The sequence below is a fragment of the Lissotriton helveticus genome, chromosome 11 (assembly GCF_964261635.1).
Source record: "Lissotriton helveticus chromosome 11, aLisHel1.1, whole genome shotgun sequence".
In the NCBI taxonomy this organism is placed as follows: Eukaryota; Metazoa; Chordata; class Amphibia; order Caudata; family Salamandridae; genus Lissotriton; species Lissotriton helveticus.
The window spans coordinates 236,300,881-237,436,735 of NC_136072.1; the positions used below are offsets into that span (position 1 = coordinate 236,300,881).

At 44.9% G+C, this 1,135,855-nt stretch overlaps 3 protein-coding genes across 3 annotated transcripts; 1 reads left to right on the top strand and 2 right to left on the bottom strand.

The window, feature by feature from the left end:
- Positions 1-122,499: 122,499 nt before the first annotated feature.
- On the bottom strand, positions 122,500-133,006 carry TM4SF1 (transmembrane 4 L six family member 1). Its single transcript, XM_078668021.1, has 5 exons — positions 132,740-133,006; positions 128,688-128,777; positions 128,451-128,596; positions 126,443-126,629; positions 122,500-123,187 (listed from the first exon to the last, which is right to left on the bottom strand). The coding sequence occupies exons 1-5, from the start codon at positions 132,914-132,916 to the stop codon at positions 123,173-123,175; spliced, it is 615 nt and encodes a 204-aa protein (XP_078524147.1). The 5' UTR covers positions 132,917-133,006; the 3' UTR covers positions 122,500-123,172.
- A 127,071-nt stretch (positions 133,007-260,077) lies between these two features.
- LOC144792825 (glutathione hydrolase-like YwrD proenzyme) lies at positions 260,078-824,208 on the bottom strand. The gene is made up of 12 exons (XM_078668023.1): positions 823,747-824,208; positions 627,549-627,695; positions 523,398-523,551; positions 520,791-520,944; positions 514,191-514,397; positions 459,401-459,553; positions 415,983-416,070; positions 408,217-408,388; positions 300,997-301,159; positions 294,384-294,554; positions 289,455-289,539; positions 260,078-261,383 (listed from the first exon to the last, which is right to left on the bottom strand). The coding sequence occupies exons 2-12, from the start codon at positions 627,646-627,648 to the stop codon at positions 261,139-261,141; spliced, it is 1,692 nt and encodes a 563-aa protein (XP_078524149.1). The 5' UTR covers positions 627,649-627,695; positions 823,747-824,208; the 3' UTR covers positions 260,078-261,138.
- A 43,935-nt stretch (positions 824,209-868,143) lies between these two features.
- Positions 868,144-898,158, top strand: TM4SF4 (transmembrane 4 L six family member 4). Its single transcript, XM_078668024.1, has 5 exons — positions 868,144-868,544; positions 872,850-872,939; positions 892,003-892,136; positions 894,599-894,788; positions 896,823-898,158. Exons 1-5 carry the CDS (start codon positions 868,371-868,373, stop codon positions 896,838-896,840), a joined length of 606 nt encoding a protein of 201 aa, XP_078524150.1. The 5' UTR covers positions 868,144-868,370; the 3' UTR covers positions 896,841-898,158.
- The last annotated feature ends 237,697 nt before the right edge of the window (positions 898,159-1,135,855 follow it).

The following is a 1,135,855-nucleotide window of genomic DNA, read 5'->3' on the forward strand; positions in this document are numbered from 1 at the left end:
AAATGGTTAAAACCTGTAAAATTAATGACATCAATTTTACTGCAAAAAACTTCTCCAACTGCAATACCACGAATGTGGTCTATTGCATTCAATGTCCATGCCTTTTACACTACTTGGGTAAAACCATTCAACCCATTAAAAAACAAATCCTCCAGCATCAGTCACGGATTCGCTGTAAGAAAGAAACCGCACCCCTAGTTGAACACTATTTACGCATGGGTCATAAGGAAATAGACATGACATGGTGGGTCCTGGAAGTAATAAGACCTAACAAAAGACAAAATAACATAGACAGGATACTTGCATTACAAGAAGGTAAACTCATCTGCCTCACGGAGACTGTTAAAAGGGGTTTAAATTCAGCTACTGAGTGGCATGCCTTAGCGTGCCTTCCATAAACAGCCTCTCGTGACTTATTGCCGTTAACCTGAACCATGTCTGTATTTTCTTGTATAGTGAACAGGACTGCTATTACATCATCACGTATAATCTTTGGATGTGATACTGATTATACATACTTTATGAGATTTACAGGATTGTTCATGATTGTTGATACCTACATAAAGTCTACTTGGAGAGTACGGATGCTCTATGAACTAATTAAAGATCATAGTATCTGTGTATTTCTTTCCATCACAGTTTTAATTACCTGTGGAAACATAGTAGGTTGTCTTATATACATCGCGACCCACACATGATCGAAGGTGCAAATAATAATTCACATTCACCTTTCATTGATTTATATTTGGATATGTATCCACAGATTATCATGGAACATGGATCAGGCTTTTTTATTTGGCCGCTATAATCTTTCTAAATTCCTAACCGTTAAGGATAGGCTATGTGTTATTTAACACGTAGATAAATCACCGCTTTCCATTACTGCTTGACTAGCTTAATATGGCCGACATACGTTAGTCCTATTTCGAGCTCCAAACGGCACGTAAAAGAAGGGCGTTTCAAACAGCGAGTGTTGTCTCGCTCTCAATCTTTTGCAGGCTGACTTACACCTCGATCCACTTCGTGATATTGGGTAAGTTAGATGCTGTATCTTCTTTAGATACTATTGCATTTATGCTCCTTTGTAGATTCGCTAAAAATTATTTTTTGCTCCTTTCAGAGTATTCACCCTTTTTCAAATTGAAGTTTGCCGCAAGTTTTTCTAGACGAGGCAAATAAAGTAGGTGTTCAGTCTCATTTTCCATTATTTATTAGTGCTATTTTTGCAACCAGTATATACTGAGCATGAATTTTGTTTCTAGATTCATCTGTATATCCCGATAAAACTTCATGATTCGTGAAAAGATTAACTACCGCTTTTTGCTTCAATGCACTTCAATCTCGAGCAATAGGTATGTTGCTAAAATCGTGTCTGGCTGTTACAAGCTTTGCGCCAGACGCTTATTTTATTAGTTTCCAAAACCGGTTCTTGAATTGCAGCTTATCGTACATCGTTATAGAATTTATCCCGGGACCCCTGAAGAATAGAATTCATGTTTCTTGAATTTTTTCAAGTTACCACTAAGTGATAGGTATGTATTTAATTTTCTCCTGGTCGCGTGTGTGACAGAAGTGTATGTAAAACTCACACAACGATAGATTGTTTGCTCGGCTTTAAATTCATAGCCTTCTGTGGCTCAAACTTAAGTAATTTTCACAGAGCGATCCCGACATATAAATAAGTTAAAATGCCTTATACCGCATTGATGTTGATACACTCGTCTTTCGCCTCATAAGTAATTCAAGTACCTATATTTAGGAGCAGCACGAATATCCATTTGTTCATGATACTGTGATCGAGCCACATTTGTCCCACACCTACAGCACTGCAGAATGAGGTAATATTGTCCCTTATTCATACTACTTTTAAATAAGCTGTGTTCATATAGCATCCGTAGGTATCTCTAAATGTCTCAAAATAGTTTCTGCAATGCATTTAATGGAAAACCATCACTGTTGTTTCCTATTGCCTATGTATATAATTTGAAGTCTACACATGAAAGTGACTCAGTACGTATCTTTTTGATACAGTTATGTGAAATTTATTTGTACATATGTAAAATACGATATAGGAGCAAAATGGCTCCAACCCAAAATGACTTTTTAGTAGATGATCTGATTACAAGAAATTTCTCCAAGTAACAAACCATTTCTGATGCCACTCTCTTGTGAAATTTAGCTATCTTATTTGGTATGATGGAATGTATATATGTATCAATGATGAACAGATTGCTCAATTATTTTTGAAGCTGTAAATATGACATGCGCATTGTGGTTTTTCTTTTGTATGTATTATGTCTTTGTTTGGTAAATAAGTTTTTGTTTTAATGTTGTCACAAAGGTGTATTGAACGTTTGTATATAGTAAAGATGTGTAACTGTAAATATTTTTGTTTCAGATTACAATTTTCTCTATACAGATCACAATTGACATCCGTCCTGAAGATGGTTTCTGAAATTTATATTTAGGAGACCGAAACGTCGACTTTCATCTTATCCCTGTCTTGTTTTACTCGTTCTGATTTGGGATAGGTGTTTTTTAGGTTCTGTTGTGACACTTATTAATTTATTTTTCTGTGTACCTACAGGCCCTAATATCTTTGAATTTTCACTTATCTGTATATGAAATTACTTTCTCAAACGACTCTTTCATAAAATTCAATTTTTTATACACCGTGTGTCTGTTGTTTATATGTTGTTTATATGTTTTGACCTAATTGAGGCTTTACATTGAATCAAATAATTACTTTATTGAATTGATTGTTAGTAAGGAGTATTAATTTATCCTTGTAAATTATTTTAAATTATCAATTATTTTTTTAAACAAACTCCCTTGAAGGCACTTTACCTAACTGAGAACACAGCAGCATGAAAAAGTGTCATATGACATTCCGCGTAGAGTGCCTGGAAACCTGTAACTGGCACAGCTTTCAAGATGTACTACTGGGAATAACTGGAAATTCATAAAATTGTTCACTTACACCTGTATGTAGTAGTACATGTTTAGGTATAAATTTATGACTTTTTGTGTGGACTTTGCCCTTTATTTTTAAGATGAACATATTCTCTGCAGCACATTTGTGTGCGGACTGTGGATTTAAAAGCATCCTGGATTTTGTCCTGAACAGATCTTCTACATTGAGCCAGCCTGTTACTAGAGCAGCCACAGGCCCTTTAAAAAACGAGTTAAATTGATGAGGTCAGTGTCTGGATTACTTGGCGTCATTTTTTTTATGCCTACTCTCTTCCTCTTTCCACTCCTTTCAATGTGTGGCATGCTGTCTCCCAGACAGACCTTCCCAAGTTTCTGGCTTTATACACAGAAGCCTTTTTTTCTTATTACTTTCATTTTCGCTCCCTTGGTCCTCCCCCACCCTTTGTGGCTCCACCCTATTGCATTACATAAGATCTAGGGAGTGGCAGGGAATTTCTATAACATCTCAACTAAAGACATGTCACAACTATCCCACGAAGGTTAATAGTGGGGATAAGAAGCTGAAAAGATCAAAATTAGAGGTCACAATGCAGAATGAGGATTGTAACAAGTAATCCAGACATTATCACTTCTCAGCTTCCTAATTTTTTCTTTACAATTTGAGGATATACTGTTGAAGGGATTCTGTTTGGAAGCATAACTGTGCCTTGGGAGAACAGGACATCAGAATGTAAGGGCTGAGTGTCTCTACCACATCAGTACCTGTAGGCCCAGATCCAACTACCTGACAGTGCCTCACCTGCACTCCAAGCCTTTCCAGAGTAATAGGTTGTTTCAGCTAACCTAAAATATGAACCTCTAGTCCTCAAGGGAACCGTGGAACCAGATCATCACCTTTCGTTCTTACTCATGCATGTCCATAGTAAACAGAAAGAAGACACAAAGGAAGTTTACAACATATTTATTGAAACTATCATAGTCAATTGTCAATTGTCAAGAATGCTTTATTTGGTTGCTTAATAAAACAATCATAAAAGCACAAAGAAAAGAAAATACATCATTACATGATTTACATTTTAAAAAGAGAAATGTACTTATCGTATCAAGTTAGAAAGTGCAACAATTAATAATCTATGATGATAAAAAATATCTATACATAATATAAGAACATAAAAAATATCATCTTGATAATTTTATATAGTACATTATTGAGTTAAAACATTATTACATTCACCTATATTATATCCAGAATAAAGCTCTAAATAATCATAGAATTCCTCTGTCTCAAGACTTTCTTTAAGTAAGTCACTATTTTAAATGTGCTGTGTACATCTTCAAGCTGTTGTAATACAAGTAGGGCGGGTCTGCATTGTCGAAGCCCAATCATTTTTAAAACCGGTTCCAGGTAGAATCTCCTTAAAAAGGTATAACATTTACAAAACAGTATGACATGGATGATAGATTGGTTAGAACTATTGTCACAGGGGCATAGTTGGAGGTTTGAGGACCAGTCGTTCATTTTAGGCAGGGTGACTAGTCTGTGAAATACCTCCAACCTAAATCTTGTCAATAAAAATCTATCGTAAACTCCGGGTACAAAAGTTGAATAGGGTTGGATGTTAAAAGTAGTTAAAATCAATTGATTGTGGAGTACAGTAGGTTTCAATATCTCTGATGACATTCGAATAGAATCCAACAAGAGTAGACCCTCCTTTCTCAATTCCTTCCTTGATATTTGCTGAACAGAGAAAGGGTTAGTGAAATATTCAAGGTGCCCAAGGTCTTTTAAGAAATTTTTGACTTATTTTATCCATGGAATTTTCAAAACCCCTTCCAATTTTAAAGCATCTGATAAGATTTCCCTGTTTAATTTTGCCTCTTCTTTGGCCATAATCTGTGCTACAGAAGTACAGGTTCAAGCTTTATTAAATCAGAAATGAAGGGTAGTCCCAACTCTGCATGACATATGTAGGATGAGGTACTATTCGGGAGTGATAAAATATATCTTAAAAAATAATTTTCTATGTGTTGGATTGGGAGCAGGTCAGCAAACCCCCAAATTCCTGCCCCGTATATTGTGGATGAAACACACCTTGCCTTATAGATCTTGATAAGCTCTTCTGGTGGCCTTTTTCCCAGCTTTCTAGCAAAGGTGATCAGGGCAGTACCAACTTTTTAGCTGTAACTGCCTGTACCTAAGTGTCATTATGGACAAAAAGGATTCCCAAATAAGAGAACCTCTTAGTTGCCCCTATCTTCTGTCCTTCAACAAACATATCTTTAAATCACTTAATTCCACGACCACAACGCATGATAAAGGTCTTGGAGGAGTTTACTCTCTGGCCAAGATTTTCCATAAACAGAAAGAAACTGTCTAGGACCCTCTGCAAGACAACCTGAGTGCGGGACATCAGCACAGCGTAATCCGCGTATAGGAGCGCTGGTATTGGACGTCCTGCCACGTAAGGGAAATTTTTGTTGTCTTTAAGGAGGGCATCCCCCAGGCTATTAATATAAAGGTTAAAAAGAAACTGAGCCAGGGCACATCCTTGCCTGACTCCGCTCTTAATCGAAAAAGTAGCAGAGCATTCCCCCTTCAAGCCTCAGCGCACGCGTGCTTTGGCGTCATTGTAAAAACGCTTAAGAAAATAAATAATCTGAATCTCAACCCCCATGTCTTCTAAAATAGACCATAGTCAATTTTGAAGCAGGTTTGCTGTGATAAGGTAACAAAAACTACTAAGAAAAGTAATCAACATTACTAAAAGACTGAAAACTATGAACAGCCCAACCACAGCAATTAACATATCTATCTACGCCTACTCTCACTATGTGAGCACCAGAATATATTAGTGAATAGCACTGGACCCAATACCTGGCGTGTGTAGTTCAACGAGCCGCATCATAGTTGCACACTCAATTTATGCAAGGCTGCTGCCTCCGTTCTGAGACTGTCCCCTCTACTGGAATTCTCCTCACTAAACTCCAAAGAGCCAAGGCACAGTTTATATTATAAAAAGCATTGTGTTAGAAAACCTGCAGCTGTGCTACCGTGTTATTTCTAAAAATGTTAGGAGATGTTCCTGACCAGGCACAGGAAAACAGTACATCATGTTATTCGACCTTGTACAAAATGAATCCAAAGAAGAGTCACTGAATAACAAATAATATGTGCAGCATATTTCTAAAATAATATCATTTAACAAAAATAAATATGTTATGTGTAGCTGTGAAAAGCAAAGGCAGCCTGTAGCTGCTAATATGTGTAGACCAGGGAGAACCAAATTGGGCCCAGAAGGGCAAATACTACACCCCCTCCTTGGTCAGCAAAGTAACTTAGAAACTAACAAAAATAATAAAAATACAAGCACAAGCTAACCAAAATCAGTGCAAATTGTAATACAAAAACTATAATCATAATAAAAAAAATATATAACATGAGAATTTGGAAAACGAGGCCAAATTAATGTGAACTTGAGGCCCCCAAGATTTCTTCCACAAGAATGGTTTGTGAATCCTGAATGGATTCCATCTACACAGACGATGATTCCCCAATATCCCAGTTCTAAAGCTCCAAAGAGCAGACATGACATTCTGTATCAGCTGATGCTGAGGAAGTAGCCTGGCAATCTGCATCCATGCTGTTAGAGCTAGAGTTCGGTATTCTGTGTGCTGAAGCACCCACTAACCCCAGGGGGAGGGGCTTGTATAATGCATCTTGAAGCAACCACAAGTTCATTGGACAACTCCGAAAATGGGTCAATATTGGACTCATCAAAAGGTTTATGTCCACTGGAACAGGCAATTGTAGAGCCAAACAGATATCCAGTACCCATTCAAAGGGCACCACAGGCAATGAAACACAGGCTGCACACAGGTGAACCTGGCGGGTCAGCATGACAATGACCAGTCAGTATTCAGTTCCTGGAGCTAAAGTAATGGAAGATTGTTATTCAGCAAAGACTGTATTTCACTGGATGCAACCTGCAGTTCAAAAGTTTCTCAGGCAGATGGTAATGCCACATCCTTTTGAAACAATAAGGCTTTGAGTCGGCTTAGCTTGTTAAAATCTGCTTTCAAAGTTGGAATTGAAGACTACAATGTAGCATCCATCTCCAAATTATGTTTCACCGGCCCAAATACGGCTGGAATTTGGGCTAAAAAAACAATTGGTGGAAAAGGGTGCGTACGTAAAAAATTGGCATAAAATCCGCAGTGCTGAGGCAGGATCCTTAAATTCCCACCTCTGGATCGAGCTGTCTCGCCAAGGTAAATGCCCAGCCAGGGAATATTTGTTTGACTCCCTCAAGCTACTGGGACTGTCTGAACTCTGGGGAATACCAACAGATCATCTATCCTTCAAATAAATTGTGAAAAAGGAAACACACATGATATCAGTCTTAGAAGACAAGACAGGGCTTGCTAAAAAAAGGCACATGGCTGGATTGTGCTCAGCGACTATGAAAGACTCAAACCGCAATCTTATTTGAGCACAGGAGTCAAAATAAGGACAAAGGAAAACTTTTTAAAACTACGACTTGGGGTTTTTCCGATCAATCCCCATCTCCCTCCATGGGAATGGAGAGAAGGACCACAGCCCTTTCGCCTATGCAGAGGTGGGAAGGAGGACATCATCCCTGTAATTGATCTAACCTTTACATAAAATGCACCTTGTTATGTCCTTTTTTCAGGCATCCCGGCATCCAGACCTGTAGGCAGGCAGTAAAGCTGTGCTTCAATCCTGTCGAGGCACAGCTAAACTGCTGGAGAACAACATTTTTTGAGACTGTAACCAGGAGACTGAAAGATTAGTTGTATGCAGACGTCAGGTCTAAAAATGAAGAAGCACCAGGCAACCCTTGAAGTGAGCTGCAAAAAGCAAGTTACAGCACTTTACAGTCTCACCAGCACTTTAAATTAACAATGACTATCAGCTCAAAATAATGCACTTTATTATGCTGTGTTAGGACGGTTGCTCAACTCAGGGAAATTATTGCCTGCTGAGCCATGTGGGCTCTGTGAATGCAGTATTCCTATGACATGTAGTTCACTCCAGTAGCGTACAGGGTCTGCTGTCCATAGGCTGTCACCATGCCCTCCTAGCAGACAGCGTTGCGGTTCCATCCGATGACTACTTTACCACTAAGGATTCTTTAATATCTCTTTCTGTGCAGCTATGAAAGGAGTTGCATTCTTCATGTGCTGTTTTTTAATCCCGCTCCATCTTGTTCTAAAATCTGTGATAGGATATGGTGGCTGAATATATTTGTCGATGGTCACATCGCCATGGTAGCTTATCACAGTGGAATGGGTCAAATCACTGTGCCGTCCGCCAGGTTCTGCAGCAAGCCCGAGGGTTCTCACTGCATCAGGCCGCCACTGGGCGACTACTCTGCGACAACCAGAGCCAAAGCCTTGCCCCAGCCGCAGTGCACCAGGTCAGCCACAGGGGCGGAGGCCTTACCTTGTTTCTGCAGTCATGTGGGCAGCTCATTGCTCACAAACTCCAGCAGCACTAGTTGCAACAGCGGTAACGGGTACGCAGGCATGCAAGGCCGGGGATTCTCGGCCGCGCCCGGCTGCTGCCAGTCAGGTTCACTGCAGCAGCATACACAGAGCCCCACCTCAGGCATGGGTGGTGAAGGGACTCCATCACCTCCCAGGAGTCCGAGAGGTGATTCGCACTTCTAGAATAGGCCGGAGAGGCAGGATAATTGCAGGTGATATTCCGGGCCGGCGCGGAGCTCCTTAGTTTGCTTCCACCAGGGCTGCCATCTTGGCCACACCTCCCAATTAGCAGAATTTAAGTTCAAATCCTCAGACTAGTAAACAGGATAACATTCCATTGACGAGAGCATGGAATTTACAGTCACACATTGAAACCCTAAATACATAAGGAATCTACAGAATTTCTGTCAGTCGGACAATATTGTAAGGCTCTTTATCCCAAATAATTCCATCAATTACTGGAGCAGATGAAATGTTCACAAGGGACAAGTCTCTTTTTAGCTTAGGTGAAGAAAATGAGGCTTAAACACCAGTTCAGTGGTAGAGCATTCTGGAAAGTGGTGGCTGGTGATATTTGAAAGTGGTAGGGCGTAAAAGTTTGGTATGGCTTTTATGTAGTGAGCGACACAGGCAAGCTTAATGGACAAATGAGGGGTTCAGGCTGGATCCTCCTCTAGAAGAAAAAATAGGAAAAAGATCCTCACATCTTCAATCACCTCTCTTTCCTCTTCAGCACACTCTTTTCACTCTTCCCAGAATGCATTTCCTTACAACTCCGTCACTTCACCACATCCAAACAATCACTGCACTCACTCACAGTTAGGCAATGTATTTCACTTTTGCTTTTGACCTGCAAATGTTTGGCCATCTGTGCACCCCCTTCGCACACATTTTCACAAAATTGCAATGACAACTGGAATACATGACCATTGTTTTCTGTGCTCTGCAGAGAGACCAACCCACTTTGCTTTTTCTTCAGGGTCACCGTCAAAGCTCTCAATCAAAGCCCTTCATAAACACCTGCACAGCTTAATGTATGCGAAGAAAAAAATACATAAAGAAACGCAACGTGATTAAATAGCTAACTCTCGAGGGGGGCAAGATTAAGTAAAACTTGGAATAAGAGAGGAACTAAATCACTGACATGCATTGCCATAACATTTTTTAAATCATTGTTCATAAATCAATCTATGTTTTTGGCATTAATGTTGTTAAGGGCATGAATATTGGGCTAGTTGTAATGTCATACAGCAGATAACTGTCTATTGTAAGCTCATATCTCGTCTTTGCCCTTGGCTCGCATATTTGTATCAACGTCACAAGGGAACAAGAAATCTGGCCTCTTTTGCATCCATTTCACGGAGGAACGAATGCTTACGGCTCCACTTATAAATGAGCAAGCGACGTGCAGCAGGGCCTGGGGTGTCACAGTGGGGGGAGGTTAGCGTGGCAAGGGGTCTCAGAATGGAAGATTAGCATTCAAACACTTATCATTACAGAGGACAAGGCACCAAAACACGTGCACCGGTGCTTGCATCCACTCCTACGTGTGATGAATGGGAAAGGATGGGATCCATGCCTGTGAATGACAGACGGCTGCTCTCATGCAGGGAGGGAGACTGCAACGCCCTAAACCATGATGCTGGCAACGCCACTGGCCTATAGAAAATCCTGCCATAGACTACAATGCCAATGATTCATTATGCAGTGCTTTACAACAGTAGGCCTTGCATGGTGTGTACCAGTTCAGAAAAGTTGATTTACTGTCTGGCTTCTGTCTCCTCATTCAAAGCAAGGTTAGGCAGGCAGCCTGGGACACACAGCCCAGACTTAAATACATCAATTTGTTCAGAGGTAATGATCTTATCTCTAAATAAATTGATCAATTTAATATTTGTACAGGAATGTGAAGGAGATAATTGGGCGGAGCCCCAGAGCCCTAATGGAGAATCTGCCCCTGGTAATGGCCATTTATCAGCAAGAAGAAAACAGTCACAAATCCAATCCAAAGGAACAGAAAACCAATGTAATTGTTATCCAAACATATATCCAAGGAGGGACTAAATAAGTGCATTTCAGCCATGAAAATAAAATATAGGCCGGTATAGGTGGAGCGTCTAAAACGAAGGAAGTGTCAAAAGAGTCGGATGAAAAATCATCTGTTCTAACATAATAACCAGAAACTGTTAGTTGAAAAACCGGAGCCACAGATGCATTAAGAGAGCCAGTAAAATCCAAGAGAGTTGGATCAGTAGAAACCACATCAGCTGCAGTAGACACAGTAGCAAGTACAGTAAGCACTTCATTCTCCCCCCCCCCCCCCCCAGCTGGGGAGATACAGCTTTGAAGGTGATCACAAGCTGCAGAGGAATTTCCTGTATGGTAGTGAGAGGAGTTAGGGAACTACCAAGGACTCCTCTTGGCCAACTGTTTAGAATCAGTCACATGATGTAACTTGATGTGATCAATGGAGAGAAAAAGATTGTCTTCAGAACCACCAAGCGGTGTCAAAATTACAGTATTTGTACCTTGAATGCCAAGAACTGGCACTGGTGCTCGGGATGATGGGCCAAACTGCTTCTGTATAACAACCTTTCCATGAACAAGGACCCCAACTTGAGGAATCCACCCGGAAGGTGCTGGTTGCTCCTTGATTCCTGCAGAGTCAGTCATCTTCAATTGTTTGTTCTATTGCAGTTGAGGAAGCTTTGTAAGTCCTGTAAGAAACAGGGGTGTAACACAGGCCTCCGCAGCCCACGCGGTGCGGGGGGCCCCTAGCTCCAAGGGGCCCCCTCGGCACTGAACTCTGGCCGGGAGAGCTCATGATTGAGCCCGGAGGGGGCCCCCCCCTAAGTACCGTGCAGGGAGGCCCTCTCACTTTTTGTTACGCCAGTAGTAAGAAAGAACAATGATCATTTACGTCAAAGGGTGTGGCTGCTGCCACAATATCTGGTACAAAAGGGGGTTGTGATGGACGGAGCATCTGAACCAATCAAACACTCACACCCAGTCAAAAGATCTGGGTTTGACCCATCACCGTTCTTTAGCCCACTCTGCCACCCCAGTTCAGACATGGCTATATGCAAATCCGTCTGACCCTGTGCCTCATGGGAACAGTCCAGCCCGAACTGCCAAGCCATGCCTTCCCTGGACCGGAAACAAGCTTCCGAGGACCGGTTTCTGGCATTACAGCCGTCTTCAGCCCGGCTTGCTTGAATCCAGTGGCAAAGTGAGCAAGGGACTCACGTCTGAGCATACCCTGCCACACTTATGGCGGCCAAAAGCGGTACAAAAGGGGGTGGTGATGGACGGAGCATCTGAACCAATCAAACACTCACACCCAGTCAAAAGATCTGGGTTTGACCCATCACCGTTCTTTAGCCCACTCTGCCACCCCAGTTCAGACATGGTTATATGCAAATCAGTCTGACCCTGTGCCTCATGGGAACAGTCCAGCCCGAACTGCAAAGCCATGCCTTCCCTGGACCGGAAACAAGCTTCCGAGGACCGGTTTCTGGCATTACAGCTGTCTTCAGCCCGGCTTGCTTGAATCCAGTGGCAAAGTGAGCAAGGGACTCACGTCTGAGCATACCCTGCCACACTTATGGTGGCCAAAAGCGGTACAAAAGGGGGTGGTGATGAACGGAGCATCTGAACCAATCAAACACTCACACCCAGTCAAAAGATCTGGGTTTGACCCATCACCGTTCTTTAGCCCACTCTGCCACCCCAGTTCAGACATGGCTATATGCAAATCAGTCTGACCCTGTGCCTCATGGGAACAGTCCAGCCCGAACTGCCAAGCCATGCCTTCCCTGGACCGGAAACAAGCTTCCGAGGACGGGTTTCTGGTATTACAGCCGTCTTCAGCCCGGCTTGCTTGAATCCAGTGGCAAAGTGAGCAAGGGACTCACGTCTGAGCATACCCTGCCACACTTATGGCGGCCAAAAGCGGTACAAAAGGGGGTGGTGCTGGACGGAGCATCTGAACCAATCAAACACTCACACCCAGTCATATCTGGAACATACATTTTATGCCAAGAAAGACCTTGTGTGGGGTCCTGCCACCCAGAGAACTTTACGGGAGATTGTTAAGTGCTCGTTGTACCCCATATAGGTGGTGGATCCAGCAACGCCCTGTACCTAATTCTCTAGCTGTTAAGGTCTGCTTTAAATCACAGTTCATAATTTCCACAACAGAACTGCCCACATGCCGATATGGAGAAGAATAATGTATGTCTAAACGCAGGGTAACCATAGTATTCCTGTAAACCTTAGAGGCAAAAGCAGGACCCTGGTCCGAGTGGAATGCAGCACATGCATGTGTTCCGATATAGACTGGCAGATCTTTAATAACAGTGTGAGTCTCAACCGAATGTTGTGGCCACACCCTGAGGAACTTGGAACAAGAATCGACTGCAAGTAGGATAAATATAAATGCTCCATCCAAATTAAGAGGACTACAATGGTCCAAATAAATGCAGCCAAAAAGCTTGTTGGAAATAAACAGGAGTGTCAGCGGTGGATGAGCCACGGTGGATGATTTAATTTGCTGACAAATGTCACAACAAAGGACATTATTCTTGGTCTCTTTGTGTAACCCATGGCACCAATAATGTTGTAGTAGTAACAAAATTGTGGCTGCCACACCTGCATGTGCAGAAGCAACACCTTCATGTGCAGCTATCACACCATTTTTGTGCCAGTAATACAGATTGAAATGAAAAGACGGGACACAGTAATACGAATCACACACTATAAGTGTAGGGAATTCTGGATCCGTATTTTCCAGTGCAAGTAACAAGGCTCTCAGTTCAGCTAACTGCGCAGTACAGTCCCCTAAGGACTTTGTGCAAGTTTTTGGTGGTTGGAATTTTCAGTCCAGCATCACACCAAGAACAATGATGGATGCCGCTGAATATTGGTGCTTGGTACCTATTGCAGGTTGGGCTGAACCATTAGTATAAACAAGGTATTGATACTGTTCAAGAGTGAAAATATTGCTGGGTATGGGATAAACATGCTCATATTGAAGAAACTCTTGTGTCTGTAAAGATGGGTCAAATACGAACTCTACATCAACAGCTGTCAAGGATGTTGCCATTGTATCCATCTAGGATGAAGGGCTTTAGCGTTAGGACATTTTGCTTTTGTGGCAGCTTCTAAGGCTGGAAGGAGAGTAACAATTATAATGAGTTTCCCTTGTGCAAGTGACCGTTCTTTAATTATAGCCATTTGCACTACAGTCAGTATTTTTTCAGTGGAGGCAAGATGCATTTCTGCACTGGAATATAAATGTGATGTATATGCGACCAGCACTGTCTCACCTTCGTTAAAGGTGACATAGATAAAGCCAATGGCACCCGCATAGACACGGATGACAAGGTTGGCTGTGTTGACACGTGTATGTAAGTGTAGAGTTGCAAGCAAACCAGATTGCAAGGATGTGAGTTGCTCAGTGTGCTCGGATGTCCAATGAGAACTTGAAAAATCAGGATGAATTAATTCAAATAATGATTTCATGCATTGTGCATAATATGGTATGTAATTTCTGCCAAATTTAAGGAATCCTAACAAGGATTGTAATTTGCGTAGAGTTTTTGGAGGCTACAACAGAGCACACTTCTCTAGGATGTGTGGTGCAAGACACTTGCCTTCATGTGTAAGTTGCAACCTAAACACAGAACACTTATAAATGCTATATTAGATTTCTTAAAGTTGAACTTATAGCCATAGTCAGTAAAGCCCAATATTATGTGATCCACCCTGGCCAAATGTGTGTTTAACTCATCAACCGTCAGGTAGATATCATCTACATAGGACAATACATCTGGATCAATATATTGTAGAATTGAATGCATTCATTTGTTGGCCAGGCTCAGGTGTGGAACTCGATTCTTCTGATTTGATTTGATTTAAAATGTTTAGAGCGCAGCAATTACCCAAAGGCATCAAGGCGCTATAGATCATCATCCGGGAAAAGTCCACTAGTTCTCCAGATTCAGAAAATAATTACAGGGAGAATAGCCAAGTCTTAAGAGCCTTCCTAAAGGGTAAGAGCTGGAGGATGGCCCTTATGTTTTGTGGAAGGGCATTCCAAAGTTTGCTCCTGGCAGTAGAAAAGGCTCTGTTGCCCCATTTCTTTCTTTTGGTTCTTGGTACCCTGAGCAGTAGTTGAAGTGATGAACGAAGAAGTCTGCCTAGGGAATACCAGCCAAACATGGTTTTTAATCTTTTTGGATTTGGGAGATGAAGAGCCTTATGTACCATGCAGAGAGATTTAAAGCTGATGCGCTTATTAATTGTGAGCCAGTGAACGGTCTCCAATCCCTGTGCAGCTGACTGCCACTTGTGAATGTCCAGAAAAAGTCTCACCAGTGAATTCTGCACCACCTGGAGTCTGTGCTGCATGTTCTTATTCGAGTCCAGGTACAGTGAGTTGCAGTAATCCAGTCTGGACATTACCAGGGCGAGAGCAACCTGCTTACGAGTAGACTGCTGATTGCGCTTTCTGGTGCCCAAAATTAGCACATAGAAAAGTGCTAACAAATCTAGTAGCAGAGGATGGTTTCCCACTGAACTTGGATGATTACAATTTCCCTCTAGAATGCAAAAATGTTATCCCGACCAATTTGCATCCTCTATTCCTCATTTGGAATGTTGACGGCGTTACGGCATTCCTGAAAGTGGTGTCAGTACCCAGGGAGTGTAAGTAAAATAAGGCAATATGTCTTTGGTTATGACGTTTTGATTGTGAGTTTTTGAAGTGTTTGAGAGTTTGATGATTTATCTCTGTAAGGACGTGGGTTATTGGTTGAGAGGGGTGGAAGACCCACTCGGGCAACAACCACAATTTTTGTCATGACGGCCCACAAAATCAGTAAGTTAATCTTCTGACAAAAGGTTTATTTTGCCCAGTCAAAATGGCAGTTTAAAACTGCATTCCAGGCTGCAATAGCAGGCCTGAGACATGCTTTAAAAGGCTACTTTAGTGGGTGGCCTGTGAGTATTACTGCCCCCTGGTAGCCTTTAATTTACATGACCGGGGTACAGATAGTAACATTTACTAGGGGCCTACAAGTAAATTAAACATGCCAATTGGTTGTAGGCCAATTTTACCATGTTTCCAAAGTGCACAGAGTAAAAAAAAACAAATAAATGGTTTAGCAAACCAAGGCAAAAATCTGGGGTGATTCTGCAGAAAGTGGCAGGACCCCCGTCCACCTAAAGCTAGGGTGGACTAATTAATACCTGGATGAACTTCCTTGCTCAAGTGATAGAACATGGGCAGCAGCCCTCTCCATGTTGGCCCTATGCCCTTCTGTACCTATTGGATCCTTCTCTCAACACTCACCTCAGCCACTGGACAGACCCTCATCTGTAGGCCCCATACGTGGAACTCCTAACCTTCATTTATTCACAGATGCATCTCTTGTAGTTAGACAGTACCACCAAAGCCAACAAGGTAATTTGGCCCTTTCCGCTCGTTGAATCAGAGTTCTGTTCTGTTCCTAAATAAAGGAAAACTCTGCCCATACAGACATCAAATTGCAGAGGCCACTGACAGCTGCCAGGTAAAGAGCCAGGCCCTGGGCCATCAGCTGGCAGGGGAAGGCTCAAGTGGAGACCTTGGGCAAGCCTTAATTCCAGCCTTGAGGCTGGCAAGGAGTTCCCTTCTTGCTCCCTGACCTCTGACGTTTCTCAGATTGGAGAGCATCAGCTCCATGTGTTGGGAACCCTTCTTCCACACTCCTACCTACCAGTCCGGAGATGGTACCTGAGACTGACGGCTGAGTCCACAGTCTGTACCCTGAGACTGAACTGGTGCCTGGCAAGCCAGGACTTCCAGGTGGCAACCACCATTCCCCTCAAGGGTGACTCACTCTTGTGTCATGCAGGCATTTGCCTAGAGCAGATCTCCTGTCCTCTGTGTCTGTGGCAGCACAAGCAGCATCTCCAAAACAGAAGTGGCTTCATCACGGTCAGTCTTGGGTGCTCTTCTGTCAGAGCTGGCAAATGCTGAACCACTGCTCCTCCCACTATGGATTGTATCCACCTCACGCCCCTCGATCTGGGCCTACATGCTCTTCCTTGGGGAGTAGTACCTCCAGAAACCTGCGCTTTCAGTGCACCCTGGGAGGACGCACCTCCCAGGCCTTGCAACACCGGTGGTAACTCATTTGTCAGGATGCAGCCAATGGGCATCTGGGGAATGGCTATGATCCTCCTCTGGGTCACTTCCCCATCCCACTCTAGGGATAACAGGGCCATTGGGTGGACGAAGTCCGCTCCGGCACCTGGGTCACCCAACACAAATGTCAATTGTACTGATCTGCGGAAATCGCCATGGTCTGGTGGCTTGGTATCTCTCAGGGCAGTGACATTTACTGTGATCTGGTGGAATTGACAACTCCAACTCTCAGGGTTCTTAGGTCTACCCTCTGAGTCTTTCTCCCAACTAAGGGAGACTAGGGTAGTTTTACCCTCTTCTACTGGGGACTACTTCCTGCTAAGGCCCCATTGTCATTGGGCACTCCTGTAGGGGTCCCATCAGTGAGTGGTTTCTTAGTACAGATAGCCCCCTTGCTTGTTTCCCAATTGGGAACAACAAAGCACCAGGCGTGGAAATAGGGTGCCCTGGGCCACTGCCCACAGAAATTTCCCCTGTTTCTTAGAAGGGGCATGGGAACCCTTCCATCCGTCTTTAATTTGAGACCTGTTTTTGTCACCTTAGAACTTGCCATCACTCTACTGAATGGGGAGACACAAACCACCCTTCTTGGAGTCGCTCCCAGGTACCTTCTTTTGAACCCTAATGCTGAGCCAGCGGTCTGCCTCCTTTGCAAGCTTCCTGAGGTCATAGAGCTGGAAATCTATCTGGTGTTGGTGCAGCTCTGGAAAACAATAATTGAACATTTGGAATCAGATTGTAAAGATCATTGAAGTTACTCACCCCACTGCCCTTCATTCAATCATCCAGTGCCTTACAAAAGCAATCTACAAAGATCACACAGGACTGGCTTGACAGAGTCTCGCTTTCCCTAAACTTCAACTTGTAAGACTCAGCGTGAGACCATACTTTCTGACAAGGGCTTCCTTTGTGAGTGGGTACTTCACCTTGTCACCATTCCCTAGGTTCGACAGTTATATCCTCCTCCTTAGTGGTTGTATATGCCGCCTGAGGCTGGCTCCCCAATCCTCAACAGGGACCCTATGAATCTTCAGACCTACCTTATAGGCCTTAAACCAACACTTGTTTATATCATCCCCTATTGCATGGTTAGGCACCAGATCATTGGAAATGAGGACCATTTTGTCTCCACTAGACACTGGATTGTCGCTGCCACCAGTGCTGCTGTACTCTGCAAGATTTTGGGATTTCAAGTACAGCTGCTTCTGACTCATCTCATGACCCAGCACATTTTTTCTCTTCCAGGGCACTGTCAGCTGCTATCTTTTTTATCTTCCTAAGCCAGCATTTTTTACCTCCAGGGCCCTTTTTGTAGCCGCCTCTTTACTGGCTGCATCTGGCTTTTTCTCATACAAGCCCTTTTTTGCAGCCACCTCCTCCTTAGCTGACTCCAATTTCAGCTTAGCCAGCTGCAGCCTGAATTCCTTTTCAGCCCCCTGTACTTCACCTCTTCACGAGACAGGTTGCAGAACGACACACAACGTCTTGCTCTGGGAGGGAACCTCACTCTTGTAGGCAAATTATCCCCCTCCTCCTGGGGCAGCTCTGGGCCTGTGTCCAGGTCATCATCTTCATCCGCCACTTCCTCCTCCTCCCCCTGCTCCTCTTTATCCTCTTGTGCTTTAGACTGCACCAGTCAGGCCTCCACCCAGGCCCTGGGGGATCCCTGGAGCTTCTTTTTCTTTGAGCTCTTTGTTACTGGCTGCCCCCTTTCACTGTACAGTTATTCCAGCTCCACCACAGTGTAATCTTCAACGTTGCTCAACATTTCCTCAAGTTTTGCAAACAAGGGTCAAAAGTGTGCATGCATGAGGCAGGAAAGAGCTTAAAAAAAGGATAAAATACGGCCAATTAGCGGGGAAAAAAACTATTCTGGTGTCAGACTATTTATAAGGGATTTTTCGTTTTACTCCATTCACTAAGTGGCACTTCAAAACACAAGTACTGGATCCCACCACTGAACACCAATGTAAGGGATGGGGTTACTAGTTAAGAGGGGTAGAAGCCCCACACAGGCAAAAACCACAACCCTTGTCACGGTGAACAACCAAAGTCACCAAATTAATCTGTGCTTACCCTCTGGTAGCCTGCCACAAACGCTGTCAGGCTTAGCTTAGAGGCAATGCATAAAGTATTTATGCAGTCCAGAAAAAGTAATAAAGTAAAAACACAACACTAGAACAAAAATACTAAAATAATTTACACAAACAGAGCACAGTTTAATAAATAAAGAACAACAAGACTCCAATCAGTAGATTTTTAAATTTTTAGGTAAAAATAGTGCCAAGAAGTGAAAAGGGCCACTTGCAGTAATTAGGTCATGAAAGACTGGGTTAAAGTTACAAGTTCAAGCCACCTGCAATGGAGCAGGGGGCAGACAGGGACCAAGTTAGTCCCACTGAAGAGTTACCTTCTCGTGTCCGGCACAAAATGTTTTGTTCACTTTGCAGAGGGCCACAAGAAAGAGGCTTTCAGCTCCAGTAGCAGGTTGAGCGTTGTGGGTGGTCATTCCACGTAGCGCAAATAGCTTGTCATTACTATAGCTTAGCATTGGTTGATCATCATGGACAGTTGCTGTTGACCTGAAGTGCAAGTCTTGCATTACCATCATCGCAAATGGTCACTTTCGGTGCAAAGGGCAGGTTCTGTTGGAGCTTTGCTTTGGCCGTCATCATGGGAGGTTGATTCTAGGAGTGATAAGGTCCTTTCATGGTTGCGAGGAGCCCACACTTCAGGATTTTCCCTATTTATTGAGGAGTTCTCACTGATGCCAGTCAAGGGTCCAGGACCCGAGGGTCACCTCTTGGGGATCAGCTAAGCAAAGGCCAGCAACAGAGCTTAGGCAGGCCTAGTTGCTGCTAGCCAGCTGGTTAATTGCATGAAGGCCTCTGTGAGCGTGTTGTGTTCATGTAGCTTACACATAAGGTCAGCCAACTCACACTCTGAGTAGCCAGTGATCAACTCAAGCAGGTCCAATCTTCCTTTTTCAGACAGCAAGGCAGTCCTTCCCTGCAGCACGGCAGTCCCTCTGACAGCAAGGAAGTCCTTCTTTTGAATCTTGCACAGGTCCAGGAGTTTTCTGATGAGTCGTTCTGATGGTCCCAGTTTTATACCTGGTTCCAGTCTTTGTGTGATGGAATTCCAAACCTACCCCAAAACTGGTTCTGGTCAGTTCTTCCCCCTGCCCTTGGTTCCGGCTCCAAACTGGCTAGGGTGACAAAGGCTCCACTACAGCCATCCTGTCAGAAAGAATTTCTGCCCTCACATCTAGGTTTCGTTTGTGAAACTGTCTGGAAGCAATATAAAACCCAGGACCCTGTTAGGTGATTTGGTCGACCTTAGACTCCCACCAGGGGCACTATCAGCAGACCTCCTCACCTCCAAGGTGGTACATTCTGCAGGGAGTTGGTTTTACTGGTCCCCCCTGTGCCAGCTTTCCTCATTTCCTTTGTCCCTGTGGCTCCTCTCGTCCTTCTGGGGCATAGAAGTCCAGATCCTCCCCTCAACTGGTGCTCAGGAGGCATCACAGGGCGAGCATCACTGGCCCTTGAAGAGACCCACTTGTCAGTGGGTCAACTCTGGGCAGAGTACTTAGTCCTTTAGGCCATCAGGGGGCCGCCATCCAGTTCCAGAGTCCATATCCAACATAAAAAAATCTCTCGCTCTCTCTCTTTCACTCTCTTTGAGCAAGAGTTTCTAAATGGGCGTGGAAGGTTCTAGAAGCCAGGCACCACTGGCCCATCCTAGGGTGCCACATCACCTCTCCATCCCTGCCCCTGTCCCAGCCCTCCTGCACTACATGCTGGGACAGTTCAAGATGGTGCCATTGAGAAGGCAATGGTCGCATCTCCATTGGGGGCCTCAGCTCTACCCTTGCTAATATCACTGGCAGTGCCTTTCCCACTAAACCTTCAAAAAGGAGCCTCTTCCTATGTTTGCTCCAGTTGACTGGGCTTCCTCCTTTGTTCAGAGAGTCTTGGCTGTCCCAGCCCTGGTACAGTGTAACAGCTAATTAACAGACACAAATATTCTTCCCCACCCCTTCCTCCTACTGACTCTGTGAGGGCCCATTAATATTATAAGGAATATACCAGGCCAACATCTAACCTTGTAGAGACCACTCTGCACCAGGCTACCTGTGCACAGTTGCGTTGCTGTGCTTAATGGTAGTCTTATATGTGCAGCTCCCACACGTGCAAACACGTGTGCACACATGTTCATGTGCAACCAGCTAAGTGTCATTTACCCTTGCTACATCGAAACAGCTTTATCATAAAAGGCGGACACTAGCAGTAAACAGGCACCTTCAGTTTAGCATGTGATTACCGTGTGTGAGACACAAGTAGTGAAACTCACTCACAGTAAAAAGTCCAAAACTGAGAAGATACTGAAGAAAAAAGTGGGGACATTACAGTTGCCTTGCAGTTCAGTTCTAGTGCAGTATATAGCCAACCTACAGGTGCCGTTTATAACTTGAGAGGAGTGCATGCAAAATACTATTGACTTGCTGTATCACCTTGCAGAGGACAGATGCAAGGTGTCTCCTCCAAAATTTCAGCACTGTCAGAGAGAGAGAGTCTCTATCTGGAACACCACATTGAGAAAGGAGCAAGAAGAGTGTCCCAGAAATTGAAATCCACAATCTTGAGAATGAGCCCCCTTACAATAGAGAGAAGTCAGGATGTTCCTTTGAATGGTGGGACTACTGTCATCAGTGGATTCCCAACTTTTCCCTAATGGTTCTATAGACTTACACAAAATGATGTGACTGATCCCCCACCCTAGTACAACAAATGTGTGATGGCCTTCCTAGAGTTCAGGGAGAAACTCTGCAGCCCACAATCCCTAGGAATGCTTGATTATGACAGGGAGTTTCTTCTTTCTTGCCATGAGAGAGAAGGGTACAAACTGTCTATGTTGACATAGACCCATGAGGAAGCAAAACAGCCAGTGGCTTATTTTTCTGACCTCCTTCATCCAGTGGTCGCAGCACTCTCGAAATACCTCAATGCCATAGCCAGTGTGGGTGTTAGCATCTAACAGTGCCAGGGCATAGTTATGTGCTATTCACTTGTTGTGATGGCCCCATATTCAGTTGAGGTTTTTCTGACCCATACTCAAAATCAACACATGACAAACAGCAGTCTCACTAAATATGAACAGGTGATTTTGGCAGCAGAAATGTTTCTCTCCAGATGTGTGATGTTTTAAAGCCTGTGAGTCCTTTTGGCCCTCCTAGACAGTGATACAGACAATTTACAATGATTGCCTGGATGTTGTTCGTCAAGCCAAGATCTGACGTTTGAGATATTCCCCTGGAACAACCCGATTTTACATTGAAATGAAATGAAATGAAAAAGATATTTATGGAGGGGCGGGGCTTGCTGCCGACTAAAATGGCCGCAGCCTAGAGGCGCTCCGTGGGAAGAATAGATTCCCCAATCAATTTGTGCAGTAATCCAGGCATTAATCCTACCTTGATGGCGATTTTTGAAAAGTGGAACCTGAGGTGACTCCAGCGATCTCCTCTGCGAGCGGGTGTGCCATTCTGGACGCCGGAGAGATCACGGGCAGCAGTGCGGCCTTCTTTTGAAATTGGAGCCGGGGACTTTCCTGGAGTTGGACCCCGGCAGGAAGTGGCTGGCAGCCGACGCTGGGCTCGGGGCTGCTGGAGTGCGACTGAGGAGGAGCGGCGCGGTCAGGCGCGGACCATGACGAGTGGGGGCTGCCTTCCCCTCCCCGCCCCCCCGTCCTTCCACCTGTGAATTGGCGGCGGACCCCAGGCAGCAGAAATACCCCTGTGGAGTGGGCCTGCGCTGCGTCATTGATTCGGCTGCTCCGAGGTACGTGGGAGGAGGAGCGGTCGGGCCGCCGGCTGCTGTGGGAGCTCCGGAGATGTCGGTGCCCAGCGGGAGGTGAGCGGGCCCGGTGTGAGATTCGAACTACAGGCAGGGGAGGAGGAGGTGCGCGGAAAAGAGGACTGCCTACAATCAACAAAAACGATTGAAAAGGACAAACTCAAAAAATAAAAATAAAGGGAAAACACATCAGCTTCGTTCCTACCTCATTAAGGGGCACACTTTGCTGTCATTCCATGCCGCGGAGAGCAATGCATGAAGACGCTGCGCTATACTGCGTGAACTGGGTGTGCACACCACATTAATATATTTTCAACGGCCCAACAGCAACTTGGCCCTCCATCCCCCACAGGCCCCATGTAAAATTGCCGCCATGTGTGACTCAACAGTACTGCGCATATTGATCCAGGAGTGGGCCCCTGGGCCCTTCTATACAGCGCGCCTGCCTTCTCCGCCACGTGGGGTGGCAGGCAAGGAAGACTCCACCTGCATCCACACTCGGGGCCCGCGGCTGCCCTAACCACCTGCACTGACGTATCCTGGACAGGAGTATTGCCACACAATCACCACACAGTTGCGGTGGGCGAGACCTTGACCCTGTGGGGTGCCCCCTGCGGTGTTGGGGTATCTTCTTGGTGGGCGAACCAGCGGCCCTTGGCCCCGGTGCCACCCAGCTACTTGTGCGGCGGGAAAACCGACAGGCCGCACGTGGAGGTACTCCCGTGGCAGGCAGCTGCTATTAGAAATGCAGAACATGACCCCGGAAGGGGAAGGGGTGAGTAAAGTGACCCTTGATGATATTATGGTGGCCCTCACGAGTGTGCAGTCGACGGTGGGCACCATTTCTACAGATGTGTCTTTCTTAAGGGCGGATTTCCAGAAAATGACGGAAAGGGTCACCGAGATGGAGAAAGTAACGAAAACTCTGTCCAGCGACACGGCCACATTGATTGAAAAAGTCGGACACTTGGAGGCCGAAAACAAAATGCTGGCAGCGAAGCTCAATGACAAAGAAGGGCGCTCCCGCCACAATAACGTCTGAATTAAGGGCATTCCAGAAAGTGAGGGGGGCACGGCTATGGATCTCTACGTTGAAGACCTTATAAAAACCAGAAACCAGACTCCAGCCCAGGGGACTATCCACCTTCTTCTCAGTGGAGCGAGCGGCCGAGCGCATAGAGTGCCGGGGGGGTGAGCCCAAGCCTGGGGCACCTCCCCGACCTGTCTTGGCCCGAATTTTTTATTTCAGCGATAGAGATGCGATACTTCAGACTGCGAGAGTGGCCCCTCCGATTCACATTCACAACACAGTGGTATCCTTCTTTCCAGAACACAGCGGAGGTTTCGAAACGCCGGAGGAGCTTCTTTGAGGTCAAGAAGGAACTGCGTCACAGAGGATTTGCTTACTCTATGCTGTTTCCGGCGAAGTTGCGGGTGGTAGCGGAAGGGAAAACCTGGTTCTTCAACACACCTGAGGAGGCTCACGATTGGCTCGAAGGATGGCGGCAGGTGGAAGGGTCCAGACACGCAGGAAGACGCCAACAACAGCAACAGAAAGAAGACGACCTAGAGGAACATAGACAGGAGCAGGAAGACGAAAATGCACACAGGTCAGAAGCTGAGGAGTGACTTTGGAGACAGGGTGCAAATATTGAGAGATCATCATAAAGTTTGGCATCGGATTACAGACTTATGCAGTGTTGCATAGCCAAACTCACTGCTGCCCAGAGACGATACTGGACCTTTCAGTAAAATTGCCTTTGAGGAGGGGAAAGACGTAACTTCTCTCCCCCTACACGCAAGTACTGTTCACAGGGATTGGGTTTAAGCACTCTGCTATGTTGGGGTGGTGGGCAGTTGTGAGTCCATCTGGCAGGGAGGCAGGGTGGGGGTTGGAGGGCATGGGACTGTTTCTTTGTTCATGTTTATTTGTTATTATATGTTCTAGTGCAGTACTGAAATGTGCTTTGTTCCGATATAGTACAGGGCATAGGTGTAGCTTCATTGATCCGGTAAGGCATCTCACACACTTCACTAGACATGGCACAACATGCCCTCCCTAGCCCTACGCAGGGGTCGAGCTCGCTAACTCAGGTGGCTCCTCTTTCCCTGCTTACATGGAATGTGCGTGGTCTTGGGGACAAAATTAAGAGGAGTTTGGTCCTACAGTGTATCAAGCGGAGCTCGCCGGTGGTGGTATTGCTGCAGGAGACACACCTTACTGGCACCGCCTGTAAAGCAATGGACAGATGGGGGGTACAAAATGATAGTGTATTCAGAATTCTCCTCATGATCCCGGGGGTAGGTATTTTGTTGCGAAAGCAATTCCCACTGATAGTCTATAACACAAAAACAGATGACCTAGGTCAGTTTTCAGCCCTGGTCTGGCAGTGGGAGTCTATCAACATAGTCTCAGTTTACGTCCCACCGGCATACGATTACACTCATGGCTCTCAGTCAGTTTCTACTTGATCTTCCGGCGGGGGAGTTGTTGATTGGAGGAGACTTTAACACTACTATAGATGGGAATATTGAACGATACCCTGTGAGGACCTTTGGCTCTGGAGTCTCTCGCCATGGGGGGGTTTCTGGAGGCGCTCGGACTTACAGATGTATTGAGACGGCACCACCCCACCACATGACAATACACATTTTACTCCAGGGTACAAAATAGTCTGACAAGAGTAGATTACTTTTTGACCTCAATGTACAGCCTCAACAATATTGAAAGTGTTGAGATCAGACCCAGGGGTATCTCAGATCATTCCCCAATACTCCTGCAATACATGTACTACCACAAGGTGCGACAGCGAATATACCCAATATACCCTGGCTACCTACAGGTCCCTAAAATCAAAAAGGCCATTAATAAGTCGACAGAGTGCTATTTTTGAGAAAACGGGAGAAACAGCAAGAGCTACTGGATCTTTAAATGGACTTACATAATGCAGAGACACAACACACTGTTAATCCACTGTTAATCCAACACCCGCCGTGTCCCAAGCCCTACGTCTGAAACAATAGCAACTCAGAGAACATCTCCAGGTTATGACTATGCAACGGTTGACAGCGGTGAAACATAAGGTGTATGAAACAGCTCCTTGCATGGCTTGACAAAAGGGAGCGGGGTGCTAGGTGGATAACGCAGATTTGTACACCGGGGGTGGGCTTACTATGGACCCGTAGGCGATAGTGCCCACACTAGCGCAACACTTTCAAACGGTATACACGTCCACCTCTGCAATGACGCAAGAGGAGGCTATGAGTTATATAAAAGATATTGATATGTCCAAACTCACCCCAGAGGTGACACTTGAGCTTAAAGCAGATCTCTCAGTGGAAGAAGTGCAAGGGGCAATTTTTTCGCATACAATCTGGCAAAGCAATAGGGCCCAATGGGATACCTATAGAACTTTACAAAAGGACTGCAGGGACTATTGCCTCACACTTACTGTGCATGTTCACAGACAGCCTACAACTGGGCGAGCTCCCACCAGACCAACGTAGGCCTACTATAGTGGCTATACCGAAACCGGGCAAACCTGCTGAGGACACCACCTCGTACCGCCCAATATTGCTGATTAACGCAGAGGCCAAAATCCTTGCTAAGCTCTTGACGACTAGGCTCAGCCCACACTTGACGACCCTGATACACCCAGATCAGTCCGGTTTTATGCCGGGCAGAAATACAGCCCTCAATTTACGGCGCCTGCATGCGTTAATGGCCCGCGCTCCGTACATACAGGAGCCGGTGGTCATATTGTCTCTGGATGCCCGTATGGCCTTTGATATGGTTGAATGGCCCTTCCTATTCGTCGTGCTCCACCACTTGGGCTTTGGACCTAATTTTTGTGCTTAGGGCCGTCTTCTCTACACCAAACCGATGGCCCATGTTGTGGCGAAAGGACACATCTCTGACAACTTCCCCCTGACGCGTGGCACGCGTCAGGGTTGCCCCTTGTCACCACTGCTTTTTGCCCTGGTGTTGGAACCACTGGCGGCCTGGATTAGATGGGACCCAATGATACGGGGACTTAAATGGACTGCAGGGTGGGAGGACCGCATTTCTTTATATGCGGATGATGTCCTATTATATTTAACCTCCCCTAAATGTTCCATACTAGTTATCCTTTACATCTGTGAAATCTTTGTAAGAGCGTCTGGATACACTATAAAATGGTCCAAATTGGTCCTTTATGTCCTAAGTGGCCCCCCGCCACAGCTCCCCTTGGACTGCCCACTTCAAGTCTCTGAAAAAGTATTTGAGTATTTAGGTGTACAAGTAACAACCTGCCCAGACGAATTCCTCAAACGAAATCTCCAGACCCAGTTAGATCGCCTTAGGAGGGATGCAGCACACTGGGGGACCTTGCCGTTAACACTGTTGGGTAAGGCAGCACTCTTCAAAATGATGGCCCTCCCCGGATTTTTATACATGCTTGAGAACACATCGTTCCCAGTCCCACCAAGCTATTTTAAGGCGGTAGAAGCCCAGGTCTCCAGCTTACTGTGGGGCAATAAACCAGCGCGTATAGCGCAGTTCAAGTTAGTCCGGAGGTGGTACGATGGTGGGATAGCGCTCCCTAACATACAGCTATATTATTGGGCGGCACAATTGAAAGTTATTAACCAGTGGATCCATGCACCGCAGGATGACCCAGCATTTAAGGCGGACAGGTCCGCCCTGGGGACCAAAGGTATGCTGTCTGCCGACAGGAAGCTACCCAAAACATTAGTGGGACCTGCAAAACACACGGTTACCATATGGCACAGGGCTCAGGCTAAACTCGGATGGCAGGGGGTTATAACTCAGCTGACACCTCTATGGGATGTAAAACGACTGGGTAAGCTCAGGAATAGTAAGGGCTTTGATTAGTGGGACAACATAGGTATATCTACAGTGAGGGATATGTGGAGCAAGGGGGAAGTTATCACGTTTGCAAATCTCCAGCGACAATATGAATTGGCTTCTTCCGAAATATTTAGGTACATGCAGATAAAGCACGCACTGACAGCGGTACTACGGATGTATGACGGTACAACGAGTGCCTTTACAACGCGTACCGTTACGACGCAGGTTTTACAACGCAAGTCGTTACAACGACTTGCGTTGGGAGGCGCTGGATAGTGAACAGTTTAATTTACTATTCCATCTCCAGTCCCCGTGGATAGTAGGGAAGGTGTTGGATAGTAAATTAAACTATTACCTATCCTAGAGCGCCCTCCAGCGAAAGTCGGTGTAATGACTTTCGTTGTTAAACCTGCGTCGTAACGGTACTTCGTTGTAAAAGTTCCGTTGTAAAGGACGTTCCCCGGCACTACCGCCCGGCATCGATGTCCCGGAGGCATCCCCTCTGGAGGATAGGTTGCTGACAGATTGTATGTTTAAGAAAGCAACATCATTTACATACTGGAAGTTGATCAATAACCTGCCGGACCCCACTGGACCCCTTAGGACTCAAGACGTTGGAGACCTTGACGAGGCTGAATAGCAGGAGGCACTGGCTTCCCCACGGGTGGTGGGTATACCGTCGTGACTTAGACTGGTGCAGCTGAAAATCTTGCTCCGCTTTTACTACACCAGACATGCCTTACACAAGATAAGTAAAACACTGCACCTGTATTGCTTACGTCGCTGTGGGGACGAAGGCACCTTTTTCCATACCATATGGCAATGCCCCAAAATCAAGGATTACTGGGTAAAGGTGATGAGAATTATTTCCCAAACGGAGGAGGTCTCGCTAGTACCAGAGCACAGACGCTGTTTGTTGAATGTTTTGGAGCCAAATGACCTCACTCATTCGGCACAGGACTGGGCCACGCTGGGAATTATGGTAGCCAAGCGTAATATCGCACAAAAAAGGGGCTCAGCGGAGCTACCGATATTGGCCGCGTGGTGCAGGGACATGGATGCGTCCATGGTTGCTGAGCGGACGGTATTCACTAATCGGGGGTGTCCCCGGAAGTGGAGTAAAGTCTGGGGGGCATGGAACAAATTCAGGGGAGATATCTGTGAACCGCCAAGTGATCGTGACGGGGAGAGTGTGGAGGAGGAATAGCAAAGACAGGAATTTTGAAACCGCGATAGGAATGGGCTATGGAGGGAGAACGTACTTTGCTGATGAATTGCCTGTAACAATGCTGTTCGAATGTCTAATGAAGCTTGATACTGTACATCAGAGAATGTTTAAATTGTTGTACTGTGATTTCTTTGTTGATAAATCAATAAACAGAAATTAAAAAAAAAAGGTGAAGACAACATTTGCAGATGTATAAGAGCTGGCCACACTCGTGCAAAATTACAATGTTTTAAGAGTGGTAGGATGTATTTTATCCAAAGATCATTATATAATCCCCAGAAAAACAAAGTGTAAAAGATATTGGTCTGAGAAATCATCACAAGAGCAGGGCTTTAGGGCCCCTGGCTTAGAAAAACCTTTGGGGACCGTGAGACACCAGTGCCGTCTTTTCCATCATCCTCCCCCTTCACACTTCCCCTTCCCCTCTCCGCTCTATTTGTCTCACCATCCTTTCCTCTCTCAATGTGTTGCTTATTCTTGATGTTATGTGTAATTGTTATCATTGTCTGTAACATTGTGTAACCTAATGTAAAGCCGTAATTTAGATATACCTGACTTTATGCAGTAGATGGATGGGACTACGGACCTCCTTTTCTTTTGGTATCCCGACTAATCCTGTGTACCGACAATTGGCCAGTGTGCCCATCTTCTTCAGGCTGAGATTTCCGGCCTTCGAATAGGACTTTCTCGCCACCCCCTCCTCTCCCCTACGCACCTGTCTTGAGGAAGACCCGCTGTGACCACCCATTGGGGCACCATAGGGTCGAAACGTCGATGCTCGTCCTAGGTCCAATACCACCAGGATTCCATAATAGGAAAGATAGGAATCCTTGGATAAAAATCAACATCTGGCCTATCTTGAACACTTGTATATATGTATATATGGAAAAGTTTTCACTGTATATATTTTCCACCTAAACACCATGCACATATGTCACCTAATTGCACTTGAATATTGATCTTGACAGTCTACCTATGTAATATATGAATCATTGAATGAAGTAATTCTGATTGCACCTATGTATTACATGATCAATCAATCAATCAATCATGCCATTTGTATAGCGCACTACTCACCCGGGAGGGTCTCAAGGCGCTTGGGGGGAGGGGTATGCTACTGCTCGAACAGCCAGGTCTTGAGTTGTTTCCTGAAGGCGAGATGGTCCTGGGTCAGCCGAAGGTGGATGGGGAGGGAGTTGGAGGAGTCCAGATGCAAGTTGCAAAAGTCAACAGCTTCTGCGTAATGTGAGAATTCAATTAAGTGAAAGTGTGATTTGTGGTGATTCCCAGAGTCACCAGAGGGGAGATTCTGTGAAGTTTTTTCCCCACACATTAAATGTTGCGTTAACACGACATTAAATCATGGACATGTTGATGCTGTTTGCAGAGAGAAATTATGTTAAAATCATGTTTAGATAGATTATAGTTAATGTAGGCCTAAATTTTTATAATGGCTAATGGTGGTTGCCATCGCTGCTTTGCGTCACGCGAACAAGTTATTTCTAGGCGAGCAGAGTTCTAGGTCTCAAACACAATGGGGCATATTTCCAAGATTAAGCGATATTTATCGCTTAACATGGTTAGCGGCAATATTATTATCGCCGATAAACCTTGCTATTATCAAGGTTTATCTCAAAAGCGATAAAAATCGGCCGTAATGCAAGAATATCGCTGAAAAGTCCGCGATATTCATGCATTACCGAGCTAATGCTCTTAGCCATGTTATCCACCTACCATTGGATAACATGGCTAAGAACTGCTCTGGGCAGGCGTTAGCTTTTGGAGATATTGGCGCTTAGCGCGAATATTTCCAAAAGTACGCCTTTGTAGGTAATAGGCGATAGCGATGTTAGCGACTGTTTACAGTCGCTAACATCTTGGCACGCCCACTTTGCATGTCATTAGCGATAAATATCGCTGACATACAAAGTGGGCTCCAAGATGATCGCTATTTCCTACTAGCTGTCGCTATCTTGTGTTAGCGATAGCTAGGTAATAGGGCGATAATATTATCGCCGCTTTAGCGGGAAAAATTCCCGCTAAAGCGGCGATCAGGCCCTTGGTAATATGCCCCAATGTTCTTTTTTTATTCTTTCCCATTAGAAGATTTTTTTTTCTTTTCTTAGTGAAAAGCAGGGAATGTTTTAATGAATAGCACATTAAAGACACCTGCAGTGTAGCCCAGTTCTGTATCTTATCCTTTTACAGATAGAGTAGTTTGAAGGATGCAGAGAGAAGCTTGCTTGTGAGAACGGTTTGAAAGGCTGTTAAAAATGTGACTGCATCATCCTGATTTAACCTGATCGGAAAGGGTTATGAGAACTATTTTTAGGTGTGAAAGATGTTAATCATAGTTCAGAGCTCAATTGAGCAGTTCTGACTTAGAATACAGAAGAGCGGAAATTGAGATTTTAGAGTGCTCTCTAAAAAGTGAGTAATGACTTTCTTTGTCTTATCACTTTTGTGGTGACCCCATTTTCCTTACCCAATGAAATCTATCACCGATATGTCAGAATTCATTAGTTGTGATCAATAGCACCAATTTATGAGTTTGTCTCTCATACTGAGGAATAACATGCATATTTTTGTTGCCTCCTGCACCTAAGTCTGTAGTGTTGCTGCAGCGGGGCGTACCACTGCAGCACACGCCCCCTCCCACTTGTTCCTGTGCATCCCCCCTGGGACGTGCAGGGTCTTTGGTTTGCCCATAACGTGAGCGTCGTTGCGCTCCCCTTATGAATAAATAGCCCAGAGCCCTGGGCGTGGTCAGTGAGAAACTAGCCACCACCACAGCTACATGTGTCCCTGTGTCTCGATTGTTTGGGCCCACACCGGGACACTACATTGGCGACGAGGGGGTCTGCCCCCCGCTCATCGCGTGCACCATCTGACCCGTGACCCTGTCGGTCACCCACGCTTGGCCCGCTGCCCCGCAGCGCACATCCTGTCGGCGGCGCGCCTCCCTGTCTGCCGAGGCCGCCCAGCAGCTTGACCCGCGTCTCCCGTCCTCACCTGGCCATCCTGTGCCCCGGCAGGGTTCCCGAGTGCCCTGCCTGCCTCCGGCGCTACGTCCGACCTTCCGGCTGCCTGTGCCGCTGCCCGACCCGCCCACGTGGCCTCCTCCAGGTACGGGCTGCTGCCTGCCGCGCCTCACGGCTGCCCCGGTGCCCTGCCTCCTGCTCTGTCCTGCCGCCCGGAAGCCCGCGGCCCGCTCCCTGCCGGCCGCCAGCCTGCCCGTCATCCCGGAACTCCCGCGCATGCGCAGTTCCGACGGCTGCCGTCTCTCACGCTTCTCGCGTGTCGGCGGGAACGGGAGGGTGCCATTCCTCACGCATCTGGCGGAGTGAGGCCTGTGTGTTCGGCGGACGTGCCTCTTCCTTCCTGTTGGGCCTGGGCGACCCCGAGGGACCTGTTTCTGCCTACAGAGCGCTAGGGGTGTATCCCTCTCCTCCTTCCAGCTGCCAGCATGGCCACTGTGCCCCCCCTGGAGCCCTTTTCTGTCACCGGCACGCCACCCTCCCAGGCCTCTCGGTGGAAGAAGTGGATAGAACGTCTGGAGACCTACTTTATTGCGGCGGAGGTCGCAGCGGAAAGACGCAGGGCGATGCTCCTACACCTGGGTGGGGAGGAAATCCACGACATCTCCAAGGAGGTCACTGAAGGCGATCCGCCCCTCACGTACGCCACCCTGCGAGATGCTATCACCAAGTATTTCGAACCCTTCACCAGCGCAGACTACGAACGTTTCCTGCTCCGACAGGCGCGCCAACTCCCTGAGGAGTCAGTTGATGTGTTCTACGCGCGCCTCAAGAAATTGGCGAGCACGTGTACACTCCCAGACGCGGAAGACGAAATTCGCGCACAGTTCATTCAGGGGTGCGCATCTCTGAAACTGAGAGAGAGAGTCCTCGAAACAGACGCCATGCCTATGCGAGAAATACTCGCCTTGGGACGGTCCAAGGAGCTCTCCAAAGCCCGGGCGGCCCACATGGAGCCGGGCCCAGCCGTCAAGATCAAGCAAGAACCAGTGTGCGCTGTCCGGACGCAACGCCCAGATAGCCGTTCCAGGCCGCAGAGGACCCCCCAGCCCCAGCACTCCCAGTCTACCCGGGATCGAAACTGCATGTGGTGTGGGGGTACCACGCCGCACAAAGGAGCCTGCCCAGCTCAAGGGAAAATCTGCAGTGCATGCGGCAAAGCCAACCACTTTGCCAGTGTCTGTCTGTCGTCCCAACGGAAGAAGCCCAGCGGCCCACCCAGGAGAGCGCGACAGGTGGCGCCACTCCCGGGTACGTCACCCGGCAGTGACATGGACGACGACGACGAAGACGCCGCATCTGTCCACGTGGTACGCATGCTCAACTCCCTGACGCCTGCTTCCTCGTCCGAGCCGATGTGCACAGTCCAAGTCCACGACCAGGCCACCCGAGCTCTCATCGACACCGGGGCGACGATAAACCTCATGGCTGCCAGTGTATACCAGGACCTAACGGACGCTCCCGCACTCCACCCCACCAGAGTGCAAGTGTTTGCCTACGGAACTCGGCGGCCCCTACGCCTGTGCGGAGTATTCAGAACCACCATTTCACATGACACCCGGCAGCTGCAAACAAAAGTCTATGTGTCCCAAGAGGGGTCAGGATTCCTCCTCGGTTGCAAGACGGCCCGTGAACTTGGGCTGATACATTTCGCTCTGACCGTACAAGCTCAAAGCCTGGACAATCTAGTCACTGAACACTCCTCACTGTTTGAAGGCATCGGATGCCTCCGTGGACCCCCTGTCCAGCTCCACATTGACCAATCTGTAGCCCCCGTGGCTCTGCGACACCGGCGGATAGCGTTCCACCTCCGACCCAAGGTAGAAGCCGAGTTGAGAATGCTGGAACAAGCAGGAATCATCGAACGTGTGACCGGGCCCACCCCGTGGGTGTCCCCCATCGTAGTGGCGAAAAAACCTAAGCAGCCCGACGCGGTGCGGATATGTGTGGACATGCGTATCCCCAACCTGGCCATTAAGAGGGAACGCCACCTAACGCCCACCATTGACGACATCATCGGAGAACTCGCGGGGTCCAAGTGGTTCTCCAAAATGGACCTAAGATCCGGGTACCACCAGATTCCGCTCCACCCAGACTCACGCCCCATCACCACATTCTCGACACATGCTGGCCTGTGGAGGTACACGAGGCTCAATTTCGGCATCTCAAGCGCCGCCGAAGTGTTTCAGAACATTATACACAACGTCCTTCAAGGTCTCGTCGGGGTACTCAACGTGAGTGACGACATCCTGGTGCATGCCCCGACGCTGGAGGAACACATTCGGCGCGTCCACGCAGTGTTCGACCGCCTCAAGGAGAGAGGTTTGACTCTTCACAAAGACAAGTGCGAGTTCCTGCGAAGAGACATAAGCTTCTTCGGGTACAAGTTCTCAGACCAAGGGGTAGGCCCAGACCCAGAAAAGGTCCGAGACATCCACGACGCACCCGCCCCCACCTCAGTGACCGCAGTCCGCAGTTTCTTAGGCATGGTGACCTACTGCGGGCGTTTCATCCAGGACCTGTCCGATCTCACGGGACCGCTGAGGAATCTCACAAAATCAAATACCGCTTGGACCTGGGGTCCGGAACAACAGGAGTCGTTTGAAAACACGAAAGCGGCTCTCTCAGCCGACACCACGCTGGTGTATTTCAACCCTCAAAACGAATCACAGCTGCTTGTAGATGCCAGCCCCACTGGCCTGGGTGCCGTCCTATCACAGCGTCAGCAAGGCGGAGAGTGGGCCCCAGTTGCTTACGCCAGCCGCACCCTCACACCCACTGAACAACGCTACTCCCAGATCGAGCGGGAGGCCATTGCAATCCTGTGGGGGTGCCGCCACTTTCATATCTACCTCTATGGACACCCGTTCTCAGTGGTCACTGATCACAAGCCCCTGATACCACTATTCCAAGGCTCCTCCTCTCGCCCTCCCCCACGGATCGAGAAGTGGGTGCTGCAGCTGCAGGAGTTTCAGTTCACAGTGGAGTACCAGCCTGGCTCGCGCAACCCGGCGGACTTTCTGTCGAGACACGCCCGACCCGTCTCGGATGCCGAAGCAGCCGAAGCAGCAGACACCGAGGAGTATGTCCGATTGATCATCGAGAGGTCAAGACCTCGCCCCATGTCCCTGGACGAGGTGTCACGTGCCACCAAGGAAGACGATTGCCTCCAGATCGCGATCCAAGCCATAGAGTGCGGTGACTGGAAGACACTCCAGAGCCCAGCTTCGTTCCGCACGCCTGAGGCCCAAACCATCCTGAAGGCGTTATTTCAAGTCCGGCACGAACTGTCCGTATCTACAGAAGGGTGCCTCCTGCGAGGCCCTCGCCTCGTGCTTCCCAGCAAGTTAACCCAGCAAGCCGCGGTCCTAGCACACGGATCGCACCAAGGAATTGTCAAGTCCAAGAACAGGCTCCGGAGCAAGGTGTGGTTTCCGGGGTTGGATAAAGCAGTTGAGGAAGTGATCCACCGGTGCCCAGTGTGTCTAGCGACGAGCCTCCCAAACCCTCCGGCGCCAATCGTGACCGAAGATGGCCCCACATCCCCGTGGGTGCGAGTGAGCGCGGACTTCGGCAGCCTCCCGGGAGGCAAGTACATGCTTGTAGTAGTGGATGACTTCTCCCGCTACCCAGAAGTGGAGATTGTGTCGTCGACGGCTACGTGGGAAGTCATACCTAAATTTGAGAAGATACTGGCCACCCATGGGCTCGTGAGCGAGGTCCGCACCGACAACGGACCCCCCTTTAACGGCAATGAATTCACGGAATACCTCCAAAGCCATGGTATCAAGCACCGACGGATCACCCCCCGGTGGCCCCAGGCCAATGGAGAGGTCGAGCGCCTAATGAGGACTTTGAACAAAACTATACAAATTGCAGTTGTTGACGGCCAATGTCTGGAGCTAGCAATCTACCAGTTCCTCAGAGAGTACCGTTTGACCCCCCACTGTACTACCGGAGTCTCCCCGAGCCGGCTTTCCTTCAATAGAGTCGTGGCAGATACCATCCCACACCACCCGGCATGGGAACAGGCCACACCCCCACAGAGCCGGTCCATGGAACAGCGCACCAAAACCAATCAGGATGCGTCCCGACGAAGACGAGCAATGGACAGGCCGTTTCAAGTTGGGAGCAGGGTTCTGGTAAAGGACCGCCACCCCGGAGGGAAATTCCGAATGCCTTTTGAGCTGGATCCGTGGACAGTGACAGAGGTAAACGGAACCATGATCACAGCCACCAGAGCTGGCGAGTCTGTCACCAGGAATGTATCGTTTTTCAAGCAGGTGCCTGAAGAGAACATAGACTATGACCAAGATGAGTGGCGCCCGACCACTCCTCATCAGCTCCCAAGTTCGGTGGATGTCAGTGCCGCAGCAAGCCAAGCAGAGAACAATAACCCCGGCACGCAAGTCGCTCAGAGACCCGCTGAAGACCCCACTGTTCAAGAGACTAGAGACTCGGAGGGGTCACCTGCTGCCACCGGCGAGAGTCGAAGTCAGACAAGGTACAGCCTACGTCCATGCCCGAAGCCGTCTCAGAGGTACCGTGACTTTGTAGCACAATGCTGGCGTTGAAGAAATCGAGATGGCTGACCCCGCCGAGAACTGAAGTAAGAATGTTCTGTTTTTGAAGTTAAAAATGTTATCCCATGTTTGCAGGTTGACCAGAGACTGTATCAGAGACAATTGGTGAACTTTCACGTGGACGTTGGCTCTCTCATGCCTTATCATGGTCACCGACCAGAGAGTATGTGAACAATAGACTGTGGCTCCTAATTTGTTTTGTATAGTCCTGTTTCTCCCCTAGGTAAAGGAGGAATGTAGTGTTGCTGCAGCGGGGCGTACCACTGCAGCACACGCCCCCTCCCACTTGTTCCTGTGCATCCCCCCTGGGACGTGCAGGGTCTTTGGTTTGCCCCTAACGTGAGCGTCGTTGCGCTCCCCTTATGAATAAATAGCCCAGAGCCCTGGGCGTGGTCAGTGAGAAACTAGCCACCACCACAGCTACATGTGTCCCTGTGTCTCGATTGTTTGGGCCCACACCGGGACACTACAAAGTCCTAGCAATCACTGGCCTTTTTTACACTGCTAGGTTTTGGCAGTTTTTGCTTACCAAAATGTATGTGGGGAAAACTACGTTAGCCGTTAAACTCATATTTCCGGTGTATGTGGTAAAAGTAGATACCGCACATTCTGGACATATCCAGGTCACTCCTAATGAGGGCCTCTGACTCTAATTTAGGCGAAAACGACAAATCCGCTCTATTTATGCTGTAAAGTTTGCCATGTCAGCGAAGATGACAGGCATGGAAGGATTTTTCCATGGTTATTAAGAAGGCTATTTCGTATGACCAAAATAATTAAAATTGAGCTTTCAAATTTGGATGCAGGAAGGGATTTCCACGTTTTTTAGATGTATTCAATTGAAACGTATTTGCATTTTTTTTTTACATTTTTTATCAGGAAGTACCCAGAAATTGACAGTAGGTGGTGCCATAAGCAAGATATTTTCTTAACAGTCCACCCTTGCAAAACAATCCATTAGCGTATATATCGTATTCAGCCCGGTAGGTGAAATAGTGCCTGATTACGGGTAGACAGTATTGGATCATTTGCATCTGACACAAATCTGACTCCAAGGTGTACAAAAGTAATCGGACTCGATGAATTAATGCATAATTCAGGATTTTGTCTACAAATATGCACATTTTGTTGCTTAACCGAAATCTTCATGTTTTGACCTGGCGATTACAAACCGTTGACCAATTATAAACCTGTATTGCTTAACTAATAAAACCCATTGCAGAACACAATAAATACACATTAAGTAAGTAGCATTGAACTCAGGAGCTGAAATAAAACGTTTTAAGCCAAATGATGGGTTAATTCTTGCTATAATGTTTTTTTTTTTTTAAAACATATATTTTTATTAAGTTTGAAGCTAAACAGTTAAAACAGTAACCAATTCCCACCCCTCCCTAACCCCTGTCCGCAGTTACATAAGAGCGAGTTATACATGCAGTTTCAATTATACAGTAAAGTTCAATGAAGGCATTACAGGCGCAAATACCAAAGTGCAGTTACAGCATACGCTGCTAACTGTCGCGGGTTCAGAATAACCCGTGCTCAAATGTTGCTTGGCGCAATTACAGATGTCAATGTTAAATCATCCAGTTCAGGGGCGGCCTTAGGCATGGGCAAGCTGTGCACCTGCACAGGCCCGCCAAACCCCAGGGGCCGCCACGCCAATATATATCCTTAATATAATAATCCTCTGAGGATGGATACATTTTTGCGTGGCTGCCCCCGGCAGGGATTTGGCGACATCCGGTTCTGTTCCACTTCCAAACACCCTGACCCACACCTCTTCACTGGCCTCCGCGCCTGCGTTCCTGCGGGGGCCTCCTACCTACGATCCCTGCCCAGGGCCGCCATGAGCCTAGAGCTGCCCTTGTCCAGTGTTTGCTAAAGTTAGATTGCAGCCAGGTGCGCTACACCCATAGGCAGGGCTTTAAGCGGGATGAAAAAACTGGGGGCTCTCTTAAAGGGGCAAGGCCAATGTAATTAAGGGCGTGGCTTAAAAAGACGTAAGCTAAAAATCTGTGCTTAACATAGTGTGCTGCCCGACTTGTATTTTGACGTTTCTGTCATCGCATCCAGATATATGGTACATATATCTGTATAATATAACATCATACCTACAACAAGTCAGGACTATTGGCTTTGTCACTGGTTGTTAGTTGCATAAGATAAATAAGCAGCAACTATGGCTTGTATATAATATTGAAAAAGCTTCCACTTAAAGCCCTGGTGACACCACGACAATGTTGCTGCTCCTGAGTTTCAAAAAGAGAAGGGAAATCCAGAGAGAAAATGACTCTCGTTAAAGAATTTCTCTCCCCCTACAACGCTCACCTGTCATGCCGTAACTTCTCCACTAGTGAGAAGTGAGCAGTGTGAGCACATGGACATCGATGTACCTGCTGTCCCTGCAGTCCAGAAAAAAAAGGACCGTCTGTGCATGGGCACACAACAGAGCCCGATAGAGACCCGTTTCTAGGCCCCCTTTAAAAAACACTGCCGGTGCTCAGCACCGGTGAGACCCGGTCCTCTTAAAGCCCTGCCCATAGGGCTCAAAGCACTTCAGTCCCCTCACCCGTCGTGTGTGTCAACCGGGCTGAGACAGCTTCCCGGGCACACACAGACAGTTTTCGTGCTGCTGTGGGCTGGCTGGTATGGCGTCCGTCTTAGTGCTGGCGCACTGGAGTACTTCACAGGTCTTTAAAAGACCATTTACTTGTTAACAAGGCTTTGTTGTTTTTTCACCCTTCTTAGAGCCCCTGCATCTCCACTCTGCCTATTGCTGGAAGAATTATCCCGCCATGAAATTTCTATTAGCCCCCCCGACATTTGTCTCTAGTTGTACCTCTGGTGGACGCCAAATTCCAAATTATCCTGCCATCCTGCCCTGGTGCAGTTCGAGCTATTTTGCATCGTACACCACATCCCCGCATGTGACCACCGTAAATATTCTTGTAACCAATGCTTATGTTTAGGAATCTTAGATGTGATCTAATGTTTTGCTATACATTTTTTTTGCAGTTATTATTCCCAATACACCAATTTTCACAGCATGTTTAGTCATTTGAGAGCACAACAGCAATCCCAGCAAGCATGCCTGAATGGAGCATTGTAAAGCATTTCTGTCAGATCCTTCAAGGTACTAACAACACCCTCCCAAGACTCTTGTATCCCCTGGCATTCCCACCACATATGTATATATGTTCCAACCCAGGGCCGCTTCTAGGATTTCTGGGGCCCTGGGCAGAAAAGGAATGTGCGAGACCCCTCTAAATTACGCTGACGTGGCACATTCAGGGCTATTTGCATCAAAATAGATGTCCCTGCTCCTAAACCTGCAGCCTCTCCCTCTCATTCACCTACAAGCACCTCTTAACAGCTCACCAAGGGCTGAAGGCGTGAGGTTTGCTTATCTCCATACTGCCAGGGAGCTAAACAGCAAGGCAATGGCCTTCCCCTGTGCATCTGCGTGGGAGGGGTGGAGGCCTAATTGCTGGACAAACCTGAGGAAAGTGTCTTCTTGCAACTGGAAATGGGCGGCCCCTCACCTTGGGTCCCTTTTACTACACCATAGCAGCGAGGTCAGGGGAGAGGGGCCTCCTAAGGTGGCGCACTTGCAAAATGGCACCTTCCATGCCATGATCGGTCTATGTCGCATTGGTGCGGGTCCCAAGTTGGAAGGCTGACTACGGGGCCCTGGCAACTGCCCGCACTGCCCATTGCTAACGCCAGTCCTGTTCCAACCATATGTTTACCCTTCGGGCATATGTCCAATTTAGTGAAATCCAACCTATGTAACCTGTTGGGGGTAACATGATCCCTGTGCAGGCATTTGTAGTGAATCAATGTATGCCTCGCATTACGGGACACTCGTCTACAATTTCTCAATATAGTCTGCCATTCAATTTCCCACAATGGTTCACCAAGATCAACTTCCCATTGCAACTGCAACCTGTTTCTCTGAGGTGTTTCCTTAGGTAAATGCAATAAATATAATCTACTAATAAGCTTACCCTCCAAACAATATCTGGCAAAGCCTGATTAATAACGTGTATCTGGTTCCTGTGGGAACCCTTCCCAGGCCCTGCGTATAGCAGTGGCCAGCCCTGCATAAGTAAGGAAATTGCCGCCCATCAAACCCCATTTAGTGCACAAAGTAGGGTACCTCATCAAGGGACCATCCTCATACAGATCCCCTATAGTATGCGGATTATCTACCCTTCCATGTCGAAAAAATTCAAGCATCACAGGACTAATATCCATCAGCAATGGCACCATATGTTGTAAGTAACTCTGGGTGTAGTTTGGGTAGTAGCGCTACACGTACCTACGGGAAGTGCACTACACGAGCTTGCGTAGCTACGCAAACTGCGTAGTGCACTGTGCAAAATGCTGTGCGCACTGATTGCGCAGTGCCAGACGCTTGTCCGCAACTGTGCAATCAGTGCAAACCGCATCTTGCACAGTGCAAGGGGTCGTTTTCTGCCGCTTGGGTAGATTTGTACTTGAGCGGCAGCTTTCTCAACGCGGACTGGTAATTTCTCATTTCGAGCGGTCACGAACATAGGCGCCCACTCGCAATGAGAAACCTGACCTCCCTGCGTTGAGAATATCGCCGGGAGGTTTATTTTCCACGCCCGCGATCGGCAACTTGATGTTGCTGATCGCGAACGAGGAAAGAGTCGCGCCGGGATGTTATTTTGCTAGCTCGCGGTCACCAACTTGACGTTGAGGACCACAAGCAAGTAAAAAATGCCCGCTACGCATTTTTGCTCTGTGCTACATGCAATTCGCGTAGCGAGTAGTTGTGCAAACTATGCGAGCGTAGTGTAGTACTACGCCCAGGCCTAGTTGTAAGTATATGTAAGTGTCTGCTTTTTTTTTTATCCAAAATTTTTATTGGCATTTTTAAAAAACATATAACACTTGTTTTAATCAATTCCGTAAGATAAATGATAATGTTGCAATTCCGTCCCCTACATTGTTTTATGGTGTCCCCCATAAGACCCATAGTATTCATTTTCATACAATTCGATCAATACACTCGGTTTCTCATTTCTCTGTCTATTACTATATATGCCAATATTACCAACAAAACTCCCCTCCCTCCCACTCTCATCTTCTTCCGTGTCTTGAGTCAGTGATGCTCCTGTCCTATGAAGTCTGGGGGTGTCTAATATTCTATTATAAAGTGTGTCTCATGTTTTATCCCTGTTAGTTCAAGCGTTTGGGGGTCTTGCAGATCCGTGATTGTTGCCGTTCAAGCCTGACTTCGTCCTCTGGCTTATTGTCTTTCTGGACCTGCTTCATTCCGTGCAAGTATCTGTTGCATTCTTGGCTACTTGGTCACGCGGTCAAATTAATCTGGCCAGCATTTCGTCCCAGGATCAGTGTATGCAGGGATTTAAGTGGGATGAAAAACTGTGGGGGGGGTCTATTAAAGGGGCGTAGCCAATGTAATTAAGGGCGTGGTTTAAAAACTGGTAAGCTAAAAATCTGTGCTTAGCTTAGTGTGCCGCCCGACTTGTATTTTGCTGTTTCTGTCATTGCATCCAGATATATGATACAAGTAACATCATACCTACAACAAGCCAGGACTATTGGCTTTGTCAGTGGTTGTTAGTTGCATAAGATAAATAAGCAGCAACTATGGCTTGTATATAATATTAAAAAAGCTTCTACTTAAATCCCTGGTGACACTGCTACAATGTTGCTGCTCCTGCGTTTCAAAAAGAGAAGAGAAATCCCGAGCGAAAATGACTCTTTAAAAGGATTTTCCTTTCCCTACAACGCTCACCTGGCATGATGTCATGCCGTAACATCTCCACTAGTGAGAAGTGAGCAGTGTGAGCACGCGCACGTCGATGTGCCTGCTGTCACTGCAGTCCGGAAAAAAACGAACCGCCTGTGTCAAGGCACAATACAGAGCCCGGTAGAGACCCGTTTCGAGGCCCCCTTTAAAAAACTGCTGGTGCTCAGCACCAGTGAGACCCGGCCCACTTAAAGCCCTGAGTGTATGGCTCCATAAACCACTCAGTGGCATACCATAAAAAGAATGCCTACAAATGTGGGGCCTGCAATCCTCCACTATCCCATGGTAGTTGCAGCACTTTTAAGCCAATACATGCTCATCCAGTACACCAATATAATAAGTGAAGCAACTCATCCAATTGTTTGAAACATGCTTCCGGTATTAGCATTGGCATATGTTGCAATACAAACAATACCCGAGGGAGAAGGATATTTTACTAACTGTTCCCATTCAAGACAAAGGGAACTTTAACCATCGCTGAACACATTGTTCCACATTTTTTCAATAAGTTCCCCACATTGGCCTTGTATACCTTCCCGGCGCTGGAGCTCAAGGACACTCCCAGATATTTAATAGGTGTGCTCTGTAGCCTAATATCACAAATGTTCCCATTACCTAACCTCGGTGCCTATATCGGGTACATGATCGATTTGTCTGTGTTTAGCCTAAATCCTGAGTTGGCACCCCCTTCCTTAATAGTCCTATATACAGCAGGCCTTGACCTTTCAGGATCCCTCACAGTCAACAAAATGTCATCTGCATACAAAGCTATAATTTCCCTCTGCATTCCAACCATTATTACCTCCTCCTTGTGCTAAGCCTGTATTAGCCGTGCGAGCGGCTCAATGAGTAGAGCGAATATCAATGGAGAAATGGGGAAAGCCTATCTAGTGCCCCATCCCACCTTCCAACCATCAGAAAACCTGTCACCCACTTTCACTCTGGCTCGGCAGTCAGTGTAAAGTAATTGTACCCATTTGAGATAAGTATCTCCCAGGCTGTATCGCTTCAGCACAGCCATTTATTGATACTCAATTTGGGTTTCGTAAACATCACACTACTGAATTGGCACTAATCACAGCCTCCGAAGTGATTAGGCAAACTGTCGACTTGGGGGGCAGTGCAGCACGTGTGCTGCTTGACCTCTCGGCGGCATTTGACACCGTGAACCTTCAGAAACCTTTGGAAGTTCTGAGGGGGATCGTGTCAAAGGGAAGGCTCTTACCCTATTTGAGTCATTCCTGTCTGTTAGAGAACAATTTGGGGCTTTAGATAACTTTAGGTCATCAAATTTTACATCACCCTGTGGGGGACCACAGGGATTATCCCTGAGCCCCATGCTTTTTAATGTTTATGTTGCGCCATTGGCGAAACTGATTAGATCCCTGGGGTTCTCTGCTGTCTCCTACACGGATGATACACAGATTATTGTCTCAGTGTCAGAATCTCCCACTGACACTGTAAAGCAGTTTCACTCCTGCCTTCGCCAGGTGGGGGAATGGATGGTTATCAACTGTCTAAAATTGAACTTCCGTAAGACAGATGTGCTACTTTTTGGGGCTCACACCAATTTCTGGTCACCAGATCTCTGGCCCCTGGAATTTGGACCACTACCTACACCAGTGACCAAGGTTAAAAACTTGAAAGTCACTTTTGACTCTAAACTTTCATTTGAACAGCATGTCAATCAGGTTACCTCCCTCTCTTTTTATACATTGAAAATCCTTCAAAAAATCCTCCCATTTATTCCAGCAGAGCTTCGTAAGCTGGTGGTCTCATCACTTGTCCATTCGAGAGCCGATTATTGCAATGGGCTCTTCATTAACCTTCGCAAAAAATGCTTAGCCAAACTGCAGGTTGTCCAAAATGCTGCGGCCAGGCTCCTACTGAATATCCCGAGATATAAATCAGTTTCTTCGGCAATGAAGGATCTTTATTGGCTGCCAATAAAAACACGTATAGAGTTCAAAGCTCTATGTATTGTTTTTAAGACCACTCAGGACATAGGACCAGGTTTTTTAAAACGGAATCTGTTATCCTACATTCCAGCACGTAACCTTCATTCATCCTCGACCAATGATCTTGTTGTTCCCAGGGTGAAAAAATGCTCCTGGGGAGGGAGAAGTTTTTTGTTGGGTGCTACAAGGCTGTGGAATTCTCTCCCATCAAATCTGAAACATGAGAATAATCTGTTAGCGTTTGGGAAGGCGCTAAAGGCTTGGCTGTTTAGTCATTAAGGTCTGTCAAACCTCAGCCTCAATGAGTAAGCGCCTTCACACCTTCGGATGAATGTTTTGCGCTTTATAAGTCGCCTTTTCATTTCATTTCATTTCCAGTCTACTGTATCGAACGCTTTATGTGCATCCAAGATAGCAAAAGTGCAAGGTTCATCCACGTTCTGCGCCTGTCCAAAAGTAAGAATGCTTTCCTTATATTAGTAGTGGTAGCACGTCCCCTCATGAACCCTGCCTGATCAGGGTGGACCAGCGTCCCAGCCACCCTAGCCAGGCGATTCGCTAAAATGTTCCCCAGCAGCTTAGTGCCCACATTAATCATCGATAAGGGATGATATGATTCACAGCCAGTTACATCACGACCAGGCTTTGGTAGAACAATGTATGCCTCCCTCATAGTGTCAGTGAAAACCCCTCTATCAAATTGCTCCTGATACATATTCAATAATGGCTTATATACCAACTCTGCATATTCCCTGTAAAATTCAACTCCCAATCCATCAATCCTGGGTGTCCACCCAGCGCTCATTTGCGCAATTGCCCAGCATATATCTGCTTTATCTACTGGAGCATTTAATACTTCCAGCATCTCGGCATCTACTTCTGGCAATCAAGCTGCATCTAGTAATGCCACTACTCCATCCTCATCATACTTTCCCTTCTGAGTGTATAAGTCTGAATAAAATTCTTCAAAATGTAATATCTCATCATGAGCTGTAAGGGCGGTTCTCTGTGCATCCTTTATTGAAGCGATTGCACTCCCAGCTTGCCCTCTATGCACCACCCATGGTAGTAGCTCCCCGGAACATCACCCTGCTCATGCTGTATTTCCGCATATGTTTTATAGCCATGGCAAGCCAAAGTTTCCCGTGCCTCATCTTAATCCCCCTGCAATTTGCAATGGTCTGTCCATACCTCATCTGTATGTGGTGCCTGTCGGTCAATGTCCATAATCCGGCGTTCCAGAGTCTTCACTGTGTGCACCAATGATCGCGTGACCCCTTAGGTGGCCTCCATTCACTTACCCCTAATAGTAGCTTTAAAAGCCTCCCATAGTATCCCTACTGAGGCAATTGAGCCTGTATTAATCTCAATGAATTCTCTCACCTCTGCTCTGATAGTTTCTCTATAAGCGTTGTCATGTAACGCACGAGCAGGAAACCTCCATATGGGAGGCGAGCCAGCCAGGGCCTGGGAGCGCAACATGGGCATCATGGGGGAATAGTCCAACAGCATACAGTCAAGGTACTGTACCCTATCAAACAGGTAGTTGATCCTCGAGAATATGCCATGAGGCAGAGATTAAAAGGAATACTCCCTGGTTCGGCCATGCGCCACCCTCCACAACTCCACCAAATGTAACGTATTCATGGTTTCCAACCGTGCCTTAGACGCTCTACCTAGTGGGTGCTGCGGCTGCTTGGAACTGTCTATCTCCCCATCCAGTAAACAATTATGGTCTCCCATCCATTTATTATTATAGTGAGCATAGTGGGCCAGAACCCTCGTCAATAACTGAAAGAAAACAGGAGAGTCCAGATTGGGAGCTACGAGGTAAAAACACCATGGACCTACCCCCCCCCCCCTCCCCATCTCCCCAAACACACCAATGTACCACCCGTCTGAAGCTTTCAGTTCTGCCTGGACCAGCAATGGTATACTGTTGTCCACCCAAATCAACACTCCACGTGCAGAGGAAGTAAATCTTGAGTACCATAGTCTCAACCCCTCCACCCCATTTAGCCGGCAGCTTGTCTACTTCTCGGGGCAGCAGATATGTCTCCTGTAACATAAGTATTTTTAATTGCTGCCTACCTGTGTAAGACCTTATGTTTTGTTGCTTAACAGGGTTTTGGATGCCTTTCACATTCCAAGACATAATTGGTATTGCCATCATAATTTGTGGTCAAGGCATCCTTCCGCCTCACCCGATACATCAAATAATGTCTACAGAGAAAAAGCGGATGTTCTCCCTCTGCATGGGCAGTGGTCAGTAAATCTTCCATCCGCCTACCCGGGCGGCCTACCCCAACTTGGCCCCCACAAAAAAAATCATATACAAAACTCTACCCCTCTAATTTGTATGCAATCGACAGACCACCATTCCCCGGGATTCCAAGTTTGGGTTCTCATAGAGAAAACAATGCTGTTTACAGCAGACATTCTAAAAGCAGACCCCTCAACTTACCCTTCTCTGCTCCGGTCAACCCTCATGCGATCTCAATCGTATGTCATATGCCCCCCCATAGTGAATTAACAGAGCGATAATCCCCGCCCCTTTATACAACCTAGTCATCTCTTCCTAGTTATTGAACAAGTGTCAACCATAACTGATTAATGGTTTCCAATAAACTTCATTGCTTCCTCTGATTGTTTGAAAAAATATCTATTGCCCTTCCAATCAATTCTCAAGTGCACTGGAGGGAGCAAAGCATAGTCCAGCCCCTTATCTCTCAACTTTCTTTTAACTTCAAGGAATGAATTCCATTTTTTTTGGCGTAACCATGTCATAATCTGCATAAAAGGAAACAAGAGGGACTAGGTCAAGACTGATTTGCAAAAGGCTGGGTCCAAACTGGGGTGGCGTAGTGCACAAAAGAACAATGGATTTAAACCAGATCTCTTGACTGGGGGAAAATGTTTGAATCATTCAGAATTCCGTCCATCATTTGTTGCAGTTACACTTTTCAACATAAGTGGGACGGGTATGCTCAGAAGTGGGTCGCTGGCTCACTGTTCCACTGGATTCAAGCTAGCCTGGCTGATGAAGGGTGACATATTCCGAAACCGGTCCCAGGATGCTTGTTTCCGGTCCAGGTAGGACCTGGCTTGGCGGTTCGGTCTGGACTGTTCCCAAGAGGCACAGGGTCAAGACTGATTTGCATATGGCTGGGTCCAAACTGGGGTGCGGAGTGGGCAAAAGAACAATGGATTTAACCTAGATATCTTGACTGTGGGAGAATGTTTGAATCATTCAGCATTCCGTCCATAATTTGTTGCAGTTACACTTTTCACCCTAAGTGGGACGGGTGTGCCCAGACGAGGGTCCCTTGCTCACTGTGCCACTCGATTCAATGTAGCCTGGCTGATGAAGGGTGACAAACCCTGAAACCAGTCCCAGGGTACTTGTTTCCGGTCAAGGGAGGACCTGGCTTGGCAGTTCGGTCTAGAGTGTTCCCTAGAGGCACAGGCTCAAGACTGATTTGCCTATGGTTGGGTCCAAACTGGGGTGGGGTAGTGCGCAAAAAGAACAATGGATTTAATCCAGATCTGGAGAATGTTTGAATCATTCAGCATTCCGTCCATCATTTGTTGCAGTTACACATTTCGCCCTAAGTGGGACGGTTATGCCCAGTTGTGGGTCCCTTGCTCACTGTGCCACTGAATTCAAGCTAGCCTTGATGATGAAGGGTGTCATAACCCAAAATTGTTCCCAGAATGCTTGTTTCCAGTCCAGGGAGGATCTGGCTTGTAAATTTGTCTGGACTGTTCCTAAGAGGCACAGGGTCAAGACTGATTTACATATTGCTGGGTCCCAACTTGGGGTGGTGTAGGGGGCAAGAGAACAATTAATTTAACCCAGATCTCTTGACTGGGGGAGAATGTTTGAATCATTCAGCATTCTGTCCATCATTTGTTGCAGTTACACTTTTCGCCCCTAGTGGGACGGGTACTCCCAGACATGGGTCTCTTGCTCACTGTGCCACTGGATTCAGGCTAGCCTGGCTGATGAAGGGTGACATACCCTTAAACCAGTCACGGGATGCTTGTTTCCGGTCCAGGGAGTACCTGGCTTGGCAGTTCAGTCTGGACAGTTCCCAAGAGGCAAAGGGTCAAGACTGATTTGCATATGGCTGGGTTCAAACTGGGGTGGCGTAGTGGGCAAAAGAATGATGGATTTAACCCAGATCTCTTGACTGGGGGAGAATGTTTGAATGATTCAGCATTCCATCCATCATTTGTTGCAGTTACACTTTTTGCCCTAAGTGGGACAGGTATGCCCAGACGTGGTTCCCTTGCTCACTGTTCCACTTAATTCAAGCTAGGCTGGCTGATTAAGGGTGACATACCGCAAAACCGGTCCCAGGAATGCTTGTTTCCGGTCCAGGGAGGACCTGGCTTGGCAGTTCAGTCTGGACTGTTCCCACGAAGCAAAGGTCAAGACTGATTTTCATATAGCTGGGTCCAAACTGGGGTGCGTAGTGGGCAAAAGAACAATGGATTTAACCTAGATCTCTTAACTGGGGGAGAATGTTTGAATCATTCAGCATTCCGTCCATCATTTGTTGCAGTTACATTTAAAAAGAAAACGTTGCACCCTTTTACTCTATTTTTCCATGTGTGCGCGCCACTGCTAAAACCTGAGCCTTATCTTTATAGTGCAGCATGCATGCAATCATCATGAGGGGACGAGCACCAGGTTTAGGTTTGACACCAGGAGTTCTGTGGGCACGATCGACATGCCATGCTCCCTCCACATTCAGTCCTGGTAGCACCTTTGGAAGCCAGTCCTCCAATAACAGTTCCACAGGTGTCGTCTCCATTCCCTCCGATAATCCAAAAATGCGCACATTATTTCTCCGTGTGTGATCCTCTAAAGCTGCAGTTTTTATTTCTTGTTGGTGTATGTGCCTTTCCTGATCTCTCAACTGACTAGTACGTGTGCCCAATGTGCCTTCTGCAGTGTCCATCCGCGTACCCAGATCTTTAAGTCGCTTGTGTAGCTTATCCATGTCCTGACGCAATACTGTCACTGTTACCGTCACACCATCTATCTTTTCAGTGACTATCTTATTACCCTCCAAAATCAAACTCTTGATGTCTGGATTGGATGGTGGGGTAAACTCTCCCTCCATGTCGGACTCATATGGAGCCCCAGCCTGTGCTATCTTGGCTATGCTCTCCTCTAAGGTGTTGTAATTTTTGGAGGCGCCACTCGCACCTCCTTTGAGTTTAAGCGGCATGCAAACTTAGAAGAGCCTCCACTTTCACTCCCGCAACCCTGCCACAGATGCAGCAAGCATGGGCCATAAGGTGTGGAGGAGCACTATTCAGCACATAGAATGGAATTTCACTTAGTGCCTTCTGCACACTAGGCCAACGCCAAGAGCAACTCAGTTAATCAGGGCAGCCCTGAGGGATATATTCAGGAGAGGGATAGCTAAGAGCAGCCCCATCGTATCACCATTTCAGAACTGGGCCGCAGTATGTGCCGTCAACTCCATCCGCCACTCAGGCAAACCATGGAACATACAGGCCAGGTACAGACGATTTCAACCCTGTTGGTCACCAGTAACTCCACTCGGAGGGTCCAGGACTCAAGGCAGCATATAACTAGTGCAGGACCGCGGCCTCCCCATCTCACTGCCTCAGCTTCACATCCTGTTCGGAACATGGTCTACGCGGCCCTTCGACTTTGCCTCAGGCCACCACCGAGAACCTGTGATGTGTCCCTGCGATGCTGCAGCCAAGGAGCAGACTCCGCCGTAGTCCCCCCAGGTCTGTACAGAAATGAATCTTTCACAGCGGTGACAGCCACCACCCCAGCCTCAGTGCCTCAGCATCTGCATGCGCCCCCCAGGCCCAGCAGTCCGCTCAAGCCCTTCGCAGACTTAACCCACCAAACCCCACTGCGTTGATCAGCAAGGCTCCAAGTCCGGAAAGACAAAACGGTCAGCAGTAGGCACCTCGGGGTAGCCATCCAGGCCTCGGGGAGGCTCAGAAGAAGAAAGGGGGGGGGGGGTCCCATTGTGCTCTCATTGACTGGAGCTCCGATGGAGCACATCCGCTCAGTTGTCATTCTTGACTCCGCCTCCAGATTTCACTGATTCTAACCACTTTTAGCAGCAAAAACATCTGAATGATTTACTCATTTAAATTCTGCCAGCACAGAGATATTTCAGAAAGGCTATCGCTATTGACTGAGGATGTACAGGGGACATTTAGTTTAGGTAAAGCGATTTTTGAGAACTTCACAAAGCTTCTTGATAGCTGCATGTTAGTGGGATTAATTGCTAGAGCACTGAATTTAATGGCCAATCACTGAACTGATCGAAGCAAAAAAAAAATGGAGCTCTACCAGATGTAAAACTAGTGCAGAAGCATATAATACATGGGATTCTGCAATCCCATAAAGAAACACGTTTCTAATTTCTTTATAATGGGCAACTTGTGATGTACCCACCTATTATAAATGACATAGCCGGGGGGCGTTTGGCTGAGGCGCTCCGGTGGGACAGGAAGTTTCCACATAAAACAGCTTTCCCGGACGAGACCGAGACGCGCACAAGTCATCGGAAGGTGTGCTGACCGCGTTGCTGCATCCAGCGATGTTCCGGTCCATAGAACTGCTTTTATTACACAAGTGAGTCCTCTCTGCCATAACGCAATATCGCTGCTGCCATTTTGTGCCGCCTGCAATTGGCAGCCCGCCTTCAAATCAGCGCGCTGATGCCCCAAATGTCACCTACATACTTTGGTTGACTTTCTTGCATGTTTTTCGTTTCACAGCAAGTCCCTGCAAACATTCTGAATAAAAAGATGTTTTCTTCAACTAATGTGATTAAAAAGGGTTCTTGGCGGCCATTTTAAGCATTTTCATCAATCCTTGACGACGCAATTACTTAATCTACTAGAACTATTTGCCTTCAATAGAACCTATGCGTTACAGTACTAACCCTGGGCGTAGTGGGCGTAGTGGGGCTCCGCGGAGCTACGCGGAGTGGGCGAGAAGCTACGCCCACTCCCGCACTCCGCGTAGCCCCACTACGCACCTCCCTCCCGCTGTCCTCTACATACATTATTTAAGAAAAATACCCTTAATAAAGCAATTTTAAAGCACTTACCGTGTCCGGGGCTCGTCCGGGGCTCCCTCTTGGAATCGCGTTATCATGGATACCAATGCGCATGCGCGGGCGGCCGCGCATGCGCATTTCTCCCGAGAAATGCGCATGCGCGGGCGGCCGCGCATGCGCATTGATATCTGTGAAGGGACGCTATTCCAAGAGGGAGCCCCGGACGAGCCCCGGACACGGTAAGTGCTTTAAAATTGCTTTAATAAGGGTATTTTGCTTAGATAATGTATGTAGGGGAGGGCGGGAGGGAGGCGGGTGGCGGCCGACTCGGCTACACACACGGAGTGGGCGTAGTGTTGCCGGCTACGCTGCATACGCAAAATGCGTAGGAGGCAACACTACGCCTACTCCGTGGGCGTAGCCGATTCGGACGCCCAGGGTTATACAGTACTATTTTCAAATGCTTCAGTTGCAATACCTCACTTTTTTCCTGTTGTTTATAATCATATTACTATGACAGCGAACTTTGTACTTCTTGTCTGAGTGTCACTAGTAATTTTGTATTTCATTTGGATGCCATAGTTGCAGATTTAGCTCATATTCACACTGCTCCCTTCCCTTTCTTAAAATATACATTACAGTGATGGATTTTCAAGATCTCTTTGATTGATGGTTACGCTGGTGACTCTATGGACAGAACGAGAGGAGCTCTTTCTACAAAGTTGCAACAGAAGCACGTTTTTATTAAACATTCTAAAATATTCACAGCGTATTCTAAGCTGGAAGAGTCTTTGCAACATACATCAAGCACCTCGGAGGCCGTCATGGATCTCATACCTACACCACCTGGGAAGGCGCTCAGTAAGCGCCTAAAGCATAACCCCACTTCTCCTCCCAAATCAGCTTCACCGGTCTCTATGGAAATGTTGTTGGATGAGATAAGAGCACTTCGGCCCTTCATGGAGGAAACTAACTCTAAGTTACTAATCCTTACGGATAACTGGTCTCAACTGGACACAAGAGTTACTGCAGTTGAACAATGTGTCTCCACCGTTCGGGATACAAATGCGAATGTTTCCCAGCTTCAGTCTCAAGTTCTGACACTTCAAAAGCAGATTGAGGATCTTGAAAACCTCAATAGGAGGAATAATCTACATATCTATGGCCTGGCAGAGGGAATTGAAGGGTCAGACCCCCTCACCTTCTTTACATTCTTTCTTCCTAAGGTGCTACACTTAGCTGAAGGTCCAACACTTAATATTCAAAGAGCACACAGATTGGGTCGCCCTTCTTCCAACATGGAGCCCTCACAATGACCAAGAGGAGTGATTCTATACTTTCTGGAGTATACAGATCTGTTATTGGTGTTATCTGTGGTCAAGTCTGCTCAACGTGTTACTTGGTCTGGTTCAACTTTGTTTTTCGCGCAGGACTATGCTAAAGACACTGCTAACAGACGAAAAGCTTTTCTCAACTTGAGACCAGCTCTCCGGGCTCTTGGTGCCCGCTATGGTCTCTTTCACCCTTGTTGGTTTAAGGTTACGTACAACAACAGAACAACAACTTATGAGGATCCAGTAAGATTACAGAGTTTTATTAATTCTTTTAACCCGAATACTTTGGACACTCAACAACTTTCTTCATCAGATAACTCTTGAACTTATATCTTCCAGCAATTTTATTATTCCTAATATTTATGGATTAAATGTTTAAGATCATCCTTGATTGGTTATCCACCCATTGCTGATTTCTTACTCATTAATCTCAAGTTATTCAGGTTCTGCGTTCTTCTATGTGGTGTTTAGCATTCATGTAGTTCGCCTAGTTCATTCAGGTTATGTTTTTATATATCTTCGACCTGAATCCAGTTTGTTTTATTGGTCTGTCGTGTTCTTATTGGTCTCATATTTTCTTGTGTACTATACATCTTAGAATCTCCCCCTTTAATTGTCGTCATTAGTTCCCACGGAGCACATGTGGATGATGTTCTTCTTCTTCCTCTAGTTTATCAAGTTATTATGGATATTCCTGTTACTGACTGTCTTAACATATGTCCTATCTGCGTGTTCTTTGTACTCACGTAAACCTTTTTATACATCGTCCTTATAGCTTTCTTACCCTTGTACTGTGGTTTCTCCTGGATCCCCGGTTTAGCCGTTCCCGGACGTGTCGCCTGCTCCATGTGGTTCCATCCCCCATCACGTGCCTCTCTGAATTTTCTTTGTGTAAGTATGTTTTTGTTGGTTTGTTACCCGTATTGTTTTCTGTTTTATGTAATGCAACATATTATTTTACTTTTTTCCCTTATCATTTACCTTCTGCACTATTATGTTCTCATGTGACTTTTTTCTATCTCCATCTTTGCTTCTGCTCATATATATCCTCTATATTTTTCATCATTCTCAGCTCATTCTAATCCTCTTTTTCTCTCATTTTCCTTCCAACACTATACAATTTTTCTATAGTGAATTAGACTTTAGCATCATGAGCTTGGACTCTTTCATCGAGGTTTATTCCACCTTATTGAATTGGATTGTTATTTTAAACTGTTATTTGCATTTTGTTGTTGCTAGTCATACCACTTAAGTTGATCTCATGGAACATTAGGGGTTTAACTCCCCTATTAAGAGACAGAGGGTTTTAGCACACTTATCCAAGTTAAATACAAGAATCGCACCTTACTGATATTGAGTCTATGAAATTACAAAGGGGATGGGTGGGTGAAGTATACTTTTCTCCTGGGGATGGTAAGCGAAATGGAGTCGTGATATTGTGCCGCAAATCCTTCTCTGTTACATTTTTGTCGCAAGAATCGGATGCTGAAGTGAGGTGACTTATTGTTAAATTATTGCTCAAAGATGTACCAGTCTCTCTTCTTAACATTTATGCACCTACAGCTGGAGATGCATCCTTTTGGAATGCCTTAGCCAAACAAATTACCACTTGCATTGAGGATAATTTTATTATAGCGGGAGACTGCAACCAAGTGTTAGATCCATTCATAGATAGGAATTCTAAATTGCCTTTTATCCCCAATAAATCACATAAATCTTTCACTCACACCATATCTCAACATAAACTATTAGATGCTTGGCGTCTCTGTAATCCAACTACCAGAGAATACTCCTTCTATTCCTCAACACACCATACCCAATGAAGGATTGATTATGTCTTTGTTTCTCATAATATTTCACAATCCCTCACATTTGCAGATATAGGCCCCATTCTACTATCAGATCATGCACCCATATCCAATGGCTTCAACATACTTCCCAGGAACAATGGCCCTAGAAGATGGCGTTTTAACAACACTCTCCTCTTAGACCCCAAATTCTCCACATCCTTTACATCATTTTTTGACTTATTACTTTGAGAGGAATCTTACAGAATCTCTATCATTCGCAACTGTTTGGAATGCCTTTAAGGCGCCAGCAAGGAACTTCACTATAAACTTTGTTCACAGATCACAGATCACAACAGTTCTTTTACTTGATACTAAAGCACTGGAACATTCATATTATACATCTCATTCAGAGGGTGCCTAAGAGCCCTTATCAACACTAAATTGAAATTCAATAAAAAGTCAACAGAGGATGCTTCACTTTATTTGTTAAAGTCCAGCGCTAAATTCTATGGAGGTAAAAATAAAGCAGGGAAAATACTAGCTAATTTTTTAAAGATCCGCCAAAACAAATTAAACATTGAATCGGTTTTTGTTGAACATTCAGTTCTAAAGTTTGAAGATACCAAAATTCTAAATGAATTTTTGCCTTTTTTTATAAATCTTTATACTCTTCAGAAACTCATCCTACGGACCAATCATTATCACAATTTTTCTCTAATATCCAAAAGCCTCAGCAGGTTCCTCTGGATCTATCCCAATTAGAATCCGATCTTTCCCAGCAGGAACTTCTAAATGCCCTTCATAATCTCAAAAAAGACAAAACCCCTGGTCCAGATGGCTTTACCGTTGAATTTTTACCCACTTTTCTAAACTCTTAATCCCCAAGTTGCATTTACTTATACGTTTTTTTTCTTCATCCAATAATTCCTCCGGTTCTTTTTCGGAAGCGCACATTTGTCTTATCCCCAAAGAAGGTAAAGATTCCAAGTACTGAAAAAATTATAGACCTATCTCGCTTGTTAATATTGATTATAACATTTTTTCGAAAGCCTTAGCCATACGTCTAGATTCCTATTTACCAAACTTACTAGGGAAAAAGCAATCTGGCTTTGTTAAGGGTTGTGTCATTACTGATAATACCAGGCTCATTTTTGATGTTTTATCCAAATCATCACACCTTAATCACTCTTTAGCGGCAATAGCGTTGGATGCCGAAAAGGCTTTTGATAGAGTTGAATGGAAATACTTATTTTACACTCTAAAATGGTTTGGATTTGGCCCAAATTTTATAAATTTACTTTCCCTCCTTTACTCCAATCCTCGCGCAGCAATATGTGCTAATGGCCTCATCTCCTAATTTTTTTCTTTAGGTAGAGGAGTACGATAAGGATGCCCTCTCTCGCCTTTCCTCTTTAATTTAGCCCTTGAACCATTTTTATCCAAACTACGTCAAAATACCAACATCTATGGGTTCCAAACTTCAAATGTCCACATTAAACTTGCAGCATATGCTGACTACCTTTTACTCTTTTTATCCAAACCAGAAGATTCAATTCCTGCTTTTTTAGCGGAGGTACGATCTTATTCTCTTATTTCTGGTTACAAGCTAAATAATGATAAGTGTGAAATTCTGCCCTTAACAAAATATACTTTTAGCTCACAATTTCAAAATTCCCATTTTAAATGTAGGCCGAACAACATTTAATATTTAGGTCTACACTTTACACCTTCAATCTTGGAAACATTAACTTTATTCATAAAGAAATGTATTCAAAAGCTATCGGAATTAACTTCTTTTTTTTTTTTTTTTTTTTTTTTTTTATAGTTCAACTGCTTTTATTAATGTTGACTTCAATACACTGTTTCGCACGCCTACAACCCGGAGGCCGGCGGCTACCCTGTAATCAGCAGAGAGTAATCAATTATTCAGACACAGCCTTAAACCGGCATCCCTGAGGCCCGGTGGCGATAGGACGGAGGTGTGAGAGGAGCACTAATCAGCCTGTACCATTGAAGTTGTAGCGTATTGAAGGATGTCGTGCAGTGGAACAAAGGGAGCATCGTAACAAACCCAACTTCTGAACCCTTCCCCCCCCCCCCCACCCACTCGTAACCTAGAAACAAGAAAACCTGGTCAGTGAGTTTCATCTTCCTCAGCACAGTACCAGCGCCACGAGCGCCGTGGCAATAAACACATTCATCTGATATTCCCATTTGTCAGGGATCTTAGTCTGTGTCTTCCTGCCCAGCCTGTGTAGCCAGGGGGGGTTCACATATATTACCTCTAAATTCATTCCAGCAGGACCATATATCATTCCATTTGCGGGGGCAGCCTCTTGTCTCGTAGACTGTCTTTTCTTGCAGCATGCACCAGTCCATGTCGCTCTGCCACTCTCTCAGTGTCGGGGAATGAGGGGCTCCCCAGAGTCTCGCTATGTTTCTCTTTGCCACCATCTGTCCAAGTGTTACCCAGACCCTCCCTTTGGAAGACAGGTCCGTGGGTTCCCATATGTTTAGGAGGCATCGTTTGGCCTCAGGGCGAAGTGCTACCTCCATAACCTCCTGCATACAGTGGACCACTTTCCTCCAGTATCTTTGCACCTTTGGACACTCCCATAGTATGTGGAAAAAGGTGCCATTCCCGCCACAACCCCTTCTACAGAGACCATCTCCACCCCTCCCCATCGCCGCCAGCCTAGTGCAAGAAATGTAGACTCTATGGAGGATTTTTAGTTGGACTAGCCTTAGTCGGGCCGAAATCGCTACCTCCCTAGGTGAGGCTAGTGCGTGAGACCATTCCTCCTCATCTATCTCCAGCCCGTCAGTGACCCATTTGTCCCTAAGAGGAAGTAAGGAGTCAGGGGGGTTGTTAATTAATTTACGATATGTGAGGGAGATGGCGTGTTCTGGGAGGTGCCCATCAAGTAGTCTATCCTCCAGTGGAGAGGCTAGGGGCAAGGCGGTGTCTGGTGGGATATTCGCTTGTAGTGAATGTCGGACCTGTATGTATCGGAAGTACTCAGTGCGCGCCATGTCGTATGTGTCTCGTAGGTGCGCAAACGTGTGGACACCCTTTGGACCCCAGAGGTCTCTAATGTGCGAAATCCCTATCAGGTCCCAGCCGCGGAACCCTTTGGTGCGTCCCAGAGTGCCCAGCTTTTCAGAGGCCCACAGAGGCGTGGACATGGTGAGGACATTAGACCATCCCAGCTTTTTGTGAGCAGTGTGCCAAATTTGAACTGAGTGCTGGGTCGGCCCGGTAAGTCGGTACCTCCCCGGCCTTGAGTAGAGCGCAGCCTCGTAGTTCCCCCCAGGGAGCTGCCACCTGTCCATCCCGTATCCGGGGTAATCCCCACTGCAGTATGTCCCTTGGTTTATGGCTGCAAGGTGTGCTGCCCAATAGTATTTTCGGATGTCGGGAAGGGCGATCCCACCATCGTACCACCCTAGTGTGAGTTTGTGTAGTCCGATCCTGGGCGTACCCGCCCACAGGAGTTCACGTTGCGCCCCCTCCACCGCCACAAAGTACGCATTGGGCACTTTGTCCGGGTAGTTCTGTAGCGCGTAGAGAAATCTAGGCAACGCCACCATTTTAAATAGGGCCGCCCGGCCCAACAATGACAGTGGAAGAGTTTGCCAGGATTTCGCCTCCCGCTGGAGCCGTCTGAGGGGAGGGAGTAGGTTGCGCTCATATAGCAAGGTCTTGTTAGTGGAGACAAAGACTCCCAGGTATGTGAAGCCGTCCGTTGCCACTTGTAAGGGGCAGGTGGCCGGTAGTCTCGGGGGGTCCCCGCGTAGCACGTATAGATTTGACTTATTCCAGTTTATTCTAAACCCTGAGTTCCGGCCGAAGCTGGTGAGGATGTCAAGCACCGCCAGGATGGATCTACGCGGTCTGGACAGGTACAGGAGGATGTCGTCGGCGTACAGGGATATCTTGTCTTCCCATTCTTCCGTCCAGGCTATACCTCTAAGGTATACGTCCTGCCTTATCCAGGCCGCGAGAGGCTCGAGTGATAGCGCGAACAGGAGGGGAGAGAGAGGGCAACCCTGTCGGGTCCCCCTCTCAAGGGTGAAGACTGCCGACGCCTTTCCGTTCACTACCACCTGGGCCAGAGGTTCGGTGTAGAGGAGACGCACCCACGAAATGAAGTTTGGACCGAATCCCAGTTTGCGCAGCACTGCTATCATGTACGGCCATTCAAGGGTGTCGAATGCCATGGTGGCGTCGAGGGAGACCACCACCGCGTCCTCCTGCAGTTTATGCCTCTGACCGAGCACCCCGTGCAGGCGGCGGATGTTGAGCGCCGTATTACGGCGGGGCATGAACCCTGACTGGTCCGGGTGGACCAGGGTAGCCAGGACCGGCTGGAGTCTATTTGCGAGCGCTTTGGCAAGGATTTTCGGCTCTGCGTTGATCAACGAGATCGGCCTGTAGGAGGCACACAGGTCCCCAGGTTTGCCCTCCTTAGGGATCGCCACAATAGTAGCCAGCCGCTGTTCTTTGGGCAGGATGCCATTCTCCCGACATTCGTCGAACATGGGCTTAAGGCGCTTACTGAGGGCGTCTGGTTGCAGTTTGTAGAGCTCGATCGGGAGGCCATTCGGCCCCAGGGCCTTGCCCGGGCGTAAGTCTACGATTGCGCGCTGCAGTTCTGAGGGAGCGAGCGGGCTCTCAAGGGATTCTCTTTCCGTCTCTGACAAACAGGGCATGTGGATGTCCGCCAAGAGGGCCATAGAGTCCTCTTCCGGGCGGTCCGATACCCGGCTGTACACTTGCCTGTAGTGACGCGCGAATTCCGCCACTATCTCCCGGGGTTCTGTTACCGTCGTCCCCTCAGCCGTCAGGATTTCGGGGACCACTCTAGTGGCCTGTTGCTTTTTTTCCAGCCACGCTATTAGTTTCCCGGCCTTGTCGCCCTGGTCGTATATCCTGCCCATCGTGTGTCTGGCTGCCCTTTGAGCGTCTTGCGTGACTAGTTCTTTGTACTCAGCCGTTTTGAGCCTAAGCCTATGGTGAATAGCAGGCGCTCTAGTTGTACTCGCCTCCTTTTCTAGGGCCTCCAGGTCCGCTTCTACCGCAGTGACCTGGCGCTCTTTCTCCCTCCGCTTCCCGGCTATGTTCGACAGTGCCTCCCCCCTGATTACTGTTTTAAAGGCCTCCCAGAGGATGACCGGGGAGTCCACTGAACCCGCATTACTATCGAAGTACTGGGTAATCGCTTTTGTGAGCGCCTTCTTAGTCTCCTCCGATTTAAGGTGCCATGCGCTGATGGGCGCTATACAGCCCTCTCGCCGAGTCCCGAACGTGAAGTGGGCGAGCACAGGTGAATGGTCAGATATGCCGCGCGGTAAGTGCGTCGCGTCGTGTACCGTCATGTCTTGGGTTAGTTGGGTGAGGATGTGGTCCAGTCTGGAGAATGTGCCATGGGGACCGGAGAAGAAGGTGTATTGTTTGTCAGTCGGGTGCCGCAGCCGCCAGGCATCGGTAAGCCCGAAGGCTTCTAGAAAGGTGGATAGCCATTGCTGCCCTTGTGGTGTGTCTCTGGGAGGGTGTCTGTCTAAAGTGCCCGACGAAACAGCATTGTAGTCCCCCCCCAGCACGAGTCGACCATGAGGAAGAGAAAGCAGCAATTTGCCCAGATCAGCGTAAGATTGGGTTTGGAGGCCTGGCGGGATATAAACCGACAGTAGATTAAGGTGTTGCCCTTCCCACCTGCCGGACAGCACTGCAAAGCGGCCCAGCGGGTCTGACTCAGTGTTTGTGATATGAATGGGAAGTGACCGGCGTATCAAGATCCCCACCCCCCTGGAGCCGGACGTGAAGCCCGCATGCACTACAAGGGTGTATCCCAACCTATTGAGGGCCTGACATGTGTTTCCCAGGAGGTGAGTTTCCTGCAGCAGTACTGCGTCAGGTTGGTGCCTTCTAATGAACTGGAGGACTATGGTGCGTTTGAGTTTATCTCCAAGCCCATTTACATTCCAGCTAAGGATCTTGAGGTTTTTTTCCCAGCGTCTAGCCATAACCGTGACTATGTGAGGTAAACTGTGGCCGCCTTCCGGCGCTCGGGCCAAGTCCGACAGTAAGAACTACACATGACCATAAAACACTCCCCCTCCCCCAATTGCCCTCCCAACAGTAATATGTGAAGCAAACAGAATAATCGTGTGCGGAACATTGTTTCTCAATCCCTTTCCCGGCCCGTAGAACCCCCCCCCACAGTGAACTAGCCCCCCACCCTGCCCCCTGCTCCGTAGGCTTCGAACTACCCACAACCCCAATTAGCAGAGCGCCTGTCGTCCCCATCCCACCCCGGAGAGAGTAAACCACTTCCCCCCCGAGGAACTCTGGTAGTAGGCACGTGTGCCAGTCCCAACTCCAGCCGCCATTCCCGTGTCCCCGACATGTAAGTCCCTTTAGTCTATGGAAATGCGGCGTTCAGCCCAGTATTACATCAATCATGGGCAGGTGTGCCCGCACCCCAAAGCAGTGTAGGAGTCTTACCGCTGTTGACGCCAACGCAGTCATGGCCAAGTGGCGGGTAGGTACTGTTCGCTGCCTCACCGTGCTGCATTGTCTCGAGGGGAGTCCCAGCGAGGACTGTTGGATCTGGAGCGCCACGACCTTTGGCTCTGTTCGCCCCCTGCAGCTCCCCCGTCCGCCGACCCGGGGGAGGGGGCCCCAGGCTCCCTCCAGACGTCCCGATTCTGCGTTGTTGGTGTCTCCGTCGCCTGCTCGTCGAGCCACTCCTGGACCGCCTCCGGCGAGGTGAAGAAGCGGGATTTCCCTCCAAATATGATCTTGAGCTTCGCGGGAAAGAACATCATGTATTTGATTCCTCGCTCTCTGAGTGCTGCCTTCACCCCCATGAAAGAGCGGCGTTCCTGCTGGACCTGCAAGGTGAAGTCGGGGAAAAATCTGATGGTGGTCCCCTCATACTGCAGGTCCCCATGCTGTCTGGCCGCCTGGAGGATGGCATCCCGGTCGCGGTAATTCAGTATTTTTGCGATGATCGTGCGCGGCGGGGCGCCAGGCTTGGGCTTGGGGAGCAGGGCCCGGTGGGCCCTCTCGATGGTGAAAAACTTGGAGAGCCGCTTTGGCCGAAGATGGTTCAGGATGAGGTCCTCCAAGAACAGCTCAGTACTTTGCTTCTCCGAATCCTCCGGCACACCTACGACGCGAATGTTACTGCGCCTGGCCCTCCCTTCCTGGTCTTCGAGTCTCAGAGCCATTAGCCGGTGTCGGTGGACAAGTTCATTTACCCGGCCTTCCAGTTGCTTTGAGGAGGCCTGGAGCGTCGCTATGTCAGTTTCGTTGGCCTTGGATCTTTCGGTGGTCTTGCCCAGGTCCGTACGCAGCAGATTGACTTCAATCGTAACTTTGTCCATCTTGGATTCCAGAGTGGTGCCGAGCGTCTGTATTGCGGCCATTATGGACGTCAGGGAGGGTTCAGTTGCGTCCGAGGTGCTTCCTCCCTTTGCTCCCGACTGCGCGGGCCCTGTAGCCACCGCGTATTTGTCTAGTTTGTTCGTTTGGGTCTGGACTACCGCTTTGGGCCTCATGGTGGATCAAGACCCCGTCTCCTGTGGCCAACAGTCGGCGATGGTCACCCCTGTCCCGGGCCGGCGTGTATCGGTTGTGCCGGAGACTGTCCTTCACATCAGGGGGATCCCACAGCTCCTGCCTGGTGTAGACGTCCGGCCCACGTGTGTCACTCGGCAAATGAGTTTGGCCGTCCAGGTAGGCCGTGTCACGCAGTCAGTCCAAGAGCGTGCTGGGGAATGTAGTCCTCCACGGTAAGCTGCCCGGCTGGGCCCTGCAAGAACGCCCCCGGCGAGGCCTGAGGCCTGAGGCCCCCTCTCAGATGGCGGCAAGTGTGGAAGACTGGCCGTGAGCTGGGTTGGTGGGCTCCCCTTCACAGCGGCCGGCGCTTCGGCGCCTTTCCCGAATGCCCGGCGCTCACCTCCGGAATATGGACGAGGGTCGGTGTCACTTGGCAGCAAGCAGCGCTGCAGACTCAGGCTGTCGCGGCACCTGCGTCGGGCTCTCCGCCCCCCCTCAGTGCCCGTGTGCGGGAGCCATGCTCGGCCAGGCGGCGTCCAGCTCGAGGCCACCCCCCTCTGTAGTAACGGGGATTAGGCCCGATTCCGGCCGCCGAGGTGTAGGCCGCAAGCCGGGGCCTCGATTTTGGGCAGCCCCGAGTCCGGGCTCCAGCCGCCACCACAAGCCCGCCCGCGAGACGAACGCTGCGGCGTTTCGCCTCTGCGGGGAGTGCGCTCTCCGTTCAAGAAGCGGATCAGCCGCGGAACTGGTCTGGGGGCCGGTGCGCTTATCCGAGGGCGCTCCGGCCAGGATTTAAATGCGGATTTCTTCGGGGACAGCAGTCGTCCCGGCGGAGCTACGGAACTAGGCGGCCATCTTCGTTGGCGCCTGGCCACGCCCCCTGGAATTAACTTCTTAATGGCATCCTCTGTATCTGTCTTGGTGGGGTCGTTTGGACACCATCAAGATGATGTTAACGGCCATAGTTCTATACACAATTTAAAATATTCCAGTCCCAATCACAACCAAACTATTTAATAAAGTTAATTCCATTTTATCCTCTTTTTTATGGAGTAATAAAAAGCCTAGAATGCCCCTGCTAAAATTAACTCGCCCCAAATCAGAAGGAGGAGTCAATTTTTCAGATTTCCAAGCCTATCAGAAAGCTTTCCTACTACGTCAGGCTTCTCTATGGTTGCTTGACTCTACAGACGATTGCCCTCTCTGGACTTCAACGGAACGTTCCTTTTTAGTTCCCCACTATTTCTGTGAATATCTCTCCTTCTCTCGTAAACCACAATCCATTTCAACTCCCATAATAAAATATACTTCCAAACTACTCGACTTATCTTCACACTCCATCCATGACTCTAGAGACTCCTTTTTAAAATCAACGATTTGGCATAATACAAAGTTGTTAATTCAAAATAAACCCTTATATTGGAAGACCTTGGAGACAAAGAGGCCTAATATGGATTTATCAGTTGTTCTCAGAGTCAGAATTGATACCTTTTTCTACACTCAAGCAGCTATTCAACTTACCATCCTCCTTTATCAACAAATATAACTTACTTAAACAAACTGGGCTGCAATCTCCTTCCCATCCTCCCATCACACTAAACACTTCTAATAATCCAGATCTACCCTCCTGCCTTCAGACCTTATTAATGACCTCACCCATGGCTTCAACTGTATACAGATACTTACAAGGCAGTGACACCAATAGACAGAAGACAAAAATTGAGGATGCGTGGGAACACAACTTTAATATATGTTGGTCTTTATTACTTGGAAAGGAATATGGACCAAATTGCGCAAAGCTTCTAGAGCAGCAAACATTACCCAAACACTATTTTTTTGTATATAATAGGTTATTATTCACACCAGCTACCCTTTCTACACACTTTTCATCTACCCCTGACACATGCTGGACATGCTCTTTTCCCCAATGCTGACCTATTCCACGTGTTATTTAATTGCCCACTTGTACGAACCTTCTGGGAACAAGTATGGTCTCAAATCAATTTAATTTATGATACTAAATTCCCTTTTTCTTTCACTCACATCTTCTTGGGTAGTCTCTCCCCTATTTGGGATGATGTTCATCTCAATATCAAAATCATTGACTTATTATTGGTGGTTGCATTTCAACAAATCACTGTTTATTGGAAAGACTTTTCGAAAATTTCATATAGGGCTTGGTGGTATACCGTATGTCATAATCACAGGTTAGATACTGTTTTTGTAAACCCTCTTCATATGGCCACGAAGCGTGCTGCTTGTTTGATCTCACCAGTATCAAACTGGGCAACCCTAAGCCTAGCAATATCCTTTGTTTGACTTAGCGGTAATGCTCCAATTAAATAAGGTTGTTATGTGCCTTGAGTGTGAGGAGCTAATTAAATATTGGAGTGAAAATGTGCTAAAACTTTTGTTGCCCTGTTTAAAAGATTGAAATCACAAGTGACACTTTAAAATAATTTAAATGGCAGTAAAGATAAAGGGAGTTCTCAAACTTCATGCATAATTAATGAGTTCTAACAAGTTGAACAGGGTGATTCTATGTCGTTGATTACCCATTGAGGTGGTCACCATTACTGCCCACGAATAAGATTTTAAAGAGCCGTGCTTTGAAGTCTTGCATCTTTGCCAAAAGTTTAGAATGTATCTATAGTTCTAGGGAACAGCAGCGGTCCCTGCAGGTAAGAGTGGTGGGGTGGGGGTGGGGGGATAAGGTGGAATTCAAGAGACCACCATGAGGGAAAATTAAATAAATAATTAATTGACCTCATCGTCTGTTGAAATCTCCCCCCGCCCGGCCCCACCACTCTTACCTGCACAGACCGCGGCTGCTGGGGAATACCTCACGGCTGTAAGTTAGTGAAGGGATGTCCTTGGCTTTCATTGTTTGACTGATGGGTCGCTCGTAATAGTAGCTATTTTCAGCAAAGCATACATTGAGTTGTTTGCCTTGGGTTTAAGGTCCCTATGCTGTTTTGTTAACCTTCCAGTACTTTGGAATGAGACTGTTACATATTTCTAAAAATAGCCATTGCAATCTGTTCATTATTTAATAACCAGCTAGTTTTCCCTAGTTTCTGTTTGTTAAAAAGGAACACATTGTATTTTCTGGGATTCATTTTTAGATGGTTGTCAGGGCAACAACATTTTAACCCTCTAAAGGATTGTTGCAGTCCTATGCTGGTGTAGTCGAACAACATCGTATCATCTATGAACATGAACATTTGAATTGAACCTCACTGGTTTTTGGTAGGCAAGCTCTTGAGTTGCCCAGCGCTTTAACGATGTCTGAATTATAGAGATTAAATCAAATCAGGGCTAAAACACATCCATGCTTAAGACCTCTGTTGGTGTAGATTTGTTTGAGAGGGAGGTGTTATCACAAAGCTTTACCTGGATCCAAGTATCTGTGTATTGTGATTTTATAACTTTTAACACTGTTTGATCAATGCCCCAGGATTCAATTTTATGCCAGAGTTTATTTTGGTGACTACTGTCAATGACAGTTTTGAAGTCTATATAGCAGGTTATTTACTTTCCAGTACCAGTCAGTAGTGGCTGGTACCGGACGGGGGTGGTGAGACGGGGTTTGTGGGGGGCTTGGGGAGGTTCATTAATAAATAAATATACACTTACCTTAGAATGGCCAGAAAGCTGGCTGCAGCCTCCTTTGGTCCTTTTGCTTCTTCCTCTGTAGTCCGGCCAGTAGCTGGAAGCACCCAGCACACAGGCTCCTCTGAGCCAATCATAACCATACGTTATTAATTTTATTTTTCCATGTTGCCCAGTGGGGAAACGCTCCTCCGCCTTAGCGGAGGAGCCGCCACTGCTACCAGTTCAACCTTTGACTTAAAATAATGGGCTCCAACGCCAAGCTAACTCTGCTTCTTCTTAGGAGACAGATCTTTGTCACCATTTTGTAATGGAAGCTTAATCAAATCAGGTCAATCAACGCCATAATTACCAATGGGTTTAATTGCAAAAACCAGTCTGATACCAGAGGATAAGATCTTGTTCTTCTGCAAATATTATATCATTAGCAAATAAGGTCGCATAGAATTTGGCTTCTGTGTCTAGTACTGAGGGGGTGCATCCAAGGCACCCAATAGTTGATGTCTGTGTTGTACATTGAGGCTAGGAACACATATGGACCTGGAGCACCCTCAGATCTGGATTTCGTAATACATAATGCTACTGATTTTGATATACATTATTATAACCAAAACAGTGATTCAGCACCCCAATAAGTTAAGACATTAGTGTAATTTACAGACATAAGCAACGTAAACAGAGGCACATGACTTCGGCAGGTTCTTTTGTCTTGGTTTCGTTATTGAAAAATCTTCTTAGAAACGACCATAGCCAACACGTTTCGACCCAGAAGGTCTTTTTCAGGGCAGTCACACTAGTAGCAGTGATTTTTAAATTATTTTCTTTGTTTTTTCTGCGCTTCTACTTGATCCCTCTCTCTAAGATGGCAATACCAGTTGGACCTTATATATTTATTCTTATATTTTTTTCTTTTTTTTCTTTTCAAGTACAACAGCGATGTAAATGTGACTTGTAAGATTGTTTCGTACGTTGTCTAACAAATTTCCATAAGCCTAGATTTTCTGTGAATCCTTAGATTCGCAGATGAACAAAGGAACATTCAATCCCTCTGTTTTACTTCCCATACAAGAATAAAGTTAATGTGGAATTCAAGGTTCTCCTCCCACTGGGGTTCTACTTTCAGTCTGTATCTACTTTTTTCTTGTCGGTCTCATAAAGCTCCTTTTCTATCTAAGTTCCATTCTGAAACATAGTTTTTGGGGCTTACTTAAGGTGGGCTTCCATCGTTTGCTGACTCCCCTGGGTGCTTAAGTAAAGAGGCTGTGACCTTAGACCACACTCATTTCTGGTTTGTTTATGAGTTAAGGGAATCTTGCGATAGGGTCACATGCGCGTCCTTTTCCAGCCTTTTAATTTCTGAGAATAGGTTGTACCTCATTTTAACCTATTCAATTTTGGGATGCCAGAGGGATCACCTAGGAACCATGCCCTGTTGGCCTTGCCCACGTTCAAAGACAGGATTACTGATTGAACAAAATGGTTGGTTTCATAATGTGCAGGAACTTTGCAATCCTTCATATAGCTGAAATCTGACAAATGTATAGCCCAGATCTGCTGCTCTGTGTTTTGTAACTCTGGCGTTGAGGCTGCTGGGGCCAAAAAGGTGCAATGTACTGCTTAAATCATCACCCTGGGTTGAACCTTTTTGTGGCTGTCATGGTACTTCAGGAATGCCCAACAAGGACTCCAGATGTTGCAAATGTCATTGATCGAGTTTCTATGAAACATATTCAAATTAAAAGTGACAGTCCTTCCTGCACAGCAAGGCTTAGAGGCATATTCTTCTTTGGAAGTAACAAGGAGAAATAAAGATATTCCACCTCATTATGCCTGCATTAGGGAGGTGTAGCTTTTTGACACATTCCTGGGTTTACTAGGTTTAGTAAGTCTGGAAATGCACCAAAATCCATGGGTGGATGTGTGGGAAAGTACATGCTCCTACCATGAAACGCCTTCCCAAAGCAAGGTAATGAAAGGCAGTACTATGTGCTGCTTTGCATGACTTTGTATTTACTAAACTACACAAAGCCATGCAAAGTGGCTTTGTATGGCTTAGTAAATACCCAAAATGATTTTGCATTGTGTGCCACACAAATGATGCAATCCCGACGCTAAATCATAGTAAATCTACCTCTAAGTGTGGTTGAAATATAAGTTGATAGACAGCTACTTGGGTGATCCCTTTTCTCACTGCTGGAGTATGGGCTAGGTAGATCCACTAATGAGTTCTGGGTCTATATACCAAGACCCAGATATAATAAGCCTTTGTAGTGCACTTGCGTCACGCACGGCAACACAAAGTCTTAAGTAAGATTTACAAAGCCACGCAAGGGGCGATTTGCGCCGCCTTGCGTGACTTTGTAAAAAAATGTAATGCAATGCAGATGGCTTGCAATTCATTGCGTTACATTTCGTAGTAATAGGCGTTCCATGGCGTATGGACGTTACCGTGCATCTACTATGGACTTTTACACAATCCCAGATTTACTGAAATCAGTAAACATGGATTGCACAAAAATGGTATGCCACTGCGTCCATGGTGTAACAAGGAGAAATATGTTTACATCTCCTTGGTACTTCCTCGGAGTAATGAAGATTACCGGCAAGTAACCGGGGCATTACCTCCCCGTAAGTCTGCCTCGCCACCTGAGATACAGAGTAGCTCACTCTGCAACTCATGTGGCGGGGAAGACAATACTCGGAGTAATGAAGATTACCGGTAAGTAACTGGGGCATTCTGCATCACACACAGAAAGAGGAATATGCCTCTTCGGATTGTTTGGTACAGGAAGATATCCCTTCTTGCACAAAATACAATCCTGCTTGTACAAATGTGCTTGCTTTGCCGCTAAGTAGCCTAAAGTGTGCTGAAGAGTGCCGTACCTTAGTAGATTTGGCACTTTTCAGCTTTCTCACATTCACACAATCTATCACTGCAGCTTTGCTGGCTGCCTTGTCTTGCATGAAATTTTGATGAATATGCCCCTTACTTCCTTATCAGCCTTGGTAATTGCTGAGGCAATTGCCTGTAGAAGGTCCATTTGGACTTCTATTATGTGGGGGTTGGTGAAAATGCAGCAATGATTAGTTCAAGTGATTTTCTCAGCTTTACCAGCAAATAATAAGACCTTGAATGATAAAAGGAGCCACTCAGCGGCAGCCGGCACAGGTAAGAGCAATGGGCCAGGCGGGGGCGGGGTGGTAGGGGGTAAGTTGACAGATGACCGAATAGGTATAATTAAATAAATAATACCGACTTCGTCATCTGTAGGCCCCCCGACCGCTCCCCGCCTTCTTTACTTGTGCCAGCCACTGCTGGAGCTGCTAGGTGACTAAGGCTCGACCTGTCACCTGACACAAGGGACAGGCTCTGTGGGTTCATTGCTTGGGGTGTAAGTTCCCCTGCACAGGTTTTCAGAAGAATGGATAGAACTGTTTAGCAGTATGTCAGCTGAGTCTTCTGTAGCAACTAGTACACCATCTTGGGATGCCATGGTTGGCTTTTGGAAACGCCTGAATACCACTTGAACCACTGACCAGTGATCAAAAGAAGAGCTTTCCCACATGACGGTGTTGCTATCAATTAACGAAGAATAGCTTTTCCCAAGGGCTTTTTTTGGCAGAATGATAGAACCACGAGTGGATAAACCACACGTGCTTCTACAACGCAACCTAAACAACAAATGCGTCTTAATCACTTATGCCTTTACCATGTAATTTCGTGGTAAACTCATGAATGGTAAAGGGGTATGCGTGGCTAAGGTCGCATCCCCTTTCCCCCATCCTATGCTATAAACTCCCCACCCTGAGGTCCAAATACCCCTACTCCCAACCCCCACCCTGTCCATAACCCTTAAACACTACCTCAACCCACTCCCTTGCCCTGTCCCTACAACTACCCCAACCGCTTACACTGCCCTAAGGCAAACCCCTATTTTAAGAAACTACCCTGACCCCCTCAGCCCTAAAAACTACCCCGACTACACATTCCGCTCCCCCTGCCCTGAGGCCTAAAACACTGTCCCTTAACCTGACCCAGCCCAGCCCAATGGGTCAGGAATTAATAAATGTTTTCTCTTGCTGCTGTGACTTTTGTTGTAGCCAGTGACCAAGGGTAGAGTGCGCCCGAAACGTGTTTGGCCTCTCCTCATTAACTGAAAGAGTGAACATGATGTGCTGGCAGCCCACATTAAAAGCATGGAGAAAACTTTCTTGTGTTTTGGCGTTCTGGGGGTGCCCTGGGCGGCACCATTTAAGGCATCCCGAGGCGAGGATCGGGGCAGGCAGTTGGGGGGCTGACTGCTTTCTGCCCTACACCGGGATGCCTCGAGTTAAACATTTTGGGGGGGTTTGCCTGGTGACAGGTACCCCAGCAGGGACGGAGCGCTATGTGGTGCCCTGGCATATGTGGAACTGCGGGTATTGCCCAAACCTCAGAGTGATGGAGGCAAAGTTATGCCCTGGATTCCCTTGGTTGAGGGCGTGGGTATTAGATATGGAAAAGAGGCCTGGTGGCACTATTGCATTCCAAAGTGTTGCACTGTAATGGGTGGAGAAAACTGTTGTATTGCTTGAACAATCTTTGAGCTGTTTTGCTGATTTTATATAATGTATTATCTTAACAATAATAGCTTTGGCTGATCTTACAAGTGCATTCTTAAGTGTTGTGCTGTAATGGGTGGAGACAATTGTTTTATAGCTTGCACAATCCTTGAGCTGGTTGCTGATCCTACATCCTGAATTTTCAGAACAATAATGTCTTTGGCTGATCTGACGTCTTGTAGTCTCCAAAAAATAATGCATGCTTAACTATGGTTATCATTACCCACTGATGGGATGTGAATAAAAGGCTACACCCTTGGCTAAATCACACTAATTGCATTTGTCTATCTCCTTGAGAATAATTTCAGTGGCGGGAAGGGAGCTGCACATTGTGAGTGCACTAATATCCTTTGCCGTCCCCTCCCCAACCCACACCCACATCCTGCTCATCCGCATCCGCCCCTCCTGCAAAAGCATCGTAGTCTGGTACCTTCAAGGCACCATAATCTGTTTAAAAGAAAACTCTGTCTTCATGTTTTAGTTGAATCTGAAGTAGTACTTATTAAAAATATCAAGCCTGGGATTCACAGGATAATTGAACAATGGTGGGCCCAGGGGGAAGCAAAGTCGCAGACTAGTCTTCCCCCGGGGTCTTTAAGACAGGAAGGACTAGGCTGGGGTTACGTTGTGGGGTTAGGGAGGGGTATAAGAATGCAGGGGAGGAAGGCAACTTCCTCTTCCTGCATTCCTGCACCATCGGACGGGATAAGGTTAATTAAGGACCACCCACCCACCCTACAGTTTATTGGGGTGAAGGAGCTGGGTAGGCAGAGCGTGCCAGTTTAGGACAGGTTTCAGGGGTTGGCAGTACTTTGGAAGGGTGGGGGAGTGATCCAGCGGCCTATAGAAAATATATCATAAACAACGCTACCCAACTTCATAACCTATAAGCAAAATTCTATACTAAACTATGGACCCATTTATAAACCTGACATATTTTGGGCCTACTGAATCAGGTGGTCGGATTAAATCTATATACACCTAATTTACAAACTATATACAATATTAAACATTAGCGGAAAGAATATTGTCATTATAACAAATCCTAACTATTTAAACGACCACCATTGGCGATGTGATCTAGCTCATAGTAACCTACACTTCTGAATAATCAAGACCAGCTTGTTTGTCAAAAGTAAGATTTTATTTACTAAATTATGGTATTTCAATTGATAATTTTATAAAAGTAATTTATTAGCATTGAAGCAAGCATGATTGTAAAGAAACGTGAGAAAAATACAATTTAAGCAAGTGAATCAAAGTTAATGTAAGTATTTAAAGTTTAGCATTTCTAAAACCTAAGTCCCTAACTGAGCTAAATAGATAGAAATTAAAGTAAAGTTCTTTGAGGATTCTTACGTGCTCCACGCAATGTCCGACAGCACTTCACCCTCATCGGAAAGTCAGAAAGCAGCAGCCAGCCCATCCCTAGGGGCATGACTTTTTATACCTTTCTACACTAACTAAACTACGCAAAGGAAAGTTTTCAGAAATCTTCGACGTCCCATTGGCTGAGAGTGACAAGTGACATGTCACCCAGTTTTCAAAAGTTCCATTAGGTCACGTTTCTTAAAGACCATTGTCTTTTCCGAATGCAACCAAGAGCTTCCTAGGTTTGCAACAAATGTACAATAATGTTCTCACTGCTTCCAATTGACTTCCGCGGATGCCAAGTTAAGAGCTGACAAAATGTTCTTTTTCGACCTTGGCCACGTCCGACAGAATGATGATAGCACGTCAGTTTTTGCTTTGTGAATGCAGCTTTCGACGAACACTTTATTTCAGAATGGGCGTCTCGTGACTTTTGCAGAAGTAAATTTCAGCTTTTAGCAACTCGAGCAAACTAGGCCCAAAAGCAGGCAACTTATGCTTTCTAGTATAAAACAAACACAAGAAAAGTATTAATGTAAGAAATAATGTAGATTCTGTATCCACCCCAGGATTTACTAATTAATTAACCCACCCGATTAATCAAATGTTACCTAGCAAATGCAAACAAATAAAGCAGCGTTTATATCTACCAGTCTTCATTAATCCATGAGACTTATGTGCACCTAGAATAGTAGAAATGACATCACACAGACAAGGAAAAGCAAAACAAGCACATGCTTCTTTTAAGTTTGCAGCAGTTAGTAGTGACAAAAACGAAAACAATAAATTATTTTATTATTTTGCACGAACAAAAAGATGCAACAATTATGCACGTTTATGAGCACACATGTTAGTCCCCCCATGTGTAAAGTTTAATCTAAGTTGTATTAGCACGACATATCACAAATCATTAATATTATTATTCATGTTATGGAAATGTGACTTCACGAGTTTAAACAAAATTTTGTTTTCTATCTCGCTCCATCAACTCCCTCATCTGGTGATTAACAAATCACCACACCAGCACCCAAAATTTTGGTAATTTAAACTTGCGAGAAATTGATTCAAATTCATTTGTATCAGTAATCCTAAAAGTCTGTTTCTGCATAATCTTTGGAATTAGCATAACGCTCTCTATGTAACTCCTGTAATTCGATCTCCCTTTCTTCTTCTTTTCTAAGTTTATAGATTCTTTTCTTCTCTTTCAACTGCTTCTTTCTTTTATGTAACAAACAACCTATTTTGGTCAAAATAAAAATGAATACTATTATAATCAAAGGTGCCAAAATCTTGCCAAGAATTGAACTTCCAATATCATGAAACCAATTTTTAATTGCTTGGAACCTTTTTGAAAGTTTCCCTGTAAAATCATCTTCTTCTAAAGGAATTATCTCTGAATGCATTTGTGTAATATTCTTGATGTACATTTCAATATTCTTACTTTCGTCAGGTATATATGTGCAACAATGTTGTACATGTAAAATGCCACAGACTCCTCCCTCTTTTGCTAGGAGTATGTCTAAAGCAAGGCGATCTTGAATTACCATGGATCTAATTGCAATAACTTCAACATTCACTAATTGGAATCCATCAGCTGTGTCAGTTGATAATCTATCAACTATAGTGGACAATTTTCTGATTCTCCCTGCATTTAAGGTTATACCAACAAAAGGTATTACTGCTTGAAAAATATCTCCCAGAACTTCAGTAAAAGTTTCTCTTTTAACTCTATTTACATAATTATGAATTTTAAACAATCCTTCTGAATCTCTGTCAACATGAAACACTTTAGGAAAAACAATTCCCACATAACAAGTTCCATACCAGTGGTCTGGAAGGTTGTAGTAGGCTTTGTCACCACAAACAAAATAAATCCCAGGAAAGATTGGATCCTTTCCACCTTTGAATCCCCAACCTCCCAAAATCTGATAAGTATCTTCACAGTTACTTGCACCTACAAAGTAATTATCAAAAAGTGTGTTATCTCTCCTAATGCAAAGCTTTCCACTAACTGGTTTGTCTATGTGAATTGCAATATTTTCAAGCATTTTGCCATTTAACTTTTCATCCTCTTTCTGCCAGAATCTAGACTTAGTCTGCTTGACTAATTCATTCCTCTTATAAATTGCTCTTCTCTCCTCAACCATATTCAAAAATGTCTTTCCTTCAGCACTTAATTTGCAAGTTAGATTATTTTTATAAGCATACTCATAAGTGAGTTCGTTAGTAACTAGGAAAAATTCTCTCATTTGCTTTGCTTTCTTATGCTTATTTAAAGCATTTTCAATCTTAATATTTGCAAAAATCTCGTCAAAATCTGAATAGTAATATTCTAAGCGTCCAGTTTGATAAAATAAGCTAGTTAACACACTACATGTTACACCATAAGTGAGAGGAAGCATATTATATGTTACTCCCTCAGAAACAGAAGCAGGTAACTTAACGCAGACGTAGCAGTCTTTTGCATCCATTACCTTAACATATTCACTCAATAGCTTTGTGAATGTATTACTTGAAAAATCACTAATTGATTTATCTTGATGAATGTTAGGCTGATGATCAATAACTTTCGCAGACGCACTATGTTTAGTTTGGCTAACCAAAGCTTTGCTTGTTATGTTAACTTTGTGTAATTCTCTGTTCATCTCCAAAGGGATAATCACAGCTAAAACCAACCAGAGCAGAATTAAAATGAGCAGACACACCAGAGTCATCTTACAGCATCTCTTAAAAACAGAACACCTTGAAGTGCTCTCCTTAACATAAGGCATTTTTGGTTAGTTTAGCCTCAAAATAAAACAAAATAAAACAAAATTTTTAAAATCTAAATGTATATTTACACCCCCCTTTTAAATTTTTATTTTATTTTTTTTTGTTTTTTGTTTTTTGTTTTTTAAAACCCTAAACAAGATTTCTTCGACCTTATGTCATACATAAGTTTTCTTTAACTAAACAGTTTTTCTTCGACCTTGTGTCAACTAACAAATTTTCTTCAGCCTTTTGCCAATTTAATATTTCTGTACTTCAATCATTGTCACTAATTTCTTGGATTTCGTCTTCTTCCTCACTACTACCATATATGTCAATAACAGGTGGAATTACTAAATAAGTCCACTCAGGAGACTTGTATTTTTGGTTTGGTCTTACTATTCTTTTTCCTTTTCTCGACACCACTTCAATTTTCCTTCCAACTCCAACTTCTTTTCCAGGACTCTTTTGACTACTGATTTCTTCAACTTGTTCTTTTGGTTTCTTGATCAATCTGACTCTCAATCTTCCACCAGGCCAGTAGTCTGCTTTTCTCACGTACTTCTTCCTTGGTTCAGAATTATTTGATTCTGACTTCCAAGTCCTTTTCTTTCTGTTTTCACTTTCACCATCCACGTCACTTTCTTCAGTTTCGTAGTCTGAAATTTCAATTGACTCAGGAACTTCTCTATTCGGCAATTTCACTCCTTCAGGAACTTCACTTTGTTTTCCATTACTGGTACTCGGTAATTCGTCTTCCTCCTCTTCTTCAATTACCCCCAACTTCCCAGATTTCGGATTTCTGTTCCTTACTCCAGAGCTTGTTCTCTGCCTTTCGATACTCTCCTGGTCTGAAACTTCTTTTTGTTCTGCTTCTTTGTCTTCGATAGAGACAACCGAATCCTCAGTTATCTTTCCTTTTAACAGATTCTCTTCACCTTCAAAATCTATTTCAATGATTTCCAAGTCTTTTCTTGTCAAATTTCCATTCACTGGCACAGTTTCCAGATGTTGACTTTCTTGTCGATTTTCAGAATCTGGATTTATTTCACCTTCTGTTTCGCCTTCTGCTTCAGAATCAGAATCATCTGTGGTATCACTTTCAACATCAGAACTCTCAGGAGTTGGTACTGGAATTGTATGACTAGGATGAATCCAGCGTTTCAATCCTCTGCATTTTACAGCATTAGTAGTGATCAAAATTATTTGCCTAGGCTTCTGCCATCTAGGAGCTAGACAATTCCTTCTCCGATGTACTTTTGTTCTGACCCAATCGCCAGGTCTCAGATCATGTGTCAAAACCTTTTCATTTGATTGTGCTTCAGTTCCCACCTGATTAGACACAGAAGTTACCATATCAGATAACCTTTTACAGTAATCCAAAATAGCACTGTCATTTATGCTCAACAGTTTACCTACAGGTACAAAAGCTTGCCTCATAACTCTTCCCATTAAAATTTCATGAGGACTCAAACCTGTCTTTTTATCTGGTGTACTTCTTAATGACATCAAAACAAGTGGAAGAGCATCTGTCCACTTTACACCTGTTTCAAGACACATTTTTCCAATTCTGTTTTTAATTGTTCCATTAATTTGTTCAACCACCCCAGATGCCTCTGGTCTGTATGCACAGTGTATTTTCTGCTCAATGCTCAAAGCTTCGCAAATTAACTTCATCAGTTTGTTATCAAAATGGCTTCCTCCATCACTCTCAATAGTGACTGGAAAACCGTACCTTGGGATAATTTCTCTGAGCAGTAGTTTCGCTACTGTAATTGAATCACAATGTCGTGTAGGGAAAGCCTCTACCCATCTTGAAAATAAGCAAACAATTACAAGCACATATTTCAAACAATTGTGTAAGGGCATTTCGATGAAATCCATTTGTAACCTGGTAAAGGGACCACCCTCTCGACCAATTATTCCTGTCCCCACCACTGATTTTCTGTTTGGGTTCATTTGTTGGCATGACAAACACCTTTGACAAAAAGATTCTGCAATAGTTCTGAACTTAGTATTGAACCATGTTTCTCTGAAAAGTCTAACCATAGAATCTCTTCCCAGATGTGCTGGACCATGATATAATCTAGCCATGTCAGCAATCAAGCAATTTGGTAAGACTACTCTGCCATCTTTGTAAACCCACACTCCATCTTCTTCACGTGGTCTACAATCTGATCTTAACCACAAGTCTTTCTCTTCATCATCTGCTTCATTTTGTAAATCTCTAATCTCATGCCATGTTTCTACAACTGTTGTTAGCATTAATGAATTTGAATCAGTTTCTTTACTCCTTTCCCGATTGTATGAATAATTTTTTCTTGCGCAGTATTTAGCCGTTTCATCTGCGAAGGCATTGCCCTTGGAGATATAATCGACTCCTTTAGTGTGCGCTGCACACTTAACAATGGCGATTTCTTTCGGCAATTGTATTGCTTCAATCAATCTCCTAATGAAAACTGCATTTTTAATTGGTGATCCTGCTGATGTCATGTATCCTCTCTGTGACCAGAGTTGTCCATAATCATGCACAACTCCATAGCCATACTGACTATCAGTAATGATGGTAACTCTTATATCTTTTGATATTTCACATGCACGAATCAAAGCAATTAATTCAGCCACTTGTGCTGAACGAACTCCTTCAAGACATGATGCTTCTTCGACATCTTTAACTGTACAAACTGAATATGAAGCTTTCAAGACACCTCCTTCTGATCTTAAGCATGAGCCATCTACAAAGTAGACAAAATCCGATTCAGACAAAGGTCTGTCTTTGATGTCTTTTCTTGGTTTAGTGCAGAATTCCATGACATCTAAACATTCATGTTCTGTTTCAATGTCATCAACAATTTCAGAATCAGGCAGTAATGTAGAAGGATTCAGATTCAAACATCTTGAAATCGAAACATTATCTGCTCCTAGTATGATTTTTTCATACTTTGTCAATCTGCTACTTGTTAAATGCTGAGTCTTACCTCTTGTCAGTAATATTTCTACTGAATGAGGCACAAAAACTTTCACAGGATATCCCATAATGATCCCCTCACTTTGTTCGAGACTAATACTTGTAGCTGCAACTGCTTTTAAGCAACCTGGTAATGCTTTTGCAATTGGATCAAGAACTGCAGAGAAGTATGCAATAGGTTTCTTTAGATTTCCGTGTCTCTGAATCAACACAGATAATGCACATCCTTCTCTCTCACTGCAATACAGTTCAAAATCTTTCTCATAATTTGGCATACCTAAAGCAGGAACTTGGCATAAGCTCTTTTTCAGGTTTTCGAAAGAATCCATCTCGGCATTATTGAGAATAATTGGATCTTTTACATCTGACTTTGTCAGTCTTTGTAGTGGTTTTGCAATTACTGAAAATCCACTTATCCATTGTCGACAGTAACCAACCATTCCCAAGAACATTCTGACCTGTCTTTGTGTTCTTGGTGGTAACATTGCTTGAATCATTTTTATTCTCTCAATTGTTACTTGTCTTTTTCCCTTTGCAATTCTGTGACCAAGATATTTTACTTCTTGTTTGCAAAACTGTAGTTTTGCTGGGGACACTTTATGTCCTTCTTCTGCAAGGCGATTTAACAGAATTATTGTATCTGTCACACAATTTTCTCTTGTCTTTGCAGCTATCAACAGATCATCAATATACTGCACTAACGTAGACCTACCAGGTAAGTCTAGGTCTTCTAATGATCTTTTTAACAGTTCATTAAAGATTGAAGGACTTTCTGTATAGCCCTGTGGAATTCTTGACCATCCGAGGGTCTTACCTTGGAATCTGAAAGCAAAGATTTCATAACTGTCTGGATGTAAGGGAACAGTAAAAAATGCATTGCAAAGATCAATGACAGTATACCATTCAGCATCATGTGGAATCTGGTATAGAATTACTGCTGGATTTGAACCACAGGACAACATGGAACGACAATTTGATTAACCTTTCTCAAATCTTGTACGATTCTAAATGTTCCATTTGACTTTTTAACTCCCATAATTGGTGAATTACAAGGACTACTCTCCATTTCTTTTAATACACCTTGTTTGATTAATTTTTCAATTATAGGTGTAATACCTTCAATTGTTTCTGCTTTCATTTTATACTGTGGAATGTTAGGAAATTCTATTCCCTGTTTCAATGTAATTTTTACTGGATCTACGTTTTTCATCAGACCCATCTCATTCCCAGTAAAATCCCATATATCAGATTTCACTGTTTCCTTGAGCTCTTCAGGCAAATCTTTTTCTTCAAATGCAGGAAACAATTTTGTTTCTTCTGCTTCCATCATCATCATTGTCATTCTGTATAAACCATCTTCCTCCATTGTTTGTAACTCAACTCCATCAGGAGAACAATATATTCTGCAATTCATTTTACATAGGATGTCTCTGCCCAATAGATTCACTGGACTACTATTACAAACCACAAATCTGTGTTTGTCTCTGTAATTTCCAATTTCAACTGGAACTGGATCAGTTAAGTCAGTTTTAATTTGCTGATTACTTACTCCGACAACTTGGATGGTATCCCCAGAGAGAGGTAGGTTTTCAATTTCCACTGATCTAACAGTAGAACGGGTAGCACCAGTGTCCACTAGAAAAGTGATGTCTACATCATTAACTTTCCCGTTTACAAAAGGACCAGACTGGTCAACCTCGAGAGTGGCTCCAACAACACACTCTTCCTCCTCTCTCGGGCACCGTCAGCAATAATCATCAGAATCGCTGTCTTGACTTTCTGCTAATAAAAACTGTTGTGAAGCATTTTGCATTTGAACTCTTTGTTGCTTTTGCTGTTTTTGCGGTTTTATTACCTGTTCACTTCCCTGAAATCCCACGTTTGGATTATATTTTTGAACTCCCCCACAATTCGGAAAAGGTGGTTGTGGCAATTGATCCTGACGATTATTCACCTGTTGCTGTTGCTGTTGCTGCAACTGTCGCTGAATGTTTAATTCGTTTAACCCCTGTTGCATCTGTAGCTGTCGCTGCAGGTCAACACCATTCTGCATCTGTGGATTCAATAAGGGATTCTTTAAGTTTTTAGGAGGATGAGGACACTCGTCTCTCCAATGTCCAATTTCGCCACAATTAAAACAAGGTAATCTTTGTTTCAACTCCTCAATCTTTGGGCTAAATTTCTTTGGGAAATTATTACTTTTAAACTTTCCTTGTATCTGGTTTGTATTTCCAGTTTGAACGAAATTAGTGTTCTTATTACCCATGCTGGCAATCTGTTGCTCAGCCACTTTTACCTGAGCCCACATGGCTTTCTCCTTGAGCTTCTTCTGTTTCACTTCTATCTCATCACTGCAGTACTTAGCCTTTCTTAGAATATCATCTACAGAAAGTGATTGCCATCCTACAATGCTATTTCTGATCATTTCTCCAATTTCAGGTTTTAGTCCATAAACAAATCTATAGACAAAATGACTCATATCCTTTTCATCTAGTTTTTCATAACCACTGTATTGTTTAAAGATTAACAGTAGTCTTTCATAAAAAGAATGAACTGATTCTTTTGTTTCCTGTTCTGTTCTTTCTATTTTAACCCAATCAACTTCTTTGGGTGGAATTTTGTTTTTCATCCAAACAATCACCTTTTCGTAAAAATCCATTACAAGAGGATTAGGAGCACCTGTTTCTTTGATTCGCTCAGGTTCTGTTTTTGGCCAACTAATCGATATTTTGCATTCTGTCCAAAGATCTGATGGAACGACAATGTAAAAAAATCCATCTAAATCAATCCACAGAACTTTTGACACTTTGATAAATCTATCTACTTGTCTGTACCATTCCACTGGTTTTTCCCTCAATTTTGGAAAGTCATTCGTAAACAACAGAATGTCCTGTCTCGACCAAGGGACATGAACATATCCTCCACCTGCAATTTCTCTCATTGGAAATTGTTTTGACAATTTTTCCAATCTTTCATCTTCCTTCTTTTTCGTCCATTTTACTCTCCACTTATTCAGTTCTCCTAGCTTTTTGATATAAACAATCAAATCTTTTATATGTACTATTCTTCCCATTGAGTTCAAACTCTCAATGTCACTTTCTGAAAAGTCTAATCTGTAATGTTTCGCAAAATTCTTTTGTTTGCTCACATCGATTTCAAGTTCCGCTGCTAGATCCTCTAATTGATCATATTTATTTTTTGTTTTCCACTGAATGCTTTTGCAAATGAACAGTAGTTCATCATCTCGATAGTAATTTAAACTATCTGGACCGATTGTTCCGATTATTAATTCTTCGATATTCGCTTTTAATTTGGCCACATCAAGTTTTGGTGTGGTTACCCTGACTTCAGGACTCCCTACATCTGATATAGCACCCATTGGTGTTTTTGGAGATAAATCCTCATTAAAGGTTAAATCAGGCATTCTCGATCTAGAAGAGTTTATTTCAGATAAGTCTGAATAAAATTTTTCAGCAACCTTTTGAATTTCTGCATTTAAAGGAATAGTTAATCCTGTCTTGTTTGTTTCTTTTTGGTCAAATACAGGCTGAACAGGACCAATCGTTACTGGAACTGTCACAGCTTCCATGCCTTTTGTCATTCTTCTTATTAAGTCTTCTTTAGATCTTAAATATTCATTAGAATCGACATCTTCAACATTTCTTGCCTCTCTTGTATAATCTTTTGGAGCTTCTCTTGCTCTTGGAGCCATTGTAAAATGTCTACCTTCATTTCGAGCATTATCAAATTCTGGTCTTCTAGGAGTTTCAATGATTTCACAATTATTTGGATAAAGTTTAGGAGCTTCATTAATTGGAGGTGCACTCGGTGAAGTTTCAGTAGAAACCACCGGAGTAGACCATGATCTAGGAGGTCTCAAAGGCTGATTCTTTCTAGCTGTAGTATATATTTCTTCCATTACTGCATCCTCAGATTCACTTTCCATAGATTTCCCTGTAGGAGTACCCATTACCATTTCTTGAATTAAATACAATCCTTCACTCATGTTTCCCTGTCTCCACATTCGCAATCTATCTTCATGAGTTTCTCTTCTCCAAGGTGGATTTTTAGAAGGTCTTTTAATTCCACTAGCTTCTCTTTGTAACTGATACATTTCGTCTTCCCACTCAACTAAAGCTTCAAATTGAGTTGGTCTCGGTTTTGGAATAAGAGCATTCATTTTCTCTCGTAAATTTCTCAAAACTTTTACGTTAAATGAACCATCATCAGGCCAAGTTAAAACACCGTCATTCTTAGTATAGCGTTTCCAACTATCAAACCATAAGACAGTATGATATCCATATTCACCTTCCATGTACGCTGCAGGTGTTTTATACTTATGAAGTAGTTTACCACCTCGCGTTTCAATTTTCTTGTCAGGTGAAAATAAATTTTTACATTTCTGAAATAATGTTGGCTTTTTCTCAACATGTTTAAAATGATAACTCATTTTTAAGAGTTAAATCTAATTCACAAAATCGTTCGTAAAATATTTCCGGGATGTTCCGCAAAACAACCAATCCGTGCGCGAAACACACCGACAAGCCAATGGCAGTTGAGCTACGTTACTTTTCTGCTCAGTCAATAAAAATGGAGTTTTCCTAAAGAACCAATTAGCTTACAGATCGTCAGTGACTCAAGAGCCAATCAGAGTATAGTTTGTGACGTAGGTCACCCAATCCCAGCGCGGCTCTGTGACGTACACAGCAGCTGCGGTTTCTCGTTTCTCACTCCTGGCGCTTACCCCTCCTTCACAAAATCTTTTCACAGCGCCATTTTAAGAACACTTTTCAGTGTAAATTAATTCTTAACAATGACGATAAGGACATCATCTGTTCGTTTCACTATTTAGGATAGTTTACATACATTCAAGTATCCACACTTCGGAATAGACGGCGCTATTCACACTAAGGATAATATTCAATTGTCAGTAGAGTAACCCTTACCCCACCCTTCTAACACGTATAATTATGTACTCGCTTTCCTCTGAACGCACCGCGAAGTGACAGTTCTAAGAGTTCCACTTGAACATAAAATACAAATCAAACTCGCACTTTCACACTGAAAATTCCCTAATTTCGAACACACATGAAATCCGTACAGGACTCTCACCTGTTTATAGAGATCATGCACCGTTAGCAAAATAACGACGTTATCCGTACAGGGCTCTCACCTGTTTATAGATATGAAACATGTACCCGTACAGGACTCTAACCTGTTTATAGATAATCATGCACCGACGCTACTTTACCCTTCACTCAAGCTCGGATATAACTAATACTCTTATCACAGTGAGTTTTATGGAAGGCGCTTTGTCCCTATTCTCATGCTGCTCTAATTTCTTAGAAAACCCTCACTATACAAGATTCACACCTAGCCCTAAAACTGTGTTGCACGACGACAACACTATGGTACACGGCGATACCTCTTGTGATACTCGGCGATATCACTACAAACAGAACAGATGGCTTGCGTGACTAATTTCTCGCCACACAATCTATACCGGTATAGCTTACAGATAGCACGAATAACAAACTCAACATGTGTTAAAACATCGATCCTATTTTCATACCATTACACTTTAGTAACCCTTAGCAACCAACATATTACCTTGGTTACCCTTAGCAACCATCAATTTCTGCTACCAGAGAATTGATCCAGCGGCCTATAGAAAATATATCATAAACAACGCTACCCAACTTCATAACCTATAAACAAAATTCTATACTAAACTATGGACCCATTTATAAACCTGACATATTTTGGGCCTACTGAATCAGGTGGTCGGATTAAATCTATATACACCTAATTTACAAACTATATACAATATTAAACATTAGCGGAAAGAATATTGTCATTATAACAAATCCTAACTATTTAAACGACCACCATTGGCGATGTGATCTAGCTAATAGTAACCTACACTTCTGAATAATCAAGACCAGCTTGTTTGTCAAAAGTAAGATTTTATTTACTAAATTATAGTATTTCAATTGATAATTTTATAAAAGTAATTTATTAGCATTGAAGCAAGCATGATTGTAAAGAAACGTGAGAAAAATACAATTTAAGCAAGTGAATCAAAGTTAATGTAAGTATTTAAAGTTTAGCATTTCTAAAACCTAAGTCCCTAACTGAGCTAAATAGATAGAAATTAAAGTAAAGTTCTTTGAGGATTCTTACGTGCTCCACGCAATGTCCGACAGCACTTCACCCTCATCGGAAAGTCAGAAAGCAGCAGCCAGCCCATCCCTAGGGGCATGACTTTTTATACCTTTCTACACTAACTAAACTACGCAAAGGAACGTTTTCAGAAATCTTCGACGTCCCATTGGCTGAGAGTGACAAGTGACATGTCACCCAGTTTTCAAAAGTTCCATTAGGTCACGTTTCTTAAAGACCATTGTCTTTTCCGAATGCAACCAAGAGCTTCCTAGGTTTGCAACAAATGTACAATAATGTTCTCACTGCTTCCAATTGACTTCCGCGGGTGCCAAGTTAAGAGCTGACAAAATGTTCTTTTTCGACCTTGGCCACGTCGGACAGAATGATGATAGCACGTCAGTTTTTGCTTTGTGAATGCAGCTTTCGACGAACACTTTATTTCAGAATGGGCGTCTCGTGACTTTTGCAGAAGTAAATTTCAGCTTTTAGCAACTCGAGCAAACTAGGCCCAAAAGCAGGCAACTTATGCTTTCTAGTATAAAACAAACACAAGAAAAGTATTAATGTAAGAAATAATGTAGATTCTGTATCCACCCCAGGATTTACTAATTAATTAACCCACCCGATTAATCAAATGTTACCTAGCAAATGCAAACAAATAAAGCAGCGTTTATATCTACCAGTCTTCATTAATCCATGAGACTTATGTGCACCTAGAATAGTAGAAATGACATCACACAGACAAGGAAAAGCAAAACAAGCACATGCTTCTTTTAAGTTTGCAGCAGTTAGTAGTGACAAAAACGAAAACAATAAATTATTTTATTATTTTGCACGAACAAAAAGATGCAACAATTATGCACGTTTATGAGCACACATGTTAGTCCCCCCATGTGTAAAGTTTAATCTAAGTTGTATTAGCACGACATATCACAAATCATTAATATTATTATTCATGTTATGGAAATGTGACTTCACGAGTTTAAACAAAATTTTGTTTTCTATCTCGCTCCATCAGGAGTCACTGACGGGCGCACCCATCCCTCGGGGGGGGGAGAGTGAATGATGGGGGGACAAGATGCATGAGTGCAATGGCAGGTGATACAGGGGAAGATACATCAAGAGAAGTGAAGAAGAGGATGAAGAACTGAAAGGGTCATGGAGTGGAATGAGAGGCAAGTTGGGAGCTACGCGAAGGGATTGAGTGGATGAAAAGGTTGATGTTGTGGATTGTTATTGTTAATTGATGTTATTGGTTATGTAATTGGTTTGTGCAGCCTCGTCCTAATAAATGGCCTTTTACGCTTAACAACAGCGTGGAGTGGTTATTGCGCAATGGGAATCCCCGTCATCTGTAAGGAACCGGTCTCTCCATTTTGGGGAGAAGCAAACATTTATTGCTCAGACATCTGAATTATTCTGGACTGTACATAGTTTTTAAAGAGTTAGCGAGTTTAAGCAAAATACTTCCTATGTTGCCAGGACTGCTACCCATGTTGCAAAGCGGCACTTCCGGTTAACAGGGATCGCATGGACAAAGAAATATGGCAGTAACAGGTTAAAGCCAAGAATTGATGCATGATAACTTGTGCATTCCACAGTGGTGTAGCTAGGAGAGGAAGCTGTCTGGTTCTTGCTGCAGTTTCCTGGAGGGTCTAGATTCTGCTTCAGGACAATCACAAGATGGCTGCCAGTAATGGGAAACCAAGATGATGACCTCTGACTTCCAGAATTGAAAACAGACTGCCCGCTACACTTTCAGAGCCAGACTTATCACAGGCTGCATAGGCCAGTAAGCCTACAATCGGGTTTCCTGCCAGACACTGGGAGTCAGAAGACACACAAGTCCCACTGGAATAGCAAGAAGCCTATAGAGATGGGTTCCAAGTCTCCACTAATGTTTAGCTTTTGGATTTAGTCAAATAGGTTACCCATTGTGGACAATATCAGAACTTTGTTTTCTTTCTGTTAATAAGGTGGTATTCTATTTTTGCGGCTACCACAGAAAAACTCAGGTGGTCCCAATTGTTCAGGGGGATATGTAATACTACGAGGTCACCTCCTCAGATTATTGTAATTTATTGTTAAGTCATACATTAACACCTTTCCTCTCTCTTTCCAAACAAGGTGGCCTGTAATCCCACTACACCAGTGGGTTTAGGCAGCTGTGATTCATACTTCCAATTTTTTGAGGGGGTGCTGCTGAAATGAGTCTATTTCATGGATAATCTGTAGGATGTGTATTATCTACAATGTGGTGTCCTGTAAAGGGGTGGGTGTCCTGTGACCTTCCAGAGTAATCTGTGGTCTGTGTGAATGGTACATCTCTGCATGGCGGTTTGCAGTGGGAGCGAGGTGGTTTCAGGTCTCCTGCTCAACCATTGTCAAGTATGGAAGTGATGTGATATGGAGCAACAAGTCTTGTTCTATTACAAAAAAAAACTAGATGGTTGTGTGGCAGAGTCTTTTTACTACCCAATCCTTGGTTTGTGTCTCCATGTGCGAAACATTATTCGTACTCAATGGCACCTCCTTCTGCATTAATGAATTTTAGCGATGCTTTTACAAAATATATGGATCAGTCATGTTTGTATGGTGCATTCCTATTTTTCAATCCATTTCAAAGTTCTCCCAGATATAGGTTTATTTCATTGTGCCTGTATCCGCGTAACTAGTGCTGATATTTAATACCCGTACTAATTTTCTGCAGAGCAAGTCCTTCTTCTGGGGAGAATGTTGCTAATACTGTGATCTCAGCTCTAGGTGAATAGGGATTGTTATCATTACACCTTTATGTCCTGGGTGTCTTCATGTTCTCTCTAAATCCCTCATCCAGCTCAAGATTCCCTAGGTGTACCTCTCTTGTAGAATGAGTTCCCCTACTGAGACGATCCTCGAGACGGACACTTCCCCTCCCATTAGAGTTCTCTTACAGCTCAAGGTGACCTGACTGGAATACTTCCTGCCCATGACAGCCTCATGTAGAAGCTCTTTCAGCCAAGATACCCCAGTAGAGCAGTCTTTGAGCCCAAGATGTCCTCAATCAAGAATGACTCCAGCAAGATACACTAAACAGATCTCTCTTTCAGTAGAAGATCCTTTCACTGGAGCACTATTAAAGCATGGAATGGCACCAACGGGACTGGTGTGGTTCTTAAATATCTAGCCCAAGGTATTGTGGAACACTAATATCGTGGACAGAATACAGTGAGGATACCACCAGGATATCGTGAGACACTAATATCTACATCTATGTACCCTGACAATATACATACATATTATCAAGGTACGTAGGTGTGGCCTTAAAAATTATGAATGTTTACTTTCCTCTTCGCACATACCATTTGACAGTTTGTTCCTCGATATTTCGTCCATGACATTAGTGGGACATGATATTCATGTACTCTATATCCAAGGCCACTGGAATTATGCCATTGTGCAGCCGCTGCGATTTTCACATAATTATAGATTAACCACATTTGCCACATAATCCATCATCTGCTGCATAATATGCAGATTTTTGACAAACAAAAATAGTTTCTAGCTCAACCGGTTCAAAAGTTACTAATAATGCAGCAACATGTTGCAGTGCAGTAGAAGGCCATTTGAAACGGTTCATTGGTTGCTTATTGCTACATGGGGCTGTTAAAATGAGGTGCAACCAATGCCCAGACAGTCTTAGCAAGAGTCAAAATGCCAAAATAATGAAGTAATAGTATCACAAAATGTGCTGCATTGCGCCGCATACATTTCCTTTGCTTGACACATAATTGACTCAACCCTGCCTCATAATTTGGCACTCCTCTGCCACATAATTCCAATGGCCCTGTCGATATTCAAGAGTACAAACAAACACATCAATCAGTGCATTTTTCAAGACTTGGTAATCATTAGCATCCTCATCTCTAACAGTAAGGAGCTTATCTCTACCTTTACCTTCAAAGGAGAGCCACAATATAGCTGCCCACTGACTCTGGGGTACCTGCTGTACTTTGCAGGCTCTCTCCAAAGCAGTTATCCACTTGTGGATATCATCTCCTGTCTTATAGGAGGGCACTATTTTACTCAGGTTTCTAGTGTCAAAACCTCTTTCTCTACCCCAGGGATATTGCTGCCACCAGTGGGGACTACCCCACTCAACTGTTGCTCTCTAGCAAAGGCTAGCTTCTCTTTGGCGATGGCAAGTTCTTCCCTTTGGACCCTCAGATTAGCCTCCTTCATCTTTGCCTCATACTCTCTCCACTGAGGGGAAGTCATCCTCCTCTGAGCAGATGCATGAGAGGCACGAGAGTGCACAGATCTATTGGAGTCCCTAGAATGAGATCTGTCTCTTCTAACCCCAAAGTTAGGCCTGCTTAGGGTCAGCACTGGGGGCCCCCCAGTTCCTTCCCTATGTAGGTCTAGGTTGGCCCTTGTGAGTCTGCTGACTATCACAGAACCTTTGTCTGCCTCATCCCCAGATGGTTCTTCTTCTTCCTCCTCCTCATCTACATTTCTGTTTCAAGGAGGTCTGGTTCTCCAGGAGTACCTTCTAAGGGGGGCATGCTCCCATCTGGATTAGAGGGGCCCGCAGTAGCAGCCCTTCTGGCATCATATGTCTCTAAGAGACCTAACAGAAAAGGAGTGGTAGGGTTAGAACACTGTTTCAATTTCCTGGAGGTACACAATTGTCTCATTTCCTGGAAACTGAGAGCTGCATATTGGGAAAGGACCTGTGGAGGGTCACTAACCACTAGGGGAGTCTCTGAAGACTCCCCATGGGTAGACATGCTTTCTAGTGAGGTGTAAGTGATGCACCTACCTACACTATGGGTTTTCCTACTGATCCCTTGCTAAGAGTTGTAGCCAGGGTGTGCTAGGCCCTTTCGCCTACAACAGCTGGTTCAGTAGAACTCAGAGTATTTCTAAGCTAGTTATATGTACCTAGAGTACCTTATGTAATCTTTCAAATGATATTTCAAGTTTATATGTGGTAAAAACAACAGCAAGCTCAAATCCCAACCGCTGCCACCAATGTGAGAAGTTGGCCTGATATATGATGCTCACTAGTTCTAGTGATCACCTTGTATCAGTCCAAACAACCCTTATGGTGATTGGTTGTAAGTCAACCTTATAGACCAGCTATCCTAATGGTAGCATGGACAAAGCAGTCTTAGGCTAAACTCTTTTGGCATGTGAAGTCAGCTGTTTTACCACAATATAACCCCTTGAATACCAGATGAAAGGACACCACACAGGTTGTTATGAAAATAAACAGTATATTTATTAATAACAACACCTCTGAACTCTTTATGAGGTCAGAGTGCTAAGCACATGACAATCTCTTACGAAAAATAAGACAAGTTGCACAAAATTACAATGGTGCCCTAGAGTCACGACAAACCATATACTAAGTAAGTGGAATCTTGAAGTCGATAAAAAGAATGGAGCTGTCCAGAGGCTGGAGGTTCGCTAGGACTACGCTATCTTCACCTTAGGTAAGTAATAGGAGGCCCACGGGACGCGTGTTCAGAGTGTGAACTCACACGCGAGATGCGTAACAACGTCTATGGACAGTACAGTTCAAGTTAAAGGTGAGTACGGACAATCCTGACTAGTTAGGACTAAAACGACTGTGAATCTGGACACTAGGAGAGTCAAGCTACCCTTGAGCACCGAAATGCTCTTGTTACCTCACCCACGGGCTGCGGGTGCATAGGTGTCAAAGTGTGTCGGGTTCTCGCGTTGAAGTCTATGGAGCCTGGAAGAAAAGATGCTGCAGGCGACCAGGAGGAAGATGTCCGGTGCGATCCAATGGTGGAACGGTGAAGAAGAGGACCTGAAAGCAGAGGGGACAGTGTTCAAAGTCACTAGGTATACTATATCTATAGCAAAGGGTGATTACACCACCTTGCCCCAGCGGTCATGCAGCCAGTTGTGTCAGTTTTAGATGGCCAGCCAGGGGTGGCATAATGCATGCTTCAGCCCCTGGTAGGCCCTGGGTACACCTATGCCCTGGATACCTAAGGTACACTGTACAGGGACTGATAAGGTGACTCAGTATCCAATTAGATATGTACCGAGGGTACATGGAGTCCTTTTTAACAGAGAGAGCAGGAAGCCTGGGGTCCTGAATAGCAGGATCCCAGGCCAACTAAGTCAAAAACCAGCAAAACACCAGGCAAAAAGGTGGGGGTAACCATAGTCAGATATCCACCTTCCTACAGGACTCTCTTCCAGCCCACGATGCGCTAGTGGTGCTGTTCTCCAGTTCAAGATACCATCACTATAGTGCTATTCTCGCCCAGAATGGTAAACACCCATTACAATGCAATCATTACATCGCACTGCTTTTACATCACAACTGTTACAACGCAACTGCCTTTACATCGCATGCCAATACAACACATGTCACTACAACGCATGCCTTTACAACGCATACCATTTCAACGCATACCATTACAACACATTATAAGGGAAGTAATGGAGATTTTATTGTTTTAGGGTGTGTATGGGTTTTGGGGTGGATGGGAAAAGTCATTTTTACCCCTACACTATCCAACACTTTTCCTACTGTTGCACTCACTGGAGTGGGAATAGTTATTTTTACCCCTACACTATCCAACACTTACCCTACTGTTGCACTCACTGGAGTTGGAATAGTCATTTTTACCCCTACACTATCCAACACTTACCCTGCTGTTGCCCTAAAAGTATTATGCGTTGTAATGGTATGCGTTGTAATGGTATGCGTTGTAATGGAATGTGTTGTAATGGTAGTTTAAAAACATTCGTTGAAAAATCATGCAAACTAATAGTAGTTTCAATTACCTCTTTCTCTCACACACCGGGGATGAAGAGATCCTTTAGTCTGAGATGCTCCCAGTGGGGCTCTTCCAAGGAGATACGTGCCTTTGCTGGCAGAGGCAGACCACAGTGATGAGGGAACAGGAACCAAGCTGGAGACCCAGCAGGATCTGTATTTGCCAGGCAGATTAGATGGACCTGCTGGTCTCTATTTGTCATTAATCTTCATTTCCAAGCAGAGGGTGCGGCCTGCCCACTGGCACCACTGGAGGCGAGAGACAGCAGCAAGAGTTACACTCACTCTACAGTTTTTAGGGCTCGGGCCTACGTCACACGAAGTGGGGCGGGGCTTCCGAGCTCTAATGTTATAAAAAAAAAAAGTTCAGAAAGGGCTGTGGGCTGCCGCATTCCAGAAAGCGCGCGGTTTTTGCGTGTGGTATTCTGCCATGTGAATGGTAATTGGTCCAGGCAAGGCTGTGTTGAAGTAAGGCAGGCCGCCATAGGGCTTTGGAATTTTTTCAATGTCCACTTCCTGCATAAAGTGTTCGGACACGCGCAGAAGAATACATAAATCCTCAATTACCAGCTGTCCGAGGTGCCGGTAATTGAAGGCAGATGGTGCTGGGAGCGTGTGCACTGCTGTGTTTTTTTTCCCTTGAGCTCTGTGTGCGCGCCGGCAAACCCGCGCCTGCTCTTTGACCGAGGTAGGCTAAACAAGCATTGGCAAAGCAAATAGGACTCTCCTATACAAAATCTGTTGGTTTTGTCAGGGATATGTTTAGCCATGTTGTACAGCAGCCTGGCTGCTATGCAGCACAGCTGAAAGTAAAAAAAACAAACAAAGTGCTTTGATAAGCACTCGTGCCCACTCACCCGAACTCAAACTTTTAATGTCAAAATAGAAGATCACTTTAATTTACTGCCCTCATAACAGACCCCTTGCAGTAGCTCTCGTTGTCCTCTTACCAGATCCCTTGCATCTTCCCAGCTATTGCCAGATTTCTCACTCGCTCCCTGTCTCGTCACCATGACTCACTCTCTCCACCCTTTCATAAAAAAAACACTCCACCTCGCTTGCCTCTCACTGGGAGCCTCACATTTACTCTCACAGTCCGGTTACCAGATTCCTACTGCCGTTGTACCAGATCACTCATTGTACTATCATTCAGTGTCCTATCATTAGAGACTTGCTTCAGGCAGAGTAGGGAGGGCAGAGTAGGGAGGGCAGAGTAGGGAGGGCAGAGTAGGGAGGGCAGAGTAGGGAGGGCAGAGTAGGGAGTGCAGAGTAGGGAGTGCAGAGTAGGGAGTGCAGTGTAGGGAGAGGAGAAGTGAGTAGTGAGTAGTGAGTAGTGAGTAGAGTAGTGAGTAGAGTAGAGTAGTGAGTAGTGAGTAGTGAGTAGTGAGTAGAGTAGTGAGTAGTGAGTTGAGTAGTGAGTAGAGTAGTGATTTGAGTAGTGAGGTGAGTAGTGAGTAGAGTAGTGAGTAGTGAGTAGAGTAGTGAGTAGTGAGTAGAGTAGTGAGTAGTGAGTAGTGAGTAGAGTAGTGAGTAGAGTAGTGAGTAGAGTAGTGAGTAGAGTAGTGAGTAGAGTAGTGAGTAGTGAGTGCAGAGTAGTGAGTAGTGAGTAGAGTAGTGAGTAGTGAGAAGAGTGCAGAGTAGTGAGTAGTGAGTGCAGAGTAGTGAGTAGTGAGTGCAGAGTAGTGAGTAGTGAGTAGAGCAGTGAGTAGTGAGTAGAGCAGTGAGTAGAGTAGTGAGTAGTGAGTGCAGAGTAGTGAGTAGTGAGTAGAGTAGTGAGTAGAGTAGTGAGTAGAGTAGTGAGTAGAGTAGTGAGTAGTGAGTGCAGAGTAGTGAGTAGTGAGTGCAGTAGTGAGTAGAGTAGTGAGTAGAGTAGTGAGTAGAGTAGTGAGTAGAGTAGTGAGTAGAGTAGTGAGTAGTGAGTGCAGAGTAGTGAGTAGTGAGTAGAGTAGTGAGTAGAGTAGTGAGTAGAGTAGTGAGTAGAGTAGTGAGTAGTGAGTAGAGTAGTGAGTAGTGAGTGCAGAGTAGTGAGTAGAGTAGTGAGTAGAGTAGTGAGTAGTTAGTGCAGAGTAGTGAGTAGAGTAGTGAGTAGTGAGTAGAGTAGTGAGTAGAGTAGTGAGTAGAGTAGTGAGTAGAGTAGTGAGTAGTGAGTGCAGAGTAGTGAGTAGTGAGTAGAGTAGTGAGTAGAGTAGTGAGTAGTGAGTGCAGAGTAGTGAGTAGTGAGTAGAGTAGTGAGTAGAGTAGTGAGTAGTGAGTGCAGAGTAGTGAGTAGTGAGTAGAGTAGTGAGTAGAGTAGAGTAGTGAGTAGTGAGTAGAGTAGTGAGGTGAGTAGTGAGTAGAGTAGTGAGGTGAGTAGTGAGGTGAGTAGTGAGGTGAGTAGTGAGTAGAGTAGTGAGTAGAGTAGTGAGTAGTGAGTAGAGTAGTGAGTAGAGTAGTTAGTAGAGTAGTGAGTAGAGTAGTGAGTAGAGTAGTGTGTAGAGTAGTGAGTAGTGAGTAGAGTAGTGAGTAGTGAGTAGAGTAGTGAGTAGTGAGTAGAGTAGTGAGTAGAGTAGTGAGTAGAGTAGTGAGTAGTGAGTGCAGAGTAGTGAGTAGTGAGTAGAGTAGTGAGTAGAGTAGTGAGTAGTGAGTGCAGAGTAGTGAGTAGTGAGTAGAGTAGTGAGTAGAGTAGTGAGTAGTGAGTGCAGAGTAGTGAGTAGTGAGTAGAGTAGCGAGTAGTGAGTAGAGTAGTGAGGTGAGTAGTGAGTAGAGTAGTGAGGTGAGTAGTGAGTAGAGTAGTGAGGTGAGTAGTGAGGTGAGTAGTGAGGTGAGTAGTGAGTAGAGTAGTGAGTAGAGTAGTGAGTAGAGTAGTGAGTAGTCAGTAGAGTAGTGAGTAGAGTAGTAAGTAGAGTAGTGAGTAGAGTAGTGAGTAGAGTAGTGAGTAGAGTAGTGTGTAGAGTAGTGAGTAGTGAGTAGAGTAGTGAGTAGTGAGTGCAGAGTAGAGTAGTGAGTGCAGAGTAGTGAGTAGTGAGTAGAGTAGTGAGTAGAGTAGTGAGTAGAGTAGTGAGTAGAGTAGTGAGTAGTGAGTGCAGAGTAGTGAGTAGTGAGTGCAGTAGTGAGTAGAGTAGTGAGTAGAGTAGTGAGTAGAGTAGTGTGTAGAGTAGTGAGTAGTGAGTGCAGAGTAGTGAGTAGTGAGTAGAGTAGTGAGTAGTGAGTGCAGAGTAGTGAGTAGTGAGTAGAGTAGTGAGTAGTGAGTGCAGAGTAGTGAGTAGTGAGTGCAGTAGTCAGTAGTGAGTAGAGTAGTGAGTAGAGTAGTGAGTAGAGTAGTGAGTAGAGTAGTGAGTAGTGAGTGCAGAGTAGTGAGTAGTGAGTGCAGAGTAGTGAGTAGTGAGTGCAGAGTAGTGAGTGCAGAGTAGTGAGTAGAGTAGTGAGTAGAGAAGTGAGTAGAGTAGTGAGTAGAGTAGTGAGTAGTGAGTAGAGTAGTGAGTAGTGAGTGCAGAGTAGTGAGTAGAGTAGTGAGTAGAGTAGTGAGTAGTTAGTGCAGAGTAGTGAGTAGAGTAGTGAGTAGAGTAGAGTAGTGAGTAGTGAGTAGAGTAGTGAGTAGAGTAGAGTAGTGAGTAGTGAGTAGAGTAGTGAGTAGAGTAGTGTGTAGAGTAGTGAGTAGTGAGTGCAGAGTAGTGAGTAGAGTAGTGAGTAGAGTAGTGAGTAGTTAGTGCAGAGTAGTGAGTAGAGTAGTGAGTAGAGTAGTGAGTAGAGTAGTGAGTAGTGAGTAGGGTAGTGAGTAGTGAGTGCAGAGTAGTGAGTAGAGTAGTGAGTAGTGAGTGCAGAGTAGTGAGTAGTGAGTAGAGTAGTGAGTAGAGTAGTGAGTAGTGAGTGCAGAGTAGTGAGTAGTGAGTAGAGTAGTGAGTAGAGTAGTGAGTAGTGAGTAGAGTAGTGAGGTTAGTAGTGAGTAGAGTAGTGAGGTGAGTAGTGAGTAGAGTAGTGAGGTGAGTAGAGTAGTGAGCAGAGTAGTGAGTAGAGTAGTGAGTAGAGTAGAGTAGTGTGTAGAGTAGTGAGTAGTGAGTGCAGAGTAGTGAGTAGAGTAGTGAGTAGAGTAGTGAGGTGAGTAGTGAGTAGAGTAGTGAGTAGAGTAGTGAGTAGAGTAGTGAGTAGAGTAGTGAGTAGAGTAGTGAATAGTGAGTGCAGAGTAGTGAGTAGTGAGTAGAGTAGTGAGTAGTGAGTGCAGAGTAGTGAGTAGTGAGTAGAGTAGTGAGTAGAGTAGTGAGTAGAGTAGTGAGTAGAGTAGTGAGTAGAGTAGTGAGTAGAGTAGTGTGCAGAGTAGTGTGCAGAGTAGTGAGTAGTGAGTGCAGAGTAGTGAGTAGTGAGTGCAGAGTAGTGAGTAGAGTAGTGAGTAGAGTAGTGAGTAGAGTAGAGTGCAGAGTAGTGAGTAGAGTAGTGAGTAGTGAGTAGAGTAGTGAGTAGAGTAGTGAGTGCAGAGTAGTGAGTAGTGAGTGCAGAGTAGTGAGTAGTGAGTGCAGAGTAGTGAGTAGAGTAGTGAGTAGTGAGTAGGGTAGTGAGTAGTGAGTGCAGAGTAGTGAGTAGAGTAGTGAGTAGTGAGTGCAGAGTAGTGAGTAGTGAGTAGAGTAGTGAGTAGAGTAGTGAGTAGTGAGTGCAGAGTAGTGAGTAGTGAGTAGAGTAGTGAGTAGAGTAGTGAGTAGAGTAGTGAGGTGAGTAGTGAGTAGAGTAGTGAGGTGAGTAGTGAGTAGAGTAGTGAGGTGAGTAGAGTAGTGAGTAGAGTAGTGAGTAGAGTAGTGTGTAGAGTAGTGAGTAGTGAGTGCAGAGTAGTGAGTAGAGTAGTGAGTAGAGTAGAGTAGAGTAGTGAGTAGTGAGTAGAGTAGTGAGGTGAGTAGTGAATAGAGTAGTGAGTAGAGTAGTGAGTAGAGTAGTGAGTAGAGTAGTGAGTAGTGAGTGCAGAGTAGTGAGTAGTGAGTAGTGAGTAGAGTAGTGAGTAGTGAGTGTAGAGTAGTGAGTAGTGAGTAGAGTAGTGAGTAGAGTAGTGAGTAGAGTAGTGAGTAGAGTAGTGTGCAGAGTAGTGTGCAGAGTAGTGAGTAGTGAGTGCAGAGTAGTGAGTAGTGAGTAGAGTAGTGAGTAGAGTAGTGAGTAGAGTAGAGTGCAGAGTAGTGAGTAGAGTAGTGAGTAGTGAGTAGAGTAGTGAGTAGAGAGTGCAGAGTAGTGAGTAGTGAGTGCAGAGTAGTGAGTAGTGAGTGCAGAGTAGTGAGTAGAGTAGTGAGTAGTGAGTAGAGTAGTGAGTAGAGTAGTGAGTAGTGAGTAGAGTAGTGAGTAGTGAGTAGAGTAGTGAGTAGTGAGTAGAGTAGTGAGTAGAGTAGTGAGTAGAGTAGTGAGTAGTTAGTGCAGAGTAGTGAGTAGAGTAGTGAGTAGTGAGTAGAGTAGTGAGTAGAGTAGTGAGTAGTGAGTGCAGAGTAGTGAGTAGTGAGTAGAGTAGTGAGTAGAGTAGTGAGTAGTGAGTGCAGAGTAGTGAGTAGTGAGTAGAGTAGTGAGTAGAGTAGTGAGTAGTGAGTGCAGAGTAGTGAGTAGTGAGTAGAGTAGTGAGTAGAGTAGAGTAGTGAGTAGTGAGTAGAGTAGTGAGGTGAGTAGTGAGTAGAGTAGTGAGGTGAGTAGTGAGGTGAGTAGTGAGGTGAGTAGTGAGTAGAGTAGTGAGTAGAGTAGTGAGTAGTGAGTAGAGTAGTGAGTAGAGTAGTTAGTAGAGTAGTGAGTAGAGTAGTGAGTAGAGTAGTGTGTAGAGTAGTGAGTAGTGAGTAGAGTAGTGAGTAGTGAGTAGAGTAGTGAGTAGTGAGTAGAGTAGTGAGTAGAGTAGTGAGTAGAGTAGTGAGTAGTGAGTGCAGAGTAGTGAGTAGTGAGTAGAGTAGTGAGTAGAGTAGTGAGTAGTGAGTGCAGAGTAGTGAGTAGTGAGTAGAGTAGTGAGTAGAGTAGTGAGTAGTGAGTGCAGAGTAGTGAGTAGTGAGTAGAGTAGTGAGTAGAGTAGAGTAGTGAGTAGTGAGTAGAGTAGTGAGGTGAGTAGTGAGTAGAGTAGTGAGGTGAGTAGTGAGGTGAGTAGTGAGGTGAGTAGTGAGTAGAGTAGTGAGTAGAGTAGTGAGTAGAGTAGTGAGTAGTCAGTAGAGTAGTGAGTAGAGTAGTAAGTAGAGTAGTGAGTAGAGTAGTGAGTAGAGTAGTGAGTAGAGTAGTGTGTAGAGTAGTGAGTAGTGAGTAGAGTAGTGAGTAGTGAGTGCAGAGTAGAGTAGTGAGTGCAGAGTAGTGAGTAGTGAGTAGAGTAGTGAGTAGAGTAGTGAGTAGAGTAGTGAGTAGTGAGTGCAGAGTAGTGAGTAGTGAGTGCAGTAGTGAGTAGTGAGTAGAGTAGTGAGTAGAGTAGTGAGTAGAGTAGTGTGTAGAGTAGTGAGTAGTGAGTGCAGAGTAGTGAGTAGTGAGTAGAGTAGTGAGTAGTGAGTGCAGAGTAGTGAGTAGTGAGTAGAGTAGTGAGTAGTGAGTGCAGAGTAGTGAGTAGTGAGTGCAGTAGTCAGTAGTGAGTAGAGTAGTGAGTAGAGTAGTGAGTAGAGTAGTGAGTAGAGTAGTGAGTAGTGAGTGCAGAGTAGTGAGTAGTGAGTGCAGAGTAGTGAGTAGTGAGTGCAGAGTAGTGAGTGCAGAGTAGTGAGTAGAGTAGTGAGTAGAGTAGTGAGTAGAGTAGTGAGTAGAGTAGTGAGTAGTGAGTAGAGTAGTGAGTAGTGAGTGCAGAGTAGTGAGTAGAGTAGTGAGTAGAGTAGTGAGTAGTTAGTGCAGAGTAGTGAGTAGAGTAGTGAGTAGAGTAGAGTAGTGAGTAGTGAGTAGAGTAGTGAGTAGAGTAGAGTAGTGAGTAGTGAGTAGAGTAGTGAGTAGAGTAGTGTGTAGAGTAGTGAGTAGTGAGTGCAGAGTAGTGAGTAGAGTAGTGAGTAGAGTAGTGAGTAGTTAGTGCAGAGTAGTGAGTAGAGTAGTGAGTAGAGTAGTGAGTAGAGTAGTGAGTAGTGAGTAGGGTAGTGAGTAGTGAGTGCAGAGTAGTGAGTAGAGTAGTGAGTAGTGAGTGCAGAGTAGTGAGTAGTGAGTAGAGTAGTGAGTATAGTAGTGAGTAGTGAGTGCAGAGTAGTGAGTAGTGAGTAGAGTAGTGAGTAGAGTAGTGAGTAGTGAGTAGAGTAGTGAGGTTAGTAGTGAGTAGAGTAGTGAGGTGAGTAGTGAGTAGAGTAGTGAGGTGAGTAGAGTAGTGAGTAGAGTAGTGAGTAGAGTAGTGAGTAGAGTAGAGTAGTGTGTAGAGTAGTGAGTAGTGAGTGCAGAGTAGTGAGTAGAGTAGTGAGTAGAGTAGAGTAGTGAGTAGTGAGTAGAGTAGTGAGGTGAGTAGTGAGTAGAGTAGTGAGTAGAGTAGTGAGTAGAGTAGTGAGTAGAGTAGTGAGTAGTGAGTGCAGAGTAGTGAGTAGTGAGTAGAGTAGTGAGTAGTGAGTGCAGAGTAGTGAGTAGTGAGTAGAGTAGTGAGTAGAGTAGTGAGTAGAGTAGTGAGTAGAGTAGTGAGTAGAGTAGTGAGTAGAGTAGTGTGCAGAGTAGTGTGCAGAGTAGTGAGTAGTGAGTGCAGAGTAGTGAGTAGTGAGTGCAGAGTAGTGAGTAGAGTAGTGAGTAGAGTAGTGAGTAGAGTAGAGTGCAGAGTAGTGAGTAGAGTAGTGAGTAGTGAGTAGAGTAGTGAGTAGAGTAGTGAGTGCAGAGTAGTGAGTAGTGAGTGCAGAGTAGTGAGTAGTGAGTGCAGAGTAGTGAGTAGAGTAGTGAGTAGTGAGTAGGGTAGTGAGTAGTGAGTGCAGAGTAGTGAGTAGAGTAGTGAGTAGTGAGTGCAGAGTAGTGAGTAGTGAGTAGAGTAGTGAGTAGAGTAGTGAGTAGTGAGTGCAGAGTAGTGAGTAGAGTAGTGAGTAGAGTAGTGAGTAGTGAGTAGAGTAGTGAGGTGAGTAGTGAGTAGAGTAGTGAGGTGAGGAGTGAGTAGAGTAGTGAGGTGAGTAGAGTAGTGAGTAGAGTAGTGAGTAGAGTAGTGAGTAGAGTAGTGAGTAGAGTAGTGAGTAGAGTAGTGTGTAGAGTAGTGAGTAGTGAGTGCAGAGTAGTGAGTAGAGTAGTGAGTAGAGTAGAGTAGAGTAGTGAATAGTGAGTAGAGTAGTGAGGTGAGTAGTGAGTAGAGTAGTGAGTAGAGTAGTGAGTAGAGTAGTGAGTAGAGTAGTGAGTAGTGAGTGCAGAGTAGTGAGTAGTGAGTAGTGAGTAGAGTAGTGAGTAGTGAGTGCAGAGTAGTTAGTAGTGAGTAGAGTAGTGAGTAGAGTAGTGAGTAGAGTAGTGTGCAGAGTAGTGTGCAGAGTAGTGAGTAGTGAGTGCAGAGTAGTGAGTAGTGAGTGCAGAGTAGTGAGTAGTGAGTAGAGTAGTGAGTAGAGTAGTGAGTAGAGTAGAGTGCAGAGTAGTGAGTAGAGTAGTGAGTAGTGAGTAGAGTAGTGAGTAGAGTAGTGAGTGCAGAGTAGTGAGTAGTGAGTGCAGAGTAGTGAGTAGTGAGTGCAGAGTAGTGAGTAGAGTAGTGAGTAGTGAGTAGAGTAGTGAGTAGAGTAGTGAGTAGTGAGTAGAGTAGTGAGTAGTGAGTAGAGTAGTGAGTAGTGAGTAGAGTAGTGAGTAGAGTAGTGAGTAGAGTAGTGAGTAGTGAGTGCAGAGTAGTGAGTAGTGAGTAGAGTAGTGAGTAGAGTAGTGAGTAGTGAGTGCAGAGTAGTGAGTAGTGAGTAGAGTAGTGAGTAGAGTAGTGAGTAGTGAGTGCAGAGTAGTGAGTAGTGAGTAGAGTAGCGAGTAGTGAGTAGAGTAGTGAGGTGAGTAGTGAGTAGAGTAGTGAGGTGAGTAGTGAGGTGAGTAGTGAGGTGAGTAGTGAGTAGAGTAGTGAGTAGAGTAGTGAGTAGTGAGTAGAGTAGTGAGTAGAGTAGTTAGTAAAGTAGTGAGTAGAGTAGTGAGTAGAGTAGTGTGTAGAGTAGTGAGTAGTGAGTAGAGTAGTGAGTAGTGAGTAGAGTAGTGAGTAGTGAGTAGAGTAGTGAGTAGAGTAGTGAGTAGAGTAGTGAGTAGTGAGTGCAGAGTAGTGAGTAGTGAGTAGAGTAGTGAGTAGAGTAGTGAGTAGTGAGTGCAGAGTAGTGAGTAGTGAGTAGAGTAGTGAGTAGAGTAGTGAGTAGTGAGTGCAGAGTAGTGAGTAGTGAGTAGAGTAGCGAGTAGTGAGTAGAGTAGTGAGGTGAGTAGTGAGTAGAGTAGTGAGGTGAGTAGTGAGGTGAGTAGTGAGGTGAGTAGTGAGTAGAGTAGTGAGTAGAGTAGTGAGTAGAGTAGTGAGTAGTCAGTAGAGTAGTGAGTAGAGTAGTAAGTAGAGTAGTGAGTAGAGTAGTGAGTAGAGTAGTGAGTAGAGTAGTGTGTAGAGTAGTGAGTAGTGAGTAGAGTAGTGAGTAGTGAGTGCAGAGTAGAGTAGTGAGTGCAGAGTAGTGAGTAGTGAGTAGAGTAGTGAGTAGAGTAGTGAGTAGAGTAGTGAGTAGAGTAGTGAGTAGTGAGTGCAGAGTAGTGAGTAGTGAGTGCAGTAGTGAGTAGTGAATAGAGTAGTGAGTAGAGTAGTGAGTAGAGTAGTGTGTAGAGTAGTGAGTAGTGAGTGCAGAGTAGTGAGTAGTGAGTAGAGTAGTGAGTAGTGAGTGCAGAGTAGTGAGTAGTGAGTAGAGTAGTGAGTAGTGAGTGCAGAGTAGTGAGTAGTGAGTGCAGTAGTCAGTAGTGAGTAGAGTAGTGAGTAGAGTAGTGAGTAGAGTAGTGAGTAGAGTAGTGAGTAGTGAGTGCAGAGTAGTGAGTAGTGAGTGCAGAGTAGTGAGTAGTGAGTGCAGAGTAGTGAGTGCAGAGTAGTGAGTAGAGTAGTGAGTAGAGAAGTGAGTAGAGTAGTGAGTAGAGTAGTGAGTAGTGAGTAGAGTAGTGAGCAGTGAGTGCAGAGTAGTGAGTAGAGTAGTGAGTAGAGTAGTGAGTAGTTAGTGCAGAGTAGTGAGTAGAGTAGTGAGTAGAGTAGAGTAGTGAGTAGTGAGTAGAGTAGTGAGTAGAGTAGAGTAGTGAGTAGTGAGTAGAGTAGTGAGTAGAGTAGTGTGTAGAGTAGTGAGTAGTGAGTGCAGAGTAGTGAGTAGAGTAGTGAGTAGAGTAGTGAGTAGTTAGTGCAGAGTAGTGAGTAGAGTAGTGAGTAGAGTAGTGAGTAGAGTAGTGAGTAGTGAGTAGGGTAGTGAGTAGTGAGTGCAGAGTAGTGAGTAGAGTAGTGAGTAGTGAGTGCAGAGTAGTGAGTAGTGAGTAGAGTAGTGAGTAGAGTAGTGAGTAGTGAGTGCAGAGTAGTGAGTAGTGAGTAGAGTAGTGAGTAGAGTAGTGAGTAGTGAGTAGAGTAGTGAGGTTAGTAGTGAGTAGAGTAGTGAGGTGAGTAGTGAGTAGAGTAGTGAGGTGAGTAGAGTAGTGAGCAGAGTAGTGAGTAGAGTAGTGAGTAGAGTAGAGTAGTGAGTAGTGAGTAGTGAGTAGAGTAGTGAGGTGAGTAGTGAGTAGAGTAGTGAGTAGAGTAGTGAGTAGAGTAGTGAGTAGAGTAGTGAATAGTGAGTGCAGAGTAGTGAGTAGTGAGTAGAGTAGTGAGTAGTGAGTGCAGAGTAGTGAGTAGTGAGTAGAGTAGTGAGTAGAGTAGTGAGTAGAGTAGTGAGTAGAGTAGTGAGTAGAGTAGTGAGTAGAGTAGTGTGCAGAGTAGTGTGCAGAGTAGTGAGTAGTGAGTGCAGAGTAGTGAGTAGTGAGTGCAGAGTAGTGAGTAGAGTAGTGAGTAGAGTAGTGAGTAGAGTAGAGTGCAGAGTAGTGAGTAGAGTAGTGAGTAGTGAGTAGAGTAGTGAGTAGAGTAGTGAGTGCAGAGTAGTGAGTAGTGAGTGCAGAGTAGTGAGTAGTGAGTGCAGAGTAGTGAGTAGAGTAGTGAGTAGTGAGTAGGGTAGTGAGTAGTGAGTGCAGAGTAGTGAGTAGAGTAGTGAGTAGTGAGTGCAGAGTAGTGAGTAGTGAGTAGAGTAGTGAGTAGAGTAGTGAGTAGTGAGTGCAGAGTAGTGAGTAGTGAGTAGAGTAGTGAGTAGAGTAGTGAGTAGTGAGTAGAGTAGTGAGGTGAGTAGTGAGTAGAGAGTAGTGAGGTGAGTAGTGAGTAGAGTAGTGAGGTGAGTAGAGCAGTGAGTAGAGTAGTGAGTAGAGTAGTGTGTAGAGTAGTGAGTAGTGAGTGCAGAGTAGTGAGTAGAGTAGTGAGTAGAGTAGAGTAGAGTAGTGAGTAGTGAGTAGAGTAGTGAGGTGAGTAGTGAGTAGAGTAGTGAGTAGAGTAGTGAGTAGAGTAGTGAGTAGAGTAGTGAGTAGTGAGTGCAGAGTAGTGAGTAGTGAGTAGTGAGTAGAGTAGTGAGTAGTGAGTGTAGAGTAGTGAGTAGTGAGTAGAGTAGTGAGTAGAGTAGTGAGTAGAGTAGTGAGTAGAGTAGTGTGCAGAGTAGTGTGCAGAGTAGTGAGTAGTGAGTGCAGAGTAGTGAGTAGTGAGTGCAGAGTAGTGAGTAGTGAGTAGAGTAGTGAGTAGAGTAGTGAGTAGAGTAGAGTGCAGAGTAGTGAGTAGAGTAGTGAGTAGTGAGTAGAGTAGTGAGTAGAGTAGTGAGTGCAGAGTAGTGAGTAGTGAGTGCAGAGTAGTGAGTAGTGAGTGCAGAGTAGTGAGTAGAGTAGTGAGTAGTGAGTAGAGTAGTGAGTAGAGTAGTGAGTAGTGAGTAGAGTAGTGAGTAGTGAGTAGAGTAGTGAGTAGTGAGTAGAGTAGTGAGTAGAGTAGTGAGTAGAGTAGTGAGTAGAGTAGTGAGTAGTTAGTGCAGAGTAGTGAGTAGAGTAGTGAGTAGTGAGTAGAGTAGTGAGTAGAGTAGTGAGTAGAGTAGTGAGTAGTGAGTGCAGAGTAGTGAGTAGTGAGTAGAGTAGTGAGTAGAGTAGTGAGTAGTGAGTGCAGAGTAGTGAGTAGTGAGTAGAGTAGTGAGTAGAGTAGTGAGTAGTGAGTGCAGAGTAGTGAGTAGTGAGTAGAGTAGTGAGTAGAGTAGAGTAGTGAGTAGTGAGTAGAGTAGTGAGGTGAGTAGTGAGTAGAGTAGTGAGGTGAGTAGTGAGGTGAGTAGTGAGGTAAGTAGTGAGTAGAGTAGTGAGTAGAGTAGTGAGTAGTGAGTAGAGTAGTGAGTAGAGTAGTTAGTAGAGTAGTGAGTAGAGTAGTGGGTAGAGTAGTGTGTAGAGTAGTGAGTAGTGAGTAGAGTAGTGAGTAGTGAGTAGAGTAGTGAGTAGTGAGTAGAGTAGTGAGTAGAGTAGTGAGTAGAGTAGTGAGTAGTGAGTGCAGAGTAGTGAGTAGTGAGTAGAGTAGTGAGTAGTGAGTGCAGAGTAGTGAGTAGAGTAGTGAGTAGTGAGTGCAGAGTAGTGAGTAGTGAGTAGAGTAGTGAGTAGAGTAGAGTAGTGAGTAGTGAGTAGAGTAGTGAGGTGAGTAGTGAGTAGAGTAGTGAGGTGAGTAGTGAGGTGAGTAGTGAGGTGAGTAGTGAGTAGAGTAGTGAGTAGAGTAGTGAGTAGAGTAGTGAGTAGTCAGTAGAGTAGTGAGTAGAGTAGTAAGTAGAGTAGTGAGTAGAGTAGTGAGTAGAGTAGTGAGTAGAGTAGTGTGTAGAGTAGTGAGTAGTGAGTAGAGTAGTGAGTAGTGAGTGCAGAGTAGAGTAGTGAGTGCAGAGTAGTGAGTAGTGAGTAGAGTAGTGAGTAGAGTAGTGAGTTGAGTAGTGAGTAGAGTAGTGAGTAGTGAGTGCAGAGTAGTGAGTAGTGAGTGCAGTAGTGAGTAGTGAGTAGAGTAGTGAGTAGAGTAGTGAGTAGAGTAGTGTGTAGAGTAGTGAGTAGTGAGTGCAGAGTAGTGAGTAGTGAGTAGAGTAGTGAGTAGTGAGTGCAGAGTAGTGAGTAGTGAGTAGAGTAGTGAGTAGTGAGTGCAGAGTAGTGAGTAGTGAGTGCAGTAGTCAGTAGTGAGTAGAGTAGTGAGTAGAGTAGAGTAGTGAGTAGAGTAGTGAGTAGTGAGTGCAGAGTAGTGAGTAGTGAGTGCAGAGTAGTGAGTAGTGAGTGCAGAGTAGTGAGTGCAGAGTAGTGAGTAGAGTAGTCAGTAGAGTAGTGAGTAGAGTAGTGAGTAGAGTAGTGAGTAGTGAGTAGAGTAGTGAGTAGTGAGTGCAGAGTAGTGAGTAGAGTAGTGAGTAGAGTAGTGAGTAGTTAGTGCAGAGTAGTGAGTAGAGTAGTGAGTAGAGTAGAGTAGTGAGTAGTGAGTAGAGTAGTGAGTAGAGTAGAGTAGTGAGTAGTGAGTAGAGTAGTGAGTAGAGTAGTGTGTAGAGTAGTGAGTAGTGAGTGCAGAGTAGTGAGTAGAGTAGTGAGTAGAGTAGTGAGTAGTTAGTGCAGAGTAGTGAGTAGAGTAGTGAGTAGAGTAGTGAGTAGAGTAGTGAGTAGTGAGTAGGGTAGTGAGTAGTGAGTGCAGAGTAGTGAGTAGAGTAGTGAGTAGTGAGTGCAGAGTAGTGAGTAGTGAGTAGAGTAGTGAGTATAGTAGTGAGTAGTGAGTGCAGAGTAGTGAGTAGTGAGTAGAGTAGTGAGTAGAGTAGTGAGTAGTGAGTAGAGTAGTGAGGTTAGTAGTGAGTAGAGTAGTGAGGTGAGTAGTGAGTAGAGTAGTGAGGTGAGTAGAGTAGTGAGTAGAGTAGTGAGTAGAGTAGTGAGTAGAGTAGAGTAGTGTGTAGAGTAGTGAGTAGTGAGTGCAGAGTAGTGAGTAGAGTAGTGAGTAGAGTAGAGTAGTGAGTAGTGAGTAGAGTAGTGAGGTGAGTAGTGAGTAGAGTAGTGAGTAGAGTAGTGAGTAGAGTAGTGAGTAGAGTAGTGAGTAGTGAGTGCAGAGTAGTGAGTAGTGAGTAGAGTAGTGAGTAGTGAGTGCAGAGTAGTGAGTAGTGAGTAGAGTAGTGAGTAGAGTAGTGAGTAGAGTAGTGAGTAGAGTAGTGAGTAGAGTAGTGAGTAGAGTAGTGTGCAGAGTAGTGTGCAGAGTAGTGAGTAGTGAGTGCAGAGTAGTGAGTAGTGAGTGCAGAGTAGTGAGTAGAGTAGTGAGTAGAGTAGTGAGTAGAGTAGAGTGCAGAGTAGTGAGTAGAGTAGTGAGTAGTGAGTAGAGTAGTGAGTAGAGTAGTGAGTGCAGAGTAGTGAGTAGTGAGTGCAGAGTAGTGAGTAGTGAGTGCAGAGTAGTGAGTAGAGTAGTGAGTAGTGAGTAGGGTAGTGAGTAGTGAGTGCAGAGTAGTGAGTAGAGTAGTGAGTAGTGAGTGCAGAGTAGTGAGTAGTGAGTAGAGTAGTGAGTAGAGTAGTGAGTAGTGAGTGCAGAGTAGTGAGTAGTGAGTAGAGTAGTGAGTAGAGTAGTGAGTAGTGAGTAGAGTAGTGAGGTGAGTAGTGAGTAGAGTAGTGAGGTGAGTAGTGAGTAGAGTAGTGAGGTGAGTAGAGTAGTGAGTAGAGTAGTGAGTAGAGTAGTGAGTAGAGTAGTGAGTAGAGTAGTGAGTAGAGTAGTGTGTAGAGTAGTGAGTAGTGAGTGCAGAGTAGTGAGTAGAGTAGTGAGTAGAGTAGAGTAGAGTAGTGAGTAGTGAGTAGAGTAGTGAGGTGAGTAGTGAGTAGAGTAGTGAGTAGAGTAGTGAGTAGAGTAGTGAGTAGAGTAGTGAGTAGTGAGTGCAGAGTAGTGAGTAGTGAGTAGTGAGTAGAGTAGTGAGTAGTGAGTGCAGAGTAGTTAGTAGTGAGTAGAGTAGTGAGTAGAGTAGTGAGTAGAGTAGTGAGTAGAGTAGTGTGCAGAGTAGTGTGCAGAGTAGTGAGTAGTGAGTGCAGAGTAGTGAGTAGTGAGTGCAGAGTAGTGAGTAGTGAGTAGAGTAGTGAGTAGAGTAGTGAGTAGAGTAGAGTGCAGAGTAGTGAGTAGAGTAGTGAGTAGTGAGTAGAGTAGTGAGTAGAGTAGTGAGTGCAGAGTAGTGCGTAGTGAGTGCAGAGTAGTGAGTAGTGAGTGCAGAGTAGTGAGTAGAGTAGTGAGTAGTGAGTAGAGTAGTGAGTAGTGAGTAGAGTAGTGAGTAGTGAGTAGAGTAGTGAGTAGTGAGTAGAGTAGTGAGTAGAGTAGTGAGTAGAGTAGTGAGTAGTGAGTGCAGAGTAGTGAGTGCAGAGTAGTGAGTAGAATCGTGAGTAGAGTAGTGAGTAGTGAGTAGAGTAGTGAGTGCAGAGTAGTGAGTAGTGAGTAGAGTAGTGAGTAGTGAGTAGAGTAGTGAGTAGTGAGTAGAAAGTAGTGAGCAGAGTAGTGAGTAGTGAGTAGAGTAGTGAGTGGAGAGTATTGAGCAGAGTAGTGAGTAGTGAGCAGAGTAGTGAGTAGTGAGCAGAGTAGTGAGTAGTGAGTGCAGAGTAGTGAGTAGTGAGTAGAGTAGTGAGTAGAGTAGTGAGTAGAGTAGTGAGTAGAGTAGTGAGTAGAGTAGTGAGTAGTTAGCAGAGTAGTGAGCAGAGTAGTGAGTAGTGAGTGCAGAGTAGTGAGTAGTGAGTAGAGTAGTGAGTAGAAAGTAGTGAGTAGAGTAGTGAGTAGTTACAAAGCTGTGCTCTCGCAACTACATTAAGGTGTCACAGAAAAAAAGTACAATGACCAATGTGATTCAATGAACAGAAGCAGATTCTTTCGTGTGTTTCTTGTCACAGCAAGATGATGGTTTATTTGTATCCAGACTTGAGGAATATCACAGTTAGCCGACACGTGTTTTGTCGTGTATAGTTGAGTCAACACGACTCTTCAGGGCTGGTGGTACAAAAATAACGTATGCATATTCAGTTATGCGTCATGTCACTGTAACATACTGCATATGGTGACTGGAGTGCATTCTACATGCAGTAGTGACGTGCGTATCCATTCGCACATAGTGGGTGTGTTTGGTGATGACGCTCGAGATCTAGGAAGTGTACCACTACAAGGATGTGAGTGGTTGACCTTGAGTGGTAATGCAAAGGTGATGAAGTTTGGTGATATAACGTCTGAGTGTGTGATGAGTGTTCGCACGCACACAGTAGTCCTGCAAACAGAAGGTTCGTGAAGTGATAAAGCGTCCAAAAGAAAGCAATCTAAAGTGAAGTGAAGTGTGAAATTAATGGTGATAAGTTCAAACAGGAGCGTTTATGTGTGATTTAGAATTAAATATCGGCGGTGTCCGAAGTGAGTTGAAAGAAAACAAACTCTCTCTAAACGGTAAAGTATTTACCTTAAGACTCAACTCCAAACGTATGGGTTGAGACTAGTCTGGACCTCGTAGTTGTGTTCTGTGTAGGTAGATAAGAGAGAGACTGGAGGAAAAAAAGAAAAAACTCATCAGGAAGGCATTAAACGGGGGATGTCCAAGGACATATGTTTATCACGCTGAAATCGGGGTAGTAAGGTTAAAAGGGGGACAGAGTGGAAGGTATCCTTACCACTATGTCATTAGGAATCAAAATTGTGACTGAGTAGGAATGGTGTATCCAGTGGAGTCACGTGCAAGATACACTTTTTGCTGATAAATTCCGCCCTATTGGGTAGGTCAGCGTCTTCGAATATTAGCGCTCCAGTAGAGAGAAAAGCATGAAATGCAAAAATATCAGACTTAAGGTGCCGTATATCGCGGCGCTCTAGATGACATTAATTGTAATGTAGGCGGAAATCATTGGTAGGTTGAGAGTAAAGCAGTACCTGAATGCGGGTGCGTATCAGGCAGTAACCGGGAGGGGATCCATCTGTATAAGTGCTGCAGAAAACGGGTTCGTTTTCTCTTTGGCGGTGAGCTGTAGAGAGTGAAAAGATTGTATGCGCACGCATTAGACATGCGAGAGCCTGGTCGTATGGGCTTCGAAAGTTGATTTAAAAGGGAAAATAGTTGTTGTGGAGAAAACCCAACAACTTACCCGTGGTGCGGTATCCCTCCTCTGTTGGTTCCCGGTCGTCGTCTCTCGTGTACGGACACGTGACCTGGGGGGAGGTGTCGTCATATAGGAGTATTAGACATAAACGATGTCCAGTCATATGCTGTCAAAACATGGACGCCATGTTTGAGAGGGGAGCTATATATGCGAGATGTTCCGTCTTAAAGTGTTGTTGTCTTGTAAACGAATGAAGGCGTGCAATTATTGGAAGGGGAATGATGCGTACCGAGACAGGATATGTGGGCAATATTATTTCAAATATTGATAGAAGAAGAATAAATTCTAACAATTGATGGTAGAATAAAATTGAATTCTAACGACTGTCAAGCTACTTTGTCTAACACTACAGCTCGTGATTGGCTATCCACACGAGGCCTTGGATTCCACAAGTGTGGTTTCTGCTCCATGTGCATCTGGGGGAAACATGGTACCACTACTTTCAAGGGTCCTGAAGGGACAGTATACAAAATCAAGCATAACATTACTTGCTTGACCAAATTCGTAGTGTACATAATTGAATGCCAATGCGGCAAGATTTATGTAGGGAGCACGATCAGGGCTCTCAAAGAAAGAATCTCAGAACACATGAGAGCTATTCAGAAGAGAGACCCCAGATACCCAGTAGCCCTACGCATAGCTGAATGTCAACCTCTGGAGGATGACATCAAAGTACGTGTCTTTGGGATTGACATGATTCCCCTCAATATCAGAGGGGGCAACCGTGAATTGACACTCAGACGTAGAGAAGCCACGTGGATCATGCGTTTACAAAGCGTGGAACATGGGCTTAACTACGATCCTGAGCTTCAATTCTTTCTGGGTGACTAATAGTTACCCCTTGGGATCCTCTATTTGTGACATTCACTGCATTGTTGTTTTTAAATACCAGTCACTGAGTCATGTAAACAAACATAGACACTGCTAGAGATGTTTATAATTTTTTGGAAGAGGATGATGCCACCGATTGCATGTACTGTTTAGTATTGAATTTAAGATGTACTGTATAACTTAATGTTTTGCCTGTACTGTGGTCTGTCACATGAATTCAATCATACCGTTTGCCAATTCATATTGAGACGAATTACTGTTGAGAACATTATGAGTGAACTCACGAATGAGTGGTGATGATGGTGCACTCTCACCCTGGTGGCAGCTATGTCATCCAATTGCTCTCTATATATCACACCACATCTATGAGCACCGGCCCACACCAGCCGTTGGTATTCACATTTACGTTTCACCTAATCGGAAGGACACTGCGTAATCAGATTTGACTAGATATTGAATGGAGCAAGACAAAGTAGCTTGACAGTCGTTAGAATTCAATTTTATTCTACCATCAATTGTTAGAATTTATTCTTCTTCTATCAATATTTGAAATAATATTGCCCACATATCCTGTCTCTGTACGCATCATTCCCCTTCCAATAATTGCACGCCTTCATTCGTTTACAAGACAACAACACTTTAAGACGGAACATCTCGCATATATAGCTCCCCTCTCAAACATGGCGTCCATGTTTTGACAGCATATGACTGGACATCGTTTATGTCTAATACTCCTATATGACGACACCTCCCCCCAGGTCACGTGTCCGTACACGAGAGACGACGACCGGGAACCAACAGAGGAGGGATACCGCACCACGGGTAAGTTGTTGGGTTTTCTCCACAACAACTATTTTCCCTTTTAAATCAACTTTCGAAGCCCATACGACCAGGCTCTCGCATGTCTAATGCGTGCGCATACAATCTTTTCACTCTCTACAGCTCACCGCCAAAGAGAAAACGAACCCGTTTTCTGCAGCACTTATACAGATGGATCCCCTCCCGGTTACTGCCTGATACGCACCCGCATTCAGGTACTGCTTTACTCTCAACCTACCAATGATTTCCGCCTACATTACAATTAATGTCATCTAGAGCGCCGCGATATACGGCACCTCAAGTCTGATATTTTTGCATTTCATGCTTTTCTCTCTACTAGAGCGCTAATATTCGAAGACGCTGACCTACCCAATAGGGCAGAATTTATCAGCAAAAAGTGTATCTTGCACGTGACTCCACTGGATACACCATTCCTACTCAGTCACAATTTTGATTCCTAATAACATAGTGGTAAGGATACCTTCCACTCTGTCCCCCTTTTAACCTTACTACCCCGATTTCAGCGTGATAAACATATGTCCTTGGACATCCCCCGTTTAATGCCTTCCTGATGAGTTTTTTCTTTTTTTCCTCCAGTCTCTCTCTTATCTACCTACACAGAACACAACTACGAGGTCCAGACTAGTCTCAACCCATACGTTTGGAGTTGAGTCTTAAGGTAAATACTTTACCGTTTAGAGAGAGTTTGTTTTCTTTCAACTCACTTCGGACACCGCCGATATTTAATTCTGAATCACACATAAACGCTCCCGTTTGAACTTATCACTATTAATTTCACACTTCACTTCACTTTAGATTGCTTTCTTTTGGACGCTTTATCACTTCACGAACCTTCTGTTTGCAGGACTACTGTGTGCGTGCGAACACTCATCACACACTCAGACGTTATATCACCAAACTTCATCACCTTTGCACTACCACTCAAGGTCAACCACTCACATCCTTGTAGTGGTACACTTCCTAGATCTCGAGCGTCATCACCAAACACACCCACTATGTGCGAATGGATACGCACGTCACTACTGCATGTAGAATGCACTCCAGTCACCATATGCAGTATGTTACAGTGACATGACGCATAACTGAATATGCATACGTTATTTTTGTACCACCAGCCCTGAAGAGTCGTGTTGACTCAACTATACACGACGAAACACGTGTCGGCTAACTGTGATATTCCTCAAGTCTGGATACAAATAAACCATCATCTTGCTGTGACAAGAAACACACGAAAGAATCTGCTTCTGTTCATTGAATCACATTGGTCATTGTACTTTTTTTCTGTGACACCTTAATGTAGTTGCGAGAGCACAGCTTTGCAATGTTGTTGAGTCTTTGACTTTTTTCAGACGGTTAAGGGTGTTTTTCCGCCTGCTCTTCACGCACTACACAACAATCATTCATACCACACACCGTAACGTAGAAATTGAGGCAGTGCGCCCCTGATATCTGAATCTTCTAAAAACCCCAGATCAGTTCACTAGAGTAGTGAGTAGAGTAGTGAGTAGAGTAGTGAGTAGAGTAGTGAGTAGTGAGTAGAGTAGTGGGTAGAGTAGTGGGTAGAGTAGTGGGTAGAGTAGTGGGTAGAGTAGTGGGTAGAGTAGTGAGTAGAGTAGTGAGTAGAGTAGTGAGTAGAGTAGTGAGTAGTGCGTAGAGTAGTGAGTAGTGAGTGCAGAGTAGTGAGTAGAGTAGTGAGTAGTGAGTAGAGTAGTGAGTAGAGTAGTGAGGTGAGTAGAGTAGAGTAGTGAGGTGAGTAGAGTAGAGTAGTGAGTAAAGTAGTGAGTGCAGAGAAGTGAGTAGTGAGTAGAGAAGTGAGTAGTGAGTAGAGTAGTGAGTAGTGAGTAGAGTAGTGAGGTGAGTAGTGAGTAGTGAGTGCAGAGTAGTGAGTATAGTAGTCAGTAGTGAGTAGAGTAGTGAGTAGAGTAGTGAGGTGAGTAGTGAGGTGAGTAGAGTAGTGAGTAAAGTAGTGAGTGCAGAGTAGTGAGTAGAGAAGTGAGTAGTGAGTAGAGTAGTGAGTAGTGAGTAGAGTAGTGAGGTGAGTAGTGAGTGCAGAGTAGTGAGTATAGTAGTCAGTAGTGAGTAGAGTAGTGAGTGAGGTGAGTAGAGTAGTGAGTAAAGTAGTGAGTGCAGAGTAGTGAGTAGAGAAGTGAGTAGTGAGTAGAGTAGTGAGTAGTGAGTAGAGTAGTGAGTAGTGAGTAGAGTAGTGAGTAGTGAGTAGAGTAGTGAGTAGTGAGTAGAGTAGTGAGTAGAGAGTAAAGTAGTGAGTGCAGAGTAGTGAGTAGAGTAGTGAGTAGAGTAGTGAGTAGAGTAGTAAGTAGAGTAGTGAGTAGTGAGTAGTGAGTGCAGAGTAGTGAGTAGTGAGTAGAGTAGAGTAGTGAGTAGGACATCACAGGCAGTAGCTGTGCAAGCTTCTTACACTCACAAGGAGACCACAGGCAGCTGAGTTGCAAGCTTCTCCCACTCACAAGAAGGACATCACAAACAGCATCGGTGCAAGCTTCTCACACTCACAAGAAGGACATCACAAACAGCAGCGGTGCAAGCTTCTCACACTCACAAGGAGACCACAGGCAGCTGAGGTGCAAGCTTCTCCCACTCACAAGAAGGACATCACAAGCAGCAGCGGTGCAAGCTTCTCACACTCACAAGAACGACATCACAGGCAGCAGCAGTGCAAGCTACTTACACTCACAAGGAGACGACAGGCAGCAGAGGTGCAAGCTTCTCACACTCGCAAGAACGACATCACAAGCAGCAGTGGTGCAAGCTTCCCTTACACACTCACAGCAGGTACTGTGCCAAGGCAGCAGCAGCAACAGAGCAAGAGTCCCTTACAAAGAACAGGCACAGCACAGAGATGCACAATGCAATCTTCTCATACTCACAGGCAGCAGCGGTGCAAGCTTCTCACACTCACACGAAGGACATCACAGGCAGCAGCTGTGCAAGCTTGTTACACTCACAAGGATACCACAGGCAGCTGAGGTGCAAGCTTCCCCCACTCACAAGAAGGACATCACAAGCAGCAGCGGTGCAAGCTTCCCTCACACACTCACAGCAGGTACTCTGCCAAGGCAGCAGCAGCAACAGAGCAAGAGTCCCTTATAAAGAACAGGCACAGCACAGAGATGCACAATGCAATCTTCTCATACTCACAGGCAGCAGCTGTGCAAGCTTCTCACACTCACAAGAACGACATCACAGGCAGCAGCAGTGCAAGCTTCTTACACTCACAAAAAGGACATCACAGGCAGCAGCAGTGCAAGCTTCTTACACTCACAAGGAGACCACAGGCAGCAGAGGTGCAAGCTTCTCACACTCACAAGAAGGACAACACAGGCAGTAACGGTGCAATATTCCCACACTCACAAGGAGATCACTGGCAGTACACACCACATGAACACACTCCATAACACATAGCAACAATACATTGGCATTTACAATGCCATTAGCTCAAACTCAAATAAATCCGAGCCCGATTGCATTTCTAATGCTTGTTTCCTTTAGACAGAGCTAACCCCCACGTTAATAAATAAAACGAATTTCGTAGCGCACCCTGCATCACATTTTGCGATGCAGGGCGCGCTACGAAATTCGTTTTATTAATTAAATTGTTTACTTAACTTCAATTATCCATACTCCGGTTTTTAGCACCCCCCACCCTGCCCCTCCCCCACCCCGCCTCTCTGCCCCACCGAAACACCCTCCAAGTTCCGCGGCTGCACGTGGCGACAACCTGAAACCCGTCCAAGCACCCTGGTGGGAGCTGGGTGCCCAGAATGCTCCCTCACAGGGTGGCACAAGGGTGTTCGTGGTGCCATGCACATTACAAATGTCCCCACCCTGCCAACCCCTGCACCATTTGCCACAGTGAGTTCAAAATAAAAGACCTCTGAAATCTTTCACTTGAAGGAGTCAGCACTGTGTTCAAGGGCATCTCTATTGACAACCACTGGAGCCTGGCACTCTGCCCCCTCCTCCTTCCTCCACCCTCTCTGACCTTGTACTGGCCTGGTTTATATAAACAAATTCCAAAGTAATGATGCTGCCCGTGCTTCTCGTCCCACACACAGAGTTCAAAACGCGCTCCACAGTCTGCCAGGCGGAAGCCATGGCATCGGGCTTCCACCCTGGGCCCTCAGTGGCACCCCTGCCCTTGCCTGGCGCTGGCCTCGCACACAAGGTGCCTGGAAGGATATGAGACAGAATTTTGAGGAGAAATATATCGTCCTACAAAAATATTGTGAGAAAAATATCGACAAAAGTTTGTGAAAGTAAAAATATTTATAGGTAAGTATAGTTTTACTTTTCTTAACTCCACATCCGGGAACCTTGAATATATCTGCCATCAAGGGACATATTTGTGGAGATAAAGCTATACCTACCTATATGTACTTCACCTCACAATATATTTGTAGTTGAAATGTGGGTCACAATATTTTTGTGGTGCGATATTTCGGTCAAAGTATACCAGAACTATTGTACTCTGATTAGATAACTAGCATTTGGGCCCATTTTAGCACTTTCGGGGCACTTTGGGATAACAAGGCAGCCTGCAGTTGTTTGCCGGCCCCGTTCTGTAACATCAATCACATTGGCACAAAGACCTCATTTGGTGGAGGGCATTGCCACGTGCATGCAAGGTATCCCCTTTGCCTGTGCGCATGCGACACATCATTGAACCATGCCCACAGGCGAACATTGTAGCTGTGGTCTCCATAGTGCCCACACCGTCATTCGCTCCCGCCCACTTCCACATATCACAATTCCAACCCAAATGATACTCTGGACACGTAGTATGGGAAAGAACTGCTGCAGGTTTATTTTCATACAACAAACGTATGACGTTTAGGTGGGTCATATTACGGGCGATCCAAAGCAGGCAGCCCCTCGCTGTCCCGCATGCCTAAAGAGCCGTCTTGCACGGTGAGTCGCTGCTCGGACGGTGCAGTACATTGCCATCTTCGTTATACTCCCGCCCCCCCTGTCAGGGCGGAGCGTTGTGGCACACCCCCGGTCGGTTCAGGCCCCCCGACCGCCCGAAGGACTAACGGGGCACCGTCGCGGTTTCCCGGAACCTCCTGCGGCTCCTGGTCCTTGGCTCAGGCACCCTTACTGTGCCAGGCAGAGGTACCCTTACTGTACCATTCTGCCGCAGAGGTACCCTTACTGTACCCGTCTGCCTCCAGATCGCCCTGTACTCCGCCATGTGGAGCTGCGACGAATGGCACTAGAGCGCTGCCTCGCTAATGTCCCCCTGCGTGGCACGCGGTCAGCGGCATTAATACGGGCACAGGAGCAAAACAGCTGTGAGAGTTGGGCCTTGTCTATTCTCCTTTGCAGTCCTTTCAATTGGCACTTCTTTACCTTCAAAGGGAGAGTAGCAGCACTTCTCAGCAGAGTTGCAGTACTTTTAACTGAGGAGTACTGGCACTTCTCAGAAGTAAGTAGCCACTCTGGTGTAGGGTACTTGCACTTCTGTCCATATTACTCATTATCACTGTTTGCGTCCGGTGCACCTTTCAAAAGGTGCGCTGGGTGCAAACAGTGATAATGCACCGCATTATGCTGTATGCGCTGCCTCCAGGTCAGCCGCAAACTCGCGCTGCCCTGGGGGCAGCACATTAATGTGGAAACATGGAGAAGCCACTCCGTGTTTTCACAGTGCAGGCTGCACCCGCCTGTACTTTCAAAGGGGATTAGAGATCACTTGCAGGGTGTGCAGTCAGTGACTGCACCCGCCTGCAAGGGGATGACTGGGGGGGTCCATGGGACCCGGTTTACCCCCTGCAGAGGGCTTCTGTCAGGAGGCAACCACACAGTGCGCCACCTTTTAAATGGTACACTGTTAGTGTACCTCCTGAGGGCTTTGTTGACTCTGAGCCCTTCTGTAATATGGCAAGGGCGCAGAGTCAAAGTAATTCCCTCATTTGCATAGAGCACTCCCCTATACAAATGAGAGAACACACTCTGTTGATGCCACTGGTGTTTTAAGTGAGCCAGCGTCTGCATCTCCTTCTATAATACCAAAGTGCCCCGGGCTGTTCAGAGCCGGCACAAATGCCCGTTGTGCCACCGGGGCACCATCTGTAATACGGGCACAGGAGCAAAACAGCTGTGAGGGTTGGGCCTTGTCTCATCACCTTTACAGTCCTTTAAATAGGCACTTCTTTACCTTTAAAGGGAGAGTAGCAGCACTTCTCAGCAGAGTTGCAGTACTTTTAACTGAAGAGTACTGGCACTTGAAAGAAGCAAGTAGCCACTCTGGTATAGGGTACTTGCACTTCTGTCCATATTACTCATTATCACTGTTTGCGCGCCTCCTGGGGGCTTCGTTGACTCTGTGCCCTCCTGTAATATGGCGTGGGCGCACAGTCAAAGGAATTCCCTCATTTGCATAGGGCACTCCCCTATGCAAATGAGAGAACACACTCTGTTGATGGTGCTGGCGCATTAAGTGAGCCAGTGCTGTCGGTATTATAGAAGAGGACGCACAAGCGTCTGCATCTCCTTCTATAATACCAAAGTGCCCCGGGGCGTTCAGAGCCTGCGGAAATGCCCGTTGTACCACCGGGGCACCATCTGTAATACGGCCTCTGTGTCCATTCATGCACTGCTCCTTTGAATCTACATAAGGGAATTCTGACACTGTTTATGTCCAGCAGTAGCTTGACTTGGCCATTCCTGCTCTGTGATATGGGATATGGAATAAGAAATATTTGTAGCAGAGTATCTGGAAATTGTCTGTCTTTACAGACTTTGCTGTTGTAGTGTTTTGTAGCAAGGACTAGCCATGTAGTCTGGAAGTTGACTTTTTCTGTGGGCATTTGGACAATCAATTTCTGTGAGGTGCTGCGTGAGTGTTCTTTGCAAGTGTGTTTAGTGGTAGTAGTAGGTTGTGAGACTCCACGCTGTGGTACTTTATCAGTGAGCAGTGGTATGTGTGCCTCCTTCGTTCATATCTGTATACATAATGATTTTAGGGCAGCAATATGTTGAATTTGTGACCTATGTATCAGTATCTGAAACTTGTATTTCTGCATAGTAATACACGGGTAATCTATACTATGTGGAAGCTGCTTTTCTGTATAGTTTTCTGTCAGTCATATTTTTCTGTAGTGGGACCAGGAAGATGGGGGAGACTGGAGGAGGAAAGGGGGTTGGAGGAGAGAAGGTCCCTCAGGCACAGGTTTCAGGCACTTGCCCTACAAATGAGGGATCCACCGAGATCCTGCATGTACTATGTGCGAATTTGCATCCATGCAGTGCTTAATATGTAAAACATTTAGTGCCAGGGCCCTTTTCGGAAGGCCACAGCCGACTGCACAACCTATACCCTGCTAGCACATCCAATGACAAAACCAACATAACACCAAAACATGACACTTCTATTAGTATGAGAATTCAGACTATTTCAGGCCACACAAGGTTATAATAATGTCATGAGAGTCTGGTATTACTCATTTTCAATATATGTTGATTTAATAAACATGATTATTGTGCTCATCTCGAAATTAAAAAGACAGCGCCACCATGTGGTGGATTGTCATTAGAGCTGCTGCTGACAATTAAGTGCTGGGGCTGAGCACCGGAACCACAGGCACAAATTAAGCACTGCACCCGCGTCAGATGCCTGCAAGCAGCCCATTTTACAAAGATTCAGCACATTCTCTGAAACTGCACATTCGTTTTGAGACTTAGCCAGTGCTCAAAAGGCCCATATCCCCATTCATCGCCAGCACCAATCTTAAATAAATGTTAAAAAAATAAACCATTATACTTGGTTTTCTTCGTAATCAGATGTTAGAATTCTGTACATTGTATTATAAATGCTTAATTTATTAATTTTTTATATTTATAAATGTTTCTAGAAACAAATATTATATCTGAACTAGCCATGTAAATGTGAACTCGCATTTCCTTTCCTCACAAGTGCAGAAGTATCACACAGTATCACGTGATGTTAGCCAACCAATAGACACTTTGGAAGGCTCAATGTTGAGGAAGTTACTTGATTTGCGTTATAGTACGTCACTGGAGATATTAATGCCCAGAAGATATTAATGCAGAGAATTACTAACATTTACGCAACACAGCACTGTGTCAAAAATATGCAACAGTGTGTTGAGTGGTGTGAAAATTTTGCAAATTTCAATACAAAGGCAAGAGACAAATGGTCAGTTGCTTAAAATGTGTAATTTCATGGAAATGACATCTTATGCACTGATCTTTTATACAATATTCTGCTTGCCCGTTGTCTGAACAGACTTCATTTGCCACTAAGCCACACTAGGTTAATAGGTCCAGTTTATGAGTGTTGTCACTGTTGCTCTCCAGTTATTATATATAGACTGGTCGGATCATCACATGATCTTATTCCACATCAACCAAAGAGCCTTATCCCTGCCTCCCGTGCAAGATCCCCCCAAATGGTCCAGAAATCTCTCCCAGATTCCCCTGGATGTCATGGAAGATAGGCTAAAGCTGCTCCTACCCAGCGACAAAGCTCTATCCACAACCAACCTTACCTCACTCTATAACACTAATATGGTAAACCTTCTTGACCAACTTGCACCGTTAATACAAAGAAAAAAAGAGCCGTTCCGTCCAGATCTTGGTTCGACTCTGAAACTAATGAAGAAAGGAGATAACTAAGAGCTGCAGAAAGACGATGGGGAAGCGTGCCCACTATCTTCCATCGAGACAAACTCAGAAATATCCGGAAGAAGCACAACAATCATATCAAGAACAAGAAATCCATGTATTTCCGCTCTGCTCTGGACAGCCCACAAAACAGACCCAAGGAGCTCTTTAGTATTATTAGACAGCAAACTTACAAACCGGATTCCTCCCTGGGGCAGGCCTTTAAAGAACATTGCAACAACTTCGCCAACTTCTTCAATGATAAGGTCTCCAAGATCGAGCGCTTTCTGGGTGTCAACTGCTCTTCCCTGCCCTATAGCAACATGGGGGGGGGGGGTGAGTGGTAGCGCTCCCCCACCTATTATTAAACCATGGTCACTCTTCCAGCCGATTTTAGAAGAGGAAATAGTCAAACTTATCTCCACCTCTAAACCTTCATCTCACACCCTGGACCCCCTTCCTGCTCTACTCACCAAACAACTGAAACTCTCCCTAGCCCCATTATGGTGTAGGATTATTAACAGCTCCTTAAAAAACGGAATCGTCCCAGATTGCCTGAAAGTGGGACAAGTCACCCCATTGCTAAAAAAAACAGGCCTGGACAGAAATGGCTTAAATAACTTCAGACCCTTCTCTAACCTTCCTCTCCTTTCCAAAATCATAGAAAGATGTGTACTCCAACAACTAACACAGCACTTGGACAATACCAACCTCCTCGACTCATATCAGTCAGGATTTAGGAAAGGGTGCAGACCGGAAACCGCAATCCTCAACATAATTGATGACATACACAAATCACTGGACTCAGACCAATGCTGCCTCCTCATTCTCCTCGACCTTTCGACTGCATTCGACACAGTTGATCATATTCTTCTCCTCAAAGCCCTCGAAGAAAGGGCTGGGCTAGAGGATGTGGTCCTCAATTGGTTCTCCTCATTCCTGGACAACCTCTCCCAAAGAATCAAAATCAGAAGCTTTGAGTCCGACCTTCATCCAGTCAAGAGGGGAGTTCCCCAAGGATAAGTGCTCTCCCCTCAACTCTTCAACATTTACATGGAACCCCTCTCCACCCTACTCAGGAAAGCTAATATCCCCTTCCACCTCTACGCGGATGATACCCAAATCTATCTGGAAATCTCCTCCTCTAAAGACATTCACAGACTCAATGAAACACTAAAGGAAGTTCAACACTGGCTGTCAAGCAAACATCTAAAGTTGAATCTGGACAAAACTGAATTAAACCTCATCTCGAACAAAGAAGAGAACCCACAAATTATCGAGTGGCTAAAAGATATTGATGCGCTCAATGGGAACCTCACCCTAGCGGACTCCGTCAAATCATTAGGCATCACGCTTGACTTCAAACTAGACTTGACCAAACACATCAAGATCTCGGCAAAGAGCGCCTTCCTTACCCTGAAGCTACTAAGCAAAATAAAACCTTTCATTCCACCCAATGATCTCAAACAAGCCACCCAAGCATTGGTGCTGTCAAGACTTGACTATGGAAATGCAATCCTCTCTGGAATACCTAGTCTGTGGGGTTTTAGGTTTAAACCTATTATAACTGATAAAACCCCACTGAAAGAAAAATAGCCCTCACCGGTGAAAACATATAAACACTGAAAAAACACCTGGACAACCACAAACTAAATGCCATTCAAAGAAAGGAAAAAGAGAGTGAAAGTCATTGCTTTCTTCCTGAAGGGGTCAATACAATGTAACGTTGTTATACAAGTAGCAGTAAGAAAGACTGGCTAACATTATTCTAATTGAGTTTTGTTCTTTAGGGATGCCACTAAAATATTGTTTCTTCTTCCTTTTACTTTTTCAGTTTTGTGGCCTTTGGTCTAAAGATGCAGGGTTTAGTTTCATGTTTTAGGTCTAGTTTAATTATTTTATAAACTATAGAGAATCAGGAAATATCAAACTCATATTTGATATTTTGGCTGCATTTGATTCTTTCACCGATAGGTAAAATGGCTGGTTTCATAAAAATCTTTCCTAATATGTGTCATCACATTTACCCACAGAGAATGGGTAAAAACCCTTAATACATCAGACCATAGTTTCTAGTGGGTCAGTATTGATAGTAGGTGAATTGCCAACACCTCAGGCTTTAAACATTCAATGTAAGGTATAGTGACAAGTATATATATCACCAAGCATCTGGGATAGTGGTGAAAACATGACACCAGACTTTTGGAAAACATGGAACGCAGTGTCACTTGTAATGCTCTGCAAAAAAGGTTCTTTCCAAGTTCAACAAAGATTGGAGTGATATTGTTTGTATTTGCAGTGATTCAGCTACGTATATAAAAAAGTTGTGTGATGGCCTGTCAAAATTGACACCCGAGCTGAAGTGATTCCCTGTAGTAGATCCTTGCCACTTGTTAGATGGTATGCTGAAAGCATCTTTACAGTCTTAAGAGTTAATGAGGGATGCTATTGACTTTTTAGTCCATTCTGGTGCACTGGTTTCTAATGCACAGGAACTAATACGCAAATATTTTTCATTTTGTGCTTTATGTGTTATCAAAGAAAGAGTCATCCCAACTGTGTCCCTTAGCTGATGGTTCTCAGCCCAATGGGCTAAGAATGCTGAGAGGACCTTTTCACAGAAGTTTACATGGGAAGGAAAGAGTGAGCGCACATGACCCAAAGACTCACTGAAGAAGTATTGTATGGTGTACTACAATAAGATTAATTTGCAAAAATCTATTTGGACCTCATATACACTATAAGTACACTGTCTATATAACATGTTCTTTCAGTGCAGAAAGCAAGCAATAATAAAAGCAAAACGTTCCATAAACACCGGAAAAACACTTTTTCTGTTGTTTTTAGTAGCGCAAAAATGTGTAACCACTGATAACAACAGTTTTTTAATGTACTGAAAACACTGGAAAAAAAACACCAGAATTTACAAAAAATAGAAACTGAAAACAGGAAAGCCTAGGAATACCCAAAACTCATCTTGCTCCTCTGAAAACAACCCTCAGCGCGGCTGCCAGAATGGTCACTGGAATAAAGAAATTTGACCACATCTCTCCGGCACTAAAAGAACTCAAATGGTTACCAATAGGAATGCGGGCAAACTTTAGAACATCCTGCCTCACCCACAAAGCCCTTCACACCGGCAAACCTGAATATCTGGCGTCCAAACTTAAAAAAGCAGGTCAGAACAGGAACCTCAGAAGCTCTAACACCCTACTTCTGATCCCACTAAAAACTCGAAAACAAAAAACCATGGAACAGTCCTTTGCCGGAAATGCGCCCAAAATATGGAACTCTATCCCCCCCCACATCAGAACTATTCCTTCCTTCCCTAAATTCAAAAGTCAGCTCAAAATCCTGTTCCGTGACCGCTCCTTAGCTATCAGATAGGAGCAGCTTGGAGTGTCTAAAGAGATTCTGCTCCCCTCCCAGATGGGGAATGCCAAAACCCTGCAATGGATCTCTTCTTCTTCCTCCTTACTATGGTTCGTATCCTGAATGTCTCGTTGTACTGTATTGTGTTTTGCTTAGTTTTGCTTTCTCTTGCACCGCTCTGTAATTATGTGAAGCGCTCTGATACCTTCCGGTCAGGCTAGCGCTATATAAAATTTCCTAAATAAAAATAAAAAATAAATTATTCTTTTACATAGATAAACAGGCAGTTGCCATGCCTAGATGCAAAGCACTTTTGGTTCCACAGTCTCTCTAATGTTCTGCTTTAAAACAGTAGCGGCTGGTGTTTATTACGAGTGGCGGGGTTGTGAGGGGGGTACTTGGGTAGCGAAGGCAGGGGGAGGAATCCAAAATAATAATAAAAAAATGTATCTTCTGCCGGCCGCGTCCCACGTCACGCTCTTCTTCTTCAGGCACAGGCCCCAGCCTGCCCTGTAGCCAATCCTGAAGCAGCTCTCTCATGAAAGCAGCTTCAGAATTGGTCAGAGCGTCCTCGATTAGCGATCCAGTACAGACTGGGAGTCTGTGCTTGCTCTTTCCAACCCTAGCAATGCAGCTGGGGTTGGAGAGAGGTTAGACGGCCGGCCAAACCATCATGCGCAGTGAAGTGAGTGCACTACCATTTCCTCAGTGTCGTCACACCCCAGGCTCCGTTCCCCAAGACTCTGCAGGAAAGGGAAAAAAAAGAGTGACTTTTTTGCCTCTTTTCTTGACTTTTTTTGGAGGGGGGATGCTCTTCCGCCATAGCGGAGGATCAGCCTCTGCTTAAAAACCCTAGTGCTAGCAAGTTGGTAGATGCTTCTGTTTGCACCACACGACTGCAACCCCTCATTTCATTTAGAACTGTACTGGCGCCAGTGCAAAAAGAATACTGAATCAGAAACAAAAGATGGAATGACGTCAAGTTCAACTGAGTCGAGCCAATTCTCACTCTCTTGATGTCTATATTTAAAGAAAAATAACAAATACTGCGAGAGGCCGCTCAAAAAACTAGATTGCATTGCTAGGGGTTTTGCTGGGATTTCAAACGTATTTGCTGATTTTTATGATCCAAACCCTAATTGGACTATTCAGATGGTGGGCCAAAGAAACGACCAAACAATTGTCAGTCAATCAAATCTTTGTGTCATCAATCAGCAAAAAATTATTATTATAGGTATATTTAGTATTTGTTAACATTTCTAGGGTGAGCCCCATATCTAGCAAAGTGAAGTCTGTAAATGTCAGTTTTACTAATTAATGCGCTTTAGACTCAATACCTTACCTGGGATGGGAGCAAGGCACAGTTTACACCCGAAAACCAGGGTACTTTCTTTTTTTCTTCATTTCAAAGTATTTTATTAAATTTTATACATACAGTTATCATCGCTTTACCATTACAGGGTAACAGCCCAAACTGGCTGTCCTTGTCAAGGGTACAGGTAAGGGGTATATATGTTCGGCTGTCCCCCTTTCCACTGTCTTGCTAGAAGAATAAGAGTGGATGAAAGGGGAAAGAAAGGAGAAAGAAAGAGAATAAAAGAGAGAAAGGAGGAGATAGTCTACAAGAAGATAACTTCTGTAACTCCACAATCTCAGAACCTTCTGTTGTGCACAAATAAGTAATTAGGGCAACTGAGGTGTACACCAGTTTTATAAAATTATATAAAACATTTTATAAATAGAATTTTGCAGATACTAAAATCATTGTATTACTTTTTTTAATATGTTTAATGGGCTATTGCCACGCTACTGTTAGTCAAGCCGAAAAGGAACAATTTAAATCACATATATAAGTATGTATTACATTTTAATATACACATTTCAATATTCTCACAACATATCTGTCTGAAATATAATAATGCCGGTAAGGCATATTCTTTTTAAAAATAGAAATGGACTCCTTTTTACGCAAGTAATAATCAAACGAAGGCTTTTCAAATAGTCCACCTGTTTTAGAAAATATATGATAATAATGCATCCAATTGATATTTTTTACAGCTGTTTATTGGAATTATTGAAAGTACGCGTTTTGGTAACTTTTTGACAGTTTGGGAAACGCTAGGGAGGAAACCTCAAAGCCTGTGCGCCATTACTAACACTTCTAATGGTGTAAAAGACACGTCTGTTGTGGCTATACATCGCTCGCAAAACAATCTTCGGGTTTCTTCATCGACCTCCGCAGAGATGCATTCTCCTCAGAATTGGCGGGAAGTGCTCTGCAGTCTGTGCGCTACCACAGCTAAGTAACTGTATATATAAATATCTCGTACTAGTACTTCAAAGCCACGTCTGCCCCGCAGAAGGCTCAGTACAAAATGGTGTAACACAATATACATATATAATTTAAACAGTGATATAAAAGGCTGTACAATTAAATTTACACAGTGCTCGAACGTGCGTCCTCTACGGTTAAAACACGCTAAAGGTCGGGTAACACAGCTCCAGTTCGTCAGTCAATGTTTCAGCAGGCGTAGCTCTGTTGAGAAAAACAAATCGGTTCTATGAGTGAACTATTTGCAATTAAAAGTCCTTTACATTTATAAAAAGTTTGGTGCAGATTTAAAAGCCCTTGAGCCTCCTTGCGCCGCCATTGCGTCACTTTTTTTGACGCAACGGTGACACAAACAGTGCAGCCAATTTACAATGTGACACATCTAGGGAGAGGCGTCACGTTGTAAAGCCCTGCGACACATTATACCTGCGTTCCCACGCAAAAAAGCCATGTAGAACTGAGGCCATGAAATTTACTTTTCGCTACATCACTCTACGCCTTCACTGCTTCAAAATCCCTACGCCTGCTCAGATCAGGCGAAAGGAATGACACAGGGCTTTTTGTATGGGACTCACCTATTTGTTGTGGCACATTGCTGGAGTTGTGTCACTTTCATGAGCAACTCCAGCAATGCGTCACTTTTGTGCCAACAGATGCGTCAGTATCTGATGCATCTGTAAATCCTTGCGCCATGGAGCACTGTATTGTAAATACAGCGAATTTATGGTGGAGCAAGGACATTTGGCACAGGCGCAAGGGAACTGATGCATCCATGCAGATGCGTCAGTTCCTTGTAAATCTGTCCCTATGTGTGGAAGAATTGCCAAAACTATCGTGAAATGACCTTGTAACAAGAAGATGCAATAAGCGAAGTGTTTTAGACGCACCCTTTACTAAACAACATTAGATATACAAAATAGATGGATGATGGGTGGAAGGATCAATGAATAGATGAATGCATGGATGGATGTACTTAGATAGATGGGTAGACAAAGGCAGAGGTGAGTGAGTGGATGGATGAATGGAGGTGCTTAGATACATGGGTTGGCAAAGGCAGAAGTGAGAGGATGGATGGATGGGTGGATGGATGGACGTGCTTAGATACATGGGTAGACAAAGGCAGAAGGGCGGATGGATGGGTGGAAGGATGGATGTTAGGGTGAGTGAATGGGTTGGATGAGTGGATGGATGGATGAATGGATGGATGGATGGACCGATGGATGGATGGATCCAAGGATAGATGTTTGGGTGAGTAGATGGATGGCTGAACCGAGTGGATGGATAGATAGATGAAGTAGGACTGTTTGAATGCAAAGCGGTGGATGCAAAGTCAATGCCATGAATATTTTAGTCACAGGTTACAACAGCTAGAACACAATAAGACAAGCAAAATCTAAAATGGGACGTATAGCCCCTTATATACTGAACATGTAATTTATGTGTAAGGCTGATAGGGTTTCATCACAAATTGTACTTTGTAAATGCGTAGAGATGCTAAAACATCCAGGTGCCTTGCTTCACCCCCCAACCTCATAGGTGTCAATACCCAAATTGTATCTCCTGCCTCCTTCATGAAGTTAGCAGACAAAACGTCTATAACTGGAGCAAACCTGGATCATTAATGACAATGTCAAAAAGAATGGCAGAGGGCTCCCGAGTTTGCTACAGATGTCACATGTACGTAACTCAAAACTGTAACATTTTCTATGTTCGGCGAATTAAGAAATAGATTTTAGATTCTCTCTGGCAACAGTTGTTCACAATCAGCATGTAGTAAACAAATAATATTTGATATTCTAAGAATTGTAATTGGATATTTTGATGTGTGAGGAGCAGCCCAGCCTACGGTGGGTCTACAGCCTAATCCTGGTCCAGTTGTCTGGAACTATGTTGACCACCCATGAGCCTTTCTTTGACCGGGGGGGGGGGGATCTTCAGTAGCCTCTGGAGTGGGGTCCCTGGCTGCTCTACGTCCCTGAACCTCAGTGGATTCATATTTGCAACCCTTCTGAAGCAAACAAGACTTAATTGTCAGAATTGAGGGTGAGTTGAGACACATCGAGAAAGTTTTGTCTGATGGATAGCATTTCTTATGTAAAGAAAGTTTTAAACTTCTCTGTGCTTCACTCAGAGAGTTAGCTAAATGAATTTAGCAACAGAAAAGCCTACTGCACTTTCTCTTTAATATACAGGTGTAGAGTTGTGTTCAAGCTGGAAGTTAAACAGAAATTTTGTGTCTAACTTATCCACCAATGTTATACTCTGTTAACCGTCCAGAGAAGAGATATGGTAAGGGAAGACCTTTCAAAACCAGAATACCTGAGTACTAATGCTGGCTTCGCCCCTTGAGGACAATGGGTGATCTTGTATAACGCTACACGCATTCTGTGCCTTAGTTCTCTTACCTTTCAAAACTCAGAGTGATCAGAAACCTGCTGCAGTGTTAAGTAGCATTAAGCACTAAGGGCCCGATTCCAATGGGGTTAGGAAAGCATTCCCACCTAGGGCCCGATTATGATGTGGTTAGAAACATAGGCTCCCATAGAAGTCAATTTGAGTCCAACCAAATTGTATCTTGAAGCATCCGGATGCATCATACTCAGTCAGTCGGACTCTCCCGATCTGAGACGGTCAGTAACCATTTCCAAACCAATCCGATCAGGACGATTTCCTAATCGCATCAGAATCGGGCCCTATATGTTGAAGAGGTAATCTAGTTTGTGTTTTTTCTATATACGTACGTCCTCTCTCACTCATTGTTTCACAGTTAATAAGCACAGATTTTGTGCAATTCACTAAAAGGCCTGGGGTAGCGGAAGTGCCGCACACGACAGTTGACCTTTACATTCACTCACACGTACACATGCTTACAGATACTCACACATTCACACTTATACACACTTTCATATAAACACATTTTCACCTGCACACAGGCACACAACACACATTTAAAAGCATTTTCACTTACCTCTGCTGACAGGGACAGTTATATTGCAGTGAACTGCACTCCATTTTGTATTGCACTAATAGTGAATAATATATTATTATTCACTGTTATATAATAAAAACATTGACCAAAAACAAGGAAATGGGAGCCCCAACCAATGTCCATAAAGACGAGCTGCCTATATTTTCCTGTCACTGATTTTGCTTCCTCTGAGTCCAGGGGTTGCAAATGCAGTGCCAGGGGTCACATGGGGCAAGCCAGCATTTGCAGTTGCAACCCCTGGCGACCCCTAAATGTCATCTATGATTTTGTGGTCAGATAAGAGTATATATCGTTAGTTCTTAAATTACACATATACATTCGGGTTTATGATATAATATGAACTCAAGAGTGTCTATCGCCCTTAAGTCGTGTTCTTGTAGGCTCTTTACCTGATATAGCAAGATCTACAGTCACTCTGCAATACTTTAAAACAGAACTTTTATATAATGCTAACACCAAAGTCCGCTCACCTGTTGTGTATCCTGACATCCGCAGCAACTGCACAGTCCTCCGATGAAGGCATTGATTATTTGGACCAGGCACAAAATGAACTCAATTGCAGCAAGTCCCAGTAGAATGGAAAACAAGGTCACGTTCCATGTAACCACATTCTTTGGTTCAACACATTGAGACCAGGAGGCGTGGTCAGTCAGGTACCTGTTCAAAAATAAAAATAAAGTAGGGAGCAAATTAATTCATGCAGTATTGATAAACACTTTATTAAGTTGAAATGCTGCTGGTACAGTTTTGTGGCACAATGATATCTTGGGTGGATATGAACAATTATTCTATAGATAGGACCAAGTTGGGTGGTGGAATGAAGTGTGATGGGGGAATATATGAACCACATCATCCACTGACAAAACAGTAGACTGGAGATGCAACCCATCTATGAATGGATCTAACAGGCAAGTACAATTCTCCCAGATGGACACAACTGTGATAAGGTACTTTGTGGATAATATTGCACCTGCTAATGGAAAGTATGGTTGATTGCATACATACATAGTTCAATAAAACGTTTTCACAGAAACCGATTGGAAACTGCATTTAACCGCATCGATGCGGCGGCTTTTCCCGCTGTACGCGGCAATTTTAAAATTACCGCGTTACATGACGAGCTCAGCTCATCATGAGCGCACGGCAGGTAACGCTCATGACGAGCTGAGCTCGTCATCATCCTGGAAGGGGTTAATAAATTTAAAGCACATGCAGATAATTGTTGTCTAGAATTCTGTGTGTATTTTTATAAGATGATACTTGTGATTAAAATCTCTCCAGGAATTTATATATGGTAACATTTCAACTAAATACACATTTCCGGAGCTATTGTGAAAATTATATTGTATAAAAATGGCATATGATTTTGAATAAAAAAATAATGCAGTACTCCTAGGACACATTTATTTTGGGTGTTAGGTAGGAACCTCTGGCTGCTACAATGTTTGTAGGCACTACCTCCATGCTTCTTTTCCATCAACAGTGCTTGCTTTCGGGGTATTAATCATGGTCAAACTATAAGAAGAGGAAGGATTGAATTGATATTTCTTCTGCCAATACTCGACTGAGTGTTTCCATAGGTACACGCATTGAGACATGGACTACTGCTCATATACCTAAAAGACACTTGTAGGGTAGGTAGTTAGGTGGTGTAGAGCAAGGGGCTCTTATTGCTTTGTGCTACTCTGTGGTTGATGTAAACAAAAATAGTGTAATGGTGCTGCCATATTACCCCACCTTGCATGCCAATGGTTCAGTAGGCAATGGTTTGGCTTTCAAAAGACTTGGAGTAAATGCAAGATGAAGGCAAATAGAAAACATCAAGGTAAACATCAACACAAACAGTGATTCCCAATACAGGCTAAGATGAACGCTGAAATGGCTACGTGTTGGCGAAAATGAGAGGATGGGAGAAAGTTGAAGAAGTCTTTCAATGAAAGGATTTTTGAAAAAAGACAACTCTGCTATATTTCGAGGAACCGTAAAGAGAAGCAGTGGAAGAGTCTATTAATGATAAGTGGTACTACAAGAGTTTTCTCAAAGTTAGGTAAGGTGGAAGGCAATCTCTACTCTTGCCTTTCTATATATTCTATCTCTACCTTGTTAGATTTAGCTTTACTTTACATATTAACTAACTGAATTTCGCAATCCACGAAAGAGCTCATGAAGCCCTGTTGTGGTACCTGGAGGAACAATGTATTCTTAGAACTATATTGGTTGTTTGACGTGTTATGAATTGACCCAATAAGTTTGGTTTCGCGGTTTTGTAAGGTTGGTTGGAAAAAATAAAAAACAAAAGAATGAATAATAAAAAATTTAAAAAAAGATAATGGCACAGTTCTTTAACCAGTGTCCTATGAATGTAGGGTACACATCTCCGTTCATCTCTGGAAGAAGTTATTTAAACATTGTCAGTTTGAAGCTTAGTATATCGAACCTGGACACCTACAAACTGTATTTAAAGATAGAAATACGTACCCTCCGTTGGTATTAATGAATTGATATGTCCACTCCCCTTGAGCATTCTGGCAATATGGGCCCTTAGCTAGGCCTACTGCAGAAATGATGACGCAGTATGCAGAGCCAGCCAGTCCAATCACAGCTGCCAGAATTGATGAAAACATCTGCCAACGAAAAACGAGGAAGGGGTCATTCCATTGCCATAAAATTGAACCAAAATTTGTCAAACCTAGAAATTCTTTACACGTAACATACCGCACAGCCTTTTCCGCAGTTCTCATGACCACAGCATCCACAGCAATTTTCATGTTCCAGTCCAATGAATACTGAGGCTGGTAAGAGCATCTGCAATAAAAGAGGGAGAGATTAAGTTTCCAAAAACAATATGTTTTTATTTGCGTAAAGAGCTGGCCAATCCACAAGCTTAAATATTATTATCAAACCAGCTAAACAAATGTGTGTCCATCTTTTTACTAAGGGGGCATCAAGAGAGGGCTAACTAAAGGCCTCTGTCATCACTTCATTATCCTTTTTATTATCTACAGTACATACACAGGGGAGTTCTGCAGTCCCATGATGTGCTCTAGTTATGCACTGCAGCACATTAATGTGTATATTTCACTGTTGTAGGCAGAGGTAAGTATCATGTTTTACTCATTACTAATTTTGTGGGTTTGGCATTTTTATGGGAAGTCCCAGCAGGTTGTGTAGGAAACGGATTTTTGAATGCCATTATTTTGAGGTTAAGCAAATGAATTATGTCCCATTGTCCAATGGCAAATATAATCACTGAGTCATGCTTTTTAGCCAAGACAAAACCCTGATATGTGAGAATGGAGATGGAAACTACACCCACCGATTTTAGTTTTCTTTCACGGCTTTACAATTTGAGCCTACCCAAACCCAAAAGCTTTCAAAATACACAACTAATATTTTGAAGGAAAATGTATATATCATTAGATGCTTCCCTTCCTCCTGTTGTACTTCACGTACTGATCAGCGGTATTAAAAACTATCCATAAAACTGCTAATAAATACATCATTCATACATATGGATAAAGAATCAATGTTTTTACATGCCAAGTTCTGGACTGATGGTGTTGGGATCAAGAATTATTATGGTATAGAAGCATTAGAGATTCCAAAATGGCATGCTGTGTGCATTTTATGATGAAGTATCTTTTTAACAGGCACATCAAACTCGCTATAGTCTGTGTGGCGTTAACACCTGCCATGCACTTGTATCATGTACCCCTCTGCCGGCCATTTTGTTTTCTCTCAAAACTATAGCCTTGGCAGTCCCATCCATAAACTTGTCCTGCAAATTGGCAAACCTACCCAATGTACAAGCATTGTTTATTTCAAAACCACTCTAATTATGGTTGGCAAGTACACAGTATAATTAATGTGCATGACGTTCGGCTCTTAAAACCACACCCTTTCCCAGCACGTCATTTTGGTTGAAAGAAGAAACAGAATTTTCGTAGAGCAGCGAAACCATAATTTGCCCTTTCGATACACCCAGATTCTCATTGCAACATTTAGTTTATGCAAAAGGTTTCCAAGTATTCCCAGGTGTGGTCCGCACTGTGCAGGACACAGAAAGATTAACGCCTACGGAATAATTTTGTAGTGTTCAAAAATCTATTTAATTCAACCTTTATTTTGTAGTGTTCTAAAATGTTCCTAATTCATCCTTTATTTTGTAGTGTTCTAAAATCTTCTTAATTCATCCTTTATTTTGTAATGTTCTAAAATCTTCCTAATTCATCCTTTATTCTCTACAGTTTAGTCGAGTTTTCCTACAGAATGCAATTGAATTTTGAGGAAACAATAATCCTGAATGTCCTGTAGAGAGCCACAACAGGGAGGACTGTTACAGTTAAAAGTACAAAGCCCACCTTGCCATTTAAATAGGGTAGCTTACTTTTCCGCCCCTCCTGAGATTAAGTCTTGGTATTCTACCAGATGTTGTATTGTTTCTTCCTAACAGTTTACTCAGCTGTGACCATGTTGGTATTTGTGTGCCTCGGAAACCCAATAAAATGTTTTAGATAAAAAAAGAGGCCATCTAAAATAATAGGTTTGTCAAAATGGGGTCGTTAATAAAGCTTTCATAACGTTCATAAATTGACAGTCTTATTGTTAATTGCATTTAAAATGTATCTCAGACTGGGCTTCCTTTATGATTGAGATTTTTTTTAAATCTCCCATTGGGTAGGCTAAATTAGCATAACCAATCTGCTTGGGATAATTATGAGGCCTCTCGAGTTCTGTCAGGTAAATTACTGCTCACTTCCTGAAGGTTTTCAAACGACTCCCAATTAGTACCAGGAAAACAGCCATGCACACCCTGGTCACAGGCAGGACAGACTAATGAAACACATTCTATGCCAGGATAAAAAAAACTCATCAGAAGGCTGCAGACCATTCAGAACTCCGCAGTCGGAATCACTCTCAAACTCCCACGCCGCACCCCCATCCCACCACACCTGAAGGAACTCCACTGGCTTCCCATGTATAGACAAGTACAATTCAAACTCCTCACCCACACTTTCAAGGCACTACATAATGGCGGCCCTGCATATCTCAACAATCTCATCTGCTTTCACAAACCTTCCAGACACCTCAGTTCATCCGGACTCCTACTTGCACATATCGCAATCATACGGAAAATCAGACTCGGCAGTCGTGCCTTCTCCTAAAGTGTGGAATGGCCTGTCCCTACACATAAGAGCCTCCGAACCCACTTTTTGAATTCCGCAAAAGACCGGCCTTTTCGAGTAGTCCAAATAGGCTCTAGATTTCATTTGGTTGACTCACACCTGCTCAGTGCCAGAATACGCTCCCAGGTGACAATGCTCTCTGAAAATCATCCTAACATAAGATAACATAACTTAATTTTCCTTCGGCCATCCAATTTAAATCTTCATTACGAGGTTCCCTTTAATTCAGAAGGGGCTTGTAACAGCAGTTACCAACCTCAACAGAATTATGATATACACACGACCACTACTGAACTGTGGTGTTTCACCCCAAGATTTCTCCTGCTAAAGGCAGCCAAAACATCTTGGTGAAACACCAGGAAAATACGGAACAATAGGAGGAATCGAACCCAGAATTACAATCAGTCGATCCTTCATTTGTCAAGGGATTCAGATCAGAATCCCAATTAATTCCACACCTCAGAAGTTAAAGAGGTCCTTGTTATTGCCAACTCCTTGGCGGCAGAATTAACACCCCCACAGTCGGGGCACTCTTAATGAGGCCCCTACCTGTAGAAAGAACTCCAATACTTGATCCCTTTTAGAGTCAATGTGGTCCAGAGAAGAAGGTGGTCGGTTTTAGACTCAAGAAGCCACTGGCATGGTTATTGTTAAAGGTGCTATATGAAAAACACATAAAAATAATACAAACCAAACCTTTCGACTCCAGGGACAAACTAGTTTGAACACAATAGACTTCGGGTCCAAGCCCCGCCAAGCACAATTCCCAGAACATTCTTTAGGAACTATAACATTTTAAGCCAATTTGTTTTTCCCAACTCAGGAGTGTGTACAAGAATTAAATCTTCTAATCAGAGGCCTCAGGCCAAAATGCAGTTATTAACTAATGTGCAAACTATATCAGTTTCTCAAAAATAAATATTAATAGCACTCTTTACACCAAATCATGCAACCAGTGGCACTTCTATCGCGAAGCCAACAGCGTCGTCAACCCTTTACTCTATAAGGTTCTATCACACATGCCAAGAGGCACGATTCAAGTTGGAGAACCCCTATTTTTATGCCCAAAATTATATTTTAGCGATATTCCCCTAAAATTACATCTGTTTTCATAAAAGACAATAGTGAAAATACATTCCCCGTATTTTTTCAAAATCTCACACTTTCAAGTTATAAAATATTGGCATGTGCGCCCTTTTTGGAAGTATGGCAAGAAATTAATTCATAATTTCTTTTTTACAAATTTTCCAGGAAAAAAAATCTCGGTCCATTCCGAAAGAAGTAACTACATCCACTTGTGTTTTGTCCAACCCTACCTTTCCCATATTATATTACTCAAATGTATAATTACCATTGACTACAGATATGTTACATGTGAAGTGCCCGGCGTATATTCTACAATTATTAAATAAATAAAGCATTTGCCCCCTGCATGGGAATACAGACGAAAAGCAGAAGAACAGAACTGACCTGCGAGGGTCAGGAAAAAAAGACGCAAATCTAAACATTAGAATCGAACTGGAGTTTTACATGAAAGGCAAAAAGAAATACATCTCTTGAAAACATGACGGGTTTACTTACCAGCAGTCCTGCCCCGGCAATCCCGTGGAAATACCAGACGTAAGTCGTGAGGTGGTTTTCGCTGGCAAACTTTGTCTCCCCATTTGGAAAATAAAGCAAAATATTCGCTACGATGCAGAGGAGCGCCAGAAGGAGCAGGTGGTAGCCGATGCAGCGAGCGCATTTTCCGAAACACATTTTCGTGATTTTCTAAAACTTCAGCGCTCGACCTTGAAGTACCTGCGGACCAGCCCCAGCCGTGTTTAATCTGTCTCTCTTCACTTCAGCTTCTTAAATAGAGGGCACTGAGTCACTGGGCGAAGGCATGTTTACAGTGCATTAATCACAACAGGCATAGCTTAATGCAGTGGGTCGGACTGAGGAGGTGGAAACATGCCAGGTGAGTAAGTCACAGCCTTACAAATCAAAACACCTGATTGGGGAAAGGGCTAAAATAGCTCGTTGGGCAGTTTCTATTTGCAATGGCCTCTGCGACGTCACCAGAAGCGTGACGAGCCTGTCAGGCACCTGGAAGAGTGAAACAATTGGCCTCTCTGATTTCGGAATGGGTTTCGTTGATGCTGTTGCTAGAATAACGTATTGTGGCTCGGCAGGAGTTTAGAAGTGGGCCCTGGGGACAGGTTTGAGAATTTCTGAATGTGCAATTTGGGGAATATTGAGAGCAGTACAGACCTCTGACACCGACTGAAATAGTGTGAAAAGGGCCGCTTTTATTGAAACAGGAGCACATCACAATTAAAAGCCCTTGGCCTGATGCCTTACAAAACTACAACCTCACTATACAAAATGTTACCTGTGTTAAAACTACCCCCACCCCTAAGGTTCCCCCAGACAACATTTTAAACCTGCAATTGAGTATCCCCTACTGTGACCGTTTAACCTTTCACCTTTGAACTTTAACCTTTCACCTTTTAACTTTACCCTTTCACCTTTCAACTTTAACCTTTACGACTATTAACCTGTAACTAACCTAACTTCCAAATGCACCGTAAAGATCCTACCTCGTGAACTAGTCTACCCTTTCCCTTTCAGCCCGGATTGCCTCTGTCAATAGCGAATAAACTTGGCTAAAACATGCCAACTTGACTGCCAACTGCCCCTGCACCTGCTTTAAGGCGACAACCCCAAAGCAATCATTTAGACACCCTGTACACCTGTTCCAACGCAAAGCCAACCAAAAACCAATTTGCGAGCCGGGAAAATTAATTACGCCCAAAAGCAAATTGAAATTGGGGGGGGGGGGAAGCTCTGTTATACATATGACCAGCCCCTGTGAATACCACAAAATGGTGGCTGGTCGAACAAAATGGGAGCATAAATATCCTTTGGGCTATAAGATAGCCCAATAAGCCCAACGGGGATGGAGCAGTCCCCTGAGCCGCCTCCATTCCCCAAACACCACGGGGGGCAGACCTCCCTACACTCATCTGCCCCCCAAGACGCCCTTGAGGAATATGGGAAGCAGCACAGACCACTGTGTTGTATCCTGACACCAAAATAGTGTGAAAAAAGGCCGCTTTTATTGAAACAGGTGCACATCACAATTAAAAGCCCTTGGCCTGATGCCTTACAAAACTACAACCTCACTATACAAAATGTTACCTATGTTAAACTACCCAACCCCTAAAGTTCCCCCACACATTTTAAACCTGCAATTTAGTACCCCCTACTGTGACCTTTTAACCTTTCACAGTTACTCTTTGACCTTTCAACTTTAACCTTTAAGATTATTAACCTGTAACTAACCTAACTTCCTATTTTAACTTAAAGATCCTACCTCTTGAACTTGTCTACCAATTCCCTTTCAGCCTGTATTGCCTCTGTCAATAACAAATACATTTGGCTAAAACAAGCTAACTTGACTGCCAACCGCTACCCAGGAAAAGAAGGGGGGGGGGATTCTTGTTCTGCCCTCCCAAAAACCTAAGGTACCTTCAGAGCCTTTGCAAGGGGAACCTGCTACCTGAAACAAATCAACTCCATGTGAAAAAAGAAAAACGTCAACCCCCTATAAATACCTCTGTGTCATATGTTAAAGACAGTCACATCAACTCTTGAAAGGACGTCCTCTCTCCTTAGACCCTTTCCTTGCTTTCCTAATGCCTCCATCTGTACAGCCCAACACCACTCCCTGCAAGGCCAAAACTTGATACACCTAGCAATCGGCTTGCCCATTGGCGGAACTAGCCTGCTAGTCCTCCTACACTACTTAGAGCAAAATACGCCCTTTTCACCCGCATATCATTGACACTCTAGTGTAATAGTAAATTATTGACATCTACCCCCCAAACTAATAACCTATTCTAAGAGGGTATCAGCTGCCTCCACTCTAGGCCCCTTTTCACTATATGATCCTATGTGAAAGCGATACGGATCAGGTCCCAAAGTGATCCAGAGTCTGCACCTCTTCGTCTGCTGTTCATCACATTGTACTAATGAAACCTCAATTATCAAATGAGACACACCAGAGACCTTCAACTTAGAGCCGAACCTGAAAAACAACAATAACATTTTAGAAAACGACATATCTTAGCAAACTTCCTCCCTGACCTGTGCACATCGCTAACAGCATTTTAATGTCCCTCTCCCCAAGCCCTTCATGTCCGCCATGCTCCAACCCCATTTGCCTGCCTCCGGAGCCCTGTCTATACAAAAGGCATGCCTACCAAGTCCTTGTGTGCCTGCAGCTCCCCAGCAGTATGGACAGCTGTGGAAAAGCTGTCCCTTTGCCCATCATTGTGACATAACAACCCCTGCCCAGTGCCACTCTTCTCACAGGGAAGTGGCTCACGTCCCAGAGCAAAATTAAACTGGATACCTACCCACTACAGGACTCCCAAGATCTCTCTAGCTCTCTTAGACTTGCGCAAATAAATCTGTATGTCGGCTGCCCTTGGGCTGGTTACCCCCAAATTACCCCTTTACCCCTACTAATTCATATCCTAATAATCGCCCCCAAAACATCCCAGTTGTGAGAGACAAGAAAAACACCTTTATTGTTCTCTAGAGCAAATCACAGATACATTATTAAATAACCTCTGCAATTAGGCCCCCAGTTTTCAGCGTCAAAGAGGGGATCCAACTCCTAGATTCCCTCACCCAATCCCCCAAAACCTGGACCCACTTGTCTGCCATTGGGGAATATCCCTGCCAAAAACTACCCTTGGCTGCCGGTTGTTTCTACTGTCAAGCACGCCATACTCGAGACTGTCCCTGTTCAAATACCTGCCAACTAAATTGTACCACATCTTCAATCCTCCCTCTGGCCTTTTGTCTCCTTTGCTCCCTTCTAAGCAGGTCCTCCCCTTAAGCCTTTGTAATGTCTTATAGAAACTCGCACCCACTGTGAACCAGAGAAAGCATCTGCAACGTCCTTGCCCTCCCCTGGCGCATGATGCGCTCTTAGCAAGCCCTCACATTTCAACATGCTCACACCAAACCCTCAACAATTTTAGCCCCTGCACATACGTTATATACTGTTGGGTCCCGACTGCCCCTATTATGTTATTAAGGTGAAATAACAACTTTCTTGTGAAATGTATCCGTCCCCTAAACTGCTCCCCTCTTGAAAAACCTTGTCTGTAACCAGCATGGCGACCCGCCTCTCCGCTGTGTCCTTGTTAGTTTTCTTTCCAACAGGAAAAGTGGTCCTCCATGCTACATAATCAAAGTCAATGCCTGGGAATGACAGCACCGTACAGGGACCAGCTGTCTTCCCTTTTTTGCAATTTGGCACATAGGCCGGACCCAGGCTGCCCCCAAACTGTCCAGCACCCTCTGGCAGTATCTGGAAATGGATTTTGTAGCAATTACGCTGGATGTAGTTGATGTAGATAAGTTTATTAAGGCTACAAGTAGGCACCAAATCTCCATCAACAACTCTCCTCTGCAACTGAACACAGTCTAGTTGCTAGGAGATGGCATTTTTCTAAAAAGAACATATTAAAAGAATGCACAAACTTAATCAAGCATAGGTAGATACAACATATCTTCTCTTTTCCTAAAACGAAACAGAAATGAGGGATAACTACATAACAGTTACGAAAAAGTATTCAAACAATAAATATACAATGTATGAAGAAAAAATTAGATTAAAGAGTATCTATAACAATAAAAGAATAGACATAAAAAATAAAAAGATAACAATTCTAAAATTATACAGAAAATACTATTACAGAAAAAGGAAATCAGTCTCTATATCTAGCAGGTCTTACAATCTGTCTTAAACTTCGTTTGACCAAACTATGATCTGAGCAGGACGGTCTAGAAGTTTCAGAAGCTAGATCAGGAGTGGATGGAAATTTAGTGCGAACTTTTACAATTTTATTGAGGTCCCACCAATGTCCTCCTGAGACTTTTACAGCATTCCCTACAATTACTAAATTTAGAAACACCTTTTTTTGTAAACACAGGAGACTTTATTTTAACCATGTCTCCTACTACAAGAGGAACAACTTTAGTTGCTTTTGTTTGCATCAAACCATTCCTTTTGTTTAATTTGAGAATCCGCTACATGTTTTATCACTGTAGACATTAGTTTGGAAACATCAGTATCAAACTTTATCCACTTGTTCATCCAATCCGGTCTAAAGCTACTATTGGCTTTTCTTCCCCTAAGTAATTCAAAAGGACTAACTTTAGTGGACGAGTGAGGTGTGGTCCTATATGACCAACTTAGACTGCCAAGTGCTTTATGGACATCATGATTACCCATTCTAGCCCACCTAATACACTCTCCAATCACCCAATTCATTCTTTCCACGAGTCCATTTGATTGTGGATGATATAACGAAGTTTTGCAGTGTTTGACACCTGACTCTAATAAGACATTTTGAAATTCATGACTCGAAAACTGCGTGCCATTGTCTGAGATGAGAGTTTCTGGACAGCCTTCTCTCAACCAAACTTCTTTAACAAAAGAGATAATGGTTTTAGTGTTAGCCTCCTTTACTAATTTGACTTCAGGCCATTTAGACACGTAGTCCATGAGAACTAACACAAAACGCAAACCTCCTTGAAGATTGTCATAAGGTCCCATGACCTCTATGACTAGCTTCAACCAAGGTCCGTGCGGGCATTGAACAGGTAAAAGGGGAGAAACACTTACCTTTAGGCTCTTGTCAGAAGCACCACAAACCTGACAACTAGAGACAGAATCCTCAACCTCCGAATCCATCCTTGGCCACCAATAAGTATCTCTTTTGCAACGTTTCTTGAGAGTACATCCAAGATGACCTTCATGGGCTCTGCGTATAATCTCAACTCGGAAAGTACGGGGAGGAACAAACTTATCACCCCTAAGAAGTAATCCATCTTCCAAAGTGAGTTCGTCTTGAACCTTCCAAAAAGGTTGGAAGAGGGAATTAACTGCCTTCTCTCTAGGCCATCCTTCAATAACATGAGAACAAACCTCTCGGAGTACACAATCAGAATCCATAGCCCTCAACCATTCACTTTCAGAACAAAGATTCATACAAGAAACTTCCAAAGCAGCCACTAAACAATCCTCACAATCTTCATCTGAGGATTGATGTGAATTGATATTTTCAACTTCAGTAGACTTAATAGGAAATCTAGACAGAAAATCTGCACGCCCATTTTTCCCCCCAGATATATAATGGACATCAAACTGATACTGAAGAAGTTTTGATACCATGCGTAGAATCCTTGGAGTGGAGCATTTACTCATACCTCCCTCAAGTATAGGTACTAAAGGTTTATGATCAGTCTGTAACAAAAATCTCTTACCCCAGATGTAAGTGCGAAACGTTTCTATGGCCCATGTGCAAGCTAACAACTCCTTCTCTATGACAGAGTAATGAAGTTCTGCAAACCTCAAAACTCTTGAGGCAAAACCTACTGTGTTCTCAACTCCTCTGTCATTCTGAGTCAACATGGCACCCAAACCTACTTGACTTGCGCCCACTGTGATGCAACAAAGAAGGTTATGGTCAAATGGTTTAAGGCAGAAATCCTTTCTTAAGGAAGACTTTATTTTATTGAGAGCAGCTTCACATTCATCACACCATACAAACTTCTCTTTTTAAAAAAAAAGATTACTTATAGGTCTAACCATGGTAGCAAAGTTGGGAATAAATCTCGAATAGTATTCACATAGACCCAACAGTGATTTAGCACCCGCTGAGTCTACAGGGGAAGGAGCATCCATAATAGCTGAAAGTAAACCAGATTTGGGACTAACTCCATCCTTTTTTTTTTTTTTAACATGTACTCTACAATAGATTGGAGAAATTCACACTTCTCTTCTTTAAGTGACACGCCATTTTTTTTAAAGAGAGAAAGAACCGCGTCAAGGGTGAAGTTATGCGAGTCTAAGTCACTCCCAAAAATCAACACATCATCTTGGAATACAAGGACATCCTTCACTCCTTTAAGTTTGTTACTCATGATTCTCTGAAAAACAGCGGCTTCAGAAGCAAGTCCGAAAGGCATTCGACAGTATCGAAAAGTACCTAGCGGGGAAACAAAAGAAGTTAAGTGTCGAGACTCGGGGTCTAATTTCATTTGGTGGTATGCACTAGCCAAGTCCAATTTAGTAAAGATCACTTATTTTAGGTAACGGATGTGAATCTATCCAAATCTCTTTGTTTAATGATCTTAGATTCACACAAACGCGAATATCTCCACTCCTTTTCCTGGCCAAAACTAATGGAGACAACCACAGAGAAGATTCAGTGGGCTCAATATTTCCAATTGAGCAGTTTTTTTGTAGTTCATTATCTAAATCTTCCCTAACACTGAATGGAACTCCTCTGAGTTTGTGTTTTCCAGGTGTGGCTTTGCTCTTTACTTCTATTTTATGTTTAAAACCTTTGCTCTTGCCAAGTTTTTTCTCGAAAACTTCAGGAACTTTGTCTTTCCATCCTTGTCTTTCTTCATCATTTTCTACAACTAACACTTGTTCTTTAGCTCCTGGTTTGAGCATCATGCCAAAAAGGCCCTGATGAAACCATCCTAAGATATTGAGTTCTTTGACTGCAACATATATTTTCCCTTTAATAGTTCTATCCTTGAAAACCAATTCATCTTCAAAAAATCCTAGAAGGTCGATTTTTCGTCCTTCATAGGACACAGGTGACCTGTCAGGAGGCAAAAGATTTCGTGAACCTTTCCATGCATCATCAAACAGTCTTTGAGTAATCATAGTTATCTTAGCTCCTGAGTTTAATGGTGTGTGGACCTATAGTAATATCAATTATAGGATCTCTGCAAGAGGAAGGGTCACCTTCAACTACAACTTTAATATGATCAGATCCTACATTTTCTTCACATGCGATTACAGATATGATTTCTGAGTCAGAATTACTATCTGACTCCACAGAACAAACAGCTGTTTTAAAAAAAATATTCTTCTTAAGAAACACTTTGGCAAAGTGGCCTATTTTTTTACATTAATTACACATCACCTCCATGGCTGGACATTTGGTACCTTTTTGGTGGAAAGAACTTCCTCATCTCAAACACGTGTTGTTGTTTCCTCTGAAAGGTTTAGAATCACAACCCTTGTGAAAAGAAGATGGGTTAGAAGAGTTTGAATCAAGTTTAGTACGTGTCTTTGACTCACTGCTAATTTTGACTGCATAAACAACATCGTTAGGCTTCTCATCAATTTCTTTAAGGGAAACTACAGAGATCTCAATACTTTTAGCTATTTTCAATGTTTCTTCTAAAGAAGGATCTGCCAAACTCAGAAGTTTCTGTCTAATGTTTTTGTCCTTGCAATGGCAAACAAACTGATCTCTGATCAATTGATCAGTAACGTTTTCGAACTTGCAGTCAGCAGCCAATTTGCGTAACATTAAAATGTAGGTGTCAACATCCTCAGATTCAGTTTGTTTCCTTTAAAAAAAAATGTGCCTCAAGACCATGAGACTGGGTTGTTTGTCAAATCTATTTTTGAGCTTTAGGACAGTTTGTTGGTATTCATCTACATCTTGAGATTCTTCTTGTGTCAGAGGTGGTAAATGCTTAAAAATGGACCGAGTTTCGAAACCAAGAGAATGAAGAAGTAGGCATTTTTTTCTCTCTGCAGCAAAACGAGATGCACCAATAGCACCTAGCATCAAATGCGTCGTGCCAAACTTCCCATCGGATAGGAGGATCACCAGGAGAATCCAGAAAGGAAGGAGGAGGTTTGACGGATTGTGAAGTGGTCATTATGAAATTTGGGGAAAAGAGAAAAAGTATGAAAAAGAAATAAAAAATAAAAAAATCAGCACGTTGTGTATAAAATTTTGACCAGAAGAAAACAAAGTGCACAAGAATGTCACTTATAATAACATACTGTCACAGAGTAAAAAGTAAAGTATACATTTAACAATATGTTATATCATTGTATAAAAAGAATATCTTTGCAGAAAATGTTGTCTATAAGTAGATTTGAATATATGCAGAAGTGACACAGAAATATGCGTTTCATTGAAAAAAAATAAACAACAAAACCCCAAATAGTGCGTATTATTGAGACAAATTGTGGAAATGTGCATGTCACTGACACAATACAAGTTAATAAAGGTCAAAATGTTCAAGTGTGCGTGTCACTGAGGCAACACGCAAAAGTACCAGGGATAAGAAGTGTGCATGTCACTTAGAGAACACGCCTGAACAGGCTAAAATACTAAAGTGTGCGTGTCACTGAAATGGCACCCATCAATTTGAAATGAGATTGAAAAGTGTGCGTGTCACTGAAGCAACAGGCATTGAAGAACAAATGCTCTCGAAACGAATAACTTCGATTTCTTCCGTGAACTTCCCAATCTAAGATGGAGTCCACGTCGATGTCGTGACGATGTAATCAAAGTGAGGCTGTGTTTTTATTGACAAAGACAATCGCGAACACGGATCAGACGTTCTGAAGTGCACGCAAAGAAGGCTTGTCAAGTACAGCTGAAGAATTACTAGAACTCTTCTGAATGTTCTGAAATGCACTGAAGGTATGACAGTTACTTTCTTTTGAAAGATGTGCAAAGCCAATTCCTTCAATGATTAAAAAAAACTACGAAACTGTATTCAAAGAGGGCAATAAAAAGTCAATATCGTGTGTACAGTCAAATATCTTCACACTCCTCAAAATCAGTTAAGAAAAATCGAGAGTATCGCCAAACTGGCAGTACTCAAACAGCATTGATGTCCAGAAATGAGTACTGCAATGATGCCATTCAGGATAACGTTGTGTGCACAGCAAGGAAGTAGCCCACACTTCTGTTTGTGATTCGAAAATGGTTAGAGTTGTATGCCAGAGATTATCTATTGTGCTTTGCACGTGTGGGTTCTTGTCCCATCCTCGTCGCCATCTATTTTGTAGTAATTACGCTGGACGTAGTAGATGTAGATTAGTTTATTAAGGCTACAAGTAGGCGCCAACTCTCCCTCAACAACTCTCCCTCTGCAACTGAACACAGTCTAGTTGCTAGGAGATATTCTAAAAAAAACATATTAAAAGAATGCACAGACTTAATCAAGCAAAGGTAGATACAACATATTTGTTAGATTTATCCAATTGTTAAGTATGCCTCCTAGGACACAGAATCAATCACAATGCCCATGAGTGGCAGCACCGTACTGGGTCCAGCTGCTTTCCTTGTTGCCAAAGGTACCTTCAGTTCGCTCCTAAGCTCCCAGAACTGTCCAGCCTCTTCTGGCGGTCCATGGACCCGGGCTTGTCAGCTCTAAACCCTATCTGTAAACAGGAGCTCCGTTGTCGCAGACTCAATTTCAGCCCCCAGGAATGACCGTGCCATGCTGATCAGGCTGTGTTCCAGGCTGTCACTGTACCCCAGGTTCATCCATTCCCTCCCAGAACTGTTCAGCCTCCTCTGGCAGTCCGCGTAACCAGCTTGTCAGCTCTAATTACCGTAAGTAAACCGTACCTCCATGCCACAGTATCAATGTTGTTGCCCCTGGGTGCCAGTGCTGTTCTGGGCCACGTGTCTTCTATGTTGCCATTGGTACCCAAAAGGTCAACTCTGAGCTTCTCGAGCATGCCCAGCATTCTCTGGTAGCCCTCGGAACTGGTGCCAGTCCCGTTCTGGGACACGTGGCCTCTATGCTGCCACTGGTACCCCAAAGGCTAACTCTGAACTCCTTGAGCATGCACAGCATCCTCTGGCATCCCTCAGAACTAAACGTGTTTGCTCTATCACCATTAGTAACCAGGCTGCCATGGCCTCAGGTTCCTTCTCACTGCCATGTATTGAAATCCCCCGACCTGGGTCCAGCTGTCTGCTCTGGCGCCCAATGTACACCAAATCACCCATGATCCCTATTCGTGTTTGCTATATAACTACCATAACCAGGCCTTAATGGCCACAGGATCAATCTCAATGTCCTTGAATGACAGCCCCCATAACAGGTCCAGCTGTCTGCTCTGGTGCCCCCAGTACACGAAATCACTCCTGATCCCCATTTGTGTCGGCTTTATCACTATGTTAAACAGGTCTCACAGGTCACCAAATCAATCTTATTGTCCTATAATGACAATCCTAATAACGGGTCCAGCTGTCTGTTCTGACGCCAAAGGTACACCCAAAACCCCCTTGAGTGCCCTAAACTATGTAGCCTCCTCTGGCGTTCCGCAGGACTAGCTGTCTGCTCTGGTGCCCAAAGTACCCCCCAAATTCCCCATGAGTGCTCTAAAATATCCAGCCTCCCCTCAGAAACTGGCCACCCCACAATAAAAAATTCCCATAATTAGTGTGTCACTTCCAATTGCCCTGTCCTCCTTGGCATTTACACTTGAAGAATAAGCAGCAAAGGCCTCTTCCTCCGGTGGGACGCTGTTAAGCAAGCTACCCCTTGCTTAATACCAATGGAGGGAAAACCAGTGCTGACCTTTCCTTTTTTGGGAATCCCACGTCTATCCGTGAGCAGTTTCTCTAAACCGAATGGTCGTTGACGTCATCTTTGTTATTACACATCCACACTCCGAAATATTTAAAGGTCAAAGTTACTAGGCCTATAAGCTGTTGCTCCCAGTCCTCACCCTTCCACCTACCCACTCTGGCCCATACGCCATATTGTGTTTGCTGTGTCCCTGCGGACATCTGCTGCTGTTGCTGCTACCCAGCTGAAAGACTAGCTTGGTGGCTTCCGCCATAAGAATTGGTTAGGGTGGTGTGCTACCGGGGCCTTTAAGCCTGCATGCCTACCTACAGAAATCCCTGGTGTGCTTTCCGGTATTAAGGCTTCGAATGCACCAATGGTATCACCCATAACCCCTTCCTGCTTTTCTCTTTAATTGCCAGCCTACGAAGTGTAACCACAGCTTCGGATCCTCCCTGTATTGTATTTCTTTGGTCTTGAGCTCAGCATTCTCCTTTCCTCATATCCTGGCCCCGGTAAACAACTTTTACAACAAAACTTTTACAACGCACTACCATTACAACACGGTCATTACAACGCAAACCATTACAACGCATTGCACTGGGGGGGGGCTCTAGGATAGGGAATACGTTTAATTTACTATCCAACACCTTCCCTAGTGTCCACGGGGACTGGAGTTGGAATAGTAAATTAAACTATTCACTATCCAACACCCAAAAGCACTATGCGTTGTAATGGATTGCGATGTAAAAACCGCGCTGTAAAGGCAGGCGTTGTAATAGCCTGCGTTGTAACGTCATACATCCAGCTGTACTTTTACCTGATGCTACAACCGATGTCCATTCTGCAGTCTGCCATTTGTCCCCCTGTGTTCTCCTCCTGTCAGGTCCTCCACTGCTATCCTGATGCCACTGTCCTTCCTGTCGCAGGTTGCCTGCTGTATTACCCTGGAAAATGTCATGAACAAATTGGTGGGATTTCTCCCCCATGACCGCCCTCCTCCCCCCCCCCCCATTTAGTAACTCCTGCTAATCATCTTCATCTAAACACTTCCTCGTAGTCCAGGTCCTGGCATCCATGTGTCACCGCGCTTATGTGGGCAGCATTTTCTGCCTACCCTCGCGCTTAAATTTACCGCCTCAAGACACTCTGACAGCATTGACAGGAGCTGAACCCTTGTCCTTTGAGAACCTGTGCCCCCAAAAGGCACACAACTTACCATTGAGCCATAGTTCCCCCCTAATCTCTTCACCCTTATCCGTATACCCTCATGCCTACAGTGGAGAACAGTACTATACCCTCCCAACTCTTCCACTGATGCAAAAAGCTGCTCTCCGAGTCGATTTCCGCCAGGGGCAGTACTGTCCCCCTTGGCCTGGTGCACAGCCGAAGCCATCCGGGGCCTTCGCGGGTGGTGATCCTGTGGTCCCTTGTCGCTTTCCAGCCCGGCCGTACTGGGCCCAGCCTTCTCTTCACCATGGGGTAATGTAGCCGCACAGTGCTCTCCCGTGTGTGGAGCGCTGCTGAAGTAATCCAGCCGCAAAATATATGGTCCGGTGTGCTGGTCACTGCCTGCATCCCGACATGGCCCTTTCCCCGCCTACCATTCCCCCGAATGTATCCCCTCCCTAAATACCTTACCCCCCCGCGCACGCACTAATTTCCTGCCAAATTCCTTTTCCCTATGCCTTCCTGGGTTCGTGCTGCTCCCTCAACTATCCTATAGTACCCAGACCTACTCCTACACCACTCAACCATCAAAATGGGCATCTAGATAAGTGCCCCGGAAGTGGGCATGGAAATGGCACTCTGCTCCGAGGGAAAGCTAAGGAACTGCCAATTGCCGATACATTAATGTGGCGGCAACTCTGCGAGCAAGGAAATTAAGCCATCGGCAGAGAACCTTCATCCCCTGTAAAGACCCACACTCTGCTTGCTCTGGCTGGCAACATTTTAATCTCTAGGGGGGCAGCATGATGCACACTGATCCCCTTCTAACCCTTGTATGGGGAAATTCCCCCTCCCCCCATATCCCCGGGGGCCTCAAACGCCATCAAAAAGCAGGCAGTCACAAGGCAAGCCCTGGGCCAGGATACACCCCTTCGGGGTCGCTCTCCGAAGACGAGAGCGGCCCGATCCTCACCTGCTGCCAAAGTTCATACTACGGGGGTCTGGCCCAATGCAAGCACACGAAGAATGCCGCCGCAACTCCTGCTGAGGCTCTCCTCACTGAACAGATTTCTTCCACCTTTATCTTCCAATGGCTAGGCCAGGATGCTAGGCCGGAACAGAGTCAGTGATACAACAGACAAAGAACAAGAAAGAAAACTCATCACTAGAAAAAAGCTCCGTTATGCATATGACCAGCCACCTCGAATACCACAAAATGGTGACTGGTCGACCAAAATGGGGAAATAAATATCCTTGGGGCTGTAAGATAGCCCAACCAGCCCAATAAGCCGAACGGGGGCAGAGCAGTCGCCTGAGCAGTCTCCATTCCCCAAACACCCCGGGGGCAGACCTCCCTATGCTCAGCTGACCCCAAGACCCTGGCCTGGGTGTATCAAGTTACACAGGAGTCTCCCGAAATCACAGACCTCAGATGGATGAACAGTTGTGATGTTACAGACCCTTGAGGGAGTTTGATGAAGCCTGAATTTGTAAAACTAGACTAATTTTATACTTCACATTTGGATCCTGTGGATTTATGCAGCAATAGGACCAAATTATGCAGCAACGTTGGCTAAATTATGCGGTTTGATATTGTAAAACTAGGTATTTTATACTTTTTAATCAGGACCCTGAGATTGGAGGACCAAAGTATGAGACAGAGTTGACAAAATTATACCGCAAGAAAAGGTGAGTTATGCGGCATAATGTGACAGGTTATTTGGCACCATTTTGTCACTTTAACACATTAATATTATGAAGACAACGTTTTCCGTCATTAGTAGAAGGTTAATGTCAGAATACAGCAATTGGGTCTGGGTACTTCTGCTTTAGTAACGTTTGATCCGAATGAACCAGAAAGACATTTTATTTTGTTGTTAAATTCAGTTAACTATGCAGTTCATGGTGTACTATGTGGCTTGTGTTGCAAATTCAATATCATGATTAAAATCCCCAGGTTATAGAATCATAGAAGTTCAGTGTATACAATTAGAAATCATAGAGAGTTTAAAGGTGATACTTTCTAAGGAAGATATGTTGTTTCCTCTGAAGGGTCTCCTGGTTTAGAGTGGCACAATACTTTCTTTGTATACAGCACAGAATTCAGGTGCAGGTTTCTTGGCACTATAAAGGAAAACCTGCAGAGTTACGTTAGCGGTTCTACATCGCATGGGACAGAGCTGTGGTTTGACTTATCTATTTAATTCAAGGAGATGTAGTTACTGAGAAAGTGCCACTGGGAAGGAGCTGTGTAGCAAAGCAGCCTGGATGGAAAAAGACAGGTCGCTCGCCCAGGTACTCTTGCTTCACTGTGGAGATCTTTAGTTAAAGTGCCATCAAGCAATATAGATGATCTTATGGTTCAAACAGACAGAAAGAAATACTGTCCACAAATGTGGTGCAGGTCCTGGTGTACAACACACCAGCAGGGCCATTTAGACAATCAGCAGTAGTCTGACAGCACACCAGTCCGTGGAAGCCATGCTGCCATTCCCCTGGCAAAGGATGACTACCATGTTATGTGGTCCCCCTCCAACTTGGACATATCTTATTGCTTCCTATGTTTCTGTGCATCTGTCTGATCGTGTGGCGGTTTTACAGAAGGCGAATAAGTGTGTTGAGCAGGTGCCACTTTGTTTTGGACCCACTCAGCAAACAGAAACAAACCCCTGAAGTAGTGGTGTCTCTTTATGAGAAACAAACAACGAATGGTTCCAATGTGCTGGGAGTTGTATATCAAATTTTGGGGGGCATTTGTGGTTTCCCCTTCTCCGGACCGCCTGGAAAAGCCTATGGGGAAACATGTACATCTAAAGAAATGGCCTAAATAGGGCGTCCATTGACTGTGTCCTGTGGTGGATTTGCTGCTGGTCAAAAGGGTTATGACAGCTGAGCCAGTTGAAGTACTGGCATTAGAAACCAGGTTCTTCATGACCACTATAGGTGCGACAATCTGGAATTACTGTGGTCTCTGCTCCTCTGCTTTTGACAGGCTAGATCTAATGCTTTACTGAAGTCAAGGTGAAAGGACACATATGCATCTATGATGGCTTCTTGGTAAACAAGTTGAAGAAGTTCAACATTTGCCTATGATAGTCTTCTGGTAGGCCTCCCCAAATACTCCTACACAGAAGTAGGAAGAATCCTTTAAACCCTGCTTCCCACATCCTATATAACTTACCTAAGCAAACCCAAACTTTTCTGTCACCAGTGAAGACGAGGGCACATCCAATCTACCAATACTTGTATTTTGAACAGTGAATGGTCTGGCCCCCAACTTACACCTAACACTGTACCATGCTACTCAGCCTTTCAAGCTAAAACACACCAATCACTAACTCCTACTAATACTTAAGCCACCAAGGGCTGCCTCCAGGTTCTGAGACTTCTAACTTGTAGGCCCCTACACTGGAACTCTACTGTAGGTCATTTGGGCCGTTCATTCTCTTCAAGGGTTGAAAATAGCACTGAAACGAGATCTGCTACAACTTGAAAGACAGGAACGGTAACTGGCCTACTTTGAGTTGATGTACTTTGCATGAGTTTATATTACTGCAGTTAGTGATAGGACACTTCCCCAGATGCAGGGTTGTATCTGTCAATCAGAGTCATACATTGGCAAGAGCGAAAATTAAACAGTTATTGAAACTATGTTATTTACTCTGTGTTCACTATCGATGTACTGCCATTGCTACTATGTTAAACCTTTTGATCAAACTGTTATTTCGCCTAAATAAATAATCTGAAAGAAATTGGCTGATGGCACTGTCTTGACTGTGGCAGTAAAGTCAATTGGGAACACATTTGTTTCTAATACGGTGATTGTCTCAGCTCAGGGGATATTAAGAATTCAGAAGAAAGTCTTCTGGGATGGGAAGAGCATCTCAGTCTTGTTGTCAATGAGTTTTAGCACCTAGAAGTGCACCCAGGAGTCCATGTTGAGTAGGCAATCCTGGAAGATTGCAATTGTGGCACTCAGATCTTCATTCATTGTAACAAGAACCTAATTGTAGTTTCATAGATAAGATAAAATCATAAGCTGCTCAAGATGGGCCACAAAAGAGAGATGGATATATTTAAAAAAAAAAAAAGGTTTGATACAGAGCCGTAGCCTGAGGAATCCCACAAGCCAGCATTTTTCGGAAGACAGATCCAGGGGAAGGCAATCGTTTGGAGTGGTTAAGAAGTATACAATCCAACCAGGAGCTAAGCCAAAGACATCAGCATGATTGCATTATACTAAGGTCAACCAATGGTCAACTGACCGTGTTGGAAGCAGGAGAAAAGCCTAACAAGATGATGCCAGAGACCTCACATAAAAATGAATGCACCCGTAGGTCCTCCTGCAAAGACCTATAATGTCAATACTGCAGAAAAATCCCTCTTCAAAGTCAGATACCTGAGTATTTGATTACCTATAATTTTGAAATTGGCTACAAACTTTTCTGATGGCTTCGATGAATGTGGGAGTTGGGAAGTGATCAATAGTTTCTACTTGCATAGGGATCCAAATAATGCTTTTTAAAATGAGGAATCACCACAGGGTTCTTATGAGCTTTTCGGTGGTGCTAGTAACAGGGAAAGAGTTGACAAAGTTACAGAGCCCCTTTACAACCGATACATGGAAGAAGAGTAGTTTCCTACTACACCACTGGCAATCTCAACTAGTTAGTTTTGTTATAAAAAGCTGTCTGTAGCTGTCAACATAATCCCAAAGGTGGAGTCAAGGCAGATAAAGTTTGAATGGGGGAGTAGATTTCTGTTAGTACTCAAAGAATCTTTAGGAATGTAGGTTGACCTATGTTTATTTAAAATGCCAGTGCTCCCGGCTGAAGTATCACGAAGAATTTAAAGGTGCATTTTTAGCAATATTATAAAAATATGTGTGCTCGACAATTGAGGGTGAGTGCAGTGTAGATCTCAGAACATATGTTTGAAGTTGCCATAAAGAAGGTCTCTGGGGAATCTAGCAACATGTTAGGCACACCTATCACAGAGAAGGCTTGAGTGTTGTGAATTAAGCATCTGAATGTAGGTAACACACCCAAAAAGATGGCCTGTGGATAAAATTATGTTAATATGATTTGAACCCATGTTTGTACCAATTATTAAAGTCGTTTGTGGAAGCCCTTAAAACATGGAGCTGCCCTGGATTAAGAAGGAAACGTATACAGCTTCTGCATAAATCTGACAAAGATGATAAGGACTATCCCCCAGATTCATCAAGAATACATTTTGCTATTCCTTAATAGCGAAAAATACCGATTCGCTATTAAGGCATAGCAAAATGCTATGCATCAAGAAATCACTAAAAAAATAGCGATTTCTAATAATTCCTTAATTGCGACTCGCAATTAAGGAATATCTCCCCATTCATTCACTTTAGTGCATTTTTCAAAGTTTTTGCAAATTACCATGAAGTTGTACTTCATTGTAATTTGCGTGCCCTAATAGCGAATTTGCTATTTTTTTCACTTTCATGCATTGCATTTAAGGAATCTCAATTTGAGATTCCTTAAATGCAAAGAATCGCAATTTAGCGAATTCTTAATTAGCGATTTTTGCATTTGGGATGATGCATCCCAAATGCAAAAATACCGCTCGCAAAAGGCCAGATTCTCAGAATCTGGTCCTTTGCGAGCGGATTTTTGTTTGATGAATGTAAATGTAAATGTACAGGAATTTATATAGCGCAAATCACCGAGCGGTTTCTAAGCGCTTGCTTAGGGAACCCGTCCTGGTATTCCCCTGTGAGATAACCCCGGCCGGGTATCCGCAAGGTGAAAGCCAGGCATCCCGCCGCGAGGGGCCGTTGTGGAGATTAAGCAAGCTATTGCCCAGAGTCGCAGAGTGTGAACCCGTGAATCGAGTAGGCACCGGAGCGAGAATTGTCGAGTACATGGACATTTTAGGACTCAAGACCCCGCCGAGCCGGGAATTGAACCCTGGTCCCGGCCTGACCTCTGCTTCCAGGTCTGCCTCCTCTAACCAGTGAGCCACACTTCTCCACTGAATCTGGCCCTAAGTTTCATACAGTCCACTGTGTAGGATTACCACAAATGATAACAGTGATTTTGACACTAGGCCGCAAGAATAAGTTTGCTTCAATCTGAGACATGATACCTTAATGATTCTGCATAGGCCATTCTTGAAGTTATGCTAGATCGATTTTAAATGCCCATTTGGCATTCGACTACATTGAATCTGATTACATAATTGTGGTGCTCTAAAAACCCTGTCTGTACTCAAACTTCCTAAAATGGGCCTAGTTGTTTTCTACAACATGTCAGATCAGGATTAGAATGAAAAATAACACATCTAAATGTTCGCTGTTGAAAACGTGGACATGGTAGGGTGTACATTTTAGTCATTCCATTTTGCTTCATCTATTGAGCTGTTGGCATGTATGCTACTTCAGACACAAAATAAGTCCTGTTCTTCAGAAATACGTGTCGGTGCTGACCATCGACAACCACCTGCACAAATTAAGCACTGGTTGAATAGCACAAAAGGTGGTTGGAATAAAACTAGTTGTTTTATCTGAATTCCATTGTGGTAGAATATGTCCTTCAATTGCCTCATTAGGGTAGTAGGGCGGCAGAGCACATAGTCAGCTCAGCTACTCAGATAAAAAAGATATATGTAAGAATATTAAATTGATGGAGGTCTCTGACTTTGTCAGGACATGATTAAGGTGAGTTTCTTACCAAACTGGCAGCTACAATAACAAGGAATTCATGATCTAAATTCCTCGTAGAACCAATGAAAAAGTTAAATACATGCTATTTAAGGAAAGGGGCTCAGGTGAGTGGTGGGAACACGTTGAAATATGAAAAGGGGGGGCCCTTGGCCCCCCCGCCCGCATGGCGGCGCGGCGACCGCCTCACCTTTAGTGCCTCTCGATGGTGGGGCGGGCCCTCATGGGCGCGACCCGCCTCCGATTGGCCGGCCGCCTCCCTGACCCGGATACCAGGGTAGGATGCCCAGGTCAGGGGGGGGCGTGCTGCTGGAGAGGCTGGGCGGGGGGCGTCGCCACCCCCACCCGGCCCCTTGTGAATAAAGAGGCGGGGAGCGCCCGGGAGACCCTCTTGTCCCTGGATGCTCCCCCACAGCGTGTTGTGCCCCGCGCTCGGGGCTTCTTTGTTTTAATAATCCTTTTTCCTAATTTTTCAGGTGCAAGCTGCTGGGTCCGGAGCCGCATCGGAAGACGGAGTCAGCAGACGGGCGGCCGCCGAAGGGCTTGGAATTGAAGGAAGTTCGGCTTAGTAACTTGCGTGCTGGTCGGCGAATTAGGGTGCGAGCTGCTGGGTCCGGAGTCGCATCGGAGCACAGAGTCAGCAGACGGGCTGCCGCCGAAGGGGTTTGAATTGAAGGAAGTCGGCGTAGTCAATTCCGTACTTGTCGGCGAATTAAGGTATTGGTCGGGGGCGGGCCGCAGAGCTCGACGTGGGACGGGGACACCGGAGCGTGGTGTAGCATCGGGCCACTCATTGGTTACTCCGCTGCCCGGTTCGATAAATTTGGTTTGAAGGAATTACTTACTGTGCGGTCTTGGCAGTCAAGGGCAGCCGCTTCCATCTGGCCTTTAGCCACCGGGGGTGACGGAGCAAAGAAAGTTGCTCAGTGAGAAGTGGGAACGGAAGCGAAGCAGGGTCGACCAGGGTAGAACCTGGATGGGAGACCCTAGTGATATTTTGCAATTTGGCATTCATAACGGTTGATCTTTTAAAAATACAGAAAGGGGTTGGTTTCTGAGGGATAGTGTGCACTGTGGGGAATTTATATATTTGACGAATTTAAAGTGCAAAAGAGTAAAGATGTTTTTTTATTCAAGGCTCCAATGTACTGAGTTAAGGGGGTTAGTTTCTGAAGGATATTGTGCACTGTGGGGAACTGAAATATTTGACGAATTTGAAGTACAAAAATAAAACAAGGCGTTAATTTCTTCACGGTTACACTGTACTAAGTAAGTGGGGGTAACCGTCGAAGGCAGCCTTTTGGGTGGTTCATAGGGGTGCAAGCCTCCAATAAGGGTTCATCTCTGTCTACATAACTATATTCCCCGGTGTTGATACAATTTTTTATTTCAGGCAATTTACTACTGCTGCACTTCCCAGGGAGCTTAAAAAGGGGGACGTAAGACGTGGGTGCAGATCTGATACCGCCTGGGAGTACACAGGATTGGTCGGTAAGAGGAGAGCGGGGGGCTAGCATTTCATTGCTCCTGGTAGCCGCCGGGTGGGTCTACACTAGGTTTACTCACCCCTTACATAACCGGACAAGCCGGTGGTGTTGCGGTTGCCGTTGCATGGTGCTGAAAGCCCCCTGGAGATCCTCCATCTGGTAAAGGTACACAAGTTTGCCCAATTGTGACACTAGGAGTGTAGGCAGCTGTTTTTTAACATGCCAGGATTGCGGGGTGGTAAAGGAGGGTCCAAGATGGAGGTTATGATGCGGGCCATGATGCGGGAAATGGGCGAAATTAAAAAACGGTTGGGGAAGGTTGATGAATTGGAGGCCCGGATTAATGAGAGGTTTGATGATGCCCCTGGCCCATCGGGTAGGCCTATTCGCCAGAGGGCGGCACCCGTGCCAAGGGGGGATTTTGTTACCCCGCCTAAGAAGTCTAAGCCCAAGAAACCCAGGTATACTGCCCCTGCCTCTGGGCCTGTAGTTCCGGTACCTATCACACCTTTAGCGGTCGTCCCAGCCCCTATTACACCAACGCCTGTAATTCCAGCTCCCGCGGCACCGGCTCCTGCCATACTGCCGGCCCCCTCACCTGTGGCCCCGATCCCGGTTGCAGGCTTGCCGCAACCGGCACCCGCCTTGCCCACTACGCCTTTACCACTGGGCATACCCCCAGTGGCACCTGCTGTCCCAGCAATGAAAGGACTACGGGAGAAACATCACCGCACTAGGCTGTCGTCTGAGGTTCGCCAGGATATGCTTATATGGATGGCATTCTTGGAGGATTTCAATGGCAGGGTAGTGTGGCCCGGTCCTCCCACAACATCAGCAGAGTTGGGTTTATGGACAGACGCTGCTGGTAGTGTGGGCTTTGGCGCCATCCTGGGGAACAGGTGGGTCGCCCAGCATTGGCCGGAAGAATGGAGAACATGGGGTCTGACCACCAACATTGGCTTCCTTGAACTCTTCCCAATTTGGGTGGCATTGAAGGTCTGGCCCGAAGACTTATGTAATCAATCAGTGGTGTTCTGGTCAGACAACATGATAGTGGTGCAATGTGTAAACCAACAGGGGGCACGATGTCCTTTCATACTGCGCCTGATAAAAGAGATTGTGTTGCAGTGCCTAAAATGGAATGTGGTTTTCAAGGCCAAGCATGTCCCTGGCATTCTCAATAATGCAGCTGACTCCCTCTCTCGCTTTAAAATGCAGGTTTTCAGGGAGCATCTTCCTACAGCAGACCCCTCGCCAGCGCACTTCCCAGCAGTACTTTGGCAGATTGGTGCCCCAGACTACAGGACCTCGTGGTCGCTAGCTTAGCCCCCAGGACCAAGACGGCTTACGAAGGGGCGTTTTTGTCTTACTGTACTTTCTTGGGTCAGGATTGGGAGGTGCTATGGGCTCAGGAGGATGGCTTTGCAGCCTATTTAGAATGGATGCATGGGGAGGGACGTTCAGTAGCAGCTGCAAGCAGGCATAGGGCGGCGGTCTCCTTCTTTGCACAGACTAAGGGCATGCGAGATCCTACTAACACCTTTATGGTGCGCAAGGCATTAAGGGGTTGGCGCCGTTTACAGGGTCACCCAGCAGATAAGAGAAAGCCCATCGGGCTAGCACGGCTGACGGCTTTACTGGTCGCGCTTGACAGTGTCTGTAGCTCGGGGTGGGAGGTACTTCTTTTCAAAGCTGGATTCTCCTTGGCATTCTATGGGGCCCTGAGAATTGGCGAGTTGGTGGCAGTGTCCAAGACTGATCTGCAGGGCGGCCTACAAGGGGCTTGTGTAAGGATCAGGGAGGACACCATGTGGGTGACCATTCAGAAATCAAAGACTGACCAGGAGTCACGGGGTCACACCATAGTGCTCCACCGGGCCCTTGCTAATCCTTGCTGCCCAGTGGCGCATGTGGAAGTTTTCCGTAGGCAGCGGAGGAGCGCGGCGGGAGGTGCACTGTTGTGTCACGCCGACGGTACGCCCTTGACTAGGTACCAGTTCAGGAGAGTATTAGGGCTGACGGTCAGACAGGCAGGTCTTGACCCCAAGGAATTTGGCACTCACTCCTTTAGAATTGGGGCAGCAACTGAGGCAGTAGCAAGGGGCCTCCCAGTAGAGAATGTGAAGAAAATTGGGAGATGGTCCTCTGAATGTTACAAACGCTATGTGCGGATTGACATGTTGTGACGAGATGGTGCTCACGCCTGGTTTATTTCTGGTTTCTTGCAGTTTCTCAGACCTGTCACGCAGGGGAGGAACTTGCCGTCGGGCAGCAATGATCTACACCATCGCGGAATAAGCATCGGGATCAAAACAAGAAAATGGTTTGGATTGTGGGTCACTCCTATGTGAGACGTGCCGAATGTGTTTTTCTTTCAGGAGACCGTAAGAAAAGGGCTGCGCAACAGGGGTTTGACATCTCGTTCTTCGGGAGAGGGGGTTTATGTCTCAACCAGTTTAGGGACTTCTTCCAGGGACTATTAGCGCGACGGCACGTCCCCCCGTCAGTGGTGATACTTCACCTGGGGGAGAATGATTTGGCCAAACTGGGGAGACGCATTCTTATTGAAGAGATTATCTCCACTGCGGGGTGGGTGGCCAGGACCTGCCCGGGTTGCATGGTAGTATGGTCGCAACTCATCCCTCGATGGCAGTGGCGAGGGGGGGACTCGGTCAGGGCGTTGAATCACTCGGTAAAGAGGATCAACACACAGTTGGACAAATTATTTCGAGCCCCCCGGTTGCAGACGATCCCACATGGGTGTATCTGGGGCGAACAGTACTACCTGGGGGATGGAGTCCACTTGAATGAGGCGGGCAATGTCTTGTGGTCTAACAATATCTGGGCCTGGATGGAGGGATTTGCCAAACAAGTGCGCCCCTGAATTGGGTCTAGATGGGGGGAGGCCAGATCGTCGGTTAACAATGCTGGCCTGTGGCGGTAAGGTCATGACCGGTGAGCACCTATTTTTAAGGTCTGAGGGGGCGGGCATCATCCTATGGAGGTTCCCGCCCAGGGGGAGGGGCCATTGGCCACTCCTAGAACTCCAGGGGCAAGGTAACTGATGCTTCAAAGGGGCGCGGGTTGGAGTAGTCACGCTTTCCTTAGGCTGGTAGCCACCCCGCGCGCGCATATTCATGACGTCACCGGATGGCGCAGAGTAAGGGCCCTCCTTTAGTGGGTAAATGGAGTTCACGGCGTAGACCGGAGTATTTACCGGGCCCGGCTGCGCATGCGCACATCTCTAGGTGAGGCGCAGCTAGTAGGACCTGACACCGGTTAGCGACCTTGCCATATGGCCAGAAATGTAGGATACAAAAATCAAGATGAGGATGTTAGATTTGGTTAGGAAACAACATGTATTAGAGTTTTTGTTAAGGTTAGCCTCTCAAACTTGTTGACAATATTGTATCTAATGTCCTGCTGATTTTTGTATAAATTGTTGACCATGCAATTAAAACCTTTTTTAATTTCATATCTTAATAAATACGGCCGGGGGACTAGCCCCCGCCTTCCAAAGATAACCAGGCCTCATGTTCATGTTTCTGGGAGTTGGTGTGGTCGGATGGGGGGGGGCGGCAGCCAGTCGCTGACCATGTGAAAATGGGGGGCCCTTGGCCCCCCCGCCCGCATGGCGGCGCGGCGACCGCCTCACCTTTAGTGCCTCTCAATGGTGGGGCGGGCCCTCATGGGCGCGACCCGCCACCGATTGGCCGGCGGCCTCCCTGACCCGGATACCAGGGTAGGATGTCCGCGTCAGGGGGGGGCGTGCTGCTGGAGGGGCAGGGCGGGGGCGTTGCCACCCCCACCCGGCCTCTTGTGAATAAAGAGGCGGGGAGCGCCCGGGAGACCCTCTTGTCCCTGGACGCTCCCCCACAGCGTGTTGTGCCCCGCGCTCGGGGCTTCTTTGTTAACCCACCCACCATCCCTGGAACAAAAATGGTTGATTCTGTATTAATTGTGTTAGGTGTGTAATTTTGAGGTGACTGTTGCCATCATGGCAATGCTCAGGGAAATTGTCGAGTTTGATATTATGCTGATGATGCTTTGTTTAGGAATTTTCCCCTTTTAGTGAAATGTAAAATATGATATAATTTGCAATTGTGTTTAGGAAGTTGTTCACCTTTTTGTGTACAATGCTGAAATATCTTATGATTTGCAATGATGTTTAGGACCTTTTTTCCCTTTGTAGCCTTACAGTAATGCGTTGATGTGTTAGTCAGAGTAGTTGTCCATTAGAATTTTTTCCCACAGGTCGTCGTATTTATTAGGTATGGGACATGCGGTAAGGTCATGACCGGTGAGCACCTATTTTTAAGGTCTGAGGGGGCGGGCATCATCCTATGGAGGTTCCCGCCCAGGGGGAGGGGCCATTGGCCACTCCTAGAACTCCAGGGGCAAGGTAACTGATGCTTCAAAGGGGCGCGGGTTGGAGTAGTCACGCTTTCCTTAGGCTGGTAGCCACCCCGCGCGCGCATACTCATGACGTCACCGGATGGCGCAGAGTAAGGGCCCTCCTTTAGTGGGTAAATGGAGTTCACGGCGTAGACCGGAGTAATTACCGGGCCCGGCTGCGCATGCGCACATCTCTAGGTGAGGCGCAGCTAGTAGGACCTGACACCGGTTAGCGACCTTGCCATATGGCCAGAAATGTAGGATACAAAAATCAAGATGAGGATGTTAGATTCGGTTAGGAAACAACATGTATTAGAGTTTTTGTTAAGGTTAGCCTCTCAAACTTGTTGACGATATTGTATCTAATGTCCTGCTGATTTTTGTATAAATTGTTGACCATGCAATTAAAACCTTTTTTAATTTCATATCTTAATAAATACGGCCGGGGGACTAGCCCCCGCCTTCCAAAGATAACCAGGCCTCATGTTCATGTTTCTGGGAGTTGGTGTGGTCGGATGGGGAGGGGGCGGCAGCCAGTCGCTGACCATGTAAAGCTTGAGGTATTTCAAACAGTGATAAACATAAACTAGTTTCAGAAAAAGAGTGATGACAATGTTGCTTGCATATTAAGAGAGTCCGTAAAAAAGACAGACTTAAGTGAGTACATTTTAAATTCTTGTGCTGGGCATACCCAACTACTGGCAGAGTAAATTCCAAAGTGTATTGCAGTCACAATGTCCTAAGTGTGGAAAAGGAATGGCAAATTTCATACAACAGATTTCATTCTATGATCATAATAATAATAATCCACATTTGTAAAGCGCGAACAATCACCCGTAAGGGTCTCTAAGCGCTGGGGGCCGTCGGGAAGATTAAGCAAGCTATTGCCCAGAGTCACATGGTGCTGGGCTAATCTGCCGCCGGCACCGTGGATCGAACCGTGATCCCCTGATTCCAGCATCAGTCACCCTGGCCGCGGCGCCACACCTCTCCTTTGGATGTCATGTCAATTAGGGATATCTGTGTGTATCAGTTGCTACCAGTACCCCAGGCACTGTCCTTGCTGGCCCTGGTGTCCAGAGGCGTTTTAAGGCATGGACAAAGTGGGCAATTGCCCAAGGCATCCCACTTTCTGGGGGGCCCTCTGGGAAGGGGAATTTTTTCTCTATTTGACAACTGTCTATCTTATTTCTCTGTCTGAACACCTCTTACTCTCTGCCTGCCTCTACCTCTGACTCTGACTCTGTCTCTCTACCCTGTATCATTTTAAGAACTTTGAGGTCCTGAGCAAGACCTATTTCAACTTTTTTGTGAGCATTGTTAAAGTTTAATGTATAATTTAGTATTGTTTGGCATCAAGCAGACTTGAAATAGCAGGAAATGAGTAATAAAATCAAACTTGTTACGGACTGGGGCCCCCAAATATGTCATGCCCAGGGCCCCCTAACTCCTTAATATGTCACTACTGGTGTCAGTGATCATGAGAACAGTGTCAGGAGCAGAAAGTAGTAGGGCGCTAAGAATTCTGTTAACCTTTGTCCAGTCCTCGCCTTTACCGTAATCCCTCAGTAGGAAATAGGAGGGATATGAGATACTAAGGATGGCTAAAGGGATAAAACTGTTGGTGTTATTCACAGTGATGAGGTGCCGGATGTCAATTCTGCTACACCCGGCGTGATGATTTGACTTGCATGAAAAATATTGACAGCGTGGTGAAGTGCCTGGGAGTGTTAAGACATGAACACTGAATACGTCTCTCAGGTTTCATTGTTGATTGCCCAAGTAAAGGATGACTGCAGTACATCCCTTCCCGTAATACCGTAATATGTACATGTAGGGCATCACGTCTCCTTAAGAAAGTTACAGTGAGGAGAAAAAAGCTTCAAAGGGCAAAAAAACTTATCAACAATATTGGGGGTTCTTGAATGTAGATGATGGATGTTATAAGCGATAACATGCGAGACACCAACACTACCGTGAGTCAGGGTTGAGAAAGAGCCCTGCAGAAGATGTTACCAGACTAGAGGATCAAATAAGGAATCTAGATGCATGAAAAATAGAGCAAAATCAGGGACAAAAAAGGGCATAAGTAGGCGATGAATACAATGAAAAATAGGGAAACGGATATGTTGTGATACATAAACCTCAAAGAAAAGCCTCCTTGCATATCATCTAGACATGAAGTGACATCAGAGGAAATTGTTTAGCACCATCTTGCATTGGTAACTTCAGGCTACAAACACTTGCAAGGTGATCATCTTGGATAGAACTGGGTGTAGGGGGAGCCATGCCGACTTTTAAATTCAATAGCGTCTTCCAGGCATAAGAAGAAAATGAAAACTGGCTTTGCAGTTTGCGCTGGATTGTTCCCACTAGGAGGAGGGTCAAGACTGATATGCATATGACTGGGTTCAAACTGAGGTAGCATGGTGAGCAAAAAAATGATTGGCTGTAGTGCTACCCGAGCTATTGCCATTGGTTAGATGTATTGCAATTAGCCTCCCAGCACCTGTTGTGTGTTTCATATACTCCCCTAAGAGGCATGGGTATGACCAGACATGGGTCCAATGCTCACTGTGTCACTGGAACCAAGCTGTACCCATCTGTTGAGCCCATAACTAGCATGAAACCAGTCCTGGGTTGCTTGTGTTCCAGTTGAGGGTGGATCTGGCTTGGCAGTTTGGGCTGGACTGTTCCCAAGAGCAACAGGGTCAAGACTGATTTGCAAATGGCTGGGTCCAAACCGAGGTAGTATGGTGAGCAAAAGAACGATGGGTTGTTGGGTTGTTGTGCTACCCGAGCTATTGGCAGTGGTTAGGCTTATTGGAAGCAGCATCCCACCACCTTTTGTGTGTTTCACATAAAAAAGAACTCCATGTTTGATACCCTTAAAAGAACTCCATATTTGATACCCTTACTCTCTTCCATGCTCTGCACTTTGCCCACTGACTCTTCAAGCCGGCACTTTGCATGACTTGCAGAACAACACTCTGGGAGGCCACTGCTAAGGAAATGACCAAGCAATGTTGGTGCTGAGCTTGAGGACTAGAGACACCCGGCCTCCTTCTCAGTGGACATGTAGTTTGGCAAACACCACATTTCCTCTGGCGAGTGTCCTGTCCAGATGTAACAGGGAGCGGTTTCTGGCAGAGAAGCTGTTTTGAGGCTGAAAATATGTTTGCTTGGTCTTTACCTAAAATGAATAAGGGAAAAATAATAAAACAGGTATTAGCACAGGGCTGTCTGCTGACTGGAAGGTTAATTAAAATGAAGTAGAAATCCAAGAATGCCCTTCATACATTGGCTTGATAAAGAGATGTTAAGAACTATAAATTTACACTTGAATATATATTCGCACCACCACAGTAATTTTGTAGTTGATATTGAGGCCAACATATTTTTGTAGAGTAATAATTTCTCCCTCAATATTTTGACATCCAACTCCACAAGAGTCCAAAATGGATAACATTTGGAATGAAATCAACCAACCTACATTTGACTGTATACGCTCACCATCACAGTCATTTTGCAGTCTATATTGAGGCATTAATGTTTTTTATAGAATAATAATTTCTCCCTCATTATTTTGATATCCACCTGCACTAGGGTCCAAAAAGAGAACAGGTTGGACTGAAATCAGCCTGTGAGCAGAGGACCTCTTTTGCATTTAAAGAAGGTAAGGCCCAGATTTACTCATCTTTCATGCACTGCAGCAACCATATGTGCTGTGCTGTGTAGGGCAAGGGGAAAAATGCAGTGTTGTATGTATAAAAACTGGGCTGCTACAGGTGTCATCAACTACTTCGCTGGCGCTCTAACATGGCTGCCTTGCGCAATGCACAGCTTTGCACCGTGGAGCAGAGGTGAGTGTGTACTATCTAGCATTGGATTCGTACAGAAAGAATAAGTTTTCAGTACAAATACCTATACTTAGACTTACTCAGAAGGATTCCCGCATTTGATGTGTGATGACACCTGTCGCAAACATGCAATGTGTCATTATTTTGAGAAATTAACATATTTCCCCTTGTTTATGCCTGCTTCAAAGAGGCATTAGTTTTTGATGCAAAACTGGTCTGGCTATCTTAGTAGCTAGCACCTTGTCCAAACCTATTGGTGTTGTGCTGATCTACCCAAGTAACCCCCAAGTGATGCAAACCAGCTCAAATCTTTATTTGTGCTGAGAAAAAGGTACCTTTCCAGTTCAAAACACCTTTCATGTTAGATATTAAATTGTGCCACTTTGAGCATTTTTGTGTCGCTTTACATTGCTCTGTGCTGTGGCAAAGCTTTGGGAAATCTGGGCCTGATTATGATGCAACTCTATATACTCAATTACTTGCCTATCCTTCATTTTAGGCCACAGAGCAGTGGAGATAAAGAAGACACTAGATGACCCCCTGATGAACGTCACAGTACTTGAAGTATTAGATGAAATTCTGCCATTCACCTATCTGAGCACCACTTTTTAAGCTTTGAGTTAAGCACCACACTCTTATTTGACGTTTATGGTGGGAATATTGCCCAAACCTTCATGAAATGAGGCATGTACAAATCCAACATTCAGGTCCCTTCTCCAATCCATGTTGTCCTTTGGTCTTCGCATCTGCAAATACCAAACCTGGTCGCATATTGCCGAAGTGATTGAACACCCGGGGAGTGACTGGTGGAACCCAACTCGATGCTGTGCTTATTTAGAATATAAAAATCCCCATCATGTTTAAACATTAGCTTTAAACCCAGAACATTCTTGTTGGAAGCTACATCTACAAGACCTTACATTAGTATTCTAGGGAACAGGATCTTATAGGTAGTCATGTACAGGACCATGGGCTTATGCTACGGTAGAGTGACTGGTAGAGTCCTTGGTTTTTTCCAGTTGACACATGCAAGCACACAGTAGTTTTGCACTGTGTCCATTTTGCTTTTTTTACAGTGCCTCTGAACATAGAGAATTTGCTTTGCACTTTCCTAAATGATGTGCATTTTTTTAGTAGATTTACAAGACGTTTGTTCATTAGGCTAATGAGCTAATTTGGGCCATTTTACAAATCATTGTGGACAGGAACAAAAAAACAAAGTTTGTTAAAAGTAAAAAAAAGGAAAAGGTGTAGATTTTGAAGTACACCAATCCAATCACGAAAAAGTAAATATTATAAACGGAACACCATTGTGCAGCTAAACTGCACAACAAGGCTGCAATGTACCTGGTTGTAAGATACACAAGTGCAGGATATCTCTGGAAGGGCTCAAGAAGAACGTAGTCCCCCAAAAGTATCTTGGCTTAAGTGAACCCCATAGACAGTCTTTTGGGATATGCTGTAAGGTTATTCAAGTGACATCAACAATTGCAGAAACTAAAAATATAACCACTCCAACTGGACACGTCTAGAACAAATGTTTACAATAAATGCATGAACCTCAACAATAACCTTATGCAAATTGTAAAAATAAAGATTGCCACTATTACCATTCATATTGGAAAAAATGTCATCAGTGCCTCTTATGTGGACTTTCTGTTAGGCACACATCACTCCCATTGTTTTCCATGTTCACACTCCTCTGGTCCCTGGGTGTGGAACTTGATGAGGATGGCACCAATACGTCATTGCCCAATGACTCACTGTGGATACCAGCAGTAGGAGGATCGCGTGTGCTGTTTGTAAATGCTTTGACTGGCCCAGTGGCAGTTGCAACCTGCCATAAACTTTTTGCTACGTGTTCTGCCCCAAACAAAATCTTCTTGTAGCTGACTGCATCTGTTGAGGATGTCAGAAGCAGTTGCCAGCTGTAGAGCTGGACACCGTACAGAGTCCGCCCTCTTGGGTGTAGCTGAGCACTTGAGGAGGGCAGAACAGCCGCTCTTATTCTATTAGATATTAGCGTGGCTTTGGATTCTGTGTCCCACTCCATTGAGGTGGAAGGATTGGTCTCACTTGGCCTCTAAGGCTCAGCTCTGGCTTGGCTCAGATCTTTTTTTAAAGTGTGTTCAATCCAAGTCTCAGGTCCAAACTGCAAGCTCTCTAAGTTAATTGTTTTGTTTTTTATTACATGAAGACAAAGAATTTGTGTTATTGGTTTCTTTATTTCTCATTATGGCTTCTATCCTATTCTATATAATCTCTGAAAGTGTAGCCTAAGTGCTAGGCTCCAATAGTCTATATGTTTTGCATACTCTGATAGAATGCTATGGACAATAACCCGACCACTCCCCAGGGTTTCTTTATTCCCTCTGGTGAGACTGATTTACCCTTCGAAGGAAACCGCGAGAGACAGCTGGTCTGGACTCGAGCCACAATGTCATTATCACTGATTTGCTATCACTTACATGGGTAAAAATGATGCGTATGCTGCAAAGTAAATTATAACAGTCAACCGTCTTGAGTAACATGTTGATCTCACAATGGAAGTGTAACTGTGTCGAGTGTTTAAGATAAGAGTGTTATATAAAAACGAATAAAAAACTATTTTCAAACTGCAAGCTCTAACCTCAGGAGTCCCTCAAGGCTCATTTCTGAGCCCCGTGCTCTTCAATATTTAGATACGCCCTTTGGCGCATGTAGTGGGGAGCTGTGGCCTGACCCTTTTTTCGTAGGCTGATGACACACATATCATCTTTACTCTGCATTCAGCCCAGAATCAGGGACCTGATCTCAGCCTGGCCTTGACCTGCATCTCCTCATGAATGAATAAAAACTCACTCAAGCTCCATGGCGATAAAACTGAGGTCATGATTCTGGGGAAGCACGTCTCTCTTTGGGGCCCACAATCCTGGCTAGCATCATTAGAGGATCTGTCTACTCCTTCTATAAAGATTAAAAACATGGGTTTTGTTTTGGCTGACGAGCTAGCCATGAAGCATCAGGTGCCCAAGGTGGCTGCCACTTGTTTTGCCCTAATTGTATCCAGATTAGATTATGGCAATGTGCTCTATCTGGGTCCTGCTGAGACAACAACTCGCCGGTACAAGTAGTACAGAATGCAGATGCTAGGCTCCTGTACCGGTTCTCTAAATTTGCCTCTGTCTCCCATCTTTTTTGTGAGCTGCATTGTCTCCCCATTGCCAAGTGCATCACATTTAAAGCCTTATGCTATATTTTCAAGGCTAAATCTGGATTAGGGCCACTCTGTATTCAGGATTTGGTGATGCCCTATCAGCCCACGCGAGCGTTGAGATCTCTGAACTGAGCCTTGTTTACTGTGCCTAGATTCCATCTAGCTCGCATAAAAAGGATGCACCTATGCATACTTAGGCCCAAAGCTTTGGAATTCCTTTCCAGATTCTCTAATTGCGTTCCACAAGGGCCTGAAGACCTGTCTCATTTAATCTGATGCACCTAGGCTCCCCTCCTTTCTTGCTCTGCACCAGGAAACCCCTCTGGGTAGCTGCACACATTACAAATTCTTAAATTATGCACTTGCATGTTGTGTATCACTGTACAGTACTATATGGGCATGTTTGAAGGGACTCTATGTCATCCAGGCTACTCTCATCTCTATGCCCTATGTTCCTTCTCATAAACAATGCACCTGCACCCTTGAATCACAATATATCTTTGTAAGGTTACTTACAATGCATGGAAAGGGGGGTTTGTGGGCAGCCGAGCCCTGTGAGGTCTGCCCCCAGGCAGTTTGGGAGGGGGGGGGGGAGGCCACAGCTGCCATTTTTGTAAAGGTTTGGGCAGCGTTGGCAATAGCCCAAATGTAGCCCAACTCATTTTATAGACTAAAGGCTATAAAGGGTTAGCCCTCCCTCTCCCAGCCACCATTTTACGTTTTGGTGACCTGGTGGCTGGAGCGTAGCAGGCAGTTCGTTTTTTGGTAGTTATTGAGTTGCTTTTCTGACAGTATCATGTGGCTAGATTTATTCACTCTATAGTTTATAGATGACTGGAGAGGACTATCGGGTGTTGGAGGTGGTCAGGTTGCTAAGCGAGGCCGGCCAGCTTGATTTGTTGATGCCGGAGGCCTCGAGCACTCGTCTGTGGGGGTGGAGGCCACAGTCGTGGCCTGCTTGTCCCCCAAGAGGGCTAAGTGCTGTCAGGTGAGTTACCCGGGCCACAAGGGTAGTGTGCATGCGGCCCGGGGCGTTGTCCAGGAGCCGCAGCCTTCGTTATGCGTTGAGGGTGCGGCAGGAGAGTTTGTAAGCGGGGCCCGCCGGCGGAGCACGTCGCGTGTCTCCCCGGGCGGATCTCCAAAAGTTCGGGGCCGCTCCTATGCATGGAGTGCTGCCCCACTTGTGAGGAGTGTGCCGGAGCCTCTCCAAATAGTGGAGGCTCCAGCGAGGAAGAATGTGGGCGGGACCCGTCGGAGGACTGGGCCGCATGGATCCCCGGCCGGGCCCCGGGACAGCTGTGGGAATAAGGGAGAAGGGGAAAAAGGGGCCCAGGGCGCGGGTGTGCTTTTTGAATGAAGGGAGGGGGGAGATGAAACGAGGGGCCGCTGGCAGGGCTGCCCCTCTTGAGGAGAGCTTGCTGTGTGGGAAGGGCTTGGTTGGGGGTGGGCCTTCTGGAGGGGAAGAGGAGGGTTTTGAGCTGAGTGCACAACCTGCTCCTTCTGAGTGGGTGGAGGAAGTTGATGTGGGCGTAGGTTGGGGGGATGCAACAGGTTTCCCTGGAGCGGCAGGGGAGGAGGGGGGCTTGGTTTGGGGTGATGAAGAGGATTACATCCTGGAGGAGCTGGAATCCGATGGGGGGTCTGGACTGGGAAGGCCTAGATATTTTTACCTCATGGAAGGAGGAGGTCCAGGGCTTAGAAAGGGTGGGGCAGATTGATGCCTATATGGCGCAAGGGGGGTCATTGGGTCTGGAGGCGAGGCGGCTGGAGCAGGCAGGTGAGGGGTCAGGTGTGGGGTGGTCTGGTGGGGGTCAAGGCTGCAGCTTGACAGCGGCAGGGCTTGGTAGGTTTGGGAGACTTGGGGGGTTGGAATGGAGTGATGAGGAAGAGCTGGACAGGGTTGGGCTGTCGCTTTAGACCTTAGCAGATTGGGGCGTCATTGGGCGGCTGCTACTTAGGGAGTAGGTAAGAAGAGGAATTGGGAAGTGAGGGATAAGGAGGTTAGGCCCAGCACACCAGACCATCCCTTTTTGTTGCAGACGGTTGAGCAGCGGCGGGAGCCAGAGTTAGCAGAGCTGGGTGCTGCTTGTAGGGACATAGGAGAAGGGAGGGTGGAGCCTCACGCAGCGTGCCCAGTACCAGCGCGGGAGCCCGTCGCGGCTGGAACAAGTAGGCCCGAGCAGTCTCGCTGGCCCCAACACCTGATGACCCTCAATGGGACACGGGACATCATGAATGCAGGACCATGAGTGGCTTCAATACTGTTGGGCAGAGGAGAGTGCAGTCTGCGCCTCCTGTAGACAGAAATTGGGGGCAGGTGGAGCCCGTAGACTTAGACTATGAGGAGGATAGTCTTGAAGAGGGTGAATTATGGGATTGCGAGGAGGGAGGTGCAGGGGGGCTGAGTGATGTTTGCTCTAGCACGTTACAGATGTCATGACGCCCGGCAGAGCCCACGGGTCGGACATCTGGGTTGGTGGAAACGACAACTCCTGTGGCAAGGCGGACTGCAGGAAGATGAGCACCCTCCTTGGAGCCAGGTGGGAATTGGAGGGGGAAGGTTAAGCAGAGGAAAATATGTGTTGGATGTGGGAGTGGGCACTGATGACGCAGGCAAGGTGGCGGCAAGCGCAGGGGACGACGCTAAGTCTAAAGAGGTGGGCGGACGCAGGGACATCAGGGACAGTGGAGTTGGAAGTAAAGCTAGAGAGCAAGGAATTCAAAATCGAAAAGCTGCCCTATATGGGGGTAGGCCTCTAAAGAGCGCATATGGAAAGGGGAATATGTGGAAATGCTCAAGCTGCTGCACAGGGAGGTGCGTGCAAAAGAAGGGTCAAAATAGGAAGAATACGATTTGGCCAAGTGGCCTAGGGTGCCCCTCACTATTGAAAACTGGACAGCAGCTTTTCTAATCTATGCCAGCGTATATTGCGAAAAATACCCAGAGAGGTGTGTGGCCCTCTTCAAGTATATGGACGTAATTTAGAAGGCACAGATCATGGGGAGGGCTAAGCATGGGCACAATATGACGAGGAATTTATGGGCACATGCATCAAAGGAAATTGCATTCGCAAACGGTGCGAATCGCAAAATTCGGCCGTTTGCGAATGCAATTTCCATTTTTGGGATGCATTATGCATTTTGATGTTTTCGCAATTTAAGAAATTGCAAAATTGCGATTTCTTAAATTGCGATTGCATTTAAGGAATCTCAAATTGAGATTCCTTAAATGCAATGCATCAAACTTTTAAAATTTGCGAATTCGCAAATAAGGGGTGCAAATTACCATGAAGTTGACCTTCATGGTAATTTGCGAAAACTTTGAAAAATGCACAAAAGTGCATTTTTCAAAGTTCCATTTTACACACACACATGCCCTTGGGGCATGTGTGTGTGAAAAATGTACTTAATGGCAAATTTCAGGGGTGCAACAGGGTGTCCTTTGGACCCCCCTGCACCCTTGAAATTGCATTCTCATTTTGCGATTCCTTAATTGCGAATCGCAAAATGAGAATGTCTTCCCATTCATTCCTATGGGCCTCTAGGCCCATAGGAATGAATGGGAAGGGATCCCTTAATTGCGATTCTCAAATTGAGAATCACAATTAAGGAATTTTAAGAAATCGCAATTTATTTAGAGATTTCTTGATGCATTTCAGTTTGCGATTCCTTAATTGCGATTCCTTATTTTTCGCAATTAAGGTATCGCAAACTGCAATGTTGATGCATGTGCCAGTTAGAGCTCGTATGGCATGGGACACGGAAGCAATTGGGGGAGTTAGATACAGACATTTAGCAGCACACAATGGGGTCCGCTAGGGTGGGGAAGACGATATTTACTGCCAGTGGGCTACGGCTCGTTTATCGGCCCTTTCAGGGGCGACTCACCCGGGGAGGGGTGGGGGTACAGGCAGTAGGCAGATGGGATCTGGAGGGGCCTGCTGGGACTTCAATAAGGGAATGTGCACCCGGGAATTTTGCAGATGCAGGCATGACTGCTCGAAATGCGGAGGCAGACATGCCTTGGTTAATTGTTTGGGGGGTGTCGGGACAGCAGTCAGGGGGCCAGCAGTGGCAACAAGGGGGTTACGGGCGGGGGGCAGCAGCAGCCTTTTTTGGGGGGAGGGTCAGGGGGCTAGAGGGGCTGGGCCGAAGGGCTTGTACGCCAGTTCGGGTGGACAAACTTGTGGCAGCCTTACAGGGTTATGACAACCGGAAGGCTGCGAAATACTACAGGACTGGGTTACGGACAGTTTTAGGTTAGTTTATGGGGGTCCCAGGATTGGCGATGGGCAGACAATTTACAGTCAGGTAGGGAGCAACCAGAGGTGGTGCAGGACAAATTGGACAAGGAAGTGTGTGAGGTTCGCATGGCTGGCCCATTTGCAGAGTGGCCGTTGGAGAATTTGATTGTCTCTCCAGTTGGTGTGGTTCCCAAGAAGGAAAAGGGGCAATTCCGGTTAATCCAGCATTTGTCATAGCCAGAAGGCAATTCAGTAAATGATTTTATTGATGACACAGAGGCTACTGTGTCTTATTCATCGGTTGACGTGGACGTGTCACTTGTAGTGACCGCAGGAGCAACAACGGAAATGGCAAAATGCAACAAAGTCAGCTTTCCGATTGCTTCCAGTCCACCCTGAGGATTGGGACCTCCTGGGCATCCATTTCAATGGTAAATGGTATGTGGACAAAGCACTACCAATGGGCTGCTCTATGTCTTGCGCATTGTTTGAATGTTTCGGTACGTTCTTACAGTGGTTGTTTTCCAGGCGCACAGGTCACCAGTGGATAACGCATTATCTGGATGACTTTTTCTTTGTCGGCACCTCAGACTCCAAGGAGTGCCAGACAGCACTGGACAGCTTCAAAGAGATCATGAGGGAACTTGGAGTGCCTTTGGTGCCGGAAAAGGCAATGGGGCCTAGTACGGCTCTTTCCTTTTTGGGTATTGAGCTGGATTCCCAACTGATGGAGGTGCGTTTGCCTATGGATAAAAAACAGCAGATGCTAGGGCTGCTGGAGGCCCAGCTGGCCAGAGACAAAGTCACAGTTCATGAGATTCAGGTGTTGTTGGGACACCTTAACTTTGCTTGCAGGGTAGTAAGAGTAGGGAGGACATTTTGTAAATGTCTAGGTAGGGCATTGACAGGACAGAGACCTCCACATCACCATGTGCGACTGTCAGCGGGAGTGAGGGAGGATTTGAGGATGTGGACGTTTTTCTTCTAGGATTTTAATGGCATTCCGCTGGCAAGGGAGGAAGACATGGTTTGGGATGTCCACATTTTTTCGGATGCCGTCCGTAGCAAGGGCTGTGGCCTCTATTGGAAGGGAAAGTGGTGCGCTGAACAGTGGCCCGGCGAGTGGGGGGTGGGCAGGAGTATAGCTTTCATGGAATTTTTTCCCCTGGTAGTCGCAGTGACCTTATGGGGGGCTCAAGTGGCCCACAAGAAAGTAACTTTCATAATTGACAATATGGCAGTGGTGGATATTGTCAATCGGCAGTCCGCTAGGGACGAGCAGGTATTGAAGCTGCTGAAGGTGTTTGTCTTGGGCTGCTAGCGCTATGACATCGTTTTTCATGGTGTACATGTGTCAGGTGTGGACAATGACATAGCGTATGCCTTATCTCGTTCACAGTGGGGGAGATTCCGTTGGCTAGCCAAGGATGCCGACAGGACCCCTACCACCATGCCGTGTCAGTTGTGGTATGTAGGCAACACCTGATGCTACAGCTGGTGGTAGGGTCCCTGGCGCCCTCCACGAGGACGGCTTATAGTTTAGCATGGCAGGAATTTTTTAAGTCAGGGACGCGGTGGCGGGCATCGCTGGAGCAAAGGCGAGAGGAAGTGATACAGTTCATGTTAGACTTGATTAGCAAGGGGCTCTCTAGAGTGACCATTTCTGGCAAGCTGGCAGGGATTGCATTTGTGGGGAAGCTTCTGTGGGGTTACGCTCCATCAACTGGAGAACTTGGGTTGCGGATGTTAGCAGGGTGGGCCAGGGAGCAAGGTGCTGCTGGTGGCATAAGATAGCCATTGTCACTGCTGGTGAGTTTGAGGCGTGCCTTTTTTCTGCATTGATGGTGTGGATGTTTTTTGGGGCCTTCCGAATATTGGGGCAGAAACGCATTGGGGGTTTGCATATGGCTTTGTAAGTTGAAAACGGACCAGCGTGGCGTGGGAAAATGGGTATCCTTGAAAGCAGCGGACCACCCTTTAACTTGTCCTTGCAGGTGGGAGGCCCGTTAGAGGGAGTTTTCGGGTAGGCGTGAAGGGTTGGTCTTCGCACACAAGGATGGGCACGGAGTGTTGGCTTTTCAGTTGTTGGCAGTTTTGCATAAAGAGCTCGCAGCACTAGGTTTGGACAGCAAGGGCTTTGGGACGCATTCTTTCAGGATTGGGGCAGCATCTGAAGCCAGGAACAGGGGGTGGGGGAGGGAAGACATTATAAGGTTGGGGAGATGGTCTTCGGACTGTTACCAGAGATATGTTTGCGGTGCTGCAGGGGGGATATAGCGCGGTTATGTGTTTTCTTCTGTTCACTCAGTTTTTCTATTTCAAGTTTCGGTTGCGGGCCCCCTCGCCAGGGAGATAACCATATGGATAGTGGGACATTCATTCGTGAAGTAGGAGCAGGCCTAGGCGCGGCCAGTATTTCGGAGAAAATTTGGGTTTTAATAAAGATTTAGTCAATGCTTTGTGGAAAGGGTGGGGGCATGCTTTGGAAGGAACTTTTGCATTCATTGAATGGTATGTTGGTGACTAATAGGTGCCTCGACATTTTGTTGATTCACCTGGGAGAAAATGATATGGTAAGGGAGAAGGGTTTGATCCTTATGAGAAGCATGAAGCAGGGCCTGGCCCTGTTGAAGCACCAGTGGTCTGGGTGCTCTGTCATTTGGACGGAGTTTATTCTGCATAGGGTTTGGAGAGGTGGTCTCAACCCTGGGGCTGTGGACAGGGCCAGGAAAAACTGAATACAGAGATGGTGCATTATTGCAGAGAGTTAAGTTTGACAAGGTCGGGTTTTTAAGAGGCGATGGAGTCCATTTGTGCCGTTTGGGTATGGACTTGTATCTGATGGAGATTAGGGAAGTGCTGGCTAGGATGTTGAATGTCCAGAGTCGTAAGGGGAACATTCCTAATAGGGCAGGGGGGGCAGAAAAAAGGGGAGGCCGAGTCACCTCCTATGCTCCTGCTTTTTCCTGGGTGGCGGGGTTGTTAAAAGTTGGCCAGATTGGCAGAAGTTTTTAGTTAAATGCTGGAAGTTTTGTGGCAGGGCCAGAGAAAGGTTAGGTAGGTAGGCTAACTTTAGACTAGAGGTTAGGTAGTTACAATTGCAGAAAGACAGGTAGGGGTGTAGGTTTTTATTAGAGGGCAGGAGTTTGGAACTGCAATACTGGATAATGGGATTGTTATGGAATGTTATGTAATGTTATGTTATCCGCAGGGTTGGGGATTTTATGTGGCGATCGTAGGGGTGGGGGGAAATGGAGGATCAGTTATTTTATGTATAGTGAGGTTTTAGTTTTTAAGGCAATGGCCTAGGTTGGACATTGTGATATGCACATGTTTTCAATAAAGCGGCCCTTTTCACACACAAAAATGGGTCTCGGTATTGGCTTGCCCCCTCCCAGCCACTCTGCAATTCCCGTGTAAAAGCTTGTCTTTAATTTCGTTATTACAGGCGGAGTGTGGCGCAACTAATCGCATATCAGAAATGAAATAGTCGCTCAACGGTAAGAACTTTTTACAGTTGAGTTCTGAAGTCACAATGCCGCTGCCAGCGCCAGCAGCCAAGGGAAAAGGCAGGTCACAGAGTTAAATTAAAAGCTGCAGCTTAAGCTGTGAAAACGAAACCTGTTTTTTTCTTCTTCAGCTAGAAAAACCTGTTTTTTTTTGTTACATGAAGAGTGGTATTTAAGGCATCATGTTCATTTTTTTCACATGCTTTAGGTCATTAAAGAAAAGAGAATCTCTCTGCATGTTTCTATAGCTTCTTAGCTGCACTGTTTTTGTAAACCTAACTTTTATTAAACTGAATGTAATATCTTGGTGCAATAAACATCTAACTGATTAATGGTGTGTTTAATTTTGCAGTGGAGATTGTAATTCTATTCTTCATGTTTAGAAATATATGAAAGAGCACCACATCAGCAATATTAGTGGTTTGTAGGAAGGGTTATGGTGTGATCATTTAAAATAACGAACACTCAGCCATATGTTACAAGGATATTGCATGCCACCTTGGAGTTCAATTACCTTGTAAAGGAACTCAGCCTTTGGCCTTGTTCCTCTACATGGTCACTGAACTCATCTGTGTCTTGCAGACAGCTTAGAATGTATGGCAGGGGGTATTTAATCACATATATAATTTCAGTTGCTCAATAAACAATGCAGTTAAGGATTCATATTACCTGCTTCTGTACACTAATATGTTTGTTTCAAACATCCAGAATTTGTGCAAGCTGCCATTTTGCCCCAGTGGTTTGCTCCTGTAGCCTCAAAACATGCATACTGGACATTGCTTGGATGTGTTAAATCGTGTGAGATAATAGTTGTGTAACCTTCTGCTTCGACTCATGGCTTTCAGTGTTGGACGTGTTACTATTGCTAGTGGAGCAATGTTGTCAACTGCAGGGTCACCTCATCCATTATCTGCAGCACATACATGTGACAAAATCTCATAAGAGACATGAATTTAAGTGTTGTTTACATTCTACATGGTATCCTACACTACACACTGCATGTGTGTGCAGAATCCAAGTTTTGTGACATGGTGATTTAGAATAAAATATAAGTTGATACAGAGAGCTAACATGGAGATATTTGTGACTTCAGCTACCATTATGCATTGTTATGATGGCACTGCATTTTAGGTTGGGAAAAATACTTTACACATGGCATGAACTCATATGTACATTTTTGTACTTTACATGCAACATACATGGGTGTTATTCACATATGATATTTGTATTCATATAATTTACACCACTCTCACATCCTGAGTCCTCTGTCAACTCGCCTGATTCTGTAGCGATGAGCCACACGAGGTAGTCCAAACACTACCTCATGTATAAGGGTGCCTTGCACCACAGCAATTCTAGGATTTACAGGGCCTTGCTGAGAGGAGACTCTTGTCACATTTGGTCTAACCTTGTGCACAGAATCTAACTGAAGCTATGTTGTTTTCCTTCTTTCACTGTACGCATGAATGCCAACACATTCTAAGACATTAAGGTCAGTGGTTGAAGGGGAAAAAGACGGATGTGGTAAGGAAGAACACAGAAACACATCATTCCACATTCATGACTTTTGGTGTCAAGGAGACATGTAGGTTGCAGTGAATCTCTGCAAGATAAGGAGATGCCTTAAGTAACTTGCTATTGAAGGACTGAAAATATAATATTTGCATATTTCTATATAAACAACTTTCTATGCTTTGACAGTTAACTGGAAATTCCTGGAAGCTAAACCAAACAAAACAAATATCTTGCCAAATACATGTAGACTTACACATCTCCATATGGTTACAATAACTACCTGAAGATGTGTCACGTGCGCTCTTCTGTAGAAGATGAGTATTCATTCTACATGAATTCTTTAGAACTAGAAAATAAGGAATATCATTAAAATCCACCATTTCCATACACTTGCCAAAATGTACACATAGTGGGAATACAATATCTTGATCACTACATTAATTAACATTTATATAGATGGTAAATGTTCTCTTAAGAATCTGTCCTGTTCTTTCATAGGAACTCTTAGCAGAACATACAGCCCCAGTCTTTAAAGTTCAAACAAATGCACTGTCAGTGCCACAGCGGTGCGGAGATACCCCTTGTAGCAAGAGGCATGTAGTACCCACTGCATGGTGGTGGCTGCTCTGCCCCACCCATAGGCATGTAGTTTAGTCCAGGTGTCTTGCCAGTATGGTGTACCTTATGATGTATGTTGCCTTTTTTTCCTTTCTTTACAGTGTGCTTGTTGGAGAACTACATGTTCCAGAAACCCTGGCAGGCGACCATCTTGGGTGTGACAGTAGTTCTAAAAGAGTGGCCCCACCCAACGGAAGTCGCTCACTATTCAGGACTCTCTTGCCGTGCAGGAGTTCTGGTCTTCCCACCAACCTCAAGCATTACTCTGGCGACCTGGTGAGAATTTGCGTCCTGAGTCCCACTCTCGTTCCTGTGGAGCTCCCTTAGCCCATATCGGCTCCTGCTGTGTTTCTCTTCGTGGGGGGCGCAAAAAACTTTGTAAGCTTATGCTTATTCTGAGTGACTGTGCATGTGCCTAGAATCTGACCCTGAGCTCTTATCATATTATGCCCTAACATCGTGCTGCACATACTCCTAAGTACCAAAATCTACCAAACTGGAGATATCAAATGCAAGGTACAGGTCATGCCCGTTTAATATTTATTATTGCACACTAACAAATTGTATTACAGGTCTCCTTCCCCGCTGTTCCCTTCCCACACCCTTCCCCCACCTGGCCACTCTAATCCTCACCGCTATTAAATCATACTGAGTTGGAGCTGCTGGGAGGTGGGCCTAAAAAGCTATGTGCAGATCCTGGGGACACGACCACTGTATCATGTACAAGGAATAGCTCAAAGTTTGTTTTTACATTGCATACACCTTATGGGTACATCTCTGAAATGAAAATGCCCATAATCCAATGCCTAAGAAACTAGAGATCTTGACAATGGAAAATCAACATCCATATAGCGAGGTCCAGCTGCAGCAACACTGTAGCATAATTACCCAGCAAGGACACCAAGCACCACAAGGAAAGTTATACTGGACAATCCAAGATGGCTGAAGTCTATCTAGAGGAGCAAGAGTCTGTGGCCCAGGTGGAAATGTTGTTAACTGCTGGTATTCCACCGTGGGACCCCCAACATGCGTGCAGCCTGAATCCAGAGTACCTTGAATCTCTATGGGGTGGGGGGGTCAAGAGTGGACGAAGGCTCGGTGATCTATAAATGAGGTTCTTAGTCACTGAAAACAGCAGTGAATCTTTGAGAACTGAAAGTTGTTAGGACCACAAACTAGGATGAATCATTAGGTGCTGAGTGTGTTAACTCAATGTTTTGAGAGCAGCAAGTTAAATCTGGATAGGAAAATCTGATTTTTCAGCAATTTGTGAATGAAAGTTTGAGGACATTGTGCATCGTCTTGCAAAGACATATACACACTGTGGCACAAATACAGCACAATGCACTATATTATTGAGGTAATTTCCAACTTTTATGGCTCTGTAGAGGCCCTATTAAGCCCAATAAAGAACAGTATGGTAAGGTGAGTTCTTGCCCATTGCTCGGAGTAACTGGACGGAATACCTGGCACAGAAATGCATAGTTCGAGCTTCTATGGTCTGTTCATCCTCAGGTGTTGCACATCCCCACCACTACATAGCTCACCACTGGCTCTATGCACAATCTCCAACCAGTACACGCACCATGCCTGACAGAACAACAAAGTGAGGTAATCCATCTGCGCATAGGATGCCGCCTACCCAGGGGCGGTCCATGCAGGTAACAGCGGTGGGGTTTTGGGGCCACGTGGGGGGGATTTCGAGGGACGATGCAGAGGAAAAATGAAATAATTAATTTTCCCTCTGCATCGTCCCTCGAAATCCCTCCCAACGCGGCCCCACCGCCGTTACCTGCACGGAGTGCGGCTGCACCTACCATTGCTTAGCCACAGTTCCTTCAGTTTTTCGAAATAATCTTGCATCTACATTCATCTGGCTCACTTGATTCCTATTGCCTCCTCACCGATTTTGATGTTTACATAAGTACTTACTGTGACACATTTTGTGAGGGGATATAAATAGCATAGCACAACTTGATCAATTATGTTGTGCACTAGTAGGTCTATGTGGAGTGTTCTACCACATTATTGAGTTTTTATATTGGCCTACAAAAATCCTGATTTGGGAATACTTACTGCCCCTGTATCACCAAGGAAACCATACGTTGGTAAGTTTAGAATTACTTTTTTTAACTCCACATCTGCATACCTTCACAACATATATATCTTCTATGTAGGTTAAGAAGAGTAAATCTATAATTAAACTTGATGATAAAGTGGTTAGCGATATTCTAGATTCAATATTGTTGTAGGTCTATCTAAAAAGCTGAATATTCTCTCAACCAGCCAACCATCTGCTTTACAACTTTAGAGTGTGGAGCCAACATTGTTTCAAAACATTAACGTTATACATAAGTACACAAACCTGAGAAAAAACACAACCATGTCAAATTGACCTCTTCACCAACAGATTGTATTGAGTGAATAAATAAAAGGCAGTCTTGTAAATCTGTAAAAGGCACTGTGTTTTGTCATCCATGTGTAACCAAGATCTAGCATGCAAATGCTGCGCGGAACATTTCATCATTAACCGGTTCGATGACATGGTGCAAGTTCTCGGATACTCCTGGATTTTCCCAGGGCATGTGCAGACACGCAATGAGTAAGGAAGGAGGTAGTCTCTTTTAATGACGGTGTGAGAGCCAGGTTCACCCAGTATAGTGAGCATGTGATTCTGAAAAATTATGAGATGAAAGAATTAAATATCATGATACCTGCTTGCACACAAGGAGATTATTTAGCAGGTACTCCTTCTCTACTATGCTTAATTTTTAAAAGAATAGATAATTGTAGGGACGCAAATGTTCACTTTTCCACCTTTTTTTGTGTGGCGTTTTATATAGCATGAACTAGACCCAACGGTATCAGAGCGCTTTACACAAGCACCAGTTACATTGCAGACAGACACTCTCTGACCGTGCTACCTTTGAATACCTTGAAGCCAAACTTAAGCTTCAGGGGTCCCCCTTAATTCGAATTCATAATATCCACCATCCTCCTGGCGATCCCCTTCCCTTCACTGTGGAACTATCTGAACTTCTTACCCACTCCTCACTTTGTAACTCAAAAAATCTCTCCCGCTGTCCTTTTAACCTTCACTGGAATGAGCCCAATGACCACACAATCAACCTTTTCACAATCTCCTTGAGATCAGTGACCTCCAACAACTTTACCACTATCCAACCCACACTGAGGGGGCCACTCTTGATGTCATCATTGCTAGCAATGACTTGGCCTCCCTTTCTAACATCATTCCCATCGACTGGTCCGACCACCACCTCATTCTGTTCCTTGGTACAATTCCAATCTCAATAACGAAAGACATCAACTTAGACTTGTGGAAAGAACATGGAGACAACTCCTAACTCCCGCCCATCTTGCCCTCCTCAGATCTGCTAGATCAACATACAAGAAACACATTTTCACCGAAAAGGCCTCCTTCTTCCGTACTCAACTTGATCGGGCCAAAAATAGACCCAGAGAGCTATTCAACATTGTTCGAACCCAAACATCCTCTGCCCCACCCATGCTTACAGCCACTACGGACAGATGTGAAGAAATTGCAAACTTTTTCTCTGAAAAAAGAGCCAAATTAGATGAATCCTTCCCAGCATTTTAGATCCCTCCCAACCCCCTCCTTAACGCTGACTCCACTACCAACTCTCCCTCCTCGTCAGCTCCCCCCGATTCCCCCTCCCACCTTCATGCCCCTTTATCCCCTGATCACTGCCTGTCCAATCTACAACTTAAAAACAATGCCTCCTGGCATAACTTTCACCCCGTAACGGAGCTTGATATCTCTAACATAATTTCTAATCTACAACCGTCCTCACACACTAATGACCCTCTTCCTTCTAACCTTGTCCTCGAACTTAAGCACATCATCACGCCTTTTTGGGCTACTATCATCCACTCTTCCCTTTCCACTGGTTGTGTCCCTGCCTCCCTCCAACTTGGACAAATCACTCCTATGCTCAAAAAACCCAATGCCGACACTAACAACACTAACAATCTCCGCCCAATCTCCAACCTTCCCCTACTCTCTAAAGCCCTTGAAAAGTGTGCCCTGCTCCAACTAGATAAACACATCAACACTTTTAACCTACTGGATCCCTTACAATCTGGCTTCTGAAAAGGCTGCAGTACTGAAACGCCATGCTTACAATTGTGGATGACTTCGACCACTCCCTTAACAATGGTGAGACTTGCCTACTTATTTTCCTTGACCTCTCTGCCACGTTTGATACAGTTAATCACCCCGTCTTACTCAATACGCTCAAAGTTCGTTTTGGCATTAATGGTCCTGTTCTCAATGGTTCTCCTCCAACACAGAACACAAAAAATCAAAATCCTTAACTGCCTCTCAAACCCTACACCTGTCTCCCTGGGTGTCCCTCAGGGATCTATTCTCTCTACCGCTCTCTTTAACCTCTTTATGGAACCCCTTACCCTCATCCTAAAACAAGCTGGAATCAACTACCACCTCTATGCCGATGACACTCAACTCTACTATAAGATTAATTCCCACTCTGATATTCAGCACCTCAACAACACCCTCACCAAAATCCCATCCTGGTTCCACACCAATCATCTCAAACTCAACCCCAAAAAAACAGAAATCATTCTATTCTCTCCTAAAACAACCCTCTGCCTATCCAAACTTGGATCTCCAACCTAAATGCCCTCAACTGTCTGCTCTCCTTAACTAACTCAGTAAAATCCCTTGGTATCTCCATTGACAATAACCTAACCCTTCAGACATAAAAAACTCAGCGAAAGGAGCGCTCTTCACGCTCCGTCACCTCAAGAAAATTAAACCCTCCATTCCAGCCGACGACTTCAAATCAGTTGTCCAATCTCTAGTCCTCTCAAGAATTGACTATGTTAAAGCTATCGTCTATGGAACCCCAAAAGTTCACCTAGCACCAATCAAAGAAGTGTGGCTCACTGGTTAGAGGCGGCAGACCCGTAAGCAGAGAACGGCCCGGGACCAGGGTTCGATTCCCGACGCGGCAGGGTCGTGGACCAGGGTCAGCGGACTCGATAATTCTAGCCTCGGTGCCTACTCTAGTCAGAAACCACACTCGGCAACTCTGGGCATCAGCTTGCCTCATCTTCACAACGGCCCCCCCAGACCAACGGGGATGCTTGGTCGCACCTTAGAGATACCCATCAGGGACCATCTCTCAGGGTGAGCCAGGACGGGTTCCCCAGCGGTCGAAGCGTAGAGATACTCCTCCGGGAGTCGATTCCTAGCGCTATATAAACCCGCAATTAAATCGGTGCTCAACCTAGCAGCCAGACTAATCACGGACTGCAAACGCTTCAATCACATCTCCCCTGCCTTTAAGACCCTGAAATTTCTACCCATAGAAGGTCGATCCACCTACAGATTGCATGCATTACGCACAAAGCCCTTCATCAAGAGACCCCGCGGTATCTCACTTGTAAACTCAACAAAGCGGGTTGCTCTTGATCATTGAGAAGCACAAACTCTCTCCTCCTTATCCCACCCCTGACCAAAAAGAAAACTACGCAATCCACCATCTGGAACGCCCTCCCTAAAGACCTGCACTGCAACCCTTCATGCATCAGCTTCAAAAAATACCTCAACCTGCATCTGCTCAACATATACTGAGGTCTGTAATACTTTCCTCTCCCTAACTTAGCTTTCTCACCTCCTCCGCCTTTCTCCCCCTTCCATATTCCCTCCCCTCAGTCTTTAACCCCCTCCCTCTGCCTAATTTCACTCACCCTATCCACGCCTCCCACCCACCACCCCTTACCACTTATTCCCCCCTCCATCTACATGTTACTATATATAATCCTGACTACTTGTATTCATTGTATTTTTTGTTACTATTTCTCACCGACTTGACTCTTGTTGATTGTATTATATTAACTGTACCTTGTAACTCAACCTGCGTGAAATCCACGTTTTGTACTAATGTGTTTTACCTGTACTACACTCACTTTGTAAAGCGCTCTGATAACTCCGAGTCCAGCCAGCGCTATATAAAACCTTTAAAATAAATAAATAAGACACAATCATTTTTGTTGGAGATTAAGCGCTTTGCCCAGAAACACAGAATGTTGAGAGCTCCTGCCGAGACTCTAACCCGGTTCCCCAGTTCCGAGGTCGACCACCCTAGTCGTTAGGCCACGCTCTCTTTCTCCCTTGTTCTGTTTGGTATGTTACAGTATTGACTACAAAAACATTGACCTGCCCAAATGTCAAGCCAGATTTATCAACACTTTGTTCCGGGGCAAAGTCACTAAGCATGACGCCAAGTGGCACAAAGAGTTGATTTGTGGATTTAATCAATCAAATCACACTTTATAAAGCTCTGACCTGCTTTAACAGAAGCTTCCTAGCACTCTAGCAGACAGTATAGGCTAGCCAAAAGGAGGGGTGACTAGTCAGAGGTTTTGAGTTGCCTTTTATAGGCTGACCAAGACTCAGTCTGCCATAGCTTATGCAGAAGACTGTTCCATAGTTTTGATGTGCTTACAGTAAAAGAGCTGCCGCCACGACAAGACTTCAAGAATTCAGGAATATGCATAAGGAAACTATTGTTGGATCTAAGTGCTCGCTTGTGAGTGTATGGTGACAGTCTATTCATCAAATAACGTGGGTCCTTACCGGGATAAGCTCTGAAAGTCAACGTCAGAGCTTTGAAGTTGATGCGCAGTTCCACCGACAGCCAATGCAATATTCTCAAATGAGGAGAGATGGGATGGCACCCTGGGGCTCGTCTAATTAGTTTTTCCACTGCATTTTGAATTAAGTGGAGTCTATGTATCAAATATGCAATGAGGCCAAGATAGACGCTATTTGAGTAGTCCAGACAGAATGTGATCGAAGAGTGAACTACCGCTTTGCTAGTCGCATCAGGAACCAGATCAAGAAACTTCTTTAAACATTTTATTTTCTGAAAACAGACTGATAAAATATGTCCGATGGGTGCCGCCAAGGAGAGGGTGGAATCAAAGATGATGCCCACATTTCTAGCAGACGAAGTGGGGATGGGAGGAGCATTCTGTTCGGCAGCCCACCAAAGGGAACCCTTTGTGTGGCCATTTTGGCTGAAAATCAGAATCTCAGTTTTATCGGCGTTAAGTTTCATACAATTCTGCACCATCTAACTTGCAACTCCTCTAAGACATTCTTTAAAATTGGAAAAGGATGGTTCGGTGTTATCCTGGAAGGAGAAAAGCAATTGGGTGTCATCAGTGTAGGACACTACCTTAATGCACCAAGACTAAATATGGTTTGTCAAGGGGGAAAGGTATGGTTTGAACAGAAGTGGACTCAGTGCAGAGACTGGTGGCACACCACATACCAAATGTTTAGGGGATTAGAAGTCCAGGTATAGATACGCCCGTTGGTATCTGCCTTCCAGGAAGGATTTGACCCATTGAAGAGACTTGCCTTGAATGCCAAGATTTCTGAGTCTGCTCAACAAAATAGCATGCAACACAGTGCTGGATGCAGCCCAAAAGCAAGGAGCAGTACCTTAGCTGTAGTACTGTTGTCCAGATTCCCCAAGACAGATTCAGGAACCTCCAATAAGGCTGTCTCCATACTAAAACCTTTCCGAAAGTCACATTGCGAGTAATGGAGAATCGCATTAGCCTCCGCAAAAGTGAACAATTGTTGATTGACTACTTTCTCCAGAACTTTTGCTGGGTCTGGAAGGAGCGATATAGGCCTATAATTACTCATAATGCTGATATAGGCATTATGCAAGCAACAGCAGGAGAGATGTCCGTTTCCAACGTGTGGGATAATTTCCCAACATTGGGGAGGCATTTCCTATTTCATTGAGTGGGGCACTGAAGTGATGAGCCATACATCTAAAAATATGATGGGGTCAGACATCCTCCAGAGAGCTGGACTTAGAGTTTAGTAACTCATTCAGAGAACGGTCTATCGAGATAGTGGCAAATATACGGAAGATCAGCTTGTGACCTTCCATATTCTCCGCAACACCAACGCTGATGGCAATGGTCTCCGATGGAGCTTTAGGAAAGGAAGAGTAAAGATTTTTGATCTTCCCATTAAAGAAGACTGATATTTTTTCTCAGAAAGTTCAGCCGATGAGTGATAGCCTTTTTATTCCCATCCGGAGACAAAAAGAAATTTCTCAACTACTTCCTTTGATGAATTTGCTGCCGTCTTAATGTAATGTTTCTTTCCAGCGCACAAGAATTTTGTATTGAAAAGTTGCCTAAAGTAAAGCAAAGAGGCATTTTGCGTAATTTTTCACTACTTTGCGTCAAGGGGGTATCCCATGAGTGGCACATGAGTGTTCCGATACAACCAACCATAGTTTTGTATTCAAAATCCTATCTACTGCCATTTGTAAGCAGGGCTTTGCGGTAACAAAGATACTCCTCCTTAAGTTAGGTGCAAGAAGGAGAAACGCTTTTTCTCAAAACTTTTCTAACTTTGCAAGTGTTCTGTACTGTACAGCACATAAAGAAATTGGAGAGAGTTCAAAATTAAATCTAACCACATTATATCATACTGGAAGTTTACCCTTCCAGTACAAAGCCTATGCTAGGCTTATGTAGATGCCTTTGCATTATCGTACAAAGGTGTGTCCCTGGTACTAGTAAGCCTAAAAGTGCTTTTCGGATTGGAAAGAGAGAAGCAATGCCATATTGTTATGGACATTGCACTGTCATGCTCTCTCCCATTTATACAACGAAGTGCAACAACTTTGGCCACTGTACTGGGTTGCATGAATTTGTTTTTTATTTGCCGCAAAATCAATTATCCACTTTCACTATAGTAATGCTGTGGAACAAAGATAATCTGATCACTGTACGTTCAAGGCAAACAGCAAAGGGAATTTGCACACAGAATTTCCAAACCGCTGTGTTTGGTAAATCTTTGCTGCATTCTCAAAGCATATTTAGACTCCTGAAATGGGCATTCCCACAGAAAAGGCTGCTTTGAGCCCACAAATCCTGCGAAAAATCCTCAATACCATGTCATTTTGCCTGTGGTGACTGTGGTCATATTTTCAGGCTTTTCCTGATAAATTGTATACGGTTTTACCGGAGTACTATGGGGTCGATTGGGATGGCGGTGAATCCGCATCCTCCGGGCCGGTGGAAGCCACCACCCGGAGGATGCGGATTCACCGCCGCGGTCCCTGTAAACACCACCCGCCAGATTAGGATGGCGGTGGGATCAGTGGCGGACGGCAGGTCCGTCCGCCGCTGATCCGCGGGGTGTAGCTTGCTATTTGGTGGCGGTGTCTGCAAGACACCGCCAGCCAAATTAGGAAGCGTGTGTAAACATGCTTTTCCGTGGCGGTTTTTCCGCCGTGGAAAAGCATGTGGACCTTTGGCCCCCAGGGTGAAGGGGGGGGGGTGGGGGTGCACATGGGGGGTACCTATGGTACCCCCTGCATTTGCATGCACAAAGCGGCAGGCACCGCGCGGTACCTGCCGCTTTGTGCATGCAAATGCAATGCATGCATTTTTAACATTGCGGCGGGTGCTGCTTCAAGCAGCACCCGCCGCAATGTTAAAGATACAGGATGTGACCGCCAGGGTGGCGGTCACATCCTAATTGGCATGGAGGGAACGCCGCTGCCCTTGCGGACGGTCCCTCCACCTCGGGGTGCGGACGGACGCAAGTCCGTCCGCCATCCTAATCAGCCACTTAATTCCTATTCAGGCAGCAACTCCTGTTTTCACCATATTTATATTGCATTGTAATTGAATTTATATACTGCTCACTACCGCTGACGAGGCATTGAAGAGCTTCACGGCAGGTATCACACTACTTCGTAATCCAAAGTTGGAGGTTAACCCAGTGGTTGTTAGTTATTGTTGGAAATTTGTTGTTTATTTAGAACTAAATAAACACCCATTGTGGTGCTTTTCCATTCCCATCATATGTAGATAACTGAACCTTGAAGTTACATTTCCAAAAGTTGGTCCCAGTAAACATCAGGCTAGGCTGCTGTGGTTCTTCAGTCTTTTATTGTCTGGCTTCTGATAGTGTTCTGTTTTTTTACTATTGTCATTACATCACTTATGCCCTGTCCCATGGGAGTGCCAACATCAACCATGTAGTGGTGTGTGCATGTTTATTCAGTTACATTATTGTGTTGTGTAACTGTAATGTGCTGATTTTGGCAATAGACGTGTGAGGGACTTGCCCATAAATGAGCCATCTTTTTATACTCTGGGAAAGTTGGCAGCATGTGGAACCCTTGCGAAAGCGTTGTGAATCATTAGAATGTCTTTGGTATGTAAGAACATTGCTTATGATCATATGATTTACATCAAAATGATAGGTATTCACGGATTGCTAAATCTTCCCGTAGAGTGACTACACATTTTATGAGAAGTCAATAATGATCAATTTTCACATTATATTTAGGAATTTGACCTTGTGTTTCTTTAATACACAACTAGATTTTTTTAAATTTAAAATAATCGAAACATAAACTGAAGGGAGGTTGCGGTTGTGTTTGAGGGTTGTGTTTGGTGAGACCGGGATGAAGCAATGATGGTGAAATCATGGAGATGTTGGAGGTAAGGGAAATGAACTCATGCATTGCTTCTAAAATGAGTCTCACTCCTCATTAATAGGTTCTGTGATTGGTCTACGGAGCTATTGGATTTTCAGCAGTATCAGCTTTAGACCCCGTTGTATGGGTAGAGCTGTGGTCTGCTGTAACGGCACAACCATGCTTATGTGCGGCTTGCAGACCAGCTGTATTCTCTAGCCTCAGCCGGCCTTTCGCACTGACTGCACACTCAGGAGGCACTAAAGATGATCCACTTGGCCCTCCCTATTCTACACCTGAGCCTTAGTTCATTCCACAGCATTTATTACCACCATCAGGGCTCATAGCAGGAGAGACAGCCTTGGAGCCCAAAGCACACGGCAGGAGAGACACTCCTGAGCAAAAAGGAGACAGTGCGATTCAACCCAGGTACCTGGACACAGTCTAACTCAACCTAAGCTCCAAACAAAGACTTATGAAAATACCTAAAAGGAAAGTCAGTACTTTCTAGGTGCTTCTTTTCCACCTATATTCACCTCCCTGAAGCCTGCGCTCTATTATACTCCTCTTAATCCGGTGAGGGGCCAAGAAGAGAAAGAGATCTGCCAAGGAGGGTCACCTACATCCACATCATCTCACCCGAGTGTGTCTCAGGGGCTGATCAGTGAATATTTTCATAAGATCCCTCCTCAAAGGTCCCAACCACCAGACCCACCAGGGTCACGGAAGACTGATAAACTCTCTTTAATCCCACACAGCGAAGGTCAATAGACACCCCCTGCTGGTGGGAAAAAATCAGTAGGCTGTATTCTTGTCCATGGTTAAGCTAGAACGATCTGTGCATTGAGGATCCGTCCATCTAAGAGACACTTCAATCTGATTCTCCACCAGGACACAAGGAAAAGGAGATGAAGGCCCTGGGAATCCTCCCTGAGGGATCTTCAAAGGGGGAAGACAATCATGGCTCTAGCCCACATCTGGGAAACTGAAGATCTGCTCAGCAATCATTGCTCATGGATTGTATCAGTGTTTGCAGAAGTGCACGCAAAGCAGACCGCCTCTCCACCTGAGGTCACACCAATGAGGTGAAATTAAACATCCCAGCGGTCCATCCATTTTGTTGCCCCCAAAGAAACCCAGGAGGAAAAGTATAACAGGCCAGTAGCTGGGTAACCTCTCGGACCACATCCTCACCACACTGGAAGCTCAAATCTAAAAATCACTAGCACAAACACATATTTTGGTGAGAGAGCACTCGTGTGGGCTCATCAGACCTACACAGATACGGGCACACACATTTCTTCCTGCTGGCTTTTCCAACCCCTCCTTGACGTCCACTTGCCTCACGCAACACATGATCACCAGGGCTCTCTTTTGGCAATCACAAAAGGTGGAACTCTAGAAAGATCTAATCCAATCCATCACCTGGACTTTAGTGGACCTGGGGCATAGAGTAAGCTGATTGGAAGTTTTTCTCAGTGGCATGGGGGCAGAAAAATACTGCCTATGCTCCCTTATGATAGACAAACTAAGCACAGTGCCTGAAATACTATGGTCCTTTATGGATAGAATCAAAAGCACAATTTGCTGTCCCGGAATAGACACAAAAGTACTGCCCTCAAATAGAACAGTCTCAGGTAAATCAACTGACAATTGCTGCTGTCCTTATTTGGCTATAGTACCAACGGTTCCCCAGAAAACAGAAAGTGGGTCCCATTCTTCCACCACAGTGACCATCCACCCCCTTGCATTGTTCAAGACACATCCATCACAAGCCTGACTGAAGAGGGTGAAGTATCTAGAACATTAGTAATTCTAACACCATCACTCCCCTCCAAAAATGCCACTGTCTCGAGAAGGGCAAAAAAGAAACTGAACAAAATAATCAAAAAAACAGTGCCTAGCAAAAAGGAGATCCTTGTTCTAAGGGGCCGCTAACACCCCTCAGGTGCATCAAGGGCAGGGGCCCACAGAGCTCTTTCCCATATTCAAGCTGTCATCTAAGTCAAACAAAGAGCGTATTTGTACTCCGAGCTCTTTGCAAGAAATAACAAGTACCCATGCCCCTAAGGCCATATCGCTGGTGGGTCTGCGCTCTGAGAACATAGCCACAAGCTCTTTAACAAACGCATCAAACAAATCAACTTCGGTCGCGCAAGGGACCAAGAACGCCCGGTCACCAAAGGTCAACGAATTGGTATTGGGGATCGTTGCAACACGTACACTCGTCTCCGTCTCTGAGCTATCCAAGTCAATTATGGATAACCCGGACAGCATGGGTCCATGGAGTTGTTCGCAAAAAACAATGAGAAACCAAGCCCTTCTGAACACAACGCCAATAGGATTGCTCATTGAACACACAGCCGCAACCTCCTTACTTAGTGCTCCAAATAAACCAACTGCGGCCACCCAAGGGATCAATGGCGCTTGGCCATCAAAAGACAATGTGCAGGAATTTGGGACTTTAATAGCTATAACTGTCTCAGAGAAACAAACAGCGGAGACAAGCACCAACACTACTTTTTAATACAGACTCAATCAGTACGCCATCATTCAATCACGGCCCTAATGTAACTATTGCAAATCCATCTGTAAAAGGGCCCCTCAGTTATGCCAGCAGCAGTCACAATGCCCCTTGGTTCCACTGCTTTTTATCCCATGACCTGGGGCTGTTTGGCCCAATAACTAAGTCCTCACCAGACTTTATGAGCCAACTTCCAGTTGAATTCAGGCCTCCACTTCTTCAATTTTCATGCGCTGTGGAGTCCTTACCTCCCATCCGGAGGGAGCTGCCTATGCAAGTGCCCCCGAACAGTTTGACCTGGCATTTATACCACATTATATCCCAAGGGCTCCCTCAATATACTCAATAGGGGTAATCTTTTACATTTATTCCAACACTGAAAATGCTGACCTCCGGTGACCTAACATCAGTAAAGTTTGCCCAAATCCCAGAAAGAGGTTCCCTGGACCCCACCATAACCACATGGTGGAGAGAGGTCCACAGAGACATCCTTCAAGCTGAAGTGAGGATCTTCGAGGAATGTGGAAATGGCCTATTAAAGTTACATCCATTGAAATACCCCTATGTGCTACTGGAGCAGGAGCAAGCATGCCCACACAGGAGTGTTTTGCGGGGTTCGTGGGTCGCACCACATGACTGCATCAAAACAAGAGCTGCAAATTCTTTAAAAGTATCATGTGCCCAAAGCCAAAGAATGGTAAGGTGTACAAGAGGAAGTAACGAACAGTTGGGTAGCCACTATAGCGAGGTCCGACAAAATTGTTCCTAGCCACTTCTTCTTCACCATTCTCAATCTCAGAGGCCTAAGCCAGAGTCAAATCTTACAATTACATCTTGGAATGTGGCAGAACTCAAAACAACTTTGACAATTAAGTTGCGCTGGCCTACTTTGACAGAAGCAGTGTACTTTGCCTGCAAGAGACTTGGGTACTAACTCTATCAGTTCTACAAGGATATTCTGAACTGTTCAAGCCAGTAAAGCATGCCAATCTCTTTAGAAGCCCATCTGGGGGTCTTTCAATTTTTATCATGCACTCATTTAAGATAGAGATCATGTCACTCATCTCAAATTCTTCGGCATTGCAAGTAGGATTAATCTCAGGGACAGCTATACACACACAAACATCACTGCTGTTGATAAACCATGATCGCAATCCAACCAAGCCTTCAAAACTGCCCACAACTGAAGATCTTTGTGACAGCTTGGAGGAGCTCTTTGTGGAGTTTGCCGCACAAAAAATCCTACTGGTAGGGGATTTCAACATCAGGGGCCTGGGGAGCTTCAGCAATTAAGCCCCTAAAGACAAAGAATGGGCAAAAATAAATAAACTTTTGATAACTTACAAACTAACCTCGACCAAACAATTGTACAAGGCTCAAGACCATCACTATCATTTTCCCTTCAGCTGTAAATGTATATCAACTATTGACTATATTTTCTGTCAGAAACTTCAGCGAGTTGTCGCATTAACTTTGAGATTCCCAACAGGCTGAAGGAAATTAAGACTTTAACTCTTGAATTAAGAGCTCCCATGGCCCCCAAAAGCCAGAGGAGTGGGCTCATCCATGCGTGTCGAAGTAACAAAGCTCATAAGAAGGATCAAATGGAGGGAGACAGAATCCTCACTATGGTAAAGAGCTAGAAAAGGTGACTGCTGAATTTAACACCACCCTCTCGTGGGACGCTCACCCTGAGTGGGGTAAACCCACAAGCCAGCTGAGGTACTTTCTGCTAGTGTCCGAAGATCACCCGCAAAACTCAAGGTCCAATAGAAGGGAGCAGTTTCAACAGCGGTATAAAAAGGCCATAGTCACATGTCGAAGAGTACTAAGGAGGACCCTACGCGCCCACACGCTGGAACCCACTGTAAAAACTGCAGTGAGCATCAACAATCCGCGTAAAAAGAACAAAAAACGAACATAGGAGAGAAAGAAAGCCTCAGAGGAAAAGAAAATGGATACACATATTCCAAATGCTTCAGGAGACAAGCCTAGTGTGCTTTTGGAGCTACATTAATACATTGAAATCCCCAATATAACCAGAGAACACAACGTCCCCAATGTAGCCTGGGTGAGGCATGTAAAAGCGCTATACACCGATTAGTCAATAGTATTCGATCAAGCTGACACATGGGGGGATTGCAGATCAGTCTACAGACAAGATGTGGAGACTGACCTCGCCGACCCAGATCTGCATTATTATAAAGACAATGAAAAATTGGAGCACCTAGCCCCAACAGACTCCCAGCTGGTATATTTAAATGTGCCTCAGAGGTTTGGGCAAAGTTGTTAAGACCCCTCTTAAAAATAAGCATTTCTTTCTGCTCAAGTCCCAGAAGCACAGAGGGGTTCCCATGGCTAAAAAAAGGGGACCCGACAAACCCATCTAAGTACCACTTGATGGCACTTCTAGACCTAGAGACCAAAGCTATCCCTCGAAACCTCCTCAAGCAGCTAGAGGTTTGGGCCACAGACAATAATGCTTTACCTTTTTTTCCGACAGGGGGGCAGATTTACGAGAAAGTGACTCAGTGCATTACGCAAGCCATTTGGCTGCGCCACACTGAGTCACTTTCAGAGCACAGCAATGCGACATATTTACAATGATATGCCGCATTCCTGTGCTCTCCCCTGCACTGACACACAAACAGCTGCCATGCGCCAGCGCGGGCACCCTAGCACCATGGTGCAAGCATGTCTGCGTCAGGAGGAGATTGTTTTCATGCAGGAAGCAGCACCTTCCGGCACAAAAACAATCACTGCAGGCATTTCCCTCTTTCAATGCATGCTGTAGAATGCAGCACGCATTGAAAGTGGATAAAAACGAGGAGAATTGAAAACATTCCTCCTTGTTCCGCCTCCCCTGAGGAGGCGTAGCATTCACATGCATTTCCAGATTTACGATTCCTCGTAAATCTAGAAATGTGTCTGGTTCCATGGGTGTTGCGTGGGAACACCCACTACAACACCCATGGAACACCCATTTCACGCAAAGTGCTGCGAGTAAAGGGGCCATATTTACAAGGACAGGAAAAGCCATGCAGGGTGGCTTTTTATGTCCTTGTAAATATGGGGCAGTGAAATGTGCCGCCAGTACGTCACAAAAAGTGACATATTGGTGGCGCAGGGGGCTTGTAAATCTGCCCCAGGGTTCTGAGCAGGTGCATCAACAGTTGACAAAATTCCTGTACTCGCTGTACTGAGCAATAAAGCATTCCAGAATCATCAGTTACACTCTTACGCTGCTCTATCTATTACAGTGCTGCCTTTGACAAGGTAGACAGCCCAACACTCTGGAGAAAACTAAATGCGCAGGGCGTTCTCTCTAAACTATTAGCGGCAATCATCTCCTTGTATTCTGGGATTTGGGTCAGAGTGAGAATGTGCTCCCACTCCATTACCAGGGCCTGGCTGGCCGTAGGGGACACCGGGCATTTCTCCGGTGGGCCGCCGGGGAGGGGGCGATTTTTGGCCCCTGGGGGCGAATATTGTTACCGGGGGTCAGCAATATCGGCCAAAACAGGCCCTAGCAAAAAGCTCAGCTGCACCCCCTCCCCCCAGCCGAGCTGTTTGCCAGGGCCGGTTTCGGTTCCCAGCCCGGCCCTGCCCGTTACCTCCGAAATTACCATTCAAGGATCCCGGAAGCAGTCGTGTGAACTTTCTCCCCTCCTTTTTAACCTATACACAGCAGACCTGAGCAAATCCCTGGAGGGTGGGTGCCAGGCTCACCCCAGATTAGGCCAGTCAGAGCTGCACATTCTGCAATACGCTGACAATTTAGTTGTAATGGACCTCATCAAATTCCGCATACAGGAAGCCCTGAGCAGCCTCGACACATACAACAGTGAATACTACCTCATGATAAATCATGATAAGACCAAGGTCTTGATCTTTCGTCGCTTCAGGGACAAGAAACATCTCATATGACAAATGGGGAGCAAGACCTTAACACCAGTAATGTAGTACAACTACCTGGGTGTTTGGTTCTCAGAGTCCTCCAAACCTACGGCTCGTATAGCCTCCCTGAAAATAAAGGCACAAAAAAGTGTTTTTGCTGTACCCATACTCAATTCATGAAGGCAACCCGTTTCCCTACACTGTTATATGCCACCAGGCCTTTCCGACCCTGCCTGGAATTCGGTCTGTCGATACAAACTGTGGCCTGCAATTCTTACACTTTGAAATATTACACCTGGGTCTTGAAAGCACCAGGCAACTCCCTTAAAGCCCACCTAAAAGACTAATTTGAGACCCCGGGTAACTTGTGCCACTAGTAAATAGAAGGAGCTATTTCCTCTTTTCAAAAGGAGGCATAAGCGCTGAAATCTGCCGCCTTTACTTACATGGCCTCGAAAAAGGTAATTAATAGGCAGCTGTAATTAACTTCGCACCAACAGGACATCACCTCCCTAAGATGTTCTGACATTTTGCTCCCCTTGAAAAATTGATACTTGGCAGGGAAGCCACAACCATATCTTTCAGAGTCAATCAATAGGAAGAAGTGCAGAGATATTCTGTATATGCGCCTGCCAGAATTGCCAGTGGGTGATTTCAACCCCCTCTTGGGCCCAACCAGGAAACAATGGGGCGGGCAAGGCTATGCAGTTTTAAGCAAGAATCCTGGTTGCACCGCTCCCGATGTCATCAGGAGGTCCTTGTTGAAACAAATCTACCTGACTCAGACCACCTGCTTTGAGACCACATCACCATGATTTTTTTTGGGGCAGATTTATATAGCGTGAACTCGACCCGAAGGTATTAGAGCGCTTTACATGAGCACCGGTTATATTACACAAAGACGCATTCATTTTTTAGGTCTCCCCTAGCGCAGCGCGCATGCGCTGCATTTGGAGAGGCCTCTTGGCATCACTCCAGACATTCTGAAAACGTTCTGTAAGCTCGTGCCTGTGGTTGTCACATCAATTGGCCTTTGTGTGTGGCTTTCAAAAAATGAAAGCTTGCAATTGGCCAAAGGCGGGTGCATGTCCCACTTCTTCTTAAAATATTCACTCCCATGGCCTTTGGGTCACGGGAGCGAGCAGGCTGGCAGATGCTTTCCTCCTTGGTGATGCATTCCTCCTTGATCACATGCTTTCCCTTTGCTTTTGCTTGCTGTCTGCTAAAGCAATTTATGGCCTTTCAGAACGCTGCCGCCCTTGCCCTAGTATCCCATTACTAATTGATTTCCTCCCTGCTTTTCTTTAAAATGCTTGTTTTTAATTCATTCCCTGAGACAGTGCGTGTGTATGCGAGGCCTCCGTGTCCCAGCAGAGGGCCTGCACACAACAGAAGCAGCTGCCTGTGCTGAAGCAGCCACCTTGGCTCCTGTTGAGTTGTTTGTTTTATTTTAATAATTGTGGACATTTAGCACTGCTCCCGAGCAGTTCCACAAGCACGCTGGTTTCCCTTTCATTCTTGTGTATTTGCTCTGCTCTCCCTCCCCCTCCCAATGGGTCAGCAGGCGAAAACCTGGCATGCCTCACAGCAGTGTCCCTGCCTCTACTGCTGCTGTAATTAACTGTCAATTGGATCCTCTGTGCTGAGCGGAATGCTTCATATACACTCTCGCACCTGGCTGAGAGACCTCTTTGGTCGTTTGTTATTATTTGTAGCGTTTACACATAATTCCTTCAACAGATGATCTTGGAATAAAAAAAGCTAAAGTATTCCTGTTGCAGTTTGCAGGAATATTCCCAGAGTCAGTCTCTGTATAATCCTGAATATGTGTCGCCCTCCGTTTGCTTTCAGGAGCCCAAGGTAGTGCATTGCATGATAATATGTCTAGGTCTTGTGGGGTCACTGGCTGATTACTGTAGCCCCCCTGATTTATGATATCCTCGAGGCAGGAAGCAAGCAGGACACCCCCTACGACTGGGCCAGCAGTACATTTATACCCCAAAAACAAATTACCATCACTCCGCATCCCTCAACCCCAGACAAACATTTAGGAAGCAGCTAAAGTGCTCAACCTGGGCCAATCCACCCCCCCAGTCTAGAGGCCATGGTGGGAGGGGGGCTGGGTGTGTGTCTTTTTATGGCCCCCACCCTTGAAATCGGAGCCGAGCTTCCATCAGCCATCTCCCTAAAAATGTGCTGTTAATTAAGGGCCCAGCAGGGGGCTCGGCGTCAGAGCATGTCTCCCCTGACCCAAGAGGACACGAGTGCCCACTCACAGCGTGCTTACGGACTTAGGAGGGCTTTCGCTGCTCAGGGACAAAACTGTAAAGCAGCTCAGTACGATGGGCGCCTCTGTCCGCCGTAGACGTGTGTGCACTCTGCCTTTTTGCTTCCAGTAGGAGTAGTAGAAGAGATCTGGCGCATTACTAATGGGGCAACCTGGTTATTTCAGGATCGTTGTGGTTGTGTGCTACTCCTAACACCAACATAACACCTACTGGCTGCTTCTTGACGCTTTGGCTGCTGACCTGCAGACTAGGTTGCTACATTGTTATAGAGTATCATTACATAGGGTGCTAGTTACAGGGTGTGGTTTAACAGCCAGAGCTGTCGACTTTGAAGCTGAGGAACCAGGTTCTAGTCTCAGCGTCCTGGGGCGATGTGTGTTTTTTTGGGGAGGTCCAGAATGAGTCTGGCTGCAGTGTTCTGTATGTTCTTGAGTCTCCTGAGGAACTGGGTGAAGATGCCGGCATAGAGGGTATTGCTGTAGTCAAGGCAGCTGGTGACGTGGGCATTAGTGACGGTGTTTCTGGTGTTGGTTGGCACCAAATGTTTAAAGTAAGAAAATGCCAACTTTCTAAAAGTGGCATTTTCAGATTTACAATTTAAAATCCGACTTCACCATATGTTGTGATTTTAAATTGTCCAGAGACACCAAACTCTATCTTTTTCCAATTGGAAATTATACTTAAACTGTGTTTTAAGGCAATCCCAATTTTAACCTATGAGGGAGTTAGGCCTTGCAGTAGTGAAAAACGAATTTTGCAGTTTTTCCCTACCAGGACATATAAAATTCTAATGTGCAGACCCTACCCTTTAAATTCACTGCACCCTTCCCATAGTGCTGCCTAGGGCCTACCGTCTGGGTGGGTTATGTGTAATTAAAGGGAAGGTTTGGGTCTGACCAGTAGGCTAACTTGCCAGGTCGAAATGGCAGTTTGAGCTGCAGACCCTGGCTCTGCAGTGGTAGGCATGAACCATGTTTAAAGGGCTACTGAAATGGGTGGCACAAGCAGTGCTGCAGGCCCAATAGTAGCATTTAATTTCCAGGCCATGGGTACATATAGTGCACTATACTAGGGACCATGTTTTAAGTAAAAAGCATATGCACTTTCGCACTGGTTAGTAGTGGTAAAGTGGCCAGAATCCTACAGCCAGCAAAAATGAAATCAGTAAAACAGGAGGTCAGAAGGCAAAAAGTCTGGGGAAAACACGCCAAGGATGCCAAGTCTAACAAAGTTCATCAAACATTAAAACACAGCTCATCATATGAGGATAAGAGAAAAAACGTAAGTTACTGTAGTTGCTTATCTCGTAACAGTCAAGTAGGCAGATCATATACATTCATTACATTAGGTATTTCACTTACTTATTTCCAGCAATAACTTAACTCACTTCTCCAAATGTTAATAGGTTTATTGGTTGCTTCAATGTTTGAGTTCAGTTGTAGTGAGTCGCAGATGTCATTCTTGCAGGTAGGTAGGTGAGAGAAGAGAGTAAAGAATTACTTGGATATAAACTCAGGTAATTGGTCCCAACTCTCATACTGGTATTTGTTTCAAGGATCTGAGTCTGCCCATGTGGATTCTGGCCTATGGGTGGAGTAAATTGTATTCAAATATTAAGAAACAATGGTGGAATAGGGCCTTTCTAACAACTGGTGATTCGCTGTATAGAACTCATTGTAAGTCCACCAGCTCATTATTAAGTTTATTAAGGTGGATGTTCAGGGAGATAAAGAGTAGAAGTAGGGTTTGCAATGAGGCACCTCTGTGAGGGACAATTATGGAAGTGATGTATTTGTATATTTTATTCAGTAAACCAACTAATTTGGGTCAGAACCTCAAAGGAGAGTACACATTGGCTCGCATTTGTAAAACTGACCTGTTGGGTAGGAAGTCACAGTCTAGTCCATAATCAGGGTGAAATTAGTGAAAACTTCAGCTCATCATTGGTAACTGACTAAATGACCAGGCAAACGTCAGAGAAAGTGAGCATGTAGATGGTGTGCAAAACATCACAACACAATAACAAGAACTTTTAATGTCCACACCAAGTTTAGAAAAACATGACAATTGAATAAGAACATTGAATCCTAAATGAGGAAAAATGGTTAACGTTCAACGGTTAAAGCATAAAAAATAACACCAAGAAATATTTAATTTTAAAAAGATGTAACATTTAAATACATGAAAAACTCTGCAAGTAAAAATAATGGTTTAAAAGCTTTGCATCAAAAACTCTTGCCCGTTCGAGTTGCAGGCCACATGGTCATGCCAAAGGGGCAGATATTTTGGTATATCGGGACAATTAGGGGGTAGGACAGCTACCTTTTTGTCTATATATGTACCACCATGCCTCCAGGCTGACACCTTCAAAGATTTGAGCTCTATATTTCTGACTCTGCCTTTGGGTCTTCTTGTTTCAGGGGGTGACTTTAACGCCGTGTTGGATGGTGGAATTGATAGATTCCCTCCACGTGCGCAGGTTACAACACAGAGGTGGCTCCCTGACTTTCTTGAATCCTTGGGACTGGTAGATTGCTGGAGACTGCGTAACCCAACTCGGAAATGCTTCACCCATGTTTCGGCCACACACAATAGCATGTCTAGATTAGACTACAGTTTGGTTCCGGCGGCCATGGCGCACACAATTAGAGAGGTAGGACACTTGGGGAGGGGCATTTCCGACCATTCCCCGGTGTGGCTGCAACTTGAGAGGGACAGCCTGCAGTGGGTAGAGTCGCACCGATCAATGCCTGGCATTTGAGGGACCCTGCCACAAAAAAGGAGGGGCACCAGATATCCTAACATTATTTTCAGGACAACCTAGGTACGGTGGACTCAGCACAGTCCCTTTGGGAGGCATACAAAGTAGTATTGCGGGGAGCGGTTCACTCTTTGATTGTGGGGAAAAAAAAGAGGCACCAGCCGAGGTGGTCGGGGTGGAGGCAGAAGTGGTGGATTTTGAGAAAAGAGTGGCAGAGGTGGCGAATCAGGAAGACATGCATCTGTTAAAATTGAAACAAGATGAATATAAGGACTTCTCTAGAGAACGAGCAATTGCACAAAACAACGATGTGCAAAGCCGAATATATGAACATGGCGATAAGGCCGGTAAATGAATCGCTTGGCTCGAGCGTGGGGAGCGTGCCTCTCGTCTGGTACCGGAGTTGGAGGGGTTGGGACCTGATAAAGTCACAGATCCACAGGTGGTGGCGGATACCTTTTATAAATATTATAAGGAGGTGTATACATCTGCAAATAGCTTTACCGAGACAGAGAATGGAGAGATGATTAGAGATATAGCCATGCCCAGCCTGTCAGAAGAAAATAAGGGATACTTGGACTCACCCATTACAGACGACGAAGTTGCACAAGCAATTAGAGGTATCAAGTCCGGGAAGGCGACAGACCCTAATGGCCTGCCTATAGAACTGTATAAACTGAATGCCAATAGAATCGCTCCCCATATATGGGCCATGTTCCTAGAGAGTAGGGACCTGGGGCAATTGCCTTATGATCAACGGGTGGCGAATATTGTCGTTATCCATTTACCGGGCAGGGTTAAGACGTCCCCTTCCTCGTATAGGCCTATTTTCGCTTCTCAATGCGGAACCCAAGATACTGGCAAAGTTACTTGCCACTAGATTGGTCAAGGTCATCACTACCCTGATACACCCCGATCAGTCTGGCTTCATGCCGCGTCGGAATACGGCCCTGAATCTGCGTAGACTTCATGGAATATTGGGAGGTTCTTCGAAGATATTAGAACCATCGGTCTTGGTGTCCCTGGATGCCACCATGGCATTTGTTTGCGTTGATTGGGCTTATCTCTTTGCCATTCTGATTAAGTTGGGCTTTGGCCCTGATTTCATTGGATGGGTTAGATTGTTGTATGCCGCTCCGTTTGCCAGAGTGATTGTAAATAACTGCAAATCAGCCGACTTTGTTCTTGGAAGGGGTACGAGGCAGCGATGTCCGTTGTCCCTACTTCTTTTTGTGTTAGCACTGGAGCCACTAGCGGCATGGGTCCGGTGGGACCGGTAAATATGCGGGCTGCGGTGGACGTTGGACTGGGAGGATAAAATCTCACTTTACGCAGATGATATTTTGTTATATTTAACAAAACCCAGAGTGTCCTTGAGTAATTTCCTAGATGTTCTGGCGATTTTTGGCAGATATTCTGGGTTCGCAATAAATTGGACGAAATCGGTGTTATTCGTCATATCCGGCGACCCGCCTGTCGTCCCACAGGTATGCCCTATTAGGATAGAGCAGGTGGGATTTAAGTACCTAGGGATATATATAACGCTGGATCCAAAAGTGAGATATGCCAATAATCTAGTACCTCCCCTGAGTCGGCTTAGAAGGGACGTGGAAAGATGGAGGGCCCTCCCCTTGTCATTACTTGGTAGGGCGGTTCTGTTTGAAATGATGGCTCTGCTCCGGTTTTTGTATATACTTCAAAACTCCATGGACCCTGTGCCTGCGGCTTATTTTCGGGAGATTGAAGCGCTCCAGCGGCAGCTTCTTTGGGACGGCAGGGCTTGCAAGCTTTTGTCAAGCTCACTCTTCCTTGGTATGATGGTGGAATCGGGCTGCCGGACTTGAAAAGATATTATTGGGCCGCTCATCTTGCGGCAGTAAATCACGTGATCTACGGCTCGCCTGGAGATTTGCTCTATCGGGTCCGACGGAGCATGCGGTACACGTCTGGCACGCGGCCACCAGGGGTTTGGGATGGGAAGGGAAATTAACTATGGCTACTCCCCTGTTTAACTCGGAGAGGCTTGGGGGCCTGTGGTGTACCAAGGGGTTTGACAAATGGGAACTCATTGGTATCAGTCAGATCAAGGATGTGTGGGGGAGGGGCTGTGTTACCAGTAACTTGAATTTCCTTGCATAGGCTAACATTGATTGGTTTCACTTGGAAATTCTTTTAAGTGTGGAGTTTTGGAACTCACAAATATTCCTCTAAAATCAGCTGAACTACGAATTACGATTTACTCACCTGTTATCAGGAGAGACCTCAGTGCTGCATCTTTGAGCCCAGTACTGATCCTGAAAAGTAATTCTAACCGTAATTACCAGTAACTTAGATTTCCTTTCATAGGCTAACATTGATTGGTTTCACTTGGAAATTCTTTTAAGTGTGGAGTTTTGGAACTCACAAATATTCCTCTAAAATCAGCTGAACAACAAATTCCAATTTACTCACCTGTTATCAGGAGAGAACCCAGTGCTGCATCTTTTAGCCCAGCACTGACCCTGAAAATTAATTCTAACCGTACTTACCAGTAACCTGTATTTCCTTCCATAGGAATCCATTGTTTGGTTTTCAACAGAAAAGTTTCTAAGTGTCTATTTTTACAAACTACAAATATTCCTTAAAAATCGACTGTATGACTTAAACACATTCTTTCAACTGTTTACAGTAGATGCACCAGTGCTGGATCCAGGATCCACCACTGAGTTATAAAAAGTAACGATAACACTACTTACCTGCTAAGTGAATTTACTCCCGTAGGATAACATTGGAAATTCTATGTGAAAAAGTTTCTAAGTGTCAACTTTAAAAATACAATAATATTCTTTAAAAATCACTACTGTAACCAAAACGCTTTTACTCAACTGTTTTCAGGAGATGTCCCAGTACTGAATCTAGGATTCAGTCCTGTGGTTAGAAAAGTAATCCATAAAGTAACTAATTGCATTTAACTAGAAATCCCCATTGAGCTCAATGTTGCATTGTGTTTGAAATTGTGTTGCCCATTGCAACAACTGTAACTACTGTACTTAAAAGTGTATTGCCTATTTGCAAATTAGTTAAACTAAAGTAATTCATTCTGAGAAAGTATATTTTGTAATGTAATGTATAATGTAATTATAATGTAATTAAAAAAATATATCTAAAAATAAATAGTTAAAGAAAATGTAGTAAATCGGTATAAAAAATATATATAACAATTAATATATTTTAAAATTGTCATTTACAAAACCTTTGAAATTCACTGAAAAAACCATAGGTTTCAGACATGTTATAGTTAGGAATTAGCATTTAAAAAAACCTTAGAAATTCACTAAAAAAATAGGTTTCAGACATGTTATAGTTAGGAATTAGCATTTAAAAAACCTTAGAATTTCACTGTAAAAAACATAGGTTTTAGGGGTGTTATAGTTAGCTGGACATTTCACTCGAACAAAACCATTGAAATTCCTCCGTTATAGTTAGTTCTGCAAATTATAACTCGTGCGCCCACAGTCCACTGCTGGTGATGTCACATATTACATCATTCATGACATGGTCAGTGACATCACTGATGACATCTCAAATGACATCACTGATGACATCATCCACGTGACAATCAGATAACCTCATCATACACTAGTATAACCTTTCATCACTCACTCACTGTAAAATACATAGTACCATATTTGAATCCATTGACACACCAATATAAGTTTCTAAAAACCCACCCAGTGATTCCTAGATCTACACACACATCTAATCACTTACCTATAGATTCACTCATACATGCTGTCAATGATCAATAGAACACTATCAAATGTACTTATACACCTATATCGACATTACACACCAGCACACATCCTATTCACTTATGCAGTCATCCTACTCACTTATGCAAACAATGGATCAAACTTACATTTAGTCAGCTACACACTTATACACACACCACTTAATTTATTCATATAGATAGTAACTCATACTAAGTGTGTTATAAAATCACTATTACAAGTATACAGTTATCCATACAGTCACTCATACAATCACCGAGTCTTATGTATATGTATTTATATACAACTGCCACATACACTGCCTTTTATTTTTCTAGTTTGTTGGACATGTACCATTGATAGATATATTTGCTCATCATCACACCCATAAATATATTCACTCACCCAAACAACTGTTCTAACATGCAGTCTGAACCTCATATTCCTACTGAATCAACTATTCACACATCTTTGGACAGTCACACAGCCCCCACCAATCCACACTCACATTCACTCTCCCATACAAATACTCAGTTAACTAATCAATAACTAAATAGACTTTCACATAGCTAGTAACCAACTGGTGCAGAAGTTTACAGAACTGACAAAGTGATACAGATATTCACACAGTTTAGTCAATATCCAATATATTTAGTGAGACACTATAAATTAGTCAAGTAAACAGTCAATCACACTGCTACTAAATCCTCCATCCAGATATTTATATATCCACTCATTCTTCGATTGCTATATATATAATACATATTTAAATAACGAACCAAACCACATTCAATGGATGATGTCATCAGTGATGTAATTTGAGATGTCATCAGTGATGTCACTGACCATGTCATGAATGATGTAATATGTGACATCATCAGCAGTGGATTGCGGGCGCGCAAGTTATAGTTAGCAGAACTAATTATAACAGAGGAATTTCAATGGTTTTGTACGAGTGAAATGTCCAGCTAACTATAACACCCCTAAAACCTATGGTTTTTTCAGTGAATTTCTAAGGTTTTTAAATGCTAATTCCTAACTATAACATGTCTGAAACCTATTTCTTTTCAGTGAATATATATATATATATATATGTAAAGATATATATATTATAGATATATCCAGAGAGAGAGAAAGAGCACTATAGGTAATTTATTTAAAACTAGCTTACCCGTCGCGCGTTGCTGCGATCTCCGAAGAAAGGAAATTCAAGAAAACATTCAATTTACATTGTGTCATTTTTATTGAAACTTATTCATTTTAATATGGAAAACATTTCAAAGAGTCGTCTTATTTCTATTTATTTATTCGAGTGCTTGTAGATACACGATTTTTTGTTTTTCCGTCTGGTGCGTACATCAGTATTCGAAAGATTATGAGAGCCCTGGGGGGCCGATATTTAAAAAATGTTTAGGCCAGAAACCTTCGCGGGAGTGTACTCAACAACTTCTCAAAGTTTCCTGGTGATCGGATGAATGCTGTTATAATTCTATTTATTTATTTGAGTGCTTGTGGATACACAATTTTTTGTTTTTCCGTCTTGTGCGTACATCAGCATTCGAAAGATTATGAGGGCCCTGGGGGCCGATATTTAAAACAAATTTATGCCAGAAACCTTCGCAGGAGTGTACTCAACAACTTCCCAAAGTTTCATGGCGATCGGATGAATGGTGTAGTAATGCATAAAGGACAAGCAGACAGACAGACAGACAAACAGACAGACATTTGTTTTTATATATATAGATAATAAAGTTTATAATAATAATATAATTAAAAATAAATACAAGAATATTTTACTGCAGACATGCATGCTCAGGATGAAAAGCAGAGGATTAGGGGGCCGTGGTCACCTTCCATTCTATTTTCAGTCCTCCTATTAAAAATCATTTACCAGTTACTTACACTCACACAGAAATAATCTGATGTACTGAGAAAGCATCCACTTGTATATGTCAAATTATTACTAATGGAGGAGGCAGCTGGGTGTTCAAGAGAATTGCACTGCCCAGACTGGTCACTATCCTTCTGGAATGTTGCCCCCCTCAAATGGTCAGCTGCCACATGACCATAAAGTTAAACGTTATTGTAAGCGGTATGAGAGGCAACATGTACATGCAACAATTACAAGGTTTGAGTTTCAAAAACATTGAGTCCACATTGTAGTTTACAGCCTTGGTGTGTCTTTATTACGCAAGTGCAGAATTTTCATTAATGGACAGCCAAAGCATTTCGCCCAGACATGGGCTTCTTCAGGGCGATAGCTTGGTGCGGTACTCACGACAAGTTAATAAAATAAGATGCGCAAATCCGTCCAGTCCGTGTCAGGACGTAACAAATGAAAGAAGGTAATCCCTCAAGTTAAAGGTAACCCATGGTCCAATAAGGGTCAGCAACCAGGTGCTCTGTTCCTGCGGCGCTTGGTTCCTGTCAGAGGCAAGGGGTGGCTTTCAGTTAAGAGTAGCAATGAGTCCGCGATCCGTGTTCGGTGGCATCAGTATCCCTCCTCCATAGCTACAGTAGGGGAAGAAAGCAGGCCAGTATCAGGGGAAGTGTCCTGAAAACTTGCATCAACCAGGTCCATTCTCCAGTCCGGTTCCTCAAGCTGGTCAGTTAAAGGGTCCAGCAGCCCCTCTCAGTCCTCTTCCTCACCTTCTGACCCAAAAGTAACACAAGGAATGAACACAGGGAGGAGAGTCCCTTCTGGTGTCGCAATCGACATTGATAAATGTCGGGCTGGCTCCGTGTCCAATTCAGGGATGAAGATAAGTTAGGTGCCGACCTGGGGCAGGGTCGACGCTGGGAGTGTTGTTGTCGGGATTGACGTGAGATGCAGGCCTGGATCCACAGGTACTCTCCGGAGTTCCCGCTGTTGAAGTCCCAGGGCTCCCGACTGATGCTGTGGGGCCCGAAGGCAGACCGGCAGAGTCAGGCTATCCAAATATGAGGTACAAGGCCTCATAGAACTTCCAAATGTTGGCAGGAGACGCTCAAGCTCCCGGAAAGGGAGGGAGTTGCGGAGCCGTCTCAGTAGCAGGAGATAGAGCCTTCGAGCGACGACGCTCGGGATTCCGCATCGCATCGGCCGACCAACAGGAGAAGTCGAAGAATGCTGTGCTTCTTCAGCTTCTTCTTGTGTTTTCCCAACTTACCCAAAGATCACCCCGATGACTTCGAGTGCGAGGAGTGTGGGCTCCGCGACTGTTCTCGAGAGGTTCCCCTAGAATGACAACGGGAGTGAAGCGGAGCCAAGTGCTGGGCCTCCAGCAGCTTTCGGGACTTCTCCAGCAAAGCCTTCGGGTTCATAGCCCGTCACGTGGAGCACGACTTCAGGTCATGGTCGCGCTGTAGACACCATTGGCACACGAGGTGCAGATCTGTCACGGGCATCATTCAGTGGCAGGAATTGGTGAAATTGTTAGATCAGTAAAACATACAGATTTGAGATTAATCATCAAAATGAACAACAATTATACCATGAACGTGTAGAACATGCACAAAATCGCATTACCTAAAAAATGTATCTATCGATTCCCAACTGAGTTGTGTTGCTTCACACAACGGGTGTTAAACCACCAATTGTTTCCAATAATACAAAAGTCTCTTCTTGGTAGTCTTTACCATTGTGCACACAATAGGATTGAATGTTCACAAAAGTCTTGCATATTAACACCTTTTGGGGTATATTCACAAGAACATGTGCTAAACATCACCAAAAAATGCTAACGCAACTTTACACATCGCAGCCTATCGCAGGAAAATAACGCTGTGTCAACGTGGAATTCATAACATGGTGGTACCATGCGATAGTCTGCCAAAACCGCAGCCAATGTCCGCGATACAATCACCTCAACGGAGATAAAAACACAACACAACAAAACACAAACCTCAATGCAAAAAACATGCAATGGGGCAAAGCGCGATGAGGAAATCAGCGATAAGGAGCACCAGGTTTGCAACACACACATGGCAGGCGGGAAAAATCCCTATAAAAGTAGAAAAAACACTCAAACACAAACTGACCAACACCCAAACACCATGGAGGTAGCGGAGCAGGCGCAGAGGACGAGCGCAACCCCACAAGCACCCCGGACGACCAGCCTGGGACCTCGGGGACAGGGACAGGGAAGGGCAAGGACAAGAGGAAGAGGAAGTTCAGTCCGCAGGAAAACAGGATCCTACTCACGGAGGTGATGGTACACCATCAACGACTGTTCGTCACCTCTAACGTGTCATTGGGCACCAAAAATGGAATATGGCGGGACATGGTGGACAAGGGTAATGCCGTTGGAGAGCACAAGAGGTCAATAGATGAGGCCAAGAGGTGTTGGCTTGACATCAAGCACAAGACCAAGGAAAAACTCGCAGCCAACCAGAAGGCAGCAATGCAGACTGGAGGTGGGAGCCCCCATTGCCACAGCTCGTGGTGGATGACATGGAGGAGCTGGTGTCGACAGTCATCAGTGTGGAGACTGTGGCCGGAGTTGGGGGACCGGACACTGCTCAGCAGGACAAAACACAACCGCAACAGGGTGAGTGACCACCAGGTACTGGGGGGACGGGTGGAGATGGCCACAATGGCACACATGCACAATCAAGCAGAGCACAGTGCAAACCCACAATGGCTCTGTGTCATGGCCCTGATCTACAGACTGTCACAATGTACAATGCCATGCTGTCTGAATGTCAACATGTACCATGTGGCTACATACATGTGGGCACATTGTAATACACCATCTCCCCTTTACATTGCAGAGGCACGGTCAACACGTGCTGCAGAACAGTCCCAGCCACTCTCCACTGATGACGAGGAGGACAACCCCAGCATCGACACCCAAGCCCTCCAAGACATCATTGACACCATCCACAACTCACCTCCAGGATCAGGGCAGCCCAGCTGCATTGAGGAGACCCCACCCACTACCCAAACCACCCAGCAGGAGGCAACCACAGCACCGGCAGTCTCCCAAGACCCCCAGGAACAACTCCGACACCTGATGTGTCACTGCCACACAGTGTGGCCGACAATCCTCCTCTAGCCCCTGATGTGTCAATGGCACAAAGTGCCAAAGCCGGTACTGCAACACCCACAGGTGGGGCATAGCACACAACTGAGGATGAGGATGTGGATGGGATTGTGGTCAGAAGGAGGCACTAGCATTCATTTCCGCCACCTGGCCTGTTTCTGCTTGGTGTCGCACATGGCCCCATGACCTTCCACTGACCTCCGATACACTCCGCTGCACTCACCTTGGACAGCAACATGGACTGCCATATCCCGTTTGATGACCAATTACACAGCGACCAGGATGCGGACTCTACCCTTCCTCTTCCGCAGTACATGTCATCCCCGGATGGACTCTGGCTGGCCCTCCAATTGTGGTATAGTGTGAGATGAACTTGTCCAATGGGTTGCTAAACTGGAGGTGGTTGATTTATTGCGGATTGTACTCTTGTGCTCGATGATACGAGTCTTTATTTTTCTGGAGGTTCTTCCCACATAGGTTAGTCCGCATGGACACAGTATGGCGTAAATTACTCCTGTAGTGTTACAATCAGCACTGTGTTTGAGAATAATGTCTTTGCCAGTTTGTGGGTGTGAAAAAGTTTTACTCACTATTACATTATTACATTGGCCACAATTGTGGCATTTCCTCATCCCTTTAAAATTAGTGGTTAAGGTTCTGCGTGGATGTTTCAGTATCTCCCTGATGTTTTTTGCTCGAGTATGTGCCACAATTGGAAAGTTTTTAAATACATTTACAAAGTCTGGTTCATTCGCAATCATTTCCCAACGTTTTTTGAGGATTTGTTTAATCCTATGAGATTGCGTAGAGTGCTTCATCACAAAAACTATTCGTTCATTCGGTGACTTCTCTGTTTTCTTCAACAGTCTTTCACGATCTATTTGACATACTCTTTGTACTGAATTTTCCAACACCTTTCTCGGGTAGCCTCTTTCAGTGTACCTCTCTAATTGCTCTTTGATTAAGGATTCACATTCTGTTTCATCAGATGATATTCTCTTAATTCGCATCAACTGTGAAGTCGGTAAATGGTTCTTCAAGTTTCTTGGATGTGCACTCGTGTAGTGAAGCGCATTGTTGACATCCGTTGGTTTGTGAAAAACTGTGGTTGAAATTCCTTGGGATGTTTTACGTATCTCTATATCCAAAAACTGTATCTTTTGGTCTTGGATGTTGTGGGTGAATTTGATTCTTGGATTATACTCATTAAGTTCTTTGATTCTTTCTTCCAACTCCTGTCTAGTACCACGCCAAATCACCAGAATGTCGTCTATGTACCGTAAAAAAAAGTACCAGGTTCTCTGTCCATCTGATGTTTGTGAGGATATGTTGTTGTTCAAAAAACGCCATAAATGTGTTTGCATAAGCTGGGGCTCCAGAGAAGCCCATGGATGTACCTGTTTTCTGCAAGAAGAACTGAGATTGCCAGCTAAAATAACTGTGGAATAATGAGAAGTGTAACAGTTCCAGCAAAAAAACACTCAGTTGTTGGTCAAGATCTGATTGTAAAAGTCTCCATTCTATGGCTTCTAAGCCTTCCATATGAGCAATCGACGTGTAAAGTGCCACCACATCAATGGTGCACAATATAGTCTTGTCGTCAATGGAGTCATTCACATCTGCTAGTTTCATCAAGCAGTCCGTTGTGTCTTTCAAGTATGTCCTCCAGGATTGTACCAATGGCTGCAAGTGATGGTCAACAAAACGTCCAACAGGTTCATGTATAAATCCACATCCTGCCACGATGGGTCTAAACGGTGGATCTTCTAAGCACTTATGTATTTTAGGCAACATATGTATATGTGGCACTTGAGGTGTACTAGTTCTTAAGTATTTGGCCGTGTTGGTGTTGATGATGCCAGATTTTTCTGCCTTGGTTATGATTTCATCAAGAAGTTTGCTGAATTCCTGGGTGGGATCTTGGTCGAGTTGAATATATGTAGCAGTGTCATTTACATGCTCATCCACCTTATGATCATAAAATGTGGTGTCCATCATGACAAGTGCTCCACCCTTGTCTGCCGGTTGGAATGTAATGGAGGTATCCTGTCTCAAGTTGTTTAAGATACGTTTTTCTCGTTTGGAAAGATTTTGATTCTTAGGTGTTTCGTACTTGATAGCTTCCAAGTCTTTTTTCACTAAAATTTCAAAGTTGTCCAATATTTTATGTGAGATTGGAGACATGAATTTACTTTTTGGTTTGAATTTATCCGATGGTCGTTTAATCCCATTTGTCATTGTAGTGGAAAAGAACCATTTCAATCGTAATTTCCGTAGACATTTAATAAGAGCTATTTCAGTTTCTAATCCATTCGAGACATAAGTGGGAACAAATGAGGTCCCCCTATTCAGAACTTTTTCTTCATCCTGTGTTAATTGTCGTTTTGATATATTTACCACTAGGTTACTTTTTTTGTTACTATTCGTTGCGGTCGTCCACTTTCTGGTACTTTTTTTGTGACCTTGTCCCCTGCGGATCCGTTTGTCCTTGTTTCTGATGTCAGATCTGGAGGATGGGTTGAAGATTGGCCTTCTGCTAAGAAAGACGGTTTCGAACTTCTGGACGGTCCAGCCGCAATTGTTCCATGAGAGTCGGTGATTAAAATAGGTGCGGGTGCCCTTTGTAATGAAAGATCTTCATCCTGCACTACGCTTTCCTCTGATGATGTTTGCTTTGGGGTTGGCCTACTTGTAAATCTTCTTTGTGCATATGCTTCCGCCCATGTGTAGACCTCGTCTACGAAACTTACGGATTTTTTAAGGCATCAGACTTACCCTACGTGCGGTGCACCGTAAGAGCGCTGTTGCTAATTTCAGGGGCTGAAAAAATCCCCGACCTAAAAGTAGTGTATTATCATGAGATGATATCTAAAGTCTACGGGTGAGTAACAGGACAATACTCTCAAACATTGCGATAAAAATATATGTAAACCAGTGTCTCCGCTTACCCAATAGAGGTGATGTACGAGCCGTTCTAATTCTCCCTGGTCGCAATGATACCGAGAGGACTCCGCATTGCACTTAAACCAATGCTGTTTAAATTTAATAAGGTGTTCATGACCAAGTGGCAAGCAATCCTTAATAAGTGTTCGTTGGACCTCATCCTTTTGATTATTGAGGAACTAGCACAGATACTAAATGATTTGAAAGAGGACATCTATAAACTTCAGCAAGAACTAACTAGGAATATACCAGCAGAGGATTGGACCAAGATACTAGAGGACATCAATAACAGACTGGATATTCACGCCAAGGAGGTACATGACCGAAAAATCCGTAAGTTTCGTAGAGATACGATAGACTATAAATTGGACGAGGTCTACACATGGGCGGAAGCATATGCACAAAGAAGATTTACAAGTAGGCCAATCATACTTTGTGTAAATAAACTCATAAATAGAACCGGGTCTAAGATTGCCGCTGCGGTTGCCGTAATCTTGAGAGAAAGCATTATCAAGCACTTATATTCATCATACTGCGCAGGAAGAGCCGTGAGTGCTCAGTACTAGATGCTAATGGTACTGGCTTGACATTGGCCTAAGAAACAGTGAATACTAAACAACAAGTATTACATCAGCATGCAAACAAGAAAACTATGGATACATACTACCCATGCTTGGGGGGCTGAGACTCATTATGAAAGGCAAGTGAATCTGGACCGGGGAGATAAGGGCACGGATATGTGAGTGGGAACGGAGCCAGGATCAGTGTGTTCGTCGGGGTCGGCTATGTGCTGGACATGATGGCCATGAGACTAAACCACCAGATCCGGTATATACTAATCAAGAGCTTATCTCATTGGTAAGCTCTGAAAAACTTAAAATGCAACAACTGTGAAAAGACAGTCCACAATTTGGGAAAAAGGGATTTTTAAATGGTTTAACTTCAACAGGAAAGCCAGAGAGAGAACTCACACTCATGTTAGTGACAAACCAAAGGGTCACCCAAACCTGGAATGAGAGGTTAGTGCCAGCTGAAGACTATGGTCCAGCAACAGCATAACACGACTGATTGCTGAGTGAGGCCCAAGCTAAGGGGCCTCACCTCATAATCAGTTCAAGAAAGAGTAGGGGGAGACAGAAAAAAATGCTCAGCCCCTTTCTAGCCCCCTGGCGGAGAAAAAAATAAATCAGCTCTTGATTGAATGTACATGTGTGTATAACGCAGGTAATGCGCACACACACACTCACACACAGACACAAGAAAATGCCCCATACACATTTACCTCCTCCTCCAAGCAGGCAGTAAATATATGTGGATTTGGATCCCCTTCATCCCAGAAGCAGGGAAAACATGCAGAATTGGCCATAGTATTCCAGAGTCTTCAGGTTACTACTCAATTTAGGGGAAATGACTTCTAGTCATTGGACATCGGTGCTGGGTTATTAGCTAGAATCAGGATATTCCATTCCTCTGGTATCCATGCACCTATATCTGGGGAACTCTAATGGGGGTCTTTATCTGCTCATTAGAACCTGCGCTCTGGTTTAAGCTTGTGTTTTGAACTTAACGTTTCCCTCTCTTCCCTATATATGTATTTTACATCAGACCCAATATGGCCTTTATTTTTGAAGGATATGATAAGAGTGCAGGTACATTCCTATTCTAGAGATAATAACTTTAATAAGTGCAATGTTACAGGTGTTTATCCAAGCCAAGTCGTTTCTAAATCCCACACCGAGAGACATTGGATAGAAAACATCTCTGTTTTTCTGGTACAGCTTGCTTACTGGATGGATACTTACGTAGATTTAAGATACTTGCCTGTAAATCCTTAGCAAGAGATTCCATGATCAGTGTCTGCAATGGCACGGTCAAAACAAATGCCTACATACAACTCTTGGTCATTCCAATGATCGGTTAATGACATTCAGTAAGGTCATGGATCACTTGTCAGTTTTCAGCCCTGCCTTGAAACCATTTACTACCAGATCATCAGTATTTTTGTATAGTTGGAGCACTTTGACCTCCAGCGAAATGTATTTGTGATATGTAGATCCTCCAGCTTTGAAATCTCACCTGTAATAGTTGGTTAAAATTAAGTGATGTCAGCACCTTGAGCAACATTGTTTTTAGAGCATCCAATGCATTCTCAAAAAGCTCTTACAAAATGAGGTCTCCCTCTTTAGTTTTAGCGGTAACTTTCGCTCTTCCTTTTATTTTATTTTTTTTTAATCTTTTTATTGAAAAATTAAAGAAACAAACAAGGCAAATAAACATGATACAGTAGGATATCTGTCCGAATGAGGAAGGAAAAAGCAATACGAGAAGGTATGCAATCAATACTAGGGGGGGGAAGCAGGGGAGAGACGGCTCCAGACAAGTTTGCACAATACAATACAAGGAATGGCAGGTCAGGAGAAAAGTGGAACTTCAGGAATGTCTACAAGAGGAGGAGTGCAAATGTCTCCACGATAAATATTCCAATGGCCCCAGATCTTACCCCATTTCTTGGGTCGCCCCCGTGCCACATAGACCGTCTTCTCCCTAAACATGCACCAATCCATGTTTTCCATCCATGTCTCGACCGTGGGTGGCCTCTGAGAACCCCACAACTGCGCTATATCTCTCTTAGCTATCATATTTCCCAGGGTCGCCCACTGCATCTGCATCGTATCATAGTCATTTGGTTCCCAGATATTCAGGAGACAACGTCTGGCATCGGGCAGCAGGGCAACACCAGTAGCTTCCTCCATCTTATTATGTATCCCTGTCCAGAAAGCAGCCACTGCAGGACACTCCCAAATTATATGCAGAAATGTCTCAAGCTGCCCACAACCACGCTTGCACAAACCATCCTCCGAGTAACCCATTCTAACCAAACGGGGGCCAGTGACATAAATTCTATGCAGGATTTTGAGCTGAATCAAACGGAGACGGGCAGAAATCGCGACCTATTTAGAAGAAGAGACCGCAGACTGCCAGTCCTCATCATCCAATTCAAGGCCATCTCGGGTCCATGTGTCCTGGAGCTGTACCAACAAATCAGTCCTATTGTTAATCAGTTTTTTGTAAATCAAAGAGATAGTACTATCCGGCACATGACCGTCCAGTATTCTATCCTCAAGCGGAGAGGACTCCGGGATCTCCACACCCTTAGGGAAAACAGACTGCAAGGCATGGTGGACCTGAGCATACCGAAAATATTCTCTATCACTCAGTTGAAACTCAATCTTCAACTCCTCAAAGGTTTTAATCTTGCCCTTAGCCCAGAGGTCACTCACCTTACTAATGCCGATCATATCCCATTTCTCAAATCCTTTCGTCATCCACAAGTTACCCAGCTTCTCGGAAGCAAAAAGCGGGGTCGCACGGGTCAGTCGATCCTTCCAACCCATCGCATTATTTGCACAGTTCCATACCCGTACCGCAATCTTTGTAGGCCCTGAGAGGTGTCCCTCAGCCAGCTTCGAATAGAGCGCCCTATAGTAATTGCCCCCCGGCAACAACCACCTGTCCATTGCAAACGCGGGGTTCAATTCGGGACCATACATACCGTGATTAATAGCCCCCAACTGTGACGCCCAGTAATATCGTTTGATGTCAGGTAGAGCAATACCACCATCATACCATGGAAGCGTCAGCTTGGCGAGGGCGATACGCGATCACCCATCCTAGACCAACCTCCTCTGGAGACCCTCCACCGACCGAAAATAGCACGCGGGGACTATATCAAAGGTATTCTGAAGGGCGTATAGAAAGCGTGGCAACGACATCATCTTGAAAAGCGCTGCACGGCCAAGCGGCGAAAGCGGCAGCCTGCGCCAGCCCACCACGTCCAGTTTCAACCGATTTAATAGAGGAAGCAAATTCTGCTGGTATCGGACAACCGGGTTCAACGATACATAAACCCCAAGATACTTGAAACCCGTCGGTGTAATCTGGATGGGACAACCGCACGGCAAATGGGGGACACCTCCCGAGAGAACGTATATGGAGGATTTAGTCCAGTTGATGACTAGGCCAGAATTCCTACCAAAGGAGGTAAGGACATCAAACAAAACAATTAACGATTTCCGGGGCGACGTCAGGTACAACAGTATATCGTCTGCATAAAGTGAAATACGATCTTCAAAGTCTGGGGCCCACTGTATACCCCTCATTGACGGCTCCCATCTAATCCAGGCAGCAAAGGGCTCAAGAGCAAGGGCAAACAGGAGCGGCAACAATGGACATCCCTGTCGTGTACCTCTCCCAAGAACGAATGGCTCAGAGACCCGACCATTAACCACAATCTGCGCCAATGGGTCCTTGTAGAGGAGTCTTACCCAGCCGATGAAGCCAGGACCGAAACCAAACTTGGCGAGTACGGCCCACAAATACGGCCACTCCACAGTATCAAAAGCCATCGTGGCATCCAAGGAAGCCAAGATGGGCGGCTCACGCAATGATGCAGTCCTCGCGAGGACACCATGCAAACGCCGCAGATTCAGGGCCGTATTTCGATGTGGGATGAAACCGGATTGATCCGGATGAATCAAGTCACTAATCACCTTTATTATACGATTGGCCAATAATTTAGCAAGAATCTTGGGTTCCGCGTTAAGAAGTGAAATCGGCCTATAAGAGGCACAACGGTCCCTCGGTTTCCCTTCCTTGTGAATCACCACAATGGTCGCAAGCCACTGATCATGGGGAAGGGAGCCCCTATCTCGTGATTCTAGGAACATGTCACGAAGATACGGCGCCATTTTATAAAACTCAATGGGGAGACCATTAGGACCCATCGCCTTCCCCGAGCAAATGGAACGGATAGCGAGCGCCACCTCATCAGCGGTTATTACTGCATCCATCAACTCCCTATCGGAATCAGACAAACTGGGCAATGCAATATCGCGCAATAATAGATGTAAATCTTCCTCCGGCCTATCAGATACGGGGGAGTACACTTCCCGGAAATGCTCTGCAAAACTCTGGACTATCTCCTCGGGATCAGTCACACGCATACCATTCACTCTCTCAATCACAGGAACCACATGACTAGCTCTCTCTTTTTTATCCAACCATGCTATCAGTTTACCCGCTTTATCCCTGACATCATACAATCGGCCCTGCTGTTCCCTGCTCATGACTATCGCAGCATCCGTCACCAAAGCCTTGTATTCAAGTTGTTTAAGTCGCAAAACATGCAGCTTCTCACGGGTGACGCCCAGTTCCAGATCATGCTCCAGTTCGGCGATCTCTGTCTCAAGACGAACTACCACCTCATTCTTACTCTTCTTAGCGCCAGCAATCAACGACAACGCCTGACCTCTGATAACCGTTTTAAAAGCTTCCCAGAGCAACACCGCTGAAGACACCGACCCCTCATTATCAACAAAATACTGGTCAAGGGATTTAACCAAGGCAGCGCGGGTCTTAGGGTTACAAAGGTACCATGGATTAATCGGGGCTACTCGCCCCTCAGCACCCAGACGCGACTCCATCCGAAGCCACAGCGGAGAGTGATCGGATATTCCCTGAGCCAGATGTCGAACCTCAGTAACGGAAGGGGCCTGCGCGGCTGGCACTAAGATGTAATCAATTCTGGAAAGGCTACCATGTGCACCCGAGTGGAAAGTGTATTGGTTCTGGGCCGGATGTAGCAATCTCCAACAGTCCACCAACCCCAGTGTATCTATAAAGCCGCTAAGCCAATTCTGTGACCCTGTGAGGTCCCTAGGCGGGTGTCGATTCTCCCTACCAGAGACAACCGAATTAAAATCTCCGCCCATGACCAGAGTCCCCTTAGGAAGTCCCAATACAACTCGCCCCAAGTCCGCAAAGGTTGTCGACTGTAATCCCGGGAGAACGTAAACAGAGAGCAGGGACACAGTTCTACCCTCCCACCGTCCAGTTAGAGCTACGTAGCGCCCCCTATCATCCAGGACCGTTGCATCTATTTCCAAGGGGAGAGAACTCCTAACTAGGATACCCACCCCTCTAGATCTGGAGGAGAAGCCCGCATGGGCAACCAAACGATACCCTTTCCGGTTCATGGCATGACAAGTGTTACCGATCAAATGTGTTTCCTGCACACATCAGGGGAAAGTCGTTTCAACAATTGTAACACAACTCCTCGCTTTATCCTGTCCCCCAACCCATTCACATTCCAACTCATTAGCCTCAATCCCCTACCCCCATCCCGAAAGTGAAAGTACATCCAACCCCCCTCGGAGGTCAGCATCCAAATCAAGTGATAGAACAATACGTTGCCTTGCACAAAAATAAAACACACACAAATAAACACCCCCCCACCCCAAGCCAAAAACCCGTTACAGACCCCCCCACCCTGCACCCCTGCGTAAGACTAAATAGCCACCCCAACTTGCAGTGTGCCTGTCGCCCTAACATCGAACTAGTCTACAAAAAGAACCCCAAAGGAGGAAAGAGTCCCACCAAGCGCCTCTCCACTCCCGGGCATGACACAGCAATTCACACAATAAAAGTCATCGAACCACAGTCAGGGCTATCAGAAAAGTTCAAAGACCGGAAACCATACTCCTATTCCTGCTCCATCGGGCCGCCCTCCGTTCCTCCAGAATGCTCCTCCTGGCCATGCCGGTGAGGCAAAGTATCAAGCCAGTCTCCCACCGCCTCTGGACGATCAAAAAAATATGTACGTTCCTCGAATTCAATGCGCAACTTGGCTGGAAAAAGCATTGCGTATTTCAGCCCCATTTCCCTCAGTCGTCATTTAACACCCAGAAATCCTAGCCTTTGCTTTTGGACAGTCTGTGTAAAGTCCGGGTAGAAACTTACAGTGGTGTTTTCGTATTTCATGGGTCCACCTGCCCTCGATGCCTGCAGGATAACATCTCTATCTCTGAAGTTAAAGATTCTGGCAATTATGGGCCTCGGCGGAGCACCCAACTTCGGTTTACCACCCGGTACTCTGTGTGCACGTTCAACTGCAAAGACTTGCTCAGTCCTTTCGGTGCGAGGTGCTTAATTATAAGATCTTCAACAAAAAGATCAGCCGCCGGATCCTCCGACTTTTCCGGGACCCCAATAATGCGTACATTGTTACACCGGGCCCTACCTTCAAAGTCCTCCAATCGACAGGCAAAAAGATCACTGGAGGTCCGTAGGTTACGGACCTCTGTCTGCAAGTCAGACACATCACCCGTTAGGCTGGAGGTCTTCAGATCCAATGATTTAACTCTCTCATTAGTTTTTGATAAATCCGCGCGGATCAGATTGACATCAATCGAAACCGTGTCCAGATTATGTGCGAGAGTCTCAAATTGTTGGCCGATGGAGGCCTTCATCCCGTCAAGGGCACCCATGACGTCTTGCAAAGTCAATTCCGCGGATAAGGCAGGGTCCTCCCTAGTACCCTCCAGAGATCTACCGAACCACTGGGGGATCCCTTAGATTGGGCATAGCGATCCATGTTGTTCGCTTGGGTATAGCCACCTCGGCGAGTAATCTTGGACTTTTGCTTGTCTCGATCAGGTTTGGTCGCCATCATGAACAAAGAGACACCAAGAAGTAGTGGGCAACTAAGGAAGATGGCCACCCTAAGAACCGCAATCAAACCATCAGCGGCAACCAGAGGGTACAGATCGTCCGGGCCCAACATACATATTCAGGTCAGCATCCATGAGCGCCACGCTGTCCAATGGCTTTCTGCTCGCAGAGGCGCCTCCGGACGGGATCAGACTGGAGCTTCAAAAGCGAAAGTGAAAGTCCAAATCAATACGATAGTCCGTGTCCCCTTAGGCCGTTGTTGTTCAACTTCTGCCTGGGCACCATGCCAACTCGAGCCCCGGGCGACACCGAGGGGCAGGCCTCAATATTCAAATCGTTATTATTCCGGTTCCTGAAGTCCGATTCAAATTTGGACAACGGTTACTGCCACAGCCATGGTTCGTCTTCAATAACCCGTCAACGTAATCAGGATAAATATCAGGATAGATGTGGGAGGATGCGAGGGTCTCGGGAGCCCTGTGCTCACGTGGCCATCTTGGTTGCGCGCTAAGCTCCTCCTCCCTCGCTCTTCCTTTCAAATTAGGATCTATGGTAGTGTTATGTGCTTTTTGTAATATTTTGATCCTCAGTCTTCTCTAAAATTAGCTTTTCTTATTCTTTGGGGCAGTTGTATTTTGCTCAATTCCTTGCTTATCTTTGCAGTGTAATCTTGATGAAATTGCAAAGATACTGTTTGTTGAGCTCTCCGTGATGCAGTGATTATCTGTATTTGTCTTATGCACCTTAGCCACACTCTATAGGATAGCCTTGGAATTGTATCAACACCTCAACTGTTCTGGATCCCAATATTTTCCATACCAACACCTACTGTGGTCCCTTATTGAAGGTATTTGAACCCTCATTTGCATTAGAGCTGAAAGACACCCTCTAAGCAGTGTGGAACGCTGCTATTTTGCAGTCAGTCATATGTCAGTTTCACTTCTTCAAATTGCCCTAATTCCCCATTATTATCCCAGTTGTTTGCTTGATGACCTGGATCTTCATCTCAGCAACAAACAAGGTAATGATGGGATTCTTTTGTCACAACAGTTTTACAACTGCTGGCCAACTTACTGTGAACTGTTTATGATCTTGGCACTCATATCCCTGGTATGCATGTTTTGTCACTTACATTTGGAGAAGAGGAGAATAAAGAACGTTATAGATGATTTCTAGCAAAAACATCAAGAGGCTAAATCTGACTTTCACACAGTAAGGAAAACATTGAAAAACCCCTGCCCACAAGTGTCATCTGCTGTTGTAAAAAAGTCGCAGCTCTACTTTAAGAACATCGAGCTGCAATACTCCTGCAGGGAGGAGCTGCTATTGATGATGTAGTGGAGCTGTTTACGAAGCTGCAGACCATCTCTCTGATTTTTGGCCTTTGGTCCAGAATTAGTCTCAGACTCTGGGTTGTTCAAGGCTCAGACCTACAGAAATACATTATCAGACATTGTTTTCTAAAGGTCACAACCATTTCCAGTTGTGGCTCTGGGTAGATGAAAACTGGGTAGGCCCTTTATGCCTGAGAAGATCAGGCCAGACGTGTCAGCTATGAGTTTCAGCTGTGGGTTAAGAGAGGCAATGCCAGAAGCATGAGGGACTGTGCTTTATATTTGCTTTTAACTCAGTTCCCACCCACTTGAAGTTCCATCCCATGTTTTGTGTTTTCCCTTCCTCTGGTTTTCTCTGTAGTTAGCTCCCTGTAAGTCAGGGCTTACTGGTTTCCCTACTTCCCTCTGTTCCCCTGCAGTCCGTATTATTTACCAGTGGATGTTCCTCCATGGTTGGTGCCCTCTTACCAATACATCTACAACTTAAGTTCCGCTGGACCAATTTCTCCTACCCTTTCGGTTCTCTGGCTGTATCCTGGTAGCCGGGACTAGTTACAGAGATTCCCTCACTTGATAAGCGTGGCTCAAATCCAACTGAGCGACTTACCTCACTCATCTATCATTCTCATATAATAAGCCAGCCAGGCAGTGGAGAAGAATAAACAAGTAATTTTATTAGGCCACAAACTCCCATATGAGAGGGCCCTGTCTGACCTCACTCTCTAAGAGTGTGGTGAGAGGACTGACTCATATCATCACAGTAACACATTATAATACAAAAAGGCAGAGTAAAACACGCCCATACTGGAAAAGTACTGGACCCCGGAGAGGATAAACAAAGGCCTCATACAAGAGGCATCTGCACCTGGAATTGCAACATTCTCTCTTCTGACTCCAAGGACACGGAGCCAGGCCTTAGCATCTCCAGCACATGAGAACAGAGTGATAAGGGGTTTCGCTAGTAGTTTCAGTCACAGTGAGCTGAGAGACAAAACTGCTGACATGTGGAATATTCCTATTCCTACGGGAGGGGGATGAGCAAGTGCAACTCGCACAGAAAGGGAGATGCTTTAAAATGGTGGCACATAGGCTAAGCTAAGAATAACTGTAATAATGTTGCACGCATAAATGAATAACTAATAGAAGAATATAAACGTAAATGCATAAATGAATATATCAGTAGTTAGACACATTCTGCTAACTCATAAGCATAATGTATGCAGTGGGTGGGGCATGGAGAAATGAAACCTATCAGACCCTCCTTTTAGCAGACTGTGGCTAACTTTATTAACTAAAAGGAGAGCCTTTACATCAAATTCTAAGGGCCAGGACACTATACTGATCAAAAATATCATCATCAATAAGCATTAGCCAGTGAATTTCATGAAGTTCAACAGCATTGGAAACAGGATGTAGTCTTGTTGGCCTTCTGGAAACTCGTATATTGCTGGCACACATGGAGCAACAAGGGGGAAGGCAATAAACACAGAGGCAGCAAGTCAGTAATACACCTACATTTCCTACAACCCGGTCGGGGAGTCAGGGAATCAGGCTGTTGAAAGAATTTCACCCTACCAATCAAAGTGTACCAGCCCACGCAGCTATTCACAGGTGTCAAGGGAAGTGCCAGTAACCTGTCCTTCTTATATGCAGCGGAAAGGAGTAACCCACAAACCCAGCAATCTGTCACCTTACACAGCATGGTCATGGTCACAGAAGTAGTGCAGCATGCTATAGGGCAGGGAATGCAGAGGCAACAAGTAAAAGAACAACCCCTGCCATAACTACTAGGACAATAATTATTCTCTGGGTGTGAGGCATCCTCCTTTTTGACTAATCTAAATACATCACACTTTAAGTCATGAGCAGGAATTAATGCAAATAAGATCAAACTGTCATCATCAAGGAAACCACCCTATTGAATCCAATACTGAGGGCTCACTTGCATTATCAGCTAGGACCTATATCTAACATCCTTGGAGTAAATATTTTATCAGGCTGAGAAATGTGTTTTACTAAACCACTCAAAGTATACTAACCCTCACAGCTACTTCCATAGGGCAAGAATACAAGCAACAATTTTCCACCCCTGTGTGTGTGTATGAAGGCAATGACCCACACACCCAATAATTGTTTTGCTGTTCTATGAATAACATGTGTCAGGTGCAACATTTGAATACTACATCATCCTAATGAACTTCCCAGTGCTCCTCTTCGTGTGGATCTAGAGTACCAATGATATTATCAGGTGGCGTTGAAATACTCATGAAGGTATGTGTCAAGCAACAAGAAACTAATTCTCTAAAGAGAAATATGAAAGCAACAGTAAGGATAAAAACAAACTCAATATTAAATTTGTAGACCATGAGAACCAAAATGATCAGGGACATCTGGACAAGGAGCCGCAGGGGCTGCTCCTCCATGGGAATAGGAACATTCAAAACACAAATTTTCCTAGCTAAAATGTCCAAATTAAACTAAAGGAAACAATCTGCAACACAGCCAGCCAGAGGGGGGTCTTCTCCCTGTGTCCATCTGAGCCTCACAGGTAAGCTCGTATTATCCATCAAAAATTCAAAAATCATCTGCGTTGGAGCTGCACTTGCTAGCAACTCAAATGGAAAACAATCTTGGCCAATGATGCAAAGTCTTTCTTGCAGAATTTTAGCAACCACCAATCCAGGTAGTGCCCTCTACAAATTCTGTCCAGTGTCTCGCTCAGTACACCAGATATGAATCTAACAGATACTAAGAGCACTGTATCTGTACCCTAAGACTAAAGTCTCTCCCTATCTCCTACTTTTCTTCTCCTGGTGTACCGCTCTTCTGTCGAGGCCATATATTGTATAAAGTGTGAGCAGGTACCTTAGCAGACAAAACTGTAGATTCCAAAACAGATGGGGAACAGGGAAACCTGAAGCATAACCACTGGAGAACTGGCGGCAGCCTTTTGCACAGACAGAACTGCCCCTCTCAAGTATTTCTGAGAAACAAACCACTGGGGAACTGGCGCAAAAGCGAAGAGTGAGTCCTCCATCTCGGTCAGGCCTGCCCTTTTCTTACCCAGGAATCACACACCTACAGCAGCTTCAGTGGTACCTTGGCTCCAAGCTAAACTTCCATTGGTATCTTCTGACGACGGGACTTGACTTGCACTTGAAGTTGGATCCGATGCTTGGGTCCCCTCTGGCTCGGGCTGTGTGACTCATTTCTATTGATGGACAGAACAAAGATCTTTAGACAAGGCATATGAATAAAATTCAAATTCAAAGAAACCAAATGAGGTCTAGTCTGTGCTTTCATATTTCTTTACCCATGTCAATTTGAAGGTGAACACATTGTACCTATCAATAAATTTGTGCACTGACATTAGGTAATACATTACATATCTGACTTTTCGCTGTATTACCTGTAGATGGACGTATGCATTTATTGAATTCTAAGAGAAGAGAAAAAAAATAAAACAAAACAGACATGTTGTATTCCCCCATTTGCACTTGAGAAACAGCAAAAAGGGAAGTTCAAACCGCTCTTCCTATAGCGAGTACACAGCGTCTACTTTATGAACCTTCACTGTTGTGCAAAACTTCAAACACTTCTAATATTCTTTTTCTTTACTCAAAACAACTATATTTTTGCTCATGACCATGCTCACATATTACTAATTTCTACAAATCTTTCATTTCTAAAAATATTTGTGCTGAGGATCACACAAGCATCTTTTCACCTTTTTCACTATTTACACTATGTAACATTTTATTTAGGGGAAAACCTGTTCACCAGCTCTAATAGGGAATATCAGCTGAACTTTACCGGCTAACTGATAAGAGACTTGTACACCTTTACTTGGTGCTGCACAATAATGGTGTTGTTACCTAGGAATGTGACACAAAGGTACCGACCCTTCAAAGGTCAAATAAGGAAACACTAGTCAGGAGGCAACTCAAGACCTGGCTGTTCGAGCAGTAGCGGACCCCTTCCCCCCCAAGCGCCTTGGGACCCTCCCGGGTGAGTAGCGCGCTATACAAGTGTTATGATTGATTGACTGATTGGGCTGTTCCCTTCCTTTCATCCCTATCCAATTAAAATAATTCTCTAATAAAAAAAAACCTCTCAGTTTACCCAACACTTGTAGAACAAAACTACCCACGTCTAATTTCCCTTTTAGATCAAACCAGGACAGGAGGGAGCAATACACATGCTACCCCATTTTGACAGAAGGGAATCTGAAAAATATTTCACTTCGGTCAATACCATCAACCACTGGGTGTAGCCCTGAGCATAAACAAAATTCTAGGGGATACATAGCACTTTTGAGAGGGCTAGAACATCTTTTAGCACATGTAGAAATGTCATTGCCATAAAATGATATGTGTGCCTATTAATATCAACGTATCTGAGGAAGAGTAGTAAGGAAATGGAACTGGAACTGGGACACAGCTGAAGTCCCCCATAACTAGGCACTATGCGACATTCATTAGGGAAATGGCGGCAAATGGAAAATCTATAAATGAACAAAAAATTACTGAGGTAATGGTCAGGCTTGTGACACAACACCATGAGTACACCGTAGAACTCTCGTATTTTTCCCTCCATACCCCTTTTAACCAAATAGACAAACACTGCTGAAGTGTTGTCTGTGAAATTTAGAGACCAGAACAAATTCCCCATAGAGGAGCTTGTTCTAGTATCAATAATAGAATTATCAAAAAATACAATACAGAGACATACAAAAAAAAGAAAAACAAGCATACCAAGGCAGCAGGTATACTTGCTGTGTTAAGCACAGATAGCATAGAAAATTCACTGTAACGCATGCAAATGAGCTGTGACACACAACACGATGCCATGCATTTCATGTACAGTGAGCCTGTGGCCCAAAACCCAGCATGCTGGCCTACTTAATTTATCAAGCTTAAGATCGATCAGCATACCATCCACGCAGAACAGAGCAAGCAATGCACAATAAGCCAAAGAAAACATAAAACACAGAATAGCACAAAGGCCACAAAAAGAAAACACAGTATTAGTTACTCAAAGGACTATTTTTTTTTTTCATGCATATACTCGCATCATGCGGTGTCAGTGCACACTTAATCTGTCTAGCACAAAGCTGCATCAATACTCACCGTAACACACAGATAAAAAAATATTTCCCATTGCACTGAAACGAAACAAATCAAAACACACACAAAAGAAACAACAACACAGAAAATATTGGACAAAAAGCAACCACTCAGTAAAAATACCTTTCACAAATACTTACCGTAAAACCTATGCTTGGAGCTCATTCACACCAGTTCACCGTTCACTTTCCATTCTGAAAACCCTGTCTGCTGTCTCACATAAGAACCATTTCTAACCTCTTCAACCATCAGCCATGAATATAAAACATTAAGCAGCATTGAAAATCACATGACAATCTGGTAATGGCATTTAATGCAGCATCAAAAAGGGAAAAATATATATATATTTACATTCACATCATTCACTTGTCATAAGCCAGGAATTTCCATATTTGCGTAAACATTTTTCATTCTTGTTATTAAAATACCAAATATTTCTGCACAGTTATCTTTCGCTGTGTAAATGAGCCCTCTTATAACCAATGCCATTTCTTAACTTTAAACAAAAGGGTGCCATATTCTCACCTCCAGAACATACTAAATACTCCAGTGCACACTAGCAGACATTTGCACACTCAGCGGGTGGGGCACTGGACCCACTGCAATGGTGCCCCATGGGCAAACTGCATACAAATACTGTTACACACATATAGACAATACACACATATATACCTTCCCACCAGGCCCCTCCTATGAGCAACACAATCAATATTTTTACTTGCCCTCGCATCATCAGTACTCTCCACTGGTATCCACTAGCAAAGACACTAATCAGTATGCCAATCAGGGACCCCCCAACTCAATTATTATTGAAATAGAATTTTTTTTATACTAGGACATTGTCCAACAGTGAAACAAAAATCAACACCAAAAATGGACACAACAGACAACCACTAAATCTCTTTTTACTGTTTGCCATTAAACTGCACACAAATTAATCGCTTACTGAATACCATTCAAACAATAGGAGTAACACTTCACTAGCATATTTAGTAAATTAATTTTTCTCAAAACAATCCTTCTTTTCTCAGGCTAGGTCATGTTAAAGTGTAATTCTCTATGTCCAAATGGAATAACCTGTTGAAAGTTATTCATAATTTTGTTCCTTATTCTAAATCACATGTGTTCTGAACAACTGCATTATACTTCAGTCTAAACCCTCATAATTATGCAGACTCGCTGATGCTGGCTCCAGCTGTGTATCTCTCCTTTCTGTGCCAGGAGCAGAGTCTCCTAGCCCCCCCTTAATCTTCTGCCTGCACTCCTCTCTCGCTCTCTCGGTGCTTCTGCGAACCCATTGGAATGTGGTTATCACACAAGGTCACATCTACTGTGCTGTGTTACCAGCATCTATATTTTCATTGTACATAATCTTCCCAGCTCTGCCCACACTCTCTCCCCTTCACTTAACCCTTCCAGAACCTAATAATATTCCCACACTGTTATTCTAAATTGTGGGCTGAAACACATTCATTCGACAAGTCATGTTTAAAACTAACTAAATAACTGCATTTCACTTTCACCGTCTGCTAAGAATTCTGGGCTGCTAGCCAGCCTTCCGCCTCCCCTGGCATTCACCACCAAGGTCAAATCTGCCTCGCGCTCGGGTCTGGCGCTGACAAAGCCAATAAGTCCTAACTCTTTCTAACATTCAATATTTAACACTATTTTGGCAAATACATTTCTCATTCTATTTTTTTTTGTTTTTCACTTTACACTCTTCCCACATGCTATTAATATACATTCTAATTACTGGTAATCAAATCCCTTTTACTCCATCTTCTACTGTTCACAAATTGAGGGAATGGAAGAAACCAAATTCTTTTCCCATAGAGCACAGCCCTGCATGCACTTTTAAACTACACGAAAAACACACTGATAGTCAGGCACACCCATCTCAGATAGCTCACAAGGACCAGACAATCTAACTTATGCAACAAGACGCACTCACTTCATGCAAACAAACATTTACACAACCAAAAGACAGCCCACAGACTGCTCTCAACCCAAACCAATTATAACAAAATAAAACATGTTACATGAAATACATACCCCATCCTCTTAATCACTGCTCACATTGGCTCACTGAGCCACTAAAAGCAACTTTAAATGTACACATTTTGTCTTCTTTTAAAACTAAAATTTCCTCTTTCTGCCACAACCTTAGGGAATCAAACATGCTCTGACAGCAGTGCCTAGCAAACAATCTCTCTTGCAAGTGATCTATCTTAACTGCATCAGATATATTAAACAAAATCAAGAGTCTTCTACAGGAGCGGGTTGGCTCTTGGCCAATCTGACATCAGTTGAACTGCAGCAACACCTAAAACATTGCAACCTAGTGAAACACAGTATCTTGCACACTCAATCAAACACCACCAAACTCACTCAATCAGATACCGCCAAAGAACCCACACATCTCCTGGCACAAAAGAACCAAACAACTATCTCCACACAACCACACACGCACACGCACTTCCTATGCATTGAGTCCCTGCCAAACACGTGTTACCATAATGGGACAAGGCCCGTCGACCAAGTCCTGGGGAACCTGGACCCTACCGCAGACCGAACAGTAAACTAACTGTTCTGAGGTTGGAGGACACATCCGCCACCCGGGTGGCACTGCAGACCATTGCGCACTTTACCCCGGAAGATCTGGGACTCTTCCCTCAAACCACTCACACCAGGGGTTTGGGTCCTTTCCCAGTATTTAACCGTGGTGAGCCACACTCCAGTCTCAGTACCACCCGGTCAGATGCTCTAAAACAGACATCCACCCAATACCCTCATCACCAATAGTCTGTCAGAGCGCCACTTGCACTCTGAGTTCCCCGGAGCACACTAGCCCCAGGAGCACACCGGCTCCTCCAATCACCAGAGACACACCGGTCTCAGAGACACACCGGTCTCATGGAGCATCCCAGCTCCCTCAATCAACAGTCGGACCACTCACCTTCTGCTTGCAGAACCGACCTCCACCGTTCTCCACTGCCGGCTGCTGGGACCAACACGGTCAGCTCCAAGGTTCCGCCTTCTGGACTCCGGCGTAGGATCATGGACCGGGACCTCTCGATCAGCAGGGTGGGGCAGCGCTGCGAGAACCAAGCTCGGCATCAAAGTGGGTACCCAGACCCACCGTGCCGACCAGGGGGTCTCCGGCCTTCTGCTACCCACTTACGGGTGAGAAAGGTCTAATCGCGGAGTCCCATCTGGGGTGCCATCTGATAAGCGTGGCTCAAATCCAACTGAGCGACTTACCTCACTCATCTATCATTCTCATATAATAAGCCAGCCAGGCAGTGGAGAAGAATAAACAAGTAATTTTATTAGGCCACAAACTCCCATATGAGAGGGCCCTGTCTGACCTCACTCTCTAAGAGTGTGGTGAGAGGACTGACTCATATCATCACAGTAACACATTATAATACAAAAAGGCAGAGTAAAACACGCCCATACTGGAAAAGTACTGGACCCCGGAGAGGATAAACAATGGCCTCATACAAGAGGCATCTGCACCTGGAATTGCAACATTCTCTCTTCTGAGTCCAAGGACACGGAGCCAGGCCTTAGCATCTCCAGCACATGAGAACAGAGTGATAAGGGGTTTCGCTAGTAGTTTCAGTCACAGTGAGCTGAGAGACAAAACTGCTGACATGTGGAATATTCCTATTCCTACGGGAGGGGGATGAGCAAGTGCAACTCGCACAGAAAGGGAGATGCTTTAAAATGGTGGCACACAGGATAAGCTAAGAATAACTGTAATAATGTTGCACGCATAAATGAATAACTAATAGAAGAATATAAACGTAAATGCATAAATGAATATATCAGTAGTTAGACACATTCTGCTAACTCATAAGCATAATGTATGCAGTGGGTGAAAGCGGGAGGTCTAGCGAGCCTTTGGGAATCTCTGGTAAGTGCTGAGCTGCCTTCTCATCAGGCCCTCACCTGTCTCTCACGCTCCCCTCATACTTTTCCATGGGGTAGTGTTATTTTCAGGGGTGTTATTTATCACACTGAAGGTGCACTATCTTATTGAGAGAGGCACATTCTCTCTACTCCTGTGATACCGCAACCCAGGGCTGGCTTTTGCGCTGGTGGCGCCTGGTGCGACAATCATTCTTGGCGCCCCCACACCCCATGACTGCCTACTTGGATTCTCTCACTACTACCGGGCAAAAGTGCTCCTCATCTCTCCAATCATAAGTTATTGCTAAATACAGCACCCTTCTTGAGGTCGGCGCCCCCTTCCACAGGTCAGGACCCAGTGCGGCCGCACCAGTCGCACTGCCCTAAAGCCGGCCCTGCCGCAACCAATCTCCAGTTCTGATACCATCAGGTATCTGAGGTGCTGTGCAGCAGGGCCCCTGATTGTGGGGTTTGGGCAAGCACAATGACACATTGGGCCCTCACTTGAGTGTGGAGGCCCTTTGTGAATCGGGCCCGATGTGTGTTTCAGTGAAGAGTTTGCAAGCATCCATGTGATGCTTTACACTTCAGCATGTGCAGCTGCACATGAGTTTGAGCGCATCTTTTCACATTCTTTCATTGCATACAAACACTAGGTCAAATGTTTGTGACAATCATAAGGAAAGGCTTCTGGACCTTTCTTGTTTGCAATACACCGGTGGTGCCACATGTTCTGCTGTAGTGGAGACAAAGCATTTCAAACGATGGTCTAATGTATCAATGAAGGAGTTAAGTATTAGTTTCATTCAGATGCACCAGTGCACTATGAAATAAGAAAAAACTTGCACTCTTTTTTTCTGGGATAAACAATTTTATTGGGTTTTTGCAAAAAAAACGACAAAAAAAGCCAGAGTGTCACTGCAACATATAAGACACTTCGATGTAGACCCGTGAGACCACCTGGGCCGATCGCTAGAAGGATACATTAAAATAAGAAAAACCCCTGTTTCCACCCATCCCACCCCGCACGTACATTGACTCAGTTCATTAACCCCAACCAATTGCCCCATATACGGTCATGTTTGGCAGGGCACCCTCTCGCTTCGTACACAGACTTTTCTTGGGTGGGCCACTAATCTACTCCCCGTCTCCATTTTACAACTGAGGGGCCTGGCGGAGTTTTCCAAGTGGCCGCAATGTCTCTTTTTGCCACCAGCGTGGCCGTTCCCAGGAACAATTTATCGGTACGGGAGCCATCCAGCCCATCCATCACTCCCAGGAGAAGAGCGAGGGGGCTGAGGGGAACGGTCAAGTTCAGGCTGTCACTCATCTCGGCTAAAATTAATGCCTTATATTGGTACACAGGACCAGACAATAAGGTAAAAGTCTGCTGGCCCTGTCGCACATGAAGGCATCGCATCGACGGGAGGAGCCCAGCTTTGAACAACCGCATAGGAGTAAGATATGCACCATGAATGTAGTAAATTTGAGGTGGAGCCTAGCCAAAATAGTTATTACTTTGGGGGCCATCAGTGCGTATCTCCAGTCTTCCTCCTGTAGGGGGACAACCCATTGCTCCCAGCGGGCTCTGAGGGGGTCCAGGATGGACATAGTATTTTTTATCAAGGATCTGTTTATCTGGGATATTCCCCCTTCCCCAGGCTTCCCAAAAGGAGTTTCACCTCAAGTGGACTAAACTCCGGGAACGTTGTGTGGTTAGGGGGTGGGTGATAAGAGCATGCCGCAGTTGGAGGGACTTGTAGAACTGGGAAGAGTGCAGGGCCTATGTTTGCTGTAGTGTTTGGAAAGAGACCAGGTGTTTGCCTTGCCACACAACACCCAGGTGGATGATACCAATCAAGTCCCATTTCTGGAAACCCTCTAGTGCTCCGACCTCCCTCAACCAAGTTCTGCACCACAGGGGCGTCTGTATTGTGAGTTTGGAATCCCATTGAGTGTGTCCCAGAGCAGACCGCCATGCAAGGAAGACCGTTCGAGTGATTGTTGGCAAAGTGGAAGTTATGGGAGCCCCGTATAACATAGCTTGAACCCGGGCGAATCCGAGACTCTCTAACTCCAGCTGATAAGCCGGGTCTGACCATCCCCCGTTAAACAAATCATGGACTACCAAGAGGCGTGTGGCCAGGTAGTACAAAAAGGGGTTTGTGAGTCCCATCCCACCGTCATATGGGGGCCGGTGACAGTGAGCAAGGGCCAGATGTGATCTCGAGCCGCCCCAGAGGAAAGTGGGGATTATTCCATCCAACCCATGGAACCAGCTGCGGGAGAGGTGAAGCAGGAGATATTGAAGTACATATAGGAGGCAGGGCAAGACCATAATTTTGAATAAGGCGACCCATCAGGGGGTGGGGGGGGGGGGGGTTCCGTGGAAGAGATAACCAATGACGTAGGTCTTCTTTAATACGTTAGCACAGCCGACCAATATTAAGGGACCAGGTCAGCTCTGGGAGAAGGGCCACCCATCCATATACCAAGGTACTTAAAGGAAAGTCTCCTCAGGGGAATGCTTGTTTGCCAATCCACACTTTCCTGCGATGGGAGAAGAGGCACTAGTTTGGATTTAGCCAGGTTAAGGCAGAGGCCCGACACTCTTCTGAAGGATTGATGGATCTGGAGGCATCATTGTCCCGATTGGGCTGACTCGGCCAGGAAGAACAGGACATCGTCCGCGTACAGAGCGATTTTGTCCTCATGGGAGCCATTCCATCGACATCCCTGCATTTGTTCATCAGCCCTGATGAGGCAAAACTTGATTTCTTACTACACAAAAGTACAGTTGATGGTAAATTAGCAATCTAAGATTAACGTTGTACTGAAATCACTGCCGAGTGATTCTGCAATTGAGCCTTACTATTGGAGGTATGAAAGAACCTCCAGTAAATACTGACGTATGTTAATTCCACCACCCTGTAAAATACAGAAGTAGTGTAAAACGTAGGTTGATGCAGCTAAACAACCGTGGTCAATGGTAAAACACACCATCGGGCTAGAAGCAGCACCAGCAAAAAAACAAATTCTATTTAAGTGGCATGGATGGGCCTTATACAGGACAAAACACTGAAGACCTCTTCAAGGGATTTGGTGACATGGGGTATCCACAAAATAATGGGCGATACCCAGTAGACCAATCCGTCGGTTCACCAGCCGAATTTGTAGAGTTGGGAATCGCTTGGTTCCTGATGGTTTTGCCTAAGCTGAACCTGTGCTCTGTCTTAACCATTGGCACATCTGCCACAGGGCTGCAGGTTTTAGAGCGTCAAAAGACCAACCCTGTTCAGGGTGGGCCTTCTGATGTTCTTTTCCCTCTTTTTTTCTGTTCCCAAACACCAGGTAAATGATGTCATTAGCAAACAAGATACAAAACAAGAATGACCCCGGGCACAAGGGGAGAAAATGTCAGTAATTGATTTTTTATTTTGCCAGCAACCTGCGCTGGGAGTTTGTACATGCCATGGCTGCAGGTTGGCGTTACATTTTTGCCTAAAGTGCAGGCAGAAGCACTTTCTTCCCAAAAATACCCACCATGCCTGGGCAGATGTCTAAATATGGTGAAGGTTCTCCACTGGTCTGCCGGAGGGGGCACTTCCGCAGCCCCTGTAGGTTAGCGGGATACACAACCTCTACATTTTGCTGCACGGCATCATTTTTGGTTACTTACTCCCCAACCAAAGCTCCACGCTGTAGAAGAAGTTATCTTGCCCATTTTAATATCATCTCAGAGCAGGCAGGAGATTCCATCATAATTCCATCATTTCGCAGAGCAGGATTCAATTCCATTGTGGGGTCTGTTGGCAGTAATGTCAATATTAACATTAAAAACCAGTAGTAAACCAATTTTCCTGGATATTACTGATGGTAAAAATCATGCTATGAGCAACAGCCGTACAGCGGGTTCTCTATTGAGTTACTTGACCAAGGGAGTAGCCAGAACGTTAAAATACACCCCTCTTTGAACCAAAGCTCTCACGACACCAAGCAAAGCAAGTCATCGCGCCCCCTCCCTAGAAGAGGTTGCTTGTCTCTTCCATCCAACTATCTTTCTGACGACGATGTGCTTGGCGTTTGTGTCTCTGCGCGTATCCTACTCTGACGTTCAACCTGCTTTGTGTTGCCTCATGTAGCCTGGCAGCTCTTCTGGCTGTTTTGTCCTTCATGCAACCACGGTGAGCGTGGAGGCCTTTGTTTGGGTAGCAAAAAGCAGATAGCGCGTGCTGCATTAGAAGTCAAACATATTTCATCAACAGAGAACTGATGGTAAGTGTATTGGGAACCATGCCAGTTGCCTTGTTCCTATTAACGTGGTATTTGTTTGGAAGAGATAAGCTGTGGTGATAACTTTCTATTCATATTAAATCTAACTGGTGCAAATAGCTAATGCTCCAGGTTAAGGTGCATACGTTTTTCATATGCTTTTTCAGACCTATGCTAATTAAAAAAAACATTTTAAATTATCGAAATGTCAAAGTCTTTTAGACAGTAGCTTACATAATGATTTTGAAGTTGCATGTAGTTTGTTTCGATTATGACATGCATGTATTCCTTCTATGCAAGAATGTCCCCATGTAGTTTTTGTAGTTTCTTTAAATGATCTGGATCTCACGTGTATCTCAAGTACATTTGGCTGGGATCAGTGAGTGTCATCATTTGTGGGATTCAGAAGACCAGGTGGAGCAGTTGAAATGGACTTTCAGTGGCTGCATCATTACCCGGTTTGAGGATTGACCGATTGCTTCTTAGGTTCTAGACTTTCCATTCTTGGGTTCTGGTTACACACAAGATTTCCAGATTGAATCTATTTTATTTGATACACAAGAGATCTCCGTTTCAAAAATTGCCCTTTTCCCTTGATGTGTGGCTTATCTATGGGCTGAGCATCCAACATGTCTCCCTTGTTTTTATTCTTATCCCACTGATTGTTGAACATGTCAGTTCTGTTAACATTATACTTCTTGGGTGAGAACTTTGAGAACGTTTATTTACCTTTTGCAAGATAGTAATTGGTTGAGAGACAACATTTCTGCTGAGGGCAAGATCTTGTTGGTGGCACACGTGCTGTTTGGTTGATTGTTAATTCAATTTGGACCATGATACGGTGGATTTCTCTACAGAGCTTTATAGAATGCTGTTGTATAATGGGCTCAAGGATGTGCTCTTCAGAATACTAGAACATGTTTTATTGAGTTACTCTGTTAGCATTTGTTGATGTTCATGCTTTTGTTGTTGTGTGTTCATAAAGTATGATGTGCTGTTGGGCTTGAGTGTAGGTTCATGGTCATTCCTGATATTCCTGTTATCTAAGAAGTGTCTGTTATGATTTCTCTCTTGAAAAGTGGGAGGAGTGTTGTATCATCATAAGGCTAAACACTGGTCTCCGACTAAGTACCAATGTACCGATCTATAAAGTGCTTCGGTACCTCATCAGGAGTAGTAAGTGCTATATACATAACCACATCATACCCTACCATATGGAGAAGTGTGGCTCACTGGTTAGAGGAGGCAGACCTGGAAGCAGAGGTCAGCCCGGGACCAGGGTTCAATTCCTGGCTCGGCGGGATCTTGAGTCTTAAAATGTCCATGGACTCGACAATTCTCGCTCCGGTGCCTACTCGATTCACGGGTTCACACTCTGCGACTCTGGGCAATAGCTTGCTTAATCTCCACAACGGCCCCTCGCGGCGGGATGCCTGGCTTTCACCTTGTGGATACCCTGCCGGGGTTATCTCACAGGGGAATACCAGGACGGGTTCCCTAAGCAAGCGCTTAGAAACCACTTGGTGATTTGCGCTATATAAATTCCTGTACATTTACCATAGGTCTGGTGCATGTCTCTTTGGCATTCCTATGTCCTTTTAGCCTTCTAGTTCCTGTTTATTGTGGGATCTTGTTGAGTTCTTTGTCAACTTGGTTTCTAGTATCTTTTTTGGGAAAAGATCTCCCATGGCTGAGTTGGAAGCAACATCTGAGGTTCAGTTAGGGCAGACTTATGAAGTTCACAGCTCCTTCTTTTGTAAATGTGAATGAAAATAGTGTGAACTATATCTGAATGTGTCCCTCATCATTGTAGCGTGCAACTAGAAAAGCAAGTTCTATAGCATGAAAAGCTGTTGAGTGAAGGCTAGTCTACCACTTTGGCCAATGGGAAAACAGTCTTTACAACATGATTTTTACATCGCAGCACCTTTACCACACAGGTTTTTACCACGTATATGCCTTTAACACGCATGCCTTTACCACTCATTTAAGGTAATTTTGGGGGTTTGGGTGGTCTCCCCTAAAAAGATAAAAACTAAATATATATACATATATAAATGTAAGCGTACCATTCTAAAACTTACCTTGATTAGACTAATAATGCGGGGTAATGGCATGCGAGGTAAAAGCAATTGGGTGCTAAAAAAAGCAGGGTAAAAAATGCGTTGTAAAGGCATGCAATGTTTTACCATTGTTGTTCTGCCATACAACCGGGCCAATATATGCAATTCCTCAGGGGTCTCAAACTCACGGTCTAGCTGCGATTGACAATAAAAATAGAGAAGAGAACGGAGAGAAATAAAAAAACAGATGAATGAGTAGAGAAGGAAAGGAGTCCATCCTGAAACATGAATATGATAAAAACAGCTTTATACATTATTTTATGTACAACAACAGTACATCACTTTTTTAAGGGATAAAGCCATGAAATCCCTTCAAACCAAACATCCTAATCTGGTTCATTTTTTCAGTTCCAGTGAAGGAGCAAACATTTCTTGGCCACTATTAACCCCTTTTGTGCTTAGGATGGCCCCCCGACGTCCGACGTCACGGTGGGCGTGTGCTCAGGACGGCCAGGGGCAGTCCGAACGCTGACGATTCCCCAGCGCGGCGCAAATTCCCCGCCTGTGCGGAAGAATTAATTAGTGGGTAGAGTTCGGACAGCCCCCGGCCGTCCTCCACAAATCCCTACTGTGACGTAGGACGGCCGGGGTCCGTCCTGAGTACGCAAGGGGTTACGCCTCCTAATTAAATCCCCGCAATGCAGCGGAATGGGAAGGGGTTAATCTCTGGTGAGTGCATCATGCATACACACACTTAATGGATGGAATGCAGGGGGTGAATGTTTTGATTTGTTCAGCATTGCGTCCATCAATTGTGTGACTTTTGCTTCCTCGCCCTAAGTGCGCCGGGTATGCCCAGACGTGGGTCTCAGGCTTATTGTGCCACTGGATTCAAGCTATCCTGGCTGATGAGGGGTGAAACCCCAAAACCGGTTCTAGGATGCTTGCTTTCAGTCCAAGGAGGACCTGGCTTGGCAGTTTGTTCTGGACTGTTCCCATGAGGCACAGCGTGAAGTTTGATTTGCATATGGCTAGGTCTGAATTCGGGTGGCATGGTGAGCAAAAGAATGATGGATTTAACCCAGATCTCTTGACTGGGGGTGAATGTTTTGATTTGTTCTGCATTCCATTCATCAATTGTGTGTCTTTTGCTTTCTCGCCATGAGTGTATCATGAAGCCTATAACAATCACTGCAGATTAGGTCATTGTAATGAAGGAGTGAAAACAGCCGATAAGTGAGGCTCGTGGTCAGTGATTATCTTTAGATTCCCATGCACACGGTTCCAAAATAAATAATCTTGCTCACTAAAAACACATGATTAAGAGTCAGAATATTTGCCACATTGCAAACATAATCATGAAACCACCAAGCCCCATTTCTATTATCAACCCATTTCTTTATCAACAATGGAGTGAAGTATTTGCTAAACATAGCTTTCCATTGTATTCAAAGCAGACCTAGGACTAATGTGAAGAAAGCTAGTTCCGTAAGCAGCTTTCAAATCCATTCTGCTTATACATTAGGCCTTCTTGAACCAAATTTAACAAATTCCTAAAGCCAAAAGCCAAGAGAACACCACTTTTAAGAAGTACAGGTATAGAATTGTAGTATATTATGTCTAGCATGGACATTCCACAACAGTACTGGTGACAGAACCCTTGTACGAACCCTTTCACTCAGGATATAGCTAACTGCAGTTGGGTCCTTACTTGTTACAGATTTCCAGATATTGTTTGCCCAATTTGTTATTTATTTATTTTTCCAGTTTTATATAGCGGGAACTTGTTCCAAGGGCATCAGATCACTTTATAAGAAAACGAGAAGAAAGAAATGTATGACAAGCCGCATAAAAATTCCAGATAAGCAGCAAAGGAAACACATAGACCCAGAGGATTAGATCAGGGAAGAAACGCCTGAAATATCTTATGTGGATAGATAGGATAACTCAAAAGGGAGATGCGTAGAAATGTTCACCCAAAGTGTCTCTCGAAAGCCTATTTTATTAATCATACTTGCCTGACAGTCAGTTTCTGCAGGAGGGCTTCAGCATTTCTCACTGTTGAGCTCCAGAAATTTTCAGTTTTACAACCAAGTAGGAAGGACTTTGTGGGTGATTCATGCATTCTTAAATTAGGTTCTTGCATCAATGGGAGGCCATTGTACAGTGCGAAGAATGGGAGAAATGTAATCAGTTTTTTGTGACTTGTCACAAAACAGCAAATGTTTGAAGCACTGCTCTCGGGGTTGCCAGATTTGATTTGTGGAATCCTGAAAGTAGAGAGTTCCCATTGTCCAATCTAGAGATTACCAGCACTTGGACTACAGTTGTCATGCTGTGCTGAGGAATGAACTGCCTTATTTTCCAAAGCAGTTTAAGTTGGTCAGGGACAATCTTTGCCATCGGTGAAATTTGCTTTTGAAGATTTGTGAATGATAAAGTTAAATCACAATGATTCAACATTCTCCTTGATGGTTGGTTAGCAATTCTGTGGAGATAAGGAACTGAGCCACTCCTCGGCAAGGAGTTTGGGTTTTTGGTGATATTAGAAGAAATGTCTGTTTTTGTTGGGATGAGTTTTAGATGGTGGTTGGCAATTCACTACTGAACCCTTATAATGGTGTTGGAGAGTAGGATCATGTTATTCAGGCATAAAAAATATTCAGGTAAATCTGGCTGATCGAAAATTCCAGAGTTATAGACCGGTTTAAGATATAGATTAAACAAGGCTGGGAATCGGATCTAGCCCTGGGGAACCTCCTGCTTTATGTCAGTTTTCCTGGAAACGGTGCTTTGTATTTTAACTATTTGCGAATGATTAGACAAATAGGAATTGAATGGGTTTAGGATTGCACCACTGATTCCCATTCGTTCCTTCAGGATGTTAATCAGAGCACAGTGGTTGACTGTATCAAAGGCAGCTGAGAAGTTCAAATGCTCAAGCAGGCAGGACTTACTTGAATCCCGTAAGTGGAGAGAATTGATTACAATTTGCAGAAATCAATCAATCAATCAGGGGCTTATAAAGCGCGCTACTCACCCATAAGGGTCTCAAGGCGCTGGGGGAGAAGGGGTCGGGGCGGCTCCGGATTAGTCGAAGAGCCAGGTCTTGAGGTCCTTCCTGAACGTGTGCAGGGTCGGGGAGCTAGTTCCAGGTTTTGGCTGCGAAGTAGGAGCAGGCTCTACCACCGGTTCTGTGTCTGCGGATGCGGGGGACCTCTGCCAGGGCGAGGTCGGCGGAGCGGAGGTTCCTCTTGGGTATGTGGAAGGATACTCTCTCGTTGAGGTATTTGGGTCCGATGCTGTGGAGGGATTTGTAGGCGTGGGTGAGGAATTTGAAAGTGACCCTCTTCTCGACGGGGAGCCAGTGGAGGCATCGTAGGTGTTGGGTCACGTGCTCGTGGCGCGGTGTCCCGAGGACGAGTCTGGCAGCGGCGTTCTAGATGGTCTGGAGTCTGTGCAGGAGAATTTTGTTGATTCCAGCGTAGAGGGCATTGCCGTAGTCCAGTCTGCTGGTAATGAGTGCATGGGTGACGGTCTGTCTGCAGTCAGAGGGGATCCACTTGAAAGTCTTACGGAGGATGCGAAGGCAGTTGAAACTAGTGGATGCGACGGCATTGATCTTTTCGGTTCATGGAGAGGGAGGAGTCAAGGATAATGCCGATATTCCGAGCGTGGTCTGTAGGGATGTGTGGGCTCCCGAGGGTGAAGGGCCACCTGGTGTTGTCCCAGGTGGAGAAACACTGTTTCAGTGTTTCGGTGATATCTGAAACCAGGTTGGAATACATTGCAAAGGTTGTTTGGATATGAAGAAACAGTTGTGAAGATACACAGCTTTCTAACACTTATTCTAATAAGGGAAGTGTTGATATCAAGCAGAAGTTATTCAGGTATTGGGGAGAGCAGTCAATTTTCAAACAATCATAGAAAGAACCGTGCTCCAGTGACGAATACATGAGAGATGTCCAGTGTGGTAGCAACGGCATTGCCATTTCCTTGCTCAGGGTACTGGACAATGCATTAGAAAAGTGGTCGGAAAGATTGCACCCCCCACACATCTCTCTTGTTATCGGCCTGCCATAACCTCTGCTTTTGGGGTGAGCACCAGCAGAGGGGCATACAAGGATGATCTGATCCTGAACCTTGAGTGCGGAACAGTGAGCATTGCTGGTCCCCCTGGAGCTGCATTCTGAGGACAAAGGAATTGGTGGAGGGCCCTCTGCTGCATCCACGATCCCTGGAGGGGCCCAGTGAGGGAAGGCATGTATGGTCAGCCTTGTTGACTAAGTCTGGGGATGCCTTTGCTGGGCACACAGAGGAGAGAGCTTGGGGGTCCTTGTATCTGGCCGGGGTCTGGACTATAACCACATTTCTTGCATGGCCGGAGGTGCACTGTAACAAAGGATTACTGAAATCACTTGCCTGGGCACTAGCATTGTTGTGGTAGCTGGGCCACTAATTGGGACATTTTGCCTGGCGCCTAGGGTTGGCATAATGAGTGGGCGGAGGCAGAGTCCTGCTGCTCGTGAATCGACTAAGGAGGCCTGGTGCTCTTCCAGGGTCCATCACGGTGAAAGATGAACTTGGAAAAGTGGTACAGCCCAATAAAATGGATAATTAAACACACCCGGTGCCCTCGGGGTGACAGCCAATCATAACGCTGTGAGATAGAGAGAACAGAGTGCCCTAAAGATGACAGACACTGCGGATGCCATTACAAGCTCTAAGGAGGATTTTTTTTTTTTTATGATACGGTAGCAGTACAGGTTGGCCTGACTTTAGAAATATGTCAGAAGAAGTGACGGTGGCCGAAGGCCATGCTGCCACACTCCAACGAGAGGTTGAGTCGCTACATAAAACTGTTACGGACTTCCAGACCACCAGTGCCTGCATGGAAGACATCATTGAGGATTCTGAAGGGCGGTCTAGAAGAAATAATTTGAAATTTGTAGGTTTTCTGGAGATAGCGGAGGGACAATGGGCAGAATTATTTTTGGAAGAGTGGATAACAACAGTTCTGAAACCCTGCGAACTGTCGAACTTCTTTACCATTGAAAGAGCTCACTGTGCGCGTTGGGGCTTGAGCCCAAACCACTACGGGCCCTGATGGCCAGACTCTTCAATTACAGAGATTGTGACTCCATACTACAACATTTATGGGTACATGGCACACCTAGATATGAGGGGCAGAACATTGTAATATTTTAGATTATACCCGAAAGGTGCATGAACCCGCAAACGTTTTATGTACACTAAAAAGCGCATCCGGAACCTTGATCTTCGATATGGACTGTTGTTCCTGGCACGACTCAGAGTGCAAAACAATGTAAAAGCTTATTTTTTTAAGTCACCAGAGGCAGCCAATGATTGACTGGACATGCTTGGTGGGGCAAGACGTAACTCCAATTGTGTGCCCGACACTGGTGAATCCCTCCACCAGCATCAAGGGTATAGAGACAGCCTAAATGACAGCATGGATACGGGGACTTAGAAACACTGCTTCTTTTGGTGAACTTGGTCTTGACCCAGAGTATGGCCTGTCCTGGGTGCTACATGGGCTGCTGGTTACTAATTTGATCGAAGCCGTACGAGACTGCAGGTCTGAGTGATTATCTGAACTGCTGGGGTAAGTGGCGACTGTAATATATGATTATTTGTTTTGAAAGGAGTGGGTTACTGTTAAGTGGGTTCTGCGCTCTCTGCTTCAGGGGGAAGAGGGGCTTGTCTTGACTGTCTAATAATTCACTTATGTCCTATATCATCCTGGAATAGGACAATACTGTGATTATGATTTAAAGATGATTCTACTCCTTTTTGAATGCTTGAGATGGCAGCAGGCAGATTCTTTGAGACTCGAACAGGAGGAGTGCGTTTAGCCTTGCCACACCAGGGTAATGCTAGACTCTCAGTAGAACACAATGTAGAGGTTGAGGCCTTGGCCTCCATGGGAGGGAAGGGGCGGTGGGCTCTGAGTTTTAGCTAGGTTTTGCTACTCTTATGTAGTTTGAACACACTGCCTGGGGGAGTGGGGGCATGTTTTTGGTTCTTAGTTCTATGGTTTCTGAGAGGAAAGGTGAGGGGCTCTGCCTTGACAGGATACAAGAATAAGGGAATATATGAAGTTGTTGTGTGGTACAAAGGGAGATACTGTGGAGGTCAAAGGATGTCCGTATCTATATCAATTAATAGATGGATCGGAGCTGGAAATTTGTGGCCTGGAACGAGAGGGGCGTTGGCCACAGTTAGGAGGAGGAGAGTGCATACATATTTGAAGAGATATGGGACAGCAGTTTCCCTCCTCCAGGAAACGCACATCTGGGGGATTGCATAAGAAAATGGTGTAAGAATTGGAGGGGACAGGTATTTGCAACCTATTTTACTTATGCTAGGGAGGTGCTGGTATAGGTGGCTCCTGGCATTCCATTTACGGCCTCCGGAGTAGCTATAGATCCAAAAGGCATTATGTTGCAGTGTCTGGTACACTGGACTCCAGGGCACTTTTTTATTATACATTTTTATGCCCAAACACTGACTATTCAGATTTATATGGTGCAGTAATGAGGGCGGTAGCAGATTATTTTGGACCTGAAGTGATTATGCGCACAATGGTGAGATTGACCGTGGCTCCCCACGGGTTGACTTAAAATCTGGAATGGCTGGTACCTTACGAAAAGTAATGCCGGGCTTAGCCTCCGGAATGTATGGAGGGAGCATCATCCGCTGCAACACTCTTACTCCTGTTACACTCCAGCAACTGGTAAATATAAAAGGCTTGACTATTGTTTAATTACTGAACCACTAGTGCATGCTATTGTTTACATCACCTATTTGGCAAGCTATGTATAGAATCACTTCCCACTGTTGTTCATTTATAGGACAGTAGGAGGGTCCCAAGTGTCCCACTTTGGAGGATGAGGGCTGAAGCTCTTACCAACTTTCTTTTTGCCTAGTTTGTGTCTGAGATCTTAGATCACTATTTTATTGAAAATTGGGAAAGTGCTGGTGTTCGAGCTACAGAGTGGGATGCTATGAAAGTGGTACTCAGGGGAGAATGTATGAAAGTGTCATAAGGGATGAGGATACAGCTTACATGTATGTTAGACATCCATGAAAATAAACTGAAGCTGTTGGAAGAAGAGTTGATAGGGCCCCTCAAAAGGTGGTGGCATGGAAGGACTCAAAGAGGGAATTACTGGAAACATGGGAGAGGCTTGATAAATGTGTGTGTACTCTGTTCTGTATAGATAGCATCTCTATGCGGAAGGAGACAGATCTAGTGGAATGTTGACAATGTTGCTCTGCACTGAAATTCAGAAGTCCCTGGTGGTGGTAGTAAGGGGCCCAACAGGTCATGAGGTGACATCCCAGCAGGGCATAACAGATGTATTTGCTGAACACTTACAGAAGGTGTATGTGCAACAATGCATTGCCTCTATGGCTAGCATTTTAAAATACTTCACAGGTCTATTGATGGCTAGTTTGGCGATGGAAGACAAAACACATCTACGTACACCAATTACTAAAGAAGAAATTGTATTGGAAATCTGCACATTCCAGACCTCCAAAGCCCCAGGGGGAAATGACCTACCAGCTGAATTCTACCAGAAAAAAGCTAACTTCCTGGCAGAAAGATTATTGATAGTGTATCAGGAAGCACTGCAGGGAGGGAGACTGCCGAATGCCATGAGGGAGGTGATCATAGTTATGATCCTTAAACCAGATCGAGACACTAAAGAGGTTTTCTCCTAATGCTTAACATGGATGTGAAGATACTCAGTAATTTACTGGCCACAAGGTTACTTGGCCACATGCACGCATTGGTGGACGAAGACCAGTGCAGCTTTATCCCTCGCAGAAACACCTTGTGTAACTTAAGACAACGAGCAATGGTGCTACACACACCTGCAGAATGGAAGGAACCTTGCGCTTTGGCCCTACTTAATGTAGAGCAAGCCTTTGACTCCCTATCCTGGGAATATCTATGGCAGGTTTTACAGAACTTTGGGGTGGGGATGTGTTCCCTAAATGGAAGCAACTGCTTTATAGAGAACCAGTGGCCAGGGTTCGAGCGGTAAAACTGTATCCTTGCAATTTCACCTTTGATGGGGGACAAGTGCAGGGTGCCCATTGTCGCCATTATTGTTTGTGCTGGCTATTGAACCACTGGCATGTCTCATTCATTTGGTGATGCACGGCTGAGGAGTGCCAGGGGGGGAACGACTCACATGGTCTTTTAATGCAGACAATGCCTTGATATATTATATTTACGTCAGCCGTAGTATTCTGTTCCCAAAATTTTGAAGGTATTGGAGGAGTTTGGGTAGCTCTCGGGGCTTCGTGTTAACCCCACTAAATCAAAATTGTTTCCAGTGAGTACCCTGGGAGAGGCCCCTGGAGGTTTGCTCCCACCCTTACCGCGGGAGATGGAGAATATGTGATATTTAGGAATTCAGACTGAACGACAGGCAGAGATGTTTATAACCCTGAATGGAGGGAGAGTCTTGGATGGACTCCAGCCCTCCATTACATTTTGGAACACGCTACGTTTTTCCTTAATGGGTAGGGTGACACTAGTCAAAATGGTAGTTCTGACCCGCTGCCTGTACGTATTTTAGGGGGCATTGTTTGATGTTCCCAGAAAGTATTTCCTGAAACTTGACAAGCTTATAGTTCAGTTACTGTTGGCCTCTGGGAGGAAAAGAGTGTGTTTATCTACCCTAAAATTGCCTTTTGACTGAGGGGGGACAGGAACTACCCCATCTGGGAGTCTACTACTTTGCGGCCCTGCTACAAGATGCTGTGCATTGGTTTTACGAGGTGGACAACTGGGATAAGTGTTGGCTTCGGGGTACTTTTGGGGACTCTCCTCTTCTGGAATTCTTAATGCGGAGGGTGAGAGTCCCGAAAACCTCTCCTTACCCGATTGACCAGATCTATAGGGTGTGTGAGTGCTCTGTGAAAAGTGCTCTCCTGGCCTGGCAGTTCGGACTGGACTGTTCCCATTGGGGGCAGGGTCAAGACTGATTTGCATATGGCCGGGTCCAAACTGGAATGGCATGGTGAGCAAAAAAACGATGGATTTAGGCCCAGATCTCTGTACTGGGGTGAATGTATGACATTGTTCTGCATTTTGTCCATATATTGTTGTTTTTACACGTGAAAAGAGCGATTCTGCACGCCACTGATATTTCCATATGGTCCCTGCAGCCTTCTCTCCAAATAATGAGGAGAATGGCAATGGATAGACAGAGGGCGGGGACTGTGCTACACACCATGACCTGTATCTAAATTAATAGGTTTATAACACTGCAGGATTCAATAGAGAGATTTCTGTGTCACGGGCAATTCTTGCAGTGCGCTCAGATAGCGGCCACTGCTCGTGACTTATGGCCCCTGTTTCCTGAGGCTCCTGGAGAGTCTACAACACTTGTCACGTTGTTGAATATGGCAGGAGGCAGGCGCCTAATCTCATTCTTATACAGGGTGCTCAGTGAGGACATTCCCACTGGAAGGTTGCCGGTACAGGTTAAATGGAAGGAAATGTTGGGAGAATGTAATAAACTTATTGGCATAATGTAAACACAATGGAAGGGAGAAGTAGCACTAAGAAAACAGACTCAATAATTGTAAAAACCGATATCATTTAATAAGTATCAGAATAATCACTTTAAAAACAATTAATAAAACAACATGAGTATAAATCAATAATACCAAAAATAAAATAGACAACATTCATGTACAGCATACAACATACAAGTTAAAATTATTATCACAGTGGCAATATGTATTATTCGACGCGCGTTTCGGCGTTTATGGGGAACGCCTTCTTCAGCAGCCACAATTACTATCTGAAAGACATATTAAATTCATCATCAGATAAGAAAGGTATATACATGTATCACATGTTTACTCAATAATCACATTCAAAGTGATACATTCTAAATTAGTGGCAAAATCTAAAAACATATAATTCCAAAAAAACACACAAAATATGGTAACTTAGTGCCAGAAACTCCCTGCTTGTGCAAATAAGGAAATGTTGGGAGGACAGTTAACAGAAAAGGAAAGGGATTCAGTGCATGCAGGTGTGCAAATAACCACAGCTAATGCTAGGTTTACATTGTTCCAGTATAGTATCATTCAACAGGTAAATCTGACTCCAGCTATATTGCATGTAATATACCCGGAAAGAACCTATTCTTGTTTCTGCTGCTCCGTGGAGCAGGCGGGCTTTCTTCATATGTTATGGGGATTCTGGGCTTTAGATATGTACAGGCAGACTTTGATAAACCAACTGAATGCTGTCAATGGCTGGGTGCTTCTGTGGGATCCTAAGCAATGCCTTTTGGGCCTACTCCCTGTCTGTACAAAATAAATAGGCCTTGAGCAGGAAACCCCTGGTACTGGGGTTAGTGCTGGCAAAACAAAGAATCGCTAATTATTGGCTGTCCTCGTCTCCCCCATGGTATGAGCGTGGGTGAGAGACGTGGCTGAGGGAGCTGTGGCCAAGGAGGGGCGTAGGCGTGAACTTAGGAGGGATACGAAATTGGAGGATTATCTACGGGCATGGACTTCTATGATGGCAGGCTTTCTTGACCCACCCTATGATTACATTATTGCTATTTGGGAGCTGATACTGTGATGTTGTAATGTGCTGGAGTACAGGTATTATAATATCTGGATTTCATGGTAGGTCTGGAGCCCAGGACACTGGGATGACTACAGAGGCATGTCCATCTATATGAAGTTATGATCTTGAACTTTTGCGTGCTTCCCTGTGACATGGTATCATTTCACCGACCATATGCGGTACACAGAGGTAGAGCGAGGGGTGGGGGGAATTATACGCATTGTCGTTGACATGCCTGGTTTCTACAAATGTTGAATGTTGATATGACAATAAAGATTATATCTAAATAAATACAAAAAAAACACATTTGGAAGTGATGTGTAGTCTATCCTAGCTGAAAACTGGATGTTGGATTGTTTGTAGAAGCCCAGGAGAAGTTATGGACAATCATTTGGAGACTTCACACAGAGATTTAATGTGGTCAGATTTAGCTCTGAAGATGTTCAATTTGTAGTTTCATCTGGCAGCCTTGAGGCTAGCAAGATTAGATAAGGAGGGTGCTTGTATACAGTTTTTTACCCAAAATGTCGCAAGAGCCTTTTATTTCGCATAAAGATATTTTGAGAATCAGGGGAGGGATTATGCTAAATTTTGGCCTTGCCTTCTCTTCCAAATTTAGCACTGCTGGTCTTTTATTTGCCTGCTGAAAGTTGATTAGGGGAATAAACACTTCAAGATTATACTTACAATTTAGTCATGCTTAAAAGACCACAGACTCTGAATTCCAGTTAATGGATTTTATTATAAGGCCAAAAATAATTGAATGTAGACACATCTGAGAATCAGCGAATATAGGTACATAAAGATCATGATAGAGCCGAATCTACGCATATAATTAATTCAGCACAGAAGGCATAATGTGACAATTTCCAGAATTGAAATACAACAAAGTATTGAGGCTGAGTCCAACTCCTTATGCATTAGAAAAGAAAGCATGAAATATCTTTCCCTACACTACACTCTTTGAGGATCCTGCCTATTTCCCCTATATTAATTTCCAAAGGTGTCAGCATGTGTAGCCTTCCTAAGAAGTACTCACGTCAAATGGGTAAAGATAGCTTAAGGCTATGGAGCTCACTCTTAAGATGCTCCTTCTCCTCCGAAAATCTGGAAGTCTGATTTTCTGCCCCTGCGCATAATACAAAAAGACAAAACTCAGACCCTCTTAAATGTATCACATGACAAATTATTTCACTTGCAAGGTTCCCCAGTGGTTTTCCATTACTTCTTTAATTAGGTTCTTCTTGTCTTCCAGTGGCCTTGAGGTTCAGATAGGCCAGGCACAGAAGGTATCCTCCCCTCCGCTTCTCAGACTTTTCAAAGACATTCCAGTTGTCTCCTTAAACTAAGAATAACAAGGTCGAATTCCTCTACCTGCAGTGGGGTGAGAGCACACTGTTCTGGCACACTCAAAAGATTCATTTAATTATTATAAGGCGTTCGAAACTGTCAACAACTCGCAGCTCTGGGCCTAAAATGTAGGCAACTTAAAGACACACAGTGACATTAATATGAATATAATGTCGTCCTGCACATTATGCATACAGGAATGATAGTGTCTCTAATACAATATAAATTCTAGTTAAAGGTGCACATTACTTTTAAATGCTGTGAATGCTAAATACATGCATTTGGTAAACATAATACACTACAAACCATAAAAATATATATGGGAGTGCCTTTCAACTATGAATATAATGCACCCATACAATTTAGAGTGCTGTAAGCGCTCTATCAGGAGCAAAGGTCTAGGTCTTTTCCTCTTGCTTTTCAGTGGAACAAATTAATTTATCAGGTTTTCCATGTGCTTATTGTATTTTTTCACCAGGGATGTCAATGTTCTTGGTGTCAGAGAACAAGACTTTTCTCTTTCAAATTGGCCTGAGATTTTCTGCTAATTGATAGCATAAAAGAAATGTGCACGTGGTGTGACCAATTCCAGTGTCAATTCGATTAACCTGAGGATTGTGGCAACAGCAGCATCATCGACCCCCATAGAGACTAAAATCATTGCATGTTTTTAAAAAAACTAGCACATCTTGTACTAAAGTGTTTTGCGGTCACAAATTTCTTACCGATTTGCAATGTACACAAACCAACTCAATACAAATTGTTCACAAAACAGGGCGTGAAATGGACATCCCTCTCCTGTTTACATCCCTGTTAGTAATTTGCAATGAGATGAATCAATAGTTTGTGGTAGCAAACATTCGACTGGATACTGATATCATGAAAGAGGGAGATATCCTTTTGAATAGAAGAAACTGACCATAAGGGATGGCTTCCTTTCCTTTAATGTCAACTATGGGCATGAGGAAGGGAAGACAAAACACAGGGGCAGATTTACAAGCCTGTTTCGGCACTTTTGCGCCGCTGTCGCGTCACTTTTTTGACGCAGCAGCATCATAAAAAATGCAGCCAATTTACAATGTGACGCATCTAGGGAGATGCGTCAGGCATAATGTATGCAGGGTGGGCATTCCCACGCAGGAAATCCTCGTAAAAGTGACTCAGTGAAATCTGAGGATTTTCTAGGACGCCACTGCATCAAAACCTTATGCCTGCTTGAAGCAGGCGTAAGGAGTGACGCAGTGTAGTGGGAATAGGCCTCAAAATGCTTGCTGGAGTTGTGCCGTGCTTGCCAAACAACTCCAGCAATGCGTGACTTTTGCCCCAACAGATCAATCCTTTCGCCATGGTGCCCCGTGTTGTAAATACGGCGCATCTATGGTGGCGCAAGGGTTTCCCAGGGTGGCACAGGGAAAGTGATACATCTCTAGAGATTCATCACTTTCTTGCAAATCTGCTCCACAGTGTTGCAGGGAATGCTCAATGTTCATTCCAAAGACTAATTTCATTTTTTAATTGCAGTCTTTGTCCTGATAAAGGACAAGGGTTGAAATTTAAAAAATCTGGATTTTTTAATGTGTACGCAGAGATGGGGGCATGCTGTACCTTGTATGCCGCTGTCCCTGCATTTACAGAGCTTTTGGTGGGATTCACAAACAGGATCTTGCCTCATTAATATTAGCGGGGCAGGATTCTGTGAAGCCCATCAAATAATCTTTTCTTAGCTGTACCAGATCAGTAGATCAATATTAGTGCAACAAAGTCTGGTTTCAAACCAGTTGTGGTGCAAAACGGTGACTGCTTTGCAACTTCGAATGATACTGCTACTGATGTATTTGATCAACAGACAGTTTTAACCCTATGAATCACTTGACAATTTCAACACTAGCTGATTCTCAGGAGAAGATTTACAAGGAAGTGCCGCAGCGTGGCACAGCAAGCCCTTTGCTGTGCCACGCTGCGACACTTCCAAAGCACAGGAATGCGTCATATTTACAAGGATATGTCGCATTCCTGCACAAAAACAATCACTACAGGCATTTGCCTCTTTCAATGCGTAGCATTCAGACGCATTTCCAGGTTTACGATTCCTCGTAAATCTGAAAATGTGTCTTGTTCCATGTGTGTTGCGTGGGAACACCCATGGAACGCCCCTTTCACGCAAAGTGATGCATGTAAAGGGGCCATATTTACAAGGACAGGAAAAGCCACGCAGGGTGGATTTTCCTGTCCTTGTAAATATGGAGCAGAAAAATACGCCACCAGTACGTCACAGAAAGTGACGTACTGGTGGCGCAGGGGGCTTGTAAATCTGCCCCTCAGTCTTATGTAGGTCTTTGCCTTTCTCTTCTAATGTTCGATGTGATTTAGTGTGGCTATTTCGGTTCTGACTGCTTCATGAATCGGGGCTGTTATGTCATCTGTTCTTTGCGTGAAGACTTTCACTCATGACAATGGAAATATTAATCTTTTTGGAAAATAATAATAGTTACTGTATTTTTACCTTAGTCGGCTGCTGCAATCACCCTGCAGACTTCCATAAAACAGAAAGAAATACCCACCACTTGCAACACAGGCTAGATTCGGAACACATGTGTGGTTTGTAGAAACCTCTTGCCTCGAGTCCAGTTGGGTTTTAAATCAGTCCAGTCAAAGGTTTTCTTCGGTTCGTCAGTGGGTGTAGAAAACAACCTCTTCTTCAATCATGTTGGTTGGGTTGCAATCACCAAAGGCACAAGGCATGTCTGAGCCAGGTTGGCTTGGTGTAGGTACCGTTCTGCATGTGACTCCTGTAGGCATTATTTGCGGTTTCCTTTATATCTCTAGCTCCTTTGGAAATTGCAAATGTTCAGAGAGACTATCCACTTGTTTTTGGGCTTGATATTCTTTGTTTTTGACTCTCATCTGAGATGGCAATACAATAGTGGGATAATTAGCACAGACACAAATAGTGTCTAGTAAATGTTGTTGGAGCTGAAGAAGAAGCACATTTGAAATGGGATCCTATGACTGTACAGGGATTTTTTTTAAATAAGTGTAAGATGGACTTCTGTTCATTGAGAGCATCCAAAAGGTACTATTAGAGCCCAGATTCTCACAATTTCAAAGTATGGATAAACAGCAATTAATTAAGGGAGCTTCTTTCCCTTTGTCTTCGTTTATATTGTGCAGTGTTACTAGCCCTACATTTCCTCAGTGGGTAGCTTGACAGGGGTACCGTGGAGCGGTTGTTGCACATCACTTCAGTGACCTATTGTGCTTGTGACATTTTTGTCTGGACCCAACGTTGATCCTTTGGAGACCTGGTAACACGCAGCTTTAACTATCTCCCAGATCTCATGTAAAAAGTCCAGATCAATACACATAGACATCTATGGGTTAGTGACCTGAACCATTGGTTTATTTGGGTAAGCCCCCTTTCTATATTCTTCATTGTAACGTCAATTACATTTCCTCTTAGTTAAGAGGAGCATTTCCACCTTACCAGGTGTGCTGCTTTCTGATAGACCACAGGCACCATCAAGGGGTGTGATACACTGGGGTCAATTTTCCAGTGCTTAATTTGTAAAAGTAAAAAAAAAGTGCCAGGGCTCTAGTCAGCAGGGCACTTCCGCTTCACTGCCCATTGACGTTGTAAATTACAGTAACAGCATAACTAAAAAGTCACATTCCCACAAGTCCGACAATTTCAGGATCCCAAAGTTAAAAAAGAATGGCTTGGGCAGCAGGTGTTAGTCATTCTAAATGTATATTGAATTAAAAAACAACAGCTGTTGTGCTCCTCTCGGAATTAAAAAACAAACAGCGCTACCATGTGGCAGACTATAATAGGTACTGGTGCTGATAATTAAGTGCTGAGCACCGGAAACCACCGGCACACACTAATCACTGCTATTTTCTTGTCTTCAGTGTCTATGCTTAAGTAAAAGTGAGTTGATTACTAGCAGCAGGTGACAGGAGGAGATGTCATTAGCGGTGCAGCCCTTCTCTTTTCCTCAGCTGATGACAAAAGAATGCATCAATCAATCATTCATTTGTAGAGCGCACGACTCACCCGTGAGGGTCTCAAGGCGCTGAGGGGGGGAGGGTTGGGGGTGCTGCTACTGCTCGAACAGCCAGGTCTTGAGAAGTATTGTGAAGGTCAGCAGGTCCTGAGTCTGTCGCAGGTGGTCCTCAGATACAGGTTAATGGACAGTTTGTCAGGTGCACCTGACATACATATCAGCGTTAGGCTGTCTCGCCGCAGTACAATGTGTTAGAAGATGCAGGCAGTGCTCCAGGATGGAGAGTTCCACACTGAATATTTTGAATGTGCGGGCCCACCAGACAGCACCCGCCTTCTCAGCGATCAAGGACAGCCTTAGGAAGTGTGGATCTGCCCCAATGGTTTCCCCAGTAGAGGCTGCTTGAAAGCATCTACTGCAGAGTGTTTGTGCTTGTTTTTGTTGTTGAGTATTTTAGCTATATCAGAACGTTTCTATCCCTACATATGGCAACAGACACTGTACCTTCTTAAGGGTAAATAATGAAGTAGTAAATTACAACACAAGGTTGAATCTTAGCAGTGGTTGCTCCTTCGCAATGGCGGAGGAGCATCCCCCCACTGCTTTCAAGCAGTGGAATGGATAGGAAATATAAAATGCTAATAAGTTTAAGTTATTATCATTTTATGTTTCCTTTGCAGGTGGTAGGGGCTGATCTGCTTTGCTCACGGAGCAGGGCAGGGGAGGAATGGTTTGCCCACTCCTAAGTGCGCAATGACTGTTTGGTCGACCCTCTCGGGCCGCCCAAACCAGTCATGCCACTTTCCCCGTATTCCATGCAGGCTGTGTTACAGCCTGTATGGAGTACAAGCCCAGGCCCCCATTCCCTGGTTGAGCATCAAACCAGGGTGCTCAAAACCAATCACGATGCTGCAATACGTTGTGATTGGTCAGGGGAGCCTAGCTGTTCCCAGCTTCCTGTCCCACAAAGAGAGCAGGAGCAAGGAGCAAAGACGTGTGACCTGGCGCCGGCGGCACGATAACTGGGTAATCTATTATTTTCTTTTGCATTGTGAATCGTTGCACTTCCCCCCCTCCCCACGCCTGTCTTCATCCCCCCGTGCCCGTCCCCACCTTGCCACCCGCGAGTCACCATGCCGGCCGCCACTTAATCTTAGTGTGTTTTTCACGTTCTGTGGAGAGCACTCTAAGTGAAAAAATACTATTTTGTTTAATGTGCTTTAAATTGTGACAGAGTTTCATATAAGGTGTTTGGACTTCTATCTCCAACAGGGAAGCACCCAAAGGGCAAAATAAGAACTTTCTGATGTTGTATTTGGAGCACTGTAACAGGGAAAATTCTGTTGGTTCAGTACAATTCAAAGTTTCATGCACTTGTGCATCCAATTTACATGTTTTCGATAAGAATGTTAATCTGTGTGCATCACATTAATCAATTGATGTTAGGTGGCTGCATTTACACATAGTAAGACTCACACATATAAGCGTACTATAATCACTGAGTTCTCCCATGCTGGTTGTATTCGTTGGTTGCCATTCTTACTCTTGTGGATGACATGATTTGGGGCTAGGCCTCAGTCCCTCGAGTTGTCTCTATAGTAAATGCATTGCAGGTTTCATTTTTCCTCTCCATTGCAGGTGCCTCATCACGGAGTGCTCATTAGTAAGAATATTGTCATTGTCTATTGTAAAGAACTGTGAGATTTAGCTTGCCCAATTAGAATTTGCCCATGGACATGCAGTAGATAGGAATGGGAAAGAGCCTCCTGTACAGGGGCGTAACAACAGCCCCCACGGTGTGGGGCCCCAGAGACTGGGCGCAGGGTCAAGACTGATTTGCATATGGCTGGGTCCAAACTGGAATGGCAAGCAAAAAAACGATGGATTTAAGCCCAGATCTCTGTACTGGGGTGAATGTATGAAATTGTTCTGCATTCTGTCCATCAATTGTTCTTTTTGCATTTGTCACCCCAATTGGGACGAGTATACCCAGACGTGTGTCCCGTGCTCTCCATGCCACTGGAGTCAAGTTATCCTGGCTGATGAGGGCTGAAAGCCCGAAACCGGTCCTAGGATGCTTGTTTCCAGTCCAGGAAGGACCTGGCCTGGCAGTTTGGGCTGGACTGTTCCCATTGGGCGCAGGGTCAAGACTGATTTGCATATGTCTGGGTCCAAACTGGAATGGCAGGTGAGCAGAAAAAACTATGGATTTAGGCCCAGATCTCTGTACTGGGGTGAATGCATGACATTGTTCAGCATTCTGTCCATCAATTGTTCTTTTTTCATGTGGCCCCCCAGACTTACCCATACTGGAGGGGGCCACCTCAGTCCTTACTGAATGAGTGTGATGGAGCCCCTTCATCATTTTTTGCAGGGGGGCCCCCTCAAGTTATGTTACGCCACTGCTCCTGTACCAGGGAAGACTGACTGCTACAAGCTTCAAGGCCGCACAGTTCTACATCCTTTATTCGATGATGGGAACCTGGAGATAACTTTGCCTTTTGATTGATCTGCCCAGAGGAAGTCATTGGGACTGAGTTTCTAGAAATTCTTTCTTTTATTGAGCATGTGTTTTCTTAGAATATGGTTGGTTGGAACCGGACTAAATTTTGCTGATAAACCTTTATGGTATATACCATCCTCTCTGTCGGTATTGTGGAACTAAATTAGTTTCACTGTAATTGAAATGTATTGCCGATGCTAGCTACTTCCATACACTTTCAGTTGACAATCAACAGTCCATATGACCAGTGGAAGATCCTGTATGACGACTACACGAGGATATTTCCAGACATGAAAATCCGCTCTATGACAGTTTTGGCAGAGGTGATTAAGAGAGTGCCTGCTTTTTGAATAAGATACCGGCCCTCCTCACTCGGGTAGGGATCAAGGATCAGTTGCAAGGTGGAACGAGCATTGGCATAGCCAACAGGTCTCGCTTTCTGGACCTTATAAGTATTTAATTATGCAGCACAATATCCTTTGTGCAACAACATTAATCGTTGAATGGCTAAACATTTATAAGGTCCCAAAGGCGAGACCTATTGGCTATGCCAATGTTTTTTGGGGGGAGGGGGGCATAAATAACAGGATGGTGAAGGATAGTTAGAGTGAGTGAGTGAGAGAGTCAGTAAGTGAGAGAGAGTTAGTTAGTGAGAGAGTTAGTGTTTTAGTGAGAGAGTAAGTTAGTGAGAGAGTGAGAGTTAATGAGTAAGTGAGAAAGTGAGGGTCACTGAGAGAGTGATAGAGTTAGTTAGTGAGAGTGAGAGAGGCATTTAGTTAGTGAGAGTTTGAGAGTCAGTTAGTGAGAGTGAGAGTCAGTTAGTGAGAGTAAGAGTCAGTTAGTGAGAGTGAGAGTCAGTTAGTGAGATTGAAAGAGAGTGAGAGAGTGAGTTAGTGATTGAGTGAAAGAGATTGAGTTAGTGGGATAGTAAGTTAGTGAGAGTGAATAAGTGTTTTAGCGAGAGTGAGTTAGTTTTTCAGCGAGAGTGATTTTGTTTTTAGCGAGTTCGGTTTTTTCCGCAAGTCAGTTAGTGACAGAGAGTTAGTTAGTGAAACAGCGTTATTGAGAGAGTTATTGAGAGAGAGTAAGTGATAGAGAGTCAGTCAGTGAAAGAGAGTTAGTTAGAGAGTTAGTTAGTTAGTGAGAGAGAGTTAGTAAGTGAGAGAGAGTGAATTAGTGAGAGATAGTTAATGATTTATTGAGAATTAGTTAGTTATTGAGTTTGTTTTGGAGAGTTAGTGAGAGATTGTGAGAGTTAGTTAGTGAGATCGTCTATTAGTGAGAGTCTGTTAGTGAGAATGAGTGAGCCAGTTAGTAATTGAGAGTGATCCGTGATATCGGCCATAAAACGCCCGTAATGAGTGGTCACCACTTAAACAAAAGGCTTCTTCAGATCTAGTCTATTGGTAGTTATGGAAAAACAGCAAGAGCATCCTTATACTTTGCTTGGATAATACAACCATCCCAAACTAAACACTCATGTAAGGTGCATCCTCACAGTTATTTAAATAATCTGTATCAGAGCACTCTTAGACAGGAAACTAAAAACCATCAAACGTTTGGGAAAGCACCAAAAACAGTCACTTTCCCAGCTTTTAGACAAGTCCCTGCCACTAGGTTCAATTCTAGTGTGACAAGACTAGCACCTAGAGTCAGTTTACCCTAAAGATCATGTTTAACAAGCATACTCACACCTGTTATATTGGTAGCTTGCTAGAGCCAAACCTGGAAGTTATGTGGAGTTGGGGCTAATTATCTTTCCAAGGTGACAGTTATTCCGATTGACAGCTCAAGGACCGAGGCCAAAAATATTGCTTTATGGCATGTTTGACCTTGGTATTTGTGGCAAACCATTTACTTGACACACGAAATTTGCCTGTGCAAATTGTTGGCATGGTAAAGAGATTTGCCATGTTTTCGCAAATGTTTTCTTCTGGGCAGAATTTTGCAGTGTTTAACCAATTTTTACATTCCACGCAAGCCAAAAAAGCACCAACTAAATTTCTGCTGTATTTTTGTGAAAAACTACAGAACAAATTGTGCTTCGGGACACATACCGTGTTTCAGGTTCCAAGAAGCAAAGTTAAAACCACATTAATTTAGAGTACCAGACCTAGATGAGAAACAAGCAACAGCTGTTAGTGTGGTGGTGCTCGGTATATCCTGGTTTGTGCTGCTCCTTCCACCTGATTCGCTGGGACACTTCCGCTGAGGGAACCCAGGGTGAAAGGGCATCCATTGTCTTCCTCCCAGTGGTATGGTGCCAGGCGAGAGTGAGAGGCAATTGCGGCGTCAGCAAGTGTGGTGTCCTTCAGAGCAACGGCGGTTCTAGTGTGAAGCCTGCTCATAGCTCAGTCGGTGCATACAGAAAATGCAGAGGAGCACAATTTTCCGAATTGTGCACTCCTAGCAGTGTAGCAGTGCATAGCACGAGACATTAGTGTGTTGGCTGCATGACAATGCGCTTTGCCAACATTGTGTCTCATGTCGCGACACAATCCAGGTCTCATTAAAGGCATCCACACCAAGATGGGCTGCAGGGCTTGAGTGGAGGGTTATGGATACGATATTAGACAGCATTTAAAACATACTTGCCTTATCAGCTACAACAGACGCTTCAGTCAATCTCCGGACAACGACCAACGCTAACAATGCTCAGCACTCGTAAACAATGATTTCTGGTCCCAGGGTGAAATAATCCCGGGCAAGGTCAGTCTCCAAGTAGACAAGCAGCAAAATCTGCCTTGACAACAATCGACATAAAAAGAAAGTAAACAAGTGCGGGCTGGGCAGGGGCATGAACAAGTCCCGGTGCTGCCCATGCTGCTGTTGCCCTGGCAACGAACCTCTCCCCTGAAGAAGGTCCATGGGGTATTGTGCGCAGGACCCAGGCGGTGTCATGCGCCAGATGGTCGTGTGCTGGATAACAAAGTTATCTGACTGGACAGAGTGTAGGAATGGCCCTGTTTCCCTTCCAAGTCGCATAGCCCCTGCAAGCCCTGCAGTGCACACTTGACCTCACCCCTGTATTCACGAGGTGCTAAGGTATACACAGACCAGTTAGACGCTACAAGGGCCCCATTTATGTTTCCTTAGAAATAGATACTTTCTGAATTCTGCATTTAAGCAAATTACTGTTTTATATAGTGCTAAGGCAGGCTAACCCTTGAAATTCGCAGCAGTCCGTCTAACAAAATCGTATCGGCCAATCACATGGCGCTTCTGCAGAGACTGGATTGTTTCTTGGGCCAGACATGTGATGTGTAACTGCAGACCCAAAAATACCTACGTTATCAGTCGCGAAATGATTACCAACAACTTCGGCAATCCATGTCTGCAGTTCGCATGTATTAATCTTTACTTTTTGAAACAATGAACGGGATTGCAGCTGAGCATACGTTTCCATTTGTTCTTATAGGGAGCGAAATCTTCTTTCTATTGCGTTTCAGAAATGCACCACTGTTGTTTATCTTGCCTTGTTTCTGGTGACAACGTAATTTTCATTCCGGAACCCCCTTTTACGGCGCCGCTGAAAGGGCAGCTGCGTGTTGAAGCCATATTATAAATGGTTTGGAGCCGGCTCCACCGGGGAGAAACGGGGGAGACCGTGTTTATTCTAAACCAAAGGCCACGTTCATCACGCAAGTGCACATTCAGTTGTTAAAATGTTACTTTTATGGGGACATTGCTGCGCGTGCATCCCTCGCGTGCTTAGCACGTCATCGCGATCGCAGTGAAAATGAAAGCGATCGTGATGACGTGCTAAGCACGCGAGGGATGCGCCCGCATCAATGATTGGAGAGGCGGAGCGAGGCGCGCATACTTGTGCACCTAACCGCAAGCTGGTGGCCGGCGGGTAGCACTTTGAAAAGCCCCTTACTAAAGTCGAGCAAGCAGCGCATGCGCTGCTCTAGGCTCGACCTAAAAATGGACAATTCATTTTTAGGTCTCGCCTGTCAATGCGCATGCGCATTGAGCAGAGCGAGACTATGGGGGCTTAAACAAAGCTTACCTACACTGGCGATTCACTGGCGATTTGATGAAGTGCATGTGCACTTTTAACTCAATGCGCAAGCGCAATTAGTTAAAATGCGCGTGCACAGCATCAAATCGTCAGCTTAGTGCCGCCAGCAGCTCTTCCCGCTCCGCCCCCTGCTGCATCAAAGGCTTGGTGCTCTGCCTCAGCCCAGCCATTCTCCTCCCCTAATTACCCCCTGCTGCATCAAAGGCTTTTTCACGGCCGGCCGGCCGTGCTTTCAGTTTCACGGCTGGACGGCCGTGTCTCCTTTTCTTTTTTTTTTTTTTAATCCGCTGCATGTTCACTTCTTATCATAGTTTTGCCGTTTCTAAGTTCTATCAATCACAGGCTTTATAACACTTCTTATCATAGTTTTGCCGTTCTAAGTTCTATCAATCACAGGTTCTACTGTTATCATTTTATTTGTACTGAATTTCCCAACCTCAGAAGCATGAACGCCTAAATAAGTCTTACTGAGATTCAATCTCATAACCTGCAGATCATGGTACATTTTTAATGTGATGCAATATCTTGCTGGCATCCTGAGCTTGACTCATCTAATCAGAATGCTTAGAATGCTTGCATTAAGTAACTACTATTTGCCTGCCTTGTAGTATTAATGTTGGGGACATGAAGCGTATGGAAACAGCATTGGAATGCGCTCACTAGTAATCTCCCCATCACTTACACCACCGCATCCACCACCGCATCCACCACCACATCCACCGCCACATCCACCACCACCACATCCACCACCACCACATCCACCACCACCACATCCACCACCACATCCACCACCACATCCACCACCACATCCACCGGCACATCCACCACCACATCCACCACCACATCCACCACCACATCCACCACCACCACCACCACATCCACCACCACTACATCCACCACCGCATCCACCACCACCACATCCACCACCACTACATCCACCACCACTACATCCACCACCACTACATCCACCACCACCACATCCACCATAAACATCCACCGCCACATCCACCACCACCACATCCACCGCCACATCCACCACAACTACATCCACCACCGCATCCACCACCACTACATCCACCACCGCATCCACCACCACTACATCCACCGCCACATCCACCACCACCACATCCACCACCACCACATCCACCGCCACATCCACCACCACCACATCCACCACCACTACATCCACCACCGCATCCACCACCACTACATCCACCACCGCATCCACCACCACTACATCCACCACCGCATCCACCACCACCACATCCACCGCATCCACCATCACATCCACCATGACATCCACCGCATCCACCATCACATCCACCATCACATCCACCGCCACATCCACCACCATCGCATCCACCACCACATCCACCACCATCGCATCCACCACCATTGCATCCACCACCATCGCATCCACCACCATCGCATTCACCACCACATCCACCACCACATCCACCTGACAAAGGTATTAATTTTGCTATTTTCAAAACCAACACATAAATTAAAAAAAATAAAACTTTCCTAATGCGAGACCTATTGCATTTTCAATGCTTGTTTCATGTTGGACGGGGCGCACTTTATAAGGGAAAATGCTATTTTGGCAGGTGTGTTTGAAAGCGTGCCTGCTCTTTATATACTGTGCTTGGTCTCCTTGGCCAGGGCTGGACTGGGAACCAAAACTGGCCTTGGCAAAGTGCCCGGCCGCCCCCCCTCCCACGGGGGGGGGGGTGTTTGGGGGGTGCGGACGAGCTGTTTGCTAGGGCCGGTTTTGGACGATTTTGTTACAGGGGCCGATTTTGTAGCTATGCTGCAAAAACAGCCCTGTAACAAAAACTGCCCCCCAGGGACCCAAAACCGGCCACCACCCTGGTGGCCCACTGGAGGAAATGTCCATGCCGGCTACGGCCAGCCAGCTCTGTTCTTGCCTCAGGATGGAGTCTCACAAAGACTGACTTTTGATGTTGCTCATGGAGCATCGTGATAAGAAAATTGTTTTTTTCAAACCGTTTGCAAGGAGGTCCTCTAATGTAATCACATAGCTTTAAACAAGCATTATACTCACCTCCATGTCCTGTAGTGGAATGCAAATGTTCTTAGCTTTCATGAACATTTTAACTTTGTCAAGGACATTAAGTTGAGCATTATCTCACCCCGGTTCTAAACATGTATGAGTGATGCATGACTGCTGTTTTCTCCCACCCTATTTAAACTTTTAAATATTTGGTTTAATAAATACATAAATTCTATATGTCTCAAAAGGAGGTAGTTATACTTTTTGTTTCCAGGAACAGATCACAAACATGACCAATGAAGAATTAATAGGGTCAATGGCAATGCACTAATGAAAATAACCTAAAATGGCGTGCACCATTGACATATTGTTTCGATGGCTGCTGAACAGATGGATTGACTATGTGCTTATGTTCACTAATGACACTGTGGTTCTATTTTAGGGAGATTACGGATGGCAGTATTGTTGTCTTTATGGTTCAGCGCAAAAGGAAAAAGATAAAATCGCTCTAATTGGGAAAACGCTATCTTGTCAGGAGTGCTTGAAGGTGTTAATGCGGTTTGTAAAGGTGTTTGGCTTCCTCTCTCCAGGAACAAGTCTCACAAAGGCAGAAACGTGGAGTTTTCATGCTGTATGAGTTCTTTAACAGGCATTTTTCCAAGACTACTTGACCCTATCCCTTCTCCTCGAATTCCTAGCTTGACTTCTCACTGCAAGAGGGAGGCTTCTACATTATGTAGAGCCTTCTCTTTTCTAATTTAAACATATCAAATCACTTACATTTTCTGTTTGACTGTTGACAGCTCAGAAAGATCATGTCCCTATCTGAGTTGTTTTCATTATTTGTAATTTTGCGGTTTTATGTCATTTCTGAACCTGAATTTTAGGTATTGTGTTGCGAGAGGAAGACAGCAAGTTGCTGAGCCTTGCGGACTCCGTTTGGTGAGGCAACACGTCTCCAGGCCCTGCACTCTGGCAAGCTTTGGCATTTCAGTACTTTTCGTCATTCATGGGGGTCTTTCACGGCCAGCGTGGAAAGCTTGCAGCGAAGGGTGGCGGTATACTTGTTCAGGTTTGCATAGGAAGGAAAATGTCAAACTTCGGATTCTTCTTGTATCAGAATGAATCCATACTTAGGAAGATCTGGCCTTGGCTAGCCATTTGTATGGCCCTTTCAAGATGGCGAGCTTCCTGGAGCTTGTCGAGCCCAAGATGGAACTCTCTCCCCATTAAGTCACTTTTGGTTTATACCTTATCTAAAAGGGAATTGGGTTGAGATGGATTTTTGGCGACACATTCATCACTGTATTTTGTGTTGTGTTCATCTCCCACTTGCTATCATTTTTGACCCTGGTTTTTTATGATCCAATTTTTGTAGCAAGATTACTTTCAGAATATTAAATTTTGGAAGATCTATGCTGGGTCTCTTCTCCACCCTGACTCCAGGTGGTTTGGTGCCTTGCTCACTACACCTGCATGGCAGAAGCAGCTGAGCTGAACTGGATTAAACGGTTTCATGCAAAAGAGGGAGGGGTGGGAGATCTTACCACATCCATGTGACCTCACCTGCATCTCCTAACTACTTTGTAGGGCTGCACTTTGAGGACCAACAAAGTACCCACATATCTCTTGTGCCAACTTCATGTCTTGCTCATGTGCAAACCCCACCTTGCCCAACTCAATTCCCATCCCAGCTGATGCTGCTACAATGTGTGTTGTAAAAGATTTGCCTGCAATGTGGTAATTTCTGGTGGACAGTCAAATATTCCCAAAGCTGATGTATAGTGTGAAGGGTGGATAGGTTAGACAGCCACAGCAACACAAAGCACAGCCCTATTTTTAATTGCAAGTTTATATAGCGCTAGGATCGACTCCCGGAGGAGTATCTCCGCGCTTCGACCGCTGCGAAACCCTTCCTGGCTTCCCTGAGAGATGGTCCCTTAATGGGTACCTCCAGGGTGAGACCAGGCATCCCCGGCGGTCTGGTGGGGCCGCTAGTGAAGATGAGGCAAGCTAATGCCCAGAGTTGCCGAGTGTGATCGCTGATCAGAGTGGGCACCGAGGCGAGAGAATTATCGAGTCCGCTGACCCTGGTCCAGAAACCTGCCGCGTCTGGAATCGAACCCTGGTCCCGGGCCGTCCTCTGCTCTCGGGTCTGCCGCCTCTAACCAGTGAGCCACACTACTTCACACTACTACACAGGCTAAGTCGCCCAAGCAGCCACGATCCATGTTGGATGCTTTTCAGTTGCCATATCGCCCAATTCTCCAATTTATTTTAAAAATAACCCTTCTGTGTGTTGGGTGTGTAATTCTGGATTTGGCTGAGACTTGTGTCTGGTTGAATCTGGCATCACAAGGAAGTAGGAAAACCACCACCTTCCCTGGGCATTTTACCTGCTCAAAGTTATTGTAATCTCCCAGTAGGAATGGGCTGAAAATAAGGAATTGCCACAGGAATGGTATGGTATTCCGATTCCTATGAAAAGTTTGCAATTCTGAGAGCCTCAGGTATAAACTTGGAAACCAGCTGCATTCCTTTCATTTTGGGCACGGGAATACCCATACAAAATCACTGCCTTACCTGTAATAGAGGCCACACAGGACAGCAGGCAAAGGTGCAGTTAAAGATAGAAAAGATGGCAATCCAGGAAAATATACTTAAGCCAGTGCAGAAGTGTGGCTGGTCCTACATAGTCATTAGTAAGAGTTTTCCAGCAGTGTGTATCCATGGAGGGCGTCTTCTCGTGTCACTCCCTTGTACACAAACAAGCCAAACAAGTATTCCAGTGGCCACATCAGGTGAAGTCGTAAAACATACTTGTAAAAACAAGTTACTAACCCTTTGCTTCCTATGTGACAGCCTGTCCATCAGTCCTATATGTCAGTTAAAACTGACGACAGGATTTTAGTGGAGAAGACTGCTAACAAAATGTTGGAATAGGTTCAGAACCAGCCCGCAAAGAATATTGCCAACAGTTTATAGTGATTTTTCAGACTATTTACCCAGGACTGTTACCTATATTAATGTACCTCTATATGTCGTGATTCATATATTATAAACCTAGCTGAGCAGGTCTTGAAGATGCTACTAGATCATGTATATCAATTGCGGATTTATTCCTTTCAATAGCTCTACATTGCACGTGTTCACAATTCATCAAATTTCACACAATGTTGGCAACAGACAGATTATGTCATTTGCATTGAATCCCACGCTTTTCAGTCGAGTTCTTGAGCCAGGTTTAGAAGTGATAAATCAGAGCCTCCAACGTGCAATAAAAAAACATGGCGATTGGATGCAGGTGAAACTAAAATGAATTCAATCATAACAATATATGTTTGCTAATTTCTGGGTTTATTTTAATTCAGCAAACGGAGGGTTTCAGAACATTATTTATTCTGTTGAATTGATTGACAGACACTTTTGCTCTTTTATCACAAGGGTGGACCACAACCGCTCTGTAAGCTCATACACATTAGGTTTTTTCATTATTTTCAGAATTAATTGTGAGAAGCGTTAAAACAACATGAAATCATGTTTGCCTCCTGATACATTTGATATAAAACCATTCCCAGTGAAAATGACATGTATGCAATGGTACAGAACTGAAGAAGATTTAACTGTCGTTATGACATTATACACAGTTTGCCTGGAAATCACTACAAAGAAGCAAACTCGCATGAAACACTAACTTAAAGAAATAAGAACAATCCATCTGCAATACAGGATTTGGGCCTCTTTGGTCATTAAAGGGCAAATCAGCAACAAGATCCACATGGAAATGAAAATGAGACTGTAAGGATAGATTGCATTCTGGTCACTCTGAGGGAAGTTCATCAAGAGATTCTTCAGTTTGTAAATTTGCTTGTTACTGTATTTATAGTTGTATATGATAGGGCTGGGGAAAGTATAATTTTCTATTGTGTGGTTTGTGGAGGCGAATTGCCACAAACTGATAAAATAATCACTTCAGGTTCCCAAGGAGGAAAACTAATTTTTTCATGCTCTTCATCAGATTCTCTCAAGCAGAGTGAGGTCCACTGAGAACCACATGACCCACACAAGCTGCCCAGTTCGTGATCAGTTTGTGTGATTCTCTCTGGACCTCCTTTTGCCGCTGAAAACCATGCAGGAACGAAGAAATCGGTTCACTTCTCAGGGTCGCCTTCAGAGCCAGGTTGGGCGCTTTTTGTATCTCAGTGTTGCTCTAGAGGTCAAAGCGGATTTTGCCAGATTTCTGCATTTTCTATTTCAACCACTCTTAATAGTGATATCCTACACATTGTTTTGTAAGTCAACCTTCCCTTAGCTTTATCTATGATGGTCTTTTGGCAGGCAATGTATTCCCACTTGTAGATAGCCTAGCTTCCATGATTCAAATTACAGGTGGAATCTTCCTCAATAACCCATTGCACAACCATCTCCGCGGGGATCTGAACCCGCCCACCGTACTGTGCTGTTACTTTCAGATGAAGGGACATCGCTTGACTTCCACCAGTCTCCCATTGTGATGATCTGACCACGTCCAAATAGAGCTCTCTGGTGACCAACCAGTGGCCACTCAACTTTATGACCTCTAGCCCTCAGCTCTTCTGCCACGGCCCGGGAAATGCCATCTTCAAGAAATAACTTCCATGATGTATCTGAGTGAGAGGAATAAGTCATGCGGTTAGCAGATGTTACAATAAGCCCAAAATGTGAATATGTGGCCTAAGAAAATGCAGATTGAAAGTAGGAGAACCTGAAATGAACGGAGTCTTTGGTCACTTTGAATGTGACCACAATCGAATAGTCACAAAACTGGTATAGTTTTGTTTTCTTTCATACCATTCATATAAATATTCCCCCCAACAACAGTAGCACTGGCAGTCAGTTAGTAAAAAGATGAAAGTCTTCACGCTGTGCAAACTCTGCCACAGTTCCATAATTCTGTTGAATCTTGTCTTTTTCCCCCAACTGAACTGAACATTTTTCACACTATTGTTACCCTGCTTGACTGGGGTTGCATACAAAGTGTACCACTATTCATTGTTGATGATGGGTACTGAACCCTCAAAAAGCTATGGGAACATTGGGGTTTGGCGGCAGTACACTTGGAAGAGGGTCTCCCAACTCCATTATGGAAAATGTATTCAGTTCCATTATCTAGTGTGCTTCACTTCCCCTGGTAGACATGCAATTGTGCTGTCATCAGGATTACATTTTTAATACATGGAGACTTTGTGCTGTATGAATGGTGTCTGCCGTGAAGATACCTATTGGTTTTATTCTGTTTTGACAGTCTTACTCTAGGAAAGTGGAGTATTATGTAGTGTGGCTGGTTAGGCTGCACTATGCAATACTCTCACAATACCCCAAGGATGGCCCTTGGATTCACAATACTAAATCCATAGCTCAGTCCTGGTAGTGTGGCCAAGAGCAGTCAGGCTTTACTAGAGGAACATGTGCTAAGTATTTCAGAGTACCAACATGAACACTAAATAAGTCACACGACTCAATAGAAATTTCACACCAATTAAAAAATATAAAGCAGATTTCTATACTAATGTAGACACCAAAAAACAACCACAATCAAATACATATTACCGGAGTTCTAGATTTTAAAAGGAAAAATACATCAAAGCTATTCAGTACTGCATAACTTTAGCACTGGGGTCAACGGTAAAAAGCACTAGTGCCAATCGGTCACTTGCACTTGCAGGTCGAGTTGCATGGAACCCACTGGGGGAGGGGGGGGGGGCAGTAAAGTGATGCAGGTCCTAGGACTAGGCCACGACAGTCAGTTGAATTGTACCTGGCTCGTAGTGTCCAGGTACAGAGTTGCTCTGGTTGTGCCTGGTGCTGCAGCAGGAGATGCAGGGTAGCCAGTTGTACCATGCAGACGGTGCTGGTGAGGAATCAGATCAAATATTCGACAATGGGGCCACTGGGGTTGTTGGTTGAAGGTGCTGCGGGGTTCTCTCATGGTGCAGCGCTGAGTAAAGATAGCAGTTGCCAGACTGGCCATCAATGTGCCTTGGCAGCGGTAAGTTCGGCGATTAGATACTCTGGGGGAAACCTGTAGCCACCTGAAAGTTGCTGGAGGTCAAGAATAGGTTTACCACGATGCACTGGACCATTTACTTGTGGGGGATCCCTCAAGCGCCCGATGGTCACCGATTCTTTGGGTTCAGTAAGTTGTTTTACCAGTGGACTGTATGTGACTAGTGCTACTATTCCAAGGGAGTCTAGAGTTGCATTTGGCTCTTAAAAGGGTACCTCTGTCTAGGGGATTTGATATTTGGTTCGGCTAGAGTCGCAGTCTACCCCTTACAGGAAGGTTGCCACAGATGCAGAGTATCGCGCATTTGTTTTGGGCAAGTCCTGTGGGTGCAAGTAGCCAATGGGCTACTAGCCCCAGTGGCTAATCTGTCCCAGAGGTGACCACCTTTTCTTCCCAGAACACTCTATTCTGCCATTTTTAAAATGGCAGAAACCTTACTTGGATGTACAGACCAGGTAACTCACCCTAGGGGTGTGGCTACCCTTCTGGGGGTGTACGCCTCCTGACTACATACTTTTTCCTCCTGCCTGGCTGAAAATGTGCCTTTGGTGGACTGTTTCCTCCTTTGGAAGGCAGCCTGGATGTATATGAGAGGTGGTGTAAGCTTTGAAGTTCATATCCTAGATGTGCCACTCCACTAGCCATCCTGTCAGGGAGGGAGGTTCACCTCCTTCCCAGACAGGCCTTTGTTTCTGGCTACTGAGAGAGTTCACACCTCCTGGCATGGGTCATGGGTCAGAATCCTGTCTTGACTGCAGCAGCTTTCAGGAAAGGCTGGGCCAACCCTCTGGGCAACCTCTAAGGTAGCCACCTGGGTGCATGTTACATTAACTCTAGCATGAGAATCATGGCAGGGGTGATGAGACAAGTTAGTTGATATCAAACATGGCATATTTTGAGGGAACATAATGGAGCTGGCAACCTTGGGGTGCCCAGGTGCTGCCCCATGTTAGCCTATAGCCCCCTGACCACTTATAGTGGCCCTTGATGGAAATAGGCTACCATAGGGGCATATAAGCTTGCACTTATATATCCACACCTTTAATAGAACCCACCTTGCCTCCTGGGCTCAGGAGACCTATCTTAGGGGTGACTGACATATATTACAAATAGTGCTGTGACCCTGCCACTCATGGTGAGGCCAAAGTGTAGTTTGGGCAGTTGGCACTGCTCCTGTGGTCTGCAAGGGCTGGCCTGCCGTCACCTTTTTACTTGGGTCACTAAGGGTGGCACGTTCATTGCTTCAAGCCCTGGTGACCCCTTTAACTCCTATGCCCTGGCTACCCTTGGTACCACTTACCAGGGACTTATAAGTGGGTTAAAGTCATTGCCAATTGGGGTTACTCGTTCTGACAAATTTGCACGATGGTCGATATGTACATGAGGTGGGGACTGGGGCTCCCTCGTTTTCAATTCAGATTTTGATTATTGTCATTGCACTGATTTTTATTGTAGTATTCCCCTGATGAAGGTATAACCATACCGAAATGCATTGGGACTGACTGCACAGAAAGAAGGGATGTACATGATGTAATGTATCATCTTTTTGAAGAATCAAGCACAAGATAAAAGATAAAGAGCAATTAAAAACAAAATGCTTTTCATTTAATTTGTGTTTTTGAACAACATGGATATGTGCACATGATTTTGGTTGAATGCATTTGCACTATGGGTTGTTTATAATTTGTTTTTTAAAAGTCTGGTGAAATTACGTATTACTTTTGGACATAAAGCACCCCTAGGGGGCATGTGAATAGTGCGTCGCTTCCAAACAGTGCTTGTTTGTGTTCATATTTTGCTACTGACGCGAGCCAGTCAGATGAGGCGGCAGCACCATTAGATGAAATAGATGATTTGAACAACTACGAATATTTATTGAAAAACAGGAGTGCAGAGTGTCTACCACTTATACATATTTGTTACCCAGGGGCTCATCCTAGGCACACAGCACCCACCCATTCATTATGGATTTTGACGAAATCTCACATCTTACAACAAATCAGGCAGATGTTAAGGCCTATACAGACAATGAAGCAGAGGGTGTGTATGCATTGATAAAAGATGTCAGAGAATTTCAGGGAAAACCAGGGTCCACCCCACAAATGATAAAGCAACTACAATACACATTAAGGAAACAAATTAACCAAAGGCTTCATGCCACCACGTTAATCCAGTATCATAAAGTCAAGCGTATTCCTCGCGGATTGCGTATATCCCTTAGGCCACTTCTTTTCCAATTCAACAAGCCATTTATGCTAAAGTGGTATGCCATACTTAACAAGTGTTCGCTAGACTTAATCTTGCTCATAGTAGAGGAGTTGTCGAATATTTTGAAAGAATTAGAGACAGAGATACAAGAATTGCAGACTGAATTGTCAACAAGATTATCAGAGGAAGAATTAGCCACCACTCTTAAGGACATCCAAGACCAGTTAGAAGAACACACAAGGGAAGTACATGAACGCAAACTACGTAAGTTTAAGCGTGACACTATCGATTATAAGTTGGATGAGGTCTATTCCTGGGCAGATCAATATGCCCAGAGAAGAGTTTACAAAAAATCTCAAGCCCACTCCTCAGAAGAAAGTGTGGCAACTGACCAAGACATTTTACCAACACGCACACCGTTGGCAGCTACCTCCAGCGGTAGCGCTGAGAGAGGAGCAGAGGGGGGTTCCAACACCACATCAGGGCCGTCTTTTTTAGAAGGGGGCAAAACCTCCAACCATCCACCTACGGAACAGACACAGTCCAAACAAAACGGACAAGGAGGGGACAAGGTTCAACAAAAAAGGTTAAGAAACAAGAGGACCTAGTGATGAACATTTCAGATTACCCGCTTAATGCGATAGAACAACGTGTTTTAAACAAAGGCATGTCCTTTGTTCCCACTTACTCTACCCACAAACTGGAAACGGAGGTTTCATTATTTAAATTTATGAGGAAACTCCGGTTACGGTGGTTTTTTCATACGATTAATCAAGAGGCAGTGAGTACCACTACACCAGAGAAAATGCAGGTATTCAGACCCAAAAGTACGTTCATGGCCCCTCTTTCACACAAAACCCTGGATCTATTTGAAACATTGGTGAGGAAAGATATTGACAAGATTTCAAGTACCAAGAGCAGACAGAACAACCTGACCAGACAGGAACATCAGACCCTGGTCAAATTGGCACACAATGACAGTTTAAAGATTGTACCGGCAGACAAAGGGGGAGCGCTGGTTGTTCTCAACCAGTCACATTACTTGGCAAAGGTTGATCAGCATGTAACCGATGAGGACACATATATTAAATTGGACTCTGATCCCACAGTCCGTTTCCAAAACATTTTGAATACCATTCTAGATAGAGCACAGGAAATGGGTTGGATAGACGAGCAAACGCGACGGTTTCTGACGGTTCAATACCCTAAGAGACCGCATATCTACATGGTGCCCAAAATGCACAAGAATCCTGAGGACCCACCATTTAGGCCAATTGTGGCTGGATGTGGGTCGTTGCACGAACCACTGGGCAAGTACCTAGATCACTACTTACAACCGTTGGTTCAACAATGGGGCACGTACATTCAGGACACCACAGAGTGTTTAAAAAGAATCAGGGAGGTTAAGATCACACCGACTGACAAAGTGTTGTTATGCACGGTTGATATAGCAGCCCTATACACCTCCATTCCCCATCAGGATGGTATAGAGGCAGTAGAATGGATGCTATTACGACATGATTATGAAGAAGGCAAAAGTGTGTTTCTTTTAGAGTTACTGCATTTTTGTTTGTACCACGGGTATTTCAGGTGGCAGGACAGTTTTTACCTCCTATCTGGCTAGTTTTTACCTCATATCTGGCTACCCTTGGTACCACTTACCAGGGACTTATAAGTGGGTTAAAGTCATTGCCAATTGGGGTTACAAATTCACATTCATCATATTTAGGGAGAGTGCACTGGCACTGGTTAGCTGGCTCCAGTGCACTTTCAGAGTCCTACACCAGCAGCTAATAATCCAAATGGGGACAAAAAGGGGGGGCACCTGCAAAAGGCCTTTTCTTGCACTTACTTAGTGAATACTTGGTTACACAATAGTACCAATGTTCCTAAGATTACTAATGGCAGTACTTACCACAGATAGTTCCCCGTAACCCCTACTTGCCACAGAAACCTGAGAAAAAGACTTGCCTGTGGTTTCTAGACTTGATGAGCAAGAAAACTATGCATAACTTGGTAATTACACATTTCCTGAATATAAGAGTTAACATTAAAGGAGCGGGTATCAGATTCCACTGCATGTGTACCACAATAGTAAGATGAATTATTATAATCAGGAACCCCCATCTCCTACCCACAAAGTCACTTTGTCATAGTAACGCATTTAGGAAAATGCATATGAATTAAAGTCCACATTAGTTCATACACCTACAAACAACCTATAGATTTCTGTTTTAAGTGGAATTATATGATGTACATGCAAGTGGGGCTACTGTTAATGAATGAAATTCACCTGTATGGTGAGATACATATCTCAGGTAAAATACTTTGAATGCCATCATTTTTAGAACAAGGAAAGTGAATAAAAAATTAGCAAGTCTACAAAAATAAAACACAATATATCAAGAAATAAGGTACAATAGGCTGTCTCCCAGTAGATCAGAAAGAGCTTAATAGGGAAGCAGCAATATTCATGAAAACAATACAAATCTTTTCCACACTGTAATACACCTAAATTGGGCATTAAAAGACTATCATTTTAGTCAACGGTGAACCTGTAAATAAATAAAGGAATTCATTAATCAATTCAAGGGCCCAAATGTTTTTATGAGCCTGCCAATGCCAAATCTGATGTTGCAAGTTATTTGTCATACCTAGTGTCACTCTTTGCTTCTGCTTTTGAGTCTTCTTCCTTCTTTTGACCTTTCCTTCTCCCTTGCTCTGGATCAAAGTCTAGAGATGAAAAATAAGCACCAGTGCCCGCCACCAGCAACCACTGATTTTAGGAGTCTCTACAAGTCTTGTCAAATATACCACTTAGGTCTTGTCCAACTTTGCACCTTTGTTCCCCAATACATAGTTCTGTATTTATAAAGCATGGAGGTAGATGGTGACTGAACCAGAGGTTGGACGATGTTGGGACGGGAATGACGCATGCATGGTATACAGGCATGTTCCCATCCTCAGAGTGCCCGACAGCAAGTGAAGCTGATATCCTGATTTTGTTTTGCCCTGTGATCATGCTAATCCACAGAAGCCTACTCCTGTCCTTAACAATGTGAGTTCTGGGACCAGTACTGTGGCAATGAGGGGTCTACCTAGCATGGATCATGACAGAAAATTGACTACTATTTCCATCATGGGTGTATCACGTGGCAGCATAACAATGTTTTGTGAATCTGTAACCTTTTTCTCTGTTTCAGTGGGAGAATGGCCTACAGATCCCTCTCATGTAAAGCTCCATTGTTCTGTGAGACCCAGAACCCTGCGCTGACATTCTGTGTGCATGACAAGTGCATGTATGTGTACAGTAAAAGTGAATGGAGGAAATCCAGACACTAAAGTAAGGAGGATGAAGACATGGCTACCTTTAGGAATTTTATGAACACGGTCTTAGAAAGGGGCTGCTGATTAGTGCTTCCTGAGCAGTGCCAAATTGTTGAAGGTAGGGGTGAATGGTGGGGCTGCAGCTTCTGATGACAGCCATTAGCAAGGAACTCGCACATCATTTTACCCCGCTGTGGGTATACACATTTTGTGCCAGTCTCACTGCTATCTGCTATGACACGCATCGCTTTATACAAAGGATGTGCCTGAAGAGCAGACGGTGAATGACATGAATGACATTGGAGAGTGAGCCAACCTAGACTGGTTCTGAAGCGTGAAGCAGTGGATCCACATCCCCAGCCAAGAAAATGGGCATAAAAGTGGGATCCAAAGCAACCCATGTTGTTCTAGGTTCTCCTTGACCAAGGAAGGGAGTGCTAGGGAGTGCTCCATTGAAAATCGCAAAGAGTCACTGTGTAACTAGAGCTGGTGTCTTTCTGACAACCAGTCTTCCAGAGGTGAAGGAACATCACATTAAGTGAGCTCTTTCTACAGGAAGAGTGGAGATCTGCCTGAGGAAACTAGAAGCCCATGTGACGCCCGAGAGAGAGAAGTGGTGTGTCTAGCTTGCAGGAAGATAGACTGCCCATGAGAAGAGGCCCAGCATGTTCTGGAAATGTCAGGCACCCATAGGAAACTTACAGCCCCATGAGAGCAATCCAGTAGTCACCTGTGCTGTGAAGGTGCCACCCGTGTCTCTCTGTGCGGTCCTAAAGAAATAGAAGTATGACTGTATCAAAGTGTGAAGTCTATGTCGCACAGCAGCCTGCTCTTGGTCAAGCGGTTGATGTTGTTGCTGCCGCCGACAAGTAGAAGGAGACTGAGTCATTACTGTCTGGAAGCAACTAAACGGCCCAGAGACCTCAACTATCCCCCTGATGCCATAGACATATTGTAAGCTGCAAGCAGTGCTGTGGTTGGCAGCTGATCTCATGAGGGCCATGGTGTAAGCTAGCGAAGCCACCTCCTCAAACCTGCCCATGAAGTTTATCCTGAACACAAGAGATGCTGCAGTAACCTGCAACAATGGAGTAAAACCTGTGAGGGTTTTGTGCCACCTGTATCCGCCGCAATGCCCGAATGGCTGCCAATCGTCAACAGGCAACCACATGGCTTAACTGCTGCTGAGGACGAGAGAACATTTTGCATGCAGGAAAGATCTGCAGTGCCTACTAGAAACCTTTGGCCCAAAAGCCACTAATGGCACTGAACTGAGTTGCCACATTAATCCGGGTGGGCTGGAAGAGATCCCAGCTTGCCACACTCATTTGTTCAAGCAATTGGCTGCATACTTTATTGACCCCTCGCGCCCCTCCAAATCTGGATCACAGCTAAGATCTCAGTTTGCATGGTATAATCAGGAGTGTAGGCACAGGCATACTGAAAAGTGAGGGGGCCTCCCTGCACGGTACTTAGGGGGGGCCCCTCTGGGCTCAATCAGGAGCTCTCCCGGCCAGAGTTTAGTGCCAAGGGGGCCCCTTGGAGCTAGGGCCCCCCCGCACCGTGTGGGCTGCGGGGGCCTGTGTTACGCCCCTGAGGGTAGGTGCCGTAAACGGAAACCAACCTTGGCTCTTAGAACTAAGAACTTGTTCCCAGTGAGAGAACCAAGAAGGTCTTATAAGTCAGCTCAGGCGAGAGACAAAAGGGAGTGGGATGACAATAGGTGGAAACTAATTGGGGAGGCCTGTGCCAGTAAAGCCTTGCAGAAGTTCTGGCTCTTAGTCACCAGGGGGGACGTTAATAGGCCACCACGACCGGCCAATAACATTTCTATTTACACATGGTATGAATATTTTACATTTTATATTCAGGGTCATGTGCATCAGTTAGATCCTGCTTATGTTACCGTTAAGGACTTCTTCTCTAAAAGCGAAATCAGGACCTGCATTGATTCAATTACTAAGGCAAAAGCCCCTGGACACAAAGGCATCCTTGGCGATGTATTCCTATATGATAGTGAGAACTGGACAAGTTACATCTGTCTTTAGCCAATGCGATAGCGGAGGAGGCTGGAATACCTAATCCTTGGAAGGGAGCAGAGGTGATTCCTATGTATAGGAAAGGAGAGAGATCTTCACCCTGCAACTACAGAACTATCAGGCTTATAGGCTGTGTCCAAAAGGTTTTTGCCCGAGAACTCCTTGTGAAGATACAGGACTGGATTGGTGAAAATAACATCTTGATCCCCCTTACAAGCCTGCTTCAGACAAACAACAGGCACCATTGATCAGGTGTTTCGTTTCTTTCTTCTGTCTTTGAAGACCCTGCTTCTTGGCCAGAGGAGCTTCTACGTAGCCTTTATTGACTTAAAGACTGCATTCAATCTAGTCCCAAGGAATACTCTATGGCAAGTCTTAAAAGACAAGGGGCTTCCCCTGGAAATTTGATCTCTTGTCATCCACCTTCACGAGGCAAGCTTTGCTAGGTTACGCTGGGGTGGCCAAGGCCAGCTACTGACCCAATTAATGTTAGTAGGGGGGGGGGGTACGTCAGGTGTTGTGAACGTAGTTGTCCAGTATCTTTTCAAACTCCAGAAGATACCCCTACCCTGGGGGGGGGGGCAGGTTGTGACGCTATTGTGTGCTGATGCTGTTAGTATCCAAAACACCAAGAGGGCTCCAGCTGCTCTTAAATCCTTTTAAGGACATCTGCGACTCCCGCTGATTAGAGGTCAATACATCAAAGACAAAGCTCTTATTGCTTAACCCTCATAAATCCTATCAAGGAAAATTATCCTTGGGAGGTGTTCTTTTAGATAGGTTTTGCACTTTTGACTATCTAGGTATCACTTTTTCAGAAGATATGTCTTGGAAGCCTCACATGACCAAGTTATCCTTGAAGCACAAGCAAATAGTAGGGGCCCTTTCCAAAGAACACAGCTCCACATCCAGTAAAACAGTGGCAGACCTCCTCCAGAGCTACAATTCCAAAGCAGTAAGCTCAGCTCTCTATGGAGCCAAACTGTGGGGTTTTAAAGGGATGGATGACCTCTCTAAATCAGAGAATAAGTTCCTGAGGTGCCTGGTCTCGCTACCCCAGAACACGCCACTCCACCCGGTAAGGCTGAATTTTGGTAGAGATCCTATCATTGTTAAGGTTAAGCTACTCCCTCGCCTGTTTTGGTTGCGCAAAAGGTCCACTCCTGAGCTGCTCCCATAAGCCAAAACCCTTATGGCAGTTAGTGCACTTGAATATTCTAATAAGATAGGCTGGATACGGAATATGACATCTTTAATAGCCACAAATAGAGTTGAGGGGCATGGGGATGTTAAGGACCCGGCACTGCTTCCTAGAAAGATTCTTTTAAAAATCAGTACTGGGACTGGGTGGCACAGGCTTCACTTATTAATCCATCGTGGGGACATTTAACTGTGGTGTTCATGGATTTTAAATTGATCGGTTGGATAGAACAATATCTAGATATTTTCATGTCACCCTCAGGTAGGAAACTTTATATGCAGTTTAGGTTTGTCTCGCTTCGCTTGAACTCCCTCAGAGGTTCCTGGCACCACTCTTCCATCATTTCTCAGTTATGTCCCAGCTGCATCTCTACAGTACAGACAACTGTCCGTGTATTTTTTGCTTACCCTGTGTACTCTCTCCCTAGAGCCAAACAGCATAAACCAATTTGCAAGCAGCTGGGAACACGCATTTATGGTGAAGCTATCCTTAGATCGGACCCTAGACCAGTGATTGCTTGCTCAGTAGCAAAATGTTGGGGTTATATGTGGACAACTAGGAGGAAACTGCTGAAAACGTGAGGTAGCTTCTTATCCTCCTACCTATTTTGCTAGTTTTAACCTGTTTTAATGTTATTGTTTGCTCATACTTTATTGATAGCACCTAAAGGTCTTGAGTGTAGTACACTCTTAGGGGGCTATTAGGATGGCCTATCGGCTATCGGACCGCCCGCCTAAAGGGCTGGGGTCCCGACATTGGTATTAGGATGCACCCGCCACAGTGGCAGGCGCATTCCTCAATTTAACATTGTGGCGGGCGGTGCTCACTGCACCGCCCGCCACAATGTTAAAAAAAAATGCACACATTTAAATGATCGAAGCGGCAGGCACCGCACGGTGCCTGCCGCTTCGATCATGTAAATGCAGGGGGGTACCACAGGTACCCCCGTGTGCCAACCCCCTTTGGCCTTCACTCTGGGGGCCCACAGGGGTCCCCCAGAGTGAACACCACATGCCTCTATGCCGCCACGGAAAGGCATTGAAAAATGCACATAGTAATATGGCGGGCGGTGTCTAACAGACACCGCCACCATATTACTCGTTTTCCGCCCCGGCCGCAAGGCACCCGGGGCGGAAAACAGGCGGGCGGTGTTTTTCACCGCCGCCATCCTCCCGCCATCCTAATTTGGCGGGGGGGATTTGGGCTTGCGATGTCGGGCGGATTGCCTCCACCAGGCAGGCGGTGGCCACCGCCAGCCTGGCGGAGGCAATCCGCCTGACATCGTAATGGACCCCTTAGAATGCAGACAGGATAGCGGGCCATGTTGTTCTCTTTGGAATAGGCAGAGGTTTTTGTTGTCTTGGTCTTACATTGTGCACTAAGTGGCTAATCCATATATTTACTGTACTAAAGATTATTGCTCGACTGATGTTTTTATTATGCTACTTATGTCTATTTTTAGATTTTATTCTATTTATATGAGCTGTATCGCACTTGCATTTTTCTGGTCATATGACAGAAATAAAGTTTTCTATGGTTAGCGGCCTACTAGCCAGGTGATTGATGAGTTTTCCAGGATGTGTAAATGACTCAAACCACCATCTTACAGGTTCCTAATGGTATAGTTCACCTGTTGATAGAAATTGTGTCTGTATCTTGCTGTTGCTGGATATATCTGCTGTTATTCACTCTATTGGCAATTAAGTACATGTGTTGTTTTGTATCTCCCTCAATCTGTCAGTCAAGGGTTTACAATTTTGTTCTGCTTTTAGTTGTGTAACATTCACTATTCCTGTGTTAATACCATGGATGACCTTTAGGTGTCGCCAGATGTAGCTGCTTCAACTCCAGAGATGCCCTTTTGTACCCCCAGCAAGCTTCCTGCAAGCTCTGCCCAGCATGTGTAGATACATTCAAAAGTCCATTTCAAAAGACTTTATTTTGTGAAACATCAAAAATAGTGCTGGGAAACATTGGAAATTGCATCCTTTTTTAAATGTCTTCTACCGAAGATAAACATCAGGCAAATGCATGTTGCACAGTGATGTGCTCTATTTGAGTGTGGCTGTTTAACCTTAAGACATCTCGCACATATTGGGTTTGACGTATTAGTTTTTCACCTTGTAGCTTTGCTTATGTGGCAGTGCAAATGTGATGTTAGGTTCACCAAAAACTATAAACATGAGCTCCAAACACGGGTGAACTCTTTTATATTTTCTCCAGGAAGTTATGAATGATTTTACAAAACACCATGATGCTTACGTGGATATAGAGAAATTCAGGGGCATATTATCAAGGCAGGCGATATGAAATTATCGCCGCTTTAGCGGCCGTTTTCGGTTGCAAAGCGGCGATAATTTCATCACCCTATTAGCAAGCTGTCGCTAACAGGAGTTAACGACAGTTTGTAGGCGATAGCGAGTGGTTTGGGGCCCGCTTTGTATGTCAGCGATATTTATCCCTAATGACATGCAAAGTGAGCGTACCCAACCTGTTAGCGACTGAAAGCAGTCGCTAACATCGCTATTGCCTATTATCAACGCAGGCATAGCGATTAAAAAATTCATGCTAATCGCCAATATCGCTGAAAACGAACACCTGCTCAGACCAGTTCTTATCCATTATATCCAATGGGAGGTGGATATTCTGGCTAAGTCCCCATTGGCGATAATGCGTGAATATCGCTGGATTACCAGCGATATTCACGCATTTTGCCTCTAACGCCGGAAAGTTTATCGCATTTGAGATAAACGTTGCTAATAGCACTATATCTCTGTGATAAAATCCGGCGATGCACGGCGATAGAAAAAATGACGCTAAGCTTAGTTAGCGATAAATATCGCTACTTGTTGATAATATGCCCCTCAGTTTTATGCAATATAATGATTTTTGCGCTGCCGATTAAGAGGGGTGATATCTGAATGGGCCATTATTCGCACTGATTAGCAACGTGATGTCTGTAATAAATCAAGTACTTTTTTGCCATAACCCAATGATGTTGTTCTACTGCATATATGCACTTAATTCTGATATAGTTTTTGATCATCCTAAAGAATGTATTCATACACACTGTATTTAATTTCTATTTCCACTTCTTAAGCAGTGTTTTCAAGGGGCACGATGAGATCTTCAACAGGGACAAAAATACAGAAAAAATGCATTCTCATCACTTTAATATGCCCTCTCGGTGTGCCTCTTTGGTAATCTTCAAGAAATCTACTTTTAATGTAAAATGCACTCTAGTTAATTGTTTAAAAGTCACTTAACTTAATACTGCATCCTGTGATGGCATCAGGGTCAAAAGTCATGTCAGATCACTTCCTGTGACGCCAGAGTTAAAGGGTTTATCTCTCTTCTTCTAATGCAATCAGAGGAAAAAGTGTGTGTGATGTAACTTCCAGTAACACTGGTATTTGGGTGAGTGGAGCTCATGAAAGAGACATGCTTAAAAAATGCACGAGGGCTAACTAAGTACTGACTGTGTGACTAGTAGCGTTGGGGTTCTGCTTCTCCTCCCATCTAATCCAAATTAGAGGAACCCCATCCTCTGCCACCCTTCTCTGATAAACCCTTTTCACAGCTTGAACACTCAAAGGGAGGAGAGGTGGGCACGAAAGTGAGTTGGCAGGGGCTGCTTCTAATTATTTTACTTTCAAGCTGAACTCCTGGTCCTCAGGTGTCTCCCAGGATCTGGAGGGAAAAGTGAATTCAATCCAGGTTTGAGGAAGGATTCAGTATGGCGGGCATTAACTTGTATTATTTGGCTTTGCAGCTTCCCAATAATGAGTGGTTGTTTGGTGAGAGGATCATCCATCGAATGGAGGGGAGCTCCAGTTATTTGAGGGTTCGGACCAGTTGAATTACGCTTACGGTGTAAGGCCTCCCGATGCATTGCCAGATCACACCTTGGCTGTTCTGAATTGTTGGCATAAGGCTCTGAGGTGGATTGGCTAGCAGAAGAATTGAAACTATACTGATCGCAATTTTTCAGGATAGGGTGAAACTGGTCTCTACCCAAGACTTTAACTTGCTGAAGACAATGATTTCTTTGGAGGCTATGAGTAGACATGGTATATCTCGCATTTGCCATCCCCAATGTACCCTACAGATTTATTTCTTTGAATAAAGCCTGGAAGACTGATATAAGGCCTCTTGAGCATGAAGAATGGATTGCATCTGAGAGAGCTTTCTGTGAGCGTGCAACATCTGCAGTCTATGCCTTATACAACTCAAATTCCTACACAGATTTTACTATCTCACTAGTAGTCTCTGGAAAATTGGCATTATTGTGGCATCCTTCCTGTATACGTCGTGGGAAGGGTTGTAGAGTCTAGTCACGGGATTTGGTCTTGCCCAGAGATAACACAATTCTGGCAGAAAATTGGGGCGGGGAGTTACATGATCCAGGGGTTTAAAGAGACATGTAGAGATATCCCCAAAATTGAGTCTACTGGGTATAAGCGAAGACTGAAATGGCTCCCGGTATGAAAAGATTATAGTGGGTCTGGGATATCTTGTAGCAAAGAGAGACATTGCAAAGAATTGGAGGGCGGACCAAACCCCAAACAAATCATCATAGAGGATAGCAACAAACTTCTGTGCTGTTAAGGAGAGGGAGATTTATTGAGTACGTGGCTGCTAAGATTTGGAGTTCTTGACTAAAGAGGGGTGGGACTGAGTTGGGGATATATGGGGAGTGGAATGGGATGACAATCTTGGCCAATTAACTTGTGAAGAAGGTGGACTATGGTGTGCTTTTAAGAAAGTCAATAAAGAATGTTTATTATGGAAAAAACATATGGGGGTACCAGGAACTGGTGAGAAAACATTACATTTAAAAAAAAAATACTGTTATAGTCAATGCCATGCTGATCAGCAACTGCCAAGTTGCCAAGTTCACCAGAACTGTGCAGGCCACCTCACTTCTTTTTTTTCTTTTTTTAAACATTTTATTAAGCATTTTTTCATTTTCTGCACAAATACAGTTCATGTTACAGCACAAATCATTAATTCTACAAAATCAGAAAAATTACATTATATATCAATAGTATGGCTAGAAGAGTAAACAAGAAATGACTTAAAGAGTACAAATAATCCAGGAAAAAAGAAGCTGGGATATGAGGAGCTATTATACCTTATATCACACTTTCCAAGGCGGCCTCCGGCTGCCCTTCACCAACCCTACCATTTTTCCAACTGGTAATAGGTTGCCATATCTTCCGCCCTAATATCTTAGCTCTTCGCCCCTTCCTCTCATATATTGCTTTTTCAAGGTTATACGTAGCAAGAAGGCTTGCAATCCATGTATGGAACGAGGGGGGAAACTTATCTAGCCAAGTCCTTGCTATACAAATACGATAAACTGCCATAGAGACAAACATGAATTCCACTAGCAATCCCGCTACGCCTTCCCCCACCCCCAAAATTTTTAGTTCATCTGTAAACTTTGTCTTAATCTTTAGTGAAATTTCCAAGAATTCCTCAATCGCGTTTTTTAAAGAGTAGAGCTGTGGACATTGTGAAAACATGTGTACAATATCTGCATCCTTAGAATCGCAGCGGGGACATATTATTCCGGACGTGCCACCCCATTGTGCAATTCTAGCCGGGGTATGATATAGTGAGTATATAGTCTTATAGTGTTGAGATTGTAATGTAGTTGAACAGAGCACAGTTCGACCCATATCAATAGATGCCTGAAAGCCTTCTGCGTTGATCCCCAATTTTCCTATCCATTTTAGGGCATATTTCTCCCTGTCATCGCATTTGCATGCGGTGAGTTCTGCATAGAGCTGCCTAATTGTGCAGGTGGTGGTGCATTCTATATACTCCATTATTTTACTCTGACCAAAACCTAATAGGCCACCCTGTTTTTGTGAAAGAAAGCTTCTTATTTGTGAATACTTAAAGAAGCTGCGGCCGTCTAGCCCAAATTTAGCTTGCAGCTCCGCAAACTGTAGTATACCCCCCTGATTATCCAGGAGATTACCTACCTTAACAATCCCCTTGTTATTCCAGTCCCTCATTATTGTATCTCTAAAAATGTCTCCCGGTAATGAACTATTTGAGTAAAGCTGTGTGTAGTTATTATACCTCCCTAGCCCCAGTCTTTTTGATATCGCTTTCCAGATCATATAAGCACGCCCTTAATGTCTTAAAGCGTGTATGTTTAAAATAGCTGAAATCAATTGTGTTTAAGAATCCATTCACCGCCCCCTCACCCAATAGTGCAGTGTATACATTAGTGAATCCCAATCTACCCTCAGTTTGCCCTAGACCACCACCCCATATCAGCCCCTGAAAATACTGCAGGGCAGCTGCCCAGTAATAAAGCCTTAGATCTGGTGCCCCCCAGCCCCCCTTCTCTCTAGATAACGTGAGATGCCGATAGGCTCTCCTAGTCTTCCCCTGTGCCCATATAAATCTATTTAATATCCCTTCTAATTTATTAAACCATATATGGTCAAAATATAATGGGATAGCCCTGAAGAGATAGAGGAACTTCGGAAAGGTTACCATCTTTATTACATTGATGCGGCCCATCAGGGTTAGATGGAGATTATGAATCCTTTCGGTGTTATCTTTCACTTTTGCCAGCAGTGGACCCATATTCAGCTCTACCAATCTGTCTAGGTCAGCTGTGACTTTAATTCCTAAGTATACCGCTTCAGTGGCTACTCTTGAGTCTTAATATGTTACAAAGTTGTTCTGTACAATCTGTGTCTTCCCTTTGTTTATTGAGTAGCCTGACACTCTACCAAAGTTTGCTGCTTCCTGCTCTATTTCTATTATTGCTCTTCCTGGGTTCGGTGTAATGATTGCTACGTCGTCTGCGTACGCGAATAACTTATGCTCCTGCCCGTGAAGTTTGACGGGAAGGATATCAATATTTTCCTGCAGCCTTCGCAACAAGGGGTCCAGGTATAGCGCGAAGAGAAGCGGCGAGGCCGGACAGCCCTGCCGTGTACCACGCCTTATCCTCACTGTGGAGGTATATCCTTTATTAATCTTTACTCTTGCCGTTGGTTCCACATATAAAGCCTGAATAGCCTTGATAAATCCTGCACCAAAACCAAACCATTCCAAACCTTTCCACAAATAGCCCCAGGAGACCCTGTCAAAGGCCTTCTCGGCATCCAAGAATACAGCAGCGACAGGGTCTCCTGCAGCTCCTGCGGCATCCAAGATGGTAACCATTTGTCTTGTGTGCTGCATTGTACCTTTCCCTGGAATAAATCCATGCTGTGCCGTATTCACTAGACTCTCGATTATCTTGCTTAACCTCTGTGCTAACGCTTTAGAGTAGATTTTTGTATCTGGGTTCATAAGAGTTATAGGTCTGTATGATCCTGGTTCCAAGGGCGGCTTGTTCTTTTTAAGAATTACAATGATATCTGCCCCTGCCCATGTCAGCGGGATAGTTTCCCCCATCTGCGCTTGTCTTAAGGTCTCCAGCATATTTATCCCCAAGATATCCCAGAAGGTTTTATAGAATTCAGCTGGGATTTGGTCAGGACCTGTTGCTTTCCCTGAGGGGAGCTGATGTACTGCATTGTGCACTTCCTGCATCGTCAATGGCCTCTCTAATGCCTCCTTTCCTTCATCTTTTAGCTTTGCATGTGAAATTCCTGACAAGTATTCCTCTATTTTATCATCTCTATTCCTGGGGTCACAATCATACAGCATTGCGTAAAATTCCCTGAAAACTTCTCGTACCTCCTCTACCTTATTTACGACCCTTCCCCTTACATCGTTAATTTCTTTTATTTCTCCGGCTGCCATGTTTTGTCGAATTCGAACTGCTAAAAGATGGCCAACTCTCTCGTTGAATTCATAGCATTTTTCCCTTTTGGCAAAATAATGACCTGCAGCTTTCCTTGCAATGTTCTCGCTAGCCTCTGATCTCTTTAGCTCTATGCTAGGTAAAATCGCCTCCAAGGGCTGTTGAGTAATAATGGCACAAATAAGTTGGTTTTCCAACTCTGACAGATCTCTGAGCCTTCTGAATAATGCTAGTTTCTCATTTTTACCCCTTTGAAGTGTATAGCTTAGTGTTTCTCCCCGCACCCCAGCTTTGAAGGCATCCCAAACCATCCCAGCTGCAGCCGTTCCTCTATTAATTTCCCAAAACTGCCTGATCCAAACCCTCATCTTATTGACATAATCTTCTTCCCTTAATAACCCTCTCTCAAACGTCCAGTTGTTCTCTTTTCGATCTCCCCTGGTAGTCTGTGGAATGGTTATCACAAGTGGGTTGTGATCTGAAAGTACGCGGGGAAACCTTTCAATCTGGGTACCAGCGACCAGGGAACTGGAAATAAAGAAATAGTCTAATCTAGCAATCATCCTATGTGGTGCTGAATAGAAGGTGCTACCTGTCCCTGGCGGGTTATTAACTGTCCAGACATCCACAAGTGCATTATGCTGTGCTAGATTACGAATGGCCCTACGTGATTTCCTTTTGCGATCCCCCTGAACTCCCCCGCCCGTCATACCCAAATTTATCAATCCATTTACATTGAAATCCCCGCAACATATCACAGGTTCCGGCCATAGAGCTAATTCCATATCTAGGAAATCAAACACTTCAGGTTCATCCTCGTTCGAACCATACACAGAAGCAATTGTGTAGCAGCCAGCGCCTGTTTCTCCTTCGATCAAGACCCATCTCCCCCCTGATTCTCCTTCTTCTTCACCCTCATTACTCCCCTTTTCGCTATTATGGCCACCCCTCTTGTCTTAGAGTCCTGTTGTGTATTTGCCAGGACCTCAAACCCAAGTTGTTCCAGGAGGTATTTATTCTTGCCCTCAATGTGTGTCTCCTGAAGGCATATCACATCTAGTTTGAGGAACCTTAACATTGCCGCTACTTTCTGTCTTTTCCCTCCCTCGTTTAGCCCACAGATATTAATGGAGGCAATTTTTAACGCCATTTGTACTCAGTGTCGTTTCCCTTACACGATAGCCATTCCTTCCGCCCTCCTGCTAGTGTGACTAATGTCAGCAAATAACCATGTATCTTCTTTTTTGTGCTGTAGTTACCCACCTACCATCACCGTCCCCTCGTGCACCCCCCTCCTCCACCCCACTCCCCCCCTCCCCCTCCCCCTGCCTTCCCCACCCCCCCTGCTACAGGCAAATAGGTCAAACATGACCTATGTGTGACTGCTCTCTGTTGCAGTGTCAGCTCCCCCTCCCTTCCCATCTCCTCGTGTTACAAATACAATCTTCTTCAAGGTAACTAGCCGTCCCTCATGAATAAATTAACCTGCCCCGAGTAGGTCCCTATGTTACAATGTTACCTTGGCTAGCTCAGTTCCTCTGTTATTTCTACCCCTACGATTCTCCGTGATTTCCGCTAGGAATTCACCTGCCTTAATTTCTGAGAAGAACATTCTAGTTTGGCCCCCCGTAATGACTTTCAGTTTCGCAGGAAACATTAAATACGCCTCAGAACCCTGTTGCTGAAAAGGCGTAATCAGTTGCCTAAGTTTCCACCTCCTTTCAACTGTCACATGACAGAAGTCAGGTCTTGCGAAGAAAGTGGAACCATCATATGTTTTCCTGTTATCAGGCCTGGCATTTTCCATTATTTCTTGCCTCGCAAGAAAGTTTCCTAGAAATACTAGCATGGCCCTCGGCAGGGTATCCTGATTACCGCCTCTTCTCTTTTTCTGCATAAGTGGGAATCTATGGGCTCTCTGAACCTCAGTCTCCCATTGCCACTGTGCCTCTAGGAATGCGCTTTTCAACAATTTGACCACATACCCTCTTGGATCCTGCCCTTCCACCCCCTCCTCCAGTCCAAGAAGTCTCACATTGTTGCGTCTCTGGCGATTCTCAAAATCTTCTAGCTTCCATTTTAGATCTTCCACAACCTTTCCCTGCTCCATTTTATGTGTCTGCCAGTCTGAAAACTCGTCCTCAAGCCTGCCAGTCCTATCCTCTACTTGACCCACTCTCTCCTCTACTTCCTCATATTTTGTATTAATTTTCCTAATGCTTGCTTGGATTTTCTTCGTGTCTTGTCTGGCCCTCCGACTCTCTGTCCTTGCCTCGGCGTGCATCTGTTTCAGCATGTTAAACATTGCATCTAGTGTTACGCCCGGCGTTGAGCAGCCCTCATTACTTGCAGCTCCCTCTTCGAGATAGTTTTCTTGGTAGCCTCTAGTGGTACCGGTGTAGTCCCACAGTAGTTTCTTGTTAGCACTAGATGATGAACCGCCCCTGTCCCGTCTAATTACTGATCTTCTTTTCTTTTGCGTGCCCCTACTCTTGGAAGCGCTGGTATGGGTTTCCTCTGAGTCTGTTGATATCTCTGTAGAGCTCCCCTCTCCCTGCATACTCAATTGGGATGAGTCAGAGCCTTCATTTAGTGAGTAAAACTTGTCCCCCTCGGGGGAACGACCTCTCCCACCTTTGACCCCCCCTCGCTCCCGCTGCGAGTCATGGCTTGCTAAGCTTTTCAGACTGCCCCAGGTTGCGTCTTGTAATTGCCTCTGCTTACCCTCAATGGGAAGTCCTTCTTCGACCTGTAAGAGGGCATCCATCATTTGCGAGTTGTTGTGCTTCTCCATGTCATCCAAGCCCTCCAGAGCCGCCTCTGAATCCCCCCTGCACGCCGCCGTTGCTGTTACCATGCCTCTGCCTTCGGGAGCCGCTTCCGCGGGAGGCGTGTGCTGCGGGAGCTCCTGTTGCTGGGCAACCTCAGCGCTTGCGTCCTCGAGGCCGTCGGGTGGAACTCCAGCGTTTGCCGAGACAGACAGGCTCCTGATCGATGCCATTGTGCCCCCGGTTGCTGTTTTGCCCGCAAATGCTTCGGACATGGTAGGCTGTCTGAGATCTTTAGCTGCAGGGGGGTTTGGTTGCTGTGAGCCCCTGGTCTCTTTTGATTGTGCGCCGCCGCCGCCCTGTTGTAACCCCCGCTGCTGAGTTCTGGTCACGGGCGTGCTCAAGGATTTCACCGCTTTTGATTCCGATATCTTTTCCTTCTCTTTGTCGGTTATGTCAGCCTTATCCGATTTCTTAGATTTCTGACCCTTCGAGGCAGTGTTTGTTGGGGGTTGGGGGGTTAATCGTTTAGTTGTGGTTGAGGTCGGCACCTTCGGAATTGTCCCAGAACAATGTGCCATCTTCAATGATTCACGTAGATCGATGTAAAATCTCCACCAGTGCTTTCCAAGTATCGCTAATGCTGTAAAAACGGATTCCAGTATTGCCTTCACTGCTCGGGGCTCAGCACCAGTGTACGTTCCTTCCAGATTCTTGGCTAGTCCTTGAAGAAGCAGCATATCCATTAATTCGGCGTGAGCATTCTTGAGTCGGGAGAGGGAGTAGGTGCGACTACCCTCTACAACAGCTCAGCGGCCATCTTGCCCCCGCTTGCCGGCCGCAGGCCGCCTCACTTCTGACGTATTTAGCTCACTCTCATGCTTGGCAACACAAGATTACGTTTCTTAATTAGATAGTTCACTGTCTTCTCTCAAGGTCTTTTGCACTCCTCGCACAAGACGCCTGTATACCTGCCAGGGCAGGACTGGGCACCGGGCGTTTTGGCATGCTGCCGAGCTGGGGACTGATTTTGTTGATGGGGACCTGCGTGTGCTAAACGAAATTAGTTTTGCTTTGTTTATTTCGAAGCACACGCAGGTCTCCTTCAACGAAATTAGCCCCCATTGCAGTGACATCAGCCCCCAGCTCGGCAGCATGCCAAAACGCCCGGTAGCCAGTCCGGCCCTGAAACCTGCAGTAGTATCAGAGTTTCAGTTTCTGCCACATGTATTCCCTTTCATGTCGCTATAAAGAAATCTATTTTAAAAAAAATCCTTGGAGGGTGGCTGCTTAGTATTAGATGTTCAATGCGAAAGGTGGTATCCCTTGACACTTTGCACCATGATATTGTACCTTTTATTTTGCTTAATAAACGTGCTCAGACTTCAAGTAAGCACGCAGGCACTTTCTTCTTCCACACAGGTAAGTATCTACTTACTGAAAATAATCCATGGTAGCAGGGAAATCAGGAGCTCCATATCAGAATTCTATAGCCCGCTACTGAAGGTGTGTGGGTGAGTATAGTCAGTGTGTACAGCTCTTCCACAGATCACCCCACCTGCCAATCCTAACACTTGTAGCTGGAATGGGAGCAGAGCAGTACAGAGGGAGAAAGGGGCTACCCATGTCCTTTTTGTAATTCCTCTCCACTCACCCCAGCCACAACCCTTAGGCCTGTGAGACAAAGTAAAATAAATTGTAATGTTCCAATTGTCTTCACTTATTCCCTCTCCTCAAATGGCATGGCGTCCAAATGTATACAAATGTATACAAGTCCAATTCACTCTACTAAACACCAGGGATTACTGTCAGCTGAGAACTGGCAGTGTTCAAAGGGCACCAGAAGTTAAAAGTTTGCTAACAGGCCATTGGTCATTATAAAGAATAACCAAAGGAAATGATGAACGGAGCGTTGACAATACAAGCACTCACCCCCAGTCAACTGATCTGGGTTTAATCCATCACCGTTCTTTAGCCCACTCTGCCACCCAGTTCAGACATGGCCATATGCAAATCAGTCTGACCCTGTGCCTCATGGGAACAGTCCAGCCCGAACTGCCAAGCCATGCCTTCCCTGGACCGGAAACAAGCTACTGAGGACCGGTTTCTGGCATGACAGCCGTCTTCAGCCCGGCTTGCTTGAATCCAGTGGCAAAGTGAGCAAGGGACTCAAGTCTGAGCATACCCTGCCAACTTATGGCGAACAAAGAAAAACCAAAGGAAATGATGAACGGAGCGTTGACAATACAAGCACTCACCCCCAGTCATTATAACCATGTGATCTTTGAAACTGTCAATGGAGTATACTAACTGCTACTGATGTGTGGTTACTGGCAGGGCTAGGTGCATCAGAAGGACCTGCCTCCTGGCCAGGAAATCGGGGCAAGCATCACTGAATTCCTACATCTGTGTTGATTTTATATTGCTTTGATATGTTTCTCTAAAGAACCAGGATGTGGTATCTGCCACCAAACCTGAACCCCTATGCATGTCTGGAACCCCTACTCTCATCAAGAGAAAGAGCGGGATTAATACAGTTTGCCACCTTCCCCTCCCGGATTAGTTGGGAAACTGCATATTTTTGGTAATATAAAAAGACTCTGCTTAGCCCTCGAATAGCAGGCAGAAACCCGGCCCTGCGAATGAATCTTATATCCGTTAATCATGATATAGAGCAAATATAGGGCCCGATTCACAGAACTAACTTAAGACAAAATCCTAAACTTACTACTTTTGGTATTCACAGAAGTTGGGATTTTGTCTTAAGTTTGTCTTAAGACAAACTTAAGACAGACTTAAGACAGACTTAAGTTCGGATTTTGTGAATCGGGCCCACTGTCACCAGTCACTGCTGTGAGATGTTATAGCTTGTTTTTTTCTTTGTATGGTTCTCCGACAGTAACTTCTGCATTTGGACCATAATGAACATTACTGCACACAAATGACCCAGGTGAGTAAACCCTGGTGCACCACGCAAGCTGCAATGTAAGCCTTGCTAATGGCCCTATAGGCAGAATATGGGAATTGCAGAATGTGCTAATTGTAGTGATAAATAATGCAGTACTCTAATAAAAATAAGTTTTTAAAAAAAAGTCTGCTGGTCAACCCATCAGGACAAGGGTATTGTGCCTCCGAACATCTGGTCTCTGGGGTTGCTTTGGAATGGGAAATATATCGTTATTTTTACCTTCCCTACAGTCCTGTGGTTGGCATATGTCAGTAACTCTGAAGTGAAAGAAAACCAGCGAGTCTCCCACAATTTACTGATATTAAACAAGTGCCTTTGCATTTCCTACCCCAGCCCTGATGAAACAGAGACTCTGGATATTAAGGCAAACATTTCCATGGTTAATGTTCCAGGTTAAAGGTGTGTCTGTTTGAGAACTGCAACAAAATATTGTCACTTAAAAAAACTGAAAAAATTACATTAGGTCTTCAGTGTCCAAGCCATTATTGCCCAAACACCTCATCAGTAGAAGCATTAAAATACAGAATTACTCCTCTTATTGAAAGAGCTGAGGCCTTCTTTTTAGCAATGCAGTACTACATTTACACTAAGCAGATACCACTCTTCGGAGCCCTGTAAGCACGCCTCCAAGTGTGCCCTGTAACGGAAAACAGTGTTTTGCTATTATGAAAGAATAAACAAATATTTACATTAAACTTGTGGAAAAACAAAAAAACTGTTTAAGGAGGGAAAAAGGTGTTGTGGAAAAATTGTGTGAAGTAATTTAAAAAGGAGGTAGTGTATTTTACTATTTAGAATGGAAAGCCCTACCCATGGTGTGTTCATGCTCAAAATCGCAGTTTGTGTTGGTGAAATATGACCTATTGGAGAACTTTAAATTACTGAAAAGGCATGTAGTATACAATAGGAATTGGAGAAAATGCAGCAGTTCAGCCTTTGGGGAGCACAGGGCCTTGGAGTAAGGCATCTGGAGAACCTTCCTTAAACCATTTTGCTGCATCCAGACTTGTTAATTGAAATTCTCACCAGGAGCTAGACATCTCTGAGCCTAAGGAAGGCACTCCATCTAATAGCCCTTGAAAATGTCAGCACTGTATTTGATATTGCACAGTTAGGAGGAGGAATGTGACTCTAATCTAATTCCCTTAAGTGAAACCCACCTGGAAAGGGTTTTAAACGATCACAACTATGGAGGGCGACATCAAGCTGATGAGTTTGCATGAAGACTGGGTTGTGGTCCAAGTAAGACTTCCTTGGTTACTGGGGAGAGTGTTACTCTGCCGAAGTCGAGAAAACATAGCGTGAGAAAGACCAGCCATTAGATCCCTCTGCGGAATTCAGAAATATTGCCTTAAGAGTAACTGCAGTATTGGCAGCCATGTTCTTGCTCAGTACTAAACCAGTGCTACCAAGCTATGCCCACCTGATGTGCAAAGCCTCACTATCAAGCCTAGCATCGCATAAGAATAATTTTTGGATCGCTTGCGCTGGAAAATTGACATTTGTGTATCAGTTTGAAGGTCGAGTGTGCACTCTTCCATAATTTCAGTTTCTGCCCCTGCAGAATGTATTTGTTTCAGTTTCCTCACATGATCTCCATTTGCGCCCTGCGTATGAAAATATAAACTTGAGTTCGGTACATGTGTACTTAGGCTCACAGGGAGCATGGGGATCCGCCTATTGACTGCTGTGATTCACGTATTATTTTTCTTTTTGTTAATAAAAATGTTCAGACTTCTAAGATGGGCATGAGTGCAGATTACTTTCACAGCTCTTTAAACAGCACTCCACAGAGGGACTCTTCTGCAAAAAAAACCAGCACTCTTCAACAGAGTACCTAAGCTCAAGAGGGCATGTTGCTCACTAACATTGTGCTCCCTCCATGGACAGTGCAAGGCACAAGCTTTGACTGGCTTCAGACACATCAGACATGGAGTGAGCAGGCTGCCATTAGCCTCTGCCTTAGCTGAATACAGAAGACAAGTTTATAAGACTGGAGAGCCAGCGACGGCTACAGGTCCCAGGGAGCCACCTTTGTAAGCAAGTCATATAGAGTGGCTCCCTGCGGGTAACTTGCAATATCCAAGAGCTAATGCAAGGATCCTGGTAACCGAATTCCTTCACATCAAATTTATGCTATGACAGACTGCTTGAAGGTCAGCACTACCTTATTTTAAATCCTTTTTGTTAACTAGATTCACAGTCATGAGGTTAGTGAAGCAGAGTTCCATTGGATGAGAATTTGCTCTACAAGGATCTATTTGGATGCCAAGTTGTTTAATGATGTGTGCTTATTCCAGTTACAAAACTACAGTAAACAATCTCTTCAATTTTACATATTTATAAAAGCACTACCAGTTATAAGATACAATATAATAATGTTGTTAACATTAGGGATGATTTAAAGCTACCTGTGTCAGTTTAGATTAAACATTGAGTGGCTTTGAAGTTAGCAAGAGTGTTTTCGCACCACAGAATGAAGAAGGCACCCAGATAGAGTAAGTCTTTTGAAAATGCACATTAGACACTGTAAAGCCTGCCTTGAAGAAGTTGAACTGTGGACAATAAGATATTTAAAAAAGTGTCTATAGCATGTCGGTAAGAGAAACCAACGTCAACCAAAAACATAGCTCTGTAAAATGTCATTAGATAAGTGCTGTGATTCCCACTTTGGCTGCTGAACAAACAAATCTACCTCCATTAAGTCTTAGCTTCCTCCTGAGCATATAACTCCACTAGACCTCCAAATAAAATATTTTATAAAGTTTACAAATGGCGTATTGTTTTGCCTTAGAAACAGTTGTGCCTCCTGCTTTGTGACACCGATAAGCCAACATGACTTAACACCGAGCACCCTCATCTTAAAACAGCTTACACTTTTCAGATATCCCAAAAGCAAGGGTACTGGTAAGGGTTTCCAACTTACCATCCAGGGACACAACTCTTGTGTGGAGCTGACATACTCATCTTGGAGAACTCTGCCTCTGAAAATGTTGACCACGCCTTATACACTTGTAGTTTTGAACAACGCTTCAAGACCTATTTATCCTGCTCAAATTTAATGTGTGAAGATACATTGGGTGGTAGATAAGACGTGGGTCCTAATTTTATGGTGCCGTCATTCAGCAAAAAATCATGTGATTCTAGTTACATTTCACTATCTTCGTGTGCATAAAGTTGTGTTATCTGAATATGTAAAAAACTGAATGTAAAGTGTATTTATTGCCTTAAATAAAATGTCTACCGTCCTTCTGCATTGCATCCTGGGTTCTGTAATCCAGTCTGGATCCCACACAACGCCTACTTATAGGTCCTAGTTTTAAAGTTGCTCCAGTTACAATAAAAGTGGCCTCTGTGGCTTGACCCTTGAAGCCATATTTGCACCATAACAAATGCCTGAAAAAAGGAATCCATCTTGGAATGTTTCTTAATTTTTTGAGCATGATGTTTATTTTACTTTTTTATTGTAGAATGTTCAGATGCATTTTGGCCTTTTTGAAATAAAAACAAAATGCAAAATATAATTTTTCTCGAGAAAGACATTTCAGATTATTGTTTTTGGAACGACTTATTTGTTCTAACTGTGGTACTTTTCAGTGAGGTGTTCTCTGGGACTATGTTTTTTTAAATAAATGCACCCTGGAGGATGTCTTTATTTACATTCTTAAAACTGCACTAACTGGACAGAGATTGTACTTAATATATCTCCTTTCAGTGAAATATCTCTCTCAGCATTAACTAATCCTCCTTAAACCCACAGGAAGCCCTTCTCACTTCCAGTGACCCCAACAACACCCCCTACTATGCCTAGTACCCAATGGCACAGTAGTAACTGAAATCATCTTTGAGGGGCTTTGGGAGCTCACCCACTGGGGTTTGACTCATGTCTCAAGGAAAATAAATCTTACATGATTATAAATAAATATTAATAATAACAACAACTGGATTTTATAATATAAAAGTCTACCATTAATAAAGGGTGCAAATTTAAAAGGTGCTCATTTTACCAACCTCGAATAACTCAATAAGCCATACTCTGGATAGCTATATAGCGGCAAAGCATAACCTTTAACTAAACATTAAGGGGTCCCCAAAAGGGTCAAAATATCATCAGAGAAGTTGAAAAAACTAGAAAGTGCTTTTGGAGACGGTCTTTCCAAAAGGTTATGTTATAGAATTATGTCAACAATGTGAGGTTTACATTTTCTAGTCTGTTTGCTTGTGTTATGTAAAATTGTATGGATTCTTAAAAGGATCATGATGCAAAGGAAGTGCGGTGCAAATTTAATAAAGAGTGCCCAGCTCCAAAAATAAGGTCCTATTTGAAGTATTGAGCTTGTTTCTTTTATTCACCAATTGTTATTACAATGAATTTACCTTCTTTGGAGTACTCCACGTAAAAACGTGATGCATCAACAGCTCGCTGTGGATTCATTCCAAACTCCAGCATGTTAAGAAGAACCTTCAAAAGAGAAGAAAAAACATGGGCAAAACTGCCAACAACCCAACAGCACAGAGAAGTAAGTACATATATAACCTACAAAATACCTCTTTCTTACATTGCTCACTTTAGTCGTCAGCACAGGGATTGGGGACTGATTGCAGTGCATCTTATTCTAGGAAATAGGTGTCCTGATGTTCCTGAAACTGGTCACAAAATACTGGTGGCAAATTGAGGCCAGTATTTTTGCGACGAGTGTGGAATTTACAGGCACATGCATCAAAGCCTTTTGCGACCCAAACAGTGCGATTCGCAAAAATCGTCCGTTTGCGATCGTAAAATTAGCTTTTGCGATGCATCAAGGGTCAAGGCCCTCGCAATTTGAGAATTCGCAATTAATTGCAAGTTCTCAAATTGCGATTGCATTTAAGGAATCGCATTTTGAGATTCCTTAAATGCAATGCAAGAGCCACTTTGAAGTAGCGATTTCGCTACTAGAGGGCGCAAATTACCAAAGTTCCATTTTACACACCCACATGCCCTTGGGGCATGAGTGTGTGCAAGATGTACTTATGCAGATTTAAGAGGTGCAACAGGGTGTCCTTTTGACACCTTGGCAACCTTAAAGTTGCATTCTCCATTTGCGATTCTCTAATTGAGAATCGCAAATTGAGAATGTCTTCCCATTCATTCCTATGGGCCTCTAGACCCATAGGAATGAATGGGGAGGTACTCCTTAATTGTGACTCTCAATTTGCGAGTCGCAATTAAGGAATGTTTAGAAATTGCTACTTTTTAAGAGATTTCTACATGCATAGGCGTTTGCGATTCCATAATTGCAATTCCTTAAAAATCGCAATTAAGAAATCGCAAAAGCCAACATTGATGCATGTGCCTGTTAGTAAACAGGTTGGTTCGCAACATTGAAGCCCATGTTAGATGTCCTTCACATCTAACATGGGCTTCAATTGGAATTCCATGGAGCATATTATCAAGCCCATTATCGCTGTTTTAGCAGCAGTTTTCTGCCACTAAAACGGCGATAATGTTATCGCCTGTCTTGATAATATGCCCCTAAATTCAGATTAGAACATAGTGAAAACCTATTTGCAGACAAAAAACATGACTGTTTTGCAATTTACAGTGTTTGCTACTGCAAAATAGGTGTGTACATTAGGCCCAAGGTTCTCCCTGGATTTGGGTGTTCTTGATACACTGCCCAAATTATTTTCTCTTTTGGAACCTTCTTTTACAAACCAGGCTCTGAAAGCTCTAAAAAAAAAAATATTTTCATGCTAGTACTGTAGATTTTATTATTAATATTTCAGCCATTACTGGTACACCCTGCTATAGGTAAATGAAATTAAATAAGCTTTACTAAGATCAAACATGCAATAATGTATTACATTCTGTCTTAAGATTTAACTTGGAAAGTTTAACTAGGAAAGTTATATTGATCATAGCGGTACTATGCAGTACTGCAAGTTTCAAAGTTCAAGGATTCCTGGATTCCTGGGCAACTTTCAAAACTATAAAAGAACAGAAACAAAAAGCAAAAAGTGATGTGTTAACACCAGAACAAAAATAAGGAATCCTTTTGCCACAATATTAACAAAACTGTGTGACTTGCGGACAAATACACTGTATAATGTAAAACCTTGTATGCATTGTTTTCTTTGTTTCTTTTTTTAAAACGGGGCTCCGCATTTATAAAGGCGCTATACATTGCCTCTCTTTCTTTCAGGATCAACACACTTTTCTCATCTTTAAAGTTAGATTAACTCTAAAATATACGAATTGCACAGCCACCATTATCAAAATACAGTGAGAATGAGGCAGGAGTAACTTTGGCAGCCAGATCCTTTGGCTACTTAAAGACAACGACATTTAGTCTGGCAAATTTGGTGCCCTGCCATCCTCAAACAAGCTGAAATAATGTTTGTATGACTGAGTTGAGTATTCCCTTCCATGGCTCTTTGGTGAGAGTCTCAATAAACGAGTATTTGTAATGCATTGGGTTCGCCTCTGTAATGGATAATACGCTGTTTTTATAAATCACTGTCCGAGACGAAGGAAAGAGCTCCCTGACAAGTATCATGGGAGAGGAGAGGATGTGGTGCAGTGGCCAGAGATGCTGACTTGAGAACTGGGGATCCCGTTTCGAGTCTCGGCGAAGCAACATCCTGTGATTTTGGGCAAATCACTTAATCTCTCTGGGTGTTAAGTTATGCTATATAAATCTGCTGCAAGACGAAAAAGCAGCAAAAGTCAAAACCTTATGAAAATTTCGTTCCACCAAAACAGATGTTAACAGTATTTCGGCTACCCGAAATTGAAAAGATGAGGAACAAGCATTGGTAAATGCAGGAAAAGATAAGGAACAAGCATTTGTAAAGTACTTAAAGTAAGTAAGTAAAAGAAAAAGTAAGTGGCAAGCACAGGAACCAATGAAAAGCCAGGAAATTGAGTCCCTTTTAAGATCTATATTAAAAATAATAGATTTCACAAGCAAAGCGCAAGCGCTGTGCAGGCAAAACCTAAAAATGGTGCTATTTTACGTGGAAGATTTTTATGCATGTGGGAGCATATTAATACAAGTAGCGATTGTGAGCATGCCTTATACTTTGCCGACACTACAATACTATGTAACCAAATTCCTTCTGATCATCATTCTTGTATCAAAGTTTCTGATGCATTGATTTAAAGATTGTGCGAACATTTTGGTTCTAAACATAGTAGTTTATTTGTATTTGCAAATTTTAATATCTGAATAAAATAGTAGAAATATTTACATGCTTGAGACTGATCTGATGTACCGGATTAATCCAGGTAAGTAGGAAACACAAAATATTCTTGTAACATTGCAGAGGATGCAAATAAAAAAAAACAGCCACATTAACGTTGTGTAAAATGGATACAATAGAGGTGGGTTGGGGTGTGGTAGGCTCCATTTGGGGAAAGTCATCTCTGTCTAGGTTCCCAGTTTGGCTCTTAATTTATTTACACTGCAATATGTCACTTCTATATGCCACAGCCTTGCATTTGCACATGGGTATATTATATATATATTAATATCATAGTGAGTAGCGATACTATTACTCTACTCTAATTGCACTTAATCGCAAATATTTCAACCATAATCACCTTACGTATTGAACCATTGTTGGACGGATAAATCTGGCACAGGAAAATAATCTGGTCGCAAGGATTCCAGAAATCAACCATCATTAATATTCAGGAGGAAGGAAAGTAAAGACCCCTTTCTGCACCTGCTCCTCCTCTTCCGCTCACTGCCCATCCAATATGATTGGGCCTTACCAGATGCTCATGGTTTGAAGTAGTGCCTGTCACCACTGTGTGATAGCAAGTACTCCCATTTGGGCTTTAACTCAAAAGATTGGGTTCCCTTGCTTGAACTCTTCATAATAATAGACATCTCCTCAGTCAAAACTGAACGAAAATCTAAAACAGAAAGGAAGCTTAGGTAGATATCAAGAACAAAAGATACATGTGGCTTTAGCGAAGCGTCTGACCCTTAGAATGTCCCACAAATAAGAAGTCTTGACTGAAGAGCCACTCTGGGTATATCCAGGGAAGGGAGGGGCTAGGAAATGTATCAAAGTGATGGTCAAGTTGGTTTGTCCGATTCCCAAACATGATCCTGTCCTCAAGTAGTAAGGACCGTGCAAGAGGGATGAAGTGGTATTTGCAAAAAACGGTCATGGCTGACTACCCTTAATAACAGTTTGATCTTCTATGTGCAAAGAACACTTTAAACTGTAGAAAACAACATGTTGTTCGATAGTTGGTTCTACAACTGGTACTAAATACATTATCAAGCAAAGGCTGGTGCTTCTGAGAGGGCGTGTTGTCAGCAAGTTGAAGTTCGGCTTATCTGATAAGCTAATTCCACCATGGTACATACATTTGGGTATTAAAAATGTTCTTGGTAGTTGCATTTACAGATTTTGGTGTAGATGTATCATTGTAGCAGTTTGAGAGTCCTTAATAGCGATTTTTAGAGAATCGCTATTAGGGACTCGCAAAATGCTATGTAGGTAGTAATCGCAATCATTTTTGCGATTCCTAAATATTCCTTAATTGCGCATTGCAAATTGCAATTCGCAATTAAGGAATCCCTTCTCATTCATTCCTATGGGCCAAGAAGCCCATAGGAATGGATGGGAATTGCATGCGTAATTTGCGAGTACCCAATAGGTAGTCACAAATTGCGTATGGAATTTCAAGGGTGCAAGGGTGCCAAAAGAACACCCTGTTGTACCTCTGAAATGTGCATGCGTGCACATGTGGCGCACATACATGCCCATGGCACTTAGTAAAAAAGCTAAAAAGTGCTTTTTCCGAGGAAAATGCAAATTACCACCAACTTGAAGTTGGTGGTAATTTGCGATTCCTTACAGCAATATCGTAATTTACGATGGATACTAGAATAGCATTTAGGGAATCGCAAATTGTGATTCTCTAAATGCATGCGCAAAATAGGGAATCGCAAATTTTGTGATTCCTTATTTTGCGAGTAGGTTTTTCTTTCCTACATTGAACACAGCTAAATTGCGATCGCAAACGCTGAAATTCTTCACATTTCAGCGTTTGCAATCGCAATTTAGCTTGATACATCTGGCCCTTTGCCCTTTTGTATATAGGAAATGTAAGTATTTCCCAACCCAAATGGTTGTTTTGTACCAACTTTCCGGCCGCCATGTTATCACCTTGAGTGGGATGAAAAGCTGAGTGAACCATGTCAGGTTACAATATCATCTCGCACTGCAAATTAAATGGAAAAACATGCAGTCTGTCTTCCATGCCATTGATAATATTATACACTTTGAAATGTGTTTTCTTACCTGCACGTGTCCTTGAGGCTGCATGAAGCCCCCCATGACTCCAAAGGCGCACAAAAGCTGATCAGTGTCTGCATCGGTTGCCATAGCAGGAATGAGGGTGTGGAATGGACGTTTCCCTGGTAACAGACAGTTGGGGTGGCTAGGTGACAGAGAGAAACCAAAGCCTCGGTTCTGAAAAAAAAAATAGTATCAATGTTTAATAACTATTACCAAATAGTATCTCCCTCAACTGAAGGGAGGTACTTTCATGACCTTGGATTCAAAAGACTTCCAGTGGTACGAAATTAACAATCTAGGAACCTTAACTGTGTACTTAGTGGTCAGACTGACTGATTATTTAGAAACTTTCTTCACGGTAAATGTGAAATTGGGCCCAAACAGATTTTGAAGGCAGCTAACTTTTTGAGTTTGGGTAAATTGCACATTGACCTGTGTCAGGATCACACAAACTGTATTAGGTGATGTAATCCATCAATCATTCTCACCTTTCCAGGGTGCTGTTAAAATGCTCCACATAATTGCAGAAAATTACAAAATGTATTCAGATATGTTATGTTAATTGAATTTGTAGAGCGCTGCGGTTACCCTAAGGTGTCCTGGCGCTATGTACTGCCTGTAAGTTAGCGGAGAGATGCTCAATGGGTGAACAACCAAGTCTTCAGTCCTTTTCTGAAGGAAAGGAGGTCTGCAGCATATTTGCATCTGCTGCTCAAAAATTACCAACAATTTTGAATTGTGTTGAGAAGTAAGCCAGTGGAAAATTTGAAAGCTACTATTTCAATTATCTCCATTTGCTTTGTCAGGATCACGTGACAAGTTATATGCTTAGCTCTAGTAATTAAAAATAAGTAAGAGTTTTTCTTAATTACTACATCTTTTTCCACCAATCGTTACATTATATATTTATAGCATTCACTGAAAGTGACTGCTTTATTAATCACTTTAACAGTTAATGTCTGATGAAGCAATTACTTACATCAGTCAAAATGTGCAATTAATGATCTAGTCCTAATGATCGAAATTCTCTTTCATAGTCAATATCGATTAGCATTGTCACTGATTATATATACACAGATCATAATTGTAATTCCCTCTACGCGGATGTTTCAAACATGTTACAAATACACTCAGATTTCAACAAATGGCTATTAATGCCATGTACATTCCAGAACATTTTTTGCATTATATTTCATTCATCGATCTAGTTAATGGGAAAAAGCGCCTTGACACAGGGTTTTTGCCAACCCAAATCCCTCCTCGTATTGGAAAGAATTTGAATGGGGAAATGATATACAAGAAGGGTAAAAAAAAAAAGCTGATACATAAGCCCAGAGTTCAAACAGAGGTAGAGAAGATGAGCTTAACATGTGACCTCTGCACTTATGCAGTACCAAAGAGATTTGGGTTGCATACACAAAGCAACGGTATAAAGTGGGGGGAGTCGTTGGATCTGGATATTAACCAATCAATACAATCTTTTTCGGTTTTTCAACCATAAAAGAAGGTAAGTGAGCAGCAATTTAAAAAAACAACTGTAAAGTTGAAGTAGTCGTTGGATCTGGAAGTCATCCTGTTACATCTTCTGAAGTATTTTGGTGACACATAATGCTATAATGGAGAAGCCCTACACTCACGGGAAATAGCCTACCCCTCTTAATTATTTCAAAAATTAATTCTATAAGACAAACACCTTGTATTTGTTTATCTTGGTATATTTATTTATACCTCTTTTACTTGATATGATTTGATATAAATGTCATACATTTGTGTGCAGAGAATGTAAAAACATCAATATTTCACAACAGCATTCAAAAATATTTTGATATTCAATCAAAAAAGCTATCAAAAACAATTTACATAAATGTGTTCCAAAAAACAATATCTCAAAACATTCAAACAATAATTGTGAATAAATATTGTCAAACAACCACAGCAGTGATCTTACAAAACACTTTGATTGTACAGAAATTCATTTATAGTGATCAATAAAGTTTGGACAAGAAAAAACATATTTTTTTCTTTTTTGTGTCCCTCAATTATTCAGTTAACCACTTCAGATCTCTTAGCCTATTTTGCCATCGCCGAGTGACCATATGACTGGTCACTCGACGATGGCAAAATAGGTATGGTTTTAGGGGATTTATCCCACAATAAACAGAATATTTTGGCTTGACTAGCAAGGACAAGTTTAAACAGTCTGATAGTCAATGCAGCACAGAAGGAAGAGTTAGAGGAGAGCGGTCTCTTCTGGTGCAGTTGGCCTCAGCCACTACCACGATTTCTGCTCCAAAAGGGCTGGGCCTGCTGTAGCTTCACAGGTTGGGAGGGTAGGTGTTGTCTTTAATCTGGTGCCCTGAAATGACACCTACATTTCCTGTACTGCTGGTGGAACTGCTTTGCAGGAGACAAGAACCCCCAGGATCATACTGTGGCTCGACTGTCCTTAAATTGTTCGAGCATAGAATCAGCCTTTCCTCCAAACAATCTCGAGTTGGCAAAGGGCATGTCTATCAAGGAAACTGGGGCATTTGAGATGTTTGATCTCATCCAGGCATGCCTTCAAAGCACTACACTGGTGCCAACATGGTCTGTGGTGCCCTAGCCAGGACATGTTTAGCCCAGTTCAGTGTATGGAGATGTATCCAGTCCACTGACATTTTGCAAATCCAGGTATAGTCCGTCATCAGTATAATAAGGCTGAAGAAAGTTGTCTGCCTCCTCCTCTTCCTCCCCCTCCTCATCATCATCAGTGTCATAGAGAACATTTTACATACCCTTAACAGCATCAGAGTCAGATTCTATTAAGGTCTCTAAAATCTGATAGTATGACTACTGAGGCTTGGGCCAAGATTTCGGATCTGGCTGCACACTGACTGGTTGCATTTTATAATCTTGTAGAATGACATAGGCCTCAAGAGTCTCATTGTGAGCCTGCTCCAGTGGAATCGGCATCAGCAGTGGCACAGAAGGGACTGGCGTGGACAATGGCCCCAGGAATAGGTCCCACCAGGTCAGTTGATGGAGAGGAAGGTCCCGAGGCAGCAGTCCAACCGGGGGCCAATATTAATCAGAGAACCAAAAGGCATGCCAGAGAATGTCAGAAGCATCAGAAAGCGCTAAGCTACAGCATGGCCTCCTTAAAGGCCGCTATTTGCTGCAAGGTTGAAGACAGGCCAGGAAATTTGACGCATGCAAGGGTAGCAGGTCCAGATCCTTATCAGAAAATGCTTGTGAGGTATGATCTTTCGATTCACATCCTCACTGATTCTCACCTGATTTCACATGGCGGGATAGGGTCAAGTCCCACATGGATTTTTAGGTCTCGTCCTTTACCATTCCGAAGGAATGGGAAATGGCGAGAATTCAAGTGCTCGAACTGATTGTCAAACCACCGCATTTTTTCGTGGCGTTTTCTTCGAGTGCACGTGGCCACAGGCACGCGCTTTTGGCCCATTCACTTTCATGGCCATCTGTTCCTCAATGTCCCTCCCACCCTTCGTTTGATCTTGCCGCGAGTTCAGGCTAATGGCCCTCCCCCCTCCCCCAGCACAGAGCGCGCATCGCGGCCGCACAGCACATCAAAGGGCTTCTCCCAGCGTGTGCTGTGCGGCTTCTCCTCCCCTAATTATGTGGCCGGCCGTACTTGTGTTTCCCGGCCGCTTCCCGGCCGCTCTTGTATTTAATTAGCAGCAGCAGCATTTCTCCTGCGCCAGGCCACATCAAAGGCTCTGTGCCACTTTCACCCACACAGCAACACTTACAGACACGCAACGCCACTCACACCCACGCAAGCCCACTATCATCCACGCAACACCACACTCACCCACGCAACGCCACTCAGCCAAGCAACACCACTCACACACGCAACGCAACTCATCCACGCAACCCCACTCATCCACGCAACCCCACTCATCCACGCAACGCCACTCACACACGCAACGCCACTCACACACGCAACGCCACTCACCCACGCAACGTCACTCATCCACGCAACGCCACTCACCCACGCAACGCCACACGCAATGCCACTCACACACGCAACGCCACTCACACACGCAACGCCACTCACACACGCAACGCCACTCACACACGCAACGCCACTCACACATGCAACGCCACTCACACACTCAACGCCACTCACACCCACGCAAGCCCACTATCATCCACGCAACACCACACTCACCCACGCAACGCCACTCACCCAAGCAACACCATTCACACACGCAACGCAACTCATCCACGCAACCCCACTCATCCACGCAACCCCACTCATTCACGCACCCCCACTCATCCACGCAACCCCACTCACACACGCAACGCCACTCACACACGCAACGCCACTCACACACGCAACGCCACTCACGCCACTCACGTTGCCACTCACACATGCAACGCCACTCACACATGCAACGCCACTCACACATGCAACGCCACTCACACATGCAACGCCACTCACACACGCAACGCCACTCACACATGCAACGCCACTCACACACGCAACGCCACTCACACACGCAACGCCACTCACTTACGCAACGCCACTCACACACGCAACCCCACTCATCCACGCAACCCCACTCATCCACGCAACGCCACTCACACACGCAACGCCACTCACACATTGTGGGTGCAGATTGTGGGTGCAGATTGTGGGTGCAGATTCAGAGTGCAGATTCAGAGTGCAGATTGTGGGTGCAGATTGTGGGTGCAGATTGTGGGTGCAGATTGTGGGTGCAGATTCAGAGTGCAGATTGTGGGTGCAGATTGTGGGTGCAGATTCAGAGTGCAGATTGTGGGTGCAGATTCAGAGTGCAGATTGTGGGTGCAGATTGTGGGTGCAGATTCAGAGTGCAGATTGTGGGTGCAGATTCAGAGTGCAGATTGTGGGTGTAGATTTAGAGTGCAGATTGTGGGTGCAGATTCAGAGTGCAGATTGTAGGTGCAGATTGTGGGTGCAGATTGTGGGTGCAGATTGTGGGTGCAGATTCAGAGTGCAGATTCAGGGTGCAGATTCAGGGTGTAGATTCAGGGTGCAGATTCAGGGTGCAGATTGTGGGTGCAGATTGTGGGTGCAGATTGTGGGTGCAGATTGAGGGTGCAGATTCAGAGTGCAGATTGTGGGTGCAGATTCAGAGTGCAGATTGTGAGTGTAGATTCAGAGTGCAGATTGTGGGTGCAGATTGTGGGTGCAGATTGTGGGTGCAGATTGTGGGTGCAGATTCAGAGTGCAGATTCAGAGTGCAGATTCAGAGTGCAGATTCAGAGTGCAGATTCAGAGTGCAGATTGTGGGTGCAGATTCAGAGAAAACTCAGCAGCACCACCACCATTGCAATGCAATAGGTCTCGTTTTAACGCAAATTTAAGCTATAGGCCTTGTAAATGACAAAGCCTTTTATTTATGTTCCAAAAACCAGAACGCAAAAATAAAGGGCATTATCATTTACAATGCTAATAGTTCAGACTCGCGTTATTGCGAGACCTATTGCATTTCCAATGCTTGTTTGATCTTATGATGCATCTTTGACTTTGAGTTACCAGATGACTTTAAGCAGGTACACGACTTCATGAAGGACCAGCTCCTTGAACAGGGTTTCCTGCGACACAGACAATTGTAGTGAGACGTATGTGTTGACCACTATCCTCTTCGAATAATCGATGATGTAGAGTTCCACCTCCTGATTCCGGGGTGAACCTTTGGGCGCTTGAGAGCACATTTATCACCCAACTTAAAATTGTGATGTGAGCCCAAAAACAGAAGACACTCACTGTGCAGGTCAGTGACTAACATCTGCTTCCTGCAGTCACAGCACTGCTTGAATCCTGTGATTGTTTGGGAGAGACATTATACCTGGCACTCTGTCTGAAGTAAAGTCAAAAGTCGTTGAAAGACAAAGTTGGGAGCAAAGCTCAGCATCTGTTGGAAGTTGCGGAGAGGGGCGGCAGTGCACTGGGGTAGAGCTTTATACGGTACTGCTCTGTCAGTTCTGGGTCGGAATGGGGTCACCGTGGAGCCACATGGCGGTAGCTATCTGCATTTGGGACAATTGCTGTAAAAGTGGCTGGGGCCTGTCTGACAGCTGGGGATATTCTGAAGGTGAGAAATCTGCTGTTAGAAGTATCCTTGAGACCCTTTGATACATCAGGTCGATGTGCAGTAATTGGGCGGCATATAATGCTTTGTTTTTCCACTTAAGGGTTGCATTGACTGCGCATATACATATAAAAGTGGAATGATTGTGCAGGCAACTGCAATATGCTGTCAACTGAAAAGAACTTTATTTCAAAAAATGAGAAAAAAGGTATTTGTTTATGGCAATTTATATGTTGAATCCTCTTAGTGTGGAGAAGCTCGAAATTCTCTTTTCTTGAAGATCAGCTCAAGTGATACATAAATTGGACATTGACAGAGCTGAGTGAAGAACTGATTCACTACAATATATCGAAATGGCATGACCTTACAAGGAAGTTGCAATTCAATACAAATGTATTTGTTTAATGCAAGGAGCATTGCAACTTAAAAACAGGCGTTTGTATATATGCAGCCGCAAACGTACCTGAACCACAGCTGTATTTACACGCAATGTAAACCTACCTTTAAATCTTTGAACTTACATGCAATGCAAACCCACAGCCAGCAGGAACTAGACCGGTGCCAAAATTCTTGTAGATGCTGTTTATGAAGGAACAGGCATTGCCCTCTGAATCCACGACGGTAAAGTAAACAGTGTCATCCCCAGTTGAGAATGGGTTTCCGTGAACACTCTTCTCATCTGCTCTAAAATATGAATATTAAAAAAGGTTTTAACATAGCAGTTGATATTGCTTTTAACAGGATCGTACTTGATTGTTTTAACATTTATGTTATTTCTTGAGGTTAGCCCAGGAGTATTATACATAGCATCATGGAGTGCATAGCCTTATTTATTGTTATTTATATTTGTACTTTTAAGTATATGTGTGATGTTGGTTGTTATGCGTGTCTGTACTTTTATGATCCACAGTGATCGAAATAAAGTTCTCTGAATGAATGAATATTCATGGAATGGATAGAGCGCTAACATAGACGAAATGAGGGAAAGTCAGGTAGCACACAATTTGGGGTATGTTAAAAAGGGGGCGGTGTTTGCTGGATGAATTCAAGATGATAGATGTCGGAATCCTCAGCTACTGATAGATGTGAGGCAGTTGGAGATTAGAAAAACATGCATAAAGCCTGGTGTGAAATACTTATAAAAGGAGGTTGAAAATGAAAGTGCTGAGAAACAGAACACAGAGAATGAGCGATTAGAGAGAAAGGAGGGCAGTCGCAGTGCCAGCAATGGGCATTTTTATTGCACAAAATGCAGTGGTATAAAGACCCACAATTCACAGTGAACTGTGAAATAAGGAAAATATCCCACCATTCCCAGTATAATATGGATTTCATCACATTCTGCAGAGGTTTACCATTGTCAAGGCCACTAGTCGTATTATGCAGCAATGGAGCACAACATTATGCATCTGGGTTATCCAAATTACACAGCATGAAGAAGCACATTATCTGGCATTATGTGGCAAATCATCTGGCAGTATAGCTGTGATATACTTGAGAAAGACTATTTTGTGCTGAAATTTGCAAATTATGTGCGAAATTATGTGGCAAATGCAGTAAGCCCATAATTATACATTAAACGTTGCAACCAGAGAATCACATAATTCTACTGGCACTAACCATTGTACACTATTTTAGCAATATGGTCTTACATCACCATCTTGGGGTTCTGGTGCCATTTACAAATTACTTCACAGAGCTTCACAAAACCAGTATCCTGGGATCTCCAGAACCCACAAATTAAAAAACAAAATACTGAAAACTGATTGGACGAGGGAGCTTTTTCTCCCCTTGTCTCTCTTGGTCCATGAACCGAAAATCTGGTCTAAGGAACCTAAGCCAACTAATTGTCTGGCAACAAAAAATGTGGGGAAAATGTTATGGATCCCATTAAAGGACACAAGGACTTGATCTCTGCATCCTAAAAAAAGAAAGGGTGTATAAGGAAGGAAGGTGAGTACAACCTGACCCACAGGCTCAGGCATAGAGGGGGTCCAAAATTCACCAGCTGTGAAAACAACCGACTCATTTTGGTGTGGGGTCTGCGGACCCTGCAACTGGGTTCTGGGTTCTCACCATGGCCTCCAAGATCCAGGAATTCTGGCAGGTAGCTTCAAACCCAGTACAATATTCATAGGCGAGGGACTGTGAACCAAAGGAAAACTTCATGAACCTATGTTGGCTCATTTGTGGATTCTGCACATCTGAAGCAAAGTTTGTGGACCCCTCAAGGTGTGCATCATAGGTTGTGGAGCAGGTTCAGAAATAATGTGAAAGGACTCATGAATCCGAAAAGAATGGAAAAAACAGCCTGTGAGGGTTAACAACTGAGGGGTTCTGTGCAGGGCCTGGCAGTTGACCAGGCCTTGTGACCAGCACCTATTGCACACAACAGAGGGCTGTGGGCTACAGGGCTTGCCACCTGCTCCAGGTTAGGCACAGTGCCTGGCCACGCCGTGGAGTCAACCCATTTCACAGGATGAAGTACATGCACTGTGATAGTTGGCTGTAAAATTGAAGGTTTGACACGAGGAGCAGTTGAATGTGGTCAGAAAACTTATAAATTAACTGAAAAAACCAAGGTTGAAGTGAAGTTAAGCTAAGCTTTTGTTATAATCTCTTGGTGTCCATTTAAAGAGGAAACTCTAAAATTGACGGAAAAAACACACTTTGAAAGTGCAGTTATGGTTACAAAACAAAAACGAAAAACTATTGAAATCAAAATGATAATGTAGGTAAACTAGCCCAAGCTTTCATCCCAGCCATGCAGTGCTTAAGACCTAACATATACCATTAACCTTGACATGTTCAATTACAGCATTGATGACATCACTATTGAGAGCATTCAGAAGTAAACTTAATTTGAGAGCATTGTCCAATAGTAGAATATCTTTATATTAGGCTTCTGGGTTGTGCCACACTGACACCCACAGTAATAAAAGGACACGCCTTATCTCGTCTTATCATGCATCTTACGTATAAATCTCCTTGAAGAGAATAAGTGGAGGTTGGTAGAGGGAGAACTAGAAGCCTTCTGAGTCACCTATTCTCTTTGGTTTGTATGGGGGCAGGATTGGAATATACCCATATTCAAGCATCATATATGGCAGTTAAAATGCATTTGGTGTCACAGATTTTTATGATAGCTTTAACTGGCTTTTGTCCAAATGTATGTGAAAAAGAAAAAATATAGCACCTTCAGCTGGGGTCAAATGCTTACGCCTTTCAGTCAACAAAGTGAGAACAATTTTAGTTAACTCTGAGGGTCCGATTCCGAGCTCGCTTGGAAGGGCTACGAATCGCATCCATAAAGCGAGCCTAATTTGTAGACCCGAATTCAGACCGACTTGTACTGCTGTAAGAGCGAGCAAGTATGATGCATTCTAAGCCTCGCGCTACGACTAACTCGTACCCATCAGCGATGCCTTTCGGGAGACTCCAAAATGGCTGACGCATACAATGCAATGCGTACAATTTCTGACCGAGCGATTGCGATGCGCGTTTTGAGCAGCCGGAGTGAGTCGGAGCCTCCGACTTGAAAAAGCTCTGAGAAGCGGCCTTCGAGGAGGACCCCCTTCACCCGAGACCCTACGACTCAGCCAGTGGAGGGAACCAGTAGTCCCCCCTTCACATGCATGCACGGTGATGGGTGCACAAAGGCGACCCCGGAACAGGGTCCCTTTTCCGAGACGTGCCTTTTTCGTCAATGGAATCCTATGTACGCTCTGTACAACAGGCTCCCATTAACTTCAATGGGGGTCTGAGCGACCCGAGTCCGTCAGAGCCGAATTGCATCGTACTCGGTCACTAGGAGCCCAGCAGCCCGAATAGCTCGGAAAGCTCTACGGGGAGCAAGTCGGCCGTACGGCTTTCCCAGCGAGATCGGAATCGGGCCCTGAATGTTATACAATAGAGGCTGATTTTAAAAGGTGTGTACAAGTACTTAAATAGCACCCATAAAGTACATCTTAAGTATTCTTCCAAGCCTTAGTGAATTGGCTCCAAAACATCTGAAATGGGAATAAAATTGGAATATTCATGAACAGTTAGAACAAATAGAAAGGGCTGCCCACTATTTGCACTTTTAATAGAGGGCGAGATGCACAACCTTTTCTAGCAGTCGTAAATGGGAAATCGGCCCATTTGCGACCCCTAAAGAGGTTTGTGGCATGTACAAACCCTATTTTGTGAGTCGGTAACCTATTACTGACTCGCAATATAGGGTTCGCGACTCGCTATTTGGAAGGGGTGGGCAAGGGTGTCCCTTCCTAAAAAGCGACTTGCAGTGCCATGTTCGAATGTTTTGTGACCAAAATGCGGTCGCAAAACATTTGCATTTTACTGCCAAAGGTAAGTTGCTGGTCGACCAGTCACAAATGGGAAGGGGTTTCCAAGGGACCCCTTTCACTTTGCGAATGTGGGTGCAGATATTTCTTAAGAGCAGGCAGTAGTCCCACGGACTACTGCCTGCACTTAAAAAATGAAACTGAAACGTTTATGTTAAAATGGGCTGCATTTAAAAAAAAATGCTTTATATAAAAAGCAGGCACAGACATGCTGTTCTGAGGACCCTAGCAAGCCACCATCCCTGTGAGGGCTGGCTATTCCCAATGGGTCGCAAATTGCAACCTGCCTCATGAATTTTAATGAGGCAGGTCCCTTGCGACACATTTGAGAATCGCACACAGTGTCTCAGACACCCATGTACATTGCATTTTGCGGGTCGCACATTGTGAGTCATAAAACATCGCAATTTGTGACTCGCAAAATGGAAGGTCGTACATCTTGCCTAGAGAGTGGAATGTTTTTGAGCTGATTCACAAAGGCATGTAACAGTAAGCAAAAGAGACTCCAGTAGTGCATCTTCCCGTACCCATAAATGCCTTTGTGAATCAACCCCATTGCTTTATTTTTTAAGGCTGATAAAATGGTTTCTGTCAGGTGGTAATAAACTACCCTCACTATTTAGGGGCCGATTCCGATGTCGGACGGACCTGAGTCCGTCCGACATCAGCCAGGAGCTGTAACCGACCGACCCGCTGTTGTCGGTTACAGCCCTGCTAGTACAATGCGACCATCGTATACTTTGCAATACAAGCATGCATTCTGAGCGGAATGCATGCCTGCAGTGCTGAAAGCAGGGGTGCAGTTCATCCCTGCACCCTGTGGCCAGTACCCCAAGGTGCCTGTCACCGGGTGCAGGGATCAACGGAGGGGCACCATAGGTGCCCCCAGGCTGCCATTTGGCAGCCTCACACCCAAGGGGGCCCTGCTGGGGGCCCCCAAAGACAGCTTCCGACTGCCTTTCGTGCCGGACACATCGGCACGAAAAGGCAGTGAAAAGCTGCTATCGTACTCCCTCAGTCGTAAAGAGGCGACCGGGGAGTACTGAGGGATTTCCGGACTGCGGGCAGCCTGTCGTCCGCAATTCAGAAATCTGAGTCAAATTCCTTTCCGACCGAGCCCATCGGAATGGCTAGGTCGGAAATGAATCCGGCCGGCACTGACCGATTTGGTCAGAACAATGCCCTTCCGGCCGAAATGGGAATCGACCCCTTAGTGTTGAAAAAACTCACCTTGTCGTGTGTGCTCTTTAAATTTTTCTTAGTGGAATTACTGAAAGAAGCAGATGAACCTGAAATTCCTACAAAGCACACATTCTTAAATATACAAACAGTCTGAGTCACACTGTTAAATCTCACTTTACCTCTTTGGAAACTTGTGATTAGGGAGCCACATGCACCTTTGTTTGTTGATGGATCTGAAAGCAGTTCCAGCTGTGCTCCGTTTTAACTTCCAACCACTCCCAGGAGAACACTCAAGGTAGAGGAAATAAATAGGGATGGTCCTGAAGGTGAGTTATCTACTAATAGCCCCCACTCCCCTGCAGGCTGAAGCTCTGTAGAGTAAAGGGAACTGAATTATATTGTATTTTAGTACATAAGGATCTCTTCCCACCCTATGTGGGGTGTTCAAGCACTTATCCACAGGCATAGGTGCTGGTTGTAAGGTAGGGGGTGCAAAACTAACCACGCTGGAACTCAGAAGGTGAATGAGCTCTAAAGAAGCCTTTAAATGTTGTGTTTATCTAGTCACATTTGCTGCACGTTCAAGACAAAGGACAAATGTCAGTCAATATCTTCAGATAATTGCAGCCTATTCAGAAACTGGTGTTATTTAATTCTCTGCATGCAAAGTGAGAGAAGAGGTGACAATCTTGCTGGGGTACAGGACTTTTGAAGGATGTATGACGGAACAAAGCTAGCTATTACAACGCGTGCCGTTACATCGCAGTCGTTACTGCGATGTTACCACGCTATGCCATTACAAAGCAAGTCTTTACATCGACTTGCGCTAGATGGCGTGCTAACATTAAAAAAGTGTAATTTACTATTCCAACTCCAGTCCACTTAACAGTAGGGAAGGTGTTGGGATAGTAAACTACACTATTTGTAATGTTAGCACGCCATCTAGCGCAAGTCGATATAAAGACTTGCGTTGTAATGGCATAGCGTGGTTACATCGCGGTCGTTGTAACAGCATTGCGGTGTAGTGACCGCGTTGTTAACCATGGTCCCCCTTTTGAAAGGCAAAGCTGTGAGGTGTCAGCTTTTTTCTAACACACAACATTTAAATACCTGTAAATGAAATATACACATTTTAAAAAATGTATCAGCAATAAAGAAAGCATCAAAACAAATCAAGCCACTTTACTTTAATGATACACATTTGATGAAACCTGATTTCCATGTATTTTTGTATGCGCTCCATAGAGTTCACGGCGCTCAGACCAAGCACAGCGCTGCATTGCAGCATTATGATTGGCTCAGGGGAGCTTGGCTGCTTCCTGTTCGGTGGAGGAGAGATGACGTGGGACAGAGTGGCGAGGAGATAGGTGATTTTTTCTTTTGTTAGATTATACCTCCTTACCCCTCGCCTCACCATGCCAGATCTGCACTGGCCGCCTCTGGAACAGAGCCAAGTACCTGCACTGGTTGCCAGAGTGTAGAAGGTATTTCACTAATATTATATCCCTGTGTGAACAAGGAATGTCTAATGTGCACTATTATTTTTGCACATGGTGTGTAAATAAATCTTTGTTCAAACCTACCTGTTGTTGTGCCGTGACTTCGATTGCCAAGTGGAAGGGCGAGAAGAATCCAAGAAATATATATATATATATATATATATATATATATATATATATATATATATATATATATATATATATGTATATATATCCACCGATTCGGCTCTCAGGTTGCAGACCCCTGGCGCTCCCGTTTCCGGTGCCGTACTCCTCAGCAGAGCCAAGCCTTCAATTATTTCACACACCTCCTCAAAAGAAGAATTGAGTACGCACTCACAAAGTTCTTTCTTTTCCCAAAAAGATTTTTTTGCTGATATGCTGGAAACAATTGCGAAATAAACCTTTGGGAAAAGAAAGAACTTTGTGAGTGCGTACTCAAGTCTTCATTTGAGGAGGTGTGTGATATATATATACTAGGAGCCCGTCCTGACCTTGTCCGGGTGAAACAGGCTTCCCCGACCCCCGCCCGCCCCGACATTGTGCAGCAGCCCGGGCGCCTGCCCGGCCCGTCCCCCTCCTGCCCCGACCCCTGCCTGCCTTGTCGTGGGTCCCCTTACCTGAGCCGCCGCTCCTCCCGCCTGTCCGCTGCTGGCCTGTCCGCTGCTCCTCGCGTCACCGCTCCTTCCACGTGCCATGTCCGCCGCTCCCTTACCTCAGCCGCCGCTGCTCCAGCCTGTCCGCTGCTCGCACCGTCGCTGGCCTGTCCGCTGCTCCTCACGTCACCGCTCCTCCCCCGCGCCATGTCCGCCACTCCTCGTCGCGCTCCTGGACGCCGCTCCTCCCCGCGCTCCTGACGTGAGCACGCACGTCGCGGCCGGCGCTACTTCGGAGGGACTACTTTTTTTTTACTATACATTTTTTAAATCACGTTTTTTTAAAAAATTTATATAGCCTATAACCATCTAAACACCCTGACGATTCCAACGGTGTACCGGGTGTGTGGATTGGCGCTGTGGTTCCCGAGTGTACCCGCCTCAAAGGCTGAAAGTTCTTCCTTTATTATAGTAGTATATATATCTCGGGTCAAGATGGGATCTTGTATCTCATGGTTTATTTTCGGTAATTATATCGCATTACAGTGTGATTATACGGGGAGTAAATGTTGATAATAGGACAACATTGTTAATTATTTTCTTTCTAATTTATTATTTGCAAATGTGATTATTTGTTGACATAGCAACTAAAACATTGTGTTGGTTTGTTTAACATTTTATTTGGCGTGTCCGTGATGTTATATGCCAAACCTTTGAAAATCACCCTTGCCGTAGTCCCATGTTTGTGTTTACTACACTGTTCAAGTTATTTAACCTATGAACTGCAAGCACTCATTCACGTGATCAAGCCATTGGTTTGGTGAAACGCGTTGTGAATAAACAGCACTTTACGGATACTGGCATACTCCTCTTTTGTCCTGAGAGCGCGCTTTATCTTTTGATTTTTGGTGACAATTTATAAACCGGAGTAACTCCGCCGGCGTGCACGCCACCTTCCACGGGTCGGAGGGATCCAGAAGGAGTAATTTTCCGTTGGATGTTGACAGAGGATCTCCATTCAAGACCGGCCATTGACGCGTCCAGTTACAGCAGTGAGGGAGGTGACGAGACCACTTACACCCACATACAAGGTAAGCGGGAGCCGGGTTTTTCCGTCCTTAAGGGAGAGGGGTGGAGGCGAGCGGCGAAGGTTGCACGCTACACCTTACTCTCTGGGGCAGCGGGGAACTCCGGGCATACCGTGCCTTATACCTTGGGGTTAATATTGGTCAGCCTTACACCCCCTTGGCAGAGGTTCCTAATACCGAACCTGACTCACGGATATCTTTTCATGATCCTGTTATATGTTCTCTGCATCTCTGGACTAATATTGGCAGAAGGAACCCGGTATTTACTGGGGGGGCGATAGAGGGAGTGTGCCTTAAATCATATATAGTGCTGTTTAAAGAGAAAATATGGAAGAAAGCGAGGAACGCATGAAAGCTGCTAAAATCATGTTTGTACGTAAAACTTTCCCCAATAACACGACTGGGGGCAGTACAGGAACTGCGAGAACTGAACCCATAGATCAAAAATTTAAAACCCTAGAGAAACTAAAAAAAGTTGAAATCACCAAATGGTGGGAAGCTACATCACTGCAACATTATGTGGATGAAAATATGGTCCCCAGAGGTTTAAGAATATTTACAATTCCAACATATGAGAAACCTAATCCCTTGATGCTGGAAGAGTGGTCATCAAATTCAGCTAATAGCTCACGCAGGATGCTGGAAATCCTCATCAAATACGCTTGGATAGACCGTGATGAGATCATTAAAGAAATTAGAGAACTTATGGATGAGATAACAAAAAGTACGGACACTGAAAGTTTGGAAAAGAAATTAAAAGTAATCCAGGAAAGACTGGCCAAACATGAGGATGACATTAAAGCACGTAAAGAAAGAAAATGGAATCGCGATTATGCAGATTATGACAGTGGCCGCATTTTAACTTTCAGTCATAAATATGATCATCTATACAAAGAAGATGGATTAGACAGCATGTCTGCAGACAGAAGCAATGTCAATATGAGCAATGAGGAAAATCCCACCAGTGGCAGTGAATCAGATGTCTCCACTATCAATGAAATGGAACCAACAATGGGAAAAAAACAGCTGAATTTTTTAGACGAGTACCGGACCCTAAGGAGGGGACGATTCACGACGAGGGAAACACCAGTACCCAAAACCAGGGGACAAGGGGGACGAGGAAGAGGACGCGGAAAGGGAAACGCAGAAACAGGAAATCGCAGATCAGACAACGGTGGCAAAAGAGGCAAGGGACATGGCGACATGGGAACCAACAGAGGACGCGCCAAGAAGGGAAAATAATGGATGACAAAATGGTAAATAGTACTATCATTAACCTATCCAAAAGAGAACTCAACATGATGGAAAAAAGGACGTTATGCCTAGGATTATCCTTTTGCTCTCTTCCCCATCCAGGTACACAGACAGTCGCATTGATTTGTTTAAATACACCCGAAAATTGAAACTCAAAAAATGGTTTAAGTTGAAAGGCCAATCCAAAGACACCCCCAATACTGGTTCTGATCTATCCAATGTATGTAATTTTGACATCAGAGACAGTGAGACCTTGAATACTGTAATTGAATTAGGTATGAATGAGAATGATGAGCTAGTACCCATCAGTACCACGCAACACCTGTCTGATTTAGATATTTGTACTGACACGGCAGCAAACACTGACTTTAGAACTAAATCTCAGTTTGTGCCGATTTTACCACACGACAGTATAGACACTTTTCACGAGTGTGTCAACAAGAGTCTTAATGAATTAAGACATAAAAAACAATGGAAGGAAGAAAATCAGAATATGACATTCAAACAGAGACAAGCCATCAAATCCCTTATGGAGGATGGTAACATTGTTATCCGTCCAGCAGATAAGGGGGGCAATATTGTGGTCTTAGATAGAGACATGTACATTGATGAAGCGACCAGACAACTTTCTGATAGCCGTTTTTATGAGACGATTGACACAATACGATATCATGAAAGCATTACCATTTTGTGTGATTCCCTCTTGGAATGGAAAGATAGAGGTATTTTGACATGGGAAGAGTTCAAATATTTAAAATGTGATTTTCCTGTACTACCTGTACTTTATTTGTTACCCAAGGTACACAAGAGCAACACTAGACCGCCAGGGAGACCCATAGTGTCATCCAGGGGGAGTGCATCAGAGATGGTATCTAAATACATTGACTATTTCCTGAGAGAATCTGTGATGAACTTAGCCAGTTACGTAAAAGATACCAAAGATTTTTTGAAAAAGATTGAGAACCTAGAATGGGCTACAGACTCGATATTGATAACGTTAGACGTGCAGAGTCTGTACACCATAATAGACCACGATCAAGGACTCAACGCCTGCAAAGAATTTCTGAAAGGCAGACATGTTAGATTTAGAGAACACACTCGTATGATACTAGATATGATAAAATACTGTTTACAGAATAATATCTTCATGTTTAACGGAGAATTATTCAGACAAGTGAGTGGTTCGGCCATGGGGTCATGTTTTTCGCCCAGCTTTGCGAATTTGTTTCTGGGAAAATGGGAAATGGATATACGCAATGACATCAATTTACAATCAGAGTTCAAGAAGGTATCTGTATGGCTGAGGTACATAGATGACCTTTTTATTGTGTGGAAGGGCACTATGGAAGATGCTGATATCTTTATTGATAAACTCAACCTCAATGAAAGGAATATTGTCTTAAGTGGCAATAAGAGCAAAACTGCAAAAGAATATCTTGATGTCAAAGTCGAGATAAAAAATAGTAAGGTACACACTTCACTATTTCTCAAGACCACTGCAGGAAACAGTATACTGCATGCCCTCAGCAGTCACCCAGATAATCTGAAATGGAGTATTCCGTTTGGTGAACTGCTGAGGGCTAAACGCAACTGCAACACTACCCAGGGATTTGAGGAGGAAAGAGTGATCATGATGAAGAGATTCAGAGAGAGAGGCTACCCTGAATGGGTTCTTAAAAAAGCCAGGACGAGAGCTAACACCATAGACAGAACTGAAACCATCAATGATAAACCAGGGGAGGATGACAAGAATGGAGAAACTACCAGACTCATCCTCACATACAGTTCAGATGCCCAATCTATAAAGAAAATTATAACCAAGAATTGGGATGTTCTTAAAAGTGACAATGTATTAGGTGCAGATCTACCCACTAGACCCAGTATCACTTACAGACGGGGTAGAAGCATACGTGATATGTTGGTTCACAGTGACATCACGGTATATCCACCAACCAACATAGAGGGCATTGATGGTTTCTACCCTTGCGGACACTGTAAGGCCTGTGCCAACCGCAAATCATGCAAGGAGGTCACTCACAATGGGATTTACAAAAGAATTACACCTTTCCTCACATGTAGCTCCACATTTGTTATATATGCTATTATATGCACGTGCAACAAATGGTACATTGGCAGCACAACGTGCATGGCCAAGAAAAGGATACTGGAGCATACGAGAGCCATCACGAATTTTGATCCTAAATATCCGGTGGCTCGTCACTGCAGAGAAACTCATTTCTCTAATGTGAAGGACTTAAGTTTCATCGTCCTGGAACAAATTACTAAAAATCCTAGGGGCGGGGATAGAGTTCTCAAACTACGCCAAAGGGAGTCCAAATTCATTATTGATTTCCAAACGAAAACCCCAGGGGGATTGAATGAGAATGAGGAGTTATCGGTACATCTTAAGAATTAACATGCATTGATATATGTTGATGTCTCCTCCCAACACCAGGGCTCTGGTGTAACTGTTTACCTCCTCTAGTCTTTTGCAGCTTCTTATGTAGTTCGTTCTTTCTTTTCTCTTTGTATAGTCAGTACCGTCAGTTCTGATTTTTTAAATGCATACTTTGCTATGAGTAGTCCAAGTAGCATTGGTTATAATCATGTTTTTATTTGATCTTTTACAGGAATTAGAGAAGGGGCCCTTTCACTCACACATCACGTTCACGGGACTCCTCCCCTTCTCTACATTTTCCTGTTCACATGGGCACTGATATGCTTGCTAAACGGGAGACCGGCATGTGAGGGTAATTTTTGATATATTGGATTTATTGGATTACATATGAATTCTGGCACTTGCCAATACTCAAGGACAACATCGGTGACAGTGGCACTCCGCCTTTGTTGACTCTGATATACAGGACATACGCAAGACATTTGTCTATTTAATGATGCTACAGCGTAGCATGATTTGCTCCTCTCCCCCCTTTTTACTTTGCCCGTCCTCAGTCACAGTCATGTTAATATTGGTGACTAATTTGTGGTGTTCGCAGGGCGGAGTCCCGAGACTTCTCGGGTCAAGATGGGATCTTGTATCTCATGGTTTATTTTCGGTAATTATATCGCATTACAGTGTGATTATACGGGGAGTAAATGTTGATAATAGGACAACATTGTTAATTATTTTCTTTCTAATTTATTATTTGCAAATGTGATTATTTGTTGACATAGCAACTAAAACATTGTGTTGGTTTGTTTAACATTTTATTTGGCGTGTCCGTGATGTTATATGCCAAACCTTTGAAAATCACCCTTGCCGTAGTCCCATGTTTGTGTTTACTACACTGTTCAAGTTATTTAACCTATGAACTGCAAGCACTCATTCACGTGATCAAGCCATTTGTTTGGTGAAACGCGTTGTGAATAAACAGCACTTTACGGATACTGGCATACTCCTCTTTTGTCCTGAGAGCGCGCTTTATCTTTTGATTTTTGGTGACAATTTATAAACCGGAGTAACTCCGCCGGCGTGCACGCCACCTTACACGGGTCGGAGGGATCCAGAAGGAGTAATTTTCCGTTGGATGTTGACAGAGGATCTCCATTCAAGGCCGGCCATTGACGCGTCCAGTTACAGCAGTGAGGGAGGTGACGAGACCACTTACACCCACATACAAGGTAAGCGGGAGCCGGGTTTTTCCGTCCTTAAGGGAGAGGGGTGGAGGCGAGCGGCGAAGGTTGCACGCTACACCTTACTCTCTGGGGCAGCGGGGAACTCCGGGCATACCGTGCCTTATACCTTGGGGTTAATATTGGTCAGCCTTACACCCCCTTGGCAGAGGTTCCTAATAACGAACCGGACTCACGGATATCTTTTCATGATCCTGTTATATGTTCTCTGCATCTCTGGACTAATATTGGCAGAAGGAACCCGGTATTTACTGGGGGGGCGATAGAGGGAGTGTGCCTTAAATCATATATAGTGCTGTTTAAAGAGAAAATATGGAAGAAAGCGAGGAACGCATGAAAGCTGCTAAAATCATGTTTGTACGTAAAACTTTCCCCAATAACACGACTGGGGGCAGTACAGGAACTGCGAGAACTGAACCCATAGATCAAAAATTTAAAACACTAGAGAAACTAAAAAAAGTTGAAATCACCAAATGGTGGGAAGCTACATCACTGCAACATTATGTGGATGAAAATATGGTCCCCAGAGGTTTAAGAATATTTACAATTCCAACATATGAGAAACCCAATCCCTTGATGCTGGAAGAGTGGTCATCAAATTCAGCTAATAGCTCACGCAGGATGCTGGAAATCCTCATCAAATACGCTTGGATAGACCGTGATGAGATCATTAAAGAAATTAGAGAACTTATGGATGAGATAACAAAAAGTACGGACACTGAAAGTTTGGAAAAGAAATTAAAAGTAATCCAGGAAAGACTGGCCAAACATGAGGATGACATTAAAGCACGTAAAGAAAGAAAATGGAATCGCGATTATGCAGATTATGACAGTGGCCGCATTTTAACTTTCAGTCATAAATATGATCATCTATACAAACAAGATGGATTAGACAGCATGTCTGCAGACAGAAGCAATGTCAATATGAGCAATGAGGAAAATCCCACCAGTGGCAGTGAATCAGATGTCTCCACTATCAATGAAATGGAACCAACAATGGGAAAAAAACAGCTGAATTTTTTAGACGAGTACCGGACCCTAAGGAGGGGACGATTCACGACGAGGGAAACACCAGTACCCAAAACCAGGGGACAAGGGGGACGAGGAAGAGGACGCGGAAAGGGAAACGCAGAAACAGGAAATCGCGGATCAGACAACGGTGGCAAAAGAGGCAAGGGACGTGGCGACATGGGAACCAACAGAGGACGCGCCAAGAAGGGAAAATAATGGGTGACAAAATGGTAAATAGTACTATCATTAACCTATCCAAAAGAGAACTCAACATGATGGAAAAAAGGACGTTATGCCTAGGATTATCCTTTTGCCCCTCTTCCCCATCCAGGTACACAGACAGTTGCATTGATTTGTTTAAATACACCCGAAAATTGAAACTCAAAAAATGGTTTAAGTTGAAAGGCCAATCCAAAGACACCCCCTATACTGGTTCTGATCTATCCAATGTATGTATTTTGACATCAGAGACAGTGAGACCTTGAATACTGTAATTGAATTAGGTATGAATGAGAATGATGAGCTAGTACCCATCAGTACCACGCAACTCCTGTCTGATTTAGATATTTGTACTGACACGGCAGCAAACACTGACTTTAGAACTAAATCTCAGTTTGTGCCGATTTTACCACACGACAGTATAGACACTTTTCACGAGTGTGTCAACAAGAGTCTTAATGAATTAGACATAAAAAACAATGGAAGGAAGAAAATCAGAATATGACATTCAAACAGAGACAAGCCATCAAATCCCTTATGGAGGATGGTAACATTGTTATCTGTCCAGCAGATAAGGGGGGCAATATTGTGGTCTTAGATAGAGACATGTACATTGATGAAGCGACCAGACAACTTTCTGATAGCCGTTTTTATGAGACGATTGACACAATACGATATCATGAAAGCATTACCATTTTGTGTGATTCCCTCTTGGAATGGAAAGAAAGAGGTATTTTGACATGGGAAGAGTTCAAATATTTAAAATGTGATTTTCCAGTACTACCTGTACTTTATTTGTTACCCAAGGTACACAAGAGCAACACTAGACCGCCAGGGAGACCCATAGTGTCATCCAGAGGGAGTGCATCAGAGATGGTATCTAAATACATTGACTATTTCCTGAGAGCATCTGTGATGAACTTAGCCAGTTACGTAAAAGATACCAAAGATTTTTTGAAAAAGATTGAGAACCTAGAATGGGATACAGACTCGATATTGATAACGTTAGACATGCAGAGTCTGTACACCATAATAGACCACGATCAAGGACTCAACGCCTGCAAAGAATTTCTGAAAGGCAGACATGTTAGATTTAGAGAACACACTCGTATGATACTAGATATGATAAAATACTGTTTACAGAATAATATCTTCATGTTTAACGGAGAATTGTTCAGACAAGTGAGTGGTTCGGCCATGGGGTCATGTTTTTCGCCCAGCTTTGCGAATTTGTTTCTGGGAAAATGGGAAATGGATATACGCAATGACATCAATTTACAATCAAGAGTTCAAGAAGGTATCTGTATGGCTGAGGTACATAGATGACCTTTTTATTGTGTGGAAGGGACTATGGAAGAAGCTGATATCTTTATTGATAAACTCAACCTCAATGACAGGAATATTGTCTTAAGTGGCAATAAGAGCAAAACTGCAATAGAATATCTTGATGTCAAAGTCGAGATAAAAAATAGTAAGGTACACACTTCACTATTTCGCAAGACCACTGCAGGAAACAGTATACTGCATGCCCTCAGCAGTCACCCAGATAATCTGAAATGGAGTATTCCGTTTGGTGAACTGCTGAGGGCTAAACGCAACTGCAACACTACCCAGGGATTTGAGGAGGAAAGTGTGATCATGATAAAGAGATTCAGAGAGAGAGGCTACCCTGAATGGGTTCTTAAAAAAGCCAGGACGAGAGCTAACACCATAGACAGAACTGAAACCATCAATGATAAACCAGGGGAGGATGACAAGAATGGAGAAACTACCAGACTCATCCTCACATACAGTTCAGATGCCCAATCTATAAAGAAAATTATAACCAAGAATTGGGATGTTCTTAAAAGTGACAATGTATTAGGTGCAGATCTACCCACTAGACCCAGTATCACTTACAGATGGGGTAGAAGAGTACGTGATATGTTGGTTCACAGTGACATCACGGTATATCCACCAACCAACATAGAGGGCATTGATGGTTTCTACCCTTGCGGACACTGTAAGGCCTGTGCCAACAGCAAATCATGCAAGGAGGTCACTCACAATGGGATTTACAAAAGAATTACACCTTTCCTCACATGTAGCTCCACATTTGTTATATATGCTATTATATGCACGTGCAACAAATGGTATATTGGCAGCACAACGTGCATGGCCAAGAAAAGGATACTGGAGCATACGAGAGCCATCACGAATTTTGATCCTAAATATCCGGTGGCTCGTCACTTCAGAGAAACTCATTTCTCTAATGTGAAGGACTTAAGTTTCATCATCCTGGAACAAATTACTAAAAATCCTAGGGGCGGGAATAGAGTTCTCAAACTACGCCAAAGGGAGTCCAAATTCATTATTGATTTCCAAACGAAAACCCCAGGGGGATTGAATGAGAATGAGGAGTTATCGGTACATCTTAAGAATTAACATGCATTGATATATGTTGATGTCTCCTCCCAACACCAGGGCTCTGGTGTAACTGTTTACCTCCTCTAGTCTTTTGCAGCTTCTTATGTAGTTCGTTCTTTCTTTTCTCTTTGTATAGTCAGTACCGTCAGTTCTGATTTTTTAAATGCATACTTTGCTATGAGTAGTCCAAGTAGCATTGGTTATAATCATGTTTTTATTTGATCTTTTACAGGAATTAGAGAAGGGGCCCTTTCACTCACACATCACGTTCACGGGACTCCTCCCCTTCTCTACATTTTCCTGTTCACATGGGCACTGATATGCTTGCTAAACGGGAGACCGGCATGTGAGGGTAATTTTTGATATATTGGATTTATTGGATTACATATGAATTCTGGCACTTGCCAATACTCAAGGACAACATCGGTGACAGTGGCACTCCGCCTTTGTTGACTCTGATATACAGGACATACGCAAGACATTTGTCTATTTAATGATGCTACAGCGTAGTATGATTTGCTCCTCTCCCCCCTTTTTACTTTGCCCGTCCTCAGTCACAGTCATGTTAATATTGGTGACTAATTTATGGTGTTCGCAGGGCGGAGTCCCGAGACTTCTCGGGTCAAGATGGGATCTTGTATCTCATGGTTTATGTTCGGTAATTATATCGCATTACAGTGTGATTATACGGGGAGTAAATGTTGATAATAGGACAACATTGTTAATTATTTTCTTTCTAATTTATTATTTGCAAATGTGATTATTTGTTGACATAGCAACTAAAACATTGTGTTGGTTTGTTTAACATTTTATTTGGCGTGTCCGTGATGTTATATGCCAAACCTTTGAAAATCACCCTTGCCGTAGTCCCATGTTTGTGTTTACTACACTGTTCAAGTTATTTAACCTATGAACTGCAAGCACTCATTCACGTGATCAAGCCATTTGTTTGGTGAAACGCGTTGTGAATAAACAGCACTTTACGGATACTGGCATACTCCTCTTTTGTCCTGAGAGCGCGCTTTATCTTTTGATTTTTGGTAACAATTTATAAACCGGAGTAACTCCGCCGGCGTGCACGCCACCTTCCACGGGTCGGAGGGATCCAGAAGGAGTAATTTTCCGTTGGATATATATATATATATATATATATATATATATATATATATATATATATATTACAGCAATACTGTAGATAATTTATTTATTTTATTTTGAAAGTTTTATATAGCGCGAACAATATCTTTGCAGATATCAGAGCGCTTTACATACGAAGGGTACAACATGTGAGTAAATAACAATTGGGGTGGGGAGGGTAAATGCAGGAGCGTAGTCAGATAGATACATCAATGGTGATACAAATAAAAATAGGTGGTAGCGTAAACAATCAGGTAAGTCAATAACACGAGTCATACAAAAATGCGAAAGATCAGTAGAACAGGATGGTTCAGCGTTTGTAAAAATCTTCCCTAGTGATAATTCAAGTGTATTTAGCCATGAGGATAGCCTTTACTTCTTTCTTAAAAAGTATGGTGGAGGAGATGAGCCTGGTTTCAGGGGGGAGTGAGTTCCAGATCCTGGGTGCCATTCCTGAGAAGGAGCGTTTATAGGTTTTTTCCTTGCGGAATTTCTGGGGCTTTAGCAAAAGATTGTTTGTGCCTCTAGTGTTTCTGGAGCCTCCAGAAATCGTCAGCTTCTGAGCGAGGTATCCGGGTGAGCTCAGGTGGACAGCCTTGTGCGTCATGCAGGCGATTTTCAAGTGTATTCTGGCTTCAAAAGGCAGCCAGTTCAGCGATTTCAGGTCAGGGGAAATGCGTGAGTGTTTTTTTGATCCAGTGATGAGTCTCGAAGCTGCGTTTAGAGAAGCTCTTATGGGTGCCGTAGTAGTTAGGGGGAGACCGCAGAGGGCGATGCTGCCGTAATCTATTCGAGGGATGACTAGTGCTTGTACCGCAGTTTGGAAATCTTTGGCTGGAAGGAAGGGTTTGAGTTTCCTTAGGGTATTGATCTGATAGTTCGCACCCTTAGTTGCTTTGTTGATGTGTTCCTGCATGTTGAGGTTGGTGTCAAGTGTTATGCCTAAAGATTTTGCTGAGTCCACGATGGTGGGCTGAACATTGAGTGCCGTTAGGTGTTTAAGCCAGATTTGAGCGGTAGTGATCTTCGCGGGAGGTGAGATCAAGAGGAACTCTGTTTTAAGAGCATTGAGTTTGAGATGATTAGCGGCCAGCCAGGATTGGGTGCTACTGATCGTAGAATTCAAGAGCATAATGTCTTTGGGTGATTGTAATTTGAGATACAGTTGGGTGTCATCGGCGTACATGTGGAAGTGAACATTGGATGCTTCTAGCAAGGTGGTGAGAGGCTCCATAACTAGGTTAAACAAAGTTGGGGAAAGGGAGGATCCTTGTGGGACGCCTAGCGATACAGGTATTGGCGAAGACATCAAGTTGTTACTCTTGAATTTCTGCGATCTGTTGTGTAGAAAGGACGTGAACCATTTGAGCACAGTTCCAGATAGACCCATTCTTGTGTTTAATAGTTCGAGTAAATTCTCATGTTTGACGGTGTCGAATGCAGACGAGAGATCAAGAAGGATGAGGAGGCAGGTATCATTTTGATCTAGGATTTGAAGGGCGTCGTCAATTATGTGAGTCATAGCAGTTTCTGTACTGTGATCTGCTCTGAAGCCTGATTGATGAGGGTTAAGTAGATCAAACTGATTAATGAGTTTAGTCAATTGTAGTTGTGCCCATTTTTCCAACAGTTTGGCTAGAGTCGGAATATTGGTAATGGGACGGTAATTATTTAGATCAGAGGGGTCGGCTGTAGGTTTCTTTAGTAGAGGTGTGACTTGTCCAACTTTAAGGGCGTCGGGGATGGTCCCTTGTTGAAGTGAACTGTTAATAATTTTAGTCCAGAGTGGGAGGAGCGACGGGGTAAGGTCTTTGACAGCGTTAGCAGGAAGGGGGTCCGTGAGGTGATTGGCTGGTTTCACAGTGCTGAGCAGTCTACCAATTTCTTCTTCCGAATAGGTGGCAAAGGATGACCATGTGGCATTGTTTTTTGGTTCAGTGGGTGCTGTGCAATGGGGTTTGGAGTAAAGACTTACGTCAACGAGGAGATCGTTCTTTATGTTATCGTTTTTTTGGATAAAGAAAGAGGCGAAGTCTTCACAGGAGGGTGCTTTGTCCACAGTGCTGAGTGGTTGGGGTTGTTCCTTGGATTGTGTTCTGATTAGCTCAAACAGCTTTCTCGGACGATTTTTGGCATGGTCGAGCTGACGGCTGAAAAAATCTGATTTAGACCGTTTTATTTTCCTGAAGTAGGCATTTCTCTTTTTCTTCAGCGCTTTTAGGTGCAGTGCGGAGGGAGCTGATCTCCAGGTGCGCTCTGCCATTCGCATAGCCCGTCTATCGTCATTGAGACTCCCGTCGTACCAGGGATTGGACATTTTTGTGGAGGCTCTTTTTAGCTGCATAGGTGCAGCTTCATTAACTATTGAGGTCATAGCGTTGAGATAGTGATCAGTCAAAGCTTGGACATCCGTGACGCCGCTAGGAGGAAGTAGGAGGTTGCAGCTGTTGGGGGGTAGAGAGTTTGGATTGAGTTTTTTCAGGTCTCTTTTCCAGACTTTGGGCTTGAAGGATTGAACCGGGTTAAATTTGACTTTTTCCTTGATGAAGAATGTGACAATATGATGATCTGACCAGTCACAGGGTTGGATAGATTCAAGTTGGATAGAGTCTTCTTTGGAGATGATAAGGTCAAGGATAGAGCCTTTCTCGTGGGTCGGGCTGTCGTATATTTGGGTGAGGTCAAGGGCGTTGAGGAAATTTTTAAGACTATTTACCACCGTGTCATTATGATCGTTCCAATGGAGGTTGAAGTCACCAAGGTATATTTGTGTGAGTTGTCGACCGGAATTGGTTGAAATCAAATCCATGATTTGTTGCGAGAAGGTACGGTTGTCCCCTGGTGGGTGGTAAATGCCGTGAAGAGTGCATATCGGTTTGCCCTCACTGATAATATCGAGGCAGATGTATTCATAGGAGGTTGGGGAGGGTAGGGAAGGGGAGGTTACTTTCAGGGCAGAGAGGTTACTCCTGTGTATGCATGCGACACCACCACCTTTTTGACCAACCCTGTCTAGTCTAGTGATGTGGTAGTTGGGGGGAACCAGTATGTCCATTATAGGTGTAGAAGATTCAGTTAGCCAGGTTTCCGTCATGATGATTAGGTCAAGGTCCATTTTTAGGATGAGATCAGCGATTGCGGAGGAGTGCCTAGAGGCCGATCTGCAGTTGATGAGGGTGCATTTGAAACGGGGTGCGTCGAAGGTGGAGGGGGGTTCTAGCGAGAGGGGGACTTTTCTCAGGTTACTAAGGATAGAAATTCTGTTGTTCAGTGTGGGGGGTCTAAGGGGGTTTGGATGAATCGTTGGAATGGCGCGGAGGGTGGTGGGTGTGTTGTTATGGGGAGCTGGGTCGAAGGAGCGGAGGAGGGTGACTGTGTCGAGGTCCGATAGTCGGTTGCAGGAGCGGTGGGGACGGTTTTCACGATCGCGAACGGGGATTGAGGTCCAGTGTGAGGGGCGTTGAGTAGGAGAGTCAGCCGACCGGGTGGAGGTCCTGTTGGGAGGGGTGGTGCTGGTGGGGGAGGCAGGTGAGCGGTGTCTGGAATGTGTGCAGAGTAGTTGTTTGATGATGTGAATGTCTTCTTTGAGCTTGAGGAGGGTGGTGGGTGAGAAGTGACTGGAGTGTGCGCAGAGTAGTTGTTTGATGATGTGAATGTCTTCTTTGAGCTGGTGGAGGGAGGCCATAACGTGCTCTAGTGTGTGATATGTGTTGGTGGTGGGGATGGGAGGGTTGGGGGTGGATGACATAGGGGGGAGGTTGTTGGTAAGGAAGAGAGTATTGGTGGTAGGCGGAGAGTGCAGGGTGGAGGATGGGCGTATGTTAGTGGTGATGGGGGCGCATGTAGGGTAGTGGGGGGTGAGAATGGGGGGGAGTTGGGTTGTATGTGGTTCTTTTTTGAGGAGGCGGAGTTGAATTGATAGAGGCGGCGTGTTCTGTGTGATTGGTTAATGTGTGGAAGTGGGGGCTGAGAATGGGGGGGAATAAAGGGTGGGGTTCGTCTGTGTGTCAATCTGATGCTGATGTAGTGAGCTTTGTAAAATCTCTTCAAGTAAATTCTTTGTTGTACTTTTCATAAGCGTTACAGCGTGCTCTTATTCCTGATATTTGGGATCTAAGGGAAAGTTTATAAAGTGACTTGGCACCTTGGGCGAAAGCCTGAGAACGTCAATTAGGACCAATGTCTCAAAACTAAGTCAGGTGTCCTCTTCATACTGGCAGTACCAGGAGAATCAAGGGAGTCTTCGAAGCAGGCAATCAAAATTATTTACGTACATGTGCCACAGATGTAGCCTATAGTATATGTTCCCCAGGGAAATGTTGTAAAAGCATTTCTATCTGTAATATCCCATTGCTGGGAAGCCTACCCGTCAAGAAGTGCCACAGAATAAGCAACATCCCACAGTCTGGCTGATGCTGCCTCAAAGTTCTTTCCTTTACCATTTGCGCTCTATCTGGAGGAGACTCCAATGTGGTGAAGGAGATCACCAACCTCTTTCAGGATGTTGTTAAAAAGACAGAGTAAAGCTATGAATGGAAACTAAGGAGTGGCTGACCCTAAGGTACAGGAAAAAGCTAAAACACACCCAAGAGGTCTCTGTCTTGTCAGTGTATGCTGTCTTACAAACGTCTGCCCATAGCTGCATTACCCGTGGGGGTACTGATAACAATTGGTGTTTAATACCTTGTGGAAGAGCAAGCGAAAGAGAAGGCAGAGTCTCGTCTTCCACTTCTAATTGCAAACCACATAAAACCGTCTCTTTTTTGCAGAACAGCATTGTACGATCCCATTTCATATCAGTGGGATGTATGTATGAAATGCAATTCTTAATTCTCTTTTTGGGAACCACAATCTATTCATAGCCAATTTAGTCTTTCATCTCACCATGAACACAGCTGAAATCTTGTATATCATCTTGGGGTTCCTGCATGGTGGCTTTGGCGGGAATTGGACACAGTCATTGTTGTACTCTGACTCATCTACCAGGGTGGCACTGGGTGGGGGGGGGGCGAGGTTGATGCTTTGTAGAGGCAGATTAATCCTGCAGATTCTGTGTGTGCTTTTAGGAAGTGTGTAGGAGAGTAGTGCTTCTTCAAAGATTATTTGGCTGTTTTTTTAATTCGTGGAGCAGTTCTTAAGAAGGCAACAAGTGGAGATCCTGCTTGAGAATGTAACCCTTTCTATGGCGCTGTGAGCAAGTCAGGATTTTGCCTTGAAAGACTTAAAATTGGGAAGTGCAATTTTGTACCTCGTAATTGTGATGAGACTAATCTTCCAAATCAATATTTATTTACCCCACAACCTCTAGCAGTGGCTGGCATGTGTTTCAATCTGATCAAATCTCAAACAAAATCTTCGACTTCCTCCCCCTAGATGCTAGAAACAGTTACCTTCGCTTTAATAACTTCCAGACTTGACTACTGCAGCAGTCTTTATGCATGAAGTTCAAAGCAGCTGCTTCACAAACTTCAGATGGTACAGCATGCAGCTGCCAGATTGGTGCTCAAACTACCCAGAGTTCGGAATCTGAACCGCTTAGAAGACTTCACTGGCTAACGATTTATAAGAGGGTCTTGTTCAAGATCCATCATTCTGGTGTTCAGTGCCTTTAATTCTACCATCCAAAATACCTCACTGCCTGGTTCTGCTGCCACAGAACTGAGAGGATGCAGAGATCCTCTAATACCAACCATCCAAAACTTCCCCCTTTCAAAATAAAATCCCGGGGTAGGAAGTCTTTCATGTTTCTAGGTGCCACAGCCTGGACCAACTTCCAGGTCCACTTCGTTCTATGGACAGTGAAGCCAGCTTTAAAAAGAGTCTAAAGACTTGGCACTTCCTTGCAACTGACACTCTGTTATTCTCTAATCTAGCTAGAGCCCACGGTTTCTCACCCTTGCACCAAAGAGAGACTCCGAGCCCACTGAGGACAAAGAAACCCGATGCACCCGACGCCTACGGCCCGAATCAGAGTGGCCCACCAGTCCCAGCGAGGTTTCCCCAGCGCTCCAGAGTCTGAGTCCACCGTAGGTTGACCCCTCCAAGACTCCCCGACGTCACCTGCAGCCTCTGCACGAAGACTCACCCAACCGCGAGTAGCCCGGTAAGGTTAAATCCAACCTCAAAAGACACCCCTGCATCCAGCAGCCCTGTGCTCTGGAGAAGAGGACCTGAGGTGCACCTACGTTCCCAAGCCCTCCAACTTGCCTGCCCAGCTGTTGGTTCCTCCCGGAAGACTTCCTGGACACAGCCTGGAACCAAAATCCAAAACAGGGCACCCAATGCCAAAACAGCACCCTGCACTTCACCCGGCCGCCCCTGTGTCGCTGTGGGTGCACTTTGTGTGCTACCTCGGATCCCCCTTTGCCCTGAGCCTAAGTCCAGGAGCTTCGCTCCCACAACTTTGTGGCCTGCTTGTGAGCAGCCACCAACCGAAGGCCCCCTAACTACCATTGGATAACATTGGGCCTCAGCACTCTACAACCGGAAGCCCTAGTGCTGCTAACGGTGCTTTGAGAGTGCATTCTTGATCCTGGGGGAACCCTGGTTCTAACGCCCGAAAACCAACTCCCAAACCTAAGTACTTACAATTAAACTGATAACATTGTTTTCTCCCATAAGTCTGCATTGACTGCTTTCCTGTGAAAATTGCTTTAAGTGTGGAGTTGGTGTTGTCTAAAATCCTAAGAAACTGCATATGTACAAAAACTGACATTTTACAAAATAACATCTGACAAAACTTATGAAAGTCAAAAGCTTATCAGTCACAAGCAAATCATATCGCAGCTCTATTTAAATCCCATTTTTATCACTGACGTCACAACAGATATGTTTTATCATAAACGAGGTGAAGAGCAAAAACATCCTACGTTTATTGGTTTTATCAAAGTACAGAGATTGCAATGGTGGTTATAAAATGATCTGTGAAGTAATAACTTTGAGGACAGGGTTGAGGAGCGTGGATTTTCAAGGGTGGCCAGCATGTTCATCAATAGACTCTCTTTTAACAATTCTCTTAACAAAATTTGCAGTAATAAAGAACAAGTCACTTTCGGTAACATTCTTTCTCAAATCCTAGTTTCCTTATAACTTTTGAATATTCACAAGGTGTCAAACTGAATCCGGAAATTACTTTTAGTGTGCTACCATGATGCACACATGAGAACAGAAGAATGCAATAAGATGGAACCAATTAGATAAAGTTTGGGCAAATTACCTAGTAGTCCAATGAGATTTGGAAGTATGTGGAGTTGGGGTAGGCAAATTAGCCCCACCTCTGTGTGGGTCACCTGAAGGTAATGAACATGGTGTGCAGGATTACACTACCTTACTGTGAGTCCTTGATTCCCAGTGTCTGCCGGGCTCTGACTGTGGGGTGGTGGTTGGAACCTATAGCAGGATGCTCTTGGATTTCCCCTTGCCTTTGACCCGGGTCAGAGGTCCACCTTGAAGGGGTGTAGATCATGCCTGAAGTCTCCACAGCTTCCTAGGTAAGGTTGCGGTCAACAGAGGGATGTAATGTTGGGTAAACAGTCTAAATATCGAGTTTTTAATTTTGACGTACAATAATATTGAGTTGGAAATATCGTAGGGACACAATATCGAAATCAAGAATATTGACAACCAGAATATCGACCTGAAGGTAAGCAATTTTGTTTTTGTTAATATCGGAGTTAGTAATATCGATAGCAAAAATATCGATGTTACTAATATCGATATTTATATTAGTGTTATGTATTTTATTATGTATTTTATATGTTTGTGTTAAATTTTTTGTTAATTATTGTACTAGTTTTAAAATATATGAATACAATTTTTAGAAGTTAGTAAAAAAAAATTAAAGTAAATTATGCCTTTTAGTACCGTAGCAGGTTGTGGGTTTATAGGGGAATAGGGTGGGAAGTAAATTAATTATATTAAATTACTTAAAACATTTAAGGAATTGGTAATTATTTTTAAGTAAATTTTGCGTTTTAGTTCTGTAGCGGGTTGTGGATTTATAAGGGAATAAGGTGGGAAGTAATTTAATTGTAATTAAGTAATTATTCATTTTTATTTATTGGTATTGATAATTACTTTTATGTTAAATATTTATTAATTGGTGATTAATTTTTATTATTGGTAATTAATTTGTATTAATTGGTTAATTGGTAATTATATCAATTATTTTAATTTATTATTGAAGTGTGTTGTGAGTGTATAGGGCAATAGGGTGGGAAGTAATTTAATTGTAATTAAGTAATTATTTATTTTATTGTTGACTATTGATAATTCATTTATTGTTAATTCCTTATTAATTGGGAATAACTTTTTTTAATAATTAATATTTTATGCTTTGGAAATTAATTTATTGTTCATTCATTAATAACTGGTTATTCATTGGTATTCATGATTATTTATTGGTATTTATCAATAATGTATTGTTAATAATTTATGAATTGCTAAATATTTTTTAATAGTTATTGTTTTGGGGTATTGAAAATTAATTATTTTGTATTTAATTATTATTTGGTAATTAATTGTTAATAATTATCATTTCATTGCATGTATCATCAATGAAATTGTTGATTAATTATTAATTGGTAATTCTTTTTAAGTAATTATTTATTGGTATTGTTAATAATTTTATTATTATTTACTAATTAAATTATTATTTATGTTAAAAATAGTATTTTAACTATTAGTAAGTTATTTTTACCCCTACGCTATCCAACACTTTCCCCCCTGTATCACTCTCTGGAGTTGGAATAGTAATTTTAACCTCTACGCTATCCAACACTTTCCCTACATTTGAACTCTCTGGAATTGGAGTAGTAATTTTAACCCCTACGCTATCCAACACTTTCCCTACTGTTGCACTCTCTGGAGTTGGAATAGTAATTTTAACCCCTACGCTATCCAACACTTTCCCTACTGTTGCACTCTCTGGAGCTGGAATAGTAATTTTAACCTATACGCTATCCAACACTTTCTCTGCTGTTGCACTATCTGGAGTTGGAATATTAATTATTACCCCTACGCTATCCAACACTTTCCCTACTGTTGCACTCTCTGGAGTTGGAATAGTAATTTTTACCCCTACGCTATCCAACACTCTCCCTATTTTTGCACTCTTTGGAGTGGGAATAGTAATTTTTTTCCCCTACGCTATCCTATATTTACCGTTTTAGTTAATGTAGTGTATAATTTATTTAAAACTTTTTTTCTAATTTGCTATATATATATATTTTTCTAGGAAAAAAGCCTGGATTGTAGCGGATAGCGAGTCAGCAAAAATGGTGGGGATCACTCTAAATCAGTGCTTGGACCTTTGTAGTGTAACTTATTAAATGATATTCTACATCAAGCTAGCACCTGTGAGTAACTGTTGCAAATGGAATGAAATGAATACAAATGGAACATGCATTTGGAAGTAGGGGTTACCCTCAGATAGAAGTGAAATGTGGAAACAAGGAAATAGTTAAGTTGTTGCTAACATTAAGTCACATTACAAACATGGTGAGGGAAAGTTCAGATCACTGCCTGGATCTCCTAGTGCACCGTCTGAATCAATGATCTTCACCAAGTAGGAAAGTGTTATTATGATGGCATAAGCATTTAGATGAAGGGGTGACTTTGAGATAAGCCTAGAATCAGTGAGATTTGCAAGTAAGCTCAAGATGTAAATTCATTGTTAGAAAGTGCCTGGTAGGACCCGTAGGGGCATTCATCTTTACAATTCCAGGACAGAAATATTATCTCAACCATCTATTAGACTTTAGAGGGAAACATCAATGTAGATCACACTGCCTTCAGGCGTCCCCAGATAGCATTGTATATCTGAGAGACTTGGAATCTGAGAGGGGCCTCAAAATATTTTCACAATATAGTTCTATGTACAAATCAAATCAAATCAAATCAAATCAAATAAACGTTATTCGGTGACACAAAGGCAACCATAAAAGTAAAAAATGTACAATACCTAGAAAGATTCAGACATATTAAAAACACCATAAAAAACAAGTCCACTCAAAGGTACTACTCGATATAAAGTGCGAGGTGCCAGAGTATCAAAATGTACTACTAATTCATGAGGACCAAAAGCCCCATAAGACATCATAAAAGTTTAAAAAAGTTAAGAGTGGGCCTCCTTTCCATTTACACCTTAAAGAAAGCTAGGTCAACATACTATGAATTGCCTGTAGACCAACAGCCCCCACATTATACATCCATACAAGCCCTTGATTTCATTATAGATTTTAAATACCCCACAACAAAGAACAAACAGTCATCATTCAATAGTTGTAAGTACAAGAGGCCTGGGCGAGCTTGTCTAAAATTCTACTTTTTCAAGATAGGGACCAGGAAATGTTTCCGTGGTACAGAGTAAAATTTGCAGAAGAACATAAAGTGCAGCAAATCCTGTGGAGACAAACCGTTGCAGCCACAGGACGCTAACACTTGACCACTGTGACAGCCCTTCGGTCAAGCCAGCAAAAGATGGAAGAGATTAATCCTGAACCTGGTTAGGAGGAACTTCTCGTATGTGGAAAGGGACCCCAGGAGGTGGGGCTTCGTAAGTGGGGTTGTTTTGAGCATTATGAACCTGCGGACACTTACTTTCTTGAGTTCCTGCTCATCCCTATCCAGTTTCTTTAAATACAGATAGGCTAACTTTACTGACTTCACGTCCTTCTTGGTGATTGTTTCAGGCTTATGAAATAGCTCTACACGTCCTATCTCTTCCAGGCTTCTTTTGATATAATTAAGCCATGGAATTTGAAGTACTTTATCCAGAGTCAAACACTCCCTCATTATAGTGTGAGTAAGATTCAGCCAGCATTTTAACCAAAATACAATAGGGCGCGAGGCTAGAGTATCACACAAAAACAGAACCCCTAGTTCTTTGTGGGCCGACAAATTAAAAAGACTTTGTGGGGCGCACATCAGGCACTTTAAAAATGTGTTCTCTGCCACCTGTAAGGGGCTCACCATCGTGTGTCCCCAGATTTCACTCCCGTAACTGGCTATAGCCAGGCTTTTAGCCTGATATACCTTTAACATAGCACCTATTGGTTTCTTCCCTACCTTTGTGGCGAAATTAAAAATTGCCACATTAGCCCTAGTCAAGGCTCCCTTGTTCTTGGTAATTTGGGACCCCCATTGTAGTTTGGTCCTTATGAATTAGTAGCTTTGTACATCTTGATACTCTGGCACCTCGCACTTTATATCGAGTAGTACTTTTGAGTGGGCTTGTTTTTTACGGTGTTTTTAAGGTATTGTACATTTTTAAATGTTATGGTTGCCTTTGTGTAACCAAATAAAGTTTATTTGATTTAATTTGATTTAGTTCTATGTACAGTAGCTTGTGTTTGAGATGCTCTAGTTGCAGCATAAAATGTTCTCTGAAATGCCCCCAACTGCTCTGCAGTTTTCTCGTAGGGGCCTGATGTAAAATGCTACTGAGGTTGCAAAGCCTGCTATTCGCAAAATCACAGGCTTTGTAACATCAAAATAATGAGTCACTGTTAGAACCGGGGGTCTCTAGTTGGCAGAGGTAAGAACCTTAGCCCAAGTAGGGACCCTTGCTTCTAGTCAGGGTGAAGGAATAACCCTCTGAGATAACCACTGCTCACCCTCTAGGTAGCATGGCGCGAGCAGTCTAGGCTAAACAGAGGCAATGTGGATAACATTTGCACTTAACACAACAATAATCCCCAGTCCACCACAAACTAAGACCACACAGGTAAATGCATTTTATGAAAATATATAACTTTATCTTTATCTAGTTTCAGCAAGGTAAATCAAGCAGTTGCACGATAATTACTTCATTATAAAAAGGTTGCACTTCTTCTTAATGGTTGCAGTTAAATGGTTAGGAAGTTCTTATGAAAAATGTCTCAAGTCCCTTTCATCAGTAATTAAGAATAACACTTGGTAGTTATCTAAAATTAGCTCCCTAAAAATGAGCCAACTAGCTATGCCACTGATTCTCCTCTGTTAATTTTGAGCCCGCAAAGCAATGGGCTCCTAACGCTGAAAGCGCGCCTCACCAGCGTCCCTGGGGACTTTGTTTCCTCACCGGCACTGCCTACGTCGTTATTGGCCTCCGGCGCCTAGCAGAGCACACTTGCTCCTTGCCCCGGCCGGTCCCCTCTGCTCTCCCGCCCGCTCTCGACAATCCAACGAGCGGCGGGGGATGCAGCACGCCTCGGGGGACGACAGGCCAGGGGCGAGGAACACACGCGGACTCCCTCGGCGAGGACGGGTCAGGCAGTTGCTCCGGCTGTCGGCTCCTCGCTGGGGTGACAAGATCACGGCTTCTTCGGCGGCTTGTAGGCTGCTTCAGGCTGCGGGCCAATCAGGTCGCGGCCCTTCGGTCGAGCCCCTTCAGTACCCGGGAGTCAGCCAATGGCAGAGCGGCTCCCGGGACTCGGCTCTGATGATGCGGGGCCATCAACCAATGACAGTACGGCCTCGCTGATGACGCTACGCCGCACGGGCCAATCCCGTCGCGGCGTCAGTGAGGGGGCTCGATTCCAGCAGCCAATGGGAGCGCGGCGGCTCCGATCTTCGCCGCTGCAGCTCCCGGTCACGAGCGGCGGCTTGGAACGATGATCCTGGCCCCAGGCAGCGGCGGTGAATAGGCGGAAAAGGGTTTTCGAGGGCGCAGGTCACGAATCGACCGCCCTCTCAGCCTCACCACCACGTTGGAGCAGATTCCACGAGGGGAGACACCACAGGCCTCCTACCCTCATCGGGAATGTGTCCATAAACACACCGCTCCCTTCCTCACGCTCCGCAGTCAGCACCACACGCCTCGGGTCACAACAGCACGATTTTGCAGCTGTTTTCTGGCAAAGCTTTAGGAACCTTTAGCCCTGGGTTCCCAACAGGAGGCCAGCTCTTCTCAGGCCCTTGGAGATTCAGTTGTAGACACAGCACACAGCAGAGTCTTGGCAGTTTCAAGTAGGTAGGGTCACAGCACACAGCAAAGTCCCTTTCTCCTCCTCAGCTTCCAGTTAGACAGCAGAACAGGTCAGCCCTTAGAGCACACAGCAAGGCAATCTTCCTTTAGTTCTCCAGCCGTCCTCCTTCCAGCCGAGGTTCCTTCTTGCTTGTAGGATCTTAGAATCTAATCTTCTGTAGTCAGGGGTCCTTTCCTTATACCCCTCAATGTCTTTGAAGTCTTTGTGCAAGCGGCCCTGACTCCAGTCTGAACCAGTTCTGGGGGTTGCTGAAGCACTGAGGTGTTTCTGTTTTTTTTCTTCCTGTCAGCTCCAGGGTCAGAGGTGTCAGTTGGCCGGCAGGAGGGAGCTAGCATGGGGGGGGGCAGGCAGGCACAGCCCAGCACTATCAGGCTTTTCTTCCTCCCACCTCCCTGGCAGCAGATGTGCCCTTTCATCCCCGGGCTGGCTCCGACCCTCTCCTCCGGGGGCTCTGCAGCCCCCCTGCCACACCCAGACCAGACAGGCATTCCACAAACCCAGGCACACAGAAAGGTCTTAGACAAGAGAACAGCCACTTTCTAAAAGTGCTATTCTCCAACACAGGATTCAAAAACACCCTTCACTAAAAGATGTGTCCTTAAATTCTGAGTTCAGGGATATCTTTCACTTATGTCCCATCTTGTTCCTATGGGGAGATAGGCTGGCATCACATGGGGCCAGCCACCTCCATGTTACTCTATGGAGCAAGAGAGCCTTACAGCAGTGAGCACATAAAATGGCTGCTGCCCACTACCAGAGCATGTGACCTGCACTAGTACATGCTCTACCTTATCCATACACTGCACCCTGCCCAGGGGGGTACCTTGAGCCTTCCATAGGGGTGACTGAGGTGCACAGACAGGGAAGGGTTAGGCCCAGCCAGTGGACACACTGGCCAGGGGGACAGGGCAGTCCACTGACTGCACACAGGCCCTGCGCTGGCAGGCCTGAGTCCTTTTTAGGGCTACTCATGTGGGTGGCGCAATCTGCGCTGCAGGCCCACTAGTAGCATCTGTCATCACCAGCCCTGGCACACACAGTGCACTTTACTAGGGACTCCATGGTGATACAAATATGCCAATCAGGTATATTCAATTAATATGGCAATTTACAGAGGGAGCACTTACACTCTGACACTGATCAGCAGTGGCAGAGTGTCCAAAGCATCTAAATCAGCAAAAACGAAATCCAGCACAGCATCAAAACACATGAGTCAGAGGCAAAAAGATGGGGGAAGAACCACGCCAAAGGTGTCAGGTCTAACACGTGTCCCCTCCAGCTGAAAGTGGGGAGAACTACCCATCCTCTTGGGAGTCCTCATCACTAAGGCAGAAGAATCTGGACAGACCGTCAGCATTGGTGTGTTCTGTACCAGGGCGGTGCTCCACCGTAAAGTCCATCCCCTGCAGGGAAATGGACCACCTCAACAATTTCGGATTCTCACCCCTCATCTGCATCTGAGGGGCCTGTGGTCGGTCTGAACACGGAAGTGAGTCCCAAACAGGTAGGGCCTCAGCTTCTTCAGAGCCCAGACCACAGCGAAAGCTTCTCTTTCAATGGCACTCCATTTCTGTTCCCTGGGGATTAGCCTCCAGCTAATGAAAGCCACTGGTTGATCTCCTCCCTCCTCATTGATCTGGGAGAGTACTGCTCCCACGCCTTGCTCTGAAGCGTCAGTTTGCACAATGAACTCACTGGAAAAGTCAGGTGCCTTAAGCACCGGTGCTGTGCACATGGCAGCTTTGAGGGTGTCAAAAGCAGTTTGACAGGCCTCAGTCCAATTCCCTTTCCTGGGCTGATTTCTAGATGTCAGCTCTGTCAAAGGGGCCACAATGGTGCCATAACCTTTGACAAACCGTCTGTAATACCCGGTGAGACCTAGAAAGGCCCTCACCTCAGTCTGGGTCTTGGGGGGCTCCCAAGCCAGAATGGTATCAATCTTTGCCTGTAGGGGCGCCACCTGGCCGCTCTCCACCTGGTGTCCCAAGTACACCACCGATCCCTGCCCTATCTGGCATTTACTGGCCTTGATAGTGAGGCCTGCCTTCTGCAGAGCCTTCAACACTTCAGTGAGGTGTTGCAGGTGTTCCTCCCAAGTGGAGCTGAACACAGCAATGTCATCCAGGTAGGCTGCACTGAATTGCTCCAGCCCCGCCAGTACCTGGTTGACCAATCTCTGAAATGTGGCAGGTGCATTTTTCAACCCAAAGGGCATGACACGGAACTGGAAGTGCCCCTCTGGTGTGGAAAATGCTGACCTCTCCTTTGCCCCGTCAGTTAGGGCAATCTGCCAGTACCCTGAAGTCAAATCAAAAGTGCTCAGGTACTGGGCAGCTCCCAACCGATCCACCAGCTCATCAGCTCTGGGGATGGGGTGCGCGTCAGTCTTGGTGACCGCATTGAGCCCACGGTAGTCCACGCAGAACCGAAGTTCTGGGGTGCCACCGGGGGTAGCAGCTTTCTTAGGCACTAAGACCACTGGGCTAGCCCAGGGGCTGCTGGAGGGCTCAATAACCCCTAGCGCCAACATCTTGGAAACTTCTTCCTTGATGCTGGCTCTGACCTTGTCAGCCACCCTGTAAAACTTCTGTTTCACAGGCAGACAGTCTCCAGTGTCCACATCATGGACGCACCACTTGGTGACACCTGGGGTCAGTGAGAACAGGGGGCGAACTGACCCAAGACTTGGCGACAGTCATCCTGCTGCTCTGGAGTCAGGGTGGGGGAGAGGACCACACCATCCACTGACCCATCTTGCTCCTTGACTACCAGGAGGTCAGGGAGAGGATCACTATCCTCCTCCTCTCCAGCATCTGTAGCCATAAGCATAGTCACTTCGGTCCTCTCAAAGTGGGGTTTGAGGCGGTTCACATGTAGCACTCTCAGGGGCGGCCTGGGAGTCTTCAGGTTAACCAAATAGGTAACCTCGCTCTTGCGCTCCACCACCTCATATGGCCCAGACCACTTGTCACGGAGCGCACAAGGCTCCACTGGCGCCATCACCCACACTTTCTGACCAGGGTGGAACTCAACCAGAGAAGTGTTCTGGTCATACCACCTCTTCATTTCCTCCTGGCTAGCCTCCAGGTTCTCTTGAGCGAGCTTCCTGAAGCGCTTGGTCTGGTTGCGAATGGCCAGCACATAGCTGAACACATCCTGAGGGGTTTTCCCACGGGATTTCTCCCACCCCTCCTTCACCAGAGCAAGAGGCCCTCTGACAGGGTGGCCATACAGCAACTCAAAGGGACTGAACCCTAAGGATTTCTGAGGCACCTCCCTGTAGGCAAACAGCAGGCATGGTAACAAGACGTCCCATTTCCGCCTCATGGGCTCTTCCAGGCCCATAATCATGCCCTTCAATGTGCGGTTGAATCTCTCAACCAACCCATTTCCTTGAGGGTGGTACGGAGTGGTGAATTTGTATGTCACCCCACACTCCGCCCACAGGGACTTCATATACCTAGAAATGAAGTTAGTCTCTCTGTCTGAGACCACCTCCCTGGGAAATCCCACCCGGGAAAAGATTCCCATCAAGGCACGGCCCACCACTGGGGCGGTGACTGTCCTGAGCGGGATGGCTTCCGGGTATCGAGTGGCATGGTCCACCAAGACCAGGATAAACCTGTTGCCTAGGGCCGTCTTGGGGTCCAGGGGCCCCACGATGTCAATGCCCACCCGCTCAAAAGGGGTGCTCACCACGGGAAAGGGTTGGAGGGGGGCCACGCGCTTCCCTCCGCTCTTGCCACTGGCCTGACAAGTCTGGCAAGATTTACAAAAGGCAGAGATGTGCGTCTTCATCTGGGGCCAGTAGAAATGGGTGACAAGCCTGTGATAGGTCTTGTCTTGCCCCAGATGTCCTGCGAGAGGCACGTCATGAGCCAGACCCAGTAGGAAGTTCCTGAAGCGCTCCGGTACTACCAGCACAAGGGCTGCACCGGGCTCAGCGAACTTAGGCTCACTATAAAGTAAGTCATCCTCCCAGTAGATCAAATGCTCCTTGGACCCCAGGCCTGCTGCCTGGTCCGCAGCCTGCTGCCGCACACCAATGAGAAAAGGGCACTCCTTCTGAGCCTGGCAGAATTCCTCCCTGGAGGGACCACCCTCTTGCTGCCACTGGGACAGCTCCGGCAATTCCCCCAGTTCGGCCACCTGCTCCCCTGTAGGTTCCAGGGCATCCCTTTCCGGGTCTGCTTCCTCCGGGACCGTGGGAACAGTGGGGGCCGGTTTCCCGCGCCCTCTACCCCGTCTTCTCTTGGCAGGTTCCTGGGCCATGGTTCCAGGCTCCAGTTCTGCTAGACCGCCCTCTCTGGCTGTCATTGCACGGGTGGACACACAGATCCACGCAGGCAAACCCAACATCTCCAAGTGAGTCCGGTGCTCCACCTCTTTCCATGGGGAGCTCTCCAGGTCATTACCTAATAGACAATCTACAGGCAAGGCATCACTTACAACAATTTCCAAAATACCGGAGACTCCTCCCCATTCAAATGGAACCTTTGCCAACTTGCAGTAGCGCACTGAACTGTCAGATGACACCACAGGCCGGAGTACCTTGGGAACAATTTGCTCTTCAGTCACCCACCGACACCTGACAGATGTCACGCTGGCCCCTGTGTCTCTCAGAGCCTCCGCCTCCTGTCCATTGATGGTCACCTTCTGCCCGTATTTCTTAGTGTTTTGGGGCAGCAAGGTTTCCGGGGCCATCTCTTGGTCTCCTAGAGAGACAAGGGTCATCAATGCTAACCCCTTCTCCCCACTAGAAATCAAATCCCCTCCCAAAGCTACACTGGCTAACGCCGGAGCTGGAGCTGGAGCACCAGTGGGTGCTGATTTCTTCTTTGGACATTTGGGGGCAATGTGCCCCACCTCCCTACATGAATAGCAAGTAAGTGGGGCCCTTCTGTCCTGCGTGCCCTTAGGGGGCCAGGACTTCTTAGGCTGGGGGGGTTGAGACACCTTCTCCTGGGAACCATTTTGGGGCCCTTTAGAAGACTCCTTGTGATTACCCATGTCCCCCCCACTCTTCTGCTGGGGACCCTGTCCACCTTTGGCTGGGGTACTTACCACCCCCTTGTGGACCCTGGTGCTAGTCCAGCGGTCCGCCTCTTTAGCAAGCTCACTGGGATCAGTTAACTTGCTATCCAAAAGATGCTGGCGCAGCTCTGGAACACATAAGCTACTTAAGTGCTCCCTACTAATCAAGTGACACAACCCCACATAATCAGTAACTTTGCTGCCCTTTATCCAACCTTCCAGTGCACGCGTGTACATACTCACACACTCCACCCAAGTACTTGAATCAAGCTTCTTGAAGTTCCTAAACTTCTGGCGGTACTGTTCTGCAGTGAGCCCATACCTGAGGCACAAAGCCTCCTTCATTGCGTGGTAGGATAAAGCATCCTCTGCTTCTAATGGTGCCAAAACATCCCTCCCAGAGGCCTCAAAATGCTTCCACAATCCTGCCCCCCAATTCTTCTCAGGCACTTCATTCATCTTTAAGGCAAGTTCATACGCTCTGAACCACGCATAAATATCCTCACCCCTCTGATAATTCTGTACCAGATCCTTTGGTATGTATACCTTACCCGCCTGTACCGGTTGTGCGCTGCCACCATTAGATGGTTGGATGTCCAACTCCTTCATGCTCAACTCATGAGCCAATTGGGGTTTCCTCTTCTCCAAAGCGAGAGCGGTTCTTCTCTCCTCCGCCTCTGCTTGCGCTTTGAGCTTAAAAAGCTCAATCTCATGGGCCCTAGCTCTCTGATTCTCCTCTATTTCCTCTGGAGAAATAACCCTACCGGAGTGGTTGCTGCCGGGCCTAGACGCTGGCTTCCCCACTGGCAATTCACTGGACAAAAAACCATTCTCCTGTGTACCTCCCTCTCCAATAGTAGCTTCTGGAACACCATGTTTGGCCTCCCACCAGGCCCTCAGAGCTTTCCGTAGCTCTTCCTTGTTTACGCCGCCCCTTACTGGGCATTCAAGCCGTTTGCAGAAGTTTCTCAGTTGCTCCTTGTTATAGGTGACCAACTCCTGGATTTCAAATTCCACTTCCACTTCTCCATTCACGCTTGGCGCTTTCCGAGACATGATGCTTCCTAACCTTTTCAACTAAAAAGGTTTCACCAAAAAAGAAAAAAAATATTGCGCAACCTGTTCTGCTAAACTAGACTAGTGATGTACAAAAAATCACTGCAGGTCAAGTGCAATTATTAGTTCAAAATCTGCACCGCTGTCCAACAATGTTAGAACCGGGGGTCTCTAGTTGGCAGAGGTAAGAACCTTAGACCAAGTAGGGACCCTTGCTTCTAGTCAGGGTGAAGGAATAACCCTCTGAGATAACCCCTGCTCACCCTCTAGGTAGCATGGCGCGAGCAGTCTAGGCTAAACAGAGGCAATGTGGATAACATTTGCACTTAACACAACAATAATCCCCAGTCCACCACAAACTGAGACCACACAGGTAAATGTATTTTATGAAAATATATAACTTTATCTTTATCTAGTTTCAGCAAGGTAAATCAAGCAGTTGCACGATAATTACTTCATTATAAAAAGGTTGCACTTCTTCTTAATGGTTGCAGTTAAATGGTTAGGAAGTTCTTATAAAAAATGTCTCAAGTCTCTTTCATCAGTAATTAAGAAAAACACTAGGTAGTTATCTAAAATTAGCTCCCTAAAAATGAGCCAACTAGCTATGCCACTGATTCTCCTCTGTTAATTTCGAGCCCGTAAAGCAATGGGCTCCTAACGCTGAAAGCACGCCTCACCAGCGTCCCTGGGGACTCTTTGTTTCCTCACCGGCACTGCCTACGTCGTTATTGGCCTCCGGCGCCTCGCGCCTAGCAGAGCACACTTGCTCCTTGCCCCGGCCGGTCCCCTCTGCTCTCCCGCCCGCTCTCGACAATCCAACGAGCGGCGGGGGATGCAGCACGCCTCGGGGGACGACAGGCCAGGGGCGAGGAACACACGCGGACTCCCTCGGCGAGGACGGGTCAGGCAGTTGCTCCGGCTGTCGGCTCCTCGCTGGGGTGACAAGATCACGGCTTCTTCGGCGGCTTGTAGGCTGCTTCAGGCTGCGGGCCAATCAGGTCGCGGCCCTTCGGTCGAGCCCCTTCAGTACCCGGGAGTCAGCCAATGGCAGAGCGGCTCCAGGGACTCGGCTCTGATGATGCGGGGCCATCAACCAATGACAGTACGGCCTCGCTGATGACGCTACGCCGCACGGGCCAATCCCGTCGCGGCGTCAGTGAGGGGGCTCGATTCCAGCAGCCAATGGGAGCGCGGCGGCTCCGATCTTCGCCGCTACAGCTCCCGGTCACGAGCGGCGGCTTGGAACGATGATCCTGGCCCCAGGCAGCGGCGGTGAATTGGCGGAAAAGGGTTTTCGAGGGCGCCGGTCACGAATCGACTGCCCTCTCAGGCTCACCACCACGTTGGAGCAGATTCCACGAGGGGAGACACCACAGGCCTCCTACCCTCGTCGGGAATGTGTCGATAAACACACCGCTCCCTTCCTCACGCTCCGCAGTCAGCACCAGACGCCTCGGGTCACAACAGCACGATTTTGCAGCTGTTTTCTGGCAAAGCTTTAGGAACCTTTAGCCCTGGGTTCCCAACAGGAGGCCAGCTCTTCTCAGGCCCTTGGAGATTCAGTTGTAGACACAGCACACAGCAGAGTCTTGGCAGTTTCAAGTAGGTAGGGTCACAGCACACAGCAAAGTCCCTTTCTCCTCCTCAGCTTCCAGTTAGACAGCAGAACAGGTCAGCCCTTAGAGCACACAGCAAGGCAATCTTCCTTTAGTTCTCCAGCCGTCCTCCTTCCAGCCGAGTTTCCTTCTTCCTGTAGGATCTTAGAATCTAATCTTCTGTAGTCAGGGGTCCTTTCCTTATACCCCTCAATGTCTTTGAAGTCCTTTGAAGTCTTTGTGCAAGCTGCCCTGACTCCAGTCTAAACCAGTTCTGGGGGTTGCTGAAGCACTGAGGTGTTTCTGGTTTTCTTCTTCCTGTCAGCTCCAGGGTCAGAGATGTCAGTTGGCCGGCAGGAGAGAGCTAGCATGGGGGGCAGGCAGGCACAGCCCAGCACTATCAGGCTTTTCTTCCTCCCACCTCCCTGGCAGCAGATGTGCCCTTTCATCCCCGGGCTGGCTCCGACCCTCTCCTCCGGGGGCTCTGCAGCCCCCCTGTCACACCCAGACCAGACAGGCATTCCACAAACCCAGGCACACAGAAAGGTTTTAGACAAGAGAACAGCCACTTTCTAAAAGTGCTATTCTCCAACACAGGATTCAAAAACACCCTTCACTAAAAGATGTGTCATTAAATTCTGAGTTCAGGGATATCTTTCACTTATGTCCCATCTTGTTCCTATGGGGAGATAGGCTGGCATCACATGGGGCCAGCCACCTCCATGTTACTCTATGGAGCAAGAGAGCCTTACAGCAGTGAGCACATAAAATGGCTGCTGCCCACTACCAGAGCATGTGACCTGCACTAGTACATGCTCTACCTTATCCATACACTGCACCCTGCCCAGGGGGGTACCTTGAGCCTTCCATAGGGGTGACTGAGGTGCACAGACAGGGAAGGGTTAGGCCCAGCCAGTGGAGACACTGGCCAGGGGGACAGGGCAGTCCACTGACTGCACACAGGCCCTGCGCTGGGAGGCCTGAGTCCTTTTTAGGGCTACTCATGTGGGTGGCGCAATCTGCGCTGCAGGCCCACTAGTAGAATCTGTCATCACCAGCCCTGGCACACACAGTGCACTTTACTAGGGACTCCATGGTGATACAAATATGCCGATCAGGTATATTCAATTAATATCTAGACCCATTCTCTCATCTGCATAGTGTTGGACTCTATCTGGTATCACAGCGCAGAGATACTCCGGTTGGAGTCGATTCCAGCGCTATAGAAACCCATAAATAAAATAAATAAATATGGCAATTTACAGAGGGAGCACTTACACTCTGACACTGATCAGCAGTGGCAGAGTGTTCAAAGCATCTAAATCAGCAAAAACGCAATCCAGCACAGCATCAAAACACATGAGTCAGAGGCAAAAAGATGGGGGAAGAACCACGCCAAAGGTGTCAGGTCTAACAGTCACAATGTACTAAAGGTACTTCATGCATCTGAAAGGTTTTTCCAGATTTTAAAATGAGACACATTTTGAATCACAGAGAAGGGGCATGAAAGAGGCCTCCACCAAACAAGCCAGCTGGTGGAAACTGTGATGCCTTCCTTTTCATGACTGTATGGCTCTGTTTTTGTATTTTCAATGAAAAACCCCACTCCCCCATACCTCCAAACAATGTGGAATCTGTCTCAGTGACATGGCTTCACCTTTGAAAATCGTGTTGGGCACCCTCTGAGCAAGCAGTAAAGCATTGCCTACTCTCCCCAATAGCTTCCCAAATATTAATCTTTTTTATAGCAGTTCCTGCTACTTTAAGGAACAAGGGTTGCTTTACAAAATCCATTTCCCCTTTGTGAATGTTAATTCAGGGAAGATGGTCTGCTGTCCAATGCCGACCACCATCTTTGCGATTTTAACTATTCGCAAAGGATCACTAAAAGTTACCTGTTTAATTAATGAATATTTATTAGGCAGGCTGTTCTTCAACTGAACATTTTGGGACTTGACTTATTAGCACGTACATCACATCATCGCATGAAGCTGACATCTCACTTCTCTGACTCCCTTCCTGCTACGCCAGTGAAAAATCTCAGTCACACCATGTCTTCTACATGGACCAAAATCATTTACTCCTCCTTATCGAGCGGCTCCATGCCGGCCTCCCTCAAACTGGGCCAACTTACCCCCTCATCAAAAAGCCAGACGCCGACCAGAATGACCTTAACAATTAAAGACCTATAACTAACATCCTCTCCTCGCCAAAACTATCGAACAATGTGTGCTTACACATCTCAACAACTACATTGAAAAATACAACCTTTACAATACCTTCCAATCTGGGTACAGGAAAGGCTACAGTACAGAGACTGCAATACTGAACAACATTGACCACCTATACAGATCTCCGGATGATGGCCAGGCTAGCCTTCCAGTCTTCCTGGACCTCTCGGCTGCCTTTGATACCGTCAACCATGACATTCTCCTGAATACCCTCTCACAGTGTGCATGCATCAATGAAATTGTCCTGCAGTGGTTTGCTTCATTCCTGAACCAACGCTCACAGCTAACCAAACTAAACAACTCCACCTCAAAAGCAACACCAGTCTCACAAGGAGTTTGACAAGAATCAACCTTGTCTTCTGCCTTACTCAACCTCTATATGGAATCCCTTGCAATGATCCTGAAATAAGCCAAAATTGCCTACCATCTCTGTGCAGATGACACCAAACTCTACATCTATATTTTGTCAGCTAAAGATATCCAGCACCTAAACAGGACTCTCTCCATGGTACAATCCTGGCTGGCCAACAACCACCTTAAGATCAATCTTAACAAAACTGAACTCCCCTTCATCCAACCAAAAGAAAAATCCTTTCCCATAGATGTCTGGGTCGACAACCTCACAGCATTAAACTGCAAACTATCCATCTCCAACTCTGTCAAATCTCTAGGAATTTAAACTAGACAGAAACCTGAACAAGAAAGAGCATATTAATGCCTCAGATATAAGTGCCTTCTACATGTTGAAGCATCTTAAAAAAAACTCGAACCCTTCATCCCCCTCAAAGACCTAAAGATTGTGGTGCAATCCTTAGTGTTATCCAAGCTGGACTACGGTAACGCAATGATCACGGGCTCCCGAAAAAAACATACCTCATCCCTCTGAAAGCTAAACTTGATGCAGCAGGCAGGCTACACTCGGGGGCAGCTGCTTTGACCGCATCGCCCCCATTCTCAAGAAACTCAACTGCCTAACTATCGAGGCAAGATGTATACTCAAAACTGCCGGCATCACCAACAAAGCTATCTACACTGAAAAACAAAATCTACTTTGCTATCAAAGGCCGGCCAAAAGAGACCTCTTCAAAGCCCTAACACTCTATTCCTGATTCTGCCCAAATATAAGAAAGACAAATCTTTCACCAGCTCCTTCTCTGGGAACACTCCTAGAATCTGGAACTCACTGCCACAGGACCTACGTGACAGCCAATTATTCCCTCACTTCAGAATACAACTTAAACTTCTTCTCAATAAATACCTAAACCCTCACCCCTAAATCAACTGATTTGCCTGATGCTCCTCCCTCACACCTTCCAAAGAAATCTGAGCATCTCTACCTATGGAAAAAACAGTGCCTCTTCTCTCCCCACCTCCATTACACCCTACCATAACTACCTCCAAACGATATCGTCCACATATCCTATTGTCTATCATATTTTTCTTTCTTATATTGTTAATATGAATTTTTATTTACTCCTTATAGCTTGTGTAATTGCTACTGTGCTAACTCTGTAAAGTGCACTGATAACTTTGGATCAAGTTTGCGCTATACAAAAGTCGATAAATTAAATTAAATAAACATCGCAAAATGTCACCTCACAAAACGTCAGGGCATAATTTTCATCCGCTATTTGCCATCTGCCTATTTGTACAGGCATTAGATTCTAAGACAAGTTCTATATATATAATACAAAAGAGCTAAGTACAGCCATCATTTGCATATTTACCAGCAGGGACGGATGAAATAATGCAAAGCATTTCACTTAAATGTGGTAACAATAAAACAAGCTTTTCTTCTTATTTCCTTTGTCCTGCTGTAGAAGAAGAAAAATAGGTTTTCCTCTTCTCCCCCCTTCTGACCCCTGTTCCATCTCTCATTCCCCACTCACCCCTTTGAGGTGACCCTCTGGTGTCATAGAGAGAAATACAAATAATCAACAAGACAAATAATGGATGCTCCAAATTTGGCAGAGGCTGGGGGTGCAGGGCCAGCCCTGATCTATCACCTGCCAGATTGGTGGAGATCAGGACAACTGTGACCAGGTTGATCGGGAATCCCGAGGAGGTCATTGAGAGGTCCTTGTTGATTGGCTGCAGGCCAATGCTGAGTTTTTCTTCTTTATTGGCTGCAAGTCAATGCTGAGTTCTTGTTGACTGGCAACAGAGGGGAAGGTTTTCTCATTATTTCTACACAAATGTTGCAAGGTTACACGACTGTGTTTGTTAAGGTTTTCTACATTAACATGGTGCGGTAGGTTTGGCAGTGTTCCTATGTGGACAGGGAAGCCCATGAGGTGGTGAATGGGAGGAAAAGTCAATATGTGTCAAAGGAACAGGTCTGGAAATATTAGGTGGAATTGGTGTTATCGAAAGGCTCTAAGAGGAAAAATAGATTTTTGGAAGGAACAGACGACTGAGAAGTCTTAGGAGAGGCAGGTGAGTTAACAGAAGCGAACCACTGGATTTAAAAGGGTGGCTGTAGGTCCAAGTGGGTGGGATCTTACAGTAGGGTGGTGTAATTATGTACTTATTGGCTAGATTTCAGATCAGTCTCTACAGTGACACAGCCAGGTGTACATGTGTTGTAAGGACAGACCTGTCCTGTTGCAGCAAAAATTCTCACCTCACATCATGAGCATTTGGCTCGACTGCAATACGTCCCTCAAGGACTACCTACGTTAGCATTATGTTATATGAATGTGTGTGGTATTTATATAGTGTAAACCTAGCCAAAAAGGAGGGGAATGCGGGTTACGTCACTCACATCCCAGCAGATTAGTTGCGCAACACCCCCCATGATCATTATTTACTTTCCTATTACATCTATAACAAGCAAGCCTATTTATGGTTTGTTTTTACAGTGTTACAAAAGCAAAGTGACCTAACTGATTACATATAACCGCTATTTTGTGCAAGCCCAGACTCTTAAAAACACACACAGAGGACAAAGGAGTGTTTTGACAATCCATTCACTAGCAAATCATTACCACCTGCCTGACAAAAAAAAGATAAAAGAAGCCAGTACTGAATAACAGAGATGGAAACTGTTGTAAATTACATTCTCTATGATACAGTAGCTTTCATTGTTTCTGCAATCAGTATACCTCTATGGTTATGTTACATGTTCTAGAATTGTGGTTATGTTCTGGACTCCAGGTTCTGCATGAATCAGTTGGTTGACTGGTCAGCAGGCGCTGGGTCCTTTCTGCTGTACTGCGCAATAAACCTTAATTCTACACCTTATACTGCCTGGTGTAACTTACTACATTTTGGCGACTTGAGCCTGCTGCCCTCCAATATCCTTATATCTCTTCAGGAGCGGATTTCAGAAATACTCAACTACGGCAGTTGGATCCAGCCAAACCGAACCCAGTGATGTCTTAAATTCTCGCCAGAAGAGAGATGTGACATCGGAAACCAATCGGAGATCGTCGGGAAGCTTCCTTTTTTGGTGACATTTAAGTACATTTTCAAGAGCTTCAACTTACAAATGTAAGTACCGCTGTCTCCTAGCAACGCGTCACCGTGTACAAGCCTCGCTACGGACTGATGACATCGCAGCTATAACGTGAGTCTCAAGCCTCGTTTTCATCATCGGCCATTTTGTTTCTCTTTTGTTTCTAAAGGAGATACCTCATAGAGAAGTCACTCGTCACTTGCCCTCCAAGCCTCGCTTTAGCGCTAACCAAGCCTCGTTGTGGTACGGCGGCCATTTTAAGACTGACAACGTCTAAATTTACCGCTTTGAAAAGCGTTTCAATAGCATTCATCACAGTGCTCACCAAAACGAAGGACACAGCGACACCCAAAAAGCGTTTCAATAGCATTCATCACAGCGCTCACCAAAACGAGGTAAACAGTGACAGTCAGGTAATTTTTATCAAAATTATAATTAATTTGTTTTGAAATCACACCACCTCAATGGCCACAGCACAAAACATCAACATAACACTTCCCCCTCCTTTTCTAAATGAACCAGGGAATCCTCCAATACAATGGGAGGATTGGTATGTGATATTTGATAACTACCTAGAGGCAATAGAAGGACAAGAATTCTCATCCAAAAGAAAAAAAGCTATTTTATTAAGTACTCTTGGAAAGGAAGGACAGAGAATTTTTAGGTTTTTACCAATTGCGCTACAGGCTAATGGAGAGGCAATACCAGATCTTTTCAAAGAGGCTATTTCACGTTTAGAAGTTAAATTTTCAAAGGAAGAAAATTTAGTGATGCATCGGTATAAATTTTATACCCAAAAACAGAGGTCAGAAGAAAATATTGATGATTTTGTCACTCGTTTACGAGAATTATCAATAAAGTGCAAGTTTGGAAATATGGCTGAAGAGTTAATACGAGATCAACTTATAGTCCAATGTAGCAGCCGAAAAATCCAGGAGAGACTGTGGGCTGCCAAAAATCCTACCCTTAAAGTAGCTATCGAACTGGCACAAGTAATAGAAGAATCAGAGAAATGCATCAGAGTGATTGAAAACGCAAAAAAGAGGCAATCAGAAGAAGTTTCGGTAGTTTCAGACAAAGAGGTGGAGCATGACTCTCAATATTACTCTGATGATGCAGTTGCTGTTGTCAAGAATAGATTTAGAACATTTCCAAAGAAGGTTACAACTTCCAACAGATTTTGCAGTAGGTGTGGCAGTAATTCACATTCATCGGAAGCACGATTCTGTTTTGCAGCCAACAAAGAATGCCTCAAATGTGGAAAACTTGGACATTTCTCAAAAATGTGCAAAACAAAGAATAAACAGAAAATTGCTGTAGTAGAAGATTATCCCATTGACAGATCTTCTATCAGTGAGAAATTATTGGTGATCTGTGAATCTGACATAATTGCCAACTTGGATGATCGAAGGTTGAACAGGCCTAAAGCTATCTTTACTATAGATGGTCGTGAAGTACAATTGATGGTTGATACTGGCTCACGACATACAATCATTCCTCAGTGCACATTCAATGAACTTTGGTCGAATATGCCCTTACGCAAAAGTGATATTTCTCCTAAAGGTTTTCAAGGGGAGGTTATAGACATTCTGGGATATTTTGAATCTGATATTATTTTCAAGAATAGGTCTATAATTGGAAAAATATATGTGTCCATTGATGGTCCACCAATCTTAGGATGGTTTCATCAATACGACTTGTATATAATCATAAACCCAAGGGCTCCTGACCAAGTTATGGTACTAGAGGATGATTCTATAGACGACATTGTGAATGAGTTCAACTCAGTATTCAGAAGTGAACTAGGTGAACTTAGAGGTTATGCACACTTGATAAAATTAAAGGAAGGGTGTATACCTGTTCAACACAAACTTCGAAGAATTCCTTTAGCCATTAGGGGTGAAGTGAAGCAATTGATTGAAGAAATGCTCCAGAGTGGGGTCATAGAACCTGTTGAGGGGTCAGAGTGGATTTCTCCAGTAGTAATCTCAAAGAAACCTGATAACAAATTGCGTTTCTGTGTTGACCTCAGGTCAGTAAACAAATGCGTTGTTGCCGATACTTTCCCCCTTCCGAACATAAATGAACTGGTATCCACACTTGAGGGGGCGAAGTTCTTCTCAAAACTTGACCTAAAAAGCGCTTATCATCAGGTTAAGTTACACGAATCCTGTAAGCATATTACATCGTTTATTACCACGGAAGGGATCTTCCAATTCACACGCTTACCGTTTGGACTAATATCAGCAGTAAGTGTATTCCAACGTATGGTTCATGAATTGTTCAGGGGTTTGAAAAAGGTTGTCTACTTCCAGGACGATATCCTAGTATTTGGCAGTACTGTTCCTGAACACAATATAATTCTCAGACAGGTATTGCATAGAATTAATGATGCTGGCCTCACTTTGCGTAAGGAGAAATGTTCTTTCCTTGTACGACAAATTGAATATCTTGGCCACGAAATTTCAGAGGAAGGAATCAAGCCAAAGAAAGACCTTCTATCAGCAATAAAGTTAGCTCCTCCCCCAAGTGACAAGGACCAGTTGAGATCCTTCATGGGTCTTATAGAATATTATTCCAAGTTTGTAAGCAATTTTTCAGAGAAAACTATTGCTTTGAGAATTCTACTAAAAAAAGGGGCAAAATTCTTGTGGGGTCCTGAACAAATTTCAGCCTTTAGTTTAGTCAAGAAAGAAATCTGTGAAGCTGGCGTCCTTGCTCCTTTCGACACTACACTTCCTTCAATACTTATGGTGGATGCCAGTGCGTATGGTTTGGGAGCAGTTTTGATCCAAAAGCATGGCCATAGAGAGCGTCCAATTGCATTTGCTTCCAAAACTTTATCTGTCGCTGAAAGAAATTATAGTGTCATCGAGAAGGAAGCTTTGGCTGCTGTTTGGGGTGCATACTATTTCCGCACTTACCTTTGGGGAATAAACTTTGTTATTAAAACTGACCACAAACCATTGATTAGGATTCTTGCACCTGGAGGCGCAGTCAGAGACTCTCCTAGGTTGGCAAGATTGGCGGCAAAACTACAAGACTTTCATTTTCAGGTTGAACACATTCAAGGGTGGAGAAATCTCCAAGCTGATTGTTTTTCAAGGTTACCTCAGCAATCTATGGAATCTGATATTACTTTAGATTTGTTGGATGAAAGTATTGCCTGGGTACAGGATCTTGCATCCTTTGGTGTTGGTTCTTTTTCACACCAAGAGTGGATGGATGCAATGAGAACTGATGAGGTTCTTAAGGATGTAATGAGACTTCTTAAAGAGGGTTCTAGAAGAGAAAGTTGCTTACAAGTTCCGGTTCGTCCTTTTGTCAAAGTTCTAGACGAATTATCTACTTGTGGAGATGACATACTACTTAGAAATGACAAATTTGTTCCTCCTAACAGTCTTCGTCGAAAGCTTTTTGACATTGCTCATGAAGGACATCTGGGGCAAACACTGACTCAGCAAAGACTCAGAAAGAATTTCTGGTGGCCTGCAATGGATGCACAAATTGCTCTGTGGGTTGAGCAGTGTAACATGTGTAAGGAAGGCGAGAAACGTCTAAAGGTGGCTGTAAATAGTACCATGGGGCGTATTACTTGTCCAGACATACCGTGGCATACCATATGCCTAGATTTTATTGGTCCTATGTCCGAATTAAGCATCAATCAGCGCTTTGCCATTGTTTGTGTTGATGTATTCTCAAAATGGGTTATAGTCAAATTTGTCAAAGACATTACTACTGACACCACTATTCTGTTTTTGAAAGCCTTGTTTCTTTCTGAGGGTTATCCCAGTGTCATTGTCACTGACAATGGGACTCAGTTAGTCTCACAGAAAATGCAGCAATTTCTGTCACATTCAGGAGTGTCTCACCATAGAACTTCCCTTTACAACCCCCAAGGGAATGGCCTATGTGAAAGGGTCAATAGGTTGGTCAAAGGGACAATACAATTAGCTGTCTCTAGTGGGGGTTGTGTGTCTGATCTTGTTGAGGAAATGGTCTGTGCTCATCGTGCAACCATCCATGGGAATTCTACAAAGTCTCCTTTTGAAATTTTGCGTGGAAGGTCTCCTGGCTCGAAGCTTGTTCCTTCTTGGGTCAAGCAAATATTTAACAGTACTGATACTTCTGATTCGAAACCAGTTTTGCCTTCCTCCTCTGTGGGTCGTGGGATTTCGGAAGGAGATTTAGTTAAAGTCAAACCAGGGAGATGCTCCAAAGGGTTAAGCAAATTTAGGGGACCCTTTTTAGTCAAGAAGGTATTTCCTAATTATGTGCTTCTCAACAATGGTGAGAAATGGAATTTGAGGAGGGTTGCCATTTATCAAAAAAATGGGATAACTAATGTACAGCCTGTTTCTGATGTTTCAAAATTTACTCCTTGCAATTCTCTTTCTTCTGTTTCCTCAAGTGAAGAAGGTGGTAGTGGTTACATGTTCATGTCTCAAGAATGTTCCCCTTCTTCTCAAGGATGTTCTTTTTCTTCATCCTCTAGCAGACGGTGTAATGGAGCTGGTGATGCTTTGGATTCTTCTCTCTCATGCTCTACTCCTGACTCTATCCCCATTTCTCACACTCTTCTTCCCCCATCTTTCTCTGTTCCTAGAGTCCAAAGGTATCGCAAACCTCCCTAATATTTAAGTGATTATTTATGTTAGCTTGTTTAAGCTTGCATGTTTCAATTTTATTGTTTGTTTACAAAGATAGGAGATGTGTTGTAAATTACATACTCTATGATACAGTAGCTTTCATTGTTTCTGCAATCAGTATACCTCTATGGTTATGTTACATGTTCTAGAATTGTGGTTATGTTCTGGACTCCAGGTTCTGCATGAATCAGTTGGTTGACTGGTCAGCAGGCGCTGGGTCCTTTCTGCTGTACTGCGCAATAAACCTTAATTCTACACCTTATACTGCCTGGTGTAACTTACTACAGAAACCCCTCTTGTTTTCAAATGCAATCGGTGGAAATCTTACCGAAATAAAATTAAGTACCAGATTTGTGCTTCAAGAGTTGACATGGCTTTATCAAGCGCTATAAACGGCCTAGAAATATTCAACAGGCGTGCTCGTTTCCTAAAGGGTTAATGACATATGCCACAAAAGCAGCGCGTAAAATGAGCGCGAGGCGAGGGCACACACGTTGCGGGGGCAGAGAGTCCATTTATACCCTGGGAAGTTAAACCGACAAGTTATTTCCATGACATGGCTGGTGTTATGTTAGGGCCGTGTGCAATCCTGCTGGCAGAGCTAAGTAAACTTCCTTATCTAAAGTACACGGAGGAGGCTAGCACTCGCTGGTACAAGCCATAAAAGCAGGCCCCAGATTAGCCCGCCCCACACACTATCGTTAGGATTTGACATCCTCCATATGCGCTAACAGCCCAGGTAATAAAAGCCCGTGGATAAAAAGCAATGAGGAACTCTCCGCCCTTCCCCTCTGGCACAGAAACGTGACGTGACGTGACACCGCTGTGACGTAAAATTGAGCGGGCTGTCACGCCCAGGTAATTCTTGTGAAATACACGAGCAAGATTTAGACTTTTAAAGAAAATTAAGATTTTTTTCACCGCAGCTATTCATGTTTCACTTTAAATATTTAAAAAAGTAATTAAAAAATCCCCCCAAAATATCTTATTAAAAAATGCTTTGAATATCTAGCCCCTCTGCTAACAGGAACGTGAGAGCGACTTTCCAAGCTATCATTTGTGATTCGGGTGGAAAATTTTGACGACTCGTCCTGTAAATTTCAGAAAACCCGTGGAGCGCCCGGTAAAGCCGGTGGAATACCGTGTGGAAGGTTTCACTGGCAGACTTCAACTGCTGAAGGCAGCAGAGATCTCTGTGGGCGAAACATTCATTTTGCAAAACCAGCTCTTATCTTTTTTATAAATGGCAATCTTTACTGAACATTAAAGTAGAGTGTGAGATGCTTCAGGCCGAAAGGAAAGAAAGAAATCTGCTGTACTCTGAAGCAGAGAGGAGAGACATACGTCGGAAACAGAAACAAGCCGCATCTCCAGGGCACCTGCTACCTGAAAGAAATGTAAATGTTTGCAATTGGTCAACAGCAAATGTAAAGCCTGCTTCAGAGCCGATATAGACTTCAACTGATGGAGTCATTTGAAGCTTATTCTTTTTGAGAGGTACTGCAAGGGTGTTACCAGTACAGTTTTGGAGTGTGTCCTTTTAATGGAAACTGATTAAAAAAAAATTGGTATAGTTATGGTCTATTTAGTATTACTAAAATACATATTTTAAAACTGTACTTTATTATAAACACTGACTCATGCAGCCTATATTAATGTCTATGTCATATTTAAAAAAACAATACCTGACATTCATGGTGTATTATTTCACAGGATGAGACCTCATAGCAGTAGCAATACACAATTCACTATTCCTCAGTGCACCAACCAGGATTCAACTCTGTGGCTATCAGGTTAAATACTCTGACATCTGCAGTGGTTCCATAAATCTACTCAGCTCCGCTTCAAGAGAAACAAACAAGCATTGGAAACTCCAACCTATCTGGGTTTAAGGTGCTAACAAATTCAGGCATGTGCAAATTACCACACTGAAGCCAGATGTGTTGTGCTGTGTCAATGCTTGTTTTATAAGTTTCACAGTATTGTTCTTGGATCAAAGGAACACTTTATGAGTGGTTCAGATTAGCCATTAAGCTTATGCTGTTGGGTTTTGTAGCTCTCACATGTGTCAAAGAATGATCACTTGCCACTAAAAAAGGGAAAAGCATGACTCAACATACAATAGGACCAACAAAGGAAAGATTCACGCTCTTCGGAACTGGAGATGGTCTTTAATTGATGCTACAAATTATTTTCAAACAGTTGTATAAGGTGAGGGAAAACACAATTTTTTTGTTGATCATGTTAGGCAGAGTTCTGATTGTAATTGTATTGTATTGTAATTGCATTTATATAGCGCTTACTACCCCTGACGAGGCGTCAAAGCTCTTTTTTGGCGGGTAGCACGCTACTCCGGGACCCATAGAGGATTAGTGTTGAATTAGTATAGTGAAACAAGCAAGTACATTTTAAGTGGTGGATAGGTTAGTCAGTTATTTGGATTTGGAATGATAGCAGAAGGATAGAGGAGGACAAAGGTTTGTATTTATGTATCGCTTGTTGACGCACGCTATTCAGGAAGCCTATAAAGGATTAGTGGTGAATTAATGTGGTGAAATATGAGGTAATTTCAGTGGTGGATATTAGTCTGTTACTTGGAGTGAGAAGGATAGCGGAGGGTTAAAAGGGGAAGAAAGATTTGCATTAATATAGCACGTGTTACCCCTGATGGGTGTTGAAGCGCTTTTCTGGCGAGTAGCACTCCACTCCGGAACCCATAAAGGATTACTGTTGAAAATTAGTATAGTAAAAAATGTGAAGTTATTTGAGTAGTGGATATGTTATTCAGTTATTTGGGTAGTATATTACTATAGTTTATTATGTAATTTGAGAAGTGAACATGTTAGTCTGTTAATTTCGATTGAAAAGGATAGTGGAGGTGTGGTAAATAAATAAATAATACCCTATTTTTGAGTGCATGAATGAATAACAGATAGCTCAATAAAATAAGAGTCAAGATTCGAGGTAGTGGGAGTTTTGCAGGTTTATTACAGCATAAGGACAGGATCAGGACAACCTGCACAGGAATAGGATGGCAGCGCTGCTGGGGGCTGGATCTGGACAAGGGAAGGAATAACTTTTAATAACAAAACATGAGCATATATACATAACGCAAACACATAGCATTACATTGCAATAGGCGTAACAGTGGGTGGAGCAGTAGGTGTGACGCGTAGCAGTCGCGAAAGATAAGGGTGAGAAGAAGGTGTAACAGGGCGTATACATAGACATGTGATGCAAACGTAACAGAATATGTCATGAATGGGGCGGAAACCATGGAGGGGGCTACCTGAGGAGCCGGGACCTCTAACCTAGTGGTGCGCGCAAACTGGCAATGACGTATTACTAGGAGAAGCTGGGGCTATGAACTCTGTGCTAGGAGCAGAGACTGAAGTCTGGAGGGTCGGAGCGACATGTACCTAAACCCTATCTAGTATCTGATGTTTAGGGAACATGTTGATATAAACTAGAAGTCAAGAGGGGAAAGGCTAACAGACTCCAAGACTGGAGCATGCATTATTCTACATGTAGTGCGTGATGAAGAATATTAAATGACCATTAAATACAGTATTCTCTAACATGGAGCCCTGAAGGCTAGACAATGACGGAAACTATTGATGCGATTCAGTAGCTTTAGAAATGCAGGGAAGGAGGGCTGAACTGATAACTGGAATCATAACATAGTCTTGGCAGACTCAGAGGCAGAGCCAGGCTGCACCGGGCACTGCGAGGCAGGAAGTAAGTGAAGGGTCGAGGATACAGGTGGGGGCCGTGTCGCTCCTCAGCGAGGGCTTCAGGAGACAGGAGCTGAATCTGGTGTCCGGGCCCTTTTGAGGCCTGGAAACGGGGACTTTCAATGAAATAACGTGCACACTGAGAAACGTGGCAACATAACTTTACATAGGCCTAATACTCGTATTATTCACGAGAACTGGAAACTGACATACTAGAGGTGGACACAACTGTAATTGCATCTTTTAATCGAACATGGGAAATAACATATGCATATTAATCATGCACACATAACATATGATGGATGACACGTAGGGACACAGAACATGGCAAAATTTACTTTTCCACATTCCCTCCTTGTCACTACGTTTCCATCAGGAAACATCAATATTCATGATACCATCTATCATTTCATACAGTATCATTTGCTCATCTCGAATTCTCTTAGAACGGGATTTAGAACGGGACTTGGGACTAGGAGTTATACTAGGAATACAGGATGTAGCACACATGCCGCAAATCGCAGGGCCACATTGTATACAGAGGCAGCAGCTGAATATGATCGCTACTGCTATACCTAGAAAGGACAAGACTTTCCATCCCCATGCGGAAATTATATTCCAGAACCAACCGGACCATGTCCAGGTGCCTGGATCTTGGTGTAACAGATGGGCAATTTTATGGAGTCTGGTTATAGCTGAATAAACAGACGGCGCGTTATTTGGAATGAAAATGCAGCAACTAGATCCGATGACTCTACAGGCCCCGCCCCTATCGGCCAGTATGACGTCAAGGACGAGACGATTTTGCAAAACGACAAATCTCATAGCAGATTGCTCTTCGGTTAGGTTACCTAGAGCAGAGGCAGTCTCATTTACTACAGCTTCAAGGGTTCTTGTTAATCTACGGATTAACTTACTATTCTGGACAGGGCCTATAAAGAAGAAGAAACCTTTATTGAAATCGGTATATTGTTCTAGAGTAGTTTCAGTGTAATCGACAATCGGGGACTCCCTTCTATGTCTAATGTGTACTAGACGTGTGTTTCTATGATAATCAGATGGGGCTAGAAAAACTGGTGGCAGTAGGAAGGCAATGTAACAGGTTCCCTCCCAATCGAGGGGCAGACGAACATATGCGGTCTGACCACAAATAAAATATGAATGACGTGAAGCTTTGAAAATAGATTTCCCACTGTCACTATACTTGACAACAGTAGTACAATCACTATGTCCTACATGTATGGAACCATTATTTCGGACACATAATTCGCCTTTGACTGGTAGTACTGAAATAGCAGGTAAGTCTGGAGTAGTATCAGACTGAACATTCAGGACCATAAAATTCGAAGAATAATTACCTAAATTGTAAACTTCATTCTCTAGATCTAACCCGGTTCTGTGGGGAAGACCTTGCTTGTCTGGGAAACATGTACTGTTAAGAAAAGACATATCTGTTGAGGATGACGTTAACGTGGACCATGCCCCACACGAACCATTATGTGAAAAAGGATAAGGAAAGAGTGGCAGAACTCCCTTCGGTGTCTGGAAAGGGGGGAGTCGACCACATACCCAACAATTAGTGGCATTGCTGGTCTGGTGTGAGTAATGTAACATGCGGATAAAGGAGTTATTACGCATAGCGAGGCGGTAAGAGAGTTCATGAGGGGGCAGATCACTAAACGTGTGCTCTGCTGTAACATTAGAAGACTTATTTACATGAAGAACTGGGAAACACAGATAAAATGCATAACTGGTGCAGGAAATCATAATGCTGAGAAACAATATGAAACATAGAAAAACGATACATCGGATTGAGTTTTGACTGACTCTCTCACTATGGGGGTCTATTTTATACATGTCAGAAACAGTCTAACCGTTTCACCTAGGGGAGGACTTAGACAATCAAACTGGCTGACTTAATTTACTAGACCGGAGTTTCTGTTTATACTCCTGCTGCGGAGTTTTCTCTAACAGGGGGGGTTTTGAATCAATGTCATTTGCGGGACAGTCCTTGAGAACAATGCTTTGGCAATCCTTCAAATCCTGGGAAATGTTCTTAAAGACGGGTTTCAGTCCATTAAATTGTTTTATATGAGAAAGGTGCACCCAGCCTTTGCGTCCTTCCAACTTCACGGCTGTACGGGTGGTGAGGAGGACTTGTCGGGGCTCCTTCCAGCGAGGCTCCAGCGGACTTGATCTGTCAAAGTTGCGGACCATCACCATGGATCCTGGAACGATTTCATGCGGTGCCACCTCGGTATTGTCTGGAAATGCGGCGGCAACCTGTGAACGACATGAGTTGAGGGCAGACATCAAGGAAGCTAGGTAATCTGTCAGCATATTACTTGAAACATCGGTAATACTTCGGGGTCTAGGAGTACCCCACATATTTGGGGGGCGGCCGAATACGACCTCGTACGGGGACAGGCCTGATCTGGAATGTGCGACCATGCGCATGTAAAATAGAGCAACTGGCAGAGCTACTAGCCAGTCCACACCTTTTTCTTGACAGACTTTGGCGATGCGGATTTTCAGGGTTTGATTATGTCTCTCAACGAGACCGGCTGCTTCAGGATGGCGTACACAATGGAACTTCCACTGGTACCCTAACAAAAGGGAAACGTGCTTCATTAACTCTGAGGAGAATGGCTGGCCGTTATCAGAATATACGACTCTAGGGAGTCCATAACGAGGGAAGAATTCACGAACCAACTGCTTGGCAGTGGTCGCGGCTGTGTAATCTGGGACTGGATATGCTTCTGTCCACCTGGACAAAGCGCATACAACTACAAGGACATACTTGAAACCTCGACATCGCTCCATCTGAATATAATCCATCTGGAGGACTTCAAAAGGGTGGTCAGGGGGCTGGAAACCACCTTGTTCCACCGGGACACTTTTACCTGGATTGAACTGACAACATATCATACAGGTACGGACTTTCTGCTTAGCTGCAGCTCGTAAATGCTTGTTGAACCAAATGTTCTGGATACTATCTAACATAGCTTTTTCTCCTAAATGTGCTGGACTATGTGCGGTATTAATAATGACTTGAACCATAGAGTCGGGGAGAAACCATGTGGTTCTACCCTTCGTTACCCATCCTTGATCTGTCTGGACCCCTCCTTGTTCGGACCATTTCTTGATTTCATCGGGAGTAGCATGTAACTGGATATCTATGACATCTTGAGTAGGGTCCTTAACTGTCATACATGTAATCGGATCTGGAGTATGTGTCATGTTAACTGGAATGTCTGGAGTCTGGGCTGTAAGCTTGGCTGTGCGATCTGCTAGATCGTTACCCTGGGAAATAATGTCAGTGACTTTCGTGTGTGCCTTGCACTTCATGATGGCAATGGATGTCGGTAAATGTATTGCATCTAATAGAGCTTGGATAAGGAGACCATGCTGAATCTTGGTTCCATGAGAAGTCATGAAACCTCTCTCCTGCCAGAGCACTCCAAAGTCGTGTACGACTCCAAATGCGTAGCGTGAATCTGTGTAAATATTAACTTTCAGGTTCTTGGCGTGTATGCAGGCTTGTGTCAGAGCAACTAGCTCTGCTGCTTGAGCGGACAGAGTGTCAATACGGTGTGTTTTAATAACGTCAGTGTCAGTAGTCACTGCATACGCGGCGACTAGTTCTCCTGTACTAGTTCTCATACATGAACCATCCACATAAAGTGTCAGGTCAGGGTCTGGTAATGGAATATCTGTCAGATCTTGTCTTGGCTTTGTCGTAATGTTGACTACTTCCACACAGTCATGTGGGTCAGGATTTGATTTAGCTGATGGTAACAGTGTAGCAGGGTTCAGGACGTTGCAGCGTCTGATTTCTATGTGTGGCTGGAACAGTGTCAATTCATAACCTGTTAGACGTGCAATTGTCAAGTGCTGAGTCTGTGTTCGGTTCAGAAGAACTTCTACGGAGTGTGGAACTTGTACTGTCAAGAAGTGTCCTAAGACTATGGAATCACTTTGTCTAATAGCTAGTGCTGTGGCTGCAACTGACTTGAGGCACGCAGGCAACGCCTGGGCGACTGGATCTAATGTGCTCGAAAAATAAGCACAGGGCTTGTTTTGTCCTGCTTGATCTTGTGTGAGAACAGATAATGCTGTACCTTCACGTTCTGTGACGAAAAGTGTAAAAGGCTTACTGTAGTTCGGTGTGGCTAGAACTGGAGCTTGGCATAAAGCTTTCTTTAACTCGTTGAAACTCAGTGTATGTTCAGATGTCCAAGGGAGAACCGTCGATGCGGCTGCCTCCTGTGTCGTTAACTGTATCAGTGGTTTGGCTAGAAATGCATACTGAGGAATCCATTGTCTACAATAAGAAGTAAGGCCGATAAAGGCACGTACCTCCTTCTGGGTCTTGGGCTGAGGAAGACTCGCTATTAACTGGATACGGTCTGGTGTCAACTGCCTACCCCTCTTGGACAGTAAGTGTCCTAAGTAGACCACTTGCTGGACACAGAATTGAAGCTTCGAAGGGGACACCTTGTGCCCCATCTCGGCTAGGAAATACAGAACCGTCAGTGACGCTCGCTCGCAGTCACGTTCGGAACGGGCTGTGATCAGTAGATCATCGACATACTGGAGCAGGGCAGTGTCAGTTGGCATGTGAACATTATCAAGTTGTCTCTTAAGTGCTTGACTGTAAATACTAGGACTTTCTGTGAAACCTTGAGGAGCGCGTGTGAACATATAGCTCCTTCCATTTAAACAGAATCCGAAAAGAAACTGGCTGTCTGGATGAATTGGAACACTAAAAAATGCATTCTTGAGGTCGATTACTGTAAAGAACGTGGCTTCGGAATCAATGGCTGTCAATAGGGAAGAGATGTCTGGGACAACTGGGTACTGAGGAATAATACATTTATTAAGTTCTCGTAGGTCGATCACTAATCGATATACTGGGGGTGCATTTGGATCAGTACGTTTCATGACTGGAATGATCGGAGAATTACATACATTGGAGTCAGTTTCTACAACTACTCCTTGAGCGATGAGCTCGTCAATAATTTTGGATAAGGCTGCTACAGCCTCAGGTGGCAATCTGTACTGTCTGATTCGTGGTAACACTACACCTGGTTTCAGGGTCACACGATGGGGTGTGATTTGCATGTACCCTACATCAGTTGGACCTTGCGCCCATAAATGCTGCGGAACATTAGACAATCTGGGATCAAAATCACGTAAAACATAGTGACCCTTAAAGTCACGTAGGAACAGACGTATTCCCTCTGGGGAACAACATATAACTGCACCTAACTCTTTCAGTGTTTTAATGCCTAATAGATTTTCTGGACATGACTTAGTAAGTAACAGATCAGTAGTACGGGACAATGGACCTACTTCTAGAGTAACTGGCTTTGAAATCTCATTTACGATAGGTTTTCCTGAAAATCCAAGGGAAACATTTCTTGAGCCTGAGAGCGGAGCCCCTGGAACTTCGGCGTGACTAATTGTGGTCCTACTTGCCCCTGTATCAATTAAGAACTTTCTGTCTTTCCCTAATACTTGACTATGAACATAGGGACCTTCTTGATCTACAGGTATCTCGATGAGAGGCAAGCCTACCTCCCTCTCTAGGCTGTTTCATGAATACTGCTGGTACTCTGGATACTCAGACTGTGCATACTGGTACATCTGCTGTGTGACATGCTGGGTTGCAGCAATAGGCTGCGGTACTGTAACTGTCTGTTGTGCATTCTGTGGCTGAGGAGTCTGTGAAACTTGCTCTTGTCTAGGCGGACGTGGTCTTTCTTTTGTTTTACCGGTAGCTATGTTGTGTTTCAGAACTGCACACTCGTTTATAAAATGACCTGGCTGTTTACAATAGTTGCAGTTCCCTTTAACGGGAGCTGCAGGATGACTGGCTTGATTCGGACCCCTCTTCTGACTATCTTGAGGAACAGATTGTGCAACTAGTACTTTCATTTTCGTGTCTTTCATACGTTTTCTCTCGTGTTCTTGCTCTTCCCTGATTCTATTCTGGTGGTACTGGAGCATCTGGAGCATCTGGGACGGGGTATTAGCTTGCCAGGTACTTTCGACTTTCAAAACTCGATTTTTAACTTGTGGACTTGAATTCTCGACTAATTTAGTAACAAAGAGATGAGGGTATGACTCGCTACTTGTCTTGAGGCCACTATTGATGCTAAAGCATTTTTCAAACCTAGAATAAAAATCACTAATGTCTTCTTCTTGTTTCTGTTTACAGGCTGAGATTGCATCCCAGTCTTCCTTTTTCGTTGTTAATAATCTGGGTAAAACTTGAATCAATAATTCTGGTAATTCTTTACATTTCTCTCCTAGACCGGTACCTGGTACACGTGACTTATCTTCTGCTTCTAGAACTGTCCAATCTATCTTTTTCTCTCCCACCTCCCATTCTTTTTCCTTTAGCTTTTCATACACCCCTGCGGGCAACAGGACCTTTAACATTTTAATGATATCTGGGTAAGTGTATTCTCCCATACGGAGCATGTCTTTTAATTCTCTATGGAACCCTGCTGGATCTTTGTCATGACAGGGAATTAATTTCTTCATTTCGAGGAGTTCCATCTTTGTAATCGGGGTGTAAACAAACACTCGTTGCATTTCACCGTCCTCTGTCTTAACTGGATGCACTTCTCGTAACGGGTTCTGTCTTTCTATGTAAAAGGGTTTACTTTCTGGGGGTGAGATATGAACAAAATGTGGGTTCAGAAACGTTCTATATTTGTGACGCTGTTCTAGAATGACACTAATTAAATCGGTACCTAAACCTCTCCATCTATACTGGAGTAACTCGTTCAGGATATCATGTAACGGACCTGGATCAGAGTGCTGACCCTCATACAAAGTAATGAGGTGCTGGATCATATACATACCCACCAGTCGTTGCTCGGCTGGGGGCAATTTCAGAAACATTTGTGCCACTATTTCGTCTGGAAAAGTGGTAGAATCAGTAATCCATCGGACTGCTGATCGGGCTAGTTCCTGCTCATGCATGGTACTTAATTCACTGTAACCGATTCGTGATTTCAGAATGTGATCGGTAGCTTGGAACACTTGTTCTAGGGAACCTTGTTCTGGTGCTGAATGATGGAAACTTGACTTGTGTTCTAGGCGTAAATGGCGATCTGGAAATCTAGATTTTCCTACATACGCTATCCTGGCGGTATTCTCGTCGTCTTCCTCTTCAGGATCAGAGTTACTTTCTTTCTCGCTTACTTGTGCTGCTTTACGTTGTTCGTGTATCTTTATTATTTCTCTACGGATTTTCTTGTACATACTCTCCATGGCACTAATGGTATTGTGCTTACCCTCGGCTATATTATCACTCCACTTTGTCAGGATTTTCATTTCGGCCTGATCTTTAGACGGGTAATCTTGTTCTCTTATTAGACAGTTAATTAAAAACTTTAATATCATACGCTGGATCTCAGCTTTCCTTTGAGACATGGCATCACTAATACTTTCTGGATCATCCCCTGTACGGATGAAACGATATATTCTGTCTAGATCTTCTTTCATATTGGGTAGGGTGACTAGATACTCGGTCACCCTCCTTACGCGTACTGAATATAAAACCATATTATTCTCGCCTGGGACTGGGTCATAGGCACATTCGCCAAGGGCTTGCCTGATTTCTGCGACAGACTTATTACTCTTGGGAGTACGCTGTGATGCTTGAGCATGTAATTCGAGTGCTGATAAACGCTTGCGTGGCGGCGGGGTTTGAGGAGGACCTCCTCCTGCGGCCCCTAGACTAGAATCGTCGACTGATATTCTTCGTGGCGGAGCGGGAAATTGAAATGCTGGCTGGACCGGGGGTACCGTAGCAGGTACTGCATGGGGTGCCCCGGTGTCTGGAGAAGCAGGATGTGCCTGATTTACTGGGACTGGCGGAGCGCGAACAGGATTTGCATATTCAGGGACTGTGTCGTCCAGATAGGACGAAATAAAAATATCAGCTGCGGTCGGTTTGTGACGTAGCTTGGTCGGAACTAATGGTGACGGAAAATTACTGGATGCCTCCGGGGTCGCTTTTGGCAAGCCCTCGGCAAGAAGAGGGTACATACCCTTAATAAGGGCATTCCTCTGTCTGTCTCTCTGTTCAGTTTTGACTTGTTCACCTATCTCGATTAATTCTTTTTCTTGGGCTCGCTCTTGGGATTCTCTACTTAATTCTGATTTTCTGATTTCTTTTTCGGTTCTTTTATGAGCTTCTTTGCGCCATAACTCGATGGCATCTTTCTGTGACTGTCTGGCTTTCTTTTTCCATAATGCCTCTTCTACTCTCATGATGCACTCAGCATCCCATGTACCCGATACGGGCCATCTATACTTTTCTTCTAACTGTTTGGTATACTCTACCCATAAATCTAGATACAATATGGCGCTTATGCCATGTTTCTGATACATAAAGTGACCTGGACTGTCCCTGGGCGGGACGGGAACTGCTGCTTCCAGCAGACCCTTTCTAGTTTTTAACTGACGTAACTTGGAAAATATGGGCATGACTGAACTGTAATCTAGACACAATACAATACACAATGAACACGATACTTATTCCCCATTCATACCACGACATTAAAATACATGAAAAACATTTAAAATAACAGTTCGAACAGAATACTACCTGGAAATATTGAGAACAGAACACATAAATTTTCTCGAGAACAGAAACTGACTAGAACAGAAACTAGATGCACTGCTGAAACAGTACGAAACTTACCGGTCTCGTAAAGAGACACGTCAGGACCCGCATCCACCGAAGTGGACACTTCGTTTGTGGGACTGTGTACCACCAACCCACAGACCAGAGTCAATTAAATTGACCCTGTCTAGATACCACCCCAGTAACGGTACTCACCGGGCAGCAAGAACGGAAGGCCTCAGACTGGACTGGACTGCTACGACGACGGACGACGAACTTCGGACTTCGGACTTCAGTTACGGGTGGACCTCCGGATACCTCGGACCTTGGACTCTTGGCTTGGGCTCTGGTCGGGACTCGCCGCGTTCCTCCACCGTCTCGTCTGGATGCTGGACCGCCTCCTCCGTCTCCTCCGTGGGCCTGAGGGATACTTGAGCAGAAATATCTGCCACTGCGCAGAAGAGTTCCGTCACGACTGCAGAGGGTCAGGGGGTCGGCGTGGCTTCACCGACGCGTGGGGAAAGGGCAAGTCCCTATTCGGGCGCCATTATGTGGTAAATAAATAAATAATACCCTATTTTTGAGTGCATGAATGAATAACAGATAGCTCAATAAAATAAGAGTCAAGATTCGAGGTAGTGGGAGTTTTGCAGGTTTATTACAGCATAAGGACAGGATCAGGACAACCTGCACAGGAATAGGATGGCAGCGCTGCCGGGGGCTGGATCTGGACAAGGGAAGGAATAACTTTTAATAACAAAACATGAGCATATATACATAACGCAAACACATAGCATTACATTGCAATAGGCGTAACAGTGGGTGGAGCAGTAGGTGTGACGCGTAGCAGTCGCGAAAGATAAGGGTGAGAAGAAGGTGTAACAGGGCGTATACATAGACATGTGATGCAAACGTAACAGAATATGTCATGAATGGGGCGGAAACCATGGAGGGGGCTACCTGAGGAGCCGGGACCTCTAACCTAGTGGTGCGCGCAAACTGGCAATGACGTATTACTAGGAGAAGCTGGGGCTATGAACTCTGTGCTAGGAGCAGAGACTGAAGTCTGGAGGGTCGGAGCGACATGTACCTAAACCCTATCTAGTATCTGATGTTTAGGGAACATGTTGATATAAACTAGAAGTCAAGAGGGGAAAGGCTAACAGACTCCAAGACTGGAGCATGCATTATTCTACATGTAGTGCGTGATGAAGAATATTAAATGACCATTAAATACAGTATTCTCTAACATGGAGCCCTGAAGGCTAGACAATGACGGAAACTATTGATGCGATTCAGTAGCTTTAGGAATGCAGGGAAGGAGGGCTGAACTGATAACTGGAATCATAACATAGTCTTGGCAGACTCAGAGGCAGAGCCAGGCTGCACCGGGCACTGCGAGGCAGGAAGTAAGTGAAGGGTCGAGGATACAGGTGGGGGCCGTGTCGCTCCTCAGCGAGGGCTTCAGGAGACAGGAGCTGAATCTGGTGTCCGGGCCCTTTTGAGGCCTGGAAACGTGGACTTTCAATGAAATAACGTGCACACTGAGAAACGTGGCAACATAACTTTACATAGGCCTAATACTCGTATTATTCACGAGAACTGGAAACTGACATACTAGAGGTGGACACAACTGTAATTGCGTCTTTTAATCGAACATGGGAAATAACATATGCATATTAATCATGCACACATAACATATGATGGATGACACGTAGGGACACAGAACATGGCAAAATTTACTTTTCCACAGAGGGATAAAAGAGTGAAAGATTTTTTATTTTTTATTTTTTTTGGTCTTAGCTATAGGAGGAGGCTTTTGGATGAGTAAAAAGGAGTTTTGGAGGGGAGGACTCAGAGGAAAGTGTTTAGAAAGGTTTGTTTTAGGGGATCGGTATAGTAAAAGAGGTGTCAGATGATGCAAGGATGGATAGAGTAGGAGATAAAAGGTGGTCTGTTAGGTGTAATTACAGCAGGGAGAGTGTGTCTGAATGGGATGTAGTTATGTATGGTGTTGATTGGCGTTGTGTTAGTGATGAGTGTATTGGTTAGTGGTATAGGATAGAGTTGTGTACTGTTTGTGGGTGATGGTGGATATGTGTGGTAGTTGGGGTAGTAGGGTGTGTAGATGTGGTTTGGTTGGGTTGGTGGTGCATGCTGGTACATTAATCTGTGCATAGTGTTGTGCATGGTGTATATTTGGTGTGAGTGTGTTGCTCTGTTTGTGGATGTGGATGGTGTGGGCTGGGTATTGCTAAATGAGAAAAAGGGCAGCATTTCTGGCCCTGGTCCTGGTCAGCCTCGAACAGGCTAAAACAGGCAACTACCCTTGTCCTCTCCGCCTTTAACAGGCTCAAACAGGCAACTACCCTTGTCCTCTCCGCCCTTAGCAGGCTCAAACAGGCAACTACCCTTGTCCTCTCCGCCCTTAGCCTCGACGCCCGGGCAGAGTCACCCTAAGCCTGGCCTTTTATAGCCCTAGTAATCAGGTGACCCTTTCAGCCAATGGGAACCCTAGCCCTAACACTATCCAATCACAACACTAGCCCTAAAATCTAGAACTAATAGAAGACCAGGACCTTACAGCCAATCTTAGCCCTAGTCCAAGCACCCAATCAGTTCAAAAACCCTGATCTCTACGTCCAATAAAGGCCTTAGCCCTACCAGTAGGCCCAACCCAAGTCCAAGCAGCCAATGGTACAGGTAGCCCTAGTCCCTACTTCCAATAGAAAGCCTAACCCTACTTAGTCCCACAACTAGTCCAACAACCAATCACACCAGAAGCCCTAAATAGCTACTTCCAATTAAAGGTCTAACCATAGCCCTAGTCCCACCCTACTCCCAACAACCAATAACATAGGAAGCCCTAGTCCTTACTTCCAATAGAAATCCTAACCCTAGCCCTAGTCCCAACCCTACAATGATTGAATTACAGACCCAACCAATGAGGACATTAACCTTAACCCAATAGAAACACCAGATACTACCACCAATCAGTGTACACTTGTGTCAACCACTAGCAGACCATATAAGGTCCCAGCAACCTCAGACAAGGTTTGCTGGCCAGGGAGTTGGAAGCTGCTTCTCCTGTTCAGAATCTCAGAGGAGACAGACAGGCTCAATCCACACTTTGGACTTCTGCAGGTAAAGGCTTCACTAACTCGAAATCTAACAATACTGCTTGAATAAAACTTTACTCCCCCTGCTGGCCAAAAAAAACGAAGTGCACAGGCCCCAGTAATTACAGTTTAAACAGCTCACAGAAGCACCCTCTGATGTAGAATATCCCTGTTGCTGGGGTGGGGGGGTGGGGGGGGGGGGGCAGGGAGGCTGGCCTCACTGGCTTGTGAACACCAAATGGTGGCTGGGGGTGCACTGTTTTAACACACGGGTCTTAGCACAGAGCAAAGGAGAAATTTGGAGGGAAAACAGATTTGTCACCAAGGAATGAGAGGGACAAACTACAGAAGTTGAACTGCAAATCCCACGTTAAATGCAAGCAATCATGGGAAGGGAAAACCACAAGTTTAAAACACAAAACAGGTGATAAAATATGCAATCACAGGCAGGTCAAAACTGCAATTTTAAACTGTAACAACCACATGCAAAGACAGTAATCACAAAAAGGGAAAATCGTTTTTTAAACAACTTTTGTTTTGGGAAGAGACAGCACTAGTCTGTCTCCTTACCACTTCCTGGACTCTGCTCACTGCAATTTGGGGCACAGGTAGGCTTCAATTCACAAGATGGAGGAGAATGATTTGGGGTGCACCCAGCAAGGCCTTAAGGGGCCTGAGCAGTTGTGAGAGGAGTGCTCAGACTTGCCTGGTAGCTGAATAGCCAATGGTCTGCTGGCCTGGGGGTGGGGGCTGGGGAGCTGATTCTCCTGTTCAGAATCTCCTAGGAGACAGACAGGCTCAATCCACACCTTGGACTTCTGCAGGTAAAGTCTTCACTAACTAGAAATCTAACAATACTGTTTGAATAAAACTTTACTCCCTCTGCTGGTCAAAAAAACGAAGTGCACAGGCCCCAGTAAATACAGTTTAAACAGCTCACAGAAGCACCCTCGGATGTAGACTATCCCTGTTGCTGGGGGGGGGGGGGCGCAGGGGGGCTGGCCTCACTGGCTTGTGAACACAAAATGGTGGCTGGGGGTGCACTGTTTTAACACACAGGTCTTAGCACAGAGCAAAGGAGAAATTTGGAGGGAAAACAGATTTGTCACCAAGGAATGAGAGGGACAAACTACAGAGGTTGGACTGCAAATTCCACAATTCAACAGGTTAAATGCAAGCAAATATGGGCAGGGAAAACCACAAGTTTAAAACACAAAACAGGTGATAGAATATGCAATCACAGGCAGGTCAAAACTGCAATTTTAAACTGTAACTCATACAGAAAACAAGTACCCATTAGAGAAGGTCTTCAGTACAACACACCAAATACAGAAGGTCAGATTCCCCTTCTTCCTATTGCAATCACCCGAATAAACATCACATCTCCGTTTTTTTCTAAAATTGTGATTAAACTGTTTATACACCAAATAAAAAATGTTGTTAAGACTTTTGTGAAGGTGTGGTAAGATCAGAAAGCTATATGACAATGACACATGGCACATTCCACCTTGACAACCCCATCGACACCAACTCCACCGACCTCCTGGAAAGACTAGAAAAATTGGCCTCAAGCAAATAGCCACTGACCACACAAAAAGCAGGACACACACTAGACCCCATCATCACGTCCAGCAACAGAATCAGATACAGTCACACCACTGAACTCACCTGGACAGACACTCCATTGTATACTTCACCCTCACTGGTCCTCCGCGCACCCACCCCCACCTGACAAAACACTCCCTACCGCAGCTGGACCAAGATAACTCAGCAGAAATGGACTGACGTCCTCAGCACCGTGTAGCTCAACATCACCACCAACCTGGACCAGAGAGTAGAAAACTTCAACGCCTGGATCACCAGATCACCCAACCAAGTCACCCCCACCAAACCAGCCAAAATGCACAGACCCTCCAAACAAGCCAGCTGGTACATGCTAGAACTCAACGATTTAAAACGCAGGTGTAAACAGCTAGAGAGAAGACGGTAAACCAGTAGGAACCACACAGGTCGAGCTGCATACAAATCATCAGTCAACGACTACCACTGCCAGCTCAAAGCCGCAACTCAGAATGTCTTGATCCGCCAACCAAACCAAGAAACTCTTCACATCGTCAGAGTTCACCTGCTTGTCAGCCACAGAATATGTTACTTACCGTCTTCCTACTCTGCCCATATCCTATTCCACTATTCTTATCTTACTTACAGTCTTCCTATTCTATCCTTATCTTATTCCACTATTCTTAGCTTGATTTTTATTCAACATGATATTTTCTTTGGACACATCGGACTATTTTATCTACACTTATGTTGTATAAATATGCACATTTTCGCATGAAACAGCCTTGAGAAAGCCCTTGGCTTGCGGGCCACACGGGCGAAATACGTGTTGGCTGATCTTTGTTTCACCTGTATTTATGACAACGAATAAATACAGAAACACTATATTGGAAACGTAAACCTGGACTTGTGTATTCAGATTTTTCCCTGGACCCTGGACACATACTTAAGGCATAATCCCGTCACCATTCTAAAAGTATTACCTTTTACTCTGGTGGCTCTTGGGTGAAACCAACTGATAGGTTTGTGTCATATCAAGAATTGGGTCATGTCCCACTGTGCATGAACTCTGGCAGCACTCGGTCATCCCCCTTTTTCAGCACAACACAATAGTAACCATCTACAGAAACCTCGACCCCCAACCCTCTGATCTCTTCAGAAACCTATCAGCCACAACCACCAACCACTCCCTCACCACATGGTAACAACTTTGCACACCGACAACAACCACACTGATGAACTCCATCCACTCAGGAACACCGACCAACCCGGGCCCACATCAACTCTTCAACCTTGGTTGCAACGAGATCAGCCACCAGCTCAGCAACATTGCTTCCATAACTACAGCCACTGTTCCCAATGCATGGAAATACGCGGAGGTCAGACCCCTCTTCAAGAAACATTCAGCAGACCCCAGTGAGCTCCACAACTACCGTCCCATTTCACTTCTGCATCCCACCAAAGTCCTGGTGAAGGCCATCACCCTCCAACTCACTAATCATCTGGAAAGAAACAAACTACTGGATTCGCTCTAATCAGAGACAGAGCCAACAACAGCACAGAGACAGCCCTAATCACGGCAACAGATGATATCCGAGCCCTACTCTAAAGAGGCAAATCAGCTGCCCTGATCCTCCTAGACCTCTCCACAGCCTTCACACCATCTCTCACTACACACTCATCGATCAACTACACCAGACTGGAATCACAGACTAGGTGCTCAGATGGGTGGCATCCTGCCTCACTGGACACATCCAGAGAGTTTGTTTCCCTCCCTTCACCTTGCAGCCAAAGCACACCATCTGCGGGGTACCCCAAGGCTCATTCCTCAGCCCAACCCTCTTCAACATCTACATGACACCTCTCGCAGATATCTTCAGATCACACCTCATCAACATCATCTCCTACACTGACGACACACAGCTCATCCTCTCACTCTCAGCGGACCCCACCTCGACAAAGACCAACTTCCACAACTGCATGAACAACGTCGTGACATGGATGAAGGAAACTACCTGAAACTCAACTTGGACAAAAGAGAAGTTCTGATCTACGGCAGACACACTGCCCTCTGGAATAACTCCTGGTGCCCAGAGGAACTCGGACTCACACCGAAATACCACGCCTGCAACCTCAGAATCAGCCGGGATAGTGAACTCTCTATGAAATGTCAGGTAAATGTCATCTCCTCAGCCTGAATCCATACGATCCACATGCTCCGCAAGATCTTCATATGGTTTCCCATCAGCACAAGCAAAACTGTGACGCAGGCCCTCATCACCAGCCGACTCAACTACGGCAATGCAGTCTATGTTAACACCACCACCAAACTCAAGCAAAGGCTCCAGACAGTCCAGAAGGCAGTAGCCAGACTGATCCTCAACCTGCCCAAAAGGAAACACATCACCAAGCACCTAAAAAAACTCCACTGGCTCACCGTCCAGATCAGATACCATTTCAAACTCCTGACCTATGCCTAAAAAGCTCTCCACAACCAAGGACCAGTCTACATGAACCACTTATTCCACTGACCTAACAGAAACCTTTTCTCCGCACACCTTGCTCTAACTCAGACACCATGTATCTGCTGCAGCTGCTCCGGAGGACGCTCATTCTCCCTCCTCACCACCAAAGCCTGGAACACTCTCCCCCTCCACACTGCAGCATCGCTGACTCACTGGAGGAAGGGACTCAAGAGCTGCCTCTTCGAATGATACCCTCAGAACAGCACCGGATACTGCCCGGGGTGATTGGCCGCGCTGTACAGATCCGACTAGATAGATTGATTGATCAATACGAAAATGATAGATAGAAGCTCTTCTTTAAAATAGTAAGGCTAGGCAAACATGTGATAGCTGGGGGAGGAATCTCCAGTAGCGACTCATTAACCCATTTATCAAAGATTGCTTGGAATATAGGAATCCAGATGAATCGTGGTTTAATCAACTATTCTGGAGCTGGAATCAGGATCTGGGCTCTCCCCAGTTAATTGAGGGTCTCGCCGCACCTTCTGTTACATTCACCGTGCGATGACGGGAGGAGTCATTATTCTCCTTTGAGTGTAGCCCTGCAGTTCATGAGTCAATTCGAGGATGATCACAGATTCCTTTAGGGCATGTTGTGTGTCCTGCTGGGAGACTTTAGAGGTCCACCTGAAGCAGGAAACTTTGGAACCTGCCTTCAGGAAGGGATTAAAAATTTGGGTATTCACTTTGTACCTTGGCTTACTGCTGGATTAGCGCCAGGACACTCCTAGAAGCATCTGTGCGCTTTATTAATCAGTTTCATCATCATCATCAAAGTGAACGTAGCTGGAGTCTTGTTTCCAGATTCAACTACAAAAAGGTACACTCAGGCATTACAGGTTTCCAAGAGGTAAAGAGAGATTTAAAAGGGTGTTTAACTTGAACTCCGTTTATATGTAAGAATGTGTCATTGGAGTAGATGGTAAACATTGCCAGGCGACGCCGGGTATTCTTTGTCCAATGATGGAGTTTCCAGGTAGACCAATCACTTTTTATTTCTAATAGACTCAGTTGTGTTTAAGCATATGGGATTCTAGACATCTAGTAAAACAGTATGGAGTAACTTTTATATGATTTTTGTTCAACCTGGGTTCTTGTTCTAGGTAGCTAATATTATAAACTGTTTTTTATTGGCATTCTGGTTAGCCATCAGAATTTCCCGTCTATTGAGCATACACTGGACAAATTCCCAAAAATAAGACTGATCTAATCCCAATTTACTCCTACATTGCCAGGAGTAAGTCACATTAAAGCAAGTCCAATGTCCAAAAGGTAATATGCAACAACTAAATCCAACAGTAACCAAATGCAATGTCAACTAAGGGATTTGACTTTTGGGATACCTCTTTAAGGTTGCCTAGATAATAGAAGAGAAAGATCTTAGCTTTTTCGAAGACATTATCCTAGGTTAAATGTGGGAAGACGAGGTATGAATTCCTAAGGAACTGGGATGAAGGTTAACAGGAAGGACTTAAGGGGAGCCTTAATGTGAGTGAGATCATTTGGGTGGTAAATTTGGAAATATGGCTTCTGTTATGAATGGAATTTCATCAAACAAATATTTTACCTTGAGAATTTGCCTCCTTGCTTGCTACCACACTTCTCCTTGCCAACTTTGTCTTCTCATACCTTGCTGTCTAAGGAAAACAAAACCCTTCTATGCTAACTAATGAGCCTTTCTCTCTCCGTACCTGTAGTGGAAACAAAATACAAGTACACACATTCTACATTGAAGGTTACATACTAATTACATTCTAAACGGGAGCATAAACTGAACTGTTTCTCAAGGCCCACTCTAGACAATGTTAGAAGTGCACAGGGTTACAGAATATATGCATACTTCTACACACACAATAAATGCAGCTCCTTAATGCATATATAAATTATTAAGAATTACGAAGATGTCATTTTAAATGCACCTGCATCTTATAAATTCTTGTTACTCGTATAAATGTTTAAACATTTGTTCAACACATATTCAAACTGAATAACCTCACAATGGAATGGGACACATCTATGTTTACTTATCCTGTCACATTAATATGTAAGTTTCATACAAACCCTTAATTAATCATGTTCTATACACAAGTATGTCATGTGGAATACTTTAAATATGCAATTCTCCACTCCCTTTAGTAACATTAATTACACAAAATATATTCAAGTGCTGACTAAGCATGAATATGATGCACTCCAACAATATTTCAGATGGGATCAAGATTACACTTCTCCAATACCATTTAAATCCCATAATTCTCTTGAGGTGGTATAAGAAGGTATGACTTTTTTCTCCTTCTTAACCTTGGCAGTGCTAAATGCTTAGCACTCCTGTATAAGATGATTCTTATAAAGACTCTTGTTATTATTACAAGTTTTTGTTCACCATTTCCCTATAATGGTTATCTGTATGCTTATAATTTATAATTTTAATGAGAAACATGGTGAGGAAAACCTGTTTGGAATAGAGGCATCTAGACGAATTATGGATCTATCAGCTATTTTTGCGCTTGAATCGGGACCAGGCTCTCCCCAATGAATCAGGGTTCCGTCGCACCTTCAGTTCCATTTACCCTGCGATGATGGCAGTGGTCATTGTTTTCCTACGAGAGTAGCCATCCTTTTAATGGGTCAATTCAAGGTCGATCACTGATTCCTTTAGGGCATGTTGCGTGTCCTACAGGGAGCTAGTGGCAGCTCCTCTGCTTAGGTGGAGGAGCTTTGCGCCACTACTTTTAAGCAGTGTAACTAAAGGCAAAATAAAATGATAATAAATCAATGCTATTATCATTTTATTTATTCCTGCAACTTTGGGGCTGGGGTGGGTAGGGCTGCTCTGCTCTCAGAGCAGGGCAGGGGAGAAGTTTGCCCACTCCAAGAAGTTATGAATATATCAATAACAGTCTTGCGCACTTTGCATGTTCTCCACGCAGGCAGCATTACAGCCTGGGTGGAGAACATGCCCAGGCCCAGGCCCCACGGCACTCAAACCAAACACAGCGTTGATTGGTCACGGGCGCCTGTGTGTTTCCGGTAGCCCGAATCCGATGTGGAGGAGAACTTTATTTTTTTACATTCGGTTCCACCCCCGCCACCCCCGATCCGTGTCGGCCACCACTGCTGGGAGCATATGGAGGTCAAAGTGAACGTAGTTGGAATCTTGCTTCCAGATTCAACAACAAATGCACCTTCTGGCATTACAGGTTTCCAAAAGATAAGGCGAGATTTAAAACGGTTTTTGACTTGAACTCTGTTTATATGTAAGAATGTGTGCTTTCTAGGAATGTCCGGCATGTCTGATTGTGTAATCACTCTAATACACATTAATACAGCCTCACTTCAATGTGAATGGTTTTAACACGAAAATATGTATCTCTACCCTGCTACACCCATTCGGTCAACCTTAAATTATTAAAGAGTATGCTAAAAACTCCAATGATTTAATAATTATGCCCTGCAGGTTTCATGCAGATCTGTGCTTGTGTACATAACTCATTTGGTGTTTGACCTCAATTTGACTTATGTCCTGCAGACAAACTAATGGTCTTTACAACTGAAGCATTAATCCACCAACCTATTTTACATAACACTAGAAGTAAATCTCTGCAAAAGACACAGCAACCCTCTGAACTATTTCATGTTCCAAACACCTATGACCTAAGATTTTGTGCAGATCTCTACAGAAAGTGCCTTAACCACCTCAGTTATCTAATTAGTATAATACTGTGCATCGTTGATATATGCAGAAGGTACTGAGCTATCTTAACATGCAGTCTGTGGAGAAATAAGACAGAAGAGACATACTACCACTTTTACATGTTATTAATTGGTTTAGGGTTAGAATTTAAAACAAATAATGCATAGACTGTGTGTTGAATACCTCCTCATAGTGTCGACCTTCTTGATCAACACTGCTCACGCAACATTTGATAAGTAAATATCCCGTTTCAGATGCATAAAACAGCGTCTTTAGAAAAGCAGAACATTAAAAATAAAATCATTCAGGGTAAATTATTTTGAATGTGATATAATAGTTTCTTTTTTATTATGCACTACACCGACACAGCTTACTTCTGGATCCTGTGTGGCTATAACTTGAAATCTCTAGTAAACGTAATTGATGACATGCGAACTAGGAATCATAGTAACTTACAAGGATCTTCTGGTATGAAGAGGTACAGGCTTGAAATCATTTTTATTGAGAGTAAAATGTTTGATAACAGATCTCCCATGAATCCCATAGAAAGGAATGTATGTCTACATATTGTATTCATTGCCTATATTTAGAGTCGCTGGATCATGCCAGTGCTGACCCTGTAATCTGTAGAAATGGACAATGGGAGATGTTGAGTTGGCTTTGAAAACGAGGCAGAGAGAATCAAGCACTGATACTGGGAGAGGAAGAAATCAATGGGGACATCAAGACATAGAGATGCAAAACCGCAGACTGGGACAGTGTACCCTACTATCATGAATGCACTGCCCCAGGACAGCCATAAACGTGTAGCTGCTTTGGGGAGCATCTCATTCAGTGAAAATTGCAGGGCATGTTTACAAGCCACGCTATTTTTCACTGCACTTTAACCCCTCCCCTGCTGATGACGGAACCACTCCGTCATCAGCCGCGGTCGCGCTGTGCTGATGACGGAGCGGTTCCGTCATGGCCCGCTCGGCACGCCTCAGGCGGCGCGGATTCCGCGCCTGCGCTGATCGTTCTATTGAGCGGGGCGGGCCATGACGGAACCGCTCCGTCATAAGCACAGCGCAACCGACGCTGGTGACGGAGCGGTTCCGTCATCAGCATGCGCCCGCCGCTCTTCCGCCCAGCCCCCTTAGCACTGCGGCGGAATAGCCGCCGCAGTGAAGGGGTTAAAGAGGGAACAGAAATTATCCTGCTGGCGGGTAATGATTGATATCACTGTGTACAGGTGGATGTCTGGGGGGGTCCAAGGGCAGCTGTGTCTCTCTAGAGTGCTCCCCTCAGGTGATACATATATCTGGAAATTTTTCATTTATTTTTATTTAATGCGATTTTATATAGCGCAAACTTTACCCCAAGGTGTCAGAGCGCTTTACATAAGAACCAGTTGCAAAACATAAGGACTTAGGATTACATGTGTTATATAAAAGATACAAACAGAAAAAATTGCAAATGTACAAGATGTAAAGTCACACAAGGAAGAGATACAAATGGATATACTCTAAGAGTCACATAGGAATGGTAGAGAGTACAATGGTCTACTTCATATACTATATATATATATATATATATAATACACACACACATAGTATATTTTCTCGGGTCAAGACCCCCCAAAAAAAACCAACACACAGGCAGTAGGCCAGTTTGACAAGGACACTCTTATCTGAAGTTATGGACGTTTAAACTGAAAGACACAAAGGCTGGGACATAGAAACAAGGACACTGGGACAGGAAGACATGGGCCCTGGTACAAAGAGACATGAAAATTGGGGCAGAGAGTCTCAAGAACGGAGACGTTAAAACTTGGGCAGAGTCCAGCAACAGTTGAGCAGAGAACCACAAACGCAGACCTGCCTCAGGGAGAGACAAAAGCAAGCCCTGGGATACAGAAACACAAAGACAAATACTAGAACAGGAAGACCAGGACAAGGAGATATAAGCACACACAATTAAAGGAAAAGACACAAACTTGTAACTAGCACAGGGTAACAAAAGCTCAATGAGTTCGAAGGAAAGAAACTCTAGGACCAGATGACAGATGTTGGTACAGTGCTGCATAGAAACTGGGACAAAATCGTACAGTTTGTATGTACTTGGCTTTAGATACTAAATACTAAAGACTTTTCTGATTTGATAAAAGAACATGTTACTTACCTTCGGTAACACTCTTTTTGGTATACACTCTATATAACAGTAGATTCCTCACCTTTGGAATATTCCCCTGGCGTCACACTGCATCTGGAAAATCTTTAGCAGTACCCCTGTGTGCCGGTAGGTGGTATTGTGTGTTTCCAAGGGAATGTCGTTCTGCTCCGGAAGTAACAAACTAAGCTGCATGTAAGTGCCACACATGCACGCTGATGAAAGTTGCTTTCTAGGGTGTCTGTTCCAACAGAGTCCAACAACAAATTGGCTTCGACTAGAGTGCACATCTCTAAACTGGAGACCTTTTTAGACGGAAAAATAACTTAGTTCACAGAAATTGGAGGCAGGAGGGTCGATAAGCAATCGGAGGTTAGCTAGACCATCTACCAGAAAGAGCATTACTGAAGGCAAGTAACTTGTTCTTCTGATAGATACTTCAAACCGCAGAGTCCTCACTTTTTTAATAGATACCTTTTAAACTGTCTCAAACCAAAACGTCCTGCATGACCGAGCTAACAGAGTGCCCGTTTTTAGGGATCTGATGTCAAAACACTAGTGCTTCAAGAACATGTGAAGTGACCAGGTGCAGCTGTCACAGGTAACAACTGTGGGGCAGTTAGAGGGGAGGTGGACAGACGACGGAATAGGGAAAGTAAAATAATATTTTATAAAAACTTGCGCTCGCCGCTTTGCCAAGTGGGCAATGCGGCGTGCACAAGGTAAGGCGTTCTATTCATTTTACATTCACTATCCCGTCGTCTGTCCACTCCTCCACCTCCGCACTGGCCCACCCCACCACTGTTACCTGTGCCGGCCGTGCCTGGGAGTGACGCCCACATAGCAACAAGGTGAGTGTCTAGAACAGGCAGACCGCATGCCAACGCAGTGGTAGCAGCCTTCACTCTAGCCGAGTGATCCTGCAACATCATCTCCTACGCCGACGACACCCAGCTGATCCTCTCCTTCACCAACGACCCCGCCACCGGCAGAATCACCCTGCACGAAGGGATGAAAGACGTCGCCGAATGGATGAAGAACAGCCACCTGAAACTGAACTCAGACAAGACGGAAGTCCTCATCCTGGGATCATCGCCCTCCGCCTGGAACGACTCCCGGTGGCCGCCTGCCCTGGGCAGCGCACCCAAACCAACGGACCACGCACGCAACCTGGGCGTCATCCTGGACTCCTCCCTCGCGATGACCAAGCAAGTGAACGCAGTCTCATCATCCTGCTTCAACACCCTGCTCATGCTCCGAAAGATCTTCCAATGGATCCCCACCGAAACCAGGAAGACGGTCACCCAGGCCCTCGTCACCAGCCGTCTGGACTATGGAAACACCCTCTACGCGGGAACCACAGCCAAACTCCAGAAAAGACTCCAGCGCATCCAGAACGCCTCAGCACGACTCATCCTGGACATCCCGCGCCGCAGCCACATCTCCGCCCACCTGAAAGACCTGCACTGGCTCCCCGTCAACAAGAGGATCACGTTCAGACTCCTCACCCACGCACACAAGGCTCTCCACGACTTGGGCCCGAAGTACCTCAACAGCCGCCTCACCTTCTACACACCCACCCGCCAGCTCCGATCCGCCAGCCTCGCCCTCGCCTCTATCCCAAGAATTCGGAAATCCACCGTCGGAGGAAGATCCTTCTCCTACCTGGCAGCCAAGACATGGAACTCCCTCTCCACTCACCTACGGCTGACCCAGGATCACCTCTCCTTCAGGAAATTACTCAAGACCTGGCTGTTCGAGCAGTAGCGCCCCCCCCCCCCCCCCCCCAGCGCCTTGAGACCCTTACGGGTGAGTAGCGCGCTATACAAATTTTTATGATTGATTGATGTTGCAAACCTTTCTAACAACACCTAATACACTGGGTCATCTTACAGAGAGTTTCCAGGGGGCATAAAAGGCATGTGTGCCCACTTTGAGCATCCCTGGGGCACTTTGGTATTATAGAAGAATCCGCAGGCGCTTGTGAGGCTCCTTTTGTAATACAAATTGCGCTGGTGCACATGTATTGCCATAGCTATCATTAGAGGGCGTGGTCACATATAAATGAGGAAATCGCTTTGTCTCTACGCCTGTGCAGTATTATGGATGCAGGAGCAGAGGCAAAGTGCCTTTAGGAGGTACACTGAAAGTGCACCATAAATTGTGCTTCTTAAAGGAAGCCCTCTGGAGGGGATAAAGGGGGTCCCATGTGCCACCCAGACATCCCCTTGCAGGCGGGTGCAGTCATTCACTGCACCCACCTGCAAGAGAATCTCTCTCCCCTCTTTAAAGTGCAGGCAGGTTGCCGCCTGTACAGTCAAACAAGGAGCGGCTTTGAAGCAAGTTCCTTTGTATTTTACTTGAATGTGCTGCCCCCAGGGCAGCATGAGTTCTCATCAACCCTGGGGCAGTTCATTCACAGTAATACAGTGAACGTTCCCTGTTTGCACATGCACACCTATTTAAGGAGATGCTGTGGTGCACACAGGGGAAGTGCATAGTCTATGTAATATGGGCTCACGTAATTTAAAAAAAGAGGGCTGATCATCAGCAACACGAAAGCTGAGGAGCCAACAGGTATCCTTTAACTATGCCCAAAGCAAGTCTTTGCTAGGGCTAGGGACAACACACAAATTAACACTTCAGAAGGTTTGGCTTGAAGTGGGTCAATCTGCAAAGTAGTGTACCAAGTTACCATCTTGAAAGAGGGAGCCCTGGCTGCCAACATTATGTCAACTACCTCAGGACAAAGCTCAAATACAGTCAACTGCCACTCAGTCTCCAAGCATGGAGGTGGAGAGTGTACATGTTCGGGTTGAGAACCATGCCCTGTTGAAGTGGCAGAAAATCCTCCCGAAGGTGATGTCTGGTCAAAGGATAGATGCTCAAGCCCAGGGGTTCAGGATACCACACTCTCATTGCCCAGTCCTGTGTCACTAGGATGACTTGGGACGGTCATTCTTGATCTTCTTCTTAAGTAGTGGCAGGAGAGATAGAGGCGGTGAGGCATATTGAAGTCCTGAGCTCCACTACAGGCAGAATGCACCCCCAAGAGAAAGCTATCTCCAATGCCAAAATTGCTGACATTGCTAGTTCGAGATTGAGCCAAGATCCTCCCAATCCCCGGAAGAGACCTTGCGCCAACTCAAGTTGTAGCTGCCATTCGATCTCCGCTACGTGTTAGGAACTGAGTCATCCACGCTAGCATTTAAAGACCCTCCTAGGTGGTGTGCCACCAGAAAAAGCCCCTTGTGGTACAGCCGGTTCCAGAGGTGTAGCGCCTCTTGACACAGAGACCATAACCCCACTCTCTTCTGCTCTGCTTGTTGCAATGCCCACAACTCCACTAGACTGATGTAGAGCCCGGCCTCTGCCGGAGCCCAAATGCCTCTTATCTCCACTTCTCCCAGATGGCTTCCCCAAACCAGAAGCAATGGATCGGTCACCACTGTCCACACTGGGTGAGGTAAGGAGAGGAGTCTGCCACTGAATGAATCTCAGTCCAGCAGACACCCCTGCAGATGTTTTGGAGTCTCCTACAATATCTGAACGTGATAGCAGAGGTCCCCCTGACAATGTTCCCACTAGGACTTCAGATTTATTTATTTATTTATTTATTTATTATACTTATAAAGCGCACTACCACCTCGAGAGGCATCCTGGCGCTGGAGAACCCAAGGGAAAGGTGTGATTAGTTGCAGACTACAGATTAAGCCCGGTGGGAAAGAGCAAGGTTTTTAACTGTCTTCTGAAGGTGAGAAGGCAGTTGGTCTTCCTAAAATCAATAGGCAGCGAGTTCCAGAGCTTGGCCGCAGCCATGCTAAACGACCTGCCCCCTGCTCTGAATCTTCTAAATCTCGGAACAGTCACCATCCTAGCGGACGCGGAGCGTAGATTGCGGACCGGCACATGCCATGAGAATTTCCTTTGAAAGCAAGCCGGGCCTAACCCATGTAGGGCTTTAAAGGTCAAACAAAGCGACTTAAACATCACCCGTTGTCTCAGAGGGAGCCAGTGCAACTGAGCCATGGCCCCCATAGCAGAGCCCACATATCCCACCTGGTGTGCTTGACCTGCAGGATGCATGAGACCATAATTCCCAGCAGCCTCCACGTCATCCAAACCGAGGCTGAAACATCGGGATTATAACCCAAATGTCTTGGACTATCTGTGCCATGCCCAGAACAGATCTGATGAAGGGGAGTGTCTGCGGAGGAGTTAGGTGTGACTTCAGCACATTGATAATGAACCCCAACAATGTTTAAAAATTTGCCGTAATCTGAAGGAGGGTGAAGACTGCCTAAAGCAAGCCCGCCTTCAGCAGCCAGTGGTCAAGTTAGGGGAAGACTGTGACCCAGCTTTCGAAGATGTGCTGCAACCATCATCACTTTCGTGAACAGCTGAGAGAAACTGATGAGGCCAAAGGGGAGCACAGTGAACTGAAAGTGGTCCTGCCCCACCGTGAACCACAGGTTTGCGCCTCCGGACCTTAAGGACAGAGATGTGAAAATAAGTGTCCTGCAGGTCCAACACTACCATCCAGTCTCCAGGGTCGAGGGCAGACAAGACCTGGCCATTGTGAACATCCTGAATTTGTCCTTTACCTAGACATGGCAAAGGTCTAAGACAGGACTGAGGCCCCTGTCCTTCTTCTCCACCCGAATGTAGTGGCAGTACCAACTAGTGCCCAATTCTGATGCCCACACACTCTATACGGCTCCTTTGGCCAAAAGAGCCTGGATTTCTGCTGCAAGAGGGACAGATGGTCCTGGATAGTGGAAAGTGCTGCAGGGTGGGAACAAATGGCAGGGTGTAACATCACTAAACAATTTGCAGGACAAACTTGTCTCAAGTGATTGCCTTCCACCTGGACACACAATGTCATATCCTGCCTCTTAAAGGGTGGCTGTTTGCCTTGAAGCAAAAAGAATAGATGATGGACGGAATGCTGAACAAATCAAACATTCACCCCGAGTCATAGATATGGATTAAATCCATAGTTTTTTTGCTCACCCTGCCATCCCAGTTTGAACCCAGCCGTATGCAAATCAGTCTTGACCCTGCTCCCTGTAGGAAGGTGGATACCTGACTATGGTTACCCCAGATTTTTTTGCCTTGTGTTTAAATGGTTTTCGACTTAGTTGGCCTGGGATCCTGCTAATCAGGGCCCCAGGCTATCTGCTCTCTCCATAAAATGGACTAAATGTAACTTAGGTACATACCTAACTGGATATTGGGTCACCTTATGAGCCCCTGTATAGTGTACTATAGGTACCCAGGGCATAGGTACACCCAAGGCCTACCAGGGGCTGCAGCATATCTTTTGCCACCCCTGGCTGGCCATCCAAACTGACACAACTGGCTGATCACTCAGCTGGGGCAATGTCGTGTAATCACCCCTTGCTTAGATATAGTATTCCTATGTCTAACCTAATATCTAGACACATATGCACCTATAAGTCACTCCTATGGCAGGCCTCAACAATCCTGAATGCGGAGTGCTTGGTTTTATGTGAGATGGTGCTCTAGCATGAGCTGAGCCTGTCTGCAGCTTTTGGAACCATGTCCTTATAGCTGTTCTAGGATATTACCATACCATATACTCTTAAGTGCATTATGAACCTCGCGGTCAGATGCTAACTTTGGTTTGGCTTTATCAACATGTCGTGTAAGGTGTCATACACTTTGTAATACTACCCCCTCGCCAATTCTGGCGACGGGGGTAGCATTCCACCCTTCTAGAGGGAGAAGACATGTTACTTCCGTTAATCCCGGTTAAAGTTAACCAGAGCCTCAGCATCAAAAAATGGATGCTGCTGCCACAGACACAAGTCTGACCTCCTGCTGCTGGGAGTCCTTCCAGTGAGGGAGGCTTGGACAATAGGTTTCCTGTCACAGGGAGGTGCTAGCACCACCCCAGACAGGAGATAGCGTATTGGGGCAGGAAGGGCTGAATGAAAGGAGACACTGCCTGGGGCACACAAGGTGCCCCATGTATAGGCCAGTTCAAACCGGTGCTGGGGCACTCCAGCCCCAGCTCTGGCGCAAAACTGGACAAAGGGAAAGGGGTGTAACCACCCCCTTCCTGGGTCCCACCCATAGGAGGGACCTAGCAGGTAATCCAGCCCCTAGATTTGGCATATAGGTAGGAGCTGAGTCCCAAGACTTTAGATAATCCTGACTAAAACTCTGATACAAAACTCTGGACCCTTCGACATCCTACTCGACGTAGAAGACTGAAGAATCTTCCTTGTGGTCAAGGAGTGACCACCCTGCGCAAGCAGGCACCATCAAGCGCTCAACAGTTTGCTTTGTCGTTGCTCCCGCCGGAGCTTGAACACAGAGCCTGACAAGAACCAGACTTCCAGACATCCAACAGCCCGATCCACAGCCACAGCAAAGCTGAGACCCGTTGAGGCGCCGAGAGACGTGGGACTGGCCATCTTGGAAAGCCAGCGAATCACTTTCCGTGCAGCTTCCGAGGCACCCTCGAAGTTGTGCATTGGGGATTGAGAAGCTCCAGCCCCGAGCATCCATTGCACTGAAGATCACCTCTCCACACTCACCGAGTGCTGCGTGGGGCCCTTTTGCATTTTCCTGCTTCACGCGTCTGTCCGGTCACTTGCCCGTTGGCTAGTGGCCTCTGCGACGACGAATCTTTGAATTTCCAATGCTGGTCTGGTTGCTCCAGACTGGCCCTTGCTCCCCTGAAAAGGAGCAGCCCATCAGACCTTGCTGGTCTGATCCAGAAGCCATCTTTGATTCCTGCGTGGGTTGCATTTGCCAAGGCCTGTTGATTACGAATCGAGAACCGACACCGCCAACAGCGAGAGCCTTTGTGGGACAGTCCGTGCGCAGCTCCTGGTTGTCGTCGACACCTCCTTGTCCACGTGGCAGCGGAGACAAGCTTCACGACAGCACCTGATTGTATCCCGACATCGCCTGGTTCCTTCCTGGTTCCATCCTGGTCAATGGCTAGTGACCCAAACTCTGTCCCCTCTGATTTCAGGTACTCTTCATCCTCGATCCACCCTTGGATCCAACCGGACTCTTCTCTCCTGGTCGCCTGCAGAATCTTTTCTCCAAGGGTCCATAGAACTCCACGGCAAAACCCAACATACTTTGACACCTATGCGCCCGCTTCCTGTGGGTGAGGTAACGTGAGTACTGCGGTGCTCCTGTAGAGATTTACACTCCTAGGGCCCGATGTAGGTAAATCTGATTTACCGACTCTAGAATACCGAATTTTACCTATTCGGTATTCTAGATTCGGTAAATCAGATGTAGGTAAAAAATCGGTAATTTTTACCAAATCTGTATGATTCGGTAATTACCGAATCGGTATTTACTGATTCGGTAATTGCCATTGATTCCTATGGGCCTTGAGGCCCATAGGAATCAATGTCAATTACCGAATCGGTAAATACCGATTCGGTAAAATTACCGATTTTGCAAGGGGGACAGGGTGTCACTTTGACACCCTGTTGCACCCCTGATTCAGGCTTGTGTGCCATGTGACACACATACATGCCCTTAGGGCATGTATGTGTGCCACATGGCACAGGTGTACATGCACAGATGTACATGTACACAGGAATTCGTTATTTACCATCAAATAGTATTTGATGGTAAATAACGAATTCTGAAGGGCCTGTGGCACTGTTTTCAGTGCCACCTACATCACAAATTACCGATTCGGTAAAATTACAGATTCGGTAATTTACAGATTCAGTAAATTTACCAAATCTGTAAATTTACCAAATCGGTAAATTTAAGGCCCCCTACATCTGAAACTCCAAATACCGGTCGGTAACGGCCAAAATCGGCCATTACTGACCGGTATTTGGCCACCTACATCTGGCCCCTGGTGTCCTAGTTTCAAGTGATTAGTTTCTAGTCCAGTCGGAAGACTCCTAAAACTTTAACTTTCTAACTTTACGCACCCATTGACTTCTATGTGTGCATGCGTGTGCATTTAGACACTGCACCCGCATCCCGTAGGCCTCCTGCTCCCTAACAACTGTTAGTCCAGTGTAGCCCCAGCGATTCCCAAGGCCCTAGGCCTTACCATTGTTCGTGACGTGGTTCTTATACCACTATTTTAGTATATGGTTTTACGGGCCACCTGGGCCTATCCATATTTGTGCAACTTTTGTATGTTATATTAAGTTACTTGTTATGCACTTGTGCTCCTGTGCTCATAAAGAGTTCAGCGGGTTGTTTAGAAATAAATACATATATATTTTGAATATATAACCTGTGTGGTGTCCTTTCATTTGGCATTAAAAGGATTGCATATGGTAAAACAACTGGCTTAACATGCCCTCTTGAGTTTAGCCTAAGACTGCTTTTGTCCATGCTACCCCTAGGATAGCTGGTCTATAAGGTTGACTTTACAACCATCACCATAAGAGTTGTTTGGACTGGTGCAAGGTGCTCACTAGAATAGTGAACATCATATACCAGGCCAACTTCTCACACTCCCCATGGGAACAGTCCAGCCCGAATTGCCAGGCCAGATGTTCCCTGGACTGGAAACAAGCATCCTGGGACCTGGCTTGGCAGTTAGGACTGGACTGTTCCCAAGGGGAGCAGGGGCAAGAATGTTTTGTATATGGGGGATCGAAACTGGGGTGTCATGGTGAACAAAGAAACAATAGATTTAACCTGGGTCTATGATTGAGGGTGAATGTTTGATTTGTTCAGCATTCCGTCCCTTTTCTATTCTTTTTGCATTTGTCACCCTAAGTGGGAGCGGTATGCCCAGATGTGGGTCCTATGCTCGTAGTGCCACTAGATTCAAACTAGCCTGGCTGGTGAGGGGTGATACCCTGAAACCCGTCGCCGAATGCTTGTTTCCGGTCCAGGGAGGACTTGGCCTGGCAGTTCGGGCTGGATTGTTTACTCATGGGGTGCAGGGTCAATACTGATTTACAAATGAATGGGTCCAAACTGGGGGGGCATGGTGAACAAACAAACAATGGATTTAACACAGATCTGTGACTGGAGTGAATGTTTGATTTGTTCAGCATTCCGTCTTTCATCTGTTCTTTTTGCATGCGTGCCTTAAATTGCCCACCAAAGAGTTTCTGCAGTTATTGGAGCTGGAGAGGCAGTGGATTGTGTCGCTCGGTGAACCTGCTGGTTGCGTTGTCTATGGGTAATGTGGCCTTGGCAGCAAAAAGGCTGCAGGTCTGCTCAGCGACTGCACTGTGGTATGGAAAGCCCCTACCATAGGCACAGTGGAGCCAAAACTGCTAGTGTGGTGAGTAAACAGCTCCAAAGAGTGTGCTGTGTTCCACTATCCTTGACCGGAAGAGACATCAACAGACATATCCATCATGATAGATTGGACATTCCCAGAGAAGGCAGTGAATCTCATCCAATCGTTTCTCTGGAGAGCCACACTGATGCTTATTGCCCGCCCAAGGCAGTCTGGGGTATCCAACCCTTTACGAATTATAAACTTTGCTCCATCGTGGTTGTAGGAAGGTGGATACCTGACTATGGTTACCCCAGATTTTTTGCCTTGTGTTTAGCTGGTTTTCGACTTAGTTGGCCTGGGATCCTGCTAATCAAGACCCCAGGCTATCTGCTCTCTCTTTAAAATGGACTCCATGTACCCTAGGTGCATAACTAATTGGCTTGGGTCACCTTATCAGCCCATGTACAGTGTACTATAGGTACCCAGGGCATAGGTGCATCCAAGGTCTACCAGGGGCTGCAGCATGTCTTTTGCCACCCCTGGCTGGCTATCCAAACTGACACAACTGGCTGATCACTCAGCTGGGGCAAGGTGGTGTAATCACCCCTTGCTTAGATATAGTATACCTGTATCTAAACCTATATCTGGACACATATATACCTATAAGTCACTCCTATGGCAGGCCTTAACAATCCTGGAGGCAGAGTGCTTGGTTTTATGTGAGTTGGTGCTCTAGGATGGGCTGAGCCTGTCTGCAACGTTCGGAACCATTTCCTTACTGCTGTTCCAGGGTATTGCCATACCATATACTCTTAAGTGCATTATAATCCTCGCGGTTATTGCTAACTTTGGTTTGGCTTTATCAAAACATGTCGTGTAAGGTGTCATACACTTTGGAATACTACCCCCTCGCCAGTTCTGGCGACGGGGGTAGAATTCCACCCTTCTAGAGGGAGAAGACATGTTACTTTACTTAAAACGCGGTTAATCCTAACCAGAGCCCCAGCATCACAAAATGGATGCTGCTGCCCCGACACAAGCCTGACCTACTGCTGCTGACCGAATCTTGGCAGGGGAGGCCTGGACAAAAGGTTTCCTGTCACAGGGAGGGGCTACACCACCCCAGACAGGAGATAGTGGATTGGAGCAGGGAGGGTTGAAAGAAACTAGACACTGCCTGGGGCACACAAGGTGTCCCATGCAAAATCCAGTCAAACCAGTTCTGGGGCACTCCAGCCCCAGCTCTGGCGCAAAACTGGACAAAGGGAAAGGGGTGTAACCACCCCCTTCCTGGGTCCCACCCATAGGAGGGACCTAGCAGGTAATCCAGCCCCTTGATTTGCAATAAAGGTAGGAGCTGTGCCAATGCACTTCAGATTATCCTGACTGAAACTTATGAAACAAAACTCTGGACCCTTCGACATCCTACTCGACGTAGAAGACTGAAAAATTTCCCTTGTGGTCTAGGAGTGACCACTCTGTGCAAACAGGTACCATCCAGTGCATCACCATTTGCTTTGTTGCAGTTCCCACCAGAACTCGAGCAACAGAGATCAACAAGACCCAGCGTTCCTGCCTTCCAACAGCCCGATCCACAGTCCCAGCGAATCTGAGACCCGTGGAGGCGACCTGAAGCGTGGGGCCGGCTATCTTGGAAAAACTACAAAGTGCTGACCGTGCAGCTCCCGAGGCTCCCTCGAAGCTGTGCATTAGGGTTTGAGAAGCCCCAGCCCCAAACAGCTTTTGCACCAAAGCTCTTCTCTCCTCACTCATCGAGTGCTGCGTGGGGCCCTTTTGCAATTCCTGCTTGACGCGTTGGTCCGGTCACTTGCCCGTTGGCTAGTGGCCCCAGTAGCAACGAACTAAAGAATTTACACTGCTAGTCTGGTTGCTCTAGACTTACCCTCGCTCCCCTGAAAAGGAGCAACCTCTCTAACATTGCTGGTCCGAGAAAGAAGCGATCTTCCAATCCTGCGTGGGTTGCACTTGCCAAGGCTTGTTAACTCCGATCCGGAAGCCGACACCGCCGACAGCGAGAACCTTTGTGGGACAGCTCGTGATCCACTCTTGGACATCCTCGATGCCCCAGAGTCCACGTGGCAGCGGAGACAAGCTTCACAACAACCACCTGATTGTGCCCGGCATCGCCTGGTTTCTTCCTGGTTCCTTCCTGGTCACTGGCTAGTGACCCAGACTCTGTCCCCTCTGCTTTCAGGTACTCTACATCTTCGATCCACACTTGGATACAGCCGGACTCTTCTTTCCTGGCCGCCTGCAGCATCTTCATCTCCAGGCTCCATAGATTTACACGACGAAACCCGACACACTTTGGCACCTATGCACCCGCTTCCTGTGGGTGAGGTAACGATCTAACACCGGTGCTCCTGTAGTGGTTTACACCTCTAGTGTCTAAGTTTGAAGTGTGGTAATTCTATTTCAGTCGGAAGACTCCTAAAACTGTAACTCGATAACTTTTACGCACCATTGACTTTGCATTGGTGCATGCGTTTGCTTTTAGCGCTGCACCCGAATCCCGCGGGCTACTCCCGTCCGAACTGCTGTTAGTCCAGTGTAGTCCCAGCGATTCCCAAGGCCCCAGGCCTTACCACTGTTCGTAAAGTGATACTTATACCACTTTTTTGATATATGGTTTGAGTGGCCACCGGCCTCATCCGTAAACGTGCAACTTTCATATGTTAAACTGTGCTTTTGTTTAAACGCTTGTGCTTCTATACTCATATTGAGTACAGGGGATTATTTTAGTAATAAATACATATATTTTTATAATATATAACTTGTGTGGTGTCCTTTCATTTGATATTACCGAATTGCATATGGTAAAACAGCTGGCTTCACATGCCCTCTTGAGTTTAGCCTGAAGGCTGCTTAGTTCATGCTACCCCTAGGATAGCTTGTCTTTTTAAGGTTGACTTACAACCACCACCATAAGGGATTGTTTGGACTGATACAAGGTGCCCACAGAATTGTGGACATCATACATCAGGCCAGCTTCTCACAGTGGTCATCTTGAATAGCTTGCACAAGGGTGGAACATAGATGATCCGGCACCGCAGGTAGAACCTGAGCAAAAGAGTTCCAAAGCCATGGGTATAATACACAGGCAGCTAGAATTGAGTGAACGTAATGCCAAGCAGGTGGAAGAGAGCATGCACTTTCCAAACGTTTCAGTGCGTTTAGATTGTTTATCCAATCGAGTGGTAGGGAAGGCATTAGGGTTTATTCAGCTTGTGGATACTTTTATGACACGACTTTCTGGCATTGGGGGATGTGTTAGAAAGACAGGTTCTTCTGGGGCCGGGTGATGGCATTGTGATATCTGCCTGATAACTGGTGGTTCAGAACAAGACCTTGCCCAAGCCCCCAGAAAAGTGTCTGTGAGGGCTATGTTAAATGACAGAAGGGCCTTGGTACTAGTTTGCCCCTGCTGATGTACCTCAGTGAGGATGTCTATTTTCAAATCCATGGTCAGTAACTAGGTCAAGAACATCAGCTACCCTTCGCATCACCATTGCGAAAGAAACACTGTCTTCCGTTGCAGGGCCAGGTGGAGAAATCAGCTCAGTGTTTGGTGAAGTTTCCAGTCCACTGGCATCCTAAAAATGTTCATACCATTTGTCATCAGTATATGGTATACATACTAATCCCTTGCTGTTGGTCCTTGGGTGAAGACTTCATATATGTCAGAAAAGGGTCACTAACCTCAGCCATACTCTGAAGTCTATAAAGAATGATCTTCTAGTACAGGATGGAGAAAGCAGCCAAGTCAAGAAGATGGGTAACAAGTTCATGGTTCACCCTACAGTGGAGGTAATACATTGCTATCTAGGTACTGTCCAAGAGATGAAGTTTAAATGAATGGGCATGAGGGGCAGCAGGGTCCAGGCATTCAATGATGTGGAGAACGAAAAGGATGACAGAGATGGTGAATTGAGTGGAAGCCAGGTTCATGGTTTTCCGCATGTAGGTGGTAATGGTGTGCTTCAATAAAGAATGCACGTATCTTTCTGTGAGCAGTCACTTAGAGGATGGAACGAGCTAGATATATTGTGTAGTTCTTCAGAGCTGGGCGTGTCCTGTGTGTAGAGCAAAGATTGAGGATTTGGTGCTTGCTATGTCTGTAGCTACCTCTTCCATTGTGATGTGTTCTAAAATGGGAAATGGCTAAGCATCTGTTGGTGAATACGTGGGTGTGTGTAGTTCTGGTATTTAGGACATTATAGTAGCAATTGTTGAACCACCAGGATTTCTTGGCAGGGTTGCGAAGTTGAATTCTTTCATCAGCCAGACAACCACTGATGAGAATATAGTCTCCACAAGGATCCTCGCTGCCACGAGTGTGAACACCCATATGTTTGGTTTTTACTGCCCTCTGGGTCTCTGATGAGACAATCATTCTTTCCCTAGTACATATGTGATTCTGTAACAGGGACTGACTTCCCCAGATGTACAAACACACAATTTTATGTAGGAATTTACTCTAGTCAAGTCAATTAACCTGTACATGGGCATCTCCCTTTCATTAAAAGTGTGACTTCCAACTTTAATTACTGCTACACAAGCCCAGAGCCTTTCCCAGCCTATGAGCTAATTAGACAGGCGTGTGTTATCACACAGTGGTCTAAGGGCCCTGTGTTAATCAACCTTTGAAGAATAAATAAAGAATAAAACATATACCCTCCATGTGGGCAGGTAACCTATTGGGGGCATTTGAAATGTATAGCCGTAACTTTTTTGTGTAGCCTCTTAATCTGGAATTAGCTTTGTAAGATTTACCACATAGATTATATTATGTTTACAGGATATTATGTAAATTAAACAATCAACTCTAATATACACTGGGATTTCTGGGATTGATCTGTCCATACCTACAGCCAATGAATATCTCTTTCTCCTGCTACCTCTGCAATAATCTGTACTTTCGACCATTTGTTTGTTTTTTCTGTAATAGAATCACAGACTCTAGATTTTCCAGGGGCCTTTTGAATTTTGAGCTTGTTGTGTAACCACGTCTCCTCAGAAAAGAGTCCATAGTTAGACACATCAGCATCACGTCTCTGTTGCCTACCAATCTACTGCCAAATTGTCTTTCCTGTACTCGATTTCTTCCTTCTCTCTCTTTCTCGATTTTCACCGTGTATTGCAGTTGAACAATGTGGTATTACTTGCATAGGATGACTGTTTATCGCGCTTCCGAATACCGAGGAATAAAATGTTTGTTTGCCAATTACTATTTTTTGGGGTTGAATCTGGCAGATGCTGATTGTGCCAGTGGTGCTGCAGGAGTGGAGGAAGATACTGCCCAGACATCATGCAAACATAGGGCTCATAGTGTGAGGAGTCCACCCATGTCAGGTTTAGGAACTCTTATGGAGAAACCCTTCCTCTACAGTCCTGTGGAATTTGGGAGTTTGAAACATAGTTACTATAGCCATTAAACGGGGATCCCCTTTAGTTTGAGCTACCAAAGTACCAGCACATATGGTTCAGATGGTTCAGGATGATATTGCTCACCTAATGGTGGAGCTGTGCCAGTCACAACACATGTTTCAGCAACTTACTAACTGTTGGTTCCAGTAGAGAGGATGGCATATTTTAAATCCCTTGCTTGGCTCATAGACTCTTCATCGAAAAAGGGCCTTTACATTTACTGAAAAATTCAAACCTCATCTAGTTTCTACACCCTTCGCTCATTTTTTTAAGATTTACTATTGATGTTCAAGCTATGCTTGGTGGAAGATCCTTCTATCTTGCCTCTAAATCTTTAGGAAATCTGCCTCTTAGAATACGTTTTACAAGCAATTGTGTCTCATTCCGAAAATTGCTGCAAACGTCTTTTTCGCACACACTAGCCTGCATCCGATCTTGTTGGAATCTAGTTCCAGGAAACTGATTATGGTACACATTCGCTATGGAAGATTATTAACCAGTCCATTTTTAAGGGAAACTTTACAAATATTCCATTATGGTAACAGAGTTCTCAAGTTTCTTGATTCCGTGCTTGAACAGCTCATCCACCTATTCTGTTTATTTTCATTACGTTAATTGGGGCCCTGAATTTATAATGGAATAAACACAATAAAGAGTTCTAGAGTGCCAACAAACTTGGACAAGTAGGGTGACCAACCGACCGTAAATTTCACGGACAGTCCGTAATTTCGGCCGTCTGTCCGTTGTCCGTGAAGGATTCTTTAACGGACGCCATTTGTCTGTCATTTTAACCGGGCACTGGTCCCACCACCCTAACGCCAGCACAGCTTCCACCCACCTCCCTACTTGACACCGATGCTGTTCCAAAGCTCAGATACCCTGCAGCATTAGAGAGGCACAGCGGGATGGCAACCCTCACACCTTCAGCCCTTGACTTCAGCCCTTGATGAGCTGTTAAGAGGTGCTTGAAGGTGACAGAGGAGGGCTGCAGCTTCAAGGAGAAGGGGCATCTATTCAGATGCAAACAGCCCTGAATGCGTCATGTCTCTGCAATTTAGAGGGGGCCTCACACATTCCATTTCTACCCAGGGCCCCAAACATCCTAGACTCGGCCAGATTACACAGAGGCAGCACGTGGTTCTCTCTCCTCACAGAGCTTAATTACTGTCACTAAATTGTAAGCAAATCTTGGTTCTTCAAACATGCAGTCTATAATGTAATAAAATTAAGAAATGGCACAATCGCACCCACACTGATTAACAAAGTATGGAGGACAATCAGTTAAACCAGTTCTCTTAGAGTATCTCCTGTAAGTACTGTACATCAAAGTGGGGGATGGCATTTTGGACAGAGAGCCTGTCCTCTCGTTGTCTTGTGCAGGAGGGGGCGAGGAGCCCAAGATGATACTAGAATACTGCATGCCCACCCCTGTGTCCACCCTGGTGGATCCTGTTCCCCCTCCTGTGATGGCTCCTGTCCCCTCCCCTCCGCCTGTAATGGCTCCTGCCCCCCCCCTGTGATGGCTTCTGTCCCCCCACTGTGGTGGATCCTGTCCCCTCCCCCCCACCCACCCCCCACCTGTGATGGCTCCTGTCCCCCCCTGTGGTGGATCCTGTCTCCGCCCTGGGTGGCTTCTGTCTCAGTCCTGCAATGGCTCCTGCAGCGAGGGTGAAGTTACTGATGGGCCTCTTCTCAAAAGGGCTCAGCTCAAATTAATATGGAAAGGTGGGCGAGTGGGTAAGTGAAGGGATGGCTGGATGAATTAGTGAAAGGGTGAATGGATGAATGAAAGATTGAATAAATGGATAATGAGAGGATTGATGGATTGATGAGTGAAGGTAAGGATGGATGAGAGAAAATGTAAATAGCTGGATGTATGGGTGGAAGGGTAGCTGGATGATGGATGAGGAGAACAATGGATGAGGGGAAGGATGGATGGATGAGTGGAAGGATGGATGGATGAGGGGAGGGATGGATGGATGGATGAAAGGAAGTATAGATGAGGGGAAGGATGGATGCATGAGGGGAAGGATGGATGGATGGATGGATGGATGGAGGGCAAGGATGGATGGATGGAGGGGAAGGAAGGAAAGATGGATGGATGAGGGGAAGGAAGGATGGATGGATGAGGGGAAGGATGGATGAGGGGAATGATAGATGGAGGGGAAGGATGGATGGATAGATGGGTGAGGGGAAGGATGGATGATGGATGGATGGATGATGGGTTGGGTGAAAGGATGGATGATGAGGGGAAGGATGGATGGATGATGAGGGGTGGGTGAAAGGATGAATGGATGGATGATGAGGGGGAGGATGGATGGATGATGAGGGGAAGGATGGATGGATGGATGATGAGGGGGTGGGTGAAAGGATGGATGATGAGGAGAAGGGTGGATGGATGGATGATGAGGGGGTGGGTGAAAGGATGAATGATGAGGGGAAGGATGGATGGATGGATGATGAGGGGATGGATGGATGATGAGGGGGTGGGTGAAAGGATGGATGATGAGGGGAAGGATGGATGGATGATGAGGGGATGGATGGACGATGAGGGGGTGGGTGGAAGGATGGATGGATGGATGATGACGGGAAGGATGGATGGATGATGAGGGGAAGGATGGATGGATGGATGATGAGTGGGTGGGTGAAAGGATGGATGGGTGGGTGGATGGTGGGTGGGTGAAAGGATGGATGAGTGGATTGAATGGTGGGTGGGTGGGTGAAAGGATGGATGAGTGGGTGGATGGTTGGGTGGATGATGGGTGGGTGGGTGGATGAGTGAAATGATAGATGGATTGATGGATTGATAAGTGCAAGGGTGAATGAATGTACGTATGAGTGAAAGGGTGGATGTAAGGGTGGATGAGTGAGTGAAAGGGAGGGTAGATGGACAAAAGGATGAAGAGATGTGTGAAGGAGTGAAATGATAGATGGATGAGTGATAGGGTCAATGGATGGATTCATGAGTGGATGAGTAGATGGATGGATGGGTTGGTGGGTGGATGGATGGTTGGAAGGAAGGATGGCTAAGTGAAAGGGTCGATGGAGAGAGAAAGGGAGGATGGATGGATGACTAAAAGAGTGGATGGGTGGTAGGGTCAGTAAGTGAAAGGATGGCTGGATTGGTGAAAGGGTAAATGGCTGGATGGATGAGTTAATGGATGGATGGGATGAAGAGTGGATGGATAAGTGTACAGATGGATAGGGTGAAAGGGTGGATGGATGGATGGATAATGGATGGATGAGTGAAAGGATGGATGAAGGGATGGATGAAGGGGTGGATGAGTGAAATGATAGATGGAAGGATGCATGATGGATAGGTTTGCAAATGGTTGAATATGTTTGGAAATGGCTGGGCTTAATTATATACTATTGCGCGACCTCTGATGTGTCTGTAAAACTTACCTTTTGTCCTGAAGTTTTGTCCTGAATTTTGACCTCCTGTCCTGAATTTGTGTCCTGAATTTTGACCCTTTGTCCTGAATTTTTACACTCACCGTCCTGAATTTTCACCAATGCCAGTTGGTCACCCTATGGACAAGACGACCTACTCATGCATGGAATCAGGAAACTTGCGAGTCCTGTGATAGTGCATATGCAAAATGTTTGTGAATAATCATAAACTTAAGTGCTTGTGAGTGCCCCGTGCATTTCACATGGCAACTCCCGTGACTGTCCTCTTTTCCACCTCCAACTATAAACATACATTGTTGGGGAATTCACCCTTATGGCACAGTAGGCAGAAATGTGCTCCTAATTCTAAAAGAGCGTAATTCTGTAGCTCATGTAATGTTTCTTCTTTGCCCCCACACACACACACTGAGACTCTGTAATTGATAACTTCTTTATTTGCATTAGTTATCAAGCAAATCGAGCATTAGGGCGCCGAGCGTCTGACCAACAATCGCTCCGGTCGCCAACTGCCGTTTTCTCCCTTCGCGCCTTTACTAACTTGCTTCTGCGCCTGCGCGCGCCTCACGCTCTCGTCTATAGCGTGACGCGTCATCGCGTTCACGCTCATAGACTAGAGCGCATACTACATATCTCCCCTTTTCAACAATAACCAAAATAACCTTTTTCCCAACTCTCACTGAGTGTCCATGGTCCCCAATAGTCTCTGGAGGGCACTCATGTCTGGGTGTCTATGACTAGTGTCCACTCATTTCAAAGTCTCTATATCGAGAGGGCACAGTGACCGCCCTGCCACTACGGGTGTGTCTTACCGGCATGTTCTCTTCCACTTCTCTTTCTCCTCCTGATCTCGCACCATCTCTCTGATCTCCACTCAGTGTTACCTCGGTCAGTGCACCATCTCTGGCTGTAAACCCTGTGATTGGGTTTTCCATCTCATTGTCCTCTCCTGTTCCATCGGGCAGGACTTCATCACTTTGCTCTGGTCGAGGCCTGGTTTCACGGGAATCAACTTGTGTCTCTATCTCCTCCATCTTGGGCCACACAACTATCTTGTTTACTCTGGCCATGCGGTCTTGTGACCACACCCTGCCGTCGCTGAGGAGTGCTGCCCTGCCTCGCACCTCCTTGACCTGTAACGGCTGGCTATACTTGCTTTCACCTTTCTTTTGTAGGGTAGGGAGTTTAACCCTGACCCACTCTCCTTCTTCCAGCTCTGCCTCTTTCACATTGCGGCGTCTGTCATAGTGTGCAGCATAGATCTTTTGGGCCTTTTCCAAGTTGTGCTGAACCACCGCCGGGGACCATTTGCTAGTGATGGTCTTCTCCCTCCACACTACATTGTCCCGGGTGAACGGATGCCGTCCTCTCAGCACTTGAAATGGACTGTACCCCACAGCCGTGGGGGTGATCCTGTAAGCCCACAGCATACTCATCACTTCGGTCTCCCAGTCCTTTCCCTGCGTGATGGCCGCCTGTATGGAGCCCATTAGCACGCGGTTGAACCGCTCCACTTGACCATTGCATGCTGGATGATATACTGCCGTGTGTTTAGACTCAATCCCATTCCTCTTCATGAACCTGATCCATTTGTCCGAGACAAACTGCGGGCCATTGTCACTGATGATGTTTTTGGGAATACCTTCTCTTAAGAACACCGTCGTTAGGAATTTCAGAATCGTGTCCGTATCCATGGATTCTTGAATGTCCACTTCAGGCCATTTAGAATACTTGTCCATTACCACACATAAATACTTGTTCACACCTTTGCTGTCCAGTACAGGTCCTAATATGTCGATGGCCACGTTCTCCCAGGGGCCCTGTGGCGTGTCAAACTTCCCTAAGGCGGGTCGGAGTGGTCTCAGTACTTTGTCCGCTCCTTGGCACTGGCTGCCTTCTCTTACTTGCCTTTCTATGTGGACATCCATGCCTGGCCACCAATACATTTGCTTGACACGTGCCTTGGTCTTCAGGATACCCAGGTGCCCCTCGTGAAGTAGAGTTAATAATCTGGGTATTATTGAATCTGGAGGCACGACCCTCTCACCTCTGTAGATGAACACTCCCGAGTCACTCAGGGACAGCTCCTCTCTCATTTCATAAAACCTCCGTACTCCATCGGTGAGCCTCCTTTTGTCAGGCCAGCCCGACGTCAGATGTCTCTTTAACTCCACCTTTTCCACGTCCTGATCATAGGCTGCCGCCCATTCCTGGATACTTATAGACTTCTCATGGTCCTCCATGCTGGCCACCATCTCTTCCTTATCCAGGGCATCCACCGGCGTCACTTCCATCGCCGCAGCTCTGCTGAGATAATCCGCGACCCTGTTCTGCGTTCCTGGTAGGTACTCCACATCATAGGTGTAATCGAGTAACTTCAGAGTCATCTTTTCTATTCTCGGGGTCGCTGTCTCATGACCCGAGGACGTCAAGACTTTGATCAAGGGTTTATGATCGGTTTGAAGCTTGAATCTTGTGCCCCAAACAAACTGCCGGAACTTGCCTAAGGCCCAGGTGACTGCCAGCATCTCTTTTTCAATGACGCTGTACCTTTGCTCCGTCGGGGACAACGCTCGTGAAGCAAAGCTGATTGTTTCAGTAGCTCCATCCTCTCTCACTTGCGCCAACACCGCTCCTAAGCCCTTATCACTGGCATCTGTAGTCACCACGGTCTTGCCCATGGGGACATACCCTTGCAGTGGAACAGCATGGCTGATGCAGTCTTTTATCGTATCAAATTCCAATTGTGCTTCTGAGTCCCACTCAAACTTTGTCTTGTCTCTGATGAGTTGCCTCAATCTATATGTCCTGGTGGCGAAGTGCCTCACAAACTTACTATAATACTCGGCCATTCCAAGGAATGACCGCACTTCCTCCTTGGTGCTGGGAGCCTTGGCATCTCTTATGGCCTTCACATTCTGTTCCTTGGGTGAAATTCCAAGCGTGCCAATCTCATGACCCAAGTATGTCACTGTGTGGGTCCCAATCTTGCATTTGCTCCATTCCGCTGTTAGCCCCCTGTTTTGCAGTACTCCCAAGACTCTATGCAGCTTGCTGTCGTGATCTCCTTTAGAAGAGCCCATCACCAGGATGTCATCCTGAAAGTACTGTACCCCCGAAATGTCCTTGAACAGCCGATGCATCAGCTTCTGGAATACAGCCGCTGCGGATGCCAGGCCAAAGGGCATCCTCCGGAACTGGTAGCACCCAAAGGGTGTAATGAAGGCTGTGTACTTCCTACTCGACGGATGCAGCTCAATCTGATAGTATGCAGATGTGAGATCTATGGTGGAGAAGTGGGTTACACCTTTCGTCTTGGCGAGCATCTCCTCGATCCTGGGTAGGGGAAATCTCTCTACTATGAGATTTTTGTTGAGCTCGCGGAGGTCAACGCAGAGACGAACCTGTCCATTGGGTTTCTTGACCACCACCAAGGGGGATAGCCACTCCGCACTGTCCACCGGTTCTATGATGCCTTGCTCTTCCAGCCTCCGAAGTTCTTGTTGTACCGCTCCGCTAGTGGATATGGGTATGTTTCTGACTTTGTGCACCACTGGTACTGCACCCTCCTTGAGGACCATTCTGTGGACGAACTTGTCCAGTTTTCCGACTGAGCCATCGAAAACTTTGGGGTATGCAGATTTCCAGTCTTCATCTCTCGTGAGGGGCCACTCGTCCGTCAAGAGAATCTGCTCTTTTCCACCTGGGTTGAGTATGATTCCTAGATCTCCTGCGTCTCTCCACCCCAGCACTGAAGGACCTCTCTCTGCCACATACAGGGTGCCCGTGGCTGACCTCCCTCTGAATTCAAATGCAAAGTCTCGGCACCCCACAAGTGGAATGGCATTCTCGGTATACGAGATTGGTTTGATGTCCGGCGGCCATAGGTCTGGCCCCACTACTGGCACGAAGTCTTCTTCCCAAATGGATCTTTGCACGATAGTCCAAGGGGATCCTGAATCGACGGCCACATGTACCTTCACTCCCCCTATCAGCATGTCCGTGCGGGGCTTATCTCTTCGCTTCCCCGCCACTTCTAGCACCTGGTCCTCGATGCATAGCACCAAATCTCCATCTTCCATGTCGTCCTCCTCGCTGACGTCTGCTGTGGCCGCATCGACGCACTTGACCGTGGACTTCTTCCCCTTCTTGCGGCATACCTTTTCAAAGTGGCCAACCAGGCCACAAAACGAGCACCTGGCGCGGAACGCGGGACAGCGTTTATCCTGTGCAGAATGTGCCGTGCTGCCACATCTGTAACATTATATGAACAACAAAGAGTTGGCTCCTAATCAGTTAGGCTGAGCACTTGTACAAAATAAACCAAAAATTACGCCAAAACTGATGTATGAATTCAACACTAAAATTTTTAACTCGTAAGGTAAAGACATTAATCCAAACCTGAGATGTTTGGCAGCAAATAGCGATTTATTCATTTAGTTTGAGAAAATTTCGTTTCAAATATTTACATTTTTTACAAAACTACACCATTATATCATACAACACTCAATCAACTCGTCATCCATATCACAATCACACAAAATCAAACATCCATAAATGCACCAAATTAAGAAATTGTCACAAGGAAAAAAGAAAACCGTGATAATAGGAAGAAAGAGACAAAAGGCTGCTCAAACAATATACATCTGTAATATACCATCTATCTATACAATATGTACACTGGAAAATTAATCATAATCAACTTAGATGACGTAACACACTGTATATATACAAATTAGAGCATTCAAGTTAGCACTTGTTTGAATTTTTAAATTTAGAGAGAGCAGCACTTTGTGAAGGGGCCTACGCGTTTCGAGTCCTATACAATGAGGGGACTCTCGTCAGGGCCATGGGGAATTATCTGAAAAGAAAAATATATCTCCATGTCAGAAATTTTGCTCAAGACCTTTTAAAGTGATTTTTTGGCATAAACACCAATCCTCTCACACTGCTTACCCTACTGGTCTGCAAGGCCACTTTAAAGGTGTAGAATGCAGGGACTATTTGGAAATGACGTAGTCATGCTGAAAAGTAAAGGACAAACCTTAGCCTTCAGTATTAACACTAAACGAATACACGTTGAAGCGTTATGTGGAGCATAAAGGTTTTTACCTCGCTAAGTTTAAACGTAAGTTTAAACGGACCCACGGAATCAGGGGTACAGTGTTTTCCACTATGTAGTCCAACAGGGTACAGAGAGGGATTTATCGCCTACAGGGGAATCAACAAGCAGTGTGTAAGAGTCTCTGAAACACACCTGGGTGTGATGGCACACTCATGTCTAAAAAACATGAAAACGAAAGGCTAGAGGAAATCTCACCTCTTCAAATTAGAGCTCAGGGCTCGGGTTGTAGACTTCCCTTTCGTATCTCAACAAATGCTGGATTGTATTCAAGGCTCCTCTGCAAAGTCGGGCTTAGGGCTTAAATGGCAAAACGTCCCTTTCATATGTTTACGAATGCTGAATCCTGAAATCGAACCCAAGGCATTAGTAACCGGAATCCTTTCGCATCATTGGCTTGAAAGTAGATAGTCACCGCGTTCATGGAAGAGACCCTGTACCTGGTAGTAGCAGAGTCCGAGTCTCGGGCGGCGTCTCCTGAGCGCTGATCCTTCGCGCATGCGTCGTGGATGGCGGGTCAGAGGACGGGAATCTTCTAATATAGCGCGTCCACATTGAACGCTAATCTCTAGCGCATGCGCGCTTACGTGTGTCCTAAGTTAGTGGCGCCTACTCTCCAGGCAACTGCATTCTACATTCTATAGACAGCATTAGGCGGTCTATACTAGTAAAAGGCCTGATAAGTGTGCTATAGAACAGGGGGAGACAGACAAAGTGGATTTAACAAAGACAGGATGGTTTACAATTTATAAATCTCTGATAGTTCGTTCAGGCCGGTGACGGCCGTGTTGAACTTTACGATGAGGAGCGCCTCCCTTTTGGAGAGTCTGGCATCCCAGTCTCCTCCTCTGGGGTCGCACTCGACTTTGGAAATTATAGTCCATTTGAGGTCCTTAATCTGATGGGACAATCTGTTCCAGTGATTAACCAGTGGAGCTGTTTCAACCCGATTTCTTAGTCTGGATTTATGTTGGGAAATCCTTTGTCTGGCCTCCTGGTTCGTTTTCCCGATATACAGGAGTCCACATGGGCACAAGATACCGTACACCACATATTTTGATTTGCAATTACTATGGGTGTCGTGTTTCCATGAGATCCCTCTGTGTTGAAACAGAGATCCCTCTATCGTAGATTCACAGCAAACACAGGTGCCGCATTTGTGGTGCCCTGTGATCGGGTTTAACCCCATCATTTGTCTGATAGTGGGAGGTGTTTGTCTCGGAGTGGCTGCTCTTACTACAAAATTGGCAATGCTTTTATCTTTTTTAAAAGCAAAAAGAGGTGGTTCCTTTAAGCATTCCTCAAGGTTCTTCACAAGGTGCCAATTTTGTTTTATCACTTTTTTTAGTTGGTTGGCATTTGGACAGAACGTTGTGACGCACACCTGTCGTTTTAGCTGTGGTTTGTTACGTCGTTCCAGAAGGGTTTCCCTTGGAGTCCAACGTGCCCGTTTCATACAGTTAGAAACCAGTTTCTTAGGGTATCCACGATCACACAGCTTTTTTACTAGATTACCAGCATGATGCTTGTAATCGTTATTCATTGCACAATTCCTTCGGATACGAAGGAATTGCCCCAGTGGCAGGTTCTCTCGCAGACTCCTTGGGTGATTGCTTGAAAAAAGAAGGGCTTTATTCCTATCTGTAGGTTTTACAAAAAGCGATGTTAATAATTTTCCTTCATTAGGAAAGACTTCCACATCCAAAAAGGATATTTTTTCTTTTGACGATGATATACTAAATTTGATATCCACTGTTCGTGCGTTCAGCCAGTTATAGAAACATTCCAATTCGTCCTCATTGCCCTTCCACACCATAAAAACATCATCAATGAAGCGTAGCCACGCTCCAATGTGGTTTTTAAAGGGGTTATTATTGTAAATGAAGGTGTCCTCATAGAGAGCCATAAAAAGGACCGCTAATTCTGGGGCGAAGGGACACCCCATCGCTACTCCTTTTACCTGAAAATAGAAGTCCTTCCCGAAGCAAAAATAATTCTTTTTCAAGGCAAAGGATGCCAAATCGACCAGAAATTTGGTCGGTACCTGTACCGGTCTAGTTCTTAACTCCAAAAAATAAGTAAGGACTGCTATGGCTTCATCCTGTGGTATCTGGGTATAGAGGGCATTGACATCCAAGGTGACTAAGATGTCCCTACCCTTACAGAACTCAATGGTGTCCAGTTTATTAATAAAATCCGTCGTGTCCTGTAGGTACGATTTTACTAGGCTCATGAATTCCTTCAAGAACACGTCAACATATTTCGCGACTGGTTCGAGTAGTGAGTCGCACCCTGCTACAATCGGTCTACCGGGGGGTTTGTTGGCGTCTTTGTGTACCTTTGGTAAGATATAGAATAAAGGTATCTTGGGATGTTTTTTCTGTAGAAATTCAAGTTCTTTTGGGCCTACAAAACCTTGGTCATAGCCTTCCCTGATAATCGAGAATAGGTGATTCTGTAACTCAGATGTTGGATCTTTCAGAATTTTCTTATAGCATTCCTGGTTGTTTAATTGCCTTAGGACTTCCTCATTGTAACAGACAGTGTCCCATACCACTATAGCCCCGCCCTTATCGGCTTGCTTAATGGTGATAGTGGGATCATTCCTTAAATCTAGAAGAGCTTGTTTCTGTTCTTTAGAGGTATTAAATTTAGTGTATGTTTTTTGCGATTCCATGGCAGAAATTGCAGACAATACAGTTTTTTCAAAAACCAATACCTCCTTTGGTATTTTATGCCCTGGCGGGCAAAAAGCAGATTTATTCCGGAGCCCCGTAACTTCAGGACTCGCGGTACTGGGGTTACCAGCAAAAAAAGTAGCAAGTCTTAGTTTGCGGCAGAACTCGATAAACTCAGTTTTCATACGAGTAAAATCAGTCCGTTTTGATGGAACGAAAGAGAGTCCCTTGGAAAGGACACTCTCTTCAGCTGCCGTGAGTGCTTTAGGTGAGAGGTTGAAAATGGGTGACACTACTGATTTTGATAGTGTTGACGCCGAGTTCTCATTTCCCACCGTACTTTCGCCCTCGGGCGTGTTTGGCCTCTCCCTAAAAAAGAACTCTGAGCATTGGTTTGTTGTTGCTGGTTCTGATTCCATTGTCGGTTCTTATTCTGTCCGCTACTACTATTGTTCCCACTGTTATCACTTTCACCACCCGAGGAGGAGGTGTCTGAGAAAGTGATAAACTGATTACGGGATCTGCCGCGGTTCCCTGGTAGGAAGCGCCTTGAATCTGGTTTGGTGTAAAAATCGGTTTGTAAGAAGGGGTATATGTTTTCGAGGGAAAAGTTCTTTTTGTCCTTCTCGAACTGGTTGGTTTTCTGAGTCACACTAAAATCTTTAAACTCTTGTATTTCTTTAGAGACTTTGTCTATTAAGGCCTTAGCATCGACTAACGCAGGATTGCTAAGTATCTCAGATTCAAGTTGGGCTATTTGTTCAAGTTCCTGTCTAGAGATTCTAACAGCTGTCTCTACAGTGAGGACCATAAGGTCTTTACTGCATTTGGTCTCTATCTGACTGAAACCTTTCTTGAATATAGGGTCTTCCGTAAAGATGACCGGAATATTTTTAATTTGAAGACCCCCCGGGATCGTACCTTCCCTTAAATGTTGCAAAAGGAAATGACCATGTAGGTCAGTTCTAATTTGTTTTTTTCTCAGCCTAAGTAATTTGTCTGTCTCGTTCTGTGAAGTGGCCGAGACACTGAGGGTTACTGAGGAGAAGACTGGTGGATTGCTCAAAAGATCTTTTATGTGGTCTTCAGAAAAGGCTAGAGTGTCCTTTTCTGCCATGAAGGAATGGAATTGACACAAAAACAACCAAATTTAAACACAAAAGGGGAAAAAAGGTTCAAACACACAATGTAGGGCTCTGGGATCCAAGTGTCCCAGTAGTCCGCAAATGGAATTAATTCAACTTGTTCACAACAATTGTGACAAACAAGGAAAAAACTTCGCGAGAAAAATCCCGCTATAAACTATATGAACAACAAAGAGTTGGCTCCTAATCAGTTAGGCTGAGCACTTGTACAAAATAAACCAAAAATTACGCCAAAACTGATGTATGAATTCAACACTAAAATTTTTAACTCGTAAGGTAAAGACATTAATCCAAACCTGAGATGTTTGCCAGCAAATAGCGATTTATTCATTTAGTTTGAGAACATTTCGTTTCAAATATTTACATTTTTTACAAAACTACACCATTATATCATACAACACATCTGTAACATGCAAACTTGTTGTCTGAGCCGGGGCGGACCGTCTGTTTCCCTGTCCATCTTGAATCCTTCCTCTGGTCTCCATACATCCCTCTAGGTTTGCTGGGCTGGGGCGCCTCGTCTATCTTGTTAATCATCTGTCTCGGTGCGCCCTCTCGTTTGGCTGCATCAGCGCCGCGTTTTGACATTTCAGCCTTTTTGACCAAAGCAACAACTTCTTTAAGTGATGTCTCGCTCTGCGCCCAAAGTTTGTCCTGGACAGCCCTGCAGGTGGTATGCATGACAATCTGGTCTTTGATATACTCCTCTTGAAGAGCACCATACTGGCACGTGATGGCCAGGCGCCGGAGTGCTGCCACATAATCATCAATCGATTCACCAGTCTCCTGTCTCCTCTGTTGGAAATTATACCTGTCTATGGAGACACAAACTGCTGGACGGTAATGGCTGTCCAAGTCATCTAGTGCGTTTTTAAAGACATCTGTTTCTGTCGCTCCCCTCTCCTTGGGCACCAGGTTCTTGAACACTCTCACCCCTTCCGGGCCCAGGTTGTGGAGTAACAGTCTCTTCTTCCTTTCCGGGGTGAATGCCCCCTCATTTTCATCTTCAAGTGCCTCAATGTAATTTTGAAAATATTCCTTCCAATCTTCCCATTTTAACTGTGGTTCTCCTGGTCTAGGCAGGAATGGGACGGGGGCCATCAGGGCCGACGCTTGATTCGCCATCCTGGCCTCACCTCTGGGGTCTACCACCTGGGCACCTTGTTGAATGGGTACACCGGACGCTCCTGCACTCCCTGCCGTGTCACCTTGCCCTCTGGAACTACCTGGGGTGTTGTCCCTTATGGCATGCGTGGGGTTGTCAGTTTGTGCCCCCTCCTCTGTCTTGGGGGTGATGCCTTTGGCTGCCAGGGTGCTAGCTGTACTCTTCGTTCCTTATCCCAGCACTGACCTGGTTGTTGGAGCTGTATTGTAACTTATATTGGTGCTGTTTCGCTACTGCCACGCCCTCTGCTCGTCCTTGTCGCTGTTTGTCCCTCTGGTTGGTGTGGGGCTGTTGTAGAGTCCCTGCTCCTGACCACTGTGCTCCCTGGTGTTCGTGGTCCCAGCCTCGTCGCCACTGTAATGTTTCTTCTTTGCCCCCACACACACACACTGAGACTCTGTAATTGATAACTTCTTTATTTGCATTAGTTATCAAGCAAATCGAGCATTAGGGCGCCGAGCGTCTGACCAACAATCGCTCCGGTCGCCAACTGCCGTTTTCTCCCTTCGCGCCTTTACTAACTTGCTTCTGCGCCTGCGCGCGCCTCACGCTCTCGTCTATAGCGTGACGCGTCATCGCGTTCACGCTCATAGACTAGAGCGCATACTACAGCTCAGGATGTAACATTTAGAATTCCAAATGCCTGAACTGTTTGCACATCGAAGTTACACTGTATACACAACAGCTGTCTAACATCAAGGATGACTGGCATAACCTGAAAATGACGTTTTATAAATGGAGTCACCATTTATGAAGCAGTGTTACTCATGGTGACCAGGTAGATGTAACTAGCAGCTCCAAGGAGGAGGTGGGTGGGGAAGGTTACATGAGTCACAAAAACAGACATCTTCACTGCAGTGGCAATGTGGTGCGTATTTCATCAAGCAGAGGGCCTCATTTTGAATGGACTGGAGACCCTGTGGATATGGGGAGAAGGGATGTTTGGAAGGGCTGTTCAAAATAAAACGCATTTCCCATAAGTAAAACTGCTCACGTTATAATTTCTTTTGAAAGCTTTTTTTATCCAAAACTCTGGGCATATTTAACTAGGTTCGAAGCCGTGAGACTCTGCAAGTTTTGACATGTCGAAACCGCGCCCTTTAATTTATGACAACAAAAGAATTGGACGGCAGCCATCTTGGTGGTAAAAGAAACAAACGAAACACTCCCTCGAGGCCGCTCCTTCCAAAATAGAGTTTACGCGCCTGGGCGAGCTGAGGTGAGTCATGTAAATCAGTTCAATGGAAACCCTGATGCTGCCTGGCACGAGGGTCAAACTGACAACCTCGTTCTCGACTCGACAAAATATTTAGCAAATTGATTAAGACTTTAATAATTTCACTTAATTGCTAAAGCAATACATTTGAATATATATCTTGCCAGTGTCGGGAAAAACAACCAGCCGGCTGTGGCGTTTAAATGGAGACACTGAAGCTGTAAATTGTTAGACTGCTGGGAATCACTGAAAACTCTCCGTTAAGTCAATAACAATGAATCGCGCACTTCCAATGACCGACCAGCATGAAACAGGCCACGTTTTTTTGTGCGCAAAACTCACATGTTTATAAAATACCTGAGCAAAAAAAATTCACTTGGCATTTACATTACATGTAAAGACATAGAGGTTATACTTTTTTCAAACAATTTTGAGTTATAACATTTTCCCGGCAGAACACAAGCCTATCTGCATTTTTAATTAACAGTGTTAACACCATGTATTGTAAAAGCCTGTGGCACAGAGAACGGACAGACTGTTTACTTTTCTAGAATTATATTGCTGATGAAGTTAAAAAGTAAACAATTTAGTATTCAAAAAGTTACAATGCCTAATAGGTGCAGGGGATATTTTAAACAATATCTGGCTTGTTTTGAGACGGGTACAAACAGTTCCAGATTACCAAATAGGCAAAGTATGCACTGGTCTATGGGCCTCACTCCTTTTAGGGGCCCGCGACAACGGATCAATATAATATTGATTTGATCTTGAAAGAAAATTTAAATCAAGATTTCTTAAATTGTTTCCAATTCATTTTTGTTTAATAACAATAATTGTTAATGTTTCGTTTTGTGTAATAAAATTGGCTTATTAAAATTGTAGGTTGGTAAAATGAAAAACGTATTATGAGATAATTGGCAAGGGGGGCCTGAGATGCTCCACAGTGTTTAATTCGGCACTGGTGTACAAACCATATTCGTAATAATGTACCACCACCTGGGTATTTGGAAGACGACAAGGAATTCCTTGCCCATGAAGTAGCAGACCCAGTGCCTTTGTAAGATCTTGGATTTCAGGGTTGACTTGCAGTATCTTTCCAGTGTATCTTTGCGGGGTACTTTATTCCATATATTAGAACATTGGAATGTTGGGAGCTCCATTGAAAACAATGGAGTGCTCCAGGCTTATAATGGCTGGTAAAAACCCGGAGCTCCGACATTCCAATGTTTCTTTGTTCACAGCTCTGGCTGTGAACATAGGCTTCAGGGAGCTAGAGGGGATTCCAATCCCCTCACGCTCCCATAAGGCTTTGTTTTTTTTTTGTTAGAACATTCTGCCCTTTAGTGGCAGAATGTTCTAATAGCCTTATAGCCCTTTGTACTGGGCTATACCGGCTATTAAAGTCCCTCTCCCTTGGCCCGAGCCGAACGCTGGAGAGGGCCTTTAATAGCCGGTATAGCCCTCTACGGCGTGCTATAAGGCTATAATAAGTGTTTCTACCCAGTCACAGAGCTTGCAAGATTTACCATGTGAAGTGTAGGTAGTCCATTCAATCTCTTACAGTGGGGGAAAAGAGGGGCTGGATATTTATGTTGATTGATCTCAGCAGTCGGTTGGGTTGAATATTGTTCTCCACAAGTCCTAGATGCGTGAAGCGAGTCTTATCTTTGCAAGGATGTCTCTTTGTGGTTAGTATCTTCAGACCTGTGAGAATCTTCCAAGTAATGCTTCAGAGAGGAATCAATGTCTCTGAATCAGGTTACTGGACATTTGTGGGTTATGTTGTTGTGTGTGTGCACATGCGTGCATGTGCTTACTCATATTTTGGGATTTAACACAATCTCCCACAGTAACTCGCTTTTCAGGCACACCTTTCCTGCCGATTGTCAGACGGACTGTGAAACCACACAGCCAGCTACTAGCAGCCAAGCCACTGATTTGGAATTGGATGTACAGTGTGTGTTACACTTTTCTTTTGACCTTTCTTTCATCCAGAGCGGAATTATTTTTCCTTTGACAGACCGCTTTTCCGAGACCATCATGAACATGTAGGTGCTCTCTTCTTTTTCTATCACGACTCCCACCAAAGTCTACCAGTCCTTTTCCATGAATAGCCAGGGTGGGACTCCCACCGAAGGCTGCAAATCCTTTTCCATGAGTAGCCAGGGTGGGACTCGCACCAAAGGCTACCTGTCCTTTACCATGGGTAGCCAGGGTGGGAATCACACCAAAGGCTACCTGTCCTTTACCATGGGTAGCCAGGGTGGGAATCACACCAAAGGCTTCCAGTCCTTTTCCATGAGTAGCCAGGGTGAAATCACACGAAAGGCTACCAGTCCTTTTCCATGAGTAGACAGGGTGGGAATCACACCAAAGGCTACCAGTCCCTTTCCAAAAGTTTCCAGGGTGGGAATCACACCAAAAGCTGCCCGTCCATTTCTATAAGTCTATAAGATTTTGCTTGCCCATCCTTCCTGAACTAGAGCTATACTCTTCCAATCTCGCTCTTAACCTCTGCACGAAAGGACTTCTAAATAGGCCGGTATCCCCAACGAGAAAATGGATTTATGGACATAAATGCTGATCAGGACAGATTAGGGAACCAAATTCACCCTTGGCAAAAATGCTCAAGCCAGTAACATGCTCTTCATCTTTTTGCTCAGGCTCTCTCTTTCTATCCATTCAATCTCGCTCTCTCCTTTTCGCTCTTCTCCCTTTCTGATTACTTTCTCTCTATCTTCCCTTTCCCTCCCTCCCTCCTTCCCTCTCTTTCTCTCGACTTTTTGAAGCCTCCCTGTGCCTACAGCAATTAGCCTCTGGACGCTGGAGAATGTGACAGCACCAGTAGCAGCCCGGGCTCTCTAGATGGCACTCTGATGGCTCCAGCTTACCAGGGAAATGCCTAGTGGACTAAAAGGCCTGTCCGGCCCTTAGGCTAATTCTATAAAATCATAGTTTCTCTTTCTGATGCAGAAATCCATGTTTTATGCCTGACACTTGTGAGTAGAAAAGTGTTGGAGTCCACTATTAAGACATCAGTGGACCTCATTTACAAAGATTTTGCTGTGAGTGGGTATGATTATTGTAGGTGTTACCTCTTCTTGTATTACTTTTGGCTTACTTTTGAATCCGGGGAATACACCAGGAGTACTCCCGGCTTACTACTGGAATATAGGCGTTTTATAAAAGCAGGTCACACACAATCATACCAATATCTCTGTGAATTGCTAGATTCAGAGAAAACATTATTCCCAATGTACAGCAGTTTTTTGTTGCAGATTTATATAGCAGGAACTCGACCCAAAGGTATTGGAGCGCTTTACACGAGCACCAGTTATGTTACACAAGGAGGACACATTCATTTTTTAGTAGGCACGGGGAGATTAAGTGATTTGCCCAGAATCACAGGATGCTGAGCCGAGGCTCGAACCTGATTTCTCAGCTCCAAAGTCGGCAGCTCTGGCCGTTAGGCCACACCCTCACCCAGTGTCTAAAGGCTGAACAACATTTTTGTTTACAATAAATCAATACAACAGGGGAGAGCCAGCAATAAATCTTACCTCTGTAGAGACATGAGGGCTGAGCGTCTTTTCGAATATTGTTTGGAAAGGAGTTCTTGGGTGGGCACGGGAACGTGGGCAGGATCTGCAACATACCACATTGTATCCGAAATGCTGAGCTTTAGAGCTTCCACCAAAACATGGATGTAATCCGTTGAGTTATGAAGCATTGCTAAAAAAATAGCAAGAAGGCAGGGGAAAAAAATAAAACTGAGAGCAAGTTTTTTTTCCGACAATTTTGAATGTTTCCTTTCTTGAAATATATTAAGCGATCTTTATGTTAATGTCAGGGATGGTCCGCATCATTTAGCTATATGCTGTTTTTTCAGAGATGGGCTGAAAATGTTTTAACCACTGGGAAAAACATACCAACATTTCTAGATAAATTATCACATAGGGGCTGGTTCACAGAACTAATCTGAGATAAAATCCTAAACTTACTACTTTTGATATTCACAGAAGGCATTTAGTAGTAGTAAAGGTAGGAGGCCTAACTTTACTACTACTAAATGCCTTCTGTGAGTACCAAAAGTAGTAAGTTTAGGATTTGATCCCAGTTTAGTAGTAGTAAAGTTAGGAGTCCTAACTTTACTGCTACCAAATGCCTTCTGTGAATACCAAAAGTAGTAAGTTCAGGATTTTATCCCAGTTTAGTAGTAGTAAAGTTAGGAGTCCTAACTTTACTACTACTAAATGCCTTCTGTGAATACCAAAAGTAGTAAATTTAGGATTTTATCTCAGATTAGTTCTGTTAATCGCCCCTAGGAATCACACTGGCTCCTGGTCATGGCCGCTCATAGCTCCTATCACAAATTATAAAATCATGAAGGCACAATAGAAATGGCAGGAGTCCTCTGAGGTCAAATATTATAAAGATAATCCCAGATTACACAGCAAAACTCAGACATCTTTCAGAAAACCATATTTTTGGGACTTGGGAAGAAAAAAGTCCTAACTAATCTGCAAAAACTCAATGACAAGGACAAATGGCAGGAGAACAAGCAAGGGGTATGGCTCAAGGAGCAGTAGTAAAGGCCTAAAAGAAGACGACGATCTAGGAAAAATGGCTTTCAAACAGACAATGCTTAAGGGCGAGTCCACAATGTTCACAAATTAGATCGACTGATCCTTAATCATCACCTCACCCTACAATGCTAGACCAATTGCCTCCAGTTTATGAATTAGAAAACTATGGTACAGGATAGACTTCGGACTCAAATGGCTACTACTTTATGACCCTCAGATTAGGATAATACCCACCCTATGGAAGAGAAAGGATAGCATCAATAGAGAGATATGAAGGGGATTAGAATATGTGCGGGAAGCCACCCTAGTTCAGCGTCACAGCATGAAGATCACGTGTCATGGCGCTGGTACAAAAAGGAGGAAGGCACAAGGGGCACTAAGGACTAACCTCATTGATTTAGGTTTACTGAGTTGCGTTTAAGAGGAGTTTGTTGGAGATCACAGTTTTAGGAAGGTTCATGGCCTGCCCCATGGTTGAGGGGAGGCTCATCCACCCAGTTTCTATCACAGATTTAACTGTATGAAGTATAGGGAGGGGGATAAGGGGTGGCAGTGATTGGCATTTTATAGGTTACAAACTCTTCGTACACAGCAACTGATACCCTTTAATTCAGATTAAAACTGTAGACAAATGGGAAAATCGCATAGACAAACCATGATGAGAGCAGGGTGGGTATTGAATAGAAAACATGGAATGTTGATGGGCTCCTAAACAAAGTAAAAGGAGGGGCAATATCGCGAAACAATTTGGCCAGCAAAATAATGTGGCCCAGATAGTCTCATGCTTTAAGAAAGACACCTGATTGGATCAAAACACAACTTCTTGGCCAGATATGGTTTTGGGCAGGTGTTACAAGTGTACTTTTTCCAGAGGCTCAAGAGGGGTAGCAATACCCTTTCAAAGACCATTCCTATTCCACTTGATTAAAGTTTGGCATTGTAGGAGTATAATAATGTGCGGGTCAGAGAGAGATACCACTGTAACATGCCTAAACATATACACACCCACTGATGTAGTTCAAACCTTTTCTGCAAATGTTTGGTGTACTGCCCATAGAAGCCCCACTTGGACTCCCTGTTGTTTCAGGGGTCCTCAACGGGGTGTTGAACATGTGATTAGATAGACACAGTCTGCAAGGTATGAGTGTCAAGGCTGTTACTCCACTCCCAGGAGCGGCCTGGGCAGGTAAGAGCGGTGGGGCGGGGTGGGGGGGGGGGACTCGACAGACGATGCTGAGGGGAAATTAAATAAATAATTAATTTTCCCTCATCGTCATCTGTCAAATCCCTCCCCCCACCCCCTCCTCAACCGTTCTTACCTGCACGGGCCACGCCTGGTAACTCCTCTTGGAGCCTTCTCAATGGCAGATAATGTGCAGGATACATGGCGTCAGTGTCACCCATATGACTGGGCGTATAAGTTCTTCTCTGGGGCCCAACGACCCCTTTTCCAAACTGTCTATTACCTGTCACAAATGACCAATGTGAGTAAAGTTACTGGGGCATATATGGCATATATACATGCAAAATGGCCCTCAAATTTTGCACCAGTTTGCATACTAATTGGGGACCGAGAAGTCCAACACCTTGTCATGTGGTGGCTTAGTGATTTGTAGTATCCTTGCACAATGTTTATTTAATATAAATGCTTTCTCCATCACTAGAATGTTGCAGCTATGATGCGCAAGAGAATGTTGGGAATATGGGGGCTGAGGTCTTCAGTTGTCATTGGGCTGAGCATCATGCTGGATGCTCCTGGTGGGGTTGTACCATCTTATCTACTTATCTGCCAATAAACATCTTATCTTCATCTACTGTGTGTGGACCTGTTGGCTGCTGAATACTTAACTTTGGAACATTCTGAGAGAGGAGACCAAACAATATATCCAGAAAAATGTAGGGATGTTGAATTCATCAGTGGTGGATTGGGAAGCCATAAACCCATAGTGAGAAGCAGAGCCCCAGGAAACATTGCAGAACTCAAAAAAGATGGGCAGGCAAATATGCTTAAAGTAGAGTCATGACCCTGAACCTCCATAGACAATAAAGAAAACAGAGCCACATCAACATGTCTGTAATGCACAAGGCCACGAAAGTCTGGCTTTGCCTCCCAGAGTGGGCTCCATGACCATGTTGATAAGGCCAGCAAATTGTTATATCGGCTCAGTAAAAGAGAATGCCCAAACCACTTTGTGGCAGGAATTACAAATGCAGAAGGGCTTTTTATTACAGACCCCATGGTAATTGCTAAGGAATATGCCAGATTCTCTTGTACACTATATGGCCCAAGCCATGACAATCAAGGAGAAGCTCTAGATGAATTCCTCCTTGACTTACTTATTGGGAGCATTTCAGATGTGGAAAGGGATTATATTCACTGTTCGCAGTTGAGGAGTTTTCAAAAACGATTAACCAGATGCAGTCGGGAAAACACACCAGGCCAAATAGACTCCTCTTTGCATTGTTTTAGGCATATTCCAATCTGTTGAATCCCACTTATTAGTAATGCACACTAACTCTAAAGCAGTGGGATCATTGCCACCACACCGAAACCAGGCAGACCTGCTGGCTGCTCCAACTTGTACAGACTACTATCTCTTTTCGATGTGGAGTCCAAGTACTTGCCAAAACCCTAGTGAATCACTTGATAGCTGCAATTAGTTGTAATTTGTTCACTTGCCAAACACGTCAACGTGACCGAACATTCAATGTCTAATCAAAGCACTGGCACCAGATGGGCAACGGCACCCACAGCTTGCAGTCGATAACCTGACCTGGAAGTTCCTATTTGCTCTCCTGGAATGATTGAGCTGGGATCCAACTGCCTATCATATACACAGCCTCTATAGTTGGAACCCTGGGCACGCGTATGAACAAATAACACAGTATTGGAACCATTTCTCAAACAATGAAGCACTCAATACCGATGCCCACCGTCACTGCTTCTATTAGCAGTCGTGATGCAATCTCTGGCATATATTTGCAAGACAGGAGACGGCATCATGGGATTTAAGTAGGCTTCAGGGGTACGGGGCAGAGTCACACTGTACGCTGACGACCTCCTTGTGTTTCCTAGCCAACCAGAATGGTTAGGACTGTGAGCAATGCAAGCAGTGAATTCCTTCAGACTTGTACCAGCAGATGTCACACCCCAAACTCCTGCCCCGTAAAGGGCCGCAGATAGGCATTTAGATTGGTAAATTTTTAGCATATCTGCTATACGTCTGTTTCCCAGTTTCTTTGCGAAAACAAAAACCCCGTTGGCACTTCTAATCATCTTAGTTTTAACCACTCTGTGTTCGATGTCCCAGCTACCATTTTTTGAGAAATTAATCCCCAAATAGCAAAAATTGTCTACTTTTAAAACCTGTTCACCTTCTATAAAATAGAGTACTATGCACTTTCTTTTTTCTTGCTCCTTGTACAGTGAATTACGGAAAATTTATTTAAAACCCATTTTGAAAAGATTTGGAGTAAGAACAATTACAGAATCTATGAAATTGCTTTTTAATATGCATCATCCGGACATTTGCTTTTTTACAGCTACTTTCCTACTCAAGGCTATTGGTGTTAGGAAAAGAATGTGTTTTTAAGATTCTGTTTTAAAATATTTATTCCATCCCGCACTGGACAATTATTGTAATATGTGTATTTTTTTGCTTTGTATCTTTTAATAATGAAATGTTTGCCATGTAACTGTTTGTGCTTTTATGGACATGCTTTTTATGTTCCGAATAAAACTCTATGAAATGAAATGAAATAGTATGGGCTTATTTATTGTTGAACGTGTCCCTCCCTGCAGGGTCACCCCCATACTTTTTCCCTTCACCCATCCTGTTTTCCTAAATTGTTTTTTTTGGGCATTAGGACTCTGGGCACTCTACCACGGTTAACCAATGCTAAAGTGCTTGTGCTTTCTCCAGTAAACATGATAACATTGGCTTACACTCAATTGGCACATTTAATTTACTTATACATCCCTCGTAGAGTGGCACTATATGTACTCAGGGCCTGTATATTAAGTGGCCTGCATCACTTATTGTGCCACCCACTTAAGTAGCCCTTTTAAACATGTGCCAGACCTGCCATTGCAGCCTGTGTACAGGTGTAAACTGACAATTCAACCTAGACCTCCCTTTTAATACACATAAACACCCTTTAGGGAGACCCTAAGCAGCACATAGGGTAGAGGGCAGTGTGCTTAAAATGTTGGGCATGTGCTTTTAGTTTTGCAACTCCTGGAAGTGAAAAACTCTTAAATTCGGGTTTCACTACAGTGATGCCTACTTCTCACATAGGATAACACTGGGTTACCTTATTACATTTAATAAGTGATAACGTTTGTTTAAGAACTGGTAGAAATGTCATGTTTGGTCTCTAAAGAATTTTACTTTAGAATCTTCTTAAATGGTAAAGTTTGGATATTAAGTCACAATTCTGAAAAAGACACTTTTAGAAAAGTGGCAGTTTCTTGTCCTAACCATTTGATGACTTCAGCCAGTGTGCTGGGTCACATGACTGTGATTAGAGTGGCAGTTGACATTTTTAGTATTCCTCCCAGACAGTGAGACAAAGGGGGAACTAGATGTTAGTAGGATGGAAGGGACGGAGCTGTTCCCTGCCCCACTAGCATTACAAAGGAGCTGCCTCAGCACACTCACAAAGATTTTCACATTAGTTTTTTGTCACCCCAGCTCCCTGGAGCCTGGGCAGGGAGGAAAGGAATTCCAGAACCATCGAGAGAAAACTCAAGACATTTCTTCCACTTTAAAACTGGCACCGTATATAAAAATAGGACACTCAGACCCACTGGTCAGTTCACTCCTGGACCCGTGGATGGCATTCAGAAGTCCTGCTCTGTACTTCTGAGGACTACCCAGCAGCTTGAGGCTTGATTTGTACTTCAGAAGATTGTCCTCCTGTCCCCAGAGGACTGCCATGCAACTTGAAGCCTGCCTTTAACCCTCAGAGGGCTGAAATGCTGCTTTAACCCAGAACTACAAAGGTGTATCGATGGGCTAGTTGGCTGGCCTCCTGTTTTGAGCTACAGGGCCACAAAAAGCTCAATCAACTAGAACCCTGAACATGGATCCTGCTTGAGTCCTACCCTCCTGTTGTTGTCCACCCGCACTGAACCATTGGAAAAGTGGGGCTAAAGGTGCTCAAATAGCCAATAAACAAACCGTGGGACTCAGAAAATATTTAGCCAAAAAGTGCTCTGAGAGCGAATAGAAGCCCGGGACATACCTGCTTGCCAATCCATCAAAGTTGCATTGCTGTTGGGCATAACTTTGCGATGGCTTTCACTACGCTCTTCTCCAGAGCATCAAATCTTGTTCGGACGCTCCTTGTAGAAGGACTATCCGGAGCAGTGCAGCCCTCAGCAGCAACAGCCTGCAGCTTTTTGACTTCGACTTCCAGAGAAGTGACTAAGTTCGATCTTAGAAATCTTCATCGCAACTTCATCCAGTGGCTTCCCGATGATGACACCTCCTCCTCGCACACCGCCGGCTGCATTACCCCACTGAACTTTACCTTCTCAGACATTTTTCTTCAAAATTTCTTTTAAGCCGAAAGGCAAGCTGAGACCAGACCCAATTCCACTTCATGTATCCGTACCTCGCTCCACTGCGATCATCCATAATTTTAAATTTTGCCCTGGTCTCGCGCAATTAGATGCTTGTGGTTGGCACTTTGATCTTCTAGGTGTTAGTTTTTACAAAAAATACATAAATATGGTTCTACTGATTGGATGCTTGTCATTTTGGTGTCAAATAATTTATTACAATTTACTATTTTTCTAAATTGGTGTGGGAATTTTCTTGTGTTGGGTTTTCACTTTATTACTGTTTAAGTGCTGCATAAATGCTTTACACGTTACCTCAGTGTTAAGCCTAACTGCTTCTGTGGCAAGCTATGAGAGGGTTAAGCACAGGTTAATTAATGACTTTTTGTGGTTCCCCCTAACAGTGATTGTGGTTGATGCTTGAGAAGGGTTCACATCCTCCTCAACCAAAAACCCACTTCTAATGTTTATGTTGTTTGGGAAGCATTCCCATAAGGAAAATTATATTATTTCAGAAGTGTTTGAAAATATTCTAGCTCATCTTATTGGTGCTGGCCTCCTTGCTCCAGGAGAATGCCCTCAAAAACGTTTTTATGCTGGAAGGGGAAGATTCAAACAGGGAAAGTTCTATGCACTTAGGAAGGCTTGAAAGCGTTCCTATTTTTATATGAGGTGGTTGGCCCCTCATTACAAGAAGGTAACTAATTTTCACAAAGCAGAAATATGGACATTTTCACATGTTTGCGAGCGCTAAAACAGGAAAATTACAGAAATTAGAGTTAGCATTCTTTTATATCACCATACCCCAAGTGGCAATTGCCCAAGATAAAAAAAGGCACTAGCCAGAACCCCAGGAAGCGATCAGATCTACATCATTGTATGATATATCACACTCCCTCTTACATCACAACACTTTCTACTTTACTTGTTGACTTTATCAGCACTTCGGAGGAGAAGGAGCACCGAACCGATTGCCCACCCACTGGCAATGGACCAATCAAGATCACCGATGGATGAGGGTTGCATCCGAGTTGAAAATTCTGGTAGTTTGAAAAATTCAGCAACTAAAGAAGACAATTGTGCTTCACAATGAGGAGGGCCCAAAAAAGAGGGTAACATTCTAATTGTTTGCTAAAACTAACATTCACATATTGTAGTTGTGAATACTAGTTACCTTTCACATCAAAGTTTTCCAGTATGTTCAAAGCTATCAGGGCAGCAAGTCCTTGTACGCTTGGAGGCAATTCCCAAACTTTCACACCCTACAGTATTGAGACAAAAGAATCAACATTATTAGCATCTTATTTTCTGTCCATGTCTAGGGGCAATAAATCACAGCAAAGTAAAACAATGCAATATAACCTAATAATGCTTTGTTGGTATTACCTATGCGTTTACAAGCATAGGCAATGCAGTAAGGGCATAAAGACATAAAAAAGTATGAAAACTGTCCAGGTTTTGCTGAGACATTTAGACTACTAGTGTAAGGTGTACGGTGCGTTTAAATAAGCAACTTCTATTTAATTAATTTAAATGAGAACATTTTAAATTAGATTAGATTGTGTCCAGTTAATTTATTTGTTACTCAAGAGTGCACAGATGCCGCCGCTTATCCACATGTTAAACTACCAAACTAACTAACCGTCCAGTGATACTCGTGCCAGCTCCCGTTCATGGTGCCGTCACTGTACAATGTGCAGTACAATGGTCCAGAGTTGTACCTCGTTCTTGTTTGTGTTCACAATAACACTGCGCTATAGCGGTCAGTCTACCGATATTCTCAGGGCTATCAACCAGGTTCATAAAGCATGCGTCTGGAACTAATCGCTAATATATAAATATTTAGCTAATGGGGCGTCTCTATCAATTCTCCACCTCCCAATGAGTAGCTGGTTACTCTCAATGGCCTACATCACCAGTATATAGTGTTGTAATTACGGGAACCTCTCGTAAACCTCATACCCATAATGTACATATTGTTAACTGGTTAACGCTGTTAGTCCTAGGTCAAAAAAATGAATGAATTTGGCACTCTATAGTCAATTGTAAATTTAATTTATATTCATAACATCCCGATTTGCCATTGGCTGTTGATCTGGCCTAGTTTAGATTTTTCGGCCTCTATGCATATATACATTATTTATGTGAGCTAAGAGGCAGCTATTCTGTTCCACTCTATAACATCATTAAGACCTTGTCGGTCTGTGCCCTTATCAAAAATCCAACGTGCTTCTTTCCTGACAATCTGCTCTCCATGTTAAATTGGTCTCCCATCAATCTCTCAATCACTACCCATCTCAAATCCCTGGGTTGATGTTTTTGTGTGACGAAATGTTGCACCAATTTAGTAGTTAGTTTGGCTGCTTTAAGCGTGCTCAGATGTTCTTGGATTCTGATATTAATTTTCCTTGTTGTTAGACCTATATAGTGCATCTCGCACGGGCATGTAAGTCTGTAAATGACATTATTAGAATTATAATTACTGAATCTATTTAAATGCCAAGTCTTTCCGTTGGATCGTGTGATCATTTTGGTTTTACTTGTTAGTGCACATACTGTGCATCCACCACACGGGTAGTGTCCAGGTGGAATACCAGATTCCTGCGTCTGCATTGTAGGTCGTGTATGGACCAGTCGATCTCTGAGACTAGAGGACCGTTTGAAGGCGAATCTGGGTTGTGGCATTTGCATCGTAGTTGTGTTTAGCAAATGCCAATGCTTCCTGATGATTTGGCGTATTTTCGTGGAACATGGGCCAAAAGTAGTGACCACCGGAATACTGTCATGCCTGCTTATGCTCCACCGCCGATCCGTTGTATAGCAAACAGCAGCCGATCTAAAGTACGGGGTTGGCAATCTCTAACGCTTGGCAAACTCAGGATGACAACCTTAGGACGCATGCGCGGAGAGCCGCGCATGCGCAGTAAAACGAATCAGGAGATTTAGACCCACCTCACGCTCCCGGAAACGCTTCGCGATTAGCTAGCGTTCGAGCATTCGTTCCGGGTCACGGTGTGGTGTTCGTCCGAGGAGCTAGTGGTGAGACCTCCGTTCTCGTTGTTTCCAGCGTTTCCTAAATGTCCGCTTCGTGAGTAAAAGAAGCCGTTTGCTTCTTATATATTTTCTTAGCTTTCCGTTGTTTCTTATTTGTAGCGAGCGAGATTCCTATCGCTTGCATGGTGTGCACACCGCATTTCTCTTTAGTCCTACTGTGGAAGTGTTTGCACATTGCTATCTTTGTGTGTTTCGATATCCCGACCTTATGGCTATTAACAAGGTATTTGCACCGGCAAGTTCTGGTATGGCCTCCGTTATTTTATGTCTACAAGCCTGGTAGTTATAGGTGAGCACTTGACAGATAGTTTGTAGTTCATTCACATAGAAGGCGTGCTGTTTCTTATAGTTACTTCCTACTTACAGGAACAAGACATATCCATCCAGCTCATATACCTCCCAGAAACCTGATTACACCCTACAATCTGAAGGTACACCATTGGGTCATAGACAAGTCATTTGAGAACAGCGTGGGGAGGGGTTTTATACTAAATTTCTACTTTGTCTTCATGCAGTTCCAGACTAGAAAAGCTTGACCTGAATCCGCCCCTGGTGAAGATTGCAGAGTGCTGTTTTCTTTCCCTTCTACCCTTGATTTTGTTCCCCTGTTTTCCCCCTGGTTACCTCATGGGTGTTGGTGTTATATCCTGACTCCGGGGCGTGATAGGGGTGAAGCAGGGTGTTTAGCATCGAGATTCCACGACACTCCTGAGACAATAAGGTGAGTGCATGACAGATCACGAAGCCTAATAGATTTGTCTCCCGAGTGCCATGGATCTCTCTTTACAGGATGTGGCTAATATGGTGGGGAACCTCCAGAGAGAAACCCAAGCTCTCTCAGATAGAGTAGAGGCCTTGCGCATCCAAAGAGAAGAGGGAGCTAGCTCTAGCACCAATGCACAAGTAGTGCAGGTAGTGGCACCACATACCATTCCCTTAGCTCCCCCTGAGCGTTTCTATGGTGATCCCACTAAATGTGCCGCCTTTCTGACACAATGTCAGTTGCATTTCCTGTGTAAGGCCTCTTATTTTCCGAATGACCAAGCTAAGGTAGCGTTTGTCCTTTCCTATTTGGGGGGTTCCGCTGCTAATTGGACCATCCCTTTGATTGATAAAGATGATCCTCTTTTGCTGGATTATAACGCTTTCAGGCGTGAATTACGAAAAATGTTTGATAAGTACACGTTCACTCATGCGGCAAACACAGAGTTATTAAATCTTAAGCAAGGGTCTAAAGACCTTATTACATACATTTCTGCATTCAATAGACTAGTGGTGGAAGCTGATTAGCCTACAGAAAAACGCAGTGCCCTTTTTTTTTACAAAGGCCTGAGTGATGAACTAAAAGACGCTTTGGCTCACGTAGTAGATCCCCCGGCCACATGCTCTGAATTGATAGACCTGGTCGTAAAGTAGGATCATAGGTTAGGAGAAAGGCGAAGAGACAGGGTCCGATATGAGTATCCTAAAATCGGGACCAGAGAAAGAAAACCCGAAGCTGAAATTAAACTGGACGATCCTGAACCTATGCAGATAGGCAGCATAAAGGGTCCCCTAAGCGAAGCAGAGAAACAAAGGAGACGTGACAATCGGTTATGTCTATATTGTGGTTAAGCAGGACATTTTTTAAGGGAATGTCCGGTAAAACCAAGACAGTTCCGCAAGTCCGAAAACTAGTCGACCCGAGGTTAAAAGAGACCGCACCGTCGGGTCCTACAAGTCATATGGTCTCCTCTTTGGTGGCTGAAAACGGACACTTTTCTGTTCCTTCAATATTGAGTTGGCTTGACAGCACCTTAGATCAACCTATCATGATAGATTCGGGAGCCTCCGGAAATTTTATGGACAGACAATGGGCTGCTGCCCATTCTATTCCTGAAGTACAAAAAAGAGTTCCTGAGGACGTATATACTATCGATGGTAGTCTTCTGAAATCAGGACCGATTACACATTCTACCATCTTTTTGGAGCTGTATGTCGCCATCACACACTGGAAAACACTTACGTTTGATTTAATAGATTCTCCTCAGTTCCCTGTGGTGTTAGGATTATCATGGTTGCGGCTACATAATCCCCTAATTGATTGGCAACAGACCCATATTGAGTTCAGAGATGAGTGTAGTACCCACAAGAAGGAGACAAATACAGAAATCCAAGTCAACTCTGGTTCTACCTCTAAGTCTCCTAGGCAGAGAACAATCACCCTAGTCTCCTTATCTCCAGAAGAGAAATACACTGTAGAATAACCTGACACTGAGTTACCCTCGGACTATCAAGAGTTCTGTTCGGTGTTTGATAAAGAACAAGCCACCACCTTACCTCCCCATAGGGTATACGACTGTCGTATAGATCTGCAGCCAGGAGCACGTATACCCACAAGCAGAGTGTACTCTTTAACAGAAAAGGAAAACATATATTTAAGAGAATACCTTGACACTATGCTGGAGTTAGGATACATCAGACCCTCCAGATCCCCTGCATCCTCAGCCCTTTTCTTTATCCCTAAACGGGAGGGAGGCTTGCGTTGTTGTATAGACTATAGAGCCCTGAAGACCATTACAAGCAAGAACAGATACCCTTTGCCACTCATCTCCTCTTTGTTAGACCAAATCAAAGACGCCGAATGGTTCACAAAATTAGACCTACGTGGAGCCTACCACCTTGTAAGAGTCAAAGATGGAGATGAGTGGAAAACGGCATTCTGTACCAAGTTCGGATTGTATGAATATTTAGTGATGCCCTTCGGGCTTTGTAATGCTCCTTCAGCATTTCAATATTTCATCAATGAGGTGCTGAAGGAGTACCTTGACAAAAGCGTAATAGCTTATATGGATGATCTACTTATTTATTCCAAGACCTTAACAGACCACATTCTACATGTACAAGCAGTGTTGCACAAACTACAGGCGAACCATTTATTTTGTAAATTAGATAAATGTTTTTTCCATCGACATCAAGTTGCTTTCCTGGGGTATATTGTGTCTGCCCAAGGTTTGCGAATGGATCCCCAGAAGATCAATGCTGTGTTACAATGGCCACCCCCTAAAAGCTTGAAAGAAGTTCAACAGTTTATAGGGTTTTCTAATTTCTACAGACGTTTCATCCACCAGTTTTCAGATGTCATTGCTCCTATTATCCGTTTGTTACGCAAGGGTATTCCCTTTTTGTGGTCTGAGGAAGCCGATAAGGCATTCAACATCCTGAAAACGGCTTTCACTCAGGCCCCCATTCTGAAACATCCTGATCCTGGGAGTCCTTTTGTAGTTGAGGTAGATGCCTCACAAGTGGCAGTGGGGGGCATCCTTTCTCAAGCTGATTTGGTTACAGGGGAGCTACATCCCGTTGCTTATTACTCACATAAACTCACACCTGCTGAAGTCAATTACGCAGTGGGGGAAAAAGAACTGCTAGCGATCAAAAAAGTCTTGGAAGAATGGCGACAATATTTACTGGGCACACACCACACGGTAACTGTTCTGACTGACCATCGTAATCTACAGTACCTAAAAACTGCCCGAGCATTATCTATGAGGCAATTGAGATGGACACAGTTCTTTAGCGAATACGACTTCGTTAATCATTTTCGTGCAGGGAAACAGAACGGAAAGGCGGACGCTCTGTCTCGTCTAGGATTTGAGCCTTTCCCTCTTGACGACAAACCTCCTTGTATCATAGGTCCCCAAAAAATCATAGGGGTACTCACTACAGAGGAAAGCTTTTTACTGCAGGTGAAGAACGCCCAGCAAGATCCTTCAATGCAAACATTGTTAGGGAAACAACTGTCCCTTGTCAAGGCTGGTCTACATTATGTGCAAGGCGGGTTGTTTGTCCCTACATTACCCCTTCAGAAACAGGTTTTAGAATGGTGCCATTCCCATGGTGTGGCAGGACATCCTGGATATAAGAGGACATTGGGATTAGTGAAGAGGTATTGTTGGTGGCCTCGTTTAGCCGGTGATGTGCAGCAATACGTTAAGACATGTCACATTTGTGCTCGAGGAAAGACGTCACATGAAGGGTTGGTGGGTTTATTACATCCTATTCCCACTCCTCTTGCACCATGGCATACGGTGTCCATGGATTTTATCGTGGAGTTGCCATGTACGAAAGGGGGGAATACTACACTCTTGGTCGTAGTGGATTTATTTACTAAAACCGCCCATTTCATTCCCTTAAAGAGCCTTCCTACATCTACCGTATTGGCAAAGGTCTTTTTACTCAACATAGTCAGACTACATGGACTACCATCAATTGTGATCACTGATAGAGGTACACAATTTGTTTCACGATTCTGGAGACAGTTATGTAACACATTACATATCGAGGTTCGTCTCTCGTCCAGTCATCACCCCCAAACGGACGGGCAAACCGAAAGGGTGAACCAGAGTTTTGAACAGTTCCTTCGATGCCAATTCTTACAAGACCAGAAAGAATGGGATGAGTTGCTTTGGTTAGCAGAACTATCCTACAACAACAGCCATCATTTTTCCACCTTGTTCACTCCCTTTTATAGTTCATATGGTTTCCATCCTAGAGTTCTGCCTTTCTCTCCATTAAAACCCTGTGACACTCCTGCTGTGCGAGACCTAGCCTGCCACCTCCAGACAGTGCATTCTAACATCCATGACAATCTTGACAGAGCTAAATCTGACTATAAGAAAAAGGCAGACGCACATAGACACCTAGAACCTACTTATCAGAAAGATGACAAGGTATGGCTTTTCCACCAAATATTTGGCCTTGAAAGGATCTTGCAAGTTCAAGCCCAAGTATGTTGGTCCCTTTCTTATTGCACAAGTAATCAATCCTGTGGCTATGAAATTGGACTTACCACCATCCATGAAAATTCACCCTGTATTTCATGTATCCCTTTTAAAACTTGTTGTGCCCGGTAGTCGCCTTCCAACAGTCCCTGTCCCTACACTGATTGATAATAGTGAAGAATACGAGGTCAGGGCTATTATTGATTCCAGACGTGTAAGACGTCGACTCCAATATCTCATACATTGGAAAGGTTATGGCATTGAAGAACGTTCTTGGGAGCCTGCTAGCCAGGTATATGCTCCTCGTCTGATAGGAACATTCCACAGAAGATACCCTCACAAGCCCAAACCAGTGGGGGGTGTTGTGGGGGGGGTGTTCTTTCATGCCTGCTTATGCTCCACCGCCGATCCGTTGTATAGCAAACAGCAGCCGATCCAAAGTATGGGGTTGGCAATCTCTAACGGTTGGCAAACTCAGGATGACAACCTTAGGACGCATGCGCGGAGAGCCGCGCATACGCAGTAAAACGAATCAGGACATTTAGACCCACCTCACGCTCCCGGAAACGCTTCGCGATTAGCTAGCGTTCAGGCATTCGTTCCGGGTCACGGTGTGGTGTTCGTCCGAGGAGCTAGTGGTGAGACCTCCGTTCTCGTTGTTTCCAGCGTTTCCTAAATGTCCGCTTCGCAAGTAAAAGAAGCCGTTTGCTTCTTATATGTTTTCTTAGCTTTCCGTTGTTTCTTATTTGTAGCGAGCGAGATTCCTATCGCTTGCATGGTGTGCACACCGTATTTCTCTTTAGTCCTCCCGTGGAAGTGTTTGCACATTGCTATCTTTGTGTGTTTCGATATCCCGACCTTGTGGCTATTAACAATGCATTTGCACCGGCAAGTTCTGGTATGGCCTCCGTTATTTTATGTCTACAAGCCTGATAGTTATAGGTGAGCACTTGACAGATAGTTTGTAGTTCATTCACATAGAAGGCGTGCTGTTTCTTATAGTTTCTTCCTACTTACAGAACCAGACATATCCATACAGCTCATATACCTCCCAGAAACCTGATTACACCCTACAATCTGAAGGTACACCATTGGGTCTTAGACAAGTCATTTGCGAACAGCGTGGGGAGGGGTTTTATACTAAATTTCTACTTTGTCTTCATGCAGTTCCAGACTAGAAAAGCTTGACCTGAATCCGCCCCTGGTAAAGATTGCAGAGTGCTGTTTTCTTTCCCTTCTACCCTTGTTTTTGTTCCCCTGTTTTCCCCCTGGTTACCTCATGTGTGTTGGTGTTATATCCTGACTCCCTGGGTGATAGGGGTGAAGCAGGGTGTTTAGCATCGAGATTCCACGGCACTCCTGAGACAATAAGGTGCGTGCATGACAAATACATTCCTTCTGTTCTTTAGGGTATCTTTCCAGTAAAACTTCCCTCGGGGTGTTGAGGACCCACTTACGGGCTTGTTTCACTATTTTCCGTGGGTAGGCTCTGGAGGTGAGTTTGGTAGCCAGCTCCTCAGTTTGTTCCAGATAACTCTCAGTGGAAGAACAATTTCTGCGGTATCGCAAAAATTGTCCCACCGGGAGATTGTCCCGGAGCGCCCTCGGGTGGAAAGACCTATAATCCAATAGTGAATTTTTATCGGTCAGCTTCTGATGGACCGTAGTTGATAACTTGTTGTCTTTAGCCAGTATGTCCAGATCTAGATACGTGGCTTTTTGCTGATTTACATGCCACGTAAATCTAAGACACTTGTCTAGACTATTAATCCATGTCAGAAATTCGATCAGTGCCATTTCAGTGCCCCTCCAGATACACAGAATATCATCAATGTATCTCTTCCAGAGGACAATGTTCCCCTGGAAGAGATTAGATGGATGGTACATGTAGTTATTTTCGAAAAGGCCCACATGGATGCATGCCAGGCTGGGGGCAAAAGTTGCCCCCATCGAAGTCCCTGACGTTTGAAGGTACAGCTGGTCTTTGTACGCAAAAAAGTTACGCGTAAGTGCAATCTCAATGCACTGTAGTACAAATTTTTGTGCAGTATCGTAGAACCACTCACATTCCCCCAAGGAGCGGGCTGCTGCCACCAGCGTTGCCTCCTGGGGGATGTTTGTGTATAGTGACTCGATGTCTATCGTCACTAGGAATTGTTCAGCAGGGTCATATGTCACAATCTGTAAATGTCTTAATATGTCTGTGGTATCCTGTACATAGGACGCTTGTAATACCACGCATTCTCGGAGGAAAAAATCTGCAAACTGCGACAAGGGTTCAAGCACCGAATTTATGCCAGAGACTATTGGCCGTCCAGGGGGGGGGGGGGGGGGGGCGCTGTGCTTTGTGTATTTTTGGCACAATGTAAAACGCCGGTACTCTGGGTGATGGATTAATCAAAAATTCTGCTTCTACTGCTGTGAGCCATTTCTTCTCCCTCGCTGCCGCTACCATGGAAAGTATGATGGTTTTTAACTCTTCTGTGGGGTCTTTAGCCAGCGGTCTATAATGTTCTCTAACTCCTAGGAGCCTGTTGATTTCGGTCTCATAATCTGTGGTGTTCATCACCACCACCACCGCCCCACCCTTGTCGGCGGGTTTGATAGTGATGGAACTGTTGTCCTGAAGTGATTTAATAGCTATCCAATCAGCTTTTGACATATTGCTATGTGTCGTCCTGTTCTGTTTTTGTTCAAGATCACAGATATCTTTAAGAACCTTCTGCTCAAAGACCGTTACTTCAGGGCCCACTTGATGGTTAAGGGGCGTGAAGACCGAAGGTCGCCGTAAGTTAGTAACAAAAGATATAGTCGGCATCACTTCCTTCCCTTCAAAGAACTTTCTGAGTTTTATCTTGCGCATTAAGCCATTAAATTCACCCCTGAGTTGAAAACTGTCATGTTTAGGTGTCGGAACATACCCCAAACCTTTATTCAAGACTACGTTTTCACTTTCACTGAGTGTATAATGCGATAGATTTACCACAATGTTGTTACTAGAATCTATAGGGGTGCTTGTCCCCGGCTCCGGGTGATTCTGGGGGAGTATGTTTGCCAAGTTGAAGTTGAGGTTCTGGCGTGCCCTGCCCCTGCCTCTGCCCCTGCCTCTGGAGTTGGCCCCTCTCTGATCTGGAGGATGCTGTCCTAAAAAAGCCCTAATGATAGCCCCCAGATCTTGATCTATATTATCTTGGGGGTTGAACCTTACTCGGGTGTTACCATGTGGTGGTGGCGCGGCCTGTTCTTCATCTTCACTGCTTGTGTTATCAAACGCCCAGCTGTACGGGGCTCTTTTACCTGGAATTCGCCCACCCCTCCCACGTGGTGGTCCTACATTTTGGTTAGCTGATTGATGGTAATATTGGTCTTCTGTATATGGGAAGGCCCACTCATGACTGAATCTATCTAGATTGCGTTTTAAACCCTTTATCTTCTGGTTAACCATATATGCTTGGTATTCGCCCAGATCATTCTGGATCCTAGACAGTTGTTCCTTTGCATCTTTTATTGTGGTGTTATTTTTTATGCTAGTTTCAAGGTCTAGTATTTCTGTGAGTAGCTCCTCACTTAACCGTTTGGCCGTGTTAATGATAAGGATAAGCCTGTCCCGGGTGCACTTGTTTGCTATGTAGCTCCAGTCCACCCGGAACCGCTTGTCCTCCAGAAATATTTTGGGTTCCAACCTCACCAACAGGCTGGCTGGCGCTGCCCCAGCCCTTAGGTATTCCGTCATTAATGCTCCATGTAGAGCGATCCTGATTTGCCGTTTTCTCAATGTAGACAGCTTCTCCCATTCGTCCCGGACCGTGGTTGTCCCTCCCAACGGAGTGTCTAGTAGTAAGGATGGTCCTGCTAAGATAGATGCTATGTGGTCATCCGTAAATGCTAGGCAAAAATTTGCCATAGTGTGTCCCTCTAGGTGACTAGATAACGTTGCTGCTGAGCCCAACCAAGACACCTCAATAAAAATTGGATTAAAAAGTAAAAGAGTAAGGGAAACTAATGCTCACTCTTGTAAGTCCCATCTGGGACCTATTCGTAACGTTTCTTGGCCCTCACGGCTAGGCTGCCATTCACAATACTCTCAACAAATAGGAGCCTCAAGGGGAAACAGGGGTATTACAGGCCGCCCTCCACTCAATACATCTCTAACAACAAATGACCTGCCCCTTATCGGTATGGGATCAAAGATCCCTGATTTCTATGTTCTTACCTATTCAACAGAGGGTACTCTACAGCCTCCTGTCTACATGTGCTCAGGGTAGTCAGACAAAATATCGAAATTAAAATATCGATATACAATAATATCGATGTTTTAATATCGATGGTATAGTATATCGATGTGCCATAATATCGACAGACAGAATATCGAGATTAAGGTATGTATGTTAGTAATATCGAAATGTTGTTGTTTAGTGTTATGTATTTTATTATGTTGTTTATATGTTTGCTAAATATGTTTAGAAATGTATGTTTGAAAATTAGTAATTATGTTAACATTTTGCGTTTTAGTATTAGAGCGGGTTGTGGGTTTATAGGGGAATGGGGTGGGAAGTAATTTAATAATCATTAAATAATTAATATATATTTTTAAATATTTTTTTATTAATAATTTATTTGTAATTAATTGAAACTAATTAGTTAATTACATTAATTAGATTTAATGTGGTAATATATTTAATTTAGTGTTATTGTTAATTAATAATTAATTGGTAATTAATTAATATTAATTAGTTAATTAAATTAATTAGATTTAATGTGCTAAGATATATAATTTATTGTTATTGTTAATTAATAATTAATTGGTAATTAATTAATGTTAATTAGTTAATTACATTAATTAGATTTATTGTGCTAATATATTTAATTTAGTGTTATTGTTAATTAATAATTAATTTGTAATGAAATAATATTAAGTAGTAAATTAAATTAATTAGAGTTAATGTGTTAATATTTTTAATTTATTAATTTTTGATATTGTTAATTAATAATTAATTGGTAATTAATAATTATTAAGTGATTAAATGATTTCATTTATTTATGTGTAGTGGGTTGTGTGTTTATAGGGAATCAACCATTACAACGCAACTTTTACAACGCACTACCATTACAACGAAACTTTTACAACGCAAAAACTATTACAACGCATGCCTTTACAACGCATGTTTTTACAACGCAGATACCTTTACAACGGATACCATTACAACGTAAGTATTGGTAAGTATATAATTATATTTAAAATGTTATAGTTTTGGGTTTTTGGGTCAAGGGGTATTTTTAGGGTTCAGGGTCAGTTTTTAGTTTTTGGGTAAAGGGGTATTTTTAGGATTCAGGGTCAGTTTTTAGTTTTTGGGTAAAGGGGTATTTTTAGGGTTCAGGGTCAGTTTTTAGTTTTTGGGTAAAGGGGTATTTTTAGGGTTCAGGGTCAGTTTTTAGTTTTTGGGTAAAGGGGTATTTTTAGGGTACAGGGTCAGTATTTAGTTTTTGGGTAAAGGGGTATTTTTAGGGTTCAGGGTCAGTTTTTGGTTTTTGGGTCAAGGGGTATTTTTAGGGTTCAGGGTCAGTTTTTAGTTTTTGGGTAAAGGGGTATTTTTAGGGTTCAGGGTCAGTTTTTAGTTTTTGGGTAAAGGGGTATTTTTAGGGTTCAGGGTCAGTTTTTAGTTTTTTGGTAAAGGGGTATTTTTAGGGTTCAGGGTCAGTTTTGGGTTTTTGGGGTACAGGGGTACAGTGTAAAAATTAAAGTAAAATTAAATTTAAATTAAATTAATTAAATTAAATTAAATTATATTATATTAATTTTAATTAATTTACATAAAAAAATTATTATATACTTACCAATACTTACGTTGTAATGGTATGCGTTGTAAAAGTATCTGCGTTGTAAAAACATGCGTTAATATTTGTAAAATTATATGTATTTTTAAATTAATTTTAAATTATTATTAATACATTAAAAAAACGATATTTTTAATTTCGATATTTTTGTACAACGATATTATTTTTTCGATATTTTTGTACTTACCATTATGTAGATATAATTTCGATATTTTTGATTTCGATATTTTTGTGTCGATATTTTTGTATGTAGATATTCTGTCTGTCGATATTATGTCATACATTCGTGCTCAGTAAAGTCACAGATTTCGGGATAAAAAGTGTGTGTGCTCGACAACCGTGTAACAATTCACTACACCTCACCGTGCCTTTCTAAGAGGATGTGACCTACAAAAAAAAGGGGGGAGGGGAGTTGGCAGAGCCTCACGGGAGCAACACCCGGGGAGGAATGTACAGGCTGGTGCTCGCCTGTGTCCTCACGTTCTCATCATCAGCATCTGCCAACTGACAACATAAAGGGGATATAAACAGTGCAGAAAAAGAAAACCTTTGCGTGTTCAGTGAAAGTGACCCAATGTGGTTTGCCAAACTCTCTCATCGAGATCTGGTCCCACCACCAATAAAAAGAGCTGGGCTACACTGGCTCAACTAATTTTATTCCATGCTGTGTGCCCACTCTATTAAAAAACCAACATGTTTCATTGCCTAGTTTCATTTACCGGCAATTTCATCAGGGTGTTGGATCTGCGTAGTCTCTGCACGTCTAGATTCTCTGTGTATTGTACCTGTGGTTGTACACAAAATAAAATCACACACACTCATTTACTCACTGTGTCTTAGATAGGGACCCCCTGCAGCAACTGCACAGCGCTATCTAGTGTATAAAATGTCCTTTACCAGGTAGCCGCTGAACTCACGCCTACCAGTGCCCCCGTAGAAGAATCAGGGTTATCAGGAACCTGTGGCTCCCAATAGAACCACTAGGGGATCAAGAGGCAACTGGTTGCAGTAATTTGGCAAACATGTGTTAACATTTCCCACCAATATCCTTGAATAGGAGTGCAGGACCACCATAAATGTATAAAGTGCCTCTCTCTACGCATTCCTTTCAGCAAAGTTCTGAACTCCTAGTGAAATACCAGAAAGTGAGAAATTTAAAGGCATTTTCCTTATGTGTTATGCTGACTGATGCTTTTGCCACTCTATGCCAGATATTAGCCCATGTCTCCTATCTAAACTCTTTCTTCTGGTCTCACTACCATTGTGTGATAGATTTGTGTTTAGGTTTCGTGTATCAATCTAATAAGGCTCGTTGGAGCCATGTGATGCCCATGTGGACTATTTTGTTCACGGATATGCCCTCTAGAGGTGTTTTTTTCCTTTCCCGCCAATGCTTCCACCTCTCGAGAGCATGCCCTGTGTAGGAGTTGTCTTATATGATGATAGTACTGTCCATGAAGTTCCAACTTTTAGTTAGATCTCCCCCCATATGCAATTCTCCTACTGTATTTGGACTTTCTATTCCCATCCCATGAAAGTCGGTTCTCGAAGGCCTGGTGGGAAATCCAGATTATGCATAAAAGGGGTCATTGGGGAGGGGAAGAATGTTGATCCCTTCCCCCGAACAATCAGCCTTGAGGAGAGGGGAGCAGAAGCCTACCCTCTTGCTTGCAATGGGAGCGTTAATATGTCGAAGAGGAATATCTGAGAAGCTCTGCTCCACCTGCATCCATCCTTTGTGAATGTTACCATGATTCCACTCTAATGCGCGCCGTATCTGAGCCACTTGCACATATATTTACATATTTGGAAAGCCCAATCCTCCCTGTGTGGCATGGTCAGAAGTGTGGCTCTAGGGACTCGAAGAGAACGATTCTTCCAAACAAACGCGAAACAGCTTTTTTTATGTATAAATCAGTATAGAGTAATGCACTCTGAACAGAAGGCACTGGAAGAAGTAAAGGAGTAGGGGAAGAAATCTATTTTGATACTCGCAATGCACCAGAGCTATAAGATTTCCAGCTTCCCCATCTATACAAGTCCTTAAATAATGTTCGCAAAACAGTGGGGACATAAGTGAAGCCATTCTGGTACAGTGCTGCGCAGGTCCTCCTGGTGATGCCCAGCAACGCTCATGCACATGGGTTTCATTAAATTTATCTTAAATCTTGATACTACCTAAAAAGCCTCCAGCTACTCTTTAAGAACTGGTAAGGAGTTTGAGAGGTATGACAGAAGCAGAGAATGTCATCTGCGTAAAGGGCCAGTTTATATGTTAGCGCTCCTATGGCTATACCTCTGATCGCCGGATTGTTTTGTATCTTCTCTGTGAGAGGTTCCATTGAAAGGGCAAACATTTAAGCCGATAAGGGGCCTCCTGTTGTGGGCCTCTGGTCAACTGTAATGTCACTGATTAAGCCCCATTGACCCATATATTAGTCTTGAGGGATTTATAATTAGCCATGATCCACTTGGTCATGTTCAGACCCAGCGGTGCCTTCTGAAGGATCAAGGACATAAAGGAACTCTGATGAGGTGTTCCTAGGGAAATTGTGCTATTGTGGGCAGTGGCGCCATATAGAATTGGTCCTTTCCCTTGTTTGGGGCATAGAGAGTGATAAGTATAAGTCTCAGGGTGCCTAGATAGAGGCAAAGCTCAAGGTGTCTATCCTCTCTATCTTGGTATTTTGCTTCCAATTCAACCCGTAATGAAGAAGGATGGCCACTCCCCTCATCTTTGTCTTATATGTGGCGTGGAATTGGGATGGAAAACAGTAGGATATGTGTCACTGTTTGTCCTTTTGCATAATATACGTTTCCTGCAGCATCACTATATTCTATGTCTTTGCCCTTTCACTACTGAAACAGGGGAAACATCCTTTACGACGCAACTTTTACCACGCAGTACCTTTACAACGCAGGATTTACAACGCAAGTCATTACAACGACTTGCGCTGGAGGGCACTGTAGGATAGGGAATAGTTTAATTTGCTATCCAAAACCTTCCCTACTATCCACGGGGACTGGAGTTGGAATAGTAAATTAAACTATTCCACAATCCAGCGCCCCCCAACGCAAGTCGTTGTAACGACTTGCGTTGTAAAACCTGCGTTGTAAAAGCATGCGTGGTAAAAGCATGTGTTATAATGACATACATCCCTGAAACAGAGCCCTTGTTTCGATCTGGGTTTTAGGCCCTGAATGTTTAGAGTGTGCATATCAGTGAGGCGTGTAGTATTGCATAGACTCACCTCTGACTAATGTAAAGTTATCAGGGGTGTGGTACTGCCTAATAAAGACGGGGAATAGATAAGGACCTTAGGCCCATTCATCATAACTTGTTGCACAGAAAGCGAGAATATGGTCTTTGACTTGTGCGAATGTCTAACAAACAAAACTGTGACCATTACTGACTAGCGGTCATCATGTGCTAACTAACATTCAAGATGCAAACACAAATAATAGACTGAAAAGGGAAGAAGGTAAATAAAGTTACAATACTGCATCTGGGATGGCTGCCGTAGGGGCTAACTCTGTTGAATGTTTCCGAGCCCCCACCGATACTGCTGGTCTGTCTATACATCTACCAAGGGAGGTAAAGTTCACGCCCAAGCTGTTCTCTCTGTGCAATATGTTCTCTACAAATACGGTCAGAGGTGGGCACACTCTGGGCGCCCCCTCAAGTGGGCTTAATAGAGTGGCTCTGGGACCCTCCATGTCTATGTAGTAGATCACATGGATTTCTAGCAACGAGATATATCCAGGCATTGACAAGGTAGACCGCTGGCACAAATTGAATATATCACATAAAACACAAGTAAAGAAAACTAACAGGTAATCATGATATCATAAAATTTAATAATAATGATAAAAGTTTGATGATCACATTCGATTAAACACTCAAAATGGTGAAAAATACACAGAATAATAAAAAGAGAATGCAATATTCGATTGTTATATTCTCTGTAGGGTAGTGAGGAAAAATGAGTTAAAATGATTTCCCCAGCTGATTTATACAAGTTGATGTCTCTCTGCCAACGCGTTTCGACACCAGGGTGTCTTCGTCAGGACAATATCAGCATATATCACTCGGGGATAGTTCTGTGTTCCTTCATATATTCATTCTTTACAATTCGTTGAATAAAAAACACACTGGAACAGCATGTCGTATTCTGTTCTGCTGTTACTCCGCTACCTTTTAATTTATCATCTAAATAACTTCCGTCGTGGTAAGAGAACTTCTTGTTCTAAAACATATTCAGATATTCCTTAATTAAAAGCAGGATCGTTTGTGATGATGTTCGGGAATTTCTTGGATTGATAACCGGAATTATTTTTTAAAATTCGCTCCTCGAATTACTTCATAAGCGTCCACATTATTTGGGATGTATCCGAGATACGAAAAAAACGTCTATTGTAGCGACGTCCAAGATGTATGAGGTCACGGCAATAAATATCCGTCGTAGACCCTGCTGTGAGCGATGTACCACGACGTGTATAATGGCGGTTGGCAGAGAGACATCAACTTGTATAAATCAGCTGGGGAAATCATTTTAACTCATTTTTCCTCACTACCCTACAGAGAATATAACAATCGAATATTGCATTCTCTTTTTATTATTCTGTGTATTTTTCACCATTTTGAGTGTTTAATCGAATGTGATCATCAAACTTTTATCATTATTATTAAATTTTATGATATCATGATTACCTGTTAGTTTTCTTTACTTGTGTTTTATGTGATATATTCAATTTGTGCCAGCTGTCTACCTTGTCAATGCCTGGATATATCTCGTTGCTAGAAATTGCTTTGCCCTGATCCAGGATTCTGATCTCACTCAGGGGGTCCCTGTTCTAATGCCATAGTAGATCACATGGATGTCATTAGGGAGTAGTCAGGGGTCGCAGCTGTGACCTCTAGCTTGCTCCCTACTAATCCTGGCACTTCATTTGCAACCCCTGACCGCAGAGGAGGCACAGGTTTTGCCCCCTCTAAGGCCTGGGGGTCACAAAGGATGTGCCAGAAGTAGCAGGGAGCAAGCTCGAGGTCACAGCTGCTTCCCATGGCTACTCCCAAATGACGTCCATGGTAGATCATCATTCGTCAGTCTTCTGGAGGTGAGGGTGAATGCTCCTCTCTTTCCTTTTGGCACAGTTGTTTCTTTTTTCCAATTGGGAGCTTTTGGCTTATGTAGTGCGTCATACCATTTGAGTGCCAACTGTAGCTTGTGAGCCAGTTGGGGAAAATTGGTCGACTTAGGTCAGTAGGCCTAGCATTTGTCTCATCTCCTGGGTCTCTCTTACCAAGTGCGAAGTTCTTTTACAGGTGAAGCTTAAACGGAAAGGGTAGCACCAGAAATATGGTGTTCCCTATCTTTTGAAGAAGGTTGTAATGTATTTTAAATCCTTCCATCGCGCCAACATCTGTGCGGAGAGATGTTGGGAAAGAAAAAGGAAGCTGCCATGTAAGATCACAGGTTCCTGCTGATGAGCTGCTGCCATTATAGTCTCCTTGTCTTTGAAAAAATGCACTCTGCTGAGGACATCTGGAGTCATATTCAGTTTTTGCTGAAAAGTTGAGTAGAGCCTGTGTGTATGATGAAGTTGTAAGTTGTCCTGGACCGTGTCCCATAAGAGATGCTTGAACAGATCCAGGGCATAGTCATCCAACTCCTTATTATGATTTTCACTGGGATCCCTCATATAAGGACATTATTCCTCTTTGAACAATTTTCCAAATCATCCAGCTTGTCCGACATTTCTTTTTGTTTTGACTCCAGCAAGGCCACTGTGCAAGACATAGTATCCTGTTCCTGGGATATGGAAGCCATGTCCGTCTCTCCTTGCTGCAGTCTTGCTTCAGTCCTCAGCATTTGGGAATCCCTTTCCACTATCGCCTTGCTGACATCTTATTTCCAAGATGAAAATTCCTTGCGGAACTCTTGAACAAGAGAAAGGAAGTTGCCTTTTGTGGCCAGGACTTGCAGTGCTGGGTCATCATCTTGTTGGAGACCTACAGGGAGGAGGCCGGAGGTTTCCCCCCTTTGTCTTATTTTAGACTGTGAAGAATGTCCTTAATGTTTGTGGATTTCCTTTTTGCCTTCGGCATTCTTGGCTAAAAGAATCACAGTCTCCTAGGGTGCTCACGCACTTCATCTGTACAGCCTGTCACACCTGTACTCCCAGGCTCTGGTGGGCCATTCATAGGGTTATGATCCTCCCACTGTGTATCATAGGTAGGGAGCAAAGCCTTGATGTTGGATGTTGGCCTTTCCAGGTCACTGGGAGAATCAGTTCCCCACTGGCATTTGCTCCACTGTTCCCTAAGCCAGTGAGTCCTATCCATTGGAACCAATGAGTCCCAGGTCAGTGAGCCATATCGTAGTAAGGGCTGCAGACTCCACACTCCCTCTCAGCACTTGGGAAAGCCTCTCTCATTGGGGGACCAGTAGGGTCATGTAGTCACACTCCCGTTCTAGGTGCAGGCACCAACAGCTTCCCAATCACCCACAGCTCTCCGCCAGCCTGCTATCCCTTTGCATGTTTGACCCCCTCCACACCACCACCGCCTCCAGCCTATAACTGCTTCATTGGTGGTGGCGTGAAAGGGCTTGTAGCACGCCAAAACTAACAGAGGGGGCAACAGCCCCTCGCAGGGAAATCCCTGATCACACCAGGCAGCCGCTGCTTCCCCTAGGTCTCCCAGCTCTCCCCGCAGATCATTCCTTCATCGTCGCCACCATCGCCCCCAACCAGTACCTTCTTTTCTGATGCAGGTGTGGCAGCACAGCGGGGTTCCTTGTTTTTCTGATGCCAGGGAGGGGTTGCCGGTCTCCGCCGAAGGCCTCCTGGTCATGCTAGCTTCTTCGGTGGCCATTTGATTCTTGACCGTGTAGGTCGGGATGTAGTACCTCGTACAGCCCTGTCCTGCAAACTGACAATTGGACCTCAGCACTAGATAGGGGCTTGTTAAGGAAGCTCAGGCTCGACGTGTCTTGCCAAGTCCGCGCCCTGGCCATGCCCCAGCACTCTTAATTAACAAAAACACCCCTGAGACTCTAGCATTACTACTACCCCAGGTCTGCCCTGGCAGTAGACTAACAGTTGCTCTGAATCTTGTCCTTGGCTAACATCCCATGATTCTAGGCAAATCACTTAGGGCCCAAATAAGGCTTTGGCGGTCTCACAGCAGGCTGCCACGCAAACACCCTGCTGCGAGACCACTAAAGCCTTCCGCACCCAGCCTGCCAGATTAGGAGTTCAATCTTGGTCTGGCAGGTGGTGCTTTGAGAGTCCCATGCACCCCCCTGTATGCACACCCAGGCCCAGAGACCCCCTTAGTTTCCTCACGGCTACAATTTTCATGGGAAGCTCACCGCCATGAAAAGGGTGGATGTGAGGAAACCCGTAATATGCTTGGTGGTGCCTCAGCAGCACTGCCAGAATATTGCGGCCTCACACCGCTGCAACACTGCCAAAGGATCATGGTTCCCCAACGGTTGCAGTGGTCCTCTGGTGGTCTGACTGCCAAACTCGTATTAGGGCGGTCGGACCATCAGTGCGGTGGTACTTGCACCACCACCATGGCTACAGCAGTCCATAGGACCCCATAGTTGTAATCAGATCATAAATCTCCTTGTGTATGTAATATTTGATTCTCATTTAGAGCTTTTTGATGCCCTCGGGCCAAGTTCACTTTATATAAAACTGCAAACGAAAATATATATCGCTCTCACTTCAGGAGTTGTTCACCACCCGATACAGAAAGCTTACGAGTTATAGCTAACGCCTTTATATATATATATATATATATATATATATATATATATATATATATATTACCTACTGGCGGTCGCCAGTAGGTATATATAGTTAGGATTTTTTCTCTATGGGATTTTTGAACATTCTACGTCTAATAACTTTGGCGTTTGTGGACGGAATTGGCTGAAATTTTCAGGAAAATGGAACATTTTGTTTCTGAGCAGCCTCTGAAAATTTGGGGGGGTTTCGTCAAGGGGTGGCCGAGAAAAAAGGGGGGTCCCAAAACGTGTTTTTCCCATGTTAATTTCCATAGGGCGGTTGGCCTCACTTTTAGGCCGAACAGCTGAATGGATTTGCACGAAGCTTGGCAAAATTGTAGGGACTGTTAGCCCGATGTGCCTTTGCTAGGTCTCAATATATGTGCTCCAGTGGATTTTGAGAAATTAACGTTCAAAAAAAGATATATATCTGTAAGCGCGCTCCGGGCAGCGCTCCGGTGCGCGTACTTGACGCGTAACGGAACTTCGCGTAGCGAAGCTGATTGGCTCTCCGGTGTCTGTCAACATTCTAAACAGTCCGGAGCGGCCGCCATCTTGTCTCTCGGTAGGATCGAGAGACAAGAGGAGGCCAAAACAAAGGGGGAAATTAACATAAGGGGGCATAGTAGATCCTCCCTGACCCCCTAGGTTTGATGTGGAGGGTTTAAAAGGTCCCCGCAGGGCAAAAAAACAAACAAAATTTTTTTTTGTTTTTTTTGCGTGGGGAGCGCCCGGTCCGCGAACCGGGAAGCGTTCTGGGGAGCGTACTATAAGGAAAAAATAATGATAGACTTTTCAAATACTGTATGTTAATTGATTGTTGGTTTTGTTGATTACTTTTTTAATTTATTTATTTTTTAAGCAATTATTTATTATTGTGATTGTGTTTCAAAATTTAATAACATTTCTAACATTTCACTGTCTGAAATGTCGTTATTTTCATTGAACATAGCTTGTAATCTCTGAGGGTGTAAAATGTCCTCATTTTGAAGGAGGTCATCTACTGCTTGCACACATTGCAGTAGTTCTTGGTCCCAAGTTTCATCCATAAATTCTATATAATTTGGATCAATTAATTCTTGGCTGCTCTCTTGCAGGACAATTTGAAATGAAACTTTCTGTTCGCCTTCCATGTTGCCTGAAATTTGGATAAAAAAATTATATATTAGTAGAGATAGGGCACTGTTGGGATTAATTTTAGATAGGCAGTTTTTATCAGTGAATTTATCTTTGGGCAGTGTATAGTATCAGAGTGAGAGTAGGAATATAAAAAAGTGTATGTGATTTAACGTAAGTAAATTCATAATTATACAAGAGAAACCTAACTCCATCCATAACTATAACAGAGAAGTCTATCTAAATCCATAACTACTACAGAGGGATAGTATATAACTATCAGAAAAAGTTTACCATATTAACTGATAGTGCACAATATACTTCAGTTTTTAAAATAACAACTTACCTTTACAAAGAAGTTGAAGTGATTAGTGAAAATCCAATTGAAATGTACACCAGGAAGTAGTAGTCAAAATGGCTGTGTTTCCTTCTCTTCCTTTATATATATTCAGGTACATAACCAATCAAATGTCAGGTAAAAAAAGTAGAAAATGAATGTAACATTTTCATTGGTTGTCAATTCCAACACTTCAGATGTGTTTTGTGAAGTAATTTACCTCACGGTATTTAGAGAGGTCTACAGGCTAAATGGCTAAATGGAATTTCAATCAAATTTGTGAAAATGATAGGGATTGGTATGTAGTATGAGCTAATCTATATTTGGTGAAAGTGTCTCCAGTCGTTTTTCTGTAAATTACTTTCCCACCTTTTTTGATGGAGCGCTTCCCGGGGAGCGCCCCGGTACGCGAACTGGCGAGCGCCCCGGTACGCGAACCTAAAGCGTTACGGGAGTCCACCATTTTGTGTTTCGGTCGAATTAAGATACAAGATGGAGGGCAACTAATGTTCAGAATGGGTAGAAGGGGGCACGGTAGACTTATCTTGACCCCCTAGGTTTTCTGAGGGTGGCTGAGGAGGCCCATATGTGTGAAAAAAAAACATTTTTTTAAAAAATTCCGCGAGGTTAGCTTCCGGTTCGCGTACCGGGTAGCGCCCCGGGGAGCGTACTTTGTTGAAAATTAGTGAAAAAAGTTAGAGTAAAATAATAATTGTGAGTGATCAGATGTAGGGTAGCTCTGAGAAGAGCTTTTGGGTTTATGGTACATTTAGGTACTTATAAGTAGGTACCAATGCACAGTCTTAAATTCAGAATGAAAATTCTGTTGCCCTCATCTGAGAAGTGAACTCCATCTCCTCTGTAGATATCTTGCATGTAGTAACGCAAGTTATTGTTGTACACGGAGCCCATTCCATGGTCTCTCATGTAAGCTGAAACAGATTTGTTTACATGCTTCCTCGACTTCTCAATTTGTGGACAAAATTGGTTCGACCACCTCCATTTCTGTCTTTGGCATATATTTGAATATACCAAGGCAGTCTGAGGAAAAAGTGCCATTAATTGCTCAAAGGTGTCCTTTAAAAGCATTTCCAGACCTACCCCAGTCAAAGTGCCCAAGTCATTACCTCCACAGTGCACAATTAACAGGTCAGGTTTTGGCAAATGCATAAAGGTTTTCACCAATGGTATCAATTGGTGACATTTTAATCCTCTGTGGCCAAACCACTTAATTTCCACATCTTGTAAATTGAGGTTAGGTAAATTTCTGTTATCAGCATACCTCTGAGCCCAGTAGATGTAACTATGTCCAACAATCCAGACAGAAAACATGGTGAGAGAAGGTTCTGCTGCAGTCAGATGAAGTGTGGCAATGAAATGGCAGTTGAAAAAATAAGAGTTTAAAATGAAAAAAACTGTGGAGTTTCTGTGTTAATGAAGCAGTAACAGTGATTGGTGGATTTTGATTGCTGAAAACAGAAAGTTAGGGTGCATGGATGAGTTCTTTGAAAGATGTATTTTGAATGGTCAAGAAAAAATCATTAAATGAAAGATTGCACTGGATATGCAGGTGCACTGAGAGTTCAGAGTTCAATTGAAACATTGTTGTGTGAACTTGCAAACACCAGAGGTCTTCCAAGAGGTGGTTGCTATGCAAAAAAAGCAGAGAGGGCAGAGGGGGGAAGGGTTTTGATTTGAAAAAAGTGAGGGAAGAGTTTTGATTGGGTGACATGAGAGATATGTGTGAAGAATTACAGCATGTCTGTGCTTTTGATAGCTGCAGACTCTGGAGTGCATACCTTTTGCTCTGCTAAAGACAAAGTGGTGTGTTTCTGAGACTGTTTTGAAACTCATAAAGTATTTGCTAAGGTGAGAAAAGATTTATTTAATTTAGATAGAGAATAGTGTGCTTTAAGGAGAAAATTATGAAGAAAGTTGTGTTTTTAAAATGTTGCTTTGCCTCAAGTGTTTTACAAATAGATTTTGTTTCTTTGAGAAATTGTAATTGGAGAAAATGTGAAGTATTAGTACTGACAGGGTGTTTTTGTGCATAGGAGCTGTGCAGTGTTTTCAAATTATGACTTGAAAATCGTTTTTGAGGAAAAGGAATGCTTTTAACATTTATGACAAGGACATAATGGTGTATGCTTCTTTATAAGGCATTTGAGTGTCTCTGATGTTATTTTTCCCATTTTAATGTAAGACCTTTCCCCGTGGTGCAAATTCCTTGTAAATATGCTCCCACCTGTGCTTGGCAAATTTAGATTTTGAATGTTTGAGTTAAATAGCCATGTTAAAAGTGACCCTAAAATGCTGCAAAGGCAATCAAAAAACGCTTCCATGTGTCTTAAGGACATTTTCAGTCATTTCCCCATGTGCAGTGTTTTCAAATTATGACTTGAAAATCGTTTTTGAGGTAAAGGAATGCTTTTAACATTTATGACAAGGACATAATGGTGTCTGCTTCTTTATAAGGCATTGGAGTGTCTCTGATGTTATTTTTCCCATTTTAATGTAAGACCTTTCCCCGTGGTGCAAATTCCTTGTAAATATGCTCCCACCTGTGCTTGGCAAATTTAGATTTTGAATGTTTGAGTTACATAGCCATGTTAAAAGTGACCCTAAAATACTGCAAAGGCAATCAAAAAACGCTTCCATGTATCTTAAGGACATTTTAAGTCATTCCCCCTGTGCAGTGTTTTCAAATTATGACTTGAAAATCGTTTTTGAGGTAAAGGAATGCTTTTAACATTTATGACATGGACATAATGGTGTCTGCTTCTTTATAAGGCATTGGAGTGTCTCTGATGTTATTTTTCCCATTTTAATGTAAGACCTTTCCCCGTGGTGCAAATTCCTTATAAATATGCTCCCACCTGTGCTTGGCAAATTTAGATTTTGAATGTTTGAGTTACATAGCCATGTTAAAAGTGACCCTAAAATGCTGCAAAGGCAATCAAAAAACGCTTTCATGTGTCTTAAGGACATTTTAAGTCATTTCCCCATGTGCAGTGTTTTCAAATTAAGACTTGAAAATCGTTTTTGAGGAAAAGGAATGCTTTTAACATTTATGACAAGGACATAATGGTGTATGCTTCTTTATAAGGCATTTGAGTGTCTCTGATGTCATTTTTCCATTTTAATGTAAGACCTTTCCCCGTGGTGCAAATTCCTTGTAAATATGCTCCCACCTATGCTTGACAAATTTAGATTTTGATTGTTAAAGTTACATAGCCATGTTAAAAGTGACCCAAAAATGCTGCAAAGGCTTTAAAAAAACGCTTTCATGTGTCTTAAGGACATTTTAATTCATTTCCCCATGAATGTAGGTAGGCCTCACCTTAAACAAACCTCTGGATAGGCCACACCTTATCGTCATCCTGAATTAATCATTTAAAATGCTAGGGACAGATTTATGATAGGTGTATGCCTCTTTTGCGCCACTGTGCGTCACTTTTGTGACGCAGTGGCGGTGCAAAAGATTTGCTATGTGGCGACAAAATTACAAATTGATGCATCTAGGCAGATGTGTCATGCTGTAAAAAAACCGTGCCACATGAAACCGATGCAGCAGTGATGCAAAAGATGCACCATGTTGGAAGACAGGCCTCACTTCATCTCCAACAAGATAAGAAGCTTAGGGATAGATTTATGATGACTGGTGCATCCCCAGGGATGTGCCAGTCATCCTGCGCCGCTGTTCCGCCACCCATGGTGCGCTGCATTTACAATGCGGCGCACCATGGGGCAAAAACGGCACAGATGCGTGACGCATCTGTGCCGTAAAGGTGGCGCATTGCTGGAGCTGCATCGCAAGTGCCATGCAGCTCCAGCAAGGCTCAGGGGTGCCCCATCTCCATTTAATCTGCAACCCTGAGTCGGCCTCACCTTAAACAAACCTCTGGATAGGCCACACCTTATCGTCATCCTGAATCAATCATTTAACATGTTAGGGACAGATTTATGATAGCCGTGTGCCTCTTTTGTGCCGCTGTGCGTCACTTTTGTGACGCAGCGGCGGTGCAAAAGATTTGCTATGTGGCGACATATTTAAAAATTGATGCATCTAGGCAGATGTGTCATGCTGTAAAGTCCTGTGCCACATGAAACCTGCGTCAGTTTTCATATAGGTGTTTTGTTGCAAGGTATGCATTAATTTGCAAGAAAGCCCTGTAAAACTAACACAGTGAAATTTAGAAGATTTCACTGACTCAGCTTTATAGCATTGCTGAATCAAATCATTACGCCTGTTTGAAACAGGCATAAGGAGTGATGCACCATGCAATGTGTGGCTTGCTCCTGTGCATTGCAGTAGACATGTTGCGCTTACGACGTGATTCCTGCAATGTGCTGCTTTTGCGGCACAGATGCGTGACGCATCTGTGCTGTTTTCACTCAATGGTGCTCCACATTGTAAATGCGGCACACCATGGGTGGCAGAGCAGCGGTGCACATTAACTGGTGCATCCCTGGGAATGCGTCAGTTAACATAAATCTCCCACTTTACATTTAAGTATGAGCAGGGGACACAGAGTTGGTGAGGCTTATCCAAGGTTAAGAAGAGATGAGTCCTGTTCACGGAAAACTTGGACATAGGCCTAACCTCCTCAGCATCGCTGGTCATGGCTAAATAATAGCTGCAAAATGTTACTCTTGTTAAACAATTTTACTATTATAGTCTCTGAGATTTGTGCCTTACTCTGCAACATCTCATTGTTGTTCTCTTTCTTTAAAGATAACGACAACATCAACATGAGCGACAATCAGCAATCAGTTGATCTCGACCTCATAATTGAACTCGTAATTGAAACATCAGTGGAAGTAGATCCCTTGGATGATTTAAATCCTGAGGATGAAGAAGAACATGATGAGGATGCAGATTTGTCAGAATTGTATGACATAGGGTGGGAAGCTGACGTGCTTGAGCCTATGGAACTATAAACATTTATTTTTAAAAATTTATAATAAATGAAAAGTAAAAATGTAAACCGTTTCATTTAAAAATAAAGACACCTTCAAAAACAGGTTATGTGTAGTGTCTTCAATAAAATATTAAAATATGCTCATAAAATTAGATCAGATTCACATATAAAACAGCACAGGTAAAATGAATATGAATTCCATTTCTTTTCTGCTATTTCTGTATTCTAAATTTGCTAAGCACTAAAAATGTCAAGTAGTGTGTTAAGTTTTTGATGACTGTTATTGATTTACTGTTTGGTAATAGTGGTTAATAACATTTTTTATTATATTTTACCACAGATTCAACTGCAGATCATTTCAAGATTTCAGCATGCCAACTAAAGAAAGACTTAGAAAGGCTGCAAAACGTCAAAGACAGCAGGTACATGATATAATGCAGCAGTCCTCTAACAAAAAAACTTGTCAAGTCACCAAGAAAGCACCGGGTAAGAGCACAAAAACATTTATAAGAAATATTTGTAGTAAAAAAAATATTACTACAGAAAATGTTTCAGTCCAGAAAAAGAGAAGCATTTTAAACGGAAAGGAAAGGCCAATCAAAAATGTTACTGCTAGAGCAAGAGATAACTCTGTGCATGATAGTAGAAGGAAACAACAGTTTAGGGACATTCGTAAACGAATGTTCCGCAACAGGATAATTGGCAATTTGTTAAAAAATATTAAGAAAGGTCAACAGAAAGTGGTTTTTTATAAGAGAAAAAAAAAGTTGAGAAAGTTATTGATCAGGCATTTGAAATTAAACGAAAGTTATTTATTTTGATAATCAATAGAATTAGGAAGCTAAACAAGGCAATTTATGATTTCAAAAGAAATAGTAGATGGAAGAGAATAGTTAATCGTAGTAATTTTTGTGAAGTTTTTTCCGGAGAATGGATGCATAGTTCAAGTTGTGAGGCATTTTTTAATGAGGAGAGTTATTTCCAGGATAATGATTTGGTGCATGCAGTTGACACCAGTGATCGAGCTTATGAAGTGAAAGATGGTTGTCTAGTTGAAAAAGAAAAACTTGTGACAACAGAGACAGAAGAGGTGTTAGGTAATGAGGTTTTAGGAAGACGTCCTAAGGGTCCTGTGTACACCTGGAAGTGTAGTAGTATTTGCAGTGTGCGACAGGATTCCATCAATTTGCTTTGTGATTTTGTACGGACATTTAATAAGAAAAGTTTGAAGCAGAAAATGAAGTTGTTGCAAGAATTAGATCCTTGCAGAGTGAGAGAAGTGACAGGTTTGCATGGTCATTCACTGGCTTGTCTTTCCAGGAGAGTATGCCAGAGTGTTTTTCATCATTTCAGGATGCTAGCAGTGCATCATAATAAAGTGAGGAAATTAGTTAGAATGTTGTATTATGCTAAGAGTCCAGCAATTATGCTTAAACAATTATGCGCTGCTCTTTTGCATGGTTCAGAAGTAGATGTGAAGAATATTTGTGCAGAAATTGAGTTTTGTTACTTTGGAAGTAAAGAGGAGAATGTTGAAATTGACCAAGAAGAAGAGGGTAATGTGGAAGATAGAGTACAGGTTTCCAGTACAGATAATTTTCAGAGGGAAATTGCGACGTTTCAGGTGAAATCAAGTGAGAGGCCTAATTTCACTTGTGTGTGTTGTCGACGCACTTATTATAAGAATCAGACTAAGTTAGTGGATTTATATGCAAAAAGTGAAAGGGAAAATAATAGTGAATGGAAGGATTTCACAACATACTTGATGGTAGAAAATTGTTTTGATTTGGGATCGGATCAACGTGTGTGTACTTATTGTTGTAGCAAATTAAATCAAAACCAGATGCCTGCTAGAGCAGTTCATAATAATCTGGAATTGGTTGAGATTCCTTCTGAATTAAAGGATTTAAATACTTATGAATCTATTTTGATTCAAAGTATCCATCCCTTTCAGGCTATTGTAAGAATGGAGCCAAAGACAGGGAAATTGCCTCCATCAGATTTACAGAGAGGATTAAAGGGAAGAGTTGTTTATTTGCCTCTAGATTTGAAGAAAAACATTAACACAATTGGAGTAGAAAAAGTGGAAGAGGAACCTCTGGTTATCTTAGTTAATGGGGTTCCGACAAAGAATAAGAAAATATGGCAAGATTTAGTGGATGTTAGGAAAGTCAAAAAGGCAACATTGTATTTGAAAAAAAATAATAAGTACTATAAGAATGTTTATGTTGCAGAAGAGGAAGTAAGTGAGGAAGAGGATAGCGATTTGTGTGCTGGTCAAATTGAGAAAGTAGAACCCTCTACTAGTGAAGAAATATATGAACATTATAGTGTTCATCCTTTGCATTCCAAGGAAGTCATGGGGAATGCTATTGAGTTGTTTCAAATGAAACAAGCCAAAGGGAGTCCCATTAGTGTTTGGGAGGAAAGTTTGGAAGCTCGGTGTTTCCCACAGCTTTTTCCAACAGGTCAGGGAGGAAGATATGATGAGCGACCTCATCAAATTCCTGCTTCTGAATACCGGACTTTGCGATTGTATGCAGGAGATGCTAGGTTTCGACAATGTATTCCCTATTTGTTTCATCTCCTGTTTGAAAGCGATCTGTCTGGACTGTCATATGCAGTGAACCACATCTTGAAAAGTGGTATACACATGCAAAACATCTCGGCAAGTGACTTTATGGATAAAGTCAATGTCCAAGACAGTATTTTGGATTCTCACCTGATTAATCTCATGGCGTGTCAGCGTGGTACTAATGAGTACTGGTACCGTCGTCATGGTGATTTAAAATGTATGCTGAGGAACTTAGGAACTCCCACATGGTTCCTCACTCTGAGCTGTGCCGAGTATGGCTGGGAAGACTTACTTGAATTTCTACGAGAGGCAAATGGAAACATCGAAAACATCGAATTCAAGACACCCGGAGAACTGTGCTCTTTGGATCCAGTCAATGTATGCCGGTACTTCAATCATAGATTTGAAGCTATGATGTCTTTCATCATGAATAAGAAGAATCCACCTCTTGGAGAGGTGTTGGATTTCTTCTGGAGAAAGGAGTACCAAGCAAGAGGTGCTCCTCACATACATATGCTGTTGTGGATCAAGGATGCACCTAAATTTGGAACGGATCCAGAAGACTCAGTGATGAGTTTCATACAACAGTATTCTACGTGTGCTGTTCCAAACGCAAAGGAGAAGAAAAGCCTAAGAGAAAAAGTTCTACGTTTCCAAAGCCATCGTTGTGGAAAGTACTGTCGTCGTAAATTCCGAAACAAGGACAAGTTCTACACCAAATGTCGTTTCGGCTTTCCACGACCGGTGATTTCTAAAGGAAGAGTAAACAGTTTGATGTCTTCGCTGCGACATAATGTGATGAAGAAATCACCTAAAAACACATACAATTTGAAGAGGAACGAAGAGTCCAAGTACATCAACGACTACAACCCGGTGATTTTGTCCATGTGGAATGCTAACATGGATATACAGTTTGTGGCTGATAACTGTATGGCTGTGGCTCGGTATGTGACATCTTACATCACCAAAAAAGAGAAGACAGAATTGAAGGATATGTGGGAGGACATTTCCCATGAAAAGAGCCTCAGTAAGAAGTTGTACAGTTTCAGTCTGAAGATGTTGTCGCATCGAGAAATCGGAGCTTACGAATGTTCTGACCGGTTGTCTTCAGCAAGTCTCTATGCCAAATCTAGGAGTATCGTTTGGGCGGGTCTTGGTCTTGCTGCAACGCGTAATCGAGTTCTGAAACCTGTGCGGGAAATTGAGTATTTGGCGGAAAAGGAGCCAAACAGTACCGACATTTTAAAGAGCAACATGTTGGATACATATTATCCAAATCGAAGCAGTCACCTCGAGAATGTTTGTCTGTATGAGGTTCTTCAAAATTACATATTCAAGAGGAACATCAAAGAAGATACTAAGAAAGGAGTGTATGCTGTAATTGGAAGTGAGGGATGTCTGGTCAAGCAAAGAAAATGCCACTTGGTAAACCATCGAAAATTGAGTGGCGAATCTCCTGAAAAAAAGGAGTTTTTCTATTTAGCACTTTTGCAACTTTTCAAGCCTTGGCGTGCAGAAGAGGAACTGCTTGGAGATTTCCTCTGTTACGAAGACTCTTTCACTGCCGCCAAGGAGACCATAGAATGTCCTGCTTTTCCCAAATATGTAGAAATGTTGAATGCGGAAATTGAGCAGGAAGCAACGATTGCAGCCGAGATTGCCAGAGACAGTTCTCAGGACAGTCAGAGTTCTGCTTCATTGAGTCAGGATCCACTAGGAGGACCTGTTATCGAAAATGAAGCTGCCACTGCTATGAATGAAGTGGAAAGAGCCATGGCACATGCTCAGGAGGATGCGGTTAACTTAGAAGAGTTGGAAAGACAACTCAACGTTGAGCAGAGGAAAATATATGACGAAGTTACCATGCAAATTGATCATGGATTAAGTCATGAGAAGAAAGAGTGCTCATGTACGTCGTTGAAGCCTGGCCGACTATACGTGAGTGGAGAAGCGGGAACTGGAAAAAGTTTCCTTATTAAAGCAATTTCATGTTATTTGCAGGAAAGGACTGAGTCATCGCTGTCTTGTGTTGTCACCGCTCCAACTGGACTGGCAGCACATAACATTAAAGGGATTACTTTACATCGTTTACTGATGCTGCCAGTGGAGCATGACAACAAATTACAATATCACAAGCTATCTGGAGATGCTTGTTGTGAAGTTTCAAGAATCTTGAGGAAAATGAAACTTCTTATCATTGACGAAGTAAGCATGGTTTCCAATGTCATGCTTGCCTTTGTGCATTTGAGAATGCAAGAAGTTCTCAAAACAGAGTATGATGTGTTATTTGGTGGCAAACACATCATTGTTTTCGGAGATCTTCTGCAGCTGACACCAGTGAAAGGGCAACCTGTGTTCAAAATGCTCACACATGAAGATACCAGGAAGTGCCTAGGGAGCATTGGCAACGTCAATATATGGTTAAACTTCAATTATGCTGAACTGCATGAAAATATGCGTCAGGCGAAGGATGAAGTTTACAAGAATATTCTACAAGATGTTAGAATAGGAAAAGTGACCGAGCATGGGAAAGAAGCTTTACATGCACGATTACTGTCAAATTTATATCCAGAACAAGATGTTGTGCCTGAGAATATTTTTCAGAAAATTACTGAGAAGAAATCTGGAATATGTTTGATGCCAACTCTTGCAGAATGTGCCATCTTCAACAACAAAATGTTGAATTTAGAAAAGCAAGAGATTGTGAAACTGGAAGCTATTGACAGAGTAGAGCATATGGGATCAACAATTATTTTGTCTGAGAATTTGAAATCAAAATTGGATTCATTAGAGAAGACTATATCTAAAACTGCAGGTTTTGAAAAGACTCTGAATGTGTGCTTGAACTGCCGTATAATTTTAAGAAGGAATTTACATGTTGAAAGAGGTCTGGTAAATGGATCAATGGGTAATGTTGTTGATTTTGTGAAATACAGAAATAGAGATGGAATTGAATTTTTAAAAATTAAATTTGATGGCATTGAGGAAGTACAGCTAATTGGTCGTTGTTCTGCTAGATTTTTGCTTGTAAAAGACTTATATGTTCGCGGTAAGCAGTTTCCTGTTTGCTTCGCATATGCGGTGACAATCCATAAATCGCAAGGTTTAAGTGTAGACAGTGCATTGGTGAATATTGGCAGTTCTGTGTTCAAGGAGGGTATGGCATATGTGGCATTGTCAAGAGTTAGAACTTTATCGGGATTGTACTTGATTGAGTGTGATGTCACAAACATTTGTGCGGATCTAGATTGTGTTAAGGAATACAATAGGTTGAGAAGAGAGTATGCGCCACATTTGCCTCAATATCCTTTGTTTGAGAAACGTGTGGTAGGCCGGAAACGAAGAAATGTGACCAATACTGGGGAGGTTGTAGCAAAAAGACGAAAAGTCGATGAACCTGAAATTATAAGCAGAAACAAAAAGGATTCTGTTGAAGATGTTGTTGGTTTTCAATTTGAAAACACTTCTGGTGTCAACTGCTATGCTAATGTAGTGGTTAATGTTTTGTTTTCTCTAGAAAATGTAAAAGAAGAGATTGTGGTCAATTCTGATCAAAGATTATGCAGTTTGTTAAATTCTGTGTTAGAGAAATGTAGCACTGATAGAACAAAAATAGAAAGTGTGTCTGAAATTCTAAATCTGTTAGACAGATGTTCAGGCCAAACACAATTCTCTCAAAATATTCAGCAAGATTGTCAGGAGTTTTTAATGTATATGCTTGATGTATTGCATGCTGAAGGTGTAGATGTAGATCACCTGTTTGGGCTTTCTTATCAATGGCAGCATGACTGCGAGAACTGTAGGGTATCAAGTACTACTAGTGTAGACTCAGAAAGATGTATATATTTAACTTTGCCAGACAGTAAATCAGTCTCTTTTAATAAGCTAGTAAAAGCAGCTGATCACAACATGGAGTGTAGCCAATGTAAATCTGAAATGATGTCAACATTATTTATACGAACATATGGCCAGTATGTCATTTTAATGTTCCAACGATGTAGGCCTGATGGAACAAAATTGACAACTTTAATTAAAAATTTTGTAGCTTCACAGTTGTCAATATCAGGAAGGACTTTTGTAACTGAAGCAATTATATATCATGACGGTCCTTCAATAACATCAGGACATTACACAGCTTATTTAAAGTCTAGAAATGGCTGGTCATTCTGCAACGATTCTGTTTTAATTTTCAAAAAAAAATTGCCGTATGACCTTAAAAATTCTTACCTGGTGTTTTTAAAACCAAAATTTTAGGGAAAGAATCTCGGGATGTGCTCTGAGGAATTTCAAGAAGTTCTAATGGCTCCTACACGATTTGGCCTTGAGGATAAGTGTAGTACAGAGACATAACTTCTTACCATAACACTGGACGTCATGGAAAAATAACTGCACTTTGAATGAGTTCAGAAAAACTATTTCTTTTTATAAGCTAATTCAAGCAGCCAATCAAAACATGGAGTAGAGGGAATGTAAGTCTGCAATGCTGTCTACTGTTTTATATTGCTTTGTGATTAAAAGTGATGTAGAGAATTAAATAATTGTAGTAGTCATAGAGGTAGTGTAAGTCTGCTTCATAGTAAGCAGTATCAGTGTCATAGGAAATGTAGAACATGAGTGAGCAAGAAGGGTAAGATATTAGTAGTCCAGGATTGTGAAAATGATCTTTAACATTTTAATTCTGAAAGTTGCGGAAATACAACATGACGGGATTGGCTTACAAGAATTCCAAGAGTTATAAATGGCTCTGACATGATTTGGCCTTGTGGAAACATGTGCTAGAGAGCGAGAAGTCATTTATTGTATGTAACATATTTTTCAAAACGATGGAGGCTTTCTTTCAGAAAGTGGCGGGCTGAAAGTAATAACAGCACAACAGAGTGTAAGCTGTTCATAGGACATCCTTCGACGTCATGGAAAGTAAGTTAACTTTAAGGAGTTCTGAATTCTGATTTGTTATGTTGTATGGGTTTTTTAAACACAATCATTTTGATTGTGTTTTTTTTTCCCCGCTGTTATATGATGAATACCTTCAAGTCACTGTTTTTAGTGAAATTTGATACATTCTGAGAACAGCAAAAATAAACCATTTAACATGTATAATTAATTCTGTACTGTTTGCATTTATGATGTACATGTAGAACTGTGTAGGAGGCATGGAGAAGGAGAGGCTTCTGTAAGTGTCAAAGTTGTTGCATACAGTGCTCATATTCTACGTAGTCTTTCATATGATAGACTACATTTCCACAATGAGATACCTAAGCAAAGGAAACACAGGTGATATGATTGTGGAATGAGCATTATATTACCTGTGTTTCCTAACATTACACATCACATTGTGTAGATGAGGTTTAGGCCTGTTCCTGGAGACAGAGGAGGTCTGACATTTGTTCAAGAGTGCAGTGGACATGACTCACTTCGTTGATAGGCCTGCACATGTATTATCTCCTCTGTATTCTTCAACTAACCTAAATTTCATCTGCAACTCTGAGTAGGACTTACCTGAAACAAATCTGTGGATAGGTTACACCTTATCGGCATCTTGAAACAATCATTTAAAATGTTAGGGTAAGATTTATGATGGCCGTGCGCCTCTTTTGCTCCGCTGTGGGTCACTTTTGTGTAAAAGATGCACCATGTTGCAAGATAGGTTTCAGTTCATCTCCAGCAAGATACCATCAGTTTAAAATGTATATAATTAGCACTGTGTAGGGGGCATGCGGAAGCTGAAGCTTTTGTAAGTGTCAAAGTTCTTGCATGCAGTGTGCATTTCTGGGTACTGTTTCATATGCTGGACTACATCTGCACTATGAGATACCTAAGCAAAGGCAACACAGGTGATGTGATTGTGAAATGAGGAAAAGAAACTCCACATTTTTCAATTATATCACCTGTGTTTCCTAAGTTTACGAATGACATTGTGCAGATTAAGTTTAGGTCTGTCCACAGACACAAAAGAGGTCTGGCTTTTGTTCAAGAGTAAAGTGTACATGACTTACTTCATTGGTAAGCCTTCACATGTATTATCTCCTCTGTACTCTTCAACAATTCGAAATTTCATTTGGAACCCTGAGTAGGCCTCACCTGAAACAAACCTCTGGATAGGACACATCTTATTGGCATCCTGAAACAATTATTTAAAATGTTAAGGGCAATTTTATGATGGCTTTGCACCTCTTTTGCGCTGCCATTGCATCACTGTTGTGAGACAGCAGCAGTGCAAAAGATGCACCATATTGCAAGATAGGCCTCACTTCATCTGCATCAAGATACTGTTAGTTTAAAATGTATATTTTTAGGACTGTGTAGGGGCATGGAGAAGCAGAGGCTTCTGTAAGTGTCAAAGTTATTGAAAAACTGTTTGTCCTTCAATCTTTTCACTTGTCTTTTCTAATTTTTAAATACATGTTTTAATATTTTTCAAATGTTTGTTCTCTCTCTCACAGATTGAAAGTATAAAAATTACAAGTGACTAAGTTAACGACAATTATAAGGTAAATGTTTTGTACTCTTTTCGTTACATTTCTATCACATTTAACTTCTATTAGTTTCACTACTTCATTTCTTTAACCCTCACTTTCCTGCCTTTGCTACTTCCCTCAATCCTTTCTCTATTACTTACTTACTCTACTCCTTCCACTATTTTTGTCAGTCCCTCTCTTCTCATACTTCGTCACTCTTGTTCACTCACTCTGTGTCTATTACTCTCACTGTTTCTGACTGATCACTCTTTCACTACTTGTTCATTATGCTTTCTCTCTGTAGTTCGAGCACAGTAAGGGGCATATTATCAACACAGGCAATACATTTATCAGTGTTTTTATCGGCAGAAAACTGCAGCAAAAGTGGCTTTAGCAGCAGTTTTCTTCCGGAAAAGCGGCTTTAGCGGCAGTTTTCTGCCGATAAAAGCAGTAATTATTGGCAGAAAACTGCCGCAAAAGCGTCTTTAGTGTCAGATTTCTGCTGATAAAAGCAGCAAAATTTTTATCGCCTATGTTGATAATATGCCCCTATGTTATTTACATTTCTTTGCTGTTTCAATCATTCCTTTTCTGTTACTTCTTCTTTTCTGCATTGTGTTTTTTCTCTCTGTTATTCCGATGTTTTAATCTTAATTTGATTATTCATTCACATTCTCTAAGAAACTCTCGTTTGTTATTCTTCTACTCTCTTTTTTTTCTCACTTACTTATCTATTTTGTTTTTCACAATTATACTCTCTTAAATCTTTTCTTCAGTAAATAGATCTATTAAACAGTATCTCTACTTTACTCCCTATAGCTGTCTTTCTTTTAACATAACTGTCTGTTTCCTTCCCTTATAATTACTCTTCTTTTTTTTTTAAATATTTTTTTGGTTCGCTCCCGGTTCGCGTACCGGAGAGCGAACGGGGAAGCGAACCAAAAGAAATAGAGGTTGGCAGAGTTCCAAATATTCTACCAATTTTTTTATAACAGGGAGGTAGTTCTGAAAAGAACTTTTTTTTTATTGTTTTTGTTGTTTTATGTTTTTTTTATTATTTTTCTGAACATTTTTTTACTTTTTTTGTATTTTCTGAACAGTTTTATATTTTTTTGGGTTTTTTTGGGGGGGGGAAACGAAAACGATTCATTGTAAAGGGCTCAACAGGAGCAACAAAAAAAAAAGAATTTATTGTCTGGGGCGTTTCGGACAATCATGATTGTCGATAGCTCTGTTGATCAGAGTGATGCTACTTTCTCTGTAGCAAATGAACCCATTGCAATGCACGCACACTTGTTTCACTTCCCCAAATTTCATCTGAATATTTGGGACCAACTCCCTCGCCTCTGGTCCCGTCACTTCCGGCACAACTGATCTTCTGGCCATTGAAGGAGGATTATCTTGCTGGTCACTTAACTGCGCAGCACTGTAGTTGTTAGGATGCCACCTACTCATATGGCGATGCATCGTGTAATTGCCGTAACTGTACTTTTTCTCGGTGCCTCTGGACAGGCTTTCTTTACATATAAGGCAAGTTACGTACCGTGCATTGACTTTTTTTTGGCCCTGGGGATAACTAAAAAATTGCCAAATATAATTTACTTTCACATGAGACCTCCTGGGCTCCTCACGCAAAAATTGCCTCTCTTGCTGCTCTTCCTCTTCTTCCTCTTCTTCCTCCTCTTGCTGAATAATAACTTCAGCAGGTGGTCCTCTCTTCTTTGGATGTGGTGGAGGTGGTGGGGAAGCACCAGCTGAAGCTACTAATGAAGCCATTGCTCACTAATCACAAAGGGTCTTTCTCTCACAAAGATGAAAGTCAGAGTGAGGAAAGAAGGAGGGGTTTTCATCATTTGGAAAAACAATAGTTCTAAACCAATGAAAAGTGTTCCTTTTAGGTCACATGACCTAGTCTTACATCATTAGGAAACCAAAAGTGAAATGAACCAATGAAAAGTGTTATTACCGAGTCACATGACTTGTTGTGTTTACGTTACGCGCTTTGGGCCGCGTCCCGGATCGCTTCCGGGAAGCAGCGCTTCGCGCCTCGGTTCGCGTACCAGTTCGCTTCCGGGTACGCTACCTTGGCGCGTCATATGACGTATTACGCGACAACGCGATACGTCACGCTGACGCGACGCGTCACGATGTTGTTTTCTAACGCAGCAGTTGCACAAACGGAACGTTTACCGGTTCGCGGACCGGGTCGCGGCACCAATTGCGCTAACGGGAAGCTAACCGGTTCGCGTACCGGGAGCGAAACAAAAAATATAATTAAAAAAAAAAGTATTAAAAACATGTAAAATATATTTTTTGATTTAAAGAAAAATACATTTTAAAGCTTTTGTTATTTGCTATTAAAAAACCATTGAAATTCACTGAAAAAACCATAGGTTATAGACCATATATAGTTAGGAATTAGCATTTAAAAAACCTTATTTTACTCACACAAAACCATTGAAATTCCATATATAGTTAGTTGTACTAACTATATATCGCGCACCCGCAATCCACTGCTGATCATGTCACATATTACATCATTCATGACATGGTCAGTGACATCACTGATGACATCACTGATGACATCTCAAATGACATCACTGATGACATCTCAAATGACATCACTGATGACATCACTGATGACATCTCAAATGACATCACTGATGACATCTCATTTGACATTACTGATCACATCACTGATGACATCATTCATGTGATAATACGATGAACCTCTTCAGACTCTAATATAACCTTAGATACACTCAGTGTAAACAGACACTCACAGACTGTCACTCATCCATGGAGTTACTCAGACACTTAGTCAGTCATGCAAAGAATCAATCACACCTCCATTTCCTCAACTATACAGTTATACACACCTTACTTATTCAAACATATACTAACACATATTTACTCTCTTTTACATTGCCTGATACAAGTACACAATGATCCATACAGCCACTCACACATTCACTGGCTCTTATGCACAGTTATTTATATATGTCAACTGTCACATGTACTGTGTTTTACATATGTACTTACTTTGACATGTAGCACTGAGATATCCATTCACTCACCAATGCACTCAGTCAACCGCCCATACAGGTGTTTCCACATGCACTTTTGAACCCATACATCTATTGAATTAACTGCTAACACATCTATGCACAGAGTCATACACCTCCCAGCCTTCACACACACACACTCAGTCTCCCATACAAATACTTGGGCAACCAATCAATAACCCATATACTTACTCATATAGCTACTGATCAACACATGCAGCAGTTTACAGAACAACAGACATAATGATGCACAAATTAAGACAGTTTAGTCACTAACTCATGCACTCAGTGACACACATTTATTCACTCACTCATACAGTCAATCATGCACCTACTAAATCCTTCATCCAGACACTTATACATCCACTCATTCTTCAATATGTAAGACATATTTTAACTTTACAGAAACATACAGTCACTGGATGTTGTCATCAGTGATGTCATCAGTGATGTCATTTGAGATGTCATCAGTGATGTCATCAGTGATGTCAATGACCATGTCATGAATGATGTAATATGTGACATGATCAGCAGTGGATTGCGGGTGCGCGATATATAGTTAGTACAACTAACTATATATGGAATTTCAATGGTTTTGTGTCAGTAAAATAAGGTTTTTTAAATGCTAATTCCTAACTATATATGGTCTATAACCTATGGTTTTTTCAGTGAATATATATATATATATATATATATATATATATATATATATATATATATATATATATATATATATATATATGTATATAACATGGACTTTTTTAGTGATTAGCAATGAGAAGTCCTATCCATGAACCAAAATCTCCCTTGATCGTGTATCTATAAGGGAATTTCCACCAGCACATCAGTTTTTGAGCACATTTGATCTGCGTGCAGAAACTTTATGATTCGAGCCCTACTAAACAGCAACGTTTTATGTCACTGTGGCATTCTCTCTTAGGTCATTGGTAGAATTGTTATATGGCATTGAGAATGTTATAGGATTCTGGGGAGTTGGTTGGAGAGTCGAGTGGAGATAGGTCGTGTCTGCCCGGTTTTCCTCCTGTGGTTGTTAAGCTGTTCTCTATCTTAAATAAATCTTCTCTTCGAAACCTACAACGTTCAAGATCTCTTTCTACATAGTATTTGGCGACGATTGGGAACAAGATTTAAAGATTCGAGACAGCATTCACTCGTTATTCAGCTTCAATTTGGATAACAGAAGAGTTTGTCATCTAAATTCTGTTGTGGATACCGTTTGGATACTCTTTGGTAGCGTACTTTTCAGCTTATATTTTGTGCGACTTATTTTCTTTAAAGACTTATTTTCTTTAAACCTAGCGCTCATGCATGTTCTTGCGCTGACGGTTTATGAATGCACCCATATGTCTTTTCAACTTACATTACCGTTACCAGCATTGAATGACTATTCAAATTCTTACTATTTCAAAGTACCAGCGTTATCAGCGTTTAATGGCAATCTGATCACTTACTGTTTATATTGTACCGCTATCGACCGCATTTATCAAGCGGTAGATAACGTTTTCTTGGCGGCATCTTTTGAATTTCATCGCGCGTATCTGTTTCTATTCAAGCACTGTACACGCACAAGAATTCTTCTCTGCGACTGTTTCATCTTCTCAGGATTATCCCGCTATGCATTGTGTGATTGGTAAACTTTAACCCTACGCAGCATAATGAACGTAAATTACATGGCACCGTTTTGGAAATCGTCAGTTTCAATTCTTCAAGTCGGAGCTGTTTTTCATTCATTGCAATATTTTAAACAATTTTAGCGTTACCAGTGCTTAAAATTAGTTATTTATCCCATAGTTTTAAGTGATTCTCCAGTCATCTAAGCACCATCTTTTACTACATTTTATTTTCATCTAAAGTGCAAGGTACTGTTTGTTTTACTTACTTTTTAATTGCTTTATTGCCAAGTTTTTCTTATTTAATTATAATGTCTAGTATCGCTGCACCACCACATTTTCTACAAGTAGCTGGGGAGCCCAATATAGAATGGGATTTATGGTTTACAATGTTTATGTCTTATGTGGATGTGCTTGAAAAAGATGGTTGTTCAGCAAACCGGAAACTTGTGTTACTTAGACATTGTTTAGGAGGTGCTGGCATTAAAGAATTTGACAATCTACCTCCAATTGAAGATGCAGGAGATATGGATGTTTTTGAGAAAGCCACCAAACAGATGAAAATTCGTTTTGGAAGAAAAATTAACACAGTAATGGAAAGATTCAAATTCTATTCATGTGCCCAAAAAGTAGAAGAATCTATAGAGGACTATCTTTCAGCGTTACGTTCTTTGGCTTGTTCATGCACATTTGAAACTATTTCTTAAGAGCAGGTTCTCAGAGATCAAATAATGATGAAAACAAAAAGTAAAAAATTCAAGATAAGATGATACAAAATAATCCCAAAAGAAGGTCCAATGTTTCTAAATTAAGAGTGGGTGAATGGGTGCGAGTGAAATTAGGTGGACAAGTAAATAGAAAACAGTCTAGATGGTCTGATCCTGTAAGAATTATTGAACTTTTTAGCAAAGCTGTCAGGGTAGAAGGTGGTAAAATTTGGAATTTTAGAGGCATTTATGTGTGTAAATCATATGTTTATGGAACTACACCAAGTTGTTCAACATCCATTTGTTCTAGGTCTCTGTTGGTCAAAGTCAATGATTCTGGAACATTTTCAGCTGATTATTCTTTTGAAAGTATGAATGGACTTCCAGGTTCTCATGAAGCTTTTGATTATTTAGATCTTCAAAAGAATATTGAAAATGATGTAGTACATGAAAATGTTGTTGAAGTTGTATCTGATAATTCATTGGATATTGGACAAGAAATTGATGTCACTAGAAGAAGCTCCCGTGTTAAGCATTCTCCTATTAAGTTAAAAGATTTTGTTCGTTTTTAGTTACGTTCCACTGTTTTTTAAATTATTATTTTTTTTTTTAAAGGGGGAGGTGTGTGGTATTCTCTCTTTGGTCATTTGTAGAATTGTTATATGTCATTGAGAATGTTATGGGATTCTGGGGAGTTGGTTGGAGAGTCGAGTGGAGATTGGTTGTGTCTGCCCGGTCTTCCTCCTGTGGTTGTTAAGCTGTTCTCTATCTTAAATAAATCTTCTTTTCGAAACCTACAACGTTCAAAATCTCTTTCTACAGTCACAAAGGCACCGTGCTTGCATTCTTCCATGATACGGTGACTAGGACTAATTATGCCACGAGTTTATAGATTAGATCCTTAGATACTGTGAGCGATTTATTGTTGGCAAAGCAGCACCAAAAAATGACTCAGCCTGCTTCGTTTAATAATGTGATGTGAATTATACACGTTGTACCAGTGCATCCTGTTAGATGAGTGGACTTCATCGGAACGCTGAATGAAGAAAGCAGTGGTAGGCTTTGTCATATTTAAAGTTTACTAAGTCGAGACATTGCTTTAAGAGAATATTTTCACACTTTTCACAGGGTCAGGCCTGAATAGGATGTGAAATGGCTTAAAAGAACCTCAATACACATACTTGCTTAAATGTTTTGTCAGTCTATTTGTTCTCTTCTGGGATTTGCAGAAAGAATATGGGTATTTGTATAACCAAAGGTAATGGTAAAAAACAAAAATACAATGTGTCTAGCAAAGGACAGTGTTTTGAAAACAGATCTCATCTGAGATTTCTGCAGAAGAAATGGACAGTGGCAGCTTTACCCAGGAGAACTAAAGTACTCATTGGATGGACAGAGTTGGTTATTATGGTATTTCAGTGCTACAGTAAGGAGACGGAGTGCACAGAGAGATTTAATAAAGAGACAGAGAGAGCGTGTGTTACCCTGAGGACCATAAGAGCATGGGGCAGAAGATATGGGATGATGGAAACTGATACTCCAACAGAGCTAAAGACGGATAAGTAACACAGAGCAGGTCGCTTCAGAAATCTTAAATAGAAATCTAGATGTGATAGCTAAAATATCAAAAGAATTGATACCATGAGCTCTTTACAATTCCTCAGTTTGTACCAGATTTGTGGTATTCATCCATGTCCATTAGAAGTGTTAATAAGTAGGAGGTGGAGACTTACAGCCATTACTACTTTCTGGGTAACTAAGAACAAGGTTTATGTACTCGACAGTGACTGTGGCCAGTGGGGCCAAAGTAGGTCCCCGGTGGTCTAGAATGCAATTACCTTATTCCAAATAAAAGATTAAAGCAAACATTGCCAATCAAAGTGTGCAGCTGTTTCTTTGACTCCTCTTGCTTGTCTTTTGCATTGTTGTGTATCAGTGCCTTAACCAACGTCCCATCTGATTGAAGCTACATTATAATTCCTGGAGAGGACTGAGAGAAACCAACAAGACAGGAAATGCAGGGATCAATGTTCCCACTCTAATTTGCATTCAAATTCTACGTGTGATTCGATCACTCAATGGTAGGTATATGTTGCAACCTTATCACAGTTGGGAGTGACGTTAGTCATTTTCCTGGTACAATATAAGTGTGCTGGCCTATTTCTATAATTACATATTCCATACGTACAGCATTTTAATAACCAGCTATAAACATCTCTGAAGGGATATCATGCTAGCCACAAAAAGGAACAGATACAGTCAGAGAAAACTCAATTCAACAGCAATACCGCCTCCCTTCATGTAATTGCTAATGAACGGTAATACTCAGCCTTATATGTTGTGGAGATGGGCTCCACTTGTTCAGTCTTGTGACGTTTAAGGTCTTCCAATGCCATTACTGAACCATTGTGGTGCAGGACATCCACTATGGCTGATGCAATTCTACCTTCATAGAATCCTTTCTTCCCAAAATTTGACAGCTCCTGGAAAGCAAAGGCAATATATGGTGAACACTAAAGTACTATACAGAGTCATTTATTGCACAACTATCACCTTGACCCTCTGTCCTAAACAGAAAACCAAGTTAGCTCATTCTCAGCACCAGTTATTGAATTTAATGTAACAGAGGATGTATATGTTAGGCGCCTTGGTGGGAAGGAAAGAAAGATGGAGGCAACCCCACCCCCATCTTTCCCCCAGGTTGGATGAGGTATTATATACCACTTTTGTTGTGTGTAAGATATGCAGGAAGCAGCAAACGGCCATAGTTTAAATTATATTTTCCCTAGTTGTGGGAGTTTTGCTGTATCAGTTAGACATATACTATTTTAAAAGGTTTTTGTGGATATCCAATTTTTAGGATAATATTTTTTGCCACCGTAAGATATCTCTGAGAGCAACATTAGCTACTTGGCTTCTAATTGTCATTCTTCATTACTGCAGAAGAGGATCCCTTTAAATGAGAAAGCATTGACACTGTTGAGGACAATATTAGATCTAATGTTGATTTTTGTCTACTAATCTGAGATCATTGGGCACCTTATGAGCATATAGAAGACAGGGTTAAATGGCAATTTTCAAACTGATTTGGGACAGCTTTTAATAATAATAATAATAATAATCAGCATTTATTAAGCGCCTGGCTGCACAAAACTGTGTGTCCCCGCGCTGACTGCAAATGCAAACCATCAAGAAGGACCAAGAGTCAGGCGAGCAGAATTAATTTTTGGGAAATAGATAAGTTTTAAGTCTAGCTCTGAACCTTGTTTCAGATGGCTCCATCCGCAGCTGGATTGGCAAGGCATTCCAGAACTTGGTGGCTAGATAGCGGAAGGATTTTCCTCCCATTTTAGCTTTAGTGATGCGGAGGATTTTAAATAGCATCGTGCCTGCTGATCTAAGATCTTTGATCGGCCTATGGATGGTGATGAGGCCTCTCAGATAACTACGGCCTTTGTTTTGGGCAATGCGGTGTGCGTAGCAGAGAGTTTTAAATATAATTCTCTCTTTTACAGGGAGCCAATGAAGCTTGGCAAGCGCATTTTTCGTAGATGCTCTCCGAGGGAGACCGAGCACCAGTCGTGCTGCAGAATTCTGTATGCATTATAACTGGTGCAGACTCTTTTGATTAAGGCCAAGTAGGAGAGCATTACCATAGTCCAAATGGGGGGATATTAGGGCATGGACTATGGTCTTTCTCGCTTCTGTCGGAAGAAGGTCTAAAACTTTACGCAGTACTTTTAGGGTGCTATAGCATTTGCTTGTCACTTTGTTTACCTGGGCTCTACCTGAGAGATCGGCGTCAAGCATGACTCCGAGGTTCTTCACCTTCTCTACAGGCACAGGTAGTTCACCCAACTCGCTAGGCCACCATGCATGTGACCAGACAGAAGTATCTTTTCCTACTATCAGAACCTCTGTTTTATCTCCGTTTAAACGGAGGCAGTTGGCATTCATCCACGTCGCTATGCTGAGCATACAGTTGGAGAAGTTAGAGGCTAAGTCTTTACTGTCTGGCGTTATTTTGAACACCAGCTGGGTGTCGTCGGCATAGCTGACAATGCCCACCCCAAATTCCTCCGCAATGTGTGCCAGGGGTTCCATGTAGATGTTAAATAAGGTGGGGCTCAAACTAGAGCCCTGTGGAACCCCGTGGCTAACAGTGCGAGGTGATGACTTAAAGGGTGGGCAATGAAGTTGGAAAGTTCTGTCAGTTAGGTATGACTGAAACCAGGTGAGAGCAGAGTCTTTTACTCCCATTGTTACTACTTTTGTTACTATATTAGTATTAACTAATTTAACTCTCTCTGTATGTTGGTAGCTACTGATCTAAATTGGTTGCTTTGTTTGTGCCTATCATACTTAGCTTTTAACTTCTGTACACGATAAAATGTTTTCTTATATGGAACCTTATGTAATGTTAATACTTTGGTGTTGACTTTGTGAAAAACTTCCTTGCTTGCATTTAATAACTTACTTGTATTATATGTGTATATACTAAACCTCTTAGCTGACAAAGAATCTGATCTGGTCAAAAAGATCATTAATGTTGATTAGTTTGACTGATAGAATTCTCAATCAAATGCGAATGCCTTAATTCCTCTGCTCAACTTAAGCAAAGAGCTATTCTGGATAAAAACAAATCAACCTTTCTGATACAGGGAAGCTAAGTCAGTACTTTTTTTTTATTTGGTCTTTGATCTTTTACATGCAGGTGCCTGTGTCCACAGTGTGGCTGTCGGCCATTGAGCAATGCTGGAGAGGGCTGCTAGCACCAGAAGGATCACATTAAAAAATGTTGAGGTAGGGCTGCTCGAAAAGAGCTTCCCCAGCAGACCAAGTCGATTTTGCTTTTGAAATGACAATCAGCGTGGATAGTGCGCTGACGGCATATCACTAAAAGTGAAATAAAATGAGCAGAGTGTCTCAGTTCACTTTCACTGGATCAGTGCTGGTTGACATAACCACCATGTGAGCACTGATTTGCATGTAGGAGGTATCATTAGAAAAATGAGAATCTCCCCTTTCTAATGATCTCCCTCTCTAGTGGATCCCTGCTTGGGGGGTTGCCATAAGAGGGTAATCGCCAAGCAGGGATCCAGCCATTGGACACCAGAGATAGAATTATGGCAGGGGAGTGGCCACCATGGGCAAAGTTCTGTGCCCTCCCACACTAAGGTGACCATTAGACTTTCTGTCCCCTGGTGGGTGAATAGGGGTATTCATACATAAACTGCTCCCTGTGGGCAGAAAGCCCACTAGAGGCCAGGTACTGTATTTGCACAATATTTTTTAGGGTGACAGCAGTCACCCTGGGCATGGGCCTGTGCTCCCCCTATCCTGGGGCCCCTTAGACTCTCTGCCCCCTTTGAGGATGGATTGAGTGATTGGGAGTATTCACTACCAATCTGATCTCTGGGAGGGGCAAAAAACTCACTAGGCACAAGGGATTGCAGTTGCAAAGAATTTGTTGTGGAGAGGTGTCCTCCAGGCATGGGCCTATGCGCCACCCGCCCCGAGCCCCATAAGCCTTTCTGCCGCAAGGGGCAGAAACCCGACTGGACACCAGGGTTTTAGCATGGGCTTCTGATCCCCTCCATCCTGGGCCACATTAGTGTTTTTGTCACCCATGAGCAGTGGATGGGAATGTTCACTCCCAATCTGCTCTCTCGGGTTGGCGGGTGGGGGAGGAAGAAAGACCACTAGATACCAGGGATTACATATCAGTATTTTTTTTGGGGGGGGAGCGGCCCCCCTGGGAATGGGCTTGTGTTCCCCCTTTTCAGGCCACATTAGTCTTTCTGCCTACCTGGGGGTAATAGAGAGAGTTCACCCCCAATCTGCCCCACCCTCAGCCCGAAAACCCCAACAGTCTTTCTTCCCTCCATGTGGGGCACAGAGACCATTCCCATGACAAGCAAAAGGAAATGTTGATTCTTTAGGCCATAGATTTGGTATATGGAGCAGCAGAGTAGGTCTAAATCAAAATGCCCTTCTACTGTGCCATGGTGAATGCTTACACTATGCGGGAATGTGCTCTGCATCCCATGGAAACCAACTAAATCCATACATTTTGAAAACTAGACACCCAGGCCAGGGAACTCCAGGGTGCTGTGCCTAGCATGAATCTCACAATGTTTTCTTACCCATAATGCCCTGTGAACCTCACACTTAGCCTGAAATCATGCATTTCTCTCCATTTCTGTGAAGCAAAGTTCCAGAATTTGTGAAGACTCACAAATGTCTTACCACCCAGCATTCCCCTTTGTGTATCCAATAAAAAGGGTATCTGACGTGTGTAGCTGACCCTAACTCCCACATCAGCAGCTGTATTTGGGCATGAGCTGGATGGCTAACCAGGGAAACCTATCAAATCGAGACATTTCTGAGAACTAGTCAGCCAGGAGAGTTCAGGGTGGTGTGCCTCACGTGGGCCCCATGAAGGTTTCTTACCCACAATGCCCTGCAAAATTCAATCTTTACTAAAAAAACATTTTATTTGCATTTCTGTGACATAAACTTCCAGAATCTGAAAGGACACACACTATTTCTACCTCCCAGCTTTCCCCCACTTGTTCCAATAAAAACCCTACCCCGCGTCTGGGGCTTGACTAGTGCCAGTGACAATGGGAGTCCTTGCAGAGGATGCTAGTATTTTTTAGGTTTCAGAGATGGATTTCCCGCATCACCCCTCGGATGCCCACCTGTTTGCGCCACAAACTAGAAGTAGAATGAAAGCACAAACATTGAGAAAATGGGCTATCTGTTAGAAATATGCGAAAACTGTAGTAAAAGAGTTGATTTCTGATACAGCTCCACATGTTCCTGAAAGATGGGAAGATGGTCATTTTAGCGCAGCAAAACTTTTGTAGAAAAAAAAAAGCTTCTGGTAGATCTGCTAGCCTTACTACTTGTCATGAGGCCCAGAAGACAAATCTTGAGTTGCCCCAGATCATTGTTCCCTGTCTATGTCCCCAGTTGGATGGTGAGATCTTCCCACCATTTCTCTATCATTGTGCAGTACCAGGCCATGTTAGCAAATGTGGTCCCTGCTTGATTACACCAGGAAAATACCAAAGGCATATGAAGATACATAGCCTGCGGGCATATATGTGTCAAGTTTAGCCTATGTAGCAAACAGAACTGAATAAGCTTAAGCAGGTGTTTCTTGAGACACATCATACATGTTGTAAGGCTCAGTTCCATTCAGTGTCAGAGAGCCAGACACATAGGTCTTTATCCCATTTGGCTGTCAGTGAAATCAAAGTCTTAAGCCTAGTGCCCCAATAGGCCAGTGTAATGAAATGCCTGCCATTTATTTATTTATGTTAAGGCACTGAATATTGCAATTTCTGTTTGAGCCAAGAGACATCTGATTGCTCTGTTGTCCAGCTGAGCAAATTAGAGATGCACCATAATGAAACCTTTTAAACATATGAGGTTGTGATGACCTGCAATGTAGGTAGCGAAACCAGTTATAACTGGAATTAATCCAGCCTGGGAGGCGCATCACTTGCCCAATAGATATTCTCCTGCGTCTTTAAGGCAGAGCCTGCCTTTCAGGTAAGCAAGCTCGAAAAAAGAAGCCAGGCTGACCACCCCCCCCACCACCCCCTGGAGGTGGGCACCCAACACTCCCACGGTGCCACCATCAAGTATGAGATATTAGGTGCCCAGAGCTACTCTCCTGCTCTATGTTCCCCAAAGCAGTTCCTTCACTAACATGGCTAGTTCTAGGAAAAATGTACATGCAAGTTGTTAAAGAATATTGGTGAAGATGTACAAGAACTGGAGTAAGGTATCTCACTTTACTGCAATGTAAATTTGAATATCTATTTATGTATTCCAGTTCACCTTCGAAGTAACCCACTAATTTTTTAGGTTCACCACCATATCCGGTTGGGCTTATGACAGGATTAAATAGTTTAACCGTGCCACACATTTTATTTTTAATCATGTCTTCAGGAATAAGAGTCATTTTGCACCAGATTGAAGCAACATCTTGACTTTCTTCCCCACGGCTAGCACTTCATCGTGCGGACCATCCCCTTTCTCTTGTCTTATTTATAAGACTATTTCCTCATTTACATAATCTACTTTCATTTATTCTCTCTTTGTTATCTCTACTTCTGCAACAATTACTAACATGACTTTTATGTTTACATACTTTGCATAGAGACTTCCACCCAGTTTTTTTTTAATTGTTAGCCATGTGACCCATCATACCACACCTATACACATTGTTTTACATTAACCTGGCTTTTCTCATTCTTGTTACTGAAGACTCCATCCTTGTGTACATTCCTATACCCCACACATTTGCCTTGTTGTTTTCCTACTTAACACATCGAAGTTCTAAAGCCAATGGTGCACAACTACAGTTAAGAATGTTATGAATAACAACATCTTTAATAAACAAGCAAGGCTTAACCAAATAGTACAATCATTGGTTCTCAACAGAACTGATTATAGCAACAACCTCCTAGTTCTCTGCCCAAAAGCAGTTTAACACCCCTCTGAGTAGCTATACAGGCAGCTCCTCATCTTGTACTGGTACCAGTTGTGTATAGATCACATCATCCCCATGCTAAACAATAACTTTCTATGGCTCTCTCTTGAATCAAGATGCTCTTCAAACCTGCTTGTGTCACACAGAAACAAACCACTGTTTTTTGTGATCTGTGTTTGCAACACAAATGCCTCTTTTTGTGCAGCGATCATGTGTGCAGTTGGCCTTGTGTGTGCTGTGGTAACCCTTGTAAATAAATAAAACACAAACTGGAGACCAACACCATACTAAATTACAGTGGCCCCTGCCTTCTCAGGGCCCTTGAGCTCTCAGTGGTATTCAACGCAGGTTTCATTCTCACATGAAATCCAAAACCAAATTGCATAGATGGAATCCTCCATGTCTCCCTTGTTTCTTGCTACATGCAGCATCTCCTCGAGCACACCGCCCGTCTTACTATTTAATCTGTACATGGTCCTGCTGGAGAAACGGTTGTGAACCACGCATGAATACACGTAGGACCCATAGCTAAACCAAGTAAGTACCACCTCACAAGATGTCAACTAATTCAACCTGACTAATCACCATTGGAGGCTGGGTGCCACTGCACTACTTATAACTCAGCCCCCCAAAGTCACCCCCACTGTCCACAAGTACAGCATATAATTCTAGCTCATAAAATAGCACCTTCATCTGAAATTCATAGTCTTTTGGGAGGCATGATGTCAACTTATCACTCAATTAGCATGTCATCAAGGGATTCCAATATCAGTCCTAGACAGCAGTTTCTGCAAATGCCTTCAGAAGCACTGTACAAGCTAACCCCCTCATGGCTTCAATGTAGAATCAGGGCCAGACTGGCCATAGGTGGGTCGGAAGAGTGGGGGCCAGTTTTGGACCCCTGAGGGACGGTTTTGTTACAGTGGGCCAGTTTTGCAACAGGGCTGCAATATCGGCCGCCTGTAACAAAAGCGGCAGCCGGAATGGTGTTTCCCACTCACAGGCCCATCACCCGCTTGATCTGATTGTCAGGCCTGGTTTTAGTCCCCAGTCCGGCCTTTTCTGGAATACTTTCAAGCCTATAAACCTATGAAACTCTGTGCTTATTCTAACTAATTTTAACTTTCCCTAATGATAACAAAAAGCCAAATGACCAGTCCAGGGAGATTTTATAACATAGGACCCTTTCTGATCTCATGTCACTGACTTCCCTTCATAGCCAGCTCATCACTGTTAAACAGGTTACCTATTCTGCAAAGCTCTCCACTTAAGGCAACCTTATTGGATGGCTGAAATCCACTTTATATCTGCAGAAGGTCCGAGGACCCAAACATTTTACTTAGAAATACCTGATTACCAAATACGTAGTGCCTTGAACTATTCTGGGTTGTATGTTCTTACAACACATTCCGTTGCAACGCATGCCTTTACCACGCATGCGTTACAACGGAATGTTTTTTTTACGCATAACCTTTTCCTCGATTTCTTCCGTGGTGACGTCGGACGTCGTTAAGAGGAAGCGGAAGTTCCTTTCCGTTTCCTCTTAAACTACGCCGTTTTCCTGCACATCTCGACGTTTCTTCTGGAGAGTTTTTTTATTGGGGGGGAGGCCCCCCAAACCCCCCTTTTTTTTAACCCTTTATCACACATGCCTTTACTACGTACCTCGTAGTAAAGGTATGCGTGGTAAAGGCTTTCGTAGTAACCACGCATGCGTTGTAATGCATGCGTGGTTAAGGTATTCGTGGAAACGGCCGCGTTGTAGTGGCCGTTTCCCACTATTCTTTCTCAGAGAGGTGCCTCAGATATATAAAAGCATCTCCTCTGTGAACCCTGAACCAGCTAAGGCTATCTACCTGCATGCTAGAATCTGAAAGGACACCTTATTTCAAACTACATCTTAGCATTTCTTCACATCCCCAATCCCATCTCATATATCCCAACAACGTCACAATAAGAAATTGACATCAAAGCTGTCAGTGTCCTTCCATGGAGTGTTGCAGTACAGTTCAGATCTCATGGAAACCCAAACCCCTTTTGACTTTTACCACAGAATCTACAGCTTAGCCTTTAAGTTGCAGATGCCTCCCAAGCACTGAAATGGAGTATGCTCCTTATGATATTGGGAGGGGATGGCAGCGATGAAGGGGATCACAGTGCTAAAAGCAGACCCTATTATTTCCTGGAACAGGACCAGACCTACTACATCTTTTTAATGATTTGCTAAGAGCCACAAATTTCTTGGCAAGATATTCCACAGCAAAAAAAAAAAGAGAGACACACAGACACACATACCAGCTTTTCAGCTGCGGTATACTACATACGGGAGGGCACTATCTGCACACAAGGGGCCGTGCTGCATTATACCTGCCTGCAGCTCGGGTGACAGGCTCACTGTTTCCTCTACTCCAGCCGCCGCAAGCCCATCCCAGCGGCTGCAGGAGGAGCGAGGAGGACTCCAGGCACCAGGCTCCCTAGCGGCAGCGGCCACCACCACCGCAGCCAACCACGCGCCAGGAGGCGCTAGAAACTCCAGCTGTCCCCCCGCGTCGTGGGTCGCGCCGGGGCTAAGCCCGGGCAAAGGGCGGGCCATCTGTGGCCCTCCGGGGACGGCGAGGGACAGGACGGGCTACCCCCCTGACGAACACTAGCCAAGATGGGTAAGCGGAAACTGCAAACATCTTTGAATGGAGGGAGTGTAAAGTCCAAAATACCTCGCAACTCTTCAAGTATTATCTCATACTTGACTTCCGCTGTAGGGGCGTTAAACACCGAAATTGAAAACAGTGAACGAGAGCTGGGTTTGGACGGTAAAAAACGCCAACACATAAGCTAACGGGAAATGACAGTCCTCCTATTAGGCATGTGCCTTTGGAGCCAGTGACTATAATCGAGCCCCCCAAATCCAGTCTACCATCCGAGACTACTATTTCCCCGGGGCCTATTTCTGACCCTGATAATCCCACAAACTCTGTGATCTTGAGTGAGGCCATAGGGGTTGACCAAGTAAAGAACCCAGGCAAGAGACACTATAATAAGACGAAGACGTCCAGCACTACCCCAGTGGAACTAGGTCCGTTATCACTGGCCCGCCTAGAAGGAACTTTCAAGGACATGGTAGAGAATGTCCTCTCTGAGAAATTAGAATCCGCATTGATACTGATCGCTAAAGACATTATTGATACTCTGAATGAATGTGTAGGTGGGATCCTAAAAAAATGTGAGCGCCTGAACGCTTTCTTACTAGCGAATGATCACTCTCTTACCCTGCCTAAAGGCCCCCACCAGTCTCCACCTGAGGTCAAAAAAGGCGCAGGCCATGGGGGGAATGCAGAGAGAATATTACCAACCTCCTTTAGGAGTCAAAGCCCAGACTCACTCCCTAGTAACACAGTACCCTACCGGAACAGCAATGGTTCCAAGGGCCCGATGCTAGTCCCATGCCCTAAAAGCCCCATTACCCTAACAAGGCCCATGAAGAACATGAGGGATCCCCCGAAGATAAAAGGCCTGGTACACCAACGCACAATTAATCTCCCCCCGAAGCAACCCCCTTTGTTGCAATCTTAGTCAATGTCCCACCTTTAGAAGAGGGTGAGGTAGAATCTACAGATTCCCTGTTAGCAAACATCAAGAAGTGGTGCAATGACAACTGCACTGGGGATAATAATATCTCATCCAGTATAATAACGGGTAGACGGGTAGGGTAGCTGGGACGCACAAAAAAACATTTGAATGGGGATTGCCTCATTGTAAATCTTAATAACCCTGCCGAGGCAACACGTCTTTTCTGGGATGCCACAAATGTAACATCCGAGGTTGGAGGTATTAGAGCACTCCCGCTGGGTTTCTTCTATCCTTGCCCTTACATAGGCAACACAGAAGAGAAGGCTCAACAGGTCAAGAACAGGAGAGACTTAAAGCTGCCTACCCAATTTATTCCAATGCCAATGGCTAGGGAGCACCAACCTAGTTGGATAACGCACAAAAAATGGGGCATTTCGTAAAGCCACTTAATGCATCTAGTAAGGACACCAGGGAGAAGCTGGCCTTACAAAATCGATTCTCACCCCTGTCCCAGGTGGAAGAGTTAGATTGACTGGCCGGTTCTGCTAACCTGCCCTTAAATACAAGCCAGAATAAAGTGAGCGAATATGTGGGGCTGAGGGAGACGGTAAAGGTGTTAAGCTGGAACATTGCTGGGCTACGTGCAAAAAGGGTTGAAGAGGATTGGTTACATTTTGTGAAACAGTATGATATTGTAGCCTTTCAAGAGACCTGGGATAGTGAGTGTGATTTTTGGATCCCTGACTACACATCATACTTTGTCCCGGCATGTCGTTCGACGGCAGGGAGAGATAGAGGTGGTCTGATGCTTTTGGTATCAGTAAATATAGCAGGGTCAGCTAAAATGCTAGATTCTTTCTCCCACCATTTTCAGATAGTGGAAGTTAGCCTGACCAATAACACCACTCTACTACTTGTTAACTTCTATAATTCTATGGTAGGCGGGTATCTTAATGAGCATCTCTCTTCATTGTCAATTTTTTTTAAATTTTATAAGGAAAGTCAAACCAATTTTGTTTATTATGTTGTGATGGGTGATTTTAATGTCCATTTATGTTACTTAAGGTGCCAGTATGAGGATAGCGATGGCCCCGTTTATACATCCCCTCAGCATTTCGAACACAGCCCGAAGGGGGAAGCCCTGGAGGATCTTCTCTCAAGTATTGATCTATATGAACCAGGGTTTTATGATAGGAATGACCGTGTGGTGATGTATAGAGCGAGGGAGAGCGTATCAATTATTGACTACATATTTATATCCCCGGGACTCTTAAGCTATGTAACTTTTTATAATGCCATATCCTCAGTGTTCAACGATCATACTCCTGTAGTTTTGGAGATGGACAATAGTATTTCTTTTCTTAATAAATTGTCCACCACGAAAGTTGTAACTGAGGTAAAAGCTAAGGATCAAGGGAGGAGGCTAAAGTGGCATAAGGTCATCCCTGAAGATTTTTTCAATACGCTTAGCATGAAGGTAGGTGCTGAACTGAACATATGTTCTGATCCATTAGGGCAGGAGGGGGACGTAATTGCCTCATACGAAAAAATCTGTCTCCAAGTGGCAAAGGAGCTCACAGTTAATAGCAGGTCTAAATCATCCCCCGCAAAGGGCTGGTTCGACAGAAATTGTACTAGAGCCCATAACTTGCTTATGCAGGCCCTTAATAAGAACCCTAGAGATAAAATACAAGTTACGCAGCGAAGGAAAGCTTATAGATCTATTCTGCAGGCTCACAAAAAGGAAATTAAAAATGAAGCTTGGTTAGCACTGATGGATAAGGCAACTATGAAGGATAGTTCTAAATTCCGGGCCATAGTCAATAACCCTCTATTCGCCGGCACTGAGAACAGTACGCTAGAAGTCAATATCTCCGAAAAGGATTGGCTAAGTCATTTTGAACCAATTTACGGTAGCAACCTAGAGTTGGAAACTTTTGGGGTGCCCTCTACCGATCAAATATGGCTGCCATTGTCTTTTTCCTTTGAAGAGGTAGTGAAGGCAATAGAGGGTATGGCTGGCCCCGATGGCGTGCCCCCGGATCTGTATAAGGCATACCCCATTTACTGGGCCAAAATACTAATGAACGTTTTTAATACATTGGTAGTAGCAGGATCCCCAGCAACATGGTCCCGCTCAACTATAATTCCAGTGTTTAAGAAGGGCCAAAGGGGGGATCCTAGGTGTTATAGGCCGATATCCCTATTAGACTCCTCAATTAAAATCTTAGGGAAAGTTATCTTAGCCAAAATAACAGATTGGGCCACAAAGAAAGAGATTTTATCAGATGCCCAATATGGGTTCAGAGCAGGTAGAGGCACGGAAGATCAGTGCCTCAATTTACATCTTATTATCAACAAATATACGGTGGCAGCCAAGGGATCAATCTTCCTGGGTTTCATGGACTTGTCCACGGCCTTTGATCTAGTCAATAGGTCGAGGCTGTGGACTATACTCCTGGACCTAGGGCTTGATCGTCCATTGGTGTATTTTCTGGCTGAACTACACAGGGATTTGTTTGCGTCAATAAGAATGTCACATGAGGGTAAATGCACGGCAGAGTTTAAGTCAGGTAGAGGAGTGCGCCAAGGGTGCATACTGGCCCCCATGCTATTTACCTTATATATCAATTCCCTGGAAGACACCTCGGTAAAGGCTACATCTGATATTCCGCGTATGGGAGGAACGCCCATTCCAGTACTCCTATACGCGGATGATGCCGTTTTATTGGCACGGACACCTCTTGGGCTACAAAGGCTACTAAATTCTTTTGGTGAATTTATGACATCCCTGGACCTAGTAATTAACAATGGAAAATCACATGTTATGACACTGGGTTCGAGAAAGTATAGCAACAAAACCTTTTCTTGTAACGGTTCTGTGATTTCCAGAGTGAAGGTATTCTCGTACCTGGGAGTTGTCTTCGACGATAGGGGCACTTGGGTCCACCAAATCACCGCCAAAGTAAATGCGGTGAGAAGATCATCTGCTGCAATATTGGGTTTTGCTAAGCGGTTAGGAGGGAAACCGTGTGAGGCAATTTTATCTATATATAAAGCTAAATCCATTGCAATTGCATGGGGCGGCCATCTGGGGGTACAAAGAACCTGAGCCTATTCAGATAGAGGAAAACAAATTCCTCCGGGCACTCCTGGCGCTCCCCCAATAAACGGCAACCTTTGCGGTTCATCAAGAGCTAGGGGTAGGCTATATCTCAGAGATAATAAGTATGGCCCCTATTTTACTATGGATAAAAACATGGTTGAATCATAATCTCATCCTGAACCAGAAGATCCTAAGAGATTGCTTGAAATTGGAGAAAGCAAAGGAAATTCAGTGGCTGTCTTTTATTAAAACTACTTCCAGGGAATTGGGGCGTCCAGAGATCTTTACAAACCCAGAGGGTCTGTTAAAAGCTGATCTAAATTGGGTGAAAGTCAATTTCGCCAAAATCAGAGAGCAGGAACGGGAAGCGCTGCAACTGAGGAAACCCACGGTAAGGGCACATTACTTGTTAATCTCGTCCTTATCCATTCAGCCATACCTTGCCATTGTAACGATACCTTTTCATCGCTGGTTGTTGACGAAATTTCGATTTAATCAAATCCATCTGTTGTTAACTGACTCGAAAGGGTGGTGTAGGCCCAAGGACGCTGCCCCCTGTGAATGTGATGGCCTATCAACCCAAGACACAATGCACTTTACACTCTTTTGTGCTTTTTACAGTGGTTGGAGGAAAAAGTTTATTCTTCCTCTTTTAAAGGATAAGGGATTTTTACAGATTAAGCCAGCTTTACTTTATCTGCAACTAATGGAACACCCTGTGATTATGTTTGGGGTTGCAAATTTCTTTGTGGTAGCTGTTCGCAGTAGAAAACTTAGACTGGCAGTCAAATCGGTGCCATAGTACCTGACGCATCAAGTAACAATGAAGTGATGAACTGAACTGTTTTTAACTTTGATATATATTTTTAACTTGGTTTTACTATGAAATTATGTAAATTTGGCACTATTTTATTATTGTATAGTATGCTTTTATGATTTTTATTAATCGAATAACGTGAGTTTTGACTTTGACTTTGACATACGGGAGGTTAAGTCATTTATGCAGAGATCGGAGATGCCACTGGTTATGTTATTAATCAATTTAATTGTGATATTGCTGAGTATCTCTAGATATGTCATTGAAATGATTGATGATGTCACGTATGCTGGCCTTCTAGAGAGTCAGGTTGGTAGGAGGAATTCTTGATGAGTGGGAATCAACCATTAAAAGCGGTCCATTTTCTGTTTCTTTTTTAAGACTAGTTTAATTGTCTGTGTGAGGGTGTGAATGAGGAGTGTACTTCAAAGGGTGGATCCCTTGTCTACGCAGTAGATTCTCAACCTTATCAGCTATATCAGTTTCTGCAAATGTGTAGTGCAAATGCGCACAGTAAAGTGAGGCTCCTTGGAAATAGTAAAATGTTATGCTCAGACACTTTGGGATGAAGAAAAGGCCGTTGAAGGTTATCTTGTCGTGCATTGGGGTGAGGGGTAATTGAATCCTAGGGTTGTTTTCCAGCTGCCACTAGGACTTTCAGAGAAGTGGTAGTAAATTAAATACCTGGGCGTTTGCATTCTGACAAACCAAGGTGGAAGTAAATTTCATATTCAAGTAGTGGATTTCTGTTAGACACCAGATTCCACATTATTCTTTAATGGATCATAAAATACATACAATTCATTCATAAACGCGTTTCATGTCAGCAGAAAAAAAGTAAGGTACCAAATCCATGAAAATCATTTATCAGCCATGCCAAAAGTCATAATCGTGGACTTCAGGAATTGTATGTATTTGTTAAAGTTTTCTTTGATACTGGTGGCTTGTAAAATACTTTTTTCACATCCTGTACATCAGCAAGCATCTTGCAGTCTAGGGTATGAATATGCGCAGGAGTATGGCAAACACTATGAATTGCCAGAGTTGAGCAGTCAATGCTCATTGGCAATTATTTTAAAATACAGACCACATGCAAATTAGGCTTCAAGCTTGGACCTTTCTGTTAGGTTATTTCCTAATTGGAGAATTCCTATTTTCTATATAAACTGGCAAATTCAGTCCTTCAGTGTCTCGCCTCTGTCAATTCTCTATGAATCCACTTCTCAGGGAAGCTACCTCATCTTCATAGCTAGTATGTGTCTGACGCCAGTCCCAAACGCAGGATTTTCTGTTGATTTCTTCTCGATCCTTCAAGGAGTTCTCGCGCGGTCTGTCTTGGTGTTTATTTCTTTAATGGACAGTTGGTACAGGGCTCCAGCACTAGAGCTAATATAAATTAGACGTTTAAGCCAGAAAAACCATGATTGCTTTTTGCACATGATTGTGGATACAAAAACTGCTTGATGGTGTTAAAAGTTAGTGAGTGGATTATTAGGTATGAACTAATACATAAGAGATCCACAGGTTTCAATGACTGATGGAAAACGCTTCTTTAGTGCTCTTCACCCACTTGGGCCTCTGGGCACTTGTCTTAAAATACTCCCCCGTCAAGCGTACTGGTCTTCGTAGTTTTCCCTAAGGAATGAGTCAGGATAAGATCTTGATGTTCAACATAAGTGGCTTCCTGATGGCAAGGGCCTACATCTAGAAAGAAAACCCACTGAAAGACTGAAACTGGAATACAGGAAATGAAAGCAGTGCTTTCTCCATACTACAAAAGTTGGAGGTGGGAAGTCTTAAATACAGGAATACAGTGGTAAAAATTGCAACTTGGTTAAAATTAGATTTACTAAATGTGATCCTATTTTTTCCCTTCAATAGTGTCCTGTTAAAATGACATTTACTTGTAAAGGGTCAGTGAGGGCAATCAATATCAGTGGCTCTCAAGTGAACTGGCTGTTTAGCACATACATTATTATGGATAGGAATTCAGATGAATGTTCTAGTACTGTGAAATACACTATAGCATACTTGCATGCACTAACAGAGATCTCTCTTGTTCCTTTTGTTTAATTTACGCACACACTGACGCACCAAGGGCTGGCTCCGTAACAGGCCGTCCACTGGCACTAAGCTCTTAATTATTAACAAGAGATTAGATAGGAAACACAACTGAATAGTTCAATGCACCAGAAATCCTTTCAAAAGGTGTGCCCCAGTGTAGGCGTACACTGGAACTCCACTCTGCTCATGGCCGCTGCCACATCACTCTCTAGTTGGCAAATTCATGACGAGTAACTATATATTTCCACATTAGTAAGCATTTTCGCAATCACTGACATGACTTTTACCCATTAGGTCACTGGTGATCACCACGTGATGTATAACGTAATGGACAACATTCCTGATATTTTTAGAACCTTATCAGCGCCGAACATCCTCAATCAATTTGTCGACCAATGTACCATTTCATGTGTGGAATTACAAGAATAAGAGTGGCATGTAGTCTTGTGTCCAGGACTTTAAATATTTTTCATCTTAACCCCATCCTCAGCTCATTTGTTATGAAATGCTTCAGAGATCAAAGCTACTACCAGAGATGTTTATTTTAGCATGAGGGACCCAGGGGAGGTGTGGTGGGAAGGCATGACATCTTACCCTGCTAGTATGCAAATGACACTTGGATTTACCTGGAATTTTTCTGCATTGATGGCACTGAAAAATATATTGATCTTAAGGTAGCTGAGTCAAGCTTTGATGACTAGTAGCCAGAGCCATTTCAAATTATTGGGATGGTCTCATGAGATGAATTTACATACAATTAATGTAAACAAGAATCAATAATGTCAGCAGTGAATATCCTGCATTTCTGGAAAGGCTTCAGCCAATCTGGATTAACTGAATATCAATACTGCTGAATTTTTTTATTGAATCTGGGAACAAAGAAATATTTTCCAACAGCCTTCAAGACCCCCATTCCCCAACCCTGAACACTTCACCTAGATAAACTATAGTACATTTTGAAATTCTGGGTTTCTTTTTAATAGTAAATTGGCTTTACTTTTTGCATATTGCATTCTAATCCTGCCTCTGCTTTATGTAACACAGTCATGAGTAGCGAAGACAGTTCTAGAGTACTTTCGAAGTGATTTTCACTTGTATTTTGCTGTTTTAGGTTTATTGTTCAAAGCTACAACAAAAGTACTAATTTTGCTGATTTTCCCAATTATTTTACTGCGTTTGACATAAAATTCATGGTGGTAAAATACTGGTCTGGTGACAATCCTACTCATTTATTTTTCAACAGAATCTTCGCTGAAAAGGGAGGCCAAATTATTTGAGAATCGGCTATAATTTGGGGTGTGATTTAAGGCTTACTAAGGGTAGCAACTCCTGAATGATGTAAAATCTTTGCTATACCTGGAACTGCCATCTGGTTAATGTGATACAGGGGAGGTGATGCTTGCATCTACAGCACCCGAGCCTCTACTCTTTCATTGATTTCTTTAAAATTGGTAATGGTTGCTATATTACGAAATATCTAGTGGACATGTTCTCTGCCATGCTAGACCACATTTTCTAAGGATTCTGAACATCACGCATTTCTTGTGGCATGCTTCATCACCAAGTTTATTCATAACTGTGGACACCCAGCCACAGTGAGCCTCTGAATGCAGGACCAGGCCAATTTTTTCAGGTGGCTCATGGTTCTAGAGCTACTGAAAAAGATGAAGGTTGTGCGTCACGTAGAAGTGGCAATTAGGTCAAAACTTTGTAGTGGAAGATTTATACTGCATGCATCATTAAGATTTGAGACATAACAGGTGTTTTAGTACCTTTTCATGTTATTAGAAGGCAACATGTTTCTTCCGAAAAACAGCTAGGGCTATCAAGACCCCAACGCTGCAACAATTACAGTCCATAATAGTTATTATGTCAAAAAATTGACATACAACCTAGGTCACGAATCCTGGTGTGTAGAGTAATTAAAAAGCACTTCATATCACAAATAAGTCATACCATGCTCTGAAGATATAGCTGTCACCAATAGAGTGGTAAAGTACCCCTTGTTTTGCCATTAGCCATCACACACACACACACAACCCCTCCACACGAGTAACAATAGTCACACACTGCAAGTCAAAATAATTATTCTATTTAATACACTTCACGTGGCTAAATACTTAAGCACCTCTTGGGTACATTGAAAGTGTATTCTTGATACTGCTTGTATCTACAGGTGAAAGAGTGAATATGATCAGTTCTAGAAATTGGTCAGTCTAGCAAGCTGTACATTGTTATGTTCCCAGAATCATGGTCATACATCTCTGGTAAACAGTGCACCAACAGCCCTTGCCGCATTTGCCGTATACCAGTGCACTCAGAGCTTTCCCGCTGTTGTGATCATAGAGCTTTCTGTGCCCAGCACACATGGTAAAAAAAGGAACCCCAGGATTTGGAACAGCAAGGTTGCAGAGACCGCACCCGCCACATGATGCATACATACGCTGCCCCTATCTTGTACCCATGGGAAATGGAACTCAACAAGTGGAGACCGAGTTTTCCTGAGGACATGTTTAGCATACCACTTTTTACAGTGCCCTTGAGAAATGGAGTTTAATAAACCTTTCCATGATTACATGGGGAACTGCTTATGCTCAAAGCTGACGGTCTTTTCTGCACCAAATGTGCCAAAAGTGGAGAAGTGTGGCTCAATGGTTAGAGCGACAGACCCTGATGCAGAGGTCTAGCCAGGGTTCAATTTCCCGCCTCGGCGGGTCTTGGGCTCAAAATTCCACGGACCTGATAATTCTCGCCTCGGTGCCTATTCCAATCATGGAGCCCCACTCTGCAACTCTGGGCAATAGCTTGCTTAATCTCCACAACGGCCCCACAACGCTAAGGATGCCTTGCCTCCACCTTGGGGGTGCCCAGGAGAGGACACCTCACAGGGAAAGCCAGGATCGGTTCCACAGCGGTATACGTACAAACGCCTTGAGACCCTTGCGGGTGAGTAGTGCGCTATACAAGTATCAATTTACATTTAAAACCAAAATCTTATTTATGGTCTCAGGTCTTAGATGTCATCGGCTCCTGTGTTTTTGAGTGAAAACCCAAATACAGAAGAGATTATTTAATTATTCTGTTTGGGAATAACCTCATAGTATGAAAGATGAAAAAGAGGAACCCTCTGAATATCTGTGTACTTGGACAATGTTGTTTAATTTACGCACACACTGACGGTGCAGACGCACCAAGGGCTGGCTCGTAACAGGCTGTCCACTGGCACTAAACTCTTAATTATTAACAAGAGATTAGATAGGAAACACAAGTGAATAGTTCAATGCACCTGAAATTCTTTCAAAAGGAGTGCCCCAGTGTAGGCGTACACTGGAACTCCACTCTGTTCATATCCGCTGCCACATCACCCTCTAGTTGGCAAATTAATGACGAGTAACTATAAATTCTCACATTAGTAAGCATTTACACAATCACTGATATGACATCTACCCATTAGGTCACTGTTGATCACCACGTAATGTCTAACGTAATGGACAACATTCCTGATATTTTTAGAACCATATTAGTGTTGGACATCCTCAATCAATTTGTAGACCAATGTACCATTTAATGTCGGAGTTACAAGAATAAGAGTGGTGTATAGTCTTGTGTCCAGTACTTTAAACATTTGGATCTTAACCCCACCATGAGATCATTTGTTATGAAATGCTTCTGAGATCAATGCTACTACTAGAGCTGTTTATGTTTGCATGGGGATCCCAGGGGAGGTGTCGTGGGAAGGCATGACATCTTATCCGGGCAGTATACAAATTACAAACAGATTTACCTGCAGTTTTGCTGCATTTATGGCACTGAAAAATATATTGATCTTAAGGAAACTGAGTCAAGCTTTGGTGAATAGTGGCAAAGCCACTTGGAAAGTCCCTAAGTCTAGTACGTTAACGGGGCAGTTTCCAAAACATGAAGTTAGACCGAGGTGTTTATAATGCATTTTCCTAATACTTAATTATAAAGGAATCAGTATATTTACTTACCAAGTTTCAAATAATTGCTTTTTTTCTCCAGTTTGTTTTAAATGTGTCTAGGCTTTGACAAAAAACATGTTACTTGATTCCAGACATTACACATTGTGTGTAGTAGTTTCTGAATTGAACGATTTTGCCGCTGATAGTGATAGTTTCTATGATAAAAAAGGTAACTCTCAATTTCATCATTCAGGCCTCTGATATGTATGGATAACCTGAAAATCCAACATTGCTCTTCCCTTAAAAAAATGTGTGCTTTGGTGTTCAATCACACCAAGAGCGCGTATTGTCAATGACGGTCCACTGCAGTTCCCCTGACTTATGGTTCATTGGTGTGAAGTGTGTGACAAGTTTTGTAGTCAAACATGCTTAGCACAAGCTGCTTTTATGCTCTTGGATCATCAACTTTAGTTTTATGGTTGTCATTCTTATGTAAATGTGTTACATGGGCAAATCAGTGTGTAAATGACATTAGCATAGTTACATGTGGTAGGTTTACATTGTTCCCACAAGGTTGATAATCCGAGATCTATTGTGGCATGTCTGATTACTAATATAGTATTGTCTACCTGGAAAATGCCCTCTTGTTGGTGGTAGAGCCCAGAGAGATATGTGTATTGGAAGTAACAGAGAGTCTAGGTCTGATATGGATGACAGAATTGCGGATTCTCATTTATAGGCAAATAAGGGTTTCTCAAAATTGAGGCGTCCTTTCTGAAAGATTCTCCAATTTCTGTATATTATTGTTTTTAAGTTTGTTGGACAGAGTTGAACATGTGGTTATGCAGGTCAGTATATCATTCGGTTTTCTTGAATTGTTTCTACTAAATAGATCTACTTTTAATTATTTAACGATCATTTCCTTACTCTACAAAAAAAGTGCACAGGATATTTTCTCTGTTTTGCTTTTATGCTAAGGTGTTTTGCATTGTTTTTTTTAAAGTGTCAGTGTTAAGCAGATTTACCTGACCCTTAAAATTGACCAAAAGTAAGGGTTCCCTTGAGTGATCTAGAATTGTGGCTATCAGAAGACAGCCTTGTGATACAAACATTAAAAAATGCATACTGCATAAATTAAATCTTCCACTACACAATCTCATCCTGATTGGTGAAGCAAAATCTTTATCATTTTATGTACCCCTAGAATAACAAGAGCTTACAAAATTGGATTGGTCCTGTGGTCAAAAATTTGCTGCAGGTGGATATTCACAGTTAGTGGCGTACTCGACAATGAAGCAGGTCACAAAACGTATGTGAGAGCCCAGCATCCTTAAAAAAAGTATATTTTGTCCATAATGGCAGAGAATACTCCCACTGAAAGAGTTATCTCAAAGCAAAGCAACCATTATCAATTTTAACAGAATCAGAGAAGATGGGGGCTCAAGGTACTCTGGGTTCAAGTATTATTTTTTTGGAGGTGGTATCATGGCTCCTGGTTGATACATTTCCAACCAACCCCATGTTACAATGGATCGGCATGCAGAAGAAGTGCCTGGGCCAATACGCAAATAGGGCATAATGCTGTAAAATCATTGGCTTTCCCCGCTATATGATGAGTTCAACACATAATCACTTATTTAGAGAGGTAAAAATCCAGACAGTGACAAGAGGAAAAAACCTAAAGTAAACATGTATAATGTGGTGTGTTCTGAGACAGAAAAGGTGCAATGGTTAATTTATGTTATCATCATTCAGTTCGGAACTCTTGGGAGATGCCACAGTCACTGTTAAAAGGAGACAAGCCTCAGAAAAAGTGGGTTAGCCAATTGTTCTTCACAGTACAGAGAGATCTGTGGAGCGCTCAAGATCCACATATCATAGATGGCAGAATGTTGGTTGTTTTATCAAGTTCCTTGGGTACACTTGGTACCAGGAAGCCTTTAGTCACAGAAATATCAAGTACTTCCTTTGTTGTTATTGACTACCAGGGTGCAACAGAGACACATTGCCAAGACTTTAGACTTGGAGTGTGTTGTAAGTTTAGAATTTAGACACAATTAACATTGATATAAAACAGGATATATAAAATGTATCGGTGCTACTTATTTTAGAACAAAGTTAGGACTTCTGTTCAAATGTAGCATAGTATAGTACAATATAGTAGTTTACACAGCAAATGTGTTTTCACCTAGACCCTCATCACAAGTGACCTCCTAATTTAGATGGGGCCAGTAACAGCAGTTACCTGCCCCATCAGAGTTATGAGGTCTGTATGAACACTATGTCTCTCTCTACCTTCACAAGAAGATTTCAACTACTGAAAGTCACCAAAGTCCAGGTATGAAAGTCTAGGAAAAAATGAAAAATGTGTGGAGATTCAGGCCTGGAGTTACAGATTCCATTGGTAAGTCCTCAGTTCTTTAAATACCCTCAGGGTCCAACACATAATGGGCCAGATGTTTCCCAACCCTTGTAATGAGGGCCCTAGTAAGGTTGAGCCAGGCTCTTAGAAGTGCATTTAGCACTGTCTGCATTTTAAAGTCCGAGGAACACAACATCTTGTCTGTTCTACTCTAGAGATTTTTAAAAGAATTTCAGGGTAGAGCGTGAGCAGGTCTGACTACAGTGAAGAATTCCTCGCTTTATTTTTTCTTGCTCACATTTGTGTGTGTAACAGACGTGGGCCAGGTTATTTTCTGTAAGTTCATATGCGTAAGTGTTGGAAGATGCATCTACATGACGGGGTTCAACCTCAAGGGTTGAGATGAGACATTCATAGCTGAGCAGCTTGAGGTGGCAACAAGGAAAACGTAGGATTAGCATGAGAGGTGAAAAACAGCCACCTGAACCACATTGAAGGAGAGCACTCTATGTCATCTGCAAATAAGGCAACAGATGGGCCCAAAGGTTCCTTAAGCTCTTCTCTCAACAGATGCTACCTTGGTGCAAATCACAGCATAAGTGGGAAACTCTCACTTGGAGATGTTGAGATCGGTGCAGAAAGGCAATCTCAGTGTTGTTGCAGAATGGTCCGGCCTGGCAGCATCAACATTCCAGTCCTTGCTCAAAGTGGTCAGCACATCCTGACACTAGATACGAAGAAGCTGGGGCTTGCGTTTTTTTTTAAATGAGCTACCGCCTTTTATTTAGCTCATTGCAACACCAGTACCTTTCTTCTGTTCTGCAGGCAACCACTGGCTCTCAAGAAAGCAGCAACTTATAGGCGTATGACCTAATGGGCGCACTGTCCCAGTTTATACCACAGCAGACCTTTAAAGGGTGCAATAGATGCAAACAGGGACGCGCACCCCATGACAAGTACTGACCTCCACCAGAGCAGCCGCAAGCTTGCACTGCCCGGGAGAAGTGTATTCGCAAAATATGGAGTGGCAGCTTGAATCATGCACTTTGTATTTCGCTGTGCAGGCGGCACCCACCTACACTTTGACGAGAGGACAAAGATCCCCCGGCAGGCAGGAGAAGTGAGTGACTGTACCCAACTGGCAAGTGATGTCTTGTGGGGTCAAGAAACCCCCATTCCCACCGTTGCAGTGGATGCACTCAGTGGCTGCACTTACTGCGGGCCACCTTTTGTGGCACACAGGGCACCTGCCGATGGCCTCTTTGTCTGTTCGCAGGTGTCTGCGGGTGAAGAAGCAAAGCATTTCCTCAGTAGCAAGGACCACACACCCGTACTAATGAGAGTATGCCCCCTGAAGCTGTGCACAAGCGTCTGCACCTTCATGTTTAGTACTTCAGTGCAAAGTGGTGCAGAAAACTTGTGCATGCATTTTATGGCACATGATGCCTTTTCACTAGCCCAACACTTTTATTGTTTCAGAGAATGGGGCTTCCAATAATGAACTGTGGCCCAAAGAGACATGATTAGCCCAGGATTGCAAAGGTCTATTACATCGGCAAGCGAGGAATGCAACCCAAATCCCCTTCTTCTCATGTCTGAATTTCCCATCACTAGACCTCATCTACTACATAGGAGACTGAGCAAGAATGTGAGACAGACATCAGGTGATCAGAGGGGCTTGATCCAGAGGGGCTTGATCCAGACACACATGTCAAACCCAGCACTACCCAAGGCTTTGCAGGATCTAAACTGGCCCCTTCTTTTACTCACTCTATCCTAGATGAGGCAGAGAACTCTGGTATGCCAATGCTGCTGGGGTATTTCAACCTCAGAACCCCACCCACCAAGCACCTCATTAACATCCGGGAAGAACAGGTCCTTTTAGAAGGAGTGTGCAGAAGAGGCATATCAGGCTGTGTGTAAGAGAGGCATATGATGCCGTGAAGCTGTGACTGGGAAAGCAGATAGGTGGAGGAGATCCCATGAAGATAAAAAAAGATATTGGGAGAGAAAGATTGTGATTGCCAGGCAGTCACCACACAGCTATTGTGCACTTGTACGGCTGGTTGTTGGCAGCCCTTCCATCTTTGGTGAAGGGGTTTGGAGACAATGCTTTTAGACAGATTCTCTAGACTGCTTGGGCCGGTTAGGTGCTTTTGTGCAAGAAAGAGTGGCAGGATAGCAGGAAGGTAGAGGTCCAGCAAGGTATTAGGCTTCCTCTCAGCCTAGGCAAAAGGGTACCACTCAAACCAAGGTTCAAGAAGGCACCAAGGGGAAGTGTCAACAGAGGTCTTCTTTAAAAGAAGTTTTAGGAAATCCTGGACTGGGCTCTAGCTTCTATTTAGAGTTCACGGAAGTTGGATAGCAGGACAGTAGCTCACTGCAAATCAAAGTGAACGAATCGTACACTCTCCAGTTTGTCCAGCTTCAGGAGAGGGGAATATGTTAATGAGAAGGAAGTCTTGTCTGTCCCACCTATGAACTGTAGGCACTAGCGGCTACATGTCGCCACACAACAGCTACCCCCAGGAGGAGCTCTGGAAGAAAACGTTGTTTATCATGTTCAGACACTTGCTATGGAGGAAGTTGGGATGGGCTGATCAATGAAATCAGCATCTAATCAAAACATTACCAGCTATCATCCAAAGGAAACTCTAATAAAAGTAATCCCAGAGTGAATTATGATCACATTACACTTGTATGTGTTTCAATACTCATGATCAGTATTAGGATATCAATCATACTAATGATTACAATAGCAAGCATACCAATGATTGAGAATATTACCATTATGTACAAAATTACCATATAGGGTGTATTTTACCAAATGTTGCTGTACTGAATGTACCCATGTTGGTGGTAGGCATCACCCTTGAGTTCAAATACTACATCTCAAAACTAAACATATGATGCCACCAGATAACGCTTAAGGTAAGTGATATGAGCTGGAGAGTTTTATTTTTATATCTCACCTGTTGCAAGTGTTGCCATGTAGAGCACTATATTTGTATATTGGGAATCTGTAAAAGACTCTAAAGATTGTATCTCCGTGCGCGTCACTTCAAAGTTGCTGTTTTAATGAGGTTCAGGGTGTCGCTATCCTTGTCGCACTGTGTCTGTCAGTGCCTTAAATAATGAGGAGAATGTGTGATAAATATATCACGAAGGACGCGTTAATTTTACATGAAACTCAAGGGTTTCTTCACCATTTGTAGATCATTTGAACATTGATAAAAGTTGCAATCCATAGCAGGCGTATCAATAAAGTCAAAGATATCGATTCCAAATTTAGCAAATGTTTTTATTTGCGTTCATTATCATTTGGTATGATCATTCCATTAGCATTTCATACTTTTCAAGCATTACATCATGCCCAATGCATTTCGGGTTTTGAGTAACCCTTCTTCGGGGGCCTGTGTCAAAATGAAAACATACAGGACCTTAGCAGTCAGCAACAAACCAAACCATGGTGCATTAAGCCCCCTCTTATATGTCCGACTTAGCTATACCCTACGAGCCGAATAGGTCCCTTCGCTCCGAGGGAATGGGGCTGCTTAAAACATCACGCATAAAAAAAGCCAGGATGGGAGGCAAGTCCTTCCGCACTCTGGCGGCTAGGAAATGGAACGCCCTCCCCACACCCATCAGGTTAGAAAATAATGAGGCCTCCTTCAGGAAACTGCTAAAGACCCATTTGTTCACCTGTTAATCAGCCTGTTCTCCTTGGTTCTGGTTATGATTCTTTCTCCACAGCGCGGGGACACGCCGGGAGGCGTCACCAGGCGCTTTATAAGCCCCTTTAATAATAATTCAAAATGTAATTCAGATACAAAAAACGTCATTGTGTTAAATTTCAGGATATTGCAATGGTTAAAGTAAAATACGCTAAAATCATTATCACGTGCAAAATGTGGCAATGTTCGTGCTACTCATGAAAAATATTACTAAACAAACGAGCATTCAAAATAAAGCTTAAGTATAGCGGTAAGTTAGTTCGTTGTACTCAACTAGTCTATGAGGAGCCTAGCGTGGCTAACGGAATAGCCTGCTAACCGAAAAAACATTCTGATCTAGCGTCATTCAATAGTTACTTACTCGTGAAGTAATGCGAGCGGCTCACGGTCGGAAACACACCGAGTAGGACAGGTTTTGAAGAGACCAATCGGTGGGGATATTATAGCTGAGACTCGCGATCACGTGATCGGCATGGTCACGGAAGAATATTAACGTTAAGCACCTAAAATGCGAAAACAAACATGAATGCGCTGTTGTATCGACATGCATTAACGTCGGAATAAAGCAGTATATAAATGATACTGACTCCAGCATATGTTTATGAAAAGTTGGTCGTGAAGACCTGGCGGTTTAGTTAAACGTCTAGTGATTGGAGAATGGTATGCCCACGTGATAAGGGTCACGTAAACAAATATCTAGGTAAACAATAGGGAAGCGCCTAATATGTGCGGTGACGATCGGAACTTGATTCAGAATATCCGAAATGAGATCTGGATGGGAGACTACTGAGAATATATGTACAATAGACGGTAATGTACCGTACCGGTGAATGTAGGTGGAATATGAAGAGTTCCTATACTAGTGTTCCATTTTCTGAGAGCATATTATAAGAGACTGGATCTGCACAGGCAATAACAATATATAAACAAAATATAAACAATATGTGCAACTATGTAGTAGCAGTACCACTATTATCATACAGATTTCATAACAAAGATTATGATTTCATAACCAAAATTCTTAAACATTCTGATGAGAAGGTAGAGGACGGAGCTAGCCTCAAAGATCAAGGTTGTGTCCATAGTTCATAGAAAACATGCTAGTTCGATTCTGTCATTGAGCCCCGATGGTTGAAGGGCATTAAGTTTTTTGATCCAACGAAATTCAGATTGTAAACGTTGTTTCACAGGATCCATGTCGCAGCGCTGTGGTAATACCTCCAGTATGGTGAATTTTAGTTGCGCTGTTTGGTGATTATTTTCCAGCCAATGTGTGGCTACCACGGATTTAGTATTCTTTGTGCGAATGTTACTCTTGTGTTCTGATATTCTTACTTTCAGCTTCCTTTCTGTTTGTCCAATGTATATTTTGCCACATGGACATTTGATAGCATAGATAAGGTTTTTAGAATCACAAGTGCCATTGTATTGAAGATTGATCTGGTACCCTTTCGTGGGGTGCATGAACTTATTGCCAGTCATAACATTATTACAGTGTGTACAATTGAAACATTTCGACATGCCTTTATATTGAGATTTTCCTGCTTTTCTTGTTGTTAATATTTCTTTCAGATTTCTTGATCTTTTGAAAGCAAAAGTTAACCGCTCACTGAACATGTTTATCAAGTCTGGTTCATCTTTTATGAGCTTCCAATGGTGGTTAATGATTTTCTTGATTTTGTTAGCTGCCGTTGAATACTTTAGTACACATACTGTTTTAGGTTGATTATCAGTTTGAACTGATGGTGTTAACAAACTCTCTCTGGAGAATTTTTGCACTTTTTTCTGTGATATATCTAAAATCTCCTTGGGATACCCTCGTGCTAAATATTGTTCTTCTTGTTCTTTCCAAGTTTGTTCTAGCACATGCACATCAGAGGTTATTCTTTTCAGTCGAATGAATTGAGATGTAGGCAAATGTTTTTTTAATGTTTCAGGATGGAAGGTTTGGAACAACAAGCTTGAATTTCGATCAGTGGTTTTCTTGTAGACTTGTGTTTGTAGATATTGATTACATAGAGTGATTTGTACATCAAGAAATGAGATGGAGTCTCCATCTATAGTATGTGTGAACTTGATTCTTGGGTTCACCTGATTGAGTGCTGTGATATTATCAAGTAACATTTCGCTGTCGCCTTTCCAAATAAGGAATAAATCGTCAATATATCTTTTGAAAATTACCAGATTGTTTGACCAGTTCTTGTTCTCAAGGATGTTCTCATGCTCAAATTTCGACATAAACAGGTTGGCGTATGAGGGGGCCCCCCAAAACCCATTGAGGTTCCATTGCATTGATTATAATATTTGTTGTCCCATTCGAAGTAGCTATGATAAAGTGCAAAATGCATCAATTCAATAAGGAAAACTTTATTAGCTTCACAGTCTTCATCTCGGAGTAGATTCCATTCAAATGCCTCTAGGCCCTCATTGTGAGGGATTGATGTGTATAATGACACAACGTCAATAGTACATAGCCAGTATTTTTCGTTCGCCTGCAATTGTATCATTCTGAGCATATTCAGGAAAGCTGTGGTGTCCTTGATATATGTCTTACTTGTCTGTACGATTGGCTGTAGGTAACAATCTATGTATTTTCCAATACTGTCAGATATCGACCCACAGGCTGATACGATGGGTCTGAAGGGAGATTTTTCCATGCACTTGTGTACTTTGGGTAACATGTAGAGCTTTGGTCTACGTGGGTATTTGGTTTCCAAAAATTTCATCATTTTTTCATCGATCCATTTCATTTCCATGGCACGATCAAGAATTTGTGTGAGTGTTATCTGATATTCCTCTGTAGGATCCTTTTCAAGAAGAATGTATGTGTTGGTATCGTTCACATGTTGGTTAGCACTGTCTCTATAAAAAGTAGTGTCCATAATTATCAATGCACCTCCTTTGTCGGCTCTCTGGAAGGTTAAATCTGGATCTTTGGATAAAGACAATATAGTGCTCAATTCTGCTTTGGACAAGTTGTTATTGGTATTCTTGTTGAAATTGATTTTATGTATGTCAGAGACGATTGATCTTTCAAATATTTCAATGGTCTTATGTGTGTATGGAGCGCAAAATGTGCTCTTGGGTTTGAACGTTTTCGTACTCAGTGGCAACGTGGGTGGTGAGTCTTTGAAAAAATATCTCAGTTTTAAATTTCTGAAAAATTTGAATAGTGCAATTTCTGTTTCAGCCAAATTAGTTTTATAGGTGGGTACAAAAGATGTACCTTTGTTTAACACAGATAATTGAGCTGGAGTGATATATTTCGAAGAAATATTAATGACTAAGTCGTTTTTGATGGCTTCTGACTCCTTGTTCTTTTTGCTATCTCTTCTGGGGATTCTTCTCCTTCTTCTCTTGTTGCGGTGGGCGGTGCGTTGGCTGCTGGGCTGATGGCTAAAAAAGACTGCTTATTTGTGGACGTGCTTGGTTGTTGTGTTTTACTGATAGGTTGTCTGCTTTGCGAAATTTCTGATTCTGAAACAAGACTCTCTTGTGATGAATTACCTGCTGGTTTTGGTTTAGGTTGTTGCCACTTTTTTTGATTATAGATTTCTGCCCAGGTGTACACTTCATCATATTTATAATCAATTGTGTCTCTTTTGTATTTTCTCACTTTTCTGTCGTTAACTTCTTTGGCATATTTGTCTAATTTTTTATTTACATCTTCAAGCATGGTCTTAATGTCCGGTAGTTTATCCAACTCTTTTTTCATGTCATTGAGATCATTTTCTATTTCTTTCAAAACTTTGGAGAGTTCTTGTATTATCAGTAAAATCAAGTCAAGTGAACATTTGTTCAAAATTTGATACCATCTTTCTACGAATTGTTTATTGTTTTTACACAACATTGGTTTGAGGGCAATTCTCAATCCTCTGGGGATTCTTTTGTTCTTGTGATAATGTATCAGAGTAGTTGCATGTAATCTTTGGTTTATTTCCTTTTTGCTAAGGAATTCAAATTGTCTGATTAATTGCGCTGTCGTGGATACATTCGGGCTGAATGCTCTGGTCTCCTGTATGAGTCCATAAATTTCTTCGGCTGACTCAGGTGAGAAAGCTAGAAGTTCAGCTTGTTTGGTGGTAATTTGGGCTATATCGTCAAATTGCATTTTCTTGACTGTTTGCGAGTGCAACAGGAGATAAAGTAGACTTCAAGGTATATAGATACTAAAGATTGTATCTCCGTGCGCGTCACTTCAAAGTTGCTGTTTTAATGAGGTTCAGGGTGTCGCTATCCTTGTCGCACTGTGTCTGTCAGTGCCTTAAATAATGAGGAGAATGTGTGATAAATATATCACGAAGGACGCGTTAATTTTACATGAAACTCAAGGGTTTCTTCACCATTTGTAGATCATTTGAACATTGATAAAAGTTGCAATCCATAAAGTCAAAGATATCGATTCCAAATTTAGCAAATGTTTTTATTTGCGTTCATTATCATTTGGTATGATCATTCCATTAGCATTTCATACTTTTCAAGCATTACATCATGCCCAATGCATTTCGGGTTTTGAGTAACCCTTCTTCGCTATACTTAAGCTTTATTTTGAATGCTCGTTTGTTTAGTAATATTTTTCATGAGTAGCACGAACACTGCCACATTTTGCACGTGATAATGATTTTAGCGTATTTTACTTTAACCATTGCAATATCCTGAAATTTAACACAATGACGTTTTTTGTATCTGAATTACATTTTGAATGCACCATGGTTTGGTTTGTTGCTGACTGCTAAGGTCCTGTATGTTTTCATTTTGACACAGGCCCCCGAAGAAGGGTTACTCAAAACCCGAAATGCATTGGGCATGATGTAATGCTTGAAAAGTATGAAATGCTAATGGAATGATCATACCAAATGATAATGAACGCAAATAAAAACATTTGCTAAATTTGGAATCGATATCTTTGACTTTATTGATACGCCTGCTATGGATTGCAACTTTTATCAATGTTCAAATGATCTACAAATGGTGAATCTGTAAAAGACCCCTCAAGGGGACAAAGGAAAAACTGAGTGAATAAGAAAGCTGACCAAATATCTTAGGGCAAATGCGGCACCCAAAAGTCTTTGGGTTCGTAATACCCCTAGATTCTTTCTACATGATATCATCTTTAGAAAGGAGTGGGCAGCAATTTCATGGAAATGCATGAGAGATTTATCTTGTATTACTCATAAAAACAGCTACAAGACTATCAGAAGAACTGAGGATCAAAAATCAGCTAATGGAAGATTAACTCTAAATAACAGTGCAGATCTCGGTTTATAAAAAACGACTAGAAGAGATCAACACAGAGATGACTGGGAGGCAATACTATATTACTAAAAACAAGATACAAAAATTAGGCAAAAATCTCAAGCGGGTCTCCCAAGAAAAGATGTACCCCTACACCACAAATGACTACACCCCATCAGAATCCACGAATGATAACGACGCATCTGCGGGCAACTCCTCAGACAGCTCAGACTGGAATAGCAGTGAAGCAATTAAACGCCAACAATGAGGTAGAACAAGAGGCAGATGCTCAATGCAAAGATGCAAAATGCCTTGGAGAGCACCCAAATTTGGAGACCATCAAATGATGGCAATTAAACCATATCATCCCCAATTACAAGGGTGGATCAATCCTTACAAACAAAGCCACCACAACCATTCCCTATAATACAACCACCTTTTTAAGGGAGAGGCCAGAATCAATGGAGAGGCAGAAAGAAAGGAGTACACTGGCAGGAAACAGAACAAGTACAAACCCGGAGCATGTCCAAGGATCGAGACAGACCAGGACCGAGAACAACCAATCACTAGTTGTCAACTTAACTGAACATGTACTCACGGAGGACCAACAAACATTACTAAATAAAGGATTAGGTTTTGTGCCTACCCCAAGACCGGCCCAATTCAAACTACATCACTGAGTTTTGTCGGAAAATAAAATTGAAAGCCTACTTCAAAGACAAACAAGAACCCCACAAAGAAGGAGACACCAACCTAATAATAAAGTCCACCTTCCTCCCACCAATGCATGCATTACCAGTCTAAGTACTAGCTTTTGAACAAGCGGTGTTCAAAGAAGTTAAATCATTAAACAAAAAACAAATAAACCATGCATGAACATTACAAAGAAAGAACAACAAGCATTTGAGTGAATTACAAGAAAAGAAAGATCTGATAATGAAACAAGCAGAAAAAGGAGGGGGCATTGTACTCCTGTCAACATCAGCTTACCATAAACAATGTACAGATCTTCTAGGAGAAGTAAGACACTACAGAATCATCACTCAGGACCCAACAGAAAGACTTAAAAGAACTATCAACATCAGAACAGAAGAGGCTGAAACCAACATGTGGATCACAAAAAATGAGGCAGATTTTCTAACATCCACCAAGTCACGGATACCCTATTTCTATTCCCTACCGAAGACACAGAAGAACAGGAACCTACCTCCAGGGAGGCCGATAGTATCAGGGATAGGCTCCCGATTAGAACCACTGTCACAATTTGCAGACCAGTACCTGAGACCTCTGGTACAACGACAACCCACCTACCTAAAAGATACACGAGATCTACTTAACCTCCTGAAAGACGTGTTAGACCAAAAAAATATTCCTGTCTAGTTGGCCTAGACATAGGGAGCTTATATACAAGCCTCTTCCAAAAAGCCACGTTACAAACTATCTATGAGATATTATTTAGAGGAAACTGGCCACACAAGACACCAAGACATTTCATCCTGGAGTTCTGCTGACTAGCCCTAAAGGAGGACTATTTTGAATATGAGAGAACCCTATACATCCAAACACACAGGACTTCTATGGGCAGCACATTCACCCCCAGTCTGGTGGGCCTCTATGTGAGCATTTTTGAAGAAAAATACATTCTGAGTGAAAACAATCCCTTCAAGACCCAGAACCTTTTCTGGAAAAGGTACAGAGACGATGTTCTTATGCTCTGGGGAGACAAACCAGAAGCCTTACCAGAATTCCATACATGGATCAACACCAGAGATGACTTTCTCAATTCCACTTACACCGCAGGCGAGAATACACTGGATTTCCTAGACATTACCATCTACATGGAAAACAACAAATGATCCAACAAGACCTATTATAAACCCAGTGCCAAAAACAGCCTCCTCTCATTTAATAGCTGCCATCCAAGAACATTGAGAGAAAACCTACCATACAGTCAATTCCTGAGGATCAGGAGGAACTGCAGCAACATCCAGGTATACAGAAAACAGGCAGGCGAGTTAAGCAAAAAACTCAAGGACAGACAATATCCCAAGACCATCATTAACAAATGCCAAAAAAAAGAGAGAAACCAAAACTGAAAGAACCTTCTTGAGGTGACGCCTAAACCACCGGACACAGATATCCTCCTCTGTGTAACTACATACAACATAGTTTCAAACCAGGTAAAGAAGCTTATCAACAAAAACTGGAACATCCTCACATCAGGAAGCCTACAATGGCCCAAACTTAGATTTGCAAACAAGAGAACCAACAAAATTCATGACATCCTTGTCTACACAAGACCAACATTAAATCAGTGGGAGTCTAATCTAATATCGTGGACAACTCAGCCTATAAAAGGACACCACCCATGTGGCCACTGTTCTGTGTGTCACCTGACTAAAAAAAACAACAGTTTACAGTTGACTAATGATACTGTCTGGTCACTCAGAGGACACACAAATTGCAACACGACGCATGTGATATACATGATCACATGCCCTTGCCACTTGAAATATATAAAGCGAAACAAAAGGGGATGATGGACGGAGCGCTTGAGCAAATCAAACACTCACCCCCAGTCAACTGATCTGGGTTTAATCCATCACCATTCGTTAGCCCACTCAGCCACCCCATTTCAGACATGGCTATATGCAAATCAGTCTGACCCTGTGCCTCATGGGAACAGTCCAGCCCGAACTGCCAAGCCATGTCTTCCATGGACCGGAAACAAGCATCCTGGGACCAGTTTCAGATTCATAATCCTCATCAGCCAGGCTATATTGAATCCAGTGGCCAAGTGAGCAAGGGACTCACGTCTGAGCATACCCTGCCACACTTAGGGCGAACAAAGCGAAACAAAAGGGGATGATGGACGGAGCGCTTGAGCAAATCAAACACTCACCCCCAGTCAACTGATCTGGGTTTAATCCATCACCATTCTTTAGCCCACTCAGCCACCCCATTTCAGACATGGCTATATGCAAATCAGTCTGACCCTGTGCCTCATGGGAACAGTCCAGCCCGAACTGCCAAGCCATGTCTTCCATGGACCAGAAACAAGCATCCTGGGACCAGTTTCGGATTCATAATCCTCATCAGCCAGGCTATCTTGAATCCAGTGGCCAAGTGAGCAAGGGACTCACGTCCGAGCATACCCTGCCACACTTAGGGCGAACAAAGCGAAACAAAAGGGGATGATGGACGGAGCGCTTGAGCAAATCAAGCACTCACCCCCAGTCAACTGATCTGGGTTTAATCCATCACCATTCTTTAGCCCACTCAGCCACCCCATTTCAGACATGGCTATATGCAAATCAGTCTGACCTTGTGCCTCATGGGAACAGTCCAGCCCGAACTGCCAACCCATGTCTTCCATGGACCGGAAACAAGCATCCTGGGACCAGTTTCGGATTCATAATCCTCATCAGCCAGGCTATCTTGAATCCAGTGGCCAAGTGAGCAAGGGACTCAAGTCTGAGCATACCCTGCCACACTTAGGGCGAACAAAGCGAAACAAAAGGGGATGATTGACGGAGCGCTTGAGCAAATCAAACACTCACCCCCAGTCAACTGATCTGGGTTTAATCCATCACCATTCTTTAGCCCACTCAGCCACCCCATTTCAGACATGGCTATATGCAAATCAGTCTGACCCTGTGCCTCATGGGAACAGTCCAACCCGAACTGCCAAGCCATGTCTTCCATGGACCGGAAACAAGCATCCTGGGACCAGTTTCGGATTCATAATCCTCATCAGCCAGGTTATCTTGAATCCAGTGGCCAAGTGAGCAAGGGACTCACGTCTGAGCATACCCTGCCACACTTAGGGCGAACAAAGCGAAAGAAAACAAAACAAAAGGGGATGATGGAGGGAGCGCTTGAGCAAATCAAACACTCACCCCCAGTCAACTGATCTGGGTTTGATCCATCACCATTCTTTAGCCCACTCAGCCACCCCATTTCAGACATGGCTATATGCAAATCAGTCTGACCCTGTGCCTCATGGGAACAGTCCATCACCACCCCCTTTTGTACCGCTTTTGGCCGCCATAAGTGTGGCAGGGTATGCTCAGACGTGAGTCCCTTGCTCACTTTGCCACTGGATTCAAGCAAGCCGGGCTGAAGACGGCTGGAATGCCAGAAACCGGTCCTCGGAAGCTTGTTTCCGGTCCAGGGAAGACATGGCTTGGCAGTTCGGGCTGGACTGTTCCCATGAGGCACAGGGTCAGACTGATTTGCATATAGCCATGTCTGAACTGGGGTGCAGAATGGGCTAAAGAACGGTGATGGATTAAACCCAGATCTTTTGACTGGGTGTGAGTGTTTGATTGATTCAGATGCTCCGTCCATCACAACCCCCTTTTGTACCGCTTTTGGCCGCCATAAGTGTGGCAGGGTATGCTCAGACGTGAGTCCCTTGCTCACTTTGCCACTGGATTCAAGCAAGCCGGGCTGAAGACGGCTGGAATGCCAGAAACCGGTCCTCTGAAGCTTGTTTCCGGTCCAGGGAAGACATGGCTTGGCAGTTCGGGCTGGATGTTCCCATGAGGCACAGGGTCAGACTGATTTGCATATAGCCATGTCTGAACTGGGGTGGCAGAGTGGGCTAAAGAACGGTGATGGATTAAACCCAGATCTTTTGACTGGGTGTGAGTGTTTGATTGATTCAGATGCTCCGTCCATCACCACCCATTTTTGTACCGCTTTTGGCCGCCATAAGTGTGGCAGGGTATGCTCAGACGTGAGTCCCTTGCTCACTTTGCCACTGGATTCAAGCAAGCCGGGCTGAAGACGGCTGGAATGCCGGAAACCGGTTCTCGGAAGCTTGTTTACGGTCCAGGGAAGACATGGCTTGGCAATTCGGACTGGACTGTTCCCATGAGGCACAGGGTCAGACTGATTTGCATATAGCCATGTCTGAACTGGGGTGGCAGAGTGGGCTAAAGAACAGTGATGGATTAAACCCAGATCTTTTGACTGGGTGTGAGTGTTTGATTGATTCAGATGCTCCGTCCATCACCACCCCCTTTTGTACCGCTTTTGGCCGCCATAAGTGTGGCAGGGTATGCTCAGACGTGAGTCCTTGCTCACTTTGCCACTGGATTCAAGCAAGCCGGGCTGAAGACGGCTGGAATGCCAGAAACCGGTCCTCGGAAGCTTGTTTCCGGTCCAGGGAAGACATGGCTTGGCAGTTCGGGCTGGACTGTTCCCATGAGGCACAGGGTCAGACTGATTTGCATATAGCCATGTCTGAACTGGGGTGGCAGAGTGGGCTAAAGAACGGTGATGGATTAAACACAGATCTTTTGACTGGGTGTGAGTGTTTGATTGATTCAGATGCTCCGTCCATCACCACCCCCTTTTGTACCGCTTTTGGCCGCCATAAGTGTGGCAGGGTATGCTCAGACGTGAGTCCCTTGCTCACTTTGCCACTGGATTCAAGCAAGCCGGGCTGAAGACGGCTGGAATGCCAGAAACCGGTCCTCGGAAGCTTGTTTCCGGTCCAGGGAAGACATGGCTTGGCAGTTCGGGCTGGACTGTTCCCATGAGGCACAGGGTCAGACTGATTTGCATATAGCCATGTCTGAACTGGGGTGGCAGAGTGGGCTAAAGAACGGTGATGGATTAAACCCAGATCTTTTGACTGGGTGTGAGTGTTTGATTGATTCAGATGCTCCATCCATCAACACCCCCTTTTGTACCGCAATTAAAATATATAGGCATGACATGTCAAAAAGTAAAACAATGAATTTGCAAGCACCACAGCTACATAAAGTGCAAAAAATCAACCACACACATGAGCACCCATTTTTAAAAAATTAACCACACCATGAAGGACATGGAATGGGTTGTCATTGAAACGCTCGATAATAAATGATACCCTAACACAGAAAGAATCCTCTTCGAGAAAGAACAACATTGGGTATACCATCTATGGACATACAACAAAGAATTAAACGACCCTTTGCTGTCATTGAAATACTGAGCAACACATCCAAAAATAGCACAATGACCTGTGTGTACTCAGAACAGAACATTCATTACCAGAAGACCCGTTTTTAATCTATACATTAATGAATTCTACTAAAAGGATGACACTTCCATTACAATGGGTAAACCAGATATAGCCTTAGTACCTACATAATATTGCACATTATTATAGGAAACCTGTCAAAATCCTTCTCTTATGATTATACTAGCAGCCCGTCCCGACGTTGTCCGGGTATGAAATAGAATGTGTGTAATGTGTGTATTTGGCAAGGGCAATTTATTTTAAAATCTCGCGGTAGACAACATTTTTTGTTTCATTAGAATAGGGACGGAGAAGGCCCAGCTGCAGCCCTGGTTGATGTTAGCAGGCGCGTGTAATTGGTGTAGTGATCCGCCGCCTGAGCCCGGCTACAGCCCTGGTTGATGTTAGCAGGTGCGTGTAATGTCGTTGAATGAGAGAGTTATCAGCCGCGGGTAAATCCGTTTAATGAGAGAGTTGAGTGACAGCGAGTAGGAGAGGCTGCAGTAATTGTCCCCGCAGACACGCTCATTTGCGTTTTCCCTCGCTGGAGGCCCAGATTCAGGCCTGTTTGATGTTAGCAGGCGCGTGTTCCCCCGCTTGAGGCCCAGCTGCAGCCCTGGTTGATGTTATCAGGCGCATGTAATTAGTGTACTGATCCGCCGCCTGAGCCCGGCTAGAGCCCTGGTTGATGGTAGTAGGCGCGTGTAATTTCGTTGAATGAGAGAGTTCAGTAACAGCGTGCAGGAGAGGCTGCAGTATCGTTACTTACCAGGCCTCCAGGTGAACGCGTTTGTCACACCCCCAGCACACGGCCACAGCAGATGATCTTCTGATTAATGTACGACCCACATGGCATGAAGGGTGAAACGTAGCACACGCCCCCATCGTTTCTCACGCCCCCAGCGTGCCCGTGGATGCGGCACAATTGCGTTCACATGGCATGAAGGCCGGACACACGCCCCCAGCGTTTCTCACGCCCCCCGTGTCACGCCCCCAGCGTGCCCCTTGATGCTGCGCAGCAACGTAATTGGCGCTTGTATGTACGACTCACATGGCATGAAGGGCGGACACATGCCCCCAGCGTTTGTCACGCCACCAGCGTTTGTCACGCCCCCAGCACACACCCACAGCCTACGATGTGATGGACGTACCACACGCCCCCAGCCCACGCCCACAGCACAACGCAGACACGCCCACAAGGCACTACTTTGCTGGCACGGTTCTTTTACCTTTTAAATGTATAGAGGAGTTGGCCTAACGGCTAAGGCGCTCGAACTCGGACCTGGGGATCAGGTTTCGAGTCTTGGTAACGACGCCAAACATCCTGTGATTCTGGGCAAATCACTTAATCTCCCCGTGCCTAACAAAAATGAATGTGTGTCCTCATGTAACGTAACTGGTGCTATGTAAAGCGCTCTGATACCTGATTCAGTTCGGGTCAAGTTCGCGCTATATAAAACTCTGCAAAAAAATATATATATATGGGGGCCGTCTGCATAGCCTATGTCCTTCTGCTGCAACTGCCCTTTCCAACGCTGTATTGGGTGTTGTGATTGGTGCTGTGGTTATTGAGATTACCCGCCTCAAAGGTTTGGGCTCTCTCTTTATAATATTAGTATGGGTTGATCACATGAAGCGCAACATCAAGACCCGATGTTTGCCTTAACCATGTGGCATTTCCAACACCTCCCTCTTAACAATTTAAAGCAATACTCAACATTGAGGGGCTCATTATACCACATATGTGCAATCACGCCTCCACGTCACTCTTAGAACTTTCAAGTCTGTCTTTCTCTCCTAATTGGCATTTGAGCAGTTTGTTTTCAGGTTCCACACTGAATCATCCCTATAAAGATGCACTTCCTCCCGGACCGCAGATGATAACTTCTGGGTCACGGTAGGAAGCTTCAACAAGGACATGCAAGTGGCACTCTTGAGGTAACTGAAAAAGAAACAACAGCTACAATCAAAGGTAATGTACGCAATAAGCTATCACCGCCATGCCTTGTCCATTTTTTATCGTAGAGCTCCCGCAGCACCCGATGGAGTTTGATTAAACTTCTACAAAAGTGCTATTTAGTTTATCAACATTCCAATGCTTTTACATTCAAATCACAAAGCCCAAAAAAGAACACAATACGAATATAAAGGCTAAAGTAATAATTTTCGTAAAGCATGCTTTTCTCTCTTTATAATAAGAAGGGTGTGAAGATTTTAACAATTATCTCAACACTTCTTTTTAGACACGTTCTTTAGCATGCGTTAAGCACAGTATCGTAACCCCTTAAGTGCTCCCGTCGACCAATGGCCGTCGCGAGCACTAACTCCGCAGTGGTGCGCACGTCCGTTGGCCGACGCGGCCCCGCCCACTCATTAAAACCGCCGCACCACAGCGGAATTCGCGCCGCGGTTAAGCGGTTAACCAAATCGTAAACGCGGGCTTTTGTAGAGAAAGATTATTATAATTGACATGCTTTTCGTCCACTTAACGGCAACTTAACAGCCATAAACTTTTTTGCTTTCCGCCAGAGCATACATTTTTGCATTACTACGTTCATATGTAAGCTCACCCCGCCAATAAAATTAACTCCATGCCTTCTTGAGACCGATCCCTGTTTGACTACTAACGTTTTACTGTCATATGTAATGAGAAATTACATTAGTACAGTACACAAATTGGGTTACATATGCAAATAGCATTAAAAATCCCAGCACCTAATGAGACAACTATATACTTAATCTATATGAAGCAAAATATGCATAAGTTTCCTTTACTTCTTTTTTCTTTCCCAAGCTATAGGTAGAACTGTAACCTACACACTCGTAAATTATATGAAATAATGATGACGATGGTTAAGTGACATTAACGTATCTAATTTGTTAAAGCAATCCACCTCGTTATCACTACAACTACGGTCCTAATGAAAGTCCAACAATCTATAGAGACACCCATGGACTGAAACATGTCGACCACTGCAATAACCATTATATAGGTGCAGAGGATCATTTACATACCCACCAGAGTACCACATGCTGTTTTTAATCTTACCCCATTCCTCACGAATGAAACAAAGAGTACAGGAAAGGAGGTATTTTTAACTTTTCACTTTTTTCCACTAACACTACCGAAATCACGACCGTCATAGATCCAGATGGTCTCCGTCCAGGTGGAGGAAAGTTGACTGCTTGGAGAACGGGAAACTTAGGCGGAAAAGGACCCAATGATAAAACCAACCACCTAACCTTTTCAAGCGGAGAACCAAGATATACAGCTACCCAAGGGTTAGAGTGTATGAGGGCCTTCATACAACACTTACAGACCCTGGCTTACAAAAGACACGTGATTCATTCCCTTTTGATTATAAACTAAGAAAGCTGGTAACCATCTTTTCGTAGAATGCAGCAAAGTAGATTCACATGATATTAACACTTAAGCCCTCTACTGTTGGGCCTGACAGTTTGCACATTGTCTTTTTAAAAAAAGTTTAAGTTAACTTCACACTTGGTCTACCATGCACCCACTAGGCCATAGGCTCCACATTAGACTGTTTTCCACTCCGCGGTTGAGTAGCGTAAGTGAAGAGCAGTAACGAAGACAGAGTATGCTGTGTCTCATAAAGGGAAAGACTAAGGGGGAAAACATATGTGATCATCACTGGTTCCGGGGAGGAGGGTGGGTACATCTGAATCTGCAAAACAACATGCTACCAAAAGATGGTTACAGGTTACATGATATTTTCCATTCATAGCATGTGTGGCTTGAAGATACACATGTTCAGCAAAGACTATATGGCATTCCTTCCTCAAGCAGTGGTTAGCGAACAGAAGATGCAGATGTTTGGAACACTTTTCATAGGACAGCTTGACCAACTAAAGTCTGTTGATGGGCTAGAAAATCCACACAGCAGTGCTTGATGAAAGTGTATGAAAGTTTATGGGATTGGATAAGTGGCAGCCTTGCAGATATCCGTTAACAGGGTGTTATCTAGGAAAGTGAAAGAGGCACTCTTTTTGTGGAGCCAAGCACACATTGTAGAGTTTGCTCCAGGGGGGCTCAGGGATGCCCCCTGGTCATTAGCATAGCAAGTCTGATTGCACTTGATAATCCATCTCACAATACTCCATTTAGAGATGGGTTGGCCCCTGTGATGATTCACAATCGTTACAACATGTTATTGGACTTATTAAATGGCTTAGGTCTAGAAGTATGAACAATAGTAATAGTGATTACCAAATAGCGTTTTATTTGCTAATTACTATTTGGTTATCGCTATTATTAATGTACAAAAGTGTCGTCTAGCCCTTATTCCCTAAATAGAAATATGGTAGTTGGTCCCAAATAGATCTACCTCATGACTAATAACGAGGTAGCTCACAATTTGTGACCCACTAGGATTTACTGCCTTCACATGAAGGTGGCCTACTGGGGTCAGCTGACCACCATGTCTGTGGTTACTTTTATATAAAGCAATCATTTTATTTTTAAATGCAGCCCACTTATCATTAAAGGAAAGCGGGATGCATGTAAAAATAAACATTAAATGTTTCACTTTTATTTTTTACGGATAGGCAGTGGTCTGTGGGACTACTGCTGCTCTTAAATTTATTTTTATTTTAAACATTCTCGAAGGGAAAAAGGACCCCTTCCTATTTTCAAATGGGTTAACACCAACTTTCAGTTGGTGGTAAAGTACGAATGTTTTACGACCGTATTTCAGTCGTGAAATATTGGTACATACTATTCAGATTTCCTTTTTGGAACAGATGTTCGGAACACGCCCCTTCCAAACAGTGATTCTATATATGTTCACAAACCCAATCTGTGATTCTGTAATAAGTTACCAAAATGCAATTTGGAGTTTCCTCATTGCCAAAAGCATTTTTGCAACCGCAAACGGCCCCATTCTGCAAATTCTGCAAATCAGGCCATTTGAGACTTCAAAAATGCTTCATACACCTAGCCCTTGGTTCTATCAGTATAGTGCTTTACCACCCTCTAAACATCTATGGTGTAAAGTGCCCTTTCAGCTTCAGACTCTGGTTGCAGGAAGAAAATGGGCTGCTCAATTGCTTAGATGCTACTAGAATGACGATCTTAGACACCAGCCTTATCTTCTTACCGGTGTACAGGATGAGTGGGAGAGGGGGAAAAACTCAGGCAATTGTACTTGACCAGTTCAACCATAGTGCATTGCCCATGGACTATAAATGCGGGTACATGAAAGCAAAGTTTGGACATTTTTGGCATTGGCAAAAAGGTTGATGGACGGAGTTCTCCACTGATAAAAGGACTTATGAAGTACGCGGGGAAAGAGTTCCCCCACATGGACTAGTTGAAGCGTCCTGCTGAGAAGGTTCACAAATTTGCTCTCTACTCTTGGCACTTGGTCTGCCTACAGATGAATGTTGTTGAAGGTCATCTAATGCTAAATCTCCTTAGCCAGTGCAGACTTGGAGAGAGTGAATTTGTAATAAATGTCTGTAACATTGTCCATCTTTATGTATACTGTTTTGCCACGGATAAGTTTGATAAAGGCTTTGAGGTCTAGACAGGTGGATAGCAAGTCAATGTAGTTAATCTGATGCCTCTGTTCCTCAGGGGTCCAGATGCCTTATATAGTCTTGTTGTGAAGGTGACCCCATGAGAGACGGTAATGGTCACTTGTGGAAGTAGGTCTTGGAAGGGCTTGAGGAGCACTAAGTTGTTGCTATTCCTTAGGAATAGTGAGCCCAGTTCATTCTGAATACTAGGTCTTCCCAGTGCCCTTCCGCCTTTGCTTATTGCATCGGGAAGCACTCCTAGAATTGTCTCATGTGTAATCTGGCATGTGGCACTATCACTATGCAGGAGGCCATCATCCCCAACAGTGTCATCACAGTTCTTACAGTCAGATGATGTTGTGTCTGAAACATAGGCAGCAGCTGTTGGAATGCTATCACCCTATGTTCATTCGCTAGTGCTTTCCTTGTTGCAGCATTTGGAATAGAGCCAACAAGGGCTTGATCTGCTGATGTTGAAGATGTTGCTTCTTGATGTTGATGGTGAACTCTAGCTTGTTGAGTAGAGACACTGCTGTTTAAGTGTGTACTCGACATTGTCGCTTGCTGCTGCTCTTTAGGTATGGGAAGAGGCGTATGGCATTTCTGTGCAGAAATGCTGCCACTATTGCTATGCATTAACACTCTTGGAGCCGTAGTTACCCCGAGGGGTAACATCTTGAATGGGTAGTGTTGTCCACTTGCTACAAATCGTAGGGCTCAGTGGTGCGCTAGTTGGATGGGGATGTGGAAGTACTTATCTTTTACATCGAGCACTGACATGAAGTCTCTTGGCGGAGCAGCAGTTGAAATATGCAGGAACACTGTGTGAAAGTGTTTGGAGAGGATGAACCTCTTCAATGGTCGGAGGTCTAGGATTGCCCTCTGAAGCTATCGGTGATCTAAGCTGAGGAAGTGGAGGCGGGGTGGGATGATGGGTTGGCATTATGGGTATGTGAGACAGTATCCTATGCACACAATGAAGAGCATCCAATGTTCTTAGGGTACGTCTTTCCACTGAGTGAAGAAGTACTTTCCCCCCAAGGGGATTGAATCGGGAGACACTGCTTACAGGCGGAGGTGTGTCGACTGGAGCCACCTCTGTCACAGTCATTAGCCCTGTTGGGGCCAATCTGAAACATACTGGTCTGCTGTGGGTTTTGAAATCTTTGTTGTTGCTGCTGATAGGGTTGTCTCTGACCCCAGGCTACAGCTTTAGCGCCTCCCCTGCTTTTCTGTCTGAGAAACACAGATCTAGGGCTGAGGGATTGCAGGGCACCCATGGATTTGGCACGGCCTGTGCCCCTTTTGATTTTCTTGAGCATCTGGTCCAACTTGCGGCTAAATAGATGCTCATCATCAAAAAGGAAATTAAGGAAGAGTTGTTGCACCTCTGGCTGAAATCCGTAGATCCTGGATCAGGTATGCCTCCGAAGAAGGCTGCTGATGTTAATCCCCCTAGCAGCAGTATCTGCTGCATTGAGGTAAGATCTAATAATGGCATTGCTGGCAATTTTCCCTTATGCATTAAGCTCCCAGACCAACTTCCTGTGGGCATCTGGAAGGTGCTTGTTCAACTCCTCCATCTCAGCCCAGAGAGAATGATTGTAGAGGGTGAGGAGGCCTGCAGATTTGGCAATGTGGCAGCGGGTGCTGACTCCAAGTGTCACACGCATGCCTGTGGCTTCTATGAGCATCAATTCCGTGCCAGGGCGAGGTTTGGCCTCTGTTGCCTGAACCAATACCCTTTTTCGTATCGTACAGTATGTATGACTAATGAGTCAGGGGCAACCTGGGTTGTCAGGAGCAGGTTTCAACTTGTTTTTGACCCTCTGTGTCACAACTTAGACCTTTATCATTTCCTTAAAGTTGTTGGTGGACGACCTCAATATTCCATTTAGCCTGGGGAGGTAGTGGACTGTCCACAAGGTGCTTTCCATGAGGTAATTGTCATATTGCACAGTGTGCATTTTAACCTGATGGTGATGGGCAGCCAGCTAAATCACTGCATGGTAGGGGGCAGTATCATTGGGTGGCAAGGCTTTGTTGGGGTAAGATTTGAAACCAAGATCTTCTTGCGGGGTGTTGCCACATAATCCTTCCAATGGTAATGAAGACTGCCAAGGTCTGAGTTGGTGTCCTGTGAGTCGAGAGGAGGGGAATGTGGTGGTTGTGGTGGTGTAGGTGGCTTTGTAGGTGAAGGTGGAAAAAACAGGCTGGCAGTGAGAAGAGCTCAAAGCTCGGATGATAGTGACAGTGTCCAGATGAATAAACAGTTTTTCTGTTTTTCATTGAGGACCTTGGACAGTTTTTTGAAGAGTGACTCCCTCAGGAGTGGCTGATCTCATTGTGGGGGGATTCAATGCCAAATTTGATGTTGGTGGTAGTTCAGATCTCAATGTACATATTGGCTCTGGGTGGACCTTTTTGAGGCCTGGAGGTGGCACTGAGGAATGACGTGGATCGAAGTCTTTTGAAGGGGCTTTGGTAGGTGTTGACCCAGAGGGTGCCTGCAGGAGGAGTCAAATCCGATGCTTTATGCATTTTGTGGCTCAATTCGGGACTCAAAGCCTGGTGTCCACATGAGCATTTTGGGGAGAGTGACCTTGTGGTGGCTGCGGCGCGGGAGTCAACCTGGTCTTTGGGCCAGGGATATGGGCTTACACCTGTCTCATGGCAAACTCTTGCTCCTCTTCATCTTCATAGGCCTCAGAGAAAGTTTACTCAGGACTCTCACTTCTTTGTACTCTTAGAATTCCAGAGGAGGCAACCTGTTCCTCCTCAACATCGTTGGGGCCTCAGGGGAGGCTTGCATCTTTTAGTGATCCAACTGCCAAATTCTTTGGCACCAGACGATCTTTTTCCAGTAGAAGGCATGGCAGGCTTAACAGGAGGTCACAAGTTGCAGGCACCATTCTCGTCACTCCAGGGGCATTTGGCATTACACATAAGGCAAAATTGGAAGAGTGGATATTCCATACACTCACACATTTTCCAAAATACGACGAGAAGACTCAAGGTTTCCCCGAGGTCAGGAACCCTAGGGTGCGGTGCGTCAAAGGCTAACGGTCGGTGACCGTTGGGGCAGAAGTCCTGTGTGTCGTATGGGAAAAAAACTCTGCGTCACAGTGGTTTTGGTCTCTTTACAGGATTAAAACTGAAACATTGCCAACAGCAAATGTTATAACTTGCCAAACAATGTTTCGTTACCTGGGTGTTAATGTTTAACTTTGGCAAACCAAAGCAACTCCAGATTGCTGATCAATTTAATCCCCACTGGTATCTTTGAGTGGAAAATGTACTTTGTCATAAAATCATGTGCAATTGCAGATATTATCTTTGCGAAAGAAGGGGAGGTGAAATATCTAAACGTTGCCAGCAGCAAGCTATTCTATTTATATCACCTTTGCGAACCAACCTATTACTAATACCTCAGGGGAACATGGTGAAGGGCCAGCAGGAACATCTCTAAAAGTTAATAACTGTTTGTTTTACTGAGGCTCACACATTTACAACTTCAGAATCTGCAGTTTTTTACCGTGATAGGAAGGCATGCTGTACTGTACATTTTTGCATCCACAAACCCAGTAATTCGAAAAAAATTACCGGGATTGTGAATGCAAATTATGTTATATTAAGTGTAGCTGTAAAGCACGCATCCTACTTGAAGGGTATCTCATCTGAAGAGCAACATTTTCCTTTTTTCCCTGAATTCTAGGGCTGAGTTGGGAGCCTTACTCTGAAGAGGGAACACGTTTCAGGCTTTGAGAGCCAGGTTCAAGCAGTCGTGGCTGCCAACTCTGGATATTTGGATGCAGCGGGCAGTGGTGAGCAGGAGACTAGCTGAGCAGTGGTGTCTGGTGGGGGTGTGGAAGCTAATGTGGTTGCTCAGGTAGGAGGGGAGTGATTTGTATATGTGTGAGTAATTTGAACTGTGCACGCTTGTGTATGGGGAGTCAGTGGAGTCTCTGAGTTAAGGGGAGATGTGGGTACATGGAGGGAGGTTGAGTGTGAGTCTGGTTGCTGTATTGTGAATGATCTAGAGTTCTTGGTAAGTTGGGCAGAATTCCTGGTGTAGAGCACGCTTCCGCAGTCTAGCTTGTTGGTGATGGATGCTTGCCAGCCAAAAAAAGCATTTCCTAATTGATCACAAAACCTGTTTTGCGATCAATTTTGAATTGCTATTGGGAGGGGGAGTAAAAGGAACGCCCTTTCCAAATTGTAAGTTGCAATATTATTTATCAGGGGTCACTCACAAAGCACTGATCACTTACTGACATCTCTAAAGAAATGCTTACTGATTCACAAGGGAAGGTGTCCCTTTGGGAATTTTGGTAGGTAACCCGGGTGGGAAGAGGCAGTGGTCTAGTGGACCTCTGCTAGCTTCTCCTGATGTATTCCCAAATAGCAAACATGTTTTAATAATCAGTGCCTTTAATCCCTTTAAGGAGCACAAGCTGCTTTAAAAAAAAAAGGTGCCAAATAGGGAATGCCAGCACTGGGATGTCCGTCGGCTGTTCTTTGCACGCTGCAATCCCTGCCTCAATAGTCAATCATAGAGGGTTGAAAATAGCACCCTGCCTCATTAATATTTATTAGACAGAGCATACTGTGGCCCATGACTATTAGCACATGGGTCACATCACAAAATCGGAGACAGGTTGTAAAAAGGCTTTGCACAATTTGCGACAAATTTTTGCAACCTGTCTATAAGAGCATCAGGCCCTAAATCCCCAAACGTCAAACTAAACTCATAATAGGGGCCTAATTCACAAAGATGCTACTGTCAAGAACTCTTGAATTCTAGGAGTGAGTTGGCAGCCCACTCAGTCAAGCAGCAAGTGGCATCTCAACCCCCTTTCTATTCCCCAAAAGTCTCATCCAACTAAACTCACTATCAAATCCACATTTCCTTACACTTTCTTTTTTCTGATGATTAAATTCTGATTCTGAGGGCACTATCCCCTTTTTCATCTGTTTGTCTTTCTAAGGATTGACTTTTCCTTGAATGGTCAATGTGTCAAGGAGAGAAATCATGCATGATTTCACAAAGTGCATTCAATCTCTGGTTTGTGTTTTTTGTGAGAGAGTCTTCTCGGGTGGGGAGGAGGTTGTGTGTGTCTGTGTATGTTTTCCGCCATTGGCTTGTTTTTTTCTCCAATTTGGGCTTTATTCAGCCATGGTAAGTATTTTGATGCTATTGCTGTTATTGTGTGTCTTTTTGTTTCCAATGCAAAGCTTGCACTGAAGTGCATGAGGGCTATGCTTTGCAAACGCTCTTCCCATTCCTGCCGGCTCCTTCACACCCCTCCCATGTGTTTCGATATTAATGAATTAATGAATTTCTCTAATGCCATGATCACAGACTTCCCTTTCCGTGTTTTTGCGCCCACTAGGCACTTTACCCCAAACAAATTGGAACATATATTGTTTCAGAGAAACACTCAGAACATTGACAAAAGGCATTGAGTCTTTAAATAACAAACTATACATAGGCTGCGCAGAGTATTTCCCAAGAAGCCATAGAACTCGTAAAATTTTTAGAAATGTTGGTGTCTGTTTTAAAGATATCGAGTATTAGTTTCCTTGTTCGCAGACCTGCAGCTCCTCGGAACCGCTGCTGCGCAACGCATCCTCAATGCGAGACTAAGCAACACTCCGCAACCAGGATTATAGTACTTTGTTCAGTGGGCCTAGCTAAGTCCCTGTATATGGCTGTGCTCCATCGCGGTCCGCCTGAACTTGTGCCTTTGTCCCTGTCCGGCATGACCAGAAAAGCACAGTTGGTGCTTTGTGCTTTAAAGAAATATTTTTTACTTTAACATTTAAAATTGCATATCTCCAGTTCTACTAATTGGAGTTCTGTCATTTTACTGTCATAATACTTAACATTTTATTCTATTTTTCTAAATTGGAGTGGAATGTTTTCCTTGTGTTGTGTTTTCACTTTATTACAGTTTGTCTGTTCCATAAATACTTTAATCCTAATTTGCTTGTGTGCCAAGCTACCACAGTGTTAAGCACAGGATAATTTGGGGTTTGTGTTTGTTTCACCTTGACAAGAATTGCGTTTGACGCTTTAGTAGGTTTTTACTCCCTTAACAAGTAACCCAATTTTTTACAAATAGAAATTATTTATGTTTCAGTTCAATGAATGTCAGAGTTCCTCCAATACCCAGAGTCTGAGAAGTTGAGATATTTTAACTGTATATTATTTGCCACAGAAGTTGTTAGAGGCATCTATACACGGATAATTAATTGAAGATATCAATCTTATTTTTAGATATCCACTATGACCCAGTAGGCGCCTGTGCCCAGCAGAGTGCAGATTCCGATTGGCGATATCCAATTATTATGTTTTCTCTTGTATCCGATTATCCTTAACCCAGGTGTACTGCTAAACCAACATATTGCTATTGTGTATGGTTGGCTGTGGATACTTAAAAGTGCAGAACAGTAAATCCCTCTACCTGCATCTGAAATTCAGATCAGTGCATTCTGAAATCTTCAAGTTTCTCTTTGTACTCTTCATTCTCTCAGTTAACTTCTCTGCCCACCTCCCCCTCTTTTTACTCCCTCCTGCCCATCTCCCCTTTCCCATGTGCCCTCCCCTTCACCTAAATCACTACCCACTCGTTTCCCTCCTTTCCCTGAGTGCTTCTTACTCTCCCATCCCAGCACCCTCTTAGTCCCACAAATGCCTTCCTCCTTCCCCAGTGCGTTCCTTGGTTGCCCCCCCGTGGCTTCTTATTAGCAGGTATTTTTTATTTCCTTTTCATTTCAGAAAAAATATAAAGGTTACCCCAGTACTACTGGTTTTGCCAATGTTCTTCAGTTATTCCAGCCCTGAAGCAATTCACAAGAATGTCTTTTTTCTGCTCTTTTCTTTTTTATACAGATTTTATGTCTTTGTTCTGTTCTTGCCTAATTCTGCCAACTTTGGTAGCATTTTGCTCCCCAAGGCTAGGCAGACATTTCCTAAGAATTTGCTTTGTGGAATGAGAATCATCACTACAAGTCAATGATGCAGAACATATTTTAAAATATCTAAATGCACATTTTTGAGGTGATGTTTAATTTCACTGTACAGATTTAAATCTTACAGCCAAGGTTGTACTGCAAAATGGCAACAGAGACAATGTATTTGCCATCAATATGCAATGAACATTTGTGTAACTAAGGCACTGCAGAATTTTCAAAGACATCTTGGTGACCATAAGCTTCAGTGTGATATAACTTACTACCACTTCTCATCCATTGGTCTCACTCACCCACATTCTCCTGTTCATTTATCTACATTTAATGACCGCCACCAAACAACAGAGCATTCACAAATGTTTGTTTCATGCAAAACATCATTCCACAAAAACCTCTGCATCTTCGACTGACCTGCACAACTGGTTCTAATGCCACAAAGACACCCAACCAAGATCCTCATCATGAACCAGGTGGCCCTCAGCCTATCACAACTTGTCTGATGATCACCACCATCAATTGTATATGCCTGGGACACAATTGCTGCTCCACCAAGACTTGCCACAATACCAGGAAACCTTAACATAAGCTGTAGTGATCGCGCCTCATTTTCCAATGTGTAAAGTACTACAGGAGCAGTTAACAAGAAGGCTACGGCCTGCGGACCAATCCAAACCTCTCAGCACTTGAACTCCATCTCACTACCATCTCTCCCAGAAGCAAGTAAGAGAAACGGAAGTGCTCTACAACCTGCTCAACAAAAGCGACAATGGTTTCAACAAACTGATACCCCTGAAGACACTGACATGCATTGCCCATATAACAAAGATCCAATGCTTAAAAAGAAAAAAAGATAAGAAAAATTAAGACAGAATTCAGTCCATTAAAACAAAAGTCAAAGAAATGACTGAATCAAAATGAACTACATAGAAGTGTCTCATAATGTCACAATCCAGAGTGCTCCTCCACCAAACTCCTGCACTTTAAAGCATACTGCAATGTCATCACAAATATGCGTATCTCAAAAACAAAGAACCAGCTCTTGTGTCAGCAGTTGGAATCTCGGCAACTAGTTTACTGACTAGCATAAGAGAAAAGACAATGTCAGACAGTCTTCAACCAACTCTCCGACTTCCAGTTCAATGATCACTGCAAGCAAGTCAGCTGATTTTCTTCAGCTAATGGGTGTATGAGAGTTCTTCCTACAAATGTGCAGTGGAAGCTCAAATGAGGAATGAACTGAGCATAACAAATCATTAAGGTCCCCCAAGGGACACTCTCTAATAGTCTATGGGTCATGAAGGACTTTTGAGATATCATGAGCCCATAATAATTCTCAAAAATTTCCTTTGAAACACTATGTATTAGATGTCTTTATGAAATACTTTTTTTGGGTCCAATAGTTCAATACTTTTGTTAGCTTTTATGAGGTCTGTATGAAATCACACTTAAAATACAGGAAAAGTCTCATTCTCATTTTTTTTGCACTTGTGTGCAGTGATAGCTACTTAATATTGAATGTTTTTGGTGCTGTATCAATTATTAAATAACTATGCATTTGAATACTGATGACAAATTATACAATCTTTGCTTCTGAATTTTGTGCAATAGAGAGACTGGTATATACTAATACATGGTGAACAACAGTGCACTTGCTTTCCTTTCTGTCTTAAAAAGGTGTACAAAAAATAGCCGAATTATCTATTCTTTGGATATGTAGCCACATTCCTGTTAAACCGGCACCATTAATCAATGGCCATTGGGGAACCCTTCCCCACAACTGATAAGAAAGGATGCTGGGCCTCATCAAATCCTTCACTCTGCTACACTAACAACGCAGGCACACAGACCATCCCAAAGCTGGATTGCCTGAAGGATCTAGACGGCACATGCTATGATGGTTACCTCTGAGCTAGCAACAAATAGATGCTGAGTAACCACTTCAAACTTTTCTCTTCCAAAATAGAGCTATTGACATTTGAAGAGTGGAAAAACTACCAACCTACAACAAGCAGGCCTCCTCTGACTCCAGAACTCAGTCTTCCTGCAGCAACATCAATGGAAGAAAGATATCTGGGAATGGTCGTGGACTTCTGACTGTCTCTCACCCCCAAAGGGAACAAAGTTGAAGAAAGCACTCCAAACTATTTGAAATTTTTTTCCCTCTCCTAAATTTTCATCAGAAGCTACAGGAATTATCACCCTTATTATATCTTACATAGGCTAAGTCAATGGTTTAAACATAGGGACCCGGCTCTTCCTAATCGAAAGACTTCAAAGGATCCCAAAAGCAGTAGCAACTCCTACACCATCACCTCTAGGGAAGTATCAGATCAGTGCCTAAAGGTCTTCACTGTTTCCCTATTGAGAGATGTTCCACCTTCAAAACGGATGTATGACGTTACGACGCATACTTTTACAACGCCTACCTTTACAACGCAATTTTTACAACGCAGGATCCTTTACAACGAATGTCTTTACAACGCATGATATTACATCGCAGATGCCTTTACAACGCATGCGATTACAACGTAAGTATAGGTAAGTATATAATATTATTTTAAAAAGTAATTAATTAAAATTAATTTAATTTAATTTTTATTTTACTTTAATTTTCTTATTTTTTAAAATATATATATATATTTTTTAAAATGTAGGTATTTTAAAATAATATTCTAACTCCATAGGGGAGTAATAGTAGGGTACGTGCTGGATAGTGTAGGGGTTAAAATTACTATTCTAACGCCAGGGGGGTGTAATAGTAGGGTAAGTGCTGGATAGTGAAGGGGTAAAATTTACTATTCTAACTCCAGGGGGGTGAAATAGTAGGGTAAGTGCTGGATAGTGTAGGGGTTAAAATTACTATTCTAACTCCAGGGGGGTGTAATAGTAGGGTAAGTGCTGGATAGTGTAGGGGTAAAATTTACTATTCTAACTCCAGGGGGGTGAAATAGTAGGGTAAGTGCTGGATAGTGTAGGGGTAAAAATTACTATTCTAACTCCAGGGGGGTGTAATAGTAGGGTAAGTGCTGGATAGTGTAGGGGTTAAAATTACTATTCTAACTCCAGGGGGGTGTAATAGTAGGGTAAGTGCTGGATAGTGTAGGGGTAAAATTTACTATTCTAAATCCAGGGGGGTGAAATAGTAGGGTAAGTGCTGGATAGTGTAGGGGTAAAAATTACTATTCTAACTCCAGGGGGGTGTAATAGTAGGGTAAGTGCTGGATAGTGTAGGGGTAAAAATTACTATTCTAACTCCAGGGGGGTGTAATAGTAGGGTAAGTGCTGGATAGTGTAGGGGTAAAAATTACTATTCTAACTCCAGCGGGGGTGTCATAGTAGGGTAAGTGCTGGATAGTGTAGGGGTAATTTTTTTTATTAATAATAAAATTACTTACATTATTTTTTTTAATAAATGATAATTTTTTTAAATATATTAAATAATTAATATTTAATTATTTTTAAAACATGTTTAAATAAAATAAAATACATTTTTTATTAAATAACATTAATTATAATTATATACTTACCTATACTTACGTTGTAATGGTATGCGTTGTAAAGGCATCTGCGATGTAATATCATGCGCTGTAAAAGACATTCGTTGTAAAGGATCCTGCGTTGTAAAAAATGCGTTGTAAAGGTAGTTCGTGGTAAAAGTTGCGTTGAAACGGTTGTTTCCCCTTCAAGACACATGGCCCATGGGGCTTTCCATAGTAAGGGCTGGTGCTTCTTCAAAGTAAAGCTTTAAAAAGAATTACAGAACAGGACACGTCTGAAGACTAGAAGCTAGACTGACCTCTACCCACTAGAAGAAATTAGATGGTGAGTCCTCATTCTCCTTAGAGTTATAAGAATCTAAGAGCGCTTCGTTTTGAGGTAGGTAAAGACTTAGGTCTCCCTAAAATAGGATGCAGGATCACACCCGCCAATTAATCAATCAAAAATGGATGTCAGTTTACTGCAGACAATACTGACCCCAACCATAACTTGTTAATCTCACAAGAATGGTAGGCACAACCACATTTAAAAAATCTCTAATTTTACTTTATTCCTGTCCAGGCACAAGTGCAGCTATTCCATCCAAGTGACAAGAAATGTTCAATTCACTTCTCATCATGTTCAACCCCAAAGCACTTCATAGATAGGCAGCCCCCAAAACAGAAACCCTTCCAACCAGACAGCAATCATATAAATGTGAACCAATCTGATTCTCTCTAATTTTTGCTCCACTATATGCTTAAATTCAACAGCAGATGACAGGATAAGAGTGCTGCTGTGGTAATCATGCACAACACCAAAAGGCGTTCTAAATAGACCACATTAAAGCCCTACATCCTTCTAACCAAGCACACCTTAACTGTAGTATGCTACCCATCTGTTAGGGAGCGTTGGCAACTCATCAGGGGGTTCAAAGTGCTGCATAAGTTTAACCGCAAACCAATATATTTGATTACTATGTTTTAACCTGCTGACAGCTTAGGTCATACTCAACTTTAGAAGTTATCTCTGTAAGGAGGAGGCTTTCAATGTCACCTTCCTTCAGCCTACTTAAGGGTTGTTTCCTCTTTGAGATAGTGCACATCTTGTAAAATAGGGAGCTGTGAATCCATGTGTTTCCCCACGTCCAGGAATCTGTGGATTGTTTTAATATATGTTCCTCCATCCTAGATAGGCATTAGCAAGGATAACAACCCTCACCTTGTAGGAGTAAGCCATATGCCATTACAAAGGTGTCAGGAGTACCCTTTACTTAGGGGATTAGTACTTGCCCCTTCTGACTATACAAGCGGACGGGGAAAACCTTAAAAAGTCTAGAGACTTAAAAATGTATTAATGGATTGGCGCTTGGGATAAGTAGTGAATTGAGATGACTCACTCCATGTATGTAGTTCGTTTAAGTAACATTAAAGGGAAGCAAGCTAACTGACTAACTGCAACATACCCATTGTAGCAGTAGACTGCATAAGACAGCAATTATAGGAGCATTCTCATTGCACTGGTTTCCTCTTACTCACAGTGAAAACCACAGTACTTGGATCACAGGAACTAGAAAATAGATGTTGCCATGTTCATAATGTTAGAAAGAAGCACCTGAGGGATTTACTAGCAATCGTTTGCCTGGTTTATTAGATTGATTCTTCACCACAGAGACAAAGGTAATCAGCTGGAGAGGCAGATAGGGAGACGTCTGCCCCTTGTTAACCAGAGTTTCATATTTACTGATCACAAATGGTGATAGAACCATATCAACCTCCCTCTCAACATCTTTCTTACCTTAAAGGTATCTGCCAAAAAAGGGTTTCTGAAAATTTGTCCGTGTCTAGGTGTGTCGCCATTAATCAAAAGTTCCAGACCGTGCTTGTTATTTGGAGCCTTGAGAATTGTAACTGCATCCTTCCAGAGCTTGGCAGAAATCTCCGATACAGGGAATCCATGTTCAGCTAGATCAATAGAAGGTTTTAAGATCTCTGCTAGGGACACCTGTGAAGTAATTTTACAAAATAGTAACTATAAAATGTCTTTGAAATTAGCTTGCTTTAAGTGATGCACTTCTTCTCATATATAACACAAAAATTTTGTTACACAGATGACACATGCAGTATGGTATATATGTATTTACATCGTCATCAAAATATTTCGATCACAAGTATCTTATAAAATGAATACAATGTAAAAATAATGCAAACAATAAAAACAGTATACAAAATACAGAATACACCATAGATATAAGCAATGCAGAGTTAAAATCTATAACAATAGCCCTATACAAGGATTTTGGAAACTATGTAATACATTTGGAACGTTTGATCCACTATACTTGCTAGAATCTGGCCAGGCCAAATACCACCACCCTACTCGTGTCAGTGGCTAAGATTCTCATGACCTCCAAATAATGCCCAGGTCCTACCAATCTACATATTGACACAATCCACTTTGCCCGCAGATTTTTATAATAGGGGCAGAAGAATAGCAGGTGGACAATTGACTCTGGGCAAGCATTGCATGCAGGACACTCATCGTCTGTGGAGGAATTACTACACCACTTTTTACAAAACAAATCACACTTTGTTTAGTAAAGTTTTAAAACGGTATTGAATTAATAATTTCGGGGCCAGCGGAGGTACAATTTCATCAATGGATTCCTCGTAAAAAGGGGCAAATTTAAAATTAGTAAAATCTTGGGTCAGTGTGCCCACCCGTTTGGCCGCCTCCTTCTCCATAATCGTATCCCAGTATATCTTTTTAAGACTATATTTTGGAATAAGGGCCAGGTTTTCTGGGGTGGACCAGTATCCCTCCATCCCAATGCTCTTCAATAAATTCTTCAAGCACATAAACCATGGAATAGAATTCACCTGGGATCGCTTTAGGAAGTCTATCGTCTCTGCTCTATATGGAGTAAGCTCGTTTACTGACCACAGGCGGTGCCAAAACATTAACTGCTTATAACCCATCTATATGTATTTACATGTTTCTAGGATTTCCAAATTCGCTCTAAACAGAAATCGAGAACAACATGCAAACATGAACAAATTTGTATAATATGAAAAAACATGGCTTAAACTCTGATAAATTGTCAGGTTTGCAAACAATAATATATTTGTAACTTAGTTTTAAATAAGGGAGTTCATTGGAAAATGCTAAATATAAATGTATTTCACAGGTTTGTTGATCTGCTTTTAGAAGTAATATTAAATTGGTAATATTGGCTTATTTTAATTTGGTAATAGCTCAAGTCTTGGAAATGTATTACATTGGTGATACGTTATATTGGCAATAGCTCAAGAGGGAAAGTGATTTCTCCTGCACAATGATCAGCAGCAGGAAGAAGAAAAGATATTTCCCAAGAGGGGTGTTATTGGATGGTAGGTGTGTTGTAAGGAGTTTATCCAGCACGTACTCTCTCAAATACAAGGAAGCAGAGACCCCCACCACAGTGCCTCCAGAATGACAGACTCAGGAGTGGATTCCCAGTAAAGAGCAAAAATCCTTAGCACAGTGGATGCGGAGGGAGGAAATGAGATTTCCTCATTGCAAAGTCCTAACGGATTTTTCTCCAAAACACATACTTGTAATAAATATTTCAGAACCCAGGTGTTGTGGGTCTGCTGAACTGATTTTGAGCTTTAGCTACCTACACATCATGGCTTTACATGGAACATAAGAAATGATTTGGAGCTAATAAGAGTATTTGCTTTGGGGGATTACACACTGGAACACTGCCTTTCAGGGAGGGATCATGTTAAGAAATGATCAATCCATCAGCTTCCACTGGTGAGAAGTAATGGACACTGTGCATAGTTGCTCTTTGTCTGCCCCTGACTGATGTGATCCCTGATGCATCATCTGTATCATGATCCTGTTAGACTTCTTACACAGTTAATACTGATGCCAGTTTTTACTGCACTCCTTCAAGCATAATGCTGAAATTCCATTCACATAAGAATTGTGATTGACTAGATAACCTGAAGATTATGGTATTGGTTAATTGTGCACACTAAAGATAAGACTGGTAGAACCTCCTGGATATGACTCTTGCAAACTTAACTCCACTTCAACCCTTGCTTTCACCAGTAAGCGCAAGGTTGGAATGCTAGAATTGCACGTCTTTGACCATTATAGAAGGTGATATCATGTGTTGAGACAACCTCATCAGCAAGGACAAACCTAAACATCAGTGAGACACAGCTTGATCAGTGTAAACTAATATTATGTCACATGCTTACACGAGAAACGTCTAGATTACCCACACTGTGTTTTGCCATTCTTGATGAGCCGGTCGCTGCATAGTGTGAATGAAAATAACTCTTTAATGACTTCTTAGCAGCCCTGGATGCTATTCAGAAAACCTCAGCATTGACAAAGACCTTTAACTAGACAGAAAACATGCCCAGAGGTTTACAGGATTCATGGATACATTTCCTAACCTGATCCCCTCCTCATCACTTCTTGAATTCTGCAAGAGGCTGAAGACCTGGCTTTTCGAGTAATGCCACTATGTCCAAGGTTTGGCTAGACTCACATGTGCTCAGGGCCAGAATAACCTCCAGGGTGATAGTACCTTTTACAAATCAGCATAACCTAATATCAGTGGGGTGGTGATAATGATAATGTTTATGAAACAACTGTAGCAACTTTGAATTTGCTAGTAGTTCCACCATGAAGAGGTAGCCTAAACCACACATTAACACATTTCTAGTTGCTACCTTTTACTGCTATCCTGTAGATTTGAGTAATGCACACAAGCACTCTAGTAATATCTGTGGTAGTGTTCTGATAAGTCCTGGAAAGAAGCACTTTCCCACAAGGTCGAAAAAATGTGAAATATTTTAGGAACTGCCAAAGAAAAGGTAGATAAGGAACATGTTGACATTCTGTATAACATATCTGCAAGGATTATGAGCAAGGAGTCAGTTAAGAAAATAATAGAAGAGGAAAGATACAAAGAGATTTACTGGCAAGAGGGTGAAACAAGAGAAGAGTAATCTGGGCTGCAACTGGCTTTGGATTGTGTAAATAACCACAGTACCTGGCACAGTTGAACTGTACTAGTTTAATTAAGCTAGTCTATTAATTGTTCTTCAAGGTGGGACAAAATGTTGGAAAAAGAAAACTCCAGAATATCTGGAGAGGCCTCACATCCATACACAGGTTGGTGAGAGATTTCTGATCCAAATCTTGGCTTTTAAGACAGTTGAGATTAAACAGGACAGTCTTGCTGGGCAAACACTGCAAGTAGCAAGGAGGCGAACCCTGAGATGACCAGAATAGTTTAAGAATAACACTAGACACTAATTGCAAACAAAATACTTGATTTGTAAAAACAGAAAATAGGTGCAAGGGCACAAATCTTTACTTAGGATGCCCTCAATAACACTTCCGAAAGCTGAGGTTGTCAGATACCAATGTTGTCTAGTTGTGATTCTCGCTCTTGCCCCTTTCTTCCAACACCCTGTACTTCTTGTCTCTTCATCTCACTCTTTCAGGTTCTTGTTAACCCCTGCTCTCTTGCCACTTTTTCCTATCTTTCCCTTCACCTTCCTCTATCCCTTTTTCGCCTTTCATTTTCTTGTTCTGGTTCAAAGACTGATAATGAAAAATAAGTCTGGGTCCCCATAAATAGGTGCTGTTTCTGAAGACCTGCAGCCACCAGCACAAATTAAGAACTGGTAGTTTACAAGTACGCCTGGTTGCAGGTGGGGCCCACCAGCACTCAGTCAGTCAGTCAATAAGCTTTATTTGACTTAATTTACAAAGACGTCACAGCATATATAAATACAGTAAAAATAAACACAACTAAAAGTTCATTCTAGATTTTAAAAAACAACACATTTTTGGAGACAATGGTCTCTACCTTTCTCAACAAACTTTGATACAGTGCAAGAGAAATAAAAACGCAAAAGGGGCAAAGAAGTATGGTAAAACAGTGCCAAAAAAGTCATATAAAGTTATAGGATGCCAGGAACGGTCTATCACTTCTGTCATGCATATGGAATGTAAAAGTGAATTACGCTGTGTGGATGAATAGCCAGTGCTTAATTTGTAGCTGTGCCAGTGACAGTATCAAAACAACTACTAACCATCACACTCATTCAAGTGTGACAATTCAGCCTATTTTAAGTCACCCAAATCTATAATAATGGCATGAGTGGCAGGTATTGTTCTTTTTTAATGTATATTGACTTATTAAACACTGTTTTTGTGCTCATTCCAAAATTAGACAGAGAGAGCTACCATGTGTTGGACTGTCACTAGAACCGGTGCTGGCAATTAAGTGACAGCGGTGAGCATCCAAAACGAACGGCACAATTTAAGCACTGTACATAAGGCAGACCCAAATTCGGGGGATTTGGAATTTGCCTATGGTTTGCGTTGTTATTTTTGGTTGCCTGCCAATGTTATGAGGTAATGACTGACTGGTGAATTACACCGCACTACTGTTATTGTTTTGGAGAAAGATGCTCACTTTACCTGTGTAAAATCTTAAATAAAAAGAAATATTTAAAAGGAGGAAAGTGCAGCGATAAAACAAAAGAGCCTGCACTAGTGAGATAAAAGGGCAGGGAATGTCTGGTGGATGATTAAAGAGGCATCAGGTGGAACCGGGGCAACAGTCAGCATCTGCTACCCCCCCAAATCTTTGATAGCACTGGTAGCGACCTTCTAAACAAAACTTTGGGGCCCAGCACTCTTTTTGTTTTACAAATCAAGAATTGCACAGCAGTAGAGAGATAGTATATACGAAGTGCATCATGTCTAATCTGGCAGCCCTAGAAGTATAATGAGAATGATATTTATGTATTGCAGAGAAGATCACAGGCCAGAAAATTAAAGTACCCCTCACTTGAAACATACACTGTTCCCTCTATGCATCCATTCTTACATCCCTTCACCTTTCCATCTACCCATTGCCCCATCCAACCATATTTCTTTTCACCTATCCATTTTTAAATATACTTTCACCCATTGCCCCATCAACATATATATATACATGTATCCTTCTCTGTCCTTTCAACCATCCATTCATTCACTCTTCTCCATCTATTTATTATTCCATCTTTCCATCTATTCACCCTTTCACCTTTCGATCCTGTTGCTTTTCCATTCAAGCTTCCTATACTTCCTTTCACCCTTCTATCCATCCTTTCAAAATCCCATCCTACCTTTGACATGTCTTTCGTTTTGCAATTCCTTCCCTTCTGTCACCTTCCCTTCCTCTGCTTTTTTCCCCCCTTTCCATCTTTTCTTGCGCATCCTTATTTTTTCTGATATGTTTCTCTTTCACACTTGTTGTTTTTCTATTTGTCCCTCTCTGAGGGGCCGATTCACAGAACTAATCTGAGATAAAATCCTAAAATTACTACTTTTGGTAGTAAGTTTAGGATTTCACTACCTATCTACTACCTAACTACCTAATTACTACCTAACTTTACTACCACTAAACTAAGGCATTTAGTAGTAGTAAAGTTAGGAGTCAGGAGTCCTAACTTGACTACTACTAAATGCTTTCTGTGAATACCAAAAGTAGTAAGTTAAGGAGTTCATCTCAGTTTAGTAGTAATAAAGTTATGAGTCCTAACTTTACTACTACTAAATGCCTTCTGTGAATACCCAAAGTAGTACGTTTTCGGATTTTATCTCAGATTAGTTCTGTGAATCCGCCCCTCAGTGGTTTCCTATTATTTCTCTTTCTAAGGGGAATAGTAGCAAGAACCTCGTTAAAATTAGGTCCTGCACATCTAACGTGGGCTTCAATTGGAATTCTATAACGCATATTAGCAAGCCCATTATCATCGTTTTAGCTGCAGTTTCCTGATGCTAAAACAGCAATAATTTTAACGAGGTTCTTTCTAATATGCCCCTAAGTTTTTTCTTTCCCTCGCTTAGATGCGCTAGTCCACTGAGCAACCAAATGCGGAAAAGGAAATAGAGGACCCTGCTGCAGGGCAGACTGGATCTCGGTTCTGAAAACAGGAAGAACGACTGGCTGCCAGAAGGATGCACGTGACTGAAGACTTGGTTATTAAGTTGTATTTGTATCGATTTTGATTTACAGGTTGTTCTTTTCAATTATGAGCTTTACATCTTATTCATAGTTGTATCTGATAAATTTGTATTTTTGTATTTCAGGGTTGTAGTACACCTCATCATCATCATCTTTATTCAGTCGATATTATCCATTAAGGCACAATAAAATCACATACAGAAATTTCACACTTCGAAAAAAATCGTAATAAAATATCCCATTTAAGCTCAAATAGTTGCCTCTCTTCAAATAATAGGGCCCAACAGAGTACACCTATGCATAGGGTGGCATGGACCTTTTGCCAGCTTTCACACTGCATAAAAAACAAAATAACTAGAAAATGTCACCTTTTTGCTTCCAAACAAGGAGACTGTGTCACACCAAGCAGCTGCCGCCCCTGGCACGGTCACTGTATGAGCATGGTGCAGAGGAAGTGGGTTTTCCTCATAAAAGCCTTGCTGTTTCAACATATCAATGTTCAGTTCCATGGGAGACCTTCCACTGCACAGATAACAGAATGCAATCAGTATAAGACAGATGACACATTAACACACTGCAGACAGGTCTAGTGATAAATGCGCTGCTATAGCTAACATGCTTGTCATCCAGCAAACAACTACAATGTATCCCAACCTGACTATCTGGGAAATAGATATCAGAGGTTCAAGAAAACACTCCAACCCACTAGACTACAGAGCACAACCCAAAACACAACTGTTTCCCTTGCTTCCAAACATTTAAAGAACCTGAAAACTACAGTTCACAAAATGTTTTATTGCCCCAAAGTGATTGTTGGCTATATAAATGCACTTTAAATACACTAAATATGTACATGATATATGCACTATATATATGCGCTGATAAATATACTAAATATATAAATATTTATATATACATATATTTGTTGTATTTTTCACTGAAAATACAACAAAGGTTAAACTAACAGTTAGAAGAAGGTATTCAAAAAACCTTAGAAATTCACTAGAAAAACAAAGGTTAATGGGAGGTTATAGTTAAACAAAACCACAGAAATCCACAAGTTATCCTTCTCGCAAGTAACTATAACTCATGTCCTAAAGTAACTATACCTCATGTATCTGACAGGCGACAAAGTCCCTGAGTCCTTTAATGGCTGCCGCCACATCTTTGTCAATGTGGTGGTAGCCAATCAGATCTTATCTTGAGATCTGTTGGCTCCACAGATCCTCCGTTGCATGAAATATACAAACTATTTAAACCTTTATTTTCCATAAACTACATAATGGATTTACAACAAATCACAAAAAGGTCGATTTTTGGACTAAGATCTAACTTTCTGACACATTTGGTTTAATTCTGTTCAATCGTGTTTGTGGTATCGCTGAAAATGAATGGAAACATCACAATTTGGGGTCCCCCCCATTTTCTCAGCCTTCACTTGAAGGACCACCCTGAAACTCTGTAGTAAACATGTTGTGCACACTGACACAGAAACCCTGCTTGGCCAGCTTTACGCCTGAAGCCATTTTGCCCCCAATGAACTTGAGAAGACTCTCTGAATTGTATTCCTTCTTAGCAAGTTTTGAATGCCTGCCTGAGACGAATCCCTTTCTGTCTCTAATCAAACAAGTGGCCTATAAGCAGGTTATGTGGGGACAAGTTTCTTCCATGCCATCCTATTTCAAAATTTGCAGTGATAATACGGGTGTGGTAGGAATTCTGCAGAATGCAAGAAACAAGTGAGTACCCATAGACTGGCAAGGGGCCAGGGCACATCCCAGAGGTGTTTCTTGAGTGGATGCAATTTGGACAAGAGGCATATAAAGAAAAGGCTTTGTTGCCACCAGTTGTAGACTACAGAAAAAGGACCATAAACTCCCTCGCACCTCTTTAGGTGGCCTCTGTACCCTGCATACAGGCAATGCAGAGAAGGGTACACTGAGGAAGAGGAAAGAACTGCGCTAGGAGACGGACCATAGGCTGCCATTTTGGCTCAGACATGAGTCCGCAAGGACTCCAATGCAAACCACAAACTAAAGGTGTATTAGATGTTCTTTGAAACACCAGGCACTCATAATGCATATATTCACTCACCAGTGTCAATCTCATCTTAACACCATACATTCGCATATGAAAGAATGTGTAGGTGCCCCACAACGGCACATATACCAGCCCACCCATAGTGCAAGAGATACCCAAAACCTGTATTATTTTTTATGGTAATTTTCCCTTCCCCTGATCTCAGGCTACCTCACCCAGGAAACCCTGGAAAGGAGTCTATGGAGGGGGAAGATGTTGGAAGAGAGTAGAGCTATAGTTGGAGGCAGACCTCAGACTAGTATTTTTAAGAGCCTGGTCAGTTGGGGCTTCAAAGAAACTCCACCTGCAGGGGACACAAATGATCCCTGTCACCAAGTCCCTCTGCTGCTGAGTGAGGGACACCAATCCCTGGTACTGCCCTCACAGCATGAAGGGACACAAAAGTAAATACGCATGATTGACTCACCTGGGTCAATATCTTGTTTGAGAAGATATTAGTTTTGAAAATGCATGTTACAGATTAAAAAATATTCCAGGATATAATTGTCTATTTGATGCCTTAACAGGAGCTCACTTAAAAAATAATCTTCAACAGATATTGTGAAGCAATACGCCGCTGCTGATTGTGAACAAGCATTAAAAGAACAGGAAAAAGATATCAAACATTCATACTACTAAAGAAACGAATGCGACAACCTTTAATGTTATAGAGCAAATAGTTGTGGATAAGATTAAATACTGAAGTAAAATCGTTTATTTAATTTTGAAGTTCTTTTTGAAGTGCTCCTATGCCATCTAACTATAGTTCTCATGTTATGTTCAAGACTTGACCTGATTTTTCCTCCTCTTCCATTTCCCCTCGTTTGATACAGTTGTTCACTTTTATTCTGAATGTCTTAAAACAAATAAAAATATTCGGAACAGTTGTATGTTACCTTCCATTGATGCCATAGACTTGTTTTGTTTTGGCCTCGTAAAAGAGGCAGAAACAGTCTCCACCAACTCCAGTACTGGCAGGCTCAGTGAGGTTCAAGGCAGCAGCAACAGCCACAGCAGCATCAGCAGCGTTACCACCTTTCTTTAAAATATCTGCAACACGAAATCAATTAGAGGATGAGTGTTCATCACGGCGGACATGCCTGGAAGTGACTAAATGAGTTCAATGGAGTATGTAAATGTAATCCACTACTAACAATATTTCGATTTGATTTTAGAAAACCAGACATGCGTAGACAAGCACACATTCACTAACACCTAAAGAGACCCACACAGAGAGGCACACTCAGCTTCAAAGAACACTTAACGCGCTTAAGCTGGTAGCATGTAAAGTTATTTTTTCAAAAGATACTTTGAACAAAGATTATCAGTTCAGTTCAAATATGCTTTATTCGATTTCATTTAAAATCATAAAAGCAGAATACTGTACAGCCAGCAATATACTTAAAATCATTAAAACAATTATACATGCTTAACAAAGTAGGAAGCATCATATCAACTCATTAAGTACATTAATATTATATAACTATAAAATCACAACTTACATGCATAAATCATTTTAAAAACATGCAGATAAAAATTCTACCATATAAAAACAGTATTTCACATAGTTAAGGATTTTTCCTCACAAAAAAGTTCATTATGGGCAAGCTGGTTAAATTGTAAAAAATGTCCATTCTGAAATGGGTCAAAACAAACCGATGCCTAGAATTCATTAAAAACCTAAGGTAGGGTTGCATATCATATGTGATCAGCATAGATTGATTCTTTAATAGACTAGGCTTTGGCAAATCTATAGACAACCTTTGTTCCTCAAAGTTCCCCATACGCTTGGTTTTCAAATCTTTTCTTCCTATTTCCCATAGTTTTAGACTGCTCAAAAAATATGGGTGTCCCAGATCATAAGAAAGTTGTTTATTGTAGAACACCCATGGAAAACACAGTGCAGCACTCAAGTTAAGACAATCTCTAATAATGGCTTGGTTTGAACCCGGAAATTACAATGTTCAAATTTTGTGCAATAACACCATGGGGTTGACCATAATTATGTCAACCAGAAATGATAATTCTAACTCTGCATGACAGAAGAAGGATGAACAACTAATAGGTACAGCAAGAAGGCGCCTCAAGAACACATTTTTCACCATCTGCAGTGCCTTGCAATTAGTTTCCCACCACACACCTGTCCCATAAGTGGCTATAAGCAAACATTTGACATTGTAAATCTTTAGCATTTCATTAGGCAGATTCATACCTAGCTTCCACGCAAAGTTTAACAGGGCCATGACTGACTTCCTAAACAGATGAATCCTAGCCGTGGTGGACTGTGCCCATGTACCCTCCTAATCAAAAAGTATACCCACGTATGAGAAGGTCACTGTAGTATTAATCTTTACCTTATCAATTTTTATAGCCCTGCACTTTGCTGTCCTTCTTCCACATTCCATAATGAATGTTTTACTTTGGTTGACTAGAAGACCTAAGTCCTGCATGTATGTAACAAAATTAGTCAACAGACTCTGGAGGCCCAGAGGGGTTCTGGTCATAAGGACAGTGTCGTACACATAAACAAGGACCGGTATGGGAAGCTGGCCAATTTGTGGAAGATCATTGCACTTGCTGGATAACTCGCTCCCTTGACCATTTGTATAAAAATAAAATAAAAAAGGAGTGAGTACACAGCCCTGCCTTACCCTTCGCTCTATACTGAAGGCCTGAGTGCACTCTCCCTTGATGCCGTTTCAGACCCTAGGCTTACTTCCAGAATATAGCTCCCTCAAGAACTGAATAATGGTTGTCTCCACCCCAAGGTCTGCTAAGATATTCCATAAGTTGCCACGGCTGACACAATCAAAATCAGACAAAAGGCCTACAAAAGGCAATTATTAGTTCTTTTTAATCTTGGACTATTTCCCACTTTAAACCCATGGTTCAGTCCCAGCTCAATAGTCCCTATCCCGGGGCGAAAAACATACTGTAAATCCAACAGGATTTCGTTTGATTCAGCCCAATCCTGGAGTCCATTCATGATGATACGATTGACTATCTTTGCTAGTGACTCAAGTAGCATGGAGGATTAAGGCGGTTGCCTTTTTAGGGCTGGGGCCTAAGCCTCGAAGTGGAGGCGGAGCTTGCGAGCCCTAATGTGTTCAATGCAGAAAGGGGTCCAGGCTGGCACATTCCTTAGTTTTTATGGAATGTGCCTAGTGATTCGTCTTCGCTGTGCTGTGTATTTAGTAGTGTTGACCTGATAGGCTGTAAGTAATTTACTCGTGCCCGATGTGGCATATTGTGTGCGAGAACGAGCACGGCAGAGTGATTAATCTTAATTAGGAGCTGTCAGAGTGGCCGTGTAATGCAATCCAGTGCGAGCGCTGCATAAAGTGTTCGGCAGAAGAATACATAAATCCTCAATTACCAGCTGTCCGAGGTGCCGGTAATTGAAGGCAGATGGTGGTGGGAGCGTGTGCACTGCTGTGTTTTTTGTAGAGAATCACATGCATCAGATCTGGTGCGTAGTGCAGAGGCGTAGTGCAGAGGTGTAGTGCGTAGTGCAGAGGTGTAGTGCATAGTGCAGAGGCGTAGTGCGTAGTGCAGAGGCGTAGTGCGTAGAGCAGAGGCGTAGTGCATAGGCGTAGTGCGTAGTGCAGAGTGCGTAGTGCAGAGGCGTAGTGCGTAGTGCAGAGGCGTAGTGCAGAGGCGTAGTGCGTAGTGCAGAGGCGTAGTGCGTAGTGCAGAGGCGTAGTGCGTAGTGCAGAGGCGTAGTGCAGAGGCGTAGTGCGTAGTGCAGAGGCGTAGTGCAGAGGCGTAGTGCGTAGTGCAGAGGCGTAGTGCGTAGTGCAGAGGCGTAGTGCATAGGCGTAGTGCAGAGTGCGTAGTGCAGAGGCGTAGTGCGTAGTGCAGAGGCGTAGTGCAGAGGCGTAGTGCGTAGTGCAGAGGCGTAGTGCGTAGTGCAGAGGCGTAGTGCGTAGTGCAGAGGCGTAGTGCAGAGGCGTAGTGCGTAGTGCAGAGGCGTAGTGCGTAGTGCAGAGGCATAGTGCGTAGTGCATAGGCGTAGTGCGTAGAGCAGAGGCGTAGTGCATAGGCGTAGTGCGTAGTGCAGAGTGCAGAGGTGTAGTGCGTAGTGCAGAGGTGTAGTGCGTAGTGCATAGGCGTAGTGCGTAGAGCAGAGGCGTAGTGCATAGGCGTAGTGCGTAGTGCAGAGTGCAGAGGTGTAGTGCGTAGTGCAGAGGTGTAGTGCGTAGTGCAGAGGCGTAGTGCGTAGAGCAGAGGCGTAGTGCATAGGCGTAGTGCGTAGTGCAGAGTGCGTAGTGCAGAGGCGTAGTGCATAGTGCAGAGGCGTAGTGCAGAGGCGTAGTGCGTAGTGCAGAGGCGTAGTGCGTAGTGCAGAGGCGTAGTGCAGAGGCGTAGTGCGTAGTGCAGAGGCGTAGTGCAGAGGCGTAGTGCGTAGTGCAGAGGCGTAGTGCGTAGTGCATAGGCGTAGTGCAGAGTGCATAGTGCAGAGGCGTAGTGCGTAGTGCAGAGGCATAGTGCAGAGGCGTAGTGCAGAGGCGTAGTGCGTAGTGCAGAGGCGTAGTGCAGAGGCGTAGTGCGTAGTGCAGAGGCGTAGTGCAGAGGCGTAGTGCGTAGTGCAGAGGCGTAGTGCGTAGTGCAGAGGCGTAGTGCGTAGTGCAGAGGCGTAGTGCAGAGGCGTAGTGCGTAGTGCAGAGGCGTAGTGCGTAGTGCATAGGCGTAGTGCGTAGTGCAGAGTGCGTAGTGCAGAGGCGTAGTGCGTAGTGCAGAGGCGTAGTGCAGAGGCGTAGTGCGTAGTGCAGAGGCGTAGTGCAGAGGCGTAGTGCGTAGTGCAGAGGTGTAGTGCAGAGGCGTAGTGCGTTGTGCAGAGGCGTAGTGCAGAGTGCAGAGTGCAGAGGCGTAGTGCGTAGTGCAGAGGCGTAGTGCGTAGTGCAGAGGCGTAGTGCAGAGGCGTAGTGCGTAGTGCAGAGGCGTAGTGCGTAGTGCAGAGGCAGAGTGCAGAGGCGTAGTGCAGAGGCGTAGTGCAGAGTGCAGAGGCGTAGTGCAGAGTGCAGAGGCGTAGTGCGTAGTGCAGAGGCGTAGTGCGTAGTGCAGAGTGCAGAGGCGTAGTGCGTAGTGCAGAGGCGTAGTGCAGAGGCGTAGTGCGTAGTGCAGAGGCGTAGTGCGTAGTGCGTAGTGCAGAGGCGTAGTGCGTAGTGCAGAGGCGTAGTGCAGAGGCGTAGTGCGTAGTGCAGAGGCGTAGTGCGTAGTGCAGAGGCGTAGTGCGTAGTGCAGAGGCAGAGTGCAGAGGCGTAGTGCAGAGTGCAGAGGCGTAGTGCAGAGGCGTAGTGCGTAGTGCAGAGTGCAGAGGCGTAGTGCAGAGGGGTGGTGCGTAGTGCAGAGGCATAGTGCGTAGTGCAGAGGCGTAGTGTGTAGTGCAGAGGCGTAGTGCGTAGTGCAGAGGCGTAGTGCGTAGTGCAGAGGCGTAGTGCGTAGTGCAGAGGCGTAGTGCAGAGTGCAGAGGCGTAGTGCTTAGTGCAGAGGCATAGTGCGTAGTGCAGAGTGCAGAGGCGTAGTGCAGAGGCGTAGTGCAGAGGCGTAGTGCAGAGTGCGTAGTGCAGAGGCGTAGTGCGTAGTGCAGAGGCGTTGTGCAGAGGCGTAGTGCGTAGTGCAGAGGCGTAGTGCAGAGGCGTAGTGCAGAGTGCAGAGGCGTAGTGCATAGTGCAGAGGTGTAGTGCGTAGTGCAGAGGTGTAGTGCGTAGTGCAGAGGCGTAGTGTGTAGTGCAGAGGCGTAGTGCAGAGGCGTAGTGTGTAGTGCGTAGTGCAGAGGCATAGTGCGTAGTGCAGAGGGGTAGTGCAGAGTGCAGAGGTGTAGTGCAGAGGCGTAGTGCGTAGTGCAGAGTGCAGAGGCATAGTGCAGAGTGCAGAGGCATAGTGCAGAGGCGTAGTGCGTAGTGCAGAGGCTTAGTGCGTAGTGCAGAGGCGTAGTGCGTAGTGCAGAGGCGTAGTGCGTAGTGCAGAGGCGTAGTGCGTAGTGCGTAGTGCAGAGGCGTAGTGTGTAGTGCGTAGTGCAGAGGCGTAGTGCGTAGTGCAGAGGCGTAGTGCGTAGTGCAGAGGCGTAGTGCGTAGTGCAGAGGCAGAGTGCAGAGGCGTAGTGCAGAGGCGTAGTGCAGAGTGCAGAGGCGTAGTGCAGAGTGCAGAGGCGTAGTGCGTAGTGCAGAGGCGTAGTGCGTAGTGCAGAGGCGTAGTGCGTAGTGCAGAGGCGTAGTGCAGAGGCGTAGTGCAGAGGTGTAGTGCAGAGGCGTAGTGCAGAGTGCGTAGTGCAGAGGCGTAGTGCGTAGTGCAGAGGCGTTGTGCAGAGGCGTAGTGCGTAGTGCAGAGGCGTAGTGCAGAGGCGTAGTGCAGAGTGCAGAGGCGTAGTGCATAGTGCAGAGGTGTAGTGCGTAGTGCAGAGGTGTAGTGCGTAGTGCAGAGGCGTAGTGCGTAGTGCAGAGGCGTAGTGCAGAGGCGTAGTGTGTAGTGCGTAGTGCAGAGGCATAGTGCGTAGTGCAGAGGCGTAGTGCAGAGTGCAGAGGTGTAGTGCAGAGGCGTAGTGCGTAGTGCAGAGTGCAGAGGCGTAGTGCAGAGTGCAGAGGCGTAGTGCAGAGGCGTAGTGCGTAGTGCAGAGGCTTAGTGCGTAGTGCAGAGGCGTAGTGCGTAGTGCAGAGGCGTAGTGTGTAGTGCGTAGTGCAGAGGCGTAGTGCGTAGTGCAGAGGCATAGTGCAGAGTGCAGAGGTGTAGTGCAGAGGCGTAGTGCGTAGTGCAGAGTGCAGAGGCGTAGTGCAGAGTGCAGAGGCGTAGTGCAGAGGCGTAGTGCAGAGGCGTAGTGCAGAGTGCAGAGGTGTAGTGCAGAGTGCAGAGGCGTAGTGCGTAGTGCAGAGGCGTAGTGCATAGTGCAGAGGCGTAATGCGTAGTGCAGAGGCGTAGTGCAGAGGTGTAGTGCAGAGGCGTAGTGCGTAGTGCAGAGGCGTAGTGCAGAGGCGTAGTGCAGAGGCGTAGTGCAGAGGCGTAGTGCGTAGTGCAGAGGCGTAGTGCGTAGTGCAGAGTGCAGAGGCGTAGTGCGTAGTGCAGAGGCGTAGTGCAGAGTGCAGAGGCGTAGTGCAGAGTGCAGAGGCGTAGTGCAGAGGCGTAGTGCAGAGGCGTAGTGCAGAGTGCGTAGTGCAGAGGCGTAGTGCGTAGTGCAGAGGCGTAGTGCGTAGTGCAGAGGCGTAGTGCAGAGGCGTAGTGCAGAGTGCAGAGGCGTAGTGCATAGTGCAGAGGCGTAGTGCAGAGGCGTAGTGCGTAGTGCAGAGGCGTAGTGCGTAGTGCAGAGTGCAGAGGCGTAGTGCGTAGTGCAGAGGCGTAGTGCGTAGTGCAGAGGCGTAGTGCAGAGTGCGTAGTGCAGAGTGCGTAGTGCAGAGGCGTTGTGCAGAGGCGTAGTGCAGAGGCGTAGTGCAGAGGCGTAGTGCAGAGTGCAGAGGCGTAGTGCATAGTGCAGAGGTGTAGTGCGTAGTGCAGAGGTGTAGTGCGTAGTGCAGAGGCGTAGTGCGTAGTGCAGAGGCGTAGTGCAGAGGCGTAGTGTGTAGTGCGTAGTGCAGAGGCATAGTGCGTAGTGCAGAGGCGTAGTGCAGAGTGCACAGGTGTAGTGCAGAGGCGTAGTGCGTAGTGCAGAGTGCAGAGGCGTAGTGCAGAGGCGTAGTGCAGAGTGCAGAGGCGTAGTGCAGAGGCATAGTGCGTAGTGCAGAGGCGTAGTGCATAGTGCAGAGGCGTAGTGCGTAGTGCAGAGGCGTAGTGCGTAGTGCAGAGGCGTAGTGCAGAGGCGTAGTGCAGAGTGCAGAGGCGTAGTGCAGAGTGCAGAGGCGTAGTGCATAGTGCAGAGGCGTAGTGCGTAGTGCAGAGGCGTAGTGCGTAGTGCAGAGGCGTAGTGCGTAGTGCAGAGGCGTAGTGCAGAGTGCAGAGGCATAGTGCGTAGTGCAGAGGCGTAGTGCGTAGTGCAGAGGCGTAGTGCGTAGTGCAGAGGCGTAGTGCGTAGTGCAGAGGCGTAGTGCGTAGTGCAGAGGCGTAGTGCACAGTGCAGAGGCGTAGTGCAGAGTGCAGAGGCGTAGTGCGTAGTGCAGAGGCGTAGTGCGTAGTGCAGAGGCGTAGTGCAGAGGCGTAGTGCAGAGTGCAGAGGCGTAGTGCAGAGTGCAGAGGCGTAGTGCGTAGTGCAGAGTGCAGAGGCGTAGTGCGTAGTGCAGAGGGGTAGTGCGTAGTGCAGAGGCGTAGTGCAGAGGCGTAGTGCGTAGTGCAGAGGCGTAGTGCGTAGTGCGTAGTGCAGAGGCGTAGTGCGTAGTGCAGAGGCGTAGTGCGTAGTGCAGAGGCGTAGTGCGTAGTGCAGAGGCGTAGTGTGTAGTGCAGAGGCGTAGTGCAGAGGCGTAGTGTGTAGTGCGTAGTGCAGAGGCATAGTGCGTAGTGCAGAGGGGTAGTGCAGAGTGCAGAGGTGTAGTGCAGAGGCGTAGTGCGTAGTGCAGAGTGCAGAGGCATAGTGCAGAGTGCAGAGGCATAGTGCAGAGGCGTAGTGCGTAGTGCAGAGGCTTAGTGCGTAGTGCAGAGGCGTAGTGCGTAGTGCAGAGGCGTAGTGCGTAGTGCAGAGGCGTAGTGCGTAGTGCGTAGTGCAGAGGCGTAGTGTGTAGTGCGTAGTGCAGAGGCGTAGTGCGTAGTGCAGAGGCGTAGTGCGTAGTGCAGAGGCGTAGTGCGTAGTGCAGAGGCAGAGTGCAGAGGCGTAGTGCAGAGGCGTAGTGCAGAGTGCAGAGGCGTAGTGCAGAGTGCAGAGGCGTAGTGCGTAGTGCAGAGGCGTAGTGCGTAGTGCAGAGGCGTAGTGCGTAGTGCAGAGGCGTAGTGCAGAGGCGTAGTGCAGAGGTGTAGTGCAGAGGCGTAGTGCAGAGTGCGTAGTGCAGAGGCGTAGTGCGTAGTGCAGAGGCGTTGTGCAGAGGCGTAGTGCGTAGTGCAGAGGCGTAGTGCAGAGGCGTAGTGCAGAGTGCAGAGGCGTAGTGCATAGTGCAGAGGTGTAGTGCGTAGTGCAGAGGTGTAGTGCGTAGTGCAGAGGCGTAGTGCGTAGTGCAGAGGCGTAGTGCAGAGGCGTAGTGTGTAGTGCGTAGTGCAGAGGCATAGTGCGTAGTGCAGAGGCGTAGTGCAGAGTGCAGAGGTGTAGTGCAGAGGCGTAGTGCGTAGTGCAGAGTGCAGAGGCGTAGTGCAGAGTGCAGAGGCGTAGTGCAGAGGCGTAGTGCGTAGTGCAGAGGCTTAGTGCGTAGTGCAGAGGCGTAGTGCGTAGTGCAGAGGCGTAGTGTGTAGTGCGTAGTGCAGAGGCGTAGTGCGTAGTGCAGAGGCGTAGTGCAGAGTGCAGAGGTGTAGTGCAGAGGCGTAGTGCGTAGTGCAGAGTGCAGAGGCGTAGTGCAGAGTGCAGAGGCGTAGTGCAGAGGCGTAGTGCAGAGGCGTAGTGCAGAGTGCAGAGGTGTAGTGCAGAGTGCAGAGGCGTAGTGCGTAGTGCAGAGGCGTAGTGCATAGTGCAGAGGCGTAATGCGTAGTGCAGAGGCGTAGTGCAGAGGTGTAGTGCAGAGGCGTAGTGCGTAGTGCAGAGGCGTAGTGCAGAGGCGTAGTGCAGAGGCGTAGTGCAGAGGCGTAGTGCGTAGTGCAGAGGCGTAGTGCGTAGTGCAGAGTGCAGAGGCGTAGTGCGTAGTGCAGAGGCGTAGTGCAGAGTGCAGAGGCGTAGTGCAGAGTGCAGAGGCGTAGTGCAGAGGCGTAGTGCAGAGGCGTAGTGCAGAGTGCGTAGTGCAGAGGCGTAGTGCGTAGTGCAGAGGCGTAGTGCGTAGTGCAGAGGCGTAGTGCAGAGGCGTAGTGCAGAGTGCAGAGGCGTAGTGCATAGTGCAGAGGCGTAGTGCAGAGGCGTAGTGCGTAGTGCAGAGGCGTAGTGCGTAGTGCAGAGTGCAGAGGCGTAGTGCGTAGTGCAGAGGCGTAGTGCGTAGTGCAGAGGCGTAGTGCAGAGTGCGTAGTGCAGAGTGCGTAGTGCAGAGGCGTTGTGCAGAGGCGTAGTGCAGAGGCGTAGTGCAGAGGCGTAGTGCAGAGTGCAGAGGCGTAGTGCATAGTGCAGAGGTGTAGTGCGTAGTGCAGAGGTGTAGTGCGTAGTGCAGAGGCGTAGTGCGTAGTGCAGAGGCGTAGTGCAGAGGCGTAGTGTGTAGTGCGTAGTGCAGAGGCATAGTGCGTAGTGCAGAGGCGTAGTGCAGAGTGCACAGGTGTAGTGCAGAGGCGTAGTGCGTAGTGCAGAGTGCAGAGGCGTAGTGCAGAGGCGTAGTGCAGAGTGCAGAGGCGTAGTGCAGAGGCATAGTGCGTAGTGCAGAGGCGTAGTGCATAGTGCAGAGGCGTAGTGCGTAGTGCAGAGGCGTAGTGCGTAGTGCAGAGGCGTAGTGCAGAGGCGTAGTGCAGAGTGCAGAGGCGTAGTGCAGAGTGCAGAGGCGTAGTGCATAGTGCAGAGGCGTAGTGCGTAGTGCAGAGGCGTAGTGCGTAGTGCAGAGGCGTAGTGCGTAGTGCAGAGGCGTAGTGCAGAGTGCAGAGGCATAGTGCGTAGTGCAGAGGCGTAGTGCGTAGTGCAGAGGCGTAGTGCGTAGTGCAGAGGCGTAGTGCGTAGTGCAGAGGCGTAGTGCGTAGTGCAGAGGCGTAGTGCACAGTGCAGAGGCGTAGTGCAGAGTGCAGAGGCGTAGTGCGTAGTGCAGAGGCGTAGTGCGTAGTGCAGAGGCGTAGTGCAGAGGCGTAGTGCAGAGTGCAGAGGCGTAGTGCAGAGTGCAGAGGCGTAGTGCGTAGTGCAGAGTGCAGAGGCGTAGTGCGTAGTGCAGAGGGGTAGTGCGTAGTGCAGAGGCGTAGTGCAGAGGCGTAGTGCGTAGTGCAGAGGCGTAGTGCGTAGTGCGTAGTGCAGAGGCGTAGTGCGTAGTGCAGAGGCGTAGTGCGTAGTGCAGAGGCGTAGTGCGTAGTGCAGAGGCGTAGTGCGTAGTGCAGAGGCGTAGTGCAGAGGCGTAGTGCAGAGGCGTAGTGCGTAGTGCAGAGGCGTAGTGCAGAGGCGTAGTGCGTAGTGCAGAGGCGTAGTGCGTAGTGCAGAGGCGTAGTGCGTAGTGCGTAGTGCAGAGGCGTAGTGCGTAGTGCAGAGTGCAGAGGCGTAGTGCGTAGTGCAGAGGCGTAGTGCAGAGTGCAGAGGCATAGTGCAGAGGCGTAGTGCAGAGGCGTAGTGCAGAGGCGTAGTGCAGAGGCGTAGTGCAGAGTGCGTAGTGCAGAGGCATAGTGCGTAGTGCAGAGGCGTAGTGCGTAGTGCAGAGGCGTAGTGCAGAGGCGTAGTGCAGAGGCATAGTGCAGAGGCGTAGTGCAGAGTGCAGAGGCGTAGTGCATAGTGCAGAGGCGTAGTGCAGAGGCGTAGTGCGTAGTGCAGAGGCGTAGTGCAGAGTGCAGAGGCGTAGTGCGTAGTGCAGAGGCGTAGTGCGTAGTGCAGAGGCGTAGTGCAGAGTGCGTAGTGCAGAGTGCGTAGTGCAGAGGCGTAGTGCGTAGTGCAGAGGCGTTGTGCAGAGGCGTAGTGCAGAGGCGTAGTGCATAGTGCAGAGGTGTAGTGCGTAGTGCAGAGGTGTAGTGCGTAGTGCAGAGGTGTAGTGCGTAGTGCAGAGGTGTAGTGCGTAGTGCAGAGGCGTAGTGCGTAGTGCAGAGGCGTAGTGCAGAGGCGTAGTGTGTAGTGCGTAGTGCAGAGGCATAGTGCGTAGTGCAGAGGCGTAGTGCAGAGTGCACAGGTGTAGTGCAGAGGCGTAGTGCAGAGTGCAGAGGCGTAGTGCAGAGGCGTAGTGCAGAGGCGTAGTGCAGAGGCGTAGTGCAGAGGCGTAGTGCGTAGTGCAGAGGCGTAGTGTGTAGTGCGTAGTGCAGAGGCGTAGTGCGTAGTGCAGAGGCGTAGTGCAGAGTGCAGAGGTGTAGTGCAGAGGCGTAGTGCATAGTGCAGAGTGCAGAGGCGTAGTGCAGAGTGCAGAGGCATAGTGCAGAGGCGTAGTGCGTAGTGCAGAGGCGTAGTGCAGAGTGCAGAGGTGTAGTGCAGAGTGCAGAGGCGTAGTGCAGAGGCGTAGTGCGTAGTGCAGAGGCATATTGCGTAGTGCAGAGGCGTAGTGCGTAGTGCAGAGGCGTAGTGCGTAGTGCAGAGGCGTAGTGCAGAGGCTAGTGCGTAGTGCAGAGGCGTAGTGCAGAGGCGTGGTGCATAGTGCAGAGTGAAGCCAATGCATATCTACAGGCTAGCGATGACAGTGCATATCTACAGGCTAGTGAAGCTAATGCATATCTACAGGCTAGCAATGACAGAGCATATCTACAGGCTAATGAAGCCAATGCATATCTACAGGCTAGCAATGACAGTGCATATCTACAGGCTTTTGAAGCCAATGCATATCTACAGGCTAGCGATGACAGTACATATCTACAGGCTCGCGATGACAGTGCATATCTACAGGCTAGCGATGACAGAGCATATCTACAGGCTAGCGATGACAGTGCATAACTACAGGCTAGTGAAGCCAATGCATATCTACAGGCTAGCGATGACAGTGCATATCTACAGGCTAGCGAAGCCAATGCATATCTACAGGCTAGCGATAACAGTGCATTTCTACAGGCTAGCGATGACAGTGCATATCTACAGGCTAGCGATGACAGTGCATATCTACAGGCTAGTGAAGCCAATGCATATCTACAGGCTAGCGATGACAGTGCATATCTACAGGCTAGCAATGACAGAGCATATCTACAGGCTAACGATGACAGTGCATATCTACAGGCTAGCGAAGTCAGTGCATATCTACAGGCTAGCGATGACAGTGCATATCTACAGGCTAGCGATGACAGAGCATATCTACAGGCTAGCGATGACAGTGCATAGCTACAGGCTAGCGATGACAGTGCATAGCTACAGGCTAGCGATGACAGTGCATAGCTACAGGCTAGCGATGACAGTGCATATCTACAGGCTAGCGATGACAGTGCATATCTACAGGCTAGCGATGACAGTGCATATCTACAGGCTAGTGAAGCTAATGCATATCTACAGGCTAGCAGTGACAGAGCATATCTACAGGCTAGTGAAGCCAATGCATATCTACAGGCTAGCAATGACAGTGCATATCTACAGGCTTTTGAAGCCAATGCATATCTACAGGCTAGCGATGACAGTACATATCTACAGGCTCGCGATGACAGTGCATATCTACAGGCTAGCGATGACAGAGCATATCTACAGGCTAGCGATGACAGTGCATAACTACAGGCTAGTGAAGCCAATGCATATCTACAGGCTAGCGATGACAGTGCATATCTACAGGCTAGCGAAGCCAATGCATATCTACAGGCTAGCGATAACAGTGCATTTCTACAGGCTAGCGATGACAGTGCATATCTACAGGCTAGCGATGACAGTGCATATCTACAGGCTAGTGAAGCCAATGCATATCTACAGGCTAGCGATGACAGTGCATATCTACAGGCTAGCAATGACAGAGCATATCTACAGGCTAGCGATGACAGTGCATATCTACAGGCTAGCGAAGTCAGTGCATATCTACAGGCTAGCGATGACAGTGCATATCTACAGGCTAGCGATGACAGAGCATATTTACAGGCTAGCGATGACAGTGCATAGCTACAGGCTAGCGATGACAGTGCATAGCTACAGGCTAGCGATGACAGTGCATAGCTACAGGCTAGCGATGACAGTGCATATCTACAGGCTAGCGATGACAGTGCATATCTACAGGCTAGCGATGACAATGCATATGTACAGGCTAGCAATGACAGAGCATATCTACAGGCTAGCGATGACAGTGCATATCTACAGGCTAGCGATGACAGTGCATATCTACAGGCTAGCGATGACAGTGCATATCTACAGGCTAGCGATGACAGTGCATATCTACAGGCTAGCGATGACAGTGCATATCTACAGGCTAGCGATGACAGAGCATATCTACAGGCTAGCGATGACAGTGCATATCTACAGGCTAGCGATGACAGTGCATATCTACAGGCTAGCGATGACAGTGCATATCTACAGGCTAGCGATGACAATGCATATGTACAGGCTAGCAATGACAGAGCATATCTACAGGCTAGCGATGACAGTGCATATCTACAGGCTTTTGAAGCCAATGCATATCTACAGGCTAGCGATGACAGTGCATATCTACAGGCTAGCGATGACAGTGCATATCTACAGGCTAGCGATGACAGTGCATATCTACAGGCTAGCGATGACAGAGCATATCTACAGGCTAGCGATGACAGTGCATAACTACAGGCTAGTGAAGCCAATGCATATCTACAGGCTAGCGATGACAGAGCATATCTACAGGCTAGCGATGACAGTGCATATCTACAGGCTAGCGAAGCCAATGCATATCTACAGGCTAGCGAAGCCAATGCATATCTACAGGCTAGCGATAACAGTGCATATCTACAGGCTAGCGATGACAGAGCATATCTACAGGCTAGCGATGACAGTGCATATCTACAGGCTAGCAATGAGAGTGCATATCTACATGCTAGTGAAGCCAATGCATATCTACAGGCTAGCGATGACAGAGCATATCTACAGGCTAGCGATGACAGAGCATATCTACAGGCTAGCGATGACAGCGCATATCTACAGGCTTGCGATGACAGTGCAGGCTAGCGATGACGGTGCATACCCACAGGCTAGTGACGCCAATGCATATCTACAGGCTAGCGATGACAGTGCATATCTACAGGCTAGCGATGACAGTGCATAGACTCACAAGGAGACCACAGGCAGCTGAGGTGCAATCTTCTCCCACTCACAAGAACGACATCACAGGCAGCAGCAGTGCAAGCTTCTTACACTCACAAGGAGACCACAGGCAGCAGAGGTGCAAGCTTCTCACACTCACAAGAAGGACATCACAGGCAAGTGGTGCAATATTCGCACACTCACAAGGAGATTACTGGCAGTACACACCACATGAACACACTCCATAACACATAGCAACAATACATTGGCATTTACAATGCCATTAGCTCAAACTCAAATAAATCCGAGCCCGATTGCATTTCTAATGCTTGTTTATAAATAGGAACTATAATGGACTCTGGCCAGGTAGGTAGTAAGCCTATACTGCAACATGCGCCTAGTACCAGGGTTAATATGGTTCCCCACAATGAAATATTGGCTTTGAACAAATCCACAGGGATACCACAGGCCCGGGAGCTCTCCCCACTTTACCAGGATTTATTGTACTGATGACTTCTTCCAAACTAAAGGAAAAATTAGCATGTCTATAAAGTGAGCGATCTGCTGCGATGTTACCAGTAATCTGCCCTGACCTCAGCAAGTCAGTAGATGAATTTGAATAGAATCCAGGAAAATGATCAATCCATTCTTCTTCTAAGATTACTATCTCAAGCCTAGGACACTCCTCCTCCATTAATGAAGGAGAGTTGACCCAATGCCTAAACGCAGTATTATCATTATTAAGGCTTACTTCATACAGTGATTCCCAAGCTTTGCATCTCAGAGCTTTTTTCCTATGTTTCACAGCCCTCTTATGGCCCACTCTGCAAATCAGCCCCTCAGACTACGATTTCAATGGAAAAATGTAAATGTATTCCACTATAAACAATATTTCAATTTTTGTTAGGAAACCAGACATGCGTATACAAACACATAATAATTAACACCTAAGCATACCCAAACAAAGGCACACTCAACTTCAAAGAACAATCATGCACTTACATTGGTAGCATGTAAATTTCCAAAAGATATTTTGAACAAAGATTATCGTTTTCCTTTGTATCCAAGATATAATTTGTAAAAACTATTTTTCAAAAATATATTTACAATTACATAGGAATCTCATAACATCTTAGACCTAACGAATCATTAGCTTCTAGGGTACAAAAAAGTTAAATTAGCTTAAAAATAAGTATCTGTAATTTGGCAACACAGTTTCAAATGCAAGATTGATAAACGTTCACTGAATAACATGTCAACATTAATTTATAATGTAAATATGTTGAAATGGTAAATTTAAATGTATTGATCAACAGATAAAATAACTTGGGCAAGGGTACACAAACAGGAGCAAATATATAATATATACAAATAAATACACACATTATACGCATATGTTAACGTTTTTAATACGAGTGTCCATTATTATCATCTGGAAGGCACATTTTTTAAAAAAAATAAGAAAAGGGAGTTTTGTGGTATTTAGTGGGTATACCCCCCAAAAAACAAAAAGGGACAAACTATTATATAAACTTTCAGCACCCAAATTAAAATAACCTGAAATATAATAAAAACATAAACACATGCATATAAGATAGGTTTTGGTGAAAATAATCTACTGCCTACGGAAATGTTGTTATTATAAAAGATCTTTATGAAAACCGATTTTTGCAAAAGATGTTCTGGAAACTGATGTTATAACATGGATGTATGCTGCCCCCGCCCCGGACTTCAGACCTCCTCACAATAACTATACACCGCTAGATCGCCTCGCCAGTATAATAAGTCTGCATGTCTGTGTTCAGAAATTTGTATTGTTCCAACCATATGTATGCTTTGCCCTAATGTTATTAACACCGTTCTTCTGTAGTAAACTGTCCTTACACAAAATCTAGCTGTGTAGATTTGAGAGTTACTATATATTTACTAGACTTGTGGATTTTTACACTACTTAATTATCACTCGGTTACCTGTTGAACAATTAAACCAGAGTGTATCTCGAACATTTGTACACATTGCTGCACAAGTAACTGCCCTTTCTTGAAAGGCAAAACATCATTCGGAGGTAGGCCTCCATAGATATGATAGGTATAATGCATCTCACAAAGAGCCAGTTAAATAGCAGGCTTGACTCCCAGGTTCTCACAAGTTTCACTATCATTCATAGTTGATGCTGATATGTCTGCTAGAAGGTCTCATGGACAGGGGGACAATGTCAGGGCTTTTGGTTCAATTCAACAAAGGCCAAACTTTAAAATCTAAATGGTGCCCACTGCATATTTTGCCACACCATTCACAAACAAACACTCAAGTGCCATTAACAACCAGTCAGCTGGTAAGTAAGCATGCATCCAAAAAAGCTGGGAAACCCCCACAACATTTAAATACATTCAAAACAATTAATTTGAAAAGTTGACCACACCTGACACACTGTGATTACATCTGTTCAAACAAACCTGTCAGTCAAGGTTTGCTATAAATGAGATCCAGTTGCAAGAAGCACACCTTATCAGATAATAATCCCCCCTCTTTGTGCCATGGTTTCCTGTCTCGGGCCTGTAACATAATATAATACAACAATGTTTTAGATCTGGCATGACTACCCTGCTGCCTGGAGTGTTTTATTACCAATTATTAAATATATGGCAGGCTTTGGCGAAACCCAGAGGAGGATTACCCTCTCACTTCATGTAATTGGCTGTTTGGTGTATAATTGTGCCTTCCACGAAATGGTTCTAGTGGTATGCAAGAGGAACGATTAACCATCTAAAACGTACCTTCATTCATCACACTGTCAATCAATTATTTATCTACTATATTCATTCCATACAGAACAGAAACAGTCTTTTTGTTCCTACTTTTTGGGCAGGTTTAAACGTGGTAAACAGTGCATGCAATTCACATACACATTTGTGAATGCCTGTGTTTACATGCTTTGGTACATTGAAGCCATACATATTGGCTTTGTCACTGCTTGTTTTCCTTGCTGTGAGCACAGCGATATTCATCCATGTACTAAGATCATTAGTTCACTCCCTTAGAATTCTGAGCCAGCCAAGCCTTACAGACCAACCCCCACATGTATTATCCAGAAAATAAATCAGGCTTGTAGGATCTGCTTCCATCATTTAGCATTGCAATTGATGATACAGTACATATTTTATATACATATCTCCTTTGATACTCAACCCATGAATACTCATGACAGTAGCACAGTTGATCAGGCAAAGATTAACTGACTTGGACAAAAAGACCAGGTGAAGTAATCAAGCCCACGATGGCAAGCCTCTCCTATAGCAACACATAAGAAAATTAACCTTGCTTATGTTTAAGGCGCACTTACATTAAAATACAACTGAGCACAATTTTGCACTCGACCACCCCTCCACCAAGACAGATACACATAAGTGTACATGTGCTAAAGTAAATTAAAGGAGTTATCATTTTATCTGTGCAACAGATATTTAACCTCAGCAATCTGTGAGTAACATGAACAACATCAGGCCCAAACAAAGAAGACACAGAGGACCACACAAGCAAAGTCAAAGTTGTTAGGTGCACTCACAAATTCTGACACTGGATCGCTCATAAGAATCACTGAAGCACATCTGGCATTTCACAACCATCAACCAGAACACCCCTTTAGCAAGCCACTTAGATTCAAACTCCAGATTACCTGCTATAGATGTTCCCCACGGTTAGTACGACGTTATAACGCATTCCTTTGCAACGCATGCCTTTACTATGCATGCGTTACAACGTGAATGCCTTTACCACGTATAACCTTTACCACGAACATGTCATTACCACGCATGCCTTTACAACGATTTTCATTGAAAAATCATAAATGTTAAAGGCATATTCGTAGTGAAGGTTTTCTGGCTCTGTGTCCTAAAAAACAGACCCAGCCCTTCTAAATACTAGCTCTCCTCCTGCCCTAAGCCCTAATAGTTGACCCCTACGCGACGCCCTCAGCCCTTCTATAAATAACACCTCCCCTTGCCCTAAGCCCTAAAAGTGACCTCCTGCGCGATGCTCCCAGACCTTCTAAAAACTACCACTCTCCCTGTCCTAAGCCCAAAAATCTGACTCCTGCTGGACACCCTCAGCCCTTCTAAAAACTACTCCTCTCCAGCCCAAAACTGTAAATCCATAGCCCAGCACCCCAGGTCCAATCCCTCTTACCTCTCAACGATTTCACCTCCTCTCCAGGTCTTCTTTGGCACGTCGCACGTCGTAAAGAGGAACAGGAAGGGGTTTTCTCTAACGACTCCGAGTGGTACCACAACAAGAGAGGTGAACGTGGGAGTGGACTTCCATTCCAATGTAATATTTCCTGTTTCATGCGCTTTAAGCATACATGCTGCCACACATATACCTTTTCCATACATACCTTTACAACATAATTCACAGTAAAGGCATGTGTGATAAAGGCTACGCATGGTAACGATGTATGTGTTGTAACACATTCGTGCTAAATGTTATGCGGTGAAGCAGCCACGGTGTAATGCCTGTTTCCCGTTGCCCACACACCACCAGAAACCATACCATTTAAGAGAGATTTCAATGACATCAGTCAATACCACTCAAAGAGTGGCTGATGGTAAGCTTACTACTGTAAAGAAGCCTGTACCTGTGTGTTTCCCAACAAAAAGTTGCATTTTGAAACACACTGCTTACACAACACCACTCAATGGATCTTGGTATGTATCTGACGGATGTATGTCAGTACAACGCGATCTTTTAGATCGCGGTACTTGACATCGCAGGTTTTACAACGCAAGTCGTTACAACGACTTGCGTTGGAGGGCGCGGATTTAGGAATTTTTTAATTTTATATTCCAACACCAGTCCCCGTAACAGTAGGGAAGGTGTTGGACTATAAAATTAAAACATTCCTTATCCCACAGCGCCATCCAGCGCAAGTCGTAGTAACGACTTGCGTTGTAATAGCTGCGGGGAAAAGGTTGTGCGGTGTAAACACCGCGTTGTAAACGACGTTTCCCGTATCTGACATCCTGGATGCAGGTTAAGAAGTTAGATGCATGCATAGACACTGTACAGAGACACTGGGCCTGATTTACATGTGCTATTGATTTATTTAGAAACTTATATAGCGCACAGCTACCCCCAACGGGGGTGTCCCGGCGCTATGGACGGTGGGCAATTGTAAGTGTCTCTGAGCGACTAAGGGTTGAAAAACAGCCAAGTTTTTAAATTGCGTCGGAATAGGCATTCCGATTCAGTCATACGAAGGTACAATGGCAAGCTATTCCATGATTAAGCAGTGATAACTGCAAAAGCTCTGCCCCCCATTCTGGAGAGACAAAGTCAGGGAAAGTAAGAGGCACAGATGATTCGATCTAAGTGATCGAATGGACTGGGCATGCTTAAGTCTAGCTTGGATATACGCAGGCCCTTGACCTTGCATTGCTCTAAATGCCAGGACTAGGGATTTGAACTGTATGCAGCTGGTCATGGGCAACTGGTGTAACTTTTTCAAGTGAGGAGAAATTGAGTGACGATAAGGGGTGTTACATATCATTCTGGCCTCTGCATTCTGTACAATCTGCAGACGTTTAACCGGATAGGCTGGCGCTCCAACGTACAGGCTGTTTGCATAGTCCAGGTGAGATGTTATAAGGGCGTGAATAATGGTCCTACATGTGTCCACGGGAAGAAAAGGGAGAATTTTATGATCATGCGAAGCTTACCAAAGCACGCAGAGGTGATCTTATTTATTTGAGCCTTGCAAGACAATTCATTGTCAAATTGGAAACCAAGATTCCTAGCGGAATTTACCGATGTAGGGGGAGGGTTCAACTCAGGTGGCCACCAAAGTAAGGGTAAAGGGGGATTGTTTTGATTAAAAAACAACACCTCGGTTTTGTTTGAGTTGAGCCTGAGGATGGTAAGAGACATCCAGGAGGAGATGTTGCTCAGGCAGCGTCTGAAGTTGGAAAAACTAGCGTCAGAGTGATCTCTAAATGAGAACACAAGTTGTGTGTCATCAGCGTATGAGATCACTCTGACCCCACAGGATTCAACCACCGTGGCCAGCGACGATAGATAGACATTAAAAAACAGTGGGCTCAGGGCGGAGCCCTGAGGGACACCACAACTAAGTGTTTTTTTCTCTGAGACAAAAGGTTGAATGTAGACCTGTTGGGTACGACCACTTAGAAAAGATCTAATCCAGGCAAGAGGGCTGCCCTGAATCCAAAGACTATACAGCCTTTCTATCAATATGGCATGAGAGACCGTATCGAATGCTACGGACAGGTTGAGGAGCACTAGCATAGCTGCATGGCCTACGTCCACGCATGCGTGAATAGTCTCTGTCACCTCCAGTAGAGCAGTCTCGGTACTGTAACGGGACATCAAACCAGATTGCGAATTGTGGAGAAGTTGTCCGGATTCAAGGTAGTTGGAGAGTTGTTCTTGCACTACTTTCTCCAATATTTTGGCTGGTTTAGGTAATAGGGAGATGAGCCAGTAGTTGATGAACACCGATGGGTCGGCTTCAGTTTTTTTTAAATTGCGATAAGCATGGCCTGTTTCCAAGACAAAGGGAAATGACCAGTTTGTAATGAGGTTTTCCAGATCATATTCAATGGAGAGATGATAAGAGGGGTGAGTGAACTGAATAGTTGTGCTGAACAAGGGTCCAAAGGGGAGCCGGATTGGCATCCCAACATTTTTTGCGAAGAAGTATCAATCAAGATAGTTTTAAAAGACTTAAAAGCCTCCTCCTTGGATACCCTGGAGTCAAGAACCGGGGCAGCCATGGAGGGGTTGAATGTAGAAAAAATATCTACAATTTCTTTCGTGAAAAAAGTTAGGTAAACCATCCCAGAGTCTTTGGCTAGGGCAGGTCGAGCTAGATAATGCAGTTGGTTTGTAAAACTCTTTCACTATTTTGAACAGAGTTTTAGAGGAGTTATCAGCAGTAAAGTACTCTCTAATACAGTACGTTTCAGTTTATGGAATTTATTAATGGCCGCTCTATAAGTAGCTTTAGTCTCTGGATCATAGGATTGTCTCGAGCGCCGTTCAAGCTTTTTACAGTGGCTCGTCTCAGCATGCAAGGCGGGGGAGAACCAAGGCGCTGAAGGTTTTAACCTAGAGGAAACTGTTGATCGCATAGGGGCGATAGCGTCAATAGCTGAGGATAGCCAGCCATTAAAGTTTGAGACATCAGTGTCTGGATCTCCTACTGACTGCCAAGAAGAATTAGAAAGTTCGGGGGCTAGCGATGAGCAGGTGATTTTGAACCATTTCCTACCATATTCCCTGGCCTTAACTGGAATGTCAGAGCGAGGGGTAGTAGCCAGACGAAATGGGTGAGAGGTAGGGGAGATGTTGTGGCCAGATGTGTGGGGCCACTAACCCGCTGGGTAAGATTGAGGCCCTCCATGGTGTCCAGGAGCAGCCCCGCTTTGGTGCACGAGGGGTCATCCACATGCAAGTTGAAATCTCCTAATGTAGTGAAGTGTGAGTGCTTAAGCGATAGGTCAGCAGCCGTGGTATAAAAATCAGTGAGAAATTGGGGAGAGGAACAAGGAGGTCTGTATAAAAGAATACCTGTCAAGATTAAATTTGAGGCTTCCGAGATACTAAAATACATGGCTTCTAAAGGGCCTATGTTAGAGAGTTTCCTAGAGAAGATCTTCCAGCCTGAGCGTAAGATCACAGCAATCCCCCACCTGCCTTGGTGCTAGTACGATTTATCCCCACAAAACGATAGGTAGGGAGAAAGGCAAGATTAAGGTCAGGATTAGAGGAGTCTTTTACCCAAGTCTCCATTAGAAACATTAAGTCCCAAGAATGAGTTGTGAGAGATAGCCAGATATCTCCTGAATGATGGGGTAGCGATCTACAGTTGAGCAGGCACGCCCTGATGTTAGAAGAGGGGCCCGAGAGCTCATCTACAGGTCCGGTAGGGGAGATAGATAATCTGGGTGGCACATTAGGGCCTGGTTTAAAAGAGAATGGACAATTGCCACAGTAAAAATGGGCGTTGAAAGACCCTGAAAATTTACATAGCGACAGGGCGATGCACCCTTTATTTTTAATTTCCATTAATTGGGACACGGACCAATAAATTTGTGCTCCGGTGTAGATCTTCTCCTTCATCCAGGTGTAACCAATTTATCTGCTATTCACACTTTGTTAGTGGAGATTTACACCTAGGTGTAGACTTGTAACTCTCCACCTTCGCAAATGAGGGGTGTTGCATCCTACTACTGAATTTATGAATGTAAAGATACTAGAAATAACGTTTTACCTGTAGGTAGCGCTCTCTGCCACTTGGTTGGAGATCTCACTATGGGAAATATAGGGAAATGTAGGTACGTTTTCTTTATATTTATGCATAGTGGTCCTTGCTATTGTGTTGTTATAGCTAGGTCAGACTTTCCATAAGATTTGTTTTTTGTTTTGCTAATAACTGTCATGACTCTTCACAAAACATTTAAATCAAGACATTCATCCTCTAAGCTCCTTCCTAGCAAGTTTTGGAATTATTTTTTAAGCAGGGGCTGAGAAAAAAGGGGTGATCCAAAATGCCTTTTTCACTTGCAGTTTCCATAGGGAATATTAGACAAGGATACCGGAAAAACGACTGAACAGAATTACACCAAATTTGACATAAAGCTAAATCTTCTCTTTTCAGAAAGCATAATATGGAAATCTGTTGCAGCTGTACTCGAGCTGGAAAAAACTACAAAGAATGAATTCTGATTGGTAGAGACCACTGGAGTTTCGCAGGACCAAGTAATGTGATTGGTGGCTGCAACTTGAAGAAGAAATACTGTAGCCACCATTACAAGACTCGGGGACTCAGTACCAGAATCCTGAAAACATTTGTAAAACCATATAGAAGGAGCAGCGTAGGAATGCCAAAACTGAAAAAAAATTGGATGATTTGTCATGATCCTGTGGTGGTCCTGCAGGACCCAGTGTGATCAGTCCCTCCCTGTTGCGGTCCTGTGGGACTCCTGCGGGAGTCCTTGACAGTTATGTGGGATCAAAAAGAAAATCAATGGCTGGGGCAAAAGGCCATGCGCGGCAGGGGGTGGGGAGTTGGATGCCTGCGTGGAGTTGACTGCAGTTGGACAGGCCCTGTGGTCAGCCCTACTCCACGCAAGTTCTAAAGTAAAGTGCTCCAGGGTGTTGGCTGTCTGCGAATTTAGGTATGATAATAGGATCTTACTAAACGTTAAATAAAACAGAAACTCACTGAAAAAAGGCTTGACTGTTGTGTTAGTTAGGTATGGTTACATTGAAAATGCTAGAAACTCACTGCAAAAAACAAAAGATTAAAGTGATGTTGCGCTTAGTCACAATGTCACATTTTAAATGCAAAAAAACCACTGAAATTCCAGGGGTGTAGAATTTAATAAAATATCTGCTTGTCCATGGGGAAGGTTGCTTCAGAAATCTACTTGTCCTGTAGCAAAATCCACTTGTCTCTTTAGTGCCATGTAGTGTGGCGACAAATTATGGCAGCAATCTCTATATATAAGAGCTCTTATATAGCCTCTCTGATTATGCCAAGGCTCATACCATGGGAGTATTTGAATACTTGCGATCCACTTATTTTGCCACATTTCCGCATATCTACATACTGTGGCTGAAGGTAGTGGTATGCAATAGTTCCAGGGTTAGAATGAGCTTTTGAGTCTGTGCAAACCTACTAACTTGCATGTTTTAAGGGTTTTCAACATCTCTTCTTTGATCTTTTCCCATACTGAGAAATGTTGGAAATGTACTCCTTACAATGGCAGACGTAAACCATCTTTCAGAGTTGGGAAAAGGGTGGTTGGAGGGAAAGTGAACTTGCAAACGCTCAGATGTTTGCATCAGCAATGATACACATGCATATTTGCTCATGCCAAAATGCACTTCACAAATATTTTCTAGGTGTACTATTTTTTGTCCTACTTCTGTAAATTCTTGGGAATTCTCGAAAGCCATTTAGCTGCACTTAATGCAAGCACATAAACCATGGGTGCACTTTTGAGACTTTCTTTAATAATTGGTCCCCTAATTTGGTCTGGTGTTGACCATGACGTTTTGTGTTTATTAAAATGTTGTGTCTCTCTCGCTCTGTATCGGCTGGCTTCACTGTGAGTGACAGCATTCTGCTCTTTCAGATGAGCATATCGGCACACAGTAGTTTTTCTCAATGGCAATAACTACTGTGGCAGAATATGCTATTTGAAACCAAAAACAATTATTGCATTTGCCAATGTTTGTTATAATGGTGAGGGCCCGGCAGCTCCCACACCATGCAAAAACAATTTGCACATTGACAAAACTAAAAAGCTGACCACCAATTTCAGACCTACTGGCTTTGCCGATGCTTGTTTATTTTTTTTCCCCATAATCTTACTGAGACTGGTTACACTGATTTTCCACAATGAATAGTTTTGGGAAACACTAGCCTGCATCAACACATGTTACTAAATGATGCTGCAGCTGCAAAGAAATGGTACCTGACATTTTACAGTAGTGTAGCTAAATGTTTTTTTTCTTGCTTTCATTTTTTTATGAACATCTTATTTTGAAAGCAAAGAATCATCAATCTTGCTTTCGAGTTTCTGCAAATATTTGCATCAAATCAGAGAGCATTTTGGGAGCATTATACATAGCCTCATATTGCTAAACTTTGAAAACTTGTGTACACGTTTCTATACTAGAACCACGATCAGTAGTGCAGTCGGAGCTTACAACATTTACTTAGAGCGCTCACCCTAATAATACATGCATTCAATTAATTAACCATAAATAACATCTTGAACTGCATTAATATATCGACTACAATATTACCTTAACTGGAGACAGTGCCCTTTCCTGATCCATAATGTGGTACTGCAAACTGGCAGCCAAAGGGTTTGTGCTGCAAGGGGTTGGGCCTACTTGTCCCAAGGACAAAATACAAATGAAAACTTGTTGCCCTTGGCCCCAAACAATATGTCCTTGGCGTCGGGCTATAGGAATTCCACATCCCTGAATTCACTAGCTATAGTTTACTGAGCTAACTGCAACTCGTGCCATTCCCATGACCTGTTTTTTTTACTATAAGGTTTTATTGCCATTTCAACATGACAAGTTTATCATACCAAAATAGCATTGTTGGATATAAAACCAATAACAACCCTCCCACCCTCCCTCCCCATCATGCTCTACTAGAACACACCGAAGTATTACATTGGGTACAAAGAAAAAAAGTATTACATTGGTTCAGATGCTCCGTCCATCACCACCCCCTTTTGTACCGCTTTGTTCGCCATAAATTGGCAGGGTATGCTCAGACGTGAGTCCCTTGCTCACTTTGCCACTGGATTCAAGCAAGCCTGGCTGAAGACGGCTGAAATGCCAGAAACCAGTCCTAGAAAGCTTGATTCCGGTCCAGGGAAGGCATGGCTTGGCAGTTCGGGCTGGACTGTTCCCATGAGGCACAGGGTCAGACCGATTTGCATATGGCCATGTCTGAACTGGGGTGGCAGAGTGGGCTAAAGAACAGTGATGGATTAAACCCAGATCTGTTGACTGGTTGTGAGTGTTTAATTAGTTCAGATGCTCCGTCCATCACCACCCCCTTTTGTAACGCATACACAGTTTAGGCACACGGTAATCACAGTCCTTCAGTGAAACAACTTAACACCCAACCCTCCTACTACTAAGCCACAGCTCACAGGGGCAGGGCATCCGGTGGCTCTAGAAGGTCAGAAAGCATTGCCGCCCATGCCAGCAGGTCATAAGTAAGCTTATTGTCCCTTTGTGTTTTTCGCATATGACTTTCCTCCACCACCGCCCATTCAGCCATGTATCATCGCCATTCAGACACCTTCGGGCTACAGGAGAAAAACAACGATTGTTTTTTTTCTGCTTAGCAAGTACCAAATCCAAGAGGAGAAACTGTCTACTGAGCTTCTTTTTCTTTCGAGCCAGGATCTTTCCAGTAGGCACTGACCAACAACCCTGGGGATGCCCCACCCTGTGACTGCTTTCAAGGACCCCAAAATATATGTAGAAAGTCTGCTCCCTGCTTGACACACTGGGGACAGGAGGGAGATCACGCCGGATAAATTGCATGAAGTAGAGTCGGAGTGAGGTACACATGATGCACTACATTAAAATGGAGAAGTAAAAATCTCATAATTGTAGAGGTCACTTTAATCCATTCACGAACTCCCTCCCATTCCTTAGCAGAAAGAGGATCTCCCAGAATATCATGCTACTTGTTGTGCACCGGCAAGGAGCTCAGACGTAATTCCTTCCACAACACCCTATAGACATGCGAGATCCATCTCCCTTCCCCAGCCATATTCAGTAGTGTTACTAATGTCTGAAATTACTGACGGACCTCAGGTAAGGATAGCTATATCCAGCGGGCTGTCACTGTAAGCCAAACGATTCTACTGCATCCACCAGAGTGATAAACCTATCATTAGGGTATAAGTCTTGCAAGGAATCACACCCGCCAGCATGCCACCTATCTACAGACATTGTCCACACAATAAGCTCAAGCAGGCGCAATGTCCAAATACTCAGATCTGGTGTTGACGGAGCCCTACGTAATAAGAGTCTGACCACCCTCTTCCACACTCTGCACACTTTTTCGACCACATACCGTATCAAGGCAGGAACCCCTGCCCCCATCATCAAAAGCTCAGACAAAGGAACATTATCACAAGTACGACGCAAAAATCTCAGCTCCCAATCCTCTCCTTCATCAAGCCAACGTACCACCTGCTACAGTTGAGCCGCAGGTAATAAAGATCCAGGTACGGCAATTCAAGTCCCCCTTCCTCCAAGGGTGCTTGAGAGTGGTCAGGTTAACCCTCTTACCTCCCCAAAGCCCACAGACCTCTCAGGTCTCGGTACCTCTCACCGGCGCACAGGTGCATCTGCAAAAGCTCATCAGCTTGCTGGCTCAAAGGAGCCTTTTTAAACAGAAGGGGGATGGGAGCACAAAGCCTCACATCACAGCCCAGTTTACCTCTTATCATTTTGGTAAATGCAGTACAATGTTTGCGCTTACTTGAGTGTTAGCTGCAGTTTTTCACCAGAGTTGATGCAGATAGTACTGTTCAGCTCTAGACACATGTTTCTGGACGTTATCCTTCATCAGTAGAGATTAAAAAAACTAACTACATCAGGAGTTGCTGAGAATGATGCTGCAGTCCTCTCAGGTCTCAGTGCATCTCACTGACGCTCAAATTGTGTACTTCATTTACCACAATGCAAAGGGCAAACTGTGCTGCGATGTGAGAAGTGTGCTCCCAACCCTCCTTCTCCTCACCAAGGGCTAGATGTAGGTAAATCAGATTTACTGCTTCATAAATACCGAATTTTACCGAATCGGTATTCATGAATCGGTAAATCTGATGTAGGTATTCATTCGGTAAAAAATACCGAATCGGTATGATTCGGTATTTACCGATTCTGTAATTACAGAATCGGTATTTGCCATTGATTCCTATGGGCCTTGAAGCCCATAGGAATCAATGGCAAATACCGATTCGGTAATTACAGAATCGGTAAAAATACCGAATTGCCAAGGGGGACAGGGTGTCACTTTGACACCCTGTAGCACCCCACTTTTTTTCCTTGTGTGCAATGTGACACACATACATGCCCTTAGGATGTGCATGTACACAGAAATTCGTAATTTGCCATGCAACAGTATTACATGGTAAATAACGAATTTCTAAGGGCCTGTGGCACTGTAAACTGTGCCACCTACATTTGGAATTACAGAATCGGTATATTTACTGATTCGGTAATTTACCGATTCGGTAAATATACAGATTCTGTCATTTTCAGCCCCCTACATAGCAAAACCCAAATACCGGTCGGTAACGGCCAAAATCGGCCGTTACCGACCGGTAATTGGTGACCTACATCGAGCCCCAAGTGATGCTATCAACCCCTGCTTGCACAGGTTCTACTCATTGCAAACTGTTAAAAAACAAATCAGTGTAGCTTGCATTTTCAGTAAGCCAGACCGGTTGGCTTAGCCAATGCTTGTTGTCACAGGCCATAAAAGAACAAAACAGGTCAGACTAATATGGGACTATAAGTGGTATGACGGAATAGTATATCATGTGGATTCCATTACTAGATCCCTGGGGGTGGGAAGGTATGCATGCTTCCCCGAAGACCAACTTCAGTGACAGGTCCCTTCCCTAGATCTGGACTTGGTAATGTAGCCTTCATTCACCAAAGAAAAGTTAACTGCACCCTGAAGTACCTCATTATAAGATGGACAATCCATGCGCAGGGCCCACATATCAATGTATGAGTGGTATGGCCTGTGAGGAAAATTCTCTGATTCTATTGGCTTGCATTTTTGTGGCAGCAAAAATCAATGTTCTTAATTTTCCAACAAGGACAAAAAAGATCTGCAAAGAAAGTGGCAAAAGAGCACGCCACTTATGAGACGTAATGTGGCGCTGAAATCAGAACAAATTGAAAAGATATATAATTATGGCATTTACTTACACGGGGAAGGTCTCAACTATTAGTTAAGAGAAGTGATGCAGGGATACTCCTGGTGGAGGTGGGTTTTGAAAGGTCTCCTTACCACAGGTTACTACTGCTTCTGATATGGCTTCCCTTCTCCAAGCACAGGTGACAGGGTGTTCCACTGGCTGATGCAGTAATAGTGTTCGCATAACCCCAGGGTTGATTCACCAGTAGCAGTGAGTGGATTCTCTGACCTGAAGAGAAAGTACTGGACGGCAATGTTGGTGTAGGGTCACTGTTGCAGTTATCTCCATCAGTGCCTGTAGGTAGCTTGTCCTACTTACGCCTGAGGTCACAGACTCTTCCCAGTTCCCCTCAGAATCAAGGCTATCAGTGATGAACACTGACTTAGACATCAGAGGCCATCCCCTGCTGGAACTGGCTTGTTTCATAAAGGGTGTGGAGGTGTTAAAAATCCATAGCTGCCAATTGGCCCCATGGCATGCCTGACCCCGTTGGTCAGTCCTGGAATCTTTAAACCCATACTTACAGCGTTGAATGCAAAAAAATAACAATGGGAGGTGATTCTGGCTAAAAATGACTGCCTGAAGTTATCAACCATGAAATGGGGTGTTTACCACAAACATATGCAAGTGCTCAGCTGCATTCATATTGCTGGGCCGGGTCAAACTGAGTTCTGGCTGTGGGGGACACTCAGTTACACTCATAGAAGCAGCTGCAAAACGCCAAGGGCAATCAACCTAACACAACTTAATTGAGATTCTTAAAAAACAAATATTTTGCTATGCGAGACTCCAAAACGAGTCACTGTACTGTACTTACGTCTTCACCGTCACTATTTCTGAAAGTCAACATGGCGCCCTTTCATGTTCATGCCTCATTTTGACCTTGGGAGCGTTTGTGCTGCAGAAGTCAATGCGAGGACATGCATATTTACAACTCTGTTCAGGAGTTTTAACTCTTATTTTCAGAAAAAAGCTGACCCAAGCGAGAGCCCCATTTTGTTGGTACATGCACAAAATACATTTCAGGTTTTGCTATTTTCCTGAACACTTCCCAAAATTTGCACCGCTCACTGTGCTTGAAGCCAGTTAGTTAAAAAAAATACAAACCCACCAATATGAGCCTTCACGCCCTGGACTGTACTTTTGAATACTGAGTGCAAGAATATTGTGGTACACTAATATCCTGGACTAAACATTGAAAGGTAAGTGCCATGGACGTCAATTAGAGGTCTCCAGGGGTTGCAGTGGCGACCACTAGCTTGCCCCACTGGCACTGCTTTGTGAACTCTGGCCTCAGCTGTGACAAAATCAGTGCAAAGAACATAGGGGTGTCTCACATTATCGTAAATAATAGTTTATTGTTCACTATTAGTGTAATAAAAAGTCGAGCAGCAAGATCTGGCCGTTCACTGGTATCTTAGATAAGACAAATAAAATGTTTTTAATGTATGTTGTGCGTGTGCAACATGGTGAGAGTGAGTTTGGGTGAGAGAGTGTGTATATTTATTTATACAGTTTTGTATAGCGCGAACATGACCCTAGTGGGTATCAGAGTGCTTTACAAGAAGGCACGGTTGGATATAATTGAAATAACTTACATGATCACATGTGTGAGCATGTATGTTTGTATATGGAATCATGGATGTGTGTGTGTGTCAAAATGAGTGAGTATGTAAAAGTGATTCAGAGTATGAGTGAGTGAGAGAGTATGAATGAGTGATTCAAGGTGAGAGTGAGTGCACAAGAGCAGGTGAAAATTAATGAGGGCAAGTCAGTGCTTATGATAGAACGAGTGTGAATAAGTGAATGTAAGTGAGCAAGTGTTGTTGTGCTTGCAGATCCGCTGTTTGACCTGGCATGCTTCTTGGCTATAGTAGCACCCTTGACAAAATGTTGGCAATGGAATTCTGGAGGCAATGCCTGCATATGTGATACCCTCTGCAAAGTGCTACTGATGGCACTCTGTAGGTTAATAGAGCTCCCATGAAAAATGGTAGCTGTGGCTTCCTGGAGGAACTTTTTGGCATAGTTGGCACCTGTGGCAAATTGCTTGTGATGACACATTGAATGAAATTCTTGGCATATGGGAAGACATCTGTGGCAAGGTCATGGGGCCATCCATGTCAAAATGTGATCCTTGACATGTTAGATATAACCTATAGCATAAGGGTCCTCCATAGTTGAAGATAAGCAGTATTAGGAAAGTTCTAGCACTGGCATGTTGTATGTAATGTTTGCGCAAAAGGGGCCACCATGGCAAAATGCTGTTCCTAGCAATGGAGGTAGTTCTTGACGTAAGGGGCATCCATAGGACATTTAAGAAACATAATTGGGTGAACTCATGGGGACTGTCAGATTTCAGTAGCTTGGCACACCATGAAAGGCCTTGACTATTTAGCACCTATGGCTTTTTAGGAATGTATGTGAAAATTGTGCATTAAAATGCACTAGTGATGCCATTTTTTCAAACTTTTCTCAGGGAAGAGAAACAACCACTCTTTGTTCTCCCCTAGAAGAGTATATAATATTAATTATGCAATTATGTAACATCAGCAATGTTAATTATTGTGATGTGATCAGGATTAAGATTATGCAACATCACTTCTTGTGACATCATTAAGGTCAAAGGGTATACGATGTCACTGCCGCTACCCCAGGCATGGTAAGTGCACCACGGGATGTACAGGTTTACTATGCTTAGCTCCACATCTATGTACCTTGACTGCGTCATGTGATCAAGGCTTTTGGGAGCCGAAACGCGTCGTGGCAGACTGGTGTTGGGCGCAATAAAACTCTAAACACCACGAGTTGGGTCTCGTCTCGTCTTTACCTCAATTGGTTGTTTGTTGTACTGCTGTACTGCTGAGGACGTTACGTACCGCAAGTATATCCAGGATTGCTTCCCTGGAGCTGACGAGACCCCTCCACGCTTGGGCTAGAGCGGCTTGAAGCTACGGCTCCATTGTTTGGAGCATTTCTGCAACTCCGTGAAGGAGACGCCGCCGGAGCCCCAGGAGAGGCGGTGACTGTTCGGTGACGACGACGGGAAGAACGGAAGCTGTTCCGGGTCGGAGGTCGGCGTCGGTCGACTGCGAGCTGGAACTGCACCGGGAGTACAATCGCCATCGCCGGAGTCCCGCAGTAAGTCCTGTGTGGAGTGGAGCAGAGGGTCGACTGCCCAGCATTGACGGGTAGGATTTACAGACCAACGACCTTTTTGCAATATTAACCTTGCCCCGAGTTAGACACACCATGTCTGCCGACGCAGTACGGGGCCGTGTGGAGGCTTCGAAGGGAATGTTTACGGACTCCCCGGCTGGGGGGCCTGCCACAGTTGCAAATGCAGCCTCGGTGACGGAACCGAGTAAAACTGTTAAGGATTTGTACAGGGCATTAGAAAAATGCTACAAAGGCGAGCAGGCGAAATGGTGGGAACACAGCTCCCTATCCGGTTACCTAGAGGTAGGAAGGGTACCTCGAGGTTTGCGATTGATGTTAGCACCATCATATGAGGATCCTGATCCCCAAATGCTTACGGACTGGGCACTTTGTAATCTTGACTCTTCCAAACGCCTTATGCAGATCTTAGTACAATATGCAGAAAGCGATAGGGAGAAACTGATGACTAAAATTGAAATGCTGGAAGCAGAAATAGCCAAAATCCCCTGCACACCGATCACTACTAAATATCGGAAGGAGATGCAAGCACGTTTGAAACATGAGGAAGAAATCATCAAACGGCGCAAAGCATATAAATTTCAACGAGACAGGCTCGACTACGAGCATGGACAGATCTTCACCTTTGCTCGCAAATTCGATAATTTGAAACAACAACAGCAAATCAACGGCAATGATAACATTTCAATACCAACATCTAGTCAGCCCAATACCAGTAGCCTTTTGGAGGTTTCATCTGTATCAGGCAACAGTTCACAAGTCGATAGTGAATCAGATAATGAAGCCACACGAATGAGAAGAGTGGGGTTTCGCAAATTCACTCCTGCTCAGGAAATGGCAGCTGTACAACAAGACCGCAAGCAAACGCTTCGATCAGGTACTCGAGGGACAGGCGCAAACAAATCAATGCCAAACACGCAGATAGGAGGAAATGCTCAAAAAGGAAGGGGCACAGGAGGGCGACAGAGGAGGCAGAGGTCCAAGTGGCAACACAATCAATCCACCAATTAAGTTATTCTAAAACAGTGGTCAATTTGAGCAATACAAAGTTAACAGACAGTGAAACTGCTATATTATCATTGGGGCTATCCTTTAGCCCTAAAAGTGACTTTGACTATGCCAGCACTCGTATTGATTTGTTTAAATACGTATGCAAGCTCAAACTTAAGAAACATCATAACTCACGCAGATCAAATGCTATGACTACCTCAATCACTCCAAACCCACCCCCCACTGACCCACCACAACTCGGGGTATCTTTGACTCAGGAGCTTTTTGAAATACAACAAGAGGAAGAAGCTATCCCACAACAATTCCTGGGCGGAGAACCTGTGCCCCCCACATCTATGACTACCTTCAAACCTAAATCTAAGTTTTGCCCTATTTTACTGAAAGACAATCTAGATATCTTTCATGATAGAGTCTCAAGCGAACTGAAAGAACTACAGATAAAAAATGCAAAGGTGACAAAAAAGAAAAAATACAATCATCGTGATACTCAATATCACAGACTCATAAAAAAACTGAGAGGACAAAAACAATTGATTATTAGACAGTCCGACAAGGGCGGGAATGTTGTGCTCTGGCCCAGAAAGATGTACATGGAAGAGGCTTTAAAACAACTGAATGACAGGGACTGTTACAGGAGAACAAATGCCCAGGAAGTATAAACAGCAAAACATGACTATTATTCAAAACTGATGGCCTGGAGGAGCAAGGGTTTGTTGTCCTGGGATGAATTCAAATTCCTTAAAAATGTACATCCTGTCACCCCTGTTATCTATTTCATCCCTAAGATTCACAAAAATCAACAGCAACCGCCAGGGAGACCGATTATTTCGGCCAAGAATAGCCTCCTGGAAAATACCAGTTAATATATTGACTTTTTTCTACAAGACTTTGTTAGGACCTTACCATCTTTCATACTTAATACAGGGGACCTTCTAAACAAACTTTCCAACTTTGTATGGCAACCTAATTTTCTTTTAGTATCACTGGATGTTACATCCCTTTACACAAGTATCCACCACAGGGATGGGATAAAGGCGGTTAAACATTACCTTGCTAAAAGAACTGGTGATTGTACAGAACATTCTAATATGTTGGTGGAAATGATCCTAGCCTGCTTAGAGAACAATGTTTTTCTATTTTCTAATCAACATTTTCTGCAAACTAGAGGCGTGGCAATGGGGGCCTGCTTCTCCCCCAGCTATGCCTGCCTCCATATGGGCTTCTGGGAGGAGCAGGTCCTTATGGTCAACTTTGCAGCTACTATGAACTCCAAGGTCAAAGGCTGGTGGAGGTATATTGATGACCTTTGTATGATCTGGGATGGTTCTGAGGTTGATGTCGCGGCATTCATTGATCTTTTGAATTCCAATAACCTGAACTTGCACTTGTAAGTCCTAAATCGATTGTGTTTCTTGATGTGGAGATTTATATAGATCAAGGTAAGCTACACACCAAACTCCACAGAAAACCGACAGCAGGCAACACCATACTACATGCTTACAGTCACCATCCACCCCATCTGATAAAGAGCATCCCCTACGGGGAGATGCTCCGTATCAGACGTATCTGTAGTAATGATTTTGATTGCCTCAATGCACAAGAAGAGTGCAGATCTAGATTTCTGGCTAGAGGCTATGATCTGCATACCATTGACTCTGCACAAAAGAGGGCTAACTCTTTTGACAGACAGTGAATGTTACTTCCCATTGAGGCCAAGGACAAGGTGTCTCGCATTGAGGCTAGTAATGAAACAAGACTTATCATGACTTTCAGCAACCAACACAAGACTATCCGTAACATAGTGAAGAACAATTGGTTCCTCATTAGAAGTGACCCGGTTATTGGCAACTTGGTAACTATTAGGCCCAATATCACCTACAGAAAAGCGAGATCTATGGAGAATAGTCTGGTCTCTAGCAGCCCTGAGGTAGCCACAGGCACGTGGCTAGCAGGGAGTAAAGGGTTTTTGAAATGCGCAACCTGCAAGGCCTGCAAAAATGGTATCAGCCGATCTGAATATACAATACCCTTCTCTCCTGTCCCAATAAAAATAGGAGAGAAACTCAATTGCAAAACAGAATTTGCTGTTTACGTCTTGCAATGTCCTTGCGGGCTCAGATATGTGGGTAGCACAAGGCCCCAGGTCCATAAAAGAATCTTGCAACACCTTAGGGCCATCACCAACGCAGACCCCACATATCCCGTGGCCAGGCATTTTGAAACGGTACACAACAAGAACCCTCAAGGCCTTACCTACTTTGTCATAGATTGGGTCCCGCCCCAACGCAGGGGAGGTGACAGGGAAGGGCTTCTTCGTAAACTTGAGACCCGTTATATCATCTTGCTGGACAGCAAAATGCCTAACGGGCTCAACAAGAGTGAAGATTGCCATACCTATCTATAACCATGTCACAATATGAGTTTTTCCACCTTGAACCAATTCTGCATTAACTAATTACCATCTTATTCAGCAACTATCTTTTTAATGTAATTCCCCTATCCTCCACACATACCATTATGTAGATCATTCTGATATTTTATCACTTTTTTATCTTTGGCACTATCTTTTTTAATTCACATTGGTAGCACTTTAAGACTTTACTGCGTGATGATGCACATTTAACCAACATGCACTGAACTACTAGCGATTTTTGCACAAGTAATTGCATTGCCCACATGGGTATTATCAACTATATATTTATACCTGTCTTAATTATTATGAACTCATTTTAAATCATATTTTTTACATATGTCTTAAAATTGTTTTTATTGTTGTTTTAATCAAACACACGGTTGACAATTCTAACATGTGCTTGAATTTGGCAAATGTTACAATCATATTTGCAAAATGAGTTAAATATGAATCATGAACATATGTATATAAATTGTTAAGAAATTGGGGGTTTTTACTTATGTGTTCTCAAACCTGGTGGCCCCCTCTATTCATATTCATTTGTTTCTATCTTGTGCATAAACAGTTTTTGGTATCAGGATCAGTGCTAATCAGCTTGATAAAATGTATTCATACAGCTAATTTGAATTCCAATCTGTATTTTACTGGCAGATTTTTTATGTTGGTTTTAACTTCTAAATGTGTTAGAACTACAATGCATTCAGGCATATAGTATGTTTTTCATGTCTATCACGCACTTTGCACTTTAAAAATGGTGGCCAGGCCCCATGACTGCGTCATGTGATCAAGGCTTTTGGGAGCCGAAACGCGTCGTGGCAGACTGGTGTTGGGCGCAATAAAACTCTAAACACCACGAGTTGGGTCTCGTCTCGTCTTTACCTCAATTGGTTGTTTGTTGTACGGCTGTACTGCTGAGGACGTTACGTACCGCATATATATATATATATATATAGAAAACACATGCAGGCACACCTTCCCATATTTTGTCCACAATGTTAGTGTCCCATGATATCCTGGACTCGATATTGAGGAGCAACACATTGACCTGTTCTGACAAGATACTCGCATGTTCACAATTTTACATTTTAAGTTGCTTGCAACAAAAAGAGCACTGTTTCCTTTACAAGGCTCCAAAGTTTTGCAATAGCATGCATACGTAGCTCCTATGGTCCGCTTTGTATATTTCCAGTCTGGCATTTGAAGTCATCAACTTGTAATGAAATAAGCAAAGAAAAGTATGTGGATGACCATGGAATTGAGAAAAGTAGGAGCTCTGTAAACGGGGCCCAAAATATACAGGTCACCAAACATGCCCTAGCCAATGAGCAGCATTCTGGGCCATTTTCTTCAAATTCAAATTTCCGGCCATCTCTAAATTAGATCAGCGGAACACTTTATTTTATATGAGGAGTGTCATGCAAATGCCACAGTTTTGTAGGTGGGACAATGGGCCAGATGAAGCAAATGTGCTTGTGGCGGGCTGTGGGCTCCCAGTTGATGCTAAGGAAGGAAGAGCAGGGACTGCTGGGATAGTGAATGCTATAAGAGCATTATACATGCCAACATTTCAAAAAAGGAAAGAGTTCCACAGTGAGCCATAATGTTGGACATGGCCCTTTTTTCCCCAAATGTTTTATATTCTACCTCCCTTGTTATTGACTTCAATTTTGCTTGTTTTAGGACTCTGGGATCTTTACCACTGCTAATGTGCATAAGCTCTATGTCTAAAATGTAATGGCATTTGGTTTCTCCATAATTGGCATATTTGATCTACTGATAAGTCCCCAGTACAGTGCACTACATGTGCCCAGGGCCTGTAAATGAAATGCTACTATTGAGCCTGGAGCACTGATTGTGCCACCCACATGAGTAGCCCTTCAAACATGTCTCAGGGCTACCACTGCAGAGTCTGTGTATACCTTTTAAACTGCCATGTCGACCTGGCAAGTTTGTCTACTTGCCAGGCCAAAACCTTCAATTTTATTACATATAAGACACCCCTAGGGTAGGCCCTAGGTAGCCCCAGGGGCAGGGTGCAATGTAGTTAAAAGGTTAGTATATGTACCTTTGAGCTTTATATGCTCTGGTAGTGAACTGCTACATTTGTTTTTCACTGCAGCAAGGCCTATCTCTCCCATAGGCATTGGAGCTTCCTTGTAACTCTTTACAAGTGTAACTTCCAATTGGAACCTGAATGGAAATTGGAGTTTGAATTGCAGGCCTGAAAATGCCACTTTTAGAAAGTTGAGTGTCAATTGAGGGATTATGTCCAAACGGGTGGCCAGGTAGGACGTGGTTAAAGTTTAAGAGAAAAAGAGACCTAGCTACCAATTTTAGTTGCTGCCATTTATTTATTTTTTTGTCCTCATTTCACCTTAAGCATCTGCAATTTTCGCATAAGGATCAACTTCCAAGCTAGGCGCCCTGGATCCAGGCTCTTGCATTCGCTGTTAGACCGACCAGGCCAGCTTCTTCGTGCGAGGCTTGGTGTAATCATTGGACCGTAGGAAGTTAAACCAACCTCATTTCTGTACCCCAGCTATTTAAAGGTACCCAGATGTTCCATTCCCCTTGGTCCAGTCTTGCCATACTCAATACTGCTCTCAGCCAGATCTCATAGAGCGGAGGCTCAGGGTCTTTCCACAACCTGCAAATCTCTCTACGGGCCACTAATATCAAGCAGAGAAGTAACCCAAATTGATTTATTAGAGAGTTGATTTGTAGGGTTATTTTCAATACCAAATACAACTAAAGACAAAGTAAGACTGATTTTAACTTTAAAGATTCCCTCCAATGCCCTCTCAACATTCTCCCAGAAGACCTTTAGGTGTACACATTCAAAAAACATATGTAGGTCGTCGGCCTCCCTCAGACCACACCTCGGGCACTTCAGAACTGAATTTTGAGCAAACCTAGCAATCTTCTGTGGTGTATAGTATAATCTGTTTACCACAAAAAAGTTAATTTTCTTTAAAGAAGCTAACTTAACGTATTTATATAAATTGTGAAGGGAAGAAAAAAAAAATCAACAGAGGCATTTTCAAGGATTGATGAATTCCATATTGTGTAAGGAGGGGGAAGATCTAGAACCTCTGCATCTATTAAGGCCCTATACCATAACCCTACCTCCTATTTTAAGGGGTTTACATTTTGGAGTTTCTTTTCGATCTCCCAGTTTCCACCTATAAGGTCACTTTCACCAGCGAACCAGGAACATATTTGCAAATATTTGAAGCAGGAAAAGTTGTCCCCTATTCTCCCCTTTAACGCCTCCCATGGTTGAACTCCATCCGAGGATATCAAATCGGACCAGGTAGTAATTCCCGCCCTCCTAATAGGGATAGCCAAGATATCATTCAGGCAGGCGGGCAGCCCTGGGAGTCCCAGATAGGGGCTAAATCAGAGTAATATCTAATTCCCCACTTCTTCTTCAAGTTTTGCCACATCATGAGAGCTGACTTTATTACTTTTAATCGTACCTTTTTGAAGAATCTGGGAGCGCCAAATTTATATAAAAACCCCGTATTGCCTCCCTCGAGTTGGACCATGATATTCAAGATCTTGCCCCAATTAGAGCCCGGGGGACTAGAGAAAAGGCAGCGAATGCTTTTAAACTGAAAAGCCAGAGTAAAGAAAGACATCAGGGAGCGCAAGGCCTCCCTTAACTAGCCTCCGTTTTAACTTCTTCCAAGATAACCTGGAATTTTTATTGGCCCATATAAAGCTCCCAATCTTACTTTGGTTTTTACCCAATAATTTTCCGGGAAAGTCTAGTGGGACAGCCCCAAACAGATACGTCAACTTTGGCAGTATAACCATTTTGACCAGGTTGACCCTGCTGAAGATATTGAGGGGGATATTCTGCCATTTCAAGAGGAGATGATCGATTTCCTCAGACACTTTCTTCAAGTTAGTCATGGGGATATCATCGATATCAAGTGTTATGGTGAGCCCCAAATATTTAAACTCCCCACAGTGCCTCACAGAATAGCCCTCAACGCCCCAACACATAATCTCGTTCTTAGATGGGTTGACCGAGTATCCAGAGTAAAGGCCAAACTCAATCAAAGTGTCCTCCACCCTGGGAAATACCTCTGCTGGGTTGTTCTTTTAAACCAGCAGGTCATCAGCGTATAGGGCCAGCTTACATTTATAGTCTGATATCTGAAATGGGGTGATCTGTTCATCGAGTCTCAAAGCTTGAGCCAGGGGCTCAATATAGATGTCAAACAGCAGGGGTGAAATGGGCACCCCTGCCGTGTTCCCCTTTCAATACTAAAACTTGGTGTCAATAAGCAATTAAGAAGAATAACAGCGGACGCCCCCACATAACATCTAGTAAGAGTATTGATAAACAGAGGACCAAAGCCCATTACTTTTAAGGTCTCCCAGAGAAACAACCAATTAACACGATCAAATGCCTTGGTGGCATCATAAGCAGCCAAGGGTTCTGACCGTGCCACCGCCAGATCGATACACCCAATTAACTGTAAAGTTTGCTGCTGAATGTACCTTCCCGGCAGGAAGCCCTTTTGGTCTTCTTTAATCAATTGGGGGGCTACCCTCGCCAGCCTCCCTGCCAGAATGCTAGTGAAGATCTTATAATCTGCATTCAGCAGGGATATAGGTCTATACGAGTCGGCTCGGAGGGGGTCTTTACCCGGCTTCAAAATTAGCACTATTATTGCTTCCTTCCATGACGGGGGGATCCTACCTTCAGGGCTATAGATAAAATTAAACAGCTCTCTGAGTCTAGGAACTATCACATCTTCCAAAATCTTATACACCTCCCCCGGAAGTGCATCTGTCCCTGCCGCCTTAATATTTTTAATCTTCTTAAGACAGCTTTTTATTTCTTCATCAGAAATTGGGGCTTCTAACAGGTCCTGGCCTTCCCTTGACAAACCAGATAGCGCCTTGGTTTTGAGCCAATCATAAATCGAAGACTAAATGTATGGGCTGTTAGTCTGCTGCCATTTATTTCAGCAGACTAACAGCCCATACATTTAGTCTTTGGGCCTGATTAATCATTTCTCCATGATTTACACTTTTAGAAACACATTCTTTTTTTTGTAACATGTCAATTTGGTCTGAGACATTCAAAGATACATAGCCCAAAACATTATATTATACATCAAACACACACTAGTAGAAGTGAAAAAAATGGGGAACAAAATCATGAATTTAGTGTGTTACAATCAATTGTGAGAACCAGCATGTCTTGAGACGCATTATTAAAACAATGAGCACTCTCTTAAGACTCTTTAATAAGCTTGTTAAAGAGAGATGCTCTCCATGAGGGAGAAAATAAATATCTGTTGGTATATATCTGTGTATAAGGTCCCTCTCCAGAATCCGTAAATAATTTAATTTGCCCCCTTCATGGATAAGAGGAAATGCCGACGCGTTTCCAATACCATGCTTTGTTAAGAGATTTTCATCAGGGCTGGAGCAAGGTGTAATCTGATTGTGCGGTTACAATCTTCCTCAGTGCATGTTGGTTTGTTCATCAGTCAATCTTTTGAAATTTAAACAGGAACTTTTTTTAAATTCTGCTAGTCCATTCAAAAGAAGGTGGCGAGCCTTCATGTTTAACTCGGAGCTTGTGAAAGCATAAATCTTCCTCGTTCAGCGTTTTTAGGTTTCGCCTGGCGAAAGCTGCGCACCGCGCAGCTTTTCGGCGCAGGCGAAAACCTCATGTTAACAGTAGAGTGGCTTGGGAATCCGCCCTCTGTTCCATTGGCTAGCTCCATAAATGGAGGCTAGCCATTGGAACAGAGATCTGTCCGTCAATTGCGGAGCAGATTCCGGGGCGTTCCGGCCATTTTTACTCATCCTGCCCCTTTTGTCACGTCAGTGCGGCGGTGGGCGGGGCTTATTTTTTTTGCTCATCAACGTTTGTTTGGGTCATTTTGAGGCCGACCGCCACCGGAGGAAGTCCAGGTGAGTGCCTTTCTTGCCGTTTCCGCCCCCCTCCCGCTGTCCGAGCCTTTCCCGCCCCCCCACCCGCTGTCCGTGTCTTTCCCGCTGTCCGAGTCTTTCCCGCCCCCCCTCCCGCTGTCCGAGCCTTTCCCGCCCCCCCTCCCGCTGTCCGTGCCTTTCCTTGTTTTACTTCCTGTCCCTTTAACCCGGTGATCCCCGGCGCCCTGTCCCTCTGACCAGCTGCCACCCACAGAATCCGCCTCCCGCTGCCCGTCTGCTTGCCCGCCCCCCTCCCGCTGTCCGTGTGTCTGCCCGCCACGTTTCTGCTGCTTTGCCCGCCCCCCTCCCGCTGTCCGTGTGTCTGCCCGCCACGTTTCTGCTGCTTGTGGGCAGCGGTCACAGCTCTTGGTAGCAGATCCCGAGATCCTATAAGCAATATATTTAACAAAAATCCACCCCGTCTTATTTTCCATCAATCTGCCATGTCTCAATTTTCAGCCCTCGGCAGCTTTACAGCTCAGGGCGCTATACCCAGTCACGCCTCCCCACCTTCAAAAGCTCCGAAGAGGCCGAAAGGTGACACGTCGGTACTACGGCAGCAACCAGAAAACAATGAAGACTGCTGCCCTGCCCCGCCCGCACCCCCCCGCGATCTAACGGGGCTCCCCGCAGTCTCCCAGATATTCTTTGACATAATGCCCCCCCCCCCCACAACGCCAGGAAGTAGATTAGCGAATCTGGACCGTTCTGATGTCTCTTATTTTAATTATATACATGGCAACAACATTCAGAACAGGAAAGTTTGAAAAAAAATCCATGGCAATGTGTTTTCTCCATCGACTTCTATTGAAGCAGAGGCACATTAAGGCGGGAGACAACTAAAATAAAGCCATTTGTATAAAAAAAAAATCGTGACTCTCCTGACTGCATCGGGTCTCTAGGTATGTATGTTAGTGGTCATGACACACTGGAAGGTTAAGCGCCTGCTTTAGACCAGTGCTTAATTTGTAAGACAATAAGCGCCAGGGCCAACCTCAGGAGGACACTCCAGCGTGCACCACCCATTGCCACTGCCAATAAAAGTGCCAACACAACTACTAACCGTGACACTCCTACAAGTGCGACAATTCCGACTGTTCGAAGCCCACAGCTATAAGTATAAGTAGCTGCCACCCACAGAATCCGCCTCCCGCTGCCCGTGTGCTTGCCCGCCCCCCGTGTGCTTGCCTGCCCCCTCCCGCTGTCCGTGTGTCTGCCCGCCACGTTTCTGCTGCTTTGCCCGCCCCCCTCCCACTGTCCGTGTGTCTGCCCGCCACATTTCTGCTGCTTGTGGGCAGCGGTCACAGCTCTTGGTAGCAGATCCCGAGATCCTATAAGCAATATATTTAACAAAAATCCACCCCGTTTTATTTCCCATCAATCTGCCATGTCTCAATTTACGGCCCTCGGCAGCTTTACAGCTCAAGCCGCTATACCCAGTCACGCCTCCCCACCTTCAAAAGTTCTGAAGAGGCCGAAAGGTGACACGTCGGTACTACGGCAGCAACCAGAAAACAATGAAGACTGCTGCCCTGCCCCGCCCGCACCCCCCCGCGATCTAACGGGGCTCCCCGCAGTCTCCCAGATATTCTTTGACATAATGCCCCCCCCACAACGCCAGGAAGTAGATTAGCGAATCTGGACCGTTCTGATGTCTCTTACTTTAATTATATACATGGCAACAACATTCAGGACAGGAAAGTGGGAAAGCTTGAAAAAAAATCCATGGCAATGTGTTTTCTCCATCGACTTCTATTGAAGCAGAGGCACATTAAGGCGGGAGACAACTAAAATAAAGCCATTTGTATAAAAAAAAAAATCGTGACTCTCCTGACTGCATCGGGTCTCTAGGTATGTATGTTAGTGGTCATGACACACTGGAAGGTTAAGCGCCTGCTTTAGACCAGTGCTTAATTTGTAAAAGACCAGTGCTTAATTTGTAAGACAATAAGCGCCAGGGCCAACCTCAGGAGGACACTCCAGCGTGCACCACCCATTGCCACTGCCAATAAAAGTGCCAACACAACTACTAACCGTGACACTCCTACAAGTGCGACAATTCCGACTGTTCGAAGCCCACAGCTATAAGTATAAGTATAGTTTGGGTATTAGAACAGGTATTAGTTGTTTTTAATGTATATTGAAATAATAATCAACTGTTGTGTATTTTTAGAGACACAAAAAGCGGGATGTCCGTTCCCAAGCACCGGCTCAAATTAAGCACTAAAGCGAGGCAAACTTACACCTTTATCTATCACCCAGCCTGGTCATGAATAACATAATGGACTCCCCCCCCTCTCTCTCTTTGACCTTCAAGGATGGTGGTTATCTGACTTGGTCAACCCCCTGCGTCTCTCTCCCCTCACTAGATAAACAAGTATTAGGTCTTTGCTTATACCTTTATACATCCTCATGTCCTGCAAGCTTTCTTTTCCTTTCCTTTGTGTATGTAAAGCGCTCTGATACCTACGGGTCTAGCTAGCGCTATATAAAACTCTATAAATATAATAAAATAAACGATGGCGAAAAGTGAGCAGCACCGAGCTGTGTACAACAATAGTGGTTAGTGAAGAGCTTCCACGCCTAAGGGTTTACAATTACATTAAAAAGTTAACCGCAACCACCTTGACGCAATACTGCACCAGCCCCTTGCCTTCGCCTGTGTGCCTTTAAGTTAAACACTATCGGGAGGTTAGCTCCCCATCACGAAAAGGTGATGAACTTATTATGCACACAACGAGAGCCCCACATTTTGAGAAAACTGGTAGAGTAAAAAAAAACAATAGCATTTTTGTGTGGAAGCGTGACCATCTGTGTTATTGAATTATGAAAATATACTCGAAGCCTTCGAGGTTATGGGCTGTAAGAACCAATTTACTGTTTTCAAGAAAGCGCTACAGGTAGTCGGAGTCTGTCTCAAATTACAAACACTACTGGACGGTTCTTTAAATATATCATTCAAACACATCAAGCACGGGCTTTGATGTCCGGCTGATGCGTTGATACGCAGCATTGTGTCCGAATCTCACCACTGGCTGTTCTTTCTTTGGACCGGCATCCTATCAGCTGGAGGTGCTGGTGAGGTACCGGCAATTGAAGTACAAACGGCGCATTGAAACCTCCTGGAGTGAAGCTACCGGGAAACTGCCTGGAGCTTTCACAGAGGTTACAGACTGCAGAGGTCGGAGAGGCAAGAGGTGAAGGGGTGCAGACCTGAGGGTGGAGCCAGGAGGTAGGAGGAACGGACTAAGCTGATTTTTTTAAAAATCAGATTAAACTAGCCATAATGCTTAATTAGTGCACAGGACTTTCTTTGAGATCAAGCATTTTGCTCTAGGTAATGGCCCAGGGCACCCAGTTGTGCCCCCTCCTCCATTGCTACAGGTAATATCTCCCGCCTATTTGCTCCATTTGCCCCTCCCCATTGCTGTCTGCGCTCTGATGCTAGGATGCATGCAATTTAGTTTCTCCAGTGATGGGTGCATTAGTGCGCAGAATATGTAAATCTGTGGGTTGGAAATCTTGCAGTTTCTGTCCGGTTGTCCAGTGTGAGGTCACATGGAGTGCTAATGCTGCTCCTTGCCTTCTGTGTCGCTTGCTATTCTTCCCTTCATCCTGAACCCCAGACTGGGCTCCTTTCTTCCACCCCTGACAACTTTCATTCCCACTCTGCAGATCCCACCCATTCTTTAACACCTACTCAGCCTTTTTACCTCATAACCTGTTGCCAGACCTCTTTATTGACCACACACCTTTTCAATCTCTACTACTCATATTCCTGTACCTCCTTTATATTACCTAGTTACTTTTTATCTTCTTTGCAGCCTTGGCTGGCTCTGTGTGTGTGCGGCTGGCTCTGTGTGTGTGCGGCTGGCTCTGTGTGTGTGCGGCTGGCTCTGTGTGTGTGTGGCTGGCTCTGTGTGTGTGTGGCTGGCTCTGTGTGTGTGTGTGTGTGTGCGGCTGGCTCTGTGTGTGTCTGTGTGCGGCTGGCTCTGTGTGTGTGTGTGTGTGCGGCTGGCTCTGTGTGTGTGTGTGTGTGCGGCTGGCTCTGTGTGTGTGTGCGGCTGGCTCTGTGTGTGTGTGTGCGGCTGGCTTTGTGTGTGTGTGTGTGCGGCTGGCTCTGTGTGTGTGTGTGTGCGGCTGGCTCTGTGTGTGTGTGTGTGTGTGCGGCTGGCTCTGTGTGTGTGTGTGTGTGCGGCTGGCTCTGTGTGTGTGTGTGTGCGGCTGGCTGTGTGTGTGTGTGCGCGGCTGGCTGTGTGTGTGTGTGTGGCTGGCTCTGTGTGTCTGTGTGTGTGCGGCTGGCTCTGTGTGTGCGGCTGGCTCTGTGTGTGTGTGTGTGTGTGTGTGTCTCTGTGTGTATGTGTGGGTGCAAATGCAATAGGTCTCACATTTGCGAGACATTAAGCTAATGGCAATGTAAATGACAATGCCATTTATTTATCTGTTTTCAAAACCAACACATAAATACTAATTTTGTCATTTACAATGCCAATAGCTCTAACTTTTCCAAAGGCGAAACCATTGCATTGTAAATGCTTGTTGTTTGCTTAATGTCTCTTGTTGAGTCCCGAGTGATTTCTAAGTAGCCACTGTCAATTTCACTCGTGTGCTGTTCGAGGATTGCTACTTCTCCATGGTGTGCTCACATGGACAGCTTTTCCTTCCTGTGCATTTTACCTGTTGAATGTGCTTTTCCGTTTGAAAGGCCGGAAGTATGTCAATTGATTAGCTTGAAGGATTATGCTAATCAAATGACATACTCCCTATTTTGTAAACACAATCTTTATAAAACTATTCTTAGAAAAATAAAGAGTGTGCTAGCTATATATTTCAACCTGTTAAAAGACATCAACTGCACACAGTGATTTCGCTGTTTTTGTGATGATAACAATGAGAACCACTGTTCATGAATAATTGCTAGTTACCGAAGTTGCAATGGGTTTAAGGATTGCTCTTGTCTTATAAATAAGCTAGTGCAGTTTAAGGCAGACTTCCAGCACAATTAAACTTCCTCTCAAACAACAGGACGAATGCTTTTTGCCAACTCCTCCCTCCTAACAACTGTACAATAATGTGTTCAAGTCTACAGTTGCTACAATCCCCTCCAGCTCTTGCTGACAACATGTTTGATTTAACTGATGAGTAATGGCCATGCACATAACAGACCAGCAATAATCCAGCCTTAAGATCTTTTAAGTGCAAGTTATGGCTCAGAACAATTTAGCTCTTTTCAAGGTATCAGATTCAAGGAGCAAAAATATACATTGTAATTGACTAATCGAAATAACTAAAAAAGAAACCTCGATTTAAAATATGTTTTTGATTTCAAATCGAGTTTATAAAATTTGAAAAAGAACATTTAAAACAATAATAGTCAATAACAGTAAGTATTAGCAATAATAATAAGTATAAACCCAAGTACAAATTAAAAAATAATAAACAATACAGAGTGCTAAAAAGTATAAATGCAGCTAACAAACTACTCAAGTGCTCAGAAATACTCATAATATTCAAAATACTCAAGTGCCCGGCCTCTATGATTGCAGTGCGCCCGCGTCGACCAATAGGTAGAAAGAAGATCAAGCAAAAGATCTCCACAGGAATACAAAGAGTGTGTAAAATCCTATACAGCATATGCGTGACAAGCAATTATAACAGAGCTCGATTTAAAATATTGATGAACTCAAGTACTTTAGTGCTGGACAATTTAGAGTGTACCTGGGTGGAATACAGCGTGCATTTGTAGGGGTGATGGGTCTGTTTCACTACTGTATAAGATAATCATTTGCCAACTGGCACTTTAACTCCGAAATGCTATAACTGCACTCAGGCCCGGTACTGGGGGGCAGGGGCCAGGCCTGTCCCACCAAGCATAGCCTTTTTTTTTGGCCCTTCCACTCACGGCAGAAGAGGCCACAGAGAACTCACACGTTAAGTGCTTCGTCCATCTCGACGTCCGAACATTATGATGTTTTTTTCACTTTGTTCACTTTAATAATCAGTCAGATGTCATTAAGGAACCTCTACAACATATTTTGCAGAGCTTTTTTTTACAATTACAGTTTTAAGTATGTACCCATAAGCATACACACCAACATTTTAGAAGAGGAAAGTGGGAGATTTAAAACAGATTTTAAAAAACAGAGAATGTACTTCCCCTGTTGACTTCTATTTGAGCAAAGGGAATTTCAGGCGGGAGACAGCCACAATACAGCCATTTTTAACCTCAACTATAGGCAGTTTCCCACCTGTAACGGATCTATTGCCAACATACCAGGCTGTGGGTGATTTTCACTATTATTGTCTTGGCTCAGACATTAAAATATTGATCATGCCTGTAAAAAAAAAAACGGGCAAGTGTTAACCACAGCTTGTATCTGAGGCCAGTTGCAGTCGGGCAGTGTGTGTTGGGGGACTGGGCAGCAGGTGCAGTGACACCAGGGCCCAATGCTGTGTGGGGCCTTCTGTAACTTCCGTTTTGTCTGTTTATGTGTGGGGGTTTCTGAAAGTGTTTTCAGAGGACTGTCCTGGTGTCCCGACGCTTACAGTGCTTTAAATGGGCTGGTACTGTCCGGTACTGAGTACCGGCACTTTTTTAGTTTGAGAGGGAGGGTACCTGCACTTCTCAAGAGAAATGTAATACTTTTAATTGGAGAGTACCGGCACTTCTCAGAAACAAGCAGGTACTCTGGTAGAGAGTACCTGCCCTTTGTGATATTGGTGGTCGGGCATTGCTCTATGCACGTAAATGACCACACGTAGTCGCTTGTATGGTAGTGGCCAGATAACTGCGCCACGCCCGGAGCCCTGGGCTTTTTGTTAACTCGTTATGTTCTCCTGGCATACGCCAGGTCCTACCATCTACACCTTGCAGATGGGGTTCGCGGCCACTTCCCCCTGTGCAATCAGGACTAGTGGTCTTGCCTAAACCTTGGCAACACTATATTCCTCCTTTACCAGGAAATGTCAAGAACAAAAACCCAACTGGGAGAACAGAAAACAAACTTGGAGTTCACATGGCAGTTCCAGTTCGGACACAATTGTTATAACATACTCTTACTTGATCTCAGGATACTCCGGTACCAGTTCACTGCTGCAGGCTTGTCAGTCACCTCTGATCAGTCAGGCACAAAGCCTTTATATTTCTGAGACGGCTATGGGTGTGACCGTAGTCCACAGCGCCCTTAGCTATTCCCTGTAGCTCTACTTCTTTGGCTCCTGAACTCTTGCAGCTGGGAGCTGGGAGCTCAGGCTCTGAGTCTTGGGTGGTGCTGAGAAGGGGTGTTGCACCTAGGTTCTCTGAGGGGGTGTCTGGATCTGGTGGTAGGTCACATTCCTTGTTGGTACTTTGAGGGCTAGTCGCAGCGGCACCTCCCGATAGGCCTGCCGCAGGAAATTCGTCAATGCTGTCCTCTGGGACTTTCTTGAACTGAGAGATGTTCCATGTCACTCTCTCTTGGCCTATTTGGGTTGTCACTTTTGTGCCCTTGACCTCTACGACCACCCAAGGGTCCAATTTAAAAGGCAGTCGGAAGTTCCCTTCGGGGTGGCGGTCTTGTACAAATACTCAGTCACCCACTAAGATAGGACGATCTCGAGCGTGTCTTTTCCGCAAGGCGTCTTCATTGGTATGGGCCATCCGTGAGTCTGATTGATTTGGAGAGTTGGGGGCTTCTTCCTACACCGGGTGATGCGGGATGGTATCAGTCACAGATCTGCCTAAACACAGCTTGCTCTGGGAGATGCCGGTGGTGCAGTGAGGTGTGAGCCGGTATTCTATTAAGAACTGGTACAATGCCAGTTCCAGGTTGCGACCCTCCGCCGTTGTGATATGGATTGTTTTGCTGAGGGTTCTCATCAGGCGCTCTACCTCTCCATTGGCTTGAGGCCATCAAGGGGTTATCCGGCGGTGCTTGATGTTGTGGGATGCCGGGTAGTCCGTCAGTTCGGAGCTGTTGAATGGAGGTCCATTGTCAGTACGAATCTCTCCGTACAGTTGCTATGAGCTTCTCAAGCGTCGGGATCACCTCTGTTGCAGATGTTGCTACTATCTCTACCTCTGGGTAGCGCGTGTAGTGGTCCACCACAACTTGCATATGCCTTCCTCCCGGGAGCCTACTGAAATCAGTGCTCACTCTCTTCCACAGGCCACTGGGTGCTGCCTCAGTGATGACTGGCGCTGGCCGATCCGGTGGGCCAGTGGCAAGGAAGACAGGACAGTGCCGCACAATCGCCTCTACTTTCTGGTCCAGGCCCGGGAACCAGACTTTGCTCCAGAGTTGAGTTTTTGGACTTGATGATTCCCTGGGGAGCTCCATGCACTAGGAGTGCAGATTTCTGCGCAAGGTCTTTAGGCAGCAGGAGTCCCGGGCCTCTACGGAGACAGACATAGGTGGTCACCGACAGCTCTTGACGAACTTGGTACAGGGCTTTCAGGATCGACTGGGACGTCCCCATGCGGAGTGGTGTTGGACTTTGTAGCACTGGCCAGTCTCCAGAGGTGACAGCTCGGATGGCGATCTATAAGCAGTCCTTGCGCTGTGTGGTTGCTATGACATCTTCCAGGCAGATCAGAAGGGGCCTGGATCTCTCCACGATCATCCTCACATAGTCCTCAGTGGCTGCAGTTTCTGTGGCTTTGGGAGGCGTGACCGTCCGGGCATGCCTGGGCAGGAATTCAGCAGGGTTGTGGGTGCCAGGTCGGTACTCAGCGGTGAATTGGAATCCCTGCAGTTGCAAGATCCACTTCTCGATCCTTGGAGGGGGTTGTGATGAGGAGCCATGAAACAGAGGGATTAAAGGTTTGTGGTCAGTGATGACAACAAATGGGTGTCCGTATAAGTAAATTTAGAGGTGCCGACAGCCCCATAGAATTGCAATCGCTTCACGCTCTATTTGTGAGTACCGCTGCTCTGTTGGTGTGAGCGTGCAGCTAGTGTAAGCCATCGGAGCTCATTCTCCACATTCCTGTCACTGGGCTAGGACTGTGCCCAGACCGGTGGGACTGGCATCTACTACAAGTTGTGATTCTCTCCGGGGGTGAAATCTGCAGATAGGGCAGCCTTGGTCCATTGGAATGATTCTTCTTTCTCGGGTCCCCACACCCATGGGCTGGTTGTCTTGGTCAGGTCCCTGAGCGGGCCGGTGAGGTCTGCCAAGTTCTTGATAAACCGTCCGCCATAGGTTACCATGCCCAGGAAACTGAAGACTCTGGACACTGATGCTGGGGCAGGTGCTTCTTACATGTCCTTCACTTTGTCGGGGTCGGGCCGATAACCTTGTCGTAAAAACTGTAACCAAAGAAACTGATGTCTGTTCATAGGAAGTCACACTTCTCCCTGTGTAGTGTGAGTCCTTTCTGTTTGAGTCCTGAGAAAACGGCCTGGAGGCGAGTTATATGTTCTTATAACATGGGAGCATGGACCAAGATGTCGTCACTCACGTTGAGTACCAGTTGCAGGCCATGAGGGACACATTTGACAATGTTCTGCAAGACTTTGTCTGTGCTGGAGATGCAGCAGTTGAGCCTTGTGTACCTCCAGAGCCCCGCATGGGTCAAAAAAGTGTTAATGGGACAGGAATCAGGGTGTAATGGTATCTGATGGTAGCCGGACCGAAGATCCATTTTGGAGAACCATATGGAGCCTTCCAACTCGCCGATGATGTTATCTACATTCAGTGTGAGGTGGCGTTCCCGCTTGATTGCCAAATTTGGGACTCTCATGCCCGCACAAATGCGCACTGCATAGGCTGTTTGGGCTTCTTCACCACCACAATGGGGGACACCCATGGTGTCAGTCCCCGTACCCATTAGATGATGCCAGCTTTCTCAAGGAGTCGAAGTTCGCCTTCTACCTTGGACCGGAGATAAAAAGCAATCCTTCTGTGCCTGAGGGCTATCGGGGCAACTGACTTGACAATATGCTACTGGACAGCTGGTCCTTTTAAGCACCCAATTCCATTGAATAATGGTGTAGAGTCATGTAGTAGGCAATCAAGGTCGCGGGCGTGCAAATCAAATGTGAATTTATCAGGTTGAGGTCCTGAGCGTTGCGTCAGCTGAGTAGGAACTCTGACCCTTCTTGTGACACGCGTAGATTTTCGCACGTTGATGGGTGGTGCCATGAGAGAGATCTGCTTGAACACGCCACAAAGTCTCAGTGGTGAGCGGTTGCCAAACACGTAGACTTGAACACTGGTGCTGCAAAGTGCTGGTGGGTTAGGCAGTCTACGGTAGAAGTTTGCAGCCATGAGGTTGATGGTGGTATCAGAATCTACGAGCGTGTTGACTGGGTGGTCTTGCACTCCGATCTTGCACATTGGTGCTGTCTGCCGTGCGGCCTTGAGCGTGTCAAGTGTTGTTACCACGTGGACGGTGGCTATTTCATCTTTGTCCATGTTGCCGTTTGACGTCTCGCCTGGGTGCGATTCCACTGTGTGCACCAGCTTCTGCGGGGCCCTGGACCATTGTCTTTGCAAGAAGCGACACACCTTGGAGAAATTATTCTGTTTATCACACGCACTGCATGTTTTGCCATTCACAGGGCTGTTCCGTTGTGGGGGTACGGGCCTCCGCACCACCCGCACATGTGGTTCTGTGGGCCTTGCTTGTTGTTTCAAGGAGATGGTTTGGTGGGATTTGGCTTGTCTCCTCGCGGCTTAGTCTAGATGGCATCGACTGGCTCTTCTTTGACGGGGGCTGAGGAGTGTGGGTCCATGTGGGCCGCCCGTGCCTTGGGCAGCTCTTTGGAATGCCCCATCGTCAAGATGTCTCTCATGGGAATACTGTGTTCCTGCAAGATGCGCTCGCACAATTTGGAAGAGGCGCACCCTTGAATCAACTGGGCCAGGACTTTGTCAACTTCATCTGGGAGAGTACAAGTGCTGGCTAGTTCTCTCAGTCCCCCATAGAAGAAGCCTACGGGCTCATCCGGAAGCTGCTGTGTTTGGCGGAGGAGAAACCACTCATAGTCAGGGTTGGCATATGGCTCAAAGTGCGTTGTAATGATATCTTGCATGGTGGTGTAATTTAGCGGGGGACCTGCTTCCTGCACGGTCTTTGAAAGCTTGTGAATGTTGGCCCCTCCCAAGTGAACTAGCATGGGGCGTCTGCGTGCAATTAGAATTTCGGCAGCCTCGAAGTAGGTCTCTAGACGTTCGCCCCACTCCTTCCATCATGCCGCTTGGGGGGTGGGGGCCCGTGATGGTAAAGTGCTCCAGTGGCGGTATTGACACCATGAGGGTGAAAGCGGTGGGTTGTAGCGGTGGGTGTCCGAGTAAAGCGCAGTGCTGTTGAAGCTTTAAATGTAGACCTGGGTGTGCAATAGGGGCAGCAGTGGCTGGGAAGACCCCTGATGGTATTCTGGCTGGACACTGTGGGATGTGGGCCGGAGCTGTTTTGTGTAGGGCAGGCAGTTCACTTTGAGTCCCACAGGCCTGATGAAGTGCCTATTCAATGGTGTCTCTGGGAAGTGGACTAGTCTGTCTTCCCTTTGACACGCAGCGGTGGTGGCCTGTGAGGTCTGGGCGTTGTGCTGCATGTGGCATGGTTCCGGCAGGGTGTTCTATGACCGGTGAGGAGGGTTACGCCCCTTGAGATATACGAAGCGAGCGGGAGAGCTGCTGAGTGGGGCCACACTGGTGCTGTGTGACGTGAAGGTGGATGGGCACGCTGTAGGGACCATGGCCACCATGTCGCCAATGTGATGTTGGCCGTCGGGCCTTGCTCTATGCATGTAGACCACACGTAGTCGCTTGTATGGTAGTGGCCAGATAACTGACCACGGCCGAAGTCCTGGGCTTTTTATTAACTCTTTATGTTCTCCTAGCATTCACCAGGTCCTACCATCTACACCACGCACATATGGGCGCGGCCGCTTCCCCCTGTGCAATCAGGAATAGTGGACTGGCCCAAGCCTTGGCAACACTACACACTTCTATTTTTCCATTTTTAGCACTGCGCTTATCCTAATTTTGTCAGCTTGGCAGGGACTATTTTTTCCCAAGGTTCTTTTACTGTCACTGGAGAGGCTGTCGGCTTCCACGCTATTGTGGCGGGTGGGCCTGTTTTTTGTCTTTCAGAAACATACACCGAAAGAAGAAGGTTGTTTGTAAAACATAAAAAAAGTCAATTACTCTGATGCACATTGTATGTTCTTCCTGTGCATGGGTGCTATTGTTTATTCCTGCCCTGGACCACCAAGCCTACTTGGCGTCTCATAAAAAGTCAAACATGCCTTTGAAACCGTGGACTAAGGTGGGCCTCTGATGCACTGACTTCGGTGATTTTGTGGCAGGCAATGGGAGGCGGGCCAGGTTTTGGGGTACAAGGCCAGGCGAGGATCTGTTGTCAGTAACCTAGTGATCGCCCCACCTAGCAATGAAGCGGGGCAACTACAAGTTTGGCGGGGCAAGCGAAGTACACCTGATTCGCCAAACTATAAATGACCCTCTTAATCAGTTAAAAGAAATACTATACATATCATATCTTTTTGGGTTCAATCTAAAACTGACAGAAATATAACTCCATAGAAAAAAAGGATCTCTTACAATTATTCAGATCATTGTTCAAATCATTGGTTCTTAACCACATCAATGCTACATCAATTCTCCCTCAGCGCTGGAACTCATTGATTCCCTTTGTTCATGACGAGCTCGTCATGAGCACACGAGCAGTGTACTGCATGACGAGCTGAGCTCGTCATGAGCATGGAAGGGGTTAACCTGGAATCTGCAGAATCCTGGGGTTCCGCAACCCCTCCTCAGAGGGCTAGCAACTGTTTAGAAATTAAGTAATAATAACAGATCAATACGGTATATATAAAAAAGCAAACTTTAAAATTCACAATTAAACAGAATCTATGTGGATGATTGATGACCTCATAGGAAACACTGCACACACCGACAAAAAAAGCTTGCATCAGGAGCACAAAAGTCAAGCGAATGACATTTCAAATATTTCCAAAAAGTCAATTAAGGCAACTTGGGAAAAAATATGTACAGCAAACTCCTACTTGGCCACTGTGAGACAAAATTACATGTATTTTGTAAAACCCACGTTCACCCATTAGTGCATATTAGCACTGAATAACAGAGTTTCATGGTTACCCAACTTCAAGATACTCATTTTATGGACCTCAGAAAGGTGAAAAGCCAATTGGACCTGTAAAGATCTGAATATCTGACCACGATGTTAGATATAAACTCCTAGAATGATTGCACTAACCCACTGACCCACCATACCCGGTGTAGACATGTAAGTCAACATGTTAATGTACAATATGCAATCAAAAGTCTGTAAAACATGTATTATGAAAAAGACATCTTTCGAACACAACAACAGTACAACCAGCATCCTAATCAAGACCTTGCACAACCAGGAGCGACTAATTAGGGTAAGAAACGTACAATGGCATCTGGACAACCAAAATCTTATACCATACAAGATGCAGGTTGCAGCTGGACTGTCCGTCGTGCTATGTCAGATCCCAAGGCAATTGAACCATGTCTTACTGTTTATACAAAACAAATGGCAAAACCACAGTGCCACAGGAGAAGGTGTCACAGACTCTATAGGACACGACTAGAACCCCACGATATGTATGACAGATGGCCCGGTAGTCAACATGTATAGACTGAACATGAATACACCATCAAGGCCATCGTCGATTCGAACAAAGACACACCTCCACCCATAGATCAGCAGGATGCCGTCTGATTATTGGGGAAATTGCTGGTTGGTGTCAGTTTCTGTGTCAAGTGCTCTTTCACAACACACTGGTCACTTCTCCTCTGGTTGTCCCAAAACCTCATTTCCTTAATCAGGTCAATGAGGAAAGCTGACCAGTACATGAGGTTCTCCATTGACCCACAGAAAGTGAATAACTTCAGCCAAATTGTATGCAGCTGAGCTTTCCAACTGTAATTAAAATAACAACCAGTCTTTGCAAGGCAGCTGGTATTGGTAGGGAAGGACAGCTGTGCCTCCATTTACCTTGCACCTTTCTACATCACAGAGATGAGTAGGCATGGTGCCAAGGCTGCAGTGACACCATTGGACAACCTGTCAAGCACTCACATATGACATTGAACACCTCTCACAAAGTTACTCTCAAGGCATACACTCTACCAACCATGTATAGCAAGATACTGTGCCAATGCCATAGTATGCGTCTGCATAATCTTCTTTCAGGAGCCACTTAATCCAGCGGCTTCAGGAAGGCCATTCATCAAACTAAACATAATGCAGTATACATGAGTTCTACCACTCGAGCGCAAACATTGAATTTTCGTACATGTGTGCATTGGAGAAGAAATAAATGATATACATCTGCCACCTCTGCCAGAGACTCAAGTTACTCACCTGTGCCTTGGCTCCTGATGCCCACAAAAATGCCAGCCAGAGCCTAAGAGCAGAGATGGTGCCAGGTATACACCTGGACAGGAAATACAGCAGAATATTAGCCTTTGGTCTGCTGAAGGGACTGCTCCAGTTTAACATTGCCTATCCATATCTACTAGGTGTTGAAGGAGCCCCCATTTTTCGTCCATTTTTTCATTAGGATAGGCTTCTCCATGTGCGGCTGGCCTGGTGACTGAAACAGCTGTATTGCTTGAGGGTGGCACAGGCTTTGCTTCCTCATGGATGGTACTGCCAGTGCTGGGATGATCATTCTCCAGGCAGTGTCCTCATCTATCACAATATGCAAGAGGTCACCAATTGGAGCTACTGCAGTATATAACCTAGACCAGGGGTACTCATAGTACGGCCCGCGGGCCAGGGGCGGCCCGGCAAGCCGTCCCTGGCGGCCCGCGGACCCCCGCGACATTATACCTGTGTTTTACGTTTTTTTTTTTAAGTGCCTGCAGCAGCGTGAGAGACTCTGCTGCTCTGTGGGGGCCGGGCGATCCTAGCAATAGCCAGAGTACAGCTGCAGGGGACTAAGAAGAGGTTAAATACAAAGGCCTCATTAACATGCAAATGGTCTTTTGAAGGCCCGTGAAGTGCAAATGGTCTTTTGAAGACCCGTGAAGTGCTTGGGTGCGGCTGAGTGTGTGTGTGTGCCCCGGCTGGCACACAGGCAGGGTGAGATGACAGAGGGAGTGGGAGGGAAAGGGAGGGGGACGGAGAGGGAGTGAGAGGGAGTGAGAGAGAGTGAGAGGGAGTGAGTGAGTGAGAGGGAGTGAGAGAGAGTGAGAGGGAGTGAGTGAGTGAGTGAGTGGGAGGGAGTGAGTGGGAGGGAGTGAGTGGGAGGGAGGGAGTGGGAGGGAGGGAGTGAGTGGGAGGGAGGGAGTGAGTGGGAGGGAGGGAGGGAGGGGGAGGGAGTGAGTGAGAGGGAGTGAGAGGGAGGGAGTGAGTGAGAGGGAGTGAGTGAGAGAGGGAGTGAGTGAGAGGGTAGGAGTGGGAGGGAGTGAGTGAGAGTGAGAGGGAGTGACTGCGAGGGAGTGAGAGGGAGTGAGTGAGAGGGACAGAGTGAGTGAGGGATGGAGTGAGTGAGAGGGTGGGAGGGAGTGAGAGGGAGGGAGTGAGAGAGAGGGAGTGAGAGAGAGGGAGTGAGAGAGGGAGGGAGTGAGAGAGAGGGAGTGAGAGAGAGGGAGTGAGAGAGAGGGAGTGAGAGAGAGAGAGTGAGTGAGTGAGAGGGAGTGAGTGAGAGGGAGTGAGTGAGTGAGAGGGAGTGAGTGAGAGTGAGTGAGAGGGAGTGAGTGAGTGAGAGTGAGTGAGTGGGATGGAGTGAGTGAGAGGGATGGAGTGAGTGAGAGGGATGGAGTGAGTGAGAGGGATGGAGTGAGTGAGTGAGAGGGAGAGAGGGAGTGAGTGAGTGGGAGGGAGTGAGTGAGAGGGAGGGAGTGAGAGAGAGGGAGGGAGTGAGAGAGAGGAAGTGAGTGAGTGAAAGGGAGTGAGTGAGTGAGAGTGAGTGAGTGAGAGGGAGTGAGTGAGTGAGAGTGAGTGAGAGGGATGGAGTGAGTGAGAGGGATGGAGTGAGTGAGAGGGATGGAGTGAGTGAGAGGGATGGAGTGAGTGAGAGGGATGGAGTGAGTGAGTGAGAGGGAGAGAGGGAGTGAGTGAGTGAGTGAGAGGGAGTGAGTGAGAGGGAGGGAGTGAGAGGGAGGGAGTGAGTGAGAGAGAGGGAGTGAGAGGGAGGGAGGGAGTGAGTGAGAGGGATGGAGTGAGTGAGAGGGAGTGAGTGAGTGAGAGGGGGTGAGTGGGAGAGGGAGAGGGACGGAGTGAGTGAGACAGAGAGGGAGTGAGACGGACAGGGAGGGAGAGGGAGTGAGACGGAGACAGAGAGGGAGGGAAAGGGAGGGATAGGGAGGGAGACGGAGAGGGAGGAAAAGGGAAGGAGAGGGATGGAAAGGGAGGGAGACGGAAAGGGAGGGAGAGGGAGTGAGAGGGAGGGAAAGGGAGGGAGACTGATAGGGAGGGAAAGGGAGGGAGACTGATAGGGAGGGAAAGGGAGGAAAATGGAGGGAGACGGAGAGGGAGTGAGAGGGAGGGAAAGGGAGGGAGACTGATAGGGAGGGAAAGGGAGGGAGACTGATGGGGAGTGAGATGTAGGGAAAGGGAGGGAGACTGATGGGGAGTGAGATGGAGGGAAAGGGAGGGAAATGGAGGGAGAGGGAGGGAAAGGGAGGGAAATGGAGGGAAAGGGAAGGAAAGGGAGGGAGACGGAGAGGGAGTGAGAGGGAGGGAAAGGGAGGGAGAAGGAGTGAGAGGGAGGGAAAGGGAGGGAGACGGAGAGGGAGTGAGAGGGAGGGAAAGGGAGGGAGACGGAGAGGGAGGGAGAGGAAGGGAAAGAAAGGGAAATGGATGGAGAGGGAGGGAAAGGGAGGGAGACAGAGAGGGAGGGAGTGGGAGGGAAAGGAAGGGAAATGGATGGAGAGGGAGGGAAAGGGAGTGAAAGGGAGTGAGACGGAGAGTGAGTGAGAGGGAGGGAAAGGGAGGGAGACGGAGAGGGAGAGAGAGAGGGAGGGAGAGAGAGAGGGAGAGAGAGGGAGTGAGTGAGAGAGAGGGAGTGAGACAGTCAGAGTGAGACAGAGGAAGACAGGAGAGAGGGAGAGAGAGCTAGAGAGAGGGAGAGAGAGCTAGAGAGAGGGAGGGAGACAGAGAGAAAGAGATGTGTGTATGCTGGGACGGCTCAGTGGACGAAGGCGTCTGCTGCAGGGACCTGTGATCAACCTCATGGTCAGTTTTATGTTGTTGCTCTAGCCCCGCCCCTTCTCCCACTCACCCCGTCCCCCCACCGATGCGGCCCTCGGACACAAACCAAACTGTAAATTTGGCCCCCGAGAGAAAGTTTGTGAGTACCCATGACCTAGACATTAAAGACAATAGGGTCCGCTTTTAGGGAGTGGTGGTAAACAGGGGCTGATGAATGTGCCTGGTGGGGTTCCGTTGTGTATGATTAGTATTCATCCTCAGTGTTACCCTGGCTTGGTGTTTATACTTGGTAAAAGTGTAAGAGAAGACAGTGTATTCCATTTAATATTAAAACATGCATTTCTGGGTCGTTTTGTGCATGTGCAAGTTTACTGTAAGTGCAAAACTCATGCTAGTGCATATGTTAAAGTCAATAAAGTTTAGCACGTGGTGAAAATGATCCATTTTAGCACATGCACAAAAATGTGTTGTTTTGCGCTTTTGCTAAGAAGTCTAGTCCTGAACTCTTTAAAAGCTTTACATGAAAAGATTTCGCCCAGGGGAGAATGGGCAACCAGTATTATCGAAGGGGTGTGTTACTGTAAGAAAGGGTATACTTGATAGGCAGAATACTTAGCCCTGGAAGTGTCACATATGGACCAAGATGAAGATGGGTCCTTGTAAAGCGTAAGGGGTTTTGACCCTATACTACAGAGAAAGGCAAAATTACCAGTCTCACCACCTATTCCTTGATAATTCAGATACAAACAATGAATCAATTGTCATGTCTGACAAAATATAAAGACCACTTTAGCATAATTTACTCAACAACCCCTTCTCTTACTTAGTTTAAGTGTTAATAGTGAAGTAGCAGGGAGGAGCCAAGATGGCGATCGGGACGGACGCGTAGGCTCCCGGCTCCGTGACCCTCCGAGCCCCGCACGACTATCCTGTACATCATCCTGGCATCGCGCTACGTTCTGTGTGGGGGAAGGAGCGCTGAAACTGATGGCGTGTTCCCCAGATCCCTGCCGGCCCCAGAATCTGAGAAATCCGTGATGGCAGTCAGCGGCCCTAAAGTCTCTTGAGCCGGGACGTAAGCTGCAGAACATGGCCGGGTGACGAGGCAACAACAGCGTCCGTCAGTCCTGGGGCGGAGTCGGTCTACTGGTGCGCAGCGGCCATCGGTCAGATTGTTGCCGCGGACGCCTTCATTGACAAGCAACGTGGTGCTGTAGCACCCCCCGAAGTGCTGGCCTGGTGGGCACATTCTATGCCTATGGAGCACGTATTGCAGCTGCTTCGACGCTGTTTCAGATTTGGCCCGGTTTTCGCGGGCCACTCCCGAATTTTCGACTGGCGCTGATCGGGGCGAGGGCGATAGCTGCGAGAGATCTCTCTTTGGGAATCTGCCTTCATTGCCTTCACGAATTGCATAGCGGCCACATCGTGCTGATCCGCCTCTGACCAACTACCTATCCCCGTTTGTGATAGACCCGCCGAAGTGTCGCCTGGGTGGGATGGAGACCGCCATCCTAGCTACTGGGGTACAACAAGGGGGGGAGTATACACAGTCAAGTGACGCTGCGATGTGGGAGAAAAAGATCACTCTGTCCTGTGGCGTTATCCTCGCTGCTCTTGGTGACTTTCGATCTGCCTGGGAATATAGCTTCAGTGAGCTGGGGAGGAAGCTGGATGGTGTTACGCTCCTGCTGGAACACTCACGGTTGGACGGCCCCCTGATACATAAAGATCTGCCCCAGACTATTTCTGAAGGGGGGTCCGTGGCCGCCCCTCTATCCGGAGAGGTACGTGTGAGATTTGACTGTGCGGTGAATAATGGACAGCTATCCGTTCGTTTGGACTATCCTGATGATCTCCCTTCACAGCAGATGATGGCGGCTTCGGACTTTGTACCGCTACCGACGCCCCATGCTTGGTCACAACGACGGCTGTCTCCTGTGCCTGTTTCTTCCGTCCTTGTCCTCGCGTTCCCGATGTGGACTACGTGTGCTGGGTCTGTCTCAGGGAAGATGGCCGTATGTTCTGATGACTTTGTTGGTGGCCCGCGACGTCCATTTTGTGTGTTCATGTTGCTCTTCGGCCTTGCTTGGTTATTTTGTTTCCTTCTACTGACTGATATGGTACTCGATCGGCAGATGTGCCTTATGGGACTTGCAAGGACTGGCCAGGGGTGAGATGTATCTCTTCAACGTCGACATCTAGGTGGCTGGCGGGGATGGGGGACGAACGTTATTTTTGATACGCTTCTTTGTACAATATTTTGATAATTCTTCCCATTACTTACTGACTTGATTGCTTGCTGTTGTGTACTATAGGTCTTGGGGAGGAGTGTTTTTGTGGGAGGGATGGACGGGAGCCCGTACAGATGGCCCTCCTCCAGTTTTCTAAAATGTCTTTTCCTTCTCTTTCTTTGACTGAATTTCGGGTATTCTTCATGGGCGATAGGCACGCTGCTGGGGGGGGGGGGGGGTAGGCCGTAGCCTCTGCAGGGGTGCAGGGTGGGGGTGGGGAGGGGGGGGGGTCTTTCGTTTTGTTCTTTTTCTGTTTCTATGGGCCTTTTTTGTCTCTTCTCTTTTCCTTTTCTTTGTTTTCTTTATCTTCCCTTTCTTTTTGGGTCAGTGTGTCGGATAGATATTGCACCCAGTTTTTGCCGTTTTTGCCCTCTATGACTTTTTGTACTTGTTATTACGGTAACTATGCGTTCATGGGGTGGGTGATGTCTAGTGCGAAATGTGATTATATGTTTTTCATCCTGATAAGTGTATTTCGGCACCGATACCTCAATTACGATTACTGGGTCTGTTGCTATCCTGTCGGGAGCGTTGCTCACTCCCTGTCCTCGGTTGACTGTACTGCACCTGATCCTTTTATTTTTAATTCATAAAATTAACCATATCGAATCCTGTAGCTCACTGGTCACGTTCAACTACGGTATTGTTTTGGGACTACTGTCGTATCTCATACTGGGGAGACTGCTGAGTTGTTTTATTGCTAACGAATGTGCTCATAATTGCTTTCGAGGCCCGCCAGGTGGTTGTAGGCCCATGTATGTATGCTATTGATGCACAATAAAGGTTTTAAAAAAAAAAAAAAAATAGTGAAGTAGCATGTATGTGTATAAGCACAAAGACCTTGCTTCCAGTCAAAAGGGAAATCTTCACCCGTGTAAAAGTGGGATAAAAAGATATTGAGATTGTGTGGCTATAGAATAAAATGAACACAAATGTTGGCATTAAAGTATTTAAAATGAGCCCTAGTACAATAACAATTCAATGATGTGGGAAATGAATAGCATAATGTCACATAAGTTTTTCCCATGTTTTACAAAACAATCGGGAAGTGAGGAAATGAGCAGTCATTCATGTATTTGAGAAGTGCCCTGTGGATTATTCTTAGTGATTCCCGTACATCGAATGTAGCTGTTGACATGTTTCGACTCAAAAAGTTTGGGAGTCTCTCAAGGATGAGGACCAGGTGTTTCCTCCTATCAAAATGAAAAAAGGTACTTTTTCATATTTTATAAATGCCCTCTTTTTTTAGAAGGACTTGCAGATATTTAAAAGAGGGGAATCCTCTAATTTGATGTGGTGTGACACTGGCTGGAGGCCCTCCTTAGATGAAGGGCAAGTAGGAGTGCTCCGTGGATGAAAGGACTCAAATCTGGTGCATGTGATATTGCAAACAAGTCCATGATTGGAAATCTTGATCAGCTTCTTTGCTAATGGTGTAAAAAATATGTCAGCTAGGAGACATGAGGAGTATTCATCAAATACTATCATCTTACAAATCAGATTTTGGGCCTGATTTAGAGTTTAGTGGATGAGTTACTCTGTCACAAATGTGATGGGTATCCTGTCCGCTGTATTACAAGTCCCACAGGCTATAATGGACTTGTAATACAACGGACGAAATGTCTGTCATGTTTGTGACGGAGTATCCGGTCTGCCAAACTCTAAATCAGGCCCTTTGTCTTTATCCACATAAGGGCCTTCTTCACATTGGACCTATTGCACAAACATTAGGAATAAAGATTTCTTCATTGCAATTCTCTACAAATCGCAATAGGGAAATCAGTATTCCTAACGTACGCAACTCATTGAGTTTTATTTGCAGACTCCTTGTGGGTCGCAAATCGACCTATCATATTAATATTATTGAGATAGGTCGCAGTTTGCGACCCATTAGGGATCACTGTCATGATGGTGGCCTTCTGAGGTCAGCAGCACCCCTTGTCTGTAATTGCTTTTTAATAAAGCTATCTTTTTTTATTTATTTTTTAAAAATAGTCTATTTTCCTTAAAGGATGCATTTAAAAAGAAGAAATGAACCTTAAAGTTTTGTTTTTTAAGTGTAGGCAGTGGTCCGTGGTACGTGGTACCACTGCCTGTTCTACAAAATATTATTATTTACATTCTCATTCCCTTTGCGATTGGGTTACCACCAGTTTTAAACTGGTGCTAAAGTTTTAACAGTTTGACTACCTAAATTTGGTCACAAAACAGTAATAAATATCGTACTAATTCAGCATTTGGAAGGAGCGCCCTTAGTATGTCCCTTCAAAATACCAAATTGCAAATGCAAAATGTGATTCGGTAACAAGTTTCATTTTGTACATTTGAAAACATTTCAAAAACGACCCGAAAATGCTTTGTACATATAGCTCATAGTCCTTTGTCAACAAAAACATTTTCTGAATACAAATGCCTGTAGTTATGAATGAAAGATATTCACAACAGGTGACACTGCACTTATAAATACTTTCACTGCTGTGAAATATTATGCCATGCTTACTTAGTATTCCACAGGAATAACATGTGGGAGGGATGGAGAGTGGGCATTTGAAGGCATTGAGATCCTTGAAAGTTTGTGCAAACTGTGTGACCATTCGCAAACTCCTAACCAAAGACCAGCTGTTCAAACTTTAGGAATATCAGTTTCCTAATTACGATAATCTCTGAATTGCAATTAGGAAATCAGTATTCCTAATGTAATTTTTCCAAAATTGCGATTCTTAGTAGGTTGCAAGTCGACCTATTTCATCATTATTATTCTTGAGGTAGGTTGCAATTTGCAACCCATTAGGAATTGCCGCATCATAGGAATGGTGGCCTGCTTGGCTCAGCAGACCACAAAGTCTGTGATTGCTTTTTAATAAAGCAACTTTAAAAGAAATATCAATACAGCCTGTTTTCCTTAAAGGACATGGGATGCGTTTAAAAAACAAGAGTAGGCAGAGGTCCCTGCTCTTAAAAATATGTTTTCACACATTTACAAAGGGGAATGGGTCGCACTGGGACTCCTTACCAATTGCAAATGGTTACCACGACTTTAGAATTGGTGATAAAGTATTAATGTTTTGCAACCAACATTAATACATACTCCTGCAATTCAGTATTTGGAAGTGATGGAGTGCAATGGTGCTCTAAAATTGTAGGGGTGCATCATAATCATGGATAGACTGCATCTGCGTATATTCTTGTGTTGTATTAACTTTGATCATTAGAATTCTGCTGTCATTAAAAAAATGTGCAAGTGAATGAACAGAAAAGTATTTTGTGCCATGCAAAAGAGAAATTAAATGGCATGTATGTTTGAAACTGTAATCCTTAGTATAATGCACTTGCCTATGTGTAATGTAATGCATTTTGATTTAAATGTGCACCATGATAAAGATTGCACATGGAGATGACAAATTGTGCTTAACCTGTAATAATTGCAGATGTTGCAAAGCCTCATTAACATGTGGGTAAAGGTTGATGGGTAAAGGACTAAATGTTCACGTTGTGTATATGAAAGGCCTATCTGTTTATTCTTATGTTGGCCGAATTGTGTAGGCCTGAAAATGTAATTTCCCTGGTAGGCTCTCGCATATAGAGGTGGCCAGCAAATTTCATGTGTATGCAAGGATGATCTGTTCTCACGTTTCAGTTACAGGTGGAACAAGCTGCCTTTGTTAGTTAGAACTAACGCCTTTTGCTTTAGGAGTTAGGCATGGAGGAGAAGAATTACTTTGTAAACAGAAGATCGATGATTGGGGGCCGGTGTTCTTTCTCGTTGAGGAGGCCTGGGAAGCAAGGTAATCGGACTACACTTGGAGAATGTGAGGAAGACGGTGGAAAACTACCTAGGTGAGGTGTCCGTTAGCATGAGGTGATCTGTGAGCATGTTTTACATCTTTGCATTTTGTATTTGGGACAGTGCCCCTTGGGTTGAGTTAGGAGAAGGGGTGAGGAGATCAATCTGGAAAGAGCATCTTAGAACGAGCTCTGTAGCTTTGGCTACCTGATTTCCCTTGTGAATGTACTTCTTAGGAAGTTTTCACGGGCTGACACCTGTAACTGACTTTGCCTGGGAAATGCAAAGTAGGGATGTCATCTTAGAGATAGAGTAGGGATAGCGTAATGCTTCTTGTTTCTCAGCCACAGATGAAGTCTGACTTGAATATTGGAGCAGTTCTTGCTTGCGTCTTATTTTTAGAACTTTTTATTCTCTTCATGATTCATCGGATTAGGCTTATTCGTAGATATGGTTTTGTATTATTTCCCATGTATTTTTCCAACCTCGTCTTGAGGGGCTTGTATATTCAGTTGATTTTGGCTTTGTAATAAACCCCTAAGCTGGAGTTTGGAGTTTGTGATCTTTTGAGTCGCATTTATTATAGATTGTTGGATTGACTAAAATGAGTTGTCTCTCCCCTTTACACTTCTCAGCAGGTAATAATGACCCATCGGCCCAGGGTTCCTAGTTAAATTCTGGTAGTGGAACCCAACAATATCAGTTGGTAGCGAGAGAATGGTTACCTCTGTAGTAAGGGGAGTAGCTAGGGAAAGGTTAGTTAAAACCCCATAGAGCCCAAAAGATTGTTATCCAGAGGATCGAGAGAGGAGAACGACGGCGCTAGGTGGAGATCGATGGGGAGTGACGTTGTGGCGAATCTATGACATAATATTGACAGACAGAATATAGACATACAAAAATATCGAAGCAAAAATATCGACATCAAAAATATCGAAGTTCTATCTACATAAAGGTAAGTACAAAAAGATTGAAAACAAAATATCGTAGTACAAAAATATAGAAGTAAAAAATATCGTTTTTTTAAATGTATTAATAATAATGTACAAATAATTTAAAAATACATATAATTTAACAAATTATAGATATAAATATTAAATCATATTTAAAAAATAATAACTATTACATATACATTTAAAATAAATTAAAAACTTTATATATAAATTAATATGTATACTTACTCTACATATTGCATCAGTAGTGAAAGCGTTGGATAGCGTAGGGGTTAAAATTACTATTCCCACTCCAAAGGGTGCAACAGTAGGGAACGCGTTGGATAGCGTAGGGGTAAAAATTACTATTCCCACTCCAGAGGGTGCAACAGTAGGGAAAGCGTTGGATAGCGTAGGGGTAAAAATTACTATTCCCACTCCAAAGGGTGCAACTGTAGGGAAAGCGTTGGATAGAGTAGGGGTAAAAATTACTATTCCCACTCCAAAGGGTGCAATAGCAGCAAAAGCGCAGAATAGCGTAAGCGTTATATTAACATACTTATCAATTAGATATTTTTTTTAACAAAAAAAGATATAATATTTTATTTACAAAAATATATTACTAAATACCAAATATTTATAAATAATATTTACTTAAATAACAAAAAATTACTTCCCAAACTACTCCCCCTTTAACACACAACACACTACACATACAAAAAAACACAATTAATATAAATATCAATGAATCAATTAATAAAAATTAATATTATTAAATTGATGTAATTATAAATTAACTAATTGACAAATATTAATTACTAATTAATAATTAATTACCAATTATTAATTAATTAACACGATATTTACAAAAATTATTAAATAATTTAAAAAAACTAATTACCAATTAATTAATTAACAATTAATTAATAATAAATACCAATAAATATTTCACACCCTATTCCCCTAAAAACACACAACCCATTACACATAAATAAATTACATAAAAATGTAATTATCATTTAATCACTTAATATTATTAATTAATTAACAACAAAAATAAAAAAATATTACTACATTAACTCTAATTAATTTAATTAACTAATTAATAATAATTTATTTCCAATTAATTATTAATTAACAAATAATTATTAATCAAAAATATTTAAAAAACATAATAATGAATTAATTTTAATTAAATTACTTCCCACCCTATTCCCCTATAAACCCACAACCCGCTCTGATACTATAAACGCAAAATGTAAACAAAATTACAAATTTGTAAACATACATTAAAAACATGTTTAACAAACATAAAAAATACATAATAAAATACATAACACTAAACAAAATTTCGATATTAGTAACATACATACCTTAAAATCGATATTCTGTCCATCGATATTATTGCACATCGATATTCTATACCATCGAAATTAAAACATCGATATTATTGTATATCAATATTTTAATTTCGATATTTTGTCTCCCTACCATTGTGGCGGAAGCAGCAGTTCGCGGAGGAGTGAGTATGAATAGGGATGCTGTTAGAGCATCCCTATTCAGTGGTGATTTGATTGTGTGAGGTCTTGCGGAGTTGGAATGAGAATTGAGTGATTGTGGTTTCAGACTGTGAGCGTGCGCGGTCCATGTGATTTTTTGATGTCAGGCTTGACGAGTGGCCTAAGATCCCGGGATAGATAGATTGTGGTGTAGGAGACACCCAGAGCCGTAATTGTCGACCACTGATTGTGGGAGTCGTGAGACATCATCGATAAACCCACCCGAGATAGGGAACGAGAGAGTGAGTGTTTGACTGACCAACGCAGGTCGTGGGTTACTGTGTGTGTAAAATCGAGTGATTGGATCCTATAAATTATTTATGTGACCGTCCGGCTGTTCATGGGCAAATGGTCGAGGGCAGTTGTTTGTGATTGGATCCTATCAATTATTTATGTGACCGTCCGGCTGTTCATGGGCAAATAGTCGAGGGCAGTTGTTTCATGGACAATCAATTGTCAGATTGAGGTAGACAATTACTAGCGACTGTCCGGTCGTTTGGTGGACAGACAGTTGATTAAGTGACTGTACGGTCGTTTGGTGGACAGTTACTTGCTGTATGAGTGAGACGTACAAGAGTGTTCAAGACGAATTGTGAAGGAGGGGAACTGCTGAGTGAGGAGGAAGAGTGACGTTGAAGTGTGCTGCGCTGTGATAGGTCGGTTGGTGTAAAGACGCACTGATATTGGTGGATTGACATCAGGAAGCGGAACAATAACATTGTGGTTAAAAGAGTTGATTTCATCATGAAATGTTTTAAGGTATTGCGAGATTTTTGTAGGGGAGGTAGTCAAGTCAAGTCAAAAATACTTTATTCGATTAATTTAAAATCATAAAAGTATACTACACATACAAATATACACATATCATCACTTCAAATCATTTTAGAGCAGTTGCTGGGGAGTAATTATTTAAAAACGTGTAAGAAACTAAAAATTGTTAAAAAGCATCACTTTTACATAACATGGATTAAACCCAGATCAGTTGACTGGGGGTGAGTGTTTGATTTGTTCAAACGCTCCGTCCATCATCCCCTTTTGTATCGCTTTGTTCGCCCTAAGTGTGGCAGGGTATACTCAGACGTGAGTCCCTTGTTCACTTGGCCACTGGATTCAAGATAGCCTGGCTGATGAGGATTATGAATCCGAAACCGGTCCCAGGATGCTTGTTTCCGGTCCAGGGAAGACATGGCTTGGCAGTTCGGGCTGGACTGTTCCCATAAGGCACAGGGTCAGACTGATTTGCATATAGCCATGTCTGAACTGGGGTGGCTGAGTGAACTAAAGAATGGTGATGGATTAAACCCAGATCAGTTGACTGGGGGTGAGTGTTTGATTTGTTCAAATGCTCCGTCCATCATCCCCTTTTGTAGATACATGGAAAGAGCAGCACATGTAAGAAAAAGAGATCGAAGTCAGGAAAGGGTGAAGAAGTCAATCAGGGCTTTCAAGATAGATTGTTTCCGTTGCTAGTAAAAGTGAGAGATGCTCAGAAGTGAAGAGAAGAGGAAGATGATAGTGACACAGATGACAGTCTTTTGGAAAGGTTACTGGCAGAGCGTCCACCTCCATATAACCCACGTTCGGAGGAGGGAATAAGAGCTCTTACAAAGGAAATTGGGGAACCACAGACAAACTCAAGTGTAGGAGTAAGAGGAAGGATTTCAACGAGAACATAGGGAATGGGAGTACTGCCACTGAAGAGTGAAGACAGGTGGAGTCAACCCAATTACCAGGCTACTGGAAGCTCTTACAGTGCTGGTCACCATTGGGCCCATAATGTCAGTGTACGATCCATATCAGGCAGGAAATGAGAGTCTGGTACGATCGGTAATGGGAGAAAGTATTGGTTCTGGAGGGAATGGGACAGCGAGTGGAAGCGGTCACCCTTCGAGGCCTATAGAATCGAGTACGCCTTTGCCAGACACTGCAGATTCTTCTAGAGAACAGGTGGAGCAGAGAGCAGCGAGGACAGGGTCCTTGGCTGATTCACGCTCTGACTTGAGGATGTGGGAACCCCCAGTGAGAGGTCCTAGTGGAAGGATGTTGGGAGGTGACAACGGTCAGGGAGTTTTGGGGAGTCAATCTGCCTCATGGAACATAATGGAAGGGAATCAACAGGAAGATCAGTGTAGTGAGAGTGGAGAGTCGAGTAGTGTGTCGAGTCGAGGAACAATAAAAGTTGCTATGAGGGCTAAAGTGTTGGATGTGGTGAGATTGAAGGCAGAAGTGGAGGAAATAATCCATGGAAATTTGTCTTTGGAAAGGATGGAACTTTATGAGCCACATGAATTGCTGTTTGTGGCGAAGGATGTAACTCGCAAGATGAGAAAAGCACATGAGAAATTGACAGAGTTGGCACAGAGGTATGATGTGGATTTGTCCAAAAATGAAGATGTTACAGGGAAATCACAGGTTAAAATACAGTGATCAGGAACTAGAAGAGAAAAGGGTCATAGGTTTAAAAACACATATTTGAGAATTTAACTGATTGTAGGGATACCTGCGTGGAGCATGCTTGACAAATGGGAGGACAGGTGGTCAAAGAAGAAGAGTGCTAGAAAGAGCATAGGAAAAACACCACCTCTAGGAGAAGGGACAGTAAGGATAGAGGCCTTCCCGTTGCGAGAGGTACCGGGTGGAGGGTACGTGCATGTGCCTTGGAGTAGAGGGGATTTGGTGGTGTTTACCAATGTTTTTCCTCTGCTGAAGGAAAAAAATGTTGAGTGGTACAAACAAGTTTATCGATTTGTCAACATTTCAAAGGTTCTGTGGATTGATTTAAATACGTTATTTGATATTGTTGTACGAAGTGATTTGTGATCAGCTTGTAAAATAGCTGTCGATTGGCCGTCTTTGGAACTTGAATGAGATTCTGTTACACATGGTTCTTCACCCGTGGTTATGAAAAAGTATGAGCAGGTAATCACATGGTTGTCATCCAAGATTTCACCCCAAGATATTGACTGGGTTAAGATAGACAGAACTGTTTAGGAGCCAAAAGAGACTGTACATGCCTATTATGAGATGCTCTTGCAAGCCTTCAAGCAGTACAGCAGGTTGGACACTCTGGACCCAAAGGATATGTGACAGTTCATCCTCAAATTTGTTCTAGGATTGAGACCAGCCAGAAGTTAGCCTCATGATCCAACAGCATTTGATTTGCTGGTAGAATAAATCCGTGGATGAGGTTCTACAGTATGCCAGGTACTGTAGTGATGAAGTGGACTCGAAGCATAAGAAGCTAAGGACAAGTTGATATTGGTCCAAAATGCAGAATGGAGAAAAGGAAGATCAGACACAGTCAAGTAGAGGAACGTTAGGAAGAAGACATGAGAACAATCAATGAGGGACTCAAATGTATCAGGTCAGGGAAGGGGGAACCCATAGACCCTAAGACAGGAGTAAATGTTACCACGCTAAAGAAAACTACTGCATGTCATAATTGTCACAAGATCAGGCATTGGAAGCGCAAGTGTAGATCGAATCCAGCTAATCAGATTCAAGAGGAGGAAGTGGTGCAGACCAGAGCTGTACAAGGGGGTACAATAGGTCTGCAGGTACAAGTTCCCCAGCCACCAAGAATCTCACTGGGAAATCAAACTTACCAAAAGATGCCCTTTATCGAGAGCTTCGATGAATTTGATTCAGACCCATTGCAACAACGGTGTCTGAGGGGGGAGGAAGACTGTACCCTTGGAGCAGTCTTGGAGGTAGACCAGAGAGGATCGTATGTAGAGGCGGATGTTGACCATCATCCAACTACCTTTTTGGTTGATACTGGTGCTACCCGTTCTACGGTGAGATCTGCAGTAGTTCCCAACTTACCCCTATTGGGACAATCAATTCAAGTCATAGGAGTTGCGAATAGGAGAATGACTAATCCATTGACTGAGGCAATACCTGTGAGAATAGGAACCTTTCACGATCGACACTAATTTGTGGTATGTGACTCAAGCCCAGTCTATTTGTTGGGTCGTGATCTTTTGTGCAAATTGAACTGCACCATCTATTGCACGCCCAAGGGAATGGACCTACAGACAAATGATGATGATGATGCATTTAAAGTGGTAAATCAGAGTCTGGGTACAGAGGTATTGCTTATGTTAACAGTTGAAGAACTCCCACCCGTCCAGAGGGACTCTGTCTGTTTGGATGTATGGGATTTCACAGGTGAAGAGATGGGACTGATCAAGGGAGTTAAGACCCAAGTTAAACCAGATGCGAAGTTTCTGAGAACACCTCAGTACAATCTGTCACCGGAAACGGTGGCAGGGATCAAGCCAGTGATTGAGTTTATGATAGAACATGGAATTCAGAAGGGAATCATGGGAAGTCCATGTAACTCACCAATCATGGGATTGCAGAAACTGAGTGGGAAGTATAGGATTGTGCAGGACCTGCGCAAGGTCAATACGATTGTGGTTCCATGTTGTCCCGTGGTACCGAATCCATCAGTGATACTGTTGCAGATCCCATGTGAAGCTGAGTGGTTCACAGTGATTGATCTGTGTCAAGCATTCTTTTCGATAATATTGCATGAGGAGAGGCAATTTTTATTTACTTTCCGGCTGGAAGATCGTGCGTTAACATGGTGTTGTATTCCTCAAGGAATCAAAGAATCTTGAGAGCCTCGTACTGCCACAGAGTTCAGTTCTTGTGCAGTACATTGATGATCTCCTGATTGCGTCCGAGATGGAGGATGCTTGCAGGATCGATACTGTTGCTTTATTAAACCATCTAGCAGAGAAGGACACAATGTGTCCCCAAACAAGTTGCAGTATTGTTTGATTCAAGTTTAGTATTTGGGTAATCGAATAGAGAAAGGCCAGTGGAAAGTGTCACCAGATCGAATTGAGGTGATTTTGAAAATGACTGTGGCTACCACTCAGAAGGAAGTCAGGATGTTTCTGGGACTGGTTGGGTACTGTCATCAGTGGCTCCCAAATTTTTCCTTGAAGGCGAAGCCTTTACAGAGGCTGACGCACAAGGATGTGAGCGCTCCAATACCGTCGGATCATGATTGTCTGGAGTTGAAAGAGGACCTGTGTCATGCTCCAGTACTTTTCATTGTTCTGTTATGAGCGAGAAGGTTGTGCTTCGTCAGTCCTAACTCAAAGTCATGGGGAAGTCCATAGACCAGTTGCCTACTTCTCAGCTACATTAGATCCAGTAGCTTCAGCGTTGCCCGGATGTCTCAAGTCTGTTGCTGCAACCGGTATCAGCATTGAGAGATGAGAGTATTGTCATGGGTCATCCACTAACAGTTTTTGTTCCACATTCAGTTGAGCTCCTGAAGACGAGAACTAAGACACAACATATGACAAATAATAGACTCACATGTTATGAGCAGATTATACTTGCTTCAGAGAATGTGACTTTGTTCTGTTCTGAATCCTGCTACAGTGATGCCTTTGCCAAATGTAAATAATGAAGATTGTGAGGACCACGACTGTCTCGATGTGACTGAACTTTGCACCAAACCGAGGCCTGACATTGTGAATGAACCTCTACCTGAGTCTGATGAAATCTATTTCTAGATGGTTCATGTTCAAGAGACAATGTGGGTCACTTGAGAGCAGCATTTCTGTATGCACCATTTCTGGAGTTGAGGAAGCTGCTTGTTTACAGGGAGTATACTCCGCACAGGTTGCTGAAATCATTGCTCTGACTCGTGCCTGTTTGGTTGCTGATCAAATCCGAGTCACCGTCTACACTGACGCCGACACCGTCAGTATGGGTTCGGTGGGGTTCATGACTTCGGGCAGCTATGTCACAGAGGGGTTTCTTAACATCATCAGGATCTCCCATTTAAAATGGGGAATATGTGAGACCATTTTTATAAGCTTTGCTGCGTCCACAAGAAATTGCTGTGGTAAAATGTGCAGCCCATGGAAGGGGAAATGACTTTGTCTCTCTAGGAAATAGATATACAGACGAAGGTGCACGTTTTTGCGCTGAACAAGGGTGCATGTTTACTGGAGATTATACAGGTGAGAGCCCAGAAAGAACCGAGCTCAGCCTGCTGTTAGCCATGGCAGACACCTGGGATGAGCTCAAGCATCTGCATGGAGAGGTTTCAGAAGAGGAAGAAGCTGTGTGGATTAGGGCAGGATGTGAGAAAAGGGATGATGACATTTGGATTTCAAGTGATGGTCGAGCAGTATTACCAGATGGTTTATTTAGTCCTATGGCAAGACAGATTCATGGAGCTGTGCACCTTGGAAAGGATGCTATGGTGCGGGTGTTCAGACAGACGTGGTACAATCCACGGTTCCATGCGTTTGCTAAAGCAGTGTGTCACAGGTATGTTACGTGTCATCAAATGAATGCTGGAAAGAAAACTGTGTTTGCATTGAGTCATATTGTAAGGTCTGGAGGACCTTTCAACAGAATACAGCTCAATTTTATCGAGATGCCTAGGTGCAATAGTTTGAGGAACGTTCTGGTTGTGGTGTGTGCTTTCTCACGGGGGTAGAAGTGTACCTGACGAGAAGATGTGATAGCCTCACAGTAGCAAAGTTGTTGCTTGGGAAAGTTGATTCCGCGGATCGGTTTTCCATCTTCATTGGAGTAGGATAGAGGAACACACTTCCACAGTGAAATCATGAAGTTACTTTGTGCTGCCTTAAATGTTGATCAAAGACTGCATTGTAGTTATCAACCAGAAACTTCTGGTATCGAGGAACACATTAATTGGATGAGGATGGCAAAAGTGTGTTCGTCTATGTCTTTGAAATGGCCAGATGCATTGCCACTGGTATTGATGAGTGTTCGTAGTACCCCTGATAGAAGAACCAGCCTTTCACCCCACGAGATCCTGATGGGGAGGGCTATGCGGTTACCAGCAGTGCCATCCACAGCCTTAATAAACATCACAGATGATTTGAACCTTGACTATAGCAAAGGACTGGCTGATGTGGTACGTTCTGTGTCTCACCAGGAGGAAGCTGCAACTGCCGCGACCTCGAGGGACCTCTGCGATGACCTGTGTCTGGGTGAATGGGTGCTAGTTCGCAAGCACGTGAAGAAACATTGCCTTGATGCCCGTTGGAGAGGCCCTTACCAAGTGATTTTGGTAATGATACAGCGGTGAAGCTTGGAGGTTTGCCGAATTGGATACATGGCTCCCATACTCACAGAGCTTCAGAACCCCTGGAAAGAACAGCTCCTCTCGTTGTAGAAAATCCAGCTGTGTCAGCAAGGCCACTTGAGAGAACAAACCAAGCTGTGGATGTTGCTGACGAAGCTGGTCCACCAGAACAAGATGAGGAGGGTTATGCTACACAAGACCCAGATATTGACTCTGAGGGAGAAGGTAACATTGCAAATGTTATAAAGTCAGACTCAGCTGAAATAACTGGTGTGCAAGGTGGTCGGGGCAGAGGAGAAAAGCTGACACTGCAGAGGAATCGTGGCTTGGGAGACAAAGGAGGCTAAATCTGAGACTAGCTCTAGAGAGGGATCGTCTGAATCGGAACTGAGTGAAGTAGAGCAAGTCCAAGGCCCAAGATGGTTGAGGAGTGTAAGAGTGCCTTGCCAAAAATACGCTGCCCCGGAGTGGACTTATATGGTCACTGATGCCGGAATTAGTGGAAACCAGGAGACTGAGGTCTTCACAAGTGGTCAGCAGAACACCCGAGCTGAAAATTGATGTGGGATTGATAGTTCCGGGACTGGAAACAGAGGGAGTGCTGACAATAACTGTTCCGAGACCTCCAGTATTGAGCAGGTTGCAGATTCTGATCCTTCAGGAATTGTCCTTTCTGACTTTTGGGTATCAGCCACCAGTTCAGGAGATCGCAGCTGTTCGTCTTGAGATTTTGCAGCGTGTGCTAATTGAAATTGGTTCTGAGCTTATAAGAGACTGTGAATGAACTGTGAACTGTAAATAAATGTTTCAAGGAAGATAACCTAGGTCTGAGTGGAAGAAGAATACATTTTGGGTTTTCGGTAGAAGAAGAACGAGGGCTAGGGAAATCTCTTTGGACTGTGTAAATAAAATCAGAAGAACCGAACTGTTAAAGAATTTCCAGTATTTCAATTAATTGTTTTTGAACGGTGTAGAGTCAAAATATCGAGTTTTAAATATCGACTGGACACAATATTGAGTAAAAAATATAGAATGGATATAATATCGAGTAGACATAATATAGACAACAAAAATATCGACTTGAAAAAATTAATATCGTATAGAATCGTATCGTATAGAATGGACATAATATCAAATCAAAAATATAGAATGGACATAATATCGACTAGACATAAAATAGACAACAAAAATATCGAATTTAAGGTAAGTTAATTCTATTTTTTATTTTTTGTGTAATATAATTCTGTAGCGGGTTGTGGGTTTATAGGGGAATAGGGTGGGAAGTAATTTAATTATAATTAATTAAATATGTTAATTTATTTAATGTTATTTAATTAGAATTAATTGTTAATTAATTATTAATTGGTAATTAATTAAAATATAATTGGAAATTAATTACAATTGACTAATTGATAAATATGTTAATTTTAGTAATTTATTTTCTGTAGCGGGGTTGTGGGTTTATAGGGGAATAGGGTGGGAAGTAATTTAATTATAATTAATTAAATATGTTAATTTCGTTATTGATATTTATTTTCAATTAATTGTTAATTAATTATTAATTGGTAATTAAATAAAATATAATTGGTAATTAATTATAATTGATTAATTGATAAATATGTTAATTTTATTAAATTATTTTCTGTAGCGGGTTGTGGGTTTATAGGGGAATAGGGTAGGAAGTAATGTAATTATAATTAATTAAATATGTTAATTTATTTATTGTTAATTATTTTGAATTAATTGTAAAATAATTAATAATTGGTAATTAATTAAAATATAATTTGTAAATAATTTTAATTGATTAATTGATAAATATGTTAATTTCATTAATTTGTTTTCTGTAGCGGGTTGTGGGTTTATAGGGGAATAGGGTGGGAAGTAATTTAATTATAATTAATTAAATATGTCATTTAATTTATTGGTATTTATTTATAATTAATTGTTAATGAATTATTAATAGGTAAATAATTAAAATATAATTGGTAATTAACATTAATTGATTAATTATTAAATTGTAAATTAATTTATTGTTATTAAGTAATTAATTAGTATTAGTAGGTAATGTTTATAATTAAATAATTATAATTTGTATTTACAAATAATTATTTAATATATTTTATACAATTGTAAAATATTTTAATTAATTTGTAATTGGTATTACTATTTATGTTATTTATATTTATTTATGAAGTATTTACTTCCCCTACTATTGCACTCACTGGAGTTGGAATAGTAATTTTTACCCCTACACTATCCAACACTTTCCCTACTGTTGCACTCTCTGGAGTTGGAATAGTAATTTTAACCCCTGCGCTATCCAACTCTTTCCCTACTGTTGCACTCTCTGGAGTTGGAATAGTAATTTTAACCCCTACGCTATCCAACGCTTTCCCTACTGTTGCACTCTCTGAAGTGGAATTAGTAATTTTTACCCCCACGCTATCCAACGCTTTCCCTACTGTTGCACTCTCTGGAGTTGGAATAGTAATTTTAACCCCTACGCTATCCAACGCTTTCCCTACTGTTGCACTTTCTGGAGTGGGAATAGTAATTTTTACCCCTACGCTATCCAACGCTTTCCCTACTGTTGCACTCTCTGGAGTGGGAATAGTAATTTTAACCCCTATGCTATCCAACTCTTTCCCTACTGTTGCACTCTCTGGAGTGGGAATAGTAATTTTAACTCCTACGCTATCCAACTCTTTCCCTACTGATGCACTCTCTGGAGTGGAAATAGTCATTTTAACCCCTATGCTATCCAACACTTTCCCTACTGTTGCACTCTCTGGAGTGGGAATAGTAATTTTAACCCCTACGCTATCCAACTCTTTCCCTACTGTTGCACTCTCTGGAGTTGGAATACTAATTTTAACCCCTACGCTATCCAACGCTTTCCCTACTGTTGCACTCTCTGGAGTGGGAATAGTAATTTTTACCCCTACGCTATCCAACGCTTTCCCTACTGTTGCACTCTCTGGAGTTGGAATAGTAATTTTAACCCCTACGCTATCCAACGCTTTCCCTACTGTTGCACTCTCAGGAGTGGGAATAGTAATTTTTACCCCTACGCTATCCAACGCTTTCCCTACTGTTGCACTCTCTGGAGTGGGAATAGTAATTTTAACCCCTATGCTATCCAACTCTTTCCCTACTGTTGCACTCTCTGGAGTGGGAATAGTAATTTTAACCCCTACGCTATCCAACTCTTTCCCTACTGATGCACTCTGTGGAGTTGGAATAGTAATTTTATCCCCTTCGCTATCTAACGCTTTCCCTTTTGTTGCACTCTCTGGAGTGGGAATAGTAATTTTTACCCCTACGCTATCCAACGCTTTCCCTACTGTTGCACTCTCTGGAGTGGAAATAGACATTTTAATCCCTATGCTATCCAACACTTTCCCTACTGTTGCACTCTCTGGAGTGGGAATAGTAATTTTAACCCCTACGCTATCCAACTCTTTCCCTACTGATGCACTCTCTGGAGTTGGAATAGTAATTTTAACCCCTACGCTATCCAACGTTTTCCCTACTGTTGCACTCTCTGGAGTGGGAATAGTAATTTTTACCCCTACGCTATCCTACGCTTTCCCTACTGTTGCACTCTCTGGAGTGGAAATAGTCATTTTAACCTCTATGCTATCCAACACTTTCCCTACTGTTGCACTCTCTGGAGTGGAATAGTAATTTTAACCCCTACGCTATCCAACTCTTTCCCTACTGTTGCACTCTCTGGAGTTGGAATAGTAATTTTAACCCCTAAGCTATCCAACACTTTCCCTACTGTTGCACTCTCTGGAGTGGAATAGTAATTTTAACCCCTACGCTATCCAACTCTTTCCCTACTGTTGCACTCTCTGGAGTTGGAATAGTCATTTTAACCCCTACGCTATCCAACGCTTTCCCTACTGTTGCACTCTCTGGAGTGGGAATAGTAATTTTTACCCCTACGCTATCCAACGCTTTCCCTACTGTTGCACTCTTTGGAGTGGGAATAGTAATTTTTACCCCTACGCTATCCAACACTTTCCTTACTGTTGCACTCTCTGGAGAGGGAATAGTAATTTTTACCCCTACGCTATCCAACACTTTCCCTACTGTTGCACTTTGTGGAGTGGGAATAGTAACTTTAACCCCTACGCTATCCAACGCTTTCCCTACTGTTGCACTCTCTGGATTGGGAATAGTAATTTTAACCCCTACTCTATCCAACGCTTTCCCTACTGTTGCACTCTCTGGAGTGGGAATAGTAATTTTAACCCCTACTCTATCCAACGCTTTCCCTACTGTTGCACTCTCTGGATTGGGAATAGTAATTTTTACCCCTACGCTATCCAATGCTTTCCCTACTGTTGCACTCTCTGGAGTGGGAATAGTAATTTTTACCCCTACGCTATCCAACGCTTTCCTTACTGTTGCACTCTCTGGAGTGGGAATAGTAATTTTTACCCCTACCCTATCCAACGCTTTCCCTACTGTTGCACTTGGTGGAGTGGGAATAGTAACTTTAACCCCTACGCTATCCAACGCTTTCCCTACTGTTGCACTCTCTGGAGTGGGAATAGTAATTTTTATCCCTACGCTATCCAACTCTTTCCCTACTGTTGCACTCTCTGGAGTTGAAATAGTAATTTTAACCCCTACGCTATCCAACTCTTTCCCTACTGTTGCACTCTCTGGAGTGCGAATAGTAATTTTTACCCCTACGCTATCCAACGCTTTCCCTACTGTTGCACTCTCTGGAGTGGGAATAGTAATTTGTACCCCTACGCTATCCAACTCTTTCCCTACTGTTGCACTCTCTGGAGGGGGAATAGTAATTTTTACCCCTACGCTATCCAACGCTTTCCATACTGTTGCACTCTCTGGAGTTGGAATAGTAATGTTTACCCCTTCGCTATGCAACGCTTTACCTACTGTTGCACTAGCTGGAGTGGTAATAGTAATTTTTACCCCTACGCTATCAAACTCTTTCCCTACTGTTGCACTCTCTGGAGTGGGAATAGTAATTTTTACCCCTACGCTATCCAACGCTTTCCCTACTGTTGCACTCACTGGAGTCGTTACAGTAAATTTAAACCTCTTGCTATGCTACGGTAAAAATATTGTATATGTTTTGTTAATATGTTAATATATATATATATATATATATGTATTAAAAATAAATAAATTTTTTTAAAGTTACATTAATTATTTTTTAATGTTACGTTTATTTAGGTATTTTAAATAAGTTAAAATTAATTTTATTTATTATTATATTACTTTTAAATTACATTTAAGACATTTAAAAAATTCGATATTTTGACAGTCTATATTTTTTACACTCGATATTTTGGATTCGATATTTTTGTACTTACCTGTTTGAAGATAGGAAGTCGATATTTTGGCAGTCGATATTTTTACCTCGATATTTGGTCCTCTCGATATTTTGACTGTCGATATTCTGTCAGTGATCCGTTTTTGAACTGTTTGAGTAGCAATCTGAGAGGGAGAAAAATAGGCTTTTGTGTAACCTCTTGCTGAACTAAACTGACAAGCTAAAGATGGAGTCTGGAAGTTTGAACCGTAGGTCTAAGTGTGTAATAGGTACACTCATTGTTGGAGTGATAGTTGTCATAGCAGTAGATATTATTGTATCTGTAACCATTTCACATGAAGCAGAAGTTGGGGAGGTGGGAGTACAAGGGACATCCACACCTACTACGTCTAGCACAAAAGAGTGTATCGTAGGAGCTGAAAAGGCTATGCTAGATCAAAGTAGTCATATGTTACATGTAGATTTATCCAGGGGCGATTACACACTTAATGCATATGCAAAGCTGCTATACGAGTATGTAAACACAATGGTTGTGAGAGATTGTTATGTGTGTATGCAATTGCCTGCCTCTGTGGAGGAGGGTATTCGTTACCATCATCGCCATTTAACGTATGGTATTACATGTAGTTTATTGCTTAGTATGTTTTATGTTAAAGGTCATTATGAATATTATTTTTCTAACTATGATGTAGTGCTTTCAGAGGTTGTAGCTTATAAGCATTTGAATAAGTATGATTATTACAAGCAGGAAGATAGAGTAGGAAAGTATTTCTTACCTACGGTAACTCTAGATACAGCTTATGTACATCGTCATAACTTAAAATGTTCATTAACAGAAGTAGAGAAGAAATGTATAGATCAGGTAGAAGATAGACATAGACATTTAGCAGGAAATCGTTATGACAAGTAGGGGAAAGTTGAATGGACCAAGGAGGAGTTAGCGCATAAAGCAAAAGGGAGTAGTGGTCCAATTGCTTTGGATTTCGAGCAGAGAGGGAAGTTATGTGTGAGACAAGTTCAAACATATTACGATAAAGTCTGTGTAAGAGAGAGCGTATGTGATCATACTTTCACCATTGAAGCTACAGCAAAGAAGTTTTTGCAAGATACAGTACAAGTAGTGCCAAATGTGTATTTTGTGTGTGGGAAAAATACTTATGTGCGGTTGCCAATGAATTGGTATGCTACGTGCTATATAGCAGTAGTGTTTCACAAGATTTATCATGTGGAGGACTTGGACCATTTGGAAGGTGGATTACATCCTAGAAGGAAGCGAGGTGCAAGTTCAGGAGAGATTGTAGGGGACAATTTTGGGGCATTGATACCGAATGTGGGAGTAGTCCTGAATGATATTAAGATTAGAAAGTTGTCGACTATTGCGGACAAGCGGTCAGCAAACACAGCTCAATCGTTGTTGCTTGTAGATGGAGAGATGGTGTCGATAAGAGCTATGGTGATACAGAACCGTCTTGCTTTGGATGTTTTATTGGAAAAAGAGGGCTGAGTCTGTAAAATGTTGAAAGTCCAACAGTGTTGCACTTATATACCTGACAACAGTAAAGATCTGAAGAAGTATATAGTAACATTGCTGAAATTCATCATGAGGTACATGATTTAGCCACAGAAGGAGTTTGGGACAAGGTGGGAAAAGGATTTGGTAAGGTAGGAAGTTGATTTGCTTACCTTGGGAAGGGAATTCTTGGTTACATCTTGAAGCCTATTATCATAGTGGTGGTTTGTGTGATTATATTGTGGTGATTAGTTAGAGCTTACAAGTGGCATAAAGCAAAAAGAGTTGAGAGTTCACTTAGAGAGCAAGAACAAAGGATGGAAAGATTGCAGGACAGTTATTATGAGAATATCAAAAGCCTGGAGAGGTTCAGACAGGGAAGAGTGGCTACAAGTTCTGTTTAGGTGAGTTCTTTCTCCAGGGAGTGTGATTTGTCGTGATGACCCTTGTCATCAGAGGGGGGAACTGATAGAGCGCGGTGGTGCTCTAAAATTGTAGGGATGCATCATAATCATGGATAGTCCGCATATATTTCTGTGTTGTATTAACTTTGATCATTAGAATTGTGTTGTAATAACAAAAATGTGCAAGTGAATGAACAGAAAAGTATTTTGTGCCATGCAAAAGAGAAATTAAATGGCATTTATATTTGAAACTCTAGCCTTTAGTATAATGGAATTGCCTAACGAAAGGCCTATGTGTAATGTAATGCATTTTGATTTAAATGTGCACCATGATGAAGATTGCACATTCCGGCTGTTATATCCCATGACTGTATAACAACTTTCTTGGATGACCTTACATTTCCTACACAGTCAGCGGATGCACAGTCGAACTTGGAGGCCCCTATTACCAAGACTGACATACTAGGAGCCCTTAAAGACCTCCCTAGAAATAAGACCTCAGGTCTGGGCGGATTTCCGACAGAGTTTGACTTGACCTATGCTGGGCAACTGGCTCCACATCTAGTGCACCTTTATAAGACGGCACTGGATAACCACACGCTCCCCACCTCAACTATGCAGGCTCTGGTTGTTTCCCTCCCCAAGCCTAATAGGGACCCCCGTGATATATCAAGCTGTTGTCCCCTTTTCATGTTAGCTACTGAGTATAAAATACACAGCAAAATATTGGCACAGCGCCTGCTCCCTTATCTTCCAAAACGTATTCATATTGATCAGTGCGGCTTCGTACCAGGCCGCAGCACATCCCTAAGTATTAGACGCCTTCACTACCTTATGGAAACTACAGCAGCCCTTTCCAACTTTACTGGGTGTATCTCTCTTGACATGCAACAGGCATTCAACACACTTGACTGGATCTACATGCTTTCTTCTCTTAAAAAGTTTGGCATCCCAAAGGGCTACCTGTAATGGGTCAAGCTACTATACGCCTCCTCTACGGCTCGGGCGCGGACGGGCTCACACATATCGGCCGCATACTCTGACTAGTATTATTTGTTTTGGCACTAGAACCCCTACTCCTCAAGCTTCGTAAAGAGGCCGTAGACTTGGGGATACCAACAAATAGCATAACACATGTAGAGTCTGCATATGCCAATGACATTATTCTTTACTTAAAAGACCTTTCAGCAAGCCTAGAACCCATTACATCTATATTTAAATACTTTGGGCGGACATCGGGCCTGGTCATTAACGAAAATAAGTCACATGCCTTTTATATGCGATATAGGGATGCCCCAGACCCGATAGCTTTCGGAGATCTATAACTGACGACTGCCCCAGACACTTTTAAGTACCTGGGTATACAAATCTATAGAACTACCCAGGACTTAATTGATGGCAACCTGCAGAAGGCAATAAGATCCTTCCGGAAGCAGGTCTCTTTTTCGACCTCATTGCCATTGTCTGTGATGGGTGGGATAGCCATCTCAAAAACGGTGATGCTCCAACTTCTCCTCTATTTTTTCACCAACATACCAGTTATAATCCCATCTCAAATTTTTAGTACACTGGATACCCTACTGTTAGGGCTTTTCTGGGGAAAGGGACATAGGAGAGTGGGCCTGGCTAAAATACAGCTTTGACCTGAGGAGGGCGGTCTTGGGGCACTGGACTTTCGAGCATATTGTATGGCCTGGTCAACTACAATGGCTGTCGTATTGGTTAGCGAGCCGACACATCCAAGAAATTGGGTATACTACATGACTTCTCAGTCAGGGTACTCTTCACGCTTTACTTCTACCACAGGCTAAAATTCCACCTATGGCTACCCCCTTACTTAAGACAGTGTTGATGTACCGGAAGATGACTCTCCAATACACAAAGAGAGTCCACACGTACTCTCCCAATATTCCCTCACTTGGGATCCCTGTGGCACACGGGTCAATCTCGAAAAGGATTGTGTCCTCCTGGGAATGGGAGGGGATGTCCACTGTTGGGGCACTGTTCATAGAGGGCGCACTAGCGGACCATGACAATTTCACTCGTGCTCACGGGGTCCCCTCGACACTGTTTCTCCTTCATGCTACCATCACCCACTATGTCAAACGCCATTGGTCCCCTGCTGGGATCGAACCCCCAAAGCATGAACTAGTATATGCGAGATATCTGATGGGTACAGGTCGTCATCTCACCCGGTGGGGTATTTGAATACACTCAGGAACGCCGCCGACTCCACGTCGGATTAAGTGGTCACTGGATTTGGGGAGGGAGTTAACGGGTAGAGAATGGGCCTCTATTTTAGAATTTCCCAAGAAAGTCTCCAGCAATGCTAAATTGAAATACATACAACACATGATCCTACACAGGGCATATCTTACCCCGCATCGCCTTAATTGCATCTACCCAGATGCTCAGTTCTCTTGTCCCAGGTGTCAGGAAGCAGACGCGGACCTGCTTCACATGCTGTGGGATTGCCCTTGCTTGTGGGTATACTGGCAAACAATCGGTTATAGAGTCCGGGAGGTCACTGGTACGGCTGTGTGGTCAGCTGTAGACAGCTGTCTACTGGGCCTGCATAAATGCCCCAAGAAACAAAACGTTCAATATAGATTTGCAGACCTGGCTGTGCTGGTGGTGAAACGAGCCATCACAATGAGGTGGAAATCCACTCATCCCCCTACAGCACTGGCCTGGCAGACATAAATGATCAGGTCGGGCACCGCGGATAGTGTAATTATTAGGCAAGAAGAATTCCGAGGCCAGCGCAAGATTCCTATTTCTATGGAATGGGACCAAATGCTAGAAACATTCAAAGCCCTTGACTCACTTACCCCTCCGGTTCACCAGCTAGACCCGCCCCACTTATGTCACCCATATCCCCTGCTGTCAACCTGCCCGAAGTTGAGTAATTCCATGCTACTTTCTGTCTTATATTGCCTAGGGATGTATGTATATGTATGTACGATTGTATATGTTTTGTTATTCCTTATAGCCAAACCAGTGGCTATAATTTTCTATCATGTTATACTACATCGTGCGGGCCAGAGGACCAGGGGGGTAACTTCAATTGTATTTTCTTCATTTTTTTAAAATTTATTTTGTATTTTAGTGTTGAAATGTTTAGTTCAATAGAAAATCACGACTTTCCTCTAATGACTGGGTATCTATGTAGACGAAACTCTTTTTCTCTTTATTTCGGCTAGCTTAGCCATAAAAGATACAAACATCATCATAAAAACTGAAGTATACACAAATAGCAAGATGATAAAAATTCCCATCAAACAGTGCATATTCAGAATTATTCATCTTACAATTCATCATTAACAATCTATTAAAATTATAAAATTAGATACAATAGAGCATGTACTAAAGTTTAAAAATTAATCATTGGTTATGAAATTCCTGCGCTTAGTCCAAAATGCTGCCAGAAATTTGGCTACAGCAAACACTATAACTGTGGATAAGTCCGTTTTTAAAATTCTATATGCCTGCATACAATGATTTAGACCCAAATTTCAGCGCAACGGCACAAGCCAGTACCTTCTTGCTTTTTTGTAAGTTTTACAGAAAAACATAATATGCAGGTCGTTCTCCAATTCATGATTGCAGCCAGGACAACATTTTACGGTGGGGGTACTCCACTTGCCAGTAAAAGCTCTAACTGGCAAGGTTCCATACCTCCACTGTAAGTAGAGCTTTCTGGTTAAAATGGGAAAAATATCATCCAGCACTGACTCAAATGCATAAAAATCTTTTTCTTTTAAAAAGGAATCAGTTAGGGTTCCACTTTGCACACTCTGTATTGAAGACCTTAATTTACTTTCATAATAGAGTTTAGATAGGTGCTTCCGTGAGACAGTGTAGACGAAACACATCAACCATTTCTGATCCATGATGGATAAAGTTGTCTTCCTTTTGACTAATGTACATATGTCAAATGAGCGTGTATTATTTGTGAAAACTCAATAAAAAATATGTTTTTTTTAAAAAGATGAAGATTGCACATGGAGATGATGAATTGTGCTTAAAGTGTAATAATTATAGATGTTTGCAAAGTAAAGCCTCATTAAGGTGTGCAAAGGTTGATGTGTAAAGGGCTAAATATGCAAGTTGTAGATATGAAAGGCCTATTCGTTATTCTTATGTTGGCCGAATTGTGTAGGCCCGAAAATGTCATTTCTCTGGTAGGCTCTCGCATTTAGAGGTGGTCAGCAAATTTCATGTGTATGCAAGGATGTTCTGTTCTCACGTTTCAGTTGCAGGTGGAAGAAGCTGCCTTTATTAGTTAGAACTAAGGCCTTTTGTTTTAGGAGTTAGGCATGGAGGAGAAGAGTTACTTTGTAAACAGAAGGTCGATAATTGGGAGTCGGTGTTCTTTCTCGCTGAGGAGGCCTGGGAAGCAAGGTCATCGGACTACACTTGGAGAATGTGAGGAAGACGGTGGAAAACTACCTAGGTGAGGTATCCGTTAGCATGAGGTGATCTGTGGGCGTGTTTTACATCTTTGGATGTTGTATTAAGGACAGTGCCCCGTGGGTTGAGTTAGGAAAAGGGGTGAGGAGATCGATCTGGAAAGAGCATCTTAGAACGAGCTCTGCAGCTTTGGCCACCTGATTTACCTTGTGAATGTACTTCTTAGGAAGTCTTTGTGAGCTGACACCTTTAACTGACTTTGCCTGGGAAATACTAAGTAGGGATGTCATCTTAGAAATAGAGTAGGGATAGCTTAATGCTTCTTGTTTTTCAGCCATAGATGAAGTCTGACTTGAATATTGGAGCAGTTCTTGCTTGCGTCTTATTGTTAGAAATTTTTATTCTCTTCATGATTCATGGAATTAGGCTTATTTGTAGATATGTTGTTGTATTAGTTCCCATTTATTTTTACAACCTTGTCTTGAGGTGCTTGTATATTCAGTTGTTTTTGGCTTTGTAAAAACCACTAAACTGGAGTTCGGAGTTTGTGAACTTTTGAGTCACAGGTATTATAGACTGTTGGATTGACTAAAATGAGTTGTCTCTCCCTTTTACACTTCTCAGCAGGTAATAAAGACCCATCAGCCATGGGGTCCTAGTTACATTTTGGTAGTGGAACCCAACCATATCAGTGATGATCCCTTAAACAGGGCCGCTTCTAAATACCAATTCACAAATACAAACTGGGATTTGGTAACAACTTACCAAATCACTTTTTGCCTTTTGTACATTAAAAAAGCTTTTTTTTGCAGTCGTAATTGGCCAGATTTGCAGATTTAGACCGTTTACGACCTCAAAAAACCTTTGTATATCTGCCCCTAAATCCTTCCCACTGTAGGACTAAACCACTTCTCAGAATGGAAAATTAATGGGTATACCACCAAAATAGGGGAAATTGCATGGTGAGAACATCCACTGGGGGCTCCTTTGCTATGGTGGAGGAGCGTCGCCCCAATGTTTTTGAGCGGTGCAAAGTAAAGGAAATATAAAATGATAATAACTTTGTTATCATTTTAAGTTTTCTTTGCGGGCGGGTGGGTGGGGCTTCTCTGCTCTCTGAGCAGGGCAGGGGATTAGTGGTTTGCCCACTCCTAAGTGTGTAATGGCTTTTTGGTAGGCACTCGCGGGCAGCCCAAACCAGTCATGCGTACTTTCCCTGTTCTCCACGCAGGCTGCATCACAGCCTGCATGGAGAACATGCCCAGGCCACCATTCCCTGGTTGAGCGTTGAAGCAGGACGCTCAAAACCAATCACAACGCTGCATTGTAGCTTTGTGATTGGTCAGCGGAGCATGGGTGCTTACCAATCACAACACTGCGTTGCCGCGCTGTGTTATGATGGGTCCAGGGAACCTGGCTGTTCTTCCTGGCTTCCTGTTCCTAGAGTCCCACGAGGACAGCAGGAGCAGAGACGTGGGACCCGGCAACAAGGTAAGTGTTTTTTTGTTTTTTTTTAGCATTGCACAACCCTATGCCCCCTCCCAACTTCCATCCCATGCCCGCCCCCACCCTGCCACCCGCAAGTTATGCCGGTCGCCACTGGGAAAATCTAAAGGGGAGAAATATTTTACCTCAGAGAGAAAAGAAAGTGGTATTTCAACTTCACAAAGGTGCTGTCAGTTCAACAGCCGTAATTGTACACCGTGTATAATTACCTCGGCAGTCATGCCAACAAACAGGTCGAAACAGGAACGCAGAAAAGGTTTCCTGGAGTACATCTGGAAACCTAGAAAAATTGTAAGTCTTCACCCAAGCGGAGGCATAACTCTGCAGGAGCTGAAGTATGGACATTTTTTGTGGCTCGGCCCAAGAGTGTGGCATTCTCTTGGGAAGTAAGGTAATCAGTGCTTTAAATGGGCCGGTACTCACCGGTACTGAGTACAGGCACTTCTTTTTTCCCCCCCAAGAGTACCGGCACTTCTCCGTCACAAAAACAGAGTACCGGTACTCATTGTCACGCATAGTAATGTGAGCATGCATCTCATTTCTACACTGCCGCGCATGCTCACATATTGGTGATTTCACACGGAGGGCAGTAATGGCTTGGCTCCAAGTCAGGGCTTCGACCCCGACCCCCTCATTCTCCCCCCTCGTGTGTGAGCCCGGCTGAGACAGCTTCCTGGCGCGCACATCAGCCGTGCCAGAGTACTTCACAGGTCTTTGAAAGACCTGTTTGCTTGTTAATGAGGCTTTGATTTACTTCACCCCTTCTTACAGAGCTCTCGCAGTGCCACTCTGACTTTTGCTTGAGGATACTCTCTTCCCCCCCCACCAACAGTTTTTCCTAGGCCCCCCACTCCCTACTCCGATTTTTGACTTTCGTTGCTCCTCTGGTGTGACCTCACTCCCCGCCTGGAAGCTGTGCACAGGAAGAAAGCAGGAAGCTCTTTAAAAAGCTAAATTTGCTCTGGCTTTCCCTTTCTTATATGCGAAAAAGACGGAAAGGAAAGGATAGCACAGCAGCTGGCGGGTAAGAAAGGGGACACCTGAGGAGAGCTTTCAGGAGTGACATCACAATTCAGCTGAAGAAATCGAGGGGTTAGTTGAAGAAGAAGAAAGGGGCAAGCAAATTATAGTAGAGAATACTCTGGGGGCGCGGGGCACTGGGTTTAAAATAAAGCACATGATGGATGAGATGAGGATCATCTGTGGGGGTAGGTGTCCCAAGAAAGAGCCACAGCTTTCGAGAATGACACAGGTCGGTGGAAGGGGCCTGTTGAAAAAATTCTTGCGCCCTTCAAATGTTTTTCATTAGACCCAACCTTAGTCCCGCCTCTAGCCCCGCCTCCTTGCCACGCCCCCAGCTCGATCTGATGAGTACCTGCACTTTTTTTTCCCCATTTAAAGCACTGGAGGTAATACATTGCCTCAAATGAAGTATTAGGTCACTAATTTCTCCACCGAAATTGTTAACCATTACGCAAATGAAGAAAATAGTCCTACTGTAAAAACAAATTGATGCAAACTCGGTCGCCATACGAGGTTCCCACTGATAATTACACATTTTTCCGCACCTGCACTGCACTCACCTGCACTGCACTCACCTGCACTGCACTGCCTCGCCTGCACTGCACTCACCTGCACTGCACTCACCTGCACTGCACTCACCTGCACTGCACTCACCTGCACTGCACTCACCTGCACTGCACTCACCTGCACTCCCCTGCACTGCACTCACCTGCACTGCACACCTGCACTGCAATGCACTCACCTGCACTCCACTGCACTGCACTCACCTGCACTGCACTCACCTGCACTGCACTGCACTCCTCTGCACTGCACTCACCTGCACTGCACTCACCTGCACTGCACTGCACTCCTCTGCACTGCACTCACCTGCACTGCACTCACCTGCACTGACCTGCACTGCACTGCACTCCACTGCACTGCACTCACCTGCACTGCACTGCACTCCACTGCACTCACCTGCACTGCACTCACCTGCACTGCACTGCACTCCACTGCACTCACCTGCACTCCACTGCACTGCACTCACCTGCACTGCACTCACCTGCACTGCACTGCACTCACCTGCACTGCACTCACCTGCACTGCACTCACCTGCACTGCACTGCACTCACCTGCACTGCCCTCACCTGCACTGCCCTCACCTGCACTGCACTCACCTGCACTGCCCTCACCTGCACTGCACTGCACTCACCTGCACTGCACTCACCTGCACTTCTCACCTGCACTGCACTGCACTCACCTGCACTGCACTCACCTGCACTGCACTGCACTCAGCTGCACTGCACTCACCTGCACTGCACTGCACTCACCTGCACTGCACTGCACTGCACTCACCTGCACTGCACTCACCTGCACTGCACTGCACTCACCTGCACTGCACTCACCTGCACTGCACTCACCTGCACTGCACTGCACTCACCTGCACTGCCCTCACCTGCACTGCACTCACCTGCACTGCACTCACCTGCACTGCACTGCACTCACCTGCACTGCACTCACCTGCACTTCTCACCTGCACTGCACTGCACTCACCTGCACTGCACTCACCTGCACTGCACTGCACTCAGCTGCACTGCACTCACCTGCACTGCACTGCACTCACCTGCACTGCACTGCACTGCACTCGCCTGCACTGCACTCACCTGCACTGCACTGCACTCACCTGCACTGCACTCACCTGCACTGCACTCACCTGCACTGCACTGCACTCACCTGCACTGCACTCACCTGCACTGCACTCACCTGCACTGCACACCTGCACTGCAATGCACTCACCTGCACTGCACTCACCTGCACTGCACTGCACTCACCTGCACTGCACTCACCTGCACTGCACTGCACTCACCTGCACTGCACTCACCTGCACTGCACTACACTCACCTGCACTGCACTCACCTTCACTGCACTGCACTCCTCTACACTGCACTCACCTGCACTGCACTCCTCTGCACTGCACTCACCTGCACTGCACTGCACTCACCTGCACTTCACTGCACTCACCTGCACTGCACTGCACTCACCTGCACTCCACTCCACTGCACTGCACTCACCTGCACTGCACTCACCTGCACTGCACTCACCTGCACTGCACTGCACTCACCTGCACTGCCCTCACCTGCCCTCACCTGCACTGCCCTCACCTGCACTGCACTCACCTGCACTGCACTGCACTCACCTGTACTGCACTCACCTGCACTGCACTGCACTCACCTGCACTGCACTCACCTGCACTGCACTCGCCTGCACTGCACTCGCCTGCACTGCACTGCACTCACCTGCACTGCACTGCACTCACCTGCACTGCACTGCACTCCTCTGCACTGCACTCACCTGCACTGCACTCACCTGCACTGCAATGCACTCACCTGCACTCCACTGCACTGCACTCACCTGCACTGCACTCACCTGCACTGCACTCACCTGCACTGCACTCACCTGCACTGCACTGCACTCCTCTGCACTGCACTCACCTGCACTGCACTCCTCTGCACTGCACTCACCTGCACTGCACTCACCTGCACTGCACTGCACTGCACTGCACTCACCTGCACTGCACTCACCTGCACTGCACTCACCTGCACTCACCTGCACTGCACTCACCTGCACTGCACTGCACTCACCTGCACTGCACTCACCTGCACTGCACTCACCTGCACTGCACTGCACTCACCTGCACTGCACTCACCTGCACTGCACTGCACTCACCTGCACTGCACTCACCTGCACTGCACTCACCTGCACTGCACTCACCTGCACTGCACTGCACTCCTCTGCACTGCACTCTCCTGCACTGCACTGCACTCCTCTGCACTGCACTCACCTGCACTGCACTCACCTGCACTGCACTGCACTCACCTGCATTGCACTGCACTCACCTGCACTGCACTGCACTCACCTGCACTGCACTCACCTGCATTGCACTGCACTCACCTGCACTCACCTGCACTGCACTGCACTGCACTCACCTGCACTGCACTCACCTGCACTGCACTGCACTCACCTGCACTGCACTCACCTGCACTGCACTGCACTCACCTGCACTGCACTCACCTGCACTGCACTGCACTGCACTCACCTGCACTGCACTCACCTGCACTGCACTGCACTCACCTGCACTGCACTCACCTGCACTGCACTGCACTGCACTCACCTGCACTGCACTCACCTGCACTGCACTGCACTGCACTCACCTGCACTCACCTGCACTGCACTGCACTCACCTGCACTGCACTCTCTTGCACTGCACTGCACTCACCTGCACTCACCTGCACTGCACTCACCTGCACTGCACTCACCTGCACTGCACTCACCTGCACTGCACTCACCTGCACTGCGCTCACTACTCTGCGCTCACTACTCTGCGCTCACTACTCTGCGCACTCACTACTCTGCGCACTCACTACTCTGCGCACTCACTACACTGCGCACTCACTACTCTGCTGCACTCACTACTCTGCTGCACTCACTACTCTGCTGCACTCACTACTCTGCACTCACTACTCTGCACTCACTACTCTGCACTCACTACTCTGCACTCTGCACACTCACTCTGCACTGTGCACACCACTGATATCATGGAATCTTCCACCACACTTTCTAAAACTCTATAGTCCGAAGCATAATAGGCACAGAACCAAAAGAAGGGTAGACATTGCTTAAAATAATCTTATTGTATTTATGAGAAGCAAAAGCGAGACTGTGAAATGTGCTGAATATCAGTTTGTTACGAATCAACAGAGTGGAGTTAGAGAACCAAGAAATAGTAATTTAGAATCCGGGTTAGAAGGAGTAGTAATCACAAGCTGATGATCAACGGGCGCGAAACAGCGTGGTGGGCGCGCAGGAGACGCAGCGTGAGCGTGCACATCAGCTGAAGATCACCGGAGAAGACACAGAGCCTGCCTGCTGCCCTGACTGACCCGCTGCTGAGGGAAAGAGCCCGGTGAGTGGGGGTAGGGGGGGGGGCGGCAGAGAGGGAGTGGGCTGAGAGGGAGTGTGTGTGTGTGCGTGCGTGTGTCTGTCTGTGTGTGTCTGGTGTGTGCCTGCCTGCCTGCCTTTGTGTGTGCGCGTCCACAGACCCTGGTCGGCTCGTGCACCGCTCTGTACTCCCTTGCGAGCTTACTCGGCGACAATAGTTCTCGTTGCCGAGACCTAAAAAGGTTGTGCCTTTAATAGGGACGGCACATGCCAAGCAAGTGGAGTTGCGAACTTTGAGCAATTTTTCTTAAAGTTCACCCACTTCATGGAGCTATTGGCAGATTTTATTTTATTTTAAAAACTGTATGTGAAAATGCATGCAAACGTTGTTTTAGAGAAGAAAAGAAACTTCAAAAACTGCTTTTTAAAAGTAGCCCTCTTCCAAAACCTTTGTTGTGGAAAATCCCCACATAAATAACTTTCTGTTACAGGAATTAGCAACCAAAAGGCCATATTTTGAAACTTTGTGAAGCTGCACAAGGCTTTCACCTTTGCAAAACTTCACCGAATCAAGTAGAAGTAGTAGAAATTTCCTAACCCTTACAGAAACGTGGCTGGGCGACAGCTCCCTACCCGACATCATAACCGCCCTCCCAAACGAATATGACGCCATGTGGCATAATCGTGCAGATAATGCCCGAGGAGGAGGTGTCGCAATTTTATTTAAAAAACATCTAACAGTCACCAAACTAATGGCAGAAACAGTCGATCTAGCTGATATACTTTGGGTGAAAATTACATTGAGAAATACTTGTCTTGTTGTTCTTACAGTCTATCGTCCCCCAAAATCTACTTCGTTGTTTAATGACCTACTGACCCCCATCATCTCAGATATTTGTACACGCTATCAAAAGGTCTTAATAACAGGAGATTTTAATGTCCATTGGGACAAAATGTTTAAGGGTGTAGCAACCCGACAGTTGGAAACCACCATGACCACACTTGGGCTCCAACAATTAGTAGAGGTACCCACACATGACAAAGGCCATACCCTCGATCTAATCTGGACCTCTGATCCGGATGTAGCTCTAACAGGTGTTCTACCCTGTATTTGGTCAGACCACTACCTGATAAATTGCAATATCACAATAGATGGGTACCTGTCTCAACTACTACCCCCAAAAACAAAAAAAGTGCGTAAATGGAGGAAAATTGATTCAGAAACTCTGACGGATACCCTCCTTAAAAATATACAGCTACATGATACGCATGGAGATCTAGACCAGGAACATGCGAACGTGATGCAAAATCTTAGTCAGGCCATTGATCAAATTGCACCCAAAAGAAATCAAAGGATAAACAGTGCAGTAAAAGGTGCCCCATGGTTTACTCTTTCCTTAAGGGAACATAAAAAATAAAGCTCCGCCATTTAGAGAGACGCTGTAGGAAAACTAATGATCTCATAGATAGGGATCATTATAAAACATTTCTTAAACTATATAAAAATTGTATTCTGTCAGCAAAAGCTGAGTATTATGAATCCCGAATTAACAACGCAGAGAATATTCAGAAAGAAACGTTTAAGATCTTAACAGAATTGAGCAAGAAAGTAGAAAAATAAGAATCCCCGATAGATTGCAACATCTTTCAACACTACTTTCTTGATAAGGTTGAAACTATTCTGTCTGACATTAAGAATACCTCCAGTAGTCACCCTTTTTTTCCCACCTTCAAACCCCCCCTCCAGTTTACACCATTTCTAAGTTTCCTTCGATTGACGCTACAGTCTTAGGACAGCTTATGAATAGAACTAAGTCAGGCTCTCCAGCAGACCCATGTCCCCCCAGCATTTTTCGCCTGGCGCTCCCTACTTTAGAGAGTCATTTTGTCTCCCTACTGAACAATTCACTGGATATTGGCCAACTTCCGTCCAGTTTTAAAGAAGCTCGAGTTAGGCCCCTAATAAAAAAGCAGATCCCACCAATCCAAACAACACGTCTTGATATCTCTTTCATCTTTCCTGGAGTCACACCATCTACTCCAGGAGCGTCAAGCGGGGTTTCAGGCACACCACAGCACTGAATTGGTGATGCTTTCAGTGCTGGATGAGCTCAGAGGTATGGCTGACAGTAAGAAGCCGAGTGCCTTGATATTATTAGACCTGTCAGCGGCATTCGATACTGTCAGCCACACCCTGCTCTTGGACAGACTGGCCGCTTTCGGGATACAAGACATAGCATATAAATGGCTAAAATCCTTTCTTTCCGGGAGAACTCAAAGGATTCAATTGGGGGACTGTATATCAGATTTGGGTACCTTGAAGTGCGGAGTCCCTCAGGGATCTGCTTTGTCCCCACTCCTTTTCAACCTTTATCTGCAGCCCTTAATCGACTCCTTGGTAAGCATGGGCTGTAAAACTTTGAACTATGCCGATGATACTCAATTGTTACTTAGTATTGACAACACGGCATCAGCACAGACCCATGCTCAAAAAATTCTCAGACATACGATGAGCTGGATGACAGCGAATTCGCTGAAGATCAATCCAGACAAAACGGAGGTCTTGGTGGTTTCAACGGAAACATCCCCCTGGGGTGACTTGTTTGGCCTCAAGATCTTGGCCCCACCCCAAAACTATGCTCTAATCTAAAAAGTCTAGGCATAAAAATCGACCATGAGCTGTCAATGGCTAGTCAGATCTCCTCTGTGGTTGGGACCTGCACAAATTTAATCAGACAGCTACGTAAGCTAGTCCCTCTTCTTTCTTTTTCCACGCTTCGTACAATTGTTTCTGCTACAATAATTTCAAGACTAGATTATGGGAATGCCCTGTACTTAGGTCTGCCCAAAACATTGATTAACAGGTTACAGGTAGTCCTGAACGACGCAGCTAGGCTGATCTTTAGGCTACCTAGACGGACTCATGCTTCTGCATTACTGTGTAAGCTACACTGGCTCCCCATAAAACAACGGGTGGAGTTTAAGAGTCTATGCATCACCCATAAGGCAGTCTATGGTCAAGCACCTGCCTACATTAAAGAACGCCTTGGGGTTTATAACCCCACACGTTCATTAAGGTCCTCGAACACTCAACTGCTGTCCTGTCCTCGCTACAAACTAGCAACAAAGGGTGGCAGATCCTTTTCAGTGATGATTCCACAGCTCTGGAACAAACTTCCAGAGTCTCTTCGTAAGGAATCAGATCTGCTGCATTTCAGGAAGTCTCTAAAAACACTCCTGTTCAGGGAAGCCTTAAGTACTGCCTAGTGCCACTGCCCTACACACTTTCTTCCTTTTATTCACTCTGCTAAACATTGTCCTCTTCTGTCATAAGCGCCTAGAGACCTGGCGGTGATTTGGCGCTATATAAGCTGTAGTTAACAATAACAACAATTTGTCTCCACTTATGAAACTGATATACATATATTATGTGGACTAGATACCAGTCATTCGGCTACAATATCCTAGCCCCCCTTTACTTATCTCTATCACCTTCTTCCTTGCTCCAATCTTTATGTATATGGTCATTCTAACCTTTGAGTTAGAAATCCCTATTTACGGGAACCCGAAAAACCTATTTCTTTGTCTACTTTAGTTGATGGCTACTCGCCCTAAGTAGACAGGCATAGATTTCGGCATGGATTTTTAGTTTCCATAGTACCTGCTGTGCCTGTGCTCTGGAAACCTCATGCAGTTCCCTTGTGCTAGGTTATTGGGGTGGTGTCTTGGCATTAGCTGAGTGCTGGGTGAGCTCCTTGAAGCTCTGTTGACAGAGTGCCTCACATCAGTGGCGGCTCCTCCGCTAAAATGGAGGAACGTCACCCCACTGCTTTTTAGCAGTGAAATAAAGGGAAAATGAAATGATAATAACTTGCGCTATTATCATTTTATTTGTCCTACTTCTGGTAGCTTTGCGGGGCTGCTCTACTCGCAGGGCAGGGGAGGAGTGGTAGCACCCTCGGGCCGGCCAAACAGTCATGCGCACTTTGCATGTTTTCCATGCAGACTACTGCATTACAGCCTGTGTGGAGAAGAACATGCCCAGGCTCCCTGTCAGCATGTGAGCACCAATCACAACAATGCTAAGGCTTACTAGGAGCCTAGGTGTGCTTCCTGTTCAGGCTGAGCGAGGGACTAAGAAGGAGAGATGCGGCGAGGAAGCGGCAAAAAGGTATGTTTTTTCTTTTCTTTTTTTTTTTATATATATTTTTTTATTTTAACAGTAAGACAAGAGCAGGCAATACAGATATCAGGTGTTTCGCAGTAAAATACAGAACAGGGCCAGGCGGGGGAAATATACAAACAATAATCACTGTAAGAAGTAAAAGGCCCATCACGGGTACACATAACGGAAATAGGAAATAAGCAATCTATTAAGCAATCAAAGCAATCCCACCCGCGTGACCTCGTCCACAATGTTACAGGATAATTAAGCCAGCGAAGACACCCGGACAATAAAGGATTCGTGAAAAATAAACAGCCCATCTCTCGTAGAAGGAAAAAGAAAAGACAAAAGGGGCCATAGAACAAAAGAAGGCAAAATAAAAAAAAACACCCCTAACCCCCCACCCTGCACCCCTGCAATGGCTACGGCCTAACCCCACTAGCAGCGTGCCTGTCGCCCAAGAACTACCCTAAAGGAAGGAAAAGAGAAAGCGGAGGAGGAGAAAGCAAACACACTCCCGGTCTCCCGTACCCCCCGCCAACAGCGACCACTCCGAGACATGGTAAAATCAATATTTAGCAATTATACAAACCAGTCAGGGGAGGATAAACAACAACCACCCAATTCTCGTCACAATATAGGCACAACCCCGGCATCGCTAAAAGCTATTTTATCGGAACCCAGCGATAAAGTTCAGCCCTGGCCAGTACGGTCCGTCATAAGAGTCTTTGCCACTCGAGCCGCCATTTTGAAGGAAAAGGCAAAGCGTCCACAAAAGTTCTTGTCAGCACAGGAGGATCGAATACAGGATAAAAGTTCACGGCTCGAACGAGGAAAGGTGTCCAAAAACAGCGAGTATCCCAAACCATCACCAAGGAACTCGTAGCCACATGGAAGACCGTCTATAGATGCGTTAGGCGGCAGCAGGATCAGGCAAGAGACGCTAGCGAGAAGCACGGGCGGGCTTGTCGGTAATAGGGGACCGTCAAGGTTCATGAACTCCGGGTTATGCACGGGGACCTCTACCTCTGATGTGCAATGCACCGCTGGTACCATCTCTAGCTGGAAACCAATCGAGGTGTCGTCCTCAGGTTCCAGGATACCGTCCACTTTCACCATCAGTGTCCGGAACACAGCGACTGTGTGCGAATGGAGCGCCCCAATGGCGGCCACAACGGCCTGCAGCGATGGCGCGCCTTCCGTCCGCTCCATCCCCTCTCAATAGGCGATAGAGCCGGACTTGAACCCCGGAGGCCGGCTGCTCCGGAGTCGCAGGCCACGCAAATCTGATATCAAGTAATGGGCGCTCCTCGTCGTACAGAACACACCTTCGCCGTCAGAGAGGGCCCCAGCCCGTCAACCCCGGGAGGGCAGCAAGGTCTCCGGGCACCGGACCCCCACCACAGCAGCCGGCGTGGCACGCTGGTGTGTCCTCGGTGTAGATCGTTCAAAGGATAGTCACAAAAAGTCAACAATTCAGGCACTCTTCGGGAGACCGGGCTCAGTCCAAGTCTCACGGCCGATGTTGTTCAACTCTGACCCGGATAGTCTAGAAATCGAGGACCCGGCTTCCACACGTTGTTAGGCCGAGAATGGAAACACGGCGTATCTTCGTCAGCCGATGAGGTAGAAATCTCTGGATTGCACCTTTAGAAGCAGTAGACCTTCATAAACAAGAAAATCAGGTGTAAGGTCAGGATTGAAGACAGGATAATCGAGCTGCTGGCGGAGGTCAGCGGAGCCGGGAGCTTACGCGGTCATCTTGATTCGTAGCGTAGCTCCTCCTCCTTTCTTTTCTTTTTTAATACCTGCTTCCCCAGCATCCTGCCACCCTCCAGCCTCCACCCACCTACCTTCCATCCATGACAGCCACTGCTGCCTGATATTAAACAGACTACTCCAGTCCAGTGTATAGAGGAATCAGGGGTCATAAGGAATGTCGAGAGGATGGAAGATCTAACCACTGAAGCAGGAGGACGTCTTTCTGGCACTTTTCCTCCTTTCCTTTCAATTTACAACTGCAACAGCTTGCACCAGTGCATTCATGGATAGTGAAACCCATCAGACAATGGTCCAGTACAGGAACAGGTGGTGTCTGGCTCAGGTGGTGTCTGGCTTGGATGTCCTGATGGTTTGGATGTCCTGATGCTTGGTGCGAACATGTGAATGTTCAATACAAAATACCCCAGAGGAAATATAGGAAGGACAAGTGTGCCATTTTCGGTCTGGGGTTAGCCAAGACCTTCTGATTTTAGTAGTTTTATAAATATAATAAACTAACTTATAGAGGCTTCCCTCTCATCCATTGGTCAACAGTTGTTTCTTTCATATTTTTCTCCCGTCCCCCCTAAAATATACAGCATGGTCCAATGGGACTTACACCCCCCTCATCCCTCCATTCATTGGTGCCATACACTTGTTGAACACTATTGTATGATACAGATCTGCCAAGCCCCTCCCCCAAATACATTCGAAGAAACATGGTGCCCACTGAGTATTTCAGTTTATACGGATGCTGCTGGGATTCGTTAAGGCATATTTGTGTGTATTGGGAACGCTTTGTTCTAGTGCTTTTGCAGTAATGTAATATGTTAATTGTTATATATTTCCATTTCCTATTAGATACCCACTACGCCGCTGTGCACATTCCCCGCTGTGCAGGCGAATTCCCCGTGTGCACAAATCGGACGGCCCCGGCCGTCCGAGGCACACGCCCACTGTGACGTCCGACGCATGGAAGGGGATACTAAACTATTGTTGTACATTTATTGTACATATACTTGCATGGCAACAATAAAAACAGAAATAATATATCATGTTCCTGAAACAGTACGAGCTGTAGGAGTACTCAGTTATGTTGTTTAAGACATGTAATGATAATACTCTCCACGTGTTCTTGATAAGCAGCATCTCAAAATACCATTATGCTCTAGTTGTGAATGAGCATTCTGCTTGTCCAATATCTCTATAGACAAAAGGTTAAAAAATTTAAATTAATCACAAGCACTTTGAAGTGTAATAAATTGGAGTATTTGTTGAGGGGTGGGAGAGCCCACCTCAAATAATACCAACAATCCTTGTCAGGGTGAACCACAAAAGTCACTAAATAAACCTGTGCCTAACCCTCTGGTAGCTTGGCACAAAGCCGGCAGGCTTAACTTAGAGGCAATGTGTAAACTATTTATGCAGCACTCAAACTGTAACAAAGTGGAACACAACACAAGAAAAATTCCAAACCAATTTAGGAAAAATCATAGAATATTTAAATAAATAAAATGACACCAAAACAACAAAAATGCTACCAATAGACCTTGAGCTATGAATTGTTAACGTTTAGGGCTCAAAATAGCACCAAAAGACACAAAGTGCCAACTGCAGGTATCTGTTTGTGCCGGCCCGGGACAAAGTTAAATGTTCAGGACAACTGCGATGGAGCAAGGGCCGGATTCAAGACCAGATTCTCCTGCAGGAAGTTTTAGCTTCTGAATTAAATGCAAGAGCTGTGTAACGTGGTCTGTGTAGGTCCGTGTTGGAGTGGGTGAAGCCTTCAGTGAGGAACTGCGCAACACTGTAGGGGTCTGCATCGTTCTGTGTCAGATACAGTCAGGAACTGCTTGGCGTAGATCAGCGCTGCATGGCACCGCTATGTGTTGGATCCACTGAGGCTCTCTGGCAGGAGGAGTTTCGTGGCTCTGGGGGACTCAGATCCAGTGAAATCTTCAGTTAGGGAGGAAGAAGTGCACTTTGACTCCAGCAAAGGATCTAGGCCCATGAGGACATCATTTGGCTTTCAAGACTCCTCTCACAGAGGCCAGCAGACGGAACAAGGTCCAGTCCAGTTGGGTGTGTCAGCTGGGCCATTACAGTGAAAGGCCTCTGGAAGCTTGTGCTGTCCCTGTAGCTCAAGCAGGAGGTCAGCCAGCTAACCCTTGGAGTCAGGTCTGGAGTCCTGGGTTCAAGGCAAGCTTGTCCAGTCTTACTTCAGCTTTCAGACAGCAGGACAGTCCTCCTTCCAATCACTAGCCCCCTCTGTGCAGATCAGAGTCAATGACCTCCTAACCCCCCGCCCATTCTTGATTTGCAGGGGAACGTGTCAGGGATGTCCCCTGGCAATAGTGCCCTTAGCGATAGCAGTGTGCCAATCAGTAGCAATCAAGGGCATACCTTTCGGGAGGGACAAGCACAAGATCGCTCTTTTTGCATATTATCTACTTCTGACTCTTACCGATCCCGAGAGCTCCCTTCCAGCACTGCTTACCCTACTGTCTCAATTTGAGAGGATTGCTGGGCTTAAAATTAATGCCACCAAATCTCAAGTGTTGAACCTCAGGCTCCCCCTTCATTGGATCACTGAACTCAGTGACTGCATCCCCTTTCAAGGCCCCCCCCCCCGAACGATTTGCTACTTGGGCCTCAACATCAACATCACGGCCACATTAGACTCCTGGACTCAGGCGAATTGGCCTGATTGCAGGAATTCAGTTAGGGAGGACCTCAGGAAATAGAGGTCACTTCCTATATAATGGCTAGGCCACCTCAATGCGGTTAAGATGTCCATCCTCCCTAAACTTTTATACCTTTTTCAAGCCCTTCCAACCCTTATCCCCCAGCGAGATATCCTAAGCCTCCAGAGGGAGGTTACTGCTTTTATCTGGGGCAAGGGGAAGTCGAGATTCTCTACTAAACTCCTAATGTTGCAGAGGGACCGGTGGGGGGTGGGGGGGTGGGGGCTTGACCCGATTTTTTTAGTCTAATATTGGCCGTCACACCTGCGCTTCTTCTCAGAGTGGGTGACCCACAAAGGCGAGAAGCACTGGCTTCATATGGACAGGGCAGTGGCCTCTCTGGGACCTTGCATGGCTGCCGAGGAGAGCGCATCACCGCAACGCCTACATCCCTACTCTGACACTGATTGTCCGGGAGATATGGGACAAGATTGCTATTGCCCGCAGCCGCACCACTTTTCCCTCCACATGCCTCTGGCTCGCAATCCAGACTTCCCCCCGGCCTTGCAGCCCACCTCCTTTCAGGCTGGGGCACCCAGAGAGTGTTGCATGATTGCCAGTCTTTTTTAGGGAGGGACTTTCAAATCTTTTGATCTCTGTAGGCAGGAATTTCAACTCCAATTAATGGTGCACTTGGAATACTTTCAGATCCGGCATTGGCTGCATAATCCCTCACACGCAGAGGTAGCTACACATCAGCTCACCCCATTTGAGTCCCTAGTTCGTTCCTTTGATGGCTCCAGGGGCCTAATCTCTCGGACCTACAAGGTCCTCCAACACTCGAAAGGGCTACCCCTGCACACATACCAACAGAAATGGCACGCAGACATCACAGAAGAAACCCCCCCTGAACATTGGGAACAATTATGGAAAGACATCCCCAGCATTTTCAAACGTATTGCATAACAGGAGATGGCCTACAAGGTTATGACCAGATGGTACTATACCCCCCTTAGACTCCAGAAGAGGTTTCCCACCTCCACGGCTACATGTTGGTGCTGGAAGGGAGACATAGGCTTGTTCATTCATATCTGGTGGTCATGCCCGCTCCTAACAATTTTCTTGAAAGAAGTGCTGAGCCACATCAGGGAGGTCCTGGGATTCCTTATTCCAAATTCTCCAGGGACAGCGGTTCTTGGACTTCGACCCTGATCTCTTAAAGCACTTACATACTCAGCTTGGCACTTGACTCTTCATATGCTAGGTGCAGCAAAACAGGTCATAGCATTGCACTGGAAAAAGGCCCTGACTCCCCCATCCGCGGTGTGGTTCACCCCTCTCTGGCATGTAATGGCAATGGAGCGTCTCTCCAGCCGTCTAGCACACACTAACACTAAATTTACGCGGGTCTGGCAACCATTAGTGCTGTACCTCTCTAAACTGGAACATTTCTCCCCGCTTGAGAGCTCTCCAGCTATTCGAGGATGCTATACTCCCTCGAGGGGGGACTTATTAGGATTTGGTGGGACAGGCCGGAGGACCCCCCCCCCCCTCTCTTTCAAAGGCCATCAGCGGGACTGGCATGACAGGGACACACACACCAGATACATCATGTGCGAGACCCCCACCACCCCGCTCCCTCCACCATATGTGACACCTCTCACCCCTTCTTCTTTTTTATCTTCTTATCTCTCTCTTTCTACCTTTTTCGCTTTCTCTTCCGTTTCTATAAACTGACAGAATAGTTATTCTTGATTGGAGATGGTTGATTTGTATTCTACACCAAATGCTCACTGTAAAAGCAATTTTTCTCTCTACCCTGCCCCCGCCCGCCCCTATTTTTTATTTAATAGGCGACATACACATTTGCTGGCTATTTCATAGCATTCCTGGAGCTCTGCAAGGGACCGGCACAGTTGTATCCCTCCTCATAGCATCTTATTGCTTTACTGTCAAATGTTGTTGATGTAATGTGATGGTTTGATCATGATCATGATATAATAAAAACAGATTTAAAACAAAAAAGGAGAGCACAAGCACTTTAGCACTGTTAGCTGGGGTAACATGAGCAGCAGAGTTATATCCGGTACAGTAAAAGAAGGCAAAAATCTGGCATGAACTTGAAGAAGGGCAAATTTCCGACAGTAGATTACTAATTTCTAATGGGAAAAGCCTTCCTGAGTTAAAAGATCGAAATTATCAATGTGTAGAAATCAGTTCATGTGTTACAAGATTCAGGTACTAAAGAAATTAAGCTCAAGACCTAGTTGGAGCCTGATGTTTTAGAGGGAGATGTCAGAAAGTAAAAACATTCTGTACTTCTAGGTCACACAGAGCAATAGTCAATGTCCTGCAAGGTACAACAGACACCTGTGTAGAAAGGAAATAGAAAGGTGTGCTGTATTAAAAATAGTGGTATGATTTCCACTGAAGTGTTAACATGTTTGCTTCGATGGCGAAAATGTATTATTTTTAAATTGAAGACAGACTTTATGTGAACTCCTCTTTTTGATTTTTTTCATTTATAACAATAATGGATTAAATTAATTAAGAATGGAGAAAGCCACAGTGATACGTACATATTCACCTATATTGAAAGATCGAATTTAAATAGTTATGAAATCATCATTCAAAAACACAGGTATTGTGCTGTTATAAAGCCTACTATTCTCTAAACCTAAGAGATTGTAAAGAGTTGTGCAATATACAAAAGTATTTTTGTGCGCCAGAAAAGGAAAAGTCTTTCCAATTTGCAAATGGGGTTTTACAACTCATTAAGAATTACAAGTGGGTTTGAAATTTTCAGAAGTTATATGAAGAGTATTGTTTAAAACAATTCGGTCCAAATAGGTGGTAAGGGGCAACCAAAAAGAGATCCCTATTCATGAGTGGTTTGCAAGAAGAAGCGAAAGCAACATCAAGCTATAACTTCTGAAAATGTCAAACCCCCATGAAAGATTTTGTCTCTGTTCTTTATTATCCACCCTGTTAAGCTAATATATATATGTATTTACTCATTAGATAATTTATATTTACTTATTCATTTACAGTATCTAGTATGTTTTTCAGTTTTATTTCTTTATATCACAGTATTAGTTTTTCCTCTCCTCCCCCTTCCTTCCCCTCTCCTGCCCTCCCTTCCCTCTCCCCCCACTTTCACCTTATATAAACCCCACAAATTGCTTTTACTCTTTTCTTCCAGACATCAGCCAATTTCTTTTTGATATTGTTGTATTTGAATTCTTCTATTTATTGCTGTTGTCTTTATTCATTAACAAATTGCTAATAAAGCTTTTCAAACACAAAAAGAATTACAAGTGGGGTGTGACTACATATTTGGCAGGCACAGCGGTATATATCAATGGTACAAAATCGAAATTACAGTTGCAAACCATTAATCATGTATCAACATCTTAGATGTAATGGTCACTGGTTCACAAAGTGGAAGCTCTCCTCCATGTTTTCTTTCAATATGATTTTTTTTAACAGCCTTTGTCCCTTTAAGAGGCAGAGGGTGCTAAAAAACAGAAATCCCACTGAAGGAATGTGAATGCTGAGATAGATGGTGGTCAGCTGTCCTTTTCAGGCCTCCATCCCTGCCTTTGAAGGCACGCGCCTGAGGTAACAAAATGCCTTCTGACTCATTAATATTCACAAGGCAGGAGGTTTTCTGAGGCTACACGTTTATAGACAGTAGTTGGGCATACTTACCAAGGCCAATATTAGTCGCCAGAGGTTGACTTGATGCTACACAACCAGCAGTGCAAACAACTGGTGATCTTCTAGAAATGAACTCGAGTTCCGAAGACATTTTAGACTGAGACGGGCAATCGTCACCGCAGAGGTTAACGTCACAAACTGAAATACAAAAAAGTAGGAAATAATACATTGATATGTGTTCATCATTAAGGGAACAATAACAAGTCCGCATTCTGTTTTCTCTCTGCCATTCGTATTCTGTAGTCAACTGCCATAGGAATGCTATGTGATACGTCGTCATGACTCCATTTGTCCAGCAACAGGACTCACTGCTGCACCAATAATTGATAAACTGGCAGATTTCACACACATGACCTGAAGGACTGGGTTGGTTGGGCAACGAAACCACATGACAGTAGACATGAAAGAGAGACATGAAAGTATGTTCGTCTGGCTTTGAACAAGGATCTGAAAAGCAGAGCAATGAGTGGAGAAGAGAAGACAGCCCATCTATTAGAATTGTTTCTCTATAGAATCAAGTCCATTCTTGAGCTGAGTGAGAGTGGTGAGTAAAGTATGTGTAGGACTATGTGCCCGTAAGTGACCCATTGTGGTTCTATGAGGTTGCCTTGCCTGCGAAGGGAGAGCATCAGACACCACTGCCTATTTCATCTGTCCGTCCCGCACCCACTCTTCAAACAAGAATTCAGTGATCCCAGCCTATGTCTTGCAGTTTGCCACTGGCTGTAGTCAAGCCAGGAACCACAGGGAGGATGGCTCTATCAAATCATTCCTGTTACCGGCAAGGTCCAGTAGAATTCTGGAGGTTAACCTCTCCTTCTAACGCGCGACCTCTTGTGCTCTGGTGTATCTACAGTAGCCGCCCATAGAAAACAGAACCCAGTTGACCATTAGAGTGACTGACTTGGTGATTAGGACAAGTTGAAGCCTTTGTCCTGGAGACAGCCAAGTTCAGGTAAGCCAGTTCAAGAAACAACTATGAGAGACAAAGGAGGCAGGGCAGGCAGCCTTAATTGGCTCCTCATGTCAAGGGGCTTATTGAGATTATTAACATCATCTAGAACACTGTTACTGCCTGGGTACTACTTTGCAATATAGGTAGTTATCTGGCAGCTCTCTACCCTGAACACCAATGATATTACACATCAGACATTATTTGTTTAAAATGCAAGCTATACAGAACGCACTTACCAAAGCCAAGGCCCACACATCTCAAGAGAGGAAAAGCTTGTGTGCACTTGGGAGAGTCAATGTTCTTGGGCGCCTTTTTTCTGACTACTGGCAGAAGGCACGCCCTTAAAAGAATACATTTTTGGCTCACAAACACAAGATGATGGATGGAGTGTTCAAAATGTTCAACCATTTACCCTCAGTCAGGAGATCTGGGTTTTACCCATCGTTCTTTTGCTCACTATGTCACCCCGGGTTTGGACGCAGTCATATGCAAATCAGTTTTGACCCTGCTCCTCATGGGAACGGTCCAGCTCCAACTGCCGGGCCAGGTCCTTCCTGGACCAGAAACAAGCATCCTGGGACTGGTTTCAGGGTATTTCCCCTCATCAGCCAGGCTAGCTTGATTCCAGTGGCACAGAGAGAAACAAACCCATGTCTGGGCATACCCTTGGCCACTTAGGGCAAACATAGTAAATACAACAAGATGATGGACGGAGTATTGAAACGTTTTAATCCATTGTTCTTTTGCTCACTAGGCCTCCCCAGTTGGCCCCCGTCATGTGCAAATCAGTCTTGACCCTGCTTCTCATGGGAACAGTCCAGCCCAAAATGCAGGTTAATGTTTGACATTGTTCAGCATTCCATCCATCACTTGTATTTTTTGCATTTGTTGCCCTAAGTGGGAAGGGTATGCCCAGATGTGAGTCCCGTGCTCACCATGCCACTAGAGCCAAACTAGCCTGGATGAGTGGTACCTGAAACCGGTCCCAGGACGCTTGGTTCCGGTCCAGGGAGGATCTGTCCTGGCAGTTTGGGCTGGACTGTTCCCATGGGGAGCAGGGTCAGGACCAATTTGCATATGGCTGCGTCTAAACTGGAATGACATGGTGTGAATAAAAACGATGGATTTAGGCACAGATCTCTATACTGGGGGTGAATGTTTGACATTATTCAGCATTCCATCCATCACTTATTCTTTTCCATTCAACAAGGTTGCTACAAGTTTTCCACTGTGGTCATCCATTCCATTTGGAAAATGCCATCAATTGCCCATCCGTGTTACAAGTATGTAACAAGTGCCACAAAAGAGGGCATTATGCCAGGGTGTCAAAGTCAGAAAGTCTGGTAGCAAGGAGTGTAAATGTGTTAGGATATACTGAAAGGGGTAAGGAAGGAATTTCATGAGTTCCTCTTGAGTAAGAAGTAGGGGAGGTGATGTTCCAAACTCAAACTGTGTGGCTGCTTGTGTCCACGACGGAGGAATGAGTCTTGTTATAGGCCCAACCATTAATATATGATAGGCACGTTTCCAGGGGTGCTCCCATAAAAGGCCAAGATGAGGACTATGAAATATTGAAAGTAGCTTATAGAAATGTTGAGATATTTCAGAGCAGAATCAGACTTTGAAGGGCGGAAGGTGCAAACTAGTTTATATATGGGTAAGGATGGTGCATGTTTTTTGTGTTGTAGGGAGTACCATGACTTGTGGATCAAGCTGGATTTTAATCACCCAAATCAAGTAATTGGCCTGTGTAGTGAAAATGATTTTCTGCATGAAGTGTAGCGTGGAAAGTACTTGGAGGAGTAGCTTTCCCTGGTGTAAAATGCCTGGAAGAACAGAAGGGATTATGCCACAGGACTGTTTTAAAGAGGCCAAATCTATGGTTCCTACAGGATGCAGTACCGATAGGGGATTTACAAAGGACCAAACAGAAAATGTTATGTGAGGATGTGCTGACTGAAGAAATAAGAGTTACGAGTGACTCACTGTACCTATTTTAGTCAAAAAGATGGAAGATGTTAACTCGCCTTGACTTCTACGCCAATGTATGGATGGACCATCACTGCCTTTCTAACATTCATGAACTATTGGTGTAGTGAGAAGATGTAGAAGAGTTTACAACTCTAAATGCATATTCCGCATACCTTCAAAGTGCATTGCACAAGGTGTCTAGACCAGTGGCGCGGATTCATCATAGGGCAGAAGGTAGCGCTTTATAGCCAATTCCATGTATAAATATATGTATAGATAGTCATAGTTGCCTCCTGGTTCTTAGAATGTTGCTGTAAATGTGGCTTATTTCACTTTCTGAGATTGGGCATGGTTGTTGTAATGCATAATATCCTCAACCAATCTCCCTTGAAACTTGATATCACGTGTATTTTTTGGGTCACGTAAGTGGTACTTTCGGCTGTGCACAGGGGATCCCCCTATAAACCAGTATTTTATTTATTGCATTGCTCTCGGGCACGCCTGCATGCTGCAACGTTTGCTTTACGTGGCAGGGAAGGTGCTTAGCGGGTGATTCGCTGGAAACTGTAGCTGGCCTGGTCTTCTGTAACCCAGGGGTTATAATCACGGCAGCGCACACTTAGCCATCATCCCTCCGTCGAAACGTAAATTACCGGAAGCATTCAGTCAGCTGTCACGCTATGCCAGATGTGCACTAAACTTCCAGATAGTTCTTTAAAATAGCAACTGTCTGTCTTGCAAAACCCATTTTGGCTAAAGAAGACGACGAAATAGGCCGGGCCCGGTTTCTTTTTTAATTTACCTCACCTCGTGGTCCACTCACAGGGTTGAGGGTTGCGGGGTAACGTGTCGGCTGGAGGGAAGCTTCAAGCTAAATGACGGACGCCGACAGACAGACGCACCAGCAGGGCGCACCACTTTCGCTGCACACTACCACTTGTCCGCTCCTGTCAGTGAAAAAACAGAATTACTTCTTCCTACTTTGACTGCAGCACGGGAAGCAGAACGTCGAGTCGGCGCGGCGCTCTTCAATAGTCCTCTTGACAAACTGCGCGCACTCGGTTTCTTAGGAATCCGCCCTTTCTCAACTCGTCACAGGGTGGGACTCCCCCTGTCCCCCTGTGATTAGTCGGGAGACCCGCTCCTTTGTGACGAGCTGCAAAAGTTGGGGGGTTGGGGGGAGAGGGGGGGGGGTCGGGATGTTCTCCACTCCTGACTGATGTGAAGTCCCAGCGCTTCAGGGTTTCAGTCGAAAATGACGGGGCCTAGTTCTATGCCCAGGTCATCAGGGGTGGAGAATTACTAGTTTGCAAGCTTATGTCCTTGCTGAGCTGATGAGCTCACAGGCCTCAGGGCTACAGTGAGACCTTCAGCCCGGCAAATATTTATTTATTTATGCGATTTTCTATAGCGCGAACTTTACCCGAAGGTGTCAGAGCGCTTTACATAAGCACCAGTTGAGAAACATAAGGATTTAGGATTACATGCGTTACAAAAAGGATACACACGGAAGTCACACAAGGAGGCGATACACGTTGATATACTCTAAGATGGTATAAAGGTCTACTGCATATACTAGTGATTACTCTATATACATAGGGAAGGGATAGACATGGATATACTCTAGGAGTCACATAGAAATGGAAGAGAGCACAGCGGTCTACTGCATATACTAGTGATTAGAGTTATCTCTATATACATAGGGAGGGGATACACATGGATATACTCTAAGAGTCACATAGAAATGGAAGAGAGCACAGCGGTCTACTGCATATACTAGTGATTAGAGTTATCTCTATATACATAGGGAGGGGATACACATGGATATACTCTAAGAGTCACATAGAAATGGAAGAGAGCACAACGGTCTACTGCATATACTAGTGATTAGAGTTATCTCTATATACATAGGGAAGGGATACACATGGATATACTCTAAGAGTCACATAGAAATGGAAGAGAGCACACCGGTCTACTGCATATACTAGTGATTAGAGTTATCTCTATATACATAGGGAGGGGATACACATGGATATACTCTAAGAGTCACATAGAAATGGAAGAGAGCACAACGGTCTACTGCATATACTAGTGATTAGAGTTATCTCTATATACATAGGGAAGGGATACACATGGATATACTCTAAGAGTCACATAGAAATGGAAGAGAGCACACCGGTCTACTGCATATACTAGTGATTAGAGTTATCTCTATATACATAGGGAAGGACTATGACTGGATATACTCAAGGGTCACATAGGAACGGTAGATGGTACAAAGATCTACTGCAAATACTAGTGATAAGAGTTATCCCTATAAACAAAAATAAGCACACATAGTAGAGATCCTCAGGCAGAGTTCCCTTAAGTGGGGTTGTAGGGGGGACGAAGTCACAATACTCAGTGCTTTAAATGGAAAAAAATAAGTGCAGGTACTCATTGGATTGAGTTAGGGGCGTGGCTAGTGGGTGGGGTTAGAGGCGGGGTGAGACATAATGATAGGGGAAACACTTCTATTGAGTATTAATTTTTGCCCTTGACAGTTGTCTTAAACTTTCCATATGTGCAGATTAACAGGTACATATGCTAATAAAGGGTGGTGTGAAGTGTGGGAACAATGCAAGGAGCTTCTAAACCCTGAATGCAGCCAAGTCATTAACAGTACTATTAGCACTTTCAGGTCAAGCATCAATGTGCCCCAGGATGGCATAGTATCATTAGTAAGAAGCATTAGACACATTTCTTTTCAAATACCTTATGGGTGTCATGATTCTCTTCCTCTCTGATGTGGTTTCGCTCTCTCTCACAAACATACACACGACCAGGCAAACGCACAAAAGCAAGCAGACAAATACACTCTGTCAATCTTCACATCTCTAATCTCTCGATCCATCCCCCACTCACTTCTCTCCCATTTGTATCCATTTCTCTCACTGCCCCACTCTCACTACCCCAAATATATTTTTTAATCCTCTACTATTACTCTTTCTATTTCTAATCTGCCATCTGTTACTCTTTCCATAGCTGCCTTGATGTCTTCCCCATCTCGGTCTGTGCTTACCCCTTTTTGTCTCTATTTTCCCCCCCTTTAAACTGTCCTCTACTCATTCTATCTCTGCCCCCTCACTCTTCACCTTCTTTCACCCCATTCTCCTTCTTCCCTCAAGCAGAAAGGCACATGGCCGGAGAGCTTGCAGTGGCAGACAGTGAGTACTGCAGGTTTGTGAGCATGCGCAGAGTGCAGAGGGTAGAGGTCAGGGGAAGAACAATACTGGCCTCTGACGGGCAGGTCAGTAGACCTCCTCTCACCTCACCTGAGCTCCAGGCAGGCCGTGCAGGCCATCGCCACCTCGTTATCCCAGTCAATGTCCCAGCAGGTGGAGGAGGGTGGGGTGAATTTGCAAGAGCAAGTGAGCCTCAGTAGGAGGCCAGGGCGGTACAAAAGGGGGTGGTGATTGACGGAGCATCTGAATCAATCAAACACTCACACCCAGTCAAAAGATCTGGGTTTGATTCATCACCGTTCTTTAGCCCACTCTGCCACCCCAGTTTAGACATGGCTATATGCAAATCAGTCTGACCCTGTGCCTCATGGGAACAGTCTAGCCCGAACTGCCAAGCCATGCCTTCCCTGGACCGGAAACAAGCTTCAGAGGACCGGTTTCTGGCATTCCAGCCGTCTTCAGCCCGGCTTGCTTGAATCCAGTGGCAAAGTGCACAAGGGGCTCACGTCTGAGCATACCCTGCCACACTTATGGCGGCCAAAGCGGTACAAAAGGGGATGGTAGGAGGCCAAGCGGTTAAATGGCACAGGCACTTATGCAAGCTCTCTTCCCTCCCACTTATTCGGGTGGCACCCATCAGTGTCCCTGGCAGCCAATGTGCAATACACTAACAAGACGACCCAGCATGACGACCAGCAGGGGGCGGTTGACGGCAATGAGAGCTTCCATCTAGGAGCTAAGCACTTGCCCCTGTGGCAGGTCTCCACCAGGCCTTTCATTTGAATGAGACAGACAGATGCCAAAACGGCAAACATGCTGCCAAATAAACCGGCCACAGCTGGCCCTCAGGCATCTGCCCAATCTGAGTACCGGTACTCTCATTGGCACTGGAGAAGTGCTGGTACTCAGCTTGGAAAAAACAAGAAGTGACGGTACTCAGTACCTGTGAGTACCGGACCATTTAAAGCACTGCAAATACTGTACATTTTGGGCCCACCCAGGGGAAGCAGCTTTAGGGAATGCCTCAGTGTCATCACATCAAAAACAAGCATGGTGAGTGAAAGTGTGCAGCAGCCCCAGCCCCTGCTCCCAGCAAGACAGAAGTGTGCATACGTGATTTTCTTCAAAGACACAGACAGATTTCATTAGCATTTTTAGGTCTCGCCTGATACAGCGCATGTGGTATTCTGGACGAGACATTTAGTAGGTGAGTTTTCAAAGTGCTACTGGCTGGCTACTCGCTTGCGTTCACGTGAGCCTGCACGCGCACTTCCGCCATCTGTCTCATCCATCACGGGTCATTAAGTTGCTTGTTTTTATTTCCAGTGCTTTCCCATCTGCCTCCGTCCGATCACTTTCACTTTCGTTTGAATCCAAATGTAAATTACCATAGTGTGCAAACTTTTTCGAGTTGCATCAAAATGGTCTTAGTATTATTAGTCTTATGAATAAACTTATTGGTCTCAAACTTTGTAGTCTCTTCTATACAAATTGGTATCTGGCCTAATCTAATTGCTCCCAACACGCAACTTGCATGGATTACAGTACACACACACACACACAAAACCACACATACACAACCACACACACAACCACAACCACACAAAACTACACACACAACCACACCCACAACCACAACCACACAACCACACCCACAACCACACACAACCACACACAAACAACCACACAAACAACCACACAACCACATACTCAACCACACACAACCACACACACACAACCACACAAACACCACACACACAACCACACACACAACACACATAACTGCGCACACACACACAACCACACACAACCACACACACAAGAACACACACACAACGACACACAACCACAACCCACACACAAACATAACCACACACACAACCACGCCCAACCACACACACACATAACCACACACAACCACACACACAAACACAACCACGCCCAACCACACACACAACCACACACACAGCCACACACACAAACACAACCACACACACACAACCACACACACAACCACACACAGCCACACACACAACCACAAACACAACCACACACAACCACACACACAACAACACACACAAACACACAACCACACACACACAACCACACAACCACACACACACAACCACACACACAACCACAAACACAACCACAGACACAACCACACACAACTACACACACACAACCACACACACACAACCACACACACACAACCACACACACAACCACACACATAACCACACAACCACAACCACCCACAACCAGACACACAACCACAAACACACAACCACACACAAACACAACAACACACACACAATCACACACACAACCACCCCCACAACCACACACACACAACCACACACAACACACACACAACCACACACACACAACCACACACACAACCACACCCAACAACACACACAACCAGACACACACAACCAAACACAACCACAACTCACACACACCCACACACAAACACAACCACACACACAACCCACAACCACGCCCAACCACACACATACACAACCACACACACAACCACACACTACCACACACACACTACCACACACTCAACCACATACACACAACCACACACAGAACCACACACACAGAACACACACACAACCACACACACACAAAACCACACACACACAACCACACACACAACCACACACACACCACACACACACAACCACACACAAACACACACACAACCACGAACACACACAACCACACACACACAACCACACACACACAACCACACACACAACCACGCCCAACCACACACACAACCACACACACACACACAACCACACACAAACACAACCACACACGAAACCACACACACACCACACACAACCACACACACAACCACGCACACACATGACACACACACACAACCACACACACAACCACACGCACAAACACAACTACACACATAACCACACACACACACACACACACACACACAACCACACACACACACAACCACACACACAACCACACACACACAACCACACACACCCACACACACACCCACACACACAACTTCACACACAACCACACACAACCACAACACACACAACCACATACAACCACACCCACAACCACTCCCGCAACCAAACCCGCAACCACAAACAACCACACAACCCACACACAACTACACACACACAGACACACAACCACACACACAACCACACACAACCACACCCAACCACAACCACACCCATCCACACACACACACACAACAACACACACAACCACAACCACAAACACACAACCACACACACACAACCACACACACACAACCACACACAACCACAACACAACCACACACACAACCACACACAGAACCACACACAACCACACACACAACCACAGACACAAACACACACCCACACACACCCACACACACACAACCACAAACACCACACACACCACACACACAACCACACACACCACACACACAACCACACCCAACCACACACACAACAACACACACAACCACAACCCACACACAAACAACCACACACACAACCACGTCCAACCTCACGCACACATAACCACACACATCCACAAACACAACCACGCCTCTTTGACCTGGCACTCAACATTCACCTCCGTGGCACTAGCCCTTCCCCCCCTGGCCTGACAGCTACCCCTCACCCCTGGCACTCATACTTCCCCCTTCTTGGCACTCACTCTTCCCCTCCCTGGCACTCACCCTTGACCCTCCTGACTCTTGCATCTCATCTCCTTGGCACTCACTGCTCACCTCTCTAGCACTCACCCTTCACCCCCATGGCCTGACAGTCACCCTTGTCCCTCCTGGCATTCACTCCTCACCTCCCTCCCACTCACCCGTGTCCCTCCTGGCACTAGGCCGGTTTCCCCCAAGAACAAAAAATAAAAAGCATTGGCATAGCCAATAGGTCTCGCATTTGGGACCTTATAAGTGTTTAGCCACGCAACAGTTGATGTTGTTGCACCAAGGATATTGTGCTGCATAGCTAAATACTTAGAAGGTCCCAAAAGCGAGACCTATTGGCTATGCCAATGCTTGTTTTATTTTCATTTTGGCTCAGCATGTACTGAGGTGAAAGTAACAAGGGTGGAGCCTGGAAAAGAAGGCGCCACTGGTAGATGTTAAGCTTCATTCACAATATTAAATTGAGATTTCTGATCTGAGTGCATGTATTTCGAGTTGGCGTCAGCCTGTGAGGTTTTTGAGCAGTCAATGTGTATGCTGTCTAAAAACATGCACATTTCCATTAAGATACCATTTTTTACAGAACTATTGGAAACCAGGATGTTTGGGTTTTGCAGTAGATACTAGAAATACACACAATTAAAAGGTTGATCATAAAAAGGGACAAGTGCTTTTATACTGATGTTCCTGATGTAGGCTTTTGAGGGAAGTACAAAAAACAATGGAGGAGTAACCCCTCGTAGATAGAGAGATATCTCTCTGGCAATGAGCTTACGTGCTCTGGTCAGCACAATGTGCCCCAACCTGCTGTTGGATAATACATATCCTTATAGAAGACCCCTCACTCACCAACCTAGTTGGTGACATGCTTCATCATCGGGGTGCCACCCCATAGGCCGAATGCCTATAGGGTGTGCTGCGACACCTGATTACAGTGGAGCTGGTTATATTTCTTTTATGTGTTCAAAAGCTATCAAAAAATTGTGTTTAAAAAGGGCCAACACTACTCACTGCAAGTATTTTATTCTTGAGTGCTTGAACCCTTGTTAAAAATTAAAGTGTGGCACCTTTGCCTAATTAGGTAGGCTTTGGTGTCATAAGTAGTATTAAAATATATTAAAAAAAGCAAAAGTGTGCTATGTGAATGTGAATTTTTTACAAACTATCGGTTAAGAAGGTCTACATGTTTCAACCCATACATAAATTCAAGGGTTTTCGTCAGGACCGTGGTGTTTTGAACTGGGTGGTCCGCCCTCGCTAAGGGGCGTCCTGCCCTAGTTCAAATAGTAAACCGCAAATTGCGATTTCGTGAAAAAAGTGCGTTTTTCCTTATTTTTGGAAAAAAACCTGTGAAAGACAGGAAGACAAAAAACAGGAGGGGATCACATACTGGGGATAGACAAAATGAATATACCACATTTAACACATAAATTAATGGTCATTACCACACTCATAGAATCCAGGTGTGTAGTCATGCCAGCATTTCAATATCAAGTGTAGGTTTTGTCTATTGCGGTCATGCAACAGTACTACAGTGATAAATTGCCGGGTTGTGCCTTTTGATCAAAGGACCGGCGCCAAAAGGAGAGGTGTCGAAATGGTTTTGGCGGCAGTAAATATCATGTGTGGAAAAACCAGAGGTCGGTAAATGGGAGAGTGATATTATAGCGTGCTACGATGTGAACGGCTGCCAGGAGTTGGCTGTGAGCAGTCATGTCATTGCCGCCATAATTTATGGAAGCGACCAATTATTGTTAATTGCCTACGCTTGGAAGCGGAACTATCGCTTCATGGGCATCAGCGTTACCAAGATGACAAGATTCCGTCTCCTGTAATTGAGGAAAACAAAGAAAACATATTCAGAGTGTCAGATAAGTACTTTCTAAATTCTGACCATCGAGTGCAGCCTCTGGGAACCTGCGGTGTATCGTTTCCGCGTTCCGATCCGACCGAGTTTACTTACTTGTAGCTTCTGATCGTCAGACAGAAAACCTACTTGGTTCCTGCTCTGCATGCCCCGTGGAATGACTCGGGTGCCTGAGCGCTGCCGGTAAAGTAAACCTGCTCGCACTTCCTGGTGGGGCGTGTCCGGGTCACGTGGGCTAGACACGTAGTCCGGTGGTAGCCAATCAGGATACCTCGTTCGACATAGTGGAAGGACTGCTATGTCAACAAAACTCATTGTTTATATCGCTATGGTGATTGCATTACTGTATTTGAAATCGACGGACATGATCTGGTTGATTTATACGTCCAACGTTTTCGGGAAAATACAAGATAGACAGACAAGAGGAACTTTCAGGGTAAATACCACGGGTTAATTCTATACTATTTGCCGATGCATCCAGGCAAATAGCTTGTCATTAGGGTAGTCTTAAGGAATGTAAATCGGGATGATGATGACCCCCCTTAAGTCATTACGTTATTCCACGGTATATTGTCATTCAGCCCGGTTTTGTGAGTGGAAAGTCTGTAAACCCACCTCTGTTCTTTTTCGAATAGGCGTTGGGTCAGGTTTGTACCTGGTTTTACTTGTTCAATGATTGTCCATTGTAGGTCATCCGGGGTGTGACCTGTGGACAAAAAATGTTCAGTGAGTTTTGTATTCGTCTTTTTGCATCTAATGGTGCTCCTGTGCTCTCCGATGCGTAGTTTGATCTTCCTACTGGTCATTCCTACGTAATGTAGGTTGCAGGGGCATGTCAATCTATAGATGACATTTTCGCTATTGCAGTTGGTCTGCCCTCTAATTGTCCATATTTTGTTTGGTTCCAGAAGTAAGGTTTTTGTATTCGTGGTGAAAGGGCAAACACTGCAACTTCCGCATTTATAGTGGCCTGTCACCTTTGGTAAGCCCCATAAGTTTGTTTGTGTTTCTTTTTCTGGACACACCATTAGGGGTCTTGTGTTGACAACTGCATCTTTTATGCTTCGTGCCCTTTTAAAAGAAAAGAGGGGTTTTTCCCATCTCAGATTGCCTGTGTTCAGAATGTTCCAGTGTTTTCTTATTATTCTTGACACATCGTTGGATATTGTGTTATATGTGGTAACACACGTCAAGGGGATTTCATCCGACGTCTTTTCTTTTGGTTCCAATAAAGCTGCACGAGGTTGATTCCGCGCCCGCTTTTGGCTTTTTTGGAGAATTCTGTTAGGGTAACCTCGGTTTTGAAGTTTTTGAGAGAGATCATGGGCTTGTTTCTTATAATCTTCTAACTCACTGCAATTCCTACGGATTCTAAGATATTGCCCATATGGTAAATTTTCACGTAGGGGTCTGGGGTGGAAGCTCTCAAATCGGAGAAGGTTATTTTTTGAAGTTGGCTTATAATGGGTGATGGTAGTCAGTTTTCCTTCTTTTTTTGTAATTTTTACGTCTAGGAAAACCAGGGTGTCCATGTTTTTTTCATATGTGAACCTCAAGTGATTGTCACAGGTATTAATCCAGTTGAAGAAGGAGGTCAGGGATTCCTCTGTACCCTTCCATATGGTCAGCACATCGTCGATGTATCTGCGCCATAGTAGGATATTGGAACTATAGGGGTTTGTGTCACTGAGAATATATTTTTCCTCAAAATCATATACATACAATCCCGCTATGCTTGGAGCAAAAGAACTGCCCATGGATGTCCCTCCTGTCTGTAGGAATATTTGGCCTTCGAACTCAAAATAATTCCTTTTGAGTGCTAACCTTGCACATTCCAGAACAAAATTCTTTGGTGTTCTAGACGTACACGTTTCTTTTTCTAGAGCTCGTTCTAGTACTTCCAGGGTGGCATCCTGGGGGATGCTCGTGTATAGGCTCTCAATATCGAAACTCACCAGGATGGTGTCACTATCCACGGTGAGTTGGTCAAGAATCTGTAGTAGACTTTTTGTATCTTGCAGGTTGTAATAAAAGATGCAGAATCCAAAGATATATTGATAAGTCCAGGATTTATTCAGCTGCAGCACAGTACTCTCAACCTCCTAGTTCTCAATCCCAGTATATCATTTTAGATCATAACAATTCTAAATGGAATGATATGGACAGTGTGCATGTGCAACAAAGCACAGAGATTCTATTAAAAGGGAAATATGTACAGGGTTAGATTAAAAGGGAAATATCTAGTAATTCAGAATATAACACATTTCTCCCCTTAAAGGAAAAGACAACGCTGTAGAGACAACGCTGATTCTTAAAACATTAAGAATGCTCATATATACATTTAAAACAATTATGAATTACATTTTGAAACTCTTCTAACATTCCATCTTTTCCCATCTTGTGTAACTACACTATTATGATAAACTCGCATAACTTTCATAGGCTTACCAAATTTGTTTTCTCCTTTAGCAATATATCCTGGCTTGCGAATTCTAACTATATCACCAACCATGAATATTGGTTGCTTAATATTCATTCTAGAATCATAATTCCATTTGTATTTGTCTTGTTTGATTTCCACTTTTTTAGCCACATCCTTAAAATCTACATCAGTTACTTGTTGATTACAACTTTTCTTAAACCACCAAGGACATAATCCCGAAACAGGATCTCTACCTTTTAGTAAACGGAAAGGAGAGACTTCAGTAGTGGTATGAGGTGTAATACGGTATAACCATAACTTTTCTCTCAATTTATCTTTCCACAACCCCCCAGATTTGCGAGCCCAAAGTAAGTCTTGTTTGAGTACTCGATTATATCTTTCCACTAGTCCATTTCCTTGTGGTTCATACAGGGCAGTGGTACAATGCTTAATGTCATACGTACTCAAAAATTCTGACATCAGTGAGGATTTGAACTGTACCCCATTATCTGATATAATACATTCCGGAGAGCCTTCTCTGGAAAAGATCTCTTTTAAAAATAGAATAACACTCTCAGTATTAGGATTGGGTACTAGTTTGACCTCGGGCCACTTGGAGTGATAGTCCACAACAACAATCGCAAACTTACATTCTTGTGGTAAAAAATTGAACGGGCCAGTGATATCTATCCCTAACTTTTGCCATGGATGATCTGGCCACTTCACAAGAACCAAAGGTGCTGGATCACACCTACACGATTTATCACTCTCAATGCATTCAGGACACTCTCTGACATACTTATCCACTAATCTATCAACTCCTGGCCACCAGAAATTAGACCTAATCAATCTTTTCATAGATGACATTCCCATGTGGCATTCATGACTCATTTGTAAAATAACACTTCTTACAGTCAATGGTGGAATACATTTCCCAGCTCTGAACAAAAGCTCTCCTTCAATGGCTAATTCATCAGCAACGTTGTAAAACGGTATAATTTCAGCAGAAATCTGTTCTTTGGAAGGCCAACCCAATTTCACATATTCTCTGACCTTACATAGCAAGTCATCTTCATTCATACTTTTCATCCACATGTCCTCTGATATGACATTGTATTTTCCTGAAAACATTTCAGAAATACTGGTTACCACCTCCGTATCTTCTTCAACCCCAGTACTTGGAGATGGTAATCTAGACAAACAATCTGCAGTCACATTTAGTTTCCCAGGTACATATTCGATGTCAAAGTTATATTCCTGCAACCGTGACATCAATCTTGCAATGCGAGCAGTAGCATTTAACCCTCCACCAGGTGACAAAATACTTACTAATGGTTTGTGATCAGTGCGTATTAGAAACCTTGCACCCCAAATGTAATTCCGGAAATGCTCAACGCCCCATACACATCCTAATAATTCCTTTTCTATGACAGCATATCGTCTTTCAGTTTGATTCAAAGATCTAGATGCAAACGCAACATTCCAATCTTCCTTGCCTGAACGTTGTGAAAGCACACAACCTAACCCATAAAGGCTTGCATCTACCGTCAAAATGCAAAGTTTATTCAAGCAGAATGGTCTTAAAGTAGGAGCTGATACCATATCAAGTTTGACACTTTCAAAAGCATCTTGTTGTTTGGATCCCCACAAAAACTCTACATTTTTCCTTGTCAACTCCCTTAACGGCTCCATCTTGGTTGCAAAATTTGCAATAAATTTACTGTAATATTCACATAGTCCTAGAAACGATAACAATTTGTCCTTACAATCAGGTGCAGGAGCCTTTAAAATAGCATCTACTAAAGATCTCTTTGGATCGACACCATTACCAGAGATCGTGTGTCCCAAATATTCTATGGTTTTCTGGAATAATTTACACTTCTTACTCTTAATAGTAAGTCCAAACTTATCTAACATCTTACACACATTCCTCAAATGTTCCATGTGTGCCTCATCATTTTTGGAGAAAATTAAGATGTCATCTTGAAAACACTTCACGTACTCACTCATGTCCTTAAATATATGATACATTGATCTCTGAAATACAGAGGCTGCTGACGCTAAACCGAACGGCATCCGTTTAAACTGAAACAAACCCTGTGGCGTAATAAAAGCTGTGAGATGGCGTGATTCCTCTGCTAATACAACCTGATGATACGCCGATCTCAAATCCAATGTGGAAAATACAACACCTCCTCCCAGCATACTCACGACTTCGTTGATATTGGGCAGGGGATGACAATCTACCACTATGTTTGCATTTAGAGCTCTTAAATCTATGCATAACCTCAAAGATTTGTCAGGTTTGCGTGCCAAAACCACTGGTGAAACCCATTCGGATGACTCTATCTCTTCTATGACATCATTTTTCAACATGTCATTTAGTGCATTACTTAATTCTTCTCTAACATTAAGAGGTACTGGTCTAAGTTTTTGTACAACCGGCATAGCTCGTTGTTTAAGTTTAATAACATGAGTGAAACTACTTAATTTACCTAAATTATCTGAAAATACACTAGGAAACTCGTTCGACAGTGTTTTCCAAACATTACTCTCTTCTACTGACTTGATGCTATCTTCTAACATATCACAATCATGTGACACCATGACAGGATCTTTGTTGCGTGGATTCAATGTAATGTGAAGTCTGAATTGATCCCGCCACCCCAAAACATTCACCCCTTTTACAACCACATACAGTTTGATATATGCAGATTGATCTTTAAAATAAATCATGGAAGCAATATAACCTATAAAGTCAATACTAGAACTATTAAAACTTTTTGCCATGACATCGGGAGGACTCAAATCACTCTTAGAAATTACATTCTTGTACTTTTCATCAAAGTATTTCTCAGTTATAATGGTCCAAGGAGACCCAGAATCAGCCATCAATTCTAACTCTACTCCTTTAAATCTAACAATACATTTAGGGGACTCCAAATAATCCTCCTCAAGTAAACTTAAACTAATAATGGACACAATCATCCCACTCACTCTATTAGGTTCATCAGATACAGCATGTTCATATCTAACTAAACTTGAATCGTAATCTGTCTCATCTCTCACACACGAAACTTCTTTCTTCTTGAAATAATTTCCTTTATCTCCATTTCTCTTTTTGTCCTCTCTACAAGAGTTAGAAAAATGACCCACCTTTCCACATTTGTTGCACTCTTTGCCTAAAGCAGGGCAAAACTTGAAAGTAGCAACATGATTGTAACTCCCACATCTAAAACACACGATGCGATTACGCGGTCCAAACTTCTGACCTAGGGAACCTCTTGCAACATTGTTCATCGCACATACTTCTTCAGTTAATTTATCACTCTTACTACTCTTATTGCTTGTTTCTTCTATCGTTTTCATCCATTTGTTAGATTGTTCAAAAGCTTTAGCAGTAGAGATACACTCTAATAAAGTTGGGTTGCCTACAATCCACAACTGTTCTTGTGTTTTCTTGCACTTAACATTCACTATTATGTTATCTCTAAGCATCTCATCTGTCATATTACCAAAATTACATGGCATAACTAGAGCTCTCAAATTTGCTAGGAAATCATCAAAGGATTCATTTTCCTTTTGTGTTCTGGTATAAAACTTGTACCTATTTAAAGCTAGACTAGTGGTGGGTTTAAAACGTGTTTCTACACGAAGCATAGCTTCATCAAAAACTCCATTATCACCAGGAATGGATGGTAGATTCCTGAAAATGGCTTGTCCTTCGGAGCCCAGACAATGTAGAAAGATATTTTTCTTCCTTTCATTTCCCATCCTTTCCCCATCAATAGCTTTTAAATAAGTCATAAACTCCTCCTTCCATCTGTTCCATGGAATGGGAGGGTCACCTTTGCTTTGCAAAAATTTTGAAGGAGGATCGAACTGCATTTTAGCTAGTCAATGTAAATAACTTAGCAATGAACAAAATAAATAATATGTAAACAGCATAAATATGTGAATTACAATAAGAATGAAAATACCATACACTAATACCATATACTAATGAAATACAAGTTAATGAGTACACCAGCTGTGTACATCAGCGAAATTCCAGTGCAGGATTTCAATATTCCAACTGTGTGGTAAATCTTCTTGAATAAGTCTTTCCGATAACTCAGTTTAAAAGTACCTTCAATTTCAGTTTCGTTGTTTAAATTGTTGATATACGCGAGACAATTTGCTTCAGGGAGACGCGCTGTGCAGAAGCAGCTTTCCACACGCGTTATCAACAGCTTTAGGGAGATGCGCTGTGCTTCGCGGTAGCGTCCGTGACTTCAAAGAATAACCAATATGGCCGCCGCGTACACGTTGCGCATTACGTCATGCGTTGTGTTTTCCTTCGTCTATCTCCATGGATACGGCTCGCTCAGCTGCGCATGGAAGAAGTAACAGAAGACTCGCGTGTAGACTTCTTTTGAAGGTAAACACGATGTATTTGTCCAAAAATTGCAGGAAATTCACAGGAGAGAATATCCAGATCGCAGTTTTCATGTAGTGCAAAGACACAAAGCGATGTCGATGTTTAAGCAATTACGATGGTAATTCAGATTCAGATAGGGAAAATCACTACAGTTTCAGGAAACGGAGGCAAAATTGGATATCTTCATGTAAACTCACAGGTTACACTTCACAAAGCGATAGCTCCTGGAGTACAATCCAAATACTTTTGGTAATTAAATCCACAATCCAAGAGTTTCTGGAAACGGTTAAAACACTGCAAACGCTCCAAAATTTTCCAATTTCCAGTTTTGTACCACGCCTGTGCTGCTGATGTAGAAGTAGTAGGTACAGGTCACCCTCGTCGCCAATTTTGTAATAAAAGATGCAGAATCCAAAGATATATTGATAAGTCCAGGATTTATTCAGCTGCAGCACAGTACTCTCAACCTCCTAGTTCTCAATCCCAGTATATCATTTTAGATCATAACAATTCTAAATGGAATGATATGGACAGTGTGCATGTGCAACAAAGCACAGAGATTCTATTAAAAGGGAAATATGTACAGGGTTAGATTAAAAGGGAAATATCTAGTAATTCAGAATATAACACAGGTATGTGCTGGTTTTCTGCACCATAGCTTTGAAAAACACGTCGCAGAATTGCGAGAGTGGTTCCAGGACTGACCCTAGGCCGGAAACAATTGGCCTGCCTGGCGGTGGTGTCCTGTTTTTGTGTATTTTTGGGAGTGTATAGAAGTAGGGGATTTTCCCTTCGCTTTTGCAAAGGAAATTTGCCTCCTGTTTGGATATGAATCCCTCAGTTTCACCGTATTCCACTAGTGATGTTATCTCACTTTTCAGGTCTTCTGTTGGGTCCATTGGTAATCTGCGATAGCTGTTATGATCTGCTAAAAGTCGGAGACACTCATTTTGGTAGGCTGTGCGGTCTTGCACAACAATCCCTCCACCTTTATCCGCAGGCTTAATGACAATAGTTTCACAGTTACGCAGAACGTCAAGGGCTGTCCTTTCTTGGTTGGTCAGGTTCATGAATGGTTTCTTCGGTTTTGTGTTCTCAACTTCGTTGAACACAGCTTGCTCGAACGTGGAGATTTCCACGGGAATCAGATGTTGTGGTGGGGTGAAAGTGGCTTTGTTCCTCAGTCCTGTTTCATTAGGGTCTGGGTTCTCTTCTGTGTTGGGTCTTTTGTCGAAAAAAGCTTTTAGTCTCAGTTTTCTAAAAAACGAAGAGAGTTCACAGTGAAGTCTGAATTTATCTAGATTCGCTGTGGGTACAAATCCTAAGCCCTTGTTTAGGACCGATTCTTCATCGGCGCTCAGTGGTCTGGTGGCAAGATTGGTTATCAGGTTCTCCGGTTGCTCGGTCCTGCTTGTTGAGGTTTGGGCTTGTTCTGGTTCGCACTCGGGTCTTCCGGTGCCCAGTGTACATGTCCTCCCTGATTCTGGTTTTTTCTCCTTCCCCTTCCCCTTCCGCCCCGGTATAAAAAAGGCGGTGTGTAGGGGTTAGGTTGAAAGAATGGTTGCTGGAAAGGTGGTTGCCAGCCGTACATTGGCATATTATGTGGGTTGTAGTATGGGTCAGGTGGTCCTTGCATTGGTACTGGAGCAAAGTGTGCCCAATTGCCCTGGCCTCTACCACGTCCTCTCCCTCTTTGTTTGGTATTGCCTCCACTTGAATTCACACTGGAATTAGATGTGTTACTTGATGCGGTGCTGGAGGCATCAGAGTTATCTTCTCCTTTCGATGGTGGGGTGAACTCTGGATCAGAGTATGGGTATGCTTTAGTATAGGAGAATTTCTTGAGGTCTTTCTGGAACTTCTGCACTTTCTGCTGTGTCAGATTATCTTTGTAGTCTGTTATTTCTTTGTTTAGCTCATCTAGCTTTTTCTTGAAGCCTGTAATGGTAGCTTTCATGTTGCCTTCTGTCACCTGGATCTCTACTTGGATTTTTTCTGATAGTCTTAGGGCTGTTTTTAGGATAAGTACTATCCAGTCGTGCGTGCAGTGCCACGCTATGGCTGCCCAGTCTTTTCGAAAAGCTTCATCTTCAAGGAAGATGCGAGGTGCATTTGAAACTAGTAACCCTTTAGGTGCCATGCTGTTGCTCAAATATTCTTTTAGAATTGTCCCGTGGAGGATGGTCCTGATTCTGTTTCTCTTTAGTTCTGTTAAATTTTCCCAGTCTTTTGTTGTCGAGATGCTTTGTGCTATGTTTGCATCTGCGACATAGCAGTCCTTCCACTATGTCGAACGAGGTATCCTGATTGGCTACCACCGGACCACGTGTCTAGCCCACGTGACCCGGACACGCCCCACCAGGAAGTGCGAGCAGGTTTACTTTACCGGCAGCGCTCAGGCACCCGAGTCATTCCACGGGGCATGCAGAGCAGGAACCAAGTAGGTTTTCTGTCTGACGATCAGAAGCTACAAGTAAGTAAACTCGGTCGGATCGGAACGCGGAAACGATACACCGCAGGTTCCCAGAGGCTGCACTCGATGGTCAGAATTTAGAAAGTACTTATCTGACACTCGGAATATGTTTTCTTTGTTTTCCTCAATTACAGGAGACGGAATCTTGTCATCTTGGTAACGCTGATGCCCATGAAGCGATAGTTCCGCTTCCAAGCGTAAGCAATTAACAATAATTGGTCGCTTCCATAAATTATGGCGGCAATGACACGACTGCTCACAGCCAACTCCTGGCAGCCGTTCACATCGTAGCACGCTATAATATCACTCTCCCATTTACCGACCTCTGGTTTTTCCACACATGATATTTACTGCCGCCAAAACCATTTCGACACCTCTCCTTTTGGCGCCGGTCCTTTGATCAAAAGGCACAACCCGGCAATTTATCACTGTAGTACTGTTGCATGACCGCAATAGACAAAACCTACACTTGATATTGAAATGCTGGCATGACTACACACCTGGATTCTATGAGTGTGGTAATGACCATTAATTTATGTGTTAAATGTGGTATATTAATTTTGTCTATCCCCAGTATGTGATCCCCTCCTGTTTTTTGTCTTCCTGTCTTTCACAGGTTTTTTTCCAAAAATAAGGAAAAACGCACTTTTTTCACGAAATCGCAATTTGAGGTTTCCTATTTGAACTAGGGCAGGACGCCCCTTAGCGAGGGCGGACCACCCAGTTCAAAACACCACGGTCCTGACGAAAACCCTTGAATTTATGTATGGGTTTAAACATGTAGACCTTCTTAACCGATAGTTTGTAAAAAATTCACATTCACATAGCACACTTTTGCTATTTTTAATATATTTTAATACTACTTATGACACCAAAGCCTACCTAATTAGGCAAAGGTGCCACACTTTAATTTTTAACAAGGGTTCAAGCACTCAAGAATAAAATACTTGCAGTGAGTAGTGTTGGCCCTTTTTAAACACAATTTTTTGATAGCTTTTGAACACATAAAAGAAATATAACCAGCTCCACTGTAATCAGGTGTCGCAGCACACCCTATAGGCATTCGGCCTATGGGGTGGGACCCCGATGATGAAGCATGTCAACAACTAGGTTGGTGAGTGAGGGGTCTTCTATAAGGATATGTATTATCCAACAGCAGGTTGGGGCACATTGTGCTGACCAGAGCACGTAAGCTCATTGCCAGAGAGATATCTCTCTATCTACGAGGGGTTACTCCTCCATTGTTTTTTGTAAATTAGTTGGGGGACCAGGAGTTCCCACCTCACATAGTGCCTGTATATTTTTCCCTCACTCTCCCTTTTGTTATTAAAATTTTGAGGGAAGTACCCCTGGAAGGAGGACACCGGTCTGAATGAGTACTTAGAGAGAGTGATGAAGGAGAGCCTTGGACCCTATAGCATGGATCACCTAAGGTCAGGTTTGTGTCTTGCGGGATATAAGGTAATGTTTGCGCATAATAGTACCCTGATGCAGGGATATATGGTTCAGGAAAGTTGTGTCTTAAAGAAACAAGCATTGCAATGCAATAGTTCTCACATGTACGCGAGTTTAAGTTGTTGGCATTGTAAATGACAATGCGCTTTATTTATGTTTTAAAAACCACAATATAAATAAAACGTATTAACTCATAACTTGCATAAATGAGAGTCCTATTGCATTGCAAATGGTAGGCATCACAGACATCAGGAGGGAGCAAAGGCGAGCAGGGGGAGAATGCACGGACAACAGGAGGGAGGGGGTTAAAGAAGGCACGACAATGGGAGGGAGGGCGGTGGATAAAGAAGGTACTGACAATGGGAGGGAGGGGGAAATGATGGCAGGGAGGGGGGAAAAGACAGCACAGGGGTAAATAAGGCACAGACAATGGGAGGGAGGGCGGGGCTGTAAGGAAAGCACCAAAACATGTGGTGCCTGCAGTAAAAGAAAGCACATTGTGCCTATAGTAAGAGAAACTCGAAAAAGAAAATAGTGCTTAAAGACGAAGGGCCGATTCACAAAAGTAACCTGAGACAAAATTCTAACTTTACGACTTTCGATATTCACAAAAGGCATTTATGAGTAGTAAAGTTAGGATTCCTAAATTTACTACTTCTAAACTGAGACAAAATCCTAACTTTACGACTTTCGGTATTCACAAAAGGCATTTAGAAGTAGTAAAGTTAGGACTCCTAACTTTACTACTCCTAAATGCACTTTGTGAGCACCGAAAGACGTAAAGTTAGGATATTGTCTCCGATTACTTTTGTGAATCAGTTCTAAATAACAGGTACTGTGTAACAACCAAAGTAAAAGGGGTAGTCGCCATGGGAGGTGACAAATGAAGACCAGGCGGTACTAAGGAGGGATTAACAAGCCTATTTATGAATCAGAAGCCAGCATTTAGGAAGGACAATGACACAAGCAAATGGCAAATATGGGCGGAGAGAAGGCAGGGCTTCTATTCCCTACTCCTCTACAACAAGTCTCACAGTGCATGCACGCTGACTCGAGGCTCGACCTAAAAAGGATAGACGGAGGGAAGGGTGACTTTCTTTCGCTCAGCTTGAAGAAGAGTCCATTTATTTGGTGGAAACCTGGAATGTTGGTAGGGAATTTAACAGTTCAGCGCATACTTCTAGGGCATGAACCCACGCTGTGTACCAATCACAAGTCCCTTGTGAATTTATTCGCGAAATAGGAAGCAAGGAGGACCAACTCAAGAGTCGCCATGTTGCAAAATTGTCTGTGGGGAATTTAGCTACTAAGTTGTATATGTTCAAGAAGCAAACAACATAATTGCATTTTTGGGCCCTAGATACTTTTGTGTTAGAAATACAATCTTTTTTTTTAATATAATTCCCCCATTCTATTTTAATAATTTGGAAATGTCCTATTTGACCTCTGCTAGAGCTGGGACCATCTGACTCGACCTCAGCTATGTATGCTGTGTTCTAAAATTAAAAAGGTTTTTGCTTTTGAAATTGCCACTTTGGCAGCGCAACTGCATCTGTGCACAAAAGTTATGCACAGTTGAGAAAAGTTAAAAAATGGAAGCAAGAATGAAATACTGCCTTTGCAGAAAGCTTAAAAGTCATCTTACATAACCAATACTAATAAAATACTGCAAGCTTCACATTTTTAGTAACAGCATTAATTAAGATAAACCAAAAGGAAACATTAGGGGCCAGATGTAGGTAAATCTATTTTACCGACTCATAAATACCGAATTTTACCGATTCGGTATTTATGAATCGGTAAAATAGAAGGAGGGAGATGTAGGTAAATCCAGATGTGCATTTACCGAATCGGTAATATTCGGTATTTACCGATTCGGTAAATACCGACCGGTAATGCCCATTCATTCCTATGGGCTTTGAAGCCCATAGGAATGAATGGGCATTACCGATTCGGTATTTACCGAATCGGTAAATACCGAATTTCACAAGGGTGCAGGGGGTGTCACTTTGACACCCTCTAGCACCCCCAAAACAGGGTTGGGTGCCATGTGGCAGGCATACATGCCCTAAGGGCAGGTCTGCCTGTCATATGGCACAGGTGTGCATGCACACATGTGCATGCACACCGGAATCGATATTTTACCATCAAATTGAATTTGATGGTAAAATACCGATTCAGTAAGGCTTGTGGGACTCAGAAGAGTCCCACCTACATATCAAATTTACCGAATCGGTAAAAATACCGATTCAGTATTTTACAGAATCTGTAAATTTACTGATCGGTAAATTTACCGATTCTGTAAAATGACTGGCCCTACATCTCAAAATCCAATTACCGGTCGGTAACGGCCGAATTCGGCCGTTACCGACCGGTAATTGGCCACCTACATCTGGCCCTAGATTTTAATTATCAGCACTCCTTGTCCATGGTTTGCAATTCAGTGATATTTGTTGACCGAATATTAGCAATATTGTTACTCAGGGGCTAATCACATTTCTCTGGATGAATCCTTGTAGTTCACCTACCACTGCCCTTTTCATACTTAATGTTCCCTGGGGTACAAGTCAGGGGCTAATGCAGACAGCAAATCTCTTGGTGCAGAATAGTAGATCAGCTTACAGTACAGAAGGAGGGCTGATAAGAAGTAGGGGGGAGAAGGCATGGACAACGGGAAGGGGGAGAAGGCACGGACAATGGGAGGGAGGGTGGGGAGGGGAAAAGAAGGCACGACAACAGGAGGAAGGGGGGAGTAAAGGAGGCACCAAAGCATGTTGTGCCTGCAGTAGGAGAACCTTATTAAAGAAAATAGTACTCACAGTCTAATTAACACACTCTGTGTAACAACCGAAGGGGCCAGTCGCAATGGGAGGTGTCCAAGGAAGAGGAGGCGGTACTAAGGAGGGACTAGCAAGCCTATTGATGAATCAGAAGCTAGCATTTAGGACGGACAATGACACAAGGCAATGGCAAATATGGGCGGAGAGTGGGCAGGGCTTCTATTCCCTACTCCTCTACAATAAATCTTGCAGAGCAGCGAATACACACGGACTAGGCTCGACCTAAAAACCAGTGGACTAATTGACACTGGACATTTTGCTGCCTGCACCATCAAGACTTTCAGTTATTTTCATTTTATGTTTGTGCTGCTTTGCGGGTGGGCGGGGCTGCTTTGCCCTCGGAGCAGGGCAGGGGAGGAGTGGTTTGCACACTCGTAAGTGAGCAATGACTGTTTGGTCGTCTGCCCAAACCTGTCCTGAGTACTGTCCCCGTTCTCCATGCAGGCTGCATTACAGCCTGCATGGAGAAAATGACTAGGTCCGCATTCCCTGGTTGAGCGTCAAACCAGGACACCTAACCAATCACAGCGCCACATTGCAGTGTTGTAATTGGTCAGGGGAGCCTAACTGCCTACCAATCACAACGATGCATTGCAGCATTGTGTTGGGTCAATGGCTGTGCTTCCTAAATTTTGAGGAGAGCATGGAACAGAAACACAGGACCCGGAGGGAAGGTAAGTTACATTTTTTATATTTTTGTCTTTTGCATCCTCGCACAGACCTCCCCCGTGCCTGCGACCCCCCGCACCCGCAACCACCCTGTCACCCACGAGCCATGCCAGCCACCACTGGATGCCAATGCAATGCAGGGAAATAAAATCACACAACATGCTATCACTTCATAAGTACCTAAGAGAAACTATGATTTAGAGGCAGGTTTTTGACTTTGTCCAACTCCTGTCTGTAAGAGATATTCATTAGGCGTGGGTAGAGCTCATGGAGTTCAACTCAGTGGAATTCCATATAGTTAGCTAAAACTCTGTGGAATTCCATCGAATTCACATTCCTTCGGGTAACAACTAAGAAGCCGTCCAAAGCCATTGCCTCTCACAGGAAGGACGGATCATGCACGGCCAGTTCAGATGTCTGCGACAGCACCAGCTACGTCTCAACTCCGAAAGTAAGTACCAAGCAGTGCACAGCCATCAAGCCTGCAGTGCCCTGCACATGTATTCTCTCTTCCAAAAAGATTAGTGCTCCCCTGTGATAATTAGACTAATACATGATGCCATTACTTACATAATTCTTAAAGCGTGGACCTTGAGAGGCATGCATTGAAGGGAGAAATCATGGCGGCAGCAGCAGTGGCCATAGGCTCCAGGCTGTGATTATACACAGAGGGGCAAAGGGGGCAGGTCAAACTCTAGAGCAGAGGTCTTCAAACTTTTGTAGGTTGAGCCCCCCCAGCTGAATTATTTTTAGATTTTGGGCCCCCCCACCTCCTGACAGAAATTTCTGGAATCTGGTACACTACATAATCGACTGCCATGTACATATCATGGGCCATATTCGGCAGATAATGTTTAACACAATAAGAGTGTTTATTAAACTGCAGGTTTGTGAAAGGGTGTGGTGAAATGACAGAGGCTTATTACGCAGCTCAAAACACAATTTTCCAAGATAAAATGTGCTCAAATTCGTTATACTAGGATGCTTTATTTTACACATGACCTAATATTAACACCACCAACATAAATGTGTGGACCTGTTTCGATCTAAAATAAACTTTTTTATGGTTGTTGCATGAAACAAAAACCTTTCTCTGCAAATAGTAATAGACTCTCTCACATCAATCACATTAAAAAGAAATTAAACAAAACAATATTTACAAGAATCTGTTTAGGAATGATTCCGGGCCATCAGGGCAAAAACAGAGCTGCCTCTATCAAGGGAACCCCTGAAAGGCTGGATTGCAGTGCATGTAAAAATTTCCTTTTGTAATTTAGGACGAAAACCTTGATGGGGCACGACATACCCATACTTGTGTACAGGGGCGCAACTAGACCCGAACTTTGGGGAGGCTAACACTCCCATCCAGGGCTGGCCCTAGCACTGGACGCACATAGTGTAAACGTCTGTTCTGGCCCCCTCCCCCATTTCCTCCTTCTCCCTGAATTTGTTCCCTACCACTCACCAACAATGCACCCCATCTCTCTATAGCACCTTTCTGGCAAATATTTAATTTTTTTATAGCGCTACTCATAGTTTACCCACACTCAGTTCTTTGATCTGCATGGTACTTATTCTTTATAGCAGGCACATTAACCCTCTGCACTTTTTGGGTGGTAGGAGTGCCCATGTCAGTGCATGGTGAGTTATGCAACAGTGTGAGAGAAAGGTTAGAGGAGTGACTGCAGGGTGAGTGAGGTGACCATATGAATTTGGGTGCGAATGTAAGTGCAGAGTGGGACAAATGAATGTATGGTTAGTGATGGTCTTATTTGAGTGAGTATGCACATTGAGCAGAAAGGGGGACATGTGAATGAAGTGTTTCATGAGTGCAGGGTGAGTAGTGTGCTTGTGTGACTGCAGGGTGAGGTACAGGGTGAACAGCACAAGTGCATTGTGAATGCAGAGTGATCAGTGTGAGTTCAGGGTGAGCGGGTGATCAGCGCGAGTGCCTGGTGATCAATGTGAGTGCATTGTGATCATTGTGAGTGCAGAGTGATTACTGTGAGTGCAGGGTGAGCGGGTGAATGGTGTGAGTGCATGGTAATAAGAGTGAGTGCATGGTGATCATTGTGAGTGCATTGTGATCATTGTGAGTGCAGAGTGATTACTGTGAGTGCAGGGTGAGCGGGTGAATGGTGTGAGAGCATGGTGAACATTGTGAGTGCATGGTGATCACTGTGAGTGCAGAGTGAGCGGGTGAATGGTGTGAGTGCATGGTGATCAGTGTGAGTGCATTGTGGTCGCTATGAGTGCAGGGTGACTGGTGTGAGTGCATGGTGATCAGTGTAAGAGCATTGCGATCCCTGTGAGTGCATGGTGATCAGTGTGAGTGCATTGTGATCGCTGTGAGTGCAGGGTGAGAGGGTGAATGGTGTGAGTGCATGGTGATCAGTGTGAGTGCATGGAGATCACTGTAAGTGCAGGGCGAGCATGAAAGTGAAGGGCGAGAATGAGGAGTGAGTTGTCTGAATGGAGGGTGCATTCCCAGACACTTGAACTAACTCAGCAGGTAATTGACGGCAGCGTAGGGTTTCGGATATGTTAAACTATTGCTATTATGGCTTTAACCAGGGATCAGGATGGAGGAAATAAATGTGATGATCCTGCAACAAACTTCCAGTTTTATGGTTAGGGTTGCCAGTTCATTATTTGATGGCCCAGTTGGTACAAAAATAACAGTCACCTAAAGCTGTATTGTCAGCACTTGTCTGTGCGTACTTTAAACAGCAAATATAAATAGAAGCACTTTTAATTGTGTTCTATAGCTGCCTGAATGGTCCATGACTGATAATAAAATGGAACAAAGACAGAAATGTCACATTACAAATGTTTATTTATAAGCATATTTGGTGTCAAGACAAGCAGGCTGTTTAAAAAACACAAGGCTCATTTTTCTGTTGGTAACTTGAAGCCCTGTGGGTGTTGCAGCACCTGCCTGGGTGAATTTAAAATAAACTTTGTCTCCTTTCTACTAAGAGCTTCCTCCCAGGACGGGGTTAAACTGGTAAAGCTGAAATGCTTCAGCTGCTTTGAGAGGCAGGATGTCTCCTTTGCTAAAACTGAAAGCTGTAGTCGGAGGCAAGGAGTCTCCTCTGCTTTGAAATCGAACTCAAAGGAACAGGACTGTCTGTTTGTTTGCTTTCGTTTTTTTCAGCAGAGGAGACCCTGCCTCCCACTGGAGCTGAAGCATTCAACCAATTAACCCCCTCCTGGGAAGGTTACCTGTTAGCTCTTTACATGACAAAAGCACACGTCCTACCTAATCTATTTCCCCTCCCGCCCCCCCTCCAGCCCTCAGTTACTTGAGAATTCCCATTTGAACTTGTTGTCGCAGCGCTGGCGCCCATTGCAAATATACACCGACACTGAGGTAAGGAATGTACGTCTTACTTTATTCCCTGCCAGCCTCACACTGGCTTACAGACTAAAACCCTTCCTGTGTCCTCACTTCCTCTTCCTGCTGCCTGTCCTGTCTCACACAGGAAGTCAGGCAGGACGACACTACATCTCCCCTGTTTTGCAGAGTCTCACTTCTTCTATATCTCTTCGACCAGACGTCGGGGTTTCCTGATCAGACGTTGCGGTCGTTCTCTGTGTCTCGGCAGGGGACTGTGGGGACTGTGGTGATTTGTAGTTTCCACCATTCGCGTGGGGCTATGATGGCTTGGGTCACTGTTGTCACTCTGATTGGAAGAGTCACTTGAGGGTAGATTTGGCACAGTCTCGTGGCAGCCGCGTCGGTTGCATTTCCTGAAGTGTGAGATGTTTCTTGTCACTTGTTTGTGGTCAGCTTTGGCTGTGACCATGGTTCCTTTCTTCTTGGTGACTTGCATGGGAATGTCGAGGTATCGACTGTCTGCTTTGGATCGCCGATCACTCCGCACTATCACCCAGTCTCCTTCTTGTATGTTGGAGTCTTTGGCATGTCTGCGTTGATCAGCATATGTCTTCATTCGGTGCTTCTTGGTGTGATCAATGTCCACAAGGGTGTTGTGATCAACCGTGACTTTCCGTTGTTGCGGATTTTCATCTAGCATGGGCAGTCTTGTCCTGGGTGTCCTTCCTAGCATTACAGTTGCTGGGCACTGAGCTGTGGTGTTGTGCGGCGTATTCCGATACGCTCTAAGTACTTCATTTAATGTCTGCTGGATGTCTCGGTGAGTCAGTTCTGCCTGCTGGATTGCTCTTTTTAGTGTCCCCATAAATCGCTCCACCATGCCATTTGCCTGTGGCCATAGCGGAGTGATTTTCTGGTGCTTGAAGTTTAGGTGAGTTGCAAAGTTCGTGAATTCATGACCGTTGAAGGGAGGTCCATTGTCTGTTTTTACTTGCAGTGGGATGCCCCAGGCTGCAAATATCTCGTCAAGCACTGGGATCACTGTCGTTGCTCGAGTTGATGATATCAGTTGTGCGAATGGGAAGCGGGAGTATTCATCCATGGCAACAATGATATACTGTCCTGATTGTAGTGGGCCGAAGAAGTCGACCGCAATCTGTTGCCATACTCCATCCGGCAGTTCTGACATTTGTAACGGTGCCGGTGGTTCTTCCTTGCTGACTACTTGGCATGTGACGCAGTCCTTCAGGGTTGTCTCGACCATATAGTCAAGGGTGGGGATTCAGACTCGTTCTCTCAGAGCTTTCTTGGTTGCATTGATGCCTCTGTGTCCTTCATGTGCCAGGTTGATGACCCCTTGGCGTAGTTTGAGAGGAATCACAATTCTCCCCCCTCTTAAAAGGAGACCATTGTCACTGATGGAGAGTTCTTCACGCACTCGTTGGAATGCGGCTAGGTCCAGTCGGAGTTGAGCTGACTCGGAGGAGGACTGCTTCACGTCTCTCCATGAGTTGGAGCGAATGCGGGTCATCACTGCTTGGACGAGGGGGTCAAGTGCGGACGCCTCCTGGATGGCTTCGACAGGAACAGTGGGAGGACACGCAGCGTCGACGACAAAGTGAAGATATTCGTCAGCCACAGAAAGTGCAGAACGGGCACCCGCCAGCGGGTGTCGTGACATGAAATCAGCTGGGTTTTCAGCTTTCCCAGGTTTGTGGATGATGGAGAAGACGTAGTCTTGGAGGCGCAAGCCCCACCGCTCAATGCGTGGTGGCATTTTCGCATTGGGGTTACCAAAAATTGTAATGAGCGCCTGATGATCTGTAATGATCGTAAAATGTTTGCCATAAACAAAAAGGTGGAAGTGTTCGCACGCCCACACCACAGCTAGGCTTTCCTTCTCCGGCTGGGAGTATGCTTTTTCTGTATCCGTCAGACTGCGGCTTGCGTAAGCGATGATGTGTCGTTGGTCTGAGTCTTCGCGGTATTGGGCCAGAATGGCACCCAGGCCCACTGGACTGGCATCCACTGTGATTTCTTTTTTCTTCTTCGTGTCGAAGTACGCCAGATTGATAGCTGACCCCACGGCATGTTTGATGACGGAGAACGCATGTTGACACGCTTCCGTCCATTCGAATGGCTGACCTTGGCGAGTGAGTTCTCGCAGTGGGTAGCTGATTGTGGCGTAGTCGCGGATGTACCTCGCGCAATAGCTTGCCATGCCAAGGAAAGAACGTAGGTCAGTGACATCTCGGGGTTTCTGAGTGTCGGCCAGGGCTGCTACCTTCTCAGGGTCCGGTCTCATGCCCTCCTTCGAGAAGATGTGTCCATAGAATTTTAAGGTGTCTTTATGAAATTCACATTTGCTGGCATTAAGTGTTAGGTTTGCCGTCATCAGTGCATGACAGACCCTGTCCAGCGCTGTGTCGTGTTCTGTTCGGTCCTTCCCAAAGACCAGCAGATCGTCACTATAGTTGAAGGCATTTGGGATGCCTTGGATGACTCGCCTGATGGCCTCCTGGAAGATCTCGGCGGCCGAGGATATGCCAAAGTTCAGGCGTTTGTAGCGGAATAGGCCTTGGTGCGTGGTAAAAGTCGTGATATATCTCGACTTGTCGTGGAGCTCCAGCTGGTGATACCCTTTATTAAGGTCGAGCTTGGAGAATACTGTGGCGCCATTTAACTTGGTGATCATGTCACTGATATGCGGCCCAGGATGGCGTTCCCGCTCAATGGCAGTGTTGGGCGCGCGCATGTCAACGCACAGCCTGACCTTGTTGTCTTCTCCTCGTTTTGGGACTACTACGACTGGCGATACCCACGGGGTGGGACCCGTCGTGCGTTCTATGATGTCTGTTCGAAGGAGGTCTTGGAGCTCGTCATCAACGGCCTTTTGTAGATGGAATGGCACCTTCCTGTGGTGTTGGGCAACCGGTGTCACATTTTTGTTGATGTGAAGCTTTACTTTGAAGTGGTTGAGCTTCCCGGGTCCTTTGAATAAGTTGGGAAACTTCGCAACGATGTCGGGAGTGTCCTCCGTCATGTAGAGGAGTTCTACGAGTTTGAGTCTTTCTGCTGTGGGGAGACTGAGGAGACAGTCTGCCAGATCTGGTCCCTCCACTACATGAATGTAGGCATCAATTGTCCGGTCCTTGAACGTGAGAGTGGTGCGGAAACGGCCTAAACAAGGCAGTGGCTTGCGTGACATCCACGTGAAGACACGAACAGCAGCCGGTTCCAGTTTGGGCTTGTGTTTCATGTTTTGATGTTCTAAAGCACAGATATAGTTTAAGGATGCTCCAGAGTCCAAAACAAATTTAGCTGGGTGGTCGCCTATCAGGATGTCGAGTTTTGGATATCGCTTCAGTCGATCCGGGTCAGCAACCATGCATATGTACTCATCACGATCCGGGGTTGTTACCATGCATATGTATTCATCACTGTCTTGTGATGTGGGGGTGCGCGATGGTGACTCACTGGATGTGTCTCTGCGTGACCGATAGGAGTCCGTCACATGTCGTCTTGAGCGATGGCTACTTCCGGAACGACCTCTTGACTGATGCGAGTATGCTGACTGGACGCTGGAGTTGGACGAGCTGGAGGACCTGCGTCCCTTGTCTTTTATGGCTCGGGCGTGGTGGCGTGACTCATGCCCTTTGGTTGATGATCTGTGACTTGGTTGCTTAGCTTGGCATGCAATCTCAAAGTGATTGTCTCTTCCACAGCGGTGGCATCGTTGCCCGATGGCTGGGCACTGTCCTGAGTGTGGGTAGTCCTGCCCGCATCTATAACAGGTAGGCGAGGCTTTTGCGGACCTCGTGTGTCGCGAGCTTCGACGTGATGGCTGAGACCTGTGGGATTTGGAAGTGGGCTTGGTAGTCTTGGAGGACCTGTGTGTCTGAATGCGCAAAGCATGGTCTTTGTGATCCGATGATTTCTGCGTCCCCATCCGCTTCGCGTAGTCCTCCGCCTGGTCATTAATTCTTGTCAGATTTCGTCTAGTGTGTATGGTTTTTTTAGGAGTCTCCAGCGCAAGGTTTCAGATGAGCAGCCGTCGATGATGCGGAGCCTCAGGGCGTCTTCCGTTTTGAAGTTGTTAAAGTCGCAGTATCGTGCGAGTCTACGTATGCGCATGATGAAATCACTCATACATTCATCTTTCTCCTGCGTGGCAAGGTTGAACGTATGGCGCTCATAATCTACATTGCGTTTGTGGAGAAAGCGTCTGTCAAGTGCGGCTTTGGTTTCATCATAGGTGGCTGTTGCAGCGTTAGGCAGTTTTTTGATGATTTGTGCAATGTCTGGACCAATCAGATTTCTCAAAGCCACAAGTTTTTGCTTGTTATCTTGTACTAGGGATCCGACCATGTAGCCCTCGAAATCTTCACTCCATGTTTTCCACGATGGGCCCATGCTGTTGCCTGGCGTCAGTGGTAAAGGCTGAGGTTGGCGCATGAAGGAGGCTCCCACTGGGTTGTTCGCCATTGCAGGTACAGTGGCTGGAGGAGCAGGGCCTCTTGTGCTGGGAGCTGGGCTTCCTGTACTAGGAGCTGGGCTTCCTGAACTCGCTGTGCTTGATGCACTTGACGCTGTGGTGGCAGTGCCTGAGGAGCTATCAGGGCCCGGGTTGGACATCTGCACTTAGCTGGCTCTGAAAAGCTGTAGAGAGCGTTGTCTAGTGCTTATTTGCGGAGTATTAGCAGCATGCAGTGTTTATTTGTCACCATTCAGCTCCTTGAGCCTTCATGTATCTTGGTTGACTTTTTATATTGGCAATGTCCTTATTTAACGAGTGGCGCCTGACTTTAAGATGGCCGCCATGGAGAGAGTGCAGGTTTATTGAAGGGCGGGTGCCTGACTTCAAAATGGCCGCCGGGCGGGACAGTAGGCCTCGTGTCTCTGTCTCTGAGACTTGCAGACAGCGCGTGAGGGAAGCGGCAGGGTCTAGACTCACCCTCGCTCCTCGCGCTGCATTCCGTGCTGGCTCTTCTCTCCTTGCCTGCGTCTGGGGTCGGGCGCTGTCTTCCGGCGCTGCACACTCGGCTGCTTCTTCTGGACACGTGGGGGCCGCGCTCTGGCATACGCGCCTACCTCCTGGTGTAGCAGTCGGGTGCTTGGGGTGTCGTTCGCGCACCCGCGCTCTGGTCCTTTCGCGCCTCTCTTCCCCGGGCAGTAGCGGCGAGCGTCTCTCGCCGGCAGCAAGCAGGTGGCGCCTCTCGCCAGCAGCGGTCAGGTGTTCTTGGCTTCGGCGGTTTTCTCCGCTGCAGGGTTCGGTGGTTGGCCACGTCGGGTGGCTGGGCAATGCTGCGTGTGGGCTTTACAAGCATCCCATCCTCGTCGCCATTGTCGCAGCGCTGGCGCCCATTGCAAATATACACCGACACTGAGGTAAGGAATGTACGTCTTACTTTATTCCCTGCCAGCCTCACACTGGCTTACAGACTAAAACCCTTCCTGTGTCCTCACTTCCTCTTCCTGCTGCCTGTCCTGTCTCACACAGGAAGTCAGGCAGGACGACACTACACTTGTGACGCCTCGGCACAGTAAAAGACTCTGAAAGGGAAGATCTTCGTGTGGAGTGCGCTGTGATGGTGTCGCGCTCCCTGGGGGGAAGGGGGGCGCGCCCCACAGATTGAAGAACTCTGCAAGAGTGAGGACGAGAAGAGCGTATCCAGGACTGACGTAAGCAAGCACTGGATTGTGCTTCCAAAAGACAAGCTGCGTTGTCTTAAAAAAAGCCACAAACGAGTCTAACTCACAAAGCAATGAGTTAGGACAAAGCTTTTCCTGAGGCTTTGTAGGCCTTTTTGGAGCGCAATTGACGTGGGATAAGGTAGCCTAGAAGGGGGAAATGGTGCCCATTCAGAGAACAAGAAATATGGTCCATGAAATATTAACGGTTGGGCAGTGAACTCCACCACACTGCAGTCAGTGGAGTTTTTAGCAAAACTCCATGCTTTGCTGGAGCGCGGAGTAGGCAAAACATGAGAATCTCCATGGGCGAAGCAGAGTTTGCCACTCACCCTTAATATTCATGCACTGTATGAATGTCAGATGTATCTGTTTGTACAAGTAATTACACACATTTAATTACAACGTATTCAATTATTTTTAATTCTGTTATAGTGCTACTCATCCAAAACCCAGAGGCCTGTACATCACACAAATTATACAGAGGCAATACATCATACAAGTATGTAAATTAATGTACAAGGAATGTTACTTTCATAAAACAATGAGGCTTACTGGGAGTAGTAGTCACATATCATCCTTACTGAAAGGCATTATATGTTAAGAGTGCACTATTGCGAGCCAGACTACATTAACTATAACTCGTCCCTATACCAATCATACTCTTCTCATAAATTATATCATTGCAGATGGCATGAGTGTTGTTATGAATGCAATCATTTAGCAAGAGTAAGTGATGTTATATCACAAGGTACTGGCTGTGCACATGAGAGGCGCAAATTATATATAGTTAATGTAGTCTGACTAGTGAGTTCACAACACTGTATACTGAGATCTGCGAGTTAAAGTAAGTTTTTAGCAGGGCGCAAAATATAAATTCAAATTATAACTATAACTTTTGAAATTCTAATGTTTGTGTAGTTTGTGTAGTTTACATTGTTTTTGTATAGAAATAAAAAATTCTGTTTTCCTAACTATAACTTATTTTCAACCTCTGTTTTATTCATTTAATTTCTATGTTTTTTTCAATAAATGAACTGTTTACGAATCATATAATGTTCTTTATTTGGGTATTAATTCGTTCATATATAGATTTCTTTTTTACAGTTCCGCAATACCGCAGTCATTTCTTGACAATGTCTCATGGAGTGACGTAGAGTGGAATGGCATAGCATACAGTGATGTGAGTGGCATAAAGTTTAGTGGAATGGAGTAGAACTGCTTGGAGTGGTGTACACTACAGTGGTGTAGAATACAGTGACATACAGTAAAGTGGTTTCAAGGGAAGTGGGGTAGAGCAAAGTGGGGTAGAGTAGAGTTGCAAAGAGGAGTGTGGCATAGAGATCAGTGGAATTGTGTGGAGTAGAGTAGGGTAGATTGGTGCACAGTGACTATGCGTGAAGTGGAATGGGCTGGCGTACAGTAGAGTGGTGCACAATGGAGTGGCATACAGTGGCGTAGAGTGGCATAAAGTAGAGTGTAGTGTCGTACATTAGGGTAGAGTACACTGGCATAGAGTGTAGTGGCATATAGTAGAGTGGTACAGGGTACAGTACACTGGCATGAAGTGCAGTGGCATTGACTAGAGTGGTGCAGAGTAGAGTTGAGTGGTATATAGTGCAGTGATATTGAGTGCAGTGGAGTACAGTGGGGTGAGTAGAGTGGCATATAGTGCCCTGGGGTAGAATGGAGTGGAAAAGAGTGGTGCACAGTAGAGTAGTGTGAAGTGGCGTACAGTGCAGTGGCATAGAGTAAAGTGGTGTACAGTGGCATACAGTGCAGTGGAATTGAGTAGAGTGGTGTAGAGTATAGTGGAACAGAGTGGAGTGGCATAAAGTAGTGCAGAGTGAAGTGGCGTGGAGTGGCATAAAGTGTGTGGAGTGCCGTGGCATAGAGTGTTGTTGCGCAAAGTGTCATGGGATAGACTGAAGTGATTTAGAGTGGAGTGGCATAGAGTGGAGTAGAGTGTCATTGAGTGGTGTGTCATAGGGTCTCTTAGAGTGGAGGCACATAGACTATAGTGGCAAGTCAGAGTGGAGTGGAAAGTTGTAGAGTGGAGTGGCATGTAACAGAGTGCAGTGGTGTGGAGTGTCATACAGAGGAGTGTGGTTGAGTGGGGAGGCACATCTTAGAGTGGAGTGGTGTAAGGTGGAAGAGCATAAAGTGGAGTAGAGTGTTGAGGAATGGAGTAGCGTAGAGTGGAGTGATGTGTCATACAGTACAGTGGAGTGGTGTGTTTTACAGCGGAGGGGGTAGATTGGTGTGCAGTGGTGTGTCATAGAGTGGCTTATCATAGAGCGTCCTACAGTGGAGGGGCGTATGGTGGAGTGGCATGTTGTAGAGTGGAGTTGTGTGTTGTGAATTGGTGTAGACCGGAGTGGCATAGAGTGGCTTGTCGTACAGTAGAGTGGAGTAGCATAGAATAGAGGGGCATGTCATAGAGTAGAGTGGAGTTATGTGTCAGAGTGGCATGTGGCACAGTCGTAGAGTGGATTTTTGCAGAGTGGAGTGCCATTGTCATGTCGTAGAGTGGAGTGGTGATCATACAGTCGAGTGGCATGTCGTAGAACGGTGTGTTGTTCAGTAGAGTGGAGTGGCATGCAGTCTAGTGGCATTTCATAGAGTAAAGTAGAGGGATGCATCAGAGTGGTGTGTCGTAGACTGTCTTAGAGTGGCATGACAGAGTGCAGTGACATGTTGTACAGTAGATTCGCTTGTTGTAGAGAGGAGTGGCTCTTCGCAGACAGGAGTGGCGTGGTGCCTCATACATTGGAGTGGAGTCCCACAGAATAGTGTAGAGTGGAAGGGCATAGAGTACAATGGTGTGTTGTAGAGAGGAGTTGCGTAGAGTGGAGTGACATGTCTTAGAGTAGAGTGGAGTGGCGTGTCATTGAGTGGTATGTCATTGAGTGGCATGTCATAGAGTGTCCTAGAGTGGAGGGGTGTAAAGTGGAGAGTCATAGAGTTGAGTGTCATAAAGTGGAGTGGCATAGAGTAGAGTGTTGTAGAATGGAGCGATGTAGGGTGGAGTAGAGTATGATACAGTAGAGTGGCATAGAGTGGCTTTGTGTGGAGTAGTATGTCATAGAGTAGAGTCGAGTACAGTGGGGTAGAGTGGCACTAAAGTTGCGTAGAGTGTTGTAGACTAGAGTGGAGTGGAGTAGAGTGTTATAGAATAAGTCAGAGGAGTAGAGTGTCATAGAATAAGAGAGTGGAGTAGTGTATTGTAAAGTGAAGTGGTATAGAGTAGAGTGGAGTAGAATGTCGCAGAGTGGAGTGGCATAGAGTGGAGTGACAGAGTGTCGATTTGGAGACTGTCATGGCGTAGAGAGTTGTGTACAGTGGATTGGCATAGAGTGGAATAGAGTAGAGTGGTGTGGCATACAGTAGAGTGGAGTGGCATGTCACAGAGTGGTGTGTTGTACAATGACACAGTGGAGGGGGTAAAGTGAAATGTCATAGTGTGGAGCACTTGTCAAAGAGGAGTGGTGTATCGTAAGGGGAGTGGCATATCAGAGAGTAGAGTAGAGTGGCATAAAGTAGAGTGGCATGTTGCAGAGTGGAGTGGTGAGTCACAGAATCTTGTGTCGTAGAGTGTCTTACAGTGGAGTGGCATGTCATAGAATGAAGTGGCCTGCTGTAGGGTATAGTCATGCGTCACAGAGTGTAGTGGAGTGGTATATCATAGAGTGTGGTACACAGGAGGGTTACAGAGTGTATTAGAGTCTTGTAGAGTGGACTGGCATAGAGTGGAGTGGGGTATCGTAGAGGAGAGTGCCTTGGCAAGTCATAGAATAGTAAGATGTAGAGTCTCTTTGAGTGAAGGGGCATAGAGTGGAGTACAGAAGAGTTGCAAGATGTAGAGGAGAGTGGTGTGTCATTGAGTGGAGTGGTGTAGATTGGAGTGGTGTGGTGTACAGTAGAGTGACATGTCATAGGGGAGAGTGGCCTGTTGTAGAGTGGAGTCGAGTGTCACAGAGTGTAATGGAGTGGTGTGTGGTAGAATGGAGTAGAGTGGCATAGACAAGAAGGGCACTGAGTGGATTAGAGTCTTGCAGAGTGGAATGGCATAAACTGAAGTGAAGTGGAGCGGTGTGTCGTAGAGTAGAGTGCAGTGGCATGTCATAGAATGGTTAGCCATAGAGTGTCTTAGAGTAGAGGCACATAGAGTGGAGTGGTGTACAGTAGAGTCTCAAGATGTAGAGGAGACTGGCATGTCATAGAGTGGAGTGGAGTGGCGTGTCGTGTCGTAGAGTGGAGTGACAAGACTGGAGTTCCATGCCGTGGAGTGCAGTGGTGTGTTGTAGAGTGTTGTCTGTCATATTTAAATTTTCTTTTTTGATTTACATTGGTACTGCTATACTTATAGATACTTGCAAAAGTACTGTAGAACTCCGTAAACTTAAAAAAAAATCTATATTATATAAACCAGTAAAAATACCTTTTCCTACCTGTGGAAAAGTAAATTTTGCCATGTTCTGTGTCCCTACGCCTCATCCATCATATGTTATGTGTGCATGACCAATATGCATATGTTATTCCCCATGTCTGATTAATGACGCAATTATAGTTGTGTCCACCTCTGGTATGACATTTTCCAGTCCTCGTGAATACTACGAATATCAGGCCTATGTAAAGTAATGTTGCCACGTTTCTCAGTATGCACGTTATTCCATTGTAAAGTCCCCGTTTCCAGGCCTCAAAAGGGCCCGGACATCAGATTCAGCTCCTGTCTCCTGAAAAGCCTCGCTGAGGAGCGATACAGCCCCCACCTGTATCCTCGACCCTTCACTTACTTCCTGCCTCGCAGTGCCCGGTGCAGCTTGGCTCTGCCTCTGAGTCTGCCAAAAGTATGTTATAGTTCCAGTTATCAGTTCAGTCCTCCTTCTCTACATTCCTAAGCTACTGAACTGCATCAATAGTTTCCGTCATTGTCTAGCCTATTCGGCTCCACGTTAGAGAAATACTGTATTAATGGTCATTTAATATTCTTCATCACGCACTACATGTAGAATAATGCATGGTCCAGTCTTAGAGTCAAGTTAGCTTTTCCCTTCATGACTTCTAGTTTATATCAACATGTTCCCTAAACATTAGATACCAGATAGGGTTTAGGTACATGTCGCTCCGACCCTCCAGACTCTAGTCTCTGCTCCTAGCACAGAGTTCGTAGCCCCCAGCTTCTCCTAGTAATACGTCATTGCCAGTTTTCGCGCACCATTAGGTTAGAGGTCCCGGCTCCTTAGGTAGCCCCCTCCTATGTTTCCGCCCATTCATGACATATTCTGTTACATTTGCATCACATGTCTATGTATACTCCCAGTTACACCTACTTTTACTGTTATCTCTCGCGACTGCTACGCGTCACGCCTTCTGCTCCACCCACTGCTACGCCTACTGCAATGTAATGCTATGTGTTTGCGCTATGTATATAAGTTGATGTATTGTTATTAAAAGTTAGCGCGCTCATCCCAGACCAAGCCCCAGCAGCTGCTGGGTCATCCTATGCAGGTTGTCCTGATCCTGTCCTTATGCTGTAATAAACCTGCAGAAACTCCTACTACCTCGAATCTTGACTCTTATTTTATTGAGCTATCTGTTATTCATTCATTTATTCAAAAATAGATCCGGTATTATTTATTTATATACCACATAATGGCGCCCGAACAGGGACTTGCCCTTTCCCCACGCGTCGGTGAAGCCACGCCGACCCCCTGACCCTCTGCAGTCGTGACGGAACCATACCGTGCACTGGCAGATATTTCTGCTCCAAGTATCCCTCAGGCCCACGGAGGAGACGGAGGAGGCGGTCCAGCATCCAAACGAGACGGTGGAGGAACGCGGCGAGTCCCGACCAGAGCCCAAGCCGAGAGTCCAAGGTCCGAGGTATCCGGAGGCCCACCTGTAACTGAAGTCCGAAGTTCGTCGTCCGTCGTCCAGTCCAGTCCGAGGCCTTCCGTTCCGTGCTGCCCGGTGAGTACCATTGCTGGGGTAGTATCTAGACAGGACCAATCTAAATTGACTCCTGGTCCGTGGGTTGGTGGTGCCCAGACTCACAAACGAAGTGTTCACCTAGGTGGATACGGGTCTTGATGCGTCCCTTTATGGGACCGGTATGTTCCGTACTGTTACAGCAGTGCATCCAGTAATTCTAGTCTGTTCCGTTCTCGAGAAATTCTGTTCTGTTTCTGTTCTCAGTATTTCAGGTAATATTCTGTTCGAACTGTTATTTATAATGTTCTTTATGTATTATTAATGTTGTGGTATGAGTGTGATGTGATTTTGTGTTTTCATTGTGTATTGTATTGTGTCCAGATTACAGTTCAGTCATGCCGCTCTTTTCCAAGTTACGTCAGATAAAAACTAGAAAGGGTCTGTTAGAGGAAGCGGTTCCGGTCCCGCCCAGGGACAGTCCAGGTCACTTTATGTATCAGAAACATGGCATAAGCGCCATAATGTATCTAGATTTATGGGTAGAGTATACCAAACAGTTAGAAGAAAAGTATAGATGGCCCGTATCGGGTACATGGGATGCCGAATGTATCATGCGAGTGGAAGAAGCATTATGGAAAAAGAAAGCCAGACAGTCACAGAAAGATGCCATCGAGTTATGGCGTAAGGAAGCTCATAGAAGAACCGAGAAAGAAGTCAGAAAGTCAGAGTTAAGTAGAGAATCCCAGGAACGAGCCCAAGAAAGAGAATTAATCGAGATAGGTGAACAAGTCAAAGCCGAACAGTCAGACAGACAGAGGCATGCCCTCATTAAGGGTATGTATCCTCTTCTTGCCGAAGGTGTGCCAAAAGCGACCCCAGAGGCATCTAGTAATTTCCCGCCACCATTAGTTCCGACCAAGCTACGTCACAAACCGACCGCAGCTGATATTTTTATTTCGTCCTACTTGGACGACACAGTCCCAGAATATGCAAATCCTGTTCGCGCTCCGCCAGTCCCTGTAAATCAGGCACTTCCTGCTCCTTCAGACACCGGGGTGCCCTTAACAGCTCCCCCGGTCCAGTCCGCCATACAAGTCCAGCCCACGTTACAACTACCGACCCTGTCAGCACGAAGAATGTCAATCGACGATTCCAGTTTAGGGGCCGCAGGAGGAGGTCTTCCTCAAACCCCGCCGCCACACAAGCGTTTAACATTACTCGAATTACATGCTCAAGCGTTACAGCGCACGCCCAAACATCAGTCTGTTACAGAAATCAGGCAAACCCTTAACGAATGTGTCTATGATCCGGTTCCAGGCGAATATAATATGGTTTTATATTCCTTACGTGTAAGGAGAGTGACCGAGTATCTAGTCACCTTGCCGAATATGAAAGAAGATCTAGACAGAATATATCGTTTCATCCGTACAGGGGATGATCCAGAAAGTATTGGCGAGATTATGTCTCAAAGGAAAGCCGAGATCCAGCTCATGATATTAAAGTTCCTGATCAATTGTCTAATAAGAGAACAAGATTACCCGTCTAAAGATTCTGCCGAAATGAGAATCCTGACAAGGTGGAGTGATAATATAGCCGAGGGTAAGCACAAGACCGTCGGTGCCATGGAGAGTATGTACAAGAAAATTCGTAAAGAAATAATAAGGTTACACGACCAGCGTAAAGCAGCACAAGTAAGCGAGAAAGAAAGTATCTCTGATCCTGAAGAGGAAGACGAGAATTCCGCCAGAATAGCGTATGTAGGAAAATCTAGATTTCCGGATCGCCATTTACGTCTAGAACACAAGTCTATTTTTCATCATCCAGCACCAGAACAAGGTTCTCTAGAACAAGTATTTCAAGCTACCGATCACATTCTGAAATCACGAATCGGTTATAGTGAGTTAAGTACCATGCATGAACAAGAACTAGCCCGATCAGCAGTCCGATGGATTACTGATTCTACCACTTTTCCAGACGAAATAGTGGCACAAATGTTTCTGAAACTGCCCCCAGCCGAGCAACGACTGGTGGGTATGTATATGATCCAGCACCTCATTACTCTGTATGAGGGTCAACATTCTGATCCAGGTCCGTTGCATGATATCCTGAACGAGTTACTCCAGTATAGATGGAGAGGTCTAGGTACCGATTTAATGAGTGTCATTCTAGAACAGCGTCACAAGTATAGAACGTTCCTGAATCCGCATTTTGTTCATGTCTCACCCCCAGAAAGTAAATCATTTTACATAGACAGACAGAATCCGTTACGAGAAGTCCACCCAGTCCAAGGGGCGGGTGGCGTAATGCAACGAGTGTTTGTATACACTCCGATTTCAAAGATGGAACTTCTTGAAATGAAGAAATTAATTCCCTGTCATGACAAAGATCCAGCCGGGTTCCATAGAGAATTAAAAGACATGCTCCGTATGGGAGAATACACTTACCCAGATATCATTAAAATGTTAAAGGTCCTGTTACCCGCAGGGGTGTATGAAAAGTTAAAGGAAAAGGAATGGGAGGTGGGAGAGAAAAAGATCGATTGGGCAGCTCTAGAAGCTGAAGACAAGGCACGAGTACCAGGTACCGGTCTTGGAGATAAATGTAAAGAATTACCAGAATTATTGATTCAAGTTTTACCCAGATTATTGACAACGAGAAAAGAAGACTGGGATGCAATCTCAGCCTGTAAACAGAAACAAGATGAAGATATTAGTGATTTTTATTCTAGATTTGAGAAATGTTTCAGTATTAATAGTGGTCTCAAGACAAGTAGTGAGTCATACCCTCACCTTTTTGTTACTAAATTAGTCGAGAATTCAAGCCCACAAATTAAAAATCGAGTTTTGAAAGTCGAAAGCACCTGGCAAGCAAATACTCCGTCCCAGATGCTCCAGATGCTCCAGTATCACCAGAATAGAATCAGAGAAGAGCAAGAACACGAGAGAAAACGTATGAAAGACACGAAAATGAAAGTACTAGTTGCACAATCTGTTCCTCAAGACAGTCAGAAGAGGGGTCCAAATCAAGCCAATCAAGTCAGTCATCCTGCAGCTCCCGTTAAAGGGAATTGCAATTATTGTAAACAGCCAGGTCATTTTATAAACGAGTGTGCAGTTCTGAAACATAACATAGCTACTGGTAAGACTAAAGAAAGACCACGTCCGCCTAGACAAGAACAAGTTTCACAGATTCCTCAGTCACAGAATGCACAACAGACAGTTACAGCACCGCAGCCTATTGCTGCAACACAGCACGTTACATCGCAGATGTACCAGTATGCACAGACAGAGTATCCAGAGTACCAGCCATATTCATGAAACAGCCTAGAGAGGGAGGTAGGCTTGCCTCTCATCGAGATACCTGTAGATCAAGAAGGTCCCTATGTTCACAGTCAAGTATTAGGGAAAGACAGAAAGTTTTTGATCGATACAGGGGCAAGTAGGACCACAATTAGTCATGCCGAAGTTCCAGGGGCTCCGCTCTCAGGCTCAAGAAATGTTTCCCTTGGATTTTCAGGAAAGCCAATAGTTAATGAGATATCTAAGCCAGTTACTCTAGAAGTAGGTCCATTGTCCCGCACTACTGATCTGTTACTTACTAAGTCATGTCCAGAAAACCTATTAGGCATAAAGACACTGAAAGAATTAGGTGCAGTTATTTGCTGTTCCCCAGAGGGAATACGATTGTTCCTACGTGACTTCAAGGGTCACTATGTATTACGAGATTTTGATCCCAGATTGTCTAAAGTTCCGCAGCACTTATGGGCGCAAGGTCCAACTGATGTAGGTTATATGCAAATCACACCCTATCGTGTGACTCTCAAGCCAGGTGTAGTGTTACCCCGAATCAGACAGTACAGATTGCCACCTGAGGCTGTAGCAGCCTTATCCAAAATTATTGACGAGCTCATGGCTCAAGGAGTAGTTGTAGTAACTGACTCCAATGTATGTAATTCTCCGATCATTCCAGTCATGAAACGTACTGATCCAAATGCACCCCCAGTATATCGATTAGTGATTGATTTACGAGAGCTTAATAAATGTATTATTCCTCAGTACCCAGTTGTTCCAGACATCTCTTCCCTGTTAACTGCTATTGATTCCGAAGCCATGTTTTTCACTGTCATTGACCTCAAGAATGCATTTTTTAGTGTTCCCATTCATCCAGACAGCCAGTTTCTTTTCGGATTTTGTTTAAATGGAAGAAGCTATATGTTCACACGCGCTCCTCAAGGTTTCACAGAAAGCCCTAGTATTTACAGTCAAGCACTCAAGAGACAACTAGACAACATTCACATGCCAACTGACACTGCCCTGCTCCAGTATGTCGATGATCTACTGATCACAGCCCGTTCTGAACGTGACTGCGAACGAGCATCCCTTACAGTTCTGTATTTCCTAGCCGAGATGGGGCACAAGGTGTCACCTTCGAAGCTTCAATTCTGTGTCCAGCAAGTGGTATACTTAGGGCACTTGCTGTCCAAGAGGGGTAGGCAGTTGACACCCGACCGTATCCAGTTAATAGCGAGTCTTCCCCAGCCCAGAACCCAGAAGGAGGTACGTGCTTTTATCGGCCTTACTTCTTATTGTAGGCAATGGATTCCCCAGTATGCATTTCTAGCCAAGCCACTGATACAGTTAACGACACAGGAGGCAGCCGTATCGACTGTCCTCCCTTGGACATCTGAACATACACTTAGTTTCAATGAGTTAAAGAAAGCCCTATGTCAAGCTCCAGTTCTAGCCACACCGAACTACAGTAAGCCTTTTACACTTTTCGTTACTGAACGCGAAGGTACAGCATTATCTGTTCTCACACAAGATCAAGCAGGACAATACAAGCCCTGTGCTTATTTTTCGAGCACACTAGATCCAGTCGCCCAGGCTTTGCCTGCGTGCCTCAAGTCAGTTGCAGCCACAGCACTAGCTATCAGACAAAGTGATTCCATAGTTTTAGGACATTCCCTGACAGTACAAGTCCCACATTCAGTAGAAGTTCTTTTAAACCGAACACAAACTCAGCACTTGACAATTGCACGTTTAACAGGTTATGAATTGACACTGTTCCAGCCACACATAGAAATCAGACGCTGCAACGTCCTGAATCCTGCTACACTGTTACCATCAGTTAATTCAAATCCAGACCCACATGATTGTGTGGAAGTAGTTAACATTACGACAAAGCCAAGACAAGACCTGACAGACATTCCGTTACCAGATCCCGACCTGACACTTTATGTGGATGGTTCGTGTATGAGAACTAGTACAGGAGAACTAGTCGCAGCATATGCAGTAACTACTGACACCGAAGTTATTGAAACACACCGTATTGATACCCTGTCCGCTCAAGCAGCAGAGCTAGTCGCCCTGACACAAGCCTGTATACACGCCAAGAACCTGAAAGTTAATGTTTACACAGATTCACGTTACGCATTCGGAGTTGTACACGACTTCGGAGTGCTCTGGCAGGAGAGAGGTTTCATGACTTCTCATGGAACCAAGATTCAGCATGGTCTCCTTATTCAAGCCCTGTTAGATGCCATACATTTACCGACATCTATTGCTATCATGAAGTGCAAAGCACATACGAAAATTACTGACATTATTTCCCAAGGTAACGATCTAGCAGACCACACAGCTAAGCTTACAGCACAGACTCCAGACATTCCAGTTAATCAGACACATACTCCAGATCCGACTACATGCATGACAGTTAAGGACCCTACTCAAGATGTCATAGATATCCAGTTACATGCTACTCCCGATGAAATCAAGAAATGGTATGAACAAGGAGGGGTCCAGACAGATCAAGGATGGTTAACGAAGGGTAGAGCCACATGGTTTCTCCCCGATTCTATGGTTCAAGTCATTATCAATACCGCACATAGTCCAGCACATTTAGGAGAAAAAGCTATGTTAGACAGTATCCAGAATATTTGGTTCAACAAGCATTTACGAGCTGCAGCCAAGCAGAAAGTCCGTACCTGTATGATATGTTGTCAGTTTAATCCAGGTAAAAGTGTCCCGGTGGAACAAGGTGGTTTCCAGCCTCCTGACCACCCTTTTGAGGTCCTCCAGATGGATTATATTCAGATGGAGCGATGTCGAGGTTTCAAGTATGTCCTTGTAGTTGTATGCGCTTTGTCCAGGTGGACAGAAGCATATCCAGTCCCAGATTACACAGCCGCGACCACTGCCAAGCAGTTGGTTCGTGAGTTTTTCCCTAGATATGGACTCCCTAGAGTCGTATATTCTGATAACGGCCAGCCATTCTCATCTGAACTGATGAAGTACGTTTCCCTTTTGTTAGGGTACCAGTGGAAGTTCCATTGTGTACGCCATCCTGAAGCAGCCGGTCTCGTAGAGAGACATAATCAGACTCTGAAAATCCGAATTGCAAAAGTCTGTAAAGAAAAAGGTGTGGACTGGCTAGTAGCTCTGCCAGTTGCTCTATTTTATATGCGCATGGTCGCACATTCCAGATCAGGTCTGTCCCCGTATGAGGTCGTATTCGGCCGCCCCCCTAACATGTGGGGTACTCCTAGACCCCGAAGTATTACTGATGTTTCATGTAATATGCTGACAGATTACCTAGCTTCCTTGATGTCTGCCCTCAACTCATGTCGTTCACAGGTTGCCGCCGCCTTTCCAGACAATACCGAGGTGGCACCGCATGAAATCGTTCCAGGCTCCTTGGTGATGATCAGAAATTTTGACAGATCAAGTCCGCTGGAACCACGTTGGAAGGAGCCACGTCAGGTCCTCTTGACCACCCGTACTGCCGTCAAGTTGGAAGGCAGAAAAGGATGGATCCACCTTTCTCATGTTAAACTTTTTAAAGGATTGAAATCTGTTTCTAAAAACATTTCCCAGGATTCGAAAGACTGCCAAAACATTGTTTTAAAGGACTGTCCCGCAAAAGACATTATTACAACCCCTCCCTTGTTAGAGAAAACTCCGCAACAGGAGTATAAGTTAAAGCTCAGGTCTAGTAAAATAAGTCAGTCAGTTTGATTGTATAAGTCCTCCCCTAGGTGAAACGGTTAGACTGTTTCTGACATGTATAAAATAGACCCCCATAGTGAGAGAGTCAGTCGAAGTTCAATTCAATGTATCGTTTTTCTGAGTTTCATATTATTCATCAGCATAATGATTTCCTGCACCAGCTATGCATTCTATCTGTATTTTCCAGTTCCTCATGTAAACATGTCTGCTAATGCTACAGTAGAGCACACGTTTAGTGATCTGCCTCCTCACGAATATTCATACCGCCTCGCTATGCGCAACAACACATTTATCCGTATGTTACATTACTCACACCAGACCAGCAATGCCACTAATTGTTGGGTGTGTGGTCGACTCCCCCCTTTCCAGACACCGAAGGGAGTTCTGCCACTCTTTCCTTATCCATTCTCACATAATGGTTCGTGTGGAGCATGGTCCACGTTAACGTCATCCTCAACAGATATGTCTTTTCTTAACAGTACATGTTTTCCAGACAAGCAAGGTCTCCCCCACAGAACAGGTTTAGATCTAGAAAATGAAGTATATAATTTAGGTAATTATTCGTCGAATTTTATGGTCCTGAATGTTCAGTCTGATACTACTCCAGACTTACCTGCTATTTCAGTACTACCAGTCAAAGGTGAATTATGTGTCCGTAGTTATGGTTCCATACATGTAGGTCATAGTGAATGTACTACTGTTATCCAGTATAGTGACAGTGGGAAATCTGTTTTCAAAGCTTCACGTCATTCTTATTTTGTTTGTGGTCAGACTGCATATGTCCGTCTGCCCCTCGATTGGGAGGGAACCTGTTACATTGCTTTCCTACTGCCACCTGTTTTCCTAGCCCCATCTGATTATCACAGAAACACACATCTAGTACACATTAGACATAGAAGGGAGTCCCCAATTGTCGATTATACTGAAACTACTCTAGAACAGTATACAGATTTCAATAAAGGTTTCTTCTTCTTTGTAGGACCTGTCCAGAATAGTAAACTGATCCGTAGGTTAACAAGAACCCTTGAAGCTGTAGTAAATGAGACTGCCTCTGCTCTAGGTAACCTAACCGAAGAACAATCTGCTATGAGATTTGTCGTTTTGCAAAATCGTCTCGTCCTTGACGTCATACTGGCCGATAGGGGCGGGGCCTGTAGAGTCATCGGATCTAGTTGCTGCATTTTCATTCCAAATAACGCGCCGTCTGTTTATTCAGCTATAACCAGACTCCATAAAATTGCCCATCTGTTACACCAAGATCCAGGCACCTGGACATGGTCCGGTTGGTTCTGGAATATAATTTCCGCATGGGGATGGAAAGTCCTGTCCTTTCTAGGTATTGCAGTAGCGATCATATTTAGCTGCTGCCTCTGTATACAATGTGGCCCTGCGATTTGCGGCATTTGTGCTACCTCTTGTATTCCTAGTCCCAAGCCCCGTTCTAAGTCCCGTTCCAGGATAATTCGAGACGAGCAAATGATACTGTATGAAATGATAGACGGTATCATGAAAATTGATGTTTCCTGATGGAAACGTAGTGACAAGGAGGGAATGTGGAAAAGTAAATTTTGCCATGTTCTGTGTCCCTACGCCTCATCCATCATATGTTATGTGTGCATGACCAATATGCATATGTTATTCCCCATGTCTGATTAATGACGCAATTATAGTTGTGTCCACCTCTGGTATGACATTTTCCAGTCCTCGTGAATACTACGAATATCAGGCCTATGTAAAGTAATGTTGCCACGTTTCTCAGTATGCACGTTATTCCATTGTAAAGTCCCCGTTTCCAGGCCTCAAAAGGGCCCGGACATCAGATTCAGCTCCTGTCTCCTGAAAAGCCTCGCTGAGGAGCGATACAGCCCCCACCTGTATCCTCGACCCTTCACTTACTTCCTGCCTCGCAGTGCCCGGTGCAGCTTGGCTCTGCCTCTGAGTCTGCCAAAAGTATGTTATAGTTCCAGTTATCAGTTCAGTCCTCCTTCTCTACATTCCTAAGCTACTGAACTGCATCAATAGTTTCCGTCATTGTCTAGCCTATTCGGCTCCACGTTAGAGAAATACTGTATTAATGGTCATTTAATATTCTTCATCACGCACTACATGTAGAATAATGCATGGTCCAGTCTTAGAGTCAAGTTAGCTTTTCCCTTCATGACTTCTAGTTTATATCAACATGTTCCCTAAACATTAGATACCAGATAGGGTTTAGGTACATGTCGCTCCGACCCTCCAGACTCTAGTCTCTGCTCCTAGCACAGAGTTCGTAGCCCCCAGCTTCTCCTAGTAATACGTCATTGCCAGTTTTCGCGCACCATTAGGTTAGAGGTCCCGGCTCCTTAGGTAGCCCCCTCCTATGTTTCCGCCCATTCATGACATATTCTGTTACGTTTGCATCACATGTCTATGTATACTCCCAGTTACACCTACTTTTACTGTTATCTCTCGCGACTGCTACGCGTCACGCCTTCTGCTCCACCCACTGCTACGCCTACTGCAATGTAATGCTATGTGTTTGCGCTATGTATATAAGTTGATGTATTGTTATTAAAAGTTAGCGCGCTCATCCCAGACCAAGCCCCAGCAGCTGCTGGGTCATCCTATGCAGGTTGTCCTGATCCTGTCCTTATGCTGTAATAAACCTGCAGAAACTCCTACTACCTCGAATCTTGACTCTTATTTTATTGAGCTATCTGTTATTCATTCATTTATTCAAAAATAGATCCGGTATTATTTATTTATATACCACAGACTTTCCTTAACTGCCTAATTTCTTCCTACGCATTACACAAACAGTACTAAGCTATATTTTACATAAAAAAACAGAACAAATCTAAAGTGTGGTCTAAACAATATGAGTGCCATTTTACTTTGTAAGGGGTTTCATTAACCAATCATATTACGTTTCTTCATTGCCAGGTACAGCGGTATTCCTCAACGGTACTGCAGTATACTGCGAACCAATGTATCACAAAGTTTTTGTTACTTATTACCTGAAAATGAGTGAACCAATTTAAATCAGATAACAAAAAGGAATCTTTCAACACCATAATCTAAGTATAAAGGCACAACGCGAGCGGGTTAGGAAACTCAGCTCCCTCCACACGCATTCCCTTTATTGGCTCTAGATACCCTTCCCCAGATGGCTTCCAACCTCCAGCATACCTTGTGGAGCCACGCCCCTTCAGGAACGTGGCTGGCCTCAGCGTGGTACAGGAGAGGGTCAGGCTACCAGTCATCTACACGGCCGGTGTCCTGGTGCTCTTGGGTCAACGTCGTCTCCTCTCCGCACTCGCTTCCTGCAGGGTCCTGGAGTCCGGGACCCACGAAGAAGGTCTGGACGCTCTCCTGTTGTCCCCACGGCTCCTTCCAAGGTCGGCTTAGCACTTCGTCTTCCGCTTTGTACGTGACCGGGTCATCTGACCAAGTTACGTGATCCGGTAAAGAATCACCAGGCTTGTTTCCCTTAACCCTTTAACTGCGGCGGAAATTCGGCCACGGTGCAGGCAAAATAAAAGGTGGGCATGGTTCGGACATGCCCACCGTGATGTCGGACGCCCCCGCATCGAATGGGTTAAAGGGATTGTACCTGTTCTTCAGCGCCACATTCTGCAGACAGAGGAGAGGATAAGGAGACAAGTAAGGGGGGAATTTCTCTGTGGCATTATCCGAGGCTAGGGGGGAAGAGGGCAGCAGTTCGTCACACTGTCAAATTTTATTAAATCCATTTGGACACTTGAAAAAGTGGAGTGGCATATTGTACAGTGTAGTAGCATGTCTTAGAATGGCGTATCATACAGTAGAGTGGATTGCCATACAGCGCAGTGGCGTTTCATAAAGTAAAGGGTAGTGATGTACCAGAGTGGCTTGTTGTAGACTATCTTAAAGTGGCATGTCGTAGCATGTAGTGGCTACTGCCACCCCCACACAGCCCCGGGCAAGCCACCTCCTGGGGCTTGTTGTATCAAATTCGGGGGCGCTACACACACCCCAGCCCCGGGGTCTGCAACCTCCCTGTGGTTGAAGTAACAATTATAGTGTGGAAGGTGTCCCAGGGACCACCACCTCCCCGAGACATACATTAATGAGAATGCGGAGGTCTATTGCGGAACCCCTGGGACCACCCTCTCCCTTCAAATCTGATGGGGGGGCCATGCGACCCCCCCCCCTCCAGGACCCCTCCATGGCCCTGGGACCACCACTCCACTGGGCGGGCTCCAGCAATGTCCCGGTGTGCCCACCCCCGGAACATTGAAGTTTGCTATGGCATGGCAGGAAAACTGTTCCCGCCATGCCATAGCAAACTACTGCTTCGCTTCGTGAAGCGAAGCGAAGCAGAATTGCTTTTGGGCAAAGGGAACTGCATGTCAGCAGCTCCCTTTGCCCAAAAGCAATGCAGCCTCCTGCAATGCCGGCTACCCCGCGGTCCCCAACCACATGGCCATGTCCCAGGGGATGGGGTCCCCGGGACTAAAAATGGCCCGGGAGGGGAGCCCCCTCCCTTTATTTAAAAAAATTTAATGGTCGGGCCCGGAGGTTGGGATCCTTTAGAAAAAATATAATTTAAAAATGGTCAAGCCTCCGGGGATGGTGTTCTCGGGCCAAAAACTGCTTCAGGAGGAGGGGCTGCGCAGCCCCCTCCTTTAAACATATATATATTTTTTTTAAATAGAATTGGCCATGCCCCGGGGGATGTTGTCCCCAGGGCCGAAATCAGCAAGCCCCCCCTCCCCTTAAAAAAAACAAAAGCGCAGCCCAGGGGGATGGGGTCACCGGGGTAGTAATCAGCTTTAGGAGCGGGGGCTCTCGCCCCCACTCCCTTTTCAATATTTTTTTTAAATGACTCAGACCCCGTGGATGGGATCCATGGGGCCCAAAAGGCTCAAGGGAAGGGAGGCCACAGAGCCCCCCTTCCTAAAATAAAGAAGGAAAAAAAAAGAAACCGGCAATTCGCTGGAGGCCCTGCCCACTCCCTGCACCACCCTGCAAACACGCCTCCAGGCGTGCTCTGGGTTGGGGCATGAAGTCCTCTTCACTGGTGAGGGTCCTTAGGGGCCAACTAGCCCACTAGGGACCTCCAGTTAGCCCCACACACTGGGATTGCTCAGAGGTGGTCTGAGACCATGCCCCTTTTTACAACCCTCTTCAATCACGCCTCTTGGCGCACTGGTGGTGGGGCGATGATGTCCCCTTATGTCCTGAGGACCTCAGGACTGAAGTGGACTTCATTCCCCAAGCTGCAGTGCACCAGGAGGCGTGTTTGCAGAATGGTGTAAAAGGGGGGTGGGACCTCTGACCACTCTCAGCAATCCATCTGTTTGGGGCTTACTAGGTATAACAGGAGGGCTAGTTGGCCCCCAGGGACCCTCAGGAGGGAAGGAGACTTCATCCACCAACCAAGAGTGTGCCAGGAGGCGCATTTGCAGAGTAGTGGATAAAGGGGGCATGGCCTGTGTCCACCTTGCAGCAATCCCACAGTGTGGGGTTTACTGGAGGTAACAGGTAGGTTTGTTGGCTCCTAAGGACCCCCAGCAGTGAAGGGGACTTCAATCCCCATCCAAGGGCACACCAGGGAGTGCGTTTGCAGAGTGGTGGGCAAAGGGGGTGTGGCCTGCTATGAGAACTTAGCAATCCTGGTGTGGAACTTACTGGAGGTAATAGGAGGGGTAGTCGGCCCCCAAGGATGTCCTTGGGGGCCAACTACCCTCCAGTTACCTCCAGAAAGTCCCACACAGTGGGATTGGTAAGAGATCTTTGGAGGCCACGCCCCCTTTCTCCACCACTCTACAAACGCGCCACCTAGCACACTACTGGTTGAGGGATGATGTCCACTTTACTCCTGAGGGACTTTGTGGGCCAAGAAGCCCTCGTGGTAAATCCTTCATAGCAGAATTCCTGAGCGCTGGTTGGAGGCCCAGACCCCTTTCTCCACCACTCTCCAAACGCGACTACTAGTTAAAGAAGCATTTGCAATGTAATAGGTCACGCATTTCCGAGAGTTAGAGCTATTGGCATTGTAAATGTAAAAGTTTTTTACTAATGTTTTTGGAGTGGAGTGGAGTGGAGTGGATGTACGTTGTGTGTGGTGGAATTATGTGGTATGCTATGCAGTGAAATTATGTGGATAGGAAGTTTGTGGTATTTAGTGTATAGGAATTATGTAGAGTTGGATTATGTGTTGTGGAGAGTTTAGTCGTCCTCGTTTCCATAAAAGTATAAACTATAAATTCAATGGGACAAAAAACAGAAGGAACCACTGAGGAGCACTGCTGGACCTAGTCAGAGGTATGATAAGGGCGACTGGAATTATATCACTGTTCGGCTGCACCAATTTTCACATAATTATACATTTTCTCCATTTGCCACATAATCCACTACCGCTGCATATTTGCAGATTTGAAAAAAAACGTGTTTCTATCTCAAACGTTACCAAAAATGTAGTGACACGTATTACAGTGTGGTGGAAGGCCCCTTGCAAGGCTGGAATGGTCACCTGTTACTTATTACTAAATGTGGGTGCTGAATTGGTACTAATGTTGTGCAAACCGCTCTTGCTTCTTTCTGAACATCTCTTGCCTCTTTCTGCATTTCTCTTGCTTCTTTCTGCACCTTTCTTCCTTTTTCTGCACTTCTCTTGCCTCTTTCTGCACATCTCTCCCCCTTTCTGCACCTCCCTTCTTTCTGCACCTCTCTTGCTTCTTTCTACACCTCTCTTGCTTCTTTCTGCACTTCTCTTGCCTGATTCTGCACCCTCTTACCTATTTCGGTACTCCTCTTGCCTCTTTCTGCACCTCTTGCCTCTTTCTATATTCTCTTGCCTCTTTCTGCACCTCTATTGTTTCTTTCTGTACTTCTCTTGCATCTTTCTGTACCTCTTTTGCTTCTTTTGGCATCCCTCTTGCCTCTGTCTGCACACATCTTGCCTCTTTCTGCACCTCTCTTCCCTTTTGGTATTCACAGAAGACATTTAGTAGTCTTAAATTAGGATTTTGTCTTAAATTAGGATTTTGTCTTGAATTAGGATTTTGTCCTAAATTAGGATTTTGTCCTAAATTAGGATTTGTTTTTCGTTAGGACTTTGTCCTAAAGTAGGATTTTGTCAAAAATTAGGATTCTGTCCTAAATTAGGAGTTTGTCTTAAGTTAGGATTTTGTCTTATGTTAGGATTTTGTCTTAATTTAAACTTAAGTTTAGCTTAAGTTTGTCTTAAGTTTAATTTAAGACAAAATCCAAACTTAAGAAAAAATCCTAATTTAAGACAAAATCCAAATTTAGGACAAAATCCTAACTTAAGACAAAATCCTAATTTAGGACTACTAAATGTCTTCTGTGAATACCAAAAGGGAAGAGAGGTGCAGAAAGAGGCAAGATGTGTGCAGACAGAGGCAAGAGGGATGCCAAAAGAAGCAAAAGAGGTACAGAAAGACAAAATCCTAATTTAAGACAAAATCCTAATTTAAGACTACAAATGGCTTCTGTGAATACCAAAAGTAGTAAGTTTAGGATTTTGTTGTAAGTTAGTTCTGTGAATCGGCCCCACAGATATTAACACATACTTACTCTCTTCTACAATCACTGACACAAGCACACATTCATCCATGCAGCTACTCTCACAATCACTCACTCTCACATATAGTTACTTATATACTCCAACACTCACATATACTGCCTTTCACATATGTAGTTACTCACACATACACCACTGGGACATATATTCACTTACCAACACAGCCATACACATACTCACTCACGGATACAGCACATCGCAGATGCAGTCATGAACATGTACACCCAGTGAATCACCCTCTCACACATCCATGCAGGTAGTCATACACACACCCACCCACCGACACAGACACCCAGGCACCCATACAGGTACTCAGACAAGCAACCATTAACCCATATAGATACTCATGTAGCTACTCACCAACCCATGCAGCCACTTACACACCAACTGAGACTGATACAGACATTCACACAAATTAGTAATTCTCCCATGCATTCACTAAGACACGTTTAATCACTCAGTTATACAGTCAGTCACGCACCTACTAAATCATCCTTTCAGACACTCATACACCCACTCATTCTTCAATACACCTTGGCGTATGTATATATATATATATATATATATATATATATATATATATATATATATATATACACACAAAAGTCTGTCCATTAGAATGAAGCCGCACAGCCACAGATCAGATTTCAGCGTGAAAGCTTGTGCCTTGTGCCTTGGTTCTACCGAGGCACAAGATGGCTGCAAACACTTCCTGGTTTGGAATGTTGACAGACAGTGACAGCCAATCAGCATGCCTTCCCGAGAAAGCTGCATGCTCATTGGCTGTCAACACTTCTAACCAGGAAGTGTTGGCATCCATCTTGTGCTAGTGTTGACAGACAGTGGCAGCCAATCAGCATGCCTTCCCGAGAAAGCTGCATGCTCATTGGCTGTCAACACTTCTAACCAGGAAGTGTTGGCATCCATCTTGTGCTCGGTAGACTGAGGCACAAGAAAGCAGAAAAACAAACGTGTAGAACACAAAAAGGGGACAGGGTAGAAACACCCTGACCCCCTAGGGCTGCTCAGGTGGTCCCACTAGTATATTAATATATTTAAACGTTATCCGCTAATAGAATTATCATTTAAAAAACCTTGCAAATTCACTGAAAAAACCATAGGTTTAAGGCCTTATATAGTTAGGAATTAGCATTTAAAAAACCTTTGAAATTCACTGAAAAAACCATAGGTTTCAGGTCTTATATAGTTAGGAATTAGCATTTAAAAAACCCTTGAAATTCACTGAAAAAACCATAGGTTTCAGGCCTTATATAGTAGGAATTAGCATTTAAAAAACCTTTGAAATTCACTCAAAAAACTATAAGTTTTAGGGGTGTTATAGTTAGCTGGACATTTCACTCATACAAAACCATTGAAATTGCTCCTATATAGTTATTTGTATTAACTATATTTCGCGCACCCGCAATCCACTGCTGATGATGTCACATATTACATCATTCATGACATGGTCAGTGACATCACTGATGACATCTAAGGATTTTCAAATGCTAATTCCTAACTATAACCTCCTTGAAACCTGTGTTATTTTCAGTGAATTTCTAAGGTTTTTTAAATGCTAAATTCTACTTATAACGTCCCTGAAACCTGTGTTTTTTCAGTGAATTTCTAACATTTTCTAAAAGTTAATTTCTACCTATGCCTACATAGGTACAACCTTGTACAGAATGAGGAAAAAAGGCATAGAAAGAAGCAAGAAAAATGTATAAATAGGCAACAGAAGTCCTGAAAGAGGAAGAAAGGTCAAGAAAAAAGCAAGAGAAGTGCAGAAAGAAGCAACAGAGGTGCAGAAAGAGCCCTACTTCGACTGTACCTTACCACAGACTCATACAAAGTAGCCTAATCACTAATCCTTCTCCCAAGATGTATTAAACCTCACTATTTTATTGAAGATTCACTATTCATCAACTGCTAAAAATGTTAGGTCTACCAAATTTAAAACAGCATTCCTAACCATATCATGTCGTAAGTCTGACCAAGTTTGTGAAGGTATGCATGCGTGTGTCTGTTCTTTTACCTTGTGATATGTTACATAAAAATAAACATAGAAATACTTGAATACCTGTGTTTCAAATAGCATACTCTGTAAATGTGTATACAAAAAGGTGTATGCATTTCTTTGCTACTCATAATACAGGGCACATGGGTATTCAATCCTGAGGGGCTCTGTAACACCAATATACATAAGACATGTCTTCCTTTGCAGCAAAATGACAGAGCAGAACTAAGAAGATTAGACCACCTAGAAATGTACAAATAATCTTGGTAAATTCAAAGAGGATATGCTAGTTATCGCAGATTGGATGACTAGAAACTGCTTGCAGTTAAACGCCAATAAGACCGAAATACTGCTGTTTGGAAAAGACAGTGATCTGTGGTCGGAGCAATCAATGGTGGCCAGACAAGCTGAAACCTGCACCCGTGCCTAAAGACGCAGTAAAAAATCTTGTATTATGGATTGATCATGGACTTTCTTTTGAAACTCAATCCAAATCAGTTGCAGGGACCTGATTAAAATCTCTGCTCGGTTTCTTTGTCCCAAATTGTGTCATACGATTGTTCATTCCATGATCTTATCGAGGCTGGACTATGGTAATTCCCTTTACCTAGGCACAAATATATCTAGTCTTCAGCGCCTTCAAAGAACACAAAATGTGGCTGCTCATATTCTTTTGGTGCTCCCTAAATCTTGTTTTGTGTCCAAGTTTCTGGCAAAACTGCACTGGCTGCCTGTGGAAAAAAGAATCTAGTTTAAGGCACTGTGTGTTGCTCACAAAATCCTGACCCAACAAGCGCCTCCTGTCCTGGCACACATGCTATTACTGTACGTTCCGAGCCGCTCCTTATGTTCAGCCAACCGGATATTAGCATGTACCCCCGCGTTCTAAGAGCCAGAGCTGGAGGACGCTGTTTTAAAGTCTTAGCAGTTAGACCCTGGAACTCTCTTCCGGTCTCCATCAGTGGCATTCAGTATCACCTGGCATTTCGTAAAGCCTTAAAGGCCTGGCTATTCCCAGCTTAATCCACCTGTTTTCTGCTGCCTTTCGTTGTGTGTACTTGGGTAGCGCTGGGACGCCCAGTTGCTGTGGCAGCCATGCGCATTATAAATCCTTAAATAAATAAACAAATAAATAAATATAAGAGACCCTACCCGCTATTTAAGCTACCAGCTTCAGATTCATAACACATATGAGAATACATGTACAAGTAGACATATACCTCAGTCACGAGAGCACGCAGACCGTTAACAAATCAGTAAAGGCAGTTTTAAAAAGAACCCTTTTAATTTTTCTATTTTTTTTCATTATGAAAATATTTGGGTGTGAGAAAGTGATGATGTCATCAAAATGTTGTCAATGCATATGTCATAAGTGATGTAATATGTGACGCCATAAGGAATGTGTGGCGGGGTGTGAGTTATAGTTAGCTCACTAATCTAACAAGTGAATTTCAGTTTTTGTTAGTTAAAAAAATTGCAAAATGACTGCTATTTTTAGCTAACTCTAACTTCCATTTAACCTTTGTATTTTTTCGGTGAATATATGTATATATTCAATGAAAAAAAAACAAAGGTTTTGGATACGTTCCGGTTAGGAAAGCATAATTACTTATTTGTAAACAAAACCAACTTAAACTACCAAACATTGAAAACTCTAAGGTTATAGTTATAATCTTAAAGTTGTGTACCACCTAAAACTTAATATAACTTTCACACCTCCATTTACAATGTTGTGAACTCGGTAGGCAGAGTAAATTAACTATAGCTTTGCCCTCTACACAGTGTTCTCATGAATTATGTCATTTGAGATGTCATGAGTGTTGTTATGAAAGTGTTGATTTAACATGCTACAAGTGTTGAAATATGAAATGGTATACGTAGTGCATGGGGAAGGTGAGAGTTATAGTTAATTTAATCTGCCTATTGATGAAGCAAAGCTTCGCATATTTTGCGGACTTGCTGTACTCATGAACCTCGGCTGTGTGTAACAAAGTAATAATTGTGCGTCTTACTAATGTTTATTTTATGTTTAAACGAGGTTTCCAGACGCTTGCCTATGTGTTTTACTAAAATAATTTACTCGAGTCACTTAAAATGTCTGCCGCTTGTCTTTAGTTACTGCGCATGCGTCAGCCACACTCACGTGTCCTGACGCGTCTGCAGAGTTGGAGGGAAAATTATGCGCATGCGTAATACATAGCTTATACTGCTCGTGCAGTTCGCTCTTGTCTCCGTTTCTGTGTAGCTAACATTTAGACTGCATAAGTATATTTCTTGATGATAAGTTAAAAGTACAAACCCTGTGATGTGTTTTCATAATGACATTATTATGTATTAATTTGTTTTCGCTTACTTTTCATGTACCGCGGGGAATGGGGGTCTGTCTGTACTGAGAGCCATCTTGGAAGTCCCTTCTGCGCATATGCGACTTTTCCGGGGACCTGACAACCTTGGCTGATGGAACTTTGCCAGCTGGCAGTGATGGGCAAGATACTCCTGAGAACTGACCTGAAAGCACGGCTGAATGGAGTCACATGTCCCTGCTATGCTACATTGTTAAATTGTCATTGTATTTCTGCACAGTTTCTCATGGGAACCCCAATCTTGCTAGGCGGTACCAAAATATGTAAATGAAGCATCTAAATGGCATGTTATGATTGGTGTGTTACCCAAATCCTACCTTAGGACCAATCCAAATTGAGGGATTCTGACACTTTGCAACATTGGGGGGTGGTACACCGTCCCAAAAGAGTATATCTACCCTGGGTTCACCTAGGGAATTTGTCCGACTTGTCTGGTTTAGCTGACCTGTCACTGACCCAACGCACTCAATAGGTGACTGAAGATACAGAGCGCTGCGGAGCACTCTGTCCGAATTTGACCATAGACTAAGGTTTTACTGAACCTTAAAGTGCTGGCGAAGCACTTTTGCTGGGAGTTCGCTGACCCAATCGGGGTCTTGATCGATAGCTGCAGAGAGGGTGGAGCGCAGGCGTTGCTTCCAAACTGCGGGTGCGGTCCTGTCCTGAGCGGTCCTGTCCTGAGCGGTCCTGTCCTGAGGGTTTGCTGTCCTGTCCTGAGGGTCCTGTCCTCATTCCTATTCCGAGGGTATCCTGTCCTGTCCTGGGTGTCCATTCTGCACCTGCTGTCCTTTGAGGGGTATCCTTCCTTGAGGGTTTCCTGTCCTTAACTGACCCGTGGCCAGGGTTTGGTTTTCACACCAGTCTAGGTAAATACTGTTCTAAATTCTTTAAACTTGCACCTTTCTATCTTTCTGACTTTTGCTTCAATAAAGATACACCTTGCATATGGTGATTTTTCCATGCTTTTGCCGCAACATTTGAAACGTAAAGTCAATTGCACATTTTCTTGATATGTTCCAATGTTACCCTACCTTTTAGAAATCATATTTTGCACTGCATTTTGTCATTTTCTGATTTGGTCTAGAACGGCCTTACTTAAACTGTTTAAAGATTTCTTGCCTTGAATGCATAGCATATTTCCTTTGCATCACATAATTGCATTTAAATGATTACCCTGTCTTTATTTCTCTATAGTTATATAATTTACATTATCTTGGTTATTGATTGCCTTATTCTTGTGTACCTAATGCATGAAGAAAACGAACTTTAGATAAAGCTTTTAAAACTTCCAGTTGTCCGTGGTCATTTACAAACAGTATTGAAAGTCATTTGAAATTGCATTTGCTGCCTTTCCTTTTACAGCTAGGCCCCTGATCCGTTGAAGTCATAGGTACCCGAATCGGTGGATGGTAAGTCGGGTACACTGAGTAATAACGGTAGGGAACACACAATTGGTAGCAGCCCGTGAAGTCGCCCTGTCAATGAGTAGTGTGAATTGAAAGTATATGGGCCCTGAAGCCGGAAACGGCGAAATCATTGGCCGGGTGACCTCGCGCGCTCTATCAGTTTTCTGGTAGATCAGAGGATGGTTAGGGACTAGCTAAAGGTTAGGTAGGACTAGTTAGGCTAGTTAAGTCGGTAGCTGCTAGTATATTGATGCTGCTAGAAGAGCGGCTGTTCTAAGAGAGCTGATCATTCTCTTGTGAATACGCTGTTTTGGAATTCATGAATTGTTGTATTGTTATTATTCTTGTTCTTATATTGTTATATGTATTAATCCATGCGTTAGTAAACCGTATTGTTTCTTGTTGTCCGAACTCCCCGGGGAATTGAAAGGGCAAGTGGTGAATAGAATCCATTGTCCTGAGGTCACATGCTTAAGGAAAGTTAGGTGCAGGTTAGGATAACCGGGAAGCACTAACTAGGGTTTTTCTGAATACATGTGTGAATAAATGTCAGTAACAAGGTTCATTGGCAAAATTCCCATAGTGGCGTAACCTAGTAAGGGTCACATCGGAAGAGTAGCAGGTTCCTCGGAGCTTGGGTGAAAGCAGAGGGGTCCGCTGAGAAACTTTAGACTCAGATATATCCCAGAGAAGTGGATGAGTTATGGGGAATAACAGGTTCACCGATGCTAGAGTGAAGGGTAGGCGGAAGAGATCTACCCGCAGCGCGTGAAAAGTAAATGGAAGTAGTTTACTTGCAGTAAAATAAATCTTTCTGTCTAGACACTTGAGCACTGTGGCGAATGTGTATTCGTTGTTAAATAACCAAGCACTGAGCACTTTAGAAAGAAAGAAAGTTTCCGTTACCTTGTGAAGGGAGGGAGTCAGCCGCGAAGCGTCTCTGACGTCACCCCGTGCCGCGCTGGGATTGGTAGAAACAGCGGGCGGGTAGCGGGACTGGGATTGTAAAGGAGGGGTGAAGCGCCGAGGAGTGAGAACTGTCTCACGAAGGGGCCGCGCACCCATTGGTCGAAACTATTTGAACGCGTGCAACCCATAGGTCGCACAGAATTGAAAGGCGCGTTCGGATTGGAGGTAGCTTTGTAAACAAAGTTAAGCGTAGAAATCGTATGTGGCACTCGTATTGTCCAGAGACTAGACCCGATCCGAGAAACCAAGGGTTTGAAAGGGATCAGTGGAAAGCCAATAGATACGATATTATGTACGGAGGAAAGAGAAAGATGTCCCTTGTAAGTAGGGTAAAGAATTATTTCAAACGGACAAACCGATTAAGTCTAGAGAAGGCGTTATTGTCCCGCCACCGAATACTCCCGCCTCATTCATGATGTTTGACCGAGGGTACAATACCTGTGTGTGGTTGGAGAATTGGGTGAAGTACACAAAAAATGACGGAGTATTGGCTTTTCCGTTAGATGGTACTTTCAATGGTAGAATTTTATTTAATCTGAGAACCCGAATGAATGAATTACATCCCAGACCGAGATTAACGCAGTATGAGGCATTAGAGGAATGGGAGATTGAGGCTTTCGAAAGAGAGAAACCCCGGATGGACAAAGGTCTGACCAAGTGGTACCCCAGGCTGAAACAAGAGACCAGGGATAAAAGGATGAAACAGTGGAGACAGAGTATGATTGTTGAGGGTCTGTTTCCCATGAGGCCAGCAGGTAACCCTTCGGAGGGAGAGAAAAGGACAGAGAAGGGTAAGCATTGGGTAGCCCCTGGGGAGTCAGACGATGAATTTTTAGATGACATTTTTACGAGAAGTCCGCCACCTTATAATGAGGGAGCACGACCTTCCAGTGCAGGAGAAATTGCCCAACGTCCATCTATTAAGGAGGAGGATAGATCCCTATGTAGGGGGGGAGGGGGCCAGGTGTTGCCTTATTACGAAAAACCCGAACCCCCAGAAGTGAGGACTATATATCCTAGAATGCCCGTGAGCCCGGAAGAAAAATATTCCTGTGAAAAGCTTTTTTTCCCCAGACCTCTTTATGAAAACGAAGAAAAACCAGTAAGTTCAGGAGTGCCCTTTTTGCAGCCTCCATATGGGGAGGAGCGCAGGTCATTCAGCACAGGAACTTTGTTCCCGAAACCAAATTATGGTGGGGGACCGAGTGAAACGCATCCTACTGCCCCGAGTTTTACGCCTCAACTGACCCCACAGATAGTGCCTGAACGAACATTAGGAAGAATACTGGAAGAAAGGGAGCAAGAAGTTCTAGCTAGACAGAGAACAGAAATAATTCAGAAAATCTCCCAGTTAAATACCAGTCCTGAAGCTTTGACTATTCCGGTAACAATCGGACCAGTGGTTCCGTTGTACGGGAACAGTCAAGGAAGTCTAAACCCTCCGGTTATGAACCCAGTGATGGCCCCGCCGAGGCAAGAGCCCCTACTGATAGACGATCAGTCCAGTGAGTGTGAGTCTGAAGTTGTGTTCTTGGACCTACCCAACAAACAGATCGGAAAGGGAGTGCCGAAGCGGCATAATCCTTTTGACGCGAAAGAAATTAAATTAGAATCAGCAACGGGTACCAGGAATGTCTCTTTGGTAACTCCGGAAGAAATTGAAAATTGGAGTCGTGAATTAGAGAAACAGGCTCCGCAAACGAAACCTTTAGACCTCTACAAACTGAGGGTAGAAATAGAGGAATTAATGGCAGGAAATGTGGGATTAGACAGATTGAATACTTATTCGGAAGACGAATTACTGTTTATGTGTAAAAGCCTTACCCGGAGTACTAGAGTGCTCCATGAAAAATTGAAAGACACTGCAGCCAGTATGGGGATAGATTTTTCTAGATCCAAGCCCTTGCAGAAACCATACCGAGCTGAATTCTCAGACAAGGATTTAGAAAACCTGAATGTGTCAGGGAGGAAGTTACAGATTAAAGAGTTGCTTGCAGTTTTGCAAAAATGGGGAGACGTGGAAAGATGGAAAACGAGGTGGGCGCGAAAGAAAGATGAGGCCCGATCCAGACAAGCAACCCCTGAGTTCCCTTTGAGGGAAGTAGAAAAGCCCGAAACGTTATGCCCCATGCGGGAAGTACCAGGTGGGAGGTATGTGCACGTTCCATGGTCCAGACAGGATATTGTGTCCTTTACTAACGATTTCCCGAAACTGCGCGAGAAACCGGTCGAATGGTACCGGCAAGTGGAAAGGTTCGTAAAGGTACAGAAATGCCTGTGGAAAGACCTGGATGGGTTTTTCGACATTGTGGTCCCGGTCGATCTATGGACCGAATGTAAAATAGCAATAGGCTGGCCTAGTGAGGAGTACCCGAGGGACTCCAACACAGGGGAGCCGTCGATTGAAGTGATGAAAAAATATGAACAAGTAATTCTGCATTTGAAAAACAAGGTGCCCGCAAAGGAGACAGATTGGACCAGGATAGATAGAACAACGCAGGAAAGGGATGAGACAGTGCACTCCTATTACGAAAGGTTGTTGCAGGTGTTCAAAACCTACAGTGGTATAGATAACATCGAGATGAAGGATATGACGCACTTTATTTACAGGTTTGTAAACGGTTTAAGACCTGAAATTTGTCAGTGGATAAAGGATAACAAAATCTGTTGGCACTCCAAAAAGGTAGACGAGGTCCTGCGGTACGCAAAGTACTGCGAGGACGAGATGGCAGAAAAGAAAAAGGCTCTCAAGGAAAAGGTGATGTGGGCTCAGGTGAAGCTCGCAGAACAGCAGGAAAAGCAGTTGAGTAACATGGTTAAAAATGCTAAGAACGAAGGTCCTGGGGGAGGGGGAGGAGGCAAGCCCCGGCCCAAAATGAGCAGGGAAGAGGCTATGAAGAAATTTCCCTGCCATCAGTGCGGCGAAATTGGACACTGGCGCAACGAGTGTCCTTACTTGCCCGAAGATAACCCCAAAAATCCTGATTTAACTCCACAGACGCAGAAAGAAAGACCAAGAAAGACTCAACCACAGGTAAAAACAGTTCAGGTGCCCCGAGCACCAAAGCAAGTATACAGGGGAAAACAGGCAGAGGGTGATGAGATAGAAGTTTGGGAAAGCGGTGAGAACAGAAATGCAGCAACTTCGCAGTATCTATTAAATGATACCTTCCTTTGTGATGATCAATACTGACGGGGCCTGAGAGGGGAGGACGAGGAGTGCGTACTTGGCGCCTCCTTGCCGGTAGACTAGTCCGGACCATACATTGAAGGAAAGGTTGACGGAAATGATGTCACCTTTCTGTTGGACACTGGCGCTACCCGTTCTACTGTGAGAACAGTGGACGTTCCAAACCTACCCCTCTCGGGAGAAGCAATCCAAGTAGTGGGTGTATCTAATCAATTGATTAGTACTCCTGTTACCAAGCCCATGGAGATCTCAATTGGAAACTTTAAGGAAATGCATAGATTTGTCGTGTGTGACACCAGTCCGGTAAACTTACTGGGACGTGATTTGCTGTGCAAAATGAACTGTACCATCTTTTGCACACCAAAGGGTGTTGAAATTCAGACCCCAGATGAAGACGGCATTTATAAATTAATGCTGGTCCGCCCTGACTCGGAAATTAAACGAATGACCATGCAGGATTTACCCAAAGAACTCCAAGAAGCAGTAAAGCCCGAGGTGTGGGATTTTACGGGGAAAGATGTAGGGTTAATGAAAAACGTGGACCCCATACAGATAGCAATAAAGGACAATGCTGTGTACCCCAATACTAAACCCTACAGAATGAATGCAGAAGTGAAAGCTGGTGTTACTGTGGAAATACAGAAATTGCTAGAAGGGAACATCATACAGGAGGTAATGAGTAGCCCATGTAACTCCCCGATTATGGGTATTAAGAAGCCTAGTGGCAAGTACAGAGTAGTGCAGGATCTACGAAAAGTTAACAAAATAGTAGTTCCCTGTTGCCCTATTGTCCCGAACCCAGCAGTGATACTGTATCAGATTCCCTGGGATGCTGAGTGGTTCACTGTAATAGACCTGTGTCATGCATTCTTTTCCATTCCCTTGCATCCAGATAGCAAATTTCTTTTCTCATTTGCCTTCAATGGTCACGTGTACTGCTGGAACCGGGTCCCTCAAGGGTATACAGAGAGCCCCTCTATCTTTAATCAGATCTTGAAAAAATGTTTGGAAACTTTGGTCTTACCTGGGAATTCTGTCTTGGTGCAATACATAGACGACCTCTTGGTGGCGTCTAAAAGCCATAAGGATTGTGTAATTGACACCATTGCCCTACTGAATCATTTGTGTGAGAAGGGACACAAAGTGGCCCCTGACAAATTACAGTTCTGTGCAAAATCAGTGAAATATCTGGGGCACCAGATAGAAAAAGGTGTCATCCGAGAGGGTGAGAATAATTCAAAAGATGCAGGTACCCCGTACTCAGAAAGAAATCAGAATGTTCTTGGGTGTGATAGGATACTGCAGGCAGTGGATTCTGGGATTTGCAGTCCTAGCCAGGCCCTTGATAAAAATGACCAAGAGAGGAACTCCAGATATTGTAGAGTGGGATGATGAAAGCTTAACAGCCTTCACAAAACTGCGAGATTGTCTGTGTACAGCCCCTGCATTGGGAATGCCAGACTATTCCAAAGAATTTGCCCTATTTTGTGACACTCGCGATAATTGCGCGTTGTCTGACCTAACTCAAGAACATGGCACAACCAGAAGGCCAGTGGCATATTTCTCTGCCACCCTGGATCCAGTGGCTGCTGGATTACCAGGTTGTCTGAAAGCAGTAGCTGCTACCTGCGCAAGTTTAGAGCAGAGTGAGTCCATTGTCATGGGACATCCGGTAACTGTGTATGTTCCACATGGAGTGGTAATTTTACTGACCAGAACGAAAACTCAGTACCTCACCCCTAGTCGGCTGACTAAATACGAGAGGATTCTTGTGGGTGCGGCAAATGTAAACATTGTTAGGTGCAGTATTCTGAACCCAGCCACCTTACTCCCCGACCCAAAGGACATGGAAGGGGGGGTGGATGATGAACATGATTGTATTGATCTAACAGAATTCAACACCAAGCCACGCCCAGACATAAAAGAAGTGCCATTGCCTGTGCATGATAAAGAACTATTTGTGGATGGTTCATGCCTAAGACATGAACAAGGAGGCCTGAGTGCTGCCTATGCGGTAGTCTCCTTAGAGAAAATTGAGGAAGCAGGTTATCTACATCACATAAAGTCTGCACAAGTAGCCGAATTGATTGCTATGATAAAAGCTTGCCAAATTGGGAAAAACCTACGTATAACAGTGTATACTGACAGTCAGTACTGTTATGGGGTTGTGCATGACTTTGGCCAATTGTGGCTACAGAGGGAGTTCCTGACTTCATCAGGTACCCCTATTCGAAATGGAAAAGTGGTGCAAGACCTTTTAGAGGCAATCCAGTTACCAAAGGAACTGGCAGTGGTAAAATGTGTTGCTCATAAGAAGAGCATGGACAAAGTATCACTGGGAAACGATTATGCTGATCGAGTGGCCCAATGGTGCGCCAGAGATCGGTATATCGTAAATCCGAAATGAGGGGGGCCAGGAACCAGCTGCCAACTTCAGGTGTTTGAAGAAGTGCCCACATGGGATGAAGTGAAAGAGTGGCAGCAGGCGGCACCTTGGCAAGAAAGAGAGAAGTGGAAGGACGATGGGTGTCGACCAAGGCGTGTGGATGGTGTCATCTTAGGTCCAACTGGTATGCCTGTGTTACCTAGACACTTACTTAGCACAATGGCGAGGTTGATACATGAAGGGTCACACATTGGTAGGGATGCCATGATTCTAGTGTTCCAACAGACTTGGTACAGTAAAAAGTTCAGGAAAGTAGCGGAATCCCTCTGCCAGAGGTGCCTGTCATGTCAAAAGATGAACCCAGGGAAGAAAACTTTGGTGGAACTGGGAAAAATTGGGAGGTCCGGGGGTCCCTTTGTAAGAATACAGGTTGATTTCATCACCATGCCCCGTTGTGAAGGGAAACGATATGTCCTTGTCATGGTCTGTTTATTTTCCAAGTGGGTGGAAGCTTTCCCTACTCCCCAAAATGACGCAAAGACAGTAGCTAAGTGTTTACTAAAAGAACTGATACCTAGGTTCGGGGTGCCAGTCACTATTGAATCAGATCAAGGCTCACATTTTCAGAATGCAGTGATCGACGAACTCTGTAAGGCCTTTGGAATTGCCCAAAAGCTTCACTGTGCCTACCGTCCAGAGGCTTCTGGAGTAGTGGAACAAATAAATGGAACTATCAAAAACAGACTAGCAAAACTGTGTGATGCATCTAAATTGACCTGGGTGAAGGCCCTGCCCCTGGTCCTGATGGGACTGAGAAGTGTCCCTGATCGCAAAACAGGCCTAAGTCCTCATGAAATCATTATGGGAAGAGTGATGAGACAAGCATGGGTGCCAGGAAGCAAACTGTTGAGTATTACTGATGATTTGGTGCTTGAATACTGCAAGAGATTGGGTGACCAAGTGCGTTCTATCTCTCGCCAGATCGGAGAAGACGCCATCCTCAATCCAACGACTCCTCTCCACAAACTGGTCCCAGGGGACTGGGTGAAAATAAAGAAGCATACTCGGAAGAGCTGCCTGGAGCCAAGGTGGGGAGAAAAACGTCAGGTGATCCTGGTAACTACCACAGCAGTAAAGTGTGCAGGAGTTCCACGCTGGGTACACGCCAGCCACACCCAGAAGGTATTACCAGACAAGGAGCCTGAAGCAGAAGGGTGTCCAGCAGAAGACTCTGCAGGAGCCAGACCGGAAGTAGCTAACGACGTACAGCCCAGTACCAGTCGAGCTGCAGAATCAGCAGACGTTGGCCCAAGAATAGTTGATGACGAACTACCAAGAGTCCAGCCTGCTGAAGGGGTCCAAGAAACTGAGCCAGAAGTAGCTGAAGACGAGCTGCCAAGCATATGGCCAGAAGAGTGGATTCCATTGATTGATCTCACTGAAGACCCTATACGAACAAGTGAGAGACTTTGGGAAGGTAGAGAGTGGACTAGTCAGGAAAAGCAAGGCACAGGCGAAGAACCTCAGAATCTTGAGATTCACATCAAAACTGAGGAAGGAGAAGGTCAGACAGGGACAGAGCACGTGAAATGTACAGAACAAGTGAATAATATTGAACAAGTGCCCGATACTGAACAGGTGAAGGATACAGAGCAAGTGATCGATACTCCTCCACTGACTCCTGATATCGGGAAGGGACAGACTAGATATAGTGTAATAGTTCGAGCAGAAGAAAATCAAGAGATCGAAGTGCTTGAACAGGATCAGATAGTACCAGAAGAAAGTGTTCAGGAAACAGAAACAGAGACATTTGAAAAACAAAAACAAAACTGTCCTGAACAAGACCAGATTAGTAACCAGGCAGAAGAAATAAGTGCGAGCCCTGGAATTAGTCAGATAGAAGAGGAAGAAACTGAAACAAAATTGCCAACAGCTAACGAGAACAAAAGGGCAAGAGAAGGAAACGAAGTCCAAGTACCAACGAAAAGACTTAAGAAAAGAAACCATCTTGAGCCTAAATTTGTAAAGAAATTGAGACTAAGGATAAAGACGGTAGAAGAAAAACGTGCAGAAGAAAGGAGAAGTGCACGCATAGCTAAGCAACAAGAAGATACCTCCAACCGAAGGAGTGATCGAATAAAGAAACAAAACAAGAAGTACAAGTCACCTGAATGGACACTTGTGTTGGAAGAACTTGAAGATCTTGATATAACTGACGTAAGCGACGGAGAGCCCGTCCCTGAGTACTCAGACGAAGAAGAAGAAGAGCCACCGTGAATTTGCACAAAGTAAGATACTCGTGTAAAGTCACAAAGAGGGGTCGAGAAACTTCTTCTGAAGCCAAAAATGTCTGATTCAAACTTGAATGGTAGACCTAGTTGCAGTCGTTGCAAAACATGCTGCAAGGTATGTGTATGTAGTATAGTTGTCCTGATATTAATCTGGATAGGATTAACAATTTTCATTCCCTTTGCTGTAAGTAAAGATACTAACATTGTCCCTACTGAAATTGTAAATACTGACAGTGAGGAGCTGACAACACAGAGTGTAGCAAGACATGAGAGAGCACTGAGACAAACAAAACAAGACTTAGAAGCATCAGATGAGGGAGGACTACATTATCATGGAGTCAAGAACAAGACACATTTAAATGTTTTCGCAAACTTGTTGATACACTATGTAGAGACTATGGAAATTGAAGATTGCTATGTCTGCATGAAGCTACCTACCTCTGTGGCTGAAGGCGTGACATACCATCACTTGCCGCTGACATATGGAATCTCCTGTAGCATTTTAGCTAGTTTATTTTACAAAAGAGGACCGTTACAGTACTATTACTCTAATAATGACGTGATCTTTTCTGAACTTCCTATACGTGGGAACTTGAATCCTGTACATACCAAAAGTGACGTAATACGATATATGGGAGACTACTTTCTGACTATAGGTAACATTGACATAGCGGACGCACACAGAGATAATTTGACTTGTTCTTTGCGTGAGCAGGAAAAGATGTTCCTGAACATGGCTGAGAAAAGGAGAATTAAAATACAAAAGAAGGCTAATGACGAAAGTCAGAAAAGGCCAAGATGGGCAGAGAACATGGAAGGCACCTCAACTGGTGGGGCGGGTCCTGCTCTGTTGCTGGATTTTGAAAAGAAAGGCAAGCTATGTCTTCACCGCGAGAAGACTAGCTATTATAATAACATTTTCATTGGTTCCAGTGAATGCGAACACAATTACAAGGTAATTGGGGGTTGGGGTTTCAAAAATGGGTCAGAGCCTGTGTTTCCTGGAATTTATTATATTTGTGGGGACAAGGCTTATTTCAAATTGCCGGATCACTGGTATGGAAGTTGCTATTTTGGCATTGTCTTCCCGAAAATATACCATGTGAATGGAGTTGCTGGAAGCAATGAAAATACTAATGGCTTAGTGCGTAGTAAAAGAGAAAGTATAGGTGAAATTATGGGTAGTATTTTTAGTGCACTGATACCTGGAGTGGGAGTGGTTCTGAACACTCACAGAATTTGCAAATTGTCTACTATAGTGGATGTGTTGTCTACTGACACAGCTCATGGATTTCTGCTGGTCAATACCGAAATGGTTGCGATTAGATCAATGGTTTTGCAGAATCGACTTGCTCTTGATACCTTATTAGCGAAAGAGGGCGGAGTCTGCCGGATGTTGAAGTCGCAACATTGTTGCACTTATATTCCGGACAAAAGTGTACAGCTCAAAAGATATGTGAAAAACATTACTAATTTGGAAAAGGAACTTAAACCACTCGAGGTTGATAGTGCCTGGAAGAGACTGGTAGATGGTCTCTCAAATGTAGGTCATTGGCTTGCTGGTTTAGGTAAAGGCTTATTGTTTAAAGTACTGATGCCAATTGGAATTATAGGTCTTATCCTATTCTTCATCTTTGTCTGTTGCAAATGTCGCAAACACACCAGAAAACATCAAGTGAATGCTAGAGGAGTGAAACGAAGTGTGGATGAGATCGAATTAGAGGAAGTGAATGATCAGATATACAAAAAGGTGAAGACTTCTCACCCTACTAAAACTGAAAGAGAAAAGTTGGAGCGTTTGCTGGAAGAGATAGAATTATATAAAGTGTGAAAGAAAGTTGGCATCTGGTTCCATTATATTTTGTGATGATAGTAAATATCATCAAAGAGGGGATTGATGAAGCAAAGCTTCGCATATTTTGCGGACTTGCTGTACTCATGAACCTCGGCTGTGTGTAACAAAGTAATAATTGTGCGTCTTACTAATGTTTATTTTATGTTTAAACGAGGTTTCCAGACGCTTGCCTATGTGTTTTACTAAAATAATTTACTCGAGTCACTTAAAATGTCTGCCGCTTGTCTTTAGTTACTGCGCATGCGTCAGCCACACTCACGTGTCCTGACGCGTCTGCAGAGTTGGAGGGAAAATTATGCGCATGCGTAATACATAGCTTATACTGCTCGTGCAGTTCGCTCTTGTCTCCGTTTCTGTGTAGCTAACATTTAGACTGCATAAGTATATTTCTTGATGATAAGTTAAAAGTACAAACCCTGTGATGTGTTTTCATAATGACATTATTATGTATTAATTTGTTTTCGCTTACTTTTCATGTACCGCGGGGAATGGGGGTCTGTCTGTACTGAGAGCCATCTTGGAAGTCCCTTCTGCGCATATGCGACTTTTCCGGGGACCTGACAACCTTGGCTGATGGAACTTTGCCAGCTGGCAGTGATGGGCAAGATGCTCCTGAGAACTGACCTGAAAGCACGGCTGAATGGAGTCACATGTCCCTGCTATGCTACATTGTTAAATTGTCATTGTATTTCTGCACAGTTTCTCATGGGAACCCCAATCTTGCTAGGCGGTACCAAAATATGTAAATGAAGCATCTAAATGGCATGTTATGATTGGTGTGTTACCCAAATCCTACCTTAGGACCAATCCAAATTGAGGGATTCTGACACTTTGCAACATTGGGGGGTGGTACACCGTCCCAAAAGAGTATATCTACCCTGGGTTCACCTAGGGAATTTGTCCGACTTGTCTGGTTTAGCTGACCTGTCACTGACCCAACGCACTCAATAGGTGACTGAAGATACAGAGCGCTGCGGAGCACTCTGTCCGAATTTGACCATAGACTAAGGTTTTACTGAACCTTAAAGTGCTGGCGAAGCACTTTTGCTGGGAGTTCGCTGACCCAATCGGGGTCTTGATCGATAGCTGCAGAGAGGGTGGAGCGCAGGCGTTGCTTCCAAACTGCGGGTGCGGTCCTGTCCTGAGCGGTCCTGTCCTGAGCGGTCCTGTCCTGAGGGTTTGCTGCCCTGTCCTGAGGGTCCTGTCCTGATTCCTATTCCGAGGGTATCCTGTCCTGTCCTGGGTGTCCATTCTGCACCTGCTGTCCTTTGAGGGGTATCCTTCCTTGAGGGTTTCCTGTCCTTAACTGACCCGTGGCCAGGGTTTGGTTTTCACACCAGTCTAGGTAAATACTGTTCTAAATTCTTTAAACTTGCACCTTTCTATCTTTCTGACTTTTGCTTCAATAAAGATACACCTTGCATATGGTGATTTTTCCATGCTTTTGCCGCAACATTTGAAACGTAAAGTCAATTGCACATTTTCTTGATATGTTCCAATGTTACCCTACCTTTTAGAAATCATATTTTGCATTGCATTTTGTCATATTCTGATTTGGTCTAGAACGGCCTTACTTAAACTGTTTAAAGATTTCTTGCCTTGAATGCATAGCATATTTCCTTTGCATCACATAATTGCATTTAAATGATTACCCTGTCTTTATTTCTCTATAGTTACATAATTTACATTATCTTGGTTATTGATTGCCTTATTCTTGTGTACCTAATGCATGAAGAAAACGAACTTTAGATAAAGCTTTTAAAACTTCCAGTTGTCCGTGGTCATTTACAAACAGTATTGAAAGTCATTTGAAATTGCATTTGCTGCCTTTCCTTTTACAGCTAGGCCCCTGATCCGTTGAAGTCATAGGTACCCGAATCGGTGGATGGTAAGTCGGGTACACTGAGTAATAACGGTAGGGAACACACAATTGGTAGCAGCCCGTGAAGTCGCCCTGTCAATGAGTAGTGTGAATTGAAAGTATATGGGCCCTGAAGCCGGAAACGGCGAAATCATTGGCCGGGTGACCTCGCGCGCTCTATCACTATCAAGTTCAAAACACTGTGTATTGAGATGTGTGAGTTATATTACGTTTTGGGTGTAAATATAACTTTAGAATTATCAAGGTTTTGGGAGTTTGAGTTGCTTTTATATCTAAATAAGTAATTAAGTTTTCCTAACTATAACTTATCCTCAAATTTTGTTTTTTTCTTTGAATTTCTGTTTTTTTTTAAACAAAATTGGTTTCTAAACAAATAATGATCTTTATTCTGGTATTAATTCTTTTATATATTTTTTTGTATATTACAATAGTATTGTGATATTTTCTCGATAATTTCTCATGGAGTGGCGTAGAGTGGAGTGGCATGACAGAGTGGTGTTGGATAAAGTGAAGCGGGGTAGAGTACAGTGGCGTAGAGTACAGTGGAGTGGAGTACAGTGGCATAAGCAGTATTATGTGGAGTGGAGAGGGTAGAATGATGTGGAGTGGTACTGTGTGGAGTGGCGTGCATTAGAGTGGAGTGGCATATAGTGGAGTGCTATAGGGTAGCGTGGAGTGGTATACAGTAGAGTGGAGTGGCATAGGGTGGAATGAACTGGCGGAGTGTGCAGTGTCATAGAGTGCAGTGGTGTAGAGTGTTGCAGAGTAGAATGCAGTGGTACAGACTGCGGTGGCATTGAGTGGTATAGAGTGCAGTGGTGTACCGTGCAATGTCATAGAGTGGTTCAGAGTGGAATGACATTTTGTGCACTGTGGTAGAGTGCAGGTGAGCACAGTGGTGCAGAGAGTAGTGTACAGTGCAGTAGCATAGAGTCCAGTGGCATGCAATTCAGTGGCATAGAGTAGAGTGGTGCAGAGTGGAGTGGCTAGGAGTGCAGTGGCAGAGATTAGAGTGGCATAGAGTGCAGATGCATAGAGTAGTGTGGAGTAGAGTAAAGTAGCACGGAGTGCAGTGGCATAGAGTGCAATGGTGCAGATTAGAGTAGATGGTCAGAGTGTAGTGGTGCAGAGTCAAGTGGCATAGAGTGCACCGGCATAGAGTAGAGTGATGCAGAGTAGAATACAGTGGCTCAGAGTAGAGAGATGTAGAGTAGAGAAGAGTGGCATAGAGTGCAGTAGCATACAGTGGTGCAGGATAGAGTGCAGTGGCAATGAGCACAGCGGCAGAGTTTCTAGTGGCTTAGAAAAGAATGGTACAGAATAGAGTGGCACAGAGAACAGTGGCACAAGGTAGAGTGACATAGAGTGCAGTGGCGTAGAATACAGTGGTGCAGAGTAGAGTGTATTGGCATAGAGTGAAGTGGCGTAGAGTCCAGTTACATAGAACAGAATGTTGCAGAGTAGAATGGCACATAGAGCAGTGGTGCAGGGTAGAGTGACGTGGAATACAATGGTATAGAGTAGAGTGGTGTAGAGTGGGGGAGAGTGGCATAGAGTGCAGTGGCATACAGTGCTGCAGAGTAGAGTACTGTGGTGTAGAGCGCAGTGGCGTAAATTTCAATGACAGAAGAGAGTGGTGTAGAGTAGAGTGGTGCAGAGTAGAGTGGCACAGAGCAGTGGCACAGAGTAGAGTGAAAGAGTGCAGTGGGGTAGAGTACAGTGGTGCAGAGTAGAGTGCAGTGGCATAGAGTGAAGTGGTGTAGAGTGGTGCAGAGTGTAGTTCAGTGGCATAGAGTGCAGAGGCACAGAGTTCAGTTGCATACAGCAGAGTGGTGCATTGAGGAGTGGAATAGAGTAGAGTGGTGCAGGGTAGACTAGAGGGCTAAGAGTGCAGTGGCATAGACTGCAGTGCTGCTGAATAGAGTGGCAAAGAGTGGTGTAGAGTGCAGTGGCATAGAGAGAAGTGGTGCAAAGTAGAGTGGCAAAGAATGCAGTGGCGTAGATGAGAGTGCAATGGTGTTGAGTACAGTGGCATAGAGTGCAGTGGTGTAGAGTAGAATGGTGCGGAGTGCAGTGGCAAGCAGTGCAGTGGTGCAGAGTAGAGTAGACTGGTGCAGAGTGCAGTTGTGCAAACTAGAGTGCAGGGTCATAGAGTAGAGTGTTGCAGAGTAGAGTGCAATGGTGTGGAGTGGTGCAGAGTAGAGTTGAATAGAGTGGTGAACAGTGCAGTGGTGCATAGTGCGGTGGCATAAAGTGAAGTGCCATGAAGCTCAGTGTTGCATAGACTAGTAGAGTGGTGTAGCATGCAGTAGCATACAGTAGACTATTGTAGAATAGAGAACAGTGGCACAGAGTACAGTGGTGTTGAGCCATCCACAGTAAAGTGCAGTGGTGTAGAGTGTATGGTGCAGACTAGAGGGGAGTGATGTAGAGTGCAGTGGCATAGAGTGGTGCATAAAAAGAAGACAGTGGCGTAGAATAAAGTGGTGCTGAGTAGTGTAGGCTGCAGTGGCATAGAGTAGAATGGTGTAGAGTGGGAAACAGCCATTACAACACAACTTTTACTATGCGTAGCTATTACATCGCATGCGTTACAACGTATGCGATGTAACAATGCGTAGCGTTTACTACGCATACCATTACATCGCATGCGCTTTTATAACGCATGCGATGTAATGGCTATCCAAGTTATTGTGAGGAAACTGAGGCAGTTTCCTCACAATGACTTGCACCACCCCTCGAAGCACGAAGCAGGAACCGGGAGCAGAGACGGCGACCCTGGAGAGGAACTACGAGGAAAGAGAGGTAAGGGGGTTTGCGCTTGGAGTGGCGGTTACTTTTGTAGGGTTTAGGGTAGTGTCAAAGTAGTGTTGTAATGTTTGTGTTGTGTGGGGTTGTGTTTTATGTTTTAAGGTATTTATAGGGTGTTTGTGTAGTGTAGCGTAGTGTAGTGTTTTAGGGTTGTGTCAGTGTTTTAGGGTTTAGTGTGGTGTTGTAGGGTTTGTGTAGTGTAGTGTTTTAGGGTAGTTTCAGTGTTTTATGGTTAGAGTAGTGCTGTAGTGTTTGTGTAGTGTAGTGTTTTAGGGTAGTGTCAGTGTTTTATGGTTTAGTGTATTGCTGTAGTGTTTGTGTAGTGTAGTGATTTAGGGTAGTGTCAGTGTTTTAGGGTTTAGTGTAGTGTTTTAGTGTCTGTGTAGTGTAGTGTTTTAGGGTAGTGTCGGTATTGTAGGGTTTAGTGTAGTGTTTGTGTAGTGTAGTGTTTTAGGGTAGTGTCAGTGTTTTAGGGTTTAGTGTTGTGTTGTAGTGTTTGTGTAGTGTAGTGTATTAGGGTTGTGTTGTAGTGTTTGTGTAGTGTTTTAGGGTTTAAGGTAATGTTGTAGTGTTTGTATAGTGTAGTGTTTTAGGGTTTAGGGTAGTGTTGTAGTGTTTGTGTAGTGTAGTGTTTTAGGGTTTAGGATAGTGTTATAGTGTTTGTGTTGTTTACTACGCATACCATTACATCACATGCGCTTTTATAGCACATGCGATGTAATGGCTATCCAAGTCGTTGTGAGGAAACTGAGGCTGTTTCCTCACAATGACGTGCACCATCCCTCGAAGCACGAAGCAGGAACCGGGAGCAGAGACGGCGACGCTGGAGAGGAACTATGAGGAAAGAGAGGTAAGGGGGTTTGCGCTTGGGGTGGGGGTTACTTTTGTAGGGTTTAGGGTAGTGTCAAAGTAGTGTTGTAATGTTTGTGTTGTGTGGGGTTGTGTTTTACGTTTTAAGGTATTTTTAGGGTGTTTGTGTAGCGTAGTGTAGTGTTTTAGGGTTGTGTCAGTGTTTTAGGGTTTAGTGTAGTGTTGTAGTGTTTGTGTAGTGTAGTGTTTTAGGATAGTGTCAGTGTTTTAGGGTTTAGAGTAGTGCTGTAGTGTTTGTGTAGTGTAGTGTTTTAGGGTAGTGCCAGTGTTTTAGGGTTTAGTGTAGTGTTGTAGTGTTTGTGTAGTGTAGTGATTTAGGGTAGTGTCAGTGTTTTAGGGTTTAGTGTAGTGTTGTAGTGTCTGCGTTGTGTTTTAGGGTAGTGTTGGTATTGTAGGGCTTAGTGTAGTGTTGTAGTGTTTGTGTAGTGTAGTGTTTTAGGGTAGTGTCAGTGTTTTAGGGTTTAGTGTTGTGTTGTAGTGTTTGTGTAGTGTATTAGGGTTGTGTTGTAGTGTTTGTGTAGTGTTTTAGGGTTTAAGGTAGTGTTGTAGTGTTTGTATAGTGTAGTGTTTTAGGGTTTATGGTAGTGTTGTAGTGTTTGTGTAGTGTAGTGTTTTAGGGTTTAGGGTATTGTTGTAGTGTTTGTGTAGTGTAGTGTTTTGGGGTTTAGGGTAGTGTTTGTGTAGTTGTTCAAGTTCAACTTTATTCGGATTCCAAAAAATCTATGAAAGCACAGTAACACAGCAATTATACAACAATAGTAATACAATCCATATCAAATTAGCCAATTTATGGTGATGCAACAATAACAATTCATCACTTAATTTGGCAAGGTATTCATACAGAGATAAAAATGTTCAGAGGTTGGACATCATCTTACGTGCTCGGGTGGCAATTTTCAAAAAGTGCTGGCGCGAAAGATCAATTCTTCATTATTCAAAGTAAGCAACCACTGATAGGCTTTAGACAAGCAAACATGTCTCTGCTTTTTAAAAAATAGAGTTAAAAGCCACTTCACATATTTTAAATAATATTTGCAAAAGAACAAGAAATGCAGATCAGTTTGTGCACTCACTCCGTCGCTTGGGCATGGGGTGTGATCAAGGTTAGACTGATAACCAAAAGGGAAACATAGCACAAATGTTACAATTCCCTGCTCTCAAATGGAATCAAAGGCTCCTTTCCCAATGGGTCATTGGTAAAGTAAGATAAATTGGTAAAGGATTCCTGTACAATTCTATGCTCATATAGCTTAATACAGAGGATTTCTTCGATTCCATACTAATCCTTCCTGGGTTATATAATGTGTAGAGTGCGCTTTTGTAACTCATTTTTATGGAATATTTCGGTAGTGCTCGGGTGTAAAAAAAGGCTGCCTTTGTTAACACTGCAAAGACTCTGATAGACGCCCGACAGCCAAGGGATATCCATTCCTCTCTCACATTGAACACAGTCACTGATAATTTCTCTAGTTAGGGACGCAGATTAGTTCTTTCAGACTGATAACCAGAAAAGAGCAGGGCAAGCATTAATAAAATCATTGATGTAATTTAAGTTAAGTTCCCTATGGCACATGTATTGAGAAGAAGAAATTGGGACACCCAGCAGCTTTCTACAAAACCTATTTTCTTCCTGCTGGATGCAGTGACTGCTTGCAATGCCGCAGATCTCAGCCCCATGCGTGGCTACTGGAGCACATTGCAATTTTAAATAAAATGTAAATAGCTGAAATAGCACCTGTTTTCTTTGACCGGGGGAGACTAAGGATAAAATTGATGGCCTTTGAGAACTTGCTCCTGGAGTGAGCCAAATGCTCAGTCCATTAGGCGTTCGCAGCCAAGACCATCCCAAGATAAGGAAAGGTACCAGTGGACGTCAATTTTTGATTACCTACAATGATAGAATTAAGCTGGCACTTTCCGGGCCCGCAGGACATAATAAAAAGATTTTTTTAAGTTAACACATAGATCTAGGCTGCCCATGTAATTTACAAAAGTCTTTACTAACATACACAGAGAATTTGGAGTGTGACCGATGAGGACCGCATCATCTGCGTATAATAGTACCGTAGTGGTTTTCCATTAATTCTGGGCACGTCTGGGGTCATGGGTTTCAGGGAATTATTCAGTCCGTTAATATAAATAATAAAAAGCAGGGGTGCCAAAACACATCCCTGTCTGACTCCCCTGCTCACCCCAATAGCTCCCGAGACCTCACCCCCTCTGCCGATCCTGACCTGGGCTTTAAGACCTTTATGGAGATGGGCCAAAAAGTGTACCAGTGGCTCATCCAGTCCATAGGCCAATAAGATAGATCAAAGCTTGGACCTATTAACTAAATCAAAAGCGGACGATAGGTCCATAAAGGCCAAATAGACTGCAGAGGATTGAGCAATACTATATTTCCCAATGACCAGGTTAAGATTTAAAAACTGTTCATTGGCCTCAACCTTACTACGAAAACCCAGTTGGCATGGCTCTAAAATGCTACTTTCCTCTGACCACTTTAGAATCTTATTATATAAGACTCTGCCCAATATCTTTAAAGTATTATCGAGCAAGGAAATAGGCCTGTAGTTAATGGGTTCAGATCTATCCCCTTTTTTAAAGATTGGAACGATAGTACTCTTGGCCCAAGTGCTTGGCATCGGGGCACACGGTAAATTGTTAAAAACATTCAGAATAAGTGGGGCCCAGGACTCCAGTTCCCATTTGATTAAATCTATGGGCAACCCATCCGGGCCAGGAGCCTTATTCCCAAGGCTCTTATCAATACCATCTTCCACCTCGGACAGAGCAATTCACAAGCTAGACAGTTGTCTGGGTTCATACTGATCTGATCCTTGTAAGGGCGTAGCATAAATATTAGAGAAATGGCTCTCCCACGACTCGCTCAAAATGGTGCAACTAAGAGGTGTTAATAGCTGACCCATAGAGCGCAAGTCCCTAACAGCAGACCAGAATATGTTGCCCTTTTTAATGTTGGCAGCCTTAGATAAGGCTTCCCAACGGTTATTAAGGAGGGCGCCCTTCGGCTCACTAATCGCTATATTATACCTCCGCCTAACTATTCTCACATCTGCTATGCACCTTGGGTTGGATGTTAAAACCTTACGTAGATTCCTGTTAGCCTCCGAACACTCATGGTTGAACCACCCTGGATCATTTTCTACCCGGGGGATTGGTTTTGACAAAAGAGCCTTAATTGCCAAACAAAGTTTAGTGAAATCCTCAATCACCCCTGAGTGTGGTTCATAGATCGATAAACATGAGATAATTAAGTGTATGTTCTCCTCTGCTAGTGTCTGAAACAATTTACCGCTATCAACACTCCTCCATTTTAATCTTAGATTGTCAGCTGATGGTGTTATATTCCTTGCCCCACATTCATTAATGAACACAGGGCGGGATGCTAATCTCAGGACTATTTTAAGAGGGTTATGGTCCCCATAATCCGTAGCGGTGACCTCAGCAGCCATTAAACGGTCCACAAGGCAAGGGGAGATAAAAATAAAATCAATAATTAAGGAACAATTCCTTCCTCTAAAAGTAGGTACTTGGTGGTTAGTAACAGATGAGACACCCACAACGTCCATGACGTTGAGAAGGTTATGTTGGCTCAGGAAAGTGTCCAGCTTTGCACCCCTGCGCAAAACAGGGTCTAGGCTGGGTGTATCCATTCCATATGAAAATTTTGCATTAAAATTACCACCCAAAAGGATCCCAATAGCCCCATCAAAACCTTGCTGACTGTCTAAATTAGAGATATGATTAAAAAGCTCAATAAAATTCCTATTTGGAGTAGAATAAAAATCATTATTATAAAAAATAATCAAATAGAAAGGAACTCTCCTTTTATATCTCAATATTTGGAGATTACGACTATTAGTTTGTATGACCTTAGCGCTCCCTCCAGCAGCATCGCTAATCCCAATGAACAAGCCCCCCGATGCACGGCCAAATTTGGGCTTGGGTGCAACTATACGAAAACAATGAAACCCTTCAATATGTAATTCATGGGTTGCCCATGTTTCTTGAAACATTACTACATCTTGGTCAGATATTACACGCAGCATCACCTAGCCTTGACTGTAAACCCGCTACGTTCCAACTCAGGACGTTTAAGTCAGTATCAGCTTTAATCTTGGTTGGAATTTGCAAGATGTCAAGCATATCAGTGGGAACTACGGATACAGGTGTTTGGATATTCTTTGTTTGCCGATCGACCGGCTTATCCGTGTGGGTGACTGATATAGGGCCTGATGTATTTTCAACAAAATAAGAATGACCAACAAGCCAAGGTGGTTGTCAATCTTGGGCGTCTAAATTGGATAGGGCCTGACACCTATTAGTTCCCAACGGAAAGACATGAACATTCCTAGCAAATGTATTTTGGGGATGTAAAAATAACCCAACGTGATTGCTCTTGAACACTTAATAATCGTCGGCCCATTTGGGGTTTGAGGAAATTAATAACAATGCAGTCGCCGCTAATATTTTTGGACGAGTGGCCAAGCCACCCTACTCATCTAACCATAAGAATTTCATTCATATCTGAGGCATGGAATCTTTTATGTTTTACCAACCAATCTACTGACTTGTTACGTAGATCTACCCAAGACTCCCTCCGATAGCCAGTGAGATTAGGAACGCCAGCTAGGACCAACACATAGGGACAAGCATCTGGGGGTAGGCCCAAAAAACTCATCATTGGATCTCATACAGTTGGTCTTAATGTGGTCTGTGGCCGTTAGGCCCATACTTGGGTTGCTTGCGTCAGAACCAGGATTAATACCAGGGGTTGGGTACCTAGAATGACTATTGCCTGAAATTATGGTGTTAACATCAGAAGCTCGGGATATATCTTGTGTAATCCTTTGATGATAATTAAGCTGTGGAACAGAAAGGTTGATACGGTTTCCACATGTAGTACATAAGTTGAGTGCTATAGGATCATTATACACAGTGGAGCTTGGCAATAGCATATTAGGCCCATGATTTATACGGGTCGGTACTAACAAGCTACCCCTCCCTGCATTATCAGGGGTACAAATCTCTTTAATACCACTGAGATTGTCCATAATAGAATCCATCCTTTGTAACCTTCCCCATAATGAGTCATAATTCTTATCAATCGCCTCCTTAAGTTGAGCTAGAGCAGAGTCCAAAATTTTCTCAACAACATTTACAAGCATGGTTTCCACAGTAATGTTTGTATCGATTGTATTCCCTTGTTGATTATAGATGATATCGGTCTGAGTACCCATAGTATTCAAGTTAACGTTAAAAGGGGTAACTACAGAATCAACTGTGGGATTAGTGGCGCGGGAGCACTTGGCCATGGGTGTTTTCTGAATGCCCACGGGTCTCTTCCGTTTGTTTGATGAGACTTTCGTCTTGGCATTTCCACTAGACTTGGCAACCTGCGCTCTAGTATTGATGCGGGGCACAACCGTGGCAGTCGTATCAGATGCATCCTGAGTCGGCGAAGCAAGGTTTGAAGATACAGGGTGACTCACAATAACCTTTTCGTGGGATACACAAGATGTGCTACCTGAATTAGGCGTGTAACAAGAGGGAGAGAGAGGACTAGATAGCTAGTCCGAGTCCCCGAGGGTTTATATGTGATTAATCAAAGAGGACTAGCTTAAGTTGACCAAAGTGTTGCAGTACTCTAATTAGTTCTGTCACGGGCACCTTGTTGGTGTATTCATGAAGCCCTCACCCACCAGCCTAGTTGGTGGCATGCTTCATCATCGGGCCCACCCAGTGACACCTAGTATGTCCCGGGTGTGCTACGATGCCTGATTACAGCGGAGCTGGTATATTGCTGAGAGTGCAGTAAGTGAGGTTGAGTGAGTAGTGATTTAAAACAGCTTGGTGGTGGTCCCAGTACCCGAGGGTAAATTAAATTTTAATAACTGGGCCGTCACCAGCGGTTAAAAGTAAGGCTACAGGACGCGTAAGGGTGGCAGGTTACTGCCCCCTGCGTCCTTCAGATGATTGACCAACACTTTGGTCAACTTAAGCTAGTCCTCTTTGATTAATCACTACCTGAATTAGGGCCATTCAGTGGCAAACAAGACTGTAGAAAAGCCGGGTCCAAGGACAGACGGCGTTCAATAATCTAATTTTCGAGAGTCAACAGGGATTCTGCCCTCAAAATAAAAGCATCTAAAGTCCCCGCAACTCCTTTCTTTTTATTCATGATGGAATAACAACTATGCTGGTCAGATCCCCAAATAGAAGAAATGTGAAGTAGCACAAAAAGAGATAATAACAGGCCGCAGGATAAAGATAACTTTCACAGTACTTGGATTTTTCATATGGCGGGGGAAGGTGTCAGAAGGGAGGCCCAACCCGGGCCTCCTCCGGTCTCGGACGGGTGCAGACAGGCCCTCCCTTGGCCTGGGCTTCGCTTGTGCATTTTGTAGCGCCTCCTGGCGCAATCTGGCGCATCAGGAGTGCCCCGCAGGTCTCCCGGGGCTGCTGGGAGTTGAAGTCCAAAAGGGGGTGGTGATGGACGGAGCATCTGAATCAATCAAATACTCACACCCAGTCAAAAGATCTGGGTTTAATCCATCACCGTTCTTTAGCCCACTCTGCCACCCCAGTTCAGACATGGCTATATGCAAATCAGTCTGACCCTGTGCCTCATGGGAACAGTCCAGCCCGAACTGCCAAGCCATGTCTTCCCTGGACCGGAAACAAGCTTCCGAGGACCGGTTTCTGGCAAACCAGCCATCTTCAGCCCCGCTTGCTTGAATCCAGTGGCAAAGTGAGCAAGGGACTCATGTCTGAGCATACCCTGCCACACTTATGGCGGCCAAAAGCGGTACAAAAGGGGGTGGTGATGGACGGAGCATCTGAATCAATCAAACACTCATACCCAGTCAAAATATCTGGGTTTAATCCATCACCGTTCTTTAGCCCACTCTGCCACCCCAGTTCAGACATGGCTATATGCAAATCAGTCTGACCCTGTGCCTCATGGGAACAGTCCAGCCCGAACTGCCAAGCCATGTCTTCCCTGGACCGGAAACAAGTTTCCGAGGACCGGTTTCTGGCATTCCAGCCGTCTTCAGCCCGGCTTGCTTGAATCCAGTGGCAAAGTGAGCAAGGGACTCACGTCTGAGCATACCCTGCCACACTTATGGCGGCCAAAAGCGGTACAAAAGGGGATGGTGATGGACGGAGCATCTGAATCAATCAAACACTCACACCCAGTCAAAAGATCTGGGTTTAATCCATCACCGTTCTTTAGCCCACTCTGCCACCCCAATTCAGACATGGCTATATGCAAATCAGTCTGACCCTGTGCCTCATGGGAACAGTCCAGCCCGAACTGCCAAGCCATGTCTTCCCTGGACCGTAAACAAGCTTCCCAGGACCGGTTTCTGGCATTCCAGCCGTCTTCAGCCCGGCTTGCTTGAATCCAGTGGCAAAGTGAACAAGGGACTCACGTCTGAGCATACCCTGCCACACTTATGGTGGCCAAAAGCGGTACAAAAGGGGGTGGTGATGGACGGAGCATCTGAATCAATCAAACACTCACACCCAGTCAAAAGATCTGGGTTTAATCCATCACCGTTCTTTAACCCACTCTGCCACCCCAGTTCAGACATGGCTATATGCAAATCAGTCTGACCCTGTGCCTCATGGGAACAGTCCAGCCCGAACTGCCAAGCCATGTCTTCCCTGGACCGGAAACAAGCTTCCGAGGACCGGTTTCTGGCATTCCAGCCGTCTTCAGCCCGGCTTGCTTGAATCCAGTGGCAAAGTGAGCAAGGGACTCACGTCTGAGCATACCCTGCCACACTTATGGCGGCCAAAAGCGGTACAAAAGGGGGTGGTGATGGACGGCGCATCTGAATCAATCAAACACTCACACCCAGTCAAAAGATCTGGGTTTAATCCATCACCGTTCTTTAGCCCCCTCTGCCACCCCAGTTCAGACATGGCTATATGCAAATCAGTCTGACCCTGTGCCTCATGGGAACAGTCCAGCCCGAACTGCCAAGCCATGTCTTCCCTGGACAGGAAACAAGCTTCCGAGGACCGGTTTCTGGCATTCCAGCCGTCTTCAGCCCGGCTTGCTTGAATCCAGTGGCAAAGTGAGCAAGGGACTCACGTCTGAGCATACCCTGCCACACTTATGGCGGCCAAAAGCGGTACAAAAGGGGATGGTGATGGACGGAGCATCTGAATCAATCAAACACTCACACCCAGTCAAAAGATCTGGGTTTAATCCATCACCGTTCTTTAGCCCACTCTGCCACCCCAATTCAGACATGGCTATATGCAAATCAGTCTGACCCTGTGCCTCATGGGAACAGTCCAGCCCAAACTGCCAAGCCATGTCTTCCCTGGACCGTAAACAAGCTTCCCAGGACCGGTTTCTGGCATTCCAGCCGTCTTCAGCCCGGCTTGCTTGAATCCAGTGGCAAAGTGAACAAGGGACTCACGTCTGAGCATACCCTGCCACACTTATGGCGGCCAAAAGCGGTACAAAAGGGGGTGGTGATGGACGGAGCATCTGAATCAATCAAACACTCACACCCAGTCAAAAGATCTGGGTTTAATCCATCACCGTTCTTTAGCCCACTCTGCCACCCCAGTTCAGACATGGCTATATGCAAATCAGTCTGACCCTGTGCCTCATGGGAACAGTCCAGCCCGAACTGCCAAGCCATGTCTTCCCTGGACCGGAAACAAGCTTCCGAGGACCGGTTTCTGGCATTCCAGCCGTCTTCAGCCCGGCTTGCTTGAATCCAGTGGCAAAGTGAGCAAGGGACTCACGTCTGAGCATACCCTGCCACACTTATGGCGGCCAAAAGCGGTACAAAAGGGGGTGGTGATGGACGGCGCACCTGAATCAATCAAACACTCACACCCAGTCAAAAGATCTGGGTTTAATCCATCACCGTTCTTTAGCCCCCTCTGCCACCCCAGTTCAGACATGGCTATATGCAAATCAGTCTGACCCTGTGCCTCATGGGAACAGTCCAGCCCGAACTGCCAAGCCATGTCTTCCCTGGACCGGAAACAAGCTTCCGAGGACCGGTTTCTGGCATTCCAGCCGTCTTCAGCCCGGCTTGCTTGAATCCAGTGGCAAAGTGAGCAAGGGACTCACGTCTGAGCATACCCTGCCACACTTATGGCGGCCAAAAGCGGTACAAAAGGGGGTGGTGATGGACGGAGCATCTGAATCAATCAAACACTCACACCCAGTCAAAAGATCTGGGTTTAATCCATCACCGTTCTTTAGCCCACTCTGCCACCCCAGTTCAGACATGGCTATATGCAAATCAGTCTGACCCTGTGCCTCATGGGAACAGTCCAGCCCGAACTGCCAAGCCATGTCTTCCCTGGACCGTAAACAAGCTACCCGGGACCGGTTTCTGGCATTCCAGCCGTCTTCAGCCCGGCTTGCTTGAATCCAGTGGCAAAGTGAACAAGGGACTCACTTCTGAGCATACCCTGCCACACTTATGGCGGCCAAAAGCGGTACAAAAGGGGGTGGTGATGGACGGAGCATCTGAATCAATCAAACACTCACACCCAGTCAAAAGATCTGGGTTTAATCCATCACCGTTCTTTAGCCCACTCTGCCACCCCAGTTCAGACATGGCTATATGCAAATCAGTCTGACCCTGTGCCTCATGGGAACAGTCCAGCCCGAACTGCCAAGCCATGTCTTCCCTGGACCGGAAACAAGCTTCCGAGGACCGGTTTCTGGCATTTCAGCCGTCTTCAGCCCTGCTTGCTTGAATCCAGTGGCAAAGTGAGCAAGGGACTCACGTCTGAGCATACCCTGCCACACTTATGGCGGCCAAAAGCGGTACAAAACGGGTTGGTGATGGACGGAGCATCTGAATCAATCAAACACTCACACCCAGTCAAAAGATCTGGGTTTAATCCATCACCGTTCTTTAACCCACTCTGCCACCCCAGTTCAGACATGGCTATATGCAAATCAGTCTGACCCTGTGCCTCATGGGAACAGTCCAGCCCGAACTGCCAAGCCATGTCTTCCCTGGACAGGAAACAAGCTTCCGAGGACCGGTTTCTGGCATTCCAGCCGTCTTCAGCCCGGCTTGCTTGAATCCAGTGGCAAAGTGAGCAAGGGACTCACGTCTGAGCATACCCTGCCACACTTATGGCGGCCAAAAGCGGTACAAAAGGGGATGGTGATGGACGGAGCATCTGAATCAATCAAACACTCACACCCAGTCAAAAGATCTGGGTTTAATCCATCACCGTTCTTTAGCCCACTCTGCCACCCCAATTCAGACATGGCTATATGCAAATCAGTCTGACCCTGTGCCTCATGGGAACAGTCCAGCCCAAACTGCCAAGCCATGTCTTCCCTGGACCGGAAACAAGCTTCCGAGGACCGGTTTATGGCATTCCAGCCATCTTCAGCCGGCTTGCTTGAATCCAGTGGCAAAATGAGCAAGGGACTCACGTCTGAGCATACCCTGCCACTCTTATGGCAGCCAAAAGCGGTACAAAAGGGGGTGGTGATGGACGGAGCATCTGAATCAATCAAACACTCACACCCAGTCAAAAGATCTGGGTTTAATCCATCACCGTTCTTTAGCCCACTCTGCCACCCCAGTTCAGACATGGCTATATGCAAATCAGTCTGACCCTGTGCCTCATGGGAACAGTCCAGCCCGAACTGCCAAGCCATGTCTTCCCTGGACCGGAAACAAGCTTCCGAGGACCAGTTTCTGGCATTCCAGCCGTCTTCAGCCCGGCTTGCTTGAATCCAGTGGCAAAGTGAGCAAGGGACTCACGTCTGAGCATACCCTGCCACACTTATGGCGGCCAAAAGCGGTACAAAAGGGGGTGGTGATGGACGGAGCATCTAAATCAATCAAACACTCACACCCAGTCAAAAGATCTGGGTTTAATCCATCACCGTTCTTTAGCCCACTCTGCCACCCCAGTTCAGACATGGCTATATGCAAATCAGTCTGACCCTGTGCCTCATGGGAACAGTTCAGCCCGAACTGCCAAGCCATGTCTTCCCTGGACCGGAAACAAGCTTCCGAGGACAGGTTTCTGGCATTCCAGCCGTCTTCAGCCCGGCTTGCTTGAATCCAGGCCCAGATCCTTGTACTGGGGTGAATGTATGACATTGTTCTACATTCTGTCCATCAACTGTGTTTTTTGCAATTTTCACCCCGAGTGGGCTGGGTATGCTCAGACGTGAGTCCCAGGCTCTCCACACCACTGGAGTCAAGCTATCCAGGCTGATGAAGGCTGATAGCCAGAAACCGGTCCTTGGATGCTTGATTCCGGTCTGGAAAAGACATGGCTTGGTAGTTCGGACTGGACTGTTCCCATGAGGCACAGGGTCAGAGCTGATTTGCATATAGTCAGTGTCTAACCCGTGGTGGTGTGGAGTGCAAAAAAAGATGGACTTAGGCCCAGATCCTTGTACTGGGGTGAATGTATGACATTATTCTACATTCTGTCCATCAACTGTGTTTTTTGCAATTTTCACCGGGAGTTGAAGTCCGGCATGTAGAAAGAAACCCAGCCGTTCCCCTCACAGCGCGACACCAGAAATACTGGCCGTTCCCCTTACGGCGTCCAAGGTAAGCAAGTGTTGCACGTCCCGTGTTTGTGTAGTGTTTAAGGGTAGTATTGTAGTGTTTTTGTGGTGTAGTGTTTTAGAGTTTAGGGTAGTGTTGTAGTGTTTATGTAGTGTTTTAGGGTTTAGGATACTGTTGTAGTGTTTGTGTAGTGTAGTGTATTAGGGTTTAGGGTAGTGTTGTAGTGTTTGTGTAGTGTGGTGTTTTACGGTAGAGTCGAGGGAGTCATGCAGGGTTGTGTAGTGTTATTGTAAGGAGAGGACTAGGGGTCGCGGGAGGGTTGTGTAGGGGTAGGGTAGTCACCTTGCAAACTTTAACCACAAGTATAGCTTTGCCACGCATGCCTTTGCGTTTTAATGGCATGCGTGATAAAGGCATAAAAGTTTGCGATGTAATGGCTTGCCGGAGTCATTGACATTGTGTAGTAACACCCGCGTTGTAATGGCATGCGTATTATTAGTATGCGATGTAATGATATACATCCGAGAGTAAATTAGAGTGACATAGAGAGTGCAGTGGTACAGAGTAGAGTGGGGCAGAGTGTGGTGGTACAGAGTAGAGTGGCACAGAGTGCTGTGGCAATGAGTGTAGTGGTCCACAGTACAGAAGAGTAGTGTAGAGTACAATGGCAGAGTAGAGTGGTGCAGAGAAGAGCAGAGTGGTGTAGAGTGCAGTTTCGTAGAGTACAGTGATGTAGTGTGTTGTTACAACTTGTTCTAATTTTTTGTAACAATTCAAAAGTACTGTGGAACTTTCTCAATACTTTCAAGAAAGTGCTGTGGTTCTTCGTACACTTTAAAAAAAAAAAATATATATATATATATATATATATATAAATCAATAAAAATAATTTTCACTACCTCTACATAGCTTGCTAAACTGGCTCATGTCTTCCTATACATTTGAAGAACACTAATAATCTAGATTTCACATTAAAACCCAGAACAAAGACAAAGTGTGGTCTAACAAATATGGCTTCCTTTTTATTTTGTAAAGGCTTTCATTATTGTCATGTACAGTGGTATACCGCGAAGGTACCACAGTATACCTTGGGCCACTATATCACTAGGTTTTTGTCCCTTATAACTTAAAAAACTACTGAACCAATTCAGATCATAAAACAAAAAAAAAACCTTTCCACACCATAATATATATTTCCGCCAAATTTCATGTAAATCCATTCAGTCATTGTGTAATTACATCTGTCTAAAAGTCTATAGAAAATGCGATTTAGGTTTCGCCTGCACAACGCTTGTGCTGTGCTTGTGAAATCTATTGTATTAAATATCAATCTTAAAAGTGGCTTACGTCCCGCCTTTTCTTTTCATTAATGTGTGTGCTTGCCACTTACTTTTACTCCATTTCTATTGGTTGTAGCATACCATTTCCTGTTGTTCTGTAGGTCTTCTTAGTATCAGTGTCCCAAGGCTGAAGTACTCCTTTCCATCCACTTGATCGTCTCTGTTATTATAGTTACAAGCGAGCTCAATCCTTTTGGCAGAATTACTTTCAGCAGCAGCAGGATCTTGCTGCGAGTGCCAAGGAAGGCTGCTTCACACCTTTATTATGCTGCTTTTTTCGATCTACTTCTTGGTGACTGTGCTGCTTACAGAATTTATATTTAACATTTCTTTTATTTGGTGTGAGTTTTTCGCATATTTTTATATTTGGTAAGATTAAGCGATTTGCTTACAGGATGTTGAGCTGATGCCAAGACTCGAACCTGGTTCCACATTTCTAAACTCAGCAGCTCTGGCCCAGCTCTAAAGTCAGCAGCTCTGACCGCAATGCCACATCCTCTCCCCTCTCGCTGAGCCCTGCTTTCTACAGCTGTTTGAATGGAGTGCTTTCAGCCAATCAAGAAGAGGAGTAGCAAGGAAGCCACGTGCCCTAAATACACACCGTTTGACCGCATCATAGGATGCCCATTTTTTTCAGTGGATCTGCAAATTACCAAACCAATTGCCTAAAAAGTAAACATTATATTTTTTTCAATGACTTTAAGGCATTTATAATATCTATCCCCAAGTCAAGACAAGACTTCTACAATGGCTTCTGCAATTGCTTCTACAATTGCTACAGCTGGCGACTTTCAGACCTTAAAACCTCGGAGCTTTGGCATCATGTGCATTTGAGAAAATTAATTTACAGCTTTGTCCCGTTTCGAAATGCACTTTGTGTGAGCAACATCCATCAGCAAGGGCTTTTTCTTCTTGCTTCCTCCATTGTCTTTGCTTCCTTGTCCTTGGTGCGTGTACTCCTCTCACCCTAACCCATCCATGGCCTCCTTTCCCCCTCCTTCCAAGATGGAACTCAACCCTTTTGGCAGATTTGCTTTCAGCATCATCAGATCTTGCTGTGAGTGCCAAGGAAGGCTGCATTACACCTGTATTATGCAGTGCTCCTTCGAACAAAATCAAACCTCTTTCAAACTGTTTAATATTTACCCAGTTGACCCAAGCTGTTACACAACACTAAAAACCAAGAGATACCACTGCAAAACTCCATAAACAGCATTTTTTTTTAAAATAACAATTTACAGTCTGCAACAAGTAGTTTGATTTCACTACATTTTCTGTGCTTTGTAGTGTGAGGGAGAGGTAATTGTTATGGGCTTATAATTGGTTCAATTCTCATGCTTGCAGTTTAGTAAAATGCACTTTGTACTTTACATGAACACCAGCTGCATTAAACATTAATTTTTTATAGATGCTGGGAGGCTAAATGGCTTACCCACAATCACAGGATGTTGAGCCAACGCCACGACTTGCCCCGTGGTCCCTAGATCTGAAGTCAGCAGCTCTGACTGTTACACAACATCCTCTTTTCGTCTTGTTCTTGTGATTTTTGGGACAGAGCCAAGACCACAGAATTACCTCCAGAAGCTCACTGAGCACTTAACCTCTTCACTTGTGCTGCTTGCTTGCATTTCCTAACAACCACTCCTTACGTGTGCATCTGCAGGCCGTCTCTCTCCTACCTGTGTCTTGCAGCCTCCTCCTGGGTCACACCCCATTCCTTTCCCCTCATTTTATTTATTTCTGTTTCCACAGACACAGCTCCCACCTTTTTGACATAATTCGCCCCATCCAATAAAGTAATCTTGGGGTCTTTTAAATCGTTTCCCTTCAGACTACTGGGATGAACATTTAGAACCAGATGTACAATGTATTTTACCGGTCACAAACGGCTCATTGGTCCCTTTGCGACCGATAAAATGCATTTTCCAATGTACCACCTCTATTTTGGGAGTCGGTAACCTATTACCGACTCACAAAACGGGGATTGTGAGTCACTATTAGGAAGGGGTGTGTAAAGGGTGTCCCTTCCTAATAGCAAGACACACTGGTATGTATGAATGTTTTGAGACCAGGAATGCGGTCGCAAAAAATTCTCAGTTTACCACCAATTTCAAATTGGTGGAAAGTGATTCGCAAACAAGGAGGGGTCCCCTTTGTGAATGGGGGTGTCAACATTTTTTCAGAGCAGGCAGTGGTCCCAAGGACCACTGTCCACTGTAAAAAAATATGATGAAAAATGTAAATTTTTTTTGTAAATGCATCTTGTTTCCTTCTAAGGAAAACAGGCTGCATTAAAAAAAGCTGCTTTTATAAAAAAAAAAAAAAGTTAGTCCCAGATCCCAGCAGGCCACCATCCCGGTGAGTGCCGGCCATTCCTAACGATTCACAAATTACGACCGGCTTCACGAATATTAGTGAGGCAGGTCCCTTGAGACCCATTTGAGAATCAAAAACAGTGTCTGAGACACTGTTGTACATCAGGTTTCGCGACTCGCAAATTGAAAGTTGCTTTAAATCACAATTTGCACGTCGCAAAACACGGTGGTCATACAGGTGGCCCCCTTGGCACGACTCAACATTTATCACTGAAAGATGTCTTTCCATTCAGAGCAAGGCCCAGCCAGCGACACGCGGCACAGTCTCATCTAATCTCTGTCCCCGTCCTCATGTACATTCACACTAAGGAGCCAGGGGCTGACATGAGCTGCCAATTGATCTAAGAAACAGGTAATCACTGCACTCTGTAAACATGGCGAACCATGGGGTCTGGTAAATGCTGTGTAATGTCAGACAAGCCAAGGGTACTCATATAAAACAACATTTTGGAGCTTGCAATACAACCAGGCTTATGATTTTAAGTATTTTCTTTCATTTCTATTGTATTTATTGTTTCTGTGTAGCACCAGTACAACCAGACTGGTGCTTCAGTGTGTTCCTGGGACAGCCATTAACATTTTGAGATGTAAATCGGCCAACACACAGCTATTAACATTTGGGGCCAGATGTAGGTAATACCGATTTACCTACTCTTAAATACCGAATCATACCGATTCGGTATTTAAGTGTAGGTAAATAGTAAGGAGGCAGATGTAGGTAATTCCGATTTCACAATTACCGATTCTGTAGGATTCGGTATTTACCGATTCTGTAAATACCGAATCGGTATTTCCCATTGATTCCTATGGGCCTTGAAGCCCATAGGAATCAATGGGAAATACGATTCTGTATTTACAGAATCGGTAAATACCGAATCCTGGCAGGGGGAATGGGGTGTCACTTTGACACCCTGTAGCACCCCAATTGCAGGCTTGTGTGCCATGTGGCACACATACATGCCCTAAGGGCATATCTGTGTGTCACATGGCATAGGTGTACATGCACAGATGTGCATGTACACTGGAATTCGGTATTTTACCACCCAATAGGATTGGGTGGTAAAATAAGAATTCCTAAGGGCCAGTGGCACTGCAAACTGTGCCACCTACATATGGATTTACAGAATCGGTATATTTACCGATTCGGAAAAATACCGAAACGGTAAATTTACAGAATCTGTAAATATACCGATTCTGTAAATTCCGAGCCACCTACATGTCAAAAGCCAAATACCGTTCGTTACCGATCGGTATTTGGCTACCTACATCTGGCCCTAAGTGCTGTAAATGGGTTCTCTGTAAGATTGTGAGGTGATATCCTGGCAAAGTTTAAAATCTGCTGCGTGCGCTAGGAGAATTTACAAAATATTAGGATTAATATCTGTTGGATACAAAAGGCCCATTTTTCATTAAATCTGCATGTGCTGTAACAGCAGAGAAGCCGGACACCACTCTTGGGTGGTTGACAAAGCATGGAAGAGACGGTGCAATGGCTCATTTGAAAACCATGGTCTCTGCCACCCCTCCTTCCAAGTCGGAACTCAATCCTTTTGGCAGATTTACTTTCAGCAGCAGCAGGATCTTGCTGCAAATGCCAAGGAAGGCTGCTTGACACCTTTATCATGCAGTGCTCCTTCAAACCAAATCACACCTCTTTCAAACTATTTACTGTTTACCCAGTAGACAGGAGCTGTTGCACAGTGCTAAAAAACCCAAAATACCACTGCAAAACTCCACAAACAGCCAGTCTTTGTTTAAAAAACACACAATTACCAGCCTGCAGCAAGTGGTTTGATTTCACCACATTTTCTGTGGTTTGTCGTGTGAGGGAGGGGTAATTGTTTTGTATTTATAATGACTTAAATTCTCATACTTACAGTTTAGTCAAATGTACTTTGCACTTTACATGAGCACCAGTTATATTACACAATCATTTTTTGTAGTCAGGGAGAGATTAAATGATTTTCCCAGAATCATAGGATGCTGAGCCGATGCAGAGACGTGAACTGTGGTCCCTAGTTCCAAAGTCGGCAGCGCTGACTTCTACATTACATCCTCTTATTGTCTCTTTGGGGTGTTTTCTGGGACGGAGCCAAGAGCACAGAATTCCCTTCAGAAGCTCACTTAACCTCTTCACTTGTGTTGCTGTTTTGCATTTCCTAACAAGCACTCCTAATGAGTGCACCTGCAGGCCATGTCTTTCCTCCCCATGTCTTGCGGCCTCCTCCCGGTCACACCTCATTGCTTCCCCCCTGGTTTTATTTTCTTCTGTTTGCACAGATACCACTCCCATCGTTTTGACAATATTTGCCGCCATCCAATAAACTACTCTCACGTTCTTTTTAATCATTTCCCTTCAGACTACAGGGATGAACATTAAGGGCCTGATTGCGATGTCGGTTGGAAAGCCTCCGACCGACAGTCAGATTCCCCTAAACCGCGTTGGAACCCATCGCCCGACTCGGTCGGAAACAACACCGACCAACCAGTTACGATGCTCGCGGTCAAAAAGGGAACAGTTCTGTTATTCTTAATCAGTTCCGAACTGCATTTGGAGAATCCAAGTTGGTTGGAGCCGATTCGTACAGCTCTATGGACAGCGTTTCTGACCGGCCGATTATGATGTCAGATCTCAACGCCTTTCAGACTCGGTCTGTCTAACATGAAAAGGCTGTTGGAAACTGAATTTGGGGTCCCCAACTGGCCCACCTTCATCCAGACACCTCTGGTTGGGGCCTGTGGGGGTACCCAAGGGACCCCCTCCTGTAAAACCATCCACAGTGTGGCTGGCACCATGGTGTGCCCGTGCCAGAGTGCAAGATTTTCCATAGACACCTATTTTCCCCATAGGAGCATGTGTTGTCGGTTGGAACACAGACTCTCATTGAAGTCAATCGGAGTCCTTCTAAACGAGGTTCGGAAGCATCATAGTTGGTTGGGCAGAACCACCAACCGTGATTTGGTAGGAACCAAATCCAACAAGGAGTCGGGCGGTTTAGTTTCTGACATCGTACTGAAGCCCTAAATCTTCTGTGCAGAGGCACACAAGGGACCCTGTGGTATGACTCAGCATTTATCGTAACAGATTTCTTTCCAGTCAGAGCAAAGCGCAGCCAGCGACACACTTCACAGTCTCGCCTAATCTTGGTCGCCAGCTTCTTCTGCATTCACACTGTACTTAGCAGGTTTTTTTTCTTCTTTTTCCTCCCCCTTTTGTATAAGCCCCCTGCTTTATACTACCACCATTAACAGCACAATATATTGCCTTTGTCAATATACAGGTCATAACACTTTACCAGAGATTCAGTAACTTATATTGCACAACTACTCACCAAGCTACAACTTACAACAAAAAACAGCGTATTATTAATCACATAGGCAAAACCTATTGCATTTACCAATGCGTAGTCTTCTTGCTTCCTCGTCGTTGGTGCTAGCTCTCCTTTTACTCTCACCTCTCAATGGCCTCTGCTCCCCCTCCTTCCAAGATGGAACTCAACCCTTTAGGCAGATTTGCTTTCAGCAGCGGCAGGATCTTGCTGCAAGTGCTAAGGAAGGCTGCTTTCCACCTGTATTATGCAGTACTCCTTTGAAGCAAATCCCACCTCTTTCAAACTGTTTACCCAGTTCACTCGAGTTGGTACACAGCACTAAAACGCACGATATACCACTGCAAAACTCCACAACAAGCATGTAGTTATTTAGAAAAAATAGACACATTTAAGCCGGCAGCAAGTAGTTTGATTTCACCACATTTTCTGTGGGTTATCATGTGAGAGAGAGGAAATTGATATGCTTTTATAATGAGTTAAATTCTCATGTTTTCAGTTCAGTAAAATGTACTTTGCACTTTAAATAAGCAACAGTTACATTACACATTCATTTTTTCAGTTGCAGGGAGCTTAAATGCCTTGCCCAGAATCATAGGATGCAGAGACTTGAACTGTAGTCGCCAGCTACGAAGTCAGCAGCTCTGGCTGCTACACCGCACCCACTTATCGTCTCTTTAGTCTGTTGTCTGGGGTAGAGTTAAGAGCACAAAATTCCCTCCAGAAGCTCACTTAGCCTCTTCACTTGTGTTGCTTCTTTGAATTTCCTAACAAGTACTCCTTACAAGTGCACCTGCAGGCCGTCTCCCTCCTGACTGTTTCTTGCAACCTCCTCCGGGGTCGCACCTCTTTTCTTCCCCCTTTCACTTTATTTATTTCTGTTTCCACAGATACATCTCCCATTCTTTTGACATCATTCGCCGCTAACCACAGCGGTGGCTCCTCCATTAGGGCAGAGGGGTGTCGCCCCTCTGCTTCTCGCACTGCGAGAAAGAAGTGCCCGGTTGTAGAAAATTCCCTCCCCATAGGCGCCCGGCTGGGCACCGTCCCCACCAATCACAACACTGCCATTGCAGTGTTGTGATTGGTTTTGGGGAGGGAGGCTGCCAGAGGAAAACGCAGACCCAGCCAGGAGCAGCAGGAAAATGCAGGACCCGACCAGGAGCTGAGACGACGCTTGACCTGGGGGAAGGTACGTTTATTTATTGTATTTACACCCCTCCCCCTTTCCCTCACGCAAACCGCGTGACCCCCCGCACCCATCATGCCGGCCGCGACTGTGCCTACAACATCCGAGGAGAATCTGGAAACCTGAAGCCAGCGGCGGCTCCTCACTTATGTTATGTTATCCTGCATTTCAAAAGCGCACAGCTACTCAGAGTATCCCGGCACTGTGTCGCCCCACTGCTTTCTCGCAGTGCGAGAGGCAGAAACATAAAATGTTGAAACTACCATTTTATGTTTCTGCTTCTCGCACTGCAAGAAAGAAGAAGTGCCTGGTTGGGAGCAGACGGGTCTGCTGGAAAGCAGGGGAGGCATGGCTAGCCCAATGCTGTGGGCCCTGACTATTTGGTCGGCCCTCTGAGGCCAACCAAACCAGTCAATGTGCACTCTACTTTTTCTCTATGTAGGCTGCATGCAGTGTACATAGAGAAAATGGCCTCCCCACAGGCGCCTGGCTGGGCGTCATCCCCACCAATCACAAAACTGCCATTGCAGCATTGTGATTATCTTAGGGGAAGGGAGGGAGGTTGCCTGTGGAAAATGCAGACCCGGCCAGGAGCTGAGATGGCACGTGACCCGGAGGAAGGTAAGTTTTTTTTAATTGTAATTTAACCTGTCCCGCTTCGAACCCATGTGACCACCCCACCCGCTCGTCATGCCAGCCCCAACTGGGCCTACAACATGTGAGCAGAATCTGGAAAGCTGAAGCGAGGTGGGATGTAGAACGTGTGTGTCATGCTAACAAGGCCTTCGTTTTACACATGACCGAACACGAAAGCGCCCTGCCTCACATGGCGAGGTCGTACATTTATCACCAATTACTCAGTTCCCTTTGAGGACCCTCGTTATACGAACTGTCTGTGCCCGTATATAAGCATTGCTTGTTACATAGGAGGGACCTAAGCGAGTGTATTTATGTACCTTGGCAGGAACATGCTGTTTGTGTGCGTCACCAATGGTGGTTAATGATTTAAGTCCGATTGTACCCCAGGCCAAAACTCCCTAAAATAAATATGAATATCCGAGCTTAGCAGTGCTTTCTTGCAGAACACGCCACTGAGTACACTGAAATGTTCTCCATAACCAGCAGCGTCTTCAGTGCACTATGTAGGCGGTGGGTGTGTGGCCAGAGGAGTGGCTGGTGTGTGAGTGGTCAGCGTGTGCTAACTTGTGAATGCAGCAGCAATGCCAGGGTTTAGTGGGAGGTCAGTAGATGTAAAGTTTATTAGGGTGCAGGGACTGCATGAGGACGTGTGTTGTTTCCGTGTGTGGTAACTCCACCAGTAGAAACGATAGCATAGGAATCCTTTGGTGTTACATGCAGGCATTTTTTACACAGAGTACTACCTGAAATGTATTCATATTTTTGGCGTTTCTTGCTTGAAAACAGAACATTAATTTAAGGAAATAGTGTCATCAAATTGATAGACAGCACTGCACAGTCAACGAATGTATTTATTGTACAGTTAAAACCATTACAAGCGTATCAGTGTGTTCAAAGGTTAATATGGGCAAATGATAACATCAGCATTTGCAAAGATTGTCCTCTATAGCTCACAAAAATTGGCAATTTCTTAAATGATAAATAATTCGATCATATTGCTTATTAACCTTCCTGCTTTCTCAAATTTGCTAGAAAATGCACCATTTGTCCTCTCTTTTTTCAAAATATTGTTCTGGCTCGCTCGCTATGCTCGCTCGCCGCATTGCAGTATGACAATAATTTTACGCCATACCGCTTTCAAATGTCACCAACCGCCACTACCTATCCAATAAACGAATCTCTGGGCAGTATTAAATTGTTGCCCTTCAGGCTACAGGGATGAACATTAAGACCTCTGTCCAGAGGCACACAAGGGATCTCCGTAGCATGACTCAGCATTTATTGCTGTGAGATGTCTTTCCAGTCAGAGCAAGACGCAGTCAGTGACACAGGCGCAGTCTCACCTAATTCCGATCCCCAGCCTCATGTGCATTCGTACTGTACTTATTGGGTACATGTTTTTCATTTCTTTGTCGTTTCCCATTTGCCTAATCTCCTGCTGTATAATATCACCAGTAGCAGCACAATATATTGCCTTTCTCAATATGCAAGTCATAACACCTTGATGGAGTTTCAGTAACTTATATTGCACAATTACTCACCATGCTACAACGTACAACAAAAAACAGCTTATTATTAATCACATAAGCGAAACCTTTTGCATTTACCAATGCTTGTTTTCTTTGTATTCCCTTAACTCAGTGGTTCCCAAAGTGTGCGCCACGGCACCCCGGTGCGCCGTGATGAGGATGTGGATCGTGGAAATTGCAGCCGAAATTCCTCCCCCTCCTTTGTTCACACACTACGCATTCTCAAAGCACAGTCTTACACCTCAACTTGTTATCATCATCTCTCCATCCATCTTTAACTCCTTTCAATATTGCAATACAGTGAGCAGGGTTTGCCTCGTTCTTCAAGGAATTTAGTATTGTGCCGCATATAAATAAATGAAATGGAAGTAAGGAAAACAAAATAAAAGCTGGAGGAACGATGCAACAGCAAGATAACACCAAGCTGCTGTTGCACCGATTCTGAACGCTGACCGCTCACAGTAAGTCATGGCTAGTTGCCTAGGTCAATGATTTCATTTTTTATTACATAATGTAAGAACAAACAATAAGTTTCTGGAGATTATCTTGTTCACTTGATGGGTTTTTCCAAAATCTAATGCTGTGATGCAAGCCGGAATGCATTTAACGCTTTGTACGCTTTGAGCAATATTTCTGCCTAATGAAGTGATATTTTAGGGTGTCAGGTTTATTCTTTTTTCCAAATCCGAAGAGTCCACAATTTTTGGTTTAGCAAAAAGATAGATTAATGGAGTGCTGATGGAGTATCTCTCTTGATAAAGTCGACGAGTAGCAGCAAAGAAGTGTGAGCATTAATAGGGATATGCATTGCTATTGCTTTTGCTTAAGATTGTGGTTTCTTGAAATGGCTGTGTGTTTCTGAGCAGAGTGAAGTGGTTGAAGTCCCCATTGTTAAAATCCATGTATGATTGTGGCACTTTGTGCAAAGTTGACATAGTAAACGGGTCAGCGTGCACTAAGATCTCGAGATATTTACCTACGGGTTGTGTCAGAGTAGAAGACACTGAGTAAGTTGTCTGATGTGTTGTGGTGTTGGTCGTGAACATCGTCGACAACACCTTAGTAAGGGTTCTCTTTGCATGTTAGCTGTAAACGATTTGTATGGCTAATCTCAGGTGCACAGGTAATAACTATATCAATTAAGGGTGAAATCCTGCTGGTCGAGATTTCACTTGAAGCGAATGAGTGTAGAAAATATTAGTTACCTTGTGAGAGAGAATTTACTTTAGTGGAGCAATTTTATTTGTTGCTTTAATTGAATAGTCATTTTGCTTAGAGAAAAACGTGCAGGAGGAGATTGTGAAGGGGGTGAGCTGCTGCGAGGAGCAAGATTGAAGTCACAAAGTGTTGCACTGTGATTGGTTGGTTGGTGCAAAGTCGTGCTAGGATTGGTTTACTACGTCATAAGAGTCACACTGTCATTTGTTGAGGTTGTTTAATACGTGAATTTTGAGAGAGTAAAATTTTCTGGAGTTATGGAAATCATTTGTGAATATAGAATTGAATAAAAATGAAATTCTTCAAGTCATTGCAGAAATGAATAATGAAAGATGAGACCATATCTGTCAAAGCAAAGGCAAAAGCACCACTTGAGGGTATGCCAGGATACACTGTTATGATGGACAGAGGATTAGATCCTTGTCTGTGACTTGAGTTTTGGCATAAAATCACTGAGAAAGATGAGGCTTTACAGTTCCCTTGCTATGGAACATTACATTTGAGGATTTTAGAAAATGTAAGGAAAAAAAATGTACGAAATGAAAGATCCTGTTAGAGCCACTATAACTGAAGCTTCAAATACCTAGGAGTATATTTCTCATCAGAAAGACAAAGAGAACATGCCGAAATCGTAGTATTTCAGAAACCAGGTAGACCCCCAGAGAGACACGACTCATATCGCCCCATTTCATTACTCAATATTGAGGCTAAAGTCCTGGCTAGGGCCCTAGCGAATCGTTTATCAGCGCATATAACTGACCTAGTGCATCCGGACCAGGCCGGATTCATGCCTCATAGAGCGACGCGGCATAACATTCGACGCGCACAGGCGGCGATTGACGCTATGGGAGCCACAGGAGAGCGGGCGGCGCTGTTGCTGGCTGACATTAACAAAGCCTTTGACTCCGTCAGCTGGGCATACCTTTTTGCACTTTTGCCCCGTCTCAATCTAGGCCCGGTTTTCCTGTCCTATATCAGGCTACTATACACGGACATTACGGCCTCGGTGCGGGTTGCAGGGGCGGTGTCGGAGACGTTTCAAATTGGACGAGGGACCCGACAGGGATGCCCGCTCTCCCCCTATCTATTCGCTCTACTTATGGAGCCGTTGGCTGCCTGGGTGCGTGTGGATGCGCAAATGCGGGGCTTTGTATGGAACGACAGCTTATCGGATAGGATTGCGCTTTACGCGGACGATGTCCATTTCTTTCTTACCGATCTGCAGCGCTCGGGACCGCGCGTACTAGAAATTATGCGAATCTTTGGGGACATCTCGGGCCTATATTTGAACCTGCGTAAATCTACCCTCTGGGTGCTGAGTGGAGACACCGCAACGGATCCCTGGACGTCGGGGCTACAGATGGCTACGCATGGCCTGAAATATCTGGGGGTGTTCCTGTCGGAGTCAGCAAGCATTGCCTGGGAACGCAACATAGTGCCCGTTTGGGACCGAGTTCAGACCGATGTCAAAGCTTGGTCTCGGATGCCCCTCTCTATATTTGGCAGATCTGCAATTTTTAAGATGGTCGCACTCCCGCGTCTCCTCTACCAATTGCAGAATCATCCCTATCCAATTGCACCCCGGTGGTTCCGACAGGTCAATTCGATCTTGGGCTGCTTTCTATGGGCTGGGGGGACGCCCAGAGTAGCACTACGTACGTGCTTCTTGTCCACTTACTGCGGAGGCCTGGCCACCTCGGATCTACTGTCCTATTACCAAGCCGCTCATCTGCTTATCCTGAACGAATGGTGGTATGGCGACGGCGGGGATCCGGCCTATGCCCTGGAACGCACATTGATGGGCGACAATACGCTCCACACAGTCCTCTACTCGGCCCGCTTGCGCCGGACGCTGCCGAGGGTCACGAGACTCGTTTTTGCTGTATGGCGACAGGCTTTGCGCCGCATGGGCTGGTGGGGTCGACTGACCGCTGAGACGCCGCTATGGCATAACGGCCTGTTACCCGAATTGTCGGCCTTATCAGGATTTGACGGCTGGGATGCGATCGGAATTTCACAACTAGGACATGTGATGTCAGGGACGACGCTCAAGTCCTTTCAGGCACTCAGCACCGAATTTAATATGCCCCAGTCCCAATTTTTTCGGTATTTACAACTCCGACACGCACTAATGCCCAGTATTACCAACATAGATTCGCTTCCCGAATTTAGTCCCATTGAGGCTAAAGTCTTTATGGGTGATCTGGGGGATAAGAAAGTCTCTCGTATATATCAGACGATGGTCACTCATTGCTCCTCCACCCTACTTCCGTTAAAGACGACTTGGGAAGCCGATGTTGGCCCCCTCGATGAAGATGACTGGAGGGAAGCTCTGGAATCCCCTAAGGGGGCAGCCATTGCCATGCGGTTTAGACTGATCCAATTCAAAATTCTCCATGGGCCTACTACACCCGTGAGCGTCTGTGGAAGGCAGGATTGATTGGATTCCCGGAATGTTTGCGCTGCGGAAACGCGGTGGGCACTTTACTCCACACGATATGGTTGTGCCCTAGGCTGGTGGGCTTCTGGAAGGGTGTGTGGGGCTGCCTGTCTGAAGTACTGAGTTGGACTCTTCCTCGCACTCATCGTCTGGGCCTACTCCACATCTTGGAGGGGGTTGGTGGAAACATATATAAACGTCACCTGTTGCTCCTGGGACTGGTGGTGGCCAAGAGGGACCTAGCTCGGGCTTGGAAGGATGTGAGGGCCCCCCCCTTGTGTGCATGGAGAGCCGGAATGGACTTTTGCATGGGCCTGGAGCGACCGATCTTTGAAGCACGAGGATGCCCTCGCAAACATTTAAAGGTATGGAAGAGGTGGGCTGATTATAGGGGATTGACACTGGACCCCCCGGCAGACCTGGAGGAAGATCTTTAGTCCCCTGATATTTGCAAGTCCTGGCAATACGCCACGAGTATCATATCACGGTTACACACCGAAGCTATCTGTACACACGTGCACGGGGGTAGGGTGGGACACAGGGGTGGAGGTGGGAGGGTTGGGTAGTTGGGGTTAGTAGGGGTAGGGGAGGGTATAGCTGGATTCTTTTATAATTGCTTTCTATTGACTATTTGATTGGACGCTTGGTCCTGTGCTGCAACTGTACCACAATGCTTGGTGGTGTTCTCCTGAATGTGGGGAGCCACACGTATTACTTGCCTGCTCCTACAAATAAAATTTGTTGTGAAAAAAAAAAAAAAAAAAGAAAGACAAAGAGAGATACCAAGGGAGGCATAGGAGAACTATGGACCATTACACAGAAGCTAGATGGGATGCTGAGCAGAAAATGTGTAGAGCAAATGTAATACACGGAACACCAATGTATCCAGTGTTAGAGGTTGAGGAAGATGCAAAGAACAAGAGAAGAGAGAAAAAGAAACATTTTGAGACTGATACAATTAGTTTAAGGAGAGAAAAAGAGCATGACATAGATGATGAGCTTTTGAATGATTTAATGATGAATCGTCCACCACCTTATAATGAGACCCAGACTGGAGACTTGGTGAATATTAATCCGGCTGAGAAACTTAAAGCTCCTATATGCCTGTAGAGCCAAAGGAATCTATGCTTATTTGTCCTGTAAATGGGAGTACAGGACTGTTGGCTCCTATAAATCTGATTGATTCAAGTACTCCAGGTGCTTTGACTGCACCCATTACTATTGGACCTGCTGTGCCCCTTTACAAGTCGGGGTTACATGTAAATACGATTCACAATTTGACTATACCTACTGGAATAAATACAGTACGTGGAAGTTCTTCAGACTTGACAATAAGATCACTGCTTCATACAGCTATGGTGCCAAATCGAACTAATAATGCTGCAGTTAGGGCGTTGTTTCAAATCAGACACAATTTGATCAGACACATGGAATGGTGCAGAGGCTTACACCTGTTAATTGTCCTAAATTGAGTGGACCTCCTGAAATTAATTATAGGACTTCTGACATGACTGTGCCAATGGGTATTTCAGTTCCAAATACCTCTGTACAAAATATACAACCTGGAAGGCATGTAAATTGGAATGAAGGAAGATTAAATTTAAATAATATAAGAGGGCAAACAGGATTTACTCCTCAATAATTTGATGAATGGCTTAAAGGATATAGTACTGCTAAAAATCTGAATTCAGCAGTAGTTCCAGCTTCAGCACCAGTTTCAGCTATCAATTCAATACCGCTGCAAACTTCAATTTCTAGTTCAGCACCTACTTTAGAGGTGGTTACAGGTTCAAGTTCAGTCCAAAATCAGGTTCAGGGAAACATAGCACCCATAGATGTGAGCTAATTAAAAGTCAAATCAGAAGAAATGATTCAGGGAACACTTTGTTCTTCAAAATTAGATGCTTACAAATAGGACGAACTAGTGTTTCTCTGTAAAAACGTTAAACAATGAGCAAATGTGACTTATGAGAGATTGGTACAATTGGCTCAGAAATATGGTATGTATATTCGAAATTCGTACAGGATAGACTTTACTGACAAAGACATTGAGAACATGAGAGCACCAGGAAAGAAATTACAGATAAAGAATACAATTATATTAATTAGAAAGTGGAAGGAAAGAGAAAAGTGGCAAGGCAAATGGTCGGAAAAAAAGGAAACAAAGCGAGTTAGAGTGCAGTCACCACCTGCATTTTTGGTGGAAGTGTAGGAGAGGTACAAATGCTCCCTATGAGAGAAGTACCTGGAGGAGGTTATGTTCATATACCATGGACAAGACAGGACATTTTGTTGTTTACAATTTCCCAAAATTGACAGAAAATCCTGAGGAATGGTACCGACAACTTGAACAATTTGTGAAGATTGAATACTTTATTTGAAATGGTGGTTCCAGGAGATTTGTGGGACGAATGTAATGTTACTGTGGAATGGCCTGAGTCAGACTAGAAAGGGATCTTAGAACGGGAGCACTATATCCAGTGGTAATAAGGAAATACCAGCATATAATAGACTAATATTGATTGGTTGCAGATTGAATTGAAATTGAATGAATCAACACGTCTTTTATGAGTGATTAGTATATGTTTTCATATATTCAAAAACAGGGTTCCTTCTCCTGGGTTCACTACAACATAAATAGTATTCTTATCCCAACAGGGGGGCGTTTGTAACGACGAAGGGGGTTGCAATGTTACACCAGTTACCAAATTTACACCTATGTGCATATGGGGCCTAATAATACCAACAAAAACATGAAACAGTAATATTCATAAAAACATTGTTCATTCAATTATTACAAAAAGATTAAAATTAGATGGTAACATGTACAGAGTCAATGCACAATTTATCATAAGAATTTTTTAACAAAGGCATACATCATACATTTAAAAGTTGCTAATATAGCAATGTGTTATGCAAACATTACATCATCATCTTTACAATTAAAATTAAAAAGGTTATCATGGGAACGAAAAGTGTTGACGCGGCGTTTCGGTGCCTCTTTATTCTGCACCTTCTTCAAGGACTCGTTCACTCGATTAGATTACAAGCCTTTCGTTTTACCACAAAGAGTAAGTGGTTTATGAACAAGCAGAAGGTAGCTCCCAGAGGCGTCCTACCAACCTTATAAAAGATCAAGAAAAGGCGGACCGGATTGAAGTTGGTCACCCCTTTTTTCTTAAACCGAGTGAAGCTTCATCAAAAGCATATATACAAGAATAGAAGGATGAATAAAGTGAGCGGATGAAAAACGTGCTCAGTTACACCCAAGAAACACAACCAAGAAGAACAGACCTGGATAAAAATTGAGCTGTGAACGAGTCCTTGAAGAAGGTGCAGAATAAAGAGGCACCGAAACGCCGCGTCGACACTTTTCGTTCCCATGATAACCTTTTTAATTTTAATTGTAAAGATGATGATGTAATGTTTGCATAACACATTGCTATATTAGCAACTTTTAAATGTATGATGTATGCCTTTGTTAAAAAATTCTTATGATAAATTGTGCATTGACTCTGTACATGTTACCATCTAATTTTAATCTTTTTGTAATAAATGAATGAACAATGTTTTTATGAATATTACTGTTTCATGTTTTTGTTGGTATTATTAGGCCCCATTTGCACATAGGTGTAAATTTGGTAACTGGTGTAACATTGCAACCCCCTTCGTCGTTACAAACGCCCCCCTGTTGGGATAAGAATACTATTTATGTTGTAGTGAACCCAGGAGAAGGAACCCTGTTTTTGAATAGATTGTTGACCCAATCCTTTTCCTGCTAGAAAGGGTAGCTCCCCGAAAAAAAAATTTGTTTAGTATATGTTTTCAAACAGTACAGTGGATCAGATACTATTGCATACAAGGATGTGAGACATTTCGTTTACAGGTTTGTGTTTGGCCTGAGACCTGAGAATTCCAACATTATTTGACAGCAATTACTGTGTTGGCGGAGTAAATCCGAGTACAAAATGTTGCATCATACTGAATATTATGGCAAAAAGATTCAGATGAGGCACAAGAAGCTTAAGGAGCAATTAATGATTGCCCAGATAAAAGCGATGCAGAAAGGTCAAAATCAGATGGATAATGATAACTCAGTACAGGGAGGTTATAATCAAGCTTTGATGATGCAAGGTGTTCATAGTTTTCAGCAACAGAATTTTCCATCTCAAGGTAGAGGTCGTGGTAATCCTGTAGTTCCTCAAACTGGTGTTGATGTGTCTCTTTTGAAAAAGAGAAATCCATGTCAAGCGTGAGTAAAATTTGAATATTGGAGATGTAAGGGTAGGCCTATTATGAATAATACAGGGAATCAGATACAGAATGTGGATTATGCACAGTCTCATGGGAATAACATGGGACAGACTGAACAGGTGCAAGGAGAGAGAATGCAGAATTCCAATGTATCACTGCAAATGCAAATGCCTCAAGCTTCCATGCCACAGCAGAATGTTCAGATACAAAGTTACAATGCAAATCCAAATCAGCAGATTAATAGAAATTCTTTGCAGAATCAGAATGCAGCTCAGCAGTATTTGATCCAATTGGATGACAGTGACCAGAACCTGTGAGCATGATGGTGCCTGAGGGCGGAGGAAGACTGCTTTCTTGGCACAGCCTCAGATGTAGACAACAGTGTTCCCTATGTGGATGGAGAAATGTATGGGAATCATGTCTCATTCCATGTAGACACTGTTGCTACCCACTCCACCGTAAGAACAGCAAAGGTTCCTAACCTACCCTTCTTTGGAGAAAGTATTCAAGTTGTAGGAGTTACTTATAAAAAGTTCCCTAACCCAATTTCAGATCCAGTTACCATTAAAATAGGAATCTTTGAGGATCAAAATCGATTTGTGGTGTGTGACACAAGTCTAGGGAATCTGCCTGGATGTGATTTACTATGCAAATTAAATTGTTCAATTTATTGCATACCTAGAGAATTGCATACAAATGATGAGGATTTTTTTTTACACTAACACAACAGAAATCGGATATGGGGATTTTTCCTCTCCTGATGTGTGACGATTAGCCTGAAGAACTGAGAGAGACAGTGCAACCTGAAGTCTGGGAGTTTACAGGTAAAGATATCGGACTAATCAAAAGTGTTCACTCTGTCTAATTGCATTTAAACCAAATGCAGAGTTCCGAAGAATCCTGCAATACAATTTGTCTCCTGATACTATTGCTGGAATTTCTCCTGTGATTGACTCAATGATTGAGCAAGAAATCCTGAAGGAGATATGGGGAAGTGCATGTAACTCTCCTATTATGGGCTTACAGAAGCCAAATGGAAAGTATGGCAGTGTGCAGGATATGCACAAGGTGAATGCCATTGTTGTTCCATGTTGTCCTGTGGTCCAAATCCAGCTGTGATTTTATTTCAGATTCCATGTGAGGCCAAATGGTTTTCAGTCATTGACTTATGCCAAGTCTTCTTCTGAATTCCATTGCATGGGGATAGCCAGTTTTAATTTGCTTTCATTTTCGGTAGTCTTGTTTAGGCATGCTGCCGAGTCCCACAGGGGTATACAGAAAGCCCCTTGATTTTTAATAAAATAATCAAAAAGAATCTCAAGACGCTGATAAGCCAAATCATTCAGTGTTAGTCCAGTACTTTGACAACCTATTGGTGGCATCAACTACGAAGGAGGCTTGCAAAACTGACACATTTTTTTTGTTGAATCATCTGGCAGAGAATGGACATAAAGTATCCCCCACTAAGTTAATGGTTTGCAAAACTGAAGTCCTGAAAAGGTCATCACAAAAATGTGTCACAGGAAAAAATCTCAGAAATTCTTAACCCACAAAGAAGTCTGCATATGCTTAGGAAAGGTGGGTTATAGCAGACAGTGGATTCCAAATGTTTCCTTAACAGCAAAACCTCTCCAGAGGTTGACACACAAAGACATGTCTGACGTGGTAGCCTGGGATGACAGTTGCATGACAGCCTTAACAGAGCTGCGAGAATGCCTTTGCAAGACACCAGCTTTGGGAATGCCTGATTACAACATGTGTTTTTTGTTATTTTCCAGTGAACGAGAAGGCTGCGCTCTTTCAGTTTTGACACAATTGCATAGAAGCAATCGCAGGCCTATAGCCTACTTTTCGGCAACACATGACCCTGTTGTAGCTGCATTGCCGGGCTGCTTGAAATCTGTTGTATCTACTTGTGTGAGTCTTGAGCACTGTGAACCTATTGCCATGTGGCATCCACTGACAGCATTTGTGCCCCATTCAGTAGAGATACTGTTGACTTGTATGCAAACTTAGTATCTGACCAATAGTCGTTTGACTAAGTATGAGCAAATTTTGTTGGGGTGCAGAGAACGTAACTTAAGAGATGTACAGTATTGAAATCGGTTACTCTGATGCCATTGCCTTGAAATGAGATCGTGGTTGATGAAATCGAACATGATTGTTGAACACCTCCCTGTACACAGGACAGGTTCCTCTAGCTCTTAAAGAGGCTCGCCTGATTCCTTTATTAAAAAAATCTGGATCGGACACAAAGTGTTTGAAGAACTTCCGTCCCATCTCCCAGCTGCCGTTTCTGGCTAAGGTGATCGAGCAGCATGTGTTGGCATTGCTCTCAAAACATCTAGAGAGCAACAACCTGCTGGAGGCTAATCAGGCAGGGTTCCGTGCTAATCATAGCACGGAACTAGTTATGCTATCAATCCTAGATGAATTAAGGAGTCGGGCTGATAAAAAAACACCGAGTGCCCTGGTACTATTAGATCTCTCCGCGGCTTTTGATACCGTGTGTCATGACCAACTTTTGTCGCGGTTGAGGTCTTTTGGTATCAGGGGCACAGCTCTTGCATGGCTTACATCTTTCCTGCAGGGCAGGACACAAAGAGTACAGCTGGGGGACATGCTTTCCACCTCCGCGCCCATCACCTGCGGGGTCCCACAGGGCTCTGCCTTGTCACCCCTACTCTTTAATATCTATCTACAGCCATTAATTGCACTCCTGAATAGGATGGACTGCCTAGTATATAACTACGCCGATGACACCCAGATAATCATCCGGCTGGATGACGGTCCAGGAGCGTCTTCCAGGCTGCAGGACATACTTAAAGCCACGGTTAACTGGATGTCTAAAAACTCCTTCAAAATTAACCCGGACAAGACAGAAGTGTTGCCCATTTCCATCACGGGCAACCCCTGGAACGAGAAATTCTGGCCGGTGGAGCTGGGTGTGCCACCGAAACCGGCGACCGCAGTTAAAAGTCTGGGCTTGTACGTGGATGAGAAACTCTCCATGGGAAAACAAGTCACTACGGTTGTGGGTATCTGTATTGGCCTGATGCGACAACTGAGAAAAATTTCAGCACTACTCTCATTCTCCACTTTGAGACATGTGGTCTCAGCCACAATCCTGGCTAGGCTGGACTACGGAAACTCCTTGTATATAGGGCTACCCCAGCGGCTGCTGGATAAGTTGCAGGGGGTTCTGAATGACGCAGCCAGGTTGATCTATAAGAAACCCAGGACGGCCCATTCGTCCCCTCTGATGCAGGAGCTACATTGGCTCCCGATTCGGCAGAGGGTGGTATTCAAAGGATTGTGTATTGTACACAAGGCACTGTATGGTAAGGCACCAAAATACGTGAAATCTCGCCTATCCCCTTACACGCCGAGCAGGACTTTACGCTCGTCGGATTCCACCTTCCTATCTCAATCCCGTTTTAAATTGGCTACGGTGGGAGACGTGCTTTTTCTAATACACTCCCAGCCCTGTGGAATAAACTGGCCCCGGAACTAAGGAAGGAATGCAATCTGCTAGCCTTCAGAAAAAAATTGAAAACTGTTTTGTTTAAGCAAGCATGGAGTAGCCTTTAGGTGCACTGCGTAGATCAAGTAACATGCCAAATCTCACTATGTTATCTGGACAATCAGCGCTTAGAGACCCCGGTGGTTATAACGCGCTATATAAATTAAATAAATAAAATAAAATTGTTTGGATGTGACTGAATTGTGTATAAATCTGAGGCCTCTGATATTTGTGTCAAGCAATTAACTGAATCCGATCATGTGTTGTTTGTTGATGGTTCATGTTTGAGAGACAATGAAGGAAATCTGAAAGTTGCTTATGCGATGTATATAGTTGGGGGTGTTGTGGAAGTTTCATGCTTGGAAGGCGTGTTTTCTGCACAAGTTGCTGAGCTTATATCTCTGACACAAGCATAGACCATTTCAGAACAGCTCTGAGTTACAATTTATACCCATATTCAGTATGGCTTTGGAGTCATACATGGCTTCGGGCAATTATGGTCTCAGCGTGCTTTCATGACATCCTCTGGTACTCCCATTAGGAATAGAGAGTGTATGAGGAACCTTCTGAAGCCCCTACAATTGGTAAGGTACCGAATATGTTACAATCGGCCACCGTTATGCTAAAAAACTTGCAAGGTATTTTGCTTTGAATGCACATAGATTTAATGAAGAAATATTGAAAGACATCTGCCGTCACTGATTGTAATTTTATCTTGTCAGCTTTTTACATTCCTGGGAGGAGATGAGGAACCTGCAGGATGAAGTGACATAAGCAGAACAGCAGGGTTGGGTGCAAGCAAGTTGCCCCAAACGGGAACATGATATGTGGGTTTACACTGATGACAAACCAGTGCTGCCTGAAAACTTGTTGTCACTGATGGCAAGACACTATCACAGTCCTGCACATGTTGTGAGAGATGCAATGATGCGCCTTTTCCAACAGTTGTGGTACAATCCCAGATTTAGAATAACTACAGATATGCTATGCCATTGTTGTATAATATGAAAGCAACAAAACCCAGGAAGAAAAACACAGGTTGTCATGAGCCACATTGGTAAATCTGCAGGTCCTTTTAACCGGATGCAAAAGGACTTCATAGAGATGCCCCTTTGCAAAAAACTAAGATATGTTTTGGTCATTGTGTGCATTTTCTCAAAATGGATTGAAGCTCATCATACTCGTAGGATTCACAGTTTAACTGTGGCAACATTACTGATGAGGAAGTTGATTTTACAATTCAGATTTCCGGCCTCTCAAGGCAGACCGAGTAACTCATTTTAATAATGAGGTCCGAAAAGTGTTATGTGGAGCACCATATGTTGAGCGGAAGCTCCATTACAGACCAGAGGCTTCTGGATTGCAGACCAGATGCTTCTGGATTGGTGGAGCAAATTAATGGCACATTGAAATCCAGACTGAAATCCAGACCGAGCACAGCCTCTTCTGTTCATGAGTTTGAGAAATACTCTAGATAGGAGGATAGGAGTGTCGCCTCATGAGGTTATCATGGGACATTTGATGAAGCTGCCACCTGTTCCTGCAAATTCGTTAGTCACCATAATGATTAAAAACTTTTGAAAGGGCCTCACTGATGTGGTATGTTTGGTCGCTCACCAGGTTGGAGAAGCTGATCTTGCGGTCCAACAGGAGCAATGCCATGACCTCAGTCTATGAGTAGGTAATGGTGAAGAAACATGTGCGTAAAAAGTGTCTGGAACCTCGTTGGAGGGGGCCATTTCAGTTGATCCTAGTCACCAATACCTATGTGAAGAGCAGAGGTCTCCCGAACTGGGTTCATTCCATCCACACTTGCAGAGTCTCAAGTCCCATGGTCAGTAGCGGCCCGTCCCTGCCAAAGTGGCAGGGCAGCCTGGAGACAGTGGCGTAACGAAACTGGAGGGGGCCCCCCTGCAAAGCACATGGAGGGGCCCCCCTCCCCCGGCGGCCAGGCCCACCGCCTACCACTTTGCCCTACCACCCTGAAATATAGTATATTTTGATTTGAAACCTCCAACAGTCGTCCATTCTGAAAATACTATGCCTACTGTTTAAACAGCTTCGGCGCACCAACCACGCACCTCACCACCGAACCAATGCCCCCCACCACCACCCTGCGCGCCTGGACCCCGGTCAGCACCGAAGACACCACCCGCACGATGAACACCATCCACTCCGGATCCCCAACCGACCCTTGCCCCACCACGTCTTCAACAAGGCCGACTCCATCTTCGCACCCCAACTCCGGGACATCATCAACATCTCCTTCAACACCGCCACCTTCCCGGAGAGCTGGAAGCATGCCGAGCTCAGCGCCCTCCTGAAAAATCCAACAGCAGACCCCACCGACCTCAAGAACTTCCGCCCCATCTCGCTCCTCCCTTTTCCAGCCAGAGTCATCGAGAAGACCGTCAACAAACAGCTCGCCGCCTTCCTCGAGACAAACGAATCCCTCGACCCCACACAGTCCGGTTTCCGAGCCAACCACAGTACTGAGACCGCCCTCATCACAGCCACCGACGACATCAGATCCCTGCTCGACAATGGGGAAACAGCAGCCCTCATCCTCCTGGACCTCTCTGCAGCGTTCGACACTGTCTGCCACCGCACCCTAATACAGCGCCTCAGCAACATCGGAATCCAAGAGAAGGCACTGGAGTGGATCATCTCATTCCTCACCGGAAGAACCCAGAGAGTCCGCCTCCCCCCGTTCAGATCCGAGGCCACCGAAGTCATCTGCGGCGTACCACAAGGATCCTCACTCAGCCCCACCCTCTTCAACGTCTACATGAGCCCCCTCGCAGCCATCGCACGCCAACACAACCTTAACATCATCTCCTACGCGGACGACACCCAGCTGATCCTCTCCCTTACCAACAACCCCGCCACCGTCAGAGCCAGCCTACACGAAGGAATGAAAGACGTCGCCGAGTAGATGAAGAACAGCCGCCTGAAACTGAACTCAGACAAGACGGAAGTCCTCATCCTGGGATCATCTGCCTCCGCCTGGGACGACTCCTGGTGGCCCCCTGCCCTGGGCACCACCCCCAAGCCAACAGACCACGCACGTAACCTGGGCTTCATCCTGGACTCCTCCCTCTCGATGACCAGACAAGTCAACGCCGTCTCGTCATCATGCTTCAACACCCTGCGCATGCTCCGTAAGATCTTCCGATGGATCCCCACTGAAACCAGGAAGACAGTCACCCAGGCACTCGTCACCAGCCGACTGGACTATGGGAACACCATCTACGCAGGAACCACTGCCAAACTACAGAAAAGACTCCAGCGCATACAGAACGCCTCCCCACGACTCATCCTGAACATCCCCTGCCACAACCACATCTCCGGCCACCTGAGACCTGCACTGGCTCCCCGTCAGCAAGAGGATCATGTTCAGACTCCTCACCCACGCACACAAGGCCCTCCACGACCTGGGCCCCAAGTACCTCAACAACCGCCTCACTTTCTACACGCCCACCCGCCAGCTGCGTTCGACCAGCCTCGCCCTCGCCACAGTACCACGCATTCGCAGAGCCACCACCGGAGGAAGATCCTTCTCCTACCTGGCGGCCAAGACATGGAACTCCCTCCCCATCCACCTACGGCTGACCCACGACCATCTCTCCTTCAGGAAGCAACTCAAGACCTGGCTTTTCAAGCAGTAACGGACCCCCCCCCCCCCTCCCAGCGCCTTGAGACCCTACCGGGTGAGTAGCGCGCTATATAAATTGTCTGATTGATTGAAAGTTAATGGTCCTGAGTAGGCATAGATTAAAGAGCGCACAGTGAGCGATTGAACAGTGTGAGTAGGGTAAGAGGAGCGACTGCAGGGTGAGTGAGTTGATTGTATGTAAGTGCATAGTTGAACGAAAGAATGCATGGTTAGTGATGGGCTTATTTGAGTGAGATTGCAGATTGAGCAGTGAGGGGGACAGGTGAGTGAAGTGTGACATGAGTGCAGGGTGAGTATGTGCTTGCGTGACTGCAGGGTGAGGGACAGGGTGAACAGTGCAAGTGCATTGCGAGTGCAGAGTGATGACTGTGAGTGCAGGGTGAGCGGGTGAATGGTGTGTGTGCATGGTGGTCAGTGTGAGTGCATTGTGATTGCTGCGAGTGCAGGATGAGCATTTCAGGTACAAGTTAAACTATTGTTATTCTGGCAATAATAGTGATCGAGGATGTAAGAAATAATGTGCTGATCCTGCAACAAACTCCCAGTCTTATGATTAGGGTTGCCAGCTCATTATTTTGATACCCCATACAGGACAAAAATAAGCAGTCACCTAAAGCTGTATTTTCAGCACTTATCTGGGCATACTTCGAACAGCAGATAGAAATAGAAAACACTTTTAACTGTGTTTTAGGGCTGCCTGAATGATCCATGACTGATAATTAAAGGGAACAAAAACAGAAAAGTCGCATTACAAATGAATACATACATTTTTATTTATAACCCTATTTAGTGTTAAGACTAGGTCATTCAGTGTCTTTAAACAACAAATGGCTGGCATTTTGCTTTTGGCAACCTTACTTTATATTCCATTTCATGAAATGCCTTCTCACACTACAGCAGTAAATGTAAATTTCAAATGTAAGGAATAGGCCCAAGGGGTACTGGAACCAGAAAAACTAAGACTCTGTAACCAGTTTACAAAGGTATGTAAATACAAATGGTCTCTGTCCTCGAGGCAGTTGCCTTCAACCCCCTTGTTTCTGGGCCTGGAAGCTCAGGTCACCTGCACCCACCGCACACGGCACGCACCTTTTAATTTATGACGTAGGACTGTTACGAGGCAACTCATTGGTGCAACCAACACCGGCGAGAGAGTGTAGCGCTGTCTGTGTGTGCTAGAGTGCTGATGGGGCCCCTAGAGGCTGGAAAACGGGGGCTGCTGCTGGGGGCATAGCTGCCAAGGTTTCAGATGGCCATGTGTGACTGTTGATGTATGCTGGATCCCATCATGCGGTCAGTTGTCTATTACTGACACTTTGGACAAGTGGTTCTGTAATGTTCAGCAACTGTGTCCCCGTGTGTCTAGCACTGAATAGACACATAGATCCAAACACAGCGTTTCAGTGGAGGCGCTGTGTTTAAGGAAAGGAGCATACAGTAGTTGATGGACACAGCACGTGAGACACTAACGTGTGCTACAGACATCGATTTAGCCTCACACGTCTGTGAGGGTGAAATATGAACACCCCATGTGTGATCACTAACATCCACAGATGTAGCGCCTAAATGTAGCAATGAAAGGGACTGTGAGTGCCACAATCACAATCTCTGCGTCTGTTGACGAAACCACCACTAACACACTTCTAGCAACCACACACACTTGCCATTGGAGAATTTTAGTAAAAAAAGAACTTGTATGCCCCTTCTAATCATCAAAATTATGGACAAAGGAGGTAAGTTCTTGTAAAAGTGTTTGATTTCTACACAGCAAAACGTTATTTTCTGAAATGCAGTAAAACGTGCACCTTTTAATAATGTGGAAAAGCAGGAGTTAATGCTGCGATAAACCCAAATCTTATGTTCTAGTATGAATCTGGGTGTGAAGATTGGTATTTCAATGTTTGAATTTACTGTAACTTCATTCAATGAAATCAGCAAGAATAAAATGCCAACAACTGTTTGCAGAAAAATGTGAGGTGGCATATTTATTTACCAGGCATAAAAGAACATTATGTGATATTTTTGCATATAGGTTGGTGATATAGCGATGCTAAAAATTCTAATAATATTTTATGAAGCCAACTCAAGATACAGATGCCCTAAGTGGTGCCTCTAAATCTGAGCCCACTGGGCAAAGGTGAAGTATGGCGCATGACAGTATTTCCACCCAGCATGCGCATCCGGCTGTGATACTCTGCAACATGCAACAGCCATCAATGTGTACCTTGCTATGTGTAAGCAATATAACTAATGTTGCATTGCTATATTTAAATAGTATGTACAGCAAATGATGTCACATCATCATCATACCTGACTTTGCACCTTCAGTTGATGTCAACCTCACCATGTGGCTTCAATGTTTCAATTTCCATAAAGTTACCAGATGACGTCATCGTGGATACTATGTTCACAGTCCTTGTCTTTTTCATTTAATAACCTAATGCATTCTGGGAGTTGTACTCTGATTTCATTTTATCTGATCTAGTTTGACTGACACAACTGAAAACAATGGTTTGGAAAACAAAACCGTGAGACTAGATAGAGCATGGTGCTCTTTTTGACATGCTGCCATCTGGGGGCCTTAGCTTTACAGCAAGGACAGACAACCAAACTGTATTTGTTCTCCAGGCCTAGCTGTGGTGAAGACACCATCTCAGCTCTAGAGCCACCAAAGTTATTAAGATCTGAGTACGACCTTTACAAATGAACAAGGCCACCAAGATTATTCGGGTCTATGGTGTTTTCCTCATACTCATGGGTTTGTCCCATAATTCAGCATCTGCTGTATAATTTACAGATTTCACCCAAAAAATTGTTTCTAGCTCAAACCAGTCAAAGGTCACTTAAAAAAAGTCACTACACATGCTTCCACATACCTGGTTATCTTTGAGCTGCTGATAGCTACATTCATGTGTTAAACTAGCACTAAGGCAGGCATTGAAAAGGAGGTGGACTGTCACAGGTTCAAATCTCGGTGGGTTCACTCAGCCTTTTATCCTCCTGAGGTCGACAAAATGAGTACCATTGAGTTGGTAACAATAAACATCTGTTATTCAGCACCAAGATGCCTACGGGTGAAAGTGCTCTATAAATATATTTTATGTTATGTAATTGTGGGCAGGGGGATCTGTATGCACAGAGCATTCACAAAGGCTGGGAGGCTGCCTTTGTGAAAGATTTTTATATACTATTTCTTCCGGAACTGCTAAAAGAAAGTATTTAAATTCTATTGACAACTCTTTACAAGGCAATGCTTTGGGAATAGATTTTAGTTCAAATGTTTATATTGTTTTACTTAGCAAATATGTGAATGCTATGGAGGTTGGTGGTTGCAACGTTTGCATGCAAATACCTTCATCAGTTGCAGAAGGCGTAACTTATCATAGCCGGCCTTTAACATATCAAATTTCTTGCAGGGTATTAGCTAACTTGTTTTTTGGTACTGATCAATTGTAAGTAATATTACTCTAATTAAGACGGGATATTTTCTGAACTTACTGTGCTTGAACATTTACATTTGCATTCTGAAATTTCAACAATTGAGACTATGAGTTACATTCAGTCCAACTCAATCTTTGGACATGGCTTATGCACTTAGAAATAACCTAACATATGTTAGTGAGAGCTGAAAATAGTTGTATAAGATTTAGTAGAAATTAGATGGCATAATATAACAAATAATAAAAATGCATTGCCTAAATTAAGTCCTTGGGGTTTACAGCAGGAAGAAAGCAAAATCATAGAGGGAATAGTATCATTAGTTTTAAACTGGCAACACAAAGGCAAACTTTGTATATACAGACAGAAGTCAGTCAAATTCTAATACTGGTTTTGTATTTGTAAGTTTGAAATGTATGAGAACTTGGGAAGATATTTAGAATGTGTAGATCCTATTTTCCGTGGAGTGTATTATATTTGTGGGAAGAGTGCTAATTACAAGCTGTCAAAAGGATGGTATGGAAGTTGTAATTTGGGAATGGTTTTTCCGAAAATGTTTCATGTTAAACGAATTAAAGAGGAATTAATGCAAGGATGAAGAGATGTTCAAGAGCAAATTTGGAGTTCAAATACCTTTAGTAGGAGTAGCATTAAACTCTCAGAAAATGTGAAATCTGTCTATTATTGTTGATAAGCTTGCCACAAGAACTGGGGGGTTTCTATTGTAAATGAGGAGATGATATTGATAAGATCGATGGTGATTCAAAATGGACTTGCCCTTGATATCCTTCTCGCGTAGGAGGGCGGAGTCTGCCAATTGTTAAAAGTCCAACATTGTTGTGCTTACATACTTGACAGTAGTAAAGATTTAGAAGGTTACATTAAAAATGTTTCTGACTCAAACAAGGACTTGAAAGATTTTAAAGCAGATGGTGCCTGGGAAACCAGAGGTAAGGGATTATCAAATGTTAGCAACTGGTTGGGAAACTTAAGAAATGGATTGGTCATTTTCTTCTTGAGACCTTTAGTGCCGATGTCTTTGTGCATAATGCTGCTGATATTATCAATCAAATTTTGTAGATAAAAAAATAATAAAAATCATGGAGTGAAAAGAAGAAGAGCTGATCTTGAAATAGAGGATAAACAATGTAAATATTATAATGAATTAAAAGCTTTAGAAAGAAACGGTTAAAGACAACACACCCATAATCTGTGACAAGATCTGATGTGGTAGATCAGGTAATGGCTTAATTCAATGTTTCTTAAATGTTCACTATGAAATATTCCTGTGGGAACTGGACTTCAGCTATTTGCTACAGATGGTTACTCTGTATCTAATTACACTGATGTTAGGGCTATGTGGACTTCCAACTCTCTTGTTTCTCATGATCAGCATGGGAAAGCATCTCACTGTTGCAAGCGTCTTAGGTGACATTATGTGAATCTGAACATTTGATGGTCTTTCGATGGTGGTGTGATGTTACATCACTGAGATGTTTTAAATACTTTATAAAAGAAGAAACCCCAAAGGAGGAGCAACGCCATATTTTTCTTTTCCCATCCCCTTTCGAAAGGATTTATTTTATTTATTTATTTATTTGAGCAATTTTTAGAGCGCGCAAATACCTCAACGGTGTCTCGGCGCTGAGTTGCAGAACTTCCAATGGGTCAAGGGAGTAATCAGGCTGAGAACAACCATGTCTTTAGTTGTTTCCTGAAGTTGAGGAGTGTGGGCGCGGTTTTGATGTGGAGGGGGAGCGTGTTCCACAACCTGGCTGTAGCAACAGAAAAGCGTTTGTCTCCCCAACTAGCTCTTCGTGTTCGGGGAACTTTGAGTAGGTGAGCTGTGGATGAGCGTAGAGTTCTGAGGTGTTCGAGTGGCTGAAACGCTTGTTTTAGAAATAGAGGGCCTTGGTTGTGGATAGCTTTGTATGCTATACAAAGAGCCTTGAATTTAATTCTACTTCTCACTGGTAACCAGTGCAGTTGTTTGATGTAAGTGGAAGTAGGTGCAAACTTAGGGATGGAAAGCAGTGTCCTGGCTGCAACATTTTGCACCGTCTGCAGTCTGTTAAGAACCCTCTGTTGTGCGTTCAGTAGGAGGGCATTACAATAGTCTATTTTTGAAAAGACTAGTGTACTGACTAAGGTTTTGCCTGATGATGCGGGGAGATAAGGAATTAATTTTTTAATCTTTTTTAGAGTATAAAAAGAGGAGGAAACCACTGCATTAGCATGATGTTGGAAGGACATCTTTGTATCAAAGATAACGCCTAGGTTTCGTACCTTGCTCACAGGTTCTGGAGGTTGTCCCATTTGAGCAGGCCACCATTGCGGAGACCATGTGGGATACAGCCTCCCGAATGTCATCACTTCTGTTTTATCAGAATTCAGTTTTAAACAGTTGGATGACATCCAGGAGCTTATTGCCTTCATTCCATTTTGGAAATTGGCTGCTACAGAGGCGCCGTCATTGTATACGGACAACACTAGTTGAGTGTCGTCAGCATATGTCGTCAGTGAGATTCCATGAGATTTTATGACCCTCGCCAAGTCCGACACATATATATTAAAAAGTGTCGGGCTTAGCGAGGATCCCTGCGGTACTCCACAGGGTAGGGAGAACGTCTGGGAGGTATAATTGCCCATCTTCACTGTTTGTGGACGGTTGGATAGGAATGAGGCAAGAAGGTCTTTAGCCCTGTCCTTTATTCCTATGTCCGCGACACGGTCGATCAGAGTGACGTGATCGACCGTGTCGAATGCTGCGGAGAGATCTAGGAGTATCAGAATTGCTGAACCTCCATTGTCCATAGTGGACCTAATCTCATCCGCGGCTTTTAGGAGCGCAGTCTCTGTTCCGTGGCCCTGTCGAAACCCAAATTGGGTATCGTCCAACAAGTTGTTGTTATGTATGTAGGTTGACAGCTGGATGTTCATGATTTTTTCGAAAATCTTAGCAGGGAACGGGAGACATGCGATGGGCCTGTAGCTGGCAGGAAGGAGGGGGTCTAAAGTAGGTTTTTTTAAGAGAGGTTTGATGGTAGCCTCCTTCCATACAGAAGGGTAGACGCCCGTGGCAAACATTGCATTGCAGATTGAGGATAGTGACGGAGCAATGGCTTCAGAGATAAGATTGCAAACGCCCGGAGGACAAGGATCGAATGGTGAGCCAGATTTGGTTTGGGCTATTAAGGGTTGGACAAGTTCCTGCGTGGTGGCCTGAAAGGCTGGAAAAACTGGATCAGTTTCAGTGGTCTCTTGCCGAGTGAAGGTGAGTGATGGATCGGGAGAGAAGGTAGTGAAGATAGTTCTAACTTTGTCTTCGAAAAAGTTGGCCAAGGCATCTGTGAGAGCCTGTGATCCTTCTGGGCGAGGAGCAAGGGGGTTGGATAGGTAGTTAACTACCTGAAATAGTTTGCCTGTACTATTTTTAGCCTGATTGATTTGGTTGGTATAGTAGATGGTTTTCTCCGCTGTTATAAGTTTTTTGTAATGTGATAGAGCATTTTTGTATATGATCTTTTCACCAGGAGTGAAATGGCGACGCCACTGCCTTTCTAGGTTCCTGCAGTATTGTCTCTGCAGTCGGAGAGGCTCGGTGAACCAGGGAGCCGATGGAATCTTCCTATTTCTGTGAGAGATTTTGCTGGGTGCTAGCACATTGCAGGCTGTCTTTAGTTTGTTAAGGTAAGAATCGGAGGCTATCACGGGATTTTGTTCATTCGGCGTGTGGCTATCTCGCATTGTTTGTGCGAGAAGGTCCAGATTTATGTTTTTCCAATCTCTGAAATTCATGGGTATAGATGGAGTGGACAGAGGGTTGTTGGAGATTGTCGGAATGGAAAAACATACGGCCGCGTGATCTGTCCAGACTAGAGGGATGACCTTGGTGATGGCAATCTGTAAGTTACTGGTAAATAGTCCGTCCAGAGTGTGTCCTGCTTTATGTGTGGGCTCTTTAACTAATTGAGGAAGACCAGCTGCCTCTAGATCGTTGATTAGGGTGACAGTATCCGGATCATCTGCGACTTCAAGATGGAAATTGAAATCCCCCAAGATGGTGAAATGGGGTGATCCTACTGAGACCTCAATGATGGTGTCTAGGGACAAAAGGAATTTGGATCTAGGTCCTGGAGGGCGGTAGATTAAAATGCCTTTAAATGATGATCTATTTGAGAGGGTTACGTTAAAGAGGAGTGCCTCGCACTCGACGTCCTTTAACTCTGTAGTGGCAATTTTAAATTGATCTTTATATATGATAGCTATACCACCTCCTTTCCTTTTTGGTCTGTCAAGCTTGTGGACACAATAGTTGCTGGGTGTAGCCTCTTTGAAATCAGGACCAGAAGATTCGTCTCCCCAAGTCTCAGTAACAAATAATATGTCTAGACTCTGTGAGTCAATGAAATCAGCGATTTCGTATTTATGTTTTGGCAGAGACCGTACATTTATTAATGCTGCTGATACCTGTGGGCGAGAGGTTGTGGTGGAAACAGGAATGTTTTGGGTGCACATGGGACAGTTGAGTGGTTGTATATCGAGATTGGTATAGATAAAGTTAGGCCGAATGTGAACTTCCTCTAAACTCGATCTGATGCTTAGAAGTTGAGCAGCGGTATAAGTCAGTAACACCGAGTTGTGAGTGCGCCCGGGAAGGGGTGATATAGGGGGGGTGGCCCTAGGCCCGTCCTCGGCGCGGACGAGCGCAGACGAGCTTGCCTTTTGCGCGCCTTCGGCGCGCAATCGTCGCGCCCGCTGCGCTCGTCCGCTGCGCTTCCGGTGAATGCACATGTTTATAGGAGGGGAAGAGGCGGTAGGGCGGGGAGGGGGGCGTGGCCTCGTAAGTGGGCGTGTCCCTTGCCTTAGCGAGGAGAATGGCGGTGATATTGTCAGGAGAATTCCCTATACAGCGCTTAATCCGCTGTCCTGATCCTGATCCATTTTTGTGAACTTTCTCTTACTTTTGGACTGCCTGGCAGATGCTACAGTCGGTAGCTGATAGACTGAAACCTTCTTTGCCAAACCATTTCCATTTTTCATTTCCTTTATTATGTTGTTTTATGCTAATAGACTAGCCCTTAATGAACTTTTAAAACTGAACGCTTTCCCCTTCTTCATAGGATTTAAGCTGTCAGACAATGAACTATCCCTTTCTGCCTCAATGCTGGTGGGGCCATGCATCTCTGTAATGATGATTCTGATAAAACCATCCAATAAAAACTGCCTAAATGTTTAGCGCTATTATGCAAGCTCTGTTATTCTTAACTGACATGCTTAGAAGAGTACTTATTTCCATGAATTTTGAATCTTAATACAATAACCAAATTAATCTAATACCTATCTGAGCCTAATAGTGAGTCCTGTTGGTTCTTCCATTTAAACTTTGCCGTTTACTGAAGATTTATTGTGTTGTAAAGAAAAACAGTGAACTCTGTCAGAGCATCAGGTATTACTTCTTTTGTTATGTGTTGCAGAGCTTTTGGTCTGTGTAATTCTAACTCAACTTAACTTCTTCAGGAGGTTGGGTCTTCCTGTTGCCATTCTTTATTTCTACAGTATGGTTTTAAGAGTGGTCTGTCGAAATTTGGTCTCAAATTTGTGGGTTGACTGTCAATTAATTATCCTCATTGGACAGCTAACAAGGTGTTTGGCCACCCTAATTTCCACCCCTCCTATCAGCGTAGGAAGTCTTGTTAGAGGGTCATTGCCTCTGTGGTAAATGGAAATGCTGTAATTTCTCTGAGCTTGAAGGGCCCAGGTTGGGTGGAATCGAGAGAGTAAGTCCATAATAATACAATTTTGCCGCTCTTCTACTGCAACACCATAAAACTTTCCATCAGTAGCCAATATGTAAGAAGTAAGAGGTCTGCAAAGTTTCATGGAGATTCAAATGGAGGCAAAAGTTTTAACAATTACAAGTCTGAGGAATTACAATCTCTCAAAATCCTAACTAGAACTACTGAGTGGCTACCGCAACTCTGTAATAAATATATAGTTATGAACACATTTATATAGGAAATGGATTCTTTGGTGTGCTAATAACTTCGGCGTCATTTAGCAAATCATCAAAAAACTTTCCCAGACAAATGTTTTTCCACCTAAGCTCCTTCCTAGAAATTTCCTCCTTGAGGCCCCAGTACCTCACATCCTGGCACCAATTTAAAAAGGAGGGGGGGAGTTAACATCCTAATTTGGGTTAAAAAAAACTGAAATTCACTGAAAAAGCCAAAGGTTAAAGTGACATTATAGTTAGGAATTGTAATTATATGGTACTTTACTTTTAAAAAAACCTTAGAAGTTCATTAAAAAAAACAATGGTTAAAGGAACGTTACAGCCTCCCAGTTGTCCTATCCCAGTCTTTTGTCAAAGAACTGGACACGCTCCTCTGTACACTCATTTGGGAACCTGGTCGCCAGCGAGTTGCCCTGGCTAAACCACAATCATCGTCAGACCAGGGAGGCCTTGGGCCCCATCCTTTGAGGCATACTTTCTGGCGGCTAAGCTTCAATGGCTATCCTGTTGGATGGCTGGGCGCTACCTCGGGGAAACCTCTGCCAGTAATTCAGCGCCTGTTCATCCATTGGCAAAGTGAGCAAGGGAATCACGTTTGAGCATACCCTGCCAACTTATGGCGAACAAAGCGGTACAAAAGGGGGTGTTGATGGACGGAGCATCTGAACCAATCAAACACTCACACCCAGTCTTGTACCGCTTTGTTCGCCATAAGTTGGCAGGGTATGCTCAAACGTGATTCCCTTGCTCACTTTGCCAATGGATTCAAGCAAGCCTGGCTGAAGACGGCTGAAATGCCAGAAACCGGTCCTAGGAAGCTTGAATCAGGTCCAGGGAAGGCATGGCTTGGCAGTTCGGGCTGGACTGTTCCCATGAGGCACAGGGTCAGACTGATTTGCATATGGCCATGTCTGAACTGGGGTGGCAGAGTGGGCTAAAGAACGGTGATGGATTAAACCCAGATCTGTTGACTGGGTGTGAGTGTTTGATTGGTTCAGATGCTCCGTCCATCACCACCCCGCCTTTTGTACTGCTCATAAGAGGCGCCTGATTCTCTGTGAAAGCAGCAAGTGTGATAATAAGTACACCAGGTAAATCAACAGGTTAGCGCAGACGGGCTTGCAAAGGGAAGCTCTTGTACACCCATCCACTCTTCAACCCATCCTACCACTCATCCATTCACCCTTTCACTACAAATCCATCTACAACTCTTCCCTTTCACCCATTTATCCTTACATCCATCCTGTCACTCATTAAACCATGCATCTCCCTGCACCCCACACAGACAGGCTTTAGAAGCAATCTGGGTACAGAAATAGCTTTGATTACAGTGGTGGAGGAAACAAGGAAGATCATGGACAGTGGAAGTTGTGCGGCCATATTACTTTTAGATCTGAGCGCGGCCTTTGACACCGTGAATCATTCCATTCTGATTCATAGGTTAAGAGAAGTAGGTGTCACGGGCCAGGCGCTCAATTGGCTGTGCTCCTTCCTGTCAGATAGATCGTTCGCGGTGGTTGAGGACAACGTATCCTCACCCCAAATGCGTCTACAGTGTGGTGTTCCCCAGGGCTCCTCCCTCAGCCCTACCTTATTCAATATATACATGAGGCCACTGGCTGAGGTAGTGTTGCCCTGGGGGGTACAACTGGTGACGTATGCAGACGATACCCAGCTCATCATCTCCCTGACTACCCAAGCCGCCCCGTATGCAAACCTTTCCACCTGTCTTGATAAGATCCATGACTGGATGGATAAATCCTTTTTGAAGTTAAATGGCGCAAAAACGGAGGTGATGATGCTGGGATATAACCCACCTGCTACTGTGGAAATTTGGTGGCCTACTAGCCTTGGCCAGCCACCTCCACCAAAGGAGAAAATTAAAAGCTTGGGGGTCTGGCTGGATCCTGCCCTGAATTTTGCGGTTCAGGCCCGGAAGGTGGCAGGTACCTGTTTCACTTATATAAGGCTACTGAGGAAAACTGTTAGGCTTCTTCCTTTTGAAGCGAGGAAGATCATGGTGCAAGCGCTGATCCTAACACGTTTGGATTATGCTAACGCACTATACCTCGGTACTCCCCTAGGGACAGTTAGAACTTTACAGACAGTACAGAACTGTGCAGCACGAATGCTGTTGAACGTCCCACGAAGGTCATCCACTAAGCCTGGATTACGCCAGCTTCACTGGCTACCAGTGCAACAGAGAGTGGAGTTTAAGGCTCTGACTATGGTACATAAGGCAGTCAACAAAACCGGACCTGTCCTTATCCAAGCCATGCTCTGCCCATATACCCCCAAGCGGACCCTGAGATCCAATAATAAAAATCTGTTAGCGGTCCCCAAAACAAGGAGAGTGCGTACTGGAGGGAGACGCTTTTCCTTACAAGCCACAAATCTCTGGAACAACCTTCCTGAATCAATCAGAATGGAAGCAAATCACCTAAGATTTAGAAAATTGTTAAAGACCTTTCTGTTTGCTTAAAAATCTTGGAGTGTGAATGAGTTTGAAGCGCTGGGATGCCCTCGGGTAGCCATGCGCTATACAAGTGCGTAATTCATTCATTCATTCATTCATTCATTCATTCATTCATTCATTCATTCATTTGTCCATTCAACCTTTCACTCACCCATCAACTATTTTACTCACACATCCATCTATTTACCCTTTCACTCATCCAGCCATCATTTCACTCACCTATCCATACCCCTTTCTCTAACCCATACATACCCTTTCACTCATCTATCCATCCAGTCACCCTTTCACTCACCCATCTGTCTACCCATCATCCAGCCATACATCCATCTACACTCCCTTTCAGTCTTCCATTCTTCCATTCATAGTTTCACACATCCAGCATTTCACACATTCAACCATTCACCCTTTCACTCTTCCGTCCACTCTTCTTCCCTTTCACTCATCCATCCTTTCACTCACACCATTCATCCTTACAACCCCTCACATTCATTTTGAGCTTTTGTCTGCCAAGGCCCATCAAGGACGCCATCCACGCTGTAGCTGATAAAGAGCGAGTGATGACACTCCTGAACTGGGGGCCTAGGAGGGAGAACCGCACAGATGGGAGGGCAACATGCAGGAGGAAGGATAGAAGCACGCACGAGGGCAAGGAGTACACAAGGGAGACTGCTGGATTTACAAAACAAGCATTGGAAATCCAATAGGTCTCGGATGTATTTGAGTTAGAGCGAATGGTAAACAACCTTTACAACGAAACTTTTACAACGCACTACCATTACAACGAAACTTTTACAACGCAACATCCATTACATCGCATGCCAATACAACGCAACCATTACAACGCATAACATTACAAAGCATAGTACCCTTACACTTGCCAACACTCACCCTACTGTTGCACCCCCTGGAGTTAGAATAGTAATTTTTACCCCTACACTATCCAACACTTACCCTACTGTTGCAACCCCCTGGAGTTAGAATAGTAATTTTTACCCCTACACTATCCAACACTTACCCTACTGTTGCACCCCCTGGTGTTAGAATAGTAATTTTTACCCCTACACTATCCAATACTTACCATACATGCAATGTAATGTTATGCGTTGTAATGGTATGCGTCGTAAAGGTAGTATGCATTGTAATGGAATGCGTTGTAAAGGTAGTTTTAAAAAATTCGTTGTAATGGCATGCGTTGTAATGGAATGTGTTGTAATGGATGTTGCGTTGTAAAAAATGCGTATAAAGGTATGTGTTGTAAAAGTATGCATTGTAACATCACACATCCTTAAGCGAATGGCATTGTAAATGGCAATGTCTTTTAGCCATGTGTTATAGAGTGTATGCATGTGGTGTGTAGTGGAACTATGTGGGTTGGATTGAAATTGTTAGTTGTGGAATTGTGTGGCGTGAAATTGTGTGGTGTGGAATGTATTTGTATAGTGAAATGATGTGGCATGGTAGTATGTTGTGGGTAGTAATTATGTGGTATTGAGTTTACTGGAATTGTGTGGAGTGGGATTGTGTGTTATTGAGTGTAATTATGTGTAATGGTATTTTGTGTTGTGGAATGGTATGTGGTGGAGTTTAATTATGTGGTGTGCTGTATAATTTTGTGGCATGATGTGGAATTCTGTAGTGTGGATTAGATGTATGTGGTGTGTTGTGTTATTATGTTGTTGAGTTGAATTATGTGGATTGATGTCAAATTATGTGGAGTGGATTTGAAATGTGAGGAGTTGAATTGTGTAGCAATGGAGCTGTGTGGATAGCTTTGCCTTTTGGGAGACAAAAAAACATTAGGTAGGAGCTCATCTCCAAATCTGTGTCTTTTGAGGTTAAGAAAAGAAAAACAGATGTCAGGACACATAACTGGAGCCCTTATCGGGCTTCTTGTCTTCACGCTCGTGGCCAGGTTGGAGTAGAGATGGAGGGAAATGGTGCCACCAATCAGAGGAGAGAAAGTATTGCAAGAGTCAGCACTGAAAGAACAGGCAGATGGTCCCACCTACCAGAGAGAAGCTATTTCAAGAAGGCTGCCACAGAAAGGCTGGTGCCTGCGGAAATCCACAAGCAAAATCACAAAAGCCAGAATTAAAGACTGCAGCAAAATAGTATCATGTGAAAATCAAATCGCATCTACATGGCAGCCCTCGGCATAGCAAATTACACTCTAAAGGTTTGTGAGATTCTTGTAACATTTGAAAACCTTTGGTCTCCTTATCATGCAACTACAACCACCACTCCTTGTATATAAAACTAGAAATAGATATGGCATTCCTTCAAATGTCTATGGAGAGATCCCAGAGAAACCCCTAAAAGGGGTTCAGTTGTTTTACTATTTTGCTTGTTTATTTGACTGGTCTTAGCACCTGCTGACATCACACGCCTTCCTCCCTCCATCACCATGTCACCCATGGGGGAACATTGACGGTCACCTGCTGTGAAGCTGAAACAAAAGTCGATAAATTGTAGGCCAAAAAAATGTTAATTTATTTTTGTAGCAATGGTGGCATGCTGCTCTTTAGATGAATATGTTTAAAAGTAAAGTGCAAAAAAGAGGGTTTTGACAGCGTGCACACCTTCTATATTTTCTTTTTATCCTGAACTCTTGTTCCATCTTGAATTTGATTGCTTGCAAGCCCAGGAAACGTGGTCTGCCCTAATCCACGTAGATAATTGAACAAGTCAAGATGGGGTGATGTGTCACCCCAACCGGACGCACAGCATGAATTAAGCATGACTCTGATGCCAAAATGAACCAATTTCATCATTTTTATTCAAATTTCTTCCAATTTTATCGTTTTCATCATAAGTTCTTTTTTTAAAAAATTGTTTTTATTTGAACCAGTACAAAAACAAGAGCCATAGCATAGAATGTAGAATTACAAATGGTCAAAACATAACGATAAAGTACTGTACATGGATACTAATAGACGAGAGGTAGAACTAGACAGGATTATTGTAAGGTGATACAGAATATTAGCATTGCTTAAATTTTAGATTAATTATTACACAGAACAATGTCGGTTTAGATCATTTAGTGACTCAGCTCGGGTTACTAATATTAGTAATTGGATTAATACCAGCTTTCCACTTAGTAACTGGAAGCCAGATCACCTCGCCCATTTTCCTTGCCTTAAAACCCCTTGTAGCGTATATGGCAGTTTCATAACTAAAGACGGCTAGAAATCAAGCCAACCACATCTGGAAGCTAGGCGGATCAGCATCCTTCCAACGTGCGGACAAAATAATTCTTAATACAGCTGTACCAATAAATGCCATTCTTTCTTCAGATCTCGAAAGATTCAGAGTTATCATACCCCAATACGTGCAGTGTCTCAGACTCAGGGATTTTATGTCCGAATAACTCTTCCCAAAAGTCAGATATCATGCTTTTGATTAAAGCAAGCTCATTACAGTTGCTAAACATATGGATAAGAATAGCTGATCCTTGTAGACATCTGGGACATAGATCGTTTTCCCTTTTACCCCATTCAAATAATTTGGAGGGAGTATAATAAAGACTAAATACAGTTTCGAAGAGCTGTGCCTGAAGATTACTTGATATGAGAAGGCTGTGAGTCAGTTCTAAGCATCTATCAATATCTATATTGGGATTTCCTAATTTAATAGCCCAACTTGTTTCAGTTTTTTCCAAATCATCTTGAATTTTGGTCAAAAGGATGTCATATAGTATTCCAATTCTATTAGTTGATCTGTTCATTGTATCGATAATTTCTATGTTTAGTAAACAGATAGTTGATTCTCTTGCTTTAAGCCTAGCAAACACCTGTACAAATTTAAGATAATCTCCATTAGACAAATGATACTTCAGCTTTAAATCAAAAAAAGTAGTTAAAACATTTTTACACAAAAAATCATTAACTGTATTAATTTCCAACATTTCCCATTTCCTAGATATGACATCAAAATTAAGCCCCTCTGTAACCTTTGAGTGCCAAAGAGGTGTATATCTATTGATTTTCCCAATATTCATGTGTTTAGTGACCTTAGACCAAACCCTCCAGGCACTAGATACAATTCCAAATTTGTGATTTTTTTTATAATATATCGCGTCTGTTTGCTTCAGGAAAAGACCCTTAGCTTTCTGCCCAAGTACCAGCTCATATATTGACGGTATTACGCTACTATCTATATTGTTAGAATTATCTGGGGCGCTAACCAGTGGGGCCATTTGTTGAAGGAATGTAGCCCAATAATATAGAATGGTAATAGGAATGGCTAGCCCGCCTCTATTCTGTGGTAATGAGAGAAGTTTATGGGATCTCCTGATCTTGCCTTGCTGCCATACAAATTTGGACATAATAGAGTTAAATGTTTTTAGTGTCTTATCATCAATGGTGAGAGGGATCGCTCGGAATAAATATAAAAACCTGGGTAACACATTCATTTTCAAAAAATTACCTCTACCTATAATCGATAGGTGAAGACTATTTACACGATCCAAGTCTTTTTTAATAGTAACAAGGAGTGGATCAAAGTTTAGATTAGGTATAGTTTTGGTATTAGGAATGATAGTGACACCCAAATACGTAGCCTTACTGGCTCTCCTTTGATCCAAAAAGATAATATTGTCCGTACATAATATAATTGTCTTCCCCTTATTCAAGGAATATCCCGAGTGATTACCATACTCGCTTGTCAAATTCTCTACTTCATTCATAGCCTCCATCGGATCAGATGTAATAATCACAATATCATCGGCATAAGCCAATACTTTTGTCTCAAACTGACCGCAGATAACCGGTTTGATTGCCTGGTTATCCAAAAACTTTAGAATTAAAGGGTTTATATAAAGTGCAAATAATAAAGGTGAGCATGGGCACCCTTGCCTGGTGCCCCTAGAAATGTTTATGTAACTAGATTCTGAACCCATCATCTGTAATGTTGCCCTAGGGGATAAATACATAGATTTTATGGACTTAATAAATTTGGGGCCAAAATTATTTCGTGCCAAGACCGCCCATAGGAAATTCCATGAGACACGATCAAAGGCCTTTTCGGCATCTAGTAGTATCATAGACATCCGGCCCCCCGTAACAGACATGGCATCAAATAAGGCAATAGCCCTACGTGTATGGTCAGTGGTGCTCTTGCCAGGGACAAAACCATGTTGCCACGGGGAGACCAGGTGCTCCATGACCCCACCAAGCCGAACTGCCATCACTTTAGCATATAATTTGGAGTCCGAATTGATTAATGAAATGGGACGATAAGAAGTTAATTGCTCTGGGGATTTACCTTTTTTAGGGAAGACAATTATATTAGTCTCGTTCCATGATTCGGGGGGAACCCCGTTCCATTGTATCCCTAAAAATAAATCATGAAGTTTAGGGCCGAGTTGACAGCTCAGTATTTTGTATAGGTCTAGGGGTATCTTGTCAGGGCCAGCAGCTTTACCAGATGAGAGTGATGAAAGAGCTGCCATAACCTCATCCAATGTAATTTCTTTTTCGAGATCCTCCCTAGATGCATCATCTAATATTCTCCCAGCTTCAGGATTGTCGAGAAGATTATTAATATATAAACATGATTCTCTTTCGCTCGTAGTTAAATCTTCTGTATATAGTTTCTGATAATATTGTTGAAAGGAGTAGATAATATCTGGGATTTGTGTGTAGTTCTGACCTCTATCTTGTATAGAGCTAATATAATTAGAAACATTCTTCTGTCTAGTGTGTAGTGCGAGCTGCTTACCAACCCTTTCGTCACTCTCATAAACATCTTTCCTGTGAGCTCTATATGTTTCGGCAGCTTTCTGACTAAGGCTCGAATTGAGTTCGGATTTCAACACTGCCACTTGATACAAAGCATGTTTACCATCTCCGCCCTGCGAGATTTGTGTGGTATGCTCTTCTTCTGCTTTGGCCAGGGCTTTTATCTTTAAATTAAATTCATTATTTGATTGTTGTCTAGCCCTACTTTGAAAACTAATTGTTTCTCCCCTAAGAGCAGATTTAAAGCAGTCCCAGACTACATTCCTTGAGGCACTAAATCGATTGTTATCAAAAAATTCTTCAGTCCAGTTTTTAATAAAGGTAATATAATCCTTATTAGCCAAGAGTTTGCGATCAAACGTCCACGGCCTGTGCTGTCTACTTGAGACTTCAATATTAATTGTAAGAATAAGTGCGTTGTGGTCTGAAATGATTTTTGGACATTTAGTAATTACAGATTGTGAGGCTAGATCACTGGAGACAAGTATATAATCTATTCGCACATGTTTCTGATGAGGACATGAAAAGTAGGTAAACCCCGGATCCTGATGCTTCATGTGATCCCATATGTCAATAAGACCAAAGCTATCTGTCAGTCTTTTAATAGCTCTGTAAACCTTTGGCTTGCTGTGGTAAATAAATAAATAATACCCTATTTTTGACTAGACTTATAGCATAACAGATAGCTCAATAAATAAGAGTCAAGATTCGAGGTAGTAGGAGTTTCTGCAGGTTTATTACAGCATAAGGACAGGATCAGGACAACCTGCATGGGAATAGGACAATAAGGCAATAGGACAATAGGACAGGGCCCGGCAGCTGCCGGGGCTGGGTCTGGGATGAGCGCGCTAACATTCAATAACAAAACATTGACTTATATACATAGCGCAATCACATAGCAGTACATTGCAGTAGGCGTAACAGTAGGTGGAGTAGAAGGCGTGACGCGTAGCAGTCGCGAGAGATAACAGTAATAAGAGGTGTAACGGGGAGTTTACTTAGACATGTGATGCAAAACGTAACAGAATATGTCATGAATGGGCGGACACATAGGAGGAGGCTACCTAAGGAGCAGGGACCTCTAACCTAATGGTGCGCGAAAACTAGCAATGACGTGTTACTAGGAGAAGCTGGGGGCTACGAACTCTGTGCTAGGAGCAGAGACTAGAGTCTGGAGGGTCGGAGCGACATGTACTTAAACCCTATCTGGTATCTAATGTTTAGGGAACATGTTGATATAAACTAGAAGTCATGAGGGGAAAAGCTAACCTGATTCTAAGACTGGACCATGCATTATTCTACATGTAGTGCGTGAAGAATATTAAATGACCATTAAATACAGTATTTCTCTAACGTGGAGACGAGAAGGCTAGACAATGACGGAAACTTATTGATGCAGTTCAGTAGCTTAGGAATGCAGAGGAGGAGGACTGAACTGATAGCAGGAACTATAACATACTTTTGGCAGACTCAGAGGCAGAGCCGGGGTGCACCGGGCACTGCAAGGCAGGAAGTAAGTGAAGGGTCGAGGATACAGGTGGGGGCTGTATCGCTCCTTAGCGAGGCTTTCAGGAGACAGGAGCTGAATCTGTGGTCCGGGCCCTTTTTGAGGCCTGGAAACGGGGACTTTATAATTGAATAACGTGCACACTGAGAAACGTGGCAACATTACTTACATAGGCCTGATATTCGTAGTATTCACGAGGACTGGAAACTAACATACTAGAGGTGGACACAACTGTAATTGCGTCATTAATCAGGCATGGGGAATAACATATGCATATTGGTCATGCACACATAACATATGATGGATGAGGCGTAGGGACACAGAACATGGCAAAATTTACTTTTCCACATTCCCTCCTTGTCACTACGTTTCCATCAGGAAACATCAATATTCATGATACCGTCTATCATTTCATACAGTACCATTTGCTCGTCTCGAATTGTCTTGGAGCGGGATTTAGAACGGGGCTTGGGACTGGGAATACAAGAGGTAGCACACATGCTGCAAATCGCAGGGCCACATTGTATACAGAGGCAGCAGCTAAATATGATCGCTACTGCAATACCTAGAAAGGACAGGACTTTCCAACCCCATGCGGAAATTATATTCGAGAACCAACCGGACCATGTCCAGGTGCCTGGATCTTGGTGTAACAGATGGGCAATTTTATGGAGTCTGGTTATAGCTGAATAAACAGACGGCGCGTTATTTGGAATGAAAATGCAACAACTGGATCCGAGAATTCTACAGGCCCCGCCCCTATCGGCCAGTATGACGTCAAGGACGAGACGATTCTGTAAAACGACAATTCTCATAAAGGATTGCTCTTCAGTTAAGTTACCTAGAGCGGAGGCAGTCTCATCTACTACTGCTTCAAGGGTTCTTGTTAATCTACGAATGAGCTTACTATTTACAACTGTACCTAAATAAGGGAAAACACCTTTATCTATATCTATGAATTGCTCTGCGGCAGTTTCAGTATAATCGACAATCGGGAGATTTCTCTTGTGTCTAGTGTGTACTAAGAAAGAATTCCTATGATAGTCAGGTGGGGCTAGAAAAACAGGTGGCAGTAGGAAAGCAATGTAACAGGTTCCCTCCCAATCGAGGGGCAGACGGACATATGCAGTTTGACCACAAACAAAATAAGAATGACGTGAAGCTTTAAAAATAGATTTCCTACTGTCACTATACTCGATAACAGTAGTACATTCACTATGACCTATATGTACAGAACCATAACTACGGACACATAATTCGCCTTTGACTGGTAGTACTGAAATAGCGGGTGAGTCTGGAGTAGTATCAGACTGAACATTCAGGACCATGAAATTCGACGAATAATTTCCTAAATTATATACTTCATTTTCTAAATCTAAACCTGTTCTGTGGGGAAGACCTTGCTTGTCTGGAAAACATGTACTGTTAAGAAAAGACATATCTGTTGAGGATGACGTTAACGTGGACCATGCTCCACACGAACCATTGTGTGAGAATGGGTAAGGAAAGAGTGGCAGAACTCCCTTCGGTGTCTGGAAAGGGGGGAGTCGACCACACACCCAACAATTTGTGGCATTGCTGGTCTGGTGTGAATAATGTAACATACGGATAAATGTATTATTACGCATGGCGAGGCGGTATGAATATTCGTGAGGAGGCAGATCACTAAACGTGTGCTCTACTGTAGCATGAGCAGACATATTTACATGAGGAATTGAAAAACACAGATAGAAAGCATAGCTGGTGCAGGAAATCATTATGCTGATGAATAATACGAAACTCAGAAAAACGATACATTTGATTGAGCTTTGACTGACTCTCTCACTATGGGGGTCTATTTTATACATGTCAGAAACAGTCTAACCGTTTCACCTAGGGGAGGACTTATACAATCAAACTGGCTGACTTATTAGACCTGAGCTTTAACTTATACTCCTGTTGCGGAGTTTTCTCTAACAAGGGAGGGAATGTAACAATGTCTTGTGCGGGACAGTCCTTTAAAACAATGTTCTGGCAATCCTTCGAATCCTGGGAAATTTTCTTGGAAATGTTTTTGAAGACTGGTTTCGATCCTTTGAAAAGTTTTACATGAGAAAGGTGGACCCACCCCTTCCTGCCTTCCAACTTGACGGCAGTTCGGGTGGTCAAGAGGACCTGGCGTGGCTCCTTCCAACGTGGTTCCAGCGGACTTGATCTGTCGAAATTTCTGATCATCACAAGGGATCCTGGAACGATCTCGTGCGGTGCCACCTCGGTATTGTCTGGAAATGCGGCGGCAACCTGTGAACGACATGAGTTGAGGGCAGACATCAAGGAAGCTAGGTAATCTGTCAGCATATTACATGAAACATCGGTAATACTTCGGGGTCTAGGAGTACCCCACATATTAGGGGGGCGGCCGAAAACGACCTCATACGGGGACAGACCTGATCTGGAATGTGCGACCATACGCATGTAAAACAGAGCGACTGGCAAAGCTACTAACCAGTCCACACCCTTGTCTTTACAGACTTTTGCTATACGGATTTTCAGAGTCTGATTATGCCTTTCAACTAGTCCAGCTGCTTCTGGATGGCGTACACAATGGAACTTCCACTGGTACCCTAACAAAAGGGAAACATGTTTCATGAGTTCGGATGAGAAGGGCTGGCCGTTATCAGAATATACGACTCTAGGGAGTCCATATCTAGGGAAGAATTCACGAACCAACTGCTTGGCAGTGGTCGCGGCTGTGTAATCTGGGACTGGATATGCTTCTGTCCATCTGGACAAAGCGCATACAACTACAAGGACATACTTGAAACCTCGACATCGCTCCATTTGAATATAATCCATCTGGAGGACCTCAAAAGGGTGGTCAGGGGGCTGGAAACCACCTTGTTCCACCGGGACACTTTTACCTGGATTAAACTGACAACATATCATACAGGTACGGACTTTCTGCTTGGCTGCAGCTCGTAAATGCTTATTGAACCAAATGTTCTGGATACTGTCTAACATAGCTTTTTCTCCTAAATGTGCTGGACTATGTGCGGTATTGATAATGACTTGAACCATAGAATCGGGGAGAAACCATGTGGCTCTACCCTTCGTTAACCATCCTTGATCTGTCTGGACCCCTCCTTGTACAGACCATTTCTTGATTTCATCAGGAGTAGCATGTAACTGGATATCTATGACATCTTGAGTAGGGTCCCTAACTGTCATGCATGTAATCAGATCTGGAATATGTGTCTGATTAACTGGAATGTCTGGAGTCTGTGCTGTAAGCTTGGCTGTGCGGTCTGCTAAATCATTACCTTGGGAAATAATGTCAGTAACTTTCGTATGTGCTTTGCACTTCATGATAGCAATAGATGTCGGTAAATGTATGGCATCTAACAGGGCTTGAATAAGGAGACCATGCTGAATCTTGTGTGAGAACAGATAATGCTGTACCTTCGCGTTCTGTAACGAAAAGCGTAAAAGGCTTACTGTAGTTCGGTGTAGCTAGAACTGGAGCTTGGCATAGGGCTTTCTTTAACTCGTTGAAACTAAGTGTATGGTCAGATGTCCAAGGGAGGACAGTCGATACGGCTGCCTCCTGTGTCGTTAACTGTATCAGTGGCTTGGCTAGGAATGCATACTGGGGAATCCATTGTCTACAATAAGAAGTAAGGCCGATAAAGGCACGTACCTCCTTCTGGGTTCTGGGCTGGGGAAGACTCGCTATTAACTGGATACGGTCGGGTGTCAACTGCCTACCCCTCTTGGACAGCAAGTGTCCTAAGTATACCACTTGCTGGACACAGAATTGAAGCTTCGAAGGTGACACCTTGTGCCCCATCTCGGCCAGAAAATACAGAACTGTAAGTGATGCACGCTCGCAGTCACGTTCAGAACGGGCTGTGATCAATAGATCATCGACATACTGGAGCAGGGCAGTGTCAGCTGGCATGTGAATGTTGTCTAGTTGTCTCTTGAGTGCTTGACTGTAAATACTAGGGCTTTCTGTGAAACCTTGAGGAGCGCGTGTAAACATATAGCTCCTTCCATTTAAACAAAATCCGAAAAGAAACTGGCTGTCTGGATGAATTGGAACACTAAAAAATGCATTCTTGAGGTCAATGACAGTGAAAAACATGGCTTCGGAATCAATGGCTGTTAACAGGGAAGAAATGTCTGGGACAACTGGGTACTGAGGAATAATACATTTGTTAAGCTCTCGTAAATCAATCACTAATCGATATACCGGGGGTGCATTTGGATCAGTACGTTTCATGACTGGAATGATCGGAGAATTGCATACATTGGAGTCAGTTTCTACAACTACTCCTTGAGCCATGAGCTCGTCAATAATTTTGGATAAGGCTGCTACAGCCTCAGGTGGCAATCTGTACTGCCTGATTCGTGGTAACACTACACCTGGTTTGAGAGTCACACGATAGGGTGTGATTTGCATGTAACCTACATCAGTTGGACCTTGCGCCCATAAATGCTGCGGAACATTAGACAATCTTGAATCAAAATCTCGTAATACATAGTGACCCTTAAAGTCACGTAGGAACAGACGTATTCCCTCTGGGGAACAGCAAATAACTGCACCTAATTCCTTCAGTGTCTTAATGCCTAATAGATTTTCTGGACATGACTTAGTAAGTAACAGATCAGTAGTACGGGACAATGGACCTACTTCTAGAGTAACTGGCTTAGATATCTCATTAACTATGGGTTTTCCTGAAAATCCAAGGGAAACATTTCTTGAGCCTGAGAGCGGAGCCCCTGGTACTTCGGCGTGACTAATTGTGGTCCTACTTGCCCCTGTATCGATCAAAAACTTTCTGTCTTTCCCTAATACTTGACTGTGAACATAGGGACCTTCTTGGTCTACAGGTATCTCGATGAGAGGCAAGCCTACCTCCCTCTCTAGGCTGTTTCATGAATATGACTGATATTCTGGATACTCAGACTGTGCATACTGGTACATCTGCGATGTAACGTGCTGTGTTGCAGCAATAGGCTGCGGTACTGTAACTGTCTGTTGTGCATTCTGTGACTGAAGAGTCTGTGAAACTTGTTCTTGTCTAGGCGGACGTGGTCTTTCTTTAGTCTTACCAGTAGCTATGTTGTGTTTCAGAACTGCACACTCGTTTATAAAATGACCTGGCTGTTTACAATAATTGCAGTTCCCTTTAACGGGAGCCGCAAGATGACTGGCTTGATTCGGACCCCTCTTCTGACTGTCTTGAGGAATAGATTGTGCAACTAGCACTTTCATTTTCGTGTCTTTCATACGTTTTCTTTCGTGTTCTTGCTCTTCTCTGATTCTATTCTGGTGATACTGGAGCATCTGGAGCATCTGGGACGGAGTATTTGCTTGCCAGGTGCTTTCGACTTTCAAAACTCGGTTTTTAATTTGTGGACTTGAATTCTCGACTAATTTGGTAACGAAAAGATGAGGGTACGACTCACTACTTGTCTTGAGACCACTGTTGATACTGAAACATTTCTCAAATCTAGAATAAAAATCACTAATGTCCTCATCTTGCTTCTGTTTACAGGCTGAGATTGCATCCCAGTCTTCTTTCCTAGTTGTCAATAATCTGGGTAAAACTTGAATCAATAATTCTGGTAATTCTTTACATTTATCTCCAAGACCGGTACCTGGTACTCGTGCCTTGTCTTCAGCTTCTAGAGCTGTCCAATCGATCTTTTTCTCTCCCACCTCCCATTCTTTTTCCTTTAACTTTTCATACACCCCTGCGGGTAGCAGGACCTTTAACATTTTAATGATATCTGGGTAAGTGTATTCTCCCATACGGAGCATGTCTTTTAATTCTCTATGGAACCCCGCTGGATCTTTGTCATGACTGGGAATTAATTTCTTCATTTCAAGGAGTTCCATCTTTGAAATCGGAGTGTATACAAACACTCGTTGCATTACGCCACCCGCCCCTTGGACTGGGTGGACTTCTCGTAGCGGATTCTGTCTGTCTATGTAAAATGGTTTACTTTCTGGGGGTGAGACATGAACAAAATGCGGATTCAGAAACGTTCTATATTTGTGACGCTGTTCTAGAATGACACTTATTAAATCGGTACCTAGACCTCTCCATCTGTACTGGAGTAACTCGTTCAGGATATCATGTAACGGGCCTGGATCAGAATGTTGACCCTCATACAGGGTAATGAGGTGCTGGATCATATACATACCCACCAGTCGTTGCTCGGCTGGGGGCAGTTTCAGAAACATTTGTGCCACTATTTCGTCTGGAAAAGTGGTAGAATCAGTAATCCATCGGACTGCTGATCGGGCTAGTTCTTGTTCATGCATGGTACTTAATTCGCTATAACCGACTCGTGATTTCAGAATGTGATCGGTAGCTTGAAATACTTGTTCTAGAGAACCTCGTTCTGGTGCTGGATGATGAAAAATAGACATAGGTTCCAGACGTAAATGGCGATCTGAAAATCTGGATTTTCCTACATACGCTATTCTGGCGGGATTCTCGTCTTCCTCTTCAGGATCAGAGACACTTTCTTTCTCGCTTACTTGTGCTGCTTTACGCTGTTCGTGTAACCTTATTATTTCTTTACGAATTTTCTTGTACATACTTTCCATGGCACTAATGGTCTTGTGCTTACCCTCGGCTATATTATCACTCCACCTTGTCAGGATTCTCATTTCGGCGGGATCTTTAGACGGGTAATCTTGTTCTCTTATTAGACAATTGATCAGGAACTTTAATATCATGAGCTGAATCTCGGCTTTCCTTTGAGACATAATCTCGCCTATACTTTCTGGATCATCTCCTGTACGGATGAAACGATATATTCTGTCTAGATCTTCTTTCATATTTGGTAAGGTGACTAGATACTCGGTCACCCTTCTTACGCGTACGGAATATAAAACCATATTATACTCGCCTGGAACTGTGTCATAGACGCATTCGGCAAGGGCTTGTCTGATTTCTGTAACTGACTTATTACTTTTTGGAGTACGCTGTGATGCTTGAGCATGTAATTCGAGTGCTGACAAACGCTTGTGTGGCGGCGGGGTTTGAGGAGGACCTCCTCCTGCGGCCCCTAGACTAGAATCGTCGACTGACATTCTTCGTGCTTGCAGGGTCGGTAATTGTAACGTGGGCTGAACTTGTATGGCAGGCTGACCCGGGGGTACCGTAGCAGGTACTCCGGTGTCTGGAGGAACGGGAAGTGCCTGATTTACAGGGACAGGCGGAGCGCGAACAGGATTGGCATATTCTGGAACTGTGTCGTCCAAATAGGACGAAATAAAAATATCAGCTGCGGTCGGTTTGTGACGTAGCTTGGTCGGAACTAATGGTGGCGGGAAATTACTGGGTGCCTCTGGGGTCGCTTTTGGCAAGCCTTCGGCAAGGAGAGGATACATACCCTTAATAAGGGCATGCCTCTGTCTGTCTGACTGTTCGGCTTTGACTTGTTCACCTATCTCGATTAATTCTCTTTCTTGGGCTCGTTCTTGGGATTCTCTACTTAACTCTGACTTTCTGACTTCCTTTTCCGTTCTTCTATGCGCTTCCTTGCGCCATAACTCGATGGCATCTTTCTGTGACTGTCTGGCTTTCTTTTTCCATAATGCTTCTTCTACTTGCATGATACATTCGGCATCCCATGTACCCGATACGGGCCATCTATACTTTTCTTCTAACTGTTTGGTATACTCTACCCATAAATCTAGATACAATATGGCGCTTATGCCATGTTTCTGATACATAAAGTGACCTGGACTGTCCCTAGGCGGAACAGGAACTGCTGCTTCCAGCAGACCCTTTCTAGTTTTTAACTGACGTAACTTGGAAAAGAGCGGCATTCTAAACTTGAATCGGAACACAATACAATACACGAAAAAAAACAATAACAATTGGGAAAACAATTCAGGCATACCACGACGTTGGAAATACATTAAACAACATTATAAATAACAGTTCGAACAGAATACTACCTGAAAATACTGAAAACAGAAACAGAACGGAATTCTCGAGAACGGAACAGACTAGAGTTACTGGATGCACTGCTGTAACAGTACGGAACATACCGGTCCCATAAAGGAACGCATCAAGACCCGTATCCACCTAGGTGAACACTTCGTTTGTGGGCTTGGGTACCACCAACCCACGGACCAGGAGTCAATTTAGACTGACCCTGTCTAGACACTACCCCAGCAATGGTACTCACCGGGCAGCACGGAACGGAAGGCCTCGGACGGGACTGGACTACGACGGACTTCGGACTTCGGACTTCAGTTACGGGTGGACCTCCGGATACCTCGGACCTTGGACTCTCGGCTTGGGCTCTGGTCGGGACTCGCCGCGTTCCTCCACCGTCTCGTTCGGATGCTGGACCGCCTCCTCCGTCTCCTCCGTGGGCCTGAGGGATACTTGAGCAGAAATATCTGCCACTGCGCAGAAGAGTTCCGTCACGACTGCAGAGGGTCAGGGGGTCGGCGTGGCTTCACCGACGCGTGGGGAAAGGGCAAGTCCCTATTCGGGCGCCATTATGTGGTAAATAAATAAATAATACCCTATTTTTGACTAGACTTATAGCATAACAGATAGCTCAATAAATAAGAGTCAAGATTCGAGGTAGTAGGAGTTTCTGCAGGTTTATTACAGCATAAGGACAGGATCAGGACAACCTGCATGGGAATAGGACAATAAGGCAATAGGACAATAGGACAGGGCCCGGCAGCTGCCGGGGCTGGGTCTGGGATGAGCGCGCTAACATTCAATAACAAAACATTGACTTATATACATAGCGCAATCACATAGCAGTACATTGCAGTAGGCGTAACAGTAGGTGGAGTAGAAGGCGTGACGCGTAGCAGTCGCGAGAGATAACAGTAATAAGAGGTGTAACGGGGAGTTTACTTAGACATGTGATGCAAAACGTAACAGAATATGTCATGAATGGGCGGACACATAGGAGGAGGCTACCTAAGGAGCAGGGACCTCTAACCTAATGGTGCGCGAAAACTAGCAATGACGTGTTACTAGGAGAAGCTGGGGGCTACGAACTCTGTGCTAGGAGCAGAGACTAGAGTCTGGAGGGTCGGAGCGACATGTACTTAAACCCTATCTGGTATCTAATGTTTAGGGAACATGTTGATATAAACTAGAAGTCATGAGGGGAAAAGCTAACCTGATTCTAAGACTGGACCATGCATTATTCTACATGTAGTGCGTGAAGAATATTAAATGACCATTAAATACAGTATTTCTCTAACGTGGAGACGAGAAGGCTAGACAATGACGGAAACTTATTGATGCAGTTCAGTAGCTTAGGAATGCAGAGGAGGAGGACTGAACTGATAGCAGGAACTATAACATACTTTTGGCAGACTCAGAGGCAGAGCCGGGGTGCACCGGGCACTGCAAGGCAGGAAGTAAGTGAAGGGTCGAGGATACAGGTGGGGGCTGTATCGCTCCTTAGCGAGGCTTTCAGGAGACAGGAGCTGAATCTGTGGTCCGGGCCCTTTTTGAGGCCTGGAAACGGGGACTTTATAATTGAATAACGTGCACACTGAGAAACGTGGCAACATTACTTACATAGGCCTGATATTCGTAGTATTCACGAGGACTGGAAACTAACATACTAGAGGTGGACACAACTGTAATTGCGTCATTAATCAGGCATGGGGAATAACATATGCATATTGGTCATGCACACATAACATATGATGGATGAGGCGTAGGGACACAGAACATGGCAAAATTTACTTTTCCACATTGCGACCAGTATATTTACTCGATTGTAGCCCGAGTGATATATTAAAATCAACACATATAATAAGTGGGCCCTGCCATGTAGCGAGCTCAGACTCTAAATGTTTAAAGATTGCGGGATCATCTTGGTTAGAACCATAGATAGTACAGATAGTAATACCAAGGGCAAGCTTCACAATCGCCCATCTACCATATGGATCTGAAAGCTGACGTAATACCTCGCCCAGAGACGTTTTAGCTAAGATCGCTACACCCCTTATGTTCGATATTTGTGTAGATGTTACTAACAGATTATATCCCTTTACTCTCAGCATTGATCTTTTGGCCCATGGTAGATGCGTCTCCTGGAGAATTAAAATATCAACGGGATTTAAGCTAATTAATTCTCCCAGTCGATATCGTTTATCTGCAGTTAGCCAACCTCCAACAGTCCAGGTTTGAATATTCAACCTACCCATTGCTTTATAAAACATTTTAACCCGGCAGCCTTCCTAACATCCTGTTTATTGTGATATTGAAACTTCTTTCTCTTTAACTTTGTTTTATTTGAGCGTGTAATAAAAAAAGGCAACAAAACAATATGACTCTTGATAAGAGAACTGGTTCTTTTTTTACATTTGAGATTTTACCTCCCTACCCCGCCCCCAACCCCCCAACCCACCCCACAGCACCCCCCCAAAACACAGGCAAACAGACTCCATAAGAGTCTGGGTGATGAAAAGCAGTAAGACACCCGAGCTACCACCTTAAGATATGAAAGAAAGACTAACCAAGAAAAATGAGCCACCAGAGAGTTACTAATTATAAAACAGTAAATCTAAAGTACTCATTATAATGCAACCATAACCATCTGATTACTTTCAATGCACCTCCACTGATTCATTCAGTCAACGCCTTTCTTTCTAATTAACCAGTACGATCAGTCCATATGTTAATTACTCCATCTTGCTATATCTCATCCAGAAAGGCTTTTGCTTTTATCTCGGAAAAAAAGAATTTTGTCTGGCCACCGTGGACCACTTTTAACCATGCAGGATTATTCAAGAAGGCCTGGGCTCCTTTATCCTGAAAAGGCTTAATTAATGACCGTAAGCGCCAGCGCCTTTCGACCGTGGCATGGCAAAAGTCTGGTCGCGTAAAGTATGAGAAGTCATTAAAAGTAATTCTATGATCTGGTCTGGCTTTCTCAGAACTGTCTGTCTTAACAAAAAGTTTCCAAAGTACACCAGTATCGCTCGTGGGTAGATTCCAGGTTTAGGTGGTGGGTTGAATGGCATCCGGTGAGCTCGTTGAATTTCAGCGTCCCAGTTCCAGTTTGTCAATTCAGGAAGCGACTCCTTAAACAACCTCACCACAAAAGCACGTACATTTTCCCCCTCCATTTTACTGGGAACTCCTAGTATGCGTAAATTATTTTTGCGTTGACGATTTTCAAAATCTTCAAGCTTCCATTTGATATCAGTTAGCTCTGCTTCTTGTAGCTTGATCTTCTCTGAGTTTATTGTAGCCTCATTCTCATTAGATAGTACCCTTGCTTCAATCTCCGTGACTCTCTCTCCAAATGAATTACAAGTCTTTGAAAGTTTTCTGACCACCCCTTGCATTTTGCGAAGAGCAGCTTGCGATCAGCTGCTATCGAGTGCTGTCTCTTCCCTATGAGCTGCAATGGCCTGTAGGATTGTCTCAACGGCTGTCGAAGGAAGCTCAGAACTATTAGCATTATCTGGTCCTTGAGTGGCAGAAGGAGGCTGGTTAGGCATAGAGTGGCCCTCAGCTGACCCCCCTACACCACGATGTTTACATCTAGATGACAAGATTGGTTTCGATCTAACAGTGTTCAGTTTCATGCTCTCTTCAATACTGCTATCATCTGAGGTGCCAGGCAAAGACTCACCATCGAACTCGGTTTCATCCGACCATTCTACCTCTGCATCAGCCCCTGTCTCATCAGAAAAAGAGTAGAAATCACTTATTTCTTTATCCCCCCCAGGTATTAAATTATCCATTGAAGTCACAGCTCTTAGATCTTGAATAGATTTGCTGGATCCAGTGGGACTATCAGAGATTTCTGGCAGCAGCTGAGCCGGCGGGTCATTTATCACATTTATTACAGATCCTGAGGTCACTACAACAGGTGTTGCTCGAGGGGTATCAGATGTACTTTGATCTAAACCCTCGTTAGAGGGAAGAATAGCAGGGATGTTAACCTCATTCAGTTGCTCCACCCCCATTATATTTTCGCCTGCTCCAGAGAAAGACATACAGGGCCCCTCTAAACACTGGTCGTCATTCTCCATAGCCTCAGCCGTCTTTTCAAACTCACCAGACCCCCCAGTGATAGCAGTACTTACAGTTCTGTGCGAAATTGGAGTCTGGATATCAGCTAGGTCAATTATTTCATTTATTGATCCTGCAGCGAGAATCTGGGTATTAATCACTAGTGGTCTGGAGAGTCAGCCCACTGCCTGAGGCTCCAGCATCCAAATCTTGTGACTGGGGGCTTAAAACTGAAGTTTGTGACTTATTATTCTGCATTCCTTGTTTTTTCTTAAACAGATCCAACACAGTATTGCCGGGGGTGGCCGAGGATTGAGCGCTGTGTTTGTTTAATTTTCTCCTCGAGGCCAATACCTCCTGTCTTGGAGAATCCGTCACAGACGCTTGGTGCAGCTTTCCCTTCGGCTTCGCCTTTCCCGTGGAGGAGGATGCATTCACTGGCCCGCCTCCATTCTGCAGCTGCTCACTCCGCTGCTGACGTTCAGTCTCTTCACGGAGGGTCCTCGCGCTTTGGCAATTCTGGCTCTCGCTGGGGCGGCCGAGGCCGCCGATGCTGTCTTAGGCGGCATGATGAAAGGCTCGGGGGATGAAGGGTCCCGGCAGCAGAGCACTTTTGGTGTGCTATCTCGAGAGCCTCCCCTGAACAATCACTTCAAATGATCGGATGAAATGTATCGCGGGAGCAACAGGAGCAGCTCGATGACGAGGAGGTGAGAATTTTAAACGCTGCCCAGCCGAACAGCGTGTATAACGATATAAGATAATGATCTTCTGGTTGAGGCGATTCCATAAAGTTAATTTCTCTCTTTTTAAGGAGCTCTATGTTGTTTAAGACGCTCTAACTCTGTTGCGCACAAGTAGGTTTCTTATCAGAAGGAGTTACAGAAAGACGATAGTAACAGATTGTTACATTCCTCTGGTGGTAGCGGAGCTCAGGTGTATTGCTGCAGCGCGGTCTAGAGCCAGACCGCCATCTTGCCCTCTGTAGGTTTTCATCATAAGTTCTTATTGTCACATGAGAGACAACTTATGTTCTTTTAATCCTTATCAACTGCAGACATGCCAATCCTGGCCTTATGCTGTAGTGCGGTACATAAGTGATCCTCATTCATTGATCCACATAACCCAATGCATTTCGGACCTATTCCTGGCCCTTCGTCAGGGGTACTCTACAATTAAAAACATTGTTGTCAAGACGTGCATGTGAATTAATACTACACACTAATCATTACATTGAATTGTGCTGTTTTTACCTTGTATAAATTAATGTTTTTCCCGATAAGCAGTAACACTAATGCTACCCCTAAGCTGATGCCCAAAACCAACTCTCAACTTCCCACATTGTAAACCCTTCATTTTAAACCCTTAAACTTTCATCCCAGTAAATTAACGTGACGCCCCTTCACAAACGATTTATAGCCCAATAACTAAGTCACCCCGGAACTTTACCTTCTACATCAGCTTCCATGAACGCCTCATGATTGAAAATACAAGCCTCCACGTAAACGATAAAATTGGAAGAAATTTGAATAAAAATGATGAAATTGTTTCATTTTGCCATCAGAGTCATGCTTAATTCATGCTGTGCGGTACAAAAGGGGGTGGTGATGGATGGAGCATCTGAACCAATCAAACACTCACACCCAGTCAAAAGATCTGGGTTTGATCCATCACCGTTCTTTAGCCCACTCTGCCACCCCAGTTCAGACATGGCTATATGCAAATCAGTCTGACCCTGTGCGTCGTGGGAACAGTCCAGCCCGAACTGCCAAGCCATACCTTCCCTGGACCGGAAACAAGCCTCCGAGGACCGGTTTCTGGCATTGCAGCCGTCTTCAGCCCGGCTTGCTTGAATCCAGTGGCAAAGTGAGCAAGGGACTCACGTCTGAGCATACCCTGCCACACTTATGGCGGCCAAAGCGGTACAAAAGGGGGTGGTGATGGATGGAGCATCTGAACCAATCAAACACTCACATCCAGTCAAAAGATCTGGGTTTGATCCATCACCGTTCTTTAGCCCACTCTGCCACCCCAGTTCAGACATGGCTATATGCAAATCAGTCTGACCCTGTGCCTCGTGGGAACAGTCCAGCCCGAACTGCCAAGCCATACCTTCCCTGGACCGGAAACAAGCCTCCGAGGACCGGTTTCTGGCATTGCAGCCGTCTTCAGCCCGGCTTGCTTGAATCCAGTGGCAAAGTGAGCAAGGGACTCACGTCTGAGCATACCCTGCCACACTTATGGCGGCCAAAGCGGTACAAAAGGGGGTGGTGATGGATGGAGCATCTGAACCAATCAAACACTCACACCCAGTCAAAAGATCTGGGTTTGATCCATCACCGTTCTTTAGCCCACTCTGCCACCCCAGTTCAGACATGGCTATATGCAAATCAGTCTGACCCTGTGCCTCGTGGGAACAGTCCAGCCCGAACTGCCAAGCCATACCTTCCCTGGACCGGAAACAAGCCTCTGAGGACCGGTTTCTGGCATTGCAGCCGTCTTCAGCCCGGCTTGCTTGAATCCAGTGGCAAAGTGAGCAAGGGACTCACGTCTGAGCATACCCTGCCACACTTATGGCGGCCAAAGCGGTACAAAAGGGGGTGGTGATGGATGGAGCATCTGAACCAATCAAACACTCACACCCAGTCAAAAGATCTGGGTTTGATCCATCACCGTTCTTTAGCCCACTCTGCCACCCCAGTTCAGACATGGCTATATGCAAATCAGTCTGACCCTGTGCCTCGTGGGAACAGTCCAGCCCGAACTGCCAAGCCATACCTTCCCTGGACCGGAAACAAGCCTCCGAGGTCCGGTTTCTGGCATTGCAGTCGTCTTCAGCCTGGCTTGCTTGAATCCAGTGGCAAAGTGAGCAAGGGACTCACGTCTGAGCATACCCTGCCACACACCGAACTGCCAAGCCGTACCTTCCCTGGACCGGAAACAAGCCTCAGACGTGAGTCCCTTGCTCACTTTGCCACTGGATTCAAGCAAGCCGGGCTGAAGACGGCTGGAATGCCAGAAACCGGTCCTCGGAAGCTTGTTCCCGGTCCAGGGAAGGCATGGCTTGGCAGTTCGGGCTGGACTGTTCCCATGAGGCACAGGGTCAGACTGATTTGCATATAGCCATGTCTGAACTGGGGTGGCAGAGTGGGCTAAAGAACGGTGATGGATCAAACCCAGATCTTTTGACTGGGTGTGAGTGTTTGATTGGTTCAGATGCTCCGTCCATCACCACCCCCTTTTGTACCGCTTTGGCCGCCATAAGTGTGGCAGGGTATGCTTAGACGTGAGTCCTTTGCTCACTTTGCCACTGGATTCAAGCAAGCCGGGCTGAAGACGGCTGGAATGCCAGAAACCGGTCCTCGGAAGCTTGTTCCCGGTCCAGGGAAGGCATGGCTTGGCAGTTCGGGCTGGACTGTTCCCATGAGGCACAGGGTCAGACTGATTTGCATATAGCCATGTCTGAACTGGGGTGGCAGAGTGGGCTAAAGAACGGTGATGGATCAAACCCAGATCTTTTGACTGGGTGTGAGTGTTTGATTGGTTCAGATGCTCCGTCCATCACCACCCCCTTTTGTACCGCTTTGGCCGCCATAAGTGTGGCAGGGTATGCTCAGACGTGAGTCCCTTGCTCACTTTGCCACTGGATTCAAGCAAGCCGGGCTGAAGACGGCTGGAATGCCAGAAACCGGTCCTCAGAAGCTTGTTCCCGGTCCAGGGAAGGCATGGCTTGGCAGTTCGGGCTGGACTGTTCCCATGAGGCACAGGGTCAGACTGATTTGCATATAGCCATGTCTGAACTGGGGTGGCAGAGTGGGCTAAAGAACGGTGATGGATCAAACCCAGATCTTTTGACTGGGTGTGAGTGTTTGATTGGTTCAGATGCTCCGTCCATCACCACCCCCTTTTGTACCGCTTTGGCCGCCATAAGTGTGGCAGGGTATGCTCAGACGTGAGTCCCTTGCTCACTTTGCCACTGGATTCAAGCAAGCCGGGCTGAAGATGGCTGGAATGCCTGTAACCGGTCCTCGGAAGCTTGTTCCCGGTCCAGGGAAGGCATGGCTTGGCAGTTCGGGCTGGACTGTTCCCATGAGGCACAGGGTCAGACTGATTTGCATATAGCCATGTCTGAACTGGGGTGGCAGAGTGGGCTAAAGAACGGTGATGGATCAAACCCAGATCTTTTGACTGGGTGTGAGTGTTTGATTGGTTCAGATGCTCCGTCCATCAGCACCCCCTTTTGTACCGCTTTGGCCGCCATAAGTGTGGCAGGGTATGCTCAGACGTGAGTCCCTTGCTCACTTTGCCACTGGATTCAAGCAAGCCGGGCTGAAGACGGCTGGAATGCCAGAAACCGGTCCTCGGAAGCTTGTTCCCGGTCCAGGGAAGGCATGGCTTGGCAGTTCGGGCTGGACTGTTCCCATGAGGCACAGGGTCAGACTGATTTGCATATAGCCATGTCTGAACTGGGGTGGCAGAGTGGGCTAAAGAACGGTGATGGATCAAACCCAGATCTTTTGACTGGGTGTGAGTGTTTGATTGGTTCAGATGCTCCGTCCATCACCACCCCCTTTTGTACCACTTTGGCCGCCATAAGTGTGGCAGGGTATGCTCAGAGGTGAGTCCCTTGCTCACTTTGCCACTGGATTCAAGCAAGCCGGGCTGAAGACGGCTGGAATGCCAGAAACCGGTCCTCGGAAGCTTGTTCCCGGTCCTGGGAAGGCATGGCTTGGCAGTTCGGGCTGGACTGTTCCCATGAGGCACAGGGTCAGACTGATTTGCATATAGCCATGTCTGAACTGGGGTGGCAGAGTGGGCTAAAGAACGGTGATGGATCAAACCCAGATCTTTTGACTGGGTGTGAGTTTTTGATTGGTTCAGATGCTCCGTCCATCACCACCCCCTTTTGTACCGCTTTGGCCGCCATAAGTGTGGCAGGGTATGCTCAGACGTGAGTCCCTTGCTCACTTTGCCACTGGATTCAAGCAAGCCGGGCTGAAGACGGCTGGAATGCCAGAAACCGGTCCTCGGAGGCTTGTTTCCGGTCCAGGGAAGGTATGGCTTGGCAGTTCGGGCTGGACTGTTCCCACGACGCACAGGGTCAGACTGATTTGCATATAGCCATGTCTGAACTGGGGTGGCAGAGTAGGCTAAAGAACGGTGATGGATCAAACCCAGATCTTTTGACTGGGTGTGAGTGTTTGATTGGTTCAGATGCTCCGTCCATCACCACCCCCTTTTGTACCGCTTTGGCCGCCATAAGTGTGGCAGGGTATGCTCAGACGTGAGTCCCTTGCTCACTTTGCCACTGGATTACTGAACTAACTGCTACTGACCAGGGAGCTTGTGGAATATCCCTGCAACGTCCTTATTGCCGGATCAACTTCAACTGCTGCTACGCCTCGCGGAACCCGCTGCGCGGGTCCCGCTTCGCCCGTCCTGCTGGGCTGCCTCGCTGAGGCGAAAGACCTTGTCGGCGTACTGGGTGTTTGAAGGGAGGGAGAGGAGAACTTTCAGCCAGGGCTGCGAGCGCCAGGTGAGGGACAGGGACTCCATTTCCCAGGAGTCCCTGTGTAGCCATCCCCTGCACCTGGACGCTCTCCCTGGTTGTCCCGCCCCCGAACGCCGGGCTAAAGCTGCCGCTCACTGAAGCCAGCTGGGAATTACTGAACTAACTGCTACTGACCAGGGAGCTTGTGGAATATCCCTGCAACGTCCTTATTGCCGGATCAACTTCAACTGCTGCTACGCCTCGCGGAACCCGCTGCGCGGGTCCCGCTTCGCCCGTCCTGCGGGGCTGCCTCGCTGAGGCGAAAGACCTTGTCGGTGTACTGGGTGTTTGAAGGGAAGGAGAGGAGAACTTTCAGCCAGGGCTGCGAGCGCCAGGTGAGGGACAGGGACTCCATTTCCCAGGAGTCCCTGTGTAGCCATCCCCTGCACCTGGACGCTCTCCCTGGTTGTCCCGCCCCCGACCGCCGGGCTAAAGCTGCCGCTCACTGAAGCCAGCTGGGAATTACTGAACTAACTGCTACTGACCAGGGAGCTTGTGGAATATCCCTGCAACGTCCTTATTGCCGGATCAACTTCAACTGCTGCTACGCCTCGCGGAACCCGCTGCGCGGCTCCCGCTTCGCCCGTCCTGCTGGGCTGCCTCGCTGAGGCGAAAGACCTTGTCGGCGTACTGGGTGTTTGAAGGGAAGGAGAGGAGAACTTTCAGCCAGGGCTGCGAGCGCCAGGTGAGGGACAGGGACTCCATTTCCCAGGAGTCCCTGTGTAGCCATCCCCTGCACCTGGACGCTCTCCCTGGTTGTCCCGCCCCCAACCGCCTCATCTCCTCATTAGGAGCAACTGATACCCGCTACGCGGGACGCGTGCGGGACGCCCGGGGCTAAGCCCGGGCAAAGGGCGGGCCGTCTGAGGCCGTCCGAGGTTGGCCAGGGTTGGGTTGGGCTTGGTCTCTTGGTTTGTTGTCCTGATTTCGACGTTTCTGCGCTCATCATCATCCCGGCACATTCCATCGTAAGTTTTTTAACTTTGGCTGTGTGCAAAGAGTATCATGCCTCCTAAAAAGTTACTCACTCCTAGCAATTCTATTGAGAACTACTTGGTACAAGTTGTAGAAAAAATTAACATTGGCAGGAGAGCATCTTTGGGAATAGACTCATCCACCCAATCTCTCTTAATTGATATCGAGTCAGATGATCCCTTTGGCCACCAGATTAATAACAGCACAAATTGTGCAATACCCGACTCACTTCCGGATACTATATTCATACAGCCTAGTGGTACTGTTGCTGGACCTGAAGACCTTAGCGTTAACGAAGTACTGACAGAGATAACCACTAGTCATGATCCCTCCATCTCTCCTCCATCACCCGTTCCGGGGAAACGGGAGTGTCTAAGGTCAGCTAAGAACAAAGTTGTAAACCTCCCGAGGAAACAATCAGAGGAAGAGGAGTTCAACCTCGCTAATGAGGCTTATGTCACACTTTCAAATGCCCAATTTAATAAACTACTGGTTATGATGGATACTAAAATCAAAGGTGTGGTTAAACCTCTGGTCAGCAAAATAGATAAGCTAACCTCTGAGGTTAATCGACTGGAAGGGCAACTGGAAAAAACCTTGGGTGAGTTAGGTAAACTCCGGGAAGATGTCTCCGCCAAGATAGAGGAATCTCTAAGCAAATTAGTAACTGCAGCTAACAGTGGACTCACCCCTACCCCTGCACCAAACCCCCAAATGGCAACTAATAGTATTTTTCCTGGTGTCTCTCTTATTGCCCCAATCCCTGCTCCTGCTGCTGAAGACCCATCTACTGAAAAAGGGACTTTCGAGCTTGTGGTTGAAGCTTCCCCATTGGTACTTGTTCTTGCTAATGTTCCTCCCTTGGCTCAAGGTGAGTCTGAAACTACATCTTCTTTAATAAACAAATCTCTATCATGGTTGACCAACAACATGGTAATCACTCCATGGGGAAAACAGCAACTCTCTGAAGAGCTCGTTAATGCAAGAAGGGTCCAGTGGATTGGGGTCAGGGAGAAAAAGTTCAAAGGGGAGTGTGTTGTCCTACATTTTTCTGACCCTGGGGTTTTGCCTAACATCTTACCTAACATCCTACCACCACAACGGAGATCAACCTCAATAGTTCCATTGACTTTGGACTTCTTCTATCCAAGAAAGGGAAGTGGCCCAAACTCAAGTATTTTGAGAACCAAATGGAACATTGTGACCAAGAGGGGGAGGAAGGATGTCGCTTCAGTGGACTGGGGTTTGGGGTTGGAAAATCGTTTTTCTGCATTGTCTAACTTAAATGATTGCGATTGACAACCATCTATTTGCAACTCTATCCCCTTGCCCCTCTGTGACAAAAGAACTTTTGATGCAGTCAATAATTTAACTACAGATTGTACTCAGGGGTATCCGTCCGATGATTCACCAGGGCCACTGAATGTAAAAAGCATAAAGCAGGTCATTGGGGGTCGGACGGTACACAAGACTACTATAAACCCCTGTTCTCCTATGACATCTAGTTCTGGGAATCTCTTGTCCTGGAATGTGGCTGGACTTTGTTCTAAGATGGATTGCACTGATTGGTTTGAATTTATTAATAATTTCGACCTTTGCATCTTCCAAGAGACCTGGGCGTGCGATCCTATTTTTGCCTTGGGGTATGTAAATTTTCATGTTCCTGCTATTAAGGGCCCTAAAGGGCGGCCGATGGGGGGCCTTATCATATGGATTAGGCAGTCTTTAAAATTTACTGTAAAATGTGTGGAGCTTGACCAAAAAGATATCCAGCTCATCAGATTGACTAGTGATCTATCCATCTCCATAGATATTTATAATATCTATGTTAGAGGTGGAAGTAAAGGTAAATCTGAGGTTCTTCTGAGTCTTTTTAATCTTCTTGAGACACAATCTGCAGGGAAAAACATTCTAATTGCAGGCGATTTAAATCGTACTTTCGAACCTCTTATCACTGGTGATTCTCCTCTTGGAGCTGAGGAAGATAAGCTTTGGAACATCCCCACACTAGATTCCCCACCGATAACTCGGTGGACGGCTGACATCCTAGGCCTAAACGCTATGTGTCTGGAGCACGGGCTACGAGCCTTGAATGGTCGGACCAAATCAGATCGTGATCCCGCCATGACTTTTAATAACGGGCGAAGTAAAAGTCGCATTGACTATGTCATTTGTAGTATATCCATATGGTCATCTCTCAGTGATATGGTAGTAACAGCTAGGCCAGAAAGCGACCACGATCCGTTATGTGTCTCTCATAACTGGTGGACATCTAACGAAATTGCTCTAACCCCTTGTGACCAACTTGTGCTCCCGACGATCATTCCATCTAATAATATGCGTAGGTTAAGGTGGTCTGGTGTCAAGACAGATCAGCAGGTCCTGGAAAAGATAGGAGCAGCGGCAGACAAGGCCATTTTGGCACTGGAGAGTATTGCTGGGTCTTCACAGGGACATGAAGATATTAATAAAGCACACACGACTCTTTTTAATGAAGTTAAAAGTTTCTTCTTAAAACCCGTACATAACATTAGGGACCGCCCGTATAAATCAGCAAAGTGGTACAATCAAGATTGTAGGGTAGCAAGATTTAAATTAGGAGCTGCAATCAAAAGTAATAATTTGAGTGAGATTCGATCTGCCAGGAAGCACTATAAAAACTGCATCGCTAGGGCTAAAAGAGAATGGGACGAAGACCACTGGCAGAAACTGAAATGTGCTAGTGAATGCAAACACTCTAGATTATTTTGGCATATTGTCAAATGGGGCCATGACAGATCTCCAGAAACTCCCAATAATAATGTCTCCCACGATGCATGGGTTAAATTTTTCAGCGAGCAGTACTCCTCCAGGGATCAGTTTGATAATAGCTCTAGCCCAACTTACCTGTTCGCAGATGAAGACATTTTTGTGCAGAGCGAAGTCCTGTCTGCCCTGAAATCTGTGCACAGTGGCCGAGCTCCGGGTATTGACGGAGTCCCGGCAGATGTCTTTTTAAATGACACCGACAGGTGGAGTAAGTACATCTGCCTTCTACTAAATCATATTGCTAGGGGCGCTGAAATCCCGGTATCCTGGCGGGGTGCTGTTATTATCCCAGTATATAAAAAGGGAGATCGCGCCCAACCTTGCAATTACCGCCCAATCAGCTTAATTGACACGGTTCAAAAGGTTGTAGGACGTGTAATCATTAACAACTTGCTTGATTGGGCAGAGGAACAGAATGTTTTATCTCCTTTTCATGCTGGGTTTCGCAGAGCAACCAGCACTGTGGACCAGGTCTTCCGTTTTCAATTGATACAGTGGAGGACAGTGGTTCTGGGTGGATGCAGTCTCTATGCAGCTTTCGTTGACCTACGGGCTGCATTCGACCTGGTGCCGAGGGCAAAATTGTGGGAGGTGCTGGCTGCTCTGGGGGTCCCGATGACCATTTTAACTTTGATCATGAGACTCCATGAGGGTACTTATGCCAAAATTCAATGGGGTGGTTACGGCAACGATACCATTGATTTTCCTGTCGAGCGTGGGGTTCGACAGGGCTGTTCAATGGCACCGACATTGTTTACACTTTTTATTAATGGTGTTGTTCCCCGTATGCAAGCCGAGCCAGTAGATGCTCCCTCACTTGCAGGTGTAAAAGTTCCCATTTTAATGTTCGCAGACGACACCTTAATTTTATCAAAAACCCCCAGCGGTCTGCAAAAGGCATTGGTAATTTTTGACAAATTTTGTAGTGACCACGGCTTGGAGGTAAACGCAGCTAAAACAAAACTCATGGTATTTAATTCTTCTAAAAATTTTAAATCTAAAATATCCATGAGTGGGCGTTGCCTCGATGTAGTAAATTCTTTTACTTACCTGGGGATCCACATTTCAAATGATAATAGATGGAACCATCATTTAAATATTGCAGTACTAAGACACAAACAACTGGCTGGTACCATCATTAAGGAGCACAGCAAATCTTTGACCAAACCAATTAAACCTCCCCTGATCATATATGAGGCTAAGGCAATAGGGTCAGCATTGTATGGGGCAGAGATGTGGGGGCAAGAAAACCTCCAGGAGTTACAGACATCAGAGAATAACTTCCTGCGGAAACTAACTGGAACCCCACAGAGCAGCCCCATTTTGCCTCTCAGATATGACCTTGGTAGGAAGGAAATCTCGGCAATGTGCAAACTCCGTCCGATATTATATTGGCGTAGAATCTGGACCACCCCTGAGTTGTCACAATATGCAGCAGGGTTTGCTGATGTCATCAAAGCAGACCGATTCCATAAAATCAGATGGTTTAGATCACTAAAAATAGCATTAAGTGAACTAGGGTTAATCGAATTGTGGTCCGATCCAACTGGGTCATCCTTCCCATCCAAGTTGTTCATAAAAAATCTTTTCTGGGAACAGGTTGAAAACAGGAGCTTCCTTAGTAACAATAATGGGTCTATGACGACTGCTTTCCTTGAAGCTAAACTGTTTCCCATGTTTGAAATGTATTGGGATCTTATAACTAAACCCATGGACAGGAAACTGTTTTTCCAAATGAGGGCTGGCTCTCTACCTCTGAGTAACTTAACATCAAAATGGAGAAATGGAGGTCCAGCTATTTGCCCAATTTGTGGGGAGGGAAAGGAAACGTTGGGTCACTTCTTGTTTGCCTGTAATGCATATTCTGCTCCCAGACGTGTTTGGTTGGCTCCAATGTGTAGAAACCTGGGTACTAAAAGCAGTATGGTAGCTCTACGCATTGTTAATTCTACCTCCTTAAACTGGATTATTATAGCGACTGCAAAGTACCTGGGGTGGGCGTGGGTAATTAGGCAGAGATTGCTAGTAGGGTGACTACTCTCTGCTTAGTTGAACAGAGACTGCTAGTTTATCTATTCTCTGTTCCCATGCGAGGTGTTATCTGATGAACGAATATTTTTTACTGATTTTGAATAGTGATACTGGATTGCTTTTAAAATTGACTTTTTATCATACGAACTTTGCACCTTTGTCTGTAAATAACAGGATGAAATGTAATTTTAAATGTCTTTTTAACGTGTATTGTGCTTAAGTCATATTTGACTTTGTAATTTAATAGTATTTTATTATGTGTTTGTTTGTCTGCTTTTATGAGTAATACTCGAATAAAGCACTTTTGAATTGAATTGAATTGTTTGATTGGTTCAGATGCTCCGTCCATCACCACCCCCTTTTGTACCTAATTCATGCTGTGCGTCAGGTTGGGGTGACACATCACCCCATCTTGACTTGTTTAAAAGTAAAGTGCGCCATACTGCGATTGCTATAATAGTTAATTGTGGATGCGTTAACAATTGATGTGTGCACTGGTGGCTGGTGGTGTGTGTGCCTGTAGAAATTGTGCACTGATACTGTGTGGTTGTGGGTGTGTGTGTGTGGTTTGTGTGTGTGTGTGGTTGTGTGCGTGTGGTTTTGTGTGTGTGCGGTTGTGTGTGTGGTTTGTGTGTGTGTGGTTTGTGTGTGTGTGGTTTGTGTGTGTGTGTGGTTTGTGTGTGGTTGTGTGTGTGTGGTTGTTTGTGTGTGGTTGTGTGTGTGTGGTTGTGTGTGTGTGGTTGTGTGTGTGTGTGGCTGTGTGTGTGTGTCTGTGTGGATGGGTTAGGTGACAGCAGCAGTCGAGCTTCCCTCACACATAACAAGCATAGCATAGGTGACATCAGCAGTCCATGACCCATGTGCATCCCCCATTTGCATTTATAAACAAGTATAATATAGGTGACAAGAGCAGTGCAAGCGCCATTCACACTTAAGAAAGGTATAACATAGGTGCAAGCGTCCCTCACACATAATACGGGTACATAGGCATCAACAGTGTCAGTTGCATTGCAAGCTTCCCTCAAACATAACAAGCATAGCATAGGCGACATCAGCAGTGCACGCTCCATTCGCACTTATCACAGGTATAGCATAGGTGGAACCAATGCAAGCTTCCCTCACACATAACACCAATCCCACCCTTCATTTCGAAGAGAATACATTTTGCAAGGTGCCTCCTATCAGTTGTGAACTGAATCCAAAACCTTACAACAGTGCAGTAAACGGATTCCACTATGTCTTGAAACATTTTTTGAGTCACATTAGCCTCTGCACATATTTTACTACCAGCAACAACACTGGACTTCATCTAACAATCGATCTAGGCTATTCAAATTCAAGCATGTTTTTGTAGATGGCGCAATAAAAACCACCACAGACAATCTTAAAACATATAATCAAATCTTGGTAGTATTAGGTTTGGCCTTGGATAATAAACAAGTAGCCATCCTTCTGAACTCAGAACCTATACTACTGAACTTACCTTAGCGAGATTGTTGTCTACCTTAAGTGATTAGCGAGATTACTAAGTGAACCTCAGTAGTAAAAGTTCTGGAAGTTAACATAAGCCATTTTATCTTTTCTTAATTCAAAAGTCAAAAAGTGCCCTTCCAAAAGGGGTGTAGAGCCACCCAGATATGATTGGCAAGCCGAGCAAGGACTTTATGGTGAAGCATGTCACATAATTGTGTGTGTGAGTCTCTTGACAAAATCAAGGTTTGTACCAGATTCTGGGCCAGGGATAGGACTGGAAATTTTAGAAGTCTGTGTGGCATTCGGCGAGGGATAGGACTGGGAATTTTAGAAGTCTGTGTGGCATTCATATCTGTTTAACCTATTTACTTTAGGGTAAAATTAGATGCAGGTCCCTTATTGTTACTCCTTTTATTGTCCATAAGGAATTGTACAGTCGACTTTTAACTGCCATAGCCAAAATGTTCTCAGTGATTCCCTTTGTTCACAAGCAACGTGCCCTCACATTACACTGTTTACTATTGCACTTGTAACCTTATCAGACATCTTTACTATATAACAAATAAAGTTACAATGTATGCCCCTGTATCCTATTTGCATTGTTTGTTCTGTGTATGAAATACAGTAGGCTTGCATGTATTGCCCGAATGACAGTCCATGACAAACCCACAATAATTCTTTGTCTCAACATTTTTTTTAAATGTCACATCGAACAGTTTGACACTCTTCTGGTCCTTATCATGCATCAGTGAGCTAGTAAAAACAGTTGAGTGGTGGTGAAAAAATACCTATCGATTTGGGGATGTGTGAAATTTGTGTAATTACGTTAAACATATGTGAAATTAGCTGCAATAAGCTAAATGCAAATCTGACATTTAACACTATATGTTAGCATGAAATGTACAGTCATGTCTATTTTGGTCGTATGGACACATTCCATGCTAAAATGAAACAAACAATGTAAAAATAAATTGACCTGTGGCACGAACAGCAGCTGCTCACATTCTGGTCATTAAAGTTGTTCCCAAGCTTTCGTTTTGCCCAGAACGCAACAATTCTGATACGCGGCACAGTTTAGAGACTCTCGCATAACACACATTTCTCAAAATTTAAATGAATGAAGCCGGCGTAGTTGAAATGTTTCCGGGGCGTAGACTACAGAGGCAAGCACAAAAATCGGGTGGAATTTCAACACTACAATGCTAAGAAGTCATGCCAAAGGCGCCTATGGAAAACACACCTGAAAAGCTATAAGCCCCCTTTATTTCCTCCCACAGGTTCAAGGCTATTGTCCTGATGAGGGTGGCTGCCAGCCGCAGCCGGGCCCTACACAGGATCTTGCCTTCCTGCAGAGCGGCTGATCCAGAGCCAGAGTTTGTCAAGCCGGGACCAACACAGGAACATTGCTCCCCTCTGTGAATACCAGTGCTCAGCAGTAGGTCACGTTCAGAAGATGCTTTCTGTGCTCTGCGTAGAGCACTCGGCTTGGCATGATCTTCATACAACCTGCTATCATTGCCCTTCCCACTCTCCAGCTATAGAACAACATAACAGAAGATACCGTAATTTAAAGAGTTCTTTTCCAATTAAGTACAGCATTTAGGCAGGCCTGTCATACTACTGTGAAGAAGGCACGCAGAAGGCGCACGCTAATCTGCCCAGATAGCAAACTAGGAAGGCTGAGGTATTAATGCAACAATTCCAGAGAAGAAAAACACGCGCCTTTAAAAAACAAGTCGGAACCTCTCTCACAGTTTTTACGAAGGGGTCTGGGAGGCTCATGCACAATTAAAACAAGTGATCGCGAAAGCGATCCTATTGAAAAAATAAAAACCGGCACTTCAAGCGATCGCGAAAGCGATCCTATTGTAAAAAAAAAAAACGCCCACGAGTGGTGCGCGCGCGTGTGCCACTGCGAAGCATATGTCTTCAATTATCGCGGCTGTGTCTGCCCGCGATAATTGAAAATATATGGCCTTTGGTGCATGTAACAGACACCAATAGGCCATGGGCGGAGCTACGCGACCGCCCATGGCCTATTGCGTGTTCTGTTTTAAAAATACACGCACACAAAGGCCAATGAAAATGGACCTAGGAAATAACACGCACAAGCTGCGTGGAATTTCCAGGTCCACTTTCAAAACCCCTTGAAAAGGACTCTGGCTGCGGGACACTGCTGCGCAGTGTACGCTAGGCCGAGACCTAAAAACATGTCTTCTAGATGAGTGCATAACGGTCCTTAAATCCGGGGTATTCCCCAAAATGTGGAAACAGGCTTCCGTGCTTCCACTCTTGAAGAAACAGAACCTGGACCCGCAGGATGTAAATAATTATAGGCCCATATCGCGGCTGCCTCTCCCTGCTAAGGTTCTTGAGAAGATGATGAATGTCCAACTTAGCGAGTTTCTCCTGCATAATGACTCCCTGGACCGTTATCAATATGGGTTCAGGGCTGAGCATAGCACTGAGTTGGCTCTGTTGAAATCTACTTAAGAAATCAGGGAGGCTGTAGATGGAGGAGACAGTGCTGTTCTGATTTTATTAGACCTGTCTGCAGCCTTCGACACGGTCCATTATAGGTTACTGATGGACCGGTTGTCGGAAATAGGGGTCGAAGGCTCAGCATGGAAACTTCTTCAATCTTTCTTGGCGGACAGGATTCAAACCGTAGAATTGGACGACAACTCATCCAAACCTTTTACACTTCCGTGTGGAGTGCCACATGGCTCTTCATTGAGCCCTACGCTTTTCAACATATATGTGGCACCTCTAGCAGGAGTGATTAGATCTTCTGGTTTCCAGCTCACCTCCTATGCCGACGACACACAAATTGTGTTGTCGTTGAAGAAGGGAGGTGAGAAGGAGACTGGAGATCGTTTCTATAAGTGTATGAGTGCCATATCCGGGTGGATGTCCTCCAACTGTCTTAAGCTTAACTCTAATAAGACGGAGGTTTTAAAGTTCGGGAACAACCCATTGGTCTGGACTGCGGAATGGTGGCCTGATGATTTGGGCCTCTGCCCCGTACCCACCAAGAAAGCCAAAAATCTGGGGGTCGTTATGGATAATAAATTGGCCATGGGGGATCAAGTGAGCTTGGTTTCCTCCTCCTGCTTCATGATTCTTAGAATCATAAGAAAATCAAGATCTTCCTAACCAAGAGTAACTTGAGGACAGTGGTCATGGCCCTGATAACATCACTCTTGGACTATTGTAATAGCCTATACCTGAATATACAAAAACAACATCTAAACAGGCTGCAAATGGTCCAAAATGCAGCAGCAAGGCTACTGTCCGGCACATCTAAATTTGTTTAGGTTAGAGGAGAGCTTAGGAAGCTACATTGGCTTCCCATAAAACAGAGAGCCCATTTTAAGGCTCTCTGTATAGTGTTTAAAGCCATTAATGGAATTGGACCAAAGTTTCTTAGGCAGAAACTTTATTGGTACACCCCGGGTACAATGTTACATTCATCCAGTGCCAAACAAATGCACGTCACCTTGGCAAAAAAACTAAGTTGGGGGGGAAGGAGTTTTATTCATTGTGCCGCTAAGGCATGGAATGAGCTCCCCCTCTCCCTTAAAACTGCTCCACGTCTCCTTATCTTCAGGAAGTGTCTGAAAACGTGGCTCTTCTCACAGTAGTAATCCTCTCAGCTCTCCGGGTTTGCCAGTACTAAGCACCAGGACACCTACGGGTAATCGAGCGCTCTATAAGTGCATATAACATAACATAACATAGGTGGTTACCACCGTATTACACTTAATTCCACATATATGTACCTGGATGAAAGACATACATTCAATGTTGCTCCTCAATATTTTGCCTATGATATTCTAGTAAATCAATGTTTCCTACTCGATATTCAGGATTACAACCCAAATTCTGCAAACCGGAAGAGATGAAAACTTTGCATAGTAGAAAAGATGAAATCCCTCAAAATGGGAAGAGATAAAAACCCGGCACATCCGAAAACAAAAACTCTTCACATCAAGTGAGATGAAAACTCTGCCCATTCAAAAGAGATGAAAATTGAACACCAGATGAGATGAAACCGCAGTGGCTCTCTCCTCATAAACAGAGGCGCAGAGTAATCTGTCCACACAGGTTTTACGACAAAAGGAAAGCAAGCTACCTTGTCCGGAGGGACGTTCTAAAAAGCGGACAGGGCGACAACTAAAAACCCTCCTTTTCAATGGGAAGCCAGCGTCTACCCTAAACGCTGATGCTAACCAATGAAAAGGAGGGGCGGGGCTTTCAGACCTTTTTGGAAATCTTGTATTTACAAGATCTCTCGGAGAGACGTGGCAGCTTCGCTGCCCAAGCCCAGCCGAGACCTAAAACAGTGCCAAAGGGACACAGCTGGGATGAGAAAGAACCTGCAAGAGTGAAATGATGAAACAGGGACTGTCTGGTGTTTGATTAAAGAGGCACCCATGGCATTCTCTTTACATGTACCACCTCTCGAGACAAATCCCCCATCCATCCAGAGCATTCTTGATAATCAGCACCAGAATCTTGGGCTTCTGAGCAAAATTCTGAGTTCTGGCACTTTAAATCAATCTTTATTCGTATTTATATTCAAATCCATAAATAAGACAAAGATCAGTTATAAAAGATTTGATATATAAAATCCACATACCTTCAGATAAAACTAAATATGCTAATCAATTTAGTAAAAAGTAAAATATTGACAATAAAAAATTCAAAGTTGATCAGGGACTAGTGCAAATTATAATCACAAAAGTTTTAATGTGCTTATAAAAGGTTATTTATAAACATTAATGGACGAGTGTTACCTCGTAAATGCCAAGTACTTTTTAGCACTGTTTGATTAAAGAGCCACTCATGGCATTCTCTTTACATGTACCACCTCTCTAGACAAATCCCCCATCCATCCAGAGCATTCTTGATAATCAGCACCAGAAGATTGGGATTCTGAGCAAAATTCTGAGCTCTGGCACTTCAAATCAATCTTTATTCGTATTTATATTCAAATCCATAAATAAGACAAAGATTAGTTATAAAAGATTTGATATATAAAATCCACATACTTTCAGATAAAACTAAATATGCTAATCAATTTATTAAAAAGTAAATTATTAACAATAAAAAATTCAAAGTTATCAGGGACTAGTGCAAATTACAATCACAAAAGTTTTAATGTGCTTGTAAAAGGTTATTAATATACATTAATGGGCGAGTGTTACCTATTAAACACCGAGTACTTTTTAGCACTGTACAAGGAGCAAAAATAAAATATACCACAGCCATTCATATGTTTAACTTCCTACAAATTAACACATCTCTGCTGCCATTTCAGTTTTCTTCATAGTGTAAACCGTCTAAGTGAATTAATGATTACGACAGGAAAAGGGGTCGTGAAATAGAACTTCTAATCGCTATAAAATGTACAAAATAAAATAAAATGAGAGGAGACTGTATTGCCTTTCCATCACACAGGCATCTTTGTAGATTTCAGGGCCACAGACCTGTTTTGGAAAGGCCACTAGATGTTGAATCTGCTCTAGGAGTACTCTATTTAACAATATCTGTCATAAGCGTTTTTCACATCGACCAAGTAGCCTTGTATACCCTGTTCAGATAGGCCCATACAGCACCTATTAATTGTAGGTTTTATTATTTCCTGGTGTTCTCTATACAGGTCTCTTTTTCCCAACAGGATGAATTTAATTTCCTTTTACAAAACTGCAGGATACTGTGAGGTACTAAAGGATTAAGGGCCAGATGTAGGAAGGCTATTACCGGTCGGTGACGGCCGAAAATTAACGAATTTCGGCTGTTATCGACCGGTAATAGGCTTTTCTGATGTAGGGGCCGAAATTAAGGATTCAGTAATTTACCGAATCGGTAATTTAAGGAATTGGCAAATTACCGATTTCTTAAATACCGATTCGGTAAATTACCGAATTCCTAACGTAGGGAGCACTTAAATGAGTGCTAATCCAATGTTTGGATTCGTTATTTACCACCAACTACAAGTTGGTGGTAAATAACGAAAAAAAATAATAATAATTTTATGCAAATTGCTTCAGTTCCATGTTGCAGACATACATGCCCTTAGGGCATGTATGTCTGCAACATGTGCACCCATACACAATTGAGGGGTGCAACAGGGTGTCAAAGTGACACCCTGCCACCCTTCAATGTTTTCCCCCTTTTACCGAATCGTTATTTACCGATTCGGTAATCGACATTCATTCCTATGGGCCTGGAGGCCCATAGGAATGAATGGCAATTACCGAATCGGTAAATACCAATTCGGTAAATACCGAATTTTACAGATTCTGTCAAATTTACTGAAAAATTACCTACATACTATTTACCTATTCTTAAATACCGAATCGGTATAAGTCAGTATTTAAGAATAGGTAAACAGCATTTACCTACATCTGGCCATAAGTCCCTTAGTCATGTAACAGGGTATCTACTAATGGAACCAAGGAATTTTATCAAAATGGTCCATGCCCAGGCAGTCCCCAATAATCTCCCTGGTAAACTTGGTATCACGCTTTGACCAGATGCTATGCCACCTTATCAGAGTAATGAAGTGGATAGTATCCTCCAAGTACTCAATTCCAAGTTCTTTGTGTCACTTAAAAGCATGAGTCGAATTTGGCTGTGCCAAAAGCCTATGTAGGAAAATATCTTCTTGGCCCTGAAATTGTTTACGCTTTTTCCTACTCCATACCGGGGAACCATACAAAGCTACCGGGAGACATTTACTTCTGTGCAGTTAAGTGAATTCTCTTATGGTCTTGCTTCCTATTTTCTTAGCAAACCTAGACACGGCAGCAATAGCCCTTATACATTTTAGTTTGGCGATTTCCAGGTGAGATAGCAATAACCTTTCTATGAGAAGGTAATGCATAAATAGCTTATTGCTTTTAATTCATCTAATTTTTGGCCCTGAGCATAATGGCTCTTCCCTGTTCACAGCTCCCGCATTCCATGATATATGTCTTAGTTAAATTAAATTTGATATCTCACCTTTCCATAAAATGTACAAAAATCTATCAAACGTTGCAGGCCATTTGCCGTCCTGGACATGAGTACCACATCATCCGCATAGAGCACCATAGGTTTGAAGAGAGAACCCTCCCTAGGGGCATCAGCTTTTACATTCTGCAGAAATCCGTCCACTGCGTTTATATATAATGAAAACAATAGTGGTACAAGCACACATTCCTGTCTAATACTGCGGGTCAACCAAAAGTTCTTTGTACATTCCCCGTTTTTACCAAAACTCACAGATGACGTTAAAGAGGCATACAGCTGGGAGAGGTGATAAACAATATTGTTTGGTACACCCATGTCTGTTAGAATCTGCCATAATTTATTATTTATTATTATTGGCGGGCTTATATAGTGCCTGAATAAACCCCCGAAGGGGTATCTCTGCACTCGTGGGCTGGCGTAGGAGTACTGGCACTTTGGGAAATGCCTAAAATAAGTGTGTTTTTAGTGACTTTCTAAACTTAAGATGGTCCGGACACTGTCTCAGTGTAATAAGAAGCGAGTTCCAGTGCCGGGGTCTGGATGCGAAAAGGCTTTACCCCCATCCTAGCCTTGTTAATCTGGGGCACTCAGAGGAGAGATTTGGAGATGGATCGTAGTTCCGTAAGTGGAGTGTATTGATGGGATTTCTTCAAAAGGTATGTTGGACCATTGCCCCACACCGCTTTATGGACAAAGCAGCAAACTTTGAATTTTATCAGTTTGCGCACAGGCAGCCAGTGGCATGGTTTGCAAGATCGAAGGCACTGAACAGGTCTTCAACACACAGATGCATATGCCCCTCCCTTGCCAGGGTATATTTACTTATTATGAGGTACAGATTCATTCCCTCTTCCACTGTGCCCATTTCCTTCCTGAATCCGAATTGTGACTTCATCATGATATCCTTTTGCTGGGCCCGATTTTTAGGTTTCGACCTGGCGAGGGCACTGCTTGCAGTGCCCCTCCCAGGGCGAAAACTTTTGTCAACAGTATGATGGTCTTGAATCCGCCCCTTCTTCGATTGGCTAGCTCCGTAAATGGAGGCTAGCCATTGGAAGAAAGAGGCGTCCGTCATGCACCGAGGCGATTCGTGAGCGTTTCTGTCGAATTTTTCTCATCCCGCCCCTTTGTGACGTCATCCAGGCGGTGGGCGTTTTTTTTTTTTTTGTATGGGCATGTTGGTTTCATTTCCAACGTGTGCCTTGCAGGGGTGGGCTGCGCGATTAGAGTTGCTGGCAGGTATCCTCCCCGCCCCCCCCTCCCACTGTCTGTGTGCCGTCCCCGCCCGCCCCCCTCCCGCTGTCCGTGTGCCGTCCCCGCCCGCCCTCCTCCCGCTGTCCGTGTGCCGTCCCCGCCCGCCCCCCTCCCACTGTCCGTGTGCCGTCCCCGCCCGCCCCCCTCCCGCTGTCCGTGAGGGGCCAAAATCCAGTTCCTTCACTCGATTTCTCCCAAATACCAGTGGGTTAACGAGTGACAGCACCCTGGTCTGCGGTCCGGGCACCCTTCCAGCAGCAGTCTGTCTTCTGTGCCCCGGCATGGCGGTGTCAATAAACGGACAGCCAATGGAGGCCTCCGGCACACAGACGCTGGCTGACCCAGAGACACCCCCCGCAGCAGCCGCAGCCCTGCAGGGGCCGAGTGACCGCCAGCAGCCAAGGTGCTGCCGGCGCAGGTTTATTCCTGGCCGGCCCTGGCACCGCGGGCGGTATTTACCGCCTCACTGTAAGAGGATAGGGCCGGGCAGGGCTCAGCCGGGTGCAGGCCGTGCCGTCAGCAGGTGGTAGAGCCCTGTGAGTCCGGTCCAAATACTCCCTCCACCTGCAGCCCCTATGTGTATCCTTCCACCACAGAAGTTTTGGAAGGTCCGAAGAGGCTTTCGTCACAACAGAAGGCGGCAGACTGTCTCTTTCTTAAGTGAGGGTCTCTGTGCAGGTTGAGGGAAGCCCCAATGCATTATCTATAGACAGGGAAAGCATATGTGACCCTAATAGCTTATCCTAAAGTGCGATGTACTCCAGGCTCCTTGTCAGACACTGCTTGCTATTTTATAGCGCCTACTGCAAGCAGTACTGAGTGGTACATGAGCGCTGCATGCTGATCATGCCTCTCTGCATGTTGACGTGCATGGTGCGTATTACCAAGGCACCCGATAATATCACAATGCCACCTGCGTTACTGGTCCACCGACTCTGAACAAGAGACCTTCTGGAAGGCAGAGGACCAAAATTCGGAAAAATGCAGAAAATGGCCTCGCAGTGCCACGGCCCTCCCGTTATTCCCCATTCCAAATCTCTTACTCGTAAATACCGGTATATGGGTCAGAATACCATATAATAACGGTCACACAGGGCTCAGCATTACCGCTCCATTTGATAGGCCATCTAGTGACAGGCCCCATAGAAGACGGCATGTGTAAAGACCTGGAAGGCCCATGCAGGGTACCATCTTTGCATTTCCTGTTCAGGTTCTCCCGAATAATCTGGAACATTTTGTCATTTTGATATAGGGGGTCCCCGTGGTTCAGTTTTGAGGGGCTCCAATCGCTCAATCTCCCACTTTGAAAAACCGACAGCATCAAAGGCCGGATCTGGCAGAGGCCCAGCTTGTTAAAGGGGCCGCCCGTTGAGTGATGTCACGATAGGTCTCAAACCCACACAGACATAATCAAAGGGCATTATAGAGTACCTGAGCTTGGTGATTATGAGCGATGCAGGAAGAGTAAAAAGCACTAAGCCGGGCTGCCCCCATCCCCCCTCCTCCAGCCCGCCTGCACCTGCAGCGCACAGGCATCACCGACAGGGTGGGGGTAGCAGGCAGGGAGGGAGGACAGTAAGCAGGGAGGGCAGTAGAATGGGCCTCTGCCGAGGGTCTAAAGGCCCTGGGGACGGGGGCAGGGCGAGGACCGGGCAGCATCCATCCAAGGCGGCGCTGCATGCACCCCAGCGGGGCCCGGGGGGTCACTGAGCAGCCCCCACATGAAGAGATCTAGGACCCCCCCCAACACCTGCAGAGGGGACGCGGCATCATGAAGAGGACTCCTGTCACAGAAAGGAGCGATTTTAATGATTTCTATAGCGCCCACAACAAGTGGAACTGTGCATTGGCGCTTTAAAAAGCACCTGTTCTCTCTGAGAAGAAGCTCTCGGGTGCAGGAGCTCCCTCTGAACGGATCGCCAAGCCCAGCCTAAGAGGAGGGAGCCCCCTCCACGCACCCGCCCGCCCGCCCATCATCCAACACTGCCAGGGAGGGAGGCTGCCGGTGATTAATGGCGGCGCTGCCACCCTGACCGAGCGAGCAGAGCCTGGCATCAGCCCCCCCAGGAGCCATCAAGGTACCCGCTGCCCCAGCAGCAGCCCGTCCCGCTGCAGCAAAGCACCCCCTGCTGCCCCAGCCCCCACCCCTTCCTAGCCCCCCCCCGCATCCGAAACCACCATCCGCTATCACCCAAGCACCCACCCAGCCACTGGGGCACCCGCTGCCCCTTTATCTGTCCTCGCTGGCCCCCAGTACCGCAGCCCTGACACCCCACAATCACCCCTCCCGCCCCAGCATCCACCATTCCCAATAGCACAACACCCACCTGTTGCCTCAACAACCCCCCTGCCGCTGCTGCATAGAACCCTCTCCTGACCTCTGTGACCCACCCCCTTGTCGCACCTCCCCCCCCCACAATACCACCCCCACCCGCCTCGACAGAGTAAGAGCCCGGGAACGCACTCCCACCAGTGACCTGCAGGGGACCCCCAGATGTGCACTGCAGGCCCTGCGCTCATTCAGCTGTTTTACTGGAATTCGAACCTGGGACCGGCATATTACACATGCACAGATCTCCGCAGTCCGTGCATCAACCCGCTCAGCTATCTGAATTGGAAGTTTTTACAAGTAGTTAGCGGACAGAGGTCCGCATCAGGTGCACAACCCGCTTGGCTATTGTAATGATGCAGGCATGCACCAATAAAGACTCTGGAGCCAGGCTGTGTTAACTGCTTTTATTTCTAGTTATCTCCTAAAGAGCGCCGAGCCTGTGCCCTATGCCGGCTCCGCTCTGACTGTTCGCGCTCTTTCGCGCCCCTCGCACGCCTCTGCACGCGCAGCCGATCGTGGTCGCTCACACTTCACGTCACCGACGTGACGTGCATAAACTAGACCGTCTCTACATATCTCCCTTTTTTCACACAAACATTTGTAACTTACAGTCCGTCGCTCAGATCATAGTCTCTGAACCTCGTGGGCTTCACCACCGCTCTGCCACTCCGAGTCTGTCTTACTGGGGTGGTGTGGTTCTCTTCCTCGCCGTTCCTTCTGCTTCCTCTTGCCTCTCCTTGTCCAATTCTGTCACCGCCATTCTCATCAGCTCTTATCTCCTGCTCGATGCTCCTCGCTTCCGCTTGTCGTTGTTCTCCTCCTCTCAGGGCAAGTTCATTCTCCTGATGTTCCTGTTGCCCGAACTCATTCTCTTCTTCTTCTCCGCCTGCTCTTCCATCGTCCCAGGTTAGGATCTTATTGCATCTAGCCATGCGGTCCTGTGACCATATGTTGCCGTCACTCAATCTGGCCGCTCTGCCCTTAATTTCCTTCACCTGCATGGGCTTGCTGTATTTGCTCTCTCCCTTTCTTTGTAGTGTGGGCAACTTTACTCTCACCCATTCTCCTTCTTTGAGCTCTGTGTCACGCACATTCCTCCGCTCATTGTAATGTCTTGTGTATACTGCCTGAGCTCTTTCTATGTTGGCTCGCACCACTGCGGGGGACCATTCGCTTACTATCGTTTTTTCTTTCCATACTCGGTTGTCCTGGGTGAATGGTTCCCGGCCGCGCAATAACTGAAAGGGGCTATAGCCCGTGCCTGTGGGGGTGATCCTGTATGCCCATAACATGTGCCAAATGTCCTTCTCCCAGTCTTTGTTGTCCGAGATGGCCGCTTGGATTGATCCCATCACTACCCTGTTGAAGCGTTCTACTTGGCCGTTTCCCGCCGGGTGGTAAATGGATGTGTGTTTCGCCAGGATGCCATTTCTTTGCATGAAGTTGTCCCATTTTTCCGATCTGAATTGGGGCCCATTGTCACTGAGGATGGACTTGGGTATGCCCTCCCTCACAAAGGTGTCTGCCAAAAACTTAACTATTGTTTCAGTGTCCATGGCTTCCTCTATCTTCACTTCTGGCCATTTCGAAAATTTGTCGACCAGGACACACACGTACTTCTGGACTCCTTGTGTGTCTAGGATCGGGCCTAAGATATCAACTGACAACTCTTCCCATGGATTTCTTGGCGTTTCAAAAGTACCCAATGCTGGGCGCAGTGGTTTGAGTGTCTTATCTGCACCTTGGCACCTCGCGCACTCCCTTACATGCCGTTCTGCTCTTATATCCATTCCTGGCCACCAATAGTCTTGCTTGGACCGCAGTTTGAGTTTCCCGATGCCCAGGTGTCCTTCGTGTAGCATGTCCAGCAGTCTGGGTATGATGTTTGTCGGGGGGATGACCTTCTCACCTCTATACACGAATATTCCTTGGTTGTCCAATGATAGTTCTTCCCTTACTTCGAAGTATGGATTGAGTTCTCTCTGGATGTGTCTCTTGTCCGGCCATCCTTGGGTGATGTATATTTTCACCTCTTCCAATGTCTGGTCTTCCTCATACGCCTGTGTCCATTCTTGGAGGCTGATGACTCTTTCGTGATCCTCCATTAGTGCCACCCATTCTTCTGTACCGGCCTTGTCTTCCTCCCCTGGTTCCATGGCTGCCGCTCGGCTCAAGTAGTCTGCGACCTTGTTTTTGCTGCCTGGTATATGTTCCACATCGTACCTGAATTCAAGAAGTTTTAGTGACATTTTTGATATGCGGGGCGTGGCATCTGCATGGCCGCTCGATGTTAGCACTCTCAGTAACGGTTTGTGGTCTGTCCGCAACTGAAACCTGGTGCCCCACAGGAATTGTCTGAATCGCGTGGTGGCCCACACCACCGCCAGCATCTCCTTCTCTATCACGCTGTACTTCTTTTCTGTTTCACTCAGTGTGCGTGAGGCGAAGCTGATTGTTTCCAACTGTCCTTGCCCTCGGTCTTGCATGAGAACAGCACCCAATCCTTTGTCGCTGGCGTCAGTGGTTAGTACGGTTTTGCCTTGAGGGTCGAATCCTTGGAGGGGTATAGCTCCGGCCACTTCCTTTTTGATGATCTCAAATTCCCTTTGTGTGTCCTCTGACCAACTGAATTCTGTGTTTTCTTTTGTAAGCTGTCTCATGTGATGAGTCTTTGAGGCAAAGTGCTGCACGAATTTCCCGTAATACTCTGCCATTCCCAGGAATGACCTGACCTCTTCCTTGGTGGCGGGGGATGGTGCTTCACAGATCGCTCTGACATTTTCTGCTTTAGGAGTCACACCCTGCACTCCTATCTCATGCCCCAGGTAGGTTACCGGGTTCATCCCTATTCGGCATTTGGACCATTCGGCCGGGAGTCCTTTCCTTTCTAGGATCTTCAATACTTTTCCCAACTTCACATCATGGTCTGGTATGTCTCTTCCCATCACCAAGATGTCATCCTGGAAATATTGAACGTCAGTGAGGTCCTTGAATAATTGGTGCATCATCTTCTGAAACACTGCCGCTGCTGAGGCTAAACCGAATGGCATCCGGCGGAACTGATAGCACCCAAACGGGGTGATGAAGGATGTTAGTTTTCGGCTGTCCGGGTGCAGAGCTACTTGATGGTACGCGGAGGTCAAATCTATGGTGGAGTACCACTTAATCCCCCTGGTGCTGGCCAGCATCTCCTCTATCCTGGGCAAGGGGAACCTTTCCACCACAATATTTTTATTCAGTTCTCTCAGGTCGACACACAACCGGACCTTTCCGTTGGGTTTCTTAACCACCACTAAGGGCGCCAGCCACTCGGCGCACGTGATGGGTTCGATGATCCCCTTCTTTTCCAAGTCTTGGAGTTCTTCCCTTACTGCTTCTCTTATCGCCAACGGGACATTTCTTGCTTTGTGGGCCACTGGGACGGCGTCCTCCTTCAGAATGATTTTGTGGGCGAACTTTTCCAGCTTCCCTACTGTGCCTCCAAATACTTTGGGGTATTCGCTCCTCCATTTGTCCAGACTTGGCACTGCTTCCTGGTCCGTCACTAGTATTTGCTCCTTGCCACCCGGATCCAGCTTGATGCCCAGGTCGCCTTGATCCAGCCATCCTAAGACCGACGGGCCTCTCTCCGATACATAGAGCTTGCAGTGTGCTGACCGGCCTCGAAATTCGAAGGTCAGGGGTCTGAACCCCGCCATTGGTATGCGGTCTCCGTTGTACGTGACTGGGCGGATGTCTAGTTTCTCTAGCTCTGGGCCGAGACGTGGTGCAAATTTCTCTTCCCATACTGCTCTCTGGATGATGGTGAAGGGTGATCCTGTGTCTGCCACCACGTTGATCTTGAAACCACCTATAGCCATTTCCAAGACTGGTTTCATCGTACGTCTTCCTTCTCTGTCCAGGACTTTGCCATCCGTACTTAGTATTTGGTCTTCCATGTATATCACCGTGACCTCTTCTGCCTCGGTGTCGTCGTCCAGATCTTCGTTGCTTTGACCCACACATCTCACCGTGCTCTTGGAGGCCTTCTTCCTGCAAACCTTCTCGTAGTGGCCAATTATTCCGCAGTACATGCACTTGGCGCGGAATGCGGGGCACTTCCTATCATGTGCTTCGTGCGACCAGCTCCCACACCTGTAGCATGGCTTCCTGTGGTTCCCTGCTTGTTTCCCTGACGTGCTTGCGTTGCTTTGCCACTTGGTGGGCCCTTTCTCCGTTGGTTTCCTGTTCTGATACTCTCTGCGAGGCCCTTCCTCATCTACCTTGTTCACCATAGTGCCAGTCGCCATTTCTTTCTTCGTCACTTCAGCACATCGACGTGCTAGTTCCGCTCTTTTTACGATGACTAACACCTCTTTAAGTGTGGTGTCTCCACTGGCCCATAACTTGTCCTGCACGGTCCTGCACGTGGTGTGCATCACCACCTGGTCCTTGATGAACTCTTCTTCCCAGTTGGCGTACTTGCACGTAGCTGCCAGCCGTTTCAGTGCCGCCACGTACTCCTCCACCGTTTCTCCTTGCCGCTGCTTCCTCTGTTGGAAATTGTACCTGTCCACCGACACGCACACTGCCGGTCTAAAATGTTCATTGAGGTCGTCGAGCGCGTGTGCGTACACATCGTCGTCCGTGGCTGTTCTCTGTTTCGGGACTAAGCTCTTGTAGATCCGGAGACCTTCCGGGCCTAGGTTCAGTAGCAAGATGCGCTTCTTTCTCTGGGGTTTGAACACCTCTTCGTTCTCGTCTTCCAGGACACCTATGAAATTGTCTATGTATTCTCTCCAGTCCTCCCATTTCATGAGGGGTTCTCCTGGGCGAGGTAAAAACTGTACCGGCGCCGTCGCGTATCCTGTTGGCGCGCTCATCTTCTCTCTCTTTAGCGTGGGTAGCGTTCCTCCTCGGCTGCGGGGACTCCCTGGTGCGTCGTCCTGTTCTTCTTCACTCGCTTGGGCTCGGGGGCTATCTGTGTCGGCCCCCTCAGTTCCCTGTGAGTTCTCCAGCGCGTGTTCTCTGGTCCTGCGGGTTCTGTGTGGGTCGGTGCCTTTTATTCTGGTTCCTGGGGTCTGTCCCCCCTTTTTTCACTCCTCTGCGCCTCCCCCTCAGGTGTTCCTGGCTCTGCCACGCTCTTTAGGGTACCTGTTGTCCTGCACAAGGGTGTTCCTGCTTGTCTGTCCCTTGTGTGGTGGTCCTGGTGCCTCTGGTGCTCTGCTTGCTGTTTTGAGGTCTGTTTGGTGGTCCTGCCTTGCTGGGGGGGTCTTCATCCCACCCTCGTCGCCATTGTAATGATGCAGGCATGCACCAATAAAGACTCTGGAGCCAGGCTGTGTTAACTGCTTTTATTTCTAGTTATCTCCTAAAGAGCGCCGAGCCTGTGCCCTATGCCGGCTCCGCTCTGACTGTTCGCGCTCTTTCGCGCCCCTCGCACGCCTCTGCACGCGCAGCCGATCGTGGTCGCTCACACGTCACGTCACCGACGTGACGTGCATAAACTAGACCGTCTCTACAGCTATCTTACCAGGACTGGAATGGTTTTACACGTGGCATTCAGACCTCTGTGGTGAACAGTTGTGCGGTCTGAATGTAGTGGAAACCTGGGAGCTGATACTGCAAGCTCCAAAACTGCCGAACTACCTTGCTAGCACTGGGCCTGCAAATGGTGCACGCATTTCTGCAGCTGGCACTCTTGATTTGCACCGACGCAGTTGAACCCCCTCAGGGCACTCAAAGCTAAGACCTGCACGTTGCACTCGGACCTCCCAGTGGCAGGGGCCCACCAGCCTGTTATACCATGTCATCTACCACGACCCCCTAAGCCCCTTTCACCCAGCCCTTCACTCTTGTGTCGGCTCTATACTTGCCAAACCTTCATTCCAAGACGCCTTCCAGTTACCCCAATCTCTCAGTCCACCTCCCCTTCATTTCCTCCTCCCTGCCTGTCTCTCCTGAGTCCGTCTTCTCGTCTGGTGCCCCTTCTTCCCACCATCAGTTCACGACCCTTCGCCTCGCCTACCCCTCCATCACTCCACACAGACCCCCGCTGCATCCCGTCTGTTATTCAGCCCCAGCCCCTGCCGAGCCTCAGCCAGGCTCCCTTCCAACCCTCTCATCCTATCCTTCTCACATCTTCTTCACTTCGTCCCTCCTTCTCTCCACTACCCGCTTTCACTCAGCCATTCTTCCCTCTGCAGCCAGCTTGTCCGGCCCCCTTCCTTCAGCTCTCCTGGCGTTTCTTCTCTTCATCTTCTCTTCATCTCCTCCCTCGTCTCCCCCCTTCCATTCCGGCCCCTTCCCTTCGTACCCACTTCATACGACCCTCCCTATCCCTACACCCAATAACTCTATCCCTCCCTCGTCCTTGTATACCACGCCCACCACCCGTCCTTGGCGCCCCACCCCCCTCCCTACGACCCCCTCGTCCCTCCTTCACCCCATCTCTTTTTGCCCGCCATCCCCCATTCACAGCATAATCTGAAAAAGTGTGGGAAGAAGGTGAGGTGGGGAGCTAGAAGGGGGAAGGGAGGGAGAGAATCGGGTGCTAGAAAAGTTTACGCTATATAAAACTGCATTAAGTAAAATAAATACATGCACCCATTCACAGCATTATCTGAAAAAGTGTGGGCAGAAGGTGAGGTGGGGAGCTAGAAGGGGGAAGAAAGGGAGAGAATCGGGTGCTAGAAAAACTCGAGGAAGATTACTTCATATCATTTTTTACACCTCGGTTTATTTTATTTTAATTGTAACGGATCTTTGTGTAGAGTGCAGAGTAGTGAGTGTGCAGAGTAGTGAGTGTGCAGAGTAGTGAGTGTGCAGAGTAGTGAGTGTGCAGGAGAGTGCAGAGTAGGGAGTGCAAGAGAGTGCAGAGTGACTAGGGAGTGCTAGAGAGTGCAGAGTGAATAGGGAGTGCTGGAGAGTGCAGAGTGACTAGGGAGTGCTAGAGAGTGCAGAGTGACTAGGGAGTGCAGAGTGACTAGGGAGTGCTAGAGAGTGCAGAGTGACTGGGGAGTGCTAGAGAGTGCAGAGTGAGTAGGGAGTGCTAGAGAGTGCAGAGTGACTAGGGAGTGCTAGAGAGTGCAGAGTGAGTAGGGAGTGCTAGGGAGTGCTAGAGAGTGCAGAGTGACTAGGGAGTGCTAGAGAGTGCAGAGTGACTAGGGAGTGCTAGAGAGTGCAGAGTGAGTAGGGAGTGCTAGGGAGTGCTAGAGAGTGCAGAGTGACTAGGGAGTGCTAGAGAGTGCAGAGTGACTAGGGAGTGCTAGAGAGTGCAGAGTGACTAGGGAGTGCTAGGGAGTGCAGAGTGACTAGGGAGTGCTAGAGAGTGCAGAGTGACTAGGGAGTGCTAGGGAGTGCAGAGCGACTAGGGAGTGCTAGGGAGTGCAGAGTGACTAGGGAGTGCTAGAGAGTGCAGAGTGACTAGGGAGTGCTAGAGAGTGCAGAGTGACTAGGGAGTGCTAGAGAGTGCAGAGTGACTAGGGAGTGCTAGGGAGTGCAGAGCGACTAGGGAGTGCTAGGGAGTGCAGAGTGACTAGGGAGTGCTAGGGAGTGCAGAGTGACTAGGGAGTGCTAGAGAGTGCAGAGTGACTAGGGAGTGCTAGGGAGTGCAGAGTGACTAGGGAGTGCTAGAGAGTGCAGAGTGACTAGGGAGTGCTAGAGAGTGCAGAGTGACTAGGGAGTGCTAGGGAGTGCAGAGCGACTAGGGAGTGCTAGGGAGTGCAGAGTGACTAGGGAGTGCTAGAGAGTGCAGAGTGACTAGGGAGTGCTAGAGAGTGCAGAGTGACTAGGGAGTGCTAGAGAGTGCAGAGTGACTAGGGAGTGCTAGAGAGTGCAGAGTGAGTAGGGAGGGCTAGGGAGTGCAGAGTGACTAGGGAGTGCTAGAGAGTGCAGAGTGACTAGGGAGTGCTAGGGAGTGCAGAGCGACTAGGGAGTGCTAGAGAGTGCAGAGTGACTAGGGAGTGCTAGGGAGTGCAGAGCGACTAGGGAGTGCTAGGGAGTGCAGAGTGACTAGGGAGTGCTAGAGAGTGCAGAGTGACTAGGGAGTGCTAGAGAGTGCAGAGTGACTAGGGAGTGCTAGGGAGTGCAGAGCGACTAGGGAGTGCTAGGGAGTGCAGAGTGACTAGGGAGTGCTAGAGAGTGCAGAGTGACTAGGGAGTGCTAGAGAGTGCAGAGTGACTAGGGAGTGCTAGAGAGTGCAGAGTGACTAGGGAGTGCTAGAGAGTGCAGAGTGAGTAGGGAGGGCTAGGGAGTGCAGAGTGACTAGGGAGTGCTAGAGAGTGCAGAGTGACTAGGGAGTGCTAGAGAGTGCAGAGTGAGTAGGGAGTGCTAGGGAGTGCAGAGTGACTAGGGAGTGCTAGAGAGTGCAGAGTGACTAGGGAGTGCTAGAGAGTGCAGAGTGACTAGGGAGTGCAGAGTGACTAGGGAGTGCTAGGGAGTGCAGAGTGACTAGGGAGTGCTAGGGAGTGCAGAGTGACTAGGGAGTGCTAGGGAGTGCAGAGAGACTAGGGAGTGCTAGGGAGTGCAGAGTGACTGCTAGGGAGTGCAGAGTGACTGCAGAATGCTAGGGAGTGCAGAGTGATTAGAGAGTGCTAAGGAGTGCAGAGTGACTAGGGAGTGCAGAGTGACTAGGGAGTGCTAGGGAGTGCAGAGTGACTAGGGAGTGCTAGGGAGTGCAGAGTGACTAGGGAGTGCTAGGGAGTGCAGAGTGACTAGGGAGTGCTAGGGAGTGCAGAGTGACTAGGGAGTGCTAGGGATTGCAGAGAGACTAGGGAGTGCTAGGGAGTGCAGAGTGACTAGGGAGTGCTAGGGACTGCAGAGAGACTAGGGAGTGCAGAGTGACTGCTAGGGAGTGCAGAGTGACTGCAGAATGCTAGGGAGTGCAGAGTGACTGCCGAGATTAAGCTAATGGCAATGTAAATGACAATGCCATTTATTTATCTGTTTTCAAAACCAACACATAAATACAAATTTTGTCATTTACAATGCCAATAGCTCTAACTTTTCCAAAGGCGAAACCATTGCATTGTAAATGCTTGTTCTACCTTGTAAGGATCACTCTACTCATAGTTTTCACCAAAGAGTCTAAAAGCGATATAGGCTGAGAGCACCTAACATCGCCTGTGTCCCCTTTATTGTGAAATGGTAACAATCACACTTTCAGCCCAAAATTTTGGGGAAATGGCAATTTACCGCTGCATTGAAAATTTGTGTTAAGATCAGAACCCATAGGGATGGAAATGGCTTAAAGGCATCCTCAGGAACTCCTTCATACCCCAGACTTTTCCTTGGACACAATTTTTAAAGCTGAATTAGTTTCCAATATGGTGATTAACTTCAAGAGCTCAAAGTTAAATTTACTAAAAGTATCCAGTGGTGCATAAATTACAACATTGCCTGAGTTACAAATGGCGCTAAAATGAGTATTCCAGGCATCTGGCAGGACAGAGACCTCAAGCGTTGGTGAGGAACTCTCTTTTAGAGAAGGAGAATTTACAATTTTCCAGAATAGGATATTATCACCAGTTTCAGCTGCCTGATCCAGATCTATCCATGCCTTTTCCTGGAGTTTCTTCTTCCATGCATCTAACGCTGTCCTATATTTCGCTCTCAATACCCACATTTTTTTCCTTATTTCTAGGAGTTTCTTGGAGGGCCTTTCTTAATGGCGGGTTTGCTCCTGTACAGTAGGAGTTAAACCACCCTGGTTCAATTGATCTCTTCCCCGCATTTTTGGCCGGTCTATGAAGTTTATTGGAAATACTTGTTTTTATGTTAAAAAAGATTCCACCAATTTATAATGATCTTCCCCCCATTCTGTACAAGTAACAAAGGAGTCCCATTGCTCCAGGATAATAGATTTGAGTTCATATATGCTGGCCCATGTTATTGTAACTCCATTTTCTCCCGAGGTTTTAATAGGTGCTACTATTTCCAGGGCCTCTACTCTATTATAGGGGACAGGTAATGTCAGGGCAAGCAAAGCATGATCGCTGAGCATGGTACTTTCTATTTCAAAGCTTTTAATTAATTGTATATCTTTGACTGAAATCATTATGTGATCAATAATGGAAAAATACCAATTACCAAAAACGTAGGTATCACAGAACCCATTTCCCCTAGTTCCTGATCAATTATTTCAAAGTTGTATTTATATAACCATTCATTTAATGATTGTCCATAAGAGTCATGTGGAAAGCTAAATAACCGCAACTACTTTTGTTCTGATATTTGTTTATGTTTTAATCTCCTGACCAAATGTAAATATGATTTGAAACTATCCTGTTTGGAAAAACGTCTATGTCCTTTCCTAATTCTAAAACAACACTACTGCCTGTATTATTAAAAATCGTATTGTAAAAATTAATTAAATTCACCTCATACCTTTGGTCAATTAAGAAATACACCAATTGATAATAAGGGGAATTAGTCATTTTTTTTAACATTAATGGGAAGTAAATCTGAAATGAGGATAGTCAAACCCCCTCTGGCGCACCCATTTACCGAGGGTATAGCTAGAGTTTGAATAGAAAAATAACCGGTGATGTGGAAATATTCCCTAGCCCAAGTTTTCTGCAAACATATAATATGGGCAGATTTAATTATACTTAGCCAATCTGGGCTGTTTAGTTTTTTATTTTACCCCCGCCACATTCCAGCTCCTAATTTTCAATGAATCATTCAAATTACCTACATTGAGGCCTATCCCCTGGCTACCCTTCTCTTGAACTTTTAGGGTCTGTGTGCCTATGCCTTTGCGCCCTCTAGAAAGGTCCATGGTCTGACATGTCGATCCTGATCAACTAACTAGGATAGAGGGGCATATCTATTTGCTGTGGCAATAGGAAGAGGAGATATACCATTTAAGACTTGTTAATTGCCCTGATGTCTTTCTCCCAGGAGTTTAATCCTACAAGAAAATCTACAGGGTTCTATAACATATGAGGTGGGTCTACTATATCTAAAAGGTCTATAAAAGTAGCTTAAAGGGAGGGCTTCAAACGTACTCCTGCAAATGGTCCTTTGCGCCAGGAAATGTAATAATTTTCCAATAATATATGGTCTGGGAAAATTCATAATGATACAGTAACATGAATTTCGTTTAGGGTGAATTCCCACCCATGGCGTTCTCTTTACATGTACCACCTCTCGAGACAAATCCCCCATCCATCCAGAGTTTAGTTTCAGCTAGTGCCCCAACTTATTTTGTAAATCCATTTACTCCTTGGTATCCTCTTTAGGAAGCCTTGGCAAACCCTTTAATATAACTGTGTATGGGGTACATTCTGGCGGAAGATGGAGGTATCCCTTAGCCATGAACGCCCAATTTAGTACATTTCTTCAGACTAATGGTCTGTTGGACCCTACGCAATTTGGCTTCCACGTTGAAAACAGCACTAAGCTGGCCCTGATTAAATCCACAGAGGAGATTAGAGAGGCCTTGGACCAGGGAGGCGCCGCGATATGGAGCATGCTGGATCTCTTGGCGGCCTTCGATATGGTCCATCATGAAGTTCTGATGGACCGTTTATTCGAAAGTGGGGTACAAGGCAAGACCTGGGATCTCTTGAAGTCCTTTCTCGCCGATAGGACTCAAACAGTGGACCGGGGTGAAGACAGATCTAGGCCTTTTTGCCTTCAGTATGGGGTGCAGCAGGGGTCATCTCTCCGTCCCACACTATTCAATGTGTATGTGTCACCACTGGCAGCCCAGATAAGATGTTTTGGGTTCCAACTGACTTCGTATGCGGATGACACGCAAATTGTGGTGTCCCTTCAGCGTGGTAAGAAGCTGAGAATGGATTAAGATGCCATGGTTCCATGCAAGCCATTGCGGGCTGGATGTCATCAAACTGCCTGAAACTTAATGCAGGAAAAACGGAGGTAATCATATTTGGTAACAACACTAATCTTTGGATGCCTGATTGGTGGCCAAATGTAATGGGCACGCCTCCGGCCCCCACTGAGAAGGCGAAGAATCTGGGGGTGACTGTGGATTCTAGACTCTCTGTTGGCGACCAGATAAGCAGGGTTGTCTCAACTAGCTTCTACCTCCTCAGGATCTTGAGGAAAATAAAATACCTCTTTCCAGACGATAGCCTGAGGACAGCAGTTACAGCACTCATTTTGTCATGACTGGATTACTGTAATAGTCTCTCTTTGAACATCCAAAAGAGATACCTGAACAGACTCTAGAACGTACAAAATGCGGCAGCCAGGCTGCTAACGGGCACACCCAGCTCCACCCACTATTTTCACAGGGTGGACGCCATCCACCCTGCCAAGAAGTTGGGCCCCATTGAAAAATAGGCTGAATTTGTACTGGTGTAATTTGCAAACACTGGGACACATTCAGCAGTGCCTGCACGTTGTTGTCTACTTTCGATTCGCAACAACGTGCTGGCAGGGAGGGGGCTTTCTTAGTTAAGACTCCTAACGGTCCCATAACAAAGACCGAATCTGAGGGATCATCAGGTCTCCTTTTGTTCGAGTCTCCTGGCCGGGAGCAGTCAAAGCCTCACACCTAGATGCAAATGCAGCAGATGGGAAACAAAGGCTCACACCTTGTTAGCACTTCACACATACTTAAGAAAGGCAGCTTCTCACTGTGTTCAGGCTCTCTTTAGGAGATATGCATGCCCTGTAAGAATGTCAGATGCGTTGGTCTTTCCCAGTATTCACACAAAATAAATAGCGTTTATTTAGTGCTTACTACCCCTGGGGAGGCATTGTAATAATTTAAATATCACAATTTTTTCTTGTAAAGCACTATGTGTAGAGGAAGTTTACGCTATCAAAAGGCAACAATGTTTTATGAATAGCTTACAAAATTGAGAATCTTCTGTCTAATTCATGAGGGTTTCCCTGTATACCCAAAATGTACTCCAATGTACTCATGATAGACATGTTAAACATATATGTGAGGCCTTAAGATCTGATGTCACTTCTTACGATGCCACTTCCTGTGATCTCACGCGCCGTGATGTCACTTGCATACTGATTAACTAGGTAAGTCCCCCCACTTCTTTTTTTAAGACTCTTGCCCTGAGTCTATATAGTCTTACTCCGAATAGAACCAGTTAGAGACCAGCCCAGCCTCATATGGCTGCAGACAGGTGCAGATGGGCCAGCCTTTTGCCTGGGCTTCGCCCGAGCACGTCTTGCGCTGCTGAGATGAGGCACAGGTGACACCTAGAGGTAGTTGTGGGATTCTGACCCCCCAGTGGTGGCGGCATAGTCCATAGCGGCTTTGAAGCAGCGGGGCAGCACTGATCCCCAGTGTTGGCAGGCAAAATCTCAGCCCCAAAATGAAAACAGCAACAGGTGAAACAGAGCCCCCCCTGTAGGAGAGTAGGGTCTGCTTCCTATGGTCACCCCCACTTTTTGCTGTGATTTTCTGGTTTTTCGACTTTAGTGTGGCTGTGAGCCTGCTAATCAGACCCACACCCCAGCTGTTCTCTCTCTAAATTGATACCATGTACTTTAAGTACATACCTGATTGGGTATTGGGTCACCTTTGTGAGCCCCTGTATAGTGTACCATAGGTACCCAAGGCATAGGTGCATCCAAGGCCTACCAGGGGCTGCAGCATGTATTATGCCACCCCTGGCTGACCATCCAAACTGACACCACAGGATGATCACTCAGCTTGGGTAAGGTGGTGTAATCACCCCTTACTTAGATATAGTATATCTATATCTACCTTATATATAGACACATATGCACCTATAACTCACTCCTATGGTATGCCTCGATAATCCTGGAGGCAGAGTGGTTTGTTTCATGTGAGAGGGTGCCCTAGCATGAGCTGAGCCTGTCTGCAGCTTTCGGAACCATCTCCTTATAGCTGTTCTATGATATAGCCATACCATATACTCTTAAGTGCATTATAATCCTCGCAATTAATGCTAACTTTGGTTTGGCTTAATCAAAACATGTCGTGTAAGGTGTCAAACACTTTGGAATACTACCCCCCCCCCCCCCGGCGGGGGTAGCATTCCACCCTTCTAGAGGGAAAAGACATGTATGTTACTGCTTTACCCGGTTAAAGTTAAACAGAGCCCCGGCATCACAAAATGGATGCTGCTGCCACAGACACGAGTCTGACCTACTGCTGCTGGGGGAAACTCTGGCAAGGGAGGCCTGGACAATAGGTTTCCTGTCAAGGGAGGTGCTAGCACCTACCCAGACAGCCTGTAGTGTATTGGGGCAGGGTGGGTTGAATGGAAAGATGCTTTTCCAGACACTGCCTGGGGCACACAAGGTGCCCCATGCATAGCCCGGTTCAAACCAGTTGCTGGGGCACTTCAGCCCCGCTCTGGCGTGAAACTGGACAAAGGGAAAGGGGTGTAACCACCCCCTTCCAAGGTCCACCCATAGGAAGGACCTAGCAGGTAATCCAGTCCATTTTCTTAGTATAAAGATAGGTGCTGTGTCCCCAGGACTTTAGATTATCCTGGAACGAAACTCTGCTACGAAACTCTTGGACCTTCGATTTTCTATTCCGACTAGAAAACTGAAGACATCTCCCTTGTGGTCAAGGAGTGACCACCCAGTGCAAACAGGCACCACCAGTAACTTGCCAGTCTGCTTTGTCAACGCTCCCGACGGAACCCGAAGATTCAGCGACACAGGAACTAGACTCTCAGACTTCTCTGACTCTGACCCACATCCACAGCAAAGCTGAGACCCGTGGCAGATACGAGAGACGTAGGACCGAACACCCTGGACATCCTGCATTTTGCTAACTGCATCGACTCCTGAGGTAGCTCGCAGTTGTGCTTTGGGGTAAAAGAATCCCCAAACCCGAGCGCCATTTGCACTGAAGCTCAGTTCTCCACACTCCACGAGTGCCGCGTGGGCCCCGCTCTTGCATTTCAGCTCAATGCGTCTTCCTGGTAGCTAGCCCGCTGGCTAGTGAGCCCCCTGAAGACAAACTTTTAAAACCAAACTGCTTTCCTGGTTTCTCCAGGCTTGCTCCAGTTTCCCTGTGAAGGAGAAGCTCCTCAGACCTTGCTGGTCTGCTCCGAAGCCAATCTTCACTTACTGCATGGATTGCATTTGCCAAGGCTTGTTGGGTCCAGTCTGGATACCGACACCGCAGTCAACTAGATCCTTTGTGGTAAAGCTCGAATCCAGCTCCTGGTTGTCGTCGACACCTACTGGTCCTCGTGGCTCTAGAGACAAGCTTCACCTCTTCACCTGAGATCATCGCGACATTGCCTGGTTCTTTCCTGGTTCCTTCCTGGTCACTGGCTAGTGACCCAGACTCTGTCCCCTCTGCTTTCAGGTTCTTCAGTTCTTCGATCCACCCTTGGATCCACCCGGACACTCTTCCTCTGGCCGCCTGCAGCACTTCTTTTGCAGATCTCTATTGAAAGCATCGACGAAACCCAACACCAAAAGGCACCTATGCACCCGGCTTCCCTGGGTGAGGTAACACGAGTACTCTGGTGCTCCCGTGGGTCTGGACTCTCGAAGTGTCCTAGTCCAAAGGGGTTTTGTCATAGTCCATCCGGAAGTGCCCTTAAACAGTAACTTTGTAACTTCTTCGTTCTCCATTATAAGTCAATGGTAATTCGCGACTGTGTTTAGACACTGCACGCGTCTCCCGTGGGTCTCCTACTTCCTAACCTTTGGTTGTTTAGTGTAGCCCCAGCAATTCCCTAGGCCCTAGGCCTATTCACTATTCCTGAAGTGGTTCTTATGCCACTTACTTAGTATATGGTTTGTGAGGCCCCTAGGGCATAACTGTATTTGTGCAACTTATAGTATGCTAATTGAGTAACTTGTGATGTACTTCGATCTCTGACCTCATAAAGAGTGCAAAGGGGTTGTCTTAGAGATAAATACATATATATTTTATATATACCTTGTGGGGTGTCCTTTCATTTGGTATTCAAGGGATTATAATTGGTAAAACAGCTTGCTTCACATGCTCTCTGAAGTCTTAGCCTATGACTGCTGGTCCATGCTACCACTAGGATAGCTTGTCTATAAGGTTGACTTTACAACTACCATCAAGAAGGGTCGTTTAGACTGGTGCAAGGTGCCCACTAGAATAGTGGACATCATATGCCAGGCTAACTTCTCACATTGGTGTGCAGTGGGTGGGATAAGAGCTTGCTGTTGTTTTACCATATAATCGTAAGATATCATTTGAAAGATCACATTAAGGTACCTGTAGGTACATATAAATCAAGTTCTTATAATACTTTAAGTTCTACTGAACTTAGCAGTTGTAGAGGAAAGGGCTTAGCACACCCTGACTACAACTCCTAGAGAGGTTCTAGTAGGAAGCCATTTAGTGTAGGTAGGTGCACACACCACACCTCACTAGAAAATGTCCTTGGAAGCAGGCCCTAGTAGACCTCTTCAAGAAGACACCCAGAGGGTGCCCTCTAAGTATGACTCATTTACATTTAATGAACTTAGAAACCTGTGTGCAGTCAGAAGATTGAGACAAGGACAGAGTCCAACCTTTAACCACCTGGTAGATATCTTAGTGGCTCATGATACAGAGAATGCATCAGACACAGATAACCAAGGTAGTAGATAGGGGGGCCATCCATCCACAGAAGAGAATGTTGGGGAGGATCCAGCACTATCTGATGAGGAGGTGGATGCTGAACAGGATGAGGTTAATGAACCTATCCTGGGCAACACAGGACTATCTGGAGGTGGATAGGGCCTTGGTGGGGCCCCCTCCTGACCTTCCAAGTAGGCCTAACCATAGGAACAGAAGGAACAGATCACTATCCAGTGGTTCTGGTCATTCTGGGTCCTCAGTGGGGTCCAGTGCCTCTGCTAGGAGGAGGATGACTTCCCCTCAGTGGAGAGTGCACAAAGCTAGGATGAAGGAAGTAAATCTTAGGATCAAGAGGCAGGAAGTTGCCCTTGCAAAAGAGACCCTGGCTCTTGAAAGAGAGAAAAAGTTAAGTGGGTTAGAACCCACAGGTGGCAGCAATATTCCTAGAGATAGAGAAAGGTCTCATGACCATAGAAACCTAAATAAGATTGTCCCTCCCTACAAGAGTGGGGATAACATCCACAAGTGGATAACTGCTTTGGAGAGGGCCTGCAAAGTACAGCGGGTACCCCAGAGTCAGTGGGCCGCAATCTTCTGGCTCTCCTTTTCAGATAAAGGGAGAGACAAACTCCTCACAGTTAGTGATAGATGGGGTTGGCCTAACCACTGAGCAGTATAGGTTGCTGTTCAGAGACACCCAGAAGACACAGACTCAGGACTGGACTGACTTTGTAGATTGTGCTACTAAGGCTCTGGAGAGCTGGTTACTGGGCAGTAAAGTTAATGACTATACAGGATTGTATAATTTGATCATGAGAGAACAAATACTTAACAACTGTCATAACCAGGTATTGCATCAACACTTGATTGACTCTGATCTGACCTCTCCCCAAGAATTGGGAAAGAAGGCAGACAAATGGGTCAGAACTAGGGTGAAGCAGAAGGTACAGAACCAAGGTGGTGATCAGAAGCAAGACCAAAAGGGTGGGGAGAAAGCAAAAGACCAGAAGTCTTCGCCAGGTCCCCAAAAAGCTTCTAATGGTGGGGGTCCCCAAAAGTCTATAAAGAAAGAAGGTCTAAAGAAACCATGGTGCAACTTTTGTAAGGTTAACACTCACTGGTCCAGTGAATGCACCAAAAAGGAGGTAGCTCCAGCCACCGTTGCCCCTAATGCAACTGTTCTCCCTCGTACAGCTAATAGTGGTGGTTCTCAACAGAAGGGTGTAGTAGGGTTGACCCTGGGAACTGAGGTGGATTCTGGCCTAGTCAGAAATTAATACCAATTCAAGCTGTTCTTGTCTGTGATGTGGACATGGCTATGTCCTCTACTGGGAGCCCCAGGAACTTGGGCAAGTACAGACAGACTCCTTTGATTAATAACAAAGTGGCTCAGGCCTACAGGGACACATGTGCCAGTGTCACCATGGTGACACCTAACTTTTTGGACCCTGGACAGATCATACTAGGTGACAATTACCTAGTGACCAATGTAGGCAATGTCACTACCACTCATAGTATGGCAATTGTTAATTTCTCCTGGGGAGGGGTAACTGGCCTCAAAAGAGTTGTTGTTAGTTCAGACCTCCCTGTAGAATGTTTGCTTGACAATGACCTAGAATCTTCAGTCTGGTCTGAAGTGGAGTATAGGACTCATGCAGAAATGTTAGGTATCTCAGCACATGTCCCTGCTATGACCAGGTCACAGGCCAAAAAGTGCAACACTGAACAGGCCCTGGATCCTGAAATAATGGACCAGTTGCCTACCAGGAGGAGAAGCAGTAGGGGCAGTGCCTTCCCCCTTGCCTCAGAATGAGGATCAGCCTTCCAGGGAAGCTGACTGTGAGACCCAAGAAAGAACTGTCCTAGAAGAGCTTGAGCCTGATCAGGTTGAGTTTCTTGGGACAGGGGGACCTTCAAGGGCAGATCTGAGGCAGGCGCAGTTGGACTGCCCTTCTCTTGAACCCCTCCGACCGCAAGCTGCTTCTGAGGCTGCTGGCAATGCTAATGGAACCCATAGAGTGTATTGGGATGAAGGGCTCCTGTATTCAGAGGGTAGAGACCCCAAGCCTGGTGCTTCCAGGAAGTTGCTCATACCTTTGGCATTCAGGGGCTTCCTTCTTACATTAGCCCATTATATTCCCCTTGCAGCACATCTTGGCCAGAACAAGACTTGGGACAGGCTTGTCCCTCACTTTCACTGGCCCCACATGTCAGAAGACACCAAGGAGTTTTGTCGCTCCTGTGTCACCGGCCAAGCCAGTGGCAAATCAGGTGGCACCACAAAGGCCCCCCTAATACCACTACCTGTGGTGGGGGTTCCCTTTGAAAGATTTGGGATAGACATTGTTGGACCAATGGATCCCCAAACAGCATCTGGGCACAGGTTTATTCTGGTGGTAGTGGATCATGCCACCAGATACCCAGAAGCTATTCCCCTAAGGACCACAACAGCACCTGTTGTGGCAAGAGCCCTCCTGGGAGTTTTCTCAAGAGTGGGTTTTCCGAAGGAGGTTGTCTCAGACAGAGGTGCAAACTTTATGTCTGGATATTTGACTGCTATGTGGAAAGCGTGTGGAGGGAACTACAAGTTCACCACACCCTACCATCCACAGTGCACTGGTCTGGGGGAGAGATTCAACAAGACCTTAAAGGGCGTGATTAAGGGATTACCTGAAAAGCTTAGGCGAAGATGGGACATCCTACTGCCCTGCCTTTTGTTTGCTTACAGGGAGGTCCCACAGAAGGGGGTTGGCTACAGCCCTTTTGAACTTCTGTTTGGGCACCCTGTAAGAGGACCTCTTTGTCTGGTGAAGAAAGGATTGGAGTTACTTCTCAAAGCTCCAAAGCAAGACATTGTGGATTATGTACTTGGTCTCCGCTCCAGGATGGCTGAGTATATGAAAAAGGCATCCAAAAACCTTGCGGCTAGCCAGGAACTCCAAAAAGCCTGGCATGACCAAAAGGCGGTGCTGACTTTTTATCAGCCAGGGCAGAAAGTGTGGGTGTTGGAGCCAGTGGCCCCAGCAGCACTCCAAGACAAATGGTCCGGATCCCACACTATTGTTGAACAGAAGGGAGAGGTAACCTATTTGGTTGATCTTGGAACTGCCAGGAGCCCCCACAGGGTGCTTCATGTCAACAGACTGAAACCATATGTTGACAGGGCTGACATGGGCTTGCTCATGGCTACTGCTGATGGACAGGAGGAAGAGAGTGACCCTCTCCCAGACCTGCTGTCTCAGAACCCTGATGATGGATCAGTTGATGGTGTAGCTTTGGCAGGCAGCCTCACCGATCAGCAGCAGAGGGACTGCAGACAAGTTCTGACATATGTTTTCACTGACTCCAAGTCAGAATACCTGGTGCACTCATGAAGTGGACACTGGGGACAGTCTGCCTGTCAAGAGTAAGATCTACAGGCAACCTGATCATGTCAGGGACTGTATCAGGACAGAGGTCCAAAAGATGTTGGAGTTGGGAGGCATTGAGCCCTCAGAGAGCCCTTGGGCCAGTCCTGTAGTCCTGGTGCCTAAACCTCACACCCAAGATGGTAAGAGAGAGATGAGGTTTTGCATGGATTACAGAGGCCTGGACAATAGGTTTCCTGTCGAGGGAGATGTTAGCACCTCCCCAGACAGTCTGTAGTGTATTGGGGCAGGGTGGCTTGAATGGAAAGATGCTTTTCCAGACACTGCCTACAGGGTGCCCCATGTCCAGCCCCGCTCTGGCATGAAACTGGACAAAGGGAAAGGGGTGTAACCACCCCCTTCCCAGGTCCACCCATAGGAGGGACCTAGCAGGTAATCCAGCCAATTTTCTTAGTATAAAGATAGGTGCTGTGTCCCCAGGACTTTAGATTATCCTGGAACGAAACTCTGATACGAAACTCTTGGACCTTCGACGTTCTATTCCGACTAGAAAACTGAAGACATCTCTCTTGTGGTCAAGGAGTGGCCACCCTGTGCAAACAGGCACCACCAGTAACTTGCCGGTCTGCTTTGTCGAAGGTCCAGACGGAATCCGAAGACTCAGTGACACAGGAACTAGACTCTCAGACTTCTCTGACTCCAACCCACATCCACAGCAAAGCTGAGACTCGTGGCGGACACGAGAGACGTGGGACCGGACACCATAGACATCCTGCATTTTGCTAACTGCATCGACTCCTGAGGCAACTCGCAGTTGTGCATTGGGGTACGAGAAGCCCCAGACCAGAGCGCCATTTGCACCGAAGCTCAGTGACCCAGACTCTGTTCCCTCTGCTTTCAGGTTCTTCAGTTCTTCTATCCACCTTGGATACACCCGGACACTCTTCCTCCGGCCGCCTGCAGCACTACTTTTGCAGATCTCCATTGAAAGCATCGACAAGACCCAACACCAAAAGGCACCTATGCACCCGGCTTCCCTGGGTGAGGTTACCCTGGGTGAGGTTACACGAGTACTCCGGTGCTCCCGTGGGTCTTGACTCTCGAAGTGTCCTAGTCTAGAGGGGTTTGGTCGTAGTCCATCTGGAAGTGCCCTTAAACAGTAACTTTGTAACTTCTTTGTTCTCCATTATAAGTCAATGGTAACTCGCGACTGTGTTTAGACACTGCAAGCGTCTCCTGTGGGTCCCCTACTTCCTAACCTTTGCTTGTTTAGTGTAACCCCAGTGATTCCCTAGGCCCTAGGCCTATTCACTATTCCTGAAGTGGTTCTTATACCACTTACGTAGTATATGGTTTGTGAGGCCCCTAGGGCATAACTGTATTTGTGCAACTTATAGTATGCTAATTGAGTAACTTGTGATGTACTTCGATCTCTGACCTCATAAAGAGTGCAGAGGGGTTGTCTTAGAGATAAATACATATATATTTTATATATACCTTGTGTGGTGTCCTTTCATTTGGTATTCAGGGGACGATAATTGGTAAAACAGCTTGCTTCGCATGCTCTCTGAAGTCTTAGCCTATGACTGCTGGTCCATGCTACCACTAGGATCGCTTGTCTATAAGGTTGACTTTACAACCACCATCAATAAGGGTTGTTTAGACTGGTGCAAGGTGCCAACTAGAATAGTGGACATCATATGCCAGGCTAACTTCTCACACACACACCCCCCTGCAAGAGACTGCAGCGCGCCTTTTATGCTGTTGAGATGAGGCACAGGTGAGAGCCAGAGGGAGTTGTGGGATTCTGAGTCCCCAGCAGCGATGACATAGACCGCAGCGACTCACCTCTGAGCACTTTGGAGCAGCAGGCAGCACGTAACACCACAGATTGGTAATGCGGGCACTCAGACCATGCCCGAGGGGCCAGTATCCAAATTCCAGCTGTGTGCTGCTGGGGGACCAATGTGGGAGGATTCTGGGTTGTTAGATGCAGCCAGCAGCCCAGTGGGTGCCTGAGTGGCCTTTCAGGAGGTAGATGGGCGTCCATTACCTCCCTTTTATCAATGGCCGAGGTGTCACTCCCTTCCTCTCAGTGGGCCGGCCCATTAATGTGTGCGTATTGAGCGGGGCAGGGGGCCTGAGCAAAAGTGGCCTCACTTGTTTTCAGGTGTGTTTCACCAGTGTACATTTTTTTTTTTTTAAAACCCTCCCCTTTTTTATAAAAATTTAGCCAAGCAGTGTTTTGCGGAAAGGCAATATGCAAATGTGGGACACTTTTTTTTAGCATGCCTGGGCCGATTTGTAATCCCAATCCAACCCTGGTTGACAGGCAAAATCTCAGCCCCAAAATGAAAACAGCAACAGGTGAAACAGAGCCCCCATGACATGTTCTATGGCATCATTGATAACATAGCTGTAACATCTGCAATGACATCGTAGACGATAACTGTGCCTGGAGGGCGTGAGAAAGAGAAATCACGCCAAAGGGGAAATGAGTGGGAAGAGGAAGAACTAAAAACAGTGACAAAGGGACACAGCTAGGGTCAGAAAGAACCTGCAAGAGAGAGATCAAGAGAGAGGGACTGTCTGGTGGTTGATTAAAGAGGCACAAGTTGGAATCAAGCCTAGGCATTCTTGAGCTTCAGAGCAAAATACTGAACTCTAGCAGTTATTTGTTTACACATTAAACACAGCAAAGTTTTAACTGAGTTTGTGGGAGGCAGAGAGAAAGTAGAGCAAGAAAAATATGAGAAACAAAGAAAAAAGGGAGAGAACGCATAGGATAATAGAGATGTAATGGAGCTAAAGAGTGAAAGTAAAAGAGAAGAAAGATGAAATGAGAGATGAGAGATGGGGAGGGAGAAAAAGAGAGAGCGAAGAGAGAAGGTGAACCTTTTTAGACAGAGGAGGAAGTAAGAGGTAAAAGAAGAAAGAGAGATAAACAAAGACAATGTCAGGGGAGAGAAAGGGGAGAGAAGGAAAGTGGGTGGAAAAGAAAAACAAGCATTTGCAATGCAATAGGTCTTGCATTGGGAAAGTTTGAGCTATTGGTATTGTAAATGACACATTTCTTATTTAGGTGTTGATTTTGAAAATAGCGAAACTAATGTCTTTGTCATTTACAATGCCAATAGTTTTAAGTTTCGCAAATGTGACACCTATAGCATTTGTAATGCAACATGTGTTGTATTTACGTGACTTAAATGTCTGTGTGTGTGAGGAGATGCAGCACTGCTACTGGTGATTGTAAATGACTCCCTAAACGTGTGTGTATACACAGAAGGCTGTCAGTAAAAATATCAATTACAAAACTATTGTGTACAAACATATATTTAAACAAATAGAAGATTGTACTGCAATTAATAAACAAGTATTTTCCACACCAAGACAGACTTACCAGACTTGGAAACAGCGCTGTTCTTTCCGTTGACTGTGGACTGCTCCTACTCAACAATGTTCACTCCAAATTCTGCCCTGCTCCACCTATGCCACGCAATGTTGGTGGCCCAAGAACGTCGAGAAGCTCCCAGGCCTCTAGCCCCTGTGCTGCCCCTCACTCTTCGACCCTTGTCTACAGCAGCCCAGCTCCAGAAGGAGGGGTTTCACGCGGACAGACAGCGAAACTGAAACCGGGCTGTGGCCTGAACCCTAGCAGTCCATCACGAAAAGAGGTAGTTCAAGACCCATTGCTAAGAACAATTGCGCTCGGCTGCACAGAAGTAGGCAAGGACAAGTATCTTTAAGGCATAAATAGAACAAATTGTACTCATTTGCGGTTACGCCACCTGACCCAAATGCCAATGTGGTTAAACTCAGGACTATTCTAAAGCCCGTACACGCAGCAAACGTGGCCTGAAAAAGGGGGGGTAAGGGTAAAAGCTACAATGTGGGCAGACTAGAACTAATTCCACCAATCTCAATGAGGTAGCCTCCTTCACAGTGTATGTTATCTGCAACATTCGACGGATTTAAAAAGTTTTTTCTTGTAATTTAAAGATACAAGCTCTAACTTTTCTTGCTAGCCACTGAGAATCATATTTGAAAACGATTGCTTTTGAAATAGCCATTTCTAGTTAAATAGATTTTTCAGACATTTGGTTTTAGTTCAGACTGTCAATGAGGATCGTTTCTGCCACAACACGGACATTGGTTTTAGGATCCATAAAATCAGGGTGGTCACAGTCCGCCTCTGCGTGCGGCCATGCGATGCAATGAGGTGTCAGCGTTTTTACAAGGTTATCAGTGAATCCCAAAATATCTTACATTGCTGCATAAACAATGTGCTGATGCTTTCCTGTCTGCTCAGTACTCATGCAAAGGTTTACGTTTGCATCTGCTCTCGATTTACCCCATTTTACTTCAAATTTTAAAGACAGCGGGCATCTGTCCCTTAAATATGGAGGTCAGAGAGGGGCAATAGGTGCCCAGGTGTTAGCGGGCCACTGTAAAATGACACACTAATAAATGCCATGGGAACTAGGAACAACGTGTGCGTTCATGGGTGAAATTGATCAACGGTGTGTAGAGGATGCGCGGGCCAACACATATCTCAGCAAGCACTCAGCGCTATGCATATTTAAAGACAGCTGTCTGGGAGAATATATAGGGCTTTCCAACCCACGCTCTTCCTAATAAACAAGACGAACAACAACCACAATTTCCAATACTGGGAACTGGATTGCTGATCCGTGTTGTAAAACCAAAAGTTAGTCACACCGTTCTTGGCCCTTTATTGACAAACTACCGAGATCAAGCCGAGTCAGAAAACATCTGGCCCACAACGTGTAGAAATTATTAATGAGACCGGGTGAATACTTTCCGTCTCCGGTGTTAGAGGGCGTGTGTTCATTCTCGTTTGCTGTTCCTACGCTGTTGCTGTGGATGAAAATGTGGTAAACGTGTGGTAATCCGATAAACACGCATTTAATTAGTTCTACGTCATTTACAGAAATATGGCTTTACCACAGCACTGAAATGTGGTAATACCGCATTATAGTATTAAATTACTGTTTTCATTCCCCCAGCAGTAGATAGGGGTAACTGTTCCGTGCATAAATACACTTAAAAACAAATATTGTAGACATAATTATCAAGGATTAATCACCATATACGAGAAGGACAAGTGTTGCACATTTGCAGACCCTCTCTCTGCTCTTGGTTGTTAGTGCTACTGCTGTTGGGACTGTACAAAAAATACTTTTTGAATTCACTCAGTGCAAGGGGATGGATGGCGGTTCTGACCTCCAAACCAAACCCTGTGTGTGACATGGTTAAATATAGTTCGGCAAAAACTGAGTAGCCAAATCTCAACTTTACATAAACAAATCCCACTAAAATCCTGACATGCAACCAAACCCTCAGCCAGAAATGGAACCCAAAATATGATCGGACTTAAATGCAAAATAAACAAGGATTGTAACCTGACCTAGCAACCGGAAGTTCGGGAGCGTGAAGCCGGTCATGGGCGGGACTTCCGCCTTCTGCGTGAAGCCCGCATCAACGGAGTGCCAGAGAGCAGCATTGGTGACACGGGGCTCCCATGCCTGAGGGAGAGCCCCGCGGTGGCTGCAGAAGTCAGGAGTGGGGCTTAGTTGTAAGGGGGGGCGGGGGGGAGGTGTCTGTGCAGGGGGGAAGGGGGCGGCGGCGTGTGTATGCGTGTGTGTCTGTGTGTGTGCGTGTCTGTATGTGTGTGTATGTGTGTGTGTGTGTGCAGGGGGGTAGGGGGCAGCAGCGTGTGTATGTGTGTGCGCGCCTGTGTGTGTGTGTGTGTGTGTGCAGGGGGGTGGGGGCTGGCGGTGTGTGTGTGCGCCGTTAGTGCATGCGAGCCAAGCGAAAGCAGGGGCGACAGCGAAAGCCCAGGCTCCACAGCGAAAGCGAAACTGATACCGCACACACAGCAAGCAGACAGCAGCGCGCTCCCGCGTACAAAACTGAGACTGGAAAAGCGCGCCTCCGACTCATGTATACATTCCCAGAAACGGACAACAATAGTTGTCGAGCAGACAGCAAGCAATGCTTCGCATTTCTTGCACGTCTAGGCTCGACCTAAAAATGAGACAGACAATTGAGCATTCACGTGACGATTTTTCATGGCTCGGCTTTCGCTCTCAGAGCAGGCTACACTCATGGGTTCACCCTTCCAATGAATTCTCTGGCTTCCCCATCCCAATTTTCCAAAAGGAAATGTCAATATTTTAGGCTTTCTGCACGTCATACAACCCAGTGCCAAGAAGCCTCTATAGAAGCACTTTATTCAGGGCTTTAAGTGGGCCGGGTCTCACCAGTACTGAGCTCCAGCAGTTTATTAAAGGGGGTCTCGAAATGGGTCCCTATCGGGCTCTGTTTTGTGCCCTGGCACAGGCAGCCCGTTTTTTCCCAGACTGCAGTGACAGCAGGCACATCGATGTAGGCTGCTCACAAAGTGGAGAAGTTAAGGCATGACGTCATGCCAGGTGAACATTGTAGGGGAAGGGAAATTCTTTAAAGAGAGTCATTTTATCTCTGGATTTCCCTTCTCTTTTTGAAACTCAGGAGCAGCAACATTGTCGTGTGTCACCAGGTCTTTAAATGGAAGCTTTTTCAAGATTATATACAAGCAATAGTTGCAGCTTATTTATCTTATGCAACTAACAACCATTGACAAAGCCAATAGATTTGTAGGTATGATATTACTTGTTGTATCATATATCTGGATGCAATGACAGAAACGGCAAAATACTAGTAGAGCGGCACACTATGCTAAGCACAGATTTTAAGCTTACGTGTTTTTAAGCCACGCCCTTAATTACATCGGCCGCGCCCCTTTGAGAGGACCCCACCAGAGTTGTCATCGTACTTAAAACCCTGGCTTTATTAATAAAATTGTCAATGTACAAAGAAATTATGGCATTGTCAGAACCCAATGCAGAAATCCATACACTCCAAACACCGAAAATGTAAATTCCTATTCACATTATTAATAGCGGGAGGCGTGGGGGAGGGGCCAAGTAACAAAAGTAGTCCAACTTACCCAGTAAATGCGAAAACAGTGCTGGCGTGTCCGGTATCCTGCACGTGTTCCTCCTGCACGGCTATTCACTGAGTGGTTAGATTCAGACAAGTCGGAAAGATGAAAGAAGTTCAGAGTCCAGAGCGTTACTGGAGCGTTTTTATTTTTCTGCAATTAATTATTACAGATTCAAATCAGTGTGTTGGTTACGTTGAATCCCTCGCAAAATCTCCTTGGCTGGACATTTATTTACGCAATTTTATATAGCGCGGACTTTACCCGAAGGTGTCAGAGCGCTTCACAATAGGAACAGTAATGATACATGAGGAGAAACATTACAAGTGAACAAATTACAAAAGCAAAGGTTAAGTTACATGAATCAAAAGTGACAATAGTGAGCAACCAAAATACATGAGGTAGCAATCGGTACATTACAGGAGGAAAAAGTGACATGTGTGCAGGTTACAAAAGCGTACAAAGTACAAGTAGAGGTATAATACTGCAATAAATGGCAGACACTCCAGCACAAGAACAAACATTACATAGGCAATGGTGGCCCTTGTGCAAGTATCTAAAGCAAACAAAAAGTGAGAGGTAGCATATAGTGTGTTACAAGAGAAAAGTGACGTGTGCAAGTTACAAAAGGGTACCATACACAGGTACAAGGATAATACTGCAATAAATGGTAAACACTCAAACTGCTAGAACACACTGGGATGGCACTTCCATAGTCATGGACAATAGAATTTTCAATAAAGGGAGGTCTTCCTTCAGATGATAGAGAGGGCGTGAATTAGATTTGGAGGTGTCTTTGGAGGAGGAGAACTTTGAGGTCCATTTTGAAGGCCTGGGAGGAGGAGGTGGTCCAGAGCTGAGGCGGAAGTGAGTTCCAGATTCTCACTGCGTTGCCTGAAAAGGATTGGGCCATCGATCTTTCCTTCTTGAAAGTGGGGGGTTCAAGCAGTAGTTTTTCCGCATTATGAGATGGTCTAGAGCCTCCAGACAGTTACAGTTTATTCGACAGGTAGAGAGGAGAGGAGGAGTGCAAGGCTTTGTGGGTGATACAAGTAGTCTTGTAGATAGCTCTAGCCTCGATTGGAAGCCAACGGAGGGTGGATAACAACGGTGTGATGTGGTCGCTTCTTTTGGCCCCACAAATGAAACGGGCTGCTGAGTGGAGGACAGATTTAAGGGGGGACAGGTGGGATTTGGGGAGGCCAGTAAGAAGAGAATTGCAGTAGTTCAGTCTGGAGAGGACCAGCGATTGTACCAGTGTTTTGAGGTCTTGTTCAGGGAAAAAGCGACAAATTCCCCAAAGAAGGTGCAGTTGGTATCATGCAGATTTTGCAATGGAGTTGATGTGGGGGATTAGATTGAGTTTGTTGTTGAGTATGACACCAAGGGATTTTGCGCTGTCGACAATGATGGGTTTATTGTTAAGCAGATTCATCTGATCCATCCATGATTGAACCGGGGGAGGAGAAAGTGAAGAGGAGGAGGAATTCCGTTTTGGAGGGATTCAGAATCAGTTGATGAGTTGACATCTAGTTTTGAATGGAGTCGAGAGTCGAGCTTAGGATTGCGAGATCATGAGTGGAGGCAACCTTAAGGTAGATTTGAGTGTCATCTGCGTAGAGATGATAGTGGATCCCGGATTTACTTAGGAGATTTCCCAGTGGTTCTAGGTAGAGATTGAACAATGTGGGTGTAAGTATAGAGCCTTGAGGAACACCTTGACCTACCGCCAAAGGAGATGAAAGACTGTTCGCTATTTTGATCATTTGGGATCTATCAGAGAGGAAGGAAGCAAACCATTTAAGCACAGTGCCCTCCATGCCCATTCTCTGTTTCAGAGTGTTGAGGAGAGTGTCGTGATTGACAGTGTCAAAGGCTGCAGAAAGGTCAAGGAGAATTAGAAGACAGGACCCCCCCCGAGTCGAGTATCCTCAGCGCGTCATCAACCACTTGCAATAGGGCTATTTCAGTGCTGCAGTTTTGGATGAAGCCGGACTGACAATTGTCAAAAAGATCATTGTCCTTGATATGACAAGAGTTGTTTCGCTACACATCTTTCTGTGATCTTCGCAAGAAAGGGTAGGTTAGTGATGGGGCGGAAGTTGTTGAGGTCATTCGCATCAGCAGTGGGTTTTTTAAGCAGAGGGGTGACCTGTCCAGTTTTGAAGGAGACAGGAAGGGAGCCTTGACAGAGGGAGAGGTTGATCAGAGTGGTCCAATAGGAAAGAGAATGGGAATAGAAGTCAATGGCAATGGCACTGGGGATGGGGTCTAGAGAATGGTTGGAGGGCTTTGTTTCGAGGATGCACTTGAGGAGGGCATCTTCAGAGATGGGGTCAAAGTTCTGCCAAATGGCTAAGGATTTGCGCTCCTCTGGAGGGGTAGGATGAGCGACCTGAGCCACAAGGGATTTCACTTTTTCGTCAAAGAATATACCAAAATCCGCTGCTTTCTTTGTAGAATCCACCAGCTTGGAGGTTGGGGGAGAGCAGTTAGGAACCTTGATGAGATTGAATAGTTTTTTGGGTCTATTTTTGGCAGAGTCAAGGAGGGTTCTGAAGTGTGACGCTTTCCCAAGGAAGATGTTCTTGTGGTACTTGGATCTTGCTGAACGAAGCGTGGCAAGATTATCAGTGGAGAGCGCTTGCCTCCATTGTTTCTCCAGGAATCTTAGTTGCTTCCTTTCTTCATAGAGGAATTTGTTGAACCAGGGTGCTGAGGGGGTAGGCCTTATCTTTTTACTTTGGAGAGGAGCGACGTTATTGATTTTGACTGCAAGGACTGTGAGGCATTGGGAGGTGAGTTTGTCAACATCTAGGTTTGGGTCTAGCCTTGGAAGTGATAACAAAGCTGATTCACAGAGGGAAACGACGTCAATATTTTTAGCATCACGGAACCAGGTGGTAGCCCTCTTAGGTTGGCCAAGAGTTATAGAGTGTGATAGGTGAAGAGAGAATGGGATGAGGAGGTGGTCAGACCAGTCTACATGAATAGGGGTAGTGATAGAAAGCATGTCTGCTTTAGAAATGACAAGGTCCAGGATTGAGCCCTTAGAGTGTGATGACTCTGTGCAGTGTTGGATAAGATCGTTTGCAGAGAGGAAGGTGTCCAGCGAGTTCGCGGAAGAGTCTTGCGGTGAGCCCCAGTGGAGATTGAAGTCACCCACAAAGGTCTGATTGTCACTTTGCGAGTATTGGTCGCTGATGAAGTCAGTGAGTTCCTCCATAAACGAAGGGCCGCTACCCGGCGGGCGGTAAATGAGATGGAATCTGACGGGTGAGTGGTGGTGCAATTGTAGCTCAAGAGAAAGGCATTCAAAAGTGCGGAAGGAGCTGAAAGGAGAAGCCTTCAGTTGAAGGGAGTTCCTAAAGATGACTGCAACACCTCCCCCAACGCTGTCAGTTCTGTCATTCCTAAGTAAAGAATAGCCTGTGGGTAGTAGGAGATCAAAGATAGAGTGAGAGGTATCGTTGAACCAGGTCTCTGTGAGAAAGAGCATGTCTATATTGTGAAAGGTGATGGTATCGGAGATTTCAAGTTTGTGTTTTACTGCAGATCTGCAGTTGTGGAACAGACAGCGCAGCTCTGTCAAGACTGTTTTGGTGACGGGGGCACTTGGGCTCTGAAGGGTGACCGGGATATTGTGTTTATACGAGGGTGCTCGGGAGGGTTTAGGTGGATGCTTGGTTCTGACAGAGGAGATGGTCGGAATAGAGTAGATAGTAGGGTTACTGGGAGGTGCAGGTTGCAGAAGGGAGGCATTCAAAGGCTTGTGTGAGTTGACGAAGTTTGCAGACGACAGGTTCAGCTTGGCTATAGTGTGGTGAGGGGGCGAGGTGCATCTCGTGGGATGGTGAGGGTTTTCCAAAGGAGTAGAGGTGTATGGAAAAGTGGAAATCTTGGAGCATAAAAGTGAAATGGCAGTTACAAGCTGGGAGATGGAGGTGATCAGGGAGTCTAGCTTATTTTCCAGAGAGAGTAAGGCAGGGCACGGATGGTTGGGTGGCTGGATGGAAACAGGAGGGGGTGGAAACGGTGGTGGAAGGCAGGGAGAGGTGGGGGTACAGGAGGGAAGTTGGGGTATAGGGTTCAAGAGTGGGGAAAGGTGGAGGTTGAGAGCGGGAGTTGGTGAGTCAGAGGCGAAGGGAGAGTTGTCTTTGTTGGAGTTGCAAGAAGGAAAGGAATTAAGGACAAATTTAGGGGGAGATGGGTGAGGATAAGGGCGGTATGGTAGAAGGAGAGGGGAGGCCTGTGTGGAGTTATGGGAATGTAGGAGGTTAGGGAGGAAAAGAGGGGAGGTGGTTGAAGAGGTCCTGTCATCGAGAAGAGGTGGCTGTGAGGGAACGGGCAACTGGCAGAGTGAGGGGGGGTTGGGAGAATGGGAAGCTGAAGAAAGGAAGTGGTTCTGCTGTGCTCGAGGGAGGGAAATGGAAAGGGTTACCAAGGGGGGAAAGGGGGTAGCACAGCACAGCTGGAGGAGTGGGGGAAGGAGAGATATGCAATGGGTTTGTGGAGAACTCGGGGTGAATAACGAGGAGAGGAGGGGTAGAGGAGGGGGGGAGGAGGAATAAGGGGAGCGTAGGGAAGGTTAACCGGGGGAGATGGTTGGAGGAGAGGTGGACTGAAAAGGGGGGTGGCAGGTAGGAGTATGGGTGAGGTGAAGAGATTGGGGAACCGGGATGGTGCAGATTGGACGAGGAGCGTATTAGTTAGAGGTAAAGCTGAAGTGATGAATGGGGGGGCAAACTGTGAGGGGGAGGCATAGGAGAGGAGGGCACAAGGGAGGGGGAGGGAAGAGGGGCTACCTGTGCTTCTCGAGGGTGCACCCTGATGGTATGTAGGGGGGTCAGGGGAGGAGAAAGTGAGTAGAGGGTGGGGCTAGATGAGGAGTCAGGGGATAACCCAGTTGCAGAGGAGGGGAGTAGGGAGGGGAAGAGGTGGTCAAAGAGCGAGAGACAGGTGTCTTTGCCTTGGATCATGACAGTACTGTTGTTATAGAGTGAGATAGTGAGGTAGCCGTTGAAACGCGCAGAGGGGGACATTTTTAGTTGTTTGCCATGAGGGATAGAGGAGGAGGAGGTGACGTTAAGGGAATTATATAAGCTGGTGGACCAAGAGGGGGTGTCGTGAGTGAAAAAGATGAAATCGTTTTTGAGCCTCCCAAAACGACCATTGTAAAATTGATCAACAAAAAGGGAATCAGGGAAACGTTCAATAGTGTTATGCTTCAATCGTTTTACTGAAGCTTTCGTCTGGTTGAGAGGATACATGATTTTGTAGCAATTAATTCCAGCCTTAACTCGAGTGGTAGCCATGTTGTGAAAATGGGACGGGGGAGGGTGGGGGGGATATGAGAAGGGGGTTACTAGGAAAGCGGTGGTGATGAGAAGTAAAAGGACAAGAAGGGGGCACATATTCCAGATGTTGGGTGAAGAAATCAGAACTAATGTGCCGTCTGGGCAATGGGGTGGGTATTTGATGGGCCCTTCATCTAGGTATGCATGATGTCACTTGGCACTAGATAAACAAAGGAATTGTTTACATATGATAGGACCAACTGGACCACTTTCAGAACCATCACAAAGCAAATTTGGTGAAAGTAGAACAGGTTATAAACGAACACCCAGTGACCACTGGTGATCACTGAATTTAGCATCAGCTTGCAAATCAGACATATATCTGAATTGCAACTCGACGATTTCAGGCGGTGCGCGGGTGCACTCCACTTTTATAAATTTGAACGATCACGTGTGTAGAAAGGCACACATGAAATCAAGGGAACTAACCATGATGGAGAAACGAAAGAAACAAAGACGTTATTTCCAATTACTTACGTACGTTGGCCAAATTTGACGTCTTTTCCTTATAATGTTTATAATAAATATTTGGTGCTTTAATGTGACGTTTAAAAAGTGTTTTTTTTATTTAAACGAAACATTCCCACAATCCACCACTCTGGTGCACATCAGCTCTCTGGAAAAGACAGTTTCCAAGTGACACTCTTTCTGCTTTGCCAAACAGCAAACGTCATATTAAATCCTGCTCACGCGCATGAAATATTGGATACAAAGGATGAATTTTGTAACCTATTGAAACAAATGGCTATCTCGCAGATGGGCATTCAATTTAGAGCAAGCATTGACAAATAGTGTGTGTATGTATAGGTGGATACGACACATCAGATCACGTGCACACAGATCGATATGTCCGGAGACACCCTTTCATACGACAGACTTACAGCCACCGGCTGCAATACGGCAGACGACGCAGGCTGACTGAGATGTCACACATAATGAGGGAGGGCCACTGTAATAATTGGGCAAATGAGTAACAAATTATGCGGCAAGACTGAATGAATTAAGAAGCAAGAAAATGCTAATCATGCGGCATAATTCGGCACATTTTGTGCTAGTATCTGTTCATTATTTTGCCATGTTTGCACGTTAACTCTATCTGGTTTCACCTTTTTAGAACTAGTTTAGCACCTAAATACAGCACTGTGAAACCGAAGGGTGAACAGCCAACATTTCCACAGTGCCTGGCGCAGCACAGCAACAGAGGTCACCACATAGTTAGTAAATTTCGTTCCACTTGAGCTAAAAAAATATATATATGTTGTTAAAATCTGCAAATAATGCAGCAAATGGTGGATTATGTGGCACCTGTGGCAAATCCAGAACTATGCGAAAACGCTTCAGAATTCCAGAATTCAAGCGGCCCTGAACATAGGGCGACGGCCTCCCACCAGGTCACTCCTACTCGGTTTGGAGAGTGGGCTCACGCTCAACAAATCCTGTAGGTATTTCGTCGGTGAAAGGCACATGTTGGCGCCATGGATGCGTGTCGTTGGAGACCTCTGTCCCAGGTGGCACACTACATGCCTTTCCAAAATGGAGATAAACAATAACATATTATACCTGCCTGACCTGACTGTTTCACATATATGTCAGCTATCAGTCTAATGTTGGAGTTCTTCAGTCCTTGGGAGGGCGAAGGCATGTCTGGCAACACGTACTCTGTCCTCCTTGTTCTGGATACATCTTCTAGCCGGGCAGCCGAGGAATCCAGCATATTAATAATCTCCTGCCGCCATGAATCCTGAGTTTCGGGCCTTGGTCGTGAGTCTATTGATTTGGGGCTCCCTTGATCCACTCATCTTCAATCCAGATGGCCACAGGAAATATGTCTTCCTCTCTGAGGTTCCCAGTGATAATTGACATGGGTTCCTTTTCTTTACCATGGATGCATTCTGCGATTCTTTCTCACTTCCTCTTTCCTTGGTGATCACTGTGCCTCTTTCCCCCATTCACCATCCAAGGAATGCACTCAAAGAGTGGTCTGTCTCCAATAAGAACTAGATCCCTGGCGATATCAGATTGTTTGGATCTTCCCTTCCATCTTGCTTGTTCAGTGTTCCTTCATCTTCTATTCTGGGAGATAGTTTTCTCAAGTCTAGGGTATGTGTTGCCTAGTGTGATACTGTTGGGTGTTGACTTGTAAGGCACTTTCCAACTGGATGGGTGCTGGTGTGCACTCTCTGGTGCGGTGGTGTGTGTATGTAGATAGACTATTAAAAAGTCGTGGCTGTTTTCCACCTTGTACCACATTTATGCAAAAGTGTCTTAATCAGTTTTGGCATAAAATGCCCACCCTCCCTATTTACTTAAGGCCACAACGGGGATGACATTATGGTTGTCTATTTGCAGCATTTTTAGATATTCTAGGAACTCAGCTACATTGTCTATTTTCAGGTTTTTCCTCAGCCTGTATGCATGCATCTGGGACTTTTTCAAGCTTGGGATTGATGTGTTCAAATGCAGTGTACAGTGCTATCTCCACCATGGTGTATTAAGAACATGCATCAAGGAATACTAGTATTTGTTGTCCACCAGGTAGAAGGTAGACGTCTACACATATTTTCAGCGAAGGTACGGTGCAGGTCTCTTCTGTGCTTATGGGAACCGGCTTGGTTCCTCCCTCCATCTCTTGACAGGGGTTGATATTCTCTCACGTCATCTATTTTAACATCCTATTTTTGGACCCCATAACTAGTCCCTGAGGCACATTTATTTATTGCCGTGCCTTGATGGCCCTGGTTTACCAGTTGCATTGTGCGATCTTGAAGGCCCTTCACTATGACCATCCTCTCACCTCCCAGCTGCAGGCTCTCTTTGGAGAAACTTGGTTCATTTCACACTTTCCACAGTTGTGTGAGGGTTTGTATAGTATATGAGTCTTTATTTTGAAGTACATAGAGAAATGTTTTCCATCGGTTGAACTTCATGGCCGCCATTGCTAGTTGTAAACATTCATCATCGACTGACTGTTATCGTTGTTAAGGGATTGTTGGTGGTTTGGGGCAAGTACGTCCTGTCACCAGTTGTATGCATTCTTCTGTGTTTCTAAATTGTATCTCTTCTTAATCTCCACATGCCATATTGTGACAAGACAAGCAATCCTCTAAATTGTCTCCACCCAGCCTGTTGGAGAGTGTGAAGTTATATTTTTTAAGTTGCAAAAGCCGTCTCTCAGTTCTGGGAACCAGATGTTGGGTAGTCCTCTGAACAATGGAGTTAGGGGTTTGTGATCCTTCACAACTTTGAAATCAAAGCCATATAAGTGTCGACAAAAAGTGTGTGCATCTTCACTTAATGCCAGGATGTTGGATCTGACATCCTTGGTGTGATCCTTCCCCAAACATTTTGCCTTGATCCCTCCTGTGTTCTGAATTTCGTTTTTGTTGACTTTAGGACTCTGTGCACTTTACCTCTGCTAATTAGTGCTAAAGTTAATACCACTCTTCTCCCTCTAGGGTACTTTTACAGACATGCGAGGGTGATGCATGGGAATGTAAGCTGGCCTATAAATGGATTCTTGCCAGATTCCACTCGGTCTTCTAACCTGCCAAATTTTGCTATCCCAGTAACTAACATGTATCAGGCTCTGAGTAATTTGGATACCAATGATTGATGCGAGGGAGCAATACAGTCTAGTGAGGTTGTATGGGAAAGTTATGCACCTAAAAGTACAACAATGGAAAACTCTAAAAATTCAAATGTCAAGACCATAACTAGTAAGGCTGATCTATGTTTGATAGAGCAGGGCGTCATTGACCAATGCAATATGGACATCTAGTACCAGTAGCATTCCAGAATGTATTTCAGTAGACTTAATTTCCACTAGTGAAGAGGCAGGGCATGATGTACCCCCTCAAGAACTTCATGAAATGAACATGGGCAAAGGGTATCAAGTCACCACCTGGAACATTGCTGGGTTTAAAAGCAAAATTGGCACCCCATCATGGTCTGATTTTATCTTGGCCCAACATGAAATTATATGCTTACAGGAGACATGGTGTATTGATCCAATATATGTAGAGGGTTTTACCTGACATTGGCTGCCAGCCCAGGCTTCCAATTTGGGTAGAGCTAAGGGTGGCCTTCTAATTTTAATTTCCACCAACCTGAACAAATGCAAAATTAAAGGTTGTATTACTGTGGGCACTCATGCACAGATCATGTGACTGGGATCTACTGAGGCTAAAGATGTCACCTTGATCAACTTTTATAACAATTTGTTTAATTCCCTACGTGGTTCAATTGTCCCTATCTTGGAAAGGGAACTTGAGAAGTTGACCAGTACCATTAGGAAACCGATTATTATTCTTTGGGTTTGCGACTTTAATGTTCAAATATGCCCATCATCTTCGACTAAAGTCTGTGGGCCCAGGAGGGGGGATTCTGAAGATGATTTTTATATGCATTTCCCCCATTGTGAATATGGTTGGGCCTTAAATGGCGCTATCGCTAAGCTGGATTTAGAATTACTGTATTGTGATACTGTATAATATGAAATGTCCTACATTTACGGGCAGGAACGCAATGTCTAATATCGATCATATTATTATTTCCAGTAATAGTGTACACTTATTCTCACCACCCTGGATAACGGATCAACCAACTAGTGATCATAACAGTATTTCTCTGTATTTATTATGTTAGGATCCAAAAAAAGTTACTGGTGTCCCTCACAGCCCATGTATCGCCCCCATTAGACCAAATGGTGTTCTGATAAAATGGGTCGGTCAGGACCCATTGAAAATCCAGCATGATGTCATTACACAATGCCAAGAATGAAATCCAAGTCTGTTTAGGGGAAGAGGTCGACCCAGTACTGTTGCTTGATAATTTTGCGAAGATCAATAATATTGTAGAGAACCTTCTGTTGAAACCAGTACGTAGAAATAATAAACCTAAGGCGGGCTGGTTTGATGATAACTGCGTAGCGGCCCTGGGTCGCCTTAAACGAGCCCTGAGGTGTAAGCCAAGAAACCCGGATATAATTAAGGCCTCATGTGCAGAATATGTTTTAGCCCTCAAAACTAGAAAATAGGAACTTCAAAAAATAGCCTGGGAAGATTTAAGCCAGGCAGCGGAAACTAAAAATAGTAAACTCTTCTGGGACACTGTTAATAGTAGCTTTTTGAAGGATGATCATATCCCGGAACTTAATTCCTATATTAATTGTAATACTTGGGTAGATCATTTTTCAAATATTTTTAATCCCACTGCTAAAGACGCCTCATCCACTTTGCCCAATCAAAATGCAGACGAATGGCCCATAATGCCTCTTTCAATTAGTATAGAGGAAGTATTTGAGGGCATAACTGGTAGTAAAGGGGGTAAGGCACCGAGCCCCGACGGGGTCCCGGTAGACCTTTATAAAAATGAAATGGCTTTATGGTCGCCATTTTTAACCAGAGTTTTTAATGCCGATGTTGAGAACCAATTTCCATTATCTTGGGGAAAGTCAATTATAATACCGATTCATAAGAAGGGAGTTAAGACTGATGTTTGTAACTATCGTCCAATCTCCCTACTGGACTCGTCTATTAAGATCATGAGTAGGGTTATGTTATCCAGATTAGAAGCCTGGGTCCAAGAGAAGTCAGTCCTCATGCAAGTGCAATATGGATTCATAAAGAGAGTTGGCGCACTAGAACAGTGTGTCAATCTGGACCTCTTGATTGGCAAGTATACACTAGCTAAGGAGGGAAATATATATTTATGTTTCGCTGACCTTAGCAGTGCTTTTGACTTGGTAGACCATTCTATTTTATGGCCCTTACTGTTAGATATGGGTGCCCCCAAAGAGATAATATACTTTTTGGCTAGATTATATGGGGAATTGTCAAGCAAGGTGCGGTATGGTCATCTTGGCGAATATAATCCGCCTTTTAAAGTCAAAAGAGGCATCCGACAAGGGCTGCATCCTAGCTCCACTACTTTTTTAATTATTTATTAATGAAGTCGATGAAGCCCTAAAACTGTTCGAGTCGGATGCCCCTAGGGTGGATGGGAAGTCTGTCCCGATACTTTTATACGCTGATGATGCGGTTTTACTTTCTCGCACCCCTATTGGGTTACAGCGTCTTATTGATAATTTTACTGCTTTTATCGCTAAAAGAAAACTTTTAATTAATAAATCAATAACCTTTGTAATGGCGTGCGGTAGGAACCCTATAACATCTAGTTCTTATTATATTATATTGAAGGATCTAAGGTTCAGACAGTTAAGACCTTCTGTTACTTGGGCATTTCGTTTGAAGGGAACACGTCATGGGCCCAGGAACAGGAAAATGCCAGTTCTAAGATGCTTAGAAACATAAATGTTATTTTTAGATTCTCAACCAAATTGGGCAATCGACGTATCAAAGACATGCTGACAATCTATGAGATACGATGCGTCGCTGCCGCTCTTTACGGGGCAGGTGTTTGGGTCCACGTTCAGAGTAATTTATTACAACAAACTGAAAATTCTTTTTTAAAACGGTTGCTCTGTGTACCCTCATCTGCCTCCACGGAATTGATACACCGTGAGGGGGGCAATAAGTATATTTCAGATTTGGCCTCCACACGACCTTTCCTTTTATGGAAATTTATATGGTCAAAAGAGGAAACACTATTTACTCAATCTATAATACGGGACTGCGTGATAATGGAGCACGGTCTGAGAATACCCTGGCTTAATTACATTCCCTATTGGTTTAAACTCTTATTTAATTGTGATATTCAATCGGATCCCAGGTGTATTGCCTCTATTGCTAGAGCTGAGATAAAAATAACTTTGCTAGCCATCAAAATAGAGGCCCGTTCCAGTGTTATTAAGAATCAATCTACTTTCCTCTTTTATTTACAATTGGACCTTAAACAGGGTTTCCAATCTTACCTGTCAGTTGTAACAAGACCTTCGCACCGATTTGTGATGACACGTTTTAGATTGGGCATTGTACACCATCTTGTTAATTTCCCTGTTATAAAACAGAGTTTTTCCCACGCGTGCCCATGTGATGGGGTCTCTCGACAAAGTTGCCGCCATATGTTATTATTTTGCACATTTTATTCCCATTTTAGGAAATTTAAAACCTTTCTTTTTATATTATAATATTAGATCTACTACAGATGCTATGAATTTGCTCTTTAGACTGGATGACCCACAATTGTGTTTCTATTTGGCTACATTTCTCCTGAAATCTATTAGCATTAGGAAATCTATGATCATTGACACCTCTAGGGCATAATGAAATTGTATGCATTTGCACTTTTTGATAGGCCAATATATGCCCCAGTAAATGTCCGGGCCCCCATGTGAATTATACACTTGAACTTTTGTATTTTTACCATTACCATTATGCTTACGAACTTTGATGTATTTGCACTTTTAATCGTATTACCTTATAGTAAATGTCTGGGCCCTCATGTGAAATATGCACTTTTGTATCTGTACTATTATGTTGATGAACTTGGCTGTATTTGCACTTCAATCCCACTGTTTTATATTTTTCTCTTTCTGATTTTATTGTAGATCGTTTATGACTGTATTGCTTATATGGTTGATTTATTTAACCGAATAAAAGCTTTCAAATCAAATCGAATCGGGTAGTCCTCTGAACAATGGAGTTAGGGGTTTGTGTTCCTTCACAACTTTGAAATCAAAGCCATATAAGTGTCGACAAAAAGTGTGTGCATCTTCACTTAATGCCAGGATGTTGGATATGACATCCTTGGTGTGGTCTTTCCCCAAACCTTTTGCCTTGATCCCTCCTGTGTTCTGAATTTCTTTTTTGTTGACTAAAGTGCTTGTGCTCTCTTCCTAAAACATGTAATAATGGCCAACACCAGATTGTCACATTTAATTTACCTGTAGGTCCCTGGTATATGGTACTGCATGGTAACCAGGTCCTAAAAAATATAATGCTACTAGTGGGCCTGCAGCTTCATTGTGCCACCCACTCCAGTTGCACTTTAAAACATGTCTCAGGCCTGACATTGCATTCTGTAGTGCAGTTATAAACTGCCCATATTGAATGACAAAATTAAACTTTTGCCAGGCCTAAACTTTCCTTTAAAAAAATATGTCACCTCAAAGGTAGTCTCTAAACAGCTCTCTAAACAGGATTCATTGTATTTAAATAGTAGGATGTGTGTTTTTAAGTTTTGCATGTCCTGGTAGTAAAAAGCTCCTAAATATTGTTTTCACTGCTCCACATGGACAAAACAGAGAGCCAATTGCCAGACTATAAAGTGCAATGTAAAACCATGAGGGAGTGCTTCTCTCCATGCCCAAAGAATGGTGGGAAACTTGTTAGGCCAGGAGCTCTCAGAGTAGGATTGGGTGAAGTATGTTAGTAGTATGAAGGTAATCTCCAGAAACACAAGGTTAAAGTTCACCCAATTCAAATATATACATCACACTTACCTGACCCCCCAAATGTATGGGGCAAATATACCCTGGTGCAGTGAAAACCTGCTCTACGTGTAGGGTAGAGATAGAGGTGGCAGATTTCTACCACATGATATGGCACTGTCCAGTGATTTACAATTATCGAGATGAGGTTCTTGAGTGCATGACAAGTGTCACTAGCAGTGGTACCTGGGGACCTATGCAACATGGACTAGGAAGGATGACACAATCTAAAAAAACAAAACATGTTTGTAAGTTCATAGATCTCGCTTTGGTGTTTGGTGTTTGCTCGCTTTGGTGTCATGCACTGGAAATCCCCCCTTCGTGCCACCATTGGAGGGGCATGGCTGGCAAAATGTAGGTTAAAATTACAATATTGTCTAGAACTCAGATTGAGAGCAGGGGAAATCAATGTTTAAAAACTGAGATGTTTACTGTTAGAACTGGGAGTCTCTAGTTGGCAGAGGTAGGTACCACTGTCCAAATAGGGACCCTTGCTTCTAGTGTGGGTAAGGAGGAAACACTCTTTAGATAACCTCTACTCACCCCCTTGGTAACTTGGCTCAAGCAGTCAGGCTTATCCAAAAGCAATGTGTAAAGTATTTGTACCAACACTCACAGTAACACAGTGAAAGCACCACAAACTGACTCCACAACAGTTTAGAAAAATAAAGGTATTTAATCTAAACTACACAAGACCAAAACAACAAAAATCCAACATACACAGTTCAAGAATATGGTTGCAAAAGAGTTCTTAATGTTCTTAAGGTTAGCGATAAAATTATCCACAGTTGCGTCACGTTTTAGCCACAGTACCTTTGTTAGCTATAAAAAGTTCCAGGCACAGAAGCTGTAGGGGTGGAAAACAAGCGATGCGTTGCTCCTGAGACCCTGGGGAGGCGTTAGCGACAGCCCCGCTGCAGCAGCGGGCGTGTTGCGACGAATCCGGTCTGTATGGGGAGGAAGGCCACTTGTCTGCATTCTGGTGCGTAGGTTCTGTAGGAAGTTTTCTCCCGCAAAGGCACGATGCGATGATTCTCAGGTGTTGCGACGATCTCCGGGGCGACGATGCGCGGTGCAGCGGCGATCTTTCTCTCACAGCTCCTCGATGCGATGGCTTTGCGACGATGTTCGCAGCGACGTGATGCGTTGATTTAACCCAGCGATGACAGGCTCTGTGACGATGTTCGCAGCAGCGGAAATCTTCCCGCTAACGAAGGGTGCAACGTCTTCAGGCAGCGGCGACAGGCGCTGCGACGATCCCGGTCTTCCTAGCGGCGGGAATTTTCTCGCTCGGCCGGGATTGCGATTAATTTTCTGTAGCAAAGTCTTTAAAAGCTTAATTTCTAGCTCCCCAATACAGGCACAACTTCCAGAGGCACCACACATGGGCCAAGCACTCCAGGAAGGACAGAGCTCTCTCAGCAGAGCTCAGGGAAGCTGGGGGTGAAGTCCTTTTGTTCCTGGGACTTCAAAAACAGGGAGCAAGCTCTTCTCAGGCCCTTGAAGATTCCTTCAAGCAAGGGGACACAGCACAAAGCAAAGTCCTTCCCCTCTCCTTGGCAGCAAAGCAACAGCAGGGCAATCCAGCATCACACAGCAGAACCGTATTCCTTCCTCAGGTTCAGCTTTCTCCTTGGCAGAGGTTCCTTCATGATTCCAGGATGATCTAATTTTCTGTAGCCAGGGGTCCTGTACTTATACCCCTAAAAGTCTTTGTTCCCTTTGTGCAGGAGGGCTCGGGGCCCGGGCTGAACCAGTTCTGGGTATTCCTTGAGCACTTTGTTTTCCTGGCCTCTCCCTTCCTTTCAGAGAGAGGGGCAGGGTCATCAGCCGCCCAGCAGGAGGTGGAGCCAGCATTGTGGAGGGAAAGCACAGCCCTGGAGCACTTTGTTGACATGATTTCTTCTCTCCTTTCACAGTGCAGGGCAGAGACATCAGACGCACCACAAGGGGTGGAACCAGCACTGTGGGGGGCGGGCACAGTCTATTCGGGTCCCAGGTACAACTCCTCCCTCCCATCTAGATGCAAATCTCTCTATTCACCACTGGGCGGACTCATTCTGTCTCCTGGAATCCCCCAGCCCTGTCACTCACAAACCAGACAGTCAATTCACAAACCAGCCAAGGCACGCAGAAAGGTCAGACAAAAAAACAGCTACTTTCTAAAAGTGCTGTTCTCAAACACAGAATTTAAAAAACACCTTTCCTAAAAGATGTGTTATTAAATTCTGAGTTCAGGGATACCAGACTTGTATGTCCTATCTTGCTCCTATGGGAAGATATGCTGGTAGCCACTGTAGCCAGCATTCCCCATGATAGCCTATGGGCAAGATAGCCTTACAATAGTGAAAAACGAAAATGGCTGTAATTCACTACCAGAGCATGTCACCTGCACCAGTACCTGCTCTACCTTTCACATACACTGCACCCTGCCCAAGGGGGTACCTTGGGCCTTCCATAGGGGTGACCAATGTGCACAGAAAGGGAAGGGTTAGGCCTGCTCAGTGGGGACACTGACCCGGAGGACATGGCAGTTCACAGACTGCACACAGACACTGCGGTGGCAGGCCTGAGACACCATTTTAGGGCTACTCATGTGGGTGGCACAACCAGTGCTGCAAGCCCACTAGTAGCATTTGTATCACCAGCCCTGGCACACTCAGTGTACCTTACTAGGGACTTTTAGGGGAAACAAATATGCCAATCATGGATAACCAATTACCATAACAATTTACACAGAGAGCATATGCACTTTAGTACTGATCGGCAGTGGTAAAGAGCACAGTCCTATTGGCAACAGCTACAGGTCAGGAAAAATAAGGGAGGAAGAAGCAAGTTTGGGCATAAACCTGCAAAAAGGGCCAGTTCCAATATTTACTTGGATAAACTTTTAGCCAAGTTGGATGATAAACCACTTTGAATGACATGGAGACAGACTTGAGATACATTCCCGACTAACAATGCTATATGCGATTGTCTTCCTCCCTCGAGTAACACTGATTTTTGCCATTTATATGGGTCACTCTCACTAATGTAAGGTAATAAGATGTGGATTTATTGCTCTATACATATACAGAACAGATATTCATTTACTCTATGGTATGTTTGTGATTGATGTTTTTCTTGTTATTAGTTTTATCTACTCTGTTGTCTGTGGGTATACTGGAATCTACTGGTGCACACATGTAATTGCTGTGCATATGTAATTCGATTCCCATAGGGAAGACACATGGACTTGAATAAAAGAAATTGGCAGATTTGCGTACATGCTACAATAGGATATGTTAATGAGCACTGACAAAGCAACACATCCTTAGAGGAAAGTAGTTTATTTTGTGGTGAGGTGTGCCACCCCACCACGTAATAAGGTCACAGTAGCTGTGGCTAAGAGCAGTCAGACTTTGTCAAAGAAATGAGTGTAAAGCTTTATCAAATACCAAAACAGTTGAATAAGAAGAAAACACACACAATGAACATCCAATACCATTTTATAAAAATTTTATTTTTATCTTTAAGTAGACATTTCAATGACAAAAATCAACCCGAGGGTCCCGGAAATATGAATGTTCAAAACAAGCAATACATCACAGCTCTTCTCTTAGGGCAATAAATCATTGTAATCTACTGCAATGTGTACATGGTACTGAAAAACATCTGTAAGGGCACTCTTGTGGCGACCAACTCCGCAGGGAGCTAGTCACAGGGACCAATAAGATCCATTTGAACAGTTACCTCACAGTTGAAGCAGTTTGCAGTCCAGTCCCAGGCAGGGCCGGACTGGGAACAGAAACCGGCCCTGGCAAACTGCTCAGCTGACCCACCTGGGGTGAGGGGGGAGTGCACCTGAGCAGATTGCCAGTGGTTTCGGCCGATTTTGCTACTGGGGGCCGACATTGCCGACCCCTGGTAACAAAAAAGGCCCCCCAGAGGCCAAAAATCGGCCCCCATCCTAGCGGCCTACTCTGGAAACGCCCGGTGCCCGCTATGGCCAGTCCGGCCCTGGTTCCAGGGACTGTGGGCAACAGCTGTAGGAATCAATGGCCTGGTCCCGATACAAGAGATGCAGGATGCTGAATATGCTCAAGGATGCTGAGCCGGTGTCTTCCTGTGGCCACCGGTCCACAAACATAGTATGGCAATTTTGGCCTCAGGGGTCAATATCCCTCGATGTCAAGTTAAGTCCAGCCAAAATCCATTTGCCAACAGGTCTATGGTCTCCTGCTACAGCAGAACCAGCAGTTTCCTTTATCTGGCAGTAACTTCTTGTTGGGTGACCAAACTGCACTCCGACGAATCTCCTGGGTCCATAGACGTGGGTGAAAATTTAGAAGGTCGGGACTTGGTCTCCCAGGCTGCACTTAAGTGGTTAGCAGCAGTCAGGCCTTCTTGGCTACCAACACACCAAGGCAGGCTTCTTCAGCTTTTATGGCCCAAAGACTGTAACAGGGAGTCAGTCATCTGACTTGGATATCTTCTGCCCTCATTTACCTTCAAATGCTTTTAGTGGATATTATCCTTAATGTCCTTAGCTTTTGAAAAGTTACTGTTAGGTTGTGAAATAGCTGTGATTAAAAAATTGTTGGTCTATTAGACAGCGGCTATCATCTAAGATGCATTGCCATTGAGATTTTTAATGGTGTATTTATTAATATGTTTTGTGGTTCTATCAATGTATTTTTATACCCTGTATGTTTTTATTGTGATTGTTTCGAGGATGGTTTTACTTGCTGTGTACTTCATGGTCTGTCATAGTTTTATGGTTTTTATTCTAAAAGCTGAATAAAGTTTACATTGATTGATTGACTCTTGGAGCCACCTTCTTTGTCTGAGGCCCAGGGACGACTTTTCCTTCAACGGTACATCACCGGCACAGTCCTTTCTTTGCTAGCCCAAGGTGCAGCAGGTGCAGTCACGTCTTTGATGCAGCCACTCTTTGCTGGGTGCAGGGAACATCATGGCATTCCTTCACAGTCGCGGCTGGCATGGCTCGCAGGTGGAAGGGCACCCGCTGGAGGAATCGCAGGGGGAAAAACCTTCTTACCTTGAGCCGGGTCCCGCATCTTCTCCACTCCTGCTCTCCTGTCTCAGACAGGAACATGAAGCAGGCTGCCAGGCTCCCTCCCCTGACCAATCACAACACTGCAATGCAGTGTTGTGATGGATCTGAGCACTGTGACACATTGCTCAGCCAGAGGCTGGAGGGGTGATGAAGAAGATCGTTGGATTCTAGAAAATTTACCAGGATAGTAATTATATGTTTTTCCAGAACCTTACTCATCCAGGGAAGGAGCGGGATGGGGCGAAAGTTGGCTAGATTAGACTGGTCAAGATTAGGTTTCTTTAAAAGGGCCTTTACCAGTGTGCACTTCCATGCGGGGGAACAGTTCCGGAAGAGATGGAGGAGTTAACAAGATCAAGGATTACAGGACGTATGGTTTTGGCACCTAAAATCAGGGGCAAAGAAGGGGCGGGGTCAGTAGGGGAGCCCAACTTTATTTTTGCCATGATCAAGTCCAATGAGGCAAGATCCAAAAGGGGCAATTGCCCTAATGAAATTTGTGTTCCGGCAAGTGGCTCCACGGTTGGTGTCATAGATTGTTGATTCTGAAAGGACGGAAGAGACATGTAAATGTTGTGAATTTTCTGTTGCGAAAACTCCGCCAAGTTATTACACCTTGTGAGTGCCCCCTCTGATGTTGGCTGCTTCTGAGGCAGATTGGAGAGGATTTTGGCGATTCGAAAAATTTCTTTGGGGGAGTTTGCCACTAGAGTGATTTTCTCCTCATAGAAGGCAGCTTGGGTAGATTTAATTCCAGCTTGATATGATCTGATTGCCTCTCTATATTTAAGTTTCCTGGAATCAGAATAATTTTGTCTCCATGAAGTCTTCTCCACGATTGTTTTAGTTCTCTTAGCCTTTGAGAGCACCAGGGAGCAGTCTTTGTCCTGCCTTGTTATGGATGGGTCTCTTAGGGAGAACTACATCAAGGGAGCTTTGAATCCCATTGTTAAACTTTTCATTGGCCACAATGGGGTTCGGATAGCTAACTGGTTTAGTGGCTTCAAGAACAGAAATCCAGTGCTCAATGGGGAGCTTTGACCAGTTCTGTTCCAGAGCCGATATTATATTAGGGGAGAACGTGGGTCCATGGATTTCCCAGGTTAAGGGGATTAAAAAGTGGTCAGACCAAGGAAGTGGAGTGGGGGTGCCTACAGGAGCTCTCGTAAATTACTAAAAACAGGATTGAATAGATGACCTTTAATATGTGTAGATTTAAGTACACTCTGAGTGAGCTGAAGTGCCCAGAGATTGGATACCAGTTCATTGGCCGCGTAGTTAGAGGGGTCATCTCAGTGGAGATTAAGATCCCCAAGCACCGTAAAATTAGATAGTGTACAGGCTAAGTTGGAAACAATGGTAGGGAGGGCAGTATGGAATTGCCCTGGTGTACATTATACATTGATGATATGTACAACTCCAAGGTGTGTAGATGTGGAGTTCAGATTAATATATCTGCACTTCCCTTTATGCACGTACCTTTCGATATTTTTGTCCTCCATGTTTTGCTTACTCGATTATCAAGACCGCAACCCTTTGGCTGTGCCCTAGTTAACCAGGAGGTTGTGATGTGCTCACCGTTGACCCTCCTGACCCAAAAAAATTTTCAGGTTTGAACCTGGTGCTAGAGCCTGTAGCAAAATGTTTCTTTCTGTTTCAGGAAGCCGTTATGAGAGGTTCTTGAATTTAGAGAATCATTTCATGAATTGTGGGCTCTACCAAGGTATACATATTTTAATTAGTCTCTTTCAAAAAGGCACTGCACAGGCGTTTGGCAAACCAGAAAAGGATTTCAAGTTGGACCAAACACTATTTTCATACAAGGTTGGGTGTAAATCAGTTCAAACATCTTGCAACCTATTCTTGAGCAACGATCCATATAGTAATCTCACTTTGCAAAATACAAATTGTAAATTTCCAACCTCTTCCCTATAACTTTATCCAGTCTGAACGAAAATGTGCAGAATAATTGAAAGGTGGCTGAATCATTTTTTGGCAAAATTCCATGAAGATTAGTCTGGCAGAGCCAATGTTATTAGCCTTCATTAAGCACACATTTCCTACACAAGTGCAATAATTGCTCCTCTGTAGACAAAGAAAGAGAGAGGGGGGTTGAGGGGAGTGTCTGTGTGTGTATGTGACCGTTTGTGAGTTTGTTACACTTTAAACAGAACAAGGCAGTTGGTCAAATGGTCTTTGAAATATGATAAGAAGTAATAGATGGTTTATAGCCATTATAAAGTTTACAATCTCCTTTTACAAATGATAATGTTTATCATTCTCAAATGAGAGTGTCTGATGGTCAAATAGATAGCCAGAATACATTAAAGACAGTAATCGAAAAACAGAGTGCAAAGTTTTTCAGAATGAAAATAGCATAGACACAGGAGAGATTGTTACAAATCTAGGTACTTTTTCTGTTTCTTTGATTTAAGACCAATTTGCGTCATATCCTTCGCGAGTCCTTGGAAATCCCAGAGTGCGTATGGGTTCATCTGTAAAGAATTAACTTACAAAGCACTCTGCTAAATAGAATAGCCACAACCAACCACAAAACCATCAAATGTTCTTGAAAGAATCCATATACGTAAAAGGAATGGAAAATTAACTATCTTTATGGTTAACTAATCTGCAGAATACTGCCAAGAAATTTGGGAGAGTATTTAGCCTTGGCAGCAACTATCAGTAGAAAGAAAGTAGTTCCGCTAACTACCCATTAAAGCTGAGGATAATTTCAAGAACTTTTTTTCTTCATACTCAAGGTGACTTAGATTTTTACCCCTCAGACCTCTGCATGAGGATTTTGAGGTTTATCATAATGAGTAACCTCTGTGAATAATGGGTGCTACTATAACCCAATAGAATGATACTCAATTTACCAACCCCAAAATGATAGAAGGATGAGTTGGCATACTCAGACTTGAACATGTGACCTGCTGATCAGAGCAGAGGTCACCAGCGAGCTTTTAACTCATGAGAAACTCTCAGAATCTAGTTTCAGGATTTCTGGCGTTTTTATCACTTTTTACTTTGTTAACAGGTTATTTCTTAAAGGCAATAATAAAATGGTATTTTGTACAAAACAAGACACTGTACATATGGTGAGTAGACAGTGAAAGAGTACTGGGCCTTACAATCTCTTAGTCAAGTTGTTAAAGAGTTTTCCCCATTGGTCGAATGTACACTTACTGGTTCACAGGAAGCATTGAAAGGGAGAAGACATCAACAATACATTTCTAACTTGTGAAGCCAATGTAACTCCACAATAAGGACCAATATGACTAAAGGGTTTATTTTTGGTTTGCCAATCAACCCAGTGTATATGCAAACCAATAATGAATTAAGTACAGCAATACAGCAGATTAGCTAAAATATCTCAGTAGGTTAAATCGCAATAAGATGAGATACAGAATTGCGATAGCCACAACAATAAAGAAACAAATTAGAGCAAATAGGTATTCCATAAAGAAACGTCCCTTCTCCTTTCTAAACCTAGGTCAGACATAGGGTCATCTACTAAGGGTCCCTATTTCGGGAGCATAGAAGGTGTCAGCATAATCAGATTTCACTAGAGGTCTTAGAAAAAGAAAATAAGTGTTTAGCAAAAAGCTTCACACTTGCAAGAATAGGGCGAGCAGAGAGGTCTGTACCTCTTGAAGACTAAAGGGAATCTCATGTCTTCCAACTGTAGAAACACCACTTTGCAGGTAACAGGAGGTTCAGAAATGTACTTATCTCCTTTCACACCACCAGGAACCAACCAAATCATTACTTGAGTGCATCTTGAGTGCATCTGCAACATCCCTTCAACTTTCCATCACATTGAAATGGAACTGCAGTTCTCAACCTTGAACATCTAGCTGTCCTAGTTGATGATAAACAGAAGTCCATTAATTCTCCATGTTGACTGCCCAGTTCTTCCCTCGAGGCCTCACTATCAGCAGTCTAATTCAAACAATAAGCCTTTCTCTAACTAACAAAAATCATAATAATAAACCTGTAAAGGAAGAGAAAACATGCTGGCAAAGCAAACTGCATTTCAGCTAAGACCTGTAGTCAGCTAAATTTTAACGGAGCATTTAATATGCACTTCAAATCCATGGTTATACATGCACACATGTAACTTAAAGAATAAATATAAAACACGAGTAAAAGAGTACATGTTTATACGTTTCAAATTAACATTAGTGTATACGTGTATAAATCTCTAATTCCTACAATGATTGCATTTCATTAATGCATTTAAATGCTTCACATATTTTAATTAAGTTAAGGCACACAGTAAATATAATGTCAGATATGAGTACATGACTGCATAATTGTGACGTGGAAGGATGGAGCTTAAATTGTGCAGCTCCAACATATACATTCTTTATTCAGTTAGTTATAACCATAAAGCAATAATACAAAATTGATCTCAGTTGCTAAGATTAAAGCTTGCCTGAGTAATTCGCTTTTCTCTACATTTAACAGCAGCATGAAAAACACAACGGACAGCATTGCAAACCAGTGGACTGGCCAACAACTGAATATATGAAATAGCAATTTTCAATTCAATATAGCTTTATTTGAATACATGTATCCATAAAAGTGCAATAATACAAATACATCCAATCCATTACATTAAAAACCATAAACATACATAAATATAAGGTATAATGAATAAAAAAGTTTAGAGATCCATCTCCCTCAAAAGTACATAAAGTGCAAAACCGTTCATCAGAGCAAAACAATATTCATGGAGCAACGTGCTCTTACAGCAGCCTTCAAAAAGGCGCCCAAACAAATTGTCTCAGTTGCATCATTCAATTGAAGAAAGAATTCACCTGCTTCTATTAAATGTCTAACTACATTAGATTAAATGCGACATTGACTGTCCTGAGTTGCCATCACAGGGACATGGGGTAAAATCCAAATTGATATTAAAACCCAGCGGGAAACATAACAGATATTTCACTGTACCAGCCCTATACCGATGTAGAAGGCTTTGTTCCCACCACCCTCTCAAGTTAGTTAAGTACATTACCATGTTATCTAAGGGGGCAAGTAACATGTGATTTGGCACGCTCTCCTTCACGGTTTCCTTTTGCAGTTTATTGGAAATTGCCTGGTCATATAGTGCCTGCCGTAACTGTTCTTTATAAATATTTAAGTTGTTAAGTGGATCATCAAAAATCTGTTTGAGACTGACGGAGCATAATATAAATCTTACACTAGCTAGCCATGGAATTTCAATCCCCTTCTCACAACTGAGCAATCCTTAATGATGTTCCTGGTTAAACAAGCCTTTTCATTTTTCCAGATGGCAAGCCTTAATGACAACGGTCGGGACTTTCTGAAATCCTCGATGTATGGGATGCTTATTTCTCTATGGCAAATGTAAGTAGAAGATGAAATTGGAGCCATGAGGGCCTCTCTACAAAATCTGTTCTCTTCCAATTGCTCTGAGTTGCAATTCTGAAATCCTCAGATGCTGATGAAATAGCAGGTGTATGACTTAACCCTAAATCTTGAGGTGGAGTCAAAACCTGAGGTTAAAGATTGAACAAAGAATTCCCTCTTAGAGGACAAAAAATGCGACCAACGATCATTGGTATCAATAATGATACATAAGAATGAAAATGGCAGAACTTTTGTAATGGTAGGATTATCTATGGGGTACCAATTTAGGTCATGGTCATCCATAAAGGACACAAAAGATTTAATATGTTTTTTTGATGCCATTAGCGATATGAGCAATAAGAACATGATTGTCAGCATATAGTAGGATCAAAATGAGACAGCTATATGCCCCTAATTCCTACTGTTAACAGGTTTGCTGCAATGGAGTCCCTGGATACCAATGACTGACTTCCTCGTTCCAACTCTGTTTCCAAGATTAATGAGTATTTGCTGTCCCCATTGATTTTAGCCATGCCTCTACATCAGGACGTTGTAAAGATTTAGAAGTAGCCCACAGCAAAGGAGAAAGAAGAATTCTCTCACAGAATATTGCAGGTATCCTCAAGTAATAATAACTGGGTCCGAATTGTCAAATAGTTTAATATAATTCTCATTCAGGAAACTTGGGCCATTTCATATCCTTATCTATTTGGCTACTCAATATTTGCAGTACCTGCCACTCATTCTTCTTCATGGAAGGCTAGAGCGCTAGCTAGCTAGGGTTGCAGATTCACTAGGTTGTATTGCTGCACCTATCATTATCAGTTCTCCAGTTACTCAGGCCTTGCTTTTAAAGTGTGAGAAGGGATATCATTATCTGTTTTGATAACTGATCATAATTAAGTTAGCCAGATTCTCTGAGGTTCCTGACCTATGCTGGTAAAGGTAATTCTCGCATCATTGACTACATTTTTGTCTCCTGTGACCTGGTTGATTTAATACTTGCAAAGTCGCTTATTGTTAATGGTTTCAGTGACCTTAGTCCTCTGTTTTTAACCCTAGCTTTTTGCAAGTTAGATGAAGAGTCACATACCGTTATCTCTAGGGATGAAACACTCAAGGATAAGGGCTTAAGATTTAAATGGGCCTCCATAGATCTTGATTTATTTTACAGAAATTTGATATTATCCTGTTCCGAGGATGTTTTTTCTTTGCCATGCAATCTAAAAATTCTAACAAATTGCATACATGGTTTGACTCTTCCTGATCTGGACAAATCATAATTTATAACAAGCATTAAAACGGTTGCTTCAAGACACAGATGAGTTGGTGCGTTGTACAGCAGTATGCAAAAAAACAATGTAAACGAGCATTTGCAATGCAATAGGTCTCGCATTAGGAAAGTGTGAGCTATTGGTATTGTAAATGACAATTTTTTTAAATATGTGTTGGCTTTGAAAATATATAAATTACTAGCATTGTTAATCACAAAGCCATTAGCTTACACTTTCCTAATGCGAGTCCTATTGGCTATGGCAATGCTTGTTAGTAGCAAGCAAGGACAGTGCTGTTGTGGTGCTGAGTGATGATGTGGTTGGGTTGAGTGATGTGGTGGTGTATTAGAGTGATGTGGTGGTGTATTAGAGTGATGTGGTGGTGTCCCAGAGTGATGTGGTGGTATCCCAGAGTGATGTGGTGGTGTCCCCGAGTGATGTGGTGGTGTCCCTGAGTGATGTGGTGGTGTCCCTAAGTGATGTGGTAGTGTCCCTGAGTGAAGTGGTGGTGCCCCTGAGTGATGTGGTGGTGTCCCTGAGTGGTGCCCCTGAGTGATGTGGTGGTGTCCCTGAGTGATATGGTGGTGTTCCTGAGTGATGTGGTGGTGTTCCTGAGTGATGTGGTGTTGTCCCTGAGTGATGTGGTGGTGCCCCTGAGTGATGTGGTGGTGTTCCTGAGTGATGTGGTGGTGATCCTGAGTGGTGTGGTGGTGTCCCAGAGTGATGTGGTGATGTCCCCGAGTGATGTGGTGGTGTCCCCGAGTGATGTGGTGGTGTCCCCGAGTGATGTGGTGGTGTCCCTGAGTGATGTGGTAGTGTCCCTGAGTGATGTGGTGGTGTCCTTGAGTGATGTGGTGGTGTCCCTGAGTAATGTGGTGGTGTCCCTGAGTGGTGCCCCTGAGTGATGTGGTGGTGTCCCTGAGTGATTTGGTGGTGTTCCTGAGTGATGTGGCGGTGTTCCTGAGTGATGTGGTGGTGTCCCTGAGTGATGTTGTGGTGTCCCTGAGTGATGTGGTGGTGCCCCTGAGTGATGTGGTGGTGTTCCTGAGTGATGTGGTGGTGATCCTGAGTGATGTGGTGGTGATCCTGAGGTGGTGTCCCAGAGTGATGTGGTGATGTCCCCGAGTGATGTGGTGGTGTCCCCGAGTGATGTGGTGGTGTCCCCGAGTAATGTGGTGGTGTCCCTGAGTGATGTGGTGGTGTCCTCGGGTGATGTGGTGGTGTCCCCGAGTGATGTGGTGTGGTAGTGTCCCCGAGTGATGTGGTGGTGTTCCTGAGTGATGTGGTGTTGTCCCTGAGTGATGTGGTGGTGTCCCAGGGTGATGTGGTGGTGTCCCAGAGTGATGTGGTGGTGTCCCCGAGTGATGTGGTGGTGTCCTTGAGTGATGTGGTGGTGTTCCTGAGTGATGTGGTGGTGTCCCTGAGTGATGTGGTGGTGTCCCTGAGTGATGTGGTGGCGCCCCTGAGTGATGTGGTGGTGTCCCTGACTGATGTGGTGGTGTTCCTGAGTGATGTGGTGGTGTTCCTGAGTGATGTGGTGGTGTCCCTGAGTGATGTGGTGGTGTCCCTGAGTGGTGCCCCTGAGTGATGTGGTGGTGTCCCTGAGTGATATGGTGGTGTTCCTGAGTGATGTGGTGGTGTTCCTGAGTGATGTGGTGGTGTTCCTGAGTGATGTGGTGGTGATCCTGAGTGGTGTGGTGGTGTCCCAGAGTGATGTGGTGATGTCCCCGAGTGATGTGGTGGTGTCCCCGAGTGATGTGGTGGTGTCCCCGAGTGATGTGGTGGTGTCCCTGAGTGATGTGGTGGTGTCCCTGAGTGATGTGGTGGTGTCCTTGAGTGATGTGGTGGTGTCCCTGAGTAATGTGGTGGTGTTCCTGAGTGATGTGGCGGTGTTCCTGAGTGATGTGGTGGTGTCCCTGAGTGATGTGGTGGTGCCTCTGAGTGATGTGGTGGTGTTCCTGAGTGATGTGGTGGTGTTCCTGAGTGATGTGGCGGTGTTCCTGAGTGATGTGGTGGTGTCCCTGAGTGATGTTGTGGTGTCGCTGAGTGATGTGGTGGTGCCCCAGAGTGATGTGGTGGTGTTCCTGAGTGATGTGGTGGTGATCCTGAGTGATGTGGTGGTGATCCTGAGTGGTGTGGAGGTGTCCCAGAGTGATGTGGTGATGTCCCCGAGTGATGTGGTGGTGTCCCCGAGTGATGTGGTGGTGTCCCCGAGTAATGTGGTGGTGTCCCTGAGTGATGTGGTGGTGTCCTCGGGTGATGTGGTGGTGTCCCCGAGTGATGTGGTGTGGTAGTGTCCCCGAGTGATGTTGTGGTGTTCCTGAGTGATGTGGTGTTGTCCCTGAGTGATGTGGTGGTGTCCCAGGGTGATGTGGTGGTGTCCCCGAGTGATGTGGTGGTGTCCCCGAGTGATGTGGTGGTGTCCTTGAGTGATGTGGTGGTGTTCCTGAGTGATGTGGTGGTGTCCCTGAGTGATGTGGTGGTGTCCCTGAGTGATGTGGTGGTGCCCCTGAGTGGTGCCCCTGAGTGATGTGGTGGTGTCCCTGACTGATGTGGTGGTGTTCCTGAGTGATGTGGTGGTGTTCCTGAGTGATGTTGTGGTGTCCCTGAGTGATGTGGTGGTGTCCCTGAGTGGTGCCCCTGAGTGATGTGGTGGTGTCCCTGAGTGATATGGTGGTGTTCCTGAGTGATGTGGTGGTGTTCCTGAGTGATGTGGTGGTGTTCCTGAGTGATGTGGTGGTGATCCTGAGTGGTGTGGTGGTGTCCCAGAGTGATGTGGTGATGTCCCCGAGTGATGTGGTGGTGTCCCCGAGTGATGTGGTGGTGTCCCCGAGTGATGTGGTGGTGTCCCTGAGTGATGTGGTGGTGTCCCTGAGTGATGTGGTGGTGTCCTTGAGTGATGTGGTGGTGTCCCTGAGTAATGTGGTGGTGTCCCTGAGTGGTGCCCCTGAGTGATGTGGTGGTGTCCCTGAGTGATGTGGTGGTGTTCCTGAGTGATGTGGCGGTGTTCCTGAGTGATGTGGTGGTGTCCCTGAGTGATGTTGTGGTGTCCCTGAGTGATGTGGTGGTGCCCCTGAGTGATGTGGTGGTGTTCCTGAGTGATGTGGTGGTGATCCTGAGTGATGTGGTGGTGATCCTGAGTGGTGTGGTGGTGTCCCAGAGTGATGTGGTGATGTCCCCGAGTGATGTGGTGGTGTCCCCGAGTGATGTGGTGGTGTCCCCGAGTAATGTGGTGGTGTCCCTGAGTGATGTGGTGGTGTCCTCGGGTGTTGTGGTGGTGTCCCCGAGTAATGTGGTGGTGTCCCTGAGTGATGTGGTGGTGTCCTCGGGTGATGTGGTGGTGTCCCCGAGTGATGTGGTGTGGTAGTGTCCCCGAGTGATGTTGTGGTGTTCCTGAGTGATGTGGTGTTGTCCCTGAGTGATGTGGTGGTGTCCCAGGGTGATGTGGTGGTGTCCCCGAGTGATGTGGTGGTGTCCCCGAGTGATGTGGTGGTGTCCTTGAGTGATGTGGTGGTGTTCCTGAGTGATGTGGTGGTGTCCCTGAGTGATGTGGTGGTGTCCCTGAGTGATGTGGTGGTGCCCCTGAGTGGTGCCCCTGAGTGATGTGGTGGTGTCCCTGACTGATGTGGTGGTGTTCCTGAGTGATGTGGTGGTGTTCCTGAGTGATGTTGTGGTGTCCCTGAGTGATGTGGTGGTGTCCCTGAGTGGTGCCCCTGAGTGATGTGGTGGTGTCCCTGAGTGATATGGTGGTGTTCCTGAGTGATGTGGTGGTGTTCCTGAGTGATGTGGTGGTGTTCCTGAGTGATGTGGTGGTGATCCTGAGTGGTGTGGTGGTGTCCCAGAGTGATGTGGTGATGTCCCCGAGTGATGTGGTGGTGTCCCCGAGTGATGTGGTGGTGTCCCCGAGTGATGTGGTGGTGTCCCTGAGTGATGTGGTGGTGTCCCTGAGTGATGTGGTGGTGTCCTTGAGTGATGTGGTGGTGTCCCTGAGTAATGTGGTGGTGTCCCTGAGTGGTGCCCCTGAGTGATGTGGTGGTGTCCCTGAGTGATGTGGTGGTGTTCCTGAGTGATGTGGCGGTGTTCCTGAGTGATGTGGTGGTGTCCCTGAGTGATGTTGTGGTGTCCCTGAGTGATGTGGTGGTGCCCCTGAGTGATGTGGTGGTGTTCCTGAGTGATGTGGTGGTGATCCTGAGTGATGTGGTGGTGATCCTGAGTGGTGTGGTGGTGTCCCAGAGTGATGTGGTGATGTCCCCGAGTGATGTGGTGGTGTCCCCGAGTGATGTGGTGGTGTCCCCGAGTAATGTGGTGGTGTCCCTGAGTGATGTGGTGGTGTCCTCGGGTGTTGTGGTGGTGTCCCCGAGTGATGTGGTGTGGTAGTGTCCCAGGGTGATGTGGTGGTGTCCCCGAGTGATGTGGTGGTGTCCCCGAGTGATGTGGTGGTGTCCTTGAGTGATCCGGTGGTGTTCCTGAGTGATGTGGTGGTGTCCCTGAGTGATGTGGTGGTGTCCCTGAGTGATGTGGTGGTGCCCCTGAGTGGTGCCCCTGAGTGATGTGGTGGTGTCCCTGAGTGATGTGGTGGTGCCCCTGAGTGATGTGGTGGTGTTCCTGAGTGATGTGGTGGTGATCCTGAGTGATGTGGTGGTGATCCTGAGTGGTGTGGTGGTGTCCCAGAGTGATGTGGTGATGTCCCCGAGTGATGTGGTGGTGTCCCCGAGTGATGTGGTGATGTCCCCGAGTAATGTGGTGGTGTCCCTGAGTGATGTGGTGGTGTCCTCGGGTGATGTGGTGGTGTCCCCGAGTGATGTGGTGTGGTAGTGTCCCCGAGTGATGTGGTGGTGTTCCTGAGTGATGTGGTGTTGTCCCTGAGTGATGTGGTGGTGTCCCAGGGTGATGTGGTGGTGTCCCCGAGTGATGTGGTGGTGTCCCCGAGTGATGTGGTGGTGTCCTTGAGTGATGTGGTGGTGTTCCTGAGTGATGTGGTGGTGTCCCTGAGTGATGTGGTGGTGTCCCTGAGTGATGTGGTGGTGCCCCTGAGTGGTGCCCCTGAGTGATGTGGTGGTGTCCCTGACTGATGTGGTGGTGTTCCTGAGTGATGTGGTGGTGTTCCTGAGTGATTTGGTGGTGTCCCTGAGTGATGTGGTGGTGTCCCTGAGTGATGTGGTGGTGCCCCTGAGTGATGTGGTGGTGTCCCTGAGTTATGTGGCGGTGTTCCTGAGTGATGTGGTGTGTGAGGGTGAGGGTGTGTGGGGGTGTGAGGGGGTGAGGGTGGGTGAGGGTGAGAGGGTTGTGAGGGTGTGAGGGTGTGTGAGGGTGAGGAGGTGTGAGGGTCCAAAGTAAATGGTGAGAGGGTTGTGAGCGTGTGAGGTTGTGAGGGTGAGTGAGGGTGGGTGAAGGTGGGTGAGGGTGTGAGGGTGAGTGAGGGTATGTGAGGGTGAGAGGGTGTGAGGGTGAGGGTGACGGGGTTGAGGGTGACGGGGCGAGGGTGATGGGGGTGAGGGTGAGGGTGTGTGAGGGTGAGGGTGTGTGTGAGGGTGTGGGGGTGTGAGGGGTGAGGGTGAGTGAGGGTGAGAGAGCTGTGAGGGTGAGGGGGTGAGGGGGTGAGGGTGAGGGTGAGTGGGGGTGTGTGAGGGTGTGTGAGGGTGAGAGGGTGTGAGGGTGTGTGAGGGTGAGGAGGTGTGAGGGTCCGAAGTAAATGGTGGCAGGGCAGACATCATAAGACAGAGAGAAGAGACTGCGTGGTGACTGCGTTGGTCAGTTTCAGAATCAGGAGGGGCAGAGTCAGCACAGTCTGCGAGGGATCAACGTGTCTAGAGGCAAAGCATAGAGTGTTTTCAAGCTGAGTTTCCCTAGAGAGATGGCAACACAGCAACAGCATTTGAGGAGCAAGGCTACTGTAAACAAGCACGGTAGGCTTTCACTTTCGTCCAGAAACAACCTCTCGGCATTGCTGTGGCGGGGGGGCGGGAGCGCATTCCTTTGAAGCCTGATGCAGGGGGGCGAGGGAGCGGCAGCATTTGAAGTCTGATGCCGAGGCGCAGACAAATACGTGGTGCGCGATGTGCACGCGGGGGGCGGGGGAGCGGTAGCCTTTGAAGGCTGATGCCGAGGCACATACACATGGTGGTGTGTTATGTGGCTGGCTCTGTGCACGCTCATAGATCACATGAACTGTATGCGATCCGCAACCAATTTGATCGACTTTTCTTTTCCGCTTACTATAATCTCACTGGAGCAATGGCTCAGGCGAGACCTAAAAAGAGAAAGCTGTGATTATGGCAGAGGTTTTGAAACATTTTTTAATTGCTAGGGCTCTGAAAGACACTAGGGCTTTTTAGAAAGCTGTGAACGCTTCTTATTTCAGACATGATCTTAGATCTATTTCAGACGTTTATATTCAACTTGATGTATATGTTTCTCATTTTGCTTCTATTTATTGTGAGACATAGTCTTTGGAGGTATTCTCATACAATATGAATTTACATTTTACATCATATTTGAAATGTTCCTTACATGAAGTAATTGAAGCGCCGATAACAACAGTCTATCTGGAAAGATCCCAGGCCCAACAGTGTCCCCAGAAATCTGCATAAAAGGCATATAGACTTGTGGGCTCCAGTTCTTACTAATGTTCTAAATGTTGCTACTAGTTTGGTGCTATCAGCTTCATTGTTTCAGGTAAATATTATCGCTGTTTTCAAAAACAGTGACAAGGGTGATCCTTGTTGTTGCTGCCTCACTTTGCTTCATGACTCAATTGTCAAGGAGGCGATAGAGCGCTTCTTGAAAGGATACTGAATTGGAAGTATGAAAACAATATCATGACAGACATTCAGTATGGTTTTAGGGCTGGACTTGGGACAGTTGAGCAGTGTGACACACTTTATGCAAATAAACTACTTTCACTCACGGGTCACTGCACATGGACTCTGTGAACCTCACTTTAGCCTTTGATCATCTCAACAGGACAAAAGTATGGCCTATACTTGTGAGAATTGAGAGTCAATGAAGAACTCTTCAATTCACCGCGCCTTCTTCTTTTGGGTCTTTAAGTTAAAGTTAGGTATGTCCTAGTGGCGAATGCTCTTAATACGTTAGCATGCCTAGAGGTATGCGTCAGACTGTGTCTTAACACCAGTTCTTTTCATCCATACTAATATTATAAAGAGAGAGCCCAAACCTTTGAGGCGGGTAATCTCAGTAACCACAGCACCAATTACAACACCCAATACAGCATTAGAAAGGGCAGTTGCAGCAGAAGGACATAGGCTATGCAGACGGCCACCATATACATATATATATATATATATTTTTAATTGTTATTATTAACTTTTCAAGAAACAGTGGTGTTCATCACAATCATACAGTGCAAGACATACAATTGTACCATAGGACACCATATACATTTAAAAGGTAAAAGAACCGTGCCAGCAAAGTAGTCCCTTGTGGGCGTGTCTGCGTTGTGCTGTGGGTGTGGGCTGGGGGCGTGACTAACGCTGGGGGCATGTGGTACGGCCATCACATCGTGGGCTGTGGGCGTGTGACAAACGCTGGGGGTGTGACAAACGCTGGGGGCGTGTGTCCACCCTTCATGCCATGTGAGTCGTACATACAAACGCCAATTACGTTGCTGCGCAGCATCAAGGGGCACGCTGGGGGCGTGAGAAACGCTGGGGGCGTGTGTCCGGTCTTCATGCCATGTGAACGCAACTGCGCCGCATCAAGGGGCACGCTGGGGGCGTGTGCTAGGTTCCGCCCTTCATGCCATGTGGGTGGCACATTAATCAGAAGATCGTCTGCTGTGGCCGTGTGCTGGGGGCATGACAAACGAGTTCAGCTGGAGGCCTGGTAAGTAAAATTACTGCAGCCACTCCTGCGCGCTGGTACTGAACTCTCTCATTCAACGAAATTAGACGCGCCTGCTACCATCAACCAGGGCTCTAGCTGGGCTCAGGCGGCGGATCAGTACACTAATTACACGCGCCTGATAACATCAACCAGGGCTGCAGCTGGGCCTCAAGCGGGGGAATACGCGCCTGCTAACATCAAACAGGCCTGCATCTGGGCCTCAAGCGGGGGAACACGCAAATGAGCGTGTCTGCGGGGACAATTACTGCAGCCTCTCCTACTCGCTGACACTGAACTCTCTCATTAAACGGATTTGCCCGCGGCTGATAACTCTCTCATTCAACGACATTACACGCGCCTGCTAACATCAACCAGGGCTGTAGCCGGGCTCAGGCGGCGGATCACTACACCAATTACACACGCCTGCTAACATCAACCAGGGCTGCAGCTGGCCCTTCTCCGTCCCTATTCTAATGAAATAAAAAATGTTGTCTACCGCGATATTTTAAAATAAATTGCCCTTGCCAAATACACACATTACACACATTCTATTTCATACCCGGACAAAGTCGGGACTGGCTGCTAGTATTGTATATAAAAAACTTGGAGACTACTTTAGTTGCGCAAGGACTAGTTATACAGATGTAAACTGGTTACTTGCCATCTCCAGTGGTAAGGTCAGAAACAAGAATTCAAGATGGTGCCGGATGCGTGGGAAATTACATAACCGAAATTAAAGACATTGGACAGGTTCCTTAAAAGATTATCACCCACCCTGGTTCCTTAATATTGGTGGAAATAGCAGATACAGCTATGCTAGGGCTGATAATCTATCATTAATTTTGTTAAAAAAAGTCATAAACATAGACTGAATATTGGCAAGGAGATCAGAAATTAGAAAGGTTGCAAATAGGATGAAGTGGCGTAACGAAACTTCAGGGTCCCCCTGTGAAGTACAAGGAGGGGCCCCTCCGGACTCACTTAAGAGCTCACAGGCCTGGGTACAGTGCTGAGGGGACCCCCTGGAGTTCAGGGGCCCTCCTGCACTGCAGGGACTGCTGGGGCCTTGTAACGCCACTGACTGGATACATTGATGACCCTAGAAGATTTTACTTTCGCCTGAGTACACATTTTAGAGGAGTGTATCCTATTATTGGCCTGTGGTTAGTACTAGTATTATTAGTATTAGTACTGGTAGGGCTAAAGGCTCGATGGCACTTAGTAGCCACAGTTAGATTTTAGGAACAGTTTATAGGTTTCTTCACTTGTTCTCTCATTGATGGCACCTGTAGCTAATGCAAAAAAGCTGAAGAAGATAGAGGCAGTGGATTGCCGCTCCCTATAAGAGGGGTGGATAGCAAGATCCTTCTGTTTGCCCATGTTTGATACAAGAAAATCAAGGAAAAATCTAAAGGGGGCACCAGGATGACCTCTGATGGGCCGCAGCTAGACCTACCATTGGCCAGGGTTTGCCCCAAGAGAAACGCAGGCATGTTCTGTACTGCGCCATAAGTGGGCTTTTCTTATAGTGCTGGTGGGTGTTGCTGGTCCCAGGCCAGTGGGCATTCAAGACCCTCGGCATTTGTTGCTTAAGCTTGCCCCCACACACACTTTGATGGTAATAAGCATCAGTGCTCGAAACAGAGTATTCCCTACATTGAGTAACATCAAAAACTTGTAGAGTAATACAATGTATATCTTTAAATACGTCCAATTTAGCTTAAATGTACAGATAATATTAAGGTACATTTTCCAATTACACTGCATGTAGTGTCAGAAGTACAATATAATGGACCTTTGATAAAGAATATTAACACGTCCAATATAGCATGATAACAGCTTACAAACTATGTCTTTAGAAATAAAACAACTATATTGAAGCAGGGTGGAAAAGGGGCTGGAGGTCCTAATTATATTAATATCATTCATCCTGTTATAATTTTGTATTATCTTACATGTCCAAAATACCATCCCATACTTTGTGAAACTTCACTAGGTTGGTTTTACGTTTGAAGTTAACTCTTGTTGCTTTAACCCCTCCCACACTTGTGATGGAACGGTTCCGTCACGGCCCTCGGGTGGGCTGTGCTGGTGACGGAACGGTTCCGTCACGGCCCGCTCGCCACGCCTGTGCGGCGCGAATTCCACGCCTGCGCTGGACGTTCCATTGAGCGGGCGGGGCCGTGATGGAACCGTTCCGTCACAAGCACAGCTCACCCGAGGGCCGTGACGGAGCGGTTCCGTCAAAAGCGCGGGAGCGCCGCGGGCACCCCCCCCCCGCCCGTTAGCACTGCAGTGGAATAGCCGCCGCAGTGAAAGGGTTAATAGACCATGAACATGAAACACCTAGGCTTTTCATAATCCATAGTTTACTTTGAAGGACTCCGGGGCATATTTATGAGCTCCTGGCGATGCCGGTGTGTCACTTTTTGTGACGCACTGGCGGCATAAAATATGCGCCACCCTGCAACATATTTACAAAGTGACGCATCCAAGTAGATGCGTCACTTTGCAAACCCCTGAACTACATTATTTCTGCGTCAGGCATAATGTATGCAGAGTGGGCGTTCCCCCGCAACAAAGGGTCGTAGAAGTGGCGCAGTGAAATCTATCAGATTTCACTATGCCACTCCTAGGATGCCACTGGCATATCTGTAAATCCTTGCGACATGGAGTGCCGTACAGCAAATACGACGCATCCATGGTGTCACAAGGATGACGCTATGAAAAGTGTTGCATCGCTGGTTTCCCCCTGCGAAGCAACACTTTTCATAAACGAGGCCCTCAATTTCAGATACCCTTGTAGTGGAGGTGTCTGAAGATCTTGAACATCTTGTCACTATTTGAAGTGGCCTACAGCATTTACAGAGCAACTAAGCAAAGCCAGGTACAAATACCATTTCCATCTTTGCAGCACCGTGTGTGTCACAGGACAGGCTGTCACAGTAAGTGTTTGTCAGCTCTGGGCATCATGCAGAAAAATACCAGACTGCTCACCAAATGAATCAGTATGAACTAGAAGATAATGTAGTAACTGATATTACTTAAAGCCATGTAATAAAATTTTTTTTAAAACAATATATGTATGCAAAAACTACAAAGTAAGGAAGTGTTAACTATAATATAAAACATTAGACTCTCATTGAATCAGACCTGTAACTGTAAAAACGTGTTCCTCTTCATAAAAGACATACAAACATTAATGGCATGATCATAAAATCAGATATGCCCACCAAAAGAAAACAATTTACCAAAATTGCATATACTGCATGAATCTGATCATGGGCCCTGTGGTCTACCACCCAACAAATGGAGAACACATTAAACTCAACCATTTCATAACTCATGATATGTTATGTTGTAGCTATATGATCAGGTATCCATGTGGCAGAGCACGTGTAGGAAAGACAATAAAGGAAAGCAAAAGTCCAAATCAGTGAACATAAAAGCACATGAACAAAAAAGTTCCAAAACTCAGGTAGCGGTACATTGAGCATGAAGAAAGACTTATTTTAAATCAAATAAAACTCCAGCATTTGAAAACTACAACTACCAAGAAGGAGCGGTAACCTGGACAATAACTTGAGTAGAGAACATTCTCGGATCAAGTTACTTAATACCCTCCAACCTTATGCACTCAACGATAAAACTAAAATGAGATGCTTTGCCTAAGGTTAAATGTTGATTGCATGTCATCACATAAGGCCTGGTTACGTGTTGGTAATTTTTTTCATGCCCATGCGTAAACTCCTGTTTGCGCACAGGGCGGACTAATGAGTTGAGTGTTATTTAACGCATCCGATAATTAATGAACGCGCTAAATACGTCAAACTCCATTACAATTGGGCAGGTCAAACCTGCTGAAATTTAACAGGAGTAATTATTGTAACCATGCGGCATTTGGTGCGTTAAACACCTAAATCCGAATGTTATTCCCCAGAAACTCATAATAGGTGCTATTTATCGGACTCGATAAATAACGATCCCTGTGGCATTGTTATTTACCTGTGGCATAGTTATTTGCAGGCCCGGTTCTAGTGGGTGGGCCGGGTGGGCCCGGCCCACCCAAAGATGAGCCTGGCCCACCCAAACAGGAGCCTTGGCCCTCGCAGTGAGGGCTTGAAGGCAGGCGTGCAACGCACAGGTCGTGTGTGTCAGCCCGGGGAGACAGCTTCCCGGGCGCACACACACACAGACAGTTTAAGATTATCGCAGCCGCACCAAAGTACTTAACAGGTCTTTAAAAGACCATTAATATGTTAATTAGGCTTTGTTTACTTTTTTCACCCCTTCATCTCTGCATGGTGAAAGGGGACAAATCCTTTCTTTGACAATGGTAACCTTTGGTAACCTTTGCCTACTGTCCTGCTGCATTCATATTTCTTTTTCTATGCAGCGCAGCGGAAAAGTGGTCTGTTTATTCCTAGTCACCCCCTGACCCCTGCAGCTGCTTATCACATAAGGCTGTGACACAAAATATGACTAATGGAGTAGGTAAGAGAATGTGTTACAAAAAAAATTCTTTTTAAAATTGCACAGGCCCAGCAGGACGCATACTTCGTATGTGCTTCATTTAAACAGTTTTTATCATTTCATCATAGCCGATGCTGGTCAACAATAAAACAATACAAAATGGAAATGTCCAGATAAAGTTGGTGATTAATGATCCTGCTTTAGAGCAATCATTTGTCTGTTAGTATTTTTTAAATGCAGACGCACTGTATTTTATGTGGATAGCTCAGTGGGTTACTGCCTTTGTCACAGAGATCCTTGTGTTACTTCGGAAGTTACAATCCTAACAAAAGGCAGTGAACAATGAACTGCCACCAAAGAGCTGCAAACAAACATGAATGGTATAATTAGAACTTTGCTTTTTTTGTTTTGTGATATAGTTAGAACTTCCCTAGTCTTTTCATTACTCTAATGTTGCTAAAATGAGTATGTTTGGGCAGATATACATTTTTATCAGTAAAGCTGACCCCCATGGAATACTCTTTAAATTCTAAGGTTGTGTTTCCCCAGACCAAACCCTCTTAAAATATACTACACCAGAATGGATGACCTATGATTCCTACACCTTGTAATCCTCATTGGCTTATGTGACATTCCCTGTAGACTGATTTACATACTTGCATGATTCGTTGTCTCTGTAAGTGTGTGCGTGGTGTAAAGTACTGACACACACTACATTGATATGAGCAGCGTTATACAACAAATTAAATGCATATGAGAGAGGGGATACGTAAACATGAGGGGCGCTGGTGGAGGGTGCCAGTGAGGGAATCCGAGGAGGAGATAGTGGGAGGGGCTATGGAGCGATGAGGGACACTGTTGGAGGATGACAGTGAGGGAATCCGAGGAAGAGGTCATGGGGTGGAGGGGGAAGCTAGGGAGAGATGAGGGGCACTGGTAGAGAGTGGTAGTGAGGGAGTCTAAGGAGGAGGTCATGAGGGGGATGGGCTACAGAGAGATGAGGGGCGCTGGTGGAGGGTGGCAGTGAGGGAATCCGAAGAGGAGGTCATGGGGTGGAGGGGGAGCTAGGGAGAGACGAGGGGCACCGGTGGATAGTGATATTGAGGGAGTCTGATGAGGAGGTCATGAGGGGGAGGGGCTACAGAGAGACGAGAGGCACTGGGGGAGGGTGGCAGTGAGGGAATCCGAGGAGGAGGTCATAAAGGGGAGGGGCTATGGGGAGATGAGGGGCACTTGTGGCGTGTGGCAGTGAGGGAATCCGAGGAAGAGGTCAATAGGGGGCCATGGACGGATGAGGTACACTGTTGGAAGGTGGTAGTAAAGGTATTTATGGAGAAAGAGGTTTTTGGTGCAGCGCCCAAAAAGACTTTTGCATCAGCGCTGAAGCCGGCCCTGTCATGGCCTTTCTGTTTTTGTTTATTTAATTAGCAGTCGGGCCATATGGGCCACTGTGGAACATACTTTAAAGTGCGTGCTAATTATATTTATTGCTCTATTCAATGTTTTAAGTATGAAGGTTATTTCACTAATGTTTTTACTGGGAGATGGTGCCTGACATGGAGCGGGCCCAAGGTCATCTTTGAGATAAGGTGCACTGGAGAGGAATAGTGGCTAATCAAGCTTGTAAGGGAGTGCGTTGAAGAGTCCGTGGTCAGGTGGAGGTAGTAATGAAGAGGGATTCTCCCTGAAGGCTCACACAGAGGGAGCCCGAGAAGTGTCACTTGCCTGATACTCCCACCTCAGAAACCTCCTCTTCCCATCAAAGGAACATTACATAGAAAAAACACTTTTTGTGAGTGATAACATTAAAAAGAGATTTGGAAAAGAGTGAGTTTTACTGGGCCTTGTAAGACTAAGAAGAGGTAAAGGAGGGCCCTGAAGCAGGCCTGCCTAGACATATATGCGACAAATCGAGCCCGCAGTGGCCCACCCAAATGCGTCCTTGGCCCACCCAATTAAAAATTCCTGGAGCCGGGCCTGGTTATTTGCCAGGTGCAATAAATAGCACCTATACTGTAATCAGGCCCATAGTAGCTAAGCACAATGATATGCTTCTTGCATGGTTACATTTGGAAATAATTCTAAGATTTCCTTTGATTATTGTGGTATTGTTCTAATGATTTTACACCAAACTAATATGGAGATACTGGTTGAGAGCTTCACTAGGCTACATAGAAATTAGTTAATAAATAAAAACATAGACTCAACGAACACATTCAATTATTACCCTGCATTACTTTAATAAACGCAAATGTTGGTTTTGTAAAAGTCTTAATAGGTCTCTCTGGGGGATAAGTAGCTCCTCAAACAGAACCGCATAGTCTTTTCTTGATCTTCATTACGAGCATAGGCCTAAAAGAAGTAATATACATTTCAAGCACTCGCCATATGGCTTGTTGTTCAAATCGATGAACTAATATTCAAATTAATTTTGGTAAGTGCAAACTCCCTTAAAGTTAGACTGTGAGAAAAAAGCTAGATAATCTTCAATTTAACAGAAAAATGTTTTAGAATCCACATGTAACGATTCAACGTTCTTAAAATATGGAGTGTTTGAAAACGACATTTGACTGACATTCAAACTATTTGGTGAGGTATACATCTTTGACTAGAGTACCGAGGCAAACCACCTTTGATTAAAGGAATGTACATTGGCAGGATTACAGATTGCCATACATGTCATTGCTGGTGTACGTAGGAGGATGCATTATATGAGCTGGTCCCTTCCTATAAACCTCATTCCAGCTCTTGAGCTATTCCTGTGGTTGGAGAGATGGGGGCAAATTTTGCCAAGTGGTAGAGAGAGAAACCGAGGAGGTGGTCATGTGGTGTGGGGGTGCCAAAGATGATTGTCGCACCGGGCGCCAACACAGCTATAGCCGGGCCTGGCACCAGTTTTCAGTGCTAGGCAAGAGCTTGGCCGAGTCTAACTAGGGTTATGACATGATAAATCTATTCGACACACTGAGCACCAACTCTGCCACAACGCTACCACTGGTGTGTGCATGCCAAAAGACAGGTTGCTACAAACAAGAAAACAATATTGTTAAACATTATTATAATAATTTGTCAGTCGCAATGCTATGATTTATTTGTGCAAAAAGAACTATTGGTGGACAGAATGCAGAACAATGTCATACATTCACCCCAGTACAGAGATCTGGGCCGAATTCCATTGTTTTTTTGCTCACCATGCCTTTCCAGTTATGGCTGGGTCCAAACTGGGGTGGCGTAGTGGGCAAAAGAACAATGGATTTAACCCAGGTCTCTTGACTGAGGGAGAATGTTTGAATCATTCAGCATTCCGTCCATCATTTCTTGAAGTTACACATGATTAATTGTGGGCATGCTCTCCCACTGACTGGCATACCAAATCCATGGCACCTTCAATACAATCATTTAACCTCAATCCATCTGAAGCTCGCTTCTCCAAACACAAAACTCTCCCCATGTAAATCCAGGAAACATTGCTTATCTGTGGTGGTGCAATGCTTATCTAGTGATACAAAACGGTAGAAGCTAGCAGTTCCGAATTACTAAATAGGGGAAGCAGGAACCAGCCTAAGGGCCCCACTCCTTTTAGGGGTCTTGTGACAACGGATCAAAATATTTTTCAATTGATCTTGAAAAAAAATAACAATCAAGATTTTATTAAATATTGTTTCCAAAAGACAGAGTAAAATAAATCAACTCAAAAGAAACTGAAACTTTACATTAAAAAATCTATAGAGAAAATACTCTATTAATGTAATGTACCCATTAGCAACTTAAAGTACATAAACCAGGGACATCAGATTCACATATTTTGTCTCTTACAAGCTCATCTTCTGGCAGATGTCAATTTGTAAACAAATCTAGTGCATTGGGTATTAGGAGATAATCTCCGAGGGGGGCCCCCGAAACGTATACGACCCAGGGTCCTCCACAGGGTTTAATCCTGCACTGTAAACTAGGGCCAGATGTACGTACTTGCAAAGAGGAGCCCTTCCTGTTTGCAAATGGGTTACCACCTCCTATAAGAAGTAAGTCATTTTTTTATGGTTTGCGTCTAGATTTAAGTTTGCAAACAATTGATACATATGGGCCTAGATGTATCAAGCCTTTTGCGATTCGTTAAGGCCGAAATTCGCAGAATTTCGGCCTTAACGAATCGCAAACGGACATTTTGCATCTTTTGGGATGTATGAGAAATTAGCAAAATAAGGAATCGCAAAAAATTGCGATTCCTTATTTTGCATAAGCATTTAAGGAATCGCAATTTTACGATTCCTTAAATGCTATGTATGAAACTTTTTTGCATTGCGAATTCAGGTTAAGGAATCGCAATTTAACACTAATTTGAGGTTCGTGTTAATTTGCGATATCCTTTCAAAAACCAAAATATGACAATTTTGAAGGTGGCATGTGACACACATACATGCCCATAGGGCATGTATGTGTGCCATATGCACACACATGTAAGTTTCAGGGGTGCAGCAGGGTGTCCATGAGACACCCCTGCACCCTTGAAATAATTCTCAAATTGCGAATAGCAAATTGCGAATTCGCAATTTGAGAATTACTTCACAATCATTCCTATGGGCCTCCTGGCCCATAGGAATGCATTGGAAATGATTCCTTATATGCGAATTCGCAAAATGTGAATTCGCAAATAAAGATTAATAAGGAATCGCAAAAAAAAGCGATTTTTTACATACATTCCATTTTGCGAATTCGAAATAGCGATTCGCTAAAAATCGCAATTTAAGATTCGCAAAATGGAATCTTGATACATCTAGGCCTAGGGGCCATATGTATCAAGCCTTTTGTGATTCGCAAAGGCCGAAATTTGCAGAATTTCGACCTTAGCGAATCGCAAACGGCCTTTTTGCATGTTTTGGGATGTATGAAACATTCCCAAAATAAGGAATTGCAAACTTGTGCGATTCCTTATTTTTCCATAGCATTTAGGGAATCGCAATTTTGCGATTCCTTAAATGCTATGTATGTAGCATTTTTGGCTTGCGAATTTTGGTTAAGAATTGGCAAATTACCACCAACTTGTAGTTGATGGTAACCTGCGAATTCTTCCAAAAATGCACAATTTGGCATTTTTAAAGGTGGCAAGTGATGCACACACATGTCCATAGGGCATGTATGTGCGCCATATGCACACACATGTTCTTTTCAGGGGTGCAGCAGGGTGTCTTTGAGACACCCCTGCACCCTTGCAATAATTCTCAAATTGCGATTAGCAAATCGCGAATTCGCAATTTGAGAATTATTTTGCATTCATTCCTATGGGCCTTCTGGCCCATTGGAATGCATTGGAAATTATTCCTTAATTGCGAATTCGCTAAATGCGAATTCGCAAATAAGGAAGCTTAAGGAATCGCTAAAAAAAAGCGATTTTTTCATACATACCATTTTGCAATTCCTAAATAGCGATTCCTTTAAAATCGCTATTTAGGAATCGCAAAATACTTTCTTGATACATATGGCCCATGGTACAGAACTGCAATTTGGAAGGCATGCCCACAACGCGGACCCTGCCAAATAGTGATCCATAACCCATTTGGAAACTCATTTACTGAGTACAGGGGGGCATATTACCAAGGGTGGCGATAGTCAATTATCGCCTGTTTAGCGGCCGTTTTCGGCCGCTAGGCGGCGATAATTCTATCGCTCTATTAGCAAGCTGTCGCTAACTGATATTAGCGACAGCTTTTAGGCGATAGCGAGCGGTTTGGGGCCCGCTTTGCATGTCAGCGATATTTATCGCTAATGACATGCAAAGTGGGCGTACCCAACCTGTTAGCGACTGAAAGCAGTCGCTAACGTCGCTATCGCCTATTAGCAAGGCAGGCGTAGTGATGGAAATATTCCCGCTATCGCCAAAAACCAACGCCTGCTCAGACCAGTTCTTAGCCATGTTATCCAATGCGAGGGGGATAACATGGCTAAGAGCATTTCGTCGCTAATGCGTGAATATCGCTGTATTCTCAGCGATATTCACGCATTTCGCCTGATTTTTATCGCTTTTGAGATAAACCTTGCTAATAGCAAGTTATCTCAGCGATAAAAACCGGTGATGCGCGGCGATAAAAATATTGCCGCTAACCCTACTTAGCGATAAAGATCGCTATTTGTTGGTAATATGCCCCAAAATTCTTTTGCGATTCAGTATTTGCAAATATGTTTGCGATTCAGCAATTGCACATACTTTTGTGATTTGGTAAATGGTTTTTGTGCATAGGTAAAAACGTTTTAGCGGTCACAAGCATGCACATTTAGTCAATAGCAGGATTTGTGCCAACTAAGGAGTTCCACACATCTGGTAATAAGTTTTCTCTGTGTTGCATGTTAGAGATGCCGAGCAGTGAAGGTGAGCATGTTGAGGAGCCTCGATGCAAGACGCCTACTCACCGCAAACAATGATCTTTCAGTTGGGTGTTCTTATCACCCGTAGTGACGGGTCAGGGTCTAGGGTGCAGAGGGCTGATAGGCTGAGCAAGAAATAATCTAGGACTGGTGCAGAGTTATTGAACCTGTGGCTCCAGGGCTGTCTATCTTGTCCAAGTTAGTAGAACATTAACTGGGGTCATTAGTTGTCATGGCAAAATGAGAAGTTGATTGCACGTAATGATATTTTAGCTGTGTGGGTGGTCCGAAACTGACGCAGCGTGCCACAATGACATATAAATACCCAGATCTCTTCGCGAACCACACTCCTATTGAAACACCTGCAAGGTAGCCAGTGGCGACTACACCCGCAGGACAGGATTTGGTCAAAAACATCGGGGAGCTTGGTGAAGATAATCTGAAATTTCGTTTTTTTAAATTTATTTATTTATTCTTTGACTCCTGCAATCATGTGCTCTGGGGGATGTGCTAAATGCCTTGGGATCACTCTCATTCCTTTGGCAGTGCTAAGCGTCCTGGCAAACATTTTGCTGTTTTTCCCTGGAGGGAAAACTGTCAACAGCAATGACCACATCACAGACGAGGTGTGGTTTTTTGGAGGACTAATAGGTTCAGGCGTCTTGGTGAGTACACCTTTTAGTTCTATTGTATTTAATCATTTCATTAAAATAGGCTGATTTGGTATTTTACATTGTGATGGTATGGTAACCATTGACGTACACTCACTTAACCAATCCAATGCCTTAGTAAGCCCTACCTAAAGCCAACAGCTCTCTGTTGGGTCAGGCATTCACATTTTTTTAATATTGACTAATCCAAAGGCACTCATTATCATGTGTTGGAAATCACTGTTGCAGGATTTCTGCTTTAGATTGTGAGTTTTAATTTATAGAAAGTGGAATAACAGGGGAATTCAATTTTCTGCACCAATTTCTGCATATTTTTCCTCATCGCTGGGGGATTTTATTGATGCACATTTGATCAGGATTTTCCAGGTGAATTTGTATAGGACCAACTTCAGGAGTCACATTGCTCAATCTACTCTCAATAACCTGATTAGCCACATAATCCCCCACAATGCCACTCATAGTGAGGACCACAGAGGGGTCATCTGTGGTCAGATCACACGAATCTCACCAGTGTTGGTACATTTTTTTAACCAACATTTGCACCATTTTGATTGCCTGTTCAAATGTTGATGCAGATGTATGTGCCAAATTGACCCAGTGCAATCAATTTAACTCAGAAATGTTGGTGAAAAATTGGACTGGCACAGGCGCAAACTAAGGGATCCAGCACAGTGTCCACATCGTCAAGTATGGAAGGAAATGTGCACCTGTTTTAGAAGACATCATCCTGTGCACATGCACTAATCCGCCATTTTACATAGATATGGACACCACAGTTCAGAAGTAAAAAGCGACAACTGCTGCTCCATGATTGGAAGCCCTCCTAGCCTATGTGCAGGAGCACAACTGAATGATAACCAGCCTCTAATGTGTGTTCACCGGAAAAGGGGCGTGCATGTAACAGAAAGCACATGTATTGATTGAGAGTGATAAACTTGACACCCAAAAAAATGAGATTTCGCGCCTGTTTCAAAGGTGGGTGGTAATGGTACTTTCCCCGATTTGTCTAGGTTGAGGTGAATCTTGTATGGGTAGTATCTCCACTGGTGGAAAATCCACTGATGAAATTACCTGAACAAGGAATAGTACAGGGGAGGTTATTCTGATGGATTAATCTGCAACCGCGGAAAGTCCCTCAACAGAGTATTTATCAAGTCCTCCACAAATCTGTGGTTTTTCTGTTACCACCCAAGTCTAAATCAGGCTCTTTGTCATTTATTGCATCAACAGGCTATTCAAATTAGGTTTCAGAGAACTATCACTATGATTGGTGTGTGTTACTAAGACTCTGGAATGTTTCAGATTTCCTTGGAAACGACCTTTCAAATTGTAAAATAAAAAAAGTCAGACTTAAAACCCTCTTTCTAATTGGAAGCATCTATAGTTCTCTGATCCTGATCTATTGGTAAATAGGTAAATGAATCCGGGTAAACAGCAGTACATCCTTAGTTTGCATGTTAAGTTGTCAGGCACCTTATACATTGCAGACTTAGAATGTTAATGCACATCAGGCAGATCTGTTAAACTATTTACTCTCCAGCCCTGTTGTTTACTAGTGGTAAACTACCACCTCTGATAAAAAGAAGTTCTTTTGGGTGCAGTTAAGTGAGGGCAGAACATGGAGTGGGTCAACAAGTTCAGAGCACAAATACACACAAATGTACTCAAAACTCCAGCAGTCCATGAGCGAACTTTGGGTTTTTCATAAAAACTTGGTTGTACATGATAGTGTACACTTTAAATAATTGATTTCTTAATCTCTCAGTTTCCCCTGTTTTTTGGTCTCGTTTTCCTGCTGCCTACCACCTTCCTTTAAGCCTTGCCCTACAAGAAATGCTAATTGTACATAAAAATAATGGGCCTCATTTACCACAAAATGACTCAGCGCAGTGTTGCAAGACATTTTGCTGCGCCGAGCTGCATCTTTTCTAAAGCACAGGGATGTGTTATACTAACAATATGGCGCATTCTTGTGCTTTCCCCTGCACTGGTGCACAATTGCCTGCCATGCGCCAGTGCAGGCACCCTTGTGTCATATTGCAAGGGTGCCTCCGTTGCGGGGATGATTGTTTTTATGCAGGAATGAACACTTTCCTGCACAAAATAATAATTGATGGAATTTTCCTCTTTCTATACGTGCTGCGGAATGCAGCACGCATAGAAAGAGGGAAAACAAGGAGAAATAAAAGTATTTTTCCTCATTGCTCCACTTCTACGCCTCCCTTGGGGAAGTGTAGGATTATGACACATTCCCAGCTTCACAAAACGTTGTAAATATGGGAATGTGTCAGGTTCCATGGATGTTGCGTGGGAACACCCATGAAATGCAGAGTAATGAGTGAAAGGGACCCATATTTACAAGGCCATGAAAAGTCAAGCAGGGTGACTTTAGGTGGCCTTGTGAATAGGGGCACGCACATTGCGTCGCCCGTGTGTTAAAAAAAGTGGTGGCACAATGGGATTGTAAGTGAGGCACAATGAGACTAGCTCTTTTAACGAGAAATGTTCTTTGAAAACCTTACTACGCTATTATAGCAGTTTTTTGGGGAAAGGGCGGTATATGATATCAGTGTGTGAACTTCAATAAAGGGTAGCCAGGAACAGCTGCTGCCACTACTTTGGCCAACCTGGCAACGTTCTAGTCACTCCTTTTCTCAGGGGTCATGCAGGCAGGAGCATGGCGTAACCAGGGTTCTAGAAATCCTGCTTACTTTCTGTAGGTTTCACTACTTGCTCTTCCCTGGACTATCAGCAGCAAATAGTGTACTGTTGAGGATGTTAGGGATGGGAAGAATGGCCTACTTAGTACTGGGTCAAGGGTGAATGTTGTCGCTGCCACTGTTCCCGACTATTTTGTATATTGATGTCCATGTGCCGGTGTGTAGTGGTTCCGACAATGAGAGCAAATGCTTGATACCCACTGGAATTCACACCTGCATCCAATGATTTTTCAGTGAGCGCTGAAGGCCCCAGTGGCAGACCTGGAATTAGGATTCTTCAGTTGCATGTACTCTATAATGGGATCCGATTTAAGGTAAAAGGTGGAGCCGAATTGGGCGGTGTGGAATAGTTTCCGCTGGTGTCCTCCGATTCAACCCTCCCAAGGCATTTGTCTACCATAGAAGTACCAAACATAGATCCTGTATGGCTAGATCCATGCCAGATTTTCACTGTATCCACAATAGATACATTTCTATATATTGAATCTAAGTGGGTAGTCCTTTCCTAGTCAGTGATTAGCCTGATAATTTGGCATAGATCTGCCATCCTGGACTTATATTGGAGCCCCCGATCTATTGAGTAGTAACAAGTGTTTTCTTTTGAATGTTAAATGTGCATTTAAGTTGAATTCAATTTGCCTCCTCCCACAACTACCTTGCATAGTGTTGATATAAGTGAAAGGGTACAAATTTGGAAAAAGTGGAATAGTGGTAGTTATGATTCACAAGAGGAAAACGATTCAGAAAAACAAGCTTGACTTATTGCCCTAAACATCTTCTACTCTAACTTGCATATAACTCTCAAGTTGTCCTATGCCAGGCATGAGTATGTCATGTATTTGCTTTTTTCCTTTCTCATACTGGTACTAGCAGTTTCTCTTTTGCAGTGGAAAAAGGAATAAGTATAAGTACAAAAATATAAAGAAAAAACAGGATTGGGTGAACTACTCATCCCGGACATGCGATAAATTACGATTTCTCAACACAATGCCAGATGATCTTGAGTTTTGGTCACTAAATTGATGTTATGGAAAGTAACATTTCACAAGATCCACTGTTCACTTTTAGTTAGAGAAGAGCTATTCGGGTACTCAAGTTAGATATGTTGGGTAATGTTCTCTTAAAGCATTCAGCTCTCTCTCTAAGAGTGCCTCCAGAGGAGCCTGCCCATGAGAATCAATGGTAGGGATATATTTGCTGTAGTGTAGCAGATGATACATGACTTTGTAACGCAATAGATGATACATGACTTTGTAATGCAATAGATGATACATGACTTTGTAATGCAATAGAAGTTCCATGACTTTGTAATGCAATAGATGATACATGACTTTGTAATGCAAGAGATAAAACATGACTTTGTAACGCAATAGATGATACATGACTTTGTAACGCAATAGATGATACATGACTTTGTAATGCAATAGATGATACATGACTTTGTAAAATAATGGATGATACATGACTTTGTAACACAATAGATGATACATGACTTTGTAATGCAATAGAATTTGTAAAGCAACAGATGATGCTTGTCTTTTAACAACTTTTACACTGAGATCTGCTTTATTTTTGGCAGATGATCTTTCCCGCCCTGGTGTTCCTGGGTCTTAAGAACAATGACTGCTGTGGATGCTGTGGCAATGAAAGCTGTGGGAAGAGGTTTGCAGTAAGTAAAAAAAAATTGGAATTGGCTGAAAAAGACCAAACTCTAGGGATCACTGGTGTAGTGTTCTGAACTCTTTGACAATGTAGCATTTTGGAAATTTGCATTTGCAACAGTTGGTTTATTAGTTATTTGGTTGGCTTTGCAAGTGCTTGGCATGTGGCCGCATTACAAAAGAGCAGAAGTAAGCTGTCGGGGGCAGCAGAAGTACTGCTGAGAATGAAAGGCGCGGCGGTCAGCGGAGGCACTAATTTCCAGGGCTCCCAAACTGCTAGTCAGTGATAGCCCAACACCTGACAGAGCTCAGCAGCGTGCCTCACAAAGACCTCCTCTTGGGAGGATGGGCACAATTCTCCATCGGCTGTATATTTTACACCCATGCTCCTGCCTGGTGAGTGGCCTATCTCTATGTAATCATTTACTCTGAAGGGCTGCATTCTGCTGTTACCTTAGTCAATTAAATCTCAAACCTAGTAACTTGCTCACCTAGAGGGCCCTTTATGCTGCTGAGCATCATTTTATGTAGGGTTGGGGAGAACATAGGGCCCAATTTATAAAAGACGTTCAGAATTGTAAGTCTGTAGACTTACGTGTAGTAAATTTCCAACTATTTTAGAATTGAAGAAGAATTCCAGGAGTGCTATTGGGATGCTGAGACAGTTGTAGCCTTTCAGTAGTGCTAATTTGTGTAACTATTTACATGTGTGTAAATGTAAACAAGTGTACAACAATATTAATATCTGTAACAATCATCAACAGAGTGCAGACCAAAACTACTAACTTGAAGACTTAAAAAATAAATTATTGCAACAGAGTATTTTATTTATTTATTTATTTATTTCGAGGGTTTTATATAGCGCTGCTGGACCCTGGAGTATCAGAGCGCTTTACAACAAGGTAGAACAACAAAATATAGTATAACAATAGGTGCAAAATTAGCAACGTGATACAGTATTGCAATACGTCATTTAAAAGGGGGGAGGAAAAGGAAGGTAAACTAAATAAAGGACGAAAACAGCAAAAAGTGATAAAAAGTTGCATTCAGAATGGAAGGGGGGATAAGAGAGGAGAGAAGAGTGGACAAGCTCAGTGACAATATTGTTATATACCCCAATATTTGTTGCTGAGAAGTGCTTTGAGTTCACTTTTGAAAAGGGAGTAAGAGGGGATGCAGCGAAGGTCCTTGGGGAGAGAGTTCCAAATGGTAGGAGCATTACCAGAGAATGCGCGTGATTGGGTTTTTTGACATTTAAGTCTAGGTGGGATCAAGAGGAGGGAGTTGGTGCTTCTCAGGGACCTGGAGCAACCTGCTTTTTTTAGTTTGGTTGCAAGGTAGGAGGGGGTGTTTTGGTGAAGAGCTTTGTGGGTGATACAAGCGGTTTTGTAAGCGGATCTTCCTTCAATTGGGAGCCAGTTAAGATTTTTGAGGACGGGGGATATGTGGTCAAATCTTTTGCAGTCAGAGATAAGTCGTGCAGCTAGATTGAGGACAGATTTAATCGGAGCAAGATGGGTTTTAGGAGAGCCGGTAAGCGTGGCGTTACCATAGTCAATCCTGGAGAGGACAAGCGATTGGACAACGATTTTGAAATCATCGGCTGGAATGAAAGGTTTGATCTTCTTGAGGTGGTGAAGGGTGAAAAGAGCACTTTTGGCTGTGTTTTTAATGTGGGGGATGAGATTGAGATTCTGGTCGATGCTGATGCCTAGGGATTTAACAGAATTAGAGGTGGAGAGGGAGCAATTTAGAGCTTTGATATCGTCGATCCAGATTTGGATGGGAAGGGTATTGTTTTTGGGGGTGAAAAGAATGATTTCAGTTTTTTTAGGGTTCAATTTGAGATGGTTGAGGTGGAACCAGGCTTGTACTCTAGTCAGGGTGTCATTGAGGTGAAGGATGTCATTGTGGGATTTGATCTTGTAGTATAGTTGGGTATCGTCAGCGTAGAGGTGGTAACTTATTTTAGCTTGTTTGAGAATGAGGGTGAGAGGTTCCATGAAAAGGTTGAAAAGGGTTGGGGATAGGATAGAGCCTTGAGGGACACCGAGGGAGACAGGTTGGGGTTTAGAAAGGAAGTGGCTAAGCTTGATTTGCTGAGATCTGTTTTGAAGGAATGAGCAGAACCATTTATGTACCGTGCCTTCCAAGCCAAATCGAGCTTTGAGAGTGTTGAGAAGGGTGGGATGATGGACAGTATCAAATGCCGCCGATAGGTCAAGGAGTATTAGCAGTGAGGATTCACCTTTGTCAAGGGAGCGATGAATGTCGTCTGTGATGTTTAACATTGCAGTTTCTGTACTACAGCCTTTTCTAAATCCAGATTGAAAAACATCAAGGAGATTGAAGGCGAGGATATGGTTCTCTAGTTGAGATAGGACACATTTTTCCAGGGCTTTAGAGAGGAAAGGAAGGTTAGAGATAGGGCGTAAGTTGTTAAGGTCATTTGGGTCGGCAGAGGTGTTTTTCAGGATGGGAGAGATTTGGCCAAGCTGAAGGGAGGCCGGGACGCAACCAGTGGCAAGGGAGGAATTGATGATATTGGTCCATATAGGGGCAATGGTAGATTTGAGGTCTTGGACCAAATGAGCGGGAAGAGGATCCTTGGAGTGGGAGGAAGGTTTGAGTTTGGTGATGATGTTAATGATTGATGACTCTGAAACTGGACAAAATTCACTCCATGAAGCATTGTTTTTGGCTGTGAGTTCATTAGGAGGGGGGTGTGGATGAGCGGGGGTAGGAAGGGTTATAGAAGGGTCGCGAAGAGTGGGAAGACTGGACGAGAGTGACTTAGGAGTGTTCGGGAGGGTGTGTTGTGTGTAGGAGGGTTGGAGTGATGGGGGGAGAGAGGAGAAGGAAAGTTCGATCTTATTGACTTTGTTAATAAAGAAGCTGGCGATTTCTTCGCATTTGTCAATAGAGGCTGATATTTTAGGGGGGCCAGTAGAGGTTTGTTTTTTAACAATGCTAAAGAGTTCTCTAGGTCTGTTTCTAGCCTGGTCAAGTTGTGAACGGAGGAAGGAGGATTTTTCATTATAGATGTGTTTTTTGTATTGGGCTCTAGCAGTTCTGAGGAGGACCAGATTGTCAGCAGTGGGACGATTTCTCCAAATACGTTCAGATTGTCTAAGGGACCGTCTTTCATTATTGAGTTCAGAATTGAACCAGGATTTGGGAGGGTTGTTTTTTTGTTGTTTGAGTTTAATTGGAGCAATTATATCAAGGGCTTCGAGAATAGAGTTATTGTAATGGTTAGTTAGGTCATTGGTGCTGTCAGAGGGAGGGGGGAGAAGTAAGCGGGTTTTAATTGTGGATTCCAGTTCACCAGGAGGAATAAGGTGAAGGTTGCGTGTAGGTTTCTTAGGTAGGGTGTTTATGGGGGCGGGACGATTAGAGGGTCTGTTCACGTTGAAGAGGATGAGGTAATGGTCAGACCAATCGACAGGAAGTATACAAGAGAGGGAGGCCAGGTCGTTGCTGGTTATGATAGCATCTAGGGTGGAACCTTTGTTGTGAGTGGGGGAATGGCAGAGTTGGGACATGTTGGTGATGTCCATGGTATTCTTCAATGTGATGACAGCAGGGTCATCACTTTTGTTCCAGTGGATGTTGTAGTCACCAAGGAAGAGATTCTTAGAGTGTGAGAGAGAAGCTTGGATAATAAGGTCAGACATCTCTTCAGAAAAAGAGATACAATTTCCAGGGGGGTGGTAGATGGTATGCAGCCGAGTGGTGGGAGAGTCGTGCATAAGGAGATCTGCGCAAAGGTATTCAAAGGATGAAGGGTTTTGTGATTCGACAAGCGAGATGTTATGTTCAGCTTTAAAAATTAGTGCAAGGCCGCCTCCCGTTTGCTCTATTCTATCTTTCTTGATGATAGAGTAACCTGGGGGAATAAGAAAGTCGAGAATCGGAGTGGAGTGGGCGGTTAGCCAGGTTTCGGTTAGGAATGCTATGTCGATGTTTTCGCTGAGAATGGTTTCAGCAATCTCAGTGGCGTGGCAAGAGGCGGATCGGCAGTTGATCAACATGCAATGTAGGGGAGAGGGGTCAGGTTGTTGAGTTGAGGGACAGGGGGGACAAGGGGGGATAGGTCTCAATTGTTGTGGAGGTCTAGGGGAGGTAGGAAGAAGGGGGAGTCTGCTTATACCTAGGAGAACTGGGATAGTAGATTGATGAGTAGAGTGCTTAGTGTCAGAAGATTGGTGAATGAGTGGTGTAGCGGATGAGGGTAAACAGGGGGCGGAGGGTAAGTTCGTGTAAGGTTTGGTTTCAGAGGTTCTTAGGCAAATATCAGGTTGTGGGTGGGGGGGCGTGATGGAATTGTGGAGTGAAACGATTGAGGAAGGTTGAGCGGGTGAGGGACAGGTTGAGGAGCTATATGCGGGCGGAGAAGAGTTGATGCTGGTAGTCTCAATTGTGGGGCAGTGTGATGGTGGGTTGGAATTGGTGTTAATGAGCGGAGATAGTGTGTATTTGGAGGGGGTGGGAGAATAGGTATGGGTAGAGGCGATGGTATTAGTAAGGAGAGAGATAGCGTTTCTGAGTGAGGAGAGTTCAGAAACGAGGGATGAAAGGAGGGGTTCAGTGTAAAGGGGTGTCAGAGTGTGGGTTGAGTTTGAGTTTGGAAGAACAGTATTAGTTGGGTAGTTGTATGGGTTAGGATTGGTCCGAGGGGGGATCAAGTGAGGAGTAAGGGGAGGAAAACCAGGAGGGGGGAGGGGGGTGGAATTATAGTGTGGGGGAGGATCATTATTGGAGAGTGGGAGTGTATAGAAGGTGGATGTGGGAGGGGTGATCCTATTAGGGAGGCAATTAAGTGAAGATGGCAAGGGGGTAGTAGGATTTGGCGTCGTTGGAAGAATGTGGGTTCTTGGGGATAGCAAGGGTGTGTGTGAGTGGGGTAAGGTTTGAGGAGGTGTGGGGGCAGTAAAAGCAGTTTGGGGGATGCATGAGAGTGGGGTGAGGGGAAGAGGAGTGAACGTAGGAGAGGTGGTAATTGAGTCAGCGGAAGGGAGAGGCGTAGTAGAGGGAGTAATATTGGGAGGTTGGGTTACCAAGGGGTGAGTGTTAGAGGGCGAAGGGACATGGGAGTCTGGGGGAAGGGGGAGCATAGAGGAGAGGGTTTGTTTAGAAGGGGGGGAGAACTGGGGGTAAGTGGTAGAAGGAGAGGTGAGGTGGGCGTCAAGGGGTGGGATGGACATAGAAGTGAGTGTATTGTTTGAGTCAGGGGAGATAGGGGGGAGAGTGAAGCGGGCTGAAGATAACATTGAGGGGTTGAGTAGTGTGGAGGAAGATGGGGGAATGTTAAAGAGGAGATCGAAAGGAGAGGAGTGGGAGGCGGAGTATAGAGAGTTCAGGGATGGGGGGGAAGCAGGAGTGGGCAAGAGGGAGATAGGGCAATCATACAGTGTGGAGGATTCATGGTTGGGGAGGGGGGAGTTGTTGTTGTGGGCGGGAGGAGGGGTGGCATGGGGCTGGGAGATAAGGGAGTCGTAACATGTTATAATGTTGAGCGCGAGAGAGGTGAGTAGGGATTGGGTATAATCGGTGGTATTAGTTGTGGAGGGGGAGGGGGAGATCAAGAGGGGGGGTAAGGTGAGAGGGGTGTGAGGGGATTCCGTACTAGTACTAGTGACGTAGGCTAGGGAGGACAATAGTGGGTTGGAGGGGGTAGGGTAGTTGGAGGTAGGAGAGGAGGGGGGTATTTCTGGAAGAGGTGAAAGGAGGGTAGTGGAAAAGAAGGGAGAAGACGGTGATAAAGTTTGGGGTGATTCAGAGGAACGAGAAATGGGTTCGTGGGAAGTGTTGCGTGGTGATGAGCCGTGGGATTGAGGCGGTGAGTGGGTAGGGTTCAAGGATTGTGTGAGGGATTGGGAGATAGTGCTAAAGTGTTGTTCAAAGATATCGAGATTATTTTCTGATGATTGTATGAGAATGGTTCCGGATTTGAAGATGGAGATATCTATTTCACCTGGAAAGGAGGGGGACGGCGTGGTGGAGAGTTTAAGGCCATATGGGATTTTGCGTGAGTTAGATATAGGGAGGTGACTAAGAAATAGGCTTTTCCATTTAGATGGGCGTTTGGTGAAGAAGATGAAGTTGGTGATGAGTGAGGAGTTGGGGCTGTTGTGATGATCTGCAAATAGAGTTTCTGGGTGGAGGCAGAGAAGTTTGTGCTTGAAGTTTTTCTTGCCATGTTTGGAGAGGTGGGAGGGGTAGAGGATGGACCAGGAGTTAGGGCTAATTTTCGAGATAGGAGAGCTTGAGGTCGGGGGGGGGAGAGAGAGGGGTGGCATGATTCAGAGAAAATGGAGAGAAAGAGTGCAGGTCAAAGTAGAGTTCAAAACTCCTAGCGGTGAGGATTAAGGTAGAAATACCTAGCGTAAAATTAAGTGGAAAACCAAGAGAAATAGAGCATCAAATGAGGCTGAGCAGGTAAGTAATGTAAATGTAAAGCAAAACAATAATATACGTCATAAGGGTTGAGTAGAAGGAAGGATATATCTTAACTAGACAGTCCAGGAGTTGAGAAGTTAGAGATCTAAAGCAAAGTTAGATAAGTACAGCAATAAAATAAATATCTAAGCGATAAATTACTAGTGAGCATATAATGGCAGTATGCGTTGAGGATTAAGGGACAATACCTAGTGCAAAACTAAGTGGACAAACAAGCGAAAAAGATCATCAAAGCAGGAAGAGCAGGTAACTAATAAGAAAATGTAAAGCATAACAGTAATATACGTCATAAGTACAACAATAGAATAAATATCTAAGCGATAAATTACTAATGAGCATATAATGGCAATATAGGTTATATAGGATAGGTCAAAAGTCAGTTTAGGAGGTGGTAGGGGTAAGGTGAGGAAAATATTGTAGTAGTTTAAGTGAAGAGGTTAGGTATGGTAGGGAGGTAGAGGAGAAAATTGGAAGGAAGAGTGAGGCAATGTGTATATATATATATATATATATATATATATATATATATATATATATATATATATATATATATATATATAATATATATATATATTTTTTTTTTTATTTTTTTTTTATGCAAATAGGGAACAAATACAGCAATAAAGTAATATAATATACCCAAACATAGATTAATTAAAGTGCATATAAAAGAATTATGAGTTACAGGGGAATAGGTCAGAGGTCAGTTAAGGAGGGTGAAGAGATGAAATGAGGTAGTTGGGAAAGAGGGTGAAAAAGGATTGGAGGGTATAGTGGAATAGAATACCATTAAGAAGAATAAAAAATTAAAAGAAGCGATGGAGAAAAGATAAATGAGGAGAAATGTGGAGAGTGGTATTTAGGAGAGAGATAGGAAACAACGTGTACAGTGTAGAGATAACAGATGTAAATTAGTGATCACGGCTACCTTTCTAAGATGGCCGCCAAATTAGTCGAGGTGCAGTCAGTCCTTTGTTAGTTTCATTGATTCAATTTGGGTCAATGGATAGAGGATAGTAGCGTGTACAAAATGGATGCCAGTTAGAGACTGTGATAGACCCTGATGAGATAGTGAGAAACAAAATGGGGAGGCAAACAGGGGGGGGTCATCCGGCGATTTAGAGAAGAGGCACATAAAGCGTCCATGAGTGATGCACAGAAAACACTGGGTAGATGTGCGCCCTCCATCAAGTTCAACACATAACCTGCATTTAGTCCGATCAGGGCCCGGGAAACCAGGGAACGAGGCAGGCGAGGTGGCGGACGTCTTAGTCTCAGGTCCTCGTCATGGATCCAGCAGAGCAAATGCTCGGAAGACAGGGGCAGGGATCCTTCAAGGCCGAGAGGAGCAGAGCGCGCCCTCCGGACGGGCACAAGATGGCAGAGCAAGAAGTGTTTCCAGGGTAGTGGGGCCACTCCAGGCCAGAGGTCCAACCCGGCTGAGGGGGGGGGGGGAGTACCGACAGCAGGGCAAGCGGTGGCGGCACAGGGGACGATGTCCCATCCGACAGGGAGGCAGTATAATATGTTCAATAAGATTTAAATACATCAGAATCAATGCTTGAATTGTTAAGAAACACTGCAGAAGGTGTCCATCAAACTTTTGGTTTCAGAGCCACACAGTTCTTGCACATGCTCTGTCCAATCTGCGATTGTAACAAACAGCACACCACCATGCTTTCAATGTGGCGTTTCACGCTTTTTTCAATTTATAACTATCTGCTGAAAAACAATTACTAATAGAAGATTGATTAATCTATTATTAATGGTTTATGCCATCAAGACTTCAGCTAAACTCCTAAGAAATATATTGTATAAGGTGTCTTGTAGGTTCACTTTAAATAGTGTCATGGTCGATTAGATGAAAGCAACGCTCCTGCAGGTTTATTGGTCGTTAGATATTCATTTAGATATAATGGGGCTTCGATTGTCACCATGATAGGTTTTCCAGTTCTGGGGACTTAATGCAGTCCTCCGTGACCTGAGTTAGGACGGTGGGTGCCTGAGGGTTGCATTAGCTACCCTCTGTCGCCACCCACTTGAGGGTGGCCTGGGAGTCCTGGACTTTGAATTGTACTTTCTAGCAGCTCAATTCCAGTGTATTGTGAGATGGTTTGATGTAGTGGGCCTAGCACCCAACCAGGGACTCCTCTTGGCAAAATTGTTACATCCAGCAATCCGGATTCCACACCCGGATATCCTTTTGTCTACTGCCCTGAACTGCTGGCAAGATAGGCTGAGACGCACTGGTATGGTGTCCCCTTACGCCCATGAACTCCCATTAGTGTGACTCCCTCATGGCAAACCCTTGTCTCTCTTTAGTTCAAGGCAGATGGACTCCTGGACCGAGGTAGGGCTAGTGACCCTAGGAGACTGTTTCCAAACAAATGCTTTAATTCCCTTTGGTAAACTGGTAGAACAGTCAGGCCTGAAAGTGGGGCAATTCATTACTTATGAAGCCCTTACTCGTGCTATATGGGATTTATGGGGGGACGTAAGAGTGGAACCTCCAATGCATACGGTCCTTCAGTTACTTCTGACCCTGGGATCAGGATCTCATTTGGTCACGTGGTTCTATAAGACCCTAAATGGTCTGGTAATGAAACCTTTGGCCACTCTCAGGCTCGTTGGCCTGCTGATTGCGGGAGGGATGTGACAGATGCTGAGTAGGGGAGGGTACTTGCGTATCCACAGAAGGTTTCTCGCAACACACTTCTTAAATACATTCAATTTGATTATATCCGTAGGACATATCTTACTCTTCACAGGATTCAGTCAATATATGGTGGGTAGCCAAGGAGTTTTCATTGCTGTGCAACTTCAGGAGCAGAACTGGGACACATGACCTGCAGGTGTCTTGGATTTGTAGGGTTCTGGGGGGAGGTAATATTGCATCTTAATAAGACCCTGTCTAGATCCCTCACTAATACACTTGCAGTTTGTTTGCTCAATCTCTTCTGTAGGGCAGGCCCCAAGAAGGCGGGGAATTGATTTGTAGACTTGGCATTGGACTGGCGGCGTGGGGGCGTGGCCTGGAAATCACCCTGGGGATCTAGTGTGGTGACATGGGTGTCTGAAGTTAGTCGCTGGGCACGGGCTGAAGAAAGGGCACTTCAGAGGAAGGAAGCTAGGGGTGTATGTCGCAGACTTATTGCTCTTCGCTGGCGGGAAGTGGTGGATGAATGGAAGCCCCCCGGGGACGAGGGAACAGTTCATATTAAGGAAGGGTAGGCTGTGTGATAGAGTCCTGGTGGGTGGTACGTAGATGCTGCTGTAGATAGAATGGATTGCCTACCCCAGACCCCCCCTCCCCACCGGGCCCACAGCAATGTCGACCTAACATCCTATAAATAAGCCTTAGACTTGCATGGACACAATTAATGTCTATATTTTATTATGTATATTTTAAATGTGCATTAATATTATCTAATGGCATTTAAAGCTCCTAACATATGTGGGCATATAGCTGTAGGTCTAATAAAACAGATTCAGTACTTATTTTGAACTGTATTACTAATAGCAGTAATTCCAAGAAATCTGACACTGAGTTTATTCTGTACTGCATTGTAATATTTTTATAAATGCTAAAAAAACAAAAGTTTAAAAAAAATATAGGTTTTCCTGGGCTAAATAACAGCAGTTTTACGGCCTAAAGCTTGGATGCTGATCCAGGCACAAACAGGAGTTTGGCTGCAATTTTACCCTAGTAAAAAACATTAGGAAAAATGTGGAAGAAATTCAGCAATGCTCACAGTATTGAAAACAGGAGGTATCACTAAATCATTGCTCATTTTGAAGTGCAGAAATTGAAATGATGCAGTAATATTATACGTGGCAAATGTCACTGCTCATGGTATCGGTATTCCCTGGGTACAATATTGGTGTACCAAATTCCCAGAGGCATGGTCACGAGACCCCAAGACTGTAGATGCAGTTTCTACATTTACCCCAAACATGTAGGGGGGATGTACTAAGATTTTACGCTGTGTTTGCGCGCCAAATGTGATGAAAGTCGGCACAAAATCATTTTTTTGCCAATTTATTTTCCAGCGCTAACTAAGTTTAGGATTTGGAATAACGTGAAGAAAGTAACACAAAGCAGAGCATAGCACTGCTTTATCTTACTTAGCGCCAAGGGGAAGTACCATGGGTGGAGCATTGGCATTCCCATGCAACTACCAAAGGTTTCTGACGCTAAAACCTATTTACTATATAAAGTAGACAGGGTTTAGTATCAGAAAACTGCACCCTTTTGAAGTAGGTGCAAGGCAGGAGAATTTTTTTCATTTCTCCTTCCTTTTTCGATTTTGTACGTGTGCTGCACTTTACATCACACATACAAAGAGGGAAAAAGGTTAAAGTCAATCTATGCATAGGATTTTGTACTGGAAGGGTGCAGTGACGTAGCAAGGTGGGGCGGTCTGCCCTTGGCGGCACTAGTTTTGGGGGCGGCGGCCTCCACCACCCTCCAGCTCTTCCATTCGCCCCCACCCGCCACGGGATTAAAACGCAGGCGCTATCACGGGCTGCAACGGTCCTAGATATGCTACTGACCCTTTCAGTACAAAACCTATGCTAGACTCACGGAGACACCCTTGCACCATGGCGCAAATGTGTCTCTGGGGCGCACGGCAGCTGATTTTAGCACCGGCACAAGGAAATGGTGAGGAGAGTGTCATATTTCTGTAAATACGGCACTCTCCTCCTCTCTCCTTTTAACGCAGTGCAGCATTTGCGGCTGCTGCACTGCACTGCGTGATTAAATGGTCAATCTGCCCGTAGAGTCTTATGGAGAGTTGATCTACGTGTATGACATTGTCAATATCTGGTCCCAAGCGGCAGTGCAGTAGCAAGCCATTACTAAAAAGCTGCCTTTGCCATCACAAGACAAGGGGGCCAAACTTCCCCTAAGGCCCACAATTATGAAGCCAAAAATGCTCGCTCTGCCATTCCCTGTGCACCCCACAGACAACCAGTGCCTCTCCAGTTGGGTAGTTGCAAACAATGTATCTATCAATCATAGTACTTATAGAGCGCACTACTTACCCGTGAGGGTCTCAAGGCGCTGTGTGTGTGTGGGGGGGGGGGTGCACCTCCTGCTCGAAGAGCCAGCCATCTATCTAAATAAAAGCTCGAAACATATAGTCAGTGTTCACAGTATCAAAAAAATAGTCTTTCAAGGCCCTTCTAACTGCCCGTTGAAAACAAAACGTGGCACAACCTTCCCTTTTCAGTACTATGACTTAGTATCTGTACTGTAGTAGATAGTTAAGATATTTCAGGCATTATAATATGTCACTTATGGTTTAATACATGTTATTATATTGTTCCATTTAATTTTGTGTGAGAGCTCCATGCCTCCAGGTCTTAATTTGACCTCAATTATTTGTGTTATTATCAGAAAATGGGAAAATTGCTTTAGTATGTAACATTAGTACATCTTTTTATGCTATTGGCAGAGCTACTGGAAATTGGTGATTCTGCAGTAGTGACATTTTCCTCATAATTATGGATTCACTCCCATCCACCATCTGCTGCATAATTTGCAGAATTCATCCATAACAAAGATCAAAAGTTACTAAATGTGTGCAACACATGGTGTTGCGCAGTGGTAAACCGTAACAAATGTTAAAAGTTCATCTTTTAGTTGCTCATTTGTTTATTCAACTGTTACAATCTTTCTAATGAGGTGAAACCTTTGCCTAGAAAATATTAAGGTATTGAAATGACAAAATAGTGCAATAATCCTGCCACAAAATGTGTTACATTGCGCCACATAATTTGCCTTTTCTTGCTGCTTAATTAAGTCTTCCCGGCCACATAATTTGGTAACCCATTGCAGCATAATTTTTAGCGGCCCTGGCTAGAGAAAATTCCTTAATGGGCTTGGGTCATTTTTAACCGCGCTCCTCCGTGAGGTAGAGCGCGCGGGAACTGCTGTGAGGGATCGATTATCGACCTTGGAAAATGATACAGCTTCCATGTTTTGATTAGCTGAAGTAGTCTTTTTCGGCGAAAGCTAAAAACGTGGCTTTTTGTAAATTAACCTGGGGATCCGTTCAGGAGTTATCAAGATAGCGCCAGGACACCGTGCGGTAACAGTGCGCTTTATAAGTGCCAAAAATAAATAAATAAATAAATAAATCAAACATTCTGCTTCTAGGATTCATAAAACAAAAGCCTCCTTTTATTTTACCAGCTAAGTGCTCGCACAAATAAACTTGTGTCCTGTGCCATCTTATTTCCTTTTTAATATTCTAGGTAAGCATTGTTTTTGTGACATGACTTAGCCGGATTTGTGTGAAATGAAAAAGCCAGAAACATTTGTGTTGCAAAACAAAAAATGGCTGATTAGTTACAGTAAATATTCTTTTTTTTCATTAGAATACTCACAGTAAAATATTTTGGAATTTACGAAAGTCCCATAAGCCCACTTTCCCGCCTGCCCATGCTTTCTCTTGCCTTGGCAGAGCGCCTGTTATCATACTGACCTTTGTTCGTGTTCCTGTTTGCTCACTTGATGTTCCCTCCGACGTGCCCTCCTGAACCTTCCCCACAATTCCTTCATACCCATAGGCACATTGGTGGGTGAAAAGCAGCTTTCCTTCCCAGGCAATTGAACTGTTTTTTAATTTAGGATAAGTGAGTTATGTTAGGTTATGCATGTCAGGCGTTTTCCACTCAATGACATAAATTTATACCGTTTTCTTTGGAACCGTAGCACACCAACCTCCATTTGAGATTACGCTTTTCTTTACATATGGGGTGCCTCATATCTCAAAGCAAAATTCTAGACAAGCAATACTTAGGGCCTTATTTATGAGGCCTTACGCACCCTTTGCGTCATTATTTTGTGACTCTGCGGCAGTGTAAACCATGCACCACACAAGTTCAAGTTCAAGTTTATTTGGTTTAGTTCTCTACTGAGAACAACACATTTTCTGATAAAACAGTTAAAATATATAGTATAAAAAGTATTTTTCAATATAATTTAAAAAATGATTTAAAAAATGTAAACAGATTGTGACAAACAAAGTCGTTTGGTGGAGATTTACATAGCATACTCAATCTTTCCACTGATGAACTATTATATCTAAATTGAATCAATCTTAAATAGCGCTTTCTGGCCTCAACTACTATCGGATTTAGACATATAATCAATCAATCAGTCATTTGTTAAGCGCCTACATGCCCGCGAGGGTCTCAAGGCGCTGGGGGGGGGGGGGGCGCTACTGATCGAACAGCCAGGTCTTTAGTATCCCCCTGAAGGTCAACAAGTCTTCGGTCTGTCGTAGGCTCAGTGGGAGGGTGTTCCATGTCTTGGCGGCGAGGTGGGAGAAGGATCTCCTGCCGGTGGTTGTTCTTTGGATGCGCGGGACGGTGGCGAGTGAGAGGTCGGCGGAGCATAGCTGGCGGTTGGGGGTGTAGAGCCGTCTGTTGAGGTAGGCTGGCCCGGTCTTGTGGAGTGCCTTGTGTGCGTGGATGAGGAGCTTGAAGGATATCCTCCTGCTGATGGGGAGCCAGTGCAGGTTTCTCAGGTGGGGGTTATGTGGCTGTGTCGTGGTACATCGAGGATCAGTCGTGCTGAGGCGTTTTGGATGCGTTGTAGTCGATTGATGAGCTTGGTCGGGGCTCCCGCATAGAGGGCGTTTCCGTAGTCAAGTCTGCTGCTGACGAGGGGCTGGGTGACTGTCTTTCCTGTATCTGTCGGGATCCAACTGTAGATCTTGCGGAGCATGCGGAGGGTGTTGAAGCAGGAGGAGGAGACGACGTTGACTTGCTTGGTCAGTGAGAGCATTGAGTCGAGGATGATTCCCAGGTTGCGTGCGTGGTCAGTGGGGGTCGGGGCTGCCCCCAGTGCCGTTGGCCACCAGGAGTCGTCCCAGGCTGACGAGTTGGAGCCGAGGATGAGGACCTCCGTCTTGTCTGAGTTCAGCTTCAGACGGCTGATCTTCATCCAGTTGGAGACGGCCTTCATTCCTTCATGGAGGTTGGCTTTGGCAGTGATGGGGTCCTTGGTGAGGGAGAAGATCAGTTGAGTGTCGTCGGCGTAGGAGATTATGTTGAGGTCATGCTGTTGGGCGACGTGTGCGAGCGGGGCCGTGTAAATGTTGTCGGGCTGAGGGAGGATCCTTGGGGTACGCCGCAGATGATCCCGGAGGCTTCGGAACAGAACGGGGGGGAGGTGGACACTCTGGGTTCTGCCGGAGAGGAAGGAGGTGGTCCATTCCAGAGCCTTGTCTCGAATCCCTGCGGCGGGAGGCGTGCGCGTAGTGTGCGGTGGCAAACGATGTCGAAAGCGGCAGAGAGGTCTTGGAGGATGAGTGGTGCAGTCTCCCCGTTCTCTAGCAGGGTCCTGATGTCATCGGTGGCGGCGATGAGGTGCGGTCTCGGTGCTGTGGTTGCTGCGGAACCCTGACTGGGAAGGGTCCAGGATTCTGTTCTCTTCGAGGTATCGTGTTAGCTTTCTGTTAACGATTTTCTCGATGACCTTGGCCGGGAAGGGGATCAGAGAGATGGGTCAGAAGTTCTTGAGGTTTCTTGTGCCTTGGGTTTTCTGAGTAGGGCGTTGATCTCGGCGTGTTTCCAGCTCTCTGGGAAGGTCGCGGGCTCAAGGGAGAGATTGATGATGTTGCGTATAGATAGAACATGCTTTAGATCTTGGATTCCTCCTTTACATAAATCACATTCACTGATAACATTTTCTTCCTAGTTCCATTTAGATGTCAACGATTTAAGAGGGAGTATCCCTAGACGTAAAAGTATAATACAACGCCGAACTCCATGCCTTAGGGTGAAATTAATATAATGTTGTAATTGTTTGTATTCAATAGACACAGCATAAAGTCCGTAATGATGGAGTTTAGAACAATGTTGAATGTCCAAGTCAAAACTAAGCCTCGGCGTTAGATGATTTAAATAAAGCTTTAGTTGTGCAGGAGTCCTTGATTTCAAAAGTGCAATTGTACAGTTTGATAGTTTAAAAGAAGTAGTCAGATTTTGGCTAAAAATATACTTTATAGATTCCTGCTCGAACGTCTCAAATTTTAGTAATGCTCTTAGGGTACATGGATCAGAGTGTAAGAGATTATAAGCCCATCTTTAGATGTTAGTGATGGCTTGGGCATTGGAACTAACTAAGGAAAGTTCTAGACGTAGTGCTTGTACTGGGACGGCTTGATGGACTTTAATCAATTTGCGAAGAATTTTCCCTTCCTTAATTTGCACTTGATGCCAGTGTTGTATTGGAATATATTCCAAAGCATATGATAAAATTGGCGGGATTTTAGAACTATAGACCTGTAATAGTGGGAGAAAATGCCTTTTTCCTGAAGAGGAATATAAGCGTTGGAGTGCCCCAACGTGGACGTCTGCTTTTCGGCTAATGTGCTGCAGACGGGGAGAGTTTTGTAATGCTTGAGTAACTATACGGCCCAGATATGTGTACTCTTTTTCTACTTCCAGCGATTCTCCCCCTGAAATGGCAACATTTTTGTTTTTGTTGTATTAGGAATCACTACATTTTCCTTTGTATATTTGTTGAGAGCTTCAAGATTCCTTTTAAGTCCAATTGGGGCTAAGGTAAATTATTACAACATCATCAGCATACATCATGATATAAATTTTACAAGAAGCTTTCTTTGGAGTAAAATTAGTGACCTGTGAAAAACGTGCTGGTAGGTCACTAAGGTATAACGAAAAGAGGAGGGGGGCCAACAGGCAACCTTGCCTTAGTCCATTAGATGTATCTATTGGTTGTGTAAGACCCTTCTCTTTTCCCATTTGAACTTGACACCAAGTTTCGGTATGGAGTGATATAATTATGTAAAGGAGATTTGTCGGAATTCCCTGGTTTCTGAGCTTATTTCAAATTGTGGGTCTGTCCACTCTGTTGAATGCTGTTGTAAAATCGACAAAGACAGCATAAACAACTTGAGATTTTGTAACCACATATTTATCCATGATTATCTGTATTACTGCGATGTTGTCAGTAACAGCATGTTTTGGGCAAAACCCAGCCTGATTAAAGGGGATTACTCCAGTGGAAAAGGCCCAGTCTTTGAGATGATCCAATACGCTAGCCGCAAAGATTTTCCCTGTTGCATCCAATAAGGCAATCTGTCGGTAGGTACCGGGACGTAAGCGAGAGCCCTTATTAAAGATGGGAATCACTTTACTCCCCTTCCATGATTTTGGATTTGTCCCATGCGCTATATTTAAAAAGTGACGCATCTAGGCAGATGCATCACTTTGTAAACCCTTTCGCTACATTATACCTGCGTGGGTATAATATATGTGGGGTCGGCGTACCCCCGTAAAAAAGGCTTGTAGAAGTGGCGCAGTGAAATTTATGAGATTTTATTGTGCCACTTCTACGAGTTCACTGTGTCAAATCCTTACACCTGCTTCACAGCAGACATAAGGACTGACACAGGCCCTTTTACCGGGGACTCACCCATGTATAAGGACTAATTGATGGAGTTGCGTCTGTTTTGCGACACACTCCAGCAATGTGTCATTACTGCTCCACCAGATACATCAGGATTTCTGACATATCTCATCAATCCTTGCGACATGGAGTGGCATACTGAATATAGCGCATCCATGGTGTTGGAAGGAGGGTGCACTGAAAAGTGTTACATCGCTGTTTTCAACTAGTGATGGAACACTTTTTATTAATGAGGCCCTCAGTTCTCAAAATCATACTTACAGGCACATAAATGTAAATATTTTAGGATCTGTCACTTTGCCCAAGCACTTGAAAATGTTGTATCAACACGCACAAAGTAGGGGCAAAACCATTTGCATACATTACACCTCCTTTCTTGATCCCCCCCTGAGAAGAGCCCTTCCCATGGGTGAAAAAGAGGTCCAAGGGACTCCCCAGACAACTTCCTGAAGGCGGGTGCAGTCACCCAATACACCCGCCTGCAAGGGGATCTCTAATCCCTTTTGAAAGTGCAGGCAGGTTGCCGCCTGCACAGAGAAACACGGATCAGCTTATAAACAGCAGCTCCATATTTCACTTGAATGCTCTGCCCTGGGGAAAGCACGAGTTTGCGGCTGCCCGGGGGGTAGTGCATTCTTCATAATAGGGCGCACTTTCCCTGTTAGCAGCCGGAGCACCTGCTTAAAGGTACTCAGTGGTGCAAATAGGGAAAGTGCACCTTTCTAGTAATTCTGTCCAGTTGTCCCAAGATTGGAACCTTGACTATGGGATCAGCAATCAGTAACTGGCCCCATAAACCAGCTCACCAGTCATCAGCTGCCCTTTAAGCCCCGTTACCAGGACACATGATCTGTGATCTTGGAGCTTATTATCCCACTATCAGATCCCCTTCAGTTTGATTTGACAACCAAAACACTCCTTTTGAGAACTGGAAATCCCACTTTACTTTTGAGTGGTGTTTTTTGATGAAGTGTAGTATATTCCTAGCTGCCAGGACTCAACCCAGTGGCATAAATGCAAAATGATGCCCCCCTGCAGAATGGGTTCACTTGGGCCCTCTGAATGGTTGGGCCCCCCTACTCTGAAGGGGCCTGCTCTGTAAAGCAGAGTGGCTTTCCCGAGCATTTTACTGTTTCTTATTCCATGCCATTGCATGCCTTGGAGGCATTGTGCAACATATGCAATGGTATGGCTTAGAATGTGAGGGGGGGCCCATCCAAAACAAGAATTCTGGAGACTCCCTGTGCCATGGGGGCTGGAGAGGCCTTTGTTACGCCCCTGACTCAACCCCATTGAGATGTTCTCCGTTGCACCAAAATGCCGCAGACAAACTAGGGATAGTTGATATAATGGTAATGTTTTGTCTGGTGCCTTTGGTCATTGAGACACTGTCCATAGCAAAACAAAAAAGAACATGATACCCAAATGTATCAATAGTTTCTGCCGACACTGCGATCTTTAGCACACGGTGTAACACTCCCATAGACTCAAATGGCACAACAAATGGACTTGGGGCCACAACTAAGTGCTAGATTATTGTCAATACCATGTGTATGTTTGAGTTAATAATTGTACCTGTCCTGAATGTATAAGAAAATTAAGATCGGAAAGAAATCGCATGCATATCGTGCTTATTATCTGGGATTATAGTGTCAAACTTTATACGAATTCTAAGTCTCCTACAACCTCCCGGATAAAAACTGATTGGTCATTTTAGATACCCATGGGGCCAGTCGCTAACAATATCTAAGTTGACCAACAAACATGTCGTAACCTAGAGAAAAGGACTTACATGATACACCTCACCTAATTAAATGCAAGTATTAGTACTGAGCTCATTATGTGTTCTACATTTTTTCTGAATCCTTATCAAAGATACCAGTCAGCAAGACTATCAACAGTTGAATCCAGTAACTTGGAAGGGGAATTGAAGTGGACATAGAATTAACAATCTTGAGGATAATATTTTGGTCCAAATATCTCAGATATTCAATTTGTTTTTTCAGTTCTCCTTCCTGGTTTCCTCTCATATTCTTCTAGTACATATACACTATTTACTTTACAATCTAATACTTATGAACTTGAGTATGTGTGTAGAATAGCCGTCTTTACCTAAACATAAATCAAAACTCAATGTCCTGTTTTTCCCTTTCCATTAGATGTTCTCCTCCATTATATTTGCTGCCGTTGGGGTCGTAGGAGCTGGTTACTGCTTTATCGTGTCTGCTGTGGCAATACACAATGGTCCAAAATGTGAAACTAATGGAAACTGGACCTATCCTTTCGTTGATGGGTAAGAAACAGCTGTGCATCTAAGAGGAAACAATAAATACAGTTGGTCACTTATTGCAAATAGTGTATGTACGGAAGCTATTTCATAAATGAGCATTTTTATTTTTGTGGAATGATTGAGAAAAACAATAAATAAGCATTGGCAAAGCAAATGGGTCTGGCTTTGGCTGGCAGTTTTCGCCTTTACCAATGCTTGTTTTGTTCATCATGGTTTTTGTAGGAATGTATTGCCAAGGGAGCTGCCAGACCATCACCAATACATACAATATCATTAGCTAAAAGCAAAACTTTTTTTGATGAAAGAACACATTTATGTTTCTGTCGCTGAAGGAACTACCTTCTATGTGGAGGCCAATCAGTGGCGTTGGAATCAAGCTTTATTTTGCTTTGTCAATGCTTGCTTAGTTTTGCCATGCTTTCTATAAAACCAATTGCTGTGAGAGCTGAGGAACCTTGCCAATAGTTAACAAACAATGGATAAAGGCAATAATATGTCTTTTGATCTCAAGGCACAAATATTTTTTCATCTCAAAAAGCACAATTCCCACAGTAGTCCTGACACTGACGGGAACTGCTTTGTTTGTGGATGTGTTCTCTATGAAATGGCAGAATGCAGTCACTTACAGTGAAGAGTTAATAAATAGCAGAAATGGTCTGACCCATTGCACCTGAGGCATGCTGTAGTAGGTGGAAGAAAAGCCAAATTACACAACAACTGTGAAAAGCATATATATATATATATATATATATATATATATATATATATATATATTGTCCAATGGCTCTAGCAGCAGAGGAGCACACAACAGCTGTAAGGTAACGATATCCTTTATTGTCATGTAGCAAGGTGAACAGAACATCCGTCATTTTGCATGCTTGCCGTATTTTGCCTACGCGTTTCAGTGTCACTCGCACCTTCTTCTTAGGCTCTCGGCAACTCCGATGTTATGAGGCTCCACAATCTCAAGTGTTTGCGTTTTGTAACGTGAGTTGTCTCGCAGTGAGTTATGGGATTTGTAGTTCTGCCTCTAATTACCCCAGTGGGTCCCGTTGTTGCCATTGATTAAAGCAAGTTCCCAGTGGCTCTTTAATTCCGCTGTGTGCTAAGGCACTTCAGTGTGCCCCGGGGGTATTGTCACCTTAGCTACTTTTCGACACTGCTGCGCCATTCACTAGGGAGATTCCCCTGCTCCACGGCCCCTTTCACCAGCGGCTCCTTCCTCTTTTCGCAAGGTGGTGCTTCCTCCCACGACGAAGCTGTCGTGAGTAATTTATATTGTCCAATTGCTCTAGCAGCAGAGGAGCACACGACAGCAGTAAGGTAACGATATCCTTTATTGTCATTTAACAAGGTGAACAGAACATCCGTCATTTTGCATGCTTGCCGTATTTCGCCTACGCGTTTCAGTGTCACTCGCACCTTCTTCTTGGGCTCTCGGCAACTCCGATGTTATGAGGCTCCACAATCTCAAGTGTTTGCGTTTTGTAACGTGAGTTGTCTCGCAGTGAGTTATGGGATTTGTAGTTCTGCCTCTAATTACCCCAGTGGGTCCCGTTGTTGCCATTGATTAAAGCAAGTTCCCAGTGGCTCTTTAATTCCGCTGTGTGCTAAGGCACTTCAGTGTGCCCCGGGGGTATTGTCACCTTAGCTAGCTATAATAATTTTAATGAATACCTTATTGATGATTTTCAAGCTGCCTTAATAATCATACAGCATGCTTAGTGTGAGCCAGATTTCTGTTTGTATTTCGTTGCTATTTTGCAAAGATTTGCCGCCTATAAGGCATGTTATGTAATGTGCCCTTGGACTGACCAAAAATGAGATTTACATCCTTTCAGAAACGCTCTATGATTCCACCGATATCGGCCCTACTACACGCTTCTATCCATGACAATAGTTCAAGAAAAGTAGATTTTTCTGAGGAACTTCCAGACAATACGTTCACAAACCAGTCCTGTATAAATATCCATGGGTATATAGTTGCCATGCAAAGAAAAGCATCCGCAGGTATTTTGTTGGGAGGGGGGAGCGGGTTTGTACATATTAGTAATTAAGCTGAAATTTCTTGGACCACAAAATGTGAACATTTGTTTTGTTCAAGCCCATGCTGTGGACAAAATCCCAGTTACTGATTTTTATTTGAGAAATTCCTACTATATATAGCAGTGAATTTATTGAGAACATCATTTTTTGTGCATATTTTTTGCAACCTGGGCTTACCTGGCTGAGAAATGGACTTCTGCATGGTGTACAATCTGCTGATTTTCATTTTTCCACCTGAAACCCAGACGAGTGAAAAAGGCCCAAATCCTCACATTCCTAATAGCAGCTGCTTTCTTGCACCAAAGCTTAGACTGATATTGGGCTTTGTGTTTGCATTCATACTAAATTGTTCAAAACGTGCCTGTTACAGTATAGCACATTACCCACTAATTTATGTAATATATTTTTGTTTCCTACAGGAACTATCTAGGTAACCATACACTGTGGGACCTATGTAAAAACCCTGAGAATGTGATCCCCTGGAATTTGACTCTATTCAGCATCCTCTTGATAATGAGTGGTGTGCAAGCTGTACTGTGCGCCATTCAAGCCATCAATGGACTCATTGGGACAATCTGTGGTGATTGCAAGTGCTGTGGATGTTGCGGGGTAGGTTTACCATTCCAAACCCAATAACTTTGGCATAAAGCCTCCACACTCGTTTTAGAGTTGTCACACTCCACCTGAACATATTAACTGGGTGTTCTAGAAAAATATCAAGTTTGTTATTAACATACATGGAATGCACAATATCACCCACCAACATATTGTAAAGGTGCGTAGCTGTGGAATTAGGAATAGTAATTCCATACGTCATTATACGTGCTTAGTTTGATGGCATAACACCAGTTTGTATTGGGTAGTCAATGTAAGTTCAGGTTTATTTTATCAACCATGATATTTTGACATATTCTGATGGGGAAATACTGGCACCCTCCCAGGATCAAATGAATGAAACTCACCAGACATAGCAGGTTTGCTCAGAAACAGAGCAAAATGTATGTTATTGGTACCAAATGCATGTATCATTGCTAATTAGCAAGGAAGAAGTCAGGTCTCCTGCTTTAGGGGCACTCAGACTGCTTCTTCCCAGAGTGGCTGGTTTCTGGGTGCTATATACGTTTAGTAAAGTCATGTCAGCGGAACTAGAATAAGGCACCAAGCCAAATATGGCTAACCGGGATGAGCAAGATCTGCACCATGGCAATTATAAACAGCTAGATATGGGCAGACCAGAAAGGCTGGCTTGGCCCTGTGTAAGCAAATTTGCGCACCCAGGTAAGGAAACTATCATGAAGTCAGGACAAGCAAAGTGACCTCTAAGGTGGTTCAGAATAGCTGTTGAAGCTTTTCCAGGAAGGTTAGAGGGATGGTAGTGGGATATATGTAAATGTGATATCTTTGTAGAGCATACATATGAATTTATATGGACATACATATATATTATTCAAGATACACCATTAACTAAAAGCATCTTCTAGATGCCTAAGGATATGTTACTATTCCAGCTTTGGTTTACACTCCAGTTACTTAATGCAAATCATGCCCTACATAGGTAATTTGATGACCGAAATTACTTTTTTTGAACACGCTATATGATTTCACCATTTCATTACTACCCAAGCTTTAAGAAAATCTGACAGTAAGAACACGTTGGCTGTTTCTTTCTACCTTTCAATGGAAAACATAATCTGACATAAAGTTCAACAGACAAAAAACTTTTATGTCATTATTCCCATATAACATTGGCCTCTTTTGACCTCATGCAAATGTATGTCTAGGTGTGTAACTAGAGATAATTGTGCTACATGGTAGGTTCTCCACCAGCTTATGGACAATTTGGTCTGTGCTAGTACTTTGCCAATATCGTTCAAAATATTAAAAATCTGTTTCAAGCGGCACAACCAGTGAGTCTGGATGAACATTAGACCAGAAGTGTAGGACTAATTTTAAATTATTGCAATAGGAGGAGATATATGATTACAGTGGCCAACAATAAGCCAAAATATGAGCCAACCAGCTCTACTACAGCTTTATTACCTTACCTATGATGCACAAGACTGAAGAAAGACTCTAGGAAGGGACAACATCAGTGAGTATTATTTTGGCTACACCATCTGCTAACATGTCCTAGGATAATCCTGCATAGTCACATACCTAGAACCTTTGATCAAACAACATTTCATCCTTAGCAATTACACTGATGGACAGTGCGGTAACTCACCAATAAGAACACCCCTTTCTCTGTGTGTTTAAGTTCCTATTTTCTGGTTAAGGTAGAATACAGGTGGGACAGCTTAAATTCCAGTTATATGTCTTATAGTTGTTATATGTCTTTCCAAGACAGTGATTTCTACATTGTTTCATTTGGGACTTCAAATAATGTGAACCTATTTATTAAAACTCCGATCATTTAGGGAGTCACACATATTACTGGGAACAAGTATTTCTCAGGGGATCTTCCCTTAGTTATAGAGCCTTTTTAAGGCGTTTGCGTGTGCTCCAATATTTGCATCCATAAATGACAAACAATTGTTTCTATTAATCACTGTTTCTGAACTATCCTTGTCTAAGCAGAATTGGTTTCAGTATGTATACCATGCGACCCTTTTCAACAGCTCCATACTTTTTTCATTTTAATAGGGGGATGGGCCTATCTAATTCAGATGACTCAAGGCAAGTTTGACCAAGACAAAGCCAAGCCACCTCTTATGCACTCAGGACAGAAAAATGACGCAAAGATGCTACTCCATGGATGACTGACCTCCGGAATGATGGGGATTATGAATGAAGCCTCCCCACAGAGAGCTGACATTTTTCCTCACTAAGCAACTTCAGCAAGGTCATGAGTGGAACGTGAAATGTATATTTATTTTTGTAATAAAACAAATACTTTTCAAAGAATGATTAATAGAAGAAATGTAGAATGTATAAAGCAACTGGATAATGAATTGCAAGTATCATCTATGAGAGCTAATGTATACTTTATTTGCATATTTTTACACATGTATAAATATTTCTATTTGTGCATTATGCATGTGGGTGAATTTCTATACATGAAAATAATATTGGATGTGTGTATATATATGTGTGTGTGTGTGTGTGTGTGTGTATTACACCTTTGCTTACTTTAATTGAACAACAAGCAGTAGTTTTGAAACAAATATTTCACAGGGATGATGTCAATGAGATGATGTCTGAGATTAGGATGTACGGCATTACGACGCGTACTTTTACAACGCGTGCCGTTACAACGCGGTTTTTTCAACGCAAGTCGTTACCACGACTTGCGTTGGAGGGGGTGCGGACTTAGGAATTTTTTTATTTACTATTCCAACACCAGCCTACGTACAGTAGGGAAGGTGTTGGATAGTAAATTAAAAAATTCCTTGTCCTGCAGCGCCCTCCAGCGCAATTCGTGGTAACGACTTGCGTTGAAAAGACCGCGTTGTAACGGCACGGCGGTGTAACAGCCGCGTCGTAAAGGCTGTTCACCCTGAGATTATATCATACCAGGGAATTATTTTCTCTAATTCACAAAAATTACATTATTGCTGTGAATTATTGACTCGTTATGATTGCCTTCCCATCAGCAAAAGAGACTATAAGAATAACAATGAATTTAGGTCATGAAAGCACCAAACCACTCCGTAGAGCTTCACCAGGAACCCGTTTTAAATCAGAATCCTCTTCATGAAAGGTAAACAAAGCCTGAGTGTACCTATTCCAATCAGTAGCCATTGTTGCCGAAATATTGAAAGACCAAACCTTCAAAAAGGTCTTATTTTTACTGACAAACTATGTATTTTAACATTGCGAAATGATTTCACTAGCCACCTTCCATTAAGCATGTTCTCTTTTTTTTCTACAGACAACAAATATAGTTTAACTTAAGCTGTTGTTTTCAATAAACCTTTTCTTGTGTGAAAGAGTATCTTTTCCAGAAAACTGAACCAAATAAAACCTCTAATATAATAAATATATAGTGACAACTGGTGTTTTATTTTCCATCAAAGGCATCTCTGGTGTCTGATAACATTTACAAAAGATCTTGCATTCAGACACAAGGTTTATCATGTCAACATAACCCATTGATGACATTATTAGGCCAAATGGACAGTTTCTCATTATTATATCACCTATATATATGAATGTAAGTTTATTGGACTGATTTAAAAATAATTACAATAAATAAAGTGGAGTAAAGGGAAAAAATAAAATACATTTTAAATCAAATACTCAATTTGACTGCATATATGAATGAATATTGGCTAGCCTTCTATCCATAAAGTAACAAGATAAAAATCACAATTCCACTTCATACAGGAAAATAATTTACAATACGAGAACAGGATACACCTTAAAATGTGCAACATTGACTGCCAATCAGTAACAAAATCATATTCTCCATTCATAGCTCCTTCAAAATCATTAAATCGTTTGTCTAATTTCTTTACTGTACAACCAATAGATTTGCTTGAATCACTCTCAACATAAAAGCTCTGTTCTCACATGCATTGTTCTACAACCAGAGTCCCTGAACCGTAGACGTAAGCATTTCCTATACAATGCTTTCTATCGATTCCACTGATGTAGAGCATCAGGGACAAATTCTATTATCCGTCGCTAACCTTGACCTTGCACCCTTAATTTGTAAGCCTCCAATATAAAGTAATCTCAATCATAAAAAGGCCCTGTTAGTTGGTGCTGAAAGATTCAAATTTAGGTACGACTGTCTCTTTATACTATAGGCACACTGAATAAAGTTTTTATATGTAAAAGACAATCTTAGGGATTTTAGATAAAAAAATACTCTTTACAGTGTATTTCTAAATATAACTTGTAATTGTGCTGAATATCTGTAATAAACATCTAAAGCTGTTAACAAGGGTTGACTCAATTCTAGCCCTAGTTCACAGTAAGGTGTTGCGGATCTCAAGTTAAAAAAATACATTCATATGCATTGCATTGGTTTACAGGGTTAAACTATTGGTTCATATAACAGTTTTGAAATGAATTTACAATTGCTTCCAGAAAGGGCATGCCCTCCATAGCTGTTGGAAAAAGATTTGATGGCATTGAAGATATTCATACATCTCGAAACTAGTTTGGCAGCATGAATTCTCAAGTTAAGTTTATGATCAATGATAACCCTTACATATGGATAGGTAGTTACGAATTCAGTAGGAAAAGAATCAACCATCCTTTAAAAAGTGGTTGTGAGGAACCAAGTGGCATAATCTTAGTTTTAGATGAATTTATCTATAGGTGGTTCACCATTTTAATATTCTTGCAGATAGCTTGTCTTTGTTTGTGATGAATAGAATGATTAAATCATCACCATATGTAAAACTTTTTCATCTCCAACCTTTGGAACAAGTCCATCAATACTCTCCAGAAAGTCTCACAAATGGGCCTGTATGGGGGAAGTTAATAGGGATATAAAATTCATCACCATTTTAAAACCATTGGCCGTATAAGTTTTTGGGGCTAGCACGTGTCCATTCAATAATTTGACTTGAACCCAAGTTTGTGAATGAAATACGACTAAAAATACAATTGATGCCCCATGAGTTTAATTATATAATTAGAAATATGTGTATGTATACCGGTACACAAACACTGGACCGCATTGAAGGTGTATCAAATGTCTACCGTTGGACCTTTTAAAATAAGATATCTTTTCAGTGCTGATAGATGGGAGTATATTTAAACCAGAGGGAACGGAAAAGTTGACTTAGTTGTTGGAGTCTTTTCATTCATTTATCAGTGAAAAATGTAATGAAAAATTAGTCACTGCTGTCTGCTTTTTGATTGACGTGGATCATGGTACCAACATTTTATTTTTATTTTTTTCCACAAACTTTATTGGTTTTGTATTATGCTCAGTACATGTGGTATCATATAACGTTTTTGTTAGTCATATATTCGTTGGCAACCTATATTCGATTTCGCATAACTAGAGGTATTTCCATGAACATTTGTCACTTCTACATGCATTAGTTATACCAAATGTCATTCAAGTGTGGCATCTTATGTATTTGTTATATGTGAACTCATGAATATTTCCCCCTCCCCCTTACTTAGTGCTCTGTTGTTTACTGTACCCAAGATGTAGGTAGTTTTAATTGCAAGTTTAATGATTTTCCAATGGATCCGCTAAGGTCTGTGTCTTTATTTGGGTAATCATGAGGAAGAGTCCGGGTACCGTTTCTTGAAAAAATATCAAAAATATTGTTGCAATGCTTAGTCGGCATCTTCTAACTGCAATGTTAGCTAAAAGTGCCGACCTGGTGTTCGTAGTCTGCATTATTGGGTTAGGGGCTGGGTGAATATCATTCAGGTTATCGGTGTATCTTGAACCTTAAAGGATTCCAGTAGTATGTCCCATTTCATTAATATTTGCGTCTTCCGCGATCCCCCGTACTCCTCCCTGTGGAGTGTGTCACTTTATGTCCTTCACAGGAGCAAAGCCTTGTGCGTGAATCCACCGGGCACTGTTGAAGCCTGGGGACCTTAACTATTGGGTAGATCCAGGCAGGTTAAAGGTAATTTTAGGTTAAGACATCACCTGAGTGTGCAACTCTGTATGCCTCTTACCATAAATTGTAGACAGCTTTTCCTAAGGTCCTGAAGAATAGCAAGGACACCACCACATGAGGAAACAGGCCACCTGTCCCTCTCTTTGTTGTTTGACTTTCTGTCCTTCCTCATTGGATTACATCTTCCCGCCAACTCAATACACTTGGTGGAGGTATCAACATTTTATTCACTGTTTTAATATTGTAATTCAAAACAAAATCAACACGTTTATTAATCTCACTCATCATTTTTTCAGTGGCATGGATTAGAACATGCAGTGGAGTGATCACTTTGTGATACCCTCTTGACTTGCACAGAAAGAGAGAACTAACTAGAGCTAAAAGTCCTTTATTCAAAACAGTTACTCATATTATGTAAAAATAGAGTGCCAGGTGGCAATAAAAGCCTGTTGTTCAGGACTATTTGTCATGCAATGAAGAAATGCAGTACCAGCTAATCAAAAGGAGAGTGTCCAAGGGTTGGCTGCTGCTTCGGAAGGCAGAGACGTTTAAGGAATCTGCAAGGTGGGCTCTGACCTGGGGGTCTCAGCCTTTAGGGCTCTCCCTTACAGAGCCAGCTCTGTTCAGCAGAAAGTCTTGCCGCAATAATTCTTAAGCAGATTATTTTAAATACTGTTTCCCTTTAGTTTTTGTTTAATGTGGATGATGAGTGACAGTCTTTTACAGACATTTTGCAGAGAAATGTTGTGTTTATGTTTATGTTTCATGCAACATCCACAAAAAAAGTTTCTTTTAAATCAAAACATGACCTCACATATGAGAAATGGGAGGGTGTCCCACAGGTTGTTAGTAGTAATATGAGAGAGCCCCTAATGTTTTAAAATATTGAAAACACGTCACTATCCCTGAATATTAGATGTAAACACATTAAGAATTTGTACAAGTGTGCCTGTGCACTGTTAGTGACCTGGCCAAAGATGGCATGAAAAAGCTGAAACTGGATCAGATATTCAAAGCTGTTCTGAACAGGCGCCCCAAAATACGTTTGATCCAAGGCCCCAAAATCCTTCAGATGTCCGTGTCATATGACGTCATACTGCAATACCAGCAAATTGACATTGCAAATTGACATTGTGCAGCACATGTATTTGACTCATTTACATGGCTCACAACATCTTCAGTAATATCTATTGACACAGTCAGAACAGATATCTTATACCCACCCCAGCAAAAGAATCGAGCAAGATGGAAGTGGGCTTCTTGTCCCTGCCCCTCCCCCTGCTCTCTATGGTCCCAGGACATGTTCCTGTTTTTTTAAGCCAAAAATTGATTTATTTGAGTTGTTTCCTTCCTAAAATTGCCTCTGCTTCAAATATGTCAGTGAAGGAAACACAAATACTCTGAAATAATTCTAGGACTTAAAAGTACACAGTCTAACAATAGAAGAAAAGTATCAGAACACCCCTAAGCTTGTGCTTGGCCTGTATTTGGGACATAACAGTTTGTAACAGGAAACCACAACTACTTGTGCTGGTAAGATATTATCTACCCCTTGTATTACCCTGCTTTAGTCCCCATACAGGCCCGCATGAACCTTATCTAGAAATGCACCCACTGGCTCAGCTGGAGCACAGGGTTGTGGTCTACCTTAATGGACAACTTTCAGTATGGCAGGTGCAATAGTGTAGTCACAAACTTGGTTTTCCTTAAATCTGCTGCAACTGCCCATCTTCTTTGCCGCGAGGATCTGCCGTAATCATAAATATTAGGATTTTTCAGTTCACCAGTTTTGTCTCTTTTCCCCAATACTGATATCAGAAACACCTTTCTTTCAGATGCACTACCCAGAAAAACAATCACTGTTTCCAAAGGTTCCTTCACCTTTCCATGGGCTTCTCACTGGCAACCTATAGGCTTTGCAGATTGTGGCCTGCGATGGGGAGTCAACTGAGAAAAATCACTGCATCTAAAAAACAAACTGCATAGTGCCTTGGAGCAACGGATCATCTGCCAATGGTGAACATCTGGGACTGTACTTACCAGTCCAATTGTGAGGAGACCAATGGACCACAAAAGTGAGATCTCCCCCATCTGGTTTAACACTTTTCTTCTTTTGGAGGCTGTTTTCCTTGTCTATTAACAACCCAAACTTGCAGTCCACAGTCCAAGCCCGCCTCAGGCTGCTACTTGAACCTAAGAAATGGTCTGTCCTGCCAGTTATGGAGCGGGCAGGTCTCCACTCAGGCCTTCCTTCCAATGCAATCTTCTCCATGGTCACATCCACCAACAGGGAGGAGGAGGAAGGCGGCTCCAGTCAACCTCCTTCTGGCTTTCTCTGTCAGCAACATCCCTCTTAAAGTTCTTTGCAGGAGGATCTCAAAGATCTATGCAGAGCTCCCACCTTGACTGAGCTAATAGATTGCTGGCACCATCTTTGATCTTCTGATGTACTGGCAGGTTGACAATCTACAAGCAAATTGCCAGGCACTATTATTATTTATTTACTTGTAAAGCATCCAAATCACCCCCTAAGGGGTATCTCCGTGCAGTGGGGCGTGCAGCAGTCAGAGCAGACCGGATGCAGATAATTTTGAAGAGCTCAGTCTTAAGAAGTTTTCTAAATGAAAAATATTCAGGGCATTTCCGGAGATAAATCGGAAGCTGATTCCAGTAATAGGGAGCTAAGTAGAGAAAAGCTTTCCCACCCATGCAAGATTTCTTAAAACGGGGAATGAGGAGCAAATATTTCTCTCCTGATCAGAGGGGTATAGTTGGATGATATTGGATGAGCTTTTCAGCTAAATAACCAGGTCCTTTGCCATTTAACGCTTTGTGCACAATACAGCATATCTTGAATCTAATCCGCTTACGTATCAGTAGCCAATGCAGGTGTTGTAGGAGGGGAGAGAGGCTGTTCTGGCTGGTAAGTTATTGACAAGACGAGCTGCTGTACTTTGGACTAGCAGCACAGTACCTCAACCCTGTTCTTCTGCTGGTACTAGGACCGGTTTATTAATCAGTCTGTCATTGAGTGCACCCCTTTCTACCACGGCCTGGGGCAACGGAAAATGGAGCCACACTGGAGTGCCAAGGGGACAAATATTTTGAGCCCAGCAAACCCTGCCTTCAAAGAACATTTTTAAACTAAAGCCCCAGTAGGAGTTTTGTGAAACCTCCTTTTCTTACAGTGAGGACAATTCAAAATTGTAATAAAAAATAAATGATTAAAGCACTGTCAATTACATAATTCACTTAGCCTTCTTTTCTGTGAAATACAAGCTTTGAAACCAATGCCAAACATTTAATAAGAAGTCTTACCCATGTATTGCGTGTGCGCGCATGCGCACACACAAACACACACACGCTTTAAAGTAAGGTTATAGTTAGGTGTTAATATTAGTATGAAACTAATGCTTAAAAAACAAAAAACACTGAAATTAGATATGTATATTTCAGTGAACTGACTATAACTTGATCCCCTGCCACAAAATGCCTATGACCTCACATACTACATCACTCATGACATGTAAAATGACATCATTGGTGACATCACTCATCATCCAATGAATGTGACAGCTTGCTGTACATTTTTCATACTGAAAGGTGCCAGTGAGCTACACCTAGACCCAATTTTCTACCACCGCTGTAGTGCTAATGGCCAAAACTTTTGCAACATGCAAGACATAAAGCCTATCTGTGGAAGTAGCCACAATTAGCAGAGATTATGATCTTGATGTTTACTGGTGTTCATGGGTTTAAGAAATGTAATGTCACTGTAGACATTAATGCAGTCAACAATTTATTAAACATTAAATATCCTTCAAAAGAGTGTTTGGTCATTATTTACCTTGATAAAATACACCTGTTATATGTCCACTCTGACATAGGATTCTGTGTCAACACATTTATGTTTTAGTAACCTATCAGGCATGTTTGTAAAAATACCTAACTCATATTCTTGAAATGAGCACAAGGGTGTACACCATTAGAACAACACTTACAATCATTCTGGTAGGGGGCGTGGCTAACCGCCGATCATGGCAGCTGCAGATTAGGAGAGCTCCGGAGCCCGGGCACAGAAATCCTGCTAAATCACTGCGTTCCGGGCCCATCCAGCCGTGCCGTGTGACCAGGGTAAAGGACAAACAGTAAACAACACGCCCTGACACTGGGAGCCTGTGGCGCTAACATTACATAGTGAAAATCATAACGTGCCCCTCCCGCCGGCTAACTGCTACGGAGGAGCGCAGGCTGTGTTGTGTGCGGCGCCGCGGCTGTCCAGTGTTGCCTGCGCTGTGTCCTGTGGAGCCAGCTGGACGCTCATAGCCACTAAAGCATGGGCCCCTGCTGTTCCTAGACTACTCGGCGGACTGCCTGGTGCGGTGCAGGGAGTCACATGTGCTACGTTCCTGGTGGTGCACGTGAAGGGACGATTCTACCACTGCGAGTGTCGGCGGTAGCGTAGCAAGCCAGGGGTAAGACCAACGACAGCAGAGCGCCCACGGCGGCAATCGCACACCACAGAGCTTTCCTGGTGAGTCCCGCGCCCGCCCTGGTGGTTCGAGTGGCCGTGAAGCTTGCTCCCTCTGGAGGCCCTGCCGCTCCCAACTCTGCTGCATACGGGGTGAGGGGCGCACTATAGGCCCAAAACCCCGACAGTACCCTTCCAGAGCGGGAGTGGCTGAGAACACCTAAGTGTCCCGCCCTGGATGCGGAGTGACCAGTGACCCGTCTCTTTTCTCCTTTCATCTCCACACCTTATACCAACTGCACCAGCGACCCTGGGGTTGTGTGGAGGAGGCTGCGCTGGATGGTGCGCGGCCTGTGCGATAGATCAAGTAAAAACTAACACTAATTGAGGCCGGGCACACTCAGCGCTGAGGAGGCCCTGTGATGCAGAACACGCACTGGGGGCACAAGAAGAAGAGGTGTCTCAACCTCTATGAGAACCTCTGGTGGCCCCCGGATCCAGTGCAGGGCTGCTGTAGAATGTGCTGCAGGCCCTAAAAACAGAGCAAACTCTCTGACAGGTGGGGGTCACTGGGCCCACCTGCGTGAGCCACCCAGGACACAAAGGGCTGGTGGTTAGACATATCTCCTGCTTCCCTCCCCCCCCCCCCCCGGCACACCTGAGGAGACAAGCATACTGAATAGTGAAGCCAAGTGGAAGGGCTCCGAAAACGACCGTTCACAGTGCGTGGAACGAGCTGTGTGTCCAACTGCTGCGTTGGACGCCCACTCAGAGCTCAGTTTTTCAGAGGAGTGTACACCTGACGCGCCACCTAGACGCGTGCTCACGGTACGGCACCCTTGAGATACTGTGAGCTTCATACCTGAGCAAGTACTGCGGACACAGCCATATTGCTTTGCCACCCCTTGTACGAAGCCTGCTACGGTGCACCCTCCACTTAAGGCACACAGTCCCAGTTGCATTGAGGGATAGCAGACTTCTGCGGCTATTCACTGAAGGACATGGGGTCCCCAAAAACCAAGCTACAGGACGCGACGGCCACTAGCTCGCAGACCACAGATGACCAAGAGCCCAATACAAACCTACAATCACTTACCTGCGTGCCGCTCACGAACGAAATGGAAGCCCAGGACAAACTGGACTTGATATGGCGCAAGGTCCGGGAATCTAGAAAGGCGATAGAGCAACAACTTGGTACATTAACGACTGGCTTCACCCTGCTCAAAGCAGACCGTGCCAAGCTGGCAGCCACAGTGAAAGATAACGGCCTAGCGCTGGAAGGCATACTACCTCAACACAAAGAACATATTTGGCAAATCCAAAGGCTACAGAGACAAGTCACAGGCCTCCTGGATAGGGTTGAAGATGTGGAGGGCAGAGCTAGAAGGAATAACATACGTGTGATTGGGGTACCAGAACAAAGTGAGGGGTCAGACGCCACTGCCTTCATGGAACGATGGTTCCGCACACATGTAGCCCCTGATGGCCTATCTGGTTTTCTCTGCATCGAGAGGGCCCACAGAAACTGGATGACCGACGGTGGGAGATCCGCCTAGCCCACTCATCGTCAAGATTCTAAATTACAGGGATCGAGATGTCCTCCTCCAAAAAGCATGTGAGCGGTCCCAGATCCAATTCGAAAACAGCCAGATCTCACTGTATCCTGACTACACATTGATGGTCCAACACCGTAGATCCTCTTATCAAGCGGTAAAAAAGAAACTATGAGACTTGAACTTAAAATATGCACTGCTGTTCCCTGCCTGCCTGAAAATAATCTATGACCAAAAAACATACTTCTTTGAAAGTCCAGAAGATGCGGAGGAGTGGATCGAAGCCATGACTCCGGATCTACTGTCTGGTAAGGCCACACGGAAACCGCCCAGCAGCCGCAAACGGTCACAAGGATGACTATCACGTCGTAACACAAAGGCTCCTGGCAACCCGCCAATACCGCAACCCGCCACTCAGGAAGCAACTCAAGACCTGGCTTTTCGAGCAGTAACGTACCCCCCTCCCCCCAGCGCCTTGAGACCCCTACGGGTGAGTAGCGCGGTATACAAATGTTATGATTGATTGATTGGTCCCCCTCAAGAACTGGTACAGAGAAGCAAGGATGTGGCGCTGGCGCCTGCAACTACGTTCAGAGAAAAAGTCATCCGACAAGACTCAGAATCTCCGGAGGGTAGCACAGTGCGATCTGACTCGGAAACAGCTTGACATTATTTCCCACAGTAACACCACAAACTGCCTGTGAACGGGAAAATCGATTATCCAGCTCATGCCTGAGGCATGGTGTGGATGGTGCCGGCACGAGAGCTCATGGACACGTATATCCTTTATATTATTTGAAAATGTGATACGATAATGACAAAGTATTGGCTCAGATGAGCTACTACATGTGATTGCTTTTACATGGTTGGCGTGGAAGCTATACCCCTACTTGTGAATGCTGCAGTTTACTATATCGAAGTTCAATGTGTTCTGTTTTTGGTTCGGCTTTGTTTAGTTCCCAAACAGGGCCTTGTATTAATGCTTCAATGGGAATTTAAGGGCTCTGGCAGGCAGCAGCTGATATGTCTTGTTTATGTTCAGTGTCCCCCGGTCCCAGACACATACACGGCGCTTCACATGCAATTCACAAGCTAGACAAGTATAACCTAATCACGTGGAATGTCCGGAGCCTGGGCTCAGTACAGAAACGACACAGGGTGCACATGCAATTACTGCGGCGGCAGGCACAAATCGTCTTCATACAGGACTTCCATTTGATCTACACGGAAGCTGCAGCAAAGATGCGAAAGAAATGGAGGGGTCAGATCTTTACTACTAATTACTCTGCATTTGCTAGGGGCATAACAATATGGGTTAGATACGGCATCCCGTTTATGGTACTGGATAAGAAGATAGATGTGCTGGGCAAGTACATATTTTTACGTGGCACACTGGACCGAGCACCCATAGTGTTGGGGTCTATATACGCTCCAAATTTTGATCAGGACATATATTTCTTGGGGCTAAACATGATATTGGCAGGCTGGGAAACATACCTGTGGATCTTGGGAGGAGATTGCAATGCGGTCATGGATATTGGGCTTGACCAGTCACATTCGCCTCTCCATGGCACAGTAGCTAGTAAACAAGTGGCAGCGCTATGCAGTTGAGTAGAGGGATGGTCCCTATGCGATGTGTGGAGACAAAACAATCAATCGAACAAAGAATATTCTTTTTACTCCGTGGTGCACCAGTTGCATACCAGGATTGACAGAATCCTATGCTCTCTCTCCATAGCCGATCAGGTCACCCACATCACATATTTAAGAAAACATTCTCAGATCATAACCCACTGGAGATATCCCTTAGCTGGGGCAGAATACCCACCCCGATGCCCATGTGGAAGCTCTGCCCCCAACTACTGGCGGACACAGTGTTCCGTAGCACACTGTCAACTACACTCACCAGTTACTTCTTATTGAATGGGATGCACTAAAGACAATAATTAGAGGAACGACAATCAGCGCCACGGTGGGACCAAGGCAGGAGGTACATAAGAACCTAAAAACAGTGGAGAATACAATGGGGAGGCTTGAACAAGAAGGGGTAAAAGACCCGCACTAATCAGGCTGCATTGCATGAGGCACGCATACAACACGCGGAGCTGTTAGAAACCCTTAGAATAATCGATCACAGGGCCTACACCCAGTTAACACACTCTGAGGCAGACAAATCGCGGGCACTGTTGACTAAGATTATCAGAGATGATCCAGCAGCCTCTGTCATAAGCCAGAATGACATGCCTGGGGGTAACGTGGTGTGAAAAGCAACATGATACTAATGAGGCCTTCAGCTCCTACTATGAAACACTGTATAGCAAACCGCTGGCCCTAGACGAAGCTCTAATAGATGTATTCCTTGAAAATCGACCTTACCCACAAGCCCCAGCAGACATGAAGGACGCCTTGGCGGGTCCCCGTCACCAGGGCCGAAATAAAGGCAGCTATTAACTGGCTCCCGCATAATAAGGCACCGGGTCTAGATAGCCTGCCGGTGGAATTCTTAGACACACACTCGAAGATTCTACTTCCCCAACTGGAGGAACTTTACAACAAGTCGCTGGACCTGGGCTATCTCCCCTGCACTACTGCACAAGCATTAGTAGTATTGCTGCCAAAAGCAGGGAGGGATATGAACGATATGTCGGGTTACCGTCCATTATCGTTATTGGCAACCAAGTACAAAATATTGAGTACAATTTTGGAAAACAGATTACACCATTACTTAAACAGGTTAATACATACTGACCAGTGTTATTTTCTACCTGCATGCAGCACATCATTAAATGTAAAGTGGTTACATCATATAATGGCATCGGCTACAGAGAGATTCCACCATGCTGGTTGTATTGCACTGGACCTGAGACAGGCGTTTGACACGCTATCAAGGGATTATATGTTTAAGACAATTGAAAAATGTGGGTTGCCCACTAACTATATTAGATGGCTACGCTTACTCTATGATACCTCGACCTTGAGGGTTAGGACTGGCAAGCACATCTCCCAGGAATGTCAAATACACAGAAGCACGAGACAGGGCTGCCCCCTGTCCCCACTCTTGTCTGTACTGGCGCAGGAGCCTTTGGTTCTCCGACTACGACAGGACGCTATACAATGTGGAACACCAATAGGCACAACCACGCATTTGATCTCCGCGTATGTGGATGATATTGTTATTTATGCGAGGGATCTTCGATACCGGGATTACACACCGACTTTGGACGGAACTCTGGCTGAGCCATAAATGAATCAAAATCTTATTTTTCCAAGATCAACCATGCCCCGACAGAATCAATCTCGGTTTGCTCACTCTACCCGTTGCGCAACGTATTTTTAAATATTTGGGTATCAATATATATCGCTCCCATGCAGACATGTTGGAAGGAAATCTTAATAAGGCCATCAGGGGAATATGCTCGCAAGTGGCTTACTGGACCACCTTGCCCCATCTGCAATGGGTCAGGTGGCTGTGTCTAAGATGGTGGTGTCACCACGGCTCCTTTATTATTTTACTAATTTGCCAACTACAGTGCCCCCTATTATTTTTAACACTGTCTACGCCATACTATCAGATCTTATCTTGGGTATGGGCTGCCATATAGTGAGCCTCAAGAAATTACAAATAGACACGAGGTGGAGGCCTGGGCGCGCCGGAATTCTGTGCCTATTATTATGCGAGCCAACTGCAGTGGCTGTCCTACTGGACGGCAGGACGCAACTTGCATGAGATTGGTTTCACTGCCAGAAATATCGATCAAGGCAAGCTACACGTAATGTTTCTGCAGCAAAGTAAAATTCCCATGACAGTACCCCCTTTATTACATGCCACACTGACATGCTGGAATAAAGCCCTGAAATACACGTCTAGCTGCAGCCCTTACGCAGGTAACATACCATTAGTGGGGATCCCACTTCTGAGCTGTAGACTTACAAAACACAAACTCAGACCGTGGCTAGAAGCAGGGGTGAGTACGGTAGGGGCACTCTTTAGCTGGGAGACCCCAATGGATCATAATAATTTCGTACAGGAAACAGAGGCACCAAGCACTCTATAAATGGTACATGCTGCACTACTGCAATATGTTAAGAAACACTGATCTCCTGGCCGGGAGGAACCCAAGAGGCACAAATTTGTTAAATCACTCTATTATATGAGGCAGGGAAGCCACCTTATCAAATAGCTATATTTGAGCATCCAGACGCATGTTAAACTGCCCCTGGACACCCTTCGGGCTCAATGGGTGACGGATGTGGGCAGGGACCTAACTGATAGGGAATGGATGGATAGTCTGGAGCATCCGCGGAAGGTATCCCGTAATGCCAAGTTTAAGTTCATACAATATATAGTCCTGCACAGAGCTTTCTTAACACCACACCGCTTACAGAAGATGTACCCAGACACAACACATCACTGTCCCAGATGCAAATTACTGGAGGCAGATTTAATACATATGCTATGGCCCTGCCTGAGCCTTGGAGAATACTGGGGTGGGGCTAAACGATCACTAAAAGAGGTTACGCACATTTCTATAGATGGCTTGGTACTGAAGTACTTGCTGGGCCTCAGGAAAACGTAGGAAGTCACAGAAGGTCCAGCATCACTTCCTGGATTTAGCATTTATAGTAGCCAAAAGATCTCTCACCATGCGCCGGAAATCAGCTAAACCTCATGAAATACACTCATGGCGCAACGAATTACAAACTGGAGGGCGGTAGAAAGTAGCACCTTGCAAAGGGAGGAGGCCCGAGGGCTCAGGAAGAACCCGATTTCATTAGATTGGGACACATTGCTAAAAGCCTTCAAAGGCACTAACCTGGACAACATTCCTGACACCCCGGACACACAATAGGCTTAGACAACGAGAAAGCGTACATAGTTCTCGTATAATAGCTGAGCAGAGGGTCGAAGTACTAATTTGCCATAGCATTGTATAGACAACACAAATACAGAACGTACTAGTAGTCTATGTTGCAATAGGGACTGCCAGAGCCTGGCGGGGGGGGGGGAGTGGCATAAGTAAGCAGGGGTTACAAGTTCAAAGTTACTGATCATTGTACATACTTATTGATGACACTGTACTCGGATGTATCTGGAATAGATACTTGTGTTATTTCTGTATAATAGGCTGGGCAAAAGGTCATGAATGCAATGTACACAATGCCATAGTGGAAATGCAAATATACAAAAGAATCAATGGATGGTATGTAAAGGTAATAAATGAAAATCAATAAGGTATGTTTTAAAAATAAAACAATCATTCTGGTACTTGGACTGTTTGTATGTCACCCATGGATTATACAATGTATAATGTCTCATAATTTTCACTGAACTTCTAAAAATTAATCTCCAGTTTATATAAAATTGTTGATGGTACTACATGACAACTCTTTAATGTCAGTTTGGCTACAAAAAATCCACAGGTGAATAATGCACTACAAACATAACCTTTAGTATTACTCATACATTTTGGCAGCAAGGCTTTAATTTACTCCACAACCTATTTCAGATCCATGGAGCAAACATGTTCCCATCCATAAAGGCTATGGAGAACTCGGGTTTTTTAGAAGTTCAGGGAGATACTGGGCGCACAGCACACGCTAGTGTAGACAAAAGGTTAGGTCAGGGTGCAAAAAGGTGAGGGGAAAAGGCCCTAAACCCCTCTTTAGGGTGTGCAGGGCACACGTTTGACAAATACAAAAACAAATACCAAATGCACACCAATATACAGTACAGAAAGAGATGTCTCAATGGGCATAAATTAGTACAAATGACAAGGTTCAGAACAGAAGAGGGGAAGCGAAGTAGTGCGATTCCTCTTTAATTGTATGGATGGCCAGCCGACACGTGTTTCGTCGTCAAGCGGTAACAATGCTTGTACGACTCATCAGGGCTGTAGCGTGAAGGATTAGGACCATAGGTCGCTAAGCCGGTGATACTTCGGACCCGGCCCCTGCTCGAGACCAGGTAGACGCTCGTCGGTGGTTATGGCTCCAAATTCAAGGGTCATGTAGTATGGGCGATGCTTTGTGTTGAAAAAACAGTGCTCCAGGCTATTCAGGTATGTGAATGCCACAAGTGAAGTACAACAAAGCCTCTGCTTCTGGGGTGCTGGAGTGACTCAATGGGACGATCCGAATTGATCGTTAAGGTTCTTTTGATCACACATGGATGTGTGTTCTCAGAAGTTTGAGCACAAAGCTGATAGCGCGACCTGCGAGATGAGTACCTCCTCGCAGCCATAACCACCGACGAGCGTCTACCTGGTCTCGAGCAGGGGCCGGGTCGGAAGTATCACCGGCTTAGCGACCTATGGTCCTAATCCTTCACGCTACAGCCCTGATGAGTCGTACAAGCATTGTTACCGCTTGACGACGAAACACGTGTCGGCTGGCCATCCATACAATTAAAGAGGAATCGCACTACTTCGCTTCCCCTCTTCTGTTCTGAACCTTGTCATTTGTACTAATTTATGCCCATTGAGACATCTCTTTCTGTACTGTATATTGGTGTGCATTTGGTATTTGTTTTTATGTTCCCATCCATACCCTCAGCAGATGTCAAAAGAGGAGCAGTCAGTGCGAATTCGCAGAAGCCAAGCCAAGATCCAGATCACTACAAGCAGAAGCATCCCAGTAGGGCTTCAGAAGCAAAGGCAAGCGCAAGGGATAACAGTACAAGTGGGCCGTTAATGGGCTCACCAGTAGGTCAATGTCTGGGGGAAGAACCAGTTGCGTTCCTATGCATATGGCCAGAGCACACTCAAAAGTGCGCAGAATACGGGCTTCATGCAGTGTAGCCACACAGTCCTAAGACAAGAAACAGTGTTCATTTAGTTCCTTTCCCCTTTTTAAAATATTTTTATTATTTTCACCTGGTATAAAGTTACAAGTACATTCAGATATAACTTCAAATCAAATTAAACTAATTCGTCATATACATACATGATCTACTCTTATTTTATAAAATAACATTACTGTACATAAATCAAAACTTAATGTCAATTCAGTTCAATTCTAGTTTCCCCCATATTTTCTCATATTTCTGCAGCGATCTGACACCTCTAAGTTCCGCCAACGTGCGTTCCATGATGTTAATTTCGTTAACCAAATACCACCATTCCAAAGCGTTAGGTGGGTTAGGACTGACCCAAGCTCTAGCTAAAGTTAATTTAGCACAGGATAATAAAATAGATAATAGTACGGAATGTGGTTGAGTTGTAGTGTATATACCTAATATTACCATAGGGGCTGTTATTGGTGTGCTGGTAACATTTTTTATAGCTAAGATTTTTCCCACTTCTTCCCAGAACTCCCCAAGTTTTGGACATGTGAACAACATATGTATTAGGTCTGCTGTATATTGATCACATTTTGGACACTTGGTTTTTTCTCCCAGATTGTTATTTGAAGCCCATTTAGAGATCTTTTCTGGTGTATAGTATAACATATATATGGTTCTGTATTGTTGTAGGCGTAGGCTAGAAGATCTTACATTGTAATGGATGTTAGTGTACGAGTTGGTTATTTGTTTTCCTGTTATATTGGTTCCCAGTTTTACCTTCCATTTATTAGCTATTATTTCGTTATCATTCGTTCTTAAATCTGTCAATATCTTATATGCTAAGCTAATAATTGATTTCTCCTTTTTTGAGTTTAGGATATCCCAGATACCCCCACTCGATAAGACTTTGATTCCGTTCTTCCGCACTAGAAAATCGTATATTTGCCTATATTTAAACTCATATGTGTCGAGTAGTCCATATATTTGTTTTAAGGTGCGAAAATCCATTATGCCTTGAGAGGTATATAAGTCCCCTAATACCTTGATTCCTTTCGATTGCCATCTTCTGGCTTCCCCGTCACTAAATATGTTAGGTAGTCCAGAATTATCCCATAAGATTAGTTGGGTGTGATATATGTTGCTTTTACAGTGGGTTAGTATATCTTTCCAAATCCTTACTAGATCCCGTGCAGTCTTAAATTTTACCCTTTTGTAGAAATTCGGGTCTGTAATGCGAAGTAGAAACTGTTTGGAATTTTCTTTTAAAAGTAAATGATGGTAGAAAAGCAAATTCTCTGGGTCTAATAAGGATCTAATACGCCTTATAAATGAGGCCCAAAAGTAAAGTTTTAGATCAGGAAAATTGAGACCGCCTGATCCTGTTAGATTTTTTAACATCTTTAGCGATCTCCTAGCTCTCTTATAACCCCAGATAAAGTTACAGAAAGCTCTGTCTAATTGTTTGAAAAAGAGCCTATCTTGTGCCAAAGGAATTGATCTGAATAGATATAAATATTTGGGTATGATTTTCATTTTTATTAGATTTATTCTGCCGATTAAGTTCAGTGGAAGTCGGTGCCATTTTTTTAAATTCGAGGTGGTGGTTTTCATTAGTTTATTATAATTGATTTTATTTATCTCTTTGATATTTGAGGTAATTTGTACTCCTAAATATGTCGCGGTCTTACAAACTTCAGGCATTATTTGAGGGGGAACAAAGTTAGCTATTACTTGAGTTTTATGAGTGTTTAATTTGTAACCAGATACATTGCCGAATTTGGATGCTTCTAGATTGATTGTTTTCAGAGAATCAATGATCTCAGTAGAATAAATGGCTATATCATCCGCGTAAGCAGTTATTTTTAAGCTCTGCCTATTGGTTTTGAAGGGTATTATTTCTGGTTGATTGTCCAATGCCTTTAAAAACGGTTCTAATGATAAGGCAAATAGTAAGGGAGATAAGGGGCACCCTTGGCGTGTGCCTCTCCGGATTGTAAAGTAATTTGACGTGAGACCGCAATAACTAATATATGCGGATGGGTTATCATAAAGTGCCTGGATCCCGTTTAGAAAATTTCCGCCGAACCCCATATATCCCATTGTATGCCATAAATAATCCCACCCCACCCGATCAAATGCTTTTTCAGCGTCAAGCATTATCATTGCTAAGGGAGTGGACTCTACTTCTGCTATGTCAAAAGCTGTTATTGCCGTGTTTACGTGAGCTGATGTGTCCCTCCCCGTCACAAATCCGTGTTGTTGTGAGCATACTATTTTAGGCAATAGCGGTGCTAGTCTTCTTGCTAGGCATTTTGCAAATATTTTAGCATCGGCGTTGATTAAAGATATAGGTCTGTATGAGCCCATCTCCTCTTTGGGTTTACCTTTTTTGTGAAAAAAAATCATTTTCGCCTTATTCCAAGAGCGCGGAGCGGACCCTGTTCTACTTATATGATTGATTACTTCTAAGAGGGGGGGTGTTAGCTCTTCCATACATGATTGATACAATTCCAGAGGGATAGTGTCTTCCCCAGTAGCTTTGCCTGATGGTAAAGATTTTATAGCTTCTCTTAGTTCTTCTCTAGTTATTTCTGAAGCCAGGTTTTCTGCTTCACAAGTTGTTATTTTTTTCGTTAAGTTCTCTTTTAAGTAGTTATCAATTGTTTCGCCATTGGGAGTATTTGCTGTGTTCATTTAGTTCCTGAAGTAAGGATGCACCAAAACATTGTATCAAGGGTTCACAACACAGGAGCACAAGTGGAAGTGCCAGTTCCATTTGGCCTCTTGATGGAACATCCATTGCGGAGCAAAAAAAGTAAAAGCAAAGTACCAACAATCAGGAACAGGACAAGTGGGAGACCTCCAGAAATGCTTCCCAGCAAGGAGTGCATGAATAATGGAATAGCCCCAAAAACTGTTTGGAAGGTACAAACCAAGCCAACACCTATTTTCTTAAAAAAGTGTGTTACTCCCGCAGCACTAGACATGTTAGAAATGTGGTGCACAACTTCCCCAAAATATAACGAGAAATTAGTACGAAGTAGCAACTGTATTTCAGAAGAAGACCTTGCAACTTGAAGATTAAATAACTCTTTTGCGGATGTTAAGGGAACATCCTTTCGGAACAATAAAGCTTCAAGTCTGCTCAAAGCATCAAAGTGCACATTTGAAAGCTTTATCGAAGGCCAAAGCATCACCTCCCTAACTGTGCTGGCAGGTGGAAACAGTACTTGTGTGCAACAGGTCACAACTGAAGAAACCGTCACTAGATAGGCCCAGTTTCATGTCACAGCAGCTTTGTTCGTTCAACATTAAATAACTTGACCACACACTTTTCTTTTTCGACATAGTAAACATCGTGCATGTCACAATTACCTGACTCCTTCCAGGCACCTATTTCTCCAGTAGGCATAGCTTGGTGTTTCTTTCCCCCAGTTTCAAGCATTATGGCTTGAACTGGACTTGTGGTAGCAATGTACTGGTGAGGGTGTATTTGCATCCATAAGGAGATAATCAATTTTGCCATTTGGCAGATAGTAAAATCTGTCCAATATGTCTGGATCTATTGGTACGCTTTTAAACTTTGCTAATCTCTTTGTAAAAAAATATCTTTTTGTACACTAGCTTGGACATGTGCCATTTTATATGCATATTTAAACATAAGATAAATCAAATACTTATGTATGTTAATATCTTCTTGCAGCCCTGATGAAATTCCCTAGGCACAAATGGGAATGAAACGCGTTGGCTGTGCCGTTGTATGTGAAAGAAAATAAAGAATATATTTAAGAAAAGAACAGAAGATCTACATATTTAATGGACTCTTTGTGTTACTGACTTCATTGAGTGCGCCTCTCTACTCTTTTTTTTATTACTTTTTTTTTTTTTTATTAAATAACTCCTGTTCAAGAGTAATCTGAAAGTCGGACAGCTCACCGCAGCTGGAGAACCCTCCAGATAGTATGACACATTTGCCATGGGCGCATTACATGCACCATGAAACAAAACCTCCCTGCACACCATGGAATGCCCTAAAGTATTCTCACAGGCAGTCCCACTAAGAAGGACTTCAGTCTCGCCATTCTAACAGTGATATCTAAAAGTTAAGAACCATGGCTCGTGCACATATCCTTCTCCTAGCGCTTCATATCTGCCTAATTGGTGGTGGTGTAAAAAGTATTGGAAGTTAAATGTCGAAATTGGCAGAGAGATAAATCTGTGGATCATCCAATTAATGGAAAGTATTTCTGCAACAATAAATGGTAGTTTCTCCAACTCCTCTATGTGTATCATGTATCATGGTGTGTCATGTATTTTCAAGCCATGATATTTTGTGAGATCGTATGGTAAAAACAAGCTAGTGGCATTAATGTGTAATCATGGTACATAACTGTCACAAAGTGTCTGAAGAGTCCAGCCTAGTTTGATCTGAGCTGTGACTGCCCATGTTGTAAACAGGACGTCATTCTGTATGATATCTATTGCAGATGGCACAATGTGACCCAGAGAGTATATCCTAGTGGACATTATAATCAAACCATTATCATCTGAGCCCTTTCCAAATTGGCCTGTCAATTTTGTGTAGTCTCTCAGCAGCCTCCAGCTGGGACACTTTCCACACTTTATTGTATATTGCATACAAGAAGCACTTTTGGCATGGTTTTCTAAGAACGAATACAAAATCCTGTGGTCTTATATCATCAGAAAGAAGTGACAAGTGTTGGTTCACCTGGGACAATGTTGGGTATCTTAGCCAATCAAGCCACAACTTCCCAACACTGTAAGTCGTTACCTCCCCAGAGTGTCGTGTCTGCATGTAATGTGGGTCAGGCCTGTTGATCTTAAACCCTTTTATGTCACCCAAGAAACGTGAATGATACCCGCTATCTCTAATGGCCACACTAACCATCCCCCCTGATTGGTCACCCAAAGAACTGTTTAAACCATTGTGAAGCATGATGTCTAATATTTCTTCCGTGTAATTTATGAACTGTTGTCAGTTTGCAAAATGTGCAAATGTGGGAATGTTTGGTGCATTAAAATTTTTATCTTAGCCAGGCCAAGACCCGATGTTTGCTGCACAGTTTTGTTCTGAACAATCAGTTGATGTGGTATCTGGCATGCTCTAAATCAGTGGTTCCCAAACTTTTGACTCCTGAGGACCCCCATTGAGTCCCCACTGGAAGCCGGGGACCCCCAAGCAATCTGGATGAGTTACATTTCAAATATTAAAACAGTAATTTAAAAAAAAACACACGTGTGCACACAAATAAAATACTCAAAGTACTAAGGATTTTGGGGCCAGATGTACGACCATTTTATTTAGTGCCTTGCAATTGGCGACCCATTGCGAGTGGCAAATTGCGAGTCACTAAATGAAATGTACAACAGTGTGTTTAACACTGTTTGGGATTCCCAATGGGGTCTCAAATTGCAAGGCTCATAAATATTAATGAGCTTCTCGCAATTTGCGAGCACAGTGGGAATGCCAGACCTCCCAGAGATGGTGGCCTGCTGGGCTCAGCAGACCACCATGTCTGGGACTGCTTTTAAATAAAGCAGTTTAAAAAAAAATGCAGCCTGTTTTCCATGCATTAAAAAAAAAAATGAAACGTTTTCGTTTCATTTTTTAAAGGCAGGCCGTGGTCCCTGGGACCACTGCCTGCCCTCAAAATATAATTTTGCATGCATTTGCAAAGGGGAAGGGGTCCCCTGGGGACCCCTTCCCATTTGCGAACGCATTACTATCAACTTGAAGTGGGTGATAATTGCGAGTGTTTTGCGTCCGCAATTGCAGTCGCAAAACATTTGTACATGTTTTTGAGACTCGCTATTTGGAAGGCAATGCCCCTTCCAAATAGCAAGTTGCAAAACCTATTCAGCAAGTCGCAAATAAATTGAGACTCACGAAATAGGCTATGTACATGGCCCAATACGTTTTTGCATGCGCAAACGGGTTCGCGAACACGTTTGCGCATATAAAAACGGGTCGCACAACTGGCCTTAGTATTTTATATTGAAGGAATACCCCCTCCTTCACATGTATTTCCTTTGTTTTATAGCATCTCTCATACCATTGTAGCATGCCAGAGCACTTTACATCACACACAAATAGAGACAATGAATCATACATGTAAATCAGTGTATAGAAAATGTTACATAAGGTAAAAGGGACTACAAGGTGTAGTGATCACGTCATTCATACTGATAGGCATTTTTAAAGAGTGCTTGGTCTGGAAAAGCACAAACTCAGGACTCGGAGCATAACACAGTGGCTAGCACTGACTTTAACATTAAAATGTATTTATTCCCAAATAAATCTTTTTAGCAGCATCAGGATAGTGAATGACTGGGAAAAACATAAGTTACTGACTGGTACCATGCAGTTTGCAAGCAGCTCTTTGATGACAGCTTATAGGAGGTCCCTCTGCTAGATTACGATTGTCACTTATAAGTGCACAGTAACAAAGGAATCTCTGTGACAAAAGCTGTAACCACGGACCTATGCACATAAAATCTGCTTTTTAGAATGCATGTTACACGTTCTTTGCAGTAGGCACATTAACCCTATGTGCTACATTAGTTAAGGCAAAGCTGCCACTGAACAAAACTCTCCTCTCTCTTCAGCAGGTACATTAATCACTGGCATTATCTTGACACTTTTATTGTTGCTCGAACTCTGCTAATTATACAAGAAATGTTGATCTGCTTTTCAAACTGCTGCCTACGGACCCCCTGGGAATGTGTCACGGACCCCTGGGGGTCCGCGGACCCCAGTTTGGGAAACACTGCTCTAAATAATAAAAAAAATTATTCTAAATTCAAAAATTCAACAAGGGGCTAATGTTCCTGAGAAGGAGAGAGAGAGAGGGGCACAGTGTCTCAAAAGGTGGGGAGTGCCTGGGTCAGAGTACTGGATAGGAAAAGTCAGCAGGACTGTTTATGGTGCCCTCCCCACATCCCCTAGAGGATATCATGCTTCCTCATAGGACGGTGATCCTCATCCGACAGGCGCTGCAATGCCCTATGGGTCCCCCGAAGGGTCACTTTGGCTGAGATCTTTTTATAGGCTGCCGTATGATGAGTGTGGGTGAGGTGGTTCGTGACGTGAAGTGGTGGGGTGTGAAAAAAAGGATTAAAACTGGTAAGGGAGATCCTGCACTGTACTTTAATGAAGGGATTGTTACTCCTTCACAAATGTATCAACATGTTTTGCACCTCTACTGGTCATAGGGATCCACGGCGCTTCATCAGGACAAAAAAAATATATCGTAGACAAAATATACCACAATGAGTTGGTGCCCATAGTTGGTACCTACTGTGTGTGTGTGTTGTTCCTGGTCCGACCTAAGTTAAGCAAAATTCTGGCAACATCAGGTGGTGCAGAGGAGCCGCACTGAAGCGTGCTGTCACTTCGATGTGCGGACTGCATGTCAGCACCTACCAGTCTCCGCGTCCCCGGCATGCTCCAAATAATGCCACGTTCACCTGAACCTGCCAATCTTTACTTTCCCAAATCGATTTTAAATCAACGTGCCCCTCGTGAGGAGTTGCCAAGGTGGCAACGATGATAGACGGGTAAACAGGAGCTCCAGAGTGGGCCAACAGATTATCCGGCATATATCCTCCCCATCGACCATCCACGCTCTCTCTCTCTCTGCTGGCATATGAACCAGTAGCCCCGGTGTGGTGCCCCCTACACCTGATGTCTGCAGGAATGAGGTGGAGCTAATCGTCAACTGAGAACTAGTCGGGCCTGTCCCGGCGGCCTGCTGTGGACACCCGTGACCCATTGTTGCCTGCTGCCTGGGAAGACTGGTGGGGGTGCACAGAGCGCAAAGGCTTGTGTCTGCGGCTTCCCCTGCTTGGTGGTCAACTACAGAGACTCTCATTGCACTCACCCCGGACAATGCAGAGGACTAGTGCGGCGTACCTGATGGCTGCAGACACTCTCCAAGTGACCTTTTCTGTGCTACAGCCTGGATTACCACTGGATGCCCGGCGCTCCCCGGCACCTGTGGCCTGTGGAGTCTGCTGACACCTGGTGAGTCCTGAGCCCTTTTCTGCAGCTGTAACCCAAACACTGCTGTGGGGATTCCCTGCTGGGAGTCCGAGCTACTTCAAAGAATTATTTGCTGGCAGCGTTCACCTCGCTGCTGGCCTAGCCCACCACCAGTTTTCATGCTGCGGAGGGCCAGCTGTTCCCCCCACTCTGCTTGGACTTACTGCAAGAGACTGCCTCGGATGGCTACCGCTCCCATCATTGAGGGCGTTCACGCGGGGCCCGAGTCCGTTCGACCTCGCTTCCTTGATTTCAGCGATACTGCTGCTGCACCGTGTGTGGGAGCACAATGTGCCATGCTTCGGCTGTGGCCTTATGCGGGTCCGCCCGGCCTATTGAAGCACCTGCAAGAGATACTACCCGGACAGGGCCCAGGTGATGTGGACCTGCAGCTGCCACACTTACCGACGTTGGCATTGCTCTTCACTATCCCCCACACTGGGCTGGCTGAACTGTGTCCTGAAGGGCCTCCTTCCTCCTCTCCTCTGCCGTTTCGTGCCTGCTTCGCACCGACACCTCTGATATGCCACGGGAGCCCTGCATCAGGGGGTGGTCTTGTCGATCCAGCTACAAGATCTATGCTCGGTGCTCCTGTTCACCAGCCCACGGCGTGAATTCCCGCCCCTATCAATGGTACCTCTGGGTTGTGGATGTGTCTGTGATTGCCCTGAGCTCCACTGCTGACTGAGTACATAGTCAGTCGTGAGTTAGGACCCTCTTCTTTTATCTCGCAGGCCCCCACTCCTGCGATGCTGCAGGCGGACCAGAACTGTGGAACCACATCAGTGGGTGATTGGCAATCGGGCCAACTGTACCAAGGGAGCTCTTAGCAAATTACTGTCAGGGCCGATTTGGGGCCTGCCTGCTTGTCCCTTCCACACAGGAGAAACGCAATACTCCTGGCTGCCTGCCGACATCAGTGTAGGGGTGCCCTCAGATTTGTATCAATGACTGAGTCCCCCACTGCACCTCTTCCTGTAGAGTGATCGTATTGCCCTTGTTTTTGTCTTTCTCCGCTGGACAGATCTTCCTGCCCCCTTCTCTGTGGAACACCGACTACTCTGTTGTATTGGGCATAACTTCCTGAAGCCTTCCTAGGTGTCTTGTGCTGTCCCGCAGATGACATGAAACCGAAGGGTGCCACCTCGGGGGTGCAGCACCGATCCAACCTTGGCACAGAGTGACAAGACCCTCAACAGTCTACAACACCTGAAAAAACCTCCAGACACATTCTGCACAGTTTGCTAAAGTATTCCAGAGCATCCTAGACACTAAAACCTCCCTGGAGACTCGTACTGATTCAGTCTCAGTAGAGGTCAACTCACTACACGTATATCATAGCAAGTTATTGAACCGAGTGGGCACAACTGAATCTGCGTTGGCAGCCCTACGCCCCTCAAATATAGACCTGTAGGAAAGTCTGATAAGGGTGGAGTTGGAGGTCACTACCATGCACTGTAGGGCAGAGGACACGGAGGGCAGGCCCAGATGTAACAAGATCCACTTCATGGGCTTTTCTGGACGCTGGGAGGGCCCCAACGTGGAATTGTTCTGAGAGGACTGGCTAGCCCAGGCTGTCCTTGATGGCAAGGCCTTGTACGTTTTCTTGTTCAAAAGGGCACATCATACTCCGCGCCGGCTCCCTCTCCAGGGAGCCCCCCAGCGTCCCATCATAGCACATCTCCTTAATTATCACAACAGCAACCTGCTCCTGCAACACTTCCGTACCAAGGGCCTGTGGTCCTATGAGAATGCTCAGATAACTGCGTACCTCAATTTCACCATGCAAGTGCAGCACCGACGAGGATCATTTTTGCATGTCAAACAGCTTCTCTGGGACCTGAACATTAAATATGCTCTCTTATTCTTGTCTAAATTGCGTGTCGTTGATGGAGACATGTCTCACATTTTTCACTCACCAGAGAATGCTTGGACATGGCTCGATGCAAAGGATCTGCTGAAAGCAACGTCCCCAGAGCGATTCAATGATGCCTGGCTGGCACCCAAGCTGTGGCGGTAGAGGTGGCGGCCCACCAAGAACCAGGCGGTGAAGGAGTGAGCACAGGCAGTGGCAAAAGAATCCCTCCATAGCATGAACACTTTTGCCCCCCACTCCAGGATGAGCACCTTTTGGGGTCAGGATCAGACTCAGGCGGCTCACATTCCTCAACTGATGGAGGTCACTGTGGCCCGAATGTTACACCAAGATCAGCAGACAACCTGTACCTCTCATTGTTGCCAATGTTGGTACAAGTTGGGGGGTGTTTTTTTCTGGACGGGCCTGGGAGGTCAACTGTCCTGGGGGAGGGGGGGGTTCTCTATTTTTTACCCATTATGATTTTATGAGTTTCTCTGTAACAGTCCAGGATGATGCTTGTTGTTTACTGTTTTGCCACTGGCCCACCCAACATTGTTTGGTTCCCCTTCGGGATGGATGGGGGTGGGAATGTGTACTGGGCACTCTCTCCCCTCATGATGCAACATGACCACAATGACTAACTCACAGACCAACACACAGGTTCCTCATAATTGCGTTATGTCATGGAACGTGGGAGGTATGGCCAACATAGCATTGATCCAAGAAACTAATCTCAGCGCACCCGAACTATGTAAATTGCGCACTTAGTGGCATGGTCAGGTCCATAGTATGGCTGTCTTCTCCTTTGCCCGAAGGGTCCTTATATGGATTGCACCAGGAGTGCCATATAGCGGTAACCTCTCAGAGGATAGATGTGGGGGCAGAATTGTGGTACTGAACGGTCTACTCAACGGATCACCTCTGCTGCTAGCTTCCAACACCCGCCAATGTGAGTTTCTCGATATCCTCACCCCAGTGCTAATTCAGTACCCATCCTCCCATGTTTTTTGGGGTGGTAACTTCAACTGCCTTCCTGACGTGGTATTAGATCGCTCGATACCCCCTTCAAGGCAGCACCACCCGCCCATGCTGCTCAGCACCTCTGCCAATGGTTGACCCGCTTGCGTCTTCCAGATTCTTGGCGCTTACACATCCGATGGGTCGCAAATACTCCTTCTTATGTTTGAATCGTTTTATTACGGTTATTAGAAAGAAATAGTGCCATTGAAAACAAAGAAGTATCAGCAATGGGACAATGCATGGCACGATATGAAGTATCCAGCAAATTTTGCAGCAAGAAACTCAACACCCACCCATCCCCCTAACAATGAAAGAAAAAGGCAAGGGGAAAGAAAAGGAAGGAGAGAGGGAAGAGATGGAAGAAGGTGCGAAAAAAAAGAAAGGTCTCCTGGGTCCTAGTCTGATGCGTATCATCACCTTCTCCCCTCCACTGATACACATCAATCGCCTGTCGTAGATGCTCAGAGGGTAGTTGGCTGCCTCTCTACCCCATTGCCCGGGGGCGGAAGCCATTGCAGGTTCTTGAGTGGACTCTGCCAGTCACAGCAGGCTCAAGTACTTGAGGCAAGTAAGCTCCCTCATCTCTATGCTAAGCAAAGATGAGAAGGGCCGCCAGCAGTCTGCGAACGAGGCCCCCTCCCCCTGTAGCGTGAGTGTAATGCGCTCCATGACCAGCACAATCCATAATCTACCCAACCAGCCTTGGTGTGTTGGAGTCCGGTCTGAGCCCCAGTGAGTCAGTATGTTTTGGAGTGCAGCCCCTAGTGCAAGACCCATCTGCCTCCCCCTATGAGATTTAAGAGAGAAAGTGAGCTTATTGGGTATGCCAAGTAATATATATGCTGGGAAGCGTGAAATTTGCGTATGAAAGTGATTAGCAATATCGGAAAGGACAGCCTTCCAATACTCGGAGAGGCACGCACAACCCCATGTTAAATGGGTGAGGGTGCCCTCCTCCATACACTGTCCCCAGCATTGCACACATTGCACAGAGTGATTGGGGTTGCATTGATGCAGTCTGGGGGGGTAAGGTACCAGTAGGCAACTATTTTAGTCGCAGTTTCGATGCTGGAGACTTGTGGCGCTCGCATTAGTAGATGTCGCCCCATTCTTCTTGCGAGAGTGTTTGGGCCGAGTTCGGCCTCTCAACATTGCTGCCCTGGTGTAGGGGCCTCGGGGTCTGGGGTTCGCAGCATGTGGTGGAGTTCAGTGATAAGGTGTGCAATGTCTTTGTATGAAGCCACCTCTCGTAGGGGGTGAGCCGTCTCTAGGCCTCTGAGCATACCTGAGGGTGTAGTACACAGTGTCTCACTTGGTAGAAGTGATCTCCTTCAGTCTCTGGTAAGTCAAATGCGGCTTTGCGTTCCTACTAATGTCAGGGGGCCCTCAACATTGAACATATGCCCGATGGACTGGCAACCCCGGGATTCCCAATGGTGGAACACCCTCCAGTGTAATCATGGGGAGAAGTCCCCATTCCCAACTATGGGGGTAAGGGGTGACGGAAATGAGGTTAGGCCGTACTCGACCGTCGTGGAATCCCATACCCTCAAAGTCGTGCGAGTGATGGGCGAGTTGCATAAGCTTTCTGGGTTCTGTGTTTTACGTAAGAAGGGTATCCCCACAATTCCCGGCCCACCTGCCCCCGCTCCATGAAGAGCCAGTGTTTCTCCGACTCACTACACGACCACTCCAGAAGGACCCACAGCTGAGTGGCCCGAAAGTAGCGTGTCAGATTAGGGACCCCTAGTTACCCCTCCCGGGGCTGTCTATAACTCAGCTCCCTACTCATCCGGGGAGGGGGGGGGGGGGTGGCTCTACTGGAAAAGATTGACAGAAGTACAGGATTTTAGGCAAGATGTTAATTTTGATCGATGCCACTCTTCCCAGCAAGGAAAAAAACGAAAGGCCCCTATTTGCGCAGCTCTGCACGCACCTGAGACAGGAGGCATTTGTAGTTCATGGCTACTGTATGGGTCGATCTAGCAAGTTGAATACCCAAGTACAGGATAGGACCTGTGCCCAACGGGATCGGGACTGAATGTGCCAGGGTCTCTGTGGTGGATGGCCAGAGTGAGAACCCCATGGCCTGGGTCTTCGCCAATTGATTGCAAAGCCAGAAGCGACTGCGAACCGCCCCAACTCTGCGAAGATAGTGGGGATAGAAGTCTGGGGGCCCTCTAACCTGCCGATCACATCATTGGCGTACAGGCTAATGGCATGGGCGTCTCAACAAAATGCACCCCAGATGTCTGTGGGTTCTGTCTCACTCTCTGAGCCATCGGCTCAATATAGAGCGCGAAGAGCAGCGGGGAAAGTGGGCACCCTTGTCTGGTGCCACTGGAGATCTGGAAGGCCTCGTAAGAGCATCCGTTAACCCACACCGTAGCTGTTGGCCGGCCGTAAACACTGAGTACCCAGCTCTGAAAGCAGTCTCCCACCCCTAACCGCGCCAGGACCATCCTCAGATAGCCCCAGTATACCAGATGGAAAGCCTTTTCAGCCTCAATCAAGACCACGACCCGTTTCGTGTCTGGCACTGCGCTTTATCTAAGAAATGAAGTATCCTTCTCGTATTGTTGCTACACCGTCTAGTAGCTACAATCCCGGACTGGTCTGGGTCTATCAACCCTGGCATCATCGGGCCAAGGCGTGCTGGCAATATGCCCGTGAGGAGCTTCAGGTCTGCATTTAAGAGGGATATTCTTTTTTTTTTTTTTTTTTTTGTAAACCTTTATTTGTACAAAAAGGAAATACAAATCTGGGCCTACAACCAGACCGGCCGGCCACGATACAATAGAGCAATCCAAAAAATACAGAAGAAAAATATACAGATACAATCAGGATAATATGCAGTCAATACAGTTCGAAAAAGGAAGGGGGGGGAGAATCTGGACGGCCCACAAACAGGAAGAAGGAAGGTTAATTTTTATAATATTACAATAAGGAGTATAACAGGCTCGGATACAGTATAAATGAATCCAGGTTCCCTGAGCAAACTATTGGCCATAAGAAAACTAAAGGGGCAGCAATGCGGAAAATTATCACTACAGTCTACATCAATACGAAAGCAGATGCGGTTAATTCAAAGCAACATACAAATAGACTCATCGTGTGCACCTCTACCACCCAATAGCACAGCAGAGATAGGACGATGGAACCGGAACACTAACATCACTAAAGCCAACCCGTCATACTAACCCTAGGGAGAGAGAGAAAGAGAAGGGGAGGGGAAAGAAAAGGGGGAAAAAGAAAAATACAGACTGAAAGAGAAGAGCGCCGCGCCGAGACAAGCATCCCGTAGTAAGGACACAGAAAGAGCAGGAGTATTAGCAACAAGGAAGGGATGGGAGTCGGCACTGAAACGCAGCATAGCCACAAAAGGAGGGAAGCAGCAATCCAGACCCCATCCCTATAATACCACGGGAGGCAGGGACAGCCGCGGCTCTCCTATAAAGGGATACAAAAGGGCCATAGAACAAAGGAAAATAAACCGGGAAAGAAAACCCATCCCACCCATCCCACCCAGCACCCCTGCAGAAGGCTACGGCCTACCCCCCCAGCAGCGTGCCTGTCGCCCTAATCCCGAACCCGAAATGTAGGAAACACGAAAGAGAATAAGAATAAGGAGACAAAAAGAAGAATAAGAAGACAAAAAAGATGTGAGGGAGGAGTGAAGAAGTAAAAACAAAATGATCGGCCTCAGCCCTCCGCCCAACCAGTCAATCGTAATACGTGTAGACGAAAACGATACAACTCGAGCATCATAAAACGTACAAGGGGGTCACCCACCGCACTATGCACACGGGAAAGCTCGCCATGGATATGTATACCAGCAATCCACCGGAAGCAATGTATCTCACCCCAGGCCTTCCTTAGCTACATGCAACTCCCACCATACGACAGCGAGAAGCGAACAATTCGGTGCAAGGCAATCACACGAACAAAAAATAGTCCGATGAAGACGTAGGCCAGGGAGGGCAAACCATAAGCAAAAGATCAAAAGTCCGTGTATACAGTGCAAGTGTCCCAACAATATTAACAGGGGCAGGAAAAGACAGGAGTTCAGTCTCGCCGCTCGGGAAAGCGGGGGTTCCCCTGCAGAGCAGAAACACGACCTCATCAAGGCAAATAGATGTAGCAAGCCATCATGTTTCTCGGACACTCGAGTAGGATCCGACCCCAGAACGACATCCGGGCCCCCAAACTCCAAACAGTGAAGCGCAGGAGGTGTAGAAGCCAATCGTTCGCATACCTGTCGACGGCCAGTGGCAGTAGTTCTCAGCGCGGCCGAGGGGGGTGAGGCAGAAGCATCACCGAGACGAGAGGGGACCGTGAGAGACCGGCCCTCTAAGATGGCGGCGGACCGCACCGATACCCCAGAGGCAATGGGGGTCAAGGCCGCATGCAAGGACCGCAGTGCTTCCAGAACGTCGCCGATTGTAGGCTCGCGCACACATGTCCAGGCCCCCGTGCAGTCCAGTAGTCCAGGTCCGCCGTCCGGAGGATATCCACGGTCTATCTCGATGGCCGCCATTTTGTGGATTCAGGCTCGTCACCACCTCCCACGACTCCCGGATCAGGGCCTCAGATGCGGACCTCCACAGAAACCAATGGGGTCCCGCTATGGCAGCCTTGGTGCAGAAAGGAGAGCCGCCAAAGTCGGGTTGCAGCCTGCAATACCTTTGGCGTGGTCGAAGAGCAGATCCCGGGCGCGAGGCTCCAGGATGGACGGACGGAGCCGCGGCAGGGGGGCCCCCTTCACACGAGCAGCCCTCGGTGCACCGTGCCCCACACCAGCTCCACGGCCGCCAAGGCAAGTCCGGATCAGGACCACCGGAATGTTCGCACAACGGTCTCCCGCCAGCGGCTCACGCTCTCGGCCGGGGCCGACGCGTACAACAATGCCAGGCTGGGTCCAATAGGCGAGGCCCCGGCTTCATCACCGCGGAGGCCCTGGTTCCTCAGGGGGCACAACTTCGGAGTAGCGGCACGTAGGAGCCTCCAGGTCAGACGGTGAGTAAGAGCAACACGTTGCGTTTCAATCTCTGCTCGAGTGCATCGTCCCGGGGCAGGATATATGGCAGGATTTGCGAGTCAGGCCGGAAGGCTGACGGAGCCGAGCTACAGAGCGACCATTACGATCGCGAGCTTGGCTCCTCCTCTTAAGAGGGATATTCATCTATACGAAGCACAGGATCTAGCGTCCTTTCCCGGTTTCGGGATTACCACAACGGAAGCCCCAAGCATGGTGGGAGGGAGAACCCCTGAGTCCCCTACTATGTTGAATAATCTGGTGAGGATGGGGGCCAGTGATATGCAAAAGGTTTTGTAGAAGATGTTAGAGAAGCCGTCTGGGCCACGGGATTTGTGCAACTGGAGGCGGGAGATCACCTCCTCAATACTGATGGGTTAGTCCAGACTAGACCTTGTTTTGGGGTGTGTCTCGAGATCAGCACCCTATAAGTAGGAGAGAGAATCCTGTTTGAACATGTGTTGTGCGGTTGTGCGAAGTACAAATTGGCATAGTAGTCTCTAAACGCCCAGGCTATAGCTTTGTTGTCTGTACACTCGCCACCCGCCCCATCGCAAATCGCATGGACAGTTGTCGACTGGCATCACACACAGAGCTTGTTAGCCAAGAGGCGCCCGCACCAATTACCCCCACATAAAAAGAGAGGCGCAGCCGAGCGCAGCATATTCTGCTCTATCCAAGTCGATGCCCGCCAGCTGTCGGCAGGCCACCTCTAGTTGCCGCCACACTTGTGGGACTCCAGTCCGCTTAAGGATGCGTTCTAGCTCCAGTACCCAATCAGTGAGGTCCCTCCTCTTCTCCTTCCTAATTCTATTGTCAGCTGCGGAGATGGCTATAATTTCCCCTCTAGCGTACACCTTAAGCTTTTCCCATTAACTTATGATTGATATGTCAGGTGTGTCATTGAATGTGAGGAATTCCTTTAGGGCCTTGTCCAGGCGCAGCATCACCTCCGGACAATGCAGCAGGGTGTCGCACAAGCGCCAGGTGAATGATGGTCTGTCCAGGGGGGATCTGAAGTGCAAGGGTCAGCGCTGTGCGGTCAGAGTGGGATTGTGGGTCGATGTCCAAGGAGAGTGTATAGGGAAGCAGAGAGCACAAACCAAGAAAGTAGTCAATCCTAGCGTACGTTTTATGTGCATGTAGAAGGTGTAATCACGGTCGATAGGGTGCACAGAATGCTACATGTCAATTAAGCCTAAGTTCTGCGGCCACTCCTGCCCCGCTTGTGAAAGGGCTCCAATTGCCCCTTGGCGCTGTGCTGACCAGTCTAGCTGGTTGTCGAACACTAGCTTGATATCCCCTCTGAGTAGGAGCAGGCGGTCAGGAGAGGCAGCAAGATCCGACACGGCCCGTCTTAAGAATGCCTCTTGACCTTCGTTGGGCCCGTATATGGTGCCAAGTGTGTAATCGCGGTCGTTGACAGAGATCATATAGGCAAGGAACCTACCCTTTATTTCAGCCTGTTTCGCCCCCACTTTGCCCCTAAAAGAGCGTGAGAATAAAATGGCCACCCAGGCTGTCTTAGTAGTTTGTGAGGAAAAATACTGATAGGGGAATGACCGTGACCTAAGTCTGTGGGTGTCCTTAGCTAGGAGGTGTGTTTCTTGTAATAAGCAAATCTGGGCTGCTGAGTTTTCCAAGTAAGACAGAACAGCCTTCCTTTTCATCGGGCCGTTTAGACCCTTCACATTCAGGGAAAGGACTTTCAGCTTGTCAAACGCACCCATAGCGCCCTGAAAAGTCCCTCGGAGGGAGCTGATGAGCCCTCGTGTGGTTACCATCTGGTACCACCTACAGCGTCCTGTGCAGAACCACCCCTGGCGCCCAGTGCTTCAGGAAGTTGTAAAAAGCCCTGACTGAGGAGAGAAAGCAAGGGGAAGAAAGAAAAGAAAGATAACCCCATCGAAGTAACCCCTGTAACAAATTCTCGGAAGACAAAAGTTCCACATCATGGAAATTGTACAGTTTGCGGCCTGTGTCGGGCCCCCGGCAGGGATGGGGGGTTGGACGAGGTGTCAGTGGCCAGAGCCTCTCCGCTCCCCCCGGATGAATCAGGTGTCAGTGTGTGTGGATCATACAGAGGTGGGCATGCAGAGTCCATGTGCCGCCAGCCACTATTCAGAATGCCTGGCGCTCCTTGGTAATGGTGGCCGGGTCTGGCTTCAGTAAGCCAGAAGGGGACTTGATCCGGGTCCATCCATGGCCGCTTTTCTTGTTCCTGGTCGGCTTGCTGGGTTGGGTCTCCTCTTGGGCAGGATCTGCGATGCCCAGGAGTTGGCTGGACTCTGCGACCTATTGCAGCTGTTGGAATTTCCTGTTATGAAAGAAGATAAGTTGGAATGGGTGACCCCACGAGTATGCCACTCCGATAGAACGCAGATGCGCGTTGATGGGCCGAAAAGCCTTCCTTTTGAGGAGGGTGGAGGCAGCCAGGTCGTGGTAGAATATAGGTCTCTGATCTTTGTATTGGAATGTGGGGGCGTCTTTGGCTGCATGCAGGATCTGCTCCTTCAACTGGAAGTTGTGGGCGCAGGTTAAGATTTCCACCAGAAAGGCCTTGTTGCTCCTACAAGGACCCACCCTTTGCATGCGGTCCAACTTGATAAGGAACCCCTTGGGCTCTCCGAGGAGCATGCGGAACATGTCCGCCACCATAGCTTCGATGTCCATGGCCTCAATCCTGGATGCAACATCATGTATTCTGATGTTGTAGCAACGGGACCTGTTTTCCAGGTCCTCCATGTGCGCTTGGAGGTCCAGGTTCTACTGCCATAGGCAGATATGTTCCCGATAGAGGCACTTGAGGTCCTCCGCAGTGCTCGACTCATGGTCCTCAGGGAAACCAACCCTCTCTCACAGGGAGTCAATATTGCACCGTACCTTTCGCAGGTCCACCGACAGCTCCCTTTTCATGGTGGACAGGTCCTCTCGCAGGGAGGAGAAGAGGGCGTCCAGAAAGGAGCTACTCACTGACTCCACCACATCACCGCCTCCCTCTGCCTCTGCCGTGGACCCCAGAGAAGACGGAGTCTCGGAATGGGGCGTTTTCAGGAGCATGTCCTTGACTGTTCTGTCCTTCTTTGATCTCATGGTTGTCATGGACGAGGGCCGGACGCTTCTGCCAGTTGCAGAGCCTTAAGAATGTCTTCACTGTAAATGTAGGAACATTAATCAAGTTGATGAAGCTATATGCAAATTCTGCTCAAATTTGGCAGGAGCTAGTTCCTTCATCTCTCAAAAGAGCACCTTGACATTTGTGCTATCCGATTACAACATAGATGCATATTCCCGACTTTACAGATTTTAAAAATGTGCCCAAATTGTGTGACCTCATTGTTAAATATAGAAAAGAAACACCAGATACAGAAATACATATAAGGGTGTAGGCACACCAAGTGGACCAGTGCCGCACATGAAATTTGCACTGCTGTCTTATGCTCTGTCCTACCAGTATCTGGGCTTGATCCATCATAAAACAAGTTCGTGAACAGAACTATCTGTGCCTCTCTCCTTTCTTGCCTGTGTGAAAATTCATACTATTTGGGTAAGGTCCTGAAGAAGGTGGTTCTTATTGTGCTTACGCCATCAAAACGTGCGTCAACCTCATTTTTCTAGATCTTGCTGTATACGGTCATCTGACCTGTCCTTGGAGAATTCTAATATCTTTGTTTCTCCTTCACACCCAGATGTGTATAGTGTTTTGGACTGTCTGTGTTTGCCTGCTTAGCACGATTGAGTGAGATTGCTTATGACCTAAGTCTTGTGTACATTCAGTTTGCAGTAGGGGTCCAGAGCTTATGTACTGTCATTATATACAGAATATATGCCGTTCATATTTTTGCAGAAACAATGTTTGTAGAAAAAAGAAAAATCCCCAAAAAATACAATTGTACTTTGTTTTAACAAATAATCAAGCTACGCTGATATATGTTATGGAAAAAAAGTAATCATTTACAATAAGTAAAAAACAAAAGTAAAAATAAATTATTTAATAGGAATCTTAGAACTATGAAGTCTTTATTATGTTTTTTGTATGAACCCATACTAGATTTAATCTATTTCACAAAGAAATATAGGTCAAAGGGGAGTTCGAATTAGGAGGGGAGAATCGACTATATGCTAGGCCGCCGCCCCATTCCCACCACCTTGCTTGGTTCCTGAGTCAGAGGCGCAATGCGTGATAGTGCATGCTCCCCGTGTTCTGGGCAGCATCAAGGTTGGTGCCTCTTTAGAGTGACCTCCTCGGATCTCAGCTGAAAAGGCGACCCCGCGTGGAAGCCGGTCCCAGTCCACCGTTAGGCCCTGGGAAGACGGCACCCAAATCGCTGTCAAACACAATTCTGTAGGAGGGGGCCACTGAAGATGCACGGGCGGACAAGTGGAGGCACACCCGGGAAACTACAAACTGCACCCGGTCTAACCGGCCCATCTCTGCAGCACCCGGGGCCCACACTCTGTGTCAGCCCACTAGGGCTTCTGCGCTTGATGCTCCAGACTACCAAGGGTCTCCACCGGCCCTCTGGTCTCTGCTGCTGTCCTCCATCTTACAATGGCACCCCCAGGGTAGGAGGGAGAAGGGGAGGTCACAAGAACACCAACCTCCACAGCTGCGAGTCCCAGGTCCTGACCCGGCCTTAGCACCATGTGGGTAGTGCTGCCGGAAGTCACTTGGGCAAGGAGCGAGCGTCCCCGGGTTATCCACAGCTGAGCCGAAATCAAGTGAGGGCCTCTGGCGCCCCTCGCCTAGGCCCAGGTCCCGCCTCTCCCACTGCATGGCTCTGCCTCTGACCAGTTCTCCGGCGGCACCTTCAGATGACGAGGGGGAGAGGTCCACCCCCCCCAGCATTGCCTCCTCACTCCAGAGTCCCCGGAGCCCTCACTGCTCAGTGCACGCCGCTGCACGGCCCTCCTCCGCAGGCAGCCAGGATCGGGCGCTCTGTGCCACTCTCCCTCCCCAGGCTCCTCTCCTCCTTTCAGACCCCATGGCGGTCCCGGGACCCGGGAAAATCAATGCAGGTGGGGTTCTCCGCCTTCTACAGTGTTCCCGAAAGGCTCAGGCTGCAATCCCCCCTCCGAACGCTATAAATGTGGCCGACGGCCACTCAGGAGGGCGGCCCCTTTAGTGACATTGGGCTTTCCCCGCCCATGCCTTTCCACCCCCTCGCATCCCCAACGGGGAGGGTGGTGGAGAGGAGGTGCCTCGTGAGGGGCCGCGGGTTCCACGTCATGTCCGGTACTGCAGGTAGACAAAGAGGCTCGAAAAATGGCGATGGGTACTTAAGTATCCATCGCCATTTTTCGAGCCTCTTTGTGGCACCGGACGCGCCGTCGGAACGCGCCCTAGAGGACACTCAATCTGGCTATCTCGTCCCCAGGATTTGGGCCTCACGGTGAGTGTTGGTCCATCCAACCCCCCCCCTTCGCTCGCTCCCCCCGCTTTGAGGGTTGAAGCTGGGCTGGGCGGCCTGCGTAGGCGCGGGCCGCTGTTGGGAGGGTGATTGGCGGCAGTGCATGACCGGGCCCTGGGGTTTGCTCGGGTGCCCGGTCCTGGGAGAACTGCGGCCATCGGGGGGGGGCGAAACCAGAAGGCAGCTGCGGGTCCACCCCTCCCGACCAATTTGTCTTGGGAGGTCGCAGGGAGGCAACGTGAGGATTAGGTATGCGGGGCTCATTCGCAATGAGGCCAATGTCCGGTGCTAACGTCGGGGACAGGGGTCGAGTGCACCCGAGCTACGGTGTGAGGCCGTCGGGGTGCCGGCAGATATTTTGGCCGACTAAGGATTAAGGCGAAGCAGCCGGCCGGTTTGTACCCAAGCACTGGTATTTTTTGCCACGGTTAGGTCCTCCCCCTCCCCACAACCATCGCCCGCACGGTGAGCAGGGGATTGAGGCCCATAGGGGGTTAATGGTAGGGTGAAGGGGGACCTCCGCACGTTTTGGGTGGTGCAGGCGAGGGACCGTCGGGCACAGCATCGCTCAGCGTCACAGCGATTTGGAGCATCCGCATAGCACCCCTGGAAGGGCGCCTGGTCCCGGCGCTTGGGCCGGCAATGGCCTGTGACGGCAGCTGCGACCGAGCACAAGAATCCAGGTCGGTCCCGGCTACGCACAGCGAATTTAAATGGGTGGATTTTGCCGCAGGTGGGGTTAGTTCACCTTGGCAATGGCATTTCCAGCAACTTTCAGGGTCGTTGCTGGGAGTGCGCGGTCTGTAGTGCTCGGGATTGTTGACCAGCAAGCAGACTGGAGGTGCCGCAAGTGGCTTGGGGAACAGTAAGGCGAGAGGCCCCGTTCCCATCTCCCTCGATGCACGGTCCCTGGAGGAACTCGAATAGGCACTAGGCCTGCCACACCCGCGAGGCAGCCTGCACTCGGTGGGTGGCGGGGTTCACAGGGCGGGGGTGCAGGGAGAGGGAGGTAGTTCCTGGGCGGCGCTCGCGTCGCAGGCCGAAGGTAGGATCTCGGTAGGCAACAGCGTACCGCTTGGGGGGGGTTACATATCACTCCTGAGGGTTAACCCCCCCACCGGCGAACTTGTGACCCAGGCATTGCCTATGGGCAATTGGCGGTGCGTGCTTCGGTAGCACATATACTTAATTAACGGTGGTACGGTGGTCAAGTGGTAATTCGGGGGTCACGTAGGATGAAGATTAGAGGCTCGAACCCCGTTCGTGCAGCGAAGAGTTACGTTTTATTACGGGCCTCGAAGCACAGGGTGGGCAGTTAGCTCAATGGCCCAGTACCACACAAACTGTCCCACACATACGAGGCCCTGTGACGCCCTGGGGGCGTCGTTAGGCTTGATCGCGCCTTTCCCGCCCGTGGCGGACGATCACAGGGAGCATGGCAGACTGCGGAGCCCCACCAACAGGCATCACCCCCCCTGCTCTTCATCTTACAGGCTTTCTGCCACCGCCGACAAGGGATTACGCCTCACTTCGGGCATTACGGCTGAGCGGGTTTGCGCCTGGGAGGGGGGGAGGTTTCTCCTGGAAAGGGGGGTGTCTTGGGGCCAGGCGTGGGGGGTACGAGGCGGCCTGCTCCCATCCCCGCACTCGGCATTTCGTCAATGTAATGTACAGGAATTTATATAGCGCAAATCACCAAGCGGTTTCTAAGCGCTTTCTTAGGGAACCCGTCCTGGTATTCCCCTGTGAGATAACCCCCGGCAGGGTATCCACAAGGTGAAAGCCAGGCATCCCGCCGCGAGGGGCCGTTGTGGAGATTAAGCAAGCTATTGCCCAGAGTCGCAGAGTGTGAACCCGTGAATCGAGTAGGCACCGGAGCGAGAATTGTCGAGTCCATGGACATTTTTTTAGGACTCAAGACCCCGCCGAGCCGGGAATTGAACCCTGGTCCCGGCTGACCTCTGCTTCTAGGTCTGCCTCCTCTAACCAGTGAGCCACACTTCTCCTCAAGTCCATGTCAAAGTAGGCGGAGTAATTTAGAGGCAGCGCAATTCAAATACAAAGAGTGCAGCTTCCGGTGTGTTAGGAATACTTCCTTTTAGGTACCATAATGGGCATAACTTTATAGCGTACAGCAGCATATGTTCCGGGGTGGTCGTTTTAAATGCCGGTGCCACTATAACCACTGCTTTGTGTTGTGCAATTTAAAAAAAGAAGAAAAAAAATGTAAGATTTAATTTAAATAAGCAAATAGAGAGGCAACCTCAGTGGATGTTAAGTCCGCTTTAGTTCAATCCAGAGACAAATATTAGAAATGATCATAGGGTGTTATTGCTTAATCACCTGTTATTTCTGTGCAGGTCGGAAGGATAGGAGGCAATTCAGAGCAACCTAAGACCCACGCAAACACTCTAGGAGCATGTAATTTGTGAGAGGTGATGCGTGATTGGGTTCCCTCAGCGGGCAGTTTGGCTCATGCATTGAAATAAAGGGCACATGAGGCAGGTAGGGTGGCGCCGGCTAAAGCCTTGAAGGGAATGGTTGGAAGGTCCCAGCAGGGAAGGTGTGCAGGGACTATGCTGTGATCACCAGGTAGACACCGTTGGCAGGAAGGCGAACTCAAGTGTGCTGTCTTTCTTTTTCAGCCTCTCCGGTACTCCCTGATATTAGTCGCATTTTGGGCGAAGCACAGTCGACGGAAAGCACTTGGTGAGGTAATACCAGAGGGGTGCGCGGTAGGCACAAGAGGGGCGTGGAAGCCGCTATTTGAAACTGGGTTGGGTATTTAAGGGGACTGATGCGGGGAAGGGATGGTAAGGGATGCAAGGGTCAGGGTCATGCCAGATCTGACAGCTGGATGTGCGTTTCGGAAATAACACTATTCTTTCCCCGCAGGAAACCAACCCTACCCCGACGGGTGGGTGTTACATCCTGCTTTTCCTCTTTCTCTGTCCTACTTTAGTGTTTGTTATATCTTGCTCAGCATGCATCTATGATATCACATAGGGTTCTGATTGTGTATGCTTGGATTGAGAGTCAGTTACATCTGAGGCTGAGCAGGAGTCCATTTGCTCCTGGTGGGGTTTTTAATTGGATTACTATTGAACCTACATATTTCTGTATTATCAACTAATCTTCAAAAAATCAGATCTATTTCTATCAACTGGATCAAGGATCATCTTTTAATTGCTACAGTGGGTCTGTGGGCAGACCAATTTTCAGCATAGTAGTCAAAGTAAGTAGAGCTTGGGGATCGGGAGAAAGACTAGAAGGAACACACAGGCCGGACTATCACTTTCGGCAAGGCCATTGGTTTACTCCTACATTTCTTTTTCAGGACAGCTTGCCCGAAGTGCCGGCATGAATAGCCAGGGGCCCCCCCTGCTTTTCTCGCAGACGTCCCAGGTGGAGGATTCCCTGCCCGGAACCTCCCAAGATGCGCAGCTGGCAGCGGTGATCGGAATGCCCGGAACCTCCCAAGATGCGCAGCTGGCAGCGGTGATCGGAATGGTCAGGGCAAAAGGCGTGGTTTGGGCGAGCGAACTATTGAGAGCAAACAATCCGGGCGACTCCGGAATCGGCATGTCCGTTCCCCCTACGGGGCAGGAACCCGCTGAAGAGACAGGGCTCACCAGGTCCAAAAGGGTCAAAAGGGCAACAGTCAGATACCTCCCTGAAGAACCACCACCAGCGAAGAGTCGGAACACTGAACTTTCAAAGGGAACAGTAATCTCTCCGGCAGCTCCCGCGCCACTACCCACAGCCGGACCGGTGGTACCCATAGTCAGCACACCGCCGGTGTCGAATTTTGCTACACGGGAGGACCTTGGTAAGCTCACTGACTTATTAGCTGACTTCATGGCCGAAGTAAGAGCCGGCCTCCGAGCGGCCAGTAGCACTGGTGGGGCGGGCAGCACACACGGTGGTGAAGGGGTGGTGGACGCAGCTCCACCAAGTATGGCACAGGTTGGCACAACGTTCACACAAGTGTGGGTTGGGGGGGAAGTTTCGGTGGAGACACAGCCAGGGCAGAGTTCAAGCAGCAACCACACGGGGGGAGTTGACGGGGGGCACTACTAAGAACTCACTGGGTCAGCAGGTAGCAGTGCCTGTCCCGCCTCAGATAATAGCGCCTTCCCCACCTCAGGCTGCCGCAGTCATGGCACTTCTTACCCCGGCAGCGACCGATACCGTTCCCATTACAGCAACTCAGACAGTGCCGACGGCAGCAGGGCCACTAGTCACTATGGCCCCCTTGCTGTCTGGTCGCTGCTCCCAAGCATGGCAGGTGCCATTGGCAGCCAAGGAAGGCATATGGCGTAGGGAGTTCATTGACATTTTCACGCTATTGATGCATGGGGCAGAGGGCGTGGACACTAGAAAAATGGGCGGGAAGGATGACGACAAAAAGGTGCGCTTTCAGGCTTGGCCGGAGAAGTCGATTAAGACATGGGGACAGGCCTTTGCAATCTTAGCAGCAGTTGTGATGAAGCGCTTCCCAGAGCATGGACCGGGTCTGTTCCAGTACGCTAGCATCATCACCAGTGAGGCAGAAAACAACTGGGCATGGGCTGGTACAAATATGATTGCGAATTCAGAAAGAAAATGGCCATTTGCCCAGAACTTGAGTGGGACCAGATGGAGGTGCGGTAATGGATGCAGCACATGGGCAAAGAGCGGGTCGAGTCAGGAGAGAAGGCAGTGAGCAGCTTTAAAAAGGGGGAGTGGAATAAAGGACAAAAGCAAGACAAGAAGTTTCAGCCTAGACAGTCCTTTCGGGGAGGCCGCAGTGGGGGACAGAAACAGGGAGCCAAGAGACCATTCATTGGAACATGCAGGCTTTACAATGGTGGGACATGCACCTGGGGAGGGCTTGCAGATTCTCTCACACATGCAGCAAGTGCGGTGGTACCCATCCGGTAACAGCGTACGACAAGCGCGAGTCCTCCTCGGGGCCAGCTAGACAGTAGAAGTACGATTGTGAGCCGGCCGAGTGATTCTGTAAAAGCCCACCCCCCTGTCCTCCCCCTCTACTTTAGCTACGCCTCTCCAGCTTGTGCAACCAGGGCTGTGCTTGGCCAAAGGCCCCTCTCCCATCGACATCCCAAACCTGCCACCCCTCCTACGGCAGTACCCCAATTCGAAAGACAGGAACGTGTTAGCGGAAGGGTTCGCAGAGGGTTTCAAAATCCCTTATCGGGGTCCCCTGGTCAACAGGAAGGCTGAGAACCTCAGGTCAGCCAGGGGCTACCCCGAGGTATTGGCAGCAAAGGTTAGGAAGTAAGTAGCCTTGGGGAGGGTGGTGGGCCCCTTCCGGCAACCCCCCTCCCGAGCTTTGTGGTCTCACCCTTGGGGGTGGTTCCTAAGAAGGAACCAGGGGCCTTCAGGCTGATACAGCACCTATCGTACCCGGAGGGTGACTCAGTTAACTCCTTGCTTGACGAGGGCTCTTGCTCGGTATCGTACTGTTCTTTTGACTTGGCGGTTGATTTGGTTAGGAGAGCAGGGAAAGGAGCTTGGTTGGCGAAAGCCGACATTGAATCAGCATTTAGACTACTCCCCATACACCCAGAGTCAACACCTCCTTGGCTTCAAGTGGCAAGGGGAGTTCTTCTTCGACAGATGCATGCCAATGGGTTGTGATGTGTCGTGTGCCTTTTTCGAAGCCTTTAGTTCGTTCCTGCAGTGGGCACTCGAGTGGAGGTATGAGGTGGCCAATGTGACCCACTACCTGGATGATTTTCTTTTCATCGGGGCAGCGGGCACACATGAATGCAGCCGTGGACTCCATGCTTTTCAGGATTTGGTGCGACACCTGGGGGTGCCTCTAGCACCCGGCAAGACTGAAGGCCCTGCGCAGGTCCTCACTTTTCTGGGCATTGAGTTGGACACGATAAACGGCATGTCGAGACTCCCTGCTGAGAAGGTGCAGGCACTGCAACAGGACATTCGGTCACTGCTGGGGAAAGACAAGGCGCCACTGGGAGTTATCCAGAGCCTCTTGGGCAAACTCAACTTCACAGCCAGAGTGATTCCGGTAGGGAAGGTTTTTGCTAGGAGGCTGGCCAGAGCCACTGCTAAGGTGACAAAGAAGCACCACTTTGTCAAGCTCTCCCTAGGCTTGAAGAAGGACTTGGCGATGTGGGGTGAGTTCCTGTCCCAGTTTAACGGCACGGTTATCTGGAGGGCCCCATGGGTTGACAGTCAGGAACTAAGCATGTTCACGGTCGCTTCAGGGAGGGAGGGCTTTGGGGCAATCCTGGTGAAAGATGGTGTGCACAGGAATGGCCCAACGCCTGGCGCAAGCGCGCAATCACGTCCAACGTCACTGTTCTCGAGCTCTTCCCCATTGTCATTGCACTCCACCTTTGGCCAGAGATCCTGTCAGACAGAAAGGTCCTATTCTGGTCAGACAACATGGAGGTAGTACAGGCAATCAATGGGCATACAGCCAAGTGCCCATTGATGCTGTGCTGGCTGGCATGGGCGTGTCGGGCGCGGCCCTGGATTGGCTTGCCTCCTTTCTGAGCGAGCGTTTCTTCCAGGTCTTTGAGGGTGAGACAGTCTCTCCCAAACATCCTCTCAGGTGCGGGGTTCCTCAGGGCTCCTCCCTGAGCCCGACCCTTTTTAACGCCTACATGGAACCTCTGGACAGGATAGTCCATCCCTTTGGTGTGCGTATTGTCACCTACGCGGATGACACGCAGCTGGTGGTCTCGCTAGACCACGCAGACGGATCATCCAACACCTTAGGCCCCTGTCTAGAGGCAGTTGCCAGATGGATGCAAGCCTCCTGTCTGAAACTTAACGGGGAGAAGACAGACATCATTCTCCTCGGAAATTCCTCCCCGTCTGTTCTTGCACCCGTCTGGCCACAATGTCTTGGCGTTCCCCCCGCCCCCAGGTCCCAGATAAAGAGCCTCGGGATCTGGCTCGACACAGCTCTTGATTTCTCGGTCCAGGCCACTAAGACCGCTGCCACTTGCTTTGGACTAATGAGGATGCTCCGGCGGGTGCTCCCTCTGCTCCCTCTCCAGGCGAGGAGGATCATGGTCCAGGCCCTGATTCTCTCCCGCCTGGACTACGGGAATGCTCTCTATCTGGGAGCACCGGCCTCGGTACTTCAGAAGCTCCAGGTCACACAAAATAGTGCGGCCCGCCTACTGTTTAATCTGCCCCGTCGGCAGTCGGCGAGGAAGGCTCTGAAAGACCTCCATTGGCTCCCAATGGCTGCCAGAGTGCAGTTCAAGGCTTTGTGCATCCTGCACAAATCCTTCCATCGTGTAGGCCCAGCGATTCTGTACCCCTTGGTTACGCCCTATGTTCCAGCTCGCTCCCTTTGTTCTGGCACCCTGCAGCTGGCTACCTCCTCTAAGATCAATAAAGCCCGGTGGGGTGGCCGCTCTTTTTCCCACTCGGTGGCCAGACTCTGGAACGCCCTTCCCCTCACCATCCGAGGAAACAGCAACCTCTTGTCTTTTAGAAAGGCCTTGAAAACGCATTTGTTTGCAAAATCCTGCTGATCTGCCCTGAGCCTGCGCTAAACCATTTAATCTTCAAGCGCTGCGAGGCCTCAGGGCAGTTATGCGCTATACAAATGCAATTTTTCATTTCATTTCATTTCATTTCTGTGCTTACTGAGGGAGTTAGTGAGATGGAGCCTGCGCTGTAACATTGAGTGTAGGGCTAGACACATAGAGGGGGTCAAGAATGTGGCAGCTGACGCTCTATCTCGTTTCCAGTGGCACCATTTCCGGGAGGCTTGGCCGCAGGCGAGAGCAGAGATGACCCCCTTCCCATCAACCCTCTGGCGACTCTTGGAGTGGAGCAAGAATTGAGAGCCATGGGAGAGCGGTCCTTGGCTCCAGGCACCAGGAAACGTTATGCGAGCCAGCTGATTTCTTTCAACAAGGCGGTGAACGCATTGGGCTTAGCCGAGACACCTGTGGAGGGAAGAGTTCAGGCATTTGTGGCATGGGCGAAGAAACAGGGTAGATCACATTCATGGGTCTGTGGGCATCTGGCGGCCATCAGCCACGATATGAGGTTGAAAGGATGTCAATACCCAACCAAGTCCTTTGTCATCAGGGCAGCTCTGAAGGGGTGGGCCAGGGAAGAGCCCAGGATCCCAGACAGCAGGTCCCCCATAGATTTCCCCACGCTACAGGCCATGGTTGGAGTACTAGGAGTGGTCACCAACTCGCCTTTCGAGGCAGCCCTATTTGCGGCAGCTTTCTGCCTAGCCTTCTTTGGGGCCTTCCGTATCAGCGAGCTTGTGGCGCGCTCGAAAATTGACCAGCCAGGGGATGCGTTGAGTTTAGCCGACATCAGCCTGGATGACAAATTGACTGTTCACCTCAGGAATTCCAAGACAGATCAGGTAGACAAGGGAGTAGATGTGGTGCTATGTCAGTTGGGTGATCCCAGGTACTGCCCAGTTGGAAAGGTCAGGGAGTACTTGGCACTGCGCCCAGGGGCAGCGGGCTATTTATTGATCCACGAGGACAGGGGGCCATTACCAAATGGAGCGCATCATGAGGGCATGCTTATCCAGGGCTGGCATCCTGCGCTCGGGCAAAAAATACTCCAGTCACTCTTTCAGGATTGGAGCCGCCACGTCTGCTTTCACGTCAGGCATGGCTCCAGCAGAGGTTAGGAAAGTGGGACGCTGGGAGTCCCAATGTTACAAACGTTATATCCGCCCTTGAAGGCGTCGAGTTGCAGTGTCATGTGATATTATTGTTTGCAGTGTCGTGTGTCTTACTATTGCGTGTCCTTTGTTTTGTCAGGGTCCGAAGTGTGGGTCATTGGGCACTTGGCCATCTCCAGGTTAGCCCGCTGGGCAGCGATCAGGAACTGGACGCGTGGATTTACACAGACTAAGTTTGAGTGGTTGGGGCACCCAGGGATGCGCTGGAACAGCCTCTTGAACAGACTCGAACACTCCCTAGCAACTTTAGGAGGCCATTCCAACTGTTTGGTGATACATTTGGGGGGCAACGACCTTACCACTTTTGGTAGGACTTTATTGCTGCATAGGATGAAGTCTGACCTGGGTGAGGTTACCAAACGCATGGGCCAGTGTGAGGTATTTTGGTCAGAGATCGTGCCACGTAGAATGTGGCATGGGGCGAAATCAGCGCAGGCAGTCGAGCGATCCAGGAGACGGGTCAACTGCGCCATGCGTAAGTTCACGGAGCAGAGGGGCCTGGGTTTCATCAGACACTAAATGTTCCAGGAAAGGACGAAAGGTTACTTTGAAGAGGATGGTGTCCACCTGACAACAGTAGGGATGGACTTATTCCTCTTGGATCTTCAGGAAGCGCTACAGCTGAGGGATTGTAGGTAGAAGATACAGGAGCAGGGTAGTGTGGGGGGGGCCTGGGAACGACGGGGGCCGCCGCCAGGGCTGTGGCGGGGTTACAGGGCAATCTGGAAGTAGAGGGGTACAGAAGGGTACCTCAGCGTGGCACATAGGGGTGCCTGAGCCTAACACCAGGGGCCTCAGGGGAGGTTCCTGGAGCCGTTGTCGGCGCCCCAGTAGTCCTTCGGGCGGTTGTGGGCCTGAGCATCCGGGGGTTTGCCTAGCTACGCTCCGCCCCGAAAGGGGTGTGAGGCAGAAGGAACATGGTCAGGTGATCCTTGAATGATTACCAGAAGGGGCAGCACAGAGGTGGTTTGCCACGGTGCTGCCCGGCTCCTCAGGTGGGCAGGTGGCTAGAATGCTGCCTGCCCTTGGATCGCCCGTAAGCTAACCCACATTGATTACATAACGTTGTATGTAATAAACCTGCAGCAGCTTTTCCCAAGTGAACATTGGTGTGGTGTGTGTTATTTGCGGGAATGCATGCTAGGAGGGGTGGGGGCCTGTTGCCATGATGTTACTATGTGGCCGCGCAAGGCCACCGTAGGTGGCCACTCAGGAGGGCGACCCCTTTGGTGGCATTGGTCTTCCCCCGCCCCTGCCTTTCCACCCCCTCGCGTCCCCAACGGGGAGGGTGGTAGAGAGGAGGTGCCTCGTGAGGGGCCGCGGGTTCCACGTCATGTCCGGTGCTGCAGGTAGGCAGGGCGATGGGTACTTAAGTCCCCTATGCCATTTTTCTAGCCTCTTTGCGGCACCGGATGTGCCGTCGGAACCCGCGCAATCTCCCTCCCTACCGCTTACCCTGCGTGTGGGCATGGTGTGTAAAGTCTGAACTTTTAATGTTTTCTTTATCGTTGCAGGCAGAGTTACAGGGCGATCTGGAAGCAGAGGGTCACAGAAGGGTACCTCAGCGTGGCACATAGGGGTGCCTGAGCCTAACACCAGGGGCCTCGGGGAGGTTCCTGGAGCCATTGTCGGTGCCCCAGTAGTCCTTTGGGCGGTTGTGGGCCTGTGCAAACGAGGATTTGCCTAGCTATGCTCCGCCCCGAAAGGGGTGTGAGGCAGAAGGAACATGGTCAGGTGATCCTTGAAGCATTACCAGAAGGGGCAGCACAGAGGTGGTTTGCCACGGTGCTGCCCGGCTCCTCAGGCGGGCAGGTGGCTAGAATGCTGCCTGCCCTTGGATCGCCCGTAAGCTAACCCACATTGATTACATAACGTTGTATGTAATAAACCTGCAGCAGCTTTTCCCAAGTGAACATTGGTGTGGTGTGTGTTATTTGCGGGAATGCATGCTAGGAGGGGTGAGGGCATGTTGCCATGATGTTACTAATGCCTAGATCAGCCCAACGGGAGCAGAGAGACGGGAAAACATGTCCTACCGCTCTGCCATCTTGGCCCCGCCCGGCAAATACTCCTTCTATTCTCTCATGCATGATTTTCACACCAGAATTGATCTTCTACTCTGCACACTGCACTTTATCCCACAGTTGTCCGGGGTAGAATACCTAGCGCGCACCCTATCTGACCATTCCCCAGTAATATTTATTATTGGGTGGGGATGCTCAGGAACGCTTAGACCCACATGACGCCTCCAAACGGAGGCATTCACCAACCCCTCCTTTTGGACGGGACTTTCCCAATATATTGACAGTTATTTTATGCTTAATGCAGGCACTACTTCCTCTCGAGCCATCGAATGGGATTCTCACAAGGTGGTGGTGCACAGCCACTACTTAATGACATCCTGGGCGGGGGGTGCATTGAAGGCTTACAAACGACCTCCTGATCATTGAACATGACCTTCATGCTCTAGACTAGAGACTCAGGCTCTCACTCAGCCAGCCACTACTGAGCAACTCCAACGACTGCGCAGGCAGCGTTCAGAGGAGTAGCACATCCTGAGCAAGCACGACTTTAGGGGACACTCGGCCCTGCAACATTTCTAAGGGGATCGAGTGGGGAAATTGTTGCCGTGACTGACGCTCAATGATCAGCAGCGCGATACACTTGCCTGATGGTGCACTGCTGACCATGCAACTCGATATTAACGGAGCCTTTACAGACTACTATTGTGAGCTCTACTCTGCTCCCCTCGTCAAGCCAAACCACATCACACAGGACCATTTAGAGACCCTACATTTGACGCATTTGATATGCCCTGGAGCGGGTGGAAATGGACGCATCTTTGCAATTGGAAGAGGTGGGCACTGCTATATCCCAGATTGCATACAGCAAGACCCCGGGCACGGACGGTTTGCCTATTGAATACTATGCCACCTTCCCCTCTCAGACCACACAATGTCTTTTGGACGTCTATAGTGAAGCCAGGGAACGGGGTTGCATGCCGGACACACTCCGCAAAGCACTTATAGTAGTCCTGCCTAAGCCCAGCAGAGATCCTTTGGATGTTTGCTCATATTGCCCCTTATCCTTGCTCAGCTTAGACTGTAAGATTCTGGGCAAGGTCCTGGTGATTCACCTCCTTCCTCTGGTCCAGATGCTGGTACACCCAGATGAATCTGGGTTTATCCCAAGTCGCCGCACTTTCCTAAATGTACGTCGCCTCTTACTCCTCTTGCATAGTACACCGGAGAGCCCTCCTGACTGGGTTGCAGTGTTGTTAGACATAGAAAAAGCTTTTGATACCCTGAGCTGGGAATATTTGTTATCAGCCCTTACCAACATAGAGTTTGGCACGGTGTTTCTCAGCTAGGTGCACAATCTTTATGCCAAGCCTGAGGCACATGTTAAAACCGGACAGGTGATCTCAGACAAATTCCCTATCTGCAGAGGCATCTGACAGGGCTGCCCCCGTCCCGCCTTTGCCCTCGTCATGGAGCCTCTGGCTTGCCAGCTCCGCCAGCGTGCTGTCTAATGGGGCATACGTGAGCTTGATATGCACCACGTCATCTCATTATATACTGATGATGCCCTGATTTATCTGCGGGATGTGGATTTATCCCTGATGGATCTGATGCAAATATTAGACAATTTTGGAGCGATATCCGGCCTATAGGCGAACTGTTCTAAATCCAGTGTGTTCACTCTAGTAACTATACCAACTGAGGATTGCGTGCTAAGTCCAGACTCATGTCTGCAATGGTGCTATGACACCTACAGGAACCTAGGCATGCAGATATACCACTCTGAATGCGATCTCAAGGAGGGCAATCTTGATAAGGCTGTAGGGTCTATCCAACGCTCTCTTCCTTTTTGGTGTTCCCTGCCATTATCTCCGCTGGGTGGGGTCACTATCTCCAAAATGGTGGTACTTCCCTGCTTGCTTTATTATTTCATGGCCCTTCCCATTGTGCCCCCAAGAGCTTCTTCCAGGATCTTTTTTTTTTTTTTTTAAAGACCTTTATTAACATTTGCACATTGACACAGCGCTTAGCCTACAACCCTGGGGGCCGGCCGCAATAAGTATAGCAACAAGCAACAGTACAGGAGATACATAGCCAATCAGCCGACACACCTGAGGTCCGGCGGCAAAATATCGATGCATGCGTATAGTTGCCAAGGTCGAAAGCAGGATAGTTAATAGGTCTATGGAATTTTGTGTTTTATACTATGGTGCAGTGTTTGTAGAAACTATACGAAGAAAAACAAATGAAACAATAACATTCACACAAGGCATAAGAGAGTTGAGGGTACAGTCATGGGACCATGTTTCGGCGCTCAGTAACCATGTTATATACTTTGCAATTATAATTCTTCATGGGAAGGGGGCAGTGAGGAAACCTAAAACAATACAGTATCAATTAATAGGTGGAATGTCAATCAAGGAGACAAGGTTACGTCAGGGAACAACTCTTGCGGGGGGGGTACAGATATTGCCACGATAAGTGTTCCATTGAGACCAGATCCTACCCCATTTCTTGGGCCTACCACGTGACAGGTATACAGTCTTCTCACGAAACATGCACCAGTCCATGTTCTCTTTCCAGTGCGATACGGTTGGAGGCCTGGGGGAGCCCCAGAGCTGTGCGATATCTCGTTTGGCAATCATATTGCCTAAGGTGACCCAGGTGATCTGAGCAGAGTTGCAGTCATTGGGCTCCCAGACATTCAGGAGGCAGCGCCTGGCTTCGGGCAGCAGCGCCACACCAGTGACCTCCTCCATAACACCATGCACACGGGACCAAAACTCGACCATATCCGGACACTCCCATAGGATGTGAAGGAAGGTACCAGCCATACCACATCCACGCTTACACAGAGCATCCAAAGTGTAACCCATGCGAAACGACTCGGACCAGTGACATACACGCGGTGGAGGATCTTGAGTTGAACAAATCTGAGGCGAGAGGATATAGCAACCTCCTTCGGCGAGGACAGAGCGGACTGCCAGTCCTCATCATCTATTTCTAGACCATCGGCAATCCATAAGGCCCTCAGGCGCACAAGCAGGTCAGCCCTATTGTTGATCATCTTCTTGTAAATCAGTGAAACCGTGCTATTGGGCACATATCCATCCAGGATGCGATCCTCCAGGGGTGAGGATTCGGGGATGTCTGTGCCGACAGCAAAGACTGACAACAGGGCGTGCCGGACCTGAGCGTACCTGAAGTATTCTCTGTCCCTGAGTTCCTACTCTATTTTGAGCGCCTCAAAGGTCTTAACGTCACCTTTAGACCAAAGATCCCTCACCCTAGAGATCCCTATCAAATCCCATTTAGCAAATCCTTTCGTTCGCCATAGGTTACCCAGACTTTCAGAGTCATACAACGGGGTCGCACGAGTTAGTCTGTCATTCCATCCCAGAGCCGCAGTCGCATCATGCCACACACGCACAGCAGTTTTAGTGGGTCCTGCAAGTGTTCTGATGAGCCTCTTGGAGTACAGTGCCTATTAAAAGTCCCCCCCGGTAGAAGATGCCTATCCATGGCAAAAGCCGGGGCATGTCCGGGGGCATATGTTGCGTGGTTAACCGCACTCAGCTGGGAGGCCCAGTAGTAGCGTCTGATATCGGGAAGGGCAATGCCCCCGTCATACCACGGAAGCGTGAGTTTAGACAGGGCTATGCGAGCATGGCCGTCCCAGACGAGTTGCTGCTGTAAACTCTCCACCTCTCGGAAATAACCCGAGGGGACAAGGTCAAAGGAGTTCTGGAGAGCATACAAAAATCTGGCCAGGGACATCATTTTGAAGAGAGCCGCACGACCGAGCGGTGACAGTGGCAGACGATGCCAGCGTGTAACATCCAGCTTCAGTCGTTGAAGAGGAGGCAATAGATTACGCTCATGGCGAACGGCAGGGTCCAAGGAGATATGTATCCCCAGGTATTTTAAGCCGGTCTCAGATACTTGAATTGGAAATCTACGTGGCAACGGGGGAAAACCACCAGCCAAAACGTAGACACAGGATTTGGTCCAATTGATAATGAGACCCGAGTTCTTCCCGAAGGATGCAAGAACGTCGAAGAGCACATTCAGGGACTTCTTAGGGGAGGTAAGATATAGAAGGATGTCATCTGCGTATAGCGAGATACGATCCTCGAAGTCAGGAGTCCACCGAATGCCCTTTATAGAAGGTTCCCATTGGAGCCATTCCGCCAACGGCTCTAGCGCGAAGGCGAAGAGCAATGGGGACAACGGACAACCCTGCCGAGTGCCGTGTCCGAGCGCAAAAACACCGGACACCTTCCCGTTAACCACCACCTGGGCGAGGGGCATCTCATAAAGAAGTTTCACCCACGCGATGAACACGGGACCGAACCCAAATTTAGTGAGGGCCGCCCAAAGATAGGGCCATTCGATGGTATCAAAAGCCATGGTTACGTCCAAAGAAGCCAAAATGGCCGGCTTATTAAGAGTCCCGGCCCTCGCGAGAACTCCGTGGAGTCTCCGAAGATTAAGGGCGGTGTTTCGATGAGGAATGAAACCCGACTGATCCGGATGGATCAAGTCCCCGATCACCTTAATCAAACGATTAGCTAACAGTTTAGCTAGAATTTTGGGTTCGGCATTAAGAAGGGATATAGGTATATACGAGGCACACCGGTCTCGAGGCTTACCCTCCTTATAAATTACCACGATGGTGGCAAGTCGCTGATCAGCGGGAAGAGAACCCGAGTCCAAGGCCTCAAGGAACATGCCCTTCAAGTAGGGCGCCATTTTGTCGGGTCGTAGTTTGTAAAGTTCAATGGGTAATCCATTGGGGCCCATGGCTTTACCGTAGCGTAGGGAGCGTATGGCCCCCACCACTTCGTCCGCCGTAAGGGGCGCATCCATAAGGTCCCTGTCCTCCTCAGAAAGACAGGGCAACACAATATCACGGAGTAACAGCCGGGAGTCCTCCTCATCCCTATCGCAGACTGAAGTATACACCGTTTTAAAGTGGTCGGCAAAGCACTCAACAATCCCAGCCGGGTCAGTGACACACACTCCATCGAGCCGCTCAATCACAGGGACAACACGATTCACTCTTTTTTTCTTGTCCTACCACGCAATCAATTTACCAGCCTTATCACCCACATCATACAGCCTGCCCTGCTGCTCTCTGCCCATCGCTTTCGCAGCATCAGTGACAACAGCTCGATAGTCGGCCTGTTTCAGGCTAAGTGAATGAAGTTTTGGGCGTGTCACCCCTGTATCAAGGTCACCCTCAGTGCAGTTATCTCAGATTCGAGGCGCACAATCTCCTCATTCTTTGCTTTTTTGGCAGCAGCAATAAGCGGAAAAAAGCAGCCACGGATAACAGTTTTGAAGGCCTCCCACAGTGAAACAGAAGAAGAAACAGAACCCACATTTTCATTGAAGTAATGGTCCATGGCTTTAACAAGTTCGGAACGGGTTTGGGGGTTACGAAAATACCAAGGGTTGATAGGAGCAATTCTGCCTGCACTACCCACCCCTACCACAAACCGAAGCCACAATGGGGAATGGTCAGAAATACCCCTGGGAAGATGGCGGACTTTGCTGATGGACGTGGCCTGGTCAGACGGCATGAGAAAGTAATCCAGTCTGGAGAGGCTACCATGTACCCCAGAGTGAAAGGTGTATTGAAGCTGTGATGGGTGCATCAATCTCCAACTATCAATAAGCCCAAAGGTATTCAGAAAGTCGCTCAGCCACATATGAGACTTATGCAGGTCCCTGGGAGGAAAGCGATCGGCTGTACCGGAAACAACAGAGTTAAAGTCCCCACCGAGGATAAGAAGACCCTCAGGCAGTCCCAAGATGACCCCGCACAAATCGGCGTATGTGGAGGCCTGTAGGCCCGGGGGGACGTATATCGTAAGAATAGACAGTGTCTTCCCTTCCCATCTACCCGTGAGTGCGGCATAACGCCCCCTATCATCAAGTATGACTGTATCGATTTCCAGGGGGAGAGAAGACCGGATAAGAATGCCAACTCCCCTGGAGCCAGAGGTGAAGCCAGAATGAACGGCTAGGCGGTAACCACGCCTGTTCATGGCTCGACACGTATTCCCTATAAGATGCGTTTCCTGTAGAAGAACAACATCAGGGGAGTGGCTTCTAAGGAACTGCAACACTACCCCTCGTTTTATCCTGTCTCCCAACCCATTAACATTCCATGATAAGAGTCTCAATCACCACCCCCCATCCCTTAGAAGAGATCAAGCGCCATGCACACGGAACCCCAAAACCAAAGCAGTTAGAAAAAACAATTTGATGCCCTGTGTAAAGAAACAACAAAACAAACACCCCCCCACCACTCCCCAAGGCGAACCCGTTACAACACCCCCCACCCTGCACCCCTGCATAAGACTCAAAAGCCACCCCAACTCGCAGTGTGCCCCGTTCTACACGAAGAACCCCGGAGGAGGAAGAGTCCCCTTTCACCACCGCCACCCATGGGCCAACCAATAAGGAAAACAAAAGAATCATTGTTCAAACTCAGCTGATGAGATTATAAAGTTCAGACGTCCGGTCCCACAAGTCACTCATGCTTCGGCGAACCACCATCGGCGCCGCCGGGGTGTTCAGCACGATCATCCCTTTTTGGCAAAGAGTCAAGCCAGTCACTGACACTGTCCGGTCGGTCGAAGAAAAACGTTCGTTCCCCATACTCAATACGAAGTCTGGAGGGAAATAACATGGCGTGCTTGAGGCCCAAGTCCCGCAACCGTCTCTTAACTCCCTGGAATCCAATTCTCTGTCTCTGAACAAACGGGGTAAAGTCTGGGTAGAAGTTCACAGTGGCGTTCTCGAACTGCACAGGGCCCTTCTCCCGAGAAGCTTGCAGGATGGCGTCTCTGTCCCTGAAATGGAACAGCCTGGCAACGATAGATCTCGGGGGGGCCCCCGGCTTAGCCGTTCCGCCTGGAACTCGATGAGCGCGCTCGACCGCAAAGAATTTAGTGAGTCCAGCGGGAGCTAGATAATTGGAAACTAGATCTTCCACCAGGAGGTCGGTTGCTGCAGATTCGGGATTTTCCGGGACCCCGATTATACGCACATTATTGCGGCGGGCCCTATTTTCGTAGTCCTCCAGACGACGAGTCACCGTCTCATGGGAAGAACGCAAGTTCCCGATCTCGGTCTGGATGTCGGTAACATCAGTCGTCAGACTGGAAGTCTTGAGGTCCAGCGCCTTGACCCTCTCGTTGGTCTTCGCCAGATCCGCTCGAATCAACGTTACATCCACCGCCACTGTGTCAATTTTGGAGGCAAGAGCCTCATATTGCTGTCCCATGGAGGCCTTCATACTGTTAAGGGCTTCCATGACATCTTGCAGCGACACTTCCGACGTAGCAGTGGAGGCAGCCTTAGGATCATCAGGTGTACGGCCAGCACCACTGGGAGAACCCTTCACCTGGGAGTAGTGGTCCATAATGTTGGTCTGGGTCTGGCCCCCACGATGTAGCGGCTTAGTCTTGCGTTTCTCCGCTTCGGTTTTGGTGGCCATATTGGAGAACGGACCCCAAAGGGGCCCGCGCAACCTGGTGAAAATGGCCGGCAGCGATATGGCAAAAGACAGCGAAACAAGCCAAAAACCAGTGTAGATGCCAATATTGAGGAACAGTCAGGCAAAAGATGAGAAGGCACCTCACTGGCACAGGAGAACCCAACAGGGCAAGTGGAGACCCGAGCAGTTAGCCGGTCCGTCCAAGCCGAGAGCAGGAAAACGAAACCGAAAGTTGGGCAGCGACCCTCCAGAGGGAGGGATCCCTCCAGCCGTTGTTGTTCAACTGCTCTCTGGCCTGTAGCGTAGCCAAGTCCCCGGTCTCGTCCAGGGGTGGGCCGCAAAGTCCAGGACGACGTAGAAGTGGATCCCGGCGTCCGAATCAGAAGTTTCGAAGGATATTAGGATCAGCCAGAGCTAGTTGTCAAAGGCCCATATTCAAATTCAGGATAAAGTCAGGATTTCTGCAAAGGGCGGCGAAGGGTCACGGGAGCTCTGTGCTCATGCGAACATCTTGAATGCTCGCGAAGCTCCTCCTCTTCTTCCAGGATCTTAATGGGTTGTTACTCGAATTGAATTTGGGGAACAGGCCGTCGCAGAGTTGCGCTGTCTGTTCTGCAACGTCTGCTCCTTGAGAGCGGGTTGGGAGCATGCAACTTCGAGTTGTATTATTCTTGGCTTTCTCACTCAATCACTCGCTCTGCACCAGTATGTCGACAAATAACAGTGGCCCGCTGTTGCTGGCATCGATATTTACATTAAAACACAGTGTGACCTGACCCTATTGCAAGAGCAGATTCACCTGGACTTCATGTATATCTGTAGCCACCACAACTTTGTGTGCTACACGGGCAATTACTTATATCCTTTGTCCCACCATGAATCCCTGTTCTCTTGATGATTATGTTCCCCTCATGTACACACCCTAACGTGCAGTGCAACACAGATACTGCTAAGAACTAATAGTGAGAAAAATGTGAAAAAATATGTGCACAGGTATTGAGTGCCTCACGGACGTAACACCATGGGAGTCCACTGGCAGGTTCTCACCAGTGGGCTCAGGTTCTCATCATTAGCACTACCATGCCAAACCAAAAATTAAATGTAAACAAATGTAAACAAAAGTGTGCAGATATAGTGAACAGACAATGAACCAGTCAAATAAGTACTGGTGGTATAAGCGCTAGGACGTGTCTCCCTATTGCTTATAATTCCTGACCCAAACTAAAGTGGAACCTAGAACTTTGGGACCACGTTATCTATAATAAAAATGAGCTAAACCTACACTGGCTATCCTACTTTATTCTGTGCCGTGGGTTTGCTCACATTAAAAGACACTCTGTTGCCTTCTATCTCCGTAGAGGGCCAACATGTTTCATTGCCATCGGTTGTTTTCAGGCAATTTTTACAGGGCAAGGGTCAGTTCTCACCACTCTGCATGAACTTTCATATGTAGATGAATACCTGGGGAACATATTGAAAAAAAAGACACAAACAACACATAATCAGTACAACACCCTGGGACAATAAATCCCCAACATTCTGTTATCCACACGAGTAGCCACTGTATAATTACCGTTTAAGTGCCCTGCTTGGGCATATCGGTGACCCCCCTTTCATTATCACTGTAGCGGTCTGTCCCCGTGATACTTCTTGTTAGCCTGCAGGGAAAATACATGTATTTCAAGGATGTGCCCATAATCCTACTGCCGATGTTAATGACTCCCTTGGGTGATAAACATCGGCATAAACACCTTAGAAGCTTTTACATGAATGCGGGGAAAACACATACTGGGACTCGATAAAACAACTTATGCCGTCTGAGACCTTTGAAAGGATCCTACTACAGATCCCCCATCCTCCTTAGTGGCGCCCATGTCGGCTTTTTAAACGGTACGAGTCAGCAGAACGAGTGAGTGTACGAGTAAGCATGCTGCACCTGAATGCACCCGGTAAGGAGGATGGGGTGTGGGATCTGTAATAGGATCCTTTCAAAGGTCTCAGACGGCATACGTTGTTTTAACCGATGCAGGAAAGACAGCAGTAAGGAACAGGTTATTGAGTCCCAGTATATGTTTTCCCCGCATTCATGTAATAGCTTCTAAGGTGTTATGCCGATGTTTATCACCCAAGGGAGTCATTAACATCCCTCACCACACACCGCTGGATCTCGAGTTTTCATTTCGTTAATCTATGAACTTTCACTGAACTTTTGGTTTTTACATAGCAACCTACCAACCCAGATGTGTGCACAGGACCTATGTATTCATTGTTGGGATAAGGGACTGTTGTCCTTACCTGTACAGGGGCTGTTTTTGTTTGTGTTTGTTCCCGTGACCTGTTTGCACCGCTATACTTGTGCTAATTTGAAACTGACATATAATCGTACATGCATGAGCGCCAATTCTTCTTGTCCTTCACTCAAACCCAATTTTTTCTGACTATCACACGTGATTTACTGTGTAGAACCGGCAACACAATGTGGTTTGACGAGATTTCTTGCCACAAATTTCTTGTTTTTGCAACCAGCAAGGGGCTGTAAATGTACAGTTCTGGTACCTTTGATGTAGCACAACATTCATTTTAATTTGTAGGGGTGCATTATAATCCCACGTGTAGAACGCATCCGCATATAATCTTTTGTCGTGTTAACCTAAGTGTTAGGCTCTTGTAATGTAATAACGTAAACATGATGTGGTTAGGCAATAATGTAGAATACATCAAGAATTAATGTGAAATATCAAATGTAACCAGCAGAAAACATTAACAGAAACACTTGTGTTGTGCAACTGACAACCATTTATTATTGTATGTATTTATTAACCCCTTCGGGGCTAATGACGAGCTGGGCTCGTCATGGCGCTTACCTGTGGTGCGCTGATGACAAGGCCAGCTCGTCATCAGCCCCACCCTCGGGGGAAGAGCTGGCGCTCCCCCCGAGGGTCTCCGATCTTCGTCGTTTTTCTGGGGGCGGCAGCGGAAGAGCTTCCGCTGCCGCCGCCGCCCCCCCCCCCCCCCCCATGGGAATCCCTGATGACGTCAGCGCGCACAGCGCGCGCTGACATCATCAGGGATTCCCAGCGCTCGGGAAGCCATTTGCTTCCTGAGCGCGGTGGAAGAAGGTAGGTTTTGGGACTCCGGTGTGGGTTTGGGGCAGCGAAGAGGCATCAGGGGAGAGGAAAGAGATTTTCCTCTCCCCTGATGTCTCTTTGCAGGGCATTTCTGCCTCACGATCGCACACAGCGTCGCGATCGTGCGGCGGAAATGCCCCCACTAGCACCAGGGATTGTTTATTTAGCTTTTCGGAAGCGACCCTTTGGGCAAGGGTCGCTTCCAGGTGGGCTGCCATAACATTTTCGATTTTCTGCCCCCCCGGGGGCAAATCGGCCATTTTTTTCGTCCGTTTTGCCCCCAGGGGGGGGCAGAAATTACCCACTAGCACCAGGGTTGTTTTTTTGAGCCAAGATGGCGGACATGTTTTTTGTTTATGTTTTTCTGTCCCCCCTGGGGGCAAATCGGCCCGTTTTATTTTGTCGTTTTGCCCCCAGGGGGGACAGAAAATGCCCACTAGCACCAGGGATTTTGGTTTTAGCTTTTAGGAAGCGACCCCTTGGGCAAGGGTCGCTTCCAGGTGGCCTCACACTTAACTTTTTGTTTTTCTGCTCCCCTGGGGGCAAATCGGCCCGTTTTCCGGCCGTTTTGCCCCCAGGGGGGGGCAGAAATTACCCACTAGCACCAGGGTTGTTTTTTTGAGCCAAGATGGCGGACATGTTTTTTGTTTATGTTTTTCTGTCCCCCCTGGGGGCAAATCGGCCCGTTTTATTTTGTCGTTTTGCCCCCAGGGGGGACAGAAAATGCCCACTAGCACCAGGGATTTTGGTTTTAGCTTTTAGGAAGCGACCCCTTGGGCAAGGGTCGCTTCCAGGTGGCCTCACACTTAACTTTTTGTTTTTCTGCTCCCCTGGGGGCAAATCGGCCCGTTTTCCGGCCGTTTTGCCCCCAGGGGGGGCAGAAATTTCCCACTAGCACCAGGGATTTTTGTTGGGGCAATGTGTTTGTTTTGGGGAGCGACCCCTTTGGTAAGGGTCGCTTCCAGGTGGCCATGATTGTGTTTTTGTTTTTCTGTCCACCCTGGGGGCAAATCGGCCCGTTTTTTTGGCCGTTTTGCCCCCAGGGGGGGGCAGAAAATGCCCACTAGCACCAGGGAATTTAAATTTAGTTTTTAGGTAGCGACCCCTTGTGCAAGGAGTAGTGCTTGGCTGGCGGTGTGTGTGGAGTGGCGCTTGGCTGGATGGTGTGCGTGCAGTGGTACTTGGCTGTCTGTGCACGGAGTGCTGCTTTGCTGGCGGTGTGTGTGGAGTGGTGCTTGGCTGGATGGTGTGCTTGGAGAGGTACTTGGTTGTCTGTGCACGGAGTGGTGTTTGGCTGGTGGTGTGTGTGGAGTGGTGTTTGGCTGGCGGTGTGTGTGGAGTGGTACTTGGCTGGATGGTGTGCATGGAGCGGTGCTTGGCTGGTGGTGAGTGGCGCTTGGCTTGCGGTGTGCGTGGAGTGGTGCTTGGCTGGCGGTGTGTGTGGAGTGGTACTTGGCTGTCGGTGTGCGCTGAGTGGTGTTTGGCTGGCGGTGTGCGTGGAGGGGTACTTGGCTATCTATGCACGGAGTGGTGCTTGGCTGGCGGTGTGTGTGGAGTGGCGCTTGGCTGGTGGTGTGTGTGGAGTGGTCATTTGCTGTCTGTGCACGGAGTGCTGCTTGGCTGGCGGTGTGTGTGGAGTGGCGCTTGGCTGGTGGTGTGCGTGGAGTGCTACTTTGCTGTCTGTGCACGGAGTGGTGCTAGGCTGGCGGTGTGTGTGGAGTGGCGCTTGGCTGGTGGTGTGCGTGGAGTGCTACTTTGCTGTCTGTGCACGGAGTGGTGCTAGGCTGGCGGTGTGTGTGGAGTGGCGCTTGGCTGGTGGTGTGCGTGGAGTGGTACTTGGTTGTCTGTGCACAGAGTGGTGTTTGGCTGGTGGTGTGTGTGGAGTGGTGTTTGGCTGGCGGTGTGTGTGGAGTGGTACTTGGCTGGATGGTGTGCGTGGAGCGGTGCTTGGCTGGCGGTGAGTGGCGCTTGGCTTGAGGTGTGCGTGGAGTGGTGCTTGGCTGGCGGTGTGTGTGGAGTGGTACTTGGCTGTCGGTGTGCGCTGAGTGGTGTTTGGCAGGCGGTGTGCGTGGAGGGGTACTTGGCTATCTATGCACGGAGTGGTGCTTGGCTGGCGGTGTGTGTGGAGTGGCGCTTGGCTGGTGGTGTGTGTGGAGTGGTCATTTGCTGTCTGTGCACGGAGTGCTGCTTGGCTGGCGGTGTGTGTGGAGTGGCTCTTGGCTGGTGGTGTGCGTGGAGTGCTACTTTGCTGTCTGTGCACGGAGTGGTGCTTGGCTGGTGGTGTGTGTGGAGTGGTGCTTGGCTGGTGGTGTGCGTGGAGTGCTACTTTGCTGTCTGTGCACGGACTCCTGCTTGGCTGGCGGTGTGTGTGGAGTGGCGCTTGGCTGGTGGTGTGCGTGGAGTGGTACTTGGTTGTCTGTGCACGGAGTGGTGTTTGGCTGGTGGTGTGTGTGGAGTGGTGTTTGGCTGGCGGTGTGTGTGGAGTGGTGTTTGGCTGGCGGTGTGTGTGGAGTGGTACTTGGCTGGATGGTGTGCGTGGAGTGGTGCTTGGCTGGCGGTGAGTGGCACTTGGCTTGCGGTGTGCGTGGAGTGGTGCTTGGCTGGCGGTGTGTGTGGAGTGGTATTTGGCTGTCGGAGTGCGCTGAGTGGTGTTTGGCTGGCGGTGTGCGTGGAGGGGTACTTGGCTATCTATGCACGGAGTGGTGCTTGGCTGGCGGTGTATGTGGAGTAGCGCTTGGCTGGTGGTGTGTGTGGAGTGGTCATTTGCTGTCTGTGCATGCAGTGCTGCTTGGCTGGCGGTGTGCGTGGAGTGGTGCTTGGCTGGCGGTGTGTGTGGAGTGGTATTTGGCTGTCGGAGTGCGCTGAGTGGTGTTTGGCTGGCGGTGTGCGTGGAGTGCTACTTTGCTGTCTGTGCACGGAGTGGTGCTTGGCTGGCGGTGTGCGTGGAGTGGCGCTTGGCTGGTGGTGTGCATGGAGTGGTACTTGGCTGTCTGTGCACGGAATGGTGCTTGGCTGGCGGTGTGTGTGGAGTGGCGCTTGGCTGGATGGTGTGCGTGGAGTGGTACTTGGCTGTCGGTGTGCGCTGAGTGGTGTTTGGCTGGCGGTGTGCATTGTCTGGTGCTTGGATGGTGGTGTGGGTGGACTGGCACTCGGCTGGCGGTGTGTGAGTAGTTACTTTCTGTTGGTCACTATACACACTGCTAGTTAAGTGACACTCTACGCAGTCCATCATTTTCTGTAGTTGCTGTGTCAGATATGTGGGCGTGTGAAAGTGATGGGAAACTGACCTGGACTCTCGCCACGCCACGGACCTCTGCTGCTGAATCCTGCCTGCTAAGCCGCTGCTGCTCGCCGGACCCGCTGCGCGGGTCCCGCTTCGCGGTCTTAGCAGTTGTGGGGAATTTTGCCTGGGGCTTGTTGGGACACCGGCAGGGCTGCGAGGGTAGAGCGGGTGGACTCTAAGTTCCAGGAGTCCCCGCGCGCCCGTGTCAGCTGGGCTCCTCTCCCTGCCGGCCGCGCCCCCAACACAGCTGCATTTAATCATCTCCAGCCCCCACACTAGCGGGAAACTGACCTGGACTCTCGCCACGCCACGGACCTCTGCTGCTGAATCCTGCCTGCTAAGCCGCTGCTGCTCGCCGGACCCGCTGCGCGGGTCCCGCTTCGCGGTCTTAGCAGTTGTGGGGAATTTTGCCTGGGGCTTGTTGGGACACCGGCAGGGCTGCGAGGGTAGAGCGGGTGGACTCTAAGTTCCAGGAGTCCCCGCGCGCCCGTGTCAGCTGGGCTCCTCTCCCTGCCGGCCGTGCCCCCAACACAGCTGCATTTAATCATCTCCAGCCCCCACACTAGCGGGAAACTGACCTGGACTCTCGCCACGCCACGGACCTCTGCTGCTGAATCCTGCCTGCTAAGCCGCAGCTGCTCGCCGGACCCGCTGCGCGGGTCCCGCTTTGCGGTCTTAGCAGTTGTGGGGAATTTTGCCTGGGGCTTGTTGGGACACCGGCAGGGCTGCGAGGGTAGAGCGGGTGGACTCTAAGTTCCAGGAGTCCCCGCGCGCCCGTGTCAGCTGGGCTCCTCTCCCTGCCGGCCGCGCCCCCAACACAGCTGCATTTAATCATCTCCAGCCCCCACACTAGCGGGAAACTGACCTGGACTCTCGCCACGCCACGGACCTCTGCTGCTGAATCCTGCCTGCTAAGCCGCAGCTGCTCGCCGGACCCGCTGCGCGGGTCCCGCTTCGCGGTCTTAGCAGTTGTGGGGAATTTTGCCTGGGGCTTGTTGGGACACCGGCAGGGCTGCGAGGGTAGAGCGGGTGGACTCTAAGTTCCAGGAGTCCCCGCGCGCCCGTGTCAGCTGGGCTCCTCTCCCTGCCGGCCACGCCCCCTAGATCACCTTTGCACATCTTTAAAAAGAGCAGTCTTTCCCGCTGCGCGGGAGCGCGCGGGAGGGCACCGGGAGAAGCCCGGGACAAGGGCGGGACCGTCTGTGGCCGTCCGGGGCCGGAGGAGGCCGGGCTGGGCCTGACCTCTTTCCTTGCAGTCCGGAGGACATTGTTCATTACATTATGGATATGGCAACAGAAGAAGAAACCCCGGGTAAAAAATCCAGATTACGTAACGGTTCCCTGGAGAATTACTTTCCCAAGAGGAGCGAGGGAGAAAAGGATTCCATTCTAGCAGAGCGCAGGGCAGAGCGGCGTCGCTCTGTTGAGAATATGAAACATAGACCCCTCACTGATAGTCTACTTGAATTGAACCGGGAGGGTGATTCGAATGTCCTAAGTGAGGATAACGTAAGTCAAGATGGAGTCCCCCTATTGTTTCGTGATTTTGTAGCCACTCCTTGTTTGCCCTCAGATAATATTATAATTGTTTCACCCACTCCTAGTTGTAGTCGTGTGGCTGACACATCTAAATCTAGGGAGCAGAAAGTTAAGTTTTTTCCTGCAGCCCAGACCCACCGCCCTCCCCCTAGTAAAAAAAGGAGGAAACAAAGGGTGGTATCAGGTAAAGCCAAAACATCGCACGCTGATTTCGGTAAAGGGTCAAAAACTCCGATTACAACTGAGACTCCTCCAGTAGTAGAGCAGGATTATACACCACAGGTAGCTGTCTCACCGGTTCATTGTCCATTTTTAGCAACCACACAAGATGAGGTTCCTGAAAACAACAATAGAGCCACCCCACCTATTACTTCTCCAATACTTCCCCCCACAGTGTCAGGGAACTTGGAATTTTTGTTGAGAACTCTCCTTTTACCCATCAATGAGTCTATTAAAAAGGTGGAAATTAGATTAACCATATTGGAAGCCGCCATAACTAGTATGTCTACCCTTACCAAAAATAAAGGAAGTGGGGCGGTGCATTCCACACCCCCTCCTACCACACCACAAAGGAAATCTAAAATTCCTTCTACCCCCGCTCTGACTAAGCAAACTCGCCAGCCTCCGGGTGGAGCTGTGCCCCCAACTCACAACACACCGCCGTCTATACAACCAAAAGCACCAGCCACTGAACTGGGAGCGGGCCCCACCAAATCATCCCTAAAGGCTTCGACAAGCAACAATCAGATCGCACATGGGGATGGTGGAAAAAGTAGAATACCTCATAAAAGGGTCCCACAAGTAGAGATTCCCCCAGAAGCTGTGCCCTACGTGGTGATTTTAACGGGGGTCCCGCAGTTAACTGAAAATAAGAAGGAGGGATATGCCGACCTCAAGAACAAAATTATCCATTGGTTGCGGTTGCACAGGCCGATAGCACCTAACATAGATGGGGACATAGCTCTTGTTAGACGGATCAACTGGCTGGGGAGTAGAACTAAAGATATCGAGGGGGACCTAGTGGTGGTCAATTTTAGGGACCCTCGGGCAGTTGATTACATCCTAACACCTGGGAATGGGGAAACCTGTATTATCCCACGGGCTTTAACATACTTCTACCCCAGGTCAGAAGTCACCAACTCTAAATATTCAAACCGACCACAATCTTATAGGCCGCCCTTCACACTACCCTATATTAATAATCATTCCCAGTATGGGCATCAGTTCACCAGGGTGCCTGATCTACACTCCGCCTGGTCCATGGTCCCCCATAGACTTAGGCTGAACCAGGGCTCCAGTATGAACCACCTGAGACCCTTTACCCCGTTGGATACCTACAATCGGTTTTCCCAGCTGTCAGGGCTGGAAGACTGCGATTGAAGTTGGGGGCAGGGGGGGGGGGGGAAATGATAATGAACTTCCGGGGGATGAGGATCCTCGTCCACCTTGGGGTAGCATATATACTGAAGAAGTTAGTCTACCCACAGACCATATGGCGACCACCAATGACATAACTGAGGATTCTAGGCTAGCTGGGCCCGTGATGAGTATGGTTGGTTGCCTTCCAACCCCCTTTTCATTGGCCCAGGAGGGGGGAGCTCTTTGATTAGGGTGGTTAACGAGAGTTTGCCCAAGGTGGGTTACACTTCTATGCCTAGAGGAAGGCGGGTAATAAACCTCCTCTCGTGGAATATTGCCGGGCTAAAGAGGAAGCTAGAAATTCCGGAGTGGCACACACTCATTGAGCAGTTCGATGTTTGCCTGTTCCAGGAGACATGGAGTCTTGTTCCTCTACATAAATCGGGGTATACCACCCATTCTGTGCCCGCAGTAAGTAAGGGAAAGGGCAGACCATCGGGCGGTCTCATAGTTTGGATAAAAATAGATCTGAACTGGGTGGTCACAAGCCATATTGTGGAGTGTAATGATATACTCCACCTTTCAGCAAGAGGACGGGAGGATGTCGTCAGGCTTGACCTTTTTAATGTTTATGCGAGAGGGACACAGGGTGACTCTCCCTCTTTGACCTTAACAGCCCTGGATTCGGCCTTAGCCAATTGCCCCTGCTCAGCTAAAATTCTTGTGGGGGGTGATTTTAATTGTACATTTGAACCCCTTCTCGGAGACGACCCCTTAGGAATTGAAGAGGAGGACTCAAAATGGTTCATCCCAACTCTCTCCCTGCCCCCTATTAGGAAGTGGTCACCTAGGGCCATACAAATTAATGCACTGACAAGGGACCACAAATTAAGAGCCCTTAATGGCAGGACCATATCTGATCAGTCAGGGGCATTGACCTTTAATAGACTCTCAGGGCCGTCCCGAATCGATTACATCCTAATGGATGTTGGACTCTGGCCGGACCTGATTGATATGGAGGTCGTCCCAAGCCAGGATAGTGACCACAATCCCCTGTGTTGCAAGTTCAATTGGGGTGTTCTGAATGACAGGCGAGCAATTGTCACCTTAAAATCAACTAAAGAAGTTATCCCATTTAACAATAACCGTAGATTGAAATGGGATAAGGCTAAGCTTAATGAGGGCGATATAGGAAGCATCAAAGCGAAGGTTGAGGGTTTGTCTTCCAACCTAGAAATCTGGGTTGGTGAAAATCGGACCGTCAATTGCCAACACCCCTCCCTTGACTCTGCCTATAAAACCACAATCAATCAAATTGGCCAATTTTTTATCTCGAAGGGGAAAAGTAATAGGGCTCCTGCTATACCCTCTACTCTTTGTAAATCATGGTATAATGATCATTGTAAGAGCAAAAGGAAAAAATTGACAAAAGCTCTGCTCTCAGGGGACCCTTTACTGGTTAGAGCGGCCAGGAAGGATTATCTGAAAGCATTATCATTGGCCAAACGGGAGTGGGAGGAACAGCATTGGCAGGATCTTTCCAAGGCTGTGAGCAGTAGGAACCCGAACCTTTTTTGGGAATTGGTTAATAGAACAAGGCAGAGCAAATCGCAACCATTGGCTGATCATATAACTTGCCAGCAATGGTTTACTCATTTTTCATCCCTATATGGAGACTCGGAGGAAACAACTAGTCCTGGGGTGAATAGCCTGAGTGAAGGGGACCCCGTAGATGATAATGTCCTTTTATTTTCAACTGCAGAAGTAGTGATGGCGATTAGTCACCTAACCCCTAAGAAAGCCGCCGGGCAGGATGGGATTCCTGGAGATCTGTTGATGGCGGAGCCAGAGGCCTGGGCCAAATTAATTGCGATAATAATGAATCTGATTACGAGGGGACACCAGGTTCCAGACTCCTGGAAAGGGGCCGAGGTAGTTACTGTGTATAAGAAGGGGGCTAGAGATGACCCTGCGAACTACAGACCCATCAGTCTGATAGACATAATCCAGAAAGTGGTCGGCAGGGTCATCATTTCAAGAGTAGGCGACTGGATAGAGGAGGCTAGTATCCTCTCCCACTTACAAGCGGGGTTCAGAAGGAAGGTAGGCACGATGGACCAGGTCTTTCGTCTTTTTGCCATCTATTGGAAGGCGGTTACCATCATGAAAGGCAGTTTGTACATGGCCTTCATCGATCTCAAAACTGCATTCGACCTGGTCCCTCGTACAAAACTTTGGGGAATTCTAGGAGAGATGGGTTTTCCCAGTGGTCTTCTGAGCCTAATCGTAAAGCTGCACGAGGGGAACTATGCAAGGGTTAGATGGGGATCCCAGGGGCAACTAACAGACAGGATCCCAGTGCGGAGAGGAGTACGTCAGGGCTGTGTCATGGCTCCGACCCTCTTCTCCTTATTCGTAAACGGAGTGGTCGACCATCTAAAGGGGGAGGAGTCGGATGCCCCATCCCTGGCGGGGGAGAGAATCCCCACACTTCTCTTCGCTGACGACACCCTATTAATTTCCAAATCCCCGGTGGGCTTACAAAAACTCTTGAATCGGTTTAGCTCCTTCTGCACCATCCGAGGCTTAACAATCAATACATCGAAAACCAAATTGATGGCTTTTGCACTCTCAAAAAGATTTAAAAATAATTTTGTGCTCAACAACGCCCCCCTCGAGCTGGTCGAGTCTTTTGACTATCTTGGTGTCCGGATCAACAGCCGCATGACCTGGAAGGATCATCTTTCCAAAATGTTATTAAACCATCGAAGAGTATCCGGGGTGACGCTGAAGGAGATCCGTGAATCAACCAGTAAACCGGTCTCCCCAGCTATGACCATCTATGAGGGCCAGATTCTTCCCGCAGCACTTTATGGCTCCGAACTTTGGGGGTTCGAAGGGGTTTTGGACTTGATGCGAGCGGAAAACAATTTTTTTAGGAAAGTGGTAGCTCTTCCCGCTTCCACCCCAATGATCCCACTAAGATTAGATCTGGGCAGAAAAACAGTAAAGGACTTGGTGAGGCTACGCCCGTTGCTATTCTGGTCCCGCCTAAGAAGAACTGAGGAGCTCGCTAAGTATGCAGAAGGGCTGGATGAACTACTACTACTGGACACATGTAAAAAAATAGGATGGCTAAATAAACTGAAAGAATTGGCTTTCAGCTTGGGTCTAAGAGAGGCATGGGAGTTGCAATCACCACCACCCAAAGATGTTATAAAAAAACTATACTGGGATTGGGTACAGAGTAACGCTACGAGGCTTACGAATGTGGGCTCACTTACTGACCAATTTTTGACAATTAAGTGTGTGCAAAAATTGGAACCCTTTCTCGACTTAATAACTAAACCATTGGATCGAGCGCTGTACCTAAAATTGCGATATGGGACGCTCCCGGTTCATGACTTTACGGTGAGATGGTCGAATACAGATGCCCGCTCGCGTGCATGCCCTGGCTGTGCGGCCCCTAAGGAATCGGTGGCTCATTTGTTTTTTGCCTGCCCAGCCTATAAAGGGGCGCGGAAATTCTGGTTGAAACCCGTCTGTAGGGAATTAGGGCTGAGGTGCCATAGCCAGGCACTACGTGTCCTCTCTACAGATTCTTCATCTGCCAGTATGATCTGTGGGGTGGCTAAATTTTTGGGAAGTGCGTGGATGACACGTTCCCGCTTACTGAAACTACACTCCGGAGGTTCCACAAGCTGAGGACGATTTACTGCTAGTAAATTGACGAATGAGGTGTCCATGCTTTTACTGTATTTTATAATCTTTTATTGGTATTTAGAAATGTTTATGTATATGTATTCTTTTATGGTGATAAATTGCCGAATAAAGATATTCCTCAAGAAAGTGATGGGCCCTTGAATGGCGCTGGCGGCTGGCGGTGTTAATTTTTTTGTATGTGTCACACGTACAAAAGGTGTATGAATGTCCTTACTGCCCCTGTGTGATGGGGGTACTGGTAGGAGCAAAAGACTGACTGGCACCAAAGGGGTCAGGCAGTAAAAAAAAATCAAAAAATTAACCAGTGTCTTGATGTTAAACCTCATCTAATCCCAATTGGTCTAAGCCCTATTTGATGGCCCATCTGGCCGAATTTAAATTTTGGGGGCAAATTTGTGTGTTGTTGTTTTAATTGTTATATTGCTTGTGAACTGTGGTAGCAATTTTTTTTTCTTCTCTATTTTTGTCTTGTTCCAGGCTTTTGCTGTTTGGATTGTTGTAGGTTGCGTGTCTGTTTGCAGCTTGTGTTGTTGCTTGTGCTTGGTAAGTGAATGTATTTTGTACTACTTTCCCTTGATGTTTGTCTTTTTGAAAAAGGTTGTACTTCTAGCAGTTTGTGTGGCTCTGTGTTTGTTTCTTTTTTTTTCTGCATTAGTGTTTGATGTTCACTTTGTTTTCTAATCTGTCATGTCTTTTTTTCTTTCTAGTGGGATATCATTTCTTTTTGCTGTGTCTCAACAGAGTAGGTGCTGGTGAGTGTAGCTATATTTGGTAAGAGTGAAATTGTTTTGGATTGTATTTTTCTTTTTGTGAAAGCCTTACCTTGTTTACTTCTTACTTTGCACAGTGTAGGTTGTTGTTCACTTGTGTGTGCAGTCTTCTTGCTTTGTAAGGATAATGGCTAGTCGCAGGATTACTGCTCAGCAGGTTCTTGGTTTGCTTTTTGAGTCTTCCTCTGACCATGGTTCAGAGACTGAGTCCAATTCGGACTTCCTTTCTTTTTACGTTGGCAAGAGGCATGTGGGCTGGAGCCTGCACCCAAAAGGATTCACATTGCTGTGGTGCGCAAAGAGGCATCTGGTGCTTTTCGTCTTCCTGCTGGTGTAGTGCAGCAAGAGGCATCTGGGGCTGTTAGGCTTCCCATTGGTGTAGAGCGGCAAGAGGCATCTGGGCCTGCTTGGTTTCCCGGTGGTGTAGTGCAGCAAGAAGCATCTCAGGCTGCTGGGCTTCCCGTTGGTGTAGTGCAGGAAGAGCCCTTTGGGGATGCTATGTCTTCTGTTGGTGGTGTGCAGCCAGAAGTATCTGCGGCTGTTAGGCTTCCCATTGGTGAACAGCAGCAAGAGGCTTCTGGGCTGCAGGCTGGGGTGGCTGCTCCCCCCGTTGATAGGGATGGCCTCTGGGTTCCCCCTGGCTTGGTTCAGCCGGCATTGCCAGAGTTCACTGGTGTTCCTGGGTGTAGAGTGAATACTGAGAATTTTCTGCCAATACATTTTTTTCAGTTGTTTTTTGACGATGTGTTTTTGCAAGAGATTGTTGAGCAAACCAATTTGTATGCAGAACAATTTTTGAGGGCCAACAGTGCCAGCCTTAAGCCCTATTCTAGAGCAATCCGGTGGACTCCCACAAATGTTGAAGAGATGTAGAAGTTTTTGGGATTAATTTTTTTGATGGGCTTGCTAAGGAAGCCATCAATGACTTCATATTGGTCCACTAGTCCCTTGATGGCAACAGCTATATTTCCAGCAGTCATAAGTCGTGATCGGTATATGCTTCTTCTTCGGATGATGCATTTTGTTGATAATAGTTTAGCGTTGTCACGCGATCATCCTGATTGTGACCGTTTGTTTAAAATTCGGCCTGTCCTTGATCACTTTGTTGATCGTTTTTCTGAGATCTTTGTCCCTGGTAAAGAAATTTCAGTGGATGAGTCTTTGGTGTTGTTCAAGGGCCGCTTGGTTTTTAGGCTATACATTCCTAGTAAGAGGGCACGCTATGGAATCAAACTGTATATGCTGTGTGACAGTGAGACTGGATATGTCTACAATTTCAAGGTGTACACTGGTAAGGAGTCCAGCATTAACCCTCCTGGTTGTCCTTCTACTTTTGGAGTGACTGAGAAAATTGTGTGGGAACTAGGTAGAGGATTATTTAACAAAGGCCATCATTTATATGTAGACAACTTCTACACTGGTGTGCGGTTGTTCAAGGAGTTGGCCAAAGTGGGCACTGTTGCTTGTGGCACAATGCGCAGTAACCGTAAAGGTTTCCCAAAGGAACTTGTTTGCAAAAGGCTTGTGCGGGGACAGTCTACGGCATTGCGATGTGGGGAGCTTCTAGCTGTGAAGTTTTCAGACAAGAGAGATGTGTACATGCTGACTACTATCCACGATGAAAGTACAGAACCTGTGCCTGTTTGGGGTCAGGGTGCTGAAGTGCGTAAACCTGTGTGCATTTTAGATTACAATAAGTACATGGGTGGTGTTGACAGAGTAGATCAGAGATTGGAACCTTATGCTGCTCTTCGAAAGGCTTACGTTTGGTACAAGAAGTTGGCTATCCATCTGTTCCACTTGGCATCCTTTAATGCTTTCGTTGTGTTCCAGAAGTCTTGTCCTGAGAAGAAGATGCCTTTTGTTAAGTTTCAGGAGTCTATAATAGGCAGCCTTGTACTTGTGGAGCAGGCAAGTGTTCCTAGATTTGGAGTGGTGGAGGAAGTGGCTAGATTGAAAGATCGCCACTTTCCTGAATCTATTCCTTCCACTACCGCAAGAGACTTTCCGACTTGAAGATGCAGAGTCTGTTGGCGTAGAGGCGTGTGGAAGGAGTCTCGTATATACTGTCCTGACTGTCCTTCTAAGCCTGCATTGTGTCTGTCAGCTTGTTTTAAATCGTACCACACGCAAAAGAAGTTTTGGGAGTTTTAATGAGCTGTAAAGTGAATTGCCTGGTCTGCATTCTGCACGGAGTGGTGCTTGGCTGGCGGTGTGTGTGGAGTGGCGCTTGGCTGGTGGTGTTCGTGGAGTGGTACTTGGCTGTCTGTGCATGGAGTGGTGTTTGGCTGGTGGTGTGTGTGGAGTGGTGCTTGGCTGGCGGTGTGTGTGGAGTGGTGCTTGGCTGGCGGTGTGTGTGGAGTTGCGCTTGGCTGGTGGTGTTTGTGGAGTAGTACTTGGCTGTCTGTGCACGGAGTGGTGCTTGGCTGGCGGTGTGTGTAGAGTGGCGCTTGGCTGGTGGTGTTCGTGGAGTGGTACTTGGCTGTCTGTGCATGGAGTGGTGTTTGGCTGGTGGTGTGTGTGGTGTGGTGTTTGGCTGGCGGTGTGTGTGGAGTTGTACTTGGCTGGATGATGTGCGTGGAGCGGTGCTTAGCTGTCTGTGCACGGAGTGGTACTTGGCTGGCGGTGTGTGTGGAGTGGCGCTTGGCTGGTGGTGTGTGTGGAGTGGTACTTGGCTGTCTGTGCACGGAGTTGTGCTTGGCTGTCGGTGTGCGCTGAGTGGTGTTTGGCTGGCGGTGTGTATGGTCTGGTGCTTGGATGGTGGTGTGGGTGGACTGGCGCTCGGCTGGCGGTGTGTGAGTAGTTACTTTCTGTTGGTCACTACACACACTGCTAGTTGAGTGACACTCCACGCAGTCCATCATTTTGTGTAGTTGCAGTGTCAGAAATGTGGCCGTGTGAAAGTGATGGGCCCTTGAATGGCGCTGTTTGCTGGTGTGAGTGTTGAAATGTGATGGGTCTGCGGCTGGCGGTGTGAATGTTTTGAATGTGTCACACCTACGAAAGGTGTATGAATGGCCTGTAAAGAGGTTGGTGCCTTGACGTGGCTTTACAGCTCACGAGCTGTGAGTCAGTGGTTCAGTTAAATCATGCTTTCAATTATACGCAGTGTATTTCATTTTTTGTGAAATTACTTGCGAATACAATTGTATGTACTGAATCATCACTCACCCTCGTGCCAAATCCAACCAGTATGTGTGTGTGCTTGCGGATTAGATGGCTGTGCAGTATTTTGTTTTTTTTTCTCTATTTGCAGTAGGGTGTACCTTGTCCCTTATTGTGATTGTTGTAATGTGTTGCTTTTCTTCCAGATGGTGTCAGTGGTCTGGTTTGTATCAGGTATGAAAGGTGCGTGAATGGCCTGTAAAACGGTTGGTGCCTTGTCGTGGCTTTAGAGCTCACGAGTTGCGAGTCACTGGTTCGGTTTTTATCCATTTATTTATTAACAGAGCATTTCATTTTTTTGAAATATCATGTTAATAAAATTTTATGTACTGAACCATCACTCGCCCTCGTGCCAAATCCAACCTGTATGTGTGTGTCTTTGAGGAATAGATAGCCGTGCTTGATTCTTTGTCTTTTGAGTAACTCAGTTATGGTGTATATTATAGCTATAAATAACTTTCTAAATTTAGATATTATTGGTAATTCATGCTACTATATGGTCATGTCTTTCTGGTGAATTCTATTGTTGTTTTTTGTCCACAATCTCTTGCAAACTTGAAATTGTCTGTCACAATTTTCATGCAATATTGTCCCCTGAATCGCACGTTCTCCATCTGAAAACTTAATTCATTCAAAACAATTTGGTTTTGCAAGGGGGTTCCCATGAGTTTTTGGCCCGGGGCTTGGCGGGCATCTTTGGAAACTGCCAAACCCAAACAGTTCTGAGAACTAGACACCCGGGGGAGTCCAGGGAGGTATGGCATGCGTGGGTCCCCCAATGTTTTCCTACTCAGAAACCAGTGAAAACCTTAAATTTAGGTTAAAAAACCCACTTTTCCGTACTATTTTGGGTGGGATCTCGCTGCCGGCACAAATGTCCTACAACCCAGCGATCCCCTCGTTCTCCCGAGTAAAATGATACCTCACTTGTGTGGGTGGACCAAAGGCCTGTGACTAAGGCAGGGGGGCTTAATTTGTAAAACTTAAATACTACTTTTTTCAAAATTCATTTTTGGCCTGTTCTGCTTTGAGGCACCCACACAGTGAGGTATCCTTTTACTCGGGAGAACAAGGGGAACGCTGGGTGGTAGGCCATTTTTGCCGGCACGGAGATCCCACGCAAAAAAGTTTGGAGAAGTGATATGTTTACCTAATTTTAAGGTTTGCAAGGAGTTCTGGGTAGGAAAACATTGGGGGACCAATGCATGCCATGCCTCCCTGGACTCCCCCGGGTGTCTAGTTTTCAGAACTGTTTGGGTTTGGTACTTTCCAAAGAATACCACCGAGCCCCGGGCCAAAAACTCAGGTGCCCCCCCCCCAAAAATCAAGGTTATTTTGCTTCAGGGTATTTTAAATTCACCACCGTACGATTTGGACCTTTTCCTGTTGCAGCCACTATACCTACCCACGCAAGTGAGGTACCGTTTTTATCGGGAGACCTTGGGGAACGCTGGGTGGGAGGTAATTTGTGTGAGCCCAGTGATGCCACGCTTTCCCACACAAAAAGTGTGAAAAAACAGATTTTTTTCAGCTAAAATTGAGGTTTGCAAGGGATTCTGGGTAAAGGAACGTTGGAGGATCCACGCAAGCCATACCTCCTTGGAAGCCCCCGGGTGTCTACTTTTCAGAAATGTGTGGGTTTGGTAGGTTTCCCTAGATGGCCGTCTAGCACAGGGCCAAAAACCCAGGTAACCTCTCTTGCAAAAGCTGGTGGACTTGACATTGTCACCATTGTCAAATCCACCAGCTTTTGCAAGGGGGGTTACCTCGGTTTTTGGCCCCGTGCTAGACGGCCATCTAGGGAAACCTACCAAACCCACACATTTTTGAAAAGTAGACACCCGGGGGCTTCCAAAGAGGTATGGCTTGCGTGGATCCTCCAACGTTCCTTTACCCAGAATCCCTTGCAAACCTCAATTCTATCTGAAAAAAACAGTTTTTTCACACTTTTTTGGTGTGGGAAGCGTGGCATCACTGGGCTCACACAAATTACCTCCCACCCAGCGTTCCCCCAGGTCTCCTGATAAAAATGGTACCTCATTTGCGTGGGTAGGCATAGTGGCTGCAACAGGAAAAGGCCCAATTTGTACGGTGGAGACCTAAAAATTACCTTTAGCAAAACTATCTTATTTTTTGAGGGGCTCACCTGAGATTTTGGCCCGGGGCTTGGCGGGCATCTTTGAAAACTACCAAACCCAAACAGTTCTGAAAACTAGACACCCGGGGGAGTCCAGGGAGGTATGGCATGCGTGGGTCCCCCAATGTTTTCCTACCCAGAAACCCCTGCAAACCTTAAATTTAGGTCAAAAACCCACTTTTCCGTACTTTTTTGGGTGGGATCTCGCTTCCGGCACAAATGTCCTACCACCCAGCGTTTCCCTTGTTCTCCCGAGTAAAATGATACCTCACTTGTGTGGGTGGGCCAAAGGCCTGTGACTAAGGCAAGGGGGCTTAATTTGTAAAACATAAATACTACTTTTTTCAAAATTCATTTTTGGCCTGTTCTGCTTTGGGGCACCCACACAAGTGAGGTATCCTTTTACTCGGGAGAACAAGGGGAACGCTGGGTGGTAGGACATTTTTACCGGCACGGAGATCTCACGCAAAAAAGTTTGGAAAAGTGATATTTTTACCTAATTTTAAGGTTTGCAAGGAGTTCTGGGTAGGAAAACATTGGGGGACCAACTCATGCCATATCTCCCTGGACTCCCCCAGGTGTCTAGTTTTCAGGACTGTTTGGGTTTGGTACTTTCCAAAGAATACCACCGAGCCCCCGGCCAAAAACTCAGGTGCCCCCCCCCCAAAAAAAATCAAGGTTATATTTCTTCAGGGTATTTTAAATTCACCACCGTACGATTTGGACCTTTTCCTGTTGCAGCCACTATGCCTACCCACGCAAGTGAGGTACCGTTTTTATCGGGAGACCTGGGGGAACGCTGGGTGGGAGGTAATTTGTGTGAGCCCAGTGATGCCACGCTTTCACACACTAAAACGTGTGAAAAAACTGATTTCTTTCTGCTAAAATTGAGGTTTGCAAGGGATTCTGGGTAAAGGAACGTTGGAGGATCCACGCAAGCCATACCTCCTTGGAAGCCCCCGGGTGTCTACTTTTCAGAAATGTGTGGGTTTGGTAGGTTTCCCTAGATGGCCGTCTAGCACGGGGCCAGAAACCCAGGTAACCCCTCTTGCAAAAGCTGGTGGATTTGACAATGGTGACAATGTCAAGTCCACCAGCTTTTGCAAGAGGGGTTACCTGGGTTTTTGGCCCCGTGCTAGACGGCCATCTAGGGAAACCTACCAAACCCACACATTTCTGAAAAGTAGACACCCGGGGGCTTCCAAGGAGGTATGGCTTGCGTGGATCCTCCAACGTTCCTTTACCCAGAATCCCTTGCAAACCTCAATTTTAGCTGGAAAAAATCAGTTTTTCACACTTTTTAGTGTGGGAAAGCGTGGCATCACTGGGCTCACACAAATTACCTCCCACCCAGCGTTCCCCAAGGTCTCCCGATAAAAATGTCCCTTGTTCTCCCGAGTAAAATGATACCTCACTTGTGTGGGTGGGCCAAAGGCCTGTGACTAAGGCAGGGGGCTTAATTTGTAAAACTCAAATACTACTTTTTTCAAAATTCATTTTTGGCCTGTTCTGCTTTGGGGCACCCACACAAGTGAGGTATCCTTTTACTTGGGAGAACAAGGGGAACGCTGGGTGGTAGGACATTTTTGCCGGCACGGAGATCCCACGCAAAAAAGTTTGGAGAAGTGATATTTTTACCTAATTTTAAGGTTTGCAAGGAGTTCTGGGTAGGAAAACATTGGGGGACCAATGCATGCCATGCCTCCCTGGACTCCCCCGGGTGTCTAGTTTTCAGAACTGTTTGGGTTTGGTACTTTCCAAAGAATACCACCGAGCCCCGGGCCAAAAACTCAGGTGCCCCCCCCCAAAAATCAAGGTTATTTTGCTTCAGGGTATTTTAAATTCACCACCGTACGATTTGGACCTTTTCCTGTTGCAGCCACTATACCTACCCACGGAAGTGAGGTACCGTTTTTATCGGGAGACCTTGTGGAACGCTGGGTGGGAGGTAATTTGTGTGAGCCCAGTGATGCCACGCTTTCCCACACAAAAAAGTGTGAAAAAACAGATTTTTTTCAGCTAAAATTGAGGTTTGCAAGGGATTCTGGGTAAAGGAACGTTGGAGGATCCACGCAAGCCATACCTCCTTGGAAGCCCCCGGGTGTCTACTTTTCAGAAATGTGTGGGTTTGGTAGGTTTCCCTAGATGGCCGTCTAGCACAGGGCCAAAAACCCAGGTAACCTCTCTTGCAAAAGCTGCTGGACTTGACATTGTCACCATTGTCAAATCCACCAGCTTTTGCAAGGGGGGTTACCTCGGTTTTTGGCCCCGTGCTAGACGGCCATCTAGGGAAACCTACCAAACCCACACATTTTTGAAAAGTAGACACCCGGGGGCTTCCAAAGAGGTATGGCTTGCGTGGATCCTCCAACGTTCCTTTACCCAGAATCCCTTGCAAACCTCAATTCTATCTGGAAAAAAACAGTTTTTTCACACTTTTTTGGTGTGGGAAGCGTGGCATCACTGGGCTCACACAAATTACCTCCCACCCAGCGTTCCCCCAGGTCTCCCGATAAAAATGGTACCTCACTTGCGTGGGTAGGCATAGTGGCTGCAACAGGAAAAGGCCCAATTTGTACGGTGGAGACCTAAAAATTACCTTTAGCAAAACTATCTTATTTTTTGAGGGGCTCACCTGAGATTTTGGCCCGGGGCTTGGCGGGCATCTTTGAAAACTACCAAACCCAAACAGTTCTGAAAACTAGACACCCGGGGGAGTCCAGGGAGGTATGGCATGCGTGGGTCCCCCAATGTTTTCCTACCCAGAAACCCCTGCAAACCTTAAATTTAGGTCAAAAACCCACTTTTCCGTACTTTTTTGGGTGGGATCTCGCTGCCGGCACAAATGTCCTACCACCCAGCGTTTCCCTTGTTCTCCCGAGTAAAATGATACCTCACTTGTGTGGGTGGGCCAAAGGCCTGTGACTAAGGCAGGGGGCTTAATTTGTAAAACTCAAATACTACTTTTTTCAAAATTCATTTTTGGCCTGTTCTGCTTTGGGGCACCCACACAAGTGAGGTATCCTTTTACTTGGGAGAACAAGGGGAACGCTGGGTGGTAGGACATTTTTGCCGGCACGGAGATCCCACGCAAAAAAGTTTGGAGAAGTGATATTTTTACCTAATTTTAAGGTTTGCAAGGAGTTCTGGGTAGGAAAACATTGGGGGACCAATGCATGCCATGCCTCCCTGGACTCCCCCGGGTGTCTAGTTTTCAGAACTGTTTGGGTTTGGTACTTTCCAAAGAATACCACCGAGCCCCGGGCCAAAAACTCAGGTGCCCCCCCCCAAAAATCAAGGTTATTTTGCTTCAGGGTATTTTAAATTCACCACCGTACGATTTGGACCTTTTCCTGTTGCAGCCACTATACCTACCCACGCAAGTGAGGTACCGTTTTTATCGGGAGACCTTGTGGAACGCTGGGTGGGAGGTAATTTGTGTGAGCCCAGTGATGCCACGCTTTCCCACACAAAAAAGTGTGAAAAAACAGATTTTTTTCAGCTAAAATTGAGGTTTGCAAGGGATTCTGGGTAAAGGAACGTTGGAGGATCCACGCAAGCCATACCTCCTTGGAAGCCCCCGGGTGTCTACTTTTCAGAAATGTGTGGGTTTGGTAGGTTTCCCTAGATGGCCGTCTAGCACAGGGCCAAAAACCCAGGTAACCTCTCTTGCAAAAGCTGGTGGACTTGACATTGTCACCATTGTCAAATCCACCAGCTTTTGCAAGGGGGGTTACCTCGGTTTTTGGCCCCGTGCTAGACGGCCATCTAGGGAAACCTACCAAACCCACACATTTTTGAAAAGTAGACACCCGGGGGCTTCCAAAGAGGTATGGCTTGCGTGGATCCTCCAACGTTCCTTTACCCAGAATCCCTTGCAAACCTCAATTCTATCTGGAAAAAAACAGTTTTTTCACACTTTTTTGGTGTGGGAAGCGTGGCATCACTGGGCTCACACAAATTACCTCCCACCCAGCGTTCCCCCAGGTCTCCCGATAAAAATGGTACCTCACTTGCGTGGGTAGGCATAGTGGCTGCAACAGGAAAAGGCCCAATTTGTACGGTGGAGACCTAAAAATTACCTTTAGCAAAACTATCTTATTTTTTGAGGGGCTCACCTGAGATTTTGGCCCGGGGCTTGGCGGGCATCTTTGAAAACTACCAAACCCAAACAGTTCTGAAAACTAGACACCCGGGGGAGTCCAGGGAGGTATGGCATGCGTGGGTCCCCCAATGTTTTCCTACCCAGAAACCCCTGCAAACCTTAAATTTAGGTCAAAAACCCACTTTTCTGTACTTTTTTGGGTGGGATCTCGCTGCCGGCACAAATGTCCTACCACCCAGCGTTTCCCTTGTTCTCCCGAGTAAAATGATACCTCACTTGTGTGGGTGGGCCAAAGGCCTGTGACTAAGGCAAGGGGGCTTAATTTGTAAAACATAAATACTACTTTTTTCAAAATTCATTTTTGGCCTGTTCTGCTTTGGGGCACCCACACAAGTGAGGTATCCTTTTACTCGGGAGAACAAGGGGAACGCTGGGTGGTAGGACATTTTTACCGGCACGGAGATCTCACGCAAAAAAGTTTGGAAAAGTGATATTTTTACCTAATTTTAAGGTTTGCAAGGAGTTCTGGGTAGGAAAACATTGGGGGACCCACTCATGCCATATCTCCCTGGACTCCCCCAGGTGTCTAGTTTTCAGAACTGTTTGGGTTTGGTACTTTCCAAAGAATACCACCGAGCCCCCGGCCAAAAACTCAGGTGCCCCCCCCCAAAAAAAATCAAGGTTATATTGCTTCAGGGTATTTTAAATTCACCACCGTACGATTTGGACCTTTTTCTGTTGCAGCCACTATGCCTACCCACGCAAGTGAGGTACCGTTTTTATCGGGAGACCTGGGGTAACGCTGGGTGGGAGGTAATTTGTGTGAGCCCAGTGATGCCACGCTTTCACACACTAAAACGTGTGAAAAAACTGATTTCTTTCTGCTAAAATTGAGGTTTGCAAGGGATTCTGGGTAAAGGAACGTTGGAGGATCCACGCAAGCCATACCTCCTTGGAAGCCCCCGGGTGTCTACTTTTCAGAAATGTGTGGGTTTGGTAGGTTTCCCTAGATGGCCGTCTAGCACGGGGCCAGAAACCCAGGTAACCCCTCTTGCAAAAGCTGGTGGATTTGACAATGGTGACAATGTCAAGTCCACCAGCTTTTGCAAGAGGGGTTACCTGGGTTTTTGGCCCCGTGCTAGACGGCCATCTAGGGAAACCTACCAAACCCACACATTTCTGAAAAGTAGACACCCGGGGGCTTCCAAGGAGGTATGGCTTGCGTGGATCCTCCAACGTTCCTTTACCCAGAATCCCTTGCAAACCTCAATTTTAGCTGGAAAAAATCAGTTTTTCACACTTTTTAGTGTGGGAAAGCATGGCATCACTGGGCTCACACAAATTACCTCCCACCCAGCGTTCCCCAAGGTCTCCCGATAAAAATGTCCCTTGTTCTCCCGAGTAAAATGATACCTCACTTGTGTGGGTGGGCCAAAGGCCTGTGACTAAGGCAGGGGGCTTAATTTGTAAAACTCAAATACTACTTTTTTCAAAATTCATTTTTGGCCTGTTCTGCTTTGGGGCACCCACACAAGTGAGGTATCCTTTTACTTGGGAGAACAAGGGGAACGCTGGGTGGTAGGACATTTTTGCCGGCACGGAGATCCCACGCAAAAAAGTTTGGAAAAGTGACATTTTCACCTAATTTTAAGGTTTGCAAGGAGTTCTGGGTAGGAAAACTTTGGGGGACCCACGCATGCCATACCTCCCTGGACTCCCCCGGGTGTCTAGTTTTTCAGAACTGTTTGGGTTTGGTAGTTTCCAAAGATGGCCACCGAGCCCCGGGCCAAAAACTCAGGCCCCCCCCCCCCAAAATCAAGGTAGTTTTGCAATAGGGTATTGTAAATTCACCACCGTACGATTTGAACCGTTTCCTGTTGCAGCTACTATGTCTATCCACGCAAGTGAGGAACCATTTTTTTCGGGAGACCTAGGGGAACGCTGGGTGGGTGGAAATTTGTTGATCCACGCAGATTCTAGAACTTTCCACCACAGAAATGTGCGGAAAATGTGTTTTTTTTGTCAAATTTTTAGGTTTGCAAGGGATTCTGGGTAACAAAACCTGGGGGTAGGCAGACGAGTCACCCCATCCTGAATTCCCCAGGGTGTCTTGTTTTTAAAAATGTATAGGTTTGCTAGGTTTCCCTAGGTGCTGGCAGAGCTAGGGCGCAAAACAAAAAGTAGTCTTTTTGTCCAAAACATGCTAGATTTCACTGGGAAATTGAAGTGCGACCATGTTGCGTTTTGCGCTGTTTCATGTCGCAGCCACTATGCCTACCCACGCAAGTGAGGTACCATTTTTTTCGGGAGACCTGGGGGAACGCTGGGTCGGTGGAAATTTGTTGATCCATGCAGATTCCAGAACTTTCCACCACAGAAATGTGAGGAAAATGTGCTTTTTTATCGAAAATTTAGGTTTGCAAGGGATTCTGGGCAACAAAACCTGGGGGTAGGCAGACGAGTCACCCCATCCTGAATTCCCCTGGGTGTCTAGTTTTCAAAAATGTATAGGTTTGCTAGGTTTCCCTAGGTGCTGGCAGAGCTACGGCGCAAAAACAAAAGGTAGTCTTTTTGTCCAAAACGTGCTAGATTTCACTGGGAAATTGAGGTGCGACCATGTTGCGTTTTGCGCTGTTTCATGTCGCAGCCACCATGCCTACCCACGCAAGTGAGGTACCATTTTTTTCGGGAGACCTGAGGAAACGATGGGTAGGTGGAAATTTGTTGATCCACGCAGATTCCAGAACTTTCCACCACAGAAATGTGCGGAAAATGTGGTTTGTTTGTCAAATTTTTAGGTTTGCAAGGGATTCTGGGTAACAAAACCTGGGGGTAGGCAGACGAGTCACCCCATCCTGAATTCCCCTTGGTGTCTTGTTTTCAAAAATGTATAGGTTTGCTAGGTTTCCCTAGGTGCTGGCAGAGCTACGGCGCAAAAACAAAAGGTAGTCTTTTTGTCCAAAACGTGCTTGATTTCACTGGGAAATTGAGGTGCGACCATGTTGCGTTTTGCGCTGTTTCATGTCGCAGCCACTATGCCTACCCACGCAAGTGAGGTACCGTTTTTTTCGGGAGACCTGAGGAAACGATGGGTAGGTGGAAATTTGTTGATCCACGCAGATTCCAGAACTTTCCACCACAGAAATGTGCGGAAAATGTGGTTTGTTTGTCAAATTTTTAGGTTTGCAAGGGATTCTGGGTAACAAAACCTGGGGGTAGGCAGACGAGTCACCCCATCCTGAATTCCCCTTGGTGTCTTGTTTTCAAAAATGTATAGGTTTGCTAGGTTTCCCTAGGTGCTGGCAGAGTTACGGCGCAAAAATAAAAGGTAGTCTTTTTGTCCAAAACGTGCTAGATTTCACTGGGAAATTGAGGTGCGACCATGTTGCGTTTTGCGCTGTTTCATGTCGCAGCCACTATGCCTACCCACGCAAGTGAGGTACCATTTTTTTCGGGAGACCTGGGGGAACGCTGGGTGGGTGGCAATTTGTTGATCCATGCAGATTCCAGAACTTTCCACCACAGAAATGTGAGGAAAATGTGTTTTTTTAATCACAAATTTAGGTTTGCAAGGGATTCTGGGTAACAAAACCTGGGGGTAGGCAGACGAGTCACCCCATCCAGAATTCCCTTGGGTGTCTAGTTTTCAAAAATTTATAGGTTTGCTAGGTTTCCTTAGGTGCTGGCAGAGCTACGGCGCAAAAACAAAAGGTAGTCTTTTTGTCCAAAACGTGCTAGATTTCACTGGGAAATTGAGGTGCGACCATGTTGCGTTTTGCGCTGTTTCATGTCGCAGCCACTATGCCTACCCACGCAAGTGAGGTACCATTTTTTTTCGGGAGACCTGCGGGAACGCTGGGTGGGTGGAAATTTGTTGATCCACGCAGATTCCAGAACTTTCCACCACAGAAATGTGAAGAAAATGTGTTTTTTTGTCAAATTTTTAGGTTTGCAAGGGATTCTGGGTAACAAAACCTGGGGGTAGGCAGACGAGTCACCCCATCCTGAATTACCCTGGGTGTCTAGTTTTAAAAAATGTATAGGTTTGCTAGGTTTCCCTAGGTGCTGGCAGAGCTACGGGGCAAAAACAAAAGGTAGTCTTTTTGTACAAAACGTGCTAGATTTCACTGGGAAATTGAGGTGCGTCCATGTTGCGTTTTGCGCTGTTTCATGTTGCAGCCACTAAGCCTACCCACGCAAGAGAGGTACCATTCTTTTTGGGAGACCTGGGGGAACGCTGGGTGGGTAGAAATGTGTTGATCCACGCAGATTCCAGAACTTTCCACCACAGAAATGTGCGGAAAATGTGTTTTTTTTGTCAAATTTTTAGGTTTGCAAGGGATTCTGGGTAACAAAACATGGGGGTAGGCAGACGAGTCACCCCATCCTGAATTCCCCTGGGTGTCTTGTTTTTAAAAATGTATAGGTTTGCTAGGTTTCCCTAGGTGCTGGCAGAGTTACGGCGCAAAAACAAAAGGTAGTCTTTTTGTCCAAAACGTGCTAGATTTCACTGGGAAATTGAGGTGCGTCCATGTTGCGTTTTGCGCTGTTTCATGTTGCAGCCACTAAGCCTACCCACGCAAGAGAGGTACCATTCTTTTTGGGAGACCTGGGGGAACGCTGGGTGGGTAGAAATTTGTTGATCCACGCAGATTCCAGAACTTTCCACCACAGAAATGTGCGGAAAATGTGTTTTTCTTGTCAAATTTTTAGGTTTGCAAGGGATTCTGGGTAACAAAACCTGGGGGTAGGCAGACGAGTCCCCCCATCCTGAATTCCCCTGGGTGTCTAGGTTTCAAAAATGTATAGGTTTGCTAGGTTTCCCTAGGTGCTGGCAGAGTTACGGTGCAAAAACAAAAGGTAGTCTTTTTGTCCAAAACATGCTAGATTTCACTGGGAAATTGAGGTGCGACCATGTTGCGTTTTGCGCTGTTTCATGTCGCAGCCACCATGCCTACCTACGCAAGTGAGGTACCATTGTTTTTGGGAGACCTGGGGGAACGCTGGGTGGGTGGAAATTTGTTGATCCACGCAGATTCCAGAACTTTCCACCACAGAAATGTGAGGAAAATGTGTTTTTTTTGTCAAATTTTTAGGTTTGCAAGGGATTCTGGGTAACAAAACGTGGGGGTAGGCAGACGAGTCACCCCATCCTGAATTTCCCTGGGTGTCTAGTTTTCAAAAATGTATAGGTTTGCTAGGTTTCCCTAGGTGCTGGCAGAGCTACGGCGCAAAAACAAAAGGTAGTCTTTTTGTCCAAAACGTGCTAGATTTCACTGGGAAATTGAGGTGCGACCATGTTGCGTTTTGCGCTGTTTCATGTCGCAGCCACTATGCCTACCCACGCAAGTGAGGTACCATTTTTTTGGGGAGACCTGGGGGAACGATGGGTGGGTGGAAATTTGTTGATCCACGCAGATTCCAGATTTTTCCACTACAGAAATGTGAGGAAAATGTGTTTTCTTTGTCAAATTTTTAGGTTTGCAAGGGATTCTGGGTAACAAAACCTGGGGGTAGGCAGACGAGTCACCCCATCCTGAATTCCCCTGGGTGTCTAGGTTTCAAAAATGTATAGGTTTCCTAGGTTTCCCTAGGTGCTGACAGAGCTACGGCGCGAAAACAAAAGGTAGTATTTTTGTCCAAAACGTGCTAGATTTCACTGGGAAATTGAGGTGCAACCATGTTGGGTTTTGCGCTGTTTCATGTCGCAGCCACTATGCCTACCTACGCAAGTGAGGTACCATTTTTTTCGGGAGACCTGGGGGAACACTGGGTGGGTGGAAATTTGTTGATCCACGCAGATTCCAGAACTTTCCACCACAGAAATGTGAGGAAAATGTGTTTTTTTTGTCAAATTTTTAGGTTTGCAAGGGATTCTGGGTAACAAAACCTGGGGGTAGGCAGACGAGTCTCCCCATCCTTACTTTCCCTGGGTGTCTAGTTTTCAAAAATGTATAGGTTTGCTAGGTTTCCCTAGGTGCTGGCAGAGCTACGGCGCAAAAACAAAAGGTAGTCTTTTTGTTCAAAACGTGCTAGATTTCACTGGGAAATTGAGGTGCGACCATGTTGCGTTTTGCGCTGTTTCATGTCGCAGCCACTATGCCTACCCACGCAAGTGAGGTACCATTTTTTTGGGGAGACCTGGGGGAACGCTGGGTGGGTGGAAATTTGTTGATCCACGCAGATTCCAGAACTTTCCACTACAGAAATGTGAGGAAAATGTGTTATCTTCGTCAAATTTTTAGGTTTGCAAGGGATTCTGGGTAACAAAACCTGGGGGTAGGCAGACGAGTCGCCCCAGCCTGAATTCCCCTGGGTGTCTAGGTTTCAAAAATGTATAGGTTTGCTAGGTTTCCCTAGGTGCTGGCAGAGCTACGGCGCAAAAACAAAAGGTAGTCTTTTTGTCCAAAACGTGCTAGATTTCACTGGGAAATTGAGGTGCAACCATGTTGGGTTTTGCGCTTTTTCATGTCGCAGCCACTATGCCTACCTACGCAAGTGAGGTACCATTGTTTTCGGGAGACCTGGGGGAACGCTGGGTGGGTGGAAATTTGTTGATCCACGCAGATTCCCGATTTTTCCACTACAGAAATGTGAGGAAAATGTGGTGTTTTTGTAAAATTTTTAGGTTTGCAAGGGATTCTGGGTAACAAAACCTGGGGGTAGGCAGACGAGTCGCCCCATCGTTACTTTCCCTGGGTGTCTAGTTTTCAAAAATGTATAGGTTTGCTAGGTTTCCCTAGGTGCTGGCAGAGCTACGGCTCAAAAACAAAAGGCAGTCTTTTTGGCCAAAACGTGCTAGATTTCACTGGGAAATTGAGGTGCGACCATGTTGCGTTTTGCGCTGTTTCATGTCGCAGCCACTATGCCTACCCACGCAAGTGAGGTACCATCTTTTTCTGGATACCTGGGGGAACGCTGGGTGGGTGGAAATTTGTTGATCCACGCAGATTCCAGAACTTTCCACCACAGAAATGTGAGGAAAATTTGTTTTTTTTGTCAAATATTTAGGTTTGCAAGGGATTCTGGGTAACAAAACCTGGGGGTAGGCAGACGAGTCACCCCATCCTGAATTTCCCTGGGTGTCTAGTTTTCAAAAATGTATAGGTTTGCTAGGTTTCCCTAGGTGCTGGCAGAGCTACGGCGCAAAAACAAAAGGTAGTCTTTTTGGCCAAAACGGGCTAGATTTCACTGGGAAATTGAGGTGCGACCATGTTGCGTTTTGCGCTGTTTCATGTCGCAGCCACTATGCCTACCCACGCAAGTGAGGTACCATTTTTTTAGAGAGACCTGGGGAACGCTGTGTGGGTGGAAATTTGTTGATCCACGCAGATTCCAGAACTTTCCACCACAGAAATGTGAGGAAAATGTGTTTTTTTTGTCAAATTTTTAGGTTTGCACGGGATTCTGGGTAACAAAACCTGGGGGAAGGCAGACGAGTCACCCCATCCTGAATTTCCCTGGGTGTCTAGTTTTCAAAAATGTATAGGTTTGCTAGGTTTCCCTTGGTGCTGGCAGAGCTACGGCGCAAAAACAAAAGGTAGTCTTTTTGTCCAAAAAGTGCTAGATTTCACTGGGAAATTGAGGTGCGACCATGTTGCGTTTTACGCTGTTTCATGTCGCAGCCACTATGCCTACGCACGCAAGTGAGGAACCATTTTTTTTGGGACACCTGGGGGAACGCTGGGTGGGTGGAAATTTGTTGATCCACGCAGATTCCAGAACTTTCCACCACAGAAATGTGAGGAAAATGTGTTTTTTTGTCAAATGTGTAGGTTTGCAAGGGATTCTGGGTAACAAAACCTGGGGGTAGGCGGACAAGTCACCCCATCCTGAATTTCCCTGGGTGTCTAGTTTTCAAAAATGTATAGGTTTGCTAGGTTTCCCTAGGTGCTGGCAGAGCTACGGCGCAAAAACAAAAGGTAGTCTTTTTGTCCAAAAAGTGCTAGATTTCACTGGGAAATTGAGGTGCGACCATGTTGTGTTTTGCGCTGTTTCGTGTCGCAGCCACTATGCCTATCCACGCAAGTGAGGTACCGTTTTTATCGGGAGACCTGGGGGAACAATGGGTGGGTGGAAATTTGTTGATCCACGCAGATTCCAGAACTTTCCACCACAGAAATGTGAGGAAAATGTGTTTTCTTTGTCAAATTTTTAGGTTTGCAAGGGATTCTGGGTAACAAAACCTGGTGGTAGGCAGTCGAGTCACCCCATCCTAAATTCCCCTGGGTGTCTAGTTTTCAAAAATGTATAGGTTTGCTAGGTTTCCCTAGGTGCTGGCAGAACTACGGTGCAAAAACAAAAGGTAGTCTTTTTGTCCAAAAAGTGCTAGATTTCACTGGGAAATTGAGGTGCGACCATGTTGCGTTTTGCGCTGTTTCGTGTCGCAGCCACTATGCTTACCCACGCAAGTGAGGTACCGTTTTTATCGGGAGACCTTGGGGAACGATGGGTGGGTGGAAATTTGTTGATCCACGCAGATTCCAGAACTTTCCACCACAGAAATGTGAGGAAAATGCGTTTGTTTGTCAAATTCTTAGCTTTGCAAGGGATTCTGGGTAACAAAACATGGTGGTAGGCAGTCGAGTCACCCCATCCTGAATTCCTCTGGGTGTCTACTTTTCAAAAATGTATAGGTTTGCTAGGTTTCCCTAGGTGCTGGCAGAGCTAGGGCTCAAAACCAAAAGGTAGTCTCTTTGTCCAAAGGGCGCAGGATTTCACTGGGAAATTGAGGTGCGACCACGTTGCATTTTGCGCCGTTTCCTGTTGCAGGCACAAGGCCGACCCACACAAGTGAGGTACAATTTTTATCGGGAGACCTGGGGGAACGCTGGGTGGGTGGAAATTTGTTGATCCACGCAGGTTCCAGAACTTTCCACCACAGAAATGTGAGGAAAATGTGTTTTTTTTGTCAAATTTTTAGGTTTGCAAGGGATTCTGGGTAACAAAACCTGGGGGTAGGCAGTCGAGTCACCCCATCCTGAATCTCCCTGGGTGTCTACTTTTCAAAAATGTATAGGTTTGCTAGGTTTCCCTAGGTGCTGGCAGAGCTAGGGCTCAAAAACAAAAGGTAGTCTCTTTGTCCAAAGAGCGCAAGATTTCACTGGGAAATTGAGGTGCGACCACGTTGCGTTTTGCGCTGTTTCGTGTCGCAGCCACTATGCCTACCCACGCAAGTGAGGTACCAGTTTTTTTCGGGAGCCCTGGGGGAACGCTGGGTGGGTGGAAATTTGTTAATCCACGCAGATTCCAGAACTTTCCACCACAGAAATGTGAGGAAAATGTGTTTTTTTAATCAAATTCTTAGCTTTGCAAGGGATTCTGGGTAACAAAACCTGGTGGTAGGCAGTCGAGTCACCCCATCCTGAATTTCCCTGGGTGTCTACTTTTTAAAAATGTATAGGTTTGCTAGGTTTCCCTAGGTGCCGGCAGAGCTAGGGTGCAAAAACTACAGGTAGGCACTTTGCCAAAAAAGGGTCAATTTGTAACTGCTAAATTTAGGTGTGACCACGTTGCATTTTGCACCGTTTCCTGTCGCAGGCATAAGGCCGACCCACACAAGTGAGGTACCGTTTTTATCGGGAGACTTGGGGTAATTCGTAAATCAACTGTTATTACCATTTGAGCTTTCATGCATTTCTCCCTTTCAATGAAAGACATTGTGTAAAAAAAAAATCTTTTTGAAAAATGACCAATAATTCTCATGCTAGTATGAGTATTCCTAATTTTGAAAATGTGCAATTATATACTGTTTCTGAACTCTATAATTTGTACCCAATTCAGAAATACATAGGTGTATTTCATACAGATTTTTCCATGTATACATTTTCCAGGACAAAGTGCTCTATACACAGTAAATGAAAAAATACCATTGCAATTTGCTGCTCAGTTTTTGGATCTGGGTTCGTCGGGTTCTTGGTGAAACTACAAGTCCTATATATCCCCACAACCAGGAAGATCTAACGGATGTAACGGTATATTGCTTTCTAAGAGTTGTCAAAATTAGAAAAAGTTATAGGTGAAAACGTTGAGACAAAAGGCTGTTTTTTTCAACAAATTTTCAATTATTCCAATATTTAACTGTTAGTTTCTATAAAGAAAGCTTCATGGGTTTAGACAAATGACCCCTTTCTGAATTCAGAATTTTGTCTACTTTTCGAAAATGTACAGCTTTCCAGGATTCATTATTGCTTTCAAACTCATTTCTACCATTAACTGGAAGGAGGTGGAAAGCTCTAAAAATAGCAAAAATAGGCTATGTCCCAGAAAAATGCCAAAACTGTGTAAAAAATGTCGGTTCTCTGACAAAAGACTGTCATTCCCTAAAAGCTGAGAAAATGGAGATTTCAGCCCCACAAATCCTTTTTTGATAACATTTTCAGGGAAAAACCCAGAGACTTTCATTTGCAGCCCGTTTTTCCAATTTTTCTGAAAAAAACTAAAAAATCACTATATTTTGGTTAATTTCTGGGACCCCTCCTAGGGAATCCACAAACCCTGGGCGCCTTTAGAATCCACATGATGTTGGAAGAAAAGGACGCAAATTTGGCGTGGATACCTTATGTGGTCAAAAAGTTACAAGGGCCTAAGCGCGCACTACCCCAAAACGCCAAAAAAAGCCTTAGCACAGGAGGGGAAAAGGCCTAGCAGCGAAGGGGTTAATCATGTCATTTCGTATGTAGGTAGAAATATTAACTGAATGTGCCTTAATTCCTATGCAATTTGTAAATGTCATGCTCCAGTTCTCTTATGTTAGCCGAATCTTGAAGGCCTGAATTACATTTTCTGTGGAAGGACTTGCATTAGAATTAATAGTTTGAATTTGCACGTTGGATTCTGCTCATTCTCACATTTGCATTGCAGGTGAAAGAAGCGTTATTGTTAGTTAGAATAATGTCTTTGTTTTAGGAGTAAGGCAAGGAGAGAAGAGGACACATTGGAAGTTAATGCCTATTAGGAGAACTGTTGTACTTTCTCACCGGAGAAGGCCTCATTTCTTTGTGCGTCCCTGAAGCACTACAGTTCCTGTAAAACAGCAAAACATTCATTGATGTCAAATGGTGTTTCTGCCGCCACTGTGCTGCCACTGCCAAGGTCAGGTACCAACATCTTAACTCCAAACATGATTTCACACAGAGTCCGATCACAGAGAGATTGTCTAGGCAGATTGTTGAGGACTCTCTGCACTCCATGTAGGTGATGGACCAAACTGCAATCTGAACCTAATACTCTTGCTGATAAAGACTGCTTTAAGTTCCAGTTTTTCCTCTCCACCAACGAATTTCCCTCAGGATGATAGGGTAAAAATTCCACATGATTACAGCCAGCTTTCCCATTGTGTCTTTGTAAGCCTTACAGGCGAATGCTGGACCATGGTATGAATGCAATGTGCCAACTGCGTATATCCCGATAAAGACTTGCATATCTTTTATAACAGTTTGGGCCTCAACCAATCGCTCTGCCAAAACCTATAGGAATTGAGAGCAGGAATCCACTGCAACCAAGATGTATTTGTAAGCCCCATCTGATTGTAAGGGGCCACAGTGTTCTAGATAAATACAAGACGGGGCTTGCTTGATATTAATAGAGATGTCTGTGGTGGACAAGCTACAGTGGAGCACTTCATCTGCTGGAAGATGTCACATTTAAGGACAAAGTCCCTAGTCTGTTTATGTAGACCTAGCCACCAATAGCTTTGCTGCAGTATTGAAATTGTAGCTGCCACCAAGCCTTGTACAGATGCTAGGCCCTCATGTGCTGCTAGGAATAAACCTAACCTGGGGTCTGAATTTGGTATTACTCTATCCCCCACTTCAGGAATACTAACAAACTCTCTGTTTTGCTCACTTAACTGGTGGGAGAAGTTTGCTAGAAAACCTTTTGGCAGGTGGGTGTCGTCACGCACAGCGTTCACAGCCACTATGATTTCTCTAGATACCCTCATGCTGGAAAGAGTGATCACAGGCACAGCAGCAGTTGGCACTGTTACTTTTGTGGTTTCGTCAGCCATTGTATTCCCTGAAACGCGTATCCCTACACGTTGATGATTCAAGGTGTAAATCACATAAGTCAGTGCCAAGCATGCTTTCAGCTTAGCCACCTGCCCCCAAAACATCTTGTACTTTATTCTGTACCCTTTGAAATCTCTGAATCCATTCTGGCTCCAATAATGTAGGTACTCGTTGTAAGACTGGACACAATCTTACGAATAATCATCATTATAACTTTATTGTCAATCGCAAATATCTTAAAAAGTACATCGCAGACAATACATACATGGCAGACAAAAATGATTTAAGATACAAAGTTGTCTTCCTAAAACATAAAAGCCAAGGGATCAATCAGCAATAAAAGTACATAATTCTATGAAAAAAACATATAAAATAGTTCATATTATTAGTGTAAAGGTATAAATTAATAATGCTATAAAGTGGGTATATTGCACAGAACACTTTGAGCATCTGAGCCATAGAGCCAACAGGAATATGGCTAAGCCAAATACCACAACTCTACTTATATCTGTGCTAAGTATTCTAAGCACATCTAGCTGGTGGCCAGGACCAATAAGCCTACACAAGCGGATAACCCACTTAGCCCTCAGAATTCTCATAATGTGGACAGAAAAATAGCAGGTAGACTAAGGATTCAGGACTTCCTTTGCATGAAGGGCATATAACATCAGAGAGAGCATGACTACGCCACTTGCTACAGAACAGTTTGAAGGGAAGACTCTTGTACCTAAATTGAAGAAACAGTTTCCGTACTAATGGCGGGACAATCTCATCAATGGTGTCTTCAAAAAGAGGGAAGGCTTTAAAGTCTGTGAACTGTCAAGTGAGTGAACCCATAGGGTTGGACACATTCTTCACTGAAATGGATTCCCAATAGATGACCTCAACCCTATTTTTCGTGATTGAGGACATCTCCTCCGGGTTGGTCCAGAAGTCCCCAGTTTCCTCAATAATTCCCGAAGTGAACAAAACCAGCAGATTTTATATTCCCTGGACTATGCCATAATATCCCTAACTCCCACTCTGTAATAGGAAAGCTCCAAAGTAGTCCATAGACTGTACCAGAACATTAAGTGCTTGTACTCCATCTTGTATGCAATTTTCATTTGGGCCAGATCAAGGAAAATAGGAATCAGAGGAGTACTAACCGGGACATTGAGCAGAGATCTTATGAAACGATGCTCAGTCACAGAAAGGCAATCAATGTTCCCACTTTTCTGCTCCATAAGTAACTGAACCTATAGCTTTTGTATTGTATATTTCTAATGCTGGGACCACTTTTTCTTAACACAGTTTTTCTATGGATCTTAGTTATTTGAGCAGTTTGCTGAATTAGGGACAAAAGAGCGTTCTCTATATGAGGGGTCCAGCACAGATTTGGGATTGAACAAATCCCTAATTAGTCAAAGATGGATACCAATTCAATAATGCGAGCCCCTACATACATACGTCTCTTTGTTGTCTTCGAAATACCATTGGAGATATACTTTGTTTTTGAATCATTTAGCTCCAGACCACGCTTTTCACAAACAAAATTAAAATCGTTTAGTAACTGTTCGAGCCCTTGGGGGCACTTTGATATCAATAGCACATCGTCAGCAAAGAGAAGAACTGGAGCCCTTCTCTCTCCGACTTTTGGGACGTCACACCCATCTCTGTCGAGAAACCCTACTACCCCATTAATAAATAGCTAAAACAGGTTTAATCATAAAGGACTCCGTTGGTTGTCCCTCCTCTCCCCACATGACTTGGGACATATTTGCTGAATGAACACTACCAGAGTTTGCCTCGTGGGACCAGGTCAAAGGCTACATACAACTTCCCCCCCTCGAACAAGAACTTCTTTCCAGAAAATGCAGAGAAATTGAAAGACCTGGTCCAGGGTACTAATTTTGGCACGAAAATCTGCCTGGAAATCAGATGAGGTACATGGAGTGAGGGTACACGGGACATCTACACTGACCACTGCTGCTTCAAAAGAATTAGTCACTTTTAGCATGTAGATTTGTTCAAAGGTGATTATACATTGAATGCTCATGCTAAATTGCTTTATGAGTATGCAGACACTCTGGAAGTTAGAGATTGATATGTGTGTATGCAGTTGCTTGCTTTAGTAGAAGAGGCTATCAGATACCACCACCTGCCCTTGACATATGGTATTAGTTGTAGTTTAATGCTTAGCATGTTCCATGGAAGGGTCATTAAGAGTACTACTTCTTAAATTATGATGTGGTACTCTCAGAAATTCCTGTATATCAACACCTGAAAAAATACAATTATTATAATACCATAGAAAGAAGGGAAAGCTATGTTGCACCAAAAGTAACTCTAGATACCACTTATGCGCATAGACACAATTTAACCTGCACAGTAACAGATATAGAAAATAAATGCATAGTTCAAGTAGAAGATAGACATAAGGGATTAGTTGTTAGTACTGACCACAAGGATAAGAATTCTGTTTCGACCAAGGAAGAATTTGCTCATAAGGGTAAAGGAAATTCTGATCCTATAGCTTTGGATTGGCAACAATGAGGCAAATTATGTGTACGTCAGGCTGCGAGTCGTTAGGATACGCTATTTGTGGGGAAGAGTGTGTGTGACCAAATCTTTACAATCAATGGTCCTTATAAAACTTTCTTTCAGGAATCAGTTTGAATGATACCAGGAGTGTATTTTGTGTGTGCAATGAATGCGTACGTTCTACTCCCAAGAAAATGGTTTGATTTGTGTCACCTAGCAGTGAAGTTTCCAAATATATACCATGTGGAAGATCTGGAGAATTTAGGAATGAAATCACACTGTAGAGAGAAACGTGGATATAGTGCTGGTAAGGTTGTGGGAGATATATTTGGAATGATATGGCCACGACCCGGGTCCGCCAATTTGTGGATTCTTGTCCTTTCCGTTGGTCCATTGGAATCCATTTTTATTTTTATTTCTCTTTTCACTCTGTAAATATGTGATATATACTTGTCCAAGCCGAATCGCTGGTAAAATGGAATCCTGAGAAAATCTACTATTTGTATATATATTTATATAGAGATAACTCTAACCACTAGTATATGTAGTAGACCTTTGTACTCACTACCATTCCTATGTGATTCTTAGAGTTTATCCATTTGTATGTCTTCCTTGAGTGACTTTACAACTTGTACATTTGCAATTTTTTCTATTTGTATCTCTTCCCTGTGTGACTTTACAACTTGTACATTTGCAATTTTTTTCCTGTTTGTATCTTTTATGTAACTCATGTAGGGCCATATGTATCATACTTCCGTTTTGCGAATTCCAAATAGCGATTTTTAAGGAATCGCTATTTAGAATTCGCAAAACGGTATGTATGTACAAAATCGCATTTTTATAGCGATTCCTTACCATTCCTAATTTGCGATTAGCAAATTGCTAATCGCAAATTACCCATTCAATTCTATGGGCCAGGAGGCCCATAGGAATGAAGGGGCAATTTGCAATTAGCAATTTGCTAATCGCAATTTAGGAATTTTTTCAAGGGTGCAGGGGTGTCTCAAGAACACCCTGCTGCACCCCTGAAAATGACATTTGGGGGCATATGGCGCACATACATGCCCTAAGGGCATGTATAAGCGTCATATGGCACCTTTGGTTTTTTAGAAAAAAGCTTTTTTTAAAGAATTCGCAACTTACCACCAACTAGAAGTTGGTGGTAATTTGTGATTCCTTATGGGCATTTTTTGAATATTTTTTGTTTGATATATTGCATTTAAGGAATCGCAAAATTTGCGATTCCTTAAGTGCAATCGCAATATAAGGAATAGCAAATATTGCGATTCCTTATTTTGCATCAAACATGTTACATACATACCATTTTGCTAATTAGCATTCGCAAAGGCCGAAATTCGCTGAATTTCGGCCTTTGCGAATGCTAATTAGCTTGATACATATGGCCCGTAATCCTAAGTCCTTATGTATCGCAACTGGTTCTTTTGTAAAGCGCTCTGACACCTTCGGGTAATGTTCACGCTATAGAAAATCACATTGAATTAATAAATAAATAAATAAATACCTAATATGGGAGTTTTGATGAATGACATCAAAATTAGAAGGCTGTCTTCCATAGTAGATAAATTATATGTTAATACTGCTCAGTCTTTGCTGCTTATTGATGGAGAGATGGGTTCGATAAGGGCAATGGTGATACAGAATCAGCTTTCATTAGATGTACTTCTTGCAAAACAGGGTGGAGTCTGTCGGATGCTGAAGGTCCAACAGTGTTGTACTTATATCTCAGATAAAAGTAAAGATCTGAGGGGATATATCAGCAACATCACTGACATACATCAGGAAATAAAGGAATTAGCGGCTGAGGGAATATGGGACAAGGTTGTGAAAGGATTAGGTAAGGTTGGGGAATGGTTGGCAAATTTGGGAAGCAGAATCTTTGGATATATCCTTAAACCAATATTGTAGTAGTGATCTGTATCATTGTCTTGCTAGCGATGGAAAGAGCCTATAAGTGGCATACAGCAAAACAGTTGAAGAACTCCTTAAGAAAGAGAGCAAGAAGGATGGGAAGACTGCAGGACAGTCACTATGAGAATTTAAAGTGAATGGAGGAGTTCAGACAGAGAACACTAGCTAGGTCATCTGCTTCAATTGAGCTGTTCTCCAGGGATGATTTGAAGTGTTTGTGGTAACTCAACGTCATCAGAGGGGGGAACTGATGTTGTGGAAATATAATTTAAATTGTAGGGGTACATTATCATCATGTGTAGAACGCACCTGCATATAATCCTGAAATCATATTAGTGTGAAGTGTTTGAATTTGAAATGTATTAACGTAAAACATGGGGTGCTTTAGGCCATTTCCAAACAACATGAAGAATCGACGTAGAAAATGAATGTAACTAGCACAGCTTAATGACATGAAGAACTCATGTTGTGCCATTCACACTTATTTACATATTACATGTGCTTATTGCTTTCATTATTTTTATTATTTCATACTTAGGCCCATGTATTAGCTGAAGTTTGCATTAATGTTATGTGGATTTGCACAGCTTGTATGATGTTTTTCTTATGTTAGCTTAAATTGTAGGCCTGAAGTACAAGTCCCTGAAAACTCTCACATTAGAATTAGCACTGTGAATTTCATGTACGCTATGAAATCTGTTCTTTCTCACGTTTGGCTTCATTGTGGAAAAGTTATTATTTGGTCAGGGAAAAGTAATGTCTTTGTTTTAGAAGCTGGGAAGGAAGAGAAGAAGTTACAGTTATACACCTCGAAGGTGATAGAGGTGGAGACGGTTTCACGTGCCCTCAAGGCCTGGAAACCAAGGGCAAATGTTGTAAAGGCCGAAGGAGAAGAGCACTATGGAAGGCTTCTTATGACTGTGTCTATTGTGAAACAAGATGTGCACTGTGCATTATGGGAGGGTTACCTGCTAATAATTGGATATTGGAGTTAGGGAAAGTAGCCCACTTCTTCTGTGCCTTGAGAGAGAGTCTCACAGAACAAGCTCTTTCTTCTGCGATAGTGGCTTTATGCTGCTTGACCCATTTGATGGTCGAGAGACTTCTTAGAAAGACTCCACGCATTGACACCTTTTATTCTTTCTACGGGGAATGCTATGTAGATGTGTCTAATTAGTGGTAGAGTAGGGATAGATTCAACTCTTTTTACTCACCAGCCCAGGATACAGGAAAATTTGGACTCATGTTTGCTGATTCTCTGTATTTAACTTCTTGAATTAATAGTGTTGTTTATGTTGTACCGTTTGAATTGGATACTCAGATTTGGCCTCATGCTAATTTCTATGTATTTTTACACACTCATTTTGAGGTATGGCTACGTCCAGTTATTTTTGACTTTTGAAATAAATTGACTAACCCAATGTAGTTGTTTGTGAGTTATTATGTATCCAGCGAAATAATGATTAATTGGCTGTGATTTAATACCTTTTCTCCCCTTTACACTTTCATGCTGCGTAAAAGAACCATCAGATTGTGACTCTAGAATAGACCTAGAACATATGGGCCTGGCTCTTTAAAGACCAATGGGCAAGGCCCTCTAATCAAAAGCCCTTCTGTGTATGAATGTAATGGAGAAAAAAAAATTGAGAAAAAATTGTTTGTCGAGAAAGATAAAGCTGTCTCCCTGGCCAGACCAAAAATGAATTCCTGTAATAAGATTTAAGAACATCGATACTAAAGGACTGACATATAAAAAGATGAACATACATAGTAGTACTGGTTTGCTCCAGCCCTGTGTACGGCCAGCTGATCGATGGTCACAACTCATCAAATATTACGTCCATATTCGTATTGATTGATAAAATCCAATTTGTTATGTTATGTTATGTTATGTTATGTTATGTTATGTTATGTTATGTTATGTTATTTAATACTTGTTAAGCGCACGTACGCCCAAAAAGCTTCTTGGCGCTGAGGAGAGAATCAAAACATAACAAGGCATAAAAAAGCTTCAATGTTTCATTCTATATCACTCGCTCTGTGGTTATATTGTGGATATGTTCATGTTACCCTGTGATGTGGCTTTGGTGTCAATTTTGTATTTATTCAACCTTTTTCTGCATTTTCGACCATGTAGCAAAAAATGCACTTAAACAGTAGTTTCAACCGCTTAAATGTTTTAATGCTGTATCATGAATGCGTGATTAATCCTTTTCAACATGCATAAATAAATCCCCAAACGCTGGTCATCAGACACTGTTTTAGCAGTTAGTTTTCTCAAACTAAATTTATAATCTGATTTACAGTGCAGGCTTTCCCTTCGTGCCCTATTTACAACATAAAAAGAGTGGAGGCGTAGCAGTTACGGCAGGACACGTCTCAACATAATGAAGAGGATAACTTGAATTTTTTTTCTGTGTACCAAGGGTAAATATGCATTTATTCAAGTAAAATATGTAAAGCAATGGCACATTACGTACATATGAAACAAAACTGTATCATAATCATTAAATTCATGGTATACAGAGGTGGGGATATCCCTATCCGTCAGTGTCTGTCAGTACTCTCCGGCAAAGGTGCAGTCAGCGGCAGCTCCTCCGCTATGGTGGAGGAGCGTCACCCCAATGGCTAAGAGCCAGCAGGTGAAAAATAAAATGATATACTATAATAGTTTTATTCTTTATTTGCCAGCTCTGAGCCAGCGTGTGCAGGGAGGGGCGGGCCAGGGCCATGGGAGGGGGGAGGAGAACTGGGTGGTGAACTTATAAGTGCACATGTTTGTTTGGCCGGCCGTCTCAGGGTGGCCAAACACACATGCGCACTTAGGTTTCTCCACCGGGCTGTATTGAACAGACGGGGTGGAGAAACAGCACAAACGTCCTGCCCTGGACAGAGCTTCAAAGCAGCCCCTCTCGTGGGGATTACACATTGAGTCTCTGCTGGAAACAGCAGAACATGGGGGAACAAGGAGCCATGTGGCCAGCAGCTTCAGGTAAGTGATTTTTTTTAATGATTAATCCAGCTCCCCCCCCATGTTCCCCCGTGCCTCCTCCAGCTGCCCACCGCCTCTTCATTGTGTCGGCCACCACTGGGTGCAGTACCAAAATTTCAGGGGGCACATTTACTATTAATTCACGCAAAGTGCTGCAACAAGGGAACTTGCTGTGTTGGTTGCGTGAAAGGGGGCGCGCAGACATTTTTTATAGTTACTTAGCTATGGAGCATTTCTTCTCTCTCTCTCTCTCTTTGCCCCATGCAGTGTGCTGCCTAGCGCCAACACAGGCCCCTTTCACCACAGTGCAAGAGAGCCTGTGTTACAGACAAGAATGTTTTTGTGTGTGAAGGAACAACTTCTGGCATAAAAACAATCCACAGAGGAGTATTTCTCCTTCTATGTGTGCTGCAGAATGCAGGGCACATCGAAAGAGGAACTAATGCCGACAAATAAAGTTATTTTTCCTTGTTACACCTCTGTTGGGTAGGTGCAAAATTTTGGCCTTAGTCCAGGTTTGCAGGTCTTTGTAAACTTGGGTTTGCATAAAAATCCATGGGTGGATGCATGGGAACACCCATGCTCCACTCATGTAATACCTACCCAACTCAAAGTAACTCAAGGCAGTGCTATGTGCTGCCTTGCATTACTTTGTATTTAGTAAAGCTTCCAAAGTCACTCAAAGTGGATTTGTGTGGCTTGGTAAATGCCCAAAATTATTTTGCATCTTGGATGCACCACAAAAGTGACACAATTCCAACTCACAATCATAGTATGTCGGGGCCCAAGTACTTAGTAGCCTGCTACAAAATACTGTAGCAAAAAGTTCGACAACCAAAATATCGACATGGTAAACATATACTGGTTAGTATAGGCTTACTGGGGCTGATTCACAGAACTAATCTGAGATAAAATCCTAAACGTAGTACTTTTGGTATTCACAGAAGGCATTTAGTAGTAGTAAAGTTAGGAGTCCTAACTTTACTACTACTAAACTGAGACAAAATCCTGACTTTACGACTTTCGGTATTCGCAAAAGGCATTTAGTAATAGTAAAGTTAGGAGTCCTAAATGCCTTCTGTGAATACCAAAAGTAGTAAGTTTAAGATTTTATCTCAGATTAGTTCTGTGAATCGGCCCCATTGTGTTTATTTTCACATGCGCGTACCTTGACAATACACACCGTCAAGGTACATTGATGTGAAGAATATATTTATTCTTACCTGCACATATTTAGCTCTGTGAAATTTTGGTTGTAAATATTCTGGCTACAATATTTGTGTCATTTTAGAACACAAGGGAACCCTAAACAGGGCCTTTGGACCATGGGTTATTTTGATTATTATAGGCAACAGGGGTCCTAGGAAGTTATAATGCAATAAGGAATACTCATATAGACCACAATCAGTACTATATTGTTTTCGGCGCCCAGCCGGGCGTGAATTCATTTATTTAAGAATAACATAGAATTGTGTTGACCTGAAGGGGGTCAAGGAATACACAGTAAGATAGGGTACAGTCCTGTACCTATCCCGCAAGATGGGAAACCAAATAGAGTCAAAAGAGGTAGAAGGGGGGAAAAAAAGTTTTTCAGGCAAGAAAAAAGGAAATTTTGTAGAGCCAAGGGTGGCTTGCGATTTCAATAGTAAGTTTCGCAAAATACACCCAACAGTGTCAACAATTGATTGTACATATTAGGTTATATATAACACTGTTTAGAGCGTCGACGTTTCGATCCCTAGGGGCTCTTAATAAAATGGGATCATCATCAGGAAAATTTACAATCACTGCCTGTACTACAATACGAATGCCTTCACTGTTCCAAGAGTGGTTTGCGAGGCACGATTGTTCTAAATTACTCTTTCCGGTTCTTTGATCTGGGTGCTGCCCATAGTTAACGCAGCCCTGGGGTGAAAGTAAACCGCGATGGTTTCTTCCTGTTTCAGGAGTAGGTTATCTCCTTTCTTTTGATCCGTAGTCACGATGCTGGCTACATTTGGGGCAGCCGTGGGCTGGGAGTTTGCTTTCTTCCCGTTCAGGAGTGTAATATCTCCTGTTTTTGATCCGCGGATGCGACGCTCGCGTCTCAATGGAGGCGGCGGTGGGGTGGTGGGAGAAACTCGATGGACTTCTCCCCCTTCTCAGTGGCAGCGCTGCCACTGAGAAGGGGGAGAAGTCCATCGAGTTTCTCCCACCACCCCACCGCCGCCTCCATTGAGACGCGAGCATCGCATCCGCGGATCAAAAACAGGAGATATTACACTCCTGAACGGGAAGAAAGCAAACTCCCAGCCCACGGCTGCCCCAAATGTAGCCAGCATCGTGACTACGGATCAAAAGAAAGGAGATAACCTACTCCTGAAACAGGAAGAAACCATCGCGGTTTACTTTCACCCCAGGGCTGCGTTAACTATGGCCAGCACCCAGATCAAAGAACCGGAAAGAGTAATTTAGAACAATCGTGCCTCGCAAACCACTCTTGGAACAGTGAAGGCATTCGTATTGTAGTACAGGCAGTGATTGTAAATTGTCCTGATGATGATCCCATTTTATTAAGAGCCCCTAGGGATCGAAACGTCGACGCTCTAAACAGTGTTATATATAACCTAATATGTACAATCAATTGTTGACACTGTTGGGTGTATTTTGCGAAACTTACTATTGAAATCGCAAGCCACCCTTGGCTCTACAAAATTTCCTTTTTTCTTGCCTGAAAAACTTTTTTTCCCCCCTTCTACCTCTTTTGACTCTATTTGGTTTCCCATCTTGCGGGATAGGTACAGGACTGTACCCTATCTTACTGTGTATTCCTTGACCCCCTTCAGGTCAACACAATTCTATGTTATTCTTAAATAAATGAATTCACGCCCGGCTGGGCGCCGAAAACAATATAGTACTGATTGTGGTCTATATGAGTATTCCTTATTGCATTATAACTTCCTAGGACCCCTGTTGCCTATAAATACAATATTTGTGTAGCATGATTTTCTTGTAATCTATATTCCAACAAACAACCCAGAGTGAAAGTGAAAGAGCTCTCAGTGAATTTACTGGTGTCTTATTTTCAGCACTGCGTTTACTCTTAGAGAAAGGTATGCCACATCACTCTGTAGTAACAAACTGTGTTCCTGGATTAAAACCAGCATTATTTTGACAAACTGGTGACTTTGTGGTACTTATTTTTTACTCCCAGAGGTTATGTTGTATGCCAAAAAAGCCGGTCAAGAAGTCCTCTTTTTCAGAGCAGCTTTTTAAAAAGTTTCCAGTAATCCATCTTTTAAGAGGCACTTTGAACTTTCTGGCAGAGCCTTTACGTTTTCAAGGTTGAATAACTCTTCAAGTCGTGTTCATTCTTCAAATTCAATTACAAAAATAGGACTACAATTATCACAATAGTAAGAAAGATGAGGATTGGCTGACATACTTATGCAGAAACCTGGGATGCCAGAGAGTTCTACAGTGGATAAATGCAAACGATGGGGTTCTTGAAACTAAGGACAAGGTCTCCAATTAAGGGAGTGTGAAAAAACATGAAGGTTAGTATTTGGAGTAAAAAAGAGAACCAATTCAGAAACTTGTGGGATTGCTGACATGATGCAAATAAAACTGAAACATAACAAAAATGTAAAAACGCCTAGTGGCCGTTTTTGGTGCATTAGAAAGCTTCAGGGCCCCGATTCACAAAGATAAACTTAGACCTGAAGTCTAAGTTAAGACCTGAAGTCAAACTATAGACCCGAACTCTAAGTTTAGACTGCAGGTCTAAAGTTAGAATTCAGGTCTAAACTTAGACTTTAGCTCTAAATTTAGACTTCAGATCTATATTTAGTCGTCAGGTCTAAACTTGGACTTCACGTGTAAAGTTAGAATTCAGGTCTAAACTTAGACTTTAGGTCTGAAGTTAGACTTCAGATCTATATTTAGACGTCAGGTCTAAACTTAGACTTCACGTGTAGAGTTAGACTTCAGGTCTAAACTTAGACTTCAGGGACAAACTAACCTTTGTGAATTAGTCCCGTAGTGTTCTGATATTTTTAAAACCTTCCTCCATGTATTTCCTTGGCCAGTAATCCCAGATGCAAAATAATTTTTTGGCATTTACCAAGCCACACAAATCCACTTTGAGTAGCTTGAGAGGTTTACTAAATACTTTAGTTAATTGTTAAATTCTATATTACAAGCTAAAATCTAAATGTATTTCTTGACAGATAGGTGAATTAAAAAGAATCGGTCACCATCTATGAAGAGATCTTTTTAAAAAGGCTAGCTCCTCTTGTCAGGATTTTTTCATCAGTGTTTTAGAAGAACATTGAGGAAAATGTCGATGACATGAAGGTCATTGGCACATAGTTCTCTGAAGTTACACATGCGTGCAGCAATGCTGCACAGAGCACATTATCTCCTTAGATACCAGAAAAGCCCGTTTGAAGATATTAGGACAGAATTAGCAGTTAGAGAATCAATACCTAAATTAATGAATAACTGAGGAAAAGATATACTGCTAAGTTTATTTCCGTCATCTCTTGTCTCCCCTTTGAAAAGCTTTTTTTTATTTTCAATTAAAGATAAAAAGGAGTCACAATTGAAACATAACAAGGAGAAAAGCACTAAACCAAAAATATATTTGTTAAAAAATCATCTGCACTAAACCCGAGCAGAAATATTACAAATCTATGCAGTTGTTAGAATAATGACAAAATATAGACCTAATTGACTAACATAATTAAGTTTATATATGTAAAGTTCACAATTTCCTATACCAAATGTCCGATTCCCTTTCAGAGGGCCATGTGGCACGCAGGGGATACTGGGTCCAATCATGGTGGTTGAGGCTTTTTACTCCTGATGTGCTGGGTTCTAATCGACAATTGATCGTGAGCAATTGGGCCAAGTACCCCTTCTGTACTTGACTATCAGTCTTAGCTGTGGATGAACAGTGTAGATACAGGTAAATGAGCACGACTTATCATTTAAACTATACACAGTACAAACAATACATCAGTGTCCAGGCCAAAGCTTACTTTCATAAGAAAATTAAGTATTTTTTTTATAACACTACACATTCAAAGGATGAACGACCTTCATTAGCAATAACACAATCTCCTTGAGGTCAGGACTCTAATAGATGTCAGGCAAATTCCGGTGCCACCCTCTTTCTCATAACATGGTCGGGGTTATTCCCCATTCACTGGTGGCCACATCCAGGAATGCTTTCTTGTAGGCGGTACTCAATAGTTCCTCTTTGACTGCTTAGTTATTAATCAAAAGTGTCTATGGTGCTGCAGCACAGTGAGTAGCAATTCCCCCTGAGACCCCACAGGCCCAGTCCCAGTTTTACGGCTTCAGCAGTATGGAAGTGATCAACGGTGCAGCGAGTACCCTCTCTGAGGGCACACTCCTGAGTCCAAATTCTGGTTGGTTAAGTCAAACTGCACACAGTTCACGTGGCAACACCCGGTAGGTGAAAGCTGTCTCCTCCGAGCAGCGCTGCCAGTTAGCTCCTGCTCGAGCACAAGGTAAGTGACTCTTCTCATAACTGGGGTGGGGGGGGCATTTTCTGTCTCCTGACTGGAGCCCCAGAGAGTGTATAACATCTTCATCAGCATCCTTGTAATCCTTAGGGAATTAGTCAAGTGTAGATCACAGTGTGCAGGCTTGATCCGCCGGTCACAGTAGTAATCCTCCCGTCCAGCAATGACCCGAACACTTGGCAACAGTGCTACTGGCAGTCCATCTTGGCATTTGGGGTTGCCGCGTTACTCACGATCTGTGACCAGACTTTTCTGGTATTGCCCTCACTATGGTAGCCCCTCCTGGCATATTGGCTCGCAAATTTGAGCAGGCACAAGTCTCACGTCCTTGTCCCAAAAAAGTACAATGGTGGTCCCCTCTGGCATACAGGGTCACTGAGGCGAGGCAGTGCAGGCCTGGTGTTTCATCTTTTTTGGCTCAGATTACAGCTGCCCTTTCCTGGCATACAAGGGTCACCAAACCATTCCTACATATGGGCAGCTACCTGAGAGGTGCGCAGCCGTTCTCTTCACACCTCACTCAGGGACTCCTCTTGATAGGACTCCCTGAGTCCTATCAGGACTAGGACTCCCTGGCTTCCTCCAACGCCCTCAGAGGGCATACTAGTACACTCACTCATGCATACAGCCACTCATACACCCTCTCAGTCACTAATACAGCCACTGACATATCCACTCCTACACCCATATAGCCACTCACACACTGAGACAGTCACCCATCGAGCTACTCACACACCTAGTCACTCATCCATACAGTCAATCACACAGCCACGTACTTATCCATACAGATTCACACACACCCACAAACATACTCATACAGACACTAACACGTACTCACTCACCTACACTGTCACTGATACAAGCACACACTCCTCCATACAGCTACTCTCACATTCAGTGGGTATGCCTACTCTGTCCCCTTTTCTTTTTTTTTTTACTTTATTTGTGGGACTCGGTTCAACCGAGTCCCAAGATGACTGCCAACATTTCCAGGCTGAAGTGTTGGGAGCCAATCAAATTTCAGTAGGGTCTCCGTAAGCTGTTGGGCTCCCAGATATCTATATTTTGTAAACTTAAATATCTTTGAAACTACTGAATGGATTTACCCAAAATCACAAAAAACACGCTTGCTGGACCAACATCTAGCTTTTTGCCTAATGTAGTGTAATTCCGTTCAGCAGTTCGGGCTGTAGTTATGATAAAAAAAAAAATCCCCATAGACATAACATGGGAAAAACGTGTTTTGGGCCCACACGTGTTTCTTGGCCCCTGCTTGATGGATCACCCCAAAACTTTCAACACAGCAGCTAAACCAAAAAGGGGAAGGTTATTTGAAACTTTGGAGAAGATTCATTAAGTGGCGTCAAAGTTATTCGCAAGACATAAAACGTTTTTACTATGGAAACTTTGGTCCTAACTATAACTACCTACTGGCAACCTTTGGTAATACAAATTCAGCAATGTCCGGAGGGGGTGCTAATTTCAGAGCTCAATCTCCTTGTGAAATTAATTCCAATTGGGTTTAGAAGGAAGTTCAACACTTCCTCCACAAAACTGAAACTTTCCTAATCACAAAACTCTAAGGCAGTCTCTAAGACTTTTTTTCAAAAACCTTTTTTTAGAAATGCTGTGCAGGCAAATCATTGAACTATTTAACACTTATTAGCAGTCATCGAGTCCACAGTATGAATGTAATCACTTACCAAAACTAACATCCAGACTTTAGAATGCAGACGTGTATTACGGAGTCATAGTGTAGGAAGCTGGTTCTTTATGTGATATATCAAGAACCAGATACATTATGTAAAGTTTCCACCTTCTTCTCTTGGAGGGGGGGGGCCTTTCTGATCTCTTTCTTTTGGTCACTTCCACCAGGCCTAGTTTTGGACACTCTTGTTTCTACCCAATGATCAGCCTTCTTCCCCAGCTCTTGGAGAGGGACTAGCCCCGGGTCCACCATGTATTGATGCGGCTTCTCATGAACACAATTACTTAACCAATGCTCTTTCATAATTAAATTATAAAGCACCTCATAATCATGCACATTGCTATTTTAACCCACCACCTAGTGTTGTTACTGGAAAGTCTACAGCATCAATCTAGGACTGACTCAGTGTTTCTGAGTCTCCCTGAACCTCATCCACCACTCAGTGGTGAGTCCAAAGACCTCAATCAGGGTGTCCTTCATGAGGTGAGAGGACTCAGCATCTGCCTCATTCAGCGCCAGAAGCCTGTCTCTGTCTCAGATCCCATAACATACGTATATCATTGGACACCTTTCCATCCATACTTATACTAACTCTAGCCTTGAGATCTCTGTGCAAATACATCACAAAGACACCAGTGCTTCATCCATCCCATAAGAGAGAAGTCTCCTAACTTGGAGCAACTGGCACGGTCAAACGATTGAGACAGGTCCATAAATGCCAAGAATAAGGAGACCGTTTTGCAACCGCATATTTTCCAATAACCAGTGACAGATTAAGAGATTGCTCAACAGCCCCTTCCTGATTTCCTGTATCCACTTTTTAATCCTGTTATACAAAACCCTCCCTAAACTTTTAACAGATGTGTCTATTAGGGGAAATGGACTTGTAGCATCTTGGTTGAGAGCAATCTTCCTTCTTAAAGATGGGTACAATAATAAAGGCTTTCCAGGACTCTGGTAGTGGCCATGGGGAGTTAACCAACTTGTTAACAACATTCATTAATAGTGGAGCCCAAACTTCTAGGTAGCATTTTATAAAATCAATAGGTACCCCATCTGGACCAGGGGCCTTACCGCACAAACTTTGGCTAATGGCATCCTCTACTTCTCTCAGACTTACCTGAGTGCCTGAGCAATTGTTAACAACCAGAGAGGACTTTTGTGGGCACTGTTGAGCTTGCCCTGTCTCCATAGGCAAGCGTTCTTGGAACCTTTCATATAGGGGTTGTGCTGGTGTCTCCGGCTCTCCCCCTCCCCTTTGTTGTACTGACTTCTGTGTCCCTCCCCCCCCCCTCCGAGCTCCTCAGTGCTTAGTGTTTTGCTACTGTACTTCTGTTGCTGTCCCCCCCCTTACATCCATTGAGCTGACCTTCGGTACTATACTTTCGCCTTTTGTGTGTGTTTGTTCTTTCATATAAATAAAATCTGTTTTTGTCCTGTAAATAGTGCTGAGTATTGCATTGTTGATTGACTTTTACCTCGGCGGGCATATATGATATGTGTCTGCTCCTCTTTTAGCGGCCGGCCCGTGTGGTTGTAGGCCCATCCTTGTACTTTTTGCTTACTCGAATAAAGGTTTTAAAAAAAAAAAAAAAAAAAAAAACAACCAGAGAGGACTTGATATCGGTAGGCGATGGTGCGTACATTCCAGAGAAATTGGCCTTCCAAGACTCATTGGGAATATGACAGCTAGTTGGACTCACAGTTAAGATTATTCTACCATTTGTGTCACAGCCCACCAAAAGAGTTTGTGGACATCTAGCAAGTTGTGCCACTGTTCGTATGTACTGTTTATTATCGACTGGAAGCAAATAAAAAGAGTTAGCATCAGTACAAAATTTGCATCATAGTGAAACCATGTTGGTTATGTTAGTAAATCATTTTATCAAATAAGCATTTATATCCATTTGGTCATGCAATTTAAATTTTTATAATATAAATAATGCAACATATAATTACATAAAGAGTACAAAACAGGAAACAGGAAGCTTAAAGCAACTTCCCTACACTAAGTAAGGCATTGAAAGTGGCATGGGGAAAAAGAGGAAGGTGTCAGCATCTGTCAATCCAAGTTAAGGTTGAGGGGAAAATAGGCTCATGTGTTTAAGCGTGAAGGGCAATACCACAGGTAGGGGCAATCAATAGAGTTCCTGAAAGGTCTTCCCTCTCTGAAGTAAGTTCAGTATCTGTAAACTATTCTAATAAGCACACGATTAATGGGAAATAGAAGGTTCTGCTAACTTCACCCACCAATTTGTTCTGCATGGACCAATCAGGATACACCATCTCCTGGGAGCAGGTAAACTACCCATTTTCCTATCACCACACAAAGAAGCACACAGCTGCTCAACCTTGGAAAGTACTGATAGTTTGGTTTGCTTGGCACAGGAGCTCTCTGCCATCCCCAAGCAGTGCTTGCCACCAGACAAGGTTCAATTAATGTTCCCTATTCTAACAGTTCTGCAGCATAGACAAAGAGGTATCCTAATGAAACAGTGATGTAGCAAGGGGTGGGCTCAGGGGGTGGTCCTTCCCGGGCAACACAGGTTTTGGGGCAGCGGTGTCCGCCCCCGTCCCCGCTCTTTCGTGCGGCCACCACGGGCAGCAACACAAAAACCATCAGCACTACCAACTAGACAGGATGGGGCGATGTCCTGGAAAATATTTTTGGGTGTTTTTCAACTCAATGTTTTAAAAGATTGTAGTCAAGAGCGGGGTGTGGAGTTGTTGGGGAAGTTTTATAGATTGTAGTGTTGGATAATACATGATGGTGAGATAATAGCTCCAATGGTAAAAGCCTCCTACAAAACCTTAATTAAGACTACATAATACTATGTTTTGCCATGGTGAAGCTAGGTGTTTGTTAATTATGTCCCAAAAATGCTCCACATTTTTTGCACTACTGGCAGATACTGCAACCCATATATTTTCAACCACATGTGTACTCTTATACACTTAGCACTGTTGTTAACCTCAGGTAATCTTTTCCTTGATAGGAAAGATAGGAGCCTTCTCTGTAACTTTTTTTGTTGATGACATTTTTGGTTGATTTCCTTGTATAACATTTGATGAATCTCTTTTGCTTTTTATGTAACAAATTAGTTTAATTCTCTAAATTCTCAATATGTATTTGTACCACTGTGTCTTTGAGGGCTGAAGCTTTCTTATAGTGACTGTTGGATACAATTCAAATAAGAGACATAAACTCTGATCTTCTTTGATAATATTCCAAAACTTATGAAAACCATCTTATGATTTGCACATTTTCATTAAAATATGTTATGATTAAAAAAACAGCTGTACTGTTGGATGAGAATGACCAAGGGTGTCAGAGTTCAGTCAAGTAGGGAGGATTTTAATATAACACATTACACCTTTGTGACCCTTGGTCTGGGCAGAATTAGTAGCACACATTCCAAATACAATATGGCTTGGCCTGCAGAGGGCAGCCTGGAGAGCAGAGTGCTGAGGGTGCAGGCTGTACTGCTGCTCTGTAATTACTACTGCTGGACCTGGACCTGCTGCCACTCTGCCAGGGCATGAGCAGTAGAATGTTCTAGGCTTGATATTGGCTCTATATCCTGTTTTGTATACCATTGTATTATGTAAAACTGAATAATCATGTATCACATTTTGAACTTCTATGATGGACTCATGGAACTGACATGACATTCTGCATTGACCGTTTTGCAGGGCACGTTGCACTGCCTATGCTAACTACAGAGATATTGTACAAATCACTTATTACCTCCCCGATCAGTTATGGGCTTAGAACTCTGTGCCCTATACCATGGCTCACCAGTGCTAACGTGCATGTGCTTACTCCATACAATATGGTAAAATTGGCTTAAACCTGATTGCCATATTTAATTTACTTATAAGTCTTTAGTAAAATGGTAGCCCACTTACCCAGGGCTGGTAAATTAAGAGCTACTAGTGGTCCTGCAGCACGTATTTGCCCCCCACTTAAGTAGCCCCTTAAAACATGTCCCAGGTCTGCCATTGCAGCCTGATGGAAGTTTTTTAACTGCCAATTCGATTTGCAAAATACGCCCTTTGCCAAGCCTAATACTCCCTTATTATTACATGTGTCACCCCTAATGTAGGCCTTAAACAGCCGATAGGGCAGGGTGCATGGTAATTACAAATTTGGATGTTTAAGTTTTACATGTCCTGTTGGTGAAAAGCTCATAAATCCGTACTCCTATGAGGCCTACCTCTTCCAGAGGATAACATTGGGTTACCTTATTACATTTACTAAGTGATAACTTTTGATTGGGAGTATGTAGGAAAGTCGTGTTTGGTATCTGAGGAATTGCATTTTAAAACCCTCTTGAATGGTAAAGTTGGATTTTAAGTCACAATTCTGAAAAATGGCAGTTTTGTCATTTGATATTGACCCGTTCTGGTTAACTTCTGATATTGATTCGTAATAGAGCAGGCTGAGCCCGCAACAGGCTGAGCCCACAATTTCTTTTTAAGGTATTTGATTTACAACATCAAGGGCGAGGTTTTCGTTTCACTTTTGGTGTTTTTTTCAAATTGAGCACTTGTGGAGTCTTCTTTTTGCAGTCTATTTTCACTTTATCAAATACTTTCCTACTCACGCTGGTTGCCTCGTTTCCACTTCACGCTATTCGCTTTTCACCAACAGTTAGAACATTGGTGCTCCCTATTGAATTGAAACATAGATTTTTTGAGCCGATGTCAGCTTGTAACTATATTTAATTATTTCTGATTTGCTAATTCCACATTACTGATTGCAATTTACATATTTGTCACATTCCCCTGATGAAGGGATTTTGTTTATAAGCCCGAAATGCATTGGGAACCATGAAATTTGTACCTGTATGCTGAAACTCAAGCTGCAACATTTTTCTTTTACTTTTGGATTTGATCTGCCAGAAGATTACAATAAAACATGCAGATTAAGCGTCAGTGAAGGTTTTTGATGATTTTGTTATATGTTCTTCGTTATCGATATCAACTTTGGATTCATTTGTTTGCATTGTATTAGTATACACATTGACCTTTGACTCTTCGTTAACTATGGTGGTACACTGATATGTGACACAATTTATAGAGCACTGGGTTAACCTAGGTCATCATCTAGGTATTCTTTTTTCAGTTTTAGAAAGTCGGCATTTTACTGTCCTAAGCATCCCCTACCTGAAGCTTGTTCCTGGGTCATATGACTAGGTGTAGTTGGCAGTCTGCATTTATGTATTCCTCTGAGATAGTATCACAATATGGCATGATGGGTCTTCTCTGGCAGCAGGAGGGTGGCAGAATAGTCACCTACCACACTTGCATGTCAAAGGCACTGGCCATCTCACACACAAATGACTTCACACTTGCTTATTGTTGTGCACCCAGACAGACTGGAACAAATGCAGGCAGGCATGAAATTCTAGACAACTCTGCGGGGGGAAACTCCAGATGCTTTTCCCTCTTCAAGTGGGCACCAGATATAACAAGTGGACCCTCAGGACCACTCTTCAGATCACTTCGGGGCCAGTGGAACACTCAAAAGAAGGACTTCTCTGCTGCAAGAAGGAGTGCCCTGCAGCTCTGCAGCTCTGCTTCTCTGCTGCTCTACTGCTCTGCTTGTAAAAGAGAATGCTCTGCTGCCCTGCAGCCCCAGGAAGAAGGCTTGGGCCAGCACCTTGACCCCAAGGCCACCAGAATAACTCCAAGGGTTAGTTGGCTGGCCTCCTGTTCGGAGAGATAGGGACATAACAAGCTCCAACACCTGTGGACACTTAACCATGGCTCTGCCTGCTGTGAGTCCTAACCCTCCAAGTGGTACCTCCATAGCCCTGGGTCCTTGGAAGTGGATACAAAAGTGCTCTGCCAGCCCAACTGTGGTCCCCATCATAAATGACACAGCATGATGCAACCCGATGCAGCCCTCGCAGCTCCTCATTGGAATCAATGCAGCCCAACAAAACTTGACACTGGACTCTGCATCATTCATTGGAACAGCCGCTGGGTGACGTATCTCGATGCAAGAACCCTCATCGCTCCTTAGAACCCCTATTGTGTGGTACAACACTCCACATCAAGGACTTAAGGTACAATTTCTCAGTGGGCCCAACCTGGTCCCTGTATTTCGCCTGTGTTTCATAGCGGTTGGCCTGAATTTATGAATTTGTCCCAATCCTGTGTGACCAATAACCATAGTTGGCACTTTGTGCTAATAAACACAATTTTTACCTGAACCTTTAAAATTGCATACATCCAGTTGTACTAAATGGATTTTTGTCTTTTTGCTGTCAAATTATTTATTAAAATGTACTCTAGTTTTTTAATTGGTGTGGAAGTTTCACTTTATTGCTATTCATGTGCTGCATACACACTTTATACATTGCCTAAAAGTTAAGCCTTGTTGCGCCATGCTGTCAGAGGGTTAAGCACAGATTAATTTAGTGACTTTTTGTTGTTCACCCTGAGAAGGATTGTGGTTATTGCTTTTGAAGGACTCACAGCCCTCTCAACAAAAGTCAATCGAATACTTCACTTCGTCCGGTCTTACAGTTACACTGCTAAGTAAACAAGCACTGGCGTTGCCAATAGGTTTCGCATTTGGAAAGTTGGAGCTATTGGTTTTGTAAATGACATTTTATATTTATATATTGTTATTGACAATGCCAATAACGATATATAAATATAAAATGTCATTTACAACAATAGCTCCAACTTTCCAAATGCGAAACCTATTGGCAACGCCAGTGCTTGTTTTATATGTGTTTAACAAACATGCAATGATAAAAGACATTGTAATTTACAATACCAATAGGTCAAAATTTTGAAAATGCGAGACCTATTGCATTGACTTATTCCTGGTGTAATCTGGTGCCAGTTGCGGAGCTGGGCAGGTAGCATGCAATGTGCCGGACCAGGGCAGACTGCTCAGTTTATGATTTTTATAGCGTTTTTATAGGGTTGAGAAAGCTGAAGTCTTTTTAAAATAATACAGCCTGGCTGTGACCTATGTGTGCCTCATACTAACTCTCCTGAGGGCTTATATGTTTTCCTGTCTGCATTGCTTGGTTTTGCTCACGAGAAAGTGTCACTAAATCATTGGATTGTCACTCAAGAGTACACTGAAATTATGAAAATCTCACCATAAGCAATCTGAAACCTTGGAAGCTATGGCGGTTCTAGTTTTATACACGTAGCGCGCCTGCTTGTTGCCCATGTAACACTGTGCCCGGCAGTAACTCTACTGCTCTTCGCTGGAACAGCACACACCCTGCTAAAGGGATCAAAAGAAAGAGAGAAAAAGTGTGACAAAGGGAGAAAGTAGGGGCGAAAAAGAACGTGCAGGAGTGTGTTTAAGGGGCATGGAGTGTCTTGTGATGGATTCAATATGCATGAGGGTAAATCATGACTATGCAGTTTTGATTTTCAGCACCACAACTGTGCATCGCTGGTAGCAGCATACGAGCAAAAAGGTCTGGGCCCGGCACTTATTATTTCACAAATTACGCACCAAATTACTCCCCTAACAGCTTGCATGCACAGATAAAGCTTTCTACCCATTTAACTGGGAAAAGCGGAGTCTCTGCAGCCTCCTCCTGTACCTACCGGCCGGGTCCGAAGTTCTCTGCCCATGATGTCATGTTAAGCTTCCACAACCTGCACCTGTTTCACGTTATCAGGGACAGTTCTAAAGCATATGGCCATGTAATGCTGTACCCCTACACCACCAGCATCCCTAAAGCGCTTTACCCTTTAAGCCCCAGATCAGACAGAGCCAGTGAATGCCCATACTGCTCCTGTGGACACGGTGTCAGCGAATGTTCTGTATTCGCATGCCTCTTGCAAAACTGCCTGCCCTAACATCCCGGTGGAAATGTGAGACTATGAGGGCAGCTAAAGCCGTGGTTGCCGTGCAGTGCACAACTTATGCAGCAAGAGACGGCTGTGTGCCTGAACCATGGCGCACACAACTAATATCACACGGTAGTAAAAGAAAAAAACACCAGAGGCCACAATTTATTTTATAGCAGCACATTTGTTAAAAATAGCGGCCATCACGTGCTTCAGCGGATTTCAAAGGAATATCGTGATTAGCAAAATCTCAAAAAGCGTTTTCCTAGACAGCGAGCGCCACAAGCCTCTGAGTCACGAGAGCCCTAGAGCCCTGCTTTCATCCAGTGCACTTCTCATACTGCCTATGCAGCTCCGGCTAAACTGCTCTCGGCGAGGCCAAATCAAACCTGAACTGCCATGGTAAGCAGACATATCAGGCACACTAGGAATGTGTGTCTGGTCCTGTGGAGCAGAATGCTGTTCCACTGCTGTGTTTTGCTGGTGTGGGTTTAAAAAAAAAAAAAATGTAACATGATGTTTTGGAGCATGCGAAAGAGGGAAGAGGCATCCGACGCTGCGTGTCCACAGGCAGAGCCCGTAGCACAAAGTGGTGAAGCGAGGGAGCCTAAATGTAGGACGGAAGCGTGCAGCCTTAAGGTTGCAGACTCCAGGAGCTCACTCCACATCTGCAGGCTGGCTCCAAAAAAGAAGGGGGGGTGTGGGGGGCGGATAGGGCCATGCAGGGGCTCGTGGCAGATCGACAGTCCAGCTGGGACGCATCCGTCCTGCCTTGCCGGCTGCTGGCTTTCTCGGGTCAGTCTGGGCTGCAAATGGCGCACGCCTTCCGTGTCTGCTACGCAGGCAATACAAAACAAGCACTGGAGGGAAGGGGGGGGAACAGAGCCGGGGAAGAAGGGAGGCACGGCCTGCGGCCGTGATTAAGTGACGGAATCAGCACTGGGGGGGGGGAGGGGGAGCAGAGCCAGGGAAGAAGGGAGGCACGGCCTACGGCCGTGAATAAGTGACGACGGGGGGGCGGGGCAGCGGTACCTTTAGCCGGGGAAGTGAATAAGGGACATATGCTGCATGAAATTCGCCTGATGGTGAGCTCTTGGTTTGACTGCAATAGGGCTGCCTGGTGGGGGGGGCGGGAATGCGTGCGAGGGGAGAAGTGTGGCAGGCAGATGCGCGGAGGGAAGCCGGATGGGGGCGGAAGAGCCTGGTGGGGGCAGGCGGATTAGAGAGATGCTCGTGCTTGTGTGGTCATGTGACCCGCTTTTGTGTTCACGTGACCTCACATGCACTGTGAAGAAACCGCAGTGAAACCGCAGTGGTTTCACTAGTCGATCAAGCCCTTGAATTTTCGCCTATTCCATTCGCAAGCGAATGGTAATAGGCGAAACCTAAAAGGCTGAAACAACTATCCCTGTAGATTCTGTGACAGAATGGGCTCACGACAAACCTCCATCCTCACAGATTTTGGAAGAGAATGAGCACATGGTGAATTTTCATACAGCAGTTTTGTCCACAGATGCCGAAATATATTGGCCCATGTGAATTGGCGCACTTCTGTTGATACACATGCTGGTACATATTGTGGTTAAAAAGCACTGCTGACCTTAAAAAATGCTGGGACAGAATGGGCCCACAACCAGGGGCAAAGCCTCAGTGGTGTGGGGGTGGGGTGGGGGGGTCTGAAGTGTAACACCCCCCCAACCTAAATAAATGCATTCTTGGCTTGATAGTTGGGTCAGGGGGCCTCTCAGTCGGGTCTCCTACGCTTTTGTTGGTCCTTGTTTGACTAAAAGGTTTAACCTGTTATTTGTTTTCCTCAGGAACATATACAGAGGCCAGCTCCTGCAAATCAGTATTGAACTTGATTCTCGTAGGAACAGAGTATCCCAAACCTTGATCATACCTCCACTTCTTGGCATACTGTTTTTTACCAAGGGACATCCCAGCAACCTGAAATCCCAGGTTAGCAGGACAAGTGATCCAACCCCCCCACAATTGATTTATAAGATTACGTTCTAAGGAAAGTGGTTGGGTCCAACTCTTTTTTCCTTCTCTCCACCTCTTGATTTACGACATACTGTTTTTAGTCAACAAATTTACAATTCCCTCCCGCTGAATCTCATTGACTAAGCTGCCCCCCTGCCCAAAACATACTTCTGTCTTCAACACATGAAGGACGGATTGGGCCTGCAACACACTCCTTTCTCTGCAGAGACTGAGCCAACAGATGTTGACACTGTCACTGAAGATGCTGGGAAAGATTATGACCCCAACATAGTTACGTCTCAGCAGAAGCCCAGGTAGATCATGTTAAAAACAAGCATTTGCAATGCAATAGGGTTCGCATTTGCAAGAGTTTGAGCTATTGCCATTGTAAATGACGATGCCTTAAATTTCTGTGTTTTGAAAACCTGCAAGTGGTGCGTAAACACACACTGTGTACTTATAGTCATTGCTTTCGGGAAGCAAGGTTGGCAGTAACTACGCTTCTTTTACTGTCAGCCTTGCTTCTCATAAGCAAGGACTGTAAGTACAAAGTGCGTGTTTAAGCACCATTTGCAGGTTTTCAAAACACATTGTTATTTACAATGCTATTAGCTCAATCTCGCGTAAATGCAAGCCCTATTGCATTGCAAATGTTTGTTTTGAGATTCGAGAACAAAGTTTCCCTATGGGGAAAAAAGTGCAGCGTGAGTAACAGCAGAAAGAAAAGGCATGTGGTGACGGATGTGAAGACAAATGTGGTTATGTAACAGCTTGTCACTTCATACGCCTCTTGTGCTCAAGCACCTCCCTCCCCACACTGCCAGCAAACTGTGAGGCAGTTTAGAACTGTTAGCCAGCATTCTGCCCCTGTGTGCATGCTCAGTGAAGGCGCCCCTTCCGAAAAAGTCAGTGCCTGTCCTGCAATTTAAACACGTACGTAGTCCGCGTCTCCCACTCAGTTCCCTCCATTGTGTACACTGCATGGAGCAGCTGGATTGCAATGCCCTGTTGTACGTTCATATAAGGATGCATGTGTCATAATGCCTCGGGCCAACATAAACACCCATTTGCACAACAGAAACATTTTCATAGGAGCCTGAGAGAGCCAGAGGGTTAGGGTTGTGTAATAGAAATATGGGAGTTTGTCCACTGCATGCAGGTCACTGAAAGGTATATACTGTGTATACCTTATGTACCCTGGGAAACACCATTCTGTCTGAAAATGGGTACATTTTCAATACCGATAACGAACATAAATACAAGCAATATGTATGCCACAAAATGCAGTGATAACGCTTGTCAAGTACGGCGGGAAGAGATACAACACGGATAACAAGAGAGGGGCGGGAAGAAAGAAACGCAAGCTACGGCAGGAGGGGGCGGGCACAAAGTGAACATGGGCAACATTGAAAAGGAGGCACTGGGGGGGGCACATGTGAGATCTGCGAAGCGGTAAGGAGACTCCCTCCAGCCACACCTGACTCTAAAATGGCAGCGATCGGGCCCAGTTTGCATTAATCTAAGAGGGGACTTGCCTGGTCAGTCGTGGTGATATAAAAAGAGCTGGTGTGGTGCCTGACAAGCATACAGGACGTCATGGTCACTGAAAACAGCCCAAATCACTGACAGCAGGAGCATCAAACATTGCATCACCCTAAGATGGCCGCCATTAAGATAATTTATTATGAGGAGCCTCTCAAGCTACCTAGGTGAAGGGCTCATCAAATAGCAACGGAGTTATAGAGACTCCCAAGCAGTACAGTTTAGAGGCGGGCAGGAGTACAGTGGATTGGGGCTTTGGTACACAGGTAAGGCAAAGAAGCGCAAGCCTGCTACTGTTACCCCCAACCGGAGCACTCCAGAGAGCTGTAGTGCCTTACCTGAGTGGCTATTGAGGACAGGGGCACTTTGGGAGATCCCGGGTAGCCCTAGGAGTGAGCACTGATTCCACCCCTCCCCCAGGAGTGAGCACCGATACCAAGACTAAGGTACCTTGACTGACTTTGACGATCAGCAATTCTAGGTGGCCTCATGGCGACTGAGGAGATTTGAGTCTACAATGCCTGACTTTACGAAGGAGCAATACCGTGCATTATGGCGATTATCCTCTCTCGACTACTGGAATCTGTGCCCCTTTCTTCCTCTTACACCGCTCTTTCTTCAGTCCTATCTTGTTGAATCAGTCCTCCTCACTTCCCTGACTGCACATTAATTTGGGTATCTTCACCCGACTTCTGGAATATGTGCCCCCTTCTGGTCCCTATACTTCTCCACACCACCGCTATCCTAGTAACACCCTTCGCATATCACCACGACCCTCCTCCTCCTCATTTTCCCAACATGGCCACCACTCGAGTTCAGTCTGGAATTAATTGCTACAAAATCATTTATCCTCCTAACCTGACTATAGCTTCAGCAAAACGATTCAAGCATAACACCATTGAATGTTTCCCTGATTCCCTTTTTGTTGATCAATTTTACAGTGGTCGTTGTGGGAGGCTCAAAAACAATGTAATTGTTTTCACTCACGTCATCCCCTCCTGGTCTACCAGCTTATATAATTCCCTTAATGTCACCACCTCCTTCTCTATCCCTCATGGGAAACAGCTAAAAAGTTCCGCCTCTGCGTGTTTTAACGGCTCCCTCACTAGCTCACTCTATAACAATGATACTGTCATGATCCAAGCCAAAGAGACTTGTCTCTCTCTCTCTTTGACCACCTCTCCCCTACTCCCCTCCCCTGCGACCGGGTTCTCCCTTGACTCTTCATCTAGCTCCACCCATTACTCTCTATCTCCTCCCCTGACCCCCCTACACTCCAATAGGCTGCACCCTCGGGAGGCACAGGCCAACCCTCTTCCCCCCTCCCTTGTGCCCTCCTCTCCCATTCTTCCCCCCTCACAGTGTGCCCCCCTTCATCATTTCAGCCTTACCTCTAGCTAATACGCTCCTCGTCCAATCTGCACCGTCCCGGTACTCCAATATTATCTCCTCCCCCCTATCCCTACCTACCACCCCCCTGTTTAGTCCACCTCTCCTCCAACCTTCTCCCCCAGTTAACTTTCCTTACGTTTTCCCCCTATTCCCTCCTCTTCTCCTCTTTTCTACCCCCTCCTCCCCTCGCTATGTACTCCGATTTCTTCATATACCCATTGCAACTCTCTTCTTCCTCCCAATCCTCCAGTAATGCTGTGCTACCCCCTTTCCCCCTTGGTAACCCTTTCCCTCCCTTGGGGCTAGCAGAACCACTTTCTATCTTCAACTTCCCTATCTCCCAACCCCCTCACTCTTCCAGGTGCCCGTTCCCTCACATCTACCTCACCTAGCTGACAGGACCTTTCCAACCCCCTCTCCTCTCTTCCTCCTAAATCTCCTTCCTTCCTATGACTCCACATACTCCCCCCTCTCTTTCTGACCCACCGCCTCACTCCTCACCTATCTCCCCCTAATTATGTCCTTCATTCCTATCCTTCTTGCAAAGTCAACAATGACAACTCTCCTTTCACATCTGATGCACCAACACTCGCTCTCAACCTCCACCTTTCCCCACCTCTGAACCCTGTACCCCAGCTCCCCTCCCGTACCCTCACCTCTCCCTGTCTTCCACCGCCAATTGCACCCCCTCCTGTTTCCATTGAGCCACCCAACATGCCGTGCTCTGCCCTACTCTCTCTGGAAAATAAGCTAGGTTCTCTCATCACATCCATCTCCCAACTTGAAGCTACCATTTTACTTTTAAGCTCCAAGATTTCCACCTTTCCATACACTTCAATTCTTTTGGAAAATACTCACCTTCACACGAGATGCACTTCGCCACCACAACCAAAAATAGCCAATCATAACCTGTCGTCTGCAAACATCGCAAACTCACACAAGTCCTCGAACGCCACCCTTCTTCCACTTTCCTCTCCAAGTAACCCCTACCCACTACACTACTCCGACCATCTCCTCTGTCAGAACCACTCATCCACCTAAACCCTCCCGAGCACCCTTGTATAAGTACAATATCCCTATCACACCCCATAACCCAAGTGCCCCCGTCACCAAAACAGTCTCGACTGAGCTGCGCTGTCCGCTCCACAACTGCAGATCTGCAATATAACACAAACTTTAAATCTCCGATACCATCATCCTTCATAATATTGACATGCTCTTCCTCACAGAGAACTGGTTCAACCACACCTCTCACTCTACGTTTGATCTCCTATTATCCACAGACTTTTCTATACTTAGAAATGACAGAGTAGACAAAGTTGGGGAGGTTTTGCAGTCCTCTTTAGAAACTCCCTTCAACTTAAGTATTTTCATATCAGCTCCTTCCGCACTTTTGAATGTCTTTCTCTTGAGCTTCAATTGCCCCACCGCTCACCCTTCAGATTGCATGCCATTTATCACCCGCCTGGTAGCGGCCCTTTGTTTATGGAGGAACTCACTGACTTTATCAGCGACTAATACTCGCAAAGTGACAATCAGATCTTCGTGGGTGACTTCAATCTCCACTGGGGCTCGCTTCAAGTCTCTTCTGCGAATATGCTGGCCACATTCCTCTCTGCAAACGATCTTATTCAATACTGCACAGAAACAACACACTCTAAGGGCTTAATCCTGGACCTTGTTAGTTCTAAAGCAGGCATGCTCATTCTGGCCCAGCAATGTGATGCGCACCCTGAATACCCTCTCCTGGATCCTCCTCCTGCGCTGTGCTGCTGCATTGATTCTCATCCTCCTTGCAAGCATGTAGAGGGCGGCCATTTTGGATGACATATGGGGTCTTCAGTGGCATTTCTGAAGGGTTTCTGATTGTATCCACCTCTTAGTATGTTTTTTTTCCTTTCACCAACTTTACCTCCTGGTTGAGTTTCCCCTTATTCTGCTCATGCTAAATAGCAAGTTAGTTTTTTTTCAGTATTTGCCAAGTTTGATTCATTCCGTTGTGATTATTTAATTGCGATTCGCTATTTCCGGCAGCAATTGCATTTCTTTGTATTAACAAATCGCTATTTTGCGATTCGGTAATTTAGCGAGTGGGTTGATTTGCGATTCTTTCTTTTTTTCGGGATTGGGGTTGATGCATTGGGAAATCATGTTTTGAGTTCGGTAACGGCCTGTTTTACCGATTGGCTATTTTACCGAGGGCAATTTTGGGTGATGCATGTGCCAGATAGTTCTTAGAAGGATAAGATGATGACAAGAGGTAAAGGGGGTTGTGATAAAAGGAACTATTTAGGAGATTACTGAAAAATAATCCTGGGGAGGTGATGGATTACACACATGAAAGTGGACGTAGAGGTTCGAATCAACAGGATGTTGAAAAATGCAACTCATGTCCAATTAAAAATGGATGCCGTACATAGAAAAGATGTTTAGTGTTATTTGCTGAGGGCCACAAAGCACTAGGGCCCACATGCATCATTGTTGGTATTTGCGATTCCTAAATTGCGAAAATTAAGGAATCGCAATTTAGAAATCGCAAATACCTATGCATTAAAAATTCGCATATATTTTAGCGATTTCTTATTTTTCCTTATTTGCGATTCCCAATTTTGCGAATCGCAAATAAGGAATCCCTTTACATTGATTCCTATGGGCCTAGAGGCCCATAGGAATCAATGAGAAGGCATTCTCATTTTGCGATTCGCAATTAAGGAATCGCAAAATGAGAATGCAATTTCTAGGTGCAGGGGGGGTCCAAAGGAACCCCCCTGCACCCCTGAAATGTAACATACAGTCCATTTTTCACACATACATGCCCAAGGGCATGTGTGAGTGTAAAATGAAAGTGTCAAAAATGCACTTTTGTGCATTTTTGAAACTTTTCTAAAAATTACCATGAAGGTTGACTTCATGCTAATTTAACACTTCTAATCTGCGAATTCGCAAATTTTTTCAGATGATGCATTGCATTTAAGAAATCGCAAAATTGCGATTTCTTAAATGCAATCGCAATTTAAGAAATCGCAAATAAATTGCGATTTCATAAATTGCGAAAAAGCCAAAAAGGTTAATGCATCCCAAAACAAAGAATTGCATTCGCAAACGGCCGAATTTTGCGATTCGCACCGTTTGCGAATGCAATTCAGTTTGATGCATGTGGGCCTAGGTAAATTCAGAACCAAAAAGTCTGAAATTAGAAACATCTCTTATGGTCGCCCCGTTGTCAGCGCATTCTAAATATATGAAACAAAGACTTGAACTTAAACAACAGATATTTATTTTTATTTTTTTGCAGGAGGTTGGGCATAGATGCATTAAAGAGTTGCGAATTGTGCCAACTATGTGCACCAAAAAGCAGAAGAATATTTGATCGACTTGAACAGTGTGCTCTAATATGGCATCACAAATCCAACAAGTTTGTTGAGTTGAAAGTATAGTAAGTAAATAAGTAAATATTTTATTTGTATATGATTAATTAAAATCTTTACAAAATTGTAAAAACGTCCATAGTTGTTGTTATTTAAACATAATAAAAATAGGATGCATTAAAATTACAGAGTTATTAACAGTTTTATGGTTACCCTCGAGGGATTTAAAAAGTTAATCTAGCATGGTTAAGTCTCTTTCTTATTAGGTCAAAAAATTTCACCACTTGACAGTTCAATTTGATGTCGCTAGTAGAGAAGCACAGTTTGGCTGCCTGTCTGCAGGTCCGGACGGCATGTAGGTTAAAAAAAGGACGTAAGAGATTGAACCTCAAGTCTTTTACGCTAGGGCAGATGCAAATCACATGAACTATGTCCTCCTTGCCGGTTTTGCACATGCGACACTGTTGTGAAGGATTGTTTCTCTCCCAAGGTGGAAGATGTGGAAGTATGGGAATTACCCCGAGGCGTAATTTTAAGAATTTTTCTTTAACATTTATTTTAATGCCGATGCTGAAGTACGTTTGTGGCTGCAGTTTTTCATAGCCACCCACCGTTAGCCATCCGTGTGCTCTGTTTGCTAGGTCTTTCTTGTATAGTATAGTATAGAGGGGCGAGCCACTGAAGGCGCGAGTCTGAATCCGTGCTCTGGCTCAGCTCAAGGTCTTATTGGAAGCTCGGGCCCATAAGGAGCAGAGCTTTCATGTGGCTTCTACCTGCCTCCCTCCCTTTACCCTGGATCTGGCATTTGGGAGAAAGAGCTGCATAATGCCGAAGTGGGGATCCAGGTGCGAGTCTCGGCGTCGGCTCAACACCCTGTGATTCTGGACAAATCACTTAATCTCCTCATCTCTAAAGCCAATCATGTAACCTTGTGTAATGTAACTGGTGCTCATGTAAAGCGCTCGGCCATCTCTGGTTGACTTCACGCTGTATTTAAAAACTGCAGAACAATGAAGTAAGAGGTAAAAACAAAACCTTAACATAAGGCAAGGCAAATAAATACGCATTTTCTGCTGATTTGTAAAAAATGTAACAGGAAAACCTTAATAAATCTGGAGCTCCTCGCTTATCAAATTGTGTGATCTTAGGCAAATATGTTATTTTACTAAAACTGTTTTCTTCATTATCGCGTAGGAAAGCACTTTTAAATGTGAGTTCAGATTACCAGTTTTACAAAACTATCACTTTTAATAAGTACTTTTCACTGCGGAATATAGTGTGCCTTATTAATGTCAAAGCTTTGACAGGTTAAAGAAATACACTTTTAGGAATTTTGAGGAGGCCTTATCATATTTTACTTGATGTTTGTTGTATGACTTACTTAGCAAATATTATCAGTGCTTGGCACCTGCACAGGCTCTAGGATGCAAGCCAGACCCTCGCTCTAGCTCGCCTCTATTTGAAAGAAACATACAGCTTTCCCAGAGTATGTAACTACATTGAACAGAACGTTTCTACGATATGTATTTTCTCCTCAGTTAGTTTGCTAGACTGCAAAATACGCAGCACCTTGAGCAAGAAAGCAAAACGTTCTCGATTTGTTATCTAGTTTATCAGAAAGTGATTTTCTGTGAAGAGCACTTTATATTCTTTGATCTGGAAGTATAATTGTAATCTGTATACTGACCCTGCCAGCACACTCACTGACCCCTGCCCCCACCTCAGTTCTCACTTTCACTACAAAGGTCTCGGAATAAATGAAGACAGCCTGGAAATGCAGCAAATACACACCACATCTCCATTTACATGTATTTGCAGAGTGATTTGCGCCCCCCTGGGAACCCATGCGTGCCCCCCCCAGGGGGGCACGCCACACAGTTTGAAGACTCTACAGGGCCTAGAGGCACCCTCTTGCCTGGATAGGGAGGGTCCTAGAAGTACCTCTGGTGGTTCTGGCTCACAGACTCTTAGGGCCAGATGTAGGTAATTCCGATTTGCCTACTCTTAAATACCGAATCATACCGATTCGGTATTTAAGAGTAGGTAAATTGGAAGTAGGCAGATGTAGGTAATTTTACTTTTACAATTACCGATTCTGTATGATTCGGTATTTACCGAATCGGTAAATACCGAATCGGTATTTCCCATTGATTCCTAAGGTCCTTGAAGCACATAGGAATCAATGGGAAATACCGAATCCTGGCAGGGGGAACGGGGTGTCACGTTGACAATTGCAGGCTTGTGTGCCCCTAAGGGCATGTCTGTGTGTCACATGGTATAGGTGTACATGCACAGATGTGCATGTACACTGGAATTCGGTATTCTACCACCCAATAGGATTGGGTGGTAAATACCGACTCCTAAAGGGCCTGTGGGACTCTTTGAAGTGCCAGCTACATCTGGATTTACCGAATCGGTAAATATACCGATTCGGTATTTTCCCGAATCGGTAAATTTACCAATTCGGTAAATTTACTGATTCTGTATAATTCGGCCCCCTACATCTCAAAAACCTACATCTGGCCCCTAGAGTGCATGTGCACCAAACGGGGAAGTTGGTTATAAAGCGCCAGCTCGAACCAGGAAAAAAAGAGAAAACAATTTGAAGAAAGTATCCAGTCGATTGCAGTCGGCCACTCGCTTGAGGACAGAAGGGGACCACAAAGACCGGTAGCAAGCACTGGGGGTTTTGGGAACCTTATTAGTCTAGATCATAATTTGTTGGAACCTTTTGTGAATCTGCTAAACAACAGAATCGACTGCTTTTGAAGAACTTTTTTAATGATGTTGCTAGTGGATTCCTTTAGACAGAAAACACCATTGCTGACATGCCCAAAACTGGTTCAGTTTGCTGCTCTAATCGTGCCCATGGCACAATTCAGCTCTTGGTATTAAGTTAAGACTCTGACCAGGTAGTTGTGGCGAAAGGAGTTGGGAGGGTTCCATGTGACTGTGGGAGGCAAATTATCCCAATTTCCTAATCCTGTAGGGTAGAGGTAAACTTTGTTACTATGACCTTTCTGAACAGCCCTGATTCTCATTCTCTCAGGTGTCCAAAGCCACCCTCGGCCATTTGGGAACCAGGGAAAGGGCCCATCCTAAAAGAGGAGTACGGGCACACTTAAATTACCCAAGAGAGAACTCACATCTCAAGTTATTGGTGACCCCCTATGTTCCCATTATGGTAAAGGTCCCCCTCTTAAGGAGGGATGCAACGAAAGTGCTGAGCAGATAAAAATTAAGGTTGCTCACTGACGTAGTGAATGCATTGGAAGTGAACCTTCCTTGTTTGAGCATATAATTATGGTCAGGCAGGTTGACTGCGTAGTGATGTGTTCCAAAACCATTGATTGCGATTGTGTGGTCATTCATTCTAATCAGTCAAGGGTCGCAGTGAAGTTGCTTACAATTTCTCGCTGTCTGAGAAGACGACCCTATATGATCCAACTTCGACTGCCCTCAGTTTCTTTTATTGCCCCAGGAGTACTAGGCACCCACATTTCATTGCCTCCAGTCAGGATTATGTATCAAACCAATAAGTTGCCCAACTTTCTTGCCTCTAGTCAAGACTAATTTTCCTGTAATATTCCAACCCCAAATAGATTTGATACAAATGATTGTCTGCATACCTTGTAGGATCACATTTCCTCTGTCAGAATTTGTCCTATGCAGGTGGAGTACATCGGGGTAGTTGCTGCCAAGGATACCAACTTGTCGAATGTGCTTTCCTGTAAAAAAATGTAGGGCTGGTCAGTAAAAGTAATTACATTTTATAGCTTGAGTTTATTAATTTACAATTTTTTGTTATCATGAAACGTGGGCAGTGTACAAATTTAATTTTCTCATGGGTTTTATTCCTTATTTCTCACCAACCCTAGTCCTGATTAGTAGAGCTAAGGGCGGACTTCTCACACTCATCTCCCTTAATTTAGATTGCAAAATTACAAATTACGACATTCAGCCTTGTGTAGAGCTTGGGCACACTTAAACATTTATCTCCAATCCAATGGTCTTGATAGCAGCTTGAGAGTTAAGAGGGAGAATCATTTGAATCTCCAAACAGTGTAACCAATTTGGTCTCACAATAACCCACTCGACTAAATCTGAGATTAGAAAGATTTAATTATAAATGTAAAAACAAATTGATATAGACCAACCTCAACATTATATAGAAATACAGAACAAACAAAAATAGTCTGAATCTCCTAAGGAGACTCACCGTATATAACACAAAACAGACAACTAACTCTATCATGACAATGCACATAATCAAGAAAAATAATTGAGCATTAAACTGCATCAAATGATTCTCAATGGTAGGCATGGGCAAGCTATCTCTCCCTACACTCCCTTAAAGGGACAGCCTTCAACTAGGAAGCACTGGAAAAGGGTGAAATTAGAAAGATGTCAGCTTTCAGAGTCTTCATTTGAGGGGACTCCACCCATAGGTCACGTAGCATAAAATCGCATAAGTAGACGCATAGACCGCAGATGCGCAAATCTAATCCTGGTAAGCAAAAAGGTACGATGCGATCAAGTGAAGATGTAGAGGTATACTCCAACAACAGTTTACTGTTTAGGAAGCCACTCAGTAGACTGTTGCTCTTTCTCTTTTATAAAGCACTTGCAATATTAAATACTGAAGGCTCTCCTTATTTTACTACCTAGCAACTAATGCTCTGCGTGAAGATGTTTTTTTTTGGGGGGGGTAAATGACACTTATACCTTATTGTGAAGAGTTTATTGTGTTTTTTTTTTTTACACCACTTAAGATCGCCAAGATTGGAGTGTAACTCAGACTTACTTCAAAATATAAGTGCTTATGTTACATTAGAGGTGAATAATTAGGTTTGGAATTAGATTATCCTCTATTTGAGCATCAACTCAGGTTTAAATAGTTATTACATTTTTGGCTAAATTTGGAAAAAGAAATTCAATTTAAAACCTAGATTTAAGTCTATGGTTCCTGGGCATAGCATTTGTATGAAGTGTGTTGTATGTTTTCCTCCATCTCTTTTCGTCCGTCTAGACTGACTGTTAACTTTATGTAGTGTTAGATGTTGTTTACGCAGCATAAAGCCGCATAAGCAGACACATAGATCTGCTCCCGGTGAAGTCCTAAGCTGTCTCTCCTGACACTCACTAAGTTACAGCATAAAATTTCAATTGCATTCAAGGTATACAATCCTACTTTTCCATTTTTCTTGCAAAACTGGATACTCGCACCACCTTTCCCACATAGATAAATTGCAACTTCATTCGTCCTTGGTCATTCTTCTCCTCCTCCAGGAGAACTCACCTTCTTGCTCGTTAACGCATTTCTCTTTACCAAACTTTGGGGCATATTATCAAGGGATTTATCTTCGCTTTTTTGGCTTTAAAAGCCAAGAAAGCGGAGATAAAATTATCTCCCTATCAGCAACAGGGTGCTAACACGCAAATTCGCATGTTAGCACCCTTTTTCTCTATGCTTCCCCTTGCATCTCTAATGAGATGCAAAGGGGGCGTTCCAGGGAAAAATAATAGGAGAAATCTTGTTAAGCGACATTTCTCCTATTATCAAGGATTTCGCTAACCCTGTTAGTGATAAAAAAAAGCAGCGCTAACCGCGGTTAGCACTGCTTTTTTTACACCTGGTATTTTCCTGACTTAGCCATGATATCCTATGGAAGGTGGATATCATGGCTAAGTTTGTGAGCCCCTATCATCAAGCTAACGCCAAACTTCGAGAGATTATCGATGGTTTTCCAACGATAATCTCCATTTGGCAGTTAGCGCGAGGATTTTTATCACTTCTGAGATAAACCTTGCTAATAGCAAGTTATCTCTGCGATAATTTCCGGCGATGCTTAGCATTAAAAAATTTGTTGCTAAGCATCGTTAGCGATAAATATCGCTAATCGTTGGTAATATGCCCCTTCGTCTTTTCATATCTTGCTATCTAATAAAAACAAAACCCTTCTATGCTAACAAATGAGGCCTTGTCCACACCTGTAGTGGAAAGAAAAAATACAGGCAAATACATTCTACATTGAAGGTTAAATATGAATTACATGTTAGACTTTAAACGTGGGCTTGAACTGACCGGTTTCTTGAGGCCACCTCTTATGTCAACTTAACAGTGCACGGGGTTACAGAATGTGTGCACATTTCTACACAATAATAAATGCAGCTTCTTAATACATGAATACATTGTAAACAATTACGAAAATGTCATTCCAACTGCACCTGCATGGAAATAATTCTTGTTACATGTATAAATGTTTAAACATTAGGCTACACATACACATTCTATTTTAGTAACCTAGCTATGGGACACATTTTAAATGTTAACTTCTCCTGTCACATTAATAGGTAAATGTTACATAGACCTTCATTCGTCATGTTCTATGCGCACAATTATAAGGATTCATTAATCTTCACATGGAGTACTTTAAATATGCAACACTCCGTTTTCCTCAGTAACATTAATAACAAAGAATATATTTGAGTGCTGACTACGCTTAATCATGATGCACCCCCACAGTATCTCAGAGTGAGATCAAAATTGCACTGCTCCACTTTCTAGTTATTTAGTTATCTTTTCCCAATGCATCTAATTTACTGGTACTTAATCTATATAACTCCAATGGTAACTCAAGAGCTTTGGAAGTTGTGTTACGGCTAAAAGCACTTCTAGAGCATCTGAGACAATTTACTTGGACCCACTTTGTAGGTTCTGACATGAGCAAAGAATCTTCTTGTATGATAGCGGCTGGGAGGGAGAATGGAGGATTTGGTAATTCGCACAGGGAGCACATTATACAAGGTGATTTTCTGAATCTGCTTTTTGGCGAGTTTAATTTGGCTTTTTTGTTGGCTTGATACTGACAGATGCGCTTATAGTGAAAATAACCCCATATTTATAGGGAGAGGGGCATTGTCTGTAATAGATTATATTTTTGTCTCATCCTCGCTCTCTAGGTTAATTCATTCTCAATAGGTTATTCATATAGGAGATTGCGATAAACAGTCTCTCTATCGCTTCATTGGGGAACGCTTACGGGGTGGTTATTGTGTCCTCTGAGCTTTTGTCAGAAAGTCATCCCAATGGACAAAGGCCATAGGTTAAAGTGGGTTAAAGTAATTCCAGAGGTACTTTATTCCAAACTTCTCTCTAGCTGGCACCAAAGATTTTGAGGTCTGCTTGGCTGAGACTACTCCGTATATTGCAGAAGTGACGTAATGTGCTAAGAGCTGTGAAAGGTAATGAGGAGCTAAGGCAGCCATGTTTGCTCAATTTGGATTGTACTTGTAGGTGGTCCAACGGTATTTGCTCTTGGGCAACTAGAGAGTTCCTTAAGGCTTCGCGGGCAAATCCCAGGGATAAGTGTGTGGTTGTAGCCTGTCAACGGAAATATAAAGAAGCCTTAAAAGAGAGAAAAACCCAGTTGAGAGAGACGCATGGGAGCAGCTATCGGAGGCTAACACAAACAGAGATAGTGCTATAGTCTGGGAGATAGTTAACCACCACATTTCTGCCTGAGATAATGAAATGTCAGTGTGTTTGCATTAATCACTATAAGAAGATTTATGATTTGCCTGTTAGCAGTAATTGGGATATTCATTTGACCACTATCTCTAGCACTCCCTTTCTCTTTTTTACAATTGAAGAAGTGGCCGATACGAATGCACTTCTATCTAAGAATCTAGCCCCAGGCCCGGATAGGGTTCCAACCGATGTTTTTAGAACCTAGTTTGTAGTCCAACAGCAAAGGTGGCAATTTCTAAGTCTTGGTCATAATCTAGAGTGGTGCCAATTTTTAAGGGAGGAGATTAAAGCGATCCCCACTGTTACAGGCCTACCTCTCTGATTGATTCGACTGTCACGATTCTTAGGAGCGTGGTTTTAGAAGACTTACCAACTGGGCAGTAGAGAACCACATCATCACGGATGTTCAGTTTGGCTTTAGGACGAGTTGGAGTGCCATCAATCAATGTTTCTTTTTAGGACACGTCGGATACGTCAATCAATGACTACTTTATATCTTATAATAAATAAGTATATGGTGGCCAAGCAAGGAAGCCTTCACATGTCTTTCATGGACCTTACATCCACTTTTGACAGGATTAACAGGGAGAAATATTAGCCCATGCTGATTTCTATGGCAGTTGACAAGGACTTTGTTTGTTTTCTGACTGACCAACATAGGAATATGATGACCTGTGTTAGGTACAGCACAGATGGATCATGTACAGAGAGTTTTTGAACGTAAGTGAGGAGTAAAGCAGGGATATATTCTGGCCCCTTTTTTCCTATGATGTATGGGAATCACCTGGGACCCCATCTGCTTGGAGAAGGCTGGGATATGCCACATGTCGGCAGTCGTTTTGTACCTGTACTTCTCTGTACAGTTGATGCGGTATTGTTAGTCGCTCTTGGATTCCTTTGTTGGCTTTATGAAATCCCTCGACCTGTCAACTAATTACTGTAAGTCCCATGTTCTTGTTGTGGGTCTAAGGTCAGTAAAGGTCAGAAAGCATCAGGTACTGGGCAATGAGAATAGTAGGGTAAAGTCTTTCTCTTACTTGGGAGTTCAGTTTGATGAAAAAGGGACATGGTCACTGCAAAGGCTTGGTGAACAGCTATCCTTCTCAGGATTGTCGCCTCAGTTTTTTTAATTCTCCATGAGATTGGGGAATAAACCTATTCAGACAATGTTAAAGATTTAGAAAGACAAATGTGTCTTAACTGCTGATCAAATCCTGACATTGAGTTTAATAGATTAATTATGAATACTGTTTGTCATTAGAAGAAGTGGGGAGGATCCCATAGTTACACTATGTCAAAACCTGTTTTAGGAGACTGGGGCACCCGGTATTGTTTACTCAGTGAATGTATTAAAAAATTAGACCTGTCATTGACGAAAAAGAGTTTAGTTAGTTATCAGCAGTCTGCTAAAGAATTCCTAGAATTGAGTAAACCCACTGTACGTACACATGCCCTAGTTACCACAACACTACTGGTTGCAAAGTAATGCAAATTAAAGATTCCTCCTTACAAGGTTTCAATTAAATCTATTATATTGCCTTCTGGCATTAACTAAAGGGTGAAATCAACTCAATAATCTGGGCCCATGTGGATGTGACATGTTGTCGGACCAAGATACACTGTACTTTACTTTCTTTTGGGATTTTTTATGCTGCTCTTTGTGTTAGGCTCCACTAACCTTTGTTAAATAATATGAATTTTATGCAGAACAGGCCGGCACCGACTTTATTTGCAAATGTTATCTTATGAGGAGTACTGTAATTTTAATTCCTGATTTTTTTAGTCTAGTACCTTAAACATTAGAGGTGTCTATAAAGCCTGCACACTGAATGCATGTATTTGAAAGTGCTCTGATGTGTGACAATGAACAAAATGGAGATTGGTGAAATAAAGCATTTGCCTAGGATCACACAAGTTGGTCAAGCAGGGAAGCCAGGTTTGATCCTAGATTTTCCAGTTTCTCACTGTTCAATTCACTCATACAATAGATATCTCTTTTATGACATTAAAGCTTAATGATTCATCTTTAACCTTGAAAGAGAAGACTTGAATTTTTGGTAGTTTTACATAGCGTGATCCATGCGCAAGGACATAAGAGAGCTTCACAACAGACATATATTATGTTAAATGGTTTTTTTTTCTGGCACATGGAGGTTTGCCTGGATTCACAGAATGCTGAGCCAGGCCGGGATTTGGGCATGGCTCTTTGAAAGCTCAGCTTATTTTGGGCTCAAGATTCCGAGAGGACCTCGAGCTGAGCAGAGCCAGGTCTCTGGCTTGAGAGTTAATTGGCTTACCCACCTCTCATTGCATGCAAAAGAGAAAACGTTTAAGAGTTCCAAGTCCATGCAGCAATGTAAAAACCTTTCAGAGAGTGGAAGAGGAGAGGTGGATGTAGAGGAAGAGAACAGCTGAAACAAAGTAAGAGGCTGGGGGAGAAGAGTGATGAAGAGCAGAATATGGAGGGGAGATGTGGATGTAGGAGTAGCAGAACCAACAGAAAGAGGCTGAGAAAAAGGGAGAAGTTGATGTAAAGTATGCTAAACCAGCTAAAATAGTTGAAACAGGAGAGAAAGATGAAAGGCAAAAAGTAGTGCATGGATAGAGTGTTAGACATAAGAGGCAGAACCATCAAGTTAACTTAAATGGAGGGGAGAGAGAATGATGGGAGGTGAATTTAAGAGGATTGCCAAGAGCACATGAGAGGCTGAGGGAGAGAGGCAGGGGAGAGTGTTATACCTTGATTCATCTCATTCTTAGCTGCTCAGCCAGAATGAATGTGGTGTGTGTGTGGAATGTTGGAATGCTTGATGACAGAGAGAGTGGAATGTGAGTGTGCCTGCTTGTGTGTGGAGAATGACAGTTGATTAGAGTGGGCTGAGCAGCAACCATGCAGCTCCTGGTGGGACCTCTTTAAGACCTTCACAAGATTACTTCAATGCCTACTTAAGACTTCTATGGAACCTGTAACAAATAATCAATAAACCTCTTACATGGAAAATACCTCCTGGCTACCTGTGATCATCTGTGGAATTTACCTTACAACAGAGAGGTAGATGTTAGAGGAGTTGAACCAGGAAGAGAAAGGTAGAGACTGGGGGAGATTAAAGGTGAAGAGTACAGCAGGAAGGTGAGAGGTAAATGTAATAGGACCAGAATCACTGAAAAAGGTAAAAGACTGGGAAAGAGATGAGGTGCAACGTAGAGCGTGGAAGGGAGAGGTCGTTGTAAGAGAAGCAGAAACTGTGAGACCAGGGAGAGAATGGCGGCTGTAAATGGGAAAGGTGGATGTAAACGGAACAGATCAGCAAAAAAAAGTTAGGAGACTGAAGGACGAGATGAGAGGTGAAGGGCAGGACCAGAATGGGAGCTGAAGATGTGAGAGAGGCAAAACCAGCAGGCAAACTATAGCTGAGGGGAGAGAGAAGGAATAGTGAGTGGAGGATGTAGAAGGACAGAATCACTGATTCGGTCCTTCTACATTCTCCTCTCACTATTCCTTCTCGCTCCCCTCAGCCATAGGTCGCCTGCTGGGAGAGATGAGGTGCAGTACAGACTATGAAGGAGAGATATGGATATGAGAAGGACAGAACCAGAAAGAAAAGGAGTGTATCTTGCAGAGAGGTGGATGTAAGAGGGACAGAATATGCAAGATAAGGTCAGAGGCTGGGGAGAGATGAGAAGACGACTAGAGCATGGAGGTCAGAGATGGGTGTAAGAGGGGCAGAATAAGTGAGAAAATATTAGAGACTTCTGGATTGTGGAAATGGAGAAGTAGATGTAAATGGGACAAAATCAGTAAAATAGTTGAGAGATTGGGGGAGAGGTGAGAGGTGTGGGGTGTTGCCTGGATAAGGGCATGTATCTGAGTGGCTAAAAGAGAGACAGGGATGATTTGTAGATGGAACAGAGCTGGCAGAGAATGACAAGGTCATGGCAAGCAAACCTTCACCCTTTGGGGAACATGTTGATGATGATGAGTCCCAAGAAGCAGAGGAAGAGGACTCTGGATCAGTCAAGACTCCCTTAGAAGTACTCCCTACATGGAAAAAGCAAGCTAAAACCTTCAAGCCAGCCAAGAGCTTCAAACGCACTGGTATGACCAAAAAACTGCTCTGGTAATTGTATTGTATTGTATTGTATTGTATGGCACATTTATAGAGCGCAACTGTCACCCCACGGGTATCCTGGCGCTGTGATCCTCAATGGCCTGAGCACGATATTATAGTGGCAGCTGTAATTACAATGTCCTTGGGAAAAGATGAGGTTTTAGTCCCTTTTTAAAAGAGGATATTAATAATATTAAAACCAGGGCATAAGTCATGGGTATTTGAGCCTGTGGCCTCTAGGGCCCTCAAAGACAACGGAAGTGGGCCCTACCCTGTTCTTGAAACAGAAGGGGAGGTTGTCTATCGGTGGGCCTTGGCAGTCACACACACCCCAAAAGGGTGATACATGTCAACCACCTGAAGCCCTATTATGACAGGGCTGACATGACCTTTCTCATTCAAATGAAATAATTGAAGGACGGCATGCTGGACAATTCAAACATTCACCCCCAGTCACAAGGATCTGGGTTAAATCCATCATTCTTTTGCTCACCACACCACACCACCCCAGTTTAGACCCAGCCATATGCAAATCAGTCCGAACTGCCAAGCAAGGTCCTCCCTAGACCTGAAACAAGCATCCTAGGACCGGTTTCAGGGCATCACCCTTCATCAGCCAGGCTAGCTTGAATCCAGTGGTGTAATGAGCACGGGACCCACATCTGGGCATAACCTTCCCACTTAGGGCGACATATGCAAATAAAACAATTGATGGGCCGTAACCGGTCCTAGGATGCTTGTTTCCAGTCCAGGGAGGACCTGGCCTGGCAGTTCGGGCTGGACTGTTCCCATTAGGCGCAGGATCAAGACTATTTTGCATATGGCTGGGTCCAAACTGGGCTACAGACGCCATTTTGCTATTTCAATTTGAAAAAATGGTTCCTTTGCGCGCTCCTAAGTAAAAAGGTATGTCTTTTCAACAGGTTGTTCTTTAACAGAAGATGAGAAAACCTCACCTCCGAAAAAGGGCTGCTGAGTCTCGTTTGTTTTTTCTCCATGCCACACATTGGGTATCTTTACACAATCGGGAGGCAGCCCCAGTTGATTTCCACCTACCAGTATCCAGAGCGGTCCCAGCAAGCCGTTCTTACTCCACAGTTCCTGAATGTGATTACAAGGTAAGTTGCACTCTTTATCATTTGCATATCTGCAGTAACCCCCATATAATCTGTGACACTGCGATCAGGTATTTCTGGCTTTCTGACACTACACTTTGCATTCTGGGACTTGTAGTTTGCTAGTGTAATCATCCGCAGTCCAGCATAGTGAGTTCTGTTAGCTAAAAACTGTGTGGAGCCGTCACAGAGTACACAGGGTAACTCGGCAGCTATACATTTAATTGCCTAGTTTGGAATGTTCTAATTAACATTCCTGAAGCCAGCCACTGTCACAAGGTTTCCTCAAGTCAATGTCTTTTTTGTTGACTAGAGCAAACATGTGCCTCTCTCTCTTCCATTTCCACTGTCCCCTGGCAGGGTCAGAATTATATTTGCTTTTATATTTGCTTGTCATCTAATTCGATTAATTATTGAAACAGGCCCTTGGTGGGTTAAGAGACCAGAGCAGATGTCTGTGATCTCATTATTGGGGACTTAGGAGAATTTATATATTCAATTATGATATCTGAAACCTTTGTAGATCACTGAAGTAAATAGACACAGTGGTAATAAAGTTACCTTCGAGATGTACTTGGTGGCTGTTTACACTGGTTTGTTGACAATGACATTAGTATTTGTATAGAGCACATTATAGTGTGACCTCGTAAGGCCTCTGCCTTACCCATTGTATGCAGGCTGGAGCCTGACTGCATGGTTGAGATATGTGCGGATCAATATCTTACATGGGAAGAGTTGGGTGTCATGAGTGAGCGTCAGAGTTGGGTCTGTTTTTCTTGTGGTAAGCCTGGCGTGCAGAGAGATAACACCATACATGGGGCCACTGCCAATTTACATAGAAGACATGAGATTTTTGCAGATAAAATTACACTATTTAGCTTAAAATCTACTTGACTTCAATATAAATCAATGGGAAAACGAATCCCTGCCATTTTTTTCTGAATTCTGCCTCTCATATGTTCTGAAATCTTGGCATGCATTGTTAAGCGAAGAGATTACACAGTCAAATGTATTCGAAGGTTTAAAATCTACGTTGCGATTCTTAGCTCTGTGACGCATGTTAAATGTATATATCTGGTGTTTTTAATTCACTTCCCAGTGTAATATGAACACTCGGGGGAATTTTTGCTATCTCATAATCTACATTATTTCAGATAATTTCGTAATTTGACACGCCATTGTTTTCACCAATGTGACTTGTGTGGTGTTGTCGTGTCATGCCTGGAATCGGGAACACTGCTGGGTTCCAGATTCCAGGGAAGACGGTTACGACTCAGGCTTCATGTTTAGACCTATAATTATATCTCAAAATAAATACTCTATTTCTACCCACTAAACTATGTTGTAACATCATTACACTGGCGACGATTGGGCAAGAAACGAAAATATAAAAGCCTGGAGTCCCTACCTGCATCGCTTGATGTCAAGATAAACGGAGGATCACGAATCGTCTTTGAATTCCTTAAATGCGGCCAACGCTGTGTCACGGACCGTAGCGGAAACGTGCAGGTGAAAACGCCACAATTTTATACCCTTCCGTGACTGAAATATATAATTTTATCCATTTTGAGCATTTGGAATGATAAGTCTGTGCGAGTCTACTGGCCCCATAACGAGCTTGTGCGCATGCGCGTGACGTCACAGCGTGTATTCACGCATTTTGACGCACGGCGGCCATCTTTTGGGACAAATATTATTGAAAACCCATTGAGAACGCGTTATAACGAAAAGAACGCGTTTTAACGAGCAAATGACGGCAAAAAGCCTCGCATGTCAATAAAAAACCACAAACTATCTTTGCCAAACAGTCTAACATGGCAATTATCAACAAATAAACAACAAAAATTTTAACTTCAACATTTTTCACTGCAAAATTCACCTACTGTTATTTTAAATTCTTATTAATCAAGATGGAAAGTTTTTCTGCTCCACCACCTTTTCTACCAAGTCCAGGTGAACCAATTCTAGAATGGAAAAGATGGAAAGAAGGTTTTTATGCTTACATTGAAGCTATTGGTGGAGAAGACTACACCGATAAAAGGAAACTAGCGATTTTAAAACACTGTTTAGGTGCTGAAGGAAGACATGTCCTAAGTCATTTACCTTTAGATTCACGCAGTGTAACATCTACTGAACAAGTGATAGATGTTTTCGAAGATGCAATCAAACAGTTGGATAAACAATATATAAAGAAAGTTAACGTTGTAGTTTCCCGTCATAAATTCTTAAGTAGAGGTCAATTACCCTGTGAATCCATTGACTCATTTATGAATGACTTGAGAATTTTAGCATCTAAGTGCAATTATTCAACCTTTCATGATCAAATGTTGCGTGATCAAATGGTTCACAAAATTGCTGATGTCAAGCTTCAAGGGAAACTTTTAGACACTGAGGATCTAACTTTAGACAAAGCGTTAGATATTGCTCATCGTTTTGAAAACATGAAAGTGGGTGTGAAAGAACTTGCGGAAAGGAAAATTGCTGAAGTCAATATTGTAAAAAAATCTAATTTAGAGGAAAGAAATTCTTTTAGAAACAGAAACCAACCATTCCAAGAGAGGAGAGAGTATGCATGCTTCAAATGTGGTAGTCCAGATCACCTAGCGAATGACAGAAAATGTCCGGCAATTGGACAATTGTGCAGATATTGCAGATTAAAAGGTCATTTTAGTAAAATGTGCAAAAATAAGAACAAATTTAAAAGTAAGGATTTTGTTAAAAAAAGGAGTTCTGTTGAACATGTTAATGAAATAGATGACGATTATTTAGAGGAAGAATTTCTTTTTGCAGTATATGAAGTTAATGAGTGTGATAAAGATTCTCCATATTGTACTGTAGATATTGGAGGGAAGAATATCAGTGTTATGGCAGACTCTGGAGCAAAACGTACTCTCATTGGTGAGGAATGGATAAAAGAGTTTCCAGGTTTAAAATTATCTCCTCCAGACATAAAGTTACTTGGGTATGGAAAAAAAAACATTGAAATTCTTGTTTTTTTTTACAACATCCCTAAGTTTCAAGGGTAAAACCATCAATTCCAAGGTTTATGTGGCAAAAGATGGCTCTTGTTTATTGGGATGGCCTCAACAGAGGGACTTAATGATAAAATTGGATCCTAACCATCCTGAACAAGTGCTTGGTTATTCAGACCTGGTCATGAATGTAGAGTCTGATCTTAGTTCTGAGTGTGAAAAGAAGTTTCCTTCTGTGTTTTCTACATCTGCATTAGGTCTCTTAAAACATTTTGAACATAAAATTATTCTTAGGGAAGATGCTGTACCAAAGGTCCATAAAGTTAGGAATGTTCCTTTACATTTAAGAGATGCTGTGAAGTCTGAACTCAAAAGATTATGTGAGTTAGATGTCATTGAGGAAATAGAATCTTCCGTTTGGTTGTCCCCTGTCATTGTCGCTCACAAGCCCAACGGCAAAGTGAGACTTTGTGTGGATTTGAGAGATTTAAACGAGAACGTATGGGTGGATAGGCATCCGTTGCCTAATATTAATGAAATGTTCACAAAATTGAAGGGGGCATCCATTTTTTCTACATTAGACCTGTCTAATGCTTACCACCAGATAGCATTACACAAAGACAGTAGGCATTTGACGTCTTTCATCACTTCAGAAGGTGCTTTCAAGTACAAAAGAATGCCTTTTGGTCTAATATCAGCATCTTCTGTCTTTCAAAGAGTGATGCACAACCTTTTTAAGGATTTTGAAAATGTCTTGTACTTCCAGGACGACATTTTAATCTTTGCATCTAATCCATCTGATCATTCAGAAATGCTGTATAAGGTATTATGTGTGTTGCAAGATAGTGGTCTCACTCTCACAAAAGAAAAATGTAAATTTGGTGTGTCTTCTGTTGACTATTTGGGACATACTATTAGTAAAGAAGGCATTTCCCCGAAAATAAATTTAGTCAAGGCCATTGAATTAGCTCCAGACCCTGTGAATAAAGATCAGCTCAGGTCTTTCTTAGGGCTTGCCGAATATTACTCCAAATTTATTCCCCTGTTCTCTGATAAAACTGTAAATATGAGAAATTTGATGAAAAAAAATGTACAATTTCTTTGGGATGAAAATTGTAAAAAAGAATTCATGTTGTTGAAGCAAAACATTGCATCTACACCTGCTTTGGCAACGTTTAATACTGCACATTGTTCATTTATCATCACTGATGCTAGTAATGTGGGTATCGGTGCAGTTTTAATGCAACGTCAAAAGGGTCAAATGGTAACAATTGGATTTGCATCAAGACCTTTAAGGGATGCTGAGTGCAAATATTCTACATTAGAAAAGGAAGCTCTTGCTTGCTGGTGGGGCATAGAATATTTCCGCAAGTATGTGTACGGTACTGTTTTTAAACTCTGGTCTGACCATCGTCCCTTAGTGGATTTATTTACTACGAAAGGTTGTGGAAAAGCAACTTCAAGAATTGCTAGATGGCAATACAAGCTTCAGGATTTTCATTTTAAAGTGGAGTATATTCCTGGTGTTAGGAATGTGTTAGCTGACTGCTTGTCTAGATTGCCTGTGCCTGATGACAATGTAGTTGAAGAGGACAAGGATGATGATAATGTTGTGTCAATTTGTGAAATTTCCAAAGGTTGTATCCATGAGGATGCAAGGAATTTGGCGTGTAGTGGTGACCCTGTTTTTAGTGATATATGTAATTTTGTAAAAACACAGTGACCACGCAAGGTTTTGTTGTCTGATGATATACAACCTTTCTTTCACGTTGCTCAAGAGTGGTCTGTGGTTGAGGGAGTATTGTTTAGAGGTCTGCAATTGGTGGTGCCTCGTGAATTACAACCTAAGATTTTAGAGATGGCTCATGAGGGACATCCTGGAATGACATCTATGAAAAGGAGGATCAGAAGTGAGTTCTGGTGGCCAGGGATGGATAAATGCATAGAACGGCATGTCAGAGACTGTATGGATTGCTGTTTGAGTGATAAGTCTCAAAAACATGTTGCATATGAACGTCATCCCATTTCTAGACCCTCACGGGTTTGGGAAAGTGTATCTTTAGATATTGCCGGTCCTTTGTCATTCAACAAGAATGCGATGTATGCTATTATCTTGGTAGATCAGTTGTCCCAATGGCCTGAGGTAAAAATGGTTTCTACCATAACGTCTAGTGTGGTGATCAAGTTTTTAAATGAAGTATTTGAAAGAGAACGTTTCCCAGAGTCTATTACAACAGACAACGGTGTGCAATTTGTGTATCAAGAGATGAAGGAATTTTTGGTGCGTCATGGTATAAGACATAAACGTGTGTCAGTTTACTATCCCAATAGTAATGGCATTGTGGAGAGGTGGATCAGGGTGTTTAAAGAGGGTCTCCAATTAGCCCTACGTACTGGTAAAGATTGTAAACAGACCATAAGTGAAATTTTGTGGTGCTACAGAAATACACCTAGGAGTATGGGTGATCTCTCTCCTTTTGAAAAGATGAGAGGGAGGAGGAGTGTCTCCAACATGAGTCAACCTTGGATGAGAACGCTTGGTTTAGAAAGGGCCGTTGAAGTTGATCGTTCTCTGTGTAACGGTTCTTCCCAGTTCAGTGTCAATGATTGGGTACGTGTTAAGAAGTGCAGATTAGTCAAGTCTGGGGAGTCACGGTATTCGGATCCTTTGATGGTCAAGCGTGTTGGTCGTCAGGTTGTTGAACTTTCTGATGGTAATGTGTGGAGTATGTCCGAAGTGGTAAAGATTCCCAAGAGGTTGTGGCCTAAGGAAGTGTCCCAAGAGTCCTACTCAAGGTCCTCCAACAGTGCTGGCAATTGGAGGAAGTTCTCTGGTTCAACAACTTTTCACAATGTTCCTGAAAATAAGTCTTCCTGTGCTCCTGATGACTCTGTTCCTGTCCAACGAGCACAGAGAAAATGTCTCACTCCAGTGCGGTATAAGGATTATCATCTTTACAGATGATCCAATTTGTTTATCATACAATTTGTTCTCTTATTATTGATACCTCTGTTTTTCTTTTCAGAATTCTAATTGTACTTTGTTTATTTATTTTTGTTCTTCTAATGTTGGTTTAAAGTGTTTCTTTATTTCTCATTACGAAGGGGAATGTGTGGTGTTGTCGTGTCATGCCTGGAATCGGGAACACTGCTGGGTTCCAGATTCCAGGGAAGACGGTTACGACCCAGGCTTCATGTTTAGACCTATAATTATATCTCAAAATAAATACTCTATTTCTACCCACTAAACTATGTTGTAACATCATTACAACTTGCTCTCTGGGGTGGTGGCTTGGCCGAGCGGTGGGGTAGTGTCGGAGGATAGTGTGGAGCGTTTGTTGTGCACACTCAGGGCCAGATGTAGGTAGCCCAATACCGGACGGTAACGGCTGAAATTCGGTAATTTTGGCCATTACCGACCGGTATTTGGAAAAGGAGATGTAGGAGTCAAAAATCTACCGATTCGGAAAATATGAGTCGGTATTTTACCGAATCGGAATTTACTGAATTCTTAGTTACCGATTTCCTATTTACCGAATCGGTAAATAAGAAATGGTAAAAAATGTCTATGGAGATGTAGGAAACCAAAAAAATACAGAATTCCATGAAATTCGTTCTTTAAGAGTCGGTATTTACCATGGATTGAAAGCAGGTGGTAACCAGGTGCAGGCTATAAAATAAGGCCCCAAAATGCAACAGTGTAACCAGAATGGTGGCATTCTATGTCATAGCAAGGCGGCTACGGCTACAGGCAGCAGGAGAGAGGGTATGGAAAAGGGAGGAGCAAGTGTACAGGCAGAGGATAACACTCTTCCAATTGACTGAGCCAGAGATACTGCAAAGGTACAGGCTACACCCCAGAACCATCCTGGACTTGATCAGGGACCCTCACCCACTCCTGGATCACCCAACACCAAGGGCGCACGCCATCCCATCCCATTTTCAGGTGCTGTGTAGCCTACACCTGCTTGCCTCTGGTAGTTACCAGAGTGTAACCTGGTAACCTGGTAGCGACCGCTGAGCCTGTAACCAGGCGAGGTCGCCCCCACACACCTCCGCTACTGCCTCCGTCTGCTGTGCCCTGCTGTTTCCCTCGTGCTGCTGCTTCCCTCGTGCTGCTGTGCCCTGTGACCTTCCTGTGCTCCTAGCTCTGCTCCCTCGTTTTTTCCCATTTTTTTCGTCTTTCCCCTGCTGTGCCCCTTACTGCCCCCGTTGTTGTGCTGAGCCCTTGCCCTTGCTACCTTACCTTTGCTCCTTGCTCTCTCTCGCTTCCCTCCTCGCGCTCTCCTCAGGGTGACCCAGCCGCCGCTGAGCCGCCCGCTGCCCTCCTTCCCGCCACTGCCACCAGGCGGACACGCCCCCTCCTTCCCATTCGCCGCCCCGCTCCCGCCACCCAGCTGCTCCTCCCTCCCGGCTCCTTCTTATGTCGCCCCCTCGTACGCGCAGCGTTGACGCGCAGCGGGCGCGCCGATTGTGCACCGAAGGCGCGCCAAAGGCAAGCCCGTCTGCGCCCGTCCGCGCGTGGACCGCGCCCAGCGCCATGCCCCCGGTCCTCCCCGCCGATGGACGACGACCCGTCTGACCTACGACGCCGCCACTCTCAACGCACTCAATGCCGGCCGGACCCACGCCTGCTGCCGAGCCACCCCGAGACGCACCCACGGACCCTTCACCTGCTGTACCTGCAAGTTCACCTGCCTCCGAACCTGCCCCGCACCCGCCAAGACAAGCATCAGCAGCAACCACCTCAAGCGCATTCTGCTCAACACCTGATCCGTCCACAGACACGCCGTGGAACTCTGGAACCTCCTCGACGCTACATCACCGGACGTCGCCTTCCTCACGGTGACCTGGATGAATGCCTCCTCTGCACCCGACATCGCCATCGCCATCCAGGACGGGTACAAGATCATCAGGAAGGACCGCATCAACCAGACCGGAGGAGGCATCGCCATCGTCCACAAGGACACCCTCCGCATCACGACCGACGCCAACGACTCCTTCACCACAGCCGAACATCTCCACTTCCAGATTCACACCGACCCTAAGACGACCCTCAGAGGCACCCTCATCTACAGACCCCCGGGACCACGCACACAATTCAGCGAAGACATCACAGACTTCATCAGCCCACACGCCCTCCCCTCCACTGACTACATCCTCCTAGGGGACCTCAACTTCCACCTGGAGAACAACAAGGACCGCAACACCACCGCCCTGCTGGAAAACCTCGCCACCCTCGGACTCAAGCAACTGGTGAACACCCCCACCCACTACGCCGGCCACACGATTGATCCCGTCTTCTCTTCCAGCAAGTACATCACCTTCAGCCACGCCTCCGGACTCCACTGGACCGACCACAGCTGCTTCCACTTCAGCTTCAAAAGAACGACGACCCACCACCACCCGCAACAGGTACCTCACAGGAATTGGAGCAAGATCACCGCGGACCAGCTCACCACCTACCTCAACCAGAGCCCTCCCGCCAACACAACGGACCCCAACGAAGCTGCCCACAACTTCACACAGTGGCTGTCCGCCTGCGCCGACAACCTCGCACCACTGAAGAACCCTCCCAGCAGACCCAGAAGCAAGAAGGCATCCTGGTTCACCGACGAACTCAAGGACTCCAAGAAGACCTGCCGCACCCTCGAGAAAGCCTGGCTCCTCGACCGGACCACCGGCAACATGACCGCCCTCAAACACGCTACCCGCAAGCACCACCAGCTCATCCGCACCACCAAGAAGAAATCCCTGAAGGAACGACTGGACAACAATACCCACGACAGCAAGGAACTCTTCAGCATCGTCAAGGAGTTCTCCAACCCCAGCACTGGCACCAACGACATCACTCCGTCACAAGACCTCTGCGACTCCCTCGCCTCATTCTTCCACCGCAAGATCGCCGACATCCACAACAGCTTCGGCGCACCACCCACGCACCCAACCGTTGAACCAACACCCCCCACCGCCACCATCCGCACCTGGACCACGGTGACCACCGAAGACACAGCCCGCACGATGAACACCATCCACTCCGGATCACCGACCGACCCCTGCCCACACCACGTCTTCAATAAGGCCGACGCCACCATCGCACCCCAACTCCGGAACATCATCAACACCTCCTTCAACACCGCCACCTTCCCGGAGAGCTGGAAGCACGCCGAGATCAGCGCCCTCCTGAAGAAACCTACAGCGGACCCCACCGACCTCAAAAACTTCCGCCTCATCTCGCTCCTCCCTTTTCCTGCTAAAGTCATCGAGAAGATCGTCAACAGACAGCTGACCGCCTTCCTCGAGACGAACGGATCCCTTGACCCCTCGCAGTCCGGCTTCAGAGCCAACCACAGCACCGAGACTGCCCTCATCGCAGCCACCGACGACATCCGGACCCTGCTCGACAAGGGGGAAACAGTGGCCCTCATCCTCCTGGACCTCTCCGCTGCGTTCGACACTGTCTGCCACCGCACCCTAGTCCAGCGGCTCAGCAACATCGGGATCCAAGAGAAGGCACTGGAGTGGATCATCTCGTTCCTCGCCGGAAGAACACAAAGAGTCCGCCTCCCCCCGTTTCGCTCTGAGGCCACCGAAGTCATTTGCGGCGTCCCGCAAGGATCTTCACTCAGCCCCACCCTCTTCAACGTCTACATGAAACCTCTTGCAGCCATCGCACGCCAGCACAACCTCAACATCATCTCTTACGCCGACGACACCCAGCTGATCCTCTCCCTCACCAGAGACCCCGACACCGCCAGAACCTGCCTACACGAAGGGATGAAAGACGTCGCCGAATGGATGAAGGACAGCCGCCTGAAACTGAACTCGGACAAGACGGAAGTCCTCATCCTGGGATCCTCGCCCTCCGCCTGGGATGACTCCTGGTGGCCCCCAGCCCTGGGCACCGCGCCCAAGCCAACCGATCACGCACGCAACCTGGCCTTCATCCTGGACTCCTCTCTCTCGATGACCAGACAAGTCAACGCCGTCTCCTCAACGTGCTTCAACACCCTGCGTATGCTTCGCAAGATCTTCCACTGGATCCCGTCCGAGACCAGGAAGACTGTCACCCAGGCACTCGTCACCAGCCGACTGGACTACGGAAACGCCCTCTATGCCGGAACCACAGCAAAGCTACAGAAAAGACTCCAGCGCATCCAGAACGCCTCCGCCCGACTAATCCTGGATGTCCCCCGATGCAGCCACATCTCCAGCCACCTGAGGAACCTGCACTGGCTCCCACGTCGACAAGAGGATCACGTTCCGGCTCCTCACCCACGCACACAAGTCTCTCCACGACCTGGGCGCCAAGTACCTCAACGACCGCCTGACCTTCTACACGCCCACCCGCCAGCTACGGTCCACCAGCCTCGCCCTCGCATCCGTACCACGCATCCGAAGAGCCACCGCCGGAGGAAGATCCTTCTCTTACCTGGCTGCCAAGACATGGAACTCCCTCCCCACCCACCTTCGGCTGACCCAGGACCATCTCGCCTTCAGGAAACAACTCAAGACCTGGCTGTTCGAACAGTAGCACGCCCCTTCCCCCAAGCGCCTTGAGACCCTCCCGGGTGAGTAGTGCGCTATACAAATGGTATGATTGATTGATTGATTGAGTGTGATTGCTGCAGTAGGTGGTGTGTCCCAGAGCTGCCTGTCCCGTTTCTTTAGGAAGTTCCTTGACGCCATGATGCACAGAATGCATCATTATATTCGGTTCCCTGACACATCTGCGGAACTTGCGAATACCAAAACAGATTTATATCAACTGGCACACTTCCCTCATGTGATAGGCTGCATAGATGGTAGTAAAGCATGGACGGATCTAGCGGATCTCGCGTACGCGAATTTGCGTATTTACGGATTCGCAATCCGCGACAATACGCGAACTCTCGCGGATTTGCGGATTTTCCCGTTTTTTGTGTTGGCGAGCGTTCGCGTGGATTTTGGGACAATTTCGCAATTGCGAACTTACTTTTCGGCTCGCAACGGCCGCGACTATGTTGTTTCTACGTCTGGTTTATCATCACAGGTTCACAGCACCCTCTGTTTCACCACTGCCACCCTCTGGGACACCCATGCCACCCTCTGGTACATCCTCACTGCCACCCATTAGGTTTGTTTATCACTGTAGTTTATGGGGGTTGAAAAAAGCAAGCACACCTCCCCTACTTCAACTGCCATGAATTAATTTGGGGTTGATTAATGTGTCAGTTATTTTGAAAGTTCCAGTCTGGCTGGCACCTGCTTCCTTCCTTATCTGTAATTTGCTTTCTGTTGCAGTGCAATTTTTTTTCACAGGACCTTTATGGTCTACTTGTAGCTATTCTATGAGCCTGCTGTTTGGGTCATAGCAGGGTCATAGAATAGTTGCAAACTCTGGAGGGGCCCCTCAGGAAGCACTAGAGTGAATGTTACTAATGTTAAGTTTGAACTTTTGCACCTGCTCATTGCTTTCAGTTTAGCAAAAATCGTTTTTTCTGCAATTTCGCGCGTTTTTTGGGGCGCGAGTCCGTGCGAGATCGATTTCGGAAGCCGCGAATGCGTGCGAATACACTAAATTTTTCTTTGCGACGTGTATGTTCGCGTGATTTTGTGCGTGTTCGCGAGGCGCTTGTAGCTATACGTTTGCCAAGTTACCCTAGCGGTCGTACACGGGCGCGGCCATCTTGTTTGCGTGACGTAATTCCGTTTCCGGCCGCTATGTGTAATCTCGCAAACTGTGCTGCTCGCTAGTACAATTTCGCGCGTGCTCGCGAGGAAAATCTTGCGCGAATTTACCCACGCGGTCGTGAACGGGCGCGGCCATCTTGTTTCTCATTCATTGCTATGGTTCTGGGCATGCTTTCTGTATCCTCTCTGAATCTCTGCCATCCTTTGCTTGTTTGAAGTTTATTTGATCTATTTTACTTATTATCTATCCCTCTATTTTTCTAGCTCTATATTTTTGTGTTTTCTGCTGCTTTTAGTTACTTTTAAACTACTTTTTTAAACTCTTTTCTTTTCTTCTTCACTATTCTATTTCTTCTTTATCATTTAACTTTATTTCTGCCCAGACCATGGTAAAGGGAGCCGGGAAGCACCCTGAGAAGGGGAAGGGTCCCGCACCCCGTGCCCGGCTCCCGTGCGGGCGTTTGAGGGGGGAGCAAGTGGTGCCACGGGAGATCTTTAGCGCGGAGGAGGTGGCCGCACTCATCTTCCACGTCCAGCGCCGCCTCCCCAAGACGATCCTGGGAGGCAGCAAGATCGCAACCGGCTATGGCATCCGGGAGCGCCGGAAGCGGTGGGAGAAGGTGTGCCGGGCCATGTTTAAGCTCTCTGGGGTCCGGCGCACATATAACCAGGCCACCCACCGCTGGACAGATGTCATGGACCGGGAACGGGACTTGCTGGACGCGCTCGGCGTAGAGGTCCCCGGGCTTGGTGAGTAGTAGTAGCTATTCATCACTACTCTGTTTTATCCGGCTCTGTCATTTGCAAATCTTTGTTCTTTACCAAGAGCAATAATGCTGCCGATTACATTGTAGGTAAATTATATTTCAAAATCTTCTATGCATTTCAGGTGCACTGCTCTCCTTCTCAGTAGCCTTGCTTGCTACTATGCTTATTTGTTTTGTATTTTGTGTTCATTTCATTGGCCTGAGAAATTATGTATGAGTGTAGTGTAAAGATAAGAACTGCGTAATGCTAGACACTAAGGGTCATATTTTCAATTACCGGCGCATCCCTGCAAAGTAGCAGGGGTGCGGCAGTAATTGTGTGCCATGCCACCACCACCCATTGGCCCAAAACGTCACAGAAGCCTTACGCATCTGTGCCGTAAAGGCGGCGCATTGCTGGAGTTGCGTGCCAACGATGGCGCAGCTCCAGCAATGCTCTGGGGTACCCTATCTCCCCAATGCTGCATCAAGCCGTACGTCGGCTTCAAGCGCGCAGGGTTTGAGTCATGCATCATTGTCCTAAAAGTGACTGATTGACATCTTGTAGATTTCCCTCAGCCACTTTTAGGATTCGTTCCTGCGAAGGTACGCCCTCCCTTGCGCCGGAACGCCCCCTGATGGCGCAGGGCTTTACAACGTGATGCATATATACGCCGCACCAACACCATGGCGAGTCTTTTGTTCTGCCGCTGCGTCACAAAAGTCACGCAACAATGGAGGAAAATGAGCCGCAAGGGACTTCTAAATCAGCCCCAACAGACTGAAGTCCAGTCCTTCCTTTAGACACATGGCTATAAGAAGAAATAGTGGCGGTGGTCGGTGGATTGATAGTTTGAGTATTCACTGATCTGCAAGCAGGATGGACTTTGTCTGTCACTTCGCGTGCTGCGGACTGCTGCCTGCCAGGCCTAGGCAAACCTCTTTAGTAGTCTGTTTATTGAGTTACATAGGAACTTTCTAAGTCAACGGTCCGCAAATCAGGCAATACGAATAACGTAGTATACCACATGAGATAGATCCCGTGGAATAGTTGTCTATCTATTTGCTATTTCTCCAAAATATTTTGTTATTGTTCTTTTGAAATGTTTGATTTGGTTGACAAATCTCATCCATGTTTTCTGGTCTTTCTTTCTTTCATGTTGTACATCAGCTCCCCCCAAGGGCAAGAGGAGTCGGACACAGGAGGAGGAGGAGGGTGCTGTTCAGGAGGATGCAGGCCAGGATCGGGCAGGCGAGGGCTCCTTTGCTGGCCCCAGTAAGTTTACATTTTAATAAAGAGTACCTATTTTTTCCTAGCGTTCCTCATTCGATTTTTTCTAAATCGTCTTTGATCTTCTTGTAGACTGGATATAAATTCTTATCCTGCCTCGAATATGACTCCATGTGGTATTACTAGATTATTCTTATTAGTCTGTCTGTGTAGCTAACTAAGATTGGACATTTGGCAATTCCATTGTACTCCCATTCTATTCAGCAATAGCTCTATGCACTGTCTCCTTACTGACTAGATAGTGTGGCAGAGTCATTTAGCTCCCGAAGTCACCGATGATTGATCCCCAATGATCTTTAGATTATCCTACGCAGGACAAGAGTACGGAGTCACAGTCAAGAAGTGTCAGAGGCACTCATGCTTGCAAAAATTCCAAAACCTTTAGCTCATCCACTCTAGTCTGGAGGACCAAAAACCACAGAGTCTATTTAAGTTTAAAAGCTTTATTAAAGGTAAACACATTTATTAAAATCAACTTTGTCATAAAACTATTTAACTGAAAACGGAAAAGTGCTTAGTGCTGACGATTAATTGGACACATTTCTTGTGGTCGAGCCGAGCTCTCACCTGGTTTGAACTTGATCCTGGACTCGTGTTCTTAGAAGTCAAGCTTCTGTCTGTTAGGAGAAAAAGTGGTGCGTGTTAAAAATAAAAAGCAAGCATTCATCAGTTGTGCATAAAAGTGCAGCAAGACAACAGCCTTCCCTGGAAAAAGGGAAATTTTTACTTTAGAGTAGACAGTCACAAATTATTACATTGTATTCTGTTTTTTTAACATTTCTTTATTACTCCTAGACCAAATATTATATAGTAGTGAGTGGTGTATTCTAACATTCTTAAATGTACTTTGTAGGTGGAACATCTGGTGGCGGGGCCAGCGCGGAGGTGGCGGTGTTGGGCGAGGACTCGGAGGACTCTGGGGAGGAAGCGGTGCAAGAGCCGGCGGACGGTCCTGTGGGGGTTCCCACGGTGGTGGCGGGAACAGGTAAGCTATACATTCCTTACTTATTGAGATTGAAGACTGCATAGTGTGCTTTCTGCACGGGTGTATTACAAATCAACCAGGTAGTAGCCTCCTCGAAATGTACTCCGACTTAGCTGTGAAGTTTTTGGTGAGAAGAATCCCAATAAGATCTTAGATGAACGTGATGGATGGGATGAACGAAAAGCGAAAGAAGGGTGTAAGTAAGTGGGACGCGAAATTTTATGATGGCTGGCAAAGAAGAACGATATGTGTTTGCTTGGCCCCCGAGGTGGCTGGGAAGGAAAGAATATGGTATGGTGCATGGCTGGGTCAATGATGAAGCAAGGATGGGTGGAAGGACAGCAGCCTGGGTGGGTGAAACAGAAACTGTATGTGTGCGTATACTTTGAATGAATGGATGCCTGGAGCATGGTATTCTCTGACTCTTAGATAGCACATGTGTATCTAGAGAGAGTAGATGGTCGCTGGATGAACTAAGTGTTACCTTGAAGAGCATGTACCACCGCACCCGCACGTCCGTTCCAGTGTAGGGAAGGCAAGGAAAAGAAATTGTAAATGTGTCCAATACTACCATGAATAGTAGCAGTACTTTGTATTGCAACTGCAAGCACAGCATATATCCGGTTATTACGGTGGACACTCCGTACCTCTCTTAATAACTTTAGTTTAGTTGTAGTACGTCATTCATGTGTGGGTGTATCACTGTTCACTCAATATTAAGCAAAGCACCTAAAGTCATCCCATATGTCATCAAATACGTCCCATGTGAAGTGATAGATAATCAAATTATTTAGCTTCTTCATTTTCCTTTTCTAGTACTCATTTGCACTGTAGGGTGAAAGGTAAATTAATTAAGCAGTAGCCCTTGTAACAGAGTATTCTCAGTGCCACCCGTAATAGAAAAGTAATAGCTTCACCACCTGCATGTACTGGACCGGTACAGTAACGCCAGTGTGTCTCACTCATCATGGTGTGCAACTGTTTTTCTCGGGTGCAAGTTCACTGTGCTGCCATTCTGCCGGCTTGCATAAGATAACGTACCAATTTTCCTAAACAAGAGAGAAGAAGAAGAATAAGACTGGGGTACTGTCATAGTCGACTGTAATGGAAGTCCATAGTGGTCGTAGAATTTGTTCATTAAACTACCACTAATGTTAGAGCAAGGATGCAGAAGTGGGAGGTTACATAGATACTGTCCTCAATAGTTATGGACTGTGCTTTCAATTTGCTACTTGTACTGTGACCCAACTTTCGGCTCAATCACTTTGTGTTATTAATGCTAAGGAGCATTGGTTACAGACTATGTCTTTCTTTCTTCATATAGTTGCTCCTTCCAAATCGACATCACGGAGGGAGCAGGCTCGAATGGCCCGGCAACGGAGGCTGGATGCCACTGTCGCCGAATATCGGCGGCTGGTGGCCCTGGAGGAGGAGGAGGACACGCAGTCGACCGGTGCAACCACAACATCCTCGACTGGGACAGCTGCATCCTCCTCCGTGACCCCACGGGCCGCCAGCATGCGCAGTGCTCCAGCGGTACGGAGCCGGGCTAAGAAAGCCAACCGCCACCGCCAAGCAGCAGAAAGACCAGCTGCCCCCCACAGGAGCTGCAAGGCACGCCAGCGCCGCCTAGGAGTCCGAATATCCTACCTGGAGCAGGAGGTCCTTAGGTACAAGAACTTGGTGGAGGGCCTCCGCTTCGACCTTGCCACCCTCCGCAAGGAGTATGATGCCCTGGCCGCAAAATTCACCAGCACCCTCCAGTAGTGGAGTGTCCCTTGCCCTTTTTTTAGAGACTTTTGGGGGGTGGGATTTGGGAGTTGGGTTCTTTTTGGGACTTTTCAAAGACAATCGTTGGGGTTAGGGAGGGTCTTGAGGGAGATTATTTTGTTAGGGCTACATAAATATACTTTTTTGAACTTTATCTGACCATACCTGTTTTTTACTGCTTTTCAGTCTGGTGGGTGCGGGACGGGGGTGTAACAGTAAGTTTGTTTTCCTGAACAGTCGTAGGACTTTAGTAGTACTACCATCAATCTCTCGTCTAGTCCTCCTAATACTCCATTATACTACCTCCCACCAAACGCTTATCTTACCTGTAATTTGTGTTAGAAATTAGGGCTAGCTCCACGTGAAATGGGGATTAACGTTGGCAATCCTGGGCGGGTGAAATTTCCTCATTGCGGTGGTACTAGTGGTGTGACACAGTGGCAGTTGCATGCCTATGGAAAAAAAGAAAACGTTTCCTGGTTTGTCCTTACTGTAGCATTACAACAGTTACGGTACGATCGAGAATATAGCAGGTGACAGTACACTAGAACAGTGCCATAATGTAGCCTAACAAATGGTAAAGTATTTGCTTGCAAGTATAACTAGTACTTGCGTTGAATTTATTTGACATTGGCTCCTACTACTAGAAGAAATAGTACTGAAGCTGAGTAAGTCTAGAAGATATCCTCGTATTCCTTCGCCAGCCTGTTGCTATGACGACCTTATCCTCCCCAGCAAGTGTGTGGAATTATTGATGTCATTTTAGTCAGACATCAAGCAAAACAACACAGCCCGGGGGAAGAGGGTTAGGGTTTGGAAAATGGATGGGAATGGGGGTTTCTTTTTGGGTAGGTTTTGTGGAGAGAAGAAAAAAAATGCACAGCCTGGACAAACAATAATTGAAGATAAAGAAATCTTTTGGTACAAACTAAAGCTAAGCACATGCAGTCACACTCATAGAAGAAAACAATGGATACTGTATCTGTATTCTGTATGTTGTTGGAGTTGTCCTGTTGAATTTGGTAAGTAAGTTGCATGCAGCAAACAATTCCTCTTATTAGCGGCACTCCTCCATTCCAGCTGACGCTTCGTCCATCAATGTTGGTGACCACTGACAGAAGACACCCTGTCCACTGCCTGCCTGGCGGATGTTGACTGAAACCCGGCCTGTAATTATTGAACGGAAAACAGGAAGTGCTATTACAATACCACTGATAAATAAATAAAAGGTATGTACGCTGTGTGGTGCAAAAAGTCACACTTTGATTTCCCTAATAGACAGTACAATATTTTTGAAATTGCGTGCTCTGTCTGAGTCACCTTTTTAAGGATAAATAAGTATGGCCAAAATATTATAGCGGATCTTTCCCCTCAAGGTAGGTGTACTGTAAACTGTGTTTTAGAACACAATTTGACCTTCCCAGCAATGCTCCCACCAAGACCCTTACTAAAGCCAGTCGCAAAAATGTAGAAGACCCCCAATCAGATCTCCAAAAACGATGCCTAGCAGAAAAATGGTGACAAAACGTACTTTGAAAGTAACAGTAGGCCCAAATACACCCTTACCGACCGTGGATTGTATTCAAACCACTTGCAAGCAAGCAAAAGTATCCATAGCCAGCATCGCTCCAACAGTGCTCTAAAACCCCAGAACTGCGTTGCAATAGAACACCCCGAAACACATGCAATCCTGCTGCTAGGGCTAACCCTAACGAACCCTAACTTACAAAAAGTGCCAAAAGGTGTTTCCTTATGGATTTTGTCCAAAACACTTCTATCCGTTATTAGACCTTCCCAGGAATGCCCCAGCCAAGACCCGCCAACCCACCCGCAAAAAAGCACGCGACAACACCCCCAAACAGCAAAAAAGCTAAATCTCATACTTACTATATCTCTCGGCCTTCGGTCCAAACGCGCTGTGCAGCTAGGTCATCATCATAACTCCTGTTTTCCACCACGGATTTCCTGAAAAGCAAATGCAATCAAGATTAGACTGTCGCAGCAGTGCTTCGACAGAGACCCCGGCCGCAACCCACCCACTAACAGCAGGAAGCCCCCCAAAACGCTACATTGAGCAAGATGTCAGAAGAAATAGCAAAAAAAACGCTTTTCCTTAAGGTTTTTGTCCAAAACACTTCTATCCGGTATTAGACCTTCCCAGGAATGCCCCAGCCAAGACCCGCCAACCCACCCGCAAAAAAGCACGCGACAACACCCCCAAACAGCAAAAAAGCTAAATCTCATACTTACTATATCTCTCGGCCTTCGGTCCAAACGCGCTGTGCAGCTAGGTCATCATCATAACTCCTGTTTTCCACCACGGATTTCCTGAAAAGCAAATGCAATCAAGATTAGACTGTCGCAGAAGTGCTTCGACAGAGACCCCGGCCGCAACCCACCCACGAACAGCAGGAAGCCCCCCAAAACGCTACATTGAGCAAGATGTCAGAAGAAATAGCAAAAAAAACGCTTTTCCTTAAGGTTTTTGTCCAAAACACTTCTATCCGGTATTAGACCTTCCCAGGAATGCCCCAGCCAAGACCCGCCAACCCACCCGCAAAAAAGCACGCGACAACACCCCCAAACAGCAAAAAAGCTAAATCTCATACTTACTATATCTCTCGGCCTTCGGTCCAAACGCGCTGTGCAGCTAGGTCATCATCATAACTCCTGTTTTCCACCACGGATTTCCTGAAAAGCAAATGCAATCAAGATTAGACTGTCGCAGCAGTGCTTCGACAGAGACCCCGGCCGCAACCCACCCACGAACAGCAGGAAGCCCCCCAAAACGCTACATTGAGCAAGATGTCAGAAGAAATAGCAAAAAAACGCTTTTCCTTAAGGTTTTTGTCCAAAACACTTCTATCCGGTATTAGACCTTCCCAGGAATGCCCCAGCCAAGACCCGCCAACCCACCCGCAAAAAAGCACGCGACAACACCCCCAAACAGCAAAAAAGCTAAATCTCATACTTACAATATCTCTCGGCCTTCCGTCCAAACGCGCTGTGCAGCTAGGTCACCAATCATCATAACTCCTGTTTTCCACCACGGATTTCCTGAAAAGCAAATGCAATCAAGATGAGACTGTCGCAGCAGTGCTCCCAGACCCCAAAACTCACCCACAAACACCCGGAACCCCGCCAAAGAGCACCTCAAAGGCAAGCAAGTCAGCAAAAACGGCAAGAAATGTCCACCTCATATTTGGTCCAAAACACTTTTATCCATTATTAGAGCTTGACAGCAATGGGCCCAAAGCCGTCAACTCACCCGCAAAGAAGTAGAACACCCCCACAAGTGCTGAGTCTTTCTTCATTGGGCGTAATCCAGCACTCTGCTTTGAGGGAAATCGCAGTCTGGAGGAGGAGGATAGAGGAGCATGTTCTTCAGAACTTGTGAACCTGAGGAATGTAGACTGCGCGGCACCTTCAAATCAATAAGCAAACAAGTGAAGACAGTTCTGCTGATGGTCTTGTTTTTGGGATTAGGTGATTAAAGTTTGAATTAAATTAACTGTGCAAAACAAAGAAAGAGAGACACACAGGAATAAAAGTGAATAAGGACGAAAAAGAAAGTTATTGATTCATTGTCTCATTTTCAGGGCTCGGTGTCAGGGAATAAGAAGAAGATTTCGTCATCATACTCTGCGAATTCAGGCAGGATGAGGTCAGTGCCACCGAACAGAGAACAAATCCCCTCATCTACGTTGCCGTCCTCCTCGTCTTCATGCGGCGTGCTTTCTCGTACTTTGTAATCTGGTGGTATGAGGTGCTGATTCATCTTGATCATTGTCAGCCGCTCCACATTTTTGGGCGAGAGGCGGCTCCGTTTGGGAGTTACAATGCCACCAGCAGCACTGAAAACACGTTCAGAAGACACACTTGCGAGTGGGCAAGACAAATAGTTTATAGCCAGGCTGGAGAGCTGTGGCCACAATTGTTTTTTGCCATGCCAATACTGCAATGGCTCATCATTAAGAAAGACCTCTGTTGAGTCATTCAGATAGTCCTGCACCATCGACTCAAGGTCATCAACGGTTCCTCCACTTTGCTTACTTTTTGCTATGCCTGTGACTTTTTTTCGAGAACCATACCCAAGCAAACTTAGCCAATCCTCTACAGCAGCCACTGTTACTGTTGTGTGTGGTGCAGATGATCCAGTTGCCGGTGTCTTTAATGGCTGAGAGGTCACTTGTGCCCCAGCCACAGGTGCAGAAGTGGATTCTTGTGACTGGGGATGGCCTGCTGATGCTGATGCTGATGTACTGCCTTCTCCTTCAATAACCTGCCGTTCTTTTTCAAACCTCTTGGCTGACCAGGCTAGCCAATGTTTGTACTTTTGAACATCTTCATCAGTAAAAGGAAAGAATGCTTCGCCTGCCAGCGCCTTTTTGTAGCGTGGATCCAGAATAGTAGCACAAATGTAATGCTGTTCTGACTTGATCTTTTGAAGACGTTCATCACCACGTAGGCGCTCTAATAATTTCTCAGACAAAATAAAAGGGTCTTTTTTTTTTAACATCTTTTTCAAACTCAGAAGACACCGCCATCAGTTGGTGCTCCAGCATGCACAACAATGGGATAGCTTTTCCCAAATTACAGTCCTCCTGGCTGACTGCACGCGTGAAGAACTCAAAAGGACGAAGCATGTCTGTCAGGCTTTTAACTATGTCCCATTGCGCCGCACCCATCCGCAGGTCCTCCTTCTGAGATGTACCCTCTGTTAAGAAATAGTGATCGAGTACCGTATACTGCTCATACAGACGCTCAAGCATGTAGAAGGTTGAGTTCCAACGTGTTGCCACCTCCTGGATGAGTGCTTTCACTGGCATTCGACGTTCAAGTAGCAGCCTTCTCAGATGCTTCCGGGCCTTAAAAGAATGGCTGAAATGGTTGCACATTTTGCGGCAGGTGGCCATTACCGCGAACGCTGCACTGTCTCTATCACTCAAGAATTTTTGAACTACCAGGTTGATACAGTGCGCCAAACACGGCACTCTGAAATAGCCACCCAGCGACATGGCCTTAACTACATTGGCGCCATTATCCGTGGAAACATAACCAATCTGGTGTTTTTTTGGGGATAGCATTTTCGAGACCTTTTTGTTAAACTCGTCCAAAATGTTTTCGGATGTGTGACTTTTCTCCAAGCCAAACATGGCTAGTGTTGCATGTTTCCGAGCAGCTTTGAAAACTTGGTCCGGGTCAACACCTGCGTTTAGCTTTGCTTTAACACCTGAAAAAGAGACCCAGTGTGCAGTGATGCACATGTAATCAGCGCCTGCGCCACTGGTCCACATGTCTGTTGTCAGATGTATTGTGTGAACAGCACTCTTCTGCAAAGCTGCCCCAATCGCCTCCAGCACATCTTCATGTAGTGCTGGAACCGCAACTCTGGCAAAATAGAACCGGCTAGGAACCTTCCATTTAGGGCAGAGCGTTGCCACTAATTCTAGAAAACCTACCGCTTCTACAAAAGAAAAAGGGAGAAGGTCCACAGCTAGCATTTTAGCCAGCTTAGTGTTATACAGACGCGTCAGTGGGTGGTTGCGTTCATATGGCACGTCTGAAGAAAACATGGTTCTAATGTTGCCCTGGACCAAGCATTTACGGGCTGATAATGACTTCGTTGACCCAATTTTGCTCGCTGGTGAACTTTTGTGCGTTGGTGTCTCACTCGCTCCAACACTCTTAGTGTGCCTCACATTGGGTGTGCTGCTGACAGGGGTACTGGGTGTAAGGGAAGTGTTTGACACGTCTTCTTCCTCCTCGTCATCATCAGATGCAACATCAACGTTTTCTTGACTTCCAATTCGGGCTTCCTTGATCGCATCTAGGTGCGCAAACCATTTGACAGTGTGCTTTCTCTCAAGATGACCTCTCTGGCCTCCGGTACCATAGTTGGTACCTGACTTACCACGACTAACTGCAAGCTTACAAAGGGTACAAATGGCAAACTTTGGATTTTTTTGCCAAACAGTAAAGAAGTCCCAAACTGGGGACTTGAAGTGTCTGTGGGGCCTGGAGGAGGCGGCGATACTGGTGGTGGTGGTCATGAAGCTAATGCCAGATGAAGTGGAGGATCTGGATTGCCCAACTTTTGTACGTTGTGCACTTTCACCGCCACTAATTAAGGTTGAGGTGGATGGAGGTCCCTTCTTGCCAGAAAGAAATATGGAAGCGGGACGAGTTGGTGTACTACTTAACTCCAATGATTGTGGTGTTTCCACTGCCTCCTCATCGACAACATCATCATCATCACGCTCAGCAGCTCTTCGGGCTAGGGTCAAAATGTCTGTTTGCTGCATGCCCGCTGGGGCTGCAGTGACCTTTATGATGACTGGGTCGTCGTTGTCAGAGTCTTCATCAGCAGCAGTATCCGCCACTTCTTGTTGAGCCTCATCACACTTCATAACTCTGAGACTTTGGACGAGCTTCCTTTTACGCTTAACTACCTTTGTCAGATCATGGTGTGCCTCACTCTCAGACGGCAGTGGTGCTGGTTCCCAAGTTTGATCCATATCATCAGAAGGAGGTGTGCTTGAAGAAGATGTAGACACCACCCTTGATCTCTTCCTTGCTAGGGGTGTGGAAGACAATGAATGATCATCAGGAGGAGTGGCTTCCTCAAATGATACCTCGCCTTGATTGTCGATTTCCTGATGTGCCCCTACTTCGGGAGGAACAACTATTGTGGGCACATTTGACCCTCCATGCACCTCTGCTTGCGCATCTCCTTGCGCTGCCTCTCCTTCCACATGTACTTGGGCTTGTACTTGCACATGTGATTGTTGTTGCGGCTGTGGTTGTTCAACACTCGTCAGATGAGCTACAACAACCTGTGTTGATTGAGGGACATTGCTGCTGCTTTCTTGCGATGAGCCAACATCACTGGTCGATGGTGATTGAACAAGTAGATTGGCTGCCTCTGCAGCACTCAAGGGCTTGGACTTAAGTTGGCGTGGTGGTGGTGGTGGCACTGAGCCCAATGGAGCGGGGGTGCTGCTGCCAGCTTGGTCCCCAGCAGATCCCGCTGCTGCTGCAGGCATACTTTTTTTTTTACTCCCAAAAAAAGGGGCGGGCGGCACACCAGTCTCCTTGGTAACTTGCTTCTTCTGCTCCTTACTGGCACCTTTCTTGCTAGAGGAGCTACGGGTAACTTTTTTTGGGGCCATCTTCTTCAGAGCAGGTCAGAACAGCAGGCAGCAGTTGCACGAGTTGCAGAGTTGTCTGTGTCCAGACGTGACGTCGCGTGACGTTATGCTGCACACACACACCGCTGCAGGACTTCTTCCTGGCACTGGTGGTTCTCTTGAGTCTTGTGCACCTAAAAGCAATGGAAGACAGAGGAACATCAGTTCAGTTATACACCCCAAAAAATCGACAAAACACAGAAAAATCAGCACAATCCCATGCCATCCATGATGTTTACATTGAAGACACCCCACAGAAAGACTAGGGCCATGCAAGTATGCAACACTCACTACCCCTGGGCATAATGGATGAAAAGTAGGCAAAATAAGTGCAGGCCTCAGACACTGCCTCTCTTCAAAATGGCCCCTTACACCCCAAGCCAGTCCACATCAACAGTACACCCCAAAAAAACAGAAAAACAGCCCAAAATCACCACAATCCAATGCCATCCAGGATGTTTACATTAAAGAGAGTGAGACCACACTACATGCACACTCAGTCCATGCACCACTACCCCTTGGCAAAAGGCCCCACCAGCAGCCCCAAAAAAACGACAAAAAACAATAAAATCAGCACAATCCCAGCCCATCCATGGCCTCAATGGTGTTTAAATTCAAGAAGACACCCCTCAGAAACACTAGGCCCATGCAACACTCACTACCCCTGGGCATAATGGATGAAAAGTAGGCAAAATAAGTGCAGGCCTCAGACACTGCCTCTCTTCAAAATGGCCCCTTACACCCCAAGCACATGTTGCCTGTACCAGCCAGCACTCAAGATGGCCACCACCACCACCCACATGGCCAGTCCACATCAACAGTACACCCCCAAAAAACAGAAAAACAGCCAGAAATCACCACAATCCAATGCCATCCATGATGTTTACATTAAAGAGAGTGAGACCACACCACAGGCACACTCAGTCCATGCACCACTACCCCTTGGCAAAAGGCCCCACCAGCAGCCCCAAAAAAACGACAAAAAACACAAAATTCAGCACAATCCCAGCCCATCCATGGCCTCAATGGTGTTTAAATTCAAGAAGACACCCCTCAGAAACACTAGGCCCATGCAACACTCACTACCCCTGGGCATAATGGATGAAAAGTAGGCAAAATAAGTGCAGGCCTCAGACACTGCCTCTCTTCAAACTGGCCCCTTACACCCCAAGCACATGTTGCCTGTACCAGCCAGCACTCAAGATGGCCACCACCACCACCCACATGGCCAGTCCACATCAACAGTACACCCCCAAAAAACAGAAAAACAGCCAGAAATCACCACAATCCAATGCCATCCATGATGTTTACATTAAAGAGAGTGAGACCACACCACAGGCACACTCAGTCCATGCACCACTACCCCTTGGCAAAAGGCCCCACCAGCAGCCCCACAAAAACGACAAAAACACAAAATTCAGCACAATCCCAGCCCATCCATGGCCTCAATGGTGTTTAAATTCAAGAAGACACCCCTCAGAAAGACTAGGCCCATGCAACACTCACTACCCCTGGGCATAATGGATGAAAAGTAGGCAAAATAAGTGCAGGCCTCAGACACTGCCTCTCTTCAAAATGGCCCCTTACACCCCAAGCCAGTCCACATCAACAGTACACCCCAAAAAAACAGAAAAACAGCCAAAAATCACCACAATCCAATGCCATCCAGGATGTTTACATTAAAGAGAGTGAGACCACACTACATGCACACTCAGTCCATGCACCACTACCCCTGGGCAAAAGGCCACACCAGCAGCCCCAAAAAAACGACAAAAACAACAAAAAACAGCACAATCCCAGCCCATCCATGGCCTCAATGGTGTTTAAATTCAAGAGGACACCCCACAGAAAGACTAGGCCCATGCAAGTCACCACCCCTGGGCAAAGGGCCCCACCAGCAGCCCCAAAAAAACAACAAAAAACAATAAAATCAGCACAATCCCAGCCCATCCATGGCCTCAATGGTGTTTAAATTCAAGAAGACACCCCTCAGAAACACTAGGCCCATGCAACACTCACTACCCCTGGGCATAATGGATGAAAAGTAGGCAAAATAAGTGCAGGCCTCAGACACTGCCTCTCTTCAAAATGGCCCCTTACACACCAAGCCAGTCCACATCAACAGTACACCCCAAAAAAACAGAAAAACAGCCAAAAATCACCACAATCCAATGCCATCCAGGATGTTTACATTAAAGAGAGTGAGACCACACTACATGCACACTCAGTCCATGCACCACTACCCCTGGGCAAAAGGCCACACCAGCAGCCCCAAAAAAACGACAAAAACAATAAAATCAGCACAATCCCAGCCCATCCATGGCCTCAATGGTGTTTAAATTCAAGAGGACACCCCACAGAAAGACTAGGCCCATGCAAGTCACCACCCCTGGGCAAAGGGCCCCACCAGCAGCCCCAAAAAAACAACAAAAAACAATAAAATCAGCACAATCCCAGCCCATCCATGGCCTCAATGGTGTTTAAATTCAAGAAGACACCCCTCAGAAACACTAGGCCCATGCAACACTCACTACCCCTGGGCATAATGGATGAAAAGTAGGCAAAATAAGTGCAGGCCTCAGACACTGCCTCTCTTCAAAATGGCCCCTTACACCCCAAGCCAGTCCACATCAACAGTACACCCCCAAAAAACAGAAAAACAGCCAGAAATCACCACAATCCAATGCCATCCATGATGTTTACATTAAAGAGAGTGAGACCACACCACAGGCACACTCAGTCCATGCACCACTACCCCTTGGCAAAAGGCCCCACCAGCAGCCCCAAAAAGCGACAAAAACACAAAATTCAGCACAATCCCAGCCCATCCATGGCCTCAATGGTGTTTAAATTCAAGAAGACACCCCTCAGAAAGACTAGGCCCATGCAACACTCACTACCCCTGGGCATAATGGATGAAAAGTAGGCAAAATAAGTGCAGGCCTCAGACACTGCCTCTCTTCAAAATGGCCCCTTACACCCCAAGCCAGTCCACATCAACAGTACACCCCAAAAAAACAGAAAAACAGCCAAAAATCACCACAATCCAATGCCATCCAGGATGTTTACATTAAAGAGAGTGAGACCACACTACATGCACACTCAGTCCATGCACCACTACCCCTGGGCAAAAGGCCACACCAGCAGCCCCAAAAAAACTACAAAAACAACAAAAAACAGCACAATCCCAGCCCATCCATGGCCTCAATGGTGTTTAAATTCAAGAGGACACCCCACAGAAAGACTAGGCCCATGCAAGTCACCACCCCTGGGCAAAGGGCCCCACCAGCAGCCCCAAAAAAACAACAAAAAACAATAAAATCAGCACAATCCCAGCCCATCCATGGCCTCAATGGTGTTTAAATTCAAGAAGACACCCCTCAGAAACACTAGGCCCATGCAACACTCACTACCCCTGGGCATAATGGATGAAAAGTAGGCAAAATAAGTGCAGGCCTCAGACACTGCCTCTCTTCAAAATGGCCCCTTACACCCCAAGCACATGTTGCCTGTACCAGTCAGCACTCAAGATGGCCACCACCACCACCCACATGGCCAGTCCACATCAACAGTACACCCCAAAAAACAGAAAACCAGCCAGAAATCACCACAATCCAATGCCATCCATGATGTTTACATTAAAGAGAGTGAGACCACACCACAGGCACACTCAGTCCATGCACCACCACCCCTGGGCAAAAGGCCACACCAGCAGCCCCAAAAAAACGACAAAAAACAATAAAATCAGCACAATCCCAGCCCATCCATGGCCTCAATGATGTTTAAATTCAAGAAGACACCCCACAGAAAGACTAGGCCCATGCAACACTCACCACCCCTGGGCAAAGGGCCACACCAGCAGGCCCAAAAAAACGACAAAAATCAGCACAATCCCAGCCCATCCATGGCCTCAATGGTGTTTAAATTCAACAAAACAGTTGTATCATGCACCCCTAACCAACCCTGGTCCTACTGGATACTGTGGCTACCCACAATATAATTTATTTAATGCTCTGAAAAAGTTCCAAAATTGTACTTGCAGCAACTGTAATGCCCCAAACAAACTTACTTGTGAAAGTTGATTTCTAATCCAAAAGTGATCCAAAGACAGTCAAAAAGGCCTCAAATCCAAATATCCAGCAGCACCCACAAAAAGTAATCCTTCCAGCTCCAGATCCAAATGAAAGTGACCAGGAGATGGACAAAGCACTGGGAGGAGCCTGCTGGACAGGAACAGGAAGTTGGAGACTGTGGGGCACTTCCTTCCTCCCCCCCCCCAAAATGGACTCCTTGCAAAAAAAAGGCCATGCAAATGTCAACCTGAGGAGTGATTCTGATAAAAATCATAATTTTCTGAAGGTTTATCCTGTTTGCTGGTGATTTTCTTGTGCAGAATTGCAAAATCTTTATTTCGCGAGTGCGAGATTGTTCCTTTCCGCCACAACTACGTGTTCGCAATTGCGAACTCTCGCGAGGTGTGCTGTGCAAGGTGGCAAGCCGCGATTACGTATTCGCGGGCGCCAAACTCCCGCGGGATCACGCAGCAAGATCTAAAATGGCGCGGCACTAGAAAAATATGATCGAGAAAAACAACTCGGCAAACGCTTAATGGCGGAAAGTGAACGCCGTGCACCACGCCGCGCGCCGCAACCAAGCAAAAAATCCGCCGCGAGCGGATTCACGGATTTTCGACAAATTCGCGAGAGTTCGCGGATTGCGAATTTGCCGAAAATCCGAAAAATCCGCGAGCGGAGCGGATTTTACGCCCATACTTGGTACCCACATCCCACTATGCCCACCTGCAGCCACAGAACACATATACAGGAACCGGAAGTCAACGCACTCCATCAATGTGCAGGTGATATGCAACGCTGGCAACATCATTACAGACATTGTGGCTAAATTCCCTGGGAGTACCCACGATTCGTACATATTCCAGAACAGTGTGATATACACACGCCTTGTTGCTGGAGAGTTTGGGGAAGGATACCTGCTAGGTAAATGACTGTGACACACCCTGATAGTTATAGCAGATGAATGTATCATGAGTATGTAACTAATGGCACTCTCTTTTCCACCTAGGCGATAGCGCATATGCCATGCGGTCCTTTGTGCTCACCCCCTACCTCAATCCATCTACCAGGAGTGAGAGGCGTTACAATGTGGCTCACAGATCGACTCGCAACATTGTTGAGCGTACATTTGGACTCCTCAAAAGCAGGTTCCGCTGCCTCCACAAGAGCGGAGGTGCACGCCAGTATACTCCAATCCTGTGCTGCAAAATGATAGCGACCTGTGCCATGTTGCACAATCTTGCCACCAAGGAAGGCACAGAGGTGGAGATCACACATCATGAGGACATTGATGATGACACAGAACAGGCAGAACCCTATGCAACAGGAGCAGCACCAGCAACAGATGGGAGACTGAGACGGGCAGAGATCACACGGCGATATTTCTAAGTAAGTAAGGAGACACAGACAGGCTTAGTATTTGAAGTACGTAGTTTAATTGTCACTACGGCATTTAAATTATACCACACCATGGTGCTACAATATTTATTTTTCTGACTGGTTGGTCACAGTTAACCTCGCCGTGACCTGTCCTGTGGGTTGAGGGCATTTTCAACGTTTGCGCCCAGCACTACAGTGCGGGATGCACGAGGCTGGGTCTCAATGCTTTCGGTGGTGCCTGGGTCAGCAGATTGGCGCCTGCTGCTCCTATGTATGTCAGGGACAGGAGTGCTAGAGCCACTCCTGCTGGTGGAGTCTTCTGTTTCCCCGACACCTGTGTCTCCAGCAGTGGCTGCCTGGTTTGTGAGCATCAGCTCCATGGCAGAGGTGACTCTCCCCATCCTCCTTGACAAATCCGTGCAGCAATTGCATCCTGCATGGCGACGGAACGCCGGCACAACAGGGAGGTTGTTGTAGCAAAGCGGTTCAAGGCTTTTTACTGTTGCCGCATACACTGACGATCCCTGCGCCTCTCGGAGTGGTCTCTATCTAATTTGTCACAGAGAGCACTCATGCACTGTGTCATGTCTGTCTTCCCCTTTGCCATGGACTGCATGCTCTCAGTCATGTTGCCAATGCCCTGGTCTATGGTTAACATCTTGCAATTTATACTGCGCACCTTCCTGTGAACTGCTAACATTGCCTTTGCCTGCAGACGCTGGACTTTTACCATGGTGGCCACAAGACCACAGAAGACCCCCTCTCCATCCTGGCCTTCGCCTCTCTCCCGTGCCCTTCGGCCTCGGACACTGGCCCGCACAGCTCCTGAGGTAGTCTGCTGCCCAGCGTTGTCAGCCACAGGTGGATTACTTGGAATGACACCCTCCTCATCTGACGTCTGCAGAATCCTGAGAGGGGGCACATCAAGCCTCCTTGCCCTTCCCTGCACAGATGACTGTGATGTTGGTGTGGGTGAAAGTGCTGCTGGTTCTAACTCTTGTGTCCCAAACAACAGAGGTGACTGAGGCTGTGGTGTGGTGGGTCGCTCAGGTGTAGTGGCTTCCTGCGCTGTGGTGTTGTCTTTCTGAACAGCGCTATGACCTGCTGTTTCTTTTGTCTTCCTCCTCTCAGTTGTCGGTGCCCTCTCCTCTCTTTCCTGTGCTTTACTGCGCGATGACTCTCCTGTGGACAGATATGGACATTGGGTCAGTGGTGTAGTTCACCTGTGTGTAATAATTAAATCACATTTCTATCACACAATTGCCTAGTCTTCATCAGCTTCTGGAAGTAGTGTGTGGCATGCCTTGCTGAATACTATGGTGACTGCATTGATGTATGTACCTAAGACTACGTCTCCCATGATGCATTGCTGGACATAAGTGACACCTGTTCTGGAGTGTGATACTGACACACACAGTGGGAAAGGGGGAGAGGGAAATGGGTGGGGATTAATGTCCATGCATCTTACCTTGTATCTTTGCAGCTCTGGCAGAGCTGTCAGCGTCCCCAATCCCATGGATACTTTCTGGCTCCAGGGTGGATTCTACCAGCTCCTCAAGGTCTGTCAGTCTTGGTGCTCTGTTTTTCCCTCCACCTGTGGCTCCAGCTTCTTTTCTCTGTGCTGCAAGTTTTTTCTTGGTGATGATCCGCAGATTGTACCATCTTTTTTTGAGGTCATCTAAGTTCCTGTTTATGACTCCAATGGCATTGACCTTGGGCTGGATGTCAAGCCAGGTGTTACGTTTGACAGACTCTGCAACATGCAGAGACTGTTTTCCAAAGATTTGGGTGTGGTGCTGTGAGAAGTTGGCCTGGTGTATGATATTCACTATTCTAGTGAGCACCTTGTACCAGTCCAAACAACCCTTATGGTGAGTGGTTGCAAGTCAACCTTATAGACAAGCTATCCTAGGGGTAGCATGGACCTAAGCAGTCTTAGGCTTATCTCAAGAGGGCATGTGAAGGCAGCTGATTCGGAAAAAAATGATTCTGTAAATACCGATTACATATTCCGAGTGTTACCGAATCTGTAATTTTTTTTGAATTTTTTCCTACATCCCGTTTTCCGATTCTGAAATACCGATTCGGTATGAGTCGGTATTTAAGAGTCGGAAAACAGAATTTACCTACATCTGGCCCATAGTTTTGTTTTGGAACCAACAAGGTGTCGAAGTATACTTTCTCAGGATAAGTTGCTTTGGTTAAGTACTTTTCAAATGGGCAGTGGAATTTTTGAATGCAGTGGTTGGTTTGTTGCGGCGGGCAACATAATTTCAGACACAGTGCAACACTGGGCACAATGGGTATTTCTGGTTGAATACAATTGGTTGCTTTTTGGATTGCTTTTCTGGCCACGGGACTGGATCCTGGGTTCGGTTCCAGGACGGGAGCTGTGGGCAGTTGAGTGGAAGCGTTTTGGTTGCAGTGATGATTTTTGGGGAGCGTTGTTGTGTTTTGGAGGTTGACACTTGGAGGCTTTATCGGTTGAGATTGCCGGTGTTGGTCTATGGAAGGGGGTTGGATTAGCGGGTGGAGTGTGTTCACGTTGCTTTTGTGGTCCAGTGCTGGGCTCCTGGGTTCAGCACTGGGACCTCTATCTGGGGCGGGCAAGTAGTTGCATTTTTATCGTTTGCAATTCTTCGTTCACCCAGGTTGTATGTTAGATTCCGCATGTTAGACTAATGTTCTGATTTGTTACCTTTGCCTCAAACTGTAAAGCGTTCTGATATCCTTCGGGATCAAGTTCACGCTATATAAAACTTTATAAATAAATAAAAAATAAATAGGATGCTTGTTTCCAGTCCAGGGAGGACCTGGCCTGGCAGTTCGGGCTGGACTGTTCCCAATGGACGCAGGATCAAGACTGATTTGCATATGGCTGGGTCCAAACTGGAATGGCATGGTAAGCATAAAAACTATGGATTTAGGCCAAGATCTCTGTACTGGGGTGAATGTATGACATTTGCTGGGTACAAACTGGAATGGCATGGTGAGTGTTAGACCTGGCATCATTGGCATGAGTCTCTCCTCCATTTTTTTTGTTTGCCTCCTCTGTTTACGATGTTTTTGCTGGTATATTGCTTTGGGCACTGTGCCACTGCTGATCAGTGCCACAGTGCAAGTGCTCCCTATGTGAAATTGATGTATTGATTGGATTCCATGTTTGGCTTATTTGGTTTACTATCAGTCCCTAGTAGAGTGCACCAGGAGTGCCAGGGCTTGTAAATACAAATGCTGCTAGTGGGCTTGCAGCACGTGTTGTGCCACCCACAGAAGCAGCCTAATAAAAGTATTGTCTAAAGGTCTGCCATTGCTAGACCTACGTGCAGTCTGGTACTGTCACGCGGGCTCCGTGCTAGGGCTCCTTGCAAGTGTGACAGCTGTCAAGTGTCACTTGGTGTCCAGAGAGCAGGTGGTCCCTCATGCATTCTACCCCGTGATAGCTGCTGACAACTCCCAGAGGGAGTGTGAGGTAGCTCAGATTCCCTTTGAATGGGGGGGGGGGTTTCAGGTACTCTTCAGGTTGCTGTAAGGCCCGCCATGCCTGTTGATTGTCTCCTGGGCAATGATTTGGAAGACTCCCCTTGGGCTAAGGTGGAGCGAGAGACACATTTGAAAATGTTGGGTGTGCCAGAGTGGGTGTGTGCAACCACTCGATCGATGACAGCAAGTAAGGGTGTTGATGGGGTCCCGGAGCCTGAAAGTATGGCCCAGGACCCAGCTGTGAAGAGAAGAGGCAGGGGGCGCGGGAAACCGTCCCCCGTAGTTCCCGTGGTCCAGCAGGAGGCAGACCTTGAGGGGGATGGCCTGGAACCCACAGGGGAACAAGTTGCTGAACTGGGAGACCTGCCCGAGCTGACCCACTGGCAGCAGGATGGTGGTCCCTCCAGGGAAGAATTTTGTGCTGAACAAAAAGTGTGCCCTTCTCTTATGGGTATGAGGCAGCAGGCCTCAGCCCAGACAACAGGTGATCAGTCAGGGTCTCATTTGGTCTACTGGGAGAACGACCTCCTGTATAGCAAGCCTAAGGCTGCTGAGCCTGGGTCAGCCCGTGTGCTGGTGGTACCCCAGCGCTTCAGAGCCTTCCTACTGGGTTTGGCTCATGACGTTCCGTTAGCTGGACATCTGGGGTAAGACAAGACCTATGACAGGCTTGTCACCCATTTTTATTGGCCTCAGATGAGAAGGGATACAGATATCCATTGCAAAACCTGTCAAACTTGCCAGGCAAGTGGGAAGAGCGGGCGGAAGCAGAAGGCTCCCCTCCAACCTTTTCCAGTGGTCAGTACCCCCTTTGACCGGGTGGGGATCGACATTGTTGGGCCCCTGGACCCCAAGACAGCCCTGGGCAACAGGTTCATCCTGGTCTTGGTGGACCATGCCACACGGTACCCGGAAGCCATCCCTCTCAGAACAGTGACGGCCCCCGTGGTGGTACGAGCACTGATGGGTGTTTTCTCCCGAATGGGGTTCCCCAGAGAGGTGGTGTCAGACCGGGGCACCAACTTCATTTCCAATTATATGAAGTCTCTGTGGAAGGAGTGTGGGGTAACCTACAAGTTCACCACTCCTTACCACCCTCAAGGTAATGGGTTGGTTGAGAGATTCAACCGTACCCTTAAAGGCATGATTATGGGTCTTGAAGAACCAATGAGACGTACATGGGACGTCCTCTTGCCATGCCTGCTGTTTGCTTACCGTGAGGTGCCACAGAAGTCTCTGGGGTTCAGCCCCTTTGAGCTTTTGTATGGACACCCGATAAGAGGACCTTTGAGTCTGGTCAAAGAAGGCTGGGAGCAATCTCCCAGGAAACCTCCCCAGGATGTATACAGTTACATGCTGGCCTTTAGGAACCAGACTCGGCGCTTCAGAGATCTTGCTCAGGCAAATCTGGAGGCCAGCCAGGAAGAGATGAAGCGGTGGTATGACCAGAAGGCCACTCTGGTGGAGCTTCAGCCTGGTCAGAAACTTTGGGTCATGTCTCCTGTAGAACCTTGTGCGCTCAAGGACAGGTGGACTGGACCGTTTGAGGTTGTGGAGAAAAAGAGCGATGTCACCTACATGGTGGACTTGAAGTCTCCCAGGAACCCCTTGCGGGTCCTGCATGTCAACTGTTTAAAGCCCCACTTAGAAAGGTCCGAAGTGGGCATGCTCCTAGCTACAGATGCTGGAATGGAGGAGGAGAGTGAGCCTCTTCCTGACCTCCTGTATGCAAAAGAGCAAGATGGGTCAGTGGATGGTGTTGTCCTCTCTGACACACTGACCCCTGAACAGCAGCAAGATTGTCGCCAACTGTTGGGACAATTCCCTGATCTGTTCTCCTTGACTCCTGGTGTCACTCAGTGGTGTGTCCATGATGTAGACACCGGGGACAGCACTCCTCTGAAGCACAAGGCCTACAGAGTGACTGACAAGGTCAGAGCATACATCAAGGAGGAGGTCTCCAAAATGTTTGCCTTAGGGGTGGTTGAGTCCTCTAGCAGTCTTTGGGCCAGCCCAGTGGTCTTGGTCCCGAAGGCTGCAGCGCCTGGTGCTTCACCAGAACTTCGGTTCTGTGTGGATTACCGAGGACTCAATTCAGTCACCAAGACTGACGCGCACCCCATCCCCAGAGCTGATGAGCTCATAGATCGGTTAGGGGCTGCCCGGTACCTTAGTACGTTTGATCTAACGTCTGGGTACTGGCAGATCGCCTTGACTGATGGGGCAAAAGAGAGGTCAGCATTCTCCACACCAGATGGGCACTACTAGTTCCGGGTTATGCCTTTTGGGATAAAGAATGCCCCTGCCACCTTCCAGAGGTTGGTCAACCAGGTATTGGCTGGACTGGAGGATTTCAGTGCCGCCTACCTGGACGACATAGCAGTGTTCAGTGCCAGCTGGGAGGAACACTTGCACCACCTCCAGGAAGTGTTGTTGGCCCTGCGCAGAGCAGGCCTCACAATCAAAGCCAGTAAGTGCCAGATTTGGCAGGGTTCAGTGGTGTACTTGGGGCACCAAGTAGGGAGCGGCAAGGTGGCCCTCCTGCAACCCAAGATTGATATCATCCTGGCCTGGGCACCACCCAAAACCCAGACTCAGGTGAGAGCCTTCTGAGGTCTCACGGGTTACTACAGGAGGTTTGTCAAGTATTATGGCAACATTGTGCACCCCTTGACTTCGCTGACTTCCAGGAAGCAGCCAAGACTTGTGATCTGGACTGACGCCTGTCAGACGGCCTTTGACACCCTGAAAACTGCAATGTGCACAGCACCCATACTCCAGGCACCCGACTTTTCTAAAGAATTTGTTGTCCAGACGGACGCTTCAGAGCATGGCGTGGGGGCTGTTCTAGCTCAGGTGAATGAAGAGGGCCGAGACTTAACTGTAGCCTTCATCAGCAGGAGGTTACTTCCCAGGGAACGGAGGTGGAGTGCGATAGAGCGAGAAGCATTTGCTGTGGTCTGGGCGCTGAAGAAGCTAAGACCCTACCTGTTTGGGACTCACTTCCGGGTTCAGACAGACCACAGGCCTCTCAGATGGTTGATGCAGATGAGGGGTGAGAATCCAAAGCTGTTGAGGTGGTCCATTTGCCTACAGGGGATGGACTTCACGGTGGAACACCGCCCTGGTACAGATCACGCCAATGCTAATGGTCTGTCCAGATTTTTCCGCCTTAGTGATGAGGACTCCCTAGGGTAAGGGTAGTTCTCCCCACATTTCAGCTGGAGGGGACACGTGTTAGACCTGGCATCATTGGCATGAGTCTCTCCTCCATTTTTTCTGTTTGCCTCCTCTGTTTACGATGTTTTTGCTGGTATATTGCTTTGGGCACTGTGCCACTGCTGATCAGTGCCACAGTGCAAGTGCTCCCTATGTGAATTTGATGTATTGATTGGATTCCATGTTTGGCTTATTTGGTTTACTGTCAGTCCCTAGTAGAGTGCACCAGGAGTGCCAGGGCTTGTAAATACAAATGCTGCTAGTGGGCTTGCAGCACGTGTTGTGCCACCCACAGAAGCAGCCTAGTAAAAGTATGTCTAAAGGTCTGCCATTGCTAGACCTACATGCAGTCTGGTACTGTCACGCGGGCTGCGCAAGTACACCTACTTGCCAGTCCCTAAACCTTCCCTTAAGTTCATGTTAGTCACCCCTATGGTAGGCCCAAGGGCAGGGTGCATTGTAAGCATAAGGTAGGACACGCCTGATGAGGTTGGCATGTCCTAATAGTGAATTACAGCCATATTGGTTTTTCACTATTGTAAGGTTACCTGCTCTCCATAAGTTAGAATGGGCTGCCAGGATTATTAATGGTATAATCCTAGCGGGCTTGGGGAGCATGGTGCAATATCGAGTTTGGTATCCCTGAACTCAGAGTTTAATAACGCATCCGTTTGGGTGGATGGTTTTTAGACTCTGTGTTTGAAAATAGCACTTTTAGAAAGTGACTATTTTCTTGTCTGACTGTCTACTGGTCTCTGCTGGTTTGGTGTGCCTGTGACAGGAGCTGGGTGGCTCCAGAGGTCTGAATGAGTCAGTGTGGGGTGAGTGGGGCATTTGCATTGAGAGTAGGGGAAGAGTAGCTCCTGATAGCCTGCCCTGCCTGACACAATGCTGGCTCCACCTCCTGCCAGGCGACTGATGGCTCTGTACCTGCCAGGGACGATCCTGGCCCCACCTCCTACCGGGCGACTGATGGCCCTGCCCCTGCCAGTGACAATGCTGGCTCCACTTCCTGCTGGGCGGCTGAAGACTCTGCCCTGCACAGTGAATAGGCCAGGTGCCTCGGCCTGGCAACACCCACAACAAACCCAGGATGGGGGGAAATTCCCCTGCATGGACAAAGGGATCAAAGCAGAAAAGGGGTATAAGAGAAGGACCCCTGAACTAAGAATTTAGATCACTTCTGACAAGGAAACCTGAACCAAGGACAAGAAGCCTGCTGATCCAAGGACTTGCCTACCCCTTCTGCCAGTGTGCTGTTTGTTGGGGGAATCCTGCAGTTACTTCTTTATTTTTGCCAAGGAACCAGGAGAGAGGAACTGAGTGTGTACTCTCAAGCTTTGCCTAGGAAATCTCTAAGGGCTGGAAGAGTGCCAGCCTCCTGTTGAAGTCACAGGGTTAAAGGACTTCATCATTTGCTAAAAGTGCTTGTGGCTGGAACCTGAAAATCCAGCACCTCTGAAGAATCCAGCAATCTCGACGCCGACGGACGCCGCCGAATCCAGCTCGACATCGTGAGTGCAGCTCCCGTGTCCCGCACCTTCGACGCCGGACGCCGGGCCCGATCGACGCCAGTAGCGACGCCGCTGCCGAAGCCTCGACACCGAGCCCTCTCAACGCCGTGAGCGCTGCTCACTCTTGCAACATCATCATCGACATCGACGACGACGCCGTATCCTGCTTCGACCCGTGAGCGCTGCTCCTGCCTGACATCTGTCGACGCCGCTGCAGATCGCCCCGACTCCGAGGCCCGATCAACGCCGAAGACACGACGCCGGACATCTCGACGCCGCTGATCATCGTGTGCTTCACTTTTCCAAGGTACTGTGTTGTGGGGGTCTGTTGCGTCTCCGGGCTCGACGTAGCGCTCCTCGCGCTCGACGCCGAACCTTTGGATTAACTTTGCCTCGACGTCGTGTGACTCCTGTGGGGGTTACATTGTTGCCAAGAACTGTGATTTAATGAAGAAGAGTTGCTTTTGTTACTAAAGACTTTTGTGCTAAGAAGAAACCGTACTTGAACTATTATTTTTCCTTCCAAGAGTATTTATTAAGATTGTGGTATATTTTTGTTGGTATTTGGTCTTGTGCTAAGCCTTATATAAACATCCTTATTTTTATAATACTACTGTGTCGTGTCCATTTGTAGTGTATTCACTTTATTACTGTATGTGGTCATAAATGCTTAACGCACTGCCTCTGAGATAAGCCTGTCTGCTTTGCCAAGCTACCAAGGGGGTGAGCAGGGGTTATCTAAGTGTGTGATCCCCTTGCCCTGACTAGAAAAGGTGTGTCCCTATTTGTCAGAAGTGTATACCTCTGCCAACTAGAGACAGCCGCTTCTAACAGTGAGCAAAAAAACAATGGATTTAGGCCCATGTCTCTGTACTGGGGTGAATGTATGACATTGTTCTGCATTCTGTCCATCAATTGTTCTTTTTGCATTTGTCACCCCGAGTCGGACGGGCATGCCCAGACATGGGTCTCGTGCTTTCCATGCCACTGGAGTCAAGCTATCCTGGCTGATGAGGTCTGAAACCCCGAAACCAGTCCTAGGATGCTTGTTTCCAGTCCAGGGAGGACCTGTCCTGGCAGTTCGGGCTGGACCGTTCCCATTGGACGCAGGATCAAGACTGATTTGCATATGGCTGGGTCCAAACTGGAATGGCATGGTGAGCAAAAGAACGATGAATTTAGGCCCAGATCTTCATACTGGGGTGAATGTATGACATTGTTCTGGATTCTGTCCATCAATTGTTCTTTTTGCATGACCTTGCTCATGGTCACATCACATACCCCAATCTATCTATTTCATGCTGCTACATTTATTTTCCATATAGTTTTAAATGACACAGAGTAAACTGCTTAGTAAGCGGCTCTTATAGTGCTGCTTTAATGTATATCGTTAGTGACTGGCTCCCAGTATAGCCACAAACTGTTGTCCCTTTTTAACCGTCCCTTTCTTGACATCTCTTAGTTAGTTCAGTTCTTCGCAGCTCTTAAAAAAGGAGTTTGAGTCAGTATGCAGGCATTGGCAAGCCTTTGGTGCTTCTGCCTGCCAATACATTAGCCACCCCATCTATATATGACATTTCTGCTATCTCCTGTTCTTATCTGTTGCAATCCGTGCTTTCTCTTATTTTCTGCAACACTTTAAGGTCACTCCACCTATCAACATGTATCCATTTGTGTTGATCCCCCATGCATGGTGAATATCAAATACCTTATCTTGAACTTTACTGGCATAATGGGAGAGCTAGGGAGTTACTTGAGGTCCCGATGTGTAGCTCTGGGACAATCTAACTTGGAATTTTAATCAGGCTCTAATCTGGAAACACTGAATGAACATCGGAGTAATCATATCAGTATTGGGGAGGCCAAGGCCTAGCTTTTTCACCTAGTTTGATTAATGCAATGTATTTCCACTTAATACACCTTTAACATATATTTACTTTTTATGAGGATTAATATTTATATTTGTATGCATGTTAGTGATATTCTCACTAGCTTCTTGCAAAGCTGCTTCAACAATGCCAGAAAATTAATGTTCAATTGATGGCACCTCCTGTGATGTCACTTCCAATGGTGTTAAATTCTAGAGAGCCCTCAAACTCTCCTATTCTGTTCAGTTCCCCACAATTCCTAGCACTGGCCCTGAATGTGTTAGCAGTTCAAGCAGTGCTTAATTTGTAAAACAATAAGTGCCAGGCCCCTCATCAGAAGGCCACTGAAACGTGCTCCACCCATTGCCCCTGCCTGCTCTGCTGATGACAATTCAGATTATTCCAGGCCTCCAAAGCTCTAAGAATTGCTTTGGAGGCAGCTATTAGTCATGGTTAATATATATTATATTAATAATAAACTGTTGTTCTGCTCATCTTTAAATTAGAAAGACAGTGCCACCATGTGGCACCTGTCATGGTGTTGACAATTAAGTGTGGTGCTGAGCACCAGAAACCATTGGCTCAAAATAAGCACTGATTCAAGCCCTGAGAGATTGGTTGTCTGACAACCATTTCCAATAAGTGATGTACAGCCTACAAGTGTCTCATGATTTAACAGACTACTGCCTGGGATCTTTTGAGGTAGAAGCACATTTTGTTACTGTTTGAGTCAGACAGATTATAAAGTCTATAAATAAATTCCAGCAAAAGTAGCAGATTCTGTCAGCTGTTTGAGACCAGAAAATGTTTGCAGCCTAGCAAAGACTGCTTATTTATTTATTTATTTTATAAAGTTTTATATAGCTGGTATATTCAGTGAGCGAATCAGATTCTGCCAGGTATTTATGAACCTGGCAGATTACGAACCCGTCTGGGAGTTCAAGTTAAGAAAGCATAGTTTATTGTTGGCTGTTTCAACCCAGATAGTCTGTTATGTTAAATCAATAGCCTTTTGAAGCACGCAGATTACTCTAACTGGGGTGTCCCCACACCAGGATTGATACACTGTGCCTACAAAGATTTTCCAGTTTGGAAAGTGCATCGTGTCACCTATGTGAACCCTGACAGATTGCATTGCAAGTCAACGATTGCAAGTGTCAAAAGTTGTTCTGGCCTTTTCCACTGTTCTGACCCAAATTATTCCCATCAAAGGGTAGGGCTGACAGTCAGCTGCTTAAGACCTGACATAATACGTTGCCCACAACGCATTTCTACTGAGTAATGTTCATCATCTCAGTTAGTTGACTCTTGACATCTTGTTCTGCCGCTCTGTAACTACCAGTTAGGAGACCACAACTTAACTGTTCTTTGGCACATTTCTATCAGTGCTGGAAATGGATATTTGCCCCGAGGATTCACTATTGCCTGGGGCAAGGAGGCTTGCAAAGAGTAGGTCTGTTTATGTGTGGACCTTCTGGCTCACCGTGACAGAAAGGCAACCCACAACCTAGGTAAAATCGACTTCAGCTCTTCAGAAAGCTGATTGCCTCCTACAATTCAAATTAGAGGGCAGAAGACCTAGTGTAGGCAGCTTGCTTTTTTAACAAAACCTGCATTTGTTCAAGATTGACATTTCTTCCATGAAAGACCAAGATATTGAAAAGTTTACCCTCCTCCCACTCTATTCTTTGCCTACAAATTCCATAGACCCCAGATTCCCTCATTGAAATGCACCGAACGGCCACCTCAGGCGCGGCCTGTGCAGGTAACCGCCTGGGCCACCTGTCACCAAACCCAGCATCAGAGTCCCGCAACACGCCACTATTTGTCCTCAAGCCGTCCCCTTACACTCCAGCTATCAATGGCTCCGGCCAGGTTCGAGCTTTCAGTGGCTAGCCCACCTCTAGGGTACATGAGAGCACCTTCAAATATGCCAGTCCAGCTTATGATGTTCACTACAACATCTGTGCCCATCTGAACAATTGCTGTTCTGAGATAATATTTCAGGGAGACAAATGCATTTCTTCTTTAAAGGTAAAGCCAGTCCAGCTTATGATGTTCACTACAACATCTGTGCCCATCTGAACAATTGCTGTTCTGAGATAAAATTTAAGGGAGACAAATACATTTCTTCGTTAAAGGTAAAGCCAGTCCAGCTTATGATGTTCAGTACAACATCTGTGGCCATCTGAACAACTGCTGTTCTGAGATAAAATTTGCGGGAGACAAATAGATTTCTTCGTTAAAGGTAAAGCCAGTCCAGCTTATGATGTTCAGTACATCTGTGCCCATCTGAACAATTGCTGTTCTGAGATAAAATTTCAGGGAGACAAATACATTTCTTCGTTAAAGGTAAAGCCAATCCAGTTTATGATGTTCAGTACAACATCTGTGCCCATCTGAACAATTGCTGTTCTGAGATAAAATTTCAGGGAGACAAATGCATTTCTTTTTTAAAGGTAAAGCCAGTCCAGCTTATGATGTTCAGTACAACATCTGTGCCCATCTGAACAATTGCTGTTCTGAGATAAAATTTCAGGGAGACAAATGCATTTCTTCTTTAAAGGTAAAGCCAGTCCAGCTTATGATGTTCAGTACACCATTTGTGCCCTTCTGAACAATTGCTGTGCTGAGATAAAATTTCAGGGAGACAAATACATTTCTTCGTTAAAGGTAAAGCCAGTCCAGCTTATGATGTTCAGTACAACATCTGTGCCCATCTGAACAATTGCTGTTCTGAGATAAAATTTCAGGGAGACAAATACATTTCTTCTTTAAAGGTAAAGCCAGTCCTGCTTATGATGTTCAGTACACCATCTGTGCCCATCTGAACAATTGCTGTTCTGAGATAAAATTTCAGGGAGACAAATGCATTTCTTCTTTAAAGGTAAAGCCAGTCCAGCTTATGATGTTCACTACAACATCTGTGCCCATCTGAACAATTTCTGTTCTGAGATAAAATTTCAGGGAGACAAATACATTTCTTCTTTAAAGGTAAAGCCAGTCCAGCTTATGATGTTCAGTACACCATCTGTGCCCATCTGAACAATTGCTGTTCTGAGATAAAATTTCAGGGAGACAAATACATTTCTTCGTTAAAGGTAAAGCCAGTCCAGCTTATGATGTTCAGTACAACAGCTGTGCCTATCTGAACAATTGCTGTTCTGAGGTAAAATTTCAGGGAGACAAATAAATGTCCTCTTTAAAGGTAAAGCAAGTCCAGCTTATGATGTTCAGTACAACATCTGTGGCCATCTGCTGTTCTGAGATAACATTTGCGGGAGACAAATACATTTCTTCTTTACAGGTAAGGGGTATGCAATTATAATAATTTTACAGCAGGTTCTGCAATTCTCCTTTTATTTAGCGGGGATGACTTCAGGCATGCATTTTTGTGACCTCTTGTGACCAACTGTTCTGATTTGACTAAAATTGTCAGCCAATGTGTTGGTTTCCGAAATCAGGAAGCTAGTGTGTGCAGAAGGGTGGTGGGATTCCTGAGAGTACTCTTACTAGATTTTTTCTAATGACAGCATGCAAAATAAAGAAACAGATACATTTTAGAGTTATATTTTTACCTGGCGATGGGGATTTCTGTGTTTCCTAAGCTGAAGTCCTACTCTTCCAGACAGTGCACTACTGAACACAACATTTATAATCCTGATATTGTGGAGTTTCCTGAAATAAGCACTGCCCTTTTAAGAGACTTAAATAGTATTTTTATATCAGACACCCTTGACCATGTTGTGGGTCTGACCAGAACATCATGTAGGTCACAAAAAGTTAATAAAGGCAGATGGGCATTAGAATAACGAGTTATAGTTACCTAGGAAATGCTAGTGGGTTTAGATGACTGCAAGGTGCCAGAAATCTTTGAGATGGCATGCAGTTTGGGGATGCAAGACCTTAGTAAGAAACATTATCTACAAGTGCAGATTGTGCTATGGTGGGTGTTGTTTTAAACACTAGAATCAGGTAAACAGTCTGTCTGCTGCTAGGCTGTTGCTAGACAACCTGTCCAGGCAGGTCATTTGTTTGGGATTAGTGTTGTGAGCCTAAGCAAACCTCGTCATGTATTCAATCAGGTTTCTTTGTGGTGGAATATATAATTAGGAGTTAGTTGTGATCATTTGTGGGGTAGGGGGATATGTGATCTCATGCTCATGGCTGGTGGCATGAACAGATGATATAGAGAAAATTAGGTATTTTTTAATTGGAGAGGTGTGACTTCCATGGGAAAGAGAGGTTGTGCTCTTGTAATTGAGTTGTGGGCGATTTGCAGAAATACAATAGTAGAGATAAGGCAAACATCCATGTGACAGCAGGTTGTGCTTAGATAGAAGAGGCATGCAGAGGATGGAAGGGAAGGAGAGGGCAATTTTACAGAAACATGGAGAGATGACATTCAGAAGCTGTCATAAAAATGTCACTTTTTCATGCCAGATTATAGGAAGCATGCAGGTCGCCAATAAGAACTGACTATTTTGCTAGTGGCATTGTATGCTAGGGGTGCAGAAATGTTTCTAAGTTCATGTGTAAAATCTATCACTTTTAATACATGCCCATCAATGCAGTGTAGCCAGACTGTAAGCTTCCTATTATACTGTAGCTGCCAAGATCGAGTTGGGGAAGGCAGAGTATGCTATATAACATGTATATAATACTTAAACAAGCCTTTCAGCCAGCACTCGTCAGCCATTGGTCTGTTATTTTTCACATCTTACTTCCAACCTATAGAATGAGACACTGCCCATTAGTCCATGCTCAAAAGAATTCCATTTCTGGTACCAACATTCATGCCAAAGAGGCAACCCTATGAAAACTGGTACTTATATCAGGGAACACATCTTGATCAGTGTGCATGTTGAATAGTGTTTTAATCTTTAAATAAGTCCAGTTGCATATAAATGTGTGTTCAACATCAGGTCAAAATATGGTATGAGTGCATTCAATGACTGGATGAGCTTAAACTGCCTTAAAGTAAACTCAGGAATAACCGAGGTTTTCCTCTTCAGTAAAGATACCTCTTTTTGGTCTGCTAGTTGGCGGCCACAGTAAATGGGCATTTTTCCAGTCCCAGTTGATAAAGGTAAAAATCTAGGACTCCTGGATGACAATAAACGTGCTTACTGCGGCCAAGTAAAAGCGGTAATTTATTCCACTTTCTACACCATTAAGGGGTGATAAAAATGTAATCTAATCACCCAGAGTAGTGACGGAAATTAGTTGTCGCTAGTCTTATCCTGTCCAAACTTGAATACTGCAACGGTCTCTTCCTGAATATTCAAAAACTAAGTCTGAACAAACTTTAAATCATGCAAAATACTGCGGTTCGCATGCTTTCAGATCTTTCCAAATACCACTCCACCAGACAAAACGAATATAATTTCACTAGAAACAGGAACTATTACTGGCTAATCTGTGGGATTTTGCTGCCCTCTTGTGGTAATTGACCAGAACAACAAGTGAACTACGACTAGAAACAATAGCTACAACAATTAATTAGTAATATTGGTAGCATTCTTCGGTCTCTAGGAACAAATAGTAATTTGATTAGTATTCGTTGGTCTCGAAAGCTCTAGCGAGCAGTGGTAGAACTTGTAACCGGCGAAAGCAGCAGAGAACTTTTCACATCTCTAGACCTTATGCCTCGAGGCTCACAATGCACTTATATATACGCAAACAGCGACATCAATGAAACGGAAGTACATTGTATTGGTTAGAAGGATTTGAATTAAAAGCCTGGCCAATTTACAAGAGAACGAGTAAGTGGCGAATGTCCTAAAGTAAGAGCAAATGAAGGGCGAACAGAAGTGCTGGCTAGGTTTGCTCACAAAATTCCAATATGTAATACTTAAGATGCTTGAATGTTTCAGTATGTCACAGGCCCCCTTGCAAAGAGGCGAATACATATCTCCTGCCCCTGCATTTTCATTGGTCCCTTCGTTGAGGCTTAGCCAGGGTATTACAATATTTGTGGTTCCCACTCACAACTTCTTTCTCAATCGGAGTTATATCCCAGAGTTCCAGAAGTCAAAATACCCCATGATTGCCGCAAAGATATATTATGTAAGACAATCTTCTTATATTTGAGTCTAGAAAGGCCCCCTTCAGTGGCATCACAGAAGGCACTTTAACAACAAGAGGGAGAGGTTATTAAGGGAAGGGCAATTACCACTCAAAATGAGTGGAAGGTCCAGCTACAGCGTATGCCCTGCAATAATATGTAATACAACCGGAGCTGAGATGTTCCTCAAATTAAAGGAATGTATTGATTGCACCAATGGTAGTGGATTTTGTGGGGTCTTGGTAGAACCTAGAGTTGGGCATGCATTTTTTTGGATGTAATACCCTCACACACCCTTGCAGGTGTCATGCTTCATCATCTGGGCATGCTCCTCGTTGGTTCGGCGGTGCAATACCCAACTGGCAACACCTCAAAGAGGGGCACTTTGGCGGAGATATTCTATCCAACTGCCGTCAGGTGAAGTGTGGGTGTGGGGCCAGAATTGCGCAGATGTGGTGGGTGAGATAAACTAAAGCTAGGAGTACCAGGATCAAGTTTATTCTGGGGGTCCCCTGCTCTAAATAAAAACGAAATACTAACCGGTACTCGATGGAATATAATTTTTCCAATTGAATGAATGAAATGATCTTTTATTCGGATTCTGAAAAATCCATAAAAGTACATACAGAATGAATCTTTTAAAATACGTGAAGACATATACAAAGTTAAAAGTTAAAAATGTTAAAATACATCCCAATTAGACATGAGCAGCATATATGGCAAAAAGTGCATATTACATAGAATTATACCACAAACAATTTAGAAAAACATTCATAAATTTCTATATAGTTTGTATTTAAAGTTTAAAGTGCGTTATGCGTCCGAAGACCGTTATGCATGTTCCATACTTGCCCTCGATTTAACACAGGATTTTATGAAGCAGCTTACGGTAAATGTGACATCATCGGTTGGTAGCATTTGCAAAAATTTAAATGCCAATTTAAAATCTCTTAGATTGTATTTTCTGAAAATTGGCAATAGGTAATGATGGATATACAATTTATAGTGGCCACAGAAAATAAAATAATGCAATAAACTTTGTTTCCCACCGACAGAACACTGGCATTCAAGCTCTTCTAGATTTTTGTTATAGCCGAGTGGAAAGCTCAATAAATTTACAATACTGCCATCACGGAACCTGAATAAGAGGCTCCGATTCCATCTACCTATCGGTAATGTCAGATATCTACAGGGTTTGGAGAATTCATTTAAAACAATATTGTTAGTCACAGTTAGTGGAAGATATTTAATAATAGCTGGTTTCATTAATTCAGTTCTCAAGCGTTCCTCTTTGTATAACTCATATAGAGCCCGTTTTACAATGTTCTTATGGGCGGGCACAATGGTATTTGGTGAGCTAAACAGGGAACCATGTCCAACACTAAATAGACTATTCTTGACCGCATTTAGCCAAGGTATAAGGTTGGATCGTTCATGAGATAAACAGTCTAAAATTATGCTACGGGTCAAGGAAGCTGCTGGATTTGTCCAGGTTTTTAACCAGAAAAGCGTAGGCCTTGACTTTATGAAATCAGCTATGTATGACAACTTAAGTTCTTTGTGGCAGATAAAGATGGGCGTGCAAGAAATACCACCCAATACCTTCCTACAAAATCTATTTTCCTCTAGCTGCAGAGGCAAGCTATTACAATAGCCCCACACTTCGGATCCGTATGTCCCAGTTGGCAGACATTGGGTACGATAAATATTTAACAATGGGGTAATCACATCTGCCACTCTCGGTTGGCGAAGAGATAGAATTGAATTAATTGATTTGCCAATCTTATTTCTTGCGAGGGCAGTGTGATGCTGCCACGAGCCAGTATTAGAGAATAATAACCCTAAATAGGGGAAGGTACTTGTACATTTTAGTTCATTTTCGCCACTTTTGATTGAAAGGATATTATATCTTTTTAAACCACAATTCATGATAAATGATTTTTTAAAATTGGTATTCAAACCTAAATCAGACATAAAAACAACAAACCCTGAAATTAATGAGCGCAACGCATTTGGGGTACGCCCCATCAATACAGCGTCATCCGCGTAAAGTAAGGTAGTGATAGGGGAACCATTAATAATTGGGACATCCTTAGTGTTCTTACTCAGAGCAGGGCTCAGCCCATTGATATATAAAATAAAAAGTAAAGGGGCGAGTACACAGCCCTGCCGGACTCCTCTTTGGATGGAAATGTTACCAGATAATTCACCTTCGTTGTTAATGCGTACTTTTGCCTTAAGATCCCTGTGTAAATATGAAAGGAAATGTACTAAAGAATCATCTAAACCATATTCCAGCAATTGTGACCATAACCTAGAGCGGTTAACAAAATCAAAAGCGGAACTCAGATCCATGAAACCTAAATAAAGTGGGGACTTTTTAACGATAATATATTTGGCCATGATTAGGTTCAAGTTGAGACACTGCTCAACAGTGCCCACATGGCTTCTAAACCCCAATTGGCTGCAGTGTAACACATTATTATCTTCGGCCCAATCCCTTATTCTCTTAAATAATACCCTACCAAGGACTTTTAATGTATTGTCGATCAGCGAAATCGGTCGGTAACAGGCCGGATCGGCCCTGTCACCTTTCTTAAATATTGGTACGATGACGCTGTTCGACCAGGTTTCGGGGATGGAGCTATCGGTCAAATGATTAAATAAGTTACATAATAGGGGGGCCCAAAAGTTAATTTCCGATTTGATCTGGTCGATAGAAAGACCATCAGGACCAGGGGCTTTATTACTAGCACTATCAGAAATTGCATCCTCCACCTCAGATATTGAGAAGTTCAGTTGATCATTATTGTTTATAGGCAAAATAGAATCTATGCTAGGGGCAGCTATGTTGTAAATTTTGGAGAAGTGCTCCACCCAGTCCTCTCCATTGATGTTACAGTTAATTGGTTGGATGTTAGAACCAAAGGACCTGAGTGATTTGACTTCTTTCCAGAACCCCGCGGTGTCTTTTAGAGAGACATTCCGTATTAGTAACTCCCAATGGTTAACCACTAAAGCCTCTGTTCTTGTCCGTAGGGCGAGTTTATATTTAGTTCTTAGTTCTCTCACTAGGTTAAAATCCCTAGGGTTTAGTTGTAAGGCCGCCCGCAATTCCCTATTGGCTTTAGAACACGCGGAATCAAACCAGCGTGGGCTGTGGTCTGTGTTGGGCCTAGATGGTTTAGAGGATTCCCTTCTCACTGCCCCACAGAGATTACCAAATGCCCCAATCAACACTTCATCGGTGCTCTCAGAGGACAGACAGATGTCTATTAACACTGGGTGCTTTCTGATTACATTGGCTAGAATAGCTTTGTTGTCCGCCCCTTTCCATATTAGTCTAAGTCTATCAGTAGACAGTACCAGATTTTGTGGGCCACTCTCAACCTTTAATGCAGCCTTTCTTGTCTGAGGATGGTCTAGATGTATTCTTAGCGGATAGTGGTCACTATATGTACTACAAATAACCTCAGCTTTTCTAATTATATTACACAGAGATGGACAAAGAAATACATAATCAATCGTTGAGGCGCAGCCTTGGCCTATATAGGTGGGTGCGAATTTTGTTTCGGCACTAGTACCAGCGATTTCCATGGCGTTCACTAAGTTACGTGAGGCTAATATGTTCTTTAATTCCACACCATTTTGACACGGAGCACTCGTGCGATACATATGTGCATTAAAATCTCCCCCTATACAAATACCATCATAATGACCATATTTCAAACCCTCAACGATATCATCAATAAAACCAAACAAGGACAAAAAATTTCCATTGGGATGATTAACAAAATCATTATTATAAAAATTAATTATACATAAAATCATCCTATTAATGTATTTTACAGCCATAAAACTTTTGCCTGGTGTTGGTATCGTTTTGATTTGTACCCCTGGTTTTATCTTTGACCAAATGGATAGCCCCCCGCTTGGCCGTCCCATAGATGAGGCTAAGGCCTTTGAGTTATAGCAGCAGAAGCCCTCCATTGTAGGGTCAGTTAAACACCAAGTTTCCTGGAGCAACAACAAGTCACAATTAGTTTTCACCCAGTCAAGCCATTCTTTGATTTTCAGTTTGGAGTTAAGACCCGCTATATTCCAACTCACAACGGAAAGTACAGAGTCCGAGGACTTATGATTCGTAGATTGGCCTCTTACAGGATTTCCTATCAGGGAATTTATATCTGTCTGATTTCCGTTGGTGACAGATGATAAGGAAGCAACTGAGCAGGCTGGCTTAATTAGAGATGGTCAGTCCAACATATCCAAACCTGACAGGGGTGCAAATCTATTAAATGTATTGAAGGGGAAAGCAACTGGCTGGAAATGCATGGCTGGTGGCTGAGGGTGCCTTGGTAGAGGATAAAAATGCATTAGAGGCGGTTGGAATTGCATAGGTGGCTGTCTGTAAAAGTAGCTTAAAGGTAGCATAGTTACAACCGTGGAAATAGCTGAACAGTTACCACTTATATTAAGCAAGTGTCTTACAGTTCCTGGATTTTTGAAATTAAGAACTACACAATCTCCATCCTTATCTTTAGGTAGTGGTCCAATCCAAGGCACCCTGCGGGCTGATATTATTTCTCTTGATATGTCATATCCGACCCCTTTATGTTTAGTTAGCCAGTCTATACATTTGTTTCGGAGTTGAACCCAGGTTTCCCCCTGATCCTCCCTCAGCACTGGTACTCCTGCCAAAATCAAAACAAATGGGCAGGCATCCGGTGGTAAGTGTAAAGGACGCACCGGCCCTTCGTTTTTGTAGGACTTTTTTAACCTTACTTGGGTAGAACCTATGTCATCGTTTGCAGCTGATGTTGTGGCTGTAATAGGTTGGGTAAGGTAGTCATCCTTGCTGGTTACACTTTTGTTAGTAGTGGCCAAAGGGGTGGTTTTCCTTGGTGCAGGGGTAGGGATGGTTTTAACAGCCATACTAGGTTTTACACACTTAGCCCCTGCATTAACAGTTCGTGGTTGGGCTGAAAGTTGTGTAATGGGCGATGGTGATGATGATTCCAGGTTTTTTGTTCCCTTATTCAATACAATGCAAGCAGCCTGTGTTTTTGATGAAAGGGTGTTACTTAAGGATTCAAGATCCTTTAAAAGACGGTCGGCTCTAATTTGGTCCAGGCTAATAGACCCCTTTCTTTTGGCTTCAACATTTTTGACCAGGTTGTCCAATCTGTCCAGTCTTTTAAAAACATTATTAAATTGGTTGATCATAAGTTTCTCTACTCGATTAAAAATAGTGTCTACTATAGTTTCAATAAAGTTCCCATTCTGCTTGGAAAAGTTATAATTATCTCCCATTAGTGTTGTTTGGGTCCAAACAGTATTGCCTTTCCCATCAGGGTGTGTTATGGGTGAAAAAGATGTATTGTCTATATCCATAGAGTCTTTTTCCTCCGTGGGTACAGTTGCCACCCCCAGAGATTTTTGTTTGTTCCACAGGCTTTGGGGAGTAGGCTGACGCTTGTTTGATAAGGGTTGTTTTCTTTTATTAGTACTTTGCTTAATGATGCATCGTTTCCTTTTCCACCCTCCTGGTTTGTTACTGCTGGGCTCCGTAACATCCAGGGTAATGACATCCCCCTGGGAAACAGGTATGCTAATAGGGGTGGTTTCTTTAGACAGAGGTGCCAGTTGGCTAACTGCTGTAGTTCTTAATAGGGCAGAATCTGTAGCTATATATATAACTGTGTTTTCGTCTTCCGATACAGTAGGCACGGCTGCAGGTGGAAGTGGTGGCTTAACCACTGTAATCTCGGGGGTAATATGGGTGTTTCCGGAAGCACTTGGTATGTTGTTAGTCATATAAGGACCCATTGAAAACCTCCTCTCTGTCTCTACAATTTCATTGAAAGCGGTTTCAATTAGTGTTTCAAAAGATGTGATCAGGGAGACTGAGGCAGAGGTATCAGCATCCTGGGAGGATATATCAATGTGGGTGTTTATGGTAGTGGAATCACCCATGTTTGCGCTTAGGTATGACACTTACGGTTGAGATGTTCTTAGGGGGGTGGCCCGCCCGTCCCCTGTCGTCCCCGGACGGCCACAGACGGCCCGCCCTCTGCCCGGGCTCCGCCCGGCGACGTCCGCGCGCGTCCGCGACGCGGATGGAGCTCCTCGATTTTGTGCACCTCCTGGTGCGCGGGACAGGAAGTGGCGGTGGTGTCCGGCCGCTATGGATGCTGGGAACCGTAGTTCCTCCCCTCGGCAGCCAAGATGGTGTGAGGCGCCGTCAACAGGGATCACCAACGGCGTCAGGAGCCCAGCACCCGGCAGCGACAGACACGAAGAAGAAACAGCAGTGCCCAAGGTAAATGCAGACACGCTTCTGCGAAAGTCCCCGCTCCACCGAGGGAGCTCCTCGATTTTGTGCACCTCCTGGTGCGCGGGACAGGAAGTGGCGGTGGTGTCCGGCCGCTATGGATGCTGGGAACCGTAGTTCCTCCCCTCGGCAGCCAAGATGGTGTGAGGCGCCGTCAACAGGGATCACCAACGGCGTCAGGAGCCCAGCACCCGGCAGCGACAGACACGAAGAAGAAACAGCAGTGCCCAAGGTAAATGCAGACACGCTTCTGCGAAAGTCCCCGCTCCACCGAGGGAGCTCCTCGATTTTGTGCACCTCCTGGTGCGCGGGACAGGAAGTGGCGGTGGTGTCCGGCCGCTATGGATGCTGGGAACCGTAGTTCCTCCCCTCGGCAGCCAAGATGGTGTGAGGCGCCGTCAACAGGGATCACCAACGGCGTCAGGAGCCCAGCACCCGGCAGCGACAGACACGAAGAAGAAACAGCAGTGCCCAAGGTAAATGCAGACACGCTTCTGCGAAAGTCCCCGCTCCACCGAGGGAGCTCCTCGATTTTGTGCACCTCCTGGTGCGCGGGACAGGAAGTGGCGGTGGTGTCCGGCCGCTATGGATGCTGGGAACCGTAGTTCCTCCCCTCGGCAGCCAAGATGGTGTGAGGCGCCGTCAACAGGGATCACCAACGGCGTCAGGAGCCCAGCACCCGGCAGCGACAGACACGAAGAAGAAACAGCAGTGCCCAAGGTAAATGCAGACACGCTTCTGCGAAAGTCCCCGCTCCACCGAGGGAGCTCCTCGATTTTGTGCACCTCCTGGTGCGCGGGACAGGAAGTGGCGGTGGTGTCCGGCCGCTATGGATGCTGGGAACCGTAGTTCCTCCCCTCGGCAGCCAAGATGGTGTGAGGCGCCGTCAACAGGGATCACCAACGGCGTCAGGAGCCCAGCACCCGGCAGCGACAGACACGAAGAAGAAACAGCAGTGCCCAAGGTAAATGCAGACACGCTTCTGCGAAAGTCCCCGCTCCACCGAGGGAGCTCCTCGATTTTGTGCACCTCCTGGTGCGCGGGACAGGAAGTGGCGGTGGTGTCCGGCCGCTATGGATGCTGGGAACCGTAGTTCCTCCCCTCGGCAGCCAAGATGGTGTGAGGCGCCGTCAACAGGGATCACCAACGGCGTCAGGAGCCCAGCACCCGGCAGCGACAGACACGAAGAAGAAACAGCAGTGCCCAAGGTAAATGCAGACACGCTTCTGCGAAAGTCCCCAATTCTGAGACTAGGTTTAGTGTGTGTTTTAATTAGTCTACATGTTTCTCGCCTGTTTATAGTGACAGGCGATTCTTCAGGACCTAAAATGAAGAAATATTCATGAAGAAACTACTGTCTACGTCAGTATTCACTATATGTGTATCTACAGATTCAAAATATTAACACATTTAAGGGAAATTATTCCGTATGTTATACCTGTGTTGCGCGTCCTCTACCTAGACAAGGAGACAAGAAGGCAATTCACAACAGGTATAACCAACAAACCAAGGTGACTTTGTACATTCCAAGTGTCATGCTAGGTGTAGTGCTACTGGCATGTGAGTTAAAAAATCACTGGAGGCAGTGATGGTTTATCCTCAGTGAGCAAAGGTAGTGGACATGCCCCTGTGGAGAACATAACTGTATATTAACAGTACTATTAACAGTTAAAAAAGAAAAAGAAAAGGAGTAGCAGCCATTGGTCAGTAGTGACAGTACAAGACTCACCTAATGGTTAGAGCATCTAGGCAACAGCAGTACCCGGCGGGTTGTACATCGGGTTCAGACTTCCAGTGTCTTGGCTGAGTGTTCGAGGTAATATGTGGTTAAGCTAACTGTAATGATATCATGGTAGTCTAACCTGCCAGAGCTTCTTGCATGTTGGGTGACTCTCTTGGTAATGGATAAGACGACTGCATAGCCTGGCTCAACATGGTAGCTATCCTCACTATAACCCAACGCTAACCTGTCCTTTACCACCACCTTCTCCTCAACCTTATAGAGCATGTGCGTTGTGTTTCTCTCTCTGTCAAGGATGGTGAATGATAATAATTTGTCAGTAAAAAGAAGAACCGAAGGTGGGGGTCGTTGTTAAGTAGACAACAAGATTATCTTATATCCTAAATCACCCTCCTTTCTGCCGTTGTCAGAGCGTGCGGTGGCCCAATTAATTCGTACGTTTGTGGGCTGTAATATGGGAACGAGTGTTCGATGGCGAGCTCACCCCTCGTATATCTCGATGTAACGAGGAGCTTGCCGCCAATAGGTCGAGCACAACCCTCTGTTAAGTAACAGTGTCTAAGGTGCTGAACCTGTGGAGTAAGTTGGCGCTTGTCCACAAATTAGTTAAAAGGTGCCACAACATCAGGGGCCGACTTTAAAACAGGGTACTTGCAATGTAGTGAAGTGCTTGCGGCCGCTGGGTCGAGCACGGCCCTCTACTAACAAAGAATGTCTAAAGTGATAGAGCCGAGGAGTATCTTAAAGCTCATCCATATTAAGGTTAAATGGCACCACAACATCAGGGGACGACATTCAAACAGCGTACTTACAATTAGTCGCCCGTGCCGTCAGCCGTTCCACCTACCCCTCGCCGCAGGGTGCGGGAGGTAACTAGATACATGGTGAGCAGTCACTATACACAGGCGAGAAACATGTCGACCAATTAAAACACATACTAAACCTAGTCTCAGAAGTGGAAACATTATATTCCATTGAGTACCGGTTAGTATTTAGTTTTTAATTAGAGCAGGGGACCCCCAGAATAAACTTGATCCTGGTACTCCTAGCTTTATTTTAACTCACCCACCACGTCTACGCTATTCTGGCCCCACACCCACACTTCACCTGACGGCAGTTGGATAGAAGATCTCCGCCAAAGTGCCCCTCTTTGAGGTGTTGCCCGTTGGGTATTGCACCGCCGACCCAACGAGGAGCAGGCCCAGATGATGAAGCATGACACCTGCAAGGGTGTGTGAGGGCATTACATCCAACGAAATGGATGCCCAACTCTAGGTTCTATCAAGACCCTACAACATCCACTACCATTGGTGCAATCAGTACATTCCTTTAATTTGAGGAACAGCTCAGCTCCGGTTGTATTACATATCACAGAAGGCACCACTGGATCTGCTCTTACCTTCATCCATTAAATCACTTCCTATAAGAAATGTGACTGGTGGCACAGGGACACTGAGTATATCCTACACAGGTAGAACATGTGCAAGATAGATGGGATCTCCCCCATTCTCCTGACCTCATACCATAATTAAGCTGCCAGCAGTAGCATATGCATTGAAACATTATTAAAGTATTTGGAAGAGAAAAATGTATGCAAAAAATGTCCATACAATGACCTACTCACAGAGGCTCTCCTTTAGAGTTTGGAAGAGCATGCGAACACCATCAATTGGCGGTTCGTCTGCACTGTCAAACTTCCTGCCCTTTCAGAGGTGTTATGGTGAAAAAATAAAGTTATTCAAAAAATATTTTTCAATTTGTTGGTCAATAAATCCAACAATCTAATTAATATACAAAACACAATATTTAAAATGCAACCAAACAATAATAATTATGAGATTTTAGGCATATTGATCGAACAAGATTGTTCTTATTTAGTACTCACAATTTCTCTTGATCAGGCAAAAAAGGAGTATAAACAATATTCAGGGTCAAACATATAGTTTAGACATAATAACGAAACGACACTGTTGCACCCCCATGATCTAGTTACAAATTATGCAATAATTCTCAAAAAAAGATCGTTGGGGAGCAATAAATCCTTCTAACTGCATGTTCATGGATCCAGAGTCCAGTTAGATGACTTATTTTCTCCAACTTTCAAAAGGACTGATAAACACAATATCACTGTAAATGATGGAAGAGAGGAGGAGCCATTGACGTTTCGGTCTCTTGTGGCCATACAATCCTCAAGACCATCATCAGGACACAGTATAGAGATGCCCATAATAGGACAAACCCCTGAAAGGCCTAATAAAACAAAACAATAATAAATGTAACAGACGTTAGCAATGTGCTCAAGAACATCATGCGCACCGCTTGCTCAAAATGTGCCAGCTCCATATCATCTAAAGATGATTACCAGTCAGGCAACAACAAACAAAATGTGCCACCATTACACCATCGAAACAGTGCCCAATTGAAAACATACCAGAAGTGGTCCTTTGATTAAAAACATACCGCTTTAGGCACCATAAAAGTCCTCATCTAAAAACAGCAAGGTGTGCCTCGCAATGACCACGCTGAAAATATATTTACTGTATGCCTCGTAAACACATGCGCCATTATGGCCCATAGTTGTATTTGAACCTATTTATAACTGCATGGAAAATCTCACCTATAATTCCACCATTAATCTGAAAAATACCCAATCTATAAGTGTAAACCATCTGATTAGTAGTTGCTTCACTTAACGATACAACCACATGCAAAACACAACCATATTGTGCTCTTACCAACTTGTCTGGCAGTGTAGCGTGATCTGCAACTATATATCACCACCTTTTAGAGGTGAGGTGTTTCTATCGGAATTGCAGCCACCTCTGCCAACAGAAACCCTTGAGTTTGGCATTCTGTCCATCATAGGACCATTGAGTCCCTATTGTAGTCACCCTGCACTAATTTGGGTGGGCAACCATCACTGTTTTTTGTTTTAAAAAGTTCAAATGCTCCTAATGCACAGAAAGAAGACTCCATACCCATCAGGGACAGTCATCTTTACACTAGCAGCAGCAATAGCCTGCATTGGGGTTTTGTTGCTACAAAGCAAAAAAACAAAGCCCAGTGGGTGCATCAACATAGCGGCCTGCTTGGCATTCAAAAGAATTAAAGTAGCGCACCAGTGAATGTACTTTCATCACAGATATCCCTTCCTGTCCGCCAGGCACCTCAAAATATGACGTGTGGTTCTCCTGGCGACCAAGTGCATGGAGGTAAGAGAATTCCCCGACTTGTAAGACTGGTGGACCATTTGTTTTGGTCTAACTGACCTCCTAGCCTAATGCACATGTTGCACTTGTATGTATGCACAAATCATTTGCTTTCCCATAAGGAAATAATAAATCCTACTCAAGTTTTTAAGCACAAAATAATAGCTTAACCAAAGAAAATCGTGTTTAGCAATGGGAATTAACTTAAAGGGGTTGTGTTTTGTTAAATATTTTTTATTGAAATAGAAAAGCATAAGATAACATGTTAAGACACTTATTCTGCTATATTATGCAAGTTATATGTGATAGCAAAGTAGATATATATGTAAATTAAGAGGAAAGAAAGACTAGTATCATATTAGAAACATATTGGAAAACTTTATGAAATAGGGGGCATTGCTAGGCAGGCCATATATTCAGATGCCTTACCCTGGAACTTCCTACTGTCCGCCGACCTTGTGAAAATACCAGTGGTAGTGGGATACAGAAATAGCTGCAGAGGTGCCCAGACATGGGTGGGGGACTGTTGCTTCTCTCATGCTTTCCTGATAGCTCCTGGGTCCTGTGGGGCATTTAGGTACAACCGGTGCTTTCAATGGGATACAATAAGGGCAGGTACTCAATAAATTGAGCAAACACAAAGAGATGATGGACAGAGCACTGAAACCTTTCAGACACTTACCCCCAGTCACAGATCTGGGTTGAATCCATCATCATTCTTTAGCTCACTTCGCCACCTCAGTTCAGACACAGCTATTTGCAAATCAGTCTTGACGCTGTGCCTCATGGGAACAGTCCAGCCCGAACTGCCAAGCCAGGTCTTCCCTGAACCGAAAACAAGAATCCTGGGACAGGTTTCTGGGTAACACCCTTCATCAGCCAGGCTAGCTTGAATCCAGTGGCAAAGTGAGCAAGGGACCCACGTCTGAGCATACCCTGCCAACATCATGTGTATAAATGTTGAAATAGTTGAAATTTAAATTAAAAAAATGGTGCTGGAAGGGGGCTTAGTGGGTATTTCACAGATAATTATTGTTTGATTGAATCACGTTTAATTAAGTGGCAAAGACCCCAGCAGGGTTGCAGCGACTACTTAATTGATTCCACCAGGGGGCTGGTCATTAACACCTCAAAAACCAAATTCATGGCATTTAACCCCCCACAAGTCCTACAAAGGCGGCCCAATGTTAGGAGAGACTCCCTTGGAAGGAGTTGGCACTTTTGGTTTTCTCGGTGTTCAATTTTAAGACAAAATATTGTGGAAGCCTCACCTAACCAAGATGTTATTAGGGCACAAGCGAGTAAAAGCGTCCCTAGGAAAGGAACACCGCTCTTCACACAGTAGACTGGTAGCGCCAGCTCTTCAGATCTATGATTCAAAAGCAGTTAGCACTTCTCTGTACGGAGCAGAGTTGTGGGGATTTGATAAGATTCCTAATCTCTGCAGATCTGAGAACAAATTCCTAAGGGACCTTGTGATGCTGCCCCCAAAGCACTCCGCTTTCTCCCCGAATGCTCAATATAGGTAGGTTCTCCATTGGTGATATAGCGAGGCTTGGCCCCCTCCTCTTTTGGGCTCGCATAAGGCGGATCCCCGAGCTACTACCTTATGCGGAAGCCTTATCTGAGGTTGTCTGGATAGACACAAGAAATAAGGTAGGCTGGATCATCAATGCCAGGAGATGTCTGCACTAGGGTTTCAAGCCAATTGGGCCAATAAAATCCACCCGGAAAAAAGACCTTAAATGATATTACTGGGAATGGGTGGAAAAGCAAGAATCCAGCAAACCTAACCTGGGGACACTCACCACAGAATTTTATCTCCACAAACAGACCAGATATATGGAGCCCTACCTAGACATAATTAAGGTCCCCCGAGACAGGATGTTATACATCCAGTTTAGGTTTGGCACACTCCCTGTCTGTGAGGTAACAGCTAACTGGCATCCATGTAACCCAACATTAAAAGATTGCCCAGTGGAATCTATTGCCCATGTTATGTTTGCTTGCCAGGCTTACGTCAAACTGAGGTCTAAATGGCTAAAACCGATCTGCCGGCGATTGAGCACACAGAACGATCAGGATGCCTTGCGCATTTTAAGATCAGATCCTAGACCACTTTTTGCTTGTGGAGTGGCCACGTTTTTAAGTCATGCATGGCTTATAAAAATGAAGGCCCAGATAGGAATGTGATAGTATCAAGTAGGATGAGGTTCACACAGGTGAATGGGCCCTGCACTGTGGATCACTGTATGATGCAAGCTGTCGCGGGCAGTCCTGATTAAGGAAACAAGATGCTGCTGCTGATGATGATTCATCACCAGCTAAGCTTAGAGAAAACCCAGATGCATGGCTGCAGAGTGGCCCACTCAGCCACTCTTGCCACTGATCCTGTCATCCTGTTCTCTGAGTACCGGAACTCTCCTTGGTGAAGGAGAAGCTTTGGTACTCAAAAGGGGAAATTTGAAAAGTGCCAGTACTTAGTACCAGTGTGTACCGGCCCATTTGAAGTACTGGGTACAACAGAGTGGCCTGCTGTGATCGGGTGAGTACAAGATGGCACCCAGAATGAAGTGAGTGTTGGGAAGTAAATGAAGGCTACTGGCAGAGGAGCTCAGACGGTGACTGCTGATCACCAAAACAACGGCTTATAGAATTCAGCCCTTTTGAAGCCAAACTCTTCATGGGAGATCTCCAAGACCACAAAATCTCCAAAATCTACCAATTACTAGTAACAAATAGGACCACCACACTAGATAAACTTAGGATGGCATCTGAGGGAGATCTGGGCCCATTAGATGGAGACGATTGGAATGAAGCTCTGAAATCCCCTGAGGGGCTGCGATCGCAATGCGGCTCCGATTAGTTCAATTTAACTATGTCCACCGGGTGTATTTTAGTAGAGTCAGGCTGTGGAGGGAAGGCCTTGTGGCCTTTCCAACGTGTTTACGATGCAATCTGGAGGAGGGCACCCTACTTCACACAGTGTGGCAGTGTACAGCGCTCGCAAGGTTTTGGCGAGGGGTATTGGCCTGTGTGGCGGAGGTGCTGGGATGGGAGCTCCCCTTCTCGCCTAAGTTGGGACTTCTGCATATCATGGAGGGGATTGGCGGGAATATTTATAAACGTCATCTGTTCCTTTTCGGTCTCATACTTGCGAAAAGAGATATTGCACGGAAGAGGAAGGCAGAGGCCCCGCTTTCCTTATCTGCATGGAAAAATGGTCTTGATTTTAACATGGGGTTGGAGATTCCTATTTTTAAAGCACAGGGTTGCCCGCAAAATCCAAAGATTTGGAAAAGATGGGCAGATTATAGAGGCCTATACCTGGAGCCCATTCCATCCAGACATGATGCGATTTAGAGGTGATGGTGCAGGTCTGGGACATATGAACCAGGGGATGAAATGGACATTACTCCTCAATAATATGGGGTGGAGGTGGTGCCTGAAATGCTGTACTGAGACAGTGCAATGGGGGGGGGGGTTACATGGGGTTTGCATATGGCCATGTCTGAACTGGGGTGGTGTGGAGTGCAAAAAAACGATGGATTTAGGCCCAGATCTCTGTACTGGGGTGAATGTATGACATTGTTCTGCATTCCGTCCATCAAGTGTTGTTTTTGCATTTGTCACCCCGAGTGGGATGGGTATGCTCAGACGTGAGTCCCATGCTCTCCACACCACTGGAGTCAAGCTATCCTGGCTGAAGACGGCTGATAGCCAGAAACCGGTCCTAGGATGCTTGATTCCGGTCAAGAAAAGACATGGCTTGGCAGTTCGGGCTGGACTGTTCCCATGAGGCATAGGGTCAAGGCTGATTTGCATATGGCCATGTCTGAACTGGGGTGGTGTGGAGTGCAAAAAAACGATGGATTTAGGCCCAGATCTCTGTACTGGCGTGAATGTATGACATTGTTCTGCATTCTGTCCATCAAGTATTGTTTTTGGTGCAGCAAGGGGCCTGTGACGGTTGAATGTGGTCACGTTGGCTCCCGTAACAGAGAGAGTACTAGAAAAAGGGTGAGCGCTGCCTGTGCCATGCTGTGCAGTTCAACACGTGACTTCGCCCAACCCTGCAAGGACACGATGCTCGTGCTTGGATGCCTGGCAAAGGGTGGTGAGGCAGGTGGGGGGAGCACGGGGTGGAGAGCAAGTGCAGGGGGGACGGATGAGTTAATAATAATTAAAAAAACGTAGCTGATGCCGCCGGACACCTCCCGCATCGCATCGCTCCTGCTGGCCTCTTCCTGGTCCCAGCACCCCTGGGACCCAGATTCCTATCCAATCCCGTGCTGCAAAACAGCGTGGGGATTGGCCTGAGCGGGCAGGAAAGATGCTCCGCTCAGGTCATGGAGTCTGTGGGGTTTAAAGAACAGAGCCCAAGGGAGAACTTTCCAATCTGCACCTCACGCTAGTTTCGTTTTGGTAAAGTGTTCTGCGCACACTCCGGCACCCGCCGTTGTACAATGCCTCTGTTTGTAAGATCCTCAATCCATAAAGCAATAGGAGGTGCATCAGATGATGAAGTCAAAGTAAGCGGTGAGGGGCAGCCCAGGACTACTACTAATATTGAGCTAGACACTAGCAGATAAATAGCTCACAGTGGGGAATGGAACTTGTGGTCCCCCCTCTAGGGACAGCATCCATGGACCATATGTCCAGGCAGGGCAATTGAAGACTCCGCACGAAATGGAGGATTTTGCTGGACTGCTTAAGCACACACGTGGGTTGGAGTATAAAGACATGCTCCTATCCCACCAGAAAGCAGGAGTTGGATACCTGCAGACACCCTAGACTGATAACAATTGTAAAGCCTGTTCTAGATAGGTGGCCACTATTCGGCACATCAAACTGGTAACTGACATCTGTAACAAGAATAATGGGTCACACCAAGTTAAACAAAGACATATCCGCCGCAAGGGAACTCCCAAGTAGATAGATGCCTTTACCAAGTGAAATCATCCAACAAAAACGAGGAAAAAGGAGACTGTATTGAGAGGCTTAGCAACTGCCTATCATTAAATTCATCAATCAAACAAGGCAAGGTGCCGTTAGGCAGAATCAGTCGAGACTACAATGCAATGACCATTCATGCGTAGCCAATTAAGGTTATAAAGGGGTCTTCAACCACAGAATTTTGCAGCGTGGTTCATAACTGGACCCCTCACCCTAGAATGACAATGCCTCTGTGTGGGTCCACTCACCTTAGAATGACAGTGCCTCTGGGTGGGCTCAGCCAGAAGTCTGTGAGCTCTTTGATATTTTAGAATGAAGGGAAATAAAATGATCTAGGGTGTAACAATTTAAAGTCTATTTATGAGTGGTCACCCCTATAAGGTTGAGAAAAAACCATAGTAGATATAGTAGTACTGTAAATAGAGGTCCGAGGGTAGTAACGGCCTCTGTGGTCTACATGTTTCGGAAATCCTTGTTTTGGCCATACAGCCGTCATCAGGAGCAGCAAATCACTAAACAAGACTCCACTAATGATTCCATTGATAGTAGCTTGATTTTTGATTCAAAGACATACACACTCTCAACCAACGTACATGCACGAGAGGACACATCGGCTATCCCAGCCTGGAGTATATAAGGGTCCCATAGGTTGCATGTTGGGACCATATCTGTAGTCTCACTTGCATCAAGACCCCGGAATACTCATCATATGTAGAGATGCATTGATTTGAATTTGGCCTGGGGTACCTTTCATAGCCACTAATACAGAAGTAGATAAAGATGCGCGGTACATACTGGTCGCATTGAAACTGGATGGCATAAATGCCATGCTGGAATGTATATTTGCACCATGTATAGAGCAAAGGGGAGCTTTACGTCACTATCTGTAAAACTGATACCACATGCCTCAAGGCCAGTGTTGATTGGGGGGAAACACTAATTCCATATTAGATGTTCTTCAGGGTCGTTCATCCAATCCCAATGGTTGTTTGGTCACTAAAAAAGCACAGTTTTGTTGCAAAATGGATGCAAGAATGCCAATTAACAGACGTGCAGAGGATGGAACCTCCACCCTAGCACAAACGTTCCTTTTACCATTAGTCTACAACCTTTATGTTCGTTTAGACAAATTTCTAGCAACAAAAGAATTGTACTTGTCTGTTAATCATCCATAATATTTAGCACACACAATTTAGGACAAAATCCTATTATATTATACATCCAACGGGGTTGCACACTGCCTCCTATCCGTATGTGGAAAATGCAAGGCATCATGTTAGAAGACTAGGAATGTAAAGAGGGGCTGGGGAGAAGTAATTAGAAATTACTTTAAAAAAAATCAAGGCACGACCTCCATGCCACGGATTGAGTGAGAAGCGTTCAAGATAGTGGTAAGGACACACTGTATAAGCAAGACAGATTGGGTCCAGAAAAAACTTGAGCGGGACTGGGATGACTCAGAGATAGCCACCAGAGAGTTGAAAAATAAAGTTGTGGTGGACATGGGACAGTGAGCCTGGGAGAAGATGGACTGATGATCAAGTTTTACTTCAACTTCTCTGATTTGGTAGTGTCCTACCTGGTAAAAATAAATTGCAGTTGTGAAAGAAAGTGCCACGCTTCTGCCCCCCCATGAGAGAGGCTCTCCTTTCCAAAGCCACAACGAGATTTATTAGATAGAGTGTCACACTGACCCCTGTCCCTGTTAAATACAGATTACAAAATATCAAACAAAGTGTTGGCCAACTATCGTCTCCCGCTTATGGATGCCATGTCAATCCAGAGAAAGCAAGGCTCAGACCCTGCCATAATACCTCAATGAATAATAGGAGGCTGTTTAGAATTATGGGAAAGATGCCTTGCCAGATTAGATCAGGAGCCATGAGTACAACTGTCGACCTGGAGAAAGCTCTTGACACACTTAGCTGAAATTTAGTACAGTTGGAGTTTAATGCATGTTAGCCAACAGTTGCGCTCTCTCCACTGGCTCCCCCATGGCCGATAGAGACAAATTTAAACTTCTAGCTTTAGGCTACCGCGCTCTTCATGGTTGTGGTCCTCTCTACTTGCAGAAGCGTCTCTCCTTTTATGTTCCCGCGTGTTCCCTGCGAACCTCGTCCTTATGCTATGCTCAGGTCCCCCGCTTTAGGCTTCAGAGGATAGGGGGAAGCTCGTTTGCAGTGAAAGCGACAGCTGCTTGGTATTCTCTTCCTCTGGTCCTACGTACCATCCAGAACACAGTCGTGTTTAAGAGCAAGTTGAAAACACATCTATTTCCGTGAAGCTTCTGTCTATACCCAGCTAGGCTTCATGCCGGGACATTCATGAGTAGCCGCACAGGTTACTAATTCATATAACATAACATAACATGGACATGGGAGAGGTCTAGATCCAATGGATCCAGCTAGTTTATACAGAACCAACTGCAAGAGTAGGAACTATTCGGATGATATCAGTTGCATTCAACCACTGTAGAGGGACTCGGCTGGGGCGCCCACTGTACTCAATGCTTTTCACCCTGGCGTGGAACCCTTTGCGAAAATAATCTGGACTGAGCATAGGGGTAAGAGTAAAACACTGCCAGATGGAGAGCACTCCATTGACCTCTACATGAACGATATGCTCCTTTTCTTTAAGGGTGGTACGCTATCCCTCGTTGCTACAATCCAAATCTTACAGGAATTTGGCAGCATTTCTGGACTTCACACTAATTGGTGGGAAAACTTGTGCACTGAGGGTCCATTATGGAACCAGAGAGCCAATGAGATAGGCGTATAGCTAGACAACACCGAACGTTTTGCAAACTGAGGCATAGGGTATGCCACTCCGATGGGGACATACTAGAAGGTAATTTGGGGGCAGCACTACCAGCCCTGAAGGGCAACGTGCAGTTCTGGAAGACGTTACTTCTATCGGTAATGGGTTGAATAGCTTTGCGGAAGATGATCACCTTCCACAGGCTCTTATACTTCTTTTCGAACCTCCCAGTCTGGATTGGCCCTCAGGGAATCCAGGAGTTGGACACAGTATTGAAGAATTTCTTCAGGGGTGCTGGTCGGCATAGGGTTAACATGGCTACCTTAAAGATTCCAATAACCAAAGAAGGGGTTAGGGACTCCCGACTATGAGTCATAATACTTAGCAGCCCAGTTACAATGGCTCTCAAGGTGGCTAGACAAGTGTCATTTATCAGAAACAGCTGGGCTAGAAAACCCTGGGTTATATGGAACGCTCCTTGGCCCAATAATAAAAAAGAAGGTGAATTATAGCCAATTAACCAGACTAGTGAGAGTTGCAATGAGATGCTGGCACAGGTGTGTTTATAAAACCAGAAATATACCACTTCATGCTCCAACAAATCCCCTATACTGGTTAATGCAGCCACGGAATCTCATGCCATTAGAGCAAGCATGAAGTTAGGAAGAAGCAGGAATACAGAATGTCGGCAATTGTTAAAATTAAGGGATGTTAATGACCCTGGTGGAAAGTAGAGGCGGGTGAGCTAGTAAAGGCTCGATCTAGAAGCCTGGTGGAGAGGTGTGGTGCAGCGGCCAGGGCAGCTGACTTTGGCGCACAGGGTTCGCAGTTCAATCCCTGGCTCCGGCGGCAGCTCAGCTGAGCGCCATGTGACTCTAAGCAATAGCTCACTTAATTTCTGCTATGCCCCCAGTGCCCTGAGACCCGTAAGGGTGAGTAGTTCGCGCTTTACAAATACTCATTTAATTTAATTTTAATTTTGGCTCTGGCTCAGCTTGAGGTTCCCTTTGAGCATGGAGCCCAAAACAAGTTGAGCTTTCTGGTGCCTTCTGCCTGTTAACACACTGATCTCATACCCTAACAGATTCTAAGAATTAAAAGTAAAGCATGTGATTTTTCTTTTAGATTTGTGTATTGTTCTCTAACATCGTCATTGAGCTCATCTGTGTATCTGAAGACTTTGTATTGTCCTTTCCTTTGTTTATTGCTTTAATAAAAATGATTTGAAATAAAAAAAAAAGTAAAGCATAGGCCTTTGATGTTAAAAGGGAGAGAAGCAGATATCCATCTAGTGGCCGATTTGAATCAGGAGAAACCAGAAAACCTAGAATCAATCAGTCTTAGCTTCTCCTCTTGATTAAATTGAGTGAACACAGGCAAATATTTTAATTCACGGAGTCTCCTTTTTCTTCGGTATCACAAATGCGAGCACCTTCAAATGTGTGAGTGGAGGATGTGCCCTGTCACAAATCCTCTTCATTACATGAACTCCATCTTGTGTTGGGAAAGCTATGCTCGCTATTTTGGTCCATTTTAACGTATAGATCATTAATCTTTGACCATGTACAGCACGCACTGCTAGCTCATGGTTAGGTTTGAGCTATAGAAATACTATATACTTAACATATCTCCATACATACATACTAAAATCACATTTGATATTAATTACATGAAATCAAAATGTATGATGTTCTGAATAACTAAAATGGGAAAACCATAAGAGTACCTAATGTCTATGTCGAGCAACCTTGATTGTCCCATGTGACCAATCCTGGTCTACTATGTCTACAAGTGATGCATACAGTGTTGATGATCCTGAAAGAAGGACAGAGTACCTTTTGAAGCTCCTCATTTTGCACGAGTTGATGTGACTTCAGAAACATGTTTTTCTTATTTAAGGGCATCATTTTAAGTCTAGGTTTTGCATCACAGCTATCTAGACAGACTTTCTGTTTTTAAAATACATACAGTGCTCTTTAGGTCCACCCCTTTCAGCCATTGGATTCATGTTTTTTTTTAATAACCCTATACAGCCATCAGCTTGAGACTTTGTCAATTGCATCTTGGCTCAGCCCACAGTAGTATTACTCTATAGCCTAAATATTTGAATGTTTGGGTGTTTCCTTCTGCTTCCAAGGGGTGCATGCATTGAAAAACACGAACGACTGTTTTGCATCTCCCAGTCTGTCGGCTCCACCTTGCTAACATGTACTCAAATTCACACGTTTGTGTGCCTGCCTTTACATGTGCTGGCACATTAAGCCCAGAACTTCTGGCTTTCGCAAATTATGTTTAAGGAGCATTCCTACTGGCATGACATTGTTCAAGTAATAATCATTTTTAAATTTGATCCTAAACCAATAATTACTACTGCCAATTGAAATATTATATTTTAGGTCTCTAGGCAAAATATATAGGAAAGGGAGTACAAGAGCAGTAAGTATCTTTTCATTATAAACACCAATCAAGCAAGCACAGATGCATTTTTTGCAAATCTTCAATGTATCTATAATTGGAGGTTTGGATAATAAAATAGTATTTAAAATCCTCTATAAACACACGTGCTCTGAATGTTCAATGCAACATCTAGCTTACATGTACATTTCTGAGCTAGACATTTCACTGTTCAGACTCTTACGGAAAATAACTATTCCTTTCCATAAAAGGACCACACAGGAATATTATTACAATACATCAGAGAATAGGAGAAAAACCTTTTGAATACGGAAAGAATTGTAGCCTTTAATTTTCAAAGATAAGTATGTGTATTGTTACATAGGCCAGATTTACAGATAGCTTTCCTAACTCTTTGCTTTGAATGGTGTTTTATATATAGGCACAAAATGTACCTGCATATCTGAAAGCATTTGAAAGGAAGATAAGGGGAGGGGAGCATCCAGCATAATGGCACAGATAAAGGATTAGCAGTGAAGACATATACAACAGAGGAACAAGGCAGCGGACCAATGGGTGATTACAAACAAGGATTTCTGGACGAGTTTTTGTGTTCTTTCTGATTCAGGAAAAAATTCCAGTAGGTTGAGTTCAAGGTGAAGGTTCTTTATATACAGGTGATTTGGGGATTCTGTTTCGGTTTAATAACGTGTGTAAAACAGCCAACACATGTTTCGCCCCCTTACATGGCCATCCGGCCTGGGGCTTCTTCAGGGCATATCAGGTAATCAAGAAGTTTTGGGAGTCTTCAAACGTTATGAACAGACGGAGATCCTAAGTCGATCCCTAAATCTCGGGCATAATCCCACCAGCGTCTATTCGTAAAGGTGCACCGATGGGGTCCGCACCTATCCTGTGTTCTAATGAAAGTTAATATTAATCCTTCAATTCCTATCTGCGTGCATTCACTATAGGCACCTGCTGCCAAGGTGCCACCTGTTGGTCAAACTTATATAACAATACAAATAGAGATGCACCGCAATCAATATTTTCACCTGAAAAAAGTTCAGTTCAAGTTCCAAGATTTCCCATTTCTTCAATTTATTCCCTTTGTTAAAAACTGAGCATTAAATATTACAGCAAGGACAGTCAAAAAAGTGTTAATTTGAAAAACAATTACTTATTGAAACTGATAGCACAGTCATTACTGTCACATAGGGCGCAAGCAGGGAAAACGCCCCTATAATGATGAATGTGCTGCCCTCAGTTCAGCAGCAAACTTGTGCTGCCCTGTGGGCAGCTCATTCAGTGAAATGTGGAGCAACTGCTTCTAAGCCCTTGTTTCGTGTTTCTCTGTGTAGGCAGAAACCCACCTGCACTTCAAAGAGGGGTCAGAGATTCTCCTGCAAGTGGGTGCAGTGAGTGAATGCACCTTCCTTCAGAGGCTGTCTGGGGAGTCCATAATACCCCCTTTTCTTCTATCAAAGGGCTGTACTCAGAGGTGGCACTGACAATGCACCATTTTTTTGTGGTGCATTGACACCGCACGCCCTAAGGGAATTTTTGCCTCTGCGCTCACGTCCGTAATACGGCACAGAGGCAAAGAGGTTCCCTCATTTGCAAAATGCATACCCCCATGCAAATGAAGGAGTGCCCTATCACAATAAAACGGGTTCTACATGTGCACCAGCACTATCAATATTACAGAATGTGTCGCACAAGCTTCTGCTACCCCTTCTGTAATACCCAAGTGCCCCATTGCGAATAAAGCAGGTGCACAAGCTTGTTGTGCCGATGGGTACTTTTTGTACTATAGCCCCTATTGTGGGCTAAACATCCTGTGATTCTAGGCAAATCACTGAATCTCCCCATGCCTAAAAAAATAATGTGACCTTGTATAACGAAATCTGGTGCTCATGTAACGTATTCCATTGCCTTTGGGCTGAGTCCTCGCTATATAAAACTGCAAAAATATAGTGATGAATTTGTTGCTGGGTGTACGACTATAGGATTAAGTTGCCTCCATACTTTGCCATCTTAAAAAGTTGCCCCTAAAAGACCGATGGGTTTTGACAAGGGACCAGATGTTGGTTTTCCATCAGTGTAATTTAGAGGAGAACAAGGCAGAACATTAAGAGCAAAAAAAGGGCCTCCTGAGAACAAAACTTGGAGGCATGGCTAATAATTACCACAACTTAATAAGATTAATTCACAAAGCCATCTGTACTTTTAAGTCTGATTTACACACAAATGGCTTTATTTACAAGCAGATGATATTCACGAAAGTGTACTTGCACTCCTACTTTTACTCAGGTACAATAAACCCCCAAGATGGTGTAACATGATGAGTGAGTAAATACCACTCAAAAGGTGGCGAGTGGATATGCCTGATGGGATGCACCTGGTAAGTGTGGGCACACTCAAACTCGAGAATTTGTGGGTATTCACAAACTAGTCTCCATCTTCGACATGTTCAGAGTTTTACTTAAGGCAGCAGTGAATAATTTTCAAGGGCGGGTGTTAGACCTGTCCGCCTTTGGGTGGTCCCTCCTCTTATTTATTTATTTTTGTCCCCTTTTTGCCTCTCAATCCTTTCATTTTTTTTATGTTCACTGGGATTTTTCAAATGTTGACCTAGGGGATAGGTGCTCCTTGCCCCTATAGATTTTTCCCTGCCTTAGGTGCCTTTCCTGACTGAAACCGCAGGAACCACAAAATGGTGGCTTCCAACTGCCACCTATCTGGCTACCTCAGGATTCAGGTCCATAGGACAGAATGAGGGTTTCCAGAACCTTCTGGACTGCTCTGGACATTCTGGGGACAGCCTATATAAGGCGGAATGTTGGGCAGCCATTTTGGGTTGTTGTGAGGAGGGGAGTCCAGACAGGAGCTTAGGCAACTGAGAAGGGAGATAGGTGCGCAAAGCGAAGGTTTTGACTGTCCTTAGGGCTTGCTTCCTCTCGCTACTGATGCCATCCCCTATGAGCTGACCTAGCCCTGCCCTCCCCCACTCGGTCATCATCCCTCTTGGTGACTTTGTTTGGGCCCTTAACCGAGGTGAGAGGTCGTACAATTTGGCAGTCAGAGGGGCGTCACTTCCTCCAGGAAGAGACTACAAATCCTGCCATTGTACTCTCACCCTTTTTGCCCGACCTCTGGCTGTCCTGTCAGAAACGCCCGGAGATTGCCCCACCAGTACAGGCTCTGAGGCATCACTGCAGTCCCCGGCTTTACCGGCGCATCTGGCACAGGCTTACCTTGCTGTCCCGAACCCCTGCAACGTGTGAGGCAAGTGCCGCTTCCGCCGACATCGAGGAAATCAAAGGTGAGGCCAAGTGAAGTCCCGCCCCAGCGCTGACGGGAGAGAGCATCCGGGAGAAAAGGGGCGGAATCTGAGGAGGCCAACCCTGAGCGAGGTTCCCCGCCCCGAGGGAGGATCCTTTCACTCCGACGCTGAGGTGAGGGACGCGTGGGAGAGAGAGATTGACCGGCGAGAGCGAGTGGTTTCCTCTCAGGAAGCTTAGCGGCTAGGGCTCCACCTCCCCTGAGCAGATTGGCAGAAGCAAAGACCTCGGACCGTAGATTCCCAGGGACGCTGTTAACGCCTCAGGCATCAAAGTAAGCTGGGAGTTGGGGTGACAGAATAGTGTACGCAGGAGAACTCTGCGGGGTCCATTCCTTGAACGATTTCACTGTGATTCATCGGGAGAGAGCGTGTTGAGGCCCTGGGTGTTGGACACAGCAGAATTACACTGCGGGTGAAGTCAGAGTCTGACCGGACAAAGGAAGCAGGAACCAACTCGGCCTGACTGAAACTAATTAGAGATTGGGGCTTGGCAGATTAACCGAGTGGGTCATGTTAACAAGCTTATGCCGAAGTGTTGCCATAACTCCGTGAAAGTATCTGCCTCCTTATGATGTTAAATTGAATTTAAAATCTGCCCATTTAATGTGAGTGTTTACATCAACAGTTTTCTGCCTGTATGGATTGTCATTTTTGATCTTTCTGTTTAAGAGAAGGTGGAATGTACTCACTGTGTATATGACCTTTTGCTTTGATGGAGAAGTGTGGCTCACTGGTTAGAGGTGGAGAAGTGTGGCTCACTGGTTAGAGGAGGCAGACCTGGAAGCAGAGGTCAGCCCGGGACCAGGGTTCAATTCCCGGCTCGGCGAGGTCTTGAGTCCTAAAATGTCCATGGACTCGACAATTCTCGCTCCGGTGCCTACTCGATTCACGGGTTCACACTCTGCGACTCTGGGCAATAGCTTGCTTAATCTCCACAACGGCCCCTCGCGGCGGGATGCCTGGCTTTCACCTTGCGGATACCCTGCCGGGGTTATCTCACAGGGGAATACCAGGACGGGTTCCCTAAGCAAGCGCTTAGAAACCGCTCGGTGATTTGCGCTATATAAATTCCTGTACATTTACATTTACATTTGATCTGCAGGCAGCATTCTAGGCTAATAACTGTTTGATTCCTTTTTCAAGATACCCTTGCTGCAGATTTATTATTGGAACTTGACCTTTTCCGACAGGGGTAATGTATTGAATTCCTGATTATAACTAACTCACTCTTCCTGACATATTGAGTGCTGAAAGGATTCGCCTATGAAATGTGATCTGGTACTTTAATATATGCTTTACAAATGCAGGTGTTTCAGAAGTAATGACTATTATGTGAATTATTGACTTATATGTAACTGATAAACTAACTGAAGGAAAGATAAAGCTTTTCTACTTTTATAATTACGGTGTAGTGTCATTTTTGAGTGGGTGGTCACTGTGTTACTATAAGGGTGCTACGCAAGCTTAACACTTATTGCCTGTGGTATTGACCTACCCACTTTGCGCCAAGCTACCCTATGTAGTCTGGGGATCCCAGGTCTAACATAATTGGTGTCCAGCGGTGGGATGAGAACTGTGCTTGCGTCCACTCAATAGTAATGTAGTGTACTCCATAGACCTACACCTGGAGTTTTCTCCTGGCGGACTTCCTGATTATAATTTTGTTTTTTTTTCTCCAAATTTACTCCTGGTGGTGGGTGGAGGTAGCTTCTAAATACCCTATAAACTAATTCCTTTCAAGTGGCTGTTGCGAACTCTCATTGGCAAAATGGAATTGGAGACCTATACTGTGGCCCAACTTAGAGACTTTTGCCAAAATATGGGAGTGTTCTTTAAGCGTGGTGCTAAAAAGGGGGAACTCCAGGCCAGCTTGAGGGCATGGGTGGCAGCACACCCAGGGGGAAGGAGGAGAAGGAGGAGACAGACCGGGACACTGTCATCGGGGTAGATGGTTTGTACCAACCTGAAGTGGGGAACCTACTACCGGATCCTAGGACACTTTCAAGGGAGGGCAGCAGTGTCTCTGGAAGAAGCTTAACTGAAGCTGAATTAGCTGACCGGAGGGAGAAAATACAGCTGAAGTGGGAGTTAGCCAGGTTGGAAAAGGAGAGGGAGGAGCAGAGGATGGCTCATGAGTTGAAACTCAGAGAGCTAGATCTCAAGGCCCTACAGGCAGGGACTCCCAGTACTCCTAATGGTGGCAGCGAATCTAAGGATTTGATCAGGGAACCCAGACCTTATCTACCTAAGGACGTAGTCGCCAGCTATAGCACAGGGGATGACATCGCCAAGTGGCTGGCCGCCTATGAGGTCTCCTTAAGAGCCCATGGGATACTGGAAAAACACTGGGGGGGTGGCTTGTACAAATACATGCCTCCTGCAGGAAGGGATACACTATTGGCCCTGGAGCAGGGAGAGCAGACCCACTACCCCACCATGAAAGTGGCGCTAATAAGAAAGTTTGGACTGACTCCAGAAAAATACCGACAGAGGTTTAGGGGTAGTCACAAACTAGGCACACAGAATTGGGTGGATTTCTTGGACTACGCAAAGAAGGCATTAGAGGGTTGGGTACAAGGCAGCGAGGTGAGGGACTATGAGGGGTTGTATGACCTTATTCTCAAGGAGCACCTACTCGAGAAATGTTTTCCCGAGCTGCGTCAACACCTGGTGGACAGCAAGCTGACCAACCCACGGAATCTTGCTGAGGAAGCGGACATCTGGGCAAGTACCCGGGTGTCCTCAAAGGGGACTGGAGGGGATTCCCAAAGGACCGGACAGGGCGCCCCGCAGAAGAAAGAGGGTGGAGATAAAAAGAGGGAGTTCTCAAAAGGCCCCCAAAACAGTTTCCAGGGAAAGGGAACAGGATTCACCCCTAAGGTTATCCCGCCCAGAAACCCTCATCCTGGCCAAAGTCAGCAGCCAAGGGTTGTCCACTGCTTTGAGTGTGGTGGCGTTGGACACTATAAGGGAGAAGTCAAGTGCCCAAAGAGACCACCCCCTCCCACTGGAGGAAAAGCCCCGGGAGTAGCTAGTGTAGTGCTCGGGGAGGAGTTGCCCTTAGATAAGGGGGTGAGTGGGCGGGTGTCACCTTAGTGTCCCTGGGAGATCGGGAGATGGTTCCTAAGATCCAGGTGCCCTCAAATACTGCAAAGTATGGGCAGTGGGTCACCATCAATGGCCAAAGAGGGGAGACTCCGAGAGACACAGGAGCCAGTATGACTATGGTAAGGAGTCAACTGGTGTCTCCAGAGCAGGTGATTCCACATGTACTCCACCCCGCCGCGATGGCTGACGGCAGATTGGGCCACTACCCTGTGGCCGAGGTTCCCTTTGAGTGGGAAGGGGTTGCAGGTTCACTTCGAGTTGCCGTAAGCCCTGCCGTGCCAGTCAATTGTCTGTTGGGAAATGACATGGAGCACAATGCTTGGAAGGAGGTGGAATACCGGACTCATTCTGAGATGCTGGGTACACCTGACTGGGCCTGTGCTAGCAGAAGGTCCACGACTACCCGGAGGGGGAGTTCGCTTGGGCTGGAGCCTGGAACAAGGGCCCAGCCAGCTGCCAAAAAGGGAAAGAACCGAGGACAGGAGAAGCCTGCCTCGGCTTCCACGCCCCATGAGACAGATAGGCCACCTGCAGGGGTGGACCAGGAGTCCGTGGAGGGGGAAGTTGTCTCCCTGGAGAACTTACCTATCCCTGCTTAGTGGCATGTGGAAGGAGGGCCTACCAGGGAGGAGTTTTGTAAGGGCCAGAAGGAGTGCCCTACCCTTGAGGGACTGAGGCGACAGGCCGAAGCCCAGGCAGCAGGGAACGTTACTGGGAATTACCATATTTACTGGGAGGATGGACTCCTCTACAGTGAACCTAAGGCACCCGTGCACGGTTCATCATGGACCTTGGTTGTCCCTCAACGTTACAGAGCCTTTCTTTTAGAACTGGCTCATGAAATTCCCTTGGCAGGACACTTAGGACAGGACAAGACCTTTGCCCGGCTTGTCCCCCACTTTTACTGGCCTCAGATGAAAGTGCCATCCGACACATACTGTCAGACATGTGTATCCTGCCAAGCCAGTGGGAAGACAGGGGTAAAGCTGAAAGCTCCCCTGGAACCACTTCCTGTCGTTAGCACCCCCTTTGAAAGGGTGGGCATCGACATTGTGGGGCCATTAGATCCGCCAACTACAGCTGGTCACAGGTTTATCCTGATTTTGGTGGATCACGCCACACGGTACCCAGAGGCAATACCTTTGAGGACCATTACTGCACCTGCAGTGGCTAGGGCCCTGATGGGGATCTTTACCCGAGTGGGTTTCCCCAAGGAGGTTGTGTCCGACAGGGGGACCAACTTCATGTCAGCATATATGCGGGCTATGTGGAAGGAGTGTGGAGTTACCTACCGGTTTACCACTCCTTATCACCCACAGACCAATGGTCTGGTGGAAAGGTTCAACAAGACCTTGAAAGGCATGATAAGGAGTCTGCCTGAGAGCCTGCGGAGGAAATGGGACGTCCACCTACCCTGTTTGTTGTTTTCTTACAGGGAAGTGCCACAGAAGGGAGTGGGCTTCAGCCCCTTCGAGTTTCTGTATGGGCACCCTGTGCGTGGACCTCTCAGCCTGGTGAAGGACGGATGGGAAAAGTCTCCCAGGAAGCTTCCCCAGGATGTGGTGAGCTACATGCTGGCTTTCCGGTGCCAAATGGCTAAGTTGTGGAAGCAAGCTTCTGACAACTTGGAAGCCAGCCAAGCAGTGATGAAAGAGTGGTATGACCACAACGCTCACCCTGTGGAGTTGGAGCCTGGCCAGAAAGTGTGGGGGATGGAACCTGGAGAGCTAAGTGCCCTCCAAGATCGCTGGACAGGCCCCTTTGAGGTGATGGAGAAGAAGGGTAAGGCCACCTACCTGGTGGATCTTAAGACCCCTCGACAGCCCCTACGGGTGCTGCATGCCAATCGCCTCAAACCCCACCATGAGAGGCCCGAGGTCATCTTGATGATGGTGACTGATGGAGCGGAGGAAGCGGAAAGCGAGCCTCTCCCTGATCTCTTTTCGTCTCAGGAAAAGGATGGGTCGGTGGAAGGAGTGATTCTATCCCCATCCCTAACTCCTGAGCAGCGAGAGGACTGCCGCCAGGTCTTGGAGCAGTACTCCTCGTTGTTCTCCCTTGTCCCGGGAAGGACCCACCTGTGTACCCATGATGTGGACACAGGAGACAGCCCACCAGTGAAGTCCAAGACCTACCGGCTGTCAGACAAGATGAAGGCCAGCATCCACAGTGAAGTTACAAAGATGCTGGAGCTAGGAGTCATTGAACCTTCTAGTAGCCCCTGGTCCAGTCCGGTGGTTCTGGTGCCAAAAGCTGCCCCACCGGGCACCACTCCAGAACTGAGGTTCTGTGTGGATTACCGGGGATTGAACTCAGTGACCAAGACTGATGCGCATCCGATCCCTAGGGCGGATAAACTTATTGACCGGCTGGAAGCTGCCCAATACTTGAGTACCTTTGACCTTACTTCAGGGTACTGACAGATCTCCCTTACAGATGGAGCAAAGGAAAAGTCAGCCTTCTCCACGCCTGAGGGCCACTACCAGTTCTGTGTGATGCCCTTTGGGCTCAAAAACGCCCCTGCCACTTTTCAGCGGCTGGTGAACCAGGACATCTCTGGAATGAAGGCTTTCTCCGCTGCTTATCTGGATGACATTGCCGTCTTCAGCAGCTGTTGGGAGGACCATTTGTGTCACTTACAAGCTGTTCTCCAGGCCCTGAAACAGGCTGGCTTGACAATAAAGGCCAGTAAATGTCAGATCGGGCAGGGGTCGGTGGTGTACCTAGGCCACTTGGTGGGCAGGGGAGCGGTGCAGCCCCTCCAGGCAAAGATTGAGGCAATCATGGCCTGGGAGCCCCCCCAAGACCCAAACTGAGGTCCGAGCTTTCCTGGGTCTCACAGGTTACTACCGTCGCTTTGTGAAGGGGTATGGCACTATTGTAGCACTCCTCACTGAGCTCACATCCAAGAAACAACCTCGACGGGTAGTCTGGACGGAGGCTTGTCAGCAAGCCTTTGAGAAGCTGAAACAAGCAATGTGTGCAGCACCGGTCCTGAGGGCCCCGGATTTCTCCAAGGAGTTCATTGTCCAGACAGACGCATCAGAGCATGGCATTGGGGCAGTGTTATCGCAACTCAATGAAGAGGGTCTGGATCAACCAGTTGTCTTCCTATCCAGGAGACTGCTTCCCCGGGAACAGAAGTGGAGTGCAATAGAGCGGGAAGCCTTTGCAGTGGTATGGGCTCTGAAGAAGTTGCGGCCATACCTGTTTGGCTCGCACTTCCTGGTTCAGACTGACCACCGCCCCCTTCGTTGGCTGATGCAAATGAAGGGAGAAAATCCCAAGCTGTTGAGATGGTCCATCTCCCTACAGGGAATGGACTTCCGGGTGGAACATCGGCCTGGAGTGGACCATGCCAATGCAGACAGTCTCTCTAGGTATTTCTGCCTTAGTGATGAGGACTCCCAAGGGGTTGGGTAGCTCTCCCCACTTTCAGCTTGGGGGGACGCGTGTTAGACGTGTCCGCCTTTGGGTGGTCCCTCCTCTTATTTATTTATTTTTGTCCCCTTTTTGCCCCTCAATCCTTTCATTTTTTTATGTCCACTCGGATTTTTCAGATGTTGACCTAGGGGTTAGGTGCTCCTTGCCCCTATAGATTTTTCCCTGCCTTAGGTGCCTTTCCTGACTGAAACCGCAGGAACCACAAAATGGTGGCTTCCAACTGCCACCTACCTGGCTACCTCAGGATTCAGGTCCATAGGACAGTATGAGGGTTTCCAGAACCTTCTGGACTCCTCTGGACATTCTGGGGACAGCCTATATAAGGCGGAATGTTGGGCAGCCATTTTGGGTTGTTGTGAGGAGGGGAGTCCAGACAGGAGCTTAGGCAACTGAGAAGGGAGATTGGTGCGCAAAGCGAAGGTTTTGACTGTCCTTAGGGCTTGCTTCCTCTCTCTACTGATGCCATCCCCTATGAGCTGACGTAGCCCTGCCCTCCCCCACTCTGTCATCATCCCTCTTGGTGACTTTGTTTGGGACCTTAACCGAGGTGAGAGGTCGTACGATTTGGCAGTCAGAGGGGCGTCACTTCCTCCAGGAAGAGACTACAAATCCTGCCATTGTACTCTCACCCTTTTTGCCCGACCTCTGGCTGTCCTGTCAGAAACGCCCGGAGATTGCCCCGCCATTACAGGCTCTGAGGCATCACTGCAGTCCCCGGCTTTACCGGCGCATCTGGCACAGGCTTACCTTGCTGTCCCGAACCCCTGCAACGTGTGAGGCAAGTGCCGCTTCCGCCGACATCGAGGAAATCAAAGGTGAGGCCAAGTGAAGTCCCGCCCCAGCGCTGATGGGAGAGAGCATCTGGGAGAAAAGGGGCGGAATCGGAGGAGGCCAACCCTGAGCGAGGTTCCCCGCCCCGAGGGAGGATCCTTCCACTCCGACGCTGAGGTGAGGGACGAGTGGGAGAGAGAGATTGACCGGCGAGGGCGAGTGGTTTCCTCTCAGGAAGCTTAGCGGCTAGGGCTCCACCTCCCCTGAGCAGAGTGGCAGAAGCGAAGACCTCGGACCGTAGATTCCCAGGGACGCTGTTAACGCCTTAGGCATCAAAGTAAGCTGGGAGTTGGGGTGACAGAATAGTGTACGCAGGAGAACTCTGCGGGGTCCATTCCTTGAACGATTTCACTGTGATTCATCGGGAGAGAGCGTGTTGAGGCCCTGGGTGTTGGAGACAGCAAAATTACACTGCGGGTGGAGTCAGAGTCTGACCGGACAAAGGAAGCAGGAACCAACTCGGCCTGACTGAAACTAATTAGAGATTGGGGCTTGGCAGATTAACCGAGTGGGTCATGTTAACAAGCTTATGCCGAAGTGTTGCCATAACTCCGTGAAAGTATCTGCCTCCTTATGATGTTAAATTGAATTTAAAATCTGCCCATTTAATGTGAGTGTTTACATCAACAGTTTTCTGCCTGTATGGATTGTCATTTTTGATCTTTTTGTTTAAGAGAAGGTGGAATGTACTCACTGTGTATATGACCTTTTGCTTTGATCTGCAGGCAGCATTCTAGGCTAATAACTGTTTGATTCCTTTTTCAAGATACCCTTGCTGCAGATTTATTATTGGAACTTGACCTTTTCCGAAAGGGGTAATGTAATGAATTCCTGATTATAACTAACTCACTCTTCCTGACATATTGAGTGCTGAAAGGATTCGCCTATGAAATGTGATCTGGTACTTTAATATATGCTTTACAAATGCAGGTGTTTCAGAAGTAATGACTATTATGTGAATTATTGAATTATATGTAACTGATAAACTAACTGCTTTTCTACTTTTATAATTACGGTGTAGTGTCATTTTTGAGTGGGTGGTCACTGTGTAACTATAAGGGTGCTACGCAAGCTTAACACTTATTGCCCGTGTGATTGACCTACCCACTTTGCGCCAAGCTACCCTATGTAGTCTGGGGATCCCAGGTCTAACAGCGGGCAGGAAGGAAACATTTCCAAAATTGGTGGGAGTTTATGGAAGGGAGCTTCTTCACAAGGAAAAACATTTCTCCCTTTGATAAAAATATAGAAATGGTGTCTTTGGACAAAAGTGAGGGCAATTTAGCATGCACAATTGTAAAACCCATACAGTAACACAGGGGGAAATGCCAACATAGGGATAAATATTTTCTACACATACCGTGTACCATGGGACTCATTCAACATATGGGACAGCCTTCAACTTGTTTGGGGAGTACACCAGTCAATGTATTATTATAATAGCTCAGTAATTACTTTTTACTTGAATTATACAAAAAGATAACATGAGACTGAGAGGGTTCCTGTTACTGGTATGTGTTACACAGATTATATGCAGTAGTCAGTGTGACAATGAACAAAAGTGCAGATGACGCAGAGCACAAGTAGGTGAATAAACATATATATAACATATAAATAAGACAATGTTAAATGCCCTGGTTCCATACACGATTTTAGATATACATGTTATAATATAATAATAATCCACATTTGTATAGCGCACAATCACCCGTTAGGGTCTCTAGGCGCTGGGGGCCGTCGGGAAGATTAAGCGAGCTATTGCCCAGAGTCGCATGGTGCTGGGCTAACCTGCCGCCGGAGCCGGGGATCGAACCCTGATCCCCAGATTCCAGTGTCAGTCGCCCTGGCCGCGGCGCCACACCTCTCCCACAATGTTGTGGATCAATCCACTGTCCCTATTGATCACACTGAATCTGGGAACCAAGGAAGGAGGTATGTCGCACTTTTGACTCTAAATAAATGAAGGAGACTCTTCTGGATTAAATTATCTGGCTAAGAACCAATTGGGAGTACTTCTTTAATGTCCAGTCTGCATCACGGCCACACCACAATCAATCCCAAGTATGCTTGTAAAGAAAAGTGTATGTGAATGTATCACATTCTGATAGCCTCATATGTTTGTGGTCAAAACAACACTTGTTTCATATTGCATGTGCTTTTGTTACAGTATTTTGGCCACTTTATCCAATCCCTCAAATATCGGGCCTGATTACGATCTTGACGGACAGGGTTACTCTGTTACAAACGTGATGGATATCCCGTCCGCTAAATTACAATTTCATTATATTCCATGGAACTTGTAATAACGGCAGATGGGATGTCCATCATGTTTGTGCTGGAGTGTTCCATCCACCAGGAACATAATCAGTCCCTTAGTCCTGAAGAGACTCTATTTAGGGTCGAAAAGTAAAAAAATACCTCCCCCCTTGGTTCCAAGATTTAGTGTGATCAATAGGGGCTGTGGATAGATCCACAACATCCTAACATGTATATCAAAAATCATGTACGGAACTAGGGGTATTTTACAGTGCCGTATTGATACATTACACTGCGCTGCGAACTCTGCGGGCGAATTTCTGTTGGAGTGCTGTTGCTCACCAGAGGGGGGCTGTGGGGGCCCTCTTGCTTCTGCCTACACCCATTGTCCTAGGGGTGTGTACTCTGCTCTCCCCGTCACCCGTGAGGCTGTGCCACACTCTGGTGGGACTACCAGTCCCAAGGTGCATCCCAGGAGCTTAATCATCTGCAGCTGAGCAAGGCGCGGTCCGGGGCCTTCATAACTGCCGCCCCACCCCGCGGCGCGGACGCTGTGAACTCTGCGAGCGAATTTCTGGTGGAGTGCTGTTGCCCATCAGAGGGGGGGCTGTGGCGCCCCTCTTGCTTCTGCTGACACCCATTGTCTTAGGGGTGTGTACTCTGCTCTCCCTGTCACCCACGAGGCTGTGCCACACTCTGGTGGGACTACCAGTCCCAGAGTGCATCGCGGGAGCTTAATCATCTGCCGCTGAGCAAGGCGCGGTCCGGGGCCTTCATAACTGCCGCCCCCACCCCGTGGCGCGGGACGCGCCTGGGCAAAGCCCGGACCAATGACGGGCCCGTCCTAGCCCGTCAGTGGCCGGAAGAGGCAGGGCTGGGCAACACCCCTTAGCGAAAGATATATCTGGAATCTACGAAGGAAGGGAACCTGGACCCAAGGGTAGGGCTATCTAATTATCAAGTACTGGTTGAAAAGAACCTTTGTACTTGTAGGTCATTTAAGAAACCTTGAGTCCTAAACCCTTCCCCTGATTAATCGTGTGTGTTCTTATTAGGTACAAACTGCACACTGAATATTCAAGTCAGCCAAAACAAACCACTTTATTAATTTATGTTGACATTGTATTGCAGCAAGAAATTGTGTATTTTAACATCGGGAAACATAACATAAAAGTCCAGTGCCATGCACCTCCACGACTAGTACCCCCTTCTCTTCCCCAAACATCCATTCCATTGATAAAATTCTACAAAGAGCGATAGGGGTGGTCGCAACAGAAATAGAATGCACGGAGCGTAGGTTATCCCTGACCCCAGACCTCCAACCATTGTGTACACCTCCCAACCCCTCAACTACCTCTGATTCCCCTCCCCCCACCCCGGATCATCTTAGCTGTAGTACTCCACAAGATAAGGGAGTGGGTATCACCCCTAAAATTTCAGTGAAGAAAAGGGGCGCGGTCAGAAGAGCAAAGAAACCCATCGCTTGTAAGCCTAATAGTAGAAACACAAGAGCTGGGACAAAGAGGAAAGCTACCCATGGTGATTCCATGGGAAACAGCCTGAACAACGAATGCTTAACAACGAGTGTATTAAACAACGAAGCCTTAACCACGACCTTTACCAGAACCATAAACTCATTAACAACTACTGTACACTAACAACGATCACCTGAACCACGACTTATATTTTTAATAATTTAGGAACGTGTAATATTCATTTGTACATTTCCGGATTTTAATTACGATGTAGAAATATTAGTTTGTTTTAATTTGGCGAGTTAGGCCAATAGATGGCAGTGTTGGTTTGTTTTACAGTGATGTGCTTAAGGACTGTACACGATGCGACTTATCTCTGCTTTAAAAGTTGAAAAAGTTACAATTTAATTGAAGTGAATTATTTATAAAAAAAATCTAAGAGACCTGTTTGTGAAATGGCCGTTGGTGTTAGAAAAATCTATTTAAAAAACTAGTTGAACAAAACAAAACATGTTTTCTGTTGCACCTAAAAATACATTTACCCACCGAAGTTAAACCAGGAGTTTACAACTGTTCATTAATTCACTATTATTATACAGCGTCCCCTGGATCTGATGTAAAAAGTCTTAAACAAGTTTGAAAACGCTCCTGACAAAACATAAGTGGGTGCAAGTCTCTTGGTCACATGACTAATATTCGTGATTGCTTTCTATGAGGGAGACGTTTGTAGTATGCTTGGAATCGCTGGCCGACCTTGAGATCAATCAATTGGTGGGAGCAAGCATGCTCGAACAGCACATGTAAAAAAAGATAAAAAGATTGAACATTTAAAGATTATTGAAATAAAAATGTTTGTTAACCATGAATCAAACATGCGATTTTAAAAACGTAGTGGTACATTTAGGAAATATGAAAAATGAAAAATGTTCGTGGTTAAGGCATTCGTTGTACAGAAAGTAGTGGTTTGGCTTTGGTAGTGCTTTAGCCTTCGTGGTTGAGGCATTCGTTGTTTAAGTGGTAGTTGTTTAGTCATACAACCGATTCCATAGAACTCGTAGAGAGTGGCATAGACCCTAACAAGCAGAGTGAGGCAAAGCGTAAAAAGGATGATTTAGAACCTACCTGGTTTCCCTCCCTGTTGAGTTTTTTAAAAGTACAAATCAGAGCTATAGTAAGGGAAGAATTGGCACATATTCATGGGCATATTGATAAAATAATCAGCCTTCAAGGGCCTAGTAATGAGAGACTACCCGCTCCGGCAGTTAGAAACAGCCCACCAGTCTTAGAAGAGGTGATGGGCTCAGGGCCATTAGAGATAGGGGCGAGCATCCCTGGCCAGGACGAGGGGAAAAAACATTACCTGTAGAGGGAAGGAAATCAATCGCCATATGGAAAAGAGTGTAAATGGAGGGAGCTTGGAGGTTGATGGACCAAGAGCTATTACAAATACTGTCACCGGTTTGGCCTCGGCTGGCAAGCTATCTAGCCCAGAGTTGCCTACCCCAAATCTCCCTCCAGCTTCAATTCCATATGTAGTCATTCTTTCTGGAGTCCTGTCTCTTAGTCCAGGGGTAAAGGAATCACACTCCGAGTTAAAAAATAAATGCCTCAATTTTTTCTCTAGCAGGGGCCAATTTGTCAGTGTAAATGATATTCTGCTGACAAGTAGAGTAAGTTGGGTGGGAAATAGACCAAAAGACAACAAAGGAGAGTGCATAATAGTTAATCTAAGAAAGCCACACATTACGCAACATCTCCTACACTCCATCTCTGACCATCAAGTAAGATGCGGACTTATTAGATGTCTTCCTCTCACTTACTTCTATGTGCCCAATAATGTTAGTACAAGGTGTGAGGATCAGGGTACTGGTCCATATGATTGGCGCCGAGTGCACCCACAAGAGGGACAGGATTATTTCCATCAAAATCCCATCCAGTTTACTCTACCTCTACAAAATAGATTTAGGCACTTAAATGAAGTAGATTGACTGTTGGAGACTCAAAAGGGTAGGCAAATAGCTGGACCAGCTGGTGAACAGCAAAGGCCTGATAGTTCACACACCAAGAAGGAGAAATCTGACCCCAGTCAAAGTAATGTTTATCTTTGTCCTGTACGAGCCTCACCTTCTGTTTCTCCGATTCAAAATTTGGCTCTGGATAAGTTGCAGGCTGAAAGTGGACATTTGCCCAATAGAGGAAACGGGTTCTGTAACAAGGCTGCAGCACCCCTTGACAACACTGCTTGTTCTCCCCTGTTGGCATTAAATGTGAATGCTCTGGAAGGGACCCATAATATCTCCAACTCCCCACCTAAACCCAGTCTAAATTTGAAGCTCCTTTCATGGAACATTGCAGGCATCAAAAATAAATTGAATTTTCCGGACTGGGGATTACTGGTAGATTCCGGTGACATCTGCATGTTCCAGGAAACATGGGCTGTTGAGGAACATACTCGTCAGGGATTTGCATCCTATTACAAACCAGCCATCTCTAAAGGGCAGGGAAGACCATCGGGAGGGCTAATTATATGGATTGGGACCCATTTAGGATGCATTGTCTCACAAGTAGAGGAAACTGGTTCAGACATCTTAAGCCTTATCCTATCCTTCAACAAGGATCATAAAATCAAATTGATCAATGTGTATTCTAGGCCTGTGAAAAACGGAAAGGAGTCACCAACAATAGACCATCTAGACATAGTAATGTCGGGTGACATAGAAGATGGCTTGATTCTTTTGCGTGGTGATTTAAACTGCCAATTTGAACCCCTAAAAGATTTTGATGACTCTTGTGGCAGAGAAGAAGACGAGGTGTGGGCTATTCCGGAGATAAACTTAACTCCAATCAGGGCCTGATCTTCTCTGGCGCTACAAATCAAGGCTTTTACCTTGAAACATTCACTACGTGACTGTAACGGTCGATTTAGTTCCGATTCGCCTGGTAAATATACTTTTAACAGGGTGGGCCACGAGTCAATACTGGACTATGTTCTAATGGAATCCAGAGGTTGGTCTTTCGTTACTAGATTTATTATCCTACCCAGGCATGACAGTGAGCACAACGCCCTGCTAGCAACCCTTGAGCTCCGTTTAGAAATGGTATCAAGAGATCTAGACCAGTGTGACAGGGATGGGCTATTTCTCTCTAACAACAAAAGAAAGGTCAAGTGGGTGCAGATGGAAAACTGTCAAGTGAAGCTGGCTATACTCTATGAAAGTATTATTCCTGACCCAACGACCCTGTCAGACCTGATGGATAATGGGGCTTTACCTGAAACTTACAGTAGATTAGGGATCATTAATGATTCCATCTACTATAAACTAAGAGAAGCATTTTGCAGACCCTGCCCGCGGGTCAGAAGAAGTCAGCAAAAGGTTACGTGGTTTAATAGCAGCTAACAGGCAAAGAAAACTCTTGTAGAGGCTATTAAACATAAATCCCAGAGTGCCATCAAAACAGCTAGGGCCCAGTATGTAAATTGATACTTGTATAGCGCACTACTCACCCGCAAGGGTCTCAAGGCGCTTGTACGAATACCGCTGTGGAACCCATCCTGGCTTTCCCTGTGAGGTGTCCACTCCTGGGTACCCCCAAGGTGGAGGCCAGGCATCCTTAGTGTTGTGGGGGCCGTTGTGGAGATTAAGCAAGCTATTGCCCAGAGTTGCAGAGTGGGACTACATGATTGGAATAGGCACAGAGGCGAGAATTATCAGGTCCGTGGATTTTTGAGCCCAAGACCCGCCGAGGCGGGGAATTGAACCCTGGTCCCGGGCTAGACCTCTGCATCAGGGTCTGCCGCTCTAACCATTGAGCCACACTTCTCCAGTATAAGAACAGTATTGCTTCTGCTAAGGTTGCCTGGGGAATAGATAAAACAGCCCTGGAATCCAAGGATCCAAGATCATTCTGGAACATTGTTGCAACCGGTAGCAGCGAAGGTCGGACTCCCTTGGACGCGAACATAGCGGCAGAGAGTTGGATTACTCACTATCAAGCCTTGTACTCTTCAACACTAGATAATGGTGCTAAGGTAGTATCATCTCCCTTCACTCTGCCTACCCTAGATATAGACTCCCCTCAAATCTCCCTGGCTGAGTAGAAACTGTAATTAAAAAAATTCCTATAGTAAAAGCCGCCGGTCTTGACAATGTCCCCAGAGAGCTATATAGAAAAGAGCCTAAAATTTGGGCCCCATACCTGTGGCTGATTTTTAATGCCATCCTAAAAGGGATGAGTTTACCTGAATCGTGGTTGGGGGTTGAGGTAATTCCAGTTTTTAAGAAGGGCTGTCCTCTTCAACCCTCTAGTTATAGACCCATCAGTCTAATAGACATATCTCAAAAGGCCTTTGCAAGGATCGTTCTTGACCGAGTTCAGACCTGGCTGCATGAAAACAAAATAATGTCCCATCTACAGGCTGGGTTTAGAACCAAAACTTCGACCATGGACCAGATATTTAGGCTCCAACTCCCCTATTGGTAAACAGTAGTATCAGAGGGGGGAGCCTTTATCTGGTCTTTGTTGACATGCGGAGCACCTTTGACTTAGTTCCCAGGGAGACCTTGTGGAGAGTGTTGTGGGAATTGGGGATACCCCCATATCTCCTAGAGATCATCATTCGGCTCCATGTAGGGAACTATGCCAGAATTAGGTATGGGAAAAGGGGGGACCTCACCACCCCAATTCCGGTTAATAGGGGAGTTAGACAGGGGTGCGTTCTGGCCCCCACCTTATTTTGCATTTACATCAACGGTCTGGTACGTGCCCTGAGCCAATGCAAAAACATTGATGCCCGGAAGTTGGCTCCGGGCTGTGTGCCGGCGTTGATGTTAGCTGACGACACGCTACTCCTGTCTAAGTCCCCTATGGGGCAACAAAGAATAATGGATGGATTCTCACTTTTTTGTAAGGAAAGGGGGTTGGAGATAAACGTACAGAAAACCAAATATATGGTTTTTAACCCCCGGAAAACGCTTTATCACGGCCCCCACCTGAATGGCTCACCCCTAGAGTAGTTAGCGAATTTGAGTACCTGGGGGTCACCCTAAATGAAAAAATTACCTGGGAACCCCAGGTCACAAAGGCAAATCCTTAATTAACCCAAACCTCGGGGGTTTGGCCAAAGTTTTCAGGAACACCCATCACAAACCCTTGAGCCCCGTCTTAGAGATTTATAAAACACAGGTGAGAAGTGTGACCCTGTATGGTGCTGAGATATGGGGCCACTCAAACATAAATCCAATGCTGATCACCGAAAACAAATTTCTCAGACAAATAGTTGGTCTTCCGGCAAGCACACCTTTATTTCCTCTCCGCATGGACCTAGGAGTAAGACCAATCATCCAGGTTGTAGGATGTAGGCCACTTCTTTTTTGGCGAAGGATATGGGTTACCCTATACTCTATATATAGAACTGAGCTAGAGGAGATTCTTAGCTTTTCAGGGAACAGGAAGTTTCCATGGCTTATGTATGTCAAAAACTGTTTGATTGCTCTAGGATTTTGTGATTTGTGGGAGAATCCCAGATTAGCCTGGTCAAGAATCACTAGGAAGGACTTGATAAGAAGAAATTGGGATGCTCAAATGGACACATTGTATCTCAGCCCTAGGGCTGGCTCCAGGCTGTCTATCTTCCCAGATGTTAAATGTACATATATGCTGGAGACTGTACTTGATGTTATTTATCCAACCCTGGCTAGGAAACTTTATTTACAATTTCGATATGGTTGTCTCCCGCTCACTACATTTACTAATCATTGGGTACCTGGGCGGGATCAGGGCTGCCCTGCTTGTCCAGCCAAAGAGGAGACTGACCTGCACGTGCTCTTTTTCAACCGAGGATATGGCAAAATACGTCAGAAAGAGCTTATAAACTTGTGCAAGAACTTGGGCTCCGGACATTGTAAGGAAGTCTACAGACTTTTAAAAGCGAATACAGACTTGCACATTGTATTTGCAGTTTCCAGGTTTTTGTGTTGTATGTGGTGGGCAAGGACAAGAATTTTAAAACTGGAATGATTTTTTTATTATTTATTATTGTCATTGCTGTAAATAATGACATTTTCTGTTTTTTAAGGGTTTTAAAAATTTTGCAAATGTATTTTTTCTTGCTGCTTCTTTTATGGCTCACGCCGAAATAAAGATTTTTTTTGACTGATACATTATATATGTCTATTCACCTACTTGAGAACTGTGTGGTCTGCACTTTTGTTATCACAGTCACACTGACTACTGCTTGTAAACTGTGTAATATACACCAGTAACAGAAACCCTCTCAGTCTTGTGTTGTTTTTTTGTCTAATTCAAGTAATAAGTCATTACTGGGCTATTATAATAATACATTGATTGGCGGACACCCCTAACAAGTTGAAGGGTGACCCCCGTGTTGAATGATTCCCACAGTACACTGTATACATAGTAAATACTGACCCTGGTCCCCGTAGGCAAAGAGGAATGCCCTTGCAATATAGTACATATATTAGGAAAAAAGCAGGAATTGACAAATGCTTTTCTGATGTATGTCTGGAAACTGTGACTAGCAAAGCTTTACAGGACTACCTCCAGAAAGATTTGTAAGCTCCCAAAAGTCACGAATCTGCCCTCACAAAAAGATATAAATCTGAAGAAGTAAATTTCTGGCTTTTTTGGGAATATTGATCAATGTGTAAAAAGGAATATGTTACTTACCCTGTAAGCAATCATTTGTAGCGTGTAATGCCATAAATGCATCAAATGTAAAGCAGTGCTTCCCTTTGCGGTGGCTAGAGATTGGTTGAAGTACTTGTTTAAAATTGTGTTATAAGTACAGTTTGACCCACTTTTGCCTGTTCATGGGTGAATACATCAACACAGTAGTATTTAGTAAAGGTATGTGGGTCAGTCCATGTTGCTGCTTCACCAATATCCTCTATAGGGATATTTCCAAAGAAAGCCATAGTGGCTCCTTGTTTACATGTCGAATGAGTCCACGGTGGTACAGTAAGCACCCTTTTAGCTTTTTGATAAAATGTTTGAATCCATGTAACTATCCATCGAGCAATTCCTGCTTCGGATATTGGTGCCCCCTGGTGACGTTGTTAAAAGCAACAAAAAGCTGTTGTGTGTTTCAAAAAGATTTTGCTCTGACAATGTAGAACATTATAGCCCTTTTACCATCAAATGCATGAGGGCCCACTCTGCTACTGAGTCTGGGTTAGGGAAAAACATGTGTAGCTCTATGGTCTGATTTGAATGAAAGGCTGAGAACACATTGGGTAGAAATTTCGGATTCGTTCATAGAACTAATTTCTTTGGGTAGATTTTAAAGAAAGATTCTTGCAGGGTAAATGCCTGTAATTCACTTATCCTTTTTAAGAGAATTGATAGGTACTATAAAGGCAACTTTCCAAGTTAGAAATTGGAATTAACATGAATGAAGTGGTTTCAATGATGGCCCCGTATACCTAGTAAGGACAATGCTTATGTTACAGGCTGGGGCTGGGGGAGTAGAGAGGGAGGGTGGGGAGGGAACAACTCTTTTAGGTCCTCCAATGAATGCTTTGATTATTGGTATTTTAAACAGGGTCATATATTGCCTGATTTGCATGTAGGCAGCTAGTGCTGCCTATTGTAATCTGATAGATGTGTAAGCAAGCCCTGTTTGCTGCAGATAGAAAATATAGCCTATAATGTCTTGTACTGTAGGTACTTAAAACTGAATTTGCTTATTTGTACAGTAATTTACAAATCACTTCTATTTTGCAGCATAACATGCTCTAGTTGTAGGTCTACAAGCTTATTTAAGGCTATCCATACATTCTTGTGGTAATTTTAAACGCCCAAATTCTAGGATTTCAGAAGCCAAATCGTTAAATTGAGTTGTTTGGAATTGGGGTACATCACTCTACCTTCATCTTGAGTTAGTAGGTGTGGCCAAATAGGTAATTTCTCTTGTGGCACTAAAGATATTTGTAGTAGGGTTGTGAACCATGCCTCCTGCACCCATGTTGGGGCTATTAATATTAGTGTTAGAGATGTTTGTGTTAACTTCTTAACTACAAATGGAATGAGTGGGAGAGGAGGAACAGTGTAGGCAAATACTCCTGACCAATCCATCCATAGGGCATTTCTCTTGGATTGGGGGTAGGGGAACCTGGTAGGAAAAGTTTTGGCATTTGGCGTTGAGGTGAGTGGCAAACAAGTCTTTGTCCGGTGTCCCCCATCTTTTGAAGTAAGAGTGGAGTAGTGGTACATTGATCTGCCTCTCCTGCACCTGCTGATGTGTCCTGCTGAGCATATCTGTGAGGTTGCTGTCCACCGCAGGTAGGTATTTTGCTAGGATGTAAATTTTGTGATAGATTGCCCAGTGCCAGCTGAGCTCTGATAAGAGGGACAGCTGTGAGGAGTGTGTCCCCCCTGTTTTTTAATATAATGTATTGCAGTCATATTGTCTGTTCATATTAGTACTACTTTCTGGTGTAGGTGATTGCAAAAAAGCATTGGGGGCTAGCTGAATTGCTAGCAGCTCTAAATGATTGATTTGCAGACAGGTCTGAGCTACTGTACATAGGCCGTGAACTGTGACATCTTTCATATGTGCTCCCTATCCCAGAAGGGATGCAACTGTGGTAATGGTTATTTGCGGAATTGGGGCTTTGAAGTTATTGTTCCACCACTACAGAGAGCGATGAGTCGCTGACCCTACCAACACTAGATCTTGTAGATGCCCCTCCACTTGAGATTGCAGGGTGCGTTGAAGGGGACGCCTATGTAGACAAGCATGTGGTACTATGGCTATGCAGGAAGACATCATGGCTGAATTTGCAATGGCATACAACTAGAGCATGGTATACTTGCAATGGTTTCAGATTTTGTATGTGGAGTGTAAACCCTAGTTTGTGCAGAAGGTTGATAACCTGCTGAGTTTATTGAAAACACTGTTGGTAGCTTGGGCTTTTAATGAGCTAATCTAGGTAGGGGAAAATATGTAGTCCCTCCCTTCTGAGATGAGCCACCACTATTGCAGGGCACTTTGTGAAAACCCATAGAGCTGTAGTGACACCGAAGGGTAGTACCTTGAAGTGATAGTGTTGCCCATCTAAAAACGTAGATAATGGGAGGAGCTACGACAGCGAGCAAGATGGCCGCATAGTCTCCCGGCTCCGCTGACCTCCGTCTTTCGCTCGATGATCCGGTCATCTATCCTGATTTCCCGCCCCATATCTGGGTGTGTGAACTAATTTGCAATCTGATGGAGCAACCCCGTAATTTTTCCGATATTGTGGAGTGGAGTAATGTCGAGGGTTGCTTTGAGGCCTAACCCAGTCTGTATGCCGGGGTCTCGAGTGCTGGTCTTGCCGGGTCAGAGTTGTACAACAACGGATCAGTGAGGGCGGCAGGGACCGGTCCATTAACTTTCGACATCTTTTGGATTGCTTGGCTGCCGATCTGCTGCCTGACGCTGTATCGGAGGTGAGGAGACGAGTGAAGCCCGAGGCTGTGTGGTGGGGGTCCCTGACCCGGAGGCCTGGCGTTCGGATTGCCGGTGCCGCGGGGTTGGAGACTTGGTGAGCACTAACGCTCGTTACCGATCTGTCACTCACGGTTCATTTCTGCTCCGGCGAATTTTACCCCGGGGAAGGCGCCTCTCCGTGGGGATAACGATGCTTGCTGTTATGCGGAACCTGGCGGAGCGGGCTGAGTGCGGCCCGACATTGCGGTCAGTGCTGGCAGCACTTGAGGCGCTTTGGTCGACTATGGAGGCCCAGGCCTGGAATCTGTTGTCGGCAGCGGATGGAATTAGTGGATCGGGACCGGACCCTGCCTTTCTGCCCGAGGCCCGGTGGCCAGTTCGCTTCCCGACTGCTGCCTCAGTGGTGCATTTGGACCCGGTGCTTGAAGCTGTGCCTTCCCCTACAGAAATGGACCGACTCAAATCTGCGGAGATCGACGTTTCAACTATATGGTCGGAATCTTTGGTTATACAACTGGCGGAACATTTAACTGCTGTTCCTGATTTGGAGACTTTTGGTCGACATTGTGAACTGTGTTTGACTGTGTTGAATCCCCTTCCCAGCGTGTCTATCAAGATGGCGGCCGGGACAGTGCCTGACCTTAGAGTCGGGGAGGGGCATCGCTGGAACCGATCGTCTGCTTTGGGTTCTGCCATCCTTTATTCATCCAACAGACCATGTATCGGCAACTTCTGTGTAAATTTGGACAACTTGACGATGGGGCTCTATTTGACAGAGGGAATTAACACAATTGATCTACGGGGCCAAGGCGGAGACTATTGTTTGGGACTGCACATTATGGTTTCATCGGTAATGTAATTGCTTCACTTGCTTAACGGAGACCGGGGCGGGGTTTATAGTTTCCCCCGGCGTACCTTTATTTTGGTCTGCTCGATTGTGCCAGTTTAGCGGGGGATTCTTCATTAAGGCGGAGGGGAGGGGCCGGGAATGTGTATGATGTAGCCCTCCTCCATTATTCCTTTTAGGTAGGGGTTTAGTCCCTTCTTTCTTTCCCTTTGTTCTTCCTATATTTCGGGTTTCCGTTTTGGGGCGACAGGCACGCTGCTAGGGGGGTGGGCCGTAGTCAACTGCAGGGGTGCAGGGTGGGGGGCTGGGGGAGGGGAATTTTGTTTTTCCGTTTGTTTCTATGGCCTTTTTCTCTTTCTTGTCCTTTCTCGCTTTTTCTTTCGTTTCTCCCTTTTTCTGGGTCAGCGTAGTGGATCTATTATTCTGTCAATTGTCGACTTATCTGTGCTTATACTCTTCACGGTATTTTAGTATCACTGGGCCTGCGCTTAACTGGTGCGAACGGTGATTGTATGCTTGTTTATCCTGGATTGTATTCTTTTGCGCCACTGTCTCCAATGCGAACGAGTTAATTGTGGAACTCCTACTATTTGGCCCGCCCCTTTGTACGATCTCGTGATATTGTATGGCACCTGATCCTTCTATATTATATTATAAAATGGAACCTTTAGTATCCGGTTATTCGCATTGTAGGTTCAACAGCCAGTGTTGATTGAAGTGTTGATGTATTCGCTTCCCAAGAGACTTAGTCCTGTCCTAATTAACTTGCTATGATGACACTGATTGGCGGCCGGCCCTTCGTGGTTGTAGGCCCATATTTGTAACTGGCTGAAATTTCAATAAAGGTTTTAAAAAAAAAAAAAACGTAGATAATGGTGAAGTGCTGGATGAATGGGGATATGGAAGTATGCATCCTTGAGGTTTAATGCGGTCACGAAATCTCCTTGCTGTAACAGTGGTATCACTTCCTGCAGTGAGACCACGTGAAAGTGTTCTGAGGAAATCTACCTGTCGAGTGGCCTGAGATGTCGGTTAGGCCTTAATGTTTTGTCCTTTTTGGGGATGAGAAAATAAAGGGAGTATACTCTGGGTCCCTGATGTTGTAAGGGTACTATCTATTTCTTTTGCCCTTTTTAAAGGAGAGAAATAACCTTGCCCTGTAAAAGTGTAAGATGTTCCTTTGGCAAATTTTGTAGTTTGGCAGAATTGAAGGTGGAGTTTGCTTTACTTCTAAACAATACCCATTTTTGATTATTAATGGCACCCATTGGTCTGTGGTTATGTCTTGCCGTTGCGGATAGAAATTTTGCAACTTTTGCCCGACTCGTGTTATATGTGGTTAGGGGAGATCTAGGTGGTCATTGTTTTGAAGCGGTGGCAGTTTTGGTAGTGGTTGTGCAGCCTCTACCTATATTTCTATCATTTGTTTTATAGAAATATCTCCAGGTAAATTGATTCTGATAAGAGCCCTGCTGTTTAATGCCACTGCCAGAGTCAGTGAAGGAACCTTCTCTAGTTGCATCCCTGTATTGACCCCTACAAAAGGAACCATAGTGTTTATATGTTTGTAGGGCCCCCATTGCTTTAGTGGTTTAAGTGTCCTTTTTTAAGTTCTCCAGCATTTCATCCAGCTGTGGCCTAAATAGATTTCACCCATTAAAAGGCAAATTGAGCAGGTGTTGTTGTACATCTGGTTTGAAGCCAGAGACGCTGAGTCATGGGTGGCGTCTAATGAGGATACTGGTGTTAACTTTGGAGTTGCTTGTGTCTGCGAAGTCTATGGCACATTGTTCTAATTTTGTGATTGAATACCTTCCATCCTCTGTTTGAACTGGAGAGACAACTCTAGAATTGTTTGTATTTTTCTCAACAACTGGAGGAGTAAATTAAACTGGATTGTTTCGTATCTGAAACCACCTCCATCAATTGTGGTTTCCCCGAAAGATCGACAGTCTCACTGATTCAATTTAACTTCTATGTGGTCCCTCCAACCAGCCTTCTGGAAACCCTTCTGTAATGTCAATGAAATTCTGATCCGCATTGAGATAAAAGAAGGGTCTAGAATTCTTTATCAAGTTGGTGATTGCCTGAACGTTTTCCACTTATGGATACATAATTACTTGTCTGGGCCAAAGTGGTAGAAACTCTGAGACCTTCCTTTTGGGCCTAATTGGCCTCCCGCCACTTCTGTTAACCTGACCAAATCCTTGGGATGACCATGAATACCAGTGAAAAATTTGCAAAACCTAGGCATGATCTTCCTCAAGTTAATGCCACCATGAAAAAATGCATTGTGTTCACCTTCACCAGTTTGGAGGAATTTTGCTTCTGCCACAAGCACCGCAAAGAAGTGCATCAACATTACCTATTGTAATCACTGAGACAGAATTACTGCAATGCCATTTACACCGGCCTCCCTCACAAAGAGCAGACAAAGTTTAATTTTCTGAAACTTTTTTTTTTCAACTATGATATAATCACAGCATGCCACTGTCTCCCTCTGAAGAATTAGTGGAGATCAAAGAAGATCATACAACACTGAGCAACAAAAAAAGGCAAGTAGGTTGACACGCAACACAAGTAGTTCCCAAGGGACCCTACCTCCTTCCCAGGGAAGGGTGATATCACCCATATCAGCAGGTGGTGGGAGTCCTAGCATTATAGTAGGAGGGCACATTAATCTGCATAGCTGCAAGGGCTAAGCCAGAGATGGATAAAGATTCAAGCTCCCCTTTAGCCCAGGGAGTCAAATGACGACAAATTAAAAATAACTGTATTGGCCATCCTCAGACCCTCTGAGATCTATATGAGTGTCCCACTTCGTAACACAGCAGTTTCCTAACTCAAGTCCAAGGGCATTATCTCTCTCTCTCTATGTATTCACGTTGTCTACAAATACAATGTAAGAAAATGCCTCTTTTTGCATGAACACCCCCAACGAGAGTGCACGGAGGCCTACTAACCTGACCTCAGTGCCAGAGCTATTTGGTCCCTTGTTTGGCTATACCCAATTGGCCCAAGTTAGCTTACTTATAAGTCCCAGGTATATGGTACCAGGGGTACCCAGGGCCCGTAACTCAAAATGTCCCTCTCAGGGCTGCAGTACCTCTTGAGCCACCTTGAGTGTGACAAAGTAAAACACAACTCTCATACTAGCAGAGCAGTTCTAACATTGCTAACCAGTATTTTATGTTTAAACTTATGACAAAGCCCTAACCTCGATTTTTAATATCTATAGGTTACCCCTAGAGCAGAACTATCGAGTAGTAGAGGCACTTTCTGGGCATAAATATGGCATCCAGACTTAGGATCACCTCTGAACTGGAAAGAGGACCAAAGTAGGGCTGCCCTGTTGTTCGCTGACCTAGAAACAGAGGCTGCACAGACCACTGAACTGCACCTGCTGATCTTTGGGCTAGCCTGTGGTGCCTGGCTCATGGAAAATCTCCCTTCTGAGCCCCAGACAGAAAAGGTTAATTGGGAGTCAGTTAGCAGACTTCCTGTTTCAGCACCAGGGTCACCAAAGCTGAAGTAGACACAATTGCTTGTTCCCCTTAATGCTCAAAAGTTGCATCTGAATCTGCTGGACATGGAAGAGTCGTCGAGTGCAGTTTTGTCTCCCAAGGCGGACACTACCCTTCACCAAAGGGAACCACTGGTTTCGCTGTGACCGGAGACCAGATGTCCAAAGGCAATTGGGCTTTTGCTGGATCAGAGGACTTCAAGAGACATCTACGTGTGGGGATGAAGTCGCCCCACCTGAACTGTGGATCGAGGAGTAGCCACATGAAGCCCCCGCCGACAACACAGTATCTTACAGTATCTTCAGCACCCTGTATCCCATGCAGCAGAACAATTCTATTGAAGTTTAGGGTCGTTCACCCATAGAACATGGAAATGTACTTGAGGCTGCTCTGGTGACAAGGCCACTGTCCTACTACTCCTTACTTGCTCCCTGGCCATTCACCTGTTGAAGTTGGTCACACAATGAGGGCCGGACTACCCAAACACAACTCTTAAAAAGTGTTAGAACGGCTTCAAACTTCATAATTACCTATATCTCTGGAACCCTCTGGTGGATTTGTTCATTTCGGTGGCTAAAACTTAATAAAAATAAGGTCCATTTTGATAAATTGATGCTGGATTTTTTTCATGTTGTATAACATTCTTAATTTGATGCTTTACACTTATTCCTTGTTTAAGCCTGGTTGCCTGAAGCCACATCTACCCAGGGTTGATCTAAATCTTTTACAAATGAACCTCACTGGATCCAAGATGGTATTTTGAGTGTATTGCAGGGTGAGGTCACACAACCGCAACATATATTACACCACTTTCCTGACATACTGCTGCTAATTGAGAATACAAAAAAGCCATGGTAGGAATACTTGAATTGATCACAGCCACTGGTAATTGCTAAAGTCTGCAGCCTAATCCATCAACGAAAGCAAACATCTTCAATCAACAATCACCCTCACCCAAATAGGGTACACATGAGGACTTGACCCCAAGCTTTATCGCTTTCTTTCTCAATTTTTACATTTTGGTTTAATCAAAATGGTCCTTCAGCACAGGTCTGGGAATAGGAGGATTCTATGTCCCTGGTGGGAGAATTACCCTTCTTTGATGCTGCCCTTAGTAGTCCATTTCAAGCGCCTTTTCCCCTCAGTGTGACCGAAATCATACCACCATTCGTTTCACAGATCCTGAACCATTTATTAGTAGGTATACCCCTTTAATTACATCCAGGGTTCTTCAGGGTCTGAAAGGTTCTCTTGACAAAACATGCTCCCAATGACCTGCCAGGCAGGGCCATAACAATATAGAGAAGGGAGCTGCAGACAGTAACCATCTCCCCTTTATTAATCCTTGGCCCTCCTACTTCAACTGGCAGAAGGCAGTGCTGGCTGGTCAAGAGATTGCTTTCGAAAGCGTAGCTCATGTTAATACTTCCTTGTTATGTTAAAAAGATTTCTAATTATTATGATAACAACAGTGGTCCCATGCAACATTAATCAAGTTTCTAGATAAATACAGACACAATTGAACCTGTATTAGAATGACTTGTCCAGCCGGACAGTGGTCACAATCCTTTAATGGATTCAACTGGATAAATAGAGAATATCCTTCGACACTCTCACGTCGTGGGGTACAAGCCTGTACCACATTCAAACACACAAAACACTTTAGTACATTCAAAGGAAAGAAAGGGCTTTTAGGCAAAAAAGCAAAATTGTTCTTTAAATCATAATACGAACAAATACTTTCAAGATGCGCCATTACAACGACATGGTACATATTATATACACACAGTATATACATCTTAACCAAAAGATGGGAAGCCGAGCTGACTTCAGGAAGGGAAAAATAAGCCTGACAGCAAGCAGCATTTTGAACAACTTGCAATCGGTTCAGGACAGATTTTTTTGCGCCCAGATAAGAGGATGTTGCAGTAGTCAAGACGTGAATTGGTCACTCCACAAATGGGTATGACTATCCATTTTGTTGGGAGTTACGTTTCAAACAGTTGTCATGCAACCAATCGGCGACTGCTGTAAAACAGTTTTTAAAGTTGATACAGCCACTGGTCAACTCAGCTGAGAGGGAAAAACCCAGATGAGTGTCATCAGCATACGACACCAAAATTCCAAAGGATTTACTACTTCAGCTAGGGGTCTGAGGTAAATGTTAATAAGGGTGGGACTGAGTTCCGAACCCTTAACCATTGAATACTTTCGACGTGAAAGCTAAAATGAAGTACCTGCACTGCATTGTGAAAACATACTTCTGAAATGCTCAGTGAAGCTGCTCTTGCATGGTCATCTACAAATATTACCGTAACACAGTGGTGCATGTGCCACTGTAATGTATGTATTGGTGAAATGCATGTTTTACTTGCTTACTCTCCCTTTTTTGAAGTGGGTCTCTAACAAAATGTTGTTTCATACCTTTATTCCAAGTTATCTTTCCTAACAGACTCATCACTCCTGATACATCTGTTAGATCACTAGAGTCCATCTTGTACGTGGGGTGCACTGTTCCTGTTAGTGCCATACTCCACCTTCAACGTGGTGTGCAGGACGCAAACAGGAACAGTGTGCCCTTATCCATATAATGCATTGCCCCCCGGGCATCCACTAACCCGCTCCCCTGGGGCCTGCACATTAGTGGCAGGTAGAGTAGTACTTTGAAGCAGCTTCTCTGTCGTTCACAGTGTAGAAGGGATCTGACCTACACTGCAAAGGGGGTGCAGAGATCCCCCTCAACGGAAGTGCAGTCCTGACTCACCAGCTGGGTGTTGTCTGGTGGGGGAAACATCCTTTTCAACGCAACTTTTACCACGCAGTGCCTTTACGACGCAACTATTACAACGCATGTCATTACAACACATTGCGCTGGGGGGCGCTCTAGGATAGGGAATGGATTTAATTTACTATCCAACACCTTCCCTACTATCCACGGGGACTGGAGTTGGAATAGTAAATGAAACTATTCACTATCCAGCACCCCTTAACGCTATGCGTTGTAACAGCATGCGTTGTAACAGCCTGCGTTGTAAAGGCATGCGTAGTAAAAGCATGCGTTGTAATGTCATACATCCGTCTGGTGGGGCCCATAGAACCCATATTTGCAGGGGCGCACTCAGGAGGCACACTGACTGTGAATCTCCTACAGTATTTAAGTCTTCTTACTTTAAATAATCATTTTTTTTAAACGGCCGCTGTGGTATAGCTATTTGTCTGCATTAAGATAAGCAGTGCTTGATTATATGCGTATAATTAGGGCAGCATTTGAAAAAATTGGGGATTAAGAAATTAGTAGAGGGGCAGAGATTGACAATTATCCTTAGCTGATCAAATTGAACTGCAACTCTCCATATAATTCACCAATAGACTGGGTGGCACAAGCCAACGGGCTAGAAAAATTTGAAAGAATTAAATGGTCGAATAAAAAAAAAAAAAAAAATGAAACCTTTAAGTGGAGCAGTAAAATCGAAACTAATAAGTCAACACCATATTAGTAACACAAGGAAGCTTCAACTGTTGTCGTTAATTTGACAACTTTAATTGGGGATCTGAATATTTGGCTTCTATATTCCCTTACCATTGCAGCACAAAAAGTGTAACCATGAGCGGTAATAGCAACTGGTTCACTAAACAACTAAGAAATACCTAAACAAACGTGCGAAGGAAAGCTAATATGGGGAAATGTTATCAACAACTAAGGGTCTGATTTAGTTTTGGCTGACACGGTACTCCAATAAAATATATATATATATATATATATATATATATATATATATATATATATATATATATATATATATATATATTCATTCCACAAAGGTTGCCCTGTTGGAAACGCCACACACGAAGTCAGTCAGTCAAACAAAACTTTATTTGATTTGTTAAAACCTTAAAAGTACATTCCACATTCCGTGATAAGAGAAAGGACAACAACAAAACATGGTAATATTCAACAAGAAAAAGAGCAGCAGCATCACAAGATAATATTAAAGCCACAATTACACCTCAAGATACTTAAAATTAACTTCTCTTGTTCCTTTTAAAACGGAGTATTATAACATTATTTGTTAAAATCGCTAAAATTTCCTCTTTATACCTTCTTCAGAATGCAGTTTTTACTACTATTGTCCCTTAGTATCTCTACCTTTATTCAGGGATAAGGGCTACACTATACATGTTCTTCTGCGCATTTGAGGAACCACCTAACTTTGTTCATATATTTCCCCAACGCGCAGGCTATATCTAAAGTCTCCATTTCCACCAAAAGAGTGGCAGCTTGCATTCTGTACATAATCTTATATTTTTTTAAAATCGGACATAAAAACTCCTTTCGAAAGTCTAAAAATCTCGTACAATCTAATAGAATATGTGACATATCACAAGTGGTTCCTAAAGTGCAAGTGCATTTCCCATTACTTCCTATCATTGAATTTCGAACCCCATTATTTGCATAGCATGGGTTTATGCCAATTCGCATTTTCAGGACTACGTTTGCATGGGATTTTCCTGGTCAAGTTTTTAATGAGCTCTTGCTAGCATTCCCCATTGTAACTTTGAAGCAAATTTAAAACTAAAACTGCGTAACAACTTATGACTGTGTACGTTACTAAGGTGTGCATATCATTCATAGGTTTCAATTTGGTAAAGATTTTTAATCAGGTGTGAAATATACAGGCATAACTTACCACTTTTTACAGATGCAATTCAGACTTACACCTGGAAAAGGTTGTGTGACCATTGCATTGCTCCATCAGTTTAGTCCATAGGAACTGTTTTGTCACTTTTGCCTATCCCGAAGAAATCGATACTGCAAGAAAATGAGTGTTTTTGTGCTCATGTTTTATTTATGGCACATGTGATGTGAGGCTTAGCTAGGTCGCACAGTGTGATCTAGGACAACATTACGCTGGTGGCGGTGCTGTTTTGTTTTGTATGTTATCACATTAGCAGCACAGACCTGTATCATTAAAGCGGCCTTTTCTCGCTTAGCCTGGCACCGTCTTGCCCGAGGAAAGCGTTGGCACAGAGATCACTTTCTACTTTTGGAGAGCAAACACGTCATGTGCTGGTGGTGTGCCAGTGGAAGCAGAAATAGACACTGTGTCTATTTCTGCTTCCACTGGCACACCACCAGCACTTGGACAGAAAAAACGAAGGAGGGAATCCCGTTTCCTGGGGTAGAACGAGCACACCCCTCCTTACTATAAGGAAGAAAGGCAAGCCGCCACTGTGCACTGGTGAGGAAACCTCAAACAGCGCGTGCAGAGCAGAGTTGCTCCTCACGGCCTCTGTGGCTTGTAAACAGAGTTGTGCAGTTATGAAGCTCTGTGGTTATACTGAATAAGCAGCTACCTATGTTATATGAAAGCTCTTTAATAATGTAATACCTGCACTTTCACAATTGCTTTATTAACCTTCCTGCTTTCTCAAATTTGCTTGAAAATGCACCATTTTTCCACCATTTTTTCAAAATTTTCTCGGGGGGAAATCCCCCCGAACCCTCCTTAGGGGGTTCGGGCTCGCTCGCTACGCTCGCTCGCTACGGTGCAGTATGATTAGCAGTGTCCGCCTCACCCCTTTCAAATGTCACCAGCCGCCACTGGTTTCAAGATACACAAAAAGTTGTTAAGGCAATGCACATGAGGACAGAGATCGTACTGTATATCTTGCAGAAGCTTGCATAATGGCCATGGACTGTTACAAACAGATGAACATTGAGTACCTTGATGTAGTTTGTCTCTGTGTCTATTTTTGGGAAATTGGATTGCACGTTTTGAGTGTCGTTTCTGTAGGTTTCACTTTTTACCTGCAGATATTTCAAATCATAACTGCAGAGTTTCAGATTTGCCATCAGTTTTTTTTTATTTACACATAATGGTAAATTGCTGGAAAGAAGGTGATGATAAATTATAACTAATTAACCAAACTATTAAAATTAGGAGACGCAGACACAAATAATTAAAAACTAACACAGAGGTTCCAATTCAGTATATTTATTTTTCTTGTATAAGGTCAGAGAACAAAAACCAGTCCCCAACTGTGTTTACAATAGTTGGATCTGATTTATTGCATACATTCGTGATGCAAAATATACTAAATTACACACTTATGCCATGTAACAAAATAAAAGTTACAAAAGTTAAAGTACAAGCACAATATTGCTGTAGTACATTTGAAAACACACTTCGATCACATTTTCCCGCCCCGTGTTTAAAATGAATGCAAATTTGTCTTATAAATGCGCTTTCATAATTGCACCTCAAAACGTTACATTCTAATAGTCTTTTCAGACAATAAGTTGCATTGTGAATCACCATAGCTCAAGATATTAGTTTCCACATGCATAATATCACCGACGTTGCATATATCAAGCTGCAATGGCGGGCAGGAGCCTGGTCCGCTCGCATACAGCATGTATTTTCAACTAAACATGTTGCGTAAATTCTTCGAAAAAAAAGTTCTTTCATATCCATAAATAATACAGTGAAATATATCCTGCATATGTCACGAGTGAACTACATTTTGTAAAAGCTACTCATGATATGTCATGACACTGAATTTATTTAGAAGAGGATAAAGTTCCATTTATATGTCTATGGAGGATCCCTTTGACAAATAAGACCTGTAGTGTAGTATCAAGTGAGATACTGCTCGTTTCATCCTGTATCACGTGTCTTCCTTATTAAAGATATTTGAAGGGCTCAATTTAGAGACCAGTGCAAAGACCTACAGCGCTCTAATGCCCTTGGGCCAAGTTGTGATGCATAAAACTGCAAAAAAAAAGTGATACACTCTGATGCAACCTTCAGAAATTACACAAAAATGTCTTAAAAGTTGATGAAATCCCCAAGAATCGAAGGAAATAAGGGATTGCAAAATTGAGCTAATGGATGCTGCAACTATTTTTGTTTGTAGTGTCTTCAGGTCATTTTCTGCATCTTTTTGGCCAACACAACTGGCGACCAGTCACATTTTTGTCTAGATGCTTTTTTCCGAACATTATTCATCCTTGGTGCTAAATATGCAATTTACCATGCACATGCAAGATGGCACGGACTTTGTAGTGGCACCAATTGGCGGTAGCAGCACATCTGTCTAGCTCAGACCCTAAGAGTTCAAAAGAGAAACTTCAAATACAAGTATTGGAAATACTGAGAGTTACAACACCAGCTCCACCTGAAAGAAATGCTGAACCTCCAAAGTAACCCGGCTTCTCTAAAAAAGGTAGTGATAAAAGGACCCAAGAACATATATCGAAGACGCAGCTATCAATTGAGCTTCGAAGAACTGCTCTATTCCCAAATCTGTCCTTGAATAAGTAATTTTACATATAATACCTGGTTACGATTGTGTGTAGTAAACATTACTAAGACATTACTATAATTGTGGACATGTTTTTGCAGACTGACGACTGCTGGCTTTCTGTCACTCTGGTCTCCACCAAATGTGTCACACAAGGAACGTTACTGTGGAAGCCAAACACTGATTGTTGATCACATTACAAAGGTGCACCAATAGGAATTTCTAGATATACCAAATGAAGTTGTTAAGAGGCATGTTTGACCTTCAAGACATGGGTGAACGCTTTCTGGGTGGCCAGCATAGCTGAACATGGTGCCTTGCATAGTATATGCGAGAGGTCAGAAATATCTGTTGACCATGGCCAACAGTTTCAGTGGGGAACTGCAGCTTCAATAACAATAACTTCCATTTTAGGTATTTTCTTTTCACGACTGTATCGCTTGTTTCATATCCTTCAGCTTCACCTAGGGTCAAACTCGCCAGAAATGCCCAGCCCACTAAGAAAACCTTCCTCTGTTTACCACTAAGACTCAATAAAAGACTACTTTCTATTTCCAACCATGGACGATATTATCCCTTTACAAAACTAGCCTTGTGTTATAGCACACACGATCCTTACTTGCTACCCATGTCCGCGTGGGGGGGAAAAATCACTTGTTTGCTCTTTTACAGCCCAGGGGTCATTCAACATTCTGCCTTTGCACAATTAAAAACAATTTTTGGGGAGAGTGAAGGCCGGATCAATCCATAGATTGTCAGATACACCCTCCATCAGTCCATGCAGGATTATACAAGTCGGAAAATCAATCATTGTTCTTCAAATAAACAACACCATTACCCTATCTAACATTTTCAGTAAGTATGGTTGAAAATGTCTCCAAAAATATTTAAGTGAGGAAAATAGGTACAACGTCATTGGAAATTGTGTAGTAATAGCATAAATATGGTGATTGGGGCAGGACGAGGGTAAAAAATGTTGATAAAACTACAAACGGATAAGAGACATGTATAGAAGATAGTAACAGATGTCTACAGAGTCAGATAGGGGCAGTAATGCAGAGACCGATGCATAGACATAGATAAAGAGGGAAATGGACACAGAGGGAGATAGATATACAGACAGGAAGATAGACATACATATGGATATAGGAATGGCCACTGATGCACTCACAAAGATGTGCACAGATAGAGATGCGTGAGGAGATAGAAGCAAAGACAGATGTACCAATAGATATCGAAAGGGAGAGAGATGGATGGGTGAAAGATCTAGAAATAGGTAGAAAGATGCATGGATATATACATATATATGTATAGGGGTAGATAAGTACAGATAGAGATAAACAGGCAGATAAAGATTGATGTAGCGATAAATGGGAAAATAGAAATAGACGTGGAGATAGAGGTAGAACTGGGGGAATGTGCAGGTAGATATGGGTATTGGGGCAGACAGTCAGAAATAGAGACAAATGGAGAGAAGGATTACAGAGGAATATCTGTAAAAAACAGAGACAGAATGAGTGAGAAAGAAATAGAAAGATATAAATGATGACGAGGGTGAGAGACAGAGAGGGACTAACTGAGCACAAACTAATATGCCTGCACGTTTAATTCAGAAATATGCAAGCTCCCATAGAGCCTGTCCATTTAACATCGAAAAGTCACAAACGAGCTCCCTTCAAGTGGCCACTTGCTTTTCTGTTGCCAATTCCTTTTC

Bases quoted from the DNA above. Each gene is read 5' to 3' on its own strand.
- TM4SF1 (XM_078668021.1), bottom strand. From the start codon at position 132,916: ATGTGTTTCGGAAAATGCGCTCGCTGCATCGGCTACCACCTGCTCCTT. The intron at 128,778-132,739 runs GTAAGTAAACCC...CTTTTATTGCAG, and splicing joins TTGCCGGGGCAGGACTGCTG to ATGCTCTTACCAGCCTCAGT. The intron at 128,597-128,687 runs GTATGTTACGTG...TTTCGTTGGCAG, and splicing joins ACTGCGGAAAAGGCTGTGCG to ATGTTTTCATCAATTCTGGC.
- LOC144792825 (XM_078668023.1), bottom strand. From the start codon at position 627,648: ATGTCTTCGGAACTCGAGTTCATTTCTAGAAGATCACCAGTTGTTTGC. The intron at 408,389-415,982 runs GTAACTAGTATT...CTATTTTTTTAG, and splicing joins GGAAAACTTTGATGTGAAAG to CAATGCTTCATAACTCAACG. The intron at 289,540-294,383 runs GTAAGAAAACAC...TCTCTTTTGAAG, and splicing joins AGCCTCAAGGACACGTGCAG to GTTCTTCTTAACATGCTGGA.
- TM4SF4 (XM_078668024.1), top strand. From the start codon at position 868,371: ATGTGCTCTGGGGGATGTGCTAAATGCCTTGGGATCACTCTCATTCCT. The intron at 868,545-872,849 runs GTGAGTACACCT...TATTTTTGGCAG, and splicing joins TAATAGGTTCAGGCGTCTTG to ATGATCTTTCCCGCCCTGGT. The intron at 892,137-894,598 runs GTAAGAAACAGC...TGTTTCCTACAG, and splicing joins ACCTATCCTTTCGTTGATGG to GAACTATCTAGGTAACCATA.